The following is a 1,150,934-nucleotide window of genomic DNA, read 5'->3' on the forward strand; positions in this document are numbered from 1 at the left end:
TTTTGTGAATGACTTCCTCCTTCTGGCAGTCCAAGTGTCATCACTTAAGCATACTGTTCCGCCTGATTTTAGAGCATTCAGATTGTATTACAAACCTTTTAAATCTGTTTTATTGCTTCATGTCATGACTGTGTTGTTAGGATATTGCCCTTAGTTTTAAAAGCATTATCTTTTACCACAGAACAGCCCGGGCCAGATCGCTCTTTATGCTTGGCTCCCCGCCAACCGATGTCATGCAAGGCGTCGCTCCGGAGCTGAGGTAAAGAAAGTACATTTTTAATGATTTAGCATCAAGTGCCTTTCTATTCTATATTCCATCATCTCATTTCCATGATTTGTAACTACTTGGTGACTAGAATTATTCCTCGGGGAGAATAGTTCCTTGGCACAGAAGCAGACACTCAATTGAAAATACACACTGGGCAATTTTAATTTGAGAGGATACTGAAAAATGACCCATTTATTAAGCCTGTTTGATAATCAAAGCTAATGGATCGTTTCAATTTTCTTAACTCTGCAACTGCTAAAAGGAAATGAGGGGAGGCTGACTGTGCCTTGTAATTTGGATATATGAAATGAGGTGATTTATAATTAAATGGAAGTGTGCATTTGTGATCGTAAAGCTTAATTGTTTGAGTTATTTTGTATAGAGCAGCTTTTTTCCCACTGTAACAACCTGAGATGAATGTGCACTTCTACAAATATTAACCTTTTTTTGTTAATTATTGCCACCACTAAAGAAGACCACAGTGCATATGTGTGTCTTACTGCCATAAGGAACTGATCACTATGCAGTCACAGATCTAAATCTCTCGCGAGGTGTCTCAGATCTGGAGCAAACACAGAGGGGCCCAAGGGCATTACAGGTGCATCATGATGACGCACGCCGCTCATCAATGTCCTAGTCCTTGACAATGTCATTCTAAACTGAGGAAAAAAAAAAGAAGCTTCTGGGATCTGTTCAGCGAGGCAGGCTTGTTTACATTCTCCCTTTTCTTACTCCTCCTAATTCTTTCTGGCGTTCTTTTTCCTCTCACTCCTTTGTTTTGACAGAAGCTGCTATCTTATTGGTGGAAGAGTTGATTGATCAGGCCGGGGGGTATTGATCAAACTGATCCTCTGCCGCGACCCTTGACCTTCCGATTGACAGCAGCCCCTATAATGAGGCCTCGGAACAGAGAGCATGGGATAGGGGGTTTTGGGAAGGGCATCTGTGGGGAAAAAAAAGAAACCCAAGGGGATGGGTAGCGTACACGCACACACACAGCCCCGGCCCAATCAACTTGGTGCCATTGTTACATTGCAATGCCCTCGATAACCCCAATTTGCATAATCGGCTTTTGCATTGTTTGGCCCAGACACATTAAGGTACGGCATCGCATTGTTGACTGCAAATCAGCACGTGCCCATTGTTTGCTCATCTCAATGTAGCATTATGCATTGTTTACTTATGCTGCAGCATGTGTTTTTCCTGCTTACTGACTTTACCATCGCACTAAACGCATTATGTTTCCTTTCCCAGCCGCCGTAAAATATACATTACATCTTACGCAACACAGTGTGTCTGCAAAAAACCACAACGTTGTTTACGCACTCCACAAAGCACTTATTTACGACACGCCCAAAGAGCACAAGGTATATATGCTCTTTACAAAGTCCACTGCATTTTGTTAAGGTTGTTTACCAACCACATTCTAGACATTCCTGCCATTTTTCTCTTGGTTATAGTCGTCTAAGGACTATACGTCTTTGTATGAGACATTTGTACCTTAGTTTTAAAGCTCCACACACAGAGAATTCACATCTTTCAGTCTGATTAGCGCGCAAACAACCGTAAAGTACATTTGCACACACACTGTGCAGCCAAACGCAGGCTCCCACCTACTCTGTGTGACCATATCCATTTCTGCATACAAGTAAATGTACAATCAGCGCAAATCATACAGATAAACACTCGTGTGCAAGCGTGCACACTCACACACATTGTCAATGCAGAGCCGTGACGCTGGCGCCACTCAACACTGAATCTGATGCTTTATGAGCATTTGGAACACAGTTTTTCTTTTATTGTTCGGATGAGTGTAAACATGCCCTGCCAATGAAACACACAACCTCAAAGATATTGAGCAATAAGGCTTGGTTGTATTAATAAAGGGAAAGCCTTAGTAGGTGTGAAACTTTGAGATGTGCTCACAAAGGATACTTGAGAGAATGTTGAGAAGGTATTTGTGTAGGGCTCGTCCGGCTTTTGACAGCCGCTGATTTAGTTTCTTGCATCCACAGCTCAGTAGCATATAGTAAATATTCATATTTAGTTTTTGTACTTAAAATTGCAGACCGATCACCTACATGGTTGCAGCTATAACAGCAAAACACTGGGACATCCAGTGGTCTCTGTAATGATTCCAGTTTGTATGTACAGTATATTTAATAACGGAGCACGTTGTGGAGACCTCCTGACCTCCACACTGCAGGGCTTTTTGTTTGGATGAAACAAATTGTGCTGAGGCAAGCTCTACAGCAGCATTACCTCCACTTTGAAACCAGTTTAACTGGTGTACAGTTGTTATCTATATCTTTCCTGTGTAATGTGACTCTGTGCAGCCTCATGCAGTCAGTGTGCAAGTGTACGCAGTAATATGTTTTCTGACGGTTGAAAATCATCATATTTGATTATGAAATCTTACGACCATTAGCTCCAGATTTTTGTTTAAGCCATTAAACTTAACTTAGAAAAGTTATTACCATTATAAATTTTCAACACATTCTCACTCCCAACTTGTCAAATACCCCCTCGGCATCGGAGACCCACACACGGGGTACCCCTCTTGCGTTACTTTTGGACGTCTCAGGGACGGCGTGTCAATATACGATGGTTACATGCATAGTGTGCTTTGAAAATAAACTCATGTTTTCGCAGGAAGTTAGATCGAGGCAACACAACCAGTTAGTTAGGGTTAGGAAACGGTTGTCAACCGTACTGACGTTAACTTCACTAGTGACTCACGATAAGAACGAGTCACGTGACTAACGTCTGATGTGACAAATTAAGTCAATGTTACTTTTGCTTTCACATGAGACACAAACACCGGTCTCCTGGTTGGAAGTCTTGTGTTTGTTTTACCCATCCACCATCCCTTCCACCCGCCCTTAGTGGACTCTCACGCTTTTTGAATACTACGTCACTTGCTCTGACCAATGAATAACGCCGCGGGTGGATTTACGGTTGGGAGTTAGTTGAAAGCCAGGTTGGTCACATACTGTCACTAAAGGGTGCCTCTGTGCGTCGGTATCCGATGCAGAGGAATGCTGCCCAATTGGTGGTATTTGACGAGTTTGGAGTGAGACCGGGTTGGTATTTTAGTCAAAAAACATCAACATTGCTGCCATTTTGGTTTGGTGGTGTTTACATTTGGTTAAACCTACATTCATTATTGTTATTTTTTGCCTATATGGGGACAGTGCAATAAGCTGTGAACACAGCATTGACATATTATCACCTAAAGCTGATATGGCAAACTTACACATTGAGCAGACACAGAGCAACATTAGCATTCATTTGGAGTCCCATTGTGTTCACCTGAAGAATGTAAGTTCAATATTCCTTATCGTTTTTAGCTCAGTTTTGGTCTCCACCAACTCCTGAGACTAATGTCTGCCTCTCTAGTGGCTAAATGCTCTACTAAGTCTACAAGCTAGTCCCTAACATTGTCCGACTGTCATTTGGTGCTGGGAAGTTAGCGTACAGTGGGTTCATCAGAGCTTTTTTGCAGGCCGTAAAACCAAAACAATGAGTAACGAGCGTGAATTCGCAATAGCTCTGTCCACATATGTGCATGCATGGTTTATGGGTTGTGAACGAGGGCTTGGCTTAAGTACAGGGACAAGGCTAATCCACACCATTGAAACAGGAACTCTCTGCTGAGACCGATGATGTCTCCAAGCCCCCAGGAAGAGCGCCGGCCGTTGATCCCAATTTTCGTAGTGGCCAAACGGCGGTACTACAACTTCTGTGTCTGTCACGGGATGCCATTGGGCCCAAAAATACTTTTTTCCATAGACTTACATTGGGAAAGAGACGTCTGTAACTCAGCTGATAATTTTTTTGGAGGTGAATCGACTTCCCAGTACGAACACTTGAATAGCCCTGGATGCGAAAGATTGCCGGAATATCTGGGTACTTTTCCACTCGGAAGTTGAGCCACTTTTGGCATCATGCACGACTGAGCAACTTTTCATAGGAATGAACGGGGCCCCGCTGAAGTCTAAGGGGGCGGGGCAAACCGTCTCTAATTGTGTTGAGTGCAATGGTGCCTCCCACAAGAGTCTACGACAAACAGTTCATGAGTTTGGCCATGGTATGTGAATCAGTTTAGAAGTTATGTGCCTTTTTGTTTTAGGCCACTCTCATTACCACACCCCTATTTGCGAATTGGCATGAACACACACCGTCACACCCACACACTTGACCTCCATTAAGATTGGGATAAAGTTTTGGTCATGTTCTTCTTAGATTTATCTTAAATCTTAAAAGGGCTGGTATGATGTTCCCCAATTAGCCTAAATCAAGCCTCTGTTGACGTCGACTGTACAGAGGGTGTTGAAAGGACATGAGGCGCTTTAATCTACAGCTCTCCAAATATCTAAATGGGTTAGATGTACCGTAAATAATCATCTTTATGGGTGTATTTTACAACGTGAAAGCCTACAGAATATACAGTTTATTTTATGTGAGGAACATCTTGCAAGTAAAGGAAGGAGGGTTCGAGTTCTGTTGAAAATGTAGTGACAAACTGGGAATGGCTGTTGCATGAATTTGGTCTTTGCACTGTCGTCCTCAAATCTTTCCTTGCCTCGCCCTACAGCAATCCTTTAGTCACCCTAAATGTTTTTAATAAGACCAAGCCATTTTTCTTCCAATGGGCCATATCCCATTCACCTTACCAGACAGTTTTCCACTCTTCCTTACCCAGATGGATCACACTACCTCAAGCAAAAAGCTCCAGAAATCTTCCAAGAAATAATTTCTTTCCTTATTCCTTTCTTGGAAAGCATGCCGTTACAGCCATCATTTGGTGAACTACGCCAAATTGTTGTCAGTCCTGGGGGCTTGATGCCTCAACCTGGTTAATACCACTGGAGAAACCACTCCACTTTGTGTTTTTATGGACAAGCGTCACTGCAACTGTATTTCAAGTAGGCCGGCTAATGAGCTTTTTAACCATCTCCATATGGACGTGCTCTAACGTCTAGACGGAGGGGCAGTAGTGGTGGCAAGCGGTGGTGTGCTGACTGTGCCGTACTCTGCACCCCTGCACATATAATTCTTCCCCACAAACAGCAGAGTTAAACCAAGGGCAAGCCTTGGTTGCCGTTAGGGACCCATAATGGGTTATTGTTTACCACACAGCTCACAACAGCGGCTAAAATCCAGGATGTGAAGATGATGAGGAACACTCCTCGTGCACATTTACATATGCAGACAATGATGTGATGTTCAGCGTGGTTCTGTATTTCCTGATGTATTTAGCTTTCAGTCAGACTCGGTATTCCTTTTAAAGTACTCCATATATCTTTTTTTTATTAATTGATCTACAAAAAGAGGCTCAACAGTGCAGAAATATTGGCACGAAAAGAGACAATTTAGTGTGAAATTATTGCACGGAACAGTCTGCTATATTATTAGCTATTTCTCCACTGGAGTGACAATAAACTGTACATCTTACTCAGTGAATTCTACTGGATTGTCTCATCACGTTGTGTCATGGTTGAGGTAGAAAGGTTTATGAGGTAGCTGTTTTAAAATGTACATGTGGATAGGTTTGACAAAAGCATTGCTTTATTTATTTGCACATATACACATATATAAAAAGACATAGAACATTGTGCAGAGAGAGGTTTAAGCTAAAAAAAGGTCATGAAGGTACCTCCCCTATTAGATATCAAAAGTCATACTTAAAGCTAGGGTTGGCAACATTGGAGAATTTTGAAAATATCCAACTGAAAAAGTCAACAGAGTGTTACCAGCTCTTTTCCAATGAAAATAGCATAGCAGCACTAGCTCCAAAAGTCGCTAAATCTAGCGAGAAAGTCGCCAAATCTACAACACTGAGAGCCTGTCCCTTCCAGCCCATTCTCATTCCCAGGGCATCAAATATCAAGGCTTTGTCATGGCCATTTATGTGTGATACCGCTGCACGAGGCACCCCCTTTAGCAGCACTATAAGACGCACCATGTTTTCCATTAACTACAATGTAAACCCATCCGCGGCAACGGTAAACGCTCAGAGAAAGTGCCCCGGGTGTGACTGTGGTGACGTATTTTAAAGAGGGAAAAGACACACTAAAGCGGGCGGGCGGGAGGGGAGGTGGATGTGTCCAACAAACACAAGGCTTTCATCCAGGAGACCGCTGTTCGTGTCCCGTGTTTAAGTTTCACTTTCACCTTACAAACAGCTGTTCGTTCGTGTCCCGTGTTCACAACGTTCAGTTTCATTTTCACTTTACAAATGTGGTTTTGTTGCCTGAACCTGAAGTGACGCCAAGGGGCGTGAGTTGGGATGAGAATGTACTCCCTCCAAAGCCACTGCTTAAAGAGCTTTGACTGGTCGGAAGACTAGAAAAGCGCTATTTAAATGCAAGTCCATTTTTCCATTTACAGCTGTCAAGCTAGCAGCTTGTGGGAGATGACACACAATGAGTGCATGTGCATAGTGCGCATAGGCAGGCAGGCAGTCAGGTAGGTAGGTAGGTAGGTAGGTAGACAGGTAGCCTGGTAGCCCGTCCTAAATAAAATGATTGGACGGGTTTATTACAGTACTGCGACAGCCACAGATACCAGATTTCTTTATTTTTTTTGTCAGAGCATTTGATTTATTGATTTTTCTAAAGAGAAATTCAACAAATATAACAAAAAAGATATTTCTAAAATACATTACCTACGCTAGCTTTAAAAAGAAAAGAAAAAGGATGGAAAGATAAAAACAAAGATTGTACAATTTATCAAAGATTCAAGAGTAAATAGTAATACAAAAATTAATAGAAATGTAGATAGAAGTTTTACAAGTTGAGATGCATTACAATGAAATCCATGAAGTGTTATAAATCTTCAGATGGGTTTTTTTTGCTTCTTTTTTCTGTGCTTTGGCTCTCAGAAGCAGATTGTAGGGTGGATGGGAAAATTAAGTTTTTTGAAATTGCTGCAGTAGTAAGATGCCAATTTTCTGCCAGCTCCAACTCCAAATGCATTTATTTACCTCATACCACCCTGCAGTAGTCTGACAGCAGAAAAAGCGAGACTTGCTAACGTCAACACCCATGCTGTTCGATCAGCTGTACCAGAACACTAAATAAACAATCGCAGAGAGAGTCTGATGCAGCAGAATTTAGCTTGACCGGCTGACGCATCAGCAGCCAAGTTTGTCAAAAAGATCTAGCCATTCAACCACACGGCTTACCAGATGGTGGTGGTAAAGCATCATGAGACCATTTGACAACCAACATCTTTTGTGTTGTTCTTTTGGAATTACAGCGTATATACGGCAAACATTTAGACAATGAACCGAAAACGCCAGCGTGGACAGAAAACTTTTGAGAAGTAAACTGCATTTTTAATTAGATCCATGTTCCTCTGAGAAAGTCGAGTTTTTGTGCTACAAGATGCCAAAAGTTTGCTCAGGTTGTGTGTGTACGTTTTTGGATGGCGGTATGCTTGTTTTAATGCTACGTACGTAGGCTACTACGAATAACTTAGTCTGTTAAAATGTGATGTTTTTGAGTCTTAAAAATGTTGTTTTAGCCAGCAAGTAACTAAAACTACCTTTTGCTCTCAGAAAGAGCTGCAATTTGACAGCGAAAATCTGACTTAAAGGTGCAGATGAGTAGACAGATGTAGCCTGACAGGTACAGAACGACAGGATTCTCCGTGGCGAGAAAAGCTCGAGGCAGAGATACAACATCCTGTTCCTCTTGTCTTACTGTCTGTTGCTCTACAGCTGGAAGCTATAACTAATAAATGATGTAGCACTCGGATAAGGCAGGATAAAGGGGCAGACTGGAAAGTTATGGGGTGGGATAGGGACGATGACAGAGAAAAAATGTAATATATCATAGCACGGTGATACAAATGCACTTAGGAGAGATGATTAAATTACAGGGTTTAAAAGTAGGACACAATCATGTGCTTGAGTTCTCCATGTTCACTGTGACCCCGAATGATCCGCTATCTGACTAATTTGATTTGTGTGTGACGAATTAATGTAAATGAAACTCACGTGGAATAAGAATAAGAATAATTGACATTTCTTTTTTCATCAACAGAGTCTGACATTTCCTTGATTTCATACATCCGACCAGACAGTGATATCCGACTACTCTATGAATTTCACGTGCCATTCTTGCCAATACTCTGATTATGTTTTGATTTTCAAACCAGTCTCTGTTTTCAGTGTTCATATATATATATGTAATATATATTATGCCAGTGTCCGGCCGAACTGCCTACCCTCTCATGCTAAGCGCATATAAATGACAGCTGTCATAAGCATTAGTAAAGATTAAACCCGATTTACGCAAATGTATACATTTTCTGTAAGCTTTACTGTTTCAAAGTAACAAACACCTCCGTTTCAGTTGGCACGTCTCTTATTGGGGAAGTGGTTCCTTTTTTTTTTTTTTACCAGAAACTGCCTGCGTGACACTCTTCATGGGATCGCTGAAAATTCGACCTGGTACGAGTTTGTAGGTAGCACGGGATTATACTCTTAAGGGCTTTAATGGGTATTCTGTAACGGCATTATATTTAGAAAACTGCCTTTTACAAGGTCCTGCATGGCCACTACTGTTATGGAATCCTATTGTCACTACGGCTTTGCTTTTATTGTCCTTTTTGCATTTCTCATTCCCCCATATTTACTGTAAACCTCATCGGTATTATTCTTTTAATGTGTTAACGTTGTTGACACTTTATCATTTTACTCTACAGATCATCCACACACACAAAAAAAAACGAGGCAAAAGCATTTAGGTTTGCACTTTAGAACAGTCACAGATTAAGCCGGGTGCATTAATGGATTATAGGACAATGTTTTTTTTCCCATTTAACTCGCACTGCTCCGCAGTCACTCTGATGACGTGGTGGGATTATTGTACAACGTTGCAACCGCTTTTCTCTAAACAGAAGTGATCGGAAGACAAGCAATGGCCGCATCGCTATGGCGCTAGAGATAAAGTTTGATCTATATGTAGTTTCTACAATATATTTTTTTTTTCTTAACATATCGTCAAAGAGCCGTCAAATGCACATATTTTGCTCCATTCTGCTGAAACTTACTGATCTCTGTGTTCATGGAACGTGCTCATACTAGACCCCCTCTGTTACTTTTAGAAACACAGATGTAATCTCCCTGGGTCAAAAATGATTTAAAAAAAAAAAAAAAAAGTCCAAAACTGTTTTCATGCATTCAGATACTAAATGTGGATAATCCTGACAGTGTCATTTACTGTTATAACTCTGTGTAAATATGTACATAAAGGATCAGCCCATACCAAATGGCGTTTACACATCTATGGATAAATGTTTGAACAGATGATAGTATGACAACAAAAAAAAGGTCAGATAACGTGACTCAAGTAATTGGGAGTCTCTTGCATTATCAATTGGGTTAAAAAAGACGGGATTATATTATACAATGATAATAACTTATAATTATCTGGTTCAAGATGTACTGCTGCATGTGTCTTTTATGCCTGGTTTTTTTTTCTGTTAGTCCAGTGGTGTTTTATTCACCGTTGACCTCTGACTGATCTTCTCTCGGTAAGCGATGCGGCGTATTCCGCTTTATGGACTGACTCAGATTTGCAGCGGGATTTGCAGAATTGCGCAGGGGGCTCCGTGACATGAACCGTCACGGGTCATTAGGTTAAGATGGGATGTTGTCTTCCTGGACCATCAAATCCAGGAATAACTGGAGCCCTGTTTTGAGAGATATCGTGACGCTCTTTTACCGGGCGAATGGTAGAGAGAGCCATAGGAGGCAGCGTGCCGATTGGTCCGTGGCCCTGAAGGGGTTGGGTGGTGGCTGCAAGACTGTACTAAAACAATCCAGCTCAATCTCCTTGCATAACGGAGGGATGGCGAGTGACCTTTATGTGAGCGTGTTTCAGGGTTCCCTCCCGCCCCCCCTTCCTTCAGTCTGTACATAGTGTACCAACCTGAACGGATGCTAAGACATTAGGTCATCTTTTCTATCTTCAGCACTCATGTTCCTTTATAGAGAGAGAGACAGTCTGATCTCAGGTGAAGAAGTGCAGAATGTAATTACAGGACCGGAGAAGTCTTTCACCTTCTGTCATGATACTTTGTCACCTTAGTGGGTTCGCATTTCCATTTCCCCATCAGTGTTAAATTCTATTATCAAGTATGTTTTTATGAAAATCCACTTGCGGTACACTGCAACACTAAATTACATTCAAATGTGTGACCCAGAGTGAAAAATTATAGGCCGATTGAGGGGTAAAAAAAAGCATGCATTTCACCACAAAGTGTGCATCAAAAGCACACATCTCATGTGAATCAGATGAACAAAAACTCTCTCAAAGAGATTGCCACACAACTGCATCTAACAGTGTGTTAACAAGCTTTCATGTAAAGGTTTGGACTTTCAAAAATTTGTCTCCTTTGACAAATTTTAAATTTGTGGTCCACGTGAAACTCTGCTCCCAGCGACTTCCAAGGTCAAACACCTCTCAATATGTGATTTCCCCCTCCGCTCAACAGAAGACAAAAGGAAATATGTCGCCCCAAAGTCGCAACACCATATGAAAAAAGAAAGCAAATATTGAATGTTTGTCCTCTCTTTCTTTTATGGTAGGTGGCAAGTTCTGGCCGTCTAAACACACACTTAACAACAAACAACCGTGGGAGAACAGAGAGGGGACGCCGACATTCCAGCCGACTGTCTCTATGGGAAGCCATTAAAAAGGTAAAGTCTCTCAAAATGTCCTCAGAGTAACAGCAACACCGACCAAAGGATTGTTTTCATTTCACTCAGCAGCTGAGACCCACCGAGGCTTTGTCACCGGTCTCAAAGCCTTACGAACTTTGGTCCAGAGTGCGGTTTTGAAACTCACATCCATCTAAAATGACGGCTCAGTAAACATTAGGATGTGTGAGTCAACCTGAAACTTACAAATCCCTTACGTTTTTTCAAATCCCTTTGATAAAAATCCTTGGGGATAAACTTAGACTGGAGTTTAAATGAGTTGGCTGTTTTGAAAAAAACAAAAAATGCACAGGTAGAAAATACGCAATATAAGTGCACTTATTGCTATTTTGCGGTTTAAAACCTCAAACTCAAAGGACATATGATCCATCAAATTAAGTTAAGTAAAGAAAGGACAAGAACTGCTTATGGCTTTGTCAATGTTCCCCCATTACTTCTTTGATATACTGCTTACTTTATTTTTAAAAGGCCTTAATGGGAAACATGACTTTGACGGGACGGTTACCTTTATAGAATACATCATACCATGCCAAAGTTAAAATGAGGACTTTCCCCAACAGTCTGTGAGTAGCCCAATAGCAGTGTTTGCATAAAACAGTTTTATCTCTAAATTTCAGATATTGATCTCTATTGATTTATTTTTTAACATTTCAAAATGAAAGCTTTGATCCCTAAATCATATTTCAGCACAATCTCTATATTATATAGTACATTTTAAACATTTATTGAGTAGTCATCCGGTCAACTAAGCCGTCATATACATCTTGAAGAATGTCAAAGTCCAAAAAATTGAAGATTGAATTGAAAATGTATTTAATCAAAGATCAACAAGGGGGATTGAAATAATTCTTTCCTGTCCTCAGACTGCTTGGTTATATGGTCCCGTGTTGTGGACTCAGTTACCTTTTATAGAATACATCATAATTTGCCAAAGTTAAAATGAGGACTTTGCCAAGAGTCTGTGGGTATAGCCTAACAGCAGTGTTAGCATAATTTTTTTTTATTTCTAAATGTTGGATATTGATCTCTATCAATTACAAATATTATGTTTTTTAACCTTTCAAAATAAAAGCTTTGATCCCTATATCATATTTTGCACAATCTCTATATTGTATAGTACATTTAAAAAAAAAATTGAGTAGTCATCCAGTCAACTAAGCTTTTATATATATATCTTGAAGAATGTCAAAGTGCCAAGATTGAATTGAAAATGGATTTAATCAAAGATCAACAAGGGGGATTGAAATACTTCTTTCCTGTCCTCAGACTGCTTGGTTATATGGTCCGGTGTTTGGACTCAGTTACCTTTGATAGAATACATCATACTTTGCCAAAGTTAAAATGAGGACTTTGCCAAGAGTCTGTGAGTAGCCTAATAGCTGTGTTAGAATATTTTTATTTTATTTCTAAATGCTGGATATTGATCTCTATCAATTACAAATATTATGTTTTTTAACCTTTCAAATAAAAGCTTTGATCCCTATATCATATTTTGCACAATCTCTATATTGTATAGTACATTTTAAACATTTTTTGAGTAGTCATCCGGTCAACTAAGCAGTCATATATATCTTGAGGAATGTCAAAGTGCCAAAATTGAAGATTGAAGTGAAAATGTATTTAATCAAAGATCAACAAGGGGGATTGAAATAATTCTGTCCTGTCCTCAGACTGCTTGGTTATGGTCCCGTATTGTGGACTCAGTTACCTTTTATAGAATACATCATACTTTGCCAAAGTTAAAATGAGGACTTTCCCAAGAGTCTGTGACAGTTTTACTTCTAAATGTCGGATGTTGATCTCTATCAATTACATTTTTTTTAACATTTCAAAATAAAAGCTTTGATCCCTATATCGTATTTGGCACAATCTATATTATATAGTACATTTATTGAGTAGTCTTTCATGTATATCTTAAGCCAAAATTGAAGAATGAATTGAAAAATGGATTTTATCAAAGATCAACAAGGGGGATTGAAATAATTCTTTCCTGTCCTCAGACTGCTTGGTAATGGTCCCTTGTTGTGGACTCAGTAACCTTTTATAGAATACATCATACTTTGCCAAAGTGAAAATGAGGACTTTCCCAAGAGTCTGTCCTAATAGCAGTGTTTGCATAAAACAGTTTTACTTCTAACTGTCGGATATTGATCTCTATCAATTAACATTTTTTTTCAACATTTCAAAATAAAAGCTTTTAATCCCTAAATCATATTTGGCACAATCTCTATATTATATAGTACATTTTAAATATTTATTGAGAGATCTGTTCAATTAAGCTTTCATGTATATCTTTTTGCTAAAATTGAAGAATGAATTGAAAATGCATTTAATCAAAGATCAACTAAGGGGATTGAAATAATTCTTTCCTGTCCTCAGACTGCTTGGTTATGGTCCCGTGTTGTGGACTCAGTTACCTTTCATAGAATACATCATACTTTGCCAAAGTTAAAATGAGGACTTTGCCAAGAGTCTGTGAGTAGCCTAATAGCAGTGTTAGCATAACATTTTTTAATTTCTAAATGTTGGATATTGATCTCTATCAATTACAAATATTGTTTTTTTTAAACTTTCAAAATAAAAGCTTTGATCCCTATATAATATTTTGCACAATTTCCATATTGTAGAGTACATTTTAAACATTTATTGAGTAGTTATCCATTCAACTAAGCTGTCATATATATCTTGAAGAATGTCAAAGTGCCGAAATTGAAGATTGAATTGAATATGGATTTAATCAAAGATCAACAAGGGGGGTTGAAATAATTCTTTCCTGTCCTCAGACTGCTTGGTTATGGTCCTGTGTTGTTGACTCAGTTACCTTTTATAGAATACATCATACTTTGCCAAAGTTAAAATCAGGGCTTTCCTAAGAGTCTGTGAGTAGCCTAATAGCAGTGTTTGCATAAAACAGTTATACTTCTAAATTGATCTCTATCAATTAACATTTTTTTTCAACATTTCAAAATAAAAGCTTTTAATCCCTACATCATATAGTATTTGGCACCATCTCTATATTATATAGTACATTTTTAAACATTCATTGAGTCTGTTCAACTAAGCTTTCATGTATCTCTTTTGCCAAAATTGAAGAATTGAAAATGGATTAAATCAAAGATCAACAAGGGGGGATTGAAATAATTCTTCCCTGTCCTCAGCCTGCTCGGTTATATGGTCCTGTGTGTGTGTGTGTGTGTGTGTGGACTTGTGTGTGGAAGTGTTGGATTGTTTAAATTGTAACCGCTAGAGGGATACATATACGCCTTTCAAACTCCGTAAACACCATCCTATCACTATGTGTGTGTGCCACAGAGAGAGAACTGCCGTCAGTGAGAGTTGCCTACCTGTGTGACTTCCCACTTTGAAAAAAAACAAAACACACACACACACACAGGCACACACACAGCCCCGGAACATTTGAAACATGAGTTGTTCTTAAAAAGACTTAGAGAGAAAGTGGCTCTAAAAGCGGACGGCGAGCTGCGACTCCTCCAAGTGTATCTGCTCCTCCAGGCAATCAATGAGGACCTCGGTGTGCTGACTGACTTCTGCAGCTTCTTCTTCTGTCCCTCTTCCTCTCACTCGCCTTCCTTACTAACCAGATATTATTATAGTGCATTTCAACTTTTTATACAGGCACACAGGCGAGGGGGGCAAGTTTGGATTGCATTTTTGATCACCAAAAATTCACCTCTTTTTTTGTTTTTTTCTTGTAAATAAATATGAGAGGTCGCTTTGTTGTCACTTTTCTTTGGGATTTAATATGTGCCATTTCTTATGCTGTTTTACGGGTAGGATAAGGAAAACAACAAAAAGGTGTGACAAGAGCTTGGCGGACAACTGTGGATTTGTGCGAGTAACTCCTACCGTCCAGAGGGGATGAGGGGGGCATCGGCCGGACCCCCCTCTTGATTGATTACTTATTAGTCATCCCTTTGGCTAAATGGGACCCATTGAAAAGGCACCGTGGAACACATACATGAATCAAATATTCCTGTGTCCCCTGAATGTCTCCAGAGTAGTTTTTGCTTAAGAGAGGGGGTCGTGGCTTAGCATTATAAAGAGGGAAAAACAGCATAGCTTTATGGGTTTATTTAGACAGTTTCTAACGCTTTGACATTCTACCGCTGTAAAAAAAAACAGAGAGAAGGAAAAAACTCGAGAGGATTCCAAAAGAGGAGAACATTTGTGGACATACATTTTTTTGTAGTTCTTTCTTTTCATTTTTCTTTTTTTTTTTTTCCTCTTATTTTTTTTTTAAAATATTTTTTTGTGCCATTTCCTCTCCCGAAAAATGAAACTTTGGACATCTCCCTGGGTGTCTTGCCTGGTGATTCTCATCTTGTGTTTTGGATCAGAGTGCGGGACAGTCCGGAGAAAGGGGAGATCCAAGAGGGAGTTGGTGCGCATTAGGGAGGCGAAAGCCACCATCCCAGGGGCTTGTGCCACACGGCTGCCCCGGGGCAAGCGCTCTCTGCCCGGCTTGGAGCGGCGGCTGCTCCGCCAGCGTCGGCGCTCCTCTCAGGCGGAGGAGAACTCTCCAGACCGGGGGAAAGCTGTCTACTTCACCGGCAGAGGAGACCAGCTCCGGCTGAAGCCCGGCGTGGAGATACCCAGAGGAAATTTCACTCTGGAGATGTGGATCAAACCGGAGGGAGGTCAACGATCACCCACAGTGATTGCAGGTAAGGATAAGTCTACACATCCTCCATCCTATATTGTCAACTCCTTTTTATTAGTGTGAACTCCAAAAAAAAAAACTGGTAAATTGGAAAATGAGAACTAAACATGCAAAATGTGCAGTAATTTGTCCCAGTGTCATGTAGTGTGAAACAAAAGCAACATGCAGTTTCAGCGAGTTGAAAATGAGTTCATCTATCAGACTAGACAATGATGTAATGCTCTGAAAAGTACAGCGGATATTTTAGGTAGTGCAAGCATATGGGTCACTGAAGATTTTTGATCACTATTTTAAGTTTGCCAGAGAAAAATCGCTGCAATATGATTTTATTTTTAATTTTTTTTTTTTGTAATTTTTCCACTTTATAAATTATGATTTATGATGATAAGAAGTGAGGAGTATACAGGGCAGCAGATATATGGCTCCTGCATCATTTGACCGGCAGCTGATGTCACTGTGCGTAAAATGTAATTTCTCTGAGCCCGTCTTGGCTATTTTAAAACTATGATGTAATGGCCAAAACTTTGTGAGCGAGCACGTCACGTCAGGCACAAAGCAGGAGAGATCAGATCTGCTGTGTGTGTGTGTGTGTGTGTGTGTACACAGTGTGTGGAGGCGCTCAAAAGCGCGCAGCCTCTCTCCAGCCGCAAGCTTCAGTGTCCCCCAAAAGCGACACCTTTTGGATTGGCTACCGGAGTTACGGGACAGAGAGAGACTCAGAGAGAGAGAGATCCAGGGTTTCCCCGAAAATATCAAGCTGCGTGTGTTTCTGCCGTGGTGGTGTGCTTTTCTTGGTGACCGGTGGTGTGTATGTACATGTCTCTCCAAAACGCAACACATCATGCGTTATTCGGCGAGTCTCTCATTTAAAGCGCAAATCAGTGATGATGTATCCCTAGTATATCCACTGACTGCGCAGAGGAGGACACACACACACACACACACACACACACACTTGAGTAGATCCCTGTCGTCAGAGGAAAGCTTGACACTTTGTAGTTGTCGTCTGTGCGCACTCCCTTTTTCTCCTGCAGCCATGCGTAAAAGGAGCACCAGAAAGGCGTTTAAAAACGGTTCTTCTGCATCATCGGTTTTGACCAATAGCGCTTTTTTTGTGCATTACAGTATAGGGACAGGGCTTTTTTTTTTTGGTTGCTTTTTTTGCCGATAGGGAGCGTTGCATACACAACTCATTGCCCTGCAACAGTACTTGTGCAGATGGCTGCCTTTGAACTGAACTGAACTGAACTGAACTGAATTGAACTCAGTCCTCCTCAGGCTCCTGTATGCCACTCTGCACGTTTTGGGGATTTAAACTAAACCACTGAAATGACTAAAATGTACAGGCACCTTTTATTTTCTATCTGTCTGTCTCTCTCTTACCCCCCCACCCCCCACCCCCTCCTTACTGTATGTGGGTGTGTGTGTGTGTGTATTGAGATACAGTACACTTTTAGGTAGTGCTAGCCAGTTGGCAGGAACATTTCTCTGCAAAACCAATCCCTTATCAGAGTCTCAAACTGGGGGGAGAGGGAGGGTGAGACGGTCTGTTGTGACCCGAGTGACTCCTAGATTTACAGAGGATGGACACAATAACAGAGACATCTGTACAGTATTATGCAATCCAGTACAACAACAACACTACCAATGTGGCCCCCGCAATGACCATATTGAGTTGAACAAACACCTCAGGGACACAATCTTAACAGGAAATGAACATTATAGGCTTTACAGATGTGCTATTGGATCACATTATTTTGTACAGGTGTTGTTGTTGTGCCCCGCCCCCCCCATCTTGTACTGGCTTCTCTCCACTAGAGATTACCACTCATGTATAATCTTGTCTGTTCATTTTCTAAGATTTGCTCCCATTAGTTGCACCAGAGAGGGGACCTAAAGAGAGCAAATGTGATGATCAAACAAATTCAATAAAAGCCTAATCTTTTAAATCCAATTCAGGCCTCAAAAATCCCAGCGCCTCTAAAAATGCTCCATCCCCTTGTTTTGATCCCAGTGCAATGTTGTTTGCAGCAGCTGTTTTTTTTACTGTGTTGTTTTGACCACCGGCCGTCTCTCTCTCTCTCTCTCTCTCTCTCTCTCTCTCTCTCTCTCTCTCTCTCTCTCTCTCTCTCTCTCTCTCTCTCTCTCTCTCTTTCTTTTCTTTCTCTCTCTCTGTCTTTTCATTTGTTCTTTCTTTCTTCCCTTTTTCCAGATTTCAATATTCCTTTTTGTTACTCTTCTGTTGTTGATTTCTGTGCAGTTGGTAGGGCATCATCATAAAGAGAGCCCAGTTTCTGGCTTTAAAAAAAATAATACTGGGAGGCCTGAAGTGAGTGGTCTGCTACTTTTGTATCTTTGACCAGCTCTGGTGGCTCATTCTTGTCTTTGTTTTTTGGGTTGTGTCTTGCACACACGATTTGTATAACTCTATTAGTATCCATTTAGTGACAGTGGATGAGAGGATTGTAACTGATCAATTAAAGGTGCTATTGACAACATTCAGCCACCAGATGTCGCAGTCTCCCTCCCCCGTCCCATTGCATTTACTTCACAACAACCCGTTGCCAGGCACTCACCGTCAATCTCAGCCGTTTGTCAGTTTTTTCCTCACTAACTAATGCCCCAGAGATACCAATGTTGTGTTACCATTGGCTAACAAGCCTTGTTAGAGGTGGGAACCAAACGTCGGATGTCTTCCACAGATATAGACAAAACATTCATTTTGGACCCGCCAAAATTTTTAAAATGATTAATTCACAATCGTAAGAATTTTTTCAGAAAAAGCCATACTTTATTTGACACCTTTCTAAAAAGCTCTGTGGATGTATTTTTTATTTTTTTTTTTAAATATTTGTTATATTTATTTACATAAAAATGTTATTAATAAGACTTTTAATTATGAAATATAAAGAAGAAACTTCAAGTTGCTGACCATTAAAGTTGCATTAGTATATGGTTTTCTGATTTGGTAATATGACGAACTTAAAGGTCCAGTGTGTAGGATCTGGCGGTATATATAGTGGCGAGGTGAGGTGATTGCAACCAACTGAAGCCTCTCCCGTGTGCAAAGCGCGTTGGAGAGCTACGGTGGCCGACGCAAAAACGTGTATGGCCCTATCTAGAGCCACCTAGAGCAGAGCCAGTGCGTAGAGTGTGTGCGTACGTGGCAAGTGAGTGGTGAAGCAAGAGAGAGAGCGGCTGCGACAGGAGCGAGTAACGTTATTGACTCCGGCCCGAGCAGGAAAAGTTGACAGAGTTTGGTTTGTTCGTTCTGGGCTACTCTAGAAACATGGCGGTGCAACATGGCGGACTCCATTGAGAGGACCCGCTCCTCATGTAGATATATAAACGGCTCATTCTAAGGTAACGAAAACACAACGATTCTTATTTTCAGGTGATTATACAGTAAAGAAAACATACTTATTAATATTAGATTCCATTTCTGCCTATAGATCCCCCTAAATGTTTCACACTGGTCCTTTAAGTCATTTTATTACTTATGTGTACACATACAGGGAATTTGACTCCCCCCCCTCCCCCCAAAAAAGCTCAGTCTGCTCTGATTGGTCAGCTGGCCCACTCTGTTGTGATTGGTCAACCGAACCAAACTCTTCGGACTCCACTCCAGCTCCGCTCTAACTAGCTTTGTTTGAGGGTGAGCCAAACTAGCCGCTAGGCAGGTATTATGCAAATGTGTTACCTTCAGGCAGTTCAGGAGCAGTGTTTCTGGACTGGCGTGCACTTTGGGATTTGTAACATTGCAGATCTTTTACATGCACAAAAAAAACTAAACACTTGACTTCAAACACTTGACTTGACTCTGAATGAATTCAACTAAATGCCTAAATGATCTACCAATAGTTGCACTTAAATATGTTTTTGAGCGTCAGACTTTAACCAATTCTCTTATAACAGCTCCTCGGAGAGGTAGAGGCAGAACCATTTTTTTGGGTGAAAAGAGAATGTTCAGGGATCAATAGCTGTTAACTTTATTTACTTTATACTGCACAGATGAGGGATCAAACCATCAAATGCAAGTGTGGATTGTCTTTGGCCCTTTGAATTAAACTACAAGACTTCTAGGGGGAAAAAAAGGGTTTCCTGTGCTGTCTTTTCCCCAAGTGTGACAGCTACATGTGGTCTGAATTGATCCCAGGTTCAAAAACATTTGAAACATTTTAAGAGTTTATACACACATACGCACGTGCACACACTCACCTATCCGCCCCACCCCCCGCCACACACACAACCACACAATCAGGACATCGAGTTCTGTGTCCAAATGTTATGCAAACTTTGTTGTGCCCTATTAGCCCTTGTATCCGGGTCATGATGGGCTGTCCCGCATCAAAGGAAGAGGAAAATAAATCACAAGAGGGACGGAGGATCTCTTCCATGACCTGCTGGGGACAATTATATGCAGACGTTAGCAGACAATCCCTGCGATAACAGATATGTTTTAGTGTGATGATACATGCAAAAAAAATTCCAAAAACAAATTTTGCTTTGCTGGTCCTTTTTTTTTTTCATGCATTACTTTCTCTTCCTGTTTCATCATCAAATGTAACTGGGAGACTAAGAGGAAGACAAATAACCTTGAGATCTAAGTGGTTAGAGTTTGAAGAGGGGTTGAGCCCTGAGTACAACACTTACGCTCACAGTCTTCTTATTAGTTTGAATCATTATCACGGTGATGCACTGTGCCTTACTGTGAGTGTTTGGAAAAGTGTTATTATAGATAAATGTCCTCACATTTGGGAAGGTGTGACGACAGTGTCGCAGTATAAGTCACAGTACAGGAAAGGTGGTGTTAATTTATGTCACCTGATGTTCAGAAACATGTTTGAGTGCAACTATTGGTAGATTATTTAGGACTCATTAAAACATTTTATTTGAATTGACTCAGAGCGAAACTTGACAGCCAAGTCAAATGTTTAAAGTCAAGTGTTTTCAAGTGGCGCGATGACATTTTTATAATCAATATCCTTGTTATGTTCGTTAAGTTTGTTTTTAAAATATCAATGGAATTTTTCCATTGTCTCCTCAGGGAAATTGCTGTGGCGGTCACTTTAGTATGACTAATATGAAAAGTGCCTTTCTTTGACCTTTCAGAGCCAGAGCGGCTCAAAAGTAAACGGCGTCTTCATTGTTCCCTTCCTCCCTGCTTTTTATCAAGTCCTTGTGACATTTTTCTTTGTCTGTGTGTGTGTGTTTTTTTTACTTTTTCTTTTTTCCTGAGTGTATTTTTCTTGGAAGAAGACAAATGGCAAGTGCGAGGAAGGTTGCCTTTGAACCTGACAGGAACAGCTCTCTACCGTGGCGCGTGCACATGCAAATCCCTTTGTGTGTTTTTCTGAGAAACCACACATGTGTACTTTTCAAATTGTCTGTGCGTATGGCAGAGTGTGTATTTTTTTTCATGAGCATGTATATATGCATGTCCGTATAAGTATGCGCATATGTGTGCGTAGGTGTGTTTGTACGAGCCAGAGGAGTCGCAGTGCAGGGTCTGGAAAAGTGTAGTGTGTTAGATTAATTGAGCATGGCAGAATTATGACAGCTGTTTACACTGGGAGCCCTACGAGCATTTTAGCACACCTTTTAGCCTTGAGTGCACTAGCTGACAGATGGAAGGCTTTTTCCTTCCAGTGTAGTGGAAAGCCTGAAAACGTCATCCACCAAAGGACTGACCTTGACGCTGAACCCAACCCTCGCGCTTTGAACATCAATCCGTTGGAATACCGAGTTAATGAATGCGTACTGGAGTGTGCATCTAATTAGAAACAGGTCACAGTTAGCAATATGTCCGCGCAATCACCATTAGCCAGCCACTTATTGCAGGCTCAGGTAGCCTAATCGATGGGGAAGAAAGGCGTTCGAAGTGCATTGGGGCAAAGATGTGATCATTGCTATGATAATCAGCTTATAATTGCAGGCAGCAGAGATAAATATGAAGGGTATTTACAGGCATTTGATGCACAGATCCTAGAAGCAACCGCAAAGGACACTCAATATGGGCTGGGTGTGCAGGTCGCAGATTGAGTGTCTCTTTGTGGATAGATATCATTCCCAGAAAGCTCATGGTTGGAAGCGCTACCCTGATGTTAACACATCCTAGGAATGTATTCTTGTGACAAGAGTGGAGTCCTGCTCTTTCACCTGCAAACACACACAGACTTTCACATGCTGAGATGGACCTTGTGAGGCACGTCAAGGTGCTCTGGAATCTTTGCAGACCAGACCGTATGGATATATGCACATAGTCACGAAACGTGCATTAAAAAACACTCACACGCACAGACATGAACTTGTGCGCCTGCACACACGTACCTCAACAAGCGCTAAACAAACAACCAGTTAACATTCAGCGATCCCCTAAGAAGTGAAAACACATTACCATGCTGAAGCTGACATGCACGGTCCAAGTGAAACAGGAAAAAGGTGTTTTGGTGCCTCTACAAAAACAAGGCTTTAGCAGAAAACTAGCCTTCTCTGGCTACCCCACTGGCAAGGGACATTCACACGAACGACTTTAAATGCGCTCAGTGTTCACGAGGAGCCTATACAGAGAGATTTCCATGGGGTCTCCCTTAAACATGCACTTCAAACCCAATCCAGGACAACACGCATTTAGATATGAAAAAATACTGTACAGTATATCATATACATTTTTAGTCTTTATGGAAATCTTTTGAGAATATTTCAGAATGATCTACAGTGTTCAAAATGTGTACATTGAAATCTAATTGACCAACAAATACTGAGACAAAATTAGCATTAAGGATGTGGCTTGTGAAGATTGCAAAATATTATGTTATTGAAAGGAGAAGATTGTTGACTCAAAATGTCAGTTAAGTGTCAGCTCTCTTACAGGTGACTGGCGATGATCTGAAATAAAGGAATGCACATATTAACTGACTTTTTTTCCGTTCTCTCTCCAGGCCTGTACGACAAATGTTTCTACGCCTCCAGCGACCGAGGCTGGCTGCTTGGCATCCAGGCGGTCAGCGAACACGGGAATCGCGACCCCCGCTTCTTCTTCTCCCTTAAAACTGACCGTGCCCACAAAGTGACCTCCATCCACTCCAACGCTCGCTACGTACCCAACCAATGGGCACACGTGGCAGTCACGTACGATGGCGTGTACATGAAGCTCTTTGTCAACGGCGCCCAAGTGGGCGTCAGTCGCGAGCAGTCGGGCGACGTCTTCAGCCATTTGACCAAAAAGTGCAAAGTGCTGATGATCGGGGGGAATGCACTGAATCATAATTACAGGGGGGCGGTGGAGAGGTTGGGCCTGTGGAGGCAGGCCCGAGGGCAAAGGCAGATTGTCAGGGACATGCAGGGCCACGAGGACCCCCAAGATCTACCTCAGCTAGTCATACGTGAAACATTTGAGCACCCAGGCCGGAAGTGGCTGACCGTAAAAGATGGTAGCTTTCCTCAGCCAGAGCAGGGGGGAGGTGGACGATTAGGGTATCTGGGTGGTGGCGGAGTTGTAATTTCGGAGGGATTACTGGACACGACGCTGGACCCTCCAACTTGTGGTCAAACTGTCTGCGACAATGTCGAGGTCATCAAAAACTACAACCACCTTTGGAACTTCCGTCGACCCAAGAAAGTACGATATCGCGTCATAAATGTTTGGGACGACGCGCGGACGAGGCCGACTGTATCGGACCACCAGATCAGCCTGCAGCACCAGCAGCTGAACGACGCCTTTAGCCCCTACAACATCACCTGGGAGCTCAGCATTTACAACGTGACCAATTCCTCCCTTCGACACCGCTTGATTCTAGCTAACTGTGATATCAGCAAAGTCGGCGATGACGCCTGTGACCCCGAATGCAACCATCCGCTGACGGGGTATGACGCAGGCGACTGCATGTCTGGGCATCGGAGCCGTTGCCCTGAGCACAAGCAGGGGAACGGTGTGTGCGACCCCGAATGTAACTGGGAGAACTTCTTCTACGACCTCGGCGACTGCTGTAACCCCAATGTGACAGATGTGACCAAGACATGCTTCAACCGCTCGTCTCCACACAAGTAAGATCAATCTTTTCACATTTTCCATGTTTTTAGCACTAGTAATCCTCTTAGGTGGTTGTTTAGTAAACACAAGACTTAAAATTCCACCGAAAAGCTTTAACCAACCGCAGCATTCCTTTGCTTAAATTGATACATTTTTTGGTTGACATGATTGAATAATTTCGGTAAACCAACTCCACACCATGGCCTCACATGTCTAGAGTAAATCAAACAACAAATCTTTCCATACATGTGTCCCTGAAGAGAGGTTTTAATGTCTAGTCCTACTGTTTTCCTGACCATTTGGGCTGAGGCTGAGTGTAACATAACCCCCAGCCTGTGTGGCCTGGGAACTCCTCTGGGAGCAGCTAGTCCAATCTAGCCTTGGCCTGGTTCAATCAGTGTTCCACACTTAAGCGGGGCAAAACAAACGCAACCGGATGACTTTCCTAGTAGCAACTGCGCAGGCCAGACCGCTCATTTTTGTATCAATTTTTCAACAACTCTCCCCACCTTTTTCTGCTCCGTGTCTCCTATACCCAACGGTCCTAATTAAGCTGGCTTGATTGGAGGAGGGAGTTGGTTTGGAAAGAGTGACAGTCTAAACAGAGAGTATAAGGGCACCTGGAGGTCAGAAAAGAGAGTCCAGTATGGTTTTCGCTTGTCGCAGTGGAAATCATTTCAAAGACATACCACTCTCTTCAGGAAACCACTGAAAGACATGCTTCCTGGGGAGGCAGGTATGGGTCCCTAAACGTGGGTGCCTGGAAGAATTTTTCCAGGAAAAACAAGCGAAGAAAGTTCACTTCACTCGCATGCGAATATAACAGGAATCTCCTAGGTGTACTAGACGTCAAGCAAGAGATTATGTGGTTTCATGCGGCTACTTTAGGAGAATGCAGACGCCTTCATAAATGCATGCAAATTTTTGTTTTTGTGGTAATGTCACTGTGGCTTGTAGATGATGAGTAAAAGCTGGCAAGGAGCATAAATCTCTGGAATTTGCTGTAATAACGGTTTGTGCCAGACCTCCAATAGCATAGGATTGTTTGTTTCTTACACTGAAACCCAACACAGTAGACATTTTTGTGGACGTTGCAGGGGGCCGTCACGGTTTACGCCAGAAAAAAATGACCGAAATTCAGATGTTTGTCGTGGATTTCTTGACGCTGTCATGTGGGGACAAGCGCAAGGGAGGGAAAATTAGCAGGCCTGGTGTAGTATGTGGGATTGTTTGGGTCTCTCTGATAGCATGAATCAAGGAAACCAGGCTGTTTTCAATCACAGTTAAGCTGGAAGCATTGTCTGTTTGGCACTATCATGTTGTTCAAAATGACCGCAAAATAGCTAAATAATGACTAATTAACGACATCAGAGGGGAAAAGCAGGTGGGTTCGCTGTTCGCTTCAATAATTCCCATCACATCCCTTCCGGCTTAGTCATCATTAGAAGCTAATTCATCAAGTGGCAGGCAAACTACTTCATTTAGACATCAGCCATTGGCGAAAGGCTTGCCGTTGCAATGTTCAGACCTCCCCTGCGGGCTTTTGAAAGATTGGCTTGTGAAAGGAAGGATACCAGCAAGAGAGAGAGAGAGACAGAACGAGGACAAGATAATTCTCAGTCTCACAAAAAAAAAATAGATATAATCTCCCCAAGTGGTTGCTTATTTTGCTTTGATTATGGTATGTCTGGAGAGACTTGCAGAGAGCTGCACTACAAACAGTTTGACATTCCTCCTTAATTATGGAATTCTGGATGAACAATGTACCGCGTATGCAGGGGGAACAATGGTTGTGAGGTCCTGCATTTATTTTTGCAGCGTTTGCGCCTGTTACCACTTACGTCCAGTGTTTAAAAAAAAAAATCTGGCTAACACGGGACACAGGCAGCTCTGTGGTCCTGCAACAGTCTCTCCTCTGAAAATACCATTGATAATAACCCCCCCCCCCATCTCCCTCCCTCCACACATTTGGCTGAGGGAAATATTTTGCATTGTTTTCATAGCCTTTCGTTTTTGACAGTTTTTATGGTTTTGGTGGTATTTGATGTTATCTGACATCCTTTACATTCTTATGTTCTGGAACAAGGGGCATGTGTAATTGCGGCTGTAATTTATACACTGTGAATTTACAGTACGTCTGCAGAAAGGCGGAAAACAAGTTTGAGAAGCTGAAAGATCAATGTGATATCCGAAGATCAATCCCATAATATAACAGAGCCCGTCGTATTCAGGAGGTTTTTTGCGAGCTCCTGAAATGAAAATGTTTTTTGGGAACACCTCCCAAACTAAAGCGAGATGGATACTAGGGCTGTCAAAGTTAACGCCATAATAACGCGTTAATGCAAACATTTTTTAACGCCACTAATTTCTTTAACGCATTAAGGCAACTTGCGATTTTAGTATTGTAGCTCAAAAGCTATCAGAGGTATCAGATGAAACTAGAAAACCTAAGGAATCCATCGGTACCAACCATGCCATACTAGCTTGTCGCAAAGGAGGGTAAATAACGCTCCAAACTCCGGCTAAATTTTGGCGCGGAAAAAAACGCCCACTTTATGATAATCACATGCAGTTTTGGGGCAAGTCATAGTCAAGTCAGCACACTGACACACTGACAGCTGTTGTTGCCTGTTGGGATGCAGTTTGCCATGTTATGATTTAAGCATATTTCTGTGCTAAATGCAGTACCTGTGAGGGTTTCTGGACAATATTTATCATTGTTTTGTGTTCTTAATTAATTTCCAATAATAAATACATACATACATTTGCATAAAACAAGCATATTTGCCCACTCCCATGTTGATAAGAGTATTAAATATTTGACAAATCTCCGTAATGTTAATTCTGAGGTTAATTTTGAACAGATGAAAAATATGCAATTAATTGCAATTAAATATGGACAATCATGCTATTAATCACGATTAAATATTTTAATCGTTTGGCAAGCCTAATGGATACACAAATTTTGCAGGGATTTATAGGACAATTTATATTTATATGACAATTATGTCCTATTTTCCAAATATGTTTTTGGGAAATGAAGTTCTGGCCTGGCTTTATCAAAGGCTAATAGGTCATCTGTTTTCCCTTGGCCTCTGTCTCTCCCCCCCTCACGAGTCAATACCTCTCACTGTGGCAGGTTAATGGATGGACCACCCTTTCTCTTTCCTCCACTCCCTCTCCCTGCTGTATTCTCGCTCTGAGTGGGGAGCTAATCTCCAGGGCCCTTGACTTGGGTGTTTTACAGTTGGTCGTCTAAACCTTAAGCCCCCGTCCCATAAAACATAATGGAGTGCTTGGGCGTAAATACCAGGAGTTTGCACTTCCCCTTTAAAGCCGTAGCGCACTTATAAAAGCACCTGTTGCTGAGGTTTCACCTGTGCTCGCATGGGAGGCTGATAGACGTCTTTCTGCTTAACTAGGGAACTAAGGGGGAAAGTGGAGGAAGGAGGGGATTTACTTGGACCACGGGGCAGGCAGGGGAGTTGCATCTGGCTATTATTATGGGATAATGTAGCCAGATACTGTAGGTGGTCTTTTGAAAGTATGACACACCAGAGAATTTAGTTGATAGTGCTTTGGTGGGGTCATTGCGGTTCAGAAGTCAAGGATGCAGAGGTTTGCAAATTTCGCCTGGACTGAGAGTGTTCACCTCAGTACTCTTATTAAGAGCTCCCACTTCAGATAGGGGACTGGGCGAACTGGCAACAATTTGGAACCATCCCAAAGTCCATTCCATATGACTCCAAATCCTGCTTTTTCCAAACTCTTCTCTCCGGATCTCTGAGAGTTGACACAGTTCCTACGCATGTCTCTTTCCTTGGAAGGGAAAAAAATAATCAGCGGAGTAAGTTGGAAGGTTAAAGAGGAGAGTGCAAGTATAGTAATAAAGGCAGAGATGAATGATGGGTTTAGGGGCTGTGGTGTTGACCGACTCGATGACAGAGAAGCCGAGGGCCCCCCTCCAATTTTAAAAGTGTTCTTGGCCGTGGGACCGTCGCCGCCATGCCAGCTCACCCCGGCTTTCACACTGTGCTGCCCCAGACACATGTATACAAGGCAAATTTATGGGCTTATATGAATTATATATGGGTGTAAATGGATGAGGTCATAATCCCCCATTTAATATGTATCAGATATAAAAGCATTAACACGGCAGTTTGAGGCCTGCCTCGCGCACCCCTGGAACTCCCTCCGACGAGATGCCCTCCAGTGATGCTTGATTTTTCTGCACTCACCTTTCTCTCTCACTCACTCCTTGACGTTTTTCCTCCCATTCTCTTTCTTTGTAAGTCTTTTAAAGTTTTCCCCCCCCCCCCAGGACATGTCCGAAAAGTGGTGTTGTTAAATGCATGGAAAATCCTGTCTTTCCCAAGTGGCTCATCTCGGCTGCACTGGGGGGGGGGGCAAAGGGTCATTGACGGAGGTGGTTTGAGTAAGATGTAGATGGACAGATAGAAAGATAGAGGCCCAAACTGCTCTGACGACAAACGATTAAATCATTGGGTACCGGCTTCCCACAGTGGCAGCTAACCTAAGCCTCTACCAAACCTTTACCAGCGTCTGAAATCAAATCGATTATTCTAAGATTGTGTGATTTTGCTTTGAAAGTCTCCCTGTTCATCCAGCGTGTGATGCACATTGTGTTTTTGTTACCAAGGGCGTTAGAAGAATTGAACTCAGACCCTACTGTAGAACTTCTTCATTGCTGACTCAATCATTTCAGCATCAAACCCCTCTGACCCTTTCTCCCCCCCAACCTCATGCATGTCCAAAAACTCTGGACAAATATTTTCTAAGGAAATAATGAAATTCCTGAAATTATTAGGAAGAGTGGCCTTATATTATCTGTTCTCCCTCCCTTTCTCCGTAGACCTGGCCCCCAGTCAGTACCCCCAGTTGCTCTTGCGTAGGCTTGAAGAAAGCATTTGCCACACTGAACCTTTTTATTCGAAACGTCTGTTTTGTTGAGGAAGCGCTGCGTCTTCACGAAGCAGCAGCTCCTTATCCAGCTTGTGATTTGAGGCTGAGAGACTTGTCCAATAAAAGCTTGCAGAGATGTTATGAAACATGTTGTGTAGCTGCGTATGAAATGCGCATCGGTGGTAACCATAGCAGGCTTGTCGCATAGCGGGAATTAGCTCACTGGTGTCAATTCTTCCAGAACACCGCCAAACCACCAGTGTTACTGACTTTTAAATTGCTTCCTTTAGGCTGTGTTGAATATACGCAATGAGACAGCTCGGTTTTATACTCCAATTTTAATATTTTATGCTGACATTTAGTTTTCAAACATTAACCAAAAAAGGGAAAAGAGCCCATTGGCGGAGCTGGCCACATTTTAAGGGCTTAATGAATTTTGAAAATGCTGAGTACAAAATAGATTTAATAATGTAGTTCAACTTTGGAGTCTTGACATCAAATAAAACGGTCTTATGATCTAATAAAAATAAAATATATTATACCTTGAATGAATACCGGCCAATAAAAAGAAACTAGTGGAGCTTAACACTCACACAGTTGCACTTCTTTTGGCAACCAAATGCTCCACTATAATTTAGCTGAAATCACAAGATGTCACATTTCATCCTTTCTACTTTGAGCTACTATTTTTAGGGATATCACTTTTTTTTTTAAATCACAGGGTCATTAATCATAAATTACGTTGCATGCCAGTGAGTCTCGGTGAATGCAGTTTTTCAGAAAATAGTTAAATGACATTAGGCACATTAGTGAATTTTTTTTACCAGTGTGTAGACTTTTACTGTCAGTGATAATCTCACCCCCTTAGCTTGTACGCTAAAGAAAACACATCAAATCGAGTGTCTTTGTCCAGTGGAACTGTACACCGATTCAAAACATAGTGTAAATACACTTTTATTTGGAGTCAGCTGTTGAGTGGGAGAGTAAATATAAATAGCACACTCCAGGATTTTGCACTTCACAAAGGCACGAGTCTTTGAAATTTTTGCTTTATCCTTATCCTTACCTGAGTTCACCCCCAGTAAGTGGGACAAATGTGATGTGCACTTTAAGAAAAAAAACAAAGAATGATGTGTACTCAAAATGATGTGGCAACAAAATTAAATTGTATGTACGTTTTAAAGGTTGGTAGTATAACTTAAGTAGACCTCAATTGACTGAAATGATCCAAAACCTTTACAGACAAGATCTTTTGTGTTTATTATATATGGAAATAATACAATTGAAACGTTGCACTATTGACATGGCATCTTTCTAAAATTCTTTCCTAATGTACCATAAGGTATCAAAACAGGTGTGGAGTTCATGTAAACAAAAAAAAATGTGATCATGCAGTATAAGTGCAAATCAAACTTGAAAGATATAAATAGCAACTTGGATATGACCAGTGGGATTCTTCCAGGTCTGAAAAGTGAAGCCAATGCTGCAGTGCTTTAAACTTGCATTATTTCTAATAGCCAGCAGGGGGCGACTCCTCCGGTTGCAAAAAGAAGTCTGGTTGTATAGAAGTCTCTGAGAAAATGAGCCTACTTCTCACTTGAGTTACTACCTTAGTAAACATTGTAAACATGAGTTTATGGTCTCAATCGCTAGTTTCAAGTCTTCTTCAATACAACACGATGTTCATTTAGTAAATTATGGTCCCATTTAGAGTCAAATAGACCATAAAGCAGGGGATGCTTTAGGGCTAACTTGTGATTGACAGGTCGCTACCACGGTGTTGTCCGGTCTGGGAGTTGTCCATGTTTTCATCTTGGAACTTTAACCCTTTCACAGTGTGTTTTTATTTCATGAAAGTTAATTATGAACATTTTGGTCGCCTAAAAATGTCTTATTAAAACAGCAGTCCACAAACCGATAGGTGACGTCACGCTGACTACGTCTAATTCTTATATACAGTCGATGGATATAACCAATTAGTCTCTATTATTTGGCAAAGCATTGGCACACAGAGTGCCATTCCTATTTCTAATATCATTTTTATGATGCTATAATGTATCAACTATCAAGACACTGGGTACCATTCACAAAGGAGTGCCAACAACATGTTTATTTGTTCCAGTTTGAGATTACAGTGTGTTAGTTTACAAGTTAGTACACATTTAACCAAAGAAGAGGAATAGTGGGATAGTAGGGCCATGTTTTGTTTCTAATAAACACCTGTTTTTGCATCCATTGCGTGTCTATTTCTAAAGCCTTTTAGAGCCCAAAAAAGGAATAGACTATCACTTCAGCATTATGCAAGAGATTTTTGACTCTTCAAAGAGGAATGAGCTTGTTGATGCTGTTTGCCAGGACCACTAGCCGGGCTCACTTGTTTGATGTGTTCATAAAATGAATGACAGTTTCACTGCTGGAAAAAATATCTCATTGTGTTGAATGATTGCAGTCATTGGTGCTGCCGTTCGTATCCCCGGGCTGAGATAAAACATTATGTCATGGATAGGTAGACATCAGAATACCTGAACAATTAACTGAAGTGATTTGAAATGTTATCAGAAAAAAACAACACATTTTGTGCTAGATGCAACCTAAATAAAGAAAAAAGGAAACCAGTGTTGCTGCAGGGACACGTACAGTAGCTTTATTCATGGCCACTCTAGCACCTCCTCAGTATAATACATTATTAGATTTGAATATGTTATATCAGGTGTCTATTCAAATAGAATAAAAAAGTGTCATTTTACTACAGTGCAGCCTGTAAAACCATGAAAAACATCAAGTAATGTAAAAAAAAATGTCCAAAAATCCCAGATTATTTTTAGTCTCACTGGTAAAGTGGATTTATTCCCACCAGCACCTGTTTGGTACTTATGTGGCTCGCCATGACATCTCTGACTGTATGTCGACATGAACGAGAAGCACACTCAAGGGGATCGTCAAAGACAGACAAAATAATGTTGTATTGCACTGGTTATTGTATGATTCACGGTCTTCCAACATAAAAAACAAATCCAACATCATTGTGTACACAAAAACATTGTGGCTTGCCATTTCGTGTCTCCACAAATGAGAACTCAACTCCAAAAGCGCCATACGCCCAGAGTTGCATATTTGGGGTATTGTACTGTTTACTTGCTTCTTGCACTTCTCAGACAACATAATCAACAACTGGTCTGTAATCCCCCTTTTATTTTACTGTAAGCGAGGGAGGGACTGCAATGAAATGTAATGGGATGAGAAAAGAAATCCCAGATATGATTGGTCAAAATTGACTTATCTGGCACCAGTCATAACCGCACTGCAGGTGCACAATCACCGTGCCAGGACTTCTAGGCACAAAATTACCAAAAATCAGTTTGGTCACGTCCAAGTGAAAAACGTACTTCAGGCACTCTTAGGCACTCTTAGGAAGAGCAAGGAGAAAAGTTATCTTAAAAGTCTTTATTTATTTGGACATATTGGTTAAAAAAAACAACTGGTTTCAACCTCACAGGATCAATTATTCCTATTCAACCTTCATTCTGTTGCTTTAAGGGCCAATGCAATTGCCAATACACTTAAAAGAAATATTTAAATTCAACAGGGACCTAATTCTTTTTGGCTAGGATCTCTATTGTTATTTGTTAAACTTTGCCTTGCTGAAATCTGCATTCACTTGGAAGAGTCTATCCTCATTGTAGGGCTATTAACTTATTGTGAAATACTCTTTTTTATCTTCCAGAGCTTATTTGGATGTGAAAGAGCTGAAAGAGATTCTGCATTTGGATGGCTCGACTCACCTGAATGTCTTCTTTGCCAATTCCTCTGATGAAGATCTGGCGGGGGTTGCCACTTGGCCCTGGGACAAAGAGGCCCTCACGCATTTGGGTAGAAGACAAACAACAACACATACATACAGTACATGCAATGCACGCACACTCACATCCCCTCTTTGGCAGCCTGGGTTGTTGATTTTGAGTAATTACAGTTCAAGCCCCGAGCAGTTTCTCTCTCAATCATGGCTCTAACAGGCAAGAAGGTGATAATGAAGCTGAGGGGGCCCATTAATAATGCATTGTCTGAGTCTTACTCCGGCTCCACGATTACTTTACTGTATAGGAATAGGCTTTTGTGTTGTGTGCTCTCTTGAGCGGTTTACATCATGTCTTCTTCCTCATTTCCTCAGGTGGAATTGTGCTGAACCCTTCCTTCTACGGTACATTTGGTCACACCGACACAATGGTCCACGAGATCGGCCACAGCCTCGGGCTTTATCACGTGTTTCGAGGTATATCGGAGATCGAGTCGTGCAACGACGCGTGTCTGGAGACCGAGCCCTCGATGGACACCGGAGATCTGTGTGCGGACACCAACCCCACCCCCAAATACAAAGGCTGCCACGATCCCGAACCTGGCAATGAAACCTGTGGCTGTCGGCACTTCACACACACGCCGTTTAACAACTACATGAGTTATGCAGGTGAGACGGAGCCTCTACACATGTTTTGTTACTTATCCGGGGCAAAACGTTACAGTTATACCCCCTCGCATGAAACCGACACGCAGAGATCACCGTAGAGGAATTTGTTGAGTCTGTGTGCATACTGAGACAGGTGTGGAATTTAGCGGGGACATTTCATGGGAAAAACACAGCGGGGGGGCACATCCTTTCATGTCACTCGTGCAAAAGGAAAACATTTTTTGGTTGTCATAGTTAAATGGAAGAAGATACTGTGGAATATGAACAGGTGGTTTATTTTTTCACGGGATCTCGACCAGTGGAATGATTTATTTCCTTTCCAATCCCCCTCTTCTCACACACTGATCACCTCTGTTTACCCTGCAGATGATGCCTGCACAGATTCCTTCACGCTGAACCAGGTCGCTAGGATGCACTGCTACCTGGACCTCATCTACCAGACCTGGCAACCCGCCTCCAAACCTCCGCCGGTGCCAATGTCACCACAAGTGGTTGAGCAGCATCATAGTTCCATCACCCTGGAATGGTTTCCACCGATTTCCGGACACTTTTACGACAGGTGAAATGAGCTACATAGGTTGCCAAACAGATGTGGGTGTGTATGGTAATAAAGAAAGATTAATGTCATTATTGATTATTGTTTTGACTTAATATGACAAGTAATAAAATTAAAGTTCAATTATTTTTTGACAGACACAAACAACTAGAAGTGAGCCAAATAATTGGAAGCACCATCTTAAAACTTTGTCACACTCTCATCATTTGACCTTATTGCCATTCCTGTATCTTTACTGTATTTGGCCTGTATCTAAGTTGGTTGCTGTGCCTGTCTGTTGGTTTCCTAGAGAAGTGGGATCAGTGTGTGATAAATGCACTGAGGGGAGAGTTCTACTGCAGTACGCCTCCAACTCCTCCTCCCCACGGCCGTGTGCCCCTTCCGGACACTGGTCCCCACGAGAGGCTGAAGGTACAGTACGATACTATATACTATACTTAGTGGTTGCCAGGTTTCATGGTATTGGACACTGTCATTGTAAGGTGGTTGGTGGTTTACAAATTGGACAGGTGTGTTCTCACAGATGCTTATCATAATAAAAGCAAATATGCTTCCTCATACTCATCCTTCACTCTGCACTGAACCTGTCTTTAGTCAGTTTCTTAATTATAATGATCCACTTAAAGCAAATTTAAAATAAAAGCAAAGCCGCATCCAGCTTTCATCCACAGTTTACGGTATGATAACGTGATGTAAGGTTTTCCTTTTGTCGATTTTCTGAGTCAATACTAAGACATGCGACAAATTTGGGGACTGACTCAACCCTAAAAACATGCAAATGACTCACTGGATTCATGACACTTGGGCCGTGGGACAACATGGAAGGATTACAGAGGTCACTTCCCAATGGATGATGTTGTATGGTACCACAATTTCCATATGAGGGCTCAAGGCTTAAAATCCTCTTTTTTTAAAATGTTAGTTTAGGGGGATTTGAGTGCAATAAATGCTGAAATTAGCTGATTGTTTTTCTATTTTTGCCCCGCAAGTGAATCCATATTAGAACAACTATGCAGCGAGAGAGGCATTAGGGATGAGGTATTTAAGTTATAAAAATAGTCGTCGACCCATCTGTGCACCTCTGATCACGCTGTGGTTCTGGCAGTGACAGGGTCAAGCATTCTCTGGATGTTATGCATGTGACTTTGTTCAGCTATGTGTGCATGCTTTTGTTTTCCCAATATACACTTTCTAATAAACTTTTTAATGAATGTATTTTTTAATCAAGGTCAGTGACATTAGGCACTCTGCCTTGTAAGGTTGTGTTCAGTCTGAGAGAACATATTTTTCTGGATATTAAGACTTCACATTTACTTATTCACAACTGCAGATGTTTGCTTTAAATGGAGCAAGCCAGTCCCAGCTGGTTTATCAAGTGAACCTGTGTCTTTAAAGGTCCCATATTATAAAAAGTGAGATTTTCATGTATTTTATATTATAAAGCAGGTCTAAGTGATATATAAATACTGTGAAAGTATCAAAACGCTCAATCCACAGATAAATACACACAGCCCGTATTCAGAAACTGTGCAAGCCGTCAGGATTTCTGTCCATTTGTGATGTCACAAATCTACAATATTTAGACAATTTCACAGTTTTAAATGTAAACATTCTAAATGTGTCCCAGTTTATTTCCTGTTGCAGTGTATGTGAATGACATCATCTGACAGGAAGTAAACATGGACCCAAGCTGTTTCCTAGAAACGCAATTCCGTTGCCATTCCATTGAAATGCGCTAAAACGGAGCGTTTCTGATAGAGGGTGAATACAGGTATATTCAGACAGACAGTATGAGGAAAATAATGTGTTGTTTGTACATTAAAACATGTAAACATGTTCTAGTAGAAACCCAAAATACATGAATTTGAGGATGAGCATGATATGTCACCATTAAGAGCATGTTGCAGTATGGGTTGTTTGTAGCCTTAATGTTGCTAGGCTAGCAAGTATATCCCCGTCTGCCTGCAATGTGTGAGCTGAGTTAATCTATTGGCTAATTTTATTGCTCCACAGAGAAAATGCATTTTTTAAAATAACAAGTTGAGAGGGTCTCCTCATGTTTTCACCGCAGAAATAGATCCAAAGTCATTTGTCAAACGACCAAGAGATACAGTCATAGCCCTAATGTTAACAGTCTGAAAAAGAAACGCTTCTAAAAATGACAAAAACACATACAGAAGAAATGCCATACAAAGGTGAGAGCAATACTTTTTAAAATGTTTTTTCAAAGAATATTTGTAGTTTAACTTTGACAAGAGAAAATGCTGCCATGACGAGGACCAACCCATGAATTTAACAAATTTATCTTGGGTAAACCCTCCGTACTCCAATAATGTTATAGCAAGAAACAAAACTGCTACCCTAAACAGTGCACTAGCTAGAACTAAGCTAGCTAGCTTATTACTAGCTAACTAGCTTATTATTCAACTGAACTTTGAACTACACTAACCTGTATGGAAGGCGCTATACAAATATAGTTTGATTGATTGCAGTGGGCTACCTCCGGGTCTGAGAACTGAAGCCAATGCTGAAGTGCCTTAAACTTGCATTCTCTCTAACAGCCAGCAGGGGGCGACTCCTCTAGTTGCAAAAAGAAGTCCGATTGTATAGAAGTCTATGAGAAAATGAGCCTACTTATCACTTGATTTATTACCTCAGTAAACATTGTAAACATGAGTTTATGGTCTCAATCGCTAGTTTCAAGTCTTCTTGAATACAGCATGATGTTCATTTAGTGAATTATGGTCCCATTTAGAGTCAAATAGACCATAAAGCAGGGGATGCTTTAGGGTGTGGCTACCTTGTGATTGACAGGTCGCTACCATGATTGATTGATACAGACCAAGTCCCCAGGAAGTGCGCCGGTCGTCGATCCCAACTTTCGTAGTGGGCAAACGGCGGTACTGCAACTTCCGTGTCCGTCACGTGATGCCATTGATCCCAAAAATACTTTTTCCCATAGACTTACATTGGGAAAAAGACGTCTGTTACTCAGCGGATACTTCTTTTTGAGGTGAATCAACTCCCCAGTACAAACACTCTAATAGCCCTTATTTAAATCATTAGGTTTTAAAAGTTGTAAAATGCACTAATAGCGAGTTATTTCCCTTCCTCATGTGAGTGAGACCCAGACCGAGGCTGGAGCGCAAGCCGTGACGACAGAGGTTATCCGTGTCTTGTGACGGGACTCCGCAGCTGGAAACGTGAACCGTGACACCGGCACCTGGTGTCTCCCTGCGGACGCAGGAGGGAGGCGATAAAGTTACTTGCTGCGGAGCCCCGTCACTTCACAAGACACGGGAAACCTCTGTTGGTCTGGAGGAGCTACAGCAGTTATTTCTGCACAAACGTCCACTGTACATTCACTAGATATTCTCAGAACTAAACTAACTCTTCTGCAGTGTGGAGTGAGCGCGCGTTCACGTCTAGAGGTGGAGCGAGGACGCGCGCGCTGTGTCAGTGAAGGCAAGCAGGGAGCGGAGGAGAGGCTCCGGCCACACACAAGCGTGCATACGCGAGCGCGCATGTGTCCCGACCCGGTACATTTATACGCTTAAAAAGTTACAAACACTCCCTTTTAAGTTCATCCATTTCAATTGTTTTGCGCTGACTTGGTTTTACAGTAAAAGCAGCATAGAAATAAGTCATCAATCAATTATACCTGTGTGTAGATCGCTTTTCGTCAACAGGATGGAAGCATTGATTGGCAATCACCTGCAACAACAAAAAAATACATAATAACCTAACAATACGACACAAATAATGATAATAATGACAAGTATATTATGCCAAACAATTTAATTTAGAGAGAGAAAATTCTGATTGTATCACTTTGTCTGAATATTTGTGTCTGTGTGTGGATGCTCTATAGATTCTGAAGTCACTGAACCTTGCCTTCACACTGGCTATAGTGTACCAGAGGCAAGTCCGGGCTTGTCTAACATGCTGTGTGTGTAAACTGTACTCTATTTTCCCTCTTGGAAGGGGTCCCTGTTTGTGGCAGCTCCCCATTCCCTGTTAACTCTGCTTACGCCAGCTTCTCACTGGATACCACAGCTGCCGTTTCCTGCTGTGATGGTGCATATGTGTCCAGCAGTTACTTACTTCCAATAGACATTCTGGCAAACTGCTGACTCTAAAAGATTACTGTAAACTAAAGTATCTGCATATTAACTATTGGCAGAACAATCCTTATATTAAAAGATAAGTACGTTAACATATGCGATTGTGTGACTCTGCATGTGTGCATTCATCAGCATTCATGCGTAACACGTGGCACCTGTTATCTAAGGACTTGTTGTGTCCTCACACTACTTGACTGGGAAACACTGGCGTGGTCAGGTTAGAGAGAGCCAGAGTAACTCTCATAAATCTTTACTACTCTATGCCCTGGAGAAATATGGCTGGAGGAAAAAAAAAGCAAGAATGAAAAAAAAAAAAAAGGCAAAAACACACATGGATATGGATTCAGGGAGGGGGTAAGAGAGGTTGGGTGGGGTGGAAACCACCCAAGATAGTTGGGAGAATTGCATGCGGTTAGTGACATTCACAAGGGAGGATCCTGGGTTGATTGAAAACAGCAGTGTGCATGAATGGAAGTGAAAGGTCCAGGATGTGTATGTTCGCCAACATATGTGTGTGGGAATGTGTGTGTAGCTCTATGTGAATACATATTCCTGTTATTGCACATCGGGGTGCAGTTACAAAATAATATTCTTCATATGCCTTTGCAATATATATGGAATGTGCAAAATGTTTGCCTGTGTGTAAATATGTATGGATTTACTCAGTAAGTCTTAACAGCAAGCATATGTGTGTCTGTATATGTTTCGGTCCAAGATATCGTTAGAAGCCTCGTTGAAAGAAACACAGCGTCAGGCCTGGCTGGTTTATGTGATGCCACGCAGGGTTTGTCTGCCCGACATTATTCAAGAACAGAGCCACGCTCCAAAGTAGGATAACTAGGCATAACGGATATGAACAAAATACACGTAATTGTTACATAATGCGCGACACAAAGTAACATTTTTGTAGACACTCTCCTGTGATGCAATAGCCGTCATGTACAGGCTGTTGTAAGTCACATTAAGTCACAGTATTTGTTTCTCTAAAGCTGGGCATACACTTTACCATTTAACCCGTTTCTGGCCCGAATTTTGAGCCATACGACTCATTTCAGAGTCGGACCAAATTTCAGCTTCATTGGGCGTCGTTTGCAGTCGTGCAGTGTACAGCGAGGTGTGATTAACTCCTCCCGACCGCCCGTTGGATGGTCGAATGATTGAACGCACAGTAGAAGCTAAACTACAAGCCGATTCTTCAATGTCGGTGCCTTTTTTTCTACTCTTTTTATAGTAATCGGAGCGTAGCTATCAAGATAACAATGTAGGCTACAATAGATAACTTACCTCCGATTCTCTCTCCAAAATGGACAAGCCATATTATCTACGCTTTCCTCGCCACAGCGAGTCCATATAACGTTACACCGCTGCCTCTTTTTTTTTTAGACGTTTCAGCAGACAGGAAGGCACAGATGATCAAGGCAGCGTGTTTCTGCTTTGTTAGCATTGTGACCCGTACAGACCTCTGCTAGCAAACAAACTTTACCTACATCAGAGCTTTCGGAGCTTTTCAGGTCAACAGCCAGAACGGCCCGCAGGAGCCGAACCGGCCGTGTTTTTTTTTTCTATTTTACACATACAGTGTGAACTGTGGATGTGGGTTGAGGCTGACGATCGGACCGTACAGTGTGAGCGCATAAATTTGAGCTTTGCCTTGACATTGGTAACGATCTGCTCGTACAGTAGGAGTAGGAATTACACAACAACATTTCTAAAATCGTACAGTGTATGCCCAGCTTAAGTACTCTCCATTTCTCTCTCCTCTCACTGACTGAAGGCTCTTTTAGACACACCGCCACAACGGTACCACTCTGCTCTGAAACCCATTATTTCCAATGGTTTGCGCCGCGCCACAATGGCTTTTCGCTGCGTCCAGCAAAGCCCAACTCGGGCGTCGCACGCTGTGATGTGTGGCGACTCGGCGAGCGTTGCGTTATAACGCAACGCTCGCCGAGTCGCCACACATCACAGCGTGATATATATATATATATGGTCGCGAGCAGCTCTCTTCCGCCGGGAAACGACATTAGGTGTAGCTCTGTTGTTGTCCGAGTGGAAACAGTAGGGCTTTTCACGCTATACAGTGCCAGGAACAGGTTGAGATATAGAAAAGGAAAAAAAAGGTATGAAAATCGGGAGAAAAATGGGAGAATGGGCAATAAAAAACATGAGTCTCCTGGGAAAATCGGGAGGGTCGGCAAGTATACGTACAGAGTGAAAAGCACAACGCTCCCTTCAAAAATCTGCTCAGTTTTACCTGTCAAGGGGCTAACATTATACTCCATGTGAAAGAGGGCTGTTACAGTATCAGATTTTCACTGAATGGTTATCGTAGCCAAAAGAATTCACAACAATATTATCGTGATATCTCAAGAAAATTTGAAAAACAAAAAATTCTATGAGTCAAATTCATCTTTAACTTTGTTTATTGTGCATTTTGTCTCTTTTTTGGCAAATAAATTACACTCAAAACATGAGTGGAGGTGGAGAGAGTACACAATCATCAACGAAAACTTGATTTAAGAGGCACTGAATTATTTACACAATATCATTTGTGTATTATTTACATAATGTCCATATTTCATTTTTAAATATCATGTCTATACCGGTTTATCGTGACACCCCCTAAACATTGTCGACAATTTATTCTTAATCATTTTATCGTTCGCATTAAAAGCAAATAATTTGTTTTATTTAAGGAACATCCATCTTCACAATTTTTGTTCTTGCAGTTTGCTACCTTCCACTTCTGGTCACTACCTTTGTACTCAATGATTTTCCTCAGCTCCTTTCATCAGTTTGTCACGGCAACTGTATGTCAGCTCCTCTCTTGATTTTTTTTTCTATCTATCAGTCAAAAGAATCAGTAGTGATGTGTACCCAAAAGTAGCACTTGTGTCAACTGCTCCACGTGGAAAAAAAAAAAAAACTACCAGCTGCCAACAGCTCTGACGGATTAACCTCTGAAATACCCTGAATGCAACATGATGTGACATTGATTCCCGAGCCGTAGAGTGTCTGTTGCCTTCATAAAGTGTGTCTGTGAAGTGTCTGTCTGTGTGTGTGTGTGTGTGTGTGTGTGTGTGTAGGGTTGGAGGGGGTTGATGTCTGCCTTCGGAGTGAGGAAGTGTGTAACAGTGTGTGACAGTGAGTCATCGATAGTGAGAGCCAGAGCCAGACACTTCTTAGAAAGCATAAAGCGTGCATGCCCGAACATATCCCTGTCTGTTTATTCATCCGGCTCTCTGGACTTTTTGTGGATCAGTATGATTCTCCAGAGCAGAAGGATTATGGGCTGGATAGTGAGCAGGCACCAGCATCTATCCTGGAGTTTCAACTACTCATTTTGACGTAAATTGTATCAAACGTCGATCGTCCTCGCTTCAAAACAGCACAGTAATCAGTATTTTGTCTTTACCTGTGCATGAAAATGATTAAGCTTGAATGGCTAGCACAGTGGCTGATTATGAAATTCCCATGTTGTCTCACGTTTTCCAATTATCAGATGACTTAATAAACAGATAATTGTTGATTGGGAGCTGAATCAAAAATGTGGCAAAAAAAAAATGACCCCAGCGGAGTATCAGAGTACATCACTGTCAATTCAGTTAGTAGAAGATGTTAATGTAAAAAAGATGAAGGAATGCCATTATTGCCAACCAATATGTTTAATCCCTAAAAGAAAAAAAAATGTCAAGGATGAAAATAAGGCTGTGTTCAGACTGATATTAGCGCTGTATGAAATAATGAATCCCCTCATTCATTTGCGACTGTTGACGCAGCAGGAGTGCCGACAACACAAAAACACAGGGTGACGGGGGAGGGGAGTCGTGTCTGGAGGGTACTGCACGATTTGGGAAACTCTCACGAGATGGTTAAGGTTAGGCATCGATCTTAAATAGTTAGAGTGAGGCATTGACCTCGAATGGCTAAGGTTAAGATTGGTTGTTGGGCAGAGAGTCTCGCAATTCACGCGTTACCTTCTAGACGCGACCGTCGCGCAGTAAAAACGGTTGAACCAGACTCAACTTTTACCACAATGCAATGGAACATCATTCAGCAAAGGCCAGTCGAATACGTGCCCACGCTCAGTCCTGGTAGATCACATTGTAATGTGAATTCTGTGTCTCTCAATGAAAGATCATCACAAGTTGTAAGATCATGTCCCGTAGTATTATAAACCGCCCTGCAGTGTTTTGTCATTTGATAAGCCCTGGAATCCATGTAGACTTCGTGGATCGTATTTCGTCTTTTCATTGGTATCTGAAACAACTTGACCCCCACCAACACAGCACCTTGCCTACAGGACTGTTTTGGTTCTGAACGGCTACTAAGCGACTCGTGTGAACTTCCCCAACTCCAAAAAAAAGAACAGGAAAAGTCACAACCTTAAACAATGCTATAATAAGCAGGTTGCCAGTTCTACTATAGTGTGTTTTTATTGATTTACTATATTTTTATTTAAAGCTGCATTCATCGATTTTTAAGCCACAAGGGGGGAGAAAATATAATGCAGGCTGAAAGGTACACGGCTTCCACCGTACAGTATCCCTACAGCCACCAAAAGCAGTGCTGGTTTGTGCGCTAATTTAGCCACAGTCGACACTGAAATAAGACTTTTGATACACAACCATTACCATCTGTTCTGAGGTCATTATCAGAATATAGAACTTTTTCAAGTGAGAATAAAAATCTTGAATTGTAATCGAATCTTTTGTTGTTTTCCATCTCTACTATTTAATGCGTAACAGGACTCTAGAGGCCCGCCCGCCACCTGATTTCCCACAATTCAGCTGTACACACTGTGTACTCTGAAAGCAGCAGTGAGCTTCATTTCCATGAAACGATACCAATACTGATCCCCAAATTCCAATGAGATGTAACATTGTCCATTTCAGTCACAGTAGTCCAGCCTCTACATATGTTCATGAGATACCGAAGAGCTTTTGAGAGTACAGAAACAATGCTTTAAGTTAAGCTACGTTGAGTATTTCATCAGATTTTTCACAGAACGGGTGTTTTTGTCATTGGTCTAATGCCCAGATGGGATCAGCTAATCAACAGCGAATGAATGGCTCATATTCAAAGCTTAGGTCTGGATGGTTCAGTCACCTTGGGGGCCCCCCTCTCCCTGCACTAAGGGAATTATAGGTCAAACACTTCAGAGCTGGGCTGTTTATGTAGCAGTAAGCAGCTGATAGAATATTTTTTTTTTGGGGTGGCTGCTGTGAATCTTAAGAGGATTGATATGTAATATAGCATTCATCTTTTTCATTGTGAATTTTGATTACCTGTTGAAGGTAGCTGCTCTGTCTGCAATAACAGCACATAATTAAATATAAATTATTGCGGTTCTGATGTCGGATTTCAAACCATTTGCTTTGCACAGATTGTTCTGCCAATTGCGGATACATCTTTGCATCGTTGAAATACAGTGTACATTGCCTCGGGTTACGCAGTGGATGACACTCCTATTCTGTCTCCTCTTAAATCTCCGACCACATTAGCAACAGCGCCAGAGCAGGAGTAGCGCCCATCATAACAGCTGACATTACAAAATATTTTCAGTGGCTACAGCTCCTTTCCTTGCAAACTCAATGAAAATGTACCCAGAAAGCCAGGACTACATAAGCCGAGCAAAGCCAAGCTCTTGGAGTATCTTAGTTCATTCTCCCCCCCTCTTTCTCCCTCCCTCTCTTTTTCTTTAATTCACCTCCACACTGGCCACACACACACTTACAGTACAATAATAAATGTGTTGAGATAATGTGGCTTGGAAACCATATTCAGTCCTCACTTGATTAAACACTGGAATTTTGCACGGTGCCCAGAAATGAGGTTAGCAAATGGCTTCGTTGGTTGCCAGCTTGGAAATGCACAAAAGGAAATCGAGGGAGAACATAGTGTCTGCTGCTTGCTGGCTTCTAAAAGTGCTTGATGAATGTTAGTGTACGTCACTTGGGATAATGCGAGTTAGCTGTGTGTGGACTCCAAATATGGCTGGAGTGTGACTGTTAGAGGTTGTAATGACTGCGCTGAAGTGAGAACCCTGCACAGGCCCCCTCTCAAAAGGTACACACCTCAGCTCTGCCTTTCCTCTTGCAGATGGACTCACAATGAACTCTCAGTTTCACCTCCACCTTGATGTCGCAAGAGGTGTAGATTCACTAAAAAACATCACTGATGCAAATTCCTGATCTGTCAGCACTCATAAAAATGCTATTAGCTTTATAATTTAGATAGACATTACAATTTTACCTGTTTTTTTCTGCATCCTTTGAGGAATTCAAGGCCCTGTAGTATGTAATATTTGTATTCATCACTACATGTCTAATTTAACAATCATTACCAGCCATGACAGCTTTACAGGTGTGTAGTTGAGATCAAAATAAAGGCTGGAGATGGATGTGGTCCGAGCAAGGGCGCTGGAAGTATGGGGGGCAAGGAGGGTGGAAAGAGGAGATGTTACACACCATCAACGGGTCATATCTTAGGAGTACAACACATGCGCAGTAAAATATGGTCTGCACTCACCGAAAATGAGCCAATTGCAACGCACGACCAGAGCTCCAGTTACAGTGCGCATTTGTTATACCCCATACCCCAAGACACATGTCCCAGCCTCTTTCAATAGGCCTTGTAGGTGGGTAGGAAGTGGCCCCCCCAGTTTACGCCCAAATCGGGCCAATCATTTCTTTTTTTATTTCTTTTTCTTTTTTTTATTATTTTATTGTATTTTCTAAAACAAAATGACAACAAAAAATGACAGTAGTACCATGACATTGAAATTAGTTTACAAAAGAAAAAAATTACATAAGGAAAAGAAGAAAGAAATAATAAATAAATAAATAGATAAAATAAAAATGTATAAATAAATACAAAATTGTTGTAAAATAACTTCATATGTGTGTATTTGTATCTAGTTCATTATGTCAACATATGAAACGGCCAGGTGACTTTTGCTTATTGTGTCTGATTTATGTTTAATTCCATTTGTGTTGTGTCTGTCTTACACCCACAGGCCCTCCAGATGTGGAGCAGGTATGCGAGCCAAGCGTGCGCACCTGGAGCCCAAATGCGGGGATCGAGCAAGGTGTTGTCGGCCTGTCGGAGTGCCCTCTCCAGGGCTGCATGCTCCAGCTGGAGTTCCCCTACCCGCTGGTACCGGACTCCCTGACCGTGTGGGTCACCTTCTTCAGCCCCGAGGAAACGGCGCTGCCAGCCATCCATAACATCTTGCTACTGACTGTCAGCGGGAACAACATCTCACTGGGCCCCAGTAATGTCTTCTGCGACACCCCGCTGACTCTGAAGCTGGACATAGAGGAAGAGGTGTACGGAGTGCAGTTTTTCACTATGGAACAGCACCTAGAGATCGATGCCACCCTCTTGGCGTCCAAGCCAGACTGCGTACTGTGTAGGCACTGCCAACCACTACGCTACCGGCTGTTGCGTCACCCACCGTTCACCCATGCGCCACATGGTCTGATGTTGAATGAACCTACCCGCCGATATACAGACAGGTGAGTGACCTGGTAGGTGAATACTTTTGTATGAGATCGTCATATGTCTTCCTGAGTTGAAAACTCAGCAGCATATCAAGTAAAAGTTTGGTCTTTGTCAAGGTTTGAGAACTGTACAATACATTGGACATGCTTTGGTTTGAAACAATGGTTTTGTATCCAAAGTATTTTCTTTTAGAAGTTGAGAATCACTGAGCACCATTTAGCTTCCTGCCTCAGGGTGATGTAATTAAGTTTTTTTTTGGACATGCCAGTAAGAAGATATTTATTTATCTGTGGAAACTATCCACAAAAATATGTTCTTGCAATACCAGATATCCTTTTCAATACTCCCAGGAGCGCTAGCAAGCCGCCACTGCTTCTGAAGTTTCAAATCTGCTGCCCAACATTTGTTTCCTAAGTCACAGGTCAACCGTTGCCCACATTTGTTTTTTCCCATGTTCCATGAAGCAAGGGCAAACAGATGGCTTGTTAAAGGTATTATCTGCACACTGTGGTGAGAGTTCAGTGCTTTGCTTTCGTGGAATGTGCTGACTCGACAAAGATTGTGCTATACATGGCACCGCTGCGTGTTGTGCCATCTCACTATCGTGCTGTCAGCGCGGTTCACATGAGAAGGAAAGTGCTTGATAAGAGGCGAAAGGGTGAGTATGCATGTTATGCAAGATGGAGCGATGATACCTAGCTGTTCCATAAAGTGTCCGTGCACAACTTCCTGGTTGAACGGCCGTGTCCGTGGAAGGCTGTCTGCAGTAGGGATTCATTTATTTGGGGGGGTTTTGGCACACTTCAGTGATTATTGATGTACTGTAGGTAGTTTCACTGCTGTGGTGTATTTCACTAGCTGTGGTTGCATTCCAGTGGTAGTGGTCAGTGGCACTGGCTGACTATTTTCTGTTGTGAGAGCATATGGGATCTTGTCTCTGTTAAATGGTCAGAGAAGTTAGCAAGTATGTGTGTTCCAGCCATCAAAGTCCTCAACTCACTGAAATGAAGAATAAGTGTAAGAACAAAAGAAATATACGCAGTCTTTTTGTAAATTAAAGAATTTACCTAAAAACTGTAGAACATAAAAACACAAAGAAAACATGCTAAAGGGATATTTTTGCACTTTTCTCACAATGTTTTGAGGTAAGGCCGTTACACACCGGGGCTGTAACGAATAAACGACACGAAAATGCAAAATACTTATCCGTGAATATTATATATCCATGGCTTTTATTGTGGAAGGTAAGAACAGAAGGAGTGGATCTGGCCTTCGCTGCTTTTGTCAAGGTTGAAAGGAGTAATAAAGTTTGCCGTCCTGGTTCGGCCTACGGAGCCTCCGTTTTGTCGTTTCATAAATATAGGCGCAACCAGGGGGCAACCTCCGGGTCTGAAAAGTGAAGCCGATGCTGAAGTACCTTAAACTTGCATTCTTTCTAACGGCCAGCAGGGGGCGACTCCTCTGGTTGCAAAAAGAAGTCAAATTGTATAGAAATGTATGAGAAAATGACCCTACTTCTCACTTGATTTATTATTGTATTATGATTTATTTCTTGTTGTCCGGTCTGAGAGTTGTCCGCATTACTCTTTCACAGTATGTATTCAGTTCATGAAAGTAAATTGTAACATTTTGGTCACCTAAAAATGTCAGCGTTAGGTTGTACTTAGCTCCACCCTCTCACGTCACTTCTGGTCCCAAGAAAACAAGATGGTGATGGCCAAAATGCTGAACTCTAGGCCACAAACCATCGAGGTGACTACGTCCACCTATTATATACTCAGTGAATGGGCACAACTCAACCCGTTCCTCACAATGAGATTGGTCGATGCCTTTATTCGCTGTGCGAAAGCTCAGAAAAAACGACCTTGTTCCGGAAAGAATTACGTTGCTTTTTTTGCCGCGTAATAGTCGCATTCTGTGTGAAAGCATTCATGACAAAAACAACAGTTTCGAAAAAATATGTTGCAAATTTAATCGCACAAGAAACCCCCCCCCCCCCCGGTATGTAAAAAAGCCTTTTACGCTTGGTTATTGATCATTGCATGGAAAGTTATGATATTGATGCATTGGTACGCAGTTTATGAGTGTATTACTATGTTCTGGGGTCTGGTTGCATGTCGTGGCACGACAGTACTAATGTGAATTCTGTGATGTGAGGCTACGATGACGCCCCGTCACCCTCACAAGCATACCCTTTGACACGGTGGAGTAAAGAGCAAAGTTCACTCAGGGTCGAGGGGGGTTGATTGACCTCCCGCTGTCAGGCCACTGGCCTTCACCTGAGCTGGGGGCGAACTGAGCGAGAGGACAACTGACATTTTGGCTCCATCCATGGGTGGTGGTTAGTGTGGAATGGCTAAGGGCTGGGAGGTCAGGGTGACAGAGTAAATTATGCTGGGGAGTAAGAAGGGTCAAGTGAAGAGGAGACGCAGCGGTGGAAAGGCTGGACCAGTTGGGGTAAATCATTGCTGGGCTCGGGGGGGGCAAGTATGAAAGAAAAAGTATGAAGAGAGAGGGTAGGAGGATTGGGTTAGTTTGACCCCATCCCTCTGAGGCACCCCAGCCCATCGGCTAATCCTCTTCCTGATGTGGGTTTCAGAGCTGTCATTCAGTCAAAGCCTATCTCAGAGCTGATGTGTGAAGAGACCTCCCAGCCAAAAGAGAGTGAGAGAGGGCAGCTCCCCCAGCATCATTACTACCCCACACCCCCTCTGTAATCTGACTCTACCCTGGTTCTACACAACTCTTCCACATTATACCCCCCCATCCATCCCTTAGCTACTCTGCTGCTGCTTGAGAAGTCAGTCTACCTCATGTCTCCTCTTAGAAAGAAGATTACATTCTTTACGTTTTTTGAGCTACACACTTTCTGGCTAATTGTGAAAAAATAGCGCTGCGCTCTGGCGGTTATCATTGTCAGTATCAAAAATGTGCCAGTATATACTGACACTGGCTGTTTCAAGGTTCCTTTTTAATTTTTTCACTTTTTGTGTATACAAATCAGTGCAACACAATGAATGCCTGCCAGGAGAGACTGAAATTGCGTGGCCGTTCGCAGTATTATTAGTTATAAATCGGACAGATATCACTTTTTGTCGTGTCTAGAGGCACGTTTGTGTCCAGTAGTGCAGCAGCGGCGCTGTCACAGGCACTGACACAGACAGAAGAACATGTCAGCCTGCCGCGCCCAAAAAATGTCATTCTGGACAGCCCGAGAGATACAGTTCACACATGAAAAAAAAAATCATATTCGGATTCCCTAAAGGCCCAGACACACCAAGCCGACATCAAAGAACTAGCGGAGATGAAGGCCGACTGTTGCGTCGCCTCACGTCTCCTTTGTCTTGGCCGACAAGTTTCATTTCGACACACTGACAGACGACAGACGATGGCCAGTTAGCACGTACGCTCTGCGCCTGCGTGAGAGGAAATAACTCTCCCTGCCAGCAGGCGGCGGTAGTCTGTATCCATCATTCAAAAAGTGAAACCGGAAGACCGACGACTGCAGATACACAAGCCGTTGTTATGATACGTACATGAAACAAAACAGCGTTTTTTCGACCATTTTCACACCACTCTCACTCACCCACTTAGCTTCATTCCAGATGGCCATGTTGTTGTGAATCGTGCACTGATTTGTTTAAGCTGAACCCCCAATCCGACAAGCTCCGCCACCGATTCCACACGCTGAATCGACTGAAAAACATCCCAAATGGGCAGACTAGAGCCGACGATGCGGGACACACCGCAAAAAACTAGGTGGACGAGCGCTCACCGACGACCCCAAACTGGCCGACGGACGACCGTTGGCTTGGTGTGTCAGGGCCTTACAACAATCTGGGTTCATTGGTAATATCATAAATAACAAGAATGTATTTCAAATTTAAACTGTATTCATATTGAATTGATATTAACTTTTAGTGTCATTGAAAGAAATCAATCAATGTTTTAAATAGAGTGAATGTTTTGGCAACACTTTTTATTCCCCTGTTCATTTTCATTCCCTCCGAATTGAAAACTTAACGGTTTCCTCTTTTCATAGCTGGCCGAGCCCACAACCCACCCACCCCTTCCTCTATAGGATGTGGGACATTAGAAATGAGCCTTGCGTAATCCTCCTAATATGAACCATATTCACGAGTTGCAGACAGAGTGAACCGTATAGGCCTCGCGGGGAGTCATGGGATGTCTGGTGCACTCACCAGAATCTCTCCAGAAATTTGTATCCCAGGACCAGGAAACAGACAAACCATATAGAAATGATCTGGGACTACTAGAACAAATTAGATATCAGAAGTGGGTTTGCAGATGGATGTTCAAGAAGAAAGTTGAATTTCTTGGGCAGAGGATGCACTGGTGATTACTGCGTCTTTTTGTCATGTAAAGATCACAATTATAACAATTAACCCGAGACTTATCAGCAGTCTAATACAACATTAACAACACACTTCACCTTTCTAGTATTTGTCTGTCTCTTTTAGGTCTAAACTTGTAGCATTAGTTTGTCAGGCATACCATATGTGTAAAATTAATAACAGTAAAACCTCAAATGCACATCAGCTGCCGAAAGGAGCATTGCCCCTGTTTGTTGTTCTTGCAGGCTCAATCTAAGACACTTTCTCAACTTCCTTAAAATTATCTGCTTTTCTCATTTGGGATCTCTCAGCCAAGAACAACAAGCAGCTACAGAACGGAAACACATCCATATGCATGCTCACACATAAGCCTAGCGCACACACAGTAGAGACAGGAACACACACACACACACACACACACACACACACACAGATGAACACAGACACACACCAGCGCTCTTCTTGCTCTCAGTAGCAGGCCCCATACATTACCACATGCTTCCATGTGTAATCACCTGGTGCTATCAAAACACCTTTGAAAGGCATATTACGGTGCCTTGTGCCCGAGCCAAGATAAAAACCTCTGTTCCTGCAGGGGTCTCGAGAAGAATGTCTGGATGCACAAAGAAGCACCAATGATGAAATCTTATCACGTGACACCTCGCCTGCGACCGGAGCAAAGCCCCTTTGTAGCCGGAGTTGCATCTCAGATCAGTCACATATCATATCTAATCACTTACAGATGAAAGTGTGGTTTTATGAAGCCTGGATAGCTGCCAGAAATCATCTGTATCACAGGATATTGTCCATTACATGCCTGCATGTGTCAAATGATCGTGCCGCATCAAGCGAGACTCGAAGATGATGCCGACCATAAATGCTTTCACCAATTTACGGTTTCTTAGTGCCCCTGTCACTCTAAATGTTGTTCTTATATATATATGTACCCCACTCACCAAGTTCTAAGTGATGGAGAATTTATAGAACTGTGTTACATCTGCACCAATTGTTCTGTTTCATTCTTCCCTGCTGCAAACCGCAGCGTCTAACACAGCATAGCTATTAGCAGTGAGGTCAGGAGGAATCGAGCATGAACCTAATTGGGAACAGGTTGAAAAGCTACATTTAAAGAGTTGTTATCACGCTACGAAGAGTTGCACTATTGACCCTCCAAACGAACCAAAGGTGCATTATGACACCCAGGTAACACAATATGTTGCTTAGCGCACATGCTTTTGTCCAGCAATGGATGTTAAAACACTACCGGTGGAGTTAGATCATGGATATGAAGCTTGGATCTCAACCCTGTCTCCTACAAAATGACGTTCCCATACAACTAAACTGCATCCTCAATCACGTTTCAAGGGAAACATATTTTCTCCCGGATTATGGTCACAGTTTTAAGCGGTTTTAAACATGGAGTTAATGTTATAAATTGAAACAGAAACACAACAAAACTCTATAGGTTTAGGCAATAAAACTACTTGCTTATGTTTAGTAAAAAAAAAACATCATTGACCCATCCACCAACCCAGCCTCTTCCCTATGCGGCATTCCGCTGACCATCATTACAAACGTATTTGTGATACGTCAAAAACAAAGGTAATCCGCGACACAATATATTTCCCTCAAAACGTAATTCACAATGCATTTTCGTTGTATGGGATCATTTTTTTTAGGAGACAGGCTGTGGATCTGTATACATCTGAATTGACCTCTACTATCTGTTTAGAAACACTTTGTTTTACCATGGTACGACCTTTTTTAAACTCTAGCAAACAAAAAGACCATCAAACTGACAACTGCTTCCCATGTGAAGCGCAAAGGTCTACTTTGGGCAAAGCAGTTCTGATCTTTTAAGTTTGCTTAGATGGCATCTGATCTTGTCTTCTTAGCAGAGCCAAACATTTTATCTGGGACCGTAGAGGCATTTTATATGGGATAAAGATCACAGGGGTGTGCGCCAGGGTTCGTCTGCTTTGTGATAGTCAAATTAAATTTGCACATGTATAACTAAATTCATAATAACAAATTTACTGTGTTATTCATTATTAAGCTATTTAAAAAGATATATTTTTTGCTACTAACTAGGGCCATATTCTGTTTAAACCCGGTATTCATGCAGATAAAGATCAGGCTACACTAATATTATTAGTATTATTCTATTTGTAGAATTAGATTCCAGTGGATTGTTTCAGACTAGTGCCATCCAAACATTTCCAATAACTTCAGAGTGTTGTAAAGTCCAAAAGTTATAGATTTGTTGAAAAGAAATAGATTCAATCATTTCAGAAATTCACTAAATATTTTGATCCAACAAAAATATCTGCTTCAATTCATATTTATTGGCGTTTAGCCTTTCAAAATCAACATTTTCACTGTGGTCAAAAACCTATTTGCTCTCCCGCTGGCTGCACACAAAGGGAGGCACTCACCTGTATTAACAAGGTGGTCTAGCAGCAATCTCACAACACCATAAATTACATTTATTTAACCACAATATCATAAAATCAATTTTGGCTCTAACACTATTATAGTAAATCAATTAAGTTGTTAAGAAAAAAAGATTATATTATGTATCTGCAGTCGCTTGGAAAAATTGGTCAAGACATCATCACTTTATTTATGTGGATGAAACTGACGAGTGATATTCATTAAAGAAAGTTGATTTAATAAAAAAAAAAAAAAAAAAAAAAAATACACTTAAATTTAAATTGAGGATTTTGTTCGAGGATTCGTAGTTTTGTTTTTAAGGGTGAAGACTGCGCTTTTGCTTTGGGAACCAGTGGTCGAGATCTAGACCCAATATTTGAGCAGCTTTTACATAAGAAAGTTTGCTGTCGGCAACGATTCTGAGTGGTTTCCAGTTCTTCGCCTAGATAGACTTGCAAAAGAAAATCAACGTCGACTGCGGACGCAAACCGCAGCCTGTGGTCGTGCGCTCAGTCATCCGCCTCGACTTTTTGTGGCGGTACACCAACATCACGCTACTTCTGCCCCTTGCTGCTAAAAGAGGACCACCATTGTTCCCAGGTCTGCGAGACATTGCTTTGTCAGGAAAATGTAAACATGCAAACAATGCTGTCATTTTTCAGGTGTCTTTTTTGTCTCTGAATCTCCAATAACTGGCTACAGCATGAATAACTAAACATCAGCTGATTCAAAGCCCACTACCCGTGGGAAGATCGATGGAATAAACCACAGCATAATGAGGAATAGACTATTATCATATTTTCCACAGAAGCCCCCCTGCCCTATATAGACTAGGCCCTATTTTAGAAGTCAACATTTACTCCTCCCTTTTCCCTATCTCCTTCTTTTGATTTTCTTTTTCTGTTTATGTGTTTTCACTATGTATTTTCTCGTTCTCCTCCCCGTTTACCTCCCTTTCAGCCGGATCTGTCCACTTGTCTCTTTGTTCTTGCTTGTTCTTGCATGACTACGCCTCTCAGTGTGGCCTGATCAAGCGGTGCAATTACTTTTCCGTGCATTGAATTACCTACAGTACGATAGCCAGACTTTCTCATTATCCATAAAAAAAGGAAACTCGTGCGCTGCCTTCACGCAAAGCAATATCTGTTCCTCTCTTCTTTCCGACCTATTCAGTGTGTTTGCTCTCCTCAAAGATAAAGTCTCCCACAGCTCGACTTTTCCAGGGGCTAAACTAATTCAATTAGAGGGGGCATGTTTGAGTGTAGCCTGGAGTTACACCAGCATGAGCCAACATTGCAGAACAGGACATACTGAAGTATAAAAGAGAGTCTGTCAGGTCAAACGCTCTGTGTTGATAATAATAAAGCCAACATAAATATCTCATCCTAGGCACAAATTTTGCTGTGGGGAAATTCATTTTGTTACATGATATTAGGGTCCATCAGTTTTTATAATTGAGACAGTACAGTTAACTTGAACTTGGTCCGATTTCATCTGCTGGGAATGTGATGAACAAACACAGGAGAAATGAAGATGAGGGGAAAAAACAAAAGCCATGGAACATAGTCAGAAACAGTGGTGTAATGTAACGAAGTAATAATACTTTGTTACGGTACTACTACAGTATTTTTTGGGAGTATCTGTACTTTACTTTCACTTTTACTCCACTACATTTCCTAAATAAAATTGTACTTTTACTCCAATACATTTACCCTAATCTTCGTTACTTGTTACCATTGCAAGCAAGCAGGTTTGGCGAATCAGTGGTCTTAGCTTGTGTAGTTACATCATTCACGTGATGGGCAAGAGCAAACAAAGTGCTTTTCAAAGCTGTAGTTAAGTTTCGATTTCCGCTCAAGTCCAGGCAGGCTGCATGTCAGATCACGCTACGTGCTTCTTGCAATTACGAGGGAAGGAAAACTGGATTTTGTTCTTTAAATCCTTTAAGTTGTGAAGACCTCTTTTTTTTTTCAAGTGTAATGTAGCCTCCATTTTAAGGTGGTGTACATGCTAAGAGGAATAAACAGAACATTTTTGATATTTAAGTATAGTAAATTTCAGATACTTTTACTCAATATTTTAATTAGGGCTGTGTATTAGCAATATGATACGTATCATGATACAGGGGTAACGGTACGATATATCGCGATACTGTAAGCAAGGGGGTATATTTTTTTCAAATCTGATTTTAGGGAAACTGTCAGTATAAAGACACACCACCATATGTATAAAATCTGAGTAAAAAAAAGTAAATGTAAAGTACATGTGAAATGACTACTATGGGGACTAACATAATTACACATTAATACAGTTGGGTTCATTGGATCCACAAGAGTGTCAGCTTTACAGTCATACCCAATTTATGCAATTCCAAGACTGTTTATGGACCCCAGTATAAACCATTTTAGAATAGATGAAAATAACACACATTTGTACTGCATGCAAAAAAATACTTTTTGCCCCAAACTGCATGTGATTATCATAAAGTGGGCATGTCTGTAAAGGGGAGACTCGTGGGTACCCATAGGACTCATTTTGCACAAGCAAACACGCACTTGAACACCTTCCATGCAATGCAGTGTATTTGTGTGTATATGTTTATACGTGGGCATGCAGAACTGCTGCTTCCATGTCTTTTTGAACATCCGACTTCACTTATATATATGAATGATAAATGCCTCTCATTCACCCACACTTGGGGTTCACCGTCTTGCCCAAGGACACTTTCACATGTGGGCAGGAGGAGGATCAAACCACCAACTCTGTGATTTGTGGGCAAACATGTTAAACTGAATGGTTTGACTTAGAGCTCATAAAAGGTTATGGCTTCCCTGCACTTCACTCAAACACTTTCTTGGTTTGATTGCTGACTTTATCTTTGACCTTGGGTGAAACCTTTGTGGCAATGTTTGCTGCTGGTCCTGCATCACACTGGGGGAATAGCGGTTCATGCCTGTGTACTCTTGTTTAAGTTTAAAAGCCATATAGTTGTCTGGCAGTGTGTTACTAATCACAAGGGTATTGTGTGTGCCAGCATATATTTGTATGTGCATACATGTGTGTGTGTGTGTGTGTGTGTGTGTGTGAGTCGCTTTGTGTAATGGGCATATGCATCTGTGTATGCCCTCATATTCATATGAGCAGTACAGTATCCCTTCATGCTTGTCACTGCATTTACAACATTGCAGATGGCATTCCAAAGTTAGGTCCATAGTACTTGATGGTCCACATGAAATGATCTATGGCTAACCTATCGGTCCTATTTACCCTCATTTACTGATGTTGCTCCCACTCACATACCTCATTTTTGTACTTAACCAATACTAGCCATGATTATACACAACTATTATGCATTCCTATCCCCTTATGCATTGAATAACATAGAGAACATATAGCATGTATTACACTCGCTCATTTTTCTCCCGACATAGTCACGCTTACCAAAAATGAAACTGTTGATAGTTTGATTAAATCCAAAGTGGCACAAGAAAACAACTCGTATTTTCGTTTAGTCCTCCTCGCCACCACGAGACTACTTCGCTGGGAGGAAAGCATGCGGCAGCTCTGGGAGATTGGACCTTTAGTTAGTAGTTAGCTCGAATTCAGCCAGTGCAAACCCTAGCACTGGAAGTCACAGCGGGCTGTGGCCAGCCCACAGAGCTGGGTCTAACCTGTGTAACAGCCAGACCACCCGGCACAGGCTGGTCTCATACACTGTTTGTAGCTTATGAAAAGGCTATGAAAAGTTATGCAATGTTATTTGTATATATCCCACAATTTCAATCAATTTGTGTGTAATTAACATAATTGTGAACCAGGAAATATAAATAGAGGCAAAAGCTGCATGGAAAGGAGGTCGGGGTGGATGGGTGGACCAAAAAACACCGATCTTTCTACGAGGAGTCCGGCGTTTGTGTCCCGTGTGAAACCAGAAGTCAACGTTGATTTATTTGTCACGTCACGTACTTAAGGAGTTATTTTAACCCAATTAAACCACAATCTTTTCCTCAACCTAAACTAAGTAGCTTCTTTGCCTAAACTTAAGGAAGTTGTTCCCTGTGAAGACTGTATGCATATAACGTGTTGTCATGTTCCTATGCGTTCGTAGAAAAACGAACGATAAAGATTCGGAAGATATCATACGAACCGTTGTATGAGAATACATTGCCCGGCGCTGGGGGTTTGCGCTGGCTGAATTTGAGCTAACTACTAACTGAAGGTCCGTCTCCTAGAGCTGCCGCCTGCTCTCCTCCCGGCGAAATAGTCTTCTGGTGGAGGGAAGGACAAAACGGAAATATGAGTCGTTTTCTGCCACTTTGGATTTAATCCATAAACAAACTAAAAAAAGGTACACGGACCTTGTACCAGCAACTTGATTGACAAGCCTTTTGGGCAGCTCTACTTCTTTGTCCTTTCATGTTGGACAGACTGGACGCCCCAGTGACTCACTATCGACTCTCGAGGCATAAGTGGTATTACAAGAAAGTAGCTGCTTACCATGCTCATTTCTGTAGATATCTCTGCAACACAATACATGAACGTCTTTGACATAACGTCAACACTTTAACCTCTTCACATTCTGTTGATGATGTTAGTTCATTTTTTTGTTTTAAACTAAAATTCTGGCCATATCTCACACATTGCACCTTTTTAAATGATGAAAAAACTGCTAGAATTTCATTCTCAATAATTATTTGTTTCTTTAGTTTTTAGAAAAATTCTTTTGCAGTCAAACTATATTTTTCCAGCAAAATTAGAATGTAAAGAAATAATGTCTCAACCTTGGTTCTTCAGTCTTGTATTGTACACACACACACACTCACACACGGACACGCAAAACGTAGGGTCAAAAACTCTGAAAGCCAAAAAAGGAAAACCATGAAGGAGAAACCATGACCATAAGCGACAAATCAAGCTAGAAATGAGAAACCAAAACTATAAGCAAAAAAAAAAAAAAAAGTCAAAACGGAAAGAAAACTGTAAACAACGCTGCTGCAAATGAGAGTGCTGATCTGAAAATCCTGTTTTTTATTTTTTATAATAATCAAAATAGATGAATAAATACATTAACTCTCAGATTCTTTGCTTGCCTTTACTTGTTTATTTTGAAACTTTTGTTCTTAGTTTCATTTCCTGTTAAGAAAGTTAAGATGAAACAATAATGTGGCTACTTGTTTCTTCTTACTCAAGATATTGTGATGAGTCCTAAGAGACCGATGATGTGTGTTATTCACTTGATTGCTGGCTTACAGGAACCAGTAAGCCTGCCCATAGTTAGTTAAAACAGGGCCAGAATCCAACAGAAATCTGATGAAAGTAACATGTAAAGGCAAACAACAGATCGGAGAGAAAAAGTAAACATAAAATAACAATAAAAACAGGAGAATTAACTTCATGACAGCACCCTTTACAGTTTTCTTTCCTTCAGTTTTGTTTTGTTGCTTTGCTTATGGTTTCTTATTTACAGCTTTGATTTTTTTTTTTTTTTTATGGTTTTGGTTTTCTCATTTATGTTTTGTTTTTTTCCTTCCAGACTTTTTTTCAGACTTCCTTATCATGGTGACTCAAGAAACCATCATGGCGACTTACACCAGCAAAGTGAGTAGTTCCCCCCAGTATTTCTCCTGTCCATTGTGTATTCATCATGATGGCTCCTTGAATCACTGTGGATGAGGAGGAAGCAGAACAAAGCTGGACCCAAAGCGGGTAAACGCAGTGAGGTAGATATGTGTGCTGAGACAGATGTTCTAAATTGTGTTGTGCTACTTGAGATACCTAAAGATTGCTACAACGCACACACTAGCAAACAGAGCAGTAGTGCTATCGACCCGTTCTCCACAGGGCCTGGTCCGAGTCTCAGTTGCTCTTTTCTCCTTTCTTTATTCTTTATCAGACATTTCTTCGAGGCTTCACATTATCCTGAAATATGTGGACTCACTGTGATTGTTGCCTCTTTCTGTGCAGGGATGTGGCGCCACATGTTGTGTACACCTACCAGGTCCAAACCATCTCCAGCCGGAGTGAGAGTGAGCCCTCCCCTCCTCTGGTACATGATCTGGGGGCACCCTACTGTGGGGATGGACGCATCCAGAGGTATCAGGCATCCACACTCACATACATTATCTTACAGATGTGCAATGAAGCCAATTTTTAAGAATAATAAACTTTACTCTTATGTGTTTCATTCAGTATTTATCAGTTTGGCAGTGTGTGTGTGGATGTTTTTTTGAATACCTCCTCCTGCTATTTTAGTTCCAAAGGAGAGGAATGTGATGATATGAACTCTATGAATGGGGACGGCTGCTCCAGTCAGTGCAAGAAAGAGCCCTTCTTCAACTGTGTTGGTAAGTCATACGGACAATAGTATTGTCAAGTTTAAAGCTAGGGTGGGTCATTTATTTTAGAAACATTTTGTTATATTTATTGAAATTCTGTTCTGAAAAACTGTTGTCAGGCTATTAAATAGGTGTTATCAGTCACTATAAGCCCATAGTTGTGGTTCAATAGGGTCCTACTACACCCGGTTTTATGGTTTTATCATCTATTCACATGGTAGATCACCGAAAGAAGGTATAAAAGAACACGACAGTGCCCTCTATCGACCGTAGTAATTATGACAGGAGCAGAAGCGGAAGCACTGTAGTATAGACAATGTGGGGGTGGTGGTTGGGGATGATGGGACACAAAACACTGGACTTTCACCCAGGAGTTCGCATACTGTGTGAAAACAACAACGTATAGTTGTTTGTGTTCGTAGTTATTTTAACCAAAAACACAATGTTTTTTCCCTAAACTAAAGTGTTTTTTGTTGCCTAAACCTAAAGTAGTTGTAATTTTGTTGCGTAGACCTAAAGTAGTTGTAGTTTTGTTGCGTATACCTAGAAAAGTTGTAGTTTTTATTGCATAAACCTAAAGAAGTTGTAGTTTTGTTGCGTAAACCTAAAGTAGTTGTAGTTTTGTTTCGTAAACCTAAAGTAGTTGTAGTTTTGTTGTGTAAACCTACAGAAGTTGTAGTTTTATTGCCTAAACCCAGAAGATTTAAAAAAAAAAAGTGAGACAAGGGAGATAAGAAAAAGATATTGAACCCATATTAGCTCTACTAATCTAATAGAACCCAAAACACAATCAAACAACAATGACATATCTTGCTCTCTTATGTAGCAATCAATATGATCAGTTAGGAGGAGTTGATTCAGTTGTGACACAGCTCTGCCGCTCTGACTGCCACCTAAACAGGAAACACACACAAGGAGCCACAAACAGAGCGGTAGGGGTCGTCACACTTCTAAATGTATTTTATTGGCCAAAAGTGACATTTTACATGCAACATTTATCAAGTTATGATTTGACCACTAGTTTTTTTTACATTCTGTGTTCTTCTGTGCCATGATATTATTGTCTGTGTGGAATTCACCGACACTGTTTTTTTAATATATTATTTCACAAATAGGAGTGTAAGAAAATATCGGAAAAATTGAATATTATGTTTTGTGGTACTGTATTGATTCTCAAAAACGGTATAGATTTTTAATTAATAGTTTGCATGCAAAGAAAAGCTCAGTCGATACTCTATTTCCTTTGCAAAGAGGTGTGCTCTCTCAAAATAGTGCCATGATGTTGAATGATACCTGGACTGTGATAAATACGAATGCAGATCCCACTGTTCTGATTGCATAAAAAAACTAAAATTCTTATTCAGATTTTATGCACATGGCAGTATGTTCTTTATGTTATGACAGTTTTCCTAAAATTAGATTTAGAAAATTGCAATACATCGCCTTGCTTACAGTATCACAATATATCACAATATATTGAATCGCAACCAGTGTATCGTGATACGTATCATATCGCCAGATTCTTGCCAACACACAGCTCTATTCACAAAATAGAAAGGCTGCAAAGTTTCAATGAGACCTACAGGCTAACTTTGTGAATGAACAGATTTAACATCTGGGCGTACTATACTTCATGCCTTTCTGAAAAGAATAAAAATGCCATTAGATATCATAATCACTTTGACCTCCTGTTAAAAAAGTAAATAAATCTGGAAATCATTATTTTCTTTAAAGGGTGAGTCATCTTATTTTACATAGCTGAGTGACTGACATCTCATACGCTGTTTTGTTTTATGAATAGATGGATGGTTTCCTGTCCAGTTCTCCTGCTGTAGACAATCATTTTGCCCCCCCTGTTGTGATTGCATGTATGTGTGTGTGTGTGTGTGTGTGTGTGTGTACAGTACATGCATGCATGCACACACATGTGCGAGCCTCTGTGAAGTGGCCACTTAATCCCTGTCAGATTGCTGGATGACTGCATTGGCTGTGCTCTTTTTCCACCAACTGCAGTGCTCAGGGGTGTGTGTGTAAGTGTGTGTTTGTGTGTCCGACACTGTCTGACATAGTTGTAGTTTTAGCGCAGAAATCTGACACTATAATGATGGGACCTTCTGTCCATCTGTCTGTATGTGTGAGAGAGTGCCTGCCTGTCAGTGTGCTGGATAGAGAAAGAGAGAGTTGGATGGAAGATTGCCACTAAGTATACAACAGGGCCAGGGCGCTACAGTCTGGATGAGCTTTAATAGGCTACTCACACGATTGGGCCGAATTATATCTGGAATTGACGAAGTTCAAGTTCTTTTCACATGACCCTACCTGGCGTTACAAACCCGGCAGTTATGTCTCAATAGGAATCCAAGCCACAGTAAACACAGGTGCAGATAAAGCATAAAGGAAATGCTATCAGATTTTTTTTAAGCCATATTCCCGCTATCAGAAAAGTGATGGTTTTTGGAAGGTCAGATTTGCCCCGCTTTGACATGTTGTCAGTGTAGCTTGGCAGCCTCTGGACCTTTTATTTTCTCTCTCTATCCATCTTTGTTCATCTCATCGTTCACTTTCTTCCCCCAACTGTAGGGCTCTCTTGCACTCAATCACCTTTCCACTTTTCCATTATCTGTTTACTCTATCCCTGTCCAAATTCAAGAAACTGTAGCAACTCTTTCTCCTTTTTTTCCCCCTCCTCCTTCTCTCTTTAGCTCACACTCTACCTATTAACTTCTGCAGCTTTCACAAGCCACTGTTTGAGCTTCCTCACGCCTCGCTCCTTCCCTTCTTTTGCTCGCCTCTGCTCCTGCTGAGTGAGTGGCGGGAGCGTATTCTGTATGCCCCCTCAGTAGCCCCTCGTTTCACCATTGCCAGAGCACAGAACTGACTTGAGTTTTTGGCTTTGCTGGAGAGGGCTGGAATTTCGAGGAGGAGGCCCCGGCCAACTTGGCACAGAATGCCGCCTTTTCCCCCTAACTGGAACCCCACCGGCTGACACTGCTTTAGCTGAGAGCTGAGTGCAATGAGGCCCATGCTACCTCCCTGCTCTGCTCCCCTCTCCTCCAATCCATAAGCTTCCAGTTCCAGACCTTAACTCCGGGTGGGATGTCTGTAAAAAGAATGTATCCTCCTTTTTTCCGTGCGCCTTTTATCCCTTACCTTCCTCCCCCTTCTTTATCTGCTCCTCTCTTCACCTTCCAAAGTAATAGAGATAAGGTTAGAATGGTATCCCGAAGGATCAGGGCTACACATGTTGTATAAAAAAGGATGAGAGAAGGGGGAGTGAGGGTTGAAGTGTGTAAAAACTCACCTGTACGGCTTCGTACAAATGAAAACATGCTAGACGAGGGCTGACTGAACTCAAAACCTCACTTTGCTGAAAAAGTATAAAACACAGATATTTGAAATTACAACTTTTTTTCTGTTGTCTGTTCGCCTGCAGAGGAGCCAAGCATGTGTTACTACTATGATGGCGATGGGGTGTGTGAGGACTTTGAGCAGGAGACGGGCGTGAGAGACTGTGGCCTCTACACTCCCAACGGTTTCCTCGACCAGTGGGCCTCCACTGTTGAAGTTTCCCACGAGGAGAAGCCCTACTGCTCTGGTGAGGTGGCTGCTGGATACCCTGCTGTTACTAAGGTAAGGGCATACGCAGTTTTATCCTGTTAATACAGTATACTGTATGTATATATGTTATGGAATTTGCGACGTCTCTTTCTTAAGGCAATGCTTTTATCTGTGTGATTATTCAGGCTGTTCTCATACAATGTTCGTAGCTGTACCTACGAAAAAAATAATAAAAAAAACACTGAACTTTCGCCCAGGAGACCGGTGTCCGTACCCCGTGTGAAACCAGAAGTCAACGTGATTTTTTTGTTATGTAGCTTCCGTACTTAAGTTACGCCACTTCCGTAGTTATTTGAACCCAAACCACAATCTTTTCCTAAACCTAACCATGTAGCTTGGCTGCCTAAACCTAAGGTAGTTGTTTCCTGTGAAGATGGAAGTTTATTTTGAAAAGACCGTTTGCATGTAACGAGTGGAAATTGACACAAGTTGCTTGACATTCGCGTGAAAAAACAAAAAAATGAAGAATAACTTTTCCTAAAATATCACACGAACCGTTGTATGAGGACACGTTGGATTATTACATATTCTAGTATGATGTAAATTATTACGTCAGAGGTTAAGAAGCAGTAAAATTCTCCATACGTAGACATGAAATCAAACGCCAAACAACCAGTCAAGTCAGTTTAAGAGTCCTGTATTCCAATCTGATATTAAACAAACTGGATCATCACTGTTTTGGCGGTATGGCTTTCGATTCACTGATGATTTGGTTGCTTTTGCTTTCACATCCAAAAAAATGTTTGACGCAATAATGATAATGAAGCCCCAATTTTTGTGATACGGTTGCAAAAAAAACCCAACTTCTTTTACTTGTTTGCCAGTTAAGTAATTTTAGAGATTGGGACATTTAATTAGATGTCTCCCAGGGTGCAGAAGTTTGCCGCTCTCATTAAAGTAATGCTTATTGAAGACGAGGGAAGAAGCCATTGATTGCACGTAAGCCCGGTGGAAGCATTGATCTGTTGCCGTTGCAACGCAGAAAGGGGCTGATTGCCCAAAACATCAGGGTGAGGCATACTTACATACACACACACACACACACACACACACACACACACACACACACACACACAAAGCTTAGAAGTGCATTTTCATTATTTCAATGAATTATTGTTATTGATATTGGATGTTCAAACCAAATGTTAAAACAAAAATCCTGCAGTACATTGCCTTGATGTTAAGAGTGACATCAATATGCTCTACAAAGGAGAGGCTTTGTGTTGAACCTGGGAGGCCTCACGTCGCTACACTGACTCTCTTCTGAGGTATGTGTGTGCGATGTTGGCTGTAGAGCTTGTTCCCACTGCTGATGTTGCATTTTACAAGGCCAGTGAACTAGGTATTCTTGAACATTTGTGGTCAGGTACCTTGATCAAGAACACTTTGGCAAGGACTTATGCAAGGAACACCATTTAATGCATTCGGTATTTGATGTGGCACCACTTCTGTCCGAGCAACATTGCAGACGGTTTATTCTCTGAGAACATGTCCATGTAACCATAAAAGAAAGGATTTATGCTGCGAAGGACACATTGTTAGTCTAGAGAACGCACTGTTCCCCAAGGATCGTATGCGATGAGATCACCTCATTACAAGGCCACTGACTGTCCACTCCTATGTGGACACCCAAGTGCGTTTGGAAAATGTGCAAACACAGGTTAACAAAACACACGTTGGTTTTGTCACTCTGTACGTTCTCTCACGCTTGTGAGTTACATCAAAAAAATGTGTCCTCAAAGCCCGTTCCTCTCGCCAACATCAGTACATGTTGATGTAATCACTGACATTTATTTCCCCACTCCAGTAACATGCACTACGGCGGCATCAAATGCCATCTCTTCAACTCCAAATTAACTTTGATTACACCGCGTCCTTGCAGTGTCGAGCATACTACGCACGCACAAACAACATATCTGCTCGCACGAAATGCACACACAATAGTACGCGCGCACAATCGTGCACAGTTGTTTGCTTATGGTAGTCCATCGAAAAAAACAAAGATAACACATAACACGGCCTCAAATAACTGAGTCGAGATTCTTGTTCAGCCAGTTGTGCAATTGCATGCATGTGGCCACGGCGACTCTCCTGGAGGCTGCATGCCACAGACGAAGCATGTGAGGGTTGGTTCTGGAGATGAAGACCAGGCCGCGGGCTCGCCTTTGTTCATGGATCCAGTTTAAATGTGGCCACTTTAGAAACAACATGTAAAACACCACAGTGGCTGATCAGTAGCGAAACAAAGTCATTGAAGATGTTACCTATTTTGAAGAGGCTTTTAGTGATGTCTCGCGTCTGGTATTTTAATCGCTGTGTTTGCAGACTGTTGATTCCAACCAGAAATCAGCCGTATAGAGTGCCCAATGAATAGTCTTTTTTTTTTTAGGCATCTGGATCACATTCCCTATCTAGAGTACTTTATTCTACTTTTCTCAGTTTTTTGGTGATTGTTTACATAAGGGGTTTGATTTTCCCGGGTGACTTTAATTTGTTGGTGGAAAGGGATGCGAAAGGCCTAGAGGCATTTGATGTGAGATCCAAAGTTTAAGCCTCAGAGCTGCATAGCTACTTATGATGGTAAAATCTTTGCTGAGATTTTGAGTATAATTTTTTTCTGAGCAATGTGGCACTGTGGCTTTGCTGATACAAACTTGCATACAGTATTGCCCTTGAGAGGGATTTGGCGCTGTTGGGGTAGTGAATTGCTTGGCAACTTTGAGATGACCGCCATCAGTATTAAAATGGCGGGGATTGAGAAATGGTAACTGCAGGGCTTATTCTCTGTATTCAAGGAAGACGACACTAAATACACTACATCTTGTGTACTTTATATTTGACTTGGAAAATGAGCATGAACTCAACCCGTGAAGTCATATTATTGCAGCTTATGATGTAGGCTATATGGTACAAATCTCAGCTTTGGTGTGAGCTAGCAGCACCCTGAGACTGAGTTGACTTCTGTTGTATTGGAACCGTAGACTGGACGTAGTCTCCTTGACGTCACCCATAGGTTTCTGAAGAGCCGTCGTGAAGCTCAAAATGGGTGACTCCGACCGTCGCCATCTTGGCAGTGAAGACACAGTCTAACTCCCTGCTAATCCAAAAAATGGGCAAAGAGGTGGATTGCCGGTGGAGCTGAGGTGGGCCCGGTTGATGCAGCAAAACACACCATGGATGTATAAAGAGAACTGGATACAGCGTTGGAGGTTCATTCCTATGAGAGTTGCTCATTGGCGCATGAAGTCAAAATGGCTCGACTGCCGAGTGATAAAGTACCTATGTCATCCGACGATCTTCTGCATCCATTGGGCCATTAGAGCAGGCGCAGTAGCATTTTCTTTTACTCCACCTCCCAGCCCTCGGTACGACGTACATGAAACCTGCCTTGGCGGAGGTCTGTGCTCTCCGAGTGCACTTCCAGTTTCTACTGTAACGTTGGCCATTTTATCATGGGGGTCTATGGGGGATTGACTCACTTTTGGAGTCAGCCTCAGGTGGCCATTGGAAGAACTGCAATTTTTGGCACTTCAGCGTTGGCTTCATTTCTCAGCACCGCAGGTTTTCCCTTGGTTGGAACATAGTTAGATGTTGCTATCTGAAAGAGAAGTGTGACATCTGCGGGTAAAAGATCAATCATTACTGAGACTAAATCCAGTCTGGGGAAAGTGTGTGATTGGTATAGAAACAAATATGCACAATGCTTTTGTGAGTTGGGTGAACAGTAGTTACCTTTTGTTTTTTTTTGCTCTTATCCTTCAGATCAGAACCCATTTTTCTGAAATCACTGAAATGTATGGGATGGCTAGCCTATATCAGTGGTGTTTGTTGGAAGAACTGGACACCTGCTATCACTTCCCCAGCAGTAGAAAGCAGAGAAATGCCTCTTGTAGATGGTGACAACCTCTATTTCGCACTTTGAAACATGGCAATGTTAAGGACTTTCCTATAGTGTCACTGGATAGGTAATTGCCATGGATGCAAACAAGGCTGTCAGAAAAAGTCAGACAATACATACAATTTGTATGGCACATTCATGAATAAAGTAGACTTGCCAGAATCTGCTGGGTAGAAAAGATAAATTGTGCTATGACTCTATTTAATCATTTCAAAAAAAGTTCTTTCTCCTTCTACTTGAAGTCACTGAGGTATAAATGTGATGCATGTTGCGACACACAACTGTTGAGAGCACTCAGTGACCATGCATAAATAAGCTTAAGGGTGACCCTGTCAGGAGCTTAGCTGCTGTTGGAATGGCTCTTGGGTTAAATAGCATTCACATTGTGGTTACAACACGCTCACACTCTCTTTGTCACTCATCCACTCCCTGTATACTAAACTTACAGTGAATGAAGTTACAATGACCGTGATAGTAGACAAGATGTATAATAGAGATACAGGACATGAGGGGAAGGGGGGAGCATATAGAGTCACACTTTGAGCTCAGCCAACCACAATCCCAAGACTGTGTCATTGCCACGGCACAAAGCCAAAATGACAGTAAAGTTCCCTCTGTTGAAGTCTAGTTAACCACCAGCATCCATACCACAATATGTACCGTTATTGTCCTTGTAGTGTCTGTGTGTCTGTGTCTGTGTGTGTGTGTGTGTGTGTGTGTGTGTGTGTGTGTGTGTGTGTGAGAGAGAAAAAGACAGAGATGAATAAAGAGAGAGGCAAACCGAGGCACAAAAAGAGGTTACAAGTGCAAAGGGAGTGTACAAAGAAAACCAACATTGAGTGTCTTAATAAGGTGTCGGGCCACCACAAGCCACCAGCCTCAATGCTCGTGGCTTCTCCAAAATCTCTGGGTTCCAACTGGTGGAATGAGCGCCATTCTCCCAAAAGCTGTCCCCTAATTTCTTAAATCTGAGAAGAGACATTGAAAAATTAACCAGAGCTATATTCTATATAATATTTATTGAATAAAATGTACTGACTATACAAATGCCAAAAACAATCGCTGACGTGCTCATAGCTGTTTTTGGCATTAAGATCAACCCAATGGACGAGACGGAGCTCCCAACAAAATCAACAGAATCAGTATTTTCAGATGCCCAAAAACGATACATGTTTATGTTCAATTGACAAAGCCCTCTAGGGGGCCATAGTAATTATGACTCAGTTTGGAGCAAAGGTGGAAATAGTGCGACATTATAGAGCCACAAAGTCCACAAAGGGAGGAGGAGAGGAGGGGGGATGGGTCAGATTTTGACACCGGCCCATCCATCCATCCAGACCGCCATTCACTTCAGGTTTTCTACCAAAAGCCAACATTGGTTTCTTTCCGCAGGCATTATGTTTTCGGGTTGTCCGTCCGTCCGTCTGGACATACGTCCATATGGTCCATTATTGTGATAGTGATATCTCAGGAACGTAATTTTAGCACAAACATCCACTTGAACTCAAGGATGAACTGATTCGATTTTGGTGGCCAAAGGTCAAGGTCACTGTGACCTTAGTTCCATCCCATTCTCGTGATCTCTTGGGAGCACCTTGAGCTAATTTCTTACACTTTGGCACAAACGTCCACTTAGAATCAAGGATGATTTGATTAGATTTTGGTGGGCAAAGGTCAGTGACCTACTGTGACCTACCTCACAAAAAACGTTTTTGGGCATAACTCAAAAATACATATGCTAATTATGACAATTTTACACAATTGTCTAATAGGATAAAAGGATGTAGTGATGAAATTTTGGACAGACATGTAAACTGCAACTTGACTGGTTGGCAGAGGCAGTAATTCTAGTTGTTCCTAAAACCCTCTAAACCTTAATCACACCGGTGTCAAATCAGAAAACAGTTTTATTTTTGCAACAAGGATTGTCCTGCTGATAGTGTCAGATCATGCGTGTGAATGCATTCTGCAAACAACATACTGTACTGTACTGTTGTTTCATTCGGAAAACTTTGTTGCAAAGAACAGAAATTGTATTGCCAACAATTCCACCTGTACTCCGTCTTGTGCTGAAGATTTACATATTATGGATTTTATTTCTAAGAACAAAATTTGAACTCCTTCCTCTAAATTTGCCTCAGTACCATGTTGTCTGTGGCTGTGAAAGTGAGTCCCTGCTAGTTATCAGAAAGATAAAGTTCACATTGTCCTGGCTCGTTAATAGCTCACTTCATCCTTTGCGGTTTAATTTAATCATGTTTCCATGTTGGTGGCTCACAGCTCTTTGGTAGACTTGGGCTAGAGATGTGCTTCCCTGATACAGGACAATGCTATCGTGTAACCAACCTCGCCGTGTGTGTTTGCGGGTGCTTCTTTGTTCTGAATGGGGGGATAGTACATCAATTCCTTCTGATCTAGTAAACAAGTCCTGTATTGGTTTTGTGTATCAGTTCTGTTTGATGTCTAAAGACAGTGTTGATACTGTGTGTGTGTGTGTGTGTGTGTGTGTATCTGAGAGAGAGAGAGAGCGAGGCGGGCAGCGGTGATAGGGATCTTTGCGGATGCAAGAAAGCAACAACAGCACAAGAAGGCACTTGAGGAGAAAGAGAGATCATGTATCTGCACGAAATCTCAAGTGTTATGTACTTGTGTGTGTGTGTGTGTGTGTGTGTGTGTGTGTGTGTGTGTGTGCGTGAGCATGTGTGTGTGTGCGTGTGTGTGTGTAGGGGGTATGCACAGAAATCTACTTTAAAACATCCAGACATAGATACTGAAACACATCCTTTTATCCATTAAATGCCAAGGTGAATGATAATCTCCATATGCAGCATTTGCACATGAGAGCTGAACTTTTTTTTTTTTTTTAACTTCTGAATCTTCACACACCAGAGCAGAGCCAAGGAGAAGGATGGGTGAATGCTCCCACATTGAAAACCGCTGCTGAGGGAGGGTTCAGCAACATAAGAATGAATGGTGCATAGAGCCATAAATACATACTGCCCTTTTGTACACAATGGCTCAGTAGCCGCAGTCTACGTTAACAGAATGTAAATGTGTTGCTGGATCTTTGTGAGAATGACACACATTCATTTTTGGGGTCATGGATTGTGAACCCTCCAGCAGTAAGTTTTAGAGTTATGCACGCCGTTGAAGTAGAAACTACAATGGCAGTGGTTTGGTAAGGTTTTTTTTGTGATTGTATGATACAGAAAGAGTAGTTACATGATGAAATGGCAATGTGAGTAAAACAAAAAAAAAGTAAAAGAGCACTTTCACAAGCCATAGTCCGTTTGGTGTGTTCGTTTTCTATTTAGTCTGGTTCAGTTTAACGGTGCACAAATTAAAGCGGACCAAATAAAGTAAATCATAAGCTGAGGGGCGTGTAGGATATGAAGGAGCAAATTTATCTTTTCCGTCTCAAGAGCTGACACTTCCATGCAGGGAATCACAGACTTTGATATATTGCTGTCAACGTTTGTTCACTTTGACTCTGCACTGAGCAAGAATCCCTTCTCCTCCAGTTTATCTCGAATGACTATAAAACAGCACTATTTTCACGGATTTCTGTGTGTTCTCTCCAGCCCAGATGTCAAGCAAACGTCGGACTTCTGCAAAAGTCCAGGTCGGTCCTCTCCCACTCATGTTAACATGTCGTTTTCCCATATCCATCTCAACAAATGCCGACATAGGCGGCCTGTGTTTTGTTTCGCTTGGAAATGACCATCCACCTTTCGCAAGTGATCTCGGACCGATTGTTTGCGTTGACAACCGCCCAAACAAACCGCACCAGAGTTCGATTAAATCAGAGCAGAGCCATCAAAGTTAACGCAATAGTAACGCGTTAACGCAAATTAGTTTAAAGCCACAAATTTCTTTAACGCATTAACACAACTTGTGATTTTTAGGTCGTAGGAAGGAATCCATCGGTACCAACCATGTCATACTAGCTCGTCGCAAAGGAGGTTAAATAACGCTCCAAACTTCCACTTAATTATGTCGAGGAAAAACTGGCATGGCCATTTTCAAAGGGTTCCCTTGACCTCTGACCTCAAGATATGTGAATGAAAATGGGTTCTATGGGTACCAACGAGTCTCCCCTTTACAGACATGCCCACTTTATGATAATCACATGCAGTTTTGGGTGAAGTCATAGTCAAGTCAGCACACTGACACACTGACAGCTGTTGTTACCTGTTGGGCTGCAGTTTGCCATGTTATGATTTGAGCATATTTTTTTATGCTAAATGCAGTACCTGTGAGGGTTTCTGGACAATATTTGTCATTGTTTTGTGTTGTTAATTGATTTCCAATAATAAATACATACATACATTTGCATAAAGCAAGCATATTTGTCCACTCCCATGTTGATAAGAGTATTAAATACTTGACAAATCTCCCTTTAAGGTACATTTTAACAGATACAAAAAAAATTGTGATTAATTTGCGATTAATCGCAATTAAATATTCTAAATTGATTGACGCCAAAAGAACAACGTGCAGATTGAGAGAATGGAGGAGAAGTTCAGATTTGTAATTTGAAAATGAGTGAAAAAGAGCACACAGCAGACAGGTGCCGTAAAACCAGCAAAAGTAGTGATATATAAAGATATGATGGCTGAAATGACATGAAATGATGTAATGAGAGAAACACAAATGACAGATGGATGAACAGATGGGGTTAGCGGTTGTAATTGGAGGTAAAATAAGTCTGGAAAATTAGTTTGACCGACAGTCTGACTGCATTCAACAGAAAATACATCATTGAATAAATATTAATGTGAAAGTAGAAAATGGTCCAAAACCGCTCTTATCGGCCATTCCCACATTAAAATGTCCTCAAATGAGCTGTTTGATCTAATCAAAATCCCATATGGACACCAGAGAATGTATGAAGTTAATAAAGTTGAGACGCATTAATGAGCCCAAAAAATGCCTAACTGCCAATATAACATTCTAGCCAGGTTTAATAGTTGTTTTTTTCATTTTTTTTTTTTTTTTAACCTCTCTGTTCCCTCTTTTCCACGTCAGGCCTGTTACAAAATGTTTAAAAACCTCAAATATGACTACAGTGAAGGTGGCATCAGCTTATTTAAAAGGTCCTCCTTTCCTTCCTGATCAAGCTCACACACAGGTACGCAGTCAGACAGAGGCACACAGGCAAACACACACACACTTCATGCAGGATTATAGGGCAGGTCCATAGGGGACGGAAATGTACTACTGCTGTCTTTGTGGAGCAGAACATAATGTTCCCCCACTACCACACCATGGAATATGGTGAGCCAGCTCAACTTGCTCTAGGGGGATTGGATTGGAGAACTGGCCTTAGCAACTAACCTGTGTGTGTGCATATGTGCGTGTATCCATGTACATGTGCCTCCGCGTACACGTGTGTAGACGAGCGGGGAGTGTGCATGTGCATTCAAACTTTAAGATCAAACAGCAAGCCAGGTGATTTCTCCAGAGAGGGCTGCTGCCCAGGCAATCTCTGACGCAACCCCTGGGCACCCCTGGAGAACACTCCCCTTAATTATACATAAGCAACAGAAGGGATAACATTTTAGTCCTCTCACGCTGCAAGAAAATTGCCTATATATATGAAGTTCACCTCATCTTCAGATGTAAAACAAACATGTGCATGAGGTCTGAATTAAATAACCGCATTCGTCTTCAGTTGAGTAATGCTTTCAGAGGGAAAGGAGAGAGAGAGAAGAGAGACACTGTTTTATTACGATTATTCTGGGCGGTAAAAACAAGGAAACAATAACTGGGCCAGATTTGTCCCAGGTCCCAGAAGTGTGTGTTTGTGTATTTCAGTGGGGGATACATGCATCCCTGTATAGGTGCTACTGCAAAGCAAACATACACATTTTCCCTCCACATGCAAACAAATACGCAGGCCATGATGTCGCACAAGCTGAAACACACGCGTGTACATGCCCACAAAAACAAAAGCTCATACAGTAGCCGAGCTGTTGCTTTCAGCAGCGCAGGAAGGCCAGCTTCTCTGGCACTGTGTCTCTCCCACCAACATTCCCCCAAACCACACAGCCCTCGTCAGGCACGGTGCCAGTGACATAAGCGTGTGGTAACATTAAAAAGAAACCTCTGGGATGGCGTTCCTTTTTCCCTTTTACTTTTCCCGTTTCAATTATTATTGTGGTTCTGCCATGTGGAAACCTCATTGTGACTGGTGTATTTGTTTCATGGCACTGATGACCCCCCATAACATTTCCAAGCTGTTAATATGCAGGGGTTTTGGCCCTGTTTTATTGAGCATAGGGGGCCACTGACTGAGGGACATTTATATTCTCCGCATCTGTTTTCAACTTGCTGGCATTGTGCGCTCACCAATCCCTATACATTGGTTTGCGGTCCGCGTTGCCTACCACCCAGTCACTACTCACGTCTGCCCTGATGAGAGCGGGATAGGTAAACTGCATAATTGCACCCACTCACTAACTTTTACAGCCCCGTTCTCAGTAGGCCATGGAAGTGGCCCATCATTAGCCCTGGACCAATGAGACGGTGAGCTTCGGTGGGTATGGGTGGGGCTGGGTGACAGGACATTACCTCACACACCAGGCGCTCACCAGCATTCCAGTAAACCATGGGATGGTGCTTGGAAACTCATACTAGTTTTCTCTCTGTTGCTCTTTCTCTCTCCACAAATGCCTCACAGATGCTCACTCCTGCTTCCCGTGCTCTCGGGCTTCAAATTCGTATACAGTATAAGAGAGAGAGGGAGGAATGGAAAAGAGGAAAAATACCTTTTGATGGAAATAAACATGTTTTAGGAGGTGCCGTGACAGGATAAATATTCTCTTGGGGAAATTGTTTTCTTAATTTGCATGTGTCCAAAATTTCCATCTCTGCAGAAAAAAAAGAAACAAACTAGGTCACTACCTGACCGTACGACAGGATCTGAAACAAACAATTAACTCTGAAATGCTCAGCAGGTATCCTCGACTCCTCCTGGCGCACCAGTGCTCACACTTGAATAAAGTGATTAGATGGATTGTACAAAACCAGCCCAGTCGCCAGGAAAAAATGTTGCCATTGGACGTTTCTGCAAACCAGGGATACGTTGAATGTTTTTGCATTCGGTCAGAGCAAGTGACGTAGTTTAAATAGCGAAAAGAGACACATCAAACAAACCTAACTATAGTGGGTTTTTTCGCGTTGTTACGTTACATTGTTATCTTGTTACATTATTATTTGAACACAAACCATGATTTTTTTCTAACCTTAACCAAGTAGTTTTGTTGCCTAAGCCTAGTCAATTGTTTCAAGACGTTAACCACATGGCATTGCGTTTCTGCAAGCGCGATACAAGGCCGATATGAAACGTATTTTTGTTTCAGAAACGTTGCCATTCGACGTATCCTGGGTGTGCAAAAATGTCCAATGCAAACATTTTTTCTGGCGACTGGGTTGGCAAAACAGCTTCGTTGCTGTGGTGAGTGACTGTGTGAAGTCAAAAAAGAACATTGAGACTGAAGACGATGGGGTTGGAATCAATTTGGGGGATTGGGAACTTACAAATTGATGTAGACAAGGGTGATTGTGGAAAAGTCTGTTGACAAAGAAACAAACGCACATTCTCTTACAAGCTAATCCACCGATAATATCGACCATTTTTTTGCCCACATCCACATGGTACATAGCATGTGAGACATTATTTTGTCATGATGGCGCCCTAATGTCTGACTGTGTGTAGATGCTTCTCATGATCACTTCTTCACAACTCAACGATACATAACCAAAGCCTCATACTTACATAATTGTTGAGCTTCATGCTGAATAAATTACCAACAGATGAAAACAAAACTGTTTTTTGTGTAACTGTATCACTGCTGTATCACCATAAAGGGATAGTTTGGATGTTTTGAAGTGGGGTTGTATGAGGTACTTATCCATAGTCAGTGTATTACCTACAGTAAATGACGGTCGGCACGGCACCAATTTGGAGAAACAGACAGGAATACACCGACACCGGAGCAAAGCAATACAGTGCTGTGGACGGGGCTGGTCACAAAATGCATTTTAGCCACCTAAAATATAGGCTAAAATATCAGCTTAAGTGTACGCTATATTTACAATATTTTCCGACGGGGAACTGAACTGAAAGTGAAACTGTTTTTGTTAATGGAGTCTGGTGGCTCTGAGGAGAGCATAGATAAGCTTCACTTTCAGTTCAGTTCCCTGTTGGAAAAGGCTTTCAGACGGCAAGTTAAAGCGGTGAAAATATTCTAAATATAGCGTACTCTTAAGCGGATATCAATTTTTTTTTAGGTGGGCCTTTCTTTTAGGTGGCTAAAATACATTTTGCTGTCCACAGCATTACATTAATTTGCTCCGGTGTCACTACTCCTGTCTGTTTCTCCAAACTGGGGGCGTGCAGACCGTCATCTACTGTACTGTAGGTAATACACTGACTATGGATAAGTACCTCATACAACCCCACTTCAAAACATCTAAACTATCCCTTCAACACTTTAAGACTCATATTTATAACACAAATATTTGCTTGTTAATGTATAACAGTAAATAGTTTAATAATTGACCCTATCAGGTGTAGCGTGGCTTTATAATAAGAAGGCATGCCGATGTGAAGAATGACCTCGCTTCTTTGTGTTGTGCTCTGTTCAGTGCAAAGTAAAGAGACCTAAGTGTAAGAAAAAAGTTGAGCTAAGATCCTCCTGGAACTCCTGGGCTCCTCTAGTGTTTGGAGGATACAGGGAGGACCTTCGTAGGGCCTCCTAAATATCTGATAGCCTCGATAGTCTTCCAAGAACATGTTTGTGTGTGTGTGTGTGTGTCTGTGGGGTTTATTGATTTCAATCCAAGATTTTGACAATCTGGAACATCAGTATTCAAGCCAAGGACAGTATAGCATACGTGTCTGCATTTCAGTCTGTGCATAACATGGATATGTGCTACGTGCAGGAATCCCTCAGCAGAGGTGATCTAACTTGACCCTGGCACTAAATCTCCATCACGAGGGGGAAAGACTGTGGTACATTATGCTATTAGAGCCATTATTATTGTCATTACTCTGTAACAGCGCCACTCTCCAATTCCCCCCCTTTCCAAGTGTATGTTTTGCTTTATGCCCTTAATGAATGTTTTTACAGTACAGACATATTTTCGGGCTAATGAGGCTGACGGTCTCGCACTCGCTTTCTCCTCACCTCCATCCGGTTTCCCCTTGGCCCAAGACACTTTAGCTCTCCCTTTTATCTGAAGTAATGATTTACAAACACCAGTTTGTGTCCACAGACCAGGGGATTGGCTGTTGTCTGAACAGTTTGACTAGCCAGCTGGTACAAATTAAGACCATGTGTGTAACTGTGTGTGTGTGTGTGTTTTGGAGTTAAGAAGTTGAACTCATCTCTAGTGTTAGTGTTACTGTTTTAAAAGGAAGGCGAGAAGTTGTCAAATAGATCTCAATATTTGACTTGTATAGCTGGAAGAGTGTTACGTCCTGTGTTTAGAGGCTATCAGAAGTAATCATTTTTGTTTTGTTATTTAACTTAACAAGTCTCCTATTTGCCTCTTTGCACAACGACTTCCACTTAGAGCGACAAATCCCTTTAAAACATCAGCTTTTCCTGTCACCTGTAACAGTTATATCCATTTTTACCTCACAAACAATGGATTTGCCATATCCTTCCCTTACCTTTTCCAACAGAGACACTTCTTTTGACTGTCTTTTGTCAACAGTTCCTGCTGTGATATTGTAGTTGTAATCAAGCAATCCATTTAAAGGTCTGCTGGCGGGTGGTATATTTTATAGGCATAACAGATTGAAGGAGGGCAAACAAAAACAGGTCTTAGTTTAGATGCATATGTGCTGTTTCTTTACTTAATTAGCATATTTAGTTTTTCCCTTTGCTTTACAATCCATTTGAAGGTTCTCTATTCAATATTCAGAGCATTAATGAAGCATCAAACAACTATTTGTAATGTAAAGATATAAAGGAGTGATGTCATCTTGAGCAGCGTGTTTGTGTGTTATAATCAAAGTTTGTTTTTGTTGACATACCCGATTTGATTGTTAACAGCTCATTAGTTATGCCTTATGAGTCAATATACGCCTCATATATGAGGGTCAGTATAGGGGCCAGCTACACCGACTACGTTGAAAGCGAAACTTAAAAGTGTTATGTTCTTACGTTCTGAATGAAATGTTACGTTTTGAACACAAACAAAACAGCTTTTTTAGGTTTAGACAACAAAACTACAACTTCTTTAGGTTTCGCAACACAGCTTACAGCTGATAACGCCATCCCAACCAACGACGATGTCATGGGGAAGTGTAGCACGTGGCACTGCGCAAGCCGTTGTTGCGTTCTGTGCATAGACTGTATATTAGAAGTTGACATAGTCACTGTGACGTCACCCATTGGTTTGTGGAGTACCATTATGAAGCCTCAAGCTTGGTATTTGGCTGTCGCCATTTTGGGGGGGTTTTTGCAACCAGAAGTGACACGAGAGGGTGGAGCTAAGTACAACCGAACGCTGAATAAGACATTTTCAGGCGACAACATTTTTTTATAATTAACTTTCATGAACAGAAAACACACTGTGAAAGGGTTAAAGTTGTAAGACAAAAACACGAACAACACCCAGACTGGACAACGCCGTGGTAGCGACCTTGCCATGCCCTAAACATACCCTGATTTGTGGTCTATTTTATTCTAAATGGGACCATAATCAGACTTCTTTTTGCATCCAGAGGAGTCGCCCCCTGCTGGCTATTAGAAAAATAAGCAAATTTTAAGGCATTTCAGCATCGGCTTCATTTCTCAGACCCCGTAGGTAGCCCACTGGTTCTGTGTAAAAGGCCCTTTAGCTGTGAGCCGCCGGCTCAGCCATCGCCATGTTGAGAGCCATGTGGAGGCAATAGATATGCTCTGAATTTCAAATTTAGCCCCTTTAAACTCAGAGCCGGAAGGGGTCGCGATTTAATGTCGCCTTTCTTTTGAGGGTTTCCTTCAGAGTGTTGTTTATGACCACTGCCTTGGTTTTCGGAATGAAATCCTTTGGAAACACATAGATAAGCTCTATTATCATAATTATATTGCTGTTATATCACACATGTCTAGACACATGCACATTGCAAATGCAAACCTTTTTCTTGTCACAGTAAATATCTGTGGCTCTGGATACCACATTGTACAAAGATACAATAAATAAGGTCTTTGACATCAGTTACTTTTTCCTCCAACTATTTTTCAGTGATTTAATATACCTAATATCAGGGGCGGGCTGATTGATCAGGTCTTGCACTAATGTCCGTGATAGAGGAAATCGCATCTGTTCTGTATTTGTTCTAATGGATTCAGCTGATGTATTTGCCATATCATTTTTAAAATTGTACTTTTTCTGGGAAAGATTATAAAAAGGGGCTGAAAAAAAAATAGGCACAAAGACATAGCTTATACTGGCTTGCATTTATCAATACCAGGTACATTCTTGATACTAGATGAAGTGTATGCAATGATAATACTGGGATATTTTGTGCAGATGCTTGTGTAACGGTGCTTATGCTGCTGCCTTGGTTGGTGGAGTAGCCTATGTATATTGATAATTATAGCCATATGCTGTGAACTTACAAATTATGTGTAAAATTATCAGATTTTGTTATTTGACCCGTGACAAAGTGAGTGCTATAAATATTTCTGGGCTCCCATCCTTCTGTCCTCGGTGCAGTAAACAATGCATGTGCATTTTGCCATCCTTGGGTATTTACTGTCGAGAATGCATTTATCCCAGTCCTTAATTAACACCTGATCATAGTAACAAAGGAGATACAGGAAATTGTATCCATGATCTCCAGAAAAATATTTGGATGAAACTTTCCATGCAAATATTTTACAATGATGATATACACTATGTAAGGACGTCTTGCAATGTAAAGCTATTAAATTCTAAATTCGGTTTTAGATTTTTAGTGCAATGCCAGGTTCAAAATTTTTAGCGCTCTAGTTATCATTTCTGTGCTTATGATAGCATTTAGTGATAGGTTGCTTATTAAACACACCTTTTCAAAGGAAACATTTTTGTTCATTTAATCGTAAGTCACTGTAATGCAAGCCCATTTACGGTGACGTCTTTACTCTTATATCTCAACAACAATAGCAAGGGAACAAATTCTTTTGAAAAGGGTGTTTGTTTGAACATGAAGGAAGGTGAATTAACCTGATTACAAAGTCCATAACTGTTAGCGGAGTACTCAAAGGTTAAACCTTTGATTGCACCCTGGTGTTTGCAAACTGAAGACACTGTCGCATGTTAGGAGAAGGAGCATTGCTGAAGCTGTAATAAAAAAAAAAAAAAAAAAAGGTTTTCTAGAGTTAACATTTTTAAAAAGGGTTGGGATCATGGACCTGAGCCTGAAGATTAATGTTGACAACTAAGATAGCAGAAGTAGCATTTCCATTCACGTGTTTGTATGCACATTGCACTAGCAATGCAGTATGGCATTATTGAAGCTGTATGGAAACAGCAACATTTGATAAAACTTCACTCAGTTGCGAAAACCATCAAAACGGTTGCACCAAACGTTTTTACACTCGCTTGAGGTGGTTTCTCAATTTGTCAAAAAAAAGAGTTGATGCGCCAAATGGGTTATGGAAACGCTTTTTGCCCAATAAATTCTGATGTAGCGAACATTTAACTCACTATAGAGCCAATTTCTGACCAAACTACTCTGTAGCCGAGTTTATTTGCTCCAGACCAGTTAATGGAAACGCCTCTAATTCACATTTCTTTTTTGCGTCATTTTCAAAAGTTTGCTTAAAATTCGTTTGACAATTAAATGGAAACGGGCTAGTGTGTCACATCACACATAACCAAAAGATTAATGGCGTTTTCAAAATAAACTCACTAATACTGTTGTCGTTAGTCTTTCCAACAATCGCCAACTCTGGTTTGGTCTAAATAAACTCTTATCTCACCGAGTTTGGTGTGAAAATAGGCTGACTCTAAACGTTGTCTCCCCCCCCACCCCGTCTCTCTCTCTGCCCGCCGAGCAACTCTCGTTCTTCGCAGACAGACCATTAAATCAGCTAAATAAAATAACAAACATCACTCAACCCCATCGCCTATTATTTATGTTTTAAGGAACCTCTCGCCGGCTTTCCTGCTGTATCATCCACGGCCGTGCAGCTCAGAGGATGAGATCGGCGCATGCTGCGCCTATATACAGATATAGATATGAAACTGTATTATGTATACAGATTTCAGAAGAGACCGGCAGGGTTAAAAAAAGGCTGCACTTTCAAAACTACCTAACGTTACTCGCGTTAAATAGCGGCCCACTTCCTTGTTTTGGTACGGTTGGCTTTCACACCTGATGCGAACCGTATCCGAGTCCACATGATCCGTACTCCAGTCCACTTGAAAAGGTGGTCTGGAGTACGGATCGACGAACCGTGCCCGAGTACGGTACGGAGCGTTCACACTAATCAATCGAACTGGACTTTGGGGACAACTGTACTCAGATCCGGGCCTCTAATGTGAAAGCACCCTAAAAGTAAAATTAAATCTTGGAATTTTAGATAATAGAAAATTAACATTTGAAAGCTTGACTCCAGAGCTGACTGGCTGCGTTCTCTGGAATTTGCGTGGGGCTCCCGCGGGGTGCTCCAATTTCCTCCTCCAGTCCAAAGCCCGTGGGTTAATTGGCGACTCTAATTTGCCCGTAGGTGTAAAAGTGAGTGAGATAGTGATAATTGTCTGTCTCTATGTGTCAGCCTATAGTGTTGATGAATGGATAAAATCAGAATGTGTGGAACCAAAGTAGCCATGGTTGGTTGGGTGTAAAAGTGTGTTACCACCACCACAACCACCCCTAACCCCTCTTTTAATGACTAAATCATAATCAATGACAAATCTATTTAGAGTGCTTTGACTCTTGCCATTGCATGGGGAGGAGGTTGGAGGAAGTGTAATGAGCCATGGGAGACTTGTGAATTGCCTCCTACTGGTGTGATGCTTTACGGGGGTGTTTGCTTGAGTGCAGGGGCTTTGGCATGCCGAGCAGTGTTTGTCTGTCTCCAACAGTGGGTTGTTAGAAAAACACACCAGGAGATGAGGGGGGGGGGAGGGTGAGGGGAGATGGGGTGTGTGTAGGAAGGTGTAGTTAGTGCCACCTGTGTTTACACGAATAAGTCATCAATTTGCACGCGGAAAGGGTTTTTGTCACCTTCCCGGCTCGTCTTGACTCAAATTCATTAGCAGCCTACAGTCCCTTTAAATCATCATATTGGTTAATTAAATCAAGCCCAGACCAAAGTCAGAGTCGGGCTGGGAAACAATGTTGGACTTCGAAGCTAAACTTTAATTTAGTTACTGTATTTATTTCATCAACATTTAGCGAACTACTTTGTTTTCCGATGAATACAACACGGAGATCTGTGCAGCTGCACTCAAGTTGGGACAAAGTCCTGCGGCGACTGATCTCAGGTGTTTTTTCACCTGCATTTTCTCATTTCTGCCGCTTCAGCTCTGAGCAGAAAGGTCACGTCAACAGATCCAGGGGACAGATATATAGACAGATAGCTGGTCTGGCCAGTTTTCCACGGTGGCAGGATCTTACAGTAGCCTCTCTAGCAAAACTCTCATGTTACCGGTGTCTCATTTCACTAGCTCAGGGCAGCGGGCGAAACTCACCGTCCTTGGGTGTGTGCCCTCTCTCCCCCCTTTGTCTGTGTTAGCTATTACTCAATAGCCTTTTTACAAATGTGTCCATCTACCTTTTTTCTGTCTTTCTGCCCGCTTTTTCTTCCTTTTAACCATAATGACTGTTTGGATCATCCTGTTTTCACATGTTTCTCACCATACCTTGCCGAACATCATCCTAACGTAGCTAACGAGGCGATAATGTGTGGGACACAAATCCTAGAGGGGGGGTCCTTTTTTACTTCTGTATGTAAACAAAGCCACAGTAATGAGGTCACTAGAATTTACGACGACTGGAAACTAGCGCAGTTTTGAATTTGTCCTTTTAAAGCTCTGCCCTACCATTATATATCTGCTTCTGATAGGATGACAGAGTGGTGAAGTGAGAGGCTGAGCAGCCAATCACCATACCTGAGCTGTTTTGACTTGAATTTTCGGTGTCACCATAACTCACAAACCCCCTCTTTTCTCTGCGGTAGGACAGATCTCTGGTTGCACGAGTGTGCTGGCATTTGCACTCAGTGCCATATTCAACAGCCTCTGGGAAGAACACTGACTCTCTTTATTAAGTTTGAGTTAACTTAAATTGCACTCTTGACAGTTTGAGTGTCATTTATCATATCAATTGCCAGGTCACATATTTAAGCAGTATTAATCAATATCACCATTTATTCAGATTGTTCACTCTGTTTCTTCTACCATTACATCTTACTTCTTTTTTTTTACCAATACTCATGCAAGGTAGTAGTATTTCATGAATCCTCTGTGACCAACAATAGAGCCGTTTTAGTCTTTTTTACAGGGGGTCTTTAGGGGAAGATAGCAGGCCAACAGTAGATGTCACATAGAAGTGATGTACATCATCTGAAAGCTGGAAACCTGAAGATTAATTTGAGATGCAGCTCAGCACTGTGTGTCAAGTTGTTCTAGTCATGAATCAAAAATTTACATGAATTAATTCATTATTTAAAATGAATTGTGAAAGTGTATAAGGGTTTAGAACATTATGATCAAAGTATATGGTTTCCATTCTCATGCTCTATTATGTCTCATAAGTTTATTTCAGCACTTTTTGGGGTTGATACCATTGGTTACACAGATTTGGTGCTAAATGTAACCATTTTTTTTACCACTCAAGAATTGATGAAAATGATCAATAATCCCTAAAAAATACCACATTAAGACACCAAGACCTTGAGGAACACCACAGAAAAAGCCATGCTGTGATTTGGGATCAAAAACTTTTGACATACTGAGATTTCTGCAAGAATTGCATTTTTCGGTGATTGGATGGCGAGCACTTCTGCTGTGTAAACTGCTCAGAAACCCCCTTATTGTCAATCTAGCTAGGAAATCCATCCTCTGAATGCTCCAGGTCTTAAGTTTGTGGCTGTAATGTTTCATGAGACTGTGATTATCCTAGAGGTCACCACAGGTCATCTTATACAATAAGGTCAATTTTTAAAAAATGGTCTCACTCTCAAGAATGTTTAGGGACCCCAGTATGCAGAAATATTCAAACACACCATTTTAGTATAGGCGAAAATAACACATTTATACTGCCTGAAAAAAATGTAATTATCATAAAGTGGGCATGTCTGTAAAGGGGAGACTCGTGGGTACCCATAGAACCCATTTTCATTCACATATCTTGAGGTCAGAGGTCAAGGGACCACTTTGAAAAAGGCCATGCCAGTTTTTCCTCGCTAAAATTGGAATTTTCCTTTCCATGTCTTAGCATGTCATGGTTGGTACCAATGGATTCCTTAGGTTTTTCTAGTTACATATGATATATGTGTCTTCACACTAGCTCTAAAACTGAACCTACTAGAGCCTCTGAAAGACAGCAAAGTGGCGATCCAGACTGACGTTTTGAAATGAAGAAAGGTATAAAAACATATATATATTTTTATCATATCAAAATCGGCATCCAAAAGGGATCTGATTCTGAGTAAATGCAGTGCAGCTGTGTGACACAGGTGACTAATTCAGATGTTGCATGGAATCATGAAAACTCTCTGAGGGCTTCTAGTGGGCAGGTGTGGCATGACAGGGTTTTTAAAAAGCCGGCACAAGGTGAGCACACACAAAAAAACGCACTAGACTAGTACAAGGGAGACTCAAAAATACGAAGAAAGGAGGGACATCGGGCGGTTAGCACATGACAAGTTGCCGGGTTTGTTGATAAGACACAAACAAACAGCGCTGCACAGAATGCACGTCAGCTGCACGTCAGCCCAAACAGCTGACAGCTGTGGAAAAACAGGGGTCACAGCGTTGAAGGCCAAGACAGTAACCAAACTGAAGCTTTGTTAAGGTTGTGTAAAATACAGTAGTTAGTAAGCTACTGGGCCAATGTTTTGACATGTTGTGGTGAGAAACAAGTTGAAGAGAAGCAGCAAACTTTTCAAAGACGATACAGCAACCAATGGAATCTCTTGTTAGCTTTTTTGAGACATTTTGTTTAAAATGTTCCTCAATTTTATCTTACATTTATTTATACTTCTTTACGCGTATTACATAACAAAATCTTTGGACCTACAAAATGGAAAATAACAGGCTTTACTTAGAGGGATGCGTAGAAAATTACCCAATTTCCCTCTTCTCTTCTGTTTCCCTAGACATGTCAGTCCAAGGTGTTTGATCTATCAGATGGAGTTTCCCAGTACGCATGGTTCCCCTGTCGTGAGGCTCATAAGACAACCTGGGGATATCCTAACTACTGGCTCAAGGTAAGACCTATCTGAAAGGACTGATGCATTTTGGTGCAGTCATTTGGAAAAAAAATACACTCAGTTACCTCGTGGGGATACTATAGTTAACTTGTGTCACCTGATATTGATGCCACTTTAGAGGGTGATGCCTGAATTTAGAGAGGAAGAAGTATTAAGAAATGTACCTATTACATATTAAGCGGAGGGTCTGGGGTAGGGATGTACCGATCTGGCTTTTTCAGTCCCGACAGCGATACATGGGCTTTGGGTATCGGCCGATTAAATTAATAAATCGTACACCAGCAACTTGGTAAAAAATCTTCAGAATAAACAGAAATAAAAATTCAGGTGTAAACCTTTTTAATGCAAATTGGTCAAAACATAAACAGGAATTCAAATTACAGTATATAATGTATATAGTATATAAACATAAAATTTAATTGAATAGATCGGCCCCATTGTCACTGATATCTGATCCAGCTATTTGAGTCATTATTGGCCCGATATCGGATCCGGTATTGGTGCACCCCCTAGTCTTGGGGTCCTCCTCCAGGAAATGTTGAGCCTCAAACACTTCATTTCCTGTATTCTGGTGATTTTTTTTATGCACCAATTTCTGTCTTTTCTGCATCAAGTTATGTTGGAATGTCTTTATGTTTTGCTGCGATAGGTCAAGGGACCCCTTTGAAAATCGCCATGCCGGTTTTTCTCTCGCCAAAATGTAGCCTAAATTTGGAGCGTTATTTAGCCTCCTTCCCGACAAGCTAACATGACATGGTTTAGTTTTATCTTCACTCTAGCTTTAATACTGAGTCTGCTACAGCCTCTTAAAGACGGTAATGTCGGCCGGGATCACTTGGTTTGATATTTATTTTTTAGGGATGCTGAGATGAAATTGAGGTGTGCTTGAGCACCCTTAAAAAGAGTCTAAAATCGCCAGAGGTGACAATATAAGAAGATAATGAACAAGGCGAGATACTGGACACCACTCCGCCTTGTGTTGTGAAGTTCCCTATACTCAGTCCATTCCATTCTTTATGGGGACGCCATGCAGTGCGTTATAACACCATTGCATCATTATGGTGACAACTATAAAATCAAACGGAAATACAGAAGAATTATGCAGCAATTTGACAGCACATATGATGCACGATTCAAATTAGGGGAAATTGAATTATTATTCAAATTTACAGCTTTGTCTCAATTCAACAGGATAGTGTTGTCTCAAATCGCACACGGCTGTTGTGCACTCACCAGAAGCTCGGTTGATCAGCTGGTGACAGTCAGCCACGGACATCGCACCTTATCGGCAATAATTCAATTCAGACGGATAAATGAACCCAATAATGGCTTCTATCTGACAACAGTATAGTGGTACTTTGTGAAAAAAAAAATGTATAACTTAAATTTGTATAGTTCGGTGTTCGCTGTTTTAATCGCAAACGCTGCAGCTTCTCCGCTCAGGTTCGTGGCCCCTCCCCTTCCACTACGTACAGTAGCAAAGATGGCGACCATTGAGGGTGAGAGGTGTCCAGCGTTCCACGCTCACTTGATTACATCGGGGTACTTAGAGTGCACTGCATTTTTCCCATATTTGTCAGTGTTCCACGCACTTATGCAGTCAAAATAGCAAGTGTACGTAAAGAAGAGACACAGACTAAGAGAGAGGATACAGTAGTTATTGAAAATGTGTGCCTAACTTTATCATTTTGTTTTCTTTCCCTTAGGCCCACTTTTCTCATCCCATGGTGGCGGCAGCTGTGATTATACATCTGGCTGCTGACGGGACCGGCTACCTCGACCAGACTCAGTGTAACATCACTGTTCAGCTGGTGGACACCAAGGAGGGCATCCATAGTCTAGGTCAGAACTGTACTTTTAAATCACAACGCACTACCGGTGGGTGTTAGATTGCTAAATATGAAAGCTGAGCTCAATGGAGCTTTACCTACTGTAGCTAACTAGAGCTTGTTATAATTGAGCAGATATCATTTAGAGCGAAGCCCCCCTTCAGCGCATGTCACTCTCATCCATCTTTTCAGCTTATGCAAATGTATTCATTAGAACACTGTATCTCTTTCAACACCAGCGTGCTATTTAGCCTCCTCTTCCATCCTTTTCTCCTCTCCTAATTCACTTTTAAGGTTTGATTAACATCTGCCACTCTGATTCCTCCTGATCTCTGCTTCTGTCCCCGACTTCCCCCCCACCTCAAATCTCAACACACTTTTCCTCTTCGTCTCCTCCTCCATCCCCAATATCCTCTCTCCACAGGTGAGTGGCGTCTTAGCTGCCGCACCAACCCCCTGGTGATCCCGGTGAGCCACGACCTGTCGGTGGCCTTCTACCACACCAAGGCCATCCTGGTCATGTTCGCCTCTCGCCTCGTGGCCGTCTCCGGAGTGGGCCTGCGCTCCTTCCAGTCCTTCGACCCCATCACGATAAGCGGTTGCCAGAGCAATGAGATCTACAACCCCACGGGCCAGAGGTGAGGCCGAGAAAAAGGGGAAATGGAACACCGGTGAACATGAGGCCTACATATGTTACACGCACACACATCACAACCAAAGAAATCATAAGATTATGTGTGCACACGTGTCGACACGAGCGGGCAGCCACACACATGCACAATCTTTCACCTTAAAGGTACAGGAATGTTTTTCCAAATCTCCATATAAATCACCATAGTTTATCCTGACTTTTCGCATTGGAATACGCTGCGTTGAAGGCACCAAATTAATTCACCATAACAACCATATTCTTATGGTGCCAAATCACACATTTGATTGACATTTGATATATATATACTGTATATGTATACATATAAGACCTTGACCACAAAATGTCTTCGCTACCGCCTGTAAAGAGGACAGACAACACGTACACGTGGGCACACGCTAAGGATACCATTCACACAGAAGGAGAAGAGACAAGAGATGCAAAGAGCTGTGTTTGTGTTTGCGTATTCGAGCCAGAGAGAGAGAGAGAGAGAGAGAGAGGGAGAGGCGTGTGTTAATTAATGATGCCAACAAGCTGTTTAATGTTAGAGGTCTGCCCAAAGCTACAGCTATAACAGTAAAATGTTCTCGGTAACAAATATAATATCACTGGAAATTTGCAATTAATTTGAAACCTGTTGCTGAGCTCCGCAAATTTCCAACAACAGAGCCACCGTGGTGCCGCCTCCAGCACTAGAACTTGTTTACCACCCAGGTTTGTTGTTTGTATTGAGTTCGGCTGAAGTGCACACTGCATACAAATAGTCTTTTTTTTCTTTGTAAAGACCCACCAAACTGGACATGTTTTTTTTTCCCTTTAATAATTGTTGCATTGTTTAGCACCACGTCGAGGTCGTCAGTCACCGTTTTCACACACAACTCCAACTAGTTCAGGGGTCAGCAACCTCTACTATCAAAAGAGCCATTTTTGACCCAATTTTTTATTTTTTTTTTTAAGTCTGTTTTGAGCTGCAAAATGAGGTAAATCAGCCCAAGTGCAAATGCGAGGCAGGACATTGAATAAACGTCTGGCTGGAAGCTCCTGCTGGTTTCTCAGCAAATGCAGTATGCTTGTTTTGAAAATGTCCTACAATTACTTTTTTTGTGTTAAATCTGCCCATTTAATGTTAAATTCTCTATTTTCCTCTGAGACTTTTCTTTTTTGGGATTTGGAATCCATAGCTAGCCTATTGAGCTATTGAGGTCCAGCAAAATTAGAGCATAAGGCGCCGGGCTGTAGCGACGTACGTAGGCTATGATGCTGATAGTTGACTGAAATGATAAAACCTTTATTTTACTCTGTGTATAGGCAACACATTTTTTATAATTTGAGAATATAAGAATCACTTTAGGTCTACAACAATGATAAATGAAAATTTGAATTTAAAAAAATAACCGTCAATCATTTCCATATAATTTTTTGTCAAAGCCACAGAGAGCCACTGGAGAGGAGCTAAAGAACCGCAGGTTGCTGACCCCTGAACTAGTTATTTAAATAAATTACCTGTCAATCAGACATCAAAAGTGCTGCCCAGCGTAGAGCAGTATTCCACATTTGGACATTTTTCTGTTCTGTGTGTGACCAAACGATTCGTAACACCTGAGAAACCCAGCATCTGGACTGGGAAATAAAGATGATAAAATGTATCTAAAAAATCCCTTGACATTTATCCAAGACATTTCTAAGAGCTGTTGGCAAGACCACGAAAAGAATAAATAAACTGCCTATTTAGCTACAAATTCACAATATTGGAGTCTCCAGTACCTTTAAAGGTGTTTTTGATAACATTCAGCCACTAGATGTTGCATTCTTTCTCCCCCGTTCCATCGCATTCACTTCACAAGTCATTGCCAGGCACTTATATACGGTCATCCTCAGTCATCACAAGTCTTGTTAGAAGTGGGAACCAAACGTCAGATATCTTCCACAGAGATACACAAAACATTCAATTTGGACCCGCCAAAATTTATTAAAATGATTAATTCACAATCATGATTTTTCTTTTTTTTTGTCAGGATAAACCATACTTTTATTTTTATTTTTTTACACCTTTCTAAAGGCTCTGTGGATGTATTTTTTTATATTTGTCTACGTAAAAAAAATGTTATCAATAAGACCTTTAATTTTAACTACTACTAAAAAAAAAAAAAAATGTTAACGACTAACCATACGCTGTCGAGTCCCTCCTCACAAACATAGTTAAACCAGACCACACACACACAAGGAGGCACAATTTGCCAATTTCCACACCACTGTCATGCATGAGACAATTCATACTTGTGATGCTCCCACAGCCCTTTCAACAAGAAATGCACTAATAAACACCGCAATACACAAAGAATGGATGGTCGGGGGGTCTGTGCAGGGAGATAGAGCTGTTTGTGGCTTTTATTGTGTGCCAGTGAGACATCCAGCACCTAAATAGATTAAAACTGCTGTGTATCTGCACCAGCCAGGAAATTGTTTGTTACCGCACGCACACACAGACTAGTTGCTTTCTCCCGGAGTTCTCACTGACTTTCCTTTCTTTCATATTCTCTCCACTTCATCTAATTTCCAGAGGCTCTTGAATGTTTCTTACATGCCCACTTATCTTCCGAAGGTTTAACTGGAACACACTGAATATTATGATATTATGATCAGTTCTTATTTACCGGTCTGTTCTTACAACATCAGTGAAGAATCCTGGCTCATTGATCTGTTTCTTCTCTTCAATCGACTCCAATTTATCATCTGCGTTCTGTCGTCTATATACCCACTTTCCATTTCACCTCATTCCGTCTTCACTTCCTCCTTATTCCTATCCCCTCTCCCCGCTTTTCCACATCTCCCGTCCTCCTCCTCCTCCTCCTCCCCTTCATCATATGTTGTCCCATGCTGTCTTCTCATCCTTTACTTTCACGTCATCCTCCTCTCCCTCTAACTGTTTTTTGCCTCCTCCTGAATTCTCCCCTTTTCCGTGCCTCCTGCTCCCGCTTTCACTCTCTCATTCTCCTGGGCTGAGCTGCACATTTCCCGTAATACTTATGCCTCCACAAAACACCACATCCCTTTTTCCCCGAGTTGTTAACAACAGGAGCTATTAACATGACTCAGTTTTATGTTCCACGCTCGTCTGCGAACACGTGCACATGTATGTTTTCCCTTTTTCTCTCAGACTGTTTTTTTTCCTCACCTCTTACTACATTGAGAATTGTTGTTCTGTTTCTTTTTCTTCTTTTTGTCATACACACTATTTTATTGTGCTGTATACTGTACTTCTCACTCACACGGGGAGGAGGATAGTTTTTCAGGTAGTTAATTGCAATTTATGTCAGAAATTCCATAGTGACTAGCAGAAAACCACAAAGAGATTTTGTTCCAAGCCAAAGTGGCCACAGAGGAGGCTTCCCTAGTTTGTCCTCAAAAAGCCTTGACGTAAGGGACTGCTGCTCTCGTGCTTTATATAAACGGGCTTCACCTGCGCAGCTTAGCAGCTTGTCAACATGAGCGATTTCAATCTAAGCTTAGAATTTTACTAAGAGCTCATTTGTTTTTGACTTGTGCTTTCCTTTAATACCAAGAGGGAGGGACAGTGAGGCAGAAAAATGAAGGACATAAGGAATAATCTAGGTGCATAGAAGGTTTGCATCAGAGATAAAGGTAAAAGATTACGTCTGCAGGTAAACAAACAGATGAAAAGAGCAAAATAGGACTAAGTTTAACAATGTTTTTTTCATCCTCTCTCCGTGCCCCCATACCTTCACCTCTTTCTCTCTCTCCCTCTTTCTCTGTCGGCTTCATAAGGGAACCCTATACTGTAGAATGTGGACTGTTGTAAAAAAAGGTGCCTTGGGCATCCAAGCCCTCCAAGAGCATTAAAAAGCCTTCTCCCATCAGGATACCAACATAAAGCTGTGGCCAAACTCTGCCATCGTAGCCCGCACATAACATTATCCTGTCGCTCTTAATTCACAAACTTCCCTCTGCCATGTGTGTGTGTGTGTGTGTGTGTGTGTGTGTGTGTATGCGCACAGACACCCCTTTTATGCGCATAGCAAATATGGCAATCTTTTTTTCATGTGGTTTATTGATTTGATATGTTAAGCAGTCATTGATGGATGAATGTGGTTGACTCAATGTGTGGCTTTTTTTTCTGTCTGTGAGCAAATGTGTGACTGCTTCCACGTTTGCGTGTCTGCAGTGTTATTTTATACACAAAATTTATGTCGGTTGTAACTTTAAATGTGGTTTTTAGTTTCTTTCTCTCTGTCTCTCTTACAAACCCCCACCCCCACCTCCCCCCCCACCCCCCCACACACACACACACTCCCTTGTAGTTGTGTACATTATTCGTGCGAAGCCATTGACTGCCAGGAACCCTTAATCCGCAATGCAGAGCTCAAGTGCAGTAGCCCCGGCCGCCACTTCTACAACGGCGACCGCTGCACCATCTACTGCAACTCTGGATACGTCCTGCAAATCCACCAGGATGATGACATCATCAAGAGCCAGGTAGACGCACTGCCACACGCATGTTTAAACACACACACACACGCAGGCAGTCAGGGTGCTCGGTGCACAAAGAGGCCTGTCAAATGCATAAATGTACACATGCAAACGCTTAAGTGCAAAAGCATTTTTTTTTTACAGCATATGGCGACATGCGTGCAAACATGCATTTGTGAATGCACACATGAACATGCATCGATGCAAACTCAAGTATACACAAATGGCCACGAGAGAGGAGTGCAAACACGCTTTTCTTTCTGCTCTCCTCTCCTCTCTATCTGCATTTATTTTGTCACCTGCAAAAACTAGGCTTGGCAAGGCAAGCCTCCAGGGAGGATGACATCATCAACATCCAGGTAGATGAGTGCTGCACTGAGGAGCGGAGACGCCCCAGTCGCCTCCTCTTGCTGGCTTGCTACACATGTACAAACACACACACACACACACACACGTACACGCACATATTCCGTACAAGCACAGACATAATAGTGTTTAGTCTCTTGCTGAGCATGCTGCACCGCATCACCTCAAACAGTCACTTTGTATCGCTACTCCACCAGGACGATGACATCATCGCATAGTGTCTGCTCCCTCTCCCTCCCTCGCTCCATCCCTGCTCATTTTGCACACATTGAAGTCTCTGTTAAAGGGCAGAGATTTGCTACCGCTCTCTCTCTCTCTCTCTCTCGCAGCAGCAGCAGCACACATTAAATGCTTCCATGTCGATACCAACACACATATACAGTAAAGTACAGACAATCTCCTGCATAAACAGGACACAGATGCGGACAGATGCAGTACGCACACAGATGCGTGCACACCACAAGTAAACAAACAAACAGGGTAGTTGACACCACATCGTAAACCTTTTGGATTGGGGCCAAGCTGCTGTAAAGGCCACATAAACGCTTTATCCTTCTCCACGGCTCTGTAAAGAAGTCTGCAAGACAATCTATTAATGCTCCCTCAGAGAAATCGGAGGTTCAGAGAACAAGGTAAATTTTGTTTTTTATGTGCATTACAGTCTGGAATTGTACCGTATGCGTGGGTGTGTTTGTGAGGCAGAAGTCCCTTTCAACACATGCAGTCTATCCCTGAAATGTTCAGGAACATTTCCTGCATGGGGGTCATGTGCGAATGGGGAGCAGGTATTCGATATACCAGGAAAATAAGTCCTGTCAGTTTCCCACCGTATTTTCTTGGATGTCGATCCCTTGCTCCTATTCACTTGTGACCCCCATGCAGGAAATGTTCCTGAACATTTCAGGTATAGACTGCATGTGTGAAACGGACAAATGTCGCTACGGCCGTGTTGTTAACGAAAGCAGTAACACTGCAGGGACAGCGCGTGAAGGGTTACGTCAGTCTGACGGGAAGATGCTTCCACATGGAGCGAGTGCAGTAATCACAAGACTCCGCTGATGATGCACTTGAATCTGCAACTGTTTCTGATTCAAGTAGATCAAGAAAAAAACAACGCTTGTCTCGCAAATTTGTTGAATCTTAAATATATTACAAGAACATCGGCACACCGGACAAAAACAGCTCCTATCCCACCACGTTCCTGAAAATAACAAGAGACATCTTTCGCCGCAGTACAGGTACATCCGGCCTTGCCCCATCGTCTTCTTCTTCTTCTTCTGTTGAGTTTTATGGCAGTGGGCACAACCCGGTCTTACTCCCAAATACTGCCAATCGGGCAGCGCCCCTCAGCATTGGAAACCGACGCGAAAGTTTGTGACGAACCAGGCTTTCAACTAACTCCAATGTAATCCCACCCGTGGCGTTATTCGACGGTCGGAGCAAGTGATGTAGTATAAATGGAATCGGAGTCCGCTAAGGGCGCGCAGGAGGGGTGGTGGATGGGTCGAACGAACACAAGACTTTCAACCAGGAGATAGTTCGTGCCCCCGTGTGAAAATAGAAGTAAATAAAAACGTTGACATATTTTGTCACGTGAGTCATTAGTTACGTGACTCGTTATCGTCAGTCCCGTGAGTCGTTAGTGAAGTTAACCACGACCGTTTCCTAACCCTAACTAAGTGGTTGTGTTGCCTAAACCTAACTTCCTGTGAAAACGGAAGTTTATTTTGAAAATACACTATGCATGTAAGTCGCTCAGTCCCTCTGTCTTCCTCTCAATGGCCTTATTTACAAAGGTACATACTGTATACTGTATCTGCACATAGAAATAAGTTCAAGTTTGTGTGTGTGTGTACATGCACGGAAGCGCATATACGTACATCCACATCCATACATGCCGTTTGCACAAACACTATGAGAACAGTTCTCCGTTGAATCTGCACAAACTTCTAATTGCATTAGAGTTTGATTGACAGTGCACCATTGTGGCTATTCATCAATGTCAATTCATTTAGTTATAAATTATGCTTTTCAGAGAGGGAGAGGCAGGAGAGTACAGAGAAAGTGGGGTGAAGGGGGGGGCAGGAGAGAATAGAAAACAAAGTAGGGCTGTGCCAAATTGTTGGACTTCCAAGGTTTGCCAAATGATGACTGACAGTTCAAAGGTATTTAGAGGACCTGTTATTTATGAATAACTTTTCGCATCCATTCATTCCATTAAAAGACATCTGGTCAGTTTTGTTTAGTTTAATATCAAATTAGCAATTTTGCGGTTAAATTTAATAAATGATGCGATGCAAAAAAAAAAAAAAAAAGCCATAATCCTCTCCCTCGGCTACGAAATCATTTTAAGCTCAGCCATGGAGATGTAAATCATTGCGCTCAGCTGACATGCCCCTGGTAAAAAAAAAAAAGTTGAAACCATAGATGTGCAGACTGAATGATGTTTATAATTACCATAGCAGAATGTAATCCTCTTTTAACTAACCCTGTCTGCCATAGCAGGAGTGCCTTATATTACTAGCTTGTTGATCCATTTCAAGTCCGGTCTTTTATCCTCAAAGACGTGAAACAATTCTCTGGAAAATTATTTCACCAGTTGCGCGTCCCTCCAGGGGCAGTAGAAGCCTCCTCCCGAAAGCCTTTGTAAGTCGGAACGAAGAAACAGTCTCGCTGGGTACTGTTTACTAAAAACTAAAGTAGTTTTTGTCCAATCACTGCAAACCATCATCTTTAGTACATCTACTTTCCTTTGTTTTGAGAGTAGTGTGCAACATTTTGAAGAAGGTTTTATTCTATGTTCTATGTTTCTTCTGCTGTGACTGACGAAACTGTACGACTGCAGGGCAGATTCGGACAAATAGAGATTTGAAAGAAACACTGGGCACATCCATCTGAGATCAAGGGATCAGTCAAAGGGCCAGTAGTGAATTGATCTGGGTACATCTGCTCTCATCTCCCCCATCACATGAGATGATAGATGAAACATCAAAAATATAACAAAATGAAATACAAAAAAAACCCTCAGATTATCTTTATCCCCTCAGTGTGCATCTCTTCTTTTCAGCCACACAAGTGCTTAAAAAGACACACACACACACACACCTCCACACTAAGGTTGAAAAGTGCAGCATGAAGCACAATCTTGTCTCCTTTCATTAGCCAATTACATTCTTGTTTCAGTGATGTCAAAGTGGTTCTGGGAACACCACCTTCTTAGATTGTGCTATCTTCGGGACAAATCTGTTTCCCTCACGTGCTTGAGTTGTATATGTGTGTTTTATTGCTGTCTGTTTTTCCTATCTCTCTCTCTCTCTCTTTGAAACGGTTAGGGAACACCGAGTGCTGGCACTGAAAACAAGTTTTATTTCACATTGGCTTTTCCTTTAACAGGCTCTATAGGCGTCACAACTGTCCACCATCATAGAACAAGCCTATCAAACCACCATTACCTGCCCACTATATGATCACCCATCCACTTTCTTTTAATGACCAAAACACCCTCTTCAGATCTTATCAACATGATGGTGAAAATGTTACACACATTCAGAAATATCTCCTAGTATAATTTGAGCCATTATATCCAATATAAATTTAAGGGGTTATTAATATCAACATATTATTTCGGGTCATATTCATTCGAGCGGGCGGTCAGCCAGCTCAGCTAGAGAAAGACTTTTATGTTCATGTTTTATGGGCGCCTAAATGCAGACGTCATGATGTTCTCATGCATTGGCTTTTTCTGTTGGGTGCTCCAGTCAAAGGATATGCATGCAAGGTACTGTATTAGAAATACTCTCGCCTTTCGACCTCCATCAAGGCACTGGCTTTAGAGCTGGAGATGATCCAGAGGTGCTGCGCTGCAGCTATTAAGGACGGGTTGAATGCAGAGGACAAAAATCACCACTAGAATAAAGAAACTATAACTTAAATCAACTTTAAGACCTCATCCCAGGCAAGAATGTTAATGCCAGGTCTAAACAGGGTGTTAGGAGTCCTATTCTGTCCTGATAGTGCCACAGCAGGGGATACCTGCACTGGGCTTCACCCTTGTAAGCTAAATCTTTGTGAATGAGAGTGAAGGCGGCGTATTGTAATCCCAGTTTTTTTAAAGCACAGACGGAGCCCTTTAACACCTTGTGAACGCTGAGTTAGAATTTGATAGTCGTGCGGCTCGTACCAGGTGATTTAGCAAGGCTCCTCCTGATTGGACGAGCACGTGAACACAAATTTCACAGAGTGCTCTTCTGCAATGAAGCTATTGAGCACTCCATGTCTGCTAATAAGAAAGCATGCGTAACCTTCAGCTGTGTCCACAATTTGAAAAGAGTCAGACTTTTAGGTGTCTGTCATTACTTCATTAATTCTTCCAGTCCAAAAACAAAAAGCTTGCACATGGTGGTTTTGTAACACAAGTTGGTTTAAAATCCACGCTGTCCCGGCTGACGTGGTTATCATTTAAAAAAAACTAACCTTACAGAATTTTATGTACTCAGAAGCGTGTCTGCTTCTGAGTACTGTTAGATTCTCAGTAACACTCGGCCGCATTTTACTGTTCTGAACACATTCTTGTCCACAATCATTTATGCAACCGTTGGGTTTCTCTACCAGAAAGTGTGTATGTTCCAGGCAAATAAAACCTCTCTGCTTCTAAGTAAAGCTTTTTTTTTTTACTCCAAAACTGTTTCATAAGGGCTTTTCCATGAGTACTGGACAATAATAAATTTAATTCCACTACTAAGCAATACTGTAATAACTCTACCTATTGATGCACAACTGTGTGTTATTGCTATACTTTTTCTACGTGCTAATGTGTTTGTGTGCCATCTTGAGCTATAAGGCAAACCCCTTAAGATTAAGGAAGAAGCTGTCAGTCAGTCGGTTCATTTGTCTGTTAGTCTGTCTGGCTTGAATTAGGCAGAGTAGCCAAAGGTTGTTAAAATCGCTTCTGGAAGAGAAATAGTCAGCTGTAAAGTTTTTTACAGGAAGGAAAATTCCCACACATTTACACACACAGTACACACACACAGACATACAACCCCTTTATACACTTACACACTTGGGGGATACAGTACATGCTTGATTAGATGTGAAAACAACTCATGGCAGATGTACGTTAAATGTTTCTGTGCGTGTTTGTGTGTTGTTTTAAGATGCGCAAAACTTAATACACCCATTTTCACAAACTTACTTAACATTCCCTTTGCACACATATTTACAGTCAGCACATTAACACTAAATAGATCCCTCCACATCTCCTCCACGCAGACTTTGTTCACAACCTCCCATCATGATTGACTCATTCAACTCTACACCCAGTTGTTTTCCAGCAGGCACTCACATGCGATGCATATGTTACTTTGTTGGATATCCAAATATGAAGGGAGCTTATTTATTTTGAGGGAACTTGATACTGTTATGCAGTATCATATAATGGGATCAAGATGAAAGATAGAAAATACATGGGAAGAGAGAGGTTATGAAGTAATAGATATGTAATGCTAACTGAGTCCAGCTTGTGTGGCCTTGAAAGTTTTGGCCACTCTTTAAAAAGATGTGGGTAATTAAGGTCAACCAAAACAGGGGTAGAGTGTAATTCATGGTTAAAAAAAAAAAACACAGGTTTGCCTTTTTTTTTTTTTGTTCTGAGAGGGGGAAAGTCAAAATGATTGAGCTTTCACAGCTTTGTTGTGAGATTTCTTGGCACCGCTATCAATTTAAGCATTCCTGTTGTGTTACATGGTGCTATTTAATGGAAGAGGATGAAAACAGTTGAGGTTTGGAACATGCAGTGGCTCCCCATTTTGGTCTCATCTCTGCAAATATCACACAACAAGCCAAATAATTTACAGGAATTGGAGCTATTTCTATAGGAAATAGGTCAGGACATGTTTATGGTGAGAAAAAAAAGCCAGGAATAAGAGATTGCCATTTTGAAATGTTTTGGAAACATTCTGGTTGCCATTTCTGTTTTTAGGGAACTCATACAGTACATGTATACCAGCAAATACTGGGTCCTTAACGCTATATTCTATTCACAATCTACTCATCACTCCGATCAGAGAGGCCTATGCTATGAAGCAGGATTTGGGGTTAGCAAGGTAACCTCAGGGTTAACCCTTCAGGGTTTTCCATCCTACGACGGTGGTTCACTTCTTACCGGGGTAAATCGCCATTGTAATTTATGCTGCACACCTAACCTGCTCCGGAGCAGGTTATGTTCCAGATAAGAGATCAGCTCGTATAAAAGCACCGCCTACGAAGAAGTTACAGTCATAATCCAGGCTAAAAACAACACAGTTTAAACTGACAAATGCAGAAAGGACAGCTGGCTGTATGCTCTAGGTGCTTACCGCTTTGAATTATTTTTTTATATATATTTTTTTTTTTGCTTGCTCTCGAGTCCGTTTCACACCGCCGGAGTCGGGGACGCAGCTGAAAGAAGGCTGAAATAGTCAAACACGCCACCACTTTGTCAAAGGCCATAATGAAGTGTAGTCTAGTTATCCATTATACTCTGAAAGATTTGTATAATATCACGGCCCCATCTAGACGACTATATCTGACTATTGAGTATTCCCTTAAATTAACAAGTCTGTTATTTTAGGCTTTCGCACACTTTTGCCAGCTGTCCTTCCTGCATTTGGCAGCTTCAACTGTGTTACTTTTAGTCTGGATTGTGTGTTTAACTTCTTCGTATTTGACTTATATTATAGTTCGCTCTTCCTTTGTAAAATACGCCGCTCTGCTGACCGTAGACTTGTCCATGTTTGTGATTGGTCATATGTTGTAAACACCGCCCCTTGTATGTGAACACGCTCATAGCCAGATTGAGAAACACTGGGTTGATTTACCGAGTTGATAACCACCGTGGTAGGACCGCTTAGTGGGATTGCGGTTGTTAGGGTTAGTGAAGCCAGATAACAAGAAGATACCCTGGGTATTTTGAACTCTCTCCGTAGTACAGGCCTCAGGAATGGTTACCTTCTGATATGTGTACAGGGTGTATAAACATTGAGTACACACACACACACACACACACACATAATTAATGCAAGACATATGGTCTTTACAAGCCTCAGTCGGACCTTGCTAGGCCGCAGCTCCTTCAGCAGTGACCTGAATGGCTGCTGTTTCTAATCAGGGGCTGTTCTCAATGATAGGTCCATAATGGTAATGGAAGGGGATGTTAATTTATTATACTAGGTCCTATACCGTGCTGTAGACTTGAGCTAGTCTTTGTTTGTCATAGCAGAGTGGTGTTACCACTGTTGGGTTTGACTCCTGGCCTGAGTCCGTTTCTTGCAGATTTTTCATGTTCTCCCCATGTGTGGATTTCCTCTGGGTTCTCCAGTTTCCTCCCACATTCCAACAACATTCGAGGACCCAGGCGCACAGGATGCACTTTGTGCGTTCGAAAAAGGTGACGCAGTCTGCCTCGTTTTTGAGATGCTTGCACAGGAAGAAGCACTGTAAAAGTTATTTTTTCTGTTGACATCCAACAGTTAATGTCATTGGCTAACTTAAGAAGAAACTGCAATCATGGCATTAGTTTGTCTGCAAAGCTGGTGAGCTTTTATATTTGTACATTTCCTTCGTTTCCCACCTAACAGCAAAATCGATTGATTGCATGGCATTACCTGAATATAATTTTTGTTTTTTGTTCAAAAATGTCAGCTTTTGCACCCGATTCAACTATTATCAGGCCGTTAAATAGGCGTCATCAGTCGCTATAAGCACCATAGATGTGGGTCATTAGGGGCCTACTGCGTTGTAAAAGTGAAAGTGAAACTTAAAAGCAACGTGTTTTAACATGTAACACTGAATGAAACGTAACATTTTGAAAACAAGTAAAAAGGCTTCTTTAGGTTTAGTTAACAAAATGACAACTTCTTTACGTTTATGCAACCAAACTACAACTACTTTAGGTTTAGGCAATAAAACTACAACTTCTTTAGGTTTGGGCAATAAAACTACAACTTCTTTAGGTTTAGGTAACAGCTACAACTTCTTTAGGTTTAGGCAACAAAACTACAACTACTTTCGGCTTAGGCAATAAAACTACAACTACTTTAGGTTTAGGCAATAAAACTACAACTACTTTAGGTTTAGGCAACAGAATTACAACTACTTTAGGTTTAGGCAATAAAACTATAACTTCTTTAGGTTTTGTCAACAAAACTACTACTTCTTTCGGTTTAGGCAACAAAACTATAACTTCTTTAGGTTAAGGCAATAAAACTTCAACTTCTTTAGGTTTGGGCAACAAATCTACAACTTCTTTAGGTTGAGGCAATAAAACTACAACTACTTTTGGCTTAGGCAACAAAACTACAACTACTTTAGGTTTAGGCAACAAAACTACAACTACTTTAGGTTTAGGCAATAAAACTACAACTACTTTAGGTTTAGGCAACAAAACTACAACTACTTTAGGTTTAGGCAATAAAACTGCAACTTCTTTCGGCTTAGGCAACAAAACTACAACTACTTTAGGTTTAGATAACAAAACTACAACTTCTTTAGGTTTAGTCAACAAAACTACTACTTCTTGAGGTTTAGGCAACAAAACTATAACTATTTTAGGTTTAGGCAATAAAACTACAACTTATTTAGGTTTAGGTAACAACTACAACTTCTGTAAGTTTAGGCAATAAAACTACAACTTATTTAGGTTAAGGCAATAAAACTACAGCTTCTTTAGATTTAGGCAACAAAACTACAACTACTTTCAGCTTAGGCAACAAAACTACAACTACTTTAGGTTTAGGCAACAAAACTACAACTTCTTTAGGTTTAGCCAACAAACTACAACAAAAAAAACAGTTAAGTTTAGGAAAAAACATTGTGTTTTGGTTTAAAATAACTACTAACACAAAGACACCTACACATTGTTGGTTTTACACGGGAGGCAAACTCCGGTCTCCGGTGTGAAAAGCCTGTGTTTTGTGTACCATCCATCATCCCCAACTTCCACCCCTAATGGAGTTTCACACCATCTATACTACAGCACCGGAACTCCTTCTTTCAGTGATCTACCATATGAATAGATGATAAAACCTAGTGGCTGTAGTCGGCCCCAATTGATCCACATCTATGGGGCTTATAGCGACTGATATTTAATAGCCTGACAACAGTCTAATCGGCTGGCATTTCAGTGAATAAAACCACTTTCTTAGCATCATAATTACACAGAAATTACTTACTGATTACTCCACAGAGGTTGGTATTCCAGTTGTGGAAGATTCCCTCCCAGTGTGTTGTCACACTTCCACCAAAGTCAATCTGTTTTGTGTTAGGGCTGATTGTGCAGTTGTTGGATATCAGTTGTCTGTGTGGCATGACTTGACCTTACAAATGCTATCAGCAGTTACCTGAGCTGCTGGGTAGCCCGCGAGGCTTACTGACATACCGTAAACTAAGCCGGATCGAGCTCTGTTAGGTGACACACTGATTGGAGACTTGTTGGAGTGAGTGCTGAATTGCTGTAGTCATTTTTGTGAGGTAAACATGTATAGGATGTGTGCGGGACATCAATCATGTCATATCAATGCGCAAGTGAATGCTTGTGTCAAAGCACACTTACTGTATGCCTGTCCCCTACTTCAGAATAGGCCCGTAATCCATACATCTGTCCCTTTCTGCCACTCACTTGATATCTCGTCTTATTTTCCAGTCGGACTCTGCGGTGACTATAACCTGTGCAAACGGGAAGTGGAACAAACAGGTGTCATGTGAGCCTGTCGACTGCGGTCTGCCAGACAAATACCATGTTCATCCAGCCCATTTCAACTTCCCCGAGGGCACCACCTACGGCAAGAAGAGCACCTTTCAATGTCGAGAACCTGCCCAGCTTGTAGGTGAGATACATAGTGGAGCATGCAGAGATGCATATTTTCAGGCCTTTATCCTTAGGGTCCATGACATTAGATGAAAGTAAAATGTATTTTTACAGGTTAACAGATGATGAATTGCCTTAGATTTCACAAATTGAATGTGCATGAAGATCCTGATTAATTCTATATTTTTCAGGAATAAATGGTCTTTGATGCACATGTATTATTTTTCAACTTTTTAAACAATATTGCCATGAGAAATATCATAGATTTGATATCACAAAAACCTCATAATATATCATCAAGATTACAGGATTTTGAAATTATTTCATACATATTCATTCAGTCACTTGAAACAGCAGTGGGTAGAATTGGAGCAAATTGGATTTTAAAAAGTATTTTTTTATAAAACGGTCACTACATACTGACAGTCGTGCATGAGACAGGTAATCTGAAAAAAAACCTCATGTGCCTCTGTGTCCTGCAGTGCTCCTAATGGCATCTGCAGGATTTCAGGAAAACAACCAATCAGAGCCGAACTGGAGCCTTGCCGTCTCTGAGCAGCTGTCAATCACTCGCAAACTCAAACGGTCAAACTAGGCAGCGCTGTAAAATGAGAAAGTTTGCTCGGGCTGGTGGGCGGTGCTTGGTATTTCCTCAACTGCTCTCAACATGGCGGCCGGGTCACAAACCTTCTCATTTTACAGCTAAACAGTACACTACAAGATGTTTCTGAAAACATTTGAGGAAAGAAATAGGCATTACAGTAACAGAATATGGATTCATATTTGATCAGCGCTGCCTAGTTTGATCGTTTGATCGGAGTTAGCGAGTGATTGACAGCTGCCTCCATTGAATGAACAGCCAATAGGAACGCTCTCTCTCTGAAATGACCTGTGATTGGCCAAAGTCTCCCGTCACAGGCTAGATTTTCTAAAGCCTGAAAACAGAGCCGTGAGGAGGTGCAGAAGTTTAGTTTTCTCTCAGAACACTTGAATTACAATATGCTGAAAGGTTATTAAGGAATTTTTGCCCAATGATGCCAAAAACATTCTGCCTACTGAAGCTTTAATTGTCCATAATCTGTTCCTCAGTGTATGCAGTTTCATCAGTTTTATTTGTCTTCTTTTTGACTAACCATCAGTAAAAAAACAATCTTTTTCATCTCTTCCCCTTTCCCCTTTTTCTCCTCAGGTACAAACAACACTCTTACCTGCCTGGAAGACGGTCTCTGGTCCTTCCCAGAGGCTCTTTGTGAACTCCGCTGCCCGGCCCCTCCTCCTGTACCCAACGCTGTGCTGCAGACCAAGCGCTGCAACGAGACGGGCCTCAAAGTGGGCACGCTCTGCAAGTACAAGTGCAAGCCAGGCTACCATGTCACCAACAAACCTAAGAGGTAAAGTGAGAAATAGAAATGGTTGTAGTTTATTTATTTAGTTCTTCATCAGAACAGCTTTCCAATTTGAAAGTAAGTCTCAGGGTCAGTGACATTTAAAAACTCTTTACATTAACCTCTGAACTTACAGTGTAAATGTTAATGGTCTCCTTTCCCTTTAGGCGTGCATTTAAGCGCCAGTGCACGGAGGACGGCAGCTGGCTAGAGGGGGCATGCGAGCCGGTGACTTGCGATGCCCCGCCTCCCATCTTCCACGGCTCCTATCACTGCACCGACGGCTTCCGCTTCGACAGCGTCTGCAAACTCAACTGCTCTGATCCTGCCGGTAATACTGCTATCGCCGCCACAGGAGGCTCTGCCCATACGGTGAGGCTGCTGCACGCTCCATGCAAGCAGGTCTGTCCATCTCTTTCCTCTCTTTCTATTCTTGCTTTACCTATATGTGTGTCTTCTTTTTTGTCTCATGTGTATAAAAAGTAGACATTCTCTCTTTTTCCTCCCGTCTTTGCATCCTCACTGTTGATCACTTTTAGGGGCTCAACATGGCATAAAAGTAGTGAATAATGGGTAACAGTTCATTTTACAGGTCCGCAAAATGTCATGGTAATTAGGTGATAATTAACAAGTAACCTATTTGAAATTTCTTTGGAATTACTGCCAAATTACCCCAATATTTACCTAAAAATGTATCTTTATTATAAACATTATTTAATAATTATATTCCACTATTTCCCAATAGCTGGTAATTTATTTAATTCATTTCTGGGAAAAGAATACAGAGTTAATTGATATGCTTTATTTCCATGTCTGCTGATAAATAGATAATAATTAGCAAATAACTTATCTGAAATTTCTTAAAAAACTCCCTGAATCATGACATTATCTACCAGGTTATATTTGTGTAGACAATAAGTCACACAATGGTGAGATTTGTGCCTGATCAGAAATGTCTTCTAATAGTTTTGGTTTTCCACCTCCGATGAAGAGCAGCCGCTTCTCAAGCCTAAGGGCCCGATTTTTACCATTATATGCTATTTTAGCATGTAATTATTAAATAATGTTCATAAAAAGTCATTTTCAATAACTTTTGAGGTAAATATTGGGGTAATTTCAAATAGGTTACTTGCTAATCATCATCTAATTACCATGAAATTTGCGGACCCGTTAAATGAAGTGTTGCCGAATAATGTAATCAAATACTGTATAATCATTAGAAGTATTTGTTCGACGTTTAGCACCAAGGCCCTTCGCAGTGCTAGCCACGTGTGTTTAAATATTGTTTGTTATAAACACATTATTGTAAACATACTCTTATCTATAGGTATAATATACTCATGATAGCTGATGATAAGATGCAGAATTAATGAGTAAAAGAAGCAATTTTTCCCAAAATACGCTCGCTACCCTCGCCTCATCTTTTATCTGATACTTCTTCCACTGCCCTCGCTGTCTGAACGCTCGTCTCTCCCTGCCTGTTTATCTCCCTGTCTCCCTTAGCCCTACTCAATTTGACGCCATGCTAATTAGATTGCTATTGATTTCGAGAATAGTCCTGCTGCCACAGACTTTTGAAATGTATACACCTTTTAATCTGTTCTGCCTCTGAGGCGTTGTGGGTTGGATGCCTGATAAAAATGGATTGTATTTCTCCCCCCCCACCCCCCTTTGCAACGGGATGCCATCTCAATGTCCTTGGGTCCTGCTAGTGTTTGCGTGCCTATGTGTGTGTATAATTGTTTGCCTGTCAATATATGTGTTATTTTCAGGGTGCACAGTCCAATGTGATCCGCTGTAGGAAGGATGGAAACTGGACAGGGTCGTTCCGCCTATGTTCACACAGCAAAGGCCAGTGTTCTTTACCTCAAAACCTCCATTATAGCCTACAGTACTCATGCAAGCGAGGACACGGCATAGGTCTGTATGCACAAATTATTATAACAATTCAGTTTTCTTACTTGCTGATGTAATTTGTCATTGTTCATATTACTCATAGCTTTTATTGTGTGCTATTATTCTTCCTTGTTCACATTACTCATTCATTTTTCATTTTGTACTGTTTGTAATCAATTTAATTTGTTGAGTCAACAAAATGTCTAAACTACTGTAATGTAATCGAGCACTTTTGAATATCACACACATTTTGAAAGTGAAGGATGAAACGCCTTTGATGTGGGTGTTGTTTGTGCATACTTTTATCGGTTCTGTTTGTACGTTTCTCTCTCGCTCACACACACACACAGGTGAGGAGTGTGAGCTGACATGCCGTGAGAGCAACAACGACGTGGTGATCCTCCCTAGCAACATGACAGTGGAAAGTGTGCTTAAAGAGCACTGGAGGAACCCGCACAAAGTCAAGGTAAGTTTTTTGTGCGTGTGTTTGTGTCCGCCTCGCGGCCCTTGACAGACGCACTTCACAAAGTTCTGCGATCCACAACTCCACTGTAAGGAATTTCACGTATAGCGTCTACATCCTGGGGTCTATTGCACCGCAATGCAAAACGCCGGCATGGCAACCCTTCAAACGTTTTCATTCTATTTTTAATTGGAAGTGTGAGAACATGCTGCAGCCCTTTTGCGTCCGTGTCCTCAATATGACATCTCAACTACCTACTTGGAGAAATAAAAAGCTGCAAAACGTCTTTAGGAATTAAGTGTTAAAGGTCCCATATAGTAAAAAGTGAGAATTTCATGTCTTTTATATTATAAAGCAGGTTTAAGTGCTATAGAAATACTGATAAATTATCAAAATGCTCAATATAAGGAGAAATACACAAAGCCCGTATTCAGAAATTGTGCATTTGAAACAAGCCGTTAGGATTTCTGTACATTTGTGATGTCACAAATATACAATATTTAGATCATTGCATGGTTTTAAACATAAACATTCTAAATGAATCCCAGTATATTTCCTGTTGCAGTGGATGTAGATAACATCAGCTGACAGGAAGTAAATATGGACCCAAGCTGTTGCCTAGCAACGCATTCCATTGAAATGCACTAAAACGGAGCGTTTCAGACAGAGGGTAAGTACAGGTATATTCAGGCAGACAGTACGAGGAAAATAAAGTTGTTTTTTTAACATTACAGCATGTAAACATGTTCTAGTAGAAACACAAAATACAAGTATGAACCTGAAAATGAGCACAATATGGGACCTTTAAACATCCCTATGCTGACATTTGTAGCAATCAATTTTCCCATGTATTTGTCTTAACCCAAAATAACCCCAAAAAACAAAACAAAACAAACTCCATTACCATTGTGGCCAAGCTGTAAAACATTATCAAATGCCTTGTTATCAGTAATCACCGTAGTTTTCTGGGATAAATGACGCTCACTGGTTAATGACCTCATTTGAATTAGATATACCTCACAGCTACAGACTCTACTGATTAACTACTGTTTGCTTAAACTGGCAGAAAGCAAAATACAGGGGTTATATTTTGGGGGAACGTAATTAAACACAGAACCGTACACCTTGTCCCTGCAGGATTGTGACACCCCACCTCCCCATGGTGTCATTTGGGATTTTATGAAGCTTGTGGGTGGGGTCAAGAGGCAGGGGTAGGGCTATATGAGTGTGTGCATGTGTGTGTGGAGGTACTAGACTACACCTACTCTTCTAGTTTTACTCTCCCCCTTTTAACGTGATTAATGTCAATGACGTGCAATTTGTTTTAAGTGTTTTCGTCAGCTTAATGTCCTTTTAGCTGTGGAGTCAGAGACTAAATAGCATCAGGTTTTGTAACCAGAGAAGGAGAGAGGAGAAGCCGCCGGCCGAGTAAAGGAACACATTGTATTTCTCACTGTATTTTTTTTTCCCCCTACAACTCCTTTTGTTTTCGTTTCGGAGTCACACTGAGTCAGCAGCTTTTTGTGGTGGATGTCAGGGGAGAGAGCGGTGGCTTGGGCCACGTGGACATGAAATGATCTGTTTTTCATGGATTTTGTGTAATTGATATGATTTGTGCTCGGTGGTAATTTGAGACCCGAGGCGATGCTGCTGGTGGGGGGGGGTGGATAGCATAAGAGATGTCAGAAAAGTGAGGGTTTCCAGGGTTAGGACTTAGGACGAGAGGAGGAGGAGGAGTTTTTGCTGGCAGGGTGCACTTAAGCATGTTGCCATGTTTTGTCCTCTGCCAATACTGTCAACTGATACACCTTTTCAAATAGTTATCGTAAGGATTACAAACATTCCAATGATCAGAAGACAGAAATTTGCCTTAAATGTAGTCATTTGTTGGATGATACAGTTGCAATTACACTTATGTCAAAGTCTAAGGTAGGGGTCTCCAACCTTTTTTTCCTCTGAGAGCTAATTCGACCAAATGAAAGTGGCTGAGAGCTACCTGTAGCACCAAGTTGTAGATTGCCAATAGCAGACATAATGTCTGTCCTACTTGTGTGGTCCTTTAATAACGTTTCAGCCACTGCAGTCATCACCTCTATTACAATCCCTCCATAGGTTAAGGGCATTTGTAGGGATGCACCGATACCGATACCAGTATTGGGTATCGGGTCCGATACTGTGCTCATGTACTTGTACTCGCAAAACGGCTCCAATACAACGACACCGATACCACTTTACGACAGCGTCCTATCGCACACGCTCACGCTCCACCTCCCCGACGGTGCAGGCGAGACGGGCCGGTGGTGCGCCCGACCCCGCGGGGCCGGGATCACACCTTAGCTGGCGCGCACCGGCCCTCACTTTAATTACGCCACAGGGTTTTGCTTGCACCCTCTGACTCACACGTGCGTTAGACTCCTTGGTCTGTGTTTCAAGACGGGTCGGGTGGGTTGCAGACATCGCCGCAGATCTCTGGAGCCTTTTACGTGGCCCGAACCCTGGCACTAAGGACAGTCCGCCCCGGTCGACAGTCGCACTGGGAGCAGGGGCCCCCGTCCCTCCCCTAGAGCCGGTCGTGGCGTACTGCCTCGTATACGGGACTCCCCAGCCTGCCGTGTGTCGCTTACATCCTCCAGCTGGCTGTTAACGAGGGTCTTTAGGCACAGAGAAGTACTCGTATCGGTACTCGGTATCAGCGAGTACCCAAATGTAAGTACTTGTACTTGTACTCGGTTTGAAAAAAGTGGTATCGGTGCATCTCTAGCTTTTTGCGCTTCGTTAGGATGTGCGCCACTAAACGAAGCTTCCGTTGCTGCGCCGGCCTTCTTCGTCGGTTTGGTAAACAGAGACTGTCGTCTTTCAAGCGTTGCTTTCAGCTCCTTTACCTTCTCCGTTCATAGACCGCTACCAGCCGGAAAGTCCCGTGAAAAGTTGCCGTGGACTTTGGTGAAGTGGCGCTCGGCGTTACATCTTTTACCGGCTGACACGCTCGCACCGCAAATGAGACACACATAAACATAGACATTAGTGCATGAGACAGGTAATTTGGATAAAAATCATGTGCCTCTGTGTCCTCCGGTGCTCCTAATGGAATCTGCAAGATTTTACAGACTGGAGGAAAACAACCAATCAGAGCTGATCTGGAGTCTGCCGTCCAGCTGCCGTCTATGAGAGCTACGAGTCAATCACTCGCGAACTCCGACAAAGCGGTCCAAACTAGGCAGCGCTGATCAAATATGAATCAATATTCTGTTACTGTTATGACTATTTCTTGCCTCAAATGTTTTCAGAATCATCTTGTAGTGCACGGTTTAGCTGTAAAATGAGAAAGTTTGTGACCCGGCAGCCATGTTGACATCTCTTTAGGAAATACCAAGCACCACCCACCAGCCGGAGAACAGCCAATAGGAACGCTTTCTCTCTGAAATGACCTGTGATTGGTCAAAAATCTCCCGTCATGTACTAGATTTTTTAAAGCCTGAAAACAGAGCCATGAGGAGGTGCAGAAGTCTAGTTTTCTCTCACAACAACAAAACTTGAATTACGATATGCTGAGAGGTTATTATGGAATTTTCGCCCTATGATGCCAAAAAATTGTTGCCTACTGAAGCTTTAAAAGCCACTCAGAAAAGGGTGGCAAGCTACTTGTTGGATACTCCTGGTCTAAGGGATCCTTTATGGTTCACCTTGAGAGTGCTCCCCCTTTAATTCTAGAAGCAGAAAAATAGATGCAACAGGATTTGCAATGCAATCATCATCAATCATGACAACAGCGTACAGTTGTAATAACAGTAGGAGAGTAGTAAGTTTGGAATAGACATCATAACATGCTTCCAAACTCCCCTATAGGTTGGGATTCTTCCTACAGTATCTAAAAGAGGATTCATGTCCCCGAATGCACTTTCTAGTTCTACTTTGCTGAGTTGGAGGTTAATGTTGCCCACCTTAATAAGTGATGTTGATTTATTGCCTTTAAACTAGTTGTATTTTGGTTCTTTGCGTGACCCACTTAGAATTCTCCCCTGCTTCCCTACCTCCACCTCCTCCTCTTCTTCTTTTTCCCTGTCCCTCTATCTCTAACAATTCTGCGCCCCCAGCACCCTCCTCCCCCCTTTATCAGCAAAATTACCCTGTCGGGCTTGCTGTGGAATTAGTCATTTTCTACATGACATGACCTCGTCTGTGGTGGCGCTGAGATAGGGATCTATTTTTGTGTGGTATCAGCGCCCCGGGGAGGCTTCAGAGGGTGAGGATCCTATACGTAGTGAGGGGTGAGGCCAGGCCACGATCATGGATTATCATGATTTACGGCCTTGCTGAGAGAGGGAAAAAAAAAAAGAGTGAGAGAGAGAGAGAGAGAGAGAAAATGAGAGGGAGGGGAGGAGAAGGAGTTTCTGGATGACATCATCATAGCAGAGCACGGGAAAAAAGAGAATAAAAGTACAGTAGGTCCAAAAAGTTTCACCTATAAGACAAAATCTCCGTATAGGGAATAATCATCACAGCCCCCCCGCCACTGGAACACACATGCGTACACACACCGCAGACGCTCCTGCATTCTGCTATGCAGCACTACATCGCAAATGCTATGTTGTTCTTTCTCTCCACCTTCAACCCACCCATCTTTCTTTTTTGCATTGATTTGCTGACAGCACTGAAATGAAAAATACCTTAGTTTGCAGCAACAAAAAAGAAAAAGCACGTCAACTTTGGGAGATATTGGGACACAGGGGGGTCTGAGAAATGGACCCTCTGAGGTCAGAGAGTCCTTTGCTGTGGATGACACTTTTGATCGTGCACACTATTATCCAAGTCTGGGGGACACACCGGTGCTGTAAACAAAACCCTTCTCCACCTGCTGGCTTGAGTAGACTCATAATACCGTACACTGCCGCCCCTACGCCTAACCCACATGCACTATATGAAGACGCAGCCATACAGCACAGGCACAGAGTCATGTTTACTTATTATATAATTTTCATGTTCCTTACAGTATATGCCTATACACAGTACTGCCCGACTCCCCTGGACACAAATGTTTTCTGTTGCATGTCAATGAAGAGCACAGTGGGAGAACAAGATGGAATTCCACACATTCTGCAAAGATATTTGAGAACATGGCGCTCTTCACCTCTATATCTCTCTTTCTTTTGCTCTCAGCTCTGCCACCCCTCCCCCCTGGGGTCATGATTTAGTTATGGAAAAACAATTTTTGTCAAGTTTTATCTTGTAAAAATCAGCTTTGTGCTGAGGTGGAAAAAGGTCAGTGTAAATCAAAGAAGGATTGACAATGAAAGCCTCCATGTGAGCCTTTTTGATAGCCCCTTTGTCTTGCTGTAAGGTGTGTGTGTGTGCGGATAGAAAATGCCCAGCGACTTGTGTTAGGGTTAGAGTTATGTGGACTGAAAAAGAACACAGTCTTGGCAAAGCTGTTTAAATGCTGCACATATGGGAAATAACCCAAACCACTGAAAGCGCCAGTATTTCTTAATTAATCACACCTCACCTCAACTTTTGTCTCATCTTTCAGAGTATAGTCTGCACGATGGGACTGAAATGGTATCCACACCCAGAATTGCTCCACTGCATCAAAGGATGTGAGGTAAGGGCTCGACCTGAATTAGATTTTTTTGTTTTTGTCTTTGTTTTTGTGGAGTAATAGTCTCATCTATCATACGACACTTTAATACTTTAATCCTTCCACCTTCCTTGAACCCCAGACCAAACAAAGGGATGAGAAATTTGTCTGATATAGGTTGCCAGATTGGAGTGTAGATGCTTACAGTGGCAAATATTCCAGTTTGTTCCACTTTTTATGGTGAATATACATACTCATACAACCGTGAAAATATCACAAAACAAATGAATCTCAGTCTCATTAGCCTCCAAGTGTAGTTTCATAAAGTTTTATTCACTTTGCTTGGCCAGTGGGCAACCTAAGGGTCTGAAAAGTGAAGCCAATGTCGAAGTGTCTTAAACTTGCATTTTCTAATAGCCAGCAGGGGGCGACTCCTCTGGTTGCAAAAAGAAGTCTGATTGTATAGAAGTCTATGAGAAAATGACCCTACTCATCACTTGATTTATTACCCCAGTAAACATTGTAAACATGAGTTTATGGTCTCAATCACTAGATTTAAGTCTTCTTCAATACAGCATGATGTTCATTTAGTAAATTATGGTCCCATTTATAGTCAAATAGACCATAAAGCAGTGGATGCTTTGGGACGTGGCCACCCACTTGTGATTGACAGGCCGCTATTACAGTGTTGTAAAGCCTGGGAGTGGTCTATGTTTTCGTTAACCCCTTCACAGTGTGTGTTGTACTTAGCTCCACCCTCTCGCGTCACTTCTGGTTGCAAAAAAACAAGATGGCCATGGCAAAAATGCCGAACTTGAGGCTTCATACAGCAATGGCTCAATTAGCTGACACTTATTAGCTTGTTGTAATCTAATGTAATTACCTCTTAAATACGTCATGATTTCCTCTAAAAAACAAATGGTGCATTCACATGTGAAGACAACACATGTGAAAGAATTCCACTTCACGTCACGGAGGAATTATATCACCTACTCGGTTTAGGCTAATTGGATAACCTGATTGGTAACCCAAGTGGAGAGGGGTGGGGCCAACCCAATAAATCACCTTATTGGAGTGTTTTGTGAAGTGAATAGTTTATGGTGTCCTCAGTTTGATTTACGGGTCTGGCCCACTAAGGGCTTAAAAAGTCACAATGAAAGATGAGGGAAATTTAATGTATGAGATTCATCAGCAAATTTATCCAGAGACCTTTAAAATGCCCTGAAATGCTCGAGAGGAAAGTACCGCTAAACAAAAAGGCGTCTTTGGTAATTCACCTTTTAACCATTATCAACCAGTTTTCCTCATTCAGTGTTTTTCACTAATTACACGCTCTCTCTCTGGTATAGCCATTCATGGGAGACAACTACTGTGATTCGGTCAACAACAGAGCCTTCTGTAACTACGACGGAGGCGACTGCTGCCAATCCACTGTCAAGACCAAGAAGGTTAGTGGCATGCTTGTACCTCGGAGTAAACCTCACCCTTTCAGACGAAAGAGATGATGCTGGATTTGGTCCCGGTCACACTGATCAACAGACAGTGTTTGTTTCCCAACTCTGGAGTCACACAAAGCTTAGGGATAAATCCCGCCTCCCACATGTGATCGTTTTTCCCTGTTCCCTGTGCCCAACCCACTTGGGCTTCTTCATTTTCTCACTGCCATGCATCCAGTGGAGGTTATCATTATCAAGCTTTGACATTTATAAAAGATCATTTTGACCTACTCAAGGTAAGTATAATGGAAACTACAACTGAATATGCTGTTGAAGGACGTAATATTTCACTTCTTGGAACATCTATAAACAGATTCTTCCCTCCTTTGCTTTGTGTCCAACCTTAGATTACTGGTAGACAGATTACTGATACCACATCCAAGACAGTGGGAGTTTTCAGACTTCATCAGTAGTCTTTGTTTTTCTGTGATATTCAGTTTCCTAATGTGTAAAACGTCTAGATTTGTCTTTGTGTGTCTCTCTTCATGGGAAGTTACCCACTACCCAAAATGTGAGTAGTAATTTTAATTTACAGATAGTAAAGATCATGATTATAAGAACTTGGCATATCATTTACCTGTTCCTCTTCTGATTAATAGAAACTCAAATCCATCAACCCAATCAGCTGTGTTTTATTTCAGCATTAAACTGAGCATAACAAAAAGTTTGGTCATCCTTGTGGTACTAACTCTCTTAATTCAGGGAGGTGCTTTGTCTGGCTCTTTCCAGCCAGCTGCTGGCAAGGGAACTGATTGGAAGTGTATTGTAGCTTCTGTGCAGCAGCATCTGCTTCTCTGGCCTGGCATGTTTCTGTGAATCTGGCGAGGGACTTTAGTTGTATTCCTGGCATATCCATCTGTATGTCTGGCTGGACTTATATTGCAGTCTATGTGTCTCACTGGCCGTGTCAGTGCGTCTGACTGGAGAGCCTCTTCATTTCCTTTCTGGGGGAAAACGGACGTACAAGGGGACATCTCGCCATCTTCCACAGTACAATCAAAGTTCCCATGATTGCTTCCGGTCCACCTTCACACAATTTTTTCATGGACGTTTTGGGTCCATGGCCATGAGGATGGAAATAATCATGTTTCTTTCCTGGCGAACAACAAAGACAACTTCTTTGATGTTTATTATTTGTTCCTTTTTTTAAACCTTTGTCTATAAAGACATTGGCAATAGAATGACCAAGACATGGCCTTCGTTGGAGGAACCAGATTTTCAAACAACACGGTTGCATCATTTTTAAATGGTCACATCCACTATGTTCAATATCAGTGAGAAGCATCCAGTTGTACCTCCTAGTACCCTAGAGGGAGAGGTGGTACAGGGTTCAAAATACTCTTTTTCTGTGTACATGCACTGGTGCATGGCACAAAATTACATACAGCAATTCTTTTTACCTGCACCAAAAATGTATTACTGCAGCATTTGGTGTATTTGTCCTTCTTTCTCGGTACTTCCGCCACCGTGCAAAAGTTTCCAAGTACGCGATTACAGCCAGAGTCCGATGTTTTCCGATCTAAAAAAATGACGTCACATTTGTGTGACGAAGGTTCACTGAGCTAAGTTTGCTGTGCTAAAAAAGTAAACACTGACAACATTTAATTAACAGTTTATTGGTATTTTTAACAATGTTTTATTGGTAGTAATGTGCTGTACAACATATTTTCTGCAGTTAGTTAGTTTGGAGTGAGATAATAAAATTGCTTCAGATTTTACCTGGTCGTAGTCAGGGTCATCCTGAACATTTCAGCAATCCTCTGAAGGAAAACAAACTTTTACCCAGAAGACTGCTGTTCGTGTCTCGTGTGAAACAAAGACAATGTTGAGTTATTTGACCTTAGTTTTCTTACGTTAATTCCTCACTTTAATAAGCAAGTTACTAACAAACATACTTATTTAACATAACAAACATTTATTTTAAACCAAACCACGATCTTTGCCTAAGCCTAACCAAGTACTTTTGTCGCCTTAAACCTAACCAAATAGTTTTGGTGCGTAAGTACACCTATGTAGGAAGTTTATTTTCAAAAGCGACTGTATGCATGTAACGAGCAGAAACTGTAACTTGCCTGTGAACACGGGAGTTTATTTTGAAAAGACGCTCTGCGTGTAATGAGCGGAAACAAAACATGCTGTCCCTGACACGTCCAAAACTGATGCGAGGTTGGTACCTAGAGTGTCATAGTTTGAAGCGTAGGGTCACTGACCAAGCGTCAATATTTGACGAGTTGGGAATGGAACATGTTTGTTTGAGCAGAAATCCATTTCGCTTCCAAACAATCCTATTATGGAAACGGTTTTATCAAATCAGGACTTCTTCTTAGTAGTTCTGGGCAAATCAAGTTTAAGAGAGGAACTACTCTTTGTGTATTTTTTACACTGTGCTACTGAGCTATGAACATTTATAACCCACCTCCAGCTAGAAAAGCGGTCCAGAGGTCCATGATTTCTTTTTGTCCGTTATTCAAGGCTCCAGTGTCAGATGTAAGGTATTGTATCCTAAGTTCAATAGCAGCAGGAAAGTCGGCGGGCAGCCCGCTGGGAAGTGACCTCACTCCAGAAGTGGTTTCGCTGCTGTTGATTGACGCTATCTCATCTTTACATCTTTTGGCCCCAACCCAGTGCAGGGGCTCAGCCAGAACTTGCATAACTCACTTTTACTGACAGACCCCAATGGGAGGATAGCCTCCATTGAATTACTGCAGCAACAAGAGGTTGAGCTGGGTGAGAGGAGAGCCGTTGGTCTTGTTAGAGTTGGGATTTGTTATGTTGCACATCAAAGGAGGGCATGGTCAGTTTAACTGAACATGTTGGGGTGTCAAGTAAGAAATCTATTCAGGGTTTGACACTAACTTTTTTTCCCCAAGGAGCACATGTGCTCTAGTTTGAAAAATTTAGGAGTGCATAAAGAATTTTAGGGGCACAATGAACATTTATCAAATGTGTTTTTCCTTAATAAAGGGATGCAAGGAGATATTCACTGCTTCAAAATGTATTTGTTTAATAATTATGCAAGTATTTATACTTTAAACTATATAAGATTCAAGGTTCATTTATTGCCATTGTACAGCACAAGGTTGCGCAATGAAATGCAGGTGTAGGCCCTTTATGTTTCACAAGAGGAACTGGAAACAAAACAAAAACAGTAGTGCATTCCTGTTGTGCATTTTTTTGAATTTGCGTCAGGAGGAATATAAAAAGCAACCTTTTTAAATTTAATCCTGTGAAAACATATTATCTTCTAGCCCCAGGGAGAGAGAAAGAGAGAGAGACAGACCGTGCGAGTACGGACAGAAAGTGTAGACGTGATTCAAAAACTTTCTTTGATAATAAAGTCCAATGTTACTGTACAATTCTCTGGTTTATCAGTGAAGCATTAGAACTACACAGAAGACTGAAGTCTCTACTAAGAGGCCCAAACAGAGTGACAGCTGACTCATATGAACGTTCCACACGGACATAAGCTGATGCAGAATCGTGACGAGTAAACGTTTGGATCTTTTATACTCCGTGCGGGTTTCTCCTCGCGGCAAACTAATATTCTCCCAAATTGTAGGGGGCAGTGTATCGAAAAATCACGTGTACAGCATGGTTCCTCTCCGCCCATCCGCGTCCGCTTCGTTAGAAAATGTTGAATTTGCATGGACTGGCAAATAACCTGCCACATGGGACCCCCTGCAAAGGGGCATGTCCGATGGTGTGACATTACTTTGTCCGTGCGGACACTCGTGACCCTCGCGGAGGTGTGAAACATAAATCTGGCATCACTTACATCTCTTGTATGAAATGTCTGTATACTCACCGGGCTGCTTTTGTATAAACTGTGATAGTTTGGTCATGAGCCATCACACTCTTTGCACTTCTCGTACTCAGAACTGAAGTTACATCCAACCACTACTATTTTTGAAGGGAGAGTTTGTTCATTTTTTCTCTCTCCGTCCCCTGCTGGGGCTCAGCCTTCCAGCTGCTGTCAATCAAACACGGACACACCACTCCAGTGGCTGAGAGGAAAAGTAGAATTTCTTTCTATTTTTCTTCCTTTGAATAATAAAAAAAAGTATACAATAAATTAAAAAAACATGTTGACATTAATTTTACCGCATTAAGGGATGACTAAACTGTGATTTCAGTGGGTCTTTAATCCTTGTAGAGGAATCTGGCCCAGGTTTACTGCTGCTGTCTTCCCGAGCCAAGGATGCTACATGCCGATGGTCAATAGTAGTGTCTGCAAAACAGGTGTTCGCAGTTCGCTGAAATAATAACTACAGGCAAATGGAGGATCAAATTACCTTTTTGGTACTAACTTCTGTCACGCCAGCAAAGACGGATTGGGTGAAGAGCATTTATATTCCATCTACAGTATGATACAGTAAGTATCATACTGTGGCTGGGCTCAAGAACTCCAGGCTCCACATTTTACATGAAGGCATTTTGCCATGGCATTTTTTGAAGAAAGCAGTCTGTGCCTGGTGTTTTCCGCTAGTAGGTCCCCTGGAAACTATTTTGAAAGATACGAAAAATTGCTCTGAAATAACCAATCATAATTTGATTTATCAGCTGCCAGGAGCGAGAGGAAAGTAACTGTGGGTGAGAAACAAAAAGGAAACACTGAGGTATTAAGCTGATGTGTGAAATTGATACGGGACCAGAGGAAAGCCAGATGTTTAATCCCTTTTGCTTGTTAGTTTGTGAGCCCATTGCCTAATTGATGGGGCTTGCTTGCACAAACATGTTGCTTAATAACTTGGCTAACATAAACACACATGAATGAAACTCAAATTAACCTGAATGTCAGTTTGAGATTATTAGCCAGAAGACCTTTTCTGACAAACTTCATTTTGTGGTTTTTATTACTTCTGTATTTTTCGTCCACATTTAAATCTCCTCCACGTTTTGGTACTTGTGTTTAGTTAGGCATTTGGATTCAGTTGTTTATTGCTGCTGGGCAAAGCGTTTCCTCATAGTCATCCCTATTTGATCAGCTCAGTCAAAACAGAAACAGGGTATTTGGCACCTGATTCTGATTTTCCACCAAACGGAACACATGCGTGGCAGGCGGCCAAGGACGGAGTTGCATAAAACCCTCCAAAAACAAAACAAAATGACACAATATATGAAAAAAGGAATCTGTAACTCATTTATGAGCTGCTGAATAACACACTTGCGGATGCCAGAGATCGGCAATGTTTTCCTCTTTAGCGGGAATTCTCTTTTCTCGACAACAATTGACACAGCTTTGTACCGACTTTTTTAATTGTTCCTGAACACAGATTCTGTTGTTACAGATTCTGTTGTCACTGTGGAGGTCAGTTGATGTCAACTATGAACTATCTGTATTTAATGCTGGTCCTACCATTTATTTTATATGCAGACAAATACTATATTGTGTTCTCACAGTGAATTCAATAGGCCTGCTCAACCACAGCAAACATAGGTTGCAAAAGTGGAAATTTTCTTTCTGGGTGGCTGTAAAGGGATGGAAGTCATCCGAAACAAATGCACTACTTAATCCTGTTAAGTAATATTTGCTAAAAACCAGGGCTGTTAATCGATTAAAATATTTTGATTAGATTGTCCAGAGTTAATTGCAAATTAATTGCACATTTTTTATCTGTTTAAAATGTACCTTAAAGGGAGATTTGTCAAGTATTTGATACTCTTGTCAACATGGGCAAATATGCTTTCTTAATGCAAATGTATGTATATATTTATTATTGGAAATCAATTAACAACACAAAACAATGATAAATATTGTCCAGAAACTCTCACAGGTGCTGTATTTAGCAAGCTAGTATGGCATGGTTGGTTATAGTTTCATATGATGCCAGTATATTCACTCTAGCTTCAAAACCGAGCCCGCTACAACCTAGAAATCGCAAGTGGCGTTAATGCATTAAAGAAATTAGTGGCTTTAAAACAGATTTGCTTTAATGCGTCAGTATGGCGTTAACTTTGACAGTGTTTTTTGTTGTTTAGCCACCCTCGCTGATGTAAATGAGGTGGAGAAAAAAATATTTATTACGACTCAACATCACCCAGAATGACCACACAGTTGAATCAACACCTCTCTAAAATTGTTTCAACAAAAATGTAACATTATAAATGTCATGATGCTAGGATTTATTACAGGCCTGTTGTATTAGACTGCAATAGTTTTAGCTAGGTGTACCTAATAAACTGAGTACATGTCAAGTAACAGTACTTAAGAAGGATAAACCACCCATGTACCAACTCTCTCCTTCTTTCCCTTTCTCGCTCTCATTCTCATTCAGTCTTTCTCCTCCTCATTCACTGTGAGATATTCATTCACAGGCTCTCCTTCTCACGCTGTCTCTCACACACACAAACATACAGCACGTGCACAGACACACCAGCCACTGGTTTGTTATGCACAAGAGGTCTGGTGACTCAGTGGGAGTCTTGTTCAGTGTTGGTGTCCCCAGCGTGTTGTGACACAGCACATGAGAACAGTGATATGATGTGATCCACGCACGGAGACACACCTCTCGTTTGTTCCTCTGCCAAAACCTTTTACATCTACCGTTTCCCTCCGATCTACGGTGATAAGGTGAAGGGAAAAGAACAGAAATTTTACAACAGACTTTCATTGCCCTCATCATCCAGAGTCGTTCATCCTTTTGTCCTTTTAGTCCATCTAAAGAGTCTAAAAGGTTAAAAAGAAATCCTAATATGCCTCATGTTCGCTCTGTGACCTAAACAGACTGATTATACCAATATTATGTTTCCAGTTAACTGATGGAGAGATACATCATACTGATGAAAACATCTGCTCACTCCTTCTTAGTAGAAGAGGCTTTAGCGACTTCTTAACAGCAGTTAAAGATGAGTTATTATTATGTTTCCCGACATCAAACGCCATCCCCTCAAATCTGCAATGATTCAATGGTCTAATGTGAAAAATCATAATTTCTGGAATGTAATAAAACTTCTTCCAGTTACAACAATTGGCCAATTTCTATTCTTTCCAAAAAATACTACTGTAGGAATTAGGTTATTATTACCTCCGCCAAGGCCGAAGGCGGTCATGTTTTCACCGGCATTGGTTTGTTGGTTTGTCTGTTAGCAGGATAACTCCAAAAGTCTGCGATGGATTTGAATGAAATTTTTTGGGGGTGTGGGGTGTGGCACAATGAACAATCCATTAGATTTTGGTGGCGATCCAGATCATGATCCGGCTTCGGGATTAGTTTTTTAATAACCCCGCTCAGCCTGTGCATTAACACCACAGACTTTAAGACATAAGCAGTGTAACTGATGACACGTTCATGACGCGTCATCAGTTACTGCCTCTCTCGGGCGGGGGGTCGAGAGAGGGGCGGGGGTGGGGGGGTAGATTCTGCGTTTTTTCACATTAAACTCTGTGAAATTACAGTTGAGTTCGACCAAAGGATCGGTACTCGGTATCGGCCGATACCCAAAACCAGGTAGCGCTAACGGTATTGGGACAGAAAAAGTTGGACCGGTGCATTCCTAGTTATTATCAATCATTAAAGCTTTCCAGGTTCCTTCTTCTTCTCCTCTTCTCTTTTTTCTTGTCGACTCAGACTTTAATCCTGATAAGAGCTGAAGAACTGAGAGGAAAAAGGTGCAGTATTGTGTAAAGAAATGGAACTCCGCTGCTCATTTACTTTTACTCCCCTTCCCAGCAAACGCCGCTTCCGTCTTTTATTTTGGTAGAGATTTGTGTATTAAGGAGTTCTGGATGACTTGCTGTGTATTATTCCACCCCAGGAGCTTTGAAGGTGCAAGGACTGGCTGCACGTAAGGTCACCACAGGATCTCCCCTTAATAGTTGCAAGCTGCTGGCTGAGGTTGGAGAGGCAGGGAGGAGAGGGTATATGGAGTATGCCTTTCTGAGGATTGCCTGTGCGCAAGACCCTTTTTGTAGGTGCCCCCCCCACCCCTCTAGTTTGGAAGGAATTCCTTTCTTGGATGCTGGAAGCAGTACGCAGAGGGCACCGATTATATAGTTATACGGCTTGGCCTCGCTAAAACAACTTATTCTAAATGTGCCTGTAGGTTTTTCTGTCTGTGTTGGTGGTGGGGTCTTGGGCTGAGATCCTTCCTATAGTCCCTCACCCCTGTTTACAACTCTGTCTGGCGCATGCAGGCTCAACACGTGACTTTCTATGTGTCACAGTTGATGTTTGTGTCAAAGCTGATGGACTGTGATAGCTACAGGTGACCACTTAACCTCTTAGTCTCTGTTGGTGATTCATGTAGACGAAGCCCTTTCAAAATAACAGCGCAAATGTAATTTTCTTCTCTGGGTTTTTGGGCTGTTACCAGATTTACATTTATTTCTATATAATCCACACAAATCAAATTTCTAACAGATAGATAGATAGAATAATATTTGTTTTTTTCTCAAATTTTCTGCCTTAACATGTTCTACGTCAAATATTCACATAACAGGATGCCAAAAGCGCATGCCAGCAACAGCTCTTTATTTTTTAAACGTCTGAGGGCAGCTAAATTGACTTTATTTCCTGTTGCCAAGGCTCTGCCAGGGCAGTTAAAGGGGAGGAAGGGGCCGAGCCACAGATAGGAGCAGGCGCCTGCACGTACAGTAGGAGGGTTTCTTGGTCGTGGCATTAAGAGCTCTTACCTTCTTACTTTCTCTCTTTTTGTCAAGTCGCTGCAATGCGATGGTTATCGCAAATCGTTGAATGAGCAGCAGCATGCCATAGCTCCCTTTATTCCTAACTTTTCTGTATCTATGTGTGGGGAGTAGGGGCTGAGAGTGGAGGGGGCAAAATGCATCTGAGAGGGAGGGGAAGGAAGTATAACGTGGAGGGACGAGCAGGGCAGTTACACACTGGGGGACACACACTCCCCACAGTTTGAGGGGTTTTGGACAACCCAGTCGGCAGAAAAAATGTTAGCATCGTGTGTTTCTGGAAACCACGGAATACACTGAATGTGGACGTTTCTGAACCAAAAACACATTTTATATAAGTCTCTTATGACGCTTGCAGAAACGCACAATGCAACATGGTTAACATTGTGAAACGATCATAGAATGATTTGTTAGGTTTAGGCAGCAAAACTACTTGGTTATGGTTAGAAAAAACATCATGGTTTGTGTTAGAATAGTAACACAACAACGTAGCACAACAACGTAACGTACCTTAAATAAATAACAACCGCCCTTAGCTCTTACGCAGCGTTACATAACAAGCATAACAACGTTACGTAACAACCCCAAAGTCAATGTTTACTTTTGGTTTGACACGGGACACAAACAGCAGTGTCCTGGGTGAAAATCCTGTGTTTGTTTGACCCATCCACCGCCTCTCCAACCTACCCTTTGTGGACTTTTCTAGCTTATTATACTCATTATTATACCACGTAACTTTCAATAACGGTCGCTCGATATACTGCGTCACTAGCTCTGCGCGTTGCTCATTGTAAAACGTCACTTGCTCTAGCCAAATGTAAAAACCATGGATATACAAAGAGAACTGGATACAGCATTGGAGGATGGCTCCCATTCAGAGAGAATGACGGTTGCTCAGTGGTGCATGAAGCCAAAAATGGCTCCACTGCCGAGTGATAAAACAGCCAGATCTCCCGGCGATCTTCCGCATCCATTGGGCCCACAGAGCATGGCGCAGTAGCGTTTCCTTTAACCCGTCTCCCAGCCCTCAGTCCAGCCTCGGTCTGGGGCTCATTTACATGAACGGAGGAAGGAAAATAACTCTGGATTCAGCTATTAGTGCATTTTACAACTTTTATTCAAGTGTTCATACTGGGAAGTTGATTTACCTAAAAAAAAAAAGTATCCTCTGATTTACAGACGTCTCTTTCCCAATGTAAGTCGATGGGAAAAAGTCTTTTTGGGCCGAATGGCATCACGTGACGGACACGGATGTTGTAATTCCACCGTTTGGCCACCATGAAAATTTGGTTCAAAGCCCGCTGCTCTTCCTGGGGGCTTGATTATACCCCGCAAATTTCAATAACGTTAGCTCGACAGGCGTCACTTGCTCTGCGCCAAATGCAAAAACTTCCACATTCAACCTATCCGTGGTTTGCAGAAACGTACAATGCCAACATTTTGTCCATGACGACCGGGCTGTTGTGGCTGTTTTGTTGATGCCAAGTGCTCACACCTATTTTGCCAAACTCATTTATGTGTTCTTTTACTCTTTTCCGTCCTAAACATATCCATTAAAACTCTCTTTTCTTGCTGTGTTTCTTCTGTTGCTCTCATTCAGACATCTGTTCAAATGTTATATACATTTTAGATGGATAAATGTATATTGATTTATATGAAAAAGTCCCTTAGAAAAAACAATGTTATACTGCATTCCCTAAAATGTTTCCTAATATATTTTGAAGACTGGCAAAAAGTTCTAATTCAATCTAACAACAACTGTTACTTGCTAATGAAGAGTGTGTTATGCATCCCTCGATCAGCCAGATCCCCTTTCCCCATGGCCTGTGCTCCTTACACACCTTCTTCCCTTTAAGCACAGGCTGACACGCACATACTGCACACACATAAATGAGAGGAACTCTGTGTTATTTTGACCTGTTCCTGAGATGGAAGGATGGGGCTCTGACAAGGTCTGCGTTCTTCAGAAGGGCTTTCATGTTGCTGTTAGTGGGTGTCCTCCCCCAGCCCTCCTCCAAGCCCTGGGACACGGGGCAGCGTGAGGGCCCCCAGGCCCACAAGGCCAGCCAGTCCCATTTCCCAGCCACCCTGAGAGAACCCTCAAGTCAGGGCCAGATGTGGCAGCTGGCCCAGCCACCCTGGAGGTCAAGGTCAAAGGAAACCATGTCAAATTTGCCACCCACCATCATTCTCTAGATAGAGAGATAAACAGAAGTGGCCTTGGAGGGGAAGAGAGGTGTAGTGGGAGGGGTAATGGGGATGTGAGCTGCAAGAGAGAGGAGTAATAAAGTGAGGGGAAAGACTCTAAAGGTGAAAGTGTGAAACTGAGAGATAGTGTAATTAAACCGAGAGAGAGTCAGGTGGGAGCGAGGAACCCCGTGTTCTCAGCTTCAAAATGCCACAGAGGAAACTCTGTTCATGCGGTTGACAGCTGTTTCTGAAGTGTGTCCGGCCCTCGGCTTGTAAAGTCGTCACATGTAGGCCTCATTTTCTCAGAGGAGTCCGGGCACTGCCCACCTGGCCCTCACATTAGGAACACCCCCGCCACCCCCCCCCACCCCACCCACACACAAACAACTTATTTTATACCCCATTTCAAAGGGGAGCCTGCGTCACTACTCCTCAGTGACTAGCATGCTCCCCCATGTCATTCCACAGACCTGCTGTCAACAAATCTTCAACTCTCACAAACTATTGGTGGTGTTTCCTGTGTTGCATTTACCACCAACTATAACATTTTACGTTCACTTTACACCGCTATCCAAAGCAAAAGGTCACTAATTTCATGACGTACTTTGAGCAACACTAAAAGAAAGTGTTAAGTTGCAACGAGAGCCCATTACTTTATTATTTAAAAATAAATCTTAGAACATCTGATATTAGATTAAAGATTTAGAGAAACTTATCGATTCATAATCAGCAGTTCATCCTTCATTTTCTACACATTTCTCTCGTCACTTTTTATTATTGGAAGATTTTTAAGCTGAGGAACTTATGGTAGTCAGAATTTCCTTGTAGTGAGTAACGCACAACAACCTTAAGAGGCTGTGCCCACCAAAGCGTTTTTTCCTGAGGCCAACGTATTTTTTTAAGGCTTTGCAACGGGAGCGCCGTGTACAGTATATCCGCTATGGTAAAAACGGCAGCAGTGTGACGAAGCGCTGAGCATCTTTTCTGCGTCGAACACTGCACGTTTGCTGTTTTCTTCAGGTCGCCGAGAGTTGAAATTTTGTTTAACTTTGAGTAAAACGCAACGCTCGTCACTGTCACTTTTTTTACCCAGCTGTCCAATCACAGTGGAGGAGGGGCGGGACAAATAGCCTCCAACAAAATGTGATCAAATGTGTTTATTATTATGTTGTGGTCATATTGCGTATGTCATGTTATTGTTTTTACTGTTGACTTCATGGTATCCTCTTGTCTGGAACAGTGGACCAAACACATTTCCCCGTGTGGTATAGTAAATTTGATCTGAATCTGTATCTGAACTGAACGACCCTACTTGCCGAGCTGTTTCCTCGCCCACAAAATCTCATAAACCCACATAGACCGGCAGGTCGGTCCTCTCTCCCTACGTGTGTTCCTGTATGGAACACACTGGGCTTTCAACTTACTCCATTGTAAACCCATCCACGTCATTATTAGACGCTCAGAGCAACTGATAGTATAGAAGTAGTAATAGTAGTATAAAGAGCAAGATAGTCAGCATAGGGCGAGGTTCACCAGGAAGGGGAGGTTCAATGGGTCAAACAAACAGGATTTTCACCCAGGAGACCACTGTTGGTGTTCCATACGAAACCAAGTCAACGTAGATTTATTTTAACTTAGTTTTGTTCCGTAACTTCTGTACTTTATGAACGCCAGTTACGTAAGACGCATATTTATTTTATGTAACAAACGTACTTATTTTAACCCCAACCACGATCTTTTCCTAAGCTTAACCAAAGCCCAGGAAGATCACCAGGCTTTGAAGACAACTTTTGTTGTGGCCGACTTCCATGTCCGACACGTGATACCATTTAGCCCAAAAATACTTTCTCCCATATACTTACATTGGGAAAGAGATGTCTGTAAATTAGCAGATTCTTTTTTTTTTTTTAGGTATATCAACTACCTAATAAGAACACTTGAATAGCCCTTATTTAAATCATTAGGTCCTAAAAGTTGTAAAATCCACGATAGCCAAATCCAGAGTTATTTCCCTATAGGCATAATGAACTGCCGTTCATGTGAGCGAGCCAAGAACGAGAGGCTGGGAGATGGGGTTAAGGAAACGCTAGTGCGCTTCCTCTATGGGCACATGGATGCAGAAGCAGCGTGGAAGATCTGAGTAATTTTATACTCGGCAGACGAGCCGTTTTGGCTCCATACGAATGAATGGGGCCCCGCCTCCAGCGCTGTATCCAGTTCTCTTGATACATCCATGAGCCTAAGTACTTTTGTTGCCTAAACCTAACCAAGTAGTTTTGTTGCGTAAGTAAATTTACGTTGGAAGTTTATTTTGAAAAGAGACTATGCATGTAACAAGGGGAAACTGTGTTTTCTGTGAACACGGAAGTTTATTTTGAAAAGATGTACGTAACAAGCAGAAACTGACACGCCATCCATGACACGTCCAAAGCTGACACTAGAGGGGTACCTAGAGCATCTGAAGTCTAGGGCCACTGACCAAGCGGAGGTATTTGACGAGTTGGGAGTGAGTTTCCATTGATATTTAGCATAACAAGATGAATTTGGATTTGCATGTTTAGTCCAGTGGGCAACTTTTTGCAAAAAGAAGTCTGATTGTATAGAAGTCTATGAGAAAATGAGCCTACTTCTCACTTGATTTATTATCTCAGTAAACATTGTAAACATGAGTTTATTGTCTCAATCTCTAGTTTCAAGTCTTCTTCAATACAACACAATGTTCATTTAGTAATTATTATAAATTATGGTCCCATTTAGAGTCAAATAGACCATAAAGCAGGTTATGATTTGGGGCGTGCCTACCTTGTGATTGGCAGTTGCTACCACGGCGATGTCCGGTCTGGGAGTTGTAGTCTTACAACTTTATAATAACCAAGTTAGCAACGGCCAAAAACCAAGATGGCGACAGCCAAAATGCCAAACTCAAGGCTTCAAAACCGCAGTCCACAAACCAACAGGTGACGTCACGGTGACTATGCGCACTTTTTATATACAGTCTAAGGTTTAGTCAGTCACTTGGGAAGTGAGTCAGCTTCAAAGTCCCAAACTTTGATGTTGATGGTGTGCAATATAATGGACACTATGGATGCATCTTTTAGTGGATGGGAAATTCTCATTTCTTTCTCATTCTCATGCTAATGCATTTAGTAATTACCTGACTAACCCTCCCAGATAGGACTTGCTCAGGATCCAATTTGTTTGATGGCATTACAGTAGTAGTCTGGGTAATTATACAACAGCTTCTCCATATTCAGATAATGGCCTTGTGACCCTCCCCCTGGAAACGACTCCTCCCATAGCAGCCAGACAGCTTCCACTAATAACATCCAGCTAATAGCTGTGTTTGGCTTGAGGCCGGCTGTCAAGTATCTGTGTTGGTTACAGGAGCCAGTATTGTTGTTACATTTACATTGTATACAGAGATCCATTGTGCAGAGAAAAAAAAGGCAATACCACTCAGCCCTAACGAGAAAAAAGCGACACCCCAGGCCCCCACAGATTGATCTGATAAGCCACCAGGACACAAATGCAGACATGCCCTTGGTGTGCTGCCTTGCCTTCCATGACTTGGACCACATGTGTTCCTTGTTTGGCCTGGACACGTTTTGTGTACCCAAACAGCTGAAACAGGCCCCCCGAGAGGCAAGCAGACAAGGCAGCAGCAGCTGGTGCTGGTGACGCATTGCCAACGTTATCGAGTGACGTCAAACGCCCGGGGGCAACGGCCAGTGATCTTCCGGTGCTATTCTCACCTACAGTGTTTCACTTTGACATGAGACTATCAAAGAAACTGGGATATCAATTTCTCTGATATCCTGAGATTGTGATATATTATTATGGGTCTTATGAATGCCAAATGCACCAAAATGTGTCCTACAAGTAAACTCACGGTCTTCAGGGGGGAAAAAAAATAATATTTTTTTATAATGTTCTTGTCAAATACTTGTATGACAAGAACTGCAAGAATTAGCACTGAGTTTAGGTACACTGTGTACACAGAGTTTGTGTACCCATTACAAGATGAGACAAATGGCCTAATGTGAACCACGCTGATTCAATTTCAAACCTGTTTGATATTTGCAAAAATCTGGTCTACATCAACTACGAGGAGAGAGAAAGTGAGTGAGCTAGCTTGTGCATCTGTGCGGGTGGATCTGACAAAGAGAGAGATGGAGGAAGCCAGGTGATGTGCATGTCCACTGGAAATATATTGTAATAACTAGGGCTGTCAATCGATTATAATATTTGATCGCGATTAATCACATAGTTAATTACAATTAATCGCAAATTAATTGCACATTTTTTATCTGTTCAAAATGTACCTTAAAGGGAGATTTGTCAAGTATTTAATGCTCTTATTAACATGGGAGTGGGCAATGGTGCTTGCTCTATACAAATGTATGTATATATTTGTTATTGAAAATCAATTAACAACACAAAACAATGACAACTATTGTCCAGAAACTCTCACAGGTACTGCATTTAGCATAAAAAATATACTCAAATCATAACATGGCAAACTGCAGCCCAACAGGCAACAACAACCCAAAACTGCATGTGATTATCATAAAGTGGGCATGTCTGTAAAGGGGAGACTCGTGGGTACCCATAGAACCCATTTTCATTCACATATCTTGAGGTCAGAGGTCAAGGGACCCCTTCAGAAAATGACCGTGACAGTTTTTCCACGTCAAAATTTAGCGCAAGTTTGGAGCGTTATTTAGCCTCCTTCTAGTAGCTAGTATGACATAGTTGGTACCGATGGATTTCTTGTTTTTTTTTCTAGTTTCCTATGATACCAGTATCTTCACTTTAGCTTTAAAACTGAGCCCGCTACAACCTCCGAAAGATGGATTGTGTTAATGCAGTGGCGTTAAAACGGATTTGTTTTATCGTGTTAACTTTGACAGCCCTAATAATAACAGATATAGTAAAACAGAAAGATTCAGTATAAGTTACATTAAAAAAATATCAATTCATACTTCTTTTTTTTTTTATTTTGATCTCATGGCAGTTTGCTTCCATTTAAACTAATCGAACGGTGGCACCGTTACATCAATTGGGGAATTTATAGATTTTATGAGACTGTCGTCCCAAGAAAAATGTGCCTAAAAATTACTTTTTTTTTGTTCATGTGACTAAGGCCTCCAGTGGTAGTAATTATGACTGGAGCAAAGGAAGAAGTCAAGTGACATTAATATAGAGTGACAAAATCCACAGAGGGAGGAAGTCGGGGTAGATGGGTGGGTCAACAACACATCGGACTAACGAGGGAGACCGCTGTTCATTATCCATTTCCAGCGTTTTTTCATTTTTTTTTTAAATCATCACCTCAAGCTATCCTTAACCATGTGACTATTGTTGTAACCATGGCGACAAAGGTCCCTAACCTTACCGAAAGTGGTGATTTTAACCTAAACCATGATCTCTCCTTAATCCCAACCACGTTGTTTTTGTCCTTAAACATAGCTAAACCTTAACCAAAGCAGTCTATGATCAGAAAATGATTTCATGTATGATGAATGTGAGTATCTTTTTCTCTTCCACCCCAGGTGATTCCATTCCCCATGTCCTGCGACATACGGGATGAGTGCTCCTGTCGGGATCTGAACGCTATAGAGAACAGGAAGGATGAACACGTCCATTCCCTGGGGTGACCAACCTGAGCGGGGGACCTCTGTTCAACGTCCCGGGACCCTTGCTCCGACACAACACAGCCAGAGCGGCCGAGGCAGACCCCCTCCTCCTTCATCCTCCTCTCGGCCTCCAATTTCCTGCACATGCTGCTTAACGGGCATACCTCTCCATCCATACTGCAACCCCAACCAGCTGAAATGCCTCCGCCTCCACATCACAGAAAGATCTAGACTAGAGGATGGGACTCATGAGACTCCACAGAAAACGTCATTTGTCAGCTAAAAAGGAAAGTAACCCTGCAATATCATCATTTAAAAAAAAAAAAACAACATATATAGCAAAGAGAAAAAAAAATACATGAAACAGACATTTTTTTTTTGTTTGAAAGAAGAAAACAAAACAAAAACATAACCAAGCCTAGGTAGCATGCCCTTTTGTTCAGTTTTGTGCTGGCTTCAGTGTCTATTTTAGTGACCTTGCTCTACAATCACATGATTGAACCAAAGGTAAATCAAAAATGTGCAAGTGGGGGATCGTGTTGATGTTGGCTCTGTGTTATTGCAAATATGAAGGAAATCAAAATCAAAATATTAAAAAATATAATCCTCAGACACTTTGAAGGCATGTCGGACACCTTTTCAGAGGGGCTAGAAGTTTGTGCTTATAATCATTCCTGGTTTCAAACTGGTCAGACATTCTGTATCTCTACGTCCTTTTACAGTAAAGTGTGTTCTTCATAGGCACATCAGAGGTTATTCCTAGCTTGGTGGGGAATGTGACAGCCATATTGTTTCAAGTTTCAAGCCACAGATTCAACACAAAAGCCAAAATCAAATGCACACAAAAAAAGTCGACTAATTGTTGACAAAACCACACACATAATTTCCTAAGACAATTTTATACTTAGAGCAAAATCCTGAATGCCTAATTAAAAACATTTTTAGCATGGCTTCTGCTACTGTGTTTGCTGCTAACTTGCCATCTTCACATCATGATATCTAATAGGGTTAGACGGCTCCGTCTTGCCTTGCTGCTTACAGTACCTCTTTAAAGCATTCATCCACACTCGCATGTTAGTCCGTAATACTTTCAGAGATGTTGACAACACCAGATATGAAATGCACTACGAACTTTAAAAAAACCAAGAACCTCACTTGTCATTCCCGTTTTATCCCGACTGCCCAAGAAAAAAAAAAAATACTACGTACATTGACCACGACTTAAAGAATGTCATCGTTAACACCTCACTTTGGGTTGGGGCGATTTTACTTTCAGTTTGAACTCCTCCCTCACGGCGCTTGGTCCGAATTTTGATACCTCAAGCGCTGACGTTTAAACTGAAAATAAAATGATCCCAGCCCTCTTCAGAATGTAGTCAATGCTTTGTCAGGAGTCTGTGGCTTTTTTTTGATCGCACAGTACTGCACAGCACAGTCACACGAGAGTACAGAAATAAAAGGGCTGGATATAGGCCATGGCTCTTAGTGAGAGTATAGGTGGAAGGAGACCACATCTGACACACAAATGCATACACACATATCTCTCCCTTCCCAGTAGTATTGGACTCTCAGCTACTGGAGCTCTGCAGGCGACAATGTTAAACATGAAAATGACATTTGGATGTATATGTCAACACAGCATTTGCAGTCACAATATTGATCAAAGGTCCCTATGATGATTCTCTGCTGGGTCTTGTGTTTAGGTAATTAATTTAACCGTTTGTCTCTGCAGTAAAAAAAAGTGCACTTGGTTGTTCCGATCAGCACTTTTCAGTATTGTGAACTCGGGTGTCCGTCCCCACCAATTAACTTCTTTAGATTATACGGCTGCTACGATAGCTTTGTATTTTGTTATTCTTCATTCCAGACACATAGTTTTTTCTCATGCACATTTGATAATGAAGGCTGCTTGGCATATTGGTCCAAAAAAATTGTGCTGCTCTTCTTCGGCTGGTAACCAATAGTCGTGGCATGATTATGACTTTTTCATTTCATTTGAGCCGATGGCACAGTCCCTCTGACTCATATTAGGCTGCTATAGCATTCCAGATCATCCTCATGAATCATCGTACACAAGTGGCAACGTAAGACCAATTTCATGTCGTTTTAAAAAACCAACGTCATGCAGAAAAAAAGCGAGAAGGTATTATTTTCCACCAAATACAAAGAGAAAAAAAATATCATGTAAATATTACTATATGTTCTTGATGGACAGGAGCGTTGAAAAATGTTTTGTTTTTGTTTTCCATGTATTTCTTTTTTTTTTTTTTACAAAATGTCATATTTAATCAGTGTTTGTATTATTGACCTCAGTTACTGCACTTTTTTTTTTTAGTTTCCATGTAAGAAGAAAAAAAAAGTATATCTTTCGAAAAATGTTTAGAAGCTGCTATCGTCAGAATGGTGATCTGAAACAAACTGTATGTTATGATATTCGGTCGTTTGACTCCCTGTGTTGCTATTAGCTTTCCTGTCATTAGTGTTTTATTTGTATTTGGCCATAGATGCTCCTCTCACCTATAACTGACTTTGCATTAGAGGTTATCAATGAAGTAGGGAGGTATTGTCACTATGAACCATGTATCCATCCATCCGTCATCCATCATCCATCCATGCCCCAAATCCTCCCCTCCTCCCCCCCCAAAAAAATAGCGTACACATCGACACATAATGTTTAGAAGTGTATTTAAGGTCTAGCTAGACTGCAAATTAGTTTGTCTTTTTGTTCTGATGTGTGCATAATACATCATCTTAGGTTTAAGGTTGTACATTTTGGCAGAGAAAACCAAGATATGTCGAAAGGGGAAGGAAACGCTTAAATGAAGGAATTCCCATTAAAAGGGACTCTTGAGAGACTTTGTAACTTTTATGAAATATGAAACTTTGTAAGGATGTTGTAAAAGGCTACATCATCTGCAAAGATTGCATTTAACACTTTATATGAAAACATATATAGCCCTGGTTAAAAAAAAAAAAAAAAGACTTGTATTATGTTGATATTATCAAAATTATATGTAATATTAGTACTCCAGATACTGCTGCTTTACATAGAAACTGTTACCGGTGAGGAGAGACTGACCTGCGATCACTACACTATGCCAATGACATGCAGTACTGTGGTTCATCATCTGCCATCGAGGTCACTGGAAAACCGTTCTAGCCGTTTGAATGGATGAATCCGAAATCTGTCATTGGATCTTTCCTTTCATTCTATAATAACATAACCTGTCGTTGCTTCCGAGTACTTTGACTAACTTCGAAATATCCTCCTCAACGATTACTTGTACCATTAGTCAATGTCTGGATACCAAAACAACTGATCGTTATTACTATCAGAAAGGCTACAGAATGTGACCTGCATGTCAACTTGAAAAAAATGATATCCTTAATATTGGAGAAGGTACCCATAAGCCATAGCTAACCAAGATATTCATGGAAGGAAGTATAAGATTACGCATTGGATGAGGACATCACCTCTCTACTGTAGTCATCACAGGATCCCTTGCTGTACCTCATGCCTGTAATGTTTGCTGCTTCTATATTTTTGGTATTTTAGTGACATTTTTGCGTCTCATAACAATGGTGTAAATAGTAGAACTATTTATTGAGAGTGTTATACTTTTTTAAGTTATATTTAATGTCCATGTAAGTTATTTTTTACATTGTTCTTATAAACAAAAAAAACATTATCGGTTTGTGAGTCAAAACTGTCATTTTGTCTCTGTCATGGCGCTCGGTTGTGATCGTCGCTGTCAAGCGTTGATCAGCAACAATTCAGGCCCACAAGAACTTGTCTCATTGGTCATTAAGTGTAGATGGACACTGCTTGCGTCCAATGAGGATTCAACACATGTTCAAATGTTATTTTTTCTCCTTTAAAAACCAGAATGTAAAGTTTTTTTTTGCTTTTTTTTTTTTTTTAAATGCACACATTAGCCATACGTACAACAAGTTGTGAAAAGAGAACCAAGTATAAAATGGTCAAATACATAAATCCATAATATAGCAAATGGTGTTTTTTGGAGAGACCAGTGTAAAGGCACAATGGATATAAATGTACACAGCCAGCTGAGGACAGGAGAAGTGGCGAAAAGAGAGGGATCAAAAAAATGAAGGAGTGGAGGTCAGAAGGCAGCCGACGGTGCCCCAGATAGAGTGCTCTTGGATGGCGGAAAAGTAGAAGGTGGGCAGGGAGAGAGGTAGGGATGGGTGGGCTGCTTTTCCTGGCCTGTCGAGCTATTTGTCCAGGTGTGAAAATGTGTACTCACAGAGGCTGCCCCTGGGCCAGGGGTGGCCGGCGCTGACTGGCAACAAGCCGAGGCCAATGAGTCAGAGTTCCTCCTGGGGGTGGCAGCCATCCCTTTCTGGGACTCCCACCGCCCCCCCTCCCTCGCCCCTCCGCCTCCCCACTCCTCGACACACTGCCTCATCTGTCACTGTCAGGTATGCCTGCGCGGGGCTGCCAGGGTCAAGCTGGCCCTGTGAAAATGAGAGAGGATGTTTGCCCAGCTTACCGAGCCTTTTGAAGTTAGGCTGAAGGAACACAGTTTTCCTCACTCAGAGCCTATGCTTATCACATAATACGATTTGTATAGCAGTCGTTTTTTGACAGGCTTTGATACCTCTCCACATTTTTCCACCAACAGTCGCTCCTTTGTTTCTAATTTAACACCTGGTTGTTGTATTGCTCGTCTAAAAATGGCAGAAGCTTTGTGTCTAACTCATTACAAAGCGACGGGGAGTGCAAGAAAGAGTGTCTGAAGCCCTAATATTTTCGCTCAGATCGTTGTGGAGAAAAAATACTGATGTGCCATCTTGTTGTAAGACATTTTCTTTGTGTATTGTAACACATGAAGTACCTCTCACAGGCCTCTGGTTATAGAATGGTCCACTTATGTCTGTTTCCTAAATCCCTCAATACATAAAAAAGGTGAATTGTCCTTTTTTCTAAGTGGGAAAATACAAAAAAAGTGTATTTACATATTACGTGGATATCTAGTGGTATTACGATGTTTCGTACCCGATTGCTCAACAAATATATTTTAAGATGTAAATAATAATATTATATGATGATTGTATTTGCAAACCATGTACTAACTGTTTGGGAGTAGCTCTTGGATTGATTTTTATCATAACTATTATACAAAGAGATGAACCGTGAATATGTTGTGCATTGTGTCAAAGTATCACCTGCAAGACAGAAAAAAAAGGAAAAAAAAAAAAAGACCTGTGATGCTTTACCACACCACTCGCTGTCAGCATTTATTTGTTCCAGAATGGCTTAGTACAAGCACTGTTGTCACTTGTCTAAACCATGAATTTATCCATTGAGTCATGAGTTATTTATTTGTTGTCAAGATGAATAAAATCATAATGGTCATTCCTGCGTCTTAGGAGTCTGTTGGAATTGATCCTCATAATCAAACTTGACTTTGTTACGCGTTGAGAAGTTACTTTTCAAATTTTGTCTGCAAACGGCTTTCATTTTTTTCTCCTCACTCCATACTGTATATTGTCGAGTCTTATCCCAATGCCTTTGTGTTTGCTGAGAGTTTCACCAACACTGTAAAGGTAGCCATCAGACTCAGTAGTCCCTCCCTCCCTCTGATGGCCTCCTCTCTCTTTGGTTCTTACACAGTATGCACTTTTTCAGGCACATATACAACAGATTGGACTTTTATGTTTCAGTCGATGTTTTCTCTCTGTTTTCACAGTTGCAATTATATATATTTTTGGTGCTCTGGTACATGGCAAAACATGTCTGATGTGTACTATATTTTCATAAGGAAGAGTCATAAAGATGAGTATCATGTTCATTTTGCTGTCATTTATTGTGTAGAAATAAAACACTGGTTAAAGTGAACATAACGCTTGAGGAGTGTCGTCAATTCTTTGATTGTTTTGTTTTTTTTGCCGCCGCAAAAGTGTGTCCAGGTTCATTTTGGTTATGTTGTATTTTTTTTTAACTCTTGTGTGCCTCTGAAGATCTTTCTTCTGGAAGATCCATAGTGAGCCCCTTTCAAAAATCCCAAAAAGCGCTGAGGTGGTTTCAAAAGAAGAGCTCATTCTTTAAGCCGTCATTGATACATTGGCATCAAAATGTGAGTGCTGTTCCTGGCACACCAGTGACGTTAATGGCCTAATTTGTGAGAATGAACATCAAGCTACTGATTTTTTAAAGTGCAGTTAATGTTGCATGACTGGAAAGAAACTGGATCTGAGCTTAAAGGAATAGTTTGTTGAGGGAGATGGAAAAAGAAAATGCTTCCCAGCAGCTCACATGCAGAGAGGCATAGCCACCTTCAGTTAATGATATAAATTAGAGTAATTCATAGGGGATGGCTGTCTGTTAGTTCAGTGACTGATTTCCCCCCGTTTCCAGCTCAATGTAAATATTTTTCAGCTGGATCATGTGGTAAATTGGGTAAAAACCTGGGAAATAACACCATTGCACTGCATTCTACAATTGCTAGGCAAAAAAAATCTGATTACAGTTATTTTCATCTGAGTCTCATTTTGCCATCAAGCTAACTAATTCTGATCCAAATATTGCGGTGATATTGTGCAACTTCGCTGTAGTGGTTTGTAGCCTGGGAGCTTCTCTCCGCTGAGGTCTTGCGTCAGTTCAGGCAGGACATATGAATCGTGTGCACAACATCAGCTGTCCAAAACCATGCCATATTCAGTTTGACCTCTTAACAACACAGGTCATTGAGGTCAACACCACATTATTCGTTTTAATGCTGCTAATTTCTTTCTAATGCATTAGCATGGTCAGTTTTAAAGCTAAAGTGAAGATAGTAGTATCATATGAAACTAGAAAACCTGAGGAATCCATTGTAACCAGTCATGTCATACTAGCCAGTCGCGAAGGAGGCTAAATAACGCTCCAATCGTACACAACATTTTGGTGAGGAAAAACTTGCATGGCCATTTTCAAAGGGGTCCCTTGACCTCTGACCTCAAGATATGTGAATGAAAATGGGTTCTATGGGTACCCACGAGTCTCCCCTTTACAGACATGCCCACTTTATGATCATCACATGCAGTTTGGGGGCAAGTCATAGTGAAGTCACACTGACACACTGACAGCTGTTGTTGCCTGTTGGGCTGCAGTTTGCCATGTTATGATTTGAGCATATTTTTTATGCTAACCTGTGAGGGTTTCTGGACAATATTTGTCATTGTTTTGTGTTGTTAATTGATTTCCAGCAATAAATATATATATACATTTGCATAAAGCAAGCGTATTTGTCCACTCCCATGTTGATAAGAGTATTAAATACTTGACAAATCTCCCTTTAAAGGTACATTTTGAACAGATAAATAATGTGTGATTAATTTACAATTAATCACGATTAACGATGGACAATCATGCGATTAATTGCAATTCAAATATTTTAATCAATTGACACCCCTAATATATATATATATATATATATATATATTTATTACACGCCGTTGTTAAATATTCGATTCTGATTGGTTAATCACGGCGTTCTGTTCTATGTATAACAGACCGTTGCTAAGGGCGCAGCTCCGAAGTCGGACTCTGGTGGACCGTTTTTGTGTCAAATTATTGATTTCTTAAGTAAGTAGCCGTGTAATAAGCGAGAAAAAGTACAGATAGCGTGTCATTGTTGTGAAATAAACCCCTTCAGGGCAATGAAAAACCATATATATATATATACACTCACCGGCCACTTTATTAGGCACACCTGTTCAATTGCTTGTTAACACAAATAGCTAATCAGCCAATCACATGGCAGCAACTCAATGCATTTAGGCATCTAGAGGTGGTGAAGACGACTTGCTGAAGTTAAACCGAGCCTCAGAATGGGGAAGAAAGGGGATTTAAGTGACTTTGAACGTGGCATGGTTGTTGGTGCCAGATGGGCTGGTTTGAGTATTTAAAAAACTGCTGATCTACTGGGATTTTCACACACAACCATCTCTAGGGTTTACAGAGAATGGTCCTAAAAAGAGAAAATATCCAGTGAGCGGCAGTTGTGTGGACGAAAATGCCTTGTTGATGTCAGAGGTCAGAGGAGAATGGGCAGAGTGGTTCGAGACGATAGAAAGGCAACAGTTACTCAAATAACCACTCGTTACAACCGAGGTATGCAGAATACCATCTCTGAACGCACAACACGTCGAAACTTGAAGCAGATGGGCTACAGCAGAAGAAGACAACCCCCCGGTACTAGCAAGGTGTACCTAATAAAGTGGCCGGTGAGTGTATAGTCAATGGCCGGTGAGGTGGCTGTCAATCGATTGAAATATTTGTGTGTGCGTGCGCTGCAGTTCATTGATTTTGAAGTGATGAACACAGAAGGGTTTTGGATGTGGGTTTTCCAACATGTGTTAACACTTTTAAATTGAGGCAACAACATCCCGTTTTTCGGTTTCTTCTGATAGGACATGAACACACCACAAAACGAGCAGTCAAGATTAAACAAGGGGAGTGTGGGAGTATCTGGTACCAAAGTCTCAAATGGGCCATCAACTAACACACTGTGACAACTATTCAGTAGGCCAGTTTAAGATGTCCAATAGCAGTGTGAGTGGGTGGGTCCGCACCATTACCACGCTGGCGTACAGTCGGCACGCCATTTACGCATACCTCGATCACATGACTGATACAAACACAACAGGGTAAATCTTGATGCCAAGCAACAATGCAATCTGAAATTGATGAATGAAGTGGGTATTGTACAGCAGAGCAGCCAGCAGGTGATTGGTCAGTGGATATTAAAAAACAAAAAATTTGTGGTTATTTGATTTTCATTTTAAAATACAAATATTTATATTGAACTATAGATGTTTTTCTTTATCTTGGTCAAAAAGGGATGAACTAAACTTAAAAAAAACGGGTTCATTGTCATTTTCTATTTCTAAAAACAAAAAATAAAATCACTAGCAGACAGAAACCGGAAGTTGCCATTTACAAAGTAAGAGCGTATGAGGACGGTGCTGAGTATGAGAGAAAAAGAAACACGGTGCTGCTGTGTAGCTGAAGGTGATGGACATGGATCAGTACTTAGTTTTTTGAAACGATAAAAGAGTGTTTCTGAGGGAAGAAGACATGTCACGGCACCGTCCTCATACGTGCTCTTACTTTGTAAATGGCAACTTCCGGTCGTAGAATATGAAAAAACGGGGCGTTTTTTCGTCTCTGTCTTCTAGTGATTTTATTTTTTGTTTTTAGAAATAGAAAATGAAAAACAACCCGTTTTTTTAAGTTTAGTTCATCCCTTTTTGACCCTGATGAAGAAAAACGTTTCGTATTTCAATATTATTTTTGTATTTTAAAACAAAAATCAAATAACTTTAATATCCATTTTTTGAAAGGAAAATCGAATGACCAAAAGATACACTGACCCTCCTCCCTTGCCGGATTGTGCTCCGGCTGTAGGAAAAGGAGCGCACTCTGTGAGTGTTGAAACGACATGTTTGAGTCATGTTTCGGTGCAGTGATTGGTCCAGCTCAGAGTCTGAGGGAACCAATGAGCAGCGTGACTCACCTGCACAGGTGGAAACTATAATCACCCTGATTGAGGAACCACGAGAGAAGCACGAGGGAGGAAAACACAAGAGGCACCAAACGGATGACATCTGAAAGGTATGTGGAACTAAAGTTAAATTAAAATCAATCACAACAACCAGAAAACAAAATATGACTGAATCAGCAGTGAAGTATTGCAAATGCATACATGGAAACAAATTGAAAGTTATGTTTATTGTTTACAAAATACATTTGTTTCTGTGGGGACTAACACATTATCAGCACTTATAAACCCATCATCTGTTGATTTCTACTTGATTTTGATATAGTGAAACAAGTTCAGCTGCTACTTGAGCAAACTCAACAAAACAGAGGTGAGTACTGTTCAATTTTATTTTGATGGTTTGGTGCCCTGCAAGATTTTAGCTGGTGACCCTCAACCTCTTTTTTGTAGCCTTGCTGGGAGGTTCTTAAATAGTGTTATTGTTGTGCACACAGGATTGACATAAGCTCTTATCCTGCTTATAATATACCATATTGACCTTAATTACGAGACAACAAAATGTATTAAATCTCAGAATGCACCAGTCACAGTAACATATTGAAATGGTATGCTTTTATTTATATATATTTGTTGTCTTGTTTGAATAGGCTAAAAATTCAACCGTAGCCTTCTGGTAGGGCTATTTCTAACATAATTTAACCATCTAAAAGTGAAAAATAGCACCATAGTTTATATTTAAAAATTAGACTCTGCCTATCTAATTGTTCACCATGATGTTAAAAATTTTTTTTATTTACCTTTGTATCAATTACCTTTTTTTTTATTTACCTTTGTATCAATTACCTTATTTATACACTCATTTTAATTTCCACTTTTATTTATGTATTTATTTTGATTAATTCTTAAATATTTATTTATTTTTCCATTTATTTTTATTTGTGTATTTTTGCATTTATTTTTATTCATGTATTTAGTTTTGCATTTATATTTTTAGTTATTTTATATTTATTTTTAAATGTATGTATTTGTTAGTTGTGTTTAATCAATTATTTATTTCTGTATGATTTTATTTTTCCTCAGCATTTCACCCCAAACTTTTTTATCTCTGTATTCTTTTCTTTACATATTTATTCCCCGTCATGATGCACACGCCTGTTGATGTGCTGAAGAAACTGTAGAATAATAAATTGTGATGTGCACATAAGTACGGAGGAGTTCTGTGGTTCTTTAACATCAGTGATGACGGTGGCACAAAATGTAGCAGATCTGCCATGCGTAATTTTTCTTTTTTTTTGGATGGAAGGGATGCCTGCTGCCATCAGACTTCACTATAAAGTGTATACTCACTGAATTCTGTCTGGTGGTTTTTCATCATTTCTATTTGATTAAATGGATTCCTGAGATGGCACATTCTGTTACAGCTACACATGGACAGAAATTAATTTGCAAACATTAATTAGTTTAAGTGTAATTAATTGTTGCGGCAGCAACACTAACTTTATTCTACAACATGGTTTTTCAACCAGCGGTTATGACATCATTGCCAACTATAGAATAAAGCTCTGTCTGTCATGACAGTTAGTAGCCTACTACTGAAGCCCTTTCCTTGTCTCTCTTTACAGCCATCTGATGGCAGCAGGTATCCGATCCAACTAAAGAATAAATCACGCCGGGCAAATCTTAAACATTTTGTGCCACCAGAAGCAGACTGTTGTTAAATAACCACAGAACCCCTCCGTACTTATGTGCACATCAAAAGTGTTGTTTTGATTAAAGCTGCAGTAGGCAGACAGTTTTAAGCATCATTGTGCAAAAATTCCATAATAACCTTTCAGCATATTGTAATTCAAGTGTTCTGACAGAAAACTAGACTTATGCACCTCCACCTAATTTCAGAGAGAGCGTTCCTATTGGCTGTGCTCCGGCTGGTGGGCGGTGCTTGGTATTTCTTCAGCAGATCTCAACATGGCTGCTGGGTCACAAACTTTCTCATTTTACAGCTAAACAGTACACTACAAGATGTATCTGAAAACATTTGAGTCGAGAAATAGGCATTACAGCAACAGAATATTGATTCATATTTGATCAGCGCTGCCTAGTTTGACCATTTGATCGGAGTTCGCGAGTGATTGACAGCTGGCTCATAGATGGCAGACTCCAGCTCGGAGGACACAGAGACATATGATTCTTTTTTTTTCCAGATTACCTGTCTCATGCACTACTGTCAGGATATAGTGACCGTTTTGTAAAATAACTTTTTAAAATCATATGTGCTCTAATTCTAATTCTACCCACTGCAGCTTTAATTATTCTACACAGTTTCTTCAACACATCAACAGGTATGTTTACAGAGCAGCAACTAACCATCGACTTGTGGAGGTAAACCAATAAACACAAACTCTCTGTACAGAGAAAGTACTGACAGCTGCTGATTCTGAGGACAGACATGCTGGACATCTGAAACATGATTCGTCAACCCTGCTGTCTCAAAAGACCAATCTCGTAGACAAGAGGCTTTTATTTCAGCTACTTCCTACCTGTTCTGCTCTGAGCGGTATGTTGCTAAGACTGAAGCATGACACAACATGAAAACAACGCCCCTTCATTTGCATAATGATGCAGAAATGCATGAAGAAATGTAAAAACAAAAAAAGAATAGGGGGTGAAATGCAAAGGGAAAATGCTTAAACACATAAATAAATGCATACATTTAGAAATAAAATAAAAATAAATAAATAAATATAAAATAATGCAAAAATGAATAGATACACTTAAAAATTCATAAAAATAAATAAATGTAATTATTATTTTATTAAAGCAAATTAAAACATAAATATCAATTTGTCACATTTTATATATTAATTAATAACTACATTTTTTTTTTAAATATTTTTGCTACTTTTAATGGCTTATTTATTTATTTTGGCAGGTTCCATCCACCATACATTTGAAGGCCGTTGCCGGTTGCAGTTTAGTTTTGATAGGATATACAGTGGCACCATATGAATCTTGAGATTGCGATGAATCCGCTGATACCAAGCATGTCATGCTAGCTTACTGGGAAAGGGGAAAAATATTTCCCCAAAGTTGAGCTGTCTTTGTCACGAGGTCTGTGACACCTCAGTGGCAAACAGCAGTGTTATGGCCGGGCTGTTTGTGCCTCCTCCAGTACTTAGTGCCCTACACACAGCGTGTGATTCGTTGGGCTCGAAGGGGACATTAAACCCGTATTATCCAAAGTGCATTGTGCTACAAACTCAAACAACATGCAGCCTTTTATTACTGTCTAGTTTAAGGGCCTCTTGTGTGCTTTTCATGACCATAAAGCTGATGGTAGACCAAAGGTTCTAAAAGTTTTGAAGACTTAAGAATCAATCTAGGTTGCCAGCATACTTTTTTCAACATACTATACTGTGACTTTGTTTGGCATATACTATGACTTTTTTTTACTGTTTTTAACATACACCATTACATTATGACTTTTTTGACATAGTATTCGATGACTTTTCTGACTTTTTTGACATACTATTCTAGGATTCATTTTTTTTAGACATACTATACAATAACCAAAGAAGATAAAAAAGTTTTAAAAAGGCATAGTATAGTTTTTCGAAAAAAGTCATAGTATAGTAAGCTGAAAAATTAAAAAAGGTCATAGTGTAGTATGTTAAAAAAAGTCATATAGTTTATCAAACAAAGTCATAGTATAGTATGTTGAAAAGAGTCAAAAAACGTCATACTATAGTATAGTATATATTATATATAGTATAAAATATAGTATTTTTGAAAAATGTTGTACTATGTCAAAAAAGATTCAAAAAGGTCCTAGTATAGTATGTCAAGAAAGGTCCTAGTATGTCGAAAAAGGTCCTACTATAGTATGTTGAAAAAAATCATAGTATAGTGTCGAAAAAATAAAAAAAAGTCATAATATAGAATGTTGAAAAAAAATAGGTCATAGTATAATATGTGGAAGAAAAGTCAGAGTATAGTATGTCGAAAAAAGAAACAGTCACAGTATAGTATGTCGAAAAAAGTCATAGTATAGTATTTCAAAAAAATAAAAAAGGTCATAGTATAGTATGCCGAAAAAACAAAAAGTCATAGTATGTCGAAAAAAAGTCGTAGTATAGTATGTTAAAAAGATTAAAAAAAAGTCAAAGTATAACATGTCGAAACAATAAAAAAAAGTCATACTATAGTAAGTTAAAAAAGACTTAGTATAGTCTGTCGAAAAGATATACAATCATAGTAAAGTCTGTCAAATAAAAGTCATAGTTTATGTTGAAAAAATAAGAGTCATAGTATAGTATGTGGAAATGTTTTTAAAAAGTAATAGTATAGTATGTCAAAAAAAGTCATAGTATATAGAAAAATAAAAAAGTAATAGTACAGTATGTCGAAAAAAGGTCATAGTATGGTATGTCGAAAAAATAAAAGGTCATAGTATAGTATGTCGAAAGATAAAAAAAGTCATAGTACAGTATGTCAAAAAAGGTCATAGTATAGTATTTTTAAAGAATATAGTATGTCGAAAAAATAAAAAAAGGTCATATGTCGAAAAAATAAACGGTCACAGTATAGTATGTCAAAAAAGTCATAGTATAGTATGTCGTGAAAAAAAGACCATAGTATAGTATGTCGTTAAAAAAAGGTCATGGTATAGTATGTCATTAAAAAAAGGTCATGGTATAGTATGTCTTTAAAAAAAGGTCATGGTATAGTATGTCTTTAAAAAAAGGTCATGATATAGTATGTCGTGAAAAAAAGGCCATAGTATGGTATTTTTTAAAAGAAGGCCATAATATAGTATGTCGTTAAAAAAAGGTCACAGTATGTCGTGAAAAAAGGTCAGAGTATAGTATGTCGTTAAAAAAATGGTCACAGTATAGTGTGTTGTGAAAAAAAGTCAGAGTATAGTATGTGGAAGAAAAGTCATAGTATAGTGTGTCGAAAAAATAAACGGTCACAGTATAGTATGTCGAAAAAGTCATAGTATAGTATGCCGAAAAAAGGTCATAGTATAGTATGTCATTTAAAAAAAAAGGTCATATTATAGTATGTTTTTAAAAGAAGGCCATAGTGCAGTATGTCGTTAAAAAAAGGTCAGAGTTTCTCTCAAAACTTTGTGGTTACATTGATGCTGGAGAACTCATGTGACTGTCAAGACTCCACGGTCACACATGCTCCACTCATCGGATGGTACCAAAGTCAATGTAATAATGATTTAAGTCAATCAATGTGAAATAATTTAAAAATCACAGTTCATATCTTTTGTCTTTTTGCCAATCAGTCCTTTGAATGAAAATGGAAGCTGTCCATTAGAGATGTGTTACATCATTTCCTGTATGTCGTTAAAAAATGGTCATAGTATAGTATGTCGTGAAAAGTAGGTCACAGTATAGTATGTCGTGAAAAAAAGTCAGAGTATAGTATGTGGAAGAAAAGTCATAGTATAGTATGTCGAAAAAATAAATAAAGGTCATATGTCGAAAAAATAAACGGTCACAGTATAGTATGTTTATAAAAGAAGGCCATAGTATGTCTTTAAAAAAAGGTCATGGAATAGTATGTCGTGAAAAAAAGTCAGTGTAGTATGTCGTTAAAAAAAGATCATTGTATAGTATGTCTTTAAAAAAAGGTCATAGTATAGTATGTTTATAAAAGAAGGCCATAGTATAGTATGTCGTGCAAAAAGGCCATAGTATAGTATTTTGTAAAAAAAGGTCATATTATAGTATGTCGTTGAGAAAAGGTCAGAGTATAGTATGTCGTTAAAAAAAAGGTCATAGTAGTATGTTGTGAAAAAAAGGTCACGGTATAGTATGTCGTGAAAAAAAGGTCACGGTATAGTATGTCGAAAAAATAAAAAATGGTCATAGTATAGTATGTCGAAAAAATAAAAGAAGGCCATAGTATAGTATGTTGTGAAAAAAAGGTCATATTATAGTATGTCGTTGAGAAAAGGTCACAGTATGGTATGTCGTTAAAAAAAAGTCAGAGTATAGTATGTGGAAGAAAAGTCATAGTATAGTATATCGAAAAAATAAAAAAAGGTCATATGTCGAAAAAATAAATGGTCACAGTATAGTATGTCGAAAAAGTCATAGTATAGTATGTCGTGAAAAAAAGACCATAGTATAGTATGTCGTGAAAAAAAGGCCATAGTATGGTATTTTTTAAAAGAAGGCCATAATATAGTATGTCGTTAAAAAAAGGTCATAGTATGTCGTGAAAAAAGGTCAGAGTATAGTATGTCGTTAAAAAAATGGTCACAGTATAGTGTGTTGTGAAAAAAAGTCAGAGTATAGTATGTGGAAGAAAAGTCATAGTATAGTGTGTCGAAAAAATAAAAAAAGGTCATATGTCGAAAAAATAAACGGTCACAGTATAGTATGTCGTTAAAAAAAGATCATTGTATAGTATGTCGTTAAAAAAAGATCATTGTATAGTATGACTTTAAAAAAAGATCATTGTATAGTATGACTTTAAAAAAAGATCATTGTATAGTATGTCTTTAAAAAAAGGCCATGGTATAGTATGTCTTTAAAAAAAGGTCCTAGTACAGTATGTCGTTAAAAAAAGGTCATAGTATAGTATGTCGTGAAAAAAAGGTCCTACTACAGTATGTCGATAAAAAAAGGTCATATTATAGTATGTTTTTAAAAGAAGGCCATAGTGCAGTATGTCGTTAAAAAAAGGTCAGAGTATAGTATGTCGTTAAAAAATGGTCATAGTATAGTATGTCGTGAAAAGTAGGTCACAGTATAGTATGTCGTGAAAAGTAGGTCACAGTGTAGTATGTTGTGAAAAAAAGTCAGAGTATAGTATGTGGAAGAAAAGTCATAGTATAGTATGTTGAAAAAATAAAAAAAGGTCATATGTCGAAAAAATAAACGGTCACAGTATAGTATGTCGAAAAAGTCATAGTATAGTATGCCGAAAAAAGGTCATAGTATAGTATGTCATTTAAAAAAAAAGGTCATATTATAGTATGTTTTTAAAAGAAGGCCATAGTGCAGTATGTCGTTAAAAAAAGGTCAGAGTATAGTATGTCGTTAAAAAATGGTCATAGTATAGTATGACTTTAAAAAAAGATCATTGTATATATAGTATGTCGTGAAAAGTAGGTCACAGTATAGTATGTCGTGAAAAAAAGTCAGAGTATAGTATGTGGAAGAAAAGTCATAGTATAGTATGTCGAAAAAATAAAAAAAGGTCATATGTCGAAAAAATAAACGGTCACAGTATAGTATGTCGAAAAAGTCATAGTATAGTATGCCGAAAAAAGAAAAAAGGTCATAGTATAGTATGTCATGAAAAAAAGTCAGTGTAGTATGTCGTTAAAAAAAGATCATTGTATAGTATGTCTTTAAAAAAAAGGTCATAGTATAGTATGTCGAAAAAATTAAAAAAGGTCATAGTATAGTATGTTTATAAAAGGCCATAGTATAGTATTTTGTAAAAAAAGGTCATATTATAGTATGTCGTTGAGAAAAGGTCACAGTATGGTATGTCGTTAAAAAAAAGGTCATAGTAGTATGTCGTGAAAAAAAGGTCAGAGTATAGTATGTGGAAGAAAAGTCATAGTATAGTATGTCGAAAAAAGAAAAAAGGTCATAGTATAGTATGTCGAAAAAAGAAAAAAGGTCATAGTATAGTATGTCCTGAAAAAAAGGTCATGGTATAGTATGTCTTTAAAAAAAGGTCATGGTATAGTATGTCGTGAAAAAGAGGTCACAGTGTAGTATGTCGTTAAAAAAAGATCATTGTATAGTATGTTGTTAAAAAAAGGTCCTAGTATAGTATGTTTTTAAAAGAAGGCCATAGTATATCATATCATAGTATGGCATTAAAAAAAGGTCACAGTATAGTATGTTGTGAAAAAAAAGGTCACAGTATAGTATGTGGAAGAAAAGTCATAGTATAGTATGTCGAAAAAATAAAAAAAGGTCACATGTCGAAAAAATAATCGGTCACAGTATAGTATGTCGTTAAAAAAAGGTCATAGTACAGTGTCATTAAAAAAAGTCCAATTATAGTATGTCATTAGAAAAAGGTCATAGTACAGTACGTCATTAAAAAAAAGTCATAGTATGTCTTGAAAAAAGGTCATATTATAGTTTGTCGTTGAGAAAAGGTCACAGTATGGTATGTCGTTAAAAAAAGGTCACAGTGTAGTATGTCGTTAAAAAAAGGTCATAGTATAGTATGTCGAAAAAATTAAAAAAGGTCATAGTATAGTATGTGGACATGTTTTTAAAAAGTTATAGTATGTCGAAAAAAGTCATAGTATTGTATTCCGAAAAATTAAAAAACAGTCATAGTATAGTAAGTCAAAAGAAGATTTAGTATAGTCTGTCGAAAAAATATACAATCATAGTAAAGTCTATCAAATAAAAGTCAGTGTGTCGAAAAATAAAAAAGGTCAGTTTAGTATTTAAAAAAAAAAAGTCATAGTATAGTATGTTGTGAAAAAAGATCATAGGTATAGTATTTTGAAAAAAAGTCATGGTAAAGTATGTCGAAAAAAGTCATAGTATAGCGTGTCATAAAAAAATCATAGTATAGTATGTAAAAAAAAGTTACAGTATACTGTATTATGTCAAAAAAGTCACAGTATAGTACGTATTTTTAATGAATGACATTATACTCTCATATACTCTACATGGAATTTCATTTTTATGGCATGCTAAGCTATGACTTTTATGGCAAACTACATTATGAGTTTTTCATGGCATTCTATCCCATGACTTTATGACATTCTATATGAAATTTCAATGGTACACTATGTATGTAATGACTTTCTTTTGGCATAGTACAGTTTTCCATAAAAATGTCATAATCAGGAAAAATTGTGAAAACTTCACAGAAAATTCAGTAATTACCTAAGGAAAAAATGTAATCTGCATATGTGGTAAACAATTTCAGAATGCATAAAGTTTGTGGGGGAAATTTACGTGATTCTGCCACTGATGTTAAAGGTAGGGTCGGTAAACTTGAGAAACCAGTGAGAGTACAATCAATAATATAATATTAATAATAATAAAACTGAAAACCAAGCCCAGTGTTTTACCGACTCTTTTCAAATGAAAGTAGCTAGCAGCATTAACTCCAAAAGTCGCCAACACTGGCAGTCTGTACCCTCAGGTTTCCCCCAAAATTATCATTACGAACTTAAACATATCATAATAAATATATGGATGGGCTTAATACTGAATTTTTGTTCTTTTTTTAGTCAGAAGTTGATTTATTGATTGCATGTAATGAGAACTTCAACAAATATGACGTGTAGTTGAACAGCAGTACCAACCATACCTTTTAAAATAGGTTTAAACCAATGCTTTGCAGCTGTTCAATAATATTAATTTAAAAACTTTATTTACCGTATCACTCCATTGTAGGGATGAAAGAAAGTCTTCAGATTTAATATACATTTTTAATATTTCACATTCTTCAGAAAAAGACAACCAAAGCCACATAATACATACTTTTTTTTACAATTTAAAATTTACAATATAATTTATTATTTTACAATTCATATAATATGAGATGTAAATATTGAAAAAAAGGCATTGTTTATCTTCATTGAAACAAGATCCATGGCATTGAAGATATGACATTGGACGGAAAAATAAGATGATTAAAAGGACCACAGGTGATCCCTACAATCACTGATACTTCACAATTCAGTGGACAGTACCACATGTTTACAGTCGGTTCATCACAAACTGTTTTGGGCAGCTGAAAAATGATTATCCTATTATCCTGCTATATTGTCTATAAGTGCACATAAATGAGCAAACATCATATTATCCTAAAAGTGAATATGTTATATGTGTTATATTCACTTTTAGGTTTGATTTTCAATCACTCGTATGATCATATTATTACCATATCGCGACTGTAATGTCACGTCTAGTACTGCGCCTCTTAACTGTGTATTACGCCAAACCTATTTTCTTTTTTTTAGCAGAACTACATGACTTCTGCCATGATGACAAAAGTCACATTACCTTGATAATTTGTAATCTTACAAATTACAAACACATTATGTGATCTTGCAGAAATCGTTAAATCTAGCTACAGCATCAGATTTCTTTGTTTCAATACAGTTGGTGCGTTTAGTCACATACCAAAAACCAACAAAATTATGAAAAGCATTTACTTTAAAGACATCAGTGTGGCAAAAGCATTGCATTTTTTTTTTGTCTTGGGTGCATAATCCACTGTTCAGGTCCATTTCTAGTCTGAGAAATAAATGTCCTTGAAATCAGTTAATTTTCCGTGGTATTTAAAAGAGATGACAAAAAAGGATTCCTAGATTTCTGCACTGAAATCAGAGTTTATGAATGAATATGATGTTTAAATGCCACCCACTCTCTTTGCATAATTTCAACAGACTGATAGAAGCCTATTAGTCAACCCTTTTACCACACAAAGCCTTGCTATTTCAATTGAATCTATCAAATGTAAAACAAGACTAACTACATCGTTTCTCACTTATTTCATTCATGAAGAAAAGCTTTATTTTTTTTTTTAATTAATGGGAACTTGAAAACAAAGTGATTTTTCAAATGGCTTTAACACATTTCTTCTTTCAAATGAAGGTAGTAAAGGCAAATACGTTATGCTATTGATTTTTCCTTTTTTTTTCTCTCTTAAGTGTTCCAGGTAAGCTTCAAAGCACCGAAAAGGAACTACAATATTACATTCAAGGTATTGAAACCAACCAGTTTTTCCTCTTGGCTGAATTATAATTTACATGTTCACACTGTAGTTTCTCATTGATATGTGCGGTCACTGGCATTTTGCAGTTGAGAACTATGTTCGCTCCAGGTTTGTTTTTTTCCCCCTCTATTGTCTTACAATAAAAGTAAGCCACACAAATGTTTTTCGGTAGCTTTAACACAATGTCCAGTGAATTCTGAGGTTTTTTTAGGCTCTCCTGGTTTTCAAAATAGACCAGTCACTTGAGAGACACCTGCTGCAGAGTGGGTGACGAGGTACATCAATCATTGATGTCATTTTGCAGGAAAAAAAAAATAAGCAAAAACCGCACATCCGTATCCAAACTCGTGTCTCATCGGAGTTTGGTGTTGCTGTATGTGTTACGCTGTACAGAAATGAGCTTCTCCATGCAGGTGGTGCGACTTTCATGTAAGGAGCCGTGCCAGGCGTTGCTGGGAGGTCGGCCCTCTTCACTCCGGCAGTAGACGTAGGCCATGGTGTCGGTACGGCTCTGGATGTGGGTGCTGCGCAGGAGGGACCGGCAGTAGTGGCTGATCTTCTCCACCCGATGTAGAATCAGGTTGGCTTTTCTATTGAAGGGTAAGACAAGAAGACAAATCCAAGCTCAACATCATCACACAAAAGTTATTTATTTAATCCAGCCCTGTCTAGTATCCCTGTTCCCTGTCTGTTTCTGTCTCTCGCTTTCTCTCTCTGTCTCTCTCTGACCCTCGCTTTCTCTGTGTCCTTCTCTCTCTCTCTGTCTCTTGCTTTCTATCTATCTATCTGCGTGTCTGTCTCTGTCCATATTTCTCTCGCTTTCTCTGTCCGTTTCTCTCCGTCCGTCTGGGTCTCTCTGTCCCTCGCTTTCTCTGTCTGTCTGTGTGTCCCTTTCTCTCTGTCTCTCGCTCTCTCTGTCTCCCACTTTCTCTGTCTCTGTGTGTCCGTCTGTCTGTCTCTTTCGCTTTCTCTCTTTATCTGTATCTCTCGCTTTCTCTGTCTCTTTTGTTTTCCCTCTCTGTCTCTTGCTTTCTGTCTGTCTCTCCGTCTGTCTCTGGCTTTCCTCTATCTGTCTTCGTCCCTCTTTGTGTGTCTGTCTGTATTTCTCTCGCTTTCTCCATCTCTTGCTTTCTCTGTCAGTCTCTCTCTCTCTCTCTATGTCTGTCTGTCTATCACTCTCTCTTTCTGTGTGTTTGTCTCTCCGTCTGCATTTCTCTCGCTTACTCTCTCTGTCTTCGTCTCTCTTGCTTTCTCCATCTCTTACTGTCCGTATTTCTCTCTGTCCATGACTGTCTCTCTGATGGGATGTACCAGTCTGGGTCAAAATCACCACAAGCAATTGCATTTATATGTTCGGGTACTGATTGTGTTTAACACCAGAGGCAGCTGTCTAGAGTGAGTGAAACTAAGAATGTAGTCTCCAGGTCCAGAGTCTGGAGCTGCTGTTTACAACATGAAGGAGCCATATGTCAGGTCAGTTCAACTTAGAGGAGATAACTCACAACACACACATCTATTCCATACTTGCAAAACAGAAATAGACCAACAGAAATAGACCTACAGTAGAAGTATCCAAGGTTGTTAAACTCGTGTGGATATCGAAACAAGGAGAACAGGGCAAAATTCCATTTGTTTTGAAAAGCAGTGTCTGCTGAGCATCAACATCTGTCTTTAGTTAAGCAAGGAGTACAGACATCCTTTTCACTTATTTGCTGAAAAGGGTGGGGGGGGGGGGGGGGGGGGGGGGCATTTTCTCATTTCCCTTAAATTCTTACATCTGAAACAACAGAATACCAAACACATAATCAAGGGAGGCTTGCAAGCATGTGAGCTATGGACAAATTAAACACATTCAATGCCATTCATGATGACAAACAAGGAAATTACTTAAAAAGAAAAGAGACATTTAAAATATTATTTCTGCGTAACCTTTCAGGTTGCAACTGATAAGTCAAAGATCTGGCTTCACGCGATTTAACCAACTGCATCCTAAGTAATCGATTTTGACACAAACACAGCGAAAAGAACTTAAAAACATCAAATCAAAGAGACTGATTTGTGGGAATAGAAAAAAAGTACATGGCAGTACAAGATAATAGTTGTGTTCACAGTGAAGGTAAATAAAGCCATGTATGACAGCATGTCCAGAGAACAATATAATTATGAAAGGAGCCTAGTGTTCAGTTGTAACAATGCTGGTGGACATTTGGGGGCTCCTGGAGGAGTGCTGACTGCGCTTGCATTTCACTTGGCCATTCTGTTACCTTTTAAAAGGCACCACCAATAGAGCCTGCTTGTAAATTACCCCAACGAGGCTCAACCCTGCCAACTTCAGGCAGTAAATAATCCGTGCTCGCTCATCCAAAAGCACCCCCCCCCTCTCCTCATAGCTGCCCACACACAAACACACCATCCGACCACCCCGATCCCCATATTAAGTCCCAATGGCCAACCCGTGCCTCCCACCCCCTCTTCGCCAATCAGAGAGAAGCATAATCTTCAACCAGACCAAAGTTATTCCACAATTATTATATTATTTATGGCTTGAAAGGAGCGCTTCCAGGCAGTGGGGGTGGACAAACCAAAACATTGGGGCCGTAACTTAAGATCTTCGTGTTGCTATCATCAGTGCCGGACCAACTTCCCTTGTCAGACTCACATACATGAATGTTTTTGTTCTATACTTTTTTAAAAAAAAATAAAGTGTTTATGTTTCCTCCTTCGCATCTTCTCTATGTTGCCGTAATATCTCAGTATTAATGGGGGTGTCCCTGTTAAGAGGGTCATAGGTGAGGGGGATATCCGGGTGACATGTTTTTGACGTGGAGGAACTTTTTTTTTTTTTAAGAGAAAGAAGAGGAAATAGAGTTTGAAGTCCAGTTAGTGTTAGCTGACTATCAAATTTAGTGTTTGGCTTGGCTGTCAAACACTGTTTTGGCGTCGCCATGGTAATGCGAGGAGCGACTGTAACCCCAGAGTTTTAACGGTGACCTTGCCCACTTGCTTTCCAGTAGAAGCACTTTGGAAAGTGGGGGGGGGGGGGGGGGGGGGGCAATTGTGTAATGGCGCTCCTGCTTAGAGGGGGTGCAGACAATGCCATGAGAAATGGCTTAATGGTCTGAGTCTGGCAGGACCAGTTCAGACAGCTTTTGGCTCTTGTTATGCAAGAAACCTCAGGGTGACTGTAATTGATCCTGAACAACACAACAACGTCATCAAACGAGATGACAAAGACGCTTGGATAAATAGTGGCAGACCGGGAAAAAAAAGACAAAGGCATTTTCTAGACAAGAAAAACAACTGTTATACATAACAAATATTTAGACCACTAGCTGTAAAATTGGAAATATTTGAAGCATCTTCGAAGGCTGCACGAGAAAACTGAACCGGGATCTGTCTTACCTGGGGCCCAGCTCGTCCTCGCTACGCCACACGAAATCTCCAAACTTCTCATAGTGGGAATTGTAGTGGTGCTGGACTCTGTATAGCAGCGGCGGAGTGATCTCCATCAGCGTGTTGTAGGCCATCTGCTGCTCCTTGCCACTGGTGTAGCCGTTATACAAGTTGTACACCTTGTCTGCTATCTCTGTGAGGAGGTCAAGAGATGGGGAAAGAAGGGATTTATCGTGAGCGGGGAAACAAAATAAGCAGATAAAAGTGTTTTGAAATAGAACTTTTGCGATTTTGTAATGCACTTCAATAAGGTCGGGGGACTTGCAGGAGACAGATGGAAAAAAAAGATGCTGACAATCAGTGCAGAAGAGGCTGAGATGTCTGTGGTCGAAAAGTCAAAAAATCACGTCCTAATGTCTTTTCCTAATCACTTTTCCTTGACCTCGATGGAAAATGTCATGAGGTCAAGGAAAGATGAGAAGGAGAATTCAGAAGGATTTATGAAAAGACAACCGCGGTGTTCGGAGAATCCAACTGCACTTTCACTATAGGCTCCGTAATTATGATGCGATGTTGGCGGATGTTAGTGACGCAGGTTTGCCGCAGTGAAACTACAATGTTCCGAAGATGGACTACAAAAGGCGCACGCTTGCCCCGTACGGTCTTAAATAGCTCCATTAGTGACAGGCGGCGTCACCTGCGGTGAGTGAAAGAGAGATATACCCCAGCTTCTTCTGCAGCTTGAACACCTTACATCAACATGTAATAAAGGATTATCTGACCTAACGTGGACAACCGGTGAAAAATATCACTTCATTACCAAGGTTGGAATTGGAATTGAAATAGAAAAATAAATATGTGATAAATATTGAGTTAATTGTTTGAATTATGGAGAAGGGTTATAAGACCGTATAAATGTATACTTCTTCCTACTCCTTTTCGGACATGTAATATTTATTTATATTGATTATTTGTTTATTGACACTTTGTTGTATGTTCACTGTTCATTTTCTTTGTTATTCTTGTTTAGTTTTTTTAGGTATTTGTTAGTTGTTCAAATAAATAATAAAACATGGTTGTCACTGTCCACTCATATTTATCAACATGAATTCCAATTAGTATATGACTGTATGAAAATAATATGCAAGATAAGTATATCGTTTGTTTTCATGAACGGCAGAACGGTGCGTTGCTTTAAATGTTGCGGCCGCAAGCAATTGTGGGATGTTATTATCTCCTTTCCTTTAGTAAAGGATGGTCCGGTGTATCTTATGCTAAAGGAGATGAGAAAGGATGCATTAAAGCTCCTTTCCTTAACATTTAGAGGATTAGAGGATTCAAACAGCTCTCATCATGGCTGCTACTTATGTACTTCCGGGCCATTTCACTCGGTTAGGAACCTTCCTAAGCAAAAAAAAGACTATTTGACCGCAGCCCCTGATTTTTAGTCCAAGCCTCAAATGCACTGGATCCTACACTTCCCATAATGCAAATGGACGTATGACATACTGGACTACATGATTAGTAAATTGAATTTGACATGTGGAACTGGTGGAGTACCCCTTTACATTTTACCACAGCTTGTTTTAATAACCATAATATGCAATCAAGCATGTGCACATTGTGAGAGTAGTGATCAAAGAGAACTGTACGAAAATCCCGACCTCCTTCACTGTAATTTGACTTTTTTTACTTTATGAGTTGAGATAAAACCTGATACTAAATGATGACCGGTGTATTTTAAATTTGCAGTAGACATTATATTTTTGGCTCTGACTTGCAATACACAATATAATTGGAAAAAAAGAGTTTGAGTAGATGAAAGCGTGTAATGCCAAAAAATGTATACAGGGTTGTATTTTTAAAGACGTAGACATTTTTAGTAATGAGCACTGTGGGGTAAGTACCCATTTAGATAAATTGTGATTATGTGAAACGATATAAGAGATGTGCCAAAGACGGAATTAAAAGAAGAAGTACGAAGAGGGGGGGGGGGGGGGGGGGGGAAATCAAAAGGTGATACCTTCAGCTCGGCTGTCGTCCACCATCGGACAGGATGTCCGTACCGAGACGAAGCTGGACTCGGAGTGGCTGCCTCGGCTATCCACCGCATGGAGAGTAAACCTGAAAATGACAAAAAACAAGAAACAGAAGAAAGTTTATTATTTGTCAAGATCAGGTAAGAAACAGTGGCAGAAGTGAACAAGAAATACTCAGCCATAACCTGTGTCCCCTTGAACAAGACACTTCAAACTCCAACTACACATTGGTACTTTGGATATGCTGACACAGACATATGCTGACACAGCCTTTAATATAAATAGTGTCATTTTTACAGGTTTGCAGGGTGATGTGCTTGATGAGATGGTGGTCTTTCTAGGTGATATATTTGATCATATATAACCATACATCACGTACTTTTTTTTCAGAAAACGTCTTGCAATTAAGCAGCCGGGGATTGTGGGATTCAATTATATCTGATAACGAGTGCAGCCAGTACCACAGGAGTAGAGGGGCATCTGGCTCGACTCCAAGCACTCTAAGAGGACAAAGTTCCTCTCTCGGAAAATGTCAAACATCAGAATTTTTTGGGGGTTTCCATGACAGACTTCAGGGGCCACCCAGCACCATGATAAGATACCACGGCGAGACATTGCAATAATAGACGAGACACGCTGAGAAAATGTAACGCAAGTAATGTAGGGCCACATGGCCTCGGAATAAAAAACAAATGACCTTTACTTGTCCTTTTGAAAATGCCAATCTGTGTACTTCTGAATAAGAAGAAGTACAAGGAGGAACTGGTCGTATTGAATCTGAAAAAAAAAAAGGATCAAGGATCACAGATTAAGCCATCAATATCCTCTCAGCGGTAGAGAGAGAGAGAGTGCGCGCTCTCGTGATGGTTGAACTTTTAACTCGCCGCTGCGGCTCTCTGTGTGACCATGGCAACCACAGGAACCACACCAAGGGAAACGCAATTCCCTGAATTATACACCCTTTATCCACATCGTAGACAACATAGCAATTAACATTATAGCTTTGATGTTTGTTTAGACAAACTTGCTTTAAAAAATTTGTCATATTGCTAACCATTTCCTCCACATTAAGTTACAACCAGCTGTCGAAGCCTTTTCACAGAAGACTTGACTGACATGTCGCAGTATGAAAGCACAGGTATAAGTAATCTAATTAATGATGGCTTAGTTCCATTTACCTGCTTAGTTTTCAGGGTTTTGGTGTTGTGCGTGCGTGCGTGCTGGCTAACTCTGTCACACTGTCCTGACACTTGAATAGAACAGAGCCATTAGTAATGTTATTAGTAACAACTGTGCATTAACTACTATGTCAAAATGTCTGCTGTGAAAAGGCCTATTTGGCTACATGATGAGATTGGAGATAGCAGCAACCTGTAGCATATCGTTACAGGTTGCCAGCCAGCAGCCATCGAGGTAACTTAAAGGGATAGTTCGGGTGTTTTGAAGTGGGGTCGTATGAGGTACTTATCCATAGTAGGTGTATTACCTACAGTAGATGACGGCTAGGTACTCCCCCAACTTGGATAAACAGACAGGAGTACCGACACCGGAGCAAAGCAATACAGTGCTGTGGACGGCAGAAAAACACATTTTAGCCACCTAAAAGAAAGGCTCACCTAAAAAAAAAAAATCGATATCCATGTAAGTGTACGCTATATTTAGAATATTTTTACCGCTTTGCCTTGCTGTCAGACAGCCCTTTCCTTCTCCTTTCTGACGGGGAACTGAACTGAAAGCGAAACTTATCTATGCTCTCTCCAAAGCCAGCAGGCTCAGATGACAAAAAAAGTATGAATTTCACTTTCAGTTTGCCATCGGAACATATTCTAAATATAGCGTACACTTAAACGGATATTAATTTTCCTTAAGCGAGCCTTTTTTTAGGGAGCTAAAATATGTTTTTCCGCTGTCCCCGTCCACAGCACTGTATTGCTTTGCTCTGGTGTCGGTGCTCCTGTCTGTTTCTCGATGCTGGGGGCGTGCCAACCATCATCTACTGTAGGTAATACACCTACTATGGATAAGTACCTCATACAACCCCACTTCAAAACACCCGAACTATCCCTTTACAGCACAAGTTCAACATTCTGTGAATACGGTTATTCGCTTTCTGATGAAAACTTCGATGAAAAAAGATTATGCCATTCAGGTATCTTGTCATCTAACTCTCCTCCAGAAAGTGAATAAGTGTATCTAGAAAAAATGTCAAAGTCCACGTTTCTCTTCATAGAAGCGGCAGCTCTTGAGACGGAAAAGATGAATTCGCTCCTTTGTACACGCCCCTCAGCAAGTTTTTTATATGCTCCGCTTTAATTTGTGCACTGTGAAAACGAACCAGACTAAATAGAAAACGAATCAAAAGTATCAATTTAACTCTGATTTGGACTAGCCAAACAGACTATGGCTTGTAAAAGTGCCCTTCATTTTTTTAAATACCACAATAATACAGATTCAGTTTGTGAATAATTTCAATACCCAAAACTAGAATGACACTCGGAGAGCGCAGACCTCCGCCAAGCTCCCAGAGTACGATTGCCCCCCTCTCCGTGCAGCTTGTGCCATCATCCACGTGTATTTTTGTTTATGTTGAGATCAGCTGTACGTATAATAAAACACTTCATTCAAGCTGGACAGGAACAAAGTAAAAGTCACCTAAACAATCGTCGTTACTATTTCCAACATTCACCAAGTGTGCTTTAGTCAAACTCAACTGTAATTTCACAGTTTAATGTGAAAAAAACGCCGAATCTACAGCTCCACTCTCTCTGTCCGTCTCTCTCCGCAGGGTGACGTCATGAACGCGCCATCAGTTACACTGCGCATGTCTTGAAGCCTGTGGTGCTAATGCACAGGCTGAGCGGAATTATTAAAAAAAATTCACAAAGCCAGGTCATGATCCGGATCGCCACCAAAATCTAACGGATTGTTCATTGTGCCACACCCCACCCCTCCAAAAAATGTCATTCAAATCCATCCCGGACTTTTGGAGTAATCCTCCAAACGGACAAACCAACAAACAAACCAACGCTGGTGAAAACATAACCTCCTTCCTAGGCCTTTGGCCTTGGCGGAGGTAACAACATATTACAGGGCCTGCACACCCATGGTAAACCCACAGAGTGGGCGTGTACAGACTATCAGCTGTGTTTCACTTATAAGGCAACAAGCTACACCTTTGTCATCCCTATAAGTACATGTAGTCATGGTGACGCATTTCCAGCATAGCTCCACCTAACTTTAACCTGAGCACAAGTCTAATCGGAATGCCTGAAAAAGAGCCGTGTGGTTGTAAAGATTGAATGTTAAATGCAACAGTTAAACCTGAAGTAGGCCGAATGTTTTTGGCATCATTGGGAAGTCACAAACTTTGCCGGGTAACAAACTTTCTCATTTTACAGCTAAACAGTACACTACAAGATGTTTCGGAAAACATTTGAGGCGAGAAATAGTCATTACAGTAACAGAATATTGATTCATATTTGATCAGCGCTGCCTAGATTGACCCTTTGATCGGAGTTTGTGAGTGATTGACAGCTGCTGAGAGACGGCAAGGCTCCAGCTCGGCTCTGATTGGTTTTATTTCCTCCGGTCTGCGAAACATTGCAGGAGCACCGGAGGACACAGAGGCACTGCTGTCAGGATATTGTGACCGTTTTATAAAAAAAAAAAAAAAAAAAAAAATGTAATTGTATTTGCTCCAATTCTACCCACTGCTGCTTTAATGATGTATGCTATAATTCATTGTGGCAAAGGTTGTTTTTTTTGAGTGAAATTTCCCTGAAAAAATAAAAAAAGACTCGTCCACATGCACTGTTTTTCTAACTGCAGGGGGAAGTTTTGAAAAAGTGAATTTAGTATTGAGAAATGCTTGTAACTAGTTATGAAAAACTGCAAGCTTTGGGGCAGTATTTCCACATAATTACCACTGTAAAAACAACAGACCGACAACAAGGAAAACCGCAAAACACAAGTGAGACAAAATGAATGACTGGCATGAGATTCCAATGCTAAATACTTAGAGGAATACATGAAAATAAAGAAATTAGGATATTATTGTTGTTACAAAACTTTGCTTTTTCTGCCTAAACCCATTTGCCATGGGGTATTCGTGTAATGTCTTTTGAGAGCTGTCCCAATGCTGTCAAATGATTGTTTTGTTTGTAACATGACCTGTTTGGACATTGCTCACATAGTTTGTCTGGTCTTGTTATTCAGCAGGGGTGGATGTGGTATTCCCCAAGAACCTCACAAAAGACGCACAGGCCTCGCTGGCTCCTCTGCCCAGCAAAACAATGCCGGCATGTAACAGTCACACTGTTTAAATTATGTGGCCACATAACGTGCAGATGGATACAATGAGGTGGAGAAGGGAGGGAGGGGGGGGGGGCAGACGAGGCAGGAGTTTTATCAAGGCAATTTGTTAAAACTTTTGTTTGGGACGCAGGATGTGAGCCAGCCTTTTATTGCTGTTTTTCGGTTGTTTAAGTGGTTGGCATCAATGACAGGTACTGTTCCCCCCTTCCACAGCCCCTTCAGCAATTACACGATTGTTATGTACAGTAATGACGCCTTTTCTGCCAGGAGATTACGCCTCTCAGAGAGTCAACTTTGGGAGAACTGCTTTTTTGTTTGGGTAAAATATGGATAACGTGCCCAATGTGCAAGGAAATTTGACATTTTTACAGAAAATATGAGAAACTTTACAACCTTTTTCGATCGCGGTCATGCCAAGGAATCTTGGCCGGGGGCCCCTTTGTACTGTTCGGATCTCATTCATAGACACAGATAGTAGCAGTAAAAAGGGGGGCTGGGTGGACAGAGTGTGGTGTCTGAGCTCAGTACAGCCACTCAGTGATGATAAAGATCGCCTGAGAGAACAAAAGAAACCGGCCGCAGTCTGGCCTTCCACGAGAATGTCAAAACATCAAATTGGCAAGACACACACAACCACCCCGGCCACCCACCCACACAAACACACACTGATACGCTCTCCTTTGTCTCTCTATTTTTCTATCTACATTGCTTGCATATAGCTCAGCCCCGTCTATCCCTCTCTCTAATTCCTCGTCTTTCACATCTATTCCAAGGCCGTCTGGCTGCACACGGCTCCTCTGGAAGCGGCTCGATTTTGTCCGTGTGTGCCATAGTTTTGAAAGCTCAGCAAACAATGAAGTGGGCAAATGGCAGATTAATGTTTGTGTAAATTAACAATGTTGCCATTAAAGTAACCATTGTCCTCTAATTTAATGAGACAGTGGAGAGATGGCTGAACAAGGGGATGACAAGACGGAAAAGCTCGGAGGCAGACGGAGCAAGAGAGGAGGAACGAGAGAAAGTGAGAGTGAGAGAGGATCAATTAGGGCAGTATTTTTGGCGTGCTGAGAGAAGCTAGGGCAGTAGGGGATGCCTTTTCCATGACATCAGCATTTGGACACACATCAGTGGAGCTGGTCCACAAATCAATCAAAGCCACATAGAATTGTCTCTCACTGCCTGAAGAATTTGTGGCAGCTTACAGTATATCTCATGACTTTGAAAGCCTCAGATCTATGTGGCATCACAGCCCCGAAATAAAAATTGCTTCACCTTTCATTGTAAATTAGAAAAATTATCTGAATGATCTCACTCGCAGGTCAGCAAGACTCACAGTCCAAATGAATGTAATGATGACAACAACACCTCATTAAAAGTAATGCAACAGATTTAAATGTATGCTCCAGATAGTTCTGGAACTGAGATATTTTGAGAAGAAAAGACTCGACCATCATTCCAACGATACTTTGAACGACAAAATCAAGGTGAGATTAGCATGTTGGGTGAACCAGTATCAGGAAGCGCTGCCATCATTGTTCCCTTCTCAATCATATATAGCTATTAAATAACACTGAAATAATACAATGCACATTTACATTTACAATGTAAAATATGCATTAAAATGGGCAGCCTCCCCACTCCCACTCCGTGATGGAGTAAACTCCGTTTGAAGTCACACTCACAGCTGAATGAAGTTCCCTTCTTTAAGGTATATGGTATAAATACAGCGGCGAATTTCCTCTCTCCGGCGGAATATGTCGTAATATTTCGTAGCAATGGTTTCGTATCAAGCGGAGGGGGTATGCAGAAGTTCACAGTATTAAGAATAAAAAAAATGTGCAAAATATACAGAAAAAAAATAAAAAATAAAAAATAAAACTTACTCTCACGACTTATTTCTTTGGTGGCATTCATGTAATTAAACAGTAAACATTTTCTCGTTTTGAATTCTGATGTTTATGAGCTGCTTGGTTTTTGCAAAATCTCTGTAAATATACAAAACTTTACAATCAAGTGAACGTGTCTACTGTTTTCTAGACTAGATTTGATCCCAAATACAAAGTAACCTTAAAGCTGCAGTAGGCAGAATGTTTTTGGCATCATTGGGCAAAAATTCCATAATAACCTTTCAGCATATTGTAATTCAAGTGTTCTGAGAGACTTCTGCACCTCCTCATGGCGGTATTTTCAAGCTTTAAAAAATCTAGCCCGTGATGGGAGACTTTGGCCAATCACAGGTCATTTCAGAGAGAGAGCGTTCCTATTGGCTGTTCATTCAACGGAGGCAGCTGTCAATCACTCGCGAACTCCGATCAAACGGTCAAACTAGGCAGCGCTGATCAAATATGAATTAAGATTCTGTTAATGTAATGCCTATTTCTCGCGTAAAATGTTTTCAGAAACATCTTGTAGTGTACTGTTTAGCTGTAAAATGAGAAAGTTTGCTCCAGCTGGTGGGCGGTGAATGGTATTTCCTCAACTGATCTCAACACACACAAACTTTCTCATTTTCCAGCTAAACAGTACACTACAAGATGTTTCGGAAAACATTTGACGCGAGAAATAGGCATTACATTAACAGAATCTTAATTCATATTTGATCAGCGCTGCCTAGTTTGACCGTTTGATCGGAGTTTGCGAGTGATTGACAGCTGCTCAGAGATGGCAAGGCTCCAGCTCGGCTCTGATTGGTTGTTTTCCTCCGGTCTGTGAAATCTTGCAGATGCCATTAGGAGCATCGGAGGACACCAGAGGCATATGATTTTTTTTTTTTTTCAGATTACCTGTCTCATGCACTACTGTCAGGATATAGTGACCGTTTTATAAAAATAACTTTTTTTAATCATGTTTGCTCAGATTCTACCTGCTGCTGCATTAAGTTGTTAACGTCTGTTGCACGTGGCCAGTAAGTCGGCAGTGATGCAGGCTCGCTGTTGGAGGGTTATATGACGCACTTCCACTCCCAGCTAATTGGTTTGGGGTGGCACTTAACATGGCGGACCCTCCACGCGCAAACGGGAGTGAAAGTGGGTAAGGAGAGGGTGTAGGGGGGCGGTTTGAGAAAGGCCCTGTAGAGTCTGATTGTAGCTAAGGCCATTGTTGCCAACTCTTTTCCAATGAATGACAGGCATCTATATATAGTTGTAAGTGTTTGCTTAAACCAGTATGAATATTATAAAATTAGGCATCAAAGACATGTATTTATTTGTCATTGACTGCTGCCTGTCAGCCCCACAGGGACATTGAAGCTTTACTCTACTTTACATCCAATTTGATAAACCCACTTGTCTGTCACAAAGTCAACACTAAAAGTTAAATAAAAGCACATTAAAGTTTGTGATTAGTGAATGGTGCTGATATTCCAACAAGTACTGTATATTAATATGTAGCCTGATGTTCTCTAGAGAATTCTAGCAAAACACTTGATTTAGACTGTTGCATTGTATCCAGTATTGGTAGGCTATTCACTTTTGAAATGTGTGTGCGTGTAACTTTTCAAAGAAGCAAAGAAGGGAACGTCAGGGCAGTAGCAGCCTTGGTAACGATCAAGTGTAAAGCCAATACCAGTAGAGGTCTTATCAGGCTCTTGATTAAGACAAGCGGGGTTGGCTGCAAGCAGATGTGCCCTCAGACGTAATTCCGACGTAAATTCGGCTCTTATCAGAGAAAAACAACACTGTGGGGAATGCCTAAACAAAGATAACACTGCTACAAAGTTGGAAATTAGACTCTTGTTGCAGGTTTTTTGTTAGTGGAAGCCAGACTTGTAAAGATTACACTAATAGTTATTACCCCGCTATTCTTCATCCACTGTCAAAGCCTGCAGGAAACTCAAAATCGTGAATTTTTAACTAAATTGTATTGTTGGCATTGCCATCAGCTTCTAGAAATGTCATTAAAGACTGTTCACTGTTTTCTGGCACTTTTATTTGATTTATTTTGTCATCTTTATTTCCTTGTTTACATAATCAGCTCACTTGTGAATTCTTACCAAAGATTGACTATTCTGTTCTTCCCACATGTCACATATTTTACTGTTATAGCTGTATCGTTGGGAGACATTAATATTAGATAGCTTGTTGGCATTGCTGCATTAATCCATCCATCACCTTCCCTCTGGCATAAATATACATACACACCGACACAAAAGAGCAATTTGAAGGCCTTGTTATGCCAATGTTGAGGTTCCCAAAACAAATCAAGGCCACCAAATAAATAGCAAGAGCATTATAAACACAAGACACTTGACAAAACCTGAGAAGACAGTCAAAAAGCTGAGAAGACGGTGTGTTTCATGTGTCCAATGAAAGCCACAACAACATCTGTGTCCTATCTTTTTCACTGTCTGCTGCTCTTGCAACTTTGATTCAAGATGTAGAGGGAAAGTAGTGCTCATAGGAAATGCACATCACAATACCCAGTGGGATAAAAAAGAAAAAAAAAAAACTTCTCTGCCTCAATTTGAAGGCAAATATATTTCTAATCTGACAACCCGGTCTCACAGGAAGATGTATAAATATTCCAAGGACATTCCACGTGTCATGAGAACGCATTTTAGCCTTTTTTGCATGCCATTTATACGCCACGCAACTAAACTACAGTAACATCCGCCGTTACGTTCAGGCAATAAAACCACTTAGTTAGATTATAGCAGCTGCCTCCGTTGAATGAACAGCCAATAGGAACGCTTTCTCTCTGAAATGACCTCCCGTCACAGGCTAGATGTTTTTAAAGCCGTAAAACAGAGCCATGAGGAGGTGCAGGAGTTTGGCTATCTTTCAGAACTCTTGAATTACAATATGCTGAAAGGTTATTATGGAATTTTTGCTCAATGAAGCCAACAACATTCTGCAAACCCTCGCTTCAAGGAAAAACGTCATGGTTGGACTTAAAATAAGTACGTGTACTAAGTAAAATACTAGGGATGCACAAATACCACTTTTTTCAGGCCGAGTACAAGTACAAGTGCTTACATTTGGGTACTCGCCGTTACCGAGTACCGATACGAGTACTTCTCTGTGCCAAAAGACCCTCGTTAACAGCCAGCTGGAGGGTGTGAGCGACACACGGAGGGCTGGGGAGTCCCGCATACGAGGCTGTGCGCTGCCACCGGCTCTAGGTCGGCTTGGAAAGGCTTGGGGCGAAGGTGGTTCGGGGCGAAGGTGGCTAGCGGCCGCATTTTTACAGCGCTCCCCGCCCGGACCTCGCCGAACCGTGACGGGGCCCCCTGCTCCCGGTGTGACTGTCGACTGGGGCCGATTGTCCTCAGTGCGCCCCAACCGCGCCGTGCCGCGGCCCACGTAAAAGGCGCCAGAGCTCTGTTGCGATGTCGGCAACCCGCCCGACCCATCTTGAAACACGGACCAAGGAGTCTAACGTATGCGCGAGTGAGAGGGTGCAAGCAAAACACCGTGGCGCAATGAAAGTGAGGGCCGGCGTGTGCCGGCTGAGGTGTGATCCTGGCCCAGCGGGGTCGGGCACACCACCAGCCGTCGGGGACCCGAAAGATGGTGACGAGAGGTTTATGTTGCTCTGCCGTAAAGTGGTATCGGTGCCATTGTATCGGAGCCGTTTTGCGAGTACGAGTACATCAGCACAGTATCGGACCCGGTACCTGATACTGGTATGAATACGTATTTTATAGGGATGCACTGATACCAGTATCGGTATCGGTGCATTCCTATAAAATACGTATGGAAACAACATAACACAATTACGGGAAACAAACGTCACTAAAAAACACATGACAATTGTCACATGACAAACGTCACTAACGTAACAAAACAATAAACCTCCTGGTTAAAAGTCTGTTTTTTGTTGGACCCATCCACCATCCACCTACCTGCCATAAGCGGTCTTTTCTCGCTTTTTATACTATGTCACTAACTCTTACCGTAACATTTATAGACAGATGTGTTTTACATTGTAGTCAGTACAGGACACATGGCGTACAAATGATACGTGGAAATTAAGAAAGGCGTACTTAGTGCACGCTAAACGCTTTGCACATTATCGTGCCATTCACAGGCTTTTCCATGCAAACGAGCCTGAACAAGTCTGAAATGTGCCTCTAAATAGCATGGTATAAACTGATTGAACAGAAAAAACATAAGGCCCTGATCAGTGTAGTGCGATCCTAATAGTCCAGTAATTACTTCAAATTATTTTTTAAATTGTGGTTGATTCTGTGTCAGAGACATGTTGGGTTAGCTCTATAGTAATTTTTGAGGTTGTAGTGTTTGTTTTATTGAAATGCACCATGTTGCTTCTTGTTCCTCCATGTACGTAAATGAGATGAACAAAATATAAGAAACAGATTCCAATGTCGTGCAGTCCAGTACAGCACCACACCGCCATGCAGTTATTCTAACAATGTTTGTAGGACATGATGTGTTACTCAGAAGACCAACTCTAAAGGCAGATGGGGTAATCCCATTCACTAACAAATCCACAATCAGCAACAGCAAATAGACTTGGCTGCCCATGTAACACATTGTCAAATTTTGACTTACTGTTGCAAATACATGATGTGTTGGGGTGATGGCTATGGGTGCATTTAATGACCTTAGGCAAGGTCTGTCTGTTAGCTAAATGCCCGCCAAAAATCTACAAAGAGTGGTCAATTTGTTCTTTGAGTTTAACAAATACCGCCTTCTGACAGATGCCCTTCTGTATTCACTAAAACCCTGTTCTGCTCTGACCAAAGAGAACATAAAAGAACGGAAGCATCCACCACTTCCACCACGTTGAGACTAAGTATGCTACCCTGGTTAACTCGACCCAGCTGTTGTAGGTAACAAAATTCACCCCCTGAAACAAAATAGCATTTGCAGTGGGGAACTGTAGACACCCAAGGGAGGATGTGGTATTGCTGATATTTGCCCAGTCATTCTTGTTTGGGGAAAGATACAAACATGGCCACAACATAATGTTTAATAACGAAAGGTCTTTATATGGTAATGGGAAACACTGAACTCATAAAAATGTGGTCAGAAAAAACGATCGAGTCAATTGGGTTGCAATAAATTGCGAGCTGAGGCTGAGAGTGATGTCGCAGAATACTGTACTGTAGGTGAGTCGGGACAGGATTGTGCAGCTTTGGTGAAGAAATCTTATTACTTTCTAGTTGTAATAATAAAATGTTTAGAAATAGCATAAATAGAGCACACCTTGCAGTTCCCTTTTATCAAAAATGGGAACCATCACCCTGTTCTTCCAGTTCATAGGCACGTTCCCCAACACCACATGACTGTGCTGTATGAGGTGTATTAACTATGACTACCAAAACATACTGTATCTAGAGCCTTTAGAATTTCAGGGGAAAATCTCCACCACCCCCTGGCACCTCGCCAATGGGGCGCTTTTTTGCGAGATGGGTGAGACTTCCTCCGAATCCTCCAAGTCTGCCTACTCCACAGCGGGGAGTCAGTCAGGTTCAGGAGATACTCAAAGTCAAGGTCAGCAGTTCTCCTCTGCTGAAAAACAGCCTTTGGTGAGGCCCTGCCTCTTCTTTCTGAATTATGTCATGATTTGCCATAACCTCTATGAAGCCAACAAAAAGTCCTTCTCCAGGGCCTCGCCAAACTCTTTCCACACATTCACTTCTGAGACCACAGAAGCTGTAGTACCTCAGGCTTCCCAGAACCTGACCAATGATTAAGAGTCCCCCTGGGCTAATCGAGTCTAACACGAGAGTCTTTGGCTTGACTGCTTTCTTCACCAGACAGGATCTCCCGTTGCGGCCACAACTACAAGTGGCCGGCTTAAAAAACATAAATATATATATATAGGCTTTAATATAACTACAAAGTTGATCATGGATTTTTGAGAAAAAAGCATTCTTGTACAAGATCTAGCCCCTCTCACGCTGGCAACTCTGGAGAAGGAGGAAGTCCCGACCCCTATACGGGAGTTTCATTTTAGTTCTGTACCTAGCAGTGAACCAGGCGTCAGCACACTTAGACCCCAAACTGTGCTCCTATCAGACTGGCAATCAGACTGCCAATACTTATACCAGTATTGGGTACGATAATGTGCTCATTTACTCGTACTCGCAAAACGGCTCCGATACAACGGCACCGATACCACTTTATGGTGGCGTGCCCGACCCCGCTGGGCCGGGATACCACCTCAGCCGGCGCGTACCGGCCATCACTTTCATTGCGCCACAGGGTTTTGCTTGCACCCTCTGACTCGTGCGTGCCTTAGACTCCTTGGTCCGTGTTTCAAGACGGGTCGGGTGGGTTGCCGACATTGCCGCAGATCCCTAGCGCCTTTTACGTTGGCTGTGCCCCGATCTGGCGGCACGACATGGTTGGGACGCACTGAGGACAGTCCGCCCCGGTCGACAGTCGCACCGGGAGCAGGGGGCCATCCCCGGCGAGGAGAGAGGGCGCAGCGAGCCCTTTATCCACGGTGCGGCGAGGTCCGGCCGGGGGGCGCTGTAAAGTTGCGGCCGCGAGCCACTTTCGCCCCGAGCCTTTCCAAGCCGACCGAGAGCTGGCTGTTAACGAAGGTCTTTTGGCACAGAGAAGTACTCGTATCGGTACTCAATATCGGCTAGTACCCAAATGTAAGTACTTGTACTCGGTCTGAAAATAAGTGGTATCGGTGCAACCCTACTGGCAATGCACCAGATGTCCTAGATCTAAAATTGAAGGTGGTGGGGCACATGGTGTTCCCACGTTCCTTCTTCTGGCTGAGGCGGATTAGACCGCATGGGTACAGGTCTGGCCTCCAAGCATTTGCCTGAAAGTTCTCCAGGCTTGTCTAGCCCCCTCAACTGGGACCAACGTGCCTTGGTAGACCCAGCTCCACAACACAGCACACAGGGTCACACAAAACCCCCCACCACGATCAGAAGGAGCATCTAATACATTGTATATTGCTTCATTAATACACAAATCTGGAAACATATTTTCCTCATAAGTTTAATGCCCATTTTCTATGAATTTTGACACCCATTTAAATCTGGAAATAATTAGGAACTTTCCATTCTTCACAAGACATGTGCGGGAACCTTGAAGCTAAGCCTGCTTTAACTACAACACAACACAATTTATGACTCATGTTTATTCATACGGTGAAGAAATAAACAGCCGCAATAAATCTGTTATTTAATTGACTTGGGAAAACTTGGCAAAGGGTATCGGCAGACTTACTTGTAGAGACTGTCGGGTTCCAGGCACTTGAAGACCACTGAATATAGCACAGAGTGAGGATGGTCTCCAGTCCTCTTCCCGGCGACGACACAGGCAGAACCCAAACCGGAGAACAGATCGTCCACCAAGCTCAGAACTTCACCTGGTAGAGAGATGCAAATTGAAGGAAAAAGGGAAAAGAAGGGATGAATGAAGAAAGAGGGAAACAAAAAAGAAAATCTTACTTTCTTTGGAAATGTTATTTGTTTTACCATCTGTCATACATTTTGCCAAAAAAGGAGGAAAAAAAAGGCACTTATCTTTCAACATTATCTTTCATCTATTGTTCTTAGTTAAACAAAACAATACCACATGTTTTGGTTCCACCACATGTTTCAACACAGGAAAAACAATGGTGCACAGCATGAACTTAGTCATGAATGAATTTCTACATTTAGGAAAGCAGTTCTTTCCTTATCAATGATTGTGCCATTTGACTCTGGCGTTGTGAGTTTCACCTCTGCCCGGCCCGGAGGGAGCCATTTCGCCGGCACCGAGCTCGGGGCTAAATTAAATATGACTTTTTGCTGGCGGCGGTCCAAACACACTACATTACAGAACTGTAAGAAAACAGGATTTCTTTCCTTTATGGGCACATGGTACTGTTACAATGATATCTCTCTGAGCACCCTGGCGTCTCGCAAAACACTACTTCACAAGTTGTGAAATAGCTTTCATGTCAGCTTACGGGAAAAGGCGAGCGACGCACACTTGTTCATTTAGACACACACACGTACGCGATGCCAGTTTCCAGTGCTCATGGGGGTGATGGAAAAAAAAGAGGGGAGCTGTCAAAATAGTTTAAAAGCTCTCAAACGGTTGGATTCCAACTATTTCTACACGAGGTAAAGGGCAGCTTAGTTTTCGCTTATGATACACGGGCCAACTTATAAACACAGGGAGTAAGTCTGGCTGGTAGGGCACAAGGGGATGGTAAGAAAAGGTTGCAGAAGAGAGGAAAAAGAACTGCACGAATGAATGATTTGACCTTTTCACAGAAAGAGCTCTGTGTATAGGAGGTTTCCCCCCAAACACATTCTTGCACCGTTGCAGGGTTGGTCTTTCGAAGGTTTTTTAAACATGAATCTCAAATTGGATTCTTTTATTTTGTTGTTGGAACCTGCTCAGAGCTGCGAAAGAAGTATGCCTACATTTCCAATTTTAATGTTTTTGTCAAAATGTCAAAATCTCTCACGGAGTATGATGGTGTTTTATATTTCAACCTGGAATTCCCATTTGTTACCTTTTACTATAAACAACTTACATCAGCACAAACTTTGATACTTCATTTTTCAACTGTCTCAAACCCAAAGACCACCAGCATACCGTGTTTACATATGTTTAGCTAATCGTGGGACGAATTCTTACTCAAAGTGAAACCTATTTATTAAACAGACGGATTAACGGGAAATTAAGAAACCAGACATTTTACATAATGACCGCTCTGCAGGGCAAAATGAGGTCAATTAAATATTGGAACATATTAACAAAGTCCATATTGTTTTAGTATTGCTAAATTTAAACTTTAGCAATAGAGTGTTCCAATTACTGGGATTCAAACAACGCCCAGAATAGCAGTTTTGTTTGAGGAACTTTTCTAATTTCCAAACTGACAAAACCATGATGATGATTACCTTATTCTATCGTGCATGTATTGAATAGATATTTATCTTTTTCTCTGGTGTCATAGTTTGGAAAGCTATCATTAAAGAACAGAAACTCTCTTATTCAAATTTGTTAAATGGTATAGTAGGCTGACTGGTGAGTCACAGCTTGACCCAGGGGTCCCTGTACACCAGACAGTAACAGTGGATAACCGGTTCTATTTTAAAGGTCCTATATTGTAAAAAAGTGAGATTTTCATGTTTTTTTATTATAAAGCAGGCTTAAGTGCTATATAAATACTGTGAAAGTTTTGAAACGCTCAATCCACAGGGAGATACACACAGCCCGTATTCAGAAACTCTGCATTTGAAACAAGCTGTCAGGATTTCTGTCCATTTGTGATGTCACAAATATACAATATTTAGACCCTTTACACAGATATAAACGTAAACATTCTAAATGTGTCCCAGTTTATTCCCAAGGTGTAGAACAAAACGCTATAAAAACAGCTTTGTTCCAGCAGCCATCACTCAGATGAACAAGTTGTAGTAACATTGCACAGATGCTATAGAAGCAATGCTTATTTATTCATTCATATTTATTCATTTTATTTTAGTGGTTTTAGTGATTATCGGACTCTTTGGAGTATTTTTACCATGTTTGTCTGTTGTCAAGAAGGATGCCTCGTCTGTCACTGCAAACCAAATCTAGCTACGGGTACAAATAAAGTAACCTGAACCTGAAATGTTGATTGTCTTCTTTCTGACATCAGTTCTTATTGATTTAAATTGTTCTTCAGTGGTGCCATCTGCTTTATGTTAGCTATTAACGGGAGTGACAATGAAGATTTGCAAGGTTTGCAACTGGAACAGTATATATACTACCAACTTGCATAAGCAAATCAAATCTGTGAGAAACGTAATGCTGCCTCAATCTTGTGTTTTATCAACATAATGAGGGGGAAAATGTTTAATGAATGTATCTGCAAAGTTGCAAAATGTAAATTCTGAACATATCTGTTCAGACAAACACTTGTCTACAATTTAAGCTTGTAATGATGTTTATGCAACTCAAAGCACTTGATTAAGATTAGGGTAATATTGTGGTATTGGTTTAATACTGGAGCTGTTGCCCCCACAACCCGACCCCGGATAAGCGGTTGAAGATGGATGGATGGTTTAATATAAAATATTTAAAGTATGCAGACTTAAAGCATACTTCGTTTACTTTTTAGATATTTAACCAAAACCACAATTTTACCCCTAATTAGGGATGCACCGATACAACTTTTTTTCAGACCGAGTACGAGTACAAGTACTTACATTTGGGTACTCGCCGATACCGAGTACCGATACGAGTACTTCTCTGTATCAAAAGAGCCTCGTTAACAGCCAGCTGGAGGGTGTGAGCAACACAAAAACAAGCTGGGGAGTCCTGCATACGAGGCGGTGCGCCGCAACCGGCTCTAGGTCGGCTTGGAAAGGCTCGGGGTGAAGGTGGCTCGCGGCCGCAGCTTTACAGCGCTCCCCCCCGGACCTTGCCGCACCATGATGGGGCTCCCTGCTCCCGGTGCAACTGTCGACCGGGGCGGACTGTCCTCAGTGCGCCCCAGCCACGTCGTGCTGCGGCCCATGTAAAAGGTGCCAGGGGTCTGTGGCGTTGTCGGCAACCCACTCGACCCGTTCTGAAACACGGACCAAGGATGCACCACGGTAGCACCACCGGCCCGTCTCGCCCGTCGGGGAGGTGGAGCGTGAGTACCCGAAAGATGGTGACGAGAGGTTAACGTTGCGCCGCTGTAAAGTGGTAACGGTTCCGTTGTATCGGAGCCGTTTTGCGAGTACGAGTACATGAGCACAGTATCGGGCCCGATACTGGTATCGGTGCATCCCTACCCCTAACATTAACAAAAGTATTTTGTTGGCCTAAACCTGACCTCGCACACAACTCAGGACATGAAACCGAGTCTCCAGTGTCAACGTCCTGCACTTTGTGTGCCTTGTATAAAGTGCAGTGTACAACAGCCATCTGGACTTTTTCTCTTAACTTTCATATTGATGTTCACTTGTCTGGAAAGTGTGCTGCCAAGGTAAGCAAGTTTCTCAATTGACTATAATGCAAGGCATCACAGCTTCAAGGGTTTTGCTGAAGAAGGTTGATGAATAACTTCTGTCTTCTTTTGTAATGATAATAAAAGTTAAGACCAAAATCATACATGCTCTGGAGATCAATAATAGCCCGAGGGCACAATCATCTGCAAAGAGGAGGATCACACGCAACAGTTTCTCTCTGACTTTGGCCGGCTTGTTGTTGAGCTTTCCATCCGTCCTCTGCTCTGCCACAGGTGTGGATAGCATCATAGAAGACTATTATACATATTTTACAAATAACCTTAAATATTCTTTTTCATTTTTATTCTATCATACTCATTTGTTTTGGCTTTGTAAGACCGATAAAATAATCTATAAATAAGTTTGCACCTAATCATTGACTTTTATGCTTAAGGACACAGAATTATATAAAAATCCCACATGAAAAATGAAATGCAGAAAATGAGCTGAATTGAAGGTGAAGGGTGGATTTATTTCAAAAGTTGATATTGGATCCAGTGTTTGCCATCAGGTTTTATTGTCCAAGAGCTGCACGCACGGGCTCCTGACACTCAATACAGCTACACTTAACTGAAAACTGTTTATGTGTGATAAAATTCATGATACTGTAACAGTATCTTAAAGCTTATAACTGGTACTGTGCCAGGGCAACCTGCAAAAGCTCCACTTTTTTATGCGGTTAGTGCCAGCTTCACTGACCAAACTTTTGTGATATGTTCACTACCCTGATGAGTTTTCTTAAATATTTGGTTCGACGATAAATTATCGCGAGCAGACAACTTAATCTTTTTGCAGAAATAATTGGTAATGTTCTATTTAAGATGGACTGTTGACCTGTTTCGGCCTGCGTTCATTCTGCCTTTCAAGTTTATCCCCCCACCTTTTATTGCAAGCAAGTACGTGAGGAATGCCAATCGAATGCCAGATTTCTGCCACTTCACAAAGGATAAAAGTAGAAAGAGGCCGCTCCAAATACAACCGTGGACAAAAACGGAGTAAAAAAGACGGACGCAACGAGGCAAAAAAAAAAGTCAAGAGAGAAAGAGACAAACGATGAGAAGGGGAAAGGAAAAAGGATAGTGAGTCCTCTGATGTTTTATGATTTTTGGATGTGGTCACGGAGAGGAATGATGTCAATGGATGTTTTGATAATCAGAATAAATCAGGGAGCTGATGCGTGACTACAGTACAGGTCAGAAGCAACCACTTGTGACTCATGTTTTAGTAGCGGCGAGTTGATGTATGCGATTAGAACATAATCCTGACTTGCGCAAATCAAATGGCAGACACACTGACGTGAGAGTGTGCTCACCAATGGCTACCCTTTCATGGCTGGGTCGCAACTTTCTCTCCTACGGCCCCATTGAAAATGTAGCCCGTATATAAATGCAAAAAACACGCAGAACATTGCACACGCTTCCCCGAGGCCTTTAGACAATAACAACAAAAAAAGGAGGCAAAAGAACCGCCCAACGACAGTAGGGAAAGAGAAATTGTACAGCAAGCTGAGTTCTGCTGCTGCTTTCTGCACACGTGGCTATAGCTCAAAGGGAAACTGTATTCAAATGTGTTCAGATAGATGTGGCATACCTACAACAGGTGACTTCCTTTCCTTCTTTCATGTGACCTATTTACAGAGCCCCATTGTGCCAAGGCTTGGCATAATGTCAGAAGTGATAAGTGACTAAGAAGAGAAGAGATATGTCTGGAAAGAGGCAGTGATTTGATGAAGCGCAATGGAAAACAAGAAAGTTGCGAATGCGAGATGCTGAATTTAGACAACCTAACTTCAACTACCCAACTCAGACGAAGATGTTTTCTGTTGTGACTAGAGTTTAATATATATGTTTTTATGGGCTGTCAATCGATTAAAATATATAATTACAATTAATCACATGATTATCCATGATTAATCGCGATTAATCATATTTTTTGATCTGTTCAAAATGTACATTAAAAGGAGATTCATCAAGAATTTAATACTCTTATCAACATGATAGTGGGCAAACATGCTGCAAATGTATGTATATATTTATTATTGGAAATCAATTAACAACACAAAACAATGAGAATTTTTGTCTAGAAACCCTCACAGGTACTGCATTTAGCATAAAACCTATGCTCAAATCATATCATGGCAACCTGCAGCCAAACAGGCAACAACAGCTTTCAGTGTGTCAGTGTGCTGACTTGACTATGACTTGCCCCAAAACTGCATGTGATTATCATAAAGTGGGCATGTCTGTAAAAGGGGAGATTCGTGGGTACCCATAGAACCCATTTTCATTCACATATCTTGAGGTCAGAGGTCAAGGGACCCCTTTGAAAATGGACAGGACGGTTTTTCCTCGCCAAACTTTAGGCTATGTTTGGAGTGGTATTTAACTTTGACAGCCCTAATTTGTTAGCTAAAATTTCTATTTATTTAAAGCTTCAGTAGGCAACACATTTTTGGCATCATTGGGCAAAAATTCCATAATAACCTTTCAGCATATTTAAATTCAAGTGTTCTGAGAAATAACTAGACTTCTGCACCTCCTCATGGCTCTGTTTTCAGGCTTTAGAAAATCTAGCCTGTGACGAAAGACTTTGACCAATCACAGGTCATTTCAGAGAGAGAGAGAGCGTTCCTATTGGCTGTGCTCTGGCTCGTGGGCAGTGCTTTGTACTTTCTCAACTTATGGTTGCCGGGTCACAAACTTTCTCATTTTACAGCTAAACAGTACACCACAAGATGTTTCTGAAAACATCTGAGGAGAGGAATAGGCATTACAGAAACAGAATATTGATTCATATTTGATCAGCGCTGCCTAGTTTGACCATTTGGTCGGAGTGATTGCCTCGTGGTTCTCATAGACGGCAAGCTCCAGCTCGGCTCTGACTGGTTGTTTTCCTGTCTGTGGAATCTTGCAGATGCCATTAGGAGCACCGGAGGACACCGGAGGACACCAGAGGACACCAGAGGACACAGGAGGACATGGCACAGGGCACATGATTTTTTTTCAGATTACCGGTCTCCCTTACCCCTCCTGTCAGAATATAGTGACCGTTTAATAAAAAATAACTTTTATATTTATTATTTATATTATTTATATTTGCTCCATTTCTACCCACTGCAGCTTTAACCCATAACTTATGACCCTGCATGTGACAAAGACGAGATAATAACAACTTCAGTTACTGAGTCTCTATTTGCATCTTTCCAAAATATCCCCTCGTGGTCAAAAGTCCACAACACAAAGCACTGATTATGCCATTATAATGTGTTGATCATAGTGTTTATATTGTAGCTAATTTGCAACACCGTTCTATAACAGTTTGGGTCCAAAACAAACACTTAAAATAAACTTGCCATGACAATATCAATGTGTACTACTAACAGAGTTCGAAAGATGTTAATGTCTCCCATAGTCCTAAATAGAGAGGCGCATTATAGGCTTATAGCTTAGTTTAGCAATATGAGGCAACGTGTCATAATTGGACATTACGCGTACGGTGTGAATAGACCACTTATGTCACTGACAGCACGAGGAAGTGCTTAAAGCAACTTTGATCCATCTGGAAGACTTAACAAAAGTCAAATGTCTTCGGTTTGCTCTCGAGCGGCACACTGTATAATTATCAATTTAAGGACTCAGCAGGAGAACACAGTGTGTTTGAGTTCTTTTAACAATCATATATACCCTTACCTAGCAAACTCTACCGCACATTCCATGGGTCAATCCTTCTTTAAACAGAGCCATCTGAAAGCTATAAACTGTTATGCAATTACATAAATAGAACAGTACACAGGCTTAGTGGGGGCACACACTGTACCATCATGTGCACACAGTTAAGAGACTGATATTGGCCTTTTTCTATGTCTAATGTGTAAGAAGCAAGTAATGAAAATTAAATAATGAAACATTCTAAATAGAAAATAGGACACTTATTTCACAAGGAATGATGTAAAATGGCATTATATGAAAAAAAAAAACATGCACATTTGCATTACATACAAGGAAATAACAGCAGTTTCTATGTGAAATGCAGCATAAGTAACTTTATGAGATAGTCAAATCAATGGCCCTGCCCTCTCTCACTACTGATTTAAGAGACATCAAATACAAGGTGACCTCCCAACTGCAAACCGATCCTACAGGAGAACACAGACAGACGATGCTGGCACCTTTAGAGTGGTGAATGGCATAAATACTGTTCACTGCATGTAACCATTACCCAGCAAAGCAAGCCTTCTTTTTTGTCAAGAAGAAGCTGTCAAGCTAGAAGACAGATTTTAGTTTTTGCAGAAACTTGAAGGGATAGGTCGGGTGTTTTGAAGTGGGGTTGTATGAGGTTCTTATCCATAGTAGGTGTTAGGGATGTCTATTTCTCGGTCCTGGGGGTTACGCAGACCGTCATCTATACTGTAAGTAATATACCTAATATGGATAAGTACCTCATGCAACACCACTTCAAAACACTCCGAACTATCCCTTTTACATACAAAAGTCCAATAATTCATTTTCAAAGATTTGGACTGAACTAAAACAATGTGTTAATCTTTTAAAACTTGGCTTTAAGCTTTGAACATGTGGCAGCGGTCTCACTCTATATCTGTCCCAATCGAGCCGCTGCTTGATTCAAAGTGAAGAAAGAGGAAATTCCAAGCAACACTTGCTGTATAACAGTTAATGAACCTGCAGCACATGTTCTTATAAACCCTGACAGACAATATGCTTAAACACAATGAACTAACTAATAAATCTTTATTTATTGGACACTCGCTGCCTCGAAATATATCCCTGGATTTGGTGAAGCCCTGCTTCTACTACAGTCTTCTGTTTGAGAGAGTACAAAGTTACCCGCTTTCATTCAGTATCACAGGAAAGGAGAGGTGAGGAAGAGGGGTGCTGTGTGTGTGTGTGTATAAGAGAGAGTGGAGACTATGGGGTGAGGAAATGACACGGTGTGATGAATTGAACGTGGAGTGTTCACACATGCAAAATGGTGGTATGACTCAACTGCTAAACTGGAAGTGTTTTTTACAAGCCGCTGGCACACATGTATAGCTACGTCTGTGGAAGTTTGCTAATTTCTACCGAGGACCTTCAATCATCTGCTCGCCTCCAAGGTGGTAGCTTTTAAGTGCTCGCATACCAATCTAGAATTAGCTAATAATACTCAAAATCCATTAACTCCAGAATAAGATATCACAAACCCACCCAAGAAGCAGCATTAATGGTTCTACCCTTCTGAGGGGTTCCTCAAGGGGTAGGCCTGTGGTCCGTCAACATTTCTGTCAATACCAAAAGCCAAAACAGCACACAGCTGGCAAAAATTAAGGCCCCCGAAAATTCTATTACGGTAAAAGCCATTTTGCGTGTTCTCCAGCTTACATGGCGATTAAAACCTCATGGTAAATGCCAGGTGACCTTTTTAGTAAGCAGAAAGGGGGAACAAATAATAGCAAATCATGGGAACACGACGAGACGAGGCTGACGGACAGAGAACCGCTCGGATTCAAACACACACAGGCCTCGTAACTATGATGTCGTTGCAAACAAGTCAAGTCAAGTTTATTTGTACGGACCCGATATCATATGTCTCGTGGGCTTTGCGGTCACACAACAGCAACAGTCCCTGACCCAGACTCACCCAAACTCTCTAAGAAGACAAGGAAAACCCCTCTCAAAAAGCTTGGCACATAATAAAACACACAAAAAAAAAAGGAGGAGGTGGGCACGGGGTGGGGAAATTCAAAGAGAGCTCCTTCCTCTGTGGGCAGCATGGGGTGAATAGTAGCCGTAGGCGGGGTAGGGGCGATAACAAAGAGTGAACAGAAAGTTGCAACAGTATTGAATTGAATCATAAGAGTGGGAATATAACGCATGCATACCAACACAGTCTCCTACAAAAATTGCCTTCCCATACAACTAAACTGCAGTTACGTTTTGAGGGAAACATATTTTCTCCCGGATTACGGTCGAAATCGCAAACACGTGATTGACGTTGTAAATTGAAACGCAACAAAAACGCGACAAAACTACTTTGTTAGGTTCAGTAAAAATGAGGGCTGTAAATCGATTAAAATATTTAATCATGATTAATCACATGATTGTATATAGTTAATGTGATTTATTGCAAATTAATTGCACTTTTTTTTGTTGTTGTTCAAAATGTACCTTAAAAGGGGAATTTGTCAAGTATTAAAACTCTAAATAAATACTCTTATCAACATGTGAGTGGGCAAATATGCATGCTTTAGGTCAGTGGAGGCTGGTCCATATATGAGGCAGAGGAGGTTGCTCCTCCTCTATTTTTGAGAGGCAAGAGGGAGATCAAAATATGAAAATAAAGAGTAATCGGTTGAAATTAACCATTACCAAATCTCATTATCTTTTATAAAATATTTTTTCTTTCTTCTTTGGGAAAAAATCCGTTATTCAAATCGTGATTAAAATGCTTCAACAGTGACACCTGCAGGGCAGCCTGTGTCACCGTCCTCCCCTTAGGGCGGGACATCTCCCATCAATTCAATGCATTTCATTTTTTAACGTGTTTTGGCCAATCATAGATAACCAATCAACAACCAGCAGAATACAAGATTGACAGCGTGTTTGATCCAATGATGATTTCCAAATGTCAGTAATGTCTAATAAATATGAATTATAACGTGCAAATTGTGAACTACTTTTAAACACATAACAAAACAAATCCTGTTTATTTAGGACTTTTTTACTGAGCTGTAGCTAGCTACCAGTGTTAGCCAACGCAACAGTTAGCTCGTTGTAGCAGCCCTGAAGGACCCGGTGCAGCAGTCTGTCGCCCCATACTGGGATCCAGTCCCGGTGTGCAGCAGCACGTCGGACCGCTGTGCGTCAACGTAATTCCGCCGTGGGGTCAATCCCGCTGAGCTATAGGGCCAAAGCCGCCTGGGGCGTGCGACGGCTGCAGGAGTCGCACCCCGCCTGGTGTATGCAACAGACTGCGCTTCTAGTGACACATTACAAACACTCTTGAGGCTGCAGTGGTTGATTTTTAGGAAATCTTGTACACCATGATTTTACTACTTATTTTATTTTAAAATTTTACATAAGAAAGTAGAGATAAGTAACCTAGGCAACTAGGAATAATAATAATAATCATTTACATAACAAAGTGCTTTCCAGATTAAAAGATTTACAAAATAAAAATTTTAAATCTGAATCCCATGTAAGCCCCCTCCCCACCCCATATGACATATAAAAATTAGGAACATGAGAACACATACTGTATATCAAGCAGCACTGAGCCCATACATAAAATGGAGGCACAAGTGCAAATTAAGAGAAATAGCTAAATAAAATGACATGACACCGTTGTTACGTTATTTAAAGGGGACATATCATGCTCATTTTCAGGTTCATGTTTGTATTTGGGGTTTTTACTAGAACATATTTACATGCTTTCATGTTCAAAAAACACATTATTTTTCTCATACAGTCTGTCTGAATATACCTGTATTCACCCTCTGTCTGAAACACTCCGTTTTAGCGTATTTCAACGGAATGGCAACGGAATTGCGTTGCTAGGAAACAGCTTGGGTCCATGTTTACATCCTGTCAGCTGATGTCATTCACATACACTGCAACAGGAAATTAACTGGCACACATTTAGTATGTTTACGTTTAAAACTGTGTAATGGTCTAAATATTGTAGATTTGTGACATCACAAATGGACAAAAATCCTAACAGTTTCTGAATACGGGCTGTATGTATTTCTCCATGGATTGAGTGTCTTGATACTTTCACAGTATTTATATATAACTTAAACCTGCTTTATAATATAAAAGACATGAAAATCTCACTTTTTACAATATGGGACCTTTAAGTTAGGGACATAAATCAAAACAAGTCAACTTTGACTTTTGGTCACGAGCAGCGGCCTCCTGAGTGAAAGTCCCATGTTTGTTTGACCCATCCATCCACCCCGACCTCCTCCTACGCGGACTTCCACGGGACTACGATTAGAAACATATTTGTAATACGTCAAAAAGAAATGTAATATGGGAGAAAATACGTTTCCCCTCGAAACATAATTGACAACGCAGTTTTATTGTCTGGGAACGGAATTTTTAGGAGACCAGGCTGTGCGTACACAATGAACATAAACACCTTCAACTTATTGGTCCTTCTGTGGCAGGATGTGGAGACAGGTGTGTACATGGTGGAATTTTGTCTGATGTTGGAAGCCAGACTTGCTATACTGTTATCCCCGACATACCTTTTCAATTACACCCCTGAATTCAGGCACAGTGTAATTGCCTTAGCCATTAGCTGTGTGTGTGTGTGTGTCAGTGTGTTAGAGAGAGAGTGTACATATAAATCCTCGAGGTCAGTCGGTTCACACATTAGGACTTTTTTCTGCCCAAAGACGAAATTTGAGGGGAAAGTGGCTGAAGAAAAAACACTGTAGTAACTGTTCTTTCACTTTCTTAGATTTACAGATACAGATATGAATGTATCTACATTTCTGTACAGTGAATGAATGCGGTAATGTAATTGTTCTATAATGTACAGTATGTGCAAATTACAGCCGTCAGTGGATTTAAAACATATAACGTATTATTGTTTTTTTGAGATAATTAACTTTCCCTGTCCTTTTCCACAATTGGTAACTTTCATTCATATTTTAAATTGTTTGCCAGTAGACAATCAAACATTTAAAAAAACTTCTGCAATGTAAAATATTAGTTTGTTTTAATAAAATAAAACACAATATTTCAAGGTATTTTGTGCATTATATTTCTATCCTACCAGCTCAAATTCATTTCATTAAAAAAAAAAGTTTTACGTTTGATCTGATATTAAATCTTGGTGGTAAATAATTCATATTGTTTTATGTTCACAAGTCATGTAGAGTTCAGTGCCTCAGAAAAAACATTTTTTATACAAATTTTTCTTGTTTCTTGTGCCAGTACATACAATAACTGCATATAATAACACATAATGAAAAATAACATCTGGCAGATTACTAATTTCCAAAAATTGGGCACAATCAGTAGCACAAACCTGGGCATGTGTTTTTTACAATCTCATGAAAATGTAAATAATGTAAGAAGTTCACTTATTGTGATAATAAAGTCAAATCTGAAGCACTGCATATCCAGAGTGTACACTACGTGCTGGTCTAACATGTGTTTTTTCTGTTCATTCTCTCGTTCTTTTTCTCAAATTACATTTCTGTTTGTCCTTAAACTACCTTCTTTCTCCCCTCTGTTTTACGATGTCTCTCTCTCTACAGTATGTCGACCTATTATCAGCCCAGACAATTGAACAGTCGACTCTTTTTAAACAAACAAAACGCAAGCTTTACATTAACAAACAAATCACACGCTTTATATTTCCGGTGGGCTGCCAAACCTGCTAGGGGCCTCTTCTGTTAAACTGTCAGCACTCAATGCTCCACTCCCCACACTGAGCCTCACCTTCTTCTCTCTCTCTCACACTCACACACACACACACACACACGGTAGACATTACACAGGTACACACACAAACTGTCACATGAAACCTAATGTCACACAATACCACCTATGGCAAGACATTCAAGGTAAAATAAAGAAAAAAAGTGTGGGAGGGGATTGCGATTGAGTTGTGGGGATTTACTAACGTCATCCGAGGCAGATATTTAGAGGTAGGAACAAAGCACTGTGGGAAATAGATTCCTCCAAGCTGGTTGAGTTGTGCATAATTGTCCAAGTTTTTCTAATCAGGTAGAGGGACATCCCTTTGGACAACCCTGCTGAGGCATTGTGCTGGCAGAAAGATACATCATTTATTTATGAAAACCATTTTCTTTCATGGTTTGAGAGAGAGAAGGCTAAAATAGATTGGAATGAGCTTATACTGTGATGCAGAATCATGAATCAAAGTGCATTCTGAATTGCCCTTATGCAGACATAAACTCAATTCGAACTGTCCTTGTGCCATTTCAATGTAAGTGTAGTACACATTGCAGTAATATTGCTGGTTGTTATATATGCGGAAATGAATAAATATCACAAATAAATTCATGACAAAACAACTGGGGGTGCAAAGAGAATAAAAGTCAAAGCCTTGAGAAAAGATATTGGACATATGTTTTCTTGCACATTTTGCTATCCTAACCACTGCTCAGAACAATGGCTTGTTTCACTTGACTGAAAGGTACATCTGCATAACCACAGAACAAGGCAGCCCCACTACTTGTTCTCTGATTCCGTGTCCCAGAAGTAGCATGTCCATGAACAAGACAGAGTCTGTAGTCATGCTAGCGGTACTGTGCCGTTATACTTAGGCACAGTGATGCTTTGAGCGCAAAGCTAAAATTGGTTTGCTAACATGCGCACAGTGACAATGCTAACAACGACACTGAAGTGACAATGCTGATGTTTAGCAGGCATAATGTGTGCCATATCCACCATTTTAGTGTAGCGTGTTAGCATGCTAACATTTGCTAATTAGCACGGAGCAATGTTGTAGGGAATGGCATTAGTTTTGTAGGTATTTCGTACATAATGTATTAGACCAGGGGTCAGCAACCTTTACTATCAAAAGAGCCATTTTAGGCAAAAAAAAAATAATCTGTCTGGAGCCGCAAAACATTTGAGCCTTGTGATGAAGGTAACACAGCTTATAGTTAGATTTCCAGAATAAAGATTTCCAGAATAAAGTCATAATATTACGAGAAAAAAGCTGTACCATTACGAGAATGAAGTCATAACTTTACGAGAAAAAAAGTTGTAATATTACGAGAATACAGTCATAACTTTAAGAGAAAAAAGTTGTAATATAACAAGAATAAAGTCATAACTTTAGGAGAAAAAAAGTCGTAATATTATGAGTATAAAGTCATAACTTTACGAGACAAAAAAGTCGGAATATAACGAGAATAAAGTCATAACTTTACGAGAAAATAGTCGTAATATGAGAATAAAGTCATAACTTTACGAGAAAAAAAGTCATAATATAACGAGAATAAAGTCATAACTTTACAAGAAAAAAGTCGTACTATAACGAGATTAAAGTCATAACTTTGAGAGAAAATAAAGTCGACAGGGAGCCACTGGAGAGGGGCTAAAGAGCTGCATGTGGTTCCGGAGCCGCAGGTTGCTGACCCCTGTATTAGACAAATACAAAAATTGACATGTTGACGAATCTAGATGAAATGTTCACCAAGGTTGTTACAAGTCATCTAGATGGCAACATGAATGTCTGTACAAATTATCATGGCAATCCATCCATTATTTGTCCAGATACAGTATATAATTTAAAGCCACATAATGTCAGTGCCATAGAGGAAATGTCAGGGGATCATCAAAGTTATCAGGATTAATTGTCTGGGAACCATGAATGTCTGTACAATACAACATTTTGTGCCAATCCATCTAGTAAATATGTCACTTGATTAGTGAAAACCTTGACTTGCTGGTGGCGCTAGAGGAAAAGTCAGGGGATCAACAGTCATTAAGATTCATCCTCTGGGCACCACAGATATCTGTACCAAATTTCATGGCAATCCATCCAATAGTTGTTGAGATATTTCAGTCTGGTTCCCCAACATATTGGCAACCATGTATCATTTTATTGGAACCATTGCCAATTAAAATAGCTGATGCATGCAGTTTTAAAATGTTGCTTTTCCAAAGTGAATTAACATTGCAGCACTGTCTTTTACTAATGTATTCAACAAAAGTTTTACAACATTTACTGACTGTATTGACTGATGAGATTGCATACTGTCGTTAAGCACTATATTGTAAGTAATACAATGGACAGTTCAGTGGAACTCTTACATCTTGATACCGCATTCATTTGCAAAAGTAATAAGAGTATATGTACGTCAGAGGCTTACAGTTATCTGAAATTAATCAACTTCCCTCCAGCTAATAATAATAATTGAGTTTTCATCCAGGCCGTGTTATAATCAAAGATAAGAAGTGATATTTGAAGCTAAAGTAGCATATGGGTCTGACTGAAAACACAGTTCAGTACATGTAATAGCAAAAAAATGATTAATTATTTGATCATCCCATAGGACAAATTTTATGTTTAATCAGCCCGTCAATCAGTACTGTAATATTTCTGCAGCTCTCTGGATTGATGATATTACAGGAATAAGGTCAATTGAGGTCATAGCTGAACAACAATAACCATGAATGGCAAATCCGCGGTTCCTCATTGATAGTCAAACGGGAAGTCGTATCATGCAGGCAAGTCTTAATTTTGTCCTCATCAAATATAAATGAATTGAACAAATGAACAATTCTCCACATTCAACAGCCCCATCTTACTTCAGCTAGTGTTGATATTCGGCAGCAACACGGTCAATGCCGTGCCTGTTCGTCAGAACTTCACCGGCTCTGAGAACCCGAGAATGACATGCTGTTTGACAACGGGCTGCCTCTGCCCTCTCCGCATAGCAAGAAATTGCGTCAGGTGTGGTGGTTCGTCACGGACTAATGGCCCCTTGGGTCCATGTCTACCATTTTTTGATGTGACCCGTGTGTGGTCTGTTTTTACTGCCCCTGGCTCCTTTTACTGTGGCTCTGTCTCCCCCAGAGTCTGTACTTAGCACTAAGAATAGACCTGTGGGTGATGACAGGCTGTTGGCTTGTGTCTTACTGTGATGCTGCGCTGTATTGACTGGTTGATGTGCACTGCCATCCTCCACCTGCTGTACCGCAAGACTGGTGGGCTCTGATGGCTTCAGCTGGCTCCGATGGCTTCAGCCGGGTGAACAATTGTTGCTCGTCTCTTACACCGAGACCAGCTGGGTGCCAGCTAACTTGCCCAGTATACCGGCTATAAAATATAGTATGTGTTGTGTGGTGGTCACTCTGGGTGATTTCTCTGTGCAATGACAGTCAGTCAGGTTTGTAAGCGGGAGTGCGTTGAATTTTTTCCCCTCACAGTTGGAAAGCATTATGTAAAATAAAAGAGTGGTTATACATTATAACTCTAGTTCTATGGCTACAGGTGGAGCTCCCATAGAACTCAGTTCTCATGGTCCATTTGCCCATGATAAAAGGCTTTCTCCCGATATAGTTTATATAAACTTAAAAGGGACTGTTTGTAACTTCTTACATGTATAAATCATTGCGGGTCGGTGTCCCATGCGCGCTCGCTTGTGGCTACGCTGCTCAGACAAGACTCCAACACAAACTACACGGAAGCACCAAAACCACAAAGTTCTATCTAGCGAAGCCCATCTTGCAAAACAGTGTTGGCCGTATTTGGAGGATGAGGGGGAGACCGTAGCTTTGGTCTCCAGGGCCGGAGTCTCTGCTGTACTCTGCTCCTCTGCCTGTCTGCCTGCCTTCCCTCACACACTGCGCGCGCGTTCTTGCTATTTCGCTCCACTCTTACTTGCATGCGCGCACACTACACACTGCAGAAGAGTTAGTTTAGCTCTGAGAATATCTAGTAAATGTAAAGTGGACGTTTGTCCAGAAATAAATGCTGCAGCTCCTCCAGACCAACAGAGGTTTCCCGTGTCTTGTGAAGTGACGGGGCTCCGCAGCGAGAAACGTTATCGTCTCCGACCAAAACTCCGGTGTCTCCCCTGTTCCCTCCGGCTGCGGTCGGGAGGCTGAGGCAGGAAAAGCCAACACTAGGATCAACATTGATTCATGGAGAGACCTTCGTCTGGTCAGCTAACATTACTGCCAAGCAGGTGAAATATAGGGATATTGTGGTTTTAGCTGACGTGTGTCGCCTAGCTGTTTTGAGTGATGCTCGTTCATGTCTATGTAGAGCGAGCACAAGCGCGAGCCCGACGCTGACTTTCATTGACTTATCGGCCACAGGTGTCGCTGTTAACAAGCATTTCTGATTCTTACAAACAGTCCCTTTAAAAAACTTTTAAAAAATAAATAAATAACTTGAACTTTATTAGATTCATCATATAGATACAGGTACATACTGTACATGAAATTTGACCTATGCATTTAACCCATCCTTAGGAGCAGTGGGCTGCTGTAAAGCACTCGGGGAGCGATCTTGGGTTTAATGTCTTGTTCAAGGACGATTCGACACGCAGACAGTATAGGAGCGGGGATTGAGCCGCCAACCTTGTAGTTATAGGACAACCACTCTACCCACTGAGCCACAGCCATCACGTTGGCCGCCAGACTGGCCGCTCCTCATTTGCATTAAGTCGAGATCTAGGCTAATTTATGCAAATCAGGGGCGTTCAGTGCAGCTTTCCGCCTCTGGAAACTTCCGAAAAACTTTTAAACTAACCGTTGTCGATCTAACATTAAGACAGATTCAGCAACTGCATGGCTTATTTCTTGCCTCAAATGTTTTCAGAAACATAATTTGGTGAACTCTTTTCGAAATATACGAGAAAAAAAGTTCCCAAACAAGCTGCGATGTTGGTTCCAGTTTGAAAGCTGTTGGTTCTGTTTTTTGTGCATTGCAATAAATCTATGCACGGTTGTTGGTCCTTTCCTGTTTATTAATGCAGAGAAATATTTATTTGTACCACTTTAAATGGTTGCAATGCCCTGAATTGCAACGTGAGAGTAATCAATCCCAATTTAATGCTTAAATGCATTTAAATCGATTTTTAGCCAGCACCACAATCAACAAAGATCAAGTCCAGACCACCATGAGTTGTGCCAATGTTTCGTAATACACAAAGATCTCATCATTATCCTCATGACTGATAGAGACAAAATGCCCCCATAACACACTATGACGGATGAAAAAGGAAGGCACTGAGGGGCAGCATCCTCATCTTGTCTTAATTACAACCCCGGCACACATCCATCAATGTGAATTAGAGGTTCCATGAGCACACATTAAGTGTCCATATACCTACATAAGGGACACAGAGGGAGTGTTATGGTCACTGAGAGATGGAGAGATGAAAAAAATGAAACCAGGAAAGTCTAGACCTATGGCGAAAAGAGAGAGAGAGACTAATAATGTGTGTGTGAAGAGGCAAAAACGGGAAAGGAAGCAAAAAGGGAAAGGGAATGCAGAAAGCCCTTGGCCCCCTGCCTGCAATCTGCAATCTGCTGATGGCGAGGCTCGTGACGAGGAGGTGCACAGCGTCCATTTTTAGCGATGAGGTCATCTTTAATTAACAAAACAAAGAGAGTCAGCTGTGTCACTCCAATCTGTTATCTGCACCCATGCTCAAGGACACCGTTTATCTCCATATAATTCAATCTCTTTGAATGAGGGCTTATCGACGCATTGGGGGGGCATTCTTGGTCTCGACCAACAATGGAGCTGTTACATAAACAGGGGTGGGGGATACCGCTGATCGGCAGAAGAAAAAGGGGGGAGGGGACATGAGGATAGTGGAGAGGTATGTGATAGAAGAGGAGAGTAAAACAGAGGAAGATCCACATGCCATGTGTCCCAATAAGCTAACTGTGTGAGCTGGGAGGAGGAAATTGGAACTAAAAATAAGGGCAAAGATCAAATGGCTAATCTGTTTCTCAGTCCAACAGTGCCAGCATGAGGTGACATCATCGCTGTGTAACCCTCCGCTGCTGTCTGCGTATCTCTATCACTCCCCTTCACGTTGTGATCTCTCTTTCCTCTCCTCTTTATCTTTTCCCTCACTTTACTGTCTTTCCACAATTTTCATACAATCTCTTCACATTTTCTCATTCCTAGCCAATTCTTGGAATGCTCTGCCCTGCCTTCGATTGTTCTTCGAGCCCCTGGAAACCAGGTATCATCATAGAGCGGTGACGCAACGCAGAGACTCGCGGGTTTTTAATTAGCGCTAAGTGTGTGCATTTTGTGTGAGGGTTTGTGGGAAGCACAGCATTCACAAAAAAGTGTCACCTCAGCACAATTGTGATTTAAGGACAAATTGGCAGCTGGCGAGACAATAGAGGGATTGTAAAAAATGTGATGATGGAACCCAGAAGCATTCTGAATTCAGCTAATATGGGGGTACTTTTGGTTAAGCCTTTTATTAGACAAATTTCATAACATTTTTGGCGCCTTCCATTTTTTTTTCTTCTTCTGGGAACTCCCAGTGAGATAGACAGGAAACAGAGCTTAAGGATGTCTGACATTATAGTGTAGGTAAGCCACTAATTATTTCCATACAGTCAAAATAAAACAATCTGCAGTTGCGGCCACTGAATACAGTGTTTGCTCACTTTTATTGGTGAAGGTTGATTACCTGGCTATAGTTTGTTTAAGTGAAACCAGGTGAGTTACGTATTATTGGCCCGGTTTCAAACGCCAAATCCAAATAGAGTTGTTTTAGTAATCTGATCGCCGGTTTAAAGCACAGGTTAAAAGGACATGCCCCTAAATGTCAATATCATTTAAACAACTTACAGTTGCTAATTCTTTTTTTTTGCTTTGTCACTTATTTTGGGGCTGTTGCAGGTATTAAAGCCACCTCGAGAGATTTTCTAGCATTTGTCCATTTTACTGCTGTTATCAAATTTCTTAATATAATCTGCGATCCTCAATATCTTCTTACATATCACAGTTGGGTTTGACCTATCGCTGTAGAGGAATGCTGAGCCCCACACTAATACATCAGCAGCACTGCCTAACACTGTGGATGCTGTCTCTGCCTTGGTGTGCCATCTAGAGGCCTGTGTGTGAGGCCCAGTGGAGTGGAGTGGAGTGGATCACTCACATCCATCACTGATGTGACTGAAATCAGGGGAGGAAAAGAGGCTTGTTAAATAAACTACACATGGGTCCGAGTCCCTGAGGGGTAGGACTAAGTAGTATGTAAGATAAGAGTGAAATACACAAAACTCCTTAGTAAATGAAAACACTAAGAAAATGAGAGACTAAATGTGGGATATAGTAATAGCAATTAGGGCTCGGCGATATGGCGAAAATCAAATATCAAAATACTTTTGACCAAATACCTTGATATCGTTATAGTACGGAGCCCCCCTAGACCCCTAGGAGAAAATTTGTATTATAAAAGTGAAGTCATTGAATATTTTTCCCATTAAAAATACACCAAAATTATGCAAAAGCATATTTTTTCCAAACTAAGTGTTGTAGTACAACTATGAGGAGATCATTGATGTGTGAAGTAATTTTGGTGGTACTACACTGTATAATATTGAAGTTATTAAATATTTCTTCTCTTTTCGGCGTTGCATTTTGTACACGGTCCCTGACCACTCGTCTGACAGCCGGCTGCACATAGAGACCAACATTATGTGTTATGTGTTGATTAAAATGAGGTTGTAGCTCGTTGTCTACCTTACTACGGTGAGAAAGAGACGTTGTTTGTGTTTTAACAACGTTTTGATTATGAGTTATTGATCCAGGAAGTTTGAATCTGTCAATATCTTTCCAACTTTACCAAAGTACATCAACTAGTGGGGGGCTCCGTACATCAGCAATGCGTGGACAGTCAGGAATGATTGGAAGAAGTGCTCTACAAAGTAACTCGAGGGAACAAGATGCCTAACTCGAGGGAACGAGATAATAAAGATTTTCTCCTAAGGGGTCTATGGGGACTCCGTAATATACAGACGATATTGTAGGGTTGACTAAAATCTATCCAAAATCTATGACGGTATCTAGTCCCATATCACAATATCGACATAATATCTATAATAACATAATATATTATGCTCATTTTCGGGTTTGTACTTCATACTTGTGTTTCTCCCAGAAAATGTTTACATGCTGTAAAGTTAAAAAAAACAACTTTATTTTTCTCATACTGTCGGCCTGTATATGCCTGTATTTACCCTCTGTCTTAATCACTCCGTTTTAGCGCATTTCGTTGGAATTGTGATGAAATTGCTACGAAATTGCTACAGAATTGCGTTGCTAGGCAACAGCTTGGGTCCATGTGTACTTCCTGTCAGCTGATGACTGCTGATGACTGCAACCAGTAATAAGCTGGGACACATTTAGAATATTTACGTTTAAATCAGTGTAAAGGGTCTAAATATTGTATATTTGTGACATCACAAATGGACAGAAATCCTGACAGCTTGTTTCAAATGTAGAGTTTTGTGAATACGGGCTGTGGGTATTTCCCTGTGGATTGAGAGTTTCAATACTTTCACAGTAAAGCAACCATAAACCTTTTTATTTGCTTATTTGCTGCTAATAGACGTAGCTTCCTGTGAATCATAGAATACACAAGAACATACTGTTTACAGATAGGGTTTCCAGAACATGATATGCTTTTCCCCTATAGTGGTGGTCACTTGGTTGAATCATATTGGCAGGCAGTCATACCACCAGCAGGGTTTCCTTCGACTTTTGCTCCATATCTCGAAACATGAGGAGTAAGGAGACAGGGAGGGGAAAGTAAATCTTTTGCTAAGGAATTCAAAAACCACTGATAAGGGTTTCCTTTTGCTTTTAGTTTTGATTCACACAGGCAGTGCCCTCTAACAGGATCTACAAGCTTAATTAATCTCCTCTGCGAAGCAGGGCACCGAAACTTATGTTAGAATTTGCCTGCCAGTCGAGATGAGTTATGTTTGGAGGCTTTGTACGGCCATTAAATCTCACCTTTGCATCTGCTTTTTTTTTTTTCCCAGCTCTTGAATACACCCCGTTGAGACAATTAACTGCAATCTGGGATGACCTCATTTTCACCTATGCTTCATCTCAGTGAGTCAGTGCCCCCCTCTTGCCTTACTGGCCTTGTAGGAACAGGTGATCCCTCTCTGTCTGCTCCATCTGTACATCTGGCACTAGCCCTGTTCAGACTCCTTCTATGCGAAACCCCCAGGACCTGGATCTTGGCAGTATACAACAGTGTCTGCAATACCCTCGTCCTCGCTGTTAGTTTTTCGTGACAAAGACAGGATGGATGTTGTGAATAAAGACACTCTCCACTGATGCGGCGGCTGTTCCGACTCCCTGCATCGCTCGCGTCCTGCTGACATGCTATGTTGAGCACACAGCCTCGGTGAGCTAACAGCAGGTGTTTATCTGCTATGGCGATGGAGTTCTTGGGAACTTCCTATCAAAGCAAATTGTGATTGTATCTCACAAGCAGGATACTCTTCCTTCCAACTCCAAAATTTTTTTAAAGACAGATTGTATGGCTGCATCTTGGTCTATACTTGTGCTGGGCAGGGATAGGTACTAACTTCCCCAAAACTAGATGTTGGCTTCACCGCACTCCCTCTCTCTCGTTTTATGGTTTTGTTTTATCTATTCAGGAGACTATTTGATGTCACTGTGTCCCCACCTTCAACTCTGCTGCAGGGATGGGTCGATTGTTCTGAGCTGAGACGATCACAGCCTCTCCGTGGACCTGCCCCGGGTGTGTGCCCCCACCTTTATTTTGTGTGCGGTGTTCATGATTGCTGACCGTGTATGGCTCAAGTCGCAGTTGCGTGCCTGATTCCCCGTGGGCCTACTGCATCGACAAATGGACAGCGTGTGTGTGGAACAATGCTCGAGTCTCTTCAGAGACCAGAAAGAGCGGTTGGCAGCATTCCTGTGCTCTACAGAGTAAGGTTGAGTGCTGTTATCCGCAAACCATTGTTATCAATCGAGGTTTAGAGTGGGCTCCTACTTAGGGATGTGTTGCCTTAGTGATGCTGTCTCTGTATGATGGCAGGGCTTCCCCTCTATTTCCTAGTATTTTCCAAGCAGAGTTTCAAAGGAGAGTGGTAAAACACCTGTTATGGGGTTACACTTTTGCTCACAGAACCAAGTCAATTTTATTTATCACAAATCACAAATTAGCCTCAGGGGGCTTTACAATCTGTACAGAATACGACAAAACTTGACCTAAAAAAACAAAAACTTTTATCAGGGAAAAAATGGAAAGGACTAACAATCGTTTTGTATCTTTTGTATCGAACAACATATATTTCAGCGATTCCTACGAATAATAATAACAAAACTAGAACTAGAATGGCAGTCGGAGAGCACAGACCTCCGCCCCCCTCTCCATTCAGCTTGTGCCATCATCCACGTGTATTATTGTTTATGTTGAGATCAGCTGTACGTAGCGGAGCAGCGTAAAACACTTAATTCAAATTGGACAGAAACAAAATAAAACTCACCTAACTGCCATCGTTACTCTTTCCAACAATCACCAAGTGTGCTTTGGTCGAACTCAACTGTAATTCCACAGAGTTTATTGTGAAAAAACGCCGAATCTACAGTTGTCCCCCCCCTTCCTCCACCCCCTGCTGTCTCTCTGTCCCTCTCTCTGCTGGCAGAAGGAAAGAGGCAGAGTGACGCGTCATGAACGCGTCATCAGTTACACTGCACATGTCTTAAAGCCTGTGGTGTTAATGCACAGGCTGAGCAGAGTAATTAAAAAACATTCCCGAAGCCGGATCATGATCCGGATCGCTGCCAAAATCGAATGGATTGTTCATTGTGCCACACCCCACCCCTCCAAAATGTTTCATTCAAATCCATCCGCGGACTTTTGGACTAATCCTCCAAACGGACAACGGTTGTATCCCTCCGCCAACCAGTGAAGTTGCAGTTTACATCCATGTCTGTCCAAAATGTCATCACTTCTTCATTTTATCCTATTATTAAACATTTGTGTGAAATTGACATAATTAGCATATGAATTCTTGAGTTATGGCCAAAAACATGCTTTGAGAGGTCACAGCAACGTTGACCTTCAACTGCCAAAATCTAATCAGTTAGTCTTTGAGTCCAAGTGGATTGTTTCTTCCAAATTTTATGTCCTGAGTTATCCCATACATGAGAATAGGACGGACTTTAGGTAGGTCACAGTGACTTTGACTTTGGACCTCCAAAATGAAATTAGTCCATCCTTGAGTCCAAGTGGACGTTTGTGCCAAATTTGATGAAATTCTCTCCAGGCGTTCCTGAGATATTGTGTTCACAAGAATACGAACGTACAGACGGATGGACTGAAGGATAACCCGTAGGGATGCACCGATACCGATACCAGTGTCGGGTATCCGGTCCGCTGTAAAGCTACGGCCGCGAGCCACATTCGCCCCGAGCCGACCTAGAGCCGGTCGCGGCGCACCGCCTCATATGCGAGACTCCTCAGCCTGTCGTGTGTCGGTCACACCCTCCAGCTGGCTGTTAACGAGGGTTTTTTGGCACAGAGAAGTACTCGTATCGGTACTCTGTATCGGCGAGTACCCAAATGTAAATACTTGTACTCGGTCTGAAAAAAACGGTGCATCCCTAATAACCCGAAAACATAACGCCTAAAAAAAATCTATTAATAGGTCTCCCATTAATGCTTGTATGCAGAAGGTCAATGGTCAGAACAACAATGAAAAAAACATTTCTATAAGCAGTGCCTTACATTCTCAAGTTATTTAGGAAATCTATACACTTCCCAGCTTCTATGGTATCATGTAGACCAGAGGTTCTCAACCTTTTGTATCTCGAGGCCCACTTCCGATTGTTAAAAAATTTCCGAGGACCACCTTTCCAAAAATTGCTCGACTTTGTGTCACTGCATCTGTGACATATATGTCTGTAAAGGGGAGACTTGTGGGTACCCATAGAACCTATTTTCATTCACATATCTTGAGGTCAGAGGTCAAGGAACCCCTTTGAAAATGGACATGTCAGTTTTTCCTCAACAAAATTTAGCATAGCTTTGGAGTGTTATTTAGCCTCCTTCCCGACAAGCGAGCATGACATGGTTGGTACCGATGGATTCTTTAGGTTTTTCTAGTTTCATATGATACCTAGCTTTAAAAGTGAGCCCGCTATAACCTCTGAAATACAGAATAGCGGTTAATCTAACCATTTGGCAGCACCTTCGCGGCCCACTAGGCGGCTCTCTGAGGCCCACCAGTGGGCTCCGGCCCACTGGTTGAGAATAGCTGATGTAGACGACATACAGACTGCTATTCAGACTGAATAGCAGCATTTCTCATGATGAGGGGTTCAAGCAGTAATAAGAGTTCAAGTAGCTGTTAGCAGGTAAACAAAGTTGACCAGGTACATTTATGCTCACATTCCTGGAAAAAGGAAGCCCTGGCTTTCATACGTGGAAATGGGAGGCATTCAAAGACAGAAGGGAGCAACTGAACTGACATAGGATTTTCTTTTTTTCTTTAAGTGCCAGCAAGCCGACAACCCCCTTGTGATTAACTGCCAATGTGAGCCGTAAGATCAAACCTGGTGTATGTCAGAGCACTTACGAGAGGACACGAGTACTCTCGCATTAGTTAACGATATACAGTGCTGGAGCCTGTTGATGCTGCGTTTGCACTGTTAGGTGTTACTATTTGGCACTGGCAGCCTTTAAATAGCCATGAAACAGCCATGGAAAACAACACCCACTGAACGGATTCTTTGTTTGGTCTCAGGGTTTCCTGTCAGGCCAAGCTGTAGCTAGTTGTTCCATTTCACCAAAAAGGTATCTTTTCAATTGAAAACAATGAAATTAATGAAATCGTATCTAGTTAAAAAAAAAAGTGAACAATTGGGGATGGTTCAGATGTGTGCATATTATCATTGGTAGCACATGATTCTCTCTGCCATGCTTTAAAACCATGCATGCATGTATGGGTCCAGACCTGGGCTGACAGTAAAGCATCATGTCCATATTAAACAACAACATATATGAACTAAGGCCTCAGCTGCTCTCTTTGCATATCAAAGCAGCGAGTCTATCTTGCAGTCGCTGTTGACCTCAGAGGGAAGATTTGTGAGTGACTAGCAAGAAGCCTTCAAGGAAAGATTACTTTTTTTTTTCCTGAACAGCACTGATAAGTGGGATGATCTAAGGGGATTGGAGACAGGGCCTGATGGTTTGTGCAGATGTGAGTGGAATGGGGTGATGCTAAAAAAAAAAAACGAGCTGACCCCTCTAAAGCCTTCCTGGTATACACAAAAAGAGGGACAAAGACAATTTAAGAGAGAGGGAACACAGAGAGATGTCAACAAAGGATGTAAAAAGTGAAAAATGTTGCCTGATTTCAAAGGCCATATGAAGGACGTTGGAAATGTTGCAGGTTGTTCCATGATGGTGGAAAGAAAGAGCATGAGATCCTAAAAGCCCAGACACACCAAACGGACATCAAAGGACTAGCAGCTGAAGGCCGACCATTGCGTCGCCTCACGTTGCCTGTGTCTTGGCCAAAAAGCTGCACTCGAACACAGCTCAAAGACTGCAGTTAACGGCCGACTACCACGTCCATTCTCGACGGCGTGAGAAATAACTCTCCCTACCAGCAGGTAGCGGCCGTCCGTATTCGTCATTGAAATAAGGGAAACATGGAGACCGAGGATGGCGGATATACAAGCCGTTGTTATGATACGTACATGAAACAAAGCGGCGTTAGCTGACCATTTTCACACTACCCTCACTCACCGCTTAGCTTCATTCCAGACGGCCATGTCGTTGTGAAAATATCCGTGTATTGGAATGATCAGATGAGATGAAGATGAAAAATGAGAAGAGCCTTCTGTGTTTTTCCTCTTGACTTTACTCGTTGGCCTGCTTTCCTCACTTCCGTTTCTCTTCTCGTGCGCTGATTCGTTTAAGCTGAACAGCCAATCAGAGTGATTTCTCTCACAGACGGGCTCTGCCGCCAATTCAACATGCTGAACTGACCGAAAAGCTTCTGACACGGGCAGACTATAGTGCCAACGGTGCGGGACACACCGCAAAAACTAGGCCGACGGACACTCATCGACGGCCCCAAACTGGCCGACTGCCAACTGTCGGCTTGGTGTGTCAGGGCCATAACACATTAAAGGTGCCAAATGCGAGACTGGGAGCATTTCTATTGCCTCTGCACAGCTCTCAATATGGCGTCGGTTGTCAGCTAACGGTGCCAACAGCGCTGAAAAACAAGGCAACGCTTCTGACAAACGGTGGGTGCCGACTGACGGCGTTATCAGCTGTAACTGACATATAAGAGCAGAGCAGCGGCCGTGAGCCAGTGGGGCACCATCACATGCCCGAACATGCACTAAATGCGCACACGGCCGGCCCGACGATGTCAACATAGCACAGAGAAGCTCGGATTACAACACACACATAGGGTGACTTCGTTCTCTGCTCAGGTAGACTATATATCTTTTAATAGCAAAGAGCTGTTTGCTGCTATATTAATGCTCTGGATATTGTATAGAGCACCTTTAAACTCGTCATCATTATTTATGTTGTTCATGCTTTTATTTTCAGGACCTTATGTCCTTGTATCAAGGTGAATACACAGGTAGAAGTGCAAACTGTCCAGCCCTAACGTGGGCATAATGTTGTCCTTTTTCTGCTAAAGCCAAATACGTAGCTAACTTCAGTCAAGACCACGACTGCAGAAAATATGATGTAATGAATGATGATGCATTTGTGTGTGCAGTGAGTCAGATGTAAGCCACAGTACACTGAGCAAGACATTGACAAATTGCAAGGAGATGCCTAGGGAGTATTAGAAACAGTCAGTGAGCTAACATGGTTGATCCTTACACCACCCACCAGAATGATGGAGGAGGATTTATAACTTAAGAGGGCACCTCCAAAACAACACACTCAAAACTCTTGACAATGACGTCTCCACCCAGCACTGATGCAAACTGCAAGAAAATGTGCAGCAGAGGCATAATATCATTTTTTATGATTTACATAAAACAAGAGGGAGTCACATAAGGAACATTTATGGATATTAGCTTAGAAGAAGATACCATTCACTGTCGGGATTTTCAAGGGCTCTATGATTGCATCCATTCATGCAGGAAGCTGGTACGGATGAAAAAACCTGAGCCAAAAAGGGTGGCGTATTACATCATTTGAATCAGCTTATTAACACGGACAAAACTGTCACCCAGCTTGTGGAAAAAACTCCAAAAGCATTCCAAAACAGATACAACTCCTCATCTGCAGTGATAACTGGAGGGACGACAGGGGATTTTTAGAGGTTTTAAAAAAACAACTTTCCAAAGAGGTGATGGAATTTGTGAAAGACCATTGTGCTGCTGACGGAGTTTTCAATCAATTGAATAAAATAGTATAGCTTTATATACTTATATGGCTAAACTTGGGCATTTTGGTGCCACTAAACTAGAATTGAATTGATAACTTACTAGAACACACTGCTATTTTAAAGCTGCAGTGGGTAGAAATGGAGCAAATCTGATTAAAAAAAGTTGTTTTTTTTTAAAACGGTCACTATATCCCGACAGTGGTGCATGAGACAGGTAATCTGAAAAAAATCATGTGACTCTGTGTCCTCCTGTGCTCCTAACAGCATCTGCAGGATTTCACAGACCGGAGGAAAACAACCAGTCAGAGCTGATCTGGAGTCAGCCGTCCAGCTTCCATCTATGAGAGCCGGCTGTCAATCACTTGCGAACTCCGATCAAACGGTCAAACTAGGCAGCACTGATCAAATATGAATCAATATTCTGTTACTGTAATGCCTATTTCTCTCCTCAAATGTTTTTTAGAATCATCTTGTAGTGTTTTGTTTAGCTTTAAAATGAGAACGTTTTGACCCGGCAGCCATGTTGAGATCTCTTAAGGAAACACCGACCACCAGCCGGAGCACAGCCAATAGGAACGCTCTCTCTTCCTTCACAAGCTAGATTTTTTTAAAGCCTGAAAACAGAGCCATGAGGAGTTACTAGTTATATATCCGAGTACTTGAATTACAAAATGCTGAATTGCTATTATGGAATTTTTGCCCAATGATGCCAACAAAATTGTTGCCTACTGAACCTATAAATCAGACTTCTTGGATAGCCCTGAAAAAAACAGTGAATGGATAAGACCTGGTAGCACACAGTGTTCTCTCAATGATATGAATCTCTGAATCCCTCTTGCAATTAGAGAAACCAAATCTGTGGAAACCACCAAAAAAATTCTAGACCGATTTATTCTCATTGTCAAATGACTGACCTTAACATTATATATACCTCAAGAGGGATACAGTATCAACTCCTATCCTAGTCTAGACAGCGCTGACATAGAAACATGGCTTCGGGAACCCGGCGAGAGCTGCATCCAAGTGTCTGCATCTCCACTCTCTGTCTGCCATCTGTATGAGTGTGCACATGGCTGAATGTGTGTGCTCTGAGTGTGTGACTCATGCTCAAGCATGGCTGAGTGTCTGTGTGTGTGTGTGTGGCTGTCTGTTTATCTTTCCTGTCTCTCAGACACCAGCCCCGAAGCGGTGTTTCAAACTTGGCAATGGATGTGGATGCAGCTTCGGCTTTTGTGGATGCCGGCTGAATCCCATCCCTCTGGGTGCAGGTGCTGCCCTTACTGCTGATGATGTCGCCGATGGTCAAAGTCCCATCCCTCCACCACACCATGTATATCTGTGTCTCATCTGCCTTCTGATTTCAATGGCACTGTCCATGTAACTGTCCTTTGTACCCCCCCCCCCCCAGCACATATTGCAGCCCAGGCATCTCTCTTTGACCTGGCCTGGACAATTATTTTTTCCTTTTTATATTTAGGCCACTCAGCTATTTTTGCTAATTTGATAGTTTCCTCCTTCTTTCTAGGCTAGATTACCAACTGCTTCAGATCCAGCTCTGAAAGATGATGTTTGCGGTTGCGACACATTCTCACTCCCAACTCGTCAAATACTGCTGCTTGGTCAGTGTCCGTACGCTTCAAAATAAACTTCTATGTTCACAGGAAACATACAGTTTCCGATCGTTACATACATAGCGTCTTTTCAAAATAAACTTCTGTGTTCACAAGAAACATACAGTTTCCGATCTTTTCGTGCATGCAGTCTCTCTTCAAAATAAACTTCTGTGTTCACAGAAAACGTACAGTTTCAAATCGTTACATGCATAGTGTCTTTTCAAAATAAACTTCTGTGTTCACAGGAAACATACAGTTTCAAATCGTTACATGCATAGTGTCTTTTCAAAATAAACTTCTGTGTTCACAGGAAACATACAGTTTCCACTCACATGCATACAGTCCCTTTTCAAAATAAACTTCTGTGTTCACAGGAAACATACATTTTGCACTCACATGCATACAGTCCCTTTTCAAAATAAACTTTTTTCGTTTTTAGGTTTACTTGCGCAACAAAATTACTTAGTGAGGTTTAGGCAAAAGTACTTGGTTAGGCCTAGGAAAAGATCATGGTTTGGATTAAAATAAGTATGTTTGTTACATAACCGGTGTTGGTAAAGTATGGAAGTTACAATAACAGAACTACAGTAAAATAAGTTAACGTTGACTTGGTTTCACACGGGCTATGAACAGCGGTTTCCTGAGTGAAAGTCTGTTTGTGTGACCCATCCGACCACCCATCCATGGGAGTGAGAACGGGTTGGTTTGTACTGTATTCAAAACATAGTACTGGGATTAGCTGCAAGTACTGCTGACACTTCCCAATCCCTTATCTGACATTATACTGGGGGAGTTCAGATTGAGTCGTTTTAAGGACCAGACACACCAAAACCGACATCAAAGAACTAACGGCGACGGAGGCCGAGAGTTGCGTCGCGTCACGTCACACCGCCTGTGTCTTGGCGAGAACGTCGCACTGGAACACACTGCAAAGACTACAGCCAACGGACACCTACCATGTACATTCAGCACCTGCGTGAGATGAAATTACTCTCCATACCGCTACATACCAGCCGGTGGAGGTAATCTGTATTCGTCATTCAAAAAGGGAAACCGGAAGACCGAGGATGGCGGATATACAAGCTGTTGATATGATACTAGGGATGCTAATTTTGAAAAATGTTCTTAACCGATAACCGACCCTCATTAACCGATGATTAACTGTTAACCGACAATTTATGCCTTGCATGCAGCAGGGTGCCAGCTGCAGTTTATGAGCACAACAGACAACTGAGTCCCCAGTTCACCGTCAGGAGAGTTACTGTAGCAGCCACGGTGTTGCGTGTAGTGTCGCGGACATGCAGCCGCTTTCCCAGTAAAAGTTCGCCACCACCACCGCATCATTTAGTTTAGTACAGCAGGTTGAAGGCTGTGTGTATGCCCGGTGTAACTTAAGCGAGTGTCCAACAAATGGTGTCTGTATTTATGCCACATTAGCAGCTCTAGCATTGCCGGTGGCTTCGTGCTCGCCGCCGCCACACACATACGCTCTGTCAGCACGGCGTAACTTTAGCGAGTGTCCGACAGACCGTGTGTGTGTCCGGCGGCGGTCAATGTGGGGTTGTCTGTGGCGTGAACGGAGGTGTAGCAGTGTGTGTACAGTTTATTTGTCGGTGAATAAATGCTACAACTCCTCAGCTCCGCTCCGCTCAAGCGAGCTCAAGACGGTAGCCAACTTCCTGTATCTGTAACTCCGACTCCGACTCTCTTAAGGTGGGCTGTTAAGGTGGACCAGCTTTTCTCCTTAAAGTGACGAGCCGTTCCTCTGAGTTTTGCTCAGCTTTTTAATTATTATTAACATTTCTTTTAACCGTTTTAACCAATAGCATTAATCGGTTAAAATGCTTAATGTCGGTTAACGGTTAAACGCATTTGCTAACTGAAAAATGAGAAGTGCCTTCTGTGCGTGCCGTCTTGACTTTACCCGTTGGCTTGCTTTCCTCACTTCCGTTTCTCTACTCGTGCACTGATTAGCTTAAGCTGAACAGCCAATCAGAGTGATTTGTCTCACTGACGAGCCCTGCCACAGATTCAACGTGCTGAATCGGCCAAAAAAGCCTCCGACACGGGCAGACTAGAGCCAACAGTGTGGGACACACCGCAAAAAACTAGGCCAACAGACGCTCACTGACGGCACCAGCTTGGTGTGTCGGGGCCTTAAATGGTGCAATTTGATCAAGTAAAAAAAAAAAACTTGGTGAGACAGTGAAGAGTACCATCTTTGTGCTTCACTTAACATGCAAAACTTCTTCTTTGCCATAATATCCTCTCTTTAGGATTAAATCTGAACACCTCACACTGCTCTACTATATTGCCAAATATCAGCCCCAACTAAGCTTCGGATCAGGATTTTTCCCTATGATTGTCTAGATTGTCAAATGCAGTTTACTGTAAATCAGCCGAATAATCCTTTAGTGTGTGTACCCACCCTTAGATGTTGGAGGAGAAGGCTTGACTGCAAGCTCACTGGTTCAAATCATCACACAGTCTTGGAAAATATGAACAGGGAAAATGGAGAAACACGAAAAACCACCAAGATGCCCTCGAGCAAAGTATTTATCCCCAAACTGCTCCATTAGAGCTGCTCAGTGGCCAACGGTAGAAGACTGGTTTCACTGGCAGCTTCAACGGGGGAATGTGTGTGTGTGTGTGTGTGTGTGTGTGTGTGTGTGTGTGGGTGAAAGGCAAGAGGAACACTGCTGAGAGAAAAAAGCATCAAGGAATGACTGAGCTCGGAAGCATGATGATGAGTCTGCTACTTCGTATTCACAAGGTGAGCAGGGTGCAAGGCTAAACTGGACTTCTCACGTATCTCAGCTTATGGTTTTATTATACAGACTTCAATCTTCCTATAAAGTGCCTTAAAAAAAACGCTCCTTAATTCAGAAGCCAGCAGCGGGTACGCGGAGTACAAATCCAATAATTTCAAAATAAGTCAGAGTAAGTGTGAGAAAATGACACTATGGCTTTTATTTGCTGAGTCCAGAGAACAAGATCTCATTTTAAGAGGCACCTATTATTTCATAAATCGATCCCTGCGATGCCTTCCAAGTTTGTATCAGCAATCCTGATCCCCTCCCTACCCCCCATTTTTGGAGAACAATGAGGGGTTTTGAGTATAGCTGCAGTTTTTTGGTATTTGCATTGGAAGTGGGAGCTATCCAGATGCCTATACGGTTCATAATACATGATGTTTCCACTGAAGGGGAACCATAGTCTGCCAGAGTTTCCTGCCAATTAACATCACCCACTCCTATAAGGGGGTCATATACTACTACTACGGCACTAACCAAAGTTCTTTGTCCAGATACTTAAAGAAAGCTGAGAGTAAACAAGTGGCTTAGAGTTATAGATAAACAGTGACAGGCACAAAAGAGAGAAAAAAAAGACTAAATACGAAGACAATGACTTCTAATCTGTATTATACTGTCTGTTACGACATGATTTATAGTGGTGACTGGCACATAGCGGAGTGAGTCACCCACACCATCTGCCCCTTCCTAGCTCACCTCTGCCAGCAATGCCTGTGTCTAGCTGTCTGTACCCTCTCCCCGCTCGCTGGTGCCCACGCTTCATCAGCACTCCTCCCAGGGGTGATGGATGGCCTGTCCATACTTCCCAATGACTAAAGCCAGCTTCTTCCAGACCACATCATTTCTCCAATATTATTAAATTCCTTCCTATCACCCTTTCCTCTGACTCACCCCCAGCCCCCTCGTCGCAAACCATGACCACTTCCCTAGCCCTACGGCACAATGGTCAGCACCGTTTATGGCACTTGATAAATTGCCCTTTACGTCATCTTCCTTCTGTTCTGTATCCAGACCAAAACTATATTCTCATTCTCTCCAATTGTAACTCGAACCCCTTCTATCAACTCATCAAACATTATTAACCTTTCTAACTGCTTAGCAGATACTCTGAACAATGTCATTTTCCTTCTATTTGCAGTTAAAAACATGCTGTGGGATCTTTTACCAAACTTTCCCAAGTGCAGCTAGTCACGAGGTTATCGCAGGACTAACACGATTAGACAATTTAGAGCCTCTAATTCGCCTAATTTCCACATCTGTGGACAGTGGAGGGAAACCCACATGGACACGGAAAAACAGACTCCACACAGAGCAACAGTGTTAACCGCTGTCACCCAAAAGAGCTAACAAAACCACCAAAATGATAAACAGTAAGAAAGTATTCTCATTCGCAGTATTTGTGCGTGTAACTATTCGTATGTTTGTATGGGTGTGAGCATGGTTATGGGATGGAGGAGAAAGTTCCACAACACACATTGAAAAAACAAAAATGTCTTCTGGCCCTTTTCCACCAATTAGTCCAGTTCAGCTCAGTTCAGTTCGTTACACATTAGAACGGTTATTTTTGCGTTACAATTACCAAAGGTTGTGGACGGCAATTTTTGGTACCACCTCGGACGAGGTTCCAAGCGAGCTGAGCCGATGCTAGAAGGTGGAGTTAAAAGACTGCAGACCACTGATTGGTCAGAGAGAATTGTTACTAGTGCGAATACAAATTTTTAAATAGCCAAGCTGCCGTCACCAGCGACTGCAATTTTTAATTCACTTGACCCAGATTTAAAAAAAAAAAAAAAAAATGGCAGCTTGCAAAACTAATGAACTAGTGAAATTTGCAGTTATTTTTTAATTTTTCTTTAATTGTGGTGACGTGTTTTTTGTTTTTTCTTAATTTTTTTATGCTGAATGTATTGCTTTATTGTATTTCTTTTTCTTCTAACATCTTGGGACCATGTTGGAAAGGAGTGTTCTCACTAACAAGTTATGCTTTTTGTTTCTTTGTCTGATAATAAATAAAATCTGGGGCTGCAAAATCAATCTAAAGTTTTATCAAAATCGCAGTATGGCCTAGTGCAATGTTCAAATCCCAGGAGGCACAATATTTATTAAAGGAGCAATGTGTGTCAAAATATCCTTTTAAATTAAATATGGTGGTGCTGCAGAGATGTCCTGGCCTACACATCAGTCTACAGACTTAAGAAAACATCTTTGTTTGGTACAGATCCCTGCAAAAATCACTCCATAATCATTTGAAGATGTTTTTCAATGAAAATGAGAATAACGATGTAAAATTATCATTCCCTCTAATATTGCCATATCAGTCAAAATAATCGCAATTAGATATTTTTTTTAAAAATCCCCCTAATAAAATCACTCCAGCCAACAGTCACAACAGCTCACTTCATATCATAGTATTTGAATCCTACCTGTGTAGACCTCTGCCTCTGAGGGATCCTCCACTCGTTTATGTTGGACGATGTAGTCTGAAACTTTGCAGCCAATCAGAGGCTCCACATCCATCCACTCCAGGGCCACCATTGTGCTTGAGGGCTCCAGGTAAGGGGCTAGGCGCAAACTAATGGAGCAACACAGAAAGGACATAGTTTAACACATGGAAATAAGATACATATTAACAATGAGATCAAAAGGTTACCACGACAGTTTATTGCCCGGATCTGGAATTTCAAATTAAACTGTGTGTGTGTATGATGCCTAAAGTATGGACTTAAACGTAGAGAATGGATAAGTAGGAATCCCATGTGTTCATTGTTATGTTACCGTCACACCCCTGCCTATACAGTATCTCATTGGACAACAGGATGGCAAACAGCAGCTTTGAACAAAACAGTATTCCGATGCCACCTGTTCTCCAGAAGTGCTCTCTGTGCAGTTTTCACACTTTAATCCCTCAAAAGAGATAAAAGAACAATATTTCCATTTTGTCTGCCCTCCAGCTGTGTCTGTGACAATGGCTAAGAGAGGTAGGTTATCCCTCTTTCATAAAAAGAAAGCCGCTCAGCTTCATCCTTGCAGACAATAATAATAACTACTGTGGGGTTTTTACTGGCCTTACACTCCGGCACTGGCCAGAGTCGGAGATTTGGCTTTCCTCAGCGACTCTTCACTGGCCCCCTTCGTGCCAGCAGGCGTGGACCCAGGGAAAGCCTGACCAAAACTCTGGTTGTGGCACCACGCCCCGTCTTCTCCAATTCCACGACCACAACCACAATCCACAAACAAAACAATACCAAAAACCGCCATAAAAGCGTCTCAAACTGCTTGTGCAATAGACATATTTCTGGTAAAGTATTGCTAAAGAGTTGGGACCGGTCTCATCACAAGGTCCATTTAGTAGCTGTTCTGGAGTTTATCAGCAGATGGGAGTTTGCCCAATTTTGGGGGGAACTGTAGATGTTGAATGTTTATTCTTGAGCTGGGAACACTATGTATTGTAACACTATGTATTCAAGGCCTCATGAACAGTGTGGACTGGGAGATGATTAGGGATGCACCGATCCAACTTTTTCAGTCCCGATACCGATAGCGATACCTGGGCTTTGGGTAACGATCTGATACCAGTGTTTAATTAATAAGCTGTATGCCTCGCTGTGTGGAAGTGACTGGGATCAAGTGTAAGGCAACATAAGATGTGACTAAAACATTGCTTTCCTAACTTTGTAAAACAAAATGTAACAAATAGAGACATAGATATAAATTTACTGAATTACTTATCATTAAAATAATAAATCATACACCAGCAACTTGGTAAAATTACAAAATTAACAGGAATTACATTTCAAGTGTAAACATTTTTAATGCAGCAACATATTGGTCAAAACTTTAAAAAGGCCTATTGAAAGAGGCCGGGTTACGTGTCATCAACTCGTCATATCTTCGGGGTGCAACACATGCTCGGTAAAACCTGGTCTGCACTCGCCCAAATTGAGTCGATCGCAACGCACGACCGCAGCTCCAGTTACACTGCAAGTGTGTTGTACCCCGAGACCCGTGTCCCAGCCTCTTTTAATAGGCCTTGTAATAAAACAGGAATTCAAATTACAGTATATAATGTATATAGTATATAAACATAGAATTAAATTAAATAGATTGGCCTCATTGTCACCAATACCCGATCTAGCTATTTGAGTCAGCATCAGCCCGATATCCTCTCCGGTATTGGTTCATCCCTAGAGGTGACTTTGACGTTGTGGCCACAGTCGGTATTGCAATATATCAATGCACTCTGGCCTGCAAAGACTTTTTCTCTTGCACAATCATAAAAAAGGAACAACTGTAAAACGAGGAATATAATTTTTTCTGACTATTTGCATTTGGATTGGATCTATTTGGTCCAATAACATTTGAAAAGTCACAAAGAGCTGAATCAGTAGATTATTTTCATGCCATTCATGTGTGCCATTAGCTAGGACGAAGTCAGCTGGCTCACCCAGAGGAAATCTCCCCCCCTAAATATGCACATTAAATTATTTGGTTTAACATTTGGTTATAGTTGACTATGTGGGGGGCAGTGGTGGAATGTAACTAACTACATTTATTCAAGCACTATACTTACAATTTTGCAGTACTTGTACTTTACTTGAGTATCTCCATTTTACTTAATACTTCTACTCTACTCGGTCTCAGAGGCAAATATTGTACTTTTTAACTTCTCTGCATTTATCTGAAATACTTTGCAGATTCAGATTAACAATGCAAAATCTAAATCAACTAATACGTTAAGTAAGGGATAACATACAACGAGGTGTTATTGTTGTGAAATAAACCCCGACAGCGTGATGCAGCACGTGGAGGGGTCTAAACATCATCCTGATGAGGTTTATTTCACATCAATGACCCGCTAGCTGTACATTATCCTGCTTATTACACAGCTACTTACTTAAGAAATAAATAATTTGGCACAAAAGCGGTCCGCCAGAGTCCGTGCTCAGAACTGCGCCCATAGCAACGGTCTGTTATACATAGCAACGGTCTGCTATACAAAGCAACGGTCTGCTATACAAAGCAACGGTCTGCTATACAAAGCAACGGTCTGCTTTAAAAAAATAACAGACTGTAGAACGCCGTGATTGACCAATCAGAATCAAGTATTAAACAAAGCCATGTAATAATAGATATTATTATAGATTATTGTGTAATGATACATTATTGCGTTAATGTACAGCTAGCGGGGTCATTGTTGTGAAATAAACCCCGCCCTCTCTGGGTTTATTTTACAGAAATGACCGGCTCGCTGCACATGATCCCTTATATAAACTACCCAGCAAAATATAAAGTCATGAAAATTAGCTCTACTCTAACCAGCTGCAACCTCAACGTGATGAGCACATTAATGCATCACTAAATATAATCCAGTAATATAATATATATGATTCTGAAATGGGCCAATCTGCAAAATTAGTACTTTTTGTACTTTAAGTATTTTTAGATGCTGATACTTTTGTAGTTTTTTTAAGATTTTGAATTCAGGACTTTTACTTGTAACAGAGTATTTTTTCACTGCTTTATTATGGCTTTTACTTGGCAAAAATAGTCACATTAAGTGCAAATGTCATTAGGCCTTGGACCAGAATCCTCTCTTGCTGCTACACTATATTTCATCCTTTTATCGTTATTTTAGAGTGGTGCCAATAAAGGCTGGCCCCTCATTCACTCTGGAATATAATATACTATTAGGCATATTTTATTTCCATTCTTTAATTAAATGCTTTCATTGTAGCCTTATTTGAAAGTCTTGCACTTTCAACTTCCTGTTTCCCTTTAAAAGTTCTCAGGGCAACAATAGCTGGGGGTGGATGGCTCGAGAGTATTATTAGGAACACCTTGAATGAGAGCGTGTTCTTTTTCAGAGGAGTGTAAGGGCCGACTGACAGCTATTAGAACTTTGGGGACTGTGCTTGTCTCTACAACTTTCTCGAGTGCCCCAGGAGTCGGTTGGAGAGACAGGTATGTATGTGTGTGTGTGCATGATGTCCGTGTGCATATGCGAGTGTGCCTGCGGGTGCATCGGTGCATGCATCCATGAAATCTCTCTTGTGCATGAATTCCTAGGTGTCATGGTGTCACCTCACACTTACATCGGCTGCCTGAGGGGACTGCAGTTAGGCAGGCCGTCTTTGCTGAAGGCACTCAGGTCACAGCGACACCAGTTATCAATGACATCGCCCTTTCCAGCACACCAGTATGAGCTCATCGTGGCGCTCTTGAAGGCCTGTAAAGGGTAACAGGTGAGAGAAATGCAATTATCTCTTGGAACATGCGCTCCCCCATCCATCTATGTGTACCCCCACCCCCATCCCAACCACCCTCTCCACCGTATCCCAGCACACACACACACGCGCACACACACACACACACACACACACATCCTCATACTTATGTCCATATGATGACTCTCCATTAACTATATTCATTTTCTTTTCCCCAACCCCTAAAATTAACCATTGATGTATCAAACCTCATCATGACGAAGTGAGGACTGTCCAAAATGTCCTCACTTTGCAAAAACTGTCCTCTCTCTGAATTTTTAAAACTCAGAACAGGTCTCACAAAGATAGAAGTACAGGTAGACGCGCACACACCCACACACGGAGTGACCTTTTCATACCCCACCGTTCCCAATTACCGGAAGGCAGGAACATCTCACTAACATCGACAAGCTTACGCTGTGATATCATAGATGCACTGTGACTTTTATGATGGAGGTGCGAAAGCTGTGACACTCCCCACCTCCTTTCGTTCTATGCGTATGTTTGTGTGCGGAGGATCTGCCGACGTCGGTCTGTCGGTGAAGGGGATGGGGATGAGAGGAGAGGGAAGAGGGGAGGGGCGTGCTAGAAGATGACATCATCTCCTAACATCTCCTCGTGCTGCTTCATTAACGGGCGAAGGAAAAAAAAAAAAAAAATCAAAGGCAGAAGCTCAGTCATCCTCTAAAAGGCAGCAAAATGCCAATATAACCGTCAAAGCAATAAAGTATAATGTCAGGGCTTTCCCTAAAGCCACAGGCATGATAGAGAGTGAGTTCAAGGGAGTTCGCAAGCACTGTGGTTCCCCCTGTCACACTATGGATCAATGGAGCACTCAGTTATTTATGTGCTCTCTAACTGGTTGGCAGTGCTGCCTCATGCAGACAACTTTGGAGATGTGCTCGATCATGGTCGCAAAAAATAGGACATGCGGAAACATTATCACCTGGTAACAGGCGGCGTCCAAACGAAAAGCAAGAGAGAGGAGCCACTCCTTTTTGTTCCGATACACCATGACATTCGCTTATCCGAAAGCAAAGGAACTGATGAGACCACACACGTCTTTTGAGACAACTGCGAACACGCGGGGGGACATGCACACAGAGAGAGAGATTCCTGCAGTGTGTTGATTAGTGACATTTGAGAGGACTTTGGGCATAGTCCTGACCAGAAAAGGGCAGACGGTTTGGCCCCAAAAAAAAAGAGTCCGGGTATGCACTCAGAAGTTGATGTTAGCATTTCCACAACACTGCATTGTTAGCTGTAAAGGAGACTCAACAGTCTTTCATGGGAACTGACTCCTTCCAATACCGCTTGCTTTCACTCAAAGGATCTTGAGAGTGAAAGTGACCTAAATGAGCAGCAGAGGAAGAAAAAAAAAGAGGCCGGAGAGACAAAAGGAAAGCAAAAAAATTCAACCAGGAAACAAAGGTGTGACTCCCAACTCTTAAAGCATTCCTCATCTTACTGTGGAACAGGATCAGGATCCTTCAACAGTGAAGGCTTTCCCATTATTTATCCTCCAATACAAGCCCCTCTAAATGAGCGTGCTGAATGAGCAGTTATTATAGAGGGTAGGAAAGCACTGTAATCCATGGCCATATAATAACCCCCTGGAAAACCAAAAAGGGGAAAAAGGTAATTACATTTCTCCCCCCCCCTTGCCTGAACCCATGTGGCTAACTGCTGCCAGAAAACAACAGCAGCAGGGGTCTTGCCACCTCATGTCAATGGGAAGCAGGCCACAGACAAAAGGCAACAAGAAAAACCTGGACTCGAGGTCCATGCACGCACACGCAGACAAGACAAATATGAGGAATGAGAAATGACCTCCGCTGCTAGGGGGCAAAAGACAGAAAAAAAGACCACAGGACCGCCATGCGTTTACCACCAGCAGATTCCTAGAAAAACCCCATATGGGTCTGCTGCGCACTTGATTGCATGGCTGCACATGTGAAAAATAGACAAAGCGATTACCGCCGTGTTTATGTTTGAAGAGTAATGCAAGCCAGTCTCCACTGGGTAAACAGGGAATCTAATTGTGGTTTAGAGAATGAGAGTAGGGGGTTGGGTTGGGGGGGGCACGGGAGGTAAAGCAGAGATGAGGATTTAGAGGGAAAGCAAGAAAAAAGTGTTAGATAATGCACGTAAAGTGATAAGTTGTGTGGCTGTAAAGGCAGCAATATGTCCGACTGGTGCAAGAAAAAAAAAAGGGCTTGGGTCAGTGAGGAAAATCCTTCCTTCTATGTTCAATGCAGAGATAAGTCATAGCTGAAAAGAAGAGGATACCCTATACTGTATTGATTAACCACAGATCATGCATTTCCCAGAACACTATAGATCCATATACATTCTGTGTTGGCCAGCTAGGGGTCAGAAACAAAACCAATATACTTCATATGAACCAAGTGTTTTGACAAAGATGCTCCTATCTGACTGTAACAGTGTAAGACAGTTTTTTGTGCGGTCATGTCAGATTTGCTTTCAGGAACCGGCAATACCGCGATGGTTACAATAACACATGGTTCTACCGTTTCACAAATATGCTACAATTCATCTCCATTGACCTTATCGATACTGGACAAATTGAGCTGAAATGTAATCACCTCCCCCTGCAACCAGAAGACAAGATCAGAACAGCAGAGGCTACCGAGCACCGGCAGCAACAACTCAGGCCGCAGATTCCAAGCTTTGACATCATCAGACTCGCTGGCACCGAGAATACTATTTGGACCTTTCGCTTTCGTAGAAGCCTGTCGTGACTTACAAGAAGGCAATGGAGGCCATTGTGACCTCTTTAATGTATTAATCTGTTTGTCTAGTCTAAGCTGACCGTATTACTGTCCGTCTTCAGAGGCTAATACGTGAAAACACTGGCCAGCTGGCCCACAGTATTGATTTATAAGATGATCACCAGTGGTGGTAAAGAGTCTAAGTCAGCACACACAGGACACCATCAATGGTGACCTAAGTGTGTGTGTGTGTATGTGTGTGTATGTGCGCACACGAATGCGTTTCTGTAGCATTTCCAATCATTCAGGGCTAATGGTGTTAACAAAAGAGCCAATGGGCTGCTTCGAGGAACCTTATCAGAAGTAGTACTTCCAGGAAATTGGACACTGGGGGCGGCTGGAGGGTTGGTTCACCCAGAGGTTGATGGGGGATTGCTGTGTCACTGGAGGACCCTCAAAACAGCAGGTATTGGATTTTAAGTGTGCCAACGCTGTCGGAGGACGGTCTGAGCTAATCTGACCTTTACAGCAAAGTAAATTGACTTGTTTGTTAGTGTGCTGTCGTATTACGTGTTGCAAAATAACAATCTAAATATAGAACCCTCCAACAGCGAGCCTGCATCGATGACGACTTAACCAGCTGCCCTTACTGACGACGTGCAACGCCGTTTCGTGTTCGTCATGGAACACGCTTCGATGTAAGTACCGTGCGACTACCGGTACAAACATTTACTTCTCAAACTAAGAAAGACATCTCATTTACCTATACTTTATTGTCATACAGACGTTGTCAACTTAAAGTAAATACATTTTATTTAGGATCAGATATAATCTTGTCTAATCTTGAAAACGGTAGAAGTGTTTATTTGATTTTAAAGTGTTAAATACATACATACTAGGGATGTGACGGTAAGGACATTTTCCCACCGATTAATAAACTTGTGACAACACCGGTGTTACCGATTCCACCGGACATTTTACAAGAAAAGATGACGGTCAATATGTATAGCGCGCTTACTATGATTTTTACCGTCGGGTGGCTGTGTGTCTGGCCTCTCCGGTCCAGCTTTCTCTGCGAGGCCAGGTTTCCACCTGGCGCCGGCTGTGACCGTTCCGTCCTCCTCACGGTGATTACCTCATTAACGTTATGGTTCCCTTAAAGCATCGGTTTAAATCTGAAATATTGCCAAATAGGCGCGTTTCCTTTTCACTTCGACACCAAATCCTCCGCCATCGTCTTGTCTGTCAACTCTCTCTCGTCCCCTGTGTGTGAAATCTGACTCCTGCTGCTCTGAGCTGAGACTACATACAAAGCAGACACTTTCACTTTCAGTTTGTAGCGTCCGTCGTCCAAGTATGCATTAATAACACGGCGCTGATACGCCAAAATTAACTAAATGGGTTTTATTTCCATAAAAAAAAGCAAAACGATGGTGGGTCCGACCACTACCGCAGCAAGCCTAATACATTCACACACATACAACATAAATTTCATTTTTTTTTTTACCCCATCAGCTCCTATAACCCCATAATTTATTCTATCTTCAACTGTGCAATACTGACTTAACAGTACAATTATTTAGTACAATAATTCAGCTGTACAATAATCTGGTTTACTCTGGCAACACTGCATTCATTTCTACAGCACTTTTAAACTAACATTCGTATTTATTTATACTATTCTTGTGTTTTTACACACTTAATGATAGATCCTTTTTTTCAGCATTATTATTATTTGCACTGTTGTTATACATATCTCTTATTTATATTTTCTTATGATTTCTCTATATTTTTATTTATTTATTATTATTATTTTATTTAACTCAATTTCCCCCAGGGATCAATAAAGTATTTCTGATTCTGATATTTATTTATAGTTTCCTTGCCGGGGAGAGGGAAGTTCGTGGCCGCTGTATTTATACTGTATAGCTGAAGTATCGCATTATGAAAGCTTCAAAACTTCATAAAACTTCCTCAATTGCAAAACAAGATTTTACCTTGGCTTTTAGTATTTTTTTTTTGCCTTTTTCCAAAAAGAGTTGAAGCGCTAAATGAATTATATAAACAACCTTTAATACATTCTGACGTAGCTAGCTAACGTTTAACTGACGTTGACTGACCAGCTGTTTCCGCTGTCGGCGTCTTCCCGGACTTTCCCATCATAACGTACGAACGCTTGTCTTCGTCTCCAGACAACATTAAACATTACCAACACTAGCTGACATGAACAAACAATTAAAACTTGCCTAACTGAAAGTAATTCCTGAAGACCTCTCTCCATTTTTCTCTGGGAGAAGGTTAGCTAGATGGCCAAAGCATGGAGGGCCAATCACAACCTCTTCTTCTTCTTCTACTGTGTTTACTGGCGGATTACAGCCACACGTGGCCTACAGCGCCACCTACTGACTAAGCCACGCTTTAGCCGAGTTTATTCACTCCAAGTTGATGCAAACGCTGCTAATTCGCATTTCTTTCTGTTTTTCCTTTTCTATATGACTATCACTATATCCTGACAGTAGTGCTCCTAATGGCATCTGCAAGATTTCACAGACCTGAAGAAAACAACCAGTCAGAGCCCAGCTGGAGGTTCCCATCTCTGAGCAGCTGTCAATCACTTGTAAACAGCTAAACAGTACACTACAAGATGCTTCTGAAAACATTTGTGGTGAAAAATAGGCATTACAGTAACAGAATATTAATTCATATTTGATCAGTGATGCCTAGATAACCATTTGATCGGAGTTTGCGAGTGATTGACAGCTTTTTCCAGCCTCCGTTGAATGAACAGCCAATAGGAACGCTCTCTGTGAAGGAACGCCAAGTTCTGGTCACATGACCGGAGCACAGCCAATAGGAACGCTCTCTCAATGAAATGACCTGCCATTGGCCAAAGTCTCCCGTCACAGGCTGTATGTTTTAAAGCTTGAAAACTGAGCCATGAGAAGGTGCAGAAATCTAGTTTTCTCTCAGAGCACTTGGATTACAATAAGCTGAAAATGTATCATGGATTTTTTGCCCAAGGTTTAATGCTTTATGGACCAAATGTTGACCTCAACATTCACTTCAGTTGCCAGTTTATTAGGTGCACCTATCTAAAACTAATGCAGTCTAACACAACAACCTTGCAAAACCTACCTTCAGGAAGGTTATAATGTGTCTGGCAGATGGTTTTATTATTTTGTCCACCCCATTTATATCAATGATGATAGGCTAAATAACAGAAACATCTCTCTTTATAATGAAATACAGCTCAACAGCACCACAAACTATTTCCTCCAAAATTACCATACGGTTGAAGCAAACACAGTTTCAAAAAACTGAACATTATAACCTTCATGAAGGATTTTTTTGCAGGGCTGTTGTATAAGACTGCATTAGTTTTAGTGTATAATAAACTGGCAATTGAGTGTAGTATGTACTGGCCATTATAAGAATGATCTATATGAGCTCTCCTTGGTACTGAAGTGATGTTCCTGGGATCAAAACTCACATTTGTTTCTTCCTATGTGTGCATTAGTTTATGAGACCTGCTGGACCAACCCGTTGCAAATATACCTGTCCTGCTCTTGTGTATAATGCTGCTGTTGCTTTTGTTTTGGTGGAAATATGTCGTCACTCTTTCGCTTCTTCTTTTGCCCCGACTGAGAATGTTCTAGACACGCCCGTGCGAGGCGCTGCAGCAGTGCGTTACGGTGAGAGCATGACAGCGGCCACTCGGGCAAGATATAGAGCATTCTGACCCATTAGACTCACAACCAATTTGTTCAAAAGGTTTGCCATAATTCAGTCACAGCATCACAGGACATAGGACCACTGGCAAGCTCCACAGGCCTTAGCTTATTTATTTATCCACTGAGGTATTTTTTCTCTGGCACTAAAACAGGGGAGTATCTGTGTGCGTGTGTGCATTTGCGTGCACACACCAGGCCTGTAAGCAAGACCACCTTAGTCGAGTCCAAGCCAATTCCAAGACCGGTTCCAGTCGAGTTCAGGTCGAGACCGGGTTTCAAGCAAGCCAAGCCCGCGAATAGAGCAACTTGAGAAGTATTCAATACCAAGACAATGAGGGAGTAAACCTCAAACCTCTCCTTCCAAATGCAAAACATCATCATTACGTTTCACACAAAGTATCTACAAATTTGAAATGACCAAAAAAATCTCACATGCCCCCACTATTTAGCAATGCAGATAGACTATTTCTGCCTTTATTTGCTGAGGTTTTTTTTAGACAAAAAATACAATAAAAATACAATGGAGGTGAAGGGAATTGCATTTAAATGCCACATTTCAGTGCTGTGAGCTTCATGAAGGCAAATATCAGGGACGGACATAATTGAATCTGGACATTTCAAAATACCAGCATGGATAGATACCAAGTTGCAATGTGTCAGATATGGCCAGAATTTTAGTTTAAAACATAAAAAAATTATTAACCAACATGATCAACAGAATGTGAAAGGGGTTACAGTGTTAAAGTTGTATCAAAGACATCTATGTATTATGTTGCAGAGATATTTACTGAAATGCGCATGCTGACCAGCTAGCCCCCAGCCAATTACCATGTCTTGTAATACCACTTGTACCTCGAGCTCCGGGAGTTGGACCTTCAGTTAGCAGTTAGCTCAAATTCAGCGAATGCAAACCCCCAGCCCCGGGGTAAAGAGAACTGGAGCAAAGAGATGAAACTCTGGCCTCATTTTGGACTGAAAACACTTATTATATTTATAACATTGTATCGTTCAACACAGGCCATTTCGGCAGAATAGAAATTATTTTATTTTACTTTTGTATTGTACTTTTTAGGCGGACGCTTTACTGGCATCTGCTAGTCGTTTTCAGTCCAAAATGGCGGAAGCGTAGCTTTGCTGCTGGGTGCTGATGTTGCAATGGAACGAACAATTGACTTTCACTTCTTTGCCCTGGGGGTCTGATCCGCAGGGACTGCCATCTCCCGGTGAAAGTCACTATCCTGGAGCTGCTACCCGCTCTCCTCCCGGTGAACTAGTCCTCTGGTGGCGTGGAGGACGAAACGAAAATATGAGTAATTTTCTTGTATCTGCCACTTTGAAATTTAATCCAATAAACAAACTACCGAAACGTATTTGGACCGTTCAGCTCCTAGTTAGTGTCTGTAAACACAATATAAGCTGACGCCACGCGGGAAGATTATAAAATAGCGGTGTTAGTTTGACCAGTTCTTAGGGATTCAGCAGTTTGGTCGAATTTGGCATATTCTTGCTCTTCTGTTAGTTAGTAGCTGACTGATGACTTTAAATTTAGAACGTATAGACCCAGTAGTAGAGGTGAAATGCTGCCCCCTATTTGTTTGGAGCATGTTGCCATATCTTACACATTGCACCTTTAACTTGAAATACTCTGATCCTATCAGCCAATACTGGATAGTTAGTTACAGGTATTACTTTCCCCACATCCTTAACTAGTCATTAGTAACATTAGTACTGGGCATATGTACAAAAAAATACTCTATTCCTCATCCTCCTCTTTGGCAAAGCCACACAGAGCGAGCTATTTCTACTGTTTAATTCTGCTTCTTTCTCAGTCCCGGTCGTGGCCTTTTCCCATGAATGGGGGGTAATTTCACATTGTAACAAAATCCCCCTCTGGCTTAATAATGAGGAGACTGATGTGAAAGGGACGTGACATGTCCTGTCAAACAGTCAGGCAGCCAGGGGAGAGGCCACTGAGAGACCCAGGTATAGCCGAGAAAGGAGGGAGGAAAGGGGGCCAAAGAAGAAGAAGAGTGACAGGTCCATGTAAAACCCGGTATTGGTCACATGCAGACACATGCATACAAATAGGTATACAGGTATGACCTCAGTATATCTAATCATAAGCTGGACAACTAAGCCTCGATTTTGATGGCTTAAGGGGGTTTAGGTTAAAAAAAAAAAAACTTCATCTCTGAGAAAGCTTTTGCAACATGGCAGCTGTCTTCCCAGATAGACCCAGCCAAGTAGAAAGCAAAAGTGTGTGTGAGAAAGTCACACACAAAGACAGAGCGAGAGAGAGAATGAGCAGTTGTGTGTGTGTGTGTGTGGAGGGGCAGGTTGTTGTGTCGCTCGTCTCTAATGCAATATGTGCCTTTCAGACTAGCAGCAGCAGCAGTTGTGGCCAAGAGGAGAGGAGGAAAAGAGGAGCGGAGTGATGGACTCCCCTCCCTCCCAAGAGGTCGATGACATCAATAAGAAGCTAATAATCCTGCCTCAAGCTACCTCAGAAGGGCTTGCCAGAGCGATCCACTGCAGTCTACCCCTTCTCCTCCTCCTCATACATCTCACTCTCTACATCCCCCCCAGAAGACCACGGGTTGGGTAGGGCAGGGGGAGAGTGAGAGAAGGATGCATATAGCGAGGTGTTTGGAGGAGAGAGGGGAAAAGAGACATTTTTTGCTCTTCCTCACGTTTAGCTATCGATGAGGCCCACTAGGGATCGTCTGATATCGATTGTGCCTTCTTTTCTTTGGGGCTGTGGCGCTTGTTATGGGCGGCACGTACATGGGGGCTTTGTTGTGTGTGTTTGCGAGTGGAAATATATATGTGTGTCTTTATTTGCCTCTGGTATTGTGTCTGAAGGTATAAGGTAATTAGATGCTCGATTGTGGGGCGGGGGGAGGGGGGGGTGAACCGGTCTGCTCCCTATGGCGTGTGAGTCACCTGCGAACTGCGCACAGAGAAGACATGCACCGGATGTCAGGTAGCAAGATGTCAAGATGGAGCCCAAACAGAGCAAAACTAAATGTCTCCTAAATTACCTTACGGGGAAAATAAATCTGATATGATTCACTTTCACTGCACGAACCACTTTTCATGCAGGATGAATCATAAACACAACATGTGGCCATTAGGCTGATATCCTGCAACTTTCTTTAGATGCACACACACACGCGTATATCTCACACATCGACTTCCCCACAAGAGGAGAAAAACCATGATGTCATCTTTTTATGCCCTCTGTATTACAGTGCTCATTTCCAGTGGTCAAAGTTAACCAACTAATGCCACCTAGAGGCGATTTGCTACAACTGCCTCAGTTAAAAAGGCTTCAGGAGGACAATGGGTGTATGTACAGTATGAAAGGATTACGCCACCGCCGCATGGCATGAGATTGTATATGTGTGAAACATACTGAGCAATTAGCATTCGAGCCTCCTACACTTGCAGAACAGATTGCTCCTTTAGTACACAAGGCAGCACAACATTTACAGTGAACTTATGTCTGCAGAAGTGGTAATATGATGCCAACCGAATGTAATTAGTCTAATGATAAGTTGACAGTTTATATCCATATTGGGGCTGTCAATCGATTCAAATATTTAAGTGTGATTAAAGCATCAGTAGGCGAGATTGGAGGAAATATGATTAAAAAAAGTTATTCTTATAAAACGGTCGCTCTATTGTGACAGTAGTACATGAGACAGGTAACCTGAAAAAAATCATGTGCCTCTGTGTCCTCCGGTGCTCCTAACGACATCTGCAGGATTTCACAGACCGGAGGAAAACAAGCAGTAAGAGCTGATCTGGAGTCTGCTATCCATCTGCTGTCTATGAGAGCCGGCTGTCAATCACTCGCGAACTCCGACCAAACGGTTTCTCGTCTCAAATGTTTTCAGAATCATCTTGTAGTGCACGGTTTAGCTGTAAAATGAGAAAGGTTGTGACGCCGTCGCCATTGTGAAATCTGGTGAAGGAATGCCAAGTTCCGGTAACATGAGCAGAGCACAGCCAATAGGAACACTCTCTCAATGAAATGACCTGTGATTGGTCAAAGTCTCCCGTCACAGGTTAGATTTTTTAAAGCCTGAAAACAGAGCCATGAGGAGGTGCAGAAGTCTAGTTATCTCTCAGAACACTTGAATTACACTATGCTGAAAGGTTACTATGGATTTTTTGCCCAATGATGCCAAAAATATACTGCCTACTGCCACATTAATTGCAAGATTGTCCATAGTTAATCGCAATTAATTGTTAATTTATTGCACATTTTTTATCTGTTCAAAATGTACCTTAAAGGGAGATTTGTCAAGTATTTAATACTCTTATCAACATGAGTGGGTAAATATGCTTGCTTTATGCAAATGTATGTATATATTTATTATTGGAAATCTATTAACAACACAAAACAATGACAAATATTACCAGAAACCCTCACAGGTACTGCATTTAGCATAAAAAATATGCTCAAATCATAACATGTCACAACAGCTGTCAGTGTGTCAGTGTGCTGACTTGACTATGACTCGCCCCAAACTGCATGTGATGATCATAAAGTGGGCATGTCTGTAAAGGGGAGACTCGTGGGTACCCATAGAACCCATTTTCATTCACATATCTTGAGGTCATGGCTATGCCAGTTTTTCCTCGCCAAAATTTAGCGAAAGTCCGGAGCGTTATTTAGCTCCTTTGCGACAAGTGGATTCCTTAGGTTATCTAGTCTCATATGATGCCAGTATCTTCACTTTCGCTTTAAAACTGAGCCCGCTACAACCTAAAAATTGCAAGTTGCATTAATATGTTAAAGAAATTAGTGGCAGCCCCTGTTAACTTTGACAGCCCTAATCCATGTAAATTAATAATTCAGAAATTAAAAGAGATCCAGGCTTCAATGACATTATGTAGATTGATGTTATAATGAACTTCATTCCTGGATTTTTTTTATTATTTCTTCCATATCCAGTGGGTATGTTGATGCATCACCTCTCTTGACTTGATTCTTTTTCTTGTTTTAAAGCCACTTTCCCAGCCTCTCCTTCTACAAACACATCCACACACTCACACACACACACACACACACAGACTTCCTACCCCCCCATACTGCTTTCTCACCTCTTTGGTGACGTTGTCTTGGACCAGGTTGTAGAGGGGCACCACGCGGCTGACTTCCAGCAGCACAGGGATGGGGGAAGGCTGCTCTCCACTCCTGCTGTTACCAGCGCGGCCTCTTGCCGACACTCCCCCCATCGTGGCCTGGTGGTGGCACAGGTGGCAGCCAGCTGGACAGCTGCCCTTCTCCTCGCAGCGGATCTCCACGCCGTTCACCATGTCGTCAGACAGCAGCTGGCTCTTCTGCAGCGCCGACAGGTAGCTGATGAAGGGAACCGACTTCAGCTCACGCCGCCCGCCTCCGCCGACCCCCTGGTCTGTTGCCTCTGTAGGGGGTAGTCGGGAGAGGGAGTGAGGGAGGGTAAGGGTAGGAAGGGGGGCAGATAAAGATAGACAAAGTTAACAACAATTATTATTCACATTCCTTTTAGGAAAAGGGAGGAAAACTCTTTTCCAAATTGTAAAATAAATCCCCTCTTCCCTAACTCTCTCTCATCTCTATTTCCATAAAACAATTTAAGAATCCCGACTTGGAGTAGCAAAGAATATTCACAGTCCCTCAGTTACACAAAGTGTCCACATCTGGATTTACTTTTACTTGCTGCCAAGGAAAAGAAGAAAAAAACAACAACTAATCCCTTACTGTCATCAGCTTTCATAGACAAAGGATGAATGGGAGTGGAGGAGGAGGAGGGGTGTCACTGGCTTCTTCTCCTGAGTGTCAATTACCACTATTTGATGTTCTCACTGGAGTTGGGAGGGGGGAGTTCTTTCTCATCATTTCCTCTTTTTAGTGACAGCAACACACACCATGCGGAAAGAAGAGGCAGCGACATAAGCAGGGGAGGAGCGGAGACGAGGAGAGAATGCTACTTGGGTGTTGAGTGTTTCATTTGGAGGATACATCATCAGGCCACATGTTACAGTGGAGCAGATTTGCCATCTGTGCTGATGTGGCAGATGTGCTTCAGTGTCTATTTGCTTTACAAGGACAGGCACATGTGTGAGTGATAAGGTGTTCTTTCTAGTGACAAAAAAGTGTATTAACCCTCTGAGACCCACAACAGACCCATTTTTTAGTGGGGTAAAGGGTTTTTTGTTTAGGGAGAGATATCAGGTCAACAGTAGATGCCACATAGAAGTGGTGTACATCATCTGTTAGCTGGGAACCTGAAGATGAATTTGAGATGCAGCTCAGCACTGTGTGTCAAATTGTTCTAGTCATAAATCAGAAATAAACATGAATTAATAAATTAATTCAAATAAATTGTGAAAGTGTATAAGAGCGTAGAACATGATGATAGAAGTTTGTGATGGTCATCCCCATGCTCTACTATGTCTCATAAGCTGTTGCAGCAATTTTTGGGGTTGATACCATTTGTTACACAGATTTGGTGCAACATTTAACCATTTTTTACTACTCGAGAATTGATAAAAATGATCAATAATCCCCTCAAAAATACCACATTAAGACACCAAGACCTTGAGGAACACCACAGAAAAAGCCATGCTGTGATTTGGTATCAAAAGCTTTTGACATTTGTAGATTTCTGCAAAACTTGCATTTTTTGGTCAATCAAGCTAGGAAAGCTATCCATCCTCTGAATGCTCTAGGTCTTTAGTTTGTGGCTGTAAAGTTTCATGAGGCTGTGATTATCTTAGAGGTCACCACAGGTCATTTTATACAGTGAGGTCACGTTTAAAAAAATGGCCTCCCTACAATGATATGGCTACTATGGGGACTAACATCATCACACATGAATACAGTCGGGTTCATTGCATCCACAAGAGACTCAGCTTTACAGTCACATCCAAAGTATTCAATTCCAACACTGTTTAGGGACCCCAGTATGCAGAAATATTCAAATACACCATTTTAGAATAGGTGAAAGTAACACATTTATAAGGCATGAAAAAACTGCATGTGATTATCATAAAGTGGGCATGTCTGTAAAGGGGAGGTCGTGGATATCCATAGAACCCATTTTTTTTATCACATATTTTGAGGTCAGAGGTCAAGGAACATGACATGGTTGTTAGCTTATGTTTTATAGTTTCATATGATATCTGTACCTTCACTCTAGCTCTAAAACTGAACATGCTACAGCCTCTGAAAGACAGTAAAGTTGGTCAGGATCGCGGGTCTCGGAGGGTTAAAGTTGGAATTACTGGCTTATGATGCAGCTTATGAGACATGATTCATCATCAGTCACTGCAAACCACAATGCATGAGAAATGTATATCTGCAAATGTATAATGTCACTCATCAACCCCTTGATATTGGGCATAAAAACACTGAATATGTATAATACTTATAGGCGTAGGTTGTCAGAGTATTGAGTAACCTACACCCAATGCAGATTAATGAGGCTGTTTTGTCCTGATGAAAAAAAGAGCATCGGACCCTGACACGAGACTATAAACACACAAATGTGCAAATGTTTAAGTTACAATCACACAACCCCATTTACGTACATACAGAGGGACATCGACGGATGGAGGAGATTACTAATGCATACAGTATTACATAAGCGCACATATGCACGCACGCAAAACAGACCGAGAAAAAAACAAGAAGGGAAACCCCAAACCAGAAGGAAAAGCCCTGCCATTATTCAAGGTGGGGTAATTGGGACCAATTAGGGTTAATATTTTAAATGACTTATTTCCTGTTTTCCCCTTTTAATGACAGTGAAATCCTTCAAACTATTACCAGTGGCAAAAAGACAACATACAGTGCATGAACCCGAATGTGTTTGTGTGTGAGAGATGGAGCGAGACACGTCTAAATTGTGTCTGCATGTATAATTTCACTTGGACTCCTGTAACATCAACAGTGTTAAATAAGTTAACCCCGAGACATGAAAAGGGCGTGTAAACTTCCAGCCCTTCATTTGTCAAACACAAACACATGCCGACACATGTGCTTCACCAGCCGGCATGTAACAGCTCCGAGAAAAACAGAACACGGGTGGGGACGTTTTCAAAAAGACTTACTTTCCAGCCAATATTTGCAGGACAAAAATCGCGGGTTAGTTAAGCAAAACAACTGTGCATTCTGCATAAAAGCAACATATTTGGCACAGATGTAGGTTTACATGTTATGAAAAGATTTAGATATCGGGGCGCTACTAATTTGGGGCCTGAGGGCCGTGGCGGACATTTTTCAAAATGGCCACCGAACAGGCGCTCTATATTCCAAAGTGTTGCAGAAAAATGATTTTATGACTCTTGCTGATTTCCAAGTTGTGTTCAAGCTGATCAGATCAGATGTCAGAAGAACACAGACATGTTTTTTGTTCCCCTCTTTATTTTTTAAGGGTACTTTTTAAAAGCTTTTAACCTGAGAAAAACTTGAAAATCAAATAAAAGGACCATGGTCACTTCAGGGTCAAACTTCAGGGTCAAACATTACGCCTTTAAAACAGCACAATCATCAGCTTCCATTGGCACATGTATCTTTTCATTTCATTCTGAAGAAGAGCATCTGCTCGAAACGTCGCTAACTAAGATGTGCCAATAAATTGCACTTAAAGGGAGTGACAGTGTGTTGAACTTCTTTTACATTTTTCATAAAAGCCTAATAAAATAATGAATTGACTTTAATAATCAACATGTGCATTGAATGTCGCCAAAGCATTTCCATGCTTTAGCAAATGTAAAGTTTTGTCCATTGTAATGGGTGAAAATAAAGAGGAAATTAAAGTTGCTTTAGCATAACTGACTTTTTTTTGGCAGAGCAACTTGTAACTTACTATAACAAGTGCATAATACTGGCTAGAAATGCAACATTATGAGAAGAACCAGAAGCAAATAATAATAGGCTAATAGGCTAGATTATTATAATATTATATTTTTAAATGCAAACTGCACGTCAGGTCACTGAATCTTCGAAATCCCTCCAGAAGGACATGACCCTTATGTCCTCAATTGTAGCTATGACCCAGGTGTGTGTGTGTGTGTGTGAGAGAGCTGAGTCTGTACATACATTTACTTATTTATGTATGTCTCTGCAGCTTACTCCCTGTGTGCGTCTGCGAGACACTGGCAAGCAGTTGAAAGGGTGGGTGGTAACTTCATGTGCAACAGTATGTAAACAGGCTCAAGGGGTGGCCCAAGAGCCCAATTACATGCATTTCTTGAGGCAACACAGACACAGAAAAGAGCTGTCGTCACCACGCCAGCTCTCACAATAAAGCCCTGTGACTCAGGTTGGCTGTGGCTAGCCAGGCTAATTCACTCCCCCCCCCCCCACTCCTTTAACTCAATACAACTGTTTACATCTATGGAAACATATGCATCTGATGACAGGTTTGGCACTGTTACGTATTGGCGGAGAACACAGCCAGGAGAAAACATAGCCGAGGTAATGTGATTGTCAGAGTTAGCTGACATTAATAGTGCACAGTGGATTTCTACCTGCGCAATCTTGTTTCTCCTTTAGCTTTTATAATTACTTTTACAACTTCTTCTTGTTTTCTTTGAGACTCTTAAGTGTCTTGTTTTGAGACTAGTAGCTAACAATTCCCATCTGGGATCACTAAAATACTGTCTGTTTGTTTGTGTTTGTGCAATGTGTAGTTTTACTGTCATCTGACCAATGATCTTCACCCTTCATGAGGATGAATTAAATAGGACCACATGTATTTTTTTGTGCAGTTTAAAAGGAGTGGCCCTTCGTTGACATCTCTTTGCTGTGTGGAATGAATGTGATGCTTATGCAACACTTGCCTGTCATCAAACATAGCGAGGAGATAAATGGAGTGAATTTCCTCGCCATTGATCTTGCACTGCCTTTGTTAATTAAAATGTCTTTGTAGACTGGTTGCGGTATAATTACTCATGAGGGACACATCCCCTCTGGCCAGGGTTATGTTGCCCGGGCAACAACAGCAAAGGTGTCATATCTTCCGTAGCGATTTAATACAGATGTTGTTAGAAGTGGTTACTGTTGGCACTGTCGTGTTTGCTTTATTAAAACAGCTGCTAGTGCTACATGTACCACAGTCCTCTGATTTTAACACACCCTTGTTATCTACAGTAGCTCATATTCCCTATTAATTTTACAGTCTTACACAATATTCGATAGCAAGTGACACATGCTAATAAAATGTGCACGTGTCACCATTCCAATTGTTATATCTTGATATGTCAACTATTTGAACAGCAGTTACTCTACAATGATCTGTTCATTGCAGGCCAAAATACAATAACATTGATTAAATATGTTAAATGACAATCAAAATATATATTCCACATTTTTTTAGAACCTATTTGTTGTGCTTTCTTAGATGGTCCTAATTCCCACATTCACTCTTCCTCACTTTGTGTGCAGAGGTGTTGCATGTGCATCTTCTCGAAGACCTATTCTGACATCTAGTGGTCTCTTTTTAGAATTACTGGCTCGTGTCTAAAAATTTAAAAAATGTCACCACATCTGGACGTTTTCAGATGCAGTTGTAGCCTGTGGGCAGTAGCTACTTCAGGTTCTCTCTGTAAGACTTAATTTCTCAGTTACAGGTCTGTTTACTTGTTCACTAAAAGTTCGCCAATTTTATATGTTTGTTCTTTAAAGCAGTGGTTCCCAAACCTCCTTCACATCAAGGACCCCTAAACTGACACAAATATGACCACAGACCCCCATTTGATTTGTCCCAGGGTCCCCCATCTGTTAGGATTTTTTGTTTTTTGATGTTTTATTACAGAAAGTGTATGGAACCCATGACCAAAATAGTCATATATTTTGTCTTTGTGTTACTTATGGATGGCATTATAGTGAACAAAAAAAAAAATCCCTTTTTGATGGGGACCCCCTGGAACCCCTTCAAGGACCCCTGGGGGGGTCCCTGGACTCTACTTTGAAAACTAACTACTACTTTTAAGGATGAACTGGTACAATTTTCCTGCTGAAAAACTAAAAAGACCACTGTCATTTCAGGATTTTAAAGTTCAAGTTACATTATAAGTCAGAAGTTATAGTATATTTAATTTAATTTAACTGTTTTGCTGGGATAATTATTTAAAGTAGATATTGTGTATGAATGAATCAATAATAATAATAATAAATTGGATTTATATAGCGCCTTTCAGAAACCCAAGGACGCTTTACAAAGTGGGCACACAAAATCATACTAATAAATAACACAGAGGAGAAACTATAGCTAAGTAATTAAAAGAGTGATGTGTAGGAAGAGTCAGCAAGAATCAATACTAAATAAATACATAATAAACAAAAAAAAACAGACTTTGATTGACAAACTCTTTTGCCCCCTGTTCTGCGTGAATATGAGACTGTTGGGAATGCTGGAAGTCAAATATGAGAAATTTCCCATGAACTGCATCAGCACCAGTACAGTGAATGTAGCCTGTGAGCAAGCCCACACACAGCAGCCAATCAAAACACACGTCAGGCTCAGAGCGCTGTGCGTATGACGTTTCACTGCGTACGTGTGACGTCGTCACGTCAACACTGCAGTCTCTCTCACTAGCAGCTGCAGCAGCAGGAGAACCACAGCACACCCATCCACACCTCTCAACTTCACACCAGCTAGCACCGAAGAAAAGGTAACGTTTTTAGACAGGAAATGTCAAAAGAGACACATTACGAGGATGATATCTGATTTCCGGATGCACGTTCATCACAAGCAGCCCCGTGATAACGTTGAATAACATTGTCGCGGTGTGTTCAAGGGACAGCGTTTGTTGTTTTGTGGAGAGGCCTCACATTTACTGGTCTAAATTGAGAGAAGTATCAATGCAACTCGTTTTGTAAATCCTGGACTGCAAGGTCAAGTTATTTATAAGCATCAAGAGAGCACGATCGTGGCCTTAGAGAGGCTATAACCTGGTAGTTAGCTGGATTATTACATTGCTTCTACAGTAATTATGGCGAGGAACGATCATGTGTCAAACAATTAGCTCCCCTGCTGTTATAACCACTGCAGACAATACATTATACATTATACACTTTAGCAGCAAAAGTAGTCAGTTGTAAGTAATGTTAGCTCCACATCCTGTTGACTAACAATAGATAAGTGAATGTTTTCCTGTTTATTGTTTATTTGTTTTGCACAATTTAAGACTATACAACATAACAAAATAAATAAATGAATAATATAAAGTGCAGGAAGAGGCAAAAAAAACCACTGGGCTTATCTGAAGCCTCCACCTAGAGACTAGAAATAACATGACTACATAATAGTGATAACAAAACAATTAGGACAAGATCTATCTATCTATCTATCTATCTATCTATCTATCTATCTATCTATCTATATATAATAACAACAATAACAATACAGTAAATATATAAAGAAAGACAAGTGTGTGTGTGTATGGTTAGTGTTTGTGAGGAGGATATTGATTTAAATATCTATATAGAGTTCTTCAAACAACATTGTAAACTGGTGCTCTGTTTAACTGGTGCTCACACAATAAGTCATTTTACCATAATATTTAAGGTTATAACGTTACACTGCGACAACTAGCTACTTTAAAGCAGTGGAGAGCTAGCTTGCTGTGCTAGTTATGTAAAGCTGCTAGCCACATACTTATTCATTTGCTAGCAAATAACCTGCAAACTAGCCCACTAACAATAGGTGTGTGGCAATGCTTTACTGTGTTATTTATTGTCGCAGTGACTGCGTCAGACTTATTGTGCAATTTGAGTATCAATTTCTCTATGCTACAAAATACAGCTGCATGCAATATAATACACAAACTGTGAGGCATCAGAAATTGAACATAATACATAGTCATTTCCTCAATAAAAGTTAGTGGCATTGTGTTTTACTGTCACACAGAATGATTAACTATTACAATCTTTTGTTTTTTCTCACTCAAGGAAAGCACCATAATGGAGGCAGCATCTCCCCCTTTGGATCCAGATCTAATAAGGGAGGTTCTTGAATGCCCCATCTGCCTGGAGACCTACAGCCAGGATCAGTTGAGACCCAAACTCCTGCAGTGTGGCCACACGGTGTGCCGGCAGTGTCTGGAGAAGCTGTTGGCGAATACTATAAATGGCGTGCGCTGCCCCTTCTGTAGCAAGGTGTCCCGTATGAGCAGCATCTCTCAGCTGGCCGATAATCTCACTGTGCTAAAGATCTTAGATTGCACTATATCCTGCAGTGCTGCTGCTGCCGCCCTGATGTGCAAGTCCTGCTGCAACCGCCTACCACGCCAGTACTGCCATGATTGTGCCACGGTCCTCTGCGAGCTCTGTAAAGGGGAGGGCCACCTGCATGAAGGCCATTCGGTCCAGCCGATCAGGGTGGCTGCCGAGCAGCGTCGTAAAGAACTGGGCGGCAAGATGACTTCCCTGCGTGATGTTATGGGCGAAATTCAGAAGAAAAAGACAGCTATTGATAACATTTCCAAGACCTTGAGATTAAAGTATCAGGCGGTGCAGCAGGACTATACTTCAGCTGAGCTGCGTCTTCAAGAGGAACTCGGCAGGTCTCGAAGGACGTTCACGGCTTCCATGGCAGAAGTGGAGAAGCTGAACGGGCATGTCCTGGAGGAGCAGACGTATCTCCTCAGCATTGCAGAGGTAAAAGTGGTGTCGCGCTGCGATTACCTGACAATGCTGGTGAGGCAGAGTGACATCGCTTTGCTAAAGGATGATGGCGAAGGCGATGATGATGAAGAGCTGGATTGGAGGAGCAGTTTACCCGCCATGTTTCAGCTGCAAGAGCCAGAGCTGGTCAGAACAGAGCACACTAAACCTGTAGAAGTGGGCCATGTGACCACAAATACTTACACCGTGAACACAGAGGATGAGGAGAGTGGGTTGGAGATCGCACTTGAGGGTGATGTAACGAGTGTGACCGGGGCGATGGGGGCTACAGGTGGTGGAAGGGGGTCTCCAGCGGATCTTTACCGAGACATTGACATGGTTGCGGCTGTAGAGGAGGCGGTGTGTAGTTCACCGGGCAGCTTTAAGTCAAAGTCCCTGGATGCAGGTGGGGGATCGCCTGGAGGAGCCGGGGCAAGCGCGGGGCTGCCGGTCTGCCAGTTTGTGAAGAAGATGGGCTGCAAGGGAACTCTACCCGGCATGTTCAATTTACCAGTCAGCATCTGCGTAACGGCACAAGGCGAGGTCCTGGTGGCTGACCGCGGCAACTACCGCATCCAGATCTTCAATCGCAAAGGTTTCCAGCGCGAAATCCGCCGCAACGCCAGTAGCATCGACAACTTCGTCCTGAGCTTCCTTGGGGCCGATCTGCCTAACCTCATCCCCTTATCCATCGCCGTCACATCTCAAGGCCTGATTGGGGTCACCGACAACTACGATAACTCGGTTAAAGTCTACACTATGGACGGACACTGCGTGGCTTGCCATAAGAACCAGCTGATTAAACCCTGGGGCATTACCGCCATGCCATCGGGTCAGTTTGTGGTGTCGGATGTGGAAGGTGGCAAGCTTTGGTGTCTAGCAGTGGACCGCAACGTAGGCGTGGTGAGCTACAACCGACTGTGCTCTGCCGTGCGGCCAAAGTTTGTGACATGTGATGCAGCTGGAACGGTCTACTTCACCCAGGGCCTCGCCCTGAACTTTGAGAAACGTCACAATGAGCCCCACCTGGAAGGCGGCTTCTCCATTGGCTCGGTGGACACGGACGGCCAGCTGGGCAAGCAGCTCAGCCACTTCTTCTCAGAGACGGAGGACTTCCGCTGTATCACTGGCATGTGCGTGGACGCCAACGGGGATTTGCTGGTAACGGACAGCGGCAGGAAAGAAATCCTCCAGTTTCCCAAAGAGGGTGGATTCAAAGTTCTCATCCAGGAGGGGCTGACGTGCCCCGTAGGAGTGGCCACCACCCAGAAAGGACAGCTGCTTGTGCTGGATTGTTGGGACCACTGTGTCAAAGTCTACACATACATTCAGAGGAGGCACTCCTCCACTTCCTAGAGGAACAATCCAGTCTATCGGCACATGAGCATAAGAGGTTTAGTAGGTATGTTTTAGAGGGTCGGTGTGTATGGAAGTTTGAAAAAAAGGTAGAATCACACTGTTATCTGTCACTTTACTTTGGCTGCAGTCCAAACAAGTCTCACTCCAGCTTTCATTGGGTTATGAAATTAATGTTTTAATTAGTTTGGTTCAGATTAAAACCCACCAGAGTTTTGATTTAATATCTCAAATTAAAAATCCGCTACTTAAGTTGCCTCTTACCGCATTATTTGATCATTTAAAACAGATCACGCAACATTTTTTCAACATCAAATAATACTGGCACAAGTTGTCACATAAAAAATAAGCGAAAGAAGCCATTGATGTCGAAGCTAATGCCGGCACAAAGTGCAGATGATTTCTCTTCTTCTGTCACACTGCTATATCCACCATTCAGCCTGACTGTGTGTGTGTGATGCATGGCTTTCACTGATCTGGCTCGACTTTGCAAAAAGAGAAACGGGGAGGAAGACGAGCTGAAAATGAACACATGTATTTACGTGAGAAATAAATCGTACCAAAGGCTTTTGGCCTGTGAAGCACTTTATTATTGACACGACACTGTTTCCTATTCCTAGTGGTAGGGTTTTAATAGCACAGACTGACATTGATGTTGCTGAACGCAGCTTTAAAAAGTTAACTGTGCAGTTAGCTAATGGTAAAATGGTAAACAAGTATTGGCGCTTGTTGAATTGCATTCAGTAACATTCAGGGAACATTAAGTGTAGGATATTAAGAAGAGGGTTGAACAATAAAATCACAACACGATGGGAAATATTTACTGGGGTTCTGTGGGTTAAAGTTTATCCGAGGGTAGCTGAGTTAATGCAATCAGAATTAGGGTTCCTGATGTTTAACTTGTAGACCACATTATTATTATCATTTGGTCCAGGTAGTTATTAATACTGCCTGGCTAGCCTGTGTGCTGTGGATTTTGGAGCAGCACATCAGCTTAAATGACTTTTTCAGTAACTAAAATCTACGGTCTGCTCTACAAGCCCTATTCTCTTTTGTATGTTCTTTTATTCAGCCCTCTCCTTGTGACTTCTCAGCCACGGCCTCACTTTTCTCACTATAGGAGTCAGGTTGAGGTAACCATCTGCAAGATAACATCATTGCCATCTGCTCCGGATTAGGTCTGCACAATTAAATTTATCGAAATCGCAATTACTGCAATTTTCAAAATCGCAAAATGAGGAAGAAATTGCAATATTTGTTAAAGGCAAAATGTGTTTTAAAAAATACTATTTTAAATGAAATATTGTGATGCCGCAGAGTTGTCCTGGCTTACAAATCATAGACTTAAGAAAACATCTTTGTTTGATACAGATGCCGGCGAAAATTTCACCATAATCATTTGTATTATGTTTCTCAATGAAAATGAGAATAATGATTATAATACTCTTTAATATCACAAATCACAATATCAGTCAAAATAACCGCAATTATTACATATTTTTTCAAACTGGTGCAGCCCTACTCTGGATCCTATTGTAGCTGTTCTGCTCAGTCATACATCTCACTACAACTTCAGGCCTCTACATCCCCCTTTTTATTTAACCTGCACCATTAAAGTTTAGTCTACTTTTAGTCCTACTTTTCTGAGTGTCCATTATGATAAGAGTAGCAAAGGTTTCTAGATGACCTTTGTAACCTGGGAGGCTCTTAAAATTTCAAGGCTTTCTATTCCTTATGGGCTTACCCTTTAGCGACATCATACAATCTATACGTTACTTGCTGTTGCAGTGCCAGTACAGCCGACACTAAATAGCTCCAGCACCCAGACCACGTAAATTGCAAAGGTGCAGCAGGTATTTACAACTCAAATTAATGTTTACAAACTTGGTTCAAACCTGAGGATTAGTCCTTCCGGAGAACTTATTCCATGCAATTGTTTCCTCACGCCTGGGGCCTGTGGTTATACACAATCTTTTTTCGGGATCACTGGCAGGAGTGTTCAGAATAGCGCTGTTAGGATAATGACGAGCGAAAACTCACACCAAACCTGGCTTTGTTGCACTGGGATGTTGGTTCCTGCGTTGCTATGTCTCCCCTCAGGTTTTTATTCAACATTAGACAGCTTGCAAAGTTCTCCAGTGTTGGCAGACGTGGTAAAGACAACAGCCATATGCAGTGTTTTTGGAAGTTAGCGGTAGCAACATTACATCTATATCCGCATGCATTTCATTTATTATTTTTATCATGTAGCTTTAACTGAATTCCTGTGAAGCATTAGAAAGGTGATGCTTTCAGGTAAAATAAGAATAAAAGACACCTTTTAATTCAAATATTTAGTGGCCTAAATGTGGGGAATCAAGTTAATCATTGAAACCCGTCCATGTGCGTAACATATTCTATGTTCATAAAGTCGTAGTAAATTGTTAATATGCCTTCCCGCCAATATGTATCTTCCAGTCCAGGTGTGCTCATAAGAGCATATCACACACTGACTCAGTTTCAGCCTTACAAATGAATTATTTCACAAAGCTGACCTTAACTCTGCACCTGGAGCCCTATTAACATGCAAATATACATATCTGAGAATCAATCTGTATCGTAAACAATAAGTGTTTTTAATATTTCTACTTAAGCAAAGCGATAAGGTAGAAAAAAAAAATAGAATTGAATTCAAGCATCAGTTGATTTAGTCATTTCCTGAGTGCTTTTTTTATTTTACATGCTGTATTTGTTTTATTCTTAGGCCATGTTAAACTTCACCACTAAACTAATAGATTGTCATTCTCAGCTGCATGTCAACCTTGCCATAAGAAAAAAAAACATTTTCCTCAGTGCTTTCACTTTATTCACTAGAAGTAGTTATCACTAGAGAATATTCAAACTTTAGCAGTACAGAAAAAAATGCATAAAATGCTAGAAAAATCAAGTGTCCTTGTGTCAGTGTGCTGAACGTCTCACATTATTTGTTTTATTCTATGTCATTGGAAAGAAGTTATTTCCTTGCATAATTCTTCATAGTTAATTCATTTATACCATCAGATGGTAATACCGCAATATGTCCATGAACCAAACTCCCGTGTGTTTAAAGGTGTTTCTGTCCTTCGGAGGCTGTGGATTTTACAATGTGTTGAACACAGTGCGGACATCTCTGTGTAGTCAAATTCATGTTTGTATTGTTGATTATCTGAGTGCAATAAACATTTATGAAACAACTAAAATATAATTTTTCTTTTTCTTCACACCCATTCTAACATCTGTGTTCTCGTTTATCAAATATGTTTATTCATCCAATTTTCTGTGTGACCGCAGTCGAAGCAAACCTCTTTTGTTGCCATAATTGGCTGGCTGTCGAGTTCCATTTAAACATATTTTGATTTATGCTGTGAGTAGCGGTGGGCGATAAGGACAAAACAAATAATGATAGAATAATGTAGGCTTTTGAAATCCAATGATGAGTGTAATTTTCAGGAGCAGGAAGCTCACTTTATAGCCTTGTCATGTCTTGAAGCCAGTGGTGGAAGAAGTATTCATTATCCTTTACTACAATATATAGACCATTACAAATAAAAGCACAGAAGTATTACCAGCAATATGTACTTAATCGTATCAAAAATAAAAGTATTCACGCAGCAAGATGGTCCCTGGCAAATATTATATATGATTATATTATTGGAATAATATTGTGTAATCAACATGTAAGCATTGTAATGTAGTGGATACAATTGTATCCACTTTATCTATAGTTGGATAGTTTAATACAATGTGTCTTTTTTTTAAGAGAATCATATGTTTTGTATGTGAATTCTTAATCTCTTAAAGGTCCCATATTGTAAAAAGTGAGATTTTCATGTCTTTTATATTATAAAGCAGGTTTAAGTGCTATATAAATACGGTGAAAGGATCGAAACGCTTAATCCACAGAGAAACACACACAACCCGTATTCAGAAACTGAGCTTTTGAAACAAGCCGTCAGGATTTCTGTCCATTTGTGATGTCACAAATCTACAATATTTACACCATTTCACAGTTTTAAACGTAAATATTCTAAATGGGTCCCAGTTTATTCCCTGTTGCAGTGTATGGGAATGACATCAGCTGACAGGAAGTAAACATGGACCCAAGCTGTTGCCTAGTAACGCAATTCAATTCCATTGAAATGTACTAAAACCGAGCGTTTCCGACAGAGGGTAAATACAGCTATATCCAAGCAGACAGTACGAGGAAAATAAAGGTTTTTTTAAACATTAAAGCATATAAACATGTTCTGGGAGAAACCCAAAATACAGGTATGAACCTGAAAATGAGCATGACATGTCCCATTTAAGTAACTAGCAGCTAAATATATATAGACAGCACAATACCCTCCGTAAGTGCAACAAATGCAACAAATTTGTTATTGTTCTCCTGTTTTATATATATATTATATATATATATATTATATATATATATTTTTTTTCATTCTTTTTTTTCCTTCCTGTCTTTTCATCTCCAGCATTTCTTGTTTTGGAAATAGTATTCTTTTCTTTCTTTAAGATATTTAAAAAATATTTATGTCTGTAAATTGTAAAACAGCGGCCTTTCATTTCAATGTTAGGTGGGTTCCTTTTACAAGACCTCAGGTTTTTTTTTCAACCCACCTATGCATTTATTTATGGCATTGTATATCTCTTGTTTTATTTTCTTATATGTAAAAAATTAAAAAAATAAGTAAAAAGGAATAATTTTTTTTGGGATATAATCAAGTAATGCACAGGTAGCTCAAAGTTGTAAACTCAATGAATTACTTCCCACCACTGCTTGAAGTGTATAACTGAAAACATAATTTTTTTCCAGGTTGACTGATGTGTCTCAGTCCGGATGAATGCTCATCATTAAAACCACCTAGTGTGGAGTTTGGTTGAAATTAAATCGCATTCCTCTGTGGCACATGGATCCTCTCCCTGCCTTAAAGCATGATGGCATTTAAAACAGATTTACTCGTTTTAAGGGGGTGTGGGTGTTCAACGCTGGTCCCTCTTCGACCGCAAATCATTTTTTTTAAGGTATGTAACAGCATTTAATTTACAACCCAGGTGCCAATCAACTGCACCGAATGGCTTGACTGAAAATCAGCACTTTTTTTTGGATCACGAATAAACCGGATTAAAAAAATACCATTTAAATGGAACAGTGCTCCGAGATGCTTTTGGGGATGTTAAGTCACACTGATGTTTAATTCAATTCACGCAGCTTATGCTGCCTTTTAACCAGGAGGCGAATTAAGGCAGGGTGAAGCCTTTAAACATAACCCAGTTTAATTCAAAGTCAGACAAAGTATAACCCCCGTTCCTGTTAAACTACAGTATTATTTGTATTAGGTTGCTCGCTTTGAATTAATAAAGGATGTGTTATTACATTTGATTATAGCCCCATCACTCCTGAAGTTACCAATATTTTTCTCAAAAATACGGTCTACTCGCCTCCATACACACTTGTTAAAATTTTGAATATCTTTACCTTTGACAGATTCCCCCTTTAAAATCAATATATAGAATCTGAGGATCTCTATTCATCCCGTCTTTATGCATTTTTCCTGTCTGTCTGTCTGTCAGCATGCTCACCTTTCTGGTACTGCAGCCAGAGCTGCTGCTGGGCCTTCTTGCTGGGGAAGTAGATGTTGCAGCTGAGCTCGGAGCCGTACAGGGCCTCGGACACGTAGTGGCTGCCGTACTGCTGGAGGAAAGCCAGCAGCTCCTCGCGTGTGCTTTCCGCTGACAGCGTCTTCAGCACCTTAGAGAAGCCTAACAGGTCAAGGAGGAGATGAAAGAATGGTGACTTTAGTATCCAGAAGGATGGGTTGGACATTAAGGTCAGCCTTACTGTGTAAATGTGTTGTTATAAATGTGCAATTCATGTCAAAACAAGACCTATCAAGGGCAGACATACACAAATAGAAAGATCGAAAGAGTTATGTTTATCTGTGCGGTGCTTTGTGATGTTAAGAAATCACAAATGATTCAGACACCGACCTGTCGATAAGGTGATGGAGCTGAGTTTGACTTTGTACAGATTGCTGCGCACTCTCCACTGTTGAACCATAGGATAGCCCACTGCCTCACTGAACTGGGCCTCCCCTAAGAAACACAAGAAAAAAAGGGAACAAAGAGACACTTTAAGATAGGAGAGAGACCAGGGCTGGCTCTAGCACCTTTTGGTGCCCGAGGCGAAATTTGGATTTGGAGCCCACCCTACCCCCGGCCGCCGCTGGAGGCACCGCTCTAGGGTTATTATTATCATTATTCAAACTTTATTTCAGACACACAAGAGGGTCCATAGCAATACAAGAAAAGAGATACAAAAACATAGACCACAGCAATTCACCATTCAATTCATATGTAGGCTATCTCGCCAGTGTTTTCCGAGCCTGAATGAGCACCGAGTGCAGCTCTAGCTCGGGCTGGTTAAAGCCCAGGGTCGGCGCCAGAGTGTTAGGGGCGGACGGGCAATCAGCTTTGACAGGGGGGGCATTTCTTTTCACCTCATATAGCCTTTATTAAGTGTATCTTTAACATGATCATGTTTCATGAAAGAAATAAACTGACAGAAAGGTGTATACATACTGCCACTTATGCGCACAGGCGCGCACACACGCATACACATGCTGTTATGTCCACAAAATCAGGTTATAAACTAACACCGTGTCCTAACTGGATCGCGCTGCATCGCGTAGCATCTGACGCTCTCTGTCCACTGAATACGTTAAATCTGCACTTCTGTTACATCGTGTAAACCAGGAACATATCAGCTGTGAGCTCCAGATCAGACTGGAGCTGAAGACGTAACCACCTCAAAGATGGGTTAGTACTTGTTATCTTCCTACGTTCGTACTTTTTCTTATTATCAGCAAACACACGTTTTATTTGTGATATTTACTGGAAATAACATACGATATAGCCAAGAGCAAGTAGGTTGTTATCTAGTGATCTTCTCCAGCCAGCTGCCACCTTATTATGGTTTCTGTTTTGAAATGAGGAGGTACTGTAGGTTACAGATAACTCCTCAGGCACGCCCTGCGTCTTGCTAGTGCCAGGGTCAAAATGTGCACACAGACGGGTGCCGAGATAAACAGGCAGTTAAACAACACATTAATCTAACAGTCTGACTGATTTCTTCATAATTATAATTTAAGTTAATAAAGATTAAATGTGGATGTTTCTTTTACCAGTTGTTGTCCCTGCTCAGCCTGCTGTAGTGTAACATTAGTCCATTGTTTAATTCCACAATACTGAACAGAATAATCCAAACAGGTAGAAAAAGTAAGATGTGAGAGGAGCACAGGATGCTTTTTATTCTCTTGGTCCTAATTGTGCTTTAATGCACCAGGTTTGTAGGTCTACTCTCTCTCATTTTTTTCTATTGAGCTCGATTAAAAAAACAACAAAAAAACAAAAAAAAAAACACGCAAACGGAGCGGATCAAAACGAGGCTTCTTACTGAAATATTGTAGTGACGGTTCATATTCCCCAGTTTCCATAGTTGTCTCTTTGTGCTGTGTGTTCGTGTTTTATTTGAAGCATTAGTGAGGTGGATGTTATATCTTTTGACAGGTAGCTCGTAACAAAGTTTCACTAGTGAACTTTATTACATATAACTGCGAGCGTCAATGCCTGTGCTGAAAGTGTCAGTACTCAAGTTAATATTTTCATTTACATCCAGGACAACTGACCCGGTTTTCTCGGCTCATTTTATCTAAACTAATCAGCCGTTCCTCTCAATATGAGTGACTGGAAAAAATAGGAACCGTGTATCCGATAGAAGTTCAGACAAAACATGTTGGTCGCAGCCAGTTAGGACACTCCAATAGAAAACAATGTAATCAAGCCCAAGTACATGTCCTAGTTGTTTCCTAAATGCAAAACTATCACAGTTTTGTGCTTTATTTTGCATTGCAGTGTTAAGTCCTTCCATTACCAAACTGAATGAATTAATTTTACTTATAGCTTAGCTGTTATTTTAGTTTAGTTTTTTATCAGGAGAGAATTCAGCTGAGGGGGCACAGTGACCTTTTTGGACGGGCCTGGACCCCCATGGCCCGCCCCTAACGCCGACGCTGTTAAAGCCTCTAAATAATGAACATTTTACATTTACAGAACACATACTGAACTTACGAAGCAACATATTTGCCTGAGCATATAGTTTACAGCACTGTCGATAGATGTGTCTGTCATCAGTCCAGTCATCGGTGAGAAAATGGAAGGAATATCGAACAAGTGAAACACAGGAAGAACTCATTTTTTATCTTCTCTACTTCTGACTATCATCACATTACTCTTTTTGGCATTAAATTTAATGTCATATACAATGTCATAGTCTTTGCCGTATTTTTGAGCACACCGTGACTAATTGTTGCAGCCCAACACTATATGGACTGAGAATTACCAGGTCATCAGCATACATTAGGTCAGGGGTCTGCAACCTGCGTCTCCGGAGCCACATGCGGCTCTTTAGCCCCTCTCCACTGGCTTCCTGTGGATTTTTAAAAATGGAAATGAATAACTGTTTTTTGTTTACATTTTAATTTTTATTATTATTGTTGTAGGTCTAATGTACGACGATACGACGGAGTATTAGGGCCACTTTGAGGAAAAATAAATAAATCTGAGATTTCGGGAATAAAGTCATAGATTTATGAGAAAAAATGAGTAATATTATAATAATAAAGTCAAAGGTCTATGAGAAAAAAAGTCGTAATATGATAATAAAGTAAAAGGTTTACGAGAAAAAGTCGTAATATTATGAGAATAAAGTCATAATATTATAAAGTAGAAATTTTACGTGTTATTTTCTTTTTTTCTTGTAAAGTTGTGGCTTTATTCTCGTAATATTAAAATTTTTTTCTCATAAAAGGTATGACTTTATTCTCGTTATATTACAACTTTTTTTCCAATAAAGTTATGACTTTTTTCTCGTAATGTTACAACTTTATTCTGGAAATCTCCGTATTTTTCCCTCAATGTGACCCTAATACTACGTAGTACATTTGCACTTTGGCCCTCACTGCATTAGACTTATATAAACTGTGCTACCTTCATCACAATACTCAAATGTTTTGCGGCTCCAGACAGATTTCTTTTTTTTATTTGCCTAAAATGCCTCTTTTGATAGTAAGGGTTGCTGACCCCTGCATTAGGTGACTGATAACAGAGTTTCAAACAAGGCAGCCTGTGTTACACCCATTCAGTTGTTTCGTCTTCCATATACATATTGAACAAAATAGGAGACAAAAATACCCCCTTGGCGAACACCATTATTTACATGAAATGGGGCAGATACAGCATTGCTCCATTCAACCTGCATTGTTTGATGTGAATACCAGAAAACTAGTATTCTAAGTATATACTTTGGAACAACTCTGGCAAACAGTTCCAGGAATAATTTGTCATGATTAACCCTGTCAAAGGCTTTTGGATGCATCAATAAAGCACATAAATACAGTGGAGTTTTGGCTTCCATATTTAGCAACCATTTCCTTTGGAGCATAGATACACATATCAGTGCCATGTTTCCTTTTAAAGCCAAACTGATGATCAGTGGTGACAACAAACATTTCCAACCTTGCTAGCAGGATTCTTTCCAACAATTTAGAGAGAACACTAGCCATGGTTAGGGTTCATAGCCCCGTAATCCACAACACAATCACAATGGTTTAAGGACAAAAATCAAGATTTTTATTTTCATAAATAACTGTATTTATTATAATATAAATAAACTATTGGTCCCTGATATTGGTGGCTTAAAAGTGTTCAGTCGGTTTCACTAAAACAAGAGTTACAGGAGTGAAAAGTATATTTCTTTATTTATTTCTTTATTTGTTCATTTTTTACCTCAATACATAAAATGAGGAGGGGCCGGCATTTATTTATTTATTTATTTTTTAGAGGGCGACCAGTGGCCCCCCCTCCGAAGGTTGGTGCTTTAGGCGACCGCCTATATGGCCGAAGCCTTATGCCAGCCCTGAGAGAGACAACATACACAACAACAATTTAAAACAAATGAGCAAACTCAGGTTCATAAAGAGCAGCTCAGATTCAAAATAAACAAAATGCATAAATGAAATCCATCATTTCATTTGAACCGTTTATTGCAGATCTCTTCTGTCTATCCGTTATTGCCTCAACATCATTTATTATCACAGCCCACATCCCAGCTGCTCTCTCGGATCAATGGCAGATATATAGTGCAACCTGAACTTCAATTGGATTGCTGGCATTAGAAGTGGGAGCAATCTCGCCACTCTCTGCAATTCAATTATCAAACTTTCACACCAGTTTAGAACTAAACCCACAAAAGTGAAGAGCGAGGGGGAAAAAAAATAAAAAAAATAAACTGCTTACGGGCACCTTGATCCTGTTGCCTCTGGAAAACGTTTTACACCTGAGACATTCATGCACGGTGAAAAAAGAGCAATTTACTTCCTCTGTGTGTGTGTGTCCAATTCTGGTGAAAGCAGAACCCAAGTAAAAATCTCAGGGGTCAATGTGGATCAAATGCCAATTTAGCTAATGGAGGGATTAGGGAGCAGAGGTGGGGGCGCAGGTTTCAAGCCGAAGTGTCTAAGTGACTCTGTCCCCCCCACAAGTTGGGGTGGAACAGTCGAGGAAAGGATAAAAGGATGAAACAGGTCCAGTAAACATGTCTGTGTGTGTCTGGGCATGTGTATGTGTACTACTTTGTGTTTATGAAAGCATTTTGAGACGGGGTTTAACGGCACAATGCCACCGAAAAAATAGGCCTACTGAGGATAAGCCCATATCTTCTTAAATGATCTTGCACTCTGCATTTCACAAAATATTGTATTATATAACACTTGTTGTCACTTCCCTCAGGCCTGGATAAACATTAAGGGGAGGCACTACAAAAATGTTAACTAATAACCAATTAGTTTTTATATGACAAGTTTTCTAAAATGTTTAAATATGTTTAAATAATTTGCATTTCCAGAACAAAAATCTGAACATTGGATAAAGCCAGGTTCAAAATTCTGGTTCTGTTTTACAGAAGGAATTTTGGATATATCTCTTTTTATCACTCCATAAATCAGAAAATACTGTGAACATGCCATGTTTTAGGAATAAAAGGATCTATAAATCAGGCGATGAATGATATATGAACAAACCCCTCTGTAAAAACCTTCAGAGTATAATTTAAATAGGAATGACATTCGAAAGCTGGAAAGAAAAATACTATTTAAATTAGATAATGATAATGATGATAGATTAATTATTAAAAATACATTTTCAGAAAGCGCCCTAAAAGACATGGGTGGTAAAATTTCATACATTTTGAATATTTTTGAATAGGTTAATTCTTTTTAACTAATAGATATCACCATACAATTCCCCAGTTGATTACTTAGGTTAAGACAAGTATTTTTTGTATTGCAAATTTTCTGAAATTGTATGTTTAATATATGTAAATGATCATTATTTAATGCTAACTTTTGATGAATTTGGGAGAAATCTACAGACGTAAATAGACAAAGTAGTAAAATAAACACCTAAATGTGTATTTTGGATGCTTTCTTTCCACTAGTCTGAAAGAGGCAAAATAGCCTGAAAAAACTTTAATTTGCCTGTAGCGTCTTGCCTTAAAACATCTCATAACTGAGACATTACTGTTTTTTTCACATACATATAATTTGTTTAATATGCTGCTGTGTTTTTCTCTTCTTTGGAGAGTCAGATTGGCTGTAGTCAGTTCTGAATTTATTTAGGGGGTCAGCTACCTTTACTATCAAAAGAGCCATTTTAGGCCAAATTAAATGAAAAAAAAAACTGTCTGGATCCGCAAAACATTTGAGCATTGTGATGAAGGTAACACAGCCTATTAAGTCAATGCAATGAGGGCCCAAGTGCAAATGAGTGGCAGGACATTGAAGAAACATCTCAGGACATTTGGCTGTAAGCTGCTGCTGGCTTTTCAGCAAATCCAGTATGCTTGTTATGGAAAAGTATTTCAATTACTTTTTTTGTTGTCAGAATCTGTCCACGCACTAATAAATTCTCTATTTTCCTCAGAGACTTTTCTTTTTTGGGATTTAGAATCCATAGCTAGCCTACTGAGCTACTGAGGTTGGGCAAAATTAGAGAATAAGGCACATTTTGGTTGACTGAAATTATTTTTTTAATTATTATTAGGTGTATAGGCTACAGATTTTTGCAACTGGAGAATGTAGGAATCACCGTAGACCTACAAGAATGATAAATAAAAATGTAAAAAAATAACCGTTATTCATTTCCATTCATTTCTTTTACAAATCCAAGGGGAGCCACTGGAGAGGGGCTAAAGAGTCGCATGTGGCTCCGGAGCCGCAGGTTGCAGACTCCTGATTTAGTCACTGACCATGAATGGTTCATAGGGAGATAATAGAGCTGCCACCTAAAAAAATGCAATGAATCAAATCTATTTATCTATTATTCTCAAAAGGAGAGAAAAAAAAGGTCATATCCCCGAACTCACACCCCCCTCACCTGTGAGGAGCAGCAGGTTGGGCAGTGGCTCGGACAACACCCCTCGACATTGTTCCTCTACTGGTAAGGGGATGACCATGAGGCCGTCGGCCAGCTGGGGGAAGTCCTTGATGAAGTTGTTGTCCCTGAGAAAGAAAGAAAGAAAGAAAGAAAGAAAGAAAGAAAGAAAGAAAATTTAGTTCCTCAAACTCAAGGTAAAGTTTTTACTTTACAATTCAGTCATTTAATATTGAACAGGTTATCATGTGGTAGTTTTTGTACATGTCAGTATAACATCCCGTATCTGGGATATTTTGGCTTCACCTCTGTGCAGTGGGAGGAAGTAGAGACACGTCGTCCATACAGTCTACGGTTTGTACCACAAAGGTAACAACCCGCCGTGACCGCCAAGCATCACACCTCTACTTCTTTATCTAAAGGTTGTGTTTAACAGTCAGGGGGTGCAGCTACAAATTCTGAACTCCATGAAAACAACTCAACAACAATAAATATCTACAATCCTGACATGTTCCAGTGCCCCGTCCAGCTCCCGGCCCCTCCTGAATCATTCAGAGACAGGGATTTGGAGATTTCACTGTTTTTTCTGTCTTGCAAGATTTTTTTCTATGATAAGGTGCTGATATTTCTCCTCTGCTTCACAGAGGTTAGAATGAACGTGCTAGAAAATATTCAAACACATCATCCAGGTAGCCGTTTTTCTTGTCGTCATTGCGATTTGTTCCATCCGCGAGTGACAGAATTAAACATCAGTAACATGGGGTACAAAGCCAAAAACATGTGAGCATGTGTGTGTGTGATGCTTGGCGGACAAATAAAGCAAACAGTTGTGTCCCCCAGTTTGAGGGCAGAACAGACAGCTGCAGGCGAAGATAAGACAGACCCCCTGGAATCTCCCCCTTTCTCTCTGCTGGAGACGAGAAGTACAAGACGGAATGGTAATGTGAGAGGGAAGGGTAGAAGAAGAAGACCCACATACTGTCTCTCTGTAGTGAGAGGTAACACAGAACACCCAGACATGGGCTGTATTCAAAACCGACTATTACATACTACTGAGGAACGCAGTATACAGTATATACTGTGCTCCTCAGTAGTATTTAGTATGAAACTGAGCGTGACCGGTCGGCTCTCGAGCGAGCTATGCCCGCGAGTGATTGAGGAGTTTTTCACCTTCAAAAAGGCAGATAATTACCGGTTCCTGTTAATTTCATATGGACATTTGTGGTGTGATATTTAAACAAGGAAATAAAAGCCCCTTGTCTACAGACTGGTCTCCTGAGAGTGCTCCAGCCAGCTCACAGCGGGGTCTTAGAGCGTGACTGTTCGGCCGGCGAGTCATAGCGACCCCGGCAGGCTAGCTGTCACGGCAGTTTGTGGAGCTTCTCAACTTGGAAAACGTTGGAGCAAACGTTCTATTCGCCATCTAATATCGTAAAACTGCCATCATTCAAAATCTATTTAGTTGATTTCTCGCCCCAAAAATGTTCAGAAGTGAATTTAGTGATGAAATAGCTACGAAAAATGTAAAAAAAAAGAGCTGTTTTTGGCTGCTGTTGTTGTTGTAACCGTAGCCTGTACCGTTCCAGCGCTTTGCATTGTGGGATACAGTAGGCGAGTTAGACTGGTCCGGTGCATACTGGAACTTTTTTCCGAATCAGTACATGCTACTAGTATAGTACGCAGTTTCGAATACAGCCATGCAAATGAAGCTTTTTCATTTTTCCATCTATTTGCTCCTCCATGCTATATCATGCTGGACAAATCACTTGCAAAATAAACAGCAGTAGTCAAGTAGAGAGATAGTGCATGTTCCGCTTCATTTTTGTTCAGTAGATGGACCGTTCTGGTTGAACCAAAGCAGCTGCAGTTCATTTCCTGTCAAAAAAAGACGAGTTGTCTCGCTGCATTCTCAGAACCCGGCGAGCGGCGGCAACCTATTTCCCATAATCCACTTTTATGGGACCGAGTCTCCGAGCGCAGACCTTGTGCCACGAAGACTCTTCCCGATATCATTTTCATTTCATCCCATTCCTCTCCTTCTTTCTCTCTCTCTTTGCTTCCTCTCTAACCACAAAGCCGGTTAGATGCAATGACAGCCTTAGTGTTACAATGCAGGGGTGGGAAGGATTGACTCAAGGGCAGAGGATGAGACGGAGAGAGGAGAGAGAAGAGGTGCTGTAAAAAGATTACGGTGGCTTACGCTCACAGAAAACATATTGATTGCTAAATTAAATCAGCCGGCTTCACGCTGGGGCTCAGAGAACCTTTGGAGGCGTGTGGACCGAGATGATATGTAGCTTTATGGATTTTCGAGCCTAGATGTGGACTGTCCTTGACACCCTGCGAGGAGCTCCTTTTCTTCAGCCACTTTGCTCCAATTCACATTTTTAGGGTTGAAATACATACAGCATAAGAGGCTGATGTATCTCACAGGTCACTGCAGAGTTGCTCAGAAACTTAACTGACTCTATTTTGAGGATAAAAATTGTACAGACTAGTGCCTCAGGTCTTTGCAGCGCCTGAGTGCACATAAAATCATTATGTCCTTAACCTTCTTCTTCTTCTTCTTCTTCTTCTTCTACCCTTGAGGGAAAAAACATCTAAGGCAAATATAGATTGTTGTGGGATCTGTCCATTTTTGCGCAAGTTAAGTGGTGAGACGAAGAGTCAGTGTCAATCCTGAATATTTCGGTTTACGTGGTTCCGGTGAGACCACAAGTCCTTGGACTGTGTTTGTGGCTGGAAGGGAGCTTGAAGCATCTATCCTGCAGACAGCTCATTAGAAGAGGAGACTCTCATCCGTATCACTTCTACCCAAACATATACCCATAGTGTGGTTAACAAAATGAGCCAGTTGTTTGTCTTTCAAGAAAGATCATCTCAATCTTATACAAATGTTGACAATATGGTTTAGCCGTTAACTGGCCGTGGCTAACTTATTTCACCTGGGAGCGAGAAATTGACATTTGTTAAATGACAAAATCGACTTGACTTAATGAACTTAAGCTTAATGAGCAGTAAATTTGAAAATAGAACTTCTTCAAGGCAGACATTTTGACTTTTTCCAACACATGTGTAACATCAATAGTGAGTGAGTGCAGTCATTGATGCTCCAGAGATATGCTAATGCGGTGTGCCAACCCACTGATAATGCTTACTGAGACTTAAAGGGGACATATCATGCTCATTTCCAGGTTTATACTTGTATTTTGTGTTTCTACTAGAACATGCGTTAATGTTCGAAAAACACAATTTTCCTCATACTGTCTGAAATGTTCCATTTTAGCGCCTGTCTCTTTAATGCCCAGTTCAGACTACACGATATCAGCCCGATTATAGCCCGACACGGCCATCGTAGGGGATCGGGAACGATAAATGAGTGTTGTGTGCGAAAATCGATCCTCTTATCTCATGTGTAGTGTGTCATAGTACACGACAACCGACGCCACGTCTGGTTACTACGCTACTTTGCGTTGACCAATCAGGTGCTCTCTCCAGCGCGCAGTCGCAGTCAGGTCACTTGGTAATATAAAAACATGGCGAAAAGGAGGAGGGATGCCGAGTTTGCTGCTGTCAGGTGGGACAACGAAACTGACTAAAGTATGGACAGCCCATACCGTCCTCTTTGTGCCACCCAGGAGCGCATCCACAACCCTTTTTTCTTTCTTTTCTTTTTCTTTTCGCAACACAAAACCGCCAGCATCACACACAACGCTTCTGTCACCATGATTGACAGTTGCTTCAACCGCCAGTCACCCGACCAAGACACTTCAAGAGTTTATGGCGCTGTGATCGTTAGATCTGACATTGTGACCATCGTCAAAGACACAAATATCGTGTAGTCTGATCCCGGCATAAGAGCCCCACCCGAAAAAGCCCATTCTGCTCTGATTAGCTCCAGAGAAAAATATGGTGCACCTTTGCGAAGGTAGTTCTCAAGTAAGCTTATCGTGGTAGTCAGTGTTACCGGTGTTACACAGTGGTCGGGCACACCGATTACATTACGTACCGCCCCCACCGTCGTTTTTCTTTTTCTTTTACAGAAATAAAACCCATTTAGTTCATTTTGGCGTATCAGCGCCGTGTTATCAATAGATAGTCGGACGACGAACGCTACAAACTGACAGTGAATGCATCTGCTCCATACAGAGTCTTAGCTCAGAGCAGCAGGTGTCATATTTCACATACACGGGACGAGAGAGAGAGTTGACAGACTGAGAGATGGCAGAGGATTTGGTGACGCTCCAATTTGGCAATATTTCAGATTCAAACATAATGCTATAAGGGAACCATAAAGTTAATGAGGTAATCGCCACGAGGACGACGAAGCGTTCACAGATTGTGTAGACCCCCGCGGCCCCGCAGCAAAAGCTGGACCGGAGAGGCCAGACACGCAGCTATCCAAAGACCAAAGTAAGCGCGCTACACATACCGACCAAGTTTATTAACCGGTGGGACATTTTCCTCACCGTCACATCCCTACTCTCAAGCTGTGGGCGATATATTCTGATGAGCCTGCATGTGACATAGGAAGGGGCAACCAAATCTGAATGGCTTGTTGAATCTCGTGTTTTCTGATCTAGGCACAAAGAATTTACTGGGTTGTCTCGTTTAACAGTTTCTAGGGTAATCACAGCCTCATGAAACTTTACAGCCACAAACTAGAGACCTAGGGCATTCAGAGGATGGATGGCTTCCCTTGGTAGATTGACAATTAGGGGGTTTCTGAGCTGTTTCCAGAACAGAAGCGCTCGTCATCCAATCGACGAAAAATCACAGCATGGCCTTTTTTCTATGGTGTTCCTTAAGGTCTTGGTGTATTAATGTGGTATTTTGAAGGAATTATTGATCACTTTCTATCAATTCTCGAATGGTAAAAATGGTTAACTTTAGCACTAAATCTATGTAACATATGGCATCAACCCCAAAATTGCTGCAACAACTTATGAGACATAATAGAGCACGGCAATGGAAACCACATACTTCATATCATAATGTTCTAAACCCTTATACACTTTCATAATTCATTTTTAATTAATTAATTAACTAATGTTGGAGATTTATGACTAGAAGAACTTGAAACACAGTGCTGAGCTGCATCTCAAATTAATCTTCAGGCTCTCAGCTTACAGACGATGTACACCACTTCTATGTGACATCTACTGCTCACCTGCTATCTGCCCCTAAAGATGATATCTATTATGGATCTCACAGGGTTAAACTAGGGGCATTTTTTTTTTTTTTATCTGTTGTAGCGCTCATAAGCTGTGTGTTCATACTGCCACAAATGAGGACTAGGACAGGTGGCTGAAATTCACTGACCGCAATTAAGCGTTATCCAGGGACTCCATTTGTCAAATTTAAAGACATCTAAAAAAAACAAAACAGGATTATCTCTTCTAGATTAAAACCTACTCCTGGTTTAATCTGTACTCTTTCCAGGTATTATTCGCGCCCACCTACACAACCTTACCGCACATAACAACCTCCCGTGCACCAAAACCACCCGTGAGCTTTTAAACTTGCCGGGGCGATGCTAGCAAACTTGTGTATTTACTCATGTTTCATTCAGTACCCATGTGTGCTCATTAAGGGAAGTGGACACTGGGCTCCCTCCTGGCCAAAACAGGCCTCCGATCCTACTTGAGTCTACAAGTGGCAAACTCTGTCCAAAACACAAGATTTACAAATTATATCTGGTGGGATACAAATATTCAAGACCAGTCCATGCATATATATTTAAGCTCCAGCTCTTGTATTTTCTCCTCTCCCTTTGTGTGTACTATTTAAATTCAAACACAGTACATCTGATTAATAAAGCATACTGAGGCTCATGTCTTACATGCAAATAGTTTTTTTTTTTGTGTGTGTGTGTTTCACAGCCAGTCGTCAATGTCAGTACTCCTCCCTAGATAGGGTGTTAAAATTGTTCTCTGTTTGTTCAGCCTGTAGTCCTCGGCGGTAACCCTTCCTCGTTTTTGCTCTCTGCATCCCTTATTCCTTCCGCCTCTTTATTCACTCTCCCGGCTGCTCTCTCCTCCCAAATCACAGGCATTCTGGTGATAGGCGCAGATAAGAGCTATCTACAAGTCAATTTAGAAAAAAAGGTTTTTGTGTCTCTGTGTGTGTTTGAGCGTGTATCTGTCTAGAACAGATGCGAGGGCTATCTCACAAGTCACCTAATTTCAAATCCTCTGCGTCTGTGTTTGTGTGAGAGCATATAGGTTTTGAGTGAGTCTATCTGTGGGAGTTTGTGACTGTGAAACTGATATTGAGTGGCACTTATCTAAACATTGTCTGAGGTAATTGGCTCTTTCGGTGTTTCCGTCCCTGCAGGGGAACCTCGTCCTCGCATCGCGGCACCGATCGGAAATGTTAACTGTACTCACTTACATTCAACAACGTCTCAGTTTATTATCTACAACGTCGAGATTCCACTACAATGTAGGCTTACAGGTGATTTTCAGACATGGTGGCTTCGATTGGAAAATCACACTCGCCACTGAGCTCCTTTGTTTGTCACATTTTCCTTCACGTTGTTTAAAGACTGCTACTCGTCTACCAAATGGCAGTATATAGACCGTTAAGAGGACGCGTTGTGTCAACTACCAGAGACTCGATGTAGGCCTGCTCTGCTTTTGAAACGGCACACTCTGATATTCAGGAATCCGGTTTGTTAGAAACAATTGTGGGGCAGCCAACCCGTTCAGAAAATGAATTCTACGTGCATCCACAGTTTCCAGACATGACTGTATACCTCCTGGCTCCGAACAGCTCCCCAAACAATGAGGAAAGCTAACTGTTTCAGCAAACTGTAAGCCATGCAGGATGCTCTTTTTCCACTAATTTAGAAGCTGCCTTTGTGGACTGATGCAAGCACTAACAAAGACTCCCTAATTCCCAGAGGAAGCGAGTATTGAATATACATACAAATCCGTGGTGCCAAGCTTACAAAGGCTATATTCTGATTATCAGAGTCGCTGTTCTGGCTCAGCGGCTAATTGGGCACGTGTAACCTTCTCAGGTCGAGGCTGAACAAGGAAGGGGCTCTTCAAAAAGTAAAAAGACATTAACGGAAGACAGTCTGGACGATAATTTTCAATGTTCGTGTGCGTCTTCATTTCCAAATAAACAGTTTAGCTGCATTAAACTGCATGAATTTGCGTGTAATGCCTCATGAAACGTGCTGTTAAGATGTGTTGCGATGAGTCCCCGTAATGCAATATCTCAGAAATTATAATGGTGAGTAAAATATTCTTGCAAATAGTGAAACAATAACAAAGTTAACTTGAGCAGAAACTCTATAGAACAATAACTTAAGCTATGCAACGTCAAACAAATATATTATGTTGAGTTGAGGTTAGGCGACTTCAGTTAAAGTGCGGGTCCATCTGCGTTCTGTTCTGCCATCTCAGCCATTGCAAAAAGCGTTGACAAAGATAATCAATTAGTTAGCTGTGCTAAGTTTGGAAGTAGCTGAAAGGGTTATATTGGTTTCTTTTGAAGTGGGGTTTTATGTATACTCCCGCGTTCTGCGAGGTAAAATTACTCTTTTTATGAATGTAGTCTGGTGAGCAGTAGACAATTACTATTTTACTTAATACTATACATGAATGTATTTAAGCCACCTAAAAAAAAAATCAATATCAGTTTAAGTCTATGCTATATTTATAATATTTTCACCACTTTACCTCGCCATCAGACAGCCTTTTTCGACAGGAGACTGAAGCCGATAAATCACTGTCTTCAAAGCCTGTAGACCAGACTCCATTCACAAAAACATTTTACCTTGCAGAACCCGGGAGTTGCTGGTCTGATGCTAAATCGGTCGCTTAGTTTGTTTGCGTTCATGCATTTCAGATCCAAAACTCCATGGCGTGCACACAGCAGTACATTGCTTGGTTTCTGTGCTGGTACTCCTGACTGCTTCTCCAAACTGTGTGCCGACCGCTAGTGATGCGCGGGTCACACTTTTTTACAACCCGCACCCACCTGACCCGTTATGAGAGCCAATATGCACCGGCCAATCCTCAAAAAATATACGTTAATCAACTACCCGAACCTGACCCGACTTGCAAATCGCCAACTTTATGTATTATAGTAGCACCATAAATGTCAGGACTGAGGTCTGAGCAAAGACAGAGACAAGCGGACTTGAGTACTGTGGCTGTGTATAATCTCACAGAAATATGTGAAATGACCAGGACCTCTTGACGGTGCATTACACATAATTTTAACACCTTTCGTGCCACCACCGCGGCTGGTGGTGTGTCTGTTTGAGAGAGAGAGAGAGGGGAAAGGAAGGTGGACTATTGCACCAATGTTTCTGTAAGTTATTAATAACTTTCTCAGAACGCTGCTTTGTCACTCTTTGACCCACCTGCCCGGACCCGTGATATTTTCTAATAAGCTCACCTGAGCATGAGGGACCCACGGGTTGACCCACAACCGGCGCATCACTACTGACTGCTTTCTATGTTACTGTATGTAACGTTAGTACACTTACTATAAGGATGTATATGGGCCATTCTACAGAATTGATACAAACTGTTATGCACCATTGGACTCAATTGTTCTGTCTTCAATAATAAATTGCATTCTATTGCTCATAAAACATTTGTGTTTGTAATATTTCCAAGGCATAAGGCATGTTATGAGTTAATATTAAGAAATAAGGTTGAGGGAATATGATATATCCTTGCAAACAAAACACTGTGGTCACTACCGAAACAGTTCAGTCACTACCAAAACAGTGGGTATTTTGTAAAAAATAAGGTATATTGAGTTATCAACTAAAATGTTATGATACTGATTGGTTTAATGTATGTTCAATTTAATCTGTCCTTAACTCTGAAATCAATATGATCAGCGTTATGCATCTTACAAAGAAAGATTGCATTTAGATTTTGAAGAATATTATAAATTGAACTTAAAAAATTGTTAAAATTTTAATTTTAATCGATTTAGTTGTGAAAAACTTCTAGAAAAATATGTAAAAATATTCTTTAGAGGAGGGATGGAAATACAATCTTAACAGGTTAATATAAAACCTTTTTTTGACAGAGTATTACTATGTTTCGGTAGTGACACATTTTGGGAGAAGAAAAACTTTCCAATCCAGTCTGAAAATACAATACCGAAATTGACTGTGCTTTCATTAGATATGTGTACATACTATATATATATATATATGGACAAAGTTTTGGGAAGAAAAGATACAAATTTCAAAATCTTTACAACTCTGACTTTGCACCAATTCGGTAGAATGGCCCATATACTGTATACTGTATATGTAGCAGCTTCATCATGCAGAAACCTACGTCAGGTCACATGGGAATTTTCTTTTTTAGAAAATATAATTTTGACGCTGTAACATACATACTTTGACCAAAAATATAATTTTGGGATTTGAATACATAAGGAACACCATTGGGAATAAAAAATAATAAAAAAATAAATAACGAACATGCCCTTTAAGAGTAGGTGGCAGTGGTTGACATATACCGCTTACTTTATTATAGGTATGATTGTGAACCAAAATTGGTGGATTTAAAGCCCAAATATATTTCCCCATCTAAATTTTAATGTCAGTCTATCACTTTTTAATAGTCATGCTCCGTTTACACGCAACTGCATCCTGCCACACTTTAATGACCACTTACACAATAACACTAGAGTGCAGAAGTTACGACACTGCGAGCGTGTGTGAAATCAAAGATTCTGCACTTCCTCTAATGAGGAACTGAACGGTAAAAGGAAAAAGGAGAAGAAGCACAACCGCGATCTTCGCCACTAGAGGCTGCTCTCTCTCTGTGCCAAAAGAAAGACTTAAATGGCATCAGGATCAGTCCAGGAAACATCAGTGCTTCTGTGTGTTTATGTCACTGCACTTTATGTGCAAGCCTGCAGGGTCTCCTGTTTTTGTGCTCTGTCGGACTCAAAGGAGGTGTGCGAGACTGTACAAAATGGTATGAAGAAAATCATTAACTGTGAGACGTGTTGATCTTTCAGCAATTATGTTCAGTTAATAAACAGGTGTGCGCACATAATGACTAAATGATGCATTATCAACAACAGTAAATGACGAGCTATTGTGCGACAGAGATGCAGCATACAATGGGGTCGGGGTTGGGCACAGAGCTGGAGTTCAGAGGTGAGCTGGAGGCAGAAGTTTCCAGAGTGTGGAAGTGATTTGCAGTTGTGACTGAGGTGAAAAGATTGCTTCTCCGCTGGGATGCCAGAGGGGAGAAGAGTCCAAACCGTGCAAGGGGTTGAAGAGTCAGGACAGGGCAGAGCGATGGCCAGTTTACCACAGAGAAGGGAGGGACTGTGAAGCAGGAGGAGCTGAGACTCTGCGAGGTTGAATCATGATCTGGAGACATTGGGGGTGCTGTGCCCTTGACAGCCGCGTAGGCTCACAACAGCGTTTTGAACTGTACGTGAACAGCCACCGGGTGCCAGTGCAGTGCAGATAGGGAGGGAGGGGGGCTGGGGGTTGTGTTGGAGAATTTATGGAGGCTGAAGACAAGCAGGGCTGCAGCACTCTGAGTGGATGCACAAAGAACCAAGAGGGAGGAAGAAATGCCTTTGCTTGAAATATTCAGGGAGATGCCGTTCTGGATTGACAAAAAGAAACACTATTCTGAGCGATGTCAATCTTTCACATTCAAAAAAACTTTTTGGCTGGAGCAGCATTCCCCTGACCAGATCTCGTTTCTGCTTATGACATGACTGGAAAGAAAACAAACTGAAGAAAATGATGCTGGCAAAGGCTGCCTCAGTGATTTGCCAACACAATGAAAATAAAATGAGAAAAGCACTCTACAATGCTACCAAGATGTAAAAAAAAAAAACTGCTGTTCTACCAAGGGGTTGATTTTTTTTTTCTTTTTAGAATATACCATGGCGCAGCTGCATGTGGATAATGCCACTAATGCCTCACATGGTGTGCATTCATCAGTGGTCTCCCAATCTTCTCCCGCCACATACACAAGAGAGGCGGAAAACAACCAACAGAAAATGTGACATCCAGCGCGACACAGCGTGTTTGTAATTTCCATGGCTGCCATGCTGTTTGGATTCATCCCTAAATGGGATAATTACCCAGCGTTTGAAAGAGAAGCGTGCAACAAAAGGCAGCACAGACAAAAGAAGGAGACAGGGCTTCGTTCAAAATACCACAAAATATGCAAAAAAAAAATGGGCACTGCATGGTCAAAGTAAAAACACAGCCTAGAATGCTCACTTGAGTTTGAATCCAAAGTTATTGTTATTCAGCCTCATACAAAGGCCAACTGGCTGTGTGGAATACGCATGGCTGTGTATTAATGGTAAAATATCTCAAAAATGCCTTCGGATTTTGCCAAAACTTTATAGTCAGCTGCTACAGTACACCCCAATGACTAAATTATTTAAAGAGTCGGCTCACCTGAAAACATACCACCTCTAGTGGTACTGCATCTACCCATCCAGACAGTATGTACTTCACCATGATGGTGAATTTAATTTGTGCCAAAAACAAAACCCTTATTACTTTAGATATACTATCTTCGTAACCTGTTGTGCGTAGCTTTTGGGGGAACTATACAGAAAAAGTAATCCCTGTGAAAAACTGTGTTGTATTTTTGTTTTTGTAATTTGGGTGCAATTTGGCTGAACAGACGATTTAAAGGTGCAGTGTGTAGGATTTGGCAACATTTAGTGGTGTGGGTGCTAGGGATGCACCGATACCGATACCAGTATCGGGTATCGGGTATCGGGTCCAATACTGTGCTCATGTACTCGTACTCGCAAAACAACACCGATACCACTTTACGGTGGTGTGCCCGACCCCACTGGGCCGGGATCCCACCTCAGCTGGCGCGCGCTGGCCCTCACTTTCATTGCCCCACGGGGTTTTGCTTGCACCCTCTGACTCGCGTGTGCGTTAGACTCCTTGGTCTGTGTTTCAAGACGGGAAGAGAGCGCAGCGAGCCCTTTGTCCACGGTGTGGCGAGGTCCGGGTGGGGAGCGCTGTAAAGCTGCGGCCGCGAGCCACCTTCGCCCCAAGCCTTTCCAAGCCAACTTAGAGCCGGTCGCGTACACCGCTTCGTATGCGGGACTCCCCAGCCTGCCGTGGGTCGCTCACACCCTCCGAGGGTCTTTTGGCACAGAGAAGTACTCGTATTGGTACTCGGTATCGGCGAGTACCCAAATGTAAGTACTTGTACTTGTACTCAGTCTGAACAAAAGTGGTATCAGTGCATCCCTAGTGGTTGCAGATTGCAGCCAACTGAGTACCCCTCCGCTCACTCCTCTCTTTCCAAGACTGCCGAGTACAAATCCATGGTAACGTCGTTCGCCTCGCTCAGAGGCCATTTCTTACCATAATAACACTACTTTAGCAGCAACAGAAGTCAGACGGCGGCTCACGTTACCGCAGTTTCACAAGTGTGTCGAAAAACTACGGTGGCCTTCAGGTAACGTGAAAAGGCTCTCTCTAGAGCCGATGTTTGGTTTGTCCGTTCTGGGTTACTGTAGAAGCATGGCAGAGCAACATGACAGACCTGCTCCCTATGTAGATATGAAGTGCTCATTCTAAGCTTACAATAGCATAATGCTTCTTAGTATCAAGTGATTATACACATTGAAAACATAGTTATAATTATGGCTTGGGGCCCTTCTGTGTGGAGTTTGCATGTTCCCCCCGTGTTAGCGTGAGTTTTCTCCGGGTTCTCAGGTTTCCTACCACAGTCCAAAGACATGCAGGTTCATTGTTGACTCTATATTGCCCGTAGGTGTGAATAGTTGTCTGTCTCTATGTGTCAGCCCCTGTGATAGTCTGGCGACCTGTCCAGGGTGTACCTTGCCTTCGCCCAATGTCAGCTGGGATCAGCTCCAGCCCCCCTGCAACCCTGAATAGGATAAGCTGTTACAGATAAAGGATGGATGGATGGATGGATTTCTGCTAAGAGATCCCCCAAAATATTACACACTGTACCTTTAATAATAAAAGGAAGAAGGATCAAATTTCAAATGTAAGACATTCACATTCATTATGAAATGAATGTTTTACACTACGCCATATAAACCCGGAGTTAAGCATCCCATCACATTATCAATCACTACTGTCGTTTCCCACCGTCAACTTTAAAAATGTTGCCACACTTGCCCTTGAGAACTTGACCACCAATTTGTTGGGGGACTGCACAATCAAAGATTTACGAGAGCTACGGCGCGGGGCCAATCTGATTGCGTGTAATACGCTTAATAGCTGTAATATCTGATATTTGAATAAACGGCTCGGTGCGAGCGGGGCCTGTCGGATGAGTCATAACAAAGATGAAGCACCCGCTGTCACCCAGGGGCACGGGCCCCGGATGAAGGATTAAAGAGTTATTAAAGGACAGCATCCGAAAACAGGCTAATTCGTAGCGTAATAAAACAATCAGGGGATGTTTACCTTGAGACTTGCGTTGCAATCTCTCATTATGGCTGCAGCCACCGCTCGGTTTGATGAATGAGTCCACTGAGAGGAGGAGATGTGGTGACTCTTCATGGCCACTATTGATTAAGCTTTGGGAGGGAGATGCTGTCAATGAAACCGCCTCTGATGGAGAGTACGCTGTGGAGTTTGTGTCTCTGTGCAAGACCGATTGGGGCGCATGTGCATTTGTGTTCGTATGCGAGCTTCACCTGACTAATTAATGAGCGGCTAGCCAATCAAAATCAGTGGTTATTATGGAGTCAGAGCATGTTTCACACAAAATGTAATTCAGCCACAACATTTCGTCTTGGTGCAGGGACACAGAGACACGGTATGAAAAGTGTGTCTTGTTCTACATTATTACCCAACACATTTTTTTGTCACTCTGTCCCTTTAACACACTCACTCACACACACACCTAAACACACACACAAACAACTCAACCTCACTTTTATTCCCCTGGGTCGTGGGGTACAATTTAAATACAACGTGAGTGCGCATAGACATGTTTTTTTTTTTTGTACCTTGATATCTCTGTTGGCCTTAGAGGAATTGTGGAAATGAACTCGGTGGCTGGGAGCATTACCATAGAGATGAAGCTCTGTAATGCAGTGAGGAGGGGGGGCACGCAGGCCAGCTAGTTGCAGAACTGATTAGAGCCATTGCTTTTCTACTTTGTATTACTCCACTTGCACTTTTTCACTTCCTCTTAACGCCCCATTTGGGTTTATCCGTCCTAACAAACTTCTGTCTCTCTCCATCTCCACCCCCACACTCTCTCTCTGTCTCCCCCTCACTCTCTCTCTCTGTCTCCCTTGTTCTCTTATTCGCTCACACACACAAACACCACAGCGCTACGAGGAGCCCCTTACCAGCAGATCTGTTCCTCTCATGTCATCGAACTGACAGCGGAGCAGCACTTCCGAGAATTTGATAGAGGGACAACAGACTACGACTGGAGGGGTTATCTCTCTCTCCTTACTTGGCACAACAATCGGCAGGCAGTTTGACCGTCATCCGTTCTGACGAATAAAGACATCTTAACAGGCAGTCAAAAGACAGAACAAATAATCTTTTTTTTCTTGACAAAGTCAATAGAATAAACTGCCTATAGCTCTTCAAATTTCACGCTGTCAGAATGGTGATTGTCAACTGAGAAATCCACAGCTGGGAGTCTTTTACCAATAACAAAAGCATAAAAGAAGAACCAGCTCTGGAACTTGGACATTGATGCATTTATTTGTATGGGTTTACTTAAAGCTGCGTTGGGTAGAATTGGAGCAAATATAATATAATTTATAAAACGGTCATGAGACAGGTAGTCTGAAAAAAAAATCATGTTCCTCTGTGTCCTCCGGTGATCCTATAACGACATCTGCAAGATTTCACAGACTGGAGGAAAACAACCAATCAGAGCCGAGCTGGAGCCTTGCCGTCTCATCAAACAGTCAAACTAGGCAGCGCTGATCAAATATGAATCAATATTCTGTTACTGTAATGCCTATTTCTCACCTCAGAATCATCTTGTAGTGTACTGTTTAGCTGTAAAATGAGAAAGTTTGTGACCCGGCAGCCATGTTGAGATCAGCTGAGGAAATACCAAGCACCGCCCACCAGCCGGAACAAACTTTCTCATTCTACAGCTAAACAGTACACTACAAGATGTTTCTGAAAACATTTGAGGAGAGAAATAGTCAGTTCACAAGTGGTGATTGACAGCTGCCTCCGTTGAATGAACAGCCAATAGAAACGCTCTCTCTCTGAAATGACCTGTGATTGGCCAAAGTCTCCCGTCACAGGTAGATTTTTTAAAGCCTGAAAAACAGAGCCGTGAGGAGGTGCAGAAGTCTAGTTTTCTCTCAGAACACTTGAATTACAATATGCTGAAAGGTTATTATGTAATTTTTGCCCAAAGACGCCAAAAATTAACAGGCAGTCAAAAGACAAAGTCAATAGAATAAAGTGCCTATAGCTCTTCAAATTTTACACTGTCATATTGGTGATTGTCAACTGAGAAATCCACAGCTGGGAGTCTTTTCCCCAACAACAGAAGCATAAAACAAGAACTAGCTCTGGAACTTAGACATTGATGTATTTATTTGCATGGGTTTACTTGAGCAAGCGTGTGAGTGTGTGTGTGTGCAAGCCGCGTGCATCCATCACTAAAGCCAACATCCTTCATCTACCAAAAGAAAGACCGCTTTTTTATCAAGGCCTAGTTTATAATCTGCCAACCTGATACATAAAAGATACGTAAGAGTCTCATCACACATTTTTCTCAGCACTATCGTCTCGTATTTGATCAGCGGTAATGGGCCGAGACAGCAAGGCAGTCTTTGTATTCTTTCATTTTTACAGTGTAATTACAGAGCGATGTGACTGACATGAAGGCGCGATTAAATGTTATTATGTTATCTGCTATTCTGTCTATCAATGTGATATGACTAACTGAAGTAGAGCTGTTTTTCTCTTTTTTTATGGAGTCCTATCTTGAAACGCAGGGCTCTGCGAAATCCCATCACAGAGGTGGTTAATTAACAGCTTTATAGTATGGCCTTGCAGAGGTGAGTGTGGGCGGATCCTCAGTTGTAGCAAACTCCACACAGTTGACAAATTCAAGCTCGAAGCTGGCGTCTATTTATGAATTGGTATTTATGAATAATTTATGAATGGTGCATTTACAGCACGCGGAAATGCTAGGGCGTACAGTGATAGGGATGGAAGGATGTGGAAGGGGGAAGAGTTAAGACAGATAGTAGTCCGGAGGGGATACAAAATTACAAGTGCCGCCACCCTGCAGTTCCCTGCTGCAGCAGTAGTTCATTAATCAATACTAAAAACATCTAGCCACTAATTCAGAGTTTAGCCCTGGTCCACAAATTACTCCATGCGGTTTTCTTTCAGAGGCAGCTGAAGCCATTTTGGAGGGACTGGCATTGTTAGTTTACCCCCCGTGATGCAACTCCATCTCATTCGGGGAGGCTGAGGGGTTTAATGCTTTATGCAGCATATTCTCATTTTTCACCCTCCAGTCTACTATTGATTCACCGGCTGCTGCACATGCAAGTGATTTTATCAGTCGAGCACGAGCGCACAACAGCATTGCCAGCTATGGAGCTAATTAAATGCACAAAATCATTGTCCTCATTTCTGGTTTGCTCCTATAAAAGCATAATTTATGTGAAATTTAAGCTTTCATAAGGTAAAGGTTGGCCTGAGAGAGATAAATTGAGTACGCTGTCAAGTTCTCAGTGTAATGGCAAAGTGGAGAAATGAAGAGGCTGTTTTAATCAATAGCAAATACACTTTCATTTTAATGATGAATTAGCCCTTTAGTTGAACAAGACTATGTGAGACTACTTCAGCAAGGACCACAGGTGGCAAACATAAAACAGCAAGGGTTTGGAGAACACTTTAGAAACATTGGCTGTGGATGGGGAATAATACTACTAGTTGTAAAGTTGCACTGAGTACAGGATCCACTCCTATAATTGCCTTTCAGAATGAGGTCGGGGACGGAGCTACATTCTGGACAAAAGAGTATTTCTCAAGATTGTTTGCTTTTTGTCTCTTTTAAAAAAAAAAGAAGACATAACATACCAAATAATCTATGGATGTGGGCATCAACAAGGGTATCTGTCTTCTTTTACAAGTTAGGAGTAGGATCCTGGCTTTATCTTGTTATTGAAATGTCTAGAAAATGTATTTCTTTAACCCTCTGAGACCCACAATTGACCCATTTTAGTCTTTTTTAGGGGGGTACAGGGGGTCTTTAGGGAGGAGATAGCAGGTCAGCAGTAGATGTCACATAGAAGTAGTGTACATCATCTGAAAGCTGAGAACCTGAAAATTAATTGGAGATGCAGCTCAGCACTGTGTGTCAAGTTATTCTAGTCGTAAATCAGAAATAAACATGACTTCAATACTTTATTAATTAAGATAAATTGTAAAAGTGTATAAGGGTTTAGATCATTATGATGGAAGTATATGATGGGCATCCCCATGCTCTGTTATGTCCCCTTAATTGTTGCAGCAATTTTAGTTTTTTTATACCATTTATTAAACAGATTTTGTGCTAAATTTAAAAACTTTTTACAACTCGAGAATTGATAAAAATTATCAAAAATCCCTCCAAAATACCACATTAAGAATTCTCTGAATGCTCTAGGTGCTTAGTTTGTGGCTGTAAAGTTTCATGAGGCTGTGATTATCCTAGAGGTCACCACAGGTCATTTGAAACAGTTATATCAATTTTTAAAAAATGGTATCACTACAATGAAATGAGGACTGACTATGGGGACTAACATCATCACAAATGTATACAATTGGGCTCATTGGATCCACAAAAGTATCAGCTTTGCATTCATACCTAATTTATTATAAATATTCAAACAAACCTTTTTTAGAATAGGGAAAAATAACACATTTAGAATGTATCTCCTAGAGTGCAAAACCGTGATAACGCCGTTCACCTCACTCAGAGGCCATCCTTACCACGGTTTTGCACTCTGCAGCTCACATTACTGCAGTTTCATAAGTGTGTCAGAGAAGTACGGTGGCCTTCAGGTAACATAAAAATGCAAAAGGTTCTCCCTACAGCCAGTGTTTGGTTTGTCCGTTCTAGGCTACTGTAGAAACATGGCGGAACAACATGGCGGACTCTTAAGCTAACGAAAATACTACAATTCTTAGTTTCAGGTAAAAAAATAAAAACATACTTGTGAATATTATATTCCATTTCAGCTAATAGATCCCCTAAAATTGTACATACTGTTCCTTTAAGGAAATGACAACAGACACCAGATGATCCACATCAGGCAAACTAATATTTGCTCTTAATATATTCTATAAGTGTTAGCACAGTGGTGATCGTCCGACCTGCCAAAGATCCATCGTGGATTAAAACATTGTCGTGTGATGTTAAATAAAGATGTGAACTGAGTTTTGGTATACGGACTTTAAATTGTTCTTACGCCTTGCATCCATTCACTCAATGTCTGAATACTGCCTCGCAGTCCAGCATGCTTAAGAAGCCTCATTTGGTGCCCAACTGCTATCTGTTTTTCCCTCGTTTGCATTTCTCCCACAGTTACTCTAGTGTCTCGCTCTCTAACTTTTGCTCAGCTTTGCTCTTTTGGTTTAGCCTTTTCTCTTTCCATTTATTTTCTTATTCATTTGCCTTCTCAAGCCTTATCACTGCCTATACCAATGCACCCCTCTCTCTCCCTCTCTCTCCCTCGCTCTCTCTCTCCCTCTTTCTGTCTCTTTCTCTCTCTCTCTCTCTCCAGTCAAACAGCAGGTATGTCAGCTATAAGCCTCCCTGACATTAGCTGATATTAGACTAGGGTCTATTAGGTCCTGCCTTGCCATGTGAGTTATTGAGCAGAGAGCGACTGACTCAGGAGTGATCGCACTCGTGCATGCACGTGCACCGACTCACACCAGCAAACACACACCCACACAAAGGTAAACACAAACCCACAGGAATGTCAGAGCGCACACATGCAAAGCCTCTGCAATCTCCCAAACATGCTCACCTTATGTCTACTAAGTCACAAAGACGGAGGAATCACTGAGGCATTAAGAACCTCCTCGTACACATGCATCTTTTTTTTGCTAAATTCCTTCTGCTGAGGCAGCCCAGGAAAAGGTCGCCGGGAAAAAATGTTGGCTGGTTGTACGTCTTTGCAAACCACGGATACGTTGAACGTCGTCATTTTTGCATTTGGTCACAGCACGTGCTGTAGTACGACGAGCAACGCGCAAGTGACATAGTATATCGAGCGACCGTTATTGAAAGTCACGTGGTATACTACACATCGTTATCCCAACTTATCACATGCCGTGGTTTTGCTACGCCCCCTTGCCACGCCCCCTTGGTGTCACTTTATTTTTGGCATAAATAACAGTTACCCTTGACATCACTTTAGGTTTAGGCAGCAAAGCCAATAAAGTTATGTTTAGTTTTAAGAACTACATGGTTGGGCTTAAAACTACATCCTACTGTTCAACTACTACATTTGTACAGTGAAAATGACACTGAACGTTGTGAATATGGGACACGAATGAACAGCTGATTGTAACGTGAAAGTGAAACTTAACGCCTCCTGGATGAAAACCTTGTGTTTGTTGGATCCATCCACTTCAACCCCCCAGCTGACCGGTGTGTCTTTTCGCTCTTAAAACTACGTCACCACACTCCCGGCGCACTTCCTTGGAGCATTTACTGTTGCCGCGGATGGGTTTACATTATAGTTAATGGAACGCCCTGTGCGTTTTATAGTGGAGCTAAAGGGGTGCCTTCTGCGGCGGTAACACACGCAGGTATTTGACGCCCCTGGGAATGAGAATGAGCTGTATAGTAACAAGTATGACAAGCGAGGAAGTCCACTAAGGGAGGGTGGTGGGAGTGGTTGTGGTGGATGGTTCAAACACAGAACTTTCACCCATGAGACCGCTGTTCATGTCCCTTGTGTAATCAAAAGTAAAGGTCGACTTTACGGATGTTACGTAACATTATTACCATTGAAGAATAGAATGTCTGCTAAGGGCATTATGATATTATTTTAACACAAACCGTGATCTTTTTTCTGGCCATAACCAAGTAGTTTTGCTGTCTAAACCTAAGCAATAATTTCACAACGTTATCCACGTGGCAATGTGCGTTTTTTCTGCAAGCATCATAAGAGGCTGATATGAAATCATATTCTTGGTTCAGAAACGTTAACATTCAACGTATCCCGTGGTTTGCAGAAACATAAAATGCCAAAAATGTTTTCTGCCGACTGGGTTGGTTAAAGCGTTTATGTGTGACTGAGAGCCAAGCAAGGAAATCAAGATGTTTGTCAGCACCTGTCAGTAAAAACACAAGAAAAAAGTAACATGCCTCTTTGGTGTGGGGATCCACATAAAGAATAAAACTGGATAAGACTTAAAAAAGACAGATTTTTTTAAAAAAGGAAAGAAAAAAAGTCAATATCAGTGCAGCAGAGGCTGAGATAACCATTTTCAGATAACCCATTTACAACTGGTTCTAAATCTGAATCTGGATATGTTACTGTATCTGGGCAATGCCATCTGATCATGGGGCTTTGCATTTACAATTTGGTCTTAATACGCTTCCTATAGCTGTATAGACTCTACTTATTTTTACTTTGCCAAAGAAGGGGCTGTCTGTAGCTTTTTCTGAGTCTGCACTAAAGATAGTGGGAAGAGGCTATATCTAGTATGTGGCCAGACTGTACACTGCATTAACACCTGGCTGAGATCCAACCACCTCCACATGTAGCCTGTTCTGTCCAGTAGCATTCCTATCATAATACATTCTCTATATTTACAGCTGCATTAACAGGCTATTTTTCCTCCCAGATGATATCCAGATACAGGATACAGTACATGTAGGTGTAAAAAAGGTCGTAGTTTTAGCATGAGCTCCTACACTTTTCACAATGCAACTTGATAGCATCTTCTAAAGAGACCCTCCCAACCTGGTAAACTTTCAAATGCCATGACCCCAGTTTGTAACGCATGCCGTCTGTAAAGAATTTATAGACTCAAACCCATAACAATGATGACATCATTAGGGGTTATCTCAGCTATAAAACCTCCCTCCAGAGCCACTCCAACTGTTTTTGCAGTTTGAGTAGTACTAGTAAACTGCCATTATTGCATAAACATAGTGGATTGCCCCTTAGGCATGGGGTAGTTGAGATAATTAACCACAGTATGGCTGCTTGCACTCGCCAAGTGTGAAGTTGATTGGATGCGCAGTTCTCGAGATATGCGAATGGACAGTCGTCCATACATACACAAACAGACGAGAGATTCCCTCCTTTATAGTTAGATTATACTGCTACAGCGCCACCTATTGGCCAAATGGCACCAAATCTGTCATGGTCACTCACACATCATATCTACGAATGTCCACCAAATGTGGTCCCAATAGCACAAAGTATTCAGGAGATATGCCATTTTTTGCAATATAAGCCCTGCCCACAGCATTTGAGTTAACTTTGAGGGCCGGCAACAGCAAAATTGTATGGAACATCAAAAATCCCAGAAAAAGAAAACAATTTGGTGATTAATTTCTAGGAGTAGTAGCAAAGAATCAGATTTAGATACAATTCAAAATGGTGTAAAAACAGTCTGACGCAAATGGGCGTGGCTTATATGGATAGATTTAGATCCGAGAGTTACGGGACATAAGTTACAAGCTAAAACACAAAGTTCATTATCATAGCGCCACCATCTGGCCAAACTGCACCAAATTCGACATTGCAATCCCTTGGGTCCTGAGCAATACACCTGCCAAGTGTGAAGTTGATCAGATGAACGGCTCTCGAGATATGCAAAGGAGATACAGACAGAAAGTGACTCCTTACTTTATAGTTAGATGTATAAACAAATATGAAACATTGTCTCAATGCCAGCACGTCTTTGAAAAGTTTTTATATTGAACTGTTTTGGAACACAGAAACACATACGTCTGCACGAGTTCACAAATCGGCCCCGCATACCCACACAACATATGCGCAGGAAAGAATAAATAGGTAATCATTAAATTCAAGGTTTGTAGCTTAAAAAAAGAAGGAGAAAGCTTAAGAACACTTATTTTTAGCAAGAGAATTAAGAAGCTTGTCATCAACCTGGAGTAGCTTAACCCTTCACCTAAACAGTCTCTCTTACCGTTCTCATGGCTACTCATTATGTGGGAAGACATTGCCTTATAATGTGTGTTGACTCAACTACCCGGCAGGAGCTACCGTGTGTGCACCAAGGAGATAATTACTGGAAATTACCGAGAAACAAGGAAACGTGGGTGTGCTTACGCCTGTGAGCCTTGTGGGCTGCCAGATTCACAAATTATTCATGTTGTGGTGTCGTCTTAGTTTGAGAGGTGAGCGGTGATGAGGAGTTAGCACCGAGTGCATATCAAAAGCGTTTTTTGTCTCTTTTCTTCTTTACTGTATCTTTTTCCTTTTTGTGTGAAAAAGCGTCTTCGGCATCAGAGTGACAACGGTGGCGGCGTCACCTTCACAAAGCAGGTGAAGCTTCTTTTTTCCTCTCCTTCTCAACCACTGCTTCTCATTTCTCACAACCTAAACTTCTAACAGTGGTTCACCGCGGTGCACTCTCGCCGTGCAACTGTTTGGAGAATGGGGGAGGCGGGGGAGGGACGCTCAGGACAAGTATTGATTTGTCAGGGTGCTGCGTGTAATTAAATATTTATCCTAAGCAACCTCACTCAATTTTGCTTTTAACAATACAGAAGACAAATGTGATTGTCCTAAATATCTACATAATAACAGGGGCTTGTTTCTCATTGTGGCATTACAGCTAATTGTACGTGTCAGATAGGAATACAATTATCATTATTATTAATTATTGAGAGTCCTGGAACAGTTCTGCTCTATTGCAGCAGGTCCCCTGTGCCAATATGTTGGATATCCAAGTGGATCCAAGCACACTCAGCTCAGATCATGTGGTGATTGCAGGAAAAGAATGTTTTTTCTGAGGTGAGACAGTGAGAGGGTGAGCCGTGAAGTGCAGGGGAAAGATGATATGTGTGTTGCTATTCTTTCCAACCGCCGCTGCTCGTTAGGTGGTGGTAGTGCATCGTGCTGCTGTCATTTTGTATTCTCTCTTAGTTAGAGTCTGTTCAGGATGAATTGATCTTTTTGGATCAGGATTAATAAAATAAAATAATTTATGCATGTCAGGCTCAGGTGGATTTTCCGAAAAGAGCTCATTTCAGATCAGGTCCAAAGACCTCTATGTGCACTTTAGGAGCTCAAATTTGCGTGACCTGGGAGGAACCACCAGCTTTTGTATTTGTTACGGGGGTAAGAAAATATCAAAAATATCAAGTATTGCGATATTATGATTTGTGATACTGTATCAATTCTCAAAAACACTGTATCAATTCTTAATTACTAGTTAACATGCAGAGATGAAAGGTCCCATATCGTGCTCATTTTCAGGTTCATACTCGTATTTTGTGTTTCAACTAGAACATGTTTACATGCTGTAATGTTAAAAAAACAATTTATTTTCCTCATACTGTCTGCTTGAATATACCTGTATTTACCCTCTGTCTGAAATGCTCCGTTTTAGTGCATTTCAACGGAATTGCAACAGAATTGTGTTGCCTTGCAACAGTTTGGGTCCATGTTTACTTCCTGTCAGCTGATGTCATTCACATACACTGCAACCAGGAAATAAACTGGGACACATTTAGAATGTTTACGTTTAAAACCGTGTAATGATCTAAATATTGTATATTTGTGACATCACAAATGGACAGAAATCCTAATGGCTTGTTTCAAACGCAGAGTTTCTGAATACGGGCTGTGAGTATTTCCCTGCGGATTGAGCATTTTGATACTTTCACAGTATTTATATAGGACTTAAGCCTGCTTTATAATAAAAAAACATGAAAATCTCACTTTTTTATAATATGGGACCTTTAAGTCAGTCAATACGTTATATCATTTGCAAAGTGATGTGCCTTCTCAGTGCATGTGTCTTCTGAAAGTTGTGTTGGATGTTACAGGAACTGTGATAAATGCCAATGCAGTTCCCACTGTTCTGATTGCGTAAAAAGTAATCTTTTTTTTACCCAGATTGTATACATATGGTGGTGTGTTCTTTACTATGATAGTTTTCCTAAAATTGGATTTAAAAAAAATAAAAAATCACAATATATTGCTTTGCTTACAGTATCACGATATATCGCGGTATATTGAATCGTAACCCCTGCATCGTGATATGTATCATATCGCCAGATTCTTTGCCGATACACAGCTCTAGTATTTGTTCCTCCACTACATGCTTCAAATTGCTGTGTGAGTACCACTCAGTGCATCAGTGTGTCAGTGTACTTTCTGTGTCTGGTTATTTGTCTCTCTCTCTCTAGCGAATGGCCATCATTGAATGCTGCCCGTCTGCTATTTTCCCCCCAGTCTCAATTTACATCCCCCATATAGCACATGCCATATGTGGTAATTCATTTGACAGAGACAAAAAATGTACTCTTCAGGACTGATGGATGGCCGTGATCATAGCCTCACCATCCTTCACCGGATCCATATCCTCTATACTCTCCTCCTATTCATCTGGTGTGTGTGTGTCCGCATGCACTCCGTGAGTGGCGAGATGCTATTACCGTACATACGAGAACACAAAAGGACTAAATTGAACACGGACTATAAATAAAAAAAAAAAGAGTGGAACTGTAGGAGAAATAGGTGTTTTTCATCACACTGATTTGATAATTGGATGGAGAGGCTGGTATGCTGTTAAAGATCTGAAGGATATAAAGTGCTGTCAAGAAGAAGAAGAAGAAAACCCGATATCTCGTAATGAGCCTGCATCTGCTTGTCAGTTCACGGAAACTACAGATACATTCTCTGTTGGATGGACTCGTACCTTTCCATAGGAACATCACAATCACATTGTAATGGAATTGTTTTCAGCCACAACGTGCGCATTAACAAGTCATTTTTATCACACATGCTTGCATAACATTGCATTATATACTTTGATTTCATAACAGCAAATTGCAAAAATTCATTCCTCTGGTCTGCTGCTGCAAGAGGCTGAGCAAATCAGTTTACAACAAAGTGTATGCAATACATCACAGGTTCATATTAAAACACTACCTGTTATGCTGTAACTCAAATAGTAATTTATCTTAATCATCTAATATTTCACTTTGAGCTGCTGATGCAAAGGGAATAGGATGTGTGAGAGAGAGAGAAAGAGAGAGAGAGAAGAAATCAGTAGATAGTGGAGGTGTGAGAATGAAAGGGGCGCAGGGCTGTGGGATAACACTCTCAATCTGCATATCAAAGACGCCGTGGAGAAAAATGATGAGAATAAAAAATGTAAAATACGTAGATTGTATGTATCTACCGAGTGTGATGTAGAATCTACCTTTCTTTTTTGACAAAAGACAGTGGATTTTCGATAAGCGGAGCGGGTACTTTGGAGAGATGACATGCAGTAATATACATGTTTAATTAGAGGCGCGGGGAGTCAAGTATAATACTCCTGTGTGCTTAGCTTGTCTGGTTAGACTTAGTGTGATGAATAGCTCGAGAAAAATCTGACTTTCAGAATGTTAAGTGAAATAAATTTGATCAAAGATGAAGAAGTGTGATGCATACTAAATACCTTCTGGTGAACAATAAACAGCTTTCCCCTCCACCCCCAATTTGGGTTCAATCATGGATTCAGAGAGTAACTTTTCTTTTTCCTTTCTCATCCTGCCCTCTCCAATAACTGCTGAAGTGTGTACAGTATAGGTCGGTTTGCATAAATGCTTTCGGCGCTCCGTTTCAGATGCACTCTGCACCCACAGACACACGTGTTATTTATCCAAAGAGGCGCATCAGCCGGGGAAGTGCACTTCGCCTGTCATCCGCATGTAATCAGTGAAGTGTGCCTCTGACTCCAGGGGAACACGATAAGTGCGACGGAGTATGCATCTCGCAATTAGCATGGAGATTTTTCTAGCTTCCAGGAGCAGGTGCAAATTGCACAGGTGTAATAAAATGAAAGTTGAGGTTCGGGGACAGGAAATGTGGTTTGGCGTCTTGTATTTTACAGGAATCTCAGGGCAGACGGAGTGTAAGTGCACCGCAAAAACAGATGCAAGGCAGCAGCACTGATTTACCTTCTCAGGGAGATAAATAGCCACAATGTCTGACCAATTTATGAAGCCAGACAAAAAGGGTGGACGGAGAGCCGCAGCTGAGGAGTCATTACATTTAAACTTGGTGTTCAGTGAGTGGAAGTATTACCCTTCTTATAAAATATTTATTGAGTGCATCTGACTGCAGTTACCTTGAGCTTGTAGGGGGACACATCTATCTATAAAGATTATAAGATTAGCCCCTATTACAATTTTATGAGAAGTCTAACAGACAAACAAATCCATTTTCTCAGACAGAGCTTAATTAAATGTTTTGTAAGCTTGTTACTTAGTTAGTGAGTATTTACTTTGCAGCATTAAAGCATTTCGATTTCGATTGGTGATGTACGTACAACCAGTGAGTCTGAGAAGTGAAGCCAATGCTGAAGTGCCTTAAACCTGCATTCTTTCTAACTCCTCTGGTTACAAAAAGAAGGCTATAAGCAACTTAGATGTGGGCCAGTAGGGGACTACTACGCCTACTACGTTGTAAAAGTGAAAGTGAAACTTAAAAGCAACAAATTCTAACACTTTAGGTGTAGGCAACAAAACTACAACTTCTTTCATTTTAGGCAACCAAACCACTTAGTTAAGTTAAGGGAAAGACATCATGTTTTGGCTTAAAAACATGAAACTAAGTTTCAAAAGTGAAACCTAACACTACCCATTGTTGGTCTCGCATGGGATGCAAACTCTGGTCTTCTGGGTGAAAACCCTGTGTTTTGTGTCCCAAAAACCAAGATGGTGACGGCCAAAATGCCAAACTTGATGCTTCAAAACAGCAATCCACAAACCAATGGGTGACATCACGGTGACTACGTCCACTTCTTATATATACAGTCTATGTGTACGACCTATCCAACCACCGACGGCATCTTTTGTGCGATACACAATGTGTGTATGTCAAAGAACAAAATGAAACAGCAGCACTATTTCTAAATTCCATGTGCATGTATTGAACTGTGAATCTTGCAGCAGAAGGATAAAAGGGAGTTGGCAAAGTGTGGACGGGACCAGAGAGATGCTGGGTGTTGACTGAGACCTCGCTACAATGGTTCAAGGCTGGACAAAAGTGGCGTAATCACTAAAATGCTGAAAATGGAAAAGTTAAGCACTTGTGTGACTTTTTCCCTCCACTGTTACAGACTGATGTATACTTATTTTGTAGGGGCAAGTTTTTAAAGGTCCCATATAGTGCTCATTTTCAGGGTCATACTTGTATTTTGTGTTTCTACTAGAACATGTTTACATGCTGTAATGTTAAAAAAACAACTTTATTTTCCTCATACTGTCTGACTGAATATACCTGTATTTACTCGCTGTCTGAAACGCTCCGTTTTAGTGCATTTTAACGGAATTGCAACGGAATTGCATTACTATAGGCAACAGTTTGGGTTTGTGTTTACTTCCTGTCAGCTGATGTTATTTACATCCACTGCTACAGGAAATAAACTGGGACACATTTAGAAGTTTTAAAACTGTAATGGTCTAAATATTGTATATTTGTGACATCACAAATGGACAGAAATCGGCTTGTTTCAAACGCACAATTTCTGAATACGGGCTAGGTGTTTTTCTCCGTTTATTGAGCGTTTTGATAGTTTAACAGTATTTATATAGCACTTAAACCTGCTTTATAATATAAAAGACATGAAAATCTAACTTTTTTACAATATGGGACCTTTAAGCAAAAATAGTTGAAAACTGCAAGAGGCCAAACATGTCTGTCAATTCACAATGACATTAACTGATATTTTTCCCCCCAGCGTGCCATGTACTCTGTGTACTTCCCCCCCATATAAAGAAGCTCTGATCGTTCATTGCTTGTCTCAGGGCTGCCGAGGTGTTTGACTAGTTTAAACCTGTCGTGTGTATATTACCCCACCAGAGCCCTGGGCTTGAGCTCAAATCCCCTTTACTGGCCTTAGTTTGATGTAACCCAGTGTGTAAAGCTGGAGTCTGGAGGCAGAAGACCCCGCTGGGCTCTCTACTGCTCGAGGGCAAATGGATCAAGACTGTCAGCTTCCCCCCTGGTTTCAAAAATACTCAAAGTGTGCCTTTGTTTCATCTGTCAAACTGTGCCCTGTTTGGTGTATTAACGGGTACTCCCCAACTGGTTTAGCCTCTTGAACCTTTTGGGAGGCTCTTCGTCTCTTTCCCATATTAGACGTGTCAGTCATTTACAAATTCTCCTAAGATGGATTTTAAGCCCCTTTTAGCCCATAGCTCTGTTGGTGATCAAAGTTAGTAATCCCCCCTTTAAATGCTATAGCTCTTTATGTCAGTCCTAGCTCTAAAGTGTTCCACCTCACGACGTGCGGTTCTTCAGTACAAACCAAATGTCGAGACAAGTCAGAGAGGTGCCGTATGCTCTGCTAAACAGCTTGAAATCTCTCCAGTGCATTCCCATCTTATGCAAATACTTGTTTTTATTCTATGAGCATGATCTGCGTTTATTGGCCATCTTTTAAAAATAACAACACATGCAGCAGCCAGACGCTTCCTACTACTCAAGAGGTGGGAGGTAGTTTAACCGCTTCACAAAAGGCATCTTCAAGGACACAAGCAACACAACTGTGTACTAGCAAATCAATTCAACTTAATGTCATCTAGAACTACTCCACCTGACAGATATTCATATGAAGAATCAAATAATATGAAGGCAGAAGTGCACTTTTCAACACTAAATGCTACTATGAGGAATTATGTGAAATTGCTGTACCTGACTTATCGTACATTTCTGAGAGAACACTTCACAAAAGCAGCTTTCTAATGGATTCAAAGACTGATTTTAATCGCTTGCATTACTGTTTTTTTCTTTTTTTGTGTGGCTCCTTTGAAGAAAAAATATGGACGTCTTATGATAAAAGTCACGGCGCAGCACTGTAGACAAAGAAAACACTTACAAAAGGCCTGTTTGTGCATAAAGAGATCTCATTTGATTACAACCAATGAAATTCACCATGCAGTCATATAAAATCAGTGGGCAACCTCCGGTTCTGAGAAGTGCATTTAACTTTCATTCTTTCTAATAGCCAGCAGGGGGCGACTCCTCTGGTTGCAAAAAATAAGTCTGATTGTATAGAAGTCTATGAGAAAATGAGCTTACTTCTCACTCGATTTATTACCTCAGTAAACATTGTAAACATGAGTTTTTAGTCTCTAGGGCTGACCCGAATGCTTCGAAGCTTCAACTGTCGCCATGGTAATCGACTTCTAAATCAGAATTCAAATGTAGTAGTTCCCCTAGCTGGGAACTGATTCAGCATAGGCTGGAAAAATGGGGAGGGAACAATAAGCTGCATGTAGGCAGGTTAAACAATCATACTTAAAGTCTTAAATCTGTGTGCTCCAGTGTGCTTTGGACCTGCTCTCTGAAGTCTCCCCCCCCCCACGAATCTCAAAAAATGGTCACTTGATTTATAACCTCAGTAAACATTGTAAACATGAGTTTATGGTATCAATCGCTAGTTTCAAGTCTTCTTCAATACAGCATGATGTTCATTTAGTAAATTCTGCTCCCATTTAGAATCAGATAGACCATAAAGCAGGGGATGCTTTAGGCCGTGGCTACCTTGTGATTGACAGGTCTTATATACACTATGAATAAAATCCATCTGGATCTTAAATTATTTTATCATCATTAACACAAATTTCTGAAAGGGAAAACTTTGTTAAAGTGGCAGTAGGCAGTATATTTTTGGCATCATTGGGCAAAAATTCCATAATAACCTTTCAGCATATTGTAATTCAAGTGTTCTATGAGACACCTAGACTTCTGCTCCTCATGGCTCTGTTTTCAGGCTTTAGAAAATCTAGCCCGTGATGGGAGACTTTGACCAATCACAGGTCATTTCAGAGAGAGAGAGCTTTCCTATTGGCTGTGCTCCGGTCATGTGACCAGAACTTGGCGTTCCTTCAACAGATTTTACAATGGCGGCGGCGGCGTCACAAACTTTCTCATTTTACAGCTAAACCGTGCACTACAAGATGATTCTGAAAACATCTGAGGAGAGAAATAGGCATTAACGTAACAAAATATTGATTCATATTTCATCAGTGCAGCCTAGTTTGGCCATTTGATCGGAGTTCGCGAGTGATTGACAGCCGGCTCTCATAGACGGTAGCTGGACAGCAGACCTCAGATCAGCTCTTACTGCTTGTTTTCCTCCGGTATGTAAAATCTTGCAGATGCCGTTAGGAGCACCGGAGGACACAGAGGCACATGATTTTTTTTCAGGTTACCTGTTTCATGTATTACTGTCACAGTATAGCGACCGTTTTATAAAAATAACTTTTTTTAAATCATATTTGCTCCAATCTTGCCTACTTCAGCTTTAACACAAATTTCTGAAAGTGAAAACTAAGTTAACTTGTTCTTTGTTTCAATGCAAGCTGTATTCGGTGTGCCATGCATGCTGTAGAAACCTTGAATCCAAACAATATATGGTACAGAGAGACCCTGAGGACCCACAGCGGACGCATCAAGTGGCTGCGTTTAGCCAAGCACATCTACCGTGACCCATAGGTCAGAACCGATGAAAAGCATTTCATGGTTACTTAAAAAACTGCATGTGTATGTGTGTATGTGTGAACAAATAAAAGACAGACAAAGAGACAGCTGGCTGAGTGTGTTTTTGTGCGTGTGTGTGTGTTGTATTTGTGCATAGATAGACCCTCATCATCTCTCTGTGATTACAGGCGCATTTCTCCACAAACAGCATGTGACTTATCAGAGTGAGCCAGGTTTTCAGAGGGCTGACAGTTTAGGAAGAACCCGCATTGGGATAAGTCTCAATCCTCACTCAGCCATCACTGTCTCATCCCCTTCTCACTCTCTCTCTCACACACACGCACACACATCTGTGCAAACACAGATGCGGCACCCCGACCGCAAACCCCCGACTACTGATTTCTCAGAGCTGCCCCACTGAGCTCTCAAGCCTTTCTATCTCTCCAGCAACCCAAAACTGATAAAAGGACGACCGCTGCTCCTGATGCGGTGTGTCTTCGGAGACGCAGAAAATATGTTAAGATGGGAAAACAACAGGTCTCAAAGGGAAGATTGTCGGTGTAATCTACACCGGCAGAAATAATAAAACAATGCTTTTTCGGACAGAGTTGAGACAAAAAAGACAAAAAGAATAGAAATGATTCATAACACAAGACAACAATCTAAATCAGATTAAAGAAAAAGGAAAGAACAATATATTGCATAGCCACTAACAATAGGAAAAAATGTGCTCTGACGACCAGCGTGCATCTGTGCAAAAGTGTAAATGTGTGTACACTAGTTACCGGAAGGTCATTTGGAATATCTGTCCCAAGTTGACTTGCTGGGTTTTGTTGTTGTATCCATGCAGCATCTCACCAAACAGGGTGTCATTGAAGCGGACATCCTGCCTTGGGCATTTTGGTCCCTCACAGTTGTCTGACAGCAGGAGGCAGGAGCGCCCGTCCCCTGCCAGTTTGTACTCCTGCACACACCTGATGAGAAGGGCAAAAGCTGTCAATGTAATGTACAATATGTAATATATGAAATGATACATGTATGCATAGTTGATGGCAAGAGCATTAGAAGATGAATTGTGGCATAAATCCCTACATAGGTGTTCCCCTTTTACGGCTTTAATCTACAAATTACCGATTCAGGAAGAGAAAACTACCAATATCTTAGCCCTTTTCTTCAGCATTTCTGACATCTGTAGAGCACTTACCACCGATCTACGGACAGCACCCACCCAGCTAAATATAAACACTAGCAGTCAGAATTAGGGCTGTCAAAGTTAACACGATAATAACTCGCAAATCTGTTTTAACACTACTAATTTCACAACTTGCAAATGTTCAGGTTGTAGTGGGCTCAGTTTTAAAGCTAGAGTGAAGAGACTGGCATCATATGAAAGTAGAAAACCTGGGGTACCAATGTCTTACTAACTTGTCGGAAAGGAGGCTAAAAAAACGATCCAAACTAAATTTTTGCGAGGAAAAACTGGCACGGCCATTTTTCAAAGGAGTCAGTTGAACTCTGACCTCAATATATGTGAATGAAAATGGGTTCTTTGGGTGCCAACGAGTCTCCCCTTTACAGACATGCCCACTTTATGATAATCACATGCAGTTTTGGGGCAAGTCATAGTCAAGTCAGCACACTGACACACTGACAGCTGTTGTTGCCTGTTGGGCTGCAGTTTGCCATGTTATGATTTGAGCATATTTCTTTGTTAAATGCAGTACCTGTGAGGGTTTCTGGACAATATCTGTCATTGTTTTGTGTTGTTAATTGATTTCCAATATACATACATTTGCACAAAGCAAGCATATTTGTTCACTCCCATGTTGATAAGATTATTTAATACTTGACAAATCTCCCTTTAAGGTACATTTAGAACAGATACAAAATGTGTGATTAACCACAATTAAATATTTAAACAGCTCTAGTCAGAATTTGTCCAGGCTGTGCGAAAGCAAGGTTGTCAAAAACAATCTGGCTTTTATTGTTGTAAGCTTTGGCTAAAATGTCTTTAACATTGGTGCAGCAGTGAACTTGCCATTGTCATTGTAGAGACTGTGGACACAAGCTGGAAACACATTCCAATGGCGAATTCAGCGGACTGTGCAATCAGTCACAATTATCATAATCTCCTCCATTTATCTGGGTATCTGCTGCTGTCGGCTGGCGCTGAAGTTTGGCCGCATGCAGTCGGTCAGGTCTCAGCGCCTCAGTGGGAAAGAGGACACTGCCGTTATTGGCAACGCTGTCCTGAACATGCAGCAGAACCTGGTGGAGCTGTGTCTTCCTGCTGCATGAAGGCAAAAAGCCATTTCTTATTCCGTAAACCAAAAGGTTTGCTCAACCGCAGACCATCACTAACTATGCCATGCAGTATGCTGTATTAATGTCATGGCTTGACCCACGCCATTGTGCAACAGCGACAGTTAGATCCATTTGCATGTCACAGAGGGTGTTGCACACCGATGGGATGACAATACTCTTGACTGACAAAAACAAATTTATCCTCCCCAGATGCCCTCATTGAAAATCAATTGTACTGATGGCATTAGGGGAAAGTGGACATTGCTGCAAATTGCATTTTGTTGTTGGCCTGTTCACCCATAGTGTAAAGGAGTTAAAGATGTTCTGGGAGAAAAAAAAAAATGCCATCTCACACTGTAGACCTGACACATCTCAAGGAGAATTAGGATATCCTTCACCTGTCAGCCTGCTCCCTCTGTTGAGTTCCCACTTGCCAGGAAACCCAAAAAGTGGGCCCCAATGACATATGAATAAAGTGACTTGCAACCAGGGTTATTATAGTAAACTAAAACTGAAACTACAACAAAAATAATGGGTGAAAAATATATATAAACTGAAACTAAATAAAAACTAAATCCTTTAAAACTGAAACGGTATTGCATGGGTAAAAAAAATCTAATACAAATAAAATAAAAATCAACCTAAATTCATTTCAGTTTGTTCTTTTTTAGCTATAATTTATCAACTCTCGTGACCTTGAAACGAAACGGACTTGACCTTCCAGGAGACGCCGCTGTGCAACTGCTTCACTAAATTAGCACGAAGATTAAACAATAAACACTATGACCGTTCCTACACAGTTCTCCAACCACGTATCTTGTATGTACAGTATATAGCTACATACTTCTGAGACATTATACCTGGCCCAAACAAGAATAAACTAAAACTACTATAAAACTAAATATAAAAAAAGCTAAACCTTTCTGAAAAACTGAAACTAAACTAAATCTAGCAAAAATTAACAAATTAATGATGAATACTAATTGAAAAATTCAGACATATTATAACCTTGTTGCAATGTGGCATGATCAATGTTACTAGATCAGCATTTGGTTACCAGATCAGTACTATATCTCCAAACTCCATACTTGGATTCTTCTACACTTACAGTCTTAGAAGCAGAAGTAGAAATCTCCTCAAAGATGACAGACGCGATGGGAGAGAAAGTAGAAAGCGTGTTGCAGTAGTGCAAAGAAGATTTGATCCATCCCTCTTGGTGTATATGAGAGGTGAAAGGTAATGTTGGTACAATGGCGTGGAACATGATTTTCTTGCCACACATTAGTAAAAAAAATATGTAGTTCTCTGGAAGGTGCTCAAAAAGCTTCCCCCCAGTTCCCATACAGTACAGTGTATCAGCTTAGTGGAACATGTGTGGGGTGAGGAAGAGGGCGGTGGATGTATCGCTGAATAATTTACAGGAAGTAAGATTCAAGTTTAATCCTTGATGCACCTTTTTGAATACCTGCATTGATAAATTCAAGCTTCTCTACAGACAAATGGGGTAGACGGATACATCATAATAATTGATGTAGATACTACTGGTATTTGTACTATTTAAACTGTCTACACGTATATATGAAAGCATTTCTAATGGCGTGTTCACAGCAAGAGCCAAGCAAACTTTTTGGGCAGCGCAATTACATACAAAATAGGCGAATAGACGCAAAGTTGCACTGGGCGACGCAACGGGAACATGCAAAATTTGCGCCATCTGCGTATTCACGAATGGTGTATTAAAAAACTGGATACAGCGTTGGAGGCGGGGCCCCCGGTCAAATCACAGCACGATCTGTATATGTTTGGGTTCATACCGCAGTAGCGACGTGTGGCTTGCTAGATACATTCAGTGAAATGGCGCTGTATGTGAATACAGCACGCTGCCGGGTGACGTTATGAACCCAGACACATCGGTGTTTGGTTTTCTGACATATCTGGGACTCCCACAACATTTACAAATCAGCAACTGTGGTTAATTCTTCTATGGTTGATGGCGGAAATGGCGGAAAAAAGAAAAGTTCTTGGTATCTATGGAGACAAGCTCCTTCTACTTTCCGGCGCGTCTAGTGCGAAAGAACAGAAATGATAGCGGCATTCCTACTTGTAAAGCGAGGCGAATATTTTGCTTTGCTCTTGGTTTGAACACAGCATAAAAGCTTGCCATCAGAGTTGGCCAGTCAGGTAACAGGGGTGGGGGAAGAAATCAATAAAGCGTAGTATATACAGTAAAGTGTAGCTTTTATATATGTAAAGCACTTTGGATTACCTTTGTGTATGAAATGTGCTATATAAATAAACTTGCCTTGCCTTGCCTAGTATCGCAATAATATTTTGCGTGGCAATATTGTATCGATACACGGATATCAAGTATCAAAACTTGTATTATATTAACTATTAACCTCTTAACAACTCTTGTTCGCTTGGGAAGAACGCTAAATAACGCTCCGAAGTCACGGTACATTTTAACTGGCATGGCCAATTCCAAAAGGGTCCCTTTACCTCTGACCTCAAGATATGTGAATATACTCTGAGATAAACAGAGTGAAAACTGTATCTTGTTAGATAAAACAGATGTAATAAATCTCAATATATCTTATCACAATATGTTTAAAATTACAATAAGATCATATCGTGACTTAAGTATTGTAATAAAATCGTATCGTGGGGTCTCTGGTGATTGATATTGATATTGTAAAACATCAATAGCATATGTAATTATATTAAAACAATACTTTTTTCATATGTAATCCTGGGCAAAATGCCTTTCATCACATATAGATGCGATCTGGTGATTACACATTGGTTATTTGCCATTTGCATAGCTCATTTCCTTCCTGTGAGTATTTGCCTGAGGAAGAATTTCTAGATTGAAATATCACTCACGGAGCCTATTTCGCGAGGAAGCTTTTATCCCCCGCCCGCAGACACCTTTCAATTTATTTACTGTTAGTTATTCTCACCCGCAAAACATGAGCACGTTGCTGGAGCTGGGGTCATCTTCGAGGGGCACGAGCTGCTGGAGACACAGCTGTTCGCAGCCTCCATTGAAGCCATCCGTGCAGTCAATGCCCCTAGAGTAGTCATAGCAACCTGAGCCATCCTTCATTGGCCTCAGCCCCTCAGGACACTGCAAGAAAAAAGAGAGATGGAGAAAGGAGGAGAGGTGGTGGGTGGGAGATGTGGAGAGAGGGTGAAGAGGAAGACATAAATTAGGGAGAGTGAAGAAGAGAGTAAGGCGCAGAGGTCAGCGTGTGCATTCTAATCAGGATGAGGCGGCACCGAGGAGGCGAAGATAGTACGATGAGAGAGGAGGAGCGGGCAGTGGGATACTGAGGAATTCAAAGATAGAGGAATGAAAGATGGCAATTATCTTATTTTGATAGGAGACAGAAAAACACAGAGGTCTTTTTTGTGATTAAAGATATGAGACAATGCGAACTGGCAGCTCGGAATCATCCTCGCAGCTCATCTCACTCCTCGAGGTCTGTGTTTGTATTCTTTCATGCCAAACACAACTCCACACGTGTTACATTCTCCTGGTGAGACTCCACACTGACAGGTGGAAAACAGTGGCGGGGGGACTCCGTGTTTATCGGAGGAGACATGGGATGTCTACACCTTCCCAAGTCCAACAAGGAGCGCAAGCAATGACAAAAGAGTTTAGCGTGTGGGGAGTTGTCCGCTCAAAATTGGAGAAAAAAAGGGGAACAATTAACTTAAAAAGCTGAGTAAATTAGTGGTGTTAGATATTATAATATAATATTCATACTCAGAAGCTCAAAATGTGTGCATTTTGAGACTGATCGGTGTAGTCATCGGTGAAGGTTGGGTAATTAAAGGGACATATCATACTCATTTCCAGGTTCATACTTGCAAATTCGTTTTAACGCCACTAATTTCTTTTAGGGCCGTGTAAAAGAAATTCAGAGATTTGTTTCTAAACATATTATAAATGTTGGAAAATTATTACTGAAAACATGTGCAAAGGCTGTGAACACTGTAGTACTGGATTGTGGACTGTTTTTCGCCAGTTTTGTGTTCATGATTTTTTAAGGCGGGGCTGAAATCATGGCTTGATGACGCAATGTAGTCCTTCTAAACATAACTCTCTGCTCACTGCTCTGATTGGCTTGCGAGAAAAATATGTTGCACCTTTGCAAACGTACTTCTCAAGCCGTGGGCGGTATATTCTAATTAGCCTTCTGTTACTGTTCATCATTCGGTTTTACCAGCAAACAAAACAAATCACATTCACCTGAGCACACACACACACACACACACACACACACACACACACACACACACACAAAGACACACACACACACACACACTCTGGACAGAAATGTGGAGGGGAACACTGGGTCCAATATACTTACTTCCGATTGGCTAATTTACGTTACAGCATTACATTTAAGAGGTGTTTTTTCTTTCTTTTTTAATCAATTATATTTCCCCCAGCTTTAGAAATACTAATTAAGCATAAATGCAACAACAGCAGATGCATTCGATAACAAAGCTGGACTCCATTAAAAATGTAATTTTACAAAACATTAATAACTTGTAGACTTAATAGCCTACTGTTCACGATTCGGGTTGCATTATCCATCTCGGATGTAAACAAAAAGATTGATACGCAAACAAAACAAAGAGGTCACACTTGGGGAACTTTTCTCCTGACTCAGCTTATGTGAGGCAAAATGCTGTTAATGATAATATTTATTTAATATTCTTATAAGCAATTTGCATATGATTTAGTGCATTTTAAACACTTTACTGCTGTATTATTTTGAATTGCTCCTTTAGTAAACCGTGATCTTTCTTTCTTCTTTCACTTGGGGTTATGTTTATGCGACTATTTTTTCATACTCTACAGTGATTTTATGGTGAAAAGAGGAAAAAAAAAAGCTTTGAGCGCAGCGTGTACTGCAGGGCTGGAGAGGTTGGCAACTGCAAAATGAACATGCAATCAGAAAAAAATATATATACATAATAAATAAACCATAAGTGTTTGCGGTAGAGACGGCGCACTCAACCTGTAAAGATATGATCAAGGATCTTTTATTGACACTGACAAGAGCAGCATGTTGTGCTCCGTGCCTCAACAGACTCATTTAGTGATTTTATGGTATTTTTTTGTCAGTGTAATATTATAGGTATTGCTTTAAAGCTGCAGTCGCTGACTTTGAGTTAGTGATTTTCATAAAACTGTCACTATATCCTGACAGTAAAGCATGAGACAGATAATCCTTAAAAAAAAAATCATGATCATCTGTGTCCTCCTGGGGCTCCTAATGGCATTTGCGAGATTGCACTGCCCAAAGGAAAACAACCAATCAGAGCCGAGCAGTCTCTGGGCAGCTGTCAATCACTCCTTACAAAACTCACAAACTTCGATCAAACGTTCAAACTAGGCAGCTGATCAAATATGAATCAAGATTCTGTTACTGTGATGCCTATTTCTTAGTTTGCTCCGGCCGGTGGGCGGTGCTTGGTTTTGGCTCGACTGTTTTCAACATGGCGGCCGGGTCACAAATGTTCTCATTTTACAGCTAAACTAGGGTGACCATATTTTCAAACCCCCAAACTGGGACACTTAAGTGTACCGCACTAATATGCACGCACCATAGGCGTTTTCATCAGAATGGCTAACTTGGCGCATTTGAGCACGGAGCGGGATCAGAAAGAAGGTATTAGAGGCTGTGAGTGACAATCATGACTCATCACATTCACTACTTTCTCCCCCTTTAATCACAGGACTATCCCCCCCCATGACACACTGACAGTTTGGGAGTCCTGTAGAGAGTTTCCCTCAGAGGAAACGTATTGTTGTTTGGGCCTACGTACATTATTTTTTAACTTGTTTCGTCTCAGGCTATTATAATTAAAATTGTGGAGCTCAGACGACATTTTGGCCAGGATGGAGACACCGTCCGGGTGAAAGACGGAACGGCTGGTCCTGAGGGAGTTATAAGAAGAGTGAAATGCCTGTTGATGCGCAGAAGAAACTGCGTAGAATAATTAATCAAAATGACACGTTTGATGTGCACATACTGTATAATCACGGAGGGTTCTGTGGATCAAAACTACACTAAATGTAAGCAGCAAATATCTGTTGCGTCCGTGCGTCATTGTGGCTTGCCCGCGCGCAACATTACTCTCTATAGAGACTGCAGCGGTGTGCTGTGCTGGCTCACAAATGAATTAATGAGTGGAACATGATAAACATCTATGTAAGTATAATATTATCATTTTAATTGTAGTGAAAACCGGGACAATTTGTTAGCGACTGTTGAAAACCAGGACATTTGAGTGTTTTACAGATATGTGTCGGGACTCGGGACACGTCAGCTTGAAACCGGGACTGTCCCGGACGAACCGGGACGTCAGGTCACCGTAAGCTAAACAGTACACTACAACATGTTTCTGAATACATTTGAGGCGAGAAACAGGCACTACAGTAAGAGAATATTGATTCATTTTTGATCAGCGCTGCCTAGTTTGACCGTTTGATCGGAGTTTCACAAGCAGTGATTGACAGCTGCGTTAGAGACTCCTCGGATCGAATTACATGTTTTCCTTTGGGCACGTTAAAATCTTGCAAATGCCATTAAGATTTTTTTTCCACAGATTACCTGTCTCATGCACTACTGTCAGGATATAGTGACAGTTTTATAAAAATAACTTTTTAGCATATTTGCTCAAAGTTACATACAGCAGCTTTAAGTGTTACTGTCAGAGGATCTCTAAATAAAGTGAAGAATCTGTTTGCCAGTTGAACATCACATAATACACTACTACACAACCTCAGGCTGTCAGCGTGATATTCATATTACTATTACATCAGAGTTCCCACACCCAACACGGCGGTAATATACAGTATTGCACTAATGAGAGATTCCATTTCACTGCGTTTCAAAACATTGCTCTCTGTAGTGTTACTGCCGATCGTGCCAGTTTACCACCATTAACGTAGAGGCCCGGGTGTGAAACAATTATATCTAGAAGATGTGTTCAAGTGTTGACGGCGCAGTGGCGTCTTGAAAGAAAAAAGGAAAGACAACCGTGTACAGAGAAGCCACATCAAGAAGCTTTTAAAGTCAATTTCTCCCCTTGCGAGAGCATCTGAGATTCACAGTTTGGTAATGTGTCATTGCTCTGACTGTCATGTCATGTATTCTATCCTACTGAGTGAGACATCGGATGCTAGAAAACGGCACTTATTTACCATTCACTGAAAGGTAGAGAGGGCTGCTGCTATTAACATTTCATATATGCTGGAGCTCAAATCCAACAATCTATAGACACTCAGACATCAGCCACAGAAAGATGTAGTTTTTAACAACCGGCACATCCCTTTTCTCAGAGCTACAGGTGCTGCTGGGATTTCTCCTTCGTGAGTATCGATGCGACGGTTCTGTTGGTTTAAAATGAAGAACGGCGAGAGACTCTGAAAGTGTTTCACAGTTTGCAGAGCACTGTTCACCACTTTCACTGACTCATCTGCGATTCCTCGTGTTCTGTGTGTGCCTGTGCACGTGGGACTGATGGTGGGTGTGTGAGGTGTGATGACACAAGATGCTCTCGGTACAGTAGGTGTTGGGTGTATTTCTGCTACTTACAAAAATAAAGTCGGCCCACCGTTGCTCGAGGTTCAGACTGTTTAATAAGCGTGTTGTATTTATTATTTGTTTTGTGGTTTCTTGTTTTTGTGTTAGTGTTAAGAGAGCTCTAGAAGAAGTGTTTCCCCTGCTCTCAGTAGTCAAATGACTTCAGATAAACCACTTAAAGTCAGTTGAAACTTAAAATGAATTGAATTTGAGGTAGGGTTGGGTGTATGGACAAAATCTATCACGATATAGGTCATTTCATGACTCGATAATGATATACAGAATATCACAATATAGCATATTTTCTGGTAATTCAATAAATAAATAGTATACGAGATAACCACATGGCATTGTTGTCTACTCCTGTGTGAATTAAATACTTAACAAATGAAAAGTACTAGTATTTTCTCATTTGAAGAACTTGAGTGCAAAATGAACAAAACAGTTTGAAGTGAAATTATCGAGAAAAAAGGAATAAATTCAGGCCTATAGGCTATATAGCAATATAATGAATATAGAAAAATATAATGTATATGATAGCTCTATTCACTGGATTGGGGTCATCAGGTAAGAGGGGGAATTATAGGGAGGTGGTGTGTGTTGTAGAGCTGCAACGATGAATCGGTTCGTTGTCAACTATTAAATTAATCAGCAATTATTTTGATAATCGATTAATCGGTTTGAGCAATTTTTTAAAGGTCCCATATCGTGCTCATTTTCAGGTTTATACTTGTATTGTGTGTTTCTACTAGAACATGTTTATATGCTGTAATGTTCAACTCTCACAGTTGTTTATCACCGTGGGAGATATTACAGTATATATGGTATACACATACACACCCGAAAGCAAACACTTCATCTGCTGCTGGCTTCATATCTGCAGCTTGTCAATATCTGCAGTCACCATAACCCCCCAGCATTTTACTGCGTGTGACTTATGATCAGTGATTAATAGTTTCATCAGGCCATGTCCCATGTCATATACACCACTGAAATAAAGGTTTTCTGGTGGGACCACTCACACTAATGACAATGTTGTTTTCCTCTTTTTACCCAGACTGTGCCGAAAGACATAAAAACATAGAAAAATCTGGGTGATTTTTTTTCTCGCCCTCCAGTGTTGCTCAACTAAACGGATCTCGACTGTCGATACATCTTGTTCTGTAACGTCCCCTGGCCAGCAGTAAACAAGATTCTCCTTTATAATAAACCGTGAAAGCAATTAAAGGCCTCATTTGGTGGGGTTTTAATAACGGTTATGTAATGCAGGACAGGGGAAATTAGGAGGGAAATCGAGTCAGAAATCAGACGAGAGCCAGCTGAGATACAAAGAGAGCCAGAGAGCTCAACAATGTGAGAGGGATGTTTGTGAAAAGCATGAAACATAAGGCAGGACAAGAGAAAATAGGGACGCTAGCTTGAATGTCAGCTCTAATAAACAGCTAGTTCCAGTTCCATTCAACACTTTTAGGAGTTAAGCAGACAAAAAAACACTATTTTCAAAAAGCTTTTCTGACAGATAAATTGTAAGAAGAGCTCTGGACTCGAACTAAATCTGAAACTTGTGTATAGAGCATGCTCTCTCCACTGTTGTGTGTCATCTCATCAGCAATGAAATGTCAAACCGGAAAGAACACCACTGCTAAATGGGAAACCTGCAAAGCCTTGAAAGCCCTCAGAGCAGCAGCTGCTCTCCAGCTATCAAGGATATTGCGAAAGAAAAAAAAAACCCGTGAAGCATAAGATTTGAATGCAGATGGGGGACAAGCTGGAGAGAAAACAGTTTTTGTCGTTGAGCGTTTTGACATTTGGACCTTTCCATTTTATACGCTAACAATTGCCGAAGCAATTATGGAAAAGATATTATGTCAAAGGAAAGGGGTGACAGGTCATGGGACTGCTAAGTGTTTGCCCAAAAGCAATTTGCCGATCACCAGAATGATGTACAAATCCACCACCAGTAGTGACTCAACTAAACATAATCAGGGGCTATGTTGTTCTAACTATGAGATTCCTTTCTCATAATTAGCCTTTTCATAATTGCAAGATTGTGTTATTCAGATCACTACCGCATAAGATTGAATAAAGGCAGCTTTCACACAAAGGGTTCAAATGAACCCTGAAATAAGGTTAAATCAGCTCTACAAAACAAAACAAAATGAGCGATAACATTTTCTAAAAAAAAGGACAGACGCTGTTGCAAGGTGAGGTGCAGGAGAGCAAGGTGAAAAGTCACGAAGAGAAATCATCACACTGGCAGGTAAGTATGCTTGAAAAATAAGGCAGACTTTTATTTTCAGTCTGTAAAAATTCCATCAAACAAAAGAAAAACACATGGAGGTAAAAACCCTCTGCATTCTGTTACACAGCTCACCACATGCCTGGTGCTGCTCTTTTTACCACTATCCTTTTTCAAACTCTACTTTCACACATGGTCATATAACCTAACAGCCCGCCTTTCCAGTTCAAACTGGCTTATCAGGCGAGTGCTGCCATCAGCTCAGACTGGAGACACCTGCAGTGAGAACCTGGGAAATCAGAGCACACCTGATTACACTTGGAGCCACTCAGTCCCTGTCAGTCAATTAACCCCTTAACTACCCACATAAGGAAAAACAAAGATAACTGTGATCAACCCCACTTGGCTTTACCAAACAGTTACTGAGGGAGTTGTTGCTTCCTCACAGACGCGCAACAAACTTCGTGCCTTGTTCACAAGTACCGTTCTGGACAAAGTCCCGCATGTTCAACATTCAGTGGGAAAGCTCTGCAGTCTCAGATCCATTTACTGTATCTCATGAATGTAATGCTAACTTCCTCCCGCTGAACGAGATTGGAGCCATTCATCACACGGGAGCCAGAGCCGTGGGAATAGCTGCCTGTAATTCACAACTGTCACGCATCACTCCTCGGTTGAATGGAAAGGACTTAAGGTTAGCCATTAGCGCTGGCAACTAGCTACTTGCTCTTTCAGCTCGGACCACTCTCCGAAGACACAAGGGCTGATGGGGAGGGAGGGAGGTTAGTGGGATTTGCATTTGCTTCTGTGGTGATTCTGGGATGGCAGCACAATGAGAACAGGGCGAGAGATCTGCAGCAGCCTTTTGGACGACACGGAAACAACTAGGGCTGGTCGATTATGGCAAAAATCATAAACATAGTCAATATTGAGATCATGATTATTTAACAGTGACTCATATGTAGCTACCATTTTAAAGTTAAATGCATCAATGTGGTGCACTTTGAGAGCTAAATGAAGAGGCTTGATCTATGAAGAACTTTGTGCTCTAGTAAACAATTTAGCTAATTTAATAACACTGATTTCTTTAACGCATTAACGCAATTTGTGATTTTTTTTCAGTTTTAAAGCTAGAGCGAAGACAACGGTATCATATAAAACTAGAAAACCTAAGGAATCCATCGGTATCAACCATGTCATACTAGCTTGTCGAAGAGAAGGAATCTAAATAACACTCCAAACTTACGCTAGATTTTGGTGAGGAAAAACTCGCATGGCCATTTTCAAAGGAGTCCCTTGACCTCTGACCTCAAGATATGTGAATGAAAATGGAATTTCTGGCATGCCCACTTTATGATAATCACATGCAGTTTTGGGGCAAGTCATAGTCAAGTAAGACACACTGACACACTGACAGCTGTTGTTGCCCATGTTATGATTTGAGCATATTTTTTAATGCTAAATGCAGTACCTGTGAGGGTTTCTGGACAATATTTGTCATTGTTTTGTGTTGTTAATTGATTTCCAGTAATAAATATATAAATACATTTGCATAAAGCAAGCATATTTGCCCACTCCCGTGTTGATAAAAGTATTAAATACTTGACAAATCTCCTTTTAAGGTACATTTTGAACAGATAAAAAAATGTGCGATTAATTTGCGATCAATCATGATTAACTGTGGACAGAGAGGGCAAGCACTAAGCAGGTGAGGGGTCCTGTAAAGCGTCACCTTCCTCCCCGGGCCTTTCCAAGCCGACCTAGAGCCGATCGTGGTGCACCACCACGGGGCATCGCGTAAGTGAAAGGGGTGCGCTAGATTTATGAAAAGACAAAACGAGTGCAGCATTGCAAAATGTTTTAGGTCGATTATCCAAAGTTGTAATTGGAATTTGACGAATTGCACAGCCCTAGAAACAACTTTATTGACTGAGACTTTGTTATAATGAATTGAAAATGCATTAAAAATTATGGCAATTGAGTAATGACTTAATATTGAATATCATAAATGTTTAAAAGAACCAGCAAAAAGGATGCATTAGACACACGTGTGGCTGTGTGTGTTTTTTGTACTTACAAACTATAATTAACAGCTTCAACTATTAGATTAAATCCAATGGGTCGGATGTTTACATTTCCTCCTTTTTACACCTGTATATCTGCTTTACATATAACACTAAGGATTGAATGTGTATGTATTCTCTGGGGGGGCAATCACAAATGAGAATTTTATGACCCCATTACTGTAAGTAGCAGAGCGACGGTATTTCACTCCTCTATATGGGGGTTAGAAATAAAAAGGCAGGTTTGAAGACATTAAAGAAAAATGAAGAAAAAGTAAGTATGCATGAAATATTACCGCACATACATCTTCTCTCACACGTTATATACTGCGCATAGATCACCCCTTACAAATTAAAGTTCGCACATTCCGAATGAACGCTATTCATTCTCCTAATTACCCATTACTGCCCTCAGCTTTAATCAGGGACGGAGCATAATCTATCGAGAACTCTGTCTCTTAATGATCTTGTCAAAATTAAGATGCACAGATGTTCGTACTTAGAGGCCATTACACATTTCAGAGAGAGAAGAGAACAGTGAACAGTGACTGAGGACTTTTACATATCCTGAATATTCCCACTGCAGCGGTTGGAATTTACAACAAGAACGTGGCCAAGGAAAAAGCCGTAAACTGTCAAGATTACAGAGGATCTTTTCAGTGATAAAAAATATGGATAATAAGGAAACAATATGAGGAAGATGTGCATGACTTCACGTGACATGACATGATTTCAAAAAAAAAAAAAAAAAAAAAAAAGTCCTTGAAACGACAAAGCTCTAAATCAGAACTGACAGGTGTGGGAAGAATCAAATACTCTAAAAGCATATTTGACAGCCCTAATCTGGTTTAGAGGTGGCAGAGATGCATGCCCTGCAGCTCCGACGCTGCTCAAACGGGTTAAATTAGGCACAACAGTTTTATTGCTGTGAGAGCAAAAAAAAAAAAACTTGCGAGGGGTGCAATGCGGTCCCCCCGGTGAGGAATGAGAAGTCTCAACCCAGCTGTTTGTTCCTCATATCCATGTGAATTCATTCTTAATCGTCAGAGAGGAAACACAGTTATTTCTCAGCTATTGGGAATGGTGTTGCCCCGAAGGCAAAAAAAAATAGACTCTTTAAAATAGATTCAGCTCGTCTTCTTTGATTTTGATCCTCTTATTTCTCTTGTTTACATATGCAAACATACAGTATATCTGGACGGATATACATAAAAACATACCGCCTTGTTCTATATCTCTAACAGATTTAATCTCGAGCGCTCGTCTTCAGACGTCTGCACTGTGAAAAATCTGCATTTGTTTGTGCTCGGCTAATCGGGATGAGTCTATCCTACAACGCTGCGGGGACCGACTGTATTTAAAAAGCCGTGTTGCCTGGATTGCTCCTCCACCTTTTTATTTAGTGGTGACAACACAACAGATGACTACGCAACCCCTTGTGAGAGTGAAGGATAGCTTTGTTCCAGACTCGGCTGCTCCCCAGCTCAGCTTGATCGCCCGGAGGCACTTAAAGAGCCGCTGTTATGTGCTTCCTTTGATGCCGGAGACAACGGAGACCTGGTCTGTTAATGATGAGTTTGTTTATGTCAAGAAAGCAAATATTAACACTGCTTTCAGTAGTTGACATATTGATGAAAAGTGGTTGAATAGATGGATCATTTTAATTCAGAAAATCTATACATATGAAGTTTATGATATTGGCCTCTGAGGCAGAGATAGACACACATATATATATAGAAGAGAGAGACAGATATACCTCCTTGCAGATTCCACCGAAGGTTATTACTAATATAGCAGCAATATACAACAATTTACTGCAGCAGGCGAGCAATAACTATTTTCTGCTCCTCTTGATATCTCAATCTTGCCACAAAGAAAAACAGATATTATCTGTATTTCATGTCAAAAAAACAGCCCACCCACGTCTATCGAATTATCAGACGGGGAGAGGAAATTGAAAGACTAATCTTTCTCTGGGTATCTAACCTGTTACTTGGGGAATAAAGCCTGTGTGATTTAATACTCTTTTCTTAATCCATTTCATGTTTGCTTGGGTTTGGAACTGAGCCGGAGTTGAATTGACTGAATTTGGTTCCAATTCAACATTGCCTTGTCAAATAACCTATTATTAAATATTGGAACCCCCCCATGAGTGAGTGTCTCCTTAACTATAGCTTCAGTTGTTCACTAATGTTGCTCATACTGTATTTACCAGCCCGGTCGCATTGAATGGCGTATGATAACACCGTTCTTGCTTTAGGCATGTCATTTTTTTAAGCCATGTAGTCTGTATTGACTTCAATGTAAATTAGGGCTGTCACAGTTAACGCAAATTTGATTTAACGCCACTAATTTCTTTAACGCATTAAGGCAACTTGCGATTTTGTAGGTTGTAGCGGATTTTAAAGCTAGAGTGAAGATACTGGCATCATATGAAACTAGAAAAACCTAAGGATTCAATTGGTACCAACCATGTCATACTACCCTGTCGCGAAGGAGGTTAAAGAACGCTCCAAATTTAAAACTTGCATGGCCATTATCTAAAGGGGTCCCTTGACCTCTGACCTCAAGATATGTGAATGAAAATGTGTTCTATGGGTAGCCACGAGTCTCCCCTTTACAGACATGCCCACTTTATGATAATCACATGCAGTTTGTTTGCACACTGACAGCTCTTGTTGCCTGTTGGGCTGCAGTTTGCTGTGTTATGATTGTAGCATATTTTTTATGCTAAATGCAGTACCTGTGAGGGTTTCTGGACAATATTTGTCATTGTTTTGTGTTGTTAACGGATTTCCAATAATAAATATATACATACATTTGCATAAAGCAGCATATTTGCCCACTCCCATGTTGATAAGAGTATTAAATACTTGACAAATCTCCCTTTAAGGTTCATTTTGAACATATAAAAAACTGTGCGATTCATTTGCGATTAATCGCGATTAACTATGGACCATCATGCAATTAATCGTGATTCATATTTTAATCGATTGACAGCCCTAATGTCAACCAAACGCATAAATGTTTGTGTCCTAAAGTGTTGTTGAGTTATTTTGAAGGTATGTTAGCAACTTGTTTTTACGTGTTTTCCCTTCTTCTGTTGCGTTGTTTCCGTATGTTTTTACATAGTTTACGTACTTATTTTAAGCCTGCCATGATGAATTTTCTAAACCTAAATGAGTGGCTTTGTTGCCTAACCCGAACTGCTACCGTAGTTTCGTTGCATGGCCTACAAATGTCACGCGAAAAATGCTAAAATGCGTTCTCATAACACACGGAATGTCCTTGAAATGTTGTGCTATATTTATACTGTACGCCTTCCCATGAGATCAGGTTGGTATTTTCACCCATACTGGCTTGGATAATCGGTGACTGCACATTAGATTAGATCATTTATTGACCATTATGTGTTTTAGTTTTACTGTTATGTTGCAAATGCTTGCAAATATTCCCCCTCTGAAGGCCACTTACTGAACTGTATTGCATTGTACACAGATCTTTACTCCCGCCCTTGGCTGCAGCAGTGTTAACGTGCATCGAATGACACACTTGATCCGGCATTTAACCAACAGTGTCAGAGTGAAAGGACGAAAGAATTATTATGATTTGTTTTAAACACAGAAAAGCATTGAAATTCAATGGTAATGAGTTAAACTGAGCTGTGCTGTGCTCTGCTGTACAGCGGAGCAGGGCGAGGGGGAGTCATGGCGCTCAGATGTCAGGCATGCATGGCTGTGGGGAGATGCAGGGGGTGCTGGGTAGAGGGCTTAGGGTGATGAGGGTTTGCGCAAAACTTTTGTTTGGGTGAAGTTGCCATTTTCTTCCTCCCTGATGACTCTTTATGCAAACCAGAGGCAACCGAGCGGAAATCTGGCTCTGCGCTGACAACTCATCATTTAATTCCTGACTTTTGGAGTGTGCCACACATTTTAATAAACTCTTGCATACTGGGACACCCTACAAGCGCCTTAAAAATGAGATTGGAGACAACGGTATCTGTCTCCTCTAAACTGTTATAAACCACTGGAGTTTGACGGGCCAAAATTAAACTTTTGCATGATGGTTGGTGTTAAAAAAAATACATCTTTGCCAACCCCTGCATCCAAACAACTTTACCAAACATGTCCCAAAAGGGATATCAACTGATGAAAAATATGCCACTAATATCCTACCATCTGCTCAGCCTCCGAGTACGTCCATTAGGAAGACTGATACCGTAGCCAGATACAATAATGTGCCATGAAGACAAACATTTCCACCGTTCGCGTAAAGCACAGAAAACCACAATGTGCCGCGGTTGTCAAACTTAAACTTTAAAAATGGCAAGCTACCAGGAGAAGCCGTGTTTACACAGAGTTTTGAACTTCACCATGCAGCCCCGGGAGAGTTCACAGAGTGCATCAGTAATACCCCTTTCTCACACAGACACAGCGGATGACACGGTACATTGACCACAGGTTCAACGAGAATTTGACCGTTCATTCCACACCGCTGGGTAAATGCTAGATTGTTGCTGTTCATGCAGCACGCATCTGTCAATGAGGTTCTCTCCACTGCTATGCTGCTGTGTTGCAACATAATTAAAAACTTTTACTCCAGTATCAAGTATTTTTTTGATCAAGACAGATCCACGGAAGAAAGATTTCTTAATAAGTATGGCAAATTATTGTCAAGTTGCTGTATGCTTGAGCAACAGAGAGTTTGATTTACAAAAATGGAAAGTTAAGGAGCCTCCTGCTGGATTAGTTGAGATACATATCATGCTCTCATAATGTCTGGCATTTGAATCTGTCCAGACAGTTGTCTGTTATATTTTTGTGCAACAAAAGGGAATTGTATTATGCATTATCAACATGTATCTAGCCTACAATAAGGCTCTACTTGAAAAAAACAAAAACTGCCTCATCATCAGCTGAAAAGACAGTTGTCAGGCTATTAGGCATCATTGGTCGCTATAAGCACCATATATGTGGGTCAATAGGGGCCTATTACACCCACTAGTAGGTTTTATCATCAATTCACATGGTAGATCACCAAAAGAAGGTTTAAAAGAACATGACTGCAACCTCAGGAGCACAGACAGCATGAAACTCCATATGGGGTGGAGTAGGGATGCACCGATACCAGTATCGGGTATCGGGTCCGATACTGTGCTCATGTACTCGTACTCGCAAAACGGCTCCGATACAACGGCACCGGTACCACTTCACAGCAGCGCGACGTTAACCTCTCGTCAGCATCTTTCGGGTCCTCACGCTCCACCTCCGAGACGGGCCGGTGATGTGCCCGACTCCGCTAGGTCCGGATCCCACCTCAGCCGACGGGCGCCAGCACTCACTTTTTGATTGCACCCTCTGACTCGCGCGTGCGTTAGTCTCCTTGGTCCGTGTTTCAAGACGGGTCGGGTGGGTTGCAGACATCGCCGCAGACCCCTGGAGCCTTTTAAGTGGGCCAAGCCCTGCCCTGGGGGCCGATGCGGTTGGTGCGCAGTGAGGACGGTCCACACCGGTTGACAGTTGCACCAGGAGCAGGGGGCCCCGTCCCTCCCCGGCAGGGAGAGAGGGCGCAGTGAGCACTTTGGCGAGTGTAAGTACTTGTACTTGTACTCAGTCTGAAAAAAAGTGGTATCGGTGCATCACTAGGGTGGAGGTTGGATGCCCATTGATGGGACACAAAACCCAGGGAGGCGGGGGGTTTGCATCTTGTGTGAAGCCAACAACCTGTAGTTGTCTTTGTGTTCACAGGCGTTAAGTTTCGCTTTAACTTTCGAAAGCTAAAACACAATGTTTTCCCCTAAACATAACTAAGTGGTTTTGTTGCCTAAACCAAAAGAAACCTTCTTGTTTGTGTTCAAAATGTAATGTTTCATTGAATTTTACAACATGTTAGAATGTGTTGCTTTTAAGTTTCGTTTTCACTTTTGCAACGTAGTAGGGCCCTATTGACCCACATCTATGGTGCTTATAGCAACCGATAACGCCTATCTAATGGCCTGATAACAGCCGAATCGGGTGCTCGTTACCTCTGCTCTCTGTTCATGTCAAAGAATGCAATTATAATGTCTAGCCATAGAAGTTTTTTAATATAGTGGTACCCCGTTTTAAAATGCTCCTAACAAAAATGATCATTGACATTGTAACTATCACTTATCTGCTTTAATATGGATCTGAGTTCTCTCCACTGTGTATGCATGTTCGAAGTGTGTTTGCCTGTGCTATTATACTATTTTCTTTTTTCCTAAAAGATCACAATCTCTGTGAGACTAAATATATCATCGCCTTCTCTCTTCCCTCTTAAGCAATTCAGTCACAACCATTAGACACATTTACAGTCACCACTATCCATTTCACACACGTGAAAACAGTAAGTGTTATCATGGAAACAGCAGCGCAGGCTGTAATGTAAGCAGCACAACACGTTTTTACCCGGGCACATTTCTACTGTAACGTATGATATCACCAACCGGTGTTTGATGAGCCAAGCGATGAAAAAGGAAGGCGCCGGTAGAAAAACATTACCTGTCTGAAATCGCTAACCTGCACTTACAACAGCTGTTGTTAAAAACTGAGGTTAGTGAGCACGCGAATAAACCACCTGTCATCCTCTCCGGCTCAGCAGCAGCAGCAGGAAGAAAGGGGAACGCAGGCAACTAAAAATGGAATAAGCAATGTCTCCGAAACTTCAGCACCGGCTCGGGTTAAAATTTAATTCATTGCAAAATGCATTTCAACTGTCTTAAGAGCGGCAGACAGCCTTGAGGGACTGACTCTGATAATGGATTTTTAAGCCCTCCGCGTGGCATGTCGCCGCTCTGTGTTAGCACCCACTCTGACAGGGGTGTTTAAAATAACACCGACCCAAAAAGAAAATAATACCACTGTGTCTGTGATCCTCTGAGTTAATCTTTGAAGACTGGAAGGCTTTGTCAGTCTTTTTGTCTGCGTATTAATCAGCCCGCACACGGAGGTGTGAGACTGCTCTGAATCATTTTAGAGTAATATTTCATCTAACATTTAGACTCTCTCAAAGTGTGAGCTGAAACTAAATCGGACTATTAAGCAAGTGAGTATGCATGTATTCTCTCTCTATTCCCTTTTCTTTATTAAGGGAGCTTACTCCTGGCAGTTCTTTGACGTGCTTCTGATGTGCTAATGGTCAGCTGAAGGAGAAAAAAAAAAATGTGTGTGGCGTCCATGTGTGTTCGCTTATGCACGTGTTTGAAAACTGTTAATTAAATATGCCAAAATATGTCCAGTGGCATGACGTGGAATGGTGTCTGATAAACAATCCAAAGGCGTATTAGCATAATACTCATTCATATATTAAACACACTCTCTCCCAAGTCTACTACGTTCCACCTCTGGGTCTAATAAGGATTCATTTTGGTTTAGTATGAGAAACTACCGGTTCAATTTTAGTCTCCAGCCTCTGAATAATACTACTGTACCACTGTGGAAATACATAAAACATGGTTGGGACCACTGTTACGGATATCACTGTAATGATTATACAGATATTTCACACTACGAAATGACTACATGTGTATTTACAGTTGTGCAACAAAGCCCAATGTGAAAATATTTTTAGTTTTAAAGGTCCCATATCGTGCTCATTTTCAGGATCATACTTCTATTTTGTGTTTCTACTAGAACATGTTTACGAGCTGTAATGTTAAAAAAACAACTTTATTTTCCTCATACTGTCTGCCTGAATATACCTGTATTTACCCTCTGTCTTAAACGCTCTGTTTTAGCGCATTTCGACGAAATTGCAACAGAATTGCGTTGCTAGGCAACATCTTGGGTCCATGTGTACTTCCTGTCAGCTGATGACATTCACATACACTGCAACTAGGAAATAAACTGGGACATATTTAGAATGTTTATGTTTAAATCTGTGTAAAGGGTCTAAATATTGTAAATTTGTGACATCACAAATGGACAGAAATCCAGACAGCTTTGTTTCAAATGCAGAGTTTCTGAATACAGGCTGTGTCTACTTCCCTGTGTATTGAGCGTTTCAATACTTTCACAATATTTATATAGGACTTAAGCCTGCTTTATAATCAAAAAATATGAAAATCTGGGACCTTTAATAACTACTAACAGAATATGGAATAAGTTAAATTAGGCATAACAATTTTATATGAGAACATAAAAAAGTATATGGCAGCACATCATTAATTCAAATATTCTTATTTAAATGTTGCATTTGCGATATTGGTGAGAAAATTAAATATATATAATATTAAATAACACCACATATGCACGTCGTTCTTTTTTACTGCGAGAATAAACTAAAGCTTTGCAGCCTTTAAAATGTAAAAAACCCCAGCCAGAACAAGGCATGGGATGCTGTGTCTGAGTGACACAGTGTGCCATCCCCTGTTCATGCATATTTTTAATAAATTATCCATATTTCGGGTGCTCGGGTTGTCACAGCAGAAGAACACCAAACAACTGAAGAGACCTAGGGTTAACACTAGTAGTATCAGTAACAAAATGATGAACATAGTGTCAACCAGTTTGGGGCAAAAGGCAATTAACACTATATGTAGACAAAAACATGTATTAGTCATAAAAAAAACAGCCACGAGCTACTAAATATGTCAAGGGGTGGAAATTGTTTTGGTTGTGATGAAAGATGGGGAATATGAGTCAGGTTTATTAATATGGACTAGTCGTCATGGTAACACAGTGGGAGGTAAATCGTGGGGGATGAGTTGCAGAGGGCATGTGCAGAATAACTTTATCTGTAGAAAAATGCTGAGAATGTTACGAGTATTTAGTTTATTCTACAAAGGCTATCAGGCGGTGGTACACATTATTGTTGGACAACGGTGTCAGGAACGCTATTCATCATTTGAGATCAGTGTCGGACCAATTCATGAATATTGTAAATAGAAGGTTTTGTTGGAGTAGAAGCCTTTCTTCATTTCGGTTAAAAGATAAGGACAAAGGAAAAAAAACAAAACAAGAAAATTGCCTCATCAGTGTTTGTCTTTGGTCGACACAAACAACAAAAAGACCAGTCAATTTATAGCCCTGTCCAAGCTCTTAATGGCCAGCAACCGTCCTCCAGCAATTGAGATGGCTCATCAATTTAATTACTTTACAACCCAGGCCCGCCCCGCGCTGTCAAAAGCCTCGCATCCGAAGTTTCCAGTCACCCTGTACTTGTAAATATGCCAGGAGAAAAAGCTATTTTATGCTGGCGTTTACAGTGCTACATCTAAAATCAAACTTTATGTATCAAGAAGAAGCTCCATCAATACACGTTATTTGTAATGCATTTTTATACACATAATAGTAGTATCCAAAGAAGCATATTACAAATGGTATTATTATCACTGCTTCTACTTTGCTGCTGTTGCCACTGGACCGGTTGTATTGATCCGTATTATATTGTGAATAACGGCCCCCATCATAGTCGCCATGGTGAACTGATGCACCTTTTGTTGTTAATCCTTTTCAAAAGGCAAGTTATGGGTTTTCCATAAATTCCAAATGGGTAGAATTCACTGTAATACCGGGTACACGCTACACGAAAATCAAGCCGATTTTAGGCCTGATTGACCCCTCCCGACAATTGTCTTTCTCTATCTTTTTGAAGAAGGATTCCAGAGATCCTTTCAGCAGAGAGAATCTTTACTTTTCCAGTTGTAGGCAATATACGACTTTCTGTATCCAACTGTTATGTGCCGGAGGGGGAGGCATGGTTCCATTTGAGAAGGATGGATCGTCTGGCTGGGAGGGTTGTGAAAACAATGACGTGCTGTATCGTAGTGGGCAAAATTCTGAGATGAGGGGAGGCCAAATAAAGCAGTCAGGGGGTATAGGGCTCTATATTTATGTTGTAGGGCTGCTCAATGGTTTTAAATATCGTGAACCAAAAGTAGCTCAGTCTTGGGCATGTCCCGAATACTTAACTACATCTATTACAGGCATCACTTCTGTCAGGGTATATTTTTGCCAATTTAGCGTTGGTATAATGGGCTTTATGGAGCACCATATACACTGCATCAGGCCGTGCCTGGGCACACAAAGATGAGGCGTGCACTAGACCAATAATGTCACTCCACTGACTGATATGTCAGTCCCCAGATCGTGCTCCCAGGAGGCTTTAAGGGGTGTGGTGGGGGCCGGATTCAGGCAATCAATTTTTGCCTTGTATGATGGCTATCAACCTTTTTTGCTCTAAATCCAAGGTGAGAAACTGATCAATTTTTGATTCCTGGGGGGGTGATTGGGGAAATGGGGGAACTGTTTTTGGAAAAAGTGTCTTATTTGAAAAAAAAAACTGGAAGTAATGGCTATTTGGCAAGTTGAATTTAACTGACAGTGAAGCGAAAGATGAAAAGACCCCATTTTCATATAAGTGTTTTAAGACCATTGTTGGACCAAATACGAAAGGCAGGGTTAGTGCAGGACGGTGAAAAAAGATGGTTATAAAAAATCGGCGTGTAGACCATGTTGTTTCCTGAATTGGAATCTAATCTTGATTGTGTGCTGCACCAATTTCAAATTGTAAATATTAAACATGTTCAATATTTACGATCGGATATCCTACTGTGTGTGGGGAACCCCGAGGACAGCCGATGACGCGGTCATGTGGGAAAGAACGATAGCTAATTGGGAACCAAGCTGACTGAAGCGGAAAGACAACCCATGAGCTAATGCAAAACGTGAAGCATAAAGTAGTAGTAAGATGGAGCTCAGAAATCAAAGACGAACTTGTTGATTTGTGGCAACAACGCGAGTGTTTATTTAACGTGCCTCCATGACTTCATCCATCCATCCATCCATCATTCTGTGAATTTTCAGTACAAAGTAGTGCAAAAACTATCATCGCTAATTCTTCCATGGATATACTGTATAAAGAAAACTGGATACGGCCTTGGAGGCGGGGCCCCGTTCATTCCTATGAAAGTTGCTCAGTGGCACATGATGCCAAAATGGCTCGACTTCCAAGAGGAAAAGTTGATTTATCTCAAAAAAATGTATCCGCTGAGTTACAGACGTCTCTTTACTCAATGTAAGTCAATGGGAAAAAGTATTTTTGGGTCCAATGGCATCACGTGACGGACACTGAAGTTGTAGTACCGCCGTTTGGCCACTACGAAAACTGGCATCAATGACCGGCACTCTTCCTTGGGGGCTTGAATTCTTCCTGCCCGTCGTCCGTTGTTTGTTTACACTAAAGTCACGTTTGATCATGAGAGATTTTGCGAGATTTCCATTTTTTTAGTCCAACCTCTTGTTGTTCATGATTGGAATCTGTTAATGTCTGGTGTGCTGTTTTTTGCCAAATCATTGCTCGCCACACACTAAAGGAACGAGACTGTCAAATTTAACATAACATGTTGTTATGTGAGGTGTCTCACATTTTCAAAATCTGTCAAGATTTTAAAAATATTTTAGCGTGGGCCAGCCAATTGTGTCTCACTAAAGCATCATACTGTCAGACTCTGTGTACAATGAATACAGGGGGCACACACTGCAGCAGTGTGAGTCATAACTGCTTCTAACCATAGGCCCCTATAGTGTCCATACATACTCTAAAGAGCCTAACACCAAAGCATACTAATTATGGCTGTAAACAGCACATAAAATATTATAGATTGCTTGCAAATATCACAAAAAGCCATATTAGGATGTAGCAGATGGCATGCAAATTTAATGAGTGGCATTATCTTGGGAAAGAAACATTAAAAACGAGGTGATTATGTAAATGAATGACTTTTAGAATACATCCAGTACTTAATCAGTCTTTTAGCTGCAAAGTCCTGCATTAACTACTGAGCGGCACAAGCGCTGGCCGTTATTGGAACAGCTTAATCAATACAGGTCGGCACACTTTATGTGTTGTTTGTTTTCTTTAACTGAGGTAACTCTTATGGGTGTCATTATTCTGATTCCTGAATTTTTCACTATGGGCAGTTATACACGGAACGTGACAAGCTTGAATGCTAGCGTGCCCAGACAGCATTTCTGTAGCTCCTGTGTGTCAGGCAGACTAAAGGCTTGAATCCAGCATCACTAGTGTGGTTCTGGTCTGCTGTGTCACTGGAATCGGTTATCAGCACCCACTGAGCTCTGCTAGCTAGTTAGCTACAGCTCAGCGCCTGACAGCAGGCTGATGGATGAAACCTGTAACTACTAGGTCTTTTATCAGTAAGTAGCTCTATCACTGGCAAACACACACACATAGACCCTCACTCCCAATAGTAATGTATTTACTGTACACCTGTTTATTCCATATATTATATCTCTAGACCAACCGAGGACCTATTCTTCTCATTTTTATGTATGTACTTGTATTTTAGACTTCGACTAGGACATGTTTACAATGCCTTAATGTTCAAAAAATGCTTTATATTTCTCATACCGGCTGTGCCGCAGCACCTCTTTTTCACCCTCTGTCTGAAACGCTCTGTTTGAGCTCCTCCCCCCACCCCCTCCTGAAAAGCCCAGTCTGCTCTGATTGGTCAGCTGGCCCTCTCCGTTGTGATGTGTAGTCAACTGAACCAAACTCTTCAGACTCTCTGCTTTAGCTCCGCTCTAACTAGCTTTGTTTGAGGGCGTGCCAAACTAGCTGCTAGGCAGGTATAATGCAAATATGTTACTTGGTGACATTCATCACGTTACGGAACAAAAGGCGGGACTTCAAGTAAGGCGTTTCAGGCAGTTGAGGAGCAGTGTTTCTGTGGGGGAATAGTAACTCCCTTTGGCGTAGACTTTGGGCTTTATAACTTTGCAGATCTTTTACATGCACAAAAAAATTATATAACACTCTAAAGGAAAGGGATAAGCATAATAGGCCCCCTTTAAATGGTAAACATACACATTTTTAGAACCCCCTGGCCCTGTATTAACACAGTTAATACAGGGCCAATTAACCCTGGTTGAAACCATAAAGAATATTCGCTTACTTTGTACAGCAATATGTTCATGTCAGCATAGTCATCCAGAAACAAAACCAACACATGACATCTGCTTCCACTCACCATGCAGCCGGATGACTCCAACTGTCTGTCAGTCACACACTTGAAATTCTTCTTGCAACCACCATTATCTTTGGAGCAGTCACGGACGGGCCCGAAAGATGCCAGTAGGTCCTCCACTGTCTCAAAGTAAGTGGACATCATGGCCTCTTCCCTGGAATGGAAGAAAAAAAAGAAGAAGATAAAAAACAAGAAAATACCTTTGCATATGTTTTCACAGTGTAAATAAGGACACACTAGTACAAGTAATGGCAACGAGTGCTTGAGCAGCTGGACAATCCTCAGCACCTGGAAAGCTGTTTTTATTAAGAAGCTATTATACATAATGTGACAACATGGCGGTGTGTTGGTGGCTTTTACCCTTTCACCTGCAATTAATGACTGCTTGTTATGTTTGCAACTCTTTTATTTCGCAAGAGGGTATAAAAGTCAACTTAAAGCTGCAGTAGGCAGAATACTTTTGGGCAAAAATCCCATAATTACCTTTCAGCATATTGTAATTCAAGTGTTCTGAGAGAAAACTAGACTTCTGCACCTCCTCATGGCTCTGTTTTCAGGCTATAGAAAATCTAGCCCATGTGATGAGAGACTTTGGCCAATCAAAGGTCATTTCAGAGAGAGATAGCGTTCCTATTGGCTGTGCTCCCGCTGGTGGGCGGTGCTTGATATTTCCTCAACTGATCTCAACATGGCTCCCGGGTCCCAAACTTTTTTCATTTTCCAGCTAAACAGTACACTACAAGATGTTTCTGAAAACATTTGAGGAGAGAAATAGGCATTACAGTAACAGAATATTGATTCATATTGTTCAGCGCTGCCTAGTTTGACCGTTTGATCGGAGTTTGCGAGTGATTGACAGCTGCTCAGAGTCGGCAGACTCCAGATCGGCTCTGATTGGTTGTTTTCCTCCGGTCTGTGAAAACTTGCAGATGCCGTCAGGAGCCCCGGAGGACACCGGAGGAGACAGAGGCACATGATTATTTTTAGATTACCTGTCTCATGCACTACTGTCAGGACATAGTGACCGTTTTATAAAAATAACTTTTTAAAATCATATTTGCTCCATTTTTTTGCAGCTTTAATGGTTAAAATACTAATACATTGTATAACAATAACAGAGCTGTTATTGAATACATGACAGGTCTCCTCTGTGAGCTTTAGCTTCATTTTATGACTGGCAGCACAAAGGCAAACCTTACTAAACTCAATTCAATAGTAGTTTAAAACCAGTGCACCTTAGGGCTTGTTTTATGCTGTACCAGGCGTACGGCATTTTTTAAACAGCTCTTTTAAAAGTTTCACTAGAGTAATGCATGCAGGGGTCCGTTCTGGCTCACGGTGGGTCATGTCTGGGACTAATCGGTGCATTAGCATTAATTGGACATGTTTGTCACGGTGTGTTGATGGAGAGCCTGGGGAATCATCACTCTGCATCGACAAAGCCTCGGGACTCATCCAAGGCCGAGGCATCCGGGCCCGCCCTAGCTGGCAGTGTTGAAGGGGACAGCAGGAGGACGAAAAAAAAAAGGAAAAGCACAGACAAATGCAAACAGAGGCAAGAAGAGGTCAAATTCATTCATTCCTCATTTATATATTTCTCATTTATTTAACATTAATATTTTATTTTTGTATTAATTTTGTTTTTGACATATATAGGATAGCATTTATAATGCCAATTTTTCATTTGTGGAACTCCATAGAGGGCTAGATGTGCCTGCATTTTATTACATCTGCATAATAATAAAATGTTATTATAATTATGTTTATTTTTTACTATACTTTTTTTTGCATCCGATGTGGCAAAGGATAAATGCACTTGTGAAGGGCGAGAGTCAGCCTGAGCCAGGAGACACACCGAAACGATTCGGTCCGGGCTCGGGTCACATTCAGGCACGTTTTAACTTCTGTCCTTTCACATTGTGCCCATATACGCCATATGTATGCGGGTGGGTAAAATAATACATTGTGAATGATGAAACAATGTTAATTACATTCTCTTATGTTAAAGACTTTTTTGAGATATTTGAGACCCTTTTGAGTTCATCAAATACCTGCAGCAATCCCACCGCAATAGAAACGATAAGTTGGTCTCCCCATTAAGAGAGACGCTGTGCACATCTACACACAAGTCACAGCAGCCTAACTTCATTGATTATTTAAATCTAATTTTTTTTTCTAGCATTTTAAAAAAAATGACATGTAAGGGAGCTTTTTTTCATTTATTTTTCATGACAACTGCCATTGCATCCTGTCACTGCATTCCACAATAAATGAGTTTTGAGTTACCACCAACTCCCTGAAGACGCTAATAATTTCAACGTGTGTGGTTAGTAGCGTTGACCTTTGTGAATTGGACTGTTTTTGCAATGAGGCTCATTTGCATAGAAAGGGGCCGGTTTTGCGCTCAATGTCAGCATATTACCTAATTCAAATACGTGCCAAGAGCACAGGAGCACCGGGATGCTATTTTTCTTGGCAGCGCAGTTAAGGATGCATTTAACCCTTCGCGGGTGCTTTGCGAATTACATGTTTTTTTTTTAATTTTTTGTCTTATTTTCTGAGGTTTGGTGGCCGCAAAAGCAACGCAATCCTTTTGTGAATTCACACCTTAGAGTCTACAGACATGCTAGCGGCTTTGTGAGGCTGTATTTAGGCACAGCAGTGCATTCAGCTCAAATGTTTATCATGTTGACCATCTTAGATTAGCGTGTTAGCATGCTAACAATTGCTAACTAGCACTAAACACAAGGCACAGCTGAGGCTAATGGGAATATCATTCGTTTTCCAGGTATTTAGTCATAAACCAAAGTATTAGACAAATGGAAAATATAACCTGATGATACCGTTAAATAAAAAAAAATCAGGGGATCACCAAAGTGATTACAATTAAACCTGGAAGGGACATGAATGTGTGTACCAAATGTCATGGCAATCCATCCAATAGTTTCTGAGACATTTCCCCTCAAAACCACAAATTTCAACCTTGTGGTAGCGCTGTGGGTAAAGTCAGGGGATTACCAAAGTCAGTGGGCTTCATCTTCGGGGGATAAAGAATGGAATGGACAGTTTTTTAGATATTTCAGTCTATTTCAGTCTTTCAGTCTGCGTGTCAGTCATTCTGTCACTGCCGGGGCCACTTCTGTTTCAAATGAATCATTATAAACAAAAGAGGAATCTATAATTTTCCAAACGCTGGATTCTTGTGCTCTCTTCTGAGAAAAAATTGACAGCTTGACCAATGCTGTATAGCTCAGTTGCTGTGTTCGCTTCAGCATGCTGAGCCATGTCCATACACCGAGCTCTGCATGCCTGCTGTCAGAGCGAACGAAAGGGGTAAGCAACCCCTGTGTTTTTCTTTGCAAAGAAACAAAAGCACTGTCTCTTGCAATGGGGCCGCGGGGACCGCAGTGTGCTGTGTGATGGTGACTCGACTCGACAAACAGCAACAAGCTCTTGAATGATGGGAAGACAGATGCCCTGCTGAGCGAGGAGGAGATTGAGTATTGTCACTGTCACTGGTTCTGTGTGTCTCCATCTATGTGTACTTGGGGTGCTTGTGTGGCAATGGCAGAGTAGGGCAACTGAAGCCAGTAATATACATATTGATGTTGCTTTTAATTTGATTGAAAAAGTTAAAAAGTAACCTCTCTTCACAGTGGATATAAACCATAGATTGTATATATGGAAGATGCGTCTCCAATTCCTCCCACTGTGCAAAAGTGAAGCCAAAATATCCCAAATACGGCAGCCGCCATTGACCCAGAGTCTGCGCAGTAGTGATTGGGCGGTGGAGCCACGGTATTGAGGTCCCGCCCACACATCCGCCCGAGCCAATCATGAGCCGAGCACTGCCGCAGCTCGCTAGTAATAAGAAAATCAAAGCTGTCAATCATGACGTCTAACCCCCTTTTTTATAGCATCAAATAACTAATTAAAACCAAACTTATCAGCGTGATAAGAACTACCGAAAATGACGGAAACAATGTTTGGGAAAAACGTATTCGACGTGTAAATTGACTTTTTAATTTGGCTCATGTACCATCCGTTAACATGGAGGGGGCGGGGTTTATGACCTATACTGCAGCCATCCACCAGGGAGAGGGGGGGATCCAGATGTTTTGGCTTCATTTTTGGGGAGCTGTCATGTCGTCCATCTTTATATACGGTCTATGACATAAACCATCACAAAGTCATGTATCTTGGAAAGTTTCTTCAATCAAAGATGGCATTCTATTATTCTATTCATTGTCAAATATGTTTATGAAAATAATTGTTCAGTGACCTTGCCATTGGCTTTAGGCAAAGACGAAAGGCAAAGCATTACAGTTCATCAAACAATGTAGAAATGCTCTGTGCACTGTATTGACAATTAAAACTTCACATCTTATAAATATAAGCAGGGAGGTAGATGTGGGTAGACACCTACCTCCCTTTTCAATTACAAAATACTATCATGTTTTTCTGTTTCATAGTGTGTGCCCATGTGTGATCAGCATCTGTAATATGCTGTTTAACACCTCACACTGTTTTCAGCAAGGGGATTCTTTACTTTAAATATTTGGTTTTCCCGTTAGATTTATGGCACACCGGCCCATAATTGGCACATTTTCCTTTGTATGAGGGCAGTGAAGTATTACCACTTGGAACTGTCCACTTTGCAAAATCAAACCCTTTTCTTGACACAGTGCTGTGCTGATGGCAAATCATTCACTGTCACACAATCTGAATATAAAAAAAGAAATGTCTACCAAAAGAGCCCATGCAGACAAATAACCCATCAGTCCAAAATGAAATGGATATTCTTCCATTTGATTAATGGAGTCAGAAGTTTGTTTGTTTTTTTGTAATCTAAGTGTACGCTAGCCCTCTGGCTATGTGTGCTTTGCGTTATCAATGGCCATCTTGCTAACTATGCCTATGGTCCATCTGATTTGAGCATTCATTTAAATTGGGATTTGAATGACATCAACTAATCAGGAAAAAAAAAGTATTTTGAAACGATTTATTCTGTCAACCACACGAGATAGCGTAAAATATTAACAATTACAATATTAAAATCAATTTAGATAACAGCCCCTTTGTTTAAACCTGGGCTGCCCAAAATGGGGCCAAATTTGTCCCACCATAAGGTTTGATTTGGCCCAAAAAAATATTTTAAAAGGTATAATAAAAAAAACACTGTTTATGCGGTTTTATTTTTTGTGAGGTACCTAATTATGAATTATGTTTCATAATCTGAGCAAGGTGGGCAGAGTGAACTTGCGCAGGAAGTCAGTTTGGCGCGAGGCAGAGACAGTGGGACACGGAAAACAGTAATTTCAATTATGGGTATTTGCACCATTTTGCATCTTAACAATACAACACAATACAATAGGTGTTTGCTTTTGGCCTGTGGCCCATCATTAAGGTTCAGTATTCATTAAGCCCCTCCAAGAGGAAAAGTTTGGACACCCCTGGTTTAAACAAAATACTGTTAGACCGGAGAACGAGACTGAAGATACTAAATTATTTCAAGATAATTAAAGTGTCGGCTTGTGTTTGCAGCGGACTAAGAAATGGTTTATGGTCCCTAATAGGAACTGGTGATGTGGTTATGGCAGACCCGTTATGCATTAGCAGTATTGATGTCAGCCATTAATTCCCAGTACTCAGGATCAATACACAAATGCAACCCTTCAAAGACACATTTTTTCTTTGGCAATATATTACTGTTTTGTTGGCCACGCGGAGCAGCTCAGCTGTAGCCAAGCAAGCCTTACTTAAGGCCAAATAAGCAGCATTTGTAAACAGGAAGGGAAATTAACCTTTTGGTCAACCAGTCACAGCTGCTGGAGGATATCTCATATTCATGTATTTAATTATATTTATTCAGCCTCGTTTGGGTTAGCATTTTCTAAAATAGCCACAGGATATGTGAGCTGAACTCTTCAAACACATAAAATGAGAATGCCACAAAGCTAATAGAGAGTTCACATTTGTTTGTTCTTCTTTGATAGTTAGTAGAATTGATGATTATTGTTGCAAATTGGACCCATAAATTCAACCATCTAGTTTTAGTACAATGATCTCGTGAAACATGGGTCAGAATGAAAACAGTTGCAATAATTACACATCCCTTTACTCAGCTTACAAACACAAAAAAATGATTAGCCTAAAACTGAATCCTCTGGGCAAAAGAAGACCAGGACGGTCTAAATCATTTTCTGTTGCAACTTTGTCCACCTGGAGAATCACTAAGTGCTCCCAGGCAAGCTGTAGAGAAATTATGTCATTCTGGGTCTACCGCAAAGTCTGGTCTTCTGTTGTTGTACACCTTCCAAACAGACAGACTGAGGGGGTCATTCTTCATCCTGAACCACTTCAACGGGCTCAACATGGAGGAGTAGGAGCCTAAAACTTTTGATCACAAACCAATGCCACCAAAGGTGTGTAGTCAGGACAAAGACTGAATAGAAAATCAAGATCTTTGCCTCATGTCTCCACTCTCTGTTCACAATCATGGTCTGACACCACACTTGTAGTAATTCAGTATTTGCGATTACAGACTGCTTCTCTCTCCTCCTGGGTAGTTCAGGCGCATGGCCAGGGGCCTTAGACTTGGGGACACTGATGTGTCACATTGTCACACTCAGCTCGCAAACTCTCTGATGTACCTCAGAGAAGACATGGCAAAGACGCCGGAAAGCTAACATCATCCGAATACAGTGAAAATGCAGTGCTGAACTGGACAGTCCCAACAACCGCCTTGATGAATGTCAAAATCAGCAGAGGGGACACGGTGCACTCTTGTTAGAGTCTGATGCCCACATTCAATGTGCTTGACTTAATGCAAAGAAAGGGAAATGCATTTCACCAGTGCATTGGAACTGTATGATTATCTTCTTGGGACAAACAAGCTGGTAAACTGTTCCAGAGAAAAAGACCCTTCAAGCCAAAAGGTAGAGATCAGTGCAATACCCATTGGGCAAAGGCCAGGGGTGGAACAGATTTGGTCATTGCGGACCTCGTCAAAAGAAACTTGCCCTTACAACAAGGAATGTAATCACTTTTTGGGGAAGGTGCCGGGTTTGGTGCGTGGAGTCGAGAGGTACCAACAAAATGCAGTTGGGGTCTCCTCTATGTGCGGCTTTGGCTCTGGAACCAAACTCCTTGAAAGACAGTGGACTCTCCTACTCAGGGATTTACCACAGCAAGACGTGCCAGACGGTTGTGGGACTACCGACAAATGACCAGCTGGTTGCTGCACAGTTGGTCATTCTCCCGGCGGATGAGAGGGTCACCATCATGTGGCTGCGTAATGCAGAGAGAATGCGGCCCGGGTCACGGAAGATTCCCACCTCTACAAAAATATATGTACATGTATATACGGCTAAATTTGAGCCGAACAAAACGCAACAGTAGCTGAATTTCACGTTTATTCGACAAAGTGTGCTTATTTATTTTGAATGTTGATAAATGCATGTTAGAAATGGGCCAATCTTTATGTTATGAATCTACTCTCACGCTTGATTTTAGGACACCTAGTGATTAATACGGATTGAGAGTGTCGTGAAGCAATGAGTCACGGATAATCAGAACACTCTTGCTGATTGTGTTCATTATCTACTTTGAGTTGATTTGTCAGTTTACTGTATATAATCTTGTAGCAGAAAACTGTAGTATTTGAGAGGATAATCTCCATAGCATCATGCTTTTTATACAGGTCTGTGAAGACTTCTCAAACTGATCCCGGTCCACTAGACCTAAGACCCCTCGAGTGTCTTTGGAGGACACTCTGCATTAAGGGGGGAGGATCAATAAACAGCTAAACTATGGGATGCTCTCTCCGCACGCACACAGGAAGCATCAGTCACCCTGGATATTGAAAGAAGCTTTGATTGTTCAACTGCTGAGTAACTGTCTACATATATGTACTGTTCAATTGTAAATGTGTAGCATCCCTACCACAATCAGCATGTGCTATAAAGTAGATATATGCATATATGTGATTAAAAGACAAATAATTGACTGCACATTCTGGGATTTTAAACCCACCATGAAAAGGCAGTGTTTAGGAAAGTGTAGCTGTAGGTTTATGTGCCTGAATTAGCAAGACACAATAAATTTGTATGTTTGCCCCATTATACGGCACCCGTGCTTCTGGTCAGGGGTAGTCTGTAGGGGATTTGTTAATTTTTAACGGGAGGGATGGACCACCCTCGACTAGTGAACCATCCCATGAATTATTGTTTTGGCTCTGTATTTTTAATACACCCTACATATATAGTTTACACCAGGGGTTCTCAACCTTTTGTTACTTATGGCCCGCTTCTGATTGTTAAAACATTTCCGAGGACCACCTTCTCAAATAAATGAGAAAAAAAAATCATAACATCACAAAAAGTGAGTAAAAGTAAACTGGGCTGTGTTAAGCCACTACTTTTTGTTTAAAGGTCCCATATTATGCTCATTTTCAGGTTCATACTTGTATTTTATGTTTCTACTAGAACATGTTTACATGCTGTAATGTTCAAAAAAACTTTATTTTCCTCATACTATCGGCCTGAATATACCTGTATTAACCCTCTGTCTGAAACGCTTTGTTTTAGCACATTTCAACGGAATTGCGACGAAATGCAACATAATTGTGTTGCTAGGCAACAGCTTGGGTCCATGTGTACTTCCTGTCAGCTGATGACATTCACATACACTGCAACCAGGAATAAACTGGGACACATTTAGAATGCTTACGTTTAAACCTGTGTGAAGGGTCTAAATATTGTATTTCCCTGTGGATTGAGCGTTTTGATAATTTCACAGTATTCATATAGGACATAGCCTGCTTTTTAATAAAAAAAACATGAAAATCTCACTTTTTTATAATATGGGACCTTTAAAAAACAATTCATCACTGCATCTGAGGGAACGTTAGCTAGCTAACAATGGTAAAAGAGATTTGTCTCTACCTGAGGATGTGTTATGATTGGCGTGGTGATATTCAAACCTAGCTGGTCACTGAAATTATGCTTTGTTTGAATTAATGTTTTTTTTTGTTTTTATTCATGTGAATTTTGAGCACATTTAGATATAAAAATAACTAGCTTTGTAAATTCCCAGTGGCTGAGAATAGCTGGTTTACAGAATATTATAGATCTAAGACGAAACTGACAGAAGCTAGGGCGGGACTCAATCCATCTGCTACTTCAGCACCACGGACAGCACCATGGATCCATCAACACAGTTAGACGACTGATATTTCAGAGTGATGGTCGGGGCCATAGATTCTGACTTTCAAAACCTCATTCAGATAAAGGATCAATGAGTCAGACCGACTAGAATAACATATTCAACTAACAACCCCTCTGCCCCTGCACTCTCTCTGCTACTAGGAGATGGAGTTGGGGGTGTGGGGGGAGGGGTGGGAGGGGTGGCAGGTTAACATGGGTATGCGTTTTGGTCATTTTGCTAACAAGGGGGGGGTGGCATCCTCTTATTATTGTCTACAGGGGGGTAGTGGAAACGTATAGCACCGCTGTGGGCCCAATGTTGAAGGGTTTTATTGCCCACTCTCCTTTTGCACCAGCTCGTTTGGAATGGCCCTTACTATGGCGATCCCTTCACACAAATGTAGGAAGAGTGGGCAGGGCGAGGGGTCACGCTGCAATCAATGTGTTTTGTTTGTTTGCTTCTGTAGATCGCAAACCTCCTTGCTATGGTTTAGTTAACACTGCTTCTTGCCTAGCACAGCCACAAAGGAGTATTGCACTGAATAATGTTATTGCATTGTGACACGATCTTAAAAAACAAGGTTCATTCATCTGTCTTGGACTCCGTGTCCTTATTCTTCTTCTCTTTATTTGGCAACTCAATTTTTTCTGAATTAGACAGGCAACACATGGCATTCTGTGCATCAGTTCATCCTGGCAGGCACTCAAAGCGTTGACAAATGACTCCTTAATTCAGAGGAAAACACATGGTGGGGAAGGTGAGGCAGACAAAAATAATGGTTTGCCTCAGCTGTGAGGTGAATGCTAACAGGCCTCCTCTCCTTCTGGATAGAGGGGAAGAGTAAGTAGAAGATGAAGAAAACAATCAATTCCAAGATCCTTGACAGTCCAGAAGGGGGGGGGGGGGTAAACAAAATAATAATAAATAAAAAAAAGGATATTAAAGTTTCTTGTTCATGTTGCAAAAACATATTAAATAATGGCAGAGTCTGCCTCTCATTGTTTGATTAACAGGAGCCTGATAACTGATCCATGAAGGTCTACAGAAGAGCAAAAAACTATATGTCGTTAGAATTTATTTGTTAACAAAATCAAGAACGGACTTATGTCCTGATAATGTTTCTTTTCCAAATCATTAGCTGATCAAGATCATCTCTTTTGGCACCGCGACTCCAGTTGCTTGACCCAGAAGCACATTGGTTGCATCTAAACACTGACTAATGTACTTGTTATTAATCTCCCTCTCTTGCCTTCTTGCTTTTCCAGATGATGAATGGCCGGGCGACACTGCCCAAAGTTAGAGCGCTGCTCCAGCATGATTACAGGGCCCGTTATTGGTCTGCCCCTGCACTTGATTAATGCTCTTGTTCCAGCTTCCCCGCGAAATATGCTGACTCTCATCAGGCACTTTCGTCATTGAATAGAGTGCATTTTTTCTTTTAAGCTCGCTGTAATCACTGAGGAGAAATCTGGTGGGGTGAAAGAAGCTGGTAAATCTGAGTGATAAAATAAAAAAAACTGATATGTGAATTCTTCGAGTTCAAGTTTTGATGGAGATTTAATGTTTTCCTGGTGTCAACTTTGTGCAGGTGCGTTGAATTATTGGCAATGGCACCCTTTTGATGGTTCACTTGATCACGGTGAGCGAGGTCATTAATCACCGATGTGGGGTATCAGCAGCTACTGAGGGTTATTAACAGTTCCTTATCGACAACGATACCAGTCTTGGAGCAGAGTTTAGAGTGTATACTGTGAGGTTCATGAAGTGTTTGTTGACACATTAGCTTTGATTCAACAATAAGCAGCAGAATATGCAAAGCTAATAGATAAGATTCACCTTCAATCATCGCTAATGGGGCAGTGAGTCAGAATTCTTCAAATATGACCAATTTGATACATGTTTGGGAATAAAAAAATAACATATTCAGAATTGACCAAAGCTCAACTTCTCCACTTCACACAAAGAAACATTTTTTTTTCTATAGTACAAGTGCAAGGTAAGCTTAAATGTTAAGCATTATTATAATAATGGCTTGGAGGGTACAGCGTTTACAATGGCTCCTTGTTTCTCGGCAACCGAGTAAAAGAAAGAAAAAGGCTCAGCCTGAATTCCAACACTGACGCAGTTATTGATCAGTTAACCAGACCAAACACTGAACACAGCAGAACACTACAACATATTCCATGCTTTGCATTCTGTTCAAGGGCGCTGCTGTTAAATGAAATCCGTACAAAGGGGTGTGAATGTTTGCTTTGAGCAAAAAGGGTATACTGTCGAGGCAAGTATTTACTGGAGGCTAACTCACAAAACATCAGGCCATTTGGCTCGGAGTGTTTGACTTTATGATCCTGCATTTCACCACTCAGAGAACTGCAACGAGGACAAATTAAACAATTTATGGATATCAATTTATTGATGAATGAATGAAGAAGGATTTCAAATGCGGTTTGTACAGAACATATGAACTGGATTTGTAAATAATCCCATTCACAGAAGCGATGATAAACCAGAGTGCTGAACTCTGCAAAAGCAGAAGCTCTGCTTCTATTATTATGACCCATTTTATCCCCTTTTCCTCTATTTAAATACGCCTTACAGCAAAGTATGGACAATCACCGGGATGAATCTTCCTCTACAGTGTCTGGCTTTAAATGTCAGGGACTATGCTAGTAAAGTCATAAAAAGTGTAAATATAATGGGGATAAAAGGAGCGTATCTTTAAGATATAGGGCTTGGCTTTATAATCGGTTGTGCTTTTTAAATATCGCAGCGTTTTAACTATTGTTTTATAGGTAAATAGTTGAACAAGCTATTTATTTGGTCACCTTTAAGTCAAACGGGTTAATACTTTGTGTTGAGAGGACATTACTGAGAAGGTATGTAGTTAGAGTGAATCGGGGAGGCACTTTGTTCTATTTCACACAGTCTTTTATCCTCTAATACGCTTTGCACACTCACCCCTGTGGAGCAGGGCACTGAAATTTGCATGCACTGGTTAAGCCAATCAGGATGGACGCACCACACAACAGCCTGCATTTTAAAATGTATCCAAAACTAGAATTTATTTTCTTTCAGGGAATGAAAAGAGTAACCAGAAGAAAAACATGATTACCTATTGTCAAGGTTGACCCTGACTTTTGATGCTTATCTGAGGCAACACATCCCCCTCTTGGCCTAATTTGCATAACCATCAGAAACAAAAATAATATTATGAATGCTGTGGTTCAGTGGCTGCAGAAAAAACATACAAAAAAGTAGTAAAATAATTCCAGTAGAAAATAGTTCTCATTGAAAACGGCAAAAAGCAAGGTGACGGATCGATCCAGAGACTAACCAAAAGTAATGTTACAATGCTTTGAGCACCACAAATACATCAAATTCCATTGAACTCCACTGGGCAAATAAAACTCAACTTACCAGCATGACTAGATACTAGGGATGTCAACGCGATAACCCATTAACGCAAATTCGTTTTAACGCCACTCATTTTTTCCACGCACTTGCGTTTTTTAGAAAACTTAAGAAATCCATTGGAACCAACCATGTCATGCTAGCTTGTCAAGAAGGAGGTTAAATAACGCTGAAAACTTGCACTTAATTTTGGTGACGAAAAACTGGCATGGCCATTTTCAAAGGGGTCCCTTGACCTCTGACCTCAAGATATGTGAATGAAAATGGGTTCAATGTAGGGATGCACCGATACCGATACCAGTATCAGGTATCGGTTCTGATACTGTGCTCATGTACTCGTACACCGATACCACTTTACGGCACCATGACATTAACCTCTCGTCACCATCTTTCGGGTCCTATTGCACACGCACGCGCTCCACCTCCCCGATGGTGAGGGTGAGACGGGCCGGTGGTGCGTCCGACCCCACGGGGCCGGGATCCCAAATCAGCCGGTGCGCGCCGGCCCACACTTTCATTGCACCACAGGGTTTTGCTTGCACCCTCTGACTCGCGCGTGCGTTAGACTCCTTGGTCCGTGTTTCAAGACGGGTCGGGTGGGTTGCAGACATCATCGCAGACCCCTGCCGCCTTTTTTACGTGGGCCAAGCCCCGCTATGGGGGCACTACGCGGTTGGGACGCACTAAGGCCAGACCGCTCCTGTGACACTTTGGCCACGGCCCCGGGAAGCACCTTCGCCCCCGAGCCTTTCCAAGCCAACCTAGAGCTGAGCCGGTCGTGGCGCACCGCCTCGTATGCGGGACTCCCCAGCCTGCTGTGTGTCGCTCACACCCTCCAGCTGGCTGTTAACGAGGGTCTTTAGGCACAGAGAAGTACTCGTATCGGTACACGGTGTCTGCGAATACCCAAATGTAAGTACTTGTACTCGGTCTGAAAAAAGTGGTATTGGTGCATCCCTAGTTCCATGGGTACCTACGAGTCTCCCCTTTACAGACTTGCCCACTTTATGATAATCACATGCAGTTTGGGGCAAGTCATAGTCAAGTCAGCACACTGACACACTGACAGCTGTTGTTACCTGTCAGGCTGCAGTTTGCCATGTTATGATTTGAGCATTTTTTTTATGCTAAATACAGTACTTGTGAGGGTTTCTGAACAATATTTGTCATTGTTTTGTGTTGTTAATTGATTTATAATAATACATATATACATACATTTGCATAAAGCAATCATATTTGCCCACTCCCGAAAAATTGCCCTTTAAGGTACATTTTGATCAGATAAAAAATGTGTGATTATTTTGCGATTCAATATTCTAATCTATTGACAGCCCTACTAGATACTTCAGGAAATTGGCGGAATATATTTTAAGTGTGTGATTTTGGTAACATATTGTAGACTTTTTTTGACAATATGCCACATACTGGATAATGATAAAAAAAATATCTAAACATACTGAGGGGTGTGATTCAAAATCAAGCTTATTCAAAATGCTTATGAAAGAAGCCTAATTGATTTGAGGTGATGATGATATCAAGAGACAGAACATATTCAGTTAAAAGCTGACACTTTACCTTGACACTCACTTTTCATATAAAATACATTTTCATGGGGTTCTGTCAGCAGCGCCGGGCAGAAGTTTTAACGGGGGACGCATCCTTTTTAAGTACCACAGCTACGGCGCACTTCGCCACCTCCCGCATCAACATGTCTATCATGACTGACTGATTACATCAATCCCTAGCATAAACACTTTAGGGAAAGTGCATCAGCCAAAAAAACTCCATAAAAGTCCCACGGGACTTTGTTCCACAAAAATGCTTTGGATAATGAGTCGCCTGCATTATTCATGACAACCTGACAAGATCCCTCCTCATATAACAGGAACTTATCATTAACCAAATACACATCATTAACTTATTATTCCAATTAAAGCGGGCTTTTAATCAGTCATACAAATGTGCATTTCCTCCTTCAAAATTGTTATTTATTTGTGTGATTTAAGAATGATTAATCTCTGTGCGGCTTAACTGACATTGGCAGCCAAGAAAGATGGCTTTGTTTCCATCTATTACAATGGTTAATGTGCAATATGTCATGTTGCTATGAAGTGTCAGATATGATATCTCACTTGCATTTACCAATACTAAATAAAATATGCCTAATCTCATTCAGCGAGGCAGAACAAGCGTATTCTAAAAAAAAAACTGCTGGTGTTATTCCAGGAAGTGACAACAGCCGACATGCTTGCCACTTTCATGAGGGCACGTCCTTCCACTGATGAATATCTCAACTTGCTAAACAAAAAGCCAAGTTCTCGCTCTCTGCCGAAGTGCTCATTTTGCATCCGCGATTGTGATGTAACCCAGCAAGGGTCTATTCATCACGCAATAGCGGTGGCACTTGAGCGATAGTCAAGAAAGAAAAATGCACAAGAGGAATAATTGCTTTAACCTCCTAGCTAAATGGAGTGTATTTTTGTAAGAAATGTTCTGAGCAGATCAAAATGTTACAGATGAATGGCTATGTCAACTGTTGTTGCTCTAAAACCTCGTTTTTGTAGCTCGCCATCACTGATCACAACCCTGTTTCAAAGTGAATGACGTACCTCGGCTAATTAATCCAGAGCGGCGCTGCAATCCCATTTACGTCAGAATAAGCAGATGTGCACAATCTGCCTTGGGAGTTCTGCGCTCCCGAGGCGATTTAATAAAGCCTGTGATAGTGGATCAAAATCTGTATTTATATGATACACATCACGCATACCGATCCAGTGATTACTGCAATTTAAGCTTTTCTGAATTACAAATGAGTTTATTATTGAATTTTTCAGTGTCAAAAACACCCAAGGCTGAATGCTGAGTGGTATATGAGAAAATCTCAGGTAAAGTGAGCAGTGGCTGACTGTCCTATTTTCACACTTTTGTACATTTGTAGTTTTATAGCAGCTCATGACATGCTGGTGTGATGAGACAATCATAAATTATGATTGTCCACTGTTGGGTCAGTCTGGGATACTGACACTTGCTCTGTTACGATCATGGAACAGGTAATTTCCAAGGTGTACCTTGTCGGGGCATAAAAACAACCTCAGCTATGTTTAGTGTGATTCCAATCAGTATGTGTCAGCTGTAATCTGCCAAAGTACCCTCAACTCTGGGTTTAAAGTATAGGGACATTTCCCCATTTAGCCGACTGAACCCACAAAGGCAGAAATATCTAAAACCGGGTGTCTCAAAGTTCTGTTTTTGTGTGTGGTCATTTGTTTCTGTGTCAATGATCACTAAAGCGGCAGCGAGGTGTCATTCTCAAAGTTTGGAAAAAAAGCAAAAATTGGTCACGAGAGCAGAGAATTCAAAGAAGAAAGGATGACAAATGCATGCAATGGTCTAAACCGGTGTGCTCACTTGAAGCTGCTGACCAATGGAGACAGGGATCAGTGATTCCATCTGGCAGTCACACCACGCTCAAGGCACTGGTCACTGAGTCAAGCCACCGTGCTTGGAAAATAAATAAATAAATAAAAGAAAGTCTCAAAGATGCTTTACCACACTACAAAGAGCACGAAATACAGCTTAAGTCTGAGATAACTAATCAAAACAAGGACAGGGTTTGTTCAGGATCTATCACATGTCACAGACCTTTCTTGAAGAAGTTTGAGTACCTCTGACATAAAATGTTTTGCCTGTTGACACAACAGACCATGGAAGAGTCAACCAAATTCAACAAGCCACTTGACCAGAAAACAAATATTTAGGATGATGTTCTTCTTTGGCAAACTCTACATTGCCTCTGTCATCTTACTAATAATTGAAATCAGGCTTTGAATTCCAAAAAAATGTCTTCTAAATGGACATACAACAACCTGTCTACGATGTAAACATCACCAAGGCATGGAAATAATGCAATTTGAGTGGGGAATACTGTGTGGTGCAAAAGACCAAAATATCATTATATGCGGTATTTTTTTGGCAAATTCAGTCATCTTTATTTACAGCATTACCACTAAACATGTATTTGTAGTGTTTCCTGTACTGTATTTTTTTTAACAATTTGATTTCTATATTGAGCATTTAGAGCAAAGTGCAAAGGTCTAATAATTCAAGTTTAAGTCATTTTAGTCACAATCTTTTAAATGTTTAGTCTCAATTTAAAGGAACAGTGTGTAGGATCTGGCGCTATCTAGCTGTGAGATTGAAGATTGCAACCAACTGAAGCCTCACCTGTGTGCAAAGCGTGTTGGAGAACTACGGTGGCCGACGCAAAAACACAAATGGCAGCAGCGAGTAACGTTATCGACTCCGGCCCAAGCAGGAAAAGTTTAAAGGTCCCATATTGTAAAAAGTGAGATTTGCATGTCTTTTATATTATAAAGCAGTTTTGAGTGCTATATAAATACTGTGAAAGTATCAAAACGCTCAATCCACAGAGAAATACACACAGCCCGTATTCAGAAACAGTGCGTTTGAAACAAGCCATCAGGATTTCTGTCCATTTGTGATGTCACAAATCAACAATATTTAGACAATTTCACAGTTTTAAACGTAAACATTCTAAATGTGTCCCAGTTTATTTCCTGTTGCAGTGTATGGGAATGACATCAGCTGACAGGAAGTAAACATGTACGCAAGCTGTTGCCTAGCAACGCAATTACGTCGCCATTCCGTTGAAATGCGCTAAAACGAAGCGTTTCAGACAGAGTGTGAATACAGGTGTATTCAGACAGACAGTATGAGAAAAATAACGTGTTGTTTGAACAACAAAGCATGTAAACATGTTCTAGTAGAAACCCAGAATACTAGTATGAACCTAAGGATGAGCATGATATGTCCCCTTTAACACAATTTGGTTTGTCCATTCTGGGCTACTGTAGAAACATGGCGGTGCAACATGGTGAACTCAGTGAAGAGGATCCGCTCCCTATGTAGATGTAAATGGCTAATTTTAAGCTAATGAAAACACATGATTCTTATTTCCAGGTGATTATACACTAAATCTAACAATATATAAAACTATAACTAAATAATAATATAATAATATAAACTTATTTATATTATATTATATTTCTGTCAATAGATCCCCATACATGTTACACACCGGTCCTTTACGGGAGTCTTCGGACTGTGATTCCTTGTCATTCTGAAAATATTATGCTCGCATAATGAGTGGTTGCAAATGTACGTTTTGATGAAATTTCACTCTATGTATTTTGGCAAAACAGCATTTCTCAGAGGGACCCCTACATGTTCCAGATGGTTCTAGGTGGTTGGCAGGACGCACCGTGTGTACAAGTGGTACAATTGGGCTACGACTGCATGGCCTCTAGTATCCATACAACACATCAGTGAATCATTCACTACAAACCAGTATTGTGATTAAAACATGCATCACTGCATCAGTAGCAATAATGTGCTATCATGTGTGCTGGTGATTATTGTTGATAGATGCTATTTTGTGTGGTGACGGGCTGAAAACAACGGGGTTGCAGTGATCCACAGACATACACTGTAGTCCTGTATCATAATACCATTATATCCTTTACATTATGTGACAAGTGCAACTTTTTTAAGCATCAATGGCAGACAATTTGGTTTTTCAGATGACATATCACTGCCTCGGCTGGTGTCAGTTTGTTTTAATCTGCAGCTGATGCTCTGACATGTTTTGTGATGTTCAGCTGCACTGATGCACGCCAGTTCCTATACTGGCTGGCTGGATGATAAAAAACATCAGTCTCACATTGCCAATATTTTGTTGTTGAACTGTGAGAGTGCCAAATGCTTAACCCTGTTGACACTGCTTTTCTGTTCGGATTAGTTGTTCTGGATCTCTATGCGCATATATAGCCCAACGTTACGATTCTCTAATGCTGCTTTGCCTGTCACTTTGGGTCCTCTGAAATCCCAGACCCTCTTAGGATTTAACTACCTGGTTAAATGCTTGATAAGTATTATTTAAAGGTCCCATATCGTGCTAATTTTCTGGTTACTTGTATTTTGCGTTTCTATTAGAGCACGTTTACATGCATGTAATGTTCAAAAAACACTTTATTTTCCTCATACTGTCTGCCTGAATATACCTGTAGTTACCTTCTGTCTGAAGCGCTCCGTTTTAGAGCATTTCAACGGAATTGAAACAGAATTGCGTCGCTTGGCAACAGTTTGGATCCATGTTTACATCCTGTCAGCTGATGTCATTCACATACACTGTAACAGGAAATAAACTGGGACACATTTAGAATGTTTACATTTAAAACCGTGCAATGATCTACATAATTGTATATTTGTGACATCACAAATTAAATTCTAACGGCTTGTTTCAAACGCACAATTTCTGAATACGGGCGGTGTGTATTTCTCCATGGATTGAGCGTTTTGATACTTTTACAGTATTTATATATCACTTAAACCTGATTTATAATATAGAAAAACATGACAATCTCAGTTTTTACAATATGGCACCTTTAAAGCAAATTATTATGCTCATCTTTAATGCTTACCTGTTTTTTCAGTGTCAAATAAACTAAATTACAGTTACCCACAGCAAGAAGCACTGCTGTATTCACTACTCACTACATTGAGCTATACTGACAAATATAAACAATGAAGTAGCATTACAACATTCATATATGCCTGTTATATACTCATATGGGAACATCATATATAATGAACTTCTGTCTGAAAGTCAGAATTGCAGCATTGACGCTAACCTGAGTGTCATGGAAACAGCTCACAAATTGAAGTAAAGACGTATATTATTTGGACTTATACAGTCCACGACACAAAAGGAGCTTTATTATTAGTATTCCTGTGCCGCTCAAGCCGGAGAGCAAGGGTTTAGGATTCCATGAACAACATTTCTACTGTGTTTGTTGAGACCTTCAAAAATATAAAAGAAAATGTACACTGTGTATCTATGGGAGATTAAGTATATATGGACCAAGACAGCAAAGAAACTGTTCCACAAAGTTTCTCTCTCAACACAAGTGTGGCGCTCTGCAGCTGAGTCGGACTGACCTGACCTCTCCTGGATCTTCGGTAACCAGCACGTCCGTCTTACAGCTGGCGATGGGGTTGATTGACAGTTCCACCGGTGGCACCACAAAGCTCTTACTGACTGGCAGCCACAGTCCTTGGCCCAGACTGTAGAATGATCTGTGTTGGCACGACCGCAAGAAATAAAGTGTCTGTCAAACTGCTGTCACATTATAACATTTTGTACAGTATGTACATACATAAGCATGCAAAGATAGTATTGCAGGGATGAGCGCAATGCAAAGTGGAGCACATGGGTAGTGAGGGGCCTGACAGAAAGACAGCAAGATGTTGTCATTGCTGGCAGAGTGAGGCGAAGTCCCGCCCCTTTCGGTGGACAACTACGGGACCTTATTTCGGAAAAAATATGAACGGTAGGCAACGGCGAGAGACAAATATTGTTTTGATCCTGTTTGAATTGCGCCATGAATCACACATATGATGTTTGTCAATTTAAAACATAATGTGCCGAAAAACAACATGCCGATTATGAAAAAATTACAAAATCGGCCCGATTAATCGGTCGACCTCTAAACCAGGCGCGACCAAATCTAATCTAATCTGAAAAAAAAAACGCTGCGCCTCATTGTACCGCTGTGTTCTGCATTTAACAATAAACAAGTATTTAATGAGTATCTTTGTCATTTAAAAAGCAACAATATACTTAATAATAGCTTAACAATTAAGTGTATGAAGTAAATTAAGTAATTTGCAAAAGCAAAAAAAAAAAAAAATTGCAACAATACCGCATATCACGCTGTTGAGCCAATCATTATCCTCACAGGGGAAAATTCCTTCACCATTACAGCCCTATCGTCCGGGAAACTTGTTTAGCCTACTAGTGAATAATTGCTGGTTTATATCGTCAATCCTGGTATTCGCATGTGGTGCGTCAACACAGTTGGAAATAGAATTGCACTTGGAGAAATACACTAGAAGTGTCTGTGGTAGTCTGGTGTATTTATTACTCATTTTAAAAAACTATTTCCCGTCTCTCTAAATGTAATGTGCTCTGCAGCAGCATGATGCTTTTTGGGACATATGTAGTGATGACCGTTGTTCAAGATGGTGTAAAAATAATTTTTGCTTTGCCAGAGATGTTTCTCCTGAGTGAAGATGAATATCCCCGGGGGGGGACACACCCTGGGGGGGCCTAGGCTTGCCACTTGGGAACAGCAACACCTGGTTAGTCCTCACAAACAGCACAGAACATGGCTGTGCTTTGCATCGCATGCTTTAAATATATCTGAGCAGGTGGGCGACTGTGTCACAAATTCCCAGAAGTCTAGAAACCAAGCCTGAATGGAATTACATGTAATATCACATATCACAAAGAACATTAGTTTCACCTTCGCAACATCATGTAAGTTTATCCGCTGTTAAATATTGCTGACATCCATCCTGTCGAGCGTGATTCTGTATGTACCAGACCTGATTGCTGGAACACCGTGTTTTCCGGACTGACCTCCGCATTAAAAACCTTCAACTTGTACAAAACGCTGCTGCCGGTACATTAATTACAGTATAATCAGAGAATCTGAATGCATTGCACTCAGTCTGACCTCCCCTTACAATCTGACAAGTCAAACGAAATTTGACTTCAAAATGTTCATTATTAACATTTAAATAATTGAATTGAATCCATTCCTTTTTCCATCCAACCGATCTTTCAAATGCTTATTTTTACATTGCTCATAGAGTAAAGAAAAAAAAGTGAGAGGCAGCACTGGTTTCCTATAAAGATCCCTATCTGTGAAAGGAATCCCTGTTAGGACTCTAACACTGTCCAGCTGTAGAGCAATGCAGTCTTTTCTCCCATCCTCCTCTACACAGCACTGATACAGTATAGACTCCTTCCAACAGGAACCCAGTGAGGGTTTACACGTGGTTGCTGCATCTTTGCTCACTTTGTCTGCTATCTGTACGAGTGTGTGCATGGCTGAAAGCATATGTGGTCTGCAACTGTGTGTGTGTGTGAACAGTTGTCCTTTCATCCTTCTCCTCTCAATAACTCTGGACCGACACACAGTTCTTCAACCAAGCAGCAGATTCGGTTGCCGCCTTTATGTGTGTGTGTTTGTGTGTGCCGGCGCCATCCGAGTCCCATCTCCAACATACTGTAGTGCTTTTAGAAACTGGCAGTGGCTGAGAGATGGAATGTGCTTTTGTGCAGAACAAAGATTATGGATTACCTCATTTCATAGAGTGGACACACGCCGAGAAGTTAACTCTGCAAGATCGGCGTGAAGAGCGGCGAGATTACTGTGACAAAGGACCCTTACTGGAGGGCTAATGAGCGTGAAATCAAGGTAGATTTGACAAAATCAAAGGCTATACTTATATAACTCATTTTTAATTACAGAGCTTCAAGAGTAACTAAACCCCAGGTTTTTTGGCTGAAGTGCATCTACCCTGGAAATTCATAATAATGCCTCCAAGACATGAGAAAGGTATCAACATGGGCCGGGCTGGGAGGGAGTGGGGGGAGCCACAGTGTGCAGCCCGGAGGTGGTTTTGCAGCAAGGAAGGCAACAGTGCCGACCCACTCTGGCCACTCGCTAACAAATACTAAAACTAACTAACTAATGATGAATCAAACAACTATCTAAAACACACAAAGTTGAACTAGGAGCTAAAGCTAACCTACAACTACTGTTCTAAAATTGGGAACATCTAACAACCTTACAAGTGTCTAAAATCACTAACCTACTAAACACTATAAACACACAACTAACTATAACATTTACACTAAAATAATCTATGGTAACAGTACATTCTAACCACTCAATCAATGCAATTCACGGAAATGTGTTTCTGATAACATTTGAGGTGAGATATAAGGCATGCGGTTGCTGAATCTGTCTTCATTTTAGATCGACAACGGTTAGCTTAAAGGTTTCTATAGACGTTGAGTCGCCATTCACAATGGTTTATGAGTAGTTTCTTCACTCTTACACAGTTTAATACCTTTGCCTTTTTTTTCTCCATTTTCCAATGTTTTTTATGCTCCGAATCAACTGTTTTATGGTGACGATTCATCTTGTAGCTGGTTGGCTCGGTTCTATATGCTTAAAACTCTTTATATGAGGATTTTCTGAAAGGTCAGTTGGAGTAAATAAATGGGAAATTCAACCATTCACAAAGTAGGCGATCACCTGGCATCAGATCAGCCAATAGCAAAATCCAATTATAATAATAGCTGGGTTACAACCAGTAGAGGGCAGTCACTATGCATATTCATAGCACAATATGTAGAATTCAAATACTTTGCGATAAAATGTCAAGATTTGGACCTGAATCCATCACCAACACGACTAAATACACATATGCATTGGTTTTCAGCAGAGAAAAAGGGGTTTAGTGACTCTTTAATAAAACTGTATGAAGATTCAACCATCAACTTTATAAAGGTGTACAGACAGAAAAGGCGTGTTTGAGGTAACGGAGCAATGCATTACTGTGATTTACTCAGTAACTAACTAAATAATTGTGTAGTTACTGGCCCGGTGATGTACTACTTGCAGTATACATCCGATACATTTGGCTTCAACTGGTGATTATTTATTAAGATTATAATTTACATGAATAAAAAAAAATAAGTTAATACACATTATTATTAGTTATTGCTGTAGATACCGTTGTTGTTGTTTTTAATAACGTTCCATCAAAAAGTCTATCAAGGGGGTGTTCGTGAACGAGCATTCTCCATATAGTGCCTGATTACCAACTCGTAGAACAAATCCATAACATGGCGCATAGATTATGTGTTGGAAGGGCTATCTAAAAAAAGGCTTATACTCATCATCCACACGATCAGGTATTTTGTTTGTATAAAAAAAAGTCTTTCTCTGAAAGCACATGTAGTGAACTAGGTCAGGTTGATCTGTACTATCTAAATGGGAAAAAAAAAGAAAAAAAATCCAGTGATACTGAATGGGCGCTTTGAGCCTTGCACTTCTTGAAACATGTCAGACACAATGACCCCATCAAGAATGAGAAGTGTAACAAAAATGGCAGTAAAAGCATCCGAAAGGAGTCCATCCATGCCTGCCCCCCTGGGCTATTTCTCCACACAGGAGCCCCTGGGTAAGACTTCACCCCGGCCAGAGGTGAATCTGTGTGTCCATCCAACTGTGTGTCTACGTGTATCTGCTCATCTGTATGCTCCGTCACACACATGCACACACACACACACACACACACCACCACCATCATCATCATCCCATTGTGTGTCCACGGAGTCACAGATGGCCAGCATAAGTCATGCACTCAGGAGATGCACCAGAAGCGAAGGACTCACCTGAAGATCGTCTCTGGGGCCTGCTCCCCTGTCACTAGGTCGTAGCCTTTCTCCAGGTTAGCGTATGGCCAAGGACTTGAGGACAGAGAGGAGGGAACACCGTATCAAAGACAGAAATAAATGAACATTTCTATGTAATGTAACAACTTTCAGAATTAAATTGACATTTAAACTTGTTTATGTAATCAGTAGGGCTGAATCCACCAATTTCTTTAACGCATTAACGCGACTTGTAATTGCAGCGGGTTCAGTTCTAAAGCCAGAGTGAAGGTACTGGTATCATGTGAAACGAGAAAACCTAAGGAATCCTTCGATACCAACCATGTACCAAAATAGTAGCTTGTTGAAAAAGAGGTTAAATAACGCTCCAAACTAAATTTTGGCCAGGTAAACCTGGCATGGACATTTTCAAAGGGGTCCCTTGACTTCTGACCTCAAGATATGTGAATGAAAATGGGTTGTATGGGTACCCACGAGTCTCCCCTTTACAGACATGCCCACTTTATGATAATCACATGCAGATTGGGGCAAGTCATAGTCAAGTCAGCACAAGCCCGACAGTTGTTGCCTGTCGGGCTTCAGTTTGCCTTGTTATGATTTGAGCATATTGTTTTATGCTAAATGCCGTACCTGTGAGGGTTTCTGGACAATATTTGTGTTTATTATTTATGTTTTGTGTCGTTAATTGATTTCCAATAATAAATATGTACATACATTTGCATAAAGCGAGCATATTTGCCCACTCCCATAAACAAATTTGCAATTAATTGCGATTAAATATCTTAATCGATTGACAGCCCTAGTAATCAGTGTAAAGGAGGATGTTTTTTTGTTTTTTTTCATTCATAAAAAATTCCACACCATTTATAAAATACAATACAAGGTCAAAACTAACATCGTTTTATCTGTTTTCATATGGGTATGAATACCCTCTCTGTCAGCTGTTACTCCCACAAAACTGTGAATGGAAATGTGATCTGCGACTGGCCCGAATCCAGCAGATGACAGGTGGAGATGAATAACAATGTGGGACCTTTTAAATGAATCAATGATTGGGCGAGCCAGCTAATTGTCAAACAAGGTCAGAGTCACACAGAGGACTCATTTGCCTTATCTTTCCATCATGTCAATTTCTACTATTTGTCTTTTTTTTTAATGTTGTTCTCCATTGATCTGTCTCTTTCACTCTCTTCCCTCCCCTGCTGTTTTCTTTCATTGCACACCATAACTCCCCCTCCTACCTTCTCTACCTCCTTCTATCTGTACTTCTGATTACCTCTTCAAAGTCTACTTCTTCAAGTTAAAAGACCGTGCAGGTACATTTGCATGTTTTAGCCCATTAACTGCAAATTGCTTATATTTTACATTACTGGTGACCATTTTTGAAAGCGTACAGTACGCCGTTAGATTGATTTTCCACCTTGCTTTCCATTCATTTTAATACTCTGGAGATCAACTTGCAGAGACGTGAAACTTTCTCCGGATAGCTAATCCATCACGGGCGAAACAATTCACCTTTTATTTTATGTAAAGTTAATATTGTGCGCTAATGCAGCTGGGAGTAGGGACTCGCCGTGAGGTCATTTAAGTACGAGTGAGTTTTTTAGATATGAGCGGATGGAGCAGACAAGACTTACCCTTCGTTCCGACCCCAGTCGCTGCGAACGCAGAGGTGTTTATGGACAGGATCAGGGGAATAACCCTCATGACAGCTGCATTCTCCTGCGACAAAGAGAAAACAAGAAGGGGCACATTGGTGGATATTTATTCATCGTCAGTAGCTGAATAAATTACCGTGGAAGTGACCCTGGCCTGCTCATTCATTAGAGGTGTATCAAATAAGCCGCTGCCATGCTACCTCATTTTCCAGCTAAATTTCTCCAGTGAACAGAACTGGAGTAGATTGACAGTGACACCAGCAGCATCAGCTGGGCTATTTCCTGGTATCAATCATTCTCTTGGATTGTTCATCATCGAGTCATCAAGACGAACTTGCATGTTTCCACTATTGATTTTTCCTCCCAGAATACTACGGCAAAAGCTTCACTGGTTAACTTAAAGGGACTGCATGTAAGTTTTTACACGTATAAACTGTCAATCAATTAAAATATTTAATCACGATTAATCACAAATTAATCACACATTTTTTATCTGTTCAAAATGTACCTTAAAGAGAGATTTGTCAAGTATTTAATACTCTTATCAACATGTAGTTGACAAAAATGCTGCTTTATGCAAATGTATGCATATATTTAATATTAGAAATCAATTAACAACAAAACAATGATAAATATTGTCCAGAAACCCTCACAGGTACTGCATTTAGCATAAAAAATATGCTCAAGTCATAACATGGTAAACTGCAGCCCAACAGGCAACAACAGCTGTCAGTGTGTCAGTGTGCTGACTTGACTATGACTTGCCCACAATTCCTATTGGACAGGTCAGCTAACATTACTGCCAAGCATGTGAAATATAAAGTGATATTGTGGTTTTAGCTGGCTAATGTTACTAACATTATTCAACATGATGCCTGTCAATCATGCTCAGTCTTGTGTGTATGTCACTGTTAACAAGCAATTTCTGATTCTTACATCTAGCCCCTTTAAGGACCTGTTAGATGATGCTAAAATATTATGGCTGCATACATTTTGTCATGTGTAAAGTCTTACCAACAGAGGAGAGAACTCAAGAAAGAAAACAGTGTCATAAACATTTGCTTATTTGCACGCACACCAGTACTCTGGGATCAGTGGCATGGATTCTGTTGGCTAGAATCTGCCAAAAAGTGACTTGGTTTCTGTTTGCTCCCAGTAATCCCCATAAGTCTTTATCATCCTGACTGAGGTATTTTTGTCCTTGAGCGTTTTTTGTGTGTCTCGGCACTAGATCTCTGCTCAGCTCGGCTCAGTTGGCTGGACAGCTCCCACTGCAGAACGAGCGGAGACACTCAGACGGCAGCACAGCGGCTTTGTTTTGACACGGGAGGCTGCCAATCGTGCGGCTCGGGTCAGTTTGAACCTCTCTGGTTGCCGGGGCGGCTGTCTCACCAGCGAGCCATTCAGTTTAAAACCACCCATTGCCTTTGTATGTCATAATACATCCTTTGATTGGATATCAACAGTGCCTAGCGGGTAGTGGAATGAATGTATGTGTGTGTGTGTGTGTGTGTGTGTGTGTGTGTGGACTGAATTTCTGGGAATGTGGTGTATTTCTTCCTTAGATACGGAGCTTCAAGTGAAACACTGAATCAACAGAAGGGCATCTAAAAGCATGGTGGATCTTACTCCTATATGTATGGGCCCAGCATGCAACTATACATGTACAACTTGGTGTTCAAAAAATACAATAGAAATACTAAAGTCAAGCACTGTGAAAAATGGAATGTGATCAGTGTGTAACGGGACCATAGACAAGAAGTGGACATAGTCACCATGACGTCACCCACTTGGGCAATTTTGTCCGTTGCCATCTTGTTTTTTTTGCAACCAGAAGTGACACGAGAGGGTGAAGCTAAGTACAACCGAACGCTGAAAAATACATTTTTTGGCGACCAAAAACGTAACAATTAACAGAAAACACACAAGGGGTTAAGTTCTATAACGAAAATGCGGACAACATCCAGACCGGACAACGCCGTGGTAGCGACCTGTCAATCACAAGGTAGCCACGTCCTAAAGCATCCCCTGCTTTATGATCTATTTGACTCTAAATGGGACCATAATTTACTAAATGAACATCATGCTGTATTGAAGAAGGAGGTTAAATAAATCAAGTGAGAAGTAGGCTTGTTTTCTCATACACTTTTATACAATCAGACTTCTTTTTGCAACCAGAGTCGTCGCCCCCTGCTGGCTGTTAGAAAGAATAAAGGTTTAAGGAGCTTTTGCATTGACTTCACTTTTCAGACCCGGAGGTTTCCCGCTGAATGTGACCCTCAAATAAAACAGAAATAGTCCAGCCAATACATCTCGTTCTTCATCTGGTGAATTATATATAACAATATAATAATTATAAGTTTCAACAGGCATTGCCATTTATCAGAATGATAAATAACAAACCAATGGATAATGTATTTGGTTTACTTCATGTGGTTCGGTATTTAATAATAAAGATAGAAATGCTTTATAGTGTCCTCATGTATGGTCGATAAAATATTCAGAATACACCGCGTAGGTAAAGCCTTTTAAGTGGTTGGATGCATTTGTGAAATCTTAAGTCACTGATAGCTTTACCAACTTTTCTATTAGCCGCGTTCCCGAAATAAATGCCGCCGACTGCTTCCTGTTGATCTATATGGAGGCATAACACTGGAAAAACGTGTAATGGCCACCCCAGGCAACACCATTCACATTTTATCACCTAGTGTTTAATAATTTACTGGTTGAGTTTATAGGCTTAAGACTCACTCACAGAGTGATGCACCACCAGCATTCAGCCACGGAGAAGCAACAAACTTTTTTTTTTTTTTTTATTTGCTCGTAGCTATTTCATGTGCCCTCGCTAAATGAGGGAGCAAAAGCTTTTGAAAAGGCTCCCCCTTTAAAATGTGGACGCGAGTAAACATCAACAACATTCAAATAGGCATTTCAAGAAGAAGATGAACGAGAGCGTATAGAGATTGCGGGATAATAGTTGAATCAATAATGAGAACTTATTTTCATCACTTGATCAAAGAACTTTTTATTTTACGTTCCTCCATAGCAATATATTTCCTCAGAGTCTGAGACAAATAAAAAGTGATACTGTAGTAAACCAAGTCATGGGTCACTTTGTTGTTTCCTCTAAATTGCCCCTATTAAAGGACGACATTGTTTGTCAGTAGCTTCCAAAGCAGTCCAATCACTGTTTAAAAAATAAAACAGTTTTCTGACCTGAGGGAAAGATCATGGTTTGGGTTCAAATTACTTCCTTGAGCCCTTTTTTTCTTCATGGTTACAATAATAACCTCTTGGTTGAGGTTAGGAAATGACTGCAGCCATGGGTGATGGAAACCAACTTTCACGGTCGGTTTGAAACTGAAACAAACAGCGGTGTCCTGTGTTAACCCAACTGTGCCCAAAGTTTGCAGTCTGATAGGTAACATGCCACAATATGCGTTCTGAAGTCTTACAATTTGGTACTTTGGGCAAGTATCTGACTATAACTTTTTTATTGTTTAGGTCACATGAAAAATCACAATTTTATTAATAGTCAAAGCCAGTATTTTTTAAATGACCTGTGATTGGTCAAAGTCTTCTGTCACAGGCTAGATTTCTTAAAGGTCCCATATTGTAAAAAGTGAGATTTTCATGACATTTATATTATAAAGCAGGTTTAAATGATATATAAATACTGTGAAAGTATCGAAACACTCAATCCATGGAGAAATACACACAGACCATATTCAGAAACTGTGCGTTTGAAACAAGCCGTCCATTTGTGATGTCACAAATCTACAATATTTAGACCATTTCACAGTTTTAAACGTAAAACATACTAAATGGGTCCCAATTAATTTCCTGTTGCAGTGTATGTGAATGACATCAGCTGACAGGAAGTAAACATGGACCGAAGCTGTTTCCTAGCAACGCAATTCTGTTGCCATTCCGTTGAAATGCGCTTAAACGGAGCGTTTCAGACAGAGCGTAAATACAGGTGTATTCAGACAGACAGGAGGAGAAAAATAATGTGTTTTTTGAACATTAAAGCATGTAAACATGTTCTAGTAGAAACGCAAAATAAAAACATGAACCTGAAAATGAGCATGATATGTCCCCTTTAAAGCCTGAAAACAGAGCCGTGAAGAGGTGCAAAAGCCTAGTAATCTCTCAGAACACTTGAATTACAATATGTTGAGAGGTTATTATGGAATTTTTTTTCCAATGATGCCAAAAAATTGTTTTCTACTGAAGCTTTAAATGTTTTCCATATGATTTTTTTTTATGCTGCATATGTCTGCACAGCTTTGATATTCAACTTGTTATGAGCTCATAGATTAAAAAAACTACTCGATTGTGCTCATTGTAGTTTCTGAAATACAGCTATTTTCTTATCATACTATATTTAGTATTGGGGCACATGGGACAACTATTTTTTTTCCTAAAATATAAGGAAGTCTATTGCAAAATCAGTATATTAATTTGCCCAAATACTAGATATAGTGTGATAAGAAAAAAGTCACTTTTTGGTTGACCGATTTTTGAAAATGTCTTCACATTTGTGAATAAAGAAGCCCAAGGAACACTTAAAAAAAAAAAAAAAAAAAAAAAAAATCAGTAGCGGGCAGAAACAAATGGGTTAAAGTTTAACATTTTTCTTCACCCATCAATCCAACCCGATCCTCCTTCCTCTGCAGACTTTTTGGCTCTATAACAACGTCACACTACTTCCTGTGTTGCTCCTGAGAGAAAAAAAAAGAGTCATAATTCCTACGGCAGCTAGGGGGCTTTGTCACTTGAATGTAAACATACAGCATTCTGGGGGCATTTGCTGAAACTGAGACTGATGCTGTCATTTTTTGGGGGGGAAGACAGCCTCCTTTAATTTCATACTCCCAGGCACACAAACATGCATGCTGTTCATGTTTTAAAAAAACACACATAAGCACACATACACACACACACACCTCCATTCCCCACTGCTACTCCTTGCAAACACATTTAACCTAGTTAAAGTTAATTCTTCCTGACTGCCAGAGGCGCTGCTTAATAAAATCCATCCTGCACATGTGCAGTCAGGTCACATGTTAAATGCTGGAGAAGTAGTAGGGAGGAAAGTTTCTCTCTTTTCTCTTTCCTTTTTTTCAGTCTTACAGAGACTAAAATTGGCATTTTCATTAGTAGTCTGTAGACTCACAATAGTAGCCCAACTTGAGATTTTTTTTTCTTACTTATGCTATGGGAAAGATTTACATAGCAAACTCTGATTTGACGGTGAAAATGCTCGACTGCATTTGTGATTAATTGGAGAGGGGAGATGGGGAGCATGCTGCATCCTAGGAGCACCGCTGACAAGTGACTGTGCCTTCTGCTGACAACTGCTCCACTCGGCTTGTGCTCGGTTCAAGAGGGAACATCTAATAAGACACATCCACACCAAACAGAAAGCTACTCAGTACCTAAATTAACAGTGTTTCTTTGCTGAATGAACTGCTAGCAAAGCAAGAGTGTAAGTGGCAGTGACAGAGCTGAATACTAGACTTTCATTATATCATGTGATCCGTCCCCTTGATGCCTCAAACACATTTGGACACACAGAAATGGATGTTTTCAATGTCTACATTAAACTGAACTGTTTATCCAACAAAAATATAATAATGCTAACTCTGTGTGAGCATATCATACAGTGCAATAAGATGACCATGCCCTGGATTATTTTATAGGCTACAGTATATGTTTTTTTTTTTTTTTTATACCTACAGAGATGTCATGAATTTATACTGATATCATTACCAGCATGGTTATGTTTTCTATCACGTGCCCAGCTTCAACAGATCCTCACACTAACCGTAACATTTTGACATGAAAACTTATCTAAAACAAGATAATTACTTTCACCTTAAGGGTGTATTCACACCTGTCTTATTTAGTTCGGTTGAATCGAACCCTGGAGCGTTTTACCCTCTTGGTGCAGTTCGTTTGGGCAGGTGTGAACACAGCATTCATACTTGGTCGCAGCACCGAAACAAGCGAAATGAGACATCCTTGAAGGGGTGGTCTCGGTTCGCTTCCAAACGAACCGCGGTACGGTTCGGTACACTTCGTTCCGGCACCGACTGGAGAAAGCATGGCGCCTTTTTGGATTAAACCAGCTCCGGTAGCGAGCTGCGCTGTGCATGTCAACACCAGACACCAGACAACATCACTACAAAAGAGCCTACGCTTGCCCTCGCTATTCACATCAGTACTAAACAGGTGTAACGTCAGGCTGTGTTGAAGACCATGGGCATACCCGATGGATCTTCGGAAATATTTTCGGCCGATGAGTATGTCACAGTTTAGGAGGGTTAATGCACGCCTCCTCGTCCGTATGTCTTGATATGCTCCTTTGACGACTCCGGTGCATCAATACATTGTTTTCCAGTCGCAGCCGCGCCTCATTTTCAAACTGTATTGTTTGCCTTGAGTGAAAAATTGCTACAAGGTAAAAAAAAAAAGATGACCAGGGCCAAGATCAAGCCCCGTTGTTGAGTTCCGGAAGTCTGCTCTTCTTTGTTTGCTTCCGGGAGTTTTCCAGCATGGAAATTAGAGAGCAGTTTCTTTGCGCACCGACATTTTGGTCCACTTGTAAATGCTGCCGTGTGAACACAAACCAACCTCTGGGCCAAATGCAACATTGTAACAATTTGGTCCTTGATTGGGAACTAAGCAAACAAACTACAGGTGTGAAAAATCATCTTCATTTAAACAACTGTGTGTTAGCAAACACATCAATTGGGATTAGCCTACTCACAATGGCCTATAGGTCTGATATAGCAAAAAGGTAGCGTAAGCATCAAAGCATGAGTGTTTGCTTTTAGATTCAGAGCAGTGGAAAATTCTGAAGTCTAAAAAAGTGAAGCCAATGCGTAGGTTTCTTAAACTTGCATTCTTTCTAATAGCCAGCAGGGGGCGACTCCTCTGGTTGCAAAAAGAAGTCTGATTGTATAGAAGTCTATGAGAAAATAACCCTACTTCTCACTTGATTTATTACCTCAGTAAACATTGTAAACTTTACATAATTTAACAGCATAACTCTACTTCAATACAGCATGATGCTCATTTAGTAAATTATGGTCCCATTTAGAGTCAAATATACCATAAAGCAGGGGATGCTTTAGGGCGTGGCTACCTTGTGATTTACAGGTCGCCTACCATGACGTTGTCCGGTCTGGCTGTTGTCCGTGTTTTTATCTTCCAACTTTAACTCTTTCACAGTGTGTTTGACAGTTCATGAAAGTTAATTATAACCTTTTTGGTCGCCTAACAATGTTTTATAGCGTGCGGTTGTACTAAGCTCCGACTCTCGTGTCCCTTCTGGTTGCAAATAACCAAGGTGGCTATGGCCAAAGTGCCGAACTCGTGGATTCAAAACGGCAGTTCACAAACCAATGGGTGACTTCGCGGTGACTACGTCCACTAACATAGTCTATGGGTCAAAGGTGAAGCCTATCATTTTTTTGCCAGTAATCAGAGTAAAACATGAAAATGTTCTTCCTTTCACATGTATTATATACAAAAAGTTAAAAGTCCAGATTCTGCATATACTGTATACCAGAAGAAAATGGGAATAGCTTGTACACGAGTGTAAACTTTTTTTACTGTATGATCTTTGTTTTTGTGACTCAAAATCAGTATTCTAACAGCAGTGGAAATGTTTCCCAGCTCATTTGGATGGAAACTGATGACATATTCCTGTAAATATTTATTCATATTTGAGTGTGCGCAAGTGATTATCTCACTATAAACAAGTAGATGTTATGTTTTGCCTTGATTCAGGTCTTCGCTTGGAAGAGTTTTGAATCATCGTATTGGATGCTGATATAACAGGATGGAAACAAACTTTTGTCGAAATTGGAAACACGGTGAACTCTTTAGTTTTGGCTTTGATCGCGAGCAGAAAGCGAACCTGTCCCCTCTTGTTTCGTCTTGCCTCCTGTGATGCTGCGGTAGTGTCAAACGGTCAACATATCTCTCTAGCTTGAAAATATGCAATTCTATATCTGAATATTAATAATACAATGCAACTCTGCAAAACAAAAACAGCATCTTATTCACAGTGACAGATTGCGTTCATCACCTGAATTAGATATTGGAGAAGATGGTCTTTGTGCTGTTTAGCATTGGACTCTCCTCTATAAATGAGGAGAGTCCAATGCTAAATAGCACAAAAAACAATTCTAAGTTGGTCTTTGTGCTATTTAGAATTGGGCTCTCCTCATTTATAGACTCCACACAATGTAATTAACAATACTAGGAACTGTATTAAATAGCAGACAAGAGTGATCACACTCAATTAAGAGTTGATAATTGATTTAGATAGGTAGCTTATACATAAGTACATACTGTATATATTGTACGGAATGTGTGCAGGCCTGGAGGCTGCAGAGGGACACGTTCGCTAAGTCTTTTCCACCTTGTCTCAGATGAGGTGCACCGGCACGGAAGCACGGTGTAATCTGAGACACACCTCGCAAGCAATCAGTGAAATGTGTCTCTTCCCTTTATGCAAATGCCTTCAAGGGAGGATCAGGCAATTAACGGGAAGAGATATGTCTGCTTGATTACACATACCGCCGGATTAACTAACCTTTAGACAACTTGCAAGAATGAGTTTTGTGTTCTCTGCCTCTAAAAACCCCAGTTCAGATATAGTGCAGGCATATATATATAAAAAAAGGGAGGCTGTGGTTGAGAAGAGAGACTTAAAACTGACTGCAGTTCTTCTTTAAAGAGCTCAAAGGCAGCAGACAAAAAGGTGAGTGTAGCACAAGAAATAGTGGGAAGAGGAGGAGTTGTGCTGAATTAGTTAATAAAAAAACACAAGGCCTCTTAAAAAGATAAAGCCGGCAGTAAAACGCGCCACACAAGGAGGGGATGGGGAGTTGGGATTGTGTGGTCGTTAAACTTGAACTTCACTGCTAATGCGCTACGGCAACTGCACTCCTTTTAGCATTTACAGTGTGCATTTTGGCGGGAGTTAAGTTGGGATTCTAGGGAGACATGAGCCATGTCAGTGCCATCCATCTGCTATGTTATGGGTTTGGAACAGTTGCTGATGTGGTGGCTCATTGATTTATTTATTTATTTATTCTTTTAAACATTTGAAGAATCCATGTAATGTCTCCAGTAGCAGTGATTTTGCATACTTCTTGCTATGATGACGATGAGTTGCAGCTTCACATGTTTTAGAATCCCATTACTCTATTTATTGAAGTGAAGAAGCAACTTTATGCCAAAGTGCAACATTTGAGTGGCATTTTCTAAGGAAGGAGAGGCTTCAACGTTTAGGGAGGTGAGCCACGCTAGATTAGACTGTTGTCAGGCTATTAAATAGGTGTTATCAGTCGCTATAAGCACCATAGATGTGCGTAAATAGGGGTCTACTACACCCACTAGTAGGTTTTATCATCCATTGACATGGTAGATATACAGCGCTTTTTCTAGCCTTCCGACCACTCAAAGCGCTTTACACTACATGACAACAACATGTAACAACAACATGACAGCAACCTCTAACGAGCGTAGTAATTGTGACAGGAGCAGAAGCGGAAGTCAGGCGCTGTAGTCGACCGCGTGAAACTCCATATGGGGAAGAGGTTGGGGCTGATGGGGCACATACAGGATTTTCCCCAAGGAGGCTATACGGTTCGCATCCTGTGTGAAACCAACAAGGTCCAGTCGTCTTTGTGTTCACAAGCGTTACGTTTCACTTTCACTTTTGAAACATAGTTATTTTAAGCCAAAACATGATGCGTTTCCTTAAACTTCACTAAGTGGTTTTGTTGCCTGAACCTAAAGAAACCTTTTTGTTTGTGTTAAAAACGTAGCTCTTCATTCAGTTTTACAACATGTTAGAATTTGTTGCTTTTCAGTTTTTCGCTTTCACTTTTACAACGTAGTAGACCAACACGTTCTCATCCCAACTCGTCACATACTGCCGCTTTGTCACGCCCCCTGGCGTCGCTTTATGTTCGGCATCAAAACCGCTATAGTTAGGTTTAGGAAAGAACTACATGGTTGGGCTTAAAACTACTATGTTTGTACAGTGAAAATGACACTGAACTTTGTGAACACGGGACACGAACAGTGGTCTCCTGGATGAAAGCCTTGTGTTTGTTGGGCTCATCCACCTCCCCTCCCGCCTGCCCGGTGTGTCTCTTTTCGCTCTTTAAACTATGTCACCACACTCCCGGCGCACTTTTTCAATGTGTTTAGTGTTGCCGCAGATGGGTTTACATTGCAGTTAATGGACCATTTCATACCGGCGCTAAAGAATGCAGTGTGTGGCAGTACCGAATGCCGACGGCCATGATAAAGCCACGGTATTTAACGCCCCAGGAATGAGAAAAGGCTTAGTAGCCGTGAAGGCCCCTACTGACCCATATCTATGGTGCTTAGAACGATCAATAACACCTATTTAATGGCCTGATAACAGTCAAATCAGGTGCAAGAAAGAACTGGATCTGGAGATAGGTGCATTAAAGGACTATGCAACTCGGAAAAACTAGAACTCAACCTGAAGGACCCATTTGAGACACCATCATTTGGGTTAGTTGCAATGAAATTGCAAATCTCTCTCTCTTGACCGACACTCGCTAACATTAAGCAGCAACCTAAGCAGTTATTCCTTTAAGCAGTTCGCTACATTTATAAGACATTTTAGTTTAAAAAAATATCTTAAAAATACATAATTCCCCGATGCTTTCCCGGCGGGGAGTCATCTCAGGCCCGCCAGGCTTGCAATATACTGGTGGAATCCCTGAATACGACATAATTGAATATTGCTCTGTTATCGTGGACACGTGAGGACCATTATCGCGTCATATCAATATCGTGTCTAACGATAATACCATTATATCGCCCCAAGCCCAATCACGGGTATGGGGTAGTGTGATTTTGTTGTTTGTGACCATGGTGACATGTTTGTGTAGCATATTTAAAAAAGGGACACAACTGTGTTAAACACTCTAAAACGGAGGTGTGATTTGTTTTTCTTTCACATACGTATATCTGTAAAAATACCTCTCCATGCACCAGTACCTGAAGGGCCACAATGAATTCATGCATCATTGTTAAGTTTCACATTTAATTGTCAGTTCATCTGATTAAATTCAACATTGTTTTTCTTTTGATTTCAATAAATTTAAACAATGAGTACTTGATAACAAGTGCAATGATAGATCTCCTTACAGTAATGGCTGTCTCCCTAACTAGATGGCTATATTTAGATGACTTAATCTTCTTCAGGACCTCTTTGTCACCGACGGAGCCTGCACAAAGAGCTGAGACAAAGGTTATTGCCCCATGAGGAGCCATTCCAATAAACCCTGTAAAGCTGCAGGGGGATTTATATGTAGAAAACACCTCACTCTGAAGGAGAAGGAGAGTTTGGTTTTCTTGAAGGCAGTTCATGTGCAGGCCAACACCACTTGTGTATCAGAGGAGTTCTGAAAAAAAACATCTGGCAGGCGAGCCTTTACTGCTTCCTCAGACATCCAATTGCCCACAGCTCCCGAGTACAAAGTAAAGAAAGTTAGTCTATGTTGTGATGATGAAGCTCACTGTCGGCTGGTGAACTTTGCATCTGTGGGCCACACTTTTTATGAATCAAACCCAACAAAAGATAAGTCAAAAATAATTCATCAATGGGTTGCAGGGACTGTAAAACGAAGAAGACACAGTACATTTTATACCCAGTTATTTTCTTGTTACCCAGACAGACCATAACTGACTTTTAGTTAATGTTAAAATATCTATTTTGTAATGATCAAGGCTGCATTAGTTCACCTGTGTTATTTAATTTGTACACTGCTGATTGCACCACCAGTGTGCCCAATCAATTTCTTTCTTTCTTTTAAATTTATTTTAAAGTACTCCGATGATTACACCTTAATTTCTCTGCTGACTGACAGCGATGACCTCAGTTTGCACCAGTGTAATGTTGACTGGCCAATTAAATGGTGTGACAAACATGCTCTCATCATTAACACTAGTAAGACAGAAGAAATTATTTTTGGCATTCCTCCTGACTGTCAGCTGCCTCCAGTTACAATTCACAATGTAGAAATTAAACAGGTCTCTTCATACAAATACCTGGGAGTTCTGATAGATTCCACCGTATCATGGACCCCTCACATTGAATTTACTTGTAAGAAGATAAAGAAGCGCATTTATTTTCTTCGCAGACTCAGGTCTTTTGGCGCCAGTAGCCGGATTATTTTTCTATTTTTCAGTTCAGTGATTCAGAGTGTCCTGTTGTACTGCAGTACAGCCTGGTTCAGTAGTTTATCTGTAAAACTAAACTTTAAAGCCAAATCAAAATTTGTGCGAAGATCATTGGCCAACCTGTGACACCGTCCTTTCAAGCAGCTCACAACAAGAGCATGCTCAGACTTGCCAACAGCATCTCTTCTGATCCCTTCCATGTTTTAAATGTGGAATATCAACTTCTGCACTCCAAGAGGCGATTCAGAGTCCCTACATTTAATCGCATCAGGCTGAAGAACGCTTTTGTTCATCAGTCCATCTTGTTGCTAAATAATAATTAATGTGTTGCTAAGGAGATGTAAATCACAGATGGTAATTCTTTAATGGGTTATGTATTGTTAATTGTGATGTGTTTTGTTTTTTGACTGATGTGTCTTATTTGTCTGTCTGTCTATGGTAACAGTATGTCTACTGCATGTGTACTTTTTTTCTCAAATTGAGCTGCCTATGGATGCTAAATAAATTTCAGTGCAAACTGACAAAGTTGTATCGTATCGTATCGTTATCGTATATTTACAACGGCTGTCAAATTTAAACTTGCAGACTGACAAAAGCAGAAACCAGACTGATATAATGTTTACTGTGCTGAATTGCAGATTTGATTGCATCAGAGTTGTAACGTTCATTAATACGACTATATTTTAGGGCAGTAAATAAACGTCTTTCAAGAGGACATACACTAAACTGTGTAATCAATGCCAACATCTATAAAAATCCAGCAAACAATGTTGAAGAAATTACAATTTAGCTCACCTTAGATAAAACATCATGGTCTTGTATACGAAGCGGCAAAATCTTCAAAGATTTTGTTTGGCGTGCTACATTCTGGTGAACTGTCTGGGGGTAAAGTTTGACATAAGGCTATAATGCGGCTTGTTGCACATGAGCCACAAAATGTTTGTTTTTTTCAACAGAAATGACTGTTTTCACACAAAAATCCAAGTGGGCTGACATTTTGGATGAACCTGGATGGATTTGGTTGTTCATGAAGCTGACAGATGGTGCGAGTGGTTCATGAACAGCAGCTGGTTTCAGAGATAAAGTAAGCTGCATTTGGAAGGGAAGTTGTAGCGGAGTAGAAGAAATAGTGAAGCAGTATTTTTGTAACCTGACCCGCCGGATGGTTCGTTACACAGAATCATTTGAGAACCCCGTTATTGGAAACTGTTTGGAAAAGTGTGGGCACTTTAAAAAAAAAAAATATATTTGGCAGGTGATTGGATGAACCATCTGTCAATCAAACTCTTGCCGAAGCCAGTCAGGAGAAGAACGAAAACATCGCCTCTGATGCCGTTCTTTGCTCTTCTTTCAATGAAGAAATACCAGTTCTGATATAACTGATGCTATTGCAGCATCTTCGCTAACCTCTTTAGGTTGTTGTTTAGAACGAACAGCCACCTCTCCGTGTTGCGTTACACACAAACCTAACCCCGTAGCTGCCAGGAGCTCCTCACAAGATGCTGGTCGGCCTGTGGTCTGGCTTGCCGGACACAAACGCATTACTTGAAGCCTGACGAGATGGATTTTGGTGTGATCTCGTGACATTACGGGAATCCAGCTGCCGTGCGAGGTAAGTAGTCGCGATTTTGGTGATCGACGTAGATCCGTAAGGGGATCCTTATTTTCGGTTGAGTCCGTTTTTTCTTTTCCAAACCCCGGGCCATGGGGCAGGCAGGGTAAAGTTGTTTTACTGAAAAAACACCAGGACAGCCCCATTTTTCTGACGTCTACGTCCGGCGTAGTTGGAGACTCGATTACGCAAACTCCTGTGCGATTAGTTATAGTAAAGTTGTCTCGGATATTACCCTATGCACCTCTTCTACAGTTCTTTGCCTTCGGGAAATATGTGGAAACTGAGATTTCACTGGAAATGTGCACAGAGCTTGTTCAGCGACGCCAAAAGTTATGCTTGACTGATTACACCATGTTGTCGGCCTAATTTAGAGCTAATCACCTGTGATTGGAAATGGCCATTTGATGACAGCAATTATCTAACTGTGCTCACCCGGTCCCTCGCCTGTTACATTCCAGCCAGGTTCCTACACAGACACACAACCTGATAATGCACATGGGGATTGTACCCTCCAGTACAAACACCAATATTAGATTGCCAATAAAACTTGTCACCATTATGCCACCATTGTGTCCTCATTCTCCACCTCTTTCCTTTTTTCACTCTCTCACTGTAATCATCCTTCTGTTTCTAAATTAAAGCAGTTCAAGTGGCAATCACTTGAGAACACAAATCATTTCTCTTCACCTGTATAACAAACCTCATGTTACAAATGACATGTTTCATTATAACGATAATAATTTCTAGTATCTCACTGTGGCCTTGTTGATGATTTTCACATTTCAAGGTACGGGGACATAAAAGAGTTATTGTTGTCCTGATGCAAATTTACGCTTGTTATAAAATTTTTCAAGGAGGAGAAGCCATTCTGCCCAAGGGGGCCAAACATAAGTGTTTTCTCACAGGAGTGTGAGTGTGTACGTGCACATACAAGTGTATGCGCTGAATGGACGAATAAAGCAGGCGTATAAGTTAACACCCCAGCAGTTTCAGTTCCAATTAGGTGAGGCTGGAGGAGTTGAGGAGACATCGTTTCAAATGAGGAAAACAAAAGGCAGCTAAGGAGGCTCCCAGGTCTTTATCAGGTTAGTTACGATGATGGATGGAAAGGTTGCCGGCAATCTATTCCCTCGTTATTAGGGCGTATAACTATATGAGATAGGACGCACTGACTAATAATGTCATAACTCATGATAATAAAAGTGTTAACTTGAGTCATCGCGTTGTCACGGCTACATCATCGGTTCAGAATGTTTCTTTTTAAAATTATAATCACCTGATATAGTCACAATGTTATTATATGCACATGTATGGATGCATTGTGGCTTCGTTTTTATTATGTAAGGGATAATGTACAGTGAGCAGGTCATTGTTGTGAAATAAACCCTGCAAGCTGTACATTATCCCGTTTATTACACGGCTACTTACTTAAAAAATCAATAATTTCACACAAGAACGGTCCGCCAGAGTCCAACATCAGAACTACGCCCATAGCAACGGTCTGTTATACATAGCAACGGTCTACTATAAAGAAATAACAGAGCGTAGAACGCCACGATTGACCAATCAGAATTGAGTATTCAACAAAGCCGTGTAATAAATATTAATATCGCATACTATGAACTGTACGCATGTATGTGGATGTATCATTCAACATACAAGTACTTTTGTGTGAATAAACAGTGGTATATGTCTATTCTGACGCCCTGAGCAGTAGTTTACGTCGTCACTTCCTGAGAGCCTCCTTGCCAGTTGGGAGACGTGTAACCCATGGCAACCAGAGAGAACCTCATGTGACCAAAACGACGGTTTGTGAGAAACAAAGTTAGTAAAATCTGATACTTACAGTTAAACCGAAGCGTTATTGATGTCGCAGAGATGTTTGTCCGTCAACGTCCGTTTTGAACGTTGGCGTCACTACCGCATTGCATTGTGGGATATATATCCGCCGTAATTATTTAATTTCACCGAAAATAGTATGCAATTTTACAAAATCTCACATACTGTTTTAGTGTCGTAAATAGCATGTTAGTATGGAATTTCGGACGCAACCTGTATTTTCAATTCATATAGACATTTTATTACATTCTCAGTATCAGGCTGTTATCAGTTGCTGCAGCGAGATCCCATGCAGCTATCAGGGAATAGAAACAGTTGCCTCGTGCCATCCATCCGCTAACCTCCATGCCTGCAGTTAAGTCAGGGGGTGAAGGTGAAGGCAGGGAGGATTGATTATCCCGGCCCAGTGATACTGTGACTGGTAGTCAACAGTGGCAGTCAACCAGCGTGAAATTGGAGCAGGATGATATAGACAGTGTGAGATGACTTGGTGAAACGATACGCGTTTGTCATTACAGAGCACAAAGAAACATAAAAAAAAGTGTGACTGCCGGTGTATTTGTGTACATGTTTTGGGGGAAAACTGATGTGAATGTGAATGGTACAGTGGTAGATGTCAGTAGATGCTATTCCACCCCTTCAATTGTCTGAACAGTGAGCAGTAGGAGGCCCTCTTTATTTCCTGTCATGTTTCTTGAGTACAACAGAATTATTTTAATTTAGAATCTCTTACACGACAACGCTAGGACATGTCACCATGTCCAAGGCCGGTTTTTATTAGAATAATGAAAAAAATCATACCCACGGGAAGAAGGAATGCTGACAGTGCTGCAGCACCCCCCAAACCAAGGTAGATGAGGTAGGCTATATTTGTATTTTTTCAAGATTTGTTTTGCTGTTGCTTGCAATATCTTTTTTTTTTAAGTTGCATTAGTTTCTAATATTATATTAATGTATTTTGCTTTCCAATCATAACCCCCATTCAATGGCAAATGACAAAAAAATGCCCTTTAAAGCACTGGTTCCTAACCTGGGGGTCCTTAAAGCTTCAGGGAGGCCTTCCTGATTTTAAGGGGTGCAAGACAATTAAAAAAATAAAAATAAACAGTTGGCCTATATCTCAGGATTTCATTCATTTCCGCGTAGACTAAATTAAATTGTTATTTTTAAATTTGGGATTATAATTTAAGACATAAACAGCATCAGGGCACAGTAGAGAACACTGAACACAAGCAATATTCACAGAGCCTTCCATTCTCTGCTAAACAGCCTTGTCCTGCTTTAGAAAAGTTAAAACAACCAGAAAAGCTAAAAGAACAATGGCCCAGTGTCAGGGAGAGGATAAAAACTGAATGTGTCAAAAAGAAGCCTATTAGGTATGAAGGATTGTTAAAAACAACAAAAAAAAACACATAGTATAGACAGAAGATTGTACTATAAGTTCCTAAAAATAATAAGAAAACTCATCTCTGATGCAATATTCAGGAAATAATCTGCTCAAAACTCATCCAAATTGCTCTTTTTACACAAACTTCCTGCAGTTATTGCGTTCATTAAATTGTAGACTTTATCAGTTGTTCTTTACTGTTATTATTATTATGCATCAGATACAATATGAAACATCCGTAAAATATGTCAGTCAGGGGTCGTCAGTTTAATCGATGAGAGTAAAGGGGTTTTAAAGAAAAAAGGTTGGGTACCACTGCTTTAAAGGAACAGTGTTTAACATTTAGAGGGATGTATTGACAGAAATGGATTATCATATTCATAACTATGCTTTCTTTAGTGTATAATCAGATGACAATAAGAATCGCTGTGTTTCTGTTACCTTAGAATGAGCCGTTTATATCTAGCTAGGGAGCGGGTCCTCTGTCACGGAGCCGGCCGCCATGTTTCTACAGTAGCCCAGAACGGACAAACCAAACACTGTGTTAACGTTTCCTGCCTGGGCCGGAGTCGATAACGTTACTCGCTCCAGAGTTAACCACCGCCGAAACTCCCCTCAGCCGTCGGGAAACAAGACACGGAAAACCTCCGTCGGTCTTGAGGAGCTTCAGCATTTATTTCTACACAAACTGCAACTTCCACTGAACGTTCACTTGATGTTCTCAAAGCTAAACTAACTCTGTCTTTTGCTCCGCCAGCTCACTTGTTTACTCACAAACATTCAACACCACTCACTCTCTTACTTCACCACTCAGTTCCTACGCAACTCTTACTACAACTGGCTCTAGAGAGTGACATTCGCATTTCTGCGTCGGCCACCGTAGTTCTCCTACACGCTTGGCGCACGGGAGAAAGTTTAAGTCTGTTGCAATCGACAACCCCAACGCTAGATGCCGTCAGATCCAACACACCGCACCTTTGATGTCCATTTTCCAACAAGTTACAACTAGGTTTGATTTTGTGAAGCCAAAGCTGTGGTTGATTATGCTACACAGAATGTATACTTTTTTAAACTTCCAACCTAAATTCAACCAATTCTCTTGCAAGTTCAGAGATGCCAATCAATGCAGTGGATGTACAGTAAAGGATGACAGGGTGATGATTAATTTATCAAAGCAGTAATTTACATCTTCATGTCCTGAGAGCCTCCTTGCCGGTTTGAGATGTGTAACCATGGTAACCCGTCAACCAAAGCAATGGTTTGTGAGAATCAAAGCCTGAATTAATTTTAAATATATATCACGACTAGCAAAGTGAAATCTTAAACTTAAATTGCCCTGTCCGCCATCGTACGGTGTTGTTACTACCGCATTGCATTGTGGGATATTTATGGGGCGGTAGTGTCCAGCAATGCATAATGTAATATTTCACCAGAAATAGTATACAATTCGCATACTATTGCTTTCATACTAAGGCTTCGGACATTCTAAAATATCTCACATACTGTTTTAGCGTCCTAAATAGCATGTTAGTGTGGAATTTTGGGCGCAAGCATAAGCTTTCGCAAGCACATCTTTCTTTTCACCGAAGGGCAAACTGGACATTTTGTGAAGGTTCTCAGTCATCCAGGTCATGGTATCCGAGTAAGGGTTGAATCAGCAGCAACTGCTGAGAAGTGAAACGTCTTCAAGAACCAAGTACAGTTGCTGCTGATTCAGTGAAACATCTTCAGGAATCTAGACCAAGTGCACTTGCTGCTGATTCAACCCGTACTCGGTGGACATTTTGTGTCAATTTAACACAATTTGTAGTTGTTAAACGGCAAGCAATGCGATATTCCACCAGCCAGTTACATCCAAACACCACCAGTCCACATGTGTCCATGTCTATGGCAGCTTTTTTTGTTTAAACAAGACTGTTTTTCCTGCCACTTGTCAAAAGGTAAACTACCCGCTTTGACATTGCTTATTGTTGTGGCCAGAACTGCGGCATGCTTTAATGTCTCCGTGCACAGAGAGCAGTGCTTCCCAGTGTGATTTACCCTTTGACATTTCACTACCAGCGGTTCACACTATTGTTGGAGCTGCAAAAAATGTGCTTGGATGAAAGAGTTTGTTTCAGGTGTGTGTGTGTGTGCGCGCGTGTGTGTGTGTGAGTGAGCGTGTGCCGAGTGCTATTGTACAGGTGCTGTAATGCATGCTAGAGGACGATGACGGAAATAGAAAAGCTCTTTTGAAGAACACCTTTAATTTTGCTGCAGCGTGGACGTGGTTTGCCCCGAGGAGATACAACATACTTGAGGGCAATTACTGATCAAATAATCCAGCTGCTGAAAAAGGACAGATGAAAAGTGAAAATAGATGGAGGGAGACAAAGAGACAGAGAGGGAGCCAGACTCACTAATAAAGTGAGAATACCGACTGTACTGGGGTCTGGATGAGTAAATTAATCCATCATTGAATTACAACCATTACAGTACATTAACGTGAAGGGACCGACGGAAGCATATGCACACACTCGGAATCCACAAACACATATGTGCCATCTTTGGCATCTTCATGTGTACTGACAGAGCTGACTGTTTGGAGCTCTGATACATTATGCATCAGCCCTCAACATGCCCTTGACCAGGGTGACGCGCATTTCACATACATTACTGATGTAATCCATTCTAATGAGCTTAGACTTCATCTCGCTGGGCAATGGAATACACGAGGGAGTTATGGCACTCGAGGGAAGATAAACATCATCGCGATGCACGTTCGGCTTTTGTTGGTATAGCTTTAATGTCAGGCGCAAAATTGTGTGAGCTGATTGTGTACATATACAGCAGTGGAGATTATTTACCTGGATGGGTTAACAGGCACCGAAGGCCTCTGCTTATACACTAATAATGTTATTGTCTAACTTGTTGTGCTAAGCTTTGACTCCATCTATAGAAGTGTGTTACATTTACTCAACACTTATATATAAGAAAAGCAAACACACTCCAGCCACAATTACTAACAGCATAAGAAATATATACATGGACAGCCTCCCTTGGGCCCTTGACTCACTCATGGACTCAATTGCTTGATTAGTTTTACATTTGGATTTATAGTCATTTACTTGTATCAGATGGAGGCGACGTTGGGAGTAAGCTGTAACATGAAGATCAATAATTTCCTGGCAAACATATTGTATACAATCTGGTACACGTTAACCACCCACTATTGGATTATCAGTGTGATGCAGGAAGTAGAGGGCCTCATTTTCCAAATTCAAGACATCTGCTTCCTTACTATGACTTACCAAGCTACTGTAGTCATTTTGCTAATATTGAGAGAATTGTCATAAGATTTGTATTTTTTTTTACCAATGTTTTAAAATACAAATTTGCTCGATTGAAGCAGCATATAATTACAAGAAATTGTGTACTTTTTGTTGTTGTAATAGCATGTTGAAAATGTGTTTATCAAATATGATATAGTATGTATTGTTTTTAAATACCCCCACTCGCTATCATTTTCCATTTCATAATGTTTGTATGTTAAAATACGTAAGGGATAATGTATACAGCTAGCGGGTCATTGTTGTGAAATAGACCCCTTCAGGGAGATGAGAGACCCCTCCGCCCTCTGTCGGGGTTTATTTCACAACGATGTCCTGCTAGCTGTGCATTATTCCGCTTATTACACGGCTACTTACTTAAGAAATCAATAATTTGACACAAAAACGGTCCACCAGTCCAACTTCAGAGCTGCGCCCATAGCAACGGTCTGAGTGGCTGAGAGCTCAGTTTTAAAGCTAGAGTGACAGCTGTTGTTGCCTGTTGGGCTTCAGTTTGCCATGTAATGATATGAGCATATTTTTTAATGCTAAATGCAGTACCTGTGAGGGTTTCTGGACAATATTTGTCATTGTTGTGTTGTTAATTATTTTTCTAATAATAAATATATACATACATTTACATAAAGCAAGCATATTTGCCCACTCCCATGATGATAAGAGTATTAAATACTTGACAAATCTCCCTTTAAGGTACATTAAGAACAGATAAAAAAATGTGTGATTAATTTGCGATTAATCATGATTAACTACGGACAATCATGTGATTAATCACAGTTAAATATTCCAATTGTGATTTATTGATTTTATAGATATATAACTTTAAAAACTCTAAAAGTAAACTGTATAAATAATAATGTATTTACCGGTGGTACTATCTACACAAATCTAAATCCAACTATTAATGTTCCCACTACTGCATGACAATTTTATATCAATAAAATGATCAATGCCACTTGCCTTTTTTTAATTTGTTTTTTTATAAAATGTGTGAGATGTGCATAAAGCAGTCCCATCACGCTCCTCCAAGGACTTTTCTTTTTTTTTTTAGATCAGAGACACAGAATGACATTCATGAGGTAACCCTGTAGCAAAAAGAGCTGTCCTTCCTTTCCTCCTCATTCTGGGTACCGGCGTCCTTGCAATTATCACAACAAAAGAGATTGAAATGCCTGTATGTTCTTCTAATTTCGACAGACTCAATACGGCTTGCAATATGGCTTTAAATTACATTTCTATAACCAGTGCATAGAATTTCAAGACTCAATGTCATGCATGTTTGTGTGGACTAACCTGTGTCCTGATCACAGATCTGCTCGCAGGGCTCAGTGGTCCTCTGGCCGCAGTAGTCCAGGACCCATTGTGTGGATGAATTGGTCTGATAGTAGAGGGTTAGCTTGGCTGGGTTCAGCCAATTGGAAACATCTAGGAAGCTGCCCATGCTCACCACAAAACTACTTCCTGAAAAAAACCAAAAAAACAAAAGACAAAATTATTTGCATGTAAACACAAAACAAAAACAAAACAGTAAAAAGGTAGAAAAAGGTGTAAACCCTTGCCAAACAAGATCACACAATGCTGATTAGGCCTATCAGCGCCAGGGAAAGCTCTCTATATTTGCATCTCAGTATACCAGAGTTGTGGTGTCTGTGGCAACTTTTCCCACGCTGGTGCACGTATACCTGCAGGTGAGCTCGCCCCATCTCCCCTGCCCCCGGCAACCTCCTTATTCAAGTCTCTCCATGCAATTTTTTACTTTAATCCCTCCTCTGAATGGTGAGTTTCTTCTTTTTTTATCTCGAGCATCCACTCTAGAAATGCTCCTGCCATACTCCTAGCAGCTGCTCCACCACGGTCGTGTCTATAAAGTAACCCCCCCGAGTTGTCACAAGATGGTTAAAGGGGACATATCATGCTCATTTTCAAGTTCATGTTTGTATTTTGGGTTTCTACTAGAACATGTTTACGTGCTTTAATGTTAAAAAAAACTCATTATTTTTCTCATATAATCTGTCTGAATATACCTGTATTCATGCTCTGTCTGAAACTCCGTTTTAGCGCATTTCAACCGAAGTGTGTTGCTAGGAAACAGCTTGGGTCCATGTTTACATCCTGTCAGCTGATGTCATTCACATACACTGCAACGGGAAATAAACTGGGACACATTTAGTATGTTTTACGTTTAAAACTGTGAAATGGTCTAAATATTGTAGATTTGTGACATCACAAATGGACAGAAATCCTTACGGCTTGTTTCAAAGACACAGTTTCTGAATACGGGCTGTGTGTCTCCATGGATTGAGTGTTTTGATACTTTCACAGTATTTTATATATCACTTAAACCTGCTTTATGATATAAAAGACATGGAAATCTCACTTTTTACAATATGGGACCCTTTAAGGTTAGCTAAGTTCACACTACTTTTACCAGGAGGAATTCCCGATGAGGTCTCAAAACTATATTTTGTTGCGAGACACATTGCTGATGTTGTTGGCACTTTGCTCCGTGTTGGAAATGCAACACACACACAGTAAGTTCCTATTGTTACAGGCGACCTCGCCTCTCCCTGGTTTCCCTCTCAACCCGTGTCTCGCACTCTGATTGGCTGTAGCTTGTGGCCGGATTCCCCGACAGGTCCATTTATTTAGCATGCTAGATATCTGGAATGTGTCTGCGAGGCATCGGCGAATGCCGGCGAACATCACAGCTCGCGTCTTTTAGCAGCTCACGCATGACGCTCGAGCGCCAATGTGCGAGTTGCGAGCCGATGCCGTTCTGCCTCTGTTCCGGGGCTTTTGTTGAAGAGCTCCAAAAACTGTCGGGGAGCGGAAAAACCAGGGCTACAGTCGTGTTGTATGAACTAGGCATTAGGAATTGACGGCGAATAGTTAAGATTAGGATAGGTCGCCCGGCGAGTCTCGCAAGAGTTTTCCCACGTTATCGCAACTTGGGGGTTACCTTCTAGACCTGACCCTCTATTGCTATGGTGTCTCCCATATGGTAATCACTCTCACTGCCAGATGGTGGAGACAAAAGTTCCGCACTTCAACTTTAAGGGCTCTTTTCCTCGTTCTATTGCAAAAAAATAGTCAGGAAGTCGCTAATTCTTTTGTTTTCACTGTAATTTCAATCCCCCTTCCTGACCAGGCTGAATTTAAATGAACAAATTAAGACCTATAATGTGTGTATTGATGGGATTTCCTTGGTGATTGCAGTAGAGGGGCTAAAAGAGTTTTACGAGTCAATCAGTAAACGCTATGCTCATTGGCGCCGACTTACCTTTCGTTCTTACTGCTCCCAGACCAATCGTTAAACTCTGATCACTGAACAAGATTATCCCTAATTGATGCCAATGACTTTTAGTTCCAAAGGGAGCTTTGAGGAGATTGGGCTTCAGCCCTCTGGTGAACACAAAGGTTCTTATACAGCTATATTGTGTGTGTGTGTGTGTGTGTGTGTGTGTGTGTATACTGCTGGGCCGTGGATAGTAAATTTTGCAGAAGCATTTCCAGTAAGTTTACATTTCTGTGTCAATCTAAAAATATACTTCAAAAAACCGGGATAGGGCATAAAGATGGCAATTGTGAGATTGAGAAAAAGAATTCACACATTTACAGAATTCTGTTTTATGACGGGAAACCCTCCAGGCTCCGGGCTGTTTTTTGTTTTTTTAAAAGAGGGGATTAATGCAGATAGAAATGCTTAGACAGTAGCCGGCAATCAAATCTGAGTCTCAGGAAAAGTTACAAGGCCAATGCCCTGCAGTAAAATACACAACTCAGAGGAAATACCCCACAAAGAATGCAGATAAATACCCCAAGCCTCATCTATTCTTTTTGTTTTTCTTTCTTTTTTGCCATTTCAGTTGTTCCAAATTCCTAATAAAATACTACTACCATTTGCCTCCTCCTAAACACATGAAGTCAGCTGCTTCTTTATGTTTGATAGGAAGTTTTACTTTCTGGACTACATGGCAAACTCGACAGGAGCAGCTCACCTAGACTGAATAGATCAATAACAGGCCTGCAGTGTTGCCTTTGAGTAAATATTGCATTGCTTGTAGCCATTATTCTGCTGCACCTACAGTGTAGATTGAAGTAAAGTTGAAGTGGGTCCAACTCAGTGTGTGAAGTTAAAGTGAATAGTCTATGAAATGGGTGTATATGGGTTAAAGATACATATATTTGGGTTTCTAATAGAACATTTTACATGCTTCAATGTTCAAAAAACACATTCTTTTTTCACATCCTGTCAGTCTTAATATACCCGTATATGTACCTCTGTCTGAAACGCTCCATTTTAGTGCCTGTCTCTTTAAGACTCCCTCCTCAAAAAGCCCAGTCTGCCAACAAAAAACGAACTGGGTTGTCGTATTTCACATTTTAGTGGTTGGTAGGTAGCACTGAAAAAGTGATTTTTTCATGATATGTCCTCTTTAATATATGACCAGCATACTCTAAGCTCTTGTTTCATTGTGCCTGACTATAAAAACATTGGAAAAATACTTCCTTGTTGAGGCGGTTTCAAGATGCTGTGCTATAAATGACTGCATGTTTTCTTGTTATACTACATACCATAGTCATGTACGTAATCTATAGTTTATAAAAGGATAAATATCATAGACCCCACTCCCTTAGAAACAAGGCTTATTGTTGTTGTTGAAAAGGAAGTATCCAGTATCCACAAAAAATGCCAAAAACACGCTGAAAAAAACACCCACAATTCTCCAGATGGGATCCCTAAAAGCATCTCCCACGTCAGGCTGACCAAAGGTGAGCATAACAAGGCCGTTTCCTGCAGCAACTGCAGTTAGTGAACAGAACTGCCGGTAGCCCTCATTTGCTGAGAGAGTGGAAAAATCTAATGGTGTCAGCTCACACAGCGAGGAGGCAATTGTTAGATTATGGGTTGGTTTCTCTGAGACCTGTAAAAGAAACCCCTCCTGAGCAGTAAGAACATCGCTGATCGCTGGCTGTTTTGCCGTGCATATAGTGAATTGAGTGCAAAAGACTTTGGGGAGGGGGGGATGATTTATTTTGCTTGATTAAACCCCTTTCAACTGTTTTGGGAACAGATGTGAAATAGAAAGCATCGCACATCTGCGTCATGGCAACAGAGATAATTAAATTGTTGTTTTTTTCTATCTAACAAGTGCAATCCCCCAAAAGAGCATCCATTCACACTGACAGACACCGTATTATTATTTTTTTTCATTATTTATGCTTTTGTATTTGCTGCATTTTAATTTTTATGTCAACATTGTATGCATATGGCAATTGAGATACATGATTAAACACATAACTAAATGACAGATTATTCCTTATTATGTCTTAATGAATTATGCATTTCTCCATTTTGTTTAATTCTATTACCACCTTTGGACTGTAATTTCAATTAAGTTATTTATAACCCCCTCTCTGAATATCTTATATCACGTAACAAAAATCTTTCCTTCCTTGACAAAATATTAAATAAGTAATTTTTACTTCATTTGTAAAAGAAATCCCATGATTCACTTCACACTTTGGAGTGCTAAAATAAGAATATTAAAGTTTTTTTTCATATTAAGTATGATTTATTCGTGCCGTGCCGTGCCTACGATTGTCCCCCCCTCTCCAGTCCAATGGTGGAGCATCGTAAAATACTTCATGCAAACTTCACAGAAACAAAATAAAACTCACCAAAACTGTCTTTTCGTTAGTCTTTACAACAAACACCAACTCTGGTCAAAATAGACCCTTATTTCACAGAGTTAGATGTTAAAATATGCCAACTCTATCCTCTGTTTCCCCCCGCTGTCTCTCTCTCTCTGCCCTCTGAGCAGCTGAGCGGCTCTCGTTCTTCGGAGGAAGTCCATTAAATTGGCTAAATAAAATGACAAACATCACCATCGCCTGCCTTTCTGCTTTATGGTGCATGCTGCACGCACGTACATATTTCGGAGGAGACAGACGGCGTCGAAAAAAGCCTGCCCTTTCACAACTACTCGCTAACCTCTAACGTTACTGGCGTTAACTAGCGGTCTACTTCCGTGTTTCGGTAAGGTTGGCTTTCACACCTGATGCGAACCGTACCCGAGTACACATGAACCGTACTCCGGATCACCTTTTTCTCTCGAGTACGAACCGTGCCCGAGTACGGTACGGAGCGTTCACACTAATCAAACGAACTGGACTTTGGGGTCAAGTGTACTCGGATCTGGGCCCTGGTCCCTGATGTGAAAAAAACCCTAAGGGCATTTTCAAATTAGGTACAATTGATCTGTACCTCGTCCGAGTACGATTGACCCCCCCCTCTCTGCTCAGCTTTCACATTAGTAAATTTGTTCCGTACCCGAGTACACTTGTATTTATTTATGTTGAGATCAGCTGTTCTAGCAGCGTAATAAACTTTGATGTTTGATGTGAAAATAAGACGACTCTACACGTTGTCCATCCACTACCCCGTCTCTCTCTCTGCCCGCTGAGCAACTCTCGTTCTTCACAGACGGATCATTAAATCAGCTAAATAAAATAACAAACATCACTCAACCCCATCGCCTATTGTTTATATTTTAAGGAACCTCTCGCCGGCCTTCTTGCTGTATCATCCACGGCTGTACAGCTCAGAGGATGAGATCGGCGTATGCTGCGTGCAGATACAGACATGGATATGAAACAGTTTTATAAGGATACAGATTTCGGAGGAGAGAGGCGGCGTTGAAAAAAGCCTGCCATTTCAAAACTACTCGCTAACTGCTAAAGTTACTCATGTTAAATAGCGGTTCACTTCCGTGTATGGGGCCAAGGCCTATAGAAAGGAGGCTTGGTCACGCGTCATATCTCCGGGTGTATAACAAATGCACAGTAAAATTGCACCTGCACTCGCCGAAATTGAGCCGATCGCAACGCACGACCGCAGCTTCAGTTACACTGCGCATGTGTTATAACCCATACCCCAAGACCTGTGTCCGCCCATGACCTAGCTTCCTTTCCATAGGCCTTGGTTTTGGTACAGTTGGCTTTAACACCTGATGCGAACCGTACCCGAGTACACATGATCTGTACTCCAGACCACCTTTTCAAGTGGACTCGAGTACGGATCAACGAACCGTGCCCGATTACGATACGTAGCATTCACACTAATCAATCAAACTGGACTTTGAGGACAAGTGTACTCGGATCCGGGCCCGGGTCCCTGATGTGAAAGCACCCTAAGTATCAACCTCAAAGAGATATGTTAATTCCACCAATATTTGATTTAGCAAACATGCTGCTATTCTCCCCTCCTCTGTGTTCATTTCTTCATGCTACCTACCTACACATTATAGCTTCTGTGTTGTCCTGTTATATCTCACCTACTCACCCCTGTTGAGTTTACTGACCTCATCACTCCTTAATTCCCCAGTATATATGTAGAGAGTAGTTCAAAGGCATTGCAATGCCGTGGCGTTATAGCCCGTGCTCCTGTCTGCCTGTTCCTGTCCTAACTTATATTTCTACGTGGCTTGCCAGTTTGCATTTGCTTTGTTTGTTTATCTGTTGGATTTTGTTTGTTTGCTCTGACTGCCTGCTGCCGACTGTATGCCTGCCAGACTAATGAGTTAAACCGCCTTTTTTATCACATCTGCTCTGCCTCAGGTGTCTGCTTTAAGTATCTGAGTCCAATTCCTGTAAACACTAGTAAACCACTAAGTAAAAAAAGCCCTGTTTAATCAAAAAAACAAAATGCTGTATGCAACACAGGAACAGATGCTTTTCCTGTTCTTAGAGACGCACCTGTAGTGTGGCTAATATTGTGCCAAGAGTGGCACTAAAGGAAATTAAAATAATGAAATCTCTGGTGAATACCCAGGGAACATTTCATCCAATTCTAACCGTTTGTTTTTTATATGTCTCACGTTAAAAGTTGAGAACTGAGCATCGAGGTCGGAGGTCAGCTCAAGGAGCATCCAAACTTTTGAGAAAAAGTCTGGTGTATGAGTGGAAGGTCGGCCTTGTCAGAGCAAAGGTGAAGAGGTCAGAAAAAAACCCAATCAATGATTGTTCCGCAGTGGCTCCACATATCCATATTACATTTCACAACACGGTGAAATGCAACAGTTGTAGAGGTATCTCGCGATGGTCTACAGTGCAGTGAAGTCTAAACCTCTTTTGTGTCCCAAGTTGGATTCTCCAAAAATCTCCTCACTGCACAAACTAATGGTAAATAGCTCATAGCCTGATGAATGGTACCTGATTTCATCATAAGAATAATTGAAGCCCCTAAAATTGACATATTTGTGGGAAGCTTTCACAAAAAATGTTACCAAAGACTAAAAGAAAGAATTTCACCTCGCAGCGCTTCGAGTCCTGCTGTTGGATATCAGCTGATGGATAACAAGTAGTCAAGGGGATGTGACAGTTAGATATTAGACGAGAGAGTGTTATAGTTTGCAGTAGGTGATGTTACACTGTCAGGTGTTATGACGGAGGATGATCCTGGATATAAAGACCCAGAGGCAGCTGACTGCCGAGTGAGAGAATTCTTTTTTTTTTTTTTTTTTAAAGTTATTTTTTTGGGGGCATTTTCCATTTTTATGACAGGACAGTGGATAGAGTCTTGAAAGGGGGGAGAGAGAGAGTGGATGCGGAAAGGGCCACAGGCCGGATTCGAACCCGGGCCGCCGCGGTCAGGACCAAGCCTTGATACATGGACGCCCGCTCTACCAACTGAGCTAACCCAGGCGCCCGAGTGAGAGAATTCTACTGAAACTTATGTCCGCCACTCATTTTTTTTAACACATTAACGCAACCTGCCATTTTTAGGTTGACGCAGCTTGAAAGCTAGAGTGCAGATACTGGCATAATATGAAACTAGAAAACTTAAGGAATCCATTGCTACCAACCATGTCATACTAGCTTGTCGAGAAAGAGGTTAAATAACGCTAAATTTTGGTGAGGAAAAACCTGCATGGTCATTTCGAAAAGGGGTCCCTTGACATCTGACCTCAAGATATGTGAATGTAAATGGGTTTTATGGGTACCCACGAGTCTCCCCTTTACAGACATGCTCACTTTATGATAATCACATGCAGTTTGGGGGCAAGTCATAGTCAAGTCAGCACACTGACACACTGACAGCTGTTGTTGCCTGATGGGCTGCAGTTTGCCATGTTGTGATTTGAGCATATATTGTTTTATGCTAAATGCAGTACCTGTGAGGGTTTCTGGACAATATTTGTCATTGTTTTGTGTTATTAATTGATTTCCAATAATAAATATACAAACATTTGGATAAAGCAGCATATTTGCCAACTCCCATGTTGATAAGAGTATTAAATACTTGACAAATCTCCCTTTAAAGTACATTTTGAACAGATACAAAATGTGTGATTAATTTATGATTAAAAAAACCTCTCTGTGAATTGTTAAGGCATGATAATGATCTGGTGAAGAGGATATTCATTTTGCATTGACCTTTTTGAGGCCCACGGTTGCAAAGTTACAAACAAATTCTAAAATTCTCACTTTCTTAAATAGTTTGAGAATTCATTTGGGCTTTACAGGGTTCAGCTTGTCCTTCGATAAACTTTATTTGAGTCAACTTTGAAAATTGTATTTAAGCTTCAAATTCCTTCAGATAAAGGCATTATAATTCTTAGAGTTTTTGTGTGGAAAAAGGGCAGAATGACTCATGAGACAGGTCTGGACCACCTGTGAATTTTGAAAAGAAAATTTAAAGTATGTAATACTCGTACATACCACTTAAAGCTGTAGTAGGCGAGATTGGAGCAAATATTATTAAAAAAAGTAATTTTTATAAAACGGTCATTATATCGTGACAGTACTACATGAAACAGGTAACCTGAAAAAAATCATGTTCCTCTGTGTCCTCCGGTGCTCCAAACGTCATCTGCAAGATTTCACAGAACAGAGGAAAACAAGCAGTAAGAGCTGATCTGAGGTCCGCTGTCCAGCTGCCGTCTATGAGAGCTGTCTGTCAATCACTCGCAAACTCCGACCAAACGGTCAAACAAGGCAGCGCTGATCAAATATGAATCAATATTATGTTACGTTAATGCCTATTTCTCGCCTCAAATGTTTTCAGAATCATATTGTAGTGCACGGTTTAGCTGTAAAATGAGAAAGTTTGTGACGCGGGCGCCATTGTAAAATCTGTTGAAGGAACGGCAAGTTCTGGTCAAATGACCGGAGCACAGCAAATAGGAACACTCTCTCTCTGAAATGACCTGTGATTGGTCAAAGTCTCCCGTCATGGGCTAGATTTTCTAAAGCCTGAAAACAGAGCCATGAGGAGGAGCAGAAGTCTAGTTATCTCTCAGAACACTTGACTTACAATATGCTGAAAGGTTATTATGGAATTTTTGCCCAATGATGCCAAAAATATACTGCCTACTGCCACTTTAAGGACAAACCTGTTCATACGGTCCATTCAATGTCATTATGATTTGACAGAATCCAATGATACCGTGTGTGAAGTGATATTATAATAATGTGATTGGTTTGGGTAGAACTGGTAGGAGGAAAACTAACATCAACACTTAACAATAAAACTACGAAACACTCAAAGTATTGTACAGTATATTGGCTTATAGTGTATTTTTCAGGTGTTCATCTTACATTTAATTAAAGAGTAAAGGTGAAGTTAAGTGCACTGCTCCATTTCTGTTATGTGTGTCCATGTGCACACAGATTGCGGGTGTGTGGGCGGACTAGAGATGAGGCCCCGGCGGCAAGAGCACCTGATCGACTGATATGTGAATGCTTTCAGAGATATGGCAATCATTAGTTAAATTGCCTCAGCTCCTCGCTCGCTCTTACTTCACTTAACTCCTTGCACATTTTTCCGTATTGCCTCTCTTACCTCCCAGCGAGGTTTATACCGTGGTATCTTGCCAATACACGGACCCAATTTACAATTATCCCACGGCCAACGAGGAATTTAAAACAGTCTCAGTGGGGTCGATTCTCTAAGCAGTTGCCTGCGCACCTACCGGCCCGGTCGCACGAAAAGGCGTGTGGATGACAAAGATAATGCGCAAAGGCAAAAGTGTGCAATAAGAACGCCGTTCTTGCTTTAGGAGTGTCATTTGTACACCATGTAGTCTGTACTGACTGTAATATAAATGAATCTGCGTAAATATGCTACTCTCAGAGCTAGTGATGTAGAATAGGCAGTGAGAAAGACTGCAGGAGGGAGGGGAGGTGGATGGGTCCAACAAGCACAGGACTTTCAACCAGGACGCTGGTGTTTGAGACAAATGTTTTGTTTTGTAAGCTACATTAGTGACGTGTTTTTTAGTGACGTGTTTTCGTACTTATGTTATTTTGTTTCTGTACGTATTATACTTAGTTTACACACTTATTTTAAGCCCAACCGTGACGTTTTTTCTAAACCTAACTAAGTGGTTTTGTTGCCTCAACCTAAATTGGTATTTTTTTTTGCCCCCTGCTGGTACTGCACCTTAATACACGCATGTAATATTCCAGCCCGTTCTTATTCCCAGTGCGTCAAATACCGAGGCTTTATCACGGCCGTCGGCGTTTGATACCGCCGCACAAGGCACCCCTTAGCGCCGTTATGACACAAACCCTGCCGTAGCACTACTGACGTAGTTTAAAGAGCGAAAAGACACACGCCGCCAGGCCGGTGAGTGGAGGTTGATGGGTCCAACAAACACAAGGCTTTCATCCAGGTGACCACTGTTTGTGTCCTGTGCGTCACGTTACAATCATCCCGTGTTCACAACGTTCAGTGTCCTGACAAAGCGGTGGTAGTTGGTGACGAGTTGGGATGAGAACGTGTTGGATATTCACGCCTCGGCAAGGTAAAACGTGTTCGAGTCCAGGTTCCATTTATTCTACTTCCCTGACAACATCTTTGTTTATATGCCATACAGACAGCTTATATGACACGAATAAAACAAATAATCCTCGGAGTACTTCTGTCACATTTGCTGAATAGAATGGTTGCATCAACTGAAAAGGTGCACACCAAAGAATAGGTTAGTATTCCAATCTATTGTATGCAGTCACATGTAATAAAGTCTGCACACTGAAAGCTCTCGGTGCAAAAACTAAGACAAAAACAATCATATTTTGAGCACACCGCTCTTCATCAGTCTGATGGCTCCAAATGTCATTCAGTTGTTTGTGGCGACAATAAATCTTTTTTTTTCTTTTTCATTGGGAGCTTTCAGTGTGTGGGCTTTTATTCTCCTGATTGTTACTCATTTTTTGGTTCCAGCACATGATTTACTTTTTAGTTGGATGGATGTGCGTCTTTTGTACTTTTGTCAGTCGCGCAGAGGGGGCACTGACACTGAAAAGCATTTAAAATTGAAAACCACAAATCAAGGTTGAGGGGGGTGAAGATTTTACTGCGAGCCATTTGTAAATAGAAACGGAGGAAGCGTGCGAGAGCTGTCCCTGGTCCATTAGCTGTTCCTCCGAACAGCAAAAAATACACAAATTACATAATATCTTTCATCGCTCAATAACAGCTTGCGTATGTGGACAGTCATCACTGCAATATGCTGCTTGAGGGACAACTGGATCCAATTATGGCTGGAAACAAAGTGAAACAAAGGTGTACCATGATGGATAGATGCTCCACAAATGTAAATCCTTTTTTAGCTCAACATTGCCCAAGGCTGAGGTACAGGATCTCCTACTACAATTTCTGTGGGTGCATCACAAAACAGTTTTCACGGTCTTACGACCAGGGCAGACAGCATGCGTGATGGCAGTCTCGCTGAACTACTTTGTGTCTCACGCACGTGGTGTCCACACAGGTAACATTTCTGCTGCATCGCTGCTGCTGTCAGCCCTTTCTTTCAACATCGAGTTTGCCTTTCATAATGGCCATTATTTCATTTCATCATAAATGTCATTTAGATTTATTTTAGACAGAAAAAGGTTAAGAAGTGTGTCCTCGTTTGTAAATAATAGTAAAAATCCACAATTAAAACCCCGTACCTTGTTCATTCATGGAGCCGTGCAAGTCACTGCATTGTCTACAACACTGTCCTGCAAATATTTCAGAATAAAAGCGTTGTTGACAAATGAAGGGATTCTGTCTGCAAAAAAAAATGCTTGATGGCTTTTATTTTGAAATGCAAGCAGGAAGTGTTGATTTAAAAATAAATCTTTACTTTTTTTCATGTCCGTGACATATTCTACAGATACAGACATTAGAACTGTAGTAATGTTGCTGTCATGATGTCAACATACTGTCAAAAGATAATTTTCACTGTCTGTTGTTGCTGTGAACCGCGCACAGCTCGCTGTAAATATAGGCGAGACATCAAATCTCTAGAAGAGACGCAGCTGACACACAGCTGAGCTGCGCTGCCCATGCGGGCAGTGGGGCTGCTTTGACCTGTTAACATGGACGCCAAAATAAAAAAAACAACAGGTTCCGTAACCGCCACACACTGCTGACGTTCCCAGTGTGTCCCGGCCGTTAGTATAGCGGGTATCTTGTCAGTGATTTTTCCTTTCCCCGTTTTTCCTTCACATCATATAGTTTCAATTAGAAGAGAATTAAGAGTGTAAACAGCAACAGCAGTGCAATAAAGAAAACAGACACAAGGATAAGTGAGCACAACTGATTGTTTTGGATGTTCCCTGAATATTCAGCCAAGGTCTAACGAATGTGTTGCACTTACCGTCCGCGACGAAATGCTCAGGCACATGGAGGGTAACCTTGACAGTGAGAGGGCAGGAATCCTGCGTAGCGTAGACAATGGCAATGACACACGTGCTGATGGTAATCAACGTCAGGGTGACCTTATTTAGAGGGCTGTGTGGGTGGCCTGGAGGTAGAAAAAGAGAGAGAGAAGGTAAAAAGGTGAGCAGTTTGACAGAAGCCCTTTTTGTTTGAACATCTTTGATAGGAAGCACTTTTGTTCTGATGTAATTCACACAGACACATAGCATGAACCTCAAACTAAATCATCCACTTTATGCTTTGTGACAAATACAACCCTCCGAGTCTCCCTCAATCCTTGAACATGTAATTAATGGTACCGATATATGGATCTAATGCTGGTTCAAGTTTGATCCGAGTAAGAAAAAGATGACTTAGAATAGCCGAGCTTCTGCAGAGAGCCCAGAAACCATTCACCAGCGTGATATATGATCTTATTTCCACTGACAGGGTTATAGATTGGTTGTTTTGGTTGCCCTTTGGCTCTGTCAGGGCTCCCATTTCCAAGCCAGATATAGGGAATGAAATTAGCCGCTTAACCTCTGTCTACTGATATTTATCATGGGAGAGAAGCTGGCACGTCGAGAGGGGGCTTACTGGGATGGGATAGGGATGTGGTAGTGATAGCGCTGGTTTGGGCCTCATTCACCAACCGCTCTTGAAAACCCACTAACGCAGTTTTCACGAAGATTCTCCAATGTTTTCTTATTTGGGATTTGTTGTTTTCTTCACTATATAAGTATGATTTCAATTACAAAAATATTTTAAGTGTTTATAATATGTTTTAATAAGTATTTAATTATGTTACAAAGCATTAAGATCTTTTAAAGTTCCCATATTGTAAAAAGTGAGATTTCTATGTCTTTTATATTATAAAGCAGGTTTAAGTGCAATATAAATTCTGTTAACGTATCAAAACGCTCAATCCATGGAGAAATACACACAGTCCATTTCAAACAGATGGTAAATACAGGTATATTCAGGCAGACAGTATGACTACATTTTTTTTTTTTTTTAACATTTAAGTATGTAAACATGTTCTAGTAGAAATATAAAACACAAGTATGAACCTGAAAATTTGCATAATATGGGACCTTTAAAATAAATAAACACTACACTAACACTTCAACACTGAACGAGTGATAGCATTACATATTTTGTGTGTGTTATTTTTAGGGCTGTCAAAGTTAACGCAATAATAACGCAAAATTTGTTTTAACGCCATTAATGTCTTTAATGCATTAACGTAACTTGCACTTTTTAGGTTGTAGCAATCTCAGTTTTAATACTTGAGTGAAGATACTGGTAAAATATGATTCTAGAACAACCTAATGGGTGCCAACCACCGTCATCCTAGCTTGTCGCGAAGGAGGTTAAATAACGCTCCAAACTTGCCCTAAATTTTGGCGGGGAAAAACTGTGCATGGCCATTTTCAAAGGGGTCCCTTGACCTCTGACCTCAAGATATGTGAATGAAAATAGGTTCTATGGGTACCACGGTTTCAATAACAAAATATATACATATATTTGCATATACTTGTCCACTCCCATGTTGATAAGACTATCAAATACTTGACATATTTCCCTTTAAGATACATTTTGAACAGTTAAAAAAATGTGTGATAAATTGCGATTAACTATGGACAATCATGCGATTAATCGCAAATTAAATATTCAAATCGATTGACAGGCCTAGATATTTCATATCCCCTACTGACGCCATTATATATGACAGCTCATTTGCACATGGCCCTGCAGTCTCATCCCGTTATGGCGATTGGTGGGGCATTATATGCTAATTAGGATCAACTGGTATGCACTTTCTAAATTTTTACGAGGACAATAGGATTTCATCATTATTAGAACACAGGCATACGAACAATTCAAGAACACGTCGTGGATCTGACTTAGACTTTTCTTTCTCAAGAAAAGATTGAAAAAAAGATATTGGTGAATGAGGTCCACTGTCCTAACTAGATTTTAACTGTTAAAACTTATCACACAATGTCTCAGAAAGTGTGTGAACAGTTTCTGCCCAGTGTGTACCCTGCACTATGCAGGCTTGTTACAAAAGTCAATAGTAATAGTAGGCCTACTCTTGTTTCCCTGTTCTAAGCAGTGGGACTCTGGTGTTGCTTGTGCTGGTTAAGTGATGTATATTGAACAAATGTTCTATTTGCTGATAAGAGTTCTGTTACTAGATCAGTGGGCACCTCAGAAAAACAGAGCCACACATGATTCCAGATGTTTTACATTTTCCCAACTAGAGTACAATGTGATTAAATCAATTGCAGAAGCGAATAGATTTAATTGAAACAACTACACCGTCACAGAAACAAGTTTAATCAGTAACCCTCTGTGACAGGAGAGTCCAGTGAATCCTATCAGAAGTTTGGAAGTAGTGAGACGCAGCCCAAGGTCAAAACCGGGGAGACAAAGTTAGGATAATGAATCCCCCCGTACTGAGTCGCACGTCTACCGCGGTCACGATGTTGCGAGGGGGACGGTAACGACAGCTGTCCGCGGCAAAAGTGGCAGAGCAGCTAATCCCTTTGGTGTGTGGGTGGTGTCACCGGAGCTCGCGAAGGGGTCCCTCAATTACTATAAAAGCCCCACTGAGTAGACAAAAGCATGTGCACTCACGATGGCAAACACTTACTTTATGGCCACAAACTAAACACTTTGTCAATGCGCTCGTTCACGCATAGAAACAGTAAAACTGACACGTACACAAGTGAAGTGGATGTAAATCAACCAGCGACTACAATACACGGGGCGACCCTAAAGCTTAAAAGCTTACGTTTAATTTCTTCCTCCTATTTATGTCCCTCTTCCCATCTTCTAGAGAAAGCACAACCTTTTTTACACGGGCTGTAACTTTAACACAGATCACGGACTGGCTTTTATGTCTTTCCATGTCCTGATTTTCTAGTAAAACCTTAGATCCTATTTACAAAGACAAGGACAATTTCATTTTTTAAAATTTTATTTGGGAACCATTTTTTTGTGATTAATCGCATATCATTTTAAAATTCCACAACCAATGCATTTACTTTAACTAAGTGTGCATGTAGGTAATTCTGAACTACATTAATTGAAGCCTATGAAGGCAGTTTGAGAGCATTGTCTATGTTCATAAACCCAGCCTTACAATCCTTACTCCCATTCCACAAAAGGCTGCATTTAAACCACGAGGTGAACTTGAATAACCATCATTTACCTGTTCTCATACACCGTTCATAGCTATACCTACGGAAAGTAAATGTACTGTTATTCATATACAGTATATCCCACAAAATCAATTTGTATGTTATTAATTGTGAACAAGCATAAATAGGGACGGATGCCGCCAAGGGAGGATGTCGGGGTGGATGGGTGGGTCAAAAAACATCGGAATTTTGCCCATGAGACCTGTGTTCGTGTTTTGTGTGAAACCAGAAGTCAACGTTGATGTATTAGTCACGGAACTTCCGTACCTAAGTTACGCCACTCCCGGAGCGGTGTGACACTAACAGTTTGGCATAATTAATCATGATCTTTTCCTAATCCTAACTAAGTCGTTTTCTTGCCTAAACCTAACCAAATCTATATTTTCCTAATCCTAACTAAGTGGTTTTCTCACCTAAAACTAACCAAATCAATCTTTTCCTAATACCAACTATATAGTTTTTTGCCTTAACCTAACCAAATCAATCTTTTCCTAATCCTAACTAAGTGGTTTTGTAGCCTAATCCTAACTAAGTTGTTTCCTGTGAAGACATCATTTTATTTTGAAAAGACTAGAGCGGAAATTGACGCTGGACATTCGTAGGAAAACTTTTTTTTTTGTAGGATATCATACGAACCATTGGCTAAGAATACGTTGGCGTATAAGACCACGTGCAGATGCTCAATATCAATGTCCAAAAATCCATCTAATTATTTTCCAAACCACTCATTTTCTTTAGAGTCTCTGGGGTACTGGAAACTATTCATGAAAAACAAAACATAGATTTTCTTCAGTTCAAAACAAATTCATCACCTAACACTGTGTGACAAAAACAATGTGTTTTCAATGAACTTTGTAGGAAATCAGGAACATTTCAACCTTGGGAATCTAGTTATAGTTTGGGTTTTCTGCCAACCAGGAACAGAAGTAGGTTTCAGTGTTGAATGTCGATGACTGGTAAAAACATAAGCCAGCCCCATTTAAAAAGGAAGAGCAAGGTTATTGTCTTATTGTGGCTATATACTAAAGCAAACAAAATAAAAAACAACACTATTTTGCCTTTCTAGCTTTTTGTCTACCCCGGTACATCTCCTTTAAGATACCGATACAGACGTAACAGTCACATAACTCAACACAATTGTGTCAGTTACATTCATCTTTACTGTTTGTGAGTTTGTCACAACCCAGATTGAAAATGATATCCTTTGAATTGTCTACAATAGTTCCAAACACAATACTGACGACGTTCAGGAGATCATTTCAAATTCTGCCTCCCAGGTTGCAATATCATACAGGGGCTCTTCTCATTTCTCGATTTTATGCCTCCTTATATCTTCGTCACCTCGCTCCTCTGGTTTGTGAACCCTGAAACTGATCTCATCGCGCCAACTCGGAGGACATCCCAATTGCTAAAATGCATCTCGATGAGCAAGGAGGCTTGCCAGAGGAGACATAAGCAAGAATGCAACGGTGTATATACTTTGTGGAAGTGTTTTTGGCATCCGTGTCTCATTTTGTTAAATGCCTGTTGCTTCCTCTTTCCTTGCTTCGCGTTCTCGCCACCTCTGCTTGCATCTCCCGTGAAAATGGGGTGTATATGGTGGTGTGTTTTGACAGTTTTCCTAATATTAGATTAAAAAAATTGCAATATATCGCCTTACTTACAGTATCGCGATATATCACAATATATTGAATCGTAATCCCTGTATCGTGATACATATCGTATCACCAGATACTTGCCGATACACAGTCCTAGTGGACACCCAGGCCTACTTAAACTTGATTTCTCACCGGAAAAGGCACACCTCCTTTATTATTATATAGAATGACATCTTAAGACCTTCACCTCTCTTTGCCTTGAATGCCTTTTTGGTTGGTTAGGTTTAGGCATGAGGAGTGAGAGGTTTAGGGGTAAGAATATCAAGGTAAGCCAACCACAATCAGAGTAGGGTCATGCCTTCAACGTGGTTGGAAAAAACGACTTGTGGCTGTCGGGCCATTTTTCTAACTATAGCTCGGGATGTTTCTTGACCTCAACAACTAGTCTCTCCTCATCCATTCATCAACACACACTAGATAGAGAGAGAGACAGCGAGAGGTGAAGAGAGGAAGAGCTGCTACGGGAGCCGGGATGTAGCAAGTGGGGGGAAAAAAAGGTGCTTTTTCAGAGGTAGCGCCACTAGAAATAGAGCAATGGCGTAAAGTGTCGGGAGGCGGCGTGTCAGCCAAGCTACCACTGCTTTGATGCAGCCTTAAGACGTCAGAAATTGAGGATGTACAAACTGGGAAACGGGAAAGCCCCCTGGGAGTCAAGTGCAGACATGTAAAATAATAGGAACACATGGATTTCTATTATATTTCAATCGCTATACATGTATGTATGTATGGACACCCAAGTGAATACTACTTCTCTGTTTCATCCTCTTTGGGTCATTCCCTCATATACTCACAAAATCCACATAAAGTCTTCACTATCAGATATCGCTACGTGGGAAGGGGAAGTTAAAATCATGCTTCCCATCAAAGTAATGTGACTCAGCTTTGCTCATCACCGAGCCTCCCATTTACATCAGCTCATATATCTGCCGGGAGTGTCATTGAGCTGTGCCATGGAACAGCACTCTAAACCCCACAGGGAACGTGCACGACTCCTTCCTACTTCCAGCTACGCTGACAATCCCAGAAATGCCTGGCCTCATTTCACCCAGCTATAGGCTCATATCCAACTAGAGTATAAGGGTTGGAATTTGTTTTTCAAAATGTTTTATTGTATTTTATTCCCTTTTTTTACTTTATTGCCTTCTCAGTGGTATATATGCAGTGGATAGGAGGCTTCCCCCCCTGCATGTGCGAGTTAATGTGTTTAAAATGTAACACATTTATAACAATATACAAAGACTAAAGCACCTGCATTCCCTCTCACCTTTGCTGCGCCTTCGTCCTCTGTGCTCTGTGTAAAACTTCATCTGGCTGTCATCTTCAGGCTCTGACCCTGATTCCCCTTGAGGACCGAACACGCCTCCGGGAGCTGGCAGAGAGGAGACGAGAGAGGAGAAAAGTGGAAAGAGATTTGAGAAGAGTCAATCAATCAAAGAATTTTAAGAAACAAGTTATGCTGAAAAAGAGATGGCAACTGTTAACTAGCAAGATTTTTCAGATAAGCAGTACTTAAACACTCTGCATGAGACACAACATGTGTGAGAACTGTATGAAAGCTAGTCATGACAACTGTGATTATGGTATACTGCTAAGGGGCTACAGCTGCAATAATTAATCAATTAATTGATTAGTTGTCAACTATTAAATTAATCGCCAGCTATTTTGATAATCAATTAATCGGTTTGAGTCATTTTTCAAGAAACAAAACAGTACAAATTCACTGATTCCAGCTTCTTAAATGTGAATATTTTCTGGTTTCTTTCCTCCTCTATGACGGTAAACTGAATATCTTTGAGTTGTGGACAAAACAAGACATTTGAGGACGTCATCCTGGGCTTTGGGAAACACTGATCGCCATTTTTCACCATTTTCTGTCATTTTATAGACCAAAAAACTAATTGTTTAACCCAGAAAATAATTTACAGATTAATTGACAATGAGAATAGTCATTAGTTGCAGCCCTATAAAGGACAAAGGGGGTTGAATTTAAGTTCAAGTTCAATTTAATTAAAATGCTAACCATTCAGGGCACTTAATTCACTCTATAGAAATTGCCCATTTTTTTTCCACCTTTATGCAGAAAAGTATTATGCATTTAAGTTTTAAGGAAATGCAATGTTTATTTTAGATGGCAATGATAATGATCTTAGTAGGGGGAAGTATCATATTTCTAGAACTGAAAGTATTTGTCCTCTGAATTACAGTACAAAGCATTAAAGCTGCAGTAGGCAATATTATAGCAAACGTGATTAAAAAGAGTTATTTTTTATAAAACGGTCACTATATCCTGACAGTAGTGCATGAGACAGATAATCTGAACAAAAAAATCATGTATCCTCCGGTGCTCCTAATGGCATCTGCAAGATTTCACAGAACGGAAGAAAACAACCAATCAGAGCCGAGCTGGAGCCTTGCCATCTCTGAGCAGCTGTCAATTACTTGCAAACTCCGATCAAACTGTCAATCACTCGCGAACTCCGATCGAACTGTCAAACTAGGCAGCGCTGCTCAAATGTGTTCCGAAACATCGTGTACTATTTAGCTGTAAAATGAGAAAGTTTGCGACCCGGCAGCTATGTTGAGATAAGTTGACGTACACATACGAAGCACCGCCCACCGGCCGGAGCAAACATTCTCATTTTCCATTTAAACAGTACACTACAAGATGTTTCTGAACACATTTTACACAAGAAATAGTCATTACAGTAATAGAATATTGATTCATATTTGATCAGCGCTGCCTAGTTTGACCGTTTGATCGGAGTTCGCGATTGATGACAGCTGCCCCCGTTGAATGGACAGCAAATAGGAACGCTCTCTCTCTCTGAAATGACCTGTGATTGGTCAAAGTCTCCCGTCACAGGCTAGATTTTCTAAAACCTGAAAACAGAGCCATGAGGAGGAGCAGAAGTCTAGTTATCTCTCAGAACACTTGAGTAAAAATATGCTAAAAGGTTATGGTTATTATTTTTTAAAGACTCTGCCTACTGCAGCTTCAACTGCTTCATGGAGATGATTAAAACCCGAACTTGAAGTGCAACCATTCCGATCCAATGGAAGATGCTCTGTTGTATTATGGAAGCATACAGTATCTTTCCCTCTTGGCCTATTTTTTATGGTGTTCTCCAGGGATCCATTCTAGGCCTCTTACAGTTCTTTCAATTCCTCTTGGGTTACATTACACATAAACACATCATCCGTTTCCACCAATATGCTGATTATACTCTGCTTCATGTTCCACTGAAATACACTAATAATAGACAAAAAATCACAATGTCTTTATCCTTCTTAATGTGGTTGCTATACCACCACCCAATGTGCCTATATTCAGCCTCTACGGAGGAAGTAAGATATCCCACTCTTCTCTACACTTTCCTGTCCCTTCTTCTCCGATCTGTTGGCCACTGTTGGTAATTTGTCCATCGTTACCGAGTCTCTGGAGCGCAGTTTGTTAATCAAATTGGGTCACATCCCCAGAGTGTGTGTGCATGTCTGTTTTAGAGTTCGGGGTAAGAGCAAGAGCGAGGCTGTGAGAGTTAAGAGGCTTTTGTTTGTACTGAGCTGCCACTTCGACATCAAAACACACATCCGACTGCACAGGGGCTGCCACAAAAGTGATAATTGCAAGGGATTTGCAAAGTGTTAAGCCACTGATGGATAAATAAGTAATCTAAAATAACCTAAAATATGTGTGGACGGCTTTGAACTGCAGTCTAAGCCTGATATAAACGCTATACCAGATTTTTTGTTTAAGATGTTTATTACTGTAAATCGCAGTTTTCAGCATTGTTATAACAAAGTCATTTAGCCCATAAAGAAATGGCTTTTTATGCGAATAACATCCGTCTAATTTGCCCATGCTTGTACATATGTTTTTGCTTGTATAATCCCCAGGATCACTGTGATTACTCTTCCTAATCTCCCAGAGTGGAAAGGGGATAATGGACAGAGAGAAAATCAATGCGTTTCTCTTGACTGTGAAGGAGTATCTGAGAAGGAATGCTTCACCTGTTGACAGAAAATGAAAACAAGGACACATGGAAAAAAAAGAAAAATGCACAATGGGGTTGTGGCGTGCTACGTCAATACCCCCGATCCATATCATAATGGCTCATACATATTTACTCTCCTATAAGAGGAAAAGCTTTACCCCCAGGGGGGTAATTATAAATCACAGTTAGACTTCTAAGTGCGGTCAGTGGAGACGTGTTTTGGAGTGACTGTACATGTAAACTAGGGATGCACCGATACTGATACCAGTATCGGTCGTACTTGCAAAATGGCTCCGATACAACGGCACCGATAACACTTTACAGCTTCGCAACGTTAACCTCTCGTCACCATCTTTCAGGTCCTCACGCTCCACCTCCCCGACGGTGTGGGCGAGACGGGCCGGTGGTGCGCCCGACCCCGCTGGGCCGGGATCCCACCACGCCGGTGCGCACCAGCCCTCACTTTCATTGCACCACAAGGTTTTGCTTGCACCCTCTGACTCGCGCGTGCGGTAGACTCCTCTCTCCGTGTTTCAAGACGGGTCGGGTGGGTTGCCGACAATGCCACAGACCCTGGGCGCCTTTTACGTGGGCCACAGCACGACGCGGTTGGGGCGGACCGGTCGACAGTCACACCGGGAGCCCCGTCTCTCCCAAGTGGGGAGAGAGAGCGCTGCGAGCCCTTTGTCCAGGGTGCATTGAGGTCCGGGCAGGGAGCGCTGTAAAGCTGCGACCGCGAGCCACCGTCACCCCGAGCCTTTCCAAGCCGTCCTAGAGCCGGTCGCTGTGCACTGCCTCCTATGCGGGACCTCCACCTGGCTGTTAACGAGGGTCTTTTGGCACAGAGAAGTACTCGTATCGGTACTCGGTATGTAAGTACTCGACGAAATGTAAGTACTTGTACTTGTACTCGGTCTGAAAAAAAGTGGTATCGGTGCATCCCTAATGTAAACAATATGTCAGCTCTCTTTTTTCATTATTTACGCAACTATTCGTTCACTTTTCATGCCACAACACCACGGACGCCTGCCTGCAAGTATGCGCCGTTATATAACCCACCTGACCCCATGTCTCTTGATAAATGTGTCTCATTCCTCACACTTTGCAAAGAGCTCTTTGACTCATTTAAGTTGGCTCTTTAGAGCATTCTTAAAGGAATACTTCAACCCACAAAATGACCATTTGTAAATCAATTACTCACCCCGTGTAACCTCAAATTCTTGAACAATTTCTTGAAGTATATTTCAAGTCTCATTTACCCAGGAAGGTATAAGAGGTCCAAAAGGGACACTATATCAGCCATGGTTTTAATTACCTTAAGAACTGTTCTTTTCTTCTAAAACCTCATACCTTCTTATTAAAAGTAGTTTATTGCCAACGATAGAGCAACATATTCTCTCTTCCTTATTCACCGGACACCGTCATAATTCCTGTGCAACTTGCGGAGCAGTGCAGGGTAAAATTCCCTCCTTTACTCACTTCATAAACATTATGTCATAGCTCGTGAACATTTGCCTGCACCATAAAGATTTTTAGACATGATTAAAAGTTCTATTAAGTTTGTGTGAAAAAAACAAAAGTGCGCACAGAAAGCTGTAATCATTCTTTTGGTCCGGTGCACTTAAACAGGTCGAGAGTGGAGTTGGGGTTTTTGAGTGTGAGAGAGTCTGGCGGTATTTGGAGAGCGGAGCCAAGGCAATGTGGTGTAAAATTGGTTCTGAATTTATGCGACGTGTTAGAACATGCCCAGAGAGGTGGTAGGTGGAGACGAAGACGGGACTGAGGAAGGGAGACAGAAACAGAGAGTCAAATAATATTTTCTATATTAAAAAAAAAGGAGCACGGCGACGGATTCATATTTCAGTTGTTCACATTGGGGGGAAAAAAAGTGTTACTTTCCACTTATTGAACCACAGTAACACATTATTTTGTCTAGGATGCATTCTAACTCTCTCCATATTTCATAAAATGGTATATTTATTGAATTCATCAACCTTTTATACGCAGAAATAAGTCCACTATTGTATTTTCATTTTACTTCTTTTCTTTTCTTTTTGTTTACTTGTTTATATCCATAATTCATTTATCCCTGATTCCCTTACAAGAAAAAACTTTGAGGAATCCTGACCTGCACTGTCCAGTATCAGCTATTTATTTCACAGTCACACTGATTGAATTTTTGGCAACAAGACTCGGTCAAAACCGAGTATATGTCTGGACCGTATATGGTCAGTATGTGAAATTTGTGGCTAAATTGTTACACAAATAGTCAGTGGTCATGTCTATTATGTTTTGTGAACAGCTTTTTCCACTTGTATCTTAATATTTGATAGAAAGACAACTTATAATAAAGAAAATTACATTCAATGATAGTAAATGGTAACATTTACTAGTCAATATATTATACATTTTATACAAGGTGAAAAGGTATTAGCATGACATACAATATGCAAGGTTAAAAGTATTTCAGTTTTTTATTAAAGCATGTGTATCAAAAGCATTCATCGTATAAGTGGTGTGTAACAATATATACATACGTCGCAAAAGTTTATGTCATCACTGACGTTGTTGTTGCCGTATTTATTCCTAGATGGAGTGTTAATGGAGCAGCTACAATGTTAGCATATCCTGGCACTGATCGATCCGAACTCCAAAGCATGATTTCACTTTTTACTAATCAGCATCATCATGTAGTTATTTCGGCAAACTTTTGATCCGTTTACAACAACGCCGCTGCCGTATTTATGCCTAGATGACGTAATGTTGAGTGTTGATGGAGCAGCTGCAATGTTAGCATTGTCTGGCATTGATCGATCCGAATTCCGTTCAGAAAACAAGCATTTTAAAAATTGTTTGCTTGTCGTATTGCGGACAGACCTGACAAAGCATGAATTCAGTCTTTTTACAAATCAACATCATAATGTCGCTATTTCGGCATCATTTTGATCCGTTTATTGCAATTAAATCACAGCACAGTCTGTTTATTTGGGGTTCATACCGCAGTAGCGGCATTTGGCTTGGTAGAGAGTCAGTTCAATGGCGCTGTATGTGAATACAGCTCGTCGCTAGGGGATGTTATGAACCCAGACACGACGGCGTTTGGTTTTCTGACATATCTGGGACTTCACCAACATGTACGAAACAGCAACAGTGGTTATTTCTTCCATGGCTGATGGAGGAAATGGAGGAAAGGGAGGCAAAAATTTGCTTTGAGCTTGGTGTGAATGCACTGTAACACAATACGAAGCAACAACATAACGTAACTTAAATGAACATGAACAATAGCACATGCACAACAACAGCACTATGTAATGATACATTGAACCGCTGACACGCTCCCCAGAAAACATAAACACAGAACTGTTCTCCGCCTTTTCATTTTGAAAGAACAACGGCCAATGAGGAAACTCCAACAGTCAGCCGACCAATCCTGTCACTTCATCACTCATTCACTCACTCACTCAGTCAGTGACAGACTTTTGCATTTGTAGGGCTGACCCTCTGCGGTCCAGCCAAAAAAAGTTACTATATTGATTTAAATCATTGAATCATATCGTATCGCTCTAGATGAGCCAAATATTGTCCTTGAAACGTTGTAAAAACGTTACACCCCTACTACCTATGTGTTTTGGAAATTACATTTTTTTTCTCTCATGGTCACTCAACTGAAAGGGATGTCTGTGTTGGCAGTTCTTGAGTTGGGAATTGTAGAGGTGCTTCAGGTTTGATCTAACATTCCAGCTGTGTACATCTGAAATAAACACTCAAGAACCATCAATTTGATACATGCAGTCTTCACATTTGACTTGGACCTTGAAGGACTGCGAGGGAGAATAAGTGCTTTTCGATTAAATAAAGGACACATGTTTCACACTGTGAAAGTAATTAAATTCTGTCTTTTTGAAGCTCAATACCTGGCTGATCTTACAAAACCAGGTGGCAGAAATAATCGGTTTTGACACGGCAAAACAGAGGCGGGGGGACGCAGATCTTATGATATCATATTATTATAAGATACTTATAATCTTTTACAGCAGTCTTCAAAGTTATAAGTTATATGCTCTGAAATGCTTTCAAATGTAAAATCCAAACAGCAGGGTTTAAAGATGAAAGACATCTTTGAAGGAATCTTTAAATACTAGATTAGAGAGAGAGAAAAATCTTAAATGAGAGGGAAATATATAAATCAGAGAAAAAGTTGAAGCTGTTTTTTTTATGCTTGAGATTCACAGTTTTACAGTCTTATTGGAAAAGACTGTAACAGATGTTTTTCCAAAAAAGGGGCCCCACTTGATCATCTGAGGCTGTACTGGAGTTTATAGGGGGACCGACATATCTGCGATTCGACCTGGGGCATTTAAGGCTGTGAAAGTTAGCAATAAAATGCATTGTAAATCTGTAGGCAGTGAAGTGAGACAAGGATGTACTGTAATGTGATCCCTGCAGTTTGGCTGTGATGAAATAAACGGCCCGTTCAAACTCCCAAGTCGTCAAATACGGCAGCTTGGTCAGTGGCCCATACTGTACGCGTCAAACTATGACGCTCGATGTGGCCGTAGTAATGGCGGGAGTAAAGAGAGGCAACAGGAAGTTAGGTGACATAGTGTAAAAAGGCTGTGTAGGGAGCATAAATGTGCTGGATACAGCGTAGGAGGCTGGGCCACCATTCATTCCTATGAAAGTTGCAAAATGAAGCCAAAATGGTTCGACCGCCCGATATGAAATTAAAGATCTTTCGCTCTGATCTGTTGGGTCCATGATAGAGTAAGCACACTAGAATTTCCTTTAACCCGATCTCGTTCACATGAATGGCAGTTCATAATGCTTAGCGAAATAACTCTGGATTTGGCTATTAGTGAATTTGACAACTTTTAGGACCTGATGGTTTAAATAAGGGCTAATCAAGTGTTTATACTGGGGAGTTGATTTACCTAAAAAAAAAAAAAAAAAAGAAATCCAATGATTTACAGATATCTCTTTCTCAATGTAAGTCTATGGGAAAAAGTATTTTTGGGTCCAATGGCATCACGTGACGGACACGGAAGTTGTAATTCCACAGTTTGGCCACTACGAAATTCTTCCAGGAGGCTTTGTAGGGAGGAGGTCGTGGTGGATGGATAGGTTAAAGGTACCATATTGTTCTTATTTTCAGGTTCATACTTGTATTTTAGGTTTCTACTAGAACATGTTTACATGCTGTAATGTTAAAAAAATATATATATTTTCCTCATACTGCCCGGCAACAGCTTGGGTCCATGTGTACTTCCTGTCAGTTGATGTTATTTACATACACTGCAACATTTAGAATGTTTATGTTTAAAACTGTGTAATGGTCAAAATATTGTATATTTGTGACATCACAAATGGACAGAAATCCTAACGGCTTGTTTCATATGCACAATTTCTGAATAAGGGCTGCGTGTATTTCTCTGTGTATTTCTCCGTGTATTGAACGTTTTGATAGTTTAACAGTATTTATATAGTACTTTAACCTGCTTTATGATATAAAACATGGATATCTCACTTTTTACAATATGGGACCTTTAAAAAACACAAGACTTTCACCCAGGACACCGGTGTTTGTGTCCCGTGTGAAACCAAAAGTCAATGTTCACTTGTTTTAAGTCAACGTTTAAGTTACGTAACATTACGTAATGTTTTACGTATCACATAACATACTTAACTTGCATCATGTAACATAGCCAACTTATATGTTATAACAACCCAGTGGCCAGAAAAAGATGTTGGCATTGTACATTTCTGCAAACCACAGGATACGTTTAATGAATACGTTTCACATCAGCCTCGTATCACGCCTGCAGACATGCACAATGGCGTCACTTTAGGATTATGCAACAAAACCACTACAGTTAGGTTTAGGAAACAACAACATGGTTGGGCTTAAAACTACTACGTTTGTACAGTGAAAACGACACTGAATGTTGTGGACACGGGACACAAACAAACAGCTGATTGAACAGCTATGTTCCGCAACCCATAACCTTAAAAAAAGCCCTTCGAAAAAAATGAGGCCTGGCCAAAATGTCCTCACTCTGCAAAAACATCCTCCACTCTGAAGGTCTAAAGCACAAAAAGGTTGCCACCAAAAATAGAAGTACACTACTGTAGTATACACACAGTAGATGCACGCAGGTCATGTACCATTTACACTCTCCACCAGACTTACACACATGAAAGCAGAGCACAAATTAGCCTTCCATTAAACGTGCACTTTCAACCTGAGTCAGATTAGCGTCTCAAGCATGAGCTAATTACACAATCTAAGATTCGGACTGCACTCCTCGCTGCTTTCTATGAGCGATCTTATTGTACTGACGAAATAGAATTACTCCTTAATGAGGTAAGATATAAGAAAATGTTTACTAAGGCTGCAATTTCAAAGCATATATAGAATATTAATCTATACAAAGGTTTGTAAAATATGAATATTTCTTCTGAGGTGAAGAAAAAGAGATGAAAAAAAAGATGCAGAAAATAAATAAACAGCCACCAAAAATGTAAACGAATTATCAAGAGAGAGCAATTGCCACAGTGCATTAGCAGCAGCTCAGTGAACACAGTGAACATCAAAATCTATTTCAAGTTTGATAACTACACAGTCAGAAACTCTCTGTAGCCTCTTTGTCTGGTATTATAAAATTATCACATATTTTTTGTCTTTTTTCTGTGTGGAGCTGTCGTTCTTTTGTTTTTGAACAAGTTTCCGTGCAGCTCCCTAGCACGTCTTTTTTGTGATGTGTTCACCTTTCGTCTGCTGTCATGGAGATTTGAACAGAAAGGCGGCCGGTAACATTTCCAAAACCTTCTTTTAATAAGTCTTTGCAGCTTACGAAACAGTGCAAGTCAACAACACTTATATATTTCTGTCATTTGCATGATCCTCCCTGAAATACATATGCATAAAGGATAGAGTTACATTTCACTGAACACACAAAAAGGTGCGTTGACAGACTGTGTGTGTGTGCATGTGATCCAGATGACAAGTGAATTGTGCTTCCAGGCTAGGGGCACCGGTTTGATGAATAACACACAGGAGAATACATCTGAAACAAGGTGCAGAAAGTCTTTGGGAAATCTGGCCCTGGGTCTTTTCTATTTCACTGCTTTTCTTCCTTTTTTTATACAATGTTTCTCCCTCTTTTCAGACCATTTTCTTTTGTCTTGATCTTGCTTCTCTCTCTCTCTCCCTCAGCGGTAATACCTTCCAAACCGAGTCCCATAAAAACATCAACTCCCAGAACACTGAGGCTAAACTCCAGCATGCCGGTACTACAAATTCCAATTACTGGGGCATCTCGCTTTCACAGTCCCTCTCACAGTTCTGAAGTCCTCTAGGTCTTTTTTCGCATCCTCATCTCTCAATCTACTCTGCCCTCCATCTGTTTTGTTACAATGGTGCATACGACCGGCACACCAGTGGCGGCTGGTGACTTAAAGAAATTGGGGAGGATAGGAAGAAAAACAGTTCACACGGTGTCATGCTATTTTTTTTTATTTTGCACTCATACCTCCGTTTTAGCTTACTGCGGCTTCAGCATGGGAATGAACCTCATGTGAGTAATGTGTCACTAGAGAGAAGCCTGTCTGTAAACTGCTGCCCGTACAGCAGTCCGTCAGACATACCGAGATCCAGAGAGCAGCAGCACGCTGGGCCGCCGTAGCCTACAATTCTACAATTTCATTTAGCAGACGCTTTTGTCCAAAGCGACGTACATCTGAGAGTTCCTACAACACAAGCGAGGATCTAGATAGGAGGGAGCAACGGGAGTACGTGCCAACAACAGCTTCAAGTCTGATCTGACACAGGTGCTGACAGGCAGTGCACAGAGGCAATGCCCAGGGTGGATAGAAGCAGATTTCTTTTTTCTTGTTGTCATCATCATTAACAACATCATCAATATCATCATCATTATGAATATCCTAATCAACACCAACAACATCCTCAATATCATCACCATCAATATCACTGTCATCAACATCATCGTCAATAGCATCAGTGTCATTAGGTGCGGAGGTGTTCATTAAATAGCTGGGTCTTTAGCTTTTTCTGAAAGGTGGAAAGGGACTCTGAGGATTGAATGGAGTAGTGGGCGGGAGGGAGTGTAGACCTGGTTGAGGGAGTTCAGGAGTTCAGGTAGGAGGGAGCCGTTTTTTAAGCAAGCAACATGGTTTTGAGTTTGATGCGAGCGGCAACCGGAGCCAGTGGAGGGATATGAACAGCGGAGTGACGTGTGCCATTTTGGGTTGGTTAAAGACCAGTCGCGCTAGCTCCCTAGTTACGGTGCCCCCTAACTATGATAGCTACAGACCTAGCCCCGCTAGCTACGGTGGCGTACGGTCTCCGCTCACCCAAGACTGGATCTCGGTATGGGCGACTGACTGCTGCACGTGTCCATAAGGGCTGCTACAACAAGCTAAGTTATGTTGGCAAATAGCTAGCTAGCTACTGTTTTGGTTTTTAGAGCATCTTTTGCTACTGCTCGATAAAAAAGGCTAGTTTGGAAATCATCATTGGACTAACACAATGTCAATATTGTATTCTTCTGGTTGTTGATTGGTTATGACCCAAGGGAGGATGAACTCCTTTGGACAATCACAGATTAGCATGAAAATAAAGGAAAAGGAAGTCCCGCCTCAAGGGAGGACAGCAGCACCCCGTCCTCCCTTACCCCCATCACCACTTTCTTGCCTGCCCTGCAGGTGTCACTGTTGGGAGCATTTATATCAGAAATAAAATGATGGATTTTTTGCCATTGGAGAGAAAAAATATTTTTATAAATGATACTGAGATTTTTTTTTAATAGTTTATTTTAACCAATTCCTCTTTTTTTTAATATTTTGATCTCCCTCTTGCCTCTCAAAAATAGAGGAGGAACAACCTCCTCTGCCTCTGCCTCTACTGCAGCACACTAATTTCCCTGCCAAAAAGAAATCTCCTTTATCTACAGTTAGATATGAAATGTCACGCATTAATAATCACTTTGCAATTACTTTCAATCAACACCTCGGAATGGTGCAATACTTCATTGAAAATATACATTATTCACTACATTCTCCTCACAGTCAACATTTTGATAAGGCAAAGGCACCCGCTGTCATCATTAACATTCTTCCTCAAGGATGACAACAGCGTGTTTTTCTGTGCAGAAATGCATATGCTCTCAGACTATAAAATCACACCTCAGTGTTGTGCAGGATACAAATTACAAATGCAGACAAAAAAGAAGGCATGTTGGTTAGTCACAGGGAGGATTAGATCCAGTTTTTACTGTGCCAACATATTTATCCAAATGCAGAAAAATAGGACAATTAGGACAAAATATAAAATAAACAATACTACATAATACTGAATACATGATGGAATTTTAGAATGCATATTTACAAAAAACAATAATATTAATAATAAGTTGATTGAAGAAAGCTATCAGAATCAGAATGATCTTTGTTGTCATTATACTTAGGTACAACACCATTTTGCATTCATTGTAGTTAAGATTAAAAACAAATACATAAAAGCAGTGATAATGGCAGCAAAAAAAATTAAAATATAGAAACAGTAGTAGCAGCACTTAAATTTGAATTTGCACATTTACAAAGGTGAAGGCTGCTGCATGTAGTGCAAGTATCTGGGAAATGATTAAGTGTCAGAGATTGTGAGAGTTTTTGATTATAGTGATTACTTGACATTAGTTCTAATAGATAGATAGATAGATAGATCGATCAATCGATCAGCGGATTAATGGAGAAATTGGAAATTGGCCAATGGAGAGAGTTAACAGTAAAAGGTAGAGGGAGCACATAAATAAAAATAAGACAAGAACAGTGAAAGGGAAACGAAGAAAACAGCTATAAACAAAAGCTTTGCAGGCAAAAGGAGAATGAGATGTCACAATTAAATACTGAAGCAGGAATAATGTGATTTGGTGTTAAAAGGGTTTAAAGGAGAAAGTAAGACAGACAGCGTGACCAGTGACTGCAGGGAGAAAACACACGTGAGATGGAGAGAACAAAAAGTCCACAGGAGAAAGAGAGAGAGAGAAGACGGTTTTCCTGTAATGAGAAGGATTAATAGTTATGGGAAAGCAGGGAGGCGAGGTGATAAGTTCAATCTGGATAGTATAAAAGCTAATCATCTTCTGTATAGGAGGGGGGCACATCACACTCTGGTAGAACTATAATATACTGTATTTTACATCAGCACAAAAAAAAAACAGCTCACACTAGCAAACCTAATGGACCTTATCTACTCCTAAAAATTCAGAGTAAGATTCAGAGAGCAAGAAGATTGCATTTAAGGTGCTAAATGCAAGATTTGGAGCATATCGGTTGCCTCCGCACGGCTCTCAACATGGCAACAGCTGAGGTGGCAGCTCGTAGCTAACAGTGCTAACAGCACTAACAGTGCAAACAACGGCAACAGCGCTGACAGAGCTAACTGTGTTAACCTGGAGGGGAACTGGAGGGTGGGTGGCACACTTACGCAATGGCGCCATTGGTCAGGACGGCGTTATCAGCTGTAACCGCCGTATGAGAGCAGTGCAGAGTGGCGGCCGTGAGCTAGCCAGTGGGGCACGCTCACATGCTTGCATGAACATGCAGTAAAAGGTAATGTGGCCAGCCCGGCGATGTAAACAAAGCACAGAGAAGCCTCAGATTACAACACACACAAAGGGAGAGCGACATCATTCTCTGCTCAGGTAGACATTACTCCTCTATATCTTTACATAGCAAATAGCTGTTTGCTGCTATATTAATGCTCTGGATATCGTATAGAGAACTAACCATGATTTCCTAACACTACACCCCAATGTTTTTTTGTTTTTTTGTTAGGGGCAGTAGATCAGTGACCAACTTTATAGTGAAAAGTCTATTCTATGCAGATGACTTTGTGCTCTCAAGGTCAGTTGTAAAGACAAGTGGGCACAGGTAATGAATCAAAAATCACGACCTTCCGTTAAACATCCATTCATGACATTTATTTATTTGAAATTAAATAATAATTATCGTTTATGAAAATAAACGTTATTGGCAGCACTGCATTATACTACCGTGAATGTGCTAAAACACACAGGTTAGAAGAAATTCAAATGAGATGTCAAATCATTTTTATTTCCAGACATAACTTAATATTAAAACTGACTTCACAGAATACACAAACATATAATATGTTTGGCTTTCTCATTCAACATGGCTCATCTAAATGGGACAAGGCATCTGAGTCTCAAATACAGAACCATACAAAAATAGTTTGCACATTACAGGACTCGGGATGGTTTTACTGGCAATTAATTTAAAAAAAAAAAAATGTTTGTGGAACCGAGGGCTATACAGATGGGTGTACGAGATCAGTGGTTCCAAGCCCTGGTTTCTGGGGACTAAAAATCCTGCTTATTTTCCTCCGGCCACAACTGATTGGCTAAAGTAGATGTTTGAGTTGATCAAGAGTTGTTGCCTTCCAGCTCTTGACTGGCTGAACACACCTGATCCAGCTAATTAGTGTTGGGTAGAGCAGGGAAAAGATGGAAAAAACAAGAAAGGCTGAAGCAGGGCTGGGAACCACTGAGTCAGAGCCAAAATGTACTAGTCAAACTTGTGCTCGCACATACCGGAAATTTGATTTCAGCTGTCAGAGCCTATACCCATATATGTGGTGCCGACCGATGTACACGGACTCATCATATATTATATTCGGGATAAATTTATATACACACAACAAGAAGCCAAACAAACATACATACAGTAACTATATATACACAGTGGGTGAATTATGTGCCTGTCTGGTTGGCAACTCTACAGAAGTGCCAGAGTGTATGGCAGTGCAAAGGAGGCTGAAATTAATAGTGTATGGACTGTGTAATAAATTATACATAGAGGTTAGCTACAGAACAGCACCCATTGAGCTGAACTGCCATGCAGGACACCCAGTCCTCCTTAAAAACACTTCAGCTGGGCAGATGTTTCTCGACCCAGGTGCCTGAACCTGCATTTGAAGGGTAGCCTTATTGCTCGTTATGTATAATGGATATACAGTGCATCATGTATATGTGTTGCATTTTATAGTAGGGCTGAGATGATACACGAAACTCCCGATTTGATATTTATTCCAATTTTTAAGTCGATTCTACAAGTACTGTCATTCGATAGTATGATTTATTGCAATTTGTGTTAACTTTTTTAATACTAGACCATCGGGATAAGTTAAAATCATACATTTCTAGGGACTTTTTTAATATCTTATTTCCATATATGTATTTTGTATACAGTTCCCTTTGTTAACACCTTATTTTGAAAAGTGGATGTTGTCAATCATGTATACTTTTGCTATCTTCACCAAGTCCGTTGCTAGCTCTCCCGTCAGCTCCGTTCTCTTTATACATCCATGGTCAGCTCCATCGGGGCCGTTTGAACGCATATAACATAAATGTCAGTATATGGGTGCTCTACGGTTGTAGCGTCGGCCGATTTGACCACGGAGATGCGAGTGGCGGTTGGCTCGACCGTGCGTTACCGCGATACGATAACGTTTCCCGTCCGTGGCAGAGTTAGCATGCAGCTTTAGCCGTGATGTTTGGCTCTGCTTTTCTTGGCAATATGTGAAACCCAAAGTGTTTCCATACTTTACTGGATGTGTAGTGTTTACCACTTTGGATTTAACATGTGAGGGTTCAAGTCGTATCCACGCGGACCCTCCGCTGTTTTGTACTTCCTTGTTGCGGCCAGCTGCGGTTTGTTTCGGTTGACGGATACGGAACGGATGGGACGTCACGTTACTCAGACTACAACAATAAAAGCGGTAACTCCCTTCTACCTCCTCATAGGCTCAAATGAAGCAAATACTGTATATCGATTCTGGTGTTAAATAAAATCTATTTGAAAATCATAAAAAATGTATGATTTTATAGTGCCTTCATGAATTTGGCTCATTGGACAGACTTCATGTCTTCACTTCACTGTGGCAGTCCTAGCTAGCATGTCTAAACCTTTAGAAATGAAAAGGTTAAGTGTAGCTTTTCCAGAATACCACTCATATAATTATACAGACATGTGAATCAATAAACGTGTGAAGGCGAGACAGCTGTGTGAGGAAAAAAAAATCTTTAACAGGTCGGCCAGTGTCTGTTGTGTGAAAATAAAAGACAGCATGGGAGGAAAAATTGTTAATATAAGAGAATACCTGCCAGCATGTATGTCGACAGGTGGCTTGTGCATTCAGATGCTTTTGTGTTCATAAATACTATATGTGCACGAGGCTGTATACTCTCATTTACTGCGTGCATATACAGTATGTGCATGTGCAGGCTCTCACAACTCCAATGTGACCTCGATGCCTTTTGTGACAAGACAAACTTTCTTTACTTGTGGCTGCTATGCTTACAGCTAAATGTCAGCTCGTGTATGTATATGGTGCAGTGTATATGCTATGCGTACCCCATGCTACATGTGTGCCTGAGCACATATGCCCGTGACAATGTGTTTGTGAGTAAATTAAGCTGACAGCAACACCAGTCCCCACATGGCTCAGCGACTGGTAATCACATTAAGGGCACAGCTGCATTCGGCAGTCAGTTCTGACACCAGTAAGCTAAATATCTCCCGACTCAAACTCAATGCAAACTGGCATCTGCATTCATACAAAAGTGAGAGTATGCAAATTTGCCATTTATAATGCACGAGACGGCATCCGAGAGGCTGCGAGCAAATTTGAGAAGTTGTATTCATCGAGTCGTATTTGCGGAAATATGTATATGTGAGTGGTTATGAAGTTTGCAACTTCACTGCATCCATTGAAATACTGACTAAACATTTTGATCATGATTATTAAAAACAATTGTTGTATAAATTCTAGGGCTGTGCAAATAATATATATATTTTTTTAAAGAAGTTACAATGTGGCCTACTGCAATGTTCAAATCACAGTATTTGTTAAAATTGCAATATTTGTTAAAGGTGAAATGTGTGTAAAAATACCATTTTAAATTGAATATTGTTGTCATGGCCTACACATCATATTCTACAGACTTAAAAAATCATCTTTGTTTTGTAAAGATCCCCACAAAAATCACACCATAATCATTTTGATATGTATTTTCAATGAAAATGAGATTAATGATGTGAAAATTCCCTCTTAATATTGCAAATCATATTGCAATTGTAATATCAGTTAAAATAATCACAATTATATATATATATATATATTTTTTTAATTTTCCAGCCCTAAAATAAATTTCACAATTGCAATTCTGAGGATGTTTTAGAGAAATGGGGCTATATTCTGGTGAAACTGGGAGCAAGCACAAACACAATCCCAGACTGTAGGGGTCATGATCAGGAAGGAAGGCCCGAGGCGCTCCATCCCACCGGGCTGCACCAAGCCAAGAGATTCAACTGTGTAAACCAGGAAATCAGAGAGATAGAAGGAAATCCAGCAGGTAGATCCTGTGATTTGCTTTCTTCTGTCTGTCTGTCCACTTTTTAAGCATAAAACCTCATGCTGGCGCAGGATGACCACAGGTATGTCACGGTGGTCTAGCTATTCTTGTCTCTAACTGTCTCTCTCGTCTCAGTCTCCCACTGCCTGTCCAAAATAATCCCAATCAATACTGTTTAACTCTGTTGCAGAGTGTATTTTTAAAAAGCCCTGCGCACACGCAATTCTATTATACATAAACAACCTCGGCATACTGAAAAGTTATTACAGAGGGCATCACAATATAAGCCCCGCCGACACATTTTACAACCTAAATTTATGAGTTGTAACCTCTTATACGGGAGAGGAAGGACTCGGAAGGGGTGGGAGGCTTAACAAGACGCCACTTGGCTCTTGTACTCAAGTGGACTCACAGTGTTTGTACGCTCACCTCTATATTTTTTTATTGCATCTCTCCAGAATCGAGAGTACACCTGCCAATTTGGAGCTAATAAGCAAATGGTAAATCTCAGGGATTTTAGATATCGGGTTGCTGAAAAGCTGTGACAGGCTGTTAAGGGTGATTTCAGACGCGGTGGCCCTTGGCACCTGGCTCTATGTTGTTTATTCTCAACCGGCTTGTGCAGCGGTAAAGCCACAGAGGGTGGCATTGGATGGCCAGCTGTCACCCAAAGATGTGTTGCCTTGCCACTGGAGCTAACCAAAACGGAGCATGCCAAACCAATGCCACACGTCTTTTTTTATTAATCTGTGACATTTGTATCTTTTGCATAGTAACTTGACATTGATGAGTTAAACTGTTTTTGTCTTTTCATCTCTTTGAGTTGGAAACTAACAGCTTGTCAGTCACCGTAAAGCCAATCAGCACCCGGCAGAGCAGTGAAGAAAACCCACGCACAGCGTGGTGCTCTCAGCCGGTAAGCTGACTCTGCAGCATAACAATGTTGAAAGGCGGAAAACGGGAAGGTCATACTTATAACTCCTCGAGGTGAGGTCTGATTTTGCAGCTTGTCAGTGTATGCGTTGTAACTCCAAAAAATCTCTGGTCTTCAGGCTCCTCGGGTACTTTGCTCCATATTCTTTAGACGGCGGGGAAGATAGCGGATCTCGCTTTAGGACAGTCTGGTACCGTCTGCCTCGCAGGGACTTAAAAGGTCAGGGTAATGGCTCCAGTAACGGATGATTCACGCAGGGGCCTGATAAAATAAAAATCTTCAAAGCAATCCTGAAATGAAAAGGCAACCACTGCGGGAAGGCTGAATTAGGGTGGTACTGTCAATATGTCTGGCGGCAAAAAGAATCCCTTCGGCAACATTATGGATATCTTTTGAGTGATATGCAGACAAAGGTGATTCTGATAAGAAAAGGTGATTCTAATAATCCCACAAAAGAGGAAAAAGTGTGTGAGTGTAAGATGTCAAAAATATATCAACACACTCCTTTTAGCTTGGATGTGAAAGGTTGGGGTTAAAGAACATTTGTAGCTCCTCAGCTGAAACTATCCAAATCTAAACCCCTTGTTAATGTTACTTACTGAGCTTCACCTCGCATCCCAGCTAGAGGAGCTGGTCTAAAAGCCTAAGCTGCAAGTAAAAAAAAAAAATAATGTGTTTTTTATTAGGTTCCACCGGCTTTACTCAAATGAAAGCAGCAATATCGAGCCGCACACTAAATTTGCAGATGTCAATCACTTGCACAAGCAGTGGACACAGCCATCAGTCATCCTAGCACTGTTTTGATAGAAGACAAGGTCATTTATTTCTTATGCATGTGATGTGTCATATTTTTTAGTTGAGAGCCTAAATTATATATTATTTTATTAAATCATTTATAACAATGGAAGTGTCTTACCTTTTTTCTCTCAAAAATCCAATACTAATAAATATAATAAAGAAGACGCTCGTGCCCCCAAATCACTTGCCTCTTCAATATTAATGTTACCGCTGTAGGCAACGTGATCAAAACATACCCCCAGACTCTTTGAGTCAAAGCATCAAAGAGTGTGGTTAGGACTAAGCAATAGTATCATCAGATTATACTCAAAGGCGGGCTGTAACACCCGATTTGACTGTTATCAGGCCATTAAATAGGCGTTATCAGTCGCTATAAGCACCATAGATGTGGGTCATTAGGGGCCTACTACGCCTACTATGTTGTAAAAGTGAAAGTGAAACTTAAAAGAAACAAGTTCTAACACATAAAATTGAATGAAAGTCACACATTATGTCACTGTGTTACTTATGGATGGAATTATAGTGAAATTAAATTATTCCCCTTTTTGCTGGACACCCCCTGGAATTCCCTCAAGGACCCCTGGGGGTCTCTTTGAAAACCACTTCCCTGAGACACAAGGGGTTTTGAAGGTGGATGGTGGGCGTGCAAAGCGCAGGACTTTGACCCCGGTCCTGGGTTTACATCCTGATCTGTGGTTAGATTTAGGCCCCAAAAGCCCTTTGATTAAGGTTAGGGAAAGATTGTGGTTTTCGTTTAAATGTTAATTTACTGTGGACTTTGTCTGTATTAAACCAAGACCATGATCGACAGTTCCTTTAAAACATATTCTCAGTTGCAAATTAGTTGTATTTAAACATAATTTCTGGGAGACAGGGTCGGAAGAAAATTACTAAATTAAAGTAGTGCGTGTATAGAAGGGGGGAATAAAATGTAATTTGGAAATAGAACCTGCTTCAGCTCTAAGAGTCCAGTCGGCCCAACTTCATCACGGCAGCGGCGCCGGGATGAGTTTTGAAGGTGTGGGAGGGGGGAGAGTGGGGAAACTTTGGGTGACGTAATACAGTGTCTCCCACTGTTTTTTGAGAGACGGTGGTGTGGTGCTCCCACAGAAGAACATTTTGAACATTTTAAAGTTAAATATATCAATCTGGAGGACTATGTGAGCAAAATTACGAGGCTAGATCTGTGAAGAACTCGGTGCTCTAGTTAACAGTTCAATCATAAAGGTTGTATAGTTATGAATGCTGATGTCAAAAAGTCACACGGCATAATCACGGTAAATGAGATGGGGTGCTGACAACGCCAAAAACCCCTCTCACTGGGGACAGTCCGCCCCGGTTGACAGTCACGCCGGGATCCCGTCCCTCCCCACAGGGAGAGAGGGTGCACTGCACAGCGAGAACTCAATGGCCCCGGGGCAGCGGTGAAGTCCGGGCGAGGGGGTGCTGCTGTAAAACTCACGGTCAGGTCTTTCCATCAGTCGCAACGCACCAGACGATGTACGCCCGGTGACTTGAAGCTTAAATCAAGGCTTCAGTTCAGGTTGCGGTGACGTGAGATGCAGCTGAGACGGAGTAGTACAGACAGCTGCTGCAGAGATTAAAATGAGAGCACATCTGTATAATGTAAAACACTTCTGACACTCTCCAGTTTGCACTTGAACGAGGTGAACGGGAATGATTGAAATGTCTTTCTTTTTTTTTACCGTGTTGCAATACAGGGAAATGTGCGTTGGGATACAGTGATTTGTGACATTAAAAAGAAGTGGGACACTGTTGGCCCCTTAGCCCTTCTAGTTCCGGCGCCCATGCTGTGAACGTTTTATTAAACCAAGACCGTGATCGATATTTCCTTTAAAATATATTCCCAGTTGCAAATTAGTTGTATATAAACACAATTTCTGGGAGACAGGGTCAGCAGAAAATGGCCGGTCGTATAGAAAGGGAAAAAAATACAATTAAGAAACTGAACCTTCTTCAGATCAAGCCCGGTCGGCCCGACTTCATCACGATGACCTTTAAAGCAATGAGAACCAAAGGATCACTTCACCAGCTGCTCCTGAAGCTCGCCTCAGCCAGCCAGGAGAGGCACGGCGGTCTGTGATGGGGGGGATGAACCCCCCCATCGCACGGCTGTTTGCTCTGCGTCCCCTTCCATGTGTCAACACTAGCAGAATTCTCAACCTCTGCCACACTTCTCTGAATAAACTATTAAATATTGTTCCCCATCATTAACTGAGCGAAATTACCGCACTCGGCTCCGAACCGTGTTCCCTGGGAAGACGGCTTAAGTACAACAGACAGCCTCTCCACGCAGGCAGCATCACGCCTCGCTTTTTTTTCTGTCAGGGAAACTGGTGGGCACATCCACACACTTGTCTGTCTGCTACAGCCCAAGTTCCACTTCAGTGTGTGCACCCCATTAAGCAGCTACTCTTCTTCTCGTGTGCACACGGCCAGAATTCATGTGAAAGAAGTCGTGGCAGGGATTTCAACCAACTGACTTCAATAAGGAAAAAAAGCTCAGGCAGGCATCGTGTCAAGTTTCTGAGCAGTGAGATGGTTCACAGAGCGGGATCAAAAACAGCTACAGCCTGTCGATATTGATTTGAATCAGATCTAGGAATATCAAGAGTGCAAGTATAGTTAAGCTGTGCATATTGATGATAGGATTAGGAGAATTTCATGAGGCATTTTATCACAAATCAAGATTATTAAAAAAGTATATGTATAAGTTGACTGTGTTCACTGGAGTAAGATATCTATCGGGTGGATCGCTGACCATTTTCTAATTCTAAATGAAAATAAATTAATTCACAATTTTTTTTTCTGCATTTTTAATTAGGGCTGTCAAAGTTAACATGAAAATAACACAAATTAATTTTAATGCCGCTAATTTCTTTAACGCATTAATGCAAGTTGCGATTTTTTAAGTTGCAGCGGGCTCAGTGAAGATATGTCTATGTAGAGCGAGCACAAGCCCGACGCTGACTTTCGTTAACTTCACGGCCACAGGTGTCGTTGTTAACAAGCATTTCTGATTCTTACAATCAGTCCCTTTAACTGGCCTCCTGTCATTTTGCAAAAGCGGCTGCCGGACAAAGCAAGTTAGGTGTCCTTGATGTAGAGTAAGATGTGTTCAATTAATTGTGTGACAAATTTATACAGATAAAGTTCTGATTGATATAAATCAGAAGTTGATGTGTATTTAGTTTGGTTAAAACAGGTGAAAACACGATTTAGTGGGGATCAGCATGTTATTGGATACGAACAACAAAATGTTTTGGAAGCAAGGGATATCAAATCTGGGTGAAAATCGGTTCATGTGGGGATTTTTCAGTGAAATTCATTAAAAATGAATTCAATGAGGATTTTACATTATGTAGTAAGCATACTTGCCAACCTTGAGACCTTAGAAATAGGGAGGATTTCTAAATCAAAGTCTAGAGATTCAGAGACTTTGTTTCCTGCATTTTGATGACTTTAAAAGAATGAAAATAACAAAATAATAAGTACCCAGCAACAGCCTTTTCATGTTAATCTTTTAATTTTTACTTTTAATTCTCAGGAAAGAAAACTGAATAATTCGCCCCTCTGGTGAGGACATTTTTTGCTCCTGCTTGAGTATTTATTTCTCTTCATACTCTCCATTTCTCTCTCCTTCTCTCACTCACTGAAGGTTCTTTCAGACACAAAGCGATAACGACACCTGAAGCCTGCTATTTCCAATGGTTTGCGCCGCGCCATGACGGCTTTTCGCTGCGTCCAGCAACGCCCAACTTTGGGTGCTGCACGCTGTGATGTGCGGCGAGTGGAGCTCAAACGGTCAAACGACATTAGGTGTGGCTGTATTGTTGTCTGGGTGGAAACAGCAGAGCTTATAGACGCTGTACAGAGCCAGAGACAGGTTGAGATAACGAAAAGGAAAAATGTGTGAAAATGTGCAATAAATCGGGAGAAATACGGGAGAATTGTGAACGTGGACGAAACCAGGAAAATCAGGAAGGTTGGCAAGTATGGTAGTAAGTAATGTAACTGTCAGAGCTTGAAAAACATGTTAAAGATATTAGAAAAAGGACTGTAGGTAAGCCAGGGGAACCCTGTATCACGTAGTTCTCTTTTTTGGATAGAAACACTACTGGTTGGTGTCACCTTTGTATTCGTTTTGAAGGTCTTTTTTTTAGTTTTTTTTGGTTTTGTTTTATGATATAGCAATTAGTTAGGCCTGGTTTTGTTTTCTTAATTTCTGTTTATCTGGCACAACCACCTTGTCCAATCCTCCCTCACCTTTTTGGTGAACCTTTGTGATTATTTCAAGTATTGTGTCCACTTCGACTTTGACTCCATCTTCTTTTGATTGTCGTTTCTTTACCTGTATTTATACAAAATTGGACGTAAGGATAGATGAGAGAATTTGGTCAGATGGATGGACTGTCATTCGTGCGATCTCTCTTTGTATTTCGTTTCTGTCTCTTTCGGTTTGTTCACACACCAAACACATAGAAAACTAGAGTCCCACAGTGCCCTGCCTTGGCAGTAGATCAGCTATGGCCTGTTGTTGAGAAGCCCTGGGGCTTCAGACCCACAGCTGTAATCACTGTGTTTTGTCTGCAGCGAAGATTGAGGACTGCTGAAAGTGGAGCTGAGCACAGAGTGAATTCGAGCACCATGGAATACACACACACACCCACACACACACAGACACCAACACACGCGCACGCACAATCAAGACAGCAGCGCAGTACTTTCATGTGCTACTTCAAAGCATCAATTAAACAGGAGAAAAGCTAGATAATAACCATAAGGTTATCCTCATCGTAATGAGCCAAAGTATTCGTTGTGACACATCAAAAAACTTCCACAGCTCCTAGCCAGCACATGGAAATACATTAACACCACAGCGGGGAATTGCATGCACAGAGGCACATGCAAATAAGGGAGTACAGTTTTTTTTTTATAAAGACAAATCTTGATATTTGACAAAACCACAATGAGTTGTGACTTCAAAGTTTTTTTTCTGGATAGGTGGCTACACTGGAACAGTGACGGTTACATTATGTAACCGCAGTTTTACAAACGCAGGCATCACCTTCTGAAGGGGGCTCTATATACTGGAGGCATTTCTCAGAATATTCTTATCCATGTTTGCAGAGCAGTTCTTGTATGCCAAAAAATGGTTGGTGCATGTACGAAACATCAACATACAATAGTTTTAATATCAAACATATCAAGTAGGGCTGTTAATGGATTCAAATATTTAATTCATTGCATGATTGTCCATAGTTTATCATGATTAATTGCAGATTAATTACACATTTTTATCTGTTCAGAATGTACCTTAAAGGGAGATTTTTCAAGTATTTAATACTCTTATCAACATGGGAGTGGGCATTATGCTGCTTTATGCAAATTTATGTATTATTGGAAATCAATTAACAACACAAAACAATGACAAATATTGTCCAGAAACCCTCACAGGTACTGCATTTAGCATAAAACAAATATGCTCGTATCATAACATGGCAAACTGCAGCCCAACAGGCAACAACAGCTGTCAGTGTGTCAGTGTGCTGACTATGACTTGCCCCAAACTGCATGTGATTATCATAAAGTGGGCATGTCTGTAAAGGGGAGACTCGTGGGTACCCATAGAACCCATTTTCATTCACATATCTTGAGGTCAGAGGTCAAGGGACCCCTTTGAAAATGGCAATGTCAGTTTTTCCTCACCAAAATTTCAGTGCAAGTTTGGAGCGTTATTTTTTGGTAATAAGCTAGTATGACATGTTTGGTACCAATGGATTCCTTAGGTTTTTCTAGATACCAGTACCTTCGCTCTAGCTTTAAAACTGAACCCGCTACAAGCTAAAAATCGTAAGTTGCGTTAACGTGTTAAAGGAATTAGTGGCTATTATCGCGTTAACATTGGTACCCCTAATATCAAGACATATTGAGGTTCATTTATTGTCATTCTACAACACGGGGTTGCACAATGAAACGCAAGGTATTGTCCCTTTATGCTGCATTTAACACAAATAACATATGCCATTTATAAAAATGTTCCATTGTCAAACTTCTTACAAACTCTAGGCTTGACAGAATGACACAAACAAATAGCCTTTTAACAGCCACGACACTCTGCTGTGTACAGTACATTGAGGAGGAAGAACTCTGTCCACTTTGGGGCCACAAATGGCCAATGCTCTGCACCAAGCTTAATGTGCGGGGGAGAGCAACACAACAGCAAAGCCCTCATACTGGTCTATTCTTAAAGCTGACCATGGCTTGAGGAGAGAGGAACGTACTGTACATCTCTAAACAATCAACACAAACTGCCACTCCCAGCACCTATGATGGCATGTAGAAGTTGATAGGGACAATAAGGCCACAGTCACAGGTCAAATCAAAGCACTGATAACGAACTACAAAACAAAAACTCTGACCAAACTTCAGAAGGGAAGGGAGACAACCAACAGCATATCTCAACATGTCAATCCCAAATCATTAGAGCCAGTGTTCACAGACCTGGAAAAAAGGCATATCCAGAGGGGCTGTTGAGTACAAAAAAGAAAGGGCTTCTGTGTGCATCCCATTGTAACAGAATACTCCGCACAGAACAAAAGATGAAAGCCAACCACTCTCCCCAACTTCACATAGCATGAGACAATTGCTGACTCGAGCACTTTGATAGCAGAATGCAACAACTTCTCTCAGGCAAGAAAGGGATCATTGATTGGGCAGAGTGACTCCACAAATCATTTCATGTGCCTCACATCCGGATTTAAAGCTTGATATTATCCCCCGTGCTAAATGCAAATCTGGGTGGGGCACATTTATCAAGGAGGATTTAGAAATGCCTGAAAGCTTAAGTGCGTAGAAATGGAGCAAATGTGATTAACAAAGTTATAAAACAGTCACTATATCCTGACAGTAGTGCATGAGACAGGTAATCTGAAAAAAAAATCATGCGCCACCGGTGTCCTCCGGTGTCCTCCGGTGCTCCTAACGGCATCTGCAACATTTCCCCGACCGGAGGGAAACAACCAATCAGAGCCGAGCTGAAGCCTTGTCGTCTCTGAGCAGCTGTCAATCACTCGTTAACTCCGATCAAACGGTCAAACTAGGCAGCGCTGATCGAATATGAACCAATATTCTGTTACTGTAATGCCTATTTCTCGCATTCAATTTTTTCAGAAACATCTTATAGTGTACTGTTTGGCTGTAAAATGAGAAAATGTGTGACCCAGCTGGAGAAAACTCATTTTACAGCTGAACAGTACACTACAAGATGTTTCTGAAAACATTTCATGCAAGAAATAGGCATTACAGAACAGAATATTGATTCAGATTTGATCAGCGCTGCCTAGTTTGACCGGAGTTTGCGAGTGATTGACAGCTGCCTCCGCTGAATGAACAGCCAATTGGAACACTCTCTCAATGAAATTACCTGTGATTGGCCAAAGTCTCCTGTCACAGGCTAGATTTTTCTAAAGCCTGAAAACAGAGGCAAAAGGAGGTACAGCAGTCTAGTTATATCGCAGAACACTTGAATTACAATATGCTAAAAGGTTATTATGGAATTTTTGCCCCAATGATGCCAAAAATATACTGCCTACCCTCGCTTTAAAGGTCCCATATTGTAAAAAGTGACATTTTCATGGCTTTTATATTACAAAGTAGGTTTAAGTTCTATATAAATACTGTGAAAGTATCGAAACTCTTAATCCACAGCGAAATACACTTAGCCCGTAGCCCGTATTCAGAAACTGAGCTTTAGAAACAAGCCGTTGGGATTTGTGTCCATTTATGATGTGGCAGAGGGTAAATACAGGTATATTCAGACAGTATGAGGAAAATAAAGTTTTTTTTAAACATTAAAGCATGTAAACATGTTCTAGTAGAAACCCAAAATACAAGTATGAACCTGAAAATGAGCATGATATGTCCCCTTTAAAAGCTGACACAACTGCAATAGCCTCTTTGAAAGCCTTCTGTTTCTGGATAACATGCTAAAAATCTCGTAACAACACAGACACATGGATGACTTGGCGTGAATTGAGTACAAGTGAGACATACGTTTTGTCTGTCAGGGCAAGTGGAAGTGGCTACTTTCACACACTACTGATGTAGGTCAGATTGGGAGGAATAAAAAAAATACAGATGCAGTTTGGAGAACTGGACGTGTTTACACCTTTTCAACATCTGGCCGGAATGCATGCCATGCTGATAACCACCTCCAAAGGTGGTCCGAGCAATCAAAATTGCAATTTTGTCTCCAAATCCTTCTTGGCAGCACTTGGCTTGACTTTTTTTTAATTACCCTATCTGCCCAAGACACATGTAGGGGCTAAATGTAAGTGGGTAACTCACAGCTTGGTCAGGGATCAATCTGGGATTGCAAGGCCAGATACAATTAATCTCTTAATAATAACCCAAAGATTGCTATCAATGTGCACAATTCTGTATCTGGTAAATTATGCATGTTCATAGCAATTCTGAGTCTGGCTATATTCCTGATCTGTGAAATATCCTCCAAAATAAGATCCTGAGAGAGGTTGCCAAGATGGGGGGGAAATTGGAAAGGGAAAGTAATGACTGTAACTAGACAATCTGTGCATGAGCCAATATCTTTCTGAGAGTCCAGGTATAAGTTGGTACTTATGAGAAACTAGGGCAATGCATGCTGACGGGGAGGTATAAGGAATGTTGCCACAAAGCATAAAAATCTCAATATGCAGGCCTGTGGACACCTGGAGGAGGGTAGACGAACATCTGCGGGGTTTAGCTGAGCAGACACAAATGCTACTGTAGTTTTCCAGCTGAGTAGATATTCAGCCTTTAATGTAAATGTGAATCTATTGAACTAGGTACTTTTGGTTGGTAAACCATAGGCGGATTTACTTGACAACCAGTGTGATGTGTTTCTCTTATTTGCTCTCGTTCCCACTCCTACGCAGATCTGGGGTAAATCTCCAATCCCAGACAGCCCTCAAGCCCAATGATTGGCCATTAGGGGCATGCTTTTCTCCCACATATCTCATGCCTCAAGGAGAAAAAAAAAAAAAAAGTGCATTTTCTGGAAATGATTGTGTGCTGCTGGATGTAGACACCCCACGCATCGTATCCTTACAGTACCTATTCCTCCCAGTCAGACGTCTTGGGACAATAGCTCTCCTCTTGTGCAGACTCGCCCACTGCCTTTGTTCTCAATAGTGAATTTCTGGGACACACATGTCCTCTGCTTTGACATAGAGCCCAGGTTCCATTTTTCCAAAAGGTATCTTAAAGATAATAATGATCCCTATCCCCATGGATATAAAAATGGGACCTCTCAGCCTTAAGATGCTTTTAGGGAAAGAGGGTTTTTGGTCTGTCATGATTGAGAGGTGCGTGCCTTAAGGCTGGCTCACACTAAACGATTTTTCAAACCTTAACAGATGTTTAAAACGACATGTTACGTCCCTACAGGTGTGGTGAGCAATGATTTGGCCAAAACAGCACACCATGGACTAACAGATTCCATTCATGAACAACAAGAGTCCCGACTCTCAAAACCGGAAATTAGGGATGCACCTTACATTTGGGTACTCGCCGATACCGGATACCCATACGAGTACTTCTCTGTGCCAAAAGACGCTCGTTAACAGCCAGCTGGAGGGTGTGAGCGACACACGGCAGGGTGGGGAGTCCCACATACGAGGCGGTGCGCTGCAACCTGCTCTGGGTCGGCTTGGAAAGGCTCGGGGCGAAGGTGGCTCGCGGCCGCAGCTTTACAGCGCTTCTCGCCCTGACCTCGCCGCACCGTGGACAAAGGGCTCGCTGCGCCCTCTCTCCCCGCCGGGGAGGGACTGGGCCCCCTGCTCCCGGTTCGACTGAAGACCGGGGCGGACTGTCCTCAGTGCGCCCCAACCGCGTCGTGCTGCGGCCCACGTAAAAGGCGCCAGGGGTCTGCGGCGATGTCGGCAACCCACCCGACCTGTCTTGAAACACTGCCTGAGGAGTCAAGGTGAGGGTGAGTGAGGGCCAGCACGCGCCGGCTGAAGTGGGAACCCGGCCCAGCGGAGTCGGGCGCACCACCGGCCCGCCTCGCCAGCACCGTTGGGGAGGTGGAGCGTGTGCAATAGGACCTGAAAGATGGTGATATGTTAACGTCACGCAGCCGTAAAGTGGTATCAGTGCCGTTGTATCAGAGCCATTTTGCAAGTATGAGTACGAGTACATGAGCACAGTAACGGACCCCATACCTGATACTGGTATCGGTATCGGTGCATCCCTACCGGAAATCTCACAAAATCTCTTGCGATCAAACGTGACATGAGTGTAAACAAACATGGCAGACAAGGGGCAGGAATAATTAGCATTGTTAGTTTTTGCACAGCTTTGTATCGAAATTTCACTAAGAAAAAATAAATAAATATATGGATGAAGTTATGGAGACACGTTAAATCGCTGTGTTGTTGCCACAAATCAACAAGTTGGTCCTCCATTTCTGAGTTCCACCTCACTACTACTTTATGCTTTGTGTTTGCATTTTCCATGTTGTCCTCCCTTCTTCAGCTCGGATCCAAATTGGTTATGGTTCTTTCCCATGTGACTGCATCATCGGCTGTCCTCGGCATTACTGTATTCAACCCCCTTCAAACAGGGCGTGGTTGTAAAGATGAGGAGATTTATCTGCTCATTACTTTACAATGTTATTTAAAATAATTAATTTAACATTGAGCATTTCCAAGTAAGTAAGATTAGTCACATACAAGTGGTCAAAGCATGTGTATTTGAAATATACTGTATTTGAAAATGGGTGAGACCTTTTGGTCTTCATTGTGACCACCTGTATTTATTCCAGTAGCTCAACCTATAAGCACTTAGATAGATAGACCTGGATGGCATGGATACATGTAATATAAAGCTAGAATATGGCCCCACAGCTCATTTCACCAAAGTTCTGCAAGATAAAATGTCAGAGGAACGTAGCCATTGCCCAGCATAAAAAAAAAAGTCTAAATATGAAAAAAAAAAAAACACAATCCACTTTCCTCTTGGCCTTTGCCTGATGCGCTTCTCGAAGGAATTTGGCGACACATTCATTTCATGTCTCCGGCACTACTAACCTTCTGAGTCCGGCCAATTAACATTCCCCTTTAACCTCACTCCCAACTAATAGAGTTTCCTCCTCAGTTTAAGTGTTTGTCCCATTATCGTGTTTGTAGTATTGGCCTACGCGTTTGCACTTGAGGACACATTTTCACCCCTAATTATAGGCCCCGCAAAGAGAACTATTTTACCATTGACCCCAGAGAGAGGACATCTCTCAGCCGTGTCCTTCAGAGAGTTGCGAGGAGCTTGACCTGCGTGTTTTTTTTTTTTCTTCATTTTAGAGGCATCATCTGCTCAGACTGTTGACACAAGATGCCTTTTAATATTACAGCGTTGAATCTTCCAACAGCAAATAAGACCAGCACATGATGAAGTGTTCTAGATAACCAAAAGATATAAACTCTCTCCACCACCGGCTATGTGACTGGAAAGATTAATAATCCCCCACATAAGTAAGCATGCATAATGTGCAAAGTTGCTTAGTGTTGTATTTTGCATCTACTGTAGATTACAGTGATCAAGAGGGTACTAAGTTATTCTGTCAAGAGTAGGTGAACTCATCATAGTTAATGTCTCATTTTCAGCGTTAATGTGTCACATGGTCGTAACGATATGACCAATGACACAGACTGCATGTCTGATTAAAACGATTGGGAATGTTGCTGGTAATGAGCTGAATTTATTGCTTGTGACAGAGGCTGGTGTTGCCAATGTGTCACATCTCGAAAATTGTTGCTAGAGTGAAACTGTGCTCCAAATTGTTCTTTAATGACACAGAAAGCCAACTGAGTAAGCTCGAAGCAATTATAATAAAACATGTAAACAAAGGTCAGAAGTGTATAGAGAGGCAAACATTTTTTATGAATCTGCAATGACAAAGATTAATCTTTCTATTCTAAATAAATCTAATTATTCCCCTTGAAGATATTTTGGCGATTCTTCAACTGTTTGTTTTTTTATGAATTCACATAGGCAGATAAATGCAAGCCTAAACAGAAGGTTAGATACAGGGGTATGTTTACCCCTGATGAATATGTAACTGTAAGTTCACTTACACTCAATATTGAATCTGACTCTGATTAACATCACTTTTTACGGTTATTCACCATGTACAACACGCTATTAAGGGTGTAAGAAAACATAAACAAATATAGAGTATCGCAATATTATGTTTTGTGACACTGTATTGATTCTCAAAAAAACTATGCATTTTTAATTAATAGTTCACATGAAAAACAATTATCACTTATTTAATTTGCAAAGAGATACACCCTCTCAGTGTGTGCGCCCTCTCATAGTGCTATGATGTTGGATGTTAAAGGGACTGTGATGAATACAAAAACATTTTTATTCACATTTTATGCATATTGTGGTGTGTTCTTTATACTATGACAGTTTTCCTAAAATTAGATTAAAACAATCGCAATATATCGCAATATATTGAATCGTAACCCTGTATCGCGATATGTATCATATCGCCAGATTCTTGCCAATATACAGCCCTGCACGCTTCATATATCTGTGTGTCTACATCATGATGTAAAAGAAGAAGAAAAAAAAAAAGACATATTAATAATGTTTCACAGATATTAAAATGGGATATGAAATGTTAAGTTGCAGTTACTTGAAGGAAATTAATTAATTGTGAAATTGAACTGTGACATTGTCCTCAAAGCAGTTTGGCAATTATCCAGGGCGGCATAGTGGCTCAGTGGTTAACACAGTCATCTAGAGGTCATATACATTCACATAATTGAGTAGAGCTTTTTTTTTAATTTTGATGTATTTGCATGCCTTATTACTAGTGGTGTGGTACAATATATGGATTATTTGCTGATATCACAAAGTCTGCCACGATACGATTTCGATTTGATTCAATCCTGTGCCCATTTAACACAATCAGTTACATTTATATCAACTCACAAAAAAGCAACTAAAATATGATCTTACAATTTTATTAGTAAACGCTTCCAGACATTTAAATGAAAAAAAATATTCTTTTTAACAGAAAGAATAAATATAAAGTTAATATAAATATAAATTTCAAATTAAAAGCGTATCTTAAAGATGATGATACGTATCGATATTTTCATTGTACATCGATGATATTGGATCACTGAATCCAATCGATCCAGATCGATGTATCGTTACACCCCTAGTTTACATGCCTTTTCTCCCTCATTACAAACTTATGTGGGTTTAGCGAAATGAACATCTAAATTGCCCATAGATGTGTATAGTCTGTCATACTGAAATTAATTTAAAAAAAATCAATCGCCACCTGTGTCGTCTAATGCATTAACAATCTGCAATGCTATTCTTTGGATAATATTTGGCAGTTATGTAAAGCATATGTAATTTGGTATTCCACTTTTCTTTTTTTATAAAAAGCAACTCGCAAAGTGATTTTCTGTGACACCCTAATAGGCTGCTAAGGTGTTGGAAAGTGTAATGCACATATATTTACACATCTCATGAGGCAGAGTGGAAACAGATCAAACATGTGCTTATTTCACTTGCTATACCGATGGCTGTGAATGTATGCATCTATTAAAATGGCAAATCTCTCTGCCTAAGACCATGCGATGAGTAGAAGCACAAAAAGTCAGCGAATATTGTACAGTATGCATAATCAAAAATAAAGAGTTACAGTATAAATTATCTTGTTTGCAAGGTCTGTATAACATTGCGCCAACAAAAAGTTTTTGAATGACTTGTTTGTCCTACCTCTGGTGTGGCTGGGGACCCTCCGGCGGCCCGTGGACGAGCTGTGCATGACGTGCTGGTAGTGAGACATGTCTGTCGGCGTGTTGGGAACACGGAAACTGTCCTGGAACCTCTGCATTAAATCCTCTACTGACTCCGTGTTTGGGTCAATGGCTACGGAAAAAAAAAAAAGAGATCCAAAGTGAATATGGCAGGCATGTCATAAGGGTTTAAAATGAAAAATCATTTTGCAAAATAGTGACAGACACACAAGAAGAAATACACATATGGATGCATGAAGGCAAACACCCCAAAATAGCTTTATTTCATTTTTAAAAAGATCAGAGATTAGAGTATGATATGCATGAGGCTGTCCCATTTAGACACTGTAAAAGAGCAGCCTGGTTATTTCTTCTATTCTATTTTTTCTGCCCTTTAATTGATTCCATCAGTTCAGTATTGCCTCATCTCTACAGGGATCCTGCCAACACTTCCCCCTGATGGCTCAGTCCTGATGAATGACTCCGAAACAAACTAGCTGTGTGGGGGAAGACGGGGTCGCTTTCTTACAGTAGAAAAATTGCAAAAGGAAAAGACAGGAAATTGGCAGACCTGTGACCCTGTCTAGATATGGTCTGGCTAATTAATTTATGCCACCAAAGAGACTAATTATGAGTAGAGAATGTTCTCCCCTTTCTGTGTCTCACACACACACACACACACAGACAGATCGAAGTGTGTGGATACTGGATATTTAACTACATATCTATAGCCTCTCTTAATAGGAACTGCCTTGTTTAATATGATAGTGAGGTGTTAACTCAATTTAAGAGAGTCAACAGTAAGGTGTACTAATTTACTACAATTTCTGTATTGTACTGTACTGTATGTGGGCTACTGACAGTGTAATGCTACTGGCAGTGTAATGCTACTGACAGTGTAATGTTAGACAACTGGGGCAAAAAACAAACAACCTCTCAAAAAACTGCAGAAAAACAGCTCTGTGCCCAAACTTAGTATAGCCATCTCCAAAAAGATAGGGCCCATTCATCACCCAAACCACCACTAGCCCCACCTATCATCAACATCTTTTGATCTGTCAGTCTGGCTCTGAGGTGTACTCTTTCCATGAATAATGGTGATGTGTTGCTCCCCAGTGGGATGCTCATCGTGCATGCCAATGAGCGTGTAGAGAGCAGAGGAAGAGGACGAGGGTGAAAGTGAAGAGGCGGGGAGTTATTCACGTCGTTTTTGATATTATAAATGGAAAAGCTAACGATAACGGAGGCGTCGCAAGCGCGCTTCGGAAAACAAATATTATCCTTGCGATGATGCGTAGTTGTTCCGATTCATTTGCGGTGAGCTCACTCTGCAATGGGTTTGATGTTTTGTCAAATAGGGAATTGCTCTCGGCACGTCTGAGGTACAGTAATAGGCCCCCCGGTAACCAGGTGCAAGGGATCATGCAAAGTGACCATGACCTCATTTCTCGGACAGATGTTGGCTTAATATGCCCTCCGGTCAAAGATATTTTCAAGATTAACAAAAGAAAGTTGTTTGGTCATTGAATATCCTCCCCAACAAAAGGAGCAAATCCTGATCTCTTTTCTTTAAACCATAAGACGTGTGTCCTGGATTTAAAAATAAAACCATCTAGCTCACCCTCCCCTTCCCCCCCTTGTGCTGTCCTGTAACATATCCATGTCTCCTTATGTGTCTCCGATATGTTTTCGCCGTGCTGTTTGGGTGAGAAGTTAGTCATCCATTTATCCTTGAATGTTGGGAAAACAACAGCAGAGCTATGACACTATGCAGCACACTTACTGTGAACCTTCAATTAGCAGTGAACGAAACACATGGCAATTGCACATTTTTGTTCATTTTTATGCAGTTTTCTATTTAGATTAGGGCTGTCAAAGCTAAAGGGGGTTAATAAGGTGTTAATGCAAATTTGTTTTTACGCCACTAATTTCCTTAACGCATTAACGCAACTTGCGATTTTTTAGCTTGTAGCAGGCTCAGTTTTAAAGCTGGAGTGAAGATGCTGGTATCATATGAAACTAGAAAAAACTTAAGGAATCCATTGCAATCATGTCATACCAACTTGTCGCTTGTAGCATATGCTCATTTTTGGCGAGGAAAAACCGTCATGGCCATTTTCACAGGGGTCCCTTAAACCTCTGACCTCAAGACATGTGAATAAAAATGATTTCCTCAAGTGTCCTCTTTACAGATATGCCAACTTTATGCTAATCACACACTGACACACTGACAGATGTTGTTGACTGTTGGGCTGCAGTTTGCCATGTTATGATTTGAGCATATTTTTATGCTAAATGCAGTACCTGTGAGGGTTTCTGGACAAGATTTGTCATTGTTTTGTGTTGTTAATTGATTTCCAATAATAAATATATACATACTTTCACCCCTCCCCTGTTGATAGGACTATTAAATACTTAGCAAAAATACAAATCTCCCTTTAAGGTACATTTTGAACAGATACAAAATGTCACATTAATGTGTGATTAACTTGCGATTAATCAGGATTAACGATGGACAATCATGTGATTACATAATTAAATATTTTAATCAACTGACAACCCTATCTTAGATAAAATACTGTATGTACTGTACATGGGTTGTTGACTAGGAGCCCAGCCAACACATATTCATACATGGTTGAAGAAGGAGTCAGGAAGTCGAACATCAAGACTCCTCCACAGCCAGCGGGCTGGATATGTAATTTCTGGAGATATTTCTATTATTTTTTTTGTTTTAATCCCTGTGTTATCACTATACAAATTGATCTAAGGTGCCCTGAAGGCATCCAAAATGCTAAATGGGTGTCAAGCACACTCAAGCAGTTGAACCGATGGTTTATTAAGCAAGCAAGCAAGCATCAACTCTGTGAGAAGCACTACAGTCAATAATGTGATGTGACACAAACAGCAGTAGCAGTAGATGATAATTGCTTTAAGTTTGAGTGTTGAGAGCATGATCGTACATATTTGTTCATAAGAGATGGCTATATGTGAGTACACATAGGTCAGCGATGGGAAAATTTAGGCATACGACTACACCTGCTTATTTTTTAAGCACGATGTTGAAAAGTTTAGACATTAAACATTAATAGTACAAGAGCCATAAAGAATGACAAAAATATTTTGACTGAAAAAAAAAGAAAATCCTTTTGTTCGTATGCTGGCTTTGATGCTGACGCAGCTGTAGCTGTTGCTTCCGGCTATGCTGTTGTAAACTGAAGTGTGTGTGTGTGTGTGTGTACACCAACCCTTGACTGTGAGTGGGAACTGACTTGTGCTGAAGGAATGGTTTTGAACACATGACACAGAGATAAAAACAAGAGTTCCCCTACGCTTTCTGGCACCGGCTTGGTTAGGGTTTCCCACACTCTTCAAACCAAGCCCAAGTCAGATTTTCACACCACTGTGAGACCCGTGTAAGTGTGTAGGAGGGTGTGCAGTGATGCAAACAAGGTAAGTCACTTCTCAGTGGACAATACACACGTCATTGGACATGGACCACAGTATTTCTGACTCTATGTGGCTTGTCGTAAAGCATGAGCCTAATGTAAAAGCTTTGCTGTGGTTCACTGAGAAGACTTACAGTTTACCATAAGATGCACTAAACGGTATCGACCACTGGTTCCCAAATTGGGGGTCCCGACCCAATTTCAATGGGTGTAAAACAACCTTTTTTAAAAAACATTACATACAGTTAGTCTATATCTCAGGATGTCATTCATTTATGTGAAGAAAACTAAATGAAATTGTTATCTTTAAAGGTTAGATAAACATTAAGATATACATTTAAAAAAACAAATCTCACATGATTAAGGGCACAGCGAAGACATGACCACAAATGATATTCACAGAGCCTTCCCCTCTCTATTAAACAGCCTCAAACTGCATTAGAAAAGTAAGCAGTTAACAACACTGCCAAAGAGCTAATAGAAGAATAGCCAAGTGTCAGGGGAGAAGAAAACACAGAATGTGTAAAAAAAAAAGAAGCCTATTAAAGCTGCAGTGGGTAGAGAGTTGGAGCAAATATGATCTAAAAAAAATATATTTTCATAAAACAGTCATTATATCCCGACAAGATTCCACAGACCGGAGGAAAACAACCAATCAGAGCCGAGCTGAAGCCTTGCCGTCTCTGAGCTGGCTGTCAATCACTCGTGAACTCCAATCAAACGGTCAAACTAGGCAGCGCTGATCAAATATGAATCAATATTCTGTTACTGTGATGCCTATTTCTCGCAAAAAATGTTTTCAGAAACATCTTGTAGTGCACTGTTTAGCTGTTAAAATGAGAAGGTTTGTGACCCGGCAGCCATGTTGAGATCAGTTCAGGAAATACCAAGCACCGCCCACCAGCCGGAGCAACATGAATGAACAGTTAATAAGAACGCTCTCTCTCTGAAATGACCTGTGATTGGCCAAAGTCTCCCGTCACGGGCTGGACTTTCTAAAGCCTGAAAACAGAGCCATGAGGAGGAGCAGGAGTCTAGTATTCTCTCAGAACACATGAATTACAATATGCTGAAAGGTTATCACGGACTTTTTGCCCAATGATGACAACAACATTCTGCCTAGTGCAGGTTTAAGCATGAAGGATTGTTAAAAAAATTAAAAAGTGCATCATGTAGACAAATAATTGTATGAAAGGTTCCTAAAAACAATAAGAAAACTCATCTCTATTGCAATAGTTACAGGAAATAATTTGCTCAAAATTCATCCAAATGGCTCGTTTTACACACACTTCCTGCAGTTATTGCGTTGACTATTTGGGTTAATTGTACAGTTTATCAGTTTTTCTGCACTGTTATTATTATGCATTGAATATATAATACGAAAATATCCGTAAAATATGTCACTTAGTTAGGGGTCGTCAGTTTACTCCATAATAGAAAAGGGGTCCCTTAAAGAAAAAGGCTGAGATGACAAAGTAGACAATGGAATGGACAAATTTCCCTTGTGAACAAATGCAAACAATTACAAGTTAAATATGTATAAAGGACTGTCATGCATTACTCTAGTCATGTTGGAGACATTACATTAAGTTTGTCTAACATAACATAGGTTAAGTCCTGGTATTTGAAGCACATTTTGTGAAATTCAAAGAAAATACAGCGTCGGGTTATTCGTACCCAGCTGCACCAGAAAATAATCCAAAGATGTTTTTATCTCAGAAAAATATCCTATTTGTTGGTTTTGGTCCATTGAGTGTGGAGCATTGCATCAGCTATATGGTACACTGTAAGATGGAAAACAGGTCAAAGCTTTTATATTAGGGGTTGGGAAACGTTGTCTCTTATAGAATGTGTCTAGTAGTGGCCAAACGCCTCCTCTCCTCCCCCTCTTCATGTGCATCAATGTAGTGTGAATGTCCTTGGAAAAAAGAAATCACATTTTAAGGCTATAGTGGATTTCTCTCCGTCAGGCACTGCCGAATGGGTCTTAAAGGGGACATATCGTGCTCATTTTCAGGTTCATATTTGTATTTTGGGTTTCTACTAGAACATGTTTAAATACTTGAATGTTTAAAAAAAACTTTATTTTCCTCATGCTGTCTGCTTGAATATACCTGTATTTACCCTCTGTCTGAAACGCTCCGTTTTAGTACATTTCAATGGAATTGCAACAGCTTTGGTCAATGTTTACTTCCTGTCAGCTGATGTCATTCATGTGAATGACATCAGTGTATGTACACTGCAACAGGAAATAAACTGGGACACATTTAGAATGTTTACGTTTAAAACTTTGAAATGGTCGAAATATTGTAGATTTGTGACATCACAAATGGACAGAAATCCTGTCGGCTTGTTTCAAAAGTTCAGTTTCTGAATATGTGCTGTGTGTATTTCCCTTTGGATTAAGTGTTTCGATACTTTCACAGTATTTATGTAGAGCCTAAACCTGATTTACAATATAAAAGCCATGATTTTTTTTACAATATAGGACCTTTAAACAGTGAATGAGGGTATAGGCATATACATGTTCAGCTGACCCCCCACGTCTTTTTGCGTTTTAAGATCCAACAGAACTCCACTTCAGCTGTAGGAAAGCGAATAGACAACATAAGTACTCAAAAATGGTTAAGGGAGCTCCATTCCCTGTGGGCAGGTATTGTAGTGCTACTAAGCTAATTCCGGTACTTTGGGGTTAGCAAACAAACAAGAAGGGGCCAGAGCGGGCGGCACTTAAGCTTTGACCCGCCACGACCGAGGAGAGTGTGTGACAGCATGTTTGAGGTTAACTGCTCGCATCCATATTTCATGGCCTCCTGGAACGCTCTTTATCTCTCTTTCTTTGTTCCATCTCGAGGAACGGAGAGATGCTGGGCCAAGCAGAAGTGCCCGGAGCCACAGTCTCCTTGAAACAAATGTAATTTGTCTCTTTTGCTGATGTTTATGTTTTTATCTTGGCCTTCCTCACTGACACACACACACGCCTTAACAAAACTCAACCATCTTAAAATGCTAAAACGTCATGATGAAAATGCACCATAAACTCCACTTAATCCTGTAAAACGAACATGTTGTTTGGCCAGTATTCAAATAAGGAGCAATCATTTCATTTAATTATCAACAAGATGGTCCTCCATGTTATCAGTAATCCACCACAATACTTGGTCCAAGATATTGTAAGACATGCATTAGTCATGAACACAAGACACAAATATGTGTCGACTTTTTTGCAGTATTTTTCTCCTGTGGTTCGTTCACTATTTCACTGTTATTCCCCATTTCTCACATCTGTCAGAAGCAGCTAGCAGGATATTTTATTCTGACATTTGTTTTTCCCCAGACCCCCCCCAAGTCCACACTGGCTTCTCATTTTGAGTTCAATGTCAGCTAAAGCTCTGGTGCCTTTATTTTCTCCTTTTCATCTCCCTTATCTGCAGTTACTCCCTTATCGTGTGTTAACAGTGTCTCATAAGCAGTGGATGTCAACAGCACGCTGCCTCAGTCAACTTATTCCTGGTGGTCTCACGGCACCCAGTGTGAGAAGATAACCCTACTCAATTTTCTTTTTCCTTTTTTTTTTTTTTTTTGTTGGTGGACTGAAAGCTTGTCCTTGTTTATGCAGGCTTTTGTGAAAGTGTCTATGTATATGCATGTGTTTGTTTTTGTGTATGCAAATGTCCGTGGAGAACATTGCTTTCACAGCTGTGGGAAAGCACAACAGTTTACATAAAGTGGACTCCAATCCCCATTTTTAGACTTTATAGGAGTGTGAAAATGGACCGTGGAACATCTGAATAATAATCAGGACGTGCTGAAGTGTCCACTCCAAACATAATACAACCTGCATCTGTTTTTCTATCTGTTGCAACGCACTCTTACGGACCCAGAGAGGTGTGATAAGCAGCAACAATTTGCTTTCTGAACGACACACACCCATTGTTCTTATTATGGGTCCACTGAGGTGACAGGAGACCAAAACACAAAAAAGATTAGCATTAACAAGCTACTGACAGACTATGAGACTGGCCAACTGCTGTGTAATGGTTTTTATTTTACATAGGAGATTTTGTAGATATGCATATATGCACCACAAACTCAGGGTTGTGTCAAGAAGGGAGCCCGCATACTGCGAAATCTGATCTGAGATCTGCAAAAGCTCTCGGGAGACTACTTGCCCGACGACCTATCCTAACCTTCACCATTCAAGATCAATGCCTAACTTTAACCATTCAAGATCAATGCCTAACTTTAACCATTCAAGATCAATGCCTAACTTTAACCATTCAAGGTCAATGCCTAACCGTAACCATTCGAGGTCACTGCATAACCTCAACTATTCGAGGTCAATGCCTAACCTTAACTATTTGAGGTCAATGCCAAACATCAACTATTTGAGGTCAATGCCTAACCTCAACTATTTGAGGTCAATGCCTGACCTCAACCATTTGAAGTCAATGCCTAACCCCAACTACTCAAGGTCAATGCTGAACCTCAACTATTTGAGGTCAATGCCTGACCTCAACCATTTGAGGTCAATGCCTAACCCCAACCATTTGAGGTCAATGCCTAACCCCAACTATTCAAGGTCAATGCCGAACCTCAACCATTTGAGGTCAATACCTAACCTCAACCATTTGAGGTCAATGCCTAATCTCAATTATTTGAGGTCAATGCCTTATCTCAATTATTTGAGGTCAATGCCTAACTTTAACCATTCAAGGTCAATGCCTAACCTCAACCAGTCGAGGTCAATGCCAAATCTCAACTAGTCGAGGTCAATGCCTAACCTCAACTATTAACCATTCGAGGTTAACCTCAACTTCTCACTTTTTCAGTGCTTGTGGACATACATTTGGGTACCTGCAATGCCTACCAACCAACATAGTGTGAAATAAAACAACTCAGCTTTGTGGGCTGTCTAGATCAGAAAACATGTGATTCAACAAGCCATTCAGATCATTAGAATATACCGCCCACGGCTTGGGAACTACCTTTGCAAAGGTGCACCATATTTTTCTCACAAGCCAATCAGAGCAGACTGGGGGAGGGGGTCTTAAAGAGACAGACACTAAAACGGAGCGTTTCAGACTTTAGAGGGTGAATACAGGTATATTCAGACAGACAATATGAGAAAAATTAGGTGTTTTTTTTAACATTATGAAAGTATAAGTACAAGTATGAACCTGAAAATGAGCTTGATATGGGACCTTTAATTTCTCCTATAAGCTTCGGGCAAGAAACCCTTACAAGTTGGACATTGTCATTTTGGTTTGGGGAAAAACATTTACTTAATAATGACAAGAACAAAAAGCAGATTTACAAGAACAAGAAATTGTGGGTGGCATAATAACGCTTAAAATGTCATAGACTTTGATTTACCAAAAATAATTACCCCAGTGCAATTCATTTTCAAAGTAGTTATCGGTTGAGAATATCAAAGCAGTTTGATTTGTTAGTAATATTGTGATTACGACAGTTGCTGCTACAACTTAATACAATAAAAACAATAACACTAAATCTGGATGGTATGATATAACTTATCACAACCAACAGAGAAGGTAGCAATATATTTATGTACAAATACATGTTTTCCATTGAAAGATTCACTGGTAAAGCACTATTTTGCAGAAGCAGGGGCTTCTAAAAATCTATTTCTGGGTATCACGACAAAAAAAAAAAAAAAAAAATCATATAATGATGCCTGTAACTGATGCCTGTACCTACACAGAAAATGATATTCAGCACCAGGAAGGGCAACAGTTGTTCTGTCAGCAAAAAAAAAAATACACTGAAGGACTAGCTACTCCAAAAAGCCAAATGGACAAGACAAGGCCGGCTTCCACCAAACCGCTGATACAGCCTATGGGAATTACTGTCTGTCAGAAACTGAAACCTTTGACCATGACTCTCTGTCCATAAATAGTGCTTGACCCCTTATTTCTCTTAGGCTCAAGAAGATATTCCCTCTCTGCTGAAAGTCAGCGAGAACCAAAGCAGTATTTTCAGACTCTTCAACAATGCTCTGTCCCTGAGGCAGGTGGTGATACGGCTTGCAATGCAGCTTGGTAGATGGATTAGAGTGCTCTGAACCCACATACAGTACGGTAGTAGTAGACTCTGAAGGATCCATTCCATGTCATGCTGGACTTCTTGTTAAACTGCCTGTTTTAGGGCACAGCAGGGTATTGACAAAGACCCTGCAGATGTTGCCTCTACACTTGACCCTTAAAAAACGATCGTTATTTGCATGATGCTGTTTAAGTCGATCTAAAATAAAAACCATAATAGCTATAGCATTCATTTTTTTTACAGAAGCAAGTCACGTTGTACGATTGTGATGACATCATTACATTACGTAACATGCGGTAAAACAGGGTATTACCCCGTAATGGACGTGAGAGATTGTTGTTTGCATGATCCTGTTTAAATTGATGTAAAATAAAAACCATAATAGCGAGAGAATTTGTTCTTTTTTGCAGTAGAAAGCTAAGGCTTCTGTCTTTTCACATCATCACGTTGTGACGCTCGAGATGGCGTTATTATGTTACGTTAAGCACGGAAGATAACAAAACTATCAAAATGCCTTAGTTCAAATAACTTATGGAGTCATAAGACATATTTTTTTTAATTTTTCTACATTTAGAAATCTTTTGGATCAATATGTTTTGTGTGTGTATTTAGTAACATTTTACGGAAAAAAAACATGTCCAAATTGTGTGTTTTTTTTATTTATGACATAATTTCAATACTTTATCAATTAAATTGATAGTTTATTGACTGAAATAACCTTGTAGCTTAGGTTGTACAGATTTTAGGGATATGACGGCTTTGAAGATAATTCAAGAAATTACATCACAATAAGCAAAAATATCAATGCAGCCACTGGCGGACCATTTCTATTGCAGAGTTCAAAGGGTTAAAATGCCCTTAGCCAGATCCAAAAAACACACCATTCAAAAAACAAATAATCTTTATAATCATTCATTTGATGAAATAAGTTCATAAATAATAACATTTTGATCATATGATACAATTCTATTGTAAGAAAACAGGAAGAACAATTTTGTTATCACCAAGCCCTATCTGGTGCCTTTCAACATACACAGTTTAGTATAGCAACACCAACTTAAAGCCAATAAGAACAACAAAGAGTTAAACTAAATAAAAAAAGACACAAGTTAGAAATGTATGCTGTGATATACACGTATGCGCATATTGCCAATTTAATGCAACATTCGTGTATTAACAATTGAAAATCAGTTATGGACTTCTATTTCTATTCAAAGCCATCCCGTCTGGCAGCCTAACAGCATTCATATACGCGGGAGCAGATGTAGCCGCAAGGGAAAGGGTGGGAAGATGTCTGAAGATCTTTGGACCCTACAAACCCCTGCTGTTTTAATTTGGAGAAAATCTGTGGGAGGAAAATAAAACCGATATCCCAAGAAGCTAAAGTCCTACAGATTTCTGTTTCTTATTACATTTCCTTTTATTACTCTCTTCCTTATGTCTTTTCTTTGCCTGTACCTCCAACACATGCCAACATGCACATGCATGCTGGCACACGCACTCTAGTCGCATCTCTTACTCCCTTGTTTTCTCTCCTCCCCTTCAGTAAATGAGTGCAGAGGGGATCAATTGAAAAGGAAAAAGGGGTTCATACAAGCTCTGATTCCCTCTGTGAGGTATTAAATTTGCCATTGTTTCAATAGAAACAGCCCAGTCAAATCTGCTCTCTGGGAAAAGCTTTGACAGCACCGCTTCTGGAATTGTGACAGGTACACGAGAAGGGGAGTAAGGGGTTAGACGGATACAAAGAAAAAGACAAAAAGTGTCGGAGAAGACAAGGGGATCCGGAGATGAATGGAGAATGGCCGAGAGAGAGAGAGAAAAAGAGAAGCGTGAGGAAGAGACGAGTTTAGACAACGGATGCCATGGGTGTTGAAGCAAGGAGAAAAGGAGATGATGTTGGGAATGAGATGCAGATAAGAGAGCCAGGAGGGAGCAGTGGATAAAAGGAGCATGAGCTGAAAATATGAGAAGATGGACAGGGGAAAAGATAACGGGGAGAAGAAAGTGATCACAGACGGCCGTCCTCGACCAAAGAAATTCTTAGTCGACTAACATTCATATGATTTTCTCTAACTGATTAGTTGATTTAATCGACAGATCTTTCTTGGAATTAAGTCATTTAGCATGAACAAAGCATAAAAAACGACTAATCGGCAAAATAAATCTTTGTCGATTAAGAGGAAACATAACCGATTAGTTGACTAATCGACTAAGAGGGGGGCAGAACTAGAAAGAAAAGAACAAGAATGAAATGCACTTTTTATCATGTAGAGTTTTAGATAATATCTTTATGTATGAACAACCTTAATTTTGTTAATATTGCATACTGTTCACAAAAAAAAAGCAACTATTTTGTACACTTAAAATGATCCACGAATATATATATATATACCAAAGGGACTATGCTCAAGGCATTGCCACAGTCATAGCTGTAAAAAAAGACAAATCAATCCAAAACCAAGTTTGACAATTTCTCTCTCCTTACATCATAGGAAGAAAGGCATGGGTGGTATTGCATTTATTCTCCCGTGGCGATTGCCAAGACAGCGCAAAATGAAAATATATATTGAGAGTTGAAAAACACTTAAAGACATCTGGAGGACTTAGAAAAACACAAGGAACAGACAGAAAACTCCCCCGCTCTGCAGTGTTTAAACATGTACTGTCATTCCCAGCCGCTGGAAAGCATGTAACGTCCCGTGTTTAGTCAGACACTTTTTTTTTTTCCCCCTCTCTGCTAGCTTTTGCCTCTACTTGTATATTTTAAAGGCATCTGCTGTTTGCAGAGGAGCAGGAATAAAGTGCTATCTATAGCTCGGCGCTTGCCATGGGCCAGAATAAAATATGGATGTGTCTCCCCGTGCTGCGCCAGCTGAACATCGCGGGGCCGAGCTCTGACCTCCAGCTGCTCCAAACGGGCTGAAGCTCCTGACTGACAATCGCGGATACGCCTAGGTCACGAGGTTTAAGAACGAGATCCTCATGTAATATATACTGGAAAAACAAAGTTCGGAAACTTGTGTTTGGTGGATTATTTCTCTGTTGTTACAATGCTAATGGTCATTGTATTTTACATCGTTGGAAAGCCTGTTTATTTACCTTCGCAATGATGTCCAACTTGTAAGGATCATGCATTTGTGGGATGAGCAGCACAGCTGATTATGTGGGTAGCGCCCAAGGAAAATTTGCCAAAATGCTCCGTCAATGGTAAACAGTGTATTCTCATAAGGCTACCAGGAAGCCTGCAATGACTGCCCTTCACCGTCAGGCCCGTTTGCGCTGGTGTCGACAACACAGACAATGGAACCTGAACATGTGGGGGAATGTCATGTTCAGTGATGAGTCCAGGTTCTGTCTGCCAAAGTCGGATGGCGGGGTCAAAGTATGGAGACGACGTGGAGAACGCTATGCTGATTGTTGCACCGATGGAGTAACAGCTTTTGGTGGGGGCAGTGTCATGGTGTGGGGGGGCATCTCCCTCACTGGCAAAACAAGGCTTGTCATAATTGAAGGCCATCTCAATGCAGTGAGATATCGGGATGAGATTCTGCAGCCAGTGGCGATCCCATATCTCCACAATCTGGCACCTAACTTCATCTTCCAAGAAACAACGCTCACCCCCACAGAGCCAGGGTTATCACAGACTACCTCCACAATGTGGGAGTAGAGAGAATGAAACGGCCTGCCAAGAGTCCAGATCTCAACCCAATTCAACACTTGTGGGATCAGCTTTGGCGTGCTGTACGTGTTAGAGTGACCAACACAACGACGTTGGCTGACCTGCAACGAATCCTGGTTGAGGAATGGAACGCCATCCCACAGCAACGTGTGACCAGGTTGGTGAGCAGCATGAGGAGGAGGTGCCAGGCTGTTGTGGCTGCGTATGGATCTTCCACCGCTACTGAGGCTCCTGACGGTGTATTAAATTAATAAAGTTTAAAATTGCTAATATGTCTTGTTTGTTCCTTGTTACTGATAGAGAGTTCAATCATCCACCAAACAACTCAAAACAAGAGTCAACACCAACAGGAGAATACACTGTTTACCATTGACGGAGCATTTTGGCAAATTTTTCTTGGGCACTCCCCACATAATCAGCTGTGCTGCTCATCCCACAAATGCATGATCCTTACAAGTTGGACATCATTGCGAAGGTAAATAAACAGGCTTTCCAATGATGTAAAATACAATGCCAATTAGCATTGTGACAATAGAGAAATAATCTACCAAACACAAGTTTCCGAACTTTGTTTTTCCAGTTTAGTTCAAACACATTTATCTGTCAGGGCAGTCAGTTGTGGAAGACGGTGACTTAAAAAATGTACGGGTGAATTATTCTGTAAATTTTTAATTAAAAAAACAATGACAAGCAGTTTATTCCTGGCAGGAAACTGCAAGAATACTGTGATCAAGAAGATTGGGAGGGCAGATCATTAGCTGAAGGTGGTGAGTGAGTGGTGATAACAACTTTCAAACAAAAGGTTTCTTTTAGGGCTGTCAGTCGATTAAAATATTTAATCCTGATTAATCTGATTAGTCCATAGTTTATATTGATTAAACGCAAATTAGTAATTTTTCATCTATTCAAAATGTGTCTTAAAGGGAGATTTGTCAAGTATTTAACACTTATCAACACGGGAGTGGGCAAATATGCTGCTTTATGCAAATGTATGTATATATGTTTTTATTGGAAATCAATTAACAACTCAAAACAATGACAAATATTGTCCAGAAACCCTCACAGGTACTGCATTTAGCATAAGAAATATGTTCAAATCATAATATGGCAAACTGCAGCCCAACAGGCAACAACAGCTGTCAGTGTGACAGTGTGCTGACTTGACTATGACTTGCCCCAAAACTCCATGTGATGATCATAAAGTGGGCATGTCTGTAAAGGGGAGACTCGTGGGTACCCATAGAACCCATTTTCATTCACATATCTTGAGGTCAGAGGTCAAGGGACCCCTTTGGAAATAGCCTTGCCAGTTTTTACTCGCCAACATTTAGCATAACTTTTATTTAACCTCCTTGCCAAGCTAGTATGACTGATTGATTGGTACCAATGGATTCCTTAGGTTTTTCTAGTTTCATATGATATCAGTATCTTCACTCTAGCTTTAAAACTGAGCCCGCTACAACCTCAGAAAGATCGATTGCGTTAAAGAAATTAGTAGTGTTAAAACTAATTTGCGTTATTATTGTGTTAACTTTGACAGTCCTAGTTTCTTAGTTATTTTGACATGACTTTCCAAAAAATACTGGGACACATTATGCACAAGGCGCAATTTCTTCATTCAGATATCTTAAATATGCATTTGAGTTAAGTGGCTTTGTAAGTGGTCTAGTACAAGCTGAAAACAATTCTGGGAGCCGGGATTACATGCCAAATCAAATACATACAAAGTCACTCTCCTTACACACATACAGCACATACCTTAAGTATGCCGAGTAACAGAGCAAAGGCAGAGAGAAGACATGTTATCTTCTACAGTGACAGCCTTTGACTGCCAATCAACCATTCCCAGGATGCATTGTCGACCATGTTTCAGATCCTATCGTAGGAAACAAGGCAGGAACACGGTCGACGATACATCCTCATGGCAGGGTTGACAGTCGACCGTGTTTCACGTCTAATCTGAAAAACTAGAATCACCGCATTGCTGTTGTATGTCAATACGCCAACCGGTTAAGATGCAGTTCACATCCATGTCTGTCCAAAATGTAATTTTATTAGGGCTGTCAAAGTTAACACAAGAATAACGCATTAACAGAAATTTGTTTTAACACCACTAATTTCTTTAATGCATTAACGCAATTTGGGATTTTTAGGTTGTAGCGAGCTCAGTTTTAAAACTAGAGAGAGAAACTGGTATCATAATAAACAACAAAACCTAATGAATCCATTGGTACCAACCATGTCGTACTAGCTTGTTGTAAAGGAGGCTAAATAAAGCTCCAAACTTACGCTAAATTTTGGCAAGGAAAAACTGGCATGGCCATTTTCAAAGAGATCCCTTGACCTCTGACCTCATGATATGTGAATGAAAATGGGTTCTATGGGTACCCACGAGTCTCCCCTTTACACACATGCCCACACTGACACCACATTTACAGCTGTTGTTGCCTGTTGGCCTTGAGTTTGCCCCGTTATGATTTGAGCATATTTTTTATGCTAAATGCAGTACCTGTGAGGGTTTCTGGACAATATATGTCATTGTTTGTGTTGTTCATTGATTTCCAATAATAAATATATACATACATTTGCATAAAGCAGCATGTTTGCCCACTCCCATGTTGATAAGAGTATTAAATACTTGACAAATCTCCCTTTAAGGTAAATTTTGAACGGATACAAAAAATGTGTGATTAATTTGTGATTAATCGCGGATGCATAAAAAGCACGGAGGCATAAAAAGCAAGGATGAAAAAAAAGCTACATAAAGACCTTTGGAAATCAAATCAACTCTACAACCTGTCAACTAGTGAGAACTTGTGAAACTTAACATGGGTGCCATTTTTAGCAGGTTGTCTTGAGCTCCCTATCCATGATCAGCACCGAGATTGATGTCATACTCTTTAGCAAGTCATGACAGTCATCGTGCTCATACACTTCTATTCACACATGGGAGTATAATGTGTGAGGAGTCACCCTCCTTCACAGAGCTCATCCAGAGGGCCTCTGACCTACTGTAATGGGCTCAGCTCGAATGACAAAAATCCATCTGAGCTCTGGGGAACCCCTCAGTACGCAACTGGCAAAACCATAGCAGGTATTTATTCATTTTCTCTCCTGTTTCCGAAGCAAATACCTCCACCAGTCTATTAGTCTGTGAGTGGTAAGAAGTGGTGCTCTCTCTTTTCATCATCCTGCTTTGATGAGAGTGTATAACCCACAAAAATGAAGTTCCGGTCAGTATTTTTGTTCTACACCTGACTGAAAACACAGAGCAAATTGCTTAGCCGTTACCTCTCTCAAAGGGTAGACTTCCACATAGTTCGTAGCCATACGGTCAAAACACTCTACTTCTGCTCCTGGATTGCGACCTTCCTCCACCTGCCTCCTGTCTCTCTCTATGTGCAGCTGCATGAAGCTCTTGAACATCGTAGCCAAGGTGACCAGACTGGACTCGGCGGACAAGTGGTGTTGAGTACTGACTGAAGGCCGTCGTCCTCCACAGCCATTCTTTCTGCTTTCCGTCTGCTAAGGCTCTTTGGGTTTGATTTATCTAGACTTCTGACACCACATGTGAAAGATTGGTGAGGCGGTGAAGCATTTATCATCACTAGGGATGTTCTTAACCGATAACTGACCCTCGTTAACCGACAAAATGTGTGCCTCGCATGCAGCGGTGTGCCAGCTGCAGGAGCACAACAGATATCGTTGACGGGAGTCCCCAGTTCACCGTCCGGGAGTGTTAACTTAGCAGCCACGGTGTTGCGTGTAGTGTCGCGGAAATGCAGCCACTTTCCCAGTAAAAGTCTCCACCGCACATTTAGTTTAGTTTAGCAGGTTGTCAGCTGTGTGTCTGCCCGGCATAACTTTAGCGAGTGTCCGACAAACAGTGTGTGTATTGTGCTACGTTAGCAGCTCTAGCATTGCCGGAGGCTTCGTGCTCGCCGCTGCCACAACGATCACGCTGGTATGGTCATACGCATCAAAGGGGTTAAATCAAACAGTTCTGTTATTTTAGAGAAGATATGAAAATGTTGAGATACATATCGTATCGCGATATAGTTTAAAAATATCAAGCTGTTATTTATAAGCCGTATCGGCCAGCTCTACAGCTAATGCTTTCCCATTTAGGCTTCTAACATCAAATTAGGGAATGGTGCTGTCTAGCTAAACACATGAAGTAACAATCACATTTTATGCCATATCTGGAATAAAATTACAGAAATTGCAGGTACTAATGTGTGCGTATAACCAGTATGCGACCTACTGTTAGATGGCACAGGGTATCCCGGTGACACCGTAATTATCATCACTTCCAAATGCACCTTGATCCTCTCATCTGTACTGTGGATACTGCCAGAGTCAGCCTTTCCCTATAACTCATTATTGCAGTTGTGCAGTATCCTATTATAATGCGGGGTCATATCAGTTTTTCTGTTTGAAACTGACATCTTTTCTTGCACATTTAAAAAAAAAAAATGTATTATTTGGATATGATTGTGATTTTCTTTTCATGATTATTCATTACACTTTGTGACTCTTTTTTTTTTAAGTTTTGACTGCGCAGCGAGGCACTGATGAATGTCCCCGCAGTGAAACTATGTGACAGATTCCAAAAGGCAACAATAAATATTAAGAATTATTTCCAGATCTCGCCACAGTGTTACTGGGAACATTTCCGGCAACATGTAGGAGCGGAAATGAAGCAGAAAAGACATTATGCAAATATAATTACGTTAGGGTGCCAATTTATCACACGCCGAGATAATTCATCACACCCCGAAACAATTCAGTTAATTTAATACGCTGCGAGCAACACTATTTTTTCCCCGACAATTGCGTATTGACCAAAAGGCAGGCTGAGTAGAGCAGCTGCAGTTCTGGTTTCTCTCCCAGGACAATCCCCAAAAAATGGAAGGGTGAGTCGGACCCGACACAATTTACGGAATATATTAAAAACTGTAACATTTCAATTGTCTTATTTTTATGATGGCATATTGCTTGCATTTCATTCCTCCTGATTTAGTTTTAATTACAGAAAGACTCTATAAATCATTGAAGTGTCCAAGCATGAAGCTGTGGTGCCTATTAGTCTATTTTTTATTGCTTTACTGCCTGTTCTCCTTTAGCTGTTTTCTATTTCCTTCCCTAAAAGCAGCTGCATTCAAACCTTCAAAGACGCCGTCTATGTGAACAGTTTGAATAAGTAGCATAATATCTCTAACCCCCTGAGTCACGCAGTATTGACTGACTTTACTGTCTTTCAGAGGCTCTAGTTGTAGGTTCAGAAGACACAGATATCATATGAAACTAGAAAAACCTAAAGGAATCCATTTGTACCAACCTTGTCATGCTACCATGTCAGAAAGGAGGCTAAATAATGCTCCAAAGTTGGGCTCAATTTTAGCAAGGCCATTTTCAAAAGGGGTCCCTTGACCTCTGACCTCAAGATATGTGACATAAAATGGGTTCTATGGGTACCCACAAGTCTCCCCTTTACAGACATGCCCACTTTATGATAATCACATGCCATTTAAATGTGTTATTTTTGCCTATTCTAAAATGATGTGTTTGAATATTTCTGTATACTGGGGTCCCTAAACAGTCTTGAATTACATACATATTGTATCTCTGGAAAGCTGAGACTCTTGTGGATCCAATGAGCCCAACTGTGTTCATGTGTGATGATATTAGTCCCCATAGTAGCCATTTCATTGTATTGAGACATTTAAAAAAAAAAAATTTGACCTCACTGTATAAATAAATGACCTGTGGTGACCTCTTGGATTATCCCAGGTTGATTGACAATAAGGGTGTTTCTGAGCAGTTTTCAGAAAAGAAGTGCTCAGCATCCAATCGCCGAAAAATGCAATTCTTGCAAAAATCTCCAAATGTTAATATCAATTCTCTAGCGGTAAAAAAAATAAATGGTTAAATTTGACACCAAATCTGTGTAACCAATGGTATCAACCCAAAAATTGCAATTTATGAGACATAACAGGGCATGAGGATGACCGTCATATACTTTGATCATAATGTTCCAAACTCTTATACACTTTTACAATTTATTTTAAATTATTGATTAATTAATTCATGTGTATTTCTGATTTATGACTAGAACAACTTGACACACAGTGCTGAACAGCATCTCAAATTAATCTTCAGGTTCCCAGCTTTCAGATGATGTACACCACTTCTACAGACGTAGGCAAAATTGTTGGTACCCTTCCGTTAAAGAAAGAAAAACCCACAATAGTCACTGAAATAACTTGAAACTGACAAAAGTAATAATAAATAAAAATTTACTGAAAATTAACTAATGAAAATCAGCTATTGTTTTTGAATTGTGGTTCAACAGAATCATTTTAAAAAACAAACTAATGAAACTGGCCTGGACAAAAATGATGGTACCCCTAGAAAAGATGTAAAATAGTTTGACCATAGGGACATGTTAAACTAAGGTGTGTCCTGTAAATAGCATCACAGGTATCTTCAAACTTGTAATCAGTCAGTCTGCCTATTTAAAGGGTGAAAAGTAGTCACTGTGCTGTTTGGTATCATGGTATGTACCACACTGAACATGGACCACAGAAAGCTAAGGAGAGAGTTGTCTCAGGAGATCAGAAAGAACATTATAGACCTTCATGTTAAAGGTAGAGGCTATACGACCATCTCCAAGCAGCTTGATGTTCCTGTGACTACAGCTGCACATATTATTCAGAAGTTTAAGGTCCATGGAACTGTAGCCTACCTCCCTGGACGTGGCCGCAAGGGGAAAATTGATGACATATTGAAGAGACAGATAATACGAATGGTAACCAAAGAGCCCAGAACAACTTCCAAAGAGATTAGAGGTGAACTCCAAGGTCAAGGTACATCAGTGTCAGATCGCACCATCCATCACTGTTTGAGCCAAAGTGGACTTAATGGAAGACAACCGAGGAGGACACCAAATCATAAAAAGCGAGACTGGAATTTTCCAAAATGCATATTGACAAGCCACAAAGCTTCTGGGAGAATGTCCTTTGGACAGATGAGACAAAACTGGAGCTTTTTGGCAAGTCACATCAGCTCTATGTTCACAGACGCAAAAATGAAGCATCCAAAGAAAAGAACACTGTACCTAATGTGAAACATGGAGGAGGCTCGGTTATGTTATGGGGCTGCTTTGTTGCATCTGGCACAGGGTGTCTTGAATCTGTGCAGGGTGCAATGAAATCTCAAGACTATCAAGGCATTCTGGAGCGAAATGTGCTGCCCAGTGTCAGAAAGCTTGGTCTCAGTCGCAGGTCATGGGTCCCCAAACAGGATAATGACCCAAAACACAGCTAAAAACACCCAAGAATGGCTAAGAACAAAACATTGGACTATTCTGAAGTGGCCTTCTATGAGCCCTGATCTAAATCCTATTGAACATCTGTGGAAGGAGCTGAAACATGCAGTCTGGAGAAGGCACCCTTCAAACCTGAGACAGCTAGAGCAGTTTGCTCACGAGGAGTGGGCCAACATACCTGTCGACAGGTGCAGAAGTCTCATTGAGAGTTACAGAAATCACTTGATTGCAGTGATTGCCTCAAAAGGTTGTGCAACAAAATATTAAGTTAAGGGTACCATCATTTTTGTCTAGGCCAGTTTTATTAGTTTGTTTTTTTTAAATGATTCTGCTGAACCATAATTCAAAAACAATGTCTGATTTTCATTAGTTAATTTTCAGTAAATTTTTATTTATTATTACTTTTGTCAGTTTCAAGTTATTTCAGTGACCATTGTTGGTTTTTCTTTCTTTAACGGAAGGGTACCAACAATTTTGCCTACGTCTGTATGTGACATCTACTGTTGACCTGCTATCTCACCCCTAAATCCCCCCTGTACCCCACTAAAAACAAAAAACGGATCTATTGTGGGTCTCAGGAGGTTAAAGTATAGCTGCATTCAAGCCTTCAAAGATGCTGTCTATGTGAACAGTTTGAATAAGTAGCATAATAACTTTAATGAACTCTGTGAAATGCTGGCAGCAGAGAAACATTGAGGGATATATTGACCATTACATGTCGGTGAGCAGCCCGAACCGCATTTCAAAACAGCCTCATAAAGATGGCTCGTGAGTTGGCATGCGATCGACCCACGCGTATTGATCTGGCGTGGCCTTGGTGCTTACAAACCCATTTCTTACTGGCATGTCTTGTTTCCTCCCCCCCTCCCCCCTCCCCCTCCGTCTCTGACAAAGGCCTCACGTTGGATCAGATTACTGAGGCTTCATTTCTCAATGAGTCACTATACCTGGTCTTTTTCTCCTCTTTATTTTATTCTCGTGTCTTCTGTTACAAATCATCTCATCAGCTGCTGCACTGTGCATAGAGGGGCTGTGCTCCTTTGAAACTTCCTGACAAACACAATGCACTAGAGATTGCAGAAGCCGTGATTGATGGAACCGTCTCTTGGCTTATTTCACACCGGAGTGGGTGCGGACTAGAATTCCGTGATGAACTACTTAAAAAAAACCCCGCCACATTTATTATATTTATTGCCTTAGTTTATCTCGAAAAAACGTTCCAACATGGAGCCTACATGCTCTATCTCGACCACGCAACATAGTTTGCGCACGCTCGTACATATGCCGCGCATGTGTATCTTTAAAAAATCGCCTTATTCATCTCAGTAAAAATTGCCCTCATTGACAACACGGGACTTAAATGCTTTTCCACAGATGGGGCAGAAGGAAGAATGGGAAGTCTTTGTAATTAACTCCCATCTATTTATCATGGGGAAGGATGACAAGCCTGATTCAGTATTAATCAAAACCTCACCCTGAGCTAGCTTTGAGTGTGCCAAGCTGGCAGCCATTTCTCATCAATGATGTCACATTAGCGATCTGAAGCTTGACACTGGATTATTACTCTCCAGTCTTGAGTTCAATTAGAGCTCAGTAAACACCCGATAAGCGCGGCAATGACAGTGGTCTTGTGGATGATGAAACAATCTTTTTTATTTATTTATTTATCTACTACATCATTACCACTGTAAATATAAAGTAGTAAAATTGTTTTCGACCAGGCTTTCCCTATAGTTATGACTACAAAACCACATAGAGGTAACTGGATGATTCATCCCTGCTATGACCTCCCAAAGGTCACAGAATAGGTCTTGGTTGCCACCAACATCATTGCTCTGGTTTAGTTGTTTTTAGGGTTATGAATAGATTCAAATATTGAATTGTGATTAATCGCAAATTAATCACACATTTTTTTTCTTTTCAAAATTTATATTAGAGAATATTTGTCATTGTTTTGTGTTGTTAAATTATTTCCGACAATAATTATATACATGCAATTGCATAAAGCAGCATATTTGCCCTCTCCCACATTGATAAGAGTATTAAATGCTTGACAAATCTCCCTCTAAGGTTCATTTTGAAGAGATAAATTAATGTGATTAATTTGTGATTAAATATCTTAATAAATTGACAGCCCTGATATTTATTATTGGAAATCAATTACAACACAAATCAATGACAAATATTGCCCAGAAACCCTCACAGGTACTGTATTTAGCATAAAAAAGAAATATGCTGAAATCATAACATGGCAAACTGAAGCTGTCAGTGTATCTTGACTTTGATTTAAGAATGTCACAATACCAGAAATCTAGTAGTCGATACCAATAGCAGTGAATTTCCACGATTCTCAATACCCAATTCGATACCACGGTAAAAAAAAAAAAAAAAGGGAAATGATGAGACTTCATTCCTCAGGTATAGCTCAATGACTGTAAGAAAACAGCAGAGGCTATACACACAATCACACACACGTTCTATATATATCCTCAGATTGCAAGCAGTAGTTTAAATTCACTGACATGTTGACAGACCATTAAATATTTATTTAAAATGCTAATGTTATATTTTGATTACGGATGACACAGAATGGTTTGGACGATATTCTACTACTACGAGCTATGGTTACATTACGTTAGACAAAACACGGTAGCCTTCAGCGTTTTGGGTTGTATCTATTTCGTATACCTTCCTGACATTTCACCGGGTATAGGCTACCAGAGGTGGGACCGAGTCATTGTTTTGCAAGTCACAAATTAGTCTCAAGTCTGTGCACTCAAGTCCCAACTCAGGTCTCGAGTCCTAAACAAGCTATATGCGCTCTTCATCAAATGTAACGTCATTTTAACAGCAGAGTAACTGGATCCAACTGGTGCTCAGTAACGTAACATTAGTTCTTCATGGTTTTCTCCTGAGACTTGATTGGATGCTGTTGGATTGGTTCAAACCAAGTGGATATGGGGAGTTAAGTGTAAGATAATTATATTCCAATAACATTCACCGGAAATAAAGAGTCCATAATTCAATAAAAAACATCACTTTTCAGAGATTTAGCAATAAGCAACAAAAGACAGAAATTTAGTTTGTTCAGTTCAGTTTTTTGAAAGGAGAGACTCGTGGGTACCCATAGAACCCATTTTCATTCACATATCTTGAGGTCAGAGGTCAAGGGACCCCTTTAGAAAACAGCCATGCCAGTTTTTCTCTGCCAAAATTTAGTGTAAGTTGAGCCCACCACAACCTAAAAATTGCAAGTCGTGGTAAATGCTTTCCATAAATTAGTGGTGTTGAAAAGAAAATGCATTAACGTGTTATTATTGCGTTCACTTTGACAGCCCTAGTTGTTTTGTATACCGAATTTAAGTATCATATTTGCCAAATTGTTCCCTCCCCTGTTCCTTAGTTGTAGAAAAACTAGGGGAAAAAAGAAACAAACGACATGCAGATTGACTGTAGTTGTTAGTCGGGAGGGAAATGTGTGCTTTTTGTTTTGAGCTTGAGTGCAGTTGCTCCACAGGGGGGGGAGGAAATTCAAAAATCCACTGTTCTAGCTAGGGATCTTTGTCAAACTGCATGTCTCTTTTGTCTATTTTTAAGCATTATTTAGCAGCACATTCACTCCCTCAAAGTTGTAAAATCTAAGTATCTTTTAGCAGATTCTCAGTGGCTTACATGTGGCGCCAAAGGCTTTATCTGTGTTTACAATATAAAAATAAATACCCAGTTATTGCATTCAGCCGTTTTTTCAAACAGCATCGTTTCACTGAAAGGAACAAGAGGCACAACAGGAAAGCCTTTTGGGATGCTGAAATGCTTATCTATAGCAGGAATTTTTAATTTACTAGGCAAGCTTTTTTCATTAGCCACAGTAGTATGCTTCTAGATATAAAACTTTTTTTATAGCAACCCTGGTGCTTTTAAAAGAACAATCACAATGCTGCAATAATGTATATGGCCGTTTGTTGGATCAGTTAATTCATCAGTAAATGCTATTCCGGGGAGGCGGGGGGGAGCAGACTTGACCTAAAGGAGATATATGCTCATTTTCAGGTTCTTACTTGTGTTTTAGGTTTCTACTAGAACACGAAAAACAAATTGTATTGTATTCACCCTCTGTGTAAACGCTCCATTTTAGCACCTGTCTCTTTAAGAGCCACTCCCGCAAAAAGCCCACACTGCTCTGATTGGCTCGCGAGAAAAAATATGGTGCACCTTTGCTAAGGTAGAATCAGAGGCAGTTCAAAAAGTAGATGGCGCAGTGAGAGTCAGTTTTGTGTCTCTGTGTCACGTTGGTTTTGCAACTGCCCCCGCCCCTTTAGGAGACTAGCGGCATGTCCTGAGTCTATTAACTCCAATGGGAGAAGTAAACGTGAACACAGATTATGACCGATTCTTTGGTTCGAGACCGTTCTCTGTCTCAGTGACACACACTCATGAGATCTGGCAACTAACGTTCGCTAACGCCCTAACTAACTCATTTTTTGAGATGCTAAATATGACTGTTAGCTGTGTAAATATCTAACGTTAGAATAAGGAAATAAAAATACAGTACATTATGCAAATATAATCCAATCTGCTTTCATCCATCCCCACAACGTTTAAAACACTTCCAAACAAGGTTAGGTGGAGGGATGGGGGGCAACACGCCATGGCCACGCCAACTTAGTAGACAAGAACTGTATGCCATTTCAAACCATTGACGGAGCTTGAAATGCGTGATCTTTGCTATAGATTATCTTTGATAATTTTCAAGCCTTGGGCAATATTTATGGTGCCTTCAAATGAGCTCCTGCTGACCGTGTTCACCGGAAGAGTCCATATGAACTCTTGTGGTATTCTCGACTTCGGAAGTGGAAAGTTTCTGAAAGCTTTGAGTTCACGAGTCGTGACGTGTTTGATGACGTTGTCAAAAATGGCGGAGGCCATGGAAGTTCATTTTTTCGCTACATAATAAGTGAATATATGGTAAATTTAGTTGTATATTGTATTTCTTCGTAATTATATAACGTGTCTGAGGAAAATGTTGCTATTCCCAACAGCCTCATCGTTTTCCTTTGTCATTATGCCTCAACATGTGCTGCCATTATGTTACCCGCTTGCTAGCTTGCTAAATTGTTAGCCTCTGTGGCTTCTAGATGCTGACAGTAACGTTAATATTGCCGCTGCTTAGAAGCGGTGTTCTCACAACTTAACCACTAGAACGCCAAGCATATCGTGTACACAACTTCCCCTGTTGTAAACATGAGCTAATGAGTTTCATTTGAAGGCACCGATATTCTAATGAGCCTGTAAGTGACATAGGAAGGGGAGCCAAATCTGAAAGGCTGGTTGAATCACGTTTATTGTTTTTTGCTTATTTCACAGTTTGTGGGATGGTAGGCACTCCAGATACCAAAATGTATGTGCACGAGCACTGAAAAGTTTTCGTGATATGTCACCTTTAAAGCTTTGACCAACTAACCTCTACATAGTCAAATTATAATACTTCATTATCAGCATTGCAATTGATTCCAGTAGAATGTAATGGTAGCTGATGTAATGTAATAGCTTAGCTTAAGACTTTTCAGAAGTTCCATTAAAAAGGTGACCTACAAGCACCAGGTGGCACATGCTTTTTTCTTTATTTATTCATCTTTGTATCTTGAGTACAATGCCGATATTGTACTAAGTTCTCGCATATAGCTTTAAGTTAATTTTCTTCTTCCAGTTAGTGCATTCAATCAGAGGATACCTGCGACCTTGAATCCTGCTGCCTCCACCACTTCTTTTAAATAAGTGAGAAACACTAATGTCAGCAGGAGAAGAAAAGCATCATTGTCAGTAGTCATAGATGAACTCAGGCATTGTTGTGCTCACCTCGCCTTAGCAATGTGTATTAGACGGAGATGATGAGAGTCATTCTACATGGGAATTGGATGGATTTCTTGTTATTATTGTGAGAAGCAGTTCAATGGCCTCAGCCAAGACACCCTCGGCACTGTGTTGGCAGAGCAGCGGTGTGAAGTGCTAGCCCAATCATATCTGAAGTAGTTTGCACTATTGTATTTGGCTTCACTGTGAGAAAATATTATTCACTGAATCAAGCTATTGTAAAGTCTCTCATACAGTACTTGAGGACATCTTAATACACAGATTCTAAATCCGCAGACTGGTTGGGGACTCTAAAGGGGAAAAAAAGGTCTAGAAGAAAATGATAATACAATTAAATTAACTTTCAATACATAAAATATAGACCAGCCACATGGTGCAATCAGCATCCAATGAAAGAATGGCAGCCAAGAAGAAATGATGCATGTTTTTACAGTTAACTGTAATGAACCACAATATAGCCTCCATGTCTTTTGTCCTCCAGACAGACACACACAGGGCCATTTCATCCCACAGACAGGATGTTGTTGACTACCCAGAACAATGCAATAGCAGCATTATCTGTATACCACCATCTGCCATTAGCTCTGGTCTCTGCCACTGTGAAATGGTTCTGTGGTTTCTGGGAAAAGAGACACTGTCGCTTTTCTCACATTTTTGGCAGATTTTGGTTTCTTTGAACCGTAAATTCAATGTAAACTACGTCCAATTTTATCCATCCGGAGCGTATAAACCAAACTTTTTACAAATCTGAATGTTCAATCTCAACATTGTGAGTTTTCAGGGGCAAACAGAATTTGGAGAATTGTTAATATTTGAGATTTGATCTTGGGCAAATATCTACCAAACTGGTTTTCTTTCATTTTAAGAGGAAAGTTGGCTAATAAGTGGGCCAATGTGACCAAATGCTGCTTGATTATTGCTCAAAATGGAGTATTTTGTTATTTGCTGTGGTGGCTGTGGCTGACCAAACACCCAGGGAATTTGTGTAGTGGCCAAACGGTGGTACTACAACTTTGGTGTCTGTCGCGTGATGCCATTGGGCCCAAAAATATTTTTCCCATAGACTTAAATTGTAAAAGAGACGTCCATTAATCGGTGGATAATTTTTTTTTTAGGTAAATCAACTTCCCAGTACGAACACTTGAATAGCCCTTATTTAAATCATTAGGTCCTAAAAGTTGTAAAATGCACTAATAGCCGAATCCAGAGGTATTTTCCCTCCCTCCGTTCATTTGAATGAGCCCCAGACCGAGGCTGGAGCGAGGGCTGGGGGGGCGGAGTTCAAGGAAACGCTACTGTGCCTGCTCTACGGGCCCATTGGATGCGGAAGATCGCCGGATGATCTGTCGAGCCATTTTGGCGTCCTGCGCCACTGAGCCCCTCTCATAGGAAGGAAGGGGAGCCCACCTCCAACGTTGTATCCAGTTCTCTTTATACATCCATGTGGCTAACAAGACACTATAATATAAATATGGCCCCATTTATTGTGAATGTATAAGCTTGAAGCTGCCTTTTGTACTTGAAAACAGGATCATGATCTCTGGTGAGCATACAGTATTCTCAATTCATTGAAAGTGAGAATACATTTATCAAAGGACAGAAAAACAACCAATCTTTGAAACATGTTTTATAGCTGCAGGACAGAAGGAAATAAACAATTACTGGGTCCTCAGTTACTCGGTTATTAAAAGTGGTGGCTATCTGAACTCTGAATATTCAGTGTTTACTCTTATTCTTACCTAAAATGACTTTTCCACCCGAGGGAAGGGTAATGCAAAAACAATAATGTGCCGATAGTTGCTGTGAGAGGGATCATATTCTATAGTTTTAAGCAGACAACAAAACTCACTGCAGCTGAGATGTCCCTCTTTTTTAATTTTCTCTATATGCACAGACTTCATATTTCTATGTTAAAATGTACTGCGTGTTGTTAGAAGTAGTTGTAGTTACGCTAAGTGTTCAGAGTCAACCTTATGAGAGAGTATTGTGCTTGATAATAATGAAGATTAAGCAGTCGCCAGCATCTGCTTACCAGGAAAAGTTTGCTCAAAACAACGAGAAGCCTTGATTCATACGCAATAACGGCAGTTAACAAATTACTTTCTCTAAACTTACAAATTAAATAGGAACATTTTTAATTATTCAGGACGAGATTACTAATTTAATTCAATAGTTGAATAATTGTTTGTTTGAAAAAGTAGGACACAGTACCAGTTGCACAGGCCTGTAAAACAAACAAGCTGTGGAGACGGCATAGCTATACGTATTAGGCTTGTCACGGTAAACTACTTTATCAATACTTAGTTGGATGATTGACGCTACAATTATGAACTGAAAGTGTCTGCTCCTTACAGCAGCACAGGATAGCAGGGGGCAGATTTCACTTCTCAAGTGACGGGAGTACGGAGAGAGTTGACCGACGAGACGACGGCAGAGGATTCGGTGTCACAGCACAAAGCAAGATTCACCTCAATATTTTGAATTTAAACCCAATGCTAACAGGAAAGGTGCTAATAGGGAACATGATAACGTTGATGATGCCATCTGTAATCTTTGTCTGAAGAAGGTAGCAGCATCTGGAGGCAACACCTCAAAGCTACAAAAGAAACTATGATACACATGAGTATCGGGATATTATGTTGTGCGATACTGTATCGATTTTCCAAAACACTGTATTGATTTTTTAAATTAACCCCTTAAAAACCCAGCGGCCCACCATCGGGCCCGGCCGGTATTCGATATTTTGGAAGTTGTATCGAGCTCAGTTTTAAAGCTATAGAGCGCAGGCATCATATGAAACTAGAAAACATAAGGAATCCGTTGGTACCAATCATGTCATACCAGTTAGGCTAAATAACGCTCCAAAATTAGGTTAAATTTTGGCGTGGAAAAACTGGCATGGCAATTTCCACAGGGGTCCCTTGTTATTTTTGCCAGTTCTAAAATGGTGTATTTCTGGTGTGTTCCTATACTATGACAGTCTTCCTAAACTTAAATTAAAAAATAAAATAAAAAGCGCACAATATCGCCTTGCTTATAGTATCGCAATATATTGCAATCGCCAGATTCTTGCCAATACAAAGCCCTACTCTAGACGATGCTTTTGATTCCACCAGGCGCGCCGCAGCGCATTTCAGAAGGGTCCCAGAAGCGGCTCTATCTACTCTGTTCTGCTAAAAATACATGCCTAGTCTATTTTTGACCCGCAGAGCAGATCGAACCAGGAAATACTGAGGCTGCGAAAGCTCGACCGGAGGGGCCAGACACACAGCCATCCAACCTTAAGGATCAAAGTAAGCGCTCTACAAGATATCGAGCGTCAACCTTTCTTGGAAAATGTCCGGTGTAATCGGTGACACCGGTGTTGTCGCACGCAAAATCTGTCACTGTGGCATCACCAGTATGCATGACTCCAAGCAGATATGTATGATTTTCCCATCTAACAACAAAGGCTACACATGAAGGTATGGAAGATGCAGCTTGCTGCTGTGCACTGTAAACTGAGAGGGAAAGGTATGGCGGTTCGACGCTGATAACTGGTCCCTGAGCTCTCGTCACAGAACAAGGCTTTCCAGCATGCCGTTAAAGGTTTTTTCCGCACCTGATTTACACTGTCCACGCTGCCCAAATGCATTCCCAAAGCCGTGGGAATCTTGCTGAATAATGAAATTGACAGGCCTCATTTGTTTGGTTGTCTGTGTAACAAAAAGCCAATGCCATGCACACAGCCCTGTGAGGCACAGCCATAATCCCTCGGGATAATACCATTGAGTTCCGTTGAATGGGGTTATCTGTCAGCGAGGACAGACAGATAAAGGATGACTGGTATTTGGAGACTTTTCGGAAGCCGAGCATCACGGAAACAGGTGGAACAGGACAGGAGTTAATCGGCCCTGTATTCAAATGTCGCCGCTTTATGCAGAGTACAGATGAGGGAGGTAAGAGTCATCAAAATAAATGGTTTGTGTGACTATCTTTTTGGAAAATGCCAGATTCTTTATGAGATTGTTAGAAAAATGTGTCAAGAACTGTATTTGAAAAAAAAAAAAAAAAAGACCATAATCTGACCATATGTCGCATAAATTAGCCACGTTTTCCTGGTGTAATTTGGACTTCACATTGCCCATATCACATATAATTTGACTTTGGAAATTTATGTTGATGTCTCTCTAGATTAATCTTTATGTATGTCTCAACATTAATTCATTATTAATTCATTAAATAAACCCAAAGGAAGCCTGCACACCCCTACAGAAACAAATATTCGGACAGACTTCAATTTCAGCAGCTTTCAGCCTGCGGAAATATATGTTTGACCAACGAAACCCTTTGATCGGCGTGATTCTACATGAAAATTAGCCATGTGCTTCTGTTTGTTGCATCTTGGGGTCCATGGATTAATGACCGTTTGTTTTCAGGGCAAATGTCCTGTCCTATGGGATATTTTTCGGACTATTGGAGTTTCGGAATAACAACGGGCCGTCCCCCTTCTCAACACCCAATTATGTAGGACAACCATTACTACACTCAACAACCAAATAAAGGACAATATATGGATAGAGTTCAGTCAGCAGCTGGGATACGATAATGTAGCTGATATGCACTTGCTAATGTTATATGATGGTCACAGAACGAGGCTAGCCACAACAGCTAACGTTAGCATCACATTTGGGGTCCGATTAGTTTGTGTAGTTAACGTTAGCCCCTTAGACCTTCTCTGTCTGGATAGGTTTTTGTTGTGTGGAGCTGACATGGCACTATTTAGAAGCAAACTCATTGGGTCTCATTGTGAAAATGGAACACGGCGATGTGGTTAATTCGCACCCGGTGTGAAACAGCTTTTAGTCTTGCTGCTTACAAGCCAGTTTGCTTTGCTCTCTTCTTAGAATAATCGTCACCTTTTTATTCTCTTGTAATAATGGCATCATGTGGTGATCGGCCCAATCGTACAGTAAGAGCCGTGACCACTCTGACCCCCCTGCTTCAGTTCTCTTTTCCCAGCGGCTAATGCCAACATTCTGCCTTTCCACATGGGACTAGAGCAGAAATTAACCTCTCTCCCTTCACCTTGTTGCATAATGTTCTGTTTCATTTTTTTTTTTTTTTTAAATAAGGGCTGAACATAATATATTCAAGCCTTGAGGTTTCATCATGGTTGGAATGCAGGTTTGAGTTTGAGAATCATTATCCGATGTGGTCGGGGGGTCAGGGACTATGAGGCTATTAAGGCTTGTTTGAAAATGAAAATCATTTTATCCATCGCTATCCTCCAGTCAAATGATGTTAATAAAGTTAAACTTCAAACATAACCAGCTTTCTCTGTTGTTGAGCTGTATGTAAATATTCTTCCAGACATGGATCAGCAATGTGCCTAAGACACAGTGAACAAACTCAAACAGAAATATTATCCTTTTTTCCAGCCTATTTTCAGTAAATTTAAGCACCCAGTCAGAAGCAAAACGTTTGTGTGAATGCGGTTATGTGGAGTGATAAATACTATGGGAGCAAGAGGGCATTTCCACAAACTTCACCCATGCATAATTCAGTATGACACGAATAACCCGGGCACCCTCCGACTCAGCCGGCACCCTTCAATTATTAAAGCCGTGCTTTTGCAGAGGAGCACCCCCAAGTTCAACGGGATATGATATGAACAAATGCTACACAGCCTGAGATTAGAATGTTTGGGTAACTTGTTTTGGAAATTTCTAACGCAGAATTTTTTTTGAAGCATCACTTCCAGTTTTTGTCACTAATGGCTGGATAGAATTTCTGCCCTCGCCTGAAGTGCAGACCCCTGACGGTGTTTAGCCAAGGGGTCAACGGGCCACCCGCTGACACACCTCAGCATCTAATCGACCAGACCGATGGCCTCTGTCACTTGACCTTTAGACATTACATTAAATTACAGGGCGCTGCATTACATTACTGCTTGACTCACACAGAGCCAACGGCTATTTAAGATTTTTTTTAAAGCCTAAAAACAGAGCCATGAGGAGGTATAGAAGTCCCTCAGAACATTGAATTACAATATGTGGAAAGGTTAATATTAGGGATGCACCGATACCACTTTTTTCAGGCCGAGTACAAGTACAAGTACTTCCATTTGGGTTCTCGCCGATACCAAGTACCGATACGAGTACTTCTCTGTGCAAAAAGACCCTTGTTAACAGCCAGTTGGAGGGTGCGAGCGACACACGGCAGGCTGGGGAGTCCCGCATACGAGGCGGTGCGCCGCAACCGGCTCTAGGTCGGCTTGGAAAGGCTCGGGGTGAAGGTGCTTCCCGGGGCCGTGGCCAAAGTGTCACCGGGGCGGACCGTCATTAGTGCGCCCAAGCCGCGTCGTGCCCCCAGGGCGAGGCTCGGCCCACGTAAAGGCGCCAGGGGTCTGCGGCGATGTCTGCAACCCACCCGACCCATCTTGAAACACAGACCAAGGAGTCTAACGCACACGCGAGTCAGATGGTGCAAGCAAAACCCCGTTGCGAAATTAAAGTGAGGACTGTCGCGCGCCAGCTGAGGTTGGATCCCGGCGCATCACCGGCCCGTCTCGCCCGCATCGTCGGGGAGGTGGAGCGTGAGTGTGTGCGATAGGACCCGAAAGATGGTGACGAGAGGATAACGTCACGCTGCCGTAAAGTGGTATCGGTGCCGTTGTATCGGAGCGGTTTTGCGAGTATAAGTACATGAGCACAGTATCGGACCCGATACCCGATACTGGTATCGGTGCATTCCTAGTTATTATGGAATTTTTGCCCAATGATGCAGGAAACGTCCTGCCTACTGAAGCTTTAAATCACATGACTCATGGAATACAGGATTTCTTATCATTACTGGCATGATGTGATGGTGTGAGTCACACAAAACTGCTTATTTTTGACTAAATGTGAGCAGGACATGCTGTGCTATCAAGAACATGGTTGGGGCTGGGCAGAGCCAAAGTGAACTGTCCAGGCCGGGCCATCTGGGGAGCTGGCACTGAGCGCCTCCACGGATGTACAAATCATGCTCTCAAAACTACCACTGAGCACAACAGATTGTCAATGACAACTGAAATCATTTCAGTGGATGCCGCTCGGAGCTGAATGATTGAGACAAAAACCAGCGTCACGCTGTTAATCTCACAGCTATCACATAATTAATCTCCATAATGCAAACAGCTATTATTTCCATCAAGCTAAACTGTTTTCTTTTGAAAGGGGAAATGTATTCAACCTACCTCGTTTTTCAAAATTATGCTTTATCTCGTTGTCCTTGCACATCATGTCCGTGTGTCCCCCGATGCCGATGTTGACCCCGTAGTCCTCCTGGATCTTCCCGTCGCACAGCTTGGTGGTGTGGAGCTGGTTGGGCGTGGAGTTGAGCGAGTGTCCGCCCGGGTCCTCGTCGCTGCAGTCGTAGTCGTCGAGAATGGGGGTTTCCCGGATGGGCATGCCGATGACGGAGCTCCCGTGCTGGTGCGTGCCTCGAGAGCCCCGGTAGCTGTCGCGGCCCTGGGGTCCGAGCAGGACCGAGGGGATGTAGTGGATCTCGTGGGTGGCCTCGGTGCTGGCGCTCTTCTGGGGGATGCGGCGACGCTTGCACCACCGGTGGCGGGTGTACAGGACGAGGGTGAAGAGGAGGATTAGGAGGAGGAGGGCGATGAGGCCTCCCTGGAGGGAAGCAAGGGGAAAGAGAGAAGGAGAATGTAAGTAAGGGAAGCACACGAGCACGACAACACTTAATTGGTAATGTCGATATTTTACGTCGTACACAACAACACTTTATAGACCTCTAACAATAACAATTACTGCTCCTGTGTCACTTATATTAGGTTGAATGGCAATTAGCACAATTTACCGGCTATTGAAGGAGGTCTGGCAATCAACACTTCAATAAATGAGTTCTCAAAACAACATGAGGCAGCTAACAAGGTCCGAAAGAGATTAAATCATATGTGCCTTTTAAGCTACAGACAAGTGCACTGGTCAAATACACAGCAAATTGTTTAAAGAGGACCTGTTGTGCTTTTTTTCCCTTTCCTTTAATATGTTGTATAGTCTTTTTATGCATGTAAAAGGTCTGCAAAGTTACAAAGCCCAAAGTCCACGCCAAAGAGAGTTACTGTCCCTCACAGAAACACTGCTCCTGAACTACCTGAAAAGCCTTGCTTGAAGTCCCGCCTTTTCTTATGTAACATGGTGATGTCACCAAGTAACACAGTTGCATAATACCTAACTAGCGGCTAGTTTGGCACGCCCCTCAAACAAAAGCTAGTTAGAGCGGAGTCCGAAGAGTTTAGTTCGGTTCACTCCTCATCACAACAGAGTGGGTTAGCTGACCAATCAGAGCAGGAGGGGAGGGGGGGTGGGGGGGAGATCAGGAGCTCAAACAGAGCGTTTCAGACAGAGGGTGAAAAGAGGTGCTGCGGCACAGCCAGTATGAGAAAAAAATAAAGCGTTTTCTGGACACTAAAGCATGTAAACATGTTCTAGTAGAAACCCAAAATACAAGTATGAACCTGTAAATAACCATAATAGGTCCTCTTTAAGATTTAAAAATACGTTCACATCCTCATCATACGTCTGTGTGTTATACGTGAGTTATAACTAGGATTTTTGACACAGTGTTGGTGAGGGAGCCAAATTACAATCATTTACAGCCGTTTTCAGGATGCACCTGTCCCTTTCACCTCCCACAGTATCTTTGCCTCACGTCTCTCCCCCAACACACCCTCCTTGTCAACTAAATACTGATTGGTCTGCTGTATAATATAATCCATTTTTTAGCATCATGAATGATGATTTTCGTCGCTTCCATTTTTCAGTACAGTAGCCCCCATGATAAGACAGAGGAAGCTGGTGAGGAGTATAAATAATTCTGGACTTATTTGGGAAAAGAGAAGAAGAAGAATGAAACATAGGGCAACCCCCTGTAGCGATGATGACATTAGCAAGTAATTAGAAAGTAGAAAGGATGCAGACAAGCACTAATTCACATACACACACACACACGCATACAAACACAATGTGACTCCTGTACAGCACATTGCAGATTCTTTAGAGCTCAAAATCAGCACTTTGTTAGCACACTGTGCACTTTCTGCAGTCGGACACCTGCAGACATTCACATACATTACTGGACATGTACAGAATATAATACACCAGTATCACACTATGATATAATGCAGCACAACATCAACAACAAAATCATAAACTACGACCTCAAAAATCACCAGAGTTCAATAAGCACTTAATGAATAATTTATTTCCGTGTCTGATTATTCAGACACATTAACTAACAACAAATCAAACACTGTGGCGTGTTCGCCCACCATCATCTAACAGCACAACACACCAGCATCATCCATACATAGGGATGCACCGAGTATCAGTATCGGGATCACCCAACCCGTCTTGAAACACGGACCAAGGAGTCTACCGCACGTGGGAGTCAGAGGGTGCAAGCAAAACCTCGTGGCACAATGAAAGTGAGGGCTGGCAAGCGCCGGCGGAGAAGGGATCCCGGCCCAGCGGGGTCGGGCGCACCACAGTAAAGTGGTATCGGTGCCGTTGTATCGGAGCTGTTTTGCGAGTACGAGTACATGAGCACAGTATTGGACCCGATACTGGTATCGTTATCAGTGCATCACTAATATTGCCAGATTCATGCCAACACACAGCCCTACTTTATACTGTGCAAGTGTTCCTGTTATTGTGTCCATTCCCTATCTATGTAGTATCTCCAGCACATAGACACAGAAGTGAGGCAGATATTGTTTTGTTTGTAGCAGTGCTGCATCTGGACTCCTATCTCCAGAGTGTCACACACACGTACACCAATACACCAGGGATGTTAGCCTGTTTGGCCCTCTCTTTCTTCCTATGGCCCTTTCTTCTTCTTCTTCTTCTTCTTCTTTCTGTGGTCCTGTAAATTCGCCAAGGAGCATCGCATTTCCCCCCACGGTTCATTCAATATCTCACCATCACAGAAACATCAAACACCCTGCCACACATGCTGTGGCCGGATGATAAAGTAAATCCATATGCACAGACAGAATGGAAGAGGAGGGGAGGGGGGGAAAGGGAGGAGGGCATGACTTATTCTTTGATTTTTTTCACAATGACATCCAGTAGGTGAGACGTAGCATTTGATTCAGCGAGACACGGCAACCCCAAAAGGCGATATATATCCGCGATGTCAGACAGGAAACGCAGGGTCAGCGCTTTTTGCGAGAACATATTTAAAGATGTGGGGGATTTTTCACAAAATTACACACACATGCACACACACACGGACGGCCACGTGCGTACACTTCAGCCACAGCGCGCACACACGCAAAAATCACGACAGAATAATAAATAAAAATCCACAAGGGGTCATTCATCACAAACATTTAAAATTCCATCTTGGTGGGGGAAAAACAAACCCCTTTGAAAATATAACTCATGCACTGCTGGGTGTCCATAAATCACACTGTGCTGAGAGAGGGGAGGTGGCCCAGAGAGGACTAGTGCCACGGACAAACTTGTTCATTAATCTCCGATAGGATGGCAGCTTTGGAGAAAATGCAGTCCCGCAAAAAAGCCTCCCCTCCGCCTGCACTTCCACATTAATTCCCCCTGAAAAATAGCAAAAAACACATGAAGGCTTATGTTTCATTTTAGCAGTGGAGTGATAATGGAGTGACATTGTGTGGCTCAGCAGCAAACCACTGAAAGGAACCGCGATGAAAAAACTGTTAAAATCTCAGTTTCAAATAGACCTTTTAGCCGCCTAAAACGTAAGACACAAAGATTTGCTGTAGCTCGGTGAGGTCTTTATTCATCTTCTGTACCACAGCGGTTGGTTGTCACTGGGTACGTAAAGAAGGAATTGCCCGTTTGTCATGGAAATTTTAAGTAATTAAACCTTTTACAATTACACCACTGGTCGGGAATATTTGACATTTGAAACCTTAATTTCCCCTTCTTACATTTACATTAAAATACCGCAGACTTTTTACACAACAGTTACAATAGAGACGATCTAAAAGCTTCACAAAGTGCAAGCACTCGTACTAAAAAAAAACTATACACTCACCGGCCACTTTATTAGGCACACCTGTTCAATTGCTTGTTAACACAAATAGCTAATCAGCCAATCACATGGCAGCAACTCAATGCATTTAGGCATCTAGAGGTGGTGAAGACGACTTGCTGAATTCAAACCGAGCATCAGAATGGGGAAGAAAGGGGATTTAAGTGACTTTGAATGTGGCATGGTTGTTGGTGCCAGACGGGCTGGTCTGAGTTTTTCCAAAAACTGCTGATCTACTGGGATTTTCACGCACAACCATCTCTAGGGTTTACAGAGAATGGTCCCAAAAAGAGAAAATATCCAGTGAGCGGCACACTCAAATAACCACTCGTTACAACCAAGGTATGCAGAATACCATCTCTGAACGCACAACATGTCGAACCTTGAAACAGATGGCTTACAGCAGCAGAAGACCACCCGGTACTAGCAAGGTGTACCTAATAAAGTGGCCGGTGAGTGTATATACCACATGTCAGCTTTTGTTTTTTTGGATATATCTGTTAATTTCACTCTGTCACATCAGTGCCCTTAAGATTCTCTCAAATTCCCTTCCCCGTATCATCTCACAATGTTTTCCTCGCCACTTCCCTCCGTTCTCGCTTTCTGTTGCCCTCTCCCCCGTCTCGATTACCGCGCGTCTCTCCGTCTCCATTCCCCCCTTCATGTTTGATCACATCTTTCTTCCTCTCCTCAGTACAACAGCTGTATAAATTCACAGTGGCAGATGTAGCCATGAGGGAAAATGAGTTTTCTGTTCATCTTCAGACCCTACAAATCCCTGCTGCTTTAGTCCTAAGTGACTTCACGGGGAGGAGATTGGCTGGAAAACCCCATAATTCCACTCTTTTTTCTGTGGTATATAGCTTCAGTCTGTGATTATTTTCCTTACTTTGCATTCCCCCAATAATGCTCCCATTCCCCCATCTGAATCTCTTTGTGTGTTATTCTTTCCTTTTTGCTCTCCTCTCTGCAGCCCTTCTCCCATTAGCCCCTCTCCTGTAAATCCCCCCCGTCTTTTTCCCTGCTGTGCCTGCTTTTTACCCTTCATTTCCCATCCACCCAGTCTCCCTTTTTTCCTCTCCACTGTGGATCGTGTAGCCTCTTTTACTTTCATCATTCCCTGTCGGGTTGGCTTGCAACCGTTTCATCCCCTTCTCACTTACTTTTTTTATCTTCAGTCTTTTACAGATTTGGCGACAAACACCTGCACTGAATTATTCAACACTTCACACTAACATTTTTTTTTTTTAAATGGACATACTAGCAGCAAATTCCTCAGATTAAGATATTGCCTTGGTTTAGCCATGACAGTCATCTTAAAAACCTACAGAAGGACGAGGACAGAAGCAAGTTTGTGCTTTTTGTTGTTGGTGTATGTAATAACAACAACATCCAGGGACAGTCACAATGAAATGGGTTGAGTGCAAAAACCTCAGAATGAATCAGAAAGTGTTGGACAAGGACATGAAAGTCTGAAAAAATGTTTTTATAAATACTAAACCATGCTGCCACTGGGGCATGTTTACTGTACTTTACATTTTTCTATTGTTCACTGCATTTCATAAAGCTCTGGTGTTGTTTTTTTGGGCTGGGCGAAAGAAAAAAAATAAATTCCATACATTAGTGAATATGAGCATACAGTTATACATTCTAGTAATTTTGTTTTCTCTCCATTCAAAACACATTAAGAAAAAATATCCCCCACTATGCGAAAGCAATGAACATGATTTGTTCAGATGGCTGGCTTAGACAACAATGCAATGTAATTAACATGGCTTAGAGAAATTAACATTTGTTTTTCCCCGGCTGCTTTCGAAACACTGTATTTTTCTTTTTGGAAAGGTTAACAAAGTTGTTACCAGCTGAGAGTTAAACGCACACCCCAGGTGAATAGGGCAAACATTTTAACTAAAAGATAACACCACAACTTCCACAACTGATTACTTACATTAAAGGTCCAATATCGTGCTCATTTTCAGGTTCTTACTTGTAGTTTGTGTTTCTACTAGAACATGTTTACATGCTGTAATGTTAAAAAAAACAACTTTAATTTCCTCGTACTGTCTTTTTGAATATACCTGTATTTACCTTCTGTCTGAAACGCTCCGTTTTAGCGTATTTCAATGGAATTGCAACGGAATTGCGTTGCTACACAACAGCTTGGGTCCATGTTTACTTCCCGTCAGCTGATGTTATTTACATCCACTGCAACAGGAAATAAACTGGGAAACATTTATAATGTTTATGTTTAAAACTGTGTAATGGTCTAAACATTGTATATTTGTGACATCACAAATGGACAGATATCCTAACGGCTTGTTTCAAACGCACAATTTCTGAATACGGGCTGTGTATTTCTCCATATATTGAGCGTTTTGATAATTTTACGAGTATTTATATAGCACTTAAACCTGCTTTATAATATAAAAGACATGAAAAGCTCACTTTTTTCAATATGGGACCTTTAAGGCAATTGTGTTTTGTATTTCAATTTTTCTGAAATGTTATGTTTATCATAGAAAATACTGCCAATAGCCATGAAAAAAACAATCTATTTTCGCCACGGTTTTAGGGATAAAATGTTCTATAAATCAGGCTATGAATGTTTAAAAAAACCTTTAAAAAAACCTTCAGAATATAGATAGGAATAAAACTGGAATGTTTGGTGTATGTAAGAGCTACCGTCTGGCTGGAGTCTGAGAAAAAACACATTTGGGGAAAACGGCCTTTAAAGATATGTATTGTAAAATTCCATACATTTTGCTAGATACTACAGGTGAATAGGGTAAAAAAAAAAATAGATATCACCATGAAACTTCCCTTGTTGATTACTTACATTAAGGCAATTATTTTTTGTATTACAAGTTGTTTTGAATGTTATGTTTAAATATGCAAATGAGACATTATCTATTGCTAACTTTGGGTAAATTTAGTAGAAATCTACAAACAAAGCGTAGTAAAGTTAACACCTAAATGTGTGTTTTTGATGTTTTATTTCCAGTAGTCTAAAAAAAGACATGTTATGAAAGTAAAATAGTCAAAAATTTCAAAAATCAACGTGGTTAGCTCGTCTCCCCAAATAGCATTTGATCGGATAAATGTATTTGGAAGTCCAAATGAGTCATCAAAAATGGTTTTACAGGAAGATAAATTAGGGGATTTTGTTGTAAAAATACAAAAAAAGTATATATTTAACATATAACGAGATAAATGAAAAATTAACGTAGTGACACAGGATCAGATCTTGGAAAAACATTTTTTCATTCCACTGTCTGACAAAAAGTTAACTAACTCTATATTAAAGTTATCATAAGGTCAACCCAAGGTCACCTAAATATCCCTATATATAGGCTCAGTAGAGAAAACAATCGAGTTACAGTGCAGCTTTTAATTATCTGAGTCATAATGAACACACACAGACTGTGACAGTTTACACTGTTGGCACTTTAACGTACCATCTTAAGTAGTAAGTAGAGAGTCAAGAGGTTAAGAAACCCACTGCAGCAAAACCTCATTAGACGTGATCACTGAGCTTGATTGAAGTGAATGTGAATTAAAGATATTCAATCTCTGATTAATTGCAGACAGCCCCTCGTGTGTGTTAATGAAAGAAGTAGACACATGCAAGTTTGTTATTTTTTTTTAGGCTTAAGAATAAGCCATATACCAATGAGACGTTTCAGCTGTCAGTCTGTTTAAGAGTCATAACACAACCTGAGGTTTGCACTTACTCATATTCCCCAATGCAATTTCCTGTTAAGTATTGAAATCATATTTTGGTATTGGATTGTATTAGGTACTTATCCATAGTCAGTGTATTACCTACAGTAGATGACGGTTGGCACGTCCCCAAGCTTGGAGAAACAGAAAGGAGTACCGGCATGGGAGCAAAGCAGTGCACTGCTGTGGACGGGTCCGGTGGAAAAACATATTTTAGCCGCCTAAAAACAAGACTCGGTCAAACCAAGTATATGGCTGGAACGTATATGGTCAGCATGTGAATTTGTGGCTAAAGTTTTTTCCACTTTTATCTTGATTGTTTGATTGAAAGACTACTTATAATGAAGCAAATTACATTCAGTAACCTTTACTAGTCAGTATATTACACATTTTATACAAGGTGAAAAGGTATTATGACATACAGTATGCGAGGTTAAAAGCATTTCAGTTTTTTATTAAAGCATGTGTATCAAAAGCATTCATCATATAAGTGGTGCGTAACAATATTTACATACTTAGCGAAAGTTTATCAGCGTTGAGATTCTCCCGCTGTCAGCACTGACGTTGTTGCTGCCGTATTTATTCCTAGATGGAGTGTTAATGGAGCAGCTACAATGTTAGCATATCCTGGCACTGATCGATCCGGACTCCATTCAGAAAACAAGCATTTTAAAAGTTGTTTGCTTGTCGTCTTGCGGACAGACCCGACAAAACATGAATTCAAACTTTTTACTAATCAGCATCATTATGTAGTTATTTCGGCACACTTTTGATCCGGTTACAACAACGTTGCTGCCGTATTTATGCCTAAATGACGTTATGTTGAGTGTTGATGGAGCAGCTGCATAGCCTGGCACTGATCGATCCGAACTCCGTTCAGAAAAACAAGCATTTTAAAAGTAGTTTGCTTGTTGTGTTGCGGACAGACCCGACAAAGCATGAATTCAGTCTTTTTACAAATCGACATCAATATGTCGTTATTTCTGCATTATTTTGATCCGTTTATTTGCAATTAAATTACAGCACAGTCTGTTTATTTTGGGTTCATACCACAGTAGCGACGTGTGGCTTGCTAGATAGTCAGTTCAATGGCGCTGTATGTGAATACAGCTCCTCGCCGGGTGACGTTATGAACCTCGACACGAGGGCGTTTGGTTTTCTGACATATCTGGGACTTCACCAACATGTACGAAGCAGCAACAGTGGTTATTTCTTCCATGGCTGATGGCGGAAATGGAGGAAAGAAAGGCGGAAATTTGCTTTGCGCTTGGTGTTTATGTACGGTAACACAATAAGAAGCAACACCATAACGTAACTTAAATGAACATAAACAAAAGCACATGCAGAACAACAGCACTATGTAATGATACATTGAACCGCTGACACGCTCCCCAGAAAACCTAAACGCAGAACTGTTCTCCGCCTTTTCATTTTGAAAGAGCAACGGCCAATGAGGAAACTCCAACAGTCGGCCGACCAATCCTGTATCTTCATCACTCAGTCACTCACTCAGTGACAGACCTTTGTGTTTGTAGGGCGGGCCCTCTGCGGTTTACTCTAGGTCATATACTGACTATGGATCCGTACCTCATACAACCCCACTTCAAATAATCTGAACCATCCCTTTAAATTATGAGAACAATATGATATTCACTTTTTAAATGACTTCTTTTCAAGCGAAACAGATTGTCTCGGATGATGTATGGTCAACATTTACTTCTGCAACATCCCGAGTGTGTTTAGTCGTTTTGCTCCGGCATTCTTTCTGCATATTTATGCCGTTGTGTCTAATCTCTAACCATGTGACTCTGATTCTGATGGCATTTCTTCTGTCGAGGACTGAAAATAGCACTGTCACCGCGGATCTCTCAGATGTGTCACCTCTCTTTGGCAACATTCACAGAAAATAGCATATGTCTATACAGATGCTTTGCCACATTTCAGATTCATAACAGAAGTGAGCGAGTCAAAGGAAGCAATATTAATTGTAAAATGTTCTGTGTTAAAACATTATGTGATAACTGCAGAACCATGCACCTGGTTATTCACCTCAAAGATAGTGTGTATTCAGTTAATTTCCCAAATAAGAAGGGATCAAAATGTACATATTTTGATGAAGCATAACATACATGGTTGTCACTAGAAATTATCTAAAATAAATAACATCTAAAAAATTAACAACAGCATCAAAATGGTGACATGATGCCACTTTTCATTTTTCTTCTCGTTACATGTTTCAGTAAAAGAGAACAGTATGAGGCCTCAGTGGAAAGTGGTTATAAAGATGCAAAACACAAATTATTTATACTTAATAGATGAAAAGTGTTACTCAATCAAACCCTCAAAGCACATCAAACTCTTTAACAGCAAGGAAGTTTGATGATCAATTATATTGATCCAGTCTTCATTCTTGGTTCAATAGCTCCCGTGGAGCCTCTAGATGTAGAAAAATTGGACTTTTTAATGTGTACTTTTGGCACGACCGGCTCCCTTGTGATCCTAATAAGCGTCTTTATGCATCGAAACAACACGACTCAGAGCGAAACACGTCCGACACATGCTCTGTGGTTTAGCCACCATCTGTGCACAGTGGAAGCCGCGGCTCACTGAACCCTAGTATCCATCCACTTCCTGCTCCAAGGGAAGATTGGACAGTAGCAATCTTTAGGGGGATTGTTTTTGAGCAAAACTGTGAAATAGTTACATTCTGAATTCAGAACAAAGAAAGAGCAGATGATGTGCACAAAAAAGCCACAGATGACATGCCTAGAAGAGCTGGATACTCGTGCAAGCTCGCACAGCCAAATGCACACAGGTGTACACACACGGTCGTATACACGGGTCGCCCCCGTATACAAACAAACACACCCTGTTTCTGTGTTCATGCCACTGTGTGTCAGGCAAAAAACAAGGCAGAACAACATCCTTTACCTAACTCTGCAACTTTTTTTTCCCTGTCACCATCTTTTTATTTGTCATCCTCCCACTCTTTGTGACACTCTCCCCCCCTCTCTCAGTGTTGCATCGGTTTCTCCCATCTTTCTCTCTCTCTCCCAGCAGGACGTTAAAGTGGCATGTGCCCTAGCATCTGCTCTCCATTCTCTCTGTCCAACTAGAAGTCGCAGCGTGAATGACAGGACTTGGCTCCCCTGGTTTATGTTTCCTCTCGGCTAATTCACCTTGGAGAAACCGTGCCTGTCCGTCACCTGCTGCACACGGAGAAAATAACTACTAGTTTCACACTAGACACATGATACAATCTGATATTAGCTGTATGTTGGGTTCAGACTACACAATGTTGGAAAAAAAAACTGCAATATATTTTTTTTCTGCAATATGAAAAAAATACTGGAATATTCACCCTACCTGTCTGCTAGCTGCATTTGGTGCACAAATTAGCAACATCGAGAAAAACAATTTTATGCTCTCAATTTAATCAAAAACATATTGATTGTATAGATAATATCTATCCCCAAAAGTGAAGCCAAAGCATCTCCATCACCGGCTGGTGGCTGGCTGTTAGTTCAGGAAGCGATTTGATATGCAGCAGAGTTTTCTATGAGCAGAAGACGCATTTTAAAACGTCAATATCTCAGGCGATCGTGTTTATTTAACTGTAAGAAGCCAAAAACGTGATCGCGATTAAGAGACATGACAGACTCCACGTTGGTCCCTGACCGATCATAGCGTGCTGTCTTTCACAACCCGCGTGATATCATCAGGAAGGAGGTGCTATAGGGACCGACTTACAGAAACCCCGATGTAAACAAACAATGCCGTCTGAAATGATATTGCCGTATATATCCGATACTGGCAGTCTTGTGTTTGGAAATGCCTTAAAAAATAAAAAATAAACGAGGCCCTAGGTCTGTTGAATCAGACTGTTGGTCAACTAGAAAATAATTCACAGATTAATCGACAATGAAAATAATCGTTAGTTGCAGCCCTTATTCCATTTTAATTTGCGTAAAAAACAGGTAGCGCTGCCTGTCTCATTCATTCATTCCATAACTGACTCTCACTGAAAGCCTTTACACACTGGGGGCATTTTTTTTCATGCGATTCATTTATTTACTAATCACATGTCAATATATATTTTTTGAACTGTTGATTTTGAATATTATGTGGCAAAAGAGCGTAATTTTTTTTCTGGTACGAGGCCGATTTTTCTGAGCTTTCAATCTACGGATATAGTCATCAACCAACCACGTCGTTCGTAACGGGTTCAGTTGCACCTATATTTATAAAACATCAACACGGAGACTCCGTAGTCCAACTCGGCATACTTTATTACTCCTTTCAACCTCGACAAAGGCAGCGCAGACCAGATCCACTCCCTCTGTTCTTGCCTTCACAATAAAAGCCCTTGACTTATTCACAGATGGGAATTTCGCATTTTCGTGTTATTTGTCATGCCCTCGGTGTGTCAAGGCCATTGCTCTCTGAGTCTGAGTGAGTCTAAGTGGCGGTTTTGCTGTACAACAATATCTACAAACACAGGATCATTCGTCACCCCCCCCTCTCCGATACTGCTGCTTTGCATCGACACTGTGTGCTCTTGTTAATTACAGGGTTTGTTCAGTTGTTGCCAAATGTAATATAAAGGAACACTCGTCAAAAGGAAAAATATGTGCTAAATCTCAATTAGGTAAGGTAAAGTTTCTTTGATGTAAGTGAAATAATCTATTCTGAAGTGACTGGAAATCATTTGAAGAAAAAGTCCACAGCCCCGGCTATGTAAATCACTAGAGAAATTACACTGACGAAAAGCCCGGACCTAATCATAAAATCTGATTACACTGTGATTGAAAACTGAATGAAAATCTCCCACAGCTTAACTGGAAAGCACCGGGTCGACCTTTCCATTTTGTCCCTCTCGCCATGGGAACTAATACATGTTTCCATCATCCACTCCCCCCCCATCCCCTTTTTACATTGCCTCGAGTCCCATCCCGTCATTACTCCACCTCTCTATCGTCCCCTTTTACATGCGACGATGCTCTATATCCCACACAGGGAAAAAGATTTGAGGGCAGATAATGCTGTCCTGAGCCCTGGCCTTGTGAATTATAACACTGAATTAGGGCTGATTTGCTGGTGCGGTGCTCCTGCCCACCCAATACCTCTTTACCAGGCTTTTTCTAGCTTTAGCCCATATACCCTACACCCACCGCTTTCCACCGCTTTCCTCGCTCAGCCAGGATAACAATAAGTCAGTCTGGGCCTGTACAGAAGGATGAAGTTTGCATCTGTATCATAGATTACAGAGATAAATGACATTTCAGTTCTGCAAGGGGAGTTCTTCATACATATGCAACTCTTGCAGAAAAGTCATATTTAACCATGCATGTCAAACATCAAAGAAGAAACTATAAATTTCACGACTGATTTTGTACAATGTAATATGTAACAGTGCGATTACAAACAATCATTGTAAAAACTTTAGTTGATTTCTACACATCAGAAGTGTCAATGCTTATTTGCATGTTGCTTTCTATTGTTAAATCTGCAGTAGGCAGAATGTTTTTGGCATCATTGGGCAAAAATTCCATAAAAACCTTTCAGAATATTTCAATTCAAGTGTTCTGAGAGATACTTCTGCACCTCCTCATGGCTCTGTTTTCAGGCTTTAGAAAATATAGCCCGTGACGAGAGACTTTGGCCAATCACAGGTCATTTCAGAGAGAGAAAGCGTTCCTATCGGTTGTTCATTCAACGTAGGCAGCTGTCAATCACTCACGAACTCCGATCAAACGGTCAAACTAGGCAGCGCTGATCAAATATGAATCAACATTCTGTTAATGTAATGTCTATTTCTCGCCTCAGATGTTTTCAGAAACATCTTGTAGTGTACGGTTTAGCTGTAAAATGAGAAAGATTGCTCCGGCTGGTGCTTGGTATTTCCTCAACTGATCTCAACATGGCAGCAAACTTTCTCATTTTACAGCTAAACAGTACACTACAAGATGTTTCTGAAAACATTTGAGGTGAGAAATAGACATTACAGTAACAGAATGTTGATTCATATTTAATCAGCGCTGGCTAGTTTGACCGTTTGATCGGAGTTCGTGAGCGATTGACAGCTGCTCAGAGATGGCAAGGCTCCAGCTCGGCTGTGATTGGTTTTTTTTCTCCGGTCTGTGAAATCTTGCAGATGCCATTAGGAGCACCGGAGAACACCGGAGGACACCAGAGGACACCAGAGGACACAGAGGCTCCATTTCTACCTATTGCTACTTTAACTGTATGTTATATGTTACAAATGTGTTTTGTCTCGCTAGCTGGTTGCCAGTGTTGCACTGACTATAATTGTAACTGCAGCCTATTTGTTTTAGTCAGGACACATTACAGCGCATGACAACAATTAAAGTGGTTCTGTTCCATAATGGAGGAAAAAGGGGACCTTTGCATTATGTCTCATCCAACTACGGGAAGCACGGCTGATGGAGAACATCAGTATTTGCTAAAATCAATGGGGGGCATTCAGTTAAATATTTTCCATTATACCACCCAATGGGCATTTCAAAGTATAATCATACCTAAATTTGTTTTGGCCGATCCCTATGAATACAAACTGTTATCTCTGGTTTCAGTTCCCCCAGTCTGTTTGTTTTCCGGATGCATACAGTTCAAGGTAAATTAGGCTTCCCAAAAGAAAATTATAAATGATGGCCTTTGATGGAGTATTTTTGGCACATTATAAACAAAATCATTACAGAACAGACCATACAGAATCCCTCTCTGAGTTTGATTTGGTGTAATTACACTTCATGAATAGTAGGGGGGGAAAGAATAAATTATAAAAATAGTCAACTAAATAGTGGAAAATATAAAATATAGATGACTGAATGCATCAGCTTGCTACCCATGAGGGAATCCCTGGAGGAAAACATTTTGCATTTCAAAACCACACACATGTTGAAAAAAAAAAAAAAATGGGTCTGCATTTAGATAATGGCTTGCATTTGTTTTCCCCCCCCGCCATTGTAATGGAGCCTGGGTATATTTCTCAGTATAATGACATCCCATGATGCTCGCTGTTTGCATGGTAACCAAATATAATTGCCTGATGACCATGCACCGCTGCTTGCTCATTACTGTGGCAAATTAGTACTGCTGGAAAAGAAGAGACTGCAATGCCCCCACAGCCTGACACCCCCTCCCCTCCCAACCACCCACACTATAATAAAGCTCTTCCATTTGCTTTTATAAGAGATAAATGATATCTTCACACTGAGGCAGTGTAAAGCCAACTGTAAGCACACTTGGCCCGCCTCGGTGACATTTCAGAGGAAAAGACATGTGATTAGAAAGGTAATGCCAATATTTGCGGTGGTGACACAAGGGGCCAATACAGGCTCGCTACAGCTGTTGATAACAAGGCAATAAGAGGGCCTGGACAATGAGGCCCTTGGGGTGACTTTGATTGAGGCAAAGGAAGGGCTGAGGACTGAAAAGGGGCAGGGAATGGATTGTTTGCTTTTGTAAAGATGCAGGCAGGGTCTAAAATTAGCACCCGCCACCCACCAAATGCGGGTAAATTGTTGGCAATGGCGGATAAAATCGTCAGGCCATACGGCACTTTGGCAGACAGGGGAAACGCTAGGGATGGAAATAGAGAACCGTAGCTGTCCGATTCCTTGGCATCTCATGCCTCCGTGTCTATTGATTTGTCTTCGATGCTTTCCGCATGTACAATAACACATACGCACGCTGTATCATGTTTCAGTTTGGGAACGGACCCATGGCGGAGAGGAAAAAAAAAAATGCTCAAAAGTATGGCGCTACTAAACCTGAGGGGTGCATTTTTCCTGATAATGTTACACTTTGAACAACAAATCTGTGTTGAAATCGACAGGAGGAGGGCTAGTAACGCTAGCAGTCGGTGGGCAGCACAGTCCTGCTTGACTAAATAACAGAGCTACTAACGTTAACGGAGGTTCCATTGAGTTATTATTATGAGGTGTTCGTGCTCTGCTCAGTAAAAATGAGTATTGGGTGAAGGTAAATTACAACGTTATCATGATGTGTTCAAATGTAACCTCGTAAAATTACGTTTTTGGTGAGAAACTTGAACAAATCCAGTTGAAGGAGACGTTTTCACAGTCATATAAAATAGATATAAGGGAGGGAATTATGACCCTTTTAACTTCCAAACACTAGCTCTAAGCAGCATTTAATACATAATTAAAACTACTGATGAAAAGATTATTTTTAATCCAGGCAAATATTTAAATAATCATAAATGATGTGAATTGTGTGAAGTAACCACTATAGATGACAATAACAAAAGGACAGTACAGTACTGAGTATAGAACCCTCCCAATCCCTGAAAGATAGGGTTCTCCCAGAAGCCACGGTGTTATTCAAACACTGGAATTTTTCATGCATATACACACGTAGGCAAAATTGTTGGTACCCTTCCGTTAAAGAAAGAAAAACCCACAATGGTCACTGAAATAACTTGAAACTGACAAAAGTAATAATAAATACAAATTCACTGAAAATTAACTAATGAAAATCAGCTATTGTTTTTGAATTGTGGTTCAACAGAATCATTTTAAAAAACAAACTAATGAAACTGGCCTGGACAAAAATGATGGTACCCCTAGAAAAGATGTAAAATAATGTGACCATAGGGACATATTAAACTAAGGTGTGTCCTGTAATTAGCATCACAGGTGTCTTCAAACTTGTAATCAGTCAGTCTGCTTATTTAAAGGGTGAAAAGAAGTCACTGTGCTGTTTGGTATCATGGTGTGTACCACACTGAACATGGACCACAGAAAGCTAAGGAGAGAGTTGTCTCGGGAGGTTAGAAGGACAATTATAGACAAGCATGTTAAAGGTAAAGGCTATAAGACCATCTCCAAGCAGCTTGATGTTCCTGTGACTACAGCTGCACATATTATTCAGAAGTTTAAGGTCCATGGGACTGTAGCCTACCTCCCTGGACGTGGCCGCAAGAGGAAAATTGATGACAAATCGAAGAGACGGATAATACGAATGGTAACCAAAGAGCCTAGAACAACTTCCAAAGAGATTAGAGGTGAACTCCAAGGTTAAGGTACATCAGTGTCAGATTGCACCATCCGTCGCTGTTTGAGCCAAAGTAGACTTAATGGAAGACAACCGAGGAGGATGCAAATCATAAAAAAGCGAGACAGGAATTTGCCAAAATGCATATTGACAAGCCACAAAGCTTCTGGGAGAATGTCCTTTGGACAGATGAGACAAAACTGGAGCTTTTTGGCAAGTCACATCAGCTCTATGTTCACAGGCGCAAAAATGAAGCATACAAAGAAAAGAACACTGTACCTAATGTGAAACATGGAGGAGGCTAGGTTATGTTATGGGTCTGCTTTGCTGCATCTGGCACAGGGTGTCTTGAATCTGTGCAGGTGCAATGAAATCTGAACACAATCAAGGCATTCTGGAGCGAAATGTGCTGCCCAGTGTCAGAAAGCTTGGTCTCAGTTGCAGGTCATGGGTCCCCAAACAGGATAATGACCCAAAACACAGCTAAAAACACCCAAGAATGGCTAAGAACAAAATATTGGACTATTCTGAAGTGGCCTTCTATGAGCCCTGATCTAAATCCTATTGAACATCTGTGGAAGGAGCTGAATCATGAAGTCTGGGGAAGGCACCCTTCAAACCTGAGACAGCTGGAGCAGTTTGCTCATGAAGGAGTGGGCCAAAATACCTGTCGACAGGTGCAGAAGTCTCATTGAGACTTACAGAAATTACTTGATTGCAGTGAGTGCCTCGAAAGGTTGTACAACTAAATATTAAGTTAAGGGTACCATCATTTTTGTCCAGGCCAGTTTCATTAGTTTGTTTTTTAAAATGATTCTGTTGAACCACAATTCAAAAGCAATATCTGATTTTCATTAGTTCATTTTCAGTGAATTTTTATTTATTATTACTTTTGTCAGTTTCAAGTTATTTCAGTGACCATTGTGGGTTTTTCTTTCTTTAACGGAAGGGTACCAACAATTTTGCCAACGTGTGTAATTGGGTTTTTTCTGTAAAATATATCAAATTGTGAATGAAATCAGAACTTAAATGTTATTCCTTCATTTGGCGCATCTATTTCAAAAGTGGCAGATAACATTTCTGAGTGGCAGACAAAAAAAAACACTTATGTGGACAATGCATACTTGTAAAGAGCAGCATGTAAAGAACAGCATGTGGGAAAATAACGGCCGACCGCACATACACAGTAATTTTATTCTCCTCATTTTGCTTTGGAGGGCCATATTTAAAAAAGAAAAAAAAGAAAGAAATGTGTTTCAAGGCTTACAGAGGATTACTCAGATTGTTCTTTTTTGCTGCGCCGTCAGGAGCAATTGTGTGGTATTTAACAGAATACAGAATAAACAAAAGACTAAAAACTGTGAAATGAATGACTTTGCTCTCTGCTACAGAAAGAAATACCTTCGCCTTGAAAAGCTGGCGGGTGCAACGGAGCTATGTGTGTGATTATAGGTGTTTTTATGTGTCGGTGTGCCCGTGTAGCTCCATCAGAAGGCAGCTGGGCCTCAGTCCTTGTTATATTCCCTGTCGTTTAGCTTGAAGTGAGGCCTTTATTTGTATCTGCAGCTGTCGGCCAAAGTGTTACCACAACAGCTTGTGAGAGTAGACCTGTCAGCGAGCGCCAGCAGCTGAAGGGGGGAGCGTGGTCTTTGTCCATTCGTGCCAGATGCAATCAAAAACTACCCCCCTCAAATCCCCCCATCCGTGGTCATTCCCATGCTCCTCATATCACAATGATGTCTCACTGGCAGCTCAACACCACATATTTCATGTTATATACATCAGACTGGTGTTCCTGTTGACACTTACTTTCACCTGTCTTCCAATCGTGCTTGGTAGGAGGAGAAAGAGAATAGAAATACACGGTCCTGCACTGCAGTGACAACATGTAATGGATTTAGATTGCTTTGGAAATAAATGCTAATAGATAACAGGTCTGAATAACTCTTCCGAGCCCAATTCGAACGGCACAGATGTTCCCAATTGGTGCTTGAGTCATTAATGGCTGCTAGCAAAACACATCTGCTATCATTAGCGCTAAGGGGAGGGAAAACAAGCCGTTCAAATATACATTAATGGGAAACTTCCCCAAGACTTAAGTCACTGTGCTTCAAGGGGGCCATTAAAAGAACAGTGAGTATTGGGGATGAATCAATAGTGAGACATGAGGAAAAAAAAAAAGCCACTGTTCTGCCAGCTTTGGGCGGTTAGCATGGCAGAGCTTGGAGGTGCTATCTTTAGAGTTCATAGAGGTTAATGAGATGTGCAGTGAGGATGGTCTAATTCCCAGCAGTAAATATCTGGGAAGTGATGCATCAACCGATAAAGAAGCGTCTCAAAGTGAACATACTCACTCGAAATTTAATGTCTAGCTGAATAACACTTGCATATGAGAGAGCCGGGGAATGGCTCTGAGAAAAGCCTAAACAAACAGTACGTGATATATGGGAATAAATACTGCAGAATATACGATGCTGACTACCGTGGTAAGAAGAGCTAAATAAATCTGGTGCTTGATCCCACTCTACAACTATATCAAATGAACAGAATTTATGTGCTTCAAAGTAAAAAAAACTATTTTACAACCAGAAATACATTTTCACATTAAAGGGGACCTATTATGATAATTTTCAGGTGCGTATTTTTTACTATTTTGGGTTTCTACTAGAACCTGTTTACATGCTTTAATGTTAAAAAAAAACGCTTTACTTTTCTCATACTGGCTGTGCTGCAGCACCTCTCTTCACCATCTGTCTGAAACACTCTGTTTGAGCTCCTGCCCTCCTCCCGAAAAGGTCTACTCTGATTGGTCAGCTGGCTCACTGTCGCGATAGGTCAACTGAACCAAACTCTTCGGACTCCGCTCTAGCTCCGCTCGAACTGGCTTTGTTTGAGTGCGTGCCAAACTTGCTGCTAGGCAAGTATTATGCAAATGTGTTACTTGGGTGACATCACCACGTTACGGAAGAAAAGGCGGGATTTCAAGCAGCAAATTCTTCAGTGGGGGAGACGAAGCCCCAATCTCAATGCCCCCCCCCCCCCCACTAAAGCCTTAAACCCTGAACCCTCAGGGACTTGACTGACATCACCTGGTGAATGGTTGAGTGTGAGAGGCTGCGAGGGCTTAAAATGGTATAAATATGAATGCGAAAGAACTTTGCAACATATCACGTTACCTTGACAATGCCAATTGTGGGGTTTTTTCTGCCTATTTTAACGTCTTCCAGGCTCTTGCCTTACCAGACCAGAGGTAACTGTTAAAAAATCTATATACTTGTTTTTGTCAAACGTCATTAAGCAAATGAAAATAAATGGTTGATGAATAAACCAGGTGTGTAATATAGTGTAATGCTTGCATTACTCTGATTTCATGTGTTTTTAATGCACTATAAATCCTTAAAATGTTAATGTTTCTGTGTACATTTAAATATACCTGGTTGAACACGCATTTGCCGTCCTCCTTGCTTAACTTTTTCTTTTTTTTACGCATCCCCTGGTAACCGTGGTAACCCTGGCTGTATTCGAAACCGCCTATTACATACTACTGATGAACGCAGTATGCAGTATACAGTGTACAGTACATACTGCATATTGCGTTCCTGAGTAGTATGCAGTATGCAACGGTAAAAGCGATGTATTTAGCGGTATGCTAGATGAGGCTTTAGCCTTTAAACCAGCTCTTAAAGCACTAGACAAAAAAACAAACTTGTACCACTTATGCAATATTATTGAAAAGTACAACTTTGATTTTGTTGTTTATGTTATGTTTGTTTTCTTTATACAATACTGCAGGTTTAAACTATTTATTCTAACAGCTCATAGTAAAATAAGACAAACAGGATCATCAACGAGGGGAGATGGGAAATATAAAACATTGATCCACAACATTTACTCATACTGTTTTTCTCAGGTACAGCAACAAAACTGTTGAATGATATTCCTACAAATATTAGAGTAATGTTAAAAAGAGTCATGTTAGCAGGTATCTCTCTGCCCCGTCAGAGGCGGCTCTTTCCCTCTCCTCTCTGCTGCTCTGTAGCCGCTCTGTGAGCGTCCCTGACCGGCTCTCCAGCAAGCTACGCCCGCGGGCGATTGTGTAGCTCATCAACTCAAAAGACAGATAACCACAGGTTCCCGTTAATTAATTATGGACATTTGTGTTGTGATATTTAAAAAAGGAAATGAAAGCCCCTCGTCTACAAAACCAGTTTCTAGAGAGCTCCAGCCAGCTCATAGCGGTCTGTCAGAGTGACTGCCCGGCTGGCGAGTTAGTGACCCCGGCAGGCGCTAGCTAGCTCTCACGCTAGTTTGTGGAGCTTCTAAACTCAGAAAAAGTCGGAGGAAACATTCGACTCGCCATCTAATATTGTAAAACTGTTAATATTCAAAATCTACACAGTTGATTTCTCCTCTCAAACATTTTCAGAAGTGAATTTAGTGATGAAATAGCTACGAAAAATGTAAAAAACAAGCCGTTTTTGGCTGCTGTTGTAACCGTAGTCTGTACCGTTCCAGCGCTTTGCATTGTGGGATACAGAGGTCAAGGTAGACTGGTTCTGATGCATACTGGAGAATTTTTTTTATCAAATCAGTACGACAGCAGGGTATTTTTGGCATACATGTTGGGCCAAATCAGTACGTACTACTAGTATAGTATGCGGTTTTGATTACAGCCCCTGTGTTTTATATCAAAACGCTATGAATTGTGGGTAATTCCCTCAGGCAAAGTCTGCAGAAATGCGGATTTACGGAAAGTGTGCGTAAAGGGCTCAAAATGTCTGCTGGACAGCACCTCGAGGACTTAAACCCTCACGGAACTTTGCGGGAACGCGCCTCAAAGTCCTCGAGTCTGTGAGTGTGGACATTGGGATTGAGCCCAACTCCCTTCGGAGTGGACTTTGAGCTTCGTAACTTTGCAGGCCTTTTACAAGCACAAAAAAACTATATAATAAAGGAAAGGGAAAAAGCATAATAGGTCCTCTCTAACAATCACGAATGGTTCTAATTGGTTGTCACAATAAAGAATAAAGGTTTATTATATTGCACTAGAAATATTGATACAATGGTGTTTGCAGATGTTTTTAAAGTTAATAGTGGCTGCAAATAGATATTTCCCTAGAGACCATATTACAGATTGCTACATTTAATGGTGTTCAAATCAAAAGAAATTGTTTCATTTTCATTTTCCCTGAATAGTGCATTATCCATCCACCCACACTCTCAGATTGTTACGAATAAAAAAATCATGTAAGCCATTTCATGTACAGTACGCCATGTTTTCAGTGCATATGTCAAATTCTTGGGCAACTATTTTATAAACAATCTTTACCCCATCTCCACACTTACGCAACCAATTATGTGCATGTGCATGTGCACACCAGCTCAGATCAATCAAGCATCTACACATGCACGCACATACACAAGCAGTCAAAAGTGCAGGAACACAGTTATTCAATAATCCACACTTTCCCTTTGTTCCTCCGAACTCCTGGTCTCCATCGGTAACTGTTACCCAGGCAACAGAAGAGACAGAGAGAAGGTGAATAAATGGGCAGAAGAAAAAAAAAAAAAAAAAAAAACAAAGATGGGGGGATGCAGCCACTTCTACCTGAGTTTTGTCTCTATTAATAGCATCCTCCCTTTTTCACTTGCGCAGCGACTGGAAGTCTGAAGAGAACTAATTTGCTTTGGTCATGACACTTGGCCAGCCAAACAAGTGCTCTATTACGGCGGTTTGTGTTTTCAAGCATGCACGTGCTGTGTGTGCGAAAGAGGGAGACAGCCGGATTGTGCATGTGGTGCACATCGGTATGTCTGTATACAATTAGGTCTGGGAATGTTCTCCGAAGAAATACAGCGTTATCGGCGGTAACTGCAGAATGAGAGCAGTGCAGCGCGGCACGGTCACATGCGCTAACATGCACTACAAGGCACGCGCGTCCAGCCCGGCGATGTCAGCAAAGCAAGGAGAAGCTCGGGTTACAACACACACAGAGGGAGAGCGACTTCGTTCTCTGCTCAGGTAGAATCCTCCATATCTTTACATAGCAAATAGTAGTTTGCTGCTTTATTAATGCTCTGAATATCGAATAAAAAACCTTTAAACAGTATCACAGATAGACACACACAAATCAGGTAATAGCCGCATAATTCAGACTTTTATAATTATTAGAATTGGGTTTTTTTTAACCGATAGCCTATAAAATAGAGTAATTGAAAAATGAATGACTCTGTGGTGTTAGGCTTGTCACAGTAGTCGGTGTTACACAGTTGCCCGGCACACACCGATTACATTATGTTTTGCTTCGCTTGTTCTGCAAATGATTTCGTTTTGGCGTATCTGTGGCATGTTATCAATAGATAATCGGACAAAGGACGCTACAAACTGAAAGTGAATGCATTTGCTCCATACAGAGTCTCAGTAGCAGGAGTCATATTCGCCAGAGAGTTGACAGACAAGACGATGGAGGAGGATTTGGTGTCGAAGCGAAAAGCAAACGAGCCTATTTAAACCCGATGCTATGAGGGAACCATAACATTAATGAGATAATCGCCGTGAAGAGGACGGAGCGGTCTCAGCTGGAGCATGTGGCGCAGCGGTGCCAGATAGACCCCTCTCCGGCTTCGCAGCCAAAGCTGGATCGGAGAGGCCAGACACCCGACGGTAAAGATCAAAGTAAGCGCGCTGCACATATTGACCGTCATCTTTTCTTGTAAAAAGTTTGTTTGTAGCCAAGTTTATTAACCGGTGGGGAAATTTCCTCACCGTCACATCCCTAGTGACTGTCTGTAATCACCACTCTGTAGTCTCACTCAATGTCCCACCCACAGCACTATCTGATTGGTTACACGTCAGAGGTAATAGCCAACGGACACTGAAGGCCACCGTGCTACAGACAGGCAAAGTCGAACGCAGAGTGGAGCAGCTCCGGCTGAACGAGGCGAGCGAAGCTGTGTGTCGAGGCAGGAGATATTAGGCTACTGAAGTTGTAAAAAATATCCCAATCAATCAATATGATGAAGTTACAAAAACACTCTGGTGCGTTCTGCCATTAGTAATAGTAGTTACTGGATGCAACTTCAGTTGAATGAGAACTGCAAGGAGAGGAAGAGGGAGTGAGATGTGACACAAGACCATATTAGTATAGTTTTACAAAAACGCAGCACAGTGGCGATGTCCTACACCAGATAAAATCCACAGACCAGCTGAGATCCCACCACAGTCCAAAAACAAACAAATTGATGATTCAGGAACTCCCAATTGCCCATAGGTGTGAATGTGTGTGTGCTTGTCCGTCTGTGTGTGTGTCAGCTCTGTGAAAGATGGTTTAGTAAAAGTGCTTGCTAGGATAGGCTGCGTCCCCCTGCGACCAGGCACACAATAGGAAGTTTAGAAAATGGATGGATGGATACAACGCGAGGTGAGTGATCCCGATTAATCATGTGGAAAGGGAGAGTGCACGTGCATCAATGCGCGCACACCCACATAATGCAGTCCAACTGCATATAATGTAGCACAGGCACACTTTGTGTGCTATATCACACAAAGCGAGAAAGCTCATATTATCAGCTACATTTTTATCACTAGATGTGAGTTGAGCACGACTGAATGTCCAACAGCTACATGTGCACTGTTGGGAAAGAGACGTCTGTAACTCAGCAGATATTTTTATTTTATTTATTTTTTGGTAAATAAACTCACCAGTACAAACACTTGAAGAGCCCTTTTAAATCATTTATTTCATTTAAATAATTCATATTTAAATCATTAGGTCCTAAAAGTTGTAAAATGCACTAACAGCCGAATTCAGAGTTATTTCCCTTCCTCCGTTCGTGTGAATGAGACCCAGACTGCGGCCAAATGGTCTTTTTTTTGCTTATGAAGGTTCCTACGACCTGGAAGTATCTAAGTAGCAGCCATGATAAGGGCTGTTTGAATTCTCTAAATGCTAAGGATAGGTGCTTCAATGCTTCCTTTATTATCTCCTTTAGCATAGGGCAGGGGTCTGCAACCTGCGGCTCCGGAGCCACATGCGACTCTTTAGCCCATCTCCTGTGGCTCCTTGTGGATTTTTAAAAATGGAAATTAATAACTCTTCTTGGTTTACATTTTCATATTTATTTATCATCGTTGTAGGTCTATGGTACAAAGGTAGGACAGAGTATCAGGGCCACATTGAGGGAAAAAAAAAAATCTGAGATTTCGAGAATGAAGTCGTATTATTACGAGAATAAAGTCAGAAGTTTACGAGAAAAAAAAGTTGTATTATTAGAATAAAGTCATAAATTACTTACTTACTTAGCCTTATTACTTATAAGTAATTTTACGTGTTATTTTCTTTTTTTCTCATTAAGTTATGACTTTATTCTCCTAACATTACAACTTTTTTTCTCGTAAAGTCATGACTAATCTCGTACTTTTACAACTTTTTTGGCGTAAAGTTATGACTTTATTCCCCGTAATATTACGCATTTTTTCTCATAATATTATGACTTTATTCTGGACATCTCAGATTTGTTTTCCCTCAATGTGGCCCTAATACTCCGTAGTACATTTGCTCATTGGCCCTCACTGTATTAGACTTATATACTATAAACTTTGACTATAAGCTGTGTTACCTTCATCACAATGATCAAATGTTTTGTGGCTCCAGACAGATTTTCTTTTTTTTTTGCCTAAATGGCTCTTTTGATAGTAAAGGTAGCTGACCCCTGGCATAGGATAAACTGGACAATCCTTTACCAAAGGAAAGGAGATAATGCAGTCCCACAATTCCTTGTGGCTGCAACATTTAAAGCGACGCACCATTCTGCCGTTCATGAAAACAAACAATATGCTTACCATGCATATTATTTTCATACAGTCATATACTAATTGGGATTAATGTGATAATATGAGTGGACAACCATTTTGTTTCACTTTACTTCATATTTATTTATTTCGAGCGAGTAACAAACGTCATTGCCTGCAGGTGGTGCTACACAGACAGCCAAATATAGTAGTATAGCAGCTCTTCGCCAATAGGAAGCAACATCAACATACATGCCTACACCTGCCTGCCATGCTGACATGATTTCCTTTCCTTTAGGCGGTACAGGTTGGCAGCTGGTCTAACTATCACAGAGAATATGCAGCATCCTGAGTAAAAAAAACAATTCCATCATCTAAAACACAGATGGCTATGCATCAATGTGCAGTGGGTTGTCATGAAAGCATGCACAAATAGCCACTTCAAGAGTGTAAACAACTTTAACTAAGAAAGTATGCAGAGGATTCCATGGAGTCGTGTCCGAATTAATTCATGTTGTGTGACATAATCTGTCAAAAAGCCAAAAACAAAGAATCAGGAAGTGATCCTTTTCTCTGCTATACACTCATGTCACAACCAAAGCCTGGACCCGAGCCACCGTGACTGTGGCACGGTCCTCGGAGCAGCACCGCCGCACCTGACCATGTGTTTAAGTGCCACGCTAAAATCCGGGAACACAACAGCCATGAATGAGAACACGTGGGGAAACGTGCCAGGAGGCGTTCGCTAAGAGCTGCTTGTACCGTTCTCTCCCCTATGGATACAAGGGAAGAGACAGAGCCAGGGCAGAACACATAAAGAACACCTTGACCTATACTGCATACACGTATGGTGTCACACGCTGTAGGAGATTATAGTGTATAGTGGTCTGTAGCAAGGCTCCTGTCCTCCTTATGAACTAATTAAAGGAAATTATACTTTTTATACTTGCCCCAAGTGTACTAATGACCTCATATTCATGCTCAGAGTGAGGGGAAATTACCTGCTTGGGCCACTGTAAAAACATGTACACGTCAATGTGATTCATATATGATGGAAACTCATGCAAATTTCTAAAATTAGAATTCCCAGAGGAAACAGCATTTGTTCCTGGCAGATGATGAATCCAAAGGATTAACACTGGTTGGTTACTCAAGAACCCGATGACTGAACTGTGCAGCAGTCATCAAGTTATACATTATGAAACATCATGTTAGCTTGTTTCCTAATTACATCAACAGTATCATCCCCAGCAGCATGTCATGGCACTAATGGCTCTGGTTAAGAACAATTAGCAAGGCGGTGAAGCGGGTCATTCATTGATTTAATGGACAAGTGGGGAAGGTGTGGACGAAACATGTGTCCGTGTGATGCGAAAGCAGAAGACGTCCACTTTGCATCTAGCAGGCAGGAATTTCGGTAAGAAAGGCGAAAATACAGTACGGTACAATGCAGTAGTATGCGGATGTATACTCAGTAGGGTTGTCAATCGATTCAAATATTTAATTGCGATTAATCGCAAATTAATCACGCATTTTTGATCTGTTCAAAATGTACCTTAAAGGGAGATTTGTCAAGTATTTAATACTCTTATCAACATGGGAGTGGGCAAATATGCTACTTTATACAAATATATGTATATATTTATTACTGGAAATGTATTAATAGCACAAAACAATGACAAATATTGTCCAAAAACCATCACAGGTACTGCATTTAGCATAACACATATGATCAAATCATAACATGACAAACTGCAACCCAACAGGCAACAACAGCTGTCAGTGTGTCAGTGTGCTGACTTGACTATGACTTGCCCCCAAACTGCATGTGATTATTATAAAGTGGGCATGTCTGTAAAGGGGAGACTCATGGGTACCCGTAAAACCTGTTTTCATTCACAAATCTTTAGGTCAGAGGTCAAGAGACCCTTTTGAAAATGGCAACAACAGTTTTTCCCTTTGGAGTTTGGAGTGTTATTTAGCCTCCTTCACTACAAGCTAGTATGACATGGTTGGTACCAATGGATTCCTCTGGTTTTTCTAGTTTCATATGAACTGATATACAACCGCTACAACCTAAAAATCATAAGTCGGGTTAATGCATTTAAGAAATTAGTGGCGTTAAAACAAATTTGCGTTAACACATTATCATGTTAACCTTGACAGCCCTCAAGAATTAACAGTTTCTGCCCCCATATACTTCCGTATGTATAACATAGTAATTCACAGGTCATTCTGAGTGCAATAGGAATGCCGTTTTTAGTTTTTGGCATGTCGTTGTACACCATGTAGTATGTATTGACTGCAATACAAACACATCCTCGTAAATATGACACGCTCAGAGCTAGTAACGTCGAATAAAGTGTGAGAATGAGTGGGGAACAAACCAGGAGACCGATTTCGTGTGCCAAAGAGTTTGATGAGTTATTTTGAAGTTACTTTGGTGACGTTTGTGACGTGTTCTTTTAGTGACATTTGTAAAATGTTTTCGGTACTTTTGTCATGTTGTTTCCGCACATATTTTACATAACTTACGCATTTATTTTAAGCTCAACCAATGATGTTTTACCTAAACCTAACTGCAGACGTTACCATAGTTTTGTTGCGTGGCGTACAAATGACACGCGAAATGGCTAAATGCGTTCTCACGACACGCAGAATGTCCTTGTAATGCCGTACTATTTAAAGGTCTTCCCATGAGATTGGGTTGACTTCCGCATATTGTGAACAAGGGTAGTGAAGGCCGAGCTATTCAGGACACAAAGAAGAAACCTCGTAAATAGGAAATAAATCATGTGTTCTCTTGACATTTGAGTCTTTGTTCTAGCTGTGAGGCAAGTTTTCAATGTTTCCTCAACGCTAGCCTTTTGTAGGGACATGCAAGGTAAAACAGTTTCAGGTGAGAGGACAAATCGTCTTTCAAAAAGACCCCAATGACTTCCAGCAAGAACCGAACGCCCGGAATAGGGACACCAAAGCCCACTCCTGCAACTAGGCACATTTAGAGAGTCCCAGTGGATGAGAGGGTCACCCCAATGTGACTGCATGTTGCAGAAAGGGGAGAACCAATGGCAAGCAGAAGTAATTTGCCGTGCTGGAGAACAGTGAACCGCCAGACAAGGATCCCTCTTACAAATGTATAGTGGTACTAGAACACATAAATTGCCTTATTAGTGACCCGGACGCCTGGACGGATATTGCTGGGAGGAATATCCTCTCTTATCGAACATCTGTGCTAGTCGTGGATTGTCCATAATGAACACCATGCAAGGAGGCCAGAGCAGTGGCATAGGCAGAAATGAAAGGAAAAATAAACTAGAACGGCAGCTAGATTCTTACAACGTTACAAGATCACGCGAGAGTCTCGGGGGAACACACATCACACGAAAATCCATCTTGGCAGGCTTCAAATAACTTTTCCCTTAAAAGAAGAACAAAGAACGGCACTGAATGGTTTTCTAGATGGAAAGATGTTTTCACACTTCTCCTGACTGGCTTCGCCAAGAGTTTGATTGACAGATCGTTCATCCAATCACCTGCCAAGTATTCTTTTGAAAGTGCCTGCTCTTTTCCAAACAGTTTCCAATGATGGCTTCTCAGACGGTTCTGTGTAACAACCCATCTGACGGGTCATGTTAATCATCGTGGCGGTCACCATCTAAACTACATCTACAAAGTCTCTCCTCCTATCTCCAATGGATTGTTGGGATGATGCAACACATAGCATGCGTACATTATGGGGTTTGAATGCATGTTGTTCAAATAATAAGTGGTGGTGACTGAAGACCAGAGAAATATATTCATTCTGTTTGTCGTACAAAAAAAATAAGAAATCATCAATTGTTGTAGTTCCCTTTTAAAGCTTCAGTAGGCAAAACGTTTTTGGCATCATTGGGCAAAAGCTCCATAATAACCTTTCGGCATATTGTAATTCAAGTGTTCTGAGAGAAAACTTCCGATTGGCTGTGTTTCGGCTCGTGGGCGGTGCCTGGTTTCATCAATTGTTCTCAACATGGTGGCCCGGGTCAGAAACCATCTTGTTTTACAGCTAAACAGTACACTACAAGAGAAGAATAGGCATTACGGTAACAGAATATTGATTCATATTTGATCAGCGCTGCCTAGTTTGACCGTTTGGTCGGAGTTTGCGAGTGATTGACAGCTGCTCAGAGACGGCAAGGCTCTAGCTCGGCTCCGATTGGTTGTTTTCCTCCGTCTGTGAAATCTTGCAGATGACGTTAGGAGCACCGGAGGACACAGAGGCATATGCCTTTTTTCAGATTACCCATCAAGATATAGTGACCATTTTATAAAAATAACTTTTTTTTTAATCATATTTGCTCCAATTCTACCCACTGCTGCTTGATCGTTTTTCTGTCATGCAACCTTAAACTCCAAACTGAGGAGAGATTTTTCCAGCAGGTTGAAAGAGTACTCTAGATGCAGAATGAGTTCATCTACAGTAGGCTGACTTTCAGAAGACCTCAATTGTCAGAAGGGGTATGGAGAACACTGGGGAACCCCCTCAAATCTAATAAATGAGCCCTCTGGATAGAAGGCAAGAGATTCATCAGCGGAGGGAGCTCAGGGCCGCTCCCCACGGCAGCATTCGCCGGGGTAGTCGGAGAGAGCTTGAGGGGGAAAGCTGAAGGCTCTGGATATTGTTAGGTTGTCACAGATTAACTGTCTCTTCAATGTAGTGTGAACTTGAGAACAGCAACTGTGCATTTGCCTTGGCAGACTGCAGCTGCAGAATAGCCAAAGACAGCTACATGTCTGCCAGGCCACAGTTGCCATATTGGTTAAACGCCCAATACTTTTAAACTAATACATTATTTGCAAGTCTTTCACCAACTGGGGGGAGACTTGGTCATTCCTGTCGAGGTGATGAGCGAGGCACGGTGCCACATTGCTTGCCATTAGCTAAGTGAAGCGTATTCGTCCACTGTTGGCAGCAGGTGACTGCCTTTCAGTCTCTGTTCAAGGAAAAAAAAAGTCCCTTATGTTCATGAAAGCTGGAATTGAATGAACAAAACTGAGGTAAAAATCCATTTAAAAAGAATACATATTGAATTCATTAATCATTTTCAAGCCATTGCATTTAATTTAAAATGGTTCCTTGCAAATTAACTTTTTAAATTTATTTAACAAATATATTCTGGCAGTACCCCGTAGCATATTCTCGCTGCAGTCGTCAATCTGTCAGTCTGCTCTAAAAACTTCCTAAACTTTTTACCGTGCGAGTGACATTGTGAGACACAAAGTCCTGGAGACACCACAGTAGTATGAGACGTGGAAACAGATGGCCCAATTACTATTATCTTTTTTTACGGATGGCAATACATGCAGGTGTGAAAGAATGTTCTATTTAATAGACTTTATGATGTATATTTAAGATACAGTATGTATTAACTGTTACTATTTTAACACTCTCATCCCAACCGTTTGGCCAACCATTACTGGTATTTATCATTATATATATATATATATATATTTTTTTCCCTAATCTCATGTAACTTAACCCACGGCAAAGGAAGCTTTTAAAAGGTCCCATATCAGGTTCATACTTGTATTTTGTGTTTCTAATAGAACATGTTTACATGCTGTAATGTTAAAAAAATAACTTTATTTTTCTCATACTGTCTGCCTGAATATACCTGTATTTACACTCTGTTTGAAACTCTCTGTTTTAGTGCATTTCAACTGATTTGCCATGGAATTGCGTTGCCAGGCAACAATTTGGGTCCATGTTTACTTCCTGTCAGCTGATGTCATTCACATACACTGCAACAGGAAATAAACTGGGACACATTTAGAATGTTTACGTTTAAAACCGTGTATTGGTCTAAATATTGTATATTTGTGACATCACAAATGGACAGAAATCCTAACAGCTTGTTTCAAACGCACAATTTCTGAATATGGGCTGTGTGTATTTCTCCGTATAGTGAGCGTAGTTAAACAGTATTTATAAAGCACTTAAACCTTCTTTATAATGTAAAAGACCTGAAAATCTCACTTTTTACAATATGGGACCTTTGAGTGTATGTATGTCTGTGAAGTGTGCGTGTCTGTGAAGCCAAGGACAAATTTCCACGCAAGAGGACAATAAAGATGTCTATTCTATTCTCATGTGACAACACTGTCAACGCCACATCAAATGGTAGGTGTCATATGACATGCTGCTGCTCTGCAGTGGTGGTAAAGTGTTTTAGACTTGAGGCACATCATCACTTACCCAGAGTAATTCTATTTTGCACTGAAATGGCCTCAAATAATACAGTTAGACAATGCGTGCCTCTTTTTTGTTAAACAGAATTACATTTACTTATTCATTTTAATGTATTTATTTTTCCTTCTTACACATATGCCTTTGATTTTTCCTCCATCTGGGTATAAGTGGCTGGGGGGTAGAAATATCTCTATTTCATCTTATCATATTAGTATAATTTTTCACTTTTTATTTCTATTTTATTTTTGACAGAATCAGTTAATTGTTCTTTGAGGTGGACAATTAAAAGTTAATGTTTGATTGGCTAGTGCAGACATGAGCAGAATGTCATGCTTACTAAGGAATCAATACAAAATCCAGTGTAATCAGTTTTTAGATGAATATTATTTGGTATCCTGCAAAGTAATGCAGAAATTGGATCCAAATGAAGTGCAAGTTATTTAACCTTCTTCATAACAAGCCAGTATGAAAGCCAGTATGACATGGTTGGTATTTTGGTAAATTCCTCAGGTTTTCTAGTTTCATATGATAACAAAATCTTCAATGTAGCTTTAGAACTGAACCCGCTACAACCTCCGAAGTATCGATTGCGTTAATGCATTTAAAAAACTAGAATGGTACCCAGTGAGCGCAGACCTCCACCAAGCTGCCCGGGTACGATTGCCCCCCCTCTCTGTGCGCCATCATCCGTGTGTATTTTTGTTCATGTTGAGATCAGCTGTACGTAGTGGAGCAGCGTAAAACACTTCATTCAAACTGGACAGAAACAAAGTAAAAATCACCTAAACCGTCGTCGTTACTCTTTTTCAACAATCAACAAGTGTGCTTTAGTCGAACTCGACTGTAATTTTACCGAGTTTAATGTGAAAAAACGCTAAGTCTACAGTTGTCCCCCCCTCTCTCCATCCGAACCCGGATCATTATCCGGATCACCATAAAAATTGAATGGGTTGTTCATTGTGCCACACCCTACCCCTCCAAAAAATTTCATTCAAATACATGTTGGACTTTTGGATTAATCCTCCAAACGGACAAACCAACAAACAAACAAATGGCGGTGAAAACATAACCTCCTTAAATTTGACAGCCCTAGTTTAAAGACATCACCTTCAACTTTGAGAAACTGGGATGGACATTTTTTTTCAATTTGTCTGACATTTTATAGACCAAACAATTAATTGAGAAAATAATCGGCAGACTAATCGACGATGAAAATAATGGTTAGTTGCAGCCCTACTAACAGCACAGCATCTCTTTTAAAGAGTGCTCTTCACTTGCCACTTCACTTCAAACACTTTCCAGTGCTGATTACAATCCTAATGGCGACTGAACAAACAACAATAATGAATACTTCCAATTCTAATTATTGAAACGCACCACATTAATCTTTTAGCATCCAATTGAGACGTAAGCTTAGATTCCTGACATTTGTTTTCAGCTAACCCCTCGTCTTTTCACGGGGCCCACTTAAAAGTTACTAATGTACAGTACTTCCCTGTAATGATGTCAGAGTCGAGTAGAGTCATATGGATTTATACAATCAATAATTGTTTTGTCCGTCACATAAACTAAACTTCACATAAACCATTCTAGTTTGAGTTATCTAAAGCTGCGCTAATCAATATTTTTATATGAACTATGGATTCAAAGACTATAATTTGAAGGGGGGGTCGCTTTTAGTGGTGAACCTAAAGAGAATTATTACCCAACTCTGCAGCTCCCCCCCGGCACTATGGAGTTTTTAGTGTCTTGTGACCGTGTCTTTGCTCCGGTTCATGTCTACGGCCCATGACTTTAGGGCTTTGGTTTAGTCTAATTTTTTGGGTTTTCCACCTACACAAAGCAGTTTAGTGGAAAAGCTCTAAAACCCCATTGTCCGCTACCTGCCTGCCCAGCACTAATTGGCAGACAGACATATTCAGCAAAAAGTTGGTGAACATAGTGGAGCATTTAGTAGCTAAAGAGCCAGATATTTTCTTCTGTAGTGGTGGAGACCAAAAACAGAGCTAAAAGGAGAGTACATGTCAGACGTATATTCTTCAGGACTGTGTCTTCAGGACTGTGTCTTCTGGACGTGTATATGGACAACTGGTTGCTAACATGTTCGCTTCATAAGGTGATAACAGTGTTGGTTTTACAGCTTGTTGCGCTGTGCCCAAGGTGCCAAAATATGGAGCGATTTGACCTATGAAATCACCTATAATGTAAGCAACAATACTGACTAAGGTTCCAGCACTGTAAATAGCTCACTCACTAGGGGTGTAATGATTCATCTACTACATTGATTTATCGATTCCTACAATACAACTACATCGATAGGTACCAGTTGATCGCAACTACTGAGACGCCATGCACTTTATTTTTTTGTTAAATATTATTGCTGTGCCTGTACGACTTCAGGAAACAAACTAAAAGCCTTTGAGAGGCTGAAGTGGGGCCTGTTTTGCTTGTCCGACGCGCTACCAAAGTAAGTCACTGAGATCCGAAAATACGTTGAACAAAATCTTATTTAATGAAAATGATCATCTTATTATAACGTGCACAAGAATCAGGATAATCAAACAGCGATCAAAAGAAAATAGTGGTCAACAAAACATACGGCGACCCACTCACCCCGTCTTCCCTCCAGCACACAGGTTGAACAGCTGATCATATTAACTATGAATGCCGCCCATGTCCATGTGACCCAAAACATCACGATCACATAATAATAAATGATACAATATTAATGACAATATCACACTAATAAATACTAATACCACTAAATATAAACCACCACCCTAATTAATATTACTACAAACATTACTTCTTTCTGAAGTCGTTCGTGGTTCCTACACTACCGTTTATATTGAAAATGAGAGCAGAAGCAGGTGGTTAAACCACTGTTCATTCGACCCTGAAGAGAAATTGGTTGCATTTTTTTTTTTGTTAAATATTGCACTGCCTTTGTATCTTGAGAACTGAAGCAGCAGTTCCAGAAGTTGCACTTTTTATTATTTTCAAATAAAAATGTGTATATATTTGCCAGAATCTGGACCAAAACTCCCTAGAAGGTGGAATGAGAGGATATAAAAAGGGACAAACTCACTATAAGCACAATTAATGTAAAGATATTAATAATACTGCATACTGATCTGCATTTTTCATAAATGGGATACATGCAACATTGAATAATAAAAGGCCCGATGTCCTAAACGTCTGATGGAATTAGAACCAACAGGAAAAAGTAGGGCAACACACACATGTACCTTTTTCTTCTCAATATTCATTAGAGCTATAACAATTATTCATGTTGCGCTAAAGACCTGCAAATGAGTATTAAACCTGAGACTTGATGTGCACTTAAGCCTTTTTATGTGATGTCTGAGTATAATATAAGTGATGCATGCTGAGTTGTGATGATGTAACGAAAGATTTGTGAATGGCACAGAAGAACAGTTAGCTCCTTCAGCAAAAAAACATTTCCTACATCTAGAAGCTCCATGTCAAGCTCTTAAGCTGCTGGCTACCAGCAATTTTAATCAGCAATGATTTTGTATTCATGGAGTAACACACACGTGTAAAATTATAGAAACCAAAAAGGTGGCCGGAACAATTACAGCTCGGAGCAATTAAAACATAAACTCGCTTGGACTTTTAATGTAATAACTTTAAATGTCCTCACCCGCGGTAGCATTACGAGTGCCAGCGTCGGGGCCAATGGTGAAAATTAATTAATTTATGTAGCCTCTGATTCCAACCGGAGCCGCGGTTGACTCAAAAAGGCTCGATGACCCACCCGCACACCGATGGTCGTATATCACCAGTGACTGCTTAATTATAAGGAAGTCATTTCAACCGTGTAGGGCGCACCGTGATCTTCATGCATATCTATCAGGACGGAGATAAGAATAGTTTAGTCCTCCCTGCACATTTGTGCGAGCGCAGTTAAATGTTAAATGACACCAGGCTTATGCTCAATTTATTAGAAGACATTATTTTTTAAAATGAAATGTTTTCTATTCATTTATTTTGGTTTTAGTGGCTGGCTAACCCGTTGTATCTAACATAACGTTCAAATAGTCAATGAAACATCGTCTAATTTCCATTTTGTTGTTGTCCTAAAGCCACCCAGATCTGAGGGAACAGATGATTATGTTCCATAACGTGACATATGAAAGGCTCTGAACTGCCAGCCTTTATTGCATCTCATTTTGGTAAAATACTACCTGTCCTCCCAGTGAACTCAAACATGCCATTTCTTTGAAAAATCATCTGCAGCGCCACACACAATATGACTGAGTGCCATCTCCACAGAACTCCATATTCAAATTCCCATTGCATTATATCATTCCCAGTACTGATGAGAAAGAAATGCAATTATATTTCACCTATAATTCTTTTTTTCTCCCCCCCCCCCAAAAAAAAAATGTCTATATTGCATCATGCATTGCGCACCATGGATTGTTTCTGGTGTAGGGGTTGAATTGAGCGGAGAAAATTGCTTTTTCTCTGTGATCCGTCTCAGCTGTGGGGTGGGTGGGCTTTGTTTAAAAGGGCTGCTTCAGTACATCTCAGTGGTCTGATCAAACCACCGGCGTGACTCTTTTTCTGGAGGCAAAGTGTCTGGTGTTAGATGTTAATAATTCCATGAATCACATTATTTTTTTTTCCTCATTTTCTGTCTACAGGGCTGCGAAAGTTCTTTTCTGAAACGCTTTAAATTCTATCAATCATCTTTGCCCCCCCGATAGTGTGAACAGATGTATTACCCTGCGTGTGTAGATTTTATGTGTCCCGCCTCAAATGTCCCCATTTTTTTTGCAAATGTACGATGATGAAAAACTAGTAGGACGACTAGTGGATTTGTCTTATCAACACGGGAGTCTGAGGCTGCAGTGAGACAGTGACAGACAGCGGTGATCTGCAATGAAGTACTTCACTTAAACTGATATATAGAATGCTACCCCTTGCGATGATTTACAATCACAGTTTGGCTCCTGCTAGAAAATCCCTAAAAAAAGAAAAGAAAAAAGAGGTACAAATCAAAAAGAGCCGAGCAAAGACTAAAAGCTGTTTGGCAAAAAGCCAACCGCCGCAAATAAAATCCCTGCTATAGCTGCTAAAGTGTGTGTGTGATTGTTTTGATGACACAATGCAAATCAAATGATTTCAGATAAAAGCCTCCAGGCATGGCAGGGGAGCAGTTCATGTTGTAATGCCGAGTAACAGCAAAAAGGCGTCATTGTACTGTAAAAACATAACTCACAATCAAACCATTAAACTCTGTGTGATATGGCTGTGTATTGGAAAGAAACTGGTGATACTAGCGATGCACTGAGACCACTTTTTTTTCAGACTGAGTACAAGTACAAGTACTTACATTTGGGTACTCGCCGATACCGAGTTCCGATACGAGTACTTCTCTGTGCCAAAAGACCCTCGTTAACAGCCAGCTGGAGGGTGTGAGCGACACACGGCAGGCTGGAGAGTCCCGCATACAAGGCGGTGTGCCGCGACCGGCTCTAGGTCAGCTTGGAAAGGCTCGGGGCGAAGCTGGCTCACGGTTGCAGCTTTACAGCGCTCCCCGCCCGGACCTCGCCGCACCGTGGACAAAGGGCTCGCTGCGCCCTCTCTCCCCGCCAGGGAGGGCACCCTTCTCTCGGTGCGACTGTCGACCGGGTCGGACATTCGACTGGGTCGGACTGTCCTCAGTGCGCCCCAACCGCGTCGTGCCCCCAGGGTGGGGATCGGCCCACGTAAAAGGGCTGTATTAGGGCTGTCAATCGATTCAAATATTTAATCGCAATAAATCGCAAATTAATCGCACATTTTTTATCTGTTAAAAATGTACCTTAAAGAAAGATTTGTCAAGTATTTAATACTCTTGTCAACATCAACAACAATGTATGTATGTATGTATTTATTATTGGAAATCAATTAACACAAAACAATGACAAATATTGTCTGTCCAGAAACCCTCACAGATATATACTGCATTTAGCATAAACTCGTGGGTACCCTTAGAACCCATTTTCATTCACATATCTTGAGGTCAGAGGTCAGGGGACACCTTTGAAAATGGCCATGTCAGTTTTTCCCCTCCAAAATTTATCTTAAGTTTGGAACGTTATTTAACCTCCACATGAGACATGGTTGGTACCGATGGATTCCTTAGGTTTTCTAGTTTCATATAATACCACTATCTTGACTCCACTATCTTTAAGCCTGATAAGCTAAAGAACAAAAAGTTGTGTTAATGTGTTAAAGAAATTGGTAAAAAAACAAATTTGCTTGAACGTGTTATCGTGTTAACTTCGACAGCCCTAGTATCTATACATATGTGATCTCCTATGAGCAATGGTTTGCAGCGTATACAGTCATTTTCAATCGAATCAACAGGGTTGTTGAACAGGGTCATGAATATACTGTATTTAACAGCTATATATTTACAACAAAAATATATCATCTTAATAACAGTGATATACTTTTTAAAGTCACTGGAAGAGATTGCTTTTTGTGAGTGAGAACTGCTCAATGCTCACACCTAATTTGAAATAATAGAATCAATGACTAGTGTTTGAGTAAGAGTTTGAAGAGAAAAGGAAAACAAACAAACAATAAAAAACCTTGAGGTTTGAAGGCGTTGCTTTATGCCAATAAATAGTACAAGGATAGTGAAGGGCCACGGGGTGTTTTCTGTAAATGAAATGCTTCCCTTTGGGTAGTAAACATGTCTTTGTTAAGCTCCATAGTGTGCATTGTCAAGGCCGATGTTTTCCTTACAAATGGCAACATAACCATTATGAATTACTTGTGTAGATCCGAGCCTTAACAGGAAGCCCTTTTTTTTTTAATGAAAACACAGAAAATAACAAGCATGGCGGAATAAAACACCAACCCAGGAATAGCTTAACACACTGTAGGGTATTACTAAAAATGCTGACAACTTGTTGGATGCTGAGAACAAGAAATTCTTACAATGAAAAAGACAATACTGTCAAATCAACTGGTCATGATTGTGAGTCGCTCATTGTAAAACAAATCTATCTGAGCGCAGTGTCAGTCAGTTGTCATTTTAGCCTGTGTTAGAACTGATACCTGTCTCTGTCTGCTGCTGTCATATGATGGCGAGACAGCGGAGGGGGAAGGACAGCGGAAAGCGGGGGAGAGTTGGGAAAACGATTGCTTGAGTGAGTGAGAAACTGACAGCTCAATGCCAGAAGAATAGAGTGCTCACACTTCAGTCTGGCCCAGAACTGACAGCATCAGACATTGTGATGTTCACTCAAAGAGCCAGGAGACGCCTCGGGGGCCATGAGGCCAAACCACCAGACCTTCTGTCCCGTTACGACTTCCTGGATAAGCTTCCCCTCTTCTTTCCCTCCTTTTTTACGTTTCATACACTAAATAACTATTTTTTAAAGAGATGCCAACCCACAATAAAAGATAAAGACAACTCCCTACAAACACAATTATACCGTTTTTTTGTAAAGAGAGTTTACTTGAGTGATTGTATAAAACCATGTCTATAATTAATATTTCTATATTAATAATGGATCAGATGACTACTTGTATTTTGACATGGCTGCTGGTACAGATGCAGCCACCTAGAACACCATCTTTTCCTAAACCTAACTAAGTAGTTTTGTTGCCTAAACCTAACCAAGTCGATCTTTTCCTACACATAACAAGGTAGTTTTGTTGCCTAAACCTTACCAAGTTGATCTTTTCCTAAACGTAACTAAGTAGCTTTGTTGGCTAAACCTGACCAAGTCAATCTTTTCCTAAACCTAACTAAGTAGTTGTTGCCTAAACATGACGAGTCGATATTTTCCTAAACCTAACAAGGTAGTTTTGTTGTTACCAAAAACTAACCAAATAAATTCCTGTGAAGACAGAAGTTTATTTTGAAAATACTGTACACATGTAACAAGCAGAAATTGACACGTGTTGCTGAATATTCGTAGCAAAACACACAAAAAATGAATAACTTTTTTTCGTACGATATATGAACCGTTATATGAGGATACGTTGAAATAGGCAACCGTTTGCTAACAAGTTTGCCATATTAATGTGTTATGTTTACTTTTGTTTTCTGCTGCCGCCGAGTGACGAAAAACATCAGTTAATGCAGGTTTAAAGACATTTTCATCTAGATAACAAATTCAATAGCACTAGAGCACTAGAGTTTGGTATTTGTTGCGATGTTTAAAGTTGCTTTTGGCGCTATGGAGCAAAGTTGTGATGAGCAGGTCCCCAAGTTGTTTCTTGTGCTCTACTAGCATGGCACAAAGAAGCTGGGGTGTTCTTTAATCAAGCATATGGGTTGAAGATGAGAGGGGCTAGGAGCACATAGGAAACAAGTTCAGCTGTGTCTAATTATAAAGATGTATGAGAGAAGGTTGAGCAGAGGACAGTGAGACGCAACCAAGACAGGGATGGAGAGGGGAGTTATAATTATCATAATACCTATAATAATATCAGAATTAATGGCTCCAATAGCAAAAACAAGAAATGGAACATCAATCTTTTATAATGGTTTAATCTGCTCTGAGTCTCAGGAGGTTTGGGCCCATCCCAGCATCCACTGGGCATTGGGTGAGAGGCAGGCTACACCCTGGACTGGTCCCCATATTACAGGGCGAACACGCATAGACAGATGACCATGTTCACACTAACATATGTTCAATTTAGCGTTGCCAGTCCACATAAGACTGTCAACAAAAGAAGCAGTTCCTGGAACCAAATGGGTACACCAAAACAATAATGTAAAATATATTAAAAATACATGAAAATATATTAAAACTAGGGTTGTCAATCAATTAAAACGTTTAATCACTATTAATCGCATGAGTATCCATAGTTAATCATGATTAATCACACATTTTGATCTATTCAAAATCGTGATTAGTTGAAAATTAATTGGAAATTTTTTTATCTGTTCAAAATGTACCTTAAAGGGAGATTTGTCAAGTATTTAATACTCTTATCAACATGTGAGTGGGTGAATATGCTTGTTTTATACAAATGTATGTGTATATTTATTATTGGAAAGACAAATATTGTCCAGAAACCCTCACAGGTACTGCATTTAGCATAAAAAATATGCTCAAATCATAACATGGCAACCTGCAGCCCAACAGGCAACAACAGCTGTCAGTGTGTCAGTGTACTGACTTGACTATGACTTGCCCCAAACTGCATGTGATTATCATAAAGTGGGCATGTCTGTAAAGGGGAGACTCGTGGGTACCCATAGAACCCATTTTTATTCACATACTTTGAGGTCAGAGGTCAAGGGACCCCTTTCAAAATGGACATACCAGTTTTCCCTCACAAAAATTGGTTGGTACCAATGGATTCCTTTGCTCCTTAGAAATTAGAGGCGTTAACGCAAATAGAGTAAACTTTGACAGCCCTAAAGGAAAATATTAATATTACATATAATGTATATACAGTATACTGTATATCTAGTATTTAAATATGTAATATATATTATAATAAAACCAATGAAAAGCAATGAAAAGTGGTTACACCTGAGTAAAGGACTTGTTAAAGGTCACACCGTTTAAGTGCTTTAGCAGTTATCAAAATCCATTGGTTTAACAGCAATGTTGAGAATAGTCTTATTTAATTTGACTTAATAAACTCGGTGCTGCATTTTAGATCAGCTGTAGCTAAAAGGGCCTTTATACTGAAGGACAAGTTCAGAGAACAGTTTGGAGGCACAGACAAACAACTGTTTCAAAGTTGAGCATTTTTTAAATACTAGAAAAAGTATACACAAACTATTTGCAAATCACAATGGTTAATGTAAAAATGTAAAAAATTATACACAAAACAACAACAAAAAAGCAGATGTCAATAATAAAATCAACGACGGCTGAATTGCATTTAGCTTTAGTTTCAGTATCCTGGTATTGGACATCGTAGCTCACTGTGACACTTCAATAGAACCAGGCCATTATTAATGTTGTTAGTGACACCTGTGGTTTCACTATACTATAACGATCAAGTCAATATGCCTGCTTTGAAAAAGGCCCATATAATAAATCCCAAAGCCATTGGAAATAATTGTCAAATCACTAGTTAAAATGCATTTATGAGTGTTTAGAATTAAGTTGTATGTAGTTGTGTGATACACACCAATTCTAATGTTGAAGCTGCAGTGGGTAGAAATGGAGCAACAAAAGTTGTTTTTATAAAACGGTCACTATATCCTGACAGTAGTGCATGAGACAGGTAATCTGAAGTTAAACTGTGTCCTCCGGTAACCTCCGGTGCTCCTAACGGTATGTGCAAGATTTCACAGACCGGGGGAAAACAACCAATCGGAGCCGAGCTAGAGCCTTGCCGTCTCTGAGCAGCTGTCAATCACTTGCAAAACTCCGACCAAACGGTCAAACTAGGCAGCTCTGATCAAATACTAATCAATATTATGTTACTGTAGTGCCTATTTCTCGCCTCAAGTGTTTTCAGAAACATCTTGTAGTGTACTGTTTAGCTGTAAAATGAAAAACGTTTGTGACCCGGCAGCCATGTTGAAAAACCGAGCACCGCCCACCAGCCGGAGCAAACTAAGAAATAGGCAATACAGTAACAGAATCTCGATTCATATTTGATCAGCATTCCCTAGTTTGACCGATGGTTTCAGAGTTCGCGAGTGATTGGCAGCTGCCTCCGTTGAATGAACAGCCAATAGGAACGCTCTCTCTCTGAAATGATCTGTGATTGGCCAAAGTCTCCCGTCACAGGCTAGATTTTCTTTAAAGCCTTAAAACAGAGCCATGAGGAGGTGCAGAAGTCTAATTTTCTCTCTAGTTTTTTTTTTCTCAAATTGAGCTGCCTATGGATGCAAAATGAATTTCAGTGTAAACTGACAATAAAGTTGTATCGTATCGTATAACACTTGAATTACAATATACTGAGAGGTTATTATGGAATCTTTGCCCAATGATGCCAAAAAATAATCTGCCTACTGCAGGTTTAAGTATTGAACTAAAGTGTTTTTACACTCTGACACTCTGGTTGCAGTTTCAACAGTCAGTTTTCTATGGCATACTCATGACAGTGTTATGCACACCCCTTCAAATAAAGTGTCCCCAAAAGCAGTTTTGAGGGTGAGCGATGAGGTTGGGGGCCATGAGGCAGGAGAGGTGAGAGAATTCGAGGGAGCGCGGAGGTGGATTGAGCGAGGAGACGGCGTGCATGGAGAAGAGGGGGAGAGACAGAAATAGAGAAGGTGGTGCGAAGGAGCGCGAGGAGAAGGAGAAAAAAAAAGTCAACAACAGAATAGGTGCGAAGCATGAGGCTTGAAGTTGGGAGTTTTGGAAAGAAGTGAAGGGGGGTGACGTGATGAGAACAAGAGACTGGGAAGAGGAGGCCAGAGCTGTGAAAAAACACAGCCAGGAGGGGTTTAGCAAGTTAACAAGATGAGATAAAGCACTTAAAACGTATCGACATCCATAAAGATTAGATGCTGTTACCAAATACATTTTTAGAATGCAAGCAGAGAGAGAGAGGATGGTCAATTAAAGCACACGAGGTGGTGGAAGTGCAGAGGTTGGTTTTTACCAATAATGTCTAGAGGGGAGAGACTATTTCGGTGCTGCGGAACCAAAGTATGGAGGAGGAGGTGAGTTATCAGCTGCATTGTAGTGTGTGTACATGTGTAATAGGGGACTTCAGCCTCAGTAGATCTAGAGCAATGGTATATAATTATATGCCACAGTCATAAAGCTGCAGCATGGCGATGAAAACAGCAGTGGATATAAAGCAAACTCTTCTTGTGGTCGCTGTCTAACCAGCTTCCCACTCTTCCATGCTAAAAGTGCTAAAAGTGTATACTTTAAAAACATTGACACTCCCCCGTACCCTGACAGCATCCCATCAGCGACAACTAATACCCCGAGAGGCGCATCACTGCCTAAGCTGTGCAGCTGTAGCTCTGCCTTTACCACACTGATTTGACATTTCGAGATATTCACCTACACACCAGACGTCTTGTCAACAAAGTCATTACTCTTTTTCCACTCGGTGCATCAGCACCGCTAACTCCAACGCTTCCTCAATACCAGCTGGACAAACGCTGTGAAAAATCACCACACTCATTATGCAGAACGGAGTGCACGCAGTCCATGCTTATCTAAAGTGCATTATCACCCCCAAGGTGTCTCAACACAAGATTAACAGGAGCATCAACATATATACAACGCTGGCACAGGTCATCAGCTTTCAAAAGTTACACTCTATAAATAGATCATTTACGCATATCTGGTGGTGGGACGCCATTTTAAACATCAGAGTAAAGAACATGGACCGTTTATAAGAAGTGGACATAGTCACACGTTGATTTGTGGACTACGGTTTTGAAGCTTCGAGTTTGGCATTTTGGGCGTCGCCATCTTGGTTTCTTGCAACCAGAAATGGCACATGCTGAATAAAAACAAAGTGTTCCAATTAACTTTCATGAACAGAAAACACACTCTGAAAGGGTTAAAGTTCTAAGACGAAAGCACAGCCAACTCCCAGACTGGACAACGCCGTGGTAGCGAATTGTCAATCTCAAGGTAGCCAAGCTCTAAAGCATCCCCTGCTTTATCGGCTATCTTACTCTAAATGGGACCATCATTTACTAAATGAACATCATGCTGTAGTGAAGAAAACTTGAAACTAGCGATTGAGACCATAAACTCAGGTTTACAATGTTTACTGAGGTAATAAATCAAGTGAGAAGTAGGCTCATTTTCTCCTAGACTTCTATAAATCAGACTTCTTTTTGCAACCAGAGGAGTCGCCTCTTGCTGGCTATAAGAAAGAATGCAAGTTTAAAGGGGACATATCACGCTCATCTTCAGGTTCATACTTATATTTTGGGTTTCTACTGGAACATGTTTGTATGCCTTAATGTTCAAACAACATATTATTTTCCTCATACTGTCTGTCTGAATATACCTGTATACACCCTCCATCAGAAACGCTCCATTTTAGTGCATTTCAAAAGAATGGCAACATAATTGCGTTGCTAGGAAACAGCATGGCTCCATGTTTACGTCCTGTCAGCTGATGTGATTCACATACACTGCAACAGGAAATAAACTGGGACACATTTAGAATGTTTACGTTTAAAACTGTGAAATGGTCTAAATATTGTAGATTTGTTAAATCACAAATGGACAGAAATCCTAACGGCTTGTTTGAAACGCACAATTTCTGATTACGGGCTGTTTGTATTTCTCTGTGGATTGAGTGTTTTGATACTTTCACAGTATTTATATCACTAATACCTGCTTTATATTATAAAAAACATGAAAATATTACTTTTTACAATATGGGACCTTTAAGGCACTTCCTCATTGGCTTCACTTTTCAGAACCGGATGTTGCCCACTGGTAAAGACAAGGTCACACCAACATTTTAAACAGTGAATTTTTGTGGGTTTTTTTTTTTTTCTCCTCTTCAATAACTCTTTATTGAATTGAATAATGTATAATCTTGAAAACAAAATGCCATGGGGGAGTAAAAAGCACTTTATAACTAAGATAGAAAGAAGCTCAAGGAGCTTTTGTGAGAAGCGCACTAGCAATGTTTTCTTAGTGGTTAGCTTGCTAAGAAAACAAAGAAAAACAATTTGGTAAGTAAGTGGTTAGCTTGCTTACATAAATTCATATGACAACCACCAAATGGGAAGATCTTTTCTTATACAGACTAAAATGTCCACACTCTCGTTGCGACACAACACAACACTCCTTTTTGAGTGTCAAACTGTAACTTACGTAATTCCATAATAAAGATCTTCAGAGAGAAGAAGGCCCAAACCCCAGCAACCACGGATTCTATGTATATACTGTATCTACGACCACATTTCTTACGCGTAGGTGTTCATGACTTACCATAACTGAGATGTGCAGCAGATGCATGTGTTCGTGTAGGGCGTGAGCAGGCTCCCGGGCTGAAGGTTGTGTCGTCTGGGCTAGAAGCTCAGACTCGGTCATGGACACATGGAAGTACAGCGTACCATTTTCCAACCACTGCTGCTTCCAGTGCACCTGAGAAATATCTTCTCCCGTACCCGACATCTCTGCAGAGGACAGAAGAAGAAGGAGAGAGGGAAAAGAAACAAAGTGTAATGAGAAGTTAACATTTAAAACTGTCTGTTAAAGTTGATTTTTCCTAACCTTATTGTGTGAAAACTAAATAGTCTGTGAGGAATAAACAACAGTTGTAATGCGACCATTCGGGCTGTGCATTAGTATTCAAGGGGCAGTGCTCGGTCTTCATCAACACTGTGCTGCAACTAGAAACCTTGAACTCTTGAATGGCTGGACACACTTCTTAGCCTGTCATAATTCTGTGCATTTGTGCAGCCGGCTCGGGAAGAATTACTGTCAAGCCGTTGCATTGCTGAGCTGCTTTGATGAAATCTTCATGATGGAAACTTTTTTTCACCCATGGTATTAGTGAGAAATGTCTCTAAATGCGAAATGCATAATTGGCAAGCATCACAAATGTTTCAGCCATCACAATCAATACAGCATTTCAATTATAAAAGTCATAAACGGGGAAGGCTTATTCCTGTCCAATTGTTTACAGTTCTCTTTTTTTGTCGGACGCAAAAACTCTACAAATGGGAATACAATTAATATATAAAGCTTGATTAAATTCATATGTCCAAAGCAGGTGTAGTAATGCTGTCCCACCATTCAACGTACTGTGCTTATCTGCATGAATAGTCTTACGTTTTGTACCAATATGAAACCATTCGCTCCAGGCCAGTGCTGGCTTTAAGTATCAAACATCAAAGGAAAGCTGGAAAACGTTTAAAAGCAAAAAGGATAGAGAAAAAATGTGCAAAATAAAATAAAATAAAAAATAACAGACCCAATTGCAATTCATGGAGCGATGAAAAAAAAAAGGAGATGAAAAAGAGCGGAGGGGGATCACCAGTTTATCTCGATATGGATCATGGCACAAGAATCTAATGCTATCAAGTGGGAGTGGTTGTTCAGTGGAGGAGTACCGAGGGAGCCTCGGGGAGCCTCAGATTGCGAGGCTCGATACAGTGTTTGTCATGCGGCTGGGTGACAAGGGCATAGACATCTGCTGACATCTCCTATCAGCGGCAGGTAGCAAATGACAAATGGCTTTCGGTGCGGCTGGTTATTAACCCGCTGACTCATGGGTCAGAGGACGTGGACGGCAGGGGAGGGTTGTGTGCGCTCTGCTCAATGGTGGCACGGGCCCTAAGGTGCAGGGAGGGAGCACGCGGAACAGACATCCTCTCAGAAAGTGACAGAACTCCTAACATTAGGTATAGACCTCCTGTTATAATGCTCCATTAACTAGTAGGTAACATACTTAAAAGGGGAACTGCGCCCATTTTCATTATTCATGCTATTCATGTGGTCTATTCAATAGTAATGTAGCCTGATCTTTATCTGTAACTGTGCAGAAATACCAGGTTTAAAAAGCTTACCAAGTAGCTAGTTATTCATGTGCAAATCTAATTTTGACAACCTCAGAGCAGAAAAACCCTGGTGCACCCCCTGGGATCTTTGGAACTGCCTGAAATGCCTTGCTTGAATTGTTGACTGTCCTTCCGTAACGTGGTGATGTCACCAAGTAACACATTTGCATAGTGGCTAGTTTGGCACACCCTCAAAACAAAGCCAGTTAGAGCAGAGCTGGAGCGGAAATGGGAACGGAAACGGGTGAAAAAAGGTGCTGCAGCACAGCCGGTATGAGAACAATTAAGCATTTTTTTTCTAGAAAATAAGCAGAATAGGTCCCCTTTAAATATAGTCACTGTAGGGCTACAATTATCAGTCATTTTCCTTTTACTTCCCTTCATCCTTTTCCTTAATCAATCTGATTATTGTAATTAATTAATTAATGAATCAATGGATTATTTAGCCTATAAAATGTCAGGAAATAGTGAAAAATGACCAGCACCATGTCCAGTCTATGGTGTTGTCTTTACCTCGTTTGTCAGAGGAAATAAACCCTAATATGTGTGAAGCAGGAACCAGTAAATATTGTTTTGTTTTTTTCCTGATACATTAATTATTAATCAATAAATCATTTTCTGACTATACACTCATTGATCATTCAAGCATTAAGACAATATACACATTATCTTACCTTATATTCCATTCTGAAAGTACACTTTAAACATCCTCCTTCCCTTACTGTAACGGTGAGGAGTTCTATACTTTTGCTGACTGCAGCTTATGGTAAAATTTTGTAGGGTGTGAAATTCGTAAATGCCATAACTGCTGGCTATTCAACTCTTTATGTTTAATCTGCGGGGCTGAAGACACACTCCTCGACCTTTCACCTTGACAGGAGATAAAGCTTTGTCTGCTGGGCCAACAGCGAGGTGCCTCCCGCCATCTGCTACTGTTTTAAACAGAGCTTATCAAGCTCCTGTCAAATTCACCTCGAAACTTTGCCGCTTTACCGTTACAGTATGTGTGTATTCCAGATAGCTTTAAATAACTCGGATTGTGCACAACGCTGACACATGGTTTGATCAAAATTAAAAGTGATTTTCATGTGAAACAACTGAGAAGCGAGTCTTGCAGTAATAGAAGCAAATCACATGCAGGATGGATGGACAGTAATAGAGTTTCTAGGGCCGCCTTGGTATGATTGTTATGTAGATGAGGAGGCTCAGTAAGCATGCTATTTAAAGACAAAAAAGATTGTGGGTGTGTGTCCTTGTCTTTTGTGCTATGAGGCTTGTCATTGGGCACCTGGCCAGACAGTACTGGGGTATAGGTGTATGGCCTCAAGGTCTGCTAGTAATTCATTAAGAGGAACATTATTAATGTGCGTATGTGCCTACTGTAGGTGTGTGAATGACACCAGCGTGCTCCCAGCAAGGGTGTCAGCAATACAGTGTCTCCCAAACGGAGTCCAAGGGCAACCTGAAGGAACGACCATAGTGAACGTTTCACAGAACCAGGGAAATAACTGTATGGATGATAGAGAAATGGTGGCACATCACGTGGATCCTTACAGGGTAAAATAACTTATGAAGCACCTGTGTTTTTTCTTATGGGTTATCAGCATTGAGAGACAAAAATACATTGTGGCTGGCACATTATTCAATACTGCTGCTCAAATAACAAAAAAAGTGGCAGACTGGCTTTGCAGAATATTCCATTTATGTGAATCTATAAAAGGGAACATACTGGTGGGTTTGCATTGTTAAGGCCTTAAAGCTGCAGTGCGTAGAAATCCGGAAAACGCAAAATCCTGCATCCCCTCGAGCTGCTCTCTCCTCTCTCTCCTCTCTCCGCTCTCCCCTCTCTGTCCGAAGCCCCTCCCCCCACACGAGAACGGGCATATGCACGCGCTTCATACGTGCTCGCTACATCTGAGGAGGCTACCGCAGCGAGCTACACATTACCTTCTGACGACATCAACAGTTTGGACTGTCTTTTTGAAAGTCTGTCTTTCTTTTTTTGGGTTGTTTTGAGGTGTAGGCAGTTGCTGCCAATGCTGGAATAGCAAGCTTTCCAGTAGGTTGTTCCGCCATTGACCGAGGCTTTCACTATCTGCAGAGACCAGACGTGAACGCGCATCTCCTTTTGTGGAACAGCCAATAGGAACGCTCTCTCTGAAATGCCCTGTGATTGGTCAAAGTCTGCCGTCACGGGCAAGATTTTCTAAAGCCTGTAAACAGAGCCATGAGGAGGTGCAGAGGTGTAGTTTTCTCTCAGATCACTTGAATTACAATATGCTGCAAGGTTATTATGGAATTTTTGCCAAATTATGCCAAAATATTGTTGCCTACTGCCACTTTAACTACAAATAATGTATTTTTTACAATACTGACGACCATTTTTCAAAGGATACACTAAAATGTAGGGCTTTGTATTGGCAACAATCTGACGATACGATACGTATCACGATACAGGGGTTACAATCCAATATATTGGAATATATTGCGATACTGTAAGTACGACGATAGCTTTTAATACAATTTTAAGGAAAACTGTCATAGTATAAAGATCACACCACCATATGCAGAAAATCTGAGTAAAATAAATTTACCAGAACAGTGGGAACTGCATTTGCATTTATCACAGTCCCTGTAACATCCAACATCATAGCACTACTTTGAGAGGGCAGGCACACTGAGAGGGCACATATCTTTGCAAATGAAATAAAGTATTGATTGAGTTCATCTTCCCATGTTAACTATTAAATAAAAATCAATACAGTGTTTTTGAGAATCGATACATTATCACAAAACAATATATATGTACATCCCTACTAACATGCAGTGTGACAGTACGGAGGTTCTAAATGAATTTCAGTCAACAAAAATCTATGTGAAAATATCATCAGCGAACCTACACTCAACTTGAAGTTAATTATAGTAACAGTACTGCTCGACTCTTTTGCCATTGCTGAAAAACATTGCAATGATGAGCCTCATGGATGTAAAGAAAAGGATCATACACATTTCCCCCTTTTTCTTGCATTAAAAAAGGTTGCTGTTTCAAAGAAAAAACTCAAAATATCCAGATTTTTGAGAGTCAAAATGCACCAAAGAGACAAGTTTCAAATCAGTCCCTTGCTGGTCACAACTGCATGCAACAATGACTGACTTTAACGCAAAAGGACAACAAAATTCCCACTGTGGTGTATTGCCTGTATTGTTTAAAACTATTTTTTAGCCCGTCCAATTAGTTTATTTTTACGGCTGTCAAACGATTTAAATAATTGTGATTAATCGCATGATTGTCCATGTTTAATCGTGATTAGTTGAAAATTAATTGGAAATTTTTTTATCTGTTCAAAATGTACCTTAAAGGGAGATTTGTCAAGTATTTAATACTCTTATCAACATGGGAGTGGGCAAATACGCTGCTTTATGCAAATATATGTATATATTTATAATTGGAAATCAATTAACAGCACAAAACAATGACAAATATTGTCCAGTAACCCTCACAGGTACTGCATTTAGCATAAAAAATATGCTCAAATCATAACATGGCAAACTGCAGCCCAACAGGCAACAACAGCTGTCAGTGTGTCAGTGTGCTGACTTGACTATGACTTGCCCCAAACTGCATATGATTATTATAAAGTGGGCATGTCTGTAAAGGGGAGACTCATGGGTAACCATAGAACCCCTTTGAAAATGGCAATGACAGTTTTTCCTCGCCAAAATTTTGCGCAAGTTTGGAGCGTTATTTAACCTCCTTTGCAACAAGTTAGAATGACATGGTTGGTACCAATGGATTCCTTACGTTTTCTAGTTTCATATGATATGATACCAGTATATTCACTTTAATACTGAGCCCGGTACAACCTCCAGAAGACTAGAAGAAGAAGACAAGAAATTAGTGGGTTTAAAACTAATTTCTGTTATTATTAAATTAACTTTGACAGCCTTGTTTATATTTATACCATAATGTAGTGAATTGAGAACAAATTTAATTTTGACTGTATCGTATGCTTTTGAAAATAGTTATAAGTCAGATATACAAGCAGTAATGTAAAGTATACATGATGTAATCCATCGCTATGGCCCCTTGAAAGCAAAGCTGTGAATGCATCAGTTCAAAATTGGACAATATACTGTACCCTCATCTTCACAAATTCATGCTGAATACTGTGCACACTTTAAACGTCTCTCCTAATTCTTTCTTCTTTGGCTGAGTGTGAAAGCTTTTCTTTATTGAGTGAGTGAATTGGTGGTTCAAAGTGGCTTCACAAGTAGTTTCGCGGGGTGGCGGAGCGGCGAACTGAAACAAGTCATGCTGATCTGCGTCGCTCCGCATTACACTTTCATCACTCTCTTCCATTTCCTTTGTAGTAAGGTCATTTTGAGACAAGACTCAGTTTGTAGAAGTTCATAGCTTGCCGTGCTGTTATCCTGCGTTGCTTTGTGCACAGTGACGCAGCTAAAAAAAAAAAGGGCCGTGATTCAGCTGGAAAAAAATTAGATTAGGCTCGGGGAGCTTCTCAACTGATTTTTCGGATCATCGATGTTTAAGCAGCAGCCCTATCATTTTCTTTTCATCATTTATTAGTTAGTGGAAGAGTTCAAGATAAAACTGAGGAAGAAAAGCTGTAACAACAAATGTGCCAACCTTGGTTTTAGTCCCTTTTCACTTTACATAAAGTTTGCATAACAGTCGTCACAGAGATATGGAAAGCTTGGCCCAAATCCTTGATAAACCCTTCCTACTCTTTGCTAAGTCCTCTCTGCAGGTACTTAAGATACAAGTGATCTATTGAACACTCAATGTCAGCAGAACTCTTAATACAAGCGCTCACTTCCTGCTCTTACTGTGTTTTTTCTTTATCCCTTTTCTTTTAGCTGTCTCTCCTCTAAGATCTTTCATCTTTTCTTCACCATTTGCAAGGTTTTGGCTAGAAGTGTTGAGTTCAATTTTGAGTTTGCACTGAGGTTTTCTTTAAATGTTGCCTTGAGCAAAGAGTGATTTTCACTTAGCACAGTCTCCCAGAGTTGGATATTTGATGAGATGAGGTTGCCCACAACCTACTGAGTAAGAACACAGAGGCTTAGGAGCTGCCACATAGCAGAGACAAACCTAACCCTGAATACTGGCTTCCTAAATTCATGCTGCTGCTCACGGTTGTCAGGCTATTAAATAGGCATTATCGGTCGCTATAAGCACCATAGATGTGGGTCAATAGGAGCCTACTACACCCACTAGTAGGTTTTATCATCTATTCACATGGTAGGTCACCGAAAGACGGTATAAAAGAACACGACAGCGACCTCTTTCGACCGTAGTAATTAGGAGTAATTATGACGTCAGGTGTTGTAGTGTAGATAGTGTGAAACCAACAACGTGTAGTTGTCTTTGTGTTAGTAATTATTGTAATTCAGAACGCAATGTTTTTCCCTAAACTAAGCTAAGCGTTTTTGTTCGCCTAAACCTAACTGTTTTTTTTTTTTTTTGCTTTTTTTGCCTCAACCTAAAGAAGTTGTAGTTTTGTTACCGAAACCTAAAGAAGCCTTTTTGATTGTGTTCAAAATGTAACATTTCATTCAGTTTTACAACGTGATAGGCCCTGTTCACACCTGGTATTAACATGCGTCTCCACATGCGTCTTCAGTGGCCACTTGTGATCCGGTCTCACTTCCCTGAGCCATATGCAAATAAACACGTAGTAAACACATGGCTAATAGCAGCCGTTGTGACGTAATATTACATGAATGTCAGTAGTAATATCCTACATTTTTGTTAATTCTGGTACATTGTATCAACATCAAAATAAAAGGTTATTGTGCCGGCAACGCTGCTTTTGCCGGACAACAGCGGGGTACAGCGCTCCAGAGAGCCGGGGAGGACAGAGAACAGGCGGGCGGACGGTCGGGTGTCAGCTCCGCGCAAAGCAGCGTAACAAAAACACTGACACATCTCCGACAGTATGATAATAATGCACTTTGCATGCCTAGTCTACATACAGTAGAGCACAGAGGCCGTTTCCTGGCTGAAAAGCGCCCGTGTCTGCCCGTTTATTCACCTAAAGGGCGCGGTGATCCCGCGGATCCCAGCTGGACATCCGATGAGTAGGCGGCCCTTAATGTGGCCAGGACACATTCGCGTATACACTGCTGAAAGAATGTGGTCATATGTGGCCCAGACCACCTCTGAATGTGGTCCGAAAGATCCGATCTCGATGTGTCCTCAATGCGTCCTCAATGCATCTTGAGTGCGTTCACACCTGTACTTAGAACTGTCCACTTGTGATCGGATCACTGAGGATGCATGTTAATACCAGGTGTGAACAGGGCCTTAGTTTTAACTTTCACTTAAAACATAGTAGGCGTAGTAGGCCCCTATTGACCCATATGTATGGTGCGTACAGCAACTGATATCTATTTAATGGTCTGATGCCAGTCAAATCGGGTGTAAAAACCTGTCCACTGCAAAAACACCAAAGACAATGTTTTACTCCTAAGCACCTCTATGCATCAATTCAGGATTTAATCAGTGAAATTGAATCAGCAGCGGGGGGGGACGCCAGAGGAGTAGCATACATCTGTTTGTGACTTTTACAGATAAACCAATGCTGTATTTTCCAAATCCATGCAGTCTGCCAGCTCTATCAAACCTGTACTGGACTGTTAGCAGATGCAAATTGCACTCTGGAACTAAACAAAGGCAACCCTAATTAGGAAAGCATTGATCATAGAGCCCCACAAAGTACACAATATACTTCAAGGTACCAGAACACCACCATAGTTCTCCGACAGGCTTGTGAAACTGCGGTAACGTGAGCCGCAGAGTGCAAAACCGTGGTACCGCCAGCCGCCGTCTGACTTGCATTGCTCCTAAAGTTGGGTTATTATGATAAGGATGGCCTCTGGGTGAGGTGAATGGCGTTACCACTGTTTTGCATTTGGCGGCTCATGTTACCGTAGTCTTGGAAAGGGAGTAGTGAGCGGAGGGGTAATCAGTTGGTTACAATCATAAAGAAGTCGATGTTGTCACCGTGATGTCACCCATTGGTTTGTGGACTGCCGTTTTGAAGCTTCGAGTTTGGCATTTTGGCCGTTACCATTTTGTTTTACAACCAAATGCTCCATAAGACATTTTCAGGTGACCAAAAATGTTACAAATAACTTTCATGAACTGAAATCACACTGTGAAAGGGTTCAAATTGTAAGACGAAAACACGGCCAACTCCCAGACCGGACAACGCCGTGGTAGCAACCTGTCAATCAAAAGGTTGCCACGCACTATAGCAAACCTTGCTTTATGGTCAAATTTGAAATGACCATAATTTACTAAATGAACATCATGCTGTATTGAAGAAGACTTGACACTAGCGGTTGATACGATAAACTCATGTTTACAATGTTTGTTCAACCACAAGGTAGCCAAGCCCTAAAGTATACCCTGCTTTATTGTATATTTGACTCTAAATGGGACCATAATTTACTAAAAGAACATCATGCTGTATTAAAGAAGACCCAGAGGTAGGCCACTGGTTGCAATCTGAAACCACACCACTAGATGCCACCAAATCCTCCACACTTTACCTTTAAAAAGTAAAATCCACCCTAAAACTGAATGCATTTGCTGTTCTGACATTTCAGCGTTCAGCATTACACTGAGCAACAGGGAAAGGACTGGTAATGATGTCATCCAGAGACAAATCTTGGAGCTGCTCCACTGAACATGAACAATGGGGGAAATTACCCTTAGTGATTTTATTGGGATTTGGGATATATTTTCTGAATCACAGCTGGAACTCATTTGAAATGAATGTCTCGGAGCCCACAGAGACAAAATCTACTTCAGCGTCAATGGACCATCACCAGCGTATTACCTGAATGCATCTTCAATTCAATCCTCAGTGCTCTTATTTCCAGCTAGGGAGATGGTAGTGTTTGGAAGATACTCACATTACTGTGCATTCAACATCATCACTACCAATTATAGCACAATCAGGCTGTGTGTTGATAATGATAATCACTGCCAAGGTTGCACTGCCTCCAACAGTCTGACGGAGAGGAAATGTGGGTTCAAAACAGTAAAAATTTCTGAATTTGTATATATTGTCAAAGAGCCGACAAACATATGCACGCATATACATACAGTACAGAGTCTCCTGCCCGCCCACGCATCAACACGCGTTCCCGAAAGGTTGGCTCTCATCAGTTTAAAGGTGATCATAGCGGTTCGGAGTCAGTGATTGTGCGAGCCTGACAGCTCCATGACAGTTTGTCAGCTCGGCAACAAGCCCGTGTCATCAACGTTTACTGCGATGAAAGCTGGCACCCTAAAGGCACTTTGCCGCCTGTCATTACATACGTGGCGTAACGCATTTGTCTTCCACCGACTGCAACCCCACATGTCATTGATCAGGCCGGCTATAGAATGGATGGCAAATGAATATTCAATAATTCATATGAGGGATGGATTCATTGGTTTCAAATGTCTCGGGCCCAAAATGAAAGCAAGGGCAGAAAAAGGAGAGGTGAGGCTATATATGAAAGAGAGAGACAAGCAGACAGAAAGTAGAAAAGGGATTTATATCAGTCTGACACTCATCAAAAAGTGTTCACGAATATTAGCATACCTCCTAGACATTCAAATTCGGCCTCAAAACGTCTCAGTCACCTGTGACAATGGCGAATTCTGCACGTTTTTACTTTTTGATTTCACGCTACCGTCAGATGGCGACAGGAACTGTTCATCAGCAGCAAAACAAACAGGTTGAACAAAATTCACCCCTGATTAGCTACTAAATGGTCTTTATGGCATATCCTCCCATTCCCAAAATGCTAACTGTGCCATTACCATTTAAAAAATGACCTGATGGGAGCTATAGAATATTTAGGCAAATACAGGATGAGCTACAAAAAGGCATGCAAGGTTCCCATTTCCAATTTAACACCCATGCAACTAAATGCCACCCTAATGTCTCATTACAAACACTAATGAAATAGCTGGCATTCACATAAAGACCAATGAAAATGAACACAATTAAAAATGCATCAAGACTTTTTTTTCTTCTTCTTTTTTCCAGGAAATGTAACAGTGTTATCTACACCGGCCTAACACACAATGGGATACCACACATGGGTGTGTTTTTTTATTGAAATGTTCAGTCTAGCTCCAGTATCACATGAATTTGTTGTTTTCTCAGCATCAATGATCCATACTTGAGTTCATTTGGAAGAAGGGAGGTACCCACATTTTCAGGCAGTTTTAGTTTAGTTCTTCAAATTGAATTGTTATTACCTGCCCAAATTAAGTCGGTGAACACAAATCCCAACATTTGATCCCCATGAAGCTAAAGAAACTATGACGGAGAAAAGAAGAAGGAAATGGACATGGACCATGCAAAAGTTGAATACGAACCACTTTAGCTTATCTTCACGTTGGTGGGAATTTTGGCATTTTGGATTTTAGTAATCAACAAAAGGAGTGGAAAGCATGATACTTAATACCACTGTGATGGACCACCAATGTCAAACATGTTTGAAATTCTGATTTTCCCAACAAAACAATCCAATATAATAATACAATGGTGGCCTATGCTCAATCAAAAAAATCAAATAAACTGTGGTAGGGATGTCACGAGAACCAATACTTCCGTATGAAGTTGATGCCAAAATTTGGAAAATGTGACAATACTCTTTTTTCTACAGTACCGTAGGTACCCGTAGTCCCGGGGACGATGGAAAATGTGTCGGGATCCTATTTTTTCCCTGATAATGCCATATTGCAAACAAAACAAACCCTGTGTTGAAATCGGCAGGATGAAAGCTAGTTAACGTAAGCTGTTAGCTTTGTGCAGGACTGTGCAACTGCCCTGCTGCTAACAGCTAACGTTAAGAAGCTCTCGTCCTGCCGATTTCCACACGGGAGGTGCCATTGATATTTACATTATGATGGGTTCAGGCTCTATTCAGTAAAAAAATGAGCATTGGGCGAAGGTATGACATCCCTAAACTGTGGTACGCTTTGGAAAAAAGTATGACTCGTTCTCCCACCTTGCTCTTGTTTCTGTGGCGTTTCATTTCTGGTTTAACATTCACAAATAAATACACAAAACAAGGGGAGTCGTAACATTAAAAGATATGTTAAGCTTTATAAGAGTTTTAATGCTAATCTAACATCTATAGTACTGGGATTTATATTGACCATTCGATTTGTGAATTAACAAAAACTAGCAAAGCAAAGAAAAAAAGCTGTCAGTATGTTTCTCCTCCACCCGGCCGTCTAAACTGTACACTGCTGTTTCTATACTTCCTAGCTCAATCAGCACTGTGGGATCCAATTCTGTTGACTCAACACCCGTCTGTAGTTGACCTGTTTTCCACCTCTCTTCCCCTCATGTTTCCCACTGCAGAGGCCACTTTATACACTTTTACACTTGACATTTCCCAAGATCAAATGTCAGTCACGCAAAAACTGATTATCTTACTAGCCACTAAATTACAGAAGTTCATGAATGAAACTCATTTGCTCAAAAAAGATATTTTAACACCATTTTTCTGTGATGTTTAAATGTGCCTGATATAATGGCACCGACTTTACGAACATGTCGTCTAAATATGTGGTCTGAATTGGTCACTGACAGACCGTCCTATAAGTATTTACAGTGGATGATGCATCCAAATCTGTAAGGTTCTTGCTCTGCATGCAGTGTGTCACAAAGAAAACAGACATGCAGGAGGATTGTTGCCAGATTTGAGACAGTGAGAGCGACTTTTGTCCTTGGAGATTCTTAGTGGGGTCCCCTGAAGGATCCCCCATTAACGAGAGGCCCTGCCAGTGCCACTCGGGCCTTATCGCTGATGTCCACACCCACGCTAACTCCTACTGTGCTCAATCTCAGCGGCAGCTGTTGGGACTGCGTTCTGACCACCTCCTACAGAAAACCAATCATATTTTCAGAGACACCGCCAGTGAGCCTCCCAGCATGAAGGAGAAGGTGACTTATGACTTCGGAACACACAACCAAGGCGTGCGGTAACAGCATTAGGCGCAGTGAGCGTCTTAAAGAAAGCAGATCTTTTTTCCTCCAATAAACGTTAGGGGTGTAAGAAAATACTGATACACTTGAGTATCATGATACTGTATCGATTCTCAAAAACACTATCAATTTTTAATTAATAGTTTACATGAAAAGATTTGTGGCAGACAGGGGCTCAGTAGTGCTATGATATTGGATGTTACAGGGACTGTGAAAAATGTAAATCCCAGTGTTCTTTATACTATGACAGTTTTCCAAAAAAAATTAATTAAAAGCAAGTATCGCAATATATTGCAATACATTGGATCGTAACTCTTGTTTCACGATACATGTTGTATCGATGTGTGTCATTGCACAGCCCTAATAAAAATCCCAGGAGTTAAGTGAAGGTCAAAGCCATACAATGCATAATGCTTCTGTGAGGACATTTTCACAGAGAAAAAAAAACTAAACTAAAATTAAAGGGGACCTATTATGCTTTTGTTCTTTTTCCCTTTCCTTTAGTATGTTATATGTTTTTTTTTGTGCATGTAACCACAGAAACACTGCTCCCGAACTTCCTGAAACGCCTCGCTTGAAGTCCCGCCTTTTCTTCCATAAAGTGGTGATGTCACCAAGTAACATACTCTGCCTAGCAGCTAGTTTTAGCACGCCCTCAAACAAAGCTAGTTAGAGCGGAGCTGGAGCGGTGTCCAAAAAGTTAGGTTCGGTTGACCAATCACAACAGAGTGGGACATCTGGCCAATCAGAGAAGACTGGGCTTTAAGGGAGGAGGGGGGGCTGGAGCTTAAACAGAGTATTTCAGACAGAGGGTGAAAAGAAGTGCTGCAGCACAGCCGGTAAGAGAAAAGTAAAGTGTTTTTTGAACATTAGAGCATGTCAACAAACCAAAATACAAGTATGCACCTGAAAAATAACCATAATAGGTCATATTTAAACTACAAAACAAAAATCCCAACATAACCATCCACAAACATTGCTAAACATATTTTCAAATAACATTGACAAGTGCATAGTAAGCAATGGGTTATAGACCCAGCCTTTGTTTTATAGTGGGACTAACAGACCTCTGGGAAACTGTTGTGACAGTGTAAATAGAATAAACAAATAGCTGCTTGCCATCGGCCCGATGCGGCACAGTGGGCCTTGGATTATCTCTCATTAGCAATGAATACATTCTCTCTTGTGTGTTATTGTTCATGTGCCTATGTACTATATGTGTGTGTGTCTGTGCCTCCATTGTTGCTCAAGGTCATCTCGATTTTAAATTATTTAAATTAATATAAAAAAAATGTCCCCTTGCAGATTGTACTGTGCAATTAAGGCAAAATATTATTTGGGTTTTCCCCAGGAAATAAGCATCATTAACCCACTAAAAAAACAGTGTAATTTATGTGTGGATCTATAAATGCTTTGTCCCTTGCGTGCTCTTCAGGATTAGTGAGGCAGAGTGCCAAACAAAAAAAAAAAAAAAATCAGGAGCCCTCCTACTCCTAATGTATTTAAAGTGACACATTAACGGGATAAACAGTCCCCTTATCTGCTGAGTGCATAGGCTTCTTCTAAAACACTACAATCCCATTAACAAGACCTATTCTGATTTCACTTGTCCACCGATGGGGGGGTTGTCTGCCATTGCCAAAGTGGGAGGCTTGGGCGTAATAGTACACACATTAAGATTTACTAATCCTTTGTTTTGGCCTCTTCAATTGAGACCTCGGTCAAATAAGAAGAGTAGAATGCATTGATGCGGTGATTCTAAACTGCATTACAGCATTCATGTCAACCATGCACCAAGGAAAGTCAAAATACAAAATACAAACATGCAGATAAGGCTACTGCTAATGTGGAGGGGCCTCATGGTACATGTCCACGGGGGCATTTTTTTTTATCATGAGGGATCACCTTGCTTCCCAGCATTGGACGCTTGATGCACCTGATTGGATGAACGCTTTCCCTCATGGGCTGCTGCTCCCAGCTTTTAAACCAGAACCAAACATGGCGGCTGATTTGGAAACTTTCTTCTCTTAAATAGTTCACTGAAATGGGTTTCTAAAAACATTTTATGCAAGAAATAAGCCATGCAGTTGTTGAATCAGTCATTATTTTGGATCGACAACGCTTAGTGTAAAAGTTTCTCGGGTCTTTCCTTCCAATGATTTGCATAAAGTAGCCTAGACCTCAACTTTATGCAAATGAGGAGCGGTCAACGTGATTGCCCCGTCTCTCGAATCGTGCCACCACGCTACCAGAGTGCATTGCATGGCTGCTTACATAGACAATGAATGGGTAGGGTGGAAAGGACGGAGGCTGTGGACATGTACCATCACTGGTACTGAAGGAAAACCAATGCATTTTAATTAGCCTGCCACAAACCATCTGTGATCGATGCTTGCGTCACCTCAATTTTTTCAATTTAGTCGGTTACAGTATTTACCAAGATTACAGAGGCAAATGAGCCCAGTTGATTTAATTTATGTCAAGATCTGTTTTGACACGTGTTGCACGTGTCTGATGGACTTGGAATATTGGTTGTAGAGACATACACATTTGGAACAAGAGAGTATTCATCCAACAGAGGAAGGCCATATGTGTGGAAATACTAGGTAAATGGCTTCAGCTCAACAAAAAGTTCAATGATTGAGTAAGTTATGAGTAAGTTATGAGTAAGGTAACACTTTAGAAAGAGCCGAAGAAATGGGAGATTGTTTTTGTTTCCATTGACTAAAGTATTGCTGTAAACTAGGGATGCACCGATACTGGATCGGATATCAGGCCAATACTGGTTCAAATAGCTGGATCGGATATTGGTGACAATTGGGCCAATCTATTCAATTCAATGTTTAAATACTATACAGATAATAGACTGGAATTGTCCCATCTTGGTCATACTGATCTCAGTTGCTGGATGTGTTTCTGTGATGGCCCTGCTTGGGTCGTGGTTTCCGAGGCCAGCGGTAATGGCCTTGACCGAAAGCAATGGCCTTGCAACGGCAGACTATAACGGCCTTGTAACAACAGACTATGATGTGTTAAGTGTACCCAACTGAAAACACACTGGTCAAGGATGAATTTATAGTGGGAATTCTACTGGGACTATTCCATATCCCAGCATGCGGTTAGGAGGAACACATAAATAGCTTGGTCAAGGATTTGATACATAATGGGGTCATGCCCATCATGGGAGGGTTCTATCCCTGGCCAGCTCCCACTTGTTTCAGGCTGTTGTATTCTCATTTTTTTTGCTGGACTTCAGCCTCTTCTGAGTCCTGCTCTTGTAATTGCATACTCTGTTGAGGATTTCCATGGTGAAGTTTTGACTCATCTGCTTCTTGTTTCTTGATTTCCTCGTTTGTCTGCATCTCAATTACTTGTATCTACACTATTTTCTCTCTGCTATCGGGTTGTTCCTATATGGCAGCATCATTCTATAAGTGTAACTACAACCTCCTCCTCCAGGGTCTCAGTTGCCTTAGTTAGCCTTTATGCTGTCCTCATAGAGGGTAATATGGTGATGCTACAGAGGCGTGTCTCAGCTTCTTACAAGTTTTCCACTGCAAAGACGCATTCCATGCTGGCAGTTCCAAACCTTAACCTTTCAGCAAAGTCCGCACATGTTGACAAGTCTCAGCCAGCCATTCAGGGTCTTGGCACGAACCCACAACTGCTGCTGGTGTCCCTCAGGATGTTCTTTGGCCCCTTGTAATGCATTTTGTCATAGCACTGGCACTAACAGCTTTACAAGGTAAATGGAAATCAGTCGGTGATTATTTTCTTCTTAACCGAAATTGATCTAGCTTGACATGATGAGCCTGACACCTCGCCAGCTGCTTGCAGAATCCATCTTCTGCCTGGCATAGACTCGGTGGTGGCATACATGAAGGTCTTAACCAGGAGGTAGGATCATGACTCACTACTCTCTCGCTCTGCCAGCGTGGTCATTATAGTAGTGCATCTTTTAAGGACTTTAATGTCAAGCCTGTGGAGAAGCAGTTTCAGTGTGCCAGACAGGGAGATATCATTACAGATCTAATGTGCAATACTTGGGCCATACTGAATGTCATATTTTAACATTGGAAGCTTCTATTGAGGTTTTCGAATAAAGCTTTGAATGTATATCGTCATATTTGAAAAAAAAATGTTATTGTGTTTATATAAATGTAATGTATGGTGCTCGTAGATTGCTTCTGGACTGCCTGTTAATACAGGCCTCCATTTGTGTGCGGCAGGAGAGCAAACTTTTTGACAGCAGTGAAAATTTAGTTTTTTAAAGGCTAAACGCCAACAGATATAGATTGAAGGACAATATTTCTTTAGATAAAAACTTGTTATGACTTTTAGAAAATTATTACATCTATCTTTTTTCAGTGAATCTTGACTTTTGGACTTAACGCTCTGAAGTTATTGGAAATGTTTGGGGTCACATTAGTAGGAAACAATCCTACGCAGCCCCCACTGGAATCTAACTCTACAAATAATTTTAATAATATTATCGTGGCCTGATCTTGGTTCTTCTGAACCGTGCAGAAATCTTGGGTTCAAACCGAAGGAAAAAAATCACGCAAAAAACTTTGAACTATTCAGTCTAGCCCTACACAATACAGGAATATCAGCATTTCATCATGGGTAAACTTTTGAAAAAGATGGGCTTGAATTGAAGGCTTGGTAATATTGTTGATTCGCTGTGCTTTTTGTGCTGATGATTTTTTTCACATCATAATCACCAAACAAAAGGGCAAATCTTCTGTTTATATCTGCAATACTTAATATATTACTCTGAAAAGTTCAGATTCAAGTGGCTACCATTCTGTCACCTGAAAAAAATGTTTACTGAACCTGAAGAGATTACCATTGCGCCCTGCAGAACCTGAGAATTATTTGCAGCTCTGCCACTATTGTGCCATTTTTCATTGGCATGTTTCATAAATCTCTGACACAACTTTTATGATGGAGTAGTCATTGCTGGCAGTCTCCATTCCATGTCTCCCTTGGCTGCTGGTTCCAGGGCACAATCTCTGCTGCCATCAGTAATCTTGAAGTCACTTGATTCATCTCTTTCCAAGTGTCTTTTTTTAAAAGGCGTAAAGGTTCAAGGTCTGGCTCCTTGTCAGTCTATTTTGTTACAACGCCTAAAGCGTTGTGCTGACAACGCCTAAAGTGTTGTGGTACTTCCAGCTGTGCATTTCATTCTACAACCGCTGAATTTAGAGGCATGTAACATTTACTTGTCCATTACCATGTTAACCTTGGATCTTTGTGACCAACGTGCTCATCACTCTAATCTCCCCCCGTACTCCCCTGGGGCTTTGTTTGTTGTCAGTGCGTTGCTCAGTGTGGTTTCCTTTTCTAAGAAAATGTAGTTTGGGCTGACAACCTGCTGCCCCTAGCTGCCCTTTTCCCCATCTCTCCAGTAATGTCTACTTTTCTTTTGACAATTGAGCCCCATATTCATGGTTAGCATTACTGTAGTATGCCAAAAAATAAAATAAAAAATAACTCAAACATCATTGTACTGTATTAACCAAATAACCCTCCTTTGACCCAAACCTGTCCTCACAGAATTCCTCCCACACATGTGCATGCTCACTCTCTCAACTGACTTTTCATTCAATTTTACAAATATAGTAAATGTATTCAATAATACCACCATACTTAAATATTCTCGAGTGTCAAAATCTGGTTCAAATGTATCCTGACAAAGACGCACTTAACATGATGAAATACAAATGCACTTATGGTCTTTTAGTAAGATAGAATGCCCACAACCCTCAAAGTGCAAGTATTTATTTATCCTTTGCTGACTTGGAAAAACACAATTAAATATATTAGCACTCTAAAATCAAAGGGAAAGTGAAGAGCACATTTTTTTTTTAAATTATCATTTAATTGAATCCATGGGGTAGGTTAAAGCAAACAAAAGGTAGGAGAAATGACAAAAAACAGCAAAAAAAACCCACTGCAGGATCATTAGCCAATGGATGCTACATATGGTTCCAGAGAGACTTAACAATGGAATTTAGCTGAGAACACAAAATGTCCAACACTGGCACTGACTGTAACTAGGCACATTATACTAAACCATTTTTAAGTCCTTGAAACAGTAGCAATTCCATCCAAAAAGGAAATAGTTACCAGTATCGATACTGGTATCGGTGCATCCCTAGAAGGATGCAATCCCTACATAAAAAAAGTAATTTCCTAAGGCATTTATTGTTTCTGACTCTGGTAAAGTGGGAAAAACTGTAAAATTCCCCAAAACTACTGCATCCCTTAACTCTCTCTTTAACCAAATCACTCACATTAAGGCTATTCTATGAGATCTCCTTTTTGTGTAATATTTTTTTCAGTCTCCCCTGAAACAGTTTGGAGCCCCCCAACCCCCCCCCCCACACACTTTCAAAACCTCTGGTCTATTTAGAAATAGGATCCGACAATGCAATCTGATCTACAGCATTTTATTTGCTATTACAGGGTCATGGCTAAGGGTCATGAAGTAGAGCTGCTCCTCTCAATTTAAAAAGAAGTGGTGGCATTTCATAAGGTCCAATGTTCTGCACTCATCCGTGTCACGGACAGACGTTTATGAGTGTGTTCTAAGCTGCTAAAACCTGTTCAGCCGGAGCCCTGACAGTTATTCAAAGCTGAAAATTCTTACACTAATTAAAATCAGTGCGAGACACTATATTAGCATTGACTGTCTTGGATCCGTCTTTAATTCTTTCTGTTCCTCTGACTCACCTGCCTCCCTCTCCCCTCCCTGTCCTTGCACATGAATAGCGCTCTTCTTTTGTGAACGCCGGTTTCTATGGTATGGTTAAGACTTGTAAAATCCTGCGATATAAATTAGCCAGTATAAATAATGAGCCTATGCAGATTTTTAGGAGTTAATTAATTTCCTGTGGGCACGGCTGTGTCTCGTCTGATTAATGATGGTAATGCCATTGGCATGCTGAGTTGGGTCCCCTGTCACTGGAGATAAATCAGTGGTGCACTGTAAGGCGTCATGCCCCAGCTGTGTCCAACATGTTCACTTTAACTGGCTTCCTGACCTACGACACAATAAGGGGGTGACTGTGGATGTGCATGATCATAAGTCAAGTAATTTGTTACTCATGAGACAGTGACAGAAACTGATAAATGTGCATGGTGGATTCCTAGAACTCAGATTGTTGGATATTTTGAAGGATTATTCATTACTAGCTGGATTACCATGTGATCAGGGAAAGGACCAGAGCCAGATTAACAGTCTGCTAATGTTAGCCATATTAATTCCTTGTAGACTTGTAAATTCCAGTATTTCACCTTCTGTTACAAAGAAGACAAAAAAAACTGGGACTCAACCATACAAGTATTAGGTCATGTCCTTTGGGACTGTGTGGAGCCTTCTGGAATAGGTCCTGCACTGTTTCATATAAATTAATTCTGAGTCAGACATTGCCAGCACAATATTACTAGTAATAATATCCATTTTGTTTCTGTCCAGTTTGAATGAGTTTGAATTTTACGATGCTCCGTTACGTACAGCTGATCTCAACATAAAATGATGGCGCAAGCTGAACGGACATCCACTGGCTGTCACAAAGCAGAGTGATTTGTGCATCAATTGAGGATGGAGCACATTCTCTCCTTTTCAGTACATCCGTCACTCAACAAGCTGCAAGGGCAGCTCAATGTTCTTAGACATTTGCAACATATTCCAGACTCACTTCACGGAGGCTCCAGCTTGCATGATCCAGAGGGCATCAACCAGGCGTATGAATGTACCCCAGTGTCACAGGAAAATAAAGAATTGGAAATTATTATATCATCTATCCAGCTGGCCTGATTCAGGTACCAAGACAATTTTGATAGGTGTTTTCACAAAGGTCTGACAGTTTCACAAAGAAAAAGTCCATTAACAATCTGTATTCACATCATTTTGTTTTTTTCTATTTTAAAATGACCCACCTAACAACTCGATGGGAAACAAGTACCCTCAGGAAAAGGACTGTAGAAAACAAACCAAGCACAGCTGTGTTGGCGCCATGAAAGAGCCCACAAAATTTGGTTCCACTACATCTGACCACTGACGGCACATTGAAGCCAAAAGACATGTGAAATTACATTTCTGAATGAATCCTGATGGCTTTGGCGGTTCCCTGACCGTACTTCTAGTGCCACTAGAAGGTTTTTGAGTGAAATGCCCAGTGATGGAAAGAGTACTAGAATATTATACTCAAATAAAAGTACTTGTGTACAAATGTACAGAGAAAAAAAAAGTTGCATGATGACATATTATTTTACTGTTAAATTAAAGAACACCTATAACAGAAATTGCATTAAATGTCAACATGTACTCTAGTGGAACATCATCAGCAACATGAGCCCTTATGTCCAAACCAACAATAAATTCCATTTCTATAGACGGCACTATAGACACTGTATATTTAAAATGGATTATTAGTTGTATACATAGGCTGTAACCACCTTCCTCCATGTAGCCTCACGAGAATTAACCAGAAAGGAGACAACTCAGACGATTAAAACAGGCAGACAATAATTCAAAAGTCTATAGACACCACGGCAGGTGCCTTAAGCCACATAACATAAATAACCAGTAATTTCTTATGGAATCAACAGTAGAATAAAACATCACCAAAGCAGATTCATTCCATAGTTCCATTCTCACACAGTTCATCAGGACTTTTTTAATGTGACTTTTGTTTGGATGCTCTTGAATGCTCTGAAATGTAGAAATGCATTAATTGAGATAATACTAGATAACAAGGGCCTGGTGTGTGCATCCAGCTGTTTCACACACACACCGTCCTGGAGCCGTGGAGTTTGCTATGGTGCTTCCTATCTGAACAGCTCAAGTGATTAAAAATGAGTGTCAAAAGAAAGCTTCATTGCCTGCTGTGTCGATTAACATATACACCGTAAATTAACCTATAGACCGACATGCATAACCCGTAAAAAATGTTCTCGGTGGTTAACTGATTAGCGGTTAACTTTAGACATCCTTAACGCTGGCTGGACCATTTAGCAAAATACAGCCTCTAGGGGTGGGGGAAAAAAAAGAAAACGATTCACCTATGTGTCAAATTTCTTTTTTACGATTTTGAAATATTTTTTTTAATGCAAGAATCTATATATCTGCTTCATTTGAGTCTAGACGGAGGTAGAAGGAAGTTACCGCTTTTATTGTTGTAAACCACAGCCGGCTGCAGTGAGGTGCAGCGAGAAAGCAAACGGCGGAGGGTCCACGTGGAAACGACCTGCATCCTCACATTTTAAATCCAAAGTGGTAAACACTACACATCCAGTAAAGTATGGAAACACTTTGGGTTTCACACATTGCCAGGAAAAGCAGAGCTAGACATCACGGCTAAAGCTGCATGCTAACTCTGTCATGGACAGGAAACGTTATGGTATTGCGGTTACGTGCGTGTCACTCTCATCTCCGTGATCAAATGGGCCGACGCTACAACTGCAGAGTACCCATATAGTGACATTGAGTGACATTGTTAAATGCATCCAATGGAGCTGACTATGGATATATAAAGGGAACGGAGCTAACGGGAGAGCTAGCGACAGACTTGGCAAAGTCAGCGGAAGTAGACACGTGTGACTAAGTCTGGTTTTCAAAATAAGGTCTTAACAAAGGGAACTGTGTATGCAAAATACATATATGGAAATAAGATTGTATTATATTCACCAGAAGTATAAAACATTACATGTCCCTTATACATTTATTACAAAATACCACTAATTTGTGAGGGAAATGTCTTTATTCTTTGATTTTTTGGGTTGCTGGAAAAAATATAACAAATAATTCCTGACAATGACTGATATATTTGACTTCAGGACATCTCTGACTACATACATGCTGAAAATTTAAATGTTTTGCTGTATTAATTTAGATGTTTCAAAAAATTCTAGAAGTGTATGATTCAACTTTTCCCCATGGTGTAGTGTTTAAAAAAGGTTAACAACAATTGCAATAAATCGTAATATTGAATCGCAATACTTGTAGAATCGCAATACTAAAAAAATAAATAAAATACATTTGCAATACATATCGAATCGGCACCCAGCCTCCTACAGCCTCCCAGAGCTGCTGGTGTGGCTGTAGACTCATAGAAAACAAACATACAGGATGTTTTAGGTTTTCAAAGTCAAGTACTGCAATAAGCAAAAACTGAGTAATAGCAAGATTTCTCTAAAAGACTTGGTTCGTTCAAATATTAAACAATTATAATTTGTGATATACAATGAAAAATCTAAAACTCTCAGAAGTATGGCTTAACCAAACTAATTAACAATGTAATTATATGAAGACTTAAAACACTAAAACTGGCTATGACTGAAATTATGCTAATATTCCATTTCACAGAAAATAGATTAATCCATGACAAAAAATCCAAATGTAGATGGTGTGTAACCATCCCTAATGTCCTAAACACTCTGTCCACCTCCTTGTAATTAATAAAAAAAACTCTAAAGACCTTAATCCTACTTAATTCATCTCTTTTGTTTTTCCCTCCTTTCTAGATAAATAAATAAATGGGGAATCTGAGTCAACCTGGCGTGATATACTTTATTAGTGTAAGAGGCTTATCGTCAGCATATGAACCCAGTTCCAATATCACTCACTACTGTATAAGCTTCCAGCTCTGGATATACTGACGGAACTGACAATGAAAATGAAAAAGTAAAAGAAGATTAGGAAAAGCTGTAGAGGACCATAGAGACTTCCGCGGCACGGTTGATTGAAAGTGACAGAAAATATCATGAGAAGTTCATGCAACAAGTACAGCAAAAGAAGGTCCACTTGACAGTGTATGCAACGTTGAATTTCCATACCGACATCTGTTCTGGGGGAGGAACTGGGAAAATATCTATCAAGCATTAACTGCAGGCAATGAATCAAGGATTTATTCTTGTCCCATACCATCCCCCTTCATTACAGCGGATAGTAAATAATTGGCATTGTAAGGAAAGATTAATTTACATCTATTCAACCCTATGCCAAAGGAACGCAATGCTGCAATCAGCCACTCGTCACCCGTATCGATTATAATTTATCATGTCCCTTACGCTAGTGAGCTCCTATAAAAACAAATGGGGCTAATATGCCAATAATCACAACACTATTCCAGTTGCTTTACACTTTTCTCCATTCCTTTGGAAACCTACTGTTTAAGGAGATGTTTGTGCTGCAATGAGGACGACAAAGTAAAGCCATATATTTGAGTGCCATGTTTCAAAGCAGGCTACTTGATTTGGAATGATGGTACAAGAAAGAAACTGTACATTATGCTATGCTACTGACTTGAATAGAAAAAAAGCAACACTAGCAGCCCTGCGAGGCTATACACTTACTGTACCTACCAGAAACAAAACTGCTTGATGGATGAAAAATGAACAGAAATGTATATATACTCTTACTATAGATATTTTGTCATTTAGTGGGGCAAAACATGTAATTTAGCCTGAGTGGGAGCCAGTGGACAGACTATAATCAAATGCTCTGGATAGCTTGTCAGGCAGCTCCACTTTTAAAAACTCAGTCTAAGCCACATAATGTTAGCCTGAGGTGTACATCACCATCATCACCTCCAGCTGCACTTAGGCTCAGGCTTTAGCTACATAGACAATATGTGTTAGAAGGGTGAATTTATTGGTGGTTCTCACTGAAAGTGTTGATAATAAATACTACATTTACCACCTCAAGGTTGTATGCCTCCGCAAACTACTCAAGTTGCAGTTTACATCCATGTCTGTCCAAAATGTCATCACTTCATCATATTATCCTACTAGACATTTGTGTGAAATTGTTATAATTAGCATATAAATTATTGAGTTATGACCATAAACATGTTGTGTGAGGTCACAGTGACCGTTGACCACCAGATTCTAATCACTCCATCCTTGAGTCCGAGTTGACGTGTGTGCCAAATATGAAGAAATTCACTACAGTCGTCGGCATAAAGGATTAAAAAATAATCCTCAGCCTTATTTTATAGGACAAGTGTTGGGCAATGAACATTTTGACCTGTTGCTGGTATGATACAAAACATGCCACCAAATCCATATAATTCATCTTTTGGAGACAACACATGTGGTACCAAATTCCATGGCAGTCAGTTGAATTAGAATTGTGATATCTTGCTTTAAAGAGTTGGATTGACCTATCCACCATCATTCCTTGCCATCCTTGGAGCTACACCAATGGCATAACTTAAAACATTAAGCTTCAACAATCCTGTCTTTTTTATATACAGTGTAGACACTAGACTATATGTCAATGCACTATCACCATTTTAATTCATGTGCTCACCCACTACTACTACACGCACTGTACCTTTTAGCTTAACAGTTTTCAACAGGTTATACTTCGACCCTTGCACACCACCAGGGTTGTCACATGGACAGGTACATAACATTTTGAAAGCTTGCTCCATTTCCCAGAAAGGACAAAAGTGCTAAGGGAGCTCCGATCAATTGGCCACCGATCGTTATCGGACAATATTCATTCCAAATTGTTTGATCGGTGGTCTCTCTAAAAGGCTGAGCAGAAGAGTCGATCGGATGGCGCATGGATTCTGAATGCTTGCTCGTCTGCTCTTTAATTCGCAGTTAATTCACTTGCCAACGACCCCTCGCACTGAGGACACTCCGCCCAGGTTGAGAGTCACACTTGGACCCCCGTCCCTCCCCCACAGGGAAGAGAGGGCACAGTCGCAGCAAGAGTTAAGTCCACGGCATGAGAAGCGGCGAGACCCGGGTGAGGGGTGCTCCAATACTCACAGTTGAAATCGTGAGCCACCTACACCCTGGGCCTTTACAAGCACAACCAAGAGCCGGTCGTGGTGCACTGCTATGGGGAAATAAGCTCAGCGGGTCAGAGAATTGGCTTCAAACAGACCCTGTGATCGGATCAGCCGGTACTGCTTCCAGCAATCGGGGCCCCAAAAATCCTGATCAGAGCACCCTTTAAAAAGCGCACATCTTTATGATAATTAAGCAATTAAAAAGCATGTGCTCTACTTACAACGACTGAGCAGCAGACATTGGCCTCAGAGTGGAGTTTATGAAGGCAATTCAACATTGATCGGAGATGAATAACTGAGGTTGTAAAATGGGTAGCTTAGGGGAATCTTTCAGATATTCTCCACTGGCTCTAAGAAATGCATGTGTATAAATGTTCTTCTATGATTGAGAGTTGTGCATACAAAGCCAAATGCCATTATGGCATGTCCGTATACATCAAGGTGGGAACAATACATAGGGGCAATTCAAAAATCACAAGGACGCACCTCCCTCATTTCACCCGTCCCTAACTCACTTCAAAAATCATTTCTCAAAAGGAGAGAGGCTGAAACACTCAGGGAACAGTAGTGTATTCCATAATTGGAGAAACAAAAGGTGTCAATATGTTTGTTATAGAAAACAATATAAACATAATAAATATAGTCTTGTGTAGGTGTGTGTGATTATTTTCTAAAGAGAAACAACGGAGAAAGAATAACAATAGTAAAGGAAAAGGAGTGGCTGAAAATAACTGTCCAACAACAATGAGTCACCCAGCCTCAACAGGAAATCTCATAAAGGTGTCAGTTCTTTGCCTGGCCCCAAACCTCTCTATCATCCGGCTTTGGCCTGCTATTGCAGCATGATATCAATTTGTTTCTATGGCCAACAGTCTCCTGGAGAGGTCTCCTGCAGACAGCGGGCCCCCGCCAGCCAAGGTGCCTAAGTGGTCTGGCACAAACCGTACAGAGATGTTTTTATGCAGTCCCTTTCAGAAAGGGAAGGTATAGGCTGTAGCTTAGAGGGGCCCATTTCTAAGCTATGAAAACAATGCCATACTTAGGATTAAGCATTGCATTTGTCAGATACCTATAAAGGACACACTTCCTCAATATGCTCTTTTTTAAAGCACAATGCAAGGATGATTTTGAAAGGCTTTGCGCTAGGGTTGGGCGATATCTTTCTCTCTCTTTCTCTGTCTCTCTCTCTCGCACACTCCCTAACGTTACCGCCTGGCTGGCGAAAACCGAGCATCTCTCAACCGCACACACAGACACTCGCTAACGTTAAGCACACAACCCACGCACTGACTTATTCCTTATAAATACATAAAAAAAACTAGGCCCAGCAGGGAGTCAATTTAGTAACAACAGGTGGCCTGGCTTGTAATACACTGGAGGAAACCTTGCTGTCTTAAGTATTTGGACTAGGACGATACACCTATCTCCAGATTCGACACTAGCATGATACTTGGGTGCCGATTTGACATGTATGCATTTTTGTAACATTTATAACACTAGAATATAAGGGAAAAAGTTGAATCATACACTTCTACACACATATGTGTGTAGAAGTGTATGATTCAACTTTTTCCCTTATATTCTAGTGTTATAAATGTTACAAAAATGCATACATGTCAAATATATATATATATATTCCTTTGTGTCATTGTCTATGTATAGATAGAGAATTAGAAAAGCTCTGCTGACAAACATTGATTTCGGAAAAAAAAAAATCGCTCTTAAATATGGCAATTAATGCTGTTTCTTTGTTTTATTTTTACTTTACTCCTACACGATACACTATGTTTTATATGTGAAATATTTTAAACACTAATATCTTAAATGTACTGGTGATTTTTGTCACGATAGTATTACTACCTATTGTATGTCCTTTGGGTGTGGTTTTTATATAAGCCATTATAGGTTTTCTACCACACCCTCACACATATTTTACATTCCTTTCACGTGGATCGTATTTTATTGTCTTTTTATATGTGTGAAACAAATAAATATGAACATAAACAATGCGGTGAAGCATAGAGAAAACAAGAAAAAAGAGAATACTGGAATATAGCGCAAAATTCACAACAGGAGTTGCATATTTGAATATCGTGCTGTCATCGTGGACACGTGCCCAACCGATATCGTGTTGAATAATAATCTCGTCATATCGTCCAAGCCTACTTTTGTGTTGTGTTATAACATATCGTTTCCGGTTAGTTTCTCCTGTAGCAACATGATCACAAAAACTGATAACTTAAAAAAAAAAAATGTTTTAAAATATCTTTTTCTATTATGATGTAGCACAACACACCACGGGATACCAAACCCCAGTGTGCTTTTATGTACAAGTAAATCCAGCCAAAAAGATGCTAAAAAAAGAAAGACAGTAATAACCCCTTATGTTCTCTGATATAACATGGTGTTATTCATGTAGTGATCACATCAAAAATGTTACCCTGGTGTGCTCTGCTGCTGACTTCCTAATTGCACAAAATCACATCGGATGGCTTAATAATCTCGGTCTTTTGTGTAATAGTATCCATTCAGGGTCTCCGAGTGAAAAGGACGGAATTACTTTAGCTTTTCTTTGTGTAGGTGTAAGAAAAGTGATTTTCAAACAAACAAACCTGGATCAGTTAAGACAGCTACACTCATCTAACCCCGACCACATACTAGCCCCCTGTCAGTCTGTGTTAGTTCTCTGAATTCGCACCCCATGTGTTCTTCCCTGAGCACCACCAGCGCCTCCCACAGAGCAGCCCGCGGGGTCTGAGATGTAATCTCCTTCGCTTTCCCCTTCCATAGTCCTCCCTCCATTGTGCCACGTCCGTGTGTTTTTGGAGCTAAGGTAAACCCGCCCTCATGTGGTTCCTCCGCCACTGATTGTGATCAGAGGTCTGTGAGTGGATTTCTATCTCACCTGGATTCACTTGACTGGTGCATTGATTCGTATCCGAGCCCAAGCGGCTTCGGCTGAGGGGGACGTAGGCGTACGTGATGGATGGGTGAATGAATCACTATATGTGCCCATGTGTATGTGTATGTATCAGTTTGTCTCCAATAAAGCATAATGATGAAATGCGATGAGATTGAGTGTTTGGTTTTGCGTGCATGGTCTACGACACCCAATTGTTTATCAGGCCATTAAATGTGCATTATCACTCACTCTAAGCATCATAGATGCAGGTCAGTGAGGACCTACTACACCTACTACATTGTAAAAGAGAAAGCAAAACTTAAACAAACATGTTCTAACAAGTAAAAACTGTATGAAATGTCTTCTTTAGGTTTAGGCAACGAAACCGCTTAGTTAAGTTCAGGGTAAACATTGGGTTTTTTTGACTTTCAAAAGTGAAAGTGAAGCTCAAAGCTTGTGAACACAAAGACAACTACACAACATTGGTTTCATAAAGGATGTGAACCCCGGTCTCTACCTACTACTTGGGCTGTCAATCGATTCAAATATTGAATCGCATGATTGTCTGTAGATAATCACGATCAATCGCAAATGCATCACACATTTTGTATCAGTTCAAAATGTACCTTAAAAGGGGGATTTGTCAAGTATTTAATACTATTATCAACATGGGAGTAATGTATATATTTATAATTGGAAATCAATTAACAACACAAAAAATGTCCAGAAACCCTCAGAGGTACTACCTTTAGCATAAACAAATATGCTCAAATCATAACATGCCAAACTGCAGCCCAACAGGCAACAACAGCTGTCAGTGTGCTGACTTGACTATGACTTGCCCCAAACTGCATGTGATTATCATAAAGTGGGCATGTCTGTAGAGGGGAGACTCTTGGGTACCCGTAGAATCCATTTTTATTCACAGAGGTCAAGGGCACCCCTTTGAAAATGGCCATGACAGTTTTTCCTCGTCAAAATTTACCGCAAGTTTGGAGAGTTATTTAGCCTCTTTCTCGACAAGCTAGCACGACATGGTTGGTACCGATGGATTCATTAGGTTTTGTAGTAGTTTCTAGTGTCTTTAGTCTAGCTTTAAAACCGAGCCAGCTACAACCTCGTAATCACAAGTTGCGTTCATGCATTAAAAATAAAAAAATAAAAGGCATCAAAACAAATGTGTAAAAATCTTTGACAGCCCTACTTACTACGGTCGCAAAAGTCGCTGTCATCTTCTTTTATTCCTTCATTTGCTGATCATGTGAATAGATGATAAAAACCTACTATTGGCGGTAGCAGGGCCCTCCTGACCCACATCAGCCTTATAACCACCTATAATGCATATTTAATGGCCTGTTAACAGTCTAATCGGCTGCCCAAGACTACTATTTTACTATTATGTGAGGTGTAATTGGACTTAAAGGTCCCATATTGTAAAAAGGGAGATTTTCATATCTTTTATATCATAAAGCAGGTTAAAGTGATATATAAATACTGTAAAAGTATCAAAACGCTCAGTCCATGGAGACATACACACAGCCCATATTCAGAAACTGTGCGTTTGAAACAAGCCGTTAGGATTTTTGTCCATTTGTGATGTCACAAATCTCCAATACTTAGACCATTTCACAGTTTTAAATGTAAACGTCCTAAAAGTGTCCAAGTTTATTTCCTGTTGCAGTGTATGTGAATGACATCAGCTGACAGGATGTAAACATGGACCAAAGCTGTTTCCTAGCAACGCAATTCTGTTGCCATTCCGTTGAAATGCGCTAAAACGGAGCGTTTCAGACAGAGGGTAAATACAGGTATATTCAGGCAGACAGAATGAGAAAAATAATGTTTTTTTTAACATTAAAGCATGTAAACATGTTCTAGTAGAAACCCAAAATACAAGTATGAACATGAAAATGAGCATGATATGTCCCCTTTAAAGGAGTGCACTGTACTCTATTATTTTTTTTCCTGTTTTCTCAAACACGAAAACACACTGATGTCTTTGACTGCTAAAATTAAAACTTTGCTCCATTTCCTGCAACTTTGACATGGGAGGCACTGTTGTGTCTGTAGTTGATGACTCACACAGACATACAGTAATTGCCATTTTCAAACTAGGAAAAACAACTATTTGAAGTTGAAACAGACAAACACTGTGCTGTTCGTTTTCTTTTTTCTTGAGAGCCCAAGGATGAAGTCTGCTTTTAAGCACATTCCAGATGTGCACAGACAGTCCCAAGTGAGCGTATAGTGTATTTATGTTACAGAATAGACGTGGCATCATATAGAAGTCTATCTGTAAATAGGAGTGGGTGATGTGGATAAAACGTTCTTTCTCATCTCTCTAGTGCATATCTGCTTATTGATTTGCAACGTTGCCCACAATGGGCCAATACAACCAGAGTAATATACAGTATATGCTCATCATTTTCCACCCCCTATCATGCGATATGATGAATTAAGATTCAGCCTCTTTGTATGCGTCTTCTGTTTACTGTTTTCTCGCATGGATTCACGGTCAGACCACATCTCTTAAGCAGGCCTCTGCTGCTCTGAGACTGTATCACATGACCATAACAGACGGCCTCTGTCAGATATCATTAGCCATCAAATCTGTTTCCTTTAGACAGCAGACAGTGTTAAGACGCACAGACTAGCAAGGGGAAGAGACACAGACACCGAACGCCTCGAGCACACACAGAATAAAATGCATGTGTAAATACTCACAAATGCAGCGCAATCACTGAGGTATCTGAAGAAAAGCTCTTTTTTTTTTACATTACGTCCCAATTTAAGGGGCTTTTAACTCAAAGTTATCCAGGTAACTGCCGTGTGTGACGAGCCCCCAGGTGTCCGTGGACTTAAAACACACTCGCACAGTCTTAACCCAGTCCGTGACACAAATTAATTTTTCCCATCTCTATGATAAATGCCTCCAAGGCACGCCTTTGGAAATATAGCTCAAGGTAAGATAAATGTGTGCCTGAAAGTATTTCTCACAGTGCTGAAAAATAACTTGCTTATAACATCTGCAGACGAGTAATGTCGATTTTAAAATGCATGTAAACACACTGTGCTCAAACATTTTGCCGCGCGCCAAGCAGTCTACTTAAGCGGATGTTGACCACTTGGATTATCCTCCTTTGGCTACAGCGATTTCTTGGCTGTGTCCCCTCTCCTTCTGCTCTGCACTCACAGCGTTGCCGCCTCCGAGATCCATCCACATTGAAAAGTGAAAATTTCCATTCAGTTGATGTCTTTCAAAAGGGAGTGCATATAAGTTCCTCAACACTGAACAAGCTTTAAAGACAGATTCAGCCCAAAAGAGTTAAACACTCTTTGATCCGAGCTGCACATACACTGTAGGTAATGCACGTTTTTGTCAAGTCAGGCATCTTGTTAAAAGTATTCTGTAGGCTCCTATCGTATATCGAAAGCCCCGACAGTACATTGGAAGCTGCAGAAGATTTCCTGATGCATCTGCACTCTAATAAATACCAAATATGTCTGATATACAGTGCAAGATATTCAAGTTCTTCAGACTCAAAACTAACACAAATCTCAAACAAATCTCTCAAAAAACATCTCTACAATTAAGGAATTGCAAGGTTTCCTGCTGTTAATGTGCCAAGTTATTGCAGAATCATCACAGGGATTGCTAGGCTGCACAGAGCGAGCTGAAGAAAAAATGATTAAATATGCATTAGTGCTAATAGATGCTCAGTGTTTTCAGATGTTTCACACGGTGAAGGTCTCAGGCGTTAGATAATCTTATTTTCTTCTTTTGCAGCAATGTTGTTTAGAGTCAAATTGGACCAAAATCCCTCACATGACACTCCAGATATAACATGAGACCACTTCACTTTGGTGATAGGTGCTACATCCACTGCATTAGCTGGAGAAAGCATAACAAATACTAAAGAAAATGAAGATTTTATGTATGAATGTGTGTGTGTGTGAGAAAGAGTTAGAAAGAAAGACATAGATAAATACAATAAACCCATGACATAGTAAATAGTCCATGGCCCAATTTTATGATGGGAAGGACAAACAAGCTACGGTTTTAAATAAACCTGAGCACAGGCAAAGACATAGCCAAAATCCCCTCTATGGGAACAGCTTTAAGCAGTGGTTTCCAACCTGGGGTCCGTGCCCATCTCAGTGGGGTGCCAAAGATCACAGGGGGTGCAGGATTTGTCTGCTCTGATGCTGTCAACATTAGATTTGCACATGAACAAAAATCATAATAACACACCTAGTGGATAATTTATACAAACGTCTATATATAAAACTATTTAAAAAGATATTATCTTTTTTCTGCTTAGTAGGCCACATTAGGCTACACCAATATTATTCGTAGACCTATTATACTTGTAGAATCAGATTCCATTAGTGGCTGCGTAAGATTTTTTTCTGACTCGTGTGATCCAAACATTTCCAATAACTCCAGAGTGTTGTAGAGGTCCAAAAAAATCAACATTTATTGTATGATTTTATCCAAATATTCTGCTTCAATCCATATTTGTTGGCGTTTAGCCTTTCAAAAACCGCATTTTCACTAAGGTTAAAAAAAAACAAAAAAAAAAAAAAACGTTTTGTCTCCCACATGCAAAGACATCACAAACTTGTATTAACGGGATGGTCTAGCAGCAAGCTAACAACACCATATATTACATTTATTTATCCATTCATATCATACTATCATATTATGTATCTACATTCGCTTGGTGAATTCATCAAGATGTCATCACTATATTTATACGGACGGAACTGGCGAGTTAGATTCATAAAAAAAAAAAAAAGATTTATGATTAACTAATTTAATACACAGCTTTTATTAGATACAAGTAAGGGGGGGCACCACTGCCATAGGTTGGGAACCACTGTCTTAAAGGGTCAGCTCACCTAAATCACAAAAAACATATTTACTCGCTCAGCGGTATGAAGCTATGCAAACAGTTTTGGTTTTATGTAGAGAAATCTGCCACTGAAATTTGTACTGCCACCACAAAACAATTCAAAGCACTGAAGAAGTACTTAAAGCTCAAAAGCAAAGTGTCTTTGCAGAAACAATGCCCTGGTTCCTCTGGATAATTCACAGACCTAAATGTCAATGGTTTTCATTAGAACTACTGCTTTGGTTACGCCAATGAAAACTGTTATTGTCTTCTTTTTCCTTTTTTTCAATGTTTTCAACACAGCAAACAAAATGTGTTGGCATGCCTATCTCTGAAGATGAATATCTTAGTAATTCAACCTTCATGACTAAATAGAGAGGTGCAGGGATGACGTATTTCGGTAGGCCAACCCAGAAGTTGAAATCTTATGGGTTCCCTCAACAAAAAAACAATGGGATTTTTCCATTACGTTTTGGATTATTGCAGAAAATTAGCTCTGTGGCAAACACATGTGTATGATACTTACATGTTTTGTTACGTAAAATAATCTCCACAAATGAACACACTTTTATGATTGTTGAAGTGCGAATGCAATTGCCAGAAGTAAAAAGCTAACGTTAGGCTTTAAACGAACTGCACCATGGTCACACGAGCGCGAGTATACACATCGAGGCTGTTAAGGTGGACGAGTTGGCGTGATGACGTTTAGTAGTCTCATTTAGCCACTTGTTAGCAACCGTCAAACAACCGTAAAAGCTTCAAAATTCACGAGTGGGATATTTACTGACGTATTTTATATTGTAGAACAAAACGTTAAAATCTCTTCAGCTTGTGTTAACCACAGACCTTATTTCAGGCATCTAACTAAAAACCCATTAAAAATACCCATTGACTTTGAGACAAGGGAACCGGAAGTGCTAAAACGCTAACTCATTTCCAGGTTTTAGGACGCATTCCCGCACCACTCAGGGGAACCAACCTTTATGCATGGTATATATCTGTCAGAGACTCACGTAACTTCACTCAATCACTTAAAAGCACCCTCTGTTTCTACATGGGAATCAATGTAAATCTCATAAAATGAGCTGTATGGCCTTGTGTAATCTGTGATTCTACTATGGTAAGCAAAGTCCCATTCTCATTCTTGTTTTTTTGTCTGTTTCTCCTGATAATCTCATTGTGGCATTATCGTAAAGTGAAACGTGAGCCGTTCAGCCCAGAAGTGCTGACTTTGAGCAATCTCTCTACAGCGAAAGGAGCTCTTCGGTGCTGAAGCTGCATCCACTAGAGTGAGTTACAGAAGTCCTGCGTTTAAATGGTTTGAGACAGGACGGCTTAGCAGAGCTGAAATGAAATGTGCTGGCAGAAGTGTACAGTGCTGGAAAAAAAGAACTTGGGTCTTGTGTTGCCAGTGCAGATTAAAAGGGCTAAATAACATTATGTAGCCATGGCTTTTTTCAAATTTGTTTAGTAATCTGAAAAGTAGCCGGGATTTGTTTTCAGCCTGCGATTCTTTCAACAAAGCAAAGGCCTCAAAAGAATCCTTTATGAATTAAATTAATACATTATAGGCAGAGAATGCTCCTCTGTGAGGCATTTACATCACATCTAGAGACTCATTTTTTTCTGAGTCTTTGTTGGATATCATAAATCATCTTTTTGAAAATGTGGATTGCTAAAGAACACAGTATTAGGCCCTCAAAAGCCAAACAATTATGAAAAAAACTACAAGTATAATAAACGGCCCGCGTCACAATTTGCATGAGGTCACCACTCCAGACCACTAAATTATGCAGCAGTCCCTGAGCCGAGAAATAAAAGCTGTTACATACACAAAACCCGGCATTACAAATGTAGATGGAGGAGCTTGCCAGTCCCTGGCCCCTTACTTGTAACCAAAAGGAGTCTCATGTTTAGTCAGAACAGAGGCTAAAAATGCAGATATCCTTTGTGAACACGTGAATATAATGGGAAGAAACATAATTAGGAATACCTGATGTAGAAACGAGAGCCATGTCTGAAATCGTCCACTCATTAACTGCTCTTCTTATTATAGACACAGAGCTTTCTCTATAGTGAGCATTGAACTTGAGACTTCAGACATTTATGAATCATCATCATCACCGTGCGTCATCGCTGACAGGTGTAGTGACGCATGGCTGTTCATTTTGGAATCTATAAAATGTCACACGATGCATTGTGGGAATGTTAGCAGAAGGTGGTCTCTTTTTGTTGCATTGTGGGAATTTTGGCATTAATTATACTCAGAACACAGACACTCAAATAAAATGGCGGACAGTAAATATAGTACATTGCAGACTAGGGATGTCACAATACCAGAAAGTTAGTAGTTGAAACCAATACCAGTGAAGTTCCACGATTCTTGATACCAATTTCATACAACGGTTAAAAAACAAAAATAAAACAATAAATTCCATGTACGTCAACATCCACTCGTAACAGTGTTTGCATATTGGTTTGTGTTATGAAGTTAAAGAGGTCATAATTCCCTCTCGATTATCTATTTTATAAAATAATTCCTTCGAACAACTGAATTTATTCCAGTTTCTCGCCAAAAGATTAAGAAAAGACAAGACTACATTTGAACACATCATGATCATTTTTTTTTTTTTTTTTACTGAATAGAGCCTGAACGCACCATTATGTAAATCAATTGCACCTCCCATTAATGTTAGCTCTGTGCAGGACTGTGCAGCCCACCGGCTGCTAACAGCTGCCAATTTCAACATGTATTCGTTGTTCACAATGTAGCATTATCAGGGAAAAAATAGGGCATGTCATAGTGAGTTTACTGCGTCACAAATTGTCTTTCTTTTTTCTGACCCTACCTACGGTACTGTAGAAAAACAAGTACCGTCACGTCTTCAGAATTTTGTCATCGACTTGGTGCCTAAGTATCGGTTCTTGTGACATCCCTACTACAGAGAGTGATATCAGAAACAGCCGAAGTAAACAAGCAACTGTAACTGTGATACAAGTCAAATCAATGCCTCAACAACTACTAATAAACGCAGGTTTGATGGAAGTCACTCTTGACGTTGGCTGTTCTGTTCTCCGATCCCATAAAGCAACCATAGATTGATTATATTAAGATTTTACAAATTAATGTTTTGTTCAAATGCATAAAAAAATAACAAGTTTTTTTGTTTGAAAATAAAAAAAGCATAAACGGTGGTCAAAGGTACTACAGCCAAACATGAAGAAACACTAAATATCAGACCCCACTAGACAGTGAGTCAGAGTTCCACCCTTAGGCTTTATTACAGCATCCCCTCTGGGCACACCTGATCCACTGTTTGTTGCTGTAAAACAATGGACAACAACATATGTGCCAAAATATAAAAAGGGACTACTACAGGGCCAAAGTGTTGTGTGAATTACATCAAAAATAAAGTTTGCTTGCAAAACAGTGCAACATTTTCCCATTGCGTGGCGACAACCATCTAGAGACCATCTTTTGGCTTTTCCCACAGTGGCTGCAACAATCGGCTGATTTTTTGCAACTCCTAAAATAGGCTCTAAATGCCATGTGCCTCAAGCTGCTAGGAGTGTAGTCATGACAACACAAACTCACTTAGTAGTGGTGTTGCGACACTGATGGTGTGCCAGGAGTGAGAATATGACAACAGGGTCTGTTTTGTCATATGGAGATAAACACCACGAGGCAGATAAAGAGTAATTACAGGCTCGCCATGCTAAACAAACAAGGACCGGAGGGTATCTCCTTCAATATTACAACTTCTATTAATGGCTGGGACTGCACATGTTTATTCAATGTCAATTACGGAATGTGAGACAGATTGTAATCTAAGTTTTATTGCAATCAATGCCTTGTAAAACCCTGGGAGTGGCAGGAGAACGACTTCATTTCAGCCACCTGAAAAAAAATGTTTTACCTCATTTCTGTGGATTTCATTGTGAATTACATGAAAGTTTGATTCATGATCATAACTGAGAGGATGTACAAATACAATATCTAGTCATGGCCTTGCAAATTGCTATCTGGCTACTTGAATAAAACAGGAAGTAGGTACTCGACTGGATGGAAAATCAGTAAGCAGACAGCAAGACATGGCTCGCCAGCTAAATCGATTGTTCATTTTTAAATGAGAGCCAGCCGGCACGAGTGAGAAATTAGCTAAACAAACAAAGACGTGGACATAAACAAACGTGATGTAAATAAGGGGGACGTCGATGCTTTATGTATCAACCTGTCAACCCTGAAAAGTCCGAGAAAATTAATGAAAGCCCTCTGGCATTCTCAGTCCTCCCACATCTTGAAAGGGTTTTTTATGACTGCAATGTCTTATGATAGAAAATCCTTTGCAAAGTCAGGGAATGTAGAACTTAGAGGTTGACCGATGGGGGGATCCTAAAGTGTGCAACTTAATTTCTTTGTTATGTGGCTGGATTATCTGGAAGAGAGAATACCAAATTGGGAAGCAAGTTGAAGTAACAGTGAATGATTTGTTTTCCTCCCCGTCTGCCTGTCTTGTATCTGGGACAATAGCTGGTAGTGTTACTAGGTATGAACCGATCCAACTTTTTCAGTCCCGATAGCAATACTGATACCAATACCTGGGCTTTGGGTATCAGCCGATACCATGTACCAATCCAATACCAGTATTTAATTATTAAGCTGTATGCCTCACTGTGTGGAAGTGACTGGGATCATTCTTTTGGGATCATGCTTGACTTAAATATCACTTTCCTAACTCTGTAAAACTAAATGTAACAAGTAAATACATAGATATAAATTTACTTAATTGTTATTTGTTATTAAAAAAATATATTGTGCACCAGTAATTTGGTAAAAAAGATCTTCAAAATGAACAGGAACTACAGTTAAAGTGTAAACGTATTTAATGCACCGACTAATTGGTCAAAACTTAAACAGGACTTGTATTTACAGTATAAAATATATAAATGTAGCGCTTTCTGCACCTTTTTATAAAGGTAGCGCCGTGTGTTCGTAAAACTTAATTCCCAGGTTGGCGTTAGTTAAACCCTTATTCCTGTTGTTGCTTTATTTTAATAACCCATAATTATTTCCTCCCTATTTCTTATATGTGACTGCACTGTGGTTACGTTTATACCTAATAAAAATCACATAACAAAGATGTCCCCAACAATTTACAAAATGTATTAACTAAAAGGGAAAGATATCAAAAATATGTAAAATAAAAAAGATTCACAATACTCAATAATAGTATTCCAAGAAAATAGTAAATTGACCTTTCACAGAGATAAACAAGTCAGTATTAACCCAAGTCAATCTTCTATGTTCCTTTAACCTTCTGGGGTCACTAGCATATATGTCACCCTTTAATGTACTTGGTCTAGCCCAAAATAACAAAGCAGTACCAAAGGATATGCAATGAACTCTTATGATTTATTTTACTTTCACCAGGCCTGGTCGATGCTTGGGAGTCCTAATGTTGCACCTCCAAGAGTAGTGCAAAAAGCTAGAAAGGCCGATAGCTGACCATGGCATTCCGATGGGTGAAACCTTCTTTCTCCCGCGTTGCCAGCGCAATATCAATATCAGCTACTGCGTTTCACTGGCTTGCAGTCCTAGGCTCTAGTTTTTACAGCACTATAACTTACAAACACACTTTAAACCATAAATCTCTAATTACTACATCTCTTTTGGTTCCACTCGCTTCTCTCCAACCTCTCCGTTGCGCCGCTCCCTCACTTCTCTCGCTCGACCACCCGCTCCTCGCTAGTCCCGCCCCACAGCCAATCACAACCAGGTAAAGTGACATGACACATAAACAACCAATTACATGTAATAAAATTAAACAACATAGGTTGTACTCAAAGTAAACCACATGCTCACCAAGTACACTGCAACCAACCTATTTAAAGTGTCACAACATACTGTATGTGTATATTGAACTGAACATGTAAATATTAACCAAAACATATTTATTCTGAGCAGAACCACCAGGAAACTGGTAGTAGACCAGGAAACCAGCCACAATGGCACTCAGAGGCAGAACAAATTGCCCTGGGGCTACATAAACATATAATTGAATTTAATAAATTGGACCCATTGTCACTGATATCCAATCCAGCTATTTGAGTCAGTATTGGCCCGATATCAGATCTGGTATATGTGCATCCCTAAGTGTTGCGTGGCCGATTAATCGGCCAAACCGATTAAATCTGTCTAAACTGTCAGATGTAAAAAAAGCATTTTAAGCTAGTTTGCATTGAAAGGGTTAATTGTTGCAAGGCAGACATACTGCCATGAAATGTCATGATTGTGTGACATGACTGCCGCTCCTTCGCCTCTACATCTGGAGAATATATGGACATTTACGAGAGGCTTCTAATGGGCGACTCTGCCACAGTGACAGCTTATTACGGCCCATCCGGTACTCATGGGAAGAGTCCATAAAACACACACAACACATCATTAGGAAGCTGTCTGACCTTAGCAGGGATATGGCCTCGCGACTAATCAAAATGGCTTCTGCCAGTCAGTTGCCACACCTGCAATGTAACCACGAACCAGCCAGTTTGAATGGCATACTGAGCGATTAAAATCAGTCAGCTACGAGTGCTTAGGTGCACGCCGTATGGAGATTAAACACCTTGAAATACAGTTCAGGATTCAGATAATAGAATTTACTGAAAAAAAGATTTGATGAGAAGATTCATTCTGCATCCATATTTGTCTCTCAGACTGTCTGATTTTCTTATCAATTCATCATTATAATCGTGTGTGTGTTTTGGTTTCTCATTATGGGCTCAGCGTAACTGAAAATGACTGAAAAACGAGTGAAAAACAAGCCTGCTTCCTTGTTTAGTCTGGGAGGCATCGGTGAAAAGAAAAAATCAATACCCTAAAAATATGTTTGTTTTGATCCCTGTATATTAGATGTTGACTTTCTTAAGCCATGTAACCTTTAACAGTCACTGGATCAATAGGTTGGAAACTAAGAAGGCTGTTCAAATCTACTGACAAATAGCATTAAGTAGTCAAAAAGGAAGCAACGTTTTTTTTATGGGCACGCCAGAAAAAGAGACAGCACTCAAGTTGCAGTTTTGCATTGGGAGAGAGAAAAACATTGGCTCAAACTCAATTAGGTTAAGGAGAAGAGAGCAAGCCTGCAAGCAGCGACCATCCATTAGGAGACTATAATAATGACATATAAATGCAATTAATATGACTGATGAGTGGCAACATCCTGACAATCATTTGCCTACTTCATCATAATAGTCAGTCTGGAAAATCCCATTAGATCCGAGGATGTAATAGTGAAAGTGCTAAGGAATCAATCCATCATTGGGTTGTCAGAGGGTTTATTAATGTTGAATCATCTGGCTTTGACGGTATCCAACAGGGAGACACAAATACCAAATAAATTAGAAAATGTGACACAAAGTGTTTGTTTTTTAGTGTGAAACAATCTGCAAAGGCAACTATTGTCACCTTAACTTTAGATTTATAGTACTCCATCATACCACTGACCTAATGTTTCTGTTAAAAGAGGTGTGAAATACTAAATCAAACTAGGACTTTTATCATGTATTCATCTAAAATGGTTAGCTCAATCGTCCATCTTTGACATTCATTTTATATCTTTTATGACAGAAATTCTGGCAGACCGAAGTTGAGTATGGCTCCTGATTACTGATTTCTAGCTCGGGATGTACATCGACTTTACATGGTGAGATGGAATACTTTCCATGTTACAATGAGTCCAAATTCCATCCTTCAGGTTTTTGTTGCGTCAAGGCTCTAAAGTAGGGATGTGTATTGGCAAGAATCTGGCGATACTATATGTATCATGATACAGAGGTTATGATTCAATATATTGCGATATAGTGCAATACTGTAATTTTTTTAATTCTAATTTAACGGTCCCATATTGTAAAAAGTGAGATTTCCATGTCGTTTATATTATAAAGCAGGTTTAAGTGATATATAAATACTGTGAAAGTATCAAAACACTCAATCCATGGAGAAATACACACAGCCCGTATTCAGAACTTGTGCGTTTGAAACCAGCCGTAAGGATTTCTGTCCATTTGTGATGTCACAAATCTATAATATTTTAGATTACAATATATTATCTATCTATCTATATCTAAAGTATTGACTGAGTTAATCTTTGCAGGTAAACTATTAATTCAAAATCAATACAGTGTTTTTGAGAATCGTTACAGTATGACAAAACATAATATCGGGATTCTCGATATTTTCCTACATGAAAAATGTAGAAGCAGGTCCGCACACTGTAGCTCCCTTTAAGTGCACTTTATTGACACATCTTAGTTAGTGACGTTTCAAGCAGATGCTCTTCTTCAGACTTAATACATCTGCCATCAGACGCCATCTTAAAAGGTAAGCGCTCTGGTCACACGACACCGCCAGTGACCCAAATATCCCACATATGATCAAAGTTAATGTTACATGTATTATAATAAAAAACATTTTTTTTAAATATGCAGATGTATATATATACAATATACAACAATGTATACAAAAATGCATATAAAAATGCATATAAAAACATTTATCAATCAATAATATAGGTAAGTACTAGGGATGTACCGATATCGATACCAGTATCGGGTATCGGGTCAGATACTGTGCTCATGTACTCGCATACGGCTCCGATACAACGGCACCGATACAACTTTACAGACCACCTTCTACATTTTTCATTCCTGTCTTCTACTGGTCCAGCACCAGCCTAGTTACGTTTTTTGATGTGCGTGACCACTTAACATTGTTTGTGATATTCTCTTACACCCCTACTAAAAAAGATTTCCAACCAACACCGGTTGGCTTTAAAGCCAAACAATATTTTTAGATTTAAACATTTTGCAAACAACACCAACCAATAGAGATATAACACTATACTGTAGAGTACATCACCCATAATGCTATAAACACAAGTGAGGTGAGAACGTTGTCAGTATTTACTGTTAAAACTAAAGCGTGGGGTTCACACAATGTACAACACTTGCTTGACAACAGAGGCAGGTGGTGGCGGGGCGGCTCTTGATAGAATTAAGTGCATATTTTGCCAGTTTTATTCATGCCTTCCCAACATTAGAACAAAAGGGTTCAAGTTGAAAAATCTGCAAGAGGCTCTTTGATAATGAATGCCCTCTGATAAAAGTTGTACATTAAGGGGACTGAGATTCATTGAAATAAGCACCACTGGTTTCCAAATGTTGTAAAGTTTGTGTCAAAGTTATGTGTATCGCAAAGTTGCCTGAAAGTTTGAAACAACGAAATCAATCTACAGATTTGTGTCTAGGTTTCAGATAAGGCAGAGCATTCCCCCCCGTTCTGACAGCCGTAGTAACAAGCTTAACTAAGTGTTGATTGCTGGAGAGTGCCATTTTGAATGGACCCATTAATTCTGTTTGTTGAGCTGTCTCATTACAGAGTTAATAGTGCATTTGTCCTGATTGCGGTCATGTTACGGAACAGTGATCACCCTGTTGGGCTAATGGGTGGAAGGCACGCCGTACACACAGCAGCAATATATGATGATCCGTCTAGTTTCCTTATACCCAAATGTCCGTATATTTTCATAAAATAATCTATTATATAAGCACTAATTGTAATTTTGGAAGTGGAACTAAATGTGGTTTGATTTAATGTAATATATTTGAGATTTGACATTATTGGTACTAATAATGCCTATCCACACGACAAAAAAATAGTTTTTAGTTCAAGTACAGTATTCTTATTTAGAAACTGTACAATCATGAAATAAATCTCCACTCAAAACAAAACATGTGTTACGTGTTTAATGCTAATTACGTTGAAATAAATTGTAGGCTTTATCCAATCAGTAATTACATGTTGCTGTGTGCCGGATGATTGCGGCGGGACATGCCACCGGTAATGATACGCTCTGCCTTCTGCTACACTTATGGCTTTAAATCAACAATCATAGGCTGGGGGGTAAGGGGGGAAAGGGCATTAATTACAATGATTACATGTTTCCATTAACTTACAAGATCCCATAGTGATGTTTTTTATACATTTGCACTAAGTTGTGTATATAGTCTAACAAGCAGCAAAAAAGTGTTCAATTTATAAGTGTATTAAATAAGCACATTTACCTTACCTAAAATAACTTAAAGACAAGTAACAGTCACCAAAAATGTGTACAGTATGTCTTCCTTGCCAAATGATTTAAAGATCCCATCTTGTAAACGTGAGATTTTCATGTCTTTTTATATTATAAAGCAGGTTTAAGTGCTATATAAATACTGTTAAACTATCAAAACGCTCAATATACGGAGAAATACACACAGCCCGTATTCAGAAAGCGTCTTTGAGTTCTCTAAAAGCGCTATGTAAGTTGAATTTATTATTATTATTATTATTATTTTTATTAGAAATTGTTTGTTTGAAAATAGCTGTTAGGATTTCTGTCCATTTGTGATGTCACAAATATACAATATTTAGACCATTACACGGTTTTAAACGTAAACATTCTAAATGTGTCCCAGTTTATTTCCTGTATGTAAATGACATCAGCTGACAGGAAGTAAACATGGACCCAAGCTGTTGCCTAGCAACGCAATTCTGTTGCAATTCCGTTGAAATGCGCTAAAACAGAGCGTTTCAGACAGAGGGTAAATACAGGTATATTCAGGCAGACAATATAAGGAAAATAAAACTTTTATTTGAACATATATTCCACATATTTTATTTTACTTTTTATTTTTACTGTATTCATGTATTTTAAATTAGGGATGCAACGATACTGGATCGAATAAGAGGGCCGATACTGACTCAAATAGCTAGGTCGGGTATCTGTGACAACGGGGCCAATCTATTTTAATTTTTTAAATTGCGTTTATATACTATATACTGTAATTGTAATTCCTGTTTAAGTTTTGATTTGTTGCTGCATTAAAAAAAGGTTTACACTTCAATTGTAATTCCTGTTAATTCTTAAAATTTGTTCAAGTGGTTGGTGTACGATTTATTGTTCTAATTAAAACAATTAAAATAAATGTATATCTATGCATTTATTTGCTACATTTTTTTTTTACAAAGTCAGGAAAAGCAATGTTTAAGTCAAGCTGGATGTGTTCTTACACATAAAAGATTGACTCCAGCCAATTACACACAGTGAGGCATACAGCTTATTATTAATTAAACACTGGTATCAGATCGGTACTCGGTAATCAGCCGATACCCAAAGCCCAAGTAGTGCTATTGGTATCTGGACTGAAAAAGTCTGATCGGGGAATCCCTATTTTAAATCATTTAATCATGTTTGTTGATAGTGTGTCCTCATCTTTGCCCTGCATTGTCAATTGTCCTGTATCGTTTTATGCTGATATATATGGAACATAAAGTTCCTCACTAACTAACTTGGGAGAGTAGTTTTGAGAGGATCTGGAAAATCAACTTAGTAACAATGATGGTGTACATAAGTTCATGCAGGTAAAATAAATCTTCCATTTAACCGAAATTGTCAGGAAAGATAATCGTCAAAGTTGTGATTTCAAAGCTTCCAGCAGAAATGAAGATAAAGTATACAGTGATGACTAAAGTAGTGTTGGCATACCATCTTTACCCTCTGGCAGTCGGTATCAAATCAGAATGCTGACCGTCACACACAGATACGTCGCTGCCTTTGGGGATCTTGTACACACTGAGTTGTGACAACATTTTTACCAAAAAAGCTGGTATAGTCACACAGCATCACCCCTAAAACACATTTTCAATAAAAATGAAATGGAAGTCGTTGGTTTCTTTATGTCAACTGAGGGAATAGGACTGCAGTGAATGGTTATTTCCATTACAGATAAATCAGTTGTTTCTTTTAAATTTGAGTACATTTCTAAAAGGAAAATGGGAATGCACAAATATACATCTGTCATATCTACAAATGTTATCTGTTTGTTAGACACACATGTATCTGCTTTACCATCAGACACATGTGACCAATGACAAATCAAAATGTCCAGTACCGGCTGGTTTCCCAACTAAAACCGTCATGTGTCTCAATGAGGAACCATCTTCCTTCCGTTGGACTGCAGCTATCATGTTGGCTACAGACCTCGATGTTTTTTATCTCTGTTCGCTTGATGTGTTGATTTATTTATTTAGAGGGGGTGAGATTAACATTAGCAGTTGACATGTGTTTTTTCATCCGCTCTCTGAATGTACTGTGAAAGAGATGGGAGGAGGATGTGTCTACAAGCCTATTTGTGTAAGCTATCAACACTTGTTTCATCACCACTGGGTCTATGCATGACTGCATTACTTAAATGGTATTTGAGTCTTAATCAAATGTGGTTTCATTTTGTACAGCTCTACAGACAGTCCACTTCTACCACTAAAATGATAATGATGGAAAAGCCACCATCAATCCACATGTGCCTATTGTTCACCTTGACAAAGCTCTTAAAGGAATAGTTTGGATGTTTTGAAGTGTGGTTGTATGAGGTACTGTAACTTCAGTGTATTACCTACAGTAGATGAACTGAAGCCGTTATCTATGCTCTCGCCAAGGCAACCAGACTTCATTGAAAAAAAGATGAAATTTTATTTATGGGGGGGGGTTGCTCGTCTACCGTTACATCGATCGGTTAGTTTGTGTTATTGTGTAACTTTGGTGTTTTAAAAGGGTTAGTTCGGATTCACCAACGCCTAACAAACAAACTAACTGATCGAGGCAGCAGTGTTCCGCGAGGTAAAAATACTGTTTTTTTCAATGGAGTCTAGTGGCTGTGGCAAGAGAAGAGATGGATACAACAGCTTGAGTTCTCCATCGGAAAAGGCAAGGTCAGCCAGTGAAAATATGCTACATATAGCGTGCACTTAAACTGATATTGATTTTTTTTAGGTAGGCCTTTCTCTTAGGTGGATAAAACATGTTTTGCGCTGCCCCCGTCCACAGCAGTACATTGATTTTCTCCCGTGCAGTAACTCCTGTCTGTTTTTCGAAGCTGGTGGCGTGCCGACCGTCATCTATTGTAGATAACACACTGCCTATGTGGTTTAAGTACCTCATGTAACCCCACTACAAAACCTCCGAACTATCCCTTTAACCAGTCTGAAGACGCATCACCTACCAGTGACCTCGGGAGAGCATGCTATGCTGTGTTAGACTTCCAAGGGTAATTGCTGTTAGATCAGAGCTAATCCAGAGCCAGACAAAATACCTGAAAAAAATGCTGTGTGCTGTGCCTCTGAATAAAGGCGAGGGGGGATACGGCCATGACATACCAATGAGCTTCCTGTGGATAAGCATAGAATGTGTGAGGCCAAATGCCTATATTCCCCTTAGACTTATCAGAAGAGCGTAGCTGAAAACGCCTCTATTCAGTTTCACTGATGCTGTGTGAAAGAAACGATTAAATCTGAAGAAGACATATTCTAAAATGCTAAATAGAAAGTGTGCATAATAATGACATGAAGACATATTTATCAATTCAAAAACCTTGCAGGCACCGATCTTTCAATATGTATTAATGATTGCATGTACCACTGATGTACAATGATGTATTAACCACGCAGATGCATGATAAAGACGAGCAATTTAGAATTGAAAACACTGACAACAAAAGGCAAATTTCAAGGAGATGTTATTATAGGCACCGCTGCTAACCAAACAATTATCAGTCATTGTATGTAGGGTTCTCTGCCGGAAAAATGTGGATTGCTCCCTCCGGGTTGGGACTGAGTTACTGCCCCAATCGAGGGGGTTCAAGTATCTTTCACGAGTGAGGGTGAAATACAAGCGGCTGAAAGACGTTTCCTTCACAGGGTGGCTCGGCTCAGCCTTATTGTACATGTCCAAAGCCTCCATCCTTTCCACGATTACCATTCATTGTCACGTGTACGCGTGCGTGATGTAATGGGTGTGTGCCCGACCACCGTGTAACACCGGTAACACCGACTACCGCAGAAGCCTACAGATACGTGGATACACACAAATTGATTATGTGGGGTTATATATGAATTACAGTGCAATACTTTTTGTAGGTATTGCTACGAATGGTGTATGAGAACAGCCTGCCCAGGAAGAGCAGGACAACGTTGCTGGGGCGAGAGACGCCTGGAATACTTTGCTTAGCCTGATGCACCCCGCGACCCGGCCTTGGTTAAATGGATGAAAATGGATGGATTGGTGTATGTATGATTCTCTTTGTGGCTGTCAAGTAAGTTCCTTTGTAAAAACCTATACAATGCCGCCATTATCAAACAAACAACCAATGGTTCATCATAACTTCATCTACTCTACCTGAGGTCATACAACATCTTTGTTTTGTTTGAAATCAATGGGCCGATATTATCCAGACTGACAACTGGAAACAAGAAGACTTAGAACATGTGTCTCTGTGCAGATAAAGCCAACTCCACCAGGAACTTGGTCAGATGTGCATGATGGAGCAGAGAGAAAAAAATAATAATTGTGGGAGGGAACCCATCAGACGAAGGGGGGGTGGGGGGAATTAATGGTTCACTTTCTTTATCTGAAAGGAAATCTCAGATTGTACAGCTTGGAGGGAATGCAAATAGGTACAAACACACCAGCATAGATAAAGGGTTTAAAATCTTTTGTAGGGAAACCGTGGGGATACGATGATAGCGAGCTGTGCAGAGCTGGCATGCTTCCAAGGTGCAGAGCAAATTCTGGTGGGAATCAAATTTTATGGGTCTTAAACATCATTGTGACCAGCTTACAATGAACAATGACTCTCCTTTTCCCTCTTTGAAACGCACACACTGCTTGTCATGTCTGCTAAATAAGACCCTTATGCGATTTCAATAATTCCATTAACTAGGTTAGTCGAGACTATTTAACCACATTGCCACGGTGATAACGAACTAATACGCATGGTACTGTAAACGCAAGCCATACGCTCCTGAATCTTCTGAAAAAGAAAAATATATATATTTTGTTGAAAATATATATATTTTTTTAAAGGACGTTGTAGCCTTAAAAAATATTGAAACGCAGAGCACATAGAGAGTTAAATTAGTCTGACAAGTTGAGAATGAAAGCAGAGGTTGGTGAACAATATAGAGAGTGCGCATGAAAGAAGCAAGGACAAGAGGGAGAGAAGAGCGACTGGAGCCTAAACAGAGTGAAACTGGGCTTTCATCCTGCCTGTGATCTGGAAATCTAACCTGTCAACCAGTAGGAGGACATTTACAGGCCGTCTGGTCTGTTTGAAGCCAGAGAAGATGGGGGGGGGAAGTGAATTCCTGTGAGGCAGGTTCCGGTTAAAACATGCATTTCACTGACAGTTTGATGCCGACTCTCACTGCCATCTTATCCCTCACTGGTCTTGATTATGGCAGAGTGGTGTGGTTGCGTTTTGCAGATTGCAAGAGGACGGATCAAAAAGAATAAATATAATTTGAAGCAATTCAATTTCCTTTAGCGAAAAAAGGACACTGTGTGCCATCAAAATCACCCAGAATAAGTGGAAAACACTGAAAAAAGAGTTGGACAAATGATGCTACAAAATAGAGTAAGAACACTTAACAGCCTATTTTTGGCAATGCACTGTTTTCTATTTTGTATTATTCCTTTTAATCCAGAAAGATTGAATTGGTCTTTGTTGCCATTTCTTGTTACTGGTACAGTAAGAAGTGGATACCGCAGAGGAAAAAAAAGGGACTTTGAAAATCAATTACTTGTACTGATGACTGACAGATGCTTTGATTTGCACTTAATTATGTATGAAAATGGCACAAAATTGCTAAAAAAAAAAGGGTAGCGATATCCATAAACAGAAAAATTAAAGCAGCTTTTATCCAGGACTCTATAAGGTGTAAGCAGCACTTCCATTCGCCAAAAGGTGCTTTTTTTTTTTCTTGTGTGTCACACAGAGAGCTGGCACGGAGCAGTCTGCAACCGACTGGCTGGTATCAGCAGGTACTGTAGGTATGCAGCATTTCCATTACAACCCCTCGCAAGATAAGTTAGAACCTGCACACGAGTTGAGAGCGGCGCCCGGGCAAAGGAAATTCCACCTGCTCTCGACCATCCTGATAGCTCTCGCATGAGGATGGAGTTCACATTTTCGAACAACACTGCAGCTTCCACGCAGGAATCGAAAATGTGAGCACACACACACAGCCTCAAGAAGCAAACATTCCATACACGCAATTACTCTGTCTGCTCTCCAAGCCTTGTTCTCTGCTCATGTTTCACTTAGTTAACACAGACAGGAGTGGACTACGCTATTGTGTTCATTCATGTCATCTGGCAAGTCAAAAAATCCCCCACACTGCATGGGCCAGAACTGTCTTTCAAACCAGAACAAGCTTAAAAAAGGTATTTAGCAGAGTAGTTAGTGGTTGGCTTCCTCTTTTTATGTACCGTCTACCTGTGTACATACTGTAGGAACGGAAAGCTTTTTACTAGGGCTGGGACGATTCAGCTATCTCGCGATTCGATACTATCACGATATCCAGGTGCAGATTCGATATGTATTGCAATTTTCAAGTGCTGCGATTCAATATTGCGATTTTTTTAAACATTTTTTAACACGTGACCATGGGGAAAAAGTTGAATCATACACTTCTATGGACTATTACTTTGGAAAATATGTAAATTAATACATTAAAATGTTAGATTGTCAGCATGTATGTAGTCAGAGATGTCCAGAAGTCAAATATATCAATCATTGTCAGGCATCAGACTGGATTATGAAACATGTAACCAGCAATAACCGAAACCGGCATACAGTGGAACCTGACCAAAAAGCTAGAAAATCTGGATTTTGCTGATGATCTAGCTGTACTTGCATACACCCACCAACAGATGCAAGGAAAATCACACAAACTAGAGATAACTGCTGCCTCCCTTGGCCTCAAAATCAACTCATCAAAAACCAACTTAATGAGAATCAACAACAAGAACAACACACCAATAATCACGGATCAAAACCAGCTAGAGGAAGTAGCCAGCTTTACATACCTTGGGAGCATAGTTACTGTGGACAGAGGTACGGAGGAGGATGTCAAAGCCAGAATTGGAAAAGCAAGGACAACATTCAACATCTTAAACAAAATCTGGAAAACAAAAAACCTATCACTCAAGACCAAACTACAATCAATAATTCAAATGTCAAATCCATTCTACTCTACGGATCCAAAACATGGAAGACAACCACCAACATACTGAACAAATTACAGACATTAATTAACCGCTGCCTCCGACACCTCCTAAGAATCTACTGGCCAAACACCATCTCAAACGCCAACCTATGGGAATGCACCAAGCAGGAAACAATAGAAATTCAAATCAAGAGGAGAAAAGAGAAGTGGATATAGGTCACACACTCAGAAGACAAAATAAATCGATCACAAAGCAGGCTCTAACATGGAACCACAAGGAAAGAGGAAAAGAGGATGTCCTAGAACCACCTTTATTACTTGAGATCAATTAACAACACAAAACAATGACATATATTGTCCAGAAACCCTCGCCAGAATGATAGAAATCCAGTTTCTTCATCCTTTGGAAGCACAGGTTCATGTTTCTGTTAAATCAATGTTTTAATCAATTTAGAAATCTGATGAAAACCTTGATTTCACATTCAACGCCATGCCTTCATCCAATCAACCTTTAATGGAAACCTGCCCTTCCATTTCCTGTCTTTACCAGCCACGACAGTGTGTGGCCGGTGTTGTTTTCACGTTGCGAGTCTGTGTGTGAATCATCATGGCGAAATGTGGTCGTGGAGGCACCGACTAGCTTGAAAGGTTATGCATGCTCCTCTTGCAGTATACTCAAGTCATGTGATGCAATTCCCGCATTCCATTGTCCGACGATGACCTCAGTGATCTGTAGGCAAATCTGAACTTCGTGAAATATTCAACGTGTCTCTCATATCATGCTTGGTTTTATAGATATTGGGTGCAAGTTGATGGATTTTACCCCAAGCCCCAGATGCATTGTAAAAAAAAAAGTATTTTCCTAAGAGGGCAAATACATTAAACAGTTTTTTGTCACACGGGGCCTTCCATTATGTGGCGGGGGACACACCGGAAGAGCCCGAGGAGCAAAAAGAGCAACTAAATGGAATTGCTTTTATAAATCAGTGTCACATTATGCATTCAGTGCACAGACTAGAAAGGCCCCTTTACAGTACACAAGCAGAAAAGTTTATGAATCTTTTGGGAATCAGCTTTCAACATGCTCTCTTGTTAGATACACCATCTGGGCCAGCTGTTTCTTTGATACTAGTCCAGCTTTACATATCAAGATAAGTTGTCTTGGACTTATAGAGATACACCCACATAAAACAATACTGTGAAAAAGCTCAGCAGAAAATCCAGCGAAGAAGCAGAGGGTCACAATCAAACTCTTGCAGAAACATATACTGAGAAAAGTTTAAGTTGCCTTTAATTTTTGATGCTAATGTCTAAATAAATGTCGGCTGTTGGTTTCGGTTTACAAGAGAAGTGACATGATAGTACTGGTGAGAGTCCCTGGGCTTGTCACTGAACCTATAAAAGCTTTCAAAGCCAAAGTGGCCTGTGTAAAATGCTAATACTGTAGTTGAAAGGTTGGTAACAGTAGCTGTATACACTACAAACAGTAAACTCAATGACGTCTTGATGCAGAGGCTTAAAAAAATTGCGGCTGGATGAGCCGACGCACCGCATTACACAGGAAGGGGGGTGAGAACAAGGGTGTTGTAATGTATCGATACAATGTTCAAGTCCTGCAAAATCAGTAATGTTAGATAATATCGCTGATGAGCGCGAATCATCAAGCAGTCATCATGTTGGAAAACCGGATGGAACTGGTTGTTTACTAATGCGCGATGATAAGCAACAATGTTCGTCGCACAAATTGAGTGTCATTTGGCACTATGTATCGCAATTTCTTTTTTTACGATTTTGAAATCGATTTATTTGCTTCATTTGAATCTATTCAGAGGTAAAAGGAACCGCTAACCGCTTTTATTGTTGTAGTCAGAGTAACGTGTCTGTCAACCAAAACAAACCACAGCGAGCTGAAACGACAAAGCAGAAAGAAAACGGCGGAGGTTCCACGTGGATACGACCTGCACCCCACACATTTTAAATCCAAAATGGTAAACACTAAGTTTTGAAACACTTTGGGTTTCACACATTTCCAGGAAATGCAGAGCTAAACATCATGGCTAAAGCTGCATGCTAACTCTGTCATGGACAGGAAACGTTATTGTATTGCGGTAACGTGCGGCATCAGTCGCATCTCCGTGGTCAAATGGGCCGACGCTACAACTGTAGATCACCCATATACTGACATTTATGTTAGATGCATTCAAACGGCCCCGATGGAGCTGACCATGGATGTATAAAGAGAACAGAGCTGACGGGAGAGCTAGAGACGGACTTGGCAGAGTTAGAGGAATTAGACACGTGGGACTACGTCTGATTTTCAAAATAAAGTGTTAACAAAGGGAACTTCATACAAAATACATATATGGAAATAAGATTGATTGGATTATATTCACCAGAAGTATAAAACATTACACGTCCCTTATAAATTAAAAAGAAAATACCACTAATTTGTGAGGGAAATGTTTTTTTTTTTTAGTTTTTTGGGTTGCTGAAATTTTTTTTATAAATAATTCCTGAAGATGACTGATATATTTGACTTCAGGACATCTCAGATTACATACATGCTGAAAAACAAACACTCTTACTGTATTAATTTAGATATTTTATAAAGTAAAAGGGTATGATTCAACTTTTTCCCATGGTCTAGTGATGAAAAAGTTACCAAAAATTGCAATGCATTGCTTAACGAATCGCAATATTTAAAAGTTGCAATACATATCAAATTGGCACCCAAGTATCACGATAGTATCTAATCAGTAGATACTACCAAACCCCCCAGCCCAAATTTATACCAGTTCTTTGCCTGTGATGTTTGTAGGTTTTTAATTGAAAAGACTGATCTTGTGTTGCCGCTGCTGTCCACACAGGCCTACTCGGCTGAATAACCTAGCTTTGTCTTGACTTATTGTTGACATATTGTCTTATAATGATGACTTTCATATTCCTTTTACTGATCAGGAAGGCACTCCATTTAATATATATCGCTGTCCAGTGCCGTGGCATTTTGTGTAGGGAGGGGAGGTCCTCCAAATTGTCTTTAGCCCCGGGGGCCTAAAGTCATATTAAAGTGCCCCTGAGTATACTGTGTATGTATTCTACAAGCAGCATGCTCAGCTCAGATTTCTAAATACCAGATTCAACCATTAGGTTTCATAGAGCTTGCACAATTACACGTATAAGCAGTCAACCTAATTTGTTTGATTCATGAATAAACAGAGCCCGCACCTCATGTTTATGTAAAACTAATTTTATCAGGATCTACCCCAATTCTTTATTTATCCTGCTGCTACGGTAAACCACCCCAAAAAGATTGCATCTTATCTGACTCATTTTTAAAATCAGACAACATATGATAAACAAAAGAGAAAACTATTGAATTCTGCTATCCCCTCATTTGCCAAACATTATCTTTGATCCTCTTTGCCAATTAATAAAATAGGTGGGGAAAAAAAATAAAAAAAGTCTGAACAATTGTGCATGTTGTTGCTCTGCATAAATTAGGGGGGAAAGAGCTTGTGAATTCATTAGGAGTATTTACATAAACTTCTTTGTTCATTCCGTCAAAAGATAACTGCAATATGCCCCTCTCAGCAATGGTTAATGATCGAATGATTATCTTGAGATCAAAGCTGTTCAATACCGCCACAAGGCAAGACTGGAGACACTGGTGGTAAAACAAAAGCATTACTAAATACAGTTCCTTCCAAAGGGAAGCAAAAAGCATGGGTCACTGGCCACATTCCATTCATCCTTCCCATGCCATCACTTGGGCATGTCACCATTAAGCTAAATGAGCATGATTCTTCACTCTGCCAGTCGAATGAGGTAATACAACCTCATAATCGGTTTGTTTGTTTTCGGAAAAGCACTCTCTTGCGAAAGAAAGATTCATGTTTCTCTATTCACACACACACACACACACACACACGCTACAAAAAAAAAAAAGGAGCATTTAGCATATTCAGACTACAATCAAACAAGCAAACACCAGCATGCTCATTATGACCAGACCAAATCTGGACATGCACAAAGGCATACACAAGCATGATTTCCACTTCCAGTCAGCCTGTGGAAATACTTCTTAATCAGCTCTTTGGATACAAATGCTTTCCGTCTTTAATCCCATTAATGAAAATAACGAAAAAAACACAATTTCACTGCATGTCAACAAACTGAAAGAAAAACCTGAATAAATCAGCGGAGAAACACAACAAATGCTTTCATATAGGCGCCACTGATGAGTAGGTAAATGTGAACGCTATCGTCTTCACAGCTGAGGTGTAATGTAACTAAGTACATTTATGCAGTACAATTTTGAAGGCCTTTACTTGAATATTTCTATTTTAAACTACTTTCTACATCTACTCCCGTCCTTTTTACTCCACTAAATTTGTTTGACAGCATTTGTTTCTACTTACTAATTTGTACTGCAGAATTAGATTACTACAAAACTAAAATCAACTAATAATGTATGACATATTTTATAGATTAACCTACCCACCAGTATAAAAAAGTAATCAAAATTAGCTACACCTTTATTAGCCTCAACAGTAAAGCAATGGACACATTAATGCATCAATAATTATAATCCAGAAAAATTCGGAAAGAATAAACTTTATTCTGACACGGGCTACATGCAAAATTTTTACTTTCACTCTTGGTACTTTGAGTATATTTTGATGCTTATAGTTTTGTACTTAAAAGGTGTAGTGTGTGGGATTTGGTGACATCTAGTGGTGAGGTTGCAGAATGCAACCAACACCAAACTTTCCCCATGTGCCAAGCATGTAGGAGAACTAGGCAGAGGACAATATGAAAATTTCATGTCACAATTACCCTGGCCAAAATAATTGTGATTCACGATAATATCCCGTTAATCATCAAAATATGTTTAAAACTCTAAAATATATTTTACATTTTGTTAAGAAACTAATATTTTCTTGCATCACATATAAGACACACATTTTTTTGTGAAAAACAAACAATCTTAAATTAGGTAATCATAAATCATAATGTTACTCATAAAGAAAGGATAAATAAATATATAAAACAGAAACATTGTGTGGGTCTGTTCTTTCTAACATGATAATTCCTGTATTTCTTAAGACCATGCTCTATTTTTCACTTCTCTACCACGATAGCAAGCTCGACAGCTTTTTCAAGTCACTCATGACGATATTCGATTATCCCAGTAAAGAAAATTAACCATGATTAACTTATTGTGAGTGTTTTTTATTGCGAATATGATAAAAGTACCATATCGCACGATAAAAATCCTATATTGTCCCATCCCTGAGGAGAACTACTGTAGTCGACGCGTAAACATGAAAACGCGAATGGCCCTCTCTCTGGAGCCGGTGTTTGGTTTGTCCGTTCTGAGCTACTGTAGAAACATGGTGGACTCCGTGAAGAGGTCCCACTCCTTATGTAGATATGAAAAGCTCATTCCAAGGTAATGAAAACACAACGATTCTTATTTTAAAGGTCCCATATCATGCTCATTTTCAGGTTCAAACTTGTATTTTGTGTTTCTACTAGAACATGTTTACATGATGTAATGTTAAAAAAAAATGAAGAATTCCTAACGGCTTGTTTCTTACACACAATTTCTGAATACGGGCTGTGTGTATTTCTCCGTATGTTGAGCGTTTTGATAGTTTACCAGTATTTATAAAGCACTTAAACCTGCTTTATAATATAAAAGACGTGAAAATCTCACTTTTTGTAATATGAGACCTTTAATGCAATTATAAACTAAAGAAAACATACTTATTAATAGTATATTCCATTTCTGCCAACAGATCCCCAAAAATGTTACACTGACTGACTGTTACTTGCAGAGTATTTCTACACTGCAATATTGTTTCTTCAAGTAAAAGATCTGAATACTTCTACCACTGCTTCACAGTCACCAGATCTCAACCCAATTTACCACCTATATTTTGAACCAATGTGTCTAACAGCGCTCTCCACCACCACTGTCATCAAAACACTAAATGAGGCGAGGTCTTTTGGTGTTCATCGCTCGAGTTCCACGGCCTTGTAGACTGTACACACTAGACCCACTGAGGCTGCTCTAGTGGCTCATTATGGCCCAACGCCTTACTGAGACACTTTATGTCGGTTTTCCCTTTCATTTCTCACACATCTTGTCTCGCCTTGGCAGAGCTGTCAAACAACGTCAGAGCTGCCACCTTCATACACACAACAACTACACAAAGCTGTTGCTGTGTTTAATACTCAGACCCAAATCCGTGTGGGCTGCATAACATGTCATACGCTCAGTACAATTACCCGACAACCTTATTTTTAATTTTCGCTTCTCCATGTCGCACTTGGCCTTGTGCTAGTTAACTGGTCTGACGCATTGGTTCCCAACCTGGGAGTACCGGCCCCCACTAGGGATCACCGAAGCTTTGCGTGGGGGCCTTCTTGATTTTAAGGGGTGTAAGACAACTTTTAAAAAAATGTATACTGTACAGTTGGCCTTTATCTCAGCATTTCATTAATATCTGTGAAAACAACTAAATGAAACTGATATTTTTAAAGTTTGGATTATTATTTAAGATATAAACAGGATAAGGGCACAGTGAAGACCTGAACACAAGTTATATTCACAGAGCCTTCCCCTCTCTGCTAAACAGCCTCATCCTGCATTAGAAAAGTACGCTATTATACAACCAAAGAGCTGATAGAGCAATGGCCAAGCGAGAGATGTGTATGCTTGTTAAAATAAAAACAAAACATAATACAGACAGAAAATTGTATTAAAAAAACAGGAAAACTCATTTCTGATGCAATATTCACAGAAAATAATCTGCTCAAAATTCATCCAAATTGCTCGTTTTACCCAAACTTCCTGCAGTTATTGTGTTGACTAAATTGTAGAGTTTATCAGTTGCTCTGCACTGCTGCTGTTATGCATTGAATATAATATGAAATGTCCATAAAATGTGTCACTTAATAAGGGGTTATCAGTTCACCAAATGATACAAAAGGGGTCCCCTAAGGGAAAAGGTTGGGAACCACTGGTCTGAGCTATACAAATGTACATTCTCAACGCACATTTTTTATAAATAAAATACAAATGGACTTGGCCGTTTAATTACATCCATAACCGATAACACTACTTCTAAGTTATTTATGACAAATTGTAAAACACACATTGTAATATAAAAGATAATATCTGGAAATCATCTGGAAACTGCAGCCAACCTCATGTACGACGTTTCTGACTCACAGCAGGTGAAGGTCAGCTGGGCTAGCCAGCCAGAACACAATGCAATGATCAAAGCTAAATGCAGAGCTGCCATTTTGCTGTATATTAAAGAGGAACTATTTTGCTTTTGTTATTTTTCCCTTTCCTTTAGTGTGTTATATAGTTTTTTTGTGCGTGTGAAAGGTCTGCAAAGTTACGAAGCCCAAAATCCACGCCAATGGGAGTTACTTTCCCCCACAGAAACAGTGTTCCTGAACGCCTCGCTTGAAGTCCCGCCTTTTCTTCCGTAACGTGGTGATGTTACCAAGTAACATACTTTGCCTAGCGGCTAGTTTGGCATACTGCTCTTATCAGCATGGGAGTGGGTAAATATGCTTGCTTTATGCAAATGTATGTATACATGTATCATTGGGAATCAATTAACAACACAAAACAATAACAAATATTGTCCAGAAACCCTCACAGGTACTGCATTTAGCATAAACAATATGCTCAAATCATAACATGGCAGCCCAACAGGCAACAACAGCTGTCAGTGTGTCAGTGTGCTGACTTGACTATGACTTGCCCAAAATTGCATGTGATTACCATAAGGTGGGCATGTCTGTAAAGGGGGAGACTCGTGGGTACCCATAGAACCCATTTTCATTCACATATCTTGAGGTCAGAGCTCAACGGACCTCTTGGAAAATGGCCATGCCAGTTTTACCTCGCCAAAATTTAGTGTGGGTTTGGAGTGTTATTGAGCTTCCTTCACGACAAGCTAGTATGACATGGTTGGTACCGATGGATTCCTTAGTTTATATGATACCAGTATATTCTCTCTAGCCTTAAAAGCCCGCTACAACCTTTGGAATATCGATTATGTTAATACGTTAAAGAAATTAGTTGCGTTAAAACAAATTTGCGTTAAAGCGTTATTATCACATTAACTTTGACAGCCCTAATGCAAACATGTTCAAGTAGGAACCTCCAAATTCATGTATGCACCTGAAAATAAGCATAATAGGTCCCCTTTAACAAACATGACAGTGGAAACACTGAGGTAGGAGTAGGGCATTACATGTACAGAGTGTCGTTAGAAACAGAATTCCTACTACAGACGAGACTGCCTGTACTAGAGCATTCATCTTAAAGAGACAGCTTCCTATAGGTCTATTATAGCAGGTCAAATGATGACAAATAGACCATTTGATGGCCTGCACAAGCTCCACCATGGATCCTATTCTCTATCGCGTTCTCTTTACACCCTCGGTATATCAGTTGGATGAGCTTGTTTGTAGTATTCCCCGACTACACTCCATTCAAGACTTAAGTGCTATGCTAAAATTTCTTTGACAAAAACTCACACCTCCATCTCAGCTCCACACCATGTAATAACTCCCATCTCTCCCTGTTGACCTTTCCCCCCCACTCCTCAGTGCTTGTCCTGCAGTGCTAAGCTCAACCCCCTGACATACGATTGAGATGTAGTGCAGTGTGTACATGTTCTGTGCCACAGGGAACAGAGTGCTCTGGAGCAGGCATTCTTTTCTTTTTTTTTTCACTTTACCAGTGTTGCTTTTAATCTCCCATCTCTAAGCAAGCAGGGTTTGCTTCAACTCCTGCTTAGAGAGATACAGCGAGGCGGAGAGGGGAAAGGGGAGACGGAGAGGGAGAGAGAGAGAGAGAAAGAGAGAGAGAGAGAGAGAGAGAGAGAGGAAAGGGCTGGTTGGCAAGCAAGAGCTCGATAAGATGCGCAGAAAAAAGGGCAAAGATGTGGTGGAAAATTAAAAGATTTTGTCCAATTCGATGGATAGAGACGATGGAGAAGGACAGGGGAGAAGTTCGACTGTTCTCGCTCCTGCGCTAAGTGCCTGAAGGTTTAGAGAAAGGTGAACTCCTAATGAGGTGTTCACCGAGTCAGCCATGTTGCTAAACATATCGATTTCCACCCAGTCTCACATCACTTAAAATGAGCAAGGAAAATTATCTCGTGTGACAAAGCGTAGCAGCATCTCTCCCTAGAATTTCTAAGTGTGATGCTGCAAAAGTTGCATTAGGCTTCAGTACAAATGCATTAAAAATACTTTTTTTTTTTTTTTTTAAAGTGATGGTGGAACAGTAGAGGCACTAGGGAAGGAAAAGGAAAGCCCTGATGCTGAAAAGTTAAACACTTAATCCCTTGAATGTGGCTTAAACTCAGAACCTCCAACATACTGAAATACACCCACACAAAAAACAAACATATCAGCAAAGCCAGTGCTTTTTACCAAAAGTAAGGATGCCACATAGGCCGTGTGCTTATTGAATGCATTGATTTCTCTCACTGTTTGCTTTATTTTTTTTTATTTTTCATGGAAGGAAAGAAAGCAAAACAAGAAACGGGGGAGGGGAAGGTACATTTCCTCTGCATTGCCCTTTCTGCTCATCCATTCTCCGTGACACTTGAGGTAATAAATCAAAGCCGAGCAGGCAGCAGGCCACGGTGGGAAAGGGGACTTGCTGTCCTTTTCCCCACCTTCCCCTAACCTCTGACGTTTCGTTCGACAAAACAATCGGGACATCTGACAGAATCGAAGAAACAGACAGAAGACCGTGCTCATTATGGTTCGGATGGCATTTGGCTAACAAGGTACGCCACGGCATTTTGAAATCTCTCTGGTATTATTTTTCAAAAAGTGGTTAGTAGGCCTGCACGATTAAGGCCAAAATGATAATCATGATGATTTTGATCAATATTGAAATCACAATTATTTATTGATTTTAGGGAAGAAATACTTTTATTGCACTTTCACATTTAAATAAACAAAGCACTGCTTCCACTTCCATGTTGAGCTAAGTTTCTGCTAATGTACAAATTTTATATCAAAATAAGACTGGTGACGGCCAAAAACCAAGATGGTGACAGTTTAAAACCAAGATGGCGACGGCTTAAAACCAGATGGCGACGGCCAAAAACCAAGATGGCGTCAGCCAAATACCTAGATGGCGACAGCCTAAAACCAAGATGGCGACGGCCTAAAACCAAGATGGCGACGGCTTACAATCAAGATGCAAAGGTTTAAAATCAAGATGGCGAAAGACCAAAAACCAAGATGGTGACAGCCAAAATGCCGAATTCAAGGTTTCAAAACGGTAGTCCACAAACCAATTGGTGACGTCACGGTGACTAGGTCCACTTCTGATATACTATGTCTATGGGCATAGTAGCTCCCAAAAAGCGAAGTCAAAACGGAGCACGCATTTTAAACGTCAACATCGCAGTTGATCATGTTCAATTAATTTTAGGAAGCCAAAATCGTGATCGCGATTAATATTTGATTAATTGTGTGGCACTAATGGTTGGTGAATGTTGTTATAAATATATATATAAAAGGGAAAAGAACAGCTACTGGGAGGAGGTGTAACATACACCAACACGTGGTTTGCACCTTTACACTTCAGTCAAGTGTAAGCACATCAGTAAACACTGACTGATGAGGCAATAGTAGTGCATGGTAAAGAAAAAATAGTGAGCACATATTAAAAAAAATATTTTTGTAAAATAAAAATGACAGTTACCTTAAGCACGGGAGGTCAAAATGTGCAAGCAAGCAGGTGCCTCAAGAGAGACGCTAACTTCAGTGTGTTTACTCTCTGGCATCAGAGTCAGTGAGAAAATTAGTTTGATACAATTTTCAGTTAGAATCTGTTACCGTGAGATGTTTACATTATTTGCAACGATTCTCTGTTCTTTAGTTCAGATTACGTTATTGAAGGCAGCATTTTGCTGTGTTGTTCGTCTGTTTTTCTTCTTTTTTTTTCTCTACAGGCAATGATGTTAACAGATTCCTGAAAGCTTCAGAACATCAGACATTGAAAGAACAGTATAGAGTGGTTGGTGGGTGGCTGCCTCAATTTAATAGACTCTATACAGTCCTATATAATGTTCAGCGGGTATAAGAACATAACGCGAACAAAGGAAGAAATACAAAAATGACACTACCCATGCCTAAGCCCATATAATATGTATCTGACTGCGTATTTGATGAGGCTATTGTAGCGTCCTGCAGCACCAAAAATCACAATTTTAACAGGAGAAAACTAATAAGGTAGAACATCAAATGAAATTCTGATCATAAAAATTCACAGTCTATGAAATTCAATTTGCTCATTTCATCCTACTGAATCAACAGTGTATTTTTATGATGCTGGGGCACAACATTTCAGCTCACAAGCACAACTCTGCCACTAATACATCCATCAGGAGAAAAGCTGCTGTCAAAGATGACCTGATGCGTTATGGTGTTGAATACTGAATAGTACAAGGAAAACACAGGTGACACCAAAATGTCAACTTCCGCCTTGGACTCTTGTGTTAGAGAGGATCTTAGCACAATTATAATAATATGAGGGTTTAACATCGCCCAGCAGGAGTTTTTACCACAGCTTCCAATGGAAAACTAGGTTTCCTGGTTGACAAGTTAGACAACACATATATTAAACGAAAATATTAGACTATATTATTTAAAAAAATAAACATACTGTTGTATTTCCTCTTGGTATGAATGTGGTGGGGGAAAAAAGATTTGATTCACCCATGTAACGCGATTTTTGTTAAATGCATTTAAACGGCCTGATGGAGCGGACGATGGATATTTAAAGAGAACAGAGCTAATGGTAAGTGCTAGCGATAGACTTGGCAAATTTAGCGGAAGTATGCACTGTGTGTGACTAGGTCCGGTTTTCAAAATAAAGTGTTAACATAGGGAACTGTATATACAAAATACATATATGGAAATAAGATTGATTGGATTATATTCACCAGAAGTATAAAACATTACATGTCCCTTAAAAATTAAAAAGAAAGTACCATATCTGACTGCATACATGCTGAAAATCAAACATTTTAATCTATTAATTTAAATATTCTCCAAAGTAAAAGTCTCTAGAAGTGAATGATTCAACTTTTTCCCCATGGTCTAGCGTTAAAAAAAAGTTACCAAAAATTGTAATATTGAATCGCAATACTTGTAGGATCCAAATACTTAAAAAATTACAATGCATATCGAATCGGCACCCAAGTATCGTGATAGTATTGAATCGGGATATAAGTGTATCATTCCAGCCCTACTATTTAGGGCTGTCTATTGGCGAGAATCTGGCGATATGATACATATGATACAGGGGTTACGATTCAATATATTGCGATACGGTAAGCAAGGTTTTTATTGCAATTGTGTAATCTAATTTTAGAAAAAAGTCATAGTATAAAGAACACACCTCCATATGCATAAAATCTGAGTAAAAAAAATTACAAATTATTAAAAAAAATCAATGTTTTTTTGAGAATCAATACAGTACCACAAAACATAATGTTGCGCGACTTGATATTTTCTCACACCAATAATATTCAATGTCATAAATGTCAGTTTTGTAGTGAAAACATCAGGATTTATCGAGCATACAACTACACTAGAAGCGGCCATTCAGTTTCGCAATGTGGTCAACAGCATGAGCGAACACGCTTGCACTGAAAATATGAAAGCCCTTCTTTTTTCCCCTCTTCCTCCTCCTCCTCCCTCCACAGCATGCAGTCATGCACTGGAAGAGCGAAGCAGCAAATTTGCTAGCTGGCTGACTGGAAGGACAGAGAGGCCTTTCTCACCAGTCAACGGCTGTCCTTAATGAGAATAGAAAGTGATTTACTAGCTTAATGCTCCAGCCCTCAGCCAGCCAGCCTGCTTTCCTGCCTGCCTTTGCCTCGCGCAGCCAGTTTACTCGGCACTCTTCATAACAGAGAACGAAACTGAGAGGGGAAAAAAAAAAAAAGAAGATAGCAAAGCCAGAGTCCGAAAACTGTCGTAATGAGACATGGATTTTCTCAGTACCCACATCAACGACCTCCACCGGGTCTTGTATTTGGCATATAACAGGTTCTCCATCATACTGAGCTAATACAGTTGCCCCTGAACTGATTGGGAACTGGAAAACATACATCATTTTGCAAATAAGGGTCCACACTGTGTGGGCTCATTGCATTAACAAACATTAGAGTGCCACCACACACTCTGCACTTCTACCAACAACATAAAAAACAGTCGCTCTGCTTGCACAACAAAAGGAACAAGTATAAGAACATCCATCTTTCTGACATAAGTGAAAAATATGGAGAAAGCAAGGTAAGCAAGTTCCCTTCATGCATACTCTGCTCATCTTGCAAAGCAAATATCTGTTTTGTGGTTGGTGCAAGGTAGAAAAACATCCCCACAATATATGTCCTCTATGATTATCCAATCAGGGGCGCTACTCATTCACTGAGAACTTCACATGACCTGTCCACTCAGTTATCTGTGACTAAACACACTAAAAAAAGGGGATGTATAGGTTCCTTTAAAACCTACAGTACCATGGCCAAATGTTGCAAACTCTAGCCCGGTATTTTATTCAGTTAAACTTCTACCACCAAGCGATGATGCACGTGTGTGCTATATGAATTATGTGCTCAAGTGAGAATAAAATACCAATTTCATGCATATTCGCAGGGCCAAATTGCCTTCCTTGATTGGGGCACCATGCTTAGGGGTGTGCATGAAATCCAAAGTCATAATCATATTTAACCACAAAATAGGGAAAGAAAGAAAGAGAGGGCAGAGGAAAGAAGAAGGAGAGGAAGGAAATGGAAGGAAACGAGCTGTAGTTAAGTTTGTATCCCATGCGGAAGCAACACAAGGGGGAATCTATAGACTATCACCTTTTTTACTTGGATTATTGGTTGACAACATTATAGTTACTATGGCATCCAAAAACAAGGTGATGGAAACAGGACAGGTGATCAAAACGCCAAGTGTATGAGTGCATGATTTTGGGAATGTATAGCTGTAGTGTGCATGGTCCCTATGCGCACAAACGTGTACTGGTTATCACACAGTGGAAGGGGGAAAACACAGCAGTTCTTACCGAGTGTGAAGTAGGGGAGAGCGGTGTTGTCAAGATCATCCATTACGGAAATTCGCCCAGGTAGGTCTGTTCTAACGAATAACAGGAGTCGGGATTCCCCCCCTCCTCCTGCTCCTCCTCCAGTTCCTCCTCCACCACCTCCAACTCCACCACCAGTTCCTCCTCCACCTGCTCCAGCAGCAGCAGCAGCGGCTCCAGCAGCTCCCCCTCCTCCGCCTCCTCCTCCTCCTCCTCCTCCTCCTCCTCCAACCAAGCTCCCGGAGGCTCCGCCGGTGAAGCTGAACTCGTTCTCCCGGAGCACAGGCAGGGTAGACACGGTCACGGTTTTCACCTCACACGGCGCCTCCGCGTTGCTCTCTTTGTCCCGCTCCTCGCCGGGCGACGTCGCAGCCCCTCCTCGGTTTGCTCGGACCGTCGACGAGGTGCCTGCTAACAGGAGAAGAACCGCGAGAAGGAGGTGCTGGAGGTGGAGGTGCAGCGGCAGCGGTAGCGGCAGCAGCAGCGGAGGTATCCTCGCCATCCCGCTCCCCGTGTGTGGTGCTCTCGCTTTGAGTGGGGCTCATAAGCTGTCCGTTCACTTATAGTACTGTAGTCGCTGGTAAGGAGTCGCGTCCGTCCAGGAGGCGGCAGCACAGGTAGAGTGAGGATGACAGATCTGGGCTCCGCGCGCACATCCATCTGGGTGTTTCACACAGCGCGGGACAACTAATCAATTAGACACGGAGGAGCACGTGTGTGCTTGTAAAGACAAGACGTGAGGTGGAGTCAGCTGTTTTAAAGTCTCATTATGGAGGCTTTTTCTGTCGCGTTGCTTCGTTTATTTGAATAAATATATTTTAAAAAAAAACTCTCTTGCATTAAAAAATTGAAAAAAGAGGTAAAGTATTAGCATCAAAATATACTTAAAGTACCAAAAGTAGCATTATGCAGAATGGCCCATTTATGCTATAAATTTGAATAAAATACCCACAATTCAACAAAAGTACGGTCATTATTATTTTTCTTTTACAAAGACCATAGTAGGGAACGATTTGTGTTATTTTGGGGGCTATTTGATGAAAGAAATCAATATTTATGATATAATGAAGTTAAAAATAGGATAAATGTGAAGCCAAGACAACAGGAAGGTTAAACAAAAATAACGAAAACACATATCTGATATGCTTTTATATATTAAAGATATTCTTTGGGGGGAGGTTGTTTCGTCATCTGCTGTTTGCAAGTTGAAGAATGAACTTTGAACTTCAACTTTGGAGTCAACGTGGATTAGCAGTGCTCAGAGAAATAAATACTTATAATATATAATATAATAATATACTTTTGCATATTATTATTATTATATTATCATCAATATATTAGCCTACATATCACTTTAAAGTTGTAGCTGGTAAAGGTTTAATCTTTTATAATATATTATTTAGTTATTTGTTAATTGCATTTGTATTCAAAATCTGAATCTGTAAAGTAACTAAATGTATCAAATACATTTAGTGGAGTAAAAAAGTACAATATTTGCCTCTGAAATGCAGTGGAGTAAGTATACATATGAAGATATACTCAAGTCAGGTACATGTACCTCAAAATTGAACTCAAGTACAGTACTTGAGTAAATGTACTTGGTTACTTTCCACATACAATTGGGACATACTACTCCTTAATAACATTGCGCCTTGAACTTTGACCCTCTTGCTCATACATCCACTTCGCAGAGGATTGTGAGTCAGAACAGCCAGAAAAGCATGCTGGCTGGCATACTGCAAAATGCGACCAGATGTAGTAGGACATCCTGGTATTTTTGGCATACTGCATTTGACATACTAGGTACTGGGACATAATAAATCATAATAAATTTATTTTCTAAACATTTCTCATTTCTGTTGACTCCAATGTTGAGGTTCAAAGTTCATTATTGACATTGGAAACAGCCAGTAACAAAACAACATCAACTCAAGGCCCTATTTTTTAGTTGTTCAGGAGCTTTTGATCATAGCACATGGTCTTCATCAGAACATGGTGTTTGCCAGGTGATTGTTTTCTAAGCATTTTAAGGACTTCTCATACATGTTGACTCCAATGTTGAGGTTCAAAGGTCCTTCTTGACAGCTGCCAAACAGACAGTAACACCACAACATCACCTCAATGTCCAATTTAATAGTTGTTGGTGCTTTTGAATATCACATGGTCTCCATCAGCACGTGGTGTTTGCCAGATGACTGCAGCTGTTCGTATTGTTTTTTTGTTTTTCCTAAGCATTTTAAGGACTTCTCATCGAGGTTGACTTCAAAGTTCACATCAAAAGTTCATTCTTGAACTTGCAAACAGCAGTTAACAAAACAGTCTCACTCCAAGTATATCTTTAATATTTCAAAAGCATATAAAATATGTGTTTTTGTTTAAACCAGTTTAAGTCAATACCTAAAGCCGACAGCCTAAGGCACTAAAACAAAAAAAGATTAATGTTTAACACACTATATTGTCTTTGATAAATAATAAACAGCAGGCTATAAAAAGGAAATCAAATGCATAAGTACTACTATTGATACCCCCAAAGGGTTTTCATGCATCTGTCAACTCATGCACTGTTGAAACACATCTTGTTCCAGCTCTTGCAAATATAAAAGTTACATCCTAGTCTACTACTTCAACTGAATGTGCAGTTTCACCTGAAAGAACCCAGTTTAGAATAAAGTACATTTCATCCTATCCTGAAAAATATCACCTCAGGTAACTGCAGCAGAAATGAAAGTGAGTAATTTTCATAGCAAAATCATAAGGTGTTCTACAAAGAGATACAATGGTTTACTATAAACAAACTACTACAAATCATCTGAATTTAATAATATAAATATGTTACAGATAAAGTTTTTAAAATGAATATTAAAAAAAATACTTAATTAAAGGCAGTCTGTACAAATTATTCTTCACTTAAAGGGACAGTGTGCAGGATTTGGTGGCATCTAGTGGTGTGGTTGCAGATTGCAACCAACTGAGTACCCCTCCACTCACTCCTCCCTTTCCAAGACTGCGGTAATGTGAGCCGCTGTGTGCAAAACCGTAGTAGCGCCGTTCTCTTCGCTCAGAGGCCATTCTTACCATAATAACACTACTTTAGGAGCAACGGTTACCCCAGTTTCACCAGCGTGTCAGAGAACTACGGTAGCATTCAGGTAACGTAAAAACGTGAAAGATTCTCGCTATAGCCATTGTTTGGTTTGGCTGTTCAGGGCTACTGTAGAAACATGGCAGAGCAACATGGCGAACTCCGTGAAGACAGACGGTTAGACTGTTGTCAGGCTATTAAATAGGCGTTATCAGTCGCTATAAGCCCCATAGATGTGGGTCAGTAGGGAACTACTACACCCACTAGTAGGCTCTATCATCTATTCACATGGTAGATCACCAAAAGAAGGTATAAAAGAACACGACAGCGACCTCTAGTGACCGTAGTAATTATGACAGGAGCACCAGCGGAAGTCAGGCACTGTAGTATGTGAAACTCCATATTGGGTGGAGGTCAGGGATGATGGATAGGACACAACCCACATGACTTACACCCAGGAGACTGGAGTTTGCATTCCATGTCTAACTATGTGTAGTTGTGTTTGTAGTTATTTTACCCAAAACACAATGTTTTTCCCTAAACTTAACCAAGTATTTTTTGTTGCCTAAACCTACATAAGTCGTAATTTTCTTGCCTAAACCTAAATAAGTTGTAGTTTTGTTACATAAACCTAAAGAAGTTGTAGTTTTGTTGCCTAAACCTAAAGAAGTTGTAGTTTTGTTGCCTAAACCCAAAGAAGCCTTTTTGTTTGTGTTCAAAAGGTGACATTTCATTCAGTTTTATAACATGTTAGAACGTGTTGCTTTTAAGTTTCCCTTTCACTTCATAGTAGGCATAGTAGGCCCCTACTGACCCACATCTATGGTGCTCATAGCGACTGATAGCGCCTATTTAATGGCCTAATAACAGTCAAATTGGGTGGTGAAGAGGACATGCTCCCCATGTAGATATGACGGGCTCATTCTAAGCTAAGGAAAACACAACAATTCTTTGTTTCATTTGATTATACACTAATGAAAACATAGTTGTGAATATTAAATTATATTTCTCCTAAGAGATCTCCCCAAATGTTACGCACTGGTCCGTTAATGCTTAAAAAGCCAAAAGTATTTGACAACCGAAAGAAGACAGGCTGTTCAAAAGCCTCAGCCTTAATATAAGTAAACCTTCGCTCGTGACCGCAAAGTCAACGCCAACAATGGTCAATTCACCTTTGAATGTTATAGCTTCATATCAGCTTTTTGATATCTTTTCTTTATCATTTTGGATGTTAGGTTCTAAATCTAATGGCTAGTGGGCAGGCTGAGTCTGTTTAAGAGAGCCATAGATGAGGCAGGAATCCAAGGTTCAAAATGCAGAACGGTTTTATTTTTCTTCTCATGTCGTTTTAAATTTCTTTATAAATCTGTGTGTGTGTGTGTGTGTGTGTGTAATTTAAGCTCTGCAAAGAGAGACACTAAACCTTGAATCAAACTTCACAAATGGAGTGCGATAATAAAAATAAATCAGATATTAAATAAGGGCCAAAGGCAAGAGGGTCAAAATACAAGGCACAATGTAATGAAGAAGTAGCCGGGAAGAGAAAGAACAAGTGAGACCGGTTGCTGGTGTGAGTTCATCCCAGTAAGAAACACAATGGCATCGTAGCTTTAGAGAGAGAGAGACGTCACTATGTGACTTTTGGGTGTGTAGTGAACACGTAACAGAGGTAAAGTATTTAGGGATAATTTTAGATTATCAGTTAAACTTTAAAAGTCATGCTAACAAGATTTTTAAAACGATAAAGGCTAACCTTAGCTGTTTTAGGATGATAAGAAATTGCTTGACATTTGACTGTGCATTGCTGTTTCTAAACTCAATGATCTCAACTCACATCTGTCCTATGGTTTGGCTGCCTGGTCCCAGGCTAACCAGTCTGTAGTAAAATCCATAGAGTGTCTTTACAACAGGGCCTTGAAAATCTTGGACAAAAAGCAAATAAGGTACCATCATTGCCGCATTTTGAGTAAATATAAGATGTTAAGTTTTGCAAACTTTATTGATTTTCAATATGTAAAGCTTGTTTTTAAATGTTTGAACGGACTTGCTCCTCTGCCTTTCTGCAAATACATCATGAGACTACAGAGCTGTAGCAGATCCACTAGAGCAGCTTCAAGTGGCAATTGTAAAGTTCAATTCTGCAGAACATCTTTTCCTCAGACAGCTTTTTCTGTGAAAGGAACAAAGTCTTGGAACTCGCTACCTGATCACTTGAAATCTGCTGCAAACTATACCACTTTTAAGAAAGCTACCAAATCCTGTTTAATTCAACGACAAACCTGTACTCATGTCTAGTTTTTAAATATAATGTTTTAAATGTGTGCTTTATTGTATTTATTTATTTTTTCCTGTACTCATTCCTGTTTTAATCTCTTACTTTCACAAAAAGCCCTTCTAGGGACAGGTGCTGCAAATTAGCATCCGCTCTAAGCATTATGATACTTGCATTAGATAGCCGTTTTTAAGTTGTTTATGTACATTGTATTCGTTCCTATCAAATAAACCATGAAAATGTTAGCTGCTGTTGTTTGCACTGTTAGCGCTGTTAGCTGCGAGCCACCAGCTCGGCCGCCACCATGCTGAAAGACGGGTGGAGGCAATAGAAAATGCTCTGAATTTCGAATTTAACACCTTTAATAAAAGAACGGTAGCTTCCTAAGACCTTCCTGAAGCTTTCTCGCCACTAAGAACAACTTGTTTTATTTTTTCCCCAGCTGTGAGCAGCCCCATCATTTCCTTTGTGTATTGCACCGAGGGACAAGAATGTCCATCAACACACAAAAACAAATCATAAAATTGTTTATGCATACCGACATCTTTGTGTATACTTATTATTTGTCACTTTTCTGGTGTGAACATACTGCTTACTCCAAGTTGCCACAGCACCAGCCTCTCTCTCTCTGTCTCTGTCCATGGTGCTGAAATATTCACACACTCTCTGAGGGTGTTTTTCTCCATAGTGCAGAAGCATTCACCCACAGGGTCTGTCCCTGTACCCACACTCTAGTCTTGAGCACTTTAGTGCACATACTAGTCCACGTAATAAGTAGGCACATGCGTGTTCCTTCAAAAAAAAAACTAAGGAAGCATTCTTTTCCCAGATCATGAGTGTAACCCCTTGGTAACACAGTGACTTGATAAAGTATAGCATGCAGTGTTCACGTACGCCACTGATTCTGATACTCTACTACATTCATTTACCCACGTCAGTTTTGCTGCCGAGTGGTCCACTGAATGTGCCTGCTCTCTTCCAGTGACTTAACACAGCTTAGCTCGAACCACAGTGAGTAGAAAGGAATGCCTTTTTGCTGAAACTTTTTTAAAGAAAAGTAAATAATGTCTACCAAAAACAATTTTTGTCACAAACCTGTTTTTTAGGAATATAGTTGCTTAAAGGTCCCATGTTGTAAAAAGTGAGATTTTCATATATAAATACTGTGAAAGTATCAAAACGCTCAATCCACAGATGAATACACACAGCCCGTATTCAGAAACTGTGTGTTTGAAACAAGCCGTCAGGATTTTTGTACACTTTGTGATGTCACAAATCTACAATATTTAGACAATTTCACAGTTTTAAACGTAAACATTCTAAATGTGTCCCAGTTTATTTCCTGTTGCGGTGTATGTGAATGACATCAGCTGACAGGAAGTAAACATGGACCCAAGCTGTTTCCTAGCAACGCAATTACGTTGTCATTCCGTTGAAATGCGCTAAAATGGAGCGTTTCTGATAGAGGGTGAATACAGGTGTATTCAGACAGACAATATGAGAAAAATAATGTGTTTTTTGAACATTAAAGCATATAAACATGTTCGAGTAGAAACCCAAAATACAAGTATGAACCTAAAGATGAGCATGTTATGTCCCCTTTAAAGGGTCATGTAGTAGTAAGCCTGTCGGTAAGGCACATTCACTCTCCTGTGGCATGAGTAAAAAGGGCAGCAGCCAATACACTCAACCCCACTTGAGTCACACTTACCCTACTACTGGTGTGAAGCAGTAGTCAGAGCTATTGGATTCAAAGTGTATCCCATAATTCATCACCACCACCTCAAACGGGGTTATCACTTACTACTAGCTTTATTATATTACTATACTATTTTCTCAATTTCAGTTTATTGTTTTGTTGTTGTTGTATTGCTATTCCTACTTATTTGTATTTTTGTGAAATGAAATCACACGAAAAAAACATCTGAGCTCAAACAACTGAGACAAAACTGAGCCAGAGCGACGGGAAAACCTCATTGACATTGGCACTTCAAGCTAGCTTAAAGACCCGCAAACCCCAGATGTACACTATATTCACTTTTTACTTGGGCGTATCAAACAGTTTATTTTAAGGGACAATATGCAGTGGCTTTTTCATGTTCTGTTTAGTCATGTCAAGGGCAGCACATCTAAAAATATCTCTACAAAAGTGAACATTGCACCCCTTATTATTTGGGCAGCGCATCCCATAATCTGTATAGGCATCAAAAGATGCCACAAAACACACAGTTGACAGCTGACCAAGCTGTGCAACCGTCACAAGTCACCAACTTTACTCTTGACGCTTGAGAGGCAAAGACGCGCTACATCTATTTCTTCCCATCTTTTGCTCGCGTCTCTTGTGTGCAGTGGGAGGAACTCAGGCACGAGCAACAGAGGGAAAGTAGGATAAACAAAGATGCAATGAATGAAGACAAATGAGATGAGCCTCATGTGAATTTGCTCAACGACTCTGTCTCTCTCTCCGTGGCGCTGAAACATTCAAACCCAGTCTCTGTCCTTTTATCTGTTTAAATCGACCTCAAATCAATGTCATGTCAAATTCAATACAAATAAAATACTGTATTTTCTCTTTTTTTTTTATTTCCACCATTTAGAATATCACATAGCCCAGGGGTCAGCACCCAGTACTATCAAAAGAGCCATTTAAGGCAAAGAAAAAAAAAAATCTCTCTGGAGCAGCAAAACATTTGAGCATTGTGATGAAGGTAACACAGTTTATGGTAGAAGTATATAGTATATAAGTGCAAATGTACTACGGAGTATGAGGGCCACATTGAGGGAAAAAAAATCAGAGATTTCCAGAATAATGTCATAATATTACGAGAAAAAAGTAGTAACATTACGAGAATAAAGTCATTACTTAACGAGAAAAAAGTAGTAACATTACGAGAATAAAGTCATAACTTAACGAGAAAAAAGTCGTAATATTACGAGAATGAAGTCATAACTTTGCGTGAATAAAAGTCCTAATAGTATGAGAATAAAGTTAACGAGTTAATGAGAAAAAAGTAGTAACATTACTAGAATAATATTATAAAGTAGTAATTTTAGGTGTTATCTTCTTTTTTTCTCGTTAAGTTATGACTTTATTCTAGTAATATTACAACTTTATTCTCGTAATGTTACTACTTTTTTCTCGGAATATTATGACTTTATTCTGGAAATCTCAGATTGTTTTTTTCCCTATATGTGGTCCTAATACTCCGTAGTACATTTGCACTTATATACTATATACTTATACTATAAACTGTGTTACCTTCATCACAATGCTCAAATGTTTTGCGGCTCCAGACAGATTTTTTTTTTTTTTCTTTGCCTAAAATGGCTCTTTTGATAGTAAAGGTTACTGACCCCTGGCCTAGGGCACCAAAAGAGCTAGAACCGGCCCTAGAACCATAATGCACTTTTTGCAGATATAATGTATTTTTGTTTTTTGTAGAATCATATAGACCACTTCTTTTAACTGGCTAGTCAAACGTTTCATCAATTTGTGTTTGCTGTCTTTGGTTAGCTTTGGATAGCTACCCTATTTATCTTGCCAGTGACACCTAAGTATGCATGCAGTTGGAAGCTAACTGGTATCCTTTAAATCATGGTTTAAGTTCTGTGGCTGCAGTGTTTAATCCATACTTTAAAGGGCTAATGTCAAAGTGAGCCCATCTAAGCCATCGCCACATCCACCACCCCTATAGTACAACTATCTCCCCTTTCCCATTCTGTGTTAATTTGACATTTTATTCAGTCTGTCATAATGATTTCCTGATAGAATAGTTGGCTACAAAGATTATCCCAAAGGGCAAATCTGACAAGCATCACTGTCCTCCTGGTGAAAGTGCTGACACCGTGCATAGATCTAGCGTGGGTCCAAGGCGCATATGCCGTTTGTTTCGCAGACATGACCTCTTCCACTGATGGATTTGATTGAACACTGTCTGTCTTTAATGGGCAAACAGTAACAAGACATCAGATAGGATTGATTGATGTCAGTGTGTTCGGCGAGGTGGCGGAGAGCTGCAAGTAGCAACTTAAACAAGGGTATGGAAAGGAAAATTGCAATTGTTATTAGCTGATGGAGAGCAATGGTTGGTTATATGAGATTTATTGCTCAGGAAATTGCTTCGACCTGAACGCCGTGGCCGGCTCTGACTCTCTCGAAATTGAATTTGATAGACAACAAGCTAACGTCCCCCGCACCAGAGATGGTTAAACAGATTTCTGTGGCATAATGAGCGAAGGACCTGACCTTTTCCCTCTCCCACTTCCTTCAGCCAGACTGGTAAAGTGTTGTTTGATGTCAACAAATGATTGAAAAGTCTGACTTTTTGCTATTTCCTTAGGTGTTAATACTAGACTTGGGATGTGTACCAAGCCCTCGCCTAAAGGTTCTATCGTGATAGTCTAAATCCCCAGACAAGAGAAGCAAATTTGGAATGAAAATGAATAGTGCTTTCCACTCCCTCATCCATTATTTAAAATCATATTCAGTAAAGCTCCAAATCTTTAAGTGGACCTGTGCAAAGGCCAGCTGTGGATATACAGATCACTCTATAAATGTGCATAAATGAGTGGGTGTGCGGCACTAACAGCTTAATGATCCGTGCATATTTTTTTGCAAGCAACTCCCACCAGAGTTTCTAATATCTACTATAGATACAGGTTAGAAGGCTGCAATGGGATAGAGATCCCATGGGTGCCACGGGAAAGAGCATAAATGTTGTGGGTGTGGGATATATTTATTCTAATGTGGACAGTCAGCGTGAGCTTTGTGGACTGAGCGTGATGAGATTTCATATATGAATATGAAAAGCTAGTACAGCAGGACTCAACCTTTTATTTCTCAATTGTTATACAGCTGAAACAGTCAGAATTTTGTTAATGCAGATTAAATATGCTAACCCCAAAACGTTTTTTTGTTTTTTTAAACTTTGGTCCAAATATAAACAAGACTAAATGTCTTCGGCAGTGCTAACTGCTCTATGAGGCTGTATGTAGGTACAGTTGTACTTTGAGCTCAATGTTAATGTCAGCATGCTAACATGCTTGCAATGACAATGCTAAGATGCTGATTCGGAGTAGGTATAATTTGTACCATGTTCATCATTTTAGTTAACGTGTTAGCATGCTAACAATTGCTAGTTAGCACTATACACAAAGTGCAGCTGAGGATGAGGATCATCAGTTTTTTTCATGTATTTGGCAGTGGGCAACCTCCAGGTCTGAAAAGTGAAGCAATCGCTGAAGTGCCCTAAACTTGCATTCTTTCTAATAGCCAGCAGGGGGCGACTCCTCTGGTTGCAAAAATAAGTCAGATTGTGTAGAAGTTTTTGAGAAAATGAGCCTACTTCTCACTTGATTTATTACCTCAGTAAACATTGTAAACATGAGTTTATGGTCTCAATCACTAGTTTTAAGTCTTCTTCAATACAGCATGATGTTCATTTCGTAAATTATGGTCCCATTTAGAGTCGAATAGACCATAAAGCAGGGGATGCTTTAGGGCGTAGCTACCTTGTGATTGACAGGTCTCTACCACGGCGTTGTCCGGTCTGGGAGTTGTCCGTGTTTTCGTCTTACAACTTTAACACTTTCACAGTGTGTTTTCAGTTCATGAAAGTTAATTGTAACACCTTGGGCGCGTTCGGTTGTACTTAGCTCCACCCTCTCGTCTCAAATGTAGTTCCAAAAAAAAACAAGATGGCGACGGCCAAAATGCCAAATTCGAGGCTTCAAAACCGTAGTCTACAAAGCAATGGGTGACGTCACGGTGACTACTTCTTATATACAGCCTATGGTTGGAGCCATGGAATCTGACCCACAACAACTGTACTCTTACTTACTACAGTTGTGCTGCCTACGTTTGAGTAAATAAGCATATTGCCTAAATACGGTTGCCTAAAAATATCTTAGGTCCCCTCTCGCGTCACCTCTGGTTGCAAATAACCAACTTGGCGACGGCCAAATCCAAGATTGTGACGGACAAAATGTTCATGTTTCTTCATCCTATAGGTTGAATATGAGACTAAGTGTCTCATTAAGACTCTCTTTCTTTTTTTTTCTAAAGTGTCAGTGCCTCTTGTGATGATGACCAATGAGAGGAGATGCGGCTCAGATCAATGGTCTGTTGGATGGCCTGTTGAACCTGGATCAATAGCTGCTGGCTGAGTGAGGACTTGTTTTTCAATTTGGTGTTCATGAAAGTTAATCATAACATATCGGTCGCATAAAAAAATTCTTATTCAGTATCACTTCTGGTTGCAAAAAAAACAAATAGGCGATAGCCAAAATGCCGAACTCGAGGCTTCAAAACAGCAGTTCACAAACCAATGGGTGACGTTACGGTGACTACATCCACTTCTTATATCCAGTCTATGGTATTTGGTCATAAACCAAAGTACTTGACAAATATGTGACGAAATATTGACCTGATGATGGCGCTAGATGAAATCTTAAAGTATCACAAATGTGAATAAGATCACAGTCTGTGTACCAAATTTCATGGACGTCCATCCAAGAGTTGAGTCAAGACACAAATATGAATCTCATGTTGGCGCTGGAGAAAAAGTCAGGTGATCACCAAAGTCATTAGGATTCATCCTCTGCGCACCGAGGATATTTGTACCAAATTTCATTGCAATCCATCTGATAGTTGTTGGGATTTTACAATCTGGACCGAGGTGGTGGACTGACCGACCGACCGACCGACCGATATTTCCATTCATAGAGCCATGCCACTTGGCATGACTAAAAAAAGTACTGCCATTAAATCATGGAATTCATGAAGCTACACTTACAACTTGTTTTATTTAGCTTGCTCTTCATGAGTTGGTCTGAGTAAAAAACAGTCATGAGAGCTGTGCGCTGCACTGGCAGTGTTTCCCCTGTGCTATCTTTGTTAATTGATTAGTTTAAGTTATCTGGAGACTGCCCCAGTTCTGCAGGTGTAAACAAAGAGCTCCTCAATTAGAAACTGGGTTACACCTGGAGGACAAACACACAACCGCACGCACCCGCAAAACACACATAAGCACACAGAAAACGCCACCTAACAAATTGGTTTAGTGGGTGCTGAGCACACATTCCAACAAAATGTGTACAGCAGGGTACTGATAAGTCCTTTTAGTTCAAAGTAAAGAGACTTCAAATCTGTTTCCCCAATTTGTCGAGTGATGTAACACATGTGGGGGCTGGACCTTGACAGATTTTCACGGTTCTTCAAAATGGCTTCCATCAGCACTAGTAAAAATTTATGAAATCAAGAAAGATAAGTGTGTTGGGATGTAATTAGGAGTGTTTCGGTTTAATCTGCCGATTCCTTTCACTGAGTGAACATCTCAGGGAAAGTTAGGTTAGTGAGTTTTTTTTTACAGCAGCATCAGCATTTTGTTCACGGAAACATGTGGTTTGTTCTTGTCCTTCCACAGAGGACACGAGAATTTACTATTTATTTCACTGTAACATTGGAGACAGCTCTCCCACTGACTGAGGCAGAAAAAAACCCGACACAAAATGAGGACCCATAAGCTCTCCGGAAATAAGTTTTATCACATGAAAAAAAGGAAAGTTCAAAAACTTTCAGGTTATGTATATTTCATTCTCTTGGTTAATGTAGTTAAATATGTTCACTGTTATCAATAGACAGCGATGGAAGGTAAGTAAGTACTTTTACTCAAGTACTGTACTTAAGTACAATTTTGAGGTATGTGTACTTTAATTGAGTAATCCCATTTTATGCTACTTTTACCTCTACTCCAGTACATTTATTTGACAGATATAGTTACCAGTTACAAAAAAAAAAAACATATAAGTTTTATAAACACAATTTGTTTAAAATTAAACCAGTGGCTGCCCTAGTTTGCCCCCCCAAAAGTTTTCAAATAATTGAATTTAAAAACTATTTGAATTTCAAAAATCAAAGATTAGAGAAAAGTCCAAAGTGTTAATGAAAATTTGTGGAGCAGAACTTTATTTTTTTTTAATTTCTACGCGATTTATCATCTCACAACCCCTCTGATTTATTTGGTGACCCTGTGGAGTCTGATCCCAGGGTTTGGAGCCACGGAACTAAACAACTGATGTAATATATAATATATGTCGCAAAACAAGTACTTGTACTTTTGCTACATTAATTACATTTTGATTATAATACTTGTACTTCTACTTAAGTAAGATTTTAAATGAATGACTTTTACTTGTAATAGAGTACTTATACTGAAGTAAAAAATCGGAGTACTTCTTCCACCACTGATAACTGATAAGGTCAAACAGGGTCTGAATTTCACTTTTTTCACGGCCTGCCACTGTGGCAGACACTTAAAAATTGTATCCGCCACTTTTGAAATGTATCTCCTTCAAACAAGTGTATTTATTCAAGTTTCTCGGCAAGATTACATTTGCACATATCATGATAACGTCATAATATACCTTCGCCCACTTTTTTAGCTGTTAGCTCCGTTATTTAGCCAAGTAGGACTGTGCTGCTCACCAGCTGCTAACAGCTAACGTTGCTAGCTCTCTTTCTGACGATTTCAACACAGATTTGTTGTTCACGATGTAGCATTATCATAGGGGAGCGTCCCCTCAGGTTCATAAGCGCCACGCTTATTTTTTTTCTCTCCGCCATGGCTCCGTTCCATGATACACAATACAGCATGCGTATGGCATTATATCGGAAAGCATCGATAAAACAAATCGATAATCACAGAGTTATACAATTCCAAGAAATCGGACAACTAAAAACCGATTCTCAATTTCCATCACTAGTGTTTTCCCTGTCCGTCAAAGTGGCAGACAGACTGATGATTTTACCCGCCGCTGCCAACAGTTTACCTGCATTTGGTGGGTGCTAATTTCAGACCGAGGTCAACTAAAAGTCCTTGAATCAGTTAAAGCATGTAACATTAAAGGTCCCATATTATGCTCATTTTCAGGTTCATATTTGTATTTTATGTTTCTACTAGAACATGTTTACATGCTGTAAAGTTAAAAAAAACAACTTTATTTTCCTCATACTATCGGCCTGAATATACCTGTATTTACCGTCTGTCTTAAACGCTCCGTTTTAGCCCATTTTCAACGGAATTGCGATGGAATTGCAACGGAATTGCAACAGAATTGCGTTGCTAGTCAACAGCTTGAGTCCATGTGCACTTCCTGTCAGCTGATGACATTCACATACACTGTAACCAGGAATAAACTGGGACACATTTAGAACGTTTACGTTTAAAACTGTGTAAAGGGTCTAAATATTGTATATTTGTGACATCACAAATGGACAGAAATCCTGACAGCTTGTTTCAAATGCAGAGTTTCTGAATATGTGCTGTGTGTATTTCCCTGTGGATTGAGCGTTTCGATACTTTCACAGTATTTATATAGGACTTAAACCTGCTTTATAATAAAAGAAAACATGAAAATCTCACTTTTTTTATAATATGGGACCTTTAAGTGAATGCAGGGTTGGTGTGTGCTGTAGTTTTAAGTGCGGCAAACAGCAGTTGTATGTTACATGGACAGCTCTGTTATGTGAATAGGTATGCACTTGGCACTTTTTTAAGTTTGTGTCTGAACCTCCTGCTGAAACTATCAACATTTTTTTTGTGAAGACAGCAAGAGACCAGTCCTAGCCTCTATCCACTGGTATTTTATGCCCGCTGCAGTGGAGCCATAGAGCTGATTCATGTCTCTGTGTGGAGCCATGGACTGTCACTGTTGTCATTCAGGGCCATGCATGTCTCCCTCCTCATCGACAGGTCCGTGGCTCTCTGACAGACTCCGAGTGTAAGGCAATCTACCTCTGGATGACCCCAACCCCTTGTTCATATCATCTTCCATCATCCCCATTGAGGGCTGCCAGGTCAGCTGTCACCACTGTTTACCATCCACATCCTGGCCCACTGACTCACCCATCCGTTAGTCCCCGCCGGTGACGGACGGGGTAGGTGGGACAGTCAGGCAAGGTCACAAGCATGGCCTTACTCTCATTACTCTGGCCTCGCTCACTGCAGTTACCTTTAGCTCTCCTCCCTCCGTTCCTACCCAATCCATCTGTCACCAGCATTAAGAGCAGTGTAATATATAGTGCAATATATTCCTCACCCCCCCCAGGCATGTTTCATTACAGCATTTAAACTGGTGCACTTGGACTCTATACTGCAGAAATTTCTTCTGAGAGTTTAAAGAGAAATCTATTTTTTTCTCAACCAAATAGTTATTATTTTTTCTTTTTTAATCAATAGTTGTTTATTGGATATATTATAATTGCGAAACAAAAACAACGAGTACAGGACGGTGCAAAGTCTGTAAAAGTTATTAAAAAATGGTGTCAAAACTAATTTCAGTGTTGCCGTGGGTAATTTCAACATTGTAATCGACTAGTCTCCGTCGCCTCTGTATCTATGTGCTTCCACTTCCTCTATTATTTACTTTTTTGTCCATTACTGTTCATTGTGCTTTCGAAATTTTGTAGCATAGACTTGTAAAACTTAGCTGGCAGAATTGTTGGATATATATATACAGTATAATGTCAACCTCTTTCTGTCAACACTGATTTAAAGCAGTTGCGGGTAGAATTGGAGCAAATATGATTAAAAAAAGTATTTTTTTTTATAAAACGGTCACTATATCCTGACAGTATAGTGCATGAGACAGGTAATCTGAAAGAAATCATGTGCCTCTGTGTCCTCCGGTGTCCTCTGTTGTCCTCCGGTGCTCCTAATGGCATCTACAAGATTTCACAGACCGGAGGAAAACAACCAGTCAGAGCTGATCTGGAGTCTGCCGTCCAGCTTCCGTCTATGAGCCGGCTGTCAATCACTCGCGCACTACGATCAAATGGTCAAACTAGGCAGCGCTGATCAAATATGAATCAATATTCTGTTACTCAAATGTTTTCAGAAACATCTTGTGACCCGGCAGCCATGTTGAGATCAGTTGAAGAAATACCAAGCCTATCCACCAGCCAGAGGACAGCCAATAGGAACGCTCTCTCTCTCTCTGAAATGACCTGTGATTGGTCAAAGTCTCCCGTCACAGGCTCGATTTTCTAATGCCTGAGAACAGAGCCGTGAGGAGGTGCAGAAGTCTAGTTTTCTCCCAGAACACTTGAATTACAATATGCTGAAAGGTTATTATGGATTTTTTTGCCCAATGAAAAAACATTCTGCCTACTGCTGCTTTACCCATTTGGTTTTGCCGAACTCAATTTTGACTACATCTTCACTTTATATTAGCTGATAGCTTCTCTTAAAACATGTGTTTTGTTCCCTGATTTGAGAACTGCAGCCCTCTGTTACAGTTTGATTCTACAGAAAGATGAAGCCCGACTCCAAACTAGAACAAAGAACAGAGATTATAGAAAGATCAATTCCTGCTTCCCTGTTCTGGCCTCCGGTGGATTTTAAGACTCTTATTATTATTAGGGTTGGTTTTCTGGATGAAAAGGTGGGCCAGCACTTATGTTTGTATGGAGAAACTAAAAAATCAAGTCAAACTCAAAGTCAGTTTTATTTGCATATGACAAAGTAGCCCATAAAACAGCAAATGTGTCCCAAGCGCATCATTTAAAATCTGTTAACACAGTTACAGTCCCCTCAGGTCTTAAAGATCCTTACCACTCAAAAAATGTGTTTTTCTTATTTTTATGTCCCCTAAAATGTCTGACCTTGACTATACTGACTATACAAAGTTTGTCACTAGAGAGGTGTTTTCACATTCCTCTAACGAAGGGGGAGATGTCAGTGCACTTCCCTAAAATCTGAAATTCAAACGTACCCCCAAGGCAAACTAGATTTTCACAAATTCGAAAGCCAATCTCTGTCTGATAATGCCAACACATATTGACAGAGAAAACAGCCTTCGAAACAACACCGGAAAAAGAAACCTGAAACCTCCAGCACAGAGCGAACTTGTCAGCACACAGAGCGAGAGTTTGCATTAGCATAGTGAAAGTTTGGACAGCAGAGTGTGCAGTATTTGGTTGTAAACTGGACCCCTGGAGCTTCCTTTCACTATCTTCCCAAAAAATCCCACTAGATATTGTTGTATGTTTCACCACCAACACTGTGCCACTGCCAGTTAAAACAAGCTAAAAAGCTAACATAAAAATATAAAAGATGCTAACTACCTCTTACCATTTAGATATGTCTGCTAGTCGCCAATTAAACCTGCAGTAGGCAGAATGTTTTTGGCATCATTGGGCAAAAATCCCATAATAACCTTTTCAGCATATTGTAATTCAAGTGTTCTGATCTAGCCTGTGACGGGAATCTTTGACCAATCACAGGTCATTTCAGAGAGAGAGAGAGCGTTCCTATTGGCTGTTCATTCAACGGAGGCAGCTGTCAATCACTTGTGAACTCCGATCAAACGGTCAAACTATAGGCAGTGCTGATCAAAATGAATCAATATCGGATTACCGGAGGACACCGGAGGACTCAGAGGCATATCATTTTTTTCAGATTACCTGTCTCATGCATTACTGTCAGGGTAAAGTGACCGTTTTATAAAAAAAAAATTTTTTTTAATCATATTTGCTCCAATTCTACCCACTGCTGCTTTAAATTTAAGTTATGTTTTGTTTAAATCAACCAAATAAAAATAAATAAAAAAATGACAGTATTTTTATCCAACTGTGTGATCTGTTGCTATATAATCTGTAATACATGTGTGGATTTTTCTTTAACTATGTTCTAAAACCGACTTAAAGGCAGGGTTGGTGAAGATTTTAGAATTTTTTTAAAAATAATATCGGTTGAAATTATTATTGCATCCCGACAGCAATCATTAAATCAAATGTTCTGACAAAAAAAGAAGAAGAAAAAAATCTTGTATCTGTGGATGTCGCAGGACTGTAATAAACCCGTCCAATTATTTCATTCAGCCCAAATGTAATGATTTGGTCGGGCTGTCTTTCTACCTACCTGCCTGCCTCTGTGCACTCATTGCGTGTCACCTAAGTCTTCCACAAGCTGTGAGCTTGACAGCTGTGAGTACCAACAATAGTTATGTTCGCCGTTCACGTTCATTATGATATGTTTACATTCGTAATGATAACTTTTTGGGGGAGTGGCTTTGGAGGGAGGCCTGAAGGGACGGGCTGTCAGTGTTGCCGACCCGGCCACTTTCTCGTTAGATTTAGGAACTTTTGGAGCTAGTGTCGTTCGCTATTATTCATTGGAAAAGAGTTGGCAATACTGAGCTGGATTTTTCGGTTGGATTATTTTTTTAAATCTAGCGTACTCTTGCTGGTTTCTCAAGATCACAACCTTACCTTTAATCACAATTTAGGGATGGATTTTTTTTATTTTTTATATATATATATATATATATATATATTTTTTTTAGTAGTGCATGTGAATCTTGGTTTTCTTGGGATCAGTAGTCAGAGCCACGGGAGAAAAAAAACAAAACATTATTCTTAATAATTGCCCTATTGAGCAATTAAAAGGAAAAATAGCCATGAGTTATACAAACAGAAAATTTGCCATTTCAGCAGAATGTTGTACAAAACATGTGTTTAAGTCATTAGAGATCCAAACAGAATGCACATTTTGTTCACTGAAAATTGCTATATTTCATATCTCACATCACCACGCCACCCTTCCGTATTAACCTTTCTGTTACACATATTCCAAAGAGAGAAAAGTATGCAGTTAAAATTAGTATCATGCCCCAGAAGCACGTCCCCTGAGAACCACGTCTCACTGCGAACTGAGCTCAGCTATCAACAATGCATGTCATACCTTCAGTGTCAGCTTATGTAACTGGTCCTCTTGACCTGATACAGAAACAGAAAGTACTGTACAGGATTTCAAAAGGTGGAGGAGGAGGAAGAGGAGGAAGAAGAGGAGGAGGAGCAGGAGGGGACGGACCTGAGTTACTAATGTTGCAGGCAGCAGAGATTATTAGAGCGCTACTGTATCTCTTTCATCTGGTCACGGTGCACTCTGGTATCAGCTCCGATGCCCCCGGCTCATCAGCAAGACCCCAGACCTAATTTGCAGTTCCTGACATGACCCCTCCCACACATTGACTGCTGTAAAATCGGTGCCTTCAAACTAATTAGATGGACAGAGAATGCAATTAGAGCCACTGATAATTAATGCCGTGACTAAATTTGTGCCTGGAAGTTGTTATTTTTTTTTGTGGGGGGGGGGATCACAGCCTCAGTGGAACATGATTGGATACAGTAGCTGTTGTTGGAAGGTATACCTAAAAGAGAATACTCCTCTTTTCAGTAATGCATTTTAACATTAAGCCTTAGTTTATAACATAGACTGTATATAAAGATGGACGACGCATCTCCACTTCCTCCCACTGGGACGTCATTTGGAGCCAGAGTCTGCTTAGTAGTGATCGGGGGGGGGCTTGAGCTGCCGTATTGAAGTCCTCACGAGCTGAGCACGGCAACAGCTTGTTAGCGTGAGCCAACTGGCTGCTACATTAGCACCACTGTAGCTGTTGGGCTACAAAGACAACTAGAGTGGCACTAGGAGAGCGCAGACCCCTCCGCCAAGCTGCCCGAGTACGATTGTCCCCAAAAAAAATTAAAACATAACCTCCTTACTAGGCCTTTGACCTTGGCGGAGTTAACTAACAACTAACCATAATATCTTTATAAATACGTTTATGATCAAATTGACACAGACTCCTGACGGTTATGGAAATTTAAAGTTACATCTCCAGAGCCTCCGGCTCCGCAACTACCTACCTGTCAATCACAATGTTTCACCTATAGCTGCAAATAACTAATTAAAACTAAACTTATCAGAAAAACACTTGAACACTTTAACATATGCGTGATAAGAACTACCTAAAATGACAGAAACTATCTTTGGGAAAAATTTGTTTGACGTGTACTTTGACTTTTTAGTTTGGCCGCTGTCCAATCCACTAACATGGAGGGGGCGGGGTTTATGACCTATAATGCAGCCAGCCACCAGGGGGCAATCCAGAGGTTTTGGCTTCACTTTTGGGGAGCTGTCATGTCATATATCCAACCAATTCACAAGTCTCCAAACTCCAAAGCATAACTGTGATGATTTTAAGATGTCAAGACGCTGCTTTCTCACCCCTGAACCATGTTTTGTTTGTTTTTGGTTTGTTTTATTAAGATTATTGGCAGTTTAATTTGTGCATAATCACACGTTTATTTCCCCTTTCCTTTCCATTGGATTTTGAGCTAATGATGGAGTAATAAGTGATAGTTTTGCCAGAGGCTGGATGCTCACCCTCTTCTCATGAGCTTATCCGACAGACAGAATAAACAAGGCAACATCTGCATTACAAATGTGCGCTCTCGGATACAGAGTGCAGTCAAACAGAGCAAGATAATTAAGATGCAAAACATACAAGGTTGTTACGAACCTGTTTAAGAGTCAAGAACAAACTCCAGCGAGTATATCAGATTTGATTAACAAACAGCAGAGTAGTTTCATTAGAACTATTATAAGCACATATCTTGTGCTTATTAAAAGCAAGTGTTTGAATAATAACTATAATTCCTAAATATCACTGAAGTCTGAATGATGTTCGAGAGAAATATATGCAAAATATGCACTACTTTAATTTTTTCTTGAGCACAATTTGCATACAAACCCCAATATATCACATTTGATGAAGATGCTGGGAGTGGTATGTTAGAGCGGTGCATAATGTCCAGCTGTTTTTGAACAACATAGGCTATAACTACAATACAGAATATGAGAAAGACTATGCTTTAGGTTTATTTCAGTTTTTATTAGGGCTATCAATCGATTAATCGCATGATTGTCCACGATTAATCACAATGAATCGCATCTTAATCGCACATTTTTTATCTGTTCAAAATGTACCTTAAAGTGAGATTTTTCAAGTATTTAATACTCTTATCAATGTGCGAGTGGACAAATGTGCTGCTTTATGCAAATGTATGTATATATTTATTATTGGAAATCAATTAACAACACAAAACAATGACAGATATTGTCCAGAAACCCTCACAGGTACTGCATTTAGCATTAAAAAATATGCTCAAATCATAACATGGCAAACAACAGTTTGTTGCCCAACAGGCAACAACAGCTGTCAGTGTGTCAGTGTGCTGACTTGACTATGACTTGCCCCAAAACTGCATGTGATTATCATAAAGTGGGCATGTCTGTAAAGGGGAGACTTGTGGGTACCCATAGGACCCATTTACATTCACATATCTGGAGGTCAGAGGTTAAGGGGACCCCTTTGAAAATGGCCATGAAAGTTGTTTCTCGCCAAAATGTATCCTAATTTTTGAACGTTATTCATCATCCTTCGTGACGAGCTAGTATGATATGGTTGGTATTAATGGGTTCATTTTTTTTTTTAGTTTCATATGATACCTGTATCTTCATTCTAGCTTTAAAACTGAGCCCGCTACAAAAGATTGATTGCGCTAAAGCAATTAGTGGCGTTAAAAACAAAGTTGCGTTTTATTATCGCGTTAACTTTGACAGCCCTAGTTTTTATACAATATTATAATATAATATTCTTGTTTATTGCACACATACAAAACACTCAAACCTAGTATGTATGTGCAAAAATATCTGCAGACTGACTCATTTAATACTGGCCTGAGGCCTCTAACAAGTGAGACCACGTCAAGCTATGATCAGGTGGCTGCAAATAGCAGGCAATAAATTAATTGACAAGACGTGGTGCAGTCATCTTGTGACAGTAATAAACACCCTAATAGGGGGCGACCGCACAATCAACACCAGAATAATGAATCAATATTTTCCATGGTGTCAACACACCTATGACTGTACCATCCATTAGCTCTTCACAGCACCGCTTCCGTAGCTACAGCACTGCTGGTCTTGCTGCAACAACTGGCATGTGGAGCTATTGAGGAGCCGCAGGCATGGACTGTAGGAGGTACCAACCACCACCGGCCTTGAAAACATCTACCCAGGTGGATTATCTCATATGGATTATGTATTAAACCAAACACACAATGTGCTGCCGGCCACAGCGATTCAGCGTTAGCTCCAAATATCACCGGTGCATAAATATGAACTGGAACGAGAGGGACAACAAACGCAACAAAACTGCAAATAAGATACGGCGCATGCCAAGTTTTTAGAGCACCACACTGCTTGATAGGAAAAAATGTTGTTGTTTTGCCAGTAAACAAGGCAAACACAACTTTTGCCAATTTTTTCTGGGCACACCATGACAGAATGACAACACGTACGGGGGTAAAAGGTATGCTGAATGTTTATAACTCTAAAGACATATACAGACTTTTCCACTATATATATATATATATATATATGCACCGCTGTTTGTTTTAATATCGGTTAATGAAAAGAGGCAGTGGGAAAGAAGCCTGGCATAGGCAGTCAATATTTATTCCGAGCACTGTGCATTTGCAAATTTAATTTTACCTTCCATTTATATTCTGTGGAAATGCCAAATGTCATCAGCAAGGTTGCACTACATAGCAATAGCATCTTTAGCTGAACTCTTTAAGCAGTACCTTAGAAAAAGACAATAGTAAAGTTTTATATATTATGATGATAGAAAATAAAATATTTTTGTTGGATGTCTTCTGTTTACTCTCATAACACACTTGGGTATTATGTGGCTCTGAGATACAAAATAAAATCACAATTTCAAAAAATAAAGGGTGATCCTGGCTTTAGTGCCTATAGTAGCATTGCTTACAAAATAATACGTTTTCTCGGTGGGAAGCTGGTGAGGGATCATGTACTTGTTACTACAGCTAAACAGTACTCTACAAAATGTTTCTGACGAGGCGAGAAATAGGCATTAACAGAATATTGATTCATATTTTATCAGCGCTGCCTAGTTTTGACCATTTGAGCGGAGTTCGCGAGTGATTAATCTCTGTTGAATGAACAGCCAATAGGAACGCTCTCTCTCTCTGAAATGACTTGTGATTGGCCAAAGTTTTGATTTTTTTAAAGCCTGCAAACAGAGCCATGAGGAGGTGCAGAAGTATCATTCAGAACATTTGAATTACAATATGCTGAAAGGTTATTATATATTTTTTGCCCAATGATGCTAAAAATATTCTACCAACTGCAGGTTTAATTCACACAGGAGTACACAAAAAATGGCTTTACAATGTGGTTATTTCATTCATGTTTATTTATTGATTTACAAGAAAACATGCTATATTGTGATATATTTATATACTATATAAAGTCATCGAGATAATGATGAAATGACGTATATCGTGATAGAAGATTTTGGCCATATTGCCCAGCCCTATTGTGAACTTTCTCATATGATATGTATCTCCTTATTAGGTGCTGCTGAATTCATGTGCACTAGAGGAGATAATTGATAGTGTACACACTCCCCAGATCAATGTAGGGAGTTAGAAGCAATAAGGGCTAGTACATAGGGGATCTGGCCAATTCAATTTGGGAGAAAAGGGGAATTAATGAAGACCAAAAAACAAATGAATAGAAACAAACAAAAAAAAAAAAAAAAAATTAAAACTATACATCTGAAAAAGCAACCAACAACAAAAGAAACACAATTATACAAGATGGTTCCAACTTCATTCTGGAGTACGTAACTGAGGTATATATTTATTTTTTTATTTAGTATTTTATTTATCTGTTATTAGTCTGTCCACCAGCTAGGGATGCACCGATACCGGTTCAGATATCCGGCTGATACTGACTCAAATAGCAGGATCGGTTATCGGTGACAATGGGGCCGATCTATTCAATTCAATTCTATGTTTACATATATTATATATTGGAATCTAATTCCTGTTTATGTTTTGACCAATTTGTTGCTGCATTAAAAAGGTTTACACCGGAATTGGAATTCATTTTGAAGATTTCTTACCAAGTTGCTGGTGTACGATTTTATTATTTTAATACAATTCAGTAAACTCATATCTCGGCTATGTATTTATTAGTTACATTTAGTTTTATAAAGTTAGGAAAGCGATGTTTAAGTCAAGCCTGATGTTGCCTTACACATAAAAGAATGGTCCCAGTCGCTTTCACACAGTGAGACATACATCTTATTAATTAAACACTGGTCATGTATCGCAGTCGGTATTGGGACTGAAAAAGTGGGATCGGTGAATCCCTACATACCACCACCATCACCACCACCAGCAGTTAAATACAATGATGTCGTAGTGTACATCCATGTCCATGAAATTGCAATATACTGTTACGTCTCCTTGAGGTTGGATTGTGAGTAATTCACTGAAACATCGGGGGAGGCGAGGTGTCTGCCCACTTGATAACCCCAATGATTTACTTTACACTCGCCCACCTGGAAGCTGGAGTTTGCATGTGATGACTGTGTAGTCGTACTTGCATGAGATGCAAGGGGCATTAATGTGATACCGATATTATAATAATAATAGGTATGCAGACAAGGTCAGTGATCAGCTGTAACAACAGTGTGACCAGTGTGGTATCAGCATACATATTATGGCTGCATCAGTAGTGTGGATATATATATAAAGGTTTTCTCATGTGCAACCAACAGGGGGCAATGTTGTTCTGTGATTAAAACCCATCACTTCACTCTTTTGAGACCCCGGTGCTGGAAAAATCTATGGAGCATATACAGTGAAGTTTGACAAAGGAAGAAAGAAAATGTAGCAAAACAAATGAGTAAACCCACCAGAGGAGATAAGTCTCGGCCAGAGCCAAATGACTTCAGGCAGCTTCATTTGAACCGCTAAATCGGATTTTATGCTGAAATTGTTCGATAATTAGGGAATACAGTGAGGCTATCGTAAATGTCAGACCAAATATATCAGCACAAGCTATCAGAGCCAGGTACAGCGGTGCAAAAATACCATGCGAGTCATTCCAGTGAGCCCTTTCCTGTGTTTCCCCCTGACCTCACCAGAAATTCCATCTACAACTAATCTGTTTACTGGACGGTAGCGGCATGTTTTCTCTTCGCTATTTGTGCACGAATTCATGGATACACATATATATGTATATATATATGTGTATTCATGCATGATACATGTATGTTGCTGCATGTGTGCAATACTAAGATATCAGGCATTGCAACCACCAATGCTTTGCCAAACATATTAGACGTTTTGCCAAACATTAGAGGCATCACATTCACTTTAAAGGTCCCATATTGTAAAAAGTGACATTTTCAGGCCTTTTACAAAATAATGCAGGTTTAAGTGCTATATAAATACTGTTTAACTATCAAAACACTCAATATACGGAGAAATACACACAGCCCGTATTCAGAAATTGCGCGTTTGAAACAAGCCATTAGGATTTCTGTCCATTTGTGATGTCACAAATATACAATATTTAGATCATTACACGGTTTTAAACGTAAACATTCTAAATGTGTCCCAGTTTATTTCCTGTTGCAGTGTATGTAAATAACATCAGCTGACAGGAAGTAAACATGGACCCAAGCTACGCAATTCCATTGCAATTCCGTGGAAATTAGCTAACACGGAGTGTTTCAGACAGAGGGTGAATACAGGTATATTCAGGAAGACAGTATGAGGAAAATAAAGTGTTTTTCGAACGTTGCAGCATGTAAACTTGTTCTATTAGAAACACAAAATACAAGTATGAACCTGAAAATGAGCACGATATGGGACCTTTAAGTAAAATGTTCTTGGCCTAGATCCTAATAGAGAACACTTCATCTTGTTTGCCTTCTTTTAACACATATTGTTCCTCCAAGATCAACATTGCAGCTGTGATCACGAACAAAACAGCACCGGCTCGCAAAAAAAAGCTGAAGGTGAAACATTCGCAAAGGAAGCTTCGCTAACTTTGTGCCGGTGCAACAATGACACCCCCTCCTTATCTTATGAAAGTAGAGAGGCCATGAATAAAACATGAGGTCATGATTTTTTTTTTTATAGCCTCTACAATACCTCATACATGGCTAGAATAGCTAACAATCAAAGAGTCAAGAGAGAGGTTCAGTGGGGAGCGACTCTCTTTTGAAGTTGAAGTCTCCCTGGCCAATTGTGAATTTCTTTTGAAAAGAATAAGGGAATATTGGACCATAGCATGTTCGTCCCCCCAGTGGAACGTCTCTGCTTCTATACTGTATTTATCTATTTACTTAATGGAAAGTGGACGTCTTCTGTATTCAGCTAAGAGTGGGGAGTTTGTGAGGGAACATTTGCACATCAATGCTCTCCCTGAGTGACTAGAGAGACATACGCTTTTTCCTCTTTGAAAGCCAGCTGACGTGCGTGATTGAAATAGTAGTTTTATTGCTAAGTGTTGTCATTGATGTTGCGATAATGTCAGTAATGCAGATCTCGGTTGTAGTTTGTGGATTTGTGTGATTTTCCTGTGGTATGTGCGTTAAGGTGTGCTGAGGCACATCCAGTAAACACTTTATAATAACCATCATTAATTATAGTTCATTAACTTCAAGTTACTTGTTATTTTACTGTTAACAAACTGAAATACTTATTACTAATTATTAGTAATGCTATATATTGTGTTATTTTATCATTGGTTTGTGTAAAGTGGAATTATTAGCTTATAAATTATATATTGTAACGAAGCTGATAGGAGACAATTACAATTACATTCTGATTACATTAGTAAACTATTTATTAACAGTTTATTGTTGCATTTATTAAGTGTTCGTTAATGATTACAAATTGATTTGGAAACCTTTAAGAAATGACATGGACCAGTTTCCTTATTAACCAAAATATTAACTATTTAAATAATGTTTATAGATGCTATACAAAAGTATTTATTAACCATATAACAAAGTATTATAATCATCAACTTTATAATAGCATCCAAGTTATGTATATATTTGCAAACCAATTATTAACCATTAACAATTAACAAATTGTTAAAAATATCTATGTAATGTTTGTTGATATTTTACAAACAATTTCTTAATGGTTTAAAAATCACCTAGTAATCAATAACAAAATATTTAATATAGTAGATCAAATGTAATAATGTGTGTGACAATAAACTGTTAAAATAACATAAATTAAACCTTTACTAATAAGAAGTAGGGCTGTCAAACAATTAACATATTTAATTGTGATTAATCGCATGATTGTCCATGAGTATTCGTGATTAATCACAAATTAATCACTTATTTTTTATCTGTTCAAAATGTACCTTAAAGGGAGATTTGTCAAGTATTTAATACTTTTATCAACATGGAAGTGGACAAATATGCTTGCTCTATGCAAATGTATGTAAATATTTATTATTGGAAATCAATTAACAACACAAAACAATAACAGATTTTGTCCAGAAACCCTCACAGGTACTGCATTTAGCATAAAAAATATGCTCAAATCATAACATGGCAAACTGCAGCCCAACAGGCAACAACAGCTGTCAGTGTGTCAGTGTGCTGACTTGACTATGACTCGCCCCAAACTGCATGTGATTATCACAAAGTGGGCATATATGTAAAGGGGAGACTCGTAGGTACCCATAGAACCCCTTCGAAAATGGCCATGACCGTTTTTTCTCGCCAAAATTTAGCGCAGGTTTGGAGCGTTAGTTAACCTCCTTTGTGACAAGCTAGTATGAAATGGTTGGTACCAATGGATTCCTTAGGTTTTTCTAGTTTCATATGACGTCAGTATCTTCACTCTAACTTATAACAGCCCAATACAACCTCTGGAAGATCAATTGCGTTAATGCGCTTACGAATTTAGTGGCGTTACAACAAATTTGCGTTACTGCACATCCCATGTTCCGTAGGTTTTTTTGTGCTAAACAGCATCAGATTTCTTCATTTGCTCTCTAACTCTGATCTGTTCTGTTTCAAGGAGTCTTGGGGTTTGATGGTACAATGGTCAGAGCTCTTGAGTAAAGGTCACAAAAGTGACCCATATGATGCTATTTCATGGTCGTCATACACAATTCACAACCGGACTGTAGCAGATCATTGCAGCTGAGCTTTTTTTTATTGGCTTTGGGGGAACGCTCTACAGGTGACAGGAATCTCATATTAAACTCACAGATGAATTAACACAGGAGCTCAACGGGGTGAAACACATGGTCTCAATTGGGAAAATGGGATTCTGTGAATGGAACCACAGAACCAAAAAGGTGCTGGATAGAAAAAATACTTTTTTTTTAATGCCAAAAGAAGTCAAAGATCGATAGAGTACAGTTCAAATCAAGAGCTCTCTTGGTGGGAGATTGCGTCCAAAGAGTGCTGTCCGCAGAATACCAAAGAGGGTGAATATGAGGTTCAGGTTTCAGAGAGTGTGTTCATGGCGCTGAGGGCAGGGGAGAGGCAACAGCAGGAGCTCAGAGCATACAGACATTCACCATGGGTCATAGTGAAGAGGGCTTTGTGGATGGGATTTGTGAAGTGCATTAAGAGTCTGAAACGAGGACACAGACTGTGGAGTTTTTGTTTTTTTTTCATTAGTGTAGGTCTCAATTATAGATACATCAGAAAAGAAAAATGTGGTTGGAAAAACAGCACTCCATCATTTTATACCGTCCATATTTTTCAAGAAATACCTTTACAACCAGCCCAGTTTCACCTAGAATTATATTCATATTGGACAACACATGATTTACATCAACGCAGAGTGCCAATGCGGGAAGCCAAAGTTATCCAACATAATCTTTACCTATAACCTTGACCATATTCGTCATGCTCTATAGATATTGCATGTTCGCATTCAGTGCAAAAGTAGCCGTGAATAAAGCACTTCTATTAGTATTTCATTTCATGTTAAAGTCCTTTATGATATGGTTTTACTTAGAGTTGTTCCGATACCGATACCAGTATCGGTAATGCATCTGATTCTGCCTAAAATTCGGTACTGAGTCAGCGAGTACGTCAGTCTATGCACCAAACAAATACCATCATTTATTAACCCAGAAAAAAATCAACTTGTTTAACCTGAAATCAATTATTCTTCGCTGCTCCAAAACAGTAGCCTTCATTGTGCTGTCGCCCCTGGATGTATCATGGCTGCCACTGGCAACTACTGTTTTGGAGCAGCGAAGAAGAACTGATTGCAGGTAGTTTGTCACGTGACGATAGCAAACAGTGCGGTGCTGGTGGAGAGTGTAACGGTAGTCAGAGCGAGGAAAATGTCAGCCATTTGGTAATATTTCATAGTCCAACAAGTAAAACGACGATATGCACTAATAAGGCTTCCCTTTTGAGGGGTGACGGTACCCTGGTAGGGTGTGTGAATATTGCACCCTACAGGACAAATAAGCAGGAGACCGCTAAGAGAAAATGGAATTGTTATTTATTCCAATAGCTTAATTTATTTATGTTCTCTATAACTGACCAACTGAACAATAAAGGAAAATTCTATTGCATTCATTCTCTGTATGTATTTGTTCCTGTTTTACAAAGGGTTTAACCTGAGCCAGGCCATACAACAAAGATAGGAATCATATCACATCCATAAATGGTCAGTAGTAAACAGCTGTTAAACAATAATAACAACTAGAATGGCACTCGGAGAGCGCAGACCTCCGCCAAGCTGCCCGAGTATGATTGCCCCCCCTCTCCGTGCATCTTGTGCCATCATCCATGTGTATTTTTGTTAATGTTGAGATCAGCTGTACGTAGCGGAGCATCGTAAAACACTTCATTCAAACTTGACAGAAACAAAGTAAAACTCACCTAAACCGTCGTTGTTGCTCTTTCCAACAATCACCAAGTGTGCTTTGGTCGCATTCAACTGTAATTTCAAAGAGTTTAATGTGAAAAAACACAGAATCTACAGGTGCACCCCCCCTCCCTCCAGCCCCCGCTTACTCTCCGTCTCTCTCTCTCTGCAGGCAGAAGGATAGAGGCAGGGTGACGCGTCATGAACGCGTCATCAGTTACACTGCGCATGTCCTAAAGCCGGCGGTGTTAATGCACAGGCTGAGCGGAGTTATTAAAAAAAATTCCCGAAGCCGGATCATGATCCGGATCGCCACCAAAATCTAATGAATTGTTCATTTTGCCACACCCCACCCCTCCAAAAAAATGTAATTCAAATCCATCACGGACTTTTGGAGTAATCCTGCAAACAGACAAACCAACAGACAAACCAACAAACAGACCAACGCCGGTGAAAACATAACCTCCTTCCTAGGCCTTTGGCCTTGGCGGAGGTAATAACTATATATATATATAATTTTATCACACTGTATTTGCCTATACCGCAAGTTCAGGTATCAGTATCGGGAAGAAAAACATGGTATCGGAATATCTCTGTTTTACTGAAAGAGACAACCTAATAAGACAGGAAGTAGTACCCTTCCACCAAAAGGATGCTAAAAATGCAGTAAGTAATCTGTAATTCCACTTTTGTCAAGTACATAAAGGAAAAATACAAAAACCAGGGAAGAAAGGGTACATATTTTAGAGTATATGCACAACTCATTATGTCTAAGTTAAGTAAAGAGTTGGGAAAACATGATGCATTGATCATTTCAGAATTTTACTACTGACTGCTTAACATTTTGGAAAGTATAAGCCAATTACCTAACAGCCTAAACTGCCTTTGTGTTGAAATATTACGCTGTGAACTGGTTTCCAACCGGGCCAACCAGCAACAAGAAGACCATGATAAAATATTAAAAGTATCTCACTGTAGACATGAGAAGTTTCTCAAGGACATAGTATATTGATTTTTTTATCCACCATGTTATAGTGGCGCAGCTCTTGGGTATAACAACGCCGGTCAGGTGGTGCACCACTTTGGTCCAGGCTGAAATATCTTAAAAAATGGATTGCCATGAAATTCTGTACAGACATTCATTGTCCCCTGAGGATTAAGCCTACTGACTTCAGTGATCTCACTGCTCTTTCTCTAGTGCCACCATGGGGCTTTTGCTTTTTAGTGCTATATCTCCACAACTATTGAATGGATTGTCATAAACACACATTTACCTTCCCCTCAGGATGATGATTGTTGTTTTATATGGCCATCATCTGGTCAAAATACAAACACAAGTCCAATATTTTTTTTCTTACATACCTGCATTGACATTGCCACTTTGTCTTTTGTTTGCGTTTTTAGAGTAGCAAATGTTAGCATGCTAACATGCCAAATTAAGAGTGTTGACATGGTTAACAGTATACTAAATATCTAACCAGACCCGTCAGATAAATTGCCATCATTGGAAACTGTTTGGAAAAGGGCAGCAGGCTTATTTATAACCGTTGCGTAAGCACAAAACAGGGCATGAAATGTGCGTACGCCACTTCCCCTTGCAACAGTTGTGATCTATAAAAACAAACTTGACAGGAGAATGCGCGCACCTGTACAGAAACTTTGACTTTGATTATGGAGACAGGGGAAACTGGCGACGCAGATGGTGAGGTGGTGAATTGAAGCCAGACTGTAGACATTAAATGTGAGAGTAATCATTATACGTATAATGAAGCCTCTCACACATTTAACTTCACTTCATACTTATATCCACCTTATCATACACATTTAAACCAGCAATGTTATTTGTGCTAGTGAGCCATAACTATTCCATCAGCACCTTACAAATGGAAAATATATAAACCAACTCAAATCTCAAATCAAATTCAGCTCAATATCTCATCAGCGCTTAAAAACTTAAATAAATAAATTGTGTTCACCTATTAAACTTCCTTTTCAAACAATATCCAGCTGGGGGATATTACTGATTGTCTTGATCATTTTGGAAAGTTGTGAATCGATCAGTCTGATTGCTGTAAACATATAAACACAGCGGTGACACTCGTAACATGCTGCATGGTGGAAATACCGGCACTGAGGACTACGTGAGGTGAATGAGAGAATTAGGAGGGAACGAGTGTTCAGAGAGCTCCTCACCTACAAGCATCTCAATCTCTGTGTCAAAAAAATGGCTTTTCTTGGTCTTCCTCTCGGTAGTCGCCGTGATTCACCGTAAAGATCCACTGATCAACAGGCTCATTCACATGCAGAAACATTCATGAGGTGTTTTGCATCGACCATTTATGGCTGAATGTGGGCGTGTAAAGATGGGAATATGAGGCGGATCCACGTGCGCACATTTCCAGGTGGACTGTGATTTATAAAGGGAACATTGCCTGCGGGTGTGCGTACGCACAATTTTATAAGTCCGATTTTTATTTGGCGCACGCCATTTTCGGCTTTTGTGCGCACGTACATTTTTAGTATGGATCCTACGCACTGTTTTATAAATGAGACCCCAGGTACTCTCAGGTGATTGGATGAACCATCTGTCAATCAAACTAACAAAAGCAAAACTTGCCATACCAGGGCGGGAAATGGGGGGATTGAATATAGTTATAAAACAAATTGCTGACATTTAAACACAAAGGGTGTATGTGCCGTTCTTTGCTCTTTTTTCAATGAAGAAATACTCTCCAGTTCTGATAAAACTGATGCTATTGCAACATTAACCTCTTCAGGAGCCACCATTATTGTTTAGTTGCCTCTCCGTGTCATTTCACCCTATATGGTCTCACGCCAAAACCACGCCCGTAGCTACCGGTAGCTCCTCAAAGGACGCCCATTAGTCCGTGATCTGGCTTGCCGGACGCAAACGCATAACTTGAACACAAAATGGATTTTTGTGTAACTGCGAGAATCCAACTGCTGTGCAAGGATACTAAACATCAGCATATTAACGTTGTCATATTGCAGACTCACTACCAGATGTTAGCATTTAGCTCAAAGCATCATTGAATCCCAGCCTCAAAGAGTTGCTAGTGTAGCTGCAGACTCATTGTCTCGCTTTGTTTTGTGTTAATGTGCAATGCATTCTCATCCACCAGCTTTCCTTTTTTTTACTGAGGATGTTTGAAGATTATTTGATTTGTCTCCTCTCATCACAGCCTGGAAACACAACTGACAAGTGCTATTTCACTGGAGGATTTTCAGCGTATGGCTCATTTCCTGATTGTGTTTTACGCCTCTTATATTCAAGATAAACAAGGGAGCTGACAACACAACACCGTTAGCGGGGCTCTGTGTTGGTGGAAGATCTGATCTAAAGTAATGTTCCCTGTGAGTAACAAACCGAGCTCGGTTTAGATATACCAGAATCCATTTTACTGCGCGTTGACATCCAGATTTATGAGGTTGTACAGTGTTAAAAGCTCTACGACTTCTGATGACACAACTGGCTCTCTCCAGGTGTTCACAGGCCCCACGGGGAAGTGCGAAGCATCATCTTTACGGGCAGAAATGCAAATTACAGGGTGAAGGTCTTCGCAAGCTGTTAGAAGCCACTGGCCTGATATCATTAAGTCTAACCTCCCTCACTCTTGGAAGCCTGGGATTATGCATGCCTTTTTTCTAAAGAGCAGGAATTTCTGTGAGAGATTTACCTCACAAGACATAGCAGTGGGAGTACATCAGCACATGGCAACCTATAGTGTCAGCTGTTTATTGTCTAGCAAGCAGTCAGCTATCTTGCTGTCCTTGCTGTTTTTTTCTTCCCAGGGTGAAATGCTGATGTTTGTTCCTTCCTATGCCTTAGAAGCTTAGGATTTAGTAGTAAGAATCTGAAATTCAAATGCAATTATTGCCTTTCCTCTCTCTCTCTTACTGGCAACTCCCATTAGCCAATTAAATTTGTAGTATCTTTCTATTGGAATTGCTTGCAAGTGAGGGACAAAATGTCAGTGGTTTTCCCAGTGATAGATAATTTCATTTTCAAAACATAATTGGACATGAGTGTGTTGTTACGGAGTGCCGTTCAGGGCATGGGCTAAAAATTGGAAACCCTTGAAAAATAATCTACAACAGCCCAAGTAGGGTTTTTTTTTTTACACTGTGTTAAAACCCCCTAAAGCTATTTCCTCCAATTACATTTTTAAATGTTTTATTTCCAACCAATTCAAACAAGTCCAATTGCATTTTTATTTGCAAGTCCAATTGCAAAGCTAATCAAGATTGTGAATGAAAAAAAAACAACAATAACAAATGACAATAAGTGCGTCGGCTTCTTTGACCCTTTGATAGCGAGCCAGATTTATATTACAGTTAGTACGTATGATGTACTAGACCAGGCTTAGTGTCTCAGCCACAGCACTTATATGTGTATCGATCCAAATGCACCTTTGTCTCACACAGCATGAATCCAGAGCAGCGTCAGATAATAACCCTTTCCATCTCTGTCAAAAGGATGACTTAACCTTGTTGCACCGGGGACTGCCAGCAAACTATTTAGCCTGGAGAGAGAGCAAGAGATAGGGAGTGAAGTGTATTTGTGTGTGTATGTGTGTATGTGTGTTTAGTGCGGGGGTGGATAGCTGAGAGAGTGACTGCAGCTTATGAGCGAGTGTCTGACAGTGAGAAACACCAAATCAGAGAACAAGTCCTCACTCAGCCAGCAGCTATTGATCCAGGTTCAACAGGCCATCCAACAGACCATTGATCTGAGCCGCATCTCCTCTCATTGGTCATCATCACAAGAGGCACTGACACTTTAAAAAAAAGAAAGAGAGTCTTAATGAGACACTTAGTCTCATATTCAACCTGTAATATGAAGAAACAAGAACGGAGGTCATTATCTTGACTCAAAACAGAGTAAAGCAGAACGAGGAAATGACAGTCGGGAGCTTGCGCGGTGGTCTATACTCAATTGGCAAACGCTACGGCTGCATGTTGTAGCTGCAGTGGAAATGATTCAAACAGCAGCTCCTCCACTTGCCACTAGAAGCTGGCTTGAAGCAGAGACTGTATAGAAGAAGTGAATGTAGTCACCGTGACGTCACCCGTTGGTTTGCGGACTGTTTTGAAGCCTTGAGTTTGGCATTCTTGCCGTCGCCATCTTGGTTTTTGGCCGTCGCCAAGTTGGTTATTTGCAACCAGAAGTGACGCGAGAGGGTGGAGCTGAGATATTTTTAGGCGACTATTTTTAGGTTTTAATATGCTTATTTACTCAAAGGTAGGCGGCACAACTGTAGTAAGTAAGAGTACAGTTGTTGTGGGTCAGATTCCATGGTTCCAACCATAGACTGTATATAAGAAGTAGAAGTAGTAGTCACCGTGACATTTCCCATTGCTTTGTAGACTACGGTTTTGAAGCCTCGACATTTTGGCCGTCGCCATCTTGGTTTTTTGGAACCAGATGTGAGACATGAGGGTGGAGCTAAGTACAACCGAACGCTGAAAAATACATTTTTAGGCGCCCAAGATGTTACAATTAACTTCCATGAACTGAAAACACACTGTGAAAGGGTTAAAGTTGTAAGATGAAAACACGGACAACTCCCAAGATCGGACAACGCCGTGGTAGCAACCTGTCAATCACAAGGTAGCCACGCCCTAAAGCATCCCCTGCTTTATGGTCTATTTGACTCTAAATGGGACCATAATTTACTAAATGAACATCATGCTGTATTGAAGAAGACTTGAAACTAGCGATTGAGACCATAAACTCATGTTTACAATGTTTATTGAGGTAATAAATCAAGTGAGAAGTAGGCTCATTTTCTCACAGACTTCTATACAATCAGACTTCTTTGTGCAACCAGAGGAGTCACTTCCTCATTGGCTTCACTTTTTAGAACCAGAGGTTGCCCACTGGCTTGAAGTTGGTACAGTATTTGTGTTGTGGTTGCCACGTGCACGTCTCACTTTAGTTTCACAAAGGCCCCACATTATCGACTACATTTGATTTGATTTTTTGTATCCAGTGACTGACAAAGATGGCAGCAGTTATACTGTAGATGCAAAACCCAAGTTCAAAGCATTCTTTCAGACAGCCATTTTTATAGTCGATGAGGCTAACTGTAAAATCGGTTAACCATGTGAGAGTGCCAAGTCATCCATTTAAAATACATGGTTGGTGTAAAAAGGTTTTAATGAAGAGAATACTGTATATTATCCTAGCCGAGTCCAATCAGACTCAACCCCAATAATCAATAGCGAGGGGCGAGGTAATCTTAGAGGGCAATTTGGTGGATGTGTGGAGAAACAGACCTATTCAATGCAGTTTGAAGGAGCATCAGGGCCAGTGGATGAGAACATAGTTGCTAGTCCTAAGAGACTCTGTATATTTGTAGCATTGTATGTCATTGAAGATAAAGACACCAAGAATAGAACATGACAGATGTCAGATCTTGGAACAAACAATGTCTGTCATGGTCATTGACAACAACAGTGCAGTAAATTGATGGAGGGGCTTAGTGTCACGATATAAATATATTTGAAAACACGTTAACAAAAGAATGTCATTTTTACAGTTGGTTTTAAAGTTAGTAAAAATGCTACATTACAACATATATGACTGGTCTCTGATTTAATTTGTCATGGGATAGTTTACAGCTCAAATATCATCTGCAGTGAGATTATGATTTGTCTCATGTGACAAAATGTCAAACAGCAAAAATAACACCAATAGCTTTGTAAAACCGTAGAGACGGGAAACTTGTGAGTACAGAGACATTGATATGCTTGCAAAATACAGTACACACAGGTGAAGTCTGCATATTTGGTGAAGTTGGAAGAACTCTTGATTTCTCGTCATCGCCTCAGGCTTCTCTTAAAGGAACACTTCACCCGCAAAATGTCTATTTGTATATCAATAACTCACCTCGAGTTACCTGGGATTTTTGAAGAAAACGTTGTTCTAGCATGCCTCCAATGTGAACGTAGAATCAAAAAATGGAGAAAAGTCTTGATATAAATAGTATATACGTTTAAACATGGCCCCCATTCTCAGTTCACAATTGAGGCAGGCAAGAAAAACATACTTTTTTTCAAGAATTAAAGGTAACTCGGGGTGATTAATTGATATACAAAGGGTCATTTTGTGGGTGAAGTATTCATTTAATGTAGCCCTCATCAACATCAAGGTTTGGATTAATCCTGGCAGAGTTCATCAACTGATCAGCATAAGCTAACTCTTGTAATCGCCACAATGCATCCAAACAAATCATATTCAAGCATAACAAATTAACTGAAAGTGCTAAGAATTTAATGTCTTCTAACATTATATCACAACTGCTGTTTATGTTCTTTGCTGCTACCAGCTGTATGCTTTTTGGTTGTGGTTGTTGTCTTTTTCTAACACCAGATGTGATTAATTTCTCAGCGCACTGTTGTCTATACCTCTGTCTAATTGAGTCAGAGTTTCTTCCTCATTATTACATCTGCTTATGCTGCTTTAGAAAGGGACTTCTTTTGTTTTTGCACATCTCGACACAGCTGCCAACATGGCATGACTTTGAGGTGTTAATATCCAGCATTCAAACCTTTTGGAAATTGCTACTGGCTTCCTCAGTTGGAATGAAGGCAGGGATGATTGCATCTGTTTAAGTCATTTTTGTTTTGTTTTTAACCACAGTTCACACACATGGAGAAACTCATCTCTGAATTCAGTTCAATCAGATGATACACGGCAAAAAAGAAAACATTCTCACAACAAGTGTGGTTCTACCCCTGTCCTTCAGTTTCTAACTCGCAGAAAAAGGTGAGGGTTTTAGTATATATATATATTTTTTTTATTATATAATTTATAACGTATGTGTTAAGTATCAGGGTCAGTTGTGTGCAGAATTGCCGATGAAGGCTTTTTTGATCATAATATTTGCTTTTTGCGCTCCGGCTCTCTTTAATATGTGATGAGAAGTTCATTGATATTTGTGAAATTGTGATACCTCATGCATCAGGCTGATCTCATACACTGTTCGTAGCTATACCTACGAAAAGTAATGCACTTTATTTTGTAAAAATCCCACGAAATCAATTCCTATGTAATCCGCATAATCCTGAACCTGGAACTATAAAGAGCGCCAAACGCTGTGTACGGAGGAGGTCAGGGTGGATGGGTGGGTCTAAAAATATCGGACTTTCGCCCATTAGACCGCCGTTTGTGTCCTGTGTGAAACCAGAAGTCAATATTGATTTATTCGTCACATAATTTGCATATACATTACATTATTATATACATTATTCATATACATTTACATATACTTGCGGAGTTATTTTAAGCCAAACCATGATCTTTTCCTAAACCTAACTAAGTAGTTTTGTTGCGTAAACATAAGGAAGTTGTTTCCCATGAAGATGGAAGATTATTTTTAAAATACTGTATGCATGTAATGAGCGGAAATTGACACGTGTTGCTGGACATTCATAGGAAAACATACGAAAAAGGAGGAATAACTTTTTGCATGAGAATACGTTGATTTATTTGTCACGTAAATTCCGCACTTAAGTTACGCCACTTCTGGAGTTAATTTTAACCAAAACAATGATATTTTCCTGAATCTAACTAAGTAACTAACTGACCAAGTTGTTTCCTGTGAAGACGGAAGTTTATTTTCGAAAGACTGCATCGATGTAACTAACGGAAATTGACACATGCGTCACGGGTTGCTGGACATTTGTAGGAAATCTGAGGAATAATTTGTCATAAGATATTATACGAACCGTTGTTGGAGGATACATTGCATGCATACATGTGTGATTACTTCATAGCCTTTCCACTAATGGCCTCTTCTTGTAAGTTTTATTTATGCAGCGCCCTTACAGCACAGATGTCACAAAGTACATCACACTAAAACATGAACTTAACCACGTTTAGTTTGTGGCCTTTGTCATTGAAATTGTCCATCTCCAACTGCGCTGGTAAATTCAAATGTATTTGCAGGACTGTATTCTGCCTTCCAATGGACTTGGTATTATTGTACTGTTTTGTACTCTCTTCAGCTAAAGACTATGAGAACACACAGTAATGGCAATGGGCACCAGAGGCTCAGTGTAATTCCCAAGTCTGTAGCATTTTATTGGACTCACAGCACGTCCAACTTTTATAATGCCATTCGTTGTAACATTAACAGCTGTAAATACTGGAGAGTCCTTTTATGTCCAGGATCGATGCGAGCGGTTCAGTTCTATCATTAATCATGGACGGTACCTTTTATGAAGCAATCTCACTTTATTCATAAAGGATAACTGTATGGCTCCATTAAGGTGTCACGCTATTTATCTTCCTTATAACCTGCCCGTGGCATTACAAAGCGTCTTGGCTTGCCACACTCTTTCTCTCTCTCTCGTCTCCACTCCATTTGTCCCTTTGCCCTCTTCCACATATAAAATAATTGGAAATACATGGAGGCAATAACAAGGGGGCAGTTTACTGGCGATAACAAGACGGCTGTAAAAAGGAAAATTGTTCATTTGTGGAAGTTATGTGTGTGTGCGTGCATCCATGTATGCACCGTTTGAAAGATAAGGGGGGGTAGCAGGTATGGCTGGGCTGTAAACCTTTATAATCTATGGGAAAATGATTTGAAAATGGGCACATTTTAGAGATATTAAGTCAAAGCAATACATGCAATGTATCTTTTGATCTCATATGAGCTTTTTTTGGAAATACATATTTTTTGGAAGGTTTGAAGGCTGTTAAATCTGTATTAGAAGGGCGGTGTGCTGATGGTCAGTAATACAGGATTAAATACATGATTAAAGATGCAGCAAATCCCATCTTCAGTGGCTAAGGCAACTGCCTTACTACTACCCTCAATACAACCCCGGACCGGTTAGATCATAAAATATACAGTATGTGATTTATTACATCTGAGTCTTTGCCAAGAGCAAGCTGGGGAAAGCATGTTTTATGAATGTCCAGCTCGAAGTATTTGATGAACTGGTGGGTCACTGTTTGATCCCTGGCAAAAGCTGGACCTAATATCATCAGAGCGTGTTGGCAGAGCCCCGAAGGAACCGCCTCAGTTTCGGTTTCACTCATTCTGGTCATTATTGTCAAATAAATGAAAGCATTAATTCCACCCGATCTGCAGTCACAGAGTTTCATTTTCACTGTGTGTAGCTCTGTCCACGGACAGGCTGCAATTTATAACACCTTCCATAGCAATACCTACGGAAAGTAATGCACTGTAATTTGTATATATATATCCCACAAAATCAATTTGTATGTAATCCACATTAGCGTGAACCTGGAACTATAAAGAGCGACAAACGCTGAGGGGATCGGGGTACATGGATGGGTCAAAAAAATACCCGATTTCGCCCAGGAGACCGGTGTTCGTACCCCGTGTGAAATCAGAAGTCAACATTGGTTTATTTGTCACATAACTCCTGTACTTAAGTTAAGCCACTTCCGGAGTTATTTTAACAAAAATCTCGATCTTTTCCTAAACTTAATTAAGTAGTTTTGTTGCCTAAACCTAACCAGGTCAATATTTTCCTAAACCTAACTAAGTAGTTGTGCTGCCTAAATCGAAAAAAAGTAATTTCCTGTGTAGACAGACAATTATTTTGAAAAGACGGAACAGAAATTGACACGTGCGTCAAGTGTTGCTGGACATTCGTAGGGAAACGCACAAAAAGGGGGAGGAGGAATACATTTTTGTAAGATATCATACAAACAGTTGCATGAGGATATGTTACCACAGGATACAAATAATCAAATGAGGAATGTATTATGGTATTAAAATTAACTTAAGATACAAATATGTATTCAGCTTTAATTACCTCCCTTTTTGCACAGCGAGTATTTATTCCCAAAAAAACATTTTTAAGAACAAATGTGTTTTGGCCGCTATTGGTATTCAAAACACAAACCGGTAGACCCAACAGTTGCACAGGAGAGAGCATATGTTCACTATGTTCAGTAAACACTACAGAAGTCTCACATCTCTCTCCAGTTGACAGAGGCAGTTTAGGAACAAAAGACATATATATATTTTTTTCTGCTGTGTATAGGGTGGAACCCCTCTTAGAAGAAAGAAATCTCTGTTATTTCTACTCTGTCTTGATCTGTTACAGCATGGTGTCAGCACTGCATCTGTAGTTTGCTCCTCTGAACCGGATCTGCTGGATACTACCCCCCACATCGAAGGATGAGGCAAGATTGTGGTCAGTGTAGAGTGAGCTGAAGTGTGTCTCCTGTAGTTCAACTTGGAGAGTTCTCATCTGTAAACTAATCCTTTTTTGGTTCGCATAAATTTATATACCATGATGTACTTTTATTTATCAGAGTCGTATATTTGCTGTGCAAGTTTATTTATTTTTCATTTGTTATACATTTTATCTCTCTAAATTATCATGCAATTTCTTATCAAATTGTTTTTCTGGCTGGCTGTAAAATGCATTACCGAAGTGCTAGATTCCATATTTGTTTCTACACAGAGAAAGAGATGTGCAACATCTGATATCTCCTGAGAAATATATAATGTATATATATATATATATATACATATATATATATATATGTACATGTTTGTTTTTTAAAAACTATTCTGGCTGATGTGAAGGCTTTATTAAGTACATCAGGCTCTATATTCTTCCCACTGTAATTATACAGTGCAATTTTTCTGTGTGAATAACAGGGGAAAGAGTTGGGTGGTATCAAGTGTATACCAAAGGAGGGATTGATTGAAGGCCTGACATTTCCTGATAAGGTTGGTTCAAAACTGACCGCAGACTGACACTGCCAAATGCACAAATTCTCTAAGACCGCAGCCCAGATATCATGTTCGACATATTTCAAAGCCCTGTAGTATAGAAATACAGCTAGGTCAGATAGTACATATATGAGGATTTTATGGAGTTTTCTTCTGGTCTTACTGCTCAACAACATAAAACCTTCTATTAAAGGTGCAGTGTGTAGGATGTGGCGGCATCTAGCGGTGAGGTTGCAGATTGCAACCAACTGAAGCTTCTTCCGTGTGCCAAGAGTGTAGGAGAACTATGGTGACCAACACAAACACATGAATGTCCCTATCTAGAGCCAGTGTTTGGTTTGTCCATTCTGGGCTACGGTAGAAACATGGTGGCTAGCTCCGTGAAGAGGACCCACGGCTCATTCTAAGGTAATGAAACGAAATTTCAGGTAATCATACACTAAAGAAAACAGTTATTAATATTATATGTCCTTTCTGCCAATAGATCGTCCTAAATGTTACACACTGTTTCTTTAAAGAGCTGTGTACCATAGACTGTATATAAGAAGTGGACGTAGTCACCATCACGTCACTCATTGGTTTGTGGACTGCTGTGTTGAAGCCTCAAGTTGGACATTTCTACGCCGTCGCCATCTTGTTTTTTTTGCAACCAGAAGTGATACAAGAGGATGGAGCTAAGTACAACAAAACGCTGAGTAAGACATTTTCAGGCAACCAGAAAAGTAAAAATGGACATATTATGCTCATTTTCAGGTTCATGTTTGTATTTTGGGTTTCTACTAGAACATGTTTACATGCTTTAATGTTAAAAAAACACATTATTTTTCTCATACTGTCTGTCTGTATATACCTGTATTCACCCTCTGTCAGAAACGCTCCGTTTTACTGCATTTCAACGGAATGGCAACGGAATTGCATTGCTAGGCAACAGTTTGGGTCCATGTTTACTTCCTGTCAGCTGATGTCATTCACATACACTGCAACTGGAAATAAACTGGGACACATTTAGAATATTTACGTTTAAAACTGTGACATTGTCTAAATATTGTATATTTGTGACATCAGAAATGGACAGAAATCCAAACGGCTTGTTTCAAACGTACAATTTCTGAATACGGGCTGTGTGCATTTATCCATATATTGAGTGTTTTGATAGTTTAACAGTATTTATAAAGCACTTAAACCTGATTTATAATATAAAAGCCATGAAAATCTCACTTTTTACAATATAGGACCTTTAAGTTCTGAGACAAAAACACTATACTTCTATACAAACAAACTACTTTTTGCAACCAGAGGAATCGCCCCCTGCTGGCTATTAGAAAGAATGCAAGTTTAAGGCACTTCTGCATTGGCTTCACTTCTCAGACCCCGGAGTTGCCCCACTGATCTGAACCAGTTAACTCCTGTATGATGTTATCATACGAACTTACTAAAGGAAAAACGCCAACGTGTGTTTCTACTGAGAGGGAGCTCGTAGAGATGGAGATCAAACACACCTTGGATCTTCAATAAGTAGTCTCTCTCTCTCTCTCTCTCTCTCTGAGTCCATGTGCTCCGGTCAGCTTTAAATATCTGAGAAGGACCCCTGCTGAAGATGTGCCACGGGGTGCATTTAGTTGGACTCTTAGGCAGGTAGAAAATGCTTTAACTAATCAACTGAGTTAACTGATTAATCAAGGTGCACACGCTGTTTGTGCATAATTACATGCAGTGCATGCCTCAAATTAGAAGCTTCAAAAGCAAAGCACATAATATTCCTGCTGCTGGTGTATGATGGCCACAGGTATTAAATGAACTGATATCAAAAAGAGAACAACCCCTTAACTGCATTAAATTTGAATTTTAATGATATTTTAAAATCCGGGCATAATGAAAATGATGTAGACAAAAGGCCCATTGTGGTTTGTAAACATCTCCCTATGATAAATGGTATTTATTATTAGCTTTGGTCATTTCACTGGTCATTGTATTAATATGCTCTACAGAAAATGTAGGAACCTATTCTTAAGCAAGCTCTTTATAGTGCCATACTTCTGAAGGTTACAGTGAACTCTTTTTCCCATACAGCACAGTCCTTTTTTTTCTTTTTCTAACAAAACATCAAGCGAAAACTGTATGTCAAAGTGGCAAAATGGAGAGACTCTCGTGACAAAGACATGACAGATTCAATCAGCGAATCTTTTCATCAACAGCCATGCGTCTTTTTAAAGATGAAATAAGCCGAGTGATAAAATGAACCTCTAACTGCTCGTTCGTCTTGTTCATTGTAGACGAGTCTATAGAAAATCTAAAATACAGATATCTGAAATGAATCAAAACCTGCTGTTGCATGAGGGAGATTTGAATGGCAATTGTGATCCCTTTTACAGTATTGAGACTTCAGTGTGGACGGATGAGCTTTTCAGTCTCGCTGGGCCCTTCGATGTGAAGTTGTGTTTACATTCATAAGACCTCAGACAGACAATCCACTGGGGCAGGAACAGGTAACCAGGGCAGGTAGGCTAGAACATAATAGGTCAATAGATCTGGCAAGGAACAACGGCTATTGACAAAATTATATACTGGGAGCTGATGAGAGAATTAAAGGCCGGTGTGAAGGTGGGGGTGGATGTCAGGTGAGAACACAATGAGGGTGCCCAAGGTCCACGAGAAAGGGCCTGTGGGAAGTGATGTGGGCCCAATCCCAATGTCCACACACACACAGGCTCACAGACTTTGAGGCGCATTCCCGTAGAGTCGGTGGCCCCTGTGTAGGCCTGGTATTAGCATGCGTCCTGAGTGATCGGATCACAAGTGGACAGTTTTAAGTACAGGTGTGAACGCACTCATTGAGGACGCATTGAGATTTGATTGCTCAGACCACATTCAGAGGTGGTCTGGGCCACAAATGGCCACATTCTTTTAGCAGTATGTAAGTGTCCTGGGCCACATTAAAGGACCCATATCATGTTCATTTTCAGGGTCATACTTGTATTTTGTGTTTCTACTAGAACATGTTTACATGCTGTAATGTTCAAAAAACACATTATTTTCCTCATACTGTCTGCCTGAATATGCCTGTATTTACCCTCCGTCTGAAACACTTTGTTTCAGTGCTTTTCAACTGAATTGCAACGGTTTGCGTCCATATTTACTTCCTGTCAGCTGATGTCATTCACATACACTGCAAATGGAAATAAACTGGGACACATTTTGAATGTTTACGTTTAAAAACGTGTAATGGTCTAAATATTGCATATTTGTGACATCACAAATGAACAAAAATCCTAACGGCTTGTTTCAAACGCACAATTTCTGAATACGGGTTGTGCGTATTTCTCCATATATTGAACGTTTCAATATTTTCACAGTATTTATATAATACTTAAACCTGCTTTATACTAAAACAGAGATGACTATCTCACTTTTTACAATATGGGACCTTTAAGGACCGCCTACTTAACTGACGTTTTTTTTTAGTTTGTTTTTTATAACCATCCACTTGTGATTAGATCACTCAGGACGCATGTTAATGCCAGGTCTGAACAGGGCTTCAGAGGGCTTCTAGGGCTACCTCACTGTCATCAAATCGTCAAGTGCTTGAGGACTCTCTTGTACTGTAGACATTTTGAGCCCTTCATGCATACTATCCATAAGTCCTTTGCCTGAGGGAATTACCCACAATTCATAGTGCTGTGACGGTATACACGAGTGTTACCAGGGGAAGCCCGGGGGTGTAAAAAAAATAAAGAGGACTGCACATGGGTGATCAGCTTGGCATATTAAATTTACACAGAACCAGCCCATTGTCATTAAGGATTTAAAATGGCACATAAAAAAAACACATGAAATCAGAGGAATGCAAGCATAGGCTATATTACACACCAAATTTATTCATCAACCATTTCTTTTACAAAAACAAGTAAATTAGACAATTACCTCTCGTCTCCAAAGGCAAGAGCCCGTAAGACGTTCAAATCAGGCAATAAAATTGTAAAATAAAAGCCCACATTTGTACATAACGTGTCTTTGTGTCGTCAAGGTAACGTGATATGTTGCTGCAAAGTGCCATCCCATTCGTATTTATACCATTTCAAGCAGCCTCTCACATTCAACCATTTACCAGGTGAAGTCCCTGAGGGTTCAGGGCTCAAGGCCTCAGGAGGGGGAGCGATGGCATTGGGCTATGGAGAATGTGTCCTTGTGACTCTAGTTTGGTATCTAGACTGTTTCTATCTGCATCTCTTTCAGGCTTCAGAAAGCCAATAATAAAAGCGCTGCCGGGTTCTAATTTTATCCAGGCAAAGTAAAAGGTCATCCAAATTACTGACTTACTTGGTCAGACAAGATCAACTTGCAGTTGCTTTTGCCTTCCATACCTTATGATTATATATTAAAAACCTCATGACATGGAGAGTTTCACTTCTTTGAAAACTATTGGAGAACTTTCAATGACAATGACAACTCTAGATCCATCACTTTTTCGGATCACATTAATATGAATCAGTACAGGAGCTGTTAGGATTTATTTGTAGTCGGAAATGTTCATTCACTTACAGTAAATACACCAAATTACTGCATTATAATTTCCCATCTTCTCTTCTTAATTCACATTAAAGCAACCCTGTGGAGTTTTTTTTTTTTACCACTAGTAGCACCATAAAACAATGTCTTTATGAATCCCCATTTTGTTGGTAACATGCAGGCCCTTAAGGGTGCACATGCATGCGGTACACTTCCCTGCTGATGGTGCCATGCTATTCTACTAATTGACAGAGGTGTGGAATTGAGTCACATGACTTGGGCTCGGGTCACAAATTTGATGACTTTAGACTCGACTTGACAAAAATCAAAAAAAGACTTGCAACTCGATTTGGACTTTAACACCAGTGACTCGTGATTTCACTTTTACTTGAGTCTTTTTACATGAAAATACTTGATACCTTCACCAAGCCCAAATATTGAAAAGTATGTTATTTGTTTGAACCAATCTGACAACAATCCAATCAAAAACTAATGTTACTTTACTGAGTGCCAGTTGTAAAAAAATATGCCAAAGATAATTTTGTTCACGTACAGAAACTATGCAGTGGTCAACAAAAAACAAATTGCAGTATGCAAAATGTGTTGAAAATTACAGACGGAGACTCAAATGGCATTATGACTTGTTTAGGACTTGAAACTCAAGGTTTAAGACTTGACACTTGACTTAGGACTTGTCAGTCTTGACTTGAGACTTAAACTTTATCAGAACTTGACTAGACTTGACTCGAGACTTGCATGTCGACTTAGAACTTGACTTGGGACTCGAGTGCAAAGACTTGAGACTTACTCGTGACAAACCCTGTTAAAACAATGACTCGGTCCCTTTACTGCTAACTGACAGTGGGGGACGGTAACGCAGAAATAAACATAGCAATGCGATAACAAAGAAGTGAAGTGAAGAAGATGACTGCAAGCCGGCAAATGCAAATCCCAAGGAAGTGCACCTTTGATGCAAATTTTCGTAGTGGCCAAACGTCGGCACTAAAACTTCTGTGTCCATCCGTAATGCCATTGGACCCAAAAATACCTTTTTTTACATTGGGAAAGAAATGTCCATAAATAAGTGTACGATTTTTAGTAAGAACACTCTAATAGCCCTTATTTAAACCATTATGTCCTAAACGTTTTATCTATATCTATATCTATATAGATATAGATATATATATATACCATGTTGTTATGGTTAAAATAATTCCCAATGTCACTAAATTCAGCGGAACATGCTACATTTAACACGTGTCAGTTTTAGCCATCTCCTCAACGTCTATGTCAGGACTCAAAGGTGTGTAATGAGAAGGTATTCACCCTGACTGCCTCTCCCCCTCGTCTTTCTATCTTGTCCCACTATCTTCGAGCACTAAGAAACATGAATGGGTTTTTCATTAAGTCCCCCCATCATGTCTATCCAGTTCTCAGTGGGCCATGATAGTCAGGTAAGTAAGCTCCCGAACCAAGATTATCAAGTAGTGCTCTTTTGTGTCTATCGGTGCATCTTTGGTGACTCTCAGGCTCCAGGTTATTATATTACCGAGCTCCCCTTCACCTGATTAAGGTTTTATCTCCAGCCACAGCTGTTCCAAAGATTATGCTCTATTCTGTGGCAATATTTGAGCCATGGGAGCCGCGTCTCCCAGCTGCCAGAATAAAATAAAACTACCACTGCGTGTGTGTAGACTGGTAAATCAGCCTATAAGCTTTTAGCATGTGAGTGTGCGTGTGACTGTGCATTTCAATAAAGTCAGAATAATCAAGAGTGAGAATTAAATGTACGACCCGATAAACAAATTTCAAAGGGCAGACTTCGGCGTGTGTACAAAGCTTTGTTCTTATGCAGCGTTTGTTGGCAGCCCTGTGAATTGAGGGTCTCTAAATCCCTGGATCCAGTGGTCAGCCCCGGTTCCCTGTCTCTGAATCTAAAAGGGCTTAAAGGCTCTGAAGCTCTTTGTAATTATTTTAAAGGTTTATCTAGCATGATTTGTGTTGACATCTTCGATTGAACGTAAGCCTCCGTTTTTGTTTGTTTTTTTTCCGAGGAGAGAGCACAAATGTGTTTACATAGTAAAGTTCCCCCCCCTTAAATGTGTTTGTTGCCTATAAGCTACAAGATGAACGAATGTCTGACCTTGTTAAACAGTTACAAAGGTAGTTTTGTAAGCGTTATCTAATGCAAACTGTGCACAGTCAGCCCCCTCGTGCAGCAGATCCGCCCGCCGCTATTTGAATGTCAAGCAGGATGCTTTGCAAGATTCTTGTCAGAAAAGCCTCGGCTCTCATGGAAACAATTTAGGCACAGTCAAGCAAAAACATAATAAGAGCTGAATATGAATGCTGCGAGGGGTCTCTCTCGGAATTCATGCATATCTTACGGATGAATTGTGTTTTGTGTTTATTGTTACGCACTTTGTGATTTTCATTGTAAAGGGTGCAAATAACAGGTTGCAGAAAGTGTTTTGGTTTGTGAAGAAGGAAATAACAAAAAAATGTACACTTACACTTGGGCCTGCCTGTTTGGATATGGATTGCTATTTGAATACATTAGTGTGTAGAAAATGATGGTGTGTCTCTGCATTAATATCTGGATGTGTTCGCACAGAAACATGTCAGAACCATGTGGGTAAATCTTGCATATAGTTTAGTCCCAAAGTAGAGAAAGTCTGTCGTGTGACAATTCAGGTGTCCTGCTTCGCCAGCATCCCTAAATCGCTGAGGCTGGGACAATTTTGGTAGGAAGTGCTGTACACTCTGATGGCTGTCAGCAAAAAGAGTGACTAAAACACTCCGTTTTGCACCTTTTCCAAGAGGTGAGGCTCAATTTGCTCAAAGCAGCATCAGCTCATTATAGAGAGAGAGAGAGGGAAGTGATACCGAAGATGGAATTGGGTTTAGTCCCCGACTCTGTCCTGCCTCCAGGGCGTCTACACTCAGCTCACCGCAACTTTTTTTTTTAGAATCTTATGTGCTTTCTATTACAACTTTGCCATCAGTGAATAAGTCATGTATTCTAGATGAGAAATTTGATTCAAACTGTATGGATATGTACCGACCAGTGGGAAAACTCCGGGGTCTGAGAAGTGAAGCTAATGCTGAAGTGCCTTAAACATGCATTATTTCTAACAGCCAGCAGGGGGCGACTCCTCTGGTTGCAAAAAGAACTCTGAAAATGAAAATGATTCTACTTCTCACTTGATTTATTACCTCAGTAAACATTGTAAACATGAGTTTATGGTCTCAATCTCTAGTTTCAAGTCTTCTTCAATACAGCATGATGTTCATTTAGTAAATTATGGTCCCATTTAGAGTCAAATAGACCATAAAGCAGGGGATGCTTTTGGGCGTAGCTACTTACGACGTGTTTTCGTCTTAGGAGTTTATCCCTTTCACAGTGTGTTTTCAGTTCATGAAAGTTAATTATAACATTTTGGTCACCTGAAAATGTCTTTTTCAGTGTTCGGTTGTACTTAGCTCCACCCACTCGTGTCACTTCTGGTTGCAAAAACCAAGATGGCGACAGCCAAAATGCAGAACCCGAGGCTTCAAAATTAGGGATGCACCGATACTGGATTGGATATTAGGCCGATACTGACTAAAATAGCTGCATCGGGTATCGTGACAATGGAGCCGATCTATTCAATTCAATTCTATGTTTATATACTATATACATTATAGACTGGAATTGTAATTCCTGTTAAAGTTTTGACCAATTTGTTGGAGCATTAAAAAGGTTGACACTTGAATTGTAATTCCTGTTAATTTGAAGTCAAGTTGCTGGCGTATGATTTATGTTTTTATTAATAAAGAACAATTCAGTGAATTTCTATCTATGAATTTATTTGTAACATTTTGTTTTACAAAGTAAAGAAGGCAATCTTTAAGTCAAGCCTGATGTTGCCTTACACATACAACTGTTGGTCAACTAAAAACGTTTTATTCAGCGTTCGGTTGTACTTAGCCCCACCCCCCTCTAGTGTCACTTCTGGTTGCAAAAAAACAAGATGGCGACGGCCAAAATGCCGAACTCGAGGCTTCAAAACGGCAGTCCACAAACCAATAGATGACGTCACGGTGACTACGTCCACTTCTTATGCACAGTCTATGGTACTGGCCCACAGTCTGAGGAATGTAAGGTGACGTACAGATGCTGCACCACGCTGAAAACATTCGCTCTGCTATCAGACAAACTGTCACATTTGAGGTAACTCTAGAAAACCAAGCTGCAGCGCTATGAGCATCTCCCCAAAGCAGCAGGAGCTTGATGATTTTAAAGCACTGGCAAAATCAAAGAAACTGATCCCCCTCCCCTGCTGGTCTCTCCAGGTACGAATAAGCCCTGTGAAGTACTTATATCACATACCTGCCTATCTGGGACTGTTATGCAAATTTAAAGGGGGGCAGTAGTGTCTGTGGATTTTTTTTTTTTCTAAAGTGAAGGTAGTCGAGGCTCAAATGTAGAGGCGGTGCTAGAAATTCTATCCCGGCTGACAGCTTTGAAACTGAAACCTTATCTGTCTGAAGCCTCCACAGCCTCCCTTTCTGTCTCACCCAGGTGGCTTTGATGGATGGGGTAGAAAAATGCATGAGTCACATCTTGTCACAAACAAAGTTTCCAAATGTGCTTAAAAAGGAACAGATTTTAAACATCAGTGGTCATTGCTTTAGCTTTAACAGAGTATAAAATGTAATATCAAATAGTCATTTATGTCTTTCAAATCAACGACACACAAAAAGTGTCAATCCGATCGGTGATTGGTTTCTCTGACGAGCTGAGATGTATGATGTGACGCCACTACCGCTGAGACCTCTAGGTGGTAGCAGAGGTCTACTCAGATCCTCTCAAGTCATGATGGGACCTCTCTGCTGCGCCACGCTGAGCAAAGTGACAAGTGAAAAGGCCTCCGTGACCACAGAGAGCAGCGACAGTAGTGCACAGACAACAAAGGAATGAAAGGAGTGAAATAAAAAGAGCAGAGGCCTTTGATTCAAGTTGATGTACAGCAGAGCTCTTTCTTTCAGTCTTTACCTCCTGTTCTTCATCCTCTTTCACTCTCTTCTTTTGCCCTCTCTCATTGTTCTCACCTAGTCACCATGCAAGGCTTTAGAAAGTCGAAGGGGTGTTCATTGAAATCGAGCTAAAAGGCCGTTTGGGGATACACTACGGTTGCAGCGTTCTGAAGGTGTGGTCCACCTATCACTTCTTTAAAAATAGACTGCTGGCTTCATGCTGGGCAGAAGCCATTAAACAAATGACTTTTTAGCCCCGAGCTGACTTTGAAAAAAACATTTTGGGTTATATACTATTAGTGCAAAGAACACAGTCACTTTGTTTCATCTTTCGTCACTTCTCTCCTCTAGGCTGTACTTGTTTCTGGGTTACAGGAAGTCATTTGGAAATTGAAATAGATTGCCAGTGTAGGTTTTTTTTACATTCTTGATCAACAGTCAAAATGACACCAGTGTGGGAGAAAAAGGCGCCGCGGTTTGATCTAGCTGTCTGCATCGAAGACATTATGTTCACATCGAACACCGCGGCTCGCTAAATTAAAATATCAAAAGGTAATAAAAAGTTTAAAAAGTCCACTGTTATAATTGGCAAAAATAAGATTCATCAGTGGAAACGGTGGATTGCAAACGCAAAAGTTCTCTAATACTCTCAAATACTTGTGGGCAGGGCGCCCTCGCTTATGTAAAGAGGAAGAGAAAACATAATACGAACACATTTTCTTCTCATACATAAATGCCTCCCTGCTTGTCAAGCCAAATTTGTGACTTGTTTCATCTTGGAAATATCACTGAATCCAAGTAATCAAGGAGACTGACAGAATAAACACAAGCAAATTTATTTATATAAGCGCCATGTATTTCAAAGACTTTTTTCTCATGGCAGCATGGCTGTTGTTTTTTTTTAAGAAGTTTTGTATTGGTGAAAGGCGGCATCAGCACAAACAAAACGCTGAAGCCTTTAACGGATGATAAATGGCACTGGGTGTAATTGGACGACAGAAAAACACACAGTATTGCTTCCATCTTATAGCTCATATGGCACTTTTTAAACGGAGGAAAAAAAGGAAACATTAATTAGCAGCAGCTCTAGACATGAGAATATCTGATATTCCAGTGCTAAATTGACATTTTTTTAATAAGTCCAATGGTTCGAGCTCAAGCTATGCGCAAACCCCGTTTATTATTATCATTATTATTTTTCAGTCTGAGAAGCAAATGAGCTTTGATTACATTTCAGCTTTAAATTTTCACGAAGGGAAACAGAGAATTTAGAGAAGACCCCCGTAAGACTACAGGAATCGAATTAGCTACTTCTCCAAGCGTCTGGAGCTTACATAGTCAAGCAACAATGGCTCCTCTCTCTCTCTCTCTCTCTCTCTCTCCAACTTCATCAAAAATGTAATTCTCTTACTGCGGAGGACATGCTGAGCGTCTCTGTTCTTGTGCCAGCAGCATTATGTGCAAGACCAGGTGATAATTCACGCTTCGTAGGCTCTACAGCTTTTCCATTATGCTATGGGTTCAAAAAGTTCAGGGCGGCATATTGCACTGCAAATTGCAGTCAAAAGCATGACAGGAGTGAGCGGAATCAATTACGGCGAGTATGACACATCAAAAGAATGAAGGAAGTATAAGCTACCTTGATAAAAAAAAAAAGAAGTCATGTGTCAGATGACAACTCGCATTCTTCGAAAGACAAGCTCCGGGACATTATTTCGTACTCTTCCTTCACAGTTAATCTTTCTAAGAGGAGATACGTTGGTACAGTAAGGTAATAGGAATTGGAGGCAAGTTAATTAAGTGTAACGTGCAGCAGTGGGGAAGGTTGTTAGTGAGACAAACCCTTTTGAATGAAAAAGAAAAAAAGAATCCCTTGTGGTTACTTGTTTCATGGACATAGAACCCGACAGTGAGGGAATTACTGTATACCAGGTTGCTGGTGTGAGACCAGACTTCTTGGTAATTTAAATCCAGTTCAATTCAACAATGGATTCAACTCTATTCTGACTGTTACAACGAGCTATGGAAATTGGACCCCCGTGCTCTCAGCAGACTCTGACTCTGGAGATCCAAACCACAAAGAGTCCTTAAATCCTGCTAATGCTAAAACCGCTGCCATTTATATTAAATGATACAGTTAACATGGTACAGTATATTATGCGCATGGTACAAATGAGACATGGCAGATATAAAGCAATATTAATAAAGTTAATTAATGTAAATACACCTGATACTAAGTATATCCTTAAAGGAATAGTCCTTTGACATTGGACAATATCCTTAAAGGAATAGTCCAATGTCAATCTTTTCCCCACATTTATAAGGTGCACTGTGTAGGATTTGGCGGTATCTAGCGGTGAGGTTGCAAATTGCAACCAACTGAAACCTCTTCCGTGCATGGCCAAGCCTGTTAGGAGAACTACGGTGGTCGACGCAAAAACACAAATGTCCCTATCTAATGCCAGTGTTTGGTTTGTCCGTTCTGGGCTACTGTAGCAACATGGCGGCCAGCTCAGTGAGGAGGATCCGCTACCAATGTAGATATTATATATATATATAAACAGCTCATTCTACGTTAACAAAAACACACTTATTCTTATTTTCAGGTGATTATACACTAAAGAAAACATACTTAATAATATCATATTGCATTTCTGCCAATAGATACCCCTAAATGTTACACACGGTTCCTTTAAAATACAAATATGATAAACACAACGAGACTAGCAGTGGTACAATATAACTAAGTACATTTACTCAAGTACTGTACTTATCAGGGCTGGGACGATACGCCTATCTCCCAATTTGATACTATCACAATACTTGGGAATCAATTCGATATGTATTGCGATTTTTAAGTATTGCAATTCTACAAATATTGCGATTTGATATGTAAGGGATAATGTACAGCAAGCCGGTCATTGTTGTGATTCTTTCACAACAATGACCGGCTAGCTGTACATTATCCCGCTTATTACACGGCTACTTACTTAAGAAATCAATATTTTGTCACAAAAACGGTCCACCAGAGTCCGACATCAGAGCTGCGCCCATAGCAACGGCCTGCTATACATAGCAACGGCCTGCTATACATAGCAATGGTCTGTTATAGAGAAATTACAGACCGCAGAACGCCCTGATTGACTAATCAGAATTGAGTATTTAACACAGCCATGTAATAATTGAGATTTTTGTTAATTTTTTTTAACACTAGATCATGAGAAAAAGTTTAATCATACACTTCTAGGGACTTTTATTTTGGAAAATCTCTAAATTGATAAAGTAAAAATGCACTGTCAGGATTTTTTGATTTTTTTTCCAGCAACCCAAAAATCAAAGAATAAAGACATTTCCCTCACAATTTAGTGGTACTTTTTTTTATAATGGACATGTAACATGTTTTATATTTCTGTTGAATATAATCCAATCAATCTTATTTCTATATATGTATTATATAGTTCCCTTTGTTAGCACCTTATTTTCATAACCGGACGTGGTCACACACGTATACTTCCACTAACGTCGCCAAATCTGTCGCTAGCTCTCCTGTCACCTTATATCGATTAGATCGATTCTGGCAATAAAAAAAAAAATCAATTTCAAAATCCTAAAAAAAAAAGAAATCGCGATATATAGGTGAATTGATTCCCACCCCCAGTACTTAGGTACAATTTTGAGGTACTTGTACTTTACTTCAGTATTTCCATTTGATGCTACTTAATACTTCTACATTCTACATTTTGTAGGCAAGTGTTGTACTTTTTACTCCACTCCACTCCTTTTTTAGGACATGACAGGGGAACATATCGGAGGTCAGCGTTTTTTGATTTATTGTTGGTGCAACCAGCTATATAGCAAATAGCATTATTACTATCACCGGTTTCTTTAAATTAGAAGTTTGGAGACATCTCTCAACTTATTCTGTTTACGCTGCTACCCTCTTTGAGGGACACATGATTTGTTTTCCCCCAAAAGGGGGCGTGGTCATGCAAGCCTACTCTGGACTGCCGGTCTGATGTATCGCCACCTCTAGCGCGTGAAAAACTACACCTATTTTTCCGCTCTGCCACAATGCCCATTGGTGAGCGGATGGCAGGTGAACCAGATCACCTATAATGCTCCTTGTCATAGATATAAAATCTCAGGAGCTCTACTGAAGGCACAGAGCACCATCCATCCACAAGATATTCCTTTATTTGTTGTTTCGATGATGGTGGTGGAGGGTGCTGTCTAACATATGGTGACTGCAAAGGTCATGATTGATTGATTCACGTCATTTTCGTACTCATTAGAGCATTTAGGAACCCTTCGTGGCCTGTATGAAATCATCTGCATTCATTATATTTCTCCTCTCATCATGCATTTTTTTCCTTTAATTTGTTGGTATCTGATTATCTTGCTATGATTTTATGACCACATAGGTTTCTTTTTTTTTTTTTTTGCAGAAGATACTTAAGTTTAGAAATACATTTTTCACATGTTATGCTGTGACAACATGTCTGTGCAGAGGACTTCATTAAGTTAACAGGCATAGAGGGGGAATATCAGCTTCAAGATGTTACTGAATCAAATTATCGGCTACAGAGTAAAGTGATTCTTATAGCTCGGAAGTGGCTACATCTCATGTTATCTAAATTAAAACGACATTAACTTTAGACTGGATTGGGTGGCAATAATGGTCTTAATTAAAGATACGAGTAGCAGTATAAAAAGTCATTTTCTTAACATTGTGGGGGGCAAGTTTCAGCTTACAGAGTCAGTTTCACAAAACTTCCTGCAGTTCAGTTCTGTCAACAAAGATGTGTCTGAAAACAAGACTTCTATACCTGATTGTTATCACATTGTTCATTTTTGCTGTAGGAGGCTGTCCAGCAGGCTGAGGGGAACAGAGTGCATCTCTCGTACCCAGACACTGCTCTTAAAAGTTAAAAAAGTGAAATCCCAGAGAGACAATAAATACTCTCTCGCTGCAAGAACAGTTGTAACTTTACCAAACAAAACCTTTTTTCTGACAAGTACTCCAACTCAACAAGGGAACACTTGTTTTTGGATTCCGACCAACTGATACACAATCACTTTTGTTGGTGGAATCTTGCCAGCAGCTGCCCGTTGTTGGATATAACTTTATTCACTTTCTCGCAAACAAACAAATCTGCCCATGCTACAGTACGTTCCTTGAAAAAACCTTTCAAGTTTTCAGCTGTCTTTATTTCTCAAATACAGACATTCAAAGTTAACTCTGAAGTGGACATGACGTTTTCAACGGCACACCTGAAAAGGGACTATCGCTATCAAAAGAATTAATCCGGCTACACTCTGCCACATCCTGCTGTGAAAGCCGTAGCCTACCTCAGATGCCTAGTGTGCCTTTAGTGCCGGTGAGTCAGTATAAGTACAGGCTGCTCAAGCTGTTAATGTGGGCCGTGTAGTTTCAACCATGATGTGACGATAGGGGAGGAAAGGGTGCTGAGCATTAATCGCAGTTCGGGGCTTATTTGGGAGCACTTTTTTGCTGAAATTGCAAGCGCCTCACAGGATCGCTCTCAGCTGTGGTGGCTGCCACTGGCTCAGCACATCAGAGCTCCAACCTGTTGCCCACATGTGCTCTACAAACATGTGTCATGATAGCAGCTAATGCAAACCTAAACGCCAGTCTTGGAAATATCTCTGCTGAGGCCTGTACTACGAAGCAAGTTCAACATACCATACCATACAACTAAGATCCCGCTAAGTGGTCCTACGAAGGTGGTTATCAACTCAACCCAGGGTTTCCCCATCTGGTTGTGAGCGGGTTCACATGAAGGGGGCGGAGTTTGCAGCATGTGACCAATCACAGACATGGACAAGTCTACAGACTTGCAGACAGAAAGGCAGAGCGGCACATTTTATGAAGGAAGAGCAAACAATATTAGACAAATACGAAGAAGTTAAACACTTAATCAGGGCTAAAAGTAACACGGTTGAAGCTGCCAAATGCAGGAAGAACAGCTGGCAAAAGAAAAAAACTCCTGATGTGTGAATGCGTAAATTAACAGACTTATTCATTTAACGGGACACTCAAAAGTCAGATATAGTCGTTTAGATATAAATAGTTTTTAGAAGTGTTATGGATGAATGGATTATACTTCATTATGCCAATTAACAAGGATGCGGCGTGTGTGACTATTTCAGCCTTCTTTCATCTGCATCCCCGTCACCGGCGGTGTGAAACGGACTCAAGAGCAAGAAAAAATGAATATAAAAATATACATCAAAGCGGTAAACACCCACAGCAAAAATCCAGCTGTCCTTTCTGCATTTGTCAGTTTAAACTGTGTTGATAGGTTGGATTATGACTTAAACTTCTTCATATTTGTGTAATATTACCATACGATCCGCGCACTCAGCTTTGCTTGGTCAGTAGGCGGTGCTTTTATACAAGCTGATCTCTTATCTGGAACATAACCTGCTCCGGTGCAGGTTAGCAGTTCAGCATAAGTTACCATGGCGATCTACCCTGGTAAGAAGTGATCCACCTTCGTAGGACGGAAGCCCTGAAGGGTTAACCCTGAAGTTACCTCACTAACGCCAAAATCCTGCTTGGTAGTACAGACCTCTGGTGCGTGATGATAACAACAGTGGTGTTATTGTCTGTGTTAGAGGAGAGCAGGGCAGATTGGGGCAGCGTGGTGTGACAGGACTGACAAATGCAGGCAAATCGCTCATGTGGGTCGTAACAGGCACTTTCTCTTAAAGGTACAGTGTGTAGCATTTGGTGACATCTAGTGGTGTGGTTGCACATTGTACCCCTCCGCTCACTCCTCCCTTTTGAAGTCTGCGGTAACGTGAGCCACCGAGTGCAAAACCGTGGTAAAGCCATTCGCCTCACTCAGAGACCACCCATAATAACACTACATTAGGAGCAATTAGGGCTGTCCCGTATACCATTTTTTGGGCTTTGCAGCTTCGGTAAGAAATATTCAAAGGTATTCAAAGCTTTGTGGCGCGGCACATGTTTTTATTTTGTCTGTGTGTCTCCATCTCCCCTGTTTAAGTACACACAACAAACTGCGACATCTGTCTGAGAATAACTAATAATTTTATTAACCCTAACCCTAACCCTATGAATAATGAATTATGCTGTGGGATTATTCCTTATTTCATGGGCTATTTTGAGATTTAAACATTATTTGTACATACTTAATACAAAATACGCCGAATCTACAGTTGTTCCCCCCTCCCTCCAACCTCCGCTCTCTTTCTGTCCCACTCTCTGCAGGCAGAAGGAAAGAGGCAGGGTGACGCGTCATGAACACGTCATCAGTTAAACTGCGCATGTCTTAAAGCCTGTGGTGTTAATGCACGGGCTGAGCGGAGTTACAAAAACAAATTTCCGAAGCTGGATCATGATCTGGATCGCCACCAAAATCTAATGGATTGTTCATTGTGCCACACCCCACCCCTCCAGAAAATTTCATTCAAATCCATTGCGGACTTTTGGAGTTATCCTCCAAACGGACAAACCGCCAAACAAACCAACAAACCAACGCCGGTGAAAACATAACATCCTTCCTAGGCCTTTGGCCTCGGCGGAGGTGAGAATTAAAAAAACAAAGCATTCAAAACAATAGTGATTTGGAGGTTGAATACCATGGCAACTGTCAAAGCTTCGAAGCATTCGGGTCAGCTCTAGGAGCAACGGAAGTCAGACGGCGGCTGGCAGTACCACGGTTTTGCACTCTTTTTCTTTACATTACCGCAGTTTCACAAGCGTGTTGGAGAACTACGGTGGCCTTCAGGTGACGTAAAAACACAAAAAGTACTCGCTAGAGCCAGTGTTCGGTTTGTCCGTTCTAACATGGCGGAGCAACATGGCCGACTCAGTGAAGAGGACCCGCTCCCTATGTAGATATGACAAACTCATTCTAAGCTAATGGAAACACAGCGATTCTTACTTTCAGGTGATTATACACTAATGAAAACATAAATATTATATTCCATTTCTGCTAATAGATCCCCCTAAAATGTTCCACACTGTTCCTTTAAGAGGCTAAAAACTGCACTGATACCACTTAACTTTTCCGTGTGCGTAATACTTTGCATAAGCATTGTGTTAATGCAACTTTCCCCTCTGCCAAGATATATGATGATAGTCGCCGGTTTCACCTCTGTCTAATGTGCAAATGATCGGTTCACCTTGCTGCCTAATGATGCGACTGAATAATAGATGTCATGTGTAAACAAAATATCAAAGCCAGAACAATAGCTGGATAAAGATAATGAGCACTGCGGAGAAGGATGAGTTACGGGTGGTCTTTGTAACTATACGTCAAAGGTGTATATGTAGGTGAGTCTGATGTTACAGTTCGCTGAAGAGAAACAAAATGTACAGTTTGGACTTAATCTAGTGTGATGTGTTTCCTTTCTTTTAAATTAATTTGGTTGATGAATTGTGGTTTGGCACAAAATAGGATAGTTTGGCTTTTTTATATACTGATCCAGTATGTGACAGCAGCAGCACCAGGAGCACTGAATCATTCCACATAAAGAAAATAACTGGTCAACATGACAGCTGACTTTGTCTTTGCAACTCTGTACTGCCATGTTGACACGCACAGATCCATCAGTCTGGGAAAGAAGCATCAGTGTCCGGCATGTGGGCAAAGAATACAGATGGACAGATAGGAGATGGAGCTCTTTTTTGTTCTGTTCCTGTCTGACATTAATAAAGTAACATCCACACCTGCTGGTCTCCATGTCTTCACTACATTCCTCTGCTCTGTGAATAACAACAAAAAAGTTGCATATTTTTTTTTTTAAACAATAAGGAGGATTTCTTAGAGAACTTCCTCGCAATGAGTTGTATTTTTAGCATGTCTACAGTCACAAAAGTGTAGGAGGTGTCGAAGGGTCACAAAATATGTGTGGAAGAAGAAGAATAATGAGACTATCTGAAGTACCGTAAGACATTTTCTGGAAAAAAAAAAAAAAGTTTGTGCATGCGGGCACAGCATGTTTGTATGGACTTGTGTTTGAAATATGTTTATGCAAAATGTGAGATAGGTTGGTAATTGCTTTCTGAGAAATTAACGCATGCAGTAAACAGATAAATGTTTTTTAGATGCATTTCTGTCACATTCATAAATACAGAAAACTTAGATGTTAGAGACTTGGCATAAAGTCAGTAAAGTGAGATCACAAACAGGAAGTCCAAACATAAAATACCAAAGTCAAACAAATGAATTATTACATTACACACAGCATTAAAATCACAAAAGAACAGCAAGAATTACATTTATCCCACTAGCAACTTTTTTGAGTTTACAGTTATGTATTAGTGTTTGGTTCTCTTTGGCTTTTTGCTGACTCAGTCGCTCATGGTGATATGCTTATTGACTGTCAGGTATGGCCTGCACAACTCAAAGTAAGAGCAGAGTTGTAGATAGATTCCTCAAGTTTGGCATTTTGGTTGTCGTAATCTTGTTTTTTTTTTGGAACCAGAAGTGACACCAGAGGGTGGAGCTAAGTACAACCTAACGCTGAATAAGACAGTTTCTAAGTGACCAAAAACATTACAATTAATTTAAAACACACTGTGACAGGGTTAGATGAAAACGCAGACAAAGCCGTGGTAGCCACCTATCAGTCACAAAGTAGCCATGCCCTAAAGCACTACTCTAAATGGGACCATAATTTACTGAATGAACATCATGCTGTATTGAAGAAGACTTGAAACTAGAGATTGAGATCATACACTCATGTTTACAATGTTTACTGAGGTCATAAATCAAGTGAGAAGTAGGGATATTTTCTCAGAGACTTCTATACAATCAGTTTTGCAACCAGAGGAGTCGCCCCCTGCTGGCTGTTACAAAGAATGCAACTTCTGCATTGGCTTCTCTTTTCAGAGGTTGCCGCCTGGTTCCAACCCTTGCCTTCAAGTTTAATTGAGTATTTGATGTTGATAAAATTAAGTATGCACATTGAATTGACTATTCAGCATAACATTTAACACACATACAGTATGAGGGGACTGCCCCACTCTACACTTATAAGAGGTGGGCCACTTTGTTCAGGCTATCGTGTCAGTATTGCTTCTCCACCATAACCTCGTACGTTTTGCCAATATGCATCTTTCTGCGTGGCAAAGCACATTCTACTACCTATATATTTACTCTCTGAATAAAATAAAGTATGATTTTTGGCATTTGAAATATTTAGCTGTATAAATGTCCTTCCTGGATGTTGTAGAAAACAGTGGGCCCGGTTCCAAATTACCCACTGGGCATGGGGCGACAAAACAAGCTGTGCTCTAGAGAGAGCTTGTAATAGATTGCAGTGATTCCCCTTGGACATGCTGTCGAGCAGGTGGCGTCTTAGCTGGTGCAACACACGGCAATGAATTTACCATTTCCTGCCCCACCATCTGACTATAAATCATACAGTCTGAAAACACATTTTTAATAACCAGAGAGGCAATTAAATAAATTCAGATGAGAGTCGGAGATAACTCTCTTTGCGGGTTATTTTTCTCATTAACCCAACACACACACACACATGAACAAACCAAGACCCATACATTCTATTTTGTTAGCTTACATTTGTGTGGTATACTGAATAAGGTAATTTAATAGATATGATTTAATTATATTCCAGTCCACAGTGTCAACACATGACACAGCTATGAGTTTCTGCTGATGCACGTTGACTGCTGGTGGCAGTAATGTGTCATTCAAGTGAGCAATGTGCCGTTACAGAGGAAGAGTGCAAACGGATTTCGGTAGCAACCAAACAAAAAAAGGGTGTCCAAACATACAAGTTAGTACTTGAATTGAACATGTGTTTGGTTCATAGAATGTATCTAAGAAGTGGACGCCATGACTTCACCCATTGGTTTGTGGACTGCCGTTTTGAAGCCTCAAGTTTGGCATTTTGGCTGTCGCCATCTTGGTTTTTTTTTGCAACCAGAAGTGACATGAGTAGGTGGAGCTAAGTACAACGCTGAATTTGATATTTTTAGGCAACCAAAATGTTACAATTAACTTGAATTGAAAACACACTGTGAAAGGGTTAAAGTTGTAAGAGGAAAACACGGACAACTCTCAGACCGGACAATGCCGTGGCAGCGACCTGTCAATCACAAGGTAGCCATGCCTTAAAGCATCCCCTGCTTTATGATTTATTTGACTCTAAATGGGACCATAATTTACTAAATGAACATCATGCTGTATTGAAGAAGACTTGAAACTAGCGATTGAGACCATAAACTCATGTTTACAATGTTTACTGAGGTAATAAATCAAGTGAGAAGTAGGCTCATTTTCTCATAGACTTCTATAGACTTCTTTTTGCAACCAGAGGAGTCGCCCCCTGCTGGCCATTAGAAATAATGCAGGTTTCAGGCACTTCCGCATTGGCTTCACTTTTCAGATCCAGAGGTTGCCCACTGGTTTGATAACAATGAAAACTCCTCCGGGTACCTTTAATTTACATAAAAAATCAGTTCACATTTATTCATGTTGTTAAATGTAATATTTTTGTAAGAAAAGTTGATTTTTTAATGTATTTTTAAATGCTATAATCAATAAAATACACCACTGTTACACACTGAGTTTCAGATTTTTTGTTCCATTTGTAATAAAATATAATACAATGGTTGCACAACAAAGTCATAATTAACAGGGCAATGATGAACTGATGTAGCAGATGCTGTAAGTTGTGCTACTGTGCCATATCAGTGAGAAAAAAATCCCCCAAATGCCCACAATCCAAAAAGTCTCCTCCCCGCAGTCCAGCTGATAAAATCACTTATTTCTGCCGTGCTGGAACTGCCTACAGCAAGAGCCACCTGTTCATGACTGGATGTTTTCCGCTTTCTGTAAAGTCACACCCTCACAGGTGGTTAATCCCCCGCGGACCACAGACGGTCACCTGTACTGCTCATATTTTCCCAGCTTCCTCTGACAGTGAGGCATGAAAGCCATTAGCTGTGGAAGGTAACGCTGTATGAGGCAAACCTGATATTGCTCACTTGTTTTTAGTTGAGGGATAAAGACGGGAAAAAAAATGCTTTCATAATTTGGAAACTTTTATCATACAAACCATTCCACCTGGAATGAAGTTATTAATCAACAGATTTATGCCGGAATATTTTTTTTAGAGAGATATTAATCTTGACTAAAAGAAATAAATGTGCCTTCTGCATTTGATAAATATAATTATTAGGGCTGTCAAAGTTAATTTCTCTAACGCATTAACGCAATCGATCTTTCAGAGGCAGCAAGCTCAAGAAGAGAGTGACATTGGTGATATTAGTATCATATGAAACTAGAAAACCTAAGGAATCCATTGGTACCAACCATGTCATATTAGCTTGTCGGGAAAGAGGCTAAATAACGCTCAAAATTTACGCTAAATTTTGGCGAAGAAAAACTGGCATTACGATTTTCAAAAGGGGTCCCTTGACCTCTGACCTCAAGATATGTGATTGAAATTGGTTCTACGGATACCCACGAGTCTCCCCTTTACAGACATGCCCACTTTATGATAATCACATGCAGTTTGAGCTTATTTTTATGCTAAATGCAGTACCTGTGAGGGTTTCTGGACAATATATGTCATTGTTTTGTGTTGTTGATTGATTTCCAATAATAAATATATGCATACATTTTCATAAAGCAAGCATATTTGAGTATTAAACACTTGACAAATCTCCCTTTAAGTTACATTTTGAACAAAATGTGTGCTTAATTTGCGATTAATCGTGATTCAAATATTTTAATCAATTGACAGTCCTAATAATAATTACTGGTACTAATAAATTAAAGTTGAATTCTGGTATTTTCCACTACCCTCGTGATTGTCGACGACGAAAACATTTGGCGTTAAAGTGTCGCCTGTTTCATCAAAATGTAATTTACTTTGACTATTTGTTCTTTGTTAGTTGTTTTCTTTTCTATCGAGGGACATCACTGCACAAACACTGGTGTTTCAGTCCAGGGATGTACTTGGGTTCGTCTTGGATGGCATCCACCGTAATTAGTTCCTCAGCAGAGCCGGTGCATCCTCGGGCTTAATGGGCAACAATCAATGCCAACACAAACAGTGTGTCTCTCTCCTTTTGTGTGCTGCTACAACTGTCTGTTAGATAAGATTATTGAATCCTTTCAAACTTTGTGTTTCGTCTTGCTGCTTGCTGCTGCTTGCTGCTGCTGCTTTGGATATATACTCATGAAAATAGTTCACAGGTTTGTTCTACTGTAACCACGCGCACACTTATTCAGCAACACACACACACACACTAGATGTCAGAGCAGAAGAGGAAATATGCAAACGCTATTGCTATCTCTGTCTCTCAACCTGCTGTCAGGGGTTAGACATATAATTGTGTTTATGGCAAAGCACAGCTACACAGAAATATTCCACCTACACATCTCATTTATTTTCTACGGCCATCTGCAAGTGCTCAACAATGAACCTTGTGAACCGAATGAATCACTCTGTGTTCGCAGGCTTGCAGCACATAACGTTTGTGCTGAAGCGCATTAGTCTTTCAAATTAAAAAAAAAAAATGTTTTTAGTTAGAAGCACCTTCTCAATGTTGAGATCCAATGTTGCGATGCACACATTCACTACGGGGTGAATTGAAGGACATGGGGGAATAATACTGTTATTATGGGCAGGGCGTTTCTTTCTCTCTGTGTTTCCACATGATATAAAAAAGTGTGTGCAGCTCTGTGCCATCCCAGAGACCATAATACAGACCCCCCACCCCCTTAAAAAAACCCCAGAAATTACTGGAAAATGACTTTGAATAGCTTGTGCAGCACACTCCAATTGTCTTGCACAAAAATCAATCCATTGTGGGTCTAAAAGGCAAATAATTAATGATGCTGAACACGTTCTCATGAATGTTACCACGACTATTATAGAACCAGCGCTCCTTTTATTGCATTTGAATGGCTGTAAAAAAAAAACTAAAAAAAAACAACAACACAGCAATTTAATTGTTCTCAACGATTTTTAGGAGAGGGGAGAATAGATTGGCCAAAACAAAAACTTAGATAAAACTTGGAGGCATGATGCAACTAACAAGCGCGTTGCAGCATTTTTTCCGACACTATCTGGGCCCAGTGGTGGACATCATTATCGCGGGTCAAAACAAGAAGACCTTCTCTGACCAGCTCAGACAGAAATTGGACTCATGGAGGATTCCATGGGAAACATGTGGGCTGATGCCTTTCGTTTGATTAATGGGCCTGTCCATGTATCTCATTTCACTTTGAAATAGGTCATAGATGGGTATCTTGGAATGTACTGGAATCTTCTGATCAAGATGCAAATGCTGCTGTTAACTTACACCACATTTGGTACTTTAAACTTGACTACGTTATGGACAATAAAGTTTGTTGTCCGACTTACAATTTGTCCTTCCTGTGTTACTGATTTTAATAGAAAATTCCCCCGTCTTTTCAACAAATGCCAAAAAAAACAAAACGATGTATGTTTATACCATAGGAACTATGACTCTTTTCCATTGGGAGCAAAGGGGTAAAATAGTGTGACGTTGTTATTAACTGTGTTTCCATCCAGCTGTTTTTTATGCACAATTTCAATTTGAAGACATAAATGCCATATTTCCATTATGTTTAATATTGTTTTCCACCATCTATTGGAGAAACAAAACGCAACTTGCAAATAGGGCTGGGCGATATGGCCACAATCTTCTATCGTGATATAGGTCTCTTCATATCTCCATAACGATATACATCAGGATATAGCATGTTTTTAGGTAGTTCAATAAATGAATATTAGGGATGGAACGATTTATAGTGCCAAACAAAGCCCCCCTGAGGCAAAATTGTGATTTGTGGTTTTGGGCTATACAAATAAAATTGACTTGACTTGAAACATCCGTAATCGGTCGATTTTCGCAAATAAGATAACATTCACCGTCGGCAGTGGCCGATGTTTATGTGTTGTGTCGCATTCATTTTGTATCAGCTAAATGTTGTGTTGTTAGCTGCTGATTTAATTACGTTTAATTTATGTTTCAAAATGTTTTTGTTGGGCTCAGTAATAAATTCCTCTCATTGAGTGGGTGGTTATATGCAGGCTGAGGGGCTTTTGAAGCAATTATATTTCATGTGAAAGAGGTTATTTTAAAGCTTGTTTTTTATAAATTTGTACAATTTAATAAGTGCTCATTCAAGATATGAATAAAAAGCTGAATTACTTTAAGAGTGGAGACAGTTCAGTTATTTTTTTATATAATGAAGATGTCTTTGTTTCCCTGGCACCAAAGGTGGAATAAATAACATCTGTATCGTCCAAATTTCTATTTCAAACATCCGTATTGGTATCGGCCCATCATTTTGCAATCGATGCATTCCTAATAAATAATCTATATGAAATAACCACATGGTAAAGCATATTTTTGTAAACTCTTGTGTGAATTAAATGACAAATGAAATGTACTTAATGTAATGAGTATTTTCTCATTTAATTCAGAACTTAATTGTAAAATGAACAAAACAGTTTCAAGTGAAATTATCCATAAAAAAAGTACATTTCCATATACACACATTTGTTAATCGCAAATGAACTGAGTGGTAATGTAAAGTTTGATGAAAAAACAGAACTGAGTCTTCAAATGATATTTCCTCAAAATACTTCAAATAAAATTTTCTGAGTAATTTGAGTTACTATGTGCTTGTTATTGTGGATCACTATATCTCGGTATACAGTATGATTTCATCACGATATGATTCCACTGAAAGATGATAAATTATCATAATGAATTATCAACCAGCCCTACTTGCAAACCAGCTCACAAAAATGTAAAATTGTCAACATACAGTATATCAGCCTTTATTTGATCAGAGGTGAACAGTGGATCGTGTCCTGTGTTCATCATGCCATCATCAGTCCTCATAATCTCAACTGACCACAAAAAAATATTACAATGTCTATTGAGTATTACAGTTTAAACCACATGCTACAGCTTTATCTGAGTCCATCTGGTCCAGGGTTTCTCAAGCTTTTCTGGCCTGTGACCCTCAACCCCTGATTTTTCGAAAATCTTTTGAATACTGTATCTAATCCATTTTGTCACCAGCAAATCCTGGGGGGGGCGGAACCTGCCACATAGATCTTTCTGAAGCTTTTGGCTCGATGCCATACATTCAGTGGGAGGTTCTTGGAACTGACAGCCGTGACCTTTTATTAATTGCCTTATACTTCATCAGTTCAGTGTTAATGAGCTATAGAAATACGGGACGATTCTGTGGACCACTGCCACAAATCATCAGATAAAGCAACATCAGCCTTTCGTTGGGGTATTCAAAAAGTCAAAGGTTTAAAACTCCCAGGGTATTTCTGTTGCAGGTTGAGTCCCTAATCCGTAAATCTTGTAAAGAGAGAGAAGAGAGAAGAGAACATCTGTTGGACAATGTTGAATATTATAAAATAAACTATAAGCGATCTGGTGTTGTACGGTATCTAGAGCTATTCGATTACAACATTTCAGCCTACAATATGTCAGAAAAATAGGAATAGCCACTATAAATTTGCACTGTTTTTTGGAAGATATGCATAGCACAAATGCTAATGGTAGGGGTAAGTTATAGCTAATTAGGACTCCATTAATCACTGCAGTATTAAATTGAGTTGCAATAAGAAAGTGCACACATTAATTCCCCCCAGACGTGCTCTACAATTTGTGTACCCTTCACAGGGCCAAGTAAAGGCTTTAGTGCCAAAGACGTTCCATCCAACCGACATATTTTCCACACTTGAACACACCGCCACCCAAGAGTTCAGTGTCAGCTTCATTAAAATGCATGGCTACTCACGCGGTCGCACCTTGTGTGTGCACAAATTAACATGAATGATTTCGCTCTGTGTTATCCCAGTTGGAGACCCCACATGACTCTAATGCAACAGACTAAATGAGGCTGCTTATTTTCTAGGGCTGAGTAGACGTGATTCTGTTCTCAGAGAGGAAAAACTGTGAGTGTTTAAGCACATGAACACTTAAAGGTCCCATATTATACTCATTTTCAGGTTCATACTTGTATTTTGTGTTTCTACTAGAACATGTTTACATGCTGTAATGTAAAAAAAACAACTTTATTTTCCTCATACTGTCTACCTGAATATACCTGTATTTACTCTCTGTCTGAAACGCTCCGTTTTAGCTTATTTTGACGGGATTGCAAAGGAATTCAGTTGCTAAGCAACAGTTTGGGTCCATGTTTACTTCCTGTCAGCTGATGTCATTCGCACACACTGCAACAGGAAACAAACTGGGACACATTTCGAATTTTTACATTTCAAACTGTGTAACGGTCTAAATATTGTATATTTGTGACATCACAAACGGACAGAAATCCTAACGGCTTGTTTCAAACGCACAATTTCTGAAAACGGGTTGTGTGTATTTCTCTGTATATTGAGCATTTCAATACTTTCACAGTATTTATATAGCACTAAAACCTGCTTTATAATATAAAAGATATGAAAATCTTACTTTTTACAATATGGGACCTTTAAGTAAAGGCAAATGTCCCCCTACTTTTTGACATATTTAGTCATTCAACCAAAAAAAAAGATAAAACATTTATTTAGGGTGCAAAAGAAATCTCCAACTTAGAAATAAAGGGGTGAAATGTGATTATCACCATAAGAAACTGACTGCGAGTCAACACATGGCAAACCCTTAGCAACAAGCTATTATTATTCTCCTCATATTTGAGACGCAGCACTGGACCTGTTTGCAGCACGTCATTTAGGATGGCGAGCACAGAACGCCGGTGTTTTCGCTCCAGTTAGATAGAGAGCAAAGCTGTCTCCCTCGCAGATCATCAGGATTTCTCAGTCATGTTTTATTAATCAAAGAAGGGACTTATTTCCTTTACCTTTCTATTGGACTAGCCACTAGACAGACAGCCAACTGAGGACATGGCCATCTCTTTCAGGGTGGCTAATTTGTCTTTGGAGAACCTCATTTGCATCGCAATTACCTGAGAAGAACCTATAAGTGGATCCTGCTGCCTCTGACAATTGAGATGGAGTGGGCATTTTCTGCTCCGTGCAATGGAACGAAAGAAAAATCAATTGATGGGGGGTGGAGACCAGGAGTTAGAAATTTTTCCCATACAGTGTAATTAACTGGCAGACAATCCTACTAGGGAATAGTCTATTACATCTTCTATAGGAATCACTTTCTATGGTAATGTGTTTCAACATTTCAGCTTTTTTTTACAATGTTATTGTAGGTCTGCGAAATTAGCAGCATTTGCATTCAAGTCACTGTTCTACCCCAGAAATTGCCAAGAAGAATGAAAATACTAAAGCATGGCAGATAACACAAAACAACCCTTGGTCAATTGGTACTGTCATATTGGGTTCATAGTATGTTTTCATTACAGCGAGGAAAACAAAATAATTATTCAAATGTATTTTTAATCAAATTTTAGCCCCGTCTTTATCAGCAGCTAAAGGCTTCTTGGATGTCGTAGGGAGAAGTACTTCCTCTGATAGTTAATAAAAGTAATGCGATGCTGCCACCAATGAGTTAGCATGTTTGATGTAGCAATTTCAGATGGTGTTATTTTGATGTGGGTTAAACAGTGTCAACACACTCTGTGTTCCAGTATCCATACTACCATACTATTTAGTATGCAAGAAAAAGATTTAAAGGTCCCATATCATGCAAATTTTCAGGTTCATACTTGTATTTTTTGTGTCTACTAGAACATGTTTACATGCTGTAATGTTCAAAAAAGACTTAATTTTCCTCATACTGTCAGCCTGAATATACCTGAATTTACCCTCTGTCTGAAATGCTCCGTTTTAGTGCATTTCAACGGAATTGCAACGGAAATGTGTTGCCTGGCAACAGTTTGGGTCCATGTTTACTTCCTGTCAGTTGATGTTATTTACATACACTGCAACAGGAAACAAACTGGGACACATTTAGAATGTTTACGTTTAAAACCGTGTAATGGTCTAAATATTGTATATTTGTGACATCACAAATGGACAGAAATCAGCTTGTTTCAAACGCACAATTTTTAAATACGGGCTGTGTGTATTTCTCTGTATATTGAGCGCTTTGATACTTTCACAGTATTTATAAAGCACTTAAATTTGCTTTATAATATAAAAGACGTGAAAATCTTACTTTTTACAATATGAGACATTTAAGTTCTGTCCGAAATTCCACACTTACATGCTATTTACTACGCTAAAACAGTACGTGAGATTTTTTTAATATGTCCGAAACCTTAGTATGAAACCAAAAGTACGCAAATTGCATACCATTTCCGGTGAAATATCAACGTATGCAACGCTGGCCATAAAGCCGCAAAAATATTCCACAATGCAATGCCGTAGTAACGACAACGTTCGTAACAGACGCTTCAATATTAGTGTAGGTAAAGGATTTAACTTTGCTAGGTGTAATACATATTTCAAATCAATTCAGACTTTGATTCTCTAAAAATCGTCGTTTTGGTTACATGAGGTTGACACAGGTTACCATGGTTACATGTCTCCAAGCGGCAAGAAGGTTTTTTCAGTGTATAGGATGTGATATTGGACGCAGCCTATATGTTCCAATACGAGCCAGCATGTTTTTCTGGCTATTCTGACCCACAATCCTCTGTGCAGCGGATGCAGATGGGACGCCTTTTATTCAACAGAATTGCCACCGCATTACCAGGGTGACGTTGCGGCGGTACTTGATAACTAGAGACGCAAGATGGCAGCAGAGAGCTTGAATCTTGATTACAGGATTGTATGGTATACCCCCTTTGACCACAATGTGGTCAGCAAAGGCAGAGTGGCACTGTCCGTATTTCCGTAACTTTGCTGAAAGCTTAAGCCAAATTATGAGATGTTCGAGTCTTGTTATGTTGTAGTGCAAAAATCTCGCAAGACTTTTGTTTGTTCAAGCTGATATTCACTTGCTGGCTTTCACTTAAATTGTTCCTGACATCTGTCAGCTGCTTCTCCGCTGTGGAAGGATTGGAAGGAAGGAAGCATTGTAAACAGTATCTTAACCTTTACTCAGAGTGCTTTTATATTTTTAGAAGTCATTAAAAGCTTGCGGTATCTAAAGCTTCTGATGTGTCTGAGTGATTACGGCCTACTGTATGCATGGCTACACGAAGCAGACTAAAAAAGCGACCCCAGGTACACAAAAGGATTTTTTAAATAGGCTTACTGGGCGCACAATGGGATGCTACATGCGTAAAGACGCAAAGGCGGTGGTGTTTTTTACTCCGACACAACCTTCCAGGAGATAAAAAAAACAAAACTTTTTCTAGCAGGTGAATATCTGACTGAGATCTGTTTGTCTTACTGACTGACTGCGTGACTGATGTGAAGGGATCCGAGGGATGGGCTTTCAAAACGTTCGTAAAGTAATATTAAGGATATTATTATCTGTTATCTGATAATTACTGTTATCTGAGGACAAATGGTGGAATTTAGGCATATTTCATTTTCTTTGTTTTGGATATTTCCTTATCATTCATTTCCTTTTTCCTAACGAGTGGTACAGTATTTGCTGAACTGAATGCAAACTGCACGCGACAATACATACTTTGAAAGGGCAGCTGCTGTATGTACTTAAAGTAAAAAGAAAAAGTATGCAATTTGGAAAGTAGCCCCAGTTTGTACACTTTGTCCCGAGTTGCTATAATTTCCTATGAAACCATAATGCTCCTTGGGGAACCAAAATTATATATGATATAATGAACTCTGGCTTCTTGGCCAACCTGACTCGCATGCTTTAGCTATAGCAGACAACAGCCGGTACACTGCCAAGCTTTCTGTAACTCCCAATTTTGATAATGCGAAGTGTTTTCTATATGTCCATAGTTCATGTCTAAATTTATTCAGAAAAATCATGTAAATGACATTGCTGCCATCCTGATTGAACCAACGCTGATTGCTTGTAGGGAGAAAGGTTGGATTGGATGTTCTGGTTTTGACAAATTGAACCGATCTCACCTCGTACCATTCTTTTGCTGACCTTTTTAGTATGCAATACCAGACAGCCTTTGATGTGAATGAAATCTAAATTTACACTTATTCTAAAAAAGAAATGTTCCTTTTCAATAAAGGGACTTGACAGGCAGAAAGTCTTTTGTTTGGATAACTATTGCTTGGTCCTATAGTCGTAAATCAGAGGATGCATCAGCTGAGCTTGCGTTTTTGCCAACAACAACAATTGAGCGACCTATTTAATCTGTCACACGCTCTGCTCATTCTCTACTTTCTTTGCTGCTATGGTGTTATCCTTCCAGCATCCCCCCTATTTTTCTTCAGGGATCGCATTGTTGGAGGTTGCATTGATATCGCTCTCTCTCTGCTCGCACTTTGTCTGACCTTAAATTACACTTTGAATACAGAAGATATGCCAAAATATTATATTTTTCTTAAGACATGAGTGGACTTACTGAGCACCTTGTGAACTGTCAAACAATACCTTTGGGCACCTTTCAGTAACTGTGTTCTTCTCATTAAACCTGCAGTAGGTAGAATATTTTTGGCATCATTGGGCAAAAAAATCCCATAATAACCTTTCAACATATTGTAATTCAAGTATTCTGAGAGATAACTAGACTTCTGCACCTCCTCATGGCTCTGTTTTCAGGCTTTAAAAAATCTGATGGGAGATTTTGGCCAATCACAGGTCATTTCAGAGGGAGAGAGCATTCCTATTGGCTGTTCATACAACAGATGCATCTGCCAATCACTCGCAAACTCCGATCAAACTAGGCAGCGCTGATTAAATAGGAATGAATATTCTGTTACTGTAACGCCTATTTCTAACCTCAAATGTTCTCAGAAACATTTTGTAGTGTACTGTTTAGCTGTAAAATGAGGAAGTTTGCTCCGGCTGGTGGGAGGTGCTTGGTATTTCCTCAACTGATCTCAACTGCTGGGTCACAAACTTTCTCATTTTACAGCTAAACAGTACACAACAAGATGTTTCTGAAAACACTTTATGCGAGAAATAGGCATTACAGTAACAGAATATTATTAGTATTTGATCAGCACTGCCTAGTTTGACTGTTTGATCGGAGTTTGCGAGTGATTGACAGCTGCTCAGAGACAGCAAGACTCCGGCTCGGCTCTGATTGGTTGTTTTCCTCTGGTTTGTGAAATCTTGCAGATGCCATTAGGAACACCGGAGGACACAGAGGCACATGATTTTTTTTTCAGATTACCTGTCTCATGTACTATTGTCAGGATATACCACTTTATAAAAATAACTGTTTTTAAATCCTATTTGATCTAATTCTACCCACTGCTGCTTTAAGCCTTTTAAAATCTTTCAGTTTGATTATTCACTGATTATTCTGCATTAGCTGTAGGTGGAAAAAGTTGGAGTTTCATTTGAATGTCTATCACCTTGTATTTTTGGCAGAGGCTTGACCCTATTTGACTGCTGTCATGTGCTCAGTGACAGTGGTTAAGTAGTGCATGCCACATGGTGGGGAAAAAAAAAAAGAACAGCTGCAATGAAATAGTGATGGGGAGGGGATGGGAGGTGGGTGGAATAGCTTTAAGGAAGCAAAGTTTATTTAAGCAGAGGTGCAGTTTGAGCGAATCATGAAAGTCGCTGAACCTTACAAGTGACAAGGACACCGTGTCGCAGTTTCTTATATGCAAAACAATTCCGCTAATAAGGAAGAGTCACGCGTGCTAACGAATGTGCCGCTGTCCCCCCCGGGATATATATATTTTTTTTGCACAGCTGTTTCCACCTGCTGAGTATTTCCTCCCTTTGCGTGGCTTTGTCTTTCTCCCTTTGAACAAAAGAACATCCTGATGGCTATAATTAGCACTGTCACTCTTGCACTTACGAACATGGCGCACGCTGCCATCCGTTTCTCCGTATACTTCACACATCACAACCAACCACTCGAGCAGTTGTTTTCAAGCTTTGTGTCACTCACTTTTCATTTTGCTTTTCCTCACAACCCCTCTCCTCTATTATTTAACCTTTCTTTAATATTCCACTTTTATTCCCTATTCCCTTTTTACTCTCATTCGCTCGTGTAGTCCCCCAATTTTAGATTTTTTTTTCTTTTTTGCTTCAGATGATGAAAAGACTTCAGATTGGTGTTGCAAGAACTAATGGCAGTGATCACAAAAGCGCCGACCTGTTCCATATTGAGAGGGTCACTTGGCTTCTAAGCTGCCAGATGGGCTTCTGCAAGGAGAGCTTTTCATGCAAACATTAGAGTAGTGCAAAGTTGTGTGCCTACGCGTGTGTGTGTGTGCACCCTCAGGAGAATGCAAATAGATAGACATACCTACACATTTCATATTTTTGTGTGTAGTAACACACTTTGAATATAATGGACACTATTGGACAGTACTCATGCATAGATTTGTGTCAAAAATACAGTATGGTTGCACAATTAAGCACAAATTCTGCTATTTTTTTCTTATTTAAAAATGTAGCTGTAACCTAGGTCAGCCATATACAATATGTAAAGGTGGAAATGCAGATGTATGTTTGAAAGAAAAAAGAAAGGAAAGAAGAAAATATAACTACGATAAAAGACGGCTTCTGGCTCATCAGAAGCTGTTCAAGGCACGGTATTAAATATACTCTTAATTTGTCACAATATAAAAAAAAAAAAAAAACTTCTTAGAGTGTTGTAAATATAGCTCTCTTTTTGAATCGCGTCAACCTCATTTGCATGGTATTCATTACCTACTGAGTATCTGACAGGTGAGTTTATTACTGGTTTTAGTACACAGTTTATTTTCTAAGCTAATCTGCCAGAGTGTGTGTGTTTATATGTGATTGTGTGAGCTTGAATCCACAGTAGCTAATAAGAAGAAGTAGCTCAAGGTTAAAAATGCCAATATTGTCTACAGGGAATGGGAGGTCATACTTTGTATGTCTTCCTGTCTAAATAACCAGCCCGGTCGCATGGAAAAGGCGTATGAATGACATGATAAATCACAAGGCATTTAGCGTGCAATAAGAACGCCGTTCTTGCTTTTGCCTTGTCATTTGTATGCCATGTAGTACGTACTGACTGCAATGTAAATGCACCCGCGTAAATATACTACACTCAGAGCTAGTGATGTGGAATAAAAAGAATGATCGCTTACGGCGTGGGGGGGGGGGGGTTGATGGGTCCAACAAACACAGAACTTTTAACCAGGAGACCAGTGTTTGAGACCTTTACATTATTGACATTCTGCGTTGTGTTTTCCGTACTTATGTTACGTTGTTTCCATACAATTTTACGTACTTATTTTATGCCCAGTCATGATTTTTTTCCTAAACTAAAATGTGTCCTCATGATGTGGAATGTCATGCGTGCTATTTATAAGTCTTCCCCATGAGATTGGTTTGAAATAACAACATCAAGCTACTTCCAACGTTCCTACTGACAGAGGACAGTCATTTGCACAACCATATGAGGTCACTTTTTCAGGTTTTAAGCATTTGAACAAATTACCTATGCTGTCAAGTGAGGACAGTCTCTCTAAATGCAAAACCCAAAGGATCAAATCAAATAGGCCTCTAGTGCACTATGAAAAAAAAAAAATGCTGACATTAGACAGAGTTCTAAAATATTATCTCAACCTGATCTCATGGGAAGGCGTATGTAAATAGCACAACATTACAAGGACATTCTGTGTGACAATAGAACGCATTTTTGCCTTTTCGCGTGCCATTTGTACGCCTCTTTTGAATGTAATTTTACGCCAAGCAACCAAACTACGCTTACAGCAGCAGTTAGATTTAGGCAACAAAACCACTTAGTTAGGTTTAGGAAAAACGTCATGGTTGGGCTTAAATTAGGACATAAACTAAGTAAAGAAAACATAAACGTACGGAAACAACATAACAGATGTACGGAAAACACGTCACAAATGTCACTAACTTATTTCAAAATAACGCAACAACTCTTTCGGACAGGAACAACGGTCTCCTGGTAAAAAGTCCTGTGTTTGTTGGACCCATCCACCTCCCATCCTTCATCTCTAGCTCTGAGCGTAGCATAATGCAGATGAGTTTACATTGCAGTAAATACAGGCTACATGCCGTCCAAATGACACGCCAAAATTAAGAAAGGTGTTTTTTTATTGCACGTGAAATGACTTGAGCTTACCCTGTCCTTCATATGCCATTAGTGCATTAGGGCTGCTTATTTATGATGATTGCGTTTGGGCAACGAGGTGGCTCAGGGGTTAGCACTGTCACCTCACAATAACAAAATCCCTGGCCGGCCGGCCGACTCTGTGCTTTCTATGTGGAGTTCTTCTGGAGAGTTTCCTCTGGGTGCTCTAGTTTCCTCCCCTCAATCCAAGGACATGCAAGTTAAGCACTTTGGTGACTTTAATTTGGCCACGAGTGTTAATGTGTTTGTCTGTCTACATGTGTTAGCCCTGTGACTGACTGGCAACATGTCAAGGATGAACCCCTGTGTGCTGGGAAAGGTTCCAGCCCCCCTGCGAGCGTGAACGGAGTAAACAGTTTAGAGAATGGCTGGATTGATGTGTTTGTGTGGCCCACAAGACAATGCAATGAGGAAATGTGTCACTCTCTTAATACGTTCTGACTGCACTGTATGTATAGACTAAAGGCGAGTAAAATATGAGTCTATTTTAATTTCATTAGGAGGAGCAATAACATAATCATTCTTCAACAGCCCGTACATGAATTACACGCTTGATGTCTGTTGTGTGAAGTAGCCCATAAAGATAACCTGGATGCAATCATCTATAGAAGTGTGATTTCCTTCTCCCACAGCTCCGTGCAATAAGTGTAATCGATTCACTTAAAGAAATTGGATTAAATTGCCTGTGCATCATCGCACATAATAACTGTCTTTGACTGCAGTAGGCTATCTCATGTTGAATTGTTCTCCTTTTAATGAAATAACATATATACTGTATATATATATATATATATGTATATATATATATAACATGTATTCCAGGTAGTTGATGATTTGAAAACGCATTTTGATACCTGTTCTCTTGGACTTTTTTTTTGTACAATATTGAAATCAATTTTTTAATTCCAGAATCAATACATTTGCTTCATTTGAGTCTATGCGGAGGTAGAAGGAAGTTACCGCTTTTATTGTTGTAGTCTGAGTAACGTGACGTCATATCCGTTCCGTATCCGTCAACCAAAACAAATCACAGCCGGCCACAGCGAGCCGAAATGAGAGTAGAAAACGTCCGAGGGTCAGCGTGGATACGACCTGTACCCTCACATGTTAAATACAGCGTGGTAAACACTACACATCCAGTAAAGGATGGAAACACTTTGGGTTTCATACATTGCCAGGAAAAGCAGAGCTAGACATCACGGCTAAAGCTGCATGTCAATACTGTCATGAACAGCTAACATTATCGTATCGCGGTAACGTGCGGTCAAGCCAGCCATCATCTCCGTGGTCAAATCGGTCAACTGTAGAGCACCCATATACTGACATTTATGTTAAATGCATTCAAACTGCCCCGATGGAACCGACCATGGATGTTTAAAGAGAACGGAGCTGATGGTAAGAGTTAGCGACCGACTTGGTGAAGTTAGTGGAAGTATAGGACTACACATGTGACTTCGTCCGGTTTTCAAAATAAGGTGTTAACAAAGGGAACTGTATATGCAAAATATACATGTATGGAAACAAGGCAAAAGTGAGCATAGCTCACATACCCCCGCTTTTGGGCACCCTGGACTTCTAACCCCCAAAAAGGCACAACTAGACCATCATACAAAATTTGAAGTTCCTAAGTAAAATAGTTTTCGAGTTCTGCTCCGGAAAAACAAAAGTGTGACACGCAAACGGACAGAAGGACGGACGGAAGGACGGACACATGGAGCGCTATATACCAGACTTCGTTGTCGCGGGGTATAATAAGATTGATTGATTGATTATATTCATCTGAAGTATAAAACATTACATGTAACCTTATAAATCAAAAAGAAAATACCACTATTCTGTGATTTTTGGGTTGTTGGAATGAATTTAATATACTAGAAATGCACTCAGAGAGCGCAAACCTCCGCCAAGGTGCCTGACTTTAAAAACAGAACAAAGCTCACAGCTGGCAGTACTGTGAGGTGGTTGGCTTGTTATTAACACGGTGTGTTTCCGTGTAACGCATCGGCGGATGCCTCTCTCATTCAGCAGCCTTGTTATGTCTGTATAACGTTGCACTACGTTGTCTCTCTTCCCGTCATCTATTGTTTTTTTTCTTTCTCACCGCGGACGGCCAGCAGCACCTCGGAATCTCGCCACACATTCACACACGTATCTTTCTGCTCTCAGAAGGAAGGAGGCGGGGTCACGCGTCATCAACGTGTCATCAGTTACACTGTGCATGTGTTATATCTTGTGGTCTTAATGCACAGGTTGGTATATTTGACTTGAGGACATTTCTGACTACATACATTCCGAAAATCAAACATTTTTACTCTATCAATTTAGATATTTTCCAAAGTAAAAGTCCCTATAAGTGTATGATTCAACATTTCCCTATGGTCTATAGTTAAAAAAGTTAACAAAAAATGCAATAAATCGCAATACTTGTAGAATCAAAATACTTAAAAATCGCAATATATATCGAATCTGCACCCAAGTATTGTGATAGTATCCAATCGGGGTCCCAGCCCTAACAGGTGTCACACTAAAACAAAAAAATCCTTTGCACTTGCATATCTAACAAGTAAGTAATAGTAAGTATCAGTTGGCAGAAATGTAGGTACAGTTTCATGCCAGACATTGCATCATCTGCATAAACACAACATTGGCTATTGGCTATGTTGGCTATGTCACAGACGCAATATTCCACCAACATTTTAGGGTGGCTGATTTACCAACAATCTCCCAAAATCAACTTCAATCCTTATTTTCATGTGTCAAAGTATCTTTTGTGCATCACATTTGAAACACGTTTGTTCACTTATTTGTTCTGTCACTCACTCATTTTAGCAATATTTATACCATGTTTAAGTCAAGACAAAGAAGTCCCCTTTGTGACAAAGGGGCAGTGAATTATGTTAACAGCTGACTGTATATCACAGAGCTGTCACTTCCCATTTCAGCGAAGTGGCCGGTGTACATACTGTGAGGGGGTAAAGGGACAGTGCCCTTGGAGTCGGGTGACACTATTCCCCTGACTGCGATGTGTCATGCACTCCCTGTCAACTGTCACTGTTTCTCCTGCGGATTAGTGAGAATTCGCCCACTACAGTGCGGCGTGTTTTATGATCTGCATTGCCACCTTTTTTTTTTTAGGCAAAAAGTAACATATTTTGAGCAGAAGTGCTGGAACAAGTTTTGAAGTTGGGGGGCAGCTGACGCGATACTTGCAGATGTCATGGCAACACTAAACCATCTGAAGGTATTTTCTTCTAATTTTTTTTTCAGGTTTACTTGCAAACCAATAGAAGTCCAAGCAAACATGTTACACAAATTGTCTTCATGCATTTTAGTTGGGCTGCCAAAGTAGCCACAACCCAGCAACATTAGTATATGCAGGGGGTGGATTAAGTGACTTGGGGGCCTTAGGAGAATCCAGGCATGGGGTCTCCCTCGTGTTATATCCTCACCTAACCAGCCATGTGCTTCTGTGCTGTATTGTAATTTGCTTGACTTCTAGACGGAGAGCGTGTAGGGATTTCCCTTCCCATTCTTTTCTAATGAACTGAAAATGAAAGCTTTGATATGGCCACTTTGCCAGCTTGATTTTAGACTGCGTGGACACTAAACAATAAAACTAAACCGGACATGCTGGCTATAAAAAGTGTTTAGTCTAGTTAGTGATTGAATATGCGTATGCTGGCAGAAATTGCTATGTCATTTGATATTTTGTGTGCTAATAATAGGAGATATAGCAAGTCCAAGGTGTATACATAGCTTAATTATGTTGTAGGAAAGATGAAAGGACAAAGTATCGCCTCAGCAAAAGCAGGAGGAACTCAGCAACACACAACACATAGTTTTTTAGCAAGTTTCGTACAGTAGGGATGTAAGAAACTATCAATTAGGGATGCTAATTTTGAAAAAAGGTGGACCAGCTTTTCTCCTTTAAGTGACAAGCCACTCCTCTGAGTTTTGCTCAGCTTTTTTAATTAATTATTAATATTTATTTGAACCGTTTAACCAATAGCTTTATTAATAATTAATAATTATTAACATCCCTATTATTGCTACACTTGAGTCTCGCAATATTATATGCTGTGATACTGTATCGATTCTCAAAAACACTATCGATTTTTATTGAACCTCTTAAAAATCTGACGGCTTCTGTTTGATCTTTTGAAGTTTGTAGTTGGCTCAGTTTTAAAGCTAGAGTGAAAATACTGGTATCATATTAAACTAAAAAACCTAGGGAATCTATTGGTACTAGCCATACTAGCTTGTCATGAAAAGGAGGCTAAATAATGCTCCAAAGTTATCCTAAATCTTGGCGAGGAAAAACTTAGTCCCTTGACCTCTTACCTCTAGATATGTGAATGAAAATGGGTTCTACTCCCGCTTACAGATATGCCCGCTTTATGTTAATCACATGCAGTTTTGGGTAAAAACCTCAAGGTTTGCAGTAGTTATTTTTGCCTACTCTAAAAATGTCGGAAAAAAAATCGCAATATATCGAATGGTTATCCTTGTATCTTGATACGTATCATATCGCCAGATTCTTGCCAATACACTGCCCTAGCGTACAATTAATTCTCCTGTTATCTCCTGTTCATTTTGACACTTTGCAGAAATTAAAAGACAAACGGGAAACATGCATAAGCACGCAAGAGCCTCGGAGGTCTCGGAGGAAATGTATTTACAATTTGCGAGAGACTATGATTTGCGATCAGGTCTACATGGCTAACAGTAACTAAACTGCTCATAAAAACACAGGCAAGATATTAACATGTATCACAAAGGAATTGTAAGTTTGAATCACATTTAAAGGGTCATAAGCAAATCACCTCTGATTATAATACCCCATACTGCTTTAATATTTATACAGCTTGAATGAAAGAAAAAACCTGGAGGGAAAAACAGAACCGAATAGTAAAAGGAGAGTGGGAAAATAATCAAAGAAAAGTCCGGGGCTGTGTCGTTTTTATGACAACTCGAGACATTTCGCAGTACCTTAAAAATAATAGAATGTCTTTTTATTCCTCTTTAGAAGCTAAAGGACCCACCCACTGGGTTGGGCAACGGAGGGAAAGAGGAACTACTGCTGAATCCTGGAAGTAGTGCAGGATGATGGACGATACGCTTAGACCTAAACATCACATTAATCCTCCGGCCCAGTGTGACTCCCCCAAGGACGCAGCAGCGGTTTCTCCTCCACCACAAGCACAGGGCAAAAAAGACGGGGCAGATTGTGAAGAAGAAGAGGACACAGAAGCACGGGGAGCCAGACTGGCTGGTGTAGCTCCAGGAAATGGAGAGGGAGAGAGGAGGAGAAGGAGGGAAAGGAGACCATTGGAGCGAGAAGAGCATGAGAGGAAGGCATTAGAGAGAGCCGAGAGGTTGGAGAGCAGGGAGGCAGGACAGACTTGAAATAGGGCCGCTGGAGAATGAATAAAGGGATAGAGAGGGATTCACAGAGAGTACAGCAAGAGGGGACAGACTGATGGTTGTTTTACAGACATGGAAGCACACAGACATAACAGATGTCTATACTTGTTTCTTATTTGTTCAAAGCTTTCTTGTTATTGGAAAGCCAGAATTGATTTTGTATCTCTACTTGTCCTTGATGAGAGTGTGTTTTTTGATATACAGTATAGCGCTGGGCGATATGACCATATATATTGTCAACCGATATCTATATTGTTTCTATCGAAATGTCGAAAAACCAGCTGCCGAACAGCGTTAAGGGAACATTTATGTCATTTGAACGATGCCTTACGTTCCTTGCATGTGGGAGCCGGAGCAAAGCTGGAGTAAACAGCTGTTTTTGCTTTGAGGGGGCAACTACATGCAGAAACTTCAGGCCGATACTGACTCAAATAGCTGGATCGGATATCGGTGACAATGGGGCCGATCTGTTCAATTCAATTTCATGTTTATATGCTAGATACATTATTATACTGGAATTTTAATCCCTGTTTAAGTTTTGTTGCTGCAGTAAAAAAGGTTTCCACTTGAATTGTAATTCCATCCCTAAGTTTATCACATACCGGTCCCCACTACAGACATATTTGGAGTGCAGGCTATCTGTTGTCATTAACCGGCACAACATGCCCTTTTTTTCTTCTTCACCTTAAACCGACTACAGATTACAATACACAGTAATGCGCACTATATGTCCATAACTTGTACATTGCAATGACACTGAATGTAAACAAAGCAGGTCTAACACCAGTACAAAAAACTATGTCTAACTTTGGTCATTATAACCAATGATATAATAATCAGTGAGGTTATGGATGCTGTATACAGCCATGCAGTTGATTCAGACCAAGATGTGATGTGTATGTACAAAGTATTATGGGCCTTAATGTCTGCCACCCGTCCTGTATAATGCATTTATTAGCTGTTTTTGATTATATCACATTTCTTATCTAAACATGCCAGGCCTGTTTAGTTAAAATATATCCTAGGCCTATATTTATGTATTTATTCTATATAATTTCACTTGAATCTGTTATGATAATTTTGCACTTAAGTTCTTAATAAAAGAAAATACTACACGTACAATACTTTTCATTTGTCGAGTATTTAATTTACGCAGGAGTATACAAAAATATAGGCTTTACCATGTGGTTCTTTCATAGAGACTATTTATTTATTGATATACCAGAAAATATGCTATATCATATATATCGTGATCGAGATATGAAATGACCTGTATATCGGGATAGAAGATTTTGGCCATATCGCCCCGGCCCTAATACAGTACATCTCACATTTAATCCCAGTTTAAAAGCAAGATGCAGATGACACACTGCTGTATGTTATGTCAACTATGTCAACCAAGTTCTTACAGAGATCGCCCGTCCATAACCCTTACCGATTCTGTAATTGCTGCTAGTGTGGAATTTATAGAATTTATGAATAATAATATAACAAACCATGCAGCAACACTTTGTTAAAGTTCTTTGCTAATCAAAAACAGTTTGCAATCATTGTGATAAACCTCTCTAGGAATCCCTACAAACTCTTACATCTTCCTCTACACTTCCTCTTGATGTTCAGGCTTCAAAATGTATAGCATCATGCAGCGGTAACTCATCAATGTAACAAGACATACGGTATACTTGATAAAGTTGTGTAGTCTATGGCAGAATTAGTACCGAAGACATTAGTTTCAACAAAAACAAGTAAAATGGAAGACACTAATTATATGCCACTTGTTTTTCTTTGTTGATTATTGAATTCTGGGATTGTGCAACATCCTGAAGTAATTACAACAACGTTGCCATGCAGTTACTCAGAGAGCATAAGCCCATAGTGTAGTATAGTGTAAATGGAAACTTGTGAATTGGACACATTGTCCAGCAATGTAGGTGTCCCCCTGCGGTGTCTATAACCTTCTACCCTCATGGGAAAGAGCGGAATGTAATTGTGATGATCCTATTAGGGATCAACAAAGGATTCAATCATTTATCATGTACACACTGCCTGGACTCTGTACCTGCTGGGGGTCACCGGTATAGTCGTCATTGTATGGCCACACTGCTCTTCACAGAATGAGGAAGCTTCCCTTCGTCCCTTTGTAAGCAATTTGGTCCTGCCTGGCTCTCCGAACTACCTAGAGGCATGAGCATTTATTACTTTCTTCTAATATCAAGGAGACCAAGGAGATCAGCAAAGCAATTAATCAATCAAGTCAAGCTGTTGCCCAGTGCGTGGGATGAAGATCTCTCTGTATTGTGCTGGACCTCTGGAGCTTGAGGGTAGTTTTTTTCACAGAGGCTCCAGAGAGCTTTTTGCCTTATGATAGCTCTACAGAAGCTCGGGATGCTGAAAAAGACACTGGAGAGTTGCATTTGTTGCTTTTATTGTTTGGCAACCAGAGAAGAAATTAGCATTAATGAAAAAAGTATAATATGATTTGTAGTTGAATGCGCTTTCAAAGGAAATATTCCCTTCGGAGCTGTGTTAACAGTGATGGAACATGGGATTTCTTTGTTGCATGGCTGGCTGATTGGACAAATCTCCAAATTGACTCTGCCACGGTATACCAAGCTTTCCTGATACATTCATGGCTAAAATGTTCTTTTATAGAGTGCTCCACGGATGACATATTTTTTGTACGCCAACCAGGAAGTTAGCATCACACTGGGTTCCCTCAACAAAAGGCAAATGGGATTTTTCCATTGGGTTTTTGGATTATTGCAGAGAGCTCTACACATATAGATACTTAAGGCCCAGACACACCAACCCGACATCAAAGAACTAGCGGTGATGAAGGCCGCTTGTTGAATCGCCTCGCACCCTTCGTTTTGGCCAAAAAGTTACACTCAAACACACCACAAAGACGACAGCCGACGGCTGACTACCACGTACGTTCTGCGCCTGCGTGAGATGAAATAACTTTCTACCAGCAGGTCACGCTCGTCTGTAATTGTCATTCATAAAGGGAAACCGGAAGACCGAGGACTGCAGATATACAAGCTGTTGTTATGATACGTTAATGAAACAAAGCAGCGTTTGCCGACCATTTTCACACTACTCTCACTCAAAGCTTAGCTTCATTCCAGACAACCATGTTGTTGTGAAAGTATCCGTGTATTGGAATGATCAGATGAGATGAAGATGACAAATCAGAAGAGCCTTCTGTGTTTGCCCTCTTGACTTTACTCGTTGGCTTGCTTTTCGTTTCTCTTCTCGTGCACTGATTTGTTGAAGCTGAACCGCCAATCAGAGTGATTACTCTCACGACGGGCGCCACTGCTGATTTAACATGCTGAATTGGCCAAAAAAAACTCTGAAATGTGGCAGACTAGAGCAGGACGGTGCGGGACACACAAAAAAACTAGGCCGACGGACGCTCACCAACGGCCCCAAACTGTCCAATGGCTGACCGCCAGAAGTAAAAAGCTAACGTTATAAACAGACTACACCACGGTTGCATGAACGCGAGTATACGCAACGAGGCTGGAAAGGCGGAGGAGTCATCGTAATGACGTTTAGTAATCTCATTTAGCCACTTGTTAGCAACCACCTTTTTTTAAGACACGTAAAAGCTTAAAAATTCACGAGTGGGGTATTTACTGACTTATTTTATATCGTAGAACAAGTCTTTCAAATCTCTTCAGCTTGTGATAACCACAGACCTTATTTCAGGCATCTAACTAAAAACCAATTAAAAAAATCCATTGACTTCCAGAATAGGGAACCAGAAGTGCTAAAATGATAACTAATTTCTGGGGCTGCGGTCGAAAAGTAAAAAAAATACGTCCTAATGTCTTTTCCTAACCACTTTTCCTTGACCTTTATGGAAAACGTCATGAGGTCAAGGAAAGATGTGAAAGAGATCTCAAAAGGACTTTGGTGTTAAGAGAATCCGACTGCACTTTCACTAGGCTCCGTAATTATGATACGACGGCGTGACAGACTGCGTCACCCAAGGTGCGTGAAAGAGAGATACCACAAATCAACATATAATAAAGCATTATCTGACCTAACGTGGACAACCGATGAAAAACATCACTTCATAACCAAGGTTGGAAATAAAATAAAAAAAGGAATAGAGGCTACCAGTCACATATGTTTATATGATAAATATTTAGTTAATTGTTTGAATTATGGAAAAGGGATATAGGACCATATAAATGTATACTTCTTCCTACTCCTTTTTGGACATGTAATATTTATTTATGTTGATTACTTGTTTATTGACAGTTTGGCATATGTTCACTGTTCATTTTATGTTATTCTTGTTTTTTGGGGGGGTTTTTTGTTACTTGTTCGAAATAAATAGAAATAAAGTGAAACAAAACAGTTGTTACTGTCCTGACTGTATGAAAATATTTGTTAAATCTATGCAAGATAGGCATATTGTTTGTTTTCATGAACGGACGAAATGCTTTAAATGTTGGAATTGTGGGATGTTATTATCTCCTTTCTTTTGGTAAAGGATGGTCCAGTGTATCCTATGCTAAAGAAGATAAGAAAGGAAGCATTGAAGCACCTTTCCTTAACATTTAGAGGATTCAAAGAGCTCTCATCATCGCTGCTTCTTAGGTACTTCCGGGTCATTTCACTCTGTTAGGAACCTTCCTAAGCAAAAAATAAGTTTTGAGCACAACCCAGGTTTTAGGACTCATTGCTGTAGCACTCTATTGTCACCAAGAACAAGAACCACATCTGCAGTTCAGGTCATGTGACTCCTTGTCTTCAGGCAACCTCCGGATTGAGGTTTGGCATGTAGACTACAGCCAGGTCTGCCTGTGTGTCACTGATGTGGGGGGTTGAGCATGGTAGCACAATACAATGAAAATGCAAAAAACGCCTCATACTACATCAACCTTTCATTTTCCATTTCATTTAACAGAGTCATTTATTACCCCACACCATTTACTTCTTCATTATGTTGACAAAATGCCACCATTATGGATGTAACAAAAATTTCGGGGGGAAAGCAACAGGACTTTATCCAAATTAATTCCTGGTTTAAACAGGCGCCATAGTTCTTAAAATGTTGCATCCCATGCTTCATTTACTCGGTCCGTACCTCATACTGGGAACGTGATTGTAAAAAGAGGCTGCTGTAGTACATGTGTGGCAACTTCACATGCCTTGTGATATTTTTCAGATGTGCTGTGCATTAATGTTGACTGTAGGGGTGTACGGAGTGCGTTCATTAAAACACACTTGTTTCCTGTCTCAGTATTTACTCCCAGTGGCTCCGAGTTAGAACAAGAGGTGCATAGGTTCAAGCCACAGCCCTGAGCTCACCACGTGCGGTGTTTACTTCGGTTTACATCAAGCGCTCCTACTTCCTCCCCAAAGACATGCATGGCAGATTGTAAATACTCAATAGTTCATGTGTTATTTTGTGCCCTCTGTCCAAAAGACGTCAGTCATCTGAGACCCAGAAAAAAAGAATAAATTAATTAAATGAATACTTGTCTTATTGATTTTCTTACACAGATAATTCCAGTCAGCCAATAATCCTAGAGGGAAATGCAGCATCCAAGGCTGACTTAACAAGAGATTCTCTGTAATGAATGCTAGAATGAATGGGGAAAACCAGATTAATCAAACGTTGCTTCCTATGACACCATTGTCTCTCCACTAACACTTGGTTTATAAGCTGTAAAGCTCAACCCAGTGCACTGTGCTATAAGAAAAAGTGCCCTCATTCTTCTTCCTCTTCTATTGTGTTTAGCAGGAGCTCAGCACTGATAAATGTCTCTATAACCTTGGAAAAAAGTCACGCTGAATACATCCTCAGGAAGTTCGGCTTGTCAGCTAGGGGTTGAAGTCAAATGCCTTTACACTCAACCGCTGTTTATCACGCATGCAAGCTGTGCTCCGTTCCTCACTGACAACCGTTATGAAAGCGTAGAATGAGTCAAATCTGGAACATATCTATTTGGAAACTAATAGTGGTTGACATATTCCGAGAAAAACACGCAGTAAACAGCATTTTCGAACAAAAGCTTTGAACTTTGCAGATAGAGTAGTGCTTTTAATTAGCCTCTAAAAGCCATCTAATCATATTGGACACTATGCCATGTCATAATGAGGCTTGGTTTCGTCCACAGTTCCATTCATGTGTGGCCCCAAAAAATCAATCCTGTGCTATTTAATTAAAGGGCAAGCTCACATTTCATCAAGTCCTTTCAACTATAGTCGGTGGCTCTCCCTGTGTGTGCGGCCGGCGAGCCTCTGTTTTGGTTGAGTGTTTGTATAAGGAGAGGAATACTTTGACATTGTTGGCATTTATTTGGATGTGTGACCTTTTTAACATGCTTTCAATTGGGGGGCCATCGTGTTTTCCCACTGAAGCAAAGGTTTTGTGAAAATGCCACAGAGTGGCGGCGTATAATGGGAGAGTAATAGGGAGGTAGTTAGATATGTCTCCCGAAAGACGGATAAGGTGCACATTCAAAGAGATCCTGCTCGGAGAACAATGGCTTAAAGGGTCTTTAGCGCCATTCATGAAATCCCTTTAGATCTGCGAGAGTGTGTGTGTGTGTGTGTGTCCGTATAAAGTAGGGCTGTGTATTGGCAAGAATCTGGCAATACGATACTTATCATGATACAGGGGAAACGATTATATATATTGTGATACTATAAGCAAGGCGATACATTGTGATTTTTTTAATTTAATTTTGGAAAAAGTATATAAAAGTATAAAGAACACCATTTTAGAATAGGCATAAATAACACATTAATACTGCATGGTTTTTGCCCGAGACTGCATGGGATTAGCATAAACTGGGCATGTCTGTAAAGGGGAGACTCGTGGGTACCAATAGAACCCATTTTTATTCACATATGTTGAGGTCAGAGGTCAAGGGTCACGTGTGAAAACCGGGGTGCCAGTTTTTCCTCGCCAAAATTTAGCCTAAGTTTGGAACGTTATTTAGCCTCCCTCTTGAGCCCACTACAACCTCCGATAGATCGAACAGCGGCTAGGCCAGATGGCAAGCCGTTGGATTTTTAAGAGGTTAATAAAAATGTACACAATGTTTTGGAGAATCGATACAGTATCGCACAACATAATATCGTGATACTCTTGCGTATCTGTATTTTCTTACATCCCTTAGTATCGGGATACATACCGTCTATTACCTGGACTATAATGCATTTCTCTTCCTTTTTTCACTTTTTTCACTTTGTTTCCCTCCAATTTCTTGTGCTACAAATCTAGTTTTTGACATTCATAAAGATTTGCAGATTTTTTCTTTTCTTCATTTTGTTTAATAAATAAAAAATGTAATTAAAGCGAGGATAGGCAGAAGGTTTTTGGCATCAATGGGCAAAAATTCCAAAATAACCTTTCAGCATATTGTAATTCAAGTGTTCTGAGAGATAAATAGATTTCTGCACCTCCTCATGGCTCTGTTTTCAGGCTTTAGAAAATCTAGCCCGTGACGGGAGACTTTGACCAATCACAGGTCATTTCAGAGAGAGAGCGTTCCTATTGGCAGTTCGTTCAACGGAGGCAGCTGTCAATAACTCGCAAACTCCGATCAAAGATGATGATTTTTTTTTTACAGATTACCTGTCATATTCACTACTGTCAGGATATAGTGACCTTTTTATTTTAAAAACTTTTTATAATCATATTTGCTCCAATTCTACCTACTGCTGCTTTGAAGAGAAAAATCAGGAAAAAAAACTATTGCTTTACACTATGCTATTTGGAGCTATTTCCCAATGTTCATTCTGCACCCTCTGACCACAAGAGTCTAATAAGTGTGAAGCCTCACAGCCGTCATCTGGCTCAAAAAAGCTGCAGTTTGTTCAATCAACACTTTGGTTAACACTTCTACTCTCTCAACAGCCAATAGCAGCACTCTCTGTATGATATCAGCACACCAATACTGCCAGTATGGTATGGTAAAAATGTTGAAACCGGTGTTAGATTTTATTTTGAACCCTGTCAGGTTGTGTGGCAACATGTAGTTACTGTATGTTCCAATCAGGTTATGTTTGTAGTCACAATACGGTGCAACACTGGTACCGTAGGTAGCCTGCCAAAAACCATTTCAGCTATTTCTAGCATCCTCTTTGAGTTGCGTGAGACAATGTTTAGTGAGACCCTTTGCTTGTATACTTCTACCTGTCATTCTGTTTTATTTAACATTTTTTACAGAAGAAGGACAGAGAAAAATAATAGAGTCCACACAGAATCTTTCACACTACCAAGGCTAAAGATGATATCTTCTGGCAGATTGTTGATAAAAGCCATACAATTTTAATGCACGGTGGAAGGTACAGATGAGCGAACAGCCCGAGGCAATACATCCCAAGCTAATACCAGCAAACAATCAAATATGCACACAAGACCAGTCCACCAAGAAGAAGCTGGAGGGGTCTATCCTCTAATAAATCCGTTATATGATTGCCTATACTGTGTAACTAACATCCTTCTTTTAAAAGTAAAGCATCATTTCTGCTACTAAAGAAAGTGTAAAATAAACATACATCATTATAGCCAATATTTCTTTCCTGCCTGTTAAGGTGTTGAGTCAAATTCCCTGCAGCATTCAAGTCTGGCGCCTGTAGGCCACTGAAGTATACGTTGGGAATTCCAGCGCTGCTGTCCACCTCCACACCTGTGATGCACGCGGGGGTGTCGAGAGCAAAGTTCTTCTTAGGCTACTTTACAAAAAAATGATTGTATTATTTGCATCTGCAGTTATTTCTTTACATTGGGTATGATGCAGCTATAGTCAAGTGAGTTGTCACTATTCACAGCTACTTGAGACTGACTTTATATGCCTCACTATCTATACTACACATACAGGGTCTGAAATTGGCACCCGCCAAACACGGGTACATTTTTGGCATTGTCGTCAGGCCTTCCGCCACTTTGGCAGGCAGGGAAAACGCTAGGGATGAGAACAGAGAATCGGTTCTTAGTTGTCCGATTCCTTGGCATCTCATGCCTCCCGTGACTACAGATTCCTCTTCGATGCTTTCCGACTGTTACGCATGCACAGTAAAGCATACGCACGCAGTATCATGTTTCTGTTTGTTTGACTGGAGCCGCGGCAGAGAGAAAAAAAGTGTTCAAAAATGTTACTAAACCTGAGGGGCGCACCCTATTTTTCCCCCGATGATGCTAAACTGAACAACAAATCCGTGTTGAAATCTACAGGAGGAGAGTTAGTAACGTTACCTGTTAGAAGCCGGTGGGCAGCACAGTCCTGCTTGGTTAAATAACGGAGCTACTAACATTAACAGAGTTGTCATTACATTACATTATGAGACGTTCAAGCTCTGCTCGGTAAAAATAACTATTGGGCGAAGGTAAATTACAGCATTATCATAATGTGTTCAAATGTAATTTTTTGTAAAATTAAGCTTTTGGCGAGAAACTTGAATAAATCCAGTTATTTGAAGGAGATATTTTCACAGTAATATAAAAAAGATATTAAGGAGGGAATTATGACCTGTTTAACTTCCTAATACTAGCTCTAAGCAGCATTTAATACATCATTAAAACTACAGATTTTTTTAATCAAAGCAAATATTTAAATAATCATCATTTGAATTGTGTGTTTTTATGCAAATAACCACTGTAGATGACAAAAACAAAGTACAGTACTGTGTAGAGTACCCTCCCAACCCCCCCAAAATAGGGCTCTCCCTGAAGCTATGGTGTAATTTTAACTCTAGAATTTACCATGCATATAATGTCTTTTATGTAAAATATATTGAACATTGAATGACATCAGATCTAAAATGTTATTTCTTCATTTAGCGCAGATTTCAGAAGTTGCAGATCAAATTTCCGAGAGGAAGACAGAAAAAAAATGCCATAGTGGCAGACCCTGTACATATATTCTGTTTGATTAATTGTCTGGAATATTATAATACATAAATATTGTAATAAATAATGTTATATAACCATCTTTCAAATTAATTCCATTTGTCTGCTTGTAATTTACAGTCGGCTCTGTCTGATGAGCAATGTTTATCCATTGACTCTGAGGATACTGCAACACTTAGTGAAGCCTCTCTTGCATCATTCAGTATTGTACGTGTTTCATTGCTTCAGAGCCAGAGAGACTCTTCCGTCAATACTCATCCGCACACAAAATATTTAAAATCAATAAAATGTTATTTATTTATTTATTAAATTAGAACAGCTCCTCGCCTTATTTCTTAGTTGAGAAGCTATCGCTGTGCCCCGTGAATGATGGTAGCAGTCAGGGTAAGGAACAACGTGTCCAGCCCCTCAATGTAGAGTCATCCACCTTAGCGTGGTAGTTAAGAGATCACAGTAAACACAACTGTTGGTGTCAAATTTGACTCGCCTTTGGATTTATTTCCTGAATCTAATAACCCTTTTCTATTAGCCGTCTTCATTTTCACTGCAATTATTAAAAAACGGTCTTTTGGAAAGGTTGGTTCTAATGAGCATTGGAGGTTTGTTTTGATAAAAGAGCAAGAACCTCAGTTAGTTGGGGGGGAGGAAACGACATTGACTCCTCATATATCAAAAGCTCTCACTAGATAGACAATATTGATCTGAGATGTGGAAAGGTAAAGCCAGTGGGAACCCAGAGGCAATCTCTCTCTTTTACGCATTCTCAAACCTGCATTGCAGCATTTTTTTTCTCTAATAGATGTTAGGGTCGCTTGTCAGAACTGTTAAATCAGTGTTTGTGTGTTTCTATGTGCAAAAAAAGCTTTTCTTTACGAATTGATTGTCTGACCATTCGCGTTACTCGCCATACCGGACTTTGTTCTAACGATGTCGTATCAGCACGGATCTCTCACCGCTCAATCTGGTTAGTGAACTATCAACATAGCCTGTGGGAATGATGGCCAGAGCTACGAAAATAACCCATGTTGCAAAAAAAAGAAGCATTTAATGGCTTTTCTTTGCCCTCTTGGCAAGGACAGTGACAGCCACGATGCAGCTAATTGGGGCATATTTGGGGTCTGCAATTGACAGGCAATGCCAAAAAATAAGGTTATCCACTGTTAAATTGGGAGGCCTTAGTTTAGTACAAGGTCAGACAAAATTGACTGTTTTTTTTATTACCTTGCACAGGTGGATGTACATATTTTGCTGGCAATGGGACTAATAGGATCCATGTGATTGACAGTTGTTAGACTCTGTGTACCTGCAAGCAAGGGGAATGAACTGATTGCAAAGTGAACTACTGTTTCATCTTATAAATGATTAAACTTTTAAACATTTATATATTTTATACATAATACCAATGAATTGTTTTTATTACAATCTTCTTTAAATGGGCATAGGCCATCCATTTTTTTTACTAATAACCTAAATTGTACATAATCAGCACATTATTACATAACACTGTGGGTGTATTATACAGGATTTATTTATATCCTATGGGGAGCGTTCTATACTCCAGGAGGCCGGGGAACTCCAGGGGAGATTTCCGGCGGCATGCTGAGGTCCCACGCAGATGTAGCAAGCAGGAGTGAGGATCGCCCGCTGATTTTTAGTGTACTGCTCTTATACAGTGTTCAACAACTTCGGAGCCTAATGAATTCAATCGACGACGTAACCTGTTCTGTACATTTATTAATGTCAATCATGGCAAACAGCAAAAAGCACAGTGGAAGTGTGCAGTGGGCAGAGAGAGATTTTTGGTATGTTATCGGCTGGAGTCATCCAGTACACTCAAAGAGCGCTTGGTAATGGTTTGGAATTAGGAGGAAGAACTAGTGCAGTGACCGTTCAAAACATGCTTGTTCAGAATGGGCCGATTGCTTGGCCTGTGGTGTTGCTGATTGCAGCTTTCTCGAGAACCGTAAAACTGCTCATACAAACAACTTTGCACTCGACATTACGCTTCCTTGGGATCCTGAGCAATACATCTGCCATGACACGGCTGCATCACAAACCCAAGCCATGGCTACTCACGGTCAGAAACACCTGTGCAATACACTGGTTCACAGGAAAAAAAACACCAGGGGCAGACTCTGCTGTTCAAGCTCCAAATAGCTATGGATTTATTATGATGCTTAGATATGGAAAATATTGAATTATCTTACTAGTTTAACTCATTGTACTCCGAAACAACTAACAAAAGGCTCCCAAAGCCCTGTGCAACTGTATACTACTTACTGTGTACTTCTACTTCAGAGGAAAACATATAAGTACTACATTTACCCGACAGAGAAATGTTACTTTTCAGATTTAGATTTGACTCGCAAAAAATATATCAATTAATATACAATGCATTATTATTCATTAAACTCTCCAGCATCATGTTAGAAATTGAAAACTCCATCTTGAATAGACGTTAAATAAATGTAAGTACATTGCGTTTGCCCTTGTGGAACCCAAATCACTAAATCCGCTTCTGAAAAACCCACTCAGAAACATCGGTGAAATACACTTGGCAGAGTGACGGTAATTTCCAAATAGGTGTATTTGTTGCTTGGTTTGACACTGTGGTTATAAAGGAAAGCATGGATTAAATTGCCGGAGGTATTTTGCTGGCGGTAAGTTTATAAATGTTAGTCTTACACCGGGGATATACAGTCTCACTCACGGGGGAAAAACACACCCAAGTTGTGGCTTACTCATGGTCACACCGGTGAAATACACTGGTTCGATTCTGCTTCCGGTTGACCATCCGCTCGTGTTGATTTCAGGAAAGTAAAGAAGTTTTGTTGTAAAGTGAACTGTCTGTCCGCTGCAGACGACGTGCTGGCATAGTCCTGAAGCTCCTCCCGTGCTGCTGCACAGAGCACTGTTTGCTTGTTTATTCAAAGTTTATTCATATTGAACGTTGTCCAAATTGCACGAAATTCAACAAAGCACTCCCCCGGGTCCCTGGCAATACACCCCCCCAATCGTTTACATATCAGCGGGTGTGTTAGGAGAACAATATCAGCTCCTCTTTCCTTTTAAAAAAAGTCGTTATCTCCACACCATGATGTACTGACAGTTTGACATTGAGTCCAGTACGTCTCCTGAGAGGGAATATCATACAGACGTGCATGTTATTTGTATAACATTTTGGGAAATTTATAACTGTCCCATAAAGGTTAGGCCCAATGAAATGAGGGAGATGATATGCAGCTGTTGAAGTTCAATAGAAACTGTTGTTCTTTGGATAAGAATGTAGAAAGAAGATTGGTGGAATATGATTGATCCTGAGTTCAGTGGTGTAGTGAGAAGAAAATAACTTTTTTAATTTTCTTATGATTTTTCAAGGACACGTGGACACATTGGACACGGACAGTACACAGTGATTGAACTGTGCGTGTCCAATGTGTCCCCTAGAATGTTGCCATCTCCAAACACTCCTGATGATTTGCACTACATAAACTGGAAAACGGTGAGTCAGCCAACCGGTTTCATCAGAACAAGAGCTCTGAATTTTGCAGGTTATACTGCAGCAGTCCAGAGGAGGATGTGCATTTCCTTCTACCTTTAAATGGCTGTAGGGATTTAATCAACTAAGAGGTAAGACCCCTAATACATCATGTGGAGGCCATTGCAAGTCTAATTATAAAATACATCAAGTTGTGTGCCATGTGGCAACTAACCAGAACAAAGATTCACTTTTTTAGTAACTTTTAAATTTGATATTATGTTGCTAACTTGATGCAAATGAAACGATACAATCTGTGAGTGTCGGCATCAATAAAGCTGGCTGCTCTTTAAAACAAGTCTCTCTTTCACTAAGTTGAGTGCTTAATAAATTGCTATGGAGATAAGTAAGGCCCGCCTCATCACTCGTAGTGGACAGGTAAAGAATGGGATGGGCCCCATTGTTTGCAGCCCTTTGAAGAATTAGATGACTTCTAGCCTTCACTCAAGGAACAATAGTCTGTGGTGCTCAATTCTACAAGCTGCAGTGACCCCCTTGCTCTGGTTAGCTGGCAGTACTATTAGATCGCCCTTTACTCTGCTCCGCATGCAAGATGTGTGGTCCATTTTTTTGCACTGTAAGCTTTCTACATCACAAATCAACCATTGGTTCGACCCCATTCGCATTTTCTCTAAATACATCTTTGGAAGAAATAAAGAGCAATTTTCACTGCTACTGTGGACAACTGGAAGTCACCTCGCTGCCCTTGTCTATCCATATCCAATCAGATGCAGTACAGCAGACAATGCGCTAGCTATTATCTACAGGGCCTGCTATTTTCTACTCTGATTTGCTGAAAGCCCACTCGGAACTTCACTGACATACCGACTGACACCCTTGGTTATCAGAAAATAACATGCTGTCACACCACTAAACCATTAAAGTACGGACACCATTATGTGGACTGCGCATTAGAGCTCCTCACACTGAGTGGACGGACATGAGACTCCATTATACACAGCTCCGCCAGCGCTGTGACGAGATGTGATCACAGCGGCCGTGTCGGCTTCGCTTATATTTGCACTTGACATTTGGAATGAAATGACCCTTTGATATATCTTTGGCCTTCTCAGAAGATGGGATGTACACGCTGACCTACAGTGGAGTCACAAAGCATTCATTTTTCTACATTTCACTGTTTTTTTTAAAGAGTTTAAAGCTGAAGTAGGCGAGATTGGTGCAAATATGATTAAAAAAAGTTTTTTTTCATAAAACGGTCGCTATATCATGACAGTAGTGTCTCTGTGTCCTCCTGTGCTCCTAACGGCATCTGCAAGATTTCACATACCGGAGGAAAACAAGCAGTAAGAGCTGATCTGAGGTCCGCTGTCCAGCTGCTGTCTATGAGAGCCGGCTGTCAATCACTCGCAAACACCGACCAAACGGTCAAACTAGGCCGCGCTGATCAAATATGAATCAATATTCTGTTACGTTAATGCCTATTTCTCTCCTCAAATGTTTTCAGAATCATCTTGTAGTGCACGGTTTAGCTGTAAAATGAGAAAGTTTGTGACGCCGCCGCCATTGTGAAATCTCGTGAAGGAACGCCAAGTTCTGGTCACATGACCAGAGCACAGCCAATAGGAACGCTCTCTCAATAAAATGACCTGTGATTGGTCAAAGTCTCCCGTCACAGGCTAGATTTTCTAAAGCCTGAAAACAGAGCCATGAGGAGGAGCAGGAGTCTAGTTATCTCTCAGAACACTTGAATTACAATATGCTGAAAGGTTATTATGGAATTTTTGCCCATTGATGCCAAAAACATTCTGCCTACTGCCACTTTAAAGCAATCTTTTGCCATTGGTATTAATCCTATGTAATGAAAATGCAAAAAAGCTTTTTTTTTTTTTAATAATTTACATTAAAATTGCCACACATATTCTCTAAAATGTGATGTTTCAAATGTGAGGTGTTTGAATGATACTTTGGATTCCAGTTAGGGGAAACAAGATTTATTATGCATCTTGAAATTAGTTTAAAGATAATGATGCAAAACCATAGACTGCATATAAGAAGTGAACGTAGTCAGCGTGACGTCACCTATTGGTTTGTAGACTACGGTTTTGAAGCCTCGAGTTCGGCATTTGATGGTCACCATCTTGGTTTTTGGCTGTCGCCATCTTGGTTTTTGGCTGTCTCCATCTTGGTTTCTGGCTGTCGCCATCTTGTTTTTTTGGCAGTCGCCATCTTGATTTTTTGGCCATTGCCATCTTGGATTTTTTTGCCGTCGCCATCCTGTTTTTTTGGCAGTCGCCATCTTTGTTTTTGGCTGTTGCCATCTTGGTTTTTTGTCAGTCGCCATCTTGGTTTTTTGCAACCGGAAGTGACGGTATTAAGTTTGTAACACCAACAAATCTTAAAAATAGAAAAACAGAACATTAACCCAAGTAAAGTTTTGTACATGAGTACTTTTGAAGATATTTTGACCATAGCGGTGAGCGCAAGACAAATGGGCTTCCACACAGATGCTGGTGCAGCAACCTTGGCCAGCACCAGCGTGTTTGTGGGCAAGCGATTGTGCAAACCGATTTCCCAATAAATCAAACTTTGACTCTAAATAGTGTGAGGCCTATAGCTTTGTGGTTAATCAGTGCAAATGCATTACGGTGTGATTGAAACGGTTTTCAAGCTTGGGGGACATCTGTCATCTGTCCACTTTGTCTCTGCAACAGCTGCTGTCATTCACTCCTCATTTAATCCACCTAGTGTGTCTATCTACGGCAAATATGTTTAAAGGCTATTTCTCAGCTAAATCACTTCGTCACAAACGTCACTGTTTGGCTAGACAAACTCAGGAGTCGGACGTTTTTTGAATCCCTCGTGGCTAAACGACAGATGCTGATATTTAATGCATTTTCCAGAAAGCTCACTGATCAAAAGAAATTAATGCCGCATGGAAAAGGAAGGGGGGGAAAAAATCAACATCCTCTTTGCAGTAATGAAGCCTAACTACTTCAGCGGATTAATTAATTTTATTCCCTGAAAGAATGACTTTGTTATTTTCTTCACTTGCTTTAAACACATTTTCTTAAATTGTCTGACGCAGGTTTAGTGGGTAGCTGTTGGGGGTCAGGAGTGCACTTGCAGACTAATAATCTTCACCTGTCAGGCAAAAGAAAGGAAAAAAAAACAGAAAGAAAAAGGAAAAGTATGTAGTAAGTTTCACCGTGCAATTCAAAGCAAACTTGAAGCTAAGTAAATTTGCAACATTTAATGAGAAATGTAAGAAAGTGTTTCCTCTTAGTGCTACTTAGATGTTTTGGCCAGAGGCTGTGTCTGTAATCCCTACAATGGGTTCTCAGTTACGGCAAAAAGTAAGGAAAACACTGTCTAGAACACTCAATTAGGATTAGACCTCAGGACATAGATTTACATTAAGTGTTTCCCTCTAGAAGTGCAAGACATCAATATGACGTATGGCCAAATGGCTTAATTCCCTGTGATTGATATGGATGTTAAGGGCACATGGCTTCAACGTGTTTCTCTGGTTGTGTGATATCATTTTTTAATTGTCTGTGTATACATGCTGACAAGTAGACTGTAAAGTTGTTGTTTTAGCAAGGGGGCTGTTTTTCTATGCAGCCCCAACAGAGACATTCTGATCTTTTAGAAAAGGTTTCACAACATGGCAGTTGGAGATCTGTGTTGATATATGCATACCTACATACAAACATAGAAACATTGGTTTGATAGCATCCTTACAATTAAAGCTGCAGTGGATAGCGTTGTAGCAAATATGATTAAAAAAAGTTATCTTTATAAAATGGTCACTATATTCTGGCAATAGTGCATGAGACAGGTAATCTGAAAAAAAAATCATGTGCCTCCGGTGCTCCTAACGGCATCTGCAAGATTTCACAGACCGGAGGAAAACAACCAATCAGAGCAGAGCTGGAGCCTTGCCGTGTCTGAGGAGCTGTCAATCACTCGCGAACTCCGATCAAACGGTCAAACTAGGCAGCGCTGATCAAATATGAATCAATATTCTGTTACTGTAATCTCTATTTCTCACCTCAGATGTTTTTGTGAGTGATTGACAGCTGCCTCCGTTGAATGGACAACCAATAGAAAACACTCTCTCTCTCTGAAATGACCTGTGATTGGTCAAAGTGGCTAGATTTTTTTAAAGCCTGAAAACAAAGCCATGAGGAGGTGCAGAAATCCAGTTTTCTCTCAGAACACTTGAATTACAATATGCTGAAAGGTTATTATGGAACTTTTGTCCAATGATGCCAAAAGCTTTCCGCCTATACCCTCGCTTTAAATAAAATTGTAAACGTCGAATCACTGTGATTTGCCAACAGACAGCCAATTAGCATTAAATATACACAGTCTTTAGCTTGTCAAGTATAGCTTTCCGACTTATTTTGATTTCCACATATTTTATAGAAATGCAAAAAATATATTAAATCCACATTGATGGCATCAGGAGAGGAAAAATCTGTCTTAACATAATTGTTCACAATACGGCAAAGCACTTTTTTTTAAAAAGTTCATGGACTTCATAATGACCAAGGACTTCTCTTTTAACTCCAATGTGATATGAGGATGATAATGTTGTCATTTTTATACCAATAAACTGAAAAAAAAAATTATCAAGCCATTAGCGATTATGCCAAAAATGACTCTTCACCCTTACATACACACAGTACTGGCCTAATGAAGGTCTAATTAGTGTTGTAAGATACACATTATTGTCTGAAGTTAGAATGTTACATTGAGAACTTTCTTCTGAATGGGTAAGGCCAATTATTTTACAACATTTTCTACAAGAGAAGAAAATCCCTGGCTGATATTTTACTACATTTTTCCACACTGCATCCAACTGTTAAGATAGACCAAGAGAATCCAAGCAGGGATTTTTATAACATGTGGTTGAACCCTCTCTCAGTCTGTTCCGTCTCTCTCTAAAGCATGCTATTGAATAACGGTACCAATGACAAAGCAATCAAAGTGAATCAATATTTTGATAGAAGTAAACTTCAGACCTAACAGTCAGATTTGTGTTTTGCTCGTTTTCTTCTGATAGGAGTTGCTGAGGTTTTAAAGTTCCAGCGTGACTGTCAGCTTGACTCCTTGTCGAGGAGCACAGACTGCAGAAAAATAATAGCCTCACGCTGCTGAGGATGGCAAAGGAGACATCTCTGGAGGTTTAGGCAAGGGCTCACCTTCCCTATGGGCAGGCATGTAACTGGCAGAAAAAAACTTTGTCCTCACTAAGAAATTATTTTTATTTATAGGGCAACCAGAATAATAAATGTCAACTGAAGGATTTTTTTTTTTTAAAGGTGAAACACAGCTTAGTGGTATAGCTCTGTTCTAGGGCTTGATTTACCTACGAGGCATTAGAAAGACATTATGGTCTTGATTAGGGATGCAACGATCCGACTCATCATCATCGGTATCGGTCCGATACTGGCCAAAATCACTGGATCGGATATCTTCATGATTGTAGCTGCTGTTTTATGTTATTTTACCAACCTCATGTTGCATATCATTATGTTATGGCATCCATCCAAAACTAACTAAAACAGCAAATTACTCATTTTAATAGGAGGTAAATACTGTGCGAGAACGCACTTTGGAGAGAGAAAGACAGACAGACAGACAGCAGCAGTAGATGATGATGGAGAGGTAAACAGTGCATGCACTGCACTGCATTGACTGTATCTGAAAATTGTGTGCATGTGTGTGAAAAGAAAACCCTTTTAATATTTCAATAAACTGATATTAACACACAGACATGGAAGATAAACAGGACAGCTCACCAGAAGCATCCAAGTGAAGACCGGCGTCAGGCAATGCTGTCTACTGTCACCCTTTCCTCTTCCTCCTGGCTATCGGTTGGATAATGAAGACCACAACAGCACAGAGGAGAAACGGGATCCAGTGGACACTCACAACGACTTAGCTAGACGACTTAGACTTTGCTGATGACCCGTCTTTGCTGTCTCACAGTCGACAACAGATGCAAGAAAAGACAAGAATACTGGCAGACACATCATCACAAATAGGCCTCAACATCCATAAAGGGAAAAGTAAAGTTCTCAAGGTCAAACACAACCAGCGAAGACTCAGTGACCTTGGAGGGAACAGCACTTGAAGAAGTAGGAGCCTATACATACAGAATAGGCAAGGCAAGGGCTTCATTCATACAATTTAAGAACATCTGGAGCTCCAAAGAAATCAGCCGGCGGACAAAGCTCAGACTCTTCAACTCTAACATCAAACCAATACTCCTCTACGGTTCAGAGACGTGGAGGACAACCAAGACCACAATAACAAAAGTACAAACATTCATAAACAACTGCCTGAGGCAGATCTTAAACATCCACTGGCCAGATACCATCAGCAACAATGATCTCTGTCAGAGAACAGGTGAAAAACCTGTGGATGAAGAGATCAGGAGAAGGAGATGAAGATGGAATGTTGTTTAAGAGAGGGAAATAGACGGTATCGGATTGGTATCGGTGTCGATACTCAAGGTTTCGGTATCGGATATTTAAGGTCCCATATTGTAAAAAGTGAGATTTTCATGTCTTTTATATTATAAAGCAGGTTTAAGTGCTTTATAAATACGGTTAAACTATCAAAACGCTCAATATACGTAGAAATACACAGCCCGTATTCAGGAATTGCGCGTTTGAAAAAAGCCGTTTGGATTTCTGTCCATTTGTGATGTCACGAAAATACAATATTTAAACCATTACACGGTTTTAAACGTAAATATTCTAAATGTGTCCCAGTTTATTTCCTGTTGCAGTGTATGTAAATAACTTCAGCTGACAGGAAGTAAACATGGACCCAAGCTGTTGCCTAGCAACGCAATTCCATTGCAATTCCGTTGAAATGCACTAAAACGGAGCATTGCAGACAGAGGGTAAATACAGGTATATTCAGGCCGACAGTATGAGAAAAATGAAGGATTTTTTTAACATTACAAGTATGAACCTGAAAATGAGCATGGTATGGGATCTTTAAAAAGTGTAATCGAGCCACCTCTAGTCTTGATATGATATTATATAGTCTGTAGTGTTCTTAGAAGCAAGTACAAATCTCCTTATTAACAATATCAATGTTGTGTTTTCAGTTTTAAGACATATAGTGTGGAATTGAAATAAATAGCAGAGGGCTGCTGCCTACAAGATGGCACACAGGTTCATTAGGCACCTTAATACATTTCCGAGACATAATGCGAGACTGAACCAGTAAAAGCCCTAAAAGTTTTGTCCACACCGACTTTACTTCAGCTTTCCCCTCTGAAATTCAAGAGTTAACTTCAGAACTTTTAATAAGACAAATGAGGTTGGTGATTATGTTCTCTGTTGCCTCTCAACACCCTAGAATGCAATGAGACGCTCTAATTAAGACATATTTTAGGAAACCATTGGGGAAATCTGAGAGAATTCCAAAAAACACCATACAATCCATAAAGCAGAGATGAAGAAGAGTTGTTATAAAATTAAACATTTTTCATTCATTGCTGGTTGAAATCTCACTTTGACCCTATAAGCAAAATGTTATTTTCTCACTGAATATGTACGGTGTAGGTGCATATGATCAACATGCAGGCCAATAAAGTGTTTAATATATAAAGTGATTATCTGTAGACAACAGTGTAATCCTCCAATATAAGTTTGTGTATGTTTTTAATTCAAACATGACATTTTTGGAGATATACTTAGTTTGTCATTTACTTTCCAACATCTATTTTTTGCACCCTGAGGAGGGCCAGGTTATTAAATTATGTTTTTCAAGAATTTAATATTTTTGCTCCATGGGAACACTTCCTATTTTAAGAAAAAAAAATGTATAATCCAATAACATTTTCTTTTCATTATGAAACCAAAAATATATTCTACAGCACTCTCAGAGGATACTTACATTTTTAGTTGCCAAACAGAATCCTCATGTGTCAGTCAAATCATTCAGAATCCTCATCATGTGTATCATATTTGAAGTGATAACTTAAAATGATTAATTTTTGACAAATTCTTGATAACTCAAGTAACAGTTTAAATGTTACAGACTCGCATGTTTGCAAATGCTAAGCGAGTTCAGGCGCTCCTCGTTATTGCCCTTGGAGCTGCATCTAATCTGGCATCTATACAGCACAAGGTGAAGAAGTATTGATCCCCGGACACGGCATGTGTTGAATGAACGGTAATGAAAGCAGCTGTGAGGATAGAGGCCGTTTATTATACAGAGGCTTTGCTTTTTCCTGCCGTACGCTCTAAAGGACATTGCACAAAAGGCTTATCTGAAAGCCTGTGTTGACTACCTGAATCATAGTGTTAGAATTCTCGTTCTGTAATAATTCCAACAATGCCGTTTGGTCTCAATCTAAAAACAACACAAAAGAAAACTAGATGACTACATACAAATTAAAAGGTGTAAGAAAATATCGAAAATATTGAGTGTCGTGATATAATGTTTTGTGATGCTGTATCTATTCTCAAAAAAACTTGATTTTTAATTCTAAGTACAAGGCCATACATTGCGATTTAATTTAATGAAGTTACATGCAAAGATTTTGAGTTAATCTTTGCATGTAACTTCATTAAAGGTCCCATATCATGCTCATTTTCAGGTTCATACTTGTATTTTGGGTTTCTACTAGAACATGTTGTAATGTTCAAAAAAAATATTTTCCCCATACTGTCCGTCTGAATATACCTGTTTTTACCCTCTGTCTGAAACGCTTCGTTTTAGTGCATTTCAACGGATTTGTAACAAAATTGCATTGCTAGGCAACAGTTTGGGTCCATGTTTACTTCCTGTCAGCTGATGTCATTAACATACACTGAATGTTCACGTTTAAATCTGTGTAAAGGGTATAAATATTGTATATTTGTGACATCACAAATGGACAGAAATCCTGACAGCTAGTTTCAAATGCAGAGTTTCTGAATACGGGCTGTGTGTATTTCCCTGTGGATTGAGCGTTTCGATACTTTCACAGCATTTATATAGGACTTAAGCTTTATAATTTATAACTTTATAATAAAAAAAATAGGAAAATCTCACTTTTTTATAATATGGGACCTTTAAATTAAATTGCAATGTATCGCGTTGCTTACAGTACGGCAATATATCTCAATATATTGAATCATAACCCCTGTATCATGATACGTATTGTGTCGCCACATTCTTGCCACATCAATTTTGTGTTTATCTTCAAACTGTGATCATATTTCAGATTGTAATTACAGCAGATATTTGGACTGGTGGTACCATCAAACTACTGCATTTGTTGTAGTTGTAGAAGCTTTTCATTTGTGCTAATGGAACACATTTATCATCTCCTCTCTGCTACAAGAAACACCATTTATAACCTGCATGTTGTGATTTAAAAATGGAACAAATAATTATGAAATGTTTAATTGATGTGCTTTTACACCTTGATTCTGCATGCACTTGCCCCAAGAGAATACCAGGTGTTTAATTAATCCACCTAATTGTTTTTGTTTTTAAGAGCTCAAAAGCTTCAGGAGAGAATACCACTTTAATTTACGGACCAAAAATCAGCCTTAACCAAAGAAGTGGTGCATTACATATCTCTGCTGTAATTTCTTTTAAGCACAGCATCAGCGTGATTACTTAACTGTCATCAGTCAACAGGACACATGCACTCTAATGTCATTAGCGCTAACAAGCCTATTGGTGTTGCGCATCACAATGAGAGCATCAGCGATCCAGGGGCTGCTGATTTCCATGGTAATGGTACATAACGTTTTGGAAGACTGCAGCATGACTTAGTTGCATGTAGGAGTAGGGGTACTATTTTTGAAAGCTATCTCAAGGGACACCTCAAGGGGGATTAGTTGATGGTGATCACATCCAAAAAACAATTAACTATATTGATTTCTAACTGCTTTCACTTACAAGTGAAGGCATAAATATCAGTGTTAACTTGTTTGTATTCATTTGGTGCCAGCTAAGAGAGGACTGGAAATCATGTGTGACCTGTAAGTCTATGAATGAAGAGGGGAAAAAAAAAAGAAGACAATTGGCCTGTGTGGATCTCAAAGGTAATATAATAATAATAATAATAATAATAATAATAATAATAATAATAATAATAAAGTGTTGGCTGGTATGAAGTATCACATTAAAGTGATTCTCATCTATCAATGTATCCTCCGACTTTAGAGTCGGACTGAATTTCAGCTTTGTCGGGCGTTGTTTGCCGTGCGTGAAATGATCTACTCATACAGTAGGAGTGGGAGTTACACAACAACATTTCTAAAATCGTACAGTGTATGCCCAGCTTAATGGAACAGAACTGCTTGGATAGGTTAAGAAAAATATCGTGGTTGGGTTAAAATAAATATGTTTGAAATCATTGATTAGGTTTAGGAAACAAAACTACTTATGTTTAGGAAAAGATCGTGGTTTGGATTAAAATAACTATGCTTGAACTACTTAGTTAGGTTTAGGCAACAAAACTACTTAAGTTTAGGAAAAGATCGTGGTTTTGGTTAAAATAACGACAGAAGTGGCGTAACTTAAGTACTGAATTTACGTGACAAATAAATTCACGTTGACTTTTGGTTTCACACAGGATACGAACACCGTTCTCCTGGCCAAAAGTCTGGTGTTTATTGACCAACCCATCCACCCCGACCTCTGCCGTATGCATCGTGTGTCGTAATATTTCATAAGTGTTATCTTTTGCTGGTTTTAAAAGCTGCATTACAGTAAAGTGATGTAATTTTCTGAACTCACCAAACTGTTGTAGCTGTTCTATTATTTGCCTTTACCAGCTTAATCATAATATCCACATTACTGATGATTATTTATAAAAAATCTAATAGTGTAAATATTTTTAGAAAGCACCAACTGTCAAAGCTATGATATCGTCGCAATGTCAATATCGAGATATTTGATTTTTTCCTCATCGCCCAGTCCTAGTAGGTATAGCTACGAATGGTGTATGAGCACCTATTGAGTAGTTTCATCATATATTGGACAATGTTAAAGAGTTGATAGGGTTTGTAGCTTATAGGTTGGATATATGATCCCCTTTTCAACATATATGAAGGCATTCTATTCACACAATATCAGGCCTTATCCATAAATGAGACCCTGCTCTTTGTAATTCAAAATGTAATTCAAAATCCAGTCCGACTGCTTACAGTAAATGAAATGAGCTCATCTATTCTTAATACAGAGTGGTGAATTTGTTGCCGCCCCGTGAAAAATGATCGGCTGCCAAAAAATGATGCCGGCTGATCTTGACCTTGGCACTGCTTCTTTGACTTCCCGCTTGTTTTATAACCAAGGTTGCCATTCATCTTTGTCATTACTCTCATGGTAATTTGTAACTGCTGAGCTAAACAGTGTTAAACTGGACATTAGAAAATCGTCATCGGAAACTGTGCCTGTTCCTGGAACATTGCTGAATATTTGCAGTTATCAATGGATGCCCAAGTGACAATCTACAAGCTCATGAAAAGGTTTATATTCACTGTTATTATTAACATGAAAAATCCTTTCCCCACAATGGGATGTGATGAGTTTCTAGCAGAAGAAAAACAACACTGACAAGACCAGTATGGAAAATTAAAATTCAAGTTAAGTGACAACTCAATACTCATTAGACATTCTGACACCCAAAATAAGGTACAGTGATTTCTACAGCAATAACTGCTTGGCGCCGAACACCGGGTGTTGCCCGTGGCAAAATATGAGGAGCTCACAAATTGCCACTTTAAATGAGACAAAATGCTGCCACTTAATATTTCTGTGCAAGCGTGTGTGTGCTGTGGTGGTTTATGCTGCCACCTGGGCTGCTAGAGCCATGCAGAGAGCAGTTTGAATGTCTGACATTTTAATATAACACAATCTAAAACAACAACAACGGCACAATCCATGGCTATGAAAATCACAGCCGAGGCATCACTTCTTTGACGCTAAACATTTAACATATTGTGTTCCATCTTTCTGCACAACGAAATTTTAAACTTATGTACACAAGCTGGTGGATCCTCCCAGCAGCCAAGAGCCCCACATATTTGACAAAGGACTTTAAAGCTAAACAGCTGCTGATTAATCATGATGGGTCTAAATTACTGGCTGGCTCTCAACCGGGTATGGAGCTGGATGCCCAGTGCACTTAGAACCTCCTTTGCCTGTACTTGACAGCTTCATAGAGTAAGTGCCACTTCTGTCTATTTAGCTGAGTCTTTCTACTCCTTCTACAGAGAGCCAAAAATAGCTTCTGAACACGTGTATTTAAAGTGCTATCACACACATCCGGATCCAATTGTTAATTCATTGGGAAAATGATTTAATAAACTTGAGCTTTATGGTTTTATGAGAGTCTTGTCCATCATGTCCAGATGTGACTTAAAGCAGCATATTGGAGCACATATGATTAAAAAAAGTTATTTTTATAAAACGGTCACTGTATCCGGATAGCAGTGCATGGAACCTGTAATCTGAAAAAAATCATGTGCCTCTGTGTCCTCCGGTACTCCTAACGGCAGGCCAGAGGAAAACAACCAATCAGAGCCGAGCTGGAGCCTTGCCGTCTCTGAGCAGCTGTCAATCACTCGCAAACTCTGATTAAATGGTCAAACTAGGCAGCGCTGATCAAATATGAATCAATATTCTGTCACTGTAATGCCTATATCTCACGTAAAATGTTTTCAGAAACATCTTGTAGTGTAATGTTTAGTTGTAAAATGCGAAAGAGTGACCTGGCAGCCATGTTGGAATCAGTTGAGGAAACTGATCTACCAAGCAAACTTTCTCATTTTATAGCTAAACAGTACACTACAAGATGTTTCTGAAAACATTTGAGGTGAGAAATAGGTATTACAGTCAGAGAATATTGATTCATATTTGATCAGTGCTGCCTAGTTTGACCGTTTGATCGATCGGAGTTCACGAGTGATTCAAAGCTGCCTCCATTGAATTAACAGCCAATAGGAACGCTCTCTCTCCGAAATGACCTGTGATTGGCCAAAGTCTCCAATCACGGGCTTTTAAAGCCTGAAAATAGAGCCATGAGGAAGTGGTGAAGTCTCTCACAACACTTGAATTACAATATGCTGAAAGGTTATTATGGATTTTTTCCCCGAATGATGCCAAAAACATTCTGCCTACCGCTGCTTTAAAGGTCCCATATTGTAAAAAAGTGAGACTTTCATGTTTTTTTTATTATAAAGCAGGCTTGAGTCCTATATAAATACTGTGAAAGTATCGAAACGCTCAATCCACAGCCCGTATTCAGAATCTCTGCATTTGAAACAAGCTGTCAGAATTTCTGTCTAATTGGGATGTCACAAATATACAATATTTAGAGCCTTTACACAGATTTAAACATAAACATTCTAAATGTGTCCCAGTTTATTCCCAGTTGCAGTGTATGTGAATGTCATCAGCTGACAGGAAGTACACATGGACCCAAGCTGTTGCCTAGGAACGCAATTCTGTTGCAATTTTGTCGCAATTCCGTCAAAATGCGCTAAAACAGAGCGTTTCAGACAGAGGGTAAATACAAGCATATTCAGGCCAACGGTACAAGGAAAATAAAGTTTTTTTTTTAACATTACAGCATGTAAACATGTTCTAGTAGAAACACAAAATACAAGTATGAACCTGAAAATGAGCATGATATGGGACCTTTAACATCAAATTCTAACCTAAATGACTGCAAATTAGTACTTTCCTACGGTTGCTTCATGGTAAAATGCATAATCAATACTTTGCTGTAGGGCTTTTATTGCACACACATTGCATAAACTAAATACATAGGATACATATATATATATATATATATTTTTTTTATTTGGTCTCCATTAGATGTCATCAGCGCAACAGCTACTTTCCTTTAGTCCTTAGAGGGGGAGGAAATTACTCCATTACTCCAGTTTCATGTACATATATATCAGTCTGAAGTGAAAATACTATAACATAACGTACATTATTCATATGCATTTTGTATATATAGTATGAATAATATATTGATGATTTTCTGCTGACTTACAGTACAAAATGAGAAGTAAAAAGTAATTTAACCAACTCACTTTAATAAAAAAAATAGATTTTAAAACACTAATTTGTTATACAAAATACTGCAGGTAATTAAATATTAATGGTCATATATGGTTTATATTTCTCAGTGTTAGATTTTATAAGGTTTCCCCCAAAACTTTTTTGTTAGCTATAGTTTTATTTATTTATGTATGTTGTGGTTTGTTTGTGGAGAGAGGTGCACCTTGGTGGTGTAGTAATTGCAGCTTGACAGTCCTGTGTGCTGCAGTGGAGTTGCGGGGGAATCGCGGAGAGCCAGGTACTGGTTGGGGTCTGTACTGTTCTGAGCCTTGCTGCAGGCTGAGCTGACAAGCAAGTGCGCTCACAGTCACAGGATGTATTCACATCCAAACACACACTGGTTACGTGTCAAACCACAGTAATCTACAGTAGGGGAATAAATGATCATTGTCGAGACTGCTGAGTTTCGACAGTTCCGTCTTCAAAACCAGCAAAAAGCGAAATGAATAAGGAGGAAAGTGCCTGGTATAATGGAGCAGCGTGCTGCCGAGTGCATTCAAGTATAGAATGGATGATATTATTCCATGTGGGTGGGCAGTTCAAGTGCTGAAAATGCTAAAATAATTAACATAATTCAATTGCGGTATTTCAAATATGCTATGGCTTTCTCAAATTGTTATCGTTAGCTGTCTATCTTAGTCATCACGCTGTATTAAATGAAATTACATGAAAACTAGAATGGCCCTCGGAGAGCACAGATCTCTGCCAAGCTGCCCGAGTATGATTGCCCTCCACCCTCTCCGTGCAGCTTGCGCCATCATCCACGTGTATTTTTGTTTATGTTGAGATCAGCTGTACGTAGTGGAGCAGCGTAAAACACTTTATTCAAACTGAACAGAAACAAAGTAAAACTCACCTAAACCGTCGTCGTTACTCTTTCCAACAATCACCCAGTGTGCTTTGGTCGAACTCATTTGTAATTTCAGAGTTTAATGTGAAAAAACGCTGAAAGGTGTCCTCCCTCCCTCTACCCCCGCTCTCTCTCTGTCTCTCACTCTGAAGTAAAGAGGCGGGGTCATGCGTCATCAACGCGTCATCAGTTACACTGCACATGTCTTATACCCAGAGGCTTTAACTCAATAAATAATGCCTGACGATGATATAAATTATTTGGCTTAAAGACATCTCTGACTACATATAGACACAATATCAAACATTTTCACGGTATCAATTTAGAGATTTTCAAAAATAAATATTGCTAAAAGTTCATGATTCAACTTCTTCCCATGATCTAGTGTTAAAAAAGTTAACAATAATCACAATTAATCATAATATCGAATCGCAATACTTGTAGAATCGCAATACATATCGAATCGGCACCCAAGTATTTAGATAGTATCCCAGCATCCCAGCCCTATCAAATAGTGTATAGGAGTAGGGATGCACCGATACCGATACCGGTATCGGGTCCGATACTGTGCTCATGTACTCGTACCCGCAAAACGGCTCCGATACAACAGCACCGATACCACTTTACATTAGTGCGACGTTAACCTCTCGTCACCATCTTTCGGGTCCTCACGCTCCACCTCCCCGACAGTGCGGGCGAGACGGGCCGGTGGTGCACCTGACTCTGCTGGGCCGGGATCTCACTTTAATTGCGCGCTGGCCCTCACTTTAATTGCACCATGGGTTTTGCTTGCACCCTCTGACTCGCGCGTGCGTTAGACTCCTTGGTCCGTGTTTCAAGAAAGGTCGGAAGGGTTGCAGACATCGCCGAAGACCCCTGGTGGCTTTTATGTGGGTCACGGCACGACATAGTCGTCCGGCCGGGAGCGCTGTAAAGCTGCGGCCGCAAGCCACCTTCGCCCCGAGCCTTTCCAAGAGCCAGTCGCGGCGCACCGCGTTGTATGCGGGACTCTCCAGCCTGTCGTGTGTCACTCACACCCTCCAGCTGGCTGTTAACGAGGGTCTTTTGGCACAGAGAAGTATTCGTATCGGTACTCGGTATCGGCGAGTACCCAAATGTAAGTACTTGTACCTGTACTCGGTCTGAAAAAAAGTGGTATTGGTGCATCCCTATATCGGAGACTGAGTCATGGTGGTATAGTTTATTGTTTAATGGAGGGAATAATGGAGGTCTGGTATTATGAACTGTGTGCTTCTATAATCCATTGTGAGGTTTGCATGTATGTATTTTCAATGTTATTTCTGCAGCCTTTGAGCTGTCTGCAGAGTGATAATGAGACAAGGTCAGAAGGAGTTCACCTAAGTTGTTTTTATCTACTGAAACTACACTTTTTTTTGTTGATTTTTCATTTGTGTTTCATTTATTTTTGTTGGTCTGGAGTTGTGTGTTGGGTTTTATTTCCTTCTGGCATCCTCAGCAACCATTAGTCCCAGGCTGAAAGCAGGAGCCACTCAAGACCTGCCTGTAATGTTTGATTCAATCTTTGTTTGATTTATCTTCTTTATTCAGTAAGTTCAGGAATTCAGTCTTCAAGATGCAGTGCAGGTAAACTTTTAACAAGGCAAAATGTTTCCAAAGTACAAAAGCGCACGTAGACCTTCCCTGCGCTATGGAACATCCAGTAGAAAATTGTGTTTATATTAGAAGTGTAATGATTCATTGCTCCAAATTGATGCACCAAATAAATTAGATAGCTCAATTGGGCCAAAACTAATACCTCATAAGAAATATATTTTTCTTTTTGTTTGTTTTTAACAGCAAATAATTTAATTTCCTCTGTGTTATTCACCCTCTGAGTTCATATGCAAACTGTCTTATGCAGTTTTCTTTAATCCATTAACGGTTCATGTCATGTCCTCCCTTTCCCCTGCTTCATACTTTTTATACATTATTTAAATAAAAAAAAGAGTTTTAAGATAATTCTTGGTTTTAAAAATTTCTAATTTTATAAATCAACAAATGTGGTTCCAAAGTATGACATAGGAAAGAAAAAGGACGTCCGAATATTGTTGAAAACTGTTTGAATTGCGAAATGCAAATTTCAGAAAGAGTTAGCCAGCAAAACCATTGTTTAACTATGGTACGCCGCGCCTGGTGTGCGCTCCTCTATTACACCATGCGTCATGTTTTTCCAACAGTTTTTAGACACACCTTAAAGCGAAAGTAGGCGAGATTGGAGCAAATATGATTAAAAAAAGTTACTTTTAGAAAAAGAGTGCTATATCGTGACAATAGTACATGAAACAGATAACATGAAAAAAATCATGTCCCTCTGTGTCCTCCGGTGCTTCTAACGGCATCTGCAAGATTTCACAGACCGGAGGAAAACAAGCAGTAAGAGCTGATCTGAGGTCTGCTGTCCAGCTGCCGTCTGTGAGAGCCGGTTGTCAATCACTTGCAAACTCCGACCAAACGGTCAAACTAGGCAGCGCTGATCAAATATGAATCAATATTATGTTACTGTGATGCCTATTTCTCTCCTCTAATGTTTTCAGAATCATCTCGTAGTGCACGGTTTAGCTGTAAAATGAGAAAGTTTGTGACGGCGCCGCTATTGTGAAATCTGGTGAAGGAACACCAAGTTCCGGTGACATGACCGGAGCACAGCCAATAGGAACGCTCTCTTAATGAAATGACCTATGATTGGTCAAAGTCTCCCGTCGAGGGCTAGAATTTCTAAAGAGAACCATGAGGAGGTGCAGAAGTCTAGTTTTCTCTCAGAACACTTGAATTACAATATGCTGAAAGGTTATTATGGATTTTTTGCCCAATGATGACAACAATATACTTCCTACTGCCACTTTAATGTTAAAATATTCTCAACTTTTTAGAGACTTTACAGAGTCGCACCGCTCATCAATGTCTAGGCCCAGGCAGCCAATCAAATCAAGCAAGAGACGGGGTTTATTACTTTACCACTTTCTTCCTGTTTTGATGACGGTAGATGTGGAACAGTGGGACAATGAACGCAGATGAAAGGTTCATATTAGGGATGCACGATCCGACTTTTTCAGTCCAGATACCGATAGCGATACCTGGGCTTTGGGTATCGGCCGATACCGAGTACCGATCCAATACTAGGGTTTAATTAATAAGCTGTATGCCTCACAGTGTGAAGGGATCATTCTTTTATGTGTAAGGCTTCGACTTAAACGTTGCTTTCCTAACTTTGTAAAACAAAATGTGACCGATGAAAACATAGATACATTTATTATTGAAATAATAAATCGTACACCAGCAACTTGGTAAAAAATCTTTAGAATTAACAGGAATAGCAATTCAATTGTAAACCTTTTTAATGCTGCAACTGATTGGTCAAAATTTTTAACAGGAATTGAAATTCCAGTCTATAAACATAGAACTGAATTGAATAGATCAGCCCCATCGTCAACGATATCCAATCCAGCTATTTGAGTCAGTATCGGCCCGATATCCGATCCGGTATAGTTGATATCAGCCGTATTTCATTATGATGAACGAAATAATTCAAGGTCACCCCATTATTATTATAACGGCAAGAGCTCGACATCTGCTTGAATATTTGCTGTAGCACACGTAGCCCCGCTCCACAGGCGCACCACAGTGTTTTGCCCGACGTGCTTTGCCGAGGTTTTTTTTGAAGCGACTCAGCGCGTCTCAGTTTGATTGGGTCATACGCTGTTCCCCAGTTGCTTTTTAAAATTCAAATTCCAAACTACACAAACAACCTTTGTTTTGTTTTTTTTATATTTTGACAGTGAATAAGAGACTTCTCATGATGTGAGCTTCCAGTACTGTCAACTCCACTGTGAATGAAAACACTGCAGCTTTTTCTTTTTCTTTTCAAGCTTTCAACCGCTTTCAGTTCACTGGTCCATGTGGCTGGGTTTCAACAGCTCTCACCAGACCCTCATATGAATCATGGGCAGCCGTTTCCATTACATGAACTTGCACAACCCAGATGTATGCTCCCTACTCCCCCACTATTGACTTTTGAAGAAAACTGAAGCAATCTATCAGGGATCTTTTTTGCACCCTGGCGGTCAACATTTTCTTAATACAGCTTTAAAGGTCCCATATCATGCTCATTTTCAGTTTCATACTTGTATTTTGTGTTTCTACTAGAACATGTTTATGTACTGTAATGTTAAAAAAAAACTGTATTTTCCTGGTATCGTCTGCCTGAATATGCCTGTATTCACCCTCTGTCTGAAACGCTCCGTTTTTGCACATTTCAACGGAACTGCGACGTAATTGCGTTGCTAGGTAACAGTTTGGGTCCATGTTTACTTCCTGTCAGCTGATGTCATTCACATACACTGCAAAAATGGAAATAAACTGGGACACATTCAGAATGTTTACGTTTAAAACTCTAAAATTATGTATTTGTGACATCACAAATGAACAGAAATCCTGACGGCTTGTTTTAAAGCTACAGTTTTTGAAAACGGGCTGTGTGTTTTCTCTCATGGATTGAGTGTTTCAATACTTTTACAGTACTTATATCACTCTTAAACCTGCTTTATAATAAAAAAAGACCTGACAATCTCACTTTTTACAGTATGGGACATTTAAAAGCTTTTCATATGGTGTGGATGTATATCCCATCCACTGCTGTTCAAGTGAATGAGACATGAATAAGTTGATGCACTGATCTGTTAAAGTGATGAACAGCAATAACATTGTTACAAATGAGGACTGAAGTGCAGTGCATTTTTTTCAGCTAAATCATGAAAAATTCAACTCTAAATCATATTATTTATACACTGTTCCCTGAATATGATAACGCTAGTTTAAAATTTTTCAAATCGTTTTGTCAGCCGCTGCAACCGAGGTGAGGGCCTGTCTTTGGAGCACCTGTCTTGTAGTTGTCAAAGGGAACTGGATCAGCGCTTGCATCTGTGTGTGTGTGTGTGTGTGTGTGTGTGTGTGTGCGTGTGTGTGTGTGCGTGTGTATGTCCAGCATGTGGGAGTGTATCTTGATCCACAGCAGCTGCCCCTCAAGCACTGTGACAAGCACGCTCATTCAAACACTCTTTGTGTAAAGTAGAATAGAATCAAATCTGTTCTATTTTCAGATGGAGCCAAATCCTATTTGTTTTTCGTCTCCCAACAATACCCACCCTCCCCCCAGCCCCCCCTCCCGTAATCACATTAACTCAGATGATGTGAAAAGTTGAATGGACATAAAGTGAGCACTTCTTTATCAGCAATCCTGCGTGAATCATCATTTCCTCTTCAAATGTAAATGATGTTGGGTATACTGAAATGACATTTGTGAGGCGGTTTGTAATTATATTTCCTTTATTAATGGTCTTTATGGTTGTCCATTTTATCTCACTGGCATTTCATTATACTTCAGAGTGTTTATTAAAAATAACTAATCACAGGTCTAGCGGCCAACACTTTTTTTTTTTCCACTGAACATTAACTGCTGCTCTTGACAGCACAATAATGTCACGGACTAAGTGACATGCTCACCTCTACATGGACAAAATGTTTAGCAAGGATCCAGAAAGTTGAGAAAAACAGAGGTAAAGTCTTTTATATGCTCTAAATGTCTCTTTCATCCAGAGAGAATATGCTTTACAAAGGAGGCGTAGTTGATGCACCCGTTGGCGTCCTCCTGCCCGGCCATCAGCCTGTCCACCTCGTCTTCCGTCATCCTCTCTCCCAGCGTCGCCAGCACGTGACGCAGCTCCGCTCCCATGATGGTGCCGTTGCCTTCCTTATCAAAAACCCTGAGCCCCTCCACAAAATCCTCAAAGTTGCCCTGATCTTTCGCGCGGGAGATGTGTTGCAGCATTGGCAAGAAGGTCTCAAAATCCACCATTTTGGTGCTCATGTCCTCCGGCCGCGGTTTCCCGAGCACTTTGAGCACATCTGCGTTGGTAGGGTTCTGGCCCAGGGCTCGCATCACGTCTCCGCACTGGCCGTACGTGATCTTCATCTCTCCGGTCGGTGTGCGGTCGAACAAGTTGAAGGCCTCCTTGAACTCCTCGATCTGGTCGTTGGTGTACTCGAGAGTGATGCTTTTGGGATCAAACGGGGGCTCCTTGGGCTGCTCGGGCATCGGCTGCGGAGGTGGGGCTGGCTTAGCAGCTGGAGCCGCATCCTTCTTAGGCTCTGGCTTCTTGGGCTCGGGTTTCTTCGGTTCAATCTTCTTCGGTGCCATGTTGTCGAGGGGATTCTGAGGTGAGCTGGTTACTTGCTGCAAAACAAGCAGGAGTCTGAAGGGATTTGGAAGGGATTCCCAAGCACAGAGGGCCACCACCTCTTCCAAAGCTTTTATATGCGCTTTGTCTAGGGGAGCAAGATAGCCATTTCCAAACCGCACACTATAAAAGGAAGAAACCTGAAATAGATCCCCCATAGCAAGTGATGTCAACATTAAGTATTGTTCCCAGCTGCTGTCATAGGGCTGCTCGCTGTCATTAGTGAGGGTCCAGTTGCATTAGGCCGAAAATGTTCTGTCTCTCTGATGGACAAAGGGGATCACAGCACAATGCATCAGCCCATGAGGGAAAGGGACCGAAATAGATTCGCCTCACCAACGGCTGAAAGTCTGGGAATCACTGCTTTCTGGAACAATGCTTTTTTTGTTTCTCCCCAGAACATTGTTGTAGCAATCTCACAAATAGTTAATTATTTTACGTCAGAGGTCTCAGGATGAATCAGCATACTTTGGGGACTTGCTATTATGTATTATTTATATAATAACCGGGAGGCACTCTCTTTTGAGAAAACAAGATGATAGGGCTTGAGGGATTGGATTAAATCTGCCTCAGAATGTATGCTATGGCTTTATAGTTAGACAGAAGGTCTTTCAGTGAGAGATGTGTTTGGATAGCGTCGCTGCTCAATGATACGTTTCGCGGTTTTGGCAATTTCTCAGATAAATGATAGCCTCGCATTCTCCCTCCTGTCACTAGAGTAGCTTAGAGTGTTCCACCGTATTTAGGAACAACGTGGCGAGCTCTAACAGGTCCTAAAGGGACTCTTAATGAATGCTTTATTAAAGACTGATGTACCGGAAAGGTCAACCAGTTAAATCCTTAATTATTAGAAATACATTCAGTGCCCTGTATCAATTGTAAGATAGAGTTTATGCCTTCTGCTGCATGCGCCCAATTAGAGCAATAAAGGCATATTCCAATTAGATTATTTTCACGATAAAATAGAAGAAAAAAAAATTACAATTAACCATAAATACTGGGCTGTCAAAATTAACGCGATAATAACGCAGATTAGTTTTAATGCCACTAATTTATTTAACGCATTAATGCAACTTTTTAGGTTCTAGCGAGCTCAGTTTTAAAGCTGGAGTGAAGATACTGGTATCAAATGAAACTAGGAATCCATTGGTATATGTCATACTAAATGACATGTCATGCTAAATTTTGGTGAGGAGAATCTGTCATGGCCATTTTCAAAGGGGTCCCTTGACATCTGACCTCAAGATATTTAAATGAAAATGGGTTCTCTGGGTACCCACGAGTCTCCCCTTTACAGACATGCACACTTTATGATAATCCCATGCAGCTTTGGGCAAAAAACATGCAGCATAAATATATTATTTTTTCCTACCTTAAAAATGGTGTATTTCTGGTGTGTTCTTTATAGGGATCGACCAATATGTTTTCAGGATCGATACCGATTATTAGTAATCAAGGAGATTGATAACTGATATTTTGAACTGACACACATTTGCAGTAAAAATGTAAATCTTGGTCAAGTCATAGTCAAGCCAGCACACTGACAGCTGTTGTTGCCTGTTGGGCTGCAGTTTGCCATGTTATGATTTGAGCATATTTTTTAATGCTAAATGCAATACCTGTGAGGGTTTTGAACAATATTTGTCATTGTTTTGTGTTGTTAATTGATTTCCAATAATAAATATATACATACATTTGCATAAAGCAAGCACATTTGCCCACTCCCATGTTGATAAAGAGCATTAAATACTTGAAAAATCTCCCTTTAAGGTACATTTTTAACAGGTAAAAAAGGTGTGATTAATTTGCGTTTAATCACGATTAACCTTGGACAATCATTTGAATAATCGCAATTAAATATTTGATTCAATTGACTGAATCAAATGCTTGACTGGCAGCATCCTGTGTGGTTTGAATGTGTCCCTATTGCCCAGCTCTCTGTACAGTTAATATAGTATATGTTGCACAAGGTGAAAGCAAGGCAAGGCAATTCCATTATGTGTCTACTTTATAAATACGTAATATGTCACTTGGCTTTATGTAGATGACTGCTCTGTAATACCCTTCAGTGAATGATAAATTAACCAACAAAACACTCATTTCATCTACGGGAGAGAGTGTGTGTGTGTGTGTGTGTGTGTATGTGTGTGTGTGTAGGATGCGCACTTCTGTGACACAATCTTAATCATAACAACTTTAATTTATGCAAGCATCACAGTTTATCAACTCAGTTTAAGACAGCTAGAGCCTGTCATGCGATAATCACATTTACCCTTCTCTATCTTCATGCCAGTCCCCCCTTGATCCGACAATCTAGAGCTTGAAGTCCTTGGGCAGTGTAGTGCGTAGATTTTGTGTGTGTGAGTATAGTTGTCCTTAGCCTAAGATCATTATCTCCCTTCTCTTTGTTTTTGAGGTCACATGGCCAGTAAAAACTGACAACTAATTTGTCGTCTTTTGGTGTGTGCGGGGGATGTGCACGTTTGTGTCAAGACGGAAACAAAGAGTGAGACTTGCAGGAGAGGTCAAATGGAATTTATAGAGATGTTCTGATACCATTTTTTCCTTCCCGATACCGATTTTGATACCTGAACTTGTGGTATCGGCCTATACCGAGTACCGATCCGATACCAGTGTTATAAAAAATAGATCGTTTTTATTATTATTATTAATAACAGCTGTGACAAACTACCTGCAATCAGTTCTTCTTCGCTTCTCTAAAACAGTAGTTGCCAGTGGCAGCCATGATACATCCAAGGCGAATTGATTTCCGGTTAAAGAAGTTGATTTTTTTCTGGATTAAAGGTCCCATATCGTGCTCATTTTCAGGTTCATACTTGTATTTTGGGTTTCTACTAGAACATGTTTACATGCTGTAATGTTAAAAAAAAAACGTTATTTCCCTCATACTGTCTGCCTGAATATACCTGTATTCACGCTCTGTCTGAAACGCTCCATTTTAGCGCATTTCAACTGAATTGCAACAGAATTGCATTGCTAGGTAACAGTTTGGGTCCATGTTTACTTCCTGTCAGCTGATGTCATTTACATCCACTGCAACGGGAAATAAACTGGGACACACTTAGCATGTTTATGTTTAAAACTGTGTAATGGTCTAAATATTGTATATTTGTGACATCACAAATGGACAGAAATCCTAATGGCTTGTTTCAAACGCACAATTTCTGAATACGGGCTGTGTGTATCTCTCCGTATATTGAGCATTTTGATAGTTTAACTGTATTTGTATAGCACTTAAAACAGCTTTATAATATAAAAGACACGAAAATCTCACTTTTTACAATATGGGTCCTTTAATAAACGATGGTATCGGATCGGTGCATAGACTGGTGTACTCGCGGTACCCTATCACAAATTTGGGCAGTATCAGACGCATTTCTACTGAAATGCCAAATATGTGATGTGATTCCAGGTATTTCCCTCATGGCCATTACAGACCAGTATAATGCAATATCACATTAGCAAAAGTGCAATTTCAACCTCTCGCATTCATAGTGACCTCAAGGTTACGACAGATGCCGGTTGGCATCTTTAAATCCCAGCAAATTCCATGTTGAATGTCCCCGAGTGAGCAACATGACATCAAGGTATCACAGAGAAACAAACCGTAGCAAATTCAGTTTTGTGGCCCGAGCATCTGACCGAAACACCGGAGCAGAGGCTTTGTCAAGCTGTCAGTCGGCTGTACACAGATACGGTGCTGGCTGGCTGGATGAGTCATGGAGGGACAGACTTGTTATTGTTCCTGTTTTCCTTCAAAAGTTCCTTCAAAACAAGGCTTCAATCAGTACACTGCCATCGCAATGATTGAACCAGTCGATTGCTGCTTTCAGCATCTGAAGTCAAAGAGGTAATTTCATTAGTCCCTGTGATCAGCTGTCTGTACATGTCGAACACTGCCATTTTATCTCGGATCTTCAAAAACCCATATTGATTTTCTCTCGTTTGAAAAGCTTTACTTAAACTTTGTCACATTACTAATTACCGACTATGTACTCTTGCTAAGATCGGGTTTGTATGACTTGGGATAGTCAGACAGAAACGGTGTAATTTTGATCACAGTGTGTTATTTGCACAACCAACGTCTTCAACTTGAGTGACAAGGAGTTAATAAGAAAAGCAATCGATAAGATTATAAAAAACAAATGCTGTACATGAAAGAGAAAGGCGGATACCTGTCAAAACTGAAGATGATGTTGAATTTTTGCTTGTCGCTCCTGCGTTCCATAACTGGCAGTAAGATGAAGAAATAAAAATCCAGGAATGACAGTGCATGGTAGAATTACAGTTCTATAATACAAGTGTCCAAGCATGCACAAATGAAATATTTTGATTCATATTGAGGATGTATTCAGCACAGATAAAACAAACAAAAAGACACTCATGGGCATGTCAAGGAGTTGACAACACAATTGCGCAGAAAGCAGACATTGATCGAAACCTGGATGACAGTATATTCACGTATAGTGGGATATGATTAAAAAACAGCACATGACTCGTATATACTCATAAACATATTCACTGCTCCTTCTTTCTCAGATGTGGAAAAGTTTGTAGTCCAGTCTAGAGCTTTGATTCTCTGCCCGAATCCAATGGGTCTAATTTCCGACGGGCTTGAATTGTGCTGCGATCAGGCCAGTTGCCCAGTGTGTTTATTTTGAATGCAGACCTTACAGTCTGTGTATATAGATCTCTAGGGATGACAAATTTGTATAGGCCAATTAGGGGGTTAGCATCTCACTGGTTCCCTTGACAAAAAGCCACTGGGATTGTTCCATTGGGTTTTGGATTATGGCAGAAAATAAGTTCTGTGGCCAACAAACGTTTATGATACTTACACATTTTGTTCAGTAAAATAATCTTCACAAATGAACACCACTTTATGATTTTTGAAGCGTGAATGCAATGGCCAGAAGTAAAAATCTAACGTTAGGCTGAAAACAAACTACATTACGGTCGCATGAGCGCGAGTATACACAATGAGGCTGTAAAGGCGGACGAGTCGGCATGATGACGTTTAGTAGTCTAATTTAGCCACTTGTTTGCAACCGCCTAAAATTTCCATCTAAGTGGAATATTTACTGACATTTTATATTGCAGAATAAAACTTTAAAATCTCTTCAGCTTGTGTTAACCACAGACCTTATTTCAGGCATCTAACTAAAAACACATAAAAAAAAAACACTGACTTCCAGACGCAATCGGAGAGGGAAATCGTGTAACAAATGTCTGTTACTGCACTGAAAAGACCTTAGTTGACTTGTTCTGGGCTCGGGTCGGACTAGGACAGGAACTATGCAGGTTCATGTAGGGTTGGGCCTGATGGTTTTTTGAGCCTATAGCTCTAGTTCAGCCTTGCGTTCCTTACTAAATATTGATACCTTGATGCTATGGTAATCTATATGGATTTACATTGTTACCATTGTATTCTCAGGCCTCCAATAGCAGTAACCAACTGAAATGGCACTCGGAAAACGCAGACCTCCGCCCCCCTCTCCGTTCAGCTTGCGCCATCATCCACGTGTATTTTTTTTTATGTTGAGATCAGCTGTACGCAGCGGAGCATCGTAAAACACTTCGTTCAAACTGGACAGAAACAAAGTAAAACTCACCTAAACCATCGTCGTTACTCTTTCCAACAATCACCAAGTGTGCTTTGGTCAAACTCAACTGTAATTTCACAGAGTTTAATGTGAAGAAACGCAGATTCTACAGTTGTTCCCCCCGAACCTCCCCATTCTCTCTCTGTCTCTCTCTCTGAAGGAAGAAGGCGGGGTTATGCGTCATCAATGCATCATCAGTTAGGCTTAAAAAAATTCCTGAATCCGGACCATGATCCGGATCGCCACTAAAATCTAATGGATTGTTCATTGTGCCACACCCCAGCCCTCCAAAAAATGTCATTCTAATCCATTGCGGATTTTTGGAGTAATCCTACAAACGGAAAAACCAACAAACCAAAGCCGGTGAAAACCTAACCTCCTTCCTAGACCTTCGGCCTTTGCGGAGGTAATAACAGTTCATCTTAATTGAGTTGCAAGATATTGATGTTCCTGGTGTCTCTTTGTTATATTGTGGGCTATCCATATTTTTAAAACTGCACTAATCCATATTTTTTACATTTACATGAAGTTAAATCACTATGTGGAATATGAGAGAGATTACTCATGATGGTGAACGCATAGAAGCTCAAAAAATAATGTTGCTCTAAAGAGGGTGGGACTCTTTTTTTTCCTCTTAAACTATATTGTCCGTACTCCAACTCACAGCTATTCTGAGATATTTTTGAGCACAAGAAAAAAAAAGAATCTAAACTATATCCACCAAATCCCCACCTAAAGTCAGTCATTCCCTTCTAACTCCACTGGGTAAGTCATGTGTGGGCGAGTGTGTGCTTCCACGCCAGTGTTTTTGTGGAGGTCTTCTGGGTGTTTGTTTATATCTGTGTGACCAGGCGAAGAGAGAATGGTCAAAGACAGCAAGCCCTTAATCCCTGAGATAACAGTGGGAATGAGGGCAGGCAGACCACCGGTCTGGTCGGCGCTAATAAAAGAGTGATTGAGACAGCGGTTACATTCCTCCTATGTCCCTGACGGGGTGTGACTCCGACTTTAAAAGATTCTGTGTTTTGTTAACTGGCTAAAAAGGGAAGCAGCCCTGAGCTCTTTCATCCACCTGGAACCTCATTGACTGCGTTGTGTGTGTGTGGAATTATTCCGCTCACCTCGTGAAATGAACAGAATACTAATATTATGGATTCTCCTCTGTGCGAGACCAAAAAACATTTTAAAAGTCAGACAATTTTATTCGTCCTTGAAAAATACCCCGATTGAATCAAACAAGTCTGTGGCTCCGTATGAAGAGCCAGCTACTTTATTTGAACATTTAAAGGGGAACACCAACTAAATTGAGTATTCTAATATGTTATTTCCATGGCCTGGGAAAAGTTCAATCAATGTGTGTGAATATGAGCAACTCTATCTATCTGCCAGAAACCAGAGAAGTAAGTCTCAAACTAGTGATGTCATAGGGTATACATGGAGGCTCTTTTGGAAACTTTCTCAAATCATAACATGGCAAACTGCAGCCCAACAGGCAACAACAGCTGTCAGTGTGTCAGTGTGCTGACTTTACTATGACTTGCCCCAAACTGCATGTGTTTATCATAAAGTGGGCATGTCTGTAAAGGGGAGACTCGTGGGTACCCATAGAACCCATTTTCATTCACATATCTTGAGTTCAGAGTTCAAGGGACCCCTTCCTCTCCAAAATTTTGCATAAATTTGGTCGTTATGTAACCTTCTCGACAAGCTAGTATGACATGGTCAGTACCGATGGATTTCTTAGATTATCTAGTTTCATATGATATACTTATCTTCACTCTAGCTTTAAAACTGAGCCCACCGCAACCTCCGAAAGATCAATTGTGTTAATGCGTTAAAGAAATTAGTGCCGTTAAAACAAATTTGCGTTAATGCGTTATCATCGCACCTTGCAGTTGCCCAGCAAGATTCAATTATGTGTTGACAGTGAAGTATTTAATGCCTAAACATTAGCAGGTTCACCCCTACAGTACAGCTGCTAGAGAACAGAGCCTTTTTTCATAGCAACTTCCAGAGAAATGTAGCACTTGTTAGATTCCTTGTTAGATATCTAATCTCACACTGGAATTCATTCCCCTATATTGTAAAGTGCCTTATAGAGTGTACAGTGAACAGCCACACAAAACTTTTCTTTTACGAGTCCGGTAATAATATTGCGTTGTTATAATGGAATGACTGTTGCAGGAACCGGTTTGCAGACATCTGTGTAAACAATTTAATTAAGACCATGTTTGATGAATTATAGCTGGTGAAGGCACTGACTGTTCTAATACTTCAGCTTCTTAATTACACCAGACATCCATGTGTTCATTCTCTTCACCCGCCCCACAATCCATCCCCCTCCCCCCCTGCTCACAATGATAGAAATTGAAAAACTACAAAAGGGAAAGTGCATTTCACACTCTACTGAAGCAAAGCAAGCAATTTGAAATTAATCAAAACACAATAAGTTTACAACATGATAAAGAGGCACTGTATATGAAATGAGTTGAGTCAATTTGTGATACTCAGCCCTATGTTTCATATTATGACATTTAAAATAGTAGTGGGGCGAAAATTGCATTTGGTCTAAATTACATTTTAGGTGAGAAATTTGAATAATGTATGCTTTTCTGAGTAGTCTTAGTTATTCTTTTGAGTAAATGGGATTTGCAAATACTCTACAGTATGTACATGTGAAAAAGCCCTCAAGCGAAGAATGTAGTGTCTTCCATGTAGACAGATATATATAGTAGCGACCTTTGTCATTAAAAAGAAGCACACCATCAGTGAAGCCAAGCATTGAATGCCAGTACTCAAGATAACAATAGCACTGACTTAACCCACTGAACTTGAACAAGAGAGGAGCGCATTTCATGCTCAGAGTCGCTGGATTATCATATGTGATTCAGACAATCAGAGTATCTTGTTTCCTTTGAGAGATCCATCAGATACACCAGTTCAACCCAGTTCAAAAATACAGTTAGACACGTTAAAGAACAGCACAGTTAACTGAGAAAATGTCTTTTGTTGATATTACAGAGGTAACCTAAAATATAGCATCCCATACTCTAAATGTATACCAATTATATTAAAGTCACTTGAAAATACTGTTAAATATTGTATAAAATATTATTATTTCTAGCACAAAAAAATTATCTGTGTCATGCTTTTTAATATTTGTATACATTCCTTGTTCAATTTCTTTGTAGCTGTGACAACCCATCTAATCCTGTAAAAGGTTAGCCGGGGACATTTTGGTTGATAGTTCAGTATCAGCATGTGGCAACTTTGACTTAAATAGCCTCTGTTGCAAACACACTATCCAGACTGGTCTCATACACCGTTTGTAGCTATACCTACAAAAAGTAATGCACTGTAATTCATATTTATCCCATAAAAAAATCTATTTGTATGTAATCCACGTAACTGTGAACCAGGAAGTATAAAGAGTGATAGTGGTTGGGGTGAATGGATGGATCTAAAAACGCTGGACTTTCGTCCAGAAGACTGGTTTTCGCATCACGTGTGAAGCCAGAAAACAATGTTGATTTATTTGTCACGTTACTTCCGGAGTTATTTTAACCCAAACCACAAACCTTTTCTAAGTCTCAGTAGTTTTGGTCACGTAACTTCTGTACTTAAGATACACCACTTCCGGTGTTACTTAAACCACAATCTTTCCTTAAACCTAACTAAGCAGTTTTGTTACTTAAACCTAACCAAGTCAATATTTTCCTTAACCTGACTTAGCAGTTTTGTTACCTAAACCTAACAAAGTCAATCTTTTCCTAAAACTAACTAAGCAGTTTTGTTGCCTAAACCTAACCAATTCAATCTTTTCCTAAAACTAACTAGGCAGTTTTGTTGCAGAAACCTAACCAAGACGTTTCCTGTGAAGACGTAAGTTTACTTTCAAAAGACTGGAGCGGAAATGAACACATATGTCACGTATAGCTGGACAATTGTAGGAAAATGCATGAGAAATGAGGTATACCTTTTGATAAGGTATATGAATGGAATGAATGGAATTGCACTATGACAGCACGTGATGACTTAATGCTAAAACGCACTTGCAAAAATTTCAACATGACCTTAAATACGCTTTCAACTTTTAGTCTAGTCAGTTATCTATGAAAAGTACCTGTATGTCTGCACCATACAATAGCTGTGAGATCATAGTGCACCTCCCCCCCCTCACGAGGAATGAGCACTATGCCTCCTTCTCGCAAGCTGGGCTTGGAATTCTGACGGGGAGATTAGGGAAGTTTCCAAGCTATTCATACCACCCCTATTCTCTACAGAGTACTTGGCTTGGTGGCAATCCTCTCCTGCTCAGCCGGACTATTTCCGATGTGCCTCTGATGCCGTGTTTGGGAGCGTGTCTCTGAATGGCTTTTACCTGTTTATCCCAGCAGCACACAGGCTTATGAGATGTTTTCCTCGAAGCTTACCAGGTGCTTTTCTCAGCTGGAATGCCCGTATGTTTAATTCAGACCCCTTAATCCTGGCGAAAGTGGACCAAACATGTCTTCGGAGCGCTTTCACTATCTACCGCAGAAACGTGGACTCTAAACTTTACCTTTTTTTGCATCTCCTTTTAGTTTGTCAGTTTAATCCTCTCCATTAAGTAAACTGCATCTGGACTCACAAATAATGTCTTCTGACAAAAAGATTGAATTGTTATTTCACAAATCAGATATTTGATGTAGAAAACAGATTTGCATTGAGCCGTAATAAATTTGCAACAGCTAGTATTCTCCATAATAAAGATGCTACCAAATGCTCAAAAATGCACCTCGGGTGACCACATGGAGTTAATTAGGTAGCTGGTGAAATATTGACACGATGCATTATAGTTGCTATGGCTACCGTGGGAATTATATCTGGATTTGTTCAGTCCATATTTCACACACCACAGTTGTGCTTCAGCTGTTTTACTACACATGGGTGAGGGTGGGTCAATGTTGGGATAATTAGGAGCTTTTTTTTCTACCAGCATGCCATTAGTTTGACATGTTGAGTTGACAGATTTGGCTTCATGCCAGTATGTTTTTCCGCAAGGAGCTCTTGTTTGCTAATGAAAATCATTTAACAGTGGTGTTTGTGCTGAATTAAGCACTTTATAATATTAGATTATATTTGTTATTTTTATTTGTGAACACAGTTTTGATGTTTTCCTGTGGACACCAAGAAGAATGGTCTTTTCCCTCAGCGCCAACTTCTGAGCATCAAATACATGTAAATAAGAACTGTCTCTAACAGGGTCTTTGTTCATCTAATTTGGGATTACTATGTGGAATTATCAACAAAATAAAGAGGTCCAGTAAAGTGAAGATATTATATTTTGATGTTTATTTTAATGTCTTAGTTTAGCAAACTTTTCATCAAACTCTGAACGCCGAAAGACATGGAAAGTCACGGTCGAACCGCCACGTCTGGTGAGGCATACACGATGAGACAAGGTCAGTTGCTGGGCAACAGAAGAAGCAATCGCGCACATAGGGCTGGTCTTTGACAAATCTGGGGCTTTGTCCAACAAGGCCAGTCACTCTGTTCAGCTGTAGATGTGACCGCGGAGCAGGAGGGAGGCTATTTTGTGCTTTCATATTGGAGAGAATATTTATGTGTCCCAGACTATGGCTGATTTTAGTGAGGGGATAAGTGGAGTGAGGGTTCTGACTTTTTATGCTGTTCAATTATTAAAACAAGATCATCGTTTCTGCAGTAGATGTAGAAAAACTGAATCCTACAGTTCATGTTTCAAACTGCTTATCAAGACAAATGCATAAACTTAGCAGTAAATGGCAGGAGAGTTTTCTATAGTTTGTTGAACAACGGCTTTTGTGCAGTATTTGATCATATCGCATCAACATTCATCAATTTTCTATACCACTTCCACATCAAATTTCTTCCATTTTCTAAACAGCTTATCCTGTGTATCATTGTGGGGGACTGGACCTATCCCAGCATGTACTGGGCAAAAAGTCACTCTATCACAGAGCTAACACACAGACAGACTCTGCCCTCCACTCCTGTGTGAAATGAGCAACCTCAGTGTGAAATGCAAGATTTCTTCCAAAAAAGAAATGTTCGCTGGATCTCAGTTACTGACTCCCCATTGTTAAAATGCATGCCAGGGTAGCACTCATGTGACTGCAGCTGAGACCCATCGGTGACTGAAGTTGTGAGTAGAGCTGGGCGATATGCTGATATACATCATCAAATGATATGAAAATATCTAACTTTTATATTTTTTCTATATTTTTTCTATCGAAAAACCATGGGCCGAGCTTTGTAACGGAAATATTCACATCATCAACGCTTTACGTTCCTTGCATGTAGGAGCCGGAGCGGAGCCTTCTGACCAATCTCACTCCTCATGCCTAAACCTAACCAAGCCAACCAACTAAAGGCAATGAATACTGGCCAATCAGAGGCAGAGTAGGGCGGGTCATGCAGAAGGCAAGCAGGGTGGAGCTGTAGCGAACAGTGATTTTACAAAAATAGCAAAAATAGGCTTTACCATGTGGTTATTTCATATAGACTATTTATTTTATGAATTACCATATTGGTATTCATATTATGAATACAAACATGCTATAGTATGGGTGTGACGATTCACTCAACTCACAATACGATACGATACACGATATTGGGTTCACAATCTCGATACGATATGATTATTATAACAATAATTTTAACAAAACTTGAATGACGAAAATATATGACTGAAGAAGTAGCCTTTTATTCAAAAGACACCAAATGCAAAACAATGCTGTTGGTCTTTTCCTTCCTCCTGTCCTCTGTCCTCTATCAGTCAGTAACAGTCTTGTGTAGCCGAGGGTTACACCTCGTCAATAACAGCGCATCACCGCTTCACGTCTTCCGTTCCTTCACAATAAACTCCCCGGACACATACACTGAAAAACAACTTACTAGAGGGAACTAAAGTCATTCACAACTCAACTAAATAACTTACACGTGTTTATAGTTAGCTGTTAGCCGCCGAGCTAACGCGCTCTCCTTGTGTAAACATAGCGGTGGAGGATGAGAGACAGCGAACAGAACAGATTGAAACGTCGCTTTCCTCCTTGTTTAACCGTTTCATCGTGTTGATGCTTGTTGAACAGGTGTTATGAGGTATCTTGGCTTTACACTTGCAAAGTTTTATTGCACTTACATAGTTGTCATCTTGTCTCCACCGCGGCTGACTGCGCTGTGTGTGTTAATGTGCGCAGAGCTCCGACCGAGAGCAGCAAGGCCTATTGAAGGAGGCAGGGTCACGGGCGGACATGGCTCTCGGGGTATAACACATGAGCAGTGTAACTGAAGCTGCGGCCGTGCGTTGCGATTGGCTCAATTTCGGCGAGGGCAGACCAGATTTTACTGCGCAAATGTTGTACCCCCAAGATATGACGCGTACTCAGCCTCCTTCTATAGGCCTCGCAGAGCAGCAGGAAGAGACTGCAGCTTTAGCCCCGGAGCCCGTATGTATGTATGTACCTATTATGCCCTGATATCGCGATTCAGTTTTTCTTCTTGACGATGAATATCGTCACGTTTTTATATCGCAATATTTCGTGGCAAGATATTTCGTCAAACCCCTATGCTATATTGTGATATATACTGTAACATTATCGAGATATGAAATTACCTATATCGGGATGGAAGACTTGGTCGTATCACCCAGTCCTAGTTGTGAGAGTTGGGGGGTTACACTGCTTTTGATAGTGTTAACATAGCTCTCAACAGAGTTACAAAAACCTAGATCTGTATTCCCCCTGTACTTCTTAACTAACTGAGAAAAAGGCTGTTCTGAGTCTCTGTAGCTTTGCGTGTTGTCTTTAAGTGTCCAACACGGCTGCATTTACATAATGTTTTCATACATGTTTAATCATTTTAAAAGGATAGCGTGGATTTGTTCTTCAATTAAAAAGGCTCTGAGTGTCAGGTTTTGGAAGTCAGAATATAAATGCACCACAGCTCAGAATATGAACGCACCCAGGTATGAGGCACGTGCTTTTGTATTTTCCCCTCCATAGAGAAAATTGTATTTATTAAATGTTGATACATTCATATTTTCCATCTTTGCAGATGCAAATGTGCATATGATTTACCAAATCAAAATGCACTCGGGGAAACAGGAAGAGCTTTTTTTTTTCTTCTTCCTGATGATATAATTTAATTAATTCAGTCTTCAGTTCTTCACGTCTATACTCTATCTTTGAGGATTTCAACAGCATTACAATCTATAGATTTAATGGGAACTAATCAGTCCTCCTGCCCTTTACCGAGAAGGAGATGGACATTATAAATGTCACAAAGATAAAACACTTTAATTATCTAAGACTTAAATGAATTGCTTTATCCGTTGCCAAAGAATTGTTAAAGTCTTCTGTTGGGGTGTAGCATCAAATTTGGATAGTAGGTTAATCTGCCAGTGTCACATTAGACCAAAATCTCAGTCATTAAAAATGGATGTGCTTCCTCATCTACATTTCCTGTGCTCCACACTCACACTGGCACATTGGCACCGAAGACGCCTTTGTGCTCTGGCCCCTTGCAGAGGTGACCTGCTTTGCCTAGGATGCTTGTGCTGCGTGGCACACTTTTAGAGAGGAAATAAATGGAACTCCTTTTCTAAGTAAGCAAGAGAACAAACTTTGTAAGTAACACGCATTTGTAAATGTTAAATATTTGGTACTACTGTCATGCTAAAAGAAGATTAGATATATTTTGACATCAGCCTTCGACTTTATAGTGACAAATTGTAAAACGACTAAGAAAAAGCAGTACTGGGGTTTTGAAATACTTTAAAGGTCCCATATTGTAAAAAGTGACATTTTCATGGTTTTTATATTAAAAATCAGGTTTAAGTTCTATATAAATACTGTGAAAGTATCGAAACGCTTAATCCACAGAGAAATACACATAGCCTATATTGAGAAACTGAGCTTTTGAAACAAGCCGTCAGGATTTCTGTCAATTTGTGATGTCACAAATCTACAATATTTAGACCATTTCAAAGTTTTAAATGTAAACATTCTAAATGGGTCACAGTTTATTTCCGGTTGCAGTGTATGTGAATGACATCAGCTGACAGGAAGTAAACATGGACCCAAGTTGTTGCCTAGCAACGCAAATCTGTTGCAATTCCATTGAAATGCACTAAAACGGAGCGTTTCAGACAGAGGGTAAATACAGCTATATCCAAGCAGACAGTATGAGGAAAATAAAGTTTTTTTTAAACATTAAAGCATGTAAATATGTTCTAGTAGAAATCCAAAATACAAGTATGAACCTGAAAATGAGCATAATATGTCCCCTTTAAGATACTATTTCCTGCAGTCTGCATGTTAGCATTAACTGTGTTTTTTGCTAACAGCTAGTTAGCGCTGCAGGTTATACTGAGGTCAACTTCATGCATGTAAACAGCAAGCCTCTGGACACAGTTACAGTAGGACAGTTATTTTTATCAGCCACCCATTTACATTAGCCAACCAGCTCTATCTACACTGCTTAATGAGCAAAAATGGTTGCATTTATAAAGTGCTTTTATCCCTAGTGCTTTACAATTTAACCCATTCACACACACACACACACAACCTGGCCTGACCATCAGGAGCAATTTGGGGTAGCCCAAGGACACTCTGACATATGGACAGAAGGAGCTGGGTATCACCAAAACTACTTCTAATACAGCCATTAGTGGCAGGATGTGGGTATTTTGCATGTCCCATCAAAACAAGCACAACCAGCCCTGAGGCCTGTACTACGAGGAGAGTTCAACATACATAGGGTATCTTCTCGTTATCTGGCTTCACAAACCCTAACAACCGCTATACGGTCCTTCAACGGGTTGTCATCAACTCGGTAAATCAACCCAGGGTTTCTCAATCCGGCTATGAGCGCGTTCACATAAAAAGGGATGGTGTTTGCAGCCAATATGACCAATCACAGACATGGACAAGTCCACTGTCAGCAGAGCGGCATATTTTACAAACCAAGAGCAAACTAAAATATTAGACAAATACACGATAAAACAGAAGCTGCTAAATGCAGGAAGGACAGCAGGCAAAAGAAAAAAAATTGTCAATTTGTGAATGTGTAAATTAAGAGGCTTATTAATTTAATGGATAGGCCTACTCAAGTCAGATATAGTCGTCTAGATGGGACAGTAATATTATAAAAAGTTTTCAGAATAGAATGGATGAATAGATTACGCTTCATTATGCCCTTTGATAATGTTCTGGCGTGTATAATGTATGCTCTGGAGCAGGTTAGGTGTTCAGAATAATTTACCACGGCGATCTACACCGGTAAGAAGTGAACCGCCATCGTAGCACTGAAAACCCTGAAAAGTTAAACTTGAAGTTATCTCCTTGGAGATGAGTGTGCTGACGCTTTCCAGGTTTCGGTTGGTACCATTGGATCCGCTTTATATATCTAAAAGGAGACTTAATGCGGCACAGGTTGGACAAATGACTTCTGGATGCTTCTGGATGGAATCACTCTTTTTCTTCACACCCCATCACAACATTTGCACATGTACAAACCGTATTTAGTACATGGGAAGATATGCAAGTCAGATATAGGCTGGTGGAAAGGCAAAACAAAACAAATCAGACAAGCGAATGTGCATGCTGCTGACAGGGCCTTTCAGTTTTGGCAGGTGCTTACGCTATATTAACAGCACAAAGTGTGAGATTTTTATTGAACTAAATGGTATGCACGAGTAACAGCTGGGGCCGCTGCATCAAAATGTAATGAGTGCATAAATAAAGACAGAGAGGATGATGAGAAATGCAGAGGCCTGCTGGGATATTACACCCCTCCGGAGGTAGCATGACTGGATACTACCTAATAACTAGCCGTGGATGTGTGTTATGATTATGTAGGGAGAAAAGAGCTAAGTATCAGAGGTAATCAAATAGGTATCATTATGTGCTTAAATCATGTGATCAGCAATTATTTTTGTGAACGTACAATTGGTGCAACCCTCGCTAATGTTTATTCAGTCCATTTGATCCCTCATTATGCATCAACATTAATTATTATGAGTTATTCTCAGATGGATAGCTGTTTGTCATGTGTAGAGGGTGGCGTGATGGTGCAGCGCTGTCCTGGGCAACTGAAACGCAGCGCAGGAGATAAGAGAGTCACAACAAAGCTAGGGCTTTTATCTTATAAGTGGGCATATAGGCCACAGTATATTTATTTATTCATTTGTTTATAGGCCTACATATGAGCAAATTTGTGTTTTTGGGCTACTGTTGTAATTTATTAGATTTGATTATTGCACATTTTGTAGCTGTTTCAATAAAAAGGAAAATCCTTGAAGTCTGATCTTTGTCCACATCACTCATTAGACAATAAGAGCAAAGTCAAGTACAATATCAGTAAATAATGGCCGCAAGTTTGAGGAAAGTTTTAACAGCTTGTGTTGTTGTCGTGTTGTCGCCCCCGCTCTCCCACCTCCACTTTAATGCCCGGTGCTTACCAGGGTTCAAGCCCGAAGGTCTGACAACGTAAAGGATAGACCGGATATGAGAAGACGTATAGTCACCGTGACGTCACCTGTCGGTTTGCAGATTGCCCGATTTGAAGCCTCGAGTTTGGCATTTTTGGTCGTAGCCATCTTGGTTGTTTTTGCAACCAGAAGTTGACACGAGAGGGTGGAGCTAACCGAACGCTGAATACAAATATTTGTAGGCGACCAAAATGTTGAAATGAACTTCCATAAACTGAAAACACACTGTGAAAATGATGTGGTAGCGACCTGTCAATCACAAGGTAGCCCCGCCCTAAAGCATACCCTGCTTTATGGTCTATTTGACTCTATAATTTACTAAATGAACATCATGCTGTATTGAAGAAGACTTGAAACTAGTGATTGAGACCATAAACTCATGTTTACAATGTTAACTGAGGTAATAAATCAAGTGAGAAGTAGGCTCATTTTATCATCGACTTCTGTACAATCAGACTTCTTTTTGCAACCAGAGGAGTCGCCCCTGCTGGCTATTAGAAACAATGCAAGTTTAAAGGTCCCATATTGTGCTCATTTTCAGGTTCATACTTGTATTTTGGGTTTCTAATAGAACATGTTTACATGCTGTAATGTTCAAAAAACACTTTATTTTCCTCATACTGTCTGCCTGATTATACTTATATTTACTCTCTGTCTGAAACGCTCTGTTTTAGTGCATTTCAATGGAATTGCAACAGAATTGCATTGCTAGGCAACAGTTTGGGTCAGTGTTTACTTCCTGTCAGCTGATGTCATTCACATACTCTGCAACCGGAAATAAACTGGGACATATTTTAAGAATGTTTACGTTTAAAACCGTGTAATGATCTATATATTGTATATTTGTGACACCACAAATGGACAGAAATCCAAACAGCTTGTTTCAAACGCCCAATTTCTGAATACGGGCTGTGTGTATTTCTCTGTATATTGAGCGTTTTGATAGTTTAACAGTATTTATAAAGCACTTAAACCTGCTTTATAATATAAAAGACCTGAAAATCTCACCTTTTACAATATGGGACCTTTAAGACACTCCCACATTGGCTTCACTTCTCAGACTTGGAGGTTGCCCACTGGTTACAACCTGCCACAAGAGAGAAAAAAATTTTTTTAGTAGCTGTATAAAAAACAGATGTGTATTCATACATTTTTGTTCACCTCGGATCACCCATCAACTAGTGTTGATATACTGCAATGCATCCTGAGCTACCTAGATACTGCACTTACAGGTAGGTCACACTCTGTTTTCCAAAGGCTTTCCATTCTTTTACCCTTTGTCTCCACTCTGCCATGATACAATGCATTTGAAACATGAAAAAGACATTAATAGTCCCCCCGCAGAGTTTCCTCTCCACCATATATAAAGCCCAAAATACATGTGATAAAAGTGCCATGTTGCCTCTTGAACCTCTGGGAGAAGTTTTTATATGCCTCTGATGATACCTGATGAGGTTTATTTGGCAGCCTTCCTGTGGGGAAATCTTTGTGTGTTGGAAACCTGGCTGCGGCCTTCGGGGTGTCAAATTTGTAGCAATAACCATTAAGATTGACAGGGAGGACAGCAGGAAAGTATAGGCTGTGCTCCGTCTCGGTCTCACACTGACTGGAAGGCAGCACGTCATTTAAAGAAATTCTTCAGAGAAAATCAGGAGAACGTGAACAGGTGTGTCCCTACAGGAGAGAGCTGTTCCAATCTTTGGCAAGGTGTGGAATCCATCACCTTCTGTGTGAAATACTGCAGTTTGTTAAGTTAATCACAGAAGCAGTCGCCAACAATTCTAATTAAATGTGTATAAAAAGAAAATCTAAATGAGAATCTAAGACATAAAATAGAAGTGAAGGGGAAAAAATGGATTCACCTATTATATATATATAATATTTTTGGAAGAGAACGGAGCTGACGGTAAGAGCTATCGACGGACTTGGTGAAGTTAGCAGAAGTATACACGAGAGACTACATCTGGTTTTCAAAATAAGGTTTTAAAAAAGGGGAACTGTATATTCAAAACACATATATGGAAATAAGATTGATTGGATTATATTCACCAGAAGTGTAAAACATTACATGTCCCTTATGAATTAAAAAGAAAATACCACTAAATTGTGAGGGAAATGTCTTTATTCTTTGATTTTTGGGTTGCTGGAAAAAAAATTTTTTTTTTTTTATTTAATATTTTTACTGTATCAATTTAGATATTTTCCAAAGTAAAAGTCCCTAAAAGTGTATGATTTAACTTTTTCCCATGATCTAGTGTTAAAAAAGTTAAAGGTCCCATATTGTAAAAGGTGAGATTTTCATGTCTTTTATATTATAAAGCAGGTTTAAGTGATATATAAATACTGTGAAAGTATCAAATTGCTCAATCCACACAGAGAAATCCACACAGCCCGTATTCAGACACTGTACGTTTGAAACAAGCCGTTAGGGATTTCTGTACATTTGTGATGTCACAAATCTACAATATTTAGACAACAATTTCACAGTTTTAAACGTAAACATTCTAAATGTTTCCCAGTTTATTTCCTCTTGCAGTGTATGTGAATGACATCAGCTGACAGGAAGTAAACATGACCCAAGCTGTTCCCTAGTAACGCAATTCCGTTGCCATTCCGTTGAAAAGAGCTAAAACGGAGCGTTTCAGACAGAGGGTAAATACAGGTATATTCAGGCAGACAGTATATGAGAAAAATAAAGGTTTACAGCATGTAAACATGTTCTAGTAGAAACACAAAATACAAGTATGAACCTAATGAGCATAATATGGGACTTTTTACCAGAATCGCAACACTTAAAAATCGCAATACATATCGAATCGGCAACCAGGTAATATCGAATCAGGAGACAGGTGTATCGTCCCAGCCCTATAAAACCATGCAAGTTACAATATAGGGATGAAATATAGCATGAATAAATATGAAATAAAGTATTATAAATTTGTGGTAGAGAGTAATTGGAAATGAATAAGCTGAATATGGGCTGAAGGAACTCCACAGTGTTTGTTTTGGGAGGCACGGCTCAATGAGCCCACTTTATGATCCCCGGGGATAAAAACTTTAGTATCTCTAGAGAAAACTATAAAATCAGTGAGTTTGGCTCCTCTGGCTCTTCTGGCACCTTCAACAGCTCCGGTTAATTTTAGCATTCTGCTGTGGACTCCAGCAGTAACAGTCACAGTCGTTAACAGAATATGGCCATGCTGTGGACCCGCTGCAAAACACACAAATGCCGCCCTCCACCACACACAGCTTTAAGGACACATAACAGCGCACACACCCTACATCCCCTCATCGGCGACTATAGCCTTTGTGGCCCACGTAGTTAGTGTGGTGATATACCTCCTCAGCTCAGCAGCATTGACGGCATTTAGAGCACTCTGGGATTTATTTCAACAAATAAACACCAGGGCCAAGCACCTACGGTAAATATTTTTAATAATATGCCTGCAAGAAATGGTTTGGCAGAACGAGCGTGACAGCAGCCTTTAATATCAAGTCCAAATCTATATGCCATATTACATAAAAAAGATATGAATTGGGATGTGCAACAATTTTTAAAAGCAACAATATAAAGAGAGCATGCAGGCATTACACATTTTCTTTCTTGCACAATGTCATTGTAAATCTTTACATGAACACTAACAAAATGATTGCATCTGATGACCCAGTTGTCTGATTTTTTTAAGTGGTGTGTTACAAAGCATTGTGTGAGATCGTTTATCGATAAACAAATAAAAGCGATCATTGGATTCAAGATATTCTGTTGTCCTTGTCTTTCTTTTGTTTTTTGGAAAAAGCAGTGGATGGAAGAATATTACTTTAAATGTTCTGTATAAATACATGCAGTGTTAATGCCACTGTAAACGAGATTATTGCACAGCTGAATTAGTGAACTAAATTATTGCACTGTTAAGTCAGTATTGCACGGTTGAAGATATAATAAATGATTGGGTTATAGCTCCTGATAGGGGTAAAAAATCATAAATATATGTTGTGTGTGTGTGTATATATATATATATATATAAACAATCCAATGAACATGTCTACCGTTTTCTAGACTAGACAAGGGTATATTTGATCCTAAATACAATATACGTACTTTATGTTGTTGACGTCTGTATGACAATAAAGTAGAATAAATTACATGTCTATCAGTTGGAGCAGTTTTCAAGTAAATGTTTGTCGCATGGAACTTACATTGGAGCGTGCTCCATGACGAACACTAAACGGCGTTGCACGTCGTCAGTAAGAGCAGCTGGTTAAGTCGGCATCGATGCAGGCTCGCTGTTGGAGGGTTTCAAAACCCACTTCCACTCCCCGTTAATTGGTTTGGAATGGCCTTTAATATGGCGGACCCTACGCGCGAACGGAGTGGAAGTGGGTAGGGAAAGGGTGGAGGGGGTGGTTTGGAATTGGGCCTATGAGAAAATGACCCTACTTCTCACTTGATTTATTAGGCCACGTAGGTGGTCACCTAGGGCGCCGGCTACCTTGGGATTGACAGGTCGCTACCATGGCGTTGTCTGTTTTTTCCGTCTTTGAACTTTAACCTTTTCACAGTGTGTTTTCAGTCCATGAAAGTTAATTGTAACATTTTAGTTGCCTAAAAACGTCTTATTCAGCATTCAGTTGTACTTAGCTCCACCCTCTCGTTTCTGGTTGCAAAAAAACAAGATGGTGACAGCCAAAATGCCAAACTCGAGGCTTCAAATCGGCAGTCCGCAAACCAATGGGTGACATTGCGGTGATTACGTCTACTTCTATATATACAGTCTATGAGAAGAAGACTACATGTATCCCACACATACCAAATGACTGTTGTGAGAATGACCTTAGAGGCAGTATACAGCATCACATGTACCACTACTGAAACTGCATGTTTACCAGACACTGCAGCCTAAGTGCATCTTGTTCTTCAGGGTAAACAACATCTCAACCTATAAAGGCCTTGCATGAAACAAGCTGTTGGTAACCATTGGTAACCAAACCCACTTTCTTCGCAGGGGTAAAGCGGAACATTCAATAAGCATATTATTGAGACACATTTATTTTAGAATTCATCCATATTTACTATACATGAATACATAGCAACCACTGTTATTCACATAGCAACTGATCTTCCTTCCTCCCTCTGAAGAAAAGAAGCAGACATTCCAGGTGCTCTGTGAAAAGCCTCTATAACCAATTAAGGTCTGCCAAGAAGTTCATTTTTCTAGATGTGCGTCACGTATTTTGTCATAGTTTGACGTAGGATTTGTGTAATGTACTCGTGTTTATACTTTGTGTGGTGGAAAGATTATGGTCATGAATTCTATAAAGATGTACTTCCTGCATGCTGCAATCTTTTTTGAGATGTCTGCTATTTCCTTTCAGGTCAGGGTTGAGAGGCTTTTTGTCTCACGGATTGTGCAGAGCGCAGCGAGTGACTGTGACACATAGCAAAAAGGTGAAGTGGAAGTCACTCTGATTGAGAAGAACTCACCTTGATTCTTGATTTCAACTTCCCAAAGGGAGTTTCCTCTGCTAACCAGCACTGTGGAAGAATTTAAAGGACTATTTCTTTGGTGCAGAAGGGTGGAGGAGGTCGGCTAGGCCCCCAGGCACAAAGAAGTTGACAAGTGTTTCATTGATGTTTCAAAGAAGCTGGAGAGGATGGCAGAGAGACAGAGTAGAGTTTGTCTCTAACTGACTACCTACAACAGCTTCAATTCACCAGCGGGGCGTAACACCACGGGCTCTGTACATGAGACCTGCACTTTCCTCCTCACAACTAGGCCATGAGGTGGAAACAGTAGAGACTGTAGGTTAATAAGTTGAGCCTTTACAATTTAAAAGCTTTAACTGTTAAACCTGCAGTAGGCAGAATATTTTTGTCATCATTGGGCAAAAAATCCATGATAACCTTTCAGCATATTGTAATTCAAGTGTTCTGAGAGAAAACTAGACTTCTTCTCCTCCTCATGGCTCTGTTTTCAGGCTTTAAAACATCTAGCCTGTGACGGGAGACTTTGACCAATCACAGGTCATTTCAGAGAGAGGACGTTCCTATTGGCTGTTCATTCAATGGAGGCAGCTGTCAATCACTCGCAAACTCAAACGGTCAAACTAGGCTGTGGCTGATCAAAGATGAATTAAATAGGGATGAACCGATATCACTTTTTTCAGACCGAGTACAAGTACAAGTACTTACATTTGGGAACTCGCTGATACCAAGTACCGATACGAGTACCGATACGAGTACTTCTCTGTGCCAGAACACCCTCGTTAACAGCCAGCTGGAGGGTGTGAGCGACACACGGCAGGCTGGGGAGCACCGCATATGAGGCGGTGCTCCGCTACCGGCTCTAGGTCAGTTTGGAAAGGCTCGGGGCGAAGGTGCTTCCCGGGGCCGTGGCCAAAATGTCCCCCCAGGGCAGGGCTCGGCCCACGCAAAAGGCGCCAGGGGTCTGTGGCGATGTCTGCAACCCATCCGACCCGTCTTGAAACACGAAACAAGGAGTCTAACGCACGCGCGAGTCAGAGGATGAAAGCAAAACCCCGTGGTGCAATGCTAGGGAGGGCTGGCGCACGGCTGAGGTGGAATCCCGGCCCCGCGGGGTTGGGCGCACCACCAGCCCGTCTCGCCCGCACTGGTGGGCGGTGCTTGGTATTTCCTCAACTGATCTGAACATGGCGGCCGGGTCACAAACTTTCTCATTTTACAGCTAAACAGTACACTACAATATTTTTGGAAACATTTGAGTCGAGAAATAGGCGTTACAGTAACAGAATATAGATTCATATTCAATCAGCGCTGCCTAGTTTGACCGTTTGATCAGAGTGATTGACAGCTGCTCAGAGACGGCAAGGCTCCAGCTCAGCTCTGATTGGTTGTTTTCCTCCGGTCTGTGAAATCTTGCATATGCCATTAGGAGCAGCGGAGGACACAGAAGCACATGATTTTTATTCAGATTACTTGTCTCATGTACTACTGTCAGGACATAGTGACCGTTTTACAAAAATAACTTTTTTTATATCTCATTTGCTCCAACTTACCAACTGCAACTTTAATGATTGTTGCTTAATTTCTTTTTCAAACCGACACAGTAGCAGGGCTCACGGTGGCAAATTGAAAGAACATTTGTTTTGTTTTGTTTTTTTTAAATCACAATTTAGGTGGATTCATGCCTGTGACGACATGATGCAATTAGCTCCTGGCAACGCGATGCAGACATTTGTCACAATATTTCCAGGCGAGGAAGAAGAGAGCGGAAGGGGAAATGGCAGGAACAAACTGCAGGTGGTGTACCAGTGAGATGCATGAGAGAACTACTGACAGAAGTAGTCAGAGGTAGACTTGAAATGAGCTCACAGTAAAACGGCTTTCACTTTTCTGCTCTACTGTCTATACAGGGTACCTGTAGACATTGTTTATACCACTTAGAATGAAATTTAAATCCAACGTCACGGCCATACTGGCAAAAGTATGAGGAATATAATAGAAAAATCTGTATGGATTTTAAGCCCTAGAAAAAATATTATTTACAAAGTAAGTCCATGAATTTAATGAAACATTTTATTATAATACTCACATTCATTTTTAAAGGGGACATATCATGCTCATTTTCAGGTTCATGCTTGTATTTTGGGTTTCTACTAGAACATGTTTACATGCTTTAATGTTAAAAAAAACACATTATTTTTCTCATACTGTCTGTCTGAATACATCTGTATTCATGCTCTGTCTGAAAAGCTCCGTTTTAGCGCATTTCAACGGAATGGCGACGAAATTGCGTTGCTAGGAAACAGCTTAGGTCCATGTTTACATCCTGTCAGCTGGTATCATTCACATACACTGCAACGGGAAATAAACTTGGACACATTTAGTATGTTGACGTTTAAAACTGTGAAATGGTCTAAATATTGTAGATTTGTGACATCACAAATGGACAGAAGGCTGTGTGTATTTCTCCATGGATTGAGTGTTTTGATACTTTCACAGTATTTATATATCACTTAAACCTGCTTTATAATATAATAGACATGAAAATCTCTTTTTTCACAATATGGGACCTTTAATACACAATAGCTTTGTGAGGTGTGTGTCTATAACAAAATAAAGAAATATCCGTATTTGTCGCATTAAGAGCCGCCACTCCTCTCTCCATGGCCTCACAAAGCTCCTTTTGGCCACAAGAGCCCCTATTTGAACTGAAGCTAATCAGGTAAAAAAAATAAAGAAAATAACAGGCACAGCATGCAGTAGATTAGGATCAGAAAGTGCAGCAATCCACTCTTGCTGTGCAGAGAGAGCATGCGTCAGTGAGTGTCACTAGACACGAGTGCCTGCGGTCTTCGGAGCTCTTGCTCCCTCGCCCGCAATCTGTTCATCCAGGTTCTCGCGCTCAGCCGACGTCTCCTTGTGGCTTCTTCTGAAAGCACTGGACTTAGTAATGAGCTCTGCCATCTTGCTGCCGACTTGCTTGCCCTCAGCCTCATCCATCCACCAACTTGTCCTCGTCTCTGAACAGACCTTTTAGACCGCGGTCTGAAATTAACTTATTTCACTGCATGTCACTGTGGCAGGGAAGTATTTTCATTTTATCTGCCACTTTTGAAATCTCTGCTCTAAATCAAGGAATAACATTTTAGCTCTGATGTCACTCAATGTTTGATATATTTTACACAAAACACATTATATGCATGGTAAATTACAGCGTTTGCATTATACCGCAGCTTCTGGGAGAGCCCTATTTATTGGGGTTTGGAGGTTACTGTACACAGTACTGTACTGTACTTTGTTCTTGTCATCTATGGTGGGTATTTGCATAAAAACACAATTGAAATGATTAGGAAATAAATGATTGTATTTAAATATTTGCTTTGATTAAAAAAGTCTTGGCATTGGTAGTTTTAATGATGTATTAGAAGCTGCTTAGAGCTAGTGTTAGGAAGTTAAACTGGTCATAATTACCTCCTTAATATCTATTTTTTATTTGCTGTGAAAACATCTCCTTCAAACAACTTAATTTACTCAAGTTTCTCGGCAAAAACATAATTTTACGAGGTTGTATATGAACACATCATGATAACATTACCTTCGCCCAATATTCATTTTTACTGAATATACCTTGAACGCATCATAATGTAACTCAATGGAACCTCCGTTAACATTAGCCAAGCAGGACTGTGCTGCCCACCGGCTGCTAACCTGTAACGTTACTAACCCTCCTCATGTTGATTTCAACACAGATTTGTTGTTCACAGTGTCACATTACCAGGGGGGGAAATAAGGTATGTCCCCTCAGGTTCAGTAGTAGTAGTGCCATGCTTTTGAGCGCTTTTTTTCCCCCCATGGGTCCGGTCCCAAACTAACTGAAACATGATACCTAGGCGTATGCTGTTGCTTCATTGTGTGTGTGTAACTGTCGGAAATCATCAATAAGAGGAATCGATAGTTACGGACGCATGACATGCTGAGGAATCAGACAACTGGGAACCGGTTCTCTATTCCAATCCCTAGCGTTCTCTTTTTAAGTTGCTCCTCTTTGTAAGTACAGCAGCTCCAGGTGCTCATCTGTGGCCCTTCTTTTCTGACCCTGTGCCTCAGATTCCTTCTTTCTTTCATCTCATTTTTGAGATGCTTTCGGTATCTGGTCGGTATCTGGTCGAGACTTAATCACACACAATACTTGGTGCAATGATGGTGTCCTCCTGGATATTACAGATCTTTGTTGATAGAGAAACCCCCTCTCTGCTGTAGCCTGGCTATGAGAGAGGAGAAGAAGCTTTTGGAGGAAAGGCTGTAAACAGACTTAACACTTAACGCTTTTTTTTGGAATCCGCTGCTACTTAGGGTTAAACGTTAATGTTAGCTTTTTAATAGCAAGGTGAGAGATATTTTGTTTTCTTTCCTGACAACTGATTGATTCGCACCAGAGCGTATAAAGAATACACTGATCTAAACATTTGACAGTTATTTATGGCGATACGGTATTTATTAAATCATACGAAAGGACAAGAAAAAAATATGTAAGACCTTTGTAAACAAATCTGTTTTTATATTGCGAATATTAACTTCAATGCTTTGCTTTTAAAACCACGCAGGTGCCCTCATGCTATAAATCAAAGCATGCCTGCCATAGAGGGGTAGTAATCCTCTCGGTGGTCTGCTTTGTCATGTTTATGTGCAACACGTTGCTTCTGCAGCTGCACAAGACATCCATATCGTCAGGGATTTTCTATTCATGTTGTGAAAGGTTCATTGTGTCATCACCAGTGTTTCTGACAAAAAACAACAATTACAGGAAACAATTACAAGACAAAATGACTAAAGAGCACGGGGCATCATCTCACTTTGCAACAATTGGCTGCACACAGTTTTAGTCTGATTTGCTCCTTAGGGGGGGGAAGTTATGAAGATTACTTCATAATTCTAAGCTCAGAGAAGAGCTACTTTACAGGCCTACCTGCTGCTGATGCTTAGACTGATTTGTCGAAGTGGGTCCCAAGTAATGTGATAATATAATACTTCTGCATTTAGCACATACCGTAGCTAAACATTTGTAAACAGTTTGTAAAAAATGAACATTAAGAACCTGAGCGATGCCAATGCAGAGGTGCCTTCAGCTGCAGTCAACACATGTTTGCAACAAGAAGTTAGGCTTTGAATAGTTGATTTCACTTATTTTAATGTTTGCTTGGGGGTGATTTGGAGAGTTATTGATCCATTAACAAGGTATTAAAAATGATAATTCCGGTATATTTCGTATTTCCTATAAGGGTGGCCGTTATGACTCTGTCCGTCATGCTGACTTTGCACTTGCTACCTCCGTTGTAGAGATTCAGGGTTAGTCACAATGGCTAAATTCATCAGTGTGAAATAGACTGGAATTTCCTTTTAAAGGAACAGTGTGTGTAACAGTGAGGGGGATCTATTGGCAGAAATGGAATATACTATTAATAATTGTGTTTTCTCTAGTGTATAATAAGCTAATAATAAGAATCACTGTGTTTTCGTTAGCTAAGAATGAGCCATTTATATCTACTTAGGGAGCGGATCCTCTCCATGTTGCACCGCCATGTTTCAACAGTAGCCCAAAACGGACAAACCTAACACTGTTAACTTTTCCTGCTTGGGCCGGAGTCGATAAGGTTACTCGCTCCCGTCACCGCCGCTCTCTCTCTCTCTCTCTTGCTTCACCACTCACTCCCCAAGTACTCACACTCTAAGTACTGGCTCTGCTCCAAATGACCAACGCTACTCTTACAACAACTGGCTCTGGAGAGGGCCATTTGCATTTTTGTGTCAGCCACCGTAGTTCTCCAACACGCTTGGCACACGGGGAGAAGCTTCAGTTGGTTGCAATCTCTTCACCTCACCGCTAGATACTGCCAGATCCTACACACTGGACCTTCAAGTCCAAGAGGGAATTTAACTTTTCATATTCAAAACACAGCAAAAATGAGAGAGCTCTCTTGAGTCTCACGTGTGACGTTATTATTACCCCTCACTTTTGCTTACAGATGGATTTCATGATGATAAATAAAGCTATAAGAAATAATATATATATTTTAGTTTTAAAGACATTTTGGGACATGTTTGCTTGATTGACAGGTTTCTAAGTCTATACGTTTACTTGTCCCACCTCATCTGCACCCATAGCTTCAGAAACTGACAAAGATAACAGCAACCAGTAACTCCAAATCCAGGCATCAGAGCATATAAAATATATCCATGTGTTTCTAAATGCCATTGCCTAGAAACTGAAAGTGTGTCCAAGTGAAGCTAACTTTTGCAGTTATTCAATGTGTGTGTGTATTCTTCTCTCATAACAGATTTATCCTCTGACTCACTGTTGCCTGTGGTGTTTTGCGTTAATGATTTGGGCTGAGTGTGAGTTTCCTATCTTCCGTGCATACTAAAAATGCTACTGGAAATATTTCTACTGATATGGAATCTCACTGATAAGGTGCAATCATTTATAATGTGGCAGTTTTTGTTTTAAAATATATTTTAGAAAGTTTTAAATGATGGAATGACTTTTAGTACAAAATTTTGCTCCGAGACATTATTAATCTAGTCAAGATATTTTGGTCCTCAGGGTCCACGACCCTGAATGACATCGACCTAGTCCGAAGTGACAAACATCCAATTACAACGTTATGTTATATTTAACCCCTGTAGGTCACGGGAGGAGAGCGTGACAACTCATCTGTCTTCACAATGCCATCTTGTGGTTAAAGCATATGCAAAACATAGTTACCTTATTACAGCAGCACAAAAGCATGTCCTGTGATTCACCTTATAAATTAACCACATTTTAATTAAAGCACATTACAACCAGTGTACTCCAAGGGCATTTCCCTGGGTTACATACCCTAATGGAAATTATAATGATATCACAAGAGGAAAGGAGGGATGCTTACTGTAGATAGCTACTGTAATTGTCTTTAAAGATGTGTTATTGGTACTTTGTGTACTCCTTGCTGCCTATTTACTTTACAAACATTAAAGTAACAAGAGTAAAATGCGTGTTTGCATTCTGTAGCTTGCAAAGAATAATCACCAAGAAAGCAACTAATATTCTCCTTTGTCATACAAGTCTATGATTATCGCTTGATTCTCGTTTTTTATTATTTGTGCTTATTTTTTTCTATTTTTTCGTTCATCTTTCTTGTCTTATGAAATCTCTATGAGTCATAACCGATGGGTGTTTGTGGGATGCATTGTTGTCAAGTACTTTGCTAATCTGTTTTTTTTACTATGTTTTACTATGTCTAATTGTTCATAGATAGATACAAATCTTGTATTTTGCATTACTGTAATTATTTCTATAATATGCTGCCTGAAGAATGCCACTTTTCAAGCCCCTGGAGGGTTTTTAGGCAATTTTCCCTTTGCATCCCCTTGCAAATTATATATTGCATCTTCTTCATTTTTTATATGTGTAAATGAACAAACAAACAAGAAAGACAAATAAATTAATTGCAGAGAATTTTACTGTAAAAGTAACCAAATGTCCCCCTTTTTTAATGCATTCATTTAATTATTTTTTTTTTAAACTTCCACAACACTTGCTTTGTCTTCTTACATAAAACAATTTATTTCTGTGTCATTAGGAATAACAAATTATGTTCAATGTTGTGCATACTACATATATGCACATATGGCAATTTCCCTGTTCATGTTTTAATAATGTAGTGCAACTGTGAACAGATGATAACGCACATGCATTTTTGCACTCCACTGCCATTTTTCTCTCTACATATGGTACCAGCATGCTGGAGCTATGTAACATATAACAGCTGGTAACACGCAGAATGTTGTAGCACACAATGTTTTTTGTTATTTCTGTATGTCAAGTTGTATTTTAGTAACTGAATTATGATATGCAAATAAATCTTACCCTGGAATAAATATGCATTAGAAAAGACAAAGTTAACGTGATAATAACGCCTTAACGCAAATTTGTCTTAACCCCACTAATTTTTTTAAAGGTCCCATATTATAAAAAAGTGAGATTTTCATGTTTTTTTATTATAAAGCAGGCTTAAGTCCTATATAAATACTGTGAACGTATTGAAACACTCAATCCACAGGGAAATACACACAGCCCGTATTCAGAAACTCTACATTTAAAACAAGCTGTCAGTATTTCTGTCCATTTGTGATGTCACAAATATACAATATTTAGACCCTTTACACAGATTTAAATGTAAACATTCTAAATGTGTCCCAGTTTATTCCCGGTTGCAGTGTATGTGAATGTCATCAACGAACAGGAAGTACACATGGACCGAAGCTGTTGCTTAGCAATGCAATTTTGTTGCAATTCCGTCAAAATGCGCTAAAACAGAGCGTTTCAGACAAAGGGTAAATACAGGCATGTTCAGCTCAAGAGTATGAGGAAAATAAAGTTTTTTTTTTAACATTACAGCATGTAAACATGTTCTAGTAGAAACACAAAATACAAGTATGATCCTGAAAATGAGCAGGATATGGGACCTTTAACGCTTTAACCCAATTGATCTTTTGGAGATTGTAGCGGGCTCAGTTTTAAAGTTAGAAAGAAGATACTGGTATCATATGAAACTAGAAAAAAACATTGGAATCCAGGATATAATCCACTGGTACCAACGGAGTCATACTAGCTTGTAGCGAAGGAGGCTAAAGAACGCTCCAAAATTGCGCTAAATTTTGGCGAGGAAAAACTGTCATGGCCATTTTCAAAGGGCTTTGAACATTGTTTTGTGTTGTTAATTGATTTCCAATAATAAATATATACATTCATTTACATAAAGCAAGCATTTTGCCCACTCCCATGTTGATAAGAGTATTAACTACTTAACAAATCTACCTTTAAGATACATTTTGGACATATAAAATTTGTTTTATTTGCGATTAATCTCGATTAATTATGGAAAATCTTGCGATTAATCGAGATTAAAAATGTTAACTGATTGACGGATCAAATTTCTATAATTTCATGTAGAAAAAATATAGGTCTGGCACGGCAGAGCATGGCGTGGCATGAGTCTTTCATGCCCTGAGGTGAATTTCTCAGACAGGCTTTTCTGAAGCTACATCAAAATCCTGCCTCCCCTTGCACCTTTCTGAATTTTTTGTATCTGTCAGAAACCAACAATCCAACAAGCACTTCATGCAGCGATGGCCCTGGTGTGTGAGGAGGTGAGAAAGTAGACATAATGGCACATTTTTGCCCCCTTGCATTGGGTGGCTGTAAACACTTTTACCTTGGTCAAACGTAGGAGATTTTTTTTTTCAAGCACACCCCGGCCTTAACCCTGCCCATGACCGCGCCCCTCACCTCACCTCAATCATCTATAATCTACAGCATTTGATTAGTGGATCTTATCAGATGCGGTGACAGCCCAGAAGGACAGGAACGTCTTTCTCCTTATTTAATATAGTGGTGGGCCCCTAAAGGTTTGCCGGCACATGACCTTGAACTCATCGTGGTGATTGGCTTACGGGTCCTGTATGTGCGGCGCTCTTCCCAATCAAGCCTTACTGCCTGCTGAAACTCAGTGTGACCTTTGTGTGATGTCTATATGACATTGTGTTAATAAATATGGATCATTTTGAGCTTTTTTTCAGTATGCAGATATCCTAAGCCAGCCTTCTCACCTCCACCTCTTTCTGCACGTCTCAGCTGCCTACGCCTGTCCACCATTTCTTTTCATTCATTCGACATTTCACCTTTTATTTCCCTTCTCACTGGTTATAATTGCATGACTACTGCAAGAGTTTGCTGCAGGTGTAGCTCCACAGTCTGTGTCTGGAAATGAGAATACCAAATTTTCTGAGAAACATAACTAGATTTATCGTTTTCTTCCTCAGCAACCGTTATTGTGTTCCCAAATGGAGAACAGTGAGTTTTTATGCGGGGCTATACATGCTAAAAGGGCCATCACATGCTACGTGAGACACAAGGAGAATTTCATATCACCATTCCCAAAGGAAATCAATATTAATACTCTATTTAAAGGTACAATGTGTAGGATTTGGCGCCATCTAGTGGTGTGGTTGCATATTGCAACCAAATCTGCACTCATTCCTCCTTTTCCAAGACTGCGGTAACGTGTGCCACAGAGTGCCAAACTGTGGTAACGCCGTTCGCCTCGCTCAGAGGCCACCCTTACCATGATAACACTACTTCAGGAGCAACGGAAGTCAGATGGCAGCTAGCACTCTGTGGCTCACGTTACCACAGTTTCACAAGCGTGTCGGAGATCTACGGTGGTAAAGTAAAAACGTGAAAGGCTCTCTGTAGAGCCAGTATTTGGTTTGTCCGTTCTGGGCTACTGTAGAAACATGGTGGAGCAACATGGCGGACGCCGTAAGGAGGAGCCGCTCCCTATGTAGATATGAAGGGCTCATTCAAAGCTAATGGGAACGCAATGATTCTCAATTTCAGGTAATTATACACTAATGACAACAGATTATATTCCATTTCTGCCAACAGATCCCCCGAAATGTTACAGTGTTCCTTTAAAAAACAGCGTATGGTAAAGGTCACATATTGTGCTCATTTTCAGGTTCATACTTGTATTTATGTTTCCACTAGAACATGTTTACATGCTGTAATGTTTTGAAAAAAAAAACTTTATTTTCCTCATACTGTCTGCCTGAATATACCTGTATTCACCCTCTGTCTAAAACGCTCCGTTTTAGCGCATTTTAACAGAATTGCAACAGAATTGCGTTGCTAGGCAACAGTTTGGGTCCATGTCTACTTCCTGTCAGCTGATGTTATTTACATACACTGCAACAGGAAATAAACTGGGACACATTTAGAATGTTTATGTTTAAAACCGTGTGATGATCTATATGTTGTATATTTGTGACATCACAAATGGACAGAAATCCTACCGGCTTGTTTCAAACGCACAATTTCTGAATACGGTCTGTGTGTGTTTCTCCGTATATAGAGCGTGTTGATAGTTAAACAGTATATATATAGCACTTAAACCAGCTTTATCATATAAAAGACATGAAAATCTCACTTTTTTTTACAATATTGGCCCTTTAAGAGTTCACAAAAACAAAAGAGAAAGACAATACTAGAAGGAGTGTTTGAGGTTTCTTTCTGCCTCCCAAGAGGTAGCTGTTGGCATGTACTGTCATCACATATCAATATCCTCTGTCTCAGCACAAGATAGATTGCATCGGTTTGTGCACATGAACCAAATAAAGTGGTAACCCTGTTTAAATATGTCATTCACGCCAGCTACTATAGGAGATCTTTTTGTTTGGTAGTTGGAATAAAAGTAAGAAACAAACAAACACACGCACAAAGAAAGTAAATAGAAAAAAATCATCATTACATTCCAAATCGATTTCATCTCATGACTTCCAGAGCACGGCACACACACTAACATCCTATGGCCACCATCTTCTGGTGTGCAGAAACCGATGGTCGTGATTCTAGGAACTGCTCCATCATTTGTAATTCTGTGGTCGAGATGTTGACAACCAGCGCCTGAAGGTAAAATACGAGCCTGCCATGCCGCTCACGTAGCTGTTCCACTTGCAGCTCCCCCTGATTCTCTGTAGGGAGATCGTAATACTGAAATGCTTTGTGTTGATGTGTGCACAAGGAGGAGACAGATTTAACCGGTGAAGTAGCTTAGCTAGTGTACTGCTCAGGGACATCATTGTGAACAGATATATAACCTATGAATATGTCCAAGCGTGACCTCAGTTACCAAGCAACCGGTACAACTGAATTGATTACTCTCTTCCTTTAAGCCTACAAGAGATCTGGCATTTTCAGAGCTCCCACGTCTATTTGTGTTTGACAAGAGACTGGCCTCCTATCATTTCTAAGAATATAAAAAAAATGTCCTTTATGTACAAAATACGGTCTGAGACATGGGAGGTACATTTGTCCCCTGCCATCGTGACCGGTGTTCCAGTCTCCACTCAGTGTTTTACAGTGTGGCTGAAAGCTGAACTTTCCTTTGCACTCCAACATACTGATTTTAGTCGTCTGTCCTTAAAATTACACAACATCCAAGTAGATGTAGCATGCCTAATTTGTGCTATTGTGCGACACTGAATGCTGTTGATGTTTTCTTAGTAAAGGAATATAATCATCAAATTACACCTTATTCACAAACACAGCACACAGTCCGCATTATGTTTTGAAAAGTGCCGTATAAATGATGTTGATACTGTAATGGAAGCACACAACAGCAAGCACACAAATTCAAAAGGCTCCGTCTTCCAGCACATTGTGCGAAGCAGGCGGGGTGGCACTTTCCAGTTCTGTGCGATTTTCTGCACTTAAATTAAAAGACCGTAGTCAGTCCCCAGAAAAAAAAAAGACACCATTGGTCTTTTGTTGGAGTTCGTGAAACAAGCCGTGTTTACATGTTCCAGAGGAATAGAGAACAGTGACTTTCTTCTCTTAGAAACAGAGAGGACAATACAGCTGTCCACACTTCAACATAATGGCTTGTACTTTTACGCATGAAGCTGCAACCCGAAGCGTACTTTTGTACTTTCAACTCACACGAGTTAACTACACTGATTTTGTTTTACGGGCTGTGAGAGCTGCCAAACTGCTACTAGTGCACAGTAGTATTGTGTCTGAACTAGGGTTGTCAAAAATATAGATTTTTTTCATAGATTTTGAATCTACGAAATAGTTTCAATTAGGGGCTGAAAGATTTTGAAATATCTAATTGCGATTATTTCGACTGATATTGCAATTGCGATATTAAAAGGAATGCTAACTTTTACATCATTATTCTCATTTTAATGGAAAAAAATAAATGACGGTGTGATTTTTGAGGGGATCTGTACCAAACAACAATGTTTTCATAAGTCCGTAGAATATGATGTTTAGGCTAGGACATCTCTGCTGCACCACAATATTTCATTTAAAATGGCATTTTGACACACCTTTTATATATAAATATTGCCATACAAAAATTGCAGTATAGGCTATATTGCAATTTCGATAAATTTCGATAATTGTGCAGCCCTAGTTTCAATACTCATGTGCCGCATTGATACACGGTAATAACAGTGCTTTCTTGGTCTCTCTTCTCTCCAACAGCGATTTGACACACACTCACTCACCGCTGCAGTGCCCTAATACTATAGTCCCGCCTCCACTCACTCACTCACTCACTCACTCACAGTGATGTGTTCTTGTCACTAGTCTCATTCACTCCAGGTTTAATATAATAATTTGCAGGTATTGTTATGATGTTAGATCATTAAAGATGGCAACTGCAGAGCTTCCGCGACCAGTTTAGGCTGACAAAGAAAACAACAGGAGTGCCGTTTTTGGTAATACTTTGCATTTGAGGCAAATGAACAAAGAAAGGCAAAAGCAAGCCCATTATGCAAGCAATGCTACAGAGCAGTGCTAACGAAAGGTGCTGACACGACAAATATAGCAATGCACCTGAAGGACCGACATGCCGACCGACCGCTATAAAGAATTTTGAGAGGTTGGTGACAGTACTCAATGTTGTGTCATTTCCCCCCCGTGGTATCGTGTTGAATATCGATATTTTTCAAGGTATTGTATCAAAGTTTGAAATTCCAGTATCATGACGACACAAGTCTGAACGCATCCGCCGATGGAGGACTGTAGCTGCTGCAACAAAACATTGGTCTCTAATAGGGCTGTCAATCTATTCAAATATTTAATAGCACTTTTTTTTTCTGTTCAAAATGTACCCTAAAGGGAGATTTGTCAAATATTTAATACTCTTATCAACATGGGAGTGGGCAAATATGCTGCTTTATACAAATGTATGTATATATTTATTATTGGAAATCAATTAACAACACAAAACAATAACAAATATTGTCCAGAAACCCTCACAGGTACTGCATTTAGCATAAAACATATGCTCAAATCATAACATGGCAAACTGCAGCCCAACAGGAAAAAACAGCTGTCAGTGTGTCAGTGTGCTGACTTGACTATGACTTGCCCCAAAACTGCATGTGATTATCATAAAGTGGGCATGTCTGTAAAGGGGAGACTCGTGGGTACCCACAGAACCCATTTTCATTCACATATCTTGAGGTCAGAGGTCAAAGGGCCCCCTTTGGAAACGGCCATGCCAGTTTTTCATCACTAAATTTGGAGCGTTATTTGGCCTCCTTCGCAACAAGCTAGTATGACACGGTTAGTACCGATGGGTTCCTTAGGGTTTTTATAGTTTCATATGTTTTCACAATCTCCGATATCTTTAAAACTTAGCCTGCTACAACTTCCCGAAACATTGTGTTAATGCGTTAAAGAAATTAGTGGCGTTAAAACTAATATACGCGTTATTATCATATTAACTTTGACAGCCTTAGTCTTTAACATAGGAGACTACTGCTTGTTTTTTGTATCCAACATTTTTTTTAGTGTGACCAAGCTCGTTCCCCTAATCAAGTATGTATTATTGTAACCCTGACGACGAAGCTCCCCCGACCTTCATGTCGTAGTCATTTTAACCTAAACCACGACGTACTTTAACAAAGTCCTTCTTTTTTTAAACAAGAAACAGGATCTTTTCCCAAACCTAAACAAGTTGTTTTTGTGCCTATAACCAAACCATGCCTACTGTATAGTATTGTCACACCATGAAACTGATCTATTTCTCAAAAGTGATTTGTAAAAGTCTTGGAAGGCACAGACCAATAATATTGCAAGAATATAGTTTGATTTCAATTCTGGCACAAAGGTTCTTACTAACATCTGTCATCCATAATATCTCACATGCTCATTGAACTGGATCCTTTTCAGTTAATTAACGCTTTCTGAACGCCGTCTGAAGTTGGCAGGTATGAGCTCCATCTGCGGTCTGTAATTCTAGTGACTAAAATGTCAAGCAAAACTTCTCTCGCTAGAACTGCTGAGTTTTATTGTAAGATTGTTATTCATATACTGTGAACCACAACTATTGCCTGGATCATTGTAATTCAAAGTAGAAATGTCACAACATTTTTGATCTCTAAACTGACGATATGTTATGAAATGTGAATTAAAAAAGGGATAATATGTGCCGTTGGTAGCGTATTTGGGCTGCTGTTATCTACAAACGTGCAACCCTGCACGTCCGAAACGAGGAATATTAGATTCTTCTCAAGAGAAGCTGCTCTGAACCCTTCGTTCCATTACCAAACTGTCAGTATGTCCCGGTGGGAGAGTACTGCTTTTAGAGCGGATGAGAGGAGCCTGTTATGAAAGGCAGACTGACCCTAGCTCCTCGCTCTGGGAGCCATCAGACCCTGAAAACAGCTAGCCACAGAGCACTTTAAACTCATCCAGACTATCCAACGTACAGGTCAATTTACACTGGGTTTGTTTATTTGTGCCCAGACCAAGTTTGACTGTAACCCCCGCACCTCCTTCCCCTGCAGCTCTGCTTTCACAGTTAACTGCTTTTCCAATTGGCGGTGTATTTGTAAAAAACACTTTCCTCATCAAAGTTCAGCAAAATAATAAATATATTAAATCCAATGCAAAGGCAAGATGCCTGCAAATACACCCAGAAAGGATACATGTTGAAAACAAAGTAGATATGTTTATGGCAAAATTCTTCCTCTGACAGGTTGTAGTACTGAGTTGTGAGAGAGGTTAATGAAGGATGATAAAAAAAAAATCTAATTGTGATTATTTTGACTGATATTGCAATTGCGGAATGATTTGCGATATTAGATGGAATGCTATACATCACTGTTCTCATTTTCATTGAAAATCATTGACATTAGGGCTGCAAGTAACGACTATTTTCATTGTCGACTAATCTGTCCATTATTTTCTCGATTAATGTGGACATTTTTATTGGACTTTATTAGTTGTAATCCACAGAAGAAAATCCACAAATGTGTACAATGATTTCAAAATATTTCACTATCCATAAACATGTATTTTTGTATTTGTGTTGTGTAAAGTCACATCCACAAAAATAAAGGCGATTTGCAAATACGCATAACTTACTCTGTAAATACGTATTTTAAGGTTTACATGTAAAGTGATATAAACGCATTTGTCCATCTATTTCTACACATGGAATGATATTTGTGCATTTGCAGATCACTTCCTGTGGAGTTATGGGCAACATGAAATTTGTAACTTTCCTCCTGTTTGTTTACGGAATTTTGTCCGATTCGTACCACAACAGATCTGTGGATAAAAGTTGTAATCCACAGAAGAGAATTCACAAATATGTACCATGATCTACAAATATTTCACCACCCACGAACGTATTTTTGCATTTGTGTTGTGTAAAGTCACATCCACAAAAATACAGGGCGATTTGCAAAAACGCATAACTCTGTAAATATGTATTTTAATTCCACATAAAAATGTTATAGGTTTACATGTAAAGTGATGTATGCATGAAATATTTGGAAATCATGGTACACATTTGTGGATTGTCTTCTGTGGATTACAACTAATAAAGTCAAATAAAAACTTCCATAGATTAATCGATTAGTTGTTTTGTCTATAAAATGGTGGAAAGTGTCGATCAGTGTTCCCCAAAGCCCAAGATGACGTCCTCAAATGTCTTGTTTTGTCCATAATTCAAAAATATTCACTTTACTGTCATAGAGGAGTAAAGAAACCAGAACATATTCACATTTAAGAAGCTGGAATCAGAGAATTATGATTTTTTTTTTTTTTTTTTTAAATACTAAAACCAATATATCAATTATCAAAATAGTCGGTGATTAATTTAAAGTTGACAACTAATCGATTAATCGTCGCAGCTTTAATTGACAACAGAGCCATACAGTGCTAAAAGTAATGACTTTGGAAAAGTACACATCATTATGTGAGAGCAATCCCCACAGCATCTCCAAAAAACCTGACCTAGCCAGAATCCGGTGACTCATGCTCTGAAAGATAAACTCTGCACCCAAAGGAGGGTAAGCAGGACTGGCTGAAACTGATGCAACTGGCAGGTAAGCGTATAAGATAAAACACCATCAGATCAATCTGATAGCAGGTGATTAAAAAAAAAAAAAAAAAAGTACCAAAATAAATAGGTCTATAACCTTGCCAAGAAACTACACGTTTCCTTGTTGTAATGATCATTTCATCACTAGTGAAATGTCCACATGTAAAATGCTTCACATTTTGTTTAACATTACATGTTTTGGGCATCACTCTGACTGCAATTATCAATACCAGAATCGCTGTCCCTTGTCTTTGTCAATTAGGTAGTAGCCATTGCTCGCTACCCCCTGCACACAGAGGTGAAGTCGTCCCTTCATCTAATGCTGACACGATCATTTTGTCTGAGGAAGGAGCTTTCATTCTGTGTGACAAGCAGCCTGATCAAGCAGATGTCTTGATGGATTAGGAGTGGCTTGCTTAATTTGGCTATCTTGCAGACATATTCTGTGAATCAAAAACAAAATGTGCAGAACAATGTGGGGTGAACACACAAACAGCATTACCTGGCATGAATGAAACGAGTGCCTCATCTAGAATAACTGAGTCAAGTCAGGTCAAGTTTACACATATGTATATACAGTATAACCCGTTCCTGACCAAGACCAAGGAAACACATTCTCAGGGCCAGTGAGGGATCACGTCACAGCAGTACTGACTCCTACTGGTTGGATGGAGCACTTGTGTGCAGCAGGGTGGGACATGCCGGGAGACAGTTTAAACTCATATGAGCTTCTCATTGACACCTTGAAAACAAATGACAAACTTTGTTTATTTAGCCCTTTTCAAAACAGAAGGTGCTGAAAGGATAATGTAGCATGGTTTCTATATAACGAACCTAGCAAAACATATTAAAGGTCCCTATTTAATTGCCTGATAACAATGAATACAGCCATTTGAATTAAACAATGAATGGGAAATACATTTGGCAACACTTTCCTGTCTAGATCGTAAAACCAACAACATTTGTTTTACCAGTAGCAAAAGGTACAACACAGATTTTCATGATCAATAATTAAATAGATTGATCTCTGGCTTCTGACAAGAATCTTTTTTTGTGAAAAAATATAACATTTCTATTCTTTATTTTTTTATACTTGTAATAATTAGTAATATTAAGTAAAAATAACCTACCATGTACCTCCTTTTTGAAAAAGCAGAATGCTTGGAGAGAAGAATCAGTCCTTTCCAGTGAGAGAACTTACATCAAATCGGAAAGGGTATGTCACAGTGTGAGGCATAAGATATCACCTACAGATACATATTCAAAAGCTCAGCAAGATCCAGTAGCCCCACCAACAACCGTGCAGGTTGCATGCTCTGAGCAGAGGTACAATGCAGTGGATTTGCAACTTCTTTCCTATAATCTGTTAGCAGGATATCTCCAAACCTTGTCAGCAGATTCCAATAGAACGTGATGTTAAGTGAGGCAAACAAACATGTTCATTTTTGGTGGGGATTTGAATCACATAGCGCCACCATGTTGGTCAAGAATAACTGCAGGAATGTGAAAACATACGTTTTTGTCTGGATTCTTTGGTTCCTCACACACATTTTCAATTCCAAAAGAACATTTTTTCGTCCATTTTGAATACATTGCTAAACTGTTTTCACAACTTCTCCTATAAGTCCATTTTTATGGGGTTTTTGGACATCGCCAAGTTGTTTTTTGCAATCAGAAGTGACACGAGAGGATGGAGCTAAGTACAACCGAACCCTGAATAAGACATTTGTAGGTGACCAAAATGTTACAATTAACGTTCATGAAGTGAAAATACACTGTGAAAGGGTTAAACTTGTAAAACGAAAAGAAGAATTGAAACTAGCGATTGAGACCATAAACTCATGTTTACAATGTTTACTGAGGTAATAAATCAAGTGAGAAGTTGGGTCATTTTCTCGTAGACCTCTATACATTTAATTACTTTTTGCAACCACAGGAGTCGCCCCCTGCTGGCTATTAAAAAGAAGGCAAGTTTAAGGCACTTCCGCATTGGCTTAACTTTTAGGAACCGGAGGTTGGCGCCAGTACAAATCATACTGGGGATGAGTCCATATGAGTGAGCTGTCTGAAACACTCCGTTTTAGCTCATTTCAATGGAATTGCGTTGCTAGGCAACAGTTTGGGTTCATGTTTACTTCCTGTCAGCTGATGTCATTTACATACACTGCAACCGGAAATAAACTGGGACACATTCAGAATGTTTACTTTTAAAACCGTGTAATGGTCTAAATATTGTATATTTGTGACATCACAAAAGGACAGAAATCCTGACGGCTTGTTTCAAACACACAATTTCTGAATATTGGCTGTTTCTCAGTGTATTGAACGTTTCAATACTTTCCCAGTATTTATATAGCACTTAAACCGGCTTTATACTATAACAGACATGACAATCACACTGTTTACTATATGGGACCTTTAATTCTTAATTGTTGTAGGAGTGGTATATTTTATATACTTCCATATATGAACTTCCATAACTCTTGAACAGGCTGTGAAACTGCAAGTTTAGGTGAAAAGTGCACATACCACCTTTGAGCATTGGCATTTTAGCTGGCACTTCAACAACACGATTGATTCAAATAAACCATCCTTGTAGAAACCCTAAAAGTCCTGAAGAGAACTTAAATATTGTCTGAAACTCATGGTGTCCATCAGCTAATCTGCATGATTGCCTATCAGTATTCATTATAATACAGATTCACATTGAGAGGAAGATTAACATGTCTTTTAATATTTGGAGTTATTAAGCAGCACTTGTTCCTAGGCCCATGCTTTAACTTCCCACAAAATCTCATTGAAATCTGTTAACAGGTTTTTGAGATATTTACAGGCAAACAATTGCGACCAAAAACATAACCTCTTTGGCAGACGTCCTGTAGTGTACTACCAGAACACTAGTAGGGGTGAGAAGGACTTTACTGATGGGAGTCAGACGCTGTTGCCAATAAAAAAAGGGACACCATGCTGCAGTGAGCTCACTGAACTGTTTATTTTTTACTGGATTCTTTTCTGGATGGCAGCGGAGAGCGAGCTCTTGTGTGTGACAAACAAGGGACTTGAAACTCTCTTCAAAGCTTAAAAAAGGGAAACAACCACCGCCAACAGGAACCAGAGGGCAGCTACCAGTCAAAAATATGACAGAAAAAGTGCCACACAGATTACAACCATTTTTTGTCCAACAACTAGGGGCTGTACAATCATGGCCAATATGATAAATCAGGATGTTTTATCAATATTGAGATCACGATTATTCATTGATTTTAGGGACAAAATATTTTTATTGCACTTTCACATTTAAATAAACAGAGCGCTGTTTTCACTTCCATGTTATGCTACATTACGGCTGATGTACAAATCTTTGCATCAAAATAAGACCTGAAACTAGAGCGCAGACCTCCGCCAACACGTGACTTTAAAAACAGATCACAGCTGGCGGTTACGTGAGGTGGTCGGCTTATTATTAACACGGTGTGTTTCCGTGTAACGTATCGGCTGATGCCTCTCTCATTCAGCAGCCTTGTCATGTCTGTATAACGTTACACTACGTTGTCTCTCATCCTGTCATCCAGCAAGCAGCTCCCACACACACATCCACACATGTATCTCTCTGCTCTCAGAAGGAGGAAGGAGGTGGGGTCACGCGTCATCAGTTACACTGCGCATGTGTTATACCCTGTGGTCTTAATGCTCAGGCTGATCGGAATTCTTAAAAATATTCCTGAATCCGGATCATGATCATGGATTGTTCATTGGGCCACACCCCAACCTTCCAAAAAATTGTCATTCAAATCCATTGCAGACTTTTTGAGTAATCCTGCAAACGGACAAACCAACAAACCAACGCCAGTGAAAACATAACCTCCTTCCTAGGCCTTCAGCATTGGCGGAGGTAATAAGTGAAGCCAAAACATCTGGATCGCCCCTGGTCACTGGCTGCTAGTTTAGGAAGCACTTAATTTGATATGCACCCAAAACCGTGATCACAATTAATAATTGATTAATTTTGCAGCCCTACTCACAACACATCTTTAAAGTTGACAGTAAAAATGATTGTATTTTATTTTTTATATGCAACTGTGGAACACTTTATAACTTATTTTTTTTAGTGCTACAGATACTACTAGTACTACTACTACAATACTTCTACTACTACAACCACTACTACTACTAATAATAATAATAATGTCTTTTTTATTTAATCAGCTGTTTATTCATGTAAATGTCTGACAGTGAAACAAAGCCCCCAATTTTGTTTTCATGATTGTATTGTGCTTCAAGGTAAAAAAAAAACTTTTTTTTCTCTCAACAATGATGGAAAATATCAAACGTAGGAAAATAACTAGAATAAAGAAAAATGCTTGTTTGTCTGACACAAATTTAGACAAATAGGTTTTGAATTTAAAAAATATACAGATAAACAATATTCCATCTAGTCCGGTGGAAGCTGGCATGTTGTTGCCACATCTGTTACGTCTCTCACTGCTCTCTAAATGTGATGACTGTCTCAGTCATTGTGTGTTTGTGCCGGTTTGTAGGAATCTGAATGCTTATCTTTCCCCACTTCTCTGTGACACATGGCCCAACACATTTTTTACCACCATAGCTGATAGTTGATCTGGATGGATCAGCTTTAGTGAATCCCATCCCTGACACATTGGTTCAAACCTGGCGAAAGATACCAGGGCTGCCCTTACCTCACCCACTCTTAACTAATGCCCACTAAACCTATTTAATGAGATAAAACAAAACAAATTACCTCTATAGTCTTTCTCCTCAGATAAGACGTAACCTCATCACAGCCAACACCACGGCACAGGGTTGTGAGTGTACAAATCTCCGACAGCAGGGAGGTGTGAGGCCTCTTGGCCCCGGTAGCGGCAAGCTGTTCGAGTGCTTTGTGCAGTGTTTTTAAAAAGGGGCTGACAATGCATGCAAATCATCTCGAGTGTCCGGGATGTTAATGCGCCTGAATCACCAGAGAGAGCGGTATCCTTGCCAAGCTGAACTTTAACCAGTGCTATACCTGTAATCACAGGGTTTACTCCCTAGCTGTCTCATTGGAGGGGAATTAAATGCCTTGTGGGGCCTCAACAGTCAGATTGAATGTTTGTGTTGTTACCGCTGAACACACACTGTCAATCATGACAGATTGCCCAAGGTGGAAGGGCAGATTAGAAGACACTTTACGGGTTTAAATCAGCCTCCTTGTCAGAAACCAGGCATCTGTGAATTAGTCTGGAGTTTTTTTTAATGTGTTTCTTAAGCCCTTTATTTAAAAGTGTCTTATGCCGTGATTAGCAAACTTTCCAGAGGGAGGACGGTTGTAATTATAAGTATCTGATTGTTACTAAAAATACCAAAATTATTTTCTTGTGCATGCTGAAGCAAAGGGAAATGTCACAGTTTAAAGCAATAATCTTCTAACCAACAAGACACAAAAGCAGAGTTATAGCTTGTGACATGTATTAGATTGATTAAAGTATGACGTTAGCATGCTGCGTGTGGACATTTTTCTCTTGCCCTTCCCCATCAAGCTCTAGTCAATATCACCTTGGGGAGGCAGGGGTGTGGAGGGTGGCTTATATGAAGTATTTGGTTGATGTATGACTGGCCTGCATCATTTGTGACTGCCTTATCGCTCAATCACTCAGCAAGATGGAGATGCACGGGCGGACTGTTTTAATGACCCCAACCCTCCACCCGAGTCTAGAGGCAAGGTAATCTCAGCCACTTCTGTTTGCTCCCCTCCTATAGTCCGAGTAAAATCAAAGCTGTGTGAGCCTTGCTCCTTTTATTTTGTTCACTGATTTTCGAGAGCTATGTATATAAAAATAGTAGGGTTGTGTAATGGTAAGAATCTGGCGATACGATATCATGATACTGGGGTATTGATTCAATATATTGTGATGTATTGCGATACTATAAGCAAGGCAATATATCACGATTTTTTTAGGGCTGTCAAAGTTAACGGGCTAAAAATATGTTAACGCAAATTCGTTTTTATTATTTATTGAACGCATTAACTCAACTTGTGATTTTTAGGTTGTAGCGAGTTCATCTGGTTTTAAAGCTAGAGAGGATATACTGCTATCATATGAAACTAGAAAAACCTAAGGAACCCATTGGTACCAGCCATGTCATACTAGCTTGTTGCGAAGGAAGCTAAATAGCGCTCCAAATTTACGCTAAATTGTGGCGAGGAAAAACTGGCATGGCCATTTTTAAAGGGGTCCCTTGACCTCTGACCTCCAGATATGTGAATGTAAATGGGTTCTTTGGGTACCCACGAGTCTCCCCTTTACAGACATGTGTAGCGGTGCACAGAATGATGTCCCACAGGCTCAGTCTGGTGCTACACATTTATTTAAGATGTTCTGCAAAATGTAAAATAATGCTTTAGGTTGACATCGCTATACAGTGTATTCTACTTCTAACTGGTACACAGAGATTCTCATTATCTCACTTATTCACCATAACAGTTACAAAATGCCAGATATGCACAAAATCAAAGATTACACCATATTTCTTATATTTCTTAATAAACAGTAAACAACAACATAAACAATATTCATAGCAACAGGCTAATATGAGCAACGGGAGGGCTCCCCCACATGAGGGCTCATTGTCAAAGCTCACAGCGCCCCGCGCTACTACTAATGTTACCATGGCGACTGTAACCCTCGTATTAGCTGCTAGCTAACTGGCTAAATTCAAGCAGCAAAACAGACGCTAACACACGCTAAACATTCACTGAACTGAACACAGTGTCACCGAAGTACAGTGTAAACATTACCCTAACACAAAATTGCTAACTAACATCACCAGCTTACCTGCAAAATGTAAAATAATACCTTAGGTTGACATCGCTACACAGTGTATTCTACTTCTAACTGGTACACAGAGATTCTCATTATCTCACGTATTCACGCGAGACTTCCCTGTGACGCTCCCTTCACATACACGGCTTCTGTAGCGACACTGCCACCTACTGGCGATCTACTGGCACAACACCCTAATAATGACACTGGCAATAAATAACACTGTACCCTAAATTATAACCACATTGAACTCTTTCTTCTTATAAACACATATGAAACATTACAAACTCTCTTCACTTGCATTACACCCAAGAAATGGTTCTCTTTTATAACCTACACATGACTGATTATGCCACACATGCCCACTTTATGATAATCACATGCAGTTTTGGGGCAAGTCATAGTCAAGTCAGCACACTGACACACTTTTTTTTAATGCTAAATGCAGTACTTGTGAGGGTTTCTGGACAATATTTGTCATTGTTTTGTGTTAGTAATTGATTTCAAATAATAAATATACACATGCATTTGCATAAAGCAGCATATTTGCCCACTCCCATGTTGATAAGAGTATTAAATACTTGACAAATCTCCCTTTTAAGGTACATTTTGAACAGATAAATGATACAAACTATGGAGAATCAAGCAATTAATCGCAATTAAATATTTTAATCGATCAACAGCAATATATTTTTTTCAAATTTAATTTTAGGAAAACTGTCATAGTATAAAAGAACACACCAGAAATAATAATACTATATTTATACTTCATTCAAAAAACTACCTGGTTCTTTTCATCATTTTTTAGAGGTTAATTAAAAAATTGATAATGTTTTGGAGAATCGATACAGTATCACAAAACATATCAATATAACATATCAATCTCCTTGTACTTTGCTGAATGCTCACCGCAAAACTTTATTAAAGAAACGTGGATTCCCATTCTGTTCGTGACCCTGAATCGTCTGCAAACTATAGCACCCACTGTGTGTGTAAAAAAGGGATTGTGGTTGGTCCAGTCTACACATGTCAAGCCTAATTCCTAAGTGTATGCCAATCAGGTGCATCGAGCCTTATCCCTAATGCAGTTTTGACCCTCAGAATAGATATCTGTGTGTGTGTGTGTCTGTCGAAGCAATTTTGCAGCCTCCTCAGTATTTTTCGTCCATAATTGCCTCCTGTCAAAAAATGTCTGAGTGAGCTGATTGCAGGAAATAGGACAGGACATGTGTGCCCCTCATTAACCCATCAGTTGGTGTAGCAGATGTGGCAGATTGAAAGATAGGGTAACACAGGCAGATATCACCTCTGTAGCTCTTTTTTTCTCCTCACAGTCTGTCATTATTTTTGAATTTATTAAGCCATGAGTTAAAAAAAAACGTGCTGAAAAGATACTTTGCTTAATTGAATAAGTGTGTTATGGTAGCTAGTGAGGATGTCAAGAGAACCGATACTTCGTTACCAAGTCGATGCCAAAATTCTAAAAACGTGACGGTACTCTTTTTCTACAGTACTGATGGTACCGTACGATGCCTGTAATGGTCGTTGGTAGTGATGTGACGGTGAGGAAGATTTCCCACCGGTTAATAAACTTGCGACAACACCGGTGTTACCGATTACACCGGACATTTTACAAGAAAGATTACGGTCAATATGTGCAGAGCGCTGATCTTTACCGTCGGGTGGCGGTGTGTCTGGCCTATCCGGTAGCGCTTTTGCTGCGGGGCTCCGCTACTCCGTGCACACTGGCTGTGACGGCTCCATCCACATCGCGGCGATTACCTCATTAACTGCCGCCATTTCTCGGTCTGTCAACTCTCTCGTCCCGTGTGACACCTGCTACTCTGAGCTGACGGACCAGATGCATTCACGGTCAGTATGTAGCGTCCGTCGTCTGACTATCGATTGATAACATGCCGCTGATACGCCAAAATAGGTAAATTATTTGTATTTATTACTTAAAGGCTACATGCCTGTTTTTTTGTCATGTTCAGATGTTTTTAATAAAAGAGTAAGTGTTGAATTACATGGGATTTATTGTTGTTGTTTTTTTTTTTACCGTGGTATCGAATTGGGTATCAAGAATCGTAGAAATTCACTGGTATTGGTATCGACTACTAGATTTCTGGTATCGTGACATCCTTAGTAGCGAGGGCAAGCGTGTACATAACAAAATATGAAGACAGATGACGTAATGATGTATTTAATTGTTGCACTCGAATGCTGATGGAAATTTAATGTTTTGTACAGATATGCCAAATGTTTTAGGACTTTTTATTGCGACGAATGGATAGATCCTGTTTGGGGTTTAAATAGGGATGGAACATGTCCTGGCACACTTTGGGTGAGAGACAGGGCTACACCCTTTACTGGTTGCTTGTTTGACACACAGGTTAAAACAACTGAATAGATGTACACCTGCTGTATATGTGGAGTTTGAAATTCACCTTCAACTGCATGCAAGTTTTATTTTTGACTGTGGAAATCACGGCATCCAGAGGAAACCCACAGACGACAGGGGGAGAACTCGCCGACTTTACATAAAAAAAGGTCGGAGCCAGCCGTCAGACAACAGCTGAGGACCCTTTTTGTTGCTGGGTTGGCGTCGATATTCAAATGTAAAAAAAAGAAAAAAAAAGCTCTGCGCATGATGGTGCTCTCTAAATGAATCCAAGCAGCATATGAGATTCTGTGGGAGCACATTAAAACTACAAGGAATATACAGAAGAGTACCCAGAGGGTACATATCACTGAGATGGGGGAATATACATAATGCACAAGGCAGGAGATGCCATCTCAAGTATGGTAATAAGAGGGAGAAATCAGCACATGCACTACGGCGGGAGTAAGCAGCAAAAACCAGTAGAGGCAGCATGAATGATCAGAGGAGTGAGGGTATAAGCTTGTTACATTATTAAGGCTGTCTTGTGTTTGAATGTGACTGGCGATCGTAAGAGCAAGAGTCGGCTAATGGTGTGCATGACTCCGGTGCACCGCCTGAACTCACGCAATTTTTAGTCAGACACGTCAAAGGATTTAGAAGCATTTATTGCACCAAACGACGTGCAATCACGCTTGGCATTAAAGGGGTTTTTTTTGGTTCTGTGTACTTCCCGAATTAAACCAAGCTGCATGTGATGATTATGAAGGGAGCAAATTAAAAAGCCCAAATCACAATATTGATCCCCTTTTTAAGCCTCGAGTTAGCAGAAGAAAAACACCCCAAAACAACAGATCCAGTTAATACAAAGATGATGCGTGTTGCATTTTAGTAGCATGGTACCGTACTTTGACACACGGATAGAAGAAGCTGTATGACATGCATGTTTCATTTCTGCAAGACTATACAGTGTGTACTCCTACAGGAAAATAACATCAATCTCTGCAGAGAGAAAAAAAAAAAGGGTGTGGGCGGCATATGCAGAGATTTTATCGAGACAGTCAGATAGCCGGTTGCCAAAACTGCAGTGTTCATGAAGATGGCAGTACCTAACCATACACAATCCATTTGTAATAGTCTACTAATTATTATAATGAACATTAAAGATTAAGATGATTATCAAATATAAGGTAATACCTAAGTCTTGGTATCAGTACTCGATACCTTTAAAAGGTACAGTGTGTAGGATTTGGCAACATCTAGTGGTGTGGTTGCAGATTGCAACTGAGAACAACTCCCTCACTCCTCCATTTCCAAGACTGCAGTAATGTAACCATCCTTACCATAATAACACTACTTTAGGAGCAACAGAAGTCAGACGGTGTCTGGCGGTATACCACGGTTTTGCACTGTGCGGCTCACGTTACCGCAGTTTCACAAGCGTGTCGGAGAATTATACGGTGGCCTTCAGGTAACGTAAAAACATGAAAGGTTCCGTCTAGAGCCAGTGTTTGGTTTGTCCGTTCTGGGCTACTGTAGAAACATGACAGAGCAACATAGTGGACTCCGTGTAGAGGACACGCTCCCTATGTAGATATGAAGGGCTCATTCTAAGGTCACGAAAACACAACAATTCATTAGTTTCAAGTGATTATACTCTAATGAAAACATGCTGTAGTTATGAATATAATATCTACTGATATCTCCTAAAATGTTACACACTGTTCCTTTAAGGTATCAAACAAAATAACCCAGTACCAACTAGTATTGAAACTCCTCCAGTCAAACAACACCTGCATTCAATTATTTTTGTACCAGAACAAAATTACTATTTTTATTGTTTCGCCCGCAGCCAATCACAGCAGGTGTCCTTAGATTTAAAGCTGCAGTGGGTATTGAATTGAAGCAAATATGAATAAAAAAAGTTATCTTTATCCACCTTATTCCTAGCCCCCATGAAGCCTTGCATGTGTAATGGGCGTACGGTAACAGAAAATGTATTCGTATTTGATCAGCGCTGCCCAGTTTGACCGTTTGATCGGAGTTTGCGAGTGATTGACAGACGCCTCTGTTGAATGGACAGCCAATAGGAACACTCTCTCTCTCTCTCTCTCTGAAATTATCTGTGATTGGTCAAAGTCTCCCATCACGGGATTTTAGATGTTTTAAAGCCTGAAAACAAAGCCATGAGGAGGAGCAGAAGAAGTCCATTTTTTTCCCCAGAACACTTAAATCACAATATGCTGAAAGGTTATTATGGACTTTTTTGCCCAATGATGCAAAAAAACATTCAGCCTACTGCAGGTTTAATGCAACGTGTGATTGGCTCAATACCGCAGCAGCAGCAACACCCGATGCAGTCTGGGATGTGGTCTAGTGTGGAAGTTGAACGCGGTGTATTTGACAGAGTTGGCAATTCAGCACGATGAGAGGTACGTCTATTCTACACGGCCTGTGGCGTAGGATAGAAAATCTGAAATGAATGTAGTGGTGGTGGGATTTAACGCAACTGAATGCTTCCATTCACATGATGAGTATCGAATGACGTAGGGAAAAAAAATGTAATCAAATGATGTAGTCTATTGGTATTGGTTTCAATTTAAGGGTACTGGTATTGATTCTGGCACCGCCATTTTTTAAACAATACCCAGCCCAAGTAATCCCCCCACAGTTGAATCAGCAATGTTCTGCCCGGCTGAAGTGGTGCAATCCTCCCTCCGCCCTCTTAACTTGCTGATTGCTATTCAGACTGAACCATTTAAAAGTCATCCTCCATAGCCTCTCCAAACACACCCATTTACTTCTGCAACCACAGTAGCAGTTTGGCCCTGCTCTGCCTCTTTGGCCTGTGGAAACCATTATCCTCTGAGTCCCTCTGAGCTCAACCGTGCCAACCCGGCTTGGATGGCCTCCCTTCAGCTCGACAGCCTCCCTCATTGCTGGTGTCCGTGCTGGAGGGTTTGAACAATGTTCAAATGTCCCCAACATCTGCCTACAAATGGCGCTCAGAGGTGAAATTATTTATGTTCTCAGCAAAAGCACTCTGCGCATACAGTACAGTAACACACACTACAGTACATTACACCGCTGCGTTATTCACCCGCCCGATCCAAATCACCACCAGGTGGTGATCAGTTGACAGCTCAGCCCCTCGCTTCACCCAGGACATAACACCTCGAGCCTAATGAGACAGCTACAAAGTCAGTCATTGATCTTTGGCCCAAAGTGCTCTGCTACTGCCAAATAAACCCCGTGTGAGAGTTGGGCAGAGTGGCACAGCTGATATTGTGTTCATGCAGATCAGTGGCACGGTGTGATACTGCGATGCATATTTTTGACAGAGACATTTCCGCCGTCCGAGACCAATCGCGAGCGCAAGGAAACAGTTTTTGTGGCAGCCGTCAACGTGAGAACAAACAGTTTCTGCCGGGCTCACACTGCAGCCGCGACTTAATCCTGCTTTTTGTACTCTGACTTCGAGTCATCTTGTGTTTGGATTACTGTAGCTCTCACATGCCTGAGCTCCTGAGCTCCTACAGCATAACAATTCATCCATAAATGACGCTACCTGATTGGAGTGAGAACATTTTTACAGGCTCATTTCAATTAAAGCCAATTAACAACAAGGTGATAACTGAATTTGACCATTATAGATTAATTTACTCTATATTTATACCAACATCATTAGTACATTGTATCCTCATTAGCGGAGCAACGTCAAAGGCAATGTGTGGTTGAGATTAATGTGCAAACAAAACACTAAATGCATTGGATTTAGATTGTTTGCTGCAGAATCATCCAGCCTATGTACAGAGAACTATCTGGAGATTGGGCTGATTATATTTGCGCTACAGTGTTACTACACCGTTTTCCACTAAAAGAGTAATTTTGCAATACATTTTGGATATTTTAAATGAAGATAATTGTTTTTGGGACTCTAACAACTTTAAGGCATTAGACGCATGGATTGACAATAGGGCTTTTTATAATCCACAGCAATCATTAAAGTCAACCACTGAACTGTTCACATTGAATTAATATCATAAAAAAATGGATCACAATATACATTAAACATGTTGAAACAGTGCTTAGACAATACTGAGACTCCCAGGTACACAACAAAGTGAATTAAGCTAAATAAAATAGGTGTTTAAATATGATACAACATTTTAGAGAGAAATGTATCGCGGTTTGATATTAATCTACTGCAGTTAGGACTGCTTACGTTAACGTGATAATAACGCATTAACGCAAGTTCGTTTTAATGGCACTAACTTGCGATTTTTAGGTTTTAGAGGGCTCAGTTTTAAAGTGAAGATTGAAGATTGTGAAATTCTAGATTCATATCAAACTAGAAAAACCTAAGGAATCCATCGGTACCAAACATGTCATACTAGCTTGTCGCGAAGGAGCCTACAATAACGAAACTTACGCAAGGAAAAACTGCTAAGACCATTTTTACAGGGGTCCCCTTGACCTCTGACCGCAAGATATGTGAATGAAAATGTGTTGTATGGGTACCCACGAGTCTCCCCTTTACAGACATGCCCACTTTATGATAATCACATGCAGCTTTGGGGCAAGTCATAGTCAAGTCAGCACACTGACACACTGACAGCTGTTGTTGCCTGTTTGGCTGCAGTTTGCCGTGTTATGATTTGAGCATATTTTCTTATGCTAAATGCAGTACCTGTGAGGGTTTCTGGACAATATTTGTCAATGTTTTGTGTTGTTAATTGATTTTCAGTAATAAATATATACATACATTTGCATAAAGCAGCATATTTGCCCACTCCCATATAGATAAGAGTATTAAATAGAAATATCCCTTTAAGGTACATTTTGAACAGATAAAAAATGTGTGATTAATTTGCGATTAATCCCGATTAACTATGGACAATCACGCGATTAATTGCCATTAAATATTTTAATCGATTGACAGCCCTAATTGCAGTATGATATTAAAATATTCACAGAATGATTTGTTCATTGTTAGGATGAGAATTCTGACAATAAGTATTAGTAGTAACACGATTATGGCCACATAGACCTCTGAAGGCTACGGTAGCAGGTAGTCAGACACACCCTCGGCTTCATATACACAAACACACACACTGACACACCAGACAGAGAATGACACTGTTCCAGTCTTGTAAGAATTGACTCCAAAGCTTCGTTACCAAATGAGTCAGACATTATGGGTGCATGGGCTCAAAAATAAAACACACGCAAAAAAAACAAGGCTCCTCAGATACATGAGCCAGCTCCCATCAGTCACCTGAAAGAGCCAGCTTGTTCAGAGCGAGTGTGTGATCTAAATATTGCGAGGTCGAGGGTTGTGTTGCACGGGGTGTCGCAGCTTGTCGTAAAAGGATTCATGTTTGATTCTGCCATTTGTTTACACAGACGTGTAAAGCCTGAGTTTCTCCACAAAGAATCACCACTTTAAATCTTGTGTTTACCAGAGATGTGCTTATAACTTTCTTGAAAATAAGTCATTCAGCATGAGAAAAGCATAAAATACTACTTATTGACTAAAGAAATGTGAGTCTTAGATTTAGACGATTAGTCGACTAATCCAGGAGGTTTTCAAAGTGGGGTCCTGCGAACCCACAAGGGGACCTTGAGGGGGTTCCCAGCAAAAAGGGGAAGAATTTCACTTTAACTTTATCCATAACGAACACAATGACAGAATTGATTAGGTCAGGGGCACACTGGTGTGCCGCGGCACACTGGTTCTCAACATTGGTCAGTTTTTCCTCACCAAAAGGAGCGTTATTTTGCATTCTTCCTGACAAGCTAAAGCATGACATGGTTACCAATTGATTCCTTAGGTTTTTTTTAGTTTCATATGATACCAGAATCTTCACTCTAGCTTTAAGGCCCGTCGAATTGTTAAGAGTGGTTTATATAATAACAGATCAATACTTGATGTCCGTGTATCAATACAATATCGGCACGCAAAATATTGCAATACTATGCCGTACTGATTTCCCCCCCCCACCACGACCTACTAAAAACAAATTCATCAAAACGTGCATAAATATGTGAAATGCATCCATTGTACCGTTAAACTTAATACATACATGTTTATTTTGTCAAGATCTTGACCTTGTGTCCACACAATCAGCCTGTTCATCAGATATATATCAGTGTTTATTATACTGTGTAAAGATGACACTAATTACAGCCCTAGAATTAACAGATTTGCCTCACACAATTAAAAAACAGCCAAGTGCTAAGAATGGATATTTATGTGTTAAAGCAGAGAATCAATATGCTACACTATTCCATTTCACAGATCCCTTCTCACCTCTCCTGAGCAGATGGCTTTTAAAAAGGAGAAGAAAAAAAAAAAAGTATGCCAACCAGTAATCATATGTGCAATAAATGGTGCTGGTTATGTTCCTGTGGAGTGACTACAGATGGCGTGGTGATAGTCTTGTGTGCACATTTTAGACACACTCTTCATACTGCCCCAATGGGGACTTTTAGCACAGACCATGTCACTACCTATTGCCAAGGCAACTATCCAAAAAGACCAGTAAATCAGACTGGGAATGACTTTTATGGACATCTCATTTTATTGGTCTTTACCAGGCCAGATGCTAAGCAGAAAGTAGGGGTAATTATTTTGGGTTTATTTTAAAAATAAAAGTCAATAATAAGAGCCCACGGATTTATCTGTATATATAATACAACGCAAAATGTGTGCCTCTTGTGCTTGAACAACAATGTATTTGTGTTTCATCTAATTTGTCTGTTTACTTCCATAATACTAGAATTATTCTGAGCTATTCTCACAGCAGGAGGGGCCATATTGTCTGAGAACATTGGTAAAACGTGTCTCCTCGTAGCGGGGAACAACAGAGTGGAGATGCATGTGGACATAATATCTGTATCTTGTTGTGTTCTGTGATTTGGACCGATTATGGCTCGGAGACAAATTGAGGGAAGGAAAAGAGGCGGCGATGGCAGACTCAAGAAAGCGTCCGTGCATTTAGAACAAGGCAACCTGCAATCACTCTCGCCACCAAATAAACATTTGTGCCGGATTATGGGACACATAGATCTCCAAAAGTGGAAAGTTTTACTGATACTAATTTTGCTTTTATTTTCTAGTGAAGCTAATGTGCTATTTTCTAAGCACAGTTTTCCTGCAAATGTTACCATTAATCAACATAATCAAACTAAGATACAGCGACCTGACAACCACTTTGTAAGTGAGACATTACTTTTGCATTTATATATTAAAATAGCATGCAGAGCAATTCTTTTTAGAGTGGAAATAAATGGAGCACAGCATTAGTTTGGGCAGAGCACATAGGTCGCACTTGCATTAGCTGATTGACATCAGCTGGTTCAATTTGTGCTTCACAACCACCGGCTCATTCTTCAGCTGCTTGACATCAAGCTAATATCCAGTCGAATTTATGCAGATGTACAGTGCAGTAGAGAGAGACGTCACGAGATGCCAAAATTCCTAAAAACCTGACAGTTTTTGATTTGTCACCGATAGGGATGTTAATAATTAACCATTTAACCGACATTAAGCATTTTAACCGAACGCTACCGGTTAAAACAGTTAAAAGAAATGATAATAATTAATTAAAGAGCTGAAAAAAAACTCATCAGTTTAAGAGGCGGAGCTGGTGTTACAGATACAGGAAGTTGGCCCCCGTCTATAGCTCGCTTGAGCGGAGAAGATGTAGCTTCGTAGCATTTATTCACCGACAAATGAACAGTACACACACTGTCTGCTACACCTACGTTCACAGGTAGAACGCCACAGACAAAACCCACATTCACCACCACAACACACACACACGGTCTGTCGGAAACTCGCTGAAGTTACGCCCCGCTGACAGAGCGTATGTGTGTGTGTGGCTACAGCGGGCACGGAGCAACCGGCAACGCTAACAGCTGCTAACGTAGCACAAACACACACACTGTTTGTTGGACAGTCTTCATCGTTAATCCGGGCAGACAGAGTGTCGTTACGCCGGGCAGACACACAGGGGACAACCTGCTAAACTAAACTAAAAGTTGCGGTGGAGACTTTTACTGGGAAAGTGGCTGCCTGCTAAATTAACGCTCTCGGGACAGTGAAATGGAGACAGTGAACGCAGCATACGCTCAAGTACGGGTGAACTGGGGACTCAGTTGTCTGTTGTTCTCATACACTGCAGCTGGCGCACCGCTGCATGCGAGGCACAAATCTTGTCGGTTAACGGTTAATAATCGGTTAACGACGGTCGGTTGAAATGTAATCTTATAAATTGTAGTTTTTGAGGAGACACTTGAATAAATACAGTTGTTTGAATGAGATGCTTTTAAAGCAATATAAAATAAATAGAGAATTATGAACTGTTTAACCACCTGCGTCCTAGCCCTATTCCTCAAAAAAAAGAAGAAAAAAACTAAAATAATACCCCAAATTAATTAGGTGCTATACGTGCAGAAAGTCCCCTGAGATGGAAGAAGAATTTGCAATGGTGCGCCATATTTTTCTCAAAAGAATATCAGAGCAGACTGGGCTTTTTTCGGGAGGGGTTTCTTAAAGAGACAGGCGCTAAAACGGAGCGTTTCAGACAGGGTAAATACAAGTATATTCAAGCAGACAGTATGAGGAAAATAAAGTTATTCTGAACATTACAGAATGTAAACATGTTCTAGTAGAAACACAAAATATAAGTATGAACCTGAAAATGAGCACGATATGGGACCTTTAAAAGGTCAATTCCTTGACATAAACGTCTCCGACTGAACAAGATAAAAGTTGCCCTCAGCCTCTTAAAAATGCAGCTGTTGTGATCAGACCCATACACATTACATCACAGTCTGATTTCCCATTCACTAATACAGCTCTGCACTGCTGAGTGGGGTGAATGCTCCTTCTTGTCAGCTGCCTTCCACGGAAAAGCTGCATGAAAGCAAGGTGAACAAGAGGGCAGAAAGATGCTGCCTGTGACTCTATATAGCCCGTCACTTTACCACCACCATCTGGTACTGTGTTTGCTATGCTATGCAAATCTATAGACTGACCGTCCTCCCACAACTGCTGTCTGGTAAACCCAATTTACTGTTAATGCTGTCTGCACAATACTGCACGTCTTAGGATGTGCACATAAGCCTTCATTCGATACGCCGCAGTAGCAACAGGAACTACAGCATGTCGATGTTACTTAAGGGTATAGGTCCTTGATCAATGCATTTTCATCCAGCCCAATACGGCTGTACTGTTTTAATGCCGGAGATGGAAACTTCCCATGTCAGACTTGATTTGCAACTTGTCTCTTGCAGACCGAAATGGTATTTTTCAACCATATTTTCCCATGTTTTTGTGTGTACTTGACTAATGGGGACAACAAGTTTTGAAATTGGTCCAGTATTGAAAGCTAAACGGGCACAATAACAAGCCGAAAGGTAAGAAAAAGGTTTTTATTTCTCTGTAGGGTCCTTTCCATAATGTTGTCAGACACTTATAATAACAATCTGAGTCTGTCAGTGGCAAAAACAAGCACTTTTAGTGGACATAAATTGACGTTGAGCAGTCGCCCCGAGCAATTACATTACAGCCCGTTTAGCGGCTGGCGTCCATTATCCCTCGATACGAGACCAATTTAAAAAATCCTTGTCTCCCTTCGTCACGAAGACATAAAAACATGGGAAAATAGGCTCCAGGTTGAAAAATACCTTAGTTACTCTCTAAGACTCCACTCAGACAGAATTATACTGACTTATGAACAATAAGATATTAGGCTCCAGGTTGAAAAATACCTTAGTTACTCTTTAAGTCTCCACTCAGACAGAATTATACTGACTTATGAACAATAAGATATTTTTATATAGACATGGCACTGTGAACATTTTATTTTCAAAACCCTTCCTTTATCTTTTGACACATCACACTGTGCCTCCCAGACACAATTGTGTGACACAAAAGAATCCACACACACACACACACACTGCAAGCTGCGTCGGTCACATGTTCCTTACCCTTTTGCATTTGGATTAAGGAACTTTACAGCCCTTAGGCGAGACTGTACCATGCACGGGGTAAAAATAGTGGCATCCTGGTGTCCCAGCATCTGAGAGGCGTGTCATTATCCTGCAATGTCTGTGGTTCTGGTCCAGCTGAGGACCTTTGTCCCTCTCTCTCTCTCTCTCTCTCTCTCTCTCTCCTCCTGCCATGTTTTCTGTTGCGCTCTGCTGTCAAATTTATGTAAAAAATGAAAAATAAACACCATCAGCATCCTCCAGCTTCTTACGACCCATGCAATACTTCCAGAGAGGTCAGTACGTCGCTAATGTTAGCGCAATGCTTAGTCTGGGACCAATGCTGTTCTTGCCGTAAAGTTAGATTTGGCTACTGTCCTGTTAACTTGATTGAAGTTGTGCTTCATTGTAGTGTATAGGGGCAATGCAACGTTTCTTCCTTTTATTTCAGTTGTCTACTGAGACAGATGGCACTGCTAGTTAGGCCGTTCCATTATTGTTTCACATGGCAACGAGATGTGAGATGCTACAGAAGAATCTCAGCTTTGGAAAAAAAACCTGATAAAACTGAAAATGAATGGTTAGCACGGGTCTACTGTTCACAGTGATATGACTGCTTCTTTTACAGGAGCATTTTCCACTCTATGACTTTGTGTATCAACGAGGGCTGCTGCGATTAACAGGTGACTTATCGAGGTCGCATGGTAGTCTTGAAAGTCACATGAACTTAAAGAGGACACAACATGCCCATTTTCAGGGTTCATACTTGTGTTTTGGGTTTCTACTTGAACATGTTTCTGTGCTTTAATGTTCAAAAAACATTTTAGTTTTCTCATAAGGTCTGTCTGAATATACCTGTATCCAACCTCTGTCTGAAATGCTCCGTTTTAGCGCCAAAAAAATGGTGCCTTCAAATGGATATCGTGAGTTTTCCAACATGGCAAGTCATGTATACAATATGCTTGGCATTTAAGTGAATAAGTTGTGAGAACACCGCTGCTAAGCAACGTCAATATTAGCGTGACTGTCGGCGTCTAGAAGCCACAGAGGCTAACAATTTAGCAAGCTAGCAAACGGGTAATATAATGCAGGAAATGCAAAGGCATAATGACAGATAAAGGCCGTTGGGAATATCAACATTGCAAAGGAAGTTCTCAAGCTGTGGGCACTATATTCTAATGAGCCTGCATGTGACATAGGAAGGGGAGCCACATCTGAATGGCATGTTGAATCACATGTTTTCTGATCTAGGCAGCTCACAAAGAAACAGACTGGGTTGTCTCATTTGACAGTTGTGGGTTGGTAGACACTCCAGATACCCAGATGTACTGTATGTGCACAAGCACTTGAAAAAGTCAGCTTTTCATGATATGTCCCCTTTAAGTGTGTATTGGTGTGAAACTGCCGAGGTAGGGACATCAGGATAGGCTGTAAGTAGCTGATAAGTGCTGCTGCAGGCCCTCTCCTCTGTTCAGGGATGGCTCTTCATGTTTGACATATATTCTATCCTTCACTCCTCTTTCAAACTATCTGCCTCATCATCACCTGTCAGCCGTCGTCTCTTCCCTTTTTCGGGGCAGTTTCCCCACTGCCTGGGAAAAAGATGAGACAGGCGTGCTGTGAGCCCCAGCCTGGACAAGATGTTCTAATGCCATTCAGCACCAGGGACAGCGACCACTCCCACACTCCCATCCGGGGTGAGTGCCGGGGGGGATCGATACTGGATCAATGCTCTCTGGATAATTTGACAAGTGCTCTCAGCTCTGTGTGCCCCAACCTGTGCTTTGTATCTTGATTACTGATTAAGTGGATGCCCCCGAGACCTGACCTGCAGTGGAAGGATTCAACGGCGACTTGGATTCAAGCACTTGTAAGCCCGGCAATTGCCCTATTATCTCCTCATCTCTTGCTCCCTGTGATTTCTGTACCTCCGCTGGTCAAGTTGTCCCTGAGCTTCGCAGACGGGGAAATTCTTCCCGCATTTTAAATGATCTTTGTTTTTGGGTCAGTAATTGGGCACTGCTTTTCGCTTCACCGGTGACTTTTGAGTCCTAAAATGTGCTGTTTGTGGACAGGGCCGGCTTAAGGCATATAGGCCATATAGGCCATAGAGGCGCGCACGCACGCACGCAGGCTTATTGAACAAACAAATGTATGAGTTATCTTTACACTTAAAAACACACGTCCCCTTAAAATAACCTAATTTATTGTCATTGAATAAGAGTGCATTTATGTTTCTAGTAAAACAATACACCATCATTGTGATATGTCTTGATACACCTTACAGTGAAGGTGTCAGTAAATAAATATATAAACATAATAAATAAGGTTTAATGATCTTTAATCACAACAGTTCTAATCGGTCAGGAATAGACGTGGTTTTAAATATTAATAGCTATTTCCAGACTGTGTGAGCTAATACAGACAAGAAACCTGATTCTTCAGTCAGGCAGGTAAACTCATTAAAATTAGCAATAATTAAGATTAGTGTATATGATGGAAGAGAGTGTGCAAAACACTTTTCTTTGTACTCTATTTTTGCACTTTATAAAAGTTCACTGAATCAGCAGAACTTCAGTCTGAGTTGAATATTTACAGCAAATGATGAGAGAAATGAGCAGAAATGAATGATTATTTATATTATTATTTATTGTATTTAATTAGATGTTCATTATTATGCACTGATTGTGGGAGAACTGGATCGCCCAGATCGAACCCGTGCGTAACGCAACAGTAGACAACACTGACTACTGAGGTGGCACTGAGAGCTCAAGCCCTCGTATTCATTCAGAAGATGAATGACACATTGAAGACATTTTTTATCTATAGAATAAGTCCAATTATTCACTATATGTGGGATAAACCGTAGCCCCCGGAGAAAACCCATAAACCACCTTACCACCTCGTCATGGCGGTGAGCATAGAAGAGAAGCACCTGCACATGCAGGACCTCTGTCTCGGTGGCGCCATCAGGTGACCTTTGACGGCGGAGGCGATACGCTCTCCGACTGCCGGTTGACCCCCTTTCAAGGACACCAGCACCCACATCGCATTGCCCCACGTCTTAATCAGGTCCCGGTAAATGGCCTTTTCGAGGTTTTCCAATGTTTCTGGGCTGGAATCGAAATCGAGACCCTCGACTTCGGCCCACGTTTGTTCAAAAAAGCGCTGGATGATGTCATGGACGTTTGAAAGGGTCCAGGTCACTTTTGCCTTCTTGAAGATCCGCGTGACAAGCCTCTCCAAAAGCACCTCGACGCAGTTTTTTCTTTTGTTCGTTCCGCGCTCGCCGTGCAGAGTCATCACGACTCTTCGTCACGGATACCGGGGCAGGCGGTGCAGTGATTGCCAAAGGTTTCTTGGCCCTGGGCTTAGTGCCCAGTATGGCGTGTCTCATATTGTTGACGAGGTCGTCGGACTGAAAGATCTGCCACCATCTGGCCAGACACAGGAAACCGAGCACCTTCCGCTGCAAGTCGGCGCGCATGTTGGCACGTAACACCGGCTCGGGGATGATCTCTGGCCCGTGTGTGATGTGCGTGTAGAGGAGATCACTTAAGACCTTTGTGAACTCCAAGACTCGACCAGGGGGAATGTTTATGACTGGAGCGCCGAGTCCCAGAAGATCGCGGTTTTCTGGTTGTTTCATCAGCTCGTTAATCTTCTTTGTGAGAGACTTTGCCGACTCTCGGCTGTGAACTTTGGAGCCCCGGTGGAATCTTTTCCTCATCTGTGCCACGATGCGATGGATGCACGTTTTGGCAAAGCACTTTGCCAAAAGCTTCTTAATTTTGCTTCCGATGCTTTTCTTGGAGCGTTTGCTCTTCTGCGCCGACGGAGTCGGTCTTACAGCATCTTCGGCGATACTCCGAGCGATTTCTTCCGCGACGTCTTCAATCTCCCGAGAGTTTTGAGACTGCAGCAGCATGTACTCGGAGTCCGGCACGTCAACCAAGAGAGGTTCGGTGATGTCGTTCAACTGCTTCTTGATGATGATTGTGACATACATGATGTCTTTCATCTCAATCATGACGTCCGACGAAGGCGTCGCCGCATGGCGGTCTTCGGCATCTGAGGGTTCCGGTTCCACATCTGATTGTTCGCAGATGGTCCTCTGCTTGCGTGGTCGAGGCGAGAACACCGACTTCATCTTGCCGATGAACGCCTGGCACATTTTGCAGGCGTGCAGAATCATGTTGTTGAGTCTGCTGGGAGGAGTGAGGCGCTGAACTATGCCCTCGGGGCTGGAGAGGGCACTTCGGACGCTCTCCGAAACCTCTTCAGAGATCAATGTCGTCAAGCTTTTGGAGCTCAGACACTGAACCGAGACGTCGACGCCCAGAGCTTCGGCAAAACCCTGAGAGATGGCGTCGCCCAGATTGATTTGGACGTCGTCCTCAGACGCCAGGGTCCTGCTCCCGAGAGATTTCAGGAAAGCTTTTGTCAAGGCCGCTGTCATGTCCAACAGCAACTCTCCCATCATGGTCATAGTGGCGTCGTCGGGGCTGCCGGATTTCAAAAATCCCCACTGATCCGCTGTCATCCCCTTAAAGAAGGAATTGAGCAGCTTGGAAACAACGCGACGGACGTTGAACTCGGGCATGATGGCTTCTGGCTGGGAAGTTCTTGATGATACCATGATGCTGATTTACAGTCAATTCTTGTCGATGCTTCGTGGTTTTTGGAGAGAAATTCACTGCTTCTCTCAGTAGATAGTCTGATGAGTGAAAATAATCGTTAGTTGCAGCCCTAATTATTATTAACTAACATGTAAGCTGCATTTAAATGTTGAGGCTAATTTTAACTGCTTCATATACTGTTGGGAGGTTTATCTAAAGCAATGCATTCATAAAATTCATACCTCTTTCTCTTGAGACAACTGCTTCTCTCAGTCGATGTGTTTCGTCTGATCGAGTTTACAGATTCAACTACGGTTGTGTGATTCTGGGACTCTCTCCTGAATGTCACTCCTTTATGATGTTACCGCTCCTTTATGATGTCACAACTGATGTCACCACAACACACACCTGAACGCACGCACGCACGCACGCACGCACGCACATACATATAGACACATGTACACATTACATGGGATTTTACATGACACCATACGGAAAAACATTTTCAAACTACATTAGACATAAGTTGATTTTTTTTTTTTTTTACTTTACTCCCTTGATACTTTGCCTCGTGGACTGTCTGCTTTCCGGCTGGATACCTGTGCTGCGTGCACATTGATATCATGACGGGAAAAAGAAAGTAATTTTCTCTGAATGACAAAATGAATGTGCACGGGGAAAGCACCTGTGGTTGAAGCCGCCCTCCGATTCTGAATTTCACATATAGGGCACCAAAAGGGCTATAGAGCCGGCCGTGCTTGTGGACTGTAGGTGATCTGGCATGCAGCGGGTGAAGACGTGGATCAAATTGAGCCAATGGAAGAAAAAAAAAATCCCATGTTAAATCATAAATCAACTAAAATAATTACCAAAAGCCTCACTTGTATGTTATCCAATAGAGTGTCCTGATGGAATAGAAGTTTATCCTTTTAATCGAGGATGTGCGTGGAGTCCAAGATGAGGCTTACATTAAGGGATGATTAAATAGACATTAAGCTGTACTTTTTTGTATCTGGGGTGGACACGTTGGGATGCGATCCAATAGAACATTGGATCAGAAGAACATTGTGGGAGAATAAAACAAGGACCAGAATGTGGCCAAAATATATTGGCCGAGGCACTTTCTAGTAAATTATATTCAATTGTCACAAGTTGCCATATACCTCAGGATATTCCAGCTGGCATAAAGCATTATGGGATTAACATTTCTCATGTGATATTCAACAGTTTGTCTTATTGAGCTTATTTAGAGACATGTTGCCTCCTGTCGCAATGTGTTATTGTGCCTAATGTTGTAAGTTGGCAGCAAAGAATTGCAATACTGTATCATAATACTATCTAACAGAAGGTTGGGCACTGAAACCTGGTATTAAAACAGGCACCCGTGCTAAATTATTAAGGGCCTGAGTATTGATAAGCTCCGACGTTAACTGTTATTTTATCTGTACATTTTTTAGAGGCTGCGGTGGAGACGTGAACCAGGTGACGTGAAGATTACTCGAGTTACAACTCTTCGCTTGCTATCGTAAGGGAAATAAAAACTTTTCAAGTAAAAAGCCAGCACTTAAATATACACCTTCAACAAGCATAAACATTTAACATTTAGAAAAGTGATATTTCAATCTGCTCTCTCACTCACTGACACTATGTTTTACACTGGCACAGCATGCTAGCTCGGCCAATAGTGGATTGTTACAAACAAGCTAAAACCAAAAAAGCTGTATGCGGAAACTGTTTAGCTTAGTTTGCCACGTATCTTAAAATTTATGTAAACTTAGCTGCTAGCTGAGACAAAGCAGCCCCTTGTCTGTGTTCTTCATTCTTTCTAAACTGCAATCAGGAATAATATTCATTTATTTTACTTTTGTTTCCAATGATATATTATTGAGTTTATATCGTGACAACTGCTGTTGTTGCTCTAAAAACAAAATTTTGTTTTATCTAAAAAAATAAATAAATTCTATCCCTGTTCAGAATTTATTCTTTTTTCAAATAATATATTAAAACGCAATTATTTAGTAATAAAAAAAGAACCAATGAGAGTATCAATAAAGGACCGAAAAGATAAGGAGTATCGATAAAGAGTAGTGATAGTATTGATAACATCTTAATGAAACCCATTCCTACTACCAAACCAGACAGGATCCCACTGCATGCCAGAAATATCACCCTGCCTCCGGCAAAATGACCTGCCTACTTACTATCTCCCCGGTTATCTATTTTCTCATTCTTTGCATGTCCTTACTACAGGGACTTCTGGCTGATCCAAGGTCAAGGCTGAAAACTTGAGGTGACTAAGCTTCCGCTGTCGTTTCCCAACAGCCTCCCTGAATGCCTCAGAGAAGCTAAATCATTGCACAGTTTTTTTAGAAGACGTCTCTTCTATCTTTTCTCTTTATTTTCTCACTGTTGTGAACCACATTTTTCTAAAAGAGCTATATATAAAGTCGACTTCCATACTCTCTAGATGGTTCTAAATCTTTTTTGTTTGACCGTTCAAATTTTCTGGTGTGATGGTCTGCAGCTCTGAGAAATTATTAAGGTATTTCATCAAATCCAATACGTGTTTCTTTAATGTGATGGCTTTGGTGGAAATTCATCCTCCTTGTTCCAATGACTGAATATTTTATACATAATATAGTGTCTTTAAAAAAAAAAACTTTGGGTAAAATGTCCCCTCCTCCTCTTTTTCTGATTTATTCAATTCATGTTCCGTGGAAGGAAGGCAGGACCCTTTGATTGAAATGGACCTCCAGTGCCTACATTGGTATCTTTGCTTATTGTGTTGTCATTTATTGGAGTATCTTAGAGTGTTTCATATCCCTAGAATCTGTACAACCAAATCTAAAGGTTGTATACAGCCATAATATACATAATAATTGACAAAAGTATTCAAATTGACATAACAAAAAAAAATGTTTTCTCATTTAATTGTTACTTAACACAAAACACATTTATCCAACTGATTTCTAAATGTAAAAATATGAACAAAATATTTCTTAACACTCCATAAGTTATTTTTAGTTTTTGAGAAGGCGTTTTGATAGTTTTGTTATGTTCTGCTCTTAAGATAACTTAAAGAGGACCTATTATGTTAATTTTCAGGTTCATACTTGTACTTTGGTTTCTATTAGAACATGTTTACATATTTTAATGTTCGAAAAACACTTTATTTTTTTCATACCGGCTGTGCTGCAGCACCTCTTTTCACCCTCTGTCTGAAACACTCTGTTTGAGCTCCTGCATAATGCAAATCTGTTACTTGGTGACATCATCACGTTATGGAAGAAAAGGCAGGATTCCAAGTGAGGAGTCTGTGACAGTTCAGGAGCAGTGTTTCTGTGGGGGAGAGTAACTAACTTTGGCGTTGACTTCTGGCTTTGTAACTTTTGCAAACCTTTTACATGCACAAAAACGTGTGTATATACACCAAATATACAGGATTATGCAAACAATGCATCGGTGATCATCGCCTGCGGGAAGTTTGTTTTCGAAGGGTTAAGGAAGAGATATTTTTTCCGACTCTTTTGTTTCTGGTTTAGATTGCATTCAGTATTGTATATTTTTATTTTCTCATCGAGCAGTAATCCTCTAAAATCCCGAATTTCTTATTCTCTCATGCTATCATTTCTTAGCCAATGGTCTAATGATTTCAGTGCTTTTTATGTTTCTTGTAGCTGTAGTCAATTGTTGAAGCGAGATCAGATTACTTTTTTCTGTGCAGCCATTTATCGTTTTAATGTGGCTCCATCAATAATCATCTGAGACTATCTGCAAATTAGACCGCGCCGATCGATCCGAACGCTGCTGAAATCACCTGCAGCGTCACGCATCATTACGGAGATGCTGTCTCTTAAACTTTCCTACTTAATTCAACTTGCAATATATCCCGTGTTCACATCATGGTCCACATCATATTTGGTCTATCATATTCTGAAACACTCCTGTCCTATTACCTTAAAACGAAGTTCAATCTGGATTCTTGTCAGGGGTATTAGAAACTGTCTGATTTTGCCATTATAAAACACATTTCTTTATATCACACTCCTATTCGCCTCTTGCTCTCCCCCTTATCTTCTCATTCATACTCCTGTTTTTTTCTTTATACTTGCTGTTCATTTTTCTCTCCTTCATTTAATCTCATTTCAGTCTTTCTTTGTAATTCTATGCCTCTGTATTCCCTATCTGATGTGCTTGCTCTCTCAGTTCAATTTCTTCATTTAAACCTATTTCATTCTCTCTTTGTAATTCTCTTCCTATCTCTTTTGCACCTTCATGTAGTTGATCACAATCCCCCCCCTCCCTCCTCTGTGTAATTGGGCTATCGGCTGTGGAGTGTGACTGTGTCTCGGTGATTAAATAATCAAACAGTTCTCTGTATAATGCCTCCCGTCTGTATTTATATTCTAAGTGTATTATTATGTTCAAGCGAACAAGAGGAGGAGAAGGAATAGGAGAGGTTGGGGGGGTGGGGTTAGGGGGCGTGGTACTAGGCGGGGCACTCATCAAAGTCATATAGGATTACTGATGAATGCAGAGCTTTATGTTTCCTCTAAGGGTTATTCTGACACTGTTGCTGTGTGATAATCAGCTGAACACATTTTCACTCCCAACTTGTCAAATACCGCAGCTTGGTCAGTGGCCCTATGTGCTCTATGTACCCTTCTAGTGTCAGTTTTCAATCGTTACATGCATAGTGTCTTTTTTCCAAATAAACTTCCAAGTTCACAATAAACGTGCAGTTTACGCTCATTACATGCATAAAATCTCTTTTCAAAATAAACTTCCCACGTAGGTTTACATCGTTTTTAGTAGAGATGCACAGATACCACTTTTTTCAGACCGAGTACAAGTACAAGTACTTTTACATTTGGGTACTCGCCGATACAAAGTACCGATACGAGTACAGATACGAGTTCTTCTCTGTGCCAAGAGACCCTCGTTAACAGCCAGCTGGAGGGTGTGAGCGACATCAATAGATCACAACATGCAAGGCTAATAAGTAGGGCTGTGACTTAATTTGAAATTTTTAACTACCATTTTAACATGGACAAAAAGTGAAATATCCTTTATGTAATGGTCTGTCCAATTTCACTCCGTCATCAACTGCTAATCTACTTGCATTGTCAGTAAACCTGGCAATCACTGTTCTCTTTCTTAACAAAAAAATGGAGACAACACAAGTCATGTATAACAGATCAGATCATGACACCAAACTGTCTCAGAAGTGATGTGTGGAAGCATTTGGGATTTGACACCATAGATGATGTTGACATTGTGGAGAAAGGTAGAGCTGTTTGCAACTGCCTCACAGTAACATTACTGCAATAACAAATCTGAAGTCACCAAGCATTAACAGAATTACATCAATTCTACAACATGGTTTGGAATTAAACTTTCTGGGTTATGTTACAATTAATGTTAGTTCTTATTGGTTTAAACTTAAGACACTTTAAAAGGTCACTGACTCAAAGCAACTTGTAAACTGTTATTAGGGCTGTCAATCGATTAAAATACTGATCACGATTGTCCATGATTAATCATGAATAATCGCAAATTAATCGCACATTTTGTATCTGAAAAATCAAGTCTTCGAAATGTACCTTAAAGGGAGATTTGTCAAGTATTTAATACTCTTATCAACATGGGAGTGGGAAAATATGCTTACTTTATGCAAATATATGTATATATTTATTATTGGAAATCAATTAACAACAAAAAAACAATGACAAATATTGTCCAGAAACCCTCACAGGTACTGCATTTAGCATAAAAATATGCTCAAATGATATCATGGCAAACTGCAGCCCAACAGGCAACAACAGCTGTCAGTGTGTCAGTGTGCTGACTTGACTATGACTTGCCCCAAACTGCATGTGATTATCATAAAGTGGGCATGTCTGTAAAGGGGAGACTCGTGGGTACCCATAGAACCCATTTTTATTCACATATCTTGAGGTCAGAGGTCAAGGGACCCCTTTTTTAGTGGCGTTAAACAAATTTTGTGAACGCGTTATCATCACGTTAACTTTGACAGCCCTAAAATGTATATTTCACTCAGAATCAAGGAATCTCTCACTAATAATACCCTATTAAAAAAGCCAAATGAACTGTGGAAATGACAAACGTTGTACTGTTTCCCGATGCAATGACAGATATGAAATTTTACCATTGAAATAAAAAAAGTAATATCCAAAATATGAATGATCAGCATGGGAAACATATTTCGGAGTGTCTAATAATAGACCTGGCAATCGCCATTTCTTTGATTGAATGATTAAATTGAAGTGACATTTGAATAGAGCATGGATTGATATGGTCCCCTGGGAAATCATCAACTCCTACACCATCCGCAGTATCCCCCAGGGAGGAGGGGATGACCCTTACATGACGATAACACTGTCAAACATTAACCGCTTCCCAAGCATGTAACGTGTTGCCTTAAATCAAGATCATTTAATTATAGTACCCCCTGGATCCTGGCCATGCACAGCCATCTCCTCAAGTGAAAAAAAAAATGAGAAAAAGGCCACATACTGCGATTGAGGTGTTAGACCCAAAGTACTTGGTGGTGAATAATTTATTCACATTTTAAGAGAAGGCTTTTAGATTCTTCGGTTTTATTTCAGAAAGAAAACCATTTCCACATGTGTTCAGATGAGATCAGTTTTAGTACCAGTAATAACTGTTATGTTCCCCCCATGCTCAGGTCAAATCTTCCCATTCCACCTGAACACATGCAGTACATATTGCAACTGGTCAAACCACTACTCATTGTTCTCCATCAGGGTCTGAAATTAACTTTTTTCACTGCCTGCCACTGTGGCAGACAACTTTTTTTTTTGTCTGCCACTCAGAAATTTTATCTGCCACTTTTGAAATCTCTGCGCTAAATTAAGGAAAACCATTTTAGATTTGATGTCATTCAATGTTCGATATACTTTACATATAAAACAATATATGCATGGCACATTAGTGTTCGAATGACACCATACAGTAACTTCCGGGGAGCCCTATTTTTTGGGGGAGGTAGAGTACTGTACTGTACTTTGTTATTGTCATCTATAGTGGTTATTTGCATAAAAACATACAATTCAAATGATTATGATTATTTAAATATTTGCTTTGATTAAAAAAAGCTTGGTAAGTTGTTACCAATTGCGTAATTCCCTCTTTAATATTTATTTTATATTGATGTGAAAACATCTCCGTCAAACAAATGGATTTATTCAAGTTTCTCGCCAAAAACTTAATTTACGAGATTACATTTGAACGCATCATGATAACGTTGTAATTTAACATCACCCAATAGTCATTTTGCTGAGCAAAGCATGAACATCTCAAAATATTAACTCAATGGCACCTCCGTTAACGTTACCAACGAAGCGCACCAGAGGTTGAACCGCACCAGAGTTCGATTAAAGTGGACTAAATGTTCACGAGCCAACATTTAGTCCGCTTTTACTGCACCAGAGTTTAAAGCGGACAAAAAGTTGGCCTGTGAAAGCCCCCTTAATCTGCAGAGAACATGTTATGGTATGTAGAGGAGAAAGGTAGAGAAGTGGTAGCTAATAACTGATTGCTGAGAGATAGAGAGATTATTTCGTGTCCTTCCCATTTAGCCTCTCAATACTTGAGGTACCTTTAACCACAGGAGATTACTACTTCTAAGAGTAATGCCTGAGGTCGCACCACTTTTTCATCTTTTTTTGTAGAGGGCCAGATGTGGCGCTTGAAGTTTCTTTTCATGTGCTCCACTCAGCATAAAGTGAAACTCAAGGTCACACAAAGGAATTGGTGATTATAACTCCAGCAGGTTAAGAAAGAAGCTCCTTTTAAAGCTTCAGCTTTTTTGAAACACCACCATGCATGGGTTTATTGTGCTGCTCTGGAGTTGAGGTATAGAAGTGATGTCTTCTTTGAGACTGGCCAGTCATCTCTAACATATTTGCTTTTTTTTTTTATTGTGATGCCAAAAAGCTGCGGTGCTTGATAGACCAGAGAAATCCAAACAGCATAACAAGCACACGTCAGATTCACTCAGCGAAACACTGCTGTCACTTTCATTGTTATTTCACATTCTGATATTTTGAGGAAGCCAAACACCACACGAGGCACATCTATAAATAATGTGGGAAAAATACAGATTAGTTGAGAGTTGTTTTTGATTTTTTTGCTAAATTCGTTTGATGAAGCTTTCAGTCCACGCCAACAATATTTGTTTGCCTCTCACTGCCAGCATCAAAGCATCAACCCTTATCATCGTGTCATACGCTCACTGTCATTATTCATTCACATAAGTGACAGCTTGCCATTTTGTTTCCATAACAATGGGAAGGGCATAAACTAACTACTTCATAGTGTCACAGCTGTTACCCAAGATGCTGAGTTTCATCATTTTTAGTGTACTGACCAGCAGCTAGGAAATAAAAGTGTACCAAGTATACCTGTATAAAGTAAATGCCTATGAAGTATACTTTCAGTTCAGACTATATATTTTTAATCCACAGTTCATATGCAATGTATATTCTTCTCCAAATTGTACAGCCCACACAATCCACTATTTGAACAAGGGATGCAGTTGGAAGTTGTAATGGAAAAAGATGGCAGAACTGTTGTGGGAGGTTGTGTGGAGGAATGCATTTTCTTTGACTCAGCTACTGTGAAATTTGTAAAAATGTTCCACAAAGGAACGTGTGATACTAATGACTGGACTGCTTGATCTCAGTGTGTTCCAGTTATAAACTTTCATATTTCAAATTTCATATCCTACATTTGTTGGCCACTTGGGGGCAGCAAGAAACAAGCTGTTAACACAATAGTGACATGTTATCACCTTTTTAAGTTGACATAGCTAATGTGTTCGCCCTGTTAATGCATCCAACAGATACGCCGCAACATTTGCATTCATTTGGAGTTGATTTTTTTTTTAAGCCACCTGATAAATGTAAGTCCATCTGGTAATGTAATATTCACTGTCCTTTTTGTTTAGCTTTTGTTCTCCACCAAAAGTGTTTTTGTTGCTGAAAACAGCTGCCGCACCACTGATGAGTGAGTTGAGAGGAACCAAAAACATGAGCTGAAAGCAGGCTTGCCGCGCTAGTCGGTGTTACCGGTGTCAAACGATGTTCTGGGATATACCGATTACATTACTAGCCCATCGCCCCCACCGTCGTTTTCCTTTTCGATGAAATAAAACCCATTTAGTTCATTTTTGCATATCAGCGCCGGGTTATCAATACAGATTTGGACGACGGACGCTACAAACTGAAAGTGAAAGTAGCACGTAGGCCTGCAGGATATGAGGAGAATCTGCTATTTGCGATATCATTGTTCAATATTGCGATGGCGACATGACCTGCGATAAATAAACAGATATTAAAGTGTGCATATTAGCTATACTTACGTCAGCTTGGTTGTTTTTAAATTCAGAACCGGACTAGAATTGAATATTTTAAATATAACAAGAACTTTAAGTTACGAGGCAAACTAAGCTAAACAGTTAGACTACATACATGTCCCTTTTGTTTTAGTTTGTGTAGCCAAGGGTTACGTTGCGTATATACGTTATGATAATAACATGGAGGCCCCGTAGTCTGTAGTGTTGCGATGTGTTTATTGGGAATGTTCATATCGCAATGACGATGAAAATACGATTTATCGGTAGTAGCAGGAGTCAGATGTCACACACGGGACGAGAGATAATTAACAGATAAGGCGATGGTGGAGGATTTGGTGTCAAAGCAAAAAGCAAAAGCTCCTAATTGGTAATATTTCAGATTTAAACCCAATGCTATAAGGGAACCATAATGTTAATGAGGCAATCGGTGTGGGGAGGACGGAGCGGTCACAGCTGGTGTGTGCGACGCAGCGGCGCCGGGTGGAAACCTGCGGCCCCCGCAGTGATAGCTCGACCGTAGATGCCAGACACACAGCCACCCGACAGTAAAGATCAAAGTAAGCACTCTACATATATTGACGTCATCTTTTCCTGTAAAATGTCCGGTGTAATCTGTAACACCAGTGTTGTCACAAGTTTATTAACCGGTGGGAAACTTTCATCACCGTGACATCCCTAAAATATTCTCTGCAGAGTTATGGAACTGCAGAGTTGGTTGATGATTCTCTGCGGGTTCATCACTACAAGCGTACCCTTTCACACACACTCACACACACACACACACACACACACGTAGTAGAAATATTATTCTGTATCTGCTTGTCCCAACACTTCCTCGCAGCTACGATGCAGATACTGAGTGAAATATTCACACACATTTCTTTGGTAGCATCATTAAAAATGAATGGAATTGTTCTTGATGTCTGGTGCAACATTTCTACACAGTCCACATCATGTCGAAATCAAAGTTTCACACACATAAATTGCAAATATCTGCTGCATCAGTCTGTCTGTCTGTCTGTCATCTTATCCATCAGACCTTTTGTCCTTCTCTCTGGTGCCTCTCTGTCTGTGTGCCTGTGTCCGTCCGTCTGTATGACACAGTCTGTCAGCTGGTCAGTGCCTTAATGGCGGCCCCTGTCACATCAGTCTTGGTTAAAGTTATTTGGTCCCTCTCCGTCTGTCAACTGGTTGTTGTCATCTTCAACTGTCTTCTGGGAATGTTTTCTTGACCTGTCTTTGAATAGCTCGCACTAGTACACTTTCTCCTGAGGACGGCCATGACATCTGATGGCGATGTTCCTGAAAGTTGTCTTATTGCAGTGTCTGGAATGGTGAAAGAAGTGGAATGGATAGAAACAATGCCTCATAGGGAAAAACAAACTGATTCACATATTCTGTGTATCGCTTTTTATTTATTTTTTTATGATTTTGAAATCACATTTTTTATGCCAGAATCAATATATTTGCTCCATTTAAGTCTGTGCAAAAGAAGAAGGAAGTTACCGCTTTTATTGTTGTAGTCTGAGTAATGTGACGTCGGATTCGAACCCGGGCCACCGCGGTTGGGACTGAGCCCTGTTATATGGGCGCCCGCTCTACCAACCGAGCTAACCAGGCGCCCCGATTGGATTATATTCACCAGAAGTATTAAATATTACACATCCCTCATTAATTAAAAAGAAAATGCCACTAATTTCTGAGGGGGGAAATGTCTTTATTCTTTGATTTTTGGGTTGCTGGAAATAAAATTGATAAAAATTGCCAGACAATGACTGATATATTTGACTTCAGCACATGTCTGACTACATACATGCTGAAAATCAAACATTTTTACTGTACATGGTCTAGTGTAAAAAGTTAACAAAAATCGCATAAATCGTAATATCGAATTACAATACTTAAAAATTGCAATACATATGTAATCGGTACCCAAGTATCGTGATAGTATAAAATCGGGAGATGGGTGTATCTAGTAGTTGGTTGCAATTTTGGTGTCAAGATTGACTTCTTTTTATCCTTGTTCTGTTATGTTTTCATCATTATAATTGGTGGATGCACACCAACATAAACCTCTTTTATGTATGTTTTGCTTGTCCATCTTACTATCATCATATATTCAATCAGTAGACACATCTAAATGCCCATAAAAAGTACAATTTTAATCTGATTATGAGCAAAGATTATGTGACTTTTACAGCATAAAATCATCCACAACAGCTTGCATATATGACGGCCTTCCCTTTCAGTTGATTAACTCTCTTTACAGCCATCTGAAGTCAGCAGGTAAACTCCATCTGCAGCCTCAGTGCCGCACATAACGCATGCTAGTTCCACAGTGGTCACCTTAATTAAATCTGGAACCACCACCACCAGGTTGTCATATTAAAAAAAAAAAAAAAAAAGTCTGCTTTCTTATGACCATTACACTGATTGGTCGGGATTCATTATTCTGAGCAGCGTCCCGTGCAATTAACTCAACGGGAGTGTTGAAGGTCCTCAGGACACACACGCGGTTTACACTTTTCAGAGCGTAAATGTTATGCAATTACAACAATTTAAAGTTCTCTCTCACCGCTACATAACTAAACTCCCTCGAGACTTATTGTTTCACTAATTCTCTCTCAGCTCTTTAACATAACAGCCTGATAGTGGGGTGCCACAGCTGAGAGAGAGAGTGTGTCATCCACTTTGTTCCAACTGGGCTGGTAAAAGCATCTGCTGAAGAATTGCATTTTTAAGTACATTAAAAGGGAAGACTTGTGGCTGCGATTAACAACGTGGTGTGTTAGAGTAAAAAAAAACACGGCTGTGCTTTAAACAGACAATCATCTCATCCCCAGTTTTGACAGTGGTGACATTATCATTACATTTAGGCAAATATAATTGAACGGATTACTTCGGTTAAAAAAAAAAAAACAAGCCCACGTAACTGTGTCTGGATTCATGAAATTATCCCTCTATTGTAACTGGAAGTGTAAATACAGTTTAGAATCATTCCTCGTGAATATCTTACTCTACTTTTATGCTCAGTGTTGCCAGGTTTTAAGTGATAATGAACATAGTAAATTGACAGTTAAGAAGAGGAGAGAAAAGGAAACTGTTAATTGAAATGAAACTTGTCAAAACACCAGAGTAGTAAAAAGGGATGCTACCCTCGTTAACCAATTATTAACCGCTAACCGACAAGATTAGTGTGTCGCATGCAGCGGTGCACCAGCGGTGGCGTTGTAGCTGTAGCAGTGTGTGAACAGTTTATTTCTTGGTGAATAAATGCTACAACTCTTCAGCTCAAGACCCGAGCCGACTTCCTGTATCTTGCAACGCCAGCTCAGAGTCTCTTAAGGTGGGCTGTTAAGTGACAAACCGCTCCTTTGAGTTTTGCTCAACTTTTTAATTAATTATTAATATTTCCTTTAACCATTTAACTGAAATTCTTAATGTTGGTAACGGTTAATTGTTAACATCCCCAGTAGTGATTAAATATTCTTACGAATTACCATACACGTGTTTTGACAAGTTTCATTTCGTTCCACTGGCATGTTATCACAGGTGTAATGGCGGGTTTCTCTATTTTGTATATAGTTTTTCTTTTTTTTCCTTAGAGTGTTTTTATTTCTTTGTGGGTTGTATCCAAGTGCAGATTTGAGGACATCATCTTGTGCTTTGGGAAATAATGATCAACATTTTTCACCATTTTCTGACATTTTAAAGACCAAACAGCTAATCGATTTATCGAAAAGCTCATCAACATTAATTAATCGACAATGAAAATTAGAGACGCACCGGTCTGACTTTTTTATGACATGTAATTGAAACTACTGTTGTTACTGTTGCCTTAGAACAGAAGAAAAGCTGCAAACACAACAGAAACGTGGCATATAAATGTATTATTGCAAGTTATACAGTGTGCTGGAGTCTGTTTGCAACTTTTGCCTTAGAATATTTGTCATCAGCACTCCATGTCGAGGCTAGGTTTCTCCATTGTTGTATTGTTTCCTCGCCTTTCCGTTCTTTCCTCTTCCTCTCTTTTCACTCCTTTCTTTGTCCTGGCCATGACCATTTGTGCTCGTTCTCTTTTACTCTCCTATTTCACCTTGTGTATCGACTGTGTTGCAAAGTATATAATGATGTCGCTGTTGAATTATGAGCGTGAATTAAGCTATAAACCATGTACTTGCCAGTAAATAGACCCTCTAAATCATCAGAAGAAAAGCTAACTGCTGTGCATTCTGTTGCAGTGACTTTAAGACCTTAATTTCATGAATGCAGTTACTTGCCTCTCATCAATATCACATAGGCCAAGACGCGATAAGCTATGTGGAACCAGAATATGAAAGGCTCTGCAATCCTCATTAAGACCTGAGAGGGAAATTGTTTTTGTCAGCATGAGAGGAAATAACCTAAGCTCTCTACTAAATGTGCTGTAATATTGTAATGGAATGTATGCGGCGAGAGTTCATTTCTGGTCTGCGGCAGGAGAGATGGATGTGATGGAGCAGGATTGAAAGAGGCACCATACTGATCGCTCAGTGTAGTGGCTGATTGTGCCGTCCCTGTGAATGCAGTTATCCGAATTGTTGAGCTAATTTATTTATTACTATAAGAAGTGGATGTAGTCACCATTATGTCATCAACTGGCTTGTGGACTGCCGTTTTGAAGCCTTAAGTTCGTCACTTTGGCCATAGCCATCTTGGTTTTTTTTGCAACCAGTAGTGACACGAAAGGGTGGAGCTAAGTACAACCGAACTCTGAACAAGACATTTTTTAGGCGACCAAAAATGTTACAATTAACTTTCATGAACTGAAAACACACTGCGAAAGGGCTAAAGTTCTAAAACGAAAACACGGAAAACTCCAAAAACTGGACAACGCCGTGGTAGCAACCTGTCAATCACAAGGTAGCCACGCCCAAAAGCATACAGTGCATTCTCTTCTATTTTACTCTAAATGGGACCATAATTTACTAAATGAACTCTATGCTGTATTGAAGTAACCCAGTCGCCAGAAAAAATGTTGTCAATGTATGTTTCTGCAAACCACGGTTACTGTATGTTGAATGACGATATTTCCTAACCAAAAATACGTTTCATAAATACCTTGTATCAAACTTGCAGAGACGCAATGCCACGTGGTTAACGTTGTGAAACGGTTGGTAAGGCTTAGGCGACTTGGTCACAGTTATAAAAAAGTTATGGTTTGTGTTCAAATAATAATGTAAAAACATAACGCAATAAAAAACGTAGTTAGGTTTAGGAAATAACTACATGGTTGGGCTTAAAACTAGTACATTTGTATCATGAAAATGACACTGAACGTTGTGAACACGGGACACGAGTGACAAGCAGCGGTTTCCTGAAAGTCTTTGTTTGTTGGACCCATCCACGCAATTTAATGCATAGTGTGCACTTATAATCCAAGGCATTGATTCTCAAACTATGGCACTCGCTCCAGTGGTATGCGAGCTCTCTCTAGTGGTACTCGGAGGAATCTTTGAAATATCTTTTAAAAAATTAATAAGAAAAAGGGCTGACCCATAAATCGTATTTTCATTGTCATCATATGAAGTTGCGCAATGAAGACATCGCAAAAGGCTGTCTGAAACGCGATGCATAACAAAAATCATTATATTTAGGGATGGTTAACGAAACTCGGTATTAAACTGGCCGCGGGGCTAAAGCTGCAGCCTCTTCCTGCTGCTCTGTCGGAGCTCTCCACACACATGAACATCTCTCTCTGAAATGACCTGTGATTGGTCAAAGTCTTCCGACACGGGCTAGATTTTTTTAAACCTGAAAACAGATCGATGAGGAGGAGCAGAAGTCTAGTTTTCTCTCAGAACACTTGAATTATAATATGCTGAAAGGTTATTATGGAATTTTTGCCCAGTGGTGCCAAAAATATACTGCCTACTGCCGCTTTAAAGCCCAGACCTTTTGTGGATGATCTTGTGGTTGATTAAAATAACTAAAGCAGGTACAGCAAAGCAATCCAACATATTCTATTCATTCTATACACGTGGTTTGTCATGAAAGACTTACTGATCAGTTTCCATGTTAAATTACACAGACATAACCATCATTCACCAGTGTTAATGTAAAGCACATGAGCACATTTTGATTATATATATTTCCACTGACTATCACAGGGAAAACTGTTAGGCCGCCTTGAGTATGGGGAGGCATGTTTTATGCATTGTCTCCTGACATATTTGAATGATTATTTATTGACACAATTTGTAGGTGAACATGCTATTGGGAACTGGCCACGACTGGCTGAGGCAACAAATCTACAGGGGGAAAAGAATCTATCCACTCGCTCAGATATCCATTCATCAAGCTGTCTGAGAAGGAGTAAACAACAGAGCTGCACACCTCCTGAGCGGTCCTCCGTAAGGTCTGCTTGGTGGTTGCAGATGACAGTGGGGGCAAACCATTAGGTCCCTCTATGCTCCCTGTCAACGCTGAAAGTGACAGCACCCCATGGTTTCCTCGCCATTGGTTCACTCCCATATAACCTGAGTAAGGCAGCTGGCGTGAGCCGAAGCACCTTCAGCTTGGTTATTCATTCAGTTTGTGAATAAGTGCTTTGCAAGTGCACATAACTCTTCCTGGACATTCAAATAAATGTAAAAAACTGAATGTTTTAGTTAATACATTTGATTTGAGGATTTCTATTAAGATTTGTACATCATATTTGGTGCGTAATCTTAAATCTGAATACCTACTTAAATCTAAAAAAAAAACTTTGGCTTGGTCTACCTGAAAAGCCTTTAGAGGTGAGTATCGTTACTGTCAGTTGTGAATGTGCTTATTTTTTTCTGTGTGCAGGGAGAAATACACTTCAAGGAAACAAATTCCAATTTATGAAGAACCCAAGGACAGGAGCAAATATAAAAGCAATAAAAGATATCCAGGAGATAGGTCCTATCTGCAGTCATCACACTGCAAAGCATGCATCATGCTTTTGTCCTTGAGACATTTTTCCTCTCTCCACCCTCCCTCTAATGCTTACCCTATCATATGAAAAATGTGATTAAACTGTTCCGCGGCTGAAAAACTACAATGATTTCTTTTTTTTTTCCCAGAGCCATTATTTTTGAAGCTGCACATGTAGCTGCCCCGTTATCTACACATGGATTACACCTTCTGCTCTCAGTGTTTTATTTATTTATTCCTTTTTTTTTACCATGTTATCAGGGACCCGGGGAAAAGCCTTGGACATGGTTTCAACTGCTCAACATTTCAAGCACATACACTTTGTAATCAAATATAAGCTGACACAAATGGAAGATTAATTCAGATTAAATTGAGATAGAAAGCTTGGAAAGGCAAAACAAACAAGACGTTCATTCAAAGACATACAGCCCAGTGTTCAGAGCATGCCAAAGAGGGAACGCCTCAAAGAAAGACTCCGTGACCATGGTGATTTGATCCAGTTTGTGTATTGCACTTACAGAATTATTAAATTATTAGGGCTGTGAATTGATTAAAATATTTAATCTCAACAAATCACATGATTGTCCATAGTTAATTGCGATAGATCACAAATATTTAATACTCTATCAACATGGGAGTGGGCAAATATGTATCATAAAGTGGGCATGTCTGTAAAGGGGAGACTCGTGGGTACCCATGGAACCCATTTTCATTCTAATATCTGGAGGTCAGAAGTTAAGGGACCCCTTTGAAAATGAAGAATCGGGTATTCAACAAATCTGTGTAATAAATGCAGATCCCAGTGTTCTGATTGCATAAAAAAGTGTTTCCGTTTTACTCTGATTTTATGCATATTGTGGTGTGTTCTTCATATGACAGTTTTCCTAAAATTAGATTTAAAAGAAAAAATATGTTTCCTTTATGCAAATGTATGTATATATTTATTATTGGAAATCAATTAACAACACAAAACAATGACAATATTGTCCATAAACCCTCACAAGTACTGCATTTAGCATAAATAAATATGCTCAAATCATATCATGGCAAACTGCAGCCCAACAGGCAACAACAGCTGTCAGTGTGTCAGTGTGCTGACTTGACTATGACTTGCCCCAAACTGCATGTGATTATCATAAAGTGGGCATGTCTGTAAAGGGGAGACTCGTGGGTACCCATTGAACCCATTTCTATTCACATATCTGGAGGTCAGAAGTTAAGGGACCCCTTTGAAAATGTCCATGACAGTTTTTCCTCGCAAAAATTTTGCCAAGTTTGCAGCATTGTTTAACCTCCTTCATGACAAGCTGGTATTACATGGTTGGTACCGATGGATTCCTTCCCTTTAGTAGTTTCATATGATGCTAGTATCTCCACCTTAGCTACAAAACTGAGTCCGCTATGACCTCCTAAAGATTCATTAATGCGTTAAAGAAATTAGTGGCGTTAAAACAACTTAGCGTTGACGTGTTATTATTGCGTTAACTTTGACAGCACTATAAATTATGCAACAACACAAGCTGGCATTTTACATTTGTTGGGGGGAGATTTTTATGATACTGAGGTATTTTCCATTTTTTATTAATTTCACATTGCTCTGAAGCTGATATTTTGACATGGATACCATTTCCTAAACTACCTTTGTTATCGGGTACACAGATTTGTGGCCATTGCCTTGGGAAATGACGTGAAGAAAAAACATCTGCTTGCTAGTTATTTAGTCTACACGCAAGCATGCACATGCGCGAAAAATCAATGTCCTTGTATTTTTAAAAACATAATTTGGCTTGTGAACAAGCCACAGCAAAGATGTGTGTGAGGATTGTCATTTATTTCCCCTAGCGACAGTAAACATTCAAACAAACCCGTCATGGACTGAGACTGGAAGTCAGACAGAAGAAATGGAGGGAATGAGAAGTGGATGAAGGGAAAATGGGATTAGGGCTAGAGTTAAAGGATGGCGTGAGAGAGTGATGGATGGAGGGAGGAAGGATAAAAGGGAGGGGAAACAGCAAGGAAGGAAGGATCGGTGGGAGACAGAAATGGAGGGGTGGAATCAGGGACAGAAAGAGGCAGGAAGGATCAAGGAAAGAGCGAGAGATGAATGGCGTTATGGTGCTGTTGCCTTCCTGGCCTTAAGCTTTTATGATTGATGACATGTTTTTCTCTTCCTTTCTTGTGCCATGTCTGACCATCCAGTGTATAGGGTTGTGTTCAGAGACCGCCACAGGACACTACAGACTGTTGGGCATGGTTGAGAAAAGAAAAAAAAACGTCATTTTTTTTGACAAAATGGCAAAATTTGGGACAAAGTGTGGATTGATAAATTAAATTTGACTATAAAAACCCAACTGCCACCACTAAGCTAGTCCTACTGTTGTTTTTGAGACTTGTGTGTGTGCTCCGATTTGAAAAGCAAACCTAAGCAAAGTGTTGACTCCCAACCACTTAGGGGAAATTTGTTAGGTAACGTTACAAAGTGGATTATTGCCCCTGCACCCGAGGAGAAAATCCTATTTAAGCCTCTATCTGCTTATAGAATGCAGTAGCTGAGACAATGGCGGAGAGTCACAGTGTCATCAAAGTCAAATTTGAGTAAGGTCAATTTAAAAAGTGACTGTTTTTAACAACAAACACTGTAGCACCTAGGGGTGTTGAAAAATAGTGAAAATATAGAGTATCCCGATATTGTGTTTTGTGATACTGTATCAATTCTCAAAAACACTGTATTTTCAATTAATAGTTTACATGCAGAAATTAAATTCAGTCAATATCGTTTGCAAAGAGATATCATATCAACGTATGTGCCCTCTCAATGTAGTGATGTTTGATGTTACTGGGACTGTGATAAGTAAGGGATAATATACAGGAGGGATAATGTACAGCAAGCCGGTCATTGTTGCGAAATAAACCTCGACAGGGTGATGCCAGCTCTTGAAGGGCGTTATTTCACAAAAATGACCGGTTAGCTGTACGTTATCCTAATTATTACACAGCTACTTACTAAAGAAATCAGTAATTTAACACAAAAACGGTCCGCCAGAGTCCGACATCAGAACTGTGCCCATAGCAACGGTCTGCTCTAAAGAAATAACGGACCGTAGAACATCGTGATTGACCAATAAGACTCAGGTATTCAACAAATCTGTGTAATAAATGCAGATCCCAGTGTTCTGATTACATAAAAAAGATTTTCAGTTTTACTCTGATTTTATGCATATTGTGGTGTGTTCTTCATACTATGGTAGTTTTCCTAAAATTAGATTTAAAAGAAAAATCGCAATACATCACCTTACAGTATCTCAATAGTACCTAATAGTACCAGAGGGATAAGAAGCCATTATCCATATATATTAAAATCCATGCTAAAAGGTCATTTAGTGAGGAGAGATTTTTAAGTGAAGCACCAACGAGTTCATCTGCCTAATACCTCCGTAATTATTTCTATCTATCCATTTCCTACGGTTAATGAGCCATGTAGCGCCTCACACCTGGTCTTAGGTAGGCTGTAACCATGAGAGGATCTGAATAAAAATGTAATCCTTTCTCAACCTAATAATGCTGCATCCGGGATCTGCTGAGTGTGCATAGCGTCATCACCAACACGGTGGTTAATTTAAGACCCACTGCTTCATGTCATGCCACTCAATTATCCACCTGCTGGTTCTAAGTAGCCTCAGCTTTCACTTTTGCCTTGGCTTTAAATTATTTCTCACTTACAAACTAGAGCCTCGACACCAAAATAAAATCTATAGTAACACTTTATTGTAATGTTCCTATCCAACACGTGTTGTCTGATAGAAACTCCAAAAAAAGCGTGGATGGGAGTACATGTGTCAATGGTTCTAGACAAAAACAAAGGGGAAGTGACAGGAAGATACTGTACCAGCTTTGCTTCAGTAAGGTAGGAGGTTAACCCATAGGCTGTATATAAAGATTGATGACATGACAGCTCCCTATAAGAGAAGCCAAAACATCTTGATTGCCACCCTGGTGGCTAGCTGCAGTATAGGTCATAAATCCTGCCGCTTCCATTTTTGTGGATGGAACATGGGTCAAACTAAAAAGTCAAAGTAAATGTTAAATACATTTTTCCCAGAGATGGTTTCTGTCATTTTAAGTAGTTCTTATCACGCTGATGTATGTTCAAGTGTTCATTTTTCTGATTCGTTTGGCCTTTGGCTCTCTTTATTTCCCTTTTATAAATATTGGCCTTGTCAAACCAGACAACGATACAGCAGTCGGATATTTGTACCATATTCACATGCACACCACGCGCTAACCCTGCACCCCAGGTTTGGCTGACTTAAAATACTTTGAATCTGTGTCTGACCATTCAGACTACTAAGGGTTTTGTCTTGTCTGAACGTAGTAGTAACATTTCAAGTTAAATCCGTGTTAGGGCTGCCCAACTCTTAGTCGATAGGTCGACTAATCGGTCGTTTTGGTGTTATTCGACTAAGATTTCTTTAGTTGATAAGTTATTTTTTTCTGCTTTTTTCATGGTGAATGACTCCCGAGAAACGTATGAGCACATCTCTTGAGATTTAAAGTGGTGCTTTTGTGCGATTCTTTGTGGAGAAACTGAGTCGACTAAGAATGTCTTCGATCAAGCCCTGATCCGCGTATAGATAAAGGCCATTCACAAAGCACGTTTTGCCTGAAAGACGGTACCGAAGGTGAAGAGCTGTTGAAGGAATGCATCTTGGGAGTTTCTTTTGCAGATTACCTCAGACATGTTTGCTTTTCTCAGAAGTAAAGCTTTTAGGCAATTAAATGAAGCAGTTTCAGGGCCATAATTGATTTTATTTCCATCAGATGTATGTAGCTTACAAGTCAAACAGCACTAATGGATATAACAGATTTCCCGGTGTTGGCGGAATCATTGTTTGGACACGCGTCCATGTCATCGTCTGTCTAATTAGTGCAATTTCTCACTTAAGTTGGCAAGCGTGATGGACTGTCTTGAGCCATTTTTTCCTGCTCTTAATGTCAATTTCAATATTTTATCTGCACAAATAAATAGGAAATTTTATTTTAGAAACTAGCAATGGCGCTTATGGGTTTTGTCATTCTGGAGGGTTGTTCCCATGTGTGCATTCTGAATGATTAATGAAAATTAGATTTTCTTGATTGCTCAAAGTGTTGAAACGGGAGTGCACGGAAGTGTAAACCACAGCTCCTCACTGATATAAAAGCTCTAGTTTATTCCTACCTTAAGTTGTTATTAGAAATGTCCAAAGCTACGAACTGGTTTGGGCTTTCTGTAACTTTTTTTAGAATGGTTATTAATAAGGCCACACTCAGTTCAGCACCTCTTACACAAGATTAAGTATCATAAATATGACTGAGCAAATAATTATCTACCACTTTTTTTAGAGATCTCTTCACTATCCCCCTGGATAATGAAGAGATCTGTACTTTTGCTGAGAACAATACTTTATTTTTTCAGGAATTCACTCCCACACAGTTACACACACACCTGGAAGCTGCCCAGCGAAACCACAGTTTGTTCTGGTGCCCACTGAGCAGCTCAGCTGGAGCAATTGGGGGGTTAAAGGCATAGCTCAAGCGTACCTCAGTGGTGGTAATTAGGGAGCAGAAAGTGCTGTTCGTTCACTTTCCCCACCCAGATTTATCCTGCTGGTCTGGCGATCGAACTGGTGACCTTTAATGTAAAGGACAGTAAATGCTGCCATTTAAGCTTTGGATAGAGTGCACGATCTCGCGTGACTTTTGCAGCATATTCTTTATTTAGTTACCTTATAAAAGCTGAAGTAGGCGAGATTGGAGCAAATATGATTTAAAAAAGTTATTTTTATAAAACGTTCGCTATATTGTGACAGTAGTGCATGAAACAGGTAACCTGAAACCGGCATCTGCAAGATTCCACATACCGGAGGAAAACAAGCAGTAAGAGCTGATCATCTGCTATCCATCTGCTGTCTACGAGAGCCGACTGTCAATCACTCGCGAACTCCGACCAAACGGTCAAACTACGCAGCGCTGATCAAATATGAATCAATTTTATGTTACGTTAAATCCTATTTCTCTCCTGAAATGTTTTCAGAATCATCTTGTAGTGCACGGTTTAGCAGTAAAATTAGAAAGTTTGTGACGCCACCGCCATTGTGAAATCTGGCGAAGGAACGCAAAGTTCCGGTTACATGACCGGAGCACAGCCAATAGGAACGCTCTCTCGATTAAATTGACTTGTGATTGGTCAAAGTCTTCCGTCACGGGCTAGATTTTTTAAAGCCTGAAAACAGAGCCGTGAGGAGGTGCAGAAGTCTAGTTTTCTCTCAGAACACGTGAATTACAATATGCTGAAAGGTTATTATGGGCTTTTTTCCCAATGATGCCAAAAATATACTGCCTACTGCCACTTTAAAGCATGATGTATTAATATATCCTCTGCAGTCATGTTCTCTATTAGACTGAAGAGCACAATTGATGGCCCATGTTCATTAGGGGTGGGGGGAAAAAAAATCCATTCGCCTCTGTATCGTGATTTTGAAATAAATTTTTTAATGCCAGAATCTATATATTTGCTTCATGAGAGTATATGCAGAGGTAAAAGTATACCTGTGTGACTACATCCGGTTTTTAAAATGAGGTGTTAACAAAGGGAACGGTATATACAAAACACATATATAGAAATAAGATTGATTGGATTATATCAAACAGAAATATAAAACATATGTCCTTTATAAATAAAAAAAAATTAAAAATACCACTAATTTGTGAGGGAAATGTCTTTATTCTTTGGTTTTTGGGTTGCTGGAAAAGAAAATGCAATAAATAATCTCTGACTACATACGTTTTTACTATATTAATTTAGATGTTTTCCAAAGTAAAAGCCCCTAAAAGTGTATGATTCAACTTTTTCCCCACAGTGTAGTGTTAAAAATGTTAACAAAAATGGCATGGGTGGCTGGTTAGCTCAGTCGGTAGAGCGAGCGCCCATGTATCGCCAAGGCTCTGTCCCTTGCAGCGGTGGACCCGGGTTCGAATCCGACCTGTGGTCCTTTCCGCATGTCAATTCTCTCTCTCCCCCTTTCAACACTGTCCTATCAATAAAAATGCTTAAAAAAAAAAATGCCCACAAAAAAATAACATTTAAAAAAAAAAAAAAAAAAAAAAAAAAAGGCATAAATCATAATATCAAACCGCAATACATATTGAATCGGCTTCCGAGTATCGTGATAATATTGAATTGGGAGATAGGTGAATCGTCCCAGCCCTTATGTTCACCCATGTAAGACCTACGTCATTAGCACAGTCACAGTTAGGTATGTGTGGACCCTTTCACATCAAAGCCAGACAAGTCTTTTTTTTTATGTTAAGACGGCAAAGCCACAGAGGTAAATTGGAAAAGTCCTGCTCAGTATATAAAGCCAACTTTGTCATGCATATCCATTGTCAAATGTCTCATTTTCCATAAATAGACAAATGGGTATGTACTTGCATGCAGGATGGATGAAAAAGGAAAACAAAGCACAAGGCAAACAGCATGCAGAGCCAGGAATCTGTAGGCACTCGTGAGATTGCTTTGGACATCCTAAAATCAGAGCGAAATGAGACAAATTGTGTTCCAGCAGAGGTTAAAGCCACGGGCTTCTGAATCAATCTAATTGAGGGAGAAGGTCTTTGCTTTAGAGCCCCGGAGCACTTCTAAACATCGCTCCAGTGCCAGCATTAAGAAGAGTGCTTCCTGTAGTCTTTTCTCAAACCAATCCACTCCACCCCACCCCTACCAAATCCCTGAGCTATAGTGATGAACTGGATTCATAGAGGCTTTATAATGAAAGGTCACAATATTCTCAGACCGGGGGAAGAGGTAAGGCTCCGTTATGTCAAATTATGTTGTGGCCTTTGGCGGGCCAAAACAAAATTACATGGAGGGTGAGAGTCAGCTGAAGCCTGGGCTGCTGGAGGGGCCCATGCTTTAAAATCTAGATAAATCGGCACAAAAGGTTAAGCTCAGTAAAGCAAAGAGAGAGAATGAAAACTACAGCAAATACATCCGACTGCAATCGGCCACAATTATTCCTCTAAAAACAGGTCTGCAGCTGGATTTCTTCAGGAAGACACTGCATCTTATCGGTTATCACTTAATGACAGGCAGTGTACTATCTTTCTGCGAGATACATTCACATAATTTCAGAGTACCTGAGCTCAGCAGCAATCACAAGAAGATAAAAACATATATATATCTAGAAATCTAAAGTCTCTTTGAAGCTGTGCGGGTGATATCTCCGCTACGCTATGTCTATTACGTTAACATCCAGTGGAAGGTCCGTACCGATTGCCGAGATTGATGCCAAAGTAAAAGATATCATCCTCAAAGGGGCGACCTTCAAAGGGCGATCCTTACATGTAATTGCCCATCTTCCTCAGAGTGGGAGTCAGAAAGACCGTTTGCTGGGTTATTTTATCTAGTTTTGTATCAGTCAGAGATCGCAGGAGCCTATTTCGCTGCTTCTTGGCATTTTTAATCATGTGAGGACTAAATTATATGTATCACTTATGGCACAGATTCATCCATGTTGAATCATGTTTCTCTTACAGGTTCAACAAATGTTCTTGAAAGTTGGTTTCCTTGTATAATTCCTGAGGCAAAATCTGCATTCTAAGCAAATTTTTTTCAATCCCAGTATGGACTCATGCAGTACCAGATACTGTCCAAAAAATGGTGAAATTTACATTAAAGCACACAGACGTAAATAATTTAACCCTCTGAGACCGACTTTACTGCCTTTCAGAGGTTGTAGCAATTTCAGTTTTAGAGCTACAGAGTGAAGGTACAGATATCATAAACTACTAAACCTAAGGAATCCACTGCTACCAACCATGTCATGCTAGCTTGCCGGGAAGGACGTTAAATAACGCTCCAAAGTTGGGATACATTTTGGTGAAAACTGACATGGCCATTTTCTATGCGTACCCACGAGTCTCCCCTTTACAGACAAGCCCGCTTTATGATCATCACATTTTTTGCATGCGGTATACTGTAAATGTGTAATTTCCGGCTATTCTGAAAATGGTGAGTTTCTGCATTTCTGCCTATAGGGGTCCATAAACAGTCTTGATGTCTTAATGTGGTATTCTGGAGTGATTAATGATAACTTTTTTTTATCAATCCTCGATCGGTAAATCTGTGTAATATATGGTATCAACCCCAAAAATTGCTGCAACAATTTATGAGACATAAGTGAGCATGGGAATCATATACTACTATCATAATGTTCTAAGCTCTTACAAACTATTAAAATGTATTTAAAATATTATTTAATTCATGTCTATATTCTGATTTATGACTGGAACAACTTGACACACAGTTCTGAGCTGCATTAATCTTCAGGTTTCCAGCTTTCAGATGATGTACACCACTTCTCTGTGACATATACTGTTGACCTGCTATCTCTTCCTAAAGCTCCCCTGTGCCCCCCTAAAAACTGGTCTATTTTGGGTCTATATTATTTACTGAATGATTTTATGACAAAAAGAAAAGGCATGTAGTTTGTGTTTTAATTTGAGTGAACCAAAAGATCCCTTTTGATGATTTTGTCAGTTTTATTCTCTGGTGCTGATGAAGACATTTTATTTCATTTTTACAGTTGAGATGGCAAAATTTTAGTGAGTAAATTTGAGCCATTATTATGTAATGGAGCTGGAATCAGAGCCTTGTCAAAATCAAATGGCTGCATTTTTATTAATTTATTTTCATCTATCTCTTTGAACAGATGCTTTCCGTTTTTAACCAACACTCCTGTGAAGATCGCATCCCTGCCAACCTCCACCAGGGTCTCTAACACAAGTGCCAGAACCCTGTTAGATTCCTCTTCCCTATTCTATGAACAAAAGCGGCTGGAAAATAGAAAACAAATTGACAAATCATGCTGTGCCAGCTATCAAATGCACCACAGAAACATTATTGAATGGAAACGGCGAGCAGGAGTAGCTGCAACTCAAAGATAGAACCAGATCCATGACCATAAACTTTTTACTTGTCACTTGAAAATGGTTTCGATTTTGCAATGTACTTGTCATAATAAAAAGTGCAACTGCGTCAGTTCGGGTGGACAGCATACACACCTGCCCCTGTTTTAGTGATGACGTCCTAGAAAAGCAGCATTTTTATTTCTGCGACTCACTGCCTATAGTTTGGCATATCCTGCTGCACCTCCGCTTCTTCTCTTGTCAGCTGACATCCGTTTCTGAGACCGCATATTGTTGTCCCAATGTACGAGGAACACTTTGAGAGAGAAAAATACCTAGACCTTTATATGACCCGCTGTCCCGGCATTACAAAGCCAATACTAAAAAATGTCATTGGCTATAGCGAGGTATGGTTGAGAGATTGGCTCTGCGGGTGAGTAATACACAATAGATTTCTGAATAGGCTGTACAGGCCTGTTTGTCCTACAGTTATGGATAGAATCGTGCATGTTGGGGTATGAGGAAGGAGAGAAGACACAACTTCACTGGTTGTGTGTGTTACTGTATGTCTGAGAATATCGAAAATCAGTGTCTAAGATCATGTTTCACTTTTGTGAGTAATAAAATTACATCTGCACCTTATGCAGTCACACCATTGCTCTGAATTCAAGAGTTAACTTTTTAAGCATATTCTGGGTAAGCCTTCATGACAGGGCCGTAACTAGCAATTGTGAGACTTAAAGGGACTGTTTGTAACTTCTTACACGTATAAATCATTGCAGATCGGTGTCCCATGCGTGCTCGTGTGTGGCTACGCCGTTCAGACAAGACTCCAACACAAACTACACGGAAGCACCAAAACCGCAAAGTTCTATCTAGTGAAGCCCGTCTGTTAAACAGTGTTGGTCGCAGTCGGAGGACGCAGGGGAGACCATAGCTTTGGTCTCCAGGGCCGGAGTCTCTGCTGTACTCTGCTCCTGTGCCTGCTTGCCTTCACTCTCACTTGCTCTTTTGCTCCACTCTCACATGCATGCGCACACATTACACACTGCAGAAGAGTTAGTTTAGCTCTGGGAATATCTAGTGAATGTACAGTGGACGTTTGTGCAGAAATAAATGCTGCAGCTCCTCCAGACCAACAGAGGTTTCCCGTGTCTTGTGAAGTGACGGGGCTCCGCAGCAAGAAACTTTATCGTCTCCGACCAAAACTTCAGTGTCTACACCGCATACATGGCACATAAATGTAAATTGCGTTTAGTGTCAGGCCTTACCTTGAGATGCATTACATTGCAGAATGGTGTTAGCGATTATCGTGCTTAGCCCTTACATGACTGAATTCTTATTTTTCAGAATCATTTTCACTTCCTTCAATGAGCTATTTATTTCACCGGCCATACTGTCTCTGTACCACTACAAAGCAAGTCTGGGTTTTGTCGAGTTGAGTGCTTATCAAAGCTGTTGGAACCTGGTGATTGTTGATATGAGATTGTATTAATTAATGTGATATCAAACATAGAGTGTAGGTGCAAAACAGCTGCTTTTGTTTACAAGTAGTTCCAGAGAGAAATAGGCCATGTCGTGCACAATGGATTGCACAGAATCTACAACATACAGCATGTTGAGGGTGATAATACTCGATCCATGCTACACTTTTATGCTACGCTACCTTTTTACACACTAATGGATGGTCCCCTTCATCCTGAAAATGTCGCCCTACATCTCACTGACTATCAAAAGGGAGGATGTATCATTAAGAGCCTGTATGTAAAAAGAGAGTATACACATATTCCTCACACAGCAGGTTCACTAGTTGGCTGAACAAGGCCATGTTGCCTTGTCTTGTATAAGATTCAAAACATTCTCTCTGCTCAACCTCTAATAAACAACAAAACACGAATCATCACTTTCCTTTTATTGCATTTTATGCGCGGACTTAAGAGGTGTTTGACTTTGCTCATTTTCCCCCCCTGATAGCTAAGCAAGATGCAGATTGCTTTGGACATGATATGCGCTGCATTATTCTTTTTAATTAGGGGGCTGATGTTTATAAGCCCCAAACAGTAACTCTAGATAATAGTGTATTCATGTCCAGTTAATCAAAATCCTGTTGGCAGATAATGGCTGCCAGGGGCTCCACCAGGTTTGCAAAAATTTAATTAGCAAAGCCATGAATCTCCACTCTACGATGCCTGCTCAAGGGTGAGAAAGGACTGAACGCAACATTAAGTTTGTGGTCTTCTTTTAGACAGATGGGGAGACGTCTTTATTTTTTAAGTACAAAACCAGACACAGAAATGTATCTGCTATATGTAACTGTCATGTGTGCGCCAGAGCTTGATTTAGTTTTTTTCTGTCATCAGTGGATAATTAGCTTAGCTGTTGTGGTTCTGGTAGTAGATGTCTGGACTCTGAAGCACAGCAGGTAAGGTTAATATGAGCTTTGCTGAATCTTGCAACAGGCAGTCGATCAGCAAAGGCAAACACATCCGAAAAGAAAGGGAGCAGGCAGGCCGAAACTGAAACGGACAGGAAACAAGAAGAGAGGCTGGAAAGCTGGATGGCTGCAGGGGCATAAAAAAGGCATAAAAAAACGATCTGGCAGTGATTAGGTGGATATAGCTGCTTCATATACTAAGGGACTAATGAGGGAATGAGGAGCAGTCAGCAGGACGGGGTGGAGTTCAGGTAATGTGAGATGGCCGGAACACACTGGAGGACAACTGCTGGACAGGAAGGAAACAGCACGTTTGGAAATAAAAATGCAAGGGCCTGGGGAGAAATGAGAATCTGAGGCTGAAGGTACGGAGAACGTGTCCTCGTGATGACATTAGCGACTTAAAAGGGCAAAGTGGAAATTGTAAGAAAGCATTGCTTGAACCTGTAAGATGTCTGTCGCTCAAGCTATGGCCAGATATGTTTCACTTCAGCTGTTTGAAGACACACTTTGGAGACAGCAAAGAAGAGTTGAGTGAATTTCTGATTTTGACTGTCCGGTCCTGTGTATGAGCTTACGCCAGTTTGAATTTATGCCAACCGGTTGAACCGGCATTTGTCATTATGTTTTCTGGCAAATTAAAAAGTAGCCGACATCAGCAAGAGTTGCTCACGACATCACGGTGCTAAATCCAGCCTGTACTGCATTAGCAATAAGCAATATGACAACGTGATTAACATGTGATTAATATGTCTGTTTATAAACGGACTGACGGAACCACTAGTGTCTGACAGGCCGTGCGCATCTGTCAGGCCGAGGCCGGTGACTTCATCATAACACTGGCAGCATGAAGGAGATCACATTTCAGTAGAGGTTTGGAGGGGGGGAAGGGACGCCCGGCGTATGTTGTGTTTTTTTGGGCTGACGAGACAAGACGGACTTCCGTCGGCCAGTTTATTACAAGCCTGGCGGCCCGAAACGGTAGCGAGTGTGTGGTCGAGGAAGAGAGAGAGAAGGAGCGAGCATGTGACTGATGAAGTTAGTACTAATGTTATAGCTGTAAACGTAGCAGTGCAGTGTGTGCCCCGAAGCTATCGACAACTCAAGGCTCACATAAGGCTGTTCAGGTGGACGAGCTATTCTCATTTTGTGACGAGAGGCTACTGAGTCAAGTGCGACACATAGTGGTAAATTTCTGTAGTTCGGTCCGGTGTTGATGCTTAATATCAAACCAGTTTGAAAATTCTACAGCAAAGTGTGACTTTATATTGTAAAGAATCTGAATATCCTCATTAGAAGCAGTACGTTAGAACCATGTCATGACTAGAAATAAAATACTGAAAAAATTGTAGATTCATCCAATGTGAACATTTTTTGTACATATATATATATATATATGCATATATATATATATATATGGTTTTGCTAATAATAACAATGCTATCAAACTTAAAACACATCACACAGTTTAATTTTCATGGATCTGCATTGAAGCTCGTACTGGTCCGCACCTCTCCGTGTGTGCACTCCCAAAGTAAGAAACAATCACAGTGCTAACACGCTAATGTTAAGCAAACATAATGCTCAGCATGTTCACCATCTTAGTTCAGTGCGTGCTTTGGACACATTTTTACAAATGACCTGATGATGAAAAGTCAAAAGGCTTCATCCTTTCGGCACAACTGATCTGTACTAAATTTCATGACAATCCATCCTAAAGCTTTTGAGACAACACTGGAAAAGGAAAAGTTAGGGGATCACCAAAGTCAGTAGGCTTCATCCTCTGGGGACCACGATCGTCTGTTGCCTACGTAATTTCATGGCAATCAATCGAGTCGTTAAGATATTTTAGTCTGGACCAAAGTAGTACTGACTTACAGACCGACAGACCATCCCTATGCTCCTGCTAGTGTGGCTAAAAACTAATCTGGAAGCATTACATAATCCTCAAAATGTGCAATATACAGTATGTAGTTGCATATGAAATATACTGTACAATATTACTATAGGCTTGATGCTCATTAAACCCAAACTTACAGTGTCCTTATAAGCACTGTGTCAGTCTGGTATGTAAGGAGTCGGGACTCTTCCTTCTCAAGATTTATATTACCTTTTTTTACCTTTACTGTTATTACCTATTACTGTAGGCTATATGTGGCCCTGTACAACTATTAAATTATAGGGTGGATTTTAAAGCATGCTGCTCATGGGTCTTCTTGTTTCTGTAGAAAAAAAGGAATGCGCACACAGTTCTTTTTAGGTGCCGGACAGAGAGCACATATCGACAATAAAAAGTAGAGGATATTACGCAACACTGAAAGGCTCACATGAAAAAAGAAGAAGAATAATATGGTAATAATGTTCGGGAGCTCAGTGCTGTGTACATCATTTACCTTTTATATTCTCCTTTCTATAACATTCATAAGTCAAATTCCCTTTAAACATTATTGTCTCATAGATAGTTGAAACTTTTATAATACCTTGCAATAATTCATTGCGCAGCATGGAGGGAAGATTTGGGGATTTCTCAAACTGCATTCTGCTTCAGATCAAATGAGTTTTTGGATCCAGATCTTTGCTTGCACCCAGCTGCCATCCCAGACAAACAAATGGAACCACAGTCCAAGCAAAGCCTGGCCTAATGCACCACGGAGAGGACATTAGAAACACATATCCTGTTTTATTAATGTGGTCAATACAGTCCATTAGGCCAGGGATTTAAAAGCCACAGAGCTCTTCCACCTCCATTAATATCTCCGTCTGACCCATGGTAATCTTTTTCTTTTTTTTCGCTGGAAAGGGCCAAGTTGCTTTCCATATTCACCCAAGAGCACTAACATAAAATTGTTATGTTGTCTATCTTAAATGTGTATAGCATCTGTATGTTTTATATTCTGGCCGTGGGAGTTGAGAATGAGGGGAATGTAACGTCAAGGTTTACAGATTCCAAGCACTCAGTAGCCAAGAAATCATTGGGGCATATAGATATAATATTCGGTAGCAGAGAATGTATTTGTAACAGTTGATTTAGGTGGTCTATACATTATAAAGCATAAGCAGCATTAAAACTGCATGCTAGTCGTGAGGAAACTGAAGAGTTGGCACTGGGAGGCCGTTCGTCCACAATCAGATACTGTGCATTGTCAAATAAACGCTACTGTAGTATTCAAATAATGGAAGTTTATTAAGCAATAGAGGTGGGAATCACCAGAGGCCCAACGATATGATGCTATCACGATATGGTTGTCAATCAATTAAATTATGGTATTTAATCGTGATTAATCCCACAATTATCCATAGTTAATCGCGATTAATCGCAAATGAAATCGCATATTTTGTATTTGTTCAAAATGTACCTTAAAAGGGAGTATTTAATACTGTTATCAACATGAGAAACTATAGGCAAATATTCTGTTTTATACAAATGTATTTATATATTTACTATTGGAAATTAATTAACAACACAAAATAAAGACACATATTGTCCAGAAACCCTCACAGGTACTTCATTTAGCATAAAAAATATGCTCAAATCATAACATGGCAAACTCAAACCCAACAGGCAACAACAGCTGTCAGTGTGTCAGTGTGCTGACTTGACTATGACTTGCCCCCAAACTGCATGTGATTATCATAAAGGCATGTCTGTAAAGGGGAGACTCGTGGGTACCCATAGAAACCATTTACATCACATATCTTGAGGTCAAAGGTCAAGGCACCCCTTTGAAAATGGCCATGACAGTTTTTCCTCCTTTTTTCCAAAATTTAGTGCAACTTTGGAGCGTTATTTAGCATTCTTCCCAACAAGCTAACATGACATGGTCAGTACCGATTCCTCATGTTTTTCTAGTTTCATATGATACCAGTATCTTCACTCTAGCTTTGTTAAGACTGAGTCCGCTGCGACCTCTGAAAGACAGAATAGTGGCCGGGCCTGGCGGCGGGCTTTGTTAAGAGGTTAATAGATTATATAATAAAAGATCAATACTTGACGTCCGTGTATTGATACAATATTGACATGCAAAATATAGCGATATGCTGCATCTATTTTTTCCCCCACCCCTAGTGTCACTGCCTCCTTGTAGTCACACCATTGCTCTAAATTGAAGAGTTCAGCTTTAAGCATATTCCAGGTAAGCCTCCATTAAAGGGCCATAACTAGGAATGATGGGAGTATATTATTATAGTATTTATAAGATAAATTATGATATATTGTGATTTATTAACTTTTTTGAAATGCATATTATGCAGTTTGTCAACATCTGTTGTATCTAAGAAGATACAATTTTCACTCTGTTAATCTCAGTTTTCATTTACATATCTTGAGGTCAGAGGTCAAGGGACCCCTTTGAAAATGCCAATTTTTCCTCGTCAAAATGCTTAACTTTGGAGTGTTATTTAGCGTTCTTTCCGACATGCTAGCATGACATGGTTGGTTGCAATCGATTAACTCATTCCTCGTTTCATAGGATACCAGTATCTACACTCTAAAAGACTGAGCCCGCTACAACCTGTGAAAGACAGAATAGCAGCCGTTAATAGTTTATATAATAAAAGATTAATACTTGACGTCAGTGTATCGATACAATATTGCCAAGCAAAATATTGTGATCTATGCTGTATAGATTTTTCCCTATTAAGTGATATTCCTTCCCAGACTTAAAGGTAGGGTCAATGATGTTGGAAAGCTAGCATAATTTGAAAGTAGCATCGCCTCAGGAGCTCCGTCTAAACCCCCTCGGGGCTCCTTCCAAGGCAAGGCTTTTTCAGAGCTCATAAGTAATGGATCGCTGTCGGCGTGTAAAGACCATTTCAACCAATATAACAAATAGTATATACTGGATAACATCCCCAACCCTGCCTTTAACTGTCAGCCCAAATTCATGTTGTTTACGTGCGTTGCAATGAAGTCTATCTTTGCTTATGCAAGACTTAAACCGTTCGGTCACAAATGCGCTGAAAAAAGGTTTGCAAGCCAACAAGCCTGATAATGCTTGGGGGACCATCTGAAATCCTGCAGAGGTACAGTAGAGGACGGAAAACAGGACAAATGATGTCACAAAGGGGTTGAGTCGTACTTTTGTTAAAATGTTAAACAGTTACATAAGTTATGACATCTACTATGTAAATCTTTGATCCGTTTTCTGTGAAAAGCAATAGTTTTTTTTATTTTTTATCTGCTAGGAGATTACTGACACAGCACCCAGTATTCTCTGGCACCATTTGAGCATATCTGTGTCTGTTCTCTATACAGCCAAGGTTGTCAAGTTATTTCCCTCCGTAGTCCCATTCATAGCCACCCTTCCCCATATGACAGTAATGGTTCTTTAAAAGCCTGGCAGAGGTGTATTCCCTTTGCTGTCTGACAAGGTTGAGCTGCGCTGGTCAGAGCCCACCTTGTCCCCCACACCTGCCCTCTACACCCTTCCCTTCACACTAGAGCGCTATTTCAGGCGTGTTGATGCGGAGTCTATCCTGATTCACAGAGACATTACATTGCACAAAGAGATTCACGGGTGCAGTGTCATGCCCTCATTCCAAGGATCTGTAGCGAAGCAGTTGAGAATGTTCCTCTTTTCTTTTCTTCTGTATTGTATCCCGACTCCCAGGGCAGAGCGGGACAAGGCAGATAGCATAAAGAGATAAGACAGAAAAAAAACTTTTATTCAACACCAGGTTTGAAATGGGGGAAATTAATTCAGTCTTATCATCCGACTCTTTCAGGAAGCCAAAAGGCTGAAATTATGGGCTGAAATTTGAATGTCATCTGAAGAGATTTTTCCAAAACTGTGTTCTAATGCAGGTACTGTATATCATTCAATTTCCATAAAAACTATGAAAGTATGACTTCATTTCAATGTAATAAACCTTGAAGAGTTCATAACTGGTAAGATAATGGAGTTATTTGATGTATCAGCTCTTTTTTTCACAGAAAGTGACACAAGAAATAGAATTTAGGTTAGAGAGTTTTGCGTAAACAGCGATATCGCAGCATATTGCATGCCTTTCCACGGCACAGTACCTGACATGGGTATGGTTTGACCCCTAACACTTTCCCCACAAGGTTAGCATGCCCTCCCTACCATGTTCATTCAGTAGCCCCATACATCAGCGGTGACACTGGGAAAATTAATGTCGCAGGGATCCAGAGCCCAGCGATGCTACGGATGGCATCTTGCTCTGTGGCCAGACACAGATTTCAGCTAAGTTACTCCCTAACAAAGCAATATATTTTACAGTTAATATTAAAAGGAAAATAAACATCAGGCTTTTTTCTATCTCTGCTTGTATCTGAGTATCTAAATGATACATGCTGACATTAGAAAATATTAGAAAATACATTATCCACAATGTTGGACAGCATCACGTACATTTGAACTGTTATTGCTTTGCTGCGTTAAAAAAATATATAACTCTGTAAAGCAGTTAAATGAATAGTAAAGATGATGATATCTATAGAACAAACTGTATTTTGCACATGAAGAACATTTTATATGAGGTTAGACTAACTGGAGTAACAAGATGAGCGGTTCTCAGTGAGAGGCCCCCCATTTTAATTATGCTATCATTAATAACACATTATAGATGAGTCTTAGCGAGAGACAATTTATCATGTTAGCTGATGGGTCACAAACACGATGAAGTGATTAAAATGTAATGTTTAGTTAATGATCATTGCAATGCTTCCTACATCCAAGCGCTCCTTGGCCATCTTGGCAGACTATGAGGAAGACATGAAATGTTGAATAAGTTATCATAATAATGCAAATATCATGCATACATTAATATATAGTTTGTGCACTATGGTGTAGTGTCCTTTATTGCACATTCATGATAATGTGTTCTATCTGCAACTGATTAGTGATGTTAATAATTAACCGTTTATTCAGCATTTATTCACCGACAAATAAACTGTACATACACCGCTACAACTACGTTCACAGCTACGTATAACGCCACCGACAACCCCACACTCACCGCCTCCACACACACGATCTGTCGGACACTCGCTAAAGTTACGCTGGGTTGACAAGAGTACACCACCGCCATACACACACACGCTCGGTCTTTCGACCGGACACTCGCTAAAGTTACGCCGTGCTCACTACGCCAGGCAGACAGACAGCTGACAACCTCGCAGCTAAATGATGTGGTGGAGACTTACTGGGACAAAACATGCAGCAGCTCGGCTGCTACAGTAACTCCCTTGGACAGATGAACCGGGGACTCAGTTGTCTGTTTTGCTCATACACTGCAGCTGGTGATAAATGATCAATTTTACCTGTTTGTGCATCGGCTTTTCGTTGCAGCTGGGCGGCATGTTAAGCATTAAAAATATCACCGGTACGTGAAACGCACTAATCCATCCATCCATCTGCAACCGCTTATCCCGTTAGGGGTCGCAGGGGGGCTGGAGCCGATCCCAGCCGACATCGGGCGAAGGCGGGGTACACCCTGGACAGGTCGCCAGTCCATCACAGGGCTGACACATAGAGACAGACAACCATACACACTCACATTCACACCTACGGGCAATTTAGAGTCAACAATTAACCTAACCTGCATGTCTTTGGACTGTGGGAGGAAACCGGAGTACCCGGAGAAAACCCACGCTAACACGGGGAGAACATGCAAACTCCACACAGAAGGGCCGCAAGCCAGATTTGAACCTGCAACCCTCTAGCTGTGAGGCGCCAGTGCTAACCACTGCACCACCGTGCTGAAACGCACTAATCTTGTCAGTTAATTATTGGTTAACAAGGGGCGGTTATGGGTTAAAAAAAAAATCAAAAATAGCATCCCTACAACTGATGCTGTGTCTTTCATTATGTTCTAGTGGTGACTACAGGTGGTACCTCTTGGAACCTGTAATTACAGCAGGTTTGGCTTAAAATATCTTGAGATAACTTGGTATGTATCATAGATTGTATATATAAGAAGTGGATGTAGCCACCATGACGTCACCCGTTGGTTTGTGGACTGCCGTTTTGATGGCTCGAGTTCGGCATTTTGGCCGTCACCATCTTGGTTCTTTGCAACCAGAAGTGACAGGAGAGGGTGGAGCTTAGTACAACTGAAAGCCGAATAAGGCATTTTTAGGTGACAAAAAAGGTTATAATTAGCTCTCATGAACTGAAAACACACTGTGAAAGGGTTAAAGTTGTAAGACGAAAGCACGGACAACATCCAGACCGGACAACACCGCGGTAGCGACCTGTCAATCATAAGGTAGCCAAGCCCTAAAGCATCCGCTGATTTATGGTCTATTAAACTCTAAATGGGACCATAATTTACTAAATGAAAATCATGCTGTATTGAAGAAGAACTTGTGATTGAGACCATAAACTCATGTTTACAATGTTTACCGAGGTAATAAATCAAGTGAGAAGTAGGGTCATTTTCTCATAGACTTCTATACAATCAGACTTCTTTTTGCAACCAGAGGAGTCGCCCCCTGCTGGCTATAAGAAGAATGCAAGTTTAAGGCACTTCCGCATTGGCTTCACTTTTCCGAGGTTTCCGACTGGTATGTATACACTTAAATTGTATTACCTATGATTACTGCATATTTACCTTGTAACTAATTGTTCCTCCTTCCTTACAACACAATCTAATGATATTAAATATAGGTTACATTTTTTTTTTTTAAATTACTTATTATTTCCTATCACATGCTGGGTAACTACTACACCAGCTAACATGTTTTGTAGCCCCTAAAATACAAACAATTACCTTTTTAATCAGTGCCGCATTGGTTTGGCCTAAAATTAAATGCTGTACAGAAACTATAGAGATTTAGTTTACTCCTACCTTGTTTTTTCTGAATCAAAAACAACTCATTAGGGCTTCAAATGAGCTTAAGGGGTGTTCACTGCAAGTGGATGGTGACGTCCCAACTACTAACTGAAACTAACCACTTGAAAGAAAATAGATACCAACAACTGGATTCTTACATAGACAATATGTGCTACTAGAGATGAGGATGAGGACTACGGGGGTGTGGGGGGAGGGGGGCGGGGGGGAAGGAGGAGCAGGCAACATTCCAGCCTGCAGTAACCTTGATGACACCCTTCATTACTATGTGCAGGCTGACATCCTGACAGAGGCATGCGGCACCAGATGGAGGGGAGGGACACAGCACCATTCCCACCCTCCACTCGTCCTTTGTAGAGGGGGCAGCGAGAAGGAAGTTCTGGGCGGGGAAGAAAAAGGAAGGGATATCGGTGGCGTTGGTGCACAGCTTGACTGACACTGCACTGGCTCAGCTCTGCAAGGCTGCCCTTGTCCTTGTGCCTTGACAGCAGGTGGCCTTAACTCTGGCCCGACCTTGCCATATAAAAAGCCTTAGCTTACTACTCTGCATGAAGCAGGAGGACCCTCAATCCAACCCTTGCACAACTTATGAACGTCCCCCATAGAGACGTCAACGCCAGAATGCTTCATCAGAAATTTTAAAATCACAACGGGGGTAAAAAAAGTTCTTAACATGATACGCAGCAAATTGCTCATTTCATATTGATGACGTTCACAGTTCAGCATGAAAATCCTCTTCTAAGCATTAAGCGGATCTTCTTGGATTTCAATTCAGATTTCTTACATGGAAACCAAAGTGCTACAGCCATAAGACACTGCCAGAACAAACCGTAATGCAAATTAGTCTGGAACCTCTCAGTTTTGATTTCCAAAGGGCCTTATCAACAGTTTACAACATGTGAAATACCAGGGACCGGGTCTGCTTGGTGTAGATGACCAATCACAGTACAGAAGTACCAGCCTATAACAGCCCATTAGGGCGGGACTTGGCGCAAAGCAGGTGGGAAAAAAATAACACCTGAGCGACGGAACAATGTAAACAGACTACAGTGTGCAGAGACGAGCTGGTTTATTATGAGTGGGTATATTAAACTTTTACCAAATCCTGCCGGAAGTAATGCAAACATCTTTCTTCTCAAGACAAGTTTTAAGTGCAGTTGATTGGTCTTCTTTTAGCGAAAATATACCGTCCAGTTTGTTCAATACTGACGCGATAGCAGCCTCAACTCAAAGTTCCACATCCGCTGCAGCCATCTTGGTTGTAGGGATATCACGAGAACTGATACTTAGGTATCAAGCTGATGCCAAAATTCGGAAAATGCGACGGTACTTGTTTTTCTACAGTATTGCAGGTACCTTAGGTTCCGGGGAGCTCGAGACTAACGGTGTCTAAAATCCAAAAGGACGCAGTAAACTCCCTATCCACGCGTCCAGGGAACATACCCCGATTTTTTTCCCTGATAATGCTACATTGTGAACAAAAAATCTGTGCTGAAGAACGGCAGGACGAGAGCTAGTTAATGTTATCAGTTAGCAGCCGGTGGGCAGCACAGTCCTGCAGAGCTAACAGCTAACATTAACGGAGATTGCATTGAGTTTCATTATGATGCCTTAAAGCTATGTTCAGCGATAAAAAAAATAGTATTAGGCAAAAGGTAAATTCAAACATTATCACGATGAGTTCAAATGTAATCTTGTAAAATGCAATTTCTGGTGAGAAACTTGAATAAATACAGTGTTTTGAAGGAGATGTTTTTACAGCAATACATAAAATAAACAACAACAGAGAGGGAATTATGACCCGTTTAACTTCCTAACACTAGCTCTAATGATTATTGTTTTGTTTTTCACCGTGGTACGAGTTGGGTATCCAGAATCATGGAATTGCACTGGTATTGGTATCGACTTGCTATATTTCTGGAATCGGGACATCCCTACTTGGTTGTTTTTGAAAATGCCTCAACGATGCTCCTCTTTACGGTCTTCATCTCAAAAACGCCCCATATTGGATAAACGGTTGCGATTGGCCGGGCACGTCTCAGGGCACTGGAACTCTGTCCAAAGCCAAAGGGGACCAGAGCAAATAAAACTTTCAGATTTGTCTGGTTCCGAGGATAAAAGCGCTAATGAACAACACAAAAACTGAAAACTGACGCTTCTTCAGTAAAACACATTGGCTATAATAAGGTGTTTTCATAAGAGGTGACTTATAACCAGCAGACAGTGTTGGTTTGAATGCTACGTTATGACACAGATAGCTAGCTAACATTCCCAGTGCTGCGGGGAATACAGTCATGGTGGACTGATCAAAGGTGGCATTGCCAGCAAGTCCCCTTTAAGGACATTGGCAGTTAGCACAGGGCTGCCCAGCCTCTTTGTCTTCCTGGCAGCCCTTTGATGAGAGCCCCCTGGGTGATTCACTCTTACTTACAGAAGTGCACACGGCTGTTAAGAATTGGATCAAAACAGATTGAGAGGGGGTTGAATGCACAGAGAGGAAGAGCAGAGCAAAGGATTAAAAAATGGGAGCTAGATGGGGGGGGGGGGGGATAGAGAAACAGTGTGTAAAGATGGAGGATTAAAATGTTGAAATATTCAGTCCGAGTCATCAGTTCATTGTTGTCACACATTGAAAGACAAAAGGTCACTGTATTTAATGGCCTTCCTGTCCTGGGGTGGGCAACATGGGTTGTGCAATCAGCTCATCAATTTGAACAGTGAATCAGTCACGCTCATCTTTCCATGGTTACAAATCTGATGCAGATGAATCTCTGCCCTACTTAACTCATCAGCCTTGACACTCTTGCATGGACTTCGCCAGCGTCCATTAGTGTGTGCTGCCTGCATCGTGGTGGTGAATCCTAAAGGTTTTTTCTATTGTGTCCGTTAAATGGAGAATCGTGGAAATGATGATGGATGTGCAAAGTAGACAGGGTACCTTGTGGAATATTTCAGAGATATTTAGCCAGCTGTGATGGGGTCATTTCGACAACTTCCTGTTTGATTTCCTCAATGTGCTTCATGATAATTTACAATAAGTTGGTGCTTATAACCATGTTTTTGATTATCAACACGTCGCACAAATATTTCAGTTGGTAATACAAACATGAATAGTGACAGAATGTACAGTGCAAGTTCTGTCTGATACAGTGATGAACTAGACACCATCTCACGATGGGATCACACCCCCAGCGAAGACAAATCGGGACCATCATTTCGATCTCAACTACACATCTGTAAAGTTTCATGACTGCATCTTTCACGGTTGCAACGCTATTGTGGTCACAAGATCTGTCCACCGCAGACATATAAACACCTGGCAAAGTACTCAAAACCTCCTTTGTGGTATAGTTCCCGCTATACAGTAGGTGTCTCCAGCACCACATTTTGCCATGATGACACACACAAAGACTCACAATAGTGAAAACAATAAATAATAAATCCAGTTGTTTGAAGGAGATGTTTTCACAGCAATATAAAATAGATAATAGAGGGAATTATGACCTGTGTAACTTCCTAACAAAAAACAGTATGCATTATGCAAACGGTAATTAAGAGTGGTTGTTGAAGTATATTGATTTATTGTTTTACCTTTTTTGGGAGTATTTGATTAAATAAATTGGTAAATTGGTATTGAAAATTGTGTAATCTCATCGGTATCGGTATTGACTACGAAATTTCTGGTATCATGACATCCCTTGTAGCTTTACATTTCTGTGAAAGCAGATGATGTGAAACGTTTTGATTCATCAGATGAAGAAATAAGGTTGCACAGTGTTCAGCCATCTGGAGTCTTTCACTATGTGTACACTGACACTATGTCTATTTTAAAGCTGTATTCATTGATTTTTTTTTGATGACCATGGGACTGAGTGGCATCAATATATGCTGACAGACACGCATCGCATGTGATCAGTTTATAGATTTTATGGGTAACATGTTAGCAAAACTATTTCCCTGACAACAGCTTCATACAGGGGTCGATGAGAGCTGCTTGGACTCAACCATATAGTCAACATGCACCAAAGCAATGAGCTGGAAGAGGCTGTTACAGGGTTGGGTGGTTCATTCTGTGCAATATGAGGAACCCTTTCACATTTCTCAGTCATACACAACATGGCATATATTATAGCATATAGTCTGTATCCTCTGCTATGTTTGTCAGCAGTGTGATATCTTATCCTATCATTGATTGGCAGCAGCATTGGTTCCTGGCTGTTACTGCAGCGGCAAGAGGCACATATTAAGACCTGCTAAATTTTGGTGGCAGATGGCAAAACTGTGTGCTCTCCCATGGGGTGGCAGCCAGCTGGCCTCTCTTTGCCACTGGGTGAGCAGTAAAGTTGCCACTTTATGTACATTGAAATATGAAAGATTTTACTGCTTCCTACACTGTGAAAGGACCGTATCTTTAGACATGCCATGGTGAATGATTTATTAGGGTTTATTTATCATGTATCATTATTATTTATCCATAATAATAATAATAATTATAAGGCTGTCAATCGATTCAAATATTTAATCGCGATTAATCACATTTTTTTATCTGGTCAAAATGTACCTTAAAGGGAGATTTGTCAGTATTTAATACTCTTATCAACACGGGAGTGGGCAAATATGCTTGCTCTTTGCAAATGTATTTATATATTTATTATTGGAAATCAATTAACAACTCAAAACAATGACAAATGTTGTCCAGAAACCCTCACAGGTACTGCATTTAGCATAAAAATATACTCAAATCCTAACATGGCAAACTGCAGCCCAACAGGCAACAACAGCTGTCAGTGTGCTGACTTGACTATGACTTGCCCCAAACTGCATGTGATTATCATAAAGTGATCTGAAAGTGTCTGTAAAGGGGAGACTCGTGGCTACCCATAGAACCCATTTTCATTCACATATCTGGAGGTCAGAGGTCAAGAAACCCCTTTGAAAATAGTCATGCCTGTTTTTCCTTGCCAAAATTTAGCAAAAGCAGCATTATTTAGCCCCTTCTTGACAAGCTAGTATGACATGGTTTCTAGTTTCATATGATGCCGGTATCTTCATTCTAGCTTTAAAAAAGAGCCCGCTACAGCCTCCGAAAGATCGATTGCATTAACGCGTTCAAGAAATTAGTGGCGTTAAAACTAATTTGGGTTAACATGTTATTATCGCGTTAAATTTGACAGCCCTAAATAATTAATATTGTTTATGTGTTTGCATAGTTACATTAGTTAGAGGTTCAAGGGTGCTTGTAGGGGGCTTAGCACTGAAGATAAATCTATTATCATTGATACTATTCAGCTTATAACACTCATTTGTTTGAAATAAGCCTTCCAGCCCACCAAGCCCTCTCCTTATGTGTTGTGATTGAAGAGGGTCATGTTGTAATTTCAGTTTCTACATAATGCAAATTAAACCTAAGAATGCCTCATAAATAATGCAAAAAAAAAGACATAACACCAAAACAAATGCACGTGGCCGCTGTTGCTAGGCGACCGGCTTGTTAACCATGGTGTACAGCGTGAAGGTAACAGAGTAATTACTGTATGCTCCAGCCAGAGAGGTTTAATAGTTGCAACAGTCTGGAGAGGAGGTGATGAAATTATTGCAGGGCGTTCCTAAATTTGTTTACTTAAGTGAGAGTGAGCTAAACACGACAACATGAATGGCACATCAAGCCCCGTTTTTAGCAGTATGTGTTTTTAATTTAGGCAGAGAGAGAGAGGGAGACGGAAGCAATAAATCAGCGATGCCAAAAAGCATTATGTCCGACCAAAGGTACAGTTATAACACTAAAACATGTGGTACTGTCCAATTATTAGTAACAAATATTATATAGTTATCAACTATTATAACCAATTCACAATTTTAAAAAAAAGTTCTTGCAAAGTTCGACAAAGGAACTGCTTCAAACATATTATCTTGTTTATGTGAATTGAAAGTTGTCTGAAGTGAACACTGCATATAAATATTCTTTTTTTTGTGTGTAATTTGGAATAAGTTGCTTAGAGTTGATGGAAAAAATAAAACAGTCAAACAACAGGCTTCTCAGCTAATACACATTTCACATCACCACTGTTGCAAATCTAACTTGATAATTAAGGATTTCCTTAAAGATGACATCCAGCAAAGAGCAACATTCACAGCTTCCAAGTTGGTAATCAGACTCAATTGTCATTTTGTTTTCACACAGTTGACAGTAGCGATGGCTAGGAGCCTTGAACATCAAACAAAAATGTTGATTAAAATGCTTTTAATTCTGTAAAAATGACTTGCATGCTGTGTTGATCTCATTCATGCTCCATCTGAGATTAAACAATTTGCGACTAATAACCGAGCGATCGCACCAGAAACGTAAAGAAACTGCAGGGAAGCACTAAAGACTAATGATATGTGTTGAGAGTTGATGGCCACCGACACAATAAACAAATATACAGTTACAAATGACAAGCCTGCTGGGATGTGAGGCATCTTTGAGTAAGTTATTAAGAGCAGTGTTTTATGTAATCAAATCCTAATTTTAGTAACATAAGTAAGTATTAACATAAAAAAAATCTCCAAAAATCACATTTTATGTTTTGAAAGCAGTTAGGATGCTTTAACATTAACATGTGTATGCCTATTAGGGTTGGAACGGTACACAAAATACACGGTTCAGTATGTACCTCGGTAGTATGGTCACAGTTCAATATGTTTTCGGTACTACAGGGAAAACAAAAATATATATTTCTTTCATTTCTTTTAAAAATGTAAACATTCACCAGTGGCTCATTAGCCATCATTCTTACTGTAACAGTCAAGGTACTCCAATATTGGCATATTGTCAGTATTGGTAATAAGACTCTGAGCTGTTGATAATTCCTGAACTGGGAATTTATAGTTTATATAGGGCAGGCCCAACGGACTGACTGAAATGCACATAAAGCATATATACAATAGCTAGAGCATTCATTCGTTTTGCAGCTGAAGGCCGAGGCTTCTGTCCTTCGCGTCATCATGTTTTACGCTTGCGATGACGTCATTATGTGCTGTACATTGTGTGCGGTACAAAACGTGGTGTCAACGTGGAGTGATGCCAGAGTATTGCCTCGTAATGTTGGTGGGAGATCGTTGTTTGTATGAAAAATGACACAAAACAACAACAACAAAGCACTCGAGACTTTCCTGAGAAATTCAAAATCAGATCAAACCAGGAGTCACATCACTAAATGTTATTGTCAGCTTTAAAAATAAAAAGGGTGGTGATAAAATTTTTGGAAACAATTTTTTATCCATGCTGCTCAATAATCCGCGCCATACTGACCATGTAGCACATCGTTGCATCAACAGGGACAGAGGGACACAGAAAAAAAGGACAAGTCTCATCATGTTTAAATCAATGTAAAACTAGAATGGCACTCGGAAAACGCAGACCTCCGCCCCCCTCTCCGTTCAGCTTGCGCCATCATCCACGTGTATTTTTGTTTATGTTGAGATCAGCTGTACGTAGCGAAGCAGCGTAAAACACTTAATTTAAACTGGACAGAAACAAAATAAAACTCACCCAAATCATCGTCATTACTCTTTCCAACAATCACCAACTCAACTGTAATTTCACCGAGTTTAATGTGAAAAAACGCCAAATCTACAGTCGTCGTCCCTCCCCCTTTCCCCCGCTCTCTCTCTGAAGGAAGAAGGCGAGGTCATGCGTCATCAACGCGTCATCGGCTACACTGTGCATGTGTTATACTCTGTGGTTTTAATGCTCAGGCTCATCGGAATTCTTAAAAATATTCCTGAATGGTATTCATTCACAATTCATGATCCGGATCGCCCCCAAATCTAATGGATTGTTCATTGTGCCACACCCCAACCCTCTAAAAACTGTCATTAAAATCTATCACGGACTTTTGGAGTAATCCTGGTAACGGACAAACAAACCAACAAATGGCGGAGTTAATGTAAACCATAATAGCTAGAGCATTCATTCTTTTTGCATCAGAAAACTAAGGCTTCTGTCTTTCGTGTCATCACATTGTACGCTCATGACGACATTACGTTACAATTTTTGTAATTTTTATATGCATTTATATTTATGACACAATTTCAGTACTTTTGTCAATTATTATGGTTTATTGACTTGCATAACCTTTTAGTTTAGGTTCTACAGATTTTAGGGATATGAAGCATTTGAAGAGGCACTGGGGGACCACTTTTATTGCAGAGTTTAAAAGGTTAATAGACTATTTTGACAGTTTGGTTCACAGGACGTACTGAACAGAGGACGCATACAAAACCGAACATCCTGTACCAAACGATTCGGGACAAAAACACGCATCGTTCCACCCCCTAATGCCTGTGCATTTTCTTTAGATATATAAATTAAGCACCAAAATCACTACCTTAAAATGACACATTTTCTCATCGTCTGTCTCACAATGGCTTGAGTAGTGTGGTATCGGCGTAGACTAATTGCTTGTCCTACAAATCATAATTTGTTTTGCCAAAGATTCCTCTCAGTGGCATGCAAAATAAGGCCAAAGGTAATCCCATTGATTAGTGTCGCGTGAACTCGGCACCTTTCAACAATGAGGTGAGCATGCCGTCCCATTAAATTAATTAATTACCTTTTGCCTTTTGGGAGCCATTTAAAAATGTGCCTGGGCCAGGCAAGGTTAATTGGGCATTTAGCTCTCAGAGCTCCCCTCAACACCCAGGAGGAGCTTGTCCCTAAAACAGAAGCAGGTCCTTAATAAAAGTAGCACAGTGACCCCACCAGTAGACAATAGCATGGTTTCTTGTCTTTGACCCCAACCATCCTGATGCTGATAAATGGATGCATATGAATGTGTCTACATAATCTTACTCCATCCTACTACAGTCCCTAGAAAGGAGGAGAGGAAGGCTAGAGAGGTGTTCCTGGCTTGTGTTGTGAAACTGTGATGATGGTGTGTCTGTGTGTGTGTGTGTGTGTGTGAGTGTGTCTCCCCCCCCCGACAGAGACAGATGGAGTGGGAGCCACCAGATTTACCAGAGGAAGCAGTTTATAGAATATTGTCAGGGGAGAGTAGGCAGCTTCTGAAATACAGCTTTCAAGTCACAGCCATCAATCTCGCCAGTGCCTGTCTAGATCAAGCAGGCTGGAGAGCTAGTTTGTTAGTGTTCACAAAAAGATGAGTGTGTTATGCTACGCTATTCCGAGGCCTCAGAGACAAAACAGCCGCAAGCAGTTTTCACGCAAAGAACTAAGTGGTAAGGGGTGAAGCTGTCGGTCATCGGTATGTAAATAAATTGCCCCATTCTGTCAATCAGACGGTGAAACTGGGGCGGTGCAGCTGAAGGTCCCGTGTTAATGAACAGCCTCTCAAGACTATTTGCAGCAACATATATACTGGGGAGTAGCAACATGTTAAACAAATATGACCGTCCGGATTTTGACACTGTTTTAAAGGGCCGTCCCACAACGAGAACGATAACTGGAACGATGTGAGCATCCGCACTGATGAAAGATAATGTTCTGTACGGCACGAGATGCGCGCTCCAGCTGTGTCACAGCCCCAAAATAGATATTCCTGACCTGTTACTAGAGGTGGGGGGGAAAAACAAAAATTGATACAACATAGTATCGCGATATTTTGCATGGCAATATTGTATCGATACATGGACGTCAAGTATTAACCGCGGCTGTTGTCGCTATAGCTGTGTTGTGCACTCCGCCATCCACTTTGAGTTAGAATTATTTAAAAAATATATATATATTTAGAATTATTGTTATAGTTATCGTCCTTGGTAGGGCTGGGCGATATGGCCAAAATCTTCTATCCCGGTCATTTCATATCTCGATGACAACATATATCCCAATATAGCATGTTTATATATATAGTCTATATGAAGTAACCACATGGTAAAGCCTATTTTTGTATACTCCTTTGTGAATTAAACACTTGACAAATGAAAAGTACTGAGTATTTTCTCATTTTCAGAACAAAATGAACATTTTAAAGCAAAATTATAGAGGAAAAAAAGAAACAAACATAGCCTATATTGTGATAGAAACAATATAGAAATAAAATATACTATAGACATTTTTGTATCGTTTTGACAATATATATCGTCATATTGCCTAGCCCTATTCCTTGGTGTGGATGGCCCCCTTAATCCAATCTATCACAAGGCAGGGCTCATTTATTTTCTGCCATAAAGGGGGGGAATCACTATTTAAACTGGTTAATATTGTGATTAACAAAGACATAAAATATGACAATTGATATAGATGACTGGGTTGGCATTACTTTTTTTTTTTCATGTGTTCGCAGAACAACTCAAAATTATAGTTTACGTAAAACGGTGACGATTAACAGAGCTGCAATGAAATACTCCAAACAGAAGAATATAACAGGACTTTGCCAAATGAATGTACGGAAATGAAAATCGGAGTCAGACTTTCACGAGGCAGCAGACTACAGAAAACCACATATATCACCATTCATCATTCTGCAATCAAGACTCGGGGCTGTTTAAAAAAAAAAACTCTGATTCCTTACTAACACCAAGCTGCAAGGCAGTGATACTGGAGAGACGCCATCCATGTCTCTATTTCTTTACCACCAATGAGCTGTTCACGGATTTAACCACTGAGTTCAATATAGAAAAAGGGACAGTGTTCTCTTCCAATAAAATAAAAAGGTTTCAAATTCCATTACCACCATTATGTTCCCGCTGTGCAATGTTCCGCTTATGTCAGGTACCTTGGATCACCCCTCCAAATCTGACCACATGGTTTGCGAGACTGTGACAATATGAAGTAATACTTGAAATAAATGTTCAACATATAAAATGTACACCGCGGCCCAATAACCTTCATAGTTCTAATACAGAAACCATGTGCTACTAGCACGGTGTGCTCGCACAAGAGTCCAAAACCCAAAAGGTGTTTTCAAGCAGCAATCGAAGAGCCCATGTACACGTTGAAAATGGAAGCAAAAGCAATAGCAAACATATCGCAACAACAGTATACATGTATGCAATTATCACCACCCAATCCAATCATTATTACATCCACACATTCACAACCAGCATGAGCATCAATCTCACCAGTGAGCTTCATGTATAGAGCTCATTATCAGCTTGGCAGGTGATATTTCAGGTTTATAGCACAGGATCTCATCATACTTGTGACTTTTCGTTTCTTAAAGCTACATCCAAAGAGGAGAAGCACAGATCTAGTCTAGTCAAATCAATCTGCTGCTAAAAAAATTGTAGTCAGGTTTTTGCATTTTAACACATATGCTGTTGTATGATGATCTATGATGAATCCCTAAGCACCTAGGACATATTTAGATTTCACAGAAGTTACACAATTAGATGGTTTTATTTTAATGCTCAACAAACAGTATGATAAAGCCAATTACTGAGGAACAGACGCCGAAATATTGTGGCTACTTACTTGCATTGTCTCAGCCCTCTAAGTTAGTAAATTGAACAGGGGGTCTGAACTTTAAACGTGGTAAATGTGGTAAACATTCCAATACCATTATATGACAAGAAAAGCCAGACTGCTGGTAATACACCAGTATAAAGATTGTCCTTAACAAACCGTGTTCTGATACAAAAACACATTACAGCATTGCTAATCACAATCTCCAACCTTAACAGAAAAACACTCGATGTCTGCGTCCAAACGCGTCGCAACGCAGCACAAACATTTTCCAAATGCAAACTTAATAAACAAAAGCAAGACAGTAGCTTAAGCAACAGCTGAGCAATTCCATCAAAATGCCACAGCATAACTCAGGGGCCTGAGTTTAACCAACTCGGAACAGTTTAGAGCAAGAGTTTCATACAGCCAGTACGCAAATCTACTGCGTTAAAAAAACCTGGACTCACCGTTAGAAGAGCTGCAGGCCACGCGTCTCGGTGCAGAATCTCCTGAGGACTTTGTCTTTCCATTCATTCGGGCATTCGCGTCTCTGGAAGGCCAGCTGCTCCAGGTGCAACCTCAACCTGGATGGTGGTCAGTGAAGATGTTCCTCAATACTCCTTCCTAAGACCACCTGGAGGCTGAAGTTGTGGTGCACTGACAAACTGCTTACACATTACTTACTCACTTACAGTGAAGATAGCCCATATTTAAGATTTTTTAAAGGCTTTAATTTTGAAATTCTACATCAGAATGTCCTAATATTCTAATATACGCTCTTACCGTAATGCCTAGGATAGACACGCTCTTACCGTAATGCCTAGGATAGACACGCTCTTACCGTAATGCCTAGGATAGACACGCTCTTACCGTAATGCCTAGGATAGACACGCTCTTACCGTAATGCCTAGGATAGACACGCTCTTACCGTAATGCCTAGGATAGACACGCTCTTACCGTAATGCCTAGGATAGACACGCTCTTACAGTAATGCCTAGGATAGACACGCTCTTACCGTAATGCCTAGGATAGACACGCTCTTACCGTAATGCCTAGGATAGACACGCTCTTACCGTAATGCCTAGGATAGACACGTACCGCAAAACAACGTGGGAGCTGGCTTGACCGCAGTCCGTGAACCGATGACAGCTAGGCTAACATTAGTTAGCTAACTAGCGTGATTTCGTCTCCTCCTCCCACAATTTGTCTTTCTCCCGATTCCAAGCCGGACGTAGCCTATATTTATTTTTGTAATTTGAATTTCCTTTAGCATTACGCCACTTTCTGATATCCATAACCATGTTTGCTGATGCTAGACTAGTAGACTAGCCCAAAACCTGTGTGCGGAGCTCTTCACCCTTGACCTCGCGCTTCATCCGTAATCTCGCGATAATGGGCGAGATTTAATGCCTGACGGTCTTCTGCTTTTTATTTTTTTATTTTTTTATTTTTATTAGCACAAGGACAAATATACAAAACAAGACAGGGAATTTGTATACAAAGATGAAGGATGGAGTTCAATAAACAATGGTGGGAAGATGCTGCAACACAATCAGACACAAATAAACAAGAGCAGTGCCATTATGCTGAAAATCAAGAGATAAAGAAAAAAGATAAAACTAGCAACAAAAAAAGGAGAAATGATCAGGTCAACAGACGAGGAGCACAAAAAAGCAATGTAAGAGACATTTAAAAAAAAAAAAAGGATGCAGATAGGCTGCTAAATCCACAATTAAAATATGCCCCAAATAGTTTTTATCTGTATTATCTTAAATGTAAAAACACATTCGAAATACATAGGACTATATATATATATTCTTTTTATTAGTTTTTGTCAGATGGAGGGGTGCAACATGGTATAGGCAGTCGTGAAAGAAGTATTAAGACCATTTACTTCAGTAGAAGTAGCAATAAAACAGTGTAAAAATACTTTTTTTACAAGTAAAAGTCCTGCATTCAAGGTCATACTTGTGTAAAAGTACAAAAGTATTGGCATCAAAATATACTTACAGAATCAAATTTAAAAGTCATAATGCAGAATAAGTGCCCGTTTTGGGATAATATATATTATATTATTGAACTATAATTAGTGATGCATGTGTTCATCACTTTAATGTTGCAGGTGGTAAAGGTGGAGCTACGTTGAAATACTTTATATACTGCTGGGTAACTTAACCTGTGAGAATACATATTCATTTATTAATTTATTTAATTTATTTAATTTATTTAATTTATTTTATTTATTTTATTTATTTTATATTTCTTATTTTCCATTAATAATCTGAACATGCAAAGTAACTAGTTACTAAAGCTGTCAAATAAATGGAGTGGAGTAAAAAGTATAAAGTCACATTCAATGTAAATATTCAAGTACTCGTACTTCAAAATTGTAATGAACTACTTGCAGATGTACCTAGTTGCATTCCACCACTGGGTATAAATGGGTGGTATGGGTGGTGGTGGGGGGGCACAGAATGCACCATCCAGGGCCTGACTAAAAACTAATGTTTTGGTTTGTTATGCAACATTTCTTCTTTGTTCAGCCACAGGCACAAAATAGTAAATAATAATATTGGAAATTATGACATAACGCTGCTTTTCTGTTTTGAGGTTGTTCACAACTTGTGGTTTTGCATGCAGAGATGCATTTGTGCATCAGAACAAGAAGATTTGTTGAGAATAAACAGATCACAACTCTGGTCTTTGGAGGAAATGATTTTATCTTCCACTGTGGTGTTGGTTTATGGAAATCTGTTGTCTGAATTGTTGGATTTTGTGTGCAACATTGTGTTTTCTGATTAATCGTTTGAGCCCTGTGCCTTTGTATTGTGTACACCGCTGCAGCGTTAGTCTCTGATTTATTGTGTTGCCGTTGCTGTGAGCTTTCTCTGACTCATTATTTTGTTTTCTTTGCAAATTCGTGCTTTTCCTCTGCACCTGAGGGCCATCATAAATAACACCACACCTGAACCCGAAAAAACATCATAATATGAAGACGGATCCTCAAACCGCACTAGTTTTCACCACTCTAGGCATAAAACTGCATGACGGTGTTTCAAGTCATTTTCTTCTGGCTGTGAGCCATATGACAACATTTTTCACCCTAAAATACTTTGTGCCGTTATTTTCGTGTGGCTTGTCACAAAAATGCGCTCTGTAGAATGCCCTTAACATTTGCACTCACACATTTCTGTCATCCACAGCTGTTAACAAGATTCCAGAATAACAACAGCCTTGAGGTGTTTACGGTGTAGTGTCTTCAATTATCAGGAGAGCTACCTGCCAGGTTGTGTCTAATTCCTTGCAAGGCGAGAGTGTACACTAACAAGTGTGTTTATTCCTGTCACCTGTTTTTTTCCGCCCAGAGGAAACGTAACAGTAAGTTCACCTGTTCCCTGTTAATGGGCTTTATTTATTTGACATTTATTTAACTGAGGCTGGATTATTCCCCTCACTTATCCATTACATAAGGGGTTCGCGGTTCCATTGTCCCGCGTTTTATCATTCTAGTCTGCTCTCCAGATGTCTGGAGGCTCTGGGTTTTTGTGAACTTTAAGAAATATGTGTCTTTTATCTTTTCTGTCCTTCAAAACATAATCGGTTCCTGTGAACCAGAGGCCTGAGGGAGCCAGTGAAATGAAGTGTGTAAGAAACGGGAATCAGAATCTGATCTGGCACCTCCCATGTACGTTTCATTGTATCATATTTTTTGATCGCTTCTAAAACCCCGTGACATACGTTGCCGCCACCTTGTTCACTGATTCCCTGCAAACTCTTATTGTACGCAATGTCTCTGATAGGAGGCATCTGTCTCCTTTAGTCTTCCTGTTCCTTGTGCTGCACTCTGCCAGGTGTCGCCTATGAAGCTTCAGACACTGCAACCACACAAAACGGGTATCCAAGACACTAATTTAAGCATTGGTAATGTGCAGTGAATAAAATCAAAGAGACAACTCTTGCTTGTTTAATAAGCACAAATCATACCGCGTGCCAAACGTAGACTATTGTAAACGGCCTGCATTATAATTATGTAGTTGTTTTTAAATATGAAAAGGTGAGGGGTATTTGTTATATAATATGACACTTTAAATTAAATTAAACTGCAAATAGATCTACTGTTTATTTGAATTCAAAAAATGTATATTGGTAACTTGCATATTGATTGATAACTTACAGTACGAACTAAACCTGAACAACAGACCTATTAATTAATGTAAAAAAAAGACTAGTAGGCACAGCCTTACAGCATTTACAACTGTAGCCTTGATAGCTTATTATTAGATGTGGGTGGCTACTTCATGCAAGTGCACAGTCCATTGTCCCTAATTTTATACATTTATTCATTTTAATTCATGCATTATAACAGATTATTACAGAGCTAGCTGAAAGGATAAAGCAATTTATGCTGAGAGCAGATACACTCTAACCAAAGGGACCCTTCACGAATGAGCTTAGAACCTGGCAACCCATGATTAGTATTCATGCATAAAAAAGGTTGTACTGAGGTGAAATTTATAAATTTAGTTGCCATCACTTAAAGGTACAGTGTGTAGGATTTGGTGGCATCTAGTGGTGAGGTTGTAGATTGCAACCAACTGAGTACCCCTCCGCTCGCTCCTCCCTTTACAAGACTGTGGTAATGTGAGCCGCAGAGTGCAAAATTGCAGTAACACCGTTCGCCTCGCTCAGAGGCCATCCTTACTGTGTTAACACTACTTTAGGAGCAACGGAAGTCAGACGGCGGCTGGCGGTACCACTGTTCGGCACTCTGCGGCTCACGTTACCGCAGTTTTACAAGCGTGTCAGAGAACGACGGTGGCCTTTGGGTGACGTAAAAAACATGAAAGGCTGTTTGTCCGTTCTGGGCTACTGTAGAAACATGGCGGACTCCGTGAAAAGGCCCTGCTCTCTATGTAGATATAAAGGGCTCATTATAAGCTAATAAAAACATAGCGATTCTTAGTTTCAGGTGATTAAAACATAGTTATGAATATTATATTCCATTTCTGCTAATAGATCCCCTGAAATGTCACACACTGTGCCTTTAAGACTTTAGTGACAACCTCTATACCCTTCTTAAGTATGTATTATTATAAGTATAAGTTTGATACATATTTAAGCTGCAATGGAGTATAGAGGAAATCATGTTACTGTCGCTGTTCATGCACAAATTAAGCTGGTAAGTGATTCACAATGAACATACATTCTGAATATTCAGGAGGAACTGTTAACAATGTTATTACAGCTAAAAAGTGTTCATTTAAACCACAGAGAGATGTATTTGTATTGGCAAGTTTTGACTAAATTACATGAGCAAACATGAAATTAAATGAAATTAATTGTGAAAACAACCATGCACTGTTAATTCTATTCACATATGTTTGATTACGTTAATGTGTAGGAGTACGATTCCCATGTGTCAACATACAGAACTAACAAATAGAGTTGATTCTGGTTCGTATCAGTAGCTGTGAGACTCTGAGACAGTAAACGTATACTGGCTACACCTTTAAATCAAGGCCAATACGGAAAGTTAGCTGTTTTATTAATTTTCAAAACACATAACGCTGCACTGATGTAGCAGAAATGTCAATGTTTAGGGTGAGTAGTATATGGGCTAAAGCTCTAATAATGCTGTCAGGTTAAAAAATTCCCTCATGTTTACAGGAATCCCATTATCAGTGTCAGAGGTTTGAATTATGCTTGTAATGCATGATTTGGTAAAGTAATATTGAGTTAATGCAGTGGTTCAGTGACCACCTGCAAAAAGAGATCCCAACATATGAAAGAGCTCTTAATTGGCTCCAGCAGTGAGCGGGTTGAACAGGTACGATGTTGGTTTAGCAGCATGTACTAATGGCAAACGTGTCTCTCGCTGAGAGTCTATGCTGACGGGCACCAAAACAGTAGGTGTGCCTTTTAGAGAGACCAGAGACTTCATTAGTTAAATTGATAATTTCATGTCTGATTAGGTCAATTATTTGCGATTGGAGAAGATTAAGAAAATGAAATGTGTCATTAAAGAATGTAAGAGAATCGTTTTAAGTAAACGGGTACGAGGATGGGAGGTGGTCAACGAGAAGGTTTTGAAGAACCTATCATGTCAAAAATGAAAGTAATGATTACCTTTATTAGCATTGATGAGTTCTGAGGTTTAGCGGGGGGGCTTAAATTTGTAACTCTCATTCAATAGCGAAGCAATTATCATGAGTTCATTTATTGAGACTACAATATTGCTCAGGGAATTAGGGAGCTTTAGGGGGGACATAAAAAAAAATCCTCTACATGAAAAAGTGCCCTCTTGGATGCCCCTATGGTAAGTAAAACATGATAAAGTGCCCTTTACGTTGGCCTAATGTGTAAGAAAACATGATTAGGTGCCCTCAAGGGTGCCCTTCCAGTGGATGAAACGTGATGAAATGCATTAATGGGGGTCCTTAGAATGGATAACATGTGATGCAGTGCCCTCTAAGGTTCAGTTCCAGTGGCGAAAATGTGATGCAGTGTCATCTAGGGTGCCCTTTCAGTCAAGAAAACATGATAGAGTGCCCTCTAGGGTGTCCTTCCAGAGAAGAAAACGTGATAAAGTGCCCTCTTAGGTGCCCTTTCAGTGGAGAAAACAAGATAAAGTGCCCTTTAGGGTGCCATCCCAGTGGAGAAAGCGTAATGAGGTGCCCTTTAGGGTGCTCTTCCAGTGGAGAAAGCGTGAAGAAGTGCCCTTTGGGGTGCCCTTCAAGTGGAGAAAACAAGATAAAGTGCCCTTTAGGGATGCCCTTCCAGTGGAGAAAGCGTGATGAAGTGCCCTTTAGAGTGCCCTTCCAGTGGAGAAAGCGTGATGAAGTGCCCTTTAGGGTGCCCTTCCAGTGGAGAAAGCGTGACGAGGTGTTTTTGCAGTGGAGAAAAATATTTATATTTATTTTTCTCGCCCCTAAGATAGTCTGCGTCCACCACTGACATGAGTGCTGTAAGTGTCGATCCAGTTAGTTTGCTGGTACAGCAGTTCAAATTAGAATTCATGTCATAGAGATCAGATACAACGGCTGGTTAAGCCAAAAGTGTCCAAAAACAGTGAAAACCCAAGTGAGGACCAGATCCAGGTGATACTGTTACAATAGTCCTTTTCATGTACAAAGCAAATCACGTCTATTAAGTGACAAAAAATCTCACCCAAGGGGTCAGAAGCAATATCTTTATGAGTATTGAAGTCACAGATAATAAAATGTAAGGGTTACCAGGTCGTAGATGAAACCTGAGGTCTTCTAACAAAACCTGCTGAAATCCTTTATCAGTATAATCATCTGTATCAAAGCTCTGTGTTTTCCATCAGACTGATGCTTTGGTCTGGCCCTGTGCCACCCATTGCAACATCTTTCTGATGATGTGACATTTGACCTTTAATTGAGAAATTCTTTGAAATATCAGACTTTAAGGAATTGAAAGGATTACATACCTGGTCATAGTTCCCATTCTTTACAGAGGGGGCGGCTAACATTCAGCTTTTACTACAACATATTCACTTTTGTGTTTGGGGTCCTCTCTTATTACGGGGGAGATGTCAAGGTTGTCCTTCACTGTTCTGTCTTTTTCATTTGGAAAACAGAACGTTTGTCTCTGGTTGTGAAGACTTTTTTATTTTTTCCCTTGCTTTTTGTAGGCAAGGTAAACAATCATGACTTCAGGGGATTTGACTTGACACAACTGACAATCTGGATTCACTGTATTTGTGCAATGCAAAGTTTTTGTGTTTGGGGATTCATTTTGTTTGTTAATTGAATTGCACTGCAAAAAAAATGTGGGATCACAAAACATAAAAAAATGGAATTATTATCCCAAAATTTGGCAAAGAGCTACTGTGTCAAATGAAAAAAAAAGTGATTTGCATCCAAAATAAAAGATTAAGTGACTGTATTGCCTGTGTTTTGTTTGTGTTTCTAATTTTTTGGTTTCTGATTCATATATTTTCTTTGCATTTCTGAGGTTGTTCTTTATGGTAATAGAGAGGTGAAGTCCCGCCCCTTCCGGTGGACCACCATGAGACCGTATTTTGGAAAAAAGTACAAACGCTAGTCAACGGCGAGAGACGAATAACTTTTTGGTGCTGCGCCATGAATCACACATGATGTTTGTCAATTTAAAACTAAATTTTGCAAGTCAAGAAAGTTGCAGTTTGTTGTAAAACTGTTGAAGTAGACGACTGTGGAAATACGTAATTAGAAAGACAACACACCCAACAGTTGTGTAAGTGTCGTCTCTCTTGCTGAAGCTACGATGCCTGTGTGTTTCCTACCGGGATGAACTCACACCAGCAACATGTCTGACTCGTTCTTTCTCTTTCCAGCTGATAAAAAGACCAGGAGTTGCTGGATAAAACACATCAGGTAAGATAACGTTACATTTGTGCGTGGAACATAGCTAAGTTAGCTAGCTAGTTAATGTTGGTTTCACACAAAACTAAATCATACCACGACAAACTGAGACTTTCTTGACTTGCAAAATTAAGTTTTAAATTGACAATCATCATATGTGTGATTTATTGAGCAATTCAAACGGAATCCAAAAAAAATATTTGTCTCTCTCCGTTAACTGCTGAAATAAAGTCCCATGGGGTCCACTGGATAGGGAGGGACTTCACCTCTCTATTGGACAAATGTTTGAGGGGCGGGGATTCCGTGTGGTTCGGCTCGGCTGCTCATCTATTGGTCCAATAAACTGCTAGTCATTTCTTACCAGGAACTCTGGAAAGTGACCCCAGAACTCTGATGCTACTAGCATTGGCTCAGTGAAATTAAATTGCCTTTTCCACTGTCCACATCACTTCTGACAATGGACGGCCCATTTGTTCAATCACCATAAAGACCAAGCTCAGCTCCCATCATTTACCATCGGTTAAGGCGCCACTGTACTCCAACATGAGAGAGAGTTCTACATTTACTAAGCCTTTTGTGTCTCACTTCAGATGCTGGGATTACAATACAGCTATTCAGCTATTTAACGAGCTTATTTGGAGATGAAGAGAAAAAGTAGGGGAACTCAATATGTTCAATTTCTGTTGATTCATGGAGGACAATAGGAAAACAGACGACCACGTCAGTCATAAAATTTACCTTTTTTTCCCAGTATCTTATAATTGTGTCTCAAGTGCAAAGCTCAACAGTGTATGGTAAATGAACAATATATTTATATATGGCAGCCAAGGACATTTCATTGAAGCAGATATTTGAACAGCTGCTTCACTTCTATTGCATTTAAATCAAATTATCTTAAAAGCTTTCCCCTCAGTTTCTTTTTGTACATCCTATCCTTTTACTTCAAATCACAGCCTGGGATGGCAGAACCATTTTCTTTGAAAAGAAAGGAGCTCTGGGGAGCTAAAAAAATCATTTATGCCCATCAAATAAAACGTCTTCCCCTTTAAGAATATTATGTTCATTATTCTTTTGCTCTAAAATGACAAGTGTTTTAAAAAAATCGTACACTTATCTACCAGAAATGTTGCAGTGCAGCTGTACAAAAAAACAAAGCTGATCTCTTTGTGCGCTGCACATAATGTAATAATGTAGAGAAGTAAAAATGTTAATTATAACTGTAATAACTTTTTTCATTCTAGTGGCAATATTTTATGTAAATTGTAATAACTTGACATATACTGTAACCACATAGAGTATGCTAAAGTGCATTTTGAGTGTTTCATGTATACATTGTTGATAAGTTAAACAGCTTGTGCTAAAACAAGGACGCCCACACACAAACAGAGGCAGAGGAGCGTCCAGGTGGCACAACACAGCAGACATCTGCAGGTTCAACGCCTGGCAGAGGCTCCTTTGGCTTGACCTGGCTTTTCAACCAACACAACTGGCAGGGTCAACGAGTGGGAAGCCAGTGAGGGGGCAGGTCCAGTTTTTTTTGCATTTGGGAGCTCTGGGTAAGGGGTTGAGACCAAATCATAGTTTTGTAAAAAATAGAGGAAATGTAAAGAAAATTGTGCTAACTCTAGCTCGCAGAGGTTCACAGAGAAGCTGAAGTAATGACATATCATAGTTAACTTTGTTGTGGGCATACGGAACTATAGGCAGTGGTTCCCAACCTGGGGTCCAGGCGACAAATATCAGAGGGGGTGTGCCAGGATTTGTCTGCTCTGAGATTGTCAAAATTAGATCTGCTCATGTATACACACGTAGGCAAAATACCTGTCGACAGGTGCAGAAGTCTCATTGAGAGTTACAGAAATCGCTTGATTGCAGTGATTGCCTCGAAAGGTTGTACAACTAAATATTAAGTTAAGGGTACCATCATTTTTGTCCAGGCCAGTTTCATTAGTTTGTTTTTTTAAAATGATTCTGTTGAACCACAATTCAAAAGCAATATCTGATTTTCATTAGTTAATTTTCAGTGAATTATTATTTATTATTACTTTTGTCAGTTTCAAGTTATTTCAGTGACCATTGTGGGTTTTTCTTTCTTTAACGGAAGGGTACCAACAATTTTGCCTACGTGTGTAACTAAAATCATAATAACACACTTGCTGGATAATTTATACAGAAGTCGGTATATTGAAAACTATTTAAAAAGATATATATGTTTTTGCTATTTAGTATCAAAATGTGATGAAATACCCTGCTTCAATCCATATTTGTTGGCGTTTAGCCTTTCAAAAACAACATTTTCACTGCAGTCAAAAACCTATTGGTTCTCCAGCTTGGCGCACACAATACAAAGGCCCACACCTGTATTAATATTGGATTGTAGGGGCGCGGTCTAGCAGCAATCTAACACGCCACAAATGACATGTATTTATCCAATAATAACAGAAAATCTATTTTGGCTCTAACGCTATTATAGTAAATCAATTAAGTTGAACCACAAACTGAATCATCTTATTCAAATTGACGACTTTGTTTGAGGATTTGTAATTTTTTTAGGGTCAGGATGTTTCTTTGATACAAGTGGGGGGGCTTCAAGGAAATAGTTTGGGAACCACTTGTATGGGGCATATACTAACATAGCTGCGCATCATGTCGTGGTCTACACCAATGGAGCAAGCAATGTTAGCATGCTATTCATGCTATACTGTAAGACAGTTTATTTTTCTTAACCACGTTTTACGTCAATTTGAAACAACCGATTCCCCATGTACTACACTTTTTGTCTTGCAAACGGGAGGATGAGGAATATCCAAATACAAAACATTGACTCAATATTGTTTTCTGTGATGCAGCACAAAAAGAACAAACCGAAAATATATATTTAAATCCATAGCATCATGTGAACCATATGTGAACACCAATAAATATCTTAAATGGCACAGTATAGTGTTGTAAAGAGCGCATATGATGGCAGTGAATATACTATTTTGTCATCTTTATTCTAATCTCTGTATTAAAATCTAATTCATTTTGTTGAAAACTGCTCTTAAAACAGCATATTGTGGTATTAGAATGTTATGTTAATGTTATGGTCTACAATCTTTATTATTTAATGCTAAACACTACTATAATAGTAAACTGTATACAATGCTGGTAAACATTCATCACTAACAATATTGTTGTATTTCTATTAATAAGTATTGTTATAATTGTTCTAATCATTTTGGATGTGTGCAGTAGGGGGAGCTGCCGCTTTTACCAAATTCGAATGAAAGAGAAAACCTGTGCTATTACCTGAGCCGACTTAAACCTCAGTCAGTCATCAGTGTTGTGCTGATGCAGGTTCAACAGTGACACCTCAACAGTTCAGTACTCTGAATCCCACATGTCCTCGAAGGGACATGTTTTACTGTTTACATGTCAAGGACTGAGAACAGTTCTGCTCTGATGCTTGAACCAGCACCGCTTTTGGCGGAGTGGGAAGAGAGTAAAGCAGGGCATGATTAAGTGGATTAGTGGATGGACCGAACTGTTGGGTCTGTGTGACGGGGAAATAAATACCGAATCCGGTGGTGATGAATGTTGCCGCCTTACTGGATGTGAATCCTTGAGCATAAGCATTATTTCTCTCACTGCATTCAGAAAACAATAAAATGTGAAGCCACACAAAAGAACTGGTGGGCCAAGGAAAGAAATTGTTGTTATCAGCAAACTTCAGAGACAGGATAAAGCTCATGGTGGGAATCTTTTACAGAACCAAAAGCTATAAGAGAAAGTTATTTTGGCAATGCTTTGACCATGCCAGTGCACTAAAATTAGCCTTCCTCAAAGGGGACCTATTATGCTTTTTTGTCCCCCTTTTCTTTAGTGTTATATAGTTTTTTGTGGATGCAAAAGGTCTGTAAAGTTACAAAGCCACACCAGAGGGAGTAACTCTCCCCAACAGAAACACTACTCCTGAACTGCCTGAAACGCCTCGCTTGAAGTCCCTCCTTTTCTTCCGTAACGTAGTGATATCACCAAGTAACATATTTGCATAACGGCTAGTTTGGCACACCCTCAAAGAAAGCTAGAGCGGAGCTGGAGCAGAGTCTGAAGAGTTTAATTAGGTTGACTAATGACAACAGTGGGCCAGCTGATCAACCAGAGCATTTTGGGAAGGGGGGGGGGGAGCCTAAACAGAGCGTTTCAGACATAGGGGGAAAATAGGTGCTTTAACACAGCCGGTATGAGAAAAGTAAAGTGTTTTTTGAACATTAAAGCAAGTAAACGTGTTCCAGTAGAAATCCAGAATACAAGTATGAACCTGAAAATAAGCATAATAGGACCTCTTTAATGGGAGATTTTTCAAGTATTTAATACTCTTATCAACACAGGAGTGGGTAAATATGCTGCTTTATGCAAATGTATGTATATATTTATTACTGGAAATCAATTAACAACACAAAACAATGACAGATATTGTCCGGAAACCCTCACAGGTACTGCATTTAGCATAACAAATATGCTCAAATCATAACATGGCAAACTGCAGCCCAACAGGCTACAACAGCTGTCAGTGTGTCAGTGTGCTGACTTGACTATGACTTGCCCCAAACTGCATATGATTATTATAAAGTGGGCATGTCTGTAAAGGGGAGACTCGTGGGTACCCATAGAACACATTTTCATTCACATCTTGAGGTCAAAGGTCAAGGGGACCCTTTTGAAAATGGCCAAGCCAGTTTTTCCTCGCCAAAATTTAGCACAAGTTTGGAGCATTATTTAAAGGGACTGTTTGTAACTTCTTACAGGTATAAATCTACCGGGTCGGGATCCCATGCGCGCTCGCATATGCGCGCTGGCGTGTGGCTACACTGTTCAGACCGCTCCTCTGCCTGCCTGCACTCACACAACGCGCGTATTCTTGCTCCTTCTCACGTTCATGGGCGCACACTACAGAAGACTTTGTAGCTCTGAGAATATCTAGTGAATGTACAGTGGACGTTTGTGCAGAAATAAATGCTGCAGCTCCTCCAGACCAACAGAGGTTTTCCGTGTCTTGTGAAGTGACTGGGCTCCGCAGCGTGAAACGTTATCGTCTCCGACCGGGTGCCGGTGTCTCTCTGTTCACTCCGGCTGGGGTCGGAGGCGATAACGTTTCTCTTCCTGCTTCAGTAGGAAAAGCCAACACTAGGATCAGCGGTGATTCATGGAGAGACCTTCGTCTGGTCAGCTAACATTACTACTAAGCAGCTGAAATATAGAGTGATATTGTGGTTTGTTTTGAGCGATGCTCGTATATGTCTATTTAGAGCGAGCAAGCGCAAGCCCGACGCTGACTTTCGTTGACCTAATGGCCACAGGTGTCGCTGTTAACGAGCATTTCTGAAAGTTACAAATAGTCCCTTTAACGTCCTTTGCGACAAGCTAGCATGACATTGGTACCAAACTGAGCCAGCTACAACCTAAAAATCGCAAGATGCGTTAATGCGTTCAAGGAATTAATGGCGTTAAAATAAAATTTGAGTCAACGCGTTATTATAGCATTAACGTTGACAGCCCTATTATTATATACTCTATGTGCTGCGTCGTCGTGTGCAAAATACTTAATAAAAGTTTCCAGAATGGTAAATGGTACAAACAAGCCTTGCTCTTCTTATTAAATATAGCCTTTTAATGAGAAATAGATTATTATATGAAACATTCATTTGAAATAAGCTGATATAATGATCTCAACAGAAACAGCAAAAAAGTACATAGGCAAGGTATTAGGTGTAAAAATCTTCAGACATATCCATGGGTACATGTAAGCAACACTGTGGTAGCATAACGAGTAAATGTGCTTGTTTTATGGACCTTGCAGTGGCTCAAAACTAAAAATGTACAGTATGTTTTTGACAATATAAAAACAGTCATACATTGTCATGAATCTAATTACATACATAAGACATGGGTGCCCTGTACTTTGTGCTGATGTACTCAAATGGAGGGCTTTTTTTTTTCTTTTTTTCTTTTTTTGAAGTAGTCTTTGTATTCCCTTTCAATACTGTTATATTTTTATAATATTGTTACCGTAGCAGAGCGTCGTTACCGTAACAGAGTTAATATTTACAGATACATTGTACAACAGGGGGACAAAAGAAAACATCAACCGGTACTTCAAGTCATCCGTCGACCCTCTGTCTTGGTGGTTGATTTCCCCCACATGCACAAACCTCCTCGAAGGCGCCGTTTTTCTCAGGAGGAGATGAAAAGTGTTTTTTTGATCAACATTTATGGTCTTAAATTCTGAAGCTGATTCAGTGTCACTCGTCTGTGTAACGTCTGAAAGTGTTCTCCAGCTCTAAACTTGTTAAAGGGATAGATAACAGGCACTTAATAATAATAATAATAATAATAATAACAACAATAATAATAAGGTAACAATTCATTTGGATAGTCCAATGTTAATGCTGAACAATCAAGTCCCATATTAACTGCATCTTGTGGCCATCTCAGGCTTGTTATGCTTAGCTTCAAGCGTGTCAAAATCAGCTCGGCGTAAACAAATCCATTATGAGGTACTGTTAGCATGCAAATGTCATGATGGCAATGCTATGGATGCTAACACATTTGCAAAAGTGTAAAGTCTAACATCAGCATGCTAATAAGCTCAAAATCCATCACTGGGCCTGATAAACTACAACACCAAAGGAGCTTTGAGACAGCTTGCAGTTACCATCTAAACCCAAGCAGATGCATCGGTCACGATACAGCACATTTAACCGGTCCCGATGCCCTCTCCCTTTCCTCAAGGCAGTGCTGCCATCCCATGCAAATTGGAAACAACAGCACTGCAGAGGTTAGCTGCTCACTCACTGAATGCACCTTTACGGATGTTGAGCTATTAACCTGACAAAAGGATGATGAAAGTGCTGTACCGTGAGATTAATTTGACAACACGGAGCTGAGTCTGACGACCTGAGCCTCAAGTCGTCCCGAACCGGCCACCACTATAATGCGCTAACCCATGCATTGGAAAATCTGTAAATTATTTTGCAGACTACTGAATCACCTGAAATTGATTAGATTCATAGCGGTACGTAATAGTTACTTAAGTAAAGTTGTAAAAGCACCGCTCAAGAGTTAAAAGTGCTTCACAAACGGTAAAATAAAACATTAGGATGATCATCGCCACACAAAGCCAGACATGATTCTTAGTGAGTTTAGTTACATCATGACGAGGATGCACATCTAGAGACGACTGATAAGAGTTGTGGTTGTGGATGCAGCCGAGCTGACAAAGCTAATCATCCAGAAGAAACAGAAGCAGGTTTTTGTTCCAGGGCTGCTAGAATTTCTTGCTTAAATCATTGCCCCGACATTGGCCCTGTTCAGACCTGGTATTAACATGAGTCTTGAGTGATCGGATCACAAGTGGACAGCTCTAAGGTGTGAACATTGAGGACGCATTGAGATTCGATTGCTCAGACCACATTCTGAGGTGGTCTGGGCCCGCATATGGCCACATTCTATAAACAGTATGTACGTGAATGTGTCCTGGGCCACATTATTAAAAAACCTTTACTTTCCTCATACTGTCTGTCTGAATATACCTGTATTTACTCTCTGTCTGAAACGCTCTGTTTTAGTGCATTTCAATAGAATTGCGTTGCTAGACAACAGTTTGGGTCCATGTTTACTTCCTGTCAGCTGATGTTATTTATATCCACTGCAACAGGAAATAAACTGGGACACATTTAGTATGTTTATGTTTAAAATCGTGTAATGATCTATATATTGTATATTTGTGACATCACAAATGGACAGAAATCCTAACGGCTTGTTTCAAACGCACAATTTCTGAATATGAGCTGTGTGTATTATATTGAGCGTTTTAATAGTTTAACAGTATTTATATAGCACTTAAACCTGCTTTATAATATAAAAGACATGAAAATCTCACTTTTTACAATATGGGACCTTTAATAACATTTTTCCCAATTCACGAATATGTAGGATATTACTAATGACGTTCCCGTAATATTGCGTCACAACATCTGCTGCATGTGTTTACTACGTGTAAGACGCATTCTAATGCCAGGTGTGAACAGACGTACTTAGAGCTGTTCACTTGTGTTTGAATCACTTGGGACGCATGCTAATGCCAGGTCTGAACAGGGTCTTTGACCTCTGTTCTCAAGAGGTGTTGGATTGGTTGAGGAATTCCAAACGTGGTTTCCCGTTTAAGTTACAACCAACCCAGATATTTTACATGCCTCTGCTTACAGCTGATCCCACAAGACCAGTCTCATCACAACGTAAAAGAACAACAATTATTTGGAAAAAAAAAAATAAACAAAAAAAAACCCAAGGCAAACAAACTATAGCTACACCAACAGACTAACAGACATTAAATAGAAAGACAATAAAAAAAAAAAAATGTTTTTAGATGTTAGTCTAAAAGCTCGCAACTGGGCTGGCAACTTTTACACTGGGAGGAAGGTTTTTCCAGAGTTTGGGAGCAATGGCAGCAAATATGAAGTCTCCTCTTTTTTTTTAATTCAAACCCATCAATGGCTAGAACAAGCTATAGGTTGTATGACATGAGTGACCTTGCCTTTGTCGTTAACAAACATGCAGGTAATGAACCGGACTTACAAAAATGAATCAGCATCGGATTACCCAAATAAAGTGTGACCAACAATACATAGGTAGTGTTTCATATTTCAGTTTGATGATGTTAACAGTTGCAACTCTGTTGATGTTTCCAGCAACATGCAAAAAACTAGGTTCATATCTGGAGAGAAAAATGGAAATCTTTACACGTGGCCATAAAAAGCTTACAGATTAAACACTGCCAAAAAGGTATTTTAAGCTTTAATATAACCATTTCTTTTTTTTTTTTTTTTTTCCTGTGGCACAACAGAGAAATTCAATGGCTTTACAACACGATTCTTATCCAACATAATACGCCTTCTCTTATCATCTCTCTTTTTTTGCTGTGCTCTTATCTAAAAACCGAGAGAACAAAATTAAAAACATACAAATGGAGCATGTGTTTTTTTTTGTTTGTATGTACGTACTTTTGTGAAACGGGGGATGAGCTTTATGTCTTACTTGTATGTCTACCTCAGGGGAAGTGTATGGCTTTAGGTTTGTCTTGCAAATGTGCCTGAATGATGAATGCTTACATTTTGCTCTTGGTGCTGAAAAGCTCCACAAATCAGCAGTCACGACATGTACATTTTGCAAAGCTGTACAAAATAGCATTGATTGTTAAATCTTCAGACCACAATATATTGCACTCACGCACCAGGAGGTACTGCCTTGTGGAAAAAACACAGCTTGAATTTCAAACACGGGAAGAAGCGCTCCGAATGCAAGGATTTTGCTTCGACTGGAGTCAATCTCAAAATGACACATTCAATTTAACGAACAGCAATAAGCGTCAAGCCAAAAAGAAATGTATACGCACATTTGCACACGCGCACGCACACATACATTCACCCACATATATATGTATATATAAACAGCTGGCTTTTTGTTATTTGACATGACTATCCGTTACTGCCCTGCTGTGTGCCTTATGTGTCAGAACAATGACAGAGTGCCTCATAACTCACAAAGAGCAATGCAGAGTCGCTGTGGGTTTGAAATGTAATAAAGTCTATAAGTAATGTGTCGACTACTTACTCACTAGGGCTATTTAATCCTTACAATGTATAAACATTTTTTTTTTAATATTAAACTGTCCGTTATGTCTGAAATATTTCGCACATTAGCTGAAATAAAAGGATATCTGGTCTGCCCTTGTGTTATATCATTATTCCTTTAAAAATGTTTTTCTCAGTAAAGAATGGCAGTTTCAGATATAACCTTTGATCCCTCAGAGTAAAATCAAGGCCTCTTTTTCACCAGTACATAGATTTAATATTTCTTTTTTTTTTCTCTCTTTTTTTTTTGTTCTTTTAGGGAATGACAGACATGCTGGGACAAATATGATACAGTCTTTATAGTGGTTCCATTAATCTTCTTTATCTTTATCTGAAATGCTTTTCATCATTGCCTTTTTCCTTTATCTCTTTAAGAATTATGCTTACAAAGTTAATATTACATCAAAAGGCAGAAAAGGTCCAAAAATGAAAAACAAAATTAAGATTAATATCCCCCTCGTAGTTCATTTTGTCGGGCGTTTCTGTTTGCTGTCCTTTGTGTTAATGTCACTATGTTCAACAGAGCTTAGCAGTCAGGTGATCTGATTGTTTTAGTATCTCTGTGCTGTACATGTCCAAGGCGTGATTCACTCGAATCATCTCGCTGTTGTTGAGCTTGAGCCTATGCTTTAGCATACAAGAGAAGAGGTCCAGCTGGGGTTTGCCGGGCGCCGATGGAGGGGCGAGGCGGTTAATCCGATCCCTAATGTCCAGTAGCAGGAGCATGACGGATGAGGATGAGTAGAACTGAGTTCCTTGCGTGTACGACTGGTTAACCTGCTGCACGGCACTACGGAGCAGGTCGGCATTAAAGCGCAGGCTGTAGCCGAACACTTGGATATCAGATATTTTGATGTAGATCTGGCGCTTGTTGGGGTCTCCGAGATCCACTGGACCCTGCCCCGTGTCATTGCGTAGGCCAGTCGGGATCTTGGCGCGGCTACGCAGGTAGATGTGCACCGTCTCGAAGAAGGTCTTCCACCGGTTGCCCAGCAGGAGAGTCCAGTTGAAGCACTGGGAGTTCTGCAGTCGTACTTTTTCCCAGCGTGGGTAACCATGTTCCCCAAAGGGCATGCTCCAGCCTTCTGAGTGGCTACCACTGAAGGGGTTGACATAAACAAAGAACATGGGGTCAATGCTGCTATTTCGCATCTGGCAGATCTTCATCGACAGGCCGATTATCATGTGGAGGTAGTCCATCCGGTTTTTGTTACTCTTGAGAGTCAGGGACATGCGCTTGCGCCATCGGGGGTCAAAGAAGGTCTCTAGTCGGATCTCGTTGCTGATGAACGTGGTGTGAATGTACAGTCGCGAATCCATTTTCTGCAACAGGTATTTGAGTTCCAGGTCCTGAAAGTCCAGATCGGTTTCAAAGCTGATGAACTGCTCGCTCCGTTCTGAGTCCACGTTCTGGGGCTCGCAGCGGCCGCGGTACAACTTGTAGCCCTTGTTGCAGGAGCCACATTGTGAGATGTTGGCCAGGCTGCACATGGCACAGCTGTTGTTGCCGCCTATGACGCACGGGATGGGTCGCTGACATAGGGTGACACCTGTGTGGCACACGCATGTCCTTTGGCTCTCCAGGAAGGTCCCCCAGAACCCGTTCTCATTGCAGTAGAGGAAGGACTGGACCCTGTTGAGCCACTGCATCACAGATCTAGAGAGAAAGGAAAGGGAAAACAGGAAAGACGTGTTAACAGTGGTCAGATGGAAAGTTCGAAGTCTTAGCACTATTTGTCAGCCCATTTACTTCAATTTATGTACGCAATACATTACTGCTTCCATTTTCCATTCCATTGCATTATCTTGTAATTTTCAAGAAGATCTTTCATTCATCTTTGTACATTTTGACAATCAACTGGCAAAGACTTGAAACTTGCTTTACACTTAAACGGATATCATATTTTTTTAGGTGAGCCTTTCTTTTACGTGGCTAAAATACATTTTGCTGCTGTCCCCATCCACAAGACTGTATTGCTTTGCTCCGGGGTCGGTACTCCTGTCTGTTTCTCCAAAATGGGGGCACGCTATCTGTCATGTATTTTAAGTATTAAAACACAGTTACACCTAATACGGATAATTACCTCATACAACCTCACTTCAAAACACCCAAACTATCCCTTTAACCATACTGGAATTAATGGACACCAAATGGCTAGAAGGTATGAAAACACAACAAAAAAAATCAATGAAATGCTTTGTTAAATGGTTGGCAGCAATGTATACATGAAAACCATCTAGTCAGGATAGTCAGGGAATAGGATAATTTCTTCCCCTTCAAGGGGGGAGGAGTTGCGGTATTTCCCTCAGGTGAAAGGCATTACTTGCTATTCTTATCTTGTCTCTTCTTTTCCCCTCAGGCATCTTTGCCTGTCATCTTGACAGTGCTAGAACTTCTTTTCTGACTGTAGGAAGTGAATTCTGAATCCTGATTTTTCAGAGGAGGGCTGGTCAAGGTTAGCTTGACATGTTAATGAAGCTAAGGCTTAACTATGATGGATGACATTGCATTCTCAGCAGGCCGGAAAGCCCCCAAGCTATACCCAAAATGAGCCCGGAACAAATCACCTATAGAGGACAATGAAGCACGATGCTTCATTCCACTAACTTTGGCTTCAAATTGAGGATGGGATAAAGTGAAGGAGTGCTGTGATTTCAATGATCCCATATTCCCACATGCATTTTTAGGAAATGTAAACATCAACTTGAAGCAAACTCAATAATGTGTCCTTTATTGCCCCACATAAAACACCTTTACTAAACATAAAGTCAAGGCATTCAGTGGTCACTGATTGGATGGAATTCAATTCAGTGCAATCTGTAAATGGTTGTGCTTTTGATTTTAATCACAGCTTGTAATGTAGAGGGACTTTCAATACTGTCTTCCATTTGTTCATACGTTTCAAGTTTGGGGTCCCATGCTGGAGCTGTTGCCCCCACGACCCGACCACGGATAAGCGGTTGAAGATGAGTGAGTGAGTTGATTCCATTCGTAGTCCCCATGTAACGGAAAAATATTTGAAATGGTTTGGAATTGTTCAAGAAAGGTAGTGGGACGTATGCTGTGAAGAAACATATTCTAAATGATGCACTCTTTAAAAGGTTAAAGATAGGATAAAAAGCTTTGTACGGGTTTGAAATGTATAACAATAAATCGTCAGCATACAATCAGACTTTGTGTTTCTTTCTGGATGAACATTACATGAACAAAAGATTGCCAGCAGCTCAATGGATAGCATTAATAGATGTGATAATAGAAGGGAAAGGGGATAATTCTATCTGAGAAAACAGCAGGGTAAAGTGAAGAACTGATGCCATTAAGCTACGAATCCAAACCTTAACCAGGACAACGTTCTTTCTCAAACAGAGAATAGGGGTGTGGTTAATAATCAGACGTAATTCTTTACCATGACGACCAGATTGCAGAAACCACAAATGAGACTAGAATTGGCGTAACACACTGACTCCCTCTCACTCGCTCTCTTCTTTACCGTCTCCTCCTGGGGAGGCGGCCGTCTGGCTGCTGCTGCACCAAGGATCCGCACCACCACCATGTTGCCGTGGTCCGCCTTTTGAAATGCAGTTTCGGGACGTTTTTCGAGGAGCACCGTCCACCAGCACCGGCCGCTCTCGCCTTGCTCCAGCACCGACACCGCACCGGGCTGCACCGTGATTAGTTTATTTCTCTAACAGGACTTTTCTCTTGTTTTCTTTTGGGCTGAAAGTTGTGCGCTCCCCGCGTCCAGACCTGTTAGAGGCCGGCAAACCTCCAAAATGGCATCGGCTGCTTTCCGACAACAAAGAAGAGAGCAAGTGAGAGAGACAGTCGGTGTGTTGTGCTAGTTCTGCCGGTGTGATTTCGTGTAATCCACTGCATTGATTTCACCCGTTCACCATATACACAAATGCCATTGTGAAAATAAACACACTAAGAGGAAACTAAAAAGAAATGAAAACCCTCAGTTAGTTAATGCAACAAGTTGGGCTGGCTAACTACACCTAACTAGCTAACTAACTACAAAGACAAACTGACAGATAAACAGATGTGTTGGTTTGCTGTTGCTCAGACGCAAACAAGCAAGAGTGCGCCTGCAGGTTCTTCTTTAGTCATACGTCGTATTCCCATTTTACCAACAACCTTCTGTTTTTTTTTTACTTTGAGCACAAAATTAAGTTACTTGTCAAGACAAAATTGGCAAACAGTGTGGCTAATCAACTAAGCCACACTGAAAAAAATAAAATATCATAGAAATGCCAAAATACACTGGAGGGGGGGCTTTAATGTTTGGAACAAGTCCTGAAAAAAAATAAATAAAATACTCCCAAGAAGTGATGAATCCTTGACAGGTTCTGAAGGATATAACTTTATATAAAAGGATTTAGAGGTGTTATTTTCCTCCTCGAGATTAAGTGTAGTCTGGATGCAGCCATCCCCCCAACTTAATATGGTTGAATCTTGCCAACTTTCTCACTGGCTTTTTTTTTTGCATGAGTCACAAGGTTAGCTGTCTCCGTGGTAAAAGTAGATTGCATTCAGTCTGGAGAGGATGTATTCTCTTTATATTAAAGCTGGAGAAACTGAATAGGCCTGATCTAATTTTAATATTTTGTCCATAGCTTCCATGTTTTATTTTCCTTTGTGCAGTTTGTACACGTGTTATGGAAGATAATACGTCTCTGAATATGCGCTTTGAGAGTCCTTTTGATATGTGTAAGGTCAATAGGGGCTTATAATCTGCTCAGCAAGTATGTTATCTGATAGACAGTGCCATGCCTTTGTTGTATATTTAGTTTGGCATGACATTTGTTTGCAACATGACATAACAGCATGAGGCAGAGTCTGAAAGCTTCTGTGTCACGCTAAACGTGTGAGAGTTGGCAACCCTTAAAACCTGCAGCAGGCAGAATGATTTTGGCATCACTGGGAGAAAAATTCCATAATAACCTTTCAGCATATTATAATTCAAGTGTTTTGTGAGATAACTAGACTTCTGCACCTCCTCATGGCTCTGTTTTCAGGCTTTAAAACATCTAGCCCGTGACGGGAGTCTTTAGCCAATCACAGGTCATTTCAGAGAGAGAGACAGCGCTCCTATTGGCTGTTCATTCAACGGAGACAGCTGTCAATCACTCGCGAACTCCGATGAAACGGTCAAATTAGGCAGCGTTGATCAAATATGAATTAATATTCTGTTACTGTAATGCCTATTTCTCTCCTCAAATATTTTCAGAAATATCTTGTATTGTACTTTCAAGCTGTAAAATGAGAAAGTTTGCTCCGGCTGGTGGGCAGTGCTTGGTATTTCCTTAACTGATCTCAACATGGCGGCCAGGACACAAACTTTCTCATTTTACACCGGAGGACACAGAGGCACATGCTTTTTTTCAGATTACCTGTCTCATGCACTACTGTCAGGATTATATTTTATAAAAAATATATATTTTTTTAATCATATCTGCTTCAATTCTACCCACTGCAGATTTAAATAGAAGATGTCCTCAGTTTGCTTTTATTCTTTGGCTTCCTGACCTGTGCATTTTTCATGTATCTTCTTTGGTCTTTTTGTAACCTTCCAAATCCATGTGGTCTCTCCAACCCTGCAACCTGATGTGATCATGTCACTTACTGGTTTCCCCCATTTGTTTGTTCCATTGCAGACTTGGTATGTGTGTGTAGAGCAGCTATTTCTTCAGCTTGTTTGCTTATGTGCACTAGTGTGCTGATGTCTGCTTTTTGCCTCTTCCCCTAGAGATGAGATGTCTTAATCTCTCAGTGCAGGCACTGTATTTGTGAATTTTTATATCACTTTTCCATTGCCTCTCTGTAGTATTGCAGTTTGGCCCGGAGTGTCTTTAGAGAGATGAGTGCATCATGTTAGTTCCTTCCAGCTTGTGTTTGCTGTCCATTCCACTATGAATACAAAAAGGAGCTACTGAGCAGAGACGTGCCAAAACACTGCAGTGAAGCATTCTGATGGCAACACCGCCAACAATTTATATTAACGTTAATACTGCGATTATCACTATTTTCAGAGGGCGCCATGAACGCACCACAGCGCTCCTGCCTTCTTTCACAGATTTATTTTGATTAGCTCTAAGGGAGGCAGAGCAGTGACAGCAGAGCCAGCTAACTAACGTCTGCCTGGCTCTGAGCTCTAGCTACTATGGCCATTATGTACTATGTTTACATCAGCCAGTCGACCTACTGTAGCACAGCGTGTTTATGGCTGCATGCATTTTACATGACTGACACAAAAGAAACTCACTGCTTTAAAATTGTGCACATTCCGTTCATCTGTGCCCAGTGTTGGCAAAAATTATTCTATCACAACTAAACATCCATCCATTATTTTCAGGGAGAGTAGAGCAGGTGGACCCAAACGCAGGACATTACAGGCAACAGGAACTTGGCGAAATTATTTTAATTCAATAAATAATGCAGGCAAGGCAGAAGTGAAACTCTGAACTGAAAACCAGGACTTAAATACCAACTGATCTGACGAGAGGATGAAGTGCAGGTGGAGAGATGGGCGGAGAAGCTCAGGTGAGGGGAATGAGGTGATTAGTGCCGAGGAATGGGCAGGGAGCTGATTGGCTGGGGAAAATCACTGGGAACAAAGAAAGGAGCTGATTTGTTGGGAAGAACTAACGAGGCTGATTCAGAGCAGGTGTGTAGATGGGTAAAGGAGGGAAAGCCAGTACAACAATACAGTACTGAAAACCCAAAACACAGAAAACAACTCAGTCCGGTCTACAATAAGTCTGAGGGGATCTGGACACAGTGCCAGACTGTGACAGGCATGTCTGTAAAGGGGAGACTCGTGGGTACCCATAGAACCCATTTTCATTCACATATCTTGAGGTCAGAGGTCAAGGGACCCCTTTGAAAATGGCCATGCCAGTTTTTCCTCGCCAAAATTGACCTAGTTTCATATGATGCCAGTATCTTCACTCTAGCTTTAAAATTGAGCCCGCTACAACCTAAAAACCATCAATCGGTTAATGCGTTAAAGAAATTAGTGGCATTAAAACAAATTTGCCTTAACACATTATTAACGCGTTAACTTTGACAGCCCTAGTTTATTGTGAAGAAAAACTTTGAGCTGCAGAGGTTTGAAAGCTAACGCATTGTGTGTTTTTATAGGTAATTGGATTTTGATATACAGTAAGGGATCAAACTTGTACATTCATTTTACATTACGTAATTGGCAAATATTACAACTGATTTCTTGTTCAACCGTTAACACGGCTGTGGAACACTAGATGTCTATTAATGCTAGATATTGTAGACAGTTTTTCTTTACTTGTTTTTCTTTTTTTAGAAAATTCTTTTATATTCTTTTTTTTCCAAACATAGCATAACAGATATAACAAAACATAACACCGGTGCCATAATAAAAAATAAAATTGTATCTTAAATTTAACATTTAATATGTATGTACATATAATACACACATACACATGGCTTCCCACTCCCACACAGAGACAGGTCCAGCCTTATTCCCACCCCTAGAGGTAAAGTTACAGAAAAAATAACATAAAAATATTTTTCTAAATAATTTAATTAGTTAGTTAGAATTAAAAGTCATAAGTACTACAATAATATAATTCATGGTATTAAGATAGAAACCTTAAATAAATAAATTAAATAAATGTGAAAAAAAGAAACGGCACATAGAAAATAATAATTAAGTAAATACCATAGAAAGCTTAGGTTAAGAAGATCCCATATCCTATAGAAAAAGCTTTAGGCTACCTCTTATAGCATAGGTTATTTAAATAACCTATTCTTTCTTTGTTTAAAAAATAATAATCCTCATTGGAATTGACACACAGAAGAGATTGTATCACAGGTGCCTCAAATATAAAACTATTCCCATTATTTTTTATTGTCTATTTATTATTTCATTGGACACAGGCACAGTCATAATGATCCCTCCTTTGAATTCATTCGCAATAACTGTTGAAATACTGAAATATGTTCCATCATATCACCGCCTCCCTCAATAAGCGATTTGAGTGCATCATGCAGCAAGTTTAATTTTTGCCTTATTTGTTTCTAAAGCAACAGCGTGGCTTAGATTTGAAAATTAAATGAAAACACATTGAAATGGACGCTGTTTGTTTTCATGAATTTGGGCAAATTTTGTGTTTGTAATGGGGCCTAAAACACCCCTGATTGTCATCAGATGGCATATGTCACTGCTCCCTCCTACGTTGGAGCGAGGAAAAGAAAAGAGAAAGAGGACATTAGGGCAGGATAATGGAATCTGCTTATGATCAAAGAAAATTGAAAAAGAAAGTCCCACAGATTTAAAAAAATAAAAGGGTATTAACAATAGTGTGAGAGTACGGAGGCCCTGAAAGGTCACGGTGTGGATTTTATTCCTGGAATTATTTTCCGTTACCTTGTATTAATGCTGCAGTGGGTAGAATTGGAGCAAATATTATTAAAAAAGTTATTTTTATAAAATAGTCACTATATCCTGACAGTAGTGCATGAGACAGGTAATATGAAAAAAATCTTGTTCCTCTGTTTCCTCCAGTGCTCCTAATGGCATCTGCAAGATTTCACAGACCGGAGGAAAACAACCAATCAGAGCTGAGCTGGAGCCTTGCCGTCTCTGAGCAGCTGTCAATCACTCGCTAACTCCGACCAAACGGTCAAACTAGGCAGCGCTGATCAAATATGAATCAATATTCTGTTACTGTAATGCCTATTTCTCTCCTCAGATGTTTTCAGAAACATCTTGTAGTGTACTGTTTAGCTGTAAAATGAGAAAGTTTGTGACCCAGCAGCCATGTTGAGATCAGTTGAGGAAATACCAAGCACCGCCCACCATCCGGAGCACAGCCAATAAGAACACTCTCTCTCTGAAATGACCTGTGATTGGTCAAAGTCTCCCGTCACGGGCTAGATTTTCTAAAGCCTGAAAACAGAGCCATGAGGAGGAGCAGAAGTCTAGTTTTCTCTCAGAACACTTGAATTACAATATGCTGAAAGGTTATTATGGATTTTTTGCCCAATGATGCCGAAAACATTCTGCCTACTGCAGGTTTAGCTGCTTTGTGTTCCCTCGCAATATTTTGCATTATCTCGCAATACGTTTTGCATTCCCTCTGATCCATATGAGAAAGGCTTAGCTGAATTATGACTAGGGGTGTCATGATTCTCCTAATCCACTATTCGATCTGACTTTTGATTTTAAGGTCACGATTCCATTTGAACATGTCATTATTAGACTATGGAGTCTATGGTAAAGATCAACAGATCATTGGTTTTATGTAGGGATGCACCGATACCACTTTTTTTCACACCGAGTACAAGTACTTACATTTGGGTACTCGCCGATACCGAGTACCGTTACGAGTACTTCTCTGTGCTAAAAGACCCTCGTTACCAGCCAGCTGGAGGGTGTGAGCGACACACGGCAGGCTGGGGAGTCCCGCATACGAGGCGGTGCGCCGCAACCGGCTCTAGGTCGGCTTGGAAAGGCTAGGGGCGAAGGTGCTTCCCGGGGCTGTTGCCAAAATGTCACCGGGGCGGACTGTCCTTAGTGCGCCCCAACTGCACGGCGGGGCTCGGCCCATGTAAAAGGCGCCAGGGGTCTGCAGCGATGTCTGCATCCCACCCGACCTGTCTTGAAACACGGACCAAGGAGTCTAACGTGCGCGCGAGTCAGAGGGTGCAAGCAAAACCCTGTGGCGCAATGAAAGTTAGTGCCGGCGCGCCGGCTGAGGTGGGATCCCGGCCCTGCGCTCCACCTGGGAGCGTGAGCGCGTGCGATAGGACCAGAAAGATGGTGACGGGAGGTTAACGTCACGCTGCCGTAAAGTGGTATCGGTACTGTTGTATCGGGGCCGTTTTGCGAGTACGAGTACATGAGCACAGTATCGGACCCGATACCGGTATCGTGATAAATATCATTTACACTTTCAAATTCTTCTTTAAAAAGAGAACTGAACTCTTTTTTTATTTAGAAAGTGTTCCAAAATAATTTAACTTCAGCAGTCTACAATATAAAAAGCTGCACCTTTTCAAAACCAGTATCCATGTGACCCAACTCAGTACAGAATCATCACAATAACAAAACAGAAATCCTTCTGCAGTGCATTACAAGTGTGCTGTAATCTACAAAATTATTTTAATTTAGAATCAAAATCGTGACACCCCTACTGTAATTATGACATGGTATTATGTAGTAGGATTGTGGCTGTAGCCGTGGCTTTGGTTTGTTATGACCATGGCTGTGACACAATTTCACATTAGTAACACTAATGCAGGAGTTGTATGTGTGCAGTGAAATGAAAATGGTTGTGCTGGCTGAGCTTTGAAGCTACTGGATTCACGAACTCCTGCGGTGTGTAACACATCTGTCATATCTGATATAAGCACCGCGGGTTCCCATCCCGCGTGGCTTAACTGTGCTTTCTTGTTGAATGTTAATAGGAGCGGTATAGAGTAGTCAAACGACAAAAGCACCATAAATGCAGTCCGAGCAATAACAATGTCCATAGCTAAAGCGTCAACCACCACGGCTGTATTATAAACTGTCAGAGCTCGGCCTTTTGAAAGGAGTAATGAGCAATAAATGCATGATGTAAAGTGTCACACCATCTCTGCCTTCTGTAGTATATGCAGAGTGTTCCCCCTAAACTGGCAGTGTATCATAACACATTAACTGATCCTATGGATCGGGAAAAAATGCAAAAAATATTCATAAAGATTTCCCACCAAGGCTCTATATGAGAGAGCAATACCCTCGATGATTTCGTGTGACAGGATATATGTAGCGTAAAACTAAATGCAAAAATTTGCTTTGAATATGTTTAAGCAAACCTTAAAAAGCGGTGTCATGTCAAAATCTATACAAATTAGGGCGAAGCGATTAATCACATAGAGGGTACATTCATATTTGTAAATACGCTTGACTCGACATGAATAATTAAATCCAATGCATAGCCGGGGATGCAAATGATTTGGCTGGGAGTGAAGCTACTTCATATCTGTCACTATTAATCATTTATACCAAAGACAAACTGCTATGTTTATTCTACTTGAAGCAAGCTGCTATACTCATTACAGGAAATGCAATAGCAAATCCAATATAGTTCAGCTATAAAGTTTCCACACAGCTATTGCAGTGAGTGTTCACAACAGGGATATTTATGATTCTTGTAACAAATGGATGCCTTGCGGTGAGGTAAACCTAGAGAAATGATCAGGTGGTGGTATGCAATAATAGTAATTATGATCGGGCAACAGTGCAACCTGATGCCTGTCTTTCATTAGCTAATGTAAATGTGTTTAATGGATGACCTTTTTGCAACATGATTTAAAACTTAAAATATTTCTTTGGACAAGTTTAACTTGATAACATAAGTTTACATCATACTAATTGCAATTAGTGATAAGTAACTTCCCCTTCCCCTACTTTGCATCCATAATTTAATTAAACTAAAAGCGCACTAGGACTGACTGGCATAATATGAATGCTGTAAGGCTGCGTGTAAGAATTATGAAATAAAATGAAATGAACAGGGAGCTGGTTGATTAAGAATGCATCACTCTACTGTGTTGTAGTGTCAGTCAATACATTTGTATCTCTATTTTTATCTTAGCTATAGGAATATACATGTACTCACATTCACATTCATGCCTGTACTAACAGTGTGTGCATGATAAACATGCTTAATTTAGCACCTAGTCGGCCACCCAAGTGAAATACATTATGCAAAAAAAAAAGAAGAAAAACAAAAGATTTACTCGCGAGTCCAAGCTCACCTCCGTGACTGAACTATCTTTCTTAGCTCGGTTGCCTAGGCAACAAAGCATCACAATAGCTTTTCTTTTTCTTACTTTGCCAGTACAATGTAAAAGACTGCGTGAGCCACCTGCAGCGCCACAGCCTTCTGAGAAAGTATCAATGTAGTGTCCCCTCTTTAGTTCGCATTTTAGCACTTCCGGTTCCCACGTCTGGAAGTCAATGGGGTTTTTGAATGGGTTTTTAGTTCGATTTTAAATAAGGTCTGTTGTTAACGCAGGCTTCAGAGATTTTAACGTTTTGTTCTACGACATAAAATGCATAAAGAAATACCCCATTTGTGAATTTTTAAGCTTTTATGTGTATTAAAGGGACCGTTTGTAATTTCTTACATGTATAAATCATTGCGGGTCGGTGTCCCATGCGCGCTCGCGTGTGGCTACGCTGTTCAAACTCAGACTTCAACACAAACTACACAGAAGCACCAAAACCGCAAAGTTGTATCTAGGGAAGCCCGTCTGTTAAACATTGTTGGCCGCGGTCGGAGGACGCGGGCGAGACCGTAGCTTTGGTCTCCAGGGCCGGAGTCTCTGCTGCGGCGGAGGCTCTTTCTTGCTCTTTCGCTCCACTCTCACGTGCATGTGTGCACACTACACACTGCAGAAGAGTTAGTTTAGCTCTGAGAATATCTAGTGAATGTACAGTGGAAATTTGTGCAGAAATAACTGCTGCAGCTCTTCCAGACCAACAGAGGTTTCCCGTGTCTTGTGAAGTGACGGGGCTCCACAGAGAGAAACGTTATCGTCTCCGACCAAAACTCCGGTGTCTCCCCTGTTCCCTCCGGCCGCGGTCGGGAGGCTGAGGCAGGAAAAGCCAACACTAGGATCAGCAGTGATTCATGGAGAGACCTTCGTCTGGTCAGCTAACATTACTGCCAAGCAGCTGAAATATAGAGTGATATCGTGGTTTTAGCTGACGTGTGTCACCTCACTGTTTTGAGCGATGCTCGTTCATGTCTATGTAGAGCGAGCACAAGCCCGAGCATGAGCAACAGGACGCTGACTTTCGTTGACTTAACGGCCACAGGTGTCGCTGTTAACAAGCAATTTCTGATTCTTACAAACAGTCCCTTTAAGGCAGATTTTGAACAGATAAAACGTGCTATTCATTTGCGATTAATCATGGACAATAATTTGGTTAATCGCGATTCAATATTTTACTCGATTGACAGCCCTAGTGTTTTTCTTAAAAATTAACCGGTTAGTTGCCAGTAAATAGGCGTCAGGCTATCAAAAGCAAAATTAACCGAAACTGACATCCCTAATCGGTGGGGTAATCTGTGATCCAAGTGATCAGTAGGGTTTCCAGAGAAATTCTCCCAGTAGAGGAGATTGGATGCTGTTAAAACCACTGGAGAACACAATGAACATGATTCTTACAGTGCCTGTCCAAGTATGCAGAGAGTAGCAGGTGGTTGACAGCATCACCCTCCCCATTGTGGGCCTGATGTATGAACTGGAGGGGATCTAAACGGTGTCTCACAAGGGATCTGGCCTGCTGTCATTTAAAACCCTGGTGTGCCCGTTCTTGGCCACTGGGGCCCAGGCAGGATGTTTTTCACATCATCATCGGCACCCTCTGCAGCTTCACTGACAGGTTGAGGATGTGCTGGAAGGCCTCCCCGAGGTGGCTGGCACGCACCTCGAAAGCACTTGGGCTGATGGTTTATGGGCCTTCAGCTTCACCTCAATTCCCTCAACCTCATGATCAGCTGTTATAGGCTGCCCAGAGGAGAGGTGAGGGGTTGGAGTCCCAGAAATGACATCAGAATTGGGACTATGTTGACTATACACATGCGTAGGGCAAATATATGGAAGCCCTGAGAGGCAAGTAAGAAAAAAAATTATTATGGTGATCCATTTTCTAAGCCTGATCTAAATTGTTTTCTCTCCTGTGTTTATAACTTAAGAACAGGTGAAAAGGTTTTGCCAGGATAATCTTTCTAAGTTCTTTATTTTTTCTATCTGTGAAACAGGTGGGAAGAAAAAGTTTTGCCAGGATCATTTTTGTAAACTTTTTTTCCATATGTGAAAACAAAAAAATTTGGTGGGTGATTATTTTTTCAGTGGAGTTTTAATTTACATAACTTGCTAGCATACAAAATCAATTAACAACACAAATAATGACAAATATTGTCCAGAAACCCTGACAGGTACTGCATTTAGCATAAAAAAATATGCTCAAATCATAATCTGGCAAACTGCAGCCCAACAGACAACAACAGCTGTCAGTGTGTCAGTGTGCTGACTTGACTATGACTTGCCCCAAACTGCATGTGATTATCATAAAGTGGGCATGTCTGTAAAGGGGGAGACTCGTGGGTACCCATAGAACCCATTTTCATTCACATATCTTGAGGTCAGAGATCAAGGGACGCCTTTGAAAATAGCCATGCCAGTTTTTCCTCGCCAAAATTTAGCGCGAATTTGGAGTGTTATTTAGCCTCCTTCGCGACAAGCTAATATTACATTATTAGTGCAAATGGATTCCTTAGGTTTTTCTAGTTTCATATGATACCATCTTCACTCTAGCTTTAAAACTGAGCTCGGTACAACCTAAAAATCTCAAATTGCGTAAATGTGCTAAAGAAATTAGTGGCGTTAAAACTGCGCTAACGCGTTATTATCGCCTTTACTTTGAAAGCCCTTATATCCGGCCTATTTAGAGCATGAAGTAGTGGTGCAGTTCAGCCTATTGTGGTCAAATTGATTATTACAACAACAACCATTAATAAAAATTATCCTGACAAAAAAAATTAAATAAAAAAAATCACCTGTCACAGATGATTTTTTGGACATGGCCAGATTTCTTTTCACCTGTTTCACAGATGAAATACAAATTAAGGAACCTTGAAAGATTATCCTGGAAAAACCAGCTTTTCTTAAGTCATAATTACAGGAGAGAAAACAATTTAGATCAGACTTATTTTTTTCTTACTTGCCCTCCTGGGCTTCCATACAGACTCACAAATATGAGATAAAAAAATATCCTTTTAAAATAGTCATTCTTACAAAACAATTAAATATTAATTAAAAAAACAAATTGCTTGTTTTCATTAGACATTAACATGAGACAAAAAAAGGAGTTGATGAGCCTTGGGACGAAATAAAATAAAAAAAGATATTATGTACAACCGTTTATACTAATGTGAAAACAGAACAGTATAGCACTGTTTAGAATCCCTGTGTGGGCCATAGACCACTCAAGACCCACTCAGGCACGTATGCAAAGTGCACGTGCACACACACACACACACACACACACACACACACACACACACACACACACACACACACACACGCACACACACGCACGCACACACACACAGAGGTGATGAAAACAAATAAGTCCTCCATCTGATGCAAAGCTGTCTCATACAAGCAAGCAAACAAACATGCTGCTCTTATTTCCAGTGCCATCAGGCACCCTTGATGTGTACTCCACGGAAGAGGAGGCGCATATACTGCGGCTCTTTGATAACACTTCAGAACAAACCTTCGCCAACTCTCTCTCACACACACACACACACACACACACACACACACACACACACACACGCACACACGCACACACACACACACACACACACACACGTGTGGGTGTGCTCCTTTTTCTGTCAGTGTGACAGTTGACAACTGCATATTTTCAGACCACTTAAATGAATATTTTACGGATTCTGTTTCCATTTATATGGCGACACCTCCCGCACGGAACAGTTTTAGGGGCGTTTCGTGTGGCACCCGGGGACTTTGCATATTTGGGGGAAATTCCTGGCATTGCGAGCGGCGCTCACGCCATGGCACATCCGCGACGAGGCTCTTAAGCTGTGACTGCAGTAGGTGGTGACAGATGTGTGCAATGACCTATCAAGAAAACTCCCACAGCTACATTTTCTTTTCAGACTGCAATGTGAAAATACAAGAGTGAGCAAGAGTGCTTTGGGCATGTGCAAGCCTCAGCACTAAGTTGGCTTGATGGACAAAAAACAACGGAGCCATAAGTTGAAATGTATAATGGATGACATCCTTACTGTGCATGCTTCGAGAAGCAACAATCAAAATAAAACCTCTACATCGTCTCAGAGGAGACATTTTCCTGAAAGATGAAATTCTATTTTCACATCTTGCACTTGGAAAAGCAAAAAAAAACATCAGCACTAAAAAAGAACAGCATCTTTGCTTTATGTCGCTGAATAAATCCACATGTTATTTCCATCATGATGATGTGGAGGTCGTATTTTTTACCCACCTCTCCCTAGGCATCTGGTGGTTGGGGTTGTGGTGACAACGGATGCTGAGGCCAAAGAGCTTGCGGGCGGTGCGCTGGATCTTGAGCCGCTGGATCTCCAGGGAGCTCTGAAGGAGCCTGTAGCGGGCCTGGAGGTCCCAGTCGCTGCCCCAGAGGAGATGCACACTGCTGATGGGAAGGAAGTGAGTGGAGGGTAGCCTCTTCAGGAACGACTTGAACTCATCTGGATGACAGAGAAGAGAGATGAGGAGTGGAGAGAGAATGTGTGGGTGTGACAGAAAAGAGGAAAAAAAGAGGAAGTGTGGAATTAAGTTTCTGACTTGAATGCTTGGAAGGTGCTGAGTTAGGAACAAGGTTCCAACAGCTTTAGGCAATTTAGATTTAAGACTTTTTAAGACTTTTTAATGCCACTCACAATGAATTTTAAGATCAACTTTACGATAACCAAAATTGAAGAAAAAAACAATTAATCAAAAAAATTAAAAATCAATTACTTAGGGTAGAGGAGAATTTTGCCCAAATGTTTACTCTCTATATGTTTAATGTCATCTCTAGCTAACATCAAGCCGCAAACAAAATGTTAGTGTTCTCAAACTTTTAGGCTACAAGCAGCAGGTACAAGTTACATTTCCATTGCAAGATTAAACATTTCTGGCATTTGTTTAACTTTGTTGAATTAGAGAATAAAAAGAAATGTATACAAACAATCTTATCTGTGAACCAACCGGTGTGTTTTCATGCAAATGATAAGAGTGTAAACAATATTGGCGAGTGGGTTTGTTTTACAAAACACGTATTTGTTCAACCCTAATCCAGCTAAGCATTCTGGGTGGAATTACAAACACAGCGACAGCAAGCAGCAGACTGTTTGCAGGACTGGTGAGTGACAAAACTCTTGAATCTGCTTGTATTTCTTTGGTGATGTCGACTTTTATTCTGTCTCTGTGTTATCCATCTAAAAATGACTGTTTCATTGTAATAAAGAGCAATGCAACAGCAGTGACCTATTTTAAATTTGGTACAGCGACAAACAATACAGTAGTTTAGGCATTTTAAACAAAGCAGAACAGAAAACAAAACGTTCTTTAAAATTCCTTAACACTCTAACAGTCTGCCGGCGGGCCCGGCCGCTTTTTTGTACTTCAGAGGTTGTTGCGGGCTCAGTTTTCAAGCTAGAGTGAAGATACTGGTATCATATGAAACTAAAAAGCCTGAGGAATCCATTGTTAACCATGTCATGCTAGCTTGTCGGGAAGAACTCTAAATAACGCTACGAAGTTACACAAAATTTTGGCGAGGAAAAAATGGCATGGGCATTTTCAAAAGGGATCCCTTGACCTCTGACCTCGAGATATGTGAATTAAAATGGGTTCTATGGGTACCAACAAGTCTCCCCTTTACAGACATGCCCACTTTATGATAATCGCATGCAGTTTGCATCAAAAACCCTGCAGTTTTCCATTCGCCAGTTCGCCATCCAATCACCAAAAATGCAATTCTTGCAGAAATCTCCAAATGTCAAAAGGTTTTGATACCAAATCACATCATGGCTTTTTTCTATGGTGTTCCTCAAGGTCTTGGTGACTTAATGTGGTAATGTGGAGGGATTATTGATCATTTCTATCAATTCTCGATTTATAAAAACTGGTTAAGTTTAGCACCAAACCTGTGTAACAAATGGTATCAACCCAAAAATTGCTGCAACAACTTATGAGACATGGGAATGATCATCATGTTTTATGCTCTTATACACTTATTTGAATTGATTAATTTTTTTAAATGTATTTTTATTTCTTATTAATGACTGGAACAACTTGACATACAGTGCTGAACTGCATCTCAAATTAATCTTTCGTAGATGGCCACCATTGTGTTAACTCATTAACCCAAGTGCAGTCTGCTCTGATTGGTCAGCTGGCCCTTTCTGTTGTGATGTGTATAGTCAACCGTACCAAACTCTTCGGACTACGCTCTTGCTCCGCTCTAACTAGCTTTGTTTGAGGGCTTGGTACCCGCCACTAGGCAGATATTATGCAAATGTCTTACTTGGTGACATCACCACGTTACGGAAGAAAAGGCGGGACTTCAAGCGAGGCGTTTCAGGCAGTTCAGGAGCAGTGTTTCTGTGGCGGAGAGTAACTCCCTTTGGTGTGGACTTTAGGCTTTGTAACTTTGCAGACCTTTATGCACACAAAAACTATATAACACACTAAGGGAAAGGGAAAAGCATAATAGGTCCTCTTTAAATTTGACCAATTCATCCAAAATTAAACTCTTTACCTGTGGTACACTGCAAAAGGATTATTTAGAAGAGACTCTAAAATTCGAAAGAAACGTGGAGAGAAATGTCAGTGAAACTTTTTTGGTCAGTAAGCCCCCAGGATCCGGACCAGTCTTAATACGTGGTTGGACGTCTTTGGTTGACTTTTTCGAATTGCTTCTGCTGTGAGCATTTACAGAGAATTGAAACCATCAGTGCAGTAAACACCCTTTTACTCTCCCGCTCCCACACACTCACTGAAGAGCACTGCCCAAACAGTGTTGATTATTGCCCTCATGTTCCTCTTGCTGCTTCTGATAATGCTCGCTTGTCTCCTCCCCAGACAACCCGTGAGCCCGGCTCTCTGACCTTTGTTTTCAACACCGACTACTATTTTTTAGCAACAATGAGCATTAGTGGTGTTACCAAGACTCCAGCAGCAAATACACAAGGACAGGGAATGTTTTATTTGGTGTGCTAATTAAGAAAATATTAAGTCAAATGACTCAGAGTAGCTCATCATTATCTCCGAAGATAAATTTGAAGCAAGCACATCATTATAAATAATAGAGTGAACAATTTAATGCCAAAAGTGTCTCCTTAGCAATGTCAGCAGTCAAGTTTGAAGAAGCAAAGATATCAGCCTTTACTCAGGGTTCACATTTCATCTTTATACTGTCATAGTTTAGATGATGCAACACAATCTAATTCCCTTTATATATATATATATATATATATATATATATAACCCCCTAGTGCTAAACACACAGAACGCAAAGTTTCTCCATGCTCTTAAAAGAAAAGATCCCCCATATTCAAGATCTGCAAAGACCCGAGCAGTAAGCCGGTACCCTCCTACAGACCTCTCCTCGACAGTTTTAACAGCCTTAACCGCAGAGTTGAGAGCTCTTTTCGAGACACAGCCGAGAAATGTCAGAACTTCCTCCACTCTCCTCCCAGGCATGTCAGGGCTCCCTTCCCCCCCTTTTTCTTCAAAGAAGCCAGATTCCTTCTCCTCCCCTGTTTCCAACTTGCCGTAATCCTCCACCCAGTTTTCTAAGAGATGTCGAGTATCTCCCCTCGCCTTTTTTTCCTAGAAAAGATGGGTGTCTCCGGCATCCAATATTCAAAATGGTCTGATTCCCTCACCAAAAAAAATCCATTATCATGTCATGCCAGTTGAACAGTTGCCAAGTCCTTTTTAACAGGCTTCAAAGCCATCAAGGATCTCTTCCTTGATACAGCTTCCAAGGAGTCCACATAGTCCCTCGATTGACTCTTATCTCCAGTCACCCAGCACCTTATCTGCAGATTACAGCTCTCACAATGTAACCCCACTTTACCTCTTTGTGCCATTACATCTCAATTTGTAGGGTACCAGATATATATTTCGTTTCACCAATTTAATATTACCATGTTTATATGTTTCCAAACGAGGGATGCACCGATCCGATCCTTTTTCAGTCCCGATACTGATAGAGATACCTGGGCTTTGGGTTTATTGGCCAATACACCGAGTGCCGATCCGATACCAGTGTTTAATTAATAAGCTGCATGCCTCACTGTGTGGAAGTGACTGGGATCATTCATTCATATGCAACATCAGGCTTGACTTAAACATTGCTTTCCTAACTTTGTAAAACAAAATGTGAACCAATAAATACATAGATATAAATATATTTAATTGTTCTTTATCATTAAAATAAAAAAGGGTTAGGGTTAGGGTTAGGGTTAGCGACTTGGGTTGGGTTAGTTGACTTGGTAAAAGCGACGTGGTAAAAGATCCTCAAGATTAACAGGAATTACAATTCAGGTGTAAACCTTCTTAATGAAGCAACAAATTTGTCAAAACTTTAACAGGAGTTAGTATTGCAGTGAATAGTATATAAACATAAAATTTAGTTGAATTGATCGGCCCCATTGTCACTGATATCCGATCCAGCTATTTGAATCGGTATCGGCCCGATAACTAATCCAGTATCGCTATCGGTGCATCCCTATTCCAAAGTCGCCATTGTGAATTCTTCTGTAGTTGTACCGAGATAAATACTTCATTTAAAAAATGTATGCAACATAGGCAGAAGGGAAATCAACTAACCTAGCTCGTACTCTTGTAGTAGCTAGTCGATTTAGTATTAAATGTATTCCAAACTTTTATCAAATCATTGTGTACATGCAGAACATCTAGCTGACGTGATCATCTTTTTGGACATATGCACAATGCACGAGTGCAGCAATGTTGGTATAGTGGAAAATACATTATCTGTTGGGAGCGGTATTGTGTTGGAAAAATACAATTATGTGCACATTCCTAAGGTCATGACAGGTGACACTCATTGCCCTTAAGGCCTATTTCTGTTTCGGTGTCGGTCACCTAGTCAACTCCACAGGTATATTGTGATATCAGTCACCATCAATCAAATCACCTCTTTTCCTTTCATTTTAAAAGGCAACAGACTAGGCCCAAAAAAAGTTTCTTCCAAGAGGAAACAGGAGCCTTTGCAGAGGAGGTTCTGTACATAACTCCTGTGAGTTGATGAAAAATGTCTTGATAGAATGTATTTCATTTGCTTTCCCATTTTTCTTTGGTAAAAGTGGATAGTTAGGGTGATTTTAGTTTTATAACATTAGGGGAGAGATCTTTTAAAATAATGAATTTATTAGCTTGACTGTCAAAATGTAAACGCTCTCTGCGATGTTAAAAAAGTATGGCTGCCATTTAATTGAAGCAATCACAGGTCTTATCCAATATTTCATAATTAAAGAATCTTTCCTTTATTACTTTTGAGGAGAATGTGAATGAGAAACTTTCTCATTTTACAGCTAAACAGTACACTACAAGATGTTTCTGAAAACATTTGAGGTGAGAAATAGGCATTACAGTAACAGAATATTGATTCATATTTGATCAGCACTGCCTAGTTTGACCGTTTGATCGGATTTCGTGAGTGATTGACAGCTGCCTCCGTTGAATGAACAACCAATAGGAACACTCTCTGAAATGACCTGTGATTGGTCAAAGTCTCCCGTGACAGGCACACAGATTTTTTAAAGCCTGAAAACAGAGCCATGAGGAGGTACAGAAGTCTAGTTATCTCTCAGAACACTTGACTTACTATATGCTGAAAGGTTATTATGGAATTTTTGCACAACGATGCCAAAAACATTCTGCCTACTGCAGGTTTAACTTCTTTTGTGGCTGTATACAGTAAATCATACAATCTTACTGTATAATCTCTGTTTTTCAAACCTAAGACAAAATGATAAAGTTTGGACAAATGTTCCACACAGGCCCCCCTGGCCCTTATTGATTCCTTTATTTCTTCTTTTGGAGAGTGTGTGAATTGCATTTTTTTTCTGGGCCGGTTATACATTTATATAAATATGTATTTTGTGGCCTCCTCTATACTTTCCACCACCTCTTCGCAGACTTAACTGCACTCAGTGACCTCCGTGACTCCCATAAACTTTTTTCTATGGTACATAAATATATTTATCTGTTGCTGGCAGGTTTTATTGGGACACTTTTATATATCATATCAATAATAGATAAACATGGTGACTTGCCATGTAACAGCTGGGCACTAGTTGTGCTTTTTTTCCCCCCACTGTGTCCAATATTTTACAGCCCCCCCTTCGGCTCTGCATTTGCATTCAATGAAAACAGGGAGAGAATATTACTTGCCGTGACATTCAAGCATTTGACATTTGAAAGTTGTCTTTTCTGCTGTCATTCATTCCTTATAAACAACAAATAACAAAGTAAAAAAAGTATTATTGCTTAACAAAGACGGCCCATATGAGTGTTTACTGATCTATTGCCCGCATGCAAAACACTTGGGTGCGGTTAAAGGGACAGTGTGTAACATTTAGGGGATCTATTGGCAGAAATGGAAAATAATATTAATAAGTATGTTTTCTTTAGTGTATAATCACCTGAAAATAAGAAGTTTGTGTTTGTTGCCTTAGAACGAGCAGGTTATATCTACATAAGGATGTTTCTACAGTAGCCCAGAACGTAAAAACCAAACACCGGCTCTAGATAGGGCCATTCACGTTTTCGTGTTGGCACACGGGAGAAGTTTCAGTTGGTTGCAATCTGCAACCCTTAAAGCTAGATGTCGCCAAATCCTACACACTGCACCTTTAAAGGTCCCATATCATGCTAATTTTCAGGTTCATACTTGTATGTTATGTTTCTCCTAGAACATGTTTACATGCTGTAATGTTCAAATAAACCTTTTTTTTCCTCGTACTGTCTTCATGAATATACCTGTATTCACCCTCTGTCTGAAACGCTCGGTTTTAGTGCATTTCAACGGAATTGCAATGGAATTGCGTTGCTAAGCAACAGCTTGGGTCCATGTTTACTTCCTATCAGCTGATGTTATTTACATACACTGCAACAGGAAATAAACTGGGACACATTTAGAATGTTTATGTTTAAAACTGTGTAATGGTCTAAATATTGTATATTTGTGACATCACAAATGGACAGAAATTCAAACGGCTTGTTTCAAACGCACAATTTCTGAATACGGGCTGTGTGTATTTCTCCGTATATTGAGTGTTTTGATAGTTTAACAGTATTCATATCACACTTAAACCTGCTTTATAATATAAAAGACATGAAAATGTCACTTTTTACAATATGAGACCATTAAGGAACGATCATCGTGATGGCTAAAGGAAATTGATGTTTACGACTGGTTGGAGACAGGAAGCGAACACCAGTCTTTGGTGTCAGAATAAAAAAAAAGAGCATTGTCTGCCCATCCATGACCCTGAACCTTTTGTAGCACTGTTAGAGTCTCACACTACTTTCTGCAGTGAATATAAGAACAATTTAATTTTCTATTAATTATGTAGATTTGGCAGTGAGCAAGGAAGGACTAAGCTGCCAAATTATGAAATGTGTTTTTAAAACGATCCACGAGCAAAAAAGGAAATTGCGAGATTATGAGATTACCTTAATTATCTGAGCTCTGCATGTGTGCCCATTAATAATATAGACTTCAGAATTCAAATGGCTAAATACGTCAGGAATTAGTCCCTTTCATAACTCTCATGATGAATAGAAGTTGGAGGAATTTCCATCTTACCAGAGTTCTCAAAGTCCTTGTAAGAGGATGCCCAGGACTCAGACATCCCCAGCAGGGTGTTCTCCATGATCTGGATGTCGGTTATGGGACAGTTGCATTGGGGATACTCGTCGGCGCACTGACAGATGCAATGGTTGTTGCTGCACACGTACTCCCCCTCTCCATTGCACATAATGTAGCTCAGAGCTGACTGGACAAATTTCTCCTGCAGGTATTCTGGGAAAATGACCTGAAGACCTGAAACAGAGATAAATGGGAGGTTTAGTGAAACTATAGACTGTATATAAGAAGTAGATGTAGTCACTGTGACGTCACTCATTGGTTGGTGGACTACGGTTTTGAGGCGTCGAGTTCAGCATTTTGACCGTCGCCATCTTGGTTTTTTGGAACCAGAAGTGACACGACCGCTAAAGAAGACATTTTTAGGCTACCAAAATGTTACAATTAACTTTGATGAACTGAAAACACACTGTGAAAGGGTTAATGTTCTAAGACGAAAACACGGACAACTCACAGACCGGCATCACCCGTTGGTTTGTGGACTGTTATTTGAAGCCTCAAGTTTGGCATTTTGTCTGTAGCCAACTTGGTTTTTGGCCGTTGCCATCTTGGTTTTTTTGCAACCAGAGGTGACACCAGAGGGTGGAGCTAAGTACAACCAAATGCTGGATAAGACATTTTCAGGCAACCAAAAAGGTTATAATTAACTTTCATGAACTGAGAACACACCGTGAAAGGGTTAAAGTTCTAAGACGAAAACACGGACAACTCCCAGACCGGACAATATTGTGGTAGCAACCTGTAAATGATAAGGTGGCCGCACCCTAAAGCATCCCCTGCTTTATGGTCTATTTGACTCTAAATGGGACCATAATTTACTAAATGAACATCATGCTGTACTGAAGAAGACTTGAAACTAGTGACTGAGACCATAAACTCACGTTTACAATGTTAACTGAGGTAATAAATCAAACGAGAAGTAGGCTAATTTTCTCATATACAATCAGACTTCTTTTTGCAACCAGAGGAGTCGCCCCCTGCTGGCTGTTAGAAACAGTGCAAGTTTAAGGCACTTCAGCATTGGTTTCACTTTTCAGAACCGGAGGTTACCATCTGAGTGAAACAGAATTTAAAAAAAATTCTCTAATATGACATAAAGTACTATTAAAAAAACAACAACAATCCAATCCTTTTTTTCCCTTCCAATTTTCTGCGTGTTGTAAATCGATGAAGCAATTGGACAAAAAAGGAATCTGAAAAGGTGCAGCCTTCACGCTTTTTATATCATGAACGTGCACCGAACAATAAACTCCTTTTTCTTATCACAAAAGCTAAAAACAAGATCTGATCAAATTAGGGCTGTCAATCGATTCAAATATTTAATCGCGATCAATCGCATGATTGTCAACGGTTAATGCCGATTAATCGCAAATTCATTCCACATTTTTTCTACTATAGCTGCCAGTGTGTCAGTGTGCTGACACACTGGCAGTGTGAAATGGAAAAATGAGAGTCAGTATTACTGTGAATGCATGATACCCAAACTGTATGGTATCTCTTCCCAGATTTAGTAAACGCATATGTAGAAGAAGTTGTTACCAAAATGAGAAAAAGCTGCGGTTAAATGGCTGGCTGCCCTTCCAGGATTGCTTTGTGTTATAAGCACTTGTTTATTTTTTGAAAGGATGTGCTTCAAAGCTCGACTATGTACAGTATGTTCAATTTGGGCTGTCTGTTCTGTGGCGGGTGGGTCACTCATGATGTGAGAATGCACAACAGTGATTGATGCCTGCTCCCTTGTGCTGGGTTTATTTAGAACAAAATTTATTTCCCCTTCGTGAGCATTTTCAAACACATGCTTTAATGTGTACAATAAATTTGGATTTGCTCGTGGTTTACATATCCAACTTTGCAGCTAATTATAAGCCAATGGCAACAGCTGAATTTGTAATCGACAGGCCAATTTAGGACTGAAGCTGAAAGCACCTCTTCACTCTCACCACTGACAAGGTATTTATAATTTTTTAGACAATCCATATCTCACCCCGGGGATCTCATAGAACTGAAGCTCGAACAGCTAACAGCAAAGCCTTTCTCTTCAGTCCAGGCCCGGGGAAAATAAACCACTAACTCTTCAAGCCACTGGATTGGAAAAGAACTAAATAGATTTTTTTTCCCCGTTCTTGTATGAAACAGCATCTTGGTGAGGCAATATTTTCTTAATAGGTTTTTACTTGAGCACAAACTATGCTTCAGCAGAAAAGATGCAACCAGGAACCAGAACATAACATGTTATTGAATGATAAATGACTGCATTATTTTTTTTTTTTCGCTCACGTATTATTTTCACCTTTGGGTGAAAATGAGAATCCAATTTATGTAAAATCAACATAATGTAGCGGAAATGAAAGGGGGAGAGTACGAGCCTGTAATTTCATACTGTACGCATGAATCATGTTCTGGGGTGTTGTCATAGAGTCGAATGGTATCGTATTATGCATATGCATGTGGCAATTAATGCTCCTTATTTTCACCCACAACATACGCTAAACTGAAAGCTGTGGGTGATTTAGAAGCAAATGAAGGTCTTAATATGTGCCGGCTCCGAAGCATAGGACAACGTCCTCCATCGTCATGGTGACAGCCTTTGAAGAAAAGTAACACATAGAGTACTGTGTTTTGATTATTCATGCAGCAATTTTTGTCAATTCTATACAGAGCTCAAATGTGACTGGCTATATTTTGAATGGCTCCGGTTCGGGGAAGTGAATTTTCCATTTTTTACACTCCATTGCCGTTTCAGAAAATTCTGATATAAAGAGTTTTATGCATGGAACCAGGCCAACTAGCTAAAAGATGAATCGTGACCGTAAAACATTTGATTCAGAGCAAAACAAAATCGGAAAAAAAGACTGTGTACATAATTATTTTAAGAGTGAAGGAACTACTCATCCGGCTTGGGGCCCTTCTGTGTGGAGTTTGCATGTTCTACCCGTGTTAGCGTGGGTTTTCTCCGGGTGCTCAGGTTTCCTCCCACAGTCCAAAGACATGCATGTTAATTGTTGACTCTAAATTGCCCGTAAGGTGTGAATGTGAGCGTGAATGGTTGTCTGTCTTTATGTGTCAGCCCTGTTATAGTCTGACAACCTATCTGGGATCGGCTCCAGCACCCCCCGCAACCGTGTCAAGGATAAGCGGTTACAGATAACGGATGGATGGAACTACTCATCCCATAAACTATTGTGAATGGCGACTCACCGCCTGAAAAACGTTTAAACTAACATATCGATCTAAAACGAAGACGGATTTAGCAACTGCATGCCTTATTTCTCACCTAAAATGTTTGCAGAAACACATTCTCGGTGAACTTTTTTCGTGCTATAAGAGAAATTTTCCAAACGGGCCGCCATGTTGGTCCGTTTTGACATCCAGGAGCAGACCATGGTGCAGCATGTACGAGCTCGTAATTTCTATGAAAGTCTGTATGTAAAAACTCTTTAAAAAGAAATGTTTTTTTGCTACTTAGTAGGCCACATTCTGTTTAAACCCAGTATTTCTGCACAGCTGCTGTTAAAGATCAGGCTGCACTGATATTATTGGTATTATTCTATTTGTAAAGTTAGATTCTAGTGGTGGCTGCATAAGGATTGTTTCCGACTACTGGGATCAAAACATTTCCAATAACTCCAGAGTGTTGAAAAGTCCAAAAGTCAAAATATTTGGGAAAAATATATCCAAAAATAATCATTTCCAAAATTCACAACATGTATTTATCTAACAAAATATCCATATTTGTTGGCGTTCAGCTGACGATTTATATTCATTAAAGAAAAAAAAATAAAAGACTAACTCATTTATTACACTGAAACACATTCAAATTGAATGTTTTGTTCGAGGATTTGTAAATTTTGGGTGATGAAATCATAAAATGTGGTTGGGGGCTCATCTTTACTTAGATACAAGTACGGGAGGCTTTGAGGAAAATAGGTTGGGAACCACTAGTGCAATACTTCATGACATCGCGAATAAAACACACTCCTACAGGAACATATATCCCATCGTTTCACAATCTCATAGCTCTTGATAAGTCTACCTTTGGATGGTTACATTGTGGCTAATAATCAAATCATTGAGTCAGAATATGAATGGTATTTTCACTTCCTGAACCTCACTGTTGAGCTCTATATCATTTATTGATGCTAATAGTTCAAGTATATTTTTGTACATCATGATCTCAGTTCAAAGACGAGGCCACCGCGAAGTAAACCTCCGCGTCTATTCAGCACTTTCAACTCCTCTTTATACTAAACAACCTGTTCTCGTGTATATCTTTTTGGATATCAGTAGGTTCCCTTCTCCTCTACATAGAACCTTTATCAGAACCACTGCCCATCAGCGATGAAGGGAACAGAAGGAGGGAGGGGATGGAGGGCGTAAAGGGGGATGGATGGATCATGTCTGACCACAAAAGCGTTGGGTTGCGCAGGGCTTTTTCTCCATCAGGCCTGTCTGCGGCCCCTGGATCCAATATTCATTTAGCTTGATGTATTCCTGGGCTTGAAACTTTAATGTGATTTGTGGGAGAATCCAGATGGCAAGTTCACGGATCAACGCTGCTTACTGACAGTGCTGGTGCCAGCGGCCGGGTGCACAATAACACCGAGTGCCTCAGCCCTCCCTCTTTCCCTCTGCTGTCTAACTATACCTCATACCTCCCAACCCTACCATCAACACACACACACACACACACACACACAGGTTTTCTTCTGATATCATTGTGTGTTGGTACCGGGAGATTGCAGAGGGAATCGTTCGGGATGCCGACATTCAGCTCGGCTCTATCACTCTTGCGATCTATTGTTTTCCACTCTCTTTTCCTCTCAATGTTTCTGTCCTCTTCTCTTTCCGTGCCTCTGTCTCTCTCTCTCGCCACCTCGCACTCCGTCTCTGTACACATCTCTTCTGTCTTACTTCATTACGCTCACTCCTACTCCCGCCACACTCATGCACATGCCCCCTTGACTCGTCCCCCCCCCCATCATCCTTTGGCTCCAATTCACTCGATCAATCACCCCTCCTCATTCCTGCTTCTTCACCTCTTCTGCTCTATCCTCTACGTTCTCCCACCGAGCACGTCTACTCAAGTATTGGAAAAAAATTTCATGTCTCGTTCCTCCCACTCCGGTGTAGAAATGATGTCATGCAATAAAAGCAAATCCATCAACATTTGTTAGTGCGGCGGGGGAATGAGTAAGAGAATTGGAGCCCTCGGGCCAAAAATGAAATGAGAAACTAATCAGAGTAAAAACATTTATCTTTGTGACTTCCCTGGCTTTGCCGTGTTAGCGCGGTAGCATGTGAGCACATTGAGAATGATTGGGCCATAAAGCAGTTTATGTGGCTCTGACACAGGTATTTGTTGGGGGAAAACACTAGATATTGGAGCAGGGAGTTACACTTATACCATCTTTAAAGAGCTGCTGATGAAATGAATATTGGAATTCCCGCGCAGCCATTTGATAACCTCCAACTTCATGCTCTGCCAGTGCACATAATTCCCTGCAACCCCTATGCCTGGCTCACTCTAAATAAATAGCACCTCAAAATGGCAGTTAATCTCGCCGCATACATCAGAGGCTGAGATATTTCCTTCACGTTCGTCGGGGAGGATACGGGCCTCCAAACATTCCATGAATGCTAAAAAACGGAGAAGTCTGCAACTGTGACTTTGCCTTTTTTTCATTATGTCTCTTTCTAGAGTGCTCTATTTTTAACGTGGTGATAGATGGGGACTGTGGGCCACAACTGAGGCTTGTAACTGCTTTGGCAAGTGGTTCGCCTGCTTATTGCAATGCCACGCTCCGCCTCATAAGTTACACTTTCATTAAAGATTAATTGACCATTGTGTGGCCGCAATTTCGCAAAATAATCATTACTTAATCCACTGGTGCAATAAAGTGCATTACTTGAATGGCGGCATTAAATTACCATTGGAGGTTATCGTCGCAGCCACGATACAAAAACCAAAGACCTCTGAACTGGAAGATTGCCTGATTCTCTTCAGTCCAGTCCGCCCTGCTGATCCCCTAGATACTTAAAAACAGAAGGGGCATATCGCTTTAAGATTTGCTGCGTAGGCCCATTTCACACGAGAGAGCTGCTCTTCCACAACTAGACGAGAGTAAAGGTGCAGCTAAAGTAGCTATTTATCCACTATTCATTTCTTTACATAAAGAGGCTTTAGGTCTCTGGCAGCGTGTGTGTTGGGCCTGACAGAGGATAACATGGAGCTATCCTCGGCTCTCGGAATATGTTAGCATTTTTTAAAGTTCTAAATGAGGCGTGCTTAGCATTCAAACGGATAATGCGTCGCTGTGTCTGCGCTGAGTAGATTATCGCAGATTATCATAAGTGTCCTCGGCACACTTGCAGACAGCAGCCTGTGTTGTGACGGTTTTTGTTGTACAATCTTACTTAAGTATTTGTGTGTGGGAATTATTGTTTGGGACATCAATATTTCCATCTGAAATTATGTCCAAAGTGAAGCATGAATGAGGATGATTGCTTTTTTCATCCCTGAGTGCTGTTGTTTTGGGGATTTTTTACCATTTTTAGGCATGCATATATTTGAAACAGCAAAACAACAGAGAAGTGGCAAATCCCATTTCCTGAACATATTAACATACAAGTGCCTGCATATGCATATGTGACGCACACCGCTCTATCTGTGTGGAACAGAAAGACTCGCGGGGGACACAATGCTTTCCGCACAATACCTTCTATATAACGTTAGCTTTGAAGAAAACCCTCTTATTCGTATTGTTAACACAGAAAGCAAGCAAGGACGGAGGTGCAGTAATCACCGGAAAAAGCATAAATTACATATAAAAATGGTCTTGGCATTCAGGGCTTGCTGCTGCTGCCTCCTGAAAAGAGGAAATTGCTGAAATTGCATGTTGAAGCAAATGCTGGATTGAGGAGGGCAGGCAAGTCTGGAGAGGTAGATGAGCTCTCCTTGGGGCTGAGTTATTGCCAGTTGTGCTGCACTCTGGACACAGACACACAAGTTGAGTAAAAGTAAGTCAGTGATTACTTTTCTTCTCCTTTTTTTTCCTGTGTGCAAGATCACATACGGTGAATGCAATTTAGCAATTTTCTTTCTTCTTTTAAGGAATTATGCCCTCAAAGTGTTGCAATTTGCATGGTAAATGTGTTTTGAATTAACAAAAACGCTGCTCAAACACACTCAATATTATCTGGGTTTCAAAATATGGCTGCTGTTTGGCTGCTCATGCACTTCAGTCGCACAGTTCAAGCTGTTCCGTCACGTGCTGCCATGTGTACCCCGCACAGCAGTCGCGGTAGGGTTTCGGCTGGTGAGATGTCGTACTAGTGTCACACTTTCACGTTGCACACACACATACGAGCGCACACACACACACACACACACACACACACACACACCCTTTGCCGGCTCTTGTGGGGAATCACATGTTTTACAAGAACCCCGGAGAGGGGGGGAGGAGAGACGTATGACAAGCGCTGACATTTCCATTTCAGCTTTCAAAGATACGACTGCCCTCAAAGTGTCAAGATGTGCTGTGTACACGTCTCAGATCAAAAGCCCAGATTTATCACAGAAATTACATCAAACGTGCTTAAATACAGAAATAATGTTAATCTGTTTGTATTCGGGGGGCACATATTTGTTGTACACAACCAAACTGTTGTATCCAAAGTACACAAGCTAGATCTTTTGTGGGTTGCCTTTTTTTGTTATTTAAATATTCAACCTCTTTTAGTAACCTATTTGAAATTTCTTTGGAATTACTGCCGAATGACCCCAATATTTACCTCAAAATGTATCAAAAATAACTTTACTATAAACGTAATTTAATAATTATATGCTAAAATAGCATATAATCGTTAAAGTAGGCCTTGAGAAGCGGCTCTGCGTTGCTTTTCATCGGAGGTTGAAAACTAATAGAAGACACTTCTGATCAGGCACAAATCTCACCATTGTGTGACTTATTGTCTACACAAATATAACCTGGTAGCTAATGTAATGATTCAGGGAGTTTTTTTAAAGACATGGAAATAAAGCATATCAATTAACTTTATATTATTTTCCTGGAAATGTATTAAACAAATTACCAGCTATTGGGAAATAGCAGAATATAATTATTATATAATGTTTATAATAAAGTAATTTTCGATAGATTTTGGGGTAAATATTGGTGTAATTTGGCATATTTCTAAAGAAATATCAAATAGATTACTTGCTAATTATCACCTAATTACCATGAAATTTGTGGACCTGTAAAATTAAGTGTTACCCATTTTTTTAATGTTTGAAATACATTCAATTAAATTATAAAAAAATCTAAATACATTATAATGCAAATGAATTATAGTTTAAAAGTCAACTGTAATTCATTGAAAGGACCAGTGTGTGGGATTTAGGGGGATTTATATTATTTTATTACACGTCTTTGTTGAATACTCGATTCTGATTGGTCAATCACAGCGTTATATGGTCTGTTATTTCTTTATAGCAGACCATTGCTATGTATAACAGACCGTTGCTATGGGCGCAGTTCTATTGTCGAACTCTAGTGGACCGTTTTGTGTCAAATCATTGATTTCTTAATTAAGTAGCTGTGTAATAAGCGGGATAATGTACAGCGAGCAAGTCGTTGTTGTGAAATAAACCTTCCTCTTCGCATTGTGGTTTATTTCACAATAATGACCGGCTTGCTGTACGTTATCCCTTACTTTTAATATTCAGAACTATATTTCCATTAGTGTATAACCACCTGAAACTAAGAATAGTTGTGTTTTCATTAGCTTAGAATGAACCCTTCATATCTACACAGGGAGCCGGTCCTCTTCACAGAAATCGCCATGTTGCTCGAACATGTTTCTACAGTAGCCCAGAATGGACAAACCAAATACTGGCTCTAGAGATAGCCTTTCACGTTTTTACGTTACCTGACGGCCACTGTAGTTCTACGACATGGTACTCAGTTGGTTCCAATCTGCAACCTCACCACTAGATGCCACTAAATCCAACATACTGGTGCTTTAATTAGTGGTAAATATATAATATGTTTTAATAATGGCGTAATAATAGAAGTATTATCAGTTATAATAACTTTTCAATTACAATGCAACACCTTTTGTGCACACATTCTTAACATTGATTTAAGTAATGCGCTACACAAAGTGTTTAGAGAAATAGTTCAATACTGCATTGGCCCTTCTAAATAAAAGAAGAAGAATAAAGTAAAGAAAACCCCCCAATCAATAGATGAAACACAGTCTGTCAGAGAGAGAAAAAAGGCCGAGTGGAAAACCGTGGCACTTGCTAAAATGGCAGCCTGCAGCTGGCAAGAGTGAGTGGGAAAAGGAGATTTATGGTCATGCTGGCCCAAATGGAAACTCAGTCTTGATTGACCACTACCAATTGAAAGCTGACCTCCAGGTCAACATGGAAAGATTTCATCAGGTATACTGGGTTTTCAGAATGTTAGAGAGAAGTGGAAAAAATGTGTGCAGCCATCCATCTTGATGGAAATGACCATGCGTTATCAGTTCTCTGGGCAAAAAAGGGATGCATGTTTTCATAAAGGAAACGGTTGTGATGCATGGGGTCAATACCTCAGACCATTACTGTAACATTAAATATAGATAGGCAGAATGTTTTTGGTATCATTGGGCAAAAATTCCATAATGACATTTCAGCATATTGTAATTCAAGTGTTCTGAGGGACAACTAGCGTTCCTATTGGCTGTGCTCCGGCTGGTGGGCGGTGCTTGGTATTTCCTCAACTGATCTCAACATGGCTGCAAACAAACTTTTCTCATTTTACAGCTAAACAGTACACTACAAGATGTTTCTGAAAACATTTTATGCGAGAAATAGGCATTACAGTAACAGAATATTGATTCATATTTGATCAGCGCTGCCTATAGTTTGACCGTTTGATCGGAGTTTGCGAGTGATTGACAGCTGCTCAGAGACTCCAACTCGACTCCGATTGGTTGTTTTCCTCTGGTCTGTGAAATCTTGCAGATGCCATCAGGATCACAAGAGAACACCAGAGGCCATCACATGATTATTTTTCCCGATCTGTCTCATGCACTACTAAAAACAAATCACTATAAAAATAACTTCTTTTTAAATCATATTTGCTCCATCTCTACCCGCTGCAGCTTTAGTTAAAATAACTTAGAATAATCTTTTTAACTGTGGGATCAGTATCATAAAACCAATACATATTTTCTGGGGGTTTTGTGGTGTGTCCAAGCTTCAGAAAGAAAAAAAAGATAAATAGTTAAAGTAAACCCGACTGTGTGTACAGAGAAAGTGCAACAGAGCGAAAGAGAAGATGATGAAAATGCCTCCGTGTGTGTTTATCGTTGGGCTCGTCCAACATTTTCTCTCCATGTTTTGCACTAAAGATTTTTCTTTCAGTAAGTTTATTCTCTTGTGACATTGTGTTTACTGACATACTTTAGCCTCCGAATCAATTTTTCCGACGAGTCTGTCATCAAAAACAACTTAATTGATTTGTATGTTTGTTTGTCTTCCCCGTAATGTTTGCAGCGTTTTTCGCTCCAAAAGAGGGACAGGCATCGAGCGACAGAGCAATGAGTATCTAATTCATCACTCTCCGCACGACTTGCCTACAGGGCCAGTTTAATTTATTTTCACTTCACCACTTTGAAAACTGTTGGCTCAGGCTATTCTAACATATTCATAAATCTTCCAAGATAGGCTCATGGCTCTTCCAAGATAGGCTGTTGAAGAAACCGGAGAAAGAGAAAAGAGAGAAAGCGTGTGCCGGGGATTGAAAGAAGCAAATTAGTTTTGCTTTTGTTTTGGTGTTAATTTATGACAGCCATATTGGAGGTGCAAGGTAATGGCTTGTGCAGGTTCCAGGGCCTTTTATCTTTCTTTGGCCCCGGTTAATATATGTAACCAATTTGCTATTTTCAATCCCCAGTACTTTTCTTTATTTGTGTTGGCTATCAAATCACACAAATAATATTCCAATCTTTTCCCTAACATACTAAAAGCCCCTGCTGTTTTGCTATTTAAAAAAATACCACAAATTCAAATGAGATAATCAATGATAAACACTACCAGATGGAAGGAATTAGGGTATCAGGAGACAATAAAATAATTCCTCCCTGCCACCTGAAACACATACTGTATAATAACAGTTTAAGTAAACAATGGAAATCCTGACCGTTTCTCTACCACATGCTAATTTCCCTCTTTCATTTAATTCTCACACCTCAATAAGCTATTTTTTACTTGCACGTCCCAGCGGAGGCAGAAAGTGAGAATCCAGCCAAAACCAATATCATCAGGTTTCTAAGCTTTAAGCCCGGAGAGAGGACAAACAAACAGTGAACAAATTAATGTGGTAGGGAACAAAAGTGTATTTAAATCCCAATTGTGGTAAAAGCTAAATAGTGTGGATCTTTCATTGAGATTGAATTTAACAGGATAAACAAAAAAAATAGTTATTAAAAAAACAAAAAAACGTCTTTGTTCCAGTGAATCACAAAATCCATAACAAATGTAAGAGTGGGTTCACATTTATGGCTTTTGCTACTTATACATAACAGGCCTTTGGCCCAGCGGATAATTTGTAATACAAAGTAGGTCGATTACATCATGTTCAGAGACATGAATGTGTGCAAGGTTAGACTGTAATTCGTGTTAGGTGACAAAGGAAGACTGGGCCGGGATCAATGAATTCCTCTTGCATGTCCACAAATAGTCTCTGCTAATAACATGCCGTATCCTGATGCCCTCTTGTACTGTGTTTAGCTGCCAATAAAGCTGTGCAGATAGTAGGGGTGGGGAGTGGCGGTACGAAAGTAACACTTTTCAGATAAAAGGCCATTTTAACAGATAATGTTACAGACAGAAACACATTTTTGCCGTGATCAACAACTCACATGTGTGTTCTATCAATATCTGCTGTTATTTTGTACAAATGTGGAACTGCTTTGGTATAATTTGACTTTGACAGTATAAATTTGTATAAAATTGTTTATTTTTATTTTTATTAACCCTATCTGATAATGTCCTTGTTAATATGTGATTGCAAACATATTATGTCTAAGGCTGTCGATCGATTAAAATATTTAACCGCGCCATGATTAATCATGATTAATAACAAATTAACCACACATTTTTTATCTGTTCAAAATGTACCTTAAAGGGCAATTTGTCAAATATTTAATACTCTTATCAACATGAGAGTGGGCAAATATTGCTGTATGCAAATGTATGTATATATTTATTGTTGGAAATCAATTACTAACACAAAACAATGACAAATATTGTCCAGAAACCCTCACAGGTACTGCATTTAGCATAAAAATATGCTCAAGTCATAACATGGCAAGCTCAAGCTCAACAGGCAACAACAGCTGTCAGTGTGTCAGTGTGCTGACTTGACTATGACTTGCCCCAAACTGCATATGATTATCATGAAGTGGGCATGTCTGTAAAGGGGAGACTCGTGGGTACCCATAGAACCCATTTTCATTCACATATCTTGAGGTCAGAGGTCAAGGGACCCCTTCGAAAATGGCCATGACTGTTTTTCCTTGCCACAATTTAGCCTAAGTTTGGAGCGTTAATTAGCCTCCTTCGTGACAAGCTAATGGTCTACTTTCATATGATGCCAGTATCTTCATCCATCCATCCATCCATCCATTTTTTTCCACTTATCCGGGGACAGGTCGCGAGGGCAGCAGGCTAAGCAGGGAATTCCAGATGTCCCTCTTCCCAGCAACGTTTTTCCAGCTCTTCCTAGGGGACCCCGAGGCGTTGCCAGGCTCTACGAGATATATAATCTCTCCAGCGTGTTCTGGGTCTACCCCGGGGTCTATTACCAGTTGGACGTGCCTGGAAAACCTCCAAAGGGAGGCGTCCAGGAGGCATCCTAATCAGATGCCTGAACCAGCTCAGCTGGCCCCTTTCGACGCGAAGGAGCAGCGGCTCTACTGCGAGCTCCCTCCGGATGTCTGAACTCCTCAACCTATCTCTAAGGCTTAGCCCAGCCACCCTACGGAGGAAGCTCATTTGGGCCGCTTGTATCCGCGATCTCATTCTTTCGGTCATTACCCAAAGCTCATGACCATAGGTGAGGGTTGGAACGTAGATGGACTGGTAAATCGAGAGCTTTGCCTTCCGGCTCAGCTCCCTTTTCACCACAACGTTCCGGAACAGCGCCCGCATAACTGAACCGCCTGTCCATCTACCGCTCCTTTTTTCCCCTCACTCGTGAACGAGACCCAGAGATACTTAAACTCCCTCGCTTGGGGCAAAGACTCACGCCCCACCCGGAGGAAGCAATCCACCGTTCAACGGCCAGGTCGGAATCCGCATTGTTCCTCCTGGATCTAAGGTTTGACAATCGGTCGGAGCCTCCTTTCCAGCGCCCTAGAATAAACCTTCCCGGGGAGGCTGAGCAGTATGATACCCCGATAATTGGAGCACACCCTCCGGTCCCCCTTTTTAAAAATGGGAACCAACACCCCGTTCTGCCATTCCACAGGCACTGTCCCCGACATAGGTTACTTTCATCCCGCATTATTTTCGTACCGGCTCTACCCTATGAACTCTTGCGCTAAACATGCCAAAATGTGAAACTGAAACCTCCACAGTCATATTAAGTTTAAAGAATGCAAATAGAAAGATAGATTAAAGCTTTGCTAAGTAATGCATGAAATCTAATGTGAAAAAAGTGCCATCTCTAATTCTGATGATTGTCAGGGGGGAAGCACATGGTTTTGGTTAATTTGCCAAACACTTTACAAAGCAAAACTGTGGGAGAGAAGAGGACTGAGTTTTGGCTTTGATAGGTAGCTCCCTTGAGGTGAGACTCGACTACAGCATTCTAATCTAAATCTAAGTGAAAGCAGAGGGAATATCCAGAGAGTGTCATATCCGCATTGTGTTATCTGTAGCTCACAGCCCCACCAGCTCACAAAGAGCGGACCACAGGGGGGAGAAGGAGAGGAAAAAAAAAAACATTTCTGAGAGAAAGTGTCTCCAGGAGAAATGTGACCACAACTAAATTTGCTAGCTTGTTAATTTAAACCAGAATGCTGTCTCAGACCGTTCTAAAAAACTAATCCCACCAAAGCAATTCACTCAAAAAGCAGTAAAAAGTGTTTGGTTACAGGTTTGTAATCATTTTCTTGTATATATTTTCTAACAAAGTTTTGCAGTTACACTTGTGCCTCAAGGTAAGGGAAAGTGCTGAGGTTTTGGAGCGCAAAAAAGAAAAGTGGGAAAGAAAAAGGCATGATTAAAAGTTTAATTAGAATAATGAAATGGAGTGGGTTTTCTATTATTGCATCCTTGTTATAACTCACATGGCGCTGCATACTAATATGATCCCCTTATTTAATTCATAAGCAATTAAAATAGCTAGTCTAGATTAAGGTTTTTATAAGTATATTCATTTCCAAAAGGCATTATACGTAAAGGATTTTTGTTCAACATTTGGTTAAAAATAATCAGAAACTACTTATTTAGAGTGATGAAAATATGGATAATCTGTCTGTACAGTGTAGACTGGGAGAATTCAGTCCAGTGATGAGTAGAGTTAAAAACAGAAAAGGAAAAAAACAACAAACAGTGGAAGAAAATGACGAGAACAGGCAGAAAAGACAAATGGGCTGAGTAAGGGATAGATAAAGCAATGTGGTGAATGCGTTTCCAAAAGGACATTTTTAGAAACACACAAATTGAGATGGAAAAAACTGTTGAAAAAGCTGACAAAATGTACTGGACACGGCTCATCTTGGCTCATCAGAAATGGCTCCAGTAGGCTGGGAGATGACACACACGACATTCTGATATTTCAACTGAATCACACACACAGAAAAAAAGGAGATGTGCATAACACTGTCTGCAATTACACCCTCTAAAAGTCAAATTGTCTTCATTCCCTCACTGGTAGTGCTTTAGACAGCTGTCTGAAAAAGACTTTCTCAGCCTCAGAATACAGACGGTGCAGAAAAAGACAGAAATGGCTACATGGAACTGCCATAAAATCCTGACAAAAGGAAACTTTTGTGAGTAATCTTTGTATTATTATGTGTGAATTAATTTATCAGAACCCAAATTTATGCAAGTCAGTCTATCGCTGCACCCGATTTGACTGTTATCGGGTCATTAAATAGGTGTTATCGGTCGCTATAAGCACCACAGATGTGGGTCGTCAGGGGCCTACCAAGTTGTAAAAGTGAAAGCAAAACTTAAAAGTAACACGTTATAACAAGTTGTAAAACCTGAATGAAACATTACGTTCTGAACACAAACAAAAAGGCTTCTATAGATTTAGGGAGCAGAACTACAACTTCTTTAGGTTTAGGCAACAAAACCACTTACGCTCTGTCCACACAATGAACGTCAGCAGCGTGTGGCGGCTGCGTGTTTCACGCGTGTGGCATCCACACTGGCAACGTTTCTGCTGCTGCAGCTGCTGCTGCCAGCCCTTTCTTTTCAAATAGAGTTTGCCTTTCATAATGGCTTTTCATTTCATTCATAAATATCATTTATATTTATTTTAGACAGAAACAGGTTAAGAACCGTGTGGTAATTTGTAAATAATAGTAATAATCCACAATTAAAACCCCTTACTTTATTCAATCCTGGAGCCCTGCAAGTCACTGCATGTTCTACAACACTGTCCTGCAAATATTTCAGAATAAAAGCCTTGTGTTAATAAATTAAGGAATTCTTTCCAGAGAAAAACAAACGCTGAGGGCTTTTATTTTGAAATGAAAGCAGGAAGTTTTGATTTAAAAATAATAATAACTTTATTTCATGTCCCTGACATATTGTACAGTCACAGACATTGAAAGTGTAGTAATGTTGCTGATATGATGTTAATATACAGTCAATAGATCACTTTCACTACCTGTGACATATTCTACATATGTCTAAACATCAAAATTGTAATAATGTTGCTGGTATGATGTCAATATATTGTCAAAAGTTTACTTTCACTATCTGTTGCTGCTGTGAACCGTGCACGACTCGCGGTAGGCGAGACCTGCTCACTTGGGCTGTGTGGCTGCTCTAACCTGTTAACATGGTCGCTGAAATAAAAAAACAACAGGTTCCAGCCGCCATGTGCTGCTGACGTTCCCTGTGTGGTCGGACCATAAAGTTTAGGGAAAACGTTGTGTTTTGGCTTAAAATAACTACATATCAAAAGTGAATCTTAAGGTTTCTGAGCACAAAGGCAGCTACACATTGTTGGTTTCAGACGGGATGCAAACCCCATTCTCCTGGGTGAAAACCCCTTGTTTTGTGTAAGGCTTCCATTGCCCCCAACATCCACCCTGCATGGAGTTTCATGCTATCTATACTACAGTGCCTGACTTCTGCTTCTGCTCCTGTCATAATTACTACAGTCACTAGAGGTTGCTGTCATGTTCTTTTATACCTTCTATCAGTGACCTACCATATGAATAGATGATAAAACCTACTATTGGGTGTAGTAGGCCCCTATTGACCCACATCTATGGGGCTTATAACGACTGATAACGCCTATTTAATAGCCTGACAACAGTCAACAGTCTGATCAGTCAGTCAAATCACACTTCATACTTATTCTCACTCAGCCAGTGTAGTGTTCCAATTACATCTCTAATTTTTGTTAGCCAGTGAATATTTTAGTTAGGATTAAAGCTGCAGTGGGTAGAAATGGAGCAAATATGATTAAAAAAAAAGTTATTTTATAAAACGGTCACTATATCCTGACAGTAGTACATGAGACAGGTAATCTGAAAAAAACAAAATTGTGCCTCTGTGTCCTCCGGTGTCCTCCGGTGCTCCTAATGGCATCTACAAGATTTTACAGACCGGAGGAAAACAACCAATCAGAGCTGATCTGGAGTCTGCCCTCTCTGAGCAGCTGTCAATCACTCACAAACTCCGATCAAACGGTCAAACCAGGCAGCGCTGATCAAATATGAATCAATATTCTGTTACTATAATGTCTATTTCTCGTCTTGAATGTTTTCAGAATCATCTTGTAGTGTACTGTTTAGCTGTAAAATGAGAAAGTTTGCGACCCGGCAGCCATGTTGAGATCTGTTGAGGTAATACCAAGCACCGCCCACCAGCCGGAGCACAGCCAATAGGAACGTTCTCTCTCTCTAAAATGACCTGTGATTGGCCAAAGTCTTCCGTCACAGGCTATATTTTCTAAAGCCTGAAAACAGAGCCATGAGGAGGTGCAGAAGTCTAGTTGTTTCTCAGAACACTTGAATTACAATATGCTGAAAGGTTATTATGGAATTTTTGCCCAATGATGCCAAAAATATACTGCCTACTGCCACTTTAACCTGGCAAAGTGGCCAGCGGCCCTCTTTAGTTTGAAAGCACACTAAAGAAGCCTTGGGCTGAAAGCTGGGACGTTTGTGCTGCATTATTTCTCTGTAAATAAATGAGACAAAAAAAGAATTTAGAGCCTTTCAACCGATTTTATGAGTACAAACTATTTTTACTTTAAGTCACAAATGGTTTGGTTAAACACATCAGAGCGAAGAAAACAGAGATGCACTTTGATATCTTAGACGCAATCTTGTTATTTCAGGTTCTATGAATCAACATTTTTCATTCTCAGGAAGAAAACTACAAATCGTCAGGGTGACATTTTTCTCGCCGTCCTGTGGAGACCATGCATTTCCAAGACGTCGACTTTTCATCACCGATGAAAAACAGTCTTGTTTTTAGACATAACATTTTTCAGAAAACCCAAAATGTGGAGATATGTGGTTTTCAAAGGACAGCGGAGAGATATAGTGTGTAGAACAGGTGACTCAAAGCATTAAAATGAAGCAGCGGTTCTACAAAAGAATAGAAAGAAATACATGAATGCATCTCCATCAAAATAGCATACATAAATCTCAATTCTAAAGGCATACAGTTTGAGCTTTTTTCCCCACATTCACTACATTTGCTAGGGCTGTGTATTGGCAAGAATCTGACGACACAATATGATACAGGGGTTACGATTCAATATATTGCAATATATTGCAATATATTGCAGTATATTACGATACTGTAAGTAAGGCGATAAATTGCGATTTTTTTAATCTAATTTTAGGAAAACTGTCATAGTTTAAAGAACACACCACCATATGCATAAAATCTGAGTAAAAAAAGTTTAAATCTTTATGCAATCAGAACAGTGGGATCTGCATTTGCATTCATCACAGTCCCTGTAACATCCAACATCACAGCACTACTCTGAGAGGGCAGTCAGGACACATACACTGAGAGGGTGCATCTCTTTGCAAATGATATAACGTACTGACTGACTTAATCTCTGCATGTTAACTATTAGTTAAAAATCGGCACAGTGTTTTTTGAACATAATATCCCAATATTAGATTTTTTCAATATTTTCTTACACCCCTAACAGTTACATGCACAAAATATTCTATTTTTCTTCCTATTTTGAAAAAGAGGCTATTAATCTGTTTTTTGTTGCTAATGAAAATGAGTAGTCCACTAATATTCCCGTTTACATGCCGCCGTGTGTACTCCAATTAACTTAACCGGTGGCAGACTTGTTCGATCGAGCAAAGCCTCCCTCTTTTATCCCTTCAACATCCTTCTTGAAAAGATTGGCGTTGAGATTTTTGCGCATATTCAAAAACCTGCAGATATTCAAGTCTTACATAATTCTGAATAAGGCCTAATTCAGATTATCCAAATGGAATATGCTGTTAGATGACCCATATAAAATTCAGAATATTGGCTTCGTCCGAAATCGCCTACTATGATCTACATACTCAATGTGTGTCCTATGTGTCCAGCATTGCATACTGCAATATTTCACCGGAAATGGCATGAAATTTGTGTACTATTGGTTTCATACCAAGATTTCGGACATACTTCAATAACTCACATACTGTTTTAGCTACTAAATAGCATGTTAGTGCGGAAATTCAGAAGCAATCATTGTCATATTCAGAATAATAGTGTAATATTAGTGCGCATGTAAACGTAATCGCTGTGATTTCTGATTCTGACTCAGACATATGGATGTGAAAGCCTGAATAACTTTTCTATGGACTCTACTTCTATGGCCATGCTGATTGCCCTGTGAGCTCACTGATTTTAAGCACCTGTCCTACGCACTATACTCAGAAGTGTAGTTTGTTCATAAAAAAAACATATATGTGCAGAGGAGTTTAAAAATATAATGATTGCATCAGAATTAAACGTGTGTAGCTCTCTCCTCCTTCCTTTGATGTTAACCTGTGAACCATTACCTCACGAGAATAGGTGTGCATTTCCCTTCAATCCTTCATTGATTGAACGCACCTAACATTCAAAATAATGAGCACTGTGGAGTCCTGCAGCACAAGTTCAGAGTTTGTATTTCAAACTTTGTACAGAGTAAACAGATAGAAAACACCACACAGAAGAATCTGCAGTAGCTACAAGTCCCATGTTTAATCTTTATTTGGAGGTACATCTGTGCTGGGGTGAATGATTTTCTCTTTAAGCTAAAATTCTATTTCAACTAAAATGTTGCATTATGTGCATATTTCGCTATTAGAGAGTGCTGCCAGTGATCTGTGATCTTCTGCATTGGACAGATGTGACTCCTCCCCACAGTTTAAATGCTAAAAGTTAGCATTTTAGCTAATTGTCTGGTAAAAGGTCAATAGGCATTTGAAAATGAGACACATGGTGGGTGTTCATTAGATGTGCTGGGAGCGCCAGTGCTTATAAGAGCAGTCCCGGGCCCAGCCAGTGTCTTCCTCCTCAAGGGATAGTTTGTGAAGTCCATTTATGGCGTGTTGTCAAAGACGAGGACAATGCTGTCAAAGCTGTTATTTTTTGGGCATTGACTGTAAAGACCAGCCAAGGGATACAGTAAATCTGTCAGGGAATACAACTGTTTTTGTATGAATAAAAGGCGATAAAGCTGCTTTTGGAACCAATGTGAGGTTCACAAGTTCTTCCAAATGGCTCAAACATTAACTTGCAAATTTTCTACATATCCAATTTTTCTGAGTGCACCCAGATAAAGAAAAAAAACATTGCTACTGATGGTGCCTTAAACCTTTGTTCTGTGAGAGTGACTATTTTTCAAATTGCACATTATCACAGCAAGAACTCCAGATACCCTTGCAATCACAGAGAATAGGGATGTCACGATACATGAAATTTAGTAGTCGATACCAATACCAGTGAAATTCCACGATTCTCGATACCACAGTGAAAAACAAAAGGAAAACAACAAATTCCATGTACTTCAACATACTGTACATGTCTTTTGTTTCCCTTTTCCTTCCTTTCTGTTAGTTGAAGTTGAAGTTAAACAGGTCATAATTCCCTCTCTATTATCTATTTCATATTGCTGTGAAAACATCTCCGTCAAACAACTGGATTTATTCAAGTTTCTCGCCAAAAACTACATTTTACAACACATCATGATAACGTTAGAATTTACCTCACCAAATGGTCATTTTTACTGAACAGAACCTGAAAGCATCATCATGTAAATCAATGGCACCTCCCGTGTTGAAATTGACAGGGCGAGAGCTAGTTAACGGCAGCTGTTAGCAGCCAGAAAGCAGCACAGTCCTGCATTGAGCTAAAAGCTAACATTGACTAGCAATCGCCAAATTTAACACGGATTTGTTTTTCACAATGTAGCCTTATCGAGGAAAAATCAGCGTGTGTCCCATGGACGTGTTGATAGTGACTTTACTGCGTGCCAAACACATTTCCAATTGTCCCTGTTACACACTGTTAGCCTCGATCCCGGAGGATACCTGCAGTACCTGCAATACTGTAGAAAAATGAGTACCGCCTCGTTTTCAGAATTTTGGCATCGACTTGGTACCGATGTGTCAGTTCTTGTAGCGTCCCTAACAGAGAAGATGGTAGCAACCACCCAACAATACACTAAAGGGTCCAGAGATACTGCAGCAACCACGCAGTGCCTCCCTTGTGGCCACAAACAACACCCTATAGCAACTATCTAACAACTATCTGGAGATGTCCCAACAACCACATCAAACACCCTAGCAACCATCAAGCCATGTACAAACCAAATGTTCACATCACCATAGCAACTGTCAAAACCCGAAACAGCCACTTACCACCCACCTATCAATGTCCTTCTAACCAAACATTTAGCCTAAAGGCTGATACTAATATATTTTATATATACTTTATAGCAATAACAATTATAAATGACTTCAGGAAATGTAACCTGTCAACGTTTTCATACAATGGTTCCTATGATATCTTACAAAAGGTTATTCCTCATTTTTCAAGCACTTTCCTACGAATGTCCAGCAACATTCGCTCATTACATGCATACAGTATTTTCAAAATATTCTCCTGCCTTCACAGGAAACATCTTGGTTAGGTTTAGGCAACAAAACTACAGTATTTAGTTAGTTTTAGGAAAAAACTGCAGTTTGGGTTAAAATAACACCAGAAGAGGAGTAACTTAAGTACAGAATTTACGTGACAAAAGTACTTAGTTAGGTTTTGGAAAAGATCATTGTTCTGGCAAAAATAAATCCGGAGGTGACATATAAAAAGTTACGTGACAAATAAATCAACCACGACTTCTGGTTTCACGTTGGGTTCAAACACCGGTCTCATGGGCTAAAGTCAGGTGCCTTTTTTTACCTACCCATCCACCCTGACCTCCTCCCTATGCAGCGATTCTCGTTCTTTAGATTTTGTGGATTACATCCATGTATGAATTGATTTTCGTGGCGTATACACAAATTACATTTCGTTTAGCTACGAACGATCCATGAGAACAGCCAGAACAAATCTATTACATTTTTTTTGTTAAAAATAATGAAATGCTTCACTCTTTTATAAAATAATGTGTTAATCAATACATGCACAACACCACACATACGAACACACACACACACACACACACACACACACACACACACACACACACACGCACACACACACACACACACACACACACACACACACACACACACACACACACACACACACACACACACCAATGTTTTATGACTGAGAGCATGTCGTTTCGAAATACCAAATGTTGTTAGATGCTGGGAGTACTGATAAACATGTCAAAGTAAAGACCATCTCTGTGTGTCTCTGTCATCTGCTCGAGTTTGTTGGCGCAGAGGAAAAAATAGCCTATGGACATAACCAGAATATTAATATGAGTGCATATCTTTCAAAAAGAAATAAACCTAGTGATCTAGAATAATATATGGGGGCTTTATATTTGCACTTCCCACTAGAAGAATAAAATAACACTATTGTGAAGCTGAGTAAATTGCCTGGGAACAATAAAAAAAAAATCAGCATTAATCCTACCAGCATAGGACTCAATGCAGACCAGAGCCCGTGACCCAAGTGAATGAAAACGTTTAACCTATGCACAATTTATACGCGCAGGAGGACAAATTCTTTTATAAATGCACATGGCCGGCTTGATCTGAGAGCAATATATGGTTCACCAAGGGATACAATAGGACTAATTGTTACACTTACACTGGTTTTCATGTCAGAAAGGGTGAACTGTAGGGTGAATTAAATGATTGGATCTTGTTATAAATATATTCGAACGGCGTAAAACGTCACCGTCTCCATTGACAACGGGGCCTCTCCATGAGCTGTGTGGAGTGCTATGGCTTTGAAGAGCACTATGAAGAGCCCAGTGATTGTTGGAGAAGTTACACCATCAGCTAATTAAAGGCAGAAAAAACGCCATAATTGGTCTTAAAAGAACCCATTTCCAGGAGAACTCTCAACACCTTGCCTCATCCCTCACCCACACACACAAAATGCACACCGATATAATTTGGCCTAATACGAACCTCTAAGCCAGAAACCAATCGGAAAAAGCTTTTCCATTCTATTCGGGGGTTATTATCAAGCCAAAAGAAAGGATCTCTCCCAGGCCTGTCATCTATCAATCGGGGTGTCAAAACAGTCTTCAAAGCACAAGGCTAATACGTTTGATGCATGACAATAAAGCTTTTTTCCCAAAACCTATGGAGTCCTTTGAGTAAGTGGAAGCGGAAGACTTAAAAGTGTTTCTTTGACAAACCACTTAGTTCTCTGATTTTAGAGGACGAGTAATGATCCCTTCAGAGAGAGGAAATAGAAGGAGGGGTAGCGGTGGAAAATAAGCCTCTGTGATTCTAAAACCGGTCCTAATAACCTGCGTAAACTCGAATAAATCAAAGAAACAATCAGTCTATTCAAACACTTGACCCCAGTTACACAGCCTTTCATCATTCCTTTTTCCCCAGGGTGGCTGTCACTGCAAGCAATTCCTTCTCTCATGCTAATTATTAGTTGTGTCAATGTTTAAGACAGAATTATTTTCGCTTAAACGAAAATTAGCACTAACGGGTAAAAGTTGCTATCCACTGACGTATGATCCGTGAGTGAAACGCTAGTGGATTTATTTGAAAGGTGACTCATTTAATGCGTTGACAACATTCTTGAGATACATTCTGACGAACTAGAAAGAGTTTGACTCTTTATGTTGTTAGGTATAGCAATACCTTTGCAGGCTATTCTTATCGTCTTATTATTAGGGCTGTATATCCTTTGATTAAAAAATTTAATTGTGATTAATCTCACATTTCTTATCTGTTCAAAATGTACCTTAAGGAGATTTGTCAAGTGTTTAATATACTTATCAACAAGACAGTGGGCAAAATATTGTGCTTTATGCAAATGTATGTATATATTTATTACTGGAAATCAATTAACAACACAAAACAATGACAGATATTGATCCAGAAACCCTCACAGGTACTGCATTTAGCATAAAAAAAATGCTCAAATCATAACATGGCAAACTGCAGCCCAACAGGCAACAACAACTGTCAGTGTGTCAGTGTGCTGACTTGACTATGACTTGCCCCAAACTGCATGTGATTATCATAAAGTGGGCATGTCTGTAAAGGGGAGACTCGTGGGTACCCATAGAACCCATTTTCATTCACATATCTTGAGGTCAGGGGTCAAGAGACCCATTTGAAAATGGCCATGCCAGTTTTTCCTCGCCAAGATTTAGCGCAAGTTTGGAGCGTTATTGAGCCTCCTTCCTGACAAGCTAATAGAACATGGTTGGTACCAATGGATTCCTTAGTTTTTTTTTGTTTCATATGCCAGTATCTTCACTACCGGAAGATCGATTGCATTAATGCGTTAAAGAAATTAGTGGTAAAACAAATTTGTGTAACTTTGACAGCCCCTACTTATTATACATTCATGTCTGAATAGTTTGCACACTTCATGCAACTGTTTTGAATATAGGCCTGTCTTTGAATAAGCTTTAAGAGAGATTTAAGAAAACAATCACGTTAACAAATATCCATAACCACAGAGAATCCTATCTCCGATCTCCAGAGGGGATTGGGAAGCAGTCCCAATTAAAAAAAACGCATTGACATTCAATTCTGAGAAGGCACAACCCATTTCACCTTGTTCAAATAAGAGCATTGCATGTATATATGTATGACTATAGATCTCCTTTACGTTTTAGAGGCTAAAATGGAGTTTGACTCTGCAGCCCTGTGATGTCCGACATCCCTGGGCAGCATGTGGGAAATATTGACATGCTGGGATTGTTTACCTTGCAGATGAAGCTTGCTCTCCGGGCTCTGCAGGAGGATCGAGCTAACCGAGTCCAGATTGTCATAGCTACTGCATCCCAGTGGCCCCGTCCGTGTCTCCGTCACCTGCAACGGAATTAGGACTGCAATGAATTTGATGAACATTTGAGAAGCCAATGAATGTGTGCTTGTGTTTGTGTTTGAGTGCAAGATCTGCATAAATGATGTGCTTGTAGGAGTGAACACATTTTTCCATCACAGTCTCCACACTACACTTTAAGACAACATATGTAAAGCTAGGGATCACAAGAGCCATCAGCGATTAACAATGTCAGGTGGTAGTAAGATGTTAACATCTGTTCATTACTGCTGTCAGAGGATAATGCAACAGTATTAGTACAGACTTGTGCTAATTGCACTGAGTTCACACGATCTTCCTGTGGCCCACAGTAATTTCAGAGTCACTTCAACATGGTTTTCTTTGAAGAAGAAACATTACTGGCCATTTCTCTTGAACTATGTCCTTGTTCCCGTTCCAAACAATAACACTTAGTCTATAGCGGTGGTTCTTGTTCCCCCACCCACAGACCACCGTCAAAAGAAATAATGACGCTATTCAGATGTGAAGTGGCTGCTTTAAAATGTACAGCTTCCACATTTGAGACCTTGAAGAGATTGCTCTTGAAAAGAAAGGAGGGAGTGAAATCTCTCCTCTTTTCAGTTGCTTTTGCTCATGAAGTTCTTAGAGTAGCTCCTAATAGTACTTCTACAAGGTTCCAAGAATCCAAAAGAGATGGCACTAAGATTAAGGGAGAGGCTAGATGAATCTCACTATAAAAGAGTTTCTTTTTTTTTCTTGCGGGTCTTTGTTGAGCCAATGCCGAATAGCATTGAGCTATGATTTGAACATGCAGAAGAGAGTAATCAAATAATCAAAATTACAATAATTTGACGGCTGTTTTGTTCATTTTTTAAATTCAGAAATACATATTGTGTTGATACATAATAGCAGAGAGGGCTTTCTTTAGTATTGTTGTTGGTCAGCACTTAGGCAGTGTCGACACAGTTGGGGGTTTCTGTCGACGCAGTGGGGGGGTTTCTGCTTCACCAGTGGCTCATGAGCTACAGAATGTGTGACCAGCATGTGTCTGTCGCAGGTGGTGAAAGTCTTGTGAGTTTATCCCTCACTAACTGATGTTCTTGGCCACTTGGGGGCAGCAGAAACAAGCTGTGAACACAGCTTTGATGTATAATCACCTTTTATGTTGATATGGTGAATTTGTTCAGCGGCATTACCATTCATTTGGAGACATGTTTCTAACCACTTGGCGAATGCAAGTACAATATTAACTCACAATTCAACACTTTTGCTCCACAATGTTCACCATGTACTTTTGATCTGTCAGTCATTTGGTGCGGGTAGGTAGCATATGGTGGTTTTATCCAGTGGGCTATATACGGTTTTGAAAAGTGAATCCAATGCGGAAGTGCCTTAAACTTGCCTTCTTTCTAACAGCCAGCAGGGGTCGACTCTTCTGGTTGCAAAAAGAAGTCTGATTGTATAGAAGTCTATGAGAAAATGAGGCTACTTCTCACTTGATTTATTACCTCAGTAAACATTGTAAACATGAGTTTATGGTCTCAATCGCTAGTTTCAAGTCTTCTTCAATACAACATGATGTTCATTTAGTAAATAATATTCCCATTTAGAGTCAAATAGACCATAAAGCAGGGTATGCTTTAGGGCAGGGCTACCTTGCTACCACGACGTTGTACGGTCTGGGAGTCGTCCGTGTTTTTGTCTTTGAACTTTAACCCTTTCACGGTGTGTTTTCAGTTCATAAAAGTTAATTATAATCTCTTTGGTCGCCTGAAAATGTCTTATTCAGCTTTTGGTTGTACTCAGCTCCACCCTCTGGTGTCACTTCTGGTTGCAAAAAACCAAGATGGCAATGGACAAAAAAACAAGATCGCTACAGCCAAACTTGAGGCTTCAAAACGACAGTCCACAAACCAATGGGTGATGCCAGAGGTGACTTCGTCCACTTCTTATATACAGTCTATGGTTTTATTATAGCTTTTTCACTGAAAAGAGTGAAGGCGAAACAAACAGTAAAGTTGCAGGCAGGAAAACCAAAACAATGAGCTGGAAGGCGCTATATTCTGCTATACAGTATATTCCCTGAGGTGAACTATAGAGACAGGTGTTCATTTTCTGTGTATGCGCGACCCATTTCAGATACAAGTAGTCATGTGGTCCATTGTTAATAGAAAAACATTGATTATAGCCACTTTAAATGAGAGTAGGAAAAGCCACAAAAGGAAGGGAGGGAAAATGGAAAGGATAACAAAGACGATTGTAAAAGTAAAAAACAAATTTAAATCCGTATCACCTTAGAACCATACAATATGTTTAAAAAAAATAAAAAAATAAATAAGCTTTGTAAAAGAAATTACCATTACACTAATAAGATTAGAGGGCTTGGATGCAAAGGATTTGGAGGGGAGCCAATTCGGACACGGCCAATGGATTTACTACTTACTACTTTGCTTATTGTAACCCATTGGGCTCTCAGTACACCATCTGTTCAAAGCACCCCTTAACACTTACACCAACAATTGATCAGCTACTTGTACTTGAAACTAAACATTGAAATTTGCTTAAGACTGAATTGGAGTCTTGAGAAAAGTGCTCCCATCTCTAGTCATACTGAACCTGACAAAAACATCACATTGACGGGTAAACAAAAATGACCAAAGTTTGTAAGACGTCCACCACCCATAGCCTCAGTAGCTTGTGCAATCAACGATACACTAGTGTGTGTGTGTGGCTCTGAATGACAGTGTGATACCATTTTTCCCGTCTTTAATGTTGATACTGCACCAGATGGTGGGCTGACAAGCAAGAAATTAGACAGATGTATATCTTACCCTTGGCATCAGGCTGTTGGGGGGGAAATGCAAAATCATGGGGAGACAGGCAGGGACAGACTCTGTAGGAGAAGTATGCTATCTTAGTATTCAATTATTTTGCTCTTGAATGAATTTAGCTAATTTCCATCATCCTAGGACACATGGTATTTACACCATAGTGCTGTAACATTATGCTGTATGTACTGTAGGATTTCATTACGATAAATCTTTTCATCTGTGGGTGGTAAATTGGACGATCAGTATGTGACACTTTTACTGTCGCATTGGAGTGGCATTAAACACAAAGTTTAATGACTAGTAATAAATTCAACATAGAGTGACATAGAAACATCAGTTAAAGAAATATTTCACAATACTATTTCGATGTTATAAACTGTGAAAAAAATACTATATGGGCTGAAAAATGAAGCCAACGCAGAAGTGCCAAAAACTGCAGTTCATCCAATGGCCACTTGAGGCTGGCTCCAAAAGCGAGCCAATCTCCATAGACCCCGTGTTAAAATGTCCAATTTAACAGTAGAAATAAACATGTTTACAGCCTGGTACAAAAAACCGTTTGGGTCTCTCAGCCGTGTTTGTGGTGTTGCTGCCTTTTAGAGAAATTCTCACGAAATATCGGTCATAATATGGCTTGCTTTGTGGTTAATGGTAAGCCTGGCATCCTGATGGCCAATGTTTGCACGTTGGATGATGGTCTGGATGACCTCATGGCCCGCATCAGTTTCCAACGGGATATCAGGAACTTTAATGTTTTCTTTGTTTCATCAAAACTTAACTAAACAAACACAGGACTTTCAACCACAAGTCCAATGTTCGTGGCAAATAATCGGTTTGAATAGTTTTTTAAGAAAAAGTCTAAATTCTCTGATTCCAGCTTCTTAAATGTGAATATTTTCTGGTTTCTTTACTCCTCTATGACAGTAAACTGAATATCTTGTAGTTATGGACAAACAAGACATTTGAGGATGTCATCTTGGGCTTCGGGAGGCACTGATCCACATTTTTCAAAATTTTCCGGCCTTTTTTTTTTGACCAAACGACTAATTGATTAATCGAGAAAACAATCAACGGATTAATTGACAATGAAAATAATCGTTATTTGCAGCCCTAGTTGGATGTTATAGGGACTGTGATAAATGTAAATGCAGATCCCACTGTTCTGATTGCATACAAAAAGTCAGATTTTATGCATATGTTGGTGTGTTCTTTATACTATGACAGTTTTCCTAAAATAACATTTTTAAAAATCGCAATATATTGAATCATAACCCCTGTATCATGACACATATCGTATCGCCAAATTCTTGCCAATACACAGCCGTAGCTAGCAAAGGATTTTACCCTCTGGGTGATATGGGGTCTGGTACACTGATCAGTTTTGACTTGTCGGCTGCTGGATCTTCAAAACAAATGAATCATTACTACTATGAAATAACATGTTTAGCTGTGGTTTACAATATCAGTAACTAATATGAATGGTACACAAACAACCCACACAGCTCCAATGCACATCAGTCCTCTTTGGTTGTAGCACAAACTCAACTAATTCCATTTGGGTATAAAAATTCACTTTTGTTGCTAATAAACATTAATGTTTACCATAAGGCCAATGTCACTCTAATTTCATCGAATCACAATAACACAAATATGTTTTCGTGGTTTTACTAAATCTAGTACTATTTCTTGATAACTACTTCATCGCACTTAACATGTTCCCTTCTTTCGCTCCAGCCAAGTGATGGACTTTGAAATACACTTCATGGCCTTGCAAAAAAATGCATGTACAGATTGATTACAGAGCCAGACTTGCCTATCACACTCCACCATCTTGATGGCTGCTGACGGTGCTCTTTTTCCTTTCCTTTTTGTTGTGCTTATCGCCGAATGAATTACTTCCTTCCAAAGGGGTGTGTTGCATGATCCATGGTGACTGAGGAAAGTGAATATCTGTCCTCTGTCGCCATTGAACATTTTCCCAGGTGGCAAAGCGGGCGTATGCACGAGCTAGCTCAGGCACATCTACATTAGTAGTTACACACAAAATCACACACTCTAATGGATATGCATAAACATGAGCGCAGCTTGCAACAGCCAGTTTACAATACAGTATTTTTCTCCTCTAAGAATTATTATTATTCCAAGTTGGGAGCAGACATACCCAGCTTTGTGGATTAGAGACTGACCCTTGTAATCTGAATGACTTTAGGAGGGCAGTATGCAGCGCTTGTTTGGCTCTCTCTTTTTCATTCTCTCCAGCACACACACCATAAGAGAGCTGTGTGCCAGATTATGAAAATGGAGTATAACGCAATAAAAATACAAGGAGCAATCAAAGGACTGAAGTGGGCCGAGGGGGACTTAGAGGATTTGGATTATTAAGCAGAACATAACAGTGGAATCCCACCGGGCCCCGACTGTATCACAGCCCACAGTCAGAAATCACGGTTCTGGAACATCCTCTCTAATTGTCATCTGTCATCAAGAAAACCATCTAAGCAAGTAAATAAGAGATGATGCACATGAGATCCTAAGTTGCTTCTGTTGTTATATTTTTTCTGTTAGCAAACCAAATGTACATGTGCTATTCCCCAAGCCCCAAATGTTGGAAAACTAAGTTTCTCTTGTCTGGGCAAACTTTGTTTTTCAAAATAAAACATTCATCCTGGTGACATACTGTACACATGCAATGCAGCTGCAGTATATCAGGGATGTGTAGGCTGAATATGTGCCTTCTGGATGTGTGTGTGTGTGCGTGTTGAGACCATAGACTACATATATATAGATGGATGACGCCTCTCCACTTCCTCACACCGTACAAAAGTGAAGCCAAATTATCCCTGATATGAAAGCTGCCATGTTTTTGGTGTCATTTGGAGCCAGAGTCTGTGCAGTAGTGCTCAGGGGGGCTGGAGCCGTGGTATCGATGTCCAGCCCAAAACACCCACCTGAACCAATCACGAGCCAAGCATGGCTGCAGCTTGCTAGCATGAGCCACCTAGCTGCTACGTTAGCACCACGGTAGCTGTTTGGCTAGAACAGGGGCAGGCTTTATTACCTACACTGCAACCAGCCACCAGGGAGCGATCCAGAGGATTTGGCTTCACTTTTGGGGAGCTGTCATTTCGTTCATCTTTATACACAGTCTATAGAGTGCGACAGGAATGAGTCCTAAAAGCCGGAGATGAGTTAGCATTTTAGCACTTCCGCTTCCCTATTCTGGAAGTCAATGTTTTTTTTTTTGTGTTTTTAGTTAGATGCCTGAAATAAAGTCTGTGGTTAACAAAAGTTTAAGACATTTTAACGTTTTTTTCTACAACTTAAATAAATTAAAGGTCCCATATCGTGCTAATTTTCAGGTTCATACTTGTATTTTGTGTTTCTACTAGAACATTTTTACATGCTGTAATGTTCAAAAAAACTTTTATTTTCCTTTGTCTGCCTGAATATACCTGTATTCACCCACTGTCTGAAACGCTCCGTTTTAGTGCATTTCAACAGAATTGCAACGGAATTGGGTCGCTAGGCAACAGCTTGAGTCCATGTTTACTTCCTGTCAGCTGATGTTATTTACATACACTGCAACAGGAAATAAACTGGGACACATTTAGAATGTTTATGTTTAAAACCATGTAATTATCTAAATATTGTATATTTGTGACATCACAAACGGACAGAAATCCTAACGGCTTGTTTCAAACGCATAATTTTTGAATACGGGCTGTGTGTATTTCTCTGTATATTGAGCGTTTTGATAGTTTAACAGTATTTATAAAGCACTTAAACCTGCTTTATAATATAAATGACATTAAAATCTCCCTTTTTACAATATGGAACCATTAATAAATACCCCACTCTTGATTTTTGAAGCCTTTATATGTCTTACAAAAGGCGATTACTGACAAGTGGCTAAATGAGACTACTAAACGCCATCACGTCATCATCATCAGCTTTTTACTTCTAGTGATTTCATTTACACTTCACAAATCATAAAAGTGGTGTTCATTCTAGATTATCTTGCTGAACAAGACGTGTAAGTATCATAAACATGTGTTCGCCACAGAGCTTATTTTCTGCAATAATCCAAAACCAAATGGAAAAAATGCCATTGTCTTTCTGTCGAGGGAACCCAGGGCGATGCTAACTTCCTGGTTGGCCTACAAAAATACATCATTCCTGCACCATTCTATTTTGGAGACTCAATTGAATTGCTTATTTCTTTTTATATTAAAATGAATCCTATTTTGAGCTTGTCTCCATCAGTTACATATATCGTCAGTAGTAATAGAAGTAGGCATTTGGACCTCAAGCATATCACACATTTCTCTCAAGCAATGCTCTCATTATATCCTTAAATTAGTATAGAAATGTTTGCCATTTTATGTGATTGGAAGTAGCTTAGTTAATCCACTCTAATTAGGCACCTGTAGCAAACAACATATACTGCATACTGTATTTATCTTACAACTGATGCTAGCGCTGCCCATGTGTTTTTTAGCATACAGGCCTACCCACTTGTATGGTTGACCTTTGTGATGCACCTGCTCGTAGCTAAACACCAATTAAAAATCTCATTAGAATCCCGGAGTTTGACGATTCCTTAAATGCAGAGAGTTTGTAACTTTAAGCAGTCAACACGGGAGGCAAAGGTCGGCTCAAGACGGAGAAAACGCATGCTATTATTACATCAAGAGATGCAAATATTCTTGCGGAAAGTAATTGCAAAATAGCCTTACATTATCTTGGAGCGCTGGGATAATTGTAGGCCTCTCAGCACATCAATTGCAAGATAAATGTCATAGGATTTCCTAGCGCCATAATTAGAGTGATTGGGAATTAGGTCATTTTCAATCAAATAAAAGGCTGTTATCAGTTTTTTTTCCCAGACAATGTCCAAATCAGAACATTTTTTATGGGATTGTATATCAGTTTTGCACATATCTGTATCCCCATGTATCAATAGGAATTTCAGTAATAGGCACTCTTTTTATTTTCAAAACTTTGTATTTTAATGTATATGGAATGAAATCAAAAAGACTCTCCATATCTAAATGTAATAATGATTAGCTTTACATTAGCACTGCAGCACTGCAAGAATGGAGAAGGAGAAATGCATTACCCTTGGATGAGCATCGACTGTTTCAGTTGCGCATTAAAGCCACTTTTCACCAAGTTCATTAGAGATATCACAGCATATGGAGCTCTCATTATTTCTATAGTTCCTGTAACTTGTCATGGGAGCAGTGTGTCCTCACTACTGCTTTTCAAACCAACACTGAGAGGAGTGTACTGTATTTCTCAGAGATATAAACCTCACTTTATACCGAGTCACCGAGTTGCATTTCAACTTGAAAGGCAGAGGAGAATATAAAGGTGGTTTGAAGCTCTATGTGTGAGAAGAGGAAAACAAGGGGATGAAGGCGATAAGATGGGTGAGCGGGACAGGGAAGAATACTGTAAGGTTGAACTGTCTTCGTTACACATTGCCTCTGCTGAGCCTTGCTAATACGCCCATCACCTGCCATTCTCTTAATGACTTGCTATTTCTGGATACATAGAAATGAAGAGACGTGCTCCTCGGTTATTCTCGAAGCCCGATAGTAGAAGATCTCTGAGGACTTTTTTTTTTCCCTGTCTTGTTCATGTCATATTACATGTGGCTACAGTCACCAACCATATTTGAAGAACACGTGTAATGGCACATTTCTTTGATTATATCTATAGCATTTCTTGTATGAATACTTAAATTAGCATTCTTTAAATGTGTCTGTAAAAGCCATTTTTTTATATAACTTATTTCTTTTAAATGATACTGAGACAATTATCAACTTTGGGGCATTTCTAATTATAACTGTAGCACTCTCAAGTGCGCAACGCTGCATAGAAAAATCTGTCATGCTTGCTCGTGGCGAATGCAAATTAGGTGTAAACTGCTCCAAACTTGGCTCTCGCAGTCGACAAAAAAAATCTGGGTCATAATGTGTACACGTTAAATTTCCCTTTTTTTATATTTTACATGAGGCTCACATGACTGGACTGTGACATGAGAAAAAGGAATAGTCTGGCTGTGGTGCTGCTATACCACCCACAGCACTGCAGCATCATCAGGAAGTATGCATATTGAGTGCTGGTGTGAATCAGAGTATGGATAGGTGACCTTGTGAGGGATGTAGAGAGCACACTCCCCCCCCAGTAGGAATGCATACTCGCACACTTCACATGCATGAATGAACATACAGCACACATGCACACTCCCGTGCAGCCGTGATAGCATGCGAGCACGTATACACGCCGAGTCGATTCCTAATCGTACTTCTCCCCGCATAATCACACTTTTCCACGGGAAGGCACTCGCTCGTAAAACTGACATTTTCTTTCCATTAAAACACTCCATTGGGTATCTTATTTTCATTCCTAAATGACCCCTCGCTCCCCCACTGGAGTTCTTGCTCGCAGCAATCAGGTTCAGCCACACAAAGACAAACAACCGCATGCCATTTATTTCTATCAGCAAGGTATGATATTGCTCACAGTGGGATGAGACCTCTCTTTTATATTGACTATATTCCTTTTTTGTTGTTGTTTTAGAACCATGCTGACGTCCAATTTGTGTGGAGAACCATGTCCCCTATTATTAAATGATTTATTTTTTCCTGCTAAAGAATTACTAAATGAAGGGAAAAATGGGTATACAAGTGGGAAAAGGCATCAGAGCTGTGCAGCCCAGTGGTTCAAGCTGCAGTCGGTAACTTTGAGCAAAATATGATAAAAAGTTATTTTATTTGTCACTTTATCCTGACAGTAGTGCATGAGACAGATAATCTGTGAAAAAAAATCCTCCGTCTCCTCTTAGTCAAGGCCTATTGAAAGAGGCTGGAACACAGTTTTGAGCTCTTGCGTATGACACACAGCTGCGGTCGTGGATTGCTATTGGCTTAATTTTGGCTTAATAATTCATGATATCCGATTTTTCGAATAGTCATTAAAGGGTCTGTTTGTAACTTCTTACACGTATAAATCATTGCAGGTCGGTGTCCCATGCTCGTTCGCGTGTTGCTACGCTGTTCAGACTCAGACTCCAACACAAACTACACGGAAGCACCAAAACCACAAAGTTCTATCTAGTGAAGCCCGTCTGTTAAACAGTGTTGGCCGCAGTCGGAGGACGCGGGGTAGACCGTAGCTTTGGTCTCCAGGGCCGGAGTTTCTGCTGTACTCTGCTCCTCTGCCTGCCTGTTTGCCTGCCTTCACTCACACACCGCGCTCGTTCTCGCTCTATCGCTCCACCTCACGTGCATGCGCGCAAACTACACACTGCGGAAGAGTTAGTTTAGCTCTGAGAATATCTAGTGAATGTACAGTGGACGTTTGCGCAGAAATAAATGCTGCAGCTCCTCCAGACCAACAGAGGTTTCCCGTGTCTTGTGAAGTGACGGGGCTCCGCAGAGAGAAACGTTATCGTCTCCGACCAAAACTCCGGTGTCTCCCCTGTTCCCTCCGACTGTGGTCGGGAGGCTGAGGCAGGAAAAGCCAACACTAGGATCAGCAGTGATTCATGGAGAGACCTTCGTCTGGTCAGCTAACATTACTGCCAAGCAGCTGAAATATAGAGTGATATTGTGGTTTTAGCTGACGTGTGTCACCTCACTGTTTTGAGCGATGCTCGTTTATGTCTATGTAGAGCGAGCACAAGCGCGAGCAACAGGACGCTGACTTTCGTTGACTTAATGGCCACAGGTGTCGCTGTTAACAAGCAACAGTCCCTTTAAATTATAAAAAAATCTACTAGTTTATGCAACTATCGTCCTGTTTTAACCGTCGCAGGCACTGTAGTAACGTAATTACCGGTAAAATGTGTGTGGCACGTTCAGTTGGGCTCTTTTCTGTCAGTGCAGGTGTAAATCGGATAAATTTCAGCAGGTAAATCAGCTGTAGATCAGTGAGGGTATGCGGCGATTTTCGAAAAAAATCATTGACTTGTTCCAAGTGATTATCGAATAGTATTTTTGTTTGGAATGCACATCAGATTTTACTGCACATGTGTTGTACCCTAAAAATATGATGCATTGATAACATGTGACATCTCCTCTTTTCACCCTCCTTGCTCTTAGTGCTCCTAATGGTCCCGTGTGACTCTGGCTGCTTTGTTGAAAACACTTAAACCAAAACCAAGCACCACCCACCGCCCACCGCCCACCGGCCTGAGTTAACGTTCTCATTTTACAGCTAAACAGTCAGCCCTTATGCTTTGTCAAGGCCGTCACTGTTCGATACCTCCGCACATGGCACCCTTTAGCGGCAGTATGAGTCGTTTCCATTAACAAGAATGTAAACCCATCAACGACAGGGAAAGTGCTGTGGTGATGTAGTTTAAAAAGCGAAAGAGACACACAGGGTTGGTGGGAGGGTAGGTGGATGGGTCCAACAAACACAAGGCTTTCCTCCAGGAGACCGCTGTTTGTGTCCCGTGCATTAAGTTTCACTTTCACTTTACAATCAGCTGTTTGTTCGTGTCCTGTGTTCACAACCTCAAGTCACATTTTTACTGTACAAAAGTAATAATTTAAAACCCAACAATGTAGTTTTTTCTAAACCTAACTAAGTGGTTTTGTTGCCTAAACATAGGCAAGCGTTTTTGTTTAATACACAACATTAAGCACATACTTACTGCGAGCGCAAATGTGACGCCGAGGGGTCTACAGCACGTGTTTACTGCAACCTGAAAGTGACGCCGAGGGGTCTGACAAAGCGTCAGTATGTGACAAGACGAGATGAGAACGTGTTGAAACAGTACACCAAAATATGTTTCTGAAAACATTTGAGGCAAGAAATAGGCATTACAGTAACAGATTATTGATTTATATTTAATCAGAGCTGCCTAGTTTGAGAGTTTGATCGGAGTTTGCGAGTTTTGTGAGCAGTGATCGACAGCTGCTGATTGGTTGTTTTCCTTCGGGCATGTTGAAATATTGCCAATGCCATTAGGAGCACTGAAAGGAGGCAGAGGAAGATGCTTTTTCAGAGATTATCTATCTCATGCACTATACTGTCAGGATATATACTGACAGTTCCATAAAAATAAATAATTCTTTTGTCATATTTGCTCAAAGTTACTGACTGCAGCTTTAAGTGTAGCTGGGAAAGAAATGTCAATGATGATGAATGCAGATTTTGGCACAATAGGGAACTGAATTATGATTTATGAATCAGCAAAAATGGATAATACCCCATATGTTGAATGGCTTCTGTGATTTCTTTTTTTCCTATTTAATAAAAGAACTGCAATACATTCATGGAGATAAATGATGTACAGCAGGAATCCCTCCCCACCCCCCTCTACTGTACGATCTCATTACATCGTAACCCCAGGGCAGCTTGTTCAGTACTGTGGGTCTAATGTTGGTTTGTCTCTGTGTGTGTGTGTGTGTGTGTGTGTGTATACATGTATGCTTGCATGCTGCCATAGCTTAGCTCATACTTCACATAAGAGGATGAAAAGAGGCAAAGGTCAGAGAACAAATGTATGTTGAAGGTTTTGTGTTGATTACCTTTTGGTAACATTTGTTCTTTATTTTTTTCAATCTTGTGAAGAGCTCATTGCATGGGTGGAATATGGTCGCAAAAAAGTACAAAATGCAAGTCTCCCTAAAAAAATAATCCAAGGCACACTGTAGTGTTTGAACAAAATTAATTAAAAAATAATAAATAAATAAATAAATAATTTTTTTTTTTACATGGCAATAATTGTTTAAAATGACCAGCATGTTGCGACCAACATAGGTCTGCAGGGTCATTAGGCTCGTTCGAGATGAACTGCGCTCGCCTGGAAAGTAGACGAGATCGGGCGGCAGCGGCAGCAGCAGCAGGGGGCGGTGGCAAAAAGATGCCGTGAAGTCGGACAGTCTCCGGCTGTTTCCAGCAGCCTTCAAAGAATTTACAGGAAGTCACAGGAAAAGTGACATCCTGCTAGATCTGATCTGTAGGCCACTTGTAGTTTTCAGACCACGTTGGGATTTATTTATATTTGTTTGTAAATATATGTGGAAATATGCGTGTATCTGTCATTGGATTTTTATGTCTGCCTTTGTAATGAGCACTAGTTTTGATAAGTGCTATATTAATATTATTATTATCATCAACCAAACAAGAATATGTTTGTTAACAGATGAAACCTTCATTGCACAACATGAGACTAATATCCTACAATCTGGCGTCAAATATTACAATTACACAGAAAGTTCAGACTTTCTACAACACGTGGTGTTTGTTGTCGAAACTAAGAGCCAATCAGCTCTTTGATCAGGTGACAGCCAGGCTTTTCCCATCATGCCCTGGGTCTTTTAGTCGGTGGAGAGCAGTTCTAAAAATTGCGGCCGCCTCGATCTCGTGAGGTTATCGTTGCCCACTTGTGCACGACGTCAGAGCAAGTTGGGAACAAGTCGGACACAAGCATTCATTCCGCGGCGATCGATTCTGCGCGGGCCTGGCTCATCTCCAACGAGCCTATTGTCAGCATTCAGCAGTAGCTTGCCTACACCTATATTGCGTTACACGAATCAGTAGAGTGGGAGGGTGGTTCTCCATCAATGTGCAAGCCTATTGGTAAAAAAAAAAGGGAATGACACATCATCGATCAAGCCTAAGGGCCATATTTTAACCATTATATTCTATTTTAGCATACAATTATTAAATCATGTTTATAATAATGTCATTTTCAATACATTTTGAGGTAAATATTGGGGTAAATTGGCAGCAATTCCAAAGAAATTTCAAATAGGTTACTTGCTTATTATCACCGAGTTACCATGACATTTGCGGACCTGTAAAATGAAGTGTTACCATTTTGTTCTTTACTTTTGTTTGAACTTTTATGCGGTCTTCACAGGGTTCATTTTTTAATGCACAAGGGGGCACAGAGGACATTAATGTATTTCTGGATTGGAGGTTTCTCAGGTAAATAACAAGGCTGAGATTCTGCTGAAGGCGCCAGCATCACAGTGGGGATATGTCTTGGTTTTGATTAACGTTCGCATGTAGCTAAGACCTCTTAAGCAGTGCAAAGGCTCAGGGAGACAGAGTGGAGTATCGGGGATGAAAGGTTTGATAAATTCAACCAGCCACTATGCACGTAGTCTATCAGCCCACACATTTAGTGGCAAGCAATTGGATCCAGCCTATACAAAAGACACATAGAGAAAGCTATACTCCCTGCTGTTCAGAGCACATCTCTTATGTTTGACACTTCGGTTATTACTGATTTCGATCACTAGTGAATTTTATTTAGTGATAAAATCTGCACTCCTTATAAGGACCAATTTTACGTGAAACCTTAATAGCACTCTATAAATTCTAACCGTTGCAGCTTTCGCAGCATGTGCAACCTGTAGGAGTCCAATAACAATCAAACAATTGTTTGTATTTCTCGCTGATGAAAAGACGACAGAGTTTATAATGAGAAAGCTTGGCATTACTGCCTGCACAGATGTCTGATGTCATCAAAGACTGATTGTTATGTGTCCTGCTGGCTGCCCTGATGTTCACGCACTGTTCTGTTGCCTCATTAGTAGTCTGATATTGACACAGTTAATCAAATAATGCTCACGAAAACCTCACAAAGCGTAAATGTTGTTTTGATACACTGCAGATACAACAATTATTTACATTTTCATTTAAAGGGAGACATTTATATTCTATTCGTTATAGTTTCATGATGGCGCCCGCCTAGTAGTAGTGCATTAGATGGAATAGTGTTCCCGTATCTGTCTGATGGATACCTTGTTTTTGAAACAGCCAATCAAACGTCAGCGTTCTATCATAGACGGAGAAGACTGATCTAGACAGCAGCCTGCTTAACAACACAAGAGCCACAGACTTAGAACAACCACATTAGCTTCCCTCTAGTCTCCTTATCTAACTCACAGACATGAACACACGTCTTGTCCTGCACCTTATCCTGCTGAACGAGCAGCCAAACAAACATTCACTAGGGGAAAAGTGCTAATGTCAGTTTGCAGGCTAGATGGCTAATTAGCTGCTCAGCTGCAGCACATTAAACAGCATGTAAACGTAGCTGCAAAATGACACTTTGGTCCGGTTAGATGCTGTTTTACTCTTCAATATCACTACATTGTACTGATTTATATGTGAATTTAGCACATCCTATAAGCAACAAACTTAAAGGTCCTATTTTATAAAAAAGTGAGATTTTTCTGTGTTTGTTTTTATTCTAAAGCAGGCTTAAGTCCTATATAAATACTGTGAAAGTATCGAAACGCTCAATCCACAGGGAAATACACACAGCTCGTATTCAGAAACTCTGCATTTGAAACAAGCCGTCAGGATTTCTGTCTATTTTGTGATGTCACAAATATACAATATTTAGACTCTTTACACAGATTTAACGTAAACATTCTAAATGTGCCCAGTTTAATCCTGGTTGCAGTGTATGTGAATGTCATCAGCTGACAGGAAGTACACATGGACCCAAGCTGTTGCCTAGCAATGCAATTATGTTGCAATTTCGTCTCAATTCCGTAGAAATGCGCTAAAACAGAGCGGTTAAGACGGAGGGTAAATACAGGCATATTCAGGTCGACAGTATGAGGAAAATATTTTTTTTTTAACATTACAGCATGTAAACATGTTCTAGTAGAAACACAAAATATAAGTATGATCCTGAAAATGAACATAATATGGGACCTTTAAAGCTTCAGTAGGCAACAATTTTTTGCGTCATTGGGCAAAAATTCCATAATACATAATAAAAACCTCCTCATGGCCCTGTTTTCAGGCTTTAAAAAAAATCAAGCCTGTGACAGGAGACTTTGACCAATCACAGGTCGTTTCAGAGAGAAAGCATTCCTATTGGCTGTGCTCTGGCTGGTGGGCGGTGCTTGGTATTTCCTCAACAGATCTCAACATGGCTGCTGGGTCACAAACTTTCTCATTTTACAGCTAAACAGTACACTACAAGATGTTTCTGAAAACATTTGAGGAGAGAAATAGACATTACAGTAACAGAATATTGATTCATATTCAATCAGCGCTGCCTAGTTTGACCGTTTGGTCGGAGTTCACGAGTGAATGACTTGTGGCTCTCATAGATGGAAGCTGGATTGCAGACACCAGACACCGTCTAACTGGTTGTTTTCTTCCGGTATGTGAAATCTTACAGATGATGTTAGGAGCACCAGAGGACTCCAGAGGACACAGAGGCACATGATTTTTTTTCAGATTACCTTTCCGTACGAACTGACTGTTTCATAAAAATTACTTTTTTTTAATCATATTTGCTCCATTTCTACCCACTGCTGCTGTAATGTTAGATTTTCTCAGAGGAGGGAAACACATTTGCTTACTATTTTGTTGTGGTTTATACAGTAGGACAACCGCTATCCATCACAGGAAACAGTTCTGCGATATCAGGCGACGAGCCAAACAAAAATTGGCGGCGAACCATTTGGGACGTTTTGTTAAAGGGAGGGGGCATCCACCAGCTTGTCCCTGACATCTGCACAATATGCAGCCATTTTCATATTAGAGCCTCTTTTCTCTTCAAAATCAAATGCAAGTGTGCTTGGTGGTTATGTAAAACTACTTTAAAAAACATTTTTTGCCTTTTTTTTAGGCTAATATGGTGCTGCCTGGGTTAACAAGAGTTTAATCAACAAGGTTGTCTGACTGCATTTGTTTGCTTGATGTTGAAGTCCCACCTCTGCTACCTGTACCTCGTTGTAGACAGTGCAAAAAAAAAAAAAATCTTACACAGCACATGATGGGCATTAAGCTATGACAAGTCTTTCCTAATCAAATTTTGTCTATAACCATTTTGATTTTGTATTTTTTTTTTAATCCAATATGTTTTAGGTTTTCATATAAAGCTGTGAAGGTAGTTTCAGTATTGTACTACCAGTTTGTTTATGTGATGTGACCTAACAGAAGTAAGACATTATTACTGAGAGCATGCATCTTGTTGGACCAGCAATTGTAATTTATCAAAAATTTTTAATGTAATTTGTAATTTTGGGGGCTTTTAATAATCTAATGCTGAAATTAAAATAAAGCTAATATTAATATTAATATTAATATTAATAATAATAATAATAATAATAATAATAATAATAATAATAATAATAATAATCATAATAAAAATAATAATAATAATAATTCTTAGTTAGGGACGTCAACCAATTAAAATATTTAATCACGATAAATCGCATGATTGTCAATAGTTAATCATGATTTATGGCAAATTAATCCCACATCTTTTTTATCTGTTCAAAATGTACCTTAAAGGGAGATTTGGCAAGTATTTAATACTCTTATCAACATGGGAGTGAGCAAAAGTGCTTGCTTTATACAAATGTACAGTATGTATATATTTATTATTGGAAATCAATTAACAACACAAAACAATGACAGATATTGTCCAGAAACCCTCACAGGTAGACTCGTGGGTACCCATAGAACCCATTTTCATTCACATATCTTGAAGTCAGAGGTCAAGCGACCTATTTGAAAATGGCCATGTCAGTTTTTCCCTCACCAAAATTTAGCGTAAGTTTAGAGCGTTACTTAACCTCTTAGCCAATGGATTCATTAGGTTTTGTAGTTTCATATGATGCCAGTATCTTCACTCTAGCTTTAAAACTGAGCCTGCTACGAGGTAAAACATCACACGTTGTGTTAGTGCGTTAAAGAAATGAGTGGCTTTTTGCGTTAATGCGTTATTATCGTGTTAACTTTGACAGCACTATACTTAATATATGACACAGGCTCCGGCATCTATATATCCTGATGTTTTCTTCAGGCTGATAATTATCATTGCTGGAAATCTATCTTTGATGAGGGAACATACATATTTCAACATATTTAGTGTCAGGAGAAAATTATCAGATAATCAGCAGTTTAATTCATTACATCAGTGGGTTTGCATTATGCCATCTGCATACATTTGCTTATTAATTTCTGGGCATACATACTGAATAAAATAAGACTCCTCTCTCTTTGACCCGTAGGGGATCAAGTAAAATAATATGGCACAATGCTTCCTTTAATATAGTAGATTATTCTTGTTCTTCTTAAGTAAATTAATTTTCATTATTATTATTATTATTACAACTACATTACAAGTACTGAATGTAATACTTGAAAATTAAACAAATTGTTTTATTCTTCAGAATAATTTAAAGATATTGAAAAATGTCAATGAAAGCATTTATGTGTGTGTTATTATGCAAAATGTTAGTAAAACTGTTAGAAAGCTGGTAAATGAGCTAATCACGAGGCCAACGTTACACTCGCCCTAAAAAAACATTTCAGTGGAACAAAGTGGACCTGACTTCCAATGTCTAAATGTCTGAAACATTTCTGCTGTATTGACACGTGTTTTTCATCTTGATTGGAAGTTTGCACTCCAAAGCAGGTCTCACAGCCGTGCTGAATCAATATTGGAGGAGCAAAGCCCTTGTTCTCTGTGTTTATAGATCCATGCCTTCTGCTGGACTTTGCTTCCTCTGCACATTCTGATCACTGTCTGTCTGCTGCCGACGTGACTGGAGAACTGCAATTTATGCTGCCTTTATTTATAGACAGATACGGGAACGCGAGTTCAGCCTCATACTATCTTTAGTGATGGTATATCTGACAGTTATGCACATTTTAAAGACTATTCAAACATTAAAGGTCCCATATTATGCTCATTGTTAGGTTCATACTTGTATTTTGTGTTTCTACTTGAACATGTTTACATGCTGTAATGTTAAAAAAAAACTTTATTTTCCTCATACTGTCTGCCTGAATATGCCTGTATTTATCCTCTGTCTGATACACTCCGTTTTAGCTAATTTCAACGGAATTGCAATGGAATTGCGTTGCTAGGCAACAGTTTGGGTCCATGTTTACTTCCTGTCAGCTGATGTCATTCACATAAACTGCAACAGGAAATAAACTGGGACACATTTTAAGAATGTTTACGTTTAAAACCGTGTAATGGTCTAATTATTGTATATTTGTGACATCACAAATGGACAGAAATCCTGACGGCTTGTTTCAAAAGCACAATTTCTGAATGCAGGCTGTGCGTATTGCTCCGTATATTGAACGTTTCAATACTTTCACAGTATTCCTACAGCACTTAAACCTGCTTTATAATAAAACAGACATGACAATCTCACTTTTTACAATATGGGACCGTTAAATTTAATTGAAGATACTTTATATATTTGTTGCACACATTTTGCCGCTAACTTTAGTTCTTTCAACTCTTATTTGATATCTGACGACATAATAATTACACAGTATGTGCATCAATACGGCGCCTGTAATTTGAGGAAGGTGATATTTACGAAAAGAGCTGCACAATTATGTGCGTATACCTTGAATTTATCTCACACTGTCAGCACCAGCCTTTGCAAAATCGTCCTTAGTGCACATCAACATAATTACTTAGAGCCATGCATGTGGCTCTCTCAAAGTTTTATGCAATGCACATTATAATATAGAGGACAGGAGACAGTTTTCTTTTGGAGGAGAAGGTGCCCTGGACTCTAATCCCAGCGCATTACAAAACTGTCTGCTGCTTTTAAATGAGATGAGAAGAGTTAATGTGATTGGCCATTACTGAAGGCTGCGCCAACTCTATGCTCCGATAATATATTCCTGAACAATGTGTTTAACCCTATTTCACCCTTTTCCACATTACTATTCTGCCTGTAGTCACCAAAGTATGTTCGCCCCCTTTGTTTTGGTGAAAAAACATGTAATAGTTCCCAATGACCATAATGGATTCTGATTAAAACTGGCTTCTTCGTTGGCTTTATAATAATTAGAGGTGTGGCAATTTGATTAAACACAAATGTATCTAGAAATATACATCATATAAGCACAATAAATACTGAAAAAAGGAACAACATTTTGAAACTGGGCCCCTGTATGAGACAGGACTTTAGGATTATATAATGACTTAGTCCTCATTTTAAAAGGTGCACTGTGTAATGCCTATAGCCACATGCTCCAAAGATATAGGGGCAGCATTTAACCTCTACTGCTGGGTCCATACAATCTGAATTCACAGTTTGCACTACTAACAGCAGGGCAAGAATACGCAAAGTTCGCCCAAACTGCTGAAACTCTGAGAGACAGAATAACACTATTAACGTATAATCTTGACATGTGGCGTCGGCCTATAGTTTACGTTAGCCATCTGTGTTTCGTCCTCCCCACCGATGTGGGAAGGCTTCGCTGAGAGTGCAGCGTGCGGCGGCTCCAGGAAAAGGAACTTCAGTTAGCGGCTGTGGCGACTCAGATTCATCTGGTAAGAACCCCGGCGCCAGGAGTGACAGCCGGCTGGTGGTGGAGGAGCGCTGGGTCTAAACTGTGTATCGGCAGCAACAGAAAGTTTACTGATCCTGTTGGGAGTCTCCAAGAGCTAAATGCTAACAGAGGGCCGTCCGTGTCCTGGAGCGAGTGCACACTCTACTCTCGGTGACGTTGTCTCCTGGCGGAGGAGGTGACAAACTGAGGGTGCGAGACGTTTTCTCGTTTCTGCCACTTTGGAATTAATTCAATAAAACAAACAATCATTATGCACATGGACCATGGGTGTTTTATTGACAAGCCCTAGGTGCAGCTCTAATTCTTTGTCCTCTGGACTGAGGGGCAAACTGGACGCTTCAGTGACTCTATATCGTCTCTCAAGGAACAACAAAACAATACAAGCCAGTGTTAGCTGTTTAGCATTCCCATTTCAGTAGATATCTCTGCAACACGTCTTTGACGTAACGATAACACTGTAACTTCACATTCTGTTGATCATTTTTTGATGTTTTAAACTAATATTCTAGCCACATCTTACACATTTCACCTTAAAGGCGCTTTATGATTGCTTTTGTTAATCAAACCACCACAGAGCAACTACTTACACACACGCACGCACGCACGCACGCACACGCGCGCGCGCGCGCGCGCACACACACACACACACACACACACACACACACACACACACACGCTGAACCTGGAGCTTCCAGGGCCCCTGAGGCAGTTTACCACTAAGCTTTAGTCAGTAATTAAGCCTAAAAGTGTGCATCATTAAAGGGCCAGTGTGTCGCATTTCGAGGGATCAATTAGCAGAAATGGAATGTAATATTCATGACGATGTTTTCATTGGTGTATAATCACCTGAAACTAAGAATTGTGTTTTCGTTAGCTTAGGATGAGCCCTTCATATCTAGGAGCGGGTCCTCTTCACGGAGTTCGCCATGTTGTGGAAAAAACTTGAATTCAATATAAGAGACATCATCAACATTTAGTTTGATTTAGTATGATTATGTATTCTTAATCCCATTCCTTTCAAGGTATGTTAAGTCAAGTCAAGTCAATTTTATTTAAATAGCCCAATATCATAAATCTGTACAGCATACAACACCCTCTGTTCTGAAGAATACAGAGTTATGAAACAAAAGTAACACCAAACACAATAAGTGTTAAGCCGTTCCCACTGTACTGTACACTACCTACTTTATGCCCTACAGTATGTGTACACAGCAATGTTTGTTTCACTTTATAGAGCAATCCTATTAAACCGCTATTCCATCCTGTTAGAAGAGAAAGAGCCATTCATTGTGAGTTTCAAACAAGTCATTACTAACTCTCAGAGGATACTATACCCGATAGGTGAAAGCTATCTTGCATGCCTGCCTTCCCATTAACTAACTCACCGATATACTCAATCACCAATCCATCCCTTATAGCCCTTTAGACAGAGCCTCACCTCTTGACATATGCTTCAGGTCCATCGGCCTTGATCAGCATGAGACACGCAGTCCACTCAGCTTTGCAGTAACTTTGTGTGTGTGTGTGTGTGTGTGTGTGTGTGTGTGTGTGTGTGCTGTATAGATACTCTCTTCTCTCAACACCTCCTGCCTTCCTTTCCTCAGAAACTGACTCAGCACCCACTGTCAGGTCTGCTTAATTTTGTCATGGTTGACTTCCTGCTACCTGGAGTCTCATCTGCCAGAGCCCCTTAATCCACTTGTCACTCACGACAACTAAAAGCTAGGAAGGGGGCTCCTTGAATGAAGACGAGGAGGTGGAGCGTTGGTGAGGTGTATGGGAGAGTTGGATTGGAGTTTTTTTTTTGTGCAGGTGTGTGCATGCACAGGTGCACGGCAGCAGCTGTTAGAGTTTCAGACTTGCAAAAATGTCAACACTATTCCAAGACTACACCAAAAGGAAGCTTTCAAAAGCAATAAAATACATCATCCTACCATGCAAGCGACGTGTTGTATAATACTAAACAGAAAATGAATTAAGTAATGAAACAAAAGAAAAAGTTAACTTTAAAGAGGGCCCTATTATGCTTATTTTGTGTTCATATTTGTATTTAGAGTTTCTACTAAAACATGTTTACATGCTTTAATGTTCACAAAAACGCTTTATTTTTCTCATACCGGCTGTGCCACAGCCCCTCTGTTCACCCTCTGTCTGAAATGCTCTGTTTGAGCTCCTGCATCCAAAAGTCAGGTCTGCTCTGATTGGTCAGCTGGCCAAACTGCTGCGATTGGTTGACCGAACCAAACTCTTCGGGCTCCATCTCTGCTCTAACTAGCTTTGTTTGAGGGTGTGCCAGACTAGCCGCTAGGCGGGTATTATGCAAATGTATTACTTGGTGACATCACCACATTACGGAAAAAAAGGTGGGATTTCAAGCGAGGCTTTTCAGGCAGTTCAACAGTGTTTCTGTGGGGGAGAGTAACGCTTTGGCATGCAAAAAACAACTATATAACACACCAAAGGAAAAGGAAAAAGCACAAAAGCATAATAGGTCCTCTTTAACTTATTGTCCACTTTCTTACTTTTTAACAGTTTAATTTAGGCTGGGGGAGGCCGTTTATTTTGGCTCGATTAGGCAAATATTCCATAATAACCTTCAGTATAATGTGATTCAAGAGGTACCCCAGGGTAGGCAGTTTTCTGGATAAAAAAGCAAAAACAAATGGCAGAATTTGGAAATACAGCCCACATCTAGCAGCTCTCCTCTCTCCCCTCTCTGTCCTAAGCCCCTCCCACTAGAGGAGGGGGGTTGCATGTGCTATGAGCTTCATACAATAACCAATACAAGTACTAGTCATTCATTTCAAACATCATCCCGATCATCATTGTGATCCTGATGCCGTTATATTACTGTCCTATTTTCTTTGCAAACTTTCAGCCTTTCAGAAGACAAATCTATTAGCAACATTTTCTCTCCATCTATGAAACAATAATGATAAATGATCGATAAATCCGTCTCGGGCTAGATTTTCTAAAACCTGAAAACAGAGCCAAGAGGAGTTTTCAGACCACTTGAATTACAATATGCTGAAAGGTTACTATGGAATTTTGCGCAATGATGCCAAAAATATACAGCCTACCCCCGCATTAAGCAATGGTTCTGCTCTTTGACATCTTTTTGTTCATTGAAATAAAAATGCATTTTATCAATGCTACTTTGCCAAACCCAGTGGCAAGAAGGGCATGAGGCATGCCTGGGATGAAGACGTGGAAAAAAAACATTGACATAATGGTCAGTCCTGAGGATGTTTAGTGATGTAGAGAGGACAGATAAGGTTAAATTAGTTTTCATGGATCTCTGTTGTCCTCCAGGATGCCTGGACACTCCTGCTGATCTGCACTGCGAAAAACTAGCAGTTTGGGTAGAATACCTTCAATAACCAAGCAGTTTGGATGGTTATTTTTTGCAACAGCCTGGTGCTGATTGTGCATGATTTAATTAAATGAGCTAGCCGCAATGGATTAGAGTTCTGTAACTGCACTTTGCTTTCATAATGTGCTTTTTTTCAATTTAGTAAAACTACAATTTCTGATGCCTCCAGACAGCTGAATTCAATCGAATGGAAAATAAAAACTTCACGCAGCCTTCATGCAGTGATGGATGAATGATATAACCCATTAATCTACGGCGACTTATGAGACTTTTCTGGCATTATTGCACATTAAAATGGTATTTTGATGCTGATGCTAATAGTGAAAAAATATCAACTTTCTTGTCCTGCACCGTTTCAACAATATGAAACTCCCAGTCCCCAGATCAGATTACCAAATTACATCAAACAGATGTGTAAGGGACAGTGTGTAGAATTTGGTCGCATCTAGTGGTGCGGATTGCAACCGACTATGTACCCCTCCGCTCATTCCTCCATTTCCAAGACAGCGGTAACGTGAGCCACTGAGTGCAAAACCGTGGTAACGTCGTTCAACCTATTCCCAACTCGTCAAATATCGCTGTTTGGTCAGTACCATCGACATTGGAAACCGACGCACAGAAGCACCCTATAGCAACAGTTTGTGACGAACTGGGCTTTCAACTAACTCCAATGTAAACCCACCCGTGGTGTTATTGGACAGTCTGAGCAGCTGATGTAGTATTAATGGTGTGAGAGTCTGCTAAGGACGGATGGGAGGGGTGGTGGATGGGTCAAACAAACAAGACTTTCAACAAGGAAACCGCTGTTCGCGCCCCGGCTGAAACTAAAAGTAACGTTGACTTAGTTTTCACATCAGTCATGTGAGTCGTTTAGTAACGTCCGTCCCGTGAGTCGCTTGTCACGTGAAGTTAACGTCAACCACGACCGTTTCCTAACCCTACTTAAGTGGTTATGTTGCCTAAACCTAACTTCCTGTGAAAACTGAAGTTTATTTTGAAAGGACACTATGCATGTAAAGAGAAAATATTGACACGCCGTCCCTGGTCCGTGCAAAAGTAACGCAAGAGGGGTACCCTGTACATCGGTCTCCGATGCAAAGTGGCACTGACCAAGTGGCGGTATTTGACGAGTTGGTAGTGAGAATGTGTTGATCCTTCCCATAGTAGCACTACTTTAGGAGCAACGGAAGTCAGACAGCGGCTGGCGGTACCACGGTTTTTGCACTCTGCGGCTCACGTTACCGCAGTTTCACGGTGGGCTTTAGGTAATGTAAAAACACGAAAAGGCTCTCGGTGGAGTATAATTTGTCCGTTCTGGGCTGCAGTAGAAACATGGTGGAGCAACATGGTCGACTCTGTGAAGAGGATCCGCTCCCTATGTAGATATGAAGGGCTCATTTTAAGCTAACGAAAACACTACAATTCTTAGTTTCAGGTGATTATGCACTAATGAAAACTTAGCTATGAATATTATATTCAATTTCTGCTAATAGATCCCCCGAAATGTTACACACTGTTCCTTTAACCACATGTCAAAATGTCATTCAGCTCAAACTTTTCTTTTTTTTCGTCAATGTTCAGGACTTACTTCAATTGATATTCAAATGGGGACTCCTGAGCCCAAATTGCAAAATCACTCAGTCTGAAGTCAGACTCAAGTAGTAGAGTTCAGATGATCTTCATTTACTGCGATCATTATAGTACGGGAGGTGATGCACTGTAGCAGGACGAAAGTCTACACAATCATGTGGCATTCCAATTTCTCTGTGGTGCGGCCTATTTTCGCTCCTGCAGTCTGTTTTCTGCCTCAGAATTGTGTGATTGGAGACTCGGAGAGAAGAAAAACCAGAGAAGTCTAAATAATTATGCCCACCAGGGCTTGAAATTAACACCTTCTAACTCAGCTCAGTCTAGGTCAAATTTGACTGTGGCAGGTAACACAATTCTACCTGCAGCTTTGTTGGCAGAGGGAGTTTTTTTTTTCTCTGACTCTGTTTCCATATCAACACAAAGCTTCTCTGGTATTGAGGCTTCAGCTGTGTGTGCTGTAATGTATTCATTCCCACCTGCTCCTTTTAAAATATTTTTTTTCCCCACTTACTGCACAACTGTCTTCTTGTCCTTTCCTGAATGTTGTGTTATTGAGAGTAAGGAACAGGGTTGTGTGTTGGCAAAAATCTGGCGATACGATATGTATCGCGATACAGGGGTTACAATTCAATATATTGCGATTGTTTTAAAATCTAATTTTAGGAAATCTATCATAGTATAAAGAAAGAAATCACCATATGAAATCTGAGTAAAAGAAAGTTTACTTTTTTTACGCAATGAGAACAGTGGGATCGGTATTTGCATTTATCACAGTCCCTGTAACATCCCACATCATAGCACTACTTTGAGAGGGTACATACTGTATGTTTGCAAATGAAATATAGTATTCAGAGTTCATCTTTGCATGTAAACTATCGATACAGTATTTTTAAGAGTCAATACAGTATCACAAAACATAATATTGCGATATTCAATATTTTCTTACACCCATAGTAAGGAATAGTGAAGCTCATAAAGTGGTATGTTTTCAACTCATCCACAGCACAGTATTGGTTTCATTGCAGCAGAAGTGCACACCAACATACTGTAGGCATGATGGCAAAGGAAAAGAGAAATTGGAGAGAATGACATTTTCCTAGCGAGCATGTTCTTTTTGTCACTATACAGCTGTTGACACATCATTTTTTGTGCATGTGTTTTGGCATATTTATTGTGAACAACCTTGGGTGGAATAACACTAGAAATGCACTGATGCATTTCACGGTCAGTAATCTACGCTCGGTTCCTCTGGGGTTATCCGGGTTCCTACACCTACATACTGGGAGCATAATAGAAGCAAACAGTCTTTGCTGCTGAACTGGCTGACCTGTTAATCAAGTTGACATCTTCACGCAACAAAACATCCCAGAAGCTGTGCTGCACATTCACTCCAACTTTATTTTTTGGTTGCTGCATGCTCATGTATTGCCTCGCAAACTGAGCAAGGTCATAGCAGACGGGGGATGTTGTTCTGGGCTGTATTATTTATTTGTTATACAGGTACACACATTGAATAGTAATGCTCATCCCTGCCGGTTTGCTATAGGAGTGATTCGCTATTAGGCACTATGTGGGGCCGGAGCTGCTTTGTTTCAATACTTCATAAAGCGTCTTTCTTAATGTCTTAAAGCAGCAGTAGGTAGAATTTGGAACAAATATGATTAAAAAAGTTATTTTTATAAAACAATCACTATATCTGGACAGCAGTGCATGGATAGATAATCTGAAAGAAATCATGTGCCTCTGTGACTGGAGCAAAAACAACCAATCAAAGCTGAGCTGGAGCCTGCTGTCTCTGAGCCGGCTGTCAATCACTTGCGAACGCCGATCAAACGGTCAAACTAGGCGGCGCTGATCAAATATGAATCAATATTCTGTTACTGTAATGCCTATTTCTCGCCTCAAATGTTTTCAGAAACATCATGTAGTGTACCCCCTCTCTTTCCCCTCTCTCTCTCTCTCTCTCTCTCTCTCTCTCTCTCTCTCTCTCAAAACCCAACCGGTCGCGGCAGATGGTCGCCCACCCAGAGCCCCGGTTCTGCTCTAGGTTTCTACCCACTAAACGGGGAGTTTTTCCTGGCCACAGCGCATTCCAATGCAATGCTCTTGGTTAGATCTCTTGTTGGGTCTCCAAACTCTAGAGTACAGCCTTGACCTGCTCTATACAAAAAGCGTCTCAAGATAACATCTGTTATGATTTGACGTTATATAAAAATAAATTGAATTGAATTGAATTGAATTGAATTGAATTGAATACTGTTAATCTGTAAAAAATTGGAACATTTTCTGACCCGGCAGCCATGTTGAGATCGGTTGAGGAAACACCAAGCACAACCCATGAGCTGGATCACAGCCAATAAGAGCGCTCAGTAGGAACGCTCTCTCTCTGAAATGACCTGCGATTTGCCAAAGTCTGCCATCACAGGATAGATTTTCTAAAGCCTGTAAACAGAGCCATGAGGAGGTGCAGAAGTCTTTCTTTCACAACACTTGAATTACAATATGCTGAAAGGTAATTATGGAACTTTTGCCCAATAATGCAGAAAATTATCTGCCTACTGCAGGTTTGAGTGCTTTCAATTTAGCAAGCATTTGTTGAAATGTATGGTGGAGAAACAGAAAAACAAGAAAAAATCAGTAGAAGTTGTTACATGTCTGACATTATGAGAGTGGGTTTAATAATCAGCTGACAACAATAATTTGATTTGTGTGTCTGAATGCCATTATAACAACTCCAGCTGGCACAAAGTAGAACGCAATGTTCAATGCATTATAATTATTATTACCATTATTATGATTATTATTATAAATAATGAGAGAGAGAGAAAGTCGTTTTGTGTTTAGTTACTGTATTAGCATGACTTTTAAAGCTGAAGTTTATTCCAAGCTGACACCGCCTCCCTCTTCACCTGAGACAAGAAGGAACATTCGGGCTAATTACTGGAACACGGTCACAAGAGAGAGGGGTATTCCAAAACTCTGACCTATGTGGTTTTACTCTGTGTTATTTATACTTTACAATTGCTTTCCCTGGCCCCTCTCCTCGGTGTCCCTGGGTGAATGAGCATGTGAATGACCACAACTGGCAAGCTGTTGCGTCAGTAGACTCACACAGCTTTTTCTTCTGACAACCAGAACAGAAAGAGGAGACTGTCTTCAGCAGAAAAAAACAAGATATAATATTGGTTCCAAATGTCTAAATCTATATGCCCTGTTCCTGTTTGTTAATGTTCATGTTAAGCATATTTTCAGCACCGCCTACTGGTAACATTGTATATTTTTTTCTGTCATCTGACGAAATTCTGACGGAATTACAGATATCTGCAACATAATTTCGCCTAGTCAAAACTTTAATTCTAGATATCTGTAATTGCATTTTGACTATCCGTGACTCCAGTTTGAGATATCTACAATGTCATTTTCTTACTGGTCAAAATTTAATTTTAGATATCTGAAAAAGGACAATGTAGATATCAACAATTGAGGAGGAATTAAAGATATCTTGAACTGGAATTATGACTAGTAAGATTTAAATTGTAGATATCTGAAATTGGAATTACGGATATCCACAATTCAGTTGTGGATATCCGCAATTCACGCTGTGGATACCCGCAATTGAATTGTGGATATCTGTAATGAGAAACCCCATACACAAGAATGGCAAAAGTAGTTTGAATTGTACTAGTCAAAATATAGAATTAATTAGGGATAAATTGAATTAAAGTATTGACTCTAATCATCTCTAATGAACATCCTGTCTAGGCTTGCCATAGGCCCCCTTCAGAGTCCGACCACCAGATACCATTATCATATGACGTATTGGTATGAGATTTGTTTATTATCATCACCTATTATGAAATGGGTCAGATCAGACATGAGTGTGATTTGACTCTGTGGACCTGCATGTCTCTTTGGTTGACACTCCGGTCAGCGTTCGAGTTACGTGAGTCCCTCTTGAAGGCCTCCACCAGACACTTTTTCCTTAGCTATTCCTCATTAGGTAGAACTAGACACTTGGATTTTAGTACAACCAGACACACAGCACCTCTTTGTATGTCGGGCAGGTGAACATTAACATTAAACCTCTGACGGCTCTATTAAATAGCATGTTGCTGGTCGCTAGCTAACGTGAGCGGTTTGAACCTCAGTCGGAAACGTAACGCCAAAAGTCAATACGGTATCGCTGATATGTCTGATTCAAATTCAAACGAACGTTGGCTACTGTTAGCTTACCAGACGTCTTCCCTTCAAAATATAAAAATGTAGAGCCGTAAGGTAGTCTTGCATCACTTTTAAGTTTTAAGGCATAGTCGCTAAATATAGCGACTATGCCGTGCTGTGTTGAATACTCGATTCTGATTGGTCAATCACAGCATTCTGTAATTTCTTTATAGCAGACCGTTGCTATGTATAACAGACCGTTTCTATGTATAGCAGACCGTTTCTATGTATAGCAGACCGTTGCTATGTATAGTAGACCGTTGCTATGTATAACAGACCGTTTCTATGTATAGCAGACCGTTGCTATGTATAGCAGACCGTTGCTATGGACGCAGTCAAATTATTGATTTCTTAAGTAAGAAGCCGTGTAATAAGCAGGATAATGTACAGCTAGTTGGTCATTATTGTGAAAGAATCACCCTGTTGAGGATTCTTAAACAACAATGACCGGCTCGCTGTACATTATCCCTTACATAAATATTTCCTTAGAGAGTGAGCAGATCACTCCGTTGTATATCAGTTCATTTCTATCGATCTGTGGAGCATGACAGCTCGCCATGACCACCCGCTGCTTCAACTAGAATGCTTTTACCCATCAGGCCTGGATCCATAATGTCCTTCAGTTTTTAGCAAAGGCATGTGATCCCCTTGAAATATTAAACATTTTCAATCCATCTTTTCTGCGGTTGATGCAGTTTTCTGCACAACAACTCCTTCTCATCTCTGTTTTGGAGCTTGGAGCTCTGCTAGACTGCTAGCCGTGCTTTCTGCCCCCTATAGCTGTGCACACATCTCTGTGATAACGCTGCACAGAAACCCGTCTATATGCATACAGGAAGTATGTGAGTAGAATCACAGAGACTGCCATTCAGTCACATGCATGTATTACAATCCATCTGCTAACGTCCGGCAGCCTGCGGTAGCGTCACACCTACTCCTCTATATTTGCAAAATGTGTTAATTTTGTGAGTTTGTGTATAAATACTGTAGCATCTACATAATGCTACCTTACAAGTTATTCTAATGCGGATTCAGTGGGATGCACTTTCTATGTATTGCTGTTTTGCATTTATTTGTACTATCCAGTCTGCCATCTGTCTCTGGAGGAAGTGAAAATAAGGTGTTTATCTGTCAAATAGCGTTGTTTGTGCGGAGGATGGTTACACTATGTTTATGTTCTCCAGACAGGGAAGCTCTCTCATTAGCAAAGGTAGAAGTACAACAACACTGTAGCAGGAAGTCTTAAGAAGGAAGGTTGGGCTTACAAAGAGAGTGACTTTGACACCAGAGACCGCAGTTTACGAGACGCAATGTGTAAGTGATATTTCCCTAACCTCAGCCATGTGGATTTAGTTGCCTATAACCTTACCATAAAGGTGGCAGATCAGAAAAAAATATGTTATTTCTGTAATACTCACAAAGGTTGTTTCGGAGAGCAGGCATTCACAAACACCTGCTGTGTTGTTTTGTCACTTGAGTTTTCTTTGTCTAATTAAGGTGGAATAGCAAAGAATAATGAAAAAAGCCATCTATGGTAATAATATATACTACTGTCTAAGACAAATATAATGTATTTTAATTATTCTGAAATCAGCATGTATAAAATTGACTGTGTGAACTCTGCATATATGACAAGAAATATAATTTCTCAGGTAATGCAGGTAGTGTTTCATTGTGTGCACGTTCAATAATGCACCGACCTTGATGGCATTGGTGGAAATTTGGATCTCGTGCAGCTTCCTCATCGTGCCGTCGCGGTCGATGAAGTAGGACGAGGCCAGCTGATGAAGGGCTTCCACGTTCTGAGTAGCGTTGGCAAGCTTCCTGTCTAGCTTGTTTTTGGCCAGGTACATAGTCAGCGCCTCCTCTCCTGCAGGTGACACATGGAAAATGGAAATATGATTAGGATTATACACACTTACTGCCTTAGAAGTTATGGGGGGAAAAGTACTTAAAGTGTTAAAATAGTAGAGTGGAGTATTTAAAGTTTCAGTTGAAGGGAATTATCTTGATTTAAGGTGCACTGAATAAATAATGTGTGTGCTGTAGATATCTTCATTTGTGAGAAATTGTCCGATCCGGGCTTTATCTCAGCAGCCGACGGAGCGCTTCACAGGAGGGATAAGTCAGAGGTCTGAACACCAAGGCAAGCAGTTTTAGCTGGAGAAACCAGATGCCCCAGTTTTCCAGGAACACTGTCTGTATTTGCTGCTTTATCCCCAGCTGGCACCGTCCCCAGAAATGTCCCCGGATTTACCCCTATTGGGATGGCATTATTTCCATGAGAGGTCTAGTGATATAGAATTTTTACCTCAATACCACAGGAATTTTATCCCGTGGAGAACACATATACTGTATATCACATCCAGCATCTTTTCTTTTTTTTTTTCAGCTACCCCAGACCAGCCTTGTATCCTAAAAATGACATTCCCATACAACAAAACTGCATTGGGAATTATGTCCATGAATTGAATTTTGTCGCGGATTATGTTTGTTTTTGACGTATCACAAATACGTTTGTAATGATCCACACAGGACACCGATGTTCGAGTCCCATGTGAATCTGAAAGTCAATGTTCACTTATTTATTTATTTTTTGATTATTTTTAACACCTTTATTGATAGTGAGAGAGAGATAGTTATGAAAGGGGGAGAGAGAGGGGTTGATATGCAGCAAAAGGCCACAGGTTGGATTCGAACCCTGGGCCACACCATGATGATTATTTTTTTTACTAAAACTAACCAAGTAGTTTTGTTGCCTAAACCCAACGAAGTAGTTTTATTGTGTTTTGTTTCAATTTCGTAGTCATTTTAAGCCACACCATGATGTTTTTTTTTTACTAAACCTAACCAAGTAGTTTTGTTGCTTAAACCTAACCAAGTAGTTCTGTTGCCTAAACCCAACAAAGTAGTTTTGTGGTGTTTTGTTTCAATTCTGTAGTCATTTTAAGCCAAACCATGATGCTTTTTACCAAAACCTAACTAAGTAGATTTGTTGTCTAAACCCAACGAAATAGTTTTGTTGTGTTTTGTTTCAATCTTGTAGTCATTTTAAGCAAAGCTGCTGTTATACTATCTGCAGCTATGGTACCGGTGTCTCACTGGCTTCAAAACTCACGTTTACACCTCAATACAAAAATAAACTGTATGCATGTTTTTCTCCCGCCAGCCAGCAGAGGGCCAACAACAACCATGTGTACTAGTCAATGGAGAGAGAATTGATATGGTGGAACAATTTAAGTATCTTGGTATAGTCTTCGACTCCAATCTTACATTCAAGGAACATTAAACTTAAAAAAAAAAAAAAAAATCTCAAAAATGTCGAAGTTCAATCTGGCAAATTTCTGTCATGTAAGACGTTTTCTCACTTCACAGTCAGCAAAAGCTTATATGCACGCAATGATATTTTCTCACATAACATCTTGTTTTACAACCTGGTCACATACAACAGAGAGCACGTTTAAACCCGTCAAGCCTCTCTTCAAGAAGAGAGTCAAAACTTTGGACAGGAAACCTTTTCATTTCCACTATTGCAATATCATAAGTAAGTAGAACATTTTAAACATTGACAGTTACCAAACTTTCACAGATGTAGGTCTCATTTTTTAAGTATTAAATGGGCTCACCCTCCCACCATTAAATGATTTTATCCACAAACTAGGGGAGACTGTAATGTACCTAGGTGTAGAACTAAATCTAGTCAAATGATGGTGTCTTTTAGAGGCACACATTCCTGGAAAAATATTACCAGCACTACTTAACCTTTAAAAAAAAACTCAAACATTAGCTAAAATCAAAGCTTTTCTGTGTGATGTCTCGTGGACTGTCCTGTGAGGTGTCCTGTAATTGTAAAATTTAGTTTTATGTTTTTGTAAGTACCTGCCTTATAGGACTACAGATGGAATTTAGCTATTGTGCTAATTCTGGCATATTTACATTAATGCATATTGCTGATATGTTGATTAATGCGCACTGTCTTATTTCAATTAATTCAATAAAAAAAAAATTATGTTTTTAAGTAGTTTTGTTTATAATTTACAATGTTACCATGCGTTAAAACTGTCTAAAACTGAGAGCTTAATCCAGTAGAAAATACATTTCCCTAAAAACATAATGTAGTTTAGTTGTATGGGAATGTTATTTCGTAGGAGACAGGGTTGCTCAGGCAGGGAAAAAACAAGTTGAATATAAACACAGCAAATAGAAAATAACATTACAGATTGCAGAGACTTAATTAGTGCATGGAAAATTAGTCAAATTTGAAATGAGTGCAGGAGGCTGGTGTCGAGCCACTTCAGGAGGATTGTACCTGTTTATCTGAAACTGTGGCATTGTGTGGCACGTTCCCTGATTACCACAGTCCCACTGATTTTTTCCTTTCTTCATCTGGATGACTGACTAAAAAAAATACTCATGCATGGTTAAATCAAATTACTGACCCTGTCTGGTAAAACTAACACCGCCTGGAGAGGTGTTATTCTTTCTAATTCCCACTCGTTTCATACTTAATACTTCTTTCACACTAACGATGTTTTTAAGCCACAGAAGGATACTTCATAGCCAAGTGTCTTAAATCAACACCAATCGGTTTGGTGTCTTGCTGGCATAACTACCTGCCAGAATGAAGCCGAACAAATGAGCCGTATTTGTTGTTGTCGTTACCGAGATAGCCCAAATGTAGATTTGGATGGACCCTGAAATTCGTACTCATTTTGCTGAGGTAAAGAAGTAATGTTCCCACCTGTAGTGTGATGTGAATTTAAAATCACCTCCACCGTAATAAGGTCACAACTACTGTGAATATAAAACTGATTATGCACACAAAAAATCAGCATGGATCTAATCTCTCTCCATAAATGCAGTCCTGTGCCCAGAATTAAAATTAGGAGAGGTGAGAAATGAAAGCCCAAATCGCCCTCACCCCCGCCGTACGTGTGAACAGTACGTACTCTATGTCAAGTCTGAATGTCCACAGGAAAACTGAACCATTGACCTTTCAGTAAGTGTCTGTCTGCGCACCACAAAAAGGGGAAAAAGCATGCGAACGCTTGAAGCAGTACAAGAGGCCAAATATTTACAGAGCACCAGACAATCTCTCTCCGATTTGCATGTCATGTGTTTGTTTGTTGACACGTTATAAAAAGGGGTTGGGCTGCTCGTTCTTTACACATCATATTTTTTCCCCATCTCTCGTTCCTACAAGCAGAAACAGACGCACACAAAAAGCAAACAAGCAAACACCAATTCTCCTCGGCGAGGCTCACACAAAACTCGCCTTCGAAGATTACTGTTCAAATGGCAAACCGTATGCCCCGGAACTCGCTCAAGAGCATGTCACATATGTTCAGGTTTCCCAGTGATGTGAGCGGTTATTTGGCCCCCGGCGATGCATTGGAATTGGTCACTTAACTTGTGGTGACCGTGACTAGGGGTGGGTAGCAGTCAGGGCCAATGTCTCATGCCTGGTTAGAGTACAAGCACTGAGGGGAGGAGGCCCCCATTCTCTGACGCTACCATGCTCTCTCACCCCTCGGGGGGGTTCCACAAAGTTACTTACACACACTTGACTTCCACTGCTGCACAAGAATAACAGTCCCACATTAAACCCCTTGATCTGTCGTTTTTTTTATTTCTAATGCAACTTAGTGTGGCATTAAAGGAGGTCCTCTGTACATAAATACTCTGCGGTTATTGCTGCTGGTCAGGCGAAATCATTACCTCGGTGGCTTTAAAAAATTCATCCGTGTGCACCTCTCTGGAAGTAACACATTGTGTTACATTATTACGTGTCACACTAACTGTCACTCTGCCAGAATTAAACAGCTCATGCGGAGCTTATGTGTTTACAGCGGAGCGGTATTTAAAAACAATGCACAGTTTCACCTCAAAAGAGAGTGTGTGTGTGTGTGTGTGTGTGTGTGCAAATGCAAAGGCATCTCCTGCATATGTATGCATTCTTTTTTTGGTTCCTTTTTTGCACGCAGGTGGATGTCGATGAGGGTTAGGAGGGCAAGTAGGGTTTTAAAGTAATGGAATGGCTGGGAGTACTCAATTTAGTGTTAATGGTACATGTGTGGGTCACTTTATGGAGAACATTAAGCTATACGGCTTCATACTGCGCAGAGGACGGACACTAATGGATAATGTTGTTCTTTTTTTTTTTTTTTTTCGAAATACTTTCATATAGATTCACAGAATACATACGCTGATCCAGTTGAAAATATTGTAACTACAGGGCTGTCAATGGATTAAAATATTTAATTGCGATTAATCACACATTTTTCATCTGTTTAAAATGTACCTTAAAGGGAGATTTGTCAAGTATTTAATATTCTTATTAACATGGGAGTGGGCAAATATGCTTTCTTTATGCAAATGTATGTATATATTTATTATTAGAAATCAATTAACAACACAAAACAGTGACAGATATTGTCCAAAACTGTCACAGGTACTGCATTTAGCATGAAAACATATACTCAAATAAAACCCAAGTCCAACAGGCAACAACAGCTGTCAGTGTGTCAGTGTGCTGACTGGACTATGACTTGCCCCAAACTGCATGTGATTATTATAAAGTGGGCATGTATGTAAAGGGGAGACTTGCGGGTACCCAGAAATTCCATTTTCATTCATATATCTGGAGGTCAGAGGTCAAGGGACCCCTTTGAAAATGACCGTGTCAGTTTTTTTGAGCGTTATTTAGCCTCCTTCACGACAAGCTAGTATGACATGGTTGTTAGTTTCAAATGATAAAATTCAGCCCGCTACAATCTAAAAATTGCCAAGTTGCATTAATGCATGAAAGAAATTAGTGGCACTAAGATGAATTTGCGTTAACGCAAAGGTCAGAGGTCAAGGGACCCCTTTGAAAATAATCATGCCAGTTTTTTCTCGCCAAAATGTAGCGTAAGTTTGGAGCGTTATTTAGCCTCATTAGCTACAAGTTAGTAGTACATGGTTGGTACAATTGGATTCCTTAGGTTTTTCAAGTGTCAAATGATGTCAGTATCTTCTCTCTAGCTTTAAAACTGAGGCCGCTACAACCTGAAAACTTTGACCGCCCGAATTATAATGTATCCTGCTTTATTCTTTTTTTTTGCATTTAAACTGTGGTCTGTGTATATTCTGGATATGACAAAGGTAAAACAAAGTCATCCTAAGCTCAACACTGTATGTGTATTTCAGAGCAGAACACAGCAGAGAGCATTAACACTCAACCAGGGCAATATATAGAAAGTGATTGCTGTAATAATATATCCTTAAACAGGTGGATATACTTTCTAAAATAAACATAATAACCGCATACGCACATTCCAATAAGTAGAGGAATGAATTGAAACAATTTTCTATTCAACTGTAACTACATTGCCTTTGCTTTATGCAAGAGATATTCTTAAAGTGGAGCTGTTGCTTAGAGATAACCATGCTCTCGATGCCCAATTATGCTTTTTTTTACGTGGGCAGCAGAACAACAGCAACTACAAAAAGTTTCAAGTGGCACAAAGGTATATCGTCCACGGCTTTTCGCAGGGCAGTCTTCCACCTCAAGCCCAGAGCACGGCCAGTGTTCTGCATACGAACTCTATATAGCCTCAGGCTTCAGTGACCGCGAGTCATTTCAATAAACTATTTCTTCCTCTTCAGTGCTGAGAGCATAAGACTGTTGCACTGAAAAGGTCTCTGATCCAGTCATATGGGTTGTGTGTTCGCTAGAGAGGAAGAGGAGGTGCAAATCTGTCCTCAAGGCTAGAAGATACAGCTCACTCCTACATGTGAAATCTCAATCGAAGCGGTCAGTCTCGGTTCTTTTCAACAGGTCCGCCTGACCTTAAAGTAACGTTTGGGAGAATCACGTCCTCTTTTTATTAAAAGTAGAAATGATTAGAGATAAAATTCTTCAATTCAATATACTCAGGGGTTATGCACATGCAACCTTTCTTGGTCTGGTATTTGCCAGTAGCTCATGGTGCTAAATGTTAGCTAACCTTGGCAAAATTGCAGTTGACATAGCTGTGTAACTGACCTTACTGAATGTTTGTATTTGTAACTTGTAGCCACAGTGGTTAAAATGTTACTTAGTCTCACTTTAAGAGTTGGAAGTGTGTCTTTTTTTGCCCTCTTTAGCTGAATATATAGGACAATTGCCTTTTCAAAAAATGTAGTTGTAGTGAATTTAATTGCACATTTATATTCCTACACTTCCATGAACATTTGCATCTCTCTCAACTCAAATGCACTGGACGCCTCTGCAAAAAATACCAACAGGATTCACAGTGAAACAGCAGCGGTCTCACTTGCAGTGTTAAACTGATTTCAAACATATGGAGGAGAGGGGAATGACAGATGTGGTGAAATATGTTCCTCACAGCTTTAGCGAAAATGCAAATCCGTCCTTCACACTTTATTTCCCGATAGCAGCACCTTCATATACAGCACAGCATTAGCTGTGCAGTGACTCCTTCGCCATTCTGAAGACCCTGGACAGGTGGAAAAGGTACGAATACTGCTGTCAATACAGCAGAATACAGTATTGTTCTCAGTGGCTGCAGGCAAACCCAAAGACGTCAAGCACCTATGTCAAACTGTTTTTGATGTATTTTCCAGTTTTCGGCTTCAGAACTCTGTTAAATTCCGGAGCATCGACTCACAGCGGCTGTTTCTTTTGTTGGAAAAGTCTGAAGATGTATTCGCTCTGTTTAGGCTTGAAGTTTCCCACGCGCTGCCTGCACCCAGGATGCAGTCGGGTCATATGTTGCACTTCAGAATACACATCCCTTGATGCCTACTTTAAAGCATCCGCATATGCCAGAGACTCGGCTTCGGGTGGTAGGTTGGTAGGTAACATGTTCAGACAGCAGAGAAGCAGCAGGTAATTGATAATTATTTCCTCAAACGTCCTCAGCAGATGCTGTCTGTCAGAAGTGTTAAGAGACAGTAGCAGAAAATCTTCCTCTCTTGAATGCTTGTTAGAATGGAGCTTACCCTGACATTATTACAGTATTATAATTCCACACATTTACTAACTGCAAGAGCTCTCCACGAGCAAAAAATAAATAAATATATAGACAAATCTGGTGACCGCTTTGTGAGTTCCAGCGTCTAGCAGCTCTCCGCAATTACTGCGGTGGAAGGTCGTAATGACTCAGTGCATGCTAACCGTGTTAACTGGTGACTTTCAGATGAAGGCGTACGTGGTTGCTCACAGATAATAAACACAGATGAGTATGTATTTAAAATTGATGAAAGTAAAACTGAAGGCTTTTACGGGGACACCTATATTCTGTTCGTCTTTTCAACAGCTGCCGTCATTGCGAGCCACCAGTTAAACACTGGACATCACTGTAGGATACGTGTTCTGTTTTTTCTATTACTTTGTAGTCATTAGGTTGCCCTACATTGCAACTAACGTTATATTTCACATAGTGCGGTCAATCAATTCAAATATTTAATGCGTTTAATTGCATGATGGTCTATAGTTAATCGTGACCAATTGAAAAATTGGTTTTATCTGTTCAAAATGTACCTTAAAGGGAGATTTATCAAGTATTTAATAATCTTATAATCTTATATCTTAATACAAATAATTAGTGGCCTTAAAACAAATTTGTATTAATGCGTTATTATTGAGTTAACTTTCACAATATAACACGCACAATAACGTCAGTTAGTTGATTGAGTTAATTTATTCTGTGGGACCACCACAGCCCCCTAGAGTCTAGGGGTGTCAAACATACGGGCCCCAGGGCCCAGAACTAGCCCGCCAAAAGGGTCAAATCCGGCCCGCTGCTGGATGACTTTGCAAAGTGAGGAAAATTGTAGGGAATTCATACCAATTTTTCAATCAAATTCACTGCTATTCCTATGACTCCATTGTCCTAATAAGAGTCAGGCTCTATGCTGGATATGCTATTAAAGATACCACATTCGTTCCTACATACAGGCTACGGGACACAACACTGTCAAGCTACTGTTCATTCAGTAAAAAATGTCTTTGTCAAAAAGGAGAAAAGTGGACACAGAGTGTCTGGGTTTTCCAAGAAAAATGGACCAGTTCCTAAATGGGAAGTTTTCAGTGCTCAAGGAATACAGTATGATATTTGGTGCCACTATCAAACTCATCATTGCGGAAAGTAAAATAACTTTCAAGGACAACTGAGAACCGAGAAGATAAATGAATTGTTGGCAAGTTTGAGGAAACAGCCGTCTGTTTTCAGTCGTAGCTGAGAGATCAGTGAGACGTCTCAGGCTGTTCATCATCTGTTCTATAAATGTTCATTAATTGTAAAGGTTTTCAGAATGTACTTGTACTTCTTTAGACTAAAAGAAAGTGACACATTTGGAGATGTTGTTATTGATAGATTAGTATGCAATGGTTTTACTGGTCTGGCCCACTTGAGATCAAATTGGCCTGTATGTGGCCCATGAACTAAAATGAGTTTGACACCCCTGCCTAAGGTCTTAGCCCACTAATGTTAGCTAGCTAAGCTAGCAAGTTAAAGTTTGCCACCACTGTTGGAGCAGCTGAGCACTGCACAGCTTCTTCCCAAACTCCTAGACATCCAAAATAATATCACATAGAAAGTAAAAGTAGAAAATTGTACACTTCTTAGTACAGCTTGCATTCAAACACGCACGTATTGTAGAGAGACACCACCGCGGTAATGGCGACTTGTTTACCTCCGGTATTTCCCTTGATTCATGTATATTCAGTAAAGACTGTCTCCATGAATCCCGGCATAAACAAAGGGAATTGTCACAAACAGTTTTTTGTTCGCTGAGCGCTGGGTGTTGGTGCCCAGTGCTTCCAGGCACCACATGCACCATTGTTTTTGACATGAAAAGAAGCCAAGGGGACAATAAAATACAGACAAAAAGATATATACATTGGAAAAAAAAGGTCACACTCTACTCACATAATCCAAAAAGTAATACTACACTAAACTTGGGGCTTTAGTTTTAAAAATGGGATAAGGGACGGGGTTACGTAATCTGTGGAAAGGATTATATTAGAGTGTCCTGTCCTCATCGAAAAACAACAGCACGGGTCAGCTGTTCAAACAGTGTCTGTCGATGGCAATGGCAGAGGGAATGGGAAGTTTTACTGTCGCACAAAGTGTTACGGAAAAGTAAAGGGCGGATGATTGGATATAAAAAAGTATGTGACATTAACACAGGAGAATGTGGTACTCGTCCTCTATCACTACCTCAACAGTTTGTTTCTTTGAAGACATCTTTGCCCAACCCCGAACCATAACCATGATCTTTCCCTAACCCTACCCAAGTAGTTTTAGTTTCCTTAATTTAACCTTGCATACCTTAAATGTGTGGAATTTTCTTAGTTTTGTTAACTCATCAAAAGGATTTTGTGTATATCCTTGAGACATTAAAAACATGTTGAGTGCATTTCTTTCCTCAAAATCATAAATGCGGTGTTCATTTGGGTAGATTATTTTACGGAAAAAAACGTGTAAGAATCACAAATGTTTGTTCGCAACAGAGCTTATATAAAACAACCTAGAAAGTAAGATAAAAAGGTGGCTTCTATCTTGATATGATGTTTACCAAATACGCCAATAAAGGTTTTCATATTTCAGAGCTTACCAGCTCAGTCAATAATAGTATTTCAGTCAGTCAAATAGAGATGTGGCACTTGAAGAAGACCACCACGATAATGGTATGTGCTGCCTTGCACGTACAGTGGGCTAAAAAAAGAAAGAAAAAAATAAAGAAAAAGAAAGCTAGGTGACATAACTACGGTTCAATAGTCATGCATGGAAACCATTTCCATTTAGTTCAGAGGAGGAAACCTCTAATGGGACTCTTCACACTTGACCACTCAACTCTAAGTTGCCTGTGAGAAGCAGCATTCACTTCTCTCCTCTCAAGAGTATAATAACTGTTGAGACCACAATGTGTAGGCGGCTTAAAGAGTGAATTAGCCTTTTCTTCTTACTTTACCACTGTGTGGCGTGTACATTTATTGCTTCATATAACTGTGTTTCTTTAATGGGCAATCCCAAGATTGAGATAAGAGTGTACTGACCCATAACTTGAAACAAGATGGCCTCAAGGTTACAGATAATATGGTGATAACTCAGAGGAAGAGAAGAGGAGGCAGAGGTTAAACATGAATGAAAGGCAAGAAATGGAAAAAAAGGGACAAATATACAGTAAGGTGATGCAATACTGTACAACGACATTAAGAAGGATGCTGCGGCTGAAAATGATACCGGGTATTATTTGTGTGGCTCAATTTGTCCAATTTTAGCCACCTGGTGCATCTGTGGCAGTGGCTTTCTCCCCCTAGCTTAGACGCACTTAATCACATTTTACCTTCATATAATGTTACAGACCAATATTGTATTTCCAATTTCCAAAATTAATGTCTCAGCAGGAATCACCTTACAGAGGTGGTGTATACAATATTGCAACTCTAACCCCTTCACACCTCGTCTTCCACTGCACGGTTTCGCTAAATTATTAAAGCCGAGTGTTTGACATTAAGTGGACTGCAAGATTTTAAAATGAAAGAAGTCTCCTGCCGGATTTGTTTTCTCTGCTAACAGCTTCGGCATCAATGGTTCTAGGTATCAGGGCTGACACAGAATAAATATTTGAACTTATTATGTTATTATTAAAAAGAAAAGAACAGGACAATAAAGGCTTGCTCTTTTCTAAATACAAAACATCTCCACATCTATAAATTCAAAATAAATGTCTGCAAAAATTGACCAGATAATGGTACAGACATTCACTCGAGACACTCACCATCAACCCTGAACCAACATTTAACAGAAATGTTGGAACAAATATACCCCAATTAAAGGCCATGTATTGTAAAAAGTGAGATTTTCATGTCTTTTATATTATAAAGCAGGTTTAAGTGCTTTATAAATTCTGTTAAACTATCAAAACGCTCAATATACGGAGAAATACACACAGCCCGTATTCAGAAATTGTGCGTTTTAAACAAGCCATTAGGATTTCTGTCCATTTGTGATGTCACAAATATACACTATGTAGATCATTATATGGTTTTAAGCAAAAACATTCTAAATGTGTCCCAGTTTATTTCCTGTTGCAGTGTATGTAAATAACATCAGCTGACAGGAAGTAAACAAGGACCCATTCAGTTGCAATTCCGTTGAAATGCACTAAAACGGAGAGTTTCAGACAGAGGGTAAATACAGGTATATTTAGACACAGTATGAGGAAAATAAAGTGTTCTTTTTAACATTACAGCATGTAAACATGTTGTAGTAGAAACACAAAATACAAGCATGAACCTGAAAATGAGCATGATATGGGACCTTTAAAGCAGGTTAACATGTATTAAGTTCCAGGTATGTCTGCACTGTACAGTGTTATACTAAGGAGAGGGAAAACAGGACAAAAGCCTTATGAATATTTCTCAACGGCATTTTGACTGTGAGATTACAATGCGACAAACATCATTTTTACACAGCTGGAGCGACTACTTGGCAATGTTCCATGCATATATAGTTATATAATACAGGGTTTGAGTTAAAGAGCGAATAATCTTACTAATTATATCTTTGAAATGCATTTGGCAAAGTAATCACAGTTAACTGCCTCCATGTGTCCCTCAGAGCTTGAGATAAGATAAGAGATTTGAGGGAGAAGCCATTTATATTTAGAATCCAACAGCAGGGGTGCTTAACTTTTTATTTTGGGAAGAACATCCAAAAAACACTGACATCATCCATTAGAGATATTTATTCCTCTTTATTCCTCAGTGTTTTTTTTTTTATAATTGGGAATTTAATGTGACTTTAAAATTATATTTCCTTTTAATTGCCGGGTTTCGGTGGTGGTGGTTTATTATTGCCAAAATAAAACAAACAAACTAGGATTACCGCCTCCCAGCTGCATGCATACGCCAACCGATGGGATGGACGTGAGGTCACATTGACATTTGACGTACATACGGACAGACAAACAAACGGACAACCCGAAAACATAATTCCAGCTACAGCTTTTGCCGGCACAGAGGCACAGTAACAACGTCTGTACACACTAGTTTCTGAAAATGCTTCTTCTCTAATATAGGCTATACCTGAAAAGTGCTAAAATAATCTGTTAATCTTCTCTAATAACTCCAGTGCTTGTAGATAAATCAGAGCAATACACATGATAATGATCCTCCCCCATTTACCTGAAAGGTCTGTTAAGTGCAAGTACTTATGAGGAACATTATCTCCAGGTTAAATATGGCATGTACATGAAAATGCAATTACCATATATATGACTATAATGTTCTAGGTGTGTTGCGAATGAAATTGAAGCTGTGTTGTTAGACCCTTTTGATTTCAGGGGAACTGATTCAGAAGATGAATTTCTGAAGGAATCAGCATCTTGTTATCACATTTGGTCGTTCTACCCACAATTGTAAAAAAGTAGATGTGAAAAGTAGGGCTGTCAGTCGATTGAAATTAATCGCTAATTAAATAAAATGTTTCTATCTGTTCAAATTGTACCTTAAAGGGAGATTTGTCAAGTATTTAATACTCTTATCAACATGGGAGTGGACAAATATGCTTGCTTTATGCAAATATATGTATATATGTATTATTGGAAATCAGTTAACAACACAAAACAATGACAGATATTGTCCAGAAACCCTCACAGGTACTGCATTTAGCTTAAAACAATATGCTCAAATCATAACATGGCAAACTGCAGCCCAACAGGCAACAACAGCTGTCAGTGTGTCAGTGTGCTGACTTGACTATGACTTGCCCCCAAACTGCATGTGATTATCATAAAGTGGGCATGTTTGTAAAGGAACCCATTTTCATTCACATATCTTGAGGTCAGAGGTCAAGGAACTGCTTTGAAAATAGCCATGCTAGCTTTCCTCACCAAAATTTAGGCTACGTTTGGAGTGTTATTTAGCCTCCTTCCCGAGAAGCTAGTATGACACGGTTGGTACCAATTTCTAGTTTCGTATGATACCAGTATCTTCACTCTAGCTTAAAAACTGAGCCCGCTACAACCTAAAAATTGCAAGTTGTTTTAATGCGTTAAAACAAAAGAAATCTTCTCTACCTCAGTTCTTATCCCGCATTATATTCCATATTTGTCATTTCTTAATATCTATATCTCCTATATTTTATTATCCAGCACTATATCACTTTCTGCACTATATTCACATTTTTAATAGTCCTGTATCTCAGTTGTTACCCTGCACTATATAGATTTTTAGCAGTTTCTTCTGCACTATATTAATTTTTAAATTTCTTCTTCATCTCAGTTATTACCCCGCACTATATTAATTTTTAACAGTTTCTTCATCTCCTGATATTTTCATATATGGTATATTTTTTATACTCTGTATTACTTACTTGTGTCTTTTTACTAGCATGTTTGCACTATGGAACTGTGATGCTGGAAACTTGAATTTCCCTCGGGATCAATAAGGTTACTATCTATCTATCTATCTATCTATCTATCTATCTATCTATCTATCTATATATCTATCTGTCTGTCTGTCTTAAAGAAATTAGTGGCATTAAAACAAATTTGCGTTAACGTGTTATTTTTGCATTATCTTTGACAACCCTAGTGAAAAGTAAAACTACTAATTGCATTATGTTCTTATTTGCATATAATATTGCTTTGGGCAGTAAATAACATTATGCATATAATATTGTTTTGGATACATACTGATCATTTCTCATACAAGAAAACTCTTCATTGAGAGTAGTTTTCTTGTATGAGAAACTCTTCATTGAGAGTTCTCTATATTTGGTAGGTTGACAGCTGCCAGCTGGCAGCCACGCCTCGCTTCCACAATTTTGAAGATTTTGTGAGAATTCGTATTATTTTTAGAACGTTACAGTATGCCTCGCCTTTTCACTCATCAAATGTTCCCGCTTGTTCAGTTGGGGATGGAGTTTTTGGTGACTGTGGATATAAGATAGCCCTGTCATAGCATTGATGCAAGTTTTGGGTCACTGTCCTGCTGGAAAATCCACTTAAGCCAGACAAGATGGAATACCTGTTCAGAATAGAGTTGTGCTTCTTCTTTGGTCAGTGTGGAGTGGAGTCACCAACCCTGAACAACTGACAAATCCACCTACCTGAATGTAGCCTCGACTCTATATATTTTTTTTTTTTTTAAAGTTATTTTTTTGGGGGCATTTTCCATTTTTATTGACAGGACAGTGGATAGAGTCTTGAAAGGGGGGAGAGAGAGAGTGGATGCGGAAAGGGCCACAAGCCGGATTCGAACCCGGGCCGCCGCGGTCAGGACCAAGCCTTGATACATGGACGCCCGCTCTACCAACTGAGCTAACCCAGGCGCCCTCGACTCTATATTTTAATGCAGGCCTTATATGCTGTTGCATTCATTTCTCATACAGCAGACTCGTTATAGTAACTATCCAATTACAATCAGCTTTACAAATGGAAACCTGATTCAAATTTTGACTCCTAAATCTTGGAGGTTGTTTGGCCAAATGCTAAACATTTAGACTCACTTTGTCATCAAAGGAAATGGATTGGAAACTGCGACTCATTCATCAATTGCTGTTCATTTGGCTTCGCTTTATGGATGCAAGTGCTGCTCCGGTGCAAATACGTCTTATAAAATGGTTCAACTCATCTTTCAACCCGGTCACTTTACGTTGCCCTAATCTTGCTTTGGGAAAAAGGGTTATTTGGTCTGGTCTGTATAAATGTCTCCAGTCTACTTTGTCCTGCCCTCTGTCTTGCGAGGGTAGATGCAGTTTTGCTGTGGGAGAGGTTTTTTTCTAACACCCTGGAGAAAAACTTGGCCCTGAACTGCTTCACTGAGCTGTTTTGACTTTGTTGCAAACAAGCAGATGAATAATCCAGGACACCGCGGTGTTGCAGTTTCAAAGTATAATCATACGGGGGTCATTGAATAGTGATAGTAAAGCCATACAAATGAAAAGAGAAATATTTATTCCATAACTTGTTGAAAAGCTTCTGTCTTGTTTTTATCTACAAATATTTGGGATTTTTTAATTGATGACCACCTCTCCTTTAAACCTCATATACAGAGTCTGGTGAAAAAGTTGAAATTGAAGTTAGGTTTTTATTTTAGAAACAAGTCTTGTTTTTCTCTTGATGACAGAAGAAAACTGGTTGAAGCGACGTCCTTGCCTGTTCTTGACTATGGTGATCAATTCATTGTCTCCATATGTTGGATACTGTATATCACGGCGCTTTAAGGTTTGTTACAAACTGTAGAGCCCTCACTCATCACTGCATATTGTACTCCGAAGTAAATCGGCCTGCTCTGTCAATACGTCGGCTTAGCCATTGGTATGCTTTTATCTATAAGGCCATTCTGGGTAGACTCCCTGTTATTTATCTGTATTTCTAACCGGAAAACATGGCAATTATGGGTTATGGTTTCAGGACACGATGCTTATGACTGTTCCCAGAGTTCGGGCTGAGTTGGGAAAGAAGGCCTTTATGTTTTCTGCACCATCTGCATGGAATAGCCTGCAAAATGAATTTAAACTCCAGGACCTAGTCACTCTAAATTAATTTAAAGGCATGGTGAAATCTATAGAAACGGACTCTATCGATAATTGTACTTGTTTTGAATGAAATAGGATTATATGGCTTCCCTGCACTTTTTACGGTATGGCACCTTTGAGCTGATCTATTGTTTTTTGAATGTGTGTGTATGAAACTGTTTGTACTGCTGCCATTCTTGGCCAGGTCGCTCTTGAAAAAGAGATTTTAATCTCAATGTGTCTAACCTGGTTAAATAAAGGTTAATGAAATGAAATGATCTGAGATTAATAATTGTTAATTTCAAGGAAAAGATATCTGTTTTTAATTAATTATTGTTAATTATTAAAAATGAAAATTAATATCAGGAAGTAGCAGTTTAGTACGTAATATAGCTTTTCTGCATAGACATGTATTGTGCTTTTCTGTTTAGATATATATTCCACCTCCTCTCACACATCAGTAGAGCGTTATATTTCACAATAACGCATTGTGTGTCTTTTCGCTCTTTAAACTATATTGCACCCTGGTAATGAGAACGGGCTGGTTTCACCATGTTAGGTTAACGTTAGGCAGCTGAGAACTACTCAGTTCATCCCGAGCTCCTAGACGTCGTTGTTAAAAGTAATGTTGTATATAACGTACTGTAAAGGTAAAAGTAGAACATTTCAAAGTACTTAGATTGCATTCAAACGTGTGTGTATTGTACGGAGACGCCACCGCAGTAATGGTGATTTGTCTACATCTGCTATTTCCCCGGATTTGGGTATACTGTATGTTGCAACCCTTATGGTCCTTTAAAGACCTGATGTAACATTTAAACCTGGTGGCATTAAATGACAAACTCAAGTCTTATTTGCAGCCCAAGAAGCTCTGTCTCTGAAAGGAACCTCGCCCATAAAGTCATTTCCCTCAAGCAAACCACAACCCATGTGTGTTAGAAGAATCATTTAAACTCTTCTCAACCAATCAAGCATGGAAGTGAGCAAAATAAACCTCTCTTACCTCCCAGGGTGGCTGAGATGAGAATGTGGGTTCCATATTTCTTAATGATGGTGTCGATGAACTGTTGAGTCGTTGGTCTGCGGCCCAGCAAGCGTACGCTGCGCTGGAACTCAGGCATGAGTGGCACAGGGTTCCGGATCAGGTCCCTTCTCTCGATCGCTGTGTTCCTCACCTTCCAACGTGCAAATTCCCTAAAACAAAACACAGGAAAAACAACTGCTCACACAAAAGTGACCACACTAACAACAAAAACAGTATAAAACGGCTATATTACAGTCTGGTAACACGTTAATTAGCCCGAATCCATCTCATTCAAATGCATGTGTGGGAAAACAATACACATCTGGTAGCAAACTTATTTGTGTTGTGTTTATTTATCCGCTCTGATATAAATATAAAAAAACACAGTTTTTTGGATTGCATCCTGTGATCGTCATCCGTTTTCATTGAAATTGCCCAACCTCCTTTTCTCCGTGCAATGCTCCAACTTGAACCAACTTGCTAAACTGCAGCATCATTCTACCCCTTGTTGTTTTGACTGCAGTTAAAGATATGCTTTTGCAGCGTCAATATTAAAAATATCCTGAAAGTATTTGCGTGGATGTTCATGATGTTTGCTTCTATTCCTGCTGAGACGTACATCAAGAAATCATTTCCACAGACAGACATCACAGGCTTTTCTGTTACACAGAATACAAACAAATATCTCTGCCCTGAGGATAAAAACATCAGGTTTTTCTTCAGCTGTCTGAGATGCAAAAGAAGGTACTCTGTTATTGAGTCAGTGGCTAATTCCTGGCACATCCAGAGGCCTGTAATACAAAGCGAGTTCAACATACCCAGGGTATCTTCTCGTTTATCTGGCTTCACTAACCCTGACAACCAAGATCCCTCTAAGCGGTCCTACGAAGGTGGTTATCAACTCGGTAAACCAACCCAGGGTTTCTCCATCTGGCTGTGAGCGCATTCACATGAACGGGGCGGTGTTTGCAGCATCTGACCAATCACAGACATGGACAAGTCCACAGACTTGCAGACAGACAGGCAGAGAGGCACATTTTTACAAAGGAAGAAACTATATTAGACAAATGCGAAGAAGTTAAACACTTAATCCAGACTAAAAGTAACACAGTTGAAGCTGCCAAAGGCAGGAAGGACAGCTGGCAAAAGAAAAAAACTCCCGATGTGTGAATGCGTAAATTAACAGACTTATTCATTTAACGGAACACTCAAAAGTCAGATATGGTTGTTTAGATATAAAAAGCATTACTGTATGTAAAGGATGAATGGATTATACCTCATTATATGCATTAATTACGATATGGCGTGTATGACTATTTCAACCTTCTTTCACCTGTGTCCCCCTTGTCAGGCGGTGTGAAACGGACTCAAGACCAAGTAAAAAAAATAAATATAAAAACAGAATTCAAAGCGGTAAACACCTATAGCATAAATCCAGCTGTCCTTCCTGCATTTGTCAGTTTAAACTGTGTTGCTTTTAGCCTGGATTATGACTTAAAGGAGACATATCATGCTCATTTTCAGGTTCAAACTTGTATTTTGGGTTTCTACTAGAACATGTTTACATGCTTTTATGTTCAAACAACACATTATTTTTCTCATACTGTCTGTTTGAATATACTTGTATTCACTCTCTGTCTGAAACGCTCCGTTTTAGCACATTTCAACGGAATGGCAATGGAATTGCATTGCTAGGAAACAGCTTGGGCCCATGTTTACTTCCTGTCAGCTGATGTCATTCACATACACTAAAACAGGAAATAAACTGGGACACGTTTAGAATGTTTACGTTTAAAACTGTAAAACTGTCTAAATATTGTAGATTTGTGACATCACAAATGGACAGAAATCCTGACGGCTTGTTTCAAACGCACAATTTCTGAATATGGTCCGTGTGTATTTATCTGTGGATTGTGCGTTTTGATACTTTCACAGTATTTATATATCACTTAAACCTGCTTTATAATATTAAATACATGAAAATCTAAATTTTTACAATATGGGACCTTTAAACTTCTTCATATTTTGTAATATTATCATACAATCACCGCACAGAGCTCTGATTGTTCAGTAGGCGGTGCTTTTATACAAGTTGATCTCTTATCTAGAACATAACCTGCTCCGGAGCAGGTTAGCTGTTCAGCATAAGTTACCATGGCGATCTACCTCGGTAAGAAGTGATCCACCTTCGTAGGACGGAAACCCGTGAAGGGGTTAACCCTGAAGTTACCTCGCTAACACAAAATCCTGCTTCGTAGTACAAGCCTCTGGTATTGAACGTCAGTGATTAGGCATTCAGGTTTCTTTGTGTGGTGAAATTGCCAGCATAAAGAGTTGCATACAAATTGTGTTATTGTTATAAATTCATACATGTGTAATTCAGCATATTTTGTTGTTCTGGAAGAGACGCAGCAAAAGAGGATTTCTGATGTATTGGTTTACTCTAAAGGAGTCATCATTTCAATGCAAATTGAATCCGAAGCCGTGATTTTCATCACCATCTGTTCTCTCTGTCAATCACAGAAATGTTTCTATTTCCATATGGATTGTGCCAATTCTCACACGACACTATCAAACACATGTATTTGCATGCTGATCTTTCACAGGGATTGGATGCGTGATACATATGCTCGCACCTTTTACAAGAAAAGGTGTGATGGAAACATTCAGCTGGCATAAGTATAGACAGGTGTACACCGCTGAGATGAGCACAAAAGTCTATAGACAGGGGGAAATGTAATTTCCTGATTACAGACTGATAGTTTTAAAAGCATTTCCTCAAAATTAGATTTAGATTGAATTTAGATATGTTTAATGATGCAGAATTTAGTGTATGAACGATGAGCCCAATTACAGTAAGTGTGGGACTTAAAGTGCAACAAAAGCTCCATCGGATGAAGCACGAACAAAGGGCTTTATCATCTCAATAATTTCACCCTAAAAGCCTGCTCTAATTGAAATTTGAGTTCTGTTCGATGAATGCGTATAAATTCGATGAAAAAAAATCAACTAACAAGGCAGATAAACAAAAATACACACACTCCACAAATCAAACCAACCAGAATATTTTAGCCATTATTGCATCTTATATTGCATTTTAATCTTACTAAAACATGTATTTAAATCTTGAAGAAATGAAATGAGGGTTTTGCTTGCTGTCCACTTTACTTCATGAAAAATAGAACCGTAACAATACAATAAGGACACTTAAAGAAGGGGACTTTTCTTGTTATCAGTATGCAAATAGAAGAGAATGCCTTTCTGAGATAATCTCTCAAGGTTGTTTTTCGTCCACAATAAAATCCTACATCTGCTTCCAAAGCTCTGACATCACAACTCGTGAAAAATAGATCTTTCAGGGCAACAATAAAAGAATACACAAGGTGACATTAAAAGCAGTTCTACAACCTCAAGTTTGACGAGATTACCTCCTTGAATCAGTCTGCTGAATCAGTTCATTTTTGTTGCAACACAGTTTTTTAATCATAGATTTAATGTCCGCATAAGTTGAACTCATACACAATTTTATTTGCCATATTTGTACGCACTGTAAGGAGCAATAGTTGGTCTGATTTCTGTAGAAGATTATGATGTCAGTGTGTCCTCTCCCTAATACTGATGCTGAGAGGTGCAAAGAAACTCCTGCACACCGTCTCGATTGCAACTATAAAGCGAGGAATCTCTGTCTGTCTGTATGTACTTTGCATATCTCGATAACCGTTCTGCCAATCTACTTGGCATTTGACCAGATGGTGGCGCTGTAACAATTCACTTTACGTTATGGCCTGTAACTTTTTAAGCATAAGTCTCAGAAGCTATTTTTTCCCTGTGTTTTGTGGATCCAGACAAATCTAGCCATAAAAGCCACGCCCCTTTGTGTCTTGATTGATTTTCCGCCATTTTTAATTGTGTCCAAATCAGATTTTTTTGCTACTCCTCCTACACATTTTGACCACCAAATTTGGGACAGAACATCTCTGGACCAAGCCGGAAAAAGTTACTCTTTGGGATTTTTGATGATCCATACAGTTTGCTGTAGCTGGCCCTCACAGTTATCTCAAATGCTGTGGGCAGGGCTTACATTACAAAATAAATGTCATATCTCCTGAATGTTATGTGCTATTGGGACCACAATTGGTGGACATGTGTAGATATGATGTTTGAGTGACTATGGCAAATTTGGTGCCATTTGGCCGATAGGTGGCACTGTAGCAGCATTATCTAACTATAACGGAAGGAATCTTTTGTTTGTATGTGTATGTATGTATGTACGACTGCCCCTTCGCATATCTCAAGAACCGTTCGTCCAATCAACTTGACACTTGACGGGTGCAACGAGCTAAAACCGTTGCTCTCAACAACACTACAAGCAGCACTTCTGCACACGCTCCGAACAGGCACTGCACCAGTCAAAACAAACCAAGAAAAACCAAGAGGTTAAAGTAAAAGGAGAATTGTAGCTGGAGCTGATTCAGCCACAAGCCGTCACATGCACAAGTCATGTTACTTTAGTTAAAGGTCCCATATTGTAAAAAGTGATATTTTCATGTCTTTTATATTATAAAGCAGGTTTAAGTGCTATTTAAATACTGTTAAACTATCAAAACGCTCAATATACGGAGAAACACACACAGCCCGTATTCAGAAATTGTGTGTTTGAAACAAGCCGTCAAGATTTCTGTCTATTTGTGATGTCACAAATATACAATATTTAGACCATTTCACAGTTTTAAATGTAAACATTCTAAATGTTTCCCAGTTTATTTCCTGTTGCAGTGGATGTAAATAACATCAGCTTTCAGGAAGTAAACATGGACCCAAACTTTTGCCTAGCAACGCAATTCCATTGCAATTCCATTGCAATTCCGTTGAAATGCACTAAAACGGAGCATTTCAGACAAGGTAAATACAGATATATTCAGGCAGACAGTATGATTAAATACTTTTTAGTTTTTAACATTACAGCATGTAAACATGTTCTAGTAGAAACACAAAATACAAGTATGAACCTGAAAATGAGCATGATATGGGACCTTTAAGTGAAATTGCACTACAAAAACACCAAAACATTAGAAAGGTTTGTTTAACACATTGTTTTATGACCCAAGAGTGCTATTATCACCCTGTAAGAATTATTTTTTTTAAGTTTAAAAAGTAAGCAAAGCTACAGCTTTAGAACAGCTTCAGTCTTTTCCCCTCGCAGCCCTCACAAGGCTCCTAATGAATGATTTAGCCATGAATATGCGGGTCCCCTCAAATTGATCCTTGGTTACTTAGTTTGAATTCTCTGACACGCAGTCAGCAATGTGTCAGTCTGCCTGAGCGCGGCTTGACGGCAGCACTTTTTAATGCTCTATTCAGCACTCTTTATTAGCATTTAAAGTTAAATTCCCTCCTGCCAGTCGATCACACAACTTCATAATGTAGCCAACATTTCAAAGGTAATAGCTTGACAACTCTCTCAAAGAAGAAGGTAATTTTACACATTTAGTACTATCAAAAGGGGTGAACATATAGTGTCAGAATGAATGCTTCTGTGATGACAATATAGGCTTTTAAGAATGACAGCAGGGATGAATGCACCGCTTTTTTCTGTCTGATCACACACATCATCGAGTAATGTTTTCAGTTATTCAATGAATACTTTGTGGCAGATTTGCAGAAGCCTTCCTTTTTTGGGAACTTTGCAATAGTCCTTGTTGCAAAGACACGAGTTCTCATCCGGCGGGACATGGCTCACCACTCATACCGGTACATGCTGATTCAGCTTCCGCTCCTGTTCCATGACTTAGCTGTATGAGAGGTACACGTTGGCTGTTATTTCTGAAATCTGGAGCAAACATTCAAGTCGGAAGAATGGCTTTCAGATTTGCAGCGGATGTACCAAATTTCCTCCCTTTTCATTCTTTGCCCGGCTCTCTCACTGTATCCCTCTCTTGCTGACATCTCTGTCTCTCTATAGATATCTATTCATTTCCAGTGAATCCTCCTTATGGCTCCGTCACTGCCAATTATTATATAAAACGTTATATGGCAGCCATATGTACTTGAGCCCTTCTGCCCCAGATTAGGGCATGCCAGCAGATGGAACCCTGCGACATGATTCAGTGCTTTACTCCACAGCTCCAAGACCGGTTTAATGACCTTTCAAAAGGAAGTTAAGAGGAGATAAATGGCATTGCAGCTGCATAGGAGGAAAATGGGAACGTAGGTGATTATTGCTTTATGGCGGTCAAGTAACCTGTGTGGGAGAGTGGGTACATTACATCTGTGGAAGTGTCTGTGAGCTACAGTAAATACAGAATACACGATATGGAGGCAGTGGGCCATAAATAAATACTCATTATAAATATTTACTGTAAATGGCAATGACAGCCTTTTATATTAGCTGAAGTACTTCACGGCGGAGGAGGCCCATAAGGCATACACTCCTTCTGCATTCATGTATTTACAAGCAACATTTTGGCATTTTCGAACAAAGAGTCTGCTCGATGAGGTAGGACTTTGTTCTTCTTTGAAGACTCAGCTGAAGTTGGTTAATCCCCCCAGCGCTCTCATCGAGACCACCATTTTATCTGATTCCTTTCCAAACGTCTGTCTCAGCACAGTTTAGTCCAATAAGCATGAACAGTGGTTGCTAGGAAATACATCACCTCCTCATCTCAAATAGATCAGAGTGAATCAGAATGAGAGTGTTTATTCACTCATCATTTGCTCCTAATGAATGTACCGGTGGCTCTAACACGTCTGCTTCTATTTATATAGAGCCCAATCAAGAAAAAGGCTGAAGAAAAAGTAACGTTTGTATAGCACATAAGACTGTAATGAAATGTACTGTTTCACAATGTTTCACATTGAGCTATCGCAGCTACATCTGGCTCACTTGTTACAGAGGGAAATACATGTGAAAAGAAAGAATACATCAAGGCAAGCAGAGGGAACTCAAGGGAAGTCTCTCACAGTCAACACCTGAGCAAAAAAAAGCCAGTAAAAAGTAGCTTTGATTTGCTTTGGATTTCTTGCATGAAATATTGATATGAACGACTGATTACTACTGTCTGTCCTAGTTAGAGCCAAATTGCAGAGAATGCTCATGAACCTACTTGAAAGTCATCTTTTTAAGGATGCAAAAATGCAATGTATAACTGGGACGGCAGAATGAAAACAATTAAAACAAAATTACAGAATGCATAACACATTTCTTGCCAGTGTCCCGGTTTTATTTATTTTTTTGCACTAATTGATGTTTACGATGGCTGTAACGATTCATTCTCTGCATCATTCCATTAACTGTCAATTATGCCAATTCAACTGCGTCACTCTGCTGATAGAAATAAACAGGATGAATTTACTCTGACTTAGAGTAATTAACTGGAAATGCTTTGAACCAAACTGTTTGATCATGCTTGGTAACCAAATTGTGCTGCTAAAACATTAAAGTTGTAATCCATAAGATCTTCATGAAATCAAACCCTGTTTTAGATACTATTTGGTAGGCATTTTTTTCTAAAAATAACCATTCAGTGAGTGTATTTAAATTCAGTAATTACCTCTCTGTATAGTAGTTTGTATTGTTGGTGGCAGGGTCCGCCAATCCCGCACTAGATACAGATTGCATGCCAAGCGCTGAACTGTTTTTTCTCCTAACGTTGTAATGCGACTGTATCACGTTACTGCTAATGCAAACCCAACGCTTCCTACTGAAGCTCCACATTAAAAGCAATCAAGTGGGAAACACAAGGTAGCTTTTATTGTGAAACAATCACAGGAAAAGCCAATGCAGTTTTAAATATCGCAGAGAGTAATGGAACAAGGTGGACCGAGCCATAGTAAGCGGTTACATGAAGAGTTGCAGGCGACGGGCATAACTTCTCAGAAAGGTAGTGGTCTCTTTTACTGCGCCCTGTTGCATGTAAAAATGACTACCAGATTACTAATCACTAATCAGATTACGGTCAGTTTATTTGGCTGCACCATAAACAGATGTATATGTGCCTAATATCCATGTGTGTCTAATCGCCAACTTTTTCGATGACTTGTTTCACCAGACAATTCGGAGCAGTATTACTCTATTTTTTAAATCTTTAAGAGTACATTTAAATCCTACATAACCTTTATCACTCTTAAGGTCGTTGCACACCAAGTCCGTATTTTTCGTCTGAAATTGTAGCACTTTAAAAAAATAAATATTAACATTATGTCATATAAATTTCACGTCTACACACTAGGGCTGGAACGATTCATCTATCGCGATTCGATACATCACGATACTTGGGTGTATTGCGATTTTAAAGTATTGCAATTCTACAAGTATTGTGATTCGACACTAGACCATGGGAAAAAGTTGAATCACACACTTCTAGGGACTTTTACTTTGGCAAATATCTAAATTAATAGGGCAAAAAATGTTAGATTTTTTTTAGCATTATGAAGTCAGAGGTGTCCTGAAGTCAAAAGTCATATTGGTCATTGTCCGGAATTATTTATAAAAAAAATTCCAACCCAAAAAAACTAAGAATGGAGACATTTCCTTCACAAATTTTCTATTTAATTTATAAGGGACAAGTAATGTTTCATACTTGTAATGTTTTCATACTTCATATGATCCAATCAATCTTATATCCATATATGTATTTTGTATATACGGTTCTCTTTGTTAAAACCTTATTTTGAAAACCGGACACACGTTTATACTTCCGCTAACTTCGCCAAGTCCGTCGCCAACTCTCCCTTCAGCTCCATTCTCTTTATACATCCATGGTCAGCACCATCGGGGCCGTTTGAATGCATATAACATAATGTCAGTATATGGGTGCTCTACAGTTGTAGCGTCGGCTGATTCGACCACGGAGATGAGAGCGACGGCCGGCTTGACCGCACGTTACCACAATACAATACAGTTTTTTTAAAGTGTTTCCATACTTTACTGTTTGTGTAGTGTTTACCACTTTGGATTTAACATGTGAGGGTGCAGGTCGTATCCATGTGGACCCTCCCTCCTCAGTTAGCGGAAGTATACACGTGTGACTATGTTCGGTTTTCAAATTAAGGTGTTAACAAAAGGAACTGTATATACAAAATACATATATAGAAATAAGATTGATGGATTATATTCACCAGTAGTTTAAAACATCACATGTCCCTTGTTAATTAAAAGAAAATACCACTAATTTGTGAGGGAAATGTATAAATAAATAATGCCTGACAATGACTGATATATTTGACTTCAGGACATCTCAGACTACATACATGCTGAAAATCAAACATTTTTACTGTATGAATTTAGATATTTACCAAAGTAAAAGTCCCCTAGAAGTGTATGATTCAACCTTTTCCCATGGTCTAATGTTAAAAAAGTTAACAACAAATTGTAATATCGAATCACAATACTTGCAGAATCGCAATACTTATCGAATCGTCACCCAAGTATTCTGATAGTATCGAATCCGGAGATCGGTGTATTGTCCCAGCCCTATTAGACAACAATTATTTTACTCATATTGCATGAGGTGTTATGAATACCATGGTGCTCTCCGCAACCATAACGGCTGGAAAGTGTTGCTATGGCATGTCATCACACCTTCTAGGCAGCATGTTGTCTGCTTCAATTAGAATTGGGCTGCATTGACATCCAGTGAATATTCCCTAAAGCTCTGACAGGGGCAGGAAACGACCATCATACAGTGTGTCACCACAGGCACTTTGTAGATCCTGGCGCTAGAGCCCGGATTAAAAAAAACCTTGAGAGAGCATGACAGACATTCAAAGTGGAAGTGTGGCGGCACAGAGGAAGGAGAGGCGCGGCTTTTGCTGAAAGACAATCTCTAATTAATTGAGTGGGAAACTGGCTCGGCAGTACCCAGAGACAACATGTTCTTGGACGACTCATGAATGACATCAGGAAACAATAAAAGCAGGAGTGTCAGTAAATTACGGAACTTGTCATACTTGGCTTCTTGTTCACCTCTGCCCCCCCCACCCTCTCATACTGAATCAAAGTCTTTACAGTTAAATGCAATCCATATTTCAGAGCGATATGTTGTTCATTCACATCTTGACCTTTGTCAGCCTGTGGTAAGAAAGAATCATGAATATTTGACAAAAAGCCTGTGCCATTTTTTCTCTTCACTTGAGGCACACAAACAAGCATTCATGATGAAACAAACCAAATAAAAGTGTTACACCTACCTATAAAGATGTTAGTGCTATCAAAACACGCTGTCTTTATTTGAAGCAAACAAGATGCTGTCATAAAGGGCAACAGCGTGGCACACGGCATTTTACAAGGAAAATTTAAAGGATGCACCTGCTGTGAAAAAAATAATGCAAGAACAAAAACAGGCCAAAATAAATCTTACATGTATTTATATATATATATCTATATATATATATATAGATATATATATGAGTTGAAGTAATGTGTGCTCATCTCCTTTGACTGCAGACTGCAGACTGAGTGCAGTCTTTAATAATAAATCAGGACAGTGATAAAGCACTATTTGGAGGACATTTGAAGCATTAAACATACAGTTGTATCCTTTAATTATATTCAATTGCAAAAGATTGCACTATATTGCATCTTACTATGCACTAATATATTATTTTTTTTTATTTTCCTCGCTTCAACTTGTAAAAGACTAATGATGGAACTCAGCTTATTGCACATCTTTTGAATGGATAACATATGGCTAGTTACTGAACTGAAGCATTATTTAAAAAAATTCTAAAATAGGAAATCAATTTGGGCTTATATTGACTACTGATTTGAGAATAGCTTAAATGCAAACAAATTTACAAGTGGACATTTCTTTTATTTTTAGTAGCAATAGGCCTTCCATGATAACTCCTTTTGTAATATTAAATTACAAATTACAAATACAAATAATTGTGATAAAAGATATCATTGTCATTTTAAGACAATTTTTTCCACTGATATAATAGTATTGTACTGTATGTTCAGACATTGTAATTGGAATGTGAAAAAATAAATACAATATTCAATATAAATAAAAAGAATAATAAAACCAGACAACCAAAACAATAAATACAATGGACTCTTGAGCTCCGTTTACAGATATATGCAATATGGGCGCAATGCTCAAGTCTTATAATGGTAGGAAAAACCCTGCTGCTTATTCTGGCATCATGTTGGTAAAATGTTGCCGACATTCTTATGTAAACAAACACACATGTAAACACAACGAGCAACATCGAGGTCAGCAAAAATGATCGAGGTCACGTTTGTCCATATAATGTATATTTTATGATTAGTCAATAACATAAAAATGATCGAGGTCATGTCCATATATTTTACAATTAGTCGATAATGTAAAAATTATCAAGGTCATGTCCAAATATCATACGGTAATTCGATAACATAAAAACTATCAAAATCATGTCCATATATTGTACGATAAGTCGATAACGTAAAAATTAAGAAGGTCGTGTCCATATATCTTACAATAAGTCGATAACGTAAAAATTAAGGTCGTGTCCATATATCTTACGATAAGTTGATAAGGTAAAAATTAAGAAGGCCATGTCCATATATCGTACGATAAGTCGATAACGTAAAAATTAAGAAGGCCACGTCCATATATCGTACGATAAGTCAATAACGTAAAAATTAAGAAGGCCGTGTCCACATATCGTACGATAAGTCGGTAACATAAAAAAATTAAGAAGGCTGTGTCCACATATCGTACGATAAGTCGATAACGTAAAAATTAAGAAGGCCGTGTCCATATATCGTACGATAAGTTGATAACGTAATTAAAGTGACAGGCCTAAGTTCTACTTTCAGAAGATTACAGTTTGTGATAAGCATCACAGTATGACATACAGTAGATGAGAGGTTCGGGAGAATCAACCCCTCATATATTCTGTACATTTGTGAGCTCATAATTATTGTTTTTACACGTACTGTGTCAGAGAGGTGATGATTCAACTGTCATTTATGTAGCTGCAGTTTATGCTTATGTTGTACTGAGTTACAGTACATCATATTTTAGTAGTAGCTGCAGTAAGCCTGTCACGGGCAAATGGTATTGGGTACAATGACAAATAATGTTAAAATGTGTGTAGAATTTGTTTTTGTTTTTAAATTATATATAGATTGCTTTGATGCTGTACTAAAACAGCAATATTGTAATAATAATATACCATATAGCCAAAATCTGAAATAACTTATTAGGACAACAAAGTCACACCCATCTGTTTACTGACATTTTCAAAGAGCAAGGGAGGGTTTCAGCATCTGTTTGGCATTGTCCCAACAATTTTAATGATTGATTATTTAGAAATGACATTTAATTGGCGGAGCTCTAATCAAGAACATACCACATATCCATTGTCAAATTAAAAGGTGTGAGACGAAAAGTCTGTTGGTTCATGATTAATTATAGATAAGTGTGACTCATGAAAGCTGCACGTGTTAAAGTTCTGAAATAAAAAAAAAAATATATATATATATATAAAATCCTTGTTGTGCCAAAAAATACCCTATAAAAGAACCTTTCTTTCCTTTTAGCTTCAAGGTTTTCATTCATAGATAAAGATGCAACATTCATCATTGTGGCAGTCTCACTATATACAAGGATACAATATTTATCCTGCAGAAGTCCGACCAAATGTTTAATTTAGAGTTACATCATTTTTAGAGTTTACATTATTATTATTTAAACTCTGTTGTTCCATTGCTTCTGCTATAGTGTCCAATGAAAGCCTCCACAGCCATAGGGCTAACAATACCTGGTGGTTACTTCAACTTCCATCACATTCACTCTGCAGCCATCCAGTTGTGCGTGTCAACTTTCACACGGCACATCTTTCATATCTAGTGAGTCACTCAGTTCTGCTATTTTTGGCCACATTCCCACGATGCATATTTGAATAAAAGGACGAAATGAGAGAAAAACTCATGGTTGCCACTCACTGTACCGTATAAACTCGGCTTTGCATGAATCTGTAACGTGATACCATAAGATAGATATTGAAATAAGAGGTGGAATAATGGACAGGATGCTCTCTGTGACATGTTAATGTTTGTCAGTGATACATAAAAACAGTTTTGTTTCGGAGTGGAGCAGAAATGACAGAAGCTTTATCTAAAACAAAGATACAAATTAACATTTTTTCAAATTTAAATGAAAAATTTGTGTTTCTCCCTTTAAGATTCCAGTTGTTTTCATGGTGCCTGTGAAATACAAATCTTCATGGAATAAGCTGTTTGTGTTTGATACCACTGATGTGAGAAGACAGCATTGATTTTAATGCTTTGATGAAGGATGAACCTTTCATTTTTAGTCATTTGTTCCACCACTCGTTTGTTAGGGATGACTTCACTAATACTTCAATTGCTGGTTGAAAAGGATACGATACAACAACATCGTTTTGATCTACTTTAGTCAAATCTATTGTCAGAAAAAATAAATACTCTGGAGGGTAACAGTCCATTTACAACAACCAATCAAAGGAGCGGAGACATCAACTGCTGTCTCTCCAATCCCTGCCCTTAAAGTGTAAATCAGCTCCAGTTGAGCTAAAGCTTGTACGCATGGCTGCTTCATGCTAACATGACTGCAGTTTTATATGTGGAAAAAAAATTAATTCTTTCTCAGAGGATTGCGATTCCACCCAATTTGACTGTTGTCAGGCCATTAAATAGCCGTTATCAGTCGCTATAAGCACCATAGATGTGGGTCATTAGGGGCCTAATGCGCCTACTACATTGCAAAAGTGAAAGTGAAACTTAAAAGTAACATGTTCCAACATGTCAAACTGAATGAAACATCACGTTTTGAACACTTAAGGTGTAGGCAACAAATCTACAACTTCTTTAGGTTTAGACAAAAAAAAAAACCAATTGGTTAAGTTTAAAGAAAAACACAGTTTTTTTTGGGTTGAAATAACTACAAACACAAAGACAACTACACATTGTTAGTTTCACATTGGATGCACTAGAGGTTGCTGTCGTGTTCTTTTATACCTTCTTCCGCTGATCTACAATGTGAATAGATGATTAAACATACTAGTAGGTCCCTACTGAACCACATCTATGGGGCTTATAGCGACTGATAACGCCTATTTAATAGCCTGACAACAGTGTAATGGGCTGGCAACACAGGCATTCCTACAAAGTCATTTACCAGTTCCGCATTTTCTGTATTTATATAACTATTTTAGCATAATATTGTGGCACAGAAGCAATGCTTACGCTAATGGACGACTGCTCTGATTAGCATAATGATGCATCAAAACAACCATTAAAAAAGAAGTACAGCAAAGTAAGGCATGGGTGGGCCTGTTAACATTTTTTTTTTTTTTTTTCGAAACTGAGAATGGATGCTTAATCACAGCGAGAGAGTGGTTTATAGTGGTGCCGATGCATCTTATTAGCTCCTGTTTTGTATTTACTTGGTCACTCCACGTTCTTACAGCTGCATCACTGGCTTTTTTATGGTGAAAGTAAGGTGAGGAAGTCAGACATCTGGATGTTGGAAAAGTGATGATAATTCTTGGCTCTATCCGAAGTCACTCGCTAATCACTATATAGTGGACTATATTAATGAGCTTTCCATTTTGTAATGCTGTCGGAATGCATAGTGAGAATTATTATATCCTATATAGTGGATTACAAGTATCCCACAATGCATCATGAAAAGTAGCGGACAACGATGGTCACTTACTGAGCACTATATACCATCATGCATTGCGCTGAAGAAAAAGTGTCAGACTAACGAAAAGGAAAGAGCAGCACGATTTAGACAAATCCATGAGTTGTAGCGCGAAAATAATGCATTTAATGAGATGCAGAGCAGCGCATCACAACACAAATGTACTTTGTATTAATTAATTTGGGAAAATTGCCCTCACATCCACATTAGCTGTTAATTCTTACCTTTCACAGTAAAAGCCCAAGACATATATGCTCCATCACTGTTTACCAAGGGGAACTGAAATTCACTCAGAGCATTTCACTAAGAGACAACTCAACAAAATAGCTTACATATGTATTTATGGATGTACATATGGATGAATGGATGGATGGATGGATTTTTCACACACAAAAATATATGTTATCATTTATTATGGATGGTCTACCAGTAGACATTCATCTGAAATGTTTTAAATGTAAGACAGCAATGACGTAATTAATGGCGCAGAGAAAAGAATGACCAGAGTAGTGTCTGAAAGTTGTTTTTTTTTCATTTTGCAGATGAGTTCACTATATAGTCATTTACATGTTGTAGAACTCCCTGGATAGGGAGTAGGGAGTAATGAACGAGTGAATGATTTCGGACACTGCCATTGTGTTGTGGATAGATTGAAAAACTAGAATTACCGCCTCATGGTTGTATGCCTCCGCCAACCAGTCAAGTTGCAGTTTACATCCATGTCTGTCCAAATTGCCATAATAAGCTAAATAATTCTCAAATCATGGCCAAAAGGTTCAGTTCATCCTTGAGTCCAAGTAGACGTTTGTGCCATATTTTAAGAAATTCCCTCAAGGCGTTCCTGAGATATCAAATTCACAAGAATGGGACGGACGTGAGGTCACAGTGACCTTTCACCACCAAAATAGAATCAGTTCACCCTTGAGTCCAAGTGGACGTTTATGCCAAATTTGAAGAAATCCGCTCAAGGCATTCTAGATATATCACATTCACAAGAATGGTACGTACGCATGGACGGATAACCCGAAAACATAATGCCTCCTTCCAGAGCTGCGCCGGTGCGGAGGCAAAATAAACCCCTAACAAGTCTAAACTAATGATTGGTGCAACTGTTTAGAAACGATAAGGGTTGGGAAACACAGTATGAGCCAAATGACTGGGGGATCATCCTCACCATGATGATCTCATTTGTCTTTTGGCCATAATACTATCATATTAAAATTAATTAGCACATGATCCTACACATGGAGAATTTGCATTAGAGCATCCTACATTATTTACAAAAGACCATTAAACATTTCCTGAGACATCATTGATTGAGTCTATGACACACTGTTCTTTGTAGGGCCGTGCTCAGCTGACTGATAGTGGTGCACCATGAGGGCCTCAACAGAAAATGCTGGCAAGCTGCAAGGACTGGGGGAGACTTTGATCCAATAATGGAAATTCCCCCATGAATGACTTTGTGAAGCGATTTTTGTCTTCCCACACAGTATTGACTTATTCCCTTTCATTCTGTACATGGTGTTCCCACACAGAAACAGTGCCGCATGATCTCATCTACTTGGATATGATATATTTTCAGGGGATGTAAGTTAATGTTATTACATCTATATCGCCATGTGGCCCAGCAGGGTTTATGAATGTCCATATGCGTCGCATTTAGGAGACTGCCTCCTCTGAAGAACAACTTGCCGAGGCTACCAACAAGGGACTTCCATGATTTACATGTTGCAGTAGCTTTTTCATTTGTCCAGTTCATGTGATTTACCAGTGATAGATGAGCGCCCGAGGGCAAACACCTGGTAAATAAACCTTCATTAAGGCTGTCTTCGACCTTACAGGGAGAAGCTGCACGATTAACAAATGACATACTATTGATCCTGGCATAAAACGGTACGGGCTGCAAAGGACACACTGCTCGTATCTTAAGAAATAGGGCAAGGAAGTAGTACTTATAAACTGCATTTCTAGTCTTTGGAAAAGGTAAGCATTGTTGACCCATTTGTCAACATATTAGTTCTTTAAAAGCAAATTTTGTACAGTCCCTAAAATGGGACACAGTCTCTAGCGGAGCCATACTTGATTGATTAAATGTTTGCTTAATTTAATGTATGTCTTATTTTTCTGTGAGTATCAATATGCGGATGACATTACTATTTACTTACAAAATATATCTAGCATGACGCTTACACAGTTTACTAGCTTAGGCTGCTTGCTAGCTATAGCTAATTAGCCTGTAAAGAGCACACAAAGCACACCACCGTTTGTGTAGATTCAAAAAAGTGAAAGTCTGATTAAATGTATATTCTATGCAGCATTTCCCTAGCCAGATTATCAGACAGAATTGCCATTTAATTTCAATTAATTTATTCAGCCTGACATTGCACCCTGCCAACATCATTCTTGGCTGACACGGAAGTTGCAGTTGCTAAGAGCAGTTAAATTAACGTTTTTTTCACGAAGATCAAAGAAATACAGTATGTCCAATTAAGAGTTGTTATTTCTGTAAGTCGTCCACGCTTATCGACATTTTTGTATCCATTTTTCTGTCACAATTTTCCATGGAATTAGCTATGTAGCAAACCAACTATCCAGTCATCATTCTTAATCCCATCATCAGTCTTAAATACAATGCTCAATCTGTCAATTGTTTTTCCCAACTGATGGAAATACCCATCAATGCAAAATAAAATCCAAAACAACTAGGCAACCAGAAACCTCCAATCATCTACAGTGCATTACATGCTTCGGATTTGCATGTTCATGTTCCTTGGGGGGGCGGTATTAACAGTTATTTCTTTGGGGTAAGCAGGCCCCCATAATCTGAGACCACAGAAGTCGTGTTCCTGTGCTGCCTCAGTATTATGCAGCGGCTTGACGGAATGAAAGAAAAAAAAAAAAAAATCCCAGGCCTTTCATGGTAATGAGGAGGCAAGGCCCAGTAATAAATCAAACAGACAGAGATACAATTGAAATCCTGTATGAATTTCAACCACCAAAAACAATTGAAGATAGTATAGAAATGAATCTTAATCCTATGCTCCAGTGCACCGCAAAGGACTAACCAGAAAAATAAAGGTGGGATGCTATTTTGGATGGCCTGAGCTGTTTGCTTTGCGCTTGTTTTATTTATTTTCACTTCAATACTGGCATGGGCCCGATTTCTAAACACAGCGGTGTAAATACTGCAGGAAATCCGAGGGGCTATTTTGAAATTCTGTTATAGTGCTGCTAAAAAAAAAAAGTCGATACCATCAGCAGAGAGGCTATGTAAAAATATCCAAGTGACTGTTCCGAGCTAATGGGTTTGGATAAAATTAGGTGCGTGTTAACGGTGCATCGCTTTTGACTCACTGTCAATGTTCCCACATGTCTGTCAACTTAATGATCACACCGTAGACTGTCTAACAGAGATAGCTGCATATCTTTCATCAAGTATAGAAACATTCAGGGAGGCAGCTGACGTTCTTGACAAGTCGGCTTATATGCACTTAATATACAGTAAATATGATCTAGTACAGAAGGACTTCTTATGATGAAATCTTTTAAATGAGATATCTTATACGTGATAGCCTTAATGTTATATGACATTTAAAATATTTGATGTACTGGACTTTTGGCTTCATTATTGTTGCTGATAGTGCCAGAATGATAAGATCTTTTTCCATAATAGTGGAAAGCAAACTGTCAAATATATATATATATATATATAACTGTAAATATAGCTTTATTCCCCTTATTCTTTGTTAAATTTGCAAATTGCTGTTCTTCCTTAAACACTTTTTTTCTATTTTCTAATTTTTGTAGTATATATTTGAATTGCATTTGGACGAATTTGGGCAGACTAATTGACTTATGGCATATGAAATGTATTTCTCTCCATCAGCTACATTGTATGACATCATCACAAGTTTGATTTTTATTTAACAGAACTGACCACTAACAGTTAAATTGTCTATTTAATTATGGTTTATCAGCCTATTTTATCTGTAGTTTAGGATTTATCCTATAATTATCCTGACTGTCAATGTGTGCTTTATATTTTATTTTTTATTACCTATTTATTTAAATGTATTTAAATTTATTTTTATTTTATTCCTTTTTTCTTAATTTAATTTAACTCTTGTTCTTTATCCTTTTTGCATCGGCAATGGGTGAGGGTTGGGTGGGAGGGGGCTTTGGGGGAAAAATACCAAAATACGGAGGGACAATCATTTACATTTGTGCCCTATTTGTATATTTCTGTAAATATGTTGTTACAACATAAAAATTGCAAGGTGCAACATCATTCCAAGTCGTGACGTCATGCAACATGATGCCTGCAGAGTCCATCTGTGTAAAATGGTGGCATTAGGCCGGTGCTGTTTTCAGTCCAGAGGAAGGAAAGGAAGGATAGAGAGAGAGAGAGAAAGAGAGAGAGAGAGAATCTGTTGCGTATAAAGGATTATGTCAAGGTTACTGTGATGTACAAGATCAACACAGAAATAGAAAGGCTGCCATCAATCTTACAGTGTGGGGGCTGAGTTTGTGTAGATTTTTTTATTTCTTCTGCCAACTTTTGTATGGGGCTGGCGAAATTCAATTTCAGTTTCTCGTTTGAAAGGTTGTATCGGGTTTATTCAGTAAAGCTAGATGTGGGGTCTAAACAGAGACAGGCGAGAATGAAATAGAGAATGGCCAAATTCGGAAATGAATCTGTGAATGAATTTTCTTTCCATTAACCGCGCTGCTGTTTGTATAAAGCTTCTCTGGAAATCTTTTGGCTGCATTTTATATTATTTTTGTGTCTGCAGTAAATTGACTGACCCCAGAAGGAACCCTCGATGGGCTCAAGTGAAAGCAAAGGGGGAAATAAACAGCATAAATCTAATTTACTTACCACCAGAATGTCACAGTTAATGCAATAAATATGCTCTGTGGTAACATAGCACAGCCTTATAACTGAGTTATTCTCAGAGTTTCTATATGTTGGAATTTCTTAAAGGTCCCATATTGTGCTAATTTTCAGGTCCATACTTGTATTTTGTGTTTCTACTAGACCAAGTTTACATGCTGTAATGTTAAAAAAACAACTTTATTTTCCTCATACGGTCTGCCTGAATATACCTGTATTCACCCTCTGTCTGAAATGCTCCGTTTTAGTGCATTTCAACGGAATGGCAACGGAATTGCGTTGCTAGGCAACAGTTTGGGTCCATGTTTACTTCCTGTCAGCTGATGTTATTCACATACACTGCAACAGGGAATAGAACTTAGACACACTTAGAATGTTTATATTTCAAACCGTGTAATTGCATATTTGTGACATCACAAATGGACAAAATCCTAACGGCTTGTTTCAAACGCGCAATTTCTGAATACGGGCTATATGTATTTCTCCGTATATTGAGTGTTTTGATAGTTTAACAGTATTTATATATCACTCAAACCTGTTTTATAATGTAAAAGACCTGAAAATCTCACTTTTTAAAATATGGGTCCTTTAATAAAACAACAAGTGCTTACCAAAATTGCTACTGCACCACATCCTCAAATACAAGAAACTACCTCGATACCTAAAATTACACTCCTCCAAATTCAACCGTAAGTATCTTAGTTATTAACCATTATGGGGCATATCAGGAAATGTAACGTGATTGCCTAAATGGAATATGATTGCCGGCGTAATAGCTTTGTTAGTGCACTCTGTAATTGTGATGAGGCAATGAAACAAAAATGGATCTAATCAAAAACAATCTCTTAATTCACTTTGATCTCAAGAATTTGATGGGACATGGTGCCGGAAGCGAATGCACGGGTGAGTGACACGAGCATGTGTTTGAATCTAATTAACTGTGTAATGCGAGAAGTTCTGCTGATGAACTAGACTGACTGTGTGGGCAGGGGGCTGAATGGAAATTATTATGAGCCCACGCAACAAATAATGGGATGAGAGGAATCTGACTTGCATTCATGCGAAACCCAGAAATCTCGAAATGAATGCTCAGAAATATTGTTTAAATTGTATTCACAAAAGCCAGCGCAGTTCAGGAGATTAGTTCATCTTTTCCCGTACTGTATGAGTCCCTGTATACTGTTTACAGCCGATGAAACACTTCATCACCTTCTGCATCCTGTAATGAAATCACCAACAATGCTCTCCCAATCTACATATAACATAAAACCTTACCAAGGTCAAGGCATTCGTGCAGTAAAAAGAAACAACAAGCTATCGTCACCGCCCTAGATGCTGCTTATTGTATCCCATCCATTTACGGCTGAACTCAATTTGCCCCCTAATAACAGTCAGTCATACTCCAAATAAAACAGCATTATGTTGATGGTTTCTATGTACTGTATTTGCTGTTGGTGTAATGGATAAAATTGCCAGCTCTTTCAATTCAATAATCCCTTCATATCTTTTTATCTACTGGAAACAAAAAGGTTCTTACAATTTACTTCACTCTCTTTAATTCAAGGATATCTAAACGACTTCTGTACAGGGCTGTCAAAGCGATGATTAATAACGCAAATTCATTTTAACGCCACTAATTTCTTTAACGCATTAACGCAACTTGCAATTTTTTTGGTTGTAGTGGGCTCAGTTTTAAAGCTAGAGTGAAGACACTGGTATGAAACTATACAAAAACCTAAAGGATCAAATGGTACCAACCATGTCATACTATTTTGAAAAGGGGTCCCTTGACCTCTGACCTCAGGATATGTGAATGAAAATGGGTTCTATGGGTACCCACGAGTCTCCCCTTTACAGACATGCCCACTTTATGATAATCACGTGCAGTTTTGGGGCAAGTCATAGTCAAGTCAGCACACTGACACACTGACAGCTGTTGTTGCCTGTTGGGCTGCAGTTTGCCATGTTATGATTTGAGCATTTTTCTTTCTGTTAAATGCAGTACCTGAGAGGGTTTCTGGACAATATTTTTCAATGTTTTCTGTTGTTAACTGATTTCCTTTTGATGCATGAACTGATGCATTTTCATAAAGCAGCATATTTGCCCACTCCCATGTTGATAAGAGTATTAAATACTAGACAAATCTCCCTTCAATGTACATTTTGAAAGGATAAAAAAAAGTGTGATTAATCACGATTAACTATTTCAATCGATTGACATCCCTAATTCTGTAGTGTCATACGACTTGTACTATATATGGTGATGATATCACACCAGAAGAAAAAAAAATAAGTAAAATGGTCTGTCAGAAAAATGGACAAGAATATGTATTGTCCTCTTGCTGACAATTTTCGGCACAAGCTGTGAAGAGTGCTGAGGCAAATAAGATATTTTGAGGATAGATTTCAGCACCTTGGACAGCGATAGTTCCCTCACAAAAGGAATCCTTTGGATGCAGGTCAAATTCAAGAAAGCCAATACAAGTGTTATTTGGGGGAATGTTGTTTGCAAACTGTATTGGAAAACACCTCTCCAAAAAAAAAAAGGATGCTACTTTCCTGTGTGAGATGGGCTCTATGCTTAATGTCACACATTCAAAACAGAGCAATGTGACATGTTTTTTTTTTCTCAGTAGGTCTTGGGGCTTTTACATTCAATCTATACGGAAGGCCAAAGAAGACATGCGTGTAAATATTTGTAAATTTTAGGGCTGTCAAAGGGATAATAACGCGATAATGTAAATTTGTTTTAACGCGACTGATTTCTTTAATGCATTAACACAACTTGTGGTTTTTAGGTTGTAGCGAGCTGCATTTTAAAGCTAGAGTGAAGATACTGGTATCATATAAAACCAGAAAAAAACTAAGGAATCCAATAGTACAAACCATGTCATATCAGTTTGTTGAGAAAGAGGCTAAATAACACTCCAAAACTGATGTTAAATTTTGGCGAGGAAAAACTGGCATGGCCATTTTCAAACAGGTCTCACCTCGAGGTATGTGTGAATGAAAATGGGTACTATGGGTACCCACAAGTCACCCCTTTTACAGACATGCCATCTTTATGATAATCACATGCAGTTTGGAGCAAGTCATAGTAGCCAGCTGTTGTTGCCTATTGGGCTTAAATACTTGACAAATCTCCCTTTAAGGTACATTTTGAACAGATAAAAAATGTGCGATTAATTTGCGATTAATCGCGATTAACTATGGACAATCATGCGATAAATCAAGATTAAATATTTAAACCGATTGACAGCTGATATTTGACAGCCGTTTTCCTACGGATGTCAAGCAACATTTGTGTCAATTAATAATAACTATGGACAATCATGCTTTTGATCATCATTGATTGACAGCCCTAGTAATTTTTTTTATTTTTCTTGTGATCACAAAATAATTATTCAAGAAAACCAATCAACGTGATCTGGTAACAGTCGAAAGTTCCAGATCAAGCAAGTAAGTGGACTTTGAGTTGAAATTGTTTTGTCAGCTGCTGTTTCCAAGGTCAAGAACGAACTGTCAAGCTCAACACATAATTAGTTTAAGCTGACGAAGTTCATTCCGTGATCAGGAGAAAAAGGCTTTGATAGCTTGTTTTGTCAAGATACAAAAAGAAAAACAGCTATTTTTTTGTAATAAAATTAAATTTGTATTCAAGAAAAAAACAGTTTGTTAAACTGATAATGTGGTACAGAATTGAGAAAATCATCTGTAGTGCCCTCCATTGGATGATTTTGACCCTTAATTGGTAATTACATGTTACGAGTGTTATACTTGGCACAAGCATGAACAAGTCGGTGGTAATCTATAATGTCATCGCTGCTTCACTGCTTCCAGTCTGAAAATAAGAAACATGTCATTACTTGTTAAACCCACTTATCAGGCCTCTGCTGTGAGAACCCCTCGAGATCAGAACAACCTTCTTGAGGATATCAGGCTGGCTATCTCTGTGCCCTCTTTCTGAAACTCCCTTCATACACACTGTACACTTTATACCTCAAGAACAATGATGCAATAAGCCATTATTTCAACCTGAATCACCATAGGATTGGCTTATTCTGTGCAAAGAGCATTTAAAACAATGTGTTTGTATCAAGCACACATGCTGCTGCCGCCCCTAAACATTTATGTCTTTAAACTGATTGTAAACGGCCAACATGTTGAGGCAGCTGTCACATAAAAGGCCCATTGAAATTCATTTTGGACACGTAACCTTTCTGGATTCCTACAGTATGGGAGACCCTGCCACGGACTATATTTTTTTACACAGCGAGGATAACATGCCCAACATTTTCAGTGTTTTGCTGGAAGTGAACTGACTCAGATGTTCCGCGGGAGGCCGAGAATAAACCTTTTTGTGTTTGTGTAGGTCACACGAACTACCAAAGTTGTGCACTGACTGCAGGACAGAGAGGTAAGAGAGTAAAGACACCTCTGCTGAGGTGTTCAGCAGAGATGCTGCGTCCGCACTAAACGCTGGGACTGAACATATTCTGAGTATTTTTGGACCTTTAAAGAACATTTGGGAATTTGTAAAGACCTCAGCCCACGTTTGTGATTGCATTTTGGTCTCTGATTTTCTTCATGTATAAGTTATTTGTCCATTAATTATTTGTGTAATTAAAAAAGAAGCCCAATCACATACAGCATGCAGGTGTATAGCGTAGACAGTATAACCCAATACTACTCTGATGTTTATTGTTTACTCTGATGATCACGATCACACCAATGCCGTTTGGTGCTGTAGCTCCCTCCACCACCCAATATTTCATTTTGTTGACTTAACTAAGATTAATGAATGTGTTTATTAAGGGAAATTAGCTCTCTCAGCAGAATCCAGCAGCCCTTTCTGCCAAATATAACTGTATAACCATTTTCTAGAAAGGGTCAATTCTTTGACGTAAGTGTTTCTGACTAAAACAAAAAACTTCATAACGACCAATACATTAGTAATATAATTAGTTTATAATTATATGTAATTTTGCTCATATATTTTGGAACTACAATACTGTTATCTCTACCCGTTTTTCTGTCTTAAAGTCTCTTCACAGTTCACCTACGCAGGTGTTTTCAGTTAGTTTGACCATTTCCCAGGACTTTGAAGTGTTTGTGCACTTCATGCTTGACTGCATGTCTCTGACCCTCCAATGTTAGTTGAGTTGTACCTAATAGCTTTGATTCTTTTGAATATATGGCGCCTGGGGACGTCAGTTCCACCTAACCTTAATACGGAATTGGGAGCATTTCTATTGCCACATGGCTCTCAACATTGAGACGGCTGAGCCAGAGGGTAGCGGCTAACACTGCTAACAGCATGAACAGTGCAAACAACGGCAACAGTGCTAACAGTGTGTAGGATTTGGTGACATCTAGTGGTGTGGTTGAAGATTGCAACCAACTGAGTACCCCTACGCTCACTCCTCCCTTTCCAAGACAATGGTAACGTGAGCCGTTGAGTTCAAAACCATGGTAATGCCTTTCGCCTTGCTCAAAGGTCATGCTTACCATAATAACACTACTTTAGAAGCAACGAAAGTCAGGTGGAAGCTCACGTTACCGCAGTTTCACAAGTGTGTCCGAGAACAGGTAACGTAAATATGCAAAATGCTCTCGCTAGAGACAGTATTTGGTTTGTCTGTACTGTGCTAGTGTAGAAATATGGCGGTGGCTATGTAGATATGAAGGGCTCATTCTAAGCTAACGAAAACACAACATGTCTTAGTTTTAGGTGATTATACACTAATGAAAACATATTTATGATTGATGATGATTATTATTTTCCATTTCTGCTACTACTACACACTGTTCCTTTAACCTGGGGGAGGGTGGGCACTACGCTTTCGAACGACGCCGTGGATCGAGACGCCGTTATCAGCGCAAACCGCCGTATGAGCACAGTAAACAGCGGCGGACTTTAGCTAGCCAGTGGGGGCACAACAGAGAGACTCACATGCACTAAACAGCACGTGTGGCCTGCCCGGCTATGTCAACAAAGCACAGAAAAACTCGGATTACAACTCACAGAGGGAGAGTGACTTCGTTCTCTGCTCAAGTAGACATTTCTCTTCTATATATTTGCATTTCAAATTTGCTGCCAAAATAATGCTCTGAATTTCTAATGTAGCACCTTTAACCTGAAACGAGGTCTAATCAGCTGAAATTAAAGCACCTGTATGGGTTGACAAAATCTTTAAAACATAAAATATGAACTGAAGAACAAGGTGAGTCCTTGGGCTTTACTTTTGTGGATTAAACATTAAGCCACTGCAAAGTGTAGTCACTGAATAGATTATATTTCTTTATTGATTTCATGGGCAGCAGTGAGCTCAAAGGGATAGATTTTTTTTATTATCATTAAATACACCTTTCTGATATTTTCTTTTAAAAATGCAGCCCTCACTTTAGTGGAATATTTAGTATAATTTAGCAGCTTGGATCCTCACATCACAGAAATGTTAATGTGAGCCGTGGCTGCTCCAGCATCTTCTCTTCAGAGCTTGTTGCACTTGGTGATGTCGTATTGCCAGTCTCAAGGGAGAGTGGCACAGGCGTCCCACGCACTGAATTAGTCAGTGCTTAACCCTGACAGTTTCTTCTAACCTCCTGTTTCTCCTCTAATTACCATCCCTTCCTTGCCAGTAATTAAGTCGTCCCACAGCGGGGGCTTTTTACCACTACGTAGGAGAAAGGAAGTGGCATGGAGTCCCTCCCCAGATCAGTCACCCAAACTTCTAGAGCTGAGAAAGGCTGATCAACATCCAGTATCAGCACTGCTCCAGTGATTGTAATTGCAGTGTAGCTCCACGATTAGTTTTGTGTGTCTGTTGTGTGTAAAAGAGAAAAATGCAGATGCAGAAATGCAGAAATGTACATTTTGTTTGTATGTGTAGCAAATCCGTCATCAATAAATGTTATTAAAATGTCAGTTGATCCTCATCTTGTCCGTAGTATTTTCTGTGCCCCACAGCAAATAATACTCACAAACTTTAAGTCTAAAACTTTTTGTTTTTAAAAGAAAAAGAATCAACCGATGCACAAGCTGTGCTGGGATATCAGCCCGTCTGATTGGCTGAGCATGGCGCTCAAAATCCCAAAGTGTTGGAAGCGGTTACTGCTTCAGTCAGCAAATGGGCTCTCACGTCTGCTGCCAGACCGTGAGGTGACGGCCAACACTCTCTTTGGTGACGGCATCTTCATGAGTCATCTAAGCTAAATATAATATACATGATCACCTCGTAACTGTGTCACTTAGAAACTGCACAAAATATCTTCATTTTACCGCAAGTGTGCAGCGTTCAACGACTTGGTGGGAAGAGCTGACGTCCTGGAAGTCGACTGCTAAAAAGCATTAGACACATAGTGATTACACTATCACTAACAATATCATGATTTTTATTTTATGGAAATTAATATAATATTTGTTCTTTTTTTAAGTATATTTTTGAGAATATTTTTTGCCTTTATTTATGTTTAATTAATAGGCTGTATGCCTCGCAGGTGACTGGGACCATTCCTTTATGTGTTCAGGTTTAACTTAAACATCGCTTTCCTAACATTGTAAAACAAAATGTAACAAATAAATACATAGATATAAATTTACTGAATTATTTATTAATAAAATAATAAATTTTGTACCAGGAACTTGGTAAAAAGAAATATTTTAAATTAACAGAAAATTATGATTCAAGTGTAAAAAAAATGTTATGCAGCAAAAAATTGGTCAAAACTTAAATTAATTAAAATTCCTGTTTATAATGTAAATAGTATGTAAACATAGAATTGAATTGAATAGATCGGCCGCATTGTCACCGATACCCGATCCAGCTATTTGAGTCATTATCGGCCCGATATCCAATCCGGTATTTGTATCGGTGCATCCCTTCCTTTATTTAGATAGTTCCATATAGCAGATAGAGTTTAGCTCGTGTAAGATAACGCCAACGTGAAAAAGCAATAAAGTGAGTTTATATTGCAGATCGGTAGAAGACAAAATAGTATTAAGTCATTTTTTGTTCCCATTGCAAATTACATGGCTATTAATCTAGTTGTACTGTTGTCATCGCCTCTATTATTATTCCACATTTATCCCGACTCCACTGAGACATTCGTCCTTAAGAGACTGCCTCTGTCACCCTCTCGCTGCTGAAAAATAAAGAATGAATAAGTAAGCAATAAATAAATAAAATGATGCTGTGTCGCCCACTGAGCACTGGTAGATAAGTGCATGGATGGAAAAAAAAAATTGTGAAAAAGTATGCAATTTTCTCGTGTTGCCCAGCATCCCTGTCTGAGTCCTGGATGTTAATGAAAACATTTTGACAGATGATAAACATGCAATTTTTTTAAGCACAGCTATGATGAGATGCAGAGAAGGCTTTAATAATGCTTTACGTGGCCTGTTTTGTTTGTGCGAAAGTGGTACACTCGAGTACATGTTTTTTTGTGAGTCATCTGAGTCACTCCAATGCCTCTTCCTCACCTTGACTATGACCTCACTTGCCAGCGTACCTGTCTGCTCGCCGATTCTTTGTTTTGACACTGAACTTACCCGACCCCCCCTTCCACGTCTCCGGCACTTACAGTATATACATTTTCATTCTCACACACTTTTAGCACCTTCCTGTCTCACCCGCCTAATGGCATCTCAGACCCCCTCACGATGTCTCTGTCCTCTTTCTACAGTCTGTTTCATCCAGCCTGACTTCCTGACTGCCTCTCTCCTTCTTCTCTTCCTTTGGCTACAGCCTGCTGAATTAAACATCGCCGCGGCCCCTCTCAGCAAATCTGCCGACTACATCAAATCCGCCTTCCCCTCGCTCTATCCAATTACAGATGGCTCATCCAAACTAATTCAAGACCTGAGTCGGACAAATGTTACACCTTGTTTCTGTTTAAAACAAACGGGGGCCCAGATCAGCGCTGACGGACGGGTCCAACACGCCAAACACGTGAGGAAACTCGGTGTGCTTTTGTCATTGTTGCTCGTTGGTCATCGAAGAATGGGAACAAATTAGTCAACAGATGATGCTATGCTAATAACAAATTCAAAGAAAAATGGAGGATTAAAAAAAAAAAAAAATGGAATAAAAAATGAAGTCTATCTGTTTGATGAACAGTTTAAATGAGAGACTGAATAAAAGAAGCTGTTTGCACATGCAAATTAGAGCTGCAGATTATTCATTCAAGGTTTAGTGCTGATCAAGTGGTTGTCTGTGAACTGATTATAGTTAGGAATAATTAATATCACAGAGGAAATGTTCAGTTAGAGATATGCATAATGCGCTTGCATTGGATATAACCACGTTGTGCTGCTCAAACATGGCAATAAAGCTGAGTGTTAAAGAAAGAATGCTTATTTTAAAACTCAAAGCACACATCTACATGAATGGGATACAGTATATGTCCTTATGGTGAAGCAGGCGGTAACCTCTGGTTCTAAAAAGTGAAGCCAGCAGGGGGCAACTCCTCTGGTTGCAAATATGCTTTAGGGCATGGCTACCACGGCGTTGTCCGGTCTGGGAGTTGTCTGTGTTTTCATCTTACAACTTTAACCCTTTCACAGTGTGTTTTCAGTTTTGGAAAGTTAATTATAACAATTTGGTCAAATAAAAACATCTGATTCTAGTATTCTAGTATTCTTATTCTTAGCTAGTAGCCCTCATTTGCGTAAATGAGGGCTACTAGCTAGCTTGCACATGTTCACACGCCTGCTCTACCAGGTGAGCTACAGCGGCGCCCACATTTTCAACATTTGACCCCTGTCTTTTTTCGCACTGCTAGTCAGTCGTACAACACCTGCTGTCAAACAATGATCTGAGAGGCAATTGTACAGGCGACAAACAAACACGATAAAACCAGTTATTCATTGAATTTTGGAGGTGTTTTTATGTTTAAAGGTCCAATATCATGCTCATTTTTAGGTTCATAGTTGTATTTTGTGTTTCTACTAGAACATGTTTACATGCTGTAATGTTCAAAAAACACATTATTTTCTTCATACTGTCTGCCTGAATACACCTGTCTGAAATGCTCCGTTTTAGTCCATTTCAATGGAATTGCATTGCTAGGCAACAGTTTGGGTCCATGTGTACTTCCTGTAAGCTGATGTCATTCACATACACTGCAACAGGAAATAAACTGGGACACATTAAGAATGTTTATGTTTAAAATCGTGTAATGGTCTATATATTGTATATTTGTGACATCACAAATGGACAGAAATCCTAACGGCTTGTTTTAAACGCACAATTTCTGAATACAGGCTGTGTGTATTTCTCTGTATATTGAGCGTTTTGATACTTTCACAGTATTTATATAGCACTTAAACCTGCTTTATAATATAAAAGACCTGAAAATCTCACATTTACAATATGGGACCTTTAAACTCAAGATTGCAGCACTTTTTTGGCCACGTACTATAGTGTACCAATTTTGTCATTGTCAATTTAAGCACAGTTCTGCAGGAGCTTGCCATGATGGTCGCCAAGAGGCTGTTTGGCTCGACTTCTTAGCGAGCTAGCTATTAGCTTCAGAAAGCCGTGTAATGTTTATTTTTGTGTTGGGAAATCAGTTGATGCAGCATAACTCACATAAAAAACAGCTTTTTACTGCTGAATCATCCTAACGGACCGAAATGAAATAAAGCGAGACAGAAATACGGGCCAGCAGAGATTAACTATATTACAGAAGCTAAGATATCATTCCCAGTTTTTGTGTAAAACAGAAAGGAGGCTCTGTCTCAGATGAGAAGAGGCAGGCGATTAAAGAGAAATAGCAACATCTGAGAGTTCATGCTTGTTTTTGTTTTTTTCTTTGAGCAGAGTTATAACCATTTTGGTAACATATGTATGTGCAAGCTATTTCCAACGGTTTTAATGAGTCAGTAATTTAGTATAGCGATAATAGATGTTTTACTGGCTTTGCAATTATCTTCAACAGTGCCGTAAAACTTACAACAGCTCAATTTTCGTTTTTAAAATGAGTGTGTTAGTTTTCTACAGAGCGTCGATATTTTAACTGATTGTCTGCTTTTGTTATTATTACCACGGACAACATGTTTCAATCCATTTCCAAGTATTCTATTTTCCACAGAACATTACAGGGTTTTGTTCAAAACCTTGGATAGATTTTGAGGTCTTCACGAGCCCTGAGTCCAATGACGAGAGTGCCTCTATCAACCCCTCTCTGTTCATTCCCTTCAGCGTGTCTTTTCAAAGTGTGATCAATCAGAACTATTCATTTTCATAAATATTTTTATTCTAAATAACAACCCCCTTCCATCTCCCCTTCTCTTTGATTACAGTGCAATGCTGATTTGAGGCCTTTAAAATGCATTAATGGCGACCAGATTTGCATTTATATTGGTTTTTCACTCAGGCACACACAAGAACCTGAGATAGAGCTCCGCGAACAAAGACCAAAGAGAGAACACGCATTATCTGAAACACATTCGACCCCATAATAGAGTACAAGCAACAGAATGAGAGATGCTAGTGTGAGCAAAAACAGGCCGTCGAGTTTCAGCGCGAACAGAGCCGCTCGGTGATACACATTATTCAGCTGCAGGTCTGATGCAGGAGGCAGTATGCAGCCAGCAGTGAAAGTGGCTTTCTTTTGACTGATGAATACCATATAGGAAATGTACACTTATGCATAACAGGGGAGGTGGGAAAAAAGAGATTCAGTTTGCAATCAGCAGTGACACAGTGCTGACGATTACTTACACAAAACGCACTCCAATCATTTTCTTTAAGAGACATAAGTCCAGAGGGAGAGGATAATTGGTGCCTTGTGGCGTGTCTTTCCCCCCCTTCAAGCGACTGTGACCTTTTCAGAGCGCTGGCACTTCCTAAATCTGTGTTTATCCTTCAAATTAGGCGCAATGCCCATGTCATTAAAGATGGGGCAGATTTGTTTGTCGCTGATCAGGTTGGCATTGTCCGCCGCGGCGTGCCTCCGGGGTAATCTCTCTTGATAAGGGAATCCGAAAGGAATGGATGCTTTGTCTCTCTGCAAATCTGATTCAACCACTTTCCACCACTAAATCGTCGAGGCAAGAGAAAGTCCCCGGGGAAATTTACAAAGCGATTCAGTTCTCATTGCTGGTTAGAGCAGAGCACACGGCTGGGCAATCATGTGCGCGAGGAGGACCGAGGGTATGTATGATTTCATTCCAACCAAACACTACACCAGCTGATGTCACTGATTTCCTCCCCCCCCCCCTTCCTCCCCAACTCTGGTTGAAGATGTACTAATCATTGAAATTAACTGGGTTGTCCAGGTTGGGATGAAAATCCTTGGAAAACGCTCGGCACCTCTGGGAGAATGTTTCACACCCTCGGTGATATGTATTCAATGTTCAAAAGCATCTTTCATTTAGTCCACTAATGCAGCAGTACAGTTCACTAACTACTGTATTATATACAGCGTGTACTGTATCAGTGGCAGCTGGTGATTCAAAAAAGTGGGGAGGACAGGAGGAAAACCAACCCACGGCGTCATGTTATTTTACACTAGTTGGCTACTTTTCTCTACTTTCTTTCTTTATTAGGGGTGTGACGAAATATCGTGCCACGAAATATCGCAAAATAAAAACGTGACTATATGCATCGTCGAGACAAAAAACTGAATCGTGATATCAGGGCATAAAAGGTACTGCGTACATACGGGCTCCGGGGCTAAGGCTACAGCCTCTTCCTGCTGCTCTGCGAGGCATATAGAAGGAGGCTGAGTACACGTCATATCTTTGGGCCCAACACATGCGCAGTAAAATCTGGTCTGCCCTCGCCAAAATTGAACCAATCGCAAAGCACCGCCGCAGCTTCAGTTACACTGCGCATGTGTCGTATCCTGAGAGCCATGTCCGCCCGTGACCCAGCCTCCTTTCATAGGCCCAAACACACACAGCGCAGTCAGCAAACAGCTGATCAGAGATGCCGCGGTGGAGATGAGTTGATGCTACGGTCGTTGCTGTAAGTAAGTGCAATAAAACTTTGCAAGTGTAAAGCCAAGATACGTTATTACACCTGTTCAACAAGCATAAACACGATGAAACGGTTAAACATCTAGGAAAGCAACGTTTCAATCTGCTCTGTCAGCTGTCGGCTTGCGGTACACAGCTAACTGTAAACACGTGTCAGTTATTTAGTTGAGTTGTGACTGAAACTAAAGCTGGCAGTCGGCTGTGTAGTCTAACTGTTTAGGTTAGTTTGTCATGTATCTTACTAGTAAACCGGCTACTTTTTCATTCATATATTTTCATCATTCAAGCTTTGTTAAAATTATTGTCATAATATCGTATCGAGATCCTTAACCCAATATCGTGTATCATATTGTATCGTGAACTGAGCGAATCGTCACACCCCTATTCTTTATTAAAAAAAAGAACATAATTCACATTCAGTATAACAATAACAAAAAGAGCTAGGGGTATATCACACTAAGCAAACATATTAAAACCTACATATATTTCACATATTGCTCAACATCCTTCAGGAAAAAAACAAAATACGGTATTTATTGTTAAATTTATATTTATGAATAAAAGATTAAAAGAAAACATATCAAATTTATTATAAGAAAATATTATTTTGGGTTTTTTGAAGACACCAAACACCACATTTTCCCGTAATAATATCTTTAAAGATATGATCAATGACAAATCTGCAAAGGTCTTTATGTTTTTTCTTTTTTTAATTTATGCATGTAGTGATTGAAAGGGAAATATTTATGAATAATTTTTAAGGACACATTCTCTCTTGTCTTGCCGCGTCATTTCACATGTTTTGGCCAATCACAGATAAACATGAAAAAAATGAAATACATCAAATAGATAGAAGAGGTCCCGCCTCAAGGGAGGACAGCAGCATCCCTTCCTCCCTTGCCCCCTCCGCCACTTGCCAGCCTGCCCTGCAGGTGTCGCTGTTGAAGCATTATAATTAGAATTGATTAAATAATGGATTTTTTCCAAAGACGAGAGAAAAATATTTTATAAATTATACTGAGTTTTGGGAATGGTTTATTTCAGCCAATTACTCTTTTTATTATTTTGATCTCCCTCTTAGAGGCAGAGGAGCAACCTCTTCTGCCTCTATGGACCAGCCTCCACTGTACTGTATGTTATAGTACTGGATATGTTCAAAGTCCTCATGTGAGGCAAATCACTTAGAACATAGCACTAAAAGTCAAAGGAATCTATCAAACTTGACTTTGTCTGACAGTTCTACAGATGTCTGACAGATGTGAAAGTGGATTGTTGATTGTCATTGTCTAATTTTTAATGAGGAAAACATCAAATTCTTCACACACTTAATGGGAGATTTAATTGTCTTGTCACGAGGAAAGGGGATATCTAGCGATGATGGCTGAATTTGATGCCACTAATGGTTTGTTAAGAGGGAGAAACAACACGAGCCACCTGGGCCCCGCCGACGTTTCCCAGCAGCCCCCAACATGCAAACACACGCTCTCTGTTTTAATAAATCACCGCGGCATCACAGGCAGCACTCGACGGCTGTACAGCGTCGGTTGGAAGAGCGGCTTCAGAAGTTTTTTTGCCTCAGAGATTCATGTCTCTGCGCAACATCCCGCTCTGTCAAGTTACACATTATGCAAATGCATTGTTTACTGTTCATGTGACAATATCAAGGCACGAAAAAGCCAGTGGGGACCCGGGGCTGTGGCAAGTTACCAAGAGAGACGGAGCGGAGAGACGGAGAACAAACTCTGTGAAAGAACTGCCAAAGGAATGTAGCAAATGACTCTCTTGCTCTTTTCTCAGTCTTTCTATACTTGTGAGTTAGCAGACTAGGGATCAGGGATGCAAGGAAATCAAAGCACGTCATTCTCAGAAAGAGGGTTTCCATCCATCTAATTCCTCGTCCTCATTCTCTGTATGTAACAAATAAGGAGATGTTCGATGCAAAGCAAACTACAGGGGTGGAAAATAGAAACCATGCTGCAATTACTGACTGTCAAACTGCATGATATGGTAACCAGTATATAGATGACAGAAGAAAATAGTTGAGCACATACAGTATAAAAATCAGTGATCAGTGGTTTAAAGGGACTATATGTAACTTTCAGAATGTCTTGTTAACAGCGACACCTGTGGCCGTTAAGTCAACGAAAGTCAGCGCAGGTTCGCTCGCGCTTGCTCGCTCTACATAGACATGAACGAGCATCGCTCAAAACAGTGAGGCGACACACGTCAGTTAAAACCACAATATCACTCTATATTTCACCTTCTCTATATTTCACCTGCTTGGCAGTAATGTTAGCTGACCAGACGAAGGTCTCTCCATGAATCACTGCTGATCCTAGTGTTGGCTTTTCCTGCTTCAGCCCCGCTGCTTCAGCCTCCAGGGCTGAAGCAGCGGGGCTGAAGTAGGAAGAGAAACGTTATCATCTCCGACCGCTGCCGGAGTGAACAGGGAGACGCAGCACTTGCAGCATTTATTTCTGCACAAACGTCCACTGTGCATTCACTAGATATTCTCAGAGCTAAACTAACTCTTCTGCAGTGTGGAGTGTGCGCGCATGAACGTGAGGTGGAGCGAGAACGCGCGTTGTATGAGTGAAGGCAAGCAGGCAGTGGAGCTGTCTGAACAGCGTAGCCACACGCGAGCGTGCATATGCGGGCGTGCATATGCAGGCGCGCATTTGCAAGCGCACATATGCGAGCGCACATGAGCGCGCATAGGACACCGACCCGGTAGATTTATACGTGTAAAAAGCTACAAACAGTCCCTTTAAAGACAGAAGTATTTTTTAATGTTGTTAATACAGTTTAGGGCTAGGGTTAGCATGACAAAATTGAGAACTATGAGTTCATTAAGTTGTTATCATGTATTTTTGGTATGTATATCAATGGTATTTTGACGCACATTTTGTATTTAACAAAGATTGCGCCTCTTGCGATTTGAAAAATTGCAGTAGGCCATATTACGGTATCGATAAAATTTGGATTAATTGTGCAGCCCTAGCCCGGATATTCACTGGCTACACCGGAACCCCAGAAATATAGCCTCTTGCACACATAGCTATATCCGCCATCATACCGATAGCAGATGGGGTCTGAGATTGCATATTTCGTAATGTAAAACTCATTGTTTGACTAATAAAAGCTAATGAAAAGTAATATTACAGCTTATGATTAAGTTACCTATAAAACCAGTTGCTAAGTGTCTTTCTAAAAATATAACCCCGGTGATGTCGTCAGGGTTATCTCGGCTTGGGATAGGAGACTACAATTCATAACCTAAGCCTGTGTTACAAAACTGGAGCGTGTAGTTCGAAAGACTTTTAAATTGGATTATGCAAAGGAATGTAGGATCCAGTATTTTTGGATTTCAATCCGTGACTAAGAGTGGGAGCGAAAGTCCTAGCAGAGTAACTTATTAATATAAGAAAAAGACGGTGCTGAGAGTGGTCGCACGTCAGTATAAAAGATGCACACATAATAGGGTCAAAATGTACACAGTGCAGCTTTTTGCAACTAAAATAGAAAAAAAAAAAAAACATTAAAAGAGACAGATTCTTAAAAAGCCTGCGAGGCATCAGTACACAGCTCGGAAAGTGAACTCACCTATAAATTTTATATCTGGTCGTAAATCCTTGGCGGAATCTTTCCACAAAGGACAGATAACTCCGAGAGTGGTGGAAAGGTCCACGGTCAGAGATGAGCCAGTCATATTGCTTGGTGACATGTTGTTCAGTGGCCAACGGGTCCTGGCGGGAAGACTGAACTGTTATATGGTCCCATATAAACAGGAAGCAGATGACCTCAATAAACCTCCAGTTCATGCTTTTTTTTAAGCCGCTCTCTGTTCATTCTCGCTCCATTATGTGGAGACCTGATGGGAGAGAAGAGAAGAAGAAGAGGGAGGGGGGGAGACACAGAAAATAGAGAGCCGTTACATGACAAAGTCTATTTTAGCAGCACGAGAAGATGTCATAGAGTTAGGTTAATTGTGTTGTACTGAACAAATAAGACAGTGCCCTTGTCATTGTCACTTTACTGTGACATGATGTGTATTTATTTTCTCCTCTTCCTCAGATCGTTCACCCTTCATGCCTCTCTGGAGTTTCTCCACACACAGATTGCGCCTCTCCATATGAGGACTGTTACCCTTTTTGCAGATGAGCATGAAGTACATCCTCAGCTGTGTGGTTCTCTCTCTTTTTTTTTAACATCTAATTGGTGTCATGATAACTTCTGACAAGGTTAGAAGACGGCTTTACGATATGTTATGACACCCAGCCCGCTAATGTGGAAGAACAGCATCTCCCTTTTACCCAGCGGTGTCAATTACTGCTGGAGGAAACTTTCAACTATTGACTTGTGACTTCATGAATTGTTAAAACAAATGTGATACACAAGATTGCCTTTTTCATCAAATACAAAAGCTCAATTTGGTTCCGCCGCAGCTGCTACGGGGTTGTTAATACAATTGTATTAATGCCCTTAGCTTTGCAAAATGGCACCGTGATACCAAATGTAACCCGGCGTCCTATAAATATTTTAGAGACAATGCATTTTATTTTTAAGCCGGGCACACAGATCAGCAAAGTATACGGGAACAGGTCGTCTAAAAACAGGCCAGATTTATGGTGTGCCTTTATTTAAAAAGCAGACAATATAGGCTACACCTAACACTGACCGGATTGGGCGACTCACAGTAAATGTAACTAAGCAAAGAATACAGAAATATGATTAATATTCTGATACAGCATAGTACAGCATTTATTTCCTGTTGCAATTATCTTAAAGAGCTCCATTACATTGCAAAAAAAGCACGACATTTAGCAGCATCACATCCAGCTTAATGGAAGAAAGAAAAAAAAAAAATCTTGAAAGCATTTCACTGTTTCAAACTGAACATTCAAATGATACATTTCCTCATTTTGCATTGACTGCGCACATTATTATCCACTTGGAAGTGAAATTATGTCTCTTAGTTACTGATAAGGAAACGATTTCCATCAGTAATTGCGTTTAAGAACTTTGGCCCCTGGCCGTGGAGCACCCAACAGTGTGCTATCAAGTGCTACGGTATGCAAAAAAAATCCTCCCCCCTTTCATGGTTTATTAGACAATAACACATCATAAAAGAGCAGGGAAAATTTAATGGGCCTAATCTTTTCCCGTTAAATAGACGATGAGCTGCTTGATTGCAAAAGTTAAAGAAATCACAGTGGCATACTTAAAGGGAGATTTTTTTTTTCCTTTAAAATTACTGTGTCAGTTTCTTATGACGCCTTAAATTAATCAGTATTTTATTATTTAAACATTGCTTCACCTACTTTGCCAAAGGAACAGGGAACAATCTGGGATCATTTGAATACATCTACTAGTGTAACTAATTATAATTATACTGCCATATTTGAAGTATAATCAATTCTTAAAAAAGCTGATTGTATTGCAATCTCAACTATCAACTGATAATACGGCATTTCAGCTATAATTGCACGTTTGACAGAAGGAAAACAAGCCCTCTCTTTCACCCTATCAAACCAGATACTCAGTGGCAATGACAAAATATGACAGCGTGCTGAACAGGCCCATTTTGGGCTAATTACGTACGACTAATTTGAGCTCAGCTGTCAAAATGAAACAATACGTAATCTGATAGCGAGGAGCAATGCTGAGCAGGGGATTGATAGTAATGTGCTTTGGTGTGAAGATGGGGTGTGAGTGGGAATTTTTCATGGGAAAACAAAAGCTGTATGAGAAAATGTGTCAGTGAATATTTATAAAAAATGAATTGATTTCAATGGATTCCTTAACTTATTGACTACAAAGTTCACTATGACATCTTGTTGACATCTTTTGTTGGCACTGTTTATGAATACAAAACGCATCTATGAGAGTACAATTTGTTTATATTTTGATTATTTTCATCAATCGTGACCACACTAGGTGTTATTTTTATGTAGACAAATCATTTTTTTTTTTTAATAATACATTCACAGAGCTTTTAGAAAGGTGTCAAATAAAAGTATGGCTTTTCCTGAAAAAAAAAATGTTTGATGGTGAATAAATTATTTTCAAAATTTGGACTGGTCCAAAATTTTGTTTATCTCTGTGGAAGATGTCTGACCTTTGTTTCCCACTTCTAATGAGGCTTGTTAGCCAATAGTATCATGTGTATATATCTGTGTCGTCAGAGATCAAGTCGCCAATTAGTGTGGAAAAAACGGGTAAATAGAGATAAAAGGAAGCGACCTCTGCCATGCCTGACCGCACTGACACTGGTGTCACCAGCAGGCTGTAGAATATGCAAATATTAACTGTGTCAACAAGTGACAACTGACGCTACCACATATGAGCTATCTTAGCTTAATCGCCCGAACAACAATAACCCATAAAATTACAATACGGCATATTTAAACTAGGGCTGTCAATGTTTATGTGATAATAACAAATTTGTTTTAATGCCACTAATTTCTTGTCCCGGGATCAGTGTTAAAGCTAGAGTGAGGATACTGGTATCATATGAAACTAGAAAAACCTAAAGAATCCACTGGTACCAACCATGTCATACTAGCTTATAATGCCAAATAACGCTACAATAAACGCTAAATTTTGGCGAGAAAAACCTGTCATGGCCATTTTCGAAGGGGTCCCTTGACCTCTGACCTCAAGATATGTGAACGAAAATTGGTTCTATGGGTACCCACGAGTCTCCCCTTTACAGACATGCCAACTTTATGATAATCACATGCAGTTTGGGGCAAGTCATAGTCAAGTCAGCACACTGACACACTGACAGCTGTTGTTGCCTGTTGGGCTGCAGTTTTGCCGTGTTATGATTTAAGCATATTTCTTTATGCTAAATGCAGCTCTGTGGGTTTCTGGATGATATATGTCATTGTCTTGTGTTGTTAATTGATTTCTAGTGATAAATACACATACATTTGCATAAAGCAGCATATTTGCCCGCTCCCATGTTGATAAGAGTATTAAATACCTGACAAATCTCCCTTTAAGAAATAATTATTTTGGCCCAGGTTAGATATGCGTTAAATATGGTAAAAACTGTCCTAAATTTGTTTAAAGTGGTGCCACAAAACAGACATTTTCGAAAGGCATGAACAAAATACTCTGATATTCACTTTTATTATTACATATGGAACCTTCACCCTAAAGTTAATGTATGCTCTTCATTGCCTCGCTACCATAAAAATCCATTCTGCAGTTGACCCAGAGGCTTAGTCATTTCTACCAGCTGAGGCGTCATTTGCTGTCTGAATCCCCCGAAACCTCCCGCAGTGAGTGCATCTACATTCATACGGCCACATGATGAGAGTAAATTCTCAGTGCTTCTTTCTTATAAAGCCTGTTTCTATCCGTATAACTAAGATCTCTCTATCTTCTGCTGCCATGAAATCCTATTAATCTCATGCCAGATTTTCTGCTTGTTTGCTTTGTGGGTTTTGCATCTGAACATTATCACACCTTAAACCAAAATTTATTGCTGGATAAAAGGCACTCTGGTTCACAAACGGCACCGAGCGATAAAGAGGAATAGTGGACAAATATGAGTCATCTAAGCTCTCAGGGTGACATGGATGTTGTCATATTTTTGTTATATGAAATATTTTCTCGGTATTAAAAGATCCCATATGTCTTGATAAAAAGAAGAGGTATTATGAAAAGGAAAATATCCAATGAGGACAAAAAATAATGGTGAAAAATGTTGTTTTTTGTATCATTATTAGAAGAAAGGCTTGATCAGAATGAATGTATGCCCACATCCCGATCCCCACTTTACTGAATCAATTCACACTGGCGTAGAAAAAAAAAAAACACTGTCCACATGAGGTGGGTGTGATGGACATTTGGTATTTTGGGGGTTGGAGCCATGTCGTGCAATGCACCAGCTGCACAGCTGGAAATGGGCTGGGGTTAGGAATCGGATACACTCGTATTCCTCCCTTAAAAATTATGCAAAGTCTACGTCACGCTGCTCCTTCAGTTTAAATATGGAAGCCACAGAGAACAGTCGGGAGCATTTACTACACACACAAAAAAAAAAAAAAGAGTCTCTCAGGAATAAACTTGCAAGAATTGCTGACTCACCAAGAACAAATATGCAGCTCTGTAAATAAGCCACTGAGGGCGGATGATGTTAAATTAGCTTGGGAGGAGATAACACATTTGGTTAATAATTGCTGCCCGGGTCCTGCGAGTACTGTTGTCCGATGTAGGGAAACAGTTCAATGCCATCACAAGGAGAGCCAAACAATTTGGTGGGGAACCGAGGGGACAGTTTAACAACTGGATGGGGGCCATCCGCTATAGTCCCGTCCCTCACTGGTACTGAGATGTGACTGCATCTGCAAAACCAGCCAGCTCAAATGTTGAAGCTTAAGGGAGGAAATCTGGGGACTTGCGGGTGCTGTTAACAAAATCAGTGATTGGGTCTTTCAGGTCAGAAACTGCATTCTCAAACATTTCAAGTTATAGTGATACAAACGTGGATGGATTTGATGAAACATATTGTACTGATGTTGGACAAATGTACATTTAATTTAGAAATATGTCTCTTGTTCATTTTGAAAAGAGAAATGATAGCACTTTTTTTTGTAATTCCGAAAAGTCAAACTTCATAAAGAACTACATTTTCATCAATACACATGAGGAGCTACAGGAGCCAATGTCACACCCACATCAAGGTCAGAGAAGCTGCGGCCGTGGTTCGGGAGGGTGACTTTGATAAAGCAGCTCCACCGCCCAATCACTACTGAGCAGACATGGGCTCCAAATTACCGAGTACCGAGTACCGATACGAGTACTTCTCTGTGCCAAAAGACCCTCGTTAACAGCCAGCTGGAGGGTGTGAGCGACACACGGCAGGCTGGGGAGTCCCACATACGAGGCGGTGCGTCGAGACCGGCTCTAGGTCGGCTTGGGAAGGCTCGGGGCGAAGGTGCTCCCCGGGGCCGTGGCCAAAGTGTCACCTGGGCGGACTGTCCTCAGTGCGCCCCAGCCGCGTTGTGCCCCCAGGGCGAGGCTCGGCCCACGTAAAAGGTGCCAGGGGTCTGCGGCGAGGTCTGCAACCCACCCGACCCGTCTTGAAACACGGACCAAGGAGTCTAACGGTCACGCGACTCAGAAGGTGCAAGCAAAACCCCGTGGCGCAATGAAAGTGAAGGCCGGCGCGCGCCGGCTGAGGTGGGATCCCGGCCCCGCGGGGTCGGGCGCACCACCGGCCCGTCTCACCCGCACCCTCAGGGAGCTGGAGCGTGAGCGCGTGCGATAGGATCCGAAAGATGGTACTAGTATCGGTATCGGTGCATCCCTACTCCAAATGATGTCAAAATCTCAAGGTTGCAGCTCCCGTATCCGTGATATTTTGGCTTCACTTCTGTACAGTAGGAGGACGTGGAGATGCGTTGTCCATCTTTATGTACAGTCTATAGCTACAGCGTACATATCCATTCTGTAAATTACTCTTCCTGTCTTCTCTTCTGAGAAAAAAATCTGAAACCCAAATTTATATTTTCCATTTTTTTTTTTTTGGTTTTACTATGGCGCCCCCTAGTTTTGCAAATAATTTGACAGAATGCTGTTCCAAAATTTGCAGATGAAGACCTTGTTTCGATACCACCAATCAAATATTGCATAAAGCAGCATCGGCAGCAGTGTTTCCCAAACTTTTTTTTCTGGGTACCCACTTTTTAAAAATGACAAACCATCGCGACCCAACTCACAACAGGCCTCATCTATAAATCGTGAAAGGAGCAAATTTGTGCGTAAATTAACATTCCTGATGTTTAATTTTCCGCATCACCTTATATTACCTTTGATAGGTAAACCAGCCATTTCAAAGAGATCGAAGTTTGATAAATCACAACTTTGTTTCATGCATGCGTTATTGAAAACATGTGCCGACCTTAATAAAATCTTCCTGCGACCCAGCTGTGGGTCCCGACCCAGTCTTTTGTTAATGACTGTTCTATCATATACCGAGCAGACGGTCACACTGAGCCAGACAGCAGCCTGCTACACGACACAAGAGCCACACAAGACTTAGAACAACAACCACATTAGCTCTCCTGCTTCTCATCCCGCTCACAAACATGAACGCACGTTTCGTCCTCAGCTTGTTGAACGAGCCACTAAACAAACATTCGCCGAGGAAAAGTGCACTGCTGTTTGCGAGGCTCGATGGTTAATTAGGCTGCTCAGCTGCAGCGCATTAAACAGCATGTAAACGTACCTGCAGATGTCACTTCGGTCCGGTTATGTGCTGGTGTGGTTCTTACCCTTCAATACCGCTAACAACATTCTGTCTACACCATGACATGTAGGCTACAGGGCAAGTTTGTTTACGTTGTCTCTCCTTCCCTGCGGTGCAACACCGGCACTCTGGCAGCCTGCCAGCTGCTGTCAATCACACACACACATATCCGACGAAAAAAGGGGCATTTTGGACATCTCCCCGACGACAGTTTTTCCTCCTTTTGACAATAAAAAACTATTAATAATACATTTTAAGAAGTAGACAATTTTTGAGCCATACCCCACCATCTCAGGCCATGTTAGTTTCATATTATTTTATAACATAAAAATTGCACATTCAACCATAAACTCAGTCACCCTTACCAAAAATGAAATGTATTGTCAACTCCTTCCTGATATTAAGAGCCTAAATTTGCAGGGCTGGTCCAATCAATCCATTTTAATGAGTTAGAGTTAACAAATTACACTTTTTTCCACATTTCACGAGTGTTTTTTGCAAAAAATAAAGCACCAAATGTTGTGCACTCCACTCCATCAACCTCCTAGAATTTTTCAAACTCTCTCTCCATCCCGAGCTATATTTGTGTCGTCCTGTTGCTGCATGAAATCATAACTCACTCGGATCCCATTCCGCACATTTGTTTGTTGTTGGTATGTCAGAAATATTCTTTATCTTCTGGTTATTTGCAGATTGCTGTTATTTTGCGGTAGTGGATTAGCGAGAGAGACAGAGAGAGAGAGGAAGAGACAGAGAGTGGATCACATTTACCCTTGAATAAGCAGGGTGAAAAGGGGAGGATGTCTGCTTCAGGAAATCACAAGACGGGGACAAGGGGAGGCTTGTTTCCCTCCATCCTCTTTTTAAACAGCCTTATTCATGCCGCAACTCCTCCTCCATTCTGGTTCATTCAAGGGGATTCAATCTCCATTCTGGTCCCGTCACTAGCTTTGCCAATCAATTCCTCTCTCCCCTGTGTGGGGCCCCTAAGTGTCCCTCTTTATTCTATAAAGTTCATAAGAATGGGGAGGCTTGTTCTCCTTATTTGTATTCTAAATCCCAGGGAGGCAAGAGATCAGGGTAGAATGAAGCCTTTTGCAGGGGAGACAGGTAGACTCCAGGGAATTAGAGCAGATATAATGTATTTCTGCACTCTCCATCTATCCGTTGCTCGTGCATGACACCTGGTCACCAATGTGTAATATTTATTTCTATTTTTTTAACTAAGCAGATGGAGTTCTCTCTGAACTGTTATCAGCAGAGACTGCCTCCGAGCGAATTAATTTTACAGTGATACAGGTATAATGCACGTAGTGAAGCGAAACCTTTGACGTAAGGTTACGGATGGCTGGCAGCCTCAAAAATACATTTTTATACTCCTCTGGGTTATTTTAACTTAGTCATATTAATATGACCTCAATGGGACTAAAGGGTGATGTGAGAGTGATGCCGGGGAAATGACAGAATGAGGAGAGTTGCATCTAAATATGCCAAACCGGTGTCATCTGAATTCATAAAATTATTATTGCACAGCTCACAGCCGTGTCTGGAGAGGCGTGGTAATGGTCTGCCACTTGCAATTGCTGGGAAGCAACAGAGGAATGGGAAGGCTGGGCCGTGGCTAACTTCATTTGTACTGGATTCCTTTCCCCCCCCCCAGAATATCTCGCCTCGGTCCTGTCGTATCTTTAAAAAAAAAAAAAAAAAAAGGACTGCAGTAGCACCCTGACCTTCAGAAAACACGGCTGACCAAGCAACACTGCGTTTGATAATTAAATTCTCTGGTTGGTCAGCAACCAATCAGCTCGGCCCGGGGATCAATGGCTGATTTTAAAGAGCAAACTAATTCACTAATGGTCAGAGTTATTCCAATTTACCTGGCTGCTGAATTATTGTGTCCAGATCTATTCAAGGGAGGATCAATGCGAGCCGTGGGAGAGGAGGCCGGGCGCATCTGTCATGTGAAGCAGCGCGAGGAGTGTGCTGCGAGGGTTTATTTGATAGCTGCCTAGTTGAACAGCGGCGAAGCGGGGGCGGTTTACGACTTGGTTTTAAACGGGAACCGTCGCTGTCATAAAGCAAACTAATTAATAAGGTCTCAGAGTAAGCAGGAGAGCAAACACCGTGGATGGTAAAGGTATAAGGTTTTTTGGGCGTGCGATTCAGATGAATTAAGCACATTGGCTAACCGAAGGGCAATTAAATTGAGCATGAAATAAAAGTGAAATTCATTTGCTTCATGAGGGATTCTGCAGCAAGGGAAATAAAAACATTGTGACACCTGAATGTTTTATATTTTTTTTATCCTAGCAAATTTTTCCCTCACCTTCACATTACTGTTAAGAATTGGACAGCTGTACTGATTATCGGTAGCATATGTCTCTTAAACACATTAAAGGGACGGTTTGGATTTTTTCGAAGTTGGGTTACCTACAGTCATAGACTGTATATAAGAAGTGGACGTAGTCACCATGACGTCACCCATTGGTTGGTGGACTGCCGTTTTGAAGCCTCGGGTTCAGCATTTTGGCCGACGCCATCTTGTTTTTTTGCAACCAGAAGAGCCGAGCATAAGAGTCACAAGTGGGGATAGCTAAGTACAACCGAATGCTAATTAGGACATTATTAGGTGACCGAAATTAACTTTCATGAACTGAAAACACACTGTGAAAGGGTTAAAGATGTGAAACGAAACAAGGACAAGGACAACATCCAGACCGGACAACGCTGTGGTAGCGACCTGTCATTCACAAGGTAGCCACGCCCTAAAGCATCCCCTGCTTTATGGTCTATTTGACTCTAAATGGGAGCATAATTTACGAAATGAACATCGTGCTGTATTAAAGAAGACTTGAAACTAGCGATTGAGACCATAAACTCATGTTTACAATTTTTACTGAGGTAATAAATCAAGTGAGAAGTAGGCTCATTTTCTCATAGACTTCTATACAATCAGACTTCTTTTTGCAACCGGAGAAGTCGCCCCCTGCTGGTTATTAGAAAGAATGCAAGTTTAAGGCACTTCAGCATTGGCTTCACTTTTCAGACCCGTATGTTGCCCACTGCCTACAGTAGATGGCGGTCGGCATACCCTCAAAAACAAACAGGGTGCAAAGCAATTTACTGCCGTGGACAGGGGCAGCAGCAAAACGTATTTTAGCCACCTAAAGAAAGGCTCACCTAAAAAAAGATTAGTATCAGTTCAAGTGTATGTATTTTGTATTTATAGTTTGTTTGTGTTAATGTGTGACTTTGGTGAATCCAAACTAACTCTTTGAAAACACCAAAGTCTGAGATTTGAGTGAGATTTTTAAAGAGCTTTAATCTAATTCTATGTCCCCCGTGTTCAGTGCCCTGGATAGCGCCGCTGCCGCACTACTGTACACACACGCACCTCTACAAACAACAAACAGCAATATCCGTCTGAGAATAACTAACATTATTAACGTTGAATATGAATAATGAATCATTTTGTGGGATAATTCCTTATTTCATGGGCTATTTTGGGATTTATACCTTATTATTACTTACATATAAAAAAAAAAAAAAAAAAAAAGTATTCGAAAACTGATTCAGAGGTCAATTATTGTTGCAATGGTTCGAAGCTTCGAAGCATTTGGGTCAGCACTGGTAAAAATATTCTAAATATAGTGTTCAGTTTAACAGATTTTTTTTGGTGAGCCTTTTTTTTATGCGGCTAAAATTCATTTTGCTAGCGGCCCCGTCCACAGCCGTACATTACTTTGCTCCTGTGCGGTAACTTCCGTCTGCTTCTCGAAACTGCCGGCGTGCTGACCGCCATCTACTGTAGGTAACACATATGGATAGGTACCTCATACAACCCCTTTAAGCGAAAAAGAGCACAACAGTAGTGATTTGCTCCCATATTCATCTCATTCCACGAGAAGGTGGTTTGCACTGATAGGAAAATACAGAAGGATTCTACCTCTTCAGCCAGCATGAGAGTCTTTCACCAAAGAGAATGAGATGCTAGTTAGAACAGGCAAGCCATTTGTCACCACATCCACCGCCGCTGCTGCATGCTACTGTGGCTGCATTACAGATGAAGATTGATCATTTGTCAACTCGCAAATTGGCTTTCAAGTGCTTTCTCTAATTACTCTGTGGTTTTATTGATGAGAAACCACTGACTGCTTTCCTTCGATTTACCTCACCGAGCGCGCTCTTTGTTTTGAATATGTTGTCTCTCACCTTCCTCTTCCAAAAGGCATTAGAGGAGGGCAAATAAAACGGGGGCGAAAAGCTCCAACCTTAACAGATTCTGCACGCTACCTCTTGTTGTAACGTTCCACTGAAACAATGTGAGATTAAAGGTAAAAAAAAAAAAAAAATACCAGAGCGAATTCCATTCCCTTAGCTGGTCACGCTAAAAATGCACCCAGAGGAGCCCCTGAGAGCCTGAATAGGAGGATGTAAATGACACTGTTCGCACTGCAGTCCTTCCTTGCTCATGCATGTAAATGTCAAGTGATGTTATCCACTGTATGGTTTCCCTTTGAAAAGGTTTTGACCAAAGAAAGGGATGAACAGGGAGAACGAGGATTTCTTAGAGGGAGTCTAAATGCGTTTATCTCCAAGATAAGTATAGGCCCTAATACAAATACACCCAAGGTGCTGCTGCTTTTCTCTCAAGGGTCTGCACACATTTGTTTTTCTTTGTCACATTTGCAACTGTGCATTAATATATCTGTTTTTTTTTTGTTACTGTAATTAGCAGCAGAGTCACACGGCAGCTCCTCCTTCCTCTTTTCCTCCCTTCTGTGACTGATCTGTCATAATTGCTTGTGTCTTGTAACATTTTATTCACATCTCGCTATCAGTGCCACGGGGCAGGGTGTGATGAAGTGTTGTTGCGAGGCAACTGCGAGGCTGCAATTGGAATCGCGGAGCTGCATTTCATTTCGCAGACATATGTGAGGGGAAGTATCACCTTATCGGGATGAGGGGCATGATTTGCTCATCCCATTTCAGTACCCGAGGTATACAGGACTCCGGTGGGGGGGGGGGGAAGAGAAATGTTTCTCGTTTTCTCATCCCCGGATTTTATCAGCTGGGCGCACAAGACGAAGCTTGAACAGAACAATGTGTTTCACTAAAAGTCGTCCCACCCCACCTCCCCGCTTGCACTCCTAACGACCGTCATACTTGAGCAATTTCTACCGCCAGATGTTTATATATCACCGGAGTAAGGCCGTGACAAAAAAAAGGGAAAGATAAAGGAAAATGTTTTGCCAGCACATTTCTGAGTGTTAATGCTGCTTCACCTAACCTTTTCACGACAACCTTCTACTTTTGCACATTTCTTTTTTAAGGGGGTAAGAGGGGGGGGTTCTCTGACAGAAATACATAACAGCTGCTGCTCTCTCAAGAGACCGGACCACTGGCATTATGTGGAGAGAGATTTTGTCCAGCTGCAGTGGGTTATTTTTGTTCGCCTTTGCTACTATCCGCTCTTTCTCTGATGCCATACCTTGAATTTACTGACCTCATTTTTTCCCCCAATTTCATGTTTACTTTCCAATTTTGACGAATTGCTAATCACGAGACTTGGGGGCGAGAGTTCCCCTATAATCTGACCCACCGCCTTGCTCTCAGGCAACAGAAGGAATGGGGGTGTTAAGGCGCCGGTCACCGCTCCTATTGTTCCTAATTCAAAGCCATAAATTTGCGAAATGGAAGGAAAGCAGGGGAGCAAGCACGGGCTCGGTGGGTTCCATAAATCAGCGAAAATCTGCAGAGACGCAGAGCAGATGGTGAAAATGAAAAAAAAAATACAGTGCTCCCATCTCAATTCCTTGCAGATTAAGCATTGCAAAGCTAAACTGCTTCGCGTTACGTATGCCTCGTGTTTGGTGCTGTGCATGAATATCAATATTCTAAGGGTGTTTTTTGTTCAGTTGCCAGGCTCAATCTCCCTCACAGTTAGAATGAACTTACTCCGTGTCGACCGCAATTTACTGTCATCTATTAACCTACAGTATGTCATTTACAATTTAGTGTTGCGATGCAGCTTCTGTCCCACGAAGACAAGACATAGAATACATCTATATTTGGCTGTTCTATATTCATAACTGTATCTGTAATGTATAAGAAGGGAGTCTTTAAAGGATGGGCTGTTTTATTTGCTCGTAGTCTCCAGATGAATTGGATGCATCTGCCGTTTAGCCCTGGTAGCATTTTTTAGTGATTACCCTGCAGAGCCAAGGACAATGACAATTAAGTCCCCAAAATGAATGGAAGTAGTTTATTCTGGTGTGCTATTGTCTAATTGCAGATGCAAATATGATTAGCCAGTAAATCTGAAATACACATTAAAAAAATACTGACTGTATCTTAGAGGAGAAACGTAGAGAAAAGCTTTTTGGGGGGATACTTTGTCATATACACAAGCACGCTCACATGCACACACATATACACCATACAGTACATAGATCCACATGCGCAAAGGCATCCTGAGCAGACATTTTCAGGCCTGATATGACTAAAAGGATTGTGAATTTTTGCTGAGAAAAGCGGTTTCTTTTATGCGCCGTATTTCGTCTCCTCTTCTTGGGGAGGTTATCGTTTGCAAAAACGTGCCCTTGATATGGGTTATAGCGGCCAACTTGTACCCATTCCCCCATGTTAAGATTGAAAATAGAGTGCTCTTGACCCCTTGCCTTTGAAATTCTACTGTCGCTGTATTCCTCCCCTAAGCTGTCCTCTTTTCATCCTGTAGCTCAGAAGTTTTTGCCACGAGGCTAGCGTTTTTCATTTCCCATGCTCCGTTGTTTCTTCCTTTCCAAGACGGAAGTAGATTGAGTCCTACGCCATGTACAATGCATATGCAGAGATTAAATCAGCTGCGGTTATAAGCACTAAGTAAAACCTCAATGCGTGATAACCATTAACAACATGCCCACAGCTACTTAATAATTCACAGACCAATTTTTCCAAATGTGCGCTGTGAGCCACAGAAGAACAGGGGTGATTTTATAAAGTATTCTTCTAACATTTGGGTTCCATAAAAGACAGACAACGCCTCTTTACAATTTTAATTTTAATTAGGTGATATAGCTATAGGTAACCCTTCCTTTCTCCAGGGTATAATGCACTTACTGTATATCAAATGTTAATTAAATTAAAGCCACTATACCTGTATGTAGATTATAGAAATTGTCTGACTTCGGTGCCCCCAAAGAGCGATCATTCAGCTGTCCACATTACACAGTATACTGAACTCTTTCACTAGATCAAAACTTAAAGGTGCAGTTTGTAGGATCTAGCGGTATCTAGCGGTGAGGTGAGGAGATTGCAACCAACTTGCCTCTCCCCGCTATGGTGGCCAATGTGAAAAACGCAAATCTCCAGAGCCATTTGGAGGAGAGCAAGTGAGTAGAGTGTGTGAGTACGGGGGAAGTGAGTGGTGAAGCAAGAGAGAGAGAGAGTGACGGCGATGGGAGCGAGTAACATTATCGACTCCGGCCCAAGCAGGAAAAAGTTAACAGTGTTTGGTTTGTCCGTTCTGGGCTACTGTAGAAACACGTCAGTGCAACATGGCGGATTCCGTGGAGAGGGGACCGCTCCCTACATAGATATAAACGGCTCATTCTAAGGTAACGAAAACACAACGATTCTTATCAGGTGATTTAACACTAAAGAAAACATACTTATTAATATTATCTTCCATTTCCATATTCCCTTTAATTCTCATACACTGGGCCATTAACATAATTCTTTCAAATAACCTTTTGTAACATGACACGGGGTAGCAATTGGAATTCATTGTAAGTAAATGTCAATCTTTAATGCCTGAATATATACATTATTTATACATTTAAAGCCTACATGCTGTGAGAGTTTGACATTCAAATAATTCATTTTTTAGTGGAGCATTCAAAGGTATCATAACCGATAAGTGGATGATAGCATAGACGGGTGTCGGCTCAATATTGAAGCTTTCTGATGCTGCCATTGTGCCATACTTTGTTGTCAGAGAAGAGTTCTGACGGCAGGTTTAAATAGAAGGGGAATAAGATACCGCTAGAAGATTTTTTTTTTTTTAAAGGTACAGTGCATAGGATTTAGAGGCATCTAGTGGTGTGGTTGCAGATTGCAACCAACTGAGTGCCCCTCTTTACACTCCCACTCCATTTCCAAGACGGTTGTAACGTGAGCCGCCGAGTGCAAAACCGTGATAACGCCGTTCGCCTTGCTCCGAGGTCATCCTTACCATAATAATTAGGAGCAACGGAAGTCAGACGGCGACTGGTGGTACTACGGTTCTGTGACTCTGTGGCTCAGGTTACCGCAGTTTCACAAGCATGTTGGAGAACTACGGTGGCCTTCAAGTAACGTAAAAACGGGCAAGGCTCTCTCCAGAGACAGTGTTTGGTTTGTCCCTTCTGCTCATTTTGTAGAAACATGGCGGTGTAACATGGCAGACTCCGTGAAGAGGACCTGCTCCCTATGTAGATATGAAGGGCTCATTCTAAGCTAAAAAAAACACAACGATTCTTAATTTCAAGTGATTATACACTAATGAAAACATAGTTCTGCATATTATATTCCATTTCTGCTTATAGATTGCTCGTAATGTTACACACCGCTCCTTTAATAAGGTTAAAGCAAAAAATCTGAACAAGACGATAACATCATGAGAATATCAGACACAGAATTCTGCCCAGATCTGCACCTTCATGGGAACGGCAAATCTCCTGTTTCGTTAGGGTATTTTCCAGCCTTGGCTGCATATACGAATTTAAGTTTTTAGCCTGTTGTTTTTCCTGTGAAGACTTTTCTTGCCGCCATGTCCAGAGGAGTCAACCTTTACATTTTCTATTTAAATAGCTGGTTGTTGTTGTAACAGTACTCTGATCTAATTTAGAGTATTTAGATGGCAAGCTAGTGTGCGGGGGTGTGTGTTGCCTAATTTCCTGTTAATATTAAGCATCAGTTTGTGTGTGTCTGCATTCTCTCGAGTACTGTAAAAGCTCAGGGTGGTCATCACAGATCAAAGACTTGGCTTTTTTTGAAAGAGCAAATTGTGGAGAAAACGTGTTCGCAGTAATGCCATGCTGTTTAGAGAAATTATGCTTAAGTGAGGCTCCCACCGGGAGAACCATCTTTGTGTGGTCTGGAAATGAGCTCTGGTAATCCATTTCCTCTTTTGTGACAAGGCTCCGGCTTTCTGGTGGAATGATGTGCGTGTGTGTCTAGTACAAGTCTTGATCATGGTGGCAAGAGTGTTTTCCAAAAGAAGTCGAGTGAAGGCACTGGGAAGCAGTTGAATGGGTTAATACACAGCACACTGATTAGTGATTAGCTCCCATGTGGGGAAGAGAGAAGGAGTGAGTTTTAGGCGTACTTGATTGGATGATGAACTAACAGGAGGTTGCCTCTTGAATTCTAAACTGATATGATGATGATGGAGGGGAGGTGGGAATGAAAGGAATGCAGCCAAGAGGTGTGGCTTGGCTCGAGTAATGAGAGTAGCCTAGAGGTGAAAGAATTAAAAATGAAGTAGTCTTCCTTATTAAACTTTCGCTAAGCTCAGTTACAATGATAGAAGACTTGTCTGATGAACCATTTCGAACAAAAGATCATTGGAACGGAGCATCGGAGTACAAGCACATTTTTATGGAATCTCTCCTGAGCTCAATAGTCCGTTGGCAGAACATAATCTGATGTCGCTATACAGTACGTGTCTCATTTAAATGTGATCTGTTTTCAGAAGTGCTGTTCCGTCAATGTAGCCAGATTGTTTTCCAGCCAAAGGCTACTGCCATTGCACTTTTTTTTTTTTTTTCTTGCTCACCGCTGTGACTTGAATCTGCCGCGTTGCCTCTTCTCTGCCCTACATTGGTGTCATGTTGGTGTACTGCTGAGTCTGCAAAAACACCAGAGAGGATACTGCTCAGGCTAGCATCACCTGGACTGGCCTCTCCATCATTAAAACTAACAACACCAGCTCCATCAGCAAGGCGGCGCGTGCAGAGGTCTTTGGGGATGGTACACGCGTGTGTGTGTGTGTTTGCTTTGTGAACATGTGCTTGCATATGTAAATGTGTACTGGTCCTTGTCCCCTAAGATTCAATCAATGCTTTTTTTTTCTGTTTGCAAAACATGCCACACGTGTATTTATGTGGTTGAGTGAGCAGCAGTACAGGATCAATGAGTGGGATCAATGAAGCACACATTGGTAATGTGTCATATTTTACAGAAGACTAAACATAATAATGTAGGTCACCAATGGCATGATTGAGTAACAGTATGACAATTTGGACAATGTTTAGTGAATACACAATTCCTAATTGTCTCTATGGCAATTGCGTTAGAATAATGATATCCCTTTATGTACCAACCCCTAGTTAGGAGGCAGTTCCTTGGTTAAGGGTTTTGTCAAAAGCTTTCCTAATACCTGTTTAGAATTAGGGGTTGCAAGAGCATTTGAAGGCAACCATGCAGCGAAACCATAGACTGTGTGTGGACGTAGTCACCGTGACATCACCCATTAGTTCGTGGACTGCCGTTTTGAAGCCTCGGGTTCGGCATTTTGGCTGTCGCCATCTTGGTTTCTGGCCGTCGCAATCTTGGTATTGACACAAGAGGGTGGAGCTAAGTACAACCAAATGCTGAATAAGACATTTTTAAGGTGACCAAAAAGGTTATACTTAACTTTCATGAACTAGAAACACACTGTGAAAGGGTTAAAGTTGTAAGACAAAAACACAGACAACTCCCAGACCGGACAACGCCGTGGTAGCGACTTGTCAACACCAAGATAGCCACGCCCTAAAGCTTACCCTGCTTCATGGTCTATTTGACTCTAAATGGGACCATCATTTACTAAATGAACATCATGCTGTATTGGAGAAGACTTGAAACTAGCGACTGAGACTAGGGATGTCACGATACCAGATATCTAGTAGTCCAATACCAATACCAGTGAATTTCCACGATTCTCGATACCCAATTCAATACCACGGTAAAAAAAATAAAATAATAAATTAGTATTGTATAGACTTCTATACAATCAGACTTCTTTTTGCAACCAGACGAGTCGCCCCCTGCTGGCTTTTAGAAAGAATGCAAGTTTAAAGCACTGGTTTAATTTTCCAGACACCGAGGTTTCCCACTGAGCAAAACATATTTTCACCACACGGCAAATGTCTAGTAATCATCATAAAATTATGTAACTTTTAACATCACAGTACGCAGAATACCCACATCAATGTAGCGTTACATCCATAATTCATTTGTTGGGAATCAAATATAGCCGAACACGTTCACAGTTGAACCACAGTATACGGCGGCTGATTAAATCATATATGAGATGCCTCTATATTTACAGTGCACGCCGTGCATCTTCTCCCAGTCAGCACACTGTCAGCAGTTTGATTCAAACACAAATCTGACTGAAACACAAATCATTCCCCTGTCTGGCTCAGGCATGCTTGTCAGATTTTGCAGGGTTTTCGTGCTAAAACGGCATCGCAGCGTAACAAATAGGCCCACTGTGGGCTGATTTGTGATTCTTTATTCATAGTTCAAATACTTAGGATCTGCCTGTCTTCTTTGTGTGAAGAACAACATATAAGACTGATCATCATAATCCTGCCACTTGGTGATTTCATGTTACTCCAAAATTAGAAGAGGACTGTTAATGGAATGAGGTGCCAGGTTGGCACGGCGCTGGCGGCACTGCACTTGGGGGAGAAAACAAATTATTCATGTTAGGAGGCTCAGCCGACGTGTATTTTCTAATGCCTCTGCCGTTTTGATTCAAGGCAACAAATGTGTCACCCACTGAAGTGTTTCACAATTAATCAAATTGGGAATATTTTGATGTATCATTTCCTGCATATGGATTGACTTAGTAGGGGCATCCAGTTCAACCCAATTAACATAAAATTAACATAGAAAGAATGAACTGCATCTGTTTGGCTTCTTGGCTCTGGGGATGTTGCATGTCCATGAAAAGATTGCAGCAAAAAAAAATCAAAGAATTTAAGAAGAAGGGCTTTGTTTTACTGAGGTGTAATCTTGAACTCAAATCAAAAAGAGGCATTAAAACACAACATTTGGCTTCGCTTGCATCTCCATCAGCTGATTTATGTTATCTGATACGCAATCATCCCAAAGCATAATATAATTACCCCCGACATTTTCCTGATTGCGTTTGACTCAGTGCAAAGCAAGCCCAGAGGGAGCGGCATAAAGACCTGCTCTGCTTTACAACTGAATTTCACATTATTACAGTTGTTTTAGTTCATCTAAAAAATCAAATTAGTTCATATGTCCTTTGGCGGGTCTTTCTTTTTTTTTATGCTAGAAGAAAAACCTGCTGAAGAATCCCTAGATGTTCACCCTTAACCCCCACACCCTTAGAAAAACCTCTCGGGCTTTGAGTTCCAAATTGTCCTCGTTACCTCGTCCGCCATTTCTTGTCAACCCCCTTTTCTCCCCTCTCCCCGCCCTCGTGCATCCCCATGCTCGCCATCTCTGTCAACCCGACTCCCCTAAAAGAGGATCAGGAGAGAGGCCCCCCTCCAATTTCTCTTCACCTCTAATAGGCACTTCCTTGTGTTACATGATCACCGGGTGTCAAGATTAAAGAATGGCTACCGCTTCCCAGGGCAGACATAGATAGGAGACAGAGAAAATAGCACTCCATAATTACTGATAAATCGAGCACACTGCCTCCTCTCCTTCCACTTCCTCCCAATCCACCTGGCCCTGATGTCAATGTGAGGGGCTGAGCGAGTTAAGCTGAGAAAAAAAGTTGACCACGCCAGCCGCTTTTTTTTCCTACTGCTGATATTGCAGTTAAGTTTGGGCAATTCAGGGGCCAATTGACTGACTTGGAGCTTTTATTCACCCTCCAATCGTCTCTTCTTTGAAGTAGGACTCAGTAGTAGACTCACTTAAGGCAGCTGCAGCCGGTGCACAATGGCACCAGCTTACGCTGCACGAAACTATACCATACAACTCTCTACCTAACACAGGTAAGCTGCTATTATGAACATACAGCACAAGTCTTGCCTGCGGTCTCTGACAGGGTTGTAACCTACAGAGTATGATGGATGCACAACAGAGCAAGCATTCCTTTTCCGCTTAACACTACACATGTGCAGTGTGAGGGACAGCGGCTGGCATCAGAGGTAAAGAATGGCCAGCTGGTTGGGTCTCCTCCCTCCAGCAGGCAATCACAAATAGGTTGCCAGGTGGCAACCCACTGCCATTGTTTATTAGTAATCCCAACAGCCTTCATGGAAAATCAAAGTAGAGGCGAATGGAGAGTCCAACAGTGCATGAAAGCCTCTGCTGCAGTGAGACTATTTTGTTTCCATCCTGTCATATTGGAGAATTTGAATATTTAGTTGAGTCGGCAGGCAACCAGGCGGTGATGAAGCTCTGGGTATTACCATCACAAGCAGTCTACCAATGAAATAATGGCATTATTATAGTGGATCAATAAAGTCCTGCCATCCATCCACCCATCCATCCATCTCTGTCCATCCATCCATCCATCCATCCATCCATCTGCCAATCTCTGTCCATCCATCCATCCATCCATCCATCTGTTACAAGGACACTCTGCGTGTCATGAAAATGCACTTTGACCCTTGACCGAACCACTTAGTTAGGTTTAGGAAAAACATCATGGTTGGGATCAAATAAGTACGTAAAGTGAGTAAAGTACGTATGGAAACAACGTAACAGAAGTACGGAAAACACGTCACTAAAAACACGTCACAAATGTTACTAAAAACACGTCACAAACGTCACTAAAAACATGTCACAAATGTCACTAAAAACATCACAAATGTCACTAAAAACACGTCACAAATGTCACTAAAAACACGTCACAAATGTCACTAAAAACACGTCACAAATGTCACTAAAAACACGTCACAAATGTCACTAAAAACATCACAAATGTCACTAAAAACATCACAAACGTCACTAAAAACACATCACAAATGTCACTAAAAACATCACAAACGTCACTAAAAACACGTCACAAACATCACTAACATAACTTCAAAATAACTCAACCTCACTTTGGGACATCAACACTAGTCTCCTGGTTGAAAGTCCTGTGTTTGTTGGACCCATCCACCTTTCCTCATTCCAACCCACCAGTCTTTCTCACATTTTTATTCTACGTCTCTAGCTTTGAGCGTAGCATATTTATGCATACACTGCAGTAAGTACTGTCTACATGGTGTACAAATGACATATCAAAAGCAAGAACGGCTTTCTTATTGCACACGAAATGACTTGCAATTACATTGTCTTTTTGAGATCTAAATCATCAGAATGCACACATAATGTTTGGTCATTTTGTGTAAGGAAACCATAGTGTTAATTTAACTTACAATTCAATATGTAGATGCCACTGAAAAAAACAGCAGCCATCTCAAAGCATATTTACACTTATAATCACATTAAGCAAGGTGATTAATAATTCATATATTATTTAAAACAACTGCAAAAATGTTTTTGCAATCTGGCATTAAGTCCCCAATCTGACCCATAAATTTGTCCTACTAAGTTCGTATTTAATTTGATTCAGTGTTTGTCTATTTTTACTACAGTAGTTCTCTGGCCACAGTTCCCTTACAACTTTTAAATATGCAACGCTTGATCCTCTTCATAGAACCCATGCTGACAGTTGACCTAACCCTCTTTCCTGCAAACTATGAGCACTTTTGTAGATTGACCTTTTTCATCCAGGATGAAAAAAAAACAAACTTTTAATAACACAGCTGGTATTCCTGGGTGAAAACATGACATATGCTGTTAAGTGCCCTACAATGAGACGAGATGGGATTTTCTTTCATCTGTTTCTCTCCCAAGACTGAACATTATTTTATTTTATTGGCGAATGAAACTAATGGTTATATTTATGTACTTTACAGTATGCTCATTAGTATTGTGGATGGTAGCTTTGCGGGAGATTTCTTAGAGTTATTCTAAGATGCATAGTTCCATCTGCTCCAGTGTCTTTCACTCAACATCTGCTCGCTTGTTTCATCTTCGGCGGACATTACATGTGGGATTTGGCGGGGTTCAGCTTTAGTTCTTGCTTTTTTTGAGATGTTTAATCCCACTTCCCTCCCTTTCAACTGAGAAATACTCATAAAAACGAGCAATTTTTTAACTTTATGATCTGGAAACTGGAACTATACCGGCCACATCAAATCATCTTCACATTCATTACCTGTTAATAACATAATAATTCCATAATTTGACTGACTATTTTCAAAGCACATACAGCTTTAACAACACCAAGGTATGTAGCTCTCAAGCTGGTCGCCTTTTTACACATTCCTGAATGTGCATTAAAAGTCCCATATTGTGCTCATTTTCAGGTTCATACTTGTATTTTGGATTTCTACTAGAACATGTTTACATGCTTTAATGTTAAAAAAACACACACATTTTTCTCATACTGTCTGTCTTAATATACCTCTATTTACCCTCCGTCTGAAACACTCCGTTTTAGCGCATTTTAACGGAATGGCAACGGAATTGCGTTGCTAGACAACAGTTTGAGTCTATGTTTACTTCCTGTCAGCTGATGTCATTCACATACACTGCAACAGGAAATAAATTGGGACACATTTAGAATGTTTACGTTTAAAACTGTGAAATTGTCTAAATATTGTAGATTTGTGACATCACAAATGGACAGAAATCCTAACGTCTTGTTTCAAAAGCTCAGTTTCTGAATACGGGCTGTGTGTGTTTATCTGTGGATTGAGTGTTTTGATACTTTCACAGTATTTATATAGCACTTAAACCTGCTTTATAATATAAAATACATGAAAATCTCACTTTTTACAATATGGGACCTTTAAAAACAACAGACTTTAATTGTTACCATCAAACTTAAACTCAATATTGATGCCACCGTTGCATAGTCTGCATACACACTGTAAGTTTTAGTTTAACTATAATTGTAAACAGAAAAATTTACCACAACATAAAGACTATCTAGAGGCCGTGCAATAACAGCAATATGCGGCAGGCATGCAGGTGATGTAATATTTTATTTATTGTCTTTTAATTATATTCCTCATCCTGAGGCAAATCCAATTTATATTCAATAATGTCCAGAACAATATTACAGCCTTCAGGTCTGAATGTGCCTTTAAAAAAGAAAAAGTCATGAAAATCCAACTACAGCAGTGAGTCCACATCATTTGAAAAGACAGGTCATTATGAAACTCAGTTAATAATTCTTTTCTTATCATTCATTCATTGAGTAAATTTAAAATAATGACTGCATGAATGATAAGTATGAATTAAGCTGACCAAACAGACGGACACCAGAAGACGTGGTACAAGGTTATAAGAGGTTAGTTACCATAGAAACAGCCCTGAAGGCGATGCCAAATGATCACAAATATGCATGGATCTCTTGTCGATGTCCCTCAGGCGTAAGTGTGACAGGATGTCGTACTTAGGCAGTAAAACTCACATACTAGGAATGCTAATGTGCTAATGGTTCGCCCATAGGGACATGTAGGATTGACATTAGTGAACATGAAGGATCTATGTTTAAATACCTATTAATATACATGTCTGCTGCCGTGGCAGATGTTCAGCCTCAGCCACTCAAAAGATGCTCAAAGTGAAAGAGACACGCACACACACATACAGTATACAGGCACAGGCAAGGTCAGGTACATGGAAAAATCTATAGGTTGGTACTTCTGTGAAAGTGCTGTGTCAGGCCATTCATGTGCTACTTCTGGAGTCAGTAGCCTTTTACAGCACTCGGTTGTTGCAGACGAAGAGTGCAGCGCTAATCAACTGTGTCTCCTACAAATTATGTCCATTTTGCTCCAGCAGTCGCATTTTAGGGGAAACACATTGCTGCTATGATTATGTTTTCCTTACCACACATCAGACAAAATGTTCAGTACTGTGTTGCACTGTACACGTAGAAAACATTCACTACCAGTGATTTCACAAGATTGATCCTACAATCTTAAGCAAATGGTTAATGTATGGTTGAGAGTTGGTTTGAACACAAATCACTTGTTTAAAGTTATAAAAAATACATGTTTAAACGCGTGATGCCTTTTTGTCATTTCAGCTGGTTATCGGGTCATTAAATGGGTGTTATCAGTGGTAGCCTCATACTTGTGGGTCAGAACGGGTCTGCTACACCCAATAGTAGGTTTTATCATTGATTCACATGCTGGGCGATCACTGAAAAAAAGAATAAAAGAAGATGGCAGCGACCTCTAGCGTTCGCAGTAATTATGACAGGAGCGAAAGCGGAAGTCGGACGCTGTAGTATAGACAGCGTGAAACTCCATATGAGGTGGAGGTCGGGGGCCATGGATGGGACACAAAACACAGGACTTTCACTCAGGAGATCAGGGTTTGCCTCCTTTGTGAAACCAACAACCTTTAGTTGTCTTCAGTTAGTTGTGTTCACAACCTTAAGTTTCACTCTCACTTTTCAAATGTAGTTATTTTAAGCCAGAACACAATCTTTCTTCCTTAAACTTGACTCAGTGGTTTGTTGCCTAAACCTAACTGTTTTGTTGCCCAAACCTAAATAAATTGTAGTTTTATTGTCTAAACCTAACTGTGTTTTTGCCTAAACCTAAAGAAGTTGTAGTTTTATTGCCTAAACCTAACCGTAAATTTTTATTCAGTGTGTTCATGTGTTGCTTTTAAGTTTTCACTTTTACAACATAGTAAGGCATGGCAGGCCCCTACTGACCCACATCTATGAGACTAATAACGCACATTGAATGAGCTGATAACATTCAAATCGGTTGGTCATTCAGATATGACGTTACGATGACTTTAACACTAATGTTCTTTACACAAATCCTCCAAATTAAGCGATAAAATACATTCAGCCCTCTAGAGCGGCATGACAGCATCGTTTGTCTGTTCCTTCCCAAACCGTCACAAATCACTGTTGAAAAATAAATCTGTTGACGTGACAACACTATGGTTGAGGTTTGGAGAAGTTTAGGAACAAAAACAACTTCAGATTTAAGGAAAGATCATGATTTGGGTTGATCTTCGCTGTCATGATTACTATAATAAACATAGGGTTGAGGTTAAGGTTATAGGCTTTCATTCTTCTAAGAGGACTCTTAGACTCCCCTTATTCAGATGTAAGTTAAAAGAGGCGAATGTCTGAAAGACACTTTATACAGTTATACAATCTAAATCACAGTATTCATAATAATCACAGTTTTGGAAAGCAAATTTACATAATTTGTGGCCGTAGCTTGTAATCAGAGTGTCAGAGTACACAATAATTTAAAATCTGATTGCAAGTGAGGTCACAAATTGCCGCTAATAGGCAAAACAAAATCAGTAAACACATGCTGATCCAATAGCAGTTTATCTGCAATAAGATAAGAAAGATAAAACTGATGAGTTAATGTATCTATCCCTAGCAGCTCAGCCAGATAAGAAAGCTTTTAGCCATAGCTCACAATATCATTCCACTCCAATTTGAATATTCAAATCTGATAATTTGCTGCGTTGTCGGCTGCTGTTGCCCTGAGCTGCAATATAGGTCGCCGATGCTGAGAGCCAGTGGCATGTGCCAACGGCGCGTCGATTCACCAGCATCACATCGGTCATGGGTCAGTCTGTGAATCTACCCCTCTCTCCCAAATGACTGCTCAGCTGTTGAATTTTTCAAAATTGGGACACACTGTATGTACTGAAAATAGAAGCTTCTCATCTCCATCCAGGCTTCATTTTTATGAATCCCAGACTATTTGAAATGTTTTAGCAAATGTTTCTCTATTCTTAAGGAATAATTGGAGGTAGCTAAAATGTTCCAGCAGGGAGTGCTTCTCGCTTGCTCGTCAGCACTAGGATGATTGGAAAAGATTAAAACCTTCTCTGTGAGAGGCCTAATTAAAATTCTTCAGAAAGATTATCGTCCCATGATTGTTCACATCCTAAATTGAGGCTTTTTACGCTGGCAGACACTTAGCTGACTCATAGAAATAAGTAATGCTTTAGATTTGTTTAGAAACTTTAACAGGAAGTGTGGAAGTCAAACACATTTTTGAATTAAAAATTGAATTTACACATCCAAAGAAAATCACACTGAAGATATTCTGTCAGAGTTAAAACTTTCATGACCATTATTCATGATCAAGTCAAGTTTGTGGCTCTCATGCACTTAAACACGACCGTCAAAATCACCACAATTTTAGCAATTTCATTGGCAATCAAATCTGATCCCCTCAACCCCCTTTTAACGTTTGAAAGTGTGTTCCTTACTACAACACACTGACAGTTGTCCAGAGAAGTCCAAACCTGCAAAGTGCTTTATAAGAGGGGCTCAATTTTCTTAACATGTTAAATCCCCATCACCGCCTCGTCTATCAATAATGACTCGAACCAATTATGAAAGACAAAGACTACAGTTAAAGCGCTGGCATTGTTTTGTTGCTTGCCTGTATAACTTGTTTTACACATCATGCTCCAAAGGCTGTGCTCAGTAGGTGAATGGCTATATTTAAATTCATACAATAATGAACCAATTAGAAATAAGGCGGATGTCTGATAGGACTGGCAACTAATTATACTTCTAATAACTCAAAGGTAGAATATGTAACTGTTGTCGGTTCCTGTTTGTAAACACACAGCATTCAAAGTTGGCCACACCTCCACGGCTCAATGAGCAGAGAGGGAGAAAGAGCAGAGGTGGTCGACTATAGCTATAGAGTGACTGAAGAGAGAGAGCGGCGTTAACGAGAACAATGCAGCAAATCCGAGAAATAAAACCTTATTTTCGGATTATTTCCCGGCGATTAGGTTCTAAAGCACAAATAAACACGCTAGTAACTCCACACAACTTTGCGGGAAGGTGCAGAGTTGCCGGATTTTAAAAAATGCTGGCTTCCTGTCTGCTGGCTGTGGCTCAGCGCTGCACTCACAGCACAGAGAGGAGCAGGGAATCACTGGAACACATGCACATAACGCAACAATGGATTTATTAAGAGAACTGAATACAACGTTGGAGATGTGTCCCCGTTCATTCCTATGAAAGTTGCTCAGTGGCGCATGAAGCTAAAGTGGCTCAACTTCCGAGTGGAAAAGTACCCAGATCTTCCAGCCATCCTTCGCATCCATCGGGCCCATGGAGCAGGCGCAGCGGCGTTCGCTCGGTCACATGGCTCGGTCACGGGATCAAAGCTGTCACGCTGTCGTCACGGCTTGCTAACTCCGCCTCTGTCTCATTCACATGAACATAGGAAGGGAAATAACTCTGGATTCAGCTCTTAGTGCATTTTACAACTTTTAGGACCTAATGATTTAAATATAGACTATTCAAATGGTTGTACTGGTAAATTGATTCACCTCAAAAAAATTCTATGGGATTATGGTCTTCTATAGTCTATGGGAAAAAGTATTTTTGGGCCCAAAGGCATCACGTTACTGACACGGAAGTTGTAGTACCGCTGTTTGGCCACTACAAAAATTGGCATCAACGACCGGCGCTTTTCCTGGGACCTTGAACACAACCCATTCCCATCCATGAAATATGGCCGCTTTGTCATCTAACAGAGTAAAAGGGGGACTTGTGAGTCGGTATCAGAAGCCGAGGGGCGTGACAAAGTGGCGGTTATCGGCCGGGGACAAAGGCTGATTGCAGACGTCCAGAAGCGTCCAGAGTAAAGCAAAATGTGAAGAAAAGAAAAATGACAGGCAGAGGGCTGCAGTTTCTCTGCAAAAACAGACACCGCTTCACACTTCATATATACCTTTAAGTACGTAGTTTCACTTTTCAGATGTTTGTTTCTTTGGGTTAAATCACTCAACCAATTATCAATCACTTATCACAAGGCCCTGCCACTATAAATTGCTATTTGCCAAAGCACTCTTTCACTTATTACTTTAAGACAACCGTTTGGGAAGAGAGAGAGAGATAACATGTGCAGCAACCATGATGCACCTTTAGAAACAGATAGTGTTTTTGATGAGAATGCTATCCTGAAAATCTTTGGTGGATCTGGATGTTGGATCTTTTTCAGCGTGCATCCTGGAAATCACTGTCAGTGCAGTGGCGAGTGCACCGTACACCCCTCGAAGCTGTGAATACCACAAACACACTGAGCCATGACCAACCAGTTAGATGTGTGCCACGGAAGTGTGAAGACGTTTGTGCACTGACTTTGTTAAAGCGCGAGGCCAGAAGGAAATCATCAGCACAGAGTGCGCCGAGCGGTTTGGGTATGTACTAGGGTGTTGAAAGGATTTGTTTTGATGTCGAGCAATTGGCTAAAATGAGAAAAATAAGGTTTCAGTTAAAAGTAACGGAAAGTAACTGGAGTTTTCTTTCATTTCTAATTACAGCATGATGAGCTGGGCACATGACCAATGATGTTTACATGCAACTAAATTACTTACAATATTCATTGGCCAATGCAGGACGCAGTGTGGCATTTATACAGTGAAAGAGTGTGGAGGTCTGGGTGTTAGATGGGTTAACATGTTAGCATTTATCAAATCTAATCATGACTACAATATTTTCCTAATCTAAACCAAAATATTTTAGTTGCAGAATGAGTAGGATTTTGTCGATTGCGGTTTGTAAACATGACATTTAAAGACGGCCACTCCTCTCTGGCTGAATGAACACAAGAAGTGCACATATCCTGACCGGGGTTAGGGTTAGAGTTATAGGGTTAGGGTTAGGGTGCTCGCCAGCGTGTGAAAACCAACCCCTCAAATTCAATCTTGTTTTGGAACGAGCTTTGTCTGCTTGACATTTCGCCTTGCTATATTTGCGTTTTTTTTGTCGGCACTGCGTCCGCCATTTTCATAGCTCACTCTTGGATGAGTGCTTTTGATCTGGCACCTAGTTGCTACGTTTTTTTAGAGATTGACGCCCAGAAATGTCCCAAACATGGCAAAATAAGAAAATAAAGGAAATACAGCAGATACACTCACTGCTACACATTTCTAGTGGGTCATAAGTGATGATTGAGTGGGATTACTTTTGTATGAGTCTATACATTGTTTGTTTGTTTTTTGGAAAATCCTACTCATTCTGCCTTTAAACCTACATCAATAGATTTTTTTTTAACCACTTGACCACCAACAATGACATCGTATCACCTTATAAAGAGGATATGGAAATATGTTAGTCGGCTCTTCAGCTGCTAAATGCTTATCTATGTTTACCAGTTAGTCGCAAATGTTGTCTGCCTTTCAGTGCTCGGCAGGTAGCATACAGTCTATAGTGGGCTTATCTTTTTTTCTGAAAACAGTCTGTGCTGCATCTGTGAGGATGCATTTGCGAGCAGCAAGACTGAACAAGAACAGTAAAGCTAGGGATGCACCGATACCACTTTTTTCCAGACCGAGTACAAGTACAAGTACTTACATTTGGGTATTCGCCGATACCGAGTTCCGATACGAGTACTTCTCTGTGCCAAAAGACCCTCGTTAACAGCCAGCTAGAGGGTGTGAGCAACACACGGCAGGCTGGGGAGTATCGCATACGAGGCGGTGCACCACGACCGGCTCTAGGTCGGCTTGGAAAGGCTCGGGGCGAAGGTCCTTCCTGGGGCCGTGGCAAGAGCGTCACCGGGGCGGACTGTCACCAACCGCGTCGTGCCCACAGGGCGCGGCTCGGCCCACGTAAAAGGTGCCAGGGGTCCGCAGCGATGTCTGCAACCCACCCGACCCGTCTTGAAACACGGATCAAGGAGTCTAACGCACGCCCGAGTCAGAGGGTGCAAGCAAAACCCCATGGCGCAATGAAAGTGAGGGCCGGCGCGCGCCGGCTGAGGTGGGATCCCGGCCCTGCAGGGTCGGGCGCACCACCGGCCCGTCTCGCCCGCACCGTCAGGGAGGTGGAGTGTGAGCGCGTGCAATAGGACCCGAAAGATGGTGATGAGAGGGTAACGTCACGCTGCCGTAAAGGGGTATCGGTGCTGTTGTATCGGAGCTGTTTTGCGAGTACGAGTACATGAGCACAGTATCGGACCCGATACCGGTATCGGTATCGGTGCATCCCTACCTATAACCAAAATAATTTGCCCCATAGAGCTGAGGGGAACCGCAGAGAGTGGGTGGTAAGTCTCTGTGGGTTCATCCCTACCCGTGTTTCCGTGACCATACAAGTTGTAACACTGTGCATAACAGAGATAGTCGATCCTTTTTGGGGAGTCCATTAGTGGAAATGGGATGGGAACCTCCAAACATCAGACATAAATGTCAAATGCTTCGACTTTGGAATAGACTTGCGATGATGTGTGATTAGAGACTCACTAGAAAGATACTTCATTGGGACATTTTGCACATTTTGTCATCCCTGGGCTAATGAGTTGTCATTCTTTTTTTTTTTTAGAACAGGTTACTTTGTGATATTCAGGATGTTAGGAGAAAATGCTTCTCATGCATAGAGAGAAATGCTCTGTTGATGTAAGGTGCAAACAAATGTTGCAAACTTCATAAACTTCATGTGCACAGTTAAGCTCAGTAACATTCCCATTAGCCCTAGAGACCGGCAGGTTTGATGCCACTCCAGAGGAGGACAGACTCTGTTTGTTGTGTGAGAATGAGGTTTTGTTTTACTGTCCTGTCTACGAGGACATAAGGGATATACTTTTTAGTAAAATGACCTTGATTTATGTTGATTTCTTTTGGCTGGATGACTATGAAAAACTTGATTTATGCTTTAGGAAGGGAACATTTTTTGTAGTGGATTTTATTTGCCAAGCTTAGGAGCAACTAGAGATGTTACCGATACCATTTTTTCCTTCCTAATACCGATTCCAATACCTAAACTTGTGGTATCTGCCAATACCGAGCACCGATCCGATACCAGCGTGATAGAAAAAAAACATTTAGTTATTATTATCATAACAGCTGTTTACTGCTGACCATGTAGCTTCTAAGAGAATCTCCTGCTAATATCTGCTTTATTTTACTGTTTCACTTCCAGCTGTTTGGGAGTCGTGTTAAGCTGCTGGTGATGAAAACCAACATTTCCTGATTTTGCTGCTTCTTAATAAAAGCTTTTAAATAACAATATAATATGGAGACTTTTATTGTGAAGAATATTGGAAATGAAATGTGTCTAGTTACAGCTGACTTCACCTCACCGTCAGTCGGTCACATACACACTTCTTTACTCTCTGGCTGTATTCAAAACCGCATACTACACTAGTAGTACGTACTGATTTGGCCAAAATGTAGCATGTAGTATGCAGTATGCGAACAAAAGCAAAATCAACAGTATGCCCAAAATACCAGGATGTCATACTGATATGGAAAAAATCTCCAGTATGCAACGGACCAGTCTACCTCGCCTCTGTATCCCACAATGCAAAGCGCTGTAACGTTACAGGCTATGGTTACAACAACAACAACAGCAGACAAAAACGGCTCATTTTAGCTATTTCATCACTAAATTCACTTCTGAAATGTTTTGAGGCGAGAAATCAACTGTGTAGATTTTGAATATTAACAGTTTTACAATTTTGATGACAAGAGGCTTTTATTTCCTTGTTGATGGATAGTTTGTTTAAATATCACAACATAAATGTCCATTATAAATTAACAGGAACTTGTGTTTATCTGCCTTTTTGGAGTTGAAAAGCTCCACAATCGCCCGCGGCCGTAGCTCGCTCGCCAGACGGCCAGTGACACTCGCAGACCAGATACAGAGAATCGGGCAGTGGAGTGAGGGAAGAGGCGAGGGAAAGAGCTGCTTCTGATGGAGCAGAGAGATACCTGCTGAGACAACATGACCCACTTTAACATTATTCTAATATTTGTAGGGAGATCAGTCCACTGTTTTGTTGCTGTAACTGAAAAAGCAGTTTGAGTTAATTTTGTCGAGCAATGTTTTATATTTCCCGTCTCCCCTCGTTGATGATCCTGTTTTGTCTGACTTCACTATGAGCTGTTAGAATAAATAGTTTAAACCTGCAGTCTCTTATAAAGAAAACAAACGTAACACAAACAAAAAAATCTAAGTTGTATTTTTCGATAATATTGCATAAGTGGTACAAGTTTGTTTTTTTGTCCGGTGTTTTAAGAGCTGGTTTAAAGGCTAAAGCCTCACCTGGCATACTGCAAAATATAGTTTCATACTGCATACTACTCAGGAACGCAGCATGCAGTATGTACTCGATACTGCATACTGCGTTCATCAGTAGTATGTAGTAGGCGGTTTTGAAAACAGCCTCTGTCTCTCGCAAACATGTCACTCGCTAACATTAAGCACACAACCTACGCACTTCTTGAAAGGAGTTTGCTAAAGTTTAAAAAAGAAAAAACAAGTTTGAAAAAACACCTTAAAAATACATAATTCCCCGATGCTTTGGCCTGGCAGGAAGTCGTCTCAGGCCCGGCGGAAACCCCGTTATCTGATTGGATTGAATTTTGGGCAGTATCGGACACTTTTACAATACTGGTATCGGTATCTGAACAACTCTATTTAAAGTGGTAAAATATCTTTAGTTTGTAACTAAGTGAAATGTTTGACCACTGCAACAGTCATTTTGGTGTCTTGTATACCCATGAGGGTTGTGCACTTTGTGTGTATGACACTATTGTTAATATAGAACTATTGATTGAAACAGCTTCAACAATATCTTCCTCGTGCTTTAGTTGCCACAAATATTGTAGAATATAACACTGTTCACAGTTAACAGTACACAAACATGTGTTGGGCTGTGAAAGCTATACAGCATTACATTTCCCCCCCAAAAAATGTATTTATACTACCCACAAAATTACCAAACAGATGCAGGTGGAAAAGAAAAATCTCCACCTCAGATTTGCCAATTGCAGAATCCTGCTGCATTTCATCTCCATACAAATAGGGGCCCTACGACTGTATTTAGTTTAAGATACCTCAGACACAACTTCTAGACTGGAGCAGATCAAATTACATTGCTGGAGGGAATGTGGAAGGCAACAGTGAAGCAAATGAAGTTAAAAGGTTCTATGTGTAATCGCCGGCCAGTGCAGACCTCTATTGTTCAGTGATGTGAAAGACCACAGCAGATCAAAACATCTGTCTCCTTCTCCTACTCAAAGTAGCACCGGGCAGAACATTCAACCACAGCTATCACCAAGCCAGCAAAGAACCAGGGCGGTGTCAAAGCAAGATAAATTACTGTGGTTATTACTGTGTTGTCAGAGTTATCATATTTTTAAGGAGTAATAACTGAGCTCTCTGGCAGTGCTAAATGACACAGGGGTCGGGTTTGCAGAGGCTCAATTTAGCATCGCTTTTCACCGGTGTCTCCGACCTGGCAACCACCAAAATGTTAGGTCAAGATGAATTGTTTGCAGAGGACTGTGTGTGTGTGTGTGTGTGTGTGTGTGTGTGTGTGTTAAACAAATATGCAAAGGTCTGCTTTTGCACATTTGAAAGCAGATGATTTTCTTTTTAAATGACCAACTCAAAACACAAGAAAATGTTGCAAAAATTATAATTCCGGTGCAAAACTCGGAACTGCAGCTTCTGCAAATGAACTTAATAATTCATGGTTCTTACGTAACATCATATTCAGGTTCATCAGCAGTCAGGAGGCTGTGGCTTGCCCACAATAGTCTTCGCTTTCAGGAAACTGAAAGTGCATATATATATATTTGTTTGATAAATAATTGATTTCTGTTTTGCTGGTTAACTTTTGATGTGCAATTTATTCCTTGATTGTATCATAAAATGGTGCTTATATGTTCACTCGCAGACATTCAGACTGCGGCCCCCTCGCTGTGAAGGAGGAGAGAGAAGAGGGAGATATACACAGAGAGAGAGACTGGACAGAGGCCGCTGCATTCAGATGACGAAGTGTGTGTGTGTTGAATGCCTAAATAGTTTATAACAATAAAATTGCCTCTGTTGTGATGCTTTTCTGAGCCTGCTTTCAGCTCCCTGAGGCCTCACACAAAAGCCCAAAATTTGTGGCTCCGGTAAATGAAAAAGGATGGCGAAGGAGAGAAGTATATGCAACAATGAATTTCAAAACTGCGGTTGCTTTTTCAGATAGGGAAGCTCCGATTTGACTTTTTCAGTTCCGATACCGATAGCGATACCTGGGCTTTGGGTATCGGCCGATACCGAGTGCCGACCAGTGTCTAATTAATAAGCTGTATGCCTCACTGTGTGGAAGAGACTGGGATCATTCTTTTATGTGTAAGGCAACATCAGGCTTGACTTAAATATTGCTTTCCTAACAAATAAATACATAGATAAACTTTAACTGAATTGTTATTTATTATTAAAATAAATCACAACTTGGTAAGAAATCATCAAAATTAACAGGAGTTTCTATAAAACGGTCACTATATCCTGACAGTTTAGAGTATGAGACAGGTAATCTGAAAGAAAACCATGTGCCTCTGTTGTCCTCCGGTGCTCCTCATGGCATCTGCAAGATTTCACAGACCGGAGGAAAACAACCAATCAGAGCCGAGCTGGAGCCTTGCCGTCTCTGAGCAGCTGTCAATCACTCGTGAACTCTGATCAAACGGTCAAATTAGGCAGCGCTGATCAAATATGAATCAATATTCTGTTACTGTAATGCCTACTTCTCTCCTCAAATGTTTTCAGAAACATCTTGTAGTGTACTGTTTTGATGTAAAATGAGTTACAGTTTGTGACCCGGCAGCAAGGTTGAGATCATTTGAGGGAATGCCAAGCACCGCCCACCAGCCGGAGCAAAGCCAATAGGAACACTCTTTCTCTGAAATGACCTGTGATTGGCCAAAGTCTGCTGTTGGTCGCAGGTTAGATTTTTTAGAGGAGGTGCAGAAGTCTAGTTGTCTCTCAGAATATATGTATATAGTATATAAACATAGAATTGAATTGAATAGATCGGATCGATATCTGATCCGGTATCGGTGCATCCCTATTCTCAGGCAATACGTTTCTATGCAGTTTAAGTACTGTGTACGGCAATGAGAGGTGTTAAAAGCCATTCAAAAAAAAAAACTCAAAGAAAATTTCCTTCTGGAATTGTTAATCAAGGCTTAACATGGTTTGAATTTCATGGTGTGCAAGAATGCAATTAACTACTTGTGATCAGCTACCAACCCTTTAATTATGAGCCTACGGGGTGAGAATTCTTTTTGAGCTTCATATACAAGCGTGGTTTGGCTCCGTGCGGTCTTCCGGGACTGATAGCGGCAGCACATAGGTCAGACAGCCCCTAGTGGGGGTCAAATGATTCAGCTGTCTCTCCAAAATATTGTAAGCTCCCCAGCGTTTCTCTGAGATTTTTTTTTTTTTGCCACATGTCATTATGTGACCCTGTTGTTTGTTTCAGATAAAAACAGATTTTTGTTTCCAAAACCTCTTGGGAGGCAGCCTTCTGGCCACTACAGCTGCAGCCAGCCCCCACATAAAACAATGCCGTGCCAATACAAGAATACAAAGACAGTGATAGAGAGAGCTGCTGGGTTCTGCCAATACAAGACTAACGCTGTTTTTCTGTCCACCACGGAGACAGTTTGTAAATAATATCCTTATCTATACGGAGATAATGCAAAGGGGAATCATCCATTCCTTCTAATTGTGTTTATGGGTGTTTATTTCCTTATAAGAATCACAGCCACACGCTTTACAGGACAATTCGTCAGTAAGTTGCACTGCCAGAGTCTGTAAAAGGACCCTCTGCTGCTGTATGTTCTCTTTTCAGTCCTTGAAAGCATCATCAACATTGGGTCATGTAAAGCCATGACACAAATACAGCTTTAAGCTACTGCTGGCATTTTCATTTTGGCAATGCGATGTGGAATGCCTTCCCTCTGAAAATGATTACATGTTGCCAGCGCTTTGCCATTGAAAAGGCCACCAGATTGAATGAGGCATACTGGGAAAAAAAAAAGCTGCTTTTTTTCCTGCAATTTCCGCTGCCAGTGCAATTTTATGCACTGCAAAGTGCACCGTTGGAGACGAAAGCATGAACAATACTGACATGCTGTCAATATAATGTAAATTTCAAACATTAAAGCCACAGTAGGCAGAATGTTTTTGGCATCATTGGGAAAAAAAATTCCATAATAACCTTTCAGCATATTGTAATTCAAGTGTTCTGAGAGAAAACTAGACTTCTGCACCTCCTCATGGCTCTGTTCTCAGGCATTAGAAAATCTAGACTAGACTTTGGCCAATCACAGGTCATTTCGGAGAGAGAGAGCGTTCCTATCGGTTGTTCATTCAACAGAGGCAGCTGTAAATCACTCGCGAACTTCGATCAAACGGTCAAACTAGGCAGCGCTGATTTAAATATGAGTTAATATTCTGTTACTGTAATGCCTATAGAAAGTTTGCCCCGGCTGGTGGGCGGTGCTTCCTCAACTTGATCTTAACATGGCAGCCGGGTCACAAACTTTCTCATTTTCCAGCTAAACAGTACACTACAAGATGTTACTGAAAAGATTTGAGGCGAGAATAAGGCATTAACATAACAGAATATTGATTCATATTTGATCAGTGCTGCCTAGTTCGACCGTTTGATCGGGGAGTGATTGACAGCTGCTCATAAACGGCAAGACTCCAGCTCGTCTCTTACTGCTTGTTTTCCTCCGGTCTGTGAAATCTTGCAGATGCCGTTAGGGAGCACCTGAGGACACAGAGGCACGTTTCTTTTTCAGATTACCTGTCTCATGCACTACTGTCAGGATATAGTGATCGAAAAATATTTGTTTTAATCATATTTGCTTCATTTCTACCCACTGCAGCTTTAACTTTAAGTTCACATTCAGAATGCAGGATTAGTATTAAGCTACACAGTTACATAGAGATCTTGTATTTTTCATTGTGGCCTATTCATATATTTTGTTTAAAATGAGATTTGTGTCATAAATGTATATGGTGCATTTTTTTCTGTATATATTTGTTAATACTACATGAATGGAGCTAATTAGGACTTCCAAAAGAAAAAAACAATGACAAACCAAAAAACTGCAGTGGCAGTCATGGAAGTGCAGATAAACGCTTCCGGACCGATTTCAAACAGAAGCAGCGCTTCTCTAATTTCATCGAGTTGGTATCAGTATCACACACAGTTATCTCGCCTTTAGCCACATTAATGACACCCACCACCCGGAGTAAAAGAGCAGGAGCTCCCCTCGCAGTTAGTCAGCGGAACAGCAATCAAAGGCAACGCGAGGGGAAAACACGGAACGGCAACTTTGCCTCACTGCTGGTGACACACACATGCGCAAGCACACGCACGCACAAACGCACACATACAATAAAACAAGCATGTGCGTGCTTGCTTTTTTTTTTTTGCTTTGCACGCCACGTACGACACAGACCAGCACGTACACACACAGACACACACACACACACACACACACACACACACAGATCCAGCTGACTATCTGCTTTCACAGAATTCATTATGGGCTGTAATTCATCCAACAAACGGATTCTACAAGAAGAATAATAACAGGAAGCATGACATATTCCATATCCAATATCCAAGCTGGGATGGCACACTCACACGCACACTTTTAGTTAATGGATCATGCAGTTTCCGGGATGAATTGATGGATTTCAAACAGAATTAGCTTGAATACAAATATTGAGTGCACAGTGATCTGCAGGCCTGCTAATGCACCTTCACTCTGGATGATGCCCTCCCCACCCGCACACCAACCCCTCTGTAATGCCTTCTTTGAAGCCTCGGCAGGTCGGTCTGCGTAATAATATGCGAGCCCCCCCAAAAAATCTCTGAGATCATTGTTTCTCCACATCAGTGTTTTTATGCTCCTTTCTATCCGCACTTCTTCTGCAGCATCACCGCGGGAAGATGCTGTCTCAACAGCGTGCCGGACAGAGAAATGCAGTCGAGTGCACCTGATCGAGAGAGGATAACTCATTTGCATAATGTTTTGGAGATGATGGGTTTATAAGATTTTATGAGAGTCATGATTATTATTTTTTTATAACTGCCTCCGTCGACATTCTAGTCCGGGCGGAGCTTAAAGAAAAGGTCCTTTGCAACACCGATAATTTCGCTTCACAGTGAGAAGAAGAGGAACAAATTGCCTCCATCCTCCAAAAAAAAAAAAAAAAAGGACACCACACCGGCCACATCAGTAACATGCTGACCACGCAACATCGCCATAATTGTGCCACAATATAGCCCTGCCTACCCACGACCACTACCTCGTGGTCACTGATGGACAGAAAAATATATATATATATATATTTATATATATATATGAGAAACCCTCATCTAATGTTAGAGGTCCAAGCCCGGGATGTAACCGTACTTACCTAAAACTGACTCTCCCCTCTTTGCTGTATTTGTGGTCCAAGATTTGTTAGTTGTCGAGCCAACAACTTCTGCTGGAGCATATGTATCCAGTGCTCATGCTGGTGGTGGCTCAGTCGGTGATGTTGGATTGCGGATGATTTGGCAATCCTTTTCATGCTCAAGGGGAAAAAATCCTCCGTTTCGGCGTGGTCTCGGGCATTGGCGCGCAGAAAGGAAATAAAGTGATGAAGTCCGTCAGGAAGGGGAAGGAGGAGAGGAGAGAAAAAGGGAGAGAGAGCTCTGGATGGGAGATTTATGCCGACGTGTTTGAAACTGTTCTGTTCTCTCTTCTTTTCTTTTTTTTTTTATCCCCCCTCTCACCGTAGGAGCCGTTTGCGGGTGGAGAGGTGTGGGATGGATATCTCTAGGAAGGTGGAGGCTGGGATGCACTAGACTGAGGGGCGAGAAAGGGGAGGTACAAAGAATACAGTCTCGTATTGTAGAGGACGGTCATGGCAGACAGTAAGGGGTGGGTCTGGACTGGATGAGGCGGAAGGCGACGGAGCTGAGGGTGGATGAGGATAAGAAGCCGTGTCGTGACTTTGTTTTCTGATCATGGCTAAAAACATTTAGGCTGCAGGTTAACCCACCAGGGATAGATAGCTTGACTAATTAAGGGGGGGCAAAGTTGGGGACAAGGGCAGATAGGATTTATGATTCAGGTTAGGAGAGATTTGGAGAAACTGCAACAAAGTGAGAAGGCGGTGAGTGGCACGGAAGGTTGCCACACTGTGCCACGTGTAGGCTGTGTACTTTGCATAAAATACAACGTGACTGTATCACTGTGTTAATGTAAACTTGGAATGACTCTCAGTGAAACTCTCTTCTAAAAAATCCCCCCATAGCCCAGGCTCTGTGTGGAGTCTGTTTAACTCTATCCTAAAAGTGAATGAAACACTGGTGGTTGCTGTCCATGGTGCTGAAACACAACCTATGTTAAGTATTAGTAGTTGCTGTCCAAGGTACTCTAACGTAATTAAAATGGTAAAAGTCTGGTCGTTGCTGTCCATGGTGCTGAAACACAACCTGGTTGTGTCTGAAATTTCATACTAAGATGCTATTTAGTAAGCTAAAACAGATTTTATAGTATGTCCGAAACCGATGTAAATTACTGCTCAGTGCGTCCGAAAAGATATATACTACTGTTTATTCAAAGAAAAAGTATGTTGAACCAAAGTACATTTATTGAGTATGTGCATAGTATGCAATTTTGGACGTAGCATTGAGTACTGGTGGTTGCTGTCCATGGTGCTGAAACACAACCTAAGTGAAGTACTATTAGTTGCTGTCCAAGGTGCTCTAACCATTTTACTAAATGGTAAAATTGTGGTCGTTGCTGTCCATGGTGCTGAAAAAACAACCTGGTTGCGTCCGAAATTCCATACTAAGATGCTATTTAGTACGCTAAAACAGATTTTGTAGTATTTCCGAAACCATAGTATGACACCGATAGTACACAAATGACATACTGCTTCTAGTGAAATATTATATTATGCAAATGCTGGACGCTACGGCATAAATATTCCAAAATGCAACGCGGTAGTGACTACGTTTGTAACAGACGTCAATGGACAGCTCTGTAACGCTTAATATTAATTAAGGTCCCATATCATGCTCATTTTCAGGTTCATACTTCTATTTTGTGTTTCTATTAGAACATGTTTACACGCTGTAATGTTCAAAAAACACTTTATTGTTCTCATACTGTCTGTCTGAATATACCTGTATTCACCCTCTGTCTGAAACGCTCTGTTTTAGTGCATTTCAAGGGAGTTGCAACGGAATTGCGTTGCTAGGCAACAGTTTGGGTCCATGTTTACTTCCTGTCAGCTGATGTTATTTACATACACTGCAACAGGAAATATACTGGGACACGTTTAGAATGTTTACGTTTAAAACTGTGAAATGGTCTAAATATTGTATATTTTTTTGACATCACAAATGGACAGAAATCATAACGGCTTGTTTCAAACGCACAATTTCTGAATACGGGCTGCGTGTATTTCTCCGTATATTGAGCGTCTCGATAGTTTAACAGTATTTATATAGCACTTAAACCTGCGTCATAATGTAAAATACCTGAAAATCTCACTTTTTACAATATGGGACCTGTAAGTATAAGATTCCGTTTTGCTATATAGGCATACTGTGTATAGATAGTTCAGACTCCAAGATTCTTACAAATCGTTGTTTGGTCACATGAGGTTGGCAAGGGTTACTATGGTTATGCGTCTTGCAACCAGCAAGGAAGCAGTGACGACCTAAATTACTGGTCAGTGCGACCGAAAAGATATATGCTACTGTTTATTCAAACAAAAGTATGTTGAACAATAGTACACTTATTATATGTAATGCATAGTATGCAATTTTGGACGAAGCATTGAGTACTGGTGGTTGCTGTCCATGGTGCTGAAACACAATGTTATGTCTATAGGCCTGTCTTTACAGCAGACATTTTGACTTGTCACAGTAGGAAAAGCACAGGTGTTATTAATAACATTAACGAGGGCTTTGTTCTATTCAACTATCCCTCTAAGCCATGACAGTGTGATAGTGAAGCCAATACCAGGACCATGAAACTGAAAGCAGCTAAATGGAGTTGAGCCATCATTAATTTTATCATTCACTCCTGTACTTTTCCTACTGTGACATGTCAAAATGTCTTCTGTGAAAAAAGGCCTACTCACAAAGGGACAAACAGACCAAAAACGTACTTGTTGACTGAGTGGCAGGGCCGTAGTTTTTGCATTGTTTCTTGAGGTTTGGAGGTTTTAACGACCTGATTAGAAGTATACATTCTACAGTCACACACACACACATTTCTGTGAGTTTTTAAGAATGAATTATATATTTCTAGAGTCCATGTTCTTTAATTTGACTGTTTTGGATATAGAATTAGTATAGAAAGGATTCTGTATTTCTTCACCAGAATTACATTTTTGGCATTGAAGGGAAGGCTTAGAAAAAACATTCAGACAAAATGTACAGTTAAATTACTACAAAAAAAATATGGAAAAAAATTGAATATTAATAGCTTTTTGGTACAATTTGTTAGGGTGGTGGAATTGCACTGGGACCCATTGTTTTTGCTAAAACCCTGGCTACGGCGCTGGGGCATCTTGAAAACAATATTGGTCTAACAATAGTACAAAAGATTTGGAAACTTATTGATGCATGTTACAAGCATAATGTTGGGGAATCATTTAAAACATGTTGATGGGAACTATTTAGACCTGAAGCCTATACTGTGTTGTATTCTTTTTCTACTGCGTTAGACATTAATTCACAAATATATCAACTAAAATCTCCCTTGATCAGGACACCTCAGCATTGTACACATGCTTTTGTGTCTTTGATCTTATACAAGACGTGCTTGCATGATTAATACTTGGCACACAGTTGCACATGTAAGTTATATAAACACCGGTCATCATTTTAGGCAATTTATGAATCATACATCCATCATTCATTTGTTGCGTAATGATACTCATGTTACTAGCCGGTTAGCAGCTTATTCATTACAAACCACTTGCTTTACTTAGGATGTCGAGCTTGCGAGGTGGCAATCTTATAACAAGACTTTCTGCCTCAATTACAGTTTTAAATAATTTAAACCCATATAATGGGAAAACTAAACTAGAGGCATTAATAAAAACCCCAGCATATTTCAGTTCTTGTGGGAGTAAAATTTCTGTCTTCATTCTAAAGTGAAGTCTAACTCACAGCAAAAGCCCACATACCTTGTGTGATTACTATTCTTAAGTTTCTACTCTTCACCTTTTGGAAAAGCATGACAATGCTGCACTCAACTACTAGAATCAATATATAGGCTTTGAGCCATCTAAAGTTCTTAACAGGATGGTTTTTGTTTGTTTCTTTTTTTCTTTTTTTTGGAGGGAGGTTGTGTTTTTGCTGTTATTTGGATAAACCCTTAACAATAAACTACTATTACAACTACTACTACTAGTGGTCATACTAAAACTACTAGTTATACTAATAGTAATAATAATAGCAACAATATTACCGCAATGTTTAGTTAGGCTATGTTCAGACTGCAGGCAAATCCGATTTGTTTCTCGAATCACATCTACGAGAATGACTGTCCGTATTGTTATTTGCAAGTGATCGGATCGGTTCATCCAGACATCACAAACCTATCTGCGTGGGTTGCTGTGGTAACGACGTAGGAGTCAGTAACTACACAGCTTTGCTCTTGACGCGGCTTTCCAGCGCTGAGGCATGAAAAAATGGAGGTGTAGTGTCATCCGCAAAGTACTGACTGGTGGGAACATGTAGTCCGCAGGACCTTTGATGACAATTTGGACTTTGAAATCCGATTTGAACGGCCAGAGTGTCTGGACTGAGACGCATCTGTAGAAATCTGATTGGAATCACATTTCAAACCACCTCCAAAATGTGTTTTTTTTGCTGTCCAGATTTTCTTAAATCAATCTGAATACAATCTGGATATGCCAAAAAACGGATTTGGGTTGGTAGTCTGAACAAGAACTTCCAAAGTGTGTGTTTGACAGGGTGAGAGTATGGCCTGGACAAATCAGTTTTTTAGCCACCTTAGTATGTAAAAATGATGATGCACACTGTCACTTGCTATTAAATATTTACTTCAGTGTTACAGTAAAACATGACGAAAATGACAAACAAACAAATCCTCCTCAGGTAATTATATATCCTTCTACGTCTAAACTTAGTACCACCTGTTCCTTCCTTTGATACTATACTAAAGATACTTTATTTCATAGCTGTGCTGTATTTTTATTTAAAGAACCTCAATTAAACATATGGATGAATGATCAACTTAATACTAAGCTGGTGGTGTAGCAGCTGAAAACTTTGCCTCAAACCATTTTTGGTGAGGTTAACTAAGGTTGCATAAAATGTAAGGCACTTTTTTTCCTTTGAAGTTTAAAAGTTGTGCCATAGTTTGGAGGCCTCATGCTGATTTAGTGACACAACACAGTATATAACCTGATGAACGACGGATGGGTGGCACTATGTCAGTTTAATTTAGCTGAACCCGCCAATGTCTTTGTCACATTCAGGTTTCCCCTTCCTCCCGAAAGTCAAAGTAATTGGTTTCAGAAATGCAGTGCGGAGACACACTGCTGCATTGACATGATACAACATGATATGATGAAAAAGACATGCTGTATTTTACAGATTTATACATTTCAATGCACCCCGATGTATTATTTAACATCACAAAGAAAGTTATCAAAGGAGGCTGAATGTAATTTCCTACAAGTTTCCCATTTCCCATCTAATAATCCAACATTTGATGAATATATAGTATGTGACAGCAACGAACATTTATATATATTTATTTAAAATCTTGATTGTAGTTCAAAGATGAAGCATGTTAAAAAGATGACTTCTGAATTGATTTTGACACAACGCTTAATCCATTGCGGTCACAGACAGCTTTGCGACTCCACTAGCTATCCAATGGTCCACACTTGCAGTCAAGTGTTTGAAGCATCCACCAGCGGGCAAAGAACCTGGCGGGTCCAGCATTGCATAGAACTCAATGAGGCTAAATGGATAAATGGAGCCATTACAGAGTCATTAGCCTGGAAGTGGCGGTGACACGTGACAAGTTGCCTTTGCGACAGTAGACATAAAATACTCGAGGGATCATTGAAGTCGTTTCATTCTATAATTCTATTGGTCGTAGCTTTTAATTAGAAACTTCCCTTCAACTTGGTTTATCAGTATATTCGGAGACTTATTCACACCTTTTTATGGTTGCTTAATTGCCCCTTAAAACAAAATCATTGTCAGCCTATATCTGTGATCCACTATGTAAGGACGGACTGGATTTTTCCGGTGTGTACCCGCATATGTTCTCTCAGTCAAGGCTTCATCAAACACACCAAAGCGAGCAGAGTATTTCATGTGGATTTTTTTAGGTATACGACGGCTTTCCATGGTGCACAAGTACTGGGGATTAAAAACGATGTTATGAGCATGCCGGTCATGAATGAACCATCACTGTTGCACTGGGTACACCTGTCTGATGAAATGTGCAGCCTGTGTTTGTGCGTGTGGCTGGGGTGATGACAAGCAGAGTGTTGGTAGGATGCATATTTTAAATATCCTTATCTCCAGAGGGGAAGTGCTACTGTTGGCAAACTAAAAGAACAGAGGAGGATTAAAAAGAAGAGGCAAACAGACTGGAAAGAAAGCAAAATTGGCAAGAAAGGAAGGTCGATAAATTATTTAAGAAATGTGAAAAATGTGACTTGAAGAGCATCATGTGTACCAGACAATCACATTCAAAACCGAAATATCCTGTATTTCAAAGCCATTAAATACCTTCTGAACAGGAAAGTACAGATTTAGAGCTCACTATCTTCCATTTCGCTGTCGATCGTCGGTGATGACAGAGACCTGGTGAGCAAACAGACTTCTTGGGGCATTCGGTATAGCAGGTATTAGAGCTAAAATGAGGTTGTTCTGATTCTACATCACCTTTCAGACAAATAAATTCAGGGAATGTGCGCCCCAGGCAGAGCCGACAGGACGGCAGTTTAACAGACGTATGAAGGTTTTATTGATGAAGACTGGAATCAAACTCTTGAAGTCCAACTTAAAGTAGACGGTTCGTTTCTGCAACAGCATACATATTTTTGCTCTTTTAATTACATGCTCCGTCAGCAGTGGGGGTCTAACTATTTTGGAATAATGCGTGAATGCATCCAAGACGGACTTCTCCCCACTAGGCCAAACAAATTCTGCCGACCTGGCTGGATAACTATAAGCTAGTCAGCTGTAGCGTATTGAACAGCTTTCAACCGTACCTGCACATGTCAACATTGGTCAGTTTAGATGCTAAATGGTGTGCTCTTTATTCTTCAGTTCTTCATCTCAGTTATAAAAAATATTACGCTGATTTTTTTTACTATAAAATAGATACTTTTGACAACCAAAATTGTTTAGGAAATCCTTCAAATATGCAAATACACAAAAGTTTGACTTTGATATTTGCAATCTAGTGTTTGGACGAGGGCTGTCACAGTTGATGCCATAATTAACGCGTTAATTCGTTTTAACGCCACTAGTTTCTTTAACGCATTAATGCAATCGATCTTTCGGAGGTTGTGGTGGGCTCAGTTTTAAGACTAGAGTGAAGACACAGGTATCATATGAAACTAGAAAAACCTAAGGAATCCATTTTTACCAAACACGTCATGCTATCTTGACGCATAGGAGGTTAAATAACGCAGCAAAAAAATTTTGACGAGGAAAAACTGTCATGGCTATTTTCAAACGGGTCCCTTGACCTCTGACCTCAAGATATGTGAATGAAAATGGGTTCTATGGGTACCCACGAGTCTCCCCTTTACAGACATGCCCACTTTATGATAATCACATGCAGTTTGGGGCAAGTCATAGTCAAGTCAGCACACTGACACACTGACAGCTGCTGTTGCCTGATGGGCTGGAGTTTGACTTGTTATGATTTGAGCATATTTTTAATGCTAAAGGCAGTACCTGTGAGGGTTTCTGGACAATATTTCTCATTGTTTTGTGTTGTTCATTGATTTCCAATAGCAAATATATACATACATTTGCAAAAAGCAAGCATATTTGTCCACTCCCACGTTGATAGGAGTATTAAATACTTGACAAATCTCCCTTTGAGGTACATTTTGAACAGATAAAAAATGTGCGATTAATTTGCGATCAATATGGACAATCATGGGATTAATCTTGATTTAATATTTCACTCGATTGACAGCCGTAGTTTAGACACTTGGAAGAAAACTGAAACAAATATACAAGATATATGTGAAAGGAATACTTGGAAGAAGTAGTTAATCCCAAAGAGGTAGAATACCTTGGCAAGAAAAAGGCTAAAACTGCTGATGTGTGACGACATGATGTCATTTATTTGAGAAAGAATACTGAGGTTTCTTATCGTTCAGTAAAAAGACGTGTCTCTGTATTTGGAGTTATTCTTGCTTAACTAACACCTCTTTGCATACTTTGTCATAAGTCCTAAATTATTTTTAGAAAGTCTTACGGTACAGTAGGATATGTTTTTTTTATGATAGTAACACCTTATTAGCCACAAAGCCTTTACTGTGCAAAGCATACTAAGAACCTAATTTATTGTGCATCAACTTCCTTAATGACTTCTTGTAAGGAGAATTAAGGAGCAATATTCTAACATTCATGCCATCCAGTATCTCATTACTGCTGAACACGTGTTCCTCAATGTCAAATATTACAAAAGTTTGTAACTCGCAGCCTGCTGGGAATACCGCTGTCAGGTAAAAATGTACTTTTATACTGTGCAGATTTGACTCCATTATCCACATAACTGCAATAATTGTGCCATATTCAGCACCAGCGAGCCACCAGACACAATATCCCTTGCACAAGCTAAATTTATCTGGACTGTAATGATCTCACATCTACCTCCTTGTTGGAAGCCATGGGCTGAATCTCCCTCTTAGCTGCCCAGAAGACTGTTAGCGCTTGCTAGATTGACAACCTACTAATGGCTGATCTCTAAGGCTTATAGGCCACAGAGATGTTTCTACCCCGGTGTTAGTGCACGCTGTTGCGGAAGCCTGTCACACTGTACCCAGACCTCTCCCTGCCAGGGCTATGAAGGAGAAGACAGATGTCCAAATAGCCAGCAGGTCCATCAGTCATGAGGATTTTTTTTTCCTCTCGGTAGGGCGGGGGAGGGAGGGTCAAGTGGGAGAAGCACAGATGAATGAAGATGACACCATTCTAGCCTCTCTGCTACTCTAATGAAAAGCAAACTCATTTTCCAGGAAGTTTCCAGGTAATAAGACAGCCAGCCAGATCCAAACATAGAAACAACAACTTTTTAAAAGCATTACCTTACTATCGAGGCCACCTCGTGACTCCTATTTCAAGCCAAAAGACAACTCCTGAGTAAACATTTAATTTGGGAAAACATGTGTCAGTGTATTTGTGGACCAATGCTTTAAAACACAGGGAAATTAAACCCATCCAATTAGTGTAAAAGAAGGAAAAGACCAATAAAAATGGTCCTCCAAATTAAAAGACGAAATACGTCATTATGTCCATGCGCTCTAGAACAGCACTAGCGTTTTCTGATCTGACCGCCCCATCGGCAGGAAGACAGCATTTGTCGTCTAGGTCGTTATGAATTACTGTTGAAACTTAAACTAGTTTTATGATGCGACAACACTATGGTAAAGGTTTGGTTATAGGTTTAAGCACAAAGACGACTAGGTTTAAGGAAAGATCTTGAAAGATTTGGGTTAAAATAGGTACTTTGTTAAGGTTAAAGGTACAGTATGTAAGATTTGGCGGTATCAAGTGGTGTGGTTGCAGATTGCAACCAACTGAGTCCCCCTCCGCTCACGCCTCCCTTTCCAAGACTGCGGTAACGTGAGCCGCCGAGTGCAAAACCGTGGTAACGCTGTTGGCCTCACTCAGAGGCCGTCCTTACCATAATAACACTACTTTAGGAGCAACGGAAGTCAGTCGACGGCTGGCGGTAGCACTGTTTTCCACTCTGAGGCACACGTTGCCGCAGTTTCACAAGCGGGTCGGAGAACTACGATGGTTTTCAGGTAACATAAAAATACAAAAGTCTCTCTCTAGAGCCAGTGTTTCTCTGTTCAGTGCTACTGTAGAAACATGGCGGAGCAACATGGCGGACTCCATGAAGAGGACCCGTTCCATATGTAGATATGAAGGGCTCATTCTAAGCTAATAAAAACACAACGATTCTTAGTTTCAGGGGATTATACACTAATGAAAACATAGTAATGAATATTATATTCCACTTCTGCTGATAGATCCCCAGAAGTGTTACACACTGTTCCTTTAATGAAACATCAAGGTTGGAGTTAAAATGACTTTCTCTGAGGTAAGGGGGCTTCATTGTCATGGTGACAATAATAAAACTCATAGTAATGATTGGGTCGATGTTTGAAAAAAAAAAGAAAATGTCGGTTGTGAACAGGAAACAAACCGCTGTCTCACGCGTTAAAGTCCGACATTTCGTTGACCCGTCTATAAACCCCGACCTCTACTCAGACTTTGTCAGTCTTTAATAAGGTCACTGACTTCCTCCTTTGCTCCCGTCATAATTACACTACTCTCGTTACAGGACTTTGTCACTTGATATGGGACACTTGCTGAAACGACGGATGCTGTCGTTCTTCTTGGGAGAACAGCCTCTACAACACAGAGAAGAGGGAGTAACGGTGATGCTTTTCTCGCTAACAGATGGAAAAATTGCCAATCTAAATGATACACGTTAAAGATTCTTGTAAAATAGTTTTTTAACACAATATATGTATCAAACTGAAGAGGAATACAGTTCCAGTTAAAGTACAACGATAGACTGGAATTACTGGACCCCTTCATGACTTTGTAGAAGCTTCCTATAAGACATAACGGTGTCGTGACTAAACTCTTTAAACCTGCTGTAACAAAATCACAGATGTCGGCTGCTGCTGCTCTTCCTTATTGGATGTTTTATGCAATACACAGAAAGTTTTTTAAGCTTAGCGACAAGGACCTTGAATGAGGTATATAATATGAGTGGTATTACAGGTAATCTCACCACATGTGGCAATGTTGCAGCCAGTGTGTGGGTGGCTGCTCAGCATGCAGTAACCATATTTCTAATTGCCCATCTGGCACAAAAACGAGGACTGTGAACACAGAGGGTGCACTCCGAATCAAGTATAGGAGAGCATAAAAAATAAAAAAAACAAGTTTGAGGTTTTCTTTGAAAACATTCTTGTACTTGAGTGCTTTGTATTTTTGAATGACTTTGCTGAATTCTTAACTGAGGAGTTCTCGACTGCTGGAATAACGCCTCTTAGGCTTTACTAACACTTCAAAATCTAAGCATTTTTTGGCTGTATCATCGTATCCCCCCTTTATTGGGTAGTAACTGCTTAAAAGTTTGTTTGTGAGATAAGTTACGATATGAAATACAAAGGATAAATCCAGGTTTTATGTACTACGTGGTGCCATTTTTTAAAATGGAAAATCAAAACCCTACAATGTGGTTTATAATAGGCAGGAGTTTATAACTCTAGAGAGTCATCGCAGGCACAATCATTTCATATTTCTATTGTTTCCTCTGTATGAGCTAAATAGTAGAAATATGGCTTTTATCAGGAATGTGGTCCGGCAAAAGTTGAGCCAGGATTCACCTTTTTTTTTGCTGGATGACCCTGCGTTTGGCAAAAGATAAAGCAGCAAGAAATATGTTCCTTGGTAAATCCAATTATTTCCATTGCCTCATTCTATCTGAAGACACTGACTGAATGGAGTTATGTTTCCACATGCATATTTGGAGTCATCCATTGACGGCACATAAAAAGGAAGTCTTTAAATGTGCTCAATACGGAACAGAGCACATCTACTGCCTCCACACTAGGCTTGTCATGGTAGTCAGTGTTACCAGTGTTACACGGTGGTCGGGCACACATCAATTACATTACGTACCCACCGCCCCAAACCGCCGTTTAGCTTTTTTTAACAGAAATAAAACCCATTTAGTGAATTTATTAGCATATCAGCGCCGTGTTATCAATACAAAGTCGGACAACGGACGCTACAGACTGACAGTGAATGTGTCTGCTCCGTACAAAGTCTCAGCTCAGAGTAGTAGGAGTCAGATTTCACACACAGGACGAGAGAGTATTGAAAGGCAAGATGATGGCGAAAGATTTGGTGTCGAAGCGAAAAGCAAACTATTTGGCAGTATTTCAGATTTAAGCCCAATGCTATAAGGGAACCAAAATGTTATTGAGGTAATCGCCGCAAGGAGGACGGAGCGGTCACAACCGGCGTGTGCTGCGGAGCAGCGCCAGGTAGATTCCTGCGGCCCCACAGTGAAAGCTCCATCGGAGAGGTCAGACACACAGCCGCCCGACGTTATGCCATCTTTTTTGTAAAGTGTCCGGTGTAATCGGTAACACCGGGTGTTGTCACAAGTTTATTAACCCGTTGGAAAATTTCCTCACCGTCACATCCCTACTGCACACGGCTCTCAACATGGCGACGGTGGCTCACAGCTAACCGTGCTAACAGCATGAACAGTGCAAACAGTAGCAACAGTGCTGACAGAGCTAAAACGGTTGAGGTAAGAAATAGACATTACAGTAACAGAATATTGATTCATATTTGATCAGCGCTGCCTAGTTTGACCGTTTGGTCGGCGTTCGCGAGTGATTGACAGCTGATCAGAGACGGCAGACTCCAGATCAGCTCTGACTGCTTGTTTTCCTTCGGTCTATGAAATCTTGCAGATGCCGTCGTAGGAGCCCCGTAGGACACAGAGGCACATGATTTTTTTTTACATTCATTTTTGTCTCATACACGACTGTCAGGATGTAGCGACCGTTTTATAAAAATAACTTTTTTTTTAATCATATTTGCTCCTATTTCGACTGCTTCAGCTTTAAGTATTTATATATAATTGGATCACCCCTATGAAGCCATTGTAAATGGTGTATAAATCTTCAAAAGATACTTTCTAACAACCTATTGGATCGTTGTTTTGACTATTATTCCAAAGCCATTAAAAAAAAAAGAAAAAACATGTTTCAGGCACCACTTATGTAAAGCCTGTCACAATGGGGGGGGAAAAGCTCAGAATACTGAGTAACAGCCAAGCCAGTTTGGACAGCACAAATAAATTCTCCTGAGCAGCGTAGTGCGGAGTATTTAAAAGTAATCCTACTATGAATCGCAGAGGACAGAAAACAACTGCTGCACTGCTCTCTGTGGGTTGAAACCTCTCTAGCGTGAGAGACCTCTGGCCCTAATCAGTTAAGTTACAGCAGGTATTTTGCGATAAAAAGACGTAGAACATGCACTTTAGTTTACCTACAATACCTACAATTGTTCACCATTTATTCACCTACATGATGTGAGACACTAAACATTATGACGTGGAATCTCCGATAGAAATGTGCGCCAAATTAAAGGTCCCATATTGTAAAAAATTAGATTTTCATGTCTTTTATATTATAAAACAGGTGCAACAAGTGCTATATAAATACTGTTAAACTATCAAAGCGCTCAATATACGAAGCAACACACACACCCCGTATTCTGAAATTGTGCATTTGAAACAAGCCGATTTCTGTCCATTTGTGATGTCACAAATATACAATATTTAGACCATTACACGTTTTTAAACTTAAACATTCTGAATGTGTCCCATTTTATTTCCGGTTGCAGTGTATTTGAATAACATCAGCTGACAGGAAGTAAACATGGACCCAAGCTGTTTCCTAGCAACGCAATTCCATTGAAATGCACTAAAACGGAGCGTTTCAGACAGAGGGTAAATACAGGTATATTCAGGCAGACAGAATGAGGAAAATAAAACAAATATTTTAACATTAAAGCATGTAAACATGTTCTAGTAGAAACACAAAATACAAGTATGAACCTGAAAATGAGCATGATATGGGACCTTTAAGGAGGAATCAAACTCTTGTGACTGCTGACTACGGGGAATTCGCTCTTGTCTTATTGCTCTTGGCAAACCGTGTCATTTAAACAAAAAAAATATGGGCTTTGTTTGTTTCTCGCACCAGACAGAAGAAGAAGAGAATAAACATATGCAATAGGATTACAATGGAAAAGAAAACAAAGCAGCCTTGAGAGCAGTTGTTCAGTCTAAATAATTAAGCAGTGATTATGGATGTGGCCAAAGGCTTTTTTCTGATGGGCTCAGTGGCGTGCTGTGGACTGGGCTGAAGCTCTCTGTTCGCTAAAAAGACGCATCATTGCAGCCAGCAGTGAAGAAATCTCATGCCACCCACTTTTCCATTTTCCACTTAACAGCAACTCTTACGATCCTTGGCGTCCTCTTTCTCCCTCTAACTCTATATATCTACACGTCAAATCTTTTCAGATTAGATTTTGCTCCTCTGCCTTTTGTACATGTGCATTTTTCAGCTCTGGGCACTTTTTTATAGCATATTTATTACACCTATGACACTTTGTTTTCACATTCATTTAATCATTGTGACATTCCATTTCATGCCCCGCTCTTTCATTTGTTAAAACCCTGTATTATTTTTTTGTTTTCCAGAGAGTCCCGTCTGCTCCATTGTGAAACAACTGGTTTCCGCTAATGAAGTGCTAATTTAAGCTGTGATGATATTTTAATCACCCGGAGCAAAAGGGGGAGCTTGTAGATGCCTGAGCCTGGCAGGAGTTTAGCACATTATTGAAGCGTTGGCCCCAGATACATTAAGGCTTTGGTAGATTTGCAAGTAAAAAAGATACATACACACAACTCCCCCGTCTCTGTGTACCTGTGTATATTCCTAGATTTACAAAACACCACGTACACCTGTGTCTCATTACGAATCGCAGCGTGGAGGCAATCAGCGGGAACTGCGCATTTGAGATGGAAAAAATTTGAAAAGCAACACAAAAGTGTGGACAGTGAAGAAGAACTGCAGCATTATTGAACGTGAGGCTGAAACATGCTGTAAATGGAATAGAAAAGAAGAAAAGCAATATTGTTTGGGAGGATTGGGTTCTGGGTTTCTCTGATGAAATAAATTGCAGAGTGACAGAGGGGTCAGGGAGACTGCGGATTCTCTAAGTTCAAAGTTGTGTACTTTTAACAAGATAAAGACAACACTGTCTGATTACAAAGGGGGGACTGGAGAACACATCAGCATGCACAGAGGCAGTCTTAAAAGCAGGTTGGGAAGGTGAGAGAAGTCTCTCCAATTGACCAAAAGAATTGTCAGTGGCATTGTGTCTGGAAAAAAGGCGAACACAAAGGGCCGACTGCAGATGGAATTGGGCAGGCGATTCTATGCTGGATTGATTACGTGAGCAAATCAAATAAACGGCAAAACAACATTTCATGGCGTATTTTTACAGTGTAAGCCCACTGATTTAATTCATGGCTGGTGGTGGAGGAGGTCTGATTGTAAGAAGTGTGCGCCACAGAACAGGAAGCCTGCCTAAACTGACTGCCAGCGAATATCCGGGTCCACATGGACGGGTTGTAACAGGTGCAGTGTTCAGGATGCAGAGGGAAACAACACAAGCTCTAGTGAGGCATCAAGGCAAAGACTATCTCCCTCGTGGTCTGTTCGACTACAAAACGAGCCATATGCTTCGCACCGTGGTGTGCTTACTGTGTGGACTAAGGGTCTGTCACTTGAGCATAGAGGTATTTGAAAGGGGGTTGGGAGATCGAATTGACCCCTGACATTAATAAACCTGTAATAAACCTGCAGCTGTAAACTTTTATAGTAGCAGCGAGTCGTCATACGTACACAGCTACAGCTTTAAGTCTCTCCCTCATTTAAAAAAAAAAAAGAATCAATCCATAATGTTTTGACCTCTGGATTATGGCTAGAGCAGCGTGTAACTAGAAGGTCATCAGTTCAATCCCCAGACCACTAAGGACAATCTGGGTGGGGAAAGTGCAGAAAGAGTAGCAGGGTTTCCGCCGGTGTATTGCAAGCCCTGCGGCCTGCCGGGCCTAAGTTGAACCCCCGCCGGGCCAAAGCATGTGGGAATTTTTTCATTTAGGAATTTTTAAAGGTCCCATATCATGCTTATTTTCAGGTTCATTATACGTATTTTGTGTTTCTACTAGAACATATTTACATGCTCTAATGTTAAAAAAAAACTTTATTTTCCTCATACTGTCTGCCTGAATATACCTGTATTTACCCTCTGTCTGACATGCTCCGTTTTAGTGCATTTCACTGAAATTGCAAACTGAATTGCGTTTCAAGGCAACAGTTTGGGTCCATGTTTACTTCCTGTCAATGGATGTTATTTACATACACTTTAATAGGAAATAAACTGGGACACATTTAGAATGTTTATGTTTAAAACCGTGTAATAGTCTAAGTATCGTATATTTGTGATATCACAAATGGACGGCTTGTTTCAAACACACAATTTCTGAGTACGAGCTATGTGTATTTCTCCGTATATTTTGATAGTTTAACAGTATTTATATCGCATTTAAACCTGCTTTATAATATAAAAGACATGAAATCTCACTTTTTACAATATGGAACCTTTAAGATGTTTTTTAAACTACAGTTGCAGAGGGGTGGCTTGCTTGGAAACATCTAACTATAAAGCGAGGAATCCCTCTCTGTCTGTCTTTCTGTCCTTCGCACATCTCAAGATCTGATCACACTTGGCAGGTGTATTGCCGGGGACCCAGGGGAGTGCTTTCTCAAATTTGGACACGTTCAATATTAATAAACTTTTAATAAACAAGCACACGGTGCTCTGTGCAGCAGCAGCAGGGGGGGTGGGTTACAGGGCTCTGCAGACTGAGTCCAGCATGTCGTCCGCAGTGGGCAGACCACGACGGTTCACTGCATGTTCTGAACGGGCATTGCACTAGTAGATATAAAGGTTTTAAAGCTCGCCGGCAACATCTGTTGGTTAAAACGTGAACACACTATAGAAAAACGGCAGGCCTTAGATCAGTGTCTTTACCTCAACCTTCCAACTATCACAAGCTAATGTTACCTAGCAACCATATTTAGCTAGCCAGACAGTCAGTGACTGATACGCCCTATTGAATCTTTTTAAAAGTCTGAATTGCAGACTTTTAAAAAGTCTGCAATTCCGTCCGTGATTCTGTTATCACAGAAACTACAGGGCCGTACCTTAATGCTACAATCAGTCTATTGCTGGCCCACGTGGGCCACCGCCAAAAAACACATTTGGCTGCTGGCCCCCTGTCAAAAGATACTTGTCAATGGGCCTAACTAGGGAATGCTAATTTTGTATTTTTTTTCTAACTGATAACCGACCCTCGTTAACCCATTATTAACCGTTAACTAATAAGATTAGTGCGTTGTGTGCATCACTGCTATTTTTAGTGCCTAACAAGCTGCCCAGCTGCAACAACAAGCTGATGCACAAACAGGTTAAATCCATCATTTATCTGCAGTGTACTGTATGTGCAAAACAGACAACTGAGTCCCCGGTTCACACGTCTGGGAGAGTTACGTGCATTGTCGTGGACACATGCAGCCTCTTGAGGCTGTCAGCATAACGTTAGCGAGTGTTCCGACAGACTGTGTGTGTGTTTGTGCTACGCAACTGTAGCGTTGCTGGTGCTCGATGTTGTCACACACCTACGGTCTGTCAGCGCAGCGTAACGTTAACAAGTACCCGACAGACCATGTGTGTGTGTGGTGGCGGTGAGGGTGGGGTTGTCAGTGGCGTCATAGCTGTGAACGTAGCATTGCAGTGTGTGTACATCTTATTTGTCGGTGAATAAATGCTACAACTCCTCAAGACCCACCCAAACCAAGCTCCCGTGTCTGGCAACACCGGCTTAGACTCACTAACGGTGAGACCGTAGCTTTGGTCTCCAGAACCGTAGTCTTTAACGTTTGTGCAGAAATAAGGTGGCCCAGCTATTTTCTTTCAAGTGACAAGCCGCTCCTCTGAGTTTTGCTCAGCTTTTTATTTAATTATTAATATTTCTTTTAACCGTTTAACCGATTAATCGCATGAATAATATAATATTAATAATAACCTCATTAATTCGTTAAAATTCTTAATGTCGGCTAACGGTTAAACGGTTAATCATTAACATCCCTAGGCCTAATACATTTTTTGGCGGAAACCCTGAGCAGCGTTTGACCCTCCTTTGTTAGCTTGAGCAATTAAAGCCCTTAATCTGCAACCGCTCAAACAGATCAGACTGTGGCTGTACTGAGAAGCTTCCAGGTGTGGATGTGTGTGTACAGTAACAGTGTGAGTAAGAACAGGATCTTTCCAGAACATTACTCTCAGGGAACCTTCCCCCTGGATAAATAAAAGAAGAGAGAAGACAGTAGATATCGTTTACCCGTACAGAACAACGCTGAAAGTGAAATAATTGTCAACGGTTAATTTGATTTTACCGGCTTTCTAGTGTCTATTCATAATGCGCCAGTGTGTGAATGTGCAAATAATTTGAAGCAGACGTCTGAAGGAGAAAGAGTTCACACGTACCAGATAGCAAACAACATGTCATAAATATTGACATCTCATTGTGACAGCTGCAAACTCCTAAGTTCCTGTCTGTACCCCCTCAGCAAACACAGACACACACACACACACACAAACACCCTTTTGTGTCAACACAAGATTCTGAGCTGCGTTGAAAGCTCGTACAGTAGTAAGAATGACACTCGGTCTTCTGGGGAAAATACTGACTGCCACAAAGAGACGCTGGATTTGCTTTCTGGGACCTGTTTGAGCTGCCTCGGTACTTCCTGGAGCTCATCGTGCTGAGCATCTGGAGCAAAATATAGTGCAGAATATAAACAGAATTGGTATTTGCATGATTATGAGAATGCTGTACGGCTATTTAAATAGCACGGGAGAAAAGTCTAATTTGCTTTATGTAATGACTAAAACTAGTTTCCTGCAGTGTTATGTTTGCTTTGTGAAAATTTGATAAGACAATACATTTAATATTCAATTCGGCAGATATGCCTCAATGATGTTAGTTGACCATTTCTTTACCTGATCTTTGTCTAATTTGAGTGACTCACTCAATAACATCCGTTCTCATCTCCTGGTGCACCACTCGCGTTGGTAAGGGGTCTGTAACATAGGGGACTAACGCAGCATCTGAAGTGAGTGATGTCCGGATGACAGCTCAATCTCATAAACAACCGGGATGGGCTTGAAGTTATTGAGCAATGGGTGGGTCGGGCTACGAGTGACCAAAATCTCTTCATCACATGTGCCAATCTTCTCCCAGCTCTAATGTAATTAGTGTGGATCCCCTCTGCCTGCTCTGGCCTTTTGTTGTTGAGCATCAGTAAGCTAAGTCTGAAAAATGTGACAAGAAAGTCATTGTCATTAACAAAGTGGCTGAAAATGTGCTCAGCTCACTTCTCATTGACCCACCCACACACACAAACACACACACATCTCTGAGTGTTTCCAAATGATTGAGGATACAATGAAAAAAAATGTCTATATTGACTTGGGTCAGTGAATCAAGCCTGTTTGATATTTAAAGGGACTGTTTGTAACTTCTTACACGTATAAATCATTGCGGGTCGATGTCCCAATGGCGATCGCTTGTGGCTATGCTGAGACCGTAACTTTGGTCTCCAGGGCCGGAGTCTCTGCTGTACTCTGCTCCTCTGCCTGCCTGCCTTCACTCACACACCGCGCTCGTTCTCGCTCTTTCGCTCCACTCTCACATGCATGCGCGCACACTACACACTGCAGAAGAGTTAGTAGCTCTGAGAATATCTAGTGAATGTACAGTGGACAATTGTGCAGAAATAAATGCTGCAGCTTCTCCAGACTAACAGACGTTGGCGCTGACTTTCGTTGACTTAACGGCCACAGGTGTCGCTGTTAACAAGCAATTTCTGATTCTTACAAATAGTCCCTTTAAGCCACAACACCGGACCGGACTGGTATACCGAATTTTACCACTAGGTGTTGTACTTGACTTGACAGTCACTTGTCACAAAATGAAAACAGCTGGTCCACCTTAACAGCCCACCTTAAGGGAGCAATGGTCGCTAGCTTCGGGGCTAACCCTTTTCACTTTAATCAGCAGGTGGCAAGCAAGACACGGGAACTTGGCTCGGGTTTTGAGGAGTTTTAGCATTTATTCACCGACAATCTAAACTGTACACACAGTGCACTGCTACGTTCACAGCTATAACGTTGCTACTAACTATCTATTAACGACAGATGTGCACGGCCTGTCAGACACTAGTGGCTCCGTTGGTCTGTTTATAATCAAATAATAGTATGTTAATCACGTTGTCATATTGCTTATTACTAATGCAATGCAAGCTGGATTTATGATGCTGTCGGCAACTGTTGCTGATGTCGGCTACTTTTTAATGTATCAGAACGTGTAAAAATGACAAATGCCGGTTCAACCGGTTGGCATAAAATCAAACCGGTCTAAGCTCGTACACCAGACCAGACCGGCAAAACTCGACCCAACTCAACTCCTTTGCACAAATTCTCACGAGGCTGCTATATTATTGTCTGGCTCCAAACTCCTACATTTTTAAGCCATTTCACTAAATTTTTTAATCGCTTTATAACATCATTAAACCCGATTTAACTGATGTTTTTGGCCACTTGGGGGCTGCGGAAACAAGCAGTAAGACATTGACATATTATCACCTTGTACGTAACCTGATATGGCAAACATGTTGCTCAACAGATTCAGAGCATTCATGTCGAGTAGTGTTTCTGGCCAAGTGATGATGTTCACTCTTGTTTTCTCTCTCTTGCTCTCCACTAACTTCTGATGGAAATATCAGGCTCTTGAGCTAGTAAATGCATAACTGTGTAGCTAGTCGTCAACTTCGTCAGTCTGCTGTTTGGTTCTGAGCACGTACATTGTTTTTTGATCGACGACAGTAAAGTTGCAGGCCGTAAAACCAAAGAATGAGCTGCAGATGCTAAAACGCTATGTGGAGATGAGGGGAAATGCAGATTCGGGTGATAATTCTGTGGTTTCATCACTATGAGCGGCCCCTTACACATTAACATGTAGTCATTTGACGCTTTTTTTATATTAAAAACATTCATTACAGCAACTAAAGTTAGGTAGTTCAAATCTCAAACAAAAATGATCTAATGTGTCATATACTTCCCAAACACAACACCAACAACCCTCATTAGCCCAATGTCTCTTCTACCTTTTGGGCTTGCATGCCATCTCAAAGTCCTTACACCATCCCATGCAGGTCTTATAAATGTTCTATTTTTTTGCATGTGCTTCAGCTTACTGTTCTTTATTTCTTATCTAAATTATCCACCTTCACCTTTTCCTTAGTCTGTGCTTTTAAATGTTTATTAGACTTTCCTAATGATTTCCCAGGTTTACCATTTGGATCAGATAGGCGAGGTAAGAAAGAACATTTAGTGAAACATTGCGAGGCCCATTGGATATTTAGGCCTCCACTTTGGCAACGAGTAAACTCATTCAATCAGCTTGTGGTCTGATTAAAAAAAAACTTCCAGGAATTAAAATTCAAGTATACAATGTATATAGTATATAAACATTGAATTAAATTGAATAGATCAGCCCCATTTCCACAGATACCTGATCCAGCTATATGAGTAAGTATCGGCCCGATATCCGAACCGGTATCGGTGTATCCCTAGAATCTGGATCAGTCAACTCATTGTAAAATACATCAGGGGCCATTAGGTGGCAGTACACTTAAAAGCAATGAATAAAACATACAAATGCTATAGAAAAAGATCATCTGACTCACATAGCTGCATGTGGTGAGGAAAAGTACAACTGAAAAGTGCTCTGTCTAAGCATTTAACTGTGCCAGATTTCCAAGGAACAACAGAGGCTGGTAGGTTGCCTGAGTGTATTGGTGGAGATTGAGATGGAGCCATTTGAGTTTGTGAAAGAATTGTACGCTGTTGTCTCAAACTGTGAAGGGATGTTTACTTCCATGATTAAAGCAAGTGAGGTAATGAAGTAAATGATTATACAATAGAGTTCAGTCAGTTAATAAATGCAGCACCACTCGCATAAGGATGTGGGACTGACTCGAGAGTAAGTCAAGTGGTATTAGAGTTATTGAATATGAAATCAGGGACATACAGTATTATTACAGTAGGCAGAAGAGTCCACTGGGAAGTCTGTACTTCACAGCCATTTACAGCATGTAAAACCATACGTATAGGATAGGCACTTTTGGGAAAGGAATGGAAAACCATATGGGTAGCTAATATATCTTTTGTGTCCAAATTACTGCCAACGGGAGTCGGCAATTTCCCTCCGAATGACATTTTTCTTATGTGCATGTGCCAAATCCAGCCGTGATACGGTACATTCAAAGCTGTTCCTGAGGATTAATTTGACTGGGTGGATAAACCTGACTGTGCAGTTGCACAGATAGCCAGCAGCGATGTTGGAGGGTAAACAGTGTGTGAGGGATGAACTCAAAATGATTCCTGAGGAAGATAGCGCAATTATATCCCATCAGAAATAATGCTATGCAGGATTAAGCTGGTAAAAAAAAAAGGTTTATCCTTCGGTCTAAACGCAAGCGGCGCTATACATGATTAGCATTTGTGTGATCTCTGTGTTAATACCATTTGTTTTCTATATATGCTAGATATTTACTTATCTGTATTCATGCTGGGATTGGCAAAATAGCAGGAAGCAAATAACACCGACAAGACTTATGAATGCAATTCAAGCAAACCTGTCAAGAAGGAATACCTTTAACTTTTTTGAACTCTGAAATTGAAGGTTGGGAAGCTCTTCAGTCTGGCTTTGAAGAAACTACCGTAATGAAGCTAGCATGTCTGGTAAAACATTGGAGCTCACATTAAATTATCCTCCAGAGAAATCAAAGCGTGTGACCATCTCTTAGTTTGTAGTTATTTAGTCTGTACATTTTTTTTTCTTCAAAGCCAATTTGGATCCTTACTTGAAGTAAACACCTTTATTTTTTCCCTGTGACGTTCCTCGGGGGCACTGCATACAATTTACACCACTAACAAGCATAAATTACACCGGGGACTAAAAACCATTTGCCTCTCTATGAATTCCAGCTTTTGCAGTTTTTGAAAAGAGGAAATTGCAGAAGCGTTTTCCTTAGTGCATTTTGCATTTTTTGAAAGGTAACACTCAAGGATGCCAACACTGCCGGCATCAAAAGGCTGAGACTGTGAATGTTGAATAGTCACATATGAGACACATCATTTCAATTCTCCACGAATAATGTGCGTAACATGAGTGATGGATAATTCTCCGTCTTCTGGAAGTCTTTCATGGGAAGGCGCTTAGTCAGACCTAGCATTTACCCAATCCAGTGGCATGAGGATAAAAGAGGAGGAGGCAACGGGACAAAACAGAAATAATAAACAGTTAGAAGGCTGTGGGTCCACAATACACAGAAAGTTTTTAATTTACTCAAAGAATTTCATGATTTCCCACATTGGTGGTAACTTTGAATTCATCCAAGTAATATAATCCAATCATGAAAATATATATTCAATTATTTTATCAATGATTATGGCATCTCTGACTCCATACATTTGTGACAGTAAACCACATTATATTATATTTTCACATTACTTAACTAACATTATGTCTAATTCATATGTCATTCCTCTCTAATCCCATGTTCAGATCAGACCGGTGTTTTATCTTTATTCCTCATCCTCCCCGCGGTATATCTAAATCCCTCAAAGCCTTTGTGCTACCTGCCTGGTAGGAAGGCAAACATCCCATCCTTTTTCACACTGTTTCACAAACTTTGCAAGTACTACCTTTACGTGCGCAGAATTGGAACGGTGAGATAAGGCTGGGGGACATGTACTCAGTTCGAGCCTTGGCAAATATTTCATCCAAGTCAGCAAATTGGTCAATTTGATTGTCTGTGTGCAAGACTCTTGAACCATTGACCATTAAGTTTTTCTAAGAAAATTGCAAAGACTTTTAGAAAATATATTAAAAATTAAAGGGTGTCAGACTTTGGTCGAGGAATGGAACTTTGTTCATTGTTTTTTTTTAGTATGAGTTGTTTGTTTAAGTACAGGTTGACAACATTCAAAGTCAATGAAAACTCACAGTTTACTAGGGGTGTACTGAAATAATAAATAGAAAATAAAAAAAAAAACATTCCATCTTGACACCTTTGCACAACAAATAAGACTGAGAATCAGCCTGAGGAAAACGGAAAAGATGACCTTGAACGCACAAATTTCCCCCTCCAATACAAATAGATGGAGTAAACCTTCCCACTATACCCAGTATATATCTTGGAAACACTGTTGGATAAAATGGAAGAGCAGGCAGTGACATTGACAGGATAGTAGTCAACCAATGAAAACCTTGGTCAACTGAAATTCTACCCACTCTTCAACCTATCGATTGGTCGATGGGGAAAAAGAAAATCTGCACGTTATCTTAAACTCTACCTGGTAGCCCGAGTGAATTAAAAATAGACATAAAAAACTACTTGCATCATTTAACGTAATTATCTTATACTTAAAAGATAACTACAGACTCAAAGCCGACCAGCGTGCACCTGCCCATATTCGTATAACTTCCGAAAATAGTATGAGCCATCGAAGCTGTTGTGAGGGGATGTGCTGTATCCTGCAGTTATATTTCAACAAAACAATTGGCTGTTTATTAAACCAAACCAATTCTGATATGTTCACACTCAAAGCCTATCAAGTAGCAATGCGCGGGTCAGGGCTTTTTTAATACCCACACCAACCCGACCATTATGAGAGTCAATCTGCACCACACAAACCGAAAAAATATGCTACCACAAAGACCCTGCCCCGGCCCACAAACTGCCAACTTTATGCATTATAGTAGCATAATTGTAAGGACTGAGAACTGAGACAAGGACAGAACACCAGCGATTGTCCGACCAATGAGAATCTGATCGGACAATCGCACATGGACCAAACAATCGACTGACCAGACCAGAAGGTGTCAGCCCTAGACATCAAAAGCCGACTCAGCAAGGCCAGAAAAAAACCCTTCAGAATGCTGAACAATGTGCCTCAGTACAGCATTAACACCAACTTAACACTGTACTGAGCTGTGTTCTTTCTGCGCTGCTATACAGAATGCTGGAGAATGACAGAGCGCGACCTCGCCAGGCTGTCAACATCCCACACAAGGAGCCTCAGGAAACTCCTGTACATCTCCAGTCAAGAGGACATACACGATATCTTCATGAGAAGGCAGTGGAGCTGGTTTGGACACATCAGCGGAGAGAGAACCGAAAGCCCTGAAGCAGACCTGATGTAATATCCAAAAGTTTGTCCTAAACAGACGGGAGCGGAGACCCTTTGTTGCTACGCTACATGCCAGTGGGCGTAAAGGGCAATAAGTAAGGATTGAAATATCATGGCATGACATTTTGCAAAACAAAAACTTGACAATAAACATCACGGAGATGAAAAGTAGATTGTAATATGAGCTGAGTTTTATCAGTTGGCTGTGTGATCTGTTTGGCGCTGACGCAGAGCATCCCGTGGTGCTTGTTTTAAGCATTGTTCCAAAATAATGAGCCAGCTGCATATACAGTAGATGTAAAGTGTCTTCTATAGCTTTGACTTCTTGGTTCTTCCGTCTGTGCTTTTTGGCCATTAGCACTCAGTGGAGGTTCCCTGTCTGATTGAATTCGGCAATGGGTGGCAGCTTGCTTTGCTGTTAGAACACGTCGTCCTTGATGTTACCACTAGGAGTCACCAAAGTCAGAAATGTCCAATTCTCTACATAAGCACATTAAAGCAGCAGTGGGTAGGATCGTAGCAAATATGATTAAAGAAAAGCTATTTTTCTATGCTCCTAATGGAATCTGCAAGATTTCACAGACCGGAGGAAAACAACCAATCAGAGCCGAGCTGGAGCCTGCCCTCTCTAGGCAGCACTGATCAAATATGAATCAATATTCTGTTATAATGTAATGCCTATTTTTCACGTAAAATGTTTTCAGAATCATCTTGTAGTGTACTGTTTAGCTGTAAAATGAGAAAGTTTGTGACCCAGCAGCCATGTTGAGATCTGTTGAGGAAATACCAAGCACCACCTACCAGCCGGAGCAAACTTTCTCATTTTACAGCTAAACAGTACACTAGAAGATGTTTCTGAAAACATTTTACTCAAAAACTAGGCATTACAGTATAACAGAATATTGATTCATATTGTTTATGTTTGTGTTTATATTGATTCAGATTTGATCAGCGCTGCCTAGTTTGACCGTCTGATCGAAGTTTGTGAGTGATTGACAGCTGCCTTCATTAAATGAACAGCCAATAGGAACGCTCTCTCTGAAATGACCTGTGATTGGTCAAAGTCTCTCGTCATGGGCTAGATTTTTTTAAAGCCTGAAAACAGAGCCATGAGGAGGTGCAGAAGTATCTCTCAGGACATTTGAATTACAATATGCTGAAAGGTTATTATGGAATTTTTGCCCAATGATGCCAAAAATATACGGCCTACTGCCATTTTTATCTTTAATTTATGACAATATTATATTAGAAAACTAGGAACGGTGACTCTGAAAACACAGTTTTAGCACATTTTAGCCAATTAAGGAGAAATAAGACATTTTCAATTGTCATTTTTATTTTAACATTTTGTTTAAAAGGATCACAAGTGCATCCAACTTTGAACCCTCTATTGTGAAAGCTGACTGTATCTCCAAACACTCCAACAGCACACATACATATTTAACATTTTTAAATAGACTTTGAATTCATTTTTCATCATCTCATTCACAGAAGCCAACATGCCTACCTGGTTAACTTTGCAGGTTTGTTAGCCAGTTGCATCACAGGTTAAACATCCTTTTCATGGTTAAATCACCTCTATTATAAATTAAGAGACAATTTTGTTACTTTGTTACTTAGTGGAGACATCTTTCAATTCATTCAGTTCATTATGAATGATAAATGAAGGCTGGGTTCACAGACCAGTCAAGATGTGATGGTGTGGGAGTTTGTGTGTTTGTCCCAAAAGCACTTTAGATTTGTTTCCGAGAACTCTTGTCATCACCATCGCCCTCCCACACAGCGTGATGTCTGGCCAGGTGGCCAGAATCGTTCACCATTGACGGCTTTGGAATCGTTTTTGGACCTGGTCCTCATTCTCTGCATTAACAGGAAAATGTCTGAGCAGCAGTAATGTTCTGATCATTCACAGTGACAAAACTATTTCTGCACATTTCCAGCTTCTCTATTACACATATGTGCAAATTAAACTTGGTAATCACTAAAGCAATAAGTGATGTAATCTCAAGATGAAGAGACTCCCAGTACACTGTGTCAAATGGCAACCTTTTCTGCTGTCTCAGACACTCAACATGGTACCCCTCAAATCATATGCAGCTGTCTGCAAGTGCGCATTGGACCAGTTGCCCCCACCCCCCACTCCCCACCTCCCGACTTTAGTGGCAGTAACAATCGATTTATATGATCCATTCTGCTCTCATGCCTTGCTGCAGAACCGGTCTTCATCATCCAGAAGTGCATGTTCCGGGTTTGTGCGTGACAGATGAAAACCGGGGAACCTCAGGTTTGAAATTGCTGCAGCACTGCACCATGACCGCCGCTCTATTCGAAATGAGGAAAATTACAGACGTGATTTATGAGATAATTGTTGCTGCATTACTTAAATTCTATGTTGCATTTTCATTTGAAATCATCTCACATTCAATTGCCAAAACCTACCATGGTCCACCTGCTGCGGTAGCTTAGATGTCCTCCGTGTCTGGCAGCAGATATGAGTCTTTCAAAAGGCCGACAGCCATGCCATTTGTCAACTGTCCTCTACGGGAAGATCTTCAGCTGTTTATTCAGCCATTTCAATGTGCAGTGTAGCATCATACGTGGTACTTGAGAGGGACTGTAATGCTGAATTAATTGCCGGCCTGCTTATCACGATGTAAAAATTGATAGAGAACATACTTTATCATAGTGTAACATGGTGTAATTCCTGTGTACCTTTTCTAAAGTGTTAAGTGCTAAAAGTGTTGAATGCTATCATCAATGTTAATGTGGAGTGAATTTTAGGTAAAATATCCTTTGTGAGCACTTGCAAAAGGCTCTTATCCCCGGTGATTTCCCCCATCTATCCCAAGCAATGAGTGTCACTGTTTGTGTGTACGAGCGTTTGAAGGTAATAATAATTTGTCTGTTTGCCTGCTGGCGGATAATTCCCGTCTGGAACTCAACTAGAGCGTCCACAAGCCTCTCCAAACTGCAGAACAGGAGTTGCACCGTTGCATCTGGCATGAAAACAGTGGACCATGTGCTCCACGCTCACGCCATCTCCACAGCGGAGGACAGGCTGCCGAACATTATGGACGAGCAGCATGAATCCCTGGCATCCGTGTTGCGATTTTCAGATCTGCGGCGGTGGGTACTGGGGTTTGACAAGACCACACTCAGGTTGTCCTGTTCAGGGAGGATAGGCCGGTGTGACGGAGGGTTCTCAAGATAGAGAAAATTATGTTTTCGGGGTTGACAACTTTCCCCAAAGGACCCATCGACTGAAGCTCAGCCATCATTTCCTTTGTAAATAAAAGTTCAATCATAGTGCAGACAGAACTAGACTGCATGTAAATTAGATTATTTTGCTGGCAAAGAATTCACATTTACATTCACCAGTATAAATGTACCAACTAGGAGGAACAAATAATTTGATATCTAACAACAAATAATATTAGATATAAGATAAAAATAAAATAGAATGAAGATGATGGTGAATAAATGGCTGTTGAAGCTCACCTCTTCATTGATACATTTACAGGAAACTTTAATGAAGTCATCTTTGCAGTGGGTGTCTTCTGGATCCATAATATTTCTGTCCCAAATACCATTTTTGTTGGGCTTCGAAGCTTCCATGAGAAATTTTCAAAGGTATTTGAAGCTTGGCGGCGCAGCAGGCTGACATGTTTTTTCTGTCTGACTGTCTCAACCTCCCCCCGTTTCAGTGCCCGCGACACTACTGTACACGCACGCACCTCTACACACAACACACAGTGATATCTGTCTGAGAATAACTAACAATAATTAATGTTGAATATGAATAATGAATAATGCTGCGGGATTATTCCTTTTTTTCAAGGGCTATTTGGGGATTTATACTTTATTATTACATACTAAATTTATTACAAAAAACTAAGTATTCAAATAGTGATTTGGAGGTCAATTACCATGGCAATGGTCCAAGCTTCGAAGCATTCGGGTCAGCCTTATGTATTTCTACTGTTTGGGACAAAATATAAAATGATTGCCACCCTGAGCAGTCCACTGTTTCTTCAGAATATCATAAAACGCTGTGCAGTGTTTTGGTCTCCAACGCAACCTTTTTTATTTTTAAAAAAAGGCCATGAAAACCTATTTTCTCATTCAGCTTCTGTGTGGTAGGGTGATGGGATCCTTCATGAAAACTAATTGCCAGATTCCTTTGTTTTATATTTCCATTGGAAAAAGATGATGCTGTGCTACGATAAGGATTCAGCAACATCTGAATCAAAATGTCATGACACTTATGAGTCAATCAAATAAGATAAAACCACACCTACAGAGTGCTGATGGTGCAGATTAGTTGAAGGTTTAGAGTGTTAAAGCGAGGGTAGGCAGAATGTTTTTGGCATCATTGGGCAAAAAATTCCATAACAACCTCTCAGCATATTGTAATTAAAAGTGTTCTGAGAGAAAACTAGACTTCTGCACCTCCTCATGGCTCTGTTTTCAGGTTTTAAAAAATCTAGCCCGTGACGGGAGACTTTGACCAATCACAGGTTATTTCAGAGAGAGAGCGTTCCTATTGGCTGTTCATTCAAGAAGGCAGCTATCAATCAATCACAAACTCCGATCAAACGGTCAAACTAGGCAACGCTGATCAAATAGGAATCAATATTCTGGTATTCTAAGGCCTATATCTCGCCTCAAATGTTTTCAGAATCATCTTGTAGTGTACTGTTTAGCTGTGTGATCGGAGTTCGTGAGTGATTGACAGCTGCTCAGAGACGGCAGGCTCCAGCCCGTCTGTGATTGGTTGTTTTCCTCTGGTCTGTGAAATCTTGCAGATGCCATTAGGAGCACTGGAGGACACAGAGATACATCATTTTTTTTGTATGCACTACTGCCAGGATATAGCGACCGTTTTATAAAATATTTTTTTTAATCAGATTTGCTCCAATCTTGCCTTTAAATAAAAGACTAAGGAGTTTTTTTCACCCAAATTTGAACTTTGATAGTGGCGTTATTTTCTCATGAATATTTAATATTACTGAGAAATGGGCTTTAACACAGGGCAGTATTCAGTCTGGACGCCCACTAAGAGGTTTTGCGGCACCACAACAGCGTCACACTACTCCACCATCTTTGCTCCTGACAGACAACAGTCATTATTTGCACAACCACAAGAGGTTCTTGTCAGGAAATGGAAAGATGGGGATGTTTTAAGTGTTTGAAGAAACAACCAGGGCTGTTGCTTTTTTTTTTTTTCTGGTGAGGACAGTCTCCCTCAGGAGGACACACATTTAAAAACCTCCCTTTGTTTTTTGTTTTTTTAGATGTGTGTGCGTGTTTTTACTGAGCAAACAGGTTAAACTTAGCACCACTGAGTGCACTGGTTTGAATGAACCGGTTCTAAGCTAACCTCTGTTTGATTACAGCCTCGGCTTAATCCTTCCACTCACATACAGATTAATTTGCTTGGACGAATGGAGCATCGATTGTGTTAAAAGACAATGAAGCCTTTCACCTCAGCATATTAGTATATTTGAAACGCTTACTGGCATTGTATTAGCCTGATAGAGAGACTATTTCGATCGCGTTTGCATAAGCACATTAGGTGACTATATATAACTAAGTTTGTACATTTCACTGCCCACAATAAATCTGCAGCATTCATTTGTTTTAACTGCTCAATTAAAATGCATGTTCTGCTTTTAGTTGTATTTGGAACCTACATGAACATGCACCACTGTCTGGGTAAAAAATGGAATAACGAAAAAAGGGGAGAGAAAAAAATGCAAATAGTCTGGGTGTTAGACAGTAGAGAGCAAATCCGTACAGCAGACTCTGCTTCAGGGGTGCATTGTAAAAAGAGGAGCAGATATGTTTGTGACTACAACTGTGGTGGTTTTATGAGAATACGAAATGCTTAAGGGGGGAAATCTCCTTGTTTTTATTGCATGTGCACATGTGGGTGGATGCATGACAGCGAGAATATGTGCGAGCATGTCTGTCTCTCTGAATGTGACAGGCACGTGTGAGCGTAAACATTCGGGTGCTGGCAGAGAGAACGCATGTTGACAATTGTGAAAGCTTTGGGTATTCTGATGCGGTATTTTCCCTTCAACACTCAGGAGAACTCAGATGGTTTTTCGAGCCCGGGCGCAGTAATGCATTTTCGAGAGAAGCATCTGTCATAAAGCTTTATATCTCACTGCGAATGCGGCCCATTGAGCAACATCTCTGCGCCACAGCAGCGTGATCCATGGTCATTCTGCTCCCAGACCACCACCACCCCCCCGCCCCCTCTCCTCCTTCTTTCCACACCTGCCCCTCCAATCACGGATGATCCTGGTTGATGGCGACTTCACCAAGGACAGTATCGAATGCATTACTCTTAGGGTCAGAGTCAAGGCGGTTTTGGTTGGTCAGATATCGGTTTCAAGTAATATAGTGCATCTCAGCACAACAGCCTCTTAAAAAAGAAGACCTTGCAGTTCAGGGGAAGATAGCAGATTTTTTAAAACTGAAAGGTAAAGTCGTGGATCCCACAGTGACATTTCATTATCCCTTTGAGAAATATCACAGTGATGAAAACACCTTGTCCTGATAGAGTAGCATGGCTGGTGTATTTTAAATACATATACCTTTTTGCTTGGATTTAAGACCGCCATTGCTATTCTGCATAATTGTCAGGCGTAACCTTTAGATAATACCCAATGACCTTTAGCATACTGGCAAGCTTTACTCTCTGGGTAATCTAACCCATCAACATTAAAATCATTTACCAGGTGAGGGGGCTGATAAAGCTTACCTAGCTTTGATGATACCACAAGGGCAGCAGCAATTTGCAGATACAAATCAGAAAATGATTTTGCATTAGCAATCATCCCTGGGTATTTGCAATTGCCTGCGGGGGATGCGGCGGGAAAAAATATGATAATATGCCATATACTGCACTTCAGACAGTTTTTAATTGAGGGAAAACTGGCATTTAATTAACAGTTGACCAAAAGGAAATTAGTTTTATTGATTTGTTTGCTAAGGGACAACATTTCATCTATGCATGTGCAGCTCACTTGTTCAGTCCTTGGAGGGAACAGACAGAGACTGAGTTGTTTATCAGCAAATATTGCAGCAAAGACTTTTGAATTCTATGGTGAACGTTTGATATGAGGACACGTGCCTTCGGGGGGAGTGAATTAGTGGCCTGAAAATGGGTGAAAAAACGTATTAGGACAGTCTTGCAAATTCCTGCTATTATTGACAATGGATACAAATTTAATGTTGAAATTCAGAGATGACTGAAGGCTATTGCTTTTCGTCATATTTCACTATTATATTACATGTTACACGTTCTTAGATGACTGTACAAAAACAAAAATTAAAAAAAATTAACTAAAATATTATTTAACATGACTATAATCTGACATAGAAGCGTGGACACCACATGCTCATAATATTAAAAGGAGCAGTGTGTAGGATTTAGTGACTTTTAGTGATGAGGTTGCAGATTGCAACCAATTTAAAACTCTCCCGTGTATCAAGCGTGTAGGAGAACTACGGTGGCCTACGCAAAAATGCAAATGGCCCTATCAAGAGCCAGTTGCTGGGAGAATAGTGTTGGTCATTTGGAGCAGAGCCAGCGAGTGTGTATGTGTACGTTGGAAGTGAGTGGTGAAGCAAGAGAGAGAGAGAGGTGGCGAATGAGTGTGAGCGAACAAGTGAGATAGTTGAGCAGAAGACAGAGTTAGTTTAGCTCTGAGAATATCAAGTTGCAGTTTATGTAGAAATAAATGCTGCAGCTCCGCGATGACCAACAGAGCTTTGCTGTGTCTTGTTTCCCGGCAGCTGAGTGGAGTGACAAAAAGCAGAAAACGGCGGAGGGTCGGCGTGGATACAACCATCACCCTCACATTTTAAATCCAATGTGGTAAATACTAAACATACAGTAAAGTATGGAAACACTTTGGGTTTCACACATTGGAAGGAAAAGCAGAGCTAGACATCACGGCTAAAGCTGCATGCTTTATGAATTCAAAATACCAGTAATATGTGAGGGGGATTGTCTATTCTTTGATTTTTGGGTTGCTAGAAAAAATGTAATAAATATTGCCTCACAATTAGGGGTGTGATGATTCACTCAGCTCACGATACGATACACGATATTGGGTTCAAGATTTCAATACGATACGATATTATAACAATAATTTTAACAAAACTTGATTGATGAAAATATAGGACTGAAAAAGTAGCCTTTTATTCAAAAGACACAAAATGCAAAACAATGCTGTTGTTTGCCCTATAGTTCCATTTGTTATGGTATCAGTCCTTCCTCCTGTCCTCCTGTCCTCCATCAGTCATTCCTCCTGTCCTCTCTCCATCAGTCAGTATCAGTCCTTCCTCCTGTCCTCTGCTGATGTCACTCATCAGGTAACATTAGGGCTGGTGGGGGGGAGGCTGTGTTTCAGCCAGCTGATCAGTTTACCAGTAAGATACATGACAAACTAACCTAAACAGTTAGACTACACAGCCTACTGCCAGTTTTTGTCATTTAAAGTCATTCACAACTCAACTAAATAACTGACACGTGTTTACAGTTAGCTGTTAGCCACCGAGCTAACGCTTTCTGCTTGTGTAAACAGAGCGGTGGAGGATGAGAGACAGCAGACGGAGCAGATTGAAACGTCGCTTTCCTTCATGTTTTAACCGTTTCATCGTTTTTATGCTTGTTGAACAGGTGTAATAACGTATCTTGGCTTTACACTTGCAAAATTTTATTGCAACTTACATAGTTGTCAACTCGTCTCCACCGCGGCTGACTGCGCTGGGTGTGTTGACGTGTGGAGCTCCGACCCAGAGCAGCAAGACCTAGTGAAGGAGGCTGAGTCACGGCGGACGTGGCTCTTGGGGTTTGACACATGCACAGTGTAACTGAAGCTACTGCCGTGCGTTGCGATTGGCTCAATTTCGGTGAGGGCAGACCAGATTTTACTGCGCATGTGTCGTACCCCAAAGATATGACGCGTACTCAGCCTCCTTCCATAGGCCCGTATGTACGTTTTTATATTGCGATATTTCGTGGCACGATATTTCGTCACACCCCTACTGACGAGGACTGATATATTTGACTTCAGGACATTTCTGACTATACATACTTGCTGGAAATCAAACATTCTTACTGTATTAATTTAGACATTTTCCAAAGTAAAAGTTGTGTGAGACACGGTGAGACCATAGTGTGAGACGACACGGAGAGGCGACTGTTCTAAACAACAATGGCAGCTGCTGAAGAGGTTAACGTATACTCTGCAATAGCATCAGTTACATCAGAACTGGAGTATTTCTTCATTGAAGATGTTTTCAGCTTCAGTCAGTTTTGCGTTAGTTTGATTGACTAATGGTTCATCCAATCACTTGCCAAGCATTTGTTGTAAGTGTCCGCCCTTTTCCAAACAGTTTCCAATGATGGCTTTCTAAGATGGTTCTGTGTAACAAACCATGTTTCACCATCTGACAGGGTCAGGTTAGAAACATGGCGGCCGACTCCATGAAGAGGACCATCTCCCTATGTCGATAGAAACTGTTCATGCTAAGGTAACGAAAACACAACCATTCCTATCTTCAGGTGATTATACACTAAAGAAAGCATAATATTATATTCTATCTCTGCCAATAGATCCCCCTAATTGTTACTCACTGTTCCTTCAAACAACATGTTTTGCTGCTGAATTGCTGTTCATCAGCAGTGGCAGATACAGAAACAACACGGTCAGCAGTAGCTCTCTGAGGACTAGAGGTCACGCAGTTCCCGGTGAGCTCGCTTTATTTTGACAATTAAGAGCAGTTCCATGTTAACTGCAGTCACAGCTATGATACGTTAATGCATTATGATTGGATGTTTGTTTTGTTTTTTTTACCTGAAACTAAATTGATGCATTTTAAGTAGGGCTGAGAGGCAACCTAGCAACAGTGATGGAGAGAAAGAGATATTGTTTGAGTGCATAACACAATGAAAATGCCTTTTGTAATGAGCCTCTCCTACATCAGGAACATGTAGTTGTTTTAATTTGTTTTATTATATAACTTATGAAGTGGTGTTAGAAATGGACAGACTCGCCTGGTTTGAAACTGTAAAAGTAAAGTTAAATTGTGTGTGTGGGTGGGCCAGACTGATGACAGTAATGAACTACATACTGTACATCTGAATTCGTTTTTGTTGGCTTGTTTGTTTTCAATGTTAAAAACTGATTTGTCTCATTTTCTCAACAATAAGTGATATACCTGTAATTTTAGTGTGTATATTAGATGTAGGTTTTACATATTACATGCAATTTGTATGTGTAATACATTTGTGAATTCTGGCACATTAAAATAAATTCACATAACCTTCTAGGCAAAGGCCCTATGTTAAAAAAAAAAAAGATGAGCACAAAATAGTGAGTCAGTCAGCAGCTGCAACAGTGTGAAGTAATTGGGTAAAGTTAAGACATTGAATAAAACACCTGCAATTCCAACTGTGCTTGAAAGGTGCTAAATGCGAGATTGGGAGCATTTCTATTGCCTCGGCACGGCTCTCAACATGACGGCGTAGCCGGCGGCTCGTAGCTAACAATGCTAACAGTGAAGGCTAAGACAGGGGTTCCCAACCTGGGGGTCCTGCCCCCCCATAGGGGTCACCAAAGCTTCACAGGGGGGTCGAGAGGCCTTCTTGATTTTAAGGGGTGTAAAATAAACAGTTGGCCTATATCTCAGCATTTCATTCATTTCTGTGAAGAAATCTAAATTAAATTATTATTTGTCAAAGTTTGGATTATTATTTAAAATATAAACTTAAAAACAATTCTCACAGGATAAGGGCACAGTGAAGACCTGAACGGGAGTTATATTCACAGAGCCTCTGCTTAACAGCCTCGTCCTGCAAGAGACCACTGAATTTGTCAGAAAAGAAGCTTATTAAGTATGAATGATTATTAAAAAAAAAAAATTCACAATATAGAGAATTGTATTAAAAGTCCCTAAAAATAACAGGAAAACTCTGCTCTGCCAATCTGCTCAAAATTCATCCAAAATTGCTTGTTTTACACAAACCTACTGCAGTTATTGTGCTCACTATCTGAGTTAATTGTCCAAATTATCAGTTGTTCTTTACTGTAATTGTTATGCATTGGATATAATATGAAATATCCATAAAATATGTCACTTAGTCAGGGGTCGTCAGTTGGAAAAAGGGGTCCCCTAAGAAAAAAGGTTGGGAACCCTTGAACTGAGGCAACAGGAGGGCGGGTGCTATGCTTCTGCGATTGCGCCGTTGGTCAGGACGGCATTATTAGCTTCAACCGGCCGTATGAGAGCAGTGCAGAGCGGCGGCTGTGAGCTAGCCGGAGGGGCACGCTCACATGCACGCACGGCCAGCAAGGAGAAGGAGAAGCTCGGATTACAACACTCTCCGAGGGAGAGTGACTTCATTCCCTGCTCAGGTAGACATTGCTCCTCTATATCTTTACATAGCAAATAGTTGTTTGATGCTATATTAATGCCCAGCATAACGAGAGAGCACCTTTAAAATTTTACGGGTAATGGGGTGCGACAATGTTTCCCGTGCTCGGGCCGACATTTTGGGCAGATCACCAAATTTTGATTGCTGCCTTTCAACAAAACCACACACACACACAAACGCCTCACAACTACTTGTTAGAGGGCTGCTGGGTGGGTGGCAGCAGGGATGGTTCATTCCAGATCTCCTCGCTAGCAGAACTGTGTGGGTGGAGGAGTATGTCTGGAGTATGAAAGCAGTGCCAAGGTTGTAGCTCATAACACTAGGTAAACACATGGCAGCGACACACATGCACACACACACACACACACACACGATGATGGGGATACAAACTGCCCCTCAACATGAAAACACACGCACATTTGCTCGTGCGCACACACACACATCGCCTCGTTCATGTTTGTGTGCTGGCAAGATGCCTGACTTGAGCAAATGGACATTATCACCACCAGCACCACCGTCCAGCCCCAGGCCTGATCATTACAGTTGAAATTAACTTACCATCCCGTGGCCCCCAAACCTCTTGTTTATCCTCGCTTTAATTTCTTTTACCCTCTTCTCTATCTCTGCTCTGTCTAAAGTGCTGAGAGCCACACTGCAGTAAAGGGTCGTGGACTAGAATAGAGTCGAAGTGATAATAAACCTCTTACTGCCTTCCCTCGGTTTATTACCTTGGCCCGTATTTCATGACATTAATATGTTGTCCGTTGTGAAGGATAAGTTAAAAACACCCAAAGGAGGTTGAGAATAAATGCAGCAAATTAAAAGTGAGTAAAAAATGACTGATCTCTCGTCTCACTCTCGATGGGTCTTGAGCTTGTGTTGACTGCTGATTAGACTGACGGAGCCATTCTGACTCTGACTCACTGAACTGGCTTCAAAGCAGCCTGTGTGTGCAGGGTGTTCGTGTGTGTGTGTGTGTGTGTGTGTGTGTGTGTGTGTGTGTGTGTGTTTGTGTCTGTGTGTGTCCGTCGTTTTATGTATGAGTGTGTGTGTGTTTGCATATATGAGCTGTCCAGTCATTCATCATGGTTTCATTTCGCAGCTTCATGAATAATGGCAGTGTGCGTGCATGTATTTGATGCCCCTCAGCATAGGACTGCAGTGCAGCTTCGGCGATTTCCATTCATTGTAAATCAATTAATCAATTAAACTGAATCAATTCACTGCACCAAAAGCCATGTGTATTTTGTTAAACTGCGCCTCCCCACTAATATGGAAATTACCAAGCATGTGTTTGAACCCTTGTTAATAAAAGTGGGATGACTGTCTCCAAAAATTTGAATCTTCTTTACTCATACTCGTGGAAGAGTAATGGGGCAGCGGAGCTACTAAAAATGTGCATTTTGAATTGAATTTTAAACAAAGAACCTGAGTTTTCACAGCAATGGAATAACAGTTGGGTGTCAACAGTGATTTAACAATAAAACTGGTAAAAGATCTGTATCTTACTAGATGGAAGCTGTTAATCAAAGGCACGAATAACATCTAGTGTAATAGAAATATGATCTCTGTCATCCAGCCTAGATATGGGCCAAGCATATAAATGAGGCAAAAAATAAATAAGCTAAACAAAGCAAGTCCCTTGTTTAATGGCAAGACCTAAAGACTAGGGATGTCACGATAGCAGATATTTAGTAGTCGATACCACTACTAGTTAAATTCCACGATTCTCTTCCAATTCGATACAACGGTAAAAAACAAAAAGTAGAACAATAAATCCCATGTGCTTCAACATCCCCTCCTTTATTACCGTTTGCATACTGTTTTTTGTTAAAGTTAAACAGGTCATAATTTATATGCTGTGAAAACATCTCCTTCAAACAACTGGATCTATTCCAGTTTGTCGCCAAAGACTACATTTTACAAGATAACAATTGAACACATCAAAATAACGTTATGTTTACCTTCGCCTCATTTTAACTGAATAGAGCCTGAACGTATCATGATGTTAATGTTGGCTATTAGCTCTGTGAGGGACTGTGCCGCTTACCGGCTGATAACAGCTACTGTTAACTAGCTCCTGTCCTGCCGATTTCAACACGGATTTGTTGTTCATAGTGTAGCATTATAGGAGAAAAAATATGCGTCCCCTGGACGCGTTGATAGCGAGTAGAGATGTTAATAATTAACTGTTTAACCGTTAACCGACATTAATAATTTTAACCGATTAGCGCTATCGGTTAAACGGTTAAAAGAAACATTAATAATTCATTAAAAAGCTGAGCAAAACTCAGAGGAGCGGCTTGTCACTTCAAGGATAAAAGCTGGTCCACCTTAACAGCCCGCCTTAAGAGAGTCTGAGCCGGCGTTGCAAGATACAGGAAGTTGGCTCGGGACTTGAGCTGAAGAGTTGTAGCATTTATTCACCGACACATTAACTATACACACACTGCTCCAGCTACGTTCACAGCTATAACGCCACCACCAACAACCCCACACTCACCACCAACACACACACACACACACACACACACACACACACACACGGTCTGTCGGACACTCGCTAAAGTTACGCCACGCTGACAGACTGTATGTGTGTGACAACGGCGAGCACAAAGCCACCGGCAACGCTACAGCTGCTAACGTAGCACAAACACACAAACGCTATTGCTATTGTTACGCCAGGCAGACACACATCTGACAACCTGCTAAACTAAACTAAATGTGCCTTGGCGAGCTAAGGGGGAAAGTAGCTGCATGTCCGCGACACTACACTCAGCACCGTAGCTGCTACAGTAACTCTCCCGGACGGGTCAACTGGGGACTCAGTTGTCCTCGCATGCAGCTGGCACACCGCTGCATGCGAGGCACAAATCTTGTCTGTTAGCGGTAAATAATCGGTTAAAGGGACTGTTTGTAACTTTGTAAGCGTATAAATGTAGCGGGTCGGCACACATGCGCGTTCGCATATGCGCGTTCGCGTGTAGCCGCTGTACCCTCCTCCGCCGCCTGCTCGCCTTCACTCAGACAGCGCGCGTTCTCGCGTACTCGCTCCACCTCTAGACGTGAACGCGTGCTCACTCCACATTGCAGAAGAGTTAGTTTAGCTCTGAGAATATCTAGTGAATGCACAGGGGACGTTTGTGCAGAAATAACTGCTGCAGCTCCTCCAGACCTAGAGAGGTTTTCCGTGTCTTGTGAAGTGATGGAGCTCTACAGAGATTTACGTTGTCTTCTCGTTACCGACCGGGTGCCGGTGTCTCCTCTGCTCTCTACGGCTGCGGGCGGAGAGAGCAGAGGAGACACGCTGCAGAGCCCCGCTGCCTCAGCCTGCACTTAGGCAGGAAAAGCCAACACTAGGATCAGATCTAAATCATGTTCATGGAGAGACCTTCGTCTGGTCAGCTAACATTACTGAAATATAGAGTGATATTGTGGTTTTAGCTGACGTGTGTCGCCTCATTGTTTTGAGCGATGCTCGTTCAGGTATATTTAGAGCGAGCAAGCGCGAGCCCGACGCTGACTTTCGTTGATTTCACGGCCGCAGGTGTCGCTGTTAAGAAGCATTTCTGAAAGTTACAAATAGTCCCTTTAACGAGGGTCGGTTATCGGTTAATTTTTTTTTTTTTTCAAAATAAGCATCCCTAATAGTGAGTTTACTGCATCCCAAACACATTTTCTATCGTACCCCGCGATGACGGGCCCGAAAAATATACGGTAGGCGTTTTCAGAATCTGATCTTGTGACATCCCTATAAAGACCTTGGGAACAGTTAGAGAACAAAACTGATACTAAAGATGAAAAAAATACTTTCTTAGTTGATTAACAGAAAATTAATTGGCAACTATTTTGCTAATTGACGTATTTTCTAAGTCATTTATTGAGTAAAAATGACTGGACAAAAGGCACCTGGGGCTTTACGAAAAAAGGTTCCAACATTTTATGACATTTTATACACTAAGCATTTAATTTGTATTACAATTATTTAAATGTAGACAAAGGCTGCAACTAACAATTATTTTCATTACTGATTAATTATCTTTTCTCAATTAAACATTTAGTCTATAAAATGCCAGAAAAATTCCCACCCCAGTTTCAGCACTACTGAAGACAACATACATCTACAGCTTGCTTAAAACATTCTCTCGCGGCACATACATTTTTTTTTAATACAGTACTCTAACATACACATGTTTTCATTATTCTAATGATATCAATGTTACATTGATACAATCATTTACCCTAATAACCACAGACAGACAAGGGATGACTTTTCTTTTAGCAACAGCTCATGGCAACAGAGGATGATTTCTAAACATGGTACCAATTTGGCCACTTTATTTCACCAGCCCGAGATAACACTGCACTCATTCAAGACACGGCTTGTCAAATGTCAGCAGAGCTCAAGGAAGAACTCCCTATTTCTTCTTCAAACACTGATGTCTGTCACCACCGAGACTGCATAAAGATTGAAGGCATTTGCAAAGAGGCAGAGTTTCTATATGTCCTTAGCGAAGAACAATAGCTCCACTTTGAAAAACAGCTCAAAGTGAACATCATTTGCTCAAAAAAGACTGAAAAAACAAGACAACCATTGTCGCCGCAATATCAGGATAAAGCAACGACAGACGGATGACAGACAGCCCTCAGCTGTCTGCAGATCCAGGGTTTCCTTTCATCGTTGGATTTGAAACCAAAGAAAAAGGGACAAAAAGAGATGGATGGAGTTCAAAGATGTCTGACAGATGGACAGTGGAGACGCAGGGCTCGCCCCTAGCAGTCGTAATTAAGTTGCGTAATTGCACAGATAATGATTCGGTCTGCCTTCGAGTGAAAACACTCCATGACACGCAGCAGAGAAGACTTTGTCATTTTGCCTGCCTTACTGCAAATGTCGTCCTGGAAAAAAAAATGTTTTAGTGGTGTCTGCAACCAATGAAAAAAGACTTTACATAAGTGGTGGCAGGCTTCATTATCAGGCTGGGGGGTTGGTACAGTCCCCACGGTTACCACTGCGGCTTTTTCGCTAGAAAAATTCATTCACAATGCTCTGCAAGCCTGTAACTCAGGGTTTGTGTTAGACCATTATAAAAAAAAAAAACAGCCTCCTAAAACTTATGGGTAGCAGTCAAGGAGGGTATAGGCTGTTTTATAGACACTCGCAGTACTAGACGACAAAACATTTAAGGCTACCCACTAAAAGGCCAACACCCCTAAAACACGTAAAGAATAAAGGTTTTAGCATTTGTGGAGCTGCCAAACAGAAAAACCACAAGCAAGAAATATGGATTTGTTCACTGCAGTTGAATTTGTGAACAGTTGCAAGGCATGCAGAACCTCAGGTCCTTTCTGATTCCCACTGCAGATGCCGAGGCAGGTGTAAGCTGCTGTCAAAAGCAAGAGATGCAGTAAATCTGTGTCAGGATTTGTAGTTTATTAAGCAGACGGGATGTCACAGCTGAAAAATCTGAACTCATGACAGTATTTTATATCGTCGATGAAGCGCACTGGCTGCATCAAACCCAGAGGCTGCAGAGGATCCATCAAAGACAATATCGCTGCTAAGACAGCACCCGGCAATGAATTCTTTAAATCTGAATATGATGTTGTTTTTACAGCGACATTCTAGTGAAAACGACCATGGAAAACTGACTGTATACCACTGTGCACTTCAGGCCATACCAACTGCACTCACAAGCTTCCACCCTCCTCCTTGTGATGGAGGTAGCCACCGAAAAAAACACAAGAACTCATTCTCAACTCTTAAAAGCATTTTGGCTCCGAGCGTTGCATCTTGTGTTGCTCAAAAAACACAGGGGCCCATCTCAGTCAGCTTGCCTTCAAAAAAAGGCACTCGAACACGAGTTAAAAGATGAATGGATATTTTGATGAAGATAGATTCAATGCCCAGCAAACACAGCCTTCAGCTTAACTGATGAACAGAGCGGGAAGTCCACAGTAAGTTTAGGTTTCTTACGTCTGTGTATGAATGTTGTGTTGCCTCGTGCTTTGTTTATATCCCTGTTTACTATACATTAATATCAGGGCTGTCAAAGTTAACGCGATAATAATGTGTTAATACAAATTAATTTTAACGCAACTTGCGATTTTTAGGTTGTAGCGGGCTCAGTTTTAAAGCTGGAGTGAGGGTAGTACTCATACTAGCTTGTCGGAGGTTAAATAACGCTCCAAACTTACGCTAAATTTTGGCTAGGAAAAACTGGCATGGCCATTTGTTGACCTCTGACCTCAAGACATATGAATGAAAATGGGTTCTATGGGTACCCACGAGTCTCCCCTTTACAGACATGCCCACTTTATGATAATCACATGCAGTTTGGGGCAAGTCATAGTCAAGTCAGCTCACTGACACACTGACAGCTGTTGTTGTCTGTTGGGCTGCAGTTTGCCATGTTATGCCCACTCCAATGTTTATAAGTGCTTTAAATACAAAAAAAATATTTGAAATACTTGACAAATCTCCCTTTAAGGCACATTTTGAACACACAAAAAATGTGCAATGAACTTGCAATTAATTGTGATTTAATATTTTAATTGATTGACAGCCCTAATTAATATTAATAAGGGGTGTAAGAAAATGTCAAAAATATTGAGTTTTGCGATAACACGTCTTGTGATACTGTATCAATTCTCAAAACACTATTGATTTTTAATTAATACTTTACATGTAAAGATGAACTCAGTCAATACTTTATATAATATGTGCTATGATGTTACAGGGACTTTGATAAATGCAAATGCAGATCCTACTGTTCTGATTGCATAAAAAACCTTTTTCACTCAGATTTACTACATATGGTGGTGTGTTCTTTATACTATGACAGTTTTCCTAAAATTTGACTTATATCGTCTTTCTTACAGTATCACAATATATCGCAAAATATTGAATTACACAGTAACCCCGGTATCATGATACATATCGCCAGATTCTTACCAATGCACAGCCCTAGTATTACTTTATTTTCATTCACTTTGTTGTTAATGGTATTATAATATATCATTTGCAAGCAGAACCTGTTGTGGAGCCAAACTGTAGCAATAATCTGTTGCCATTTCTGCCAGATGTTTTCTGTTGTAAATAATGTTTCACATTTTTAGTTCTTCAATACTCAAACCTTACTTTAAGTTAGCCAGTCTTATTGTAGCTATATCATCGTAAGTTTGAACTTGACTATTGGACTGAGTATTTTGTGTGATGAACAATTTAAATCAAATGCTACATTGCTATTAAAACAATATGGGAAGGAAAAACACAAACACACTCTTCATGCTGTGACTTGCACGTGCAGCGTTTGAACTATAAATGTATGCAGTGAACTGTTGGCGTTCTTTCATTACTGTGTTCTAACAAGCATTGAATCTGACACCAGTGACAACGGCCATACATCCTCTCTCTCGATAAAGACAGAGAAAGAAGTGAAGAGACTCCCCGGAGGACATATTTGTTGCCTAGGCTTCAGACCGAGCATGTGTCATGGAAAAAAAATGACTGGAATCCCTCAGTCCCTCATCTCGACATTCATGCAATGCAAGACATAGTGTATGTGTTTTGCAATATACTGGAGGAGATAGACAGACAGACAGACGCCATGCATGAGCTTTCAGAAAGGTCTGTCACTTTCTCAGTGCTCGTCCTTTTGCATTGCTTATTCAAGATCTTGATTTTTTGTTTTCATTTGATTAATTTAGGAACCTCAGCCCCGTCAACAACAGCTTAGACATAAACTGTCAAATCTGTGTCCCCGTCATTAAAATGGATGCAGCCCCTAAGGATTTCGTTGGATATGTTCCAGATGAGTCAAAAGTACAACTACGGAGGACGTATCATGGGGGGGAGACAGATAAGTCTACAAAGTGAAAAACAAAAACAAGGCTTCATTAGAAAAGCAGTTTATTGCTGTTTGCTGTATTATCCTCCATGTGAAAGTCTAATTACAAAGCTAATTCAGGAGAAATCAATTTGAACTGATTTTTTTGTAAGAACATTCTGATTAAATCCAGCTATACAAACTTTTCTCCATTCCTTATTAATAATGGTATTTGTTTTTCATTTGCACATTTGGTAAACAGGAAATCTTTGTCTTTAGTGACTTTTGAAAGTTAATTTAATTGTATAAAGAATACAAAAAAAAAATGGCATAGTTATTTGAACCATTAATACTACTTAGAATCTGATTATGATCCTTATTTCTGGTAGATTGTATGCATGCCGTTTACTATTAGAAATTAAAGTGGCAATAGGCAGCATATTTTTGGCAAAAATTCCATAATAACCTTTCAGCATATTGTAATTGACCAATCACATTGAGATAGAGCGTTCCTATTGGCTGTGCTCCAGTCATGGGACCGGAACGTGGCGTTCCTTCACCAGATTTCACAAGGCCGGCGTCGTCACAAACTTTCTCATTTTACAGCTAAACCGTGCACTACAAGAGGATTCAGAAAACATTTGAGGCGAGAAATAGGCATTAACGTAACATAATATTGATTCATATTTGATCAGCGCTGCCTAGTTTGACCGTTTGGTCGGAGTTTGCGAGCGATTGACAGCCGGACAGCGGACCTCAGATCAGCTCTTACTGCTTATTTTCCTACGGGTCTGTGAAATCTTGCAGATGGCGTTAGGAGCACCGGAGGACACAGAGGAACATGATTTTTTTCAGGTCACCTGTTTCATGTACTACTGTCACGATATAGCGACCGTTTTATAAAAAGACATTTTTTAAATCATATTTGCTCCAATCTCTCCTACTTCAGCTTTAACAATAACCTTTTCAGCAACTTCAGACATTATTGCTAAAGTTTACGAATACAAGTATGCCGTTTTGGTATTTTGGGGGATTTCTTGTTTTTACCATTGACTGTATATAAGAAGTCGACAGTCACCGTGACATCACCCATTGGTTTGTAGACTACAATTTTGAAGCATCAAGTTCGGCATTTTGGCCGTTGCCATCTTGTTTTTTCGCGACCAGAATTGACACGAGAGGGTGGAGCTAAGTACAACCGAACACTGAGTAAGACATTTTTAGCCGACCAAAAATGTTACAATAAACTTCCATGAACTGAAAACACATTGTGAAAGGGTTAAAGTTCAAAGATGAAAACAAGGACAACCCCACGCCGTGGTAGCGACCTGTCAATCACAAGGTAGCCACGCTCTAAAGGGTACCCAGCTTTATGGTCTATTTGACTCTAAATGGGACCATAATTTACTAAATGAACATCATGCTGTATTGAAGAAGACTTGAAACTAGTGATTGAGACCATAAACTCATGTTTACAATGTTTACTGAGGTAATAAAAAATCAATTGAGAAGTAGGCTCATTTTCTCATAGACTTCTATACAATCAAAATATTTTTTAAAACCAGAGAAGTCGCCCCCTGCTGGCTATTAGAAAGAATGCAAGTCTAAGGCACTTCTGCATTGGCTTCACTTTTCAGACCAGGGGGTTGCCCACTGGTTTTTACATAAACAAGCCACGCTAGTTTTGCTGGACCATGAGCACAGCCTGTTGGTAGAACAATTGATCAGAATATCTTGATGTGTCTGTCTATTTTGCATATTAAACAATGTGAGGCAACTTTCAAGTCCAATCTTTCACTCGTAGGTAAATGAAGATATGTATTTGCACACAGACTTCCATTTAGCACTCTTTGTGAACAAAAACAGTGGGTATTGGGCTACAACATGAGTGAGTGCTGACATGGGGTTGTACTAATGATGCAACGCCTGAGGCATACTGACAGGTCTGCTGTAGGGGTCCAGACTAGAACTCCAGGCTGCTGATGCTTACTGCTGACAGATATTGACTTCTTCTGAAGCAAGGCCTTGCGTGGCTGTGTTGGTGATTACCATGTACTGCTTGTTGACGTGTGGAGTGATGTCAGGCATATTTAGAGTTTTGAGGCCCCCACACCATGACACTCTGAACTAGTCGCAGAGACTTAATATGTCTTGGTTAGAAATGCGATTCCTTTCATCGATTTTATTTCCCCCTGTATTTGCGTGCGATGGCTGGATTACATGTTCTCATTTTCTCCAGAGCTGACGGTGTGCACTCTCTCACTCATCCTCGACTCTTATTATCAACTCCCTTTTACCTCCCCCCTGGCTCCTTTACTTGTTCCTGCTTTCTTTGATTATCCAATTAGTCAAAGTCTCTTGGTTTGAATCATTCAAACTGTCTTCCCTGTCTTTTTGTCCCTTTTGGTTTGTACGGCACAATTATTATCCTGAAATGGAGCCAACCCAGTCTTCTAAGAACTATGTACATATACAACTAATTTGCTTTGGTTTTTTTTACATTGACTGCAAAGCATTCACTGTCAATGATGCAAATATGCAGAGTCTAGTCACAAAAAAAGCACTACTTGGTTAACTGGTCTGGGTGCGTGGAGACATGATGTAAATAATGCATTTTTAAAACATTAATGAGACACTTTTTTTAAGCTGGCCAAAACAAATATACACCTGTATCACTAAATATGACTAAGCCTGGGTCAGGAAGCCATTCAAGCCAAGCTGCCCAATGTTTAACACTCAAAAGTGCCGGTCTGAGACACATCTGTTAACAGCAAAGTCCAATCTATAGAGTACAAGAGATTTATGAACTTCAATCATGAACCATGAATCATAGCATTTTATCCAAACAACAAAACTACTTGCAAATATTCAATATAGTGTATATCCCAGCACAAAATGTACAAAATATAACACAAATGAGATTTTGACTCTTGCATACAGCAGTTTGCTAAACTAAGAACAAACAACAACAGAAGTAGGACATATTATTTCCACAAAGCAGTTAACTCCACTCCAGAATTTCCATAAGGGAAACAAAAATGATATTTCATTAAATTAACCTCAAAGAATCTTTGCAGCTATCTTTGGTCTTACCTGCACATCTATTGTTTGGTTGACGTTGATCGATCACTTGTTCGGTCACATCTGGAGTATCGCCCAGTCATTTGGTCAAATGCAGTTGAGAAACATCTGTTCAAATTGCACAGAACAGACAGAGCAGTCAGATTAGTTCTTCATTGTCCTTTCCGTGCTAATGTGTGTGTGTGAGATGCATAAATTATTAACATGGCTAACTTATTTACGGTGCATGTTATTTGGAATAGCACAACAAACACTAAAATAGTATACACTGGATTTTGTCTGAGGTATAATAACACATCAAGTGAGCACTGGTCATCTGAGGCCTGTACTACGAAGCGAGTTCAACATACCCAGGGTATCTTCTCGTTATCTAGCTTAACTAACCCTAACAAACGAGATCACGCTGAGCGGTCCTAAGACAGTAGTTATCAACTCCGTAAATCAACCCAGGGTTTCTCAATCTGGCTATGAGCGTGTTCACATGAAAGGGTTGGTGTTTGCAGCATATGACCAATCACAAACATGGACAAGTCTACTGTCAGCAGAGCGGTATATTTTTCAAACCAAGAGCAAACTATAATATTAGACAAATACGAAGAAGTTAAACACATAATCAAGATTAAAATCAACACAGTTGAAGCTGCCAAATGCAGGAAGAACAGCTGGCAAATGAAAAAAATGCCGATGTGTGAATGCGTAAATTAATAGACTTGTTCATTTAACGGCCTGAAAAGTCAGATATAGTCGTCTAGATGGGGCAGTGATATTATAAAAAGCTTTCAAAGTATAGTATGAACAGACTTCATTATGCCCTTTGACAGTAATCTGGCATGTATGACTATTTCAACCTTCTTTCAGCTGCGTCCCCGACTCCAATGTGAAACGGACTTGAGAGCAAGCAAAAAAATTAATATAAAAACATAATTCAAAGCAGTAAACACCCACAGCATACAGCCGGCTGTCCTTTCTGCATTTGTACATTTAAACTGTGTTGTTTTTAGCCTGGATTATGACTTAAACTTCTTCATATTTGTGTAATATTATCATTACGATCAGCGCACTGAGTTCTGATTGGTCAGTAGGTGGTGCTTTTATACAAGTTGATCTCTTATCTGGAACATAACCTGCTCCTGAGCAGGTTAGGTGTTCAGCATCAGTTACCATGGTGATCTACCTGGGTAAGAAGTGATCCGTCATCGTAGCACTGAAAACCCTGAAGGGTTAACCCTGAAGTTACCTCACTAACTCCAAATCCTGCTTCGTAGTACAGGCCTCTGGTCTTTATATGCCCATTTCACAGCAGCCATGTCATTGCAGGATAAACACAGCTGAAATGAATAACATTAATTGTGGCCCTGATCTATTTAGATGGGTCTGGGCCCTGGTATTGCATGCTGGCTCACTGGAATGGCTGTGACACTAAATAGAATGGGACTATAATTAATTGTATTAATTACACCTGTGTTAAGCCTGTCAGAATGGCTACTGTGAAAAGGGCCTAGAGGTCTTCTTCTTCTTCTTCACTCAACGTACAGACCAAAAGTAGATTTTAAGTTACTAAAAAAAAATGTATGAACCTGACTCAGATGTAATTTTGGTTATTGTTGTTTTTTAATCTTTTCTGATTGTGTTTACTATTATTATCATTATTATTATTATGTTGCTTTGTCTTTTTGACGTTTTTGTTTTCAGTGTTTATTGTTTGTAGAGCAATTTTACTTATTTTCTAATTTTTCTTTTCTTGTTTTATTGACACTGTCTGATTTTAAATTGTTTTATTGATATTGTGTGGACCCCAGGAAGACTAGCAACCACTCTTTATGAAGGGTATATGTGGGTAAATATAAATAAATAATAAATAATGTGGTCAGGTTGTCATCCCACCTGTGGAAACCACTGGCCTATAGCTAGCTAACTGCTGCACACTTTATTGTGAGTTACTGTATTTTGCATCAATAATTGCACTTTTCTGAGTCAGACCTCAGTCAAACCAGATCGTACAAACATCATACACATACTGCTGGAGTTGGCACAACTTACTCTTTCCAGTGATTTCCGTATTTTCGACGTTCATCGAGGAGAAACATCTTTAAATCTGCTGACATGGAAATCCTTATAACTTCAAATCTTGCCTCACAATCATCATTTCAGACGTTTTGTTCGGGATAAAAAAGAATTCCTCATTAAAGTGCCAACAGAAACGTCTAACGGCGAAAGTTAATGCAAAATTACTAAATTGTGAACTAATACAGGCTAAAAAAACTAAAAAAACGAATGCTTAGCTAGATGTAGCCTTAATGTCCTGTTTGCATCCCCAAAGCATGATGGGAAATGTAGTACCCAAACTCAAATCAAAGATGCTCTATGAATGGTTTCAAAACATTTTGAAAGTAGCTTTTTTTATTTAGTATCTTCTTTTTTATCATTTTATACTATCAAAACATGTTTTTGAAAGTACCAGGTGATAGAAAACCCCAACAACATGGTTCTTATACCTGTAGACCACTGACATTTGTCTCTCCATTCATATCTGCTGTGTGTTGAAAACCTATAACCTAGTACCACTCGTTGCATGCCAGATAATGGCATTACTGAGTAGCCTAACTTATCCTGAAAAAAACTATATAAGCTTTGGCATGTGCCTAGCTTATATTTAGGCATGAATATGTCATACATTTGTAAATAAAGGAAGTGAGTAATCCATTGGTTGGATTGGTTTAGGCCTATTCAGTGATCAGGTGACTATAGACTAAGTGTGATGAGTCATTAACAATAATTAAGGACACAGCAACCATATTAATTTAACTTACTAACAGCTCATTTACTAAATGTATTGGGTTGTATTTTATTAGCATACTTTCTTCCACAAATAACATTCAGTAAAATATAAAAATTGGATATAAGGCAAGCGGGCCCTCCTGCTATGGGACTGCTCTTTATTTAATGACTTCTCTCACATATAGAGTGGCTCTGGGGCTCTCAGCACTGATGCTTCCTTGATACTGACACCTTTGTAAAAGAAATACCTCCCAGACAGTAGCTACTTCTAAAGTGACTACTTTAATGTCAGTAATACTGAATTTTCTCTCATCTTAGTCGAGAGAATTGTCATACTATCTGTGGGGGCTGCAAAGATAATGCTCATTATCCATTAATCTATTGTTGCTTATCAATATATTGAAGTTTTTTAATTAATCTTAGTCTATAAAATGAACAATAAAGGCCCGCTGGAACAAAACCTGACTCATTAAAAATGTGTCAAATCTAAGCATAAAAAATCATCAATGTCATTTCATTAAGGACAGTGATAATATGCATATATAGTGATATATGCACTTTGAATATGTAACTTCACAATGCAGTTGTCCTTCTAGATATGATAAACAATAGTACACACTAATTAGCCTAATAAGCTTCTCTGGATTTAATGCAGAGCTACTGTATAGTAGTAGATTTAGCGATATGTAAAGTGGAACTGTCTCCTAACTGGCAGTAATTGAATATTATAAGAGAGAAAGATCCACCAACATATTTGCAGGCAATAAACAACTTCATCCAAATGTGCACTCTATATTAAAATCTGAACATGTCTAAAAAAATATGATCTGCCATTTCACCTGTCAGATTTTCCCATCACTTTCAAGCACAATTTGGCCTGCGCACCAATGGACAGATAATACCAATATGCGTATTATGTGATGAACGTGGCTGGGATCTCATGCCTGCAAAACTTATCCAGCGATAACAGGCTAGAGAAATTAATGGGATTTTTATGCAAAAGAGGGATGAAAGATATATTTTTCTCAGAGACATACACAAAGGGTATTAAAGAGGATAAGGGGTCAGATACTGAAGCCAAATATCACATCCAGCAAAGCTCTCTGAGGAATCAGTCTGTGATCTGAGCTCCATTCCCAGTTGTGGCTATAAATGACACTTCAGGACCAATACTGGGGCGGTGAACCATGAACGAAAGGTGCAACAGTCTTCATGAAAACTCTAGGCTTTGTTGCATGGGGAGGTGTATTGACAACATATATTCTTTGCCACTGTGGTGCTCAGCTTTATAAAATAAAAAGTACATTCAGCCATAACAACGACAGTGATGACGTAATTGCAAAAAAAGTCATTAAAAGTTCAGTTGTAAACATTTAAAAAGAAAAGTGAATGGAACATATATACAGTCAGTATTGATGGTAAAGGTCAGCCGAGCCAGAGATTCAATTACTCTGCTGGAAAACCTATAAAAAGTGGAACCAATGTACAGCAAGGTGTGTGACTGCACTGCTCTCTGCAGAGCTGCATGATCTGACTCGAGTGCAGCAAAAGCTCCAAATATACTCAAAAAACACACAAACTCGAGAGTTTTTTGTATCCAGTTCCCACTTCAGAGAGAATTGAGTCTAGCATCTCAGCTCACCTCAGGGATTACAATAGTGTGCAGTCAAAGTAAACAAGTGCAATGTAGCATCTTAGATCCCAGACAGACAGACAGACAGGAAGAAAGGAAAGAAGGAAGGACAGTATAGGTAGATAACATAGCACGCATTTCTGTAGCCAGTTACGCTGTCATAACATTGATTAATGTCAGAGTTTGTATGTGACAGAGTAAGCAACTAAAACAAATGATAAAAGTCCTATATAAATCTATGTGAAAAAAGGCTGTCTGAGACTTCAATTTGATATCTGAAACTCAACACAAAAATAAAGAAATTTTGAAGGGTAAATACAGAACTGTATGTAGGACACAGGCGGCAGATAGGAAGAAGTGACAGATAATCGCCTTGCAAAAGAAACCGAGTTGACACATTTATCTCAAATTCATAAATAAATAAAAGTAGTGGCTGGAATGAAAATAAGCAGCGGTGAGGGGTCTAAAACTTTGTGCAAAACGGTGTCAAAAATTCAATTTTCAGTCATTAGTTTTTAATGTGAGGAATGAAGGTGACGCAAAAAAAAACCCCTCATCAGCGAGAGCTTGAGAGACGCATCCAAGGCCTTTGTCATCATATCATTTCTCCGTCTAGAAGTCTGGAGCATTGTCACGTCTCGTCATTTTGCCCTGATGTTATCACTTACCACCGCTTGAAGACAACACGCAACAGTGCAGATTAGCAGAGTTGGTAAAAAAAAAAAAGTCCAATTAATCAAGAGTTTAGTGGGAAAGAGTTTCAATTTTTAATCTCCCAAAGGAGGAGGCTTCATGTACCTCATTGAAGCATGTCAGAGTTCAGGGGTTTAAGGGATTGTGGCACAGGCTTACCGCGTCTGGACAGGGACAGTTATTGAGTGCACTCGTCCTTGGGGTCGGACAAGGGCTTACGTGCCGGTGATGAGAGTGACAATGGCAGTTGTCCCTGATTGTGTCCTATAGTGTTTGGTTTTTGCAAAGGAAATGAAAAGGAACGAAAGGAGGGAAAGAAAGAGCATAAAAGAATGCGTTCAACTAACGCCGAAGCGATTATCATTCATTGAATTTAATTAGTGCTTAAAAGGATCGGTTGATTAATCAAATGGTTAGTCGACAGCGAATGGACAACGAGTTTGATGAATTAATGAATCTTTTTCAGTCGGGCAAAATGGCCACACATCTTCAGGTTGCAGTTTCTCAAAATGTGAGGATTTGGCTGCTTTTTCTCTGCTTCATATTGTTGTTCATTGAATATCTTTGGGTTTTGGTCTGTTGATGAGAATCAATTTGAAGATGACACCTCGGCTCTGGGATATTGTGACGGGGATTTTTTCTCGGCATTCTCACATTTTATGGACTACATGATTGATCAGTTTAGGCAGACAGGCTCATTTGAGAAGGAGCAGAATTTCTGTTCAAACTCACTGACTGTAATGTCTTTTATTATTCTGTTTTTATTTAACCAAAGTTATATCCACATTCTTGGCACTATTTCGAGCACTGATGGACTCAAGCTGTCTGAGGGGCAGGGGCGGAAAAAATTAAAAGGGCACCAGCTTCATGCGGTGGGGCTCCAGTGCGCAAAAAGGCACTTTTTATCTACCATAGGGGCATCCAAGAGGGCACTTTATCTTGATTTCTCCACTGGAAGGGCACCCTAGATGGCTCTTTATCAAGTTTTCTCCACTGGAAGGGCACCCTAGATGGCATTTATCATGTTTTCTCCACTGGAAGGGCACCCTAGAGGGCACTTTATCATGTTTTCTCCATTGGAAGGGCACCCTTGAGGGCATTTATCATGTTTTCTCCACTGGAAGGGCACCCTAGAGGGCACTTTAGCTTGTTTTCTCCATCCAAAGGGCGCCCTAGAGGGCACTTTATCATGTTTTCTCCATTGGAAAAGGCACCCTAGAGGGGACTTTATCTTGTTTTCTCCACTGGAAGGGCACCCTAGAAGGGACTTTATACTGTTTTCTCCACTGGAAGGACACAGAGGGGACCTTATCATGTTTTTTCCACTGGAAGGACACCCTAGAGAGGACTTTTTCATGTTTTATCCACCATAGCGGCATCCAAGAGGGCACTTTATACTGTTTTCTCTACTGGATGGGTACCCTAGAGGACACATTATCATGAGTCCACCAGTTGAGTGTGCTCTCAGTTCCTTCTTCAGGTGATTTAAAGTCCGCCGGGTCGAGTGTGATGCCACAGTACTCTGCCAGAAAGAGGTGGCTTACCCAGCTGGGATTAAGTTGTTGCCCCTCGTGAGGATTTTAAGTATCTCAGGGTCTTGCTCAGAAGTGAACATTGATTGTACACTATATTTTTGGCTTTGCAGTCAACAAACAACTGCTGGGCTGGACTCCTGGTTGTGTTGATTAAGATTCAACATTGATGCATATTTTTGTCATCATATGAATGATGAAAATTGTATCCACTTCCACTCCATGGTTGTGAAGGACACAGCTCTGAATATATCAACATTCCACTCATGTCAGTCCATCAGGTTAATTAATTCTGGGCTGATGAAAGGACTCTCTCCATATGTTCACCTGTACGTGCAAATGTAACCAAATACAGTTCAAATTGCACTCCTCGGATTCACTCCTGCTGTTGAATATAGTAAATCAAAATGTGACATTGGGGGACAGAGTCAGTAATAACAGATATTTTTTGCTTATATTGGTGATCTAACTTTGTTTGACACAAGGTGTTAAAGTCACAGCAGCCGTCTTTTTTTGGAAAACTATTGCAAATCAATAACAATGTAGAGATTTTATTACGTCCTGCTTCTTTCAAACTGCCGAACAGACTTTAAAAAGTTACCAGTGTTGTGGCTTGGTTGATCCCACAAAAGTGAATTCACTGTGCTAGATCTGGCATACTATAGCCTGTCCTTACCATGGACTGTATATAAGAAGTGGACATAGTCACAGTGACGTCACCCATTGGTTTGTGTACTGCCATTTTGAAGCCTCGAGTTTGGCATTTTCTTGTTTTTTTGGCCATCGCCATCTTGGTTATTTGCAATGGAATGCTGAATAAGACATTTTTAGGCGAGCAAAAAGATTATAATTAACTTTCATGAACTGAAAGCACACTGTGAAAGGGTTTTAAAAAAACATAGACAACTCCCAGACTGGACAACGCCGTACTAGCGACCTGTCAATCAAAGGTAGCCACGCCCTAAAGCATCTCCTGCTTTATGGTCTATTTGACGCCAAATGGGACTATAATTTACTAAATTAACATCATACTGTATTTGAGAAGACTTGAAACTAGCGATGGAGATCATAAACTCATGTTTACAATGTTTACTGAGGTAATAAATCAAGTGAGAAGTAGACTCATTTTCAGACTGTTTGTTATTAGGAAGAATGCAAGTTTAAGGCACTACAGCATTGGCTTCACTTTCAAATCCCAGAGTTGCCCACTGGTCATTACTGATATCATCTGTCAACCCAAACAGATCAGGCCGTTTCTTCTCATCTCACCCCACACTCCATTAGTTGGTACTCTGTGCAGAAGTTCAGGTTCAGTTGCTAAATTGGTAATACCCATGCTCCTCCAACGACTTTAACTTGGTGTTGATCATTCTCATTCTACAGATCAGAATCCCTCTTTGTACTTTGGTGCAATTCAATAATTCACTTCATTGCCTCTCTCCTCTCACTATATTGTCCTTGTTCTTTATTCTCCTTCTTTTGCACTTGAAACTGAAAACTTTGACTCAGACATCTTTGGCTATATACACACAAAATTTACTCTGCAGTAAAGGTAATTGAACCAGACAATGTATTTCCTCCTACGTGGCTGCGACTGAAGTCATAAACATCTGTTTTAAAATGTTCCTTTTGTACCATAATTGTATCATTTAATCACATTATAAGATCAAAAGTAAATGTTTTCACACCGTTATTGCTACTATTTGTAGCCATACATCCATCTCCCTATCCAACACGTTCTCAGCCCAACTCGTCAACATACTGGTGCTTTGTCACGCTTTATTTTCTTCTTACTTTATTTTCTGCATCAAAACCACCCCTCGGTATCACTTTAGGATAAGGCAACAAAATCAATATAGTTAGATTTAGGAAATAACTATATGGTTGGGCTTAAAACTACTATGTTTGTACAGTGATAAATGACACTGAGCGTTGTGAACACGGGACACGAATGAACATCTGATTGTAATGTGACGCACGGGACACGAACAGCGGTCTCTTGGATGAAAGCCTTGTGTTTGTTGGACCCATCCACCTCCCTTCCTGCCCGCCCGGTGTGTCTTTTTCAATCTTTAAACTACGTAACGTTCTCGGAGTGTTAACTGTTGTCGCGAATGGGTTTATATTATAGTTAATGGAACGCCCGGTGCGTTTCACAACAGTGCTAAAAGGTGCCGTGTATAGCGATACCTAACATCGATGGCCGTGACGAAGCCTTGGTATCTGAAGCCCTGGGAATGAGAATGGACTGGCCTATCCCAGGGTGCATTTGGTCAGACCTGGACAAGTCACCGGTGTATCACAGGGCCAACACATATAGACCGACAAAAACATTCACATGTGCTCTTGTTTACTTCCGGTATGTCTCTGTTGCTCACACAGGCACAGCTCATATAAACTGTATTGTAGGCTTGAATGGTGCTGTGAGTGTAGAAAAAGAAATATCAGTTGGGCTGAAACATCTCTTAAATTATCTGTAGGAATAGATTGTGAATTTGTCCATGTTTCTGTGCTGCATCTTCTTTGCCCTCTTCACAGGAGAAAACGCATACAAGTCAATTTATTTTTGTATAGCCCAAAATCGCAAATCACAAATTTCCCTTTGGGGAGCTTTACAATCTGTACAGGATACGACACCCTCTGTCCTTGACAGTGCAACCCTCACATCGGATAAGGAAAAACTTAAACAAAAAAAAAAACTTTTAACAGGGAGAAAAACATTTAAGAAACCTCAGGAAGAGTAACAGAGGAGGGATCCCCCTTCCAGGATGGACAGACATGCAATAGATGTGGTGTTTACAGACTAACAACATAATGAAAATACAACATAGACAATCCATGACAAATATGAATATGTATAATGTGAATATAAGTGAGAAGGTGGATCCAGGAGGATGTCAAGCAGCTTCCAGGCGTCGCCAAACAGATAGAGCCAGAGCAACACGACCTCCTCTCGACGCTAAACCGGTAGAGTCAGGGCAACACAACCTCCTCTCCACATCAACCAGATAGAGCCCGAGCGACTGATGGTCCAGCACAGAGAAGCCTGAGTAAAAACATGCACATGCAAATAAACTCTCTTCTTTTTGAACTTATCAACATTAAAGTGTAATTTTATTGCTGTAAATTAATGCACCCATACACACATTATTTATGTGTAATTTCAAAGAAATGTGTGTTTGGGGGGGGGCTGCTCCTCGGGACATGTTCAGGCTAGGGATTTTTTGCTGGCTCTGCAGAAGGCACACAGTCATGATTGAGTGGTTTTCCTTGGATCAATAATCCTGGACTGTGCAGTATCAAGGACAACAACACATTCCTAGATCTCCACCAGGCCGTTTCCAACACCTGCATCAAGCCCCTTCAATTCTGAAGACGGGGGTCCCGTGGTTAAGCAGCGGACACGATGCACAGTCACGATTAAGTGCTGCACCCGGAGAGTCGAGGCAACGGTGGTGAAACAAGTTCTCATTAGTCACCCATTCCCTATTCCGCTATCTGGCCTGGAGCTACCCTCGCTTGCACATGCTTTGAATATATCCACACCTCACACATGCAGATATTCAAACTAATCCAATAATATATTTGACATGGAATCTGATTTCATTTTAATGGCATATTTTATGAGACTACTGGACGTCTCCTGAATAATTACGCAGGGCATGTATCATATTATTTGTAATTTGGTGAAGCCCTTATTATCTGATCTTCCCGACTAGCTAACTGGCTGGTTGAGATGTTGTTTTTTTTTACTGTATACAGCCAGCGTGGGAGGTTTACATATTATCAAACTACCTTCATGGCCCTGCAGTTCATCTGCTGGCTTGTTTATCTGCTCATCCCTTGCCATTACTGTAATTAGGTCTTTGTGGAAGACCACAGCAGTCGTAACAAGAGCTAAGAACAGCATGGGAAGACAGAACGATGGTAAATAGGGCAAAAGCAAAATGGACTATGTGTACAGCGCGCACTCTGAAGAGAAATAAGTCAGGGCCCTGGCAGCAGTGAATGCTGTAATTGCTCCCTTCAAAGAGCCCCTGCCTTGCCAGGACACAATGGAATGACCTTTTTGTGATTGCGAACCTCTATTAATGGTGAACCACAGTGGTCACAGACCTGGCCTTCCTCCTTTTATACTGCCCCGCGCTGTTGTCATTCTAATTACCTATTTCAAGTGTTTTTTGTAGCATTTCTCATTTATTTTAAGGGGGGCAGAGATCTATGTTAGTTCAACTGAAACAAGTTCTCAATTTTGTTGTGTTTCTTACTGTTCATGGCCGTGTCCTTGTTTGAGTCATTTTTTTTTGGTGAAGAAGAACACACTTCCTGGCTCGCATATTCACCATCTGGCTGTTCTTTTCAAAGAGTGACAGTTTTTGACACGGTTGTTTGAATTACTAATTTGCTATGGAAGTCCTTCTGTGGTGTATGAGGGGCCACGGGGAAATGCAATATTAATGCACAAGTGCAGTACTTATTGAGTGAATGTTTGTCATTATGTGTTTGAAGGCAATACACGTGTGCTGTTGTATGAGCTCTAATTATAACTCGCTGCTTAATAAACCATTACACACATTTTCTTTACTAGCAGGTAATGATGCTTAAAATAAACATTTTACTGTAATGTTTTTTTATCTTTAAAAGTAACAATAGCAATACCCATATTGAGGATATTGTTGCTCAGAAATGAGGTCCAGTTACTAGTCTTATTTTAAGTCAATAGATTGTAAAAACTGTCATAAATCACCCTAATGCATTCTCAGTTAACAGAGAACGCTTCAGCAAGGTTGAGACAGCGCTACTCATTCATTTTCACCACCCATTTATTCGTCCGCCAGTGAAAGCATTCAAGAGCCAATATGCTAAGAATGTTGAGCTATTAAGTTTGCCAACAGGCCTTGGACTACGCTGAACACCAGATGCCACCTAGAGAAAGTGCTAAATCAATGACGCGGTATGGTTATCCAAGGTAGAAGTGGAGAGAAAAATACTGTTTGCACAAAGATATAGCAAACTCCACAAGGCAGGCCGAGCAATATTTCACAAGGCGACATCATTTTGTGTCTTAATTCAGGGACTGCCTCTTTCAAAGGATCACACCATCGTCGTATGTAAGGAGTCAACAAGGCTGTTCCAAAAGGCTCCATGCATGCGGCTGAGAAATGCAGCCTTCTGTTGCCCAAATCTGAAGGGCACAAGCAGTGTCAATATTCCAAAACCCATTCTTTACCGACTTGACTGGTCACTTTGGTGCTCTCGTACACACAAGACTCCACAGAGATTCGGAGTGTGAAAATAATTGGGAGTATACAGTGTGTAGGAGGGAGCTTCTTTAGCTTTATGAAAAATATCAGGACCTTGTAATAGCAATCAAATCTTTTGCTTCATGGTACAAATGTAGATGGATGGAAAGATAGCTGATAATACTGATAAAGCATTTCTGATATATTCTTAAGATTTTTTTTTTTTTGTCCCTTAAAAATACATTTAATAAAGTAAATTAAATGAAGAAATTGTGCTCTAAGCAGTATTTTGTGGCTTATCTATAGTTTTACTTTTGGTAAGTCTATATATACAGTACATATCCACAGTAATGTGACCATTGCAAATACCATGCTCAGAACTGAATAAACTGACAACCCCCAATAATAATCCATTTACATGACTTAAAGGTCCCATATTGTAAAAAGTGATATTTTCATGTCTTTTATATTATAAAGCAGGTTTAAGTGCTATATAAATACTGTTAAACTATCAAAACGCTCAATATACGGAGAATTACCCACAGCCCGTATTCAGAAATTGTGCGTCTGAAACAAGCCGTCAGAATTTTTGTCCATTTGTGATGTCACAAATATACAGTATTTAGACCATTACACGTTTTTTAAATGTAAACATTCTAAATGTGTCCCAGTTTATTTCCTGTTGCAGTGTATGTAAATAACATCAACTGACAGGAAGTAAACATGGACCCAAACTGTTGGCTAGCAACGCAATTCCGTTGCAATTCCGTTGAAATGCACTAAAACGGAGCGTTTCAGAAAGAGGGTGAATACAGGTATATTCAGGCAGACAGTATGAGGAAAATAAATTAGTTTTTTTTATTTTACAGCATGTAAACATGTTCTAGTACAAACACAAAATACAAGTATGAACCTGAAAATGAGTACAATATGGGACCTTTAAAGGAGCAGTGTATAGGATCTGGCGGCATCCAGCGGTGAGGTTGCATATTGCAACCAACTTAAACTTCTCCCGTCGTGCCAAGCACGGTGGCTGAAGCGAAAACGTGAATGGCCCTCTCTAGAGCCAGTTGGAGCAGAGCCAGTGTGTAGAGTGTGTGTGTCTGTATGTGGGAAGTGAGTGATGAAGCAAGAGAGAGAAAGCGGCAGTGACGGCGGCAGCAGTGAGTAACATTATCGACTTTGGCTCAAGCAGGAAAAGTTAACAGCGTTTGGTTTGTGCATTCTTGGCTATACTGTAGAAACCATGGATGTTTAAAAGGATACAGCATTAAAGGCGGGGTCCCGTTCGTTCCTATGAAAGTTGCTCAGTGGCGCAAAATGGCTCGAATGCCGTGTGATAAAATACCTGTTGAGTTCACAGTCGCTTTTCCTTTAACTCCGCCTCCCAGCTCTCGCTCTCTTTCCTCTCTCTGTAAGTCAATTTAACTAAAAAAAAGTATCCGCTCAGTTACAGATGTCTCTTTCTCGATGTAAGTCTACGGGAAAAAGTATTTTTGGGCCCAATGACATCATGCGACGGACAGACGTACCACCGTTTGGCCACTACAGAAATTTACTTCAAAGCCCAGTGCTCTTCCTGGAGGCTTGGTTGAGACATGGCGGTGCAACATGGCGGACTCCGTGTAGAGGACCCACTCCATATGTACAGAAAGGGCTCATTCTGAGTTTACGAAAACACAACAATTCTTATTTTCAGGTGATTATACACTAAAGAAAACATACCTATGAATATTATATTACATTTCTGCCAATAGATGCACCCTAAATGTTACACACTGGTCCCTTAAAGGTCCCATATTATGCTCATTTTCAGGTTCTTTCTTGTATTTTGTGTTTCTACTAGAACATGTTTACACGCTGTAATGTTAAAAAAAACAACTTTATTTTCCTCATACTGTCTGCCTGAGTATACCTGAATTTACCCTCTGTCTTAAACGCTCCGTTTTAGTGCATTTTGACGGAATTGCAACAGAATTGCGTTGCTAGGCAACAGTTTATGTCCATGTGTACTTCCTGTCAGCTGATGAAATTCACATACACTGCAACCACAAATAAACTGGGACACATTTAGAATGTTTATGTTTAAAACTGTGCAAAGTGTCTAAATATTGTATATTATATTGTAGATTTGTGAGATCACAAATGGGCAGAAATCCTGACAGCTTGTTTCAAATGCAGAGTTTCTGAATACGGGCTTTATATGGGACTCAAGCCTGCTTTATAATAAAAAAACAAAACATGAAAAAATCACTTTTTTATAATATGGGACCTTTAAGAACTTATTTTGATTATGCACAAGGCAAGGCAAGGCGAGTTTATTTATATAGCACATTTCATACACAAAGGCAATTCAAAGTGCTTTACATATATAAAAGCAAGATAAAAGAGCACAAAGTGCATAAGATAAAAATGAATAATAGAATATAAAAGTATAAGTTAAAAGAAAAAAAAGAAAAAAAGAAATTAAAAGGATAATAAAAACAATCAAAAGACAGTAAAGTGCAGCATTTGACCAATTAAGAAAAGCATCTGAGAACAGTTTGGTCTTGAGTCTAGATTTGAAAGTGGCCACTGTTGGTACATCTTTGATCTCATCTGGAAGTTTGTTTCACAGTTGAGCAGCGTAGCAGCTAAAAGCAGCCTCAGCACAGAGACTGAAAGTGGACTTGGCTGACTGATGCCAAACAACACGCTATAAACAGAGCTGCAAAGATCCTGTGAGGAGGCATCACTCAAAAGAGATGCATCTAATTATACATATTATATACTGTATTTACAGAATTAAAATGACCCTATACATCATCTTGAATGTAATCTCGTCAACATGACTGACATCCAAACGTCTGATGTTTTTACAATATTGGTGCGCTGTACATCTGATCAGTAGAGCATCAGTAGGGAAGCATACTGTACTTGTCTGCCAATCACACACACCCCATCAAACTGTCAGTCAGTTAGTCAGGCCCCCTCCAGGAAGAGTCCAGCTGGCGATTCAGTTTAAGCCAGCAAAAAACCCTGCTACACACATATGCAATACAAAAGTTCAGGTTTCAAGGCCAAATATTTCATAAAAGATCATCATGGTTGGTCAAAAGGTTCGCAGCTTTTTGGGGCCTCAAAATGTCAGTATATACTTCCAAACTTGTAACACACACTGTACAGAGTGGCAGCCAGTACCACAGGAAGTATTGCCTGAATAGAGAGAAGAGTGGATTCAATTCAATTTCCCATTTTCAGACATTCAAGGTGACACACAAACCCAGGGAGCAGATACACACTGACACCATTGTCAAGGATGTATGGGACAGTTTTTTCTACGGCATTCAACATGTTGATAGACAACTGCAGAAAAAAATATAAAACTGTAAATATGAAATCATCCCTGACCTCGCTGGGGCAAGCTGGGATGGAGGCTCCCTATCCCTCAGTAGTGGTAACAAATATAAAAATTCCTGCCATTTGTCAGCAAAATATGCACTAGGCTTATGCCGGATCTCTGGTGCAAAAACTTGTAATATTATATGCTTGCATAGGCAAAGTTTCACACATATAAAACTGTAACAACGCAGGATATAATAGTCTAAGTTAATGTATTTATCACCTCCAGGGGAACACTCTGTTTTTGATCTTTGTTTCTGAAAACTCATGTGCTTTCCTTTCACAGTCACGAGCCTTCCACCTCTATCAGACCTGAATTACGAGCTGTCACACACTGGAACTCTAACACATCCAGACACACAGTGGTCAGCAAAGCATTGATCTTAGTGCCAGAGAGAGCTGTTGGTCTGTCTGCCAAATCTTCACATCATTAAAATCCAGGGCTTTGACTACATCTGCTTTATCCGACACTTATGAGTTCTTTCTTTTTTATGTTCTAAGTTGGAAACCAAGCGCTTTCCTTGACAATTGGCAACAAGCGATACATACTTTAAAACTTACTGGAGTAGAAAAACGAGCTAATTAGAGTGCACAAAGCAGAACTTGCACAGGTCGGTTTCTTCTTTGGGGATGGGAGTTTCCCCAGCAGGAGTCCAAGATGCCTTCTAAAAACCCAGTCGCACAGATCAGATCAGACCAGTTCAATCTCCATGATTTGAATGTAAGACAGATAATGCAAGTGGCTCTCCCTTTGTGCTGTAAAGTTTAAATGCTGGGGTCTTTAACATTTTCCAGTTCCATCCACTGCTTCTGTGATTTGTGTCAATGTATCCTCACGCAACGGTTTGTATGATATCTTACGAAAAGTTACTGTATTCCTAATTTTTTTGTGCGTTTTCCTACAAATGTCCAGCAACACATGTCTTCACAGGAAACAATTTAGTTAGGTTTAGGCAAGAAAACTACTTAGCTAGGTTTAGGCAACTAAACTACTTAGCTAGGTTTAGGCAACAAAACTACTTAGCTAGGTTTAGGAAAAGATAGACTTAGTTAGGTTTAGGCAACAAAACTACTTACTTAGGTTTAGGCAACACAACTACTTAGTTAGGTTTAGGCAGAAAAACTACAAAGTTCGATTTAAGAAAAGATTGACTTAGTTAGGTTTAGGAAAAGATCAACTTGGTTAGGTTTAGGCAGCAAAATACTAGGTTAGCTTTAGGAAAGGATTGACTTGGTTAGGCTTAGGCAACAAAACTACTGAGTTAGCTTTAGGAAAAGACCGTGGTTTGGGCTAAAAATAACTCTGGAAGTGACGTAACTTAAGTACAAAAGTTCTGTGACAAATAAATCAACATGTACTTCTGGTTTCACACGGGGTACAAATAGCGGTCTCCTCCTTTGTGTTTTTTGACCCATCCATCCACCCCAACCTCCTCCTGGTTGATGATTACGTGGATAACATACAAATTGATTTCGTGGGAGATATACAAATTAAAGTGCATTACTAGTACGGTGTATGAGAACAGCCTGTTTGTGTAGTTTACCAAACATCAACAATTCCACAAAGTGAAATTGTGTCACTGGGAGACCGACCTACAGTATATGTATCATCAAATCCAGAAAAACATAATGTTCCAGACTCTGTGAAGAAGAAATATACAGTATGAAAAAAGGTTGAACATTTCAAAGAATAATCCACATCGAAATCAACCATGAACTATTTACAGACACAAGAGATTGAGGTCTTGCATCGGCCTTCACAGTCCCCAGACTTGAATATGACTGAATATCTGTGGTTATATCGCAAAGGTGCAGTGCATAAAAATGACCTATGCATATTTCAACAACAGATAGTCTGCAGGGAAATGTGGTGAAAAAACCCTCAAGCACAGAATGAATAGGTGTCTACAAGAAACTACAAGGCTGCAGTGATGTCGTGTTTTCCCTGCAGAGGTTGAATTAACTTCTTTCCGCTTCGGAAATCTACAAAATCAAAAATTGTTCAAGGTGACCAAACTTGTATATAAATAGATATATTTCCTGAGCTACCTGCATTTTGTATTGTGTCTGCATTCTTTGTGCGGCTTCCTTTTTTGCCCCTGCTGCTTATGTGCACTCAGTATATTGTACATCAGTGGATTTACTCCAAATAGCCCGGCTCCCCCCTACTGCCTGTCACCCCCTCTATTTTCTGCATGTTACGTGAGTAGCATTGATGCAACATCCCTAGACACTGCCCTGGGTTTCTTATTCAGGAGGTATAGGGCTTCTAAGTAGCCATCTATCAGAAAACCAGTGCCCCAAAACCAGCTCTAATTGTGCTCAGACTCTCTGGTGACTGCTGCCAATGCTGCGTCAGATTAAGTGTATGACCAACCCATTAATTTCCAATCCATTGTTTTGTGAGCGCTGTAGCCCAGTGAACGTGAGTGTTGTTTTGTTTTCGACCCCTTCGTCCCTATACTCTGTTGCTTTCTCTCCCTTTCTCTCTGTCTAACTTTGTTAGTCTCCCTCCTCTAACTTTTTCTTCATCCCTTTTTTCGCCTCAGCTTTGAGCTTGGATACATGAAAGCAAGGCAGCTAGCCAGTCCAAGCCACGCTGTAGGACATGCTTGTTTGTCATGGATGCCTCTCAACGGGCGCAGAGAAGAACAGCAGACAGCGTTGCTCTGGGCAACATAGCCCTCCATGGGTATGGTGACATGAGTCACTGGGTACATCCGTCTTTATGTCTGTCATAAGTGCTTTCAAGTGTCATTAGAGATGGCCATGGAGACAGCGGCAGATTAATCAGGTTTACCTCTTGAACTGCATTCAGCTCATTACAAATGTACGTTGAGTGGTTAACCATTGTTCAGACCAACATAATAACTTATAATAACAACTTATCCAATCAAGGTCATGGAGTAAAAAATCACGACTGCTGCAGAATTATAAGGAAATTGTATTTGAAATCATGCTCATGACTTTAGAATGTTTCAATTCGACATAATAGCGCAGTGGAAAAAAAAGGAACCTTGAGTAAGACTTTTCTTTTCTGCCTATGAATTTCTATGAATGTTTGACCTCTAGAGGAGAGAAAGACTTCAAAACACTGTAACTTAGCCCTGATATAATTCAGGCTTTTCAAGGTCTTGGCTCATGCCCTTTTTTTTGTGTGTGTGATTAATTTGCACACTAATTAATTAATTAATTAGCAAAATAAATATAAATGATATTTATGATGAAATGAAATGGCCATTATGAAAGGTAAACTCCATGTAGAAAGAAAGGGCTGACAGCAGCAGAAACGCAGCTGACACGCAGCTGGTGTGAACACCCTGCGTGTGAATCACGCAGCCGCCACGTGCTCCTGACGTTCACAGTGTGGACGAGGCCTAACGCATAGGTGGGCCATATAGGTGGGTGCCCTTCCCCCCATTTTCTGAATTGAGGTAACAAATGAACAAATAAAGAAAGAAATACATTTTCACTCCTGTAACTCTCGTTGTACTGACTAAATAATAATAAATAATTCATTATAGTAATCAAGTAGTCAGCTTACAGTGTCCATTTTGGTTTTTTTCACACATGAAAACATACAGAAAAAAACATTTTAAAACTACGTTAGACTAACGTTAATTGAATTTTTGTTTTGTTTTATACTCTACTCCCTTGATATTTGCCTCGCGGACCGTCTGCTTTCTGGCTGGATACCTGAAGCTGCCGCTGCTGCGTGCACATTGAAATCATGATGGGAAAAGCAAAGTAATTTTCTCTGAATGAAAAACGAATGCACACAGGGAAAAGCACCTGTGGTTGAAGCCGCCTACGTCAAGTGGATTGATAATGCCCGATCCTCAACCGGCAAAAAACGCTGCAAATTCTTCTGCCTTTTCCCTCACCCTTGGAGAGGGAAAAGGCAGAAGAATTTGCAGCGAGCCAGTAAATAGCGTGTAGCGGTCCGTTTCATTACTTTGTATTCATGTTATAAATGCACATTTTAAATGATGCACAACAACAAAAATTTGGTTATAATAATCATCTACTTATAGTGATCAATTTGACCTGGACAGACGTGATCACTAAAGGCATTTTCACTGTGTTTATGAAAATAAAATGTTTTCTCTTAAAATGATTGTGATGTCTGATGTATGTTGCGGTTTATGGAGCTAGGGTTAGGTCTCCAAATCCAAATTTCACCTAGGGCACCAAAAGGGCTAGAGTCAGCCTTGCCTCCATAGCAAATAGTTGTTTGCTGCTATATTAAAGGTCCCATATTGTAAAAAGTGAGATGTTCATGTCTTTTATATTATAAAGCAGGTTTAAGTGCTATACAAATACTGTTAAACTATCAAAACGCTCAATATACGGAGAAATACACACAGCCCTTATTCAGAAATTGTGCGTTTTAAACAAGCTGTTAGGATTTCTGTCCATTTGTGATGTCACAAATATACAATATTTAGACGTAAACGTAAACATTCTAAATGTGTCACAGTTTATTTCCTGTTGCAGTGTATGTAAATAACATCAGCTGACCGGAAGTAAATATGGACCCAAACTGTTGCCTAGCAACGCAATTCCGTTGAAATGTGCTAAAATGGAGCGTTTCAGACAGAGAGTAAATCCAGGTATATTTATGCAGACTGTATGAGGAAAACAAAGTTGTTTTTTTTAACAATACAGCATGTAAACATGTTCTAGTAGAAAAACAAAATACAAATATGAACCTGAAAATGAGCACGACGTGGGACCTTTAATGCTCTGGATATCATATAAAGCACCTTTAAGCTCTGGTTTGGTCCACCAACACATGAGAAAAATCCCTTGGTGTTTAGCTTTCTTTTTCACAATGGACAGGTAGCACACACCCGGCTTGTCTGAGCTTGTTTTTGCTGGGAATGGGTGCCTATACAGCATATAGAAGGTCGATAAGAGCCAAGAGGGAACAGCCATACAGTGTGAACATGGACTAGAGAACCCAAACAATTAGCTGCAAGCTGCTATGTGTTGATTCTCTGTAGGTTTGGCAGTCGCCCACAAGCAACCTTTCCACATTACACGAGACAGTTTAATTACAGAGACATTTATTTAATGTTAATATCGCTTAATGGAACTTTAATTACACCTCTCCTCCACCAATCATTCTTAATCTGTATAAGGTTGTAGCTACCTTCCTCTCCTTCTGTTCCTATGCCTTGATGTCTTCTGTCACTCTGCCCCTGCTTCCCCTTCACTTTTCCTGCAGCCCACCTTGCTCTACCTCTCTCCCTCTCTCTCTCTTGATCCCTCCAGCAATATTCCACGTCTTTGTAACTCTCACTTTGCATCTTTCAGCTCTCCTTTTCCCTCGGCTTCACCATCCCCTCTCTTTTCTCTTTGAGATGTGGCTGTCATGAGATGAAAAGCTAATTTTTGTGTCTACCCCTCTCTCTCTCTCTCTCCCCTCACTCAGTACATCACCCTGTCTATTTGACTGCCTCTCTCCCTTCTGCTCTCTCTGCCCTCCTAAATCAAGCAGAGAGACACACAGCCAGGAACTGTTCAAACAAAATGCTAATGGTCTGCTAATGGATCCGTGCTTTCCATAGCTTCGCCTGGTAGCTGGCAAGGGGAACTATAGTAGTATGCACAAAAGTTTACACTGAAGACACTCTCAGCCACCTTACTAAGTACACCTGCTTTATTCAGAGTGAATGACGCCGTTACTGTTGAACTAAACATGAGATCACACAAGCCATGTGGTCAAAGCATATTGGAGTTGGCAGAAAGAGATGCTGTTTGGGGGGATTTTCACACATTTCTCTTTTCACTAGTCTTATGTAACATAAGGATGGGTGACAAATTAAAGAAGAAAAAAAATACATAGAGTCTCACTTAAGAGTCTTACTAAAGTGTGATTACAACCATTTAACATACTCATCAAACTATTCAGTGTTTTTTATTAGTCTTTATTAAACAGGGACCATGCACGAAAAACATTCATCTCAAATGAGCAGATGATTAATGTCAGATTTAGCTATTAGCTTTCCATCTGCAGTCCCTGGGCAGGTAGGCTACACACAGAACAATAACCAGACACTAAAAACAGTCATTAACATGCAGCACCATTACATAGTATAGTCTATCACGATAACAATTTCTTAACCCCTCTGAGACCCGAGGTTCAGCTTTAGAGCTAGGGTGATATACTGGTGTCATATGAAACTATAAAACAGGAAAAAAGCAATCCATTGGTACCAACCAGGTCATGCTAGGTTGTCGGGAAGGAGGCTAAATAACGCTCAAAGTTGGGCTACATTTTGGAAAGGAAGGACATTTTTAAAGGGGTCCTTTGACCTCTGACCTCAAGATATGTGAATGAAAATAGGTTCTATACCCACGAGTCTCCCCTTTACAGACATGCCCACTTTATGATTACCACATGCAGTTTGGGGCAAAAACATGCACTTGTTGCCTATTCTATGGTGTATTTGAATATTTCTGCATACTGGGGTCCCTAAACTGTCTTTCATCACACAAATTGGATATCACTGTAAAGCTGAGACTCTTGTGGACCAAATGAGTCCATCTGTATTCATTTGTGATGATGTTAGTCCCCATACTACTAAATTTTCATGACCTCACTGTATAAAATGACCTGTGGTGACCTCTAGGATAATCACAGCCTCATGAAACTTTACAGCCACAGACTAGAGACCTAGAGCATTCAGAGGATGGATGGCTTTCCTAAGTAGATTGACAATAAGAGGGTTTACGAGCAGTTTCCAGAACAGAAGCGCTCGCCATTCTAATCGCTGAAAATGTCAGAATGTCAAACGTTTTTGATACCAAGTCACAGTATGACTTTTTCTATGGTGTTCCTCAAGGTCTTGGTGTCTTAATGTGGTATTTCGGAGGGATTTTTGATTGTTTTTATCAATTCTCGAATGGTAGGAAAATGGTTGAATTTAGCACCAAATCTGTGTAACAAATGGTATCAACCCCAAAATTGCTGCAACAACTTATTAGACATAAGTGAGCATGGGGATGGCCGTCATATATTTCCATCATAAACTCTTATACACTTTTATAATTTGTTTTAATAATTAATTAATTCATGTTTATTACTGATCCATGACCAGAACAATTTGACACACAATGCTGAGCAGCATCTCCAATTAATCTTCAGGTTCCAGCTTTTAGATGATGTACACCACTTCTATGTGACATTTACTGTTGACCTGCTATCTCCCCCTAAAGACCCCTGTACCCTCCTAAAACACATCAGCACACATATAAATACCAGTACAACTATAAAATTACAATTCATTTCAGTTGAAAACCTGAATCACGGTAAAATTAATGCCAACATGACTGGTTGCTCAGTTTCCAGTTTTTTTGCACCATGGGAAAAAGAGTGAAAGTCTCTGCAAGTTTTCAGCTCAGCTGGAAGCACATTACAAAGCTTGATGGCCGCAAATGAAAAAGCAGATTGTTTTAGAGCAGATCGAGAGGTTCTGCTCATTTTGCTCGGAGTGGAGCTGATAAAAAAAAAAAAGCTCTTCAATTGTGGAAAAGTGGTATTGAAAATTATCTTGAATACAAATCGAACTTCTGAAAACAGAATGAGATTTTCAGTTCAATCTAACACAATTTTCTCTATCCCCTGTAAGGGCAATTACTGTATATGCAGAATAGGACCTCAGGTCCTTCTGCTGCTGGATACATCAACATATAATAAAGGATTATTTTACATAACGTGGACAACGGGGAAAAATACTACTTCATTACCAAAGTTGGAATTGAAATAAAAAAGGAATAACCTATAGGCTACCACAAAAGTTTATATGATAATTATTGAGTTATTTTTTGAGTTATGGTGAAGGTGTAGATTTAAATGGCTATTTCTTCATACTCCTTTTCAGATGTAATATTTATGTTGATTTGTTTGCTATATGTTTACAGTCCATTTTATTTGTTATGGTTTTGTTTTTTCCTTTATTTGTTACTTGTTTGATATAAATAAATATAAATAAAGTGAAACTAAATGGTTGTCCACTCATATTTATCAACAAGAATCCCAATTACTGTATATATATTATGCAAAATATTATGCAAGATAAGCATAACGTTTGTTTACATGAACGGCCAAATGGTGCGTGGCTTTAAATGTTGCAGCCGCAAGGAATTGTGGGGCGGCATTATCTCCTTTCCTTTGGTAAAGGATGCTCCAGTGTATCCTATGCTAAAGGAGATAAGAAAGGAAGCATTGAAGCACCTTTCCTTAACATTTAGAGAATTCAAACAGTTCTCATCATGGCTGCTACTTAGCTACATCCAGGTCATTTATCTCGTTAGGAACCTTCTTAAGCAAAAAATACTTTTCGACTGCAGCCTGGCTCTAGCCTTTTGCATTTTTACGTTACCCGAAGGCCACCGTAGTTCTCCAACCCCCTTGTGAAACTGCGGTAATTTGATCCGCAGAGTGCCAAACCGTAGTATCGCAAGCTGCCGTCTGACTTCCGTTGCTCCTAAAGTAGTGTTATTATGGCAAGGATGCCTCTGAGAGAGGCGAACGACGCTACCACGGTTTTACACTCGGCGGCTCACGTTACCTCAGTCTTGGAAAGGGAGGAGTGAGCGGAGGGGTACTCGGTTGGTTGCAAAATGCAACCACACCACTAGATGTTACAAAATCCTACACACTGTACCGTTAAGATGCTTTGGGGTCTTACCTTTTTCCCCAGGTTTTCTACTGGGGAAGAAGCCACCAAAAAAACAGAATAAAGTCTTGGCTGCTCCGTGCATTTTCTGTATCTCCTTCTTTCAACTCCTACTATCTCTAAGTGCTCTTATGTAGTCATTCCAGCAGTTGCTTTTCTGGGGTGTCCTCTAACTTGATAGTCCCTGAAATTCTAGCAAGAAAATTATTAATCCACATCCGAACAACCTCTTCTGGTTCTTCTCACTGAAGAGCGGCATTCGCTCGACTCCAAGGTCCCTGCAGATCTATACTCCATGTTGTAGAGTGCCTTTGGCTGTTGCAACATTCATTTTTGCACTAAAAAATACTGCATGATTACAATTACATCTTAGAATTAAAATACTAGTATGATTAGAATTGCATGATTATGTATTCCTAAGTATCTAGTAATAGGAAAATTAAGTGCTACTAGGTTATTTGTCAATATTCAGTTGCGAAAAAATAAATTCATTCAGTATGTCTGCAGAATCATTTGTATGCATTGTGGTCTCTACGCCATTTGTAATTATGTGCGACTGCTTTTGTAAAGTTTCATTCTGAGTACATGTGCAGGAAACTGTAGAAAGCATCTATGTGTATACATATACAAACACTGTATCTTGTAAGTAGCTTGATGGGGCCTGAGAGTAAATACACACTATACCAATTTGTCTGCTCAGCTATATTCCGTGAATACATTACACAAAGATGAGAATGCAAATCTACAGTCAATGGAAAAACCATTCGAGCAGACCTATCGCACTTGAGAATGCAAACAGGCAGGATGTGAAGTGTGAAGTGTGAAGTGCACTGCGCGGCGAACATCACAGGAAGAGACGGATACCGTGATTCTTGATTAACCTGTCATAAAAAATACATAAGCATGCAGGCTGCAGGTTGCGCTGTAAACTGAAGAAACCTCTTATACCTCTATAAGGTGGGCACTCAGTCCTTCGAAAGCCATTCCTCAGCATTATCGATTCATTCCCTGCTTGGTGAACTGAATTACATTCGATCCAATTTGGTTTCCCACCTTTTCTCCTCTGCAGGAGGACCGGAGACTTATTTGCATGAAGTCACAATTGAAGTATAGAGACAAAGAGGACGGGGGAAAAAAGGTTAGACAGGGCCACAAAGCCAGAAACTGAATCGTGGATCTGTCGCTGCCAATCTGGATTTCTTATGTATCCTCATTAAATAGAAAAACAAATATTTGTGTTTCAAATAAGGATGCTGATTTTGAATTTATTTTCTAACCGATAACCGACCCTTGTTTAACCGATTATTAACTGTTAACCGACAAGATTAATGCGTCGCATGCAGCGGTGCTATTTTTAGTGCCTTAACAAGCTGCCCACATTCAATGATAAGTCGATGCACAAACAGGTTAAATCCATCATTTATCACCAGCTGCAGTGTAAGTGGAAAACAGACAACTGAGTCCACAGTTCACCTGTCTGGGAGAGTTACTGTAGGCATGACGCTGCGTGTATTGTCCCAGTAAGTCTACACCACATTATTTAGTTTTAACTGCGAGGTTGTTAGCTGTGTGTATATAGTATAGTACAGTATATAGTAACTCGCAAAACGGCTCCGATACAACAGCACCGAAACCATGGTGAACCAACGAGAAGCACCTTCGCCTTTCCAAGCTGACCTAGAGCCGGTCGTGGCGCACCGCCTCCTATGCGGTACTCCCCAGCCTGCCGTGTGTCGCTCACACCCTCCAGCTGGCTGTTAACGAGGGTCTTTTGGCACAGGGAAGTACTCGTAACGGTACTCTTATAGGCGAGTACCCAAATGTAAGTACTTGTACTCGGTCTGAAAAAGAGTGGTATCGGTGCATCCCTAGTTGTAACTGTGAACGTAGCAGTGCAGTGTGTGTGCAGTTTATTTGTTGGTGAATAAATGCTACAACTCCTCCGAGCCAACTTCCTGTACCTTGCAACACCGGCTCAGACTCTCTTAAAATGGGCTGTTAAGGTGGACCAGCTTTTCTCCTTTAAGTGACGAGCCGCTCCTCTGAGTTTTGCTCAGCTTTTTAGCTATTTTTTTAATATTTTTTTTAACCGTTTAACTGATAGCATTAATCGGTTGAAGCTCTTAATGTCGGTTAAACGGTTAATTATTAACATCCCTATAATTTTAAATTAGCTGAGGTACAAACTGTGAACACATAATAGTAGTTAGTGTTTAAGCATTGCAGCTGCCTGCCACACTGTTAGAACAGCAACAGAAGCTGGTTTCAAACATTAACAGTTTGTCCTTGGTAGTCGTCTACTGTATGAGGGAGGGTTGTCTTGGTAACCTTTAATTTAGAGACATGACTGGGTGGGGAAGAAGCTCTGTTGCACGCAGTTTCTCAGTCACATAGTAACCAACAGCAGTCAGAATACGTCAGTTAACACATTCAGTTTTATTTCTTGGGGCCTAAATCACACTTCAGCATTGCTGCATGTTAGCTCAGGGGCAGCCGGGATCATAATGATGTGTGGACACTCCCTGCCACATTTCCCTGTTTTCAGTGGTTCACATCTGGTGAAGCCAGGGGCTGCTGACAGGACAGCAGGCTTATTAATGATTACCTTCAGCAGGTGTCCCACCGTACTGTATCCTCTGACCTTTCTCTCTGAAGAAAACAGTCGATGGACTGCAGCAGCGCCCAGTCAGATGCCCTTCCTCCTCCTCCTCCTCTTCCTCCTCCTCCTTATGCTCCGTCAACCATGTGAGGAGGCCAAACAGGCTAAGGGCAAGGAAGAAAGGAATTCTAGGACCAGACCTTTAGGAAGGCTCAGGCCCTAATGAGATATGCATACAGTCAAGGGCGTAGGTTTTGTTTCAACACTGAAAACAAACACATTTTGAGCATCAAACACTTAAAGCAGCAGTGGGTAGAAATGGAGCAAATATGATTAAAAAAAGTAATTTTTCATAAAACGGTCGCTATATCCTGACAGTAGTGCATGAGACAGGTAATCTGAAATAAAAACCATGTGCCTCTGTGTCCTCCTGTGTCCTCCGTTGCTCCTAATGGCATCTAAAAGATTTCACAGACCGGAGGAAAACAACCAATCAGGGCCGAGCTGGAGTCTGCTGTCCAGCGGCCATCTATGAGAGCCGGCTGTCAATCACTCGTGAACTCCGACCAAACGGTCAAACTAGGCAGCGCTGATCAAATATGAATCCATATTCTGTTACTTTAATGCCTATTTCTAACCTCAAATGTTTTCAGAAACATTTTGTAGTGTACTGTTTAGCTGGAAAACGAGAAGGTTTGTGACCCGGCAGCCATGTTGAGAACATCTGAGGAAATACCAAGCACCGCCACCAGCCGGAGCACAGCCAATAGGAACGCTCTCTCTCTCTGATATGACCTGTGATTGGTCAAAGTCTCCCGTCACGGGCTAGATTTTTTTAAAAGCCTGAAAACAGAGCCATGAGGAGGTGCACAAGTCTGGTAATCTCTCAGAACACTTGAATTAGAATATGCTGAAAGGTTATTATGAAATCGTTGCCCAATGATAACAAATATATACTGCCTACCCTCACTTTAATTTCCTGCATTCTGGTGATTTTGTTATGCACCCATTGCTGCCTTTTCTCCATCAAGTTATGGTGGAAATGTCATTATATATGTAAAGGAAAATACAAAATTCAGGCGCCAGGTGATAATTCAAAATATAATGGAATATAATGCAATAGCCTGAGGCTCTCATTCATTGTGTATGGTTTTCAAATAGTTATTCTCCCGTAGATAAACTTTTCTCATTTAATGTTAAAGTGGGGCAGCTAAGCTGAAATATTCATAACAATTGTGCATTTTTAATCAGCTTGAACACACCTAGGAAGCCATCAAGAGTCATAAAATCAGTTTTCTGCAACATTTAGGAATATGAAGCACTTGGCATTTGGCAGCCATTTTGAAAAATGCAAATTTGCAGCGCCCCGATAGCTATATCTTGTCATAACATAATTTATATACCTATATCTGTGCCAAATGTGTTGCTTTTATCGCAAAATGCACAATGCAACTGCCCTGCTATTATCCCTTTACAACCTATATATATGGTAATAACGAGCAATTTGACCCAATGGTCTCCGTCAGAACATTCAGCAATTTTATTTGCCAACGTTGGCAGTGCCATCATGAAATTCACTACCTCTTTGTCTCCTCTGGTTTTACTGGCAAACTATCAACGTTAAAGGTGCATGACGGCTCCTACTGGACCGGAGTGTGAAACATCATGACTTTATAGAGAATACTGGATATTAAACCTGTTTAAATGAAGCCCTTTGAACCTGTAATAGTTTGTCTCTAACAGACAAGTTCGCAAAATCTAAAAATGATTTATGATAATAATGATAATAATAATAATAGGCCTAATAATTAACCCTCTTAGACCCACATAGACCATTATTTGTCTCCTTTAGGGGGCTAGGGACAGGGGGAGATAGCAGGTCAGCAGTAGATGTCACATAGAAGTGATGTACATCATCTGAAAGCTGGGGACCTGAAGATTAATTTGAGATGCAGCTAAGTGTGTCAAGTTGTTCTAGTCATAAATCAGAAATAAACATTAATTAAAATAAATTCTGAAAGTGTATAAGGACTTTGAAGATTATGATGGAAGTGTATGATGGCCATTCCCATGCTCTATTAGGCTTCCTAAGTTGTTGCAGCAATTTTGGGTTTGCAAAAAACAGCATGTAATTAGCTTAAAGTGGGCATGTCTGTAAAGGGGGTACTTGTGGGTACCCATAGAATCCATATTTATCCCGATATCTTGAGGTCAGAGGCCAAGGGACCCCTTCACCATGCCAGTTTTTGCTAACTTAACTTTAAAGCTGTAGTAGGCAAGATTGGAGCAAATATGATTAAAAAAAAGTTATTTTTATAAAACGGTCGCTATATCGTGACAGTAGTACATGAAACAGGTGACCTGAAAAAAAATCATGTGCCTCTATGTCCTCCGATGTGCTCCTAACGGCATCTGCAAGATTTCACAGACCGGAGGAAAACAAGCAGTAAGAGCTGATCTGGAGTCTGCCGTCCAGCTGCCGTCTATGCTGTCAATCACTCGCAAACTCCGACCAAACGGTCAAACTAGGCAGCGCTGATCAAATATGAATCAATATTATGTTACGTTTCTCACCTCAAATGTTTTCAGAATCATCTTGTAGTGCACGGTTTAGCTGTAAAATTAGAAAGTTCGTGAAATCTGGTGAAGGAACGCCAAGTTCCGGTCACGGGCTAGATTTTCTAAAGCCTGAAAACAGAACCATGAGGAGGAGCAGAAGTCTAGTTATCTCTCATAACACTTGAATTACAATATTCTGAAAGGTTATTATGGGATTTTTGCCCAATGATGCCAAAAATGTACTGCCTACTGAAGCTTTAACTTAAGAGCGTTATTTATCCTCCTTTCCGACAAGCTAACATAACAGGTTTGGCACCAATGGATTCCTTAGGTTTTCAAGAATATAGGTGTGATTGAGCACCCATGAAAGAGTCTAAAATCACCACTTGAAATAAGTATTACTTTCAAAGCCTTCATTTTAGTGTGGGTTTTAAAAAGGTAGCTGTCAGTCTATTTGAAGTACGTCATTACTGTCTGCATAAAGCGTGTTGTTGACTTTATAATTCAGTGTGTGAATTTGTGCTTTTGTTCCTTTTCTAAATCTTTATTGTCTCCTTTCCTTTTTCTTCTCCCTCCCTGCTGAGGTGATTTTTCAAAACACTGCATTCTGCGCTTTATGCCACACAATTATGCACAAATATGGGTCAACACATCCCTAGGATGGAAACTCAGAATTGATTACATATCTTGATAAGCACTCCAGCTATGCCATTATCAAATATTGCCTAATCCCCAAGCAGTGCTTAAGGGAGAATGAATAAATTCACCCTTCATATTTTCAGACAGTCAAATGGGTTAGCTATCCCCACATCACCTCTATTTTCTGCTGACAAAAACAAATTAGTGACAGGTCGTAACGATGGCTCATCTGTTTTTTTTTGTACCTGTGTGAAAAGTGAGGCGTTATCTAACGCCCCAGCTCCCCACTGAAGAGCAAAGCATTACCCAGAGAGTATCTTTTTTTAAACTTCTTCTGCTGTGTGTTCAGAGGAGATATCATAGGTGCCACTAGCCGTACCGCTTCTGTCTTTGCTCCTGTTTGAAGCTCCTGACAGGCTATATAGCCTGAATCTCCCTTCTGGGAAAAACAGCAGGAAATTCCTCAGATAGACACCATTTAAAGAGCTCCTGTGGTTAGGGCTATTTTGTTTTGTTGTATTTGTTCCACACACACAAAAAGATGAAATACAAATCACGTGCAAGAAATATAAAGTATGTGTGAGTGTTTGGTAGAAGCCTGTAATGAAAAAACACACACACACCCAGAAGACATACAAAAGATAAAACATAACTATACAAAAATCCTCCGTATGTTTTATACATTAGTGTTCAAAATATTCACATATAAAGTAAGGAGTAGGAGTATAGTTCAAACAAAAAAATGCACAGAAGCAGGAGTAATTGCTATATGAACAACATTTTCTAACAGCAGGGAATTTCTATGTCTCTTTATGTACATAATCCATTAAATGTACATTCTTATTTCACAAGATAACTGTAATTCTCAGCCTATCTAGTAGGGTAATTATGGAATTGAGATTAGTTAAAACAATATCTAGAGCGATAAAGGTAAATCTGAATACTTATATCTCGCTTTAAAGACAAATGTACAGGTTTGAAGAATGTCGATGTCAAATATAGTCAACACACACATTGCCCACGCAAGCAGTGTAGCCCAGCGTTATACAAAACTCTCGCTTCGTTGCTGTTGACTGGGAACCCGCAGGCGGGTCTTCCAGCTTCGGCGTTATATCTGCGCTGGGCTATAGGGTGACTGACTCACATGCAAATCAGCTTGTTGTGCTAAACTCCAACACCTGTCGCTAATGGCTAAAGGTTTCCAGAAAGAACTCACATTTGTGAACTTTGGTTCTGGATTACCCATAAAATGTTTGTTTTTTTGTGTATGTTAGGAGTAAACAAATAATTCATTTTTGACAAAAATCCGTCAGTCAACGGAGCTCTGCCACCAATAAGCTAAAAAATTAAGCCAACGCAGCAGTGCCAAAAACTGCAGTTCATCAAATGGCCACTTGAGGTTGGTTCCAAAAGCGAGTCATTCCCCTCAGACCGCAATGTTAAAATGTCCAACTTTACAGCAAAAATAAACATGGTCACAGCCTGATACAAAAAAAACGGTTTTGGTCTCTATAGCTAATATAGAACGGGGTTCATGACAACTGTACGGGGGGTGAATTTTTATACAACTCACACGTTTAAATTATATTAAAGGTCCCATATTGTAAAAAGTGAGATTGTCATGTCTGTTATATTATAAAGCAGGTTTAAGTGCTATATAAATACTGTGAAAGTACCAAAAGCTCAATCCGCACAGAAATTCAGAAATTGTACGTTTGAAACAATCCGTCAGGATTTCTGTCCATTTGTGATGTCACAAATATACAATATTTAGACCATTACACGGTTTTAAATGTAAACATTCTAAATATGTACCAGTTTATTTCCTGTTGCAGTGTATGTAAATAACATCAGCTGACCGGAAGTAAATATGGACCCAAACTGTTTCCCAGCAATGCAATTCCGTTGCAATTCCATTGAAATGCACTAAAAGGGAGCATGTCAGACGGAGGGTAAATACAGGTATATTTAGACAGACAGTATGAGGAAAATAATGTTTTTTTAACATTACAGCATGTAAACATGTTCTAGTAGAAACACAAAATCCAAGTATGAACCTGAAAATGAGCACGATATGGGATCTTTAAGGCTTAATCGAGGTCATGGGCACTTTGAGTGACAGGTGGGTGCCATACCAGGTCACTAGCTGCTACCTGTCTGCTCTGCTGCGTCACCCGGCCCGCCTCAGCTCCACCGACTATCCACCTCTTTGCCCATTTTTTGCATTAGCCGGGAGTTAGGCTGCGTCATCAATGCCAAGATGGCGACAGCTGGAGACACCCACTTTGAGCTTCACAACAGCTCTTCAGAAACCTACGGGTAACGTCATGGAGACTACGTCTATATTTTGGTACAGTTCATGTCTGCCACTCATGAATATGCCACGTTTTGTTTTCCTTATTCATAAGCTCCAAAGTGTTACTGAGACTATTATTAAAACAAGTACAAATTCCTGTCACAACTCAGGAATTACAGGTTTTGTGACCCAAACGCAGATGAACTGATGAGGAGGCAGCAGGAAGAGTACAATGACTTATTGACTAAAATGACAGTCCAGAAGCCGGCAGGTAACAGCAGTGAATAAAAAAAAAGCCACACAGAACGCTTATCACTAAGATCGTAGGCTGGAACATAAAGATCTAGGAACAAAGAATAATGACAAACTGGTAAGAAACAAATGAACTTCGCTGGTTTATGTATTGAATGACTATTGGGGACGTGATCACAGGTGAGTTGACTGCAGGTCTAAAAACGGACAGGTTAAACTAATCAGGGCGGGCCAGACGATCAAAACTGGCGGGAAAACACACAAAGACAGGAAGTAAAACAAGACATGACACATGAGGATAGTGGCTTACGATATAAAACAGGAATCTAACCCTAGGACCATGACACCTATGACCATATTTTTGTTATTTTTCTAAGACAAAATTTCTATGAACAGGTTAAGGAACAGGTGTACATTTTAAATGAAAACCCATGTTTACAAAGAGAACAGTGAATACTGAACCCATGGACTTTTGGCATTTTGAACAATTGTTTTTTTTCTGGCTCATGTAATATTTATAGGTAACTGTTTAAAACAAAAAGCATGGAGAAATTGTGTCTTAGTTGCACTCAATCTAAACTGTAGAAGAATCACGTCCCTATTCTTTAAAGTGTTCTAGAGGGATGTTGAATAATCAGCTTATCATATCTCACATACGCCTCTTTCATTGCTGGGATCAATTTCTTGCAGATTCTGAGTCGTCTTCATTAGCAAAGACGTTTGTGCCTTTGAGGAACTTTGAGCTCCTATTAGTGTTTCCAATTCATTTAGAGTCCATCTGAGCTGAGGGTAATTAAGAGGTTTTCCCATTCCGCACTGAAAAAACGGTGATTCTTGTCTCGATAATTGGGTAGACATATTTACTTCATTTGATTTATGCGTTGTCTTATTTTACCTTAAAGGGAAAATCCGGCACCTTTTTATGTGGAGGTCGAATCAGTGTTGATGGTAAATGTAGTCCATTGAAGCAATACATTTGTCAGCGAGCGCTATATTGACCGAGTTCTCCTGCTTGTGGAGCTGGGCCTACATGTACCAGGATACGTTGCGTGTAAGCTATTGACTTCCAGCCAAAACATAGTGTAGCTGAGTTGCGCCTATAATACTTATGCAGGTAATAAAGTAAAAACACGGAGGCTCCATATAGTCCGAACCAGTGTGAACCAAGACGGTAACTAAGATGACAACTCTTTATTATTTTCCACAGTCAACGGCAGCAAATTACAGCTTCACTTCACCGCTTTAACCTTTCACAATAAAAGCCCAACTTAAGTTCTTTCAGTATTTCACTAAGAGGCAACTCAACAAAACAGCTTTCACTCAAAGTAGGTGACAAAAATACTCACTCAATTGTCATCTGCTCTCTCGGCCCACCTGGTCTTGGTTGGATTTTTCTACTTTGTGAACCTAAAGAAAGTCTCCAGCACAGCTCTGTCCCAGTGAGGAGTCAAACTTTCATGCATTGTAACGCACACACCGGCTCTCCGTCGGCGACAGCATCTAGCAAAAAACTGCCCATGCTGACATTCATTCATGGCATCAGAGGGGAGTTCGAGCAAAGGCACCACCAGTCGGTGTTTGTTCACAGCAGCTCAGGTTCTGGAGGGTCCCCGCCGGCCGGCCATGGTCTGGCTCGAATAAATACGCCTGAATATCTGAGTCAGCCAAAACACTGAATAAATATATATATATATATATATATATATATGTATCCTCATCCATAAAATCCTCTGCACTCATATTTTGGGATGCCATTTTCGCAGTTACAATGGAATTTACAACACGTTTAGCAAGTTCCGTTTTTGAGCAGCATCTTGAGAATGCACGCCCCCGTGCTGGCTAAGTAGTTTGTAGTGTTTCCTTGCATCCAACTACATCGGTGTTATGTAAAATTACGGTGCTAGATGTAGGAAGTAAAACAGATTTTGCAGCAGGAGAACTCAGCTTTCTTGGCCAATATGGCATGATCTGGAGAATTTGTAGCTTCAATTGACTACATTTACCATCAACACTGATCGGACATCCGCGTTAAAAGTGACGAATTTCTCTTTTAAATACTTTATCCAAAATAAAAGATTGAAAATAAGGTCATGTAATATATTGTCTAACTTGCTTATATCTGAAATTACTGCAGTTACAGAATAAACCTTTTATGGTCGGCATTTTCACATGTCATAGCAGGAAAAGCAGAGGTGTAATCATCATGTAACATTAACAATGGCTGCATGGCATCGATTTTTCCAATTTCAGGGCCCTGCTATTGTGACACAGCACACACAAATGGAAGCATTATTAATGTGCTTTTCCTGCTATATCTATATGCTATATAAAAAAAGGTTGATGTGCCTAGAATGTGAAAGGATTTCTCAAGTTCTTTCTTGTAATGTTTTGGAGGTCACTCGTGTATTAATTAAAAAGCATAAGAGAGACAAATAAAGTAAATTAGTATTATGTGTCAGGATTAATACAGGTCAGACAATTGCTATTTAGATAAGATGCAAGTTTGAGGGCCATACTAAATTACCTAATGGATGGAAAGGTGTTGTTTTTTTTCTCATATTGTTGGATCATTGGTTGCAAGCACTACAAAATTATGTAACGTGTTAAGTGCCACACACAGGAATACTGCACTGGCAAAGCCAAACAGTGCTGACAATTGGACCCACACTGACACTGATTGAAGGACACTTACTGGTGTTTTTGCTTGATAGCACCACAAACTATGAACTATAATTCACCAGCATGGAATATCCCTGACAAAGTTTCACAATGGCTGTCTTTGTTGTAGTGTTATTGCACGGCATTACAATATAATGTGATGTGCTCTTGTTATTTTATCCGACCCATGTATGTGCATCACTGTCCTGAGGGAGTCCACGCTGTGCCTGTCATCCAATTAGGACTAAATCTGATTTTGCTAAAAGGCTCCATCATTTAGGAGGTCTTTTAGAGAGCGGGCACTGAGATGCTTTACAACTGGGAGATTGTTTGCATTCATTTTCACAGCAGTTAGCACATTCTGCTCCGGCTCTTAAGCGAACCCCTTCCTGCCTCATGTTTGCAGCTGGCAGATGCAGACAGATAGGTCTACAGTCAGAACATCATGAGCTTATGGCAGCCATAATCGATATGTTTTATAATAACATTGTATCAAATGACAATGTGAGAACAATGAGATAATGTAAAAGGGGCGCTCGATCTTCCCATCGGCTTTACAGAGCTTTATGGCGTGTTTCGGCTCATTGTTTAGCGGTCTGGCATTCAACTTTATACCGTTTCACTCTCGCCACTCTTATAGTGCTGTTGGCGGCCTCGGCATGCAGCTGTATTCAGAGAAAAAGCCATAAAAGCCCCACTATACTACTTGCTGAGCACCAAGCAGCAGACGGACACAGTTAGTGACTAGCTAGTGGACATAGTGGAGCGTTTAGTAGATAAAGAGACAAATATTTCCCTCGGGAGTCGGTGGAGACCAAAAACAGAGCTATAAAAAGAGTGTATGTCGTCATAAGGTGGCCCGAAACACAACTCCAAATTAACGATAATTGTACTCTGTAACTGTAAATAATAGGGCTGTCAACGTTAAAGCAATAATAACGCGTTAACGCAAAATCATTTTAACGCCACTAATTTCTTTAACGCAATAACGCAATCGATCTTTCGGCGGTTGTAGCGGGCTCAGTTTTAAAGCTGGAGTGAACTGGCATCATAGGAAACTATAAAAACCTAAGTAATCCATTGGTACCAACCATGTTATACTAGCTTGTCTCGAAGGAGGCTAAAAACTGAAAAGCTGGCATGGCCATTTTCAAAGGGGTCCCTTGACCTCTGACCTCAAGATATGTGAATGAAAATGGGTTCTATGGGTACCCACGAGTCTCCCCTTTACAGACATGCCCACTTTATGATAATCACATGCCATTTGGGGCAAGTCATAGTCAAGTCAGCACACTGACACACTGACAGCTGTTGTTGCCTGTTGGGCTGCAGTTTGCCATGTTATGATTTGAGCATTTTTTTTATGCTAAATGCAGTACCTGTGAGGGTTTCTGGACAATATTTGTCATTGTTTCGTGTTAATTGATTTCCAATAATAAATATATACATACATTTGCATAAAGCAGCATATTTGCCCACTCCCATGTTGATAGGACTATTAAACACTGACAAATCTCCCTTTAAGGAACATTTTGAACAGATAAGAAATGTGCGATTAATCACATGATTGTCCATGATTAATTGCGATTCATCGTAAATGTTTTATCTGTTCAAGATGTTCCTTAAAAGGGAGATAAACCAACTGTTTGCTAACAAGTTCGCCACATCAACATGTCAGTGTTGTGTTCACAAATGTTTCCGCTGCCCCCCAAAACTACATTACTGCAGGTTTAAGCATACATTGAATCTGCGCCCCTTTCCATTATCAATGCCTCAGTTGAGGTTTTAGATGGAGAAGAAGCAGGTTTTAACAAAAGGGAGGTGTAATTCTGCTGTCTCAGAAAATACTCCACATTATTCAGCAGCTCTGCTATCTTTCTTATAAATGTAACCTTTTGAAAATGAAGGACCTACAACTTTGAAAACTGAAAAGAACTCATTATAATTACTTAGAAATAGAAAAGGCGTATTTTCAGGGGAAGAAATCTTCCTTTAGCTGAAAGGCACTGCTTTAATAGACTTCACAAAGCCTACGAAAGCTTATTCAACCACTTCTAATAGTAAGGGTGAATGTCAGGGTAAGGAGTAGTGGTACAGTCATAAACTGTAAGAAGTGGACGTAGTCACCGTGACGACAGCCATTGGTTTGTGGACTACGGTTTTGAAGCCTTGAATTTGTCATTTTGGCCGTCGCCATCTTGTTTTTTTGGAACCAGAAGTGACATGAGAGGCTGTCGGTACAACCGAACACTAAATAAGACCATTTTAGGCAACCAAAATGTTGCAATTAACCTTCATGAACTGAAAACACACTGAGAAAGACAAAACACGGACAACTCCCAGACCAGACAACACCGTGGTAGCAACCTTTCAATCATAAGGTAGCCACGCCCTAAAGCATCCCCTGCTTTATGGTCTATTTGATGCCAAATGGGACCATAATTTACTAAATGAACATCATGCTGTATTGAAGAAGACTTGAAACTAGCAATTGAGACCATAAACTCACGTTTACAATGTTTACTGAGGTAATAAATCAAGGAGAAGTAGGCTCATTTTCTCATAGACTTCTATACAATCAGACTTCTTTTAGCAACCAGAGGGGTCGCCCCCTGCTGGCTGTTAGAAAGAATGCAAGTTTAAGGCACTTCAGCATTGGCTTCACTTCTCAGACCTGGAGGTTGCCGCCTGGAAACAGTATACATAGTAGTAACTTTAACAACCAACATAAACTATGGTGGATTTGAACCTGTTGGTGGGATGGCAGTTGTTCCATCAGCTGATTTTTTTGCATCTGTCAGCGAAACTTCTTTTCACAAGCTTAAGGTTTTCCGAGGATAGATCTAATTAGCCAGAGACACTTGTGTGAACTGGATAGACTTCTGAAAGCAGAAAGTTCCAAAATCAATCAACTTCAATTATCAGGACAGCACTTGGTGGTGATTCAAGCATCTTCATCAACCAACAGAAAAGTTGGCCGTATTAAGGACCAATCAGGGACCTTATTATAGTGAGGCTAAAGCACACTGACCCAATATGCCTCCCAGGCAAACCTGGACAGGCACATGCTTTCCTGAGGAGAAGACTAATCAGCCAAATGCCATACACCTGTCTGGGATGCATAGTCTTTTTGAAAGCGCGAGTGAGAAAGACATTAAAAATCCAAATCAAATCAAATCCAAATAAAGCCATAAGTTAAGGCAATACATCCCCAAAAAGTATATTAATAACTTGTAACTCTAGATTCTAGAACGAAACAGCTGAATATAATTCTATATAACATTTAGGCTATATTAAAGGTCCCATATTGTAAAAAGTGAGATTGTCATGTCTTTTATATTATAAAACAGGTTTAAGTGCTATATAAATCAATATACAGAGAAATACACGCAGCCCGTATTTAGAAATTGTGCGTTTGAAACAAGCTGTTAGGATTTCTGTCCATTTGTGATGTCACAAATATACAATATTTAGACCATTACACGGTTTTAAACATAAACATTCTAAATGTGTCCCAGTTTATTTCCTGTTGCAGTGTATAAATAACATCAGCTGACAGGAAGTAAACATGGACCCAAACTGTTGCCTAGCAACGCAATTATGTTGCAATTCCGTTGAAATGCACTAAAACAGAGCGTTTCAGGTATATTCAGACAGACAGTATGAGGAAAATAATGTGTTTTTGAACATTACAGCATGTAAACATATTCTAGTAGAAACACAAAATACAAGTATGAACCTGAAAATGAGCATGATAGGGGACCTTTAAGTGAGAATATTAAGTTAAAAAAGAGAATATATGAGAGTTGACAGTCCTCTACCCACCAATTAAGCATTAGAGCTCCAAAAACTGTAACTACTGTGGGTTAGAGTTTTATATTTTGAGAGAGAGGAGTCTTGTGGGAAATTCTAGATGTATAATTTTGTGTGTGAAGTGTGAAAACTGTGAGCTGTTTCATTTTTTCTTTTTCCAAGTCTTAAATACCATAGCATCTCCCTATGATTATCTTACACACTAGCCTTCCATAGACTTTAATTGGAGCAAAAGTAGAGAGAAAAAAATGGAACAAATTAAAATACTAACAACTAACAAACAATTATAAAACATTTACATAGAAACACAGAAATTTAACAATCTACCAAATTCTTTGGGTTGGGAGTTCAGTAGTACTTGTAATTCATCACCTAATAAACTAAATTAGGTCACCATATTATTTCTAGTATCTAACTTTTGCTTAATGGCTTCTACTAAAGAATGTAAACTGTATTGCTAAGAAGTGAAAGTCAATTGTTCGTTCCATTGCAACATCAGTGCCCAGCAGCAAATTTTGGACTGAAAACGACTACCAGATGCCAGTAAAAGGATTTCTCAGTACAGTAAAAATATTTCTATGGCCTGTGTTGAACAATAGAAATATTATAAATATGCCCACTATTATAACTATTTACTTACTTACTTACTTATTTATTTATTAAACTTAGGAGCATAAAGTGAGTAATGGACATAAAGTTAGAAAAATCCAGCACAGATTTTAAGGGCAAACATCTCAAACATTTTCATGTCAAGGATCGAATATCGATGTCCAATGATCCACAGACAAGGAGGTTGTGTCCTGTGCTTTTGCCCTCTGTGTCAGTAAATACCCTATTACTACATTAAATTCTATTGATGTCATGCTACTAGCGCTACTAGCTACTGGCTGATAGCCGGTTGTTTGGGAACAGAGACATTAATATATCTACCGTGGCAGGCTTACAGCATACAGCCCATGGGTGTATTATAAGATAATACAAGTGATGAATTACAGCCAATATATCCATTATTACACATGCATACAGCTAGGAGGAAGCCGGCAGAACCGTATATGTCATATGAGCGCGTGCGTGCAGGGCAGCGTGCAGGGCAGCGTGCAGGGCAGCGTGCAGGGCAGCGTGCAGGGCAGCGCTACCGCCATCTAGAGGCTGTAGTCAAAAAAGCACCAGAGTTTTGCCTCTTTGCTTCTACTGGCTAAAACAATGCCCTGTTTAAGCACAGATGCATCGGTTTGATTGAGCGGAGCCTGGAGTGACAGCTTGACATGAAGTCACTCTGACAGCACCCAATTACAGTCTATTGGATGAGAGCGAGCATATCAATCTCCCTCTCTGTCGCCATTTTATATATCGTAACAACCTTTGAACACATTGCAGTGCTGTCTTCATATGCTTGCCTGCTCTAAGTAGGTCTTTTTGAGGTGCCTACAGTACACTGTAAACTATGCAAAATGGATACATTTTCAGTGCAAATGCCTGGAAAGCCCCATTTCACCATCAAGCTTTTTTCCAGCAATTGAGGAATCACAAGTTTCCTGAATTGCTCCATCCCTTACATTAACCTTTAATCTTTAAACAGGTTTCTAGTACCGTATGCCTACTTACATTGTGCTCTTAGCACAACACGGTGCACATAACTTCCATACAGTCTTGAGCCTCAATGGCCATAACAATAAAAGTAGCTTACCTATTCCTAGGTTTTTGTATTTATGATAATTGTACATTATGTGTACTATTAGCTGAAAATTGCAAGGACAGAATACAATAAAATAAAATGAGTAAAAATACACAATCAAATTTAAATAATTTGTCTTATTGCAGCTTCTGACTGGTATTTTTAACTCCGCCAAGGCCGAAGGCCTAGGAAGGAGGTTATTTTTTCATAGGCGTTGGTTTGTTGGTTTGTTTGTTTGTCCGTTAGCAGGATAACTCCAAAAGTCTAAGATGGATTTGAATGGAATTTTTTTGGAGGGGTGGGGTGTGGCACAATGAACAAACCATTAGATTTTGGTGGCGATCGGGATTATGATCCGGATTCAGGAATGTTTTTAGGGATTCTGATCAGCCTGAGCATTAAAACCACACATGCGCAGTGTAACTGATGACGTGTTGATGACGCGTGACCCCGCCTCCTTCTGAGAACAGAGAGATACATGTGTGGATGTGTGTGCGGGAGCTGCTGGCCGTCCGCGGTGAGAAAAAAAAAGCGGTAGATGACGGGATAAGAGACAACGTAGTGTAACGTTATACAGACTTAACAAGGCTGCTGAATGATAGAGGCATCCGCCAATACCTTACACGGAAACACACCGTGTTAATAATAAGACGACAACCTCACGGTACCGCCAGCTGTGAGCTGTGATCTGTTTTTAAAGTCAAGCGTTGGCGCAGGTTTAAGAATGCTTCCACAACTTTGCCTTTTGTTTGAAACTGTTGCTGCCAGGTCTTTAAAATCTGCCAGACTGACTTCACTTGACCTTCATGGAGATGACTGACACTTTTATATGCTACAAACAATTCTCCAAATTGATTCGGATTTACAAAAAGGCCAGCAATGTCAATATGCATCAACTATATTGAGAGGGCAAATTTATACAAACATTTCCAGGGTCACAGACGGAGAAAAAAAAAACTCAATGTGATTCATTTTAATGTTGAAACTCGAACAGATATCTTCCCGTATCAGGAGCTGGGAGCCGTATGAGGAAGAAAACTGGCAAATCCACCAATATCTCATGTATGATCTCTCAGTAGCAACAGTATCAATTGTTACTATCGCAAGTAAACAGGAAATTTAAAACATGATTCATTGTGGTGTTTCCAGTAATATTGCATGCTCTGCAGAACAAATGTAGTTGTGCAACAATGCTTACAAAAAATAGTTGGCATTATGTATGCAAAGAAAAAAGAAAAAAAGTGTAATATCTCTGGAGTAAACCTGAGATATATGTATGAAGATAGTGACGATTGCAATATGTTAAGGGAGTACAACCGTGATAGAAATCACAGCTCGATACCAGTGGAGCGGATTGTTGCAGTGTTTGCCGTTTCTGGCTCTGGCTTTGTGAAAAGAGAAAATAGGCTCGAGCAAATTATCTCAAAGTGAAGTGTACAAAACTTCCATTTGCTACCCCAAGTCTCAAAGATTGTCTTGCGGCGCTATTTCGGTGGATTCGGTAACACTTGTAGTGTGTGATGGTGGCATCAATATTTCACACTTTCATCTGGAGCAGAATATAGTATTGACAGAGGGGGCAGCAGTATGCCTCGCAGCATCTAGTCCGCCTAGAGATTCATTAGGAGCGGCAGACAAACACATTAATACAGCAAATACCCCCACCAAACAAACCATCATTGTTAAACTGGCTGAGTGTTTTATTAAGGAGGTATGTCAGTGCTAGATGGCCTTCTTTTCTTATATTATTCAGCTACTGTCTCATTAGCCATTAGCATATGGTCTCTCCACTAGCTGCTCTCGTCTGTGTTTGACAGTATTGCATATCTGTGTTCGGATCATTCCCCGAGCGTGTATCAAATTTACATAGACTATTTGCTGGGACCCACCGGCACCCAAGTCGACTAACAGTACAGGAAGCGCTTACAGAATACAAATGCTGTATTAGCCAACCTTCATTATCACACTCATTATAGCTAGAGCTTCAACAATTAATCAATTAGTTGTCAACTATTAAATCAATCAGCAACTATTTCGATAATCGATTGATTGGTTTGCGTAATTATTTTGAAAAATTCTATGATTAGAGCTTCTTAAACCTGCAGTAGGCAGAATGTTTTTGGCATCATTGGGCAATAATTCCCATAATATCCTTTCAGCATATTGTAATTCAAGTGTTATGAGAGAAAATTAGACTTATGCTCCTCCTCATGGCTCTGTTTTCAGGCTTTAAAAAAATCTAGTCATTTCAGAGAGACAGCGATCAAACGGTCAAACAAGGCATCGCTGATCAAATATGAATCAATATTCTGTTACTGTAATGCCTATTTCTCACGTAAAATGTTTTCAGAAACATCTTGTAGTGTACTGTTAAGCTGTAAAATGAGAAAATTTGCTCTGGCTGGTGGGCGGTACTTGGTATTTCCTCAACTGATCTCAACATGGCTGCCGGATCACAATCTTTCTCATTTTACAGCTAAACAGTACACTACAAGATGTTTCTGAAAACATTTGAGGAGAGAAATAGGCATTACAGTAACAGAATATTGATTCATATTTGATCAGCGCTGCCTAGTTTGACCGTTTGATCAGAGTTTGTAAGTGATTGACAGCTGCTCTGAGACGGCAAGATTCCATCTCGGCTCTGATTGGTTGTTTTCCTCCGGTCTGTGAAATCTTGCAGATGTCATTAGGAGCACCAGATTTTTTTCAGACTACCTGTTTCATCTACTACTGTCATAGTGACCGTTTTATAAAAATAACTTTTGATCATATTTGCTCCAATTCTACCCACTGCAGCTTTAAATTTGATATGAATATCTTTAATTTGTGGACAAAACAAGACATTTGAGGACGTCATCTTGGGCTTTGGGAAACACTGATCAACAATTTTTCACCATTTTCTGCCATTTTATAGACCAAACAACTAATCCATTCATCGAGAAACAAAATGACAAATTAATCGACAATGAAAATAATCGGTGGTTGCAGACCCTTATTATACAATATTTGACATGTATTGTCAAATTCAAATAAAAGTGAATAAATAAAAAAACAACAAAACAAACATACATGTAGAAACCGAGTTGTTTACTGTTGCATGAAAAACTGCAGCCCATCTAAAAGACAACTTGGGATTCAGCTGTTTTTTTTTTTTATTTCCAAAGCTTTCAGCTGGAAAAACAGCTCTGGTGGCATCCTTCATTCCATTTTTCAGTTACATATATTCTGCTATCAAGTTCTTGGAGGAAGCTGTTTTTGGGGCCACAGAGAGATTTCCTCTGACTGGATTTTTAAGACTTGTCTTTAAGGATTTGCCATCCTCTAACGTGACGTACTGTGACAGCATATTTCCTGGCCAGTCTGTGGAGAAGACGTCGGTAGATACTTTTCTAATACTTGGGAATTCTAGACAAAGCAGTTTGGAGCCTCTATTTTTTTTATGAAAACAGATTGAAAACCTTCCTTTTTCTGCCATTTGTGACGCACCAGAAATGACGTACAATTTGACACGCAGGAGTCGAACGCATCAGAAATAACAGATGGAGATGGATCGATTGGTTTAGGCTACCTTGGAGAAGCCGGTTGCTTGAAGACCTGAAGACCTGCACACCTGCCAGAACCCTAGGATGAGGCCTGACTTATGCCCTCATATTTTATTACCGCTTGATGAGCCGGCCTGTGGTGCCATTAATCAAACACAGCACGGCAGACGCATCCTCCTAAGCCTTGGTCAGGCTCAGCTCCATCGTCTATCCCCTCAGAAGCAACCAACCTTCCACTCTGCATTTTACCATTTGGAATTACTCTGCAGAAATGCAAAAGTAATTTCTGCGTTAAATTACTTCACGAGTTAGTCCATTAACATGACGGGCACACCAAGGCCAAGCGTGGTAATCAATGCCTTGGCACATCAATAAAGCAATATTTCTTGCCACATACCTTGCTACTGTTGAAAGCTACTCAAAGGTAGGATGGATTTAAAGTCACATAATTCCATTCAGCATAATAGAAAAAAAACTATTCATTCAGAGAGCAGCCCCCTCTGAAAGAATGCCCCCTGTGCAGCCGCAGAGTTACGGAAGACGAATGCATTTTTTTTTTCCTAAAGGGGAGGAAGGACATAAAAGTATAATGGAATTCCTGTGAATGTCTTGCCATTGCCTTGCCTGAACCCAACAAGAAAGGTCAACCTGTCCAAGATGCATTTTCCTCTGGTGAAGCATGGCCACCTCACATCCCATCCAACACATTTTTTTCATATCCAACAATCGGCCTTCATTGATCCCGCAATCGGCATTTATGTACAAAAGCTGCTTTTTTTTTTTTTTTTTTGCATCATCAAACACAGTCCTCGGATGCAAAATGGCCTTTCCGCAGTGAGTTTCTCTGCTGCCTCAGCTCTTGTCAATACATCTTGCTGACCTCCATATAATGGCATCTCATTCCCATCTCATTAAAGACCCCCATTCCTCTCTTTTATAACCCGGCACTGGCGAGCGTATTGAAATTTCTCGGCTGTGAGAGTTTTAGCTCAGAACCGCTAACGTCCCAAGACTCCGGACGTGTCAAAAAGTATCAAAAGAAATTCTTTAAATCTCCTTTTTTAAAGACATCCACGGTATCCTAATTTGAGATGCGAGGCCTGAGCCTCTGAAAAAGAGCAAATGACGAAGGAGATAACAGAAAAACTTGATGAGAGCAACCAGTGACGGGGGAGCTGGCGTAACAGGTGTTGCCTGTCCAGATTATTTCATAAAGCCAGTGTGTCTGTGGCCAAACCAAGTGGGACATGTGACACTCTTGTCATTGTTGCCAGGAACCTAGCTTTTTTTTGGGAGGTTTGCGTCTCAACTAGTGTTCTATGAAGGCAATCTGGCATGCTGACTACAGGGATGAAAGCAGTCTAAGAGGAGAGGAGTACGTTGTCAGGATGAATAGTCACGGAACAGTCACTCAGACATTGACTAGTCCTGACCTACGTGTCATCCCCGACTTCTCTCATTTAGTGCTACTCAGGAGGATGCTAAGCTGTTGGAATCCCTCCATTACAGGGTGCTGTGGTTAATAGAAATGAATGCAGATTAATACATCCCACGTGCCTACTCAATTGATTTTGCTGCTGCATGTGTCTGCATGAACCTCATGCCTGGGACATATATGTAACACCTTCTCATTTAATGGGAGCAATTATTAAATGTACTTTTCAGGTAGATAGACACAGAGTAGGTGTGTTTTTCTAGTGACATAATACTGCAGGCATACAAATTAAGGCTGTCAAAATTATAATAACACGTTAATGCAAATTCATTTTAACACCACTAATTTATTTAATGCATTAAAGCAACTTGTAGCAATTATTGCTAAAGTCAAGATGTGGTATCATATGAAACTAGAAACCCTAAGGAATCCATTAGTACCAACCATGTCATACTAGCTTGTTGCAAAGAGGTCTAAATAGCGCTCCAAACTTGTGCTAGATTTTGGCTGGTATGGTCATTTTCAAAGGGGGTACCTTGACCTCTGACCTCCAGATATGTGAATGTAAATGGGTTCTATGGGTACCCACGAGTCTCCCCTTTACAGACATGCCCACTTTATGATAATCACATGCAGTTTGAGGCAAGTCATAGTCAAGTCAGCACACTGACACACTGACAGCTGTTGTTGCCTGTTGGGCTGCAGTTTGCCATGTTATGATTTGAGCATGTTTTTTTATGCTAAATGCAGTACCTGTGAGGGTTTCTGGACAATATTTGTCATTGTTTTGTGTTGTTAACTGATTTCCAATAATAAATATATAGATACGTTTGCATAAAGCAAGCATACTTGCCAACTCCCATGTTGATAAGAGTATTAAATACTTGAAAAATTTCCCTTTAAGGTACATTTTGAACAGATAAAAAATATGATTAATTTGCGATTAAACATTTTAATCGATTGACAGCCCTAATACAAATCACTACTTAAATATATTATTATCATTGATTTTCTTACTGTTCATTTATTTCTGTCATCATGTAAATAAACCCAGTGCCCACAGCATTACTATATTTGCACTAATGAAGTGAAGCTTGGTCAGGTATACAATCAAAATCAGCATAACTCAATCTAACTGTACAACCATAGACGGCATCTCTCATACCCACTAAAGACAAGTGAGTCTTGATCTATAATAAACTAGATCTATGAGAATCAACCTATTGGTTCTGAGCAAAGCCACCTCTTCTAAAAAGGAATCGTCTCCATCAGTGCTACAGTATGTGTATTGTAGACAGATGCAAGCAATCAATGTTGTAATTATCAATATGCAGTTGCTGCTAAGTGACCAGCTAATACGAGTCTTCCCTGTGAGTATTATTGTTCTAAGTGGTTGCTTGGTGGTTGATGTGGAGTTCTCTTAGGTTGCTAGGGTGTTGCTAAAGAGTTGCTAGAGTGTCTGATTCTGCGTCACATTAGCATCGCGAGCAGCAGACTGGGTTTGACGTTTTCAGCACTATGGAGAGAGACACAGAGAGAATCTGACTTCAGCACCACGGACAGAGACAGAGGGAATTCAATGGTATCGACAGCGTTCAAATGGCCGTAGCTCAAAAAGTGTAACATCGCCTGGATTTGTACACTGTGAGAGACAGCAGGCACATCTGAACACATTGCTGAAAATTATCTGTACAAAGTGCGTATAATTGTGGGAGTCACAGTAGCTGTTGAGTGGTGTTGCCAGTTAAGAGTACAACAGAATCCTCGAAGGTCAAGGACAAAAACACTACACTGACTCAGTCTATGTGAGGTTATAAGTGTATGAATGTGTGTGGTTATCTGAAATTAGAAATAAACATATATTAAACTAAATACAAAGTTCTATGGTATTGGTAATTTAATCAAATAAACTCACTTTATTAAACTCACAATTAAAGCACCTTTGTTGTAGGTGATGTAAAATTACAATTAACATGAGCAGTTTAACACAAGCACAGTTAAACACAATTCTTCAAACGGCCTCCAGAAGTCATTCCAATGAACGTAAGAGCGATATTGTTTTACTGAACTGTCAACAATAACCAGAATAAACTGAATATGAAATATGATCTGGGTTCATTATACTAACTGGCAGGATGCAGAGGCAAATGTGCTCTCTTACAATAACACAGGCAAAACTATTATTATTCTGCTACTGGTTTAACATTACTGTCATTCACATGGACGCACACAGGAGGTCACACACTGGCAGTACTGTACCGTGTTGCTAGTAGGGATGTGACGATAACCGATAATTTGTTACCAAAGTCGATGGCAAAATTCTAAAAACGTGCCGGTACTCATTTTTCTACAGTACTGCAGGCACCGTAGGTACCGCCAGGGGCTCGAGACTAACGTCATCTAAAATCCAAAAGAATGCAGATAATTCACTATCGACGCGGTCAGGGGACGCACGCCATTTTTTCCCCGATGCTACATTTTGAACAACAAAATCCACGTTGAAATCAGCAGGAGGAAAGCTAGTTAACGTTAGCTGTTAGCAGCCGGTGGGCAGCGCAGTCCTGCGGAGCAAACAGCTAACATTAACGGAGGTTGAATTGAGTTTCATTATGATGCATTCAAGCTCTATTCGGGAAAACATTATATCAGGTAAAAGCAAATTAATCTTGAAAAATAGTTTTTGGCAAGAAACCTGAATGAATATAGTTATTTGAAGGATACTGTTTTTACAGCAATATAAAATAGATATTAGAGGGAATTATGACCGGTTTAACCTCCTAACACTTAAGTTTTAATTGTTTTGTTTTTGTTTTTTACTGTGGTATCGAATTGGGTATCAAGAATCATGGAAATTCACTGGTATTGGTATCAACTGCTAAATTTCTGGTATCATCATCCCTAGTTGGTAGACATGTAGTCTAGTCTAGACTAGTTACAGCCTGATTTTGCTACCGCTCTGCTTACTGCAAGTGCACCAACAGTTTTGTGAGCTGAATAACATAATACATGATGAGGTTAAGCAAATTTCTGGGAAATATGGTTTTTACAGCTATTACACACAGTCTGATGAACCAGATGATTCAGTCCATGGAGTACAGGGAGTTTTTAACAGTAGTTTAAAATGTGTGTGCGCATCAAATTTAAGATTTTTAGGTGTCAGTTAAACTGGGAGAGAAATTAAATATCATCATCTCAGCATCTCCTCTGAGGACTCAATGTTCCTGCAGTTGGAGAGACTGACTGACTTCATTCTGACATAAGAAACACACCCAACACTATTTTCAGCCTGCCAAATTATCAGGTTCATCTGCAGGTTTCACTGTGAAAACATGCGTTCTAAATCAACAAATTATGCACACATCTATAAAAGACACACCATAAAATCCCTCACAAGCTGCAGCAGTAGATCTGTTGATATGTGAGCCTTTGTGTATGGTGGCCAAATTAAATGACCCTTATACAGTAAATGTGCACGAACACAGGACATGATTTCATGGTAATTAGGTGATAATTAGCAAGTAACCCATTTCTTTGGAATTACTGCCAAATTACCCAAATATTTACCTCACAATTTATAAAAAATTACTTCATTATAAACCTTATTTAATAATTAGCTAACAATAGCTGTACATTTATTTAATATATGTCCAGGGAAGGAATACAAAGTTAATTGATATGCTTTATTTCCATGTCTGCTGGTAAATAAATAATAATTAGCAAAGTTTTTTTAAGAAATTTCAAGGAAGTTATTCCTTGAAATTTCTTAAAAAAACTCCCTGATTCATGACATTAGCTACCAGGTTATATTTGTGTAGACAATAAGTCACACAATAGTGAGATTTGTGCCTGATCAGAAGTGTCTTCTATTAGTTTTGGTTTTCCACCTCCAAATGAAGAGCAACCGCTTCTCAAGGCTAAGGGCCCTATTTTAACCATTATATGTTATTTTAGCATATAATTATTAAAAAATATTTATAATAAAGTAATTTTCGATCGATTATGAGGTAAATACTAAAGGTCCCATATTGTAAAAAGTGAGATTTTCAGGTCTTTTATATTATAAAGCAGGCTTAAGTGCTTTATAAATACTGTTAAACTATCAAAACATTCAATATACGGAGAAATAGACACAGGCCGTATTCAGAAATTGTGCGTTTGAAACAAGCCGTTAGGATTTCTGTCCATTTGTGATGTCAAAAATCTACATTGTTTAGACCATTACAGGGTTTTAAATGTAAACATTCTAAATGTGTCCCAGTTTGTTTCATGTTGCAGTGTATGTAAATAACATCAGCTGACAGGAAGTAAACATGGACCCAAACTGTTGCATAGCAACGCAATTCCGTTGCAATTCTGTTGAAATGCACTAAAACGGAGCGTTCCTGACAGAGGGTAAACACATGTATATTTGGGCAGACAGTATGAGGAAAATTATGTGTTTTTTTAACATTACAGCATGTAAACATGTTCTAGTTGAAACACAAAATACTAGTATGAACCTGAAAATTAGCACGATATGGGACCTTTAAGGTAACTTGGCAATAATTCCAAAGAAATTTCAAATAGGTTACTTGCTAATTATCACTAAATTACCATGAAATTTGCGGACCTGTAAAATGACCCAATATTCCTGTTTTATAACAGCACTGGATGCATCAGGTATAGGTACGTTCTCCTGTCCAGTGGGGGTTTCTCAGGTTCCACATACACATATATAGTCTTTGTCTAAGCTTCTGCCCTCATAATAACTGTGTGTCTTGCACCGCTGTGACCCGGAGTCCTGATCTGATGTGTTTGTTCTTCTACACGGCTGTCAGGCGTTTTTTAAAGTGATTGCTTTCTCCACTGTTGTGTTTTGATTCTTTAGTGCGTCTAAACCTTTGTTTATGTTTGGATCTCAGAGTGCACCACCGCGGTGGAGTTGAATAGTTGTGAACGTGCGACATGATGGATGCTCGAGGCCAGTGTTGTGGAAAAACTTGATTCCACTTCACACCTAATGGACTGGCGAGCCGTCCCCCTCCACTGCTAGGGGTTCCTAAATAAAGGCCCAGACGTTTTGCAGAGCCGACAAGGCCGCGGACATCAAATTAAAGCTTTACTATCTATCTCGGTCAGACAAACACTCCCAGCATGTCGTACATACACGTACGTGTGTTGAAATCAGAACGGTGGCAAAAATTTAAACCTAGAATATATTATAGAATTCATATAAACCCTGCAGATATGTAATAGCTTTTTTTGGGATGCATCTAAGTCTGAATCAGGCAAAGCAGCAGAAATCTTGCTCCAGTTATTCAATGCTTGCAAACAAAATGACAAGCAAATACAGTATCTAGCCTCCCTTCTATTTGAGAACGGTAACATCGCAAAGCCTTAAGCTCCCGAACATGGCCACATTGCATATCTTATCTCTGCACCGTGAGCTTTACACAAGCACACACAAACCACATGGAGAGAGAGAAACAGACGCAAGACAGGAAGACAGTGACACAAAAACACCATGCTGCTTCTAACCTTTTGCTAAAGCTCTCCATCTCTCGGTATTTAGGCATCACAAACACAGAAGAGAGCAGTGGGCAAATAGGGGAGGCTGGCCCGGTCTGACCTCGCTCGAAAATGGGATGACTTTGATATTCCCTCGGCACCCGACACGAGCAACTCAGATTAAAAGCCTTTTATTCACCATGACCTTTCCCTTTTGCCGTCTTTCCTCAGAGAAATCTTCTCTCCGTCTGCTGCCATCTCAGTGACAGGACATCCCCACCAAAACAAAAGGCCAAGTGGTGGAGTGACACAAAGTCAATATGGGCGACTTGTTCGCGTTTCGAACACATCACGCGGTAACCTCTGTGTTATTGCTGTTTATGTACCAAACTTACCTGAGACGGGACATGTTGATTAATCACCGCTGTTCAAATGCATTTCTAACAAAACCTACTGTATTCGTTAATGTCAAATGTTGAAGTAGTACATTTTGTGTTCATCACATTTTTCGTCTACCCCCTGTAAAACTTTAATGTAACCAGTCTTTCAGTTTCTCCGTGTTGTTTTAGTCATTTACATTTAACAATAGGTGCTCTATCATCTAGCGCTCTGTGGTTGACGGGACTCGGCGTGACACGTACCTGATTGGGTTCCAGTCTCTGTCTTTGTCCCAAACATTGGTCATTATCACCTTCTCCATTTGGACGTGACCTCTAACCCTCAATATGTCATGTCTGAGGGGTGGACATGGAGCCGATTCATCTTGTATTGACGCTTTAGGGTGCGACTACAGCTCCCACAATGGTTTTGACAGCCCACCTCAAAAGGTCCGTGAGAGGTGCAGTTGTTGAGTGCTGGGCTAACAAATAAAACAAGAAATATAACAGAATATCATGCCCCAGCTTTTCAGATGGATTGATTCAATCCTATAGGGCGTTATAGTGTGTAGCATTTGGCGGTGGAGTGGTTGCAGATTGCAACCAACTGAGTACCCCTCTGCTCACTCCTCCCTTTCCAAGACTGCGGTAACGTGAGCCGCCGAGTGCAAAACCGTGGTCATCCATAACCTTGATAACACTACTTTAGGAGGGACGGAAGTCAGATGGCGGCTGGCGGTATCACGCCTTTGCTCTCTGCGGCTCTCGTTACCGCAGTTTCACAACTGTGTCGGAGAACAACGGTGGCCTTCAGGTAACTGAAAAGTGATCCGTTTCATTCTGAAAAGTCTGCTTTTTCAAAACCAACTCCTTATCTCTACTCTGACATGATTTTGACATCAGATGATTTGCTGCCACTACACTTCATATTCGTGATGTTTGTTCAAACAGGTAGAGGCTAAAGTCTCATCTGTCACTGGATTTAAATGAATGCCTCCGACTGCAGTAAATGCAGAAAAATAAAATAGTGTCCAGGTCCTAGCATCTGTCATTTAAAGAATATATAAAAATGTGTAAAAAAAAATGCAGAAGGCTCTCTTTAGAGTCAGTGTTTGGTTTGTCCATTCTGGGCTACTGTAGAAACATGGTGGACTCCATGACGAGGACCCGCTCACTATGTAGATATGAAGGGCTCATTCTAAGCTAACGAAAACACAACAATTCTTAGTTTTGGGGAATTAAGGAGACATAGTTATGAATATTATATTCCATTTCTGCTAATAGATACCCTGAAATTTTACATACTGTTCCTTTAATCTTATATTTTGTCTAAGTAAACACAATAATAATGCATTAACGCAAATTTGTTTTAACGCCACTAATTCCTTTAACGTGATATCATATGAAACTAGAAAAGCAAAGGAATATGAAACGAAGGAGGCTGAATAACGCTGCAAATTTGCGCTAAATTTTGGCGAGGAAAAACTGTCATAACCATTTTCAAAGCGGTCCCTTGATCTTTGACCTCTGACCTCTAGATACGTGAATGAAAATGGGTTCTAAGGGTACCCACAAGTCTCCCCTTTACAGACAATCACGTGTTAATCGCAATTAAAGATTTTAATCGATTGACAACCCTAATTTTGACGCTTTACGGTGAGAATGGCCTGATAACAGTCGAATCGGGTGGACAGTGGCTCCCACAACGTTTTTGACATCCCCAACCATGTCAAAGGTCTGTGACAGGTGCAGCTGTTGACTGCTGGACTAACATATAGAACAGAAATATAAGAGAATATTACGCCTAAGCTTTTTCAGAATGATTGATTAAATCTAAATAGTTTAAAAAGATAGGGGATAAATGAACAGAAACCCTGGCAGACATAAGAGACATCTATTCAGGTTTAATGACACTGCCACAAATGTTTTGACAGTCCCTTTCATATCAAAGTTACCGAAGTCAAACACACTTAAGGCATCAGATAAAGAATCGTTACCCTGAACAATAACTCTGCCTTTAGGAGAGAAAAAAAACCACATGGTGTAATGCATCATTTGCTCTGTTTTTAACTGGTATCTATGAATAAATCCCATTAAGTTGGCAGCACCCCACAGATTTGGAGCTGTGCTGACTATCTCTTACACTCACTTTACAACCTACCTTGACCTCAGCTCAGAACACACCCGGGACATATTAATAACGGTATATAGCACATTCATGCCAAACCGGTCTCACGGGTATAAATAGCACGACATTACAACGACATTCTGTATGTTATGAGGAGGCATTTTTGCCTTTTCACGGGTCAAACGTACGCCACGCAACAAAACTACGGTAACATCCAAAGTTGGGCTAAAGGTCACATATCCTCATTTTCAGGTTCATACTTGTATTTTGTGTTTCTATTAGAACATGGTTACATGCTGTAATGTTAAAAAAAAACAAAAAACGTTATTTTCCTTATTCTGTCTGCCTGAATATACCTGTATTTACCCTCTGTCTGAAACGCTCCGTTTTAGTGCATTTCAATGGAATTGCGTTGCTAGGCAACACTTTGGGTCCATGTTTACTTCCTGTCAGCTGATGTTATTTGCATACACTGCAATAGGAAATAAACTGGGACACATTTAGAATGTTTATGTTTAAAACCGTGCAATGATCTATATAATTGTATATTTGTGACATCACAAATGGACAGAAATCCTAACGGCTTGTTTCAAACGCACACTTACTGAATACGGGCTGTGTGTGTATTTCTCCGTATATTGAGCGTTTTGATAGTTTAACAGTATTTGTACAGCACTTAAACCTGCTTTATAATATAAAAGACATGAAAATCTCACTTTTTACAATATGGGACCTTTAAGGCAACAATAATTACTTAGTTAGGATTAGGGAAAACGTCATGGTTGGGCTTAAAATAAGCATGTAAACTAAGTAAAATACACACAGTAACACAACATAAGGAAAACACGTCACAAACGTCACTAACATAACTTGGTTGAAAGTTGTGTGTTTGTTGGCAAACAGCTGCCTCCGTTGAATGAACAGCTCTCTCTGAAATGACCTGTGATTGGCCAAAGTCTCCCGTCACGGGCTAGATTTTTTTAAAGTCTGAAAACAGAGCCATGAGGAGGTGCAGAAGTCTGGTTTTCACTGAGAACACTTGAATTACAATATGCTGAAAGGTTATTATGGATTTTTTGCCAAATGATGCCAAAAACATTCTGCTTACTGCAGGTTTAATTCAGAAGTACACAGGAAGTAGTGTTTTTATGATGCAGTCATCTTAGAGATGTATAGTTAGAAGGTATCGGTGCTACAAAGATTGTCTAAAATGTTGCTTTTAGTAATAATATAGAGATTTCACTACCTGAAAACTTCCCTGTAAAAGGTATTTTTTGCTTCACAATGTAATATCTATTACACCAGTATTAAAAGTGAAAACTAGAATGGCACTCCGAGAGCGCAGACCTCCGCCCCCCCCCCCCCCCCTCCTCTGTTTATGTTAAGATCAGATGTACGTAGCGGAGCATAGTAATACACTTCATTCAAACTGGACAGAAACAAAAATAAAACTCACCTAAACTGTTGTCGTTACTCTTTCCAACAATCCCCAAGTGTGCTTTGGTCGAACTCAACTGTAATTTCACGAGTTTAATGTGAAAAAACGCAGATTCTACAGTTGTCCCCACCTCCCTCTTACCCCTGCTCTCTCTCTGTCCCTCCTCTCTCTGCAGACAGAAGGAAAGAGGCAGGGTGATGCGTCATGAACGCATCATCAGTTACACTGCGCATGTCTTAAAGCCTGTGGTGTTAAAGGTCCCATATGGTGCTGATTTTCAGGTTCATACTTGTATTTTGTGTTTCTACTAGAACATGTTTACATGCTGTATGTTGTTTATTTGTGACATCACAAATGGACAGAAATTCTGACAGCTTGTTTCAAATGCAGAGTTTCTGAATATGGGCTGTGTGCATTTCCCTATGGATTGAACATTTCAATACTTTCACAGTATTTATATATCACTAAAACCTGCTTTATAATAAAAAAAACATGAAAATCTCACTTTTTTATAATATGGGACCTTTAATGCACAGGCTGAGTGGAGTTATTAAAAAAAATTCCCGAAGCTGGATCATGATCCGGATCGCCACCAAAATCTAATGGATTGTTCATTGTGCCACACCCCACCCCTCCAAAAGATTTCAATCAAATCCATTGCAGACTTTTGGAGTAATCCTCCAAATGGACAAACCAACAAATCAACAAACAAACCAACAAACCAACGCCGGTGAAAACATAACCTCCTTCGTAGGCCTTCGGCCTTTGCGGATGTAACAATCTGTTCCCCTTGCTGGTGAAGTGCCTCAGTAGGACTTAAATGTGAAATATCTGTAAATCCCAACTGCAAATACACCCCCCAACCCTCCCACCCCCTCCCACACACACACACACACACATAAAACCATCATCTGTCTCTCCAACAGACACACACACGTTATCTGTCTTTGATGTATAGATAAATCATGGAATACATTGATGATAATTTGATTTGAACGCACATTAACATGTATGTCGTTCCAGTAAATTCATTACGGCTGCGCCTTTGGCTGGAGGCTTTGTTTGTCATTGTCCAATTGGTGTGTGCCACCCGCTTGTAACTTTATCTCTCAGTCCAGCTTTCCCTCCACCACGGCCAACTCCTCTCTCCCTCCACCCACAAGAAAAAAAAAACTGTCCTCTTTGCACAAGCCCCCCTCATTCATTCTAATTAAGCCAACTGAAACTAAATAGCAGAAGCTTTGTTTACAAGGGGCTCGCTGTGCTCAGCATTCTGTGCACGGAGCCACTTGTCTTTACAGCCAGTCAGGGGTTTATCTAGAGCTACACTTACTGCTTACACTAATTTACATTTGTGTTTTCCTTTCCACTTATTTCCATATCTGCCACCGTGGGGCTGGGTTGCCTTCACAGAAAGAAATTTACCAATCGCATTTAAACTAGAACTAACACAAGGCTGTTCCGGCAGCACAAAAGCATTGGCACAAACGCTCAGTTTGGAGAAATTGAAGGGTGATGCAATGACATCATCACCGGCAAGAGGAAAAAAGTAATATCAGACAAGGTCATAAGGATTTTTGGTTCTTAACGGAAAATAAGCAAAAATAATGTTGCCTTGGAAGTTGCCAGACAAGTTCAAAGAAAAATCCCGAAAATCTCCTTGACGACTTCACATAGTTGATATGAGATCAAACACCCACCAGCATGGCACAAGCATGCATCCTGTGCCACCCAGTGCTGATGAAGAGAGGACTTTTCAAAGGGTTTATGAGTGAGAAGACGCTATCATCATCATTTCATCTGACAAACAAGACACAAGACTGTCTGTTTGTCAAAAACAAAGTGTCTTCACCTAATTAAGCGTCGCAATTGTGCCAAGGCTGGAATGCCTGGCTTCCAAACATCATTAGCCAGTGTTAAGCCCTGGTAGGCTATATACCCTCAGTAAACATTTAGATTTTCTTATTGGAGAAAAAACATTTGCAGACTATGCGGCTGTTTTCAGTGAAAAGGCTCTAAAAGCCCGCTGTGTACAACCTAGGTCAGGGGTCAGCAACCTGCGGCTCTTTGGCCCCTCTCAAGTGGCTCCCTGTGGATTGTTAAAAATGGAAATGAATAACTGTTTTTTGTTTACATTTTCATTTTTATTTATCACTGTTGTAGGTCTATTGTACGATGGTATGACGGAGTATTAGGGTTACATTGAGGAAAAAAAATAAATCTGAGTTTTAGAGAATAAAGTCATAATATTACGAGAATAGAGTCATAATATTACGAGAATAAAGTCATAATATTATGAGACTAAAGTCATAAGTTTACGAGAAAAAACATCGTAGTATTATGAGAATAAAGTCATGATATTATAAAGTAGTAATTTTACGTGTTATTTTCTTTTTTTCTCGTAAAGTTATGACTTTATTTTCGTAATATTATGATTTTATTCTCGTAATATTACGATTTTTTTCTCGTAATGTTATGACTTTTTTCTTGTGAAGTTATGACTTTATTCTCGTAATATTATGACTTTTTTCTCGTAATATTTCGACTTTATTCTGGAAATCTCAGCTGTTTTTTCCCTCAATGTGACCCTAATTCTCCGTGGTACATTTGCACTTGGGCCCTCAGTGCATTAGACTTATATACTATATACTTAGACTATAAACTGTGTTACCTTCATCACAATGTTTTTTTTTTTTTACTAAAATGTCTCTTTTGACAGTAAAGGTTGCTGACCCCTGACCTAGAGTGACCAGGTGTCCCACTTTACGAGGGACTGCACAGCATTTTTATCCCTCGTGCCACCTTCCACACATTGAGACGATGTCACACATTTTCATTGGCTCTTGTTTCCAAGTCAAACCGCTGCAGGACAGACGCTTTTTTCAAAATCTGGCTTTTATCCAACAGGCTGTGAAGAAAGCAGGGAAGGAAGGCTGTCATCGCGGCGCTGTGTTTGCTGTCAAACTGCGCACACGTGGGTCAAGTGCAGGTTAACATTTCACCGTCTCTGCTGCGCCATGCTTAACGGAGAAAATTGCGAGTCACCGCAAAGTCACAAGCTCTGCTGATTTAGGCGGAATATGATGGAAACTACCTCAAAGAAAAGAAAGAGAAGCTACAACAAAGGCTATTTATAAGTAGGTTGAATTGTCGTTGACATTAGGACACTACCTAATGTGGGACACCTAAGCTCCAGTGGGAGTAGGTCTTCCTAAAACCAATCCAAATGTATTTATAAAGCACATTTAAAAACAACAAAAGTTGACCTAAGTGTTGTACAATTAAACATAAAAAATAGAAAAACAACACAACAAAACACTAAAACCAATTTAAAACCAGCAGGACATTAAAATAATACAAGCGTTAAGACCAATAGGAAAGGAAAAAGGATTAAAAAAGGCAACTCTCATGCCGAGCCAAGAGCCAAAAGCCAAGGAATAAACATGTGTTTTGAGGTTTGATTTAGAAACAGGCAGTGTGGGGGACAGCCCAACATGTGGAGGCAGAGCGTTCCAGAGCTTTGGAGCTGCAACTGAAAAGGCTTGGTCACCCCTGAGCTTTAACTTTGACCCAGGGACAGTCAGAAGCAGCTGGTCAGTGGATCTGAGTGTCCTTGATAAAAGATGTGGTTTTAAAAGGTCTGAGAGATCAGTTGGAGCTTGCCCATTTAACGATTTCTATGTTAATAATAAAAATCAATCCTAAAACACACAGGGAGCCAGTGAAGAGAAGCCAGAATAGGGTAGATGAATGAATGACAAAAAATTAAAGCAAATAAAACTATTAATATTTAATGTCTTTCTAATATGCCTAAATGCTTAAAAACTATTATTTATTATTAATTATTATTTATTTATTTATTATTATTTAGAGTCTTATTTTGTTGTTTGATGTTGTTTGATTATCAATGTAACATCCACACATAAGCCGAGGTTTTGGAACAGCAATAACATTGTAAGTGGTAAAATTACTGAACATGGGATTGCACATTTAGCCTCGAGTGTTTCCTGCATTAATTAAGGTGATTTTTAGGCCTTTCAACAGAGTGTTTTTTAACAGAATCTTTTGTGTCCCACATTTCAGACATGACTGTGCCACATTAGAAAATCAAGATTTTGTCTGCAAAAACGTGGCATTAGATCACAATTCTGTCTACCATTTATTTTATGAGTGCGATATCTGCATTTTTTTTTTTGTTTGTTTGATTAGGACACATCCTGTGGATTTCAGAGTGGTACTGGGTTTGGATTTAATGTATTGGCTTCATATCACAATATATTCCAGAAATCTAAAATGCATTTCCACATTAGGCTAATTCACCCTATTTATAAGCTGGTGGAAGGCCATTCTCAGAATTTATTTTTGTGAAATTTGCCAGTTATTTTTCAATTTGTGAGTCTCACAAGAAACGTGCTGTAGAGATTTTACAAGATAAGGGGCAGAATAGAAATGTTTATTATTTAAGTTAGATAGACATTATATCAAGATTGTAGACTACCTCTCAGCCCACATTGTCCCACACAAACATACTCTAGTTTGTCCCATATTTGGTTCGTTGGGATCTGGTCACCTTAGCTCAGCACCAAACTAACTGGTGAACACAGTGCAGCATTTAGCAGCTAAAGTGAGACAGATATTTCCTCATACTAGTTGGTAGAGACCAAAAGCAGAGCTCAAACAGAGTGGTTATTATAGGACTTACATTCAGCATGTGGCCCGACCGAACCACCATTAGTGGCGCCGCGTGCTGTGCAAACGAGGCTTAGGAGCGCGTGTCGAGTAATCCCGGAAGTTTTCTGTGAAGCGCTATCGATTTTTTAATTTTTTAATTTTTTTTTATTTTTTATAATGCTTTCTTTATTGAACACATGCTCATTAACAGAGGTACAAACATACACATAGACAATTAAAAAATACAAACAAAAATAATGACTTATATATTTCATAATACCAGAGATTATGTTATATACATCATATTATAATAATTTAATAATTTAAAAGTCTTAATGTTTTTGTTGTTGTTTTTAACAATGGGTAAGATGGTGTTTGAATTAATAAAATGCAGGAAAGTTGACTTGGTTCCTGACCATTTTTTTCTTATGAATATGAAATTTTCCCAAAAAATAATAAATAATGTATGAGATACGGTTAGGGGCGACCAGATCCCAACAAACCACATACGGAACAAAGACTATGTTTGTGTGGGACAACGTTTTGCTTCTCGTGAGACTGTGTCACTTCATGTCGTATGTCTTCCTGTGTGAAATTGAAAAAATAGATTTAATTGGGTCATTCTCACATATAGGACCCCGATACATAGAGTTTTTAAGAAGCACTGATTAAAACAGAAACAGAAAACAATGATTTGAAGTCATCAGAAACAAATTGATTGACAAAGTCATGAACAATTGGAATGATAGAATGAAGCACCTGTGACAAAAAGTATACCTCTGGGGTCTGCGTTTACCCCGGTGGGTATTAAGGATTAAGGTTATTCTGCATTTTCAACTTGCATTTTGGTGGATGTGTGTTGTTGTGTGAAGACTTATCTAAATTAATTACTTGCACCTGTAGCTTGCAGTTCCCCTGTGTGGACATACAGTTAGTAGTGTTGGGACTTGTTGAGATGCTATTGAGAAGTGTAACTATAGTGGATATAATGCATTTTACTCTGCTAAACTGGTCATATAATGTCAAATAGTGCACCCGGCAAACAAGCTATAGCCAGCCGTTGTGCTGTTAATATGATATTTTATAGTGTACTGGCAACTCCTGATCCAGATACATACTTTCATGTTATTGTTTTGTTATGTGCAGCTTTACCAGTTCATGAGAGATATAGCCGAGTGTGCCAAGTCTGTGCTGACTATCATTCCTCGTACCCAACCACGGCCAGCTCTAGACCTTTTGGTGCTCTTGTCGAAATTCGAATTTGGAGTTTTTCCCCCATAGAGTTCAACACCCCCAGAACCCTAACCCTATAGCCCCATGAACCGCAACACACATCAGACATCATAATGATTTTAAGACAAAAGTTAAGATTTTTATTTGAATAAATAACTGTATTTATATATAATTATTACACGGCTGTGTTGAATACTCAATTCTGATTGGTCAATCAGGGCATTCTTTGGTCTGTAATTTCTCTATAGCAGACCGTTGCTATGGGCGCAGCTCTGATGTCGGACTCTGGAGGACCGTTTTTGTGTCAAAATATTGATTTCTTAAGTAAGTAGTCGTGTAATAAGCGTGATAATGTGCAGCTATTAGGTCAGTGTTGTGAAAGAATCCCCTTCTGTCGGGGATTCTTTCACAACAATGACCGACTCGCTGTACATTATCCCTTACATAAACAATTGGTCCCTGATATCGTTGGTGTGAGAAAGAGAGTTATAGGGGTGAAATGTCTATTTCTTTCTGTCTTTGTTAATTTGTTTATTTGTTTGTTTTTCTTTTTTTGAGGGCGACCAAAACCCCCCCACAGTGTGGCACCCTAAGGGACCGCCTACATGGCCCATGCCTTAAGCCGGCCATGTACCCAACAAAACACAATGCAGAGTCAAGGGGTGTCTGGATGAGTTTAGTTACATAGTTACACGTGACAAGCGGAAACACTGCTTCAGTCAACTCCTTCACTACAGTAAGTCCGGCCCTGTGCTGCTTTCAGTGAAAGCGGTTAACATGGAAAGTTCTACTCTGAAAGATCAGCATTAAGCAGCTGAAGGAGAGAGCAACAGGATGAAAAAAGCTATAATCTGTTGTGGCAGTAAGCAAAGAGCCAACCCAGAAGAGAAAACAAAAACCCAATACCTGTAAAAGCATTTAGCTGAGACCAATTACACATCAGCTGGATCACCAGGAAAAGAAGCTCAAGGAGAAACTGTTCACCCTCTGTCTCACTCCAACGGTCGATTTTTAAAGGAAAAACATTAGTCTGGTAAAACATTGAAAACGAAGGCGGGGTATGGGGCGGGGCGGTGCTCACCTTGCTTCCCTTTCTGGGAGTTGAAAATGCAGTGTTTCAGGCACCACTGTTGGGTATCTCACTTGAAAGTCCACAGACAACCTGGTCATTTTACTTACTTATTTATATATATATATATATGCTTCTGGACTAAGACAAGGCATTAGTTAGGAGGAGGGAGTGTGCTTTTCCAAAATGAATAATGTACAAGTCTACCTGGTTTGCATCCCTCCAGTGTACACCCTGTTAAACATGCAGCAGGCAGAATGTTTTTGGCATCATTGAGCAAACATTCCATAATAACATTTCAGCAAATTGTAATTCAAGTGTTCTGAGAGATAACTAGACTTCTGCTCCTCCTCATGGCTCTGTTTTCAGGCTTTAGAAAATCTAGCCCGTGACGGGAGACTTTGACCAATCACAGGTCATTTCAGAGAGAGAGCGTTCCTATTGGCTGTTCATTCAGCGGAGGCAGCTGTCCATTACTCGCAAACTCCGATCAATTGGTCAAACTATAGGGAGCGCTGATCAAATAACGAATTAATATCCTGTTACTGTTATGCCTATTTCTATGTTTAGCTGTAAAATGAGAACATTTTCTCCAGCTGGTGGGCGGTGCTTGGTATTTCCTCAACTGATCTCAACATGGCTACCAGGTCAAAAACTTTATCATTTTACAGCTAAACAGTACATTACAGGTGTTTCTGAAAACATTTGAGGAGAGAAATAGACATTACAGTAACAGAATGTTGAGCAGCGCCGCCTAGTTTGACCGTTTGATCGGAGTTTGTGAGTGATTGACAGCTGCTCAGAGATGGCAAAGCTCCAGCTCGACGCTGATTGGTTGTTTTCCTCCGGTCTGTGAAATCTTGCAGATGCCATTAGGAGCACCGGAGGACACAGAGACACATATTTTCAGATTACCTGTCTCATTAACTACTTTCAGGATATAGTGACCGTTTTATAAAAAGAAATTAACCATATTTGCTCCAATTCTACCCACTGCTGCTATAATTTTGTTGCAGGTCATGTTTGCCCCAAATCACAAAAAGGAAACAGCCAAGAAATCATAATCAGATCAAAGAAACCATCCACCTGCTGCTCAGGAAGGTTACTTTTCTAGATCTATAAAAATGTAATTGTGGTCACATATCCAGCCTGCAAACTAGCAATTATTATTCTAATAAGTCATTGCAGACATTTCTATTAAATGATACAAGTTATTTACATGTAGGAGGGGCAAAAGGAGTGGAGCAAAAGGAGAGCAAACATAAAAGAAGACAAAGCCATGTTATATCACCTCTGAGGTGTTTTGCTGCCACAGCTCCAGAGGTGTCTGCATTTTTGAAGGAATGGGGATTTGCTTGGAGCAACATAGCACTGCCTATAAGTTAGAGGATTACCCCGGTCCAGGCGGCGGCGGATGCTCAGTGAGGTGTGGGCAAAGTGTGCGGCTGCTTGTGAGAGAGTGAATGTCTGCATGTAGGTGAGAGATTGGGGGAGAGAGGCTGAGCCTGAACACGGTGTCGGTGTCTGTAAACAACCTTGTGTGCAGCACATCGCCTCGGGGTGTGAAAGTCTGAGGGAGAGGCGGCTTATACTCCGAGTAGCTCCAGCTATGCTCTCATGTAGCTCCCCCCGACTTCAGCGTGCCCTAGGGGCTTTATAGGCTTCATGTCAGGATCAGTCACAGATTTGTTAACCTGATTCTAAGAAAGCTTTTTTAAATATAGATACATACGGTAATGTGAACTGCAAACAATGTGTAAAAATAGAAATGAAATCAGATCCGTGGCACTGTTTACACATGCTGGTCTTCTTATAATGTTAAATACAATGTGTTTTATTGCTTCATTACTGATTTGATTCAATTATTTTATATGTGCATGGTACTTTGCTTTACAATGAGGCTCATTCTTCTTCTCTTCAAAAGGCTATACAATCTGTGTATCCAGAGAAAATAAAAAAAAAATATAGCACCATCTGGTGGTGGTCAGTAATCCATTCATCAGAGTAATTAAATGTAATGGGGACGTTTCCCTGCAGCCACTCATTATACAGCGTCACAGGCAAATCTGACTCTCTCGTAATGAAAGCTGTGCTGGGGTAGTTTATCTTTTTAATTCCATTATAGGCGCAGGTCAACTCTACACAATTGACAGTTTGTGGAGTACTTACGCAGCGCCCAGGGACATGCAATTAAAACACTTGACCTTTACTGTCCATAACCGTATTATAGGGTTATTGTTAAACTCAGAAAATGTTAACACTCACATTTTCTCCCATTTGGATATTGTTACTTTTTTATATGTTTTCATTCTATTTCTTATTCACAGTATATTTTTTCTATCTTGATGTTTGGAAAGATCTTTGTACCTTTTTTTTTCATTTAAATATGGTATATAGATAAAGGATATTATAGCACAAGAGATTGAAAGATATATTTTGGTGTAATTAACCAATTAATAGTGAAATTTGCTAATAATTAAGTTGATTAATAGCATAATAATCAAAATAGGATTTTTAGTGGAAAATGAACCCCCAAATCAATACAATTCCAGACTAAAGAAAAATACAAGTATTATATCTGTATTTCTGTAGATATTTTCATGACAAAATCATCAAATTTGAAGTTGAGTAAAGCGACATTCTTTTCCTTCTTTATTCTATAAAGTATATGAGGTTAATTCTATTGAATGTTGCAGAACAATACAATGTCTCTGCTGCTATTTACCTGTCAAGGATCTGTCTATTCATGCCAGCTCAGCTCATCTCTCTTTGTCTGATCCCCCTTTCACAGTCTCTTTTCTCTCTCTGTGTATTTTTCTGTAGTTATTATATGTTACAGCACGGTTACAGTAGCTAAATCTGAAATCTGTAAATACATGTGCAATACAAGAAATCATTCAAATGATGTTGAAACTATTAAAAAAGTAGGCAGAACGTCCAGAGCCGATGTTGCTGCCTTGGCTACTGTTAATATGTAGTGATGAAAACACATGAAAACACATGGAAGTTAAAGGTTATATTAGCCTTCACACAGTGTTCAGATGACATAATATTTCAGTACTACATGATAATGTTTTATGTTTTTTGAATATGTAATGAGTTGATATAGAAAGAGTGACAACATTTTTATTCCTAAACCGGAAAAACAATTAATAAATTTGCCATTTGCGAATCAGCCCAGAAGTTTTACTATACCTGGTATTTTTTGTAGTATATGTTAATTTCAATTGGATGTAGTGTGTTTGTGTAGACTAATAGACTTACGGCATGTGAGATGTATTTCTTTCCATCAGCTAAAAAGTATGACATCATAAAGTTTGAATTATGTAAACAGAAATGAGTGCTAACAGTTAATTTGTCCATTTGTAAATGGTGCTTTGTAATCGATGTCACTGAGCTTGGTAATGTATAAGTATTGAGTATTTGATGAAAAGTTTATCAGCCTATTTTAGCTGTATCTTATTTTCTTTCTTTTTTTTTATTAATTTAGTTATTTTGTTGTTGTTTTTTTTATCCTTTTTTGCATCGGCAATGGACGAGGGTCGGTTGGAGGAAAAATACCAAAATATGGAAGGACAATCATTTACATTTGTGCTTTATTTATATTTTTCTATACACGTGATGTTACTTCCAATAAAATATTACTTAAAAAAAGAAAAAAGTGTACTCAACGGTGCCAGTATGCATAATAAATGTGCTTGATTTTTGAGTGGGCACACAGTGCAATGCACATAAAAAAAAGGATGGCAAAAAATCTCCAGAAACAATAAGTTATTAAATCTTTGTGCTTTCCTCTGTTGAGTTTTCCCAATTCTATATTGCAAATCAGTGATCTCAGTTAACATTTTTCATTAGCAGGTAAGGCTACAAGCTAATCAACAATGTTAACAATCACCATCTACAATACATTAGCAGAGCCTAGAAACCCACCTATTTGGAAGCAATGTCTTGGCAACAATAACGCAGAGCTATTGTTCCCTTTTTCTTCTGAAAACATATCTTTTACAGACAGAAGGTTTATAGAAGAAAAATCCTTGGAGCTCAGAGCTCCACACAATACTGAATTCTATTTATTTAATCACATACAACAACACACCGTATGACGCCATCAGTCCTGAAAACAAGATTGAATTTATATATTTCCATTTTATACTACTTTATGCTTACACTTCACATCAGAGTGAAATATTGAAAATCCTTTTCTGTACTGATTCACACCTTAATGTTTATACAACAGAGCTGTGAAGACTGGTCTAGCCCTGAGGTCATTGTTTCATGCTTTATGCACAGATAACAAACACATTTCAGCAGGCACAGTTTTGCAGAGAAGAACAGATTTGTCCTGAGACATAAACAACCTGAATTGGCATGCAAGCAAGCTCACACACACACACACACACACACAAACACACAAACACATCGACACACACGTCACATAATGTATCCTGTTGCAAGGCCAAATGGTTCCATGGTCATATTTGGAGATGACGGCAGCCCATAAACATGGATTGTGTGCCTTGGCTCCGGTCCTGAACACAAGATTGAATTTGTATATAAGAAGAAGGACTTGAAACCTCAGGAAAGGCCATAGATGGAAGAAAACACCATTATTTTCATCATTTCGCCCCAAAAATAAAGGTTATATATGACTCATAACAGCATAATAGTATGATGTTTTCGATTCCTTAAGCTCATTGTGTTTCAGGTCCGTCATAAGGTAACCTCTGCTGAATCAGATGAATGTAATAATAAGACATGAAGCTACAATTTCATGCATTATTATGTGATTTAAACACATACACAGCCACGTTAAATTTTTCAGAACTAATTTGTGAGAAAATCTCAGAAGATTTGGACATTAAAAAATAGATAAATAAAAAAAAATACCTTCATGCTACTCAGCTGTGGAATATAACTAAGTATATTTACTCTGTAATGTACGTAAGTACAATTTAAGCATTTCCATTTCATACTACTTAAACTACTACTACTACTACTACTTCTATTCCACTACACCTTAGAGTGAAATATTAATCTTTTTACATTTATTTAAAGGGGACATATTGTGTTCATTTTCAGGTTCATACTTGTAATTTGGGTTTCTACTAGAACATGTTTACATACTTTAATGTTTAAAAAAAACTTTATTTTCCTGCTTGAATATACCTGTATTTAACCTCTGTCCGAAATGCTCTGTTTTAGTACATTTCAATGGAATTGCAACAGAATTGCGTTGCTAGGCAACAGCTTGGGTCCATGTTTACTTCCTGTCAGCTGATGTCATTCACATACACTGCAACAGGAAATAAACTGGAACACATTTAGAATGTTTACGTTTAAAACTTTGAAATGGTCTAAATATTGTAGATTTGTGACATCACAAATGGACAGAAATCCTGACAGCTTGTTTCAAAAGCTCAGTTTCTGTATACGGGGTGTGTGTATTTCTCCATGGATTGAGTGTTTTGATACTTTCACATTATTTATATATCACTTAAACCTGCTTTATAATATAAAAGACATGAAAATGTCGTTTTCTTTAAAATATGGGACCTTTAACAGCTGCAGTTAGGTTCAAGGTTCAAGGTTCTGTATTTGTCATAAGTCATATAATTTACTTTGCAGATGATGCTGTTGTATAAAATTAGCTCCACCTCAACCAGCCGCAAAATAAAATGCTGCTTATGCATCAATGCACAGTAATCCAATATTATAATATGTACATAATTATGCAACACTGACAGTTGCACAAGTACTGTTACATTTATAGTATATTTGTACTGCTATACTTCTGGATGTAATTAAAGGAACAATGTGAAACATGTATGATGATCTATTGGCAGAAACGGAATATAATATTAATAAGTGTGTTTTCTTTAGTGTATAATCAGCTGAAAATAAGAACTTTTTTCGTTACCTCAGAATGAGCCGTTTATATCTACATACGGAGCGGGTCCTCTTCACGGAGCCGGCCGCCATGTTTCTACAGTAGTCCAGAACGGACAAACCAAACACCAGCTCTACATAGGGCCATTCACATTTTCACGTTTTTGTGTCAGCCACCGTAGTTCTCCTACGGGTTTGGCATACGGGAGAAGCTTCAGTTGTTTGCAATCTGCAACCTCACCGCTAGATGTCACCACATCCTACACACTGTTCATTTAAGTAGCATTTTAATTGCATGACTTTTACTTGTAATGGAGTATATTTTACATTGTGGTCTTGCTACTTTTACTCATGTAAAGGATCTGAGTACTTCTTCCACCACTGATAAAACCCGACTACAAGTCGATGCTGTTTGAAGAATGCTACGATCTATGATTTTCTCTATAGACGAGGTTATGATGCAGGTTTAAGCACGTACAAACATTTTAATGATTTTTCAGAGTCCTTGCTCTCAAGATCTTAAAATCTCATCTTTTGAGTCAGAATCACTTGCAGTCCAGGTTTTAATCTTGTTTGGATGGGCTTCACGCTGTGGCATAAACTCTGGGTTTTAATTGCTCAAAAAACTGTGAGATCCCCTGTTATTAGTCATTATTCCAAACCAGACGTGTCCACTGCTCGGGGTTGAAAGTAAATACTCGTCTTTGTTGCTATTTTTTTTTCTACTTACAATGCCAGTGCTAATGTGGAGGTGTGATAAAATCAGAGCAGAGAAGTCAACAGAAGAAGCTCACATACTGTAGATGCAACAAGTCGTCAAGTGAAAATGTCACAGCAATTTGTAGCAAGACAAGACCAGTGGAATAACTGGGTATTTTCACAGCATGTTCAACATTTCAATTAAACCCCCAAAGGCAAATGCAGCTTAATACAGAATATCCTTCATTGTTCCTTTTGTCACTGTTAATAATGTGTTTTAGAGTGTGTATATTTCTGGCTCTTTTATTCTGTTTGAGTGCTCTGTCAAGTGGGTTGCATTATTACTCTATGATATTACTTGTCCTGGGAGAGATGCTGGGAGTTTGTGTTTTCCGACGCAACATAATGCTCTACAATGCCACGAGGCTGCAAGAAAGACATCAGAAAAACAACAAAAGAACGTTTGTCATATTCACTTTATTAAGATAATCTCAGACAAAACATATATTTCTTCAGAGGCAACATAGAATTATATGACATCAGTCGAGTGCTGTCTCAAGATTCGGGGCCCATTTTTTAAATGGTACGAAAGCAACACTGCATTTTATACTTGATAAAAATGAAAGCAGACATTCTGACATGTTGTTAAGGCTTCATATTCTTTTGGTAAGAATTCAGAATTTTTGGACATTGTTAAGAGACTGGAGGTGGAAGGATCCGCTGGCATAAATGTTAGGTATCAGTTGTACACCTACACATACAGTATATATACGGCGTACGTGCACACACACAGACTCACACGTTGTGGAGGAGGAAGCTGTTGTCAGAGGTAACGAAGGGATCCGCGGGGTTAACAAGTGAATTAACTGGCAGCCTGTCTGATTTTACTGTCAGTGCTCAGACACAAGTTGTCAGTCACTGTGGCTGGTTTAACACAGGTACAGAACACCTGACATTTAAAAAAAAAAAAATGCTAAAATTAAATGGAAAATAAGTTCTCACTAACCACCGTTTTATATTTGAATGTTCCCTGCACACGCCAAGTTCGTGAGTAGTTGAATAGTTCGCCGGGATGATCCTGGGTGGCGAGACATTCTGTCTTTCAGACTTCCACATCACACCCACTGAAGATAGTACAATGAAAGCAATACAATGTCAGGATGTCAGTATCGGCGGAGATACGCAGTGTTTTTGGACGGCGGGGGGGAATCTTAGAGCAAAAGTCAAACGGGTAAAAAAACAACAACGAACTGTCTTTGACATGTGACGTGACACGCACCGTCAACTCAAATCTATAAGAGAATAAAAAAAAAAGATTACATTACAAAATAAAATTATGCATTCGATAAGTGCCTTGATTACGTCCCAGTTCTCCAAAAATACGTAAAGTTAAGAAAATGGTTCAAAGTAAGAATATCATACAACAACTTACAATAAAAAAACATGGTACAAAAAAACCTACATATTAGACATTACATATGAGTTTACCTCATCATATTGCACAAATACTCAAGTGGCAATTTGTACTGGCCCTCTTTGTTCTCTGTCTCTACACAAATACAAAGAAAATCAGGCAGAGAAACGCACATGCGCACACACACACCGAGTCGGAGAAGGGGGGGGGGGTAATAAGCTACATAGCTCACAGACACTGAGGAGACATTTAACAAACTCATTTGTTTCGGAAAAAACGCAGAATATTTTTTAGATTAAAGTTTGAAGGTGAATAAATTATTTTAACCGAATCAGAAGGCGATTAACTATTGGGAGTGTGAATATATATATATGTATATGCATGTAAAAGTGTGTCAAATGTATATAAAGGAAGATTTTAACATCACAATGTACTGTAAGCTATGTACTGTGGATACAAATTGCTTACTTATACCACAAGACGTGCGATGGGAATGTTTTTTTTAAGAGGTAACAGAGAGGCAATAAAAATATGAAATTTACATTTGTACATTGAAACAAATATCGGGTTCACGGATCAACCGTCACTCTGCAGTTCTAGCCCTCATGAGTCCCCCGTTATGCAGCTTCTGCATAGCGTTAGCACTGCGGCGACTGATGCAGCCCATCAAATGACTCAAATGACAGTTTTCCATATCATTAGGCATGTCATGTGACAGCTGGAAGTAAAGATAAGAGTTGAATTTGTAAAGCAGTCTTAATGGGGTTAAAGCATAACTGACAAACAGTATTAATGTGGTCTTACAGTATATTATGCTTACTATTGAGTATACTATGGAGTCTAAATAGGCTGTATTCAGAGCTGGTGACTTCTATGGGAAGTTTAAGTTCAAAAGTTAGGGTAAGGTGGGGGGGAGTTTGCAGGTTTTTAACTCAGTTTTAGATATATGAAATGATATACGTATATATCAGGTCTGTCAATCGATTCAAATATTGTTAATCGCATGATTGTCCATAGTTAATTGCAATTAATCGCACATTTTTTATCTGTTCAAAATGAACCTTGAGGGAAGATTTGTCAAGTATTTAATACTCTTAATTGTAAGTCGCAATTGTATGTATATATTTACTATTGGAAATCAGTTAACAACACAAAACAATGACAAATATTGTCCAGAAATCCTCACAGGTACTGCATTTAGCATAAAAAATATGCTCAAATCATAACATGGCAAACTGCAGCCCAACAGGCAACAACAGCTGTCAGTGTGTCAGTGTGCTGACTTGACTATGACTTGCCCCGAAACTGCATGCGATTATCATAAAGTGGAGTCATGTCTGTAAAGGGGAGACTCGTGGGTACCCATAGAACCCATTTACATTCACATATCTGGAGGTCAGAGGTCAAGGGACTGCTTTGAAAATGGTCATGCCAGTTTTTACTCGCCAAAATTTAGCAAAAGTTTGGAGCGTTATTTAGCCTCCTTTCTGACAAGCTAGTATGACATGGTTGGTACCACTGCATTCTTTAGGTTTTCTAGTTTCATATGATACCAGTTATCTTCACTCTAGATTTTAAAGTGAGTCTGCTTCAACCTAAAAATTGCAAGTTGTGTTTAAGCGTTAAAGAAATTTGTGGCGTAAAAAAATAAGTTGCGTTAACACGTTATTATCACGTTAACTTTGAGAGACCTAAAATATATATATATATATATATATAAATTATATCAAAATGACTTACAGTATGACTGTATATATAGTCCAAACCCGGTTGCACGAAAAGGCGTGTGAATGAAATGATAATGCGCAAGGCAAAAGCGTGCAACAAGAACGCTGTGTCATTTGTACGCGATGTAGTCTGTACTGACTGCAATCTAAATGCATCTGCGTAAATATGCTACGCTCAGAGTTAGTGACGTAGAATAAAAAGGGAGAAAGTCTGCTTATGGCGGGTGGATCGGTCCAACAAACACACAACTTTTAACCCGGCGACCGCTGTTTTGTAAGTTACATTAGTGACGTTTGTGACGTGTTTTCCATACTTATGTTACGTTGTTTTTATACGTACTATACTTTGTTTACATACTTATTTTAAAGCCAACCATGACGTTTTTCCTAAACTTAACTAAGTGCTTTTGTTGCTTAAACCTAACTAAGTGGTTTTGCTGGTGCTGCACCTTAAAGGTCCCATATTATGCTCATTTTCAGGATCATACTTGTATTTTGTATTTCTACTAGAACATGTTTACATGCTGTAAAGTTCAAAACCCCCTTTATTTTCCTCATACTATCGGCCTGAATATGCTTGTATTTACCCTCGGTCTGAAACGCTCTGTTTTAGCACATTTCGACGGAATTGCGACAAAATTGCAACAGAATTGCGTTGCTAGGCAACAGTTTGGGTCCATTTGTACTTCCTGTCAGCTGGTGACATTCACATACACTGCAACAGGAATAAACTGGGACACATTTAGAATGTTTGAGTTTAAATCTGTGTAAAGGGTCTAAATATTGTATATTTGTGACATCACAAATGGACAGAAATACTGACAGCTTGTTTCAAATGCAGAGTTTCTGAACACAGGCTGTGTGTATTTCTCTGTGGATTGAGCGTTTCGATACTTTCACAGTATTAATACAGGACTTAAGCCTGCTTTAAAATAAAAAAACGTGAAAATCTCACTTTTTTATAATATGGGACCTTTAATACACGCGTGTAATATTCAAGCCTCGGCGAGGTAAGTTGCGACACTGGCACGCTATCCTCTGGTGGACATGCGGGTCTATTACACGCTTTGCCGTGATATCGAGTGACAGTCTACTCGTCTGAGTTTAAAAGTTTTCACCTGGAAATGGGTTTTTTTTCTAGCCCATTAGTTGAAAACAAACATTTGCCTGAAATCTCACAGATTTCATTTCCTTTCAGTGTAAGACAAACTTAAAATGTGAATATCATTATGGAACATTTTAGCCTATTGTTTGTACCTTAAGTTCTCCCCCACAAGGCATAAAAGTCTCTTGGAATTTGTATGGTCACGGTCACGGTCTAAAAATTATTTCTCTTCTGTGCACTCGTCTCCAATCACAAGATACGTTTAGAATGAGAAGAGCAGGTTGGACACTTTATACTTGCTGAAAGTCTTGATCATCAAATATAGGAAGATGGTTTATACACCATAAACATTGGCATCTAGTGCTACATGGTTGTGATTAAACTTGTATGTGTTCATGTATGTTACCACATAGTGAAAAATTGTGGTTACAACTAATTGTCAGGCGGTGGTGATGGATTGAGAATGGACATTGTGCGGAGGAAAAAGTACTGGCATTCCACCTCCAGACAGACTATTTTTGGGGAAACTCCACCTTGTGGGCGTAGCTGTGTGAGGTCTGAAAAACTGATGTGCAGAGTTTTGGTACTAACTCCTCATTATGGGCCCATTACTCAGCTCTGGATACAGCCATGTATCTCTGCTATGCTGTACTGTACATTACGAGAGTGATCATTCCTCAGCTTGCATTAATAAAAGTAGCTTCCACAAATATGACTTGGGATTGGCTTTGTTGAGTAATTGGGAAATAATGTGTATATTCTCTGTAACTTCCAATAAACACTGGAAGAAAAAAAAAAAAACTTAATACAGCTATTGGATAGCACGAAAATGGCACCATGACTTTGTCTCGTGAGCTACAAATGACCCAGAGGGGTCAACTATGAGATTCAAAGTGACACAGAATGAAACAAAAAATTGAAAAATACGATTATTTCACCAGAGAAATCTAAAGTTGAAACTTAAGCTCCAGACTTCTAAATAACAGGAGGTAGCTGTTAACTATTGACCTCGAACTCCAATTAAGATAAAATACCCCTTGAAGCGAGCATTCCATTGAGTGGTTTGAGATCCTGACATGTTGAGCTTTTTCCAGTCCCCGAGACGTTAACTTTCTTGGACCGACCTAGCCAAAAGCCCTTCGTATTTTTGTAGCTTAGATGTGAACGCAAAAGAAAAACAGCTTTTCATCTGTTTTTCAAAGTCAGCCTTTTGACTGGTTTTGTCTCCTGCCTAACTATTCTTGTGCTTGCCATCACACAAGCACAATTCATTGAAAGGAATGCAGTGAATTTCCTGTTAGCTCTTGTGGGGGGGGATATGGTTTGTTTTTCCTGTTGCCGGGAGCCAATTTTTTTTTTTTTTTCCCTTGCCCTCTTTAACTTCCTGTCTAGGAGCTTGACTTTACAGAGAGGCTGCAGGGGTGAGCGTCAGAGGCCATTGATTAGACTTCTGTTATCCGTCACCCAGCTCCCCCCACCTCCTCCCGATCCACCATTACAAACTCCCAGATCACATCCATTTCAGGCTGGGCGAGTCAAAGATGTGGGTTGTGCTTTTAAAACGAGGATTTGAAGGGGTGGGGAGGGGGGGCGAGGGAAGGGGAAATGCTTTTTAAGCATTATTAAAGAAAAACAAAAAGGCACAAAACCCGTATAGGTGACTTTAAAGGCTCTGCTGGTGGTGGTGGAGATTATCATAATCTCATGCCATGCTGCTGGTCGGCGTGCTCTGGGTGCTTCCGATGCTTGCGTTGGCGCTGCTGTTCTCAGAGGGGGAAGGGTTGGTGGAGACAGGTTGTCGTTTCGCTCCCGAGCAGGGACATCCTGAGGAAAAGATGAGAGAGAAACCAATAATAAGAAACTGATGAAAAGGAAAGAACCAATAAAAAATAAATAAATAAAAAAAATTCCTTACCAGGAAGATTTGCTGCAGTCGAGCTAATGTCCAGTCCAGTTGGGTACCCTGAAATAAGCAGAATAAGACCATTTCAGATCCAGACAAATAAACTCAGATCTCTATTTAATCAGAATGTCATTTACCTGTTTTAATTCTGATAAACCACAATGCTCCAATAAGTAATACTCCAATTAGGAAGCCTCCAAATGCGATGCCCAGAACACCAGGTAGGCCAAAATCAAAGCATGGGGGGGCTGAAACATATAATTGAGAAAAAAAAACACAATGTATGAAAGCTTCAGTTAAACAACAGCAATCACAACAAGCACAAGTCAGAGCTGATGGTTTACCATCCATGCCAACTAGGGGTGTAACGATTCCTCTACTACGTCGATGTATCGATTTATATTCCTACAATCCAACTACATCGATTGGTACCCGGCAAGTTGTACTTCATGGGGGGGGGGCCGTATATCCATCTAAAATCCATTTGCAGGGTAAATAATTGGTTGTATCGATACTAAGAATTTGCACCTTGTATTAAGGCACCACAAACTTTATACGGTGTTAAACGTTACTCCGGTTCATTCACTCTCCCTGTGTATGACAGAACAGAAGCAGCAGGTTAAACCACTGTCCATTTAAAGGTCCCATATTGTAAAAAGTGAGATTTTCACGTCTTTTATATTATAAGACAGGTTTAAGTGCTGCTATAAATACTGTTAAACTATCAAAACGCTCAATATACGGAGAAATACACACAGCCCGCATTCAGAAACTGTGCGTTTGAAACAAACCGTTAGGATTTCTGTCCATTTGTGATGTCACAAATCTACAATATTTAGACCATTACACGGTTTTAAACGTAAATATTCTAAATGTGTCCCAGTTTATTTCCTGTTGCAGTGTATGTAAATGACATCAGCTGACAGGAAATAAACATGGACCCAAACTGTTGACGAGCAACGCAATTCCATTGAAATGCACTAAAACGGAGCGTTTCAGACAGAGGGTGAATAGAGGTTTATTCAGGAAGACAGTATGAGGAAAATAAAGGTTTTTTGAACATTACAACATGTAAGTCAGAACCTGAAAATGAGCATGATATGGGACCTTTAACTTGAATAGAAGTTGGTTTATTTTATTTTGTGTTAAATATTGCACTGCCTTGTATCTTGAGAACTGAAGCACCGGCTCCTGAAGTTGCACTTTTTATTATTTTCAAATAAAAAGGTGTATGTATTTGGTCATTAATCGTTGCGTTTACTTGTTTATATCCATAATTAATTTATCCCTGATTCCCTTAGAAGAAAAACTTCCTGACGTGCACTGTCCAGTATCCAGGTATTTGTATATCTAGATGAGCTAAATATCGTCCTTGAATCGTATCGGAACCATGGAAAGTGATACGTATCGTTACACCCCTAAAGCCAACACATATGAAAATACATCTTGTTCTAGTAGGTGGTCTTTTTTTCTCACAGAGACATTATAATCATGTGATGACGCAAATTGTGGATATAACAGATGTGAGATATTACTGTATATTTTCAAATCCAGAGATATATAACATAATATGTTTCACTTGGGGAGCAGCAAAACAGATTTCAGTAACCTTATCAGATTGGCTGATTTCTCCAGAGGACCACAGCAAACAAGAAGTACCAGTTGCCAGCACCAAATCTTCATGCAGTGTAACAGAACACCCACACAGTAATTGTGCCGGTGTGTCTAGTGAATATTATGTTAGGCAACAAAAATCTTGAATTCAAGATGTGGGAGTTTCCTGGCATGCACCAATAACAGTGTTTTTTTTTTTTTTAATCCTGCTTTCAATAACAACCTTGCAATAACAATGATTTTTTTGAGAAAAAAAAAAGAAGAGATGACTGTATGTTTACTGTGACGGAGAGAGTCTCTACCAGTTGATTTTCATCCTGGCATGAGTCGAAACCAACAGCTGCCTTAAAGGTCAATATGAAGATTTATGGTACAGATTCTAAAAGGACTAACAGTAATGCGGTACGGCCCTATAATACTACTCTTTTCCCCCCTCCTTGTTACCATGGCAATACAAGCAAAGCCCATGCAGCGAATATGACAGCTGTGCAGGGTTAGACCTCAGCTGAACTGAGATATCAAAGTACATTTGTGCCCGCTGTCTCCGTTCTAATTGAATGATACAAATTTCAACAGACAATCAAGTTTTGGCTTTGGTGATGTTCTGTGTGCCGGCTTGACCCGCGCAACGTGCTTCACTGCTGACAAACTTGATAGAAAACATACAAATCTGAGCCAGCAGCAATAAGGAATAATTTCCCCTCAAATCAGTTCTGAAAGTGAAAGAGAACAGGACTTTTGTCCATGACACTGTGAGGACAGACATCCAGGACTAGCCTGGCAATGCCATTCCAATTCAGCTTCTCTCATTGTGGTCTGGTACGGTGAATGAATTACCTTGAGATACATGTCATTTCAGTCGGCTGTACAATAGTTCATTGACATTTTTCACCCAGATGTCACCTTAAAAGGGACTGTTAGTAAGAATCAGAAATGCTTGTTAACTGCAATACCTGTAGCCGTTAAGTCGACGAAAGTCAGCGTCCTGTTGCTCACGCTTGTGCTCGCTCTACATAGACATGAACGAGCATCGCTCAAAACAGTGAGGCGACACACGTCAGCTAAAACCACAATATCACTCTATATTTCAGCTGCTTGGCAGTAATGTTAGCTGACCAGACAAAGGTCTCTCCATGAATCACTGCTGATCCTAGTGTTGGCTTTTCCTGCCTCAGCCTCCCGACCACGGTCGGAGGGAACAGGGAAGACACCGGAGTTTTGGTCGGAGACGATAACGTTTCTCTCCGCGGAGCCCCGTCACTTCACAAGACACGGGAAACCTCTGTTGGTCTGGAGGAGCTGCAGCAGTTATTTCTGCACAAACGTCCACTGTACATTTACTAGATATTCTCAGAGCTACTAACTCTGCTGCAGTGTGTAGTGTGCGCGCATGCACATGAGAGTGGAGCGAAAGAATGAGAACGAGCGCGGTGTGTGAGTGAAGGCAGGCAGAGGAGCAGAGCACAGCAGAGACTCCGGCCCTGGAGACCAAAGCTACGGTCTCCCCCGCGTCCTCCAACTGCGACCAACACTGTTTAACAGACGGGCTTCACTAGATAGAATTTTGCGGTTTTGGTGCTTCCGTGTAGTTTGTGTTGGAGTTTTGTCTGAACAGCGTAGACACACACGAGCGCGCATGGGACACCGACCCGCAATGATTTATACGTGTAAGAAGTTACAAACAGTCCTTTTAAATGATAACTTCAGGATTTTTCAACCTGGACCGTATTTTCCCCATGTTTTTGTGCCTAAGTGAACAATAGGTACAATATTTGTTTTTATATTTCCAGTATTGAGGGATAACGCTGTAACCAGCAGACGCAAAACGAGCTGCGGGGGCAAGTGAGCAGCGTCAAAATATCGACGGTGAAACCGGTGCGCAATCACCTACCTACACCGTGCCCACACTGAATCTGTTATATGCACTTCCTGTTATGTCATGTAAACAAACCACGTAGGCGACCTATCAGCTGTGAGCTTGAGATCAGACTGGAGACGTTACCACTTATCTTCCTTTGTTTGTTCTTTTTAAACAGAAAACACACGTTTAATATTGTGATATTTACTGGAAATGACATACAATATAGGCAACAGAAGTAGGAAACTTTCAGCTTTCAGCTTTCATGGCGATCTCCCTCCAGCCAGCTGCCACCTTATTGAGGTTTTCGTAGTGAATTGAGGAGTTATCATATAGATAATTCCTCGTTTCAACTTCACCGATCAGCCGCTCTTGGTCCATTGAGGCGATTTCAAGGCGAGCGACAAGAATAAATAGAAACAGCTGGGCGTCTGACAACGTGGCGTGCCACATTGCTCTACATCGCTCACTGCCGGGACATTCCAATAAAAAAAGGACATGGTTCTGAAGCAGTGTTGTTATGACTTTGCGGTGCACAAGACCTGTAGGATAAAATTCTAATGGGTGAGTACTGATTTCTTTTTGTTATTATGGAGTGTGGATCAGGGATTTAAATCTGCAGCACTGTAATTGTTACGTCTCATATTTTGGGAAATGTGCAGCTCCTGTAATCTGTGTCTGTGATAATATTTGGCCGCTGAGTTCAGGGTTAAATCAGCGTTGATAAATTTGGCGCACCGGCTGCTGATCACAGACTGGTTTGCAGGATGGGAGTTGCATGGTGAGCCTCTCCATGGGGGCATAGCAATTGTCTGCTTTGCAATTGTCTGGAGTAGTTGTGTGCGCACGAACATGTGCTTGTGTTTGGGGAAAAGGCCCAAGAAATGTTTTTTCACCAGGGCCAATCACTATTATGATACGCTGCTGTCGTCAATGTAACGCTAGTTCACTTATAAGTGTCTGACAACATTATGACATTAGGGGAAGTCTCTCTGAATATCCGTACCCTCTGGCTCAAATAAATATGGTCGGCTGTCAAATTCAAAACCTCATCCACATCGTCAAAATCATCTAAATATACAGACATGACATTGGAAATCTTTCAGACAACACTAAGCTACGCTTTCTGTTCTTCAACACAGCAAACTCTGCCCGGCTGCCACTCACGTTTCCACCATGGATGTATTCCACTATTCTACCGTTGTCTTTCGGCAAAACATCACCTCGCCAGGTTTCAGAGCGAACCTTCTCCTTGAGCGAGACTCTTTCCATAATGTCAGACACTTATAATAAAAATCAGAACCTGTCATGGCAAAAACAAGCACTTTTAGTGGACGTATATGACGGTGCCAGCTTGCCCCAATAGCTCCATATTGCAGCCTGTGAGCAGCTGCCGTCTACAGCGCTCTCCCTCAATACTGGACCAGTTTAGACACAAAAACATGGGAAAAAAGGTTGAAAAATACTAAAGTTACCCTTTAAACTCAGTGGTTTTCTAATCTTTGCTTCAGATTTTCAAGCAGAAAAAAAACTTAAAATATTCTTAAATCCTTGAAAGACTTCCAACAAGATAATTTTTTAGATAATTTTGACATTGAAAGCAGTTTGAGGGTTTGAAAAATTGTTTTCAGACTTCAATTTTGTACCAAATTCTGAATTTAGGAATATAGTGTGGCTCTGCAAGGCTACTAAGCCGCCAGTGTGTGCATGCTATGTGATGCATATCAAGTAAAAACAGTGTACAAACACTTGCTTTCCATTCTCCCCCTTCTTCTGCTACCTGCAGAGATCCTCCCCCAAGTATCTGGAACATTTTGAAGAAACTAATCATCACCTTTGCACGAGTTTCTCTCACCTGCCTCTGCTGCCTCGTGCCTCCTGGTGGAATGTGCTAGGCTAAGTACGGTACTACTGTATACTGGGCTTCATACAATACAGCTCCTCTTCCCTGAAGTACATTGAAGAGAGGACATGAGGGGACAGAAGACAGTGGGTTTGTTTTGTAGAAACTTGCCACCACTCTGTGCATCATGAATATGTGTATAATAATAATGTGTGGTTGTGCTTCTGTTGGATGAACTTAATGCTAGTATCAGAACATAATATTTCAAATGAACTGCATGGACATGAGGAAAGTACAAATTCTGATATTGTACATGTGACTCCATAAGGTTTAATTTTTTTTTAATTAAAATGATGAAAGCTACATTAAATGCATTCATGCTTTGATTAAACACTAACAACTGAATTAAACATGACCCAGATTGCTGAAACAGTGACATCTTGTGGGCATTCAGGCCAACTGCATCTTAAAAAAAGACAACCCAGTTTGTTGATCTGTCAGCGAGGAACATTCCTTGACCCCCCGAATGAGCCAGAAACATCACAGCAACTCGGAGCAGGCTTTCTCTTGAGACATTTTTTTTTTTCTGTAATCAGTTGCTGTGTTAGTTTGTACAAGTGAGGCTTTGACAGCAAAGCTGAATAAACAAGCGCCGGAAGCAGACGCTCCAGTTAGTGCAGGTGGAGAGGAGGAGGAGGAGGAGGAGGCAGACAGCAGGCCTGTGCTGTGACTCCCTGGAGCCCTCTGTATGAACACTAGCAAACAGGAATGATGGCTGAATGGAGCACTCAGTAGTCCTGCCCAGCGAAGGCTCGTGACAGAATGCAGTCTGCAAAACCAACATGCTCCTTTACAACTAGCACCATTCCTGTACTTTAGGTCCCCAGTCTCAAGAGGAAAAGACATTTGGTATCATCTCATTTTACAGGTCCACAAATTTCATGGTAATTAGGTATAATTAGACAATAACCTATCTGAAATTTCTTTGGAATTAGTGCCAAATTACCCCAATATTTACCTCAAAAAATTATCGAAAATCACTTTAATACAAACATTATTTAATAATTATATGCTAAAATAGCATTTAATTATTAAAATAGGGCTCTTAGGCTTGAGAAGCGGCTGTGTGCTGCTCTTCATTGGAGGTGGAAAACTAATAGAACACACTTCTGATCAGGCACAAATCTCACCATTGTGTGACTTATTGTCTACACAAATGTAACCTAATAGCTAATGTAATGATTCAGGGAGTTATTTAAGAAATTATTATTTGATAACTATTATCTATTTACCAGCAGACATGGAAATAAAGCATATCAATTAACTTTGTAGTCGTTTCCTGGATTATAATTAAATTACATTAAATAAATTCCCGGCTATTTATTACTGCTTATTAGGAAATAGCGGAATATAATTATTAAATAATATTTATAATATATATATAAAATAATAATAATAATAAAAGTCCAGACAGTCAAGTCTAGACAGCCAAACAAAGTATTTGTTGATAAATTGTGAGGTAAATATTGGGCTATTTTGGCAGTAATTCCAAAAGAAATTTCAAAAAGGTTACTTGCTGATTATCACCTAATTACCATGAAATTTGTGGACCTGTAGAATTAAGTATTACCAAATGTTTTTAATTGCGTAAGTTAAAGCAAAACAGAAGACAACAGGAAACAGGACACAGGAAAGCATGGATGCTGCAGCACTGACACACCAAGCTTTTTATCGTTTTCCTCTAGAAGGAAATGGAGGATAAATGAAGCTTAAAGAATAAACAAATCCATTATCAGTTTCCGACAAACTTCAGGTGATTCCTCATTTAATCAACATCTACTTCCTTTCTGAAATTGAATCATTTGAATTTTTCCTAGAAATGAGTCATCTGCCTGGAGACTGTTCTTCCTTTGAGGGAAGACATCTTTTCCCTGTTTGAGTCAAACTGTGTTGAATGGTCTGACAATAGCGCCGGGTCCCGGTGGCTGTGTTTGGACAGCAACACAGTCAGACCCCCTTGGAAACACAAAGGAGTTCACCCCCGTCCCCCGAGGGCCATTACTTCTGATTGTGGCCACAAGGTCAGCCTGCAGGCCTTCCTAAAAGGACGAGGCCCAGCCACGCAACCTCTTACTGGCTTCACTGCATAATATCCTGAGTTCACTGCTATGACAACGGCCTGCGCAGCACTTGTTGTGCGCGGGAAGCAACAATTGGAACGAGAATTATAGCAGCGAGCAGCAATTCACTGGGCGAGCACCAGACTAGCAATTAAGTCCTGAGGGCAAAAAAAAAAAAGGTAATTCAAAAGTTTTAGTTTTTCTTCCGAGAGTTCAGAGAGTTTATTGCTGGAGAATTAAATATGAAACATTCATCTTCGCAGGAAGGTTTTATCAAGAAAATGACACATATTCAGGATCATTTTGGAGATTTGTTGTGTTTGATGCGTTTTCAATAACGTGAAAGGATTTTTTTTGTTTATTTGTTGATTGTGTTGTTGAAACAAACTAAAAAAGATCACTTAAAGGGGACCTATTATGCTTTTGTGCTTTTCCCCTTTCCTTTACTGTGTTATATAGTTTTTTGTGTGTAAAAGGTCTGCAAAGTTACAAAGCCCAAAGTCCACGCTAAAGAGAGTTACTCCCCCCCCCCCACAGAAACACTGCTGCCAAACTGCCTGAAACGCCTTGCTCGAAGTCCCGCTCTTTCTTCCGTAATGTGGTGATGTCACAAAGTAACACATTTGCATAATACCTGCCTAATGGCTAGTTTGGCACGCCCTCAAACAAAGCTAGTTAGACCGGAGCTGGAGCGGAGTTTGAAGAGTTTGGTTCGGTCAACCAATCATAACAGAGAGGGCCGAGTGGGCTTTTTTGGAGGGCGGGGCAGGAGCTCAAACAGAGCATTTCAGACAGAGGTTGAAAAGAGGTGCTGCTGCACAGCCGGTATGAGAAAAATAAAGCGTTTATTGAACATTAAACATTAAAGCATGTAAACATGTTCTAGTAAAAACACCAAATACAAGTATGAACCTGAAAATAAGCATAACAGGTCCTCTTTAATGGTGTTGCAGATGTTTCTTATAGATGTTGTGAACTTTCTTGTTCCACTGAACTGCCTATTTACTGGATGCATTATGTAACATTTATAAAATATAATATTTGTACATTTAAAAAACAAAAATGGCTCCAGAAATACAAAAAAATAAAACAATCTATGACCTACAATTCGTTTTCACCCAATTTTTTTTCTCTGTCTGGAAAGTTTTAGTGAGTAAGTTAGCGAAGGGAAAGAAGAAAAAAAAAGAAAATCAGCTAAATCAATAGAGCTGAGCTCAGTCGCCTAATAACAAATTGGGATTTGGTCCAATCTGGTCCAATGAGGGCTTAAGTAGCATCTGAACTGGACTCAAAAAAAGTTCCATGTTTTGGAGTTAAAACTGAACTCACTTGGTGGTTGCAGACACGGCTGGGTAACCTCCAGATTCCTCTTCACTCTTCCTCCATCTCCACATTTCTAGAGAAAAAAAACAATATCAATAAAAACCCATGATGTCAAAAGTGTGTCAAAAACATCAGTATTTTGATCTCGAGGCCCATCAAAACGCTCACACCACAACAGATCCACACTGACACTTCAACACAACATATTCTAGACAACCAAAGGAAAAGTTGTAACACAGGTTATATTTCCTTACATAAACTACCTACCTCACTGTAGCAAAGCTTGACGGAGCATTCCATGTCCCACGTGGTGGACGTCATCTCTGGGAGCTGATCTAAGGAGAAGCTGAGTCGGGCACTGCCGGGACAAGAGTTTGCAGAGCAGGCCTCTGGCATGAAAGGCAGCTCTTTCACTATGGGGCACGAGCCCGTGGAGCGCACAAAGCATCTGATCACCTTGATGGTCAACTCGATATCCCCTAAAGTGTGCCCTGAAATCTACAGGAAACAGAGAAAATAACCTTTAACAGAAGAGAAAAGCCCAAGAAAGGCCACCATGGCAACATATTACAAGTGCAATGAGCATAAAACCTCTTAAAGCTGTAGTTAATTAATTATTAATAGCTGTGTTTCAGAAAGAAATACAGTATTATGCATAAGCACATTAAAGTGACTTTAAAATATCATATATTAGCTGCTAAACAAGTCTATTTATTCTGCATTATCCACCATATATTGAACTATTTTTGAGCAGGAGTTGAGTGAAGAGACCTGAAATACAGCCACAAGTGCAGTTAGCGTTGGTTCAGGGGGCTCACTGGACCCCTGAACACACAGCCTATATTCAGAAACTCTGCATTTGAAACTAGCTGTCAGGATTTCTGTCCTTTCGTGATGTCACAAATATACAATATTTAGACCCTTTACACAGATTTAAACGTAAACATTCTAAATGTGTCCCAATTTATTCCTGGTTGCAGTGTATGTGAATGTCATCAGCTGACAGGAAGTACACATGGACCCAAGCTGTTGCCTAGCAACGCAATTCTGTTGCAATTTCGTCGCAATTCCATCGAAATGTGCTAAAACAGAGCGTTTAAGACAGAGGGTAAATACAGGCATATTCAGGCCGACAGTATGAGGAAAATAAAGTTTTTTTTTAACATTACAGCATGTAAACATGTTCTAGTAGAAACACAAAATACAAGTTTGAACCTGAAAATGAGCATAATATGGGACCTTTAAGACAATACATCCCCAAAAAGTATATTAATAACTTGTAACTCTAGATTCTAGAATGAAACAGCTGCATATAATTAAAAGTATGATCCTGAAAATGAGCACGATATGGGACCTTTAAAAGATGGATAATACTTGCTATTTTTCCTACGTTTGTACTTTTTAAACAGGACACACACATTTTATAATGTGATATTCATTGGAGATGACACAATATAGCCAACAGCAAGTAGTAGGAAACTTTCAGGCGATCTTCATCCAGCCAGCTGCCACCTTATTTTGTTTTTTTGTAGTGAAATTAGGACATATCATATAGGTAACTCCTCATTTTAACTTCACGCATCAACCGTTCCGGCGCTTTCAAAGTGAGCGACAGGAATGACGGGGCGTTGCAGTGCAGCGTCGCTCGCGGGCCGGTTAGAAACATCCCAGTAGAAAACAATGCAATCATACTGATTTTGTCGCCGATGCTCACTCACGTCACACTCAGTTAGGTCACGGTGTGATGCAAATGACACACAGCATCCCAATACGCTAGAACCTCTCTGTGTTGTACACATTCCCTCTAGATGTTTTTGGTGAACCCCCCCCCCCGAACCTTAAAGTTCAAACTGCGCCTATGAATAACAGCTAGGGGAGGATGAATGATTTCTTACCTCTGCATAAATTCTCTTGTCACTCTGCACCTTGGTGTTGGGGTCCAGGGGAGAACGGTAGTCTGGGGAGGCGTACAGCTGCATCACCAGAGGCATCTGATGAGGGGCGTTAGTTGTGATGGGAATGACTGGTGCTGGTGCTGTGTCTATCACTGAGAGAGAAATAGAGAAACCATATACATCCATTTTAACTTAAGGAGGACCTATTATGCTTTTGTGCTTTTTCCCATTTCCTGTAATGTGTTATATAGTTGTTTTGTGCATGTTAAAAGTCTGCAAAGTTTCAAAGCCCAAAGTCCATGCCAAAAGGAGTTACTCCCCCACAGAAACACTGCTCCTGAACTACCTGAAACGCTTTGCTTGAAGTCCCGCCTTTTGTTCCGTAATGTGGTGATGTCACTCAGTAACACATTTTCAGTTTGGCACTCCCTCAAACAAAGCTAGTTAGAGTGGAGCTGGAGCGGAGTCCAAGGAGTTTGGTTCAGTTCACTGCTGACCAATCAGAGCAGAGTGGGCTTTTCGGGAGGGTGTGGGGCATGGGGGGGGGGGGCTCAAACAGAGCGTTTCAGACGAAGGGTGGAAAGAGGTGCTGCAGCACAGCTGGTACTAGACAACTAAAGTGTTTTCTGAACATTAAAAGCATGTAAACATGTTCTAGTAGAAACCTAAAATACAAATATGAACCTGGAAATTGAGCAAAATAGGTCCTCTTTAAACAGTCCTTTCCTGTGCACACTATGCTGTTGTGCCACTCTTTTTTGAGGTCTATACCCTCCTCAAGACAAAAATCTTCCAAGTTTTTATCATTTAGCTACAAGGCAAAGCCTCATACTGAGAACAGAAAACTCAAAAGGGTTTTTCAAGTCGCAGCGTAGCACATTGTGGATGTAAAATAATACATTTAATGTAATAATGATGATGATGATGAATATTACAGCAAATATTCCATCTCATGCTGGCATTGTGTAACATGTATTATGCGTGGGCTTTTGCACAGTACTCCATCCACTCTCTTTGTAGAAAAAGCCTCAAAGATGAAAACAACTTTTTTTTTACCTTTTATCGTCTTACCTGCAGGGTTGTCTTTTTTCCTGAGAACAAGCATAACCATATAGTCCTCTGGTCTGAGTTCAGTGTAGCTGGTGAAAGTAGTGACTCTGAAATGTTCTAAGGCCTTCCTTTGCACATCCCCCGCATTGTCGCTGCTCAGTGTAAATAATGGCGGGATTCTGTGTGTGATGGTGGGCAGCAGGATGTCGTTGTTCGACTGTAGAAAGAGAGTTCAAATGAATCAGTAATGACTTAGAGACTGTCTTGTACAAGTAGTCACTCAATAACAGCCATATTTTCACAGGCGTTGGAGAGATTGCTGTGTGTAAGAAATCATTTAACCCCGTTATTAAGTGAGTCACTCTATCGACAGATTGGAGTCTTTGTCATCTTAATAAATCCTATCTCGCAGACAATAAATGTGGTAACTCTCTGTGCTATAACTGCTGGAGTGTGTGTGTATGTGAGCGCTTACACCAAACTGGGTGTGCATTGGGTTGAGGAAGGTCCACGTGGTGCCCTGAGGGCCTCTCAGGAACACTTTGGTCTCCTTAGCGTCGACGCGAAGCGATACATTGCTGCAAACGTGAAGAATAAAAAAAAAATTGCCAATAAACAATAAAAAAAAAAACAATACATAAGATGCAATGTCTTGTGAATCTTAAGGTTTACCGAGTGCTGGCATTCTCCGGGATGTTTATGATGTGAAGCTCGGCGTCATCGCCGGGGTTCTGTTGCTGCGGCGAGCACGATTTGACCGAAGCGGCCAGGGGTGCCGTTTCAATCTTCATAAAGTGCTTCTCTAATGCATCCTCGTTTCTAAGGATGCAGGAACGGGAGCCAGGTTTGGTTCCTGTAAAACCACCAAACATTAATTTTGCATCATTGTTTCATTCATTGGTTGCAAAACAGAAATGACATTCCAGGGGAAATTATGAGTAATAAAATTATTTCTGCATGCGTAATCTCATAATAAAGACAACAGCTCCCAAATATTGGACTGCCAGCACTTCTGTTTAAACGCTTAATTGAAGCAGTGGGGTAGCGGCTGCAATAATAAGCAATAAGCAATTACAATTAAAGCCTATTTTCTTTATATTTATTCAACTGGGTAGTAGTTATGGCTCATAACAGTTTACAGTGTTTTGCTGTGGCCAGCACTGGGGAGCCATAGCCCAGTCTGCAACAGAGGACCAGACTGCTGGGTACAGGCACATTAGTACCTTGCCTTTTCCCACTATGGGAGATGCTCCAGGAGCAGTCTCATGAGAGAGCACACTATGCTCAGCCTTTGACCAAATAATGGTGACTGATGGTTTACAGGTGCTGCTGCAGTGCTCAAATTGCTATGCACATTTAGTTTGAAAACACCATGCTGGAAATGGGTGTGATATATCCCACTGCACCTCATATAGCTGGGTAACGCTGAGCAGTGTGAAAGACACAACCAGCATATCGGAGCCAGATTTTGACAAAAATATGAGTATTTGGAGGCTCCAAGTACAGGTGTCGTGATATACCGGTATTGATGATTACGTGATATTTAAAAAAATTAAATATTGATATCACGTTAATACATACACATGATAATAATCCAGCATCTCTTCAATCATTTCTTTTTGCTCTTGCTTTGTCTCCCTCATCCAACACCACACACACAAATTAGAGCAATTAATTTGCCCAAAAAGACACAAATAGCAAACAAAGTCAAAAAAAATGATTTGACCGATAGCATTATTATTATTTTTTCTTCAAATTTTCTAGAGATATCACGATAATATCATGATTTTTTTGGCCACGATAATTGTATAGTGACAATCTGATATTGTGACAGCCCTGCTTGGAACATACAGAGATTATACCCCGCACGGTTTGAGATATCTTTTCCACTATAAAATCTTTTTACAATTAGAGGACATAGAGAGTTGAATTCGAACTGACCGCTATTGTCCTCCTAGCATAGAAGAAACTACCAGCTTTTACTGCGACAATGTCCTTTGTGGTCCACAGGAGGTGGAAGTATTTGCGACGATTAGAATGATTGAGTGTGGTGTCACGTCAATGTACTTTTAGTTGAGCAACTAGAATTTAAAAGTAGCTTCCTTAAAGGTCCCATATTGTGGAAAGTGAGATTTCCATGTCTTTTTTGATTATAAAGCAGGTCTAGGTGCTATATGAATACTGTGAAAGTATCAAAATGCTCAATCCACACAGCCCTTATTCAGAAACTGTGCCTTTAAATGAGCTGCCAGGACATCCATAACTTTGTGATGTCACAACTATACAGTCACCCGTAGAAGTGTCCGCTAAACTCCCCCAGCGAGTCCCCGGCTGCAGTGACGCAGCGAAGACGGCGACAGCGCAGATGCGGAAGACCGGAAAAAACACTGACCAATCAGAGCAAACTGGGCTTTTTTTTTCGGGAGGGGGGGCTTAAAGACACAGGCGCTAAAATGGAGCATTTCAGACAGAGAGTGAATAGAGGTATATTCAGACAGACCGTATGAGAAAAATACAGTGTTTTTGGAACATTAAAACATGTAAACATGTTCTGGTAGAAACCCCAAATACAAGTTATGAACCTGAAAATGAGCACCATATGTCCCCTTTAACGCTGCTTAACAAGCCTCTTTTGCACTACAGTAGCAATACTGTAGCATGACCTGAATTTCAAATCACATTGACACATTCAAGGAACCTGAGGGACATTTACATATTTTCTCCTCAGCAAGCTTTCAAGTTGGCAACGAACGGTTGTGTAGTCATTGCACAGACTTACCAAACGCCTACGACAAGGCCTACGCAAGTTCACCTAACACCTCAATACGAGCCGAGGGATACAAGGAAATAGCGATGTAAACCGCTGCGCTGCTTGAGTAATTTTAATGCCCTCGTGGACTATGAGTCAGTAAAACATGAGCTGAAACTAAAAGTGGTTGAAAACACAACATTTCATCACAATTTAAATGACACATTTAATAAAATGGGAAAAGAGCAGTATGCCATAGCCAGACTGTAACACCCCTATAATTGATAGACCTGCAGAAGGACAGACAATCACAATGAGAGGGATTATTAAAACTGAAAATACTGTAAAAGACACTGGACATAAAAGCAGCCAACCCCACCACCGTTCACTAAATCTAAACCCTTGTCAGAGCTCTGCTTTTGCCCAGACCGCCTTAAGGAGGCTTTGTTAGGAAATAATTGTGCTTGCATGGAGCATCCCGCTGCTACTGCTGCTGGAAATAATATTCGTTATGTCGAGCCTTTACTCATGACATGAATGCTCGCTTTAAATCACAGTGTTTTTGTGCCTCCATCCTCAGCATTGGCGGCTTGTCAATGTACAGGTTATTTGTGTTTCAAACGTGAATCATGACAGGATAAGTGAGTATTAGTAGTGCTGCATATTTTAGAAAAATACAGTACAAAGCACTGTATTTAAAGACCACAACTGCAGGGATAAATTCCCCGTGCATCATCTGATTTATTTGTTAACAGCATTACTGTAATTGGATGTAAAACTTCTTGCTTAAAATGCAACCAATAACTTGACTCATTTCTAATTTGAAATTTTTTGTTAACGGCTGTCACGCCTCCCCCCGCCTTCTTTCTTTTCTTTTTCTTTTCGCAACACAAGACTGCCAGCATCACACACAACGCTTCTGTCGCCATGATTGACAGTTGCTTCAACCGCCTCCCCGATGATGTCTCTGAACTCGCGCATGATCATGGAATACGACGTGCCATGATTGGTCGTGGTCATACGTGTAGTCTTGCCAGTCACCCGACCAAGACACTGCAAGAGTTTATGGCGCTGTCATTTTTAGATCTGACATGGTGACCATCGTCAAAGACAAAAATATCGTGTAGTCTGATCCCGGCATTAGTGCTTTAGGAAGTTACAATATGAGGCTACACTGTTAGCATGACGTTAGCTCTAAACTGCTGGATAATACAAGTTTGTTACAATGGTGGGGGTGGGGTAATTTGAGCCAAAAGGCCTGGCAGAAGTTGAGAAATTTATAATTGTATATAATTAGATAAGCTTCAACTTCAACGACTCAAGAGACCTCTTTTTTTTGTTAAGTCCATTTGGCCAATCACAGGTTATTTCAGAGAGAGAGTGTTCCTATTGAGCGTTCCTATTGGCTGTGCTCCGGCTGGTGGGCGGTGCTTGGTATTTCCTCAGCAGATCTCAACATGGCTGCCGGGTCACAAACCTTCTCATTTTACAGCTGAACAGTACACTACAAGATGTTTCTGAAAACATTTGAGGCAAGAAATAGGCATTACAGTAACAGAATATTGATTCATATTTGATCAGCGCTGCCTAGTTTGACCGTTTGAGCGGAGTTCGCGAGTGATTGACAGCCGACTAAGAGACGGCAGACTCCAGCTTGGCTCTGATTGGTTGTTTTCCTCCGGTCTGGGAAATCTTGCAGATGCCGTTTGGATCACCGGAGGACACCGGAGGACACCGGAGGACACCGAGGCACATGATTTTTTCAGATTACCCGTCTCAGGCACTACTGTCAGGATATAGACAGTTTTATAAAAAATAACTTTTTTAAATGATATTTCTTCCATTTCTACACACTGCAGCTGTAAGTATATAGTATTGTGACAAAGCAATATATTTCAGTAGACTGTATATTCCCTTATTGGTTTAAAGGTGCCTTTGTAGGAGGACTGGCCATATGGCAGCCGGTGCTTGGCCCGCACACCGTATTTTAAAACAGCATGGCGTCTGGTTCTGTATGTAATGCAGCTTTGGGGGGCAAATGTTGTGTGTGTTGTCACTCTCTCAGCCAACTCTGTACAGAGTCATCATCTGATCATACATACGGAGTTATAAATTATAAGTAAAAACAACATATTTGATGTCATTTCATTTATTTATCTGTGGTTGTCCATGTAATATATTATTAAAAAGCATGTGTAGTTTTGAGGTCCTCTGGATCGTGTTCCTACAAATTGACAAAAATGTAGAATATGCAAAATGTTTTTTTAATGCAACGTGGTCTTCATCACAGCACAGTGTTTTCTCAGTGATTTACACTAGAAAGGGCTTTCACACACACGATAAGAGAAGGTTAGTGATTAATTTTTATCAAGAGAGCTCTGGAAACAAACACTGCATCCATCCGTGTTTAGTGTACCGGAGACTCGCTGTATGAGCTGTATTTTTTGTGCCGACTGTAATTATTCCTTTGCTCGGTTCAGCACCAAAAATATTGTTTTGGACCAAACAAAGATGCAGATAGCGTATTCTAGATAATAATAACAGTGTCGAGGTTGATAAATCTGAAACTCTTTTACAGTATTATATTGATCTAATAGAATTCTGCAGTATAATGCTGTCTCACATGCATCCTCATTTCATATGTTGTTCATATGATACCAGACTTTGTACTGTGATTGACACCCCTCCAAACTGGCAAATACAGCCCACAAGTTATTTAGAAGGAGAAGCCCTGTTAGTGTAAAAATTATGTTAAAGGTCCCATATTGTAACAAGTGAGATTGTCATGTCTGTTCTTGTATAAAGCAGGTTTAAGTGTCATATAAATACTGTGAAAGTATTGAAACGTTCAATATACGGAGAAATACGCACTGCCCGTATTCAGAAATTGTGCGTTTGAAACAAGCCGTCAGGATTTCTGTCCATTTGTGATGTCACAAATATACTATATTTAGACCATTACACGGTTTTAAACGTAAACATTCTTAATGTGTCCCAGTTTGTTTTCGGTTGCAGTGTATGTAAATGACATCAGCTGACAGGAAATAAACATGGACCCAAACTGTTGCCTAGCAACGCAATTCCGTTGCAATTCTGTTGAAATGAGCTAAATCGGAGCGTTTCAGACAGAGGATAAATACAGGCATATTCAAGCAGACAGTATGAGGAAAATAAAGATTTTTTTTAACATTACAGCATGTAAACATGTTCTAGTAGAAACACAAAATACAAGTATGAACCTGACAATGAGCATAATATGGGACCTTTAAAGGGGAAGCAAGCTTCTGATGTAATAGGGTATAAAAAGGAGCCCCATCGACAATGAATGGGAGACTGATTTCGTGGACCCACAGAATGTTTGTTTTCTTTTTTATACCCGAATGAGCTTTATTCTACTGTAGTGTTGTCAGTTGTGAAACAGAAAATGTTCCCATATACTCAGAACATTCCCCTGGGTGCTCTCAGTGTCATCTAGAACATCTCTCCCTATTCATTGTCTATGGAGCAGCTCCACACTTTATACCCTATGACATCACAAGCTTGAGTTTTAGCACTCTAGTTTTTGGATTTGGGAGAGAGTTGTTCATGTTCACTAATATTTTTGCTTAGACCATAGGAATGGTATGGGGTATGAATTTTGAAAATAGGCGTAGTTGCCCTTTAATAAGATATCAGCCAGGTTTCACAAACAATTTCTCACCTTTGGTTCCTGTCGATGTCATTGTTTTCAGATTTCGGACTGTGGTGAGTGAAGTCACACCCCCGAACTTCTGTCTGGCCCACTTGACCAGCTCCTCATCTTCGGTGGGGAACTGTAGCGTGTGGACATTGTTGTGATGTTCATTACCATGAATGGTAATCGTGGAGTCGTTGTTTATCTGGAAAGAGGAGCCCAAGTCATGCCAATTAGTTTCATTAAATACTATTTGTAACTGTCAGAATCACCTAGGCCCTGAGAGGCACGAGTCTGTCTGCTACAATAACACAGAATCGGGTGAGTCAGCTTTCTATCTATTTATATTCACCTTGTGTCTGCTCACATTTTGTCATATCAAACATGTCTGCCCATCCCCTCTCACTCCCCACCATTACTTTTTCCTTACCCCTTCGCCTGACTCTCCCTCTATTCTCTGAGCGGGGTGCCGTTAAAAAGAAATGTTTATTATGGTTAAGTGTCCACGAGCTCAGTTGCACAACCCTGTTGGAGCCATGGTCCTTCCTTTGCTTCCTGAGTGGGGCCAGGAAATGGGACCTTTTTTAGCTTTGTGCGTCACCACGGTCGGCTGGAATCTGGCTCCATACAAGGTATAAATATATACATCCATCCCATCGACGAGACACTGCTGTTTCCTCGTCTGGGCCAATGGGAAATAATGGAGTTTACATTAAGCGGTGTATGAATAAGACGGCAGGGGGAGGGCGTTGGGAATATAGGAGTTGAGATTGTCTGCAGCAGGCTTCTAGGCAGTTAGACATAATGTGCTCAATAAATAACAATTCAAGAATGAAAGCATGTGCTTCGTTTTTATTTTGGGCTCGCCCTTCAAAAGATTTTGAAATCGACACCGATTTGTCCTTCTTCAGCGGACCAAGTGGAAAATAAAGTGCTGTATCTGTACTTCTGCTAACTGACACTAGAGAGCAGCTAAAAACTACACTCTTTTTAGGAAAGTACAATGGGATCGTCTACCAGCAATATTCTTAAGACATTTCTTTAAATGCAATTTTAAACTCAAATAAACTGAGCTGCTTGCAGAATAATGGGGCACCATTTTACTTCATGTTTTAATGCGCTTTGTTTTTAAAGGTGCAGTGTGTAGGATTTTGCAACATCTAGTGGTGTGGTTGCAGATTGCAACCAACTAAAACTTCTCCGCTCACTCCTCCCTTTCTAAGACTGCGGTAACGTGAGCCGCCGAGTGCAAAACGGTGGTAACGCCGTTCGCCTCGTTCAAAGGCCATCCTTACCATAATAACACTACTTTAGGAGCACCGGAAGTCAGACGACGGCTGGCGGTACCACGGTTTTGCACTCTGCGGCTCATGTTACTGCAGTTTCACAGAGAACTACGGTGGCCTTCAGGCAACATAAAAACATGAAAGTCTCTCTCTAGAGCCAGTGTTCTATTTGTCCATTCTGGGCTACCGTGGGCTACTAGGGATGCACCTATACAGATACTAGTATCGGGTATCGGGTCCGATACTGTGCTCATGTACTCAACATCGCCGCAGACTCCTGGCGCCTTTTGCGTGGGCCGAGCCCCACCCTGGCGGCACGACGCGGTTGGGGCGCGCTGAGGACAGTCCCGGTCGACAGTCGCACCGGGAGCAGGGAGCCCCGGGGAGAGAGGGCGCAGCAAGCCCTTTGTCCACGGTGCAGACAGGTCCGGGCGGGGAGCGCTGCAAAGCTGCGGCCGTGAGCCACCTCCGCCCGAGCCTTTCCAAGCCGACCTAGAGCCGGTGGCGGCGCACCGCCTCGTATGCGGGACTCCTCAGCCTGCCATGTGTCGCGCACACCCTCTAGCTGGCTGTTGACGAGGGTCTTTTGGCACGGAGAAGTACTCGTATCGGTACTCGGTATCGGCGAGTACCCAAATGTAAGTACTTATACTCGGTCTGAAAAAAAGGGGTATCAGTGCATCCCTAGTAGAAACATGGCGGAGCAACATGGTGGACTCTGGGGAGAGGACCCGCTCCCTGTGTAGATATGAAGGGCTCATTCTAAGCTAACGAAAGTTAGTCAGTCAGTTTCAAGTAATTATACACTAATGAAAACATAGTTATTAATATTATATTCAATTTCTGCTAATAGATGTTACGCCAAAATGTTACACACTGTTCCTTTAATCATTTAATTTGTTCATTTTTTAGCTTTAACTGCCATACAGATGGATATTTTTGGACTGGGCAACAAGTTCATAGCATCATGTTTGCTGGGTAATTTTAGAAAGAACTACTGTATATTCTCTGTAAATAAGCCTGTTAATGTTTATCAAGTGTGAGTATGATTGTTTAAATAATGGAAATCTCTCTCCTGGCCTGTCTAGTGTGTGTGACTACGTGCGCGTGTGTGTGTGTGTGTGTGTGTGTGTGTGTGTGTGTGTGTGTCCTTGCGTCACAAAGCGAGACAGAAACAAATGGTGAAAGCCAAGTAAACCTGAGGGAGTCATTGGTCTTTCTACATGAATATTTGATTGACGCAAGATCAAAAACAGCGGGAAGGGAAACTACCGAAATAAAAAAAGAGGGGAAATCCAGTCAAGGCAGAAACCAGGCAGAGGACGGGAAATAACAATGGTAAACATTCTAATCATTACAGTGGAATTTAACTCAGATTAGTCTCTCTGAAATTGGTTTGATGGTCTGCAGGCCCCCAGTAAAGTTCAAGGAACTCAGAGATGTTTTGAGAGAAGAGCGCATCTCTGTCTACAGGATGTTACTGGAAGTTCCCATCAGTCTGCCTTGGGATGGATGTATGAGTTTTAGAGCCTAAGCTCCATCTTTTCACCTGATCAATAACCTTAGATTCTTCCATAAAAGGTGATGTATTCAATAGTTATAAGTAGGGCTGTTAAAGTTAACGTGTTAATAACAAGTTAACGCAAAATCGTTTAAATTTCTTTAACGCATTAACACAATCAGTCTTTTGGAGGTTGTAGCTGGCGCAGCTAGAGTAAGAATGAAGATACTGGTATCATATGAAACTGGCAAACTTAATGAATCCATCGGTACCAACCATGTCATACTAGCTTGTCGGGAAGGAGGTTACATAACGCTCCAAACTTTCACTACATTTTGGCAAGAAAAAACTGTCATGACCATTTTTCAAAGGGGTCCCTTGACCTCTGACCTCAAGATATGTGAATGGAAATGGGTTCTATGGGTACCCACGAGTCGCCCCTTTACAGACATGCCCACTTTATGATAATCACATGCAGTTTGGGGCAAGTCATAGTCAAGTCAGCACACTGACACACTGACAGCTGTTGTTGCCTGTTGGGCTGCAGTTTGCCATGTTGTGATTTGAGCATATTGTTTTAAGCTAAATGCAGTACCTGTGAGGGTTTCTGGACAATATCTGTCATTGTTTGGTGTTGTTAATTGATTTCCAAACATAAATATAAACATAAATTTGCACAATGCAACCATATCTGTCCACTCCCGTGTTGATAAGAGTATTAAATACCTGACTCCCTTTAAGGTACATTTTGATCCGATAAAAAATGTGTGATTAATTTGCGGTTAATCCTGATTAACTATGGACAATCATGCAATTAATTAAATATTTTAATCGATTGACAGCCCTAGTTATAAGTATATCATACTGTAAGTAAGTATATTACAATATGTAGAATACACTGAAAAACCTGCTTTTGCGACAAACAAAAAAAGTATGAAGACCCACAAGACTTTATGGACAAAAACATGTTTTGGATTTTTTTTTTTTTTTTTTAACAACGCTGGTTACTCAGGCCGGCTTTTTCGGAGGCCAACAAGAGCTGTGATTGTGACACCGAGCCAAGCTGTCAAGCTGGTGACGTACTTTCTCAGACGCAGAACAGATGCTGTTCCTCTTACACTGCAATCTGCAGTAAAACACTATTATCCCCCAGTGATACTGCTCATCCCACGAAAACATCCTGTAGTCACAGCCGATGTTGTCCAGGCTCTCGACAGGACATGATACAGGATGTGGTATCACGCTGCTGTCAGCATATCAGTAACTGGTGACATTCCTGGAAATATGTCATCACCTTGATTGGCCAACTCAGATTTTTATTTTATTTATTTATGCCTTTTTTTTAAGTGTTATATACGTGTACTAATGTACAATACTGCTGACCTTTTTTTAATAATATCATAGATGGGGTTTTTTTTCATTTTGCTCGTCTACCAGTAGTTTACTTTAGTGAGTATGAAAGTACACTGACATATAGGTTATGAACAGAGTAAACATTAATTCATCTTTACTGTTTTTGTCAGCGTGAAATTATTTGTGAGCGTTGAGGCGGTTAAAAAGAGATGTTTCTGACAAGTGATGCGTTCATGTGCGGGAGGAGAGCTCTGACGTGTGAGAGTCAGCTGCCAAACAGATTTGCACTCATGAGCACTCATAGCACAAAACATGGAAGACAAACAACCAGCTCCAACGTCATGATGGACACGATGTGAATTTAGGAGCTTGTTATGTTTTTTAAAGGTTACCGTTTTCAGCAGCCGACTGTCAAATCTCAAGTGTTCCCGAGACGACTTTTTCGAACAATCCGAGATTTCACAATGTCAGTTTAGTGGAAAGAAATAAAGCTGATAAAATGTTCATTGTGATTCTTCCTCTCAAGGAAGTTTCAAATTTCAGTGTAGTAATGTGAACTGACACCATTGACTGCCTCTAAGGTAAGAAAAACATATTAATCAGCGTACAAAAGTACAACTTTAACAAAGGAAACCAGTATGTGTCGTGTATGGAGTTGGTGTAACAAAACAGCAGAAGGCTGAAACTGCTGACTTCACGGACTGATAAGATTTGGAAAATAAATAATGTAACATATAAATGATTTCCTGTTGGGTTCTTTAGACAGTTATAAAGGTGCTAAATATAGGATTGGGAGCATTTCTATTGCCTCTCAACCGCTCTCAACATGGCGACCAGTGGGCAACTCCGGGGTCTAAAAAAGTGAAGCCAATGCGGAAGTGCCTTAAACTTGCATTCTTTCTAATCACCAGCAGGGGCCGACTCCTCTGGTTGCAAAAAGAACTCTGATTGTATAGAAGTCTATGAGAAAATGAGCCTATTTCTCACTTGATTTATTACCTCAGTAAACATTTTAAACATGAGTTTATGGTCTCAATCGTCTTAGAAGTTTAAACCTTTCACAGTGTGTGTGAATGAAAGTTAATTGTAACTTTTTGGTCACCTAAAAATGTCTTATTCAGCGTTCGGTTGTACTTAGCTCCACCTATGGAGTCCCTTCTGGTTGCAAATAATCTACATGGTGACGGCCAAAAACAAAAGATGGCAACGGCCAAAATGCCGCACTCGAGGCTTCAGGAACCGGAGGGTGGGTGCTGTGTTTCCGGGATGATGCCATTGGTCGGGACGGCGATATCAGCCGTATTCGTCTTATGAGAGCAACGCAGAGTGACTCACAGCCGGCCTGGCCCGGCTTCAACAAAGTAAGGAGAAGCTTGGATTACAACACACACAGAGGGAGAGTGACTTCATTCTCTGCTCAGGTAGGCATTGCTCCTCTATATCTTTGCATAGCAAATGGTTCTTTGCTCCTATATTAATACTCTGGATATCAAATTTAGCACCTTTAAAGGTTTAAATATTGGTTTGATCAAAGTTATTACAACTTTTCATGAGAACGGTTCCTTATCTACAGAAACCATGACACGACCGAAACTGAAACTAATCAATGTTTTTCATTAAGAAATTAGGTCTTTCATCAGTAACATACTTAGAATTAATAGTCCAGTTTGAGGCAATCCCATTTGTTTGGACACCTCAGTCCTTTTTTAATAGAATTTCCTGACTATTTAGTTTGGTGATAAAAGACTGTGACATATTCTGAGAGGACTTTTCCATCAAAACCAAATGGAAGCTATCAGAGGTTTGTTTCAATAACGAGATTTTTGTGTTTGATTCACCTCGTTAGGTTCATCACCAATGCCAATTTAAATACCAAAACAGTTTGACACGCTACAATGACCGAACTGTGACAACCGCTGCAACACACAATATTATTCCTCGATTTAATTAGACACTCAAGCAGCTGAATAAAAGTTGGCCTCCCTGGATTTAATTCACAGATATAATCTGCGGACAGTGTGTAAAAGTCGGAATCTCCAATTTCACTGGAACATTAATTTTACAGCCGTCGGCCCCTCTCGTTGCCGGCCGCTCTAAAACTTCTCTTACCGATTTATAGTGTAGATAATAAAAACTCAAAAAACACAAAGTGCCTCGTGCAGAGCAGCCACTGGGGAAAACCAACATGGTTCATCGTCTCTCTTAAGCTGCTCTCTCCACAGCTGCACAGCTGCGGCACTTTGACTGCATGTTAAACAGCTGGCACGAGACAGAAGCTAAGTACATTTTATACAATAGCGAAACAACAACACTTAATTTTTCATGATTAGCTAGCACTTGTTAGACAATCTCTTGTATCAACAGCAAGCTGAGTAATGGAATTGCATGCAACAGAGTAACACATGAATGAAATTTAGCGCACAATCAGCATTTTATTTTCTCCCTTCACAAATCCACCCAGCTGTGAGCACAGGCTGAAAGTCGATTTAGAAAGAAACAAAAAGACGTCACTCACATAAATGTGAACATCGGCGTTGATGTTGGAGAGACCGTAGGCAATGTCCGGCGATGTGAGGATGAGGGTCGTCGGCTTGGCGTTGTTCATCTCCAGAGAGAACATCTTGGAATCCTGAGAGGAAACAAAAGCCAAAAAAAAAGATTCCTTGCATCAGGACAAAAATGGAAAATTACTAGACCTGTCAATCGGTTAAAATATTTAATCGTGAGTAATCGCAAATTCATCGCACATATTTTATCTGTTCAAAATGTACCTTAAAGGGAGATTTGTGAAATACAGTATTAAATAATCTTATCAACATGGAAGTGGGCAAATATGCTTGCTTTATGCAAATGCATGTATTTATTATTGGAAATCAATATTTCCAGAAACCCTCACAGGTACTGCATTTAGCATTAAAGGTCCCATATCATGCTCATTTTCAGGTTCATACTTGTATTTTGGGTTTCTACTAGAACATGTTTACATGCTTTAATGTTCAAAAAACACAATATTTTTCTCATACTGTCTGTCTGAATATACCTGTATTCAGGCTCTGTCTGAAACACTCCGTTTTAGCGCATTTCAACGGAATGGCAACGGAATTGCTTTGCTAGGAAACAGCTTGGGTCCATGTTTTACATCCTGTCAGCAGATGTCATTCACGTACACTGCAACAAGGAAATAAACTGGGACACATTTAGTATGTTTACGTTTAAAACAGTGAAATGATCTAAATATTGTAGATTTGTGACATCACAAATGGACAGAAATCGGCATGCTTCAAACACACAGCTTCTGGATACCAGCTGTGTGTATTTCTCCATGGATTGATTGTTTGATACTTTCACAGTATTTATATAGCACTTAAACCTGCTTTATAATATAAAAGACATGAAAATCTCACTTTTTACAATATGGGACCTTTAAAAAAAAATATGCTCAAATCATAACATGTCAAACTGCAGCCCAACAGACAACAACAGCTGTCAGTGTGTCAGTGTGCTGACTTGACTATGACTTGCCCAAAACTGCATGTGATTATCATAAAGTGGGCATGTCTGTAAAGGGGAGACTCGTGGGTACCCATAGAAACCCATTTTCATTCACATGTCTTGAGGTCAGAGGTCAAGGGACCCCTTTGAAAATGGCCATGCCAGTTTTTCCTCCCCAAAATTATGCGTTATTATCGCATTAACTTTGACAGCCCTAAAAATGTCATATTCCAACTCAGGTCCTTTTAAAATAACCCCAATGTACTTAAAACTTTAAATATTTACAGTGTCAATTATTTAGCTATTAATTCAGAACTGCTTAAAGGGACTCTATGTAAGAATCAGAAATTGCTTGTTAACAGCGACACTTGTGGCCGTTAAGTCAACGAAAGTCAGCGTCCTGTTGCTCGCGCTCGCCCGTGTGCACGCTACATAGACATGAACGAGCATCTATCAAAACAGTGAGGCGTCACACGTCAGCTAAAACCACAATATCACTCTATATTTCAACTGCTTGGCAGTAATGTTAGCTGACCAGACGAAGGTCTCTCCATGAATCAATGCTGATCCTAGTGTTGGCTTTTCCTGCCTCAGCCTCCCGACCGCGGCCGGAGGGAACAGGGGAGACACCGAGTTTTGGTTGGAGACGATAACGTTTCTCGCTGCGGAGCCCCGTCACTTCACAAGACACGGGAAACCTCTGTTGGTCTGGAGGAGCTGCAGCAGTTATTTCTGCACAAACGTCCACTGTACATTCACTAGATATTCTCAGAGCTAAACTAACTCTTCTGCAGTGTGTAGTGTGTGCGCATGCATGTGAGAGTGGAACGAAAGAGCGAGAATGAGCGCGGCGTGTGACTCAAGGCAGGCAGGCAGAGGAGCAGAGTACAGCAGAGACTCCGGTCCTGGAGACCAAAGCTACGGTCTCCCCCGCGTCCTCCGACCGCGGCCAACACTGTTTAACAGACGGGCTTCACTAGATACAACTTTGCGGTTTTTGGTGCTTCCGTGTAGTTTGTGTTGGAGTCTTGTCTGAACAGCGTAGCCACACGCGAGTGCGCATGGGACACCGACCCACAATGATTTATACGTATAAGAAGTTACAAACTGTCCCTTTAACAATGAAAATTATTTAACAACTTCTAATTCTGTGTGAAAGCCAATAAGACTTTTATTGTTGCAGGCAGAGAAAGTTTTGACAGTTGGTATAAATCTCCAGGTGGAACAGTGGGACTGATTAGGGAAGACAAAGAAATCAAGTGGCATAAATGTTCACTCACACTGTGAAGCCGTCCATATGGGAACTACTGCGCCGCCTATAATGAGTTTTTTGGTAAGTGTACCATGCTGAGCGAGTGCTCGGTTATACAAAGAAATAAAAATAATAAGAAAAACTTTCGAGTGCTTCAAACAATGCCTCTCGCTCCTGTTACATAATCGGTAACTGTGTTATCATGCAGCAGCACAGCATGGGGTTAAATTTATCAGCGTAGCCTGGGAAACTAGAAACATACGACCGGCTCCATTAAAATGTGATATTTTATTTATATTTGATCATACCTTACTGCCGAGATTAAACATTTAAAACATCATAACTATGTGATTTAAGCATTTTATTAAGTGGGACTTGATGTATAAGAATTAAAAAAACTCTGAGCCAGATATCACAAACGAAATGAACAGTACGGTAATTATTATGACCTTTTTGCACAGGATGAAAATCTGCCAATATGCCGACAATAAGCCTGCATTTTGTTTTCTGTAGAAGTGAGGATATATAGCTATTCCCCCCAATTTGCAAACCTCCCTGTCTGGCATTGGAGTGTCATTAAACGAACAGACCTCAAGTTGATGGAGTAGAGAGACATTTTGCTTGCAGCACCAAGTTTAAAAATAGTTCCAACTGCAGTTTAATTCTACACACAAAAAGAAAAAAAATCAGTGGGGGGGATATGACAATTATTCTTGTTTTTTTGCAAATATGAAATGTCAACACATGCATCTCTTGAGCAGGGCTTGTAGACAGACAGGAAGCTGTCTTTGTGCTGTCTGCCTCCGCGTTGACACAGACATTAATGAGGTAATGCAGCTTGGTTCTATTCTTACATCTCCATGAAGTCAACAAGGGGGGAAAAAAAGCTATTAAAATCAATTATTTACCCCAATGTGCAACAAGCTGCATGTCTTTGTAGCATTAAAACTGTGGGAAACTGTGATAATAACTAGATAATGAGGAGGATAAGAAATATGAGTAAGAACAGCACAGCCATGCTATAACATTAATAATAATACCTTCTGTGTCACTCAGAATTATTTTAAGCACAGCAGTCTTATTACCAATTTATGTATTTCTTATAACTTTGCAGCCCAGTTGTCATCCCACACACGGCTGATCCTGGCGGCGGTTATATACTGTATATAAAACCTCGTTATTTAACCCATAATGTAATACCTCATTAAGCATATTTTCAGCTGAGGGTAACACAATGCTGATGTGATCCGCTAATCACCACCACAGTCACTCTATGAATCAGCCCTAATTACCACGCTCCACATGTGCGTAGCAGGGTAAAGCTGCTGCTGCGTTTTATGGATGTAAGTGGTGGTGAGTAAACCTTTTCACTGCGGAATAATAAGTCTGAGTTTTTTTTTTTTTTTCTAAGACTGACTTAATTCCAATAATCTAATTACTTTTACTTCTGTTATGGCCCCGAGTTAATTAGGTTTAGAAAAGTGAAAGAGTCATGGATTTGAAATCAGTTCAATTTTATGACTCAATGCATTAGAAATGAACAACAGCGTTAAAAAAAAAAAGCTTGGAAATATCTCTCCAGTGTGAGGCTTTTAAATATTCATAAATACAAATTTCTGCTTTCATCCATCTGTGATGCCTTTTGACATCGAATACTTTATTCTGTTTATTTGAAGGTGGATTGTTTTCAGAGCTGGACCTGCTGGGGAGACAATGAGCGTGCTGGGGGAAGCAGTGTGAATCCCTAATATTAAATTCATTTACCTGCTGCCTGATGTTGCCAGAGCTCGTTCCAAGAGAATTGTCATGAGCTCAGGATAGGAGCTATGGAAATTTTCAGGCCCCTACAGAACAAATTAGGTCTGAGGAGAGACCATCAACAAATTGCCTATGAGCAAAATGCATTTGAAAGAGAGGCTCGCACGCCGAGAGCAGTAGATAGAGGGATTTGTCATCACGCGCAGCAACACCATCCTGTATTACCAATGTCTTGTACAAAGTGGGTTTTGCATAATGACTGGCTGCACCTCATAAATGTGTTTTTTATTTTCTTCTTTTTTCTTAAATTGGCCAAAGGGGGAACTGCAATCCCTGGTAAAAAAAAAAACATGATGCCACTTGTTACTGAATGGACCAGAAGTCAGGATCATCTGTTAAAGCTTCAGTAGGCAGAATGGTTTGGGCATCATTGGGGGAAAAAATCCCATAATAACCTTTCAGCATATTGTAATTCAAGTCATCTGAGAGACTTCTGCACCTCGTCATGGCTCTGTTTTCAGGCTTTAAAAAATCTATGGTTCTGGATTTGGCCAATCACAGGTCATTTCAGAGAGAGAGAGCGTTCCTATTGGCTGTGCTCCAGCTAGTGGGCGGTGCTTGGTATTTCCTCGACAGATCTCAACATGGCTGCCGGGTCACAAACGTTCTCATGTTACAGCAGTACACTACAAGATGTTTCTGAAAACATTTGAGGTGAGAAATAGTCATTACAGTAACAGAATATTGATTCATATTTGATCAGCGCTGCCTAGTTTGACCGTTTGGTTGGAGTTTGCGAGTGACTGACAGCTGCTCACAAACGGCAGCTGGACGGCAGACTCCAGATCTGCTCTGACTGGTTGTTTTCCTCCGGTCTGTGAAATCTGGCAGATGCCGTTAGGAGCACCGGAGGACACCGGGGGACACCGGAGGACACCGGAGGACACAGAGGGACATGATTTTTTTCAGATTACCTGTCTCATGCACTACTGTCAGAATGTAGTGACGGTTTTATAAAAATAACTTTTTTTAAATCATATTTGTTCCAATCACGCCTACTTCAGCTTTAAGGTACAGACGCACCAACCCGACATAAAAGAACTAGCGACGACAAAGGTTGCCCGTTGAGTCGCCTCACGTTGTCTTTGTCTTGGCCAAAAAAATTGCACTCAAACGCACCGCAAAGACGACAGCCAACAGCCAACTACCACTTTCGTTCTGCTCTCCACACCAGCAGGTCGCGGTAGTCTGTATTTGTCAATCAAAAAGGGAAACCGGAAAACCGAGGACAGCGATACGAGCTGTTGTTATGATACGTACATGAAATAAAGAGAATATCCATGTATTGGAATGATCAGATGAGATGAAGATGAAAAATGAGAAGAGCCTTCTGTGTTTTTCCTTTTGACTTTACTCGTTATCTTGCTCACTTCCGTTTCTCTTCTCGCGCAGTGATTTGTTTAAGCTGAACAGCAAATCAGAGGGATTTCTCTCACCGACGGGCGACGGCGCCGATTCAACATGCTGAATCGGCTGAAAAACCTCCACCAGCTTGCCCCAAACTGTCCGACGGCTGGTGTGTCAGGTCCTTTAAAAGGTGCAGTGTTTAGGATGTGGCGGCATCTAGTGGTGAGGTTGCAGATTGGAACTATGGTGGCCGACGCAAAAACGGCAGTGCCAGAGCCAGAGTTTGGTTTGACTGTTCTGGGATACTGTAGAAACATAGCGGCTGGCTCCAAGAAGAGAATCCACTCCCTACGTGGTGTGTGTGTGTGTGTGTGTGTGTGTGTGTGTGTGTATGTGTGTACGTGGGAAGTGAGTAGTGAAGCAAGAGAGAGAGAGAGCGGCGGCGAAGGGAGCGTATAACATCATCGACTCCGGCCCAAGCCGTACTGGGCTACACTGTAGAAACATGGCGGCGGGCTCAGTAAAGCGGACCCGTCCCCTTTGTAGACATAAACGGCTCCTTCTAAGCTAACGAAAACACAATTCTTTTTTTTTCAGGTGATTACAAAACTAAAGAAAACATACTTAGAAATATTATATAAAAAAAGAGTTGTAGAGTTGTTGTTTTAACATGTTGATTAAAAAATGCGCTGACGATGGAAAGCAAGTGTCTCATAAAAATAAAACTTGATTTCCCTGAAGACAGAAGGAACATAAGAGGGACAGTCATTATAACATGAGACCCCACTTATCGCAGATAGAGACTGAGACTTGCAGTAACACACAATGTCTTTCCAGAAACACCTCTCTTCTTTTACCTGAATCGTGTGGCACGCACAGTAAATGAATGAATGGCATTTCCTGTGGAGCTCATTGTGCTTCATACGGAGATAACTCAGCGGTGCTTTCCTTAAATACTCCTTTCTAATGAGCTTCATTGTGTCTCTGTCTAGTTCTCTCCCCCCCTTCATCCTTTTGTGACTTTCATTCTTTCATTTTGAACTCTGAATTATGACTGCTGCTGACCCTGATCACTCACCTTTCAACTTTTCTTCCTGCGCTTTCAAGATACAATTGTTTTCCTTTTCGGACTTTTCTTTTTTTTTTGAAGGGGCCTCTGCTGATGCAGTTTCCAGTTATTCTTTTGGCTCACTCCCTTAACTTGAATTGGCTCCGTTGGTGTAGTCTCGGCCCTGTGCCAAGACCCTGACTACCAAAGCTAGCATGTGACATCAATGGGCCCCGTGCAGGCGGCTCCTCCCTATGAATTCGCCTGGCCTACGCAGCCCCCTCGATGCTCCCTCTATAATTCTCTGTGCGGTCAAACTGTGAGAGTCAACCGTCTCTGGCAGGTTGTAAATCAGTGCGAAACACAAAAGAGATGGGGGGAAGAAGGTGATAAGAAAATTGAAAGGACAAAGAAAGAGGGAGGCAAGAGCAAACGTCCCATCTGACTGGACAGTTTGGCAAGACATGAAGACGCTTCCCTTCCTCTGTGTTTACAAGAAAAATCGGTTCTAAACAGACAGTCCAGAGCAGATAAGGAGACCGTGTTAGTAGATCTTACGTCCACTTTCTTCTTTCATGTGATAAAACGTCCACTCGTAGTCCCACAAGAGGAAAATCTGCACAACGTCAATTGCGTCACACGGATCCTGAGCCAAATTCCTTTCGTGAACTCTAACACCAATTTGTACTATTTCATAAGACAACTTGCACAATTATTTGTACAAACTGGAACATTTTGCAATGAAATGTGTCTTTTTCTTATTCTCCCTCACAGCATAATGTGTCTGGTTTTACTCTTCAGGCCTAATAGCATCACTGAGAGAAGTACCCTAATATGCTTTAAATCTGTTTAGTCATCAAACAGCTTTTTTTTTTTCTTCTGATGAACACTGCAGTCTATTAAATAAGACTAAAGACTTGGCAAAAGAGTTCAGCGACATTTATGCCAATAACCAAGTGTATGAGACAAACACTATCGTCTGCTTGCAAAATGTTAGCACAAGGGCTGTCAATTGATTCAAATATTTAATTGTGATTAATCGCAAATTAATCGCACATTTCTTATCTGTTTGAAATGTACATTGAAGCTGAAGTAGGCGAGACGGAGCGAAGTTATTTTTCTAAAGCGGTCGCTATATCGTGACAGTAGTACATGAAACAAGTAACCTGAAAAAAATCATGTGCCTCTGTGTCCTCTGGTGTCCTCCGGTGCTCCTAACGGCATCTGCAAGATTTCACATACCGGAGGAAAACAAGCAGTAAGAGCTGATCTGAGGTCTGCTGTCCATCTGCTGTCTGTGAAAGTCGGCTGTCAATCACTCGCGAACTCCGACCAAACGGTCAAACTAGGAAGCGCTGATCAAATATGAATCAATATTCTGTTACGTTAATGCCTATTTCTCTCCTCAAATGTTTTCAGAATCATCTTGTAGTGCACGGTTTAGCTGTAAAATTAGAAAGTTTGTGACGCCGCCGTCATTGTGAAATCTGATGAAGGAATGCCAAGTACCGGTCACATGACCGGAGCACAGCAAATAGGAACGCTCTCTCAATGAAATGACCTGTGATTAGACAAAGTCTCCCGTCACTGGCTAGATTTTCTAAAGCCTGAAAACAGAGCCATGAGGAGGAGCAGAAGTCTAGTTATCTCTCAGAACACTTGAATTACAATATGCCGAAAGGTTATTATGGGATTTTTGCCCAATGATGCCAAAAATATACTGCCTACTGCCACTTTAAAGGGAGATTTGATTCAAGTATTTAATACTCTTATCAACATGTGAGTGGGCAAATATGCTGCTTTATGCAAATGTATGTATATATTTATTATTGGAGATCAATTAAAAAATAAAAAACAATGACAAATATTGTCCAGAAACTCTCACAGGTACTGCATTTAGCATAAAAAATATGCTCAAATCATAACATGGCAAACTGCAGCCCAACAGGCAACAACAGCTGTCAGTGTGTCAGTCTGCTGACTTGACTATGACTTGCCCCAAACTGCATGTGATTATCATAAAGTGGGCATGTCTGTAAAGGGAAGACTTGTGGGTACCCATAGAACCCATTTCCATTCACATATTTTGAGGTCAGAGGTCAAGGGACCCCTTTGGAAATGGCCATGCCAGTTTTTCCTCGACAAAATGTTGCCCAAGTTTGGAGAGTTATTTAGCCTCAAGCTAGTATGACATGTTTGGTACCAGTGGATTCTTTAGGTTTTTCTAGTTTCATATGATGCCAGTATCTTCACTCCAGCTTCACTGAACCCACAACCTCCAAAAGATTGATTACGTTAATGCGTTAAAGGAATTAGTGGCGCTAGAACGAATCTGCGTGTACGTGTTATTATCGCGTTAACTTCGACAGCCCTAATTAGCCAACATAATTCAAAACAAAAATCAAAACAAAATCTCTTACATACCCGAGCATCTGTGAGGCTAAGAGATTTATGCTAATGCGTCTTTGTGTTACATAAAAACTAAACTTCACTATCCTCAGACGTCATATCCAAACGAATTAATTCTGAAAGAAAAGCAGCACTCATACTGTATAAATCAGCTTATCTTACCGGTGAAGGTGTCCCTTAAGAGGAAAATTATGACAGGATTCTCCATAGCTTTCCTAGAAGCAACTGACGGAAAGGACCTTGAGTGCTTTTATGAATTTTACAGAGGTGATGGATTCAGGCAGGCATTGTAGTGCAGCATCCTAGCTAGACTGCACATCTGCTTCCCTCCTCATTATCACCACCAAATGAGAAAGAATAGCCAACAGACAGAGTGAAAAATAAAAAAGAGAGACGATGAATAAACAGCAGTTGCTTAACACAGCTTATGTGAAAGTACTACATAAAGAACAAACAGAAGAAGCAAACAAACACAGCGCACTGATAAAGAAATGACTAATGTGAGCTGACCGACAATGTTGGACAGTGAAAAATGGGAGTCTGGCACAGCAATAACAACATATAGATTAAAAGTTTTCTGGAGTTTCTTTTTGGTGTCATTCCCTAAAAAGGGAAAAGTTTTATGATCATAAAGACACAATATACACTATATCCTCAAGTATGGTGTGTGATTGTTTAACTGGAAAAGGGAATTCTTTGAACACACGGACAAACTTGCAGAGCTGAGTTGTCATTGAAGACTGATTAGTGTTAAAAAAAAAAAAAGCTGTGGCATATTGGGAAACCCTGTCTTTCTGTTAGGTCTGGCATCTGTTACAGATTTGCTAGTTATTTGGCTGATAAAAGTTGGACATGGAGTGTGTGTGTTTACTTTCAGTGTGGGAAGAAAGTTTTTTGGGGCTGATTTATTTAAGGGTAGCAGCGATTTAGTATAGCAATTCTATAACACTGTCAGACTCTAGATAGACTGTTTTGTTTTTTTTAAACCAGAATTACCGCCTCGTGGTTGTCTGTCTCCGCCAAGTTGCAGTTTATAGCCATGTCTGTCCAAAATGTCATCACTTCATCTTCCTATCCCGTAGACATTTGTGTGAAATTGTCATAATTAGCATATGAATTCAGGAGTTGTGGCCAAGAACGTGTTTTGTGAGGTCACAGTGACCGTTGACGTTTGACCAACAAAATCTAATCATTTAATGCTGGAGTCCAAGTGGACGTTAAGAAAATCTAACCCGTGGCGGGAGACTTTGACCAATCACAGGTCATTTCAGAGAGAGAGAGAGAGAGAGAGAGAGCGTTCCTATTGGCTGTGTTCCGGCTGGTGGGCGGTGCTTGGTATTTCCTCAACTGATCTCAACATGGCTGCTGGGACACAAACTTCCTCATTTTACAGCTAAACAGTACACTACAAGATGATTCTGAAAACATTTGAGGACAGAAATAGGTATTACAGTAACAGAATATTGATTCATATTTGATCAGCGCTGCCGAGTTTGACCATTTGGTCGGCGTTCACGAGGGATTGACTCGTGGCTCTCATAGACGGAAGCTGGATGGCAGACTTCAGATCAGCTCTGACTGGTTGTTTTCCTGCGCTCTGTGAAATGTTGCAGATGCCATTAGGAGCACCGGAGGACACCGAAGGACACAGAGGAACATGATTTTTTTCAGATTACCTGTCTCATGCACTACTGTCAGGATATAGTGACCTATTTGCTCCATTTCTACCCACTGCAGCTTTAACTAATAACATTAACGATAGCTCTGTTATATTCAAGTGTCCCAGTAAGCCATGGCAGTGTGACAGTGATCCAGCATGCACAATGCCAAAGAAGCTATATGGAATTCAGCCATCATTCATTCTATTATTTACGCCTACACTTTTACCACTGTGGATTCAAACTGGTTCCCTGTGTTTGTAACGATGAGTGACGTTTTGTTTTATTATCTGAAAAGCATAAAACGCACATAAGATGAGTATGTGTACAATGCATGGAGCAGCACACTGCTTCTTCCTTTCAGGTGTGACTGGTTTTGACATATTGTACTGTCCAACTGAGAGGGAAGATTAATTAGCAGATGATAGATAACATACCCAGGACAGGGCACGGTATTGGGTTTCAATGACAAGGAAGCTGTGTTGTCAGCTTGACTGATAGCCATAGTGTTGATTGTGCAGCCTTTTACATTTTGACATTCTCTTGCAGTGCAGCTTTGTAATAATGTCATCGGGTTTCATTTGCCTACAGAATTTTACTGCTAATATACAAGTTAAAGGTCCCATATTGTAAAAAGTGAGATTTTTATGTCTTTTATATTATAAAGCAGGTTTAAGTGATATATAAATACTGTGAAAGTATCAAAACACTCAATCCATGGAGAAATACACACAGCCCGTATTAAGAAACTGTGCGTTTGAAACAAGCCGTCAGGATTTCTGTCCATTTGTGATGTCACAAATATGCAATATTTAGACCATTTCCCAGTTTTAAATGTAAACATACTAAATGTGTGCCAGTTTATTTCCTGTTGCAGTGTATGTGAATGACATCAGCTGACAGGATGTAAACATGGACCCAAGTTGTTTCCTAGCAACGCATTTTCTTTGCCATTCCGTTGAAATGCACTAAAACGGAGCGTTTCAGACAGAGCTTGAATACAGCTATATTCAGACAGACAGTATAAGAAAAATAATGTGTTTTTAGGTTCTAGTAGAAACACGAAATACAAGCATAAACCTGAAAATTAGCATAATATGTCCCCTTTAAGTAAGAGTATTTTTTCCCCCATTATAATATTGCCATTTTATTAGCATAGCGTCTAACATTTTACTCACTGTAAAGCAGAGTTTTCACATTTACATAATAAGCCCTAGTTCCTCTGCATCTCATTTGTGTAACCTTGACATGCTCACCGTGCCGGCAAAGTTCAGGTTAAGGATGTGGACCTCTGCCTTGTCCTCTCTGATGAAGCTGGACCAACAGCCAATCAGCATCTCGCTCACGTAGACCCACGGGTTGTCAGTAACCTCCGTTGGATCACACGTCTGATTTGAGGCTGAAAGAAATCAAATACAAATGGTTAAGCAGTGTCAGCAGCATATAATCAGGTCCCACTAAATAATCCCCTGCCTCCGACATGAATACGCAAATTCCTGCATTATCCAGCCTTGTGTGTTAAATGCCAAGTAGTGCGAGATTACTGCTCTATCCACAACAATCCTGTCATATTTGGACATGAGCAGAGCATGAATGAAGAGCATTGTTTCAAAGATAGATGAACCCAGCAATGCTACAGATTTCTTGTCTGAAAGGGTCTAAAGTTGTTATTAGTCATTCTGAAAGCTTTTCTCCCTGGTCTTGGAGTATGGATGTTAAATGTGAGGGTAGGACTGCATTGTTTAAAAACGAATCTGCCGGTTCACGTTTATCAGACTTGTCAGGATACCGGGCTGCAGTCATTCATCAAGCCTGCTCACTCTGCTCTCTGCTATGAGCCTGCTGTTTAACCTGGGGATCCGTGTCTCAGGAGGCTGAATTAATCGAGCCGAGGCTGTGCGGTCACGGATGAGGTTGGGTATAAATGCCTGGTGTTTGACCTGGGTTATGTGTGTGTGTGTTCTATTGTGTTAAAGTGAGTATATGCACGTGCACACGCTCGCTCTAACCTGTCTAAAGTTGGCAGGGACAAAATATTCTCCGGCAAACTTCCTTTTTCCTCAAGAAGAACGGCGGAGAATACAGTGGAGGGGGTCAGATGTCTTTTCCAACTCAATCAGGGATCTCTTTCCTGGCCCTTCTTCCGCCTTTTGCTGATTAGAGAAGAAAGGGTCAGACTGGGGAATTGTGGGAGTCCTGTGGCATTGCAGTCTTGGTGGCTACCACCATGGCTGACATAGTCTCTAATAGGGATATGTAAAGAACCAATATATTGGTAGCAAGTCAATGCCAATATTTCGAAAACATGATGGTACTCCTTTTTCTACAGTTCCGCAGGTACAATCAGGACTCGAGACTAACGGTGTCCCGTTAGAAAATGTGTTTAAGATGCAGTAAACTCACTATCGATGCACCCTATTTTTTCCCCGATAACGCTACATTGCGAACAACAAACCCGTGTTGAAATCGGCAGGACGAGAGCTAGTTAACGTTAGCTGTCCGTGCAGGACTGTGCTGCTTACCAGCTGCTAACAGCTAATGTTAACTATCTCTCGTCCTGCCAAGTTCAACGGAGGAGGTGCCATTGATTTACATTATGATGCGTTCAGGCTCTATTCAGTAAGTGTTGGGCGAAAGTAAATTCTAACGTTATCATGATGTGTTAATATTCCTCCGACATGAATACGCAAATTCCTGCATTATCTAGCCTTGTGTGTCAAATGCCAAGTAGTGCGAGATTACGGCATTACGGAAAGTAAATTCTAACGTTATCATGATGTGTTCATATGTAATCTTGTAAAATGTATTTTTTTGTTGAGAGACTTGAACAAATACAGTTGTTTGAAGGACATGGTCACAGCAATATCAAATAGATAATAGAGAGGGAATTATGACCTGCTTAATTTCATATCAAAAACTAGTATGCAAACGGTGATAAAAGAGTGGATGTTGAAGTACATGAACATTGTTTTTTACCTTGGTATTGAATTGGTATCGACAATCATGGAATTTCACTGGTATTGGTATCGACTACTACATTTTAGGTATTGTGACACCCCTATAGTCTCTAATCTGGATTTACTCCAAAGGACACAACCTTAAAGCCACCCACCTTCACTGGGCTCTCGTGGGATCAGTCAGAACTACTCTGTCCTGTGCCTAAGCGTTAGATAAGCACATATACAGTAAGACGAATATAAGCAATAAACGCCTAAGCGCCCACTATGCATGCCTCGATCACCCTCAAAACAGCTGGTGCTGAAGCATAAGCGAGCAAGACTGATATCAAAACAGAAACAACTAATTTAGTAAGCAAATGCTGCATGACGCACTGCTCCACTGACTTTTATGATGTATTTGGTCTGTTTACCCGGCAGCCCACAATCCCTCAGAGAGGAGATGGAGTGGAGTAAAACAAGCGAGATGAGAAAGACGGAGGAATCAAGGGGAAAAGGGTTAAAAGGAAATTGCAATGTTTGGAAGGTCAACAGGATGTGCCTTATTTAGAAGCAGGCAGCACTAATCAAAGAGCCTGGTTGAGAGCGATGTCATCACTAGCGGTGGAGGAGAATGGACAGAGATAGGGATGGAAAAGTGATAAATGCAATGAAAAACAGCAAGAAAAGAGCGAGCGAGAACATGTTACATAATCAGCTCTTTCTCCATGTTTTTGTTGTCCCCACAATGAAATTGGGTTGGTTATGGACTCTTTTGTTCAATTCATTCATAACGTCTCTGACCCACAATATCCCTGATGGAAAATGAGACGCTGATGTTATGTAGTTTTTTTAATTAACTTATCTTTTTCTTATTGTTGAACATTTTGGAAACACATCTTTTGTGTGTGTCCCATTAAATCAGATTTTTCTCTTTTTCTAGGGGATTAACACATTGTACCACTGTCCTTTATTTTATGGTCAAATCAAAGACACATTTTGCACTAATCAGGGGATTGAGGGGGGCTGTATACTTCCTGGACCAACTTCTTCCCTGTTTCTTAGTCTGCTCACCTCTGGACTGCAGCTTTTTTTTAGCAAATCAAGATGGAGAGCCATCCATGCTCCCTTGCCATCTCTTTTTTTCCCTCCCTCACCCCAGAGGTCAAGGCTGGTTTCCTGTTATTCTGGCCCTCCGTGTTAATGCCTGTTGCTCAATATCCACATCCATAAAGTTATTTCTCTCTTGTTCTGCTGTGACAGAGTCAACGGCCCATGACTGTCGCCCGAGAGGTCTTGGTATAAATCACACTGACTGCGCAAGACCGTGCGCGTGTGTGTGTTGTGTGTGTGTGTGTGGGCGTACATGCATGTGTCTGGTCTCCCTTTTTTTTTACGAGTCACCATAGGATATGAAGAACATTAATTTTGCCCTCTTGACCCCGGAAATGCCAACGGCCTCGCTAAGCGGTTTGCTGGTAAATGAGGTATAGAAGAAGCATTCCATTCCCTGTCCTCTTCATCTACTTATATCAGTCCCCTCCATTTCCCATTCCATGAGAAGACATGTTTATGGATGTTGATGATTTCCATTTAGATGTTGGGTATGAGGGGGAGATGTGAGTAGAAAACATTAGGGGACATTAGGGAGGGCTCAATTCATGAAAAGTGCTCATAATCAGATCTTAAGTTTGCTGTAATTCTTACAATGCAGATTCCATTAAATGCTGTTGGTATCAATGGATTTGTACTACTGCCAATTACCATAGTATTAAAAACACTATATGGCCAAATTACCAGACTTAATAGGCACTTTTATTTAACTGGAAACGTATTAAACATATCATAGCAAACTGATTGAATGCTTATAAAATGAAGGCAAGCTGGTGTGCAGCCAAAATTGATGATGGCACATTTTGCTGTTATTGAGAAAGCACATTTTGGTGGACTGTGCCACTACCTGGGAGCGATGAATAACTTACAATATCATGCACTTTAAACCGCCCTAGGCATTCTGCTGGTTGTCTGCAGCACAGCAGAGCTACGACTTACAAGGAGAACAAAAACTCCCATGTGGTAACTTCACATCCTGGGTCTATCTGCTCTCTCTTTCCTAACCTCCAGGGCATCGCAGAAAAAAAAGATAGGAGGCTAGTTCACCAAATCACAGACATCCGTTTTCCAAGTGTTCAATTGAGCGTAGTACCATTAAAGGCAGCAGCGTTACTGTGACCATTTTAGGGAATCTCGGGATCAGCTTGACATTAACAATGTTCTGTTTCTGTCAGTCTACAGGCCTACTTTGTTATGTTTAGCTCAACATGTTGCATCGCATCAGGTTGCTGCACGCTTTAACTTTAAATCTGTCAGCTTTAGCTGTACAGTAGGTAGGCCAGTTTAAATTAACTTTGTGTTGCAACCAGGGATGTCCATAATTAACAGTTTAACCGATTAACGCTATCGGTTAAAACGGATATAAGAAATGTTAATAATTAACTCAAAAGCTGAGCGGCTCAGAGGAGCGGCCCCCTGACTTTAAGGTGAATAGCTGGTCCACCTTAACAGCCCACCTTAAGAGGCGGAGCCGGAGTTGCAGGATACAGGAAGTCGGCTCCGGTCTGTACACACACTGCTACACCTACGTTCACAGCTAGAACGCCACCAACTATCTCACACTCACCGCCATCACACACACATGGTCTTTTGGAAACTCGCTAAAGTTACTCAGACTACGTGTGCAGCGGCGGTGAGCAAGAAGCCTCCAGCAATGCTGGAGCTGCTAACGTAGCACAAATACACACACTGTTTGTTGGACAATTGCTAAAGTTATGCCGGACAGACAAAGTATCGTTACGCCGGGCAGACACACAGCTGACAACCTGCTACACTAAACTAAATGTGTGGTGCAGACTTTTACTGGGAAAGTGTCTGCATGTCTGCGACACTACACGCAGCATCGTAGCTGCTAAGTTAACGCTCCCTGACGGTGAACTGGGGACTCCCTTCAACGAATATCTATTGTGCTCCTGCAGCTGGTACACCGCTGCATGTGAGGCACAAATCTTGTCGGTTAACGGTTAATAATCGGTTAACGAGGGTCGGTTATCGGTTAAGAACATTTTTCAAAATGAGCATCCCTACTTGCAACATTAACATGTTAGTTATCATTGTCAAGTACTGTGAACTACGCACAGTAGAATCTGAAGTGCAGCTGAGTCTTACAGACGTAGGCAAAGTTGTTGGTAACGTTCCATTAAAGAGAGAAAAACCCACAATGGTCACTGAAATAACTTGAAACTGACAAAAGTAATAATAAATAAAAATTCACTGAAAATGAACTAATGAAAATCAGATATTGTTTTTGAATTATGGTTCAGCAGAATCATTTAAAAAAACAAACTAATGAAACTGGCCTAGACAAAAATGATGGTAACATTAACTTAATATTTTGTTGCACAACCTTTTGAGGCAATCACTGCAATCAAGTGATTTCTGTAACTCTCAATGAGACTTCTGCACCTGTCGACAGGTATGTTGGCTCGTGAGCAAACTGCTCCAGCTGTCTCAGGTTTGAAGGGTGCCTTCTCCAGACAGCATGTTTCAGCTCCTTCCACAGATGTTCAATAGGATTTAGATCCGGGCTCATAGAAGGCCACTTCAGAATAGTCCAATGTTTTGTTCTTAGCCATTCTTGGGTGTTTTTAGCTGTGTTTTGGGTCATTATCCTGTTTGAGGACCCATGACCTGCAACTGAGACCAAGCTTTCTGACACTGGGCAGCACATTTCGCTCCAGAATGCCTTGATAGTCTTGAGATTTCATTGCACCCTGCACAGATTCAAGACACCCTGTGCCAGATGCAACAAAGCAGCCCCATAACATAACCGAGTCTCCTCCATGTTTCACATTAGGTACAGTGTTCTTTTCTTTGGATGCTTCATCTCTTCGTCTGTGAACATAGAGCTGATGTGACTTGCCAAAAAGCTCCAGTTTTGTCTCATCTGTCCAAAGGACATTCTCCCAGAAGCTTTGTGGCTTGTCAATATGCATTTTGGAAAATTCCAGTCTCGCTTTTTTATGATTTGGTGTCCTCCTCGGTTGTCTTCCATTAAGTCCACTTTGGCACAAACAGTGACGGGTGGTGCGATCTGACACTGATGTACCTTGACCTTGGAGTTCACCTCTAATCTCTTTGGAAGTTGTTCTGGGCTCTTTGGTTACCATTCGTATTATCCGTCTCTTCAATATGTCATCAATTTTCCTCTTGCGGCCACGTCCAGAGAGGTTGGCTACAGTCCCATGGACCTTAAACTTCTGAATAATATGTGCAGCTGTAGTCACAGGAACGTCAAGCTGCTTGGAGATGGTCTTATAGCCTTTACCTTTAACATGAAGGTCTATAATGTTCTTTCTGATCTCCTGAGACAACTCTCTCCTTAGCTTTCTGTGGTCCATGTTCAGTGTGGTACACACCATGACACCAAACAGCACAGTGACTACTTTTCACCCTTTAAATAGGCAGACTGACTGATTACAAGTTTGAAGATACCTGTGATGCTAATTACAGGACACACCTTAGTTTAATATGTCCCTATGGTCAAATTATTTTCAATCTTTTCTAGGGCTACCATCATTTTTGTCTAGGCCAGTTTCATCAGTTTGTTTTTTAAAATAATTCTGTTGAACCACAATTCAAAAGCAACAGCTGATTTTCATTAGTTAATTTTCAGTAAATTTTTATTTATTATTACTTTTGTCAGTTTCAAGTTATTTCAGTGACCATTGTGGGTTTTTCTCTTTTTAACGGAACGTTACCAACAACTTTGCCTACGTCTGTATGTATGAGGAGCAAAGCCTCACAAAGTAGAGCTTAGGAGGATAAAGTAGAGTCCAGTATAGAGCTGATCTTGACATGTACATAACATTTTAACATTGTTGTATTAATTCCCCATAGCTTCCTCGACAGAGTCCACTAAAAGATTCATAGACTACAGCCAGCCTGACCAACAACATCCCAGTTAAGGACTGTCCATGTGTGCGTGGACCTGTTTCCTCTGTTGTCTCAAGATTTAAATTAAAACACTCTGTTAAAAAGGAAATTAAATCAGGATGCCAACCTGAACCTCCTAAATTAAGTTTCACTGTCCACATAATTATGCAGAGCTCACTGCAGCTGCACTGAGGCCAGTACGTGGCTGTGCTTGGGTGTTACCGGAGACTTTGAGATGATTTATCATTATTATTAGGGATCAACGTAGCCCCGAACAGTATACCTCCTCCTTCTTCTGCTTTCTCTCAGAAGTGTTTGAACCAGTGGGCCACCTCCGGGTCTGAGAAGTGAAGCCAATACAGAAGTGCCATAAACTTGCATTCTTTCTAATAGCCAGCAGGGGGCGACTCATCTGGTTGCAAAAAGAAGTCTGATTGTATAGAAGTCTATGAGAAAATGAGCCTACTTCTCACTTGATTTATTACCTCAGTAAACATTGTAAACATGAGTTTATGGTCTCAATCTCTAGTTTCAAGTCTTCTTCACTACAGCATGATGTTCATTTAGTAAATTATGGTCTCATTTAGAGTCAAATAGACCATAAAGCAGGGGATGCTTTAGGGCGTGGCGACATTGTGATTGACAGGTCACTACCACAGCGTTGTCCGGTCTGGGAATTGTCTGTGTTTTTTTTCTTAGAACTTTAACCCTTTAACAGTGTGTTTTCAGTTCATGAAAGTTAATTGTAACATTTTGGTTGCCTAAAAAATGTCTTATTCGGCTTTCGGTTGTAGCTCCACCCTCTCATGTCACTTCTGGTTGCAAAAAAACCAAGATGGACAAAAAGTATATACAGTACAGTCTATGGTTTGAATACGAGCACATTAAGTTCTTGACAGCAACTGTTATGACATGCTAATGGCAGCACATACACCATTCTACTAGTACACAAAACTTCTCTAAAACACAAACATGAAAAAGGACGACCCACCGACCAATCCAATTAGAAAATGTGCTACAAATGTTAAGTAGTGTTCGTGAATGCAAAAAAAGAGCATGTATATTTCAACGTTTGATGGACAAAATTACATTATATTGTTACAAATGCTCTAGGAAATACGTTTTCATAATGTGGGTGCTCACTGAGGCATTAACAAGGCCAAAAAGGCTTGTATTGTAGGGTATGTGAGCAGAGCACTTATGGCCCCAGCCCACAAGCATTACATTATGCTAACAGCCCATAATGCAACTTTAAGGTAGCATTCACTACATTGTTACACACTATGTTAACATTATGGTGATAAGAAAGAAAAAAAAGAATGTTTCAACCTATCCAACAAAACTGGAATGAGTTTCCTCTTACTGTGAGTGGAGAGAAAGTGGAGAGCTGCAAGCAGAAAACCTATGAGAGGCTGAGAGCAGCGTGATGACAAAACGCCTTCAAATAAGACACAAATAATTGAGAAGTCTCATCATACAGTATGTGCTGGAAATGACACAGTGCGGCTCCTGACTGTCCACAAAAGCAGAAGCTCCTAAATGTAGAGGCACAATTCACTTGTCACTGTTACTGATTATCTGATCATCACTTTTGTTTTGAACATATTCTGGAGTGTCAGCATCTTATTGGTCAGCAGAAATAAAAATGACTAAATGTAAAAATGTCAGTAATAGGGGTAATAACCAGAGGTCACTTCTTGGAAAAAGGCCATTTCTTTATTAAAGGTCCCATATTGTAAAAAGTGATATTTTCATTGCTTTTATATTATAAAGTTGGTTTAAGTTCTATATAAATACTATGAAAGTATCGAAACGTTTCAACGTTTTCAATACACAGAGAAATACACATAGCCCATATTCAGAAACTGAGCTTTTGAATCAAGCCGTCAGGATTTCTGTCCATGTGTGATGTCACAAATCTACAATATGTAGACCATTTCAAAGTTTTAAACGTAAACATTCTAAATGTGTCCCAGTTTATTTCCTGTTGCAGTGTATGTGAATGACATCAGCTGACAGGAAGTAAACATGGACCCAAGCTGTTTGTTGCCTAGCAACGCAATTCTGTTACAATTCCATTTGAAATGCACTAAAACGGAGCGTTTCAGACAGAGGGTAAATACAGGTATATTCAAGCAGACAGCATGAGGAAAATATAGGGTTTTTTAACGTTAAAGTATGTAAACATGTTCTAGTAGGAACCCAAAATACAAGTATGAACCTGAAAATAAGCTTGATATGTCTCCTTTAAGATTCTTAAAAAATCAAAATGCTAAGAAATTTGATTTGATGGATTCAGATAAATGTTGATGCTGAGATTCAGATTTGTTTGCTGTGATTTACTGAGGTTATGTTTTCCATATTCATAGATTTTTTTTCCTAAATACAGCATACTTGGGTTGAAATGGTGGTGAGAAGGTTTGTTGTTGGTGCTGCTGCCTGTGCGGTTTCTGTTAGCTGGCTACTCCTGCCCCGTAAATTAAAGATGCTGCCTGCCTGTGTGCAACACCGCTGCATCCACTTTGAGCCATCCGTGCTGCGCCGACACTGCCGAGTGCTGACATGCAGTGGCGAGGCCTTAAATTTTAAATTTCTAACTAAATGTTGATTTAGATTCAAGGGATTGAGTACCTGCGGCCCAATAACAAGCTGCCTTCGGGGCGAGTGAGCAGGCACCCTTGATTTCATGCGCTGTCGTTCATGCCTTCCCTCGTTGTAAGTCACTGTGGAAAAGAGCACCAGCTACTTGCGTTTAGATGCGAGAGGAAGATTTGTAGAGCTACAGTGCATGGCTGCATTAGCATGCAGAGAGGAGTGGGGGGGGGGGGGCTGACGTCAAGCCCGACTGTCTCCCTTGGTCCCTTGGGGAAGGGTAAACTGTTTGTGTCCAGGGTCGGCCGACGGAGTCATGATGGGGGAAGGCGGAGGGAGGGGTCAGCGGTCCTATCGGAGTTAGTCGGAGAGGGAAAGGGGAGCTTCAAGGCTGGCTCAAGTCTCTCTCTGGACTCCACACACACATACACACACACCTATTGTCCCGGCGTTTCCGCAACTGCAGATTGAGGCCTGACCATCCACAGGAAGGTAAACAAGCCCTTATCAGTGCTCTGCAGGGGCCCGCACTGTCCCCTGGCCTCTCACCCCTGCATACTACACATTACACACTCCACACAACACACCAGCTTCCTGACCATCTCACCTCCCTCTGAGTCCTGGAATTCTACCCCCAAAACCCCCCCAAAAAAAATCTTTTTGCTGATTAGTCTAGTCAGTTTAATGGCTTGAAGACTTTCCGTGTGCGCCAAGTCCTGCGTCCAATGTTTGCCGGAGAGGAACTGAGGATGTGATAGCGGGTCTGGAGACAGCCTGTCTTCACACTAGCTCTGTTTACACCTCTGGGAGCCATTCGTCCGTCGTCTCATCGTTGTCGGAAGCCGGCAGAACAACGGTGGCGTATGGAAGGTCTATGGCTCACTTCCTCCGTTGTTTTCGCTGGCTCACTTTAAGCCCTGTCTGCCACTGGTAATTACACATTCCATATTCTTTTGATGCAGATGCATTTGATGGTATGGATTGAGGTTTCTTTGGGAGCGAGCAGCAGCTGCAGGCATGAAAAATATGCCATCAATTTTATGTAGATTCTCATAAATACTCCTCAGGTGATCTGTTATATCGCAGACACCATCAGTTCCTGGGTCTTTTCCATTCACTTATATGGTTAGTTCCCCCCCCAATACACGAAAAGAGCACAAGCAAAACACAATTAATCATCTGAGTGTTAATTGGTGGATAGACAGACTAATTTAGCAAAGTTTCATGCTAACTGCGTGCAAACCGAAGCAGATTGAAGCTTTAGAGATTCATTGCACAGTGGTTGCCCCCAATCATTCAAGATTGATGTAGCTTTGCACAACATATGCTTCGCGGAGAACCAGCAGAGATTAGCTCGTTTTTCTTGACTGATTTTTGCCAGTAAATATTAATGCTTTCCGATACGAGGGCGGCATAGCAATGAAGGCTCTGTTATTTATTAAACATATTTAAAAGTGAAGGAAGTCAAAAGTACAACCCATGATCAAAGTGTGAATGAAAGAAGAACGACAAAGTGCAATGCACATGATCAGAGAGGCTATCACTAGATTGATTGACAGCTCTTCTATGGTAATACTCCCACACTATACAACAGACAAATATTGTTTTAAGATTGTTGACATCAGTAAAAGAACCCTTTTTTTTATTATGAGCAGTTGAGAAACAGTAGTTCAGAGACTACAATTACAAAAAGACATCTTCAAATTTATATGGTTACAAAAAACCCACCGGGCCTCTAAGAACATGAGGGTTTTTGAATTATGTCAGAGATCTGAGATGGCTTACAAGTTTATGATTTCATTTTCATATTATTTATTTAACTAATGGACATGTCTGAACTGGGGAGAGTTGTTAAACAAGTGTAACTTTATTCCCTCCAGCGTCTGTGAGAAGATTAAGTATCCAGAGTTTCACTGTTGGATTTGTTGTAGTTGCAGTATATGAGCAGATTAAAATAATCTGTCAGATGTCCCGAGGCATTTTCGTTGAGTCACATCACTCTGCTTTCGAACATATCACAGAAATACGAGCAAATGAAAAATCCAGCGTCCAGATCCAGAGAGGATTCTCTCATCACATCAAACATAAACGCACATACTGCACACACACACACAGCCAGACATCAGAGAGAGATTTCAGCTCTCTAAATACAGATTGACCGGTGTGGCACCTGAATCAACAGGAAAACTACCCACCCAGTGCTTGAATCAAGAGGTGCTGCCGTTACACAACAGTCTGCTGCACACTGCACAGCACTGACCACTTTAGAAATCAGACTATGTCTATGCAGAAATATAGTATTTTCTCTTATGGAAAAGTACTTAGTACAAAAAAAATTGCATTATCATGCTCTAAAAAATGCTATTTTGGGATTTGTTGGAATTTCCTTTAGGCCAAAAGAAAAGTTCAAAGCTATTCGTTCGTGCAAAAACACGACACGAAGCATTTGAGCTGACATTTTAGCCGAGAACATTTTATTCATGGCTATTCAGGGACAGATTAAGGGGCTGATTCTGCCCAGCATAACAGTACCCTCATTAATAAAAGTCACTGGTGAATAAAGTTTTAAGTGAAATGAAGACATATGATGGAATATATAATCTTGTTTTGCCAGAGATCGGAAGCCCTCCCTATACTCTGAGCACCTTTGACAAAAAGTCACAGGTGAGTCGGCTGAGTTTTCCCTCCACATTCCGTCCAGGTACATTTCCTGTGTTTGTGCAGACCCCTTGACGTTGACCCTGGGTAGACAGACCTAGAGATTAGAGCACATAATGCCATGCCTTATCGGAGCAGACAGCAGCCATGTTGATATGAGCATAAGTGGTCGCCATGCTGACGAGGCGTTTATCTCGCCCGCTACTAATGAGCCATTCAGCGCTCATGTGACTGCATAATGAAAAGCGTCGGGCCGGAGGGGTCACTCGGCGACGCAGCAAAAAGGCCATAATGATGAGAATTATAGATTTCTAACCGCTTCATACATACTAAACTCTTTCTGTACTTTAATGATTTAGAAGCAGGATTGACCATTGCAGCAATGCTTGAGTGCCGTCTAGAATAAGGGGGAACCCAGTTATGTAACATAGAGATGTACAGTATACAAGGGTTATTGTTTTCAGCTTTTTCAGTTGTTGTCAGGCAATCAAATGTGCGTTATCAGTCGCTATACCATAGATGTGGGTCAATAGGGTTCCTACTACATCCACTAGTAGGTTTTATCATCTATTGACATGGCAGATCACTGAAAGAAGGTATAAAAAGAACACAACAGCGACCTCTAGCGACGGTAGTAATCACGACAGTAGCAGAAGTGGAAGTGAGGCTCTGTAGTATAGACAGCATGAAACTCCATATGTGGTGTAGGTTGGGGACGATGATGAGGAGGGGACACAAAACAAATGCTTTTCACCCAGAAGGCCGGGTTTCGCATCCCGCGTGAAACCAATAATGTGTAGTTGTCTTCGTGTTCACAAGTGTTAAGTTTCACTTTTCTGTTTTCATGCCCATTTTCAGGTCATTACTTGTATTTTATGTTTCTCCTAGAACATGTTTACATGTTGTAATGTTTAAAAAAAAACTTTATTTTCTTCAGGTCTGCCTGAAAATACCTGTATTTACCCTCTGTCTTTCAACGGAATTGCAAAGAAATTGCGTTGCAAGGCAACAGTTTGGGTCCATGATTACTTCCTGTCAGCTGATGCTATTTACATACACGGAATGCAACATTTTTAAAATTATTAATTCACAATTATATTTTTTTTTTTCAGGAAAAGCCATACTTTTATTCAGCACCTTTCTAAAAGGCTCTGTGGATGTATTATTTCTTCAAAAATAACCATCTACATAAAAATGTTATCAATAAGAACTTTAACCAAATGGTTTTGTTGCCTAAACCTAAAGAAGCTTTTTGTTCGTGTTCAAAGCGTAACATCTCATTCAGTTTTACAACGTGTTGCTTTTAGGTTTTGCTTTCACTTTTACAATGTAGCAGGCATAGTAGGTTCCTAATGACCCGCATTTATGGTGCTTATGGCGTTCAATAATGCCTATTTAATGGCCTGATAACAGTTGAAGCATCAGTCATTAATCTTTTTATCTGATTTTCACCTTTATTTCTGTTGTTCAAAACAAATACTGATACATTTCCGGATTTATTTCCAAATTTAAATCAGAAAGAGAATATCTAACACTGAAAAAAAGCCCCCTTGCATTATATATCTTGCATATTGTCGCTTAAAATGGAAAACAGAATAACATTACATGCCATTCAATTGTATGTTTGTTCTTTTAAAATCCCACAAATAGCATTATTTATGTGCCACACTGCATGTTAGAACCATCTCGATAAACAGTCAAGTGTTAGCTGGCGAAAATCATGTGGGAACAAACAGCGGAGAGGAACCTAGCGTTAGTGAGGCTCTCTCACACACACTGCATTCTCAAACAGAGGAAAAGCGAGGCAGTCAGCAATGGATTGTTATTTGGGAGGGGCATAACATAGAAGGAGATTGAAATCGGTCTGAGGCAGCGACAAGTGGTCGCGTCTCCCTGCCACCCAGTCTGACTGCAGGCAAAGCTGGCTCACCACAGTAAAACAGGGGAAGTGGACTGTTTTGACTCTCAACGCCATTTTTAACATGAAGTTTTTTTCTTTTTTTTGCTTTCAGCTTATTCTACTACAGCATGCATTCAGAGAAACATCTCTTTTCATTTCTTGTTTTATTTTTAAATTCCTGACACCCTGGGTATTTCTCTATATCTTTTTGTCTAATTACTCTTTTATTTTCACTTTTTCCAACTTATCATTTAACTGGGTCTCCCTATCTCCCAGTCTTTATCTCTGTCTAGTCCTTTTTTTCCTATCTCTGCTGTGTTTCTAATCCCCTATTTACACATCTTCCCTCTGAACCACTTATCTGCTCTTTGACAGTCACATAAATTTGACCCCCCCACTTCCTTACTGTCTCCATGAATCAGTCTCTATGAATTCTGTTATCTCGGTTCGTCTGTCTGTCTGTCTCGCTCCCTTTTCCCTCTTTAGGATTCATTTTCAGACGGCCCTCCCTCCTTTCTCCAGCGGCTCGCTAATCACTTTTGTGCTTTTCCTCCAACCCGTGGAGGGAGACTCTGGGGTAGGCAGCAAAATGCAGCAGGAGGTCTGGCAGTTAACATCACGATGCCTGGCTCCCACTGGGAAAGTTGTTACAGAAAGGGGAATATTCAACGCTACTTCCCCGCCAGGAAACGCCAGGCGCACAGTGGATAAAAATCACTAAATACAAAGACTTCAGTGGGACGCAAAGATAATTGTTTATGTGTACGACTGCTTCAGCCGGCTTAAGTGGTAGCGCTTCTTGTGCTTGGAATTATAAAGTGGTCTGGAAATAAAAAATTTAAATCTTCTCCGAAGGAGGTCCTATACAACTAACACCCATGTAATAAGCAGCTAGGCAGACAGAATCTGAGGACGTCCTTTAAAGGCCAATCAGCCGAGCAATGCTGGATAGGAAAATACATAATATGTGCTCAAATTTATTTATAAGCCTTTAAGGGGCCGACTTCACACATGATGATCAGTTTACTAATCATGGGGGAGTACTGATTAGCCTGTGACAACAATTGTATATATAATGTCTTCTGTGTCTCTGGAGCTAATAACCCTGATTATGTCATCAGTTGGGGTGGGGGAAAAAATAAATTGATACAGCATAGTATCACGATATTTTGTGTGGCAATATTGTATCGATACACGGATGTCAAGTATCGATCTTTTATCATATAAACTATTAACCTGTTAACAATCCGACTGCCCGGCCGCTATTCTGTGTTTCAGATGTTGTAGCGGGCTCAGTCTTACAGCTAGAGTGTAGATACTGGTATATGAAATTAGAAAACCTAAGGAATCCATTGGTGTCAACCATGTTATACTAGCTTGTCGAGAAGACAGCTAAATAACGCTCCAAAGTGACGCTAAATTTTGGCGAGGAAAAACTGGCATGGCCATTTTCAAAAGAGGTCCCTTGACCTCTGATCTCAAGATATGTGAATGAAAACTTAGGGATGCCCCGATACCGATACTGGATCAGATATCAGGATGATACTGACTCAAATAGCTGGATTGGATATTGATGACAATGGGGCCGATCAATTCAATTTTATGTTTATATACTATATATATATATTACATAATGTAATTGTTGGTGCATTAAAAGGGTTTACAGTTGAATTGTAATTCCTTACCAAGTTGTTGATGCGTGATTTATTATTTTAATACTAAAGAACAATTAAATAAAACTTATATCTATGTACTGTATTTATTGGTCACATTTTGTTTTACAAAGATAGGAGAGCAATGTTTAGGTCAAGCCTGATGTTGCCTTACACATACAAGAATGATCCCTGTCACTTCCACACAGTGAGGCATACAGCTTATTAATTAAACACTGGTATCGGATCGGTACTCGGTATTGGCCGATTGACCCAAAGCACTGGTATCGAGACTGAAATAGTTGGATCGGTGCATCCCTATGAAAACTCTGAGATGAACAGAGTGAAAACTGTATCTTATTAGATAAAATAGATGTCGATAAACTGGATCATTTCTAGTTGAAAAAAGGTAATAAATCGCAATGTATCGCTAAATGTTTAAAATCGCAATAAGATCGTATAGTGACTTAAGTATCGTGATAATATTGTATCGTGGGGCCTCTCGTGATTCCCAACACCTAGTCATCAGGGTAATTTTCAGCTGGAAATTTGGAGACAACAAATTTATAACAGAATGCCTGTGTTACAAACTGAGGGTGTACGGTTTGTATGGGTGTCTGCAAGGCAGAGACGGTCTGATAAAAGACACTATTGAGTTAAATTATGCAAAATTCTAACAATACACTAAAACTCAACAAACTAAAACTCTGAATATCTCGGCCTCTGCTGCTCCAATTCTGACCTCTCTTTTTAAATCTGTCCCCCCAACTTTATGGATGAGAAATACTAAATCGTCGCAGTAACCCTCTAAGAGGTGAGTCAAACTGTATTCAGAAGTAAATTATATACATTGCCCTGTCTGAGGCAGATGTTAAATCACATCCGTAAGGAAAGGCGCCGAATTAAATGCATTCATTAGATGTCTTTCAACAACACAGCTGCAAGAAATTGTTGCAAGTAGCAGTGCACAAGCTGACTGAAATAAATAAGATTAACAAGCGAGTAAGAAAAATAAAAACAGGCAATATAGTTAATAGCTTGAGAGAAAAGGTAAATCTTTAACATGTTTTATTAAAAAGGGAAGGAGCAAACATAGCAGAAGAATTAATTCCACTATTGCAAAGATATCAGCGCCTGTGTAGTCTTGGCACAAACAAATAGCCCAGTTAAACGACTAAAGGGATTTAGACGAATCGCGGTAGCACAGGCGCTCAGAGATAAACCCGTAGGTTGGACCATGTAAGGCCTTCAAAACAAACAGCTAAATTTTAAACACAATTAACCTCACAGAGAGGCAGCGTAGTGAAACTAAGACCGGTGTGATGTTGTCTGTTTTATTGGAGCCTGACAGAAGCCTGTCCAGAGGTTATGGATAAGCTGTAGACAAGAAAGAGAGGCCTGACTGACTGATCCCAGCATATAGGGAATTCTAATAATCGAGGTGTATAAGGTGAAAGCACGGATGACATTTTCTTGGCTTGAAAGAGATGAGGCAGTGGGTGACTTCAGATATAATACAGAGCTGATGAAAACAGGATCTCGTGTTGAACTCCAGCGTGAAATTAAGAAATGTGTCTGGGGTTCTTTTGCCTTTGGTCTTAAATTGGCACAGACAATGAGTGGAATCTGCAGTAATTTCCATCAAGTATAATCTTTACATTTTGCAAAATTAGTCAGATTATTTGGAAGATATATAGATCTGGGGCTGCAAGAGTACTGATATTTCCATCGTTTGGTATTAAAACAACTCAACAATGTTCCCCAGTGGGAACATTTGAAATGATGCAACAATTTATAGGGCTGTCAGTCAATTCAAATGAATCACATATATTTTTTTCTGTTCAAAACTGTACCTTAAAACGAGATTCGTCAAGTATTTATTACTCTTATCAACATGAGAGTGGGCAAATATGCTTGCTTTACGCAAATGTATGTATATTTGTATTATTGTAAATCAATTAACAACACAGAGCAATGACAAATATTGTCCAGAAACTTGCCCACTTTATGATAATCACATGCAGTTTGGGGCAAGTCATAGTCAAGTCAGCACACTGACACACTGACAGCTGTTGTTGTCTGTTGGGCTGCAGTTTGCCATGTTATGATTTGAGCATATTTTGTATGCTACATGCAGTACCTGTGAGGGTTTCTGAACAATATCTGTCATTGTTTTGTGTTGTTAATTGATTTCCAATAATAAATATATACATACATTTGCATAAAGCAAGCATATTTGCCCACTCCTATGATGATAAGAGAATTAAATACTTGACAAATCTCCCTTTAAGGTACATTTTGAACAGAAAATCTAAAACATTTGCAATTAATTTGTGATTAAATGCGAATAATATTTGAATCAATTGACAGCCCTAATATCTATACAACCAATGTGTTCATGATTAAAGTGTTTACCGGAGCACAAGTTCATCGATCTAGCCTCTTAATTTTGCTCTCAAAGGGCACCAGATTGATGCGTTTCACTTTAAAACGTAGGCTACAAAATGTTCTTTCTAAATGCATGATGTGTCCAAAGTCTGTGAGTAATCGTGTTAAATAATCGTGATCTCAATATTGACCAAAATAACTGTGATTTTTGCTATAATGGAGCAGCCCCAGTCATCATACTGCATCTGTCCAAAAGATAAATAAATGCATGACAACAGAACGCAGGCCAGCAGCGTGCTCAATTTAAGTTTCCAGTTTCAGGAGTAGGAGTGTATGAGTCTCAGACATAGACCTCTGGCTTTACCGGGTCACTTGGCAAGGTTATGTATCGATCATATTTACATAGAGTATATATTATGTATCTAGGATATCTCTAGATACACAGCAGATACGGCCAAGAAGTGTTTGGGTTACTTAAACTGTGTGTAGCAACAGCTACCATGCTTCAGACATCACAACATGATTTAATAAGCCTGATATCCAGGAGCTGACAGGGTAAACAAAGCTAAAGCAAAAAACCTGAGCTCGAGTTAAGACACACTCCGGCGTTGCCTTCAACTGGCCGAGAGCGTCGTGGGATTTGTCGCAGGCTGCAGGCTATTTTTGATTTACTTTTACTTTTTCTGTGTTTACTTCTTCTTTTGAGGAACTTTCACATCGCGTCGGCTCCCACAGTGACTTGCAGCTGGCAGCCGAAGATGCTATTAAACAAACAGACTCAGAATCCCGGTGAATAATATAGGTGCTGCTTTATTTTTGCAGCGCCTTACTCAGTCTGGGAATGTGCAAATTTGATTTTTGCACGGCCTTAGTGAGTCACACCTCGTGTTTGTGCTTCATTTGTTCAACAACAGCAACACAGTGCTAAGCCCAGGAGACAACGTCAGAGAAAATGACAGATTAATATGACAATACTGGACTATATAATGATGAATAAAACAATGCCCGAGATAGATGAATTCATACATGTCACACCAATGTTTTGACTAACAACATTTGGGTACACAAGGTCAGAGTAGCCTGCTGTCTGAGATCAGTGTTACGGCTCCCTCTGGGTCATCTCCTAAAGCTGCTGTAGCCGGAAAAAAAAATAATAAGAAGAGAAATCCTTAGATCCTCTTTCAAGAAAGAAAGAAAATGATGCCGAATTCAGGACTATGTGTCACAGAGGCAATTAAGGCTGAGCTAAACAGCTCCGCGCAGACTCCCACCAGCAGACAGCGAGACCGGTCCCCCACGGTGGAAGCTACACGAGGTCAACTCTCCGCAGGTCTGCCAGTTGGCCAAAAAATACCTCTGTATCCCTGCCACCAGCACCCCTGCCGAGGGGGTGTTTAGCACTCGTGGCAATATTGTGATTTGTCATACAGTAGGTCAGCACTAGAAGGCAGAGATTCAGCGAACAGGCTTGTTTTTCTGGCACACAATCTTAACAGTGATGCATGCCTGCCAGGGCCAATTTGCCTTATTTAAAAAAGCAAGTTGGAGACGCCAGTTTCTGGTCTATGTTTGTAGACACAGAGTGCGAGAGAGGTTATTTGGCACTGAAGTGTTTTGTTTCACCTTCAAGTGCATCATTGGAAAATGAACGCGGACAACCTTATTTTGTTGACAGTTTGTGTTAAAACTGTATTTCATGACAACACGGTTCATTGTGTGCTTTCGTTTATGGCGTTTAGAGTGTGAGGGAAATTGTATTTTATACACTCAAGTAGGGCTGCAACTTATTATTTTCATTGTCAATTATTTTCTCGATTGATTAATTTTCATGCCAGCGTGTCTATTTACCAGTAAACAACTCAATTTATACATGCATGTTACTTTATAGCCCTGTGATGGGCTGGCAACCTGTCCAGGGTGTACCCCGCCTTCGCCCAATGTCAGCTAGGATCGGCTCTCTAGACCCCCCGCGACCCTGAATAGGATAAGCGGTTACAGATAATGGATGGATGGATGTTACATTATTTTGTTGGCTATTACTTTTGTTTTTTTGTTGTTGTTTTTATTTATTAACTTTTATCTAAATGCGACAATACATGTAAAATATTGTAAAATTAAGCCTGCAACTAACGATTATTTATTATTTTCTCGATTAATCGATTAGTTGTTTGGTCTATAAAATGTCCGAAAATGTTGAAAAATGTCGATCAGTGTTTCCCAAAGCCCAAGATGACGTCCTCTAATGTCTAATTTTTCTTTTTATATTTATATTATAAAATCTGATGAGTAGATTTGGAACATTCTATTGAAGATATTTGCAACAAAAAGGTAATAATAATTAAATGCATTAATTTGCATTGTTTTATTAATTGAAAGCCATGTGACCACCCCAAACTGCCAGACTGCTGCAGGGAAGTGAGACCCAAACACCCTGAAGCAGCAGAGCAGAGCAGAGCAGAGCAGAACGCCGGTAAGAGTGCGAGGCTGGATTATGGCCTGAGGGCACAGGGAGGGTGTCAGATCCCTTTGCCACCTTGTAGGGATTACATGTTTGGATTTGATACGGCCAGCCACAGGCAAACCGGTGGAGGGAGTGTTAGAGGGAGGCCAAAAGAGGAGGATCATAGAAAATTTATAAGCGCCCCCACATGTTTTTTTTCTTGTTTCTTGTGCCAGGGCTGTCTTTCAATAAACTATTCTTTGTCACTAAAACCTGCACAAACAAATTGCTTCCCAAGATGACTCAGTGGTTCAATAGTCTGAATATGGTGTGGAGTTACATAGGTTTTGAATTCATCTCTTGTGTCATCATATTTATCCCCCCACTCTATCAAACATTGTATACCATATCATCTCTGAGTTGTTGTAAGGATACACCATCATTCAAGCCAAAAGACTCGGTAGTAAAAACCTGATTTAGCGTGCAAGAAAAAAAACACCAAACTGTTCAGAATAAAATGATGTCAGAACACAGATTCACGTCTGCCTTTGAACTTTAGGTTAACAGAAATACACCCTGGAGGCTCAAAGGTCACTAAATCCAGCGGCCTGTTGTCGAAGGTTATAGTGCCTTCAAATGAAACTCGTGAGCTTGTGTTTTACAACATGGGAAGTCTTGTACACGATATGCTCGGCGTTCCAAGTGGTTAAATCGTGAGAACACCGAGAACACGGCTGCTAAGCAACAGCAATATTAATGGTGCCTTCAAATGGGGTCGTGTTTACCGTGTCCACGAGAAGAGTCCATATGAACTCTTGACCTCTTGTGGCATTCGCGTCCTTGTAAGTGGAAAGTTTCTGAAAGCTCAGAGTTCACGACTTGTGACGTGTTTGTTGACGTTGTCAGAAATGGTGGAGGCCGTGGAAGTTTATTTTTCAGTGCATAATAAGTGAATATATTGTAATTTTAGCCTTCTGTTAGCCTCTGTAGCTTCTAGGTGATGACTTCTATTGCCGTTGCTTAGCCGTTATGTTCTCACGTCTTAACCACATGAACGCCAAGCATATCGTGTAGACTTCCCATGTGGTAAACACAAGCTCACGAGTTTCATTTGAAGGCACCATAACGTTACTGTCGGCGTCTAGAAGCCACAGAGAATAACAATTTAGCAAAGCTAGCAAGTGGGTAACATAATGCAGTAAATGCAAAGTCATAATGACAGAGGAAAAAGATGAGGCTGCTGGAAATATCAACATTTTCTTCAGACATATAATTAAACTACGACATCATACAACTAAAATTACAACATATTCACCTATTATGCACGGAAAAATTAACTTACATGGCCTCCGTCATTTCTGACAACATCAACAAACACGTCACAACTCGTGAACTCGGAGCTTTCAGAAACGTTGCACTTGTCAAGGATGTGAATGCCACAAGAAGGGGGGCGTTCATATGCACTCTTCTCGTGAACGCGGTTAACACGACCCCATTTGAAGGCACCGCTATACACATGTTTTTGCATGAAACCCAGTCACATAAGATCGAAATACTGAATACCAGCTGGTGCACTTACCAGAAGCTGCAACAGTGATGCATAGCAGAAGGGCAAACCGCGCCACGTGACCCTCCATCTCTGGTCAGTTTAAAGTTTGTGGAAGAGGAGTCTCTGGGGGGGTTGGAGATGCTCGGGCAGAGGTTGAAGTGTCCTCCTCGTCTGGTGGCGGAGCAAAAGTGACTGTGGCAGCAGGAGAGCAGACAATTCCAGCCTTGAAATAAAAGGACAAAAGGTCAAGAAAAAAAGAAGCCATGAGGAGATGAGATGGTTGATAAGGATGTGACCAACCGCCAATCTCACTCTCAAAATACCACGTCCTCAAAATATATGAGAAGATATCTGGCTAAATGCCATGCAACAAAATAATAGAAGTCACTGGTTACATTTACACAACCTATTCATCACTGACAGTGAAGGGGAAATGTTGCTTAAATGTCTTAAATTCCTCCAGTGGGATGACAGGATTTTCCCTCCTGAGACAATCCCACAATATTTCTGTCGGCCTTCCTGGTGCACAATGAGGGTCTGAACCCAGGGGTTATCTGCTGGTCACTCACTGTTTCAGGAAGCACTACTGCATCGCTTTCTTTAAATAATATCACAATGCCGAGATCAGATAAGAAGGAGGCTGCTCTTGTTATACGATTCATATAGAGGGAAAGGAAGAGCCTGTGTAAACTGTTTGTTCACTTCCACAAGGAAAACAGGCATGTTGTTTCTCTGCACTTCTAACTAGCAACAGAGACATGTCTCTTAACTAGCAGCAGAATCATGTCTCTAACCAGCAACAGAAACATGTCTCTAACTAGCAACAGGAACATGTTTCTAACTAGCAACAGAGACATGTCTCTAACTAGCAGCAGAAACATGTCTCTAACTAGCAACAGAAACGTGTCTCTAACTAGCAGCAGAAACGTGTCTCTAACTAGCAGCAGAAACATGTCTCTAACTAGCAACAGAGACATGTCTCTTAACTAGCAGCAGAATCATGTCTCTAACCAGCAACAGAAACATGTCTCTAACTAGCAACAGGAACATGTTTCTAACTAGCAACAGAGACGTGTCTCTTAACTAGCAGCAGAATCATGTCTCCAACCAGCAACAGAAACATGTCTCTAACTAGTAACAGGAACATGTTTCTAACTAGCAACAGAGACATGTCTCTAACTAGCAGCAGAAACGTGTCTCTAAATAGCAGCAGAAACATGTCTCTAACTAGCAACAGAAACATGTCTCTAACTAGCAACAGAAACATGTCTCTAACTAGCAGCAGAAACGTGTCTCTAACTAGCAACAGAAACATGTCTCTAACTAGCAGCAGAAACATGTCTCTAACCAGCAACAGAAACATGTCTCTAACTAGCAACAGGAACATGTTTCTAACTAGCAACAGAGACGTGTCTCTTAACTAGCAGCAGAATCATGTCTCCAACCAGCAACAGAAACATGTCTCTAACTAGCAACAGGAACATGTTTCTAACTAGCAACAGAGACATGTCTCTAACTAGCAGCAGAAACGTGTCTCTAACTAGCAGCAGAAACATGTCTCTAACTAGCAACAGAAACATGTCTCTAACTAGCAACAGAAACATGTCTCTAACTAGCAGCAGAAACGTGTCTCTAACTAGCAACAGAAACATGTCTCTAACTAGCAGCAGAAACATGTCTCTAACTAGCAACAGAGACATGTCTCTTAACTAGCAGCAGAAACATGTCTCTAACTAGCAACAGAAACATGTCTCTAACTAGCAACAGAATCATGTCTCTAACTAGCAGCAGAAACATGTCTCTAACTAGCAACAGAAACATGTCTCTAACTAGCAACAGAAACATGTCTCTAACTAGCAACAGAAACATGTCTCTAACTAGCAACAGAACATGTCTCTAACTAGCAACAGAAACATGTCTCTCTAACTAGCAACAGAAAGATGTCTCTAACTAGCAACAGAAACATGTCTCTAACTAGCAGCAGAAACATGTCTCTAACTAGCAACAGAAACATGTCTCTAACTAGCAACAGAAACATGTCTCTAACTAGCAACAGAAACATGTCTCTAACTAGTAACAGAAACATGTCTCTAACTAGTAACAGAAACATGTCTCTAACTAGCAACAGAAACATGTCTCTAACTAGCAACAGAAACATGTCTCTAACTAGCAACAGAAACATGTCTCTAACTAGCAACAGAAACATGTCTCTAACTAGCAACAGAAACATGTCTCTAACTAGTAACAGAAACATGTCTCTAACTAGTAACAGAAACATGTCTCTAACTAGCAACAGAAACATGTCTCTAACTAGCAACAGAAACATGTCTCTAACTAGCAACAGAAACATGTCTCTAACTAGCAACAGAAACATGTCTCTCTAACAAGCAACAGAAACATGTCTCTAACTAGTAACAGAAACATGTCTCTAACTAGTAACAGAAACATGTCTCTAACTAGTAACAGAAACATGTCTCTAACTAGCAACAGAAACATGTCTCTAACTAGCAACAGAAACATGTTTCTAACTAGCAACAGAAACATGTTTCTAACTAGCAACAGAAACATGTCTCTAACTAGTAACAGAAACATGTCTCTAACTAGCAACAGAAACATGTCTCTAACTAGTAACAGAAACATGTCTCTAACTAGTAACAGAAACATGTCTCTAACTAGCAACAGAAACATGTCTCTAACTAGCAACAGAAACATGTCTCTAACTAGCAACAGAAACATGTCTCTAACTAGCAACAGAAACATGTCTCTAACTAGCAACAGAAACATGTTTCTAACTAGCAACAGAAACATGTCTCTAACTAGCAACAGAAACATATCTCTAACTAGCAACAGAAACATGTCTTTAACTAGCAACAGAAACATGTCTCTAACTAGCAACAGAAACATGTCTCTAACTAGCAACAGAAACATGTCTCTAACTAGCAACAGAAACATGTCTCTAACTAGTAACAGAAACATGTCTCTAACTAGTAACAGAAACATATCTCTAACTAGCAACAGAAACATGTCTCTAACTAGCAACAGAAACATGTCTCTAACTAGCAACAGAAAACATGTCTCTAACTAGCAACAGAAACATGTCTCTAACTAGCAACAGAAACATGTCTCTAACTAGCAACAGAAAACATGTCTCTAACTAGCAACAGAAACATGTCTCTAACTAGCAACAGAAACATGTCTCTAACTAGCAACAGAAAACATGTCTCTAACTAGCAACAGAAACATGTCTCTAACTAGCAACAGAAACATGTCTCTAACTAGCAACAGAAACATGTCTCTAACTAGCAACAGAAACATGTCTCTAACTAGCAACAGAAACATGTCTCTAACTAGCAACAGAAACATGTCTCTAACTAGCAACAGAAACATGTCTCTAACTAGCAACAGAAACATGTTTCTAACTAGCAACAGAAACATGTCTCTAACTAGTAACAGAACATGTCTCTAACTAGCAACAGAAACATGTCTCTAACTAGCAGCAGAAACATGTCTCTAACTAGCAACAGAAACATGTCTCTAACTAGCAACAGAAACATGTTTCTAACTAGCAACAGAAACATGTCTCTAACTAGCAACAGAAACATGTCTCTAACTAGCAACAGAAACATGTCTCTAACTAGTAACAGAAACATGTCTCTAACTAGTAACAGAAACATGTCTCTAACTAGCAACAGAAACATGTCTCTAACTAGCAACAGAAACATGTCTCTAACTAGTAACAGAAACATGTCTCTAACCAGCAACAGATACATGTCTCTAACTAGTAACAGAAACATGTCTCTAACTAGCAACAGAAACATGTCTCTAACTAGCAACAGAAACATGTCTCTAACTAGCAACAGAAACATGTCTCTAACTAGTAACAGAAACATGTCTCTAACTAGCAACAGAAACATGTCTCTAACTAGCAACAGAAACATGTCTCTAACTAGCAACAGAAACATGTCTCTAACTAGTAACAGAAACATGTCTCTAACTAGCAACAGAAACATGTCTCTAACTAGCAACAGAAACATGTCTCTAACTAGCAACAGAAACATGTCTCTAACTAGCAACAGAAACATGTCTCTAACTAGCAACAGAAACATGTCTCTAACTAGCAACAGAAACATGTCTCTAACTAGCAACAGAAACATGTCTCTAACTAGCAACAGAAACATGTCTCTAACTAGCAACAGAAACATGTTTCTAACTAGCAACAGAAACATGTCTCTAACTAGTAACAGAAACATGTCTCTAACTAGCAACAGAAACATGTCTCTAACTAGCAGCAGAAAACATGTCTCTAACTAGCAACAGAAACATGTCTCTAACTAGCAACAGAAACATGTTTCTAACTAGCAACAGAAACATGTCTCTAACTAGCAACAGAAACATGTCTCTAACTAGCAACAGAAACATGTCTCTAACTAGTAACAGAAACATGTCTCTAACTAGTAACAGAAACATGTCTCTAACTAGCAACAGAAACATGTCTCTAACTAGCAACAGAAACATGTCTCTAACTAGTAACAGAAACATGTCTCTAACCAGCAACAGATACATGTCTCTAACTAGTAACAGAAACATGTCTCTAACTAGCAACAGAAACATGTCTCTAACTAGCAACAGAAACATGTCTCTAACTAGCAACAGAAACATGTCTCTAACTAGTAACAGAAACATGTCTCTAACTAGCAACAGAAACATGTCTCTAACTAGCAACAGAAACATGTCTCTAACTAGCAACAGAAAAATGTCTCTAACTAGTAACAGAAACATGTCTCTAACTAGCAACAGAAACATGTCTCTAACTAGCAACAGAAACATGTCTCTAACTAGCAACAGAAACATGTCTCTAACTAGCAACAGAAACATGTCTCTAACTAGCAACAGAAACATGTCTCTAACTAGCAACAGAAACATGTCTCTAACTAGCAACAGAAACATGTCTCTAACTAGCAACAGAAACATGTCTCTAACTAGCAACAGAAACATGTTTCTAACTAGCAACAGAAACATGTCTCTAACTAGTAACAGAAACATGTCTCTAACTAGCAACAGAAACATGTCTCTAACTAGTAACAGAAACATGTCTCTAACTAGTAACAGGACTTATAAAAGTGGACTTTACAAGTAAATAAAAGAGGCTAAACTGGTGAAACAGGCAACTGAGTCCACTAATAAACTAATACTGATGGAAATAGAGGCAAAAGTGTAGCCTTATATGAAAACCAAAAGAAAAACAGGCACTTCCTGCACTTCTTACTGCAGCAGGAACATGTCTCTAACTAGCAGCAGGACTTATAAAAGTGTACTTTACAAATAAATGAAATAGGCTTAACTGGTGAAATGACCAATTGAGTCATTTCATAAACAGTCATTAAACGGAGTGGTCGGGGGTTTTAAGAAGAGAGCATGATGCCTAGTTAGTTAATGTCCTCTCGACTAACAAGGGAATAAAATACCAACAAAGTTATGAATCACAAAAACTTACCTTTTTATTTAGGGTGTCTTTGTTGAATAAAGTAGTCGAGGCTTTATAATCCACTGGTAGTAGGATGTGGCCGATGTAACAATGTAACGATGTGAGGACTTTCCAAACTTTGTGCTGGCTGGGCGGTGCACTGTTTTTTAGTGTCGACCCCTCCCACCATCACCACCACCCCCACCGGCCTTTTTTTCTCTTTTCCTACTATGTGCTGCTGCCCCTGTCCCTGACAGCATTGTCTTATCTGCTCAACACAGATTCTAGTAAAATAGGTGTAAATCTCAACTCAGTTAACAAATAGTGTACCTCCTGCGATTTGAATGCCACATTGCGATTTCGACACAATTTTGATTAATTGTGCAGCCCTAAGCAGCTTTGCTTTTTATTTTCACAGAAATACTGTCTACAGTAGCCTAACATTACCTGTCTCTCCAGGTCTCACAGAGATATTGCTAAAAAAAAACTGTAAACATTAATATACCTTAACAAAATGCTATTTAACCCTTCTTTGTGTCCCATTGGGCAACACACAAAGTGCTGTCTTTATAATGCATTCTAAGTTAATTTAAAGGAAGAGTTCAACATATTTAGGAATATGCTTATTCGCTTTCTTGCCAAGAGTTAAATGAAAAGTGGTATCGATCTTCTCATCTACAATGTCCAACTATTCCCTTAAAGAGAGAGTCCCACCATAGTTAATATGCTATTTAACAAATAATAAAAAAAAAAATGTCAGGAATTTAATATTAAAATTACAATGTGGCGACATCTAGCGGTGAGGTTGCAGCCAAGCGTGTCTATAACTACGGTAGCCGACACGAAACTGTGAAAACGCGAATGGCCCTGTCTAGAGCCAGTGTGTGGTTTGTTCGTTCTGGGCTACTGTAGAAACATGGCGGACTCTGTGAAGAGGACCTGCTCCGTATGTAGATTTAAACAGCACATTCTAATGTAACAAAAACACAACAGTTTGTATTTTCAGAAGAAAACATACTTATTAATATTATATTCAATTTCTGCCAGTATATCCCCCAAATGTTACACACTGGTCTTTTAAAGGGATAGTTCAGATTCCTTTTTAATTGGGGTTGTATGAGGTATCGTACTTGTCCATCAGTGTATTAACTACCTACAGTAGACGGAGGTCGGCCACCCCCAGTTTAGAAGAAGGCAGGAGTAACGGCACAAGCTAAGCAATGTCTACTGCTGTGGACGGGGGCAGCAGCAAAACACATTTTAGACACCTGATAAAGGCCCACCTAAAAAGATCAATATCAGTTTAAAGTTACAATCTTGAGATCTCCATTTCGTACTCTTTGGCAGTACATATGGCAGTAAGCAATAATTGCAGGTGTGTTTTGGATCTCACTTCCCAGAGATCCAAACAGTGTTGCTGCTTGTGATTTTTTCCCAGTTCAAGTACCCAGTTTGTGGGGTTTTAAAAGGTTAGTTCAGATTCTACATAAAGTTACACAATAACACAAACAAACTAACCGATCTTGGCAGCAGTAAACTCCCGTGTTCTGCATGGTAAAATTACTGTTTTTGTCAAAGGAGTCTGGTGGCTTTGAAGAGAGCTTAGCAGCTTCAGTTCCCTGTTGGAAAGGGCTGTCTGATAGCAAGGTGGCTAAAATAAGATTTTCTGCTGCCCCCGTCTAAAGCAGTACATTACCAACTGTCATCTACTGTAGGTACACCGACTATAGATAAGTAGGATACAACCCCGCCTCAAAAAATCCAAACTGTGCCTTAAATGGCTAAAATTGATCCACACAGAATGATGATATTGACGATGGATGAAAATAATGATAATTTCTCTGGTTTTCACTGAATAAATTCTCATATGGCAAATAGTTTTTCTTTCCAAAGTGGACTAATATTAGGCTTTTTAGACAAAGGGTGGATACAATAACCAGGGTTTTACCACAAAGGACATGAATTATGAGGAAACACTTCATGAGTCATAACAGTTTAATTTGGCATCAAACTGTTTCCAACAGAACACCGGTCATCTATATTAGTAATATCCTAACATTGTTGCCAGAAATGTTTTGTTAGATTCCTTTAAATTACAGGCTTACCTGTCATGTGGGGAAATGCCAGAATTGTACAATGGTTAAAAACAATACTGTTGTAGTTCAGATACAGTTAACACAAAAAAAAATGCTAAACAGAGACAAATACATTTTACAGACCTGATTCAGTTACATAAAAGTGTTAAACCCACTGGATTTTACAACAGCTCATTTGAGTCTACAACAATTAAGTCATTAACATGCTTTTATTTAAGACCTGTCACGCTCACACAGGTGTTTTCACTTATGCTAATAAGTCTGTAGGTGTACTGGTGCCTTCAAATGAAACTCGTGAGCTTGTATTTACAACATGGGAAGTCGTGTACACAATATGCTCGGCATAAAAGTGGTTAAGATGTGAGAACACCGCTGCTAAGCAACATCAATATTAACGTTACTGTCGGCGTCTAGAAGCCACAGAGGCTAACATTTAGCAAGCTAGCAAGCGGGTAAACTACTGCAGTAAAAGCAAAAGCATAATGACAGAGGAGGCCATTGGGAATATCAACATTTTCCTCAGACCTATTATACAATCACGAAGGAAAACAATATACTACTAAAATTACAATTTATTCACTTGTTATGCACCGAAAAATTTATATCCAAGGCCTCCGCCATTTCTGACAACGTCAACAAACACGTCACAAGTCGTGAACTCCACTTACGAGGTCGTGCATACCTCAAGAGGGGGGGCGTTCACATGGACTCTTCTCATGAACACAGTCAACATGACCCCATCTGAAGGCACCATAAATTGGACTTGTCATAGTAGGAAAATCACAGTTGTCACTAATGACATTAATGATGGTTCTGTTCTGTTCAAGTGTCCCAATAAGTTACATTTTGGTTTCATCGACACACCAACTTTTCCAATTCAGTCAAGAGTGAAAACTCTTTTGTGATATTTCAAATTTTGGGGTGGGGAATTTCCAGCATTTCCACTCAGGGTTTTTTTTTTATTATTATTTGCAAATTGAAAATGCTCATAAAAATAGGTGGATGGAAACACACTTAATAGGCCTTTTAATGGCAGACATTTGGACATGATATGAAAAGCACAGGTGACACAAATTTCATTAACCAATCAGTTCCATAAAGTGTCCCCCAGTGAGCCAGCATGCACAATACCAGGAACTATAACTCCACTAAACTGAATGCGGCCGTTTTTGATCTTGTTAATCAAACATGTGCTTTCCCTGCTATGCCAAAATGTTTTCCAATCAAAACAGGTCTATCAAGCTCATGCCAACGCTGTCCTGAGAGGAGGTACTCAACTGAGTAAATACGTGAAATATCACCTGTGTGGGTGCACCGTGGGTGGGTTGGCCTATTGTACCGTTGGAAGTCAGAGCCAAAGAGATATGTGTATTTACTTTGAACTCACTAGATGTTACTAGTGGTGTTGTGAACTGTACAATCTGCTGTATATTAAAGCAAATATTTTGGTCTTTATTATTGGTTAATTTATCCTGATGAAACGAGAGGAAGCAAAATAAGTAACACTTAATTTTACAGGTCCACAAATTTCATGAAATAAAGCGATAATCAGCAAGTAACCTGTTTGAAATTTCTTTGGAATTGCTGCCAAATTACCCCAATATTTACCTCAAAGTTGATGGAAAATTACTTTATTATAAACATTATTTAATAATTATATTCCGCTATTTCCCAATAGCTGGTAATTTATTTAATACATTTCCGGGAAAATAATGGAAAGTTATGCTTTATTTCCATGTCTGCTGGTAAATAGATAATAATTAGCAAATAACTTATTTTAAATTTCTTAAAAAAACTCTTTGACTGAAGTGTCTTCTATTAGTTTTGGTTTTCCACCTCCGCTTCTCAAGGGCCCATTTTAACGATTATATGCTATTTTAGCATATAATTATTAAATAATGTTTATAAAGACATAAATATTGGGGTAATTTGGCAGTAATTCCAAAGAAATTTCAAATAGGTTACTTGCTAATTATCACCTAATTACCATGAAATTTGCGGACCTGTAAAATGAAGTTTTACCGCAAAATCTCGTCTTGAAGTTTCAGCATTAATCTTATAGCCTACCACATCACGAGTACTTGTCAGGGAAAAATAGACTGGAACAAAGAGTAGACATAACATCCTTTCTGTACTGAACAGACTCAGAGGAGTCATCATCCGTCAAATCAACTCTCCACACAAAATCTATTGGCAGAACAGAGGAACCGCAGAGAAGGAAAAACAGACACTTCAACAATACCACAAAAGCATTTTAGAATAATAACAAAACTGCAGTCGCAAACGAAATTTCCCAAACTCTGTCAACCTCTCTCCGTTCCCCCCCTTCTCTGTGTCTCCATATGTGTGCCATGTGTTGTACTTAGCTGTGTTCAGTTAAATGTGTTCCTAATCCTGATATTTGAAGAAAAAACAAGAGTTTGAAGTGAAGCACATCTCCTTTCCTATATATGGGATCTGTGATTCAGGAACAAACTGTACCTGCACACCGCAGGCACAAAGTGCAGTTGCAGGATAAAACAAACAAACTGCTTGCTACAGGTTTAGTAAAATATAGTGAATACAACTCATGAAGGTGCAAAGTAATGCAACGCATTGTCACAAATAGTGTCATGGCTCTGAATAGGACAGGTGTGACCTGACAAAACCAATCAATATTTTTTAGCCGCAGAAATTTTTAGGTCTCCAGCCGCTGTAAATTAAATCGTATTGATTCCCACTTTAATTAAGCACTAAACTGCACAATTAAAATGTTAGCTAATAATCCACATGCAGAAGACACTGTAAAATGAATGCCACAGTCATTTTAAATTGAGCTTAATGTGCACTTGAACTGTAGACACTCCAAACGGCCTAATCCTTGATTGCAGATCACAAGCGACTAATTGGACTAATTGACGTGTTGGAGTGCTAAAATCCCGTAGTGCATTAACAACAGCTGTTTTCTGAGATGAGTTAATATTGTGCTTGTTGACTCGGTGAACTTGCCTTGACCTCATTCCTTCAGGCAGCGCGAACAAAGAAATGCACATGGGATACTACACTAAGTAGAGACAATTTGACTCCGTGTTGCTTAAATGATTGCAATCCTCTGGTAGACGACACAACACAACACAACACAACACAACACAACGGATTCAGTCGCAGAGGCAAATGTCACACTTGGCATTCACTTGAGGTACTTCATCACATCTGAGGCTGGCCAAATGACACTTCTACAGTAGCACTCTCCTTCAATGGCTTTCCTTTTTTTATTGGAGCCTACCCCCAGCTCTCCCACCCCCTCCGCCCATGAGTAGTGTTTCAATAACAGGAAACAATCGGCCATCGTCTTTCATCACAGGTTGACGTTGGTTCCCGCACGGTGCCACTGGGTCTCTGTGGTGCCAGCCAGTCAGCCAGCCAGCCAGCCAGTCAGCCCTCCGCAGTCTATAGCAGAGAGAATAAAGTGTACGCGCCAGCTTACTCGTTTCCTTATCGTCCTCCAAGGGGGGGATCTGACGCATTCACAAGCGGTAATATCCGAGACTCATACTAGATTAGGCCTTACAGAGTCACTGAACTTGCAATGTAACTAAGTGCAGTTAGGATTCAGTTAGGCGAATGGTCCTGGTTAATTTTACATTGGAGCCTGTGAATTGTCTGTGACAGTCTAAAAAGGGATTATTTTTCCCAGCAAGCTAGCCATATTTAAAGCTGTGAATGTCCCCACATCACCCCTTGGATGAATAACTCACTGGTAGCCCAGATGATTCCCATGAGATACATCTAGCCTACCCGCCTTTCTTATAGTTATTTCTGGGCTACCAGCTATTTTATTTTGGTGCACACTCATCCAGCAGCAGCAGAAACAAAGGTATCATGTAGGCTATGCATGCATATATTATGTATCTGCCAATTTTTTTTTTTTTTGGAGCTGCCACGTGCCACAGTACATTTTCCATCTGATTAGTTTTATTATTACCAACCTAACTGAAAAATTACCATTATTACCTAGCACAGTAGGTGACACCAAACTGGAATGTGATATTCATGGCTGATTGCACATTACTGTCCTTGTAATGATGTCAGACTCTGCAGCTCCAGTAAGTGCACACAATTATATAGCATGAATAGTATTCTAGGTTCATCTTATCTGCCTTGGCATAGAAGCCTTACACAGAAGGTTAATTTGCAAATTTGCTGATTAACCAGTTGCCTCAAAGATTTAACCATTAGCTCTGCAGGTCGGTGTATGTCTACATGTGATGAATGAACAAATGTTGATTAGTTGTTTTTTTTCATTTGAGTCCTGTCATTTAACCTACTGGTTTGATTATTCCTTTACAAAAAGTGAACGCAATCATTTACTAGTTTTGAAAGATCCAAAAATGAATCTATCTTATTCGTGGCAGGGTCTTTGCATTGCTACTTTATTTTGTATTTGATGATACCGCCATAGATGAGTAGATGGTTTGAGATGAGAATTTTATACATGGGGCTTTAAAGGTCCCATATCATGCTCATTTTCAGGTTCATACTTATATTTTATGTATCTACTAGAACATGTTTACATGCTGTAACGTTAAAAAAAAAACTTTATTTTCCTCATCTCTGTCTGAAACGCTCCATTTTAGCGCATTTCAATGGAATTGCAACAGAATTGCGATGCTAGGAAAACAGCTTGGGTCCATGTTTACTTCCTGTCAGCTGATGTCATTCACATACACTGCAACCCGAAATATGGTGCCTTCAAATGAAACTCGTGAGCTCGTGTTTACCACATGGGAAGTCGTGTACGTGATATGCATGGCGTTCAAGTGGTTAAGTCGTGAGAACACCGCTGCTAAGCAACGGCAATATTAACGTTACTGTCGGCATCTAGAAGTCACAGAGGCTAACAATTTAGCAAGCTAGCAAGTGGGTAACATAATGCAAAGGCATAATGACAGAAGAGGCCATTGGGAATATCAACATTTTCCTCAGACATATTATAAAAGAAGAAAAACAAATATATGACTAAACTTATGATATATTAACTTATTTATGCGCCGAAAGATTTAACTTCCATGGACTCCGCCATTTCTGGCAACGTCAACAAACACATCACAACTCGTGAACTCGGAGCTTTCAGAAACTTGCCGCTTATGAGGTTGTGAATACCACAAGAGGGGGGTGTTCATATGGACTGTTCTTGTGAACACGGTGAACACGACCCCATTTGAAGGCACCACTTGTGACATCACAAAGTTACAGAAATCCTGACAACTTGTTTCAAAGGCACAGTTTCTGAATACGGGCTGTGTGTATTTCTCCATGAATTGAGCGTTTCGATACTTTCACAGTATTTATATAGCACTTGAACCTCCTTTATAATTAAAAGGACGTGAAAATCTCACTTTTTACAATACGGGACCTTTAAGTAAATTGTCTCGTATCGTGAATGCTCAAATGTTCTGGCGGTTCAAGGGGTCGTCATCAAACTGAATTCCTGATAGGTGAACTTAGGTTGTTATCCCTGATCCACACACACACAGCGACACGTCGGCTCACAGTTTCCCCTCTCCCCCCCACGTTCGCAGACATGCGTCTCTTTCTTTCTGTCTCTGCTGTACGTGATAAATTACACTGCCACCTCCTTTCTTCCCCTTTTTGTTTTGCACCTTTATTAGGTAAGAGCAGCATTCCAAGCATTCAAGCAGCATCCTCGATGGCTTTATGAAAGTGCTCACAGACGCCTTTTCTTGATTGACTTTCCGACAGACACATCCTGTCCCCCCTTCAGAAGCCGTCTTCCTCTTCCTCATCCCCACAGTGCAGTCATGATCAGAGATCTCCTTGGAGACTACTCCGGATACCTGTTGCAGTGTTTGCTCGGCCAGCTGGAAGTGTATGTGTGTGTGTGTGTGTGTGTGTGTGTGTGTGAGGAAGGTGAGAGGTAAAGGAAGACCTGTTCGGTCATCTT

The 1,150,934-nt window shown here is 40.3% G+C and overlaps 7 protein-coding genes and 5 long non-coding RNA genes across 16 annotated transcripts; 5 read left to right on the forward strand and 7 right to left on the reverse strand.

Moving 5' to 3' along the window:
• The first annotated feature begins 14,133 nt into the window (after positions 1 to 14,133).
• pappaa (pregnancy-associated plasma protein A, pappalysin 1a) lies at positions 14,134 to 133,678 on the forward strand. Its single transcript, XM_037753132.1, has 22 exons — positions 14,134 to 15,688; positions 22,626 to 23,730; positions 32,364 to 32,509; positions 32,808 to 33,101; positions 33,468 to 33,660; positions 33,947 to 34,068; positions 44,800 to 45,301; positions 58,040 to 58,168; positions 58,328 to 58,419; positions 61,844 to 62,040; positions 83,239 to 83,349; positions 85,059 to 85,194; positions 85,606 to 85,819; positions 90,150 to 90,324; positions 100,361 to 100,544; positions 101,715 to 101,916; positions 102,078 to 102,282; positions 103,683 to 103,830; positions 104,157 to 104,272; positions 109,797 to 109,868; positions 111,194 to 111,292; positions 127,727 to 133,678. The coding sequence occupies exons 1-22, from the start codon at positions 15,298 to 15,300 to the stop codon at positions 127,829 to 127,831; spliced, it is 4,938 nt and encodes a 1,645-aa protein (XP_037609060.1). The 5' UTR covers positions 14,134 to 15,297; the 3' UTR covers positions 127,832 to 133,678.
• A 3,429-nt stretch (positions 133,679 to 137,107) lies between these two features.
• On the forward strand, positions 137,108 to 139,209 carry LOC119478323. Its single transcript, XR_005204423.1, has 3 exons — positions 137,108 to 137,432; positions 137,645 to 137,689; positions 138,400 to 139,209. It is a non-coding gene; the product is annotated as an uncharacterized LOC119478323 (long non-coding RNA).
• Positions 139,210 to 146,744: 7,535 nt separating this feature from the next.
• LOC119478316 (astrotactin-2-like) lies at positions 146,745 to 770,901 on the reverse strand. 2 transcript variants are annotated; one of them, XM_037752984.1, is made up of 23 exons: positions 769,526 to 770,901; positions 475,892 to 476,079; positions 430,397 to 430,829; positions 396,760 to 396,912; positions 364,026 to 364,130; positions 357,854 to 358,000; positions 345,495 to 345,662; positions 323,765 to 323,849; positions 322,128 to 322,202; positions 317,810 to 317,947; positions 298,178 to 298,328; positions 276,220 to 276,386; positions 271,741 to 271,929; positions 240,287 to 240,411; positions 233,786 to 233,890; positions 233,378 to 233,557; positions 217,867 to 218,189; positions 206,121 to 206,254; positions 202,452 to 202,600; positions 166,958 to 167,099; positions 153,467 to 153,567; positions 151,453 to 151,636; positions 146,745 to 148,640 (listed from the first exon to the last, which is right to left on the reverse strand). In XM_037752984.1, the coding sequence occupies exons 1-23, from the start codon at positions 769,590 to 769,592 to the stop codon at positions 148,403 to 148,405; spliced, it is 3,747 nt and encodes a 1,248-aa protein (XP_037608912.1). In that variant the 5' UTR covers positions 769,593 to 770,901; the 3' UTR covers positions 146,745 to 148,402. The 2 variants fall into 2 exon arrangements, with proteins under 2 accessions (XP_037608912.1, XP_037608911.1); XM_037752983.1 differs by lacking the exon at positions 769,526 to 770,901 and adding an exon at positions 540,346 to 541,058.
• On the forward strand, positions 224,300 to 230,994 carry trim32 (tripartite motif containing 32). Its single transcript, XM_037752985.1, has 2 exons — positions 224,300 to 224,427; positions 225,707 to 230,994. Exon 2 carries the CDS (start codon positions 225,719 to 225,721, stop codon positions 227,774 to 227,776), a length of 2,058 nt encoding a protein of 685 aa, XP_037608913.1. The 5' UTR covers positions 224,300 to 224,427; positions 225,707 to 225,718; the 3' UTR covers positions 227,777 to 230,994.
• LOC119478325 lies at positions 543,493 to 556,815 on the forward strand. Its single transcript, XR_005204426.1, has 3 exons — positions 543,493 to 543,835; positions 545,844 to 545,849; positions 556,805 to 556,815. It is a non-coding gene; the product is annotated as an uncharacterized LOC119478325 (long non-coding RNA).
• On the reverse strand, positions 544,180 to 559,999 carry LOC119478326. The gene is made up of 3 exons (XR_005204427.1): positions 559,989 to 559,999; positions 552,667 to 552,672; positions 544,180 to 544,465 (listed from the first exon to the last, which is right to left on the reverse strand). It is a non-coding gene; the product is annotated as an uncharacterized LOC119478326 (long non-coding RNA).
• On the reverse strand, positions 573,729 to 681,199 carry LOC119478324. Of its 2 annotated transcripts, none has more exons than XR_005204425.1 (4): positions 680,932 to 681,199; positions 679,379 to 679,539; positions 575,020 to 575,120; positions 573,729 to 573,862 (listed from the first exon to the last, which is right to left on the reverse strand). It is a non-coding gene; the product is annotated as an uncharacterized LOC119478324 (long non-coding RNA). The 2 variants fall into 2 exon arrangements; XR_005204424.1 differs by lacking the exon at positions 573,729 to 573,862 and adding an exon at positions 574,063 to 574,865.
• On the reverse strand, positions 655,832 to 656,820 carry cmlc1 (cardiac myosin light chain-1). Its single transcript, XM_037752987.1, has one exon. The coding sequence runs from the start codon at positions 656,718 to 656,720 to the stop codon at positions 656,112 to 656,114; it is 609 nt and encodes a 202-aa protein (XP_037608915.1). The 5' UTR covers positions 656,721 to 656,820; the 3' UTR covers positions 655,832 to 656,111.
• Positions 718,156 to 720,475, reverse strand: LOC119478318. Its single transcript, XM_037752986.1, has 2 exons — positions 720,386 to 720,475; positions 718,156 to 720,241 (listed from the first exon to the last, which is right to left on the reverse strand). Exon 2 carries the CDS (start codon positions 720,161 to 720,163, stop codon positions 718,703 to 718,705), a length of 1,461 nt encoding a protein of 486 aa, XP_037608914.1. The 5' UTR covers positions 720,164 to 720,241; positions 720,386 to 720,475; the 3' UTR covers positions 718,156 to 718,702.
• On the forward strand, positions 758,606 to 781,768 carry LOC119478322. Its single transcript, XR_005204422.1, has 3 exons — positions 758,606 to 758,617; positions 766,642 to 766,650; positions 781,645 to 781,768. It is a non-coding gene; the product is annotated as an uncharacterized LOC119478322 (long non-coding RNA).
• Positions 781,769 to 786,253: 4,485 nt separating this feature from the next.
• Positions 786,254 to 1,006,785, reverse strand: brinp1 (bone morphogenetic protein/retinoic acid inducible neural-specific 1). 2 transcript variants are annotated; one of them, XM_037752821.1, is made up of 9 exons: positions 1,006,523 to 1,006,785; positions 1,004,495 to 1,004,590; positions 919,349 to 919,616; positions 883,168 to 883,358; positions 866,349 to 866,518; positions 835,220 to 835,325; positions 810,534 to 810,770; positions 803,172 to 803,394; positions 786,254 to 788,755 (listed from the first exon to the last, which is right to left on the reverse strand). In XM_037752821.1, the coding sequence occupies exons 3-9, from the start codon at positions 919,564 to 919,566 to the stop codon at positions 787,615 to 787,617; spliced, it is 2,286 nt and encodes a 761-aa protein (XP_037608749.1). In that variant the 5' UTR covers positions 919,567 to 919,616; positions 1,004,495 to 1,004,590; positions 1,006,523 to 1,006,785; the 3' UTR covers positions 786,254 to 787,614. The 2 variants fall into 2 exon arrangements, with proteins under 2 accessions (XP_037608749.1, XP_037608748.1); XM_037752820.1 differs by lacking the exons at positions 1,004,495 to 1,004,590; positions 1,006,523 to 1,006,785 and adding an exon at positions 957,283 to 957,719.
• Positions 1,006,786 to 1,076,984: 70,199 nt separating this feature from the next.
• On the reverse strand, positions 1,076,985 to 1,143,084 carry eng (endoglin). 2 transcript variants are annotated; one of them, XM_037752116.1, is made up of 14 exons: positions 1,142,925 to 1,143,083; positions 1,137,461 to 1,137,653; positions 1,115,583 to 1,115,725; positions 1,103,818 to 1,103,931; positions 1,097,190 to 1,097,367; positions 1,091,413 to 1,091,593; positions 1,091,216 to 1,091,318; positions 1,090,762 to 1,090,957; positions 1,089,691 to 1,089,842; positions 1,088,063 to 1,088,293; positions 1,087,802 to 1,087,868; positions 1,079,175 to 1,079,285; positions 1,079,050 to 1,079,097; positions 1,076,985 to 1,078,958 (listed from the first exon to the last, which is right to left on the reverse strand). In XM_037752116.1, exons 2-14 carry the CDS (start codon positions 1,137,516 to 1,137,518, stop codon positions 1,078,837 to 1,078,839), a joined length of 1,704 nt encoding a protein of 567 aa, XP_037608044.1. In that variant the 5' UTR covers positions 1,137,519 to 1,137,653; positions 1,142,925 to 1,143,083; the 3' UTR covers positions 1,076,985 to 1,078,836. The 2 variants fall into 2 exon arrangements, with proteins under 2 accessions (XP_037608044.1, XP_037608045.1); XM_037752117.1 differs by lacking the exons at positions 1,076,985 to 1,078,958; positions 1,079,050 to 1,079,097; positions 1,079,175 to 1,079,285 and adding an exon at positions 1,085,898 to 1,086,630 and having other exon boundaries at positions 1,142,925 to 1,143,084.
• Positions 1,143,085 to 1,150,934: the final 7,850 nt, after the last annotated feature.

Source organism: Sebastes umbrosus, chromosome 19 (genome assembly GCF_015220745.1).
Source record: "Sebastes umbrosus isolate fSebUmb1 chromosome 19, fSebUmb1.pri, whole genome shotgun sequence".
NCBI lineage: Eukaryota > Metazoa > Chordata > Actinopteri > Perciformes > Sebastidae > Sebastes > Sebastes umbrosus.

What these genes read in the sequence shown, in the direction of transcription:
- pappaa (XM_037753132.1), top strand. Translation starts at nt 15,298, where the DNA reads ATGAAACTTTGGACATCTCCCTGGGTGTCTTGCCTGGTGATTCTCATC. An exon ending in AGAACCTGCCCAGCTTGTAG is followed by an intron (nt 100,545 to 101,714) that starts GTGAGATACATA and finishes TTTTCTCCTCAG; the next exon opens with GTACAAACAACACTCTTACC. An exon ending in ACTGCATCAAAGGATGTGAG is followed by an intron (nt 109,869 to 111,193) that starts GTAAGGGCTCGA and finishes TCTCTGGTATAG; the next exon opens with CCATTCATGGGAGACAACTA.
- trim32 (XM_037752985.1), top strand. Translation starts at nt 225,719, where the DNA reads ATGGAGGCAGCATCTCCCCCTTTGGATCCAGATCTAATAAGGGAGGTT.
- LOC119478316 (XM_037752983.1), bottom strand. Translation starts at nt 540,865, where the DNA reads ATGGCGAGGATACCTCCGCTGCTGCTGCCGCTACCGCTGCCGCTGCAC. An exon ending in AGTCCCCTCAGGCAGCCGAT is followed by an intron (nt 202,601 to 206,120) that starts GTAAGTGTGAGG and finishes TTGCTCCATTAG; the next exon opens with TTTGCGCCTAGCCCCTTACC. An exon ending in AGAGGCAGAGGTCTACACAG is followed by an intron (nt 167,100 to 202,451) that starts GTAGGATTCAAA and finishes TCTCTCTACCAG; the next exon opens with GTGAAGTTCTGAGCTTGGTG.
- cmlc1 (XM_037752987.1), bottom strand. Translation starts at nt 656,720, where the DNA reads ATGGCACCGAAGAAGATTGAACCGAAGAAACCCGAGCCCAAGAAGCCA.
- LOC119478318 (XM_037752986.1), bottom strand. Translation starts at nt 720,163, where the DNA reads ATGGTATCATCAAGAACTTCCCAGCCAGAAGCCATCATGCCCGAGTTC.
- brinp1 (XM_037752821.1), bottom strand. Translation starts at nt 919,566, where the DNA reads ATGAACTGGAGGTTTATTGAGGTCATCTGCTTCCTGTTTATATGGGAC. An exon ending in ACCAGATATAAAATTTATAG is followed by an intron (nt 883,359 to 919,348) that starts GTGAGTTCACTT and finishes GTTTTGTTTTAG; the next exon opens with GGAATTTGCACGTTGGAAGG. An exon ending in CACCAGATGCCTAGGGAGAG is followed by an intron (nt 788,756 to 803,171) that starts GTGGGTAAAAAA and finishes CTTTCTCTCTAG; the next exon opens with ATCTGTGATGCAGTGGCTCA.
- eng (XM_037752116.1), bottom strand. Translation starts at nt 1,137,518, where the DNA reads ATGGAGGGTCACGTGGCGCGGTTTGCCCTTCTGCTATGCATCACTGTT. An exon ending in ACCTGAACTTTGCCGGCACG is followed by an intron (nt 1,103,932 to 1,115,582) that starts GTGAGCATGTCA and finishes GTTTCCTCTCAG; the next exon opens with GATTCCAAGATGTTCTCTCT. An exon ending in ACGCCGATGTTCACATTTAT is followed by an intron (nt 1,097,368 to 1,103,817) that starts GTGAGTGACGTC and finishes TCCTCTTTCCAG; the next exon opens with ATAAACAACGACTCCACGAT.